The sequence below is a fragment of the Geotrypetes seraphini genome, chromosome 17 (assembly GCF_902459505.1).
Source record: "Geotrypetes seraphini chromosome 17, aGeoSer1.1, whole genome shotgun sequence".
Taxonomy (NCBI): Eukaryota; Metazoa; Chordata; class Amphibia; order Gymnophiona; family Dermophiidae; genus Geotrypetes; species Geotrypetes seraphini.
In genome coordinates, this window is record NC_047100.1 from 25,143,786 (window position 1) to 26,163,930 (window position 1,020,145).

At 42.9% G+C, this 1,020,145-nt stretch overlaps 7 protein-coding genes, 3 long non-coding RNA genes and 1 other non-coding gene across 32 annotated transcripts; 4 read left to right on the top strand and 7 right to left on the bottom strand.

Moving 5' to 3' along the window:
* Positions 1–12,537: 12,537 nt before the first annotated feature.
* EOGT (EGF domain specific O-linked N-acetylglucosamine transferase) lies at positions 12,538–90,284 on the bottom strand. 3 transcript variants are annotated; one of them, XM_033926588.1, is made up of 16 exons: positions 90,123–90,284; positions 89,807–90,040; positions 85,187–85,284; positions 84,414–84,522; positions 81,819–81,913; positions 80,731–80,835; positions 80,076–80,182; positions 70,517–70,620; positions 67,491–67,583; positions 67,104–67,175; positions 64,945–65,031; positions 59,126–59,194; positions 57,076–57,137; positions 55,662–55,781; positions 52,601–52,703; positions 12,538–12,643 (listed from the first exon to the last, which is right to left on the bottom strand). In XM_033926588.1, the coding sequence occupies exons 2-16, from the start codon at positions 90,017–90,019 to the stop codon at positions 12,626–12,628; spliced, it is 1,455 nt and encodes a 484-aa protein (XP_033782479.1). In that variant the 5' UTR covers positions 90,020–90,040; positions 90,123–90,284; the 3' UTR covers positions 12,538–12,625. The 3 variants fall into 3 exon arrangements, with proteins under 3 accessions (XP_033782479.1, XP_033782478.1, XP_033782480.1); XM_033926587.1 differs by lacking the exon at positions 12,538–12,643 and adding an exon at positions 42,127–43,179; XM_033926589.1 differs by lacking the exons at positions 12,538–12,643; positions 90,123–90,284 and adding an exon at positions 42,127–43,179 and having other exon boundaries at positions 84,414–84,551; positions 89,807–89,844.
* Positions 90,285–92,908: 2,624 nt separating this feature from the next.
* On the bottom strand, positions 92,909–139,360 carry TMF1 (TATA element modulatory factor 1). Its single transcript, XM_033926254.1, has 17 exons — positions 139,040–139,360; positions 132,016–133,265; positions 129,636–129,739; positions 127,593–127,719; positions 125,822–125,927; positions 123,460–123,602; positions 120,599–120,765; positions 119,335–119,491; positions 115,889–115,981; positions 114,666–114,822; positions 111,954–112,146; positions 104,286–104,355; positions 104,106–104,198; positions 101,792–101,911; positions 100,828–100,956; positions 97,689–97,814; positions 92,909–95,994 (listed from the first exon to the last, which is right to left on the bottom strand). Exons 1-17 carry the CDS (start codon positions 139,179–139,181, stop codon positions 95,851–95,853), a joined length of 3,321 nt encoding a protein of 1,106 aa, XP_033782145.1. The 5' UTR covers positions 139,182–139,360; the 3' UTR covers positions 92,909–95,850.
* A 7,103-nt stretch (positions 139,361–146,463) lies between these two features.
* On the bottom strand, positions 146,464–181,247 carry UBA3 (ubiquitin like modifier activating enzyme 3). 4 transcript variants are annotated; one of them, XM_033926681.1, is made up of 18 exons: positions 181,156–181,246; positions 180,970–181,008; positions 176,980–177,100; positions 175,850–175,930; positions 174,073–174,155; positions 172,691–172,771; positions 170,891–170,934; positions 169,449–169,513; positions 168,341–168,496; positions 168,083–168,185; positions 165,305–165,418; positions 163,228–163,281; positions 162,924–162,960; positions 162,749–162,830; positions 160,919–161,019; positions 160,036–160,099; positions 159,903–159,957; positions 146,464–148,290 (listed from the first exon to the last, which is right to left on the bottom strand). In XM_033926681.1, exons 1-18 carry the CDS (start codon positions 181,173–181,175, stop codon positions 148,202–148,204), a joined length of 1,389 nt encoding a protein of 462 aa, XP_033782572.1. In that variant the 5' UTR covers positions 181,176–181,246; the 3' UTR covers positions 146,464–148,201. The 4 variants fall into 4 exon arrangements, with proteins under 4 accessions (XP_033782572.1, XP_033782576.1, XP_033782575.1 ...); XM_033926685.1 differs by having other exon boundaries at positions 180,932–181,008; positions 181,156–181,170; XM_033926684.1 differs by lacking the exon at positions 181,156–181,246 and adding an exon at positions 178,017–178,222 and having other exon boundaries at positions 180,970–181,007.
* Positions 181,248–186,175: 4,928 nt separating this feature from the next.
* Positions 186,176–199,815, top strand: ARL6IP5 (ADP ribosylation factor like GTPase 6 interacting protein 5). 2 transcript variants are annotated; one of them, XR_004537407.1, is made up of 4 exons: positions 186,176–186,476; positions 194,006–194,223; positions 196,266–197,682; positions 197,925–199,815. XR_004537407.1 is itself a non-coding variant. In XM_033926686.1 (3 exons), the coding sequence occupies exons 1-3, from the start codon at positions 186,301–186,303 to the stop codon at positions 196,436–196,438; spliced, it is 567 nt and encodes a 188-aa protein (XP_033782577.1). In that variant the 5' UTR covers positions 186,176–186,300; the 3' UTR covers positions 196,439–199,815. The 2 variants fall into 2 exon arrangements, 1 of the variants encoding a protein (XP_033782577.1); XM_033926686.1 differs by having other exon boundaries at positions 196,266–199,815.
* A 4,895-nt stretch (positions 199,816–204,710) lies between these two features.
* LMOD3 (leiomodin 3) lies at positions 204,711–221,325 on the bottom strand. The gene is made up of 3 exons (XM_033926680.1): positions 220,907–221,325; positions 209,765–211,270; positions 204,711–206,775 (listed from the first exon to the last, which is right to left on the bottom strand). Exons 1-3 carry the CDS (start codon positions 221,198–221,200, stop codon positions 206,749–206,751), a joined length of 1,827 nt encoding a protein of 608 aa, XP_033782571.1. The 5' UTR covers positions 221,201–221,325; the 3' UTR covers positions 204,711–206,748.
* A 15,033-nt stretch (positions 221,326–236,358) lies between these two features.
* On the bottom strand, positions 236,359–687,940 carry FRMD4B (FERM domain containing 4B). 10 transcript variants are annotated; one of them, XM_033926696.1, is made up of 31 exons: positions 687,753–687,940; positions 602,275–602,406; positions 586,101–586,200; positions 529,595–529,728; positions 493,840–493,891; positions 492,323–492,418; positions 491,789–491,889; positions 471,512–471,633; positions 415,196–415,626; positions 370,668–370,733; positions 369,177–369,271; positions 357,314–357,406; positions 344,115–344,199; positions 313,579–313,635; positions 312,575–312,597; positions 292,861–292,944; positions 288,932–288,997; positions 287,648–287,705; positions 284,824–284,910; positions 254,573–254,649; positions 252,429–252,567; positions 251,843–251,984; positions 249,683–249,816; positions 249,113–249,232; positions 248,539–248,767; positions 247,325–247,381; positions 246,284–246,431; positions 244,943–245,068; positions 243,251–244,053; positions 241,770–241,905; positions 236,359–237,934 (listed from the first exon to the last, which is right to left on the bottom strand). In XM_033926696.1, the coding sequence occupies exons 10-31, from the start codon at positions 370,731–370,733 to the stop codon at positions 237,814–237,816; spliced, it is 2,946 nt and encodes a 981-aa protein (XP_033782587.1). In that variant the 5' UTR covers positions 415,196–415,626; positions 471,512–471,633; positions 491,789–491,889; positions 492,323–492,418; positions 493,840–493,891; positions 529,595–529,728; positions 586,101–586,200; positions 602,275–602,406; positions 687,753–687,940; the 3' UTR covers positions 236,359–237,813. The 10 variants fall into 10 exon arrangements, with proteins under 10 accessions (XP_033782587.1, XP_033782584.1, XP_033782586.1 ...); XM_033926693.1 differs by having other exon boundaries at positions 687,718–687,940; XM_033926695.1 differs by lacking the exon at positions 586,101–586,200 and having other exon boundaries at positions 687,718–687,940.
* MITF (melanocyte inducing transcription factor) lies at positions 502,354–680,048 on the top strand. Of its 5 annotated transcripts, none has more exons than XM_033926703.1 (11): positions 502,354–502,640; positions 617,691–617,940; positions 648,653–648,880; positions 649,826–649,978; positions 650,356–650,451; positions 651,129–651,246; positions 653,218–653,256; positions 656,539–656,595; positions 657,927–658,002; positions 659,112–659,259; positions 679,878–680,048. In XM_033926703.1, the coding sequence occupies exons 1-11, from the start codon at positions 502,402–502,404 to the stop codon at positions 680,010–680,012; spliced, it is 1,539 nt and encodes a 512-aa protein (XP_033782594.1). In that variant the 5' UTR covers positions 502,354–502,401; the 3' UTR covers positions 680,013–680,048. The 5 variants fall into 5 exon arrangements, with proteins under 5 accessions (XP_033782594.1, XP_033782590.1, XP_033782591.1 ...); XM_033926699.1 differs by lacking the exon at positions 679,878–680,048 and adding an exon at positions 660,426–664,409; XM_033926700.1 differs by lacking the exon at positions 679,878–680,048 and adding an exon at positions 660,426–664,409 and having other exon boundaries at positions 617,694–617,940.
* A 259-nt stretch (positions 687,941–688,199) lies between the features above and the next one.
* LOC117351345 lies at positions 688,200–711,308 on the top strand. Its single transcript, XR_004537395.1, has 3 exons — positions 688,200–688,506; positions 691,838–691,967; positions 710,915–711,308. It is a non-coding gene; the product is annotated as an uncharacterized LOC117351345 (long non-coding RNA).
* Positions 711,309–712,169: 861 nt separating this feature from the next.
* Positions 712,170–804,501, top strand: LOC117351344. 3 transcript variants are annotated; one of them, XR_004537393.1, is made up of 9 exons: positions 712,170–715,336; positions 715,681–715,834; positions 724,062–724,170; positions 733,436–733,563; positions 786,901–787,077; positions 787,446–787,593; positions 794,293–794,369; positions 797,541–797,678; positions 802,999–804,501. It is a non-coding gene; the product is annotated as an uncharacterized LOC117351344 (long non-coding RNA). The 3 variants fall into 3 exon arrangements; XR_004537392.1 differs by lacking the exon at positions 797,541–797,678; XR_004537394.1 differs by lacking the exons at positions 715,681–715,834; positions 724,062–724,170; positions 797,541–797,678.
* On the bottom strand, positions 753,230–753,336 carry LOC117351480. The gene has a single exon (XR_004537431.1). It is a non-coding gene; the product is annotated as a U6 spliceosomal RNA (small nuclear RNA).
* A 159,118-nt stretch (positions 804,502–963,619) lies between the features above and the next one.
* Positions 963,620–997,485, bottom strand: LOC117351452. The gene is made up of 3 exons (XR_004537415.1): positions 997,399–997,485; positions 978,138–978,250; positions 963,620–964,683 (listed from the first exon to the last, which is right to left on the bottom strand). It is a non-coding gene; the product is annotated as an uncharacterized LOC117351452 (long non-coding RNA).
* Between the last annotated feature and the right edge of the window lie 22,660 nt (positions 997,486–1,020,145).

The following is a 1,020,145-nucleotide window of genomic DNA, read 5'->3' on the forward strand; positions in this document are numbered from 1 at the left end:
AATTTGAAATCTGATCCAATACCAGCCTAAGTTGGAGCCACTGAAAGATCAAACTTCTGGGGGATTTGTGGGCACATGGATTTTCTGTTATTGCTGCATGAAAGAGAATTTTTATTTTTTATTTTTTTTTACACAGCTAATATGAAAAGCTGAATCAGATCTAATCAATATGGCACAGTTGACACTGAATGACCAAGAGCACTCTCAGAATTTTTTTTTAAACCTGTGTTAAGGATGTCAATGATCAAGAAAAAGCATTAAGATTGTTAAATAATAGTGATGTATTACACAGCATTCAATAAATGTTTTCTTCGAAGCACAGTGGAATGGTCTGATATGACCAATGTTTCTGAAAGCTAGGTGGTAAAATGAAAGTTTCTTACATATTATTAATAACAAGACGTTATAAAGCACCTTTCATAAGAACATATGAAAAGCCTTACTGGGTCAGGCCAATGGTCCATCTAGCCCAGACCGTCTTCACGGTGGGCAACCAGGTCACAAGTACCTGGAAAGCCCCCAAAGAGTAGCAACTTTCCATGCTACTAATCCAAGGCAAGCAGTGGCTTCCCCCATGTCTGTCTCAATAGCAGATTATGGACTTTTCTTCCAGGAACTTGTCTAAACCTTTTTTTTTTTTTAAACCAGCTACATTAACTGCTCTTACCACATCCTATGGCAACATATTCCAGAGCTTAACTATTATCTGAGTGAAAAATTATTTCCTCCTATTTTTTTTTTATTTCATTTATTATATACATATTTCACACAAATGAAATACAAAGAAATCAAAGTCCACATCAATGGGAAGAAGCAATCTTAAATATTACAGGAAAATAATGTTCACCAGATTAACCCTCCCCATCCATCAGTTTTCCTAAATTATCTATATCCACTCCTATTACCCCTCAGTAGATGCTTCTCTATCTTCTCTCCACTGCGGCCCGCCCCAGTTGAAGCAGGAAGTGGTCAGAGAGGACGGGCACAGTGGAGAGAAGACGGCGGCAGAGCGACGCTGTGAATTGGTTCCGCCGCTCAGCAAGTGTTACAAGAAATTCAGGGTGGGGGGGAGGGAGTAGATGTCGGGGAAGGGGCGGGGCAGAGAGAGCTGGCCAGCAGCTCGATGCCGCTCCCTTGAGAATGCCAAGGCCGCCACCTCAGTTGGGTGTTTCTCTGCCCACGATCAACAAGCACTATTTTGTAGTTTATGTATGTAAATGACTCACACCCCTATTCTATAAACATAATATCTAATTTTTATGGCACCACAATTGCAAGGGACTGGAGACATGGGAGGGGCATGGATGAGCAGGGGTGTGCCAAGAAGTTAAGCATTAAGTTATAGAATGCTGTTAGTTATGAACGTTAAGTGCCAGAATTTGGGGGATATTCGAGGACACAGTGGTTGCAATTATCGGCGGTATAGCAGTTAGGGGTTAAGCCTTGAGAAAGCGAAACATGTCGGCATTGAAATCCCTAGCCAGAGACCACATGATTTAAGCTAAGTATATGCTTAAATATTTTTAAACCAACAAACGTACGTAAAAGCAAAAGTTAAAATTAAATGTATAAATAAGATTAAATAGGAGAAAATTGGATCCGATGACGACTTTGACACGCAACGCTTAGAACGATGAGATAAATCGAGCTCTAAGTGGTGCCGCCGAGGATCTTGATAAAGTCATGTAACAAGGGTTGCGGACAAAATAGTGGAAAAATCTGTAACTATTTTGATGATCAGCTGTTTGAGGTACATACCCTTTGAAATAATCAGTATATAAAACTAGTGGGTATTACATGACAATTTGGGGGTGAGCATTTTCACCGGCGATTTGACATGGTCGCCCACCCGGCCTCCGCTGGGCAGCTGTAATGCCGGGACGGGCAACTAGGCCGACATCTGCGTGCAACTCTAAGAGGGAGAATGGCCCCCCAACTCTAAATCAGTTCTGGATTTTAAAAGGACGAGTTCGGTTTTATTCTATCCCCTTTCCAAAGGGGTGACAAGCTCAGGCTTTCAGGTAAGTTTGCTAAGCAGGCCTCATTACCCTGCCAGCAAAAAGTAAAACAAAATAAGCCTGGCTTTTCAATTTCCTGCCTTAGCGCCCACATTATTGGCACCTAGAGTTTAACATGCATCGAATATCAAGTGATCATGTCTCATGGAATGCCTAAGGTTAGCATGACACTTGTACAAATTTACAAGGGAAGGTTAAAATACCTCTGAAAGATGCTCTTTGAACACGTTTAGTAGCTAAGGTGACCTTTTGCGTGACAGAAGGTCACTACCGTGGCCTAAATGTGCATCCCCATGGATCAAAGCAATGCAGGGCAGCACAAACTTTACTAAGACCCTCGTGGTTTTCAGCTTCTAAAGAAGGACGCCTGGCTACATCGACAAAGACAGAATGATAGGCACAAAACATAATTCATTGCTCTCTCAAGCATCTGGCATGCATTTGGTGGAGAGAGAAAAAATTGTGATCTACGTCAAGTACAATACACAGGCTTTTCATTGATGGATATGCCCAGTCTGTGATTGAATAATGAATGATGCCCGCCAACTCTTCATCTTGGAAGCATGCACCCAGCCGGTCCTTGACAAAACTGTTACTCCTTGAGAAGCCCTAAAACGAGATTTCTTAGTACCCATATGAAGGTCTTTGGGATTACTGCCAAATAAATCAAGCCCAGTGTATGCGCTGATCTCTTTGGGCTCTGTGTAGAGCTACAGCAATAATATTTTTCCAGTAAACCTATTTTATTCTGTTGGTTCAGTGCAGTAATATATTACAAATGGCTGCACAATGTTGTCTGCCAGTATTTTAAAATTACCTGTAGTGCTGGAGGCGACTGCTTAATCTGATACACAAAATTACTTCATCTAATTAACATGACAATATATTACACTAATATAGCGCATTCAGATTATCACAAATATGGCTTTGATGAGATACAAAAGTGTAACTAGAACCAAGACTTCTCTATATATGAAAGTCAAATACGAGTCTTAAATATAGGTGTTGAAATAAGGTAATACATAAGAACATAAGAACTGCCTTCTCCGGATCAGACCTTCGGTCCATCACACGCGGAGGCCCTGCCAGGTGTACACCTGGCTTAATTTATAGTCCCACTAACTCAAAAACTATCACCCAAAGTGGCTCTAAAAAGTATGCTACCAAAAATTATACAAAAATACCACTTATACTAGTGTTACACCCACATACACTTCTTTTTTTCTTTTTTTCTTTTTTTCAATTTTCTTTTAATTATTTATCAACACTTGCAATAAACTTTTCAATTCACTCAGGAAAAAGCCTCAGAGTAGGAGCCCACGTACAGTCCAATCATAGACTTTACTTCCAGCGTGGTTTTTTTTTGCTCCGTGGTTCCAATCATTGGCTAAAAAAACCTGAGACTCAGTTTTATTGCTAAATAGTCTAAAATATTTCTATATTACTGAATTATCTAAAAAATTTCTATCATAAATATCTTAATCAATCTTAGCAAACGCTACTTCTTTTTTTATCAGTACTGGTTGTGGAAGCAACACTATAGTAGTTTGAAAAAACTAGCAACCAAGCACTTATCTTATTTCAGCGTTCATTTTGTATGTTGTCATGCTACCAGTTCATTGCCGCTGCCTGCCGACGTTTCGCGGATAACACACTTAATCCGCTGCTTCAGGGCTACTGGCAGAAGCATTCAAGCATTGTGCTCAACTGTACATACTGCGAAAAGAGAAGGAAACACGCTCAGTAACTTTCCTAATCCTACTTCACATTTAACAGAGTGTAACTTACTGTTCTCAGCTGCACAGGAGTTTTTCAAACCGAGGCAGAATAGTCCCGGCTGTCATTATATACTCTAGCAATCATATGCTGACAAAGGACGTTATATTACGTATTGACGTCATAGTTCCCGACGTTAACCCTTAACGGGAGCGATCATTCAGTAAAAGTGCTGCCATTCAATATTTCTATTAAGCCCATAGGGGGCTAGAGAGCCCAATCGATCAATCCAGCGTTGTTCTCGCTGGGCAAGATATCTCTTGAAATTCCCCCCTCTCTTACTTTGATGAACAATTTCGATGATTATAGCTTTGAGAGAGAAAAAATCATGATTATTTTCAACACAATGCCTAGCTAAAGGGGCTCCCAGAACATGATTTTTGATGTTACTTTTATGTTCCGTCAGTCTGATATTGAATTTTCTTGAGGTTTGCCCCACATATATCATCTTACAAGGGCATTGCAGAGCATATATTACACCTTGCGATTTACAATTCGAGGAATGTTTTAGATCATACTGCTCATTATCCTTTGGGTTGTGGAATTTGTTAGAAATAATCATTATTTTACACATTTGACAATCACCACATTTTTGATGTCCCAGGTATACTGTGGCTGTATCGATCTGCTTCACAGGGAATGATGAAGGACAGAGAAGTTCTTTAAGATTTTTATTTCTCCTATAGGCAATCCGTAGATGATAATTCTGAAACACTCCTGCAATCTTCAGAATCTCCCAGTGTTTCCTTAGGGAACGAACAGTCTGATAACAGTTCCCTGAGTAAGTAAGCACACAGGTCATAACCGAATCCATTCCAGATTTTGTACTGTCTTTAGGAGTTAATAGGGATTCCCTATGGTTATAGTATGCCCTCTTATAGGCAGTTCTTACTACTGCCTCAGGGTACCCCCGTTGCCTAAACTTTAGTTGGAGCTCCTCTGCTTGTCTTCTAAATTCATTATTAGAAGAACATATTCTCCGTAGTCTCAAGAATTGAGAGTAAGGTAAACTCCTTTTTAGAGCTGATGGATGCGCACTAGAGAATAACAGTGCAGAGTTGCAATCTGTGGGCTTAAAATGTACTGCTGTATCAAAAGAATCATCTTTAATTTTGATTTGAACATCCAAAAAAGAGATCTGTGACTTGCTATATTCATGGGTAAATTTTACTTTGGGATGACATTCATTGATATACCTCAAAAATTGAAGAAGTTCATCCTCTTCACCATTCCAAATGAAAAAAATGTCATCGATGTATCTCATCCACGTCTTAATCTTTTTAAAGTGTCCAGAAGGATATATCCATTGTCTCTCGAAGCTATCCATAAATAAATTAGCAACAGAAGGGGCCATAGTGATCCCCATAGCAACCCCTGACTTTTGATGAAACAGAGTCTCTTCAAACATGAAGAAACTACCAGTCAGTACTAGTTTTGCAAGGGACATCAAAAATTCAGTCGGAACTCTAGGCTGATTTCTTTGATTTAAAGTTTCTGTGAGAATATCTAACGCTTCATCCTGCGGAATGATTGTGTACAGAGAGCACACGTCAATGGTAACAAGCAGAGACCGGGGGTCAGGGGACATCTCATTTAATTTTCTAAGAAATTCCGTCGTGTCCTGAATATAAGCTTTCGTCTGTTTAACGAAAGGTTGCAGAAATTTATCAATGTAGATCGAGGAGGCTTCCAATAGAGCGCCCCGGTTAGATACAATAGGTCTGCCTGGCGGGGCGGATGTTGATTTGTGGATTTTAGGAAGCAGATAGAGAATTGGGATCTTTGGATATAAAACATTCAAAAATCTGAATTCTCTCCTAGTTATATATCCCTCATCTAGAGCTGCTTTAGTCAACGCATTAATTTCCAGTTGCATATTTTCAGTCGGGTCAGATGAAAGGATCATATAATCTTCGCTCAACAGTTGTTTATATGCTTCTTTTAAATAAGAGTCCTTATTTAACAGGACGATCTTACCCCCTTTATCTGCCCTTCGTATCACCAAGTCCTCGTCTGCCATAAGAGTTTTAATCGCTGCCCGTTCTTTTTTGTTAAGGTTAAACTGTTGTTTATATTTATTATGTATTGTTTCGTTGTGTTTAAACTTATCAATATCAGCCAAAACTAATTTATGAAAAGTTTCAAGAACCGGATCACTCGAGCCTGGCGGGATCCATGTGGATTTCGGGGTTACAATTGACACATCCTTTACTGTGCCATCAGAATCTGACTTGGAAAAAAAATGTTTGATCTTAAGCACCCGGAAAAATTTTTCTATATCTATTCTTGTTTGGAAATCATTAGTACTAGATGTTGGGACAAAAGAGAGGCCTTTAGATAATAATTTTTGTTCATCAACTGTAAGAGTGTGTTTAGATAAATTAAGTATAGATACTCCATCTGTTTGATCATTAGCATGCATTTGATTCTTTTTCATCTTACGTCTATCTTTTACGGGTATCTCTGTCCTCTTTGTGAACGTGTTTGCGGCCTTTGATTTGGATATTGATATTGGTTTAGATTTGGATTTTGACCTCGACCACCGCCTCTCCGCCGGCGTCCCCTTTGCTGCCTTGGTCTGTGGTTTAAAAAATCCTCATCAGAGGTAGAACTTGAATATGAAGATCCAGAGGTTTGATCAAAAGTGACCTTCTTCTCAGAGGATGATTTATCTATTCCCTTAGACTTTAACCAAGGATATACTTGATGTTGCAGATAATCCTGTTCATCTCTCTTGAATTTCTTATATTTGTCTTTTTGTACATCTGCTCTGAAACTATCAACTGTAATTTTCATATTATCTTGCTGTCTTTTGAATTCAGCATCATTAGAGTTTTCTTTTAAGATTTTTAACTTATCTTCAATCTCTAGCTTGATAGAAGCCATGGCTTTCTTGGTCCGGTCAATAAGTAGAACCATCAGATCCAGAGAGCATTTATTCAGGATAGAGATCCATTGTTGATTAAATTCAAGGTCATCGTTAAACATCCGAGGTTCTTTAAAAACTCTTAGACCTCTAGGAATATATTCTTTCTTACAGTATTCTGTAAGCGTTGCTCCGTGTAGTTCAGCTCTAATGTATCGTTTAGATAGTACACCTAACTCATCCCACAAAATAGAATTGTTCATCATCGACTGTTCCCAATTTAAGGGTGTGGAGGAATCTAATACTGAGCTAATGAAATCAGCACTAAAACTTAAACCACTTTGCCAGGTTTGTGCCATTCTGTCTATACGAGGGGTAATATAATAGTATCACTAACTCAAAAACTATCACCCAAAGTGGCTCTAAAAAGTATGCTACCAAAAATTATACAAAAATACCACTTATACTAAATACCACTTATTATCTAAAGGCCTCTCTTTTGTCCCAACATCTAGTACTAATGATTTCCAAACAAGAATAGATATAGAAAAATTTTTCCGGGTGCTTAAGATCAAACATTTTTTTTTCCAAGTCAGATTCTGATGGCACAGTAAAGGATGTGTCAATTGTAACCCCGAAATCCACATGGATCCCGCCAGGCTCGAGTGATCCGGTTCTTGAAACTTTTCATAAATTAGTTTTGGCTGATATTGATAAGTTTAAACACAACGAAACAATACATAATAAATATAAACAACAGTTTAACCTTAACAAAAAAGAACGGGCAGCGATTAAAACTCTTATGGCAGACGAGGACTTGGTGATACGAAGGGCAGATAAAGGGGGTAAGATCGTCCTGTTAAATAAGGACTCTTATTTAAAAGAAGCATATAAACAACTGTTGAGCGAAGATTATATGATCCTTTCATCTGACCCGACTGAAAATATGCAACTGGAAATTAATGCGTTGACTAAAGCAGCTCTAGATGAGGGATATATAACTAGGAGAGAATTCAGATTTTTGAATGTTTTATATCCAAAGATCCCAATTCTCTATCTGCTTCCTAAAATCCACAAATCAACATCCGCCCCGCCAGGCAGACCTATTGTATCTAACCGGGGCGCTCTATTGGAAGCCTCCTCGATCTACATTGATAAATTTCTGCAACCTTTCGTTAAACAGACGAAAGCTTATATTCAGGACACGACGGAATTTCTTAGAAAATTAAATGAGATGTCCCCTGACCCCCGGTCTCTGCTTGTTACCATTGACGTGTGCTCTCTGTACACAATCATTCCGCAGGATGAAGCGTTAGATATTCTCACAGAAACTTTAAATCAAAGAAATCAGCCTAGAGTTCCGACTGAATTTTTGATGTCCCTTGCAAAACTAGTACTGACTGGTAGTTTCTTCATGTTTGAAGAGACTCTGTTTCATCAAAAGTCAGGGGTTGCTATGGGGATCACTATGGCCCCTTCTGTTGCTAATTTATTTATGGATAGCTTCGAGAGACAATGGATATATCCTTCTGGACACTTTAAAAAGATTAAGACGTGGATGAGATACATCGATGACATTTTTTTCATTTGGAATGGTGAAGAGGATGAACTTCTTCAATTTTTGAGGTATATCAATGAATGTCATCCCAAAGTAAAATTTACCCATGAATATAGCAAGTCACAGATCTCTTTTTTGGATGTTCAAATCAAAATTAAAGATGATTCTTTTGATACAGCAGTACATTTTAAGCCCACAGATTGCAACTCTGCACTGTTATTCTCTAGTGCGCATCCATCAGCTCTAAAAAGGAGTTTACCTTACTCTCAATTCTTGAGACTACGGAGAATATGTTCTTCTAATAATGAATTTAGAAGACAAGCAGAGGAGCTCCAACTAAAGTTTAGGCAACGGGGGTACCCTGAGGCAGTAGTAAGAACTGCCTATAAGAGGGCATACTATAACCATAGGGAATCCCTATTAACTCCTAAAGACAGTACAAAATCTGGAATGGATTCGGTTATGACCTGTGTGCTTACTTACTCAGGGAACTGTTATCAGACTGTTCGTTCCCTAAGGAAACACTGGGAGATTCTGAAGATTGCAGGAGTGTTTCAGAATTATCATCTACGGATTGCCTATAGGAGAAATAAAAATCTTAAAGAACTTCTCTGTCCTTCATCATTCCCTGTGAAGCAGATCGATACAGCCACAGTATACCTGGGACATCAAAAATGTGGTGATTGTCAAATGTGTAAAATAATGATTATTTCTAACAAATTCCACAACCCAAAGGATAATGAGCAGTATGATCTAAAACATTCCTTGAATTGTAAATCGCAAGGTGTAATATATGCTCTGCAATGCCCTTGTAAGATGATATATGTGGGGCAAACCTCAAGAAAATTCAATATCAGACTGACGGAACATAAAAGTAACATCAAAAATCATGTTCTGGGAGCCCCTTTAGCTAGGCATTGTGTTGAAAATAATCATGATTTTTTCTCTCTCAAAGCTATAATCATCGAAATTGTTCATCAAAGTAAGAGAGGGGGGAATTTCAAGAGATATCTTGCCCAGCGAGAACAACGCTGGATTGATCGATTGGGCTCTCTAGCCCCCTATGGGCTTAATAGAAATATTGAATGGCAGCACTTTTACTGAATGATCGCTCCCGTTAAGGGTTAACGTCGGGAACTATGACGTCAATACGTAATATAACGTCCTTTGTCAGCATATGATTGCTAGAGTATATAATGACAGCCGGGACTATTCTGCCTCGGTTTGAAAAACTCCTGTGCAGCTGAGAACAGTAAGTTACACTCTGTTAAATGTGAAGTAGGATTAGGAAAGTTACTGAGCGTGTTTCCTTCTCTTTTCGCAGTATGTACAGTTGAGCACAATGCTTGAATGCTTCTGCCAGTAGCCCTGAAGCAGCGGATTAAGTGTGTTATCCGCGAAACGTCGGCAGGCAGCGGCAATGAACTGGTAGCATGACAACATACAAAATGAACGCTGAAATAAGATAAGTGCTTGGTTGCTAGTTTTTTCAAACTACTATAGTGTTGCTTCCACAACCAGTACTGATAAAAAAAGAAGTAGCGTTTGCTAAGATTGATTAAGATATTTATGATAGAAATTTTTTAGATAATTCAGTAATATAGAAATATTTTAGACTATTTAGCAATAAAACTGAGTCTCAGGTTTTTTTAGCCAATGATTGGAACCACGGAGCAAAAAAAACCACGCTGGAAGTAAAGTCTATGATTGGACTGTACGTGGGCTCCTACTCTGAGGCTTTTTCCTGAGTGAATTGAAAAGTTTATTGCAAGTGTTGATAAATAATTAAAAGAAAATTGAAAAAAAGAAAAAAAGAAAAAAAGAAGTGTATGTGGGTGTAACACTAGTATAAGTGGTATTTTTGTATAATTTTTGGTAGCATTAATTTATAGTCCACCATATCCTTATATGCCTCTCTTAAGGAGATATGCATCTAGTTTGCTCTTGAAGCCTAGGACGGTCGATTCCGTCATAATCTCCTCTGGGAGGGCATTCCAGGTGTCAACCACTCTCTGAGTGAAGCAGAACTTCCTGACATTAGTCCTGAACCTGTCCCCCCTTAGCTTCATTACATGTCCTCTAGTCCGTGTCAAATTGGACAATGTAAATAATCTTCTCTGCTCTATTACAATACAATTTTCACATAAACTCAGATTTGTGTAATCCGACCAAGATCCGTGGCTCCTATAGCCGAACCCACTGTCCCATCACTGTGTATGACTTTAGTGCAAAATAATAATAAGTAAGGCAACGTGCTCTTTGAATGCTAGATTTGTTCTCAATGGCAATAAGAGGGAAAAACTACTCCACTTAGCTTTAAGGTGTGTTAGAAGGTCCCGACATGGGCCATGTTTCGAGGGTCTGTTTCAAGGAAACCAAAGGAGATGTGCAAAACTTCAAATGCCAGAGAAATAGTAGCTGAGTGATTCGGACGAAACACTTGTGTTCATAGGTTGAAACAAAAAGTCTCTTCTGATTTTCCATTAACACACCTTAAAGCTAAGTGGAGTGGTTTTTCCCTCTTATTGCCATTGAGAAAAATCTAGCATTCAAAGAGCACGTTGCCTTACTTATTATTTTGCACTAAAGTCATACACAGTGATGGGACGGTGGGTTCGGCTATAGGAGCCACGGCTCATGGTCGGATTACACAAATCTGAGTGTATGTGAAAATTGTATTATCTTATTTCAACACCTATATTTAAGACTCATATTTGACTTTCATATATAGAGAAGTCTTGGTTCTAGTTACACTTTTGTTATTGTTTTTGACCTCTCTATTTTCTATACTTTGAGAGCATTTACCTCACTACTTATTATCTCTGACTTTGATGAGATACAATCAAGTATTTTTAATCTGCTTCTGAAGCTCCCCCCCAAAGAGTTAAAAATATCAAGCTCTTTAACGTATGTAATTGTAGCTTCTTAAGTTGTGGTACCTACCCACAATTACCCAAAAAAAGTAGGCATGGTTAGGGATGCAGAATGGGTGTGGTATGACTTAGTGTGGTATTGGTAGGCATCTGTGTTAGGCACCAGGAAAACCCGGCCTAAAATTCCAGTGCCTAACATTAGGATGCCTAAGTTGACTAGGAAAACCCTGGCCTAAAATTCCAGTGCCTAACATTAGGATGGCTAAGTTGACTAGGAAAACCCTGGCCTAAAATTCCAGTGCCTAACATTAGGATGGCTAAGTTGACTAGGAAAACCCTGGCCTAAAATTCCAGTGCCTAACATTATGATTACCTGCATACATATTAAAAATACTAAACATGTTTCAACAAGACAAATGCAATAAAACATTAACTAACAATAATATTAAAACCTTCTTTTAAATTCATCCAACAAGATGGAAAGACAAAATCCCATAAAAAACATTTAAAGGACGGGAAAGCATTAGCAGCAAATAGCATTAGCACATGAAGGCATCTGACATGTAATTGCGTTTTCAACATTTTCTTAAAGTTCAGTCTCCCATCACAAAAATTGCAGAATACCAGGCAGCGCATTCCAGAGCTAAAAGGGTTATACAGTCTCTAAAAAATAAATTCTACTTAAGAAAGTTTTCCAAAGACCTACAATAGTTCTTCTTATAACACTTCAGTGATTTCTAATATAATTATGTCTTCATGGACATCTTTAATTGGTCCCAGAGGTATTTACTTAAGGGAAATGAAAAGCATTTTTTTTTTCTCTCCAAAATTCGAGACATCTGCTCTGTTGCTCTAGGTATTCCATCATGTATTTAGTTTTAAAAGAAGAAAAAAAATACTCCAATCATTCTGAGAATAATGTTTAAAGTGATTTATAAAAAGGTAAAAGGCGCACTGTCCTCTGTCAAAAGCTCCCCTCTCTTATTGCACTCATTCAGACCCTCCTTCCCGGCATGTTTACCTTTAGACCAGGGATGTCAAAGTCCCTCCTTGGGGGCCAGCATCCAGTCAGGTTTTCAGGATTTCTCCCAATGAATATGCATGAGATCTATTACCACACAATGAAAACAGTGCATGCTCATAGATCTCATGCATATTCATTGGGAGAAATCCTGAAAACCTGACTGGATGCTGAACCCTAGTCTACCCCCCTGATCGAACCCTAGTGTACCCACATCTGATCAAACCAGAAGCTTCAAACAATATTTGCAGTGGTATACGGTGACATTTTAAACAGTGACTTCAGTAAATGTTCCAACTATTCTTTGAGTGGGGGAAAAAAAAAAAGTTTCCTTCTGTTAGCTTTAAAAGTATTTCTATGTAGTTTCATTGAGCATCTCCTGGGTTTTGTACTTTTTCAGAGGGTACAAAATCGATTCATTCTTACCTGTTCTACACCACTCAGGATTTTCTAGACCTCAGTCATAACCTCCCATCAGCCGTCTCTTTTCCAAGCTGAAGATCCCCAATCTCTTCAATCCCTGCTTGAAATCTAAAACAGACAAGACAGACAAACAGGATGTCATGGATACAGTCAAGGGGAATGGTTAATCAGCTGGCTGGGTTAGAGGGCACAGGAGTAGGGTTAAGGATTGAAGACTATATCAAAAGGTAGGTTTTCATGCACAAAATGACATAACGTTGCATTTGGATGTTTCCTTTGCTAAAACGTCCAAATTGCATTTTCAAAACACATTTTTAGAAGGTTGTCTATGCTGTTTGCCTGCGGTGCATCTAAATCTCAAAGTGGGGGGGGGGGGGGGGGGGGGGCACGTGCTATGGGCAGGATTAGGATTTGGATGTTTTTCTGCAGAAAATGTCCAGGGCAAAACATGACACTAGACCTGTTTCAATAATAAGTGTGAAAAGTGCCCAAACGACGACTGGAGGCATAAAGGCATGCCCCCTCCTCCCTCCCCCCCCAATGTGAATGAAACAGTACATAACAGCTCTCTTCTGTACCCCCTTTTTGTCTCCATTCCAAGACCCAATTCCACCCCACTCTCATTCTCTTGATGCCCTATTGCCCTCACCTTTTCCCCTCTATCCTCTCACCAGGTCACCAAAAAAAAAAAAAAAAAAAAAAAAAAGGCATTTCTTTTTCTTCCTTCAACAATCTGAGATCTTGTGGCAGCAGAGGTGGCGTGAGGGCTGTAAGGGAAATGTTACCTCCAGCTTCATGTCATGGGATAGGAAATACTTTTTAAACCAATACTTTTTCCTCATGGAAGGAAATCTGTTGCCTGTATCTTTATAAAATACTAGGAAGAGGTCACGTGATGCCATGAGCGTGTGAGGACGTCTCCTTGCTCGCTCCGGGGCTGCCCTGCCGAGTTTTAGCCAGCCACGAGCATTTAAATCGCTTTTTTGGCGAAATCGCGATAGATTGTGCTCCCTTAAGTGCATGGACAGATATCTCACTCGATCCAGAGAACCCATGCAGGCGCGATCGACGCGAAAGGAACGAGAGCGGGGTCGGCCTGGTGATTCTAACATGGCGGCGAGCCCCGCGGCGGCGGTCTCGCATCTTGCTGACACAGCGCTGAGCGATATCAAGGACGCTCTGGCCCAGATTTTAGGGCCGAAGTTAGAAGCACTAACGGCGCAAATCTCTAATATCGAGACGCTGCTGGCGGCGGCGGCGACCCGAACGACTGAACTCGAGCAGCGGGTATCCACCCTGGAAGATGCAGGTACAACTCAGAATGCCGATTTTAAAGCGCTACAGGCGCAGGTTCGAGCTCAGGCGGACAAGTTGGATGACCTGGAAAACCGCTCCCGTCGCTCGAACCTGCGCCTGATGGGTGTCCCGGAAACACTCCCAGATCGCTCACTGCCAGAATTGCTGGAGAGATGGCTGGGTGAGGAGCTGCCGCTTCCCGCTGCTGCAGGGCCTTTGCGTATAGAGAGGGCACATCGTTTGGGCCCTCGTCCTGGCCTGGAAACCAGACCAAGGGTGGTTATTTTAAAGCTCTTAAACTTCAGACACAAAGTAGAAATACTACAACAATATCGACTCAAGAAGGATGCTTTGAAATATGATGGCTCACCTATTCGCATCAGTCAGGACTTTTCTATGGCCTTGCAGGAGAGGAGGAAGCCTTTCTACCCTCTATGTGCTCAACTATCGGAGCTTAAACAGAGATTCCAATTCATCAGCCCAGGCAGCTCGTTTGGATAGACCTTTGCAAGTACAAGAAGTGTTGCGGGCGATAAAAAATTTGAAGTCTTGCACGGCCCCGGGACCGGACGGCTACTCTCCGGAGTTTTATAAGATCTTGTCGTCCGTCCTAGGGGGGCCCTTACTAAATTACTATAAGACAGTTCAAACTCGCGGTGCATTTCCTAACTATGCGAATGATGCCCTCATTACCTTGATTCCGAAGCCGTCTAAATCGTCAACTGACATTGAATCCTACCGGCCGATATCTTTATTGAATGTTGATATTAAAATCTTGGCTCGTGTGCTGGCGGATAGGCTGGCGCCTATGTTGCCTACTATTATAGTGCCCGAGCAGGTAGGTTTTGTTAGGGAGCGGCACTCGGTACTGAACGTTCGTAGAGTGTTGATGGCGTTCTCTCGGGCGCAGCAGCTGCAATGCCCTGGCCTACTGGTTGGGTTGGATGCGGCAAAGGCCTTTGACAAGGTTCATTGGCATTATTTATTTCAGGTATTACAGCATATTGGGCTTCCGGATAACTATTTGGCCTTGATTCGCGTACTCTATTCGGATCCCACTGCCTCGGTGCTGGTTAATGGGGTGCGTTCTCTGGGTTTTCCAGTGGGTAGGGGTACTCGACAGGGATGTCCACTGTCTCCCCTACTTTTCTTGTTGTACTTGGATCCCCTGTTACGTACCCTTCAGAGAGATGACGAGATTGTGGGCCTACCTGAGGGCTCCACTCAGTTGAGGGTCCTAGCATTTGCGGATGACCTTTTGCTGACTTTGGGAGACCCACAACGATCACTCTCGCGAGCGTTGGACCTCCTGGATGAGTTCCATCTCTACTCTGGTTTAGTTCTTAACAAACAGAAATCCATGGTTCTACCTACTTCAGAAGCAGTGCGTCAGGATTGGCAGGGGGATTTTCCTTTACAATGGGCACCTTCGCGCTTACGTTATTTAGGGGTGGTTATTCCTCAGAGCCTGGACAGATTATACGCTGTAAATGTATTGCCTTTACTTCACCATACGGAGACTACTCTGTCTAATTGGAAGAGATTTCCCTTGTCTATTTCTGGACGCATAGCCCTCTATAACATGATGATACTACCGCAATGGCTTTATATATTACAGATGCTTCCGGTCATGTTATCTCCCACTCATTTAGCTCAACATAACTCACACCTTTCTAAATATCTATGGCAGGGGAAGCGGGCTAGGATCTCCCTATCCAAGCTGATGTTACCTCGTATGAAAGGGGGACTGGGTCTTTTGAGTGTTTCTAGATACAATCTTGCATGTCAATTACGACATATTCATGATTGGTTTTGTGATACCACTTACTTTTCTTTTCCTGAGATTGAATGCTTTTCCTTTAAACCATATCATTTTAGTTATTTATTGCATGCTCTCCACTTGCCTGACTCACTTCTGATCCGCTCACATCCACTATTACCTGCAATGCGCAAGGCATGGAACTCTTTGTGTAGATTGCTGAAGATCTCCTCTAGAGCGACGTCTTGTCTACCGATTGCTGGCAATGGAGCATTTCTCCCGGGCATGAACACTGGGATCTTTCATCGTTGGACCTCAGTGGGGCTTCACTATATTTCGCAGGCCGTGCTTCCCACGGGGCTTCCTATTTCCTTTGCTGACCTACAAACACAGTTTCATCTTCCAGCAGCTGATTGGTTTGCTTATGGACAATTACAGCATTATTTGCGAACATTGACTCCGGCAGTGTTACGTGAGGAGGTTAACATCAAATTGCAAGAAGTTCTGGGTCTGACAGCACAAGAGCCCATACCACTGAAAATATACCATGGGGTGTTACTGGACCTTTTGGGCGAGACAGACTTTTCGGCATTGGCCAGGAAATGGTCGGCAGATTTGCAGGTGCCCATAGCTGCGGATATGATATGTAGAGGACTTTGCTTGGGAAAAGCTTTGCACTTCTCATCAGTGGAGCAAGAGCGCAATTATAAGTTTCTTTTGAGAGCCTTCTATACGCCCAAGAGAGCTCATATAATGGGACTTAACGCGGATCATGGATGTGGCAAATGTAAACAACCTCAGGCATCTTTTGGCCATATGTTCTGGACTTGCCCATTGGTGTCTTCTTTTTGGATACAATTGATAACTGCAGTGGCTCAGATTTGGGGCTGCACCTGGAGACTTCATCCGAGCTTCCTCATTACATTACAGATTCGATTTCATCCTCCCAGACCGGGCTGTGCGGCTTTTCTTAAGAGAACTATACATCTGGGGAGGAAATGTGTACTGTTACAGTGGCTTTCGCCGCAGCCCCCAACTATTCAACAGTGGAGAGCGCTAATGTTACAACAAATGTTGCTAGAACGTAGAGATATAGTGGACATGTCTGCTAAGTCCGGCAGACTCTTTCGTCAATGTTGGTATTCTTTTAGTTTGACTTTTACGTCTTTTGTTCAACGACAACTCTGGGATGTTTAAGAACCTATTTGTTATCTATTACTTATGTCTTTCTTTAGGACCCTGTTTTCGCCGCTGCTGCCCGGGTGGGGTGGGTGGGGGGGATGGGGGGGTTTGGGATTAGAGTCTGTATAAAAACAACAGTTTCGATTCTTTTGTACGTTTTCTGTATTTTACTGGTTAATAAAAATGATTTCACATAAAATACTAGGAATAAACAGGCTCAAACTCAGGGGCGGAAAATTTCATGGCGACACCAGAAAGTATTTCTTCACAGAGAGAGTGGTTGATCATTGGAATAAGCTTCCAGTGCAGGTGATCGAGGCAGACAGCGTGCCAGACTTTAAGAATAAATGGGATACCCATGTGGGATCCCTACGAGGGTCAAGATAAGGAAATTGGGTCATTAGGGCATAGACAGGGGGGTGGGTAAGCAGAATGGGCAGACTTGATGGGCTGTAGCCCTTTTCTGCCGTCATCTTCTATGTTTCTATGTCTAAATCATGGCTAGATTAAAGCAAGTGCTGCTACGACTTCTGCTTATCACTTATAGACAGTCCCTGCTCGGAAGAGCTTACAATATGCAAACTAGGCACATATGCATAGGATTTTATGAACTGCGCACACAAATTATGATACTGCCTCAGACTACATCTATATGCAAGGACCACACAAGCACCTGCTATCTTAGCACCATGTGTCCTTTTGCGCATGCATGGTAATCTTAATAAAAGTTGCTTTATACACAGAAAAGCTCATAAAATGACTCCCAGAATGAATTTCGTGACCGCTCGTTGCCGCTTCGTCTAATGATCAACCATCAGCACATTTAGAACACAGAACGATCACAAAAGAACTAAATGGTGGGAATAAATATTTGCATGCCCATACTTAATGAACTCGGCGTCTGCAGTATTAATGCAGTAACCTAAGCAAATGAGGAACAACAACAACAACAAAAAAAGTGTTTGGAGTTAATGGGAGCGTTGTGCGTATGAAAGGCACATCGCCCAAGTCTCATGAGAAATTAAGGAAGAGAACTTCATTTGGCCATTTCCTAAACTCATCTCACGCAAAGCAGTTAAGGGCTTCTCCTGAAAGGAGAGACTTTTGCAAGTGCACATTTTGGAAGCTTAAAGTGCTCTTTTAAGTCTAAAATTTGTCGTAGCTCAGTACCTGCAGATTTGAGCGAGCATAGGAAGACGTTTCTGTAAAGGCCGATCATGCCAGACAAATCTACTGCATTTCTTTGAGGGGATAAGTAAGCAATTGGACCAAGGTGACCCAGTAGACATTATATATCTAGATTTCCAAAAAGCCTTCGACAAGGTGCCCCATGAACGCTTACTGAAGAAACTGTGGAGTCACGGGGTGGAAGGGAACGTGTACAGATGGATCAAAAATTGGCTGGCGGACAGGAAACAGAGGGTAGGAGTAAAGGGGCACTACTCTGACTGGATAGGGGTCACAAGTGGTGTTCCGCAAGGGTCAGTGCTGGGACCATTGCTGTTCAATATATTTATTAATGATCTAGAAACGGGGACAAAGTGCGAAGTTATCAAGTTCGCGGATGACACAAAACTCTCCAGCAGGGCCAGAACTGTTGAGGAATGCAAAGAACTGCAGAGCGACCTGAACAAACTGAGTGAGTGGGCAAAAAAATGGCAGATGAGCTTCAATGTGGAGAAATGTAAGGTCTTGCACATAGGGAAGGGGAACTCCATGTACAGCTATACGATGGGAGGGAGGGTACTCGGGGAAAGCAGCCAAGAAAAAGATCTGGGGGTATTGGTGGATAACACAATGAAGCAGGCGGCACAATGTGCAGCGGCCTCAAAAAAAGCGAACAGAATGTTGGGCATTATCAAAAAAAAGGTATCACTACCAGAACAAAAGAAGTTATCCTGCCACTGTATCGAGCAATGGTGCGCCCACATCTGGAATACTGCGTCCAATACTGGTCGCCGTACCTCAAGAAGGACATGGCAATACTCGAGAGGGTCCAGAGGAGGGCAACGAGGATGATAAAGGGTATGGAGAACCTTTCATATGCCGAACGGTTGGACAGGCTGGGGCTCTTTACCCTGGAGAAGCGGAGACTGAGAGGGGACATGATAGAAACTTATAAAATCATGAAAGGCGTAGAGAAGGTGGAGAGGGACAGATTCTTTAGACTAGCAGGGACAACTAAAACAAGAGGTCATTCAGAAAAACTGAGAGGAGACAGATTCATAACGAACGCAAGGAGGTTCTTCTTCACTCAGAGAGTGGTGGACACCTGGAACGCGCTTCCCGGAGAGGTGATAGGACAGAGTACAATTCTGGGGTTCAAAAAGGGACTGGATGATTTCCTGGAAGCAAAGGGGATAACAGGGTACAGATAGAGGTTTACCTTACAGGACATTGAGCGAATAGGGTATGGATATTTTAGGTTAGGTAGGGAACACTTTCAGGTCATGGACCTGGGGGGCCGACGCGGGAGCGGACTGCCGGGCACGATGGACCCCTGGTCTGACCCGGCAGAGGCAACGCTTATGTTCTTATGTCCTCAAATGTTATAGGTACTAATGCTGAATTGATTGCCTGCCCCCTTCCCCCTAAAAAAAGGGCAGATAATCTACTCGGATGCATGCCCGAAGTTTTTCATTCACAATTCTCCAAATGTGAGATCACTGGCATTCTTAGACAAGTATGAACTTGTTTATTTATAAGTTTTCAAATACATAGTCAAGATTAACTTGTAACGAAAGCAAATTCAAGACATAGAAAACAAAATAGTATACAACAATTACAAGAACATTTTATAGCTTAAATCCAGCTCAAGTCTTCAAATGAGATCCAAAATGTAAATAATAGCAAGATAAAGAAGCAAAAAAAACCATCTGAAAGAAGGAGAAATTAGGTTCTTACCTGCTAATTTACTTTCTTTTAGCTTCTCCAGACCAGTAGAGGTTAACTTTACGAATGGGTATATATCTAATCATGACCAGCAGGTGGAGACTGAAAACAAAACTTTGGGACAGTATATACTATCCTCCCTTCTCTATTTCCCTCAGTCTGCCGAATAGCCAAGCAGAACCAAGAACTGGAAAACAGGAAGAAAACAATACTCCGAACAGGAGTAACAAATAACATACCCAAATGCTGTTGGAAAATGCAGAGGAGAAATACCCGAAGGAAAATGTCCCCACAGCTCGCCAGCTAAGCCAGCCGAGCCACAGCCGCTGTTCTTTAATTCTCCCCGGCCCTAGAAAAATACTAGAACCCGCAGCAAAAAACAAAAACTGCCCGCGAAAACAGCCCCAACAACAACAACAACAACAGACAGGGTGGGGACCTCTACTGGTCTGGAGAAGCTAAAAGAAAGTAAATTAGCAGGTAAGAACCTAATTTCTCCTTCTTTAGCACTCTCCAGACCAGTAGAGGTTAACTTTACGAATGGGACGTACCAAAGCAGTCCCTCTCACGGGCGGGACCCCCGAAGGGCCGATACCAGAACACGCTCACCGAACACCGCGTCCCGACGCGCCTGAACATCTACCCGATAATGTCTAACAAAAGAATACAAGGAGGACCAAACCGCAGCCTTACAAATATCCACCGGAGGCACGAGCGACGACTCAGCCCAAGAAGCCGCCTGACCCCGAGTGGAATGAGCCTTGAGAAACTCCGGAACAGGCTGCTGTTTCAGAAGATAAGCGGAAGCAATCGTCTCCTTGATCCAGCGCGCAATAGTAGCCTTAGAAGCGCCAGCTCCCCGACGAGGACCAGCCAGGAGGACAAAGAGATGATCGGACTTCCGGAATTCCTGGGTCCGCTGCACATCAGAGCGAAGGACCCGACCGACATCCAACTTGCGCAGCTGCCGTTGCTCAGAAGAGCCCTCCCGACCACCCAAGACCGGGAGAACCACCGATTGATTGACATGAAAAGGAGAAACAACCTTCGGCAGAAAGGAAGGAACAGGCCGCAAGACGACCCGCTCCCTAGACAACTCCAAGAAGGGAGCCCTACAAGAGAAAGCCTGCAGCTCAGAAATACTCCTAGCAGAAGTAATGGCCACCAAAAAGACCGCCTTCAAAGTAAGGTCCTTCAAAGAACAGTCGTCCAAGGGCTCGAAAGGCGGGCGCACCAAAACAGAGAGAACCAGATTAAGATCCCAAGAGGGAACCGAGGGCCGTAGGGGAGGCCTAAGCAACTTGGCCGCCCGCAGAAACCGAATCACATCAGGAAGAGCCGATAAACGCTGACCTGACACCAACCCTCGAAAGGTCGACAGGGCCGCAAGATGAACCCGGAGAGAAGACCAAGCCAGGCCTCTATCCAGGCCATCCTGCAAGAACTCTAGAATGTTAGGCAGAGAAGCGCGAAAAGAGGTCACTCCCCGCGCCCGACACCATTCCTCAAAGAGACGCCAAACCCGCACATAAGCCCGAGAGGTAGAAAGCCTCCGGGACCCCAACAGTGTAGCGATCACCTTGTCTGAATATCCCTTCTTGCTAAGGCGACCCCTTTCAAGAGCCACGCCGTAAGACAGAAGAGAGACGGGTCGAACAAGGGAATGGGACCCTGCATCAGAAGGTCGTCCGAGAGAGGCAGAGGAAGAGGAACCGCCACCAGGTGTCTCACCAGATCCGCATACCACGGACGTCGAGGCCAATCCGGAGCCACCAGCACCACCAAACCCGGATGGTGAACAATGCGAAGAAGCACTCTGCCCACCAGCGGCTAAGGAGGGAACACATACAACAGCCCCTCCGTTGGCCACGGCTGGACCAGAGCATCCAGACCCTCGGCCAGCCCTTCCCTGCGACGACTGAAGAAGCGGGGCACTTTGGCGGTGCCACTCGTGGCCATCAGGTCCATCAGGGGCTGCCCCCAATCTTGCACTATCAACCGAAACGCTCCGGCGCCGAGAAACCACTCTCCTGGATCCAGGAAGTGACGACTGAGGAAGTCTGCCTGAACATTTTCTACCCCGGCTATATGAGAAGCCGAGAGGTCCAGAAGATGGGACTCCGCCCAAACCATGAGCCGAGCCGCCTCCTGCGCCACAGGAGTGCTCTTGGTGCCCCCCTGACGATTGACATAAGCCACCGCCGTGGCATTGTCCGACAGGACTCTGACCGACTTGCCCAGCAAAAGGGAGTGGAAAGCTAACAGCGCCAGCCTGACCGCTCTGGTCTCCAACTCATTGATCGACCAGGAGGCCTCCTCCGCGGACCAGGTGCCCCGAGCTGAGTGGCCCATAAACTGAGCCCCCCAACCGAGGAGACTCGCATCCGTAAGGAGCACCGTCCACTGCGGGAGATCCAGACCCACCCCCTGAACCAGGTGAGGGGTCCGGAGCCACCAGCGCAGACTGCAGCGCGCCAAGCCTCGCAGGGGAACCGGAACATCCAAATCTTGCCTCCGGGGAGACCACCTCCGGAGCAGAGCATACTGAAGAGGACGCATGTGGGCCCGCGCCCACCTCACCACGTCCAGGGACGCCGCCATTGACCCCAGGACTTGGAGGAAATCTCGCGCCCGAGGACCCCGGGACGCCAAAAGCAGGCGAATCTGAGATTGCAATTTGCTCACCCGGGCCTCTGGAAGGAAGACCTTCCCCAAGGAGATGTCGAACATAACCCCAAGGCACTCCAGACGCTGAGCCGGGACCAACCGACTCTTGGAAAGGTTGACCACCCAGCCCAGCGACCGGAGAAACTCCACCACCCGAGCCGTAACCCGGGAGCTCTCCTGCAACGACTTTGCCCGAATCAACCAGTCGTCCAGGTAGGGGAGAACCAGGATGCCCACCGACCGCAAGGCTGCCGCGACGACCACCATTACCGTGGTGAACGTCCGAGGAGCCGTGGCCAGACCAAAGGGAAGCGCACAGAACTGAAAGTGCCGCCCCAAGATCGCAAAGCGAAGGAAGTGCTGATGAGAGGCCCGAATTGGAACCTGCAAGTAGGCCTCCGTCAGATCGAGAGACATCCAGGATGGGCCGAAAGGTCCCCTCCTTTATGGCCACCACAAAGTAAATGGAGTACCTGCCGGTGCCCCACTCCGTAGGGGACACCGGCACCACTGCCTCGAGATCTAGCAAACGCTGAAGGGTCTGACGAAAAGCCTGCGTCTTCCATGGAGTCTGACATGGAGAAGCGAGGAAAAGGTCCGGCAGAGAGCAGGTAAACTCCAGAGCGTAACCGTCCCGCACCACCTCAAGGACCCACTGATCGGACGCGATCTCGGCCCATTTGGGGAAAAATTTGCGCAGCCGGGCCCCCACCGGAACCAAAGGGGGCGCCGGCAAGGAGTCATTGCGCAGGACGGGAAGCGGGGGAACCGGCGGAGGGATTCCCTGCCCCCCGACGGGCCCCCCGAAAGGGCTGCATGCGCTGGAAGAACCGACCCCGGGAAAAACCCTGAGCCGGGAAAGAAGCAGCCCCACGCCCCGGGCGATACTTGCGAAATTCCCGCAAACGCCCCCGGGCAGCCCCACACCTAGACGCAGGGCGGGCACGGTCCTCAGGCAGACGGGGCACCTTCGAGTCCGTCAGAGTCTGAATCAACTCATCTAATTCCTCTCCAAACAAAAAGACCCCCTAAAGGGAACTTTAGTAAACTTAGCTTTGGACGCAGAATCCGCCGCCCAAGCGCGCAGCCACAAAATACGCCGCGCGGCCATGCCATAGACTTAGCCGAAATCCGCACCAAGTCATAAAGAGCATCTGAGAGGAACGAGGCAGCCATCGCAATCTTCGCTACCTCCTGATCCACTAGAGACCAGTCATCAGACTCCCGATCCAGGACACGCTCAGCCCACCGAAACACGGCGCGAGCGACTAGCTCCCCACAAACAGCCGCCTGGACCCCAAAGGCAGAGACATCAAAATCATACTTAAGAAGAGTCTCTAACGCACGCGCCTCCGAGACCCTAAGAGCAGAACCGTCCATAACAGGCACGGTATGCCGCTTAGGAAGTGCCGAGACCACCGCGTTCCCCATTGGCGAAATTAAGGTAGCCCTACCTCCCTCCGGGACGGGATACCCAAGAGCCAAGGCGCACACCAAACGAAACTGCGCCCATAGGCCACTGCGCCAACACAAAATCCCGCAAATCCTGACGCACAGGAAAAGAGCGGGAACCAGGACAGACCCCCTGAAGCAGAGGGGCCCCCATACGCGGGGTCTCCGGCGGCGCCACTGCAAAAATGCAGCACCAAGGAGACCTGCTACACAGGTCTAAAAGCTCATCCCTCTGAATAAAAAAGCGCACCACGGACGCATCTGCTCTGGAAGACGGGAAACCCGCCGCCCCGCTGCCAACAGGCGTCCCCTCTAGAGGATCCTGGAAGCCCGCCAAAGCAGCCAGGTCCTCAACCAGGCCAACACGCTCCTCCGCCCACCAATTCGCAATCCAAGCCCCCCCGCGGGCGCTTGGATGAGGGAGGAGGAAGAGGGGACGCCAAACGAAAAGAGGGAGGCAAAGCCATAGGGGGCGCGGAGGGAAACCCCCCCCGAAACCCCACAGGCGCACGTGGGACCCCCAAAAGTCCGCACAAAGAAAGAAAATAAATTGGGGGCAAAAAACCCCTGGGGGTCCCCAGGGACTCCCTGCCCCAGCAGGGGTCCATGCTGAAACCTGCCCCTGTGTTCGCCATACAGGGGGAAGGTCACCTGAGGTTGCAGACAAAATGGAGGGGCCAGACAAAGAAAATGGCGAAGTTCCCGCCAAAAATGCTCCCTCCATGGCCTGTAGCGGCTGAGAAGACTGAACAGTCCCAGCCGCTAAGACAGGCAAGTCGGCATCAGCTGTCAAAAAATCAGCTGAGAGGGAATCCTTCGGGGAATCCCTCCGTGGGCGGTTGTGGAAGACCGGGCTTCCCCACTGCTCCAAGCCGACTCGCGAGGCACCATCGGCGGGGAGCTCTGGGCGCCTGCAGCCGCTGCCGACGGAGCTCCACCACCTCACCGACCCAAACCGCCGAGTTCAGGCCGGCCGCGAGTGCCTCGCGGCTGGACTAAAATTGTGGCCTACTCCCCCGGAGAAGGGCACAATTGCTCCAGACGCGACCTAGCTATAAAAAAGTGCTGGTTACATGAAAAAATACAGTAAAATACAGTTTTCTTAAAGGGAAACAACCCTTCAGACCAGCACTACCTCAGGATTTTTTTTTTTTTTTTTTTTTTTTTACAGAACAGACTCCACAGGCTCTCGAAGCAATATGCCTTGCTTGACTTAGGGGGCAAGGCTTACTGCTGAGGCTCCTCTAAAAAAATGTGGGGAGGTGGAGGAAGTGGGGGGAGGGACCCCGCTCGTGACCCGCCGGGTTTGACACCCCCGAGGTCGGACGGACCCCCAAACAGGGCCCGACCAAGCTCCGTCCGGCCAAAAACAGGGACAATAAACCCCTAAACAAATTCCAACAGCCCTACCAAGAGAGATGGGTACAGATCACTCAACACCTGCTGGAGACTGAAAGAAGACTGAGGGAAATAGAGAAGGGAGGATAGTATATACTGTCCCAAAGTTTTGTTTTCAGTCTCCACCTGCTGGTCATGATTAGATATATACCCATTCGTAAAGTTAACCTCTACTGGTCTGGAGAGTGCTAAAGAAACTATGGTTAGATAACTGAGCATCCATCGTCATTCAGCACTTACTCCTTCTCCAGTCGCGATAAGTCACAGAAATTTTGTTTTCTTTGAGCCCTTCCAATCGACAACTCTTTGCTATAAACTAAACTAAAACTAAACTAAACCTTAAGTTTGTATATCGCATCATTTCCATAAAGATAGAGCTCGGCACGGTTTACAGGTAAATTCAATAAATGAGGGAAGGACATAATAAGAAATTAGAGGTTATGAAGAGGATAGCTAGCTTTACATTTTCAATAGATAGCTTTACGTTTTGGAGAAAAGCCAGATTTTCAGATGCTTTCGGAATAATTGAGATGAGCCCAGATTCCGCAGCGGGGCAGGGAGGTTATTCCAAAGCTCAGTGAATTTGAAGAAAAGGGATTTCCCTAATTTACCTGCATACATGACGCCTTTTAACGAGGGGAAAGATAGTTTGAGTTTGTGGGCAGATCTGGCAGTGTCGGGTCCCACAAATGCTGCTAATTTGCACCAACACACTCAACTCATTGGTGCTCACACAACATTTAAAGGTATTCTGCTGCCATCTAGCGTTACAATCGGGTATCTACATGAGCACCAGGCGGATCGGTTCACAAAAAGCAGTTTATATAGCTCTTGCTCATAGGCTTATCTGCACCATAACAAGATCGTCTTAAACTCCACCATTTGGGGGATTTGGAAACGTCCCAAGTGTTGCAACCTTCAAATGTAATTTGAGGAATTCTGCTAGATGTTTTTCCCCCTAAAGGAAAACTCCGCTAAATAAGGAAACGTAATTGGTAGAGACAAGGCAAAGTGTACCAAGTAATCAGTGCAGAGCTGCAGAGGTCAGTAGGGTCAACACAAAGATGCTTAGCAAAGGCCTTTGGAGTTTGCACAAATTGGTCATAGAATTTCAGTGCTATTAATTGCTTTCTCCTAAAAGCTTTAATAGTTGGAGCTGACAGATGAAACTAAAGAAAACAGGTTTACTAGCACTGTCTGCAACAGTAATATAAAACACTCCGTTATAACCAAATCTGTCAAAAATGTCGTCAACAACTTTAGTTTGTCAAGACATTTGCGCGGTGGCGCGTAGCTACAGGTGGGCCTGCAATAAGAGCACCACACTGCCCCCTCCTCCTCTCAATCCCACAGCTTCCCGGCATCTGCTCTCCTATCTTGGAACCCCACCCCTCCCTGTTCTACCTTTCAGATGTCCCCGGTGTCGGCAGCCATTCGTTTTTGCTGCGGACTCCAGTCCCTTAGGCTTCCCTCTGCACATCCCACCCTCACTGATGTCACTTCCTGTTTCCAGGAAGTGGCTCCTGGGGTTCCAAGATACGAGAGCAGATGCCGGTAGGCTGTGGAGTTGAGATATGCAAGGTAGGGGTACAAAAGCCTGTATTTTTTTTCTCATATCTTGTGGGGGGGGGGGGAGCATCCAAAATACTGGGTCCAGCTATGCCACTGTTTGATTCATGATTAGGCCCTCACAGCACCATGTGATGAAGTTTGAGAAAACCAGGCTAGTTCAGCCTAGTATTACCATATGGCTCCAGAAAAAGGAGGATGGATTGAGACATCAATGGAAGTAAAAACCCCGATGTCTCAAGCCATCCTCCTTTTTCTAGAGCCAGATGGTAGCCCTAAGTCAGCCTTTAGGTTAGCTGAACAGTGAGAAGACACCAGGGTGCAGTAAGGAATGTAATGTAATGTAATTTTTTTTATTTAATGTAATGTAATTTATTTCTTATATACTGCTAAACTCCGTTAGGATTCTAAGCGGTTTACAGAAAAATAGACAATAGGGTGCATTAAAATTATAAGTAAAATAGGTACTTAGAAATTAGAAGTTGTTGGGGGAAAAAAGCTACTTTGTTGAAATTGTAATCAACGCCTATCATCTCTTTTTGCTCATCTTGAGGTCATTGCAGCCATCTCACAAGGGTATATCAGAGCAACGTGCACCGTTCTTGTACATCTTGCACTCTCTTTTCCTGGCAACACCCTGCAGTGAGTTAGCTACTGCTTGAATTATCTTCCATCTATAGAGAGAAACATACGTAGGGGTCGGAAAAGGTTAGCTGCGGGTTTGCATTTAGATAGAGAATTTCGGGACCTGAAAAACCAACCAGCCCTCCTATTGCCTACAAAAACATCCACTGAAGTAGCACATACAATGATAATATTTTCTACTTGTTTGCATTTTTGAGTAGCGTTGATGCTCCATGGTCAGGGGTCACCGACTAGGACATAATGCTCACAGCGGGCGATCAGCATTCGTAAGGGACCAGAGCACTGGGTAGCCGGAGAAAATGAACTTTACAATGATGTTTCTTTCATATCTGTTCTTGGGCTTAGTTTCTACTGAAAAGGGGAGAGGGTGACAGTACTTAGAGCTACAGCCTCAGTACCCTGAGGCTGCGAGTTCAAACCCACGCTGCTCCTTGTGACCCTGGGCAAGTCACTTAAGCCCCCCATTGCCCCAGGTATGTTAGATAGATAGATTGTGAGCCCGCCTGGACAGAGAAAAATGTTTGAGTACCTGAATAAATTCATGAAAACCGTTCTGAGCTCCCCCTGGGAGAACGGTATAGAAAACTGAATGAATAAATGCAGTAGTGGGGGAGGGAAGGGGGGAACCCCTAGATCCGTTGTACCTTCCTTTTTAAGCATCAGAAAATTCCTCTCTGCTATGCTTTCTTGCTTCGTACGTGAAGATATTTTCTTTTCTTACTCCTATTTTGAATAGTGGTGATGCTGCGAGTTGCATATGGTTGAAGCATGTATACAGTCAGACCCAGGTCTGAAACGGGCCAGGAGGACAGCATGGAGCAGGTAGGTTTTGTTTGGGTTTTTTTAGGTAGGAGTTGTTAGGTGCAATTGACTCATGCTCAAGTCCTAGCAACTTGATGAATTGTGGATCTAAAAAGAAATTGGTTTTGTGCTAGTCTGGAAAGGAGGGATTCAGCGGCAAGAAGGTTACAGTCAGAGAAATCCAACGTGCAGGAAGCTTCTAAAAGGCTGGTAGGCCCATCCCAGGAGGCATGAAGGGGCCGACCAAGGAGCATTGCAGGCTGCTTGTTTGGGGTTGCTGCCGCCGATTGGGAGGGAGGGTGGGGGACTATTGGACCCGCAATAGGGATGGGGGCTGCTGTTGCACCCACAAAGGGGGCAGGGAGTTTCTTGGGCTGCTGAACCTGCTAGGACTGAAGGGAGGGAGACAGTTGCTGGATCGGAATGGGGGGGAACTGTTGCTGGACCCATGTGGTAGGTGAAGTGGAGCTGGAGGAAAGGGAGAGGTGCTAGACCCACACCTGGGCGCTGAAGGGTGGGGTAGAGGTGTTGGACCCAGGGGAAGGGAGAGAGGTGCAAGACCTGCAGAAAGAGAGAGAAGGAAAGAGAAATGCTGAACCAAGGGGATGAGAAGGAAAGAGAAAAGCTGAACCAAGGGGATGAAGGAAGAGGAAGTGAAATATTGAATATAGCATAGGGACAGAGAGGGAGGAATAGAGGAGAGAAGCTGGACATAGGGAGATACAAAAAAAAAGAGGGGAGATGATGGGCATGGGAGCATAGGAACAGGGACAAAAAGGGATATGCTGCATCTGCAATGGGGTGGCATATGGACACAGAGCTAGACATGGGGGGAGAATAAGAAGGCAGAAGGAAGATACTGGATAGGGGGGCAAAGGAATATAGAGGAGCAATACTGTACATAGGAGAAGATCATAGAATGGTGAGATGATGAAGACAGGGAGATGGGCACAGGGGAAATACTAGAAAGGGACAGAGAAGAGAGATGCTGAACAATACATACACAGATGGATGGTGAGCATGGAGAAAGAAGACATGTCAAATGGTCAGGAGACTCTGGCAAGTGAGTTAAGAGAATACAAAAGAAGAGACCAGCGCCTGAGACCAACATGATTTGAAGAATAAAATGATGAGAATAGAAAATAAAAGTATTTTTTTCTACTTATTTTGTGATTAGAATACAGTATATCAGATTTGAAATATATATCCTGCAAGAGCTGGTGTTAGACAGAACTGGGGACCGCAAAGCCCAGGCCATGCTTCTTTAAATTTCAGCTGGCTTAGGGCTCTCTCTGACCAGGGGGCAGTTGCCCTAGTTGCACTCCCCTAACACTATTCCAGTCATTTGTGGCTGCGGTATTCTGTTAACATGATTTTCCTGTGTCGCATTGTGTAATAATTTGGCTTTTTCAGTTTTCTCGATAGTGCAGGAGATATTTGTGGAGGGGAGACAGGGGTTTTGTTGATCCTTGCCGTATATTATTTGTTTATAAAATGACAATTGTACAGAATATCGTTTCTTTTTAAGATCAGTATAAAATCATAACTATTCGAGGCTTGTGTGGATAGGATCAGATGGGGCAGGGATTGGGACAGGGCCGGGCTCATGGGGACACATTTTTTCCCCACGTCATTCTCTACTAAACAGTACTCCAAATCTAGCAGTTCCTTACTTGATTCCCACGAGGCCCTCCTGACATCCTATCTCTTGGAACGTTAAGACTCGCACTGAGCCGCAACTGTGCACGAGTTTAAGTCGCAACATGCACAGACTTATTCCAACACACTCACTACTGTCTTTCACACTCGGGTAGATAAATTATTGAATATTCCTCATACTTCGGTACGTTGCTGAATCCTGTTGTGCCACCAGTTTTTAATGATGGTCTCTGCATAATAGGAGTGGCCTAGTGGTTAGAGCTTCTACCTCAGCACTATGAAGTTGCGAGTTTAATTCCCGCCTTCTCCTTGTTGACTCTGGGTTACTGTTAAGAATGTGAGCCTGCTGGGACAGATAAAAACATAAGAATTGCCACTGCCAGGTCAGAACAGTGGTCCATCATGCCCACCAGCCGCTCACGTGGCGGCCCTTTGGTCAAAGACCCCGAGACTAGCCCTACCAGCGTACGTCCTTGTTCAGCAGGAACTTGTCTAACTTCATCTTGAATCCATGGAGGGTGTTTTCCCCTATGACAGACTCCGGAAGAGCGTTCCAGTTTTCTACCACTCTCTGGGTGAAGAAGAACTTCCTTATGTTCGTACGGAATGTATTCCCTTTCAATTTTAGACAGTGCCCTCTCGTTCTCCCTACCTTGGAGAGGGTGAACAACCTGTCCTTATCAACTGAGTCTATTTCCTTCAGTAGCTTGAATGTTTCGATCATGTCCCCTCTCAATCTCCTCTGTTCAAGGTAGAAGAGGCCCAGTTTTTCTAATCTTTCACTGTACGGCAGCTCCTCCAACCCCTTAACCATCTTAGTCGCTCTTCTCTGGATCCTTTCGAGTAGTACCATGTAGAGAATGACACGGTGGTTGTTACCCACAAGTAGCCGCGGGTAACCCGCCGAAACAGGGAGAGAAAAAATAGTGGACGCTGCGGGGATGAGGACAAGGCCATTCACCGCCACGTGGAGTGGTGAATTGTCTCGTCTCCGCAGTGAGGCAATCACAGATCGCGCGGTCCAGCAGCCCCCTCCCGCCTGATCGCAGGGTTCCGCCATCTCCCTCCCTCCACTTCACCTTAGATGACGAGTTTGCCAACTTTAATTCTTTTTCTCCCAGCCATACGCTTTCAAAAAGCCACCCATGTGCAGCTGCTCGAGTTGTTCAATCTTCTCCTCTGCTGCAACTTCCTGTTTCCGGTTGTGTCAGAGGAGAAGACTGAACTCGAGCAGCTGCACATGCACGGCTTTTTGAAAGCGTGCAGCTGGGAGAAAAATAATTAAAGTTGGCAAACTCGTCATCTAAGGTGAGGTGGAGGGAGGGAGATGGCGGAACCCTGCGATCGGGTGGGAGGGGGCTGTTGGATTGCGCATGTTCCTGGCTCACACTAGGAAGGAGGGAGTGAAAGGGACAGAGATGTTGGGCCGAGGATGAAGAGGGAGAGAAAGAAACCCACAGCAGGAAAGAAAGGGGATGACAGGCAGGTGAGCCAGATGCTTGAAGCAGGGGAAGAGGGAAAGAAGCTAGATGGGGATGCAGAGAAGAGACATTGGTGTGGAAGAGAAAGAGAGGGGAAATCTGGACACAGGAAGGTAATAGAAACAGAGGGGAAATTATGTGCATGGAGGCATAGGGACAAAGACATAAAGGGGACATACATGGAGATGGTATATGGACATGGGGGGGAGGGGTAATGCCAGATACATAGAGGAGATATTAGAAATAAAGAAAATAGGAACACAGAAGCGAGATGGTTTGTGGGAATGGGATGGGGACCGCAGGCTCCAGTGGCTTGCACAAATTACATTGTAACGCGCCATGAAGGTAAGATGGAGATAGTCAGTCGTGCCACACGAGGGGAGCTGAAGAGTGGTAGAAAGGAACAGATGGTTGAAGGACGGAGGGAAGGGTGGTGGTGGAAAGGAATAGAAGACGTTGAAGGATGGTGGAGAGGAAATGTGGAAGACAGAGTGGGGAGAAGACACATGCCAGACTATGGGGGAACGGAGGGAAGAAGATGGGTGCCAGACCAATTGGAGGGTGGGGGGGTGAAGGAAGAGGCACAGTAACAGAGCAAATGGAAGATGCAGAGAGAAGACACAGTGGATGGAAGGAATTGAGAAGATGAGGAAAGCAGAAACCAGACAAAGGTAGAAAAAAAAAATTCTATTTTATTTTTTTTTGCTTTAGGATAAAGTAGTATATTAGTTGTGTTGCTAAAAATTTATAAACAAAGCCCTGCCAGCTGGACATCTGTTTCTCCAGTTCAGCAGCCAGAACTTTGATTTATAAGGAAGGAATAAGCTAAATATTGCAGTACTGAGGCTTCTATGGATGCGGGGACGGGGCGGTGAAGGGAATGGCGGTGACAGGGCGGAGAAAGGGACGGTGGGCCGGGGACAAATTTTTTCCCCGTGTCATTCCTCATGTACGGCGACCAGTGCTGGACGCAGTACTCCAGGTGAGGGAGAACATAACATAAGAGATGCCGCTGCTGGGTCAGACCAGTGGTCCATCACACCCAGCAGTCCGCTCACGCGGCGGCCCTTTAGAGCGGACTGCTGGGCGCGATGGACCATGGAGCACCATGGCCCGGTACAGCGGCACGATAACCTTCTCCAATCTGTTTGTGATCCCCTTCTTTATCATTCCTAGCATTCTGTTCGCCCTTTTCGCCACCGCCCGCACATTGTGTGGACGTCTTCATCGACTTGTCGATCAGAACTTCCAAGTCCCTTTCCTGGAAGGTCTCTCCAAGTACCGCCCCGGACATCCTGTATTCGTGCATGAGATTTTTGTTACCAGATAACATGAAAAAGATTCACCCAAGGCGGGTTATAATACAGTAAAATAGTAAAGGCAGTTAATAAATTCAAATAAATATGTGAGCAAACTTTTGCCCTCAGGAAGTTTCAATCCAATCTGAGACAGCAAGAGGGGCTCCACTTGCTGGAAACAAGTAGCATTTGTAGTGTCGCTTCAATTAGCTCTTGCTCCCATACTGCACCCGTTTCTTAGATCTTTAGAGATATCCCCCCCCCCCTCCCATGGAACCTCATTAGCTCCCTCTGCTGGATTAGGTTCACAGTGTGGCTTTATGGCCCATAAGAATACCCAGAAGTACAGACCACTTTGTGTGGTGCCGTTCTAGTTCATCAATGAACTAACAAAATACTAAGCATGAAACAGATTGCATGCCTCTGCCTGTCCCATATGCGAAAGGGAGCTTTCGTAGCAAGTAGCGTCTTAACACCAGAAAATCCACTAGCGTCAAAAGTACCCACACACACGAAATGATAAATCACAAGCAATTTAAGGCTTCTCTATGGTACCCAAGCTGCTGTTCGTCCTTGGATAAAAGGCAAGAGGGGAGACAATTTCACGGTAGACATTCTCCCAAGGAAAAATCCTGTGGTCGAAACGAAGGTTATTGTTTGGCCTGCGTGCATGAGTACACTTTGGATGCAGTAAGAAATTTAACAGTCCAGCAAAATCAAAGAACTTTGCTTAGAGAAGGATCAGTTGCAAGCGACCGTTGTCCTTTACTAGCAGAGGCAAAGAAAAAATGGTTGGTGGGTTGGGTTGTTTGTTGGTTTGGTCTTTTTTTTTTTTTGGGGGGGGGAGGTTTTATGTGCACTGCTTTTATTGTCTCTTCAGAGACAGGTATGTGGTATATAATAATTGTAATAAGTAACTCCCTTTCCTTTTTCACTATGATGCTCATAAGCTTATCAATGTAGCAGCAAACAACATGGTTAAAAAAAAATAATAATAATGAGATGCAATTAGGTTAAGGTGCTAATTTTTTATTTAAGAAGGTGTAAAAAAGTTTCTTCCTATTCCTTTGGTCTGGAATCTCTCGTCTAGAACAATTACCAGCAGTATTTTTAACCTCTTTTTCATCCCTCCCGCCCCTTGTTTAACCAATTAACAGTCTTGGCCAGGGGTCAAACATCAGAGTTGCTTTTGGACACCTGCGAGCATAGGCCCCCAAGGCCTGGACTCTATAAATGACACCTAAAGTCAGATGCCTAGATCAGCATGCCTATGGCCTAACTAAAGCTTAAGTAATCAGCACTGATAATTGGCGATTTAAGAACTCGGAATTGATGTTAATTGCATTTAATTGGATGGTGAGTACCTACCAGAAAGTAGGCGTGGTTAAGGGCAGATGTAAAACACGCCCACTATTTTAGGCACTGGTATTTAGGCCAAGAAAACCCTAGCAATAAATATGGTACATCTAAGGATAGGACGCTTATCGACAATTAATAGCACTTTAGGCTCAATTCTACACAGTAACGACCACGTTTTAGGTGCCATTTATAGAATCGGGCTCTAAATGCAGGCATTACATGTTGCCACTGTAAAACAACCAGCTCCCTCCCTCCTGGTGGGAGTATGCTGTTCCTGCAACATCCTCAACCTGGGATGGCCCAGAAAGCACAGAAACCCCGAGCTAGGAATCAAACCCAGGTAACACTGCATGGCAACATCAGCGCTAGCAGAGACCCACCGGGATGGGTCCACCAACAATATTTTAAAAAACATTTATGAACACACGATATGAAACATGACTTCTTAGAAAAACTATATATCCTTCAACTTATGCAATAAGCACAATTAAAAAAAAAAAATACAATTGTACTTCATTAACAAGGCGGTCCGTACTTCTCACCAATTTGCTTACATAGATTTGTTTTAACTCTGTGCAAAATATAATATTATATATACACATAAAACTTATATACTCCCAAGGAAGCAAGTTTGAATAACCCATGGCGGTCAGTTTGCAAAGGGAAGCAATGTGTGTCTGTCCCTTTTGAAAATTGTCAAATGCAAAATACACGCACCGCTAAGTGTGGGTGGGTGATGGAGGAAGGGAAGATCTAAATAGGGTGCATGCATTTGCAAAGGTCAACTACAGGTTTAAGGTCACCCATCTGACTGCATCATCCTGGCTAAAAGGGCACGGGGGTACTTTTCACTGAAGTATTTTTGCCCTGATAAAATGCTATGTACTCAGCAAACTGGCTTCCAAAATTGTCCTCTGAAAGTCTAACTAACTGCACTTCAAATTTAATGATTTCACCTTTAATTTTTTTTACATAATTTTTAAAAACTACAAGGTAGCAGCTACAAAAATATAGGCCTTTTACATATTTGAATTTTAAAATGGCATTTGTTACCTTTTAAAAAAAAAAATACAGCTTGTTATTCAGTGTTATTAAAAATGTTATCTACCTTTTATATGCATATTTAATACAAATTCTAAATACAAGGGAGCTTCAAAGCTTCCGCACTTTTATTTATCTCAAATGCAAATTGCATCGGTTTTCCACATAACCGCCCCGTTTTCCGATACATTTTTCCCAGCGTCCTACTAACTTCTTAATGCCATCAGAAAAATAATGTTTTGGGTTGAGTGCGAAAACACGAAAGTGCGGAAACTTTTTGAAGAAGCCTCGTACGTATAAAAAAAGTAGATATTTACAGTGTCATTTACTAACAGCATGTTCTAATGCCATTAACACATTCACCATCGGGCCCAGCGCACACAATGCAAGTTATAGGCCTTAGATAAATGATCCCCTTATCATTTTGCATAAATGAAAGGATGAGACTCAGGTTTTTAGTAGGTAAGGATCCTGCTGCTTGTTCCACATAGACTATGTACTACGGGAATCCATACGACTCGTTTCAGTTATTTACCATACTAATGAATCTGTCTACTTCACAGACTTCTCATCATAGTGTCAAAAGTACACAAAAAAGGAGAAATTAGGTTCTTACCTGCTAATTTACTTTCTTTTAGCTTCTCCAGACCAGTAGAGGTTAACTTTACGAATGGGTATATATCTAATCATGACCAGCAGGTGGAGACTGAAAACAAAACTTTGGGACAGTATATACTATCCTCCCTTCTCTATTTCCCTCAGTCTGCCGAATAGCCAAGCAGAACCAAGAACTGGAAAACAGGAAGAAAACAATACTCCGAACAGGAGTAACAAATAACATACCCAAATGCTGTTGGAAAATGCAGAGGAGAAATACCCGAAGGAAAATGTCCCCACAGCTCGCCAGCTAAGCCAGCCGAGCCACAGCCGCTGTTCTTTAATTCTCCCCGGCCCTAGAAAAATACTAGAACCCGCAGCAAAAACCAAAAACTGCCCGCGCAACAGCCCCAACAACAACAACAACAGACAGGGTGGGGACCTCTACTGGTCTGGAGAAGCTAAAAGAAAGTAAATTAGCAGGTAAGAACCTAATTTCTCCTTCTTTAGCACTCTCCAGACCAGTAGAGGTTAACTTTACGAATGGGACGTACCAAAGCAGTCCCTCTCACGGGCGGGACCCCCGAAGGGCCGATACCAGAACACGCTCACCGAACACCGCGTCCCGACGCGCCTGAACATCTACCCGATAATGTCTAACAAATGAATGCAAGGAGGACCAAACCGCAGCCTTACAAATATCCACCGGAGGCACGAGCGACGACTCAGCCCAAGAAGCCGCCTGACCCCGAGTGGAATGAGCCTTGAGAAACTCCGGAACAGGCTGCTGTTTCAGAAGATAAGCGGAAGCAATCGTCTCCTTGATCCAGCGCGCAATAGTAGCCTTAGAAGCGCCAGCTCCCCGACGAGGACCAGCCAGGAGGACAAAGAGATGATCGGACTTCCGGAATTCCTGGGTCCGCTGCACATCAGAGCGAAGGACCCGACCGACATCCAACTTGCGCAGCTGCCGTTGCTCAGAAGAGCCCTCCCGACCACCCAAGACCGGGAGAACCACCGATTGATTGACATGAAAAGGAGAAACAACCTTCGGCAGAAAGGAAGGAACAGGCCGCAAGACGACCCGCTCCCTAGACAACGCCAAGAAGGGAGCCCTACAAGAGAAAGCCTGCAGCTCAGAAATACGCCTAGCAGAAGTAATGGCCACCAAAAAGACCGCCTTCAAAGTAAGGTCCTTCAAAGAACAGTCGTCCAAGGGCTCGAAAGGCGGGCGCACCAAAACAGAGAGAACCAGATTAAGATCCCAAGAGGGAACCGAGGGCCGTAGGGGAGGCCTAAGCAACTTGGCCGCCCGCAGAAACCGAATCACATCAGGAAGAGCCGATAAACGCTGACCTGACACCAACCCTCGAAAGGTCGACAGGGCCGCAAGATGAACCCGGAGAGAAGACCAAGCCAGGCCTCTATCCAGGCCATCCTGCAAGAACTCTAGAATGTTAGGCAGAGAAGCGCGAAAAGAGGTCACTCCCCGCGCCCGACACCATTCCTCAAAGAGACGCCAAACCCGCACATAAGCCCGAGAGGTAGAAAGCCTCCGGGACCCCAACAGTGTAGCGATCACCTTGTCTGAATATCCCTTCTTGCTAAGGCGACCCCTTTCAAGAGCCACGCCGTAAGACAGAAGAGAGACGGGTCGAACAAGGGAATGGGACCCTGCATCAGAAGGTCGTCCGAGAGAGGCAGAGGAAGAGGAACCGCCACCAGGTGCCTCACCAGATCCGCATACCACGGACGTCGAGGCCAATCCGGAGCCACCAGCACCACCAAACCCGGATGGTGAACAATGCGAAGAAGCACTCTGCCCACCAGCGGCCAAGGAGGGAACACATACAACAGCCCCTCCGTTGGCCACGGCTGGACCAGAGCATCCAGACCCTCGGCCAGCCCTTCCCTGCGACGACTGAAGAAGCGGGGCACTTTGGCGTTGCCACTCGTGGCCATCAGGTCCATCAGGGGCTGCCCCCAATCTTGCACTATCAACTGAAACGCTCCGGCGCCGAGAAACCACTCTCCTGGATCCAGGAAGTGACGACTGAGGAAGTCTGCCTGAACATTTTCTACCCCGGCTATATGAGAAGCCGAGAGGTCCAGAAGATGGGACTCCGCCCAAACCATGAGCCGAGCCGCCTCCTGCGCCACAGGAGTGCTCTTGGTGCCCCCCTGACGATTGACATAAGCCACCGCCGTGGCATTGTCCGACAGGACTCTGACCGACTTGCCCAGCAAAAGGGAGTGGAAAGCTAACAGCGCCAGCCTGACCGCTCTGGTCTCCAACTCGTTGATCGACCAGGAGGCCTCCTCCGCGGACCAGGTGCCCCGAGCTGAGTGGCCCATAAACTGAGCCCCCCAACCGAGGAGACTCGCATCCGTAAGGAGCACCGTCCACTGCGGGAGATCCAGACCCACCCCCTGAACCAGGTGAGGGGTCCGGAGCCACCAGCGCAGACTGCAGTGCGCCAAGCCTCGCAGGGGAACCGGAACATCCAAATCTTGCCTCCGGGGAGACCACCTCCGGAGCAGAGCATACTGAAGAGGACGCATGTGGGCCCGCGCCCACCTCACCACGTCCAGGGACGCCGCCATTGACCCCAGGACTTGGAGGAAATCTCGCGCCCGAGGACCCCGGGACGCCAAAAGCAGGCGAATCTGAGATTGCAATTTGCTCACCCGGGCCTCTGGAAGGAAGACCTTCCCCAAGGAGATGTCGAACATAACCCCAAGGCACTCCAGACGCTGAGCCGGGACCAACCGACTCTTGGAAAGGTTGACCACCCAGCCCAGCGACCGGAGAAACTCCACCACCCGAGCCGTAACCCGGGAGCTCTCCTGCAACGACTTTGCCCGAATCAACCAGTCGTCCAGGTAGGGGTGAACCAGGATGCCCACCGACCGCAAGGCTGCCGCGACGACCACCATTACCGTGGTGAACGTCCGAGGAGCCGTGGCCAGACCAAAGGGAAGCGCACAGAACTGAAAGTGCCGCCCCAAGATTGCAAAGCGAAGGAAGTGCTGATGAGAGGCCCGAATTGGAACCTGCAAGTAGGCCTCCGTCAGATCGAGAGACGTAAGAAACTCCCCCGGCTGAACCGCCAGAATGACCGACCGCAGCGTTTCCATGCGGAAAGACGGAATCTTGAGAGCTCTGTTGACCCCTTTCAAATCCAGGATGGGCCGAAAGGTCCCCTCCTTTATGGCCACCACAAAGTAAATGGAGTACCTGCCGGTGCCCCACTCCGTAGGGGACACCGGCACCACTGCCTCGAGATCTAGCAAACGCTTGAAGGGTCTGACGAAAAGCCTGCGTCTTCCATGGAGTCTGACATGGAGAAGCGAGGAAAAGGTCCGGCAGAGAGCGGGTAAACTCCAGAGCGTAACCGTCCCGCACCACCTCAAGGACCCACTGATCGGACGCGATCTCGGCCCATTTGGGGAAAAATTTGCGCAGCCGGGCCCCCACCGGAACCAAAGGGGGCACCGGCAAGGAGTCATTGCGCAGGACGGGAAGCGGGGGAACCGGCGGAGGGATTCCCTGCCCCCCGACGGGCCCCCCGAAAGGGCTGCTTGCGCTGGAAGAACCGACCCCGGGAAAAACCCTGAGCCGGGAAAGAAGCAGCCCCACGCCCCGGGCGATACTTGCGAAATTCCCGCAAACGCCCCCGGGCAGCCCCACACCTAGACGCAGGGCGGGCACGGTCCTCAGGCAGACGGGGCACCTTCGAGTCCGTCAGAGTCTGAATCAACTCATCTAATTCCTCTCCAAACAAAAAGACCCCCTAAAGGGAACTTTAGTAAACTTAGCTTTGGACGCAGAATCCGCCGCCCAAGCGCGCAGCCACAAAATACGCCGCGCGGCCATGCCATAGACTTAGCCGAAATCCGCACCAAGTCATAAAGAGCATCTGAGAGGAACGAGGCAGCCATCGCAATCTTCGCTACCTCCTGATCCACTAGAGACCAGTCATCAGACTCCCGATCCAGGACACGCTCAGCCCACCGAAACACGGCGCGAGCGACTAGCTCCCCACAAACAGCCGCCTGGACCCCAAAGGCAGAGACATCAAAATCATACTTAAGAAGAGTCTCTAACGCACGCGCCTCCGAGACCCTAAGAGCAGAACCGTCCATAACAGGCACGGTATGCCGCTTAGGAAGTGCCGAGACCACCGCGTTCCCCATTGGCGAAATTAAGGTAGCCCTACCTCCCTCCGGGACGGGATACCCAAGAGCCAAGGCGCACACCAAACGAAACTGCGCCCATAGGCCACTGCGCCAACACAAAATCCCGCAAATCCTGACGCACAGGAAAAGAGCGGGAACCAGGACAGACCCCCTGAAGCAGAGGGGCCCCCATACGCGGGGTCTCCGGCGGCGCCACTGCAAAAATGCAGCACCAAGGAGACCTGCTACACAGGTCTAAAAGCTCATCCCTCTGAATAAAAAAGCGCACCACGGACACATCTGCTCTGGAAGACGGGAAACCCGCCGCCCCGCTGCCAACAGGCGTCCCCTCTAGAGGATCCTGGAAGCCCGCCAAAGCAGCCAGGTCCTCAACCAGGCCAACACGCTCCTCCGCCCACCAATTCGCAATCCAAGCCCCCCCGCGGGCGCTTGGATGAGGGAGGAGGAAGAGGGGACGCCAAACGAAAAGAGGGAGGCAAAGCCATAGGGGGCGCGGAGGGAAACCCCCCCCGAAACCCCCCAGGCGCACGTGGGACCCCCAAAAGTCCGCACAAAGAAAGAAAATAAATTGGGGGCAAAAAACCCCTGGGGGTCCCCAGGGACTCCCTGCCCCAGCAGGGGTCCATGCTGAAACCTGCCCCTGTGTTCGCCATACAGGGGGAAGGTCACCTGAGGTTGCAGACAAAATGGAGGGGCCAGACAAAGAAAATGGCGAAGTTCCCGCCAAAAATGCTCCCTCCATGGCCTGTAGCGGCTGAGAAGACTGAACAGTCTCAGCCGCTAAGACAGGCAAGTCGGCATCAGCTGTCAAAAAATCAGCTGAGAGGGAATCCTTCGGGGAATCCCTCCGTGGGCGGTTGTGGAAGACCGGGCTTCCCCACTGCTCCAAGCCGACTCGCGAGGCACCATCGGCGGGGAGCTCTGGGCGCCTGCAGCCGCTGCCGACGGAGCTCCACCACCTCACCGACCCAAACCGCCGAGTTCAGGCCGGCCGCGAGTGCCTCGCGGCTGGACTAAAATTGTGGCCTACTCCCCCGGAGAAGGGCACAATTGCTCCAGACGCGACCTAGCTATAAAAAAGTGCTGGGGTTACATGAAAAAATACAGTAAAATACAGTTTTCTTAAAGGGAAACAACCCTTCAGACCAGCACTACCTCAGGATTTTTTATTTTTATTTTTTTTTTTTTTACAGAACAGACTCCACAGGCTCTCGAAGCAATATGCCTTGCTTGACTTAGGGGGCAAGGCTTACTGCTGAGGCTCCTCTAAAAAAATGTGGGGAGGTGGAGGAAGTGGGGGGAGGGACCCCGCTCGTGACCCGCCGGGTTTGACACCCCCGAGGTCGGACGGACCCCCAAACAGGGCCCGACCAAGCTCCGTCCGGCCAAAAACAGGGACAATAAACCCCTAAACAAATTCCAACAGCCCTACCAAGAGAGATGGGTACAGATCACTCAACACCTGCTGGAGACTGAAAGAAGACTGAGGGAAATAGAGAAGGGAGGATAGTATATACTGTCCCAAAGTTTTGTTTTCAGTCTCCACCTGCTGGTCATGATTAGATATATACCCATTCGTAAAGTTAACCTCTACTGGTCTGGAGAGTGCTAAAGAACAAAAATTAAAATCACAAGTGATTAAGGCCTCTCTAGGGTACACAGGATGATCAACTTAAGGTAAAAAGGCAGACGAGGAGTCGATTTCATAGCAGACATTTTCCCGAGTATGTTTTTATCATCTTATAAATAAAGCTACAAATTTTTATTTAAAAATGCTTAGGAATTCTATTGTCAGGTCACCTTTAAAATCCAAACTACAGTCTAGATTTATAACTCTTGTTGACTGCAAACTTGTTGATCTGAAGTCTTTTTTTTAAATATATATCTTCAGTACCCAGTGGGATAAAACAAGCCATGGGCCACTATTAAATCTTTGTGAATAATGCAGGTGAACTGCAAAAGCATGATAGCGAAAGAATTCTGGTGGGTTGGTCTGAAGAATTCAGGAAGTTAGGGAGATTTTTGGTAGGGAGTGTGGGTCGATGTGAGCAGGTGCACCAATTAGCAAAAAAGGGAAAAGGCTTGGGTTGGGTGGGGGGGGGGGAGGGAGAGGTGAAAGTGGTGGATATCAAAACAATAACAGAATTTAGAAGAGCTTGGATATTCGTGAACCAAGTCGAGCTCTACCAGGAGAAGTCCCGGTACATAAACCGAAGATTAGACTAGACTAGACTATTAGCACCAGAGATTCTTAGGATGAGCATGTGATGATGCAGCAAAAGATTGGGTCCGATCCGTGATAAAATCAAGTCTGGAAAAACTAGCTTTTAGGTTATAAAATTGAGGCTCTGTGCAGCAAAATTTTTTTTTTTTAAATGCCGCTCCATTTTTTCCAACATGCTAAAGGAACCTAATGCACGACCTTGGTTGTTGTAGCTATATCAACCGTATAGGGATGGGTCATCGATTTAAAGCAGAAAAATCACATTTGTTTTAGTAGATGTCCCTGCATTTTAGCATGTGTTTTAATGAAATGGAAAAAAAAAAAATGAATATAGCAGATGAAATGAAATACAGAACCTGATTTTTTTTTTTTCAAAATGGCACACCCAGCTGTAGTGTGCAGTTCAAACAATCCTCTTGGTCCTGTAGACTGTATTTTAAGATTTTCTCTTGGATCAACATAAAATTTAATCCACATAAAACATTCAAAAACCATAAGACCCTTCTTTTAAGTTCAGATGCTGCCTCTCTGAGATGTAAAAACCTCACACATGTCATCACCTGGGTTAGGGTAGCAATACACTTAATTAAAAGTGAACTGGCTATCAGCTCTGAATCAGCTGCCATAGTCGAGGGTGAAGGAAGGGATTACATTCATTGCTAAATAATGGAATACAGCTACACAGTGGGTCTTGGTCTTGGTATTTACACAGGTGGAAATAACCGCGAGGCAAATCTGAAGTAGGCTAGGCTTCTTTCGGCCTGAACTACGTAATTATCTGTCTTTGGCCAATGCTTACAGTGGTGCAATTAAATATTAACATGTGAAGACACGAGATTCGTAGAAGTTCTACTGGGGAAATCCTTGCAGAGCTTATCGCTAGGATCCAAAAGGAGGTGGCAGTAATGACTGCTGTTGATTAGCATCAGGAAGGGGCTTTTAGCAACAGATTAATAAAAAAAAATTCAGTTCCCTGCTCATAGCTCGTCGTGTTTTCTTTTAAATGGCCACTTGGAATGGTTCGACACATGATTTGCAGCCAAAAGAACTAGACGGACAAACTCTTCCACATCAAAAGAATAATTAGTGAACTTGGCGTGTTCTCCAAGTGTAGGATGATGACCCTGGAGGAGGAGAAAAAAAAAAAAAAAGATACACAAAATAGCTTTGTTAAAAGCAAGCAAGGTGATTTTTTTTTCCTTCTCATCTAGAAATAAACAAATGAAAGCGGTCTCTCTCAAGGGACAAGCTATTTCAATTTAGGCCTTGCATATCTATTGATTTTGCCCTGCCACAGAAACAGCTGGTTCCAATTCTAATAGAAGACTTATTGGCAGGTTAGGCTAATGGCCAATTAATTTAAACTTCACTTCCTCCCCCCCATCTATTAATATATAAGCAGGGTCCTTCGTGCAGAATGGTCAGCATAGGATGAAATATGTTATACAAAAGCTGTGCAAGAGAGGAATCATCCAGGAAGAAACTTAACAGTCCCAGCAAAAATCAGACTTCGAAACTGATCCTTCCGGAAGCGAGGAACCATTTCATTTGCTAGCTGAATTTAGAGAGGATCATCCAGTATTAGGATAGCCAAATCAAAGGCAAGGAAAGTATGGCTGAGCAAATTACCAGCGTGAGTCCCCAGAACTTTTCTGTTTTTTCCTAAGTGAATAATTTTTTTGCAAGAGAGTAGGGGGGAGGGAACCTGTCCCCCTCTCACAGCACCTCTTGCACACTGTCTTGAACTGAAAAGGTATGACAGGATATAAGTAAAGCTATTCTTATTATTAGCTATTATTATCAATCAGCAGGGAGAACGCAATATTAATGCCAAACAAAATAAAACATTTATTTTTTTTGTGCTTTTTTGGGTTTTGGTTTTTTTTAAGTAAGAAACAGGGAGAAGAGAAATTAAGCAGATATAATGCTGAAAACCAGTGAAAAGAGCAGAATACAGTGGTGCCTCGCATAACGGACGCCTCGCACAGCGAACGCTGCGCACAACGAACTTTTTGTCGTGCTCCCCACCAGTGTTCCCGCTAAGCTGCGCTGGCGTGCGCTTGCGCACAAAATATTACCTCGCAGCGCACAAGTTTCTCGTCACAGCGCACACAGTGTAGAGCACAGTTCTTCAACCGGCGGACCGGTGCCGGTCCGCAAACAAAATCTTGCCGGTCCGCGAAGGATTCGGTCCCCGCCGCAACGAAAGGCCGGCGTCAGCTGACTTGCAACTTCCTGTTGCAGTCGCTGTGCCGGGACTCCTGCCTTCGCCGGGACTCCTGCCTTCCACCGCGTTTGCCTCCTGCCTTGTCTCCGCACCTCCAGACCAGCAGCGGCAGCTGTGTATGCTTTTAACTTCGGCACAGAGCTGCCCCTAATCAATAGTTTAGCGCGGTTTCATAAGGCAGCCTCGGGGCCTTTGCTAGGCCGGCCCACATCGCATCATCGAAGCGGGCCGGCTATCAAAGGCCCCGAGGCTGCCTCATGAAACCGCGCTAAACTATTGATTAGGGGCAGCTCTGTGCCGAAGTTAAAAGCATACAGAGCTGCCGCTGCTGGTCTGAACTCTTGGGCCGCTGAAGGAGGGCAAAAAGCAGCTGTCCTGGAGGTTTCCCTTCCTCTCGCCTTTACAGGTTCCTTTTTTCCACCTTTTTTTTTTTCCTTCAAACGGCAACGGGCCCCAGCATCGACATCAATCAAGTAAGTTCCACTGTCAATCAAGCGGTTCTGCTCGGCCAAAGCTTCCCCTGTGACATGAGCCACCCTCAGGGGAAAGAAAGTGACCCACAAAGGTGAGGGGAAGGGGGGCAGATGATGGAAGTTGGGGGGGGGGGAGAGAGAGAGAGAGAGAAGGGGCAGATGATGGAATGGAGGAGATGAGAGAGAGAGAGAAGGGGACAGATGATGGAAGTGAGAAGAAGGGAGAGAGAGCAGAAGGCAGATGGATGTCAGTTGAGAGGGGAGAGCAGATGCTGAATGGAAGTGGGGAAAGAACACATACTGGATGGAAGGAGGAGATAAATAAAGGGGGAAGAAAATAGTAAGATAATGGAGGGGTGAGGGAAAGGGGTGACAAGCTGTGTGTAGACACAGTGAAAAGAGGGAAACGGGACTAAATAGTAAGAAAGAATTTAATTTAGATGGAGGCAGAAAATAGAGAAGGAAGACCAGAGAAGAAAAGGGAAGAGAGAGTAGAGAATGATCAGATCTGAGTGGAGGAAATGAGAAGAGAGATATGCTAAAAACCACAGGGGGGAGGGAAGGATAGAGATGCCAGACCATGAGGGGAACAGAAGGAAGATGATGGATGCTAGACCAAATTGGGGGGTGGGGGGGGGGGCAGGAGGAGAGATGGCAGTGCTTCTTTAGCTTCCAGCTGGCTTAGGGCTCTCTCTGACCAGGGGGCAGTTGCCCTAGTTCCACTCCCCTAACACCATTCCTGTCATGTGTGACTGTGATATTCTGTTACTTGATATTTGTGTAGCATTCTGTAATAATTTGGCTTATTCAGTTTTCTTGATAGTAGAGGGGATATATGTGAAGGGGAGGGGAGACAGGGGTTTTGTTGATTTTGCCCTGTATTATTTGTATTTATAAAATGACAATTGTATAGAATATTGTTTCTTTTTATACTTTAATAAAATATGTTCAATATAAAATTATAACTATTTGAGGCTTGTGCGGATGGGATCAGATGGTTTTTGGGACCGAGCTTGCGGGGACGGGGCGGCGATGGTTTTTAAAAAAAAATTTCAGTCTTAGTAGTTTGCCGGTCCACGAAATAATTATTTTATTTCCGCCGGTCCATAGGTGTAAAAAGGTTGAAGAACACTGCCTTAGAGAGTTTCCCTTTGTAAATTTTCCTGTTACACTATACGGACTAGAGTATGTCCCCATGAACCTACAAATCTTAAATTCAGTTCCATAACTGGCCTGGAACTTAAGCTGGCCTGATGCCTTGACAACATATTTATTTGGCTCATAACTTGCTGGCGCCCGATATTTTTAGCTCACAGTGAAAAAAGTTTGCTCACAACACCCGCCCGCTTAGAGGGAACACTGCTCCCCACAACGAACTTCGTTTCACACAACGAAGTCGCCCGAGGGGCCCGGGGGGGGGCGGAACTACTCTCGCCGAAGCCGGGAACAGCAGCACCCATGCAGAGAAGGAGAAGACGGCGTGTAGGGGACTCCAGTAAATGCAGAGCAGCAGCTGTGGCAATCAAAAAAAGAGGAGGTCTGCTGTTAAGGTGGACCAGGGTCCTGGAAAATTCGTGAAATCCTGCAATATTACCAGGATCTCAATACAAGTCCATGAGGATCCTGGAGATCCTGCAAATCCTGGTTTTACCCAGACCCGATTCTCTGGTCCTATCTTACGAGACCTGACCCATTTACAGGAACTGGCAACAATGGACTAGAGACAAAATGGACACCACATGGACACAAACCCAAAGATGCAGCACAGGGAACCGAGGGGCATTTAGAGCTAAAGAGCAAAACAAGGAGGAAACAGCCGGAACCAGAGGGCTATCAAAGAACAAAGAAGCGGGCAGAGGACGAAATAGACACACCGCAGGAGACAACACGCGAGGAGACCAGCAGGAGCAACAAATCAAGAGTAGATCCAAAAGAAAAGGTAACAAACTGGGACTTAAATTGCCTATATACAAATGCTAGAAGCCTAAGAACTAAAATGGGGGAGCTAGAAGTTATAGCCAGAAATAAGGACATAGACATAATAGGAATCACAGAAACATGGTGGACAGAGGACAACAAATGGGATGTGGCCCTGCCAGGGTACAAACTCTACAGGAAGGACAGGGCACACAAGAAGGGGGGAGGAATAGCACTGTATATAAAGGACTCCATTGCTTCATCCAGAATTGAAACAACAATAAGGGCAGACAGTCTGGAGTCACTATGGGTTAAGCTGACAGGAGGGGAAGGAGCTGACATCAAATTGGGACTGTACTATCGCCCACCAGGACAACCAGAAACAAACGACCTGGACCTGGAGGCCGAACTGAGACAGGTGTGCAAAAGTGAAAAAGTGGTGGTTATGTAACGCTTTGTTCAAAGGCATAGCCCAAAAGGAAATTAAACGCTTACAAATTATACAAAATACCGCTGTTAAGCTCATTTTCAAAGCAAAAAAATTTGATCACGTAACTCCTCTTCTCAAGGAAGCTCATTGGCTTCCTGTTGCTCATAGAATCATCTACAAACTTAGTCTTCTTACTTTCAAATCCTTATCTTTTAAAACTCCGGCCTTTATCTATAATCTTCTAATCCCTTACATAACAAATAGGACTCTTAGATCCACTGATCAACATCTGTTAACAATTCCATCTCTCAAAATTATAAACACACGACGTCAATATATTTTCTCTGTTACCGCACCCCAAACCTGGAATTCTTTACCTTATTATTTAAGACAAGAATCTAACCTAGGAAAATTTAAAAGTAACCTGAAATCTTTTTTATTTATTGACGCCTTTGTCAGTCAACAATAATTTTTCTATAAAATAACTTCAAGATTATGCTCTCTTCCTTCCCTTATGTACTTTCCCTAAATGTTTTACCCACCTTTTTATGAAAATGTAACTTCTATCCCTCCCTTACCGTAATTGTTTCTGGTATTGTCAAAAATGTTTTGTCTGTTTTGTCCACACTCTTAATCTGTATTACTTTTAACTTGTAATTTTTGAGTTGTACATCGCTTTGAATTAAGATAAAGCGATTAATCAAATCCAAATAAACTTGAAACTTGAACTTGACTTCAACTATCCGGGAATAGACTGGGACATTGGGCACTCAAACTGCACGAGAGAAACTAAATTCCTAGAGGCAATAAGGGACTGTTTCATGGAGCAGCTGGTCACGGAACCAACGAGAGGGGATGCCACTCTAGACCTAATCCTCAACGGGCTAGAGGGACCCGCAAAGGAAGTGGTGGTACTAGCACCGTTAGGGAATAGCGATCACAACATGATCCAGTACAAATTAAACATGGGAACAACCAAGGTGAAAAGAACCACAACGACAGCACTCAACTTCAGAAAAGGAAACTACAAGGACATGAGGAAAATGGTAGGAAAAAAGCTCAGCAACAGCTCAGGGAAGGTGAACACCGTAAAGGAAGCCTGGACACTGCTTAAATGCACAGTACTCGAGGCACAAGACCTGTACGTCCCAAAGTTTAGGAAAGGGTGCAAAAAAAATCAAACTAAAATCCCAGCATGGATAACAACTGCAGTTAAAAAGGCTATAAGCGACAAGAAATCATCCTTCAAGAAATGGAAAAAGGAACCAACAAGGGAAAACCAGGAAGAGCACAAAAGACACCAGAAAGAATGTCATCGAGAGGTCAGGAAAGCAAAGAGAGAATATGAGGAAAGACTGGCAGGAGAAGCAAGAAACTTCAAACCCTTCTTCAGGTATGTGAAAGGGAGACAACCAGCCAGAGAGGAAGTGGGACCACTGGATGACGGAGACAGGAAAGGAGCGATACAGGAGGAAAAAGAGATAGCTGACAGGTTAAACAAATTCTTCTCGTCAGTCTTCACCAGAGAGGACACAACCAATATTCCGGAACCCGAGGAGATTATAAACGGAGAACAAGATGAAAGGTTGGTAAAACTAGAGGTGAGCAAAGAGGATGTCCTCAGACAGATAGACAGACTAAAGAGCGACAAATCACCAGGCCCGGACGGCATCCACCCAAGGGTACTAAAAGAACTGAGAAACGAAATAGCAGAGACACTTCGCCAAATATGTAACCTCTCCCTAAAAACAGGGGAGATCCCAGAGGACTGGAAAATAGCAAATGTCACGCCCATCTTTAAGAAGGGATCAAGGGGTAACCCGGGAAACTACAGGCCTGTGAGCTTGACCTCGGTTCCAGGAAAGATGATGGAAGCAATGGTAAAGGACACAATATGCAAATACATAGAAAACCATGGACAACTGAAGGCGAGCCAACATGGCTTCTGCAAGGGAAGGTCATGCCTCACGAACTTGCTGTACTTCTTTGAGGGAATAAACAGCCAGATGGATAAGGGGGAATCCATAGACATCATTTACCTTGACTTCCAAAAAGCCTTCGACAAGGTACCTCATGAACGGCTACTTAAAAAGCTGTGGTACCACGGGGTGCAAGGGGATATCTACCGATGGATCAAACACTGGTTGGCTGGCAGGAAGCAGAGGGTTGGAGTAAAAGGCCAATACTCTGACTGGCAATGGGTCACGAGCGGAGTTCCACAGGGGTCAGTGCTGGGACCTCTACTGTTCAACATATTTATTAATGATCTGGAGGCAGGGACAAAATGTGAGGTTATCAAATTTGCTGATGACACCAAACTCTGCAGCAGGGTTAGAAACACGGAAGACTGTGAAGACCTGCAAAGGGACCTAACGAAACTGGAAGACTGGGCAAAAAAGTGGCAAATGAGTTTTAACGTAGAAAAATGCAAGGTCATGCATGTAGGGAAAAAGAACCCGATGTTCAGCTACAAAATGGGGGGAACACTGCTAGGGGTGAGTAACCTTGAAAGGGACCTGGGGGTGATGGTCGACACATCACTGAAACCAAACAGAATGCTGGGCATCATCAAAAAAGGTATTACAACCAGGACGAAGGAAGTCATCATGCCGCTGTATCGCGCAATGGTGCGCCCGCACCTGGAGTACTGTGTTCAATACTGGTCACCGTACCTCAAGAAGGACATGGCGATACTCGAGGGAGTGCAGAGGAGGGCGACTAAACTAATAAATGGTATGGAAAATTTTTCATACGCTGACAGGTTAAAAATGCTGGGGCTGTTCTCCCTGGAGAAGAGGAGACTTAGAGGGGACATGATAGAAACCTTCAAAATCCTTAAGGGCATAGAGAAAGTGAATAAGGACAGATTTTTCAAACTGTGGGGAGCCACAAGCACTAGGGGTCACTCAGAGAAACTGAAAGGGGACAGGTTTAAAACAAATGCTAGGAAGTTCTTTTTTACCCAGAGGGTGGTGGACACATGGAACGCGCTTCCAGAGAATGTGATAGGCCAGAACTCTGTACAGGGGTTCAAGGAGGGTTTGGATAGGTTCCTGGAGGATAAGGAGATAGAGGGGTACAGATATAACTAGAGGTAGTTTATAGAAATAGGCAGAAACCACTTCACAGGTCACGGACCTGATGGGCCGCCGCGGGAGCGGACCGCTGGGCGAGATGGACCTCGGTCTGACCCAGTGGAGGCAACTTCTTATGTTCTTATGTTCTTAAGCTAACGAAAAAAAATCCAGAAAACATCAAAAGATTATTTCCTTTTTAACAAATAGTAATACTGTACCATGAAATACTGTTCCATCATCTCCCTCCACCTTACCCTGGATGCCGAGTTCTCCGGCCCTCTTTCTCGGCCAGCCGCACGCTTTCAGGGAGCAGCGCACGCGCGCATGCTCTGTTGCTCAATCTTCTCCTCTGACGCAACCGGAAACCGGAAGTTGCAGGAGAGTAGAACATTGACCAACTCCAGCAGCTGCGCGTGCACAGCTTTCTGGAAGCGTGCGGCTGGGTGAGGGAGAGGGCCGGCAGACTCCGCATACAAGGTGAGGTGGAGGGAGGGAAATGTAGGGCTGCAGAACGAATTATTGTGTTTTGAATGTATTCTTATGGGAAAACAGGGCTGCAGAACGAATTATTGTGTTTTAAATGTATTCTTATGGGAAAACGCGTTTCACACAACGAACGTTTCACATAACAAACTTGCTCCTGGAACGGATTAAGTTCGTTGTGTGAGGCACCACTGTATACCCTACTCCCATTGCCTCTTTGGGGACAGGTAGGCGATCAAGTTCAATAAAATTTTGATTCCACAATAAAGATGTGTTAAAGCCGAAACACATTATCATAAGTTCAATGCGATGTACAAATTTTTTTTTTTAAAAAAAGGGAGCAACAGTGTATTATGGGGGATTAATAATAATAATTTATTCTTATATACCGCCAAACCATTAGTTCAAGGTGGTTTACAGCAAGAAAAAAACTGCACAAACCATGAATTACTTATATAAGCATATCAAAATTCCTCTGAAAATACCAAACGGCCATTAAATCACATATTTATCAAACAGATAAAGTTCTAAGAATTTTTCTAAATAGATAAGACTGAGCTCGGGGAATAATCATATTCCAACATGAATGCATTGCACTAGCCTGAAATGCAAAAATTTTTCCTAAGAATCTCTTCTAACGACACGCTTTTACTGATGGAAACGTAAACCAGTAAGTAAAACACTAGAACACAGACAAATAAGCGATGATAGGAACATAAGGGGAGTGGGAGGAGCTACAAAGCGTAAAGAAAAGGAGAACATAAAAATGAATAACAGTAAGTTTAAAAAAAAAAAAAACACACCTAATTTAGTGGCCTTGCAGCTTTTAAGGTTCGAATACGCCTTGAAAAAGAGAAAGCATTTAAGATTTCCTTTAAATCTATCTAGGTTAGTTTCTTCTTTCAAATGTGCAGGCAAAAAAATTCCATATATGAGGAGCCGTGAGTAGCGCGCCGAGTGTTAATGGCTCTTAAAGAGGGAACCGAGAGTATATGTTTATCCTCCTGAGCCTGATTAAGCAGCCCTTTAAAACTCTGGAAAAAAAACCCACCGGTCATTCCGATTCCAGCAGAGAGAGGAGGAAGGGAGTCAGCTGATTGTCCCTCCTCTCTCCATCTAATCTAATCTGTAATTTGTGCGTCGCACTATAACTAGAAAGGTTCAAGGAGACTTAGAGTGAGAAATGGAGAACACTTTAGATCACTGCAAAAATCTAAGGAGGGCATTGCAATTGAATTTTGTGGCCATTACATTCAAGACGAACTTTACTGAGGTCTAAGGAGACATTACGATACAAAGATGCGCCCAAGAGTGAATTAAGGCCTTGGGATTACTTAAATCCACCTGAGGATTCTCGGCTGAACTGAGGCCCCGCAACTACTACCTCCTGGGCCTGATTAAGCGTGTCGGGCGGGCCTGTACCGCCATAGGGCCCTTTGTACGGACCAAGTAGGACCGAGCTAAAACCTCTGCCCAACTTCACCCATAAGTAGCAACGGTCCACAAAGCTGTTTAATTCAGGACCAGCTGCATTGGAGGAAATCACTTTTCGAAACCACCTTCGAGTTTCAAGGCCCCAAAATTTGGAACCGCCTCCCGACCTGCTTACATCAGACCTCCTTCTATCTTCAATGTACGAAGGTGCTAAAAATGCATCTGTTTTCATTACAGTTTTGCTATGTTTCATAATGTCTATGTTGCTAACCTTATTAATCTTATGTAAGCTACAATGATTCTCAGTTGACATTTGCGGGGTATAAAACAATATGGAATTTATGGTATTAGTAACAATTTTAATAAATAATCCCTTTCCTTTTTCACCTTCACACTCCTAAGCCTACCTTAGTAACAACCGACATGGTTAAAAAAAAATAAAAAGAAAGGAGAAGGAAGATCAAAATAACACGTCAGAGAATGCATTCTCTGGCTGCCCTGTACCTTGTCTTGAGGGAAAACCTTGCTCCTTTTTTGCCAGGTGATGTAATGAACGCCCCTCAGCCGAGCCAGATCGGAATAGCAGAAACCGTCTTCACAGTTATACCTAGAGAGAGAATATTCCGAAAATCATGCTCGTGAAAGGCCCACGTTAGAAAAAGTGGCAAGAAGGGAAACCAATACATCAAGGTGTGGACGTGCTCAATTCCCCCTGTATTTTACAAAAGGCTTTGCCGAATGCAGAGTCTTTTGTAAAATAACTAGGATGCCGGCAAATACACGGGTTTTTACAGGCACAACCAGTGGAAGTAGCAATCCCAAGCTCTTTGATTCACATTTGCTACACTCAGGACTAGCTGTGAGTTTAGGCCAGGGGTGTCAAAGTCCCTCCTGGAGGGCCACAATCCAGTCGGGTTTTCAGGATTTCCCCCCCAATGAATATGTATCAGATTTATTAGTATACAATGAAAGCAGTACATGCAAATAGATCTCATGCATATGCATTGGGGAAATCCTGAAAACCTGACTGGATTGCGGGCCTCCAGGAGGGACTTTGACACCCCTGGTTTAGGCTATAGCAAGCACCAAGTCAAGAATAAGAAAGCAGCAGGTGGTGAGAAGATGTTACCCCCCCACTCAGTCACATCACCACTTACTGTCTGCCAACCTCCCTCTCTAATTCTTACTTGGGGGGTTTCGTGGTATCTAACAGGCGAAAGAAGCGTCCAGGGACCTATCCTGTTGGTGCCTGGGATTAAAAGGAGACCTCTGACCCCCCCTAGCAGCAGTCTGATGACACTACCGTCAAGGGATTAAGTTAGAAAGGTGTGCCAAGTTTCCAAGTTTATTTTGTATTTTATATACCATCTAATCAAAGTATAACTAGAGGGTTTACAATACTAAATTTAAAAAAGTATGGATAAAATAAAGAAAAATAAGAGGGGGACTTTTCATAGTTAAAATATGTGAGACAAAAGGGAGCCGGGGGAAGGAAGGTGCAAAATACAAGAAGATAAAAAAAAATAGAAGAGGAAGGGATGGAAAGAACAGTAGGGGAGGGGGGGGCGGGGTCGCTTCTGAAAAGTAGTTCTTATTTATTTCTGTGCTTGGTCTTGTTAGCTGGGAAGAGGGTCCTTTCTCGGGTAAGGCAGGCATCCATAAATAAAAAGGTTTTTAAATTTGGACTTGAATTTGTCCAGGGATTTTCCGAGTCTAAATGTCGGGTGGGAGTGCGTTCCATAGGGAAGAAGCTGTTAGAAAGGAGCGCAGCTCTTATTTGGCACCTCGACCCTTAGTGGTAGTAAAGCAAACTGCTCATTTACCGATACCAAACCGTTAACCGAGTATCGGGCGCAGTTTTTATTGCTGGAGTCAGCGCGTTCCACAGCAATTTGCTTCACCGAGTCGCGTTAGGAAATGCGGAAAAGCCACCCAAGGGCATGTGGAATTCGAGAGATCAACACCCGTCAAGTCATGAGCTGGCTGAAACTGGTTTTTCATTTCTTGCCTCTAAAGGGCTTAAAAAGTTAGGGTGAGACACTTCCCAAGAGTGCACACAGTGCTAATTTTCTGCTAGGCCACCGACTGAACCAGAACCTTTTTTTAATTTTTTTAATAAAAAGATTGGGCTCCCTTGGCTGCAGTGCAGAAAGCGTATTTCAGTGTCCCAACCCGATATTTTTAGTATTACCAGAGAGTGAGTGCATAACACAAAAAATATAGCACTAAAGACTGGAGAATAAACTTTCACATGAAATTTCTTTTTTTTGCACTCAATCCTTGCTCTCTTCCCTGGTAATGCCGCTACCCCACATGAAGCTGAAGCTCTGGGTTACCAGATTCAATTCCGCCAGCAATTTCTGCTTAAATGTCGCCGACAGCCAGGCGCACAGCACTTGCCAGAAAAAGCCACAAAACTCACAGACAAAGCCACTCAAAAATATATAGTGTTGTAAAAACCCCATGAGAGCATGCAATTTAACCATCATTACTTCGCATCCAGGTTGAAATCACCCCGCCAGTTATTAAACTTCTAGGGAATTAAAATTACACCCAGGAATTTTCCCGACTGAACATTTTATGAAACTTACTACACAATCCAAGGTAACTCTGAAAGTATTACCAAAATTAAGACACTATGCATGCTGAGTGCAAATTGTACATCGGGAATTGACATTACAGAACGTAAGTCTGAATTTATATGCCAAGATTTAGTTGCAGCTGCTTACCATGTCAACGGCTAGCATAAAATGTTGCAGCTGCAAGTTTAAATAATTTATAAACCGCATGTTTCTGACCCCCCCTCCCCCCCGTGTACACAGCCCCTTGCAATTACATGCTGTAGATTTACTACACTGTTCCTTGAATAGTGACAAAATGGAGTTACATGCCAAGGAATGTAGTGAACGGAGTTAGCTTACCAGGGTTTAAAAAAAAGGAGTTTGGATAAACTTCCTAAAAGAGAAGTCTATAAACCAATAAGATAGAAGGGAAATCCACTGCTTATTCCTAGGATAAGCAGCATAAAATCTGTTTTATTTTAAGATCTTACAAGGTACTTGTGATCTGGGCTGGCCACCACTGGAAACACGATACTGGGTTTGATGGATCTGTGATCTGTTCTAGTATGGCAGCTCTTTTGTTCTAATTCCAATTATCAGTAATTGCCGTCAATTAGCCCTCGATTTCCCAATTACCTTACACATGTGAATAGCACTATTCTATAATCTATGCACATATTTTATAGGTTAAACGTGAAAATGTGTGTGCAAGATTACAGAATGGGGATTAATGTCCTTTAAACCAGTGCTAAGCAATTTATTTACCACCATGGCCCCATGATGGTGGCCGAATAAAATTGCAAGGCAGCCCCCCACCATCCACCCTGGAGATGTAAAATAAATGACGACCCTTTGGAGAGTCCACCCAGGTGTAACCCCAAATGTGGGTTCTGTGAATTCATTATGGGTCCTGACCCCCCTAGTCTGAGAAGCTATGAAATAGATGAGATTATAGCCTGTGTTACAATGCAACAAACGGATTTTAAAAATATTTGAAGACTTACAATTCAAAAATCACTGCCCAGTCCGGTAGAAACAGGAGATGTGTGAGGCCCGCCCCATGCATCCCAATAAATATATCAGAATTGTGTGTGATTCTCAGCTGCTCAAGAAAACCAAGCTCTCTGTGGGTAATAAGAGACACAAAAGAAAATAATTAAGACATGCAGAAAGACAAGCTCCAATCAGAGCACATTTCAAAACAGCAGAATTCCCACCTGATGGCATTTCCTCAAAATGTTTCATACAAAGTAGGGGGCAGGCAAAAAAAACAAACCACAAATCTGTTTATTCTAGCAAGTGCCATTTTACTTTACTGAAAGCCAAAATTGGGGTTAAGTTTATAGCTGAGTACCCAGAGACATATTCTATAAAGAATTTGGATTTATTAACTACCTTTTCATGAAGAGATTTACCCAAAGCAGTTTCTAATTCACTGAATAGTAATAAACTCCTTTGCTGACTTACAAGTGCGTTCGCTTTGAAGCTCCCCCAAATCTCTCCTCACTTATTTCCCCCTATGCTCCCCCCTGTGATGATCTCTGCCCTTCTTAAAAAAAAAAAGGTTTGAATAATTTCCTAAAAGAAAAAAGTCCATAAGCCATTATGGATTTGGGGAAAAATCCACTGCTAACCAGCATAAAAATCCACTGCTAACCAGCATAAAAACACTTTTACTCTCTGGAATCTTGCCAGGGACTTGTGACCCGAGTTGACCACGGCTGAAAACAGGATACCGAGCTTGATTTATCTGTCCCAGCGACGCTAACGTTCGCATGTTAAATATAAACATCGACGGCAGTGTCCCGCAAACTTTTCCGGCCCGGCGGCACACTAAATTCAGTGCCCCCGGCCGGAAGGCACCCGGAAGTCGACGCAATGCACGGAGGCCCATCTTGCTGTGACTCCCGCCGTTACTAGGTGCAGGGAGAAGAGGAGAGAGGCCAGCCGGCGTGGATGACTCTCCTCCTCGCCAGTGTGGCGGGCGTTCCCTCTAAGCTGAGCAGGAGTCCTCCACCCACAGTCTCACCAATAGAGGGTGCTGTTTTACTGTCACATTTTTCAATTGTGAGGGACAGGCAAGTTCTGCAGGACTCCAGGGAACATACCTGTCCTTAGCGACTGAAAATATTCCACCCCCTAGTGGTAGCAATGCAGCTGGAGGACACCTGCTCAGCTTAGAGGGAACAGTGCGCGGCACGGCGGCGCACCAGAAATCTCAGGAGACACAACAGTTTACGATACACTGGAAAGCTGAAGCGAGCCACACCCTGCGTTTGGATAAACGATGGGAGTCACTAACGTGTGCAGTGCTGCTACATCGTCTCGTTAAATCCTTGGACTTTCTCCTGAGCTCCCAATTATGTTTTTGGGACCTTATGAAAGAGTTTAGAACAGCTGAACAAAAGGTAAACTTACTTGTATTTGTAATCGACCACTTGAACCTGAAGTTCCCATATTGTTTTCAAGGCATTTACCAGCTAGAAAGGAAAAAAAAAAAAAAATCCAACATTAAAACTGTGGTTTTGCATTTGCCTCTCACAGCAACCCCAGGCCCAGCTGACCTGAGGAGTACAAGACCCGACTTGCGGAAGGCCCCTAATTCATGCTATGGTAACACACAGCAGCAACACTGAGCTGGCCCAAAAGCATATCTAGATTTTAAAAATACACAATCATTGACCCCCCACCCCCACCCCGTCCCCTTTCTCTGTCCTTACACAGAATTACAGTACCAAAGGATGGCCCGCTCTGCTGTAATCCATTAGAGCAGTGGCTATCCAACCCTGTCCTGGAGGACCACCAGGCCAGTCGGGTTTTCAGGCTAGCCCTAATGAATATGCACGAGAGCGATTTGCATATAATGGAAGCGACAAGGCATGCAAAATCTCCTCCATGCATATTCATTAGGGCTAGCCTGAAAACCCGACCGGCCTGGTGATCTTCCAGGACAGGGTTCGGAACCACTGCATTAGAGGACCAAGGTTACTGCAGATCACATACAGTGGAATTCTGGAAATGTGTGGAGAGAGGCAAAAGATACCCATGGGTCAGGATTACCATCTCTGGATTAATGACACCTATGGGATATTTTGATATCGAAGTACAGGGGTTCTTTATCATAGCTGTTCTATACTATTATATTATTGTTTGATTGGTATTTAAGATATCTATGGGTCAGGGACATGACCAACCACCTCCATCCCCCTCCCCCGGTGGACTGGGAGGGGGGGGGGTCAAGCATTTCCTTTCAGGTTTTTTTCTTCCTCCCCCTACACACGTATACATTCATACCTTTGCTGATGGGGGTGCCTAAGAGATTTGCTGGCTGAGCCACCACTTGTGCTGCCTTAGTAGTAAGGAAGACATCCTGCACATGCTCAGAACTGAGTTCAGGGACCAAAACAGCAAAGCCACATAAGAACGAGAGCCTTGAATAAGACAGCAAATGTGCATAGGGAGAGGAATAGCCAAGTAGGAAATAGGAGGTATCGATACCCCTGTATAAGACACTGGTGTGTACAATTCTGGAGACCACACCTTCAAAAAGATAAACAGGATGGAATCGATCCAGAGGAAGGCAACTAAAATGGTTGGTGTCTGTCAGTGGCTCTCAAACCTTTCTGGCCGGTGGCACACTAAATTCAGTGCCCCGGCTGGAAGGCACCCGGAAGCACACGGATGCCGATGCGATGGCCTCTGGCCACGACCCTCTTCAGTGGAGGGATCCGGGAGGTTCGGGGAAGAGTCATCCGCGCCGGCTGACTTCCTACAGGACGCGCCTCTTGCCAGTATGTCGCGGCACACTTGAAATCTCAGGAGGAACACAGCTTGCGATACACTGGTCTATGTCATAAGGCAGGGGTAGGCAATTTCAGTTCTCGAGAGCGGGAGCCAGGTCAGGTTTTCAGGATATCCACCATGAATATGTACGAGATGGATTTGCATGCACTGCCTCCTTGAGATGCAAATCTATCTCATGCATATTTATTGTCGATATCCTGAAAACCTGACCTGGCTCCGGCTCTCGAGCACCGGAATTGCCTACCCCTGTATAAGGCATACAGGAACAGACTCAAAGGTCTCAATACTTATACTTTGGAGGAATGGCGGGAGATAGGTATTTAAACATCTCTATCATATGTGGCACAAGTACACACGAGGCAAGTCTCTTTCTATTGAAAGGAAACTCCAGAATAAGAGGGCATAGAATGGGGTTAAGAGTTGATAAGTTCAGGAGTAATGTAAGAAAGTACTTTTTTACAGAAAGGATGGTGGATGCATGATTAGTCTCCCAGTAGAGGTGGGAGACAAAGACTGTTGTCCGAATTCGAGGAAGCGTGGGACAGGCACGTTGGATCTCTTAGGAAGAGGACATAGTGGATGCTGCGGATGGGCAGACTGGACGGGCCTTTTGGCCTTTATCTGCTGTCAAGTTTCTATGTTTTTCAAACATGCAACTGCCAACCTTGTTCTGGTTTAAAATCCTGCGATACTCTGTACTGCGTGCTAGAATGGTGACTCGAATCTTCCCATCCTAAATTAAAAAAAAAAAAAAAGGTAAAAACAAGCCATTATCGTATTCAGTGCATCTGCCCCCACTTGCACAAAGCAATGAGTCCCATTACCCCCGTCACCAAGCTATCCTTCTCATTAAATAATTCAAAGAAAAGTACAAGAAGCTGATCGATTATTGTCCAAAGCTTCATATTATTCTACAGAATGTGCTACGTAAGTACACAAAGAAAATTTAAAACATTAAGAATAACTATCTATTAATAAGGTAAAATTATGGTCATACCTGTTAATTTTCTTTCCTTTAGAAGCAGCAGATGAATCCAGAGACTAGTGGGGTATAGCTCACATCGACCAGCAGGTGGAGATAGAGAACTGATTAACAGTTGGCCTTAAAGCCTGGTGCTCCTTCTGTTGCTTCAGTTTTGCACTTTGCCCAAGCATCCCGATAGGAGAATGAGCAACCAGAAAACTCCATTCCAGTAGAAAATGTGTCGTTCTCTTCATCTTATCCCTTTGTTTTTTTTTTTTTTTTTTTCAGCAATGAAACAATACACTTACCAACCATAGCCCCGGCTAACCTAATGACTTAAACACCCTACACACAACCCGTGCACTTGGGGAGGGGCTCTGGATTCATCTGCTGCTTCTAAAGGAAAGAAAATTAACAGGTATGACCATAATTTTACCTTCCATAGCAAAGCAGCAGATGAATCCAGAGACTAGTGGGATGTAGCAAAGCAAACTCAAACTGGGTGGGACGCCAATGCCGCCTCTGCCAGCACTGCCGCGCCAAAACTCGCCTCTGACCGGGCTGCTACATCTAAACGATAATGCTTTGAAAAAGTATTACCTGACGACCAAGTGGCCGCCCGGCAAATCTCCTCTAATGACATCCCCCCGGACTCCGCCCAAGATGTAGCCAAAGCCCGAGTGGAATGAGCATGAAGGTGCTCCGGTACCTTCTTCCCTGACAACACATACGCCGACGCAATAGCGTCCTTGACCCAACGCGCAATGGACGCTTTAGACGCCGCCATCCCCTTGTTTTTACCCGCGAACGCGACAAAGAGATGGTCCGACCGACGAAAAGCATTCGTCACCTCCAAATAATGGAGAAGCATACGGCGGACATCCAGGAGCCGTACCGACAAAAAACGCTTCCCCCAATCCTCCTTCCTGAAGGATGGCAGAAACAGGCTCTGGTTCACATGAAAGAACGACACAACCTTAGGCAGGAAGGACGGCCCCGTACGCACCGTCACCCCAGCCTCCGAGAAACGCAAAAAGGGTTCCCTGCAAGAAAGCGCTTGCAGCTCTGATACTCGCCTTGCTGAAGCCATCGCCACCAAAAAAACTGTTTTTAGCGTGACATCTTTCAAAGTGGCCGCTGACAGTGGCTCAAAAGGTGCCCCCTGCAATTTCCCAAGGACGAGTTTAAGGTTCCAAGTTGGACAAATTCGCCTAACCGGCGGCCGGATATGTTGAACCCCCTTGAGGAAACGCACCACGTCCGGCTGTGATGCGAGAGCCGAGCGAGCCACCCGGCCCCTGTAACAGGCAATGGCCGATACCTGCACCTTTAAAGAGTTATATGCTAACCCTTTCTCTACGCCCTCCTGCAGGAACGCCAGAATAGCCGGCAGAGAAGCCTGGAAAGGCGCAATTCCGTGTCTGCCGCACCATGCCTCAAAGATCCTCCAGACCCTCGCATAGGAGGCTGACGTTGAAATCCTCTTAGCCTTAAGCAGGGTGGAAATCACCCGTTCAGAATAGCCCTTCTTCTTCAGCCGTGACCTTTCAATAGCCAGGCCGTAAGACCAAAGCGGCCCGGATCTTCCATTAATATTGGACCCTGAGTTAGCAAGTCCGGAGTTACCTGGAACGCTACCTGATCGCCTACCGACAGCAGCATCAGATCCGCGTACCACGGCCGCCGTGGCCAATCCGGAGCCACCAGGATTACTGTGCCTCGAAAGCGAGCAATGCGCTGCAACACCCGCCCTATCATGGGCCAAGGCGGGAATACATACAGAAGGGAATTCGGAGGCCACGGGAGCGCTAATGCGTCCACCCCTTCCGATCCCAGTTCCTTGCGTCTGCTGAAGAACCGAGGCACCTTCGCATTGCGGGAAGAGGCCATGAGATCCATCTCTGGCCACCCCCATCGACGGACTAGCAGGCTGAATGCTCGAGCCGACAACTCCCATTCTCCCGGATCGAGAAGAGTTCTGCTGAGGAAGTCCGCTTGCACGTTTTCGTGCCCTGCAATGTGGGCCGCCGACAGAAGCGGGATCTGCCCCTCTGCCCACTGACACAAAAGTCTTGCCTCTTCGGCTAACTGCGGACTCCGGGTACCCCCCTGACGGTTGACATACGCGACCGCCGTGACACTGTCCGAAAAGATCCTGGTCGGTCTGTCTTGAACTAGGGTCTGGAAAGCCCGCAGCGCCAACCGGATCGCTCTTAATTCTAGTAAGTTTATGGGCCATTGAGCCTCCTGGGAAGACCATCTTCCCTGCACCGACGTGTGCCTGCACTGGGCTCCCCAACCCTGCAGGCTGGCATCCGTTGTAACCACCACCCAATCCGGGGTGGCCAACGGCATGCCCCTCCAAAGATGCTCGTCCTGGAGCCACCAGCGCATGCTTTGAGCCGCTCGAGGACTCCACTGGAGACGCACATTGTAGTTCAGAGAAGCTGGAGACCAGCGAGAGAGCAGAGACTGCTGTAAGGGTCTCATGTGGCTCCGGGCCCAGGGAACCACCTCCAGAGTCGCCACCATGGAGCCCAGCACCTGCACATAGTCCCAAACTCGAGGTCTGGGCGACCCGAGAAGGAGGCGAATCTGCGCCTGCAATTTCTCCCCCCGCTCTCGGGGTAGAAACACCTTCCCCAGAGTCGTATCGAACCGCACCCCCAGATGCACCAACGACTGCGAAGGGGACAAAACACTTTTGGGAAAGTTGACAATCCACCCCAACGACTGAAGGAGAGAGATTACTCTCTGCGTCACCGACAAACTCTCCTGCCGGGATGAGGCGCGGATCAACCAATCGTCCAAGTACGGGTGTACCCGAATCCCTTCCTTGCGTAGAAAAGCGGCTACCACCACCATGACCTTGGAAAACGTGCGGGGAGCCGTCGCCAGGCCAAAGGGCATTGCCCGAAACTGATAATGTTGGCCCAGAATCGCAAACCGCAGATACTGCTGATGCGGAGGCCATATCGGAATATGGAGGTACGCTTCCTTGAGATCGAGAGACGTGAGGAACTCTCCCGGCCTTACCGCCGCAATAACCGAGCGTACTGTTTCCATTCGGAAATGGCGCACACTGAGGAATCTGTTGACCCCTTTGAGATCCAGCACCGGTCTGAAGGACCCCCCCTTCTTTGGAACAATGAAGTACAGGGAATAAATACCGCTGCCTACCTCTTCCGGGGGCACCGGTACCACCGCCCCCAGATCGAGCAGCACCTGAAGGGTCCTGCGGACCTCGGCTCCCTTGGCCGCTCCATTGCACGGGGACACCACGAAAGAATCTACGACCGGAGCGGCGAATTCTAATTTGTAACCGTCGCGAACAATGTCTAACACCCACTGATCGGACGTGACTGTGGCCCACTCCGCCCGGAATGCCGAAAGCCGACCCCCTAAGGGCAGGGCGGAGGGAGCCCAGCCCCCGTCATTGCGGAGTGCGACTGGCTGGGGTACGGGCTGCCTGCCCTGGAGAGGGTTTCGTCGTGCGAAAGGAACTTCTCTGCTGAAACCGAGGTCTCGAAGCAGAGAACGGGCCAGATGCAGCCCTGGAAAAAGGTTTACCAGCCCTGGCACGCCTCACATCCCGGAAACGTGGTCTAGACGATGAGGCCCGTACCGGGGGCCTAGCCCTGTCCTCCGGTAAACGCTGCGTTTTGGTATCCCCAAAATCCTTTACCAGTTTATCTAACTCCTCTCCAAACAATAAACCCCCTTTAAAAGGGAGTCTCACCAGCCGGAGCTTGGACGCGGCATCGGCCGCCCAATGACGGAGCCACAAGGACCTGCGTGAAACCACAGACAGAGACATTTGTTTCGCAGACGCCCGAACCATATCATACAAGGAGTCCGCTAAATAAGCCAAGCCGGCCTCCAAATCTGCCAGTTCCGCAGGGACAGAACCCCCAGACTCCAGCAAATTATCGGTCATCCCTTGTGACCATTGCAGACATGCCCGCGCTGCGTAAGAACTGCATATTGCGGCCTGTAAAGTAACCGCCGCCACCTCAAAGGACATCTTTAGGGATGCTTCAATCTTTCTATCCTGCGCATCCTTTAGTGTCACGCCCCCTTCAACCGGCAAGGTAGTCCTCTTGGTCACCGCCGCCACCAAAGCGTCCACCCGAGGTAACCGAAACTTGTCCAGTTAGGCCGGGTCAAGCGGATACAAGCGCCTCATGGCCTTTGCCACCCGCAAACTGGCCTCCGGCGCCTCCCATTGCGCCGAGATCAGCTCCTGCATGGCCTCATGGACCGGAAAGGACTTAGGCGGCCTACGTGTACCTGCCATCAGCGGGTTTCCGGACACTTTAGCATCTTCCTGAGAAATATTCAAACTTTGTAAAGCCTTTGAAATAAAGGAAGAAAGCTCCTCTCCATGGAACAACCGGAGAGCGGAAGGGTCATCCCCCTCCCTACCCGGGATACTCTCCTCGTCCCAATCCAATAGTTCACCCTCCTCCAATGACTCAGGTAAAGAGAAAGGCGACCTGGGCAAAATATCTACCGCCTCCGCAGACACCAGCCTGCGCTTTTTAGCCCCCTGCGACCGCCCCGGGGACCCAGCTGCCCCCGCAGTGGGTCTGGTATCTGTCCCCTCCCCCCCCGCCGAGGTAGAGGGTACCGCAAGGGACCTCCCGGCCCCCAGCACCGGCTGAGTAGGCTGGGAGGACTTCAACTGAAATACATGATGGAGCAACTGTACAAACTCGGGCGACAAAGATCCCCAGTTAAGGGGCACTCCCCCACCCTGCTCCGAGCCGAGGGGCGGGCCTACGCCGGCCTCCAGCGCTCTCAGCTCTCCCCCCGCCGCCTCACACTTGTCTTCCGTGGCCGAGTCCTGCAGTCCCCCTGCATCGAATTCGAGCGGCGGGGACCTTGAGCGAGACTCCCGCACCCGGGAAATGGCCGCCTCACAAGCCGCCAAAAACGGATCCTCTGCCGGCGCTTCCCTGCACCCGGCAGAGCACAGACCCGACAGTGTTCGACGCTTCCCACAGCGCGAACACTGCTGACCAGCCTCGGCAGCCATCCCCCCTCGGCTTTACTAAAGCTCCGCTTTTTTTTTTTTTTTTTTTTGTTACTGGAATGGAGAAGCCAGCCAATAGTCCTGCAACCTGGAAAGGAACCCCTCTATCCAACGGAGGGGAGGGTGGAGCAGGGACCTGGGAGGGCCCAGGTGTACCTCCTAAAGCCGGCACCAATCAGCCAGGCACCCCCAACCTACTGAAGAGAACTAGTCTCAACAGAGGACTTCCAACGGACCACCAATCCAATCTATCCGGCAGCAGCCAGAGACTAGGAGCTAGAAAGGTAGCTCCAACCCTGCTGGGAGATAGAGCAAAACTGAAGCAACAGAAGGAGCACCAGGCTTTAAGGCCAACTGTTAATCAGTTCTCTATCTCCACCTGCTGGTCGATGTGAGCTATACCCCACTAGTCTCTGGATTCATCTGCTGCTTTGCTATGGAAACTACACTGATCAATTAAATCCCCAATAAAAGAATGCCATACCTTGGACTCATCTTGAGAAATATTTAATCTGTGTAACACATGTTGAGCAAAAGCTCTGAAAAGGCCGGTGCCATGACAGTCAGCGATCTGGAATGAAAAAGAGAAATTAGATCTTACTTGCTAATTTCCTTTCCTTTAATCCACCAGACCAGTCTAGAGCCTGTTGGTTATATCTGTTGACCAGCAGATGAATGTACTCGCAGGTTCTGGACAGGTCTGGGCCTGGATCCTAGCAAACAAATGCTTTCTATTAGAAGGACCCCAATCGTGAAGATTATATTAAAAAAAACTATTCCCACAGGGCCTGAGCGACACCACTCAGGGTGGTCCATAAGTATGTGGGGGCTAGAAGACACCATCATTGAGAAGGATCCTTGAAAATGCATCATGTGAAACATGTCGGATGAAACTTCCCAGACTGGTGTCGGACCAATAGTTAAATGAAATGAAGTAAAAAATCCTCTCTATTTTTGAGAATGAGATACATTTAAAAATGTAAATTAATCATTTTAAGGACCGATGATGATTTGGCAAGCTTATGGCGGTGAAAAGTTTGTTGAGCTTTGAATGGCGTCGCCGAGGCCCTGTGGGAATATTTAAAAAAACTTTCATGATTGGGCTTCTTGAATAAGGAGATTCAATTAAAGACCTTCATAAAATGCAAAAGAGAGTTAACTTTAGTCTACATACACGTTCAGTAAAGGATGTGTCTCTGTACATGTCCAAGAAATACATGAAAAATAAGTTCTAGCTATCTTGAAGTAGTCGCAAATGTTTACACCTTTTCCCTGCTCCCCCTGTCCAGCAGTAGGCCTTCTCCCTTTTAGCTATCTTGAAGTAGTCGCAAATGTTTACACCTTTTCCCTGCTCCCCTTGTCCAGCAGTAGGCCTTCTCCCTTCCTTTTACCTCCCCCCTGTCCAGCAACACCTCTTCCCTGCTCCCCCTGTCCAGCAGTAGGCCTTTTCCCTTCCTTTTACCTCCCCCCCTGTCCAGCAACACCTCTTCCCTGCTCCCCCTGTCCAGCAGTAGGCCTTTTCCCTTCCTTTTACCTCCCCCCCTGTCCAGCAACACCTCTTCCCTGCTCCCCCTGTCCAGCAGTAGGCCTTTTCCCTTCCTTTTACCTCCCCCCCTGTCCAGCAACACCTCTTCCCTGCTCCCCCTGTCCAGCAGTAGGCCTTCTCCCTTCCTTTTACCTCCCCCCCTGTCCAGCAACACCTCTTCCCTGCTCCCCCTGTCCAGCAGTAGGCTTTCTCCTTTCCCTGCTGCCCCTGTCCAGCATCTGCTAGCCCGGGCAGCCTCGGGGCTTTTGCTAGGCTGGCATTATCGAAGTGGGCCGGCCTAGCAAATGCCCCACAGCTGCTGCGTTTGCTGGTCTGGGGGTGAGAAGAGGCGTCCCGGCAGTGACGGCACAGGAGTCAAACCGCCACCATCGCTGAAATTGTTGCACCCGCCTCAAGCCACCGCACACGCCGCAAATGGAATATGGCCACAGAAGCAGACACCACGCTGTCGGGGATCACGGCCTCCTAAGTAGCCTGTTAACTGTATGTTGACCTTTCTATCCCCAAAGAGCCCAGGACAGGACAGAAAACGAAATAAATAAATGGATTGTCACAAAGATCCTCATTATTGGCTATCTTTTTCAATTTGTATTTGGTGTTCGCCACTTGTTAAGATTTTAGGGGATTTCGTACGTCTACGGCTGATGATATTTAGCTGACTGTTTTGAGTTTCTATCTCTACTACGATTGTTCATGTACAAGAGATATTTGATAAGATTTCTGATTTGATGGGAACGAAATCCATTATTGTTGAATATTATTTTTAAAAATGGAGCTATCGTTGGTAACTCATGACCACACTTTTGTGGTTCCTTTGATTTTTGATTTGGTAGTCCTATTAATGTTTCTTGACATGTGTGCCGCCTGGGAGTTTTGTTGGCTCAAATGATTTTAGACCTCAACTACAAACAGTGATTAAGCTATTTAGGACTAACAAACTCGTAACAAAACAATGAGATTAAAAAAAGCTAGGCAAAATAAAAGTCTCGGTGGAAGGGAGGCTGAAAAGACAAAAACAAAGCAAATGCTTTTTGGCTGCATATTTATACTCAACTATGCACACGAGGTTTGTATTCCTTTGCTCACATTGTACTCACCAGTGGCGTGTTATAAAATAAGCCGTATCGCATTCGCGGCAGTAAGGCAAAGATTGCATTTTTAAAGCAGACCTGAAAACAACAAAAGTTAGCCTGGAGTTACTCTCAGGTTATAATTAAAAGTATCCTCTCCCATACAGATAGAACATGGCAAAGGCTAAAGGCAAAATAGGGCTTAAAAAGTTTAACCCAATTAGGCACCGTGAATAATTAATGGAGTTTTATGACACCACTAGTAATCTCTTTAAAAGCATGCCGACTATAAGAGGAGGTAGTATGACAAAAGTTACCATATTGGTAGGGGAAGAGAGCCTCAACACAAGGATTACTGTTTAAATCCCCACATTGTAGAATGTATTTGGTTTATTGGAACGTTTGATTTCATACCCTTTTATAATCATACGTCTTCAGATGTATTATTTCATAGTCTGTGAATGCCTTCCACGTTTCGCTAAACAAGTCACCATATTCATAAGAACTCTGTCAAAAAAAATTAAAAATGGTAAGTAATAAAAACCAATAAAAAGGTATACAACCCCATTTTGCAAAATCCACCAAAATGCACTCAATTAAAAAAAAAACCTGTTAAAAAAAAAAGTCATAAAGGTCCTAGATATTTAACATAATAGAACACCTTTCCAAAACTATTCTTACAAGCAATTAAAATGTTGCTTATTACTATTGGAGGACTGGGGGTTTTAATTTTTTTTGTAAATCTAAAGACCAGGTTTATCAAATTCACTGCCACAAGAAAAGAAGACTGAAAAATTCACATATGTATATATATATTTGTTTTAAAATAAATTAAAAAACAGAAGCAGATTTGATTTGTTTCATTGCAAAATAAATTTGAAAAAAAAAATGTGCACTTTTCATTTTTAGTGCACTCTTTTTAAATAACACATGCTAAAAACAAAACAGTGATCAACCAAAATAATGAAAAAAAAAAAAAATTTAACAAAATAAAGTCACCATAAAACCTCACAAAATCAAGTGGAATGAAATAACTGGTAGGCCGCTGTCTACATCAGAAAGCTAAAGGTTGCTAAATGAAACCCATAAACCTGTAAGTTATATTATGTGTCTACTCCTGCTTGCAGAACTGACCTTTTTTACAGCTTTGTAAGCTACCTTTCTCTACATAAATCTATATTGAATTTATGAAATTCATGAGTGAAATAGTGTAGTGGTTGTGTTAGTCCACTTTTTAAGGTAATATTTAGAAATTAAACAAAGGAAATAAGATAATAGTCCCTTATTTCTAAATTATTACCATATAAATTCATGAATGCAATATACCTTTTTTAGGGGTAAAAGTCTAACATACGGTATTGTACCATCAACAATATAGTGTGAAAACTCAGTTATAGAAGAATGTTTTTGGTCCATACCAACTGATTCCGATAGTTGCCTGTGGTATGACCCAAAATGTTGACCAATTAAGTATGTAATAAATACACAGATAATTTTGTGCAATTGAGCTCTCTCTCTGTTGTTGAGCAGCCTCTGGTTTTAAGCTGACAGTTTGCCTTCGGAGCACTATAGTCTGATTTTGTAAATGCTGTTTTTGACATTAGATCAGTGGTTCTCAACCCTGTCCTGGGGACCCCCCAAGCCAGTCGGGTTTTCAAGATATATCTAATGAATATGCATGAGAGAGATTTGCATACCTGTCACTTCCATTACATGCAAATCTCTCATATGCATATTCATTAGGGATATCTTGAAAACCCGACTGGCTGGGAGGGGGTCCCCAGGACAGGGTAACCACTGCATTAGAATATGTAAACTGTGTTACTCATGCAACTAAAAAGCTATTTGTGTGTACACTATGTAAACAACATACTAATGCAAAACGTCTCTTTAGCTAACAATAAAATCTTAGAATGTTTAAACACCTAATGTTGATATTGAGTATGTGTAAATAGTTATGAATGTTTTATTGTGATCTGCCTAGTATTTAAGCAGAATAGATATGTATTATTGATATGAAAAATAAATCTTGAGCTCGTCTTCCCCAGGCTCAAACATTCCAACCTAACTAAAAGAAAGTTCGTTTACCAAAGCCATCGTGACATCTTAAACTGAAAGAATTTAAAAACTTAGGTTGCCAGCAAATGGTTCCAGAGCTTGAATTATATTTTTAAATGCTGACCCTCTTTTACAGATTTGAGATATGAATTTAAGTTCTTACTCAATTTCCTGCTTTGCTCGAGGATAACAGCAAAACAAACTGAACTAACCAGTTTTGAATTATACTCAAGTGCTCTGACTTAGCTCTACACGTTCTTCCTGTTCTCACGCCTGCATAAACAAGAACTAAGATCTAATTTCCTAGAATAAGACAAAGAAAAATAAAATAAAAAAAATTGACTCTAGGAATACAGGTCAGGCTGTCACATTTGATAAGGGTACATGACTTCAAATGCAGTGTTAACACCAAGGACTTTCTTCAAATAATTTCTGCCTTTGATCTAAAATAATCCTCCTAGATTTTGTTACTGCACTTGTAAAGTCTCGGGCAGGAAAGGGATTTGGATTTAACTCATGACTTTTTCAGGAGTTCATAGTTCCATTCTGGTATTGTAGGCATTTTCCAATCTCTGGAGGGCTTATAATCTAACCCTCCCCCAACTCCCCTTTTTTACTAAGACCAGTAGGGCAGACTGACACTTTAAATGCTCCAACGCCCATAGGGACTAAATGGGCATTGGAACATTTGCTGAATAGTACTCGCTCTCATGACTTAGTAAAAGTGAGCCTAAAATTGTACCCACAGAACAGTAGAGTTCAAAGTAAGGAACTAATTTGATGGCCCAGCAGCAAAAAAAAATAGGAAACCTGGTTTCAGTCCTACACCCAGCTACTTCTCTTTGCAAGAACCGACGGCAGGCATTGAGGAAGCAGCGCGGGCCAAGGCTGGATGCAAAAAAAAAAAAAAAAAATCGCTCCGGAAAAATCTTAACCAAAATCTCCACAAAATTTCATTAACCTATTTTTAAAATAAAGTTTCATTAATAACATCTTATCTATTTCACTCATGCATGTTATCACCAGGGTGGACCGACTCTGAATCACATCCTGAGTATCTTCCAAAAACTCAGTCAAATTTACTTCAGTAGTGATCAGATGGTCCACCTCCTGGGCAGATTCAATTTTAATTTTTTTTTTTTTTTACAAGTTTTCTGAAACTTAGGTAGGAAGAGGAGTGCGTGATAATGTTACCCAACCAATCGTTCAATTAACCTTTAATATGCCTTTAGTTGAATTTGTATTTTTTTTTTTTTTTGTAGGTCTCCTTTTATGTACGTTCATTTGTAATCTGCCCAGTTGCTAGGCGGAATCGAAAATTTTAAAAATAAATAAATAAAATGCTTCCTTCTACACCAGTTAGGAATGGCGGCTTTACTTACCGTGTCCCACATGACGATATTCACATCTGTGCTGAAGGAGTTGTTGACGTGCTGAGTAATATAAAGATTGACAAAATCACAGAAGTGGTGGTACATGTTTACACCTGACACAGAAATTAAAACAATGGCTTAGGTAAATAGAGGGGAGGGGAGTTATATATAATATAAAACCATTAAAAAAGTAGCAAATTCCTTTAAACATGGCTAAGCTACGTTTCTTCTCGACTGCAAAGCAAACAGCAGCAGTGTTGAAGAGCAGAAAAAACACACCCGCTACATTCAATGCTTTAGAGCAGGGGTGTCCAACCTGCGGTCCCGTGAAGTATTTTGTGTGGCCCCGGTCGAGGGCGATGCAGTGTTTTCCTCTGCTGCCCCCGGGTGTTTACCGTCTTGCCGTCTCCCTCCTCTGTCTTGCTGCAGCGTTTGCGCAGCCCCAGAAACATTTTTTTTTGGCCAATGCGGCCCAGGGAAGCCAAAAGGTTGGACACTCTTGCTTTAGAGAACTAGATGCTAATTTTTTTGAAAGCATTTCCGTTACTGTTACAATTTATTGTATATATAATACCACCTGGCTATAAAACAAGATCACGGCAGTGTACAATCAATTAAAAATAAAACAAAAAGGAAAACAAGATATGAAAGGAAAGCTACCACCCACATACCGTAAAAATAAATTAAGCACGTAGGATTCTAAGCAATCTCCTGGGGAGGGGGGAAGGACTTCTAAAGCATAGTAACATAGTAGATGACGGCAGATAAGGAGAAATTAGGTTCTTACCTGCTAATTTACTTTCTTTTAGCTTCTCCAGACCAGTAGAGGTTAACTTTACGAATGGGTATATATCTAATCATGACCAGCAGGTGGAGACTGAAAACAAAACTTTGGGACAGTATATACCAGGGGTCTGCAACCTTTAAGACATAAAGAGCCACTTGGACCCGTTTTCGAAAAGAAAAAAAAACTTGGAGCCGCAAAACCATTATAAAACAAATCTAACACTGCATATATTGTTTCTTATCTTAATGCTATATACAGGATCACTAAATTGAAAATAAAATCATTTTTCCTACCTTTGCTATTTGGTGATTTCATGAGTCTCTGGTTGCACTTTCTTCTTCTGACTGTGCATCCAATCTTTCTTCCTTTCTTTCAGCCTCCTGTATGTTTCCTCTCCTCCAGACCTCATTCTCTCCCCCAACTTTTTCTTTCTGTCTCCCTGTTCCCCCTTCTTTCTGTCTCCGTGCCCTCCCCCAAGCCACTCGGTTTGCTGCCACCGCAATCGTGGAACAGCCCCCAAGCCACCGCCGTCCCAAGCTTTCCCTGCAGAAGTGTTGCGCTGACCAGCATTCCGCTCCCTGACGTCAATTCTGACGTAGGAGAGGAAGTTCTGGGCCAACAAGGCATTTCTCCTCATTCCATCCAGCCTGAGCCCCATCTCTCCTTGATCCAGCATTTCCCTTCTGTGTCTGTCAGAATTACCATTCCACCTATTTTCCAGCATCACCCTTTTTTGTGTCCATCTCACCTATATCCCTATCTCACCACTTTTTCAGAATCTTCATTTGTCTCTGTCCTTATCTTTACGCCATGTTCACCATTTGCCCTTTCAATGTCTTTATCTCCCCCCCTCCCCACTTTTTCAGCATTACTTCTATGTCTCTATTTCACCTCCTCTTCATGTCCCCTCTGTATCTCTATCTTTATTCAGTAGGTCCTGCTTACCCTTTCTCTTCTTTGTGTCACTATCTCCATTTTCAGCTTTCCCCCCCCTTTTCCTTTGTTACTGCACCCTGTAGCTAGAATCTTTCCACCCTCCCTCCACTCCGGCCCAGCATGAAAGATTTCCTTTTGTTTCCCTCCCCTCTCTCTTTCTCTCTCTCTTCTCCTCCCTCACCCACGAGTCCTGCATCTGGCCCTCTCCCTTCTACCTGCACCTGGCAACACCCCCCTGCTCCGCGGCTCTCTTCAGCAACTCGTCAGCAGCAGTGATCAAGACAAGCTGCCGACATCGAGGCCTTCCCTCTACGAGACCCGCCTTTGTGGAAAAAGGAAGTTGAAACAAGCGGGACTCGCAGAGGGTAGGCCCCGACGTCAGAAGCTTGTGTCGATCGCTGCTGCTGAGTTGCCGAAGAGAGCCGCGGAGCAGGGGATGTGGCCGGAAGCAGGTAGAAGGGAGAGGGAGATAGGAAGGCTGTAGATCTCCGGAGCATGACACCGACCCCGGCCAGGATGATTTCTTTTTCAGGCACCTTACAAGTCCAGCGTCGCGGCGGGAAATAGCCATGCTGAGCAGTGAGCTCAGCACTACACAGATGAAAGCCTTGCTTGCTGATTGGTCCGGCGGCACGGTGGGGCGGGGCCGCCGGACCAATCAGCAAGCAAGGCTTTCATCTGTGTAGTGCTGAGCTCACTGCTCAGCATGGCTATTTCCCGCCGCGACGCTGGACTTGTAAGGTGCCTGAAAAAGAAATCATCCTGGCCGGGGTCGGTGTCATGCTCCGGAGATCTACAGCCTTCCTATCTCCCTCTCCCTTCTACCTGCTTCCGGCCACATCCCCTGCTCCGCGGCTCTCTTCGGCAACTCAGCAGCAGCGATCGACACAAGCTTCTGACGTCGGGGCCTACCCTCTGCGAGTCCCGCTTGAGTCCTGCGGAGCCGCAGCAAAGGTGGAAAAGAGCCGCATGCGGCTCTGGAGCCGCAGGTTGCCGACCCCCGGTATATACTATCCTCCCTTCTCTATTTCCCTCAGTCTGCCGAATAGCCAAGCAGAACCAAGAACTGGAAAACAGGAAGAAAACAATACTCCGAACAGGAGTAACAAATAACATACCCAAATGCTGTTGGAAAATGCAGAGGAGAAATACCCGAAGGAAAATGTCCCCACAGCTCGCCAGCTAAGCCAGCCGAGCCACAGCCGCTGTTCTTTAATTCTCCCCGGCCCTAGAAAAATACTAGAACCCGCAGCAAAAAACAAAAACTGCCCGCGAAAACAGCCCCAACAACAACAACAACAACAGACAGGGTGGGGACCTCTACTGGTCTGGAGAAGCTAAAAGAAAGTAAATTAGCAGGTAAGAACCTAATTTCTCCTTCTTTAGCACTCTCCAGACCAGTAGAGGTTAACTTTACGAATGGGACGTACCAAAGCAGTCCCTCTCACGGGCGGGACCCCCGAAGGGCCGATACCAGAACACGCTCACCGAACACCGCGTCCCGACGCGCCTGAACATCTACCCGATAATGTCTAACAAAAGAATACAAGGAGGACCAAACCGCAGCCTTACAAATATCCACCGGAGGCACGAGCGACGACTCAGCCCAAGAAGCCGCCTGACCCCGAGTGGAACGAGCCTTGAGAAACTCCGGAACAGGCTGCTGTTTCAGAAGATAAGCGGAAGCAATCGTCTCCTTGATCCAGCGCGCAATAGTAGCCTTAGAAGCGCCAGCTCCCCGACGAGGACCAGCCAGGAGGACAAAGAGATGATCGGACTTCCGGAATTCCTGGGTCCGCTGCACATCAGAGCGAAGGACCCGACCGACATCCAACTTGCGCAGCTGCCGTTGCTCAGAAGAGCCCTCCCGACCACCCAAGACCGGGAGAACCACCGATTGATTGACATGAAAAGGAGAAACAACCTTCGGCAGAAAGGAAGGAACAGGCCGCAAGACGACCCGCTCCCTAGACAACTCCAAGAAGGGAGCCCTACAAGAGAAAGCCTGCAGCTCAGAAATACTCCTAGCAGAAGTAATGGCCACCAAAAAGACCGCCTTCAAAGTAAGGTCCTTCAAAGAACAGTCGTCCAAGGGCTCGAAAGGCGGGCACACCAAAACAGAGAGAACCAGATTAAGATCCCAAGAGGGAACCGAGGGCCGTAGGGGAGGCCTAAGCAACTTGGCCGCCCACAGAAACCGAATCACATCAGGAAGAGCCGATAAACGCTGACCTGACACCAACCCTCGAAAGGTCGACAGGGCCGCAAGATGAACCCGGAGAGAAGACCAAGCCAGGCCTCTATCCAGGCCATCCTGCAAGAACTCTAGAATGTTAGGCAGAGAAGCGCGAAAAGAGGTCACTCCCCGCGCCCGACACCATTCCTCAAAGAGACGCCAAACCCGCACATAAGCCCGAGAGGTAGAAAGCCTCCGGGACCCCAACAGTGTAGCGATCACCTTGTCTGAATATCCCTTCTTGCTAAGGCGACCCCTTTCAAGAGCCACGCCGTAAGACAGAAGAGAGACGGGTCGAACAAGGGAATGGGACCCTGCATCAGAAGGTCGTCCGAGAGAGGCAGAGGAAGAGGAACCGCCACCAGGTGCCTCACCAGATCCGCATACCACGGACGTCGAGGCCAATCCGGAGCCACCAGCACCACCAAACCCGGATGGTGAACAATGCGAAGAAGCACTCTGCCCACCAGCGGCTAAGGAGGGAACACATACAACAGCCCCTCCGTTGGCCACGGCTGGACCAGAGCATCCAGACCCTCGGCCAGCCCTTCCCTGCGACGACTGAAGAAGCGGGGCACTTTGGCGTTGCCACTCGTGGCCATCAGGTCCATCAGGGGCTGCCCCCAATCTTGCACTATCAACCGAAACGCTCCGGCGCCGAGAAACCACTCTCCTGGATCCAGGAAGTGACGACTGAGGAAGTCTGCCTGAACATTTTCTACCCCGGCTATATGAGAAGCCGAGAGGTCCAGAAGATGGGACTCCGCCCAAACCATGAGCCGAGCCGCCTCCTGCGCCACAGGAGTGCTCTTGGTGCCCCCCTGACGATTGACATAAGCCACCGCCGTGGCATTGTCCGACAGGACTCTGACCGACTTGCCCAGCAAAAGGGAGTGGAAAGCTAACAGCGCCAGCCTGACCGCTCTGGTCTCCAACTCGTTGATCGACCAGGAGGCCTCCTCCGCGGACCAGGTGCCCCGAGCTGAGTGGCCCATAAACTGAGCCCCCCAACCGAGGAGACTCGCATCCGTAAGGAGCACCGTCCACTGCGGGAGATCCAAACCCACCCCCTGAACCAGGTGAGGGGTCCGGAGCCACCAGCGCAGACTGCAGCGCGCCAAGCCTCGCAGGGGAACCGGAACATCCAAATCTTGCCTCCGGGGAGACCACCTCCGGAGCAGAGCATACTGAAGAGGACGCATGTGGGCCCGCGCCCACCTCACCACGTCCAGGGACGCCGCCATTGACCCCAGGACTTGGAGGAAATCTCGCGCCCGAGGACCCCGGGACGCCAAAAGCAGGCGAATCTGAGATTGCAATTTGCTCACCCGGGCCTCTGGAAGGAAGACCTTCCCCAAGGAGATGTCGAACATAACCCCAAGGCACTCCAGACGCTGAGCCGGGACCAACCGACTCTTGGAAAGGTTGACCACCCAGCCCAGCGACCGGAGAAACTCCACCACCCGAGCCGTAACCCGGGAGCTCTCCTGCAACGACTTTGCCCGAATCAACCAGTCGTCCAGGTAGGGGTGAACCAGGATGCCCACCGACCGCAAGGCTGCCGCGACGACCACCATTACCGTGGTGAACGTCCGAGGAGCCGTGGCCAGACCAAAGGGAAGCGCACAGAACTGAAAGTGCCGCCCCAAGATCGCAAAGCGAAGGAAGTGCTGATGAGAGGCCCGAATTGGAACCTGCAAGTAGGCCTCCGTCAGATCGAGAGACATCCAGGATGGGCCGAAAGGTCCCCTCCTTTATGGCCACCACAAAGTAAATGGAGTACCTGCCGGTGCCCCACTCCGTAGGGGACACCGGCACCACTGCCTCGAGATCTAGCAAACGCTGAAGGGTCTGACGAAAAGCCTGCGTCTTCCATGGAGTCTGACATGGAGAAGCGAGGAAAAGGTCCGGCAGAGAGCAGGTAAACTCCAGAGCGTAACCGTCCCGCACCACCTCAAGGACCCACTGATCGGACGCGATCTCGGCCCATTTGGGGAAAAATTTGCGCAGCCGGGCCCCCACCGGAACCAAAGGGGGCGCCGGCAAGGAGTCATTGCGCAGGACGGGAAGCGGGGGAACCGGCGGAGGGATTCCCTGCCCCCCGACGGGCCCCCCGAAAGGGCTGCATGCGCTGGAAGAACCGACCCCGGGAAAAACCCTGAGCCGGGAAAGAAGCAGCCCCACGCCCCGGGCGATACTTGCGAAATTCCCGCAAACGCCCCCGGGCAGCCCCACACCTAGACGCAGGGCGGGCACGGTCCTCAGGCAGACGGGGCACCTTCGAGTCCGTCAGAGTCTGAATCAACTCATCTAATTCCTCTCCAAACAAAAAGACCCCCTAAAGGGAACTTTAGTAAACTTAGCTTTGGACGCAGAATCCGCCGCCCAAGCGCGCAGCCACAAAATACGCCGCGCGGCCATGCCATAGACTTAGCCGAAATCCGCACCAAGTCATAAAGAGCATCTGAGAGGAACGAGGCAGCCATCGCAATCTTCGCTACCTCCTGATCCACTAGAGACCAGTCATCAGACTCCCGATCCAGGACACGCTCAGCCCACCGAAACACGGCGCGAGCGACTAGCTCCCCACAAACAGCCGCCTGGACCCCAAAGGCAGAGACATCAAAATCATACTTAAGAAGAGTCTCTAACGCACGCGCCTCCGAGACCCTAAGAGCAGAACCGTCCATAACAGGCACGGTATGCCGCTTAGGAAGTGCCGAGACCACCGCGTTCCCCATTGGCGAAATTAAGGTAGCCCTACCTCCCTCCGGGACGGGATACCCAAGAGCCAAGGCGCACACCAAACGAAACTGCGCCCATAGGCCACTGCGCCAACACAAAATCCCGCAAATCCTGACGCACAGGAAAAGAGCGGGAACCAGGACAGACCCCCTGAAGCAGAGGGGCCCCCATACGCGGGGTCTCCGGCGGCGCCACTGCAAAAATGCAGCACCAAGGAGACCTGCTACACAGGTCTAAAAGCTCATCCCTCTGAATAAAAAAGCGCACCACGGACGCATCTGCTCTGGAAGACGGGAAACCCGCCGCCCCGCTGCCAACAGGCGTCCCCTCTAGAGGATCCTGGAAGCCCGCCAAAGCAGCCAGGTCCTCAACCAGGCCAACACGCTCCTCCGCCCACCAATTCGCAATCCAAGCCCCCCCGCGGGCGCTTGGATGAGGGAGGAGGAAGAGGGGACGCCAAACGAAAAGAGGGAGGCAAAGCCATAGGGGGCGCGGAGGGAAACCCCCCCCGAAACCCCACAGGCGCACGTGGGACCCCCAAAAGTCCGCACAAAGAAAGAAAATAAATTGGGGGCAAAAAACCCCTGGGGGTCCCCAGGGACTCCCTGCCCCAGCAGGGGTCCATGCTGAAACCTGCCCCTGTGTTCGCCATACAGGGGGAAGGTCACCTGAGGTTGCAGACAAAATGGAGGGGCCAGACAAAGAAAATGGCGAAGTTCCCGCCAAAAACGCTCCCTCCATGGCCTGTAGCGGCTGAGAAGACTGAACAGTCCCAGCCGCTAAGACAGGCAAGTCGGCATCAGCTGTCAAAAAATCAGCTGAGAGGGAATCCTTCGGGGAATCCCTCCGTGGGCGGTTGTGGAAGACCGGGCTTCCCCACTGCTCCAAGCCGACTCGCGAGGCACCATCGGCGGGGAGCTCTGGGCGCCTGCAGCCGCTGCCGACGGAGCTCCACCACCTCACCGACCCAAACCGCCGAGTTCAGGCCGGCCGCGAGTGCCTCGCGGCTGGACTAAAATTGTGGCCTACTCCCCCGGAGAAGGGCACAATTGCTCCAGACGCGACCTAGCTATAAAAAAGTGCTGGTTACATGAAAAAATACAGCAAAATACAGTTTTCTTAAAGGGAAACAACCCTTCAGACCAGCACTACCTCAGGATTTTTTTTTTTTTTTTTTTTACAGAACAGACTCCACAGGCTCTCGAAGCAATATGCCTTGCTTGACTTAGGGGGCAAGGCTTACTGCTGAGGCTCCTCTAAAAAAATGTGGGGAGGTGGAGGAAGTGGGGGGAGGGACCCCGCTCGTGACCCGCCGGGTTTGACACCCCCGAGGTCGGACGGACCCCCAAACAGGGCCCGACCAAGCTCCGTCCGGCCAAAAACAGGGACAATAAACCCCTAAACAAATTCCAACAGCCCTACCAAAAGAGATGGGTACAGATCACTCAACACCTGCTGGAGACTGAAAGAAGACTGAGGGAAATAGAGAAGGGAGGATAGTATATACTGTCCCAAAGTTTTGTTTTCAGTCTCCACCTGCTGGTCATGATTAGATATATACCCATTCGTAAAGTTAACCTCTACTGGTCTGGAGAGTGCTAAAGAAAGACCCGAATGGTCCATCCAGTCTGCCCAACCTGATTCAATTCAATTTTGGCATCTGAGTACACCCTGAAGTATACGTAAGTGGACCCATCATTGATAAATTTAACAGTAGATATTAACTATTGCATGTCTAGACTTCAAGACTGGGCCTCCTTTGTGCGTATGAAGTTAAACACCACTAAAACCAAACTGTTATGGGCTTTTCCCTCTTCCACATCAGGTGCTGTGGATGGATGACGCAGCAAAGGGTCCTGGTGGGACCATCCACAAGCAGCCTATTCACAGTACTGTCTCTGCTGGCTGGCCACCACCACTGCTGCTGCTGTTTAAGGAGCCACACAGGATCTCATGGGGGAGAGAGGCCAGACCCATGCGGGGAGGGGACGGGACGAGATGGAAGAGTAGGGGGACACGGATGCTGAAATGGAAGAGGAGGGGACATGAATGCTAGACATACAAGTAGGGGGGGGGAAGGGGGTGAGAAGGAAGAGATGCTTGGCCAAGTAGAGAGGGGGCAAGAGATTTCAGACCACGAGGAATGGGGGAAGTGATTCAGGGTACAAGGGGTGGTGGGTAGGGTGTTATGGAAGCTGGACCTGCAAGTATGGGTGGGGGATGGTAGAGAGGGTGACCATGACCAGAAAGGGGAGGGGAAGGGAGGAAGAGATTCTTAGCCAGTGGAGAGAGATGCCAGACCATGGGGGCCAAGGAGGGGATTCAGGGTGTAAGTGAGAGAGGGGTGTGGTTTAGAGGGAGACAGAATTGCAGTGGAGTGAGAGGGAGAACTGAGGAGGCTGAAACCTGAGAAAGTAAAAGGCAGGAAGGAATTTCAACTTCAGGATAGGAAAAATTCTACACAAAACACTACAAATAAGCTTTGCAATTTTTTATGTGTAGAATTCTGCCAGCAGTAATATACTGTAATATACTGTAATATGCAGTAATATGCAAGAAAGCAGTTATAAAATTATCCCCAAGTGTTAAAAAAAATGGCATTTAAAAAAAATCTGTGCAGGATAAATCACACTGGTTCATTCTTTTATTTTTTGACTCACTGGTGAAGTTTTTCATTTCATTCTTTCACTTTGATGTGCGTCAAACTGTAGCAAACGGTAAAAACCTTTCCAATGCACATTAAAATGAAATAACGGCCTTAGCATGCAGGAAAGACCCTCATTAAGGATGTGCTAAGGCCATTTTTTAAAACCAGAATTTGTTAAAAGTGCTCCTTAGCCTGCATCATAATGAAATAAAGTTACCTGCATCTAATTTCATGAAGTAAGTTGGTTTTTCAATAATAATATCACATTTTCCATCTTCCAGTGGTCGAAACTTTAAAGCAGTGAATGTATTCAGTTCTGCAAACCTATTTGTAAAATTACAAAACATTTCTTTTTAAATATTGTGGACTGGGTTGACCACCAGTGTCCCCAACTCATTGCAGTAAATATTGTATTGGGTTTTCCCCCTCATCCTTCCCTTTATCTATCCCTGGCATGTAATTGTCTGTTTATTCCTTTTCATACTATAGTTTACTTATAATTTTAATGCACCCTATTGTCTATTTTTTCTGTAAACCACTTAGAATCCTAACGGAGTTTAGCGGTATATAAGAAATAAATTACATTACATTAGACTGCGAGTCCATTGGGACAGAGAAGGAAATTACTCAAAGTAATTGATTAGACTTTTCACCATTCTATAAATAAAATTTGATATGTTTTTGTAAACCGCTTCGAAGCCAGTGCGATGATTTAGCGGTATATAAAAACACTGCATTAAATTAAATACAGTATATCCTAGAATGTAAGGCCGATTGATAACTGCAGGCTTCAAGAGAGAGCAAGTTGACCAACTGCTTCACCCTAAACAGGGACAGACAGAGAGAGAGAGGAAAAATTAACCAAGTCCTACCAAGACTGTAAAGGGCTTTTACACTGGTTCTGAGCCAGGAATTCCCGTCTGTCCAGCTTGCAGCGACCGCCGATTTCACCCTTTTGGAAAAAATCTTCCCTAAATCTGACATAAGGAGAAAATTCTCAGAGCATGGATGTACATTGTGATGCGTACAGTGCAGTACAATAGAATGACATTCAAGAAGGAAATAAACAAAAAAAATAAATAAAATTAACATTTGCTGACATTTACTACACTTTTCATCATTATGGAAAATTCTCTTAACCTCAACAGCTTCTGGTTATCTACAAATAACATGGCACGTGGGAATACAGAGATCTTCCCCTCTCACATTTGACCCAGGCCCCATAGGCTTATCACTGATAAAGCGCTAAAAACTGGCCCAGTACTTCTAAAGTATTTTTACTACTATCAGTCAGATTCTACTGTGGCATTCCTTTCTTCTTTTCGGCCCCCTTTTTATCAAGCCACATTAGGGGTTTTGTTAGTTGGGGTTTTTTTGTTATTGTTTTTTTTTTAAATCGCTGGCTGCTGCAGTAAAAGCTCCGATTCTATTAGCATTGTAGCTTTTACCGCATTGGCTGGAAATTAACCCCCCCCCCAAAAAAAAAAAAAAAAAAACTTTAACGCGGCTTGATAAAAGGGGGCCTTTATTTATAAACTGCTTTGTTTATATCAAGTGCAATAAACCAGTGGTTTCCCAACCCCGTCCTGGAGGACCACCAGCCAGTCGTGGTTTCAGGATAGTCCTAATGAATATGCACGAGAAAGATTTGCATACAATGGGAGGTTTATTTATTTTGATTTCCATCCCGTTCTCCCAGAAGCTCAGAATGGGTTACAAGTAGACATTCACAATCGTTTGAAAACAGACTTAGTCATGACAACAAATAGGCTAACAAATAGGTTACAGTAGAGGTTTTAGGCATGCAAATCTGCCCCATGCATATTCATGACTAAAATAAACCACAACCAATGGTAAAGAAATACCAGGAATACCAAAAAAAAAACTGGAGATATGGTGGAGATCCACCATGGGTGAAATATTTTTTCATGCATGGCAACAAAAATGGAATTTTGCAAACCTGTCCTGGCTCCTTTTTGGCTTGCTTAGATCAATATACAAGTTTGCGGCCCTGCAATATTGCAAGTTGCTTGAGCAAGAAAGCGACGAGTCTCCCTGAAAGAGTAAAACCAAAAAAAAGGTCAAAAACAACCCGCATTAAAGTTTTACACATAAAAAAATTTACACTCGGCACACTCTTTGCCCTCAGGAAATTGGATGGATTAGTAGACTGGCACAGAGATAGAGCCTCTCACAGCTAGATTATCCATTCATTTGGTGGCCTGTATGAAATCAATTCATTGGCTTAAGTTTGTTTTCAATGGATTACTTTCTACGTAAAACAAACAAACCCACATTACAATTTGATTCTACATAATTGGTTTGGGGGGGATATTATTTTTATTATGAGGAATATTTGTAAGATTTCAAGTATATTTGAAAGTTTAATTGATGTATGTTATTATTATACTTGATTTTAAGTTTTGAAATGAATAAAGTTAAAAAACAAACAAAAAAAACAACAACAATTTGATTCTAACTTGTAGCTTCATCAGCAATCTTAGCAAAGGCCGGAGAAACACAAAGGCCAAATTACCCCTCCTCAGCCTTAGGACTTCCAGACCATGGATGACATACACCAGGGAAGTTGCTATTCACGCTCTCTCTGTCCTCTCGGCAAATTAAGGACTTCACTTTCAGGCCATCTAGCTAAATTCAGTGACCAGAGTAGGTTGAAGCAAGAGGAAGCAGCTTTCCAGGCCCTCACAACTGGCTCACCTTTATCCACATATACTCACCCCTCTGTATTCGCGAATTCCGTATTTACGGATTCGCTTATTCGTGGTTTTAAATGAAAAAAAAAATTTACTTTCATTTTTGGGCTATTTTAAGCCCTCTAAACGCCCCCCCCCCCTCCTTAAGCCTTACCTAGAGGTCTAGCGGGTTTTCGGGGCAGGAGCGATCTTCCCACGCTCCTGCCCCTTGCAGATCGCTCGCAGGAAATGGGTCAAGAGACGACGGGAGCTCAAGGCAGCCATTTCCTGCGAGCGATCTGCATGGGGCAGGAGCGTGGGAAGAACACTCCTGCCCCGAAAACCCGCTACACCACCAGGTAAGGCTTAAGGGGGGCTCACAGGGCTAAAAATAGCTGGGGGATAAGGGCAGAACCGGCCCGAATATTATTCGCGGTTTTTCCATATTCGCAGGCCGGCTCTGCCCCTAACCCGTGAATACGGAGGGGGGAAGTGTATTTATTCACCCCTTCGCCCAACTCTGGAACATCTTACCAGCTTATTTAAGGGAGGATACAGTTCTGGAGAGATTTAAAGGATCTCTAAAGAGCTTTCTTTTTTAAAGATGCTTTTGAAACTTAAGAAATTAGATTCGGATACTTTAGAAAACTTTTTGCCTTAAACCTGGGCCAATTCTATATCGCTTAGAAAACTAAGCGTTTACATCAAATTTTTAAATGAAACTTGGAAGACTTCCCTTGACCAAATCCAAGTTAATTTTGTTTTATTAATCCATACTTATGCATCTGCTAATTTTGTTCTTTATAAAATAGTCTCTACCACTTTGGCCAGCATTGACGTCAGAATCACCAGTCTATAATACTGGAGCTGCTGTCAGAGGAATAGCCCCCCAAAGAAGAGAGCACTCATACAAGAAATGTCATTGGTAAGGTTGGGGAGAGGAGGTACGGATATCCAGTCCAACCTTGGACAGCGAGTACGAGTGTTTTGCAAGAGCGAAACATTTTATTAAATTGTAAGTCAATAAACGAGCGTCATCTTACAGTACAAGCACATATACATGCATCACGTCATCAGAACCCACGGTTCAAGCGTGCGCATCTTACGCAGAGCACGGCTGAACGCAATAGAAGCATCGCGCCCAATTTACCCATAGCACAAGCGCTCACAGCATACAGTATTTTGGTGACGGGATAATCGCGCGACAGATGCCAGCGCGCAGACAATTTGGCGGAAGACAGAAGCACGCGGGAGAAAAAATAATTTTTAAAGAGCTCCGACTGGGGGATTTGGGGTGGCAATCCCCCCCCCCCACTTTATTGGTTAGTGTTCGCGCTGCTGTTGCGGGGGTGGGGGGGAAAACGGAACTTTTCCCGAAAAAAAATCAGAAAAAGTTTCGTTTTCGCTATAATGGAGGTTTCCAACCCCCCGAACCCCCCTCCAACAGCAGCGCAAACACTAACCAATAAAGTGGGAGGGGGTTGCCACCCCAAACCCCCCGTCGGAGCTCTTTAAAAATTATTTTCCCCCGCGCGCTTCTGTCTTGCGCTGACATCTTGCGCTCCACCGTCTATGAACCCAGTATTTTATAATAAAGTTTTTGGGTTGTGGAACGAATTGTCCGAGTTTCCATTATTTCCTAGGGGGAAATTCGTTTTTTGATATAACGAGCGCTTTGGATTACGAGCATGCTTCCGGAACGAATTATGCTCATAAATCAAGGTTTTACTGTAATTCTGTATAGCTGCCCCAGTGCAGAAAATATTAATTCTAGCACTGACTACCTACTACCACCAAGCTTAAAAAAATAAAGAAAGAAAGAAAGTTGCAGTTTCTACATTAATAGGATGAAAAGCACCTACCACTGCCTCAGGTGTGCAGAAAGTACGAATTTCTTCCAGCCTCTCTTTGACATAACCAAAGTCAGCTTGCTTCCAGAAAACCTGCTGAGCGGCTTCAATGTCTTTAGCCCTGGTGTAAAAAGAGGGCCGGCATCTTACCTAAGAGGAAGTAGTTCACTTTTTTACAGTCTTTAAAAAAGTTACAGCAAGGCGTTTTGATTCCCCGGGAAAGAAAGCCTAGAAAGACCTCTAGAATGCTAACTGCTTTTGCATATTTTGGGTCCGATTTAGTAAAGTTTCTTCCCCCATTTGTCTGTGGGGGCAAAATAATGCTCATTAAATCTGACCTTTAGCATCCAACAAGATTAGACTCTGTGGAAAGCCAAAGAAAAGGAAACCAACAGTAACTGCAGTAAAAATAACAGCACATTATATAACATTATATATATATATACATTATATATATGCATATATAATACATTATATAATACATTGTAATATATATACAATATCTAATACATTATATATATGTATATATTATATATGCATTATTATATAACATATATATAATATATGTATAATGTATATATAATAACTATACTATACTATTAATATGCTACCTAATTTCATACAGGGTCCCTCATGTCTTAATACTATCTGGAAGAGATAACTCACCTTTCCCCATTTACCCCTATAGTTTCTAGTCTCATCTGTTCCTTCTCCAGTAATGCAATACTAGTTGCATTTTGGCCCAGACTTAATGCCACCATCCTCTTCGACACATTCAAACTTACCATCCAACATCCACCCGAGTACACACAGGATACTGGAATCTATTCTCTTTCTTACAGGACTTCTCATAACCCCAACAGGACTTAATCTTCAAGTACTTCTGTAAAACAAACATATTCATTCAAAGAAGGCCAACCAGCCTTTCTACATGAGATTGCAACAGACTTCAACAAATTGCCTTACATTGCTTCAGGAAACAAAGTGCCTTGGCACAAGAAATCTTCCTTACAGAGGCATGCATTGTACTCAAGTGCCGAGACACAGAAGTTTATAAAAACGTACAAATTTATTTTTCATTAATGTGTGCCATTTTAACAATACAATAAAACAATACAAAAGTCATTCTTAGTCATGAGAAACTTAAGACAAGTTCGGAAATTCTTCGAGAAAACTCAATTCCAGCTCATAGTTCAGTCCTTAATACTAGGCCTACTTGACTACTGTAATATCCTCTACCTCCCATGCCCTACAACCATAACAAAACTACAAACTATCCAAAACACAGCACTAAGACTCATCTACTCATTAAAGAAACATGATCACATTACAGAAGCAAATCTCCAATCGCACTGGCTTCCGATCCCAGCAAGAATACAATTTAAATTCTACTGCCTACTATTTAAGACTTTATACGGAGACAGTCCAAACTACCTGAATAACCGCCTCATCCACAACACCGCAACCAGACATAGGAAAACTCACACCCCATTCTCATACCCCCCAATTAAGGAGGTCAAACGGAAAAAACGATTTGATGGCCTCCTGGCCACTCAAGCAGCCAAACTAGACAATCAAATCGCCAATCTACTGACGGCATCCCTCGACTACAAGACTTTTAGAAAACAAATAAAGACCATACTCTTCAAGAAAACTCTGAAAAAGAAATAATACCGCAAGTCTCAAACTCCACCTCTCACTAAAGCCAACTACCCCAAACAAATAACCTTACCCATTTCTCACTCTTTTTGAAAATGACCAATTTTTTTTTTTTTTTTTTTTTGGTAAGTTCTTGTTGTAATACATCTTGGATAATTATTTTGTAATCCGCCTTGAACTGCAAGGTAATGGCGGAATAGAAATCCCTAATGTAATATAGATACCCTCTTCACCCCATTTTTTTTCCAGAGCAGAATAATTCAGTCTGGGTTTTACCCCACTCCATGCAGTGCTAGTTACTGTAAAAAAACAAAACAAAACAAAAAACAGTAACTAGTTACCGTTACTAGTTGCATGCAATAAAAAGTAACTAGTTACTGATTGGTTACTCTTAACTAAATGTAAATAGTTACTAAAAAATTAATTAGGTAGTTAAGTTATTTTATTAATTATAACTATATAAACATTACGACGAGTATTTTATTTTCAAATGAGCTTCTTATTGGCTCTGAGCATTAATAGCATTTCAAAATGCTCCTCGGTTAACTGTTCCTACATAGTATAAGAATCTGTCCACTGATGCTATCTATAAGTGTACTGGATGGAAGGCTTGTATTATTCAGAATAAAAACACTTCCTTCACAGTTGGACAATGCTGGAGACTGGATATATCAAGTGCACAGGGTTGTCTCCTTTATTTGGTTCTGGGCCCGGAGATTTGTCAGTTTTTAGTCTGTCTATCTGTTTTGAGTACGTCTTCGAGCTAAATTGTCATCGAGGTCTGCCAGAGCCAGAGACTACCGTTGTGGGGATGGGAGAGCTTTGCCATCCAGGAGCGATGTCCCCGGGCTTTGGTGCAGGTTGGAATTGGGGTTTGACACGTTGCAGCGGTCAAAGCCAACACGCAGTGTGTAAGCGGAAAACAGTAGCAGGAATGAATCAGCCCAAACAGTTCTGTGGCTTTTAATTGAAATATCCTCAGACATTGTAGCAGGCACACCTATTTCTGGGGATCGGTCTTCCCATCTCTGAATAACTTACACTGACTGATTACTTATTCTGGCAAGCCTCTGGTTCCTCGGGTGCTCCGACAGATCCTAATACTTTTCCCTCCCTATGCTGAGACGGATCCGTCAGAGCTAAATTGTCACCGAGGTCTGTCAGAGCCAGAAACTAACTACAAGTGGCATGGACCTCCGATTTTTAAGAACGTGCGGATTTAGATCCACGAGGTCCACGTTTTACCCCTTCCCCGCCTGAGCCTGCATTGCTTGCATCAGCAAGTATTTGGCATGCGCTCTGGCAGCATCTGACTGGATCCAGTGCAGCTCGGATGCGAGACTTGCTATCATCAAATCATCCTTAGCCAATGAAACTATTTGTGTGGATACTACAACGATGGTGAGATGGAAGTGTATACTCTGTTCCTTCTACATCTGTTTGGTTGTCTAGGATGTTTGCAATGTTTGTTAAGGTCACCTCTCCATATGATTCTGGAGACTGTGATTCCGCTATCTTATGATATGGTAATTTGTGGGATATTATTATCCCCTAAGCTACTACTCGATAAATATAAAAAATAGATTGTTGGGAATCATGACTGGGATAGCCGTCCAAATGGTCACAAAAAAAATTGGAAAAACTACGATTGTCTGATTTTTACTTTTTGGTGGCGATCGAGGAACTTTTGAGAGCCCGTGTTTTTAACCCGCTTAAAACTAGGAGACACTCGAAGATATGGGGGGGAAGATACTTTTAAAACCAATAGGAGGAAATATTTTTTTCACTCAGCTCTGGAACACATTACGAGAGGATGTGGTAAGAGCGGTTAACATAGCTGGTTTTAAAAAAGGTTTGGACAAGTCCATAGTCTGCTACTGAGACAGACAGAGACAGACCTGGGGAGAGGGGGGGAGCCATTGCTTGTCCTGGATCAGTAGCACGGAATGTTGCTACGGTGTCAGGTCAAAAGCACGCCGGGACAAAGGCGCGTGCAGACAATTGAGCGCAGCGCGGAGGTGCGCGCCGCAGAAAATTACTGTTTTTAGGGCTCCGACGGGGATGGGGCGTGGGGGGAACCCCCCCACTTTACTTAATAGAGATTGCGCTGCGTTGTGGAGGCGTTGTGGGGGGTTGTAACCCCCCACATTTTACTGAAAACTTCACTTTTTCCCTGTTTTTAGGGAAAAAGTTAATTTACAGTAAAATGTGGAGGGTTACAACCCCCCAAGTCCCCCACAACGCCGGCGCGATCTCTATTACGTAAACTGGGGGGGCTCCCCAACAAAACCCCCCGTCGGAGCCCCTAAAAACTGTAATTTTCTTCGGTGCACGCCTCCATCTTGCGCTCAGTTGTCGGTGTGCGCCTTTGTCTTTTGCGGGGTTGTCTATGAACCGTTGCTACTACTTGGGTTTTTGCCAGGTACATGTGACCTGGATTGGCCACCGTAAAGATAGGATACTGGACTAGGTAAGACTACTGGTCTGACCCAGTAAGGCTATTCTTACGTTCTTATTACGTGTTTAGCTATTAGCGAAGTATGCTAAATCTCCATTATAATCCACAATAAAGAGCTTAGAGATGTAAATGGGATGAAAATAAGTTTGGAGAGTAGAATGTCGACTATGCATGCTAGGATCAGAGCATCAATGATATCCGTGGCTGGTGTAGAACTATGGCGTGCCTTGCCTGGTATCCTACGGCTTTGTATGGGGGAGGATGAATTTTAAGAAAATGCTGAAAAACGTAATTATTTGCCAATGCCTTCTTATGTTAAGGTATATTTCCAGTTGATAATTGTCTTTCAGCTTGCTTGTATTTCGGAACTGATTGAATTTGCGCTCTGTCCCCGTTTATAACGGGGGCGATTAATGATGCTGTTTAGACACGTCTATGTTATGAGTGATCATCGTAGGGAAACGAGATTTTATGTATGTGACATGGAAACCACATAGTTGTAGGCGGTATATAAATTTTTGAATAAATAAATAAACACACTGCTAGAATTTTGCATAAAATATCTTTCTATCAATGCATCATTGCTAAGTGTGAAGACATAAAAAAAAGTTATAGCTGTAAATACAAAGAAATTTGCTCCACTAAGCAAAAATAATAGCAAATTTTATGAAAAATGTAGCTTTATGTGATCAGTGGCTTTGAGCAACCCCAGGATGGACTTAAAAAAATTATTTTCTGATCAAGCACAATCAAATTCATGGGAAAAACTTCAATTTGCAGTTTTTTTCTGGACAATGCTAAAGAGCAGTGATAGTAAAAATCTGCTTTCTACAAGCCACATCCCTCAGGCAGAATGGAAATAACTTGCACATAATTTTTTTTTAGACTAAACACTATTCCAACATGTTACTTAAAAAGAGAGAGAGGCATTGATTTTTTTATGCTTTTAGTGTGTGTGTGTGGGGGGGGGGGGGGTCTCCTTTCTGAAAATTACCTTGACTTCGTTATCTTTTGGCCATATTTAGAATAAATTCCAGATCCTAGCTGGCCTTTACATTAAGGGCTCCTTTTACAAAAATGTGCTAGTTTTTAGCGCACCCTATAGCGCGCGCGGGAGCCAAAAAACTACTGCTTGCTGAAACCAGTAGCGCACCTTTGTAAAAGGAGCCTCAAGTTTCCACCTGATCAGATTGCTCCGGGGAGATTAGAGGACACAGCGCAACTCCAGAAGATACTGGGCACTAATCCCCGCCAGTGCAGCACCCTCAAGAGCAAGTGAACCACTGACCTTATACGGACAACGGGCATCCTGCTTGCAGGCTTTGGCAACGCGCCTGTCGCTGTTCAAGAAACAAGGCACGTGCTCTTCGGGCAAGCGAACGCTTTGATAGCCGCACGGCGGGAACTGCGGAGAGCTTTCGGCCTCGGGAGCCGGGCCATGGCGGGAACCAGCCAGGTTCTGGTAACGGAGCAGCTCGAGCGTGAGCAGCAGCAGCAGCATGACAGCCGGCAAACCCTACAGCTGCAAAAGGAAAAATGATAACTTTTTTTAGCTTTCAAAAGAACCAAAGACGTCGAAAAGGGCGGCAATAAAAGCCACTCACCTGCTAATTAACAGCTGTTGCACTGCTGAGGCACCTGCACGCCGGCGCGAGCTCGCAGTGTGAGGTGACTGCCGCGCGCTCCTCTCTTTATTCTACTTCAGCGCGCTCCTTTCTGTTCGTTGTACCGCTGCTCTGCTTTTTGTTTTTTTTGACACAGCCCCCCCTCCCCGGTCTCCCGCCTCACCGCCAGCGGAGCACGAGACCCGGCGAACGCAGCCCGCCCCGCACGCGCAGCCAAACCGGAAGCGCCGCAGCCTGTTAAAGGGAACGCCGCCACTTCCGGTCTCGTAGCCCTTCGGAGTGCGCATGCTCCGTGCTGGCCTCTGCGAGGGGAGGGGAGGCTTGCTCTTTAAACTGGCGGCCGTCTGCTTCCTGCTAGGGCAGCCTGCCCGTTTGCAACCGTTTTAACGAGGGGTGGGCCTGGCTTAGGGAATGGACAATTATGATTTTTCTTCTGCTGGTTAAAATACATTTGATTTCAATTTATAGCTTACCCTTCCGAGACTGAATTGCATACAGCGTGTGCACAGTATACAAATCTCTTGCGAGATTCTGAAAAGCTGACTTGTAAGGGGGGGAGGGGGATACTCCAGTATTTACTCAGGCAACACTACTCTGACTAGCTAGATTACATCCCTGTGCCTAGAAATTTCCTCTTACAAAAAAAGCCCCAGTAAGCATTACTAGAGAATGTGATGCTCAGTGAAATAATAGGAAACTATAAAGCTTGTTTTGTCCTTAATACAGAGGGCATTTCCTAAGAGATAACACCCTAGCCTAAATGAATCTTAAGTACTAAATCAACAACAAAGATTTTAAGCAGTTGTTTACTGTTTCATCTTCTTATTTAGATTTTAGGAAACACTTTTTTAGGCAATTAAGGTTCATCTTAAATTCCTAATTGTTGTATTTTATTTTAGACTTTTGTAAACCGCATAGAACTGCAAGGTTATGCAGTCTAGAAATCAATTTATGTTAAAACTTCCTAGTTGTAGCTGTCATTCTCTTGCAGCAGTTCAAGAGCTAAACATATAGCATATTTAACAGCAACACATGTAATGCTCCACCTGTACAACTACCATTAGGTCTGCTTCTGAGCAGTGAAAGAGCTGATGCATCATTCCTGAAGAAGGCAGCTACAGGAAGTATGGAGTTTGTTACCTTAACTATTGAATTTCATTTTCCTCTATGCAAAAATAAGGCAAGTCTCAAAGGAAAACCCCCCCACAAAGATGATATCAAAGGCAGTTTTAATAACCATTTACCCAGAGCAAATTGGCAGTGAGGAAATCAAATATACACTAGCTACAACAAAAATTAACTCAATGAAAATACGTAGCATCAAATTTGAATGACATAATAGCAATACCTTAATTAGAAGGAAAAGATTATCAGAAATCCAAACCATCCATCGATAACCATTGTCTATTGGTTATCAATGGATTGTGATATCTTTCAATGATCCTAAAAACCTTCTGTTCTGTTGATGCTATGCATTTTCATTAATTATTTTTGTTGCATCCAGTCTGAAGGGGGGCTATTTTTGCATTCTGACCAAAAATAGAGGTGTCATATCAAATGTTTTGAAAACCAAATCTCCTAAAAATAAAAACAGATTTTAATATAACCAATTAATCTAAAATTAAAAAAAATGGAAGCAGTTGAGCAATTTTGTAACACTGAGTTTCATAGCTTCAGCTAAAAAGTTACAAGTCAACTGATGGGCCACCACGGGTGCGGACCGCTGGGCAGGATGGACCTCTGGTCTGCCCCAGCGGAGGCAACTTCTTATGTTAACATGTTAAGCAGTCAAACCATGAACTGTCAAATAGAAAAACATATTCAATTCTATCATCCATGAGGGGTGGCAGTGTATGTTTGGTGTAGGGACTACATAATTGCATGTAAAGAAGATAGACCCACAACCTATGGTATGATTTGTCCTGTGAGAACTGACAAAGGGCTCCTTTATAAAGCTTCAGTAGCAATTCCCCTGCAGCAAATGCACAGAAACCCATTCAATTCCTTTGCCACAGGAGAATTGCTACCAGTTTTGTAAAAGGGGCCCAATGTATTTAGTGAGACCAGATGATCAACTATTCTTGATCGGCAAAATGATTAGGGATTGGGATTTGTATACCACCTTTTTGTAGTTTTACAACTACACTCAAAGAGGTTATCTATGTAACAAAAGTAATCTATAATCTGCTCCTATAGAAGGAGCCCAGTTATGTATTTATGACCATGGATATATTCTAGGGACAGCAGCTAAATCAAATGTTAAGCAGAAGTGCGTTGGTTAAGGTGAAATTAATTGATTCTGATTTATGCATGTTCAGAACAGAGATTTTCTTTTTAAACATGCTTATTAAGAACATAAGAACATAAGCAATGCCTCTGCTGGGTCAGACCTGCATCCTTTCCCAGGCAGAGAAATAAATCCTCCCAAGGGGGCTCAAGGCACTAAAGCTACTGAATAAAACTAACTTTTTAAGCAAAAAACAACAACAAAAAAAAGAAGCAAAATAGAACAGATAAGACTTCTGCATGTGTCGCTTGCAGAAATGTAGGAGGAGCAGAAGTGAAAAGTGTGTGGATTTCTGCAACACCCAGTTCATGGGTTTGGACTGAACATCTACAGTACAGAATCTGAAGGGGCTATAACTGAATACAGATTATTTTTAACAGACATTTCAGATTAGATGCATCACTTGTGCTCACATTCATTCTCAATGCCATGTACCAAACATACCTGCTTTTCAGAGTGAGAATTTACATAAAAAACATACTCCTTTTAAAAACTTTATTTAACACAGCCCCATGCTTTTTACAGATTATAAAATATACATAACCAAGATAAAAGTATTAACAAGGCAAATTCCATCATTATATGTATTACCCGATTGTATTAGCCTGTCACAAGAAAATTTTGTGGAAAGAGAAAAAAATTGAATGGGTATAGAGTGAAAAATGACCTGAAAGGGATTTTGTTACCTGCCTAAAATGCAAGAATTAAGCCATAAAGAGACCGAATCACAGTCAGTAGTGTAAGTTCAAATGCTGAGCCACCAAGCACATCTGGGGAGATGGAGGAGGAATACACCCTTAAGCCTCTATTGTGCTGCGCTCACCTCCAGTCAGCCTCAATTATTCCTAAGCAATGCTGCTTGCCAATCTTTTCCTTCAATTGAATTAGCCATATTACCTGAACTGACTCAACAAGCAAAGCATTTTATTACATCATCCCATTACATCATGGGGGTTTTTTTTTCCTGAGCCAAGTCTTAAACCAAGAGTTGCAGAATGACAAGGGTCTTATCATAACACTTAGCCTCTGAAGCAAGATGAAACCCTATAGAGCGAGATAGAATAATTGAAACAGAAATCAGGCAGCAGTACAGAACACTGCTTGGACATACAGCATTTGCTTTGCTCTATCTGCAGTTCACGTGTCGTAGGGCCTCTTTTTGACTAGCTCCTTACCTTGCACTGCAGGGACTGCTCGGATAGCATTTACACCAGATTATAATAGGTACAAACAAGCAAATTCCCAGATCATATGAAGAGGTCCAAAACAAAGCATCTATTTTTCTCTAAAGTATTAAACTGTCCGCTTACCTATCAACAAACAGCAGCATGGTATCATCTGAACATACTCAGAATTCAAAAGCTCTTCCCTATTGCTTCCAGTTAAAGGCTAAAGCAAACTAATTGCAGCAAGAATGAAACAAAGTAAGATGTTTATAAAAAGGTCTTTACCACTGGTGGAGCAAATGCAGTAAAATCACCACTATTATTTTTTAGAAATCAATGAAAACAGCACATAGACAGAGGCTTACATTACATAAAGGAATCATTGGCACACAGGATTATCAACTCCTATTGCTAAATGTCACTGCTCTCTTCAAGACAGGGAAGGTTGGGTGGGATTTTTTTTGGGGGGGGATTGCTTTGGGGGTTTGGGGGGGGGCTGTAGAAATAGCAAGCTAAATTATGATGGTTTTCTGAAATGTGCAGATTTTCAATTGTGATTTGACTATAAACAGAGGTATAATCCATAGTCGGCAACAGCACCTTCACCCAATGCAGACACAACTGTAGGACTCAAGATATAATGAACTATTTCATATCAATCTTCTCATTTCTGCATTTTTCATATCCTTCACTTCCTACTGCAACTAGAGCCTGCCTACTTACCCTCGATCCTGACCAGCAAGAGCTTATCTTTAATGAAGCACTTGTTTCTTTTTGGCATTGCAGAGCAGAACTGCCAAAGACAATAGCATTGGTCACTATTCTTTCCTTTGTGGCTAGCCTCTTTGCAACTAAGAAGCCAAGCATTTTGCCAATGTCTCATATGGAAGCAGAAATACCTTCTTGTAGTCTCTAATGATAAATTAACACTTTCTCCACTATGTCCGTTAAAGCAGCCTCCCATAAAAATCTTTTATTTGAAGGAATAAAAGGACCGGTTCCCTTTTTCTACCCGAGGTCTTGGATGCTTCTTTCTTGACCCTCAATGGTTGTGAACCTGAAAGCAATCAAGCTTAAAGGCAAGGCTGAAACTTTGGCTCCTTAAAATTTTATCAAGTTAAATCTTTTACCCGGGTGATAAGTCACTGTTTCTTGAACTTAGATGGCCTAGTTAGGTGAAATTCAAACTTTCATAACATTCTTTGACTAACCAACAAATATGTCAGCAATCCAAGATCAGAGAAAGACAATATATATATATATACATAACAGACACAGAAGCCTTAATTTTCAGATAGAAAGACACAAATCACTTTATTCACTTAAGAACTTCCCCATCCTGTAGCCTGGGTAACTTAGGATATTAGAGCTCAAAGTTTATATGTGGAAGCTGCATTTAATATCTATAATTAAGCCCCATTAAGAATATGGGACAAGTTTTAAATAACCCCATGTTAGTAAATACAGCCTTAAGTTGTAAATTCTCTTGGACTTTATGCAACTTACCCTTAAGCATGGACTTGGAAAGGCAAGTAATTCAAATCTAAAATCCAAATTCAAACAATGCAAACTACAAACCTAACAACAGAGGGAAAACCCTTAAGCAAATCTGACAGGAAGATTTTCAATTTTGAATATGCTTTGAAAACAAAAAGTAGGTGAATCGGCTCAAGTCTGGGGAACGATAAACAGTGCTGCTACTTACAATTTTCAACCTTGAAGTGTGTGTAAATATCTCTCTGATCTGCTGAAAACATTTTTTAAATGATCATCACTTAAAGAATATTACTATTTTTCACTCCAACACCTTTCATTGAGATATATATATTTTTTAAATATGAAAGAAAACATGAAAAAAAATTACAGGTATGTTCTATGAAATTCTCACTATGGTCACAGAGAACTTCCTTCATCGGTCAGATATACAGTAATTACTTTAACTCTGTACTATTCAAGTACAAATGGGGAACCTGCATATTTTTCCCAAATATGACAAAAGCAAGGGATTTGTATTCCAAAATATAGTCTTTTTAAATATTGCACAAAATAAATTAACTGCAGGCAGGTACTGCTATTACTGAGCATAATGATTTTTTTTCCAACATAGGGGGCTCTAAAAAAAACATTTTCTGATTTACAGTAAGACTATTTTTATACAAAATTTATGAGTGCTCCATTTACATATTGAACATCTTTTTAAAATTTTACATCTTTTTAATAAGTGAATCTCCTGAACACAGAATGATAACAAGAACTAGCTAAGCCTTTGCTTTAAAAGTTCATCTATTTGAGTTTTGTACATGTTTTTTACATCTTCCAGGTCAAGTCGAAGTTCCTCAGCTTTTTCGGCCTTTTCCCCATACATCTGTAAAATTGTATTATACCTCTGATCCAAATCCTGCAAAATAGATAAGTTCTTGGTTATCTGTGCTGAAAACAAGGATTCAACCCCCCCCCCCCCCTCTTCCGAATGATTTATGACCTTGGGTAACTCCCTGTATTTCCTTCTGTCACAACCACGTGCCTAGAGCTGGATTTAAAAAACAAAAAAACCCTTACTGAATGTGAGAAGTCAAACAGACCTATTTTATAAAGGCAACATATAGGATCCTTATGTATCTTTGCAAAACAGGCACCTGATCAGAAGCTGCTATAAATGTGTGCATTATTTTAGGCGTGAACTCATCTATTTTATCAAAATTCACACAAATGACAAGTACACCCCTGGAACATCTACATGCAGTAGGCATACAAATGTAAGCGAGTGTGTGTCTGCATGCGTGCCTACTACGAGGTACAGACTTTACCAAGACCCTATTGAAATTCAAAGTATCTGATTATTATTAATAATAATCCTCGTGTAAGCTGCACCAACCTTTAGCTGGAAATGCTGGCTAGCTATTTTCAAAAATGTACGAAATTAAAAACCAGATGGGTGTTTTTTGTTATTGTTATCCCTCATCACATACACCCATGTCCATATGCACTCAAGTCACCTCAACATAAACACAGTCTTCATATATCCACAGATACATACAAAGCTGAACACTCTCCCCACAAGTCCCTCCTCGAGGCCACAATCCAGGATTTCCCCAATTAATATGCATGAAATCTATTTTCATGCACTGCTTTCATTGTATGCTAATAGATCTTGTGCATATTTATTGGGGAAATCCTGAAAACCCGAATGGATTGCGGCCCTCGAGGAGGGACTTTGACACCCCTGATCTAAGCACTGTAGCTACCACTACAAGTGGAATTTCTAGGTTCTTGGACAGCCTGCCATAAAAACCCAGCTACGCGAGTGCCTTCATGTCCACTAGGATTTGAATTTATTACAAAAAAAGCAGACTGTTACACAGGCCCGGCTGCTGATCGATTTCTACTGTACCAGCATGTCAGACAACCTGGTAGACACCTAAATAATCATATCATTCCAATTCATCACCCAAGTGAGCACAAAGGAATGTCCAAAGTGCAATAAAACCCCGCATCTTCAGAATTCCTTTGTGTTCAGTTGGGTAGTGATGGGAAATAAAAATAGTTGGGCTGACATGACTCAACTTTTCATTTATTATATATTGTTTCTATTCGAAGCGGTTTACATTAAGGTACTCTTAAGTATTTCTCCCTATCTGTCCTGGCGGGCTCACAATCTAAACTACGGTACCTGGGGCTTTTACTAAGCCACGGTAGAGGTTTCTACGATGGACTGAAGGACTAAATGCTCCGAAGCTCATAGAATTCCTATAAATGTCAGAGCATTTAGCACTCCGGGCCGCAGTAGAAACCTCTACCGTGGCTTAGTAAAAGAGGGCGTAAGTTACAAGTCACAAGTTCATTCCTTTCTCCTTCGTCTGTCTTATGGTAGCAATCGAGGTGTACAAGATCTCCCAGCCTGTATGAATAAATCAAAGACAAGCTAGACTGAGGCTGCTATGAAGGTAGCAAAAACTAAAAAAAAAAAAAAGCGAGAAAAGGAATTTTTAAGAATCCCCTTGTTATATAAACGTGGACTTTCTCAAGTTGTTAGTTTTGGCTCTTTTTTTTGGATATATGAGTTTTAAAGCATTACACTGCAAATCAGCTTACCCGTAACTGAACACGCAGTTTGGGGATCTCCTTCACCTTTTCTTCCAGCTCATCATTGAGGTTGGTCAATTTAACCAGCTCTTCTGCCATGATTGCTCGGGTTTTCTCCAGGTTTCCAATTTCCAGCTGTTTTACATACAGAGAAATGTAACCACAAAATTCTTTCCACAATAAATCATGCAGATAAGGAGGAATTCACATATAAAAGCAAGAAATACAAGCTCTACACAAACACATTTTCAACACTTATATCATATAAATATCTGCTATTAAGTATCTGTTATTATGTCAGGTATTTCATAATAAAACCTAGGACAGCAGGGACAAAAATGATTATTTTCTAGAACCACAGAAGATTTTTTTTTTTTTTTTTTTAACAAAGTAAACCAAGAAGACAATTCTCAAAAACATTTTTACTCATCTAAAAGTACAGTCTGAAAACTGCCAGCCCTTACAACATTAAAAGCAAGTATTCCCAAGAGCTTATCAGACTAGTGAAGGAAAATAATGCATCAAGCTTGTATTTTCAAGTCTACACCATCAACACCTTCTCTCACGTCAGGCAGCATTATGGGGTAAAGATCTAGAACAATTGCTTTCGCCCACTCTTATGAGGAATTCAGGAAGCGCCTAAAAACATATCTGTTCTTGAAGTATCTCGAAAGCTGACCCGTACAACTCTTTCTCTTCAATAACGGCTCTCTTGACCTATTAACCACTTTCTTTCACCTCTATTAAGTTCAATCAATTTGTACCATCTTTTAATCTTTGTAAACCGCATAGAACTTCACGGTTCTGTGGTATATAAACTGTTATTATTATTATACTCATAAGTACACATGTGCTAATTTCACTGTAAAATTAAGTGCATACTCTGAGGCAGGTGTAATAAAGTGCAGTAAGCTTTGGATACAGCTTAAGTGTAGCTTCTGCACTTCTGTGGATGCCTTATATTCAAGTTTTGTGCATGAGCTGTGTGCAGAGATTTACACTGGAACTCCCTGTGCAAAGTGGTGCATAAAAGATCCAAAGTCTGAATACAAGGTTTTTATTTTTTTTAATTGTTATTAATGCCAGGTATGAAGAGTAAACGGTTAGCTCAATCTACTGTGATTAGCATTAATGAGCATTTCGTGCCTGCTTCTTTTTACTGCAAGCGTGAGTGTCCCAAAATTTTTTGTCTGGCTTTGCAGAAAATAAGAGTTGCAGAAAAACAACTGCTGGATTTAACACAGAATTATTGATGTTTATGAATGAAACATTCAAGCACATGCATATAACATATGTCTGTTTAAACCTTGTGCACAGCTACAATTTTCCTGATACCATGAATTTCTTTGCAAAAATCCGCAAGGAAGTTGACCCAGTGATGCCACAGAAGAGTTACTGATCCAAAACAAAAGACGCTGTGAAGAATTGATGCTCCCGATATAGACTTTTGTTATGAATTCGACTTGATAAGCAACAGAGAAACATGTACGACCCAACACGGTCCGTGTTTCGACAAAATATCTTCCTCAGGGTTCAAAAAAGCCTGTGAATTATAGAAACGATCCGTGTGCTGCCATAGCTTCATGTAATGTGTGCCTTGGAGAGGCAAACAGAAAGAATGGCTAGCACATGAGCTTTTTCAACGGACCTCCCTGGGACCCCTGAGAAAGATATTTTGTTGAAACACGGACCATGTTGGGTCGTACATGTTTCTCTGTGAATTATTAAGTCGAATGCATAATAAAGTCTATATCAGGAACATCAATTCTCCACAGCATCCTTTGTTTTGTATCTATGCAAGGATAGCATGGCACATGTCAATGTGCAAAATATAGTTGCTGCTGGTACAAACCCATATGTGCTTACTTCCAGCACACTCTCCTGAAGTAGCATACCTTTTTTCACATGAAGCCTATCTGCATGCTATTTAGTTAGTGCACATTAGGAAATCATGCACTGAACTTTGATGTATGTCTCTAAAGCAGTGTTTCTCAACTCATAAGAACATAAGAATAGCCTTTCTGGGTCAGACCAATGGTCAATCAAGCCCGTTCTCACAGTGGCCAATCCAGGTCCCTAGTACCTGGCCAAAACCCAAAGAGTAGCAACATTCCATGCTACCGATTCAGGGCAAACAGTGGCTTCCCCCATGTCTTTCTCAATAACAGACTATGGACTTATCCTTCAAGAATTTGTCCAAACCTTTCTTAAAACCAGCTACGCTATTCGCTCTTACCACATCCTCTGGCAATGCGTTCCAAAGCTTAACTATTCTCCGAGTGAAAAAAAATTTTCTCCTATTGGTCTTAAAAGTATTTCCCTGTAACTTCATCGAATGTCCCCTAGTCTTTGTCATTTTTGACAGAGTGAAAAATTGATCCACTTGAACCCGTTCTACTCCACTCAGTATTTTGTAGCCTCTTGCCAGTCAGGTTTTCAGGATATCCACAATGAATATCCATAAACTTGATTTGCAATATTGCAAAAGGTGAAGTGGGAAAATATAAATAAAGAAGTGAAAAAAAAAACCCTCCACTTAAGGGTAGCTGAGAGTCTGCTCAAATGGAAGAAAAAGCCTCAGGTTTTATTGGCAGAGCTCAAGCTCAAACCACTGGTGAGATTGTGAGCACAACACTGTCACTCTGTGAAGATTCAAGCAAGGTCATATTAGCCCTGAAGAAACGGCTTTGTACTGTGAAACCGACTGTTTTAAACACTCACAGTGGGTTTCAGTTACAAAATATCTCCGTCCTCAATTATTTTAAACCTCAATAGCGAGTTGTCCCTCTATGGAAGTTTTTTAGCCAATGATGTGGAGGTGGTGGTTTGAGCTTGAACTCTGCCAATAAAACCCGAGGCTTTTTTCTTCCATTTGAGCAGACTCTCAGCTACCTTTAAGCTAAACTTGATTTGCATATACTGCCTCCATTATATGCAAATTTATTTCATGTATATTCATTGTGGATATCCTGAAAACCTGACTGGCAAGGGGGTACTCCAGGACTGAGTTGAGAAACACTGCTCTAAAGCATGGTGTTCTGCATTGCCCCTCTGTGGATCCCAAGCAGTAGAAAACTCGGATGAACTAGTCGAACTGTTCGGAAAATTTCCCCTCCCTCCCCCCTCCAAGTGCTAAGGTTTATAGTACCTGTAACTGAGTAATCTCCCCTTCTCTCAGCTTTAACTGAGACTGAAGATTTTCAATAATACTTGATCCTGCTCCCATCCTTACAGCTTCATAAAGATTACTTCCACTAATGGAAGCAAAAGAATCATCCTTTGGAAGAAGAAAAAAAAAGGGTATAATTATTACTAATCAAGTTCTTCAAAAAGGTACCATGAAAGACAAAGTATCTACTACATTCACGGATTTTACTGAAACTGACAATTTATCAGCTCAAATCAAATGTCTTTCATAAAATCCAAACTTGCATATTCTGTCATTAACCCCCTATGGAAAATCTCAGCTGCTGAAGAGCACTATTGGATAAAAAAAATCATTTACATAAAAGACTATGGATAACCAAGAGAGTAGAATAAAAATATAAATTGCTAAATATGTGCTCTGCATCTAGAGCAGAGTTGATGCTAGGAACAACAACAACAACAAAAAAAAAAGATCCATAAAGGATAATTACAAAATATGAAGAAATAAAATGGGTTAGCTAAAGCAGTTAAGACAGTCTGAAACAAACTGAAATAAAGAAGATATTTGGCACCAAATAATATGACCAACTGTTTTAAAGAGCAAAAGGATTTTTAAGTTCATAAAGAAGAGACCCTGGATTATTATAATTTCCATTCTATGCTTTTACCCAAACCACCCAACCAAGAAAAATATATGAAATAAGAATAACCATACTGGGTCAGACCCAATGGTCCATCTAGCCCAAGAATGGACAATCCAGATCAGAACCCCAAATAGTAGCAACATTCTAGGCTATTGAACATTTCCTAGCCAGAAAAGCAGATCTTCCTGCTCTGCTAAGCCAATGAGTAGGAGACGTGAAAGTTTACCATCCGAGATAAACAGCCAAAGATCAGCTTTAAAAGCTAACCACATTCATGGGCTGTTTGTTTCTGGAAAGGCAGCAGCAGTTTTTATCATTTACCTGAGAAAGAAAGGATGTTTGCAATCCTGCCATATCAACCCCACTAACAGAACTTGAACGCGACAATGATGGCGTGCTGGGGATAGTCTCCGCTGTGGAAAATGCATAGACCTTGCGTTCCTTCAAAGGAAAAACAAATGGAAAATATTTTTGTACAGGAATATTTGAAGAGGTATATTGATATTTAAGAACATAATCACCATACTGGGTTCATCCAGAAGGTCCATCAAGCCTAATGTCTGATTTCCAACCATAACTAACCCAGAGCCCTAATACCTGATAGGATCCCAAAAACTAGTTAGATTTCATGGTACTTACTCTCAGGGATAAGCAGCATCTTCCCCCGGGTTTACTTTTGCCGTCTATGGAGAGAGTAGGTCTTACCTGCTAATTTTCTTTCCTTGAGTCCTCCAATTCTAGTTCAGATGTACGAGTTTACACTCTCTTGCCAGCAGATGGAGACTAGCAACTGGTTTGCTGACATTACCCTACGAATCCTCAGCAGTGGATAGCCAGTGAGAATTCACATAACAAAGCAGCCTAAATACCTTATATCCCTTTAAAAGTAAATTAGTTTACGAGAGAGTGTTTTTACCTATTGTATCTTGTAGGTTTTGCCTGTTTATCTCCCAAAGACTCAATATTGAATGGCAGTCACATGACCACAGTCGCCTTATTGCCCCAGGTACACTAGTTAGAGTTTGAGCCCACCAGGACAGATAGGGAAATATGATAAAGTGCCTGAATGTAAACCATTTAGGATATAAGTGGTATATAAATAAATACATAAAAAATAAATCATCATTGATTACAAATCATTTTTAGAACTCAATTTAAAATTTCTGAGCCTAGTTATTTGCAAACTTTTACTATTCCATACACTCCAGATCAGACATTGGTTCTACCAACCACAAGCAGAACTAGATGGGAAGTGACTTGAAATAAGGCACTCTTTTTTTTGGCACCTAGTCTTTGGAATCAACTTCCGAGTAATATTTGTACTGCGGTTAATCATAAAGCTTTTAAAAAGCTATTTTTTTTCAACAAGCTTTTGGAACCGATGCCTTTCCAAAAGATCATATTCATTAAGATGTTTGCAGGCAATTACACTACAATAAGATACTATTTAACGTTAACAAACAAACAAACTACTGCCAACCAAGTCCAAATCTGAACCCTGAAAAAGCCAGTTTACAATAGTAACCCTTGAAGGGCATAGAGAAAGTGGAGAGGGAGAGATTCTTCAAACCTTCGAAAACTACAAGAACGAGAGGCCATTCGGAAAAATTAAGAGGGGACAGATTCAGAACCAACGCTAGGAAGTTCTTCTTCACCCAAAGGGTGGTGGACACCTGGAACGCGTTTTCAGAGGGTGTGATAGGACAGAGTACGGTATTGGAGTTCAAGAAGGGATTAGATGATTTCCTGAAGGAAAAGGGGATAGAAGGGTATAGATAGAGGATTACTATACAGGTCCTGGACCTGATGGGCCGCTGCGTGGGCAGACTGCTGGGCGTGATGGACCTCTGGTCTGACCCAGCAGAGGCACTGCTTATGTTCTTATGAATCCACCTAATTCTTATCTCCATTATCTTACAGCAAAAAGGAAAACCATACAGCATGCATCAAGAAATGAGAGGATGCAACTACCAGAGATGAGTTCTGGACTGAACTGGAGGAACTCGAAGAGAAAAAAAATGAGCAGATAAGACTTAATTTCTCATCATCTTTTCAATTTAGTCCAGATACATGGAAAAGTACCAGAGCAGTAGGTAACAAAGGCAGGACTCAGCCAAGCCTGCCTTCCACAAGAATCCTATATAGCCTGAACATCCAACCTACAATGATGCACAAGGAAATGCAGTCAACCAGATTTCCACTGGAGAAACGAGATCAGAATGTACAGGATGCGATGGGCTCATCATTCAAGGAGTATCATTTGACCCTGGGTAATATATGCTAATGTAATTGCTTCCTTAACCTACCAGGCCACTGTCGCCTTCAACACTGCCTCTGCACTGAAGAAAATAAAGGATCAGAAAGACAAAAATCCTTTGCCCCCCTTAAATAGCACTTTAGCGCCCTACATCCATCATGGAGTTCTGAGGACTCCTTCATGATCCCTAAACAATGCCAACGAGACCAAATGTTTTAGAAGGATCACTCACAAACATCAAAAAAAGTAATCTTAAGATATCACTCATGTCTGGATAGGTAGGTATGTTCCCACTAATCATTTTACTACAGCCAAGCATCAATACATTTCTGCACTTTGATAAAAGTTGATTTTAAACTCATGAACACCATAAAATACCTTTTCTTTAATCGCCTCCTGTGCCAAAATGACTTTCTTTTTTTCTTGTTCAACCTTCATTTTCTCCATTTCCAACTGGCTACTTAATAATGTCTAGGAAATAAAAAAAGGCAGTCACGGGTTAAACAGACTACAGTAGGAAGTCAGTAGTAATCTCTAACGTTGCAACAATATCCATACCTTCTCTCTCCTCGCCTCTTCGCAAGTTTTAGTATGCTCAAGTTTGAGACATTCCAGTTCCACCTGGTATCTGTGTGAAATAGAACAGAAATGTATATTTTGCCACAGTCAATTTTTGGATGCAGGAGTACTGAAACGTCAGTAACAACTCTATTTATTCTGTAAAGCATTTTAGCTTTTGGCAGAGCAAAATAGGAACCACGATGGCAGGTAAAGGCGAAATGGCCCATCCAGTTTGCCCATCCGCAGCATCAGTGCCATGAGGCTTCATTTGCAACAACATAGGAGAACCAGGTTATCATGAGCCCTAAATCTGGCCACATGACACCCTTTGACCAGATATATCAGCTCTTTGGGTGCTTGAACATCCAATATTCTTAAAACTCATTCCCTGTGTTCAGGACGATGCAAGTTGAATTGCATTTAGCAACTGCAAATACACATCCACTCGAAGTTACAAAGCAATACACTTTTAAAACCAATAGGAGGAAATTTTTTTCACTCAGAATAGTTCAGCTCTGGAACGCATTGCCAGGGGATGTGGCAAGAGCGGTTAACGTAGCTGGTTTAAAAAAAAAATGTTTGGACAAGTTCCAGGAGGAAAAGTTCATAGTCTGCTATTGAGACAGACATGGGGGAAGCCACTGCTTGCATTGGATTAGTAGCATGGAACGTTGCTACTATTTGGATTTTTGCCAGGTACTTGTGCCTTGGATTGGCCTCCGTGAAGATCGGATGCTGGGGCTAGATCAGGGATCTCAAAGTCCCTCCTTGAGGGCCGCAATCCAGTCGGGTTTTCAGGACTTCCCCAATGAATATGCACTGAAAGCAGTGCATGCAGATAGATCTCATGCATATTCATTGGGGAAATCCTGAAAACCCGACTGGATTACGGCCCTCAAGGAGGGACTTTGAGACCCCTGGGCTAGATGGACCCAGTCTAGTCTGACCCATTAAAAAGCACAGTTACTTACCGTAACAGGTGTTATCCAGGGACAGCAGGCAGATATTCTTAACACATGGGTGACGTCACCGACGGAGCCCTCGGTACGGACCTTTTAACTAGAAGTTTCTAGTTGGCCGCACCGCGCGTGCGCGAGTGCCTTCCCGCCCGACGGAGGAGTGCGTGGTCCCCAGTTAGGATAAGCCAGCTAAGAAGCCAACCCGGGGAGGTGGGTGGGACTTAAGAATATCTGCCTGCTGTCCCTGGATAACACCTGTTACGGTAAGTAACTGTGCTTTATCCCAGGACAAGCAGGCAGCATATTCTTAACACATGGGTGACCTCCAAGCTAACAAAGAGGGAGGAGGGATGGTTGGCCATTAGGAAAATAAATTCTGTAACACAGATTGGCCGAAGTGTCCATCCCGTCTGGAGAACGCATCCAGACAGTAGTGAGTAGTGAACGTGTGAACTGAGGACCAAGTGGCCGCCTTGCAGATTTCCTCGATGGGCGTGGAACGGAGGAAAGCCACAGAAGCAGCCATAGCTCGGACTCTGTGGGCCGTGACAGATCCTTCCAGTGAGAGACCGGCCCGAGCATAACAGAAGGCAATACAGGCAGCAAGCCAATTTGAAAGTGTCCGTTTGGAGACAGGACGGCCCAAACGGTTGGGATCGAAAGACAAAAAGAGCTGAGGGGATGTTCGGTGAGCTCTGGTACGATCAAGGTAGTAAGCAAGGGCACGCTTACAATCCAGCGTGTGCAACGCCTGTTCTCCAGGATGCGAGTGAGGCTTAGGGAAGAAGACGGGAAGCACAATGGACTGGTTGAGGTGAAAAGCTGAGACCACCTTGGGAAGGAATTTAGGGTGGGTACGCAGAACAACCTTGTCATGGTGAAAAACAGTGAACGGTGGGTCGGCAACCAGTGCATGCAGTTCGCTAACCCTCCTGGCAGAGGTGATGGCAATTAGGAAAAGCACCTTCCAGGTAAGAAGCCTGAATGAAGCTGTGGCAAGAGGCTCAAACGGAGGTTTCATGAGAGCAGAGAGAACCACATTCAGGTCCCAGACGACGGGAGGAGGCTTGAGAGGCGGTTTGATGTTGAAGAGCCCTCTCATAAATCTTGAAACCAGAGGATGAGCCGTGAGGGGTTTTCCGAGAATAGGCTCGTGAAACGCAGTGATGGCACTGAGGTGGACTCTGATGGAGGTGGTTTTGAGGCCAGCGTTGGACAGCGAGAGCAAATATTCCAAGACAGTTTCCACCGCCAAAGAGGTGGGTTCTTGATGATGCCGGAGACACCACGAGGAGAATCTGGTCCACTTCTGATGGTAACATTGGAGAGTGGCCGGTTTCCTGGAGGCGTCCAAAATGAGGCGGACCGGTTGAGATAGATTCTCCGGAGAGGTCAGCCCGAGAGAAACCAAGCTGTCAGGTGGAGGGAAGACAGGTTGGGATGTAGTAGAGACTGATTCTGCTGTGTAAGTAGAGTAGGAAACACAGGAAGAGGAATGGGCTCCCTGGAGCTGAGTTGAAGCAGAAGGGAGAACCAGTGTTGACGAGGCCACCGAGGGGCGATGAGGATCATGGTGGCATTGTCCTTGCGGAGTTTGGACAAGGTCCGCAACATCAAAGGAAGTGGAGGGAAGGCATAGAGGAACCGATCCCTCCAGTTGAGCAGGAATGCATCCGGGGCCAGACGGTGAGGAGAGAAGAGTCTGGAACAGAATTGGGGCAGCTGATGGTTGTGAGGTGCTGCAAAGAGGTCCACCTGCGGAGTGCCCCATCGAGCAAAGATGGAGAGTAGAGTCGGAGGGTCCAACGTCCACTCGTGAGGTTGAAGGATGCGGCTGAGATTGTCGGCCAGAGAGTTCTGTTCGCCCTGGATATAGACCGCCCTGAGAAAGAGATTGCGGTCCGTGGCCCAGGTCCAGATGCGCAGAGCCTCCAGACAAAGGGGGCGAGATCCGGTGCCGCCTTGCTTGTTTATGTAGTACATGGCGACTTGATTGTCTGTGCATAGGAGGAGGACTTGAGGACAGAGAAGATGTTGGAAAGCCTTGAGGGCGTAGAACATGGCTCTGAGTTCCAGGAAATTGATGTGATGACGACGCTCCTGTGGGGTCCAAAGTCCCTGGGTGCGTAGATCTCCCAGGTGAGCTCCCCACGCGTAGGGGGACGCATCTGTGGTGATGATCATAGAGTGGGGGGGCAGATGGAAAAGAAGACCCCTGGAAAGATTTGAGGAGTTCAACCACCATTGGAGAGATTGCTGAAGAGATGATGTCACAGAGATGGGATGAGAAAGAAGATCCGTAGTCTGTGACCACTGGTTGGCGAGCGTCCACTGAGGTGTACGAAGGTGGAGACGAGCCAGAGGAAGGACATGCACTGTCGAGGCCATGTGACCCAGGAGGACCATCATCTGTCGAGCAGGAATGGAGGGATGCATGAGTACCTGACGGCAGAGATGGAGCAGGGTCTGCTTGCGATCGGAGGGGAGAAAAGCCCTCATTAGCGTGGTGTCCAGAACTGCTCCAATGAATTGAAGTCGCTGGGTGGGAAGCAGATGCGACTTGGGGTAGTTGATCTCGAACCCCAGGAGGTGGAGGAGAGAGATGGTGTGATGAGTAGCCTGTAGCACAAGTGGAGACGTAGGTGCTTTCACCAACCAATCGTCCAAATAGGGGAACACCTGGAGGTTGTGAGACCTGAGGAAGGCCGCTACCACTATAAGGCACTTGGTGAAGACCCTGGGTGAGGAGGCGAGGCCGAACGGTAGCACCTTGTACTGATAGTGGTGGTGCAGTACCTGGAACCGCAGGTAGCGGCGAGAATGTTGATTGATGGAGATGTGAGTGTAGGCCTCTTTGAGGTCCAGGGAACATAGCCAGTCGTGTTGAGAAAGAAGAGGGTAGAGCGTGGCAAGGGAGAGCATTCTGAACTTCTCCTTGACCAGACACTTGTTGAGGTCCCTGAGATCGAGAATGGGACGGAGGTCTCCCGTCTTTTTGGGTACCAGGAAGTAGCGGGAGTAGAATCCCTGCCCCCTTTGATCTGGAGGTACTTCTTCGATGGCATTGAGAAGGAGGAGGGATTGAACCTCCCTCAGGAGGAGGGGGGTTTGAGATGAGTTTGAAGCAGACTCTACGGGAAGGTTGTCCGGAGGCAGAGTCTGGAAGTTGAGAGAGTAGCCGTGGCGGATGATGTTGAGGACCCACTGGTCCGACGTGATGACTTCCCAACGGCTTGAGAAAATGGTGAGACGACCCCCGATAGGCTGTGGAAGAGGCAGCGAGGGTGGATGACTGGCTATGCCCTGGAGAGAAGAGTCAAAAGGGCTGAGATTGTTTAGCAGGCTGAGGAGGCTTGGAGGGTTGAGTGGCCTGAGACCGAGCCTGGGCATGGTGCTGCTGTTGACGGGGTCGCCGAGATTGTTGGGGAGGCGGATTGAGTGGCCTGGCTGAGAACCTCCGCTGGTAAGATGATTGAGGCCGATAGGGTCGAGCAGGCGGAGCCTTCTTTTTCGGCTTGATCAGGGTGTCCCACCTGGTCTCATGGGCAGAGAGTTTCTGGGTGGTGGAATCCAGTGACTCTCCAAAAAGCTCATCCCCGAGACAGGGGGCGTTGGCCAGGCGGTCCTGGTGGTTGATGTCCAGGTCGGAGACTCTGAGCCAGGCCAAGCGACGCATGGCTACAGCCATGGCAGAGGCCCGAGAGGTGAGCTCGAAGGAGTCGTATATCGAGCGGACCATATACTTGCGCATTTGGAGAAGGCCAGATATGTGCTGCTGGAATAGCGGGACCTTGCGCTCAGGTAGGTACTTCTGGAGGGCAGACAGCTGTTGGACCAAGTGTTTGAGATAAAAGGAAAAATGGAAGGAATAGTTGTTTGCCCTGTTGGCAAGCATGGCATTTTGGTAAAGTCTCTTGCCAAACTTGTCCATGGTCTTACCTTCTCTGCCAGGAGGGGTAGAGGCATAGACACTGGAGCCCTGAGTCTTTTTTAAGGTGGATTCCACCAGAAGGGACTCATGGGGCAATTGAGATTTGTCGAATCCTGGAATAGGGATGACACGGTAAAGGTTGTCCAGTTTACGGGGAGCTCCCGGTACCGTGAGGGGATTTTCCAAGTTTTTGTAAAATGTCTCCCGTAAGATGTCATGTACGGGAAGCTTGAGGAACTCTTTAGGAGGTTGCTCAAAGTCTAAGGCTTCTAAAAAGGCTTGGGACTTTTTGGAGTCAGATTCAAGGGGAAGTGACAGAGCAGCAGACATTTCCCTCAGAAATTTAGAAAAAGAGGATTGCTCAGGTTTAGAGGTGGCATCAGGTGCCGATGGTTCCTCATCAGATGAGGAGGGATCCTCCTCGGTACCGAGAGGAGTCTCCTCCCATAAATCAGGATCCCTGACCTCTGGTGCATGTCGGGACACCGGGGTGGAGGGTGCGGTGTGGCGAGTCTTGGACAAAGATTTACCAGAGCGCACCGAAACGGTACCAGGGGAGGACGATCGGCGTCGTTCTCGGTCCCGAGAAGAGTGCCGTACCGCCTGGTGCCGAGTAGGATCCACTGTGGGTTGAGAATGAACCACAGGATCATCAGGAAGTTGTTGGGCCGAAAGGATCGGCATCGAGGTGTTTACCGGTACCGAAGGAGTGGACACCGGGGGCTCGGTGCGGGGCTCGGGCCGGTCTGGTACCGGAAGGAGCGGTGCCAGGATAGAGGGTAGCAGTTGTTCAAGTTGTTTCTTCAACTGCTCCTGAAGCTGAGTTTGTAGAATGGCCGAGATACGGTCATCTAGGGGTGGCATCGGAACCGCTTTCTTTTTCTTCGGTTCCTTGGATGCCGCTCCACGCCCCGGCGATGAGGAGGCCGATGACGAGGCACTCACCGTTATCGGGGCGGAGCGTTTACGGGACCGGTGCGATGCCGGTATGGACGGTGTCGTCACCGTAGCTGGAGGGCGCTCGAGGGAAGAGGAAGGCTTCTTAGCCGGCTTACCTGGCGCCAGTGGCGCCGATGCGGGATCGGTCGGTGTCGAGCTTGACGGTGCCGATTTCTGCGGTACCGCCGTTGAAGGTGATGAATCCATCGCCGACTCGGAGCCGAAGAGAAGGGTTTGCTGGATTCTTCGGTTTTTAAGAGTACGTTTTTGTAAAGTGGCACAGCGGGTGCAGGAATCTGCCCGATGCTCCGGACCCAGGCACTGCAAACACCAATTGTGTGGGTCAGAAACGGAGATCGGGCGTGCACACCGCTGGCACTTCTTAAAACCGACCTGCGGGGGCATGAAGGGGAAGATAGCCTCCGCAAAATCGAAGTCCGAGGCCTGTATAATGGCAACAGGCCCCGCCGGGGCAAAAACGAAAGAAACAAGAAAAATCAAAGTTTTTTTTTTTTTTTTTTTTGCAATTCAAAGAAAAAGGAAACCCGAAGGTAGAGGAAGAAAAATTTAGAACAAAAGCGCGAGCGGGAAGGCAAAAAGTGATTTCAACGGCCGTTGAAAAAATACACGCGTCTTCTTCGCTCCGCGGAAACGAAGAAACTGGGGACCACGCACTCCTCCGTCGGGCGGGAAGGCACTCGCGCACGCGCGGTGCGGCCAACTAGAAACTTCTAGTTAAAAGGTCCGTACCGAGGGCTCCGTCGGTGACGTCACCCATGTGTTAAGAATATGCTGCCTGCTTGTCCTGGGATAACTATTCTTATGGTCTTAAGTAGTTGACTCCTGTGTCCTTAATGGCAACCAAGATTCTTGCTGCAAAGAGTCCTCGGTGTGGCATCTAGCACCCCCAGATGTACCTCTGCCCTATTCAGAAATGAAACCGTACTCCCTTGCCATGGCAGTGTCATTAAGGGCTCCTTTTACGAAGCTGCGCTAACTTTTTTTAACGCATGCACCGGATTAGCGTGCGCTAGTCGAAAAACTAGTGTGTGTTTATAAGATTATATGTATTTTTCTGATACACTTGTTGTAATATGAAAAAATGAATAAAGAAATTTTTTTTTAAAAAAAGAAAAACTACCGCCTGCTCAAGAGGAGGCGGTAGCGGCTAGCACATGCGGCATTTTAGCGCGCGCTATTCCGTGCGTTAAAGCCCTAACAAAAAGGCAATGTGAGTAAATTTCAAAAAATCTGGGGACCGTTAACAGAATACTGTAATGAATGATTAACTTTTCCCAAGATAAGATAATTGAATAGAAGGGATTGGGGTGGGATATTATTCCTGATTACTACATACTATATCAATATTTGAATGAATTTACAATAAAGATGATTGTATGTATTATTGATTGGAAGGGAGGGAGGGATGGGGGATTATTATATTCAATAAGAATTATATAAATTTAGATTTTTGACATAATATTATAAATTTATATAATATTGAGTTTTTAAAGAAATGTTAAATTTAAAATTAATATGTGAATTAATCAAGTGTGTATATTCAAATTTCTAATGAATCTATTTAAAACACTTGTTGTAACATAAGAAAATGAATAAAGATTAAAAAAAAAAAAAAAAAAGCCCTAACGCGCCTTCGTACAAAGGAGCCCTAAGTCTCCATGCCACATTCTAATTAAACTTCATACAGCATTAAAATAAATTAATATTTGACATGATATTTAGATTATTTTCACGCTACTTCAGGTCAAGGACCTAGATCTTCATTTTTGGGTCTTTCAATATTTTTTTAAAACCATGGTTTTGTGCGATACTCACCTACTGTTGTCCTCTTCGATTTTGATCAGTCGGGATTTCTCAACCTCTAGCTGAGCCTGCAGTCTGCTCCTTTCTTTTCTGAGCAGGCTGCTCTGCGATTCAGCAGAAGAAACGTGCGTTTTAATAATAAGAAGCTCCTCCGTAGTAGCACGTTCCTTCTCTAATGCTGCTGCCAACAAAGTCTGAGATTCACCTATCAAAAAAATGAAATAAAATGAGGGTAATTTTAGAATTGTGTAACTCTTTGGCACCCAAGGCATATTTCATTCTTAAATATTTGGGGCTACTCAGATTTGAGATTTAAAATTACTCGGTTTTGCACATCTGAATTCAAGGAGAGTTAAAAACAAATGCACAAATTATTTCCCTGTCCAAATAACAACTTGGCTGAAGTCCTCCACTATGATACCAATTAAGCAAAAAATAAAAAAATTAGTGTGCAAGGACAAACTGGGAAAATAGTGTTCCTTCTTTCTTACTGGTCTGTAATTTCCTGGACCTCTCATGGAACCCTTTTAAAAAAGTCAGCATAGCACTGGCCACCCTCCAATCTTCAAGTACTACAGATGATTTTAGCCAAGGTTACAAATCACTAACAGCAAAAGGACATAGTACTACTCGAAAGGGTCCAGAGAAGAGCGACTACAATGGTTAAGGGGTGGAGGAGTTGTCGTACAGCGAGAGATTAGAGAAACTGGGCCTCTTCTCCCTTGAAAAGAGGAGACAGAGGGGACATGATCGAAACATTCAAAATAATGAAGGGAATAGACTTAGTAGATAAAGACAGGTTGTTCACCCTCTCCAAGGTAGGGAGAACAAGAGGGCACTCTCTAAAATTGAAAGAACATAAGAAATGCCTTCACCGGATCAGACCCTAGGTCCATCTTGTCCGGCGACCCGCACACGCGGAGGCCAAGCTAGGTGTTCCCTAATGGACACCTTGTTCACCCTTATCCCTCAATGTGATTTGCAAGAAGGTGTGCATCCAACTTGCCCTTGAATCCCAGAATGGTGGTCTCCGTCACAACTTCCTCCGGGAGAGCATTCCAAGCGTCCACCACTCACTGTGTGAAGCAGAACTTCCTGACATTAGTCCTGAGTCTGCCGCCCCTCAGTTTCAGTCCATGTTCGAGTCCTTGTTCGAGTCACTTTTGACAATGTGAATAACGAAGTTTCTTGCTCTATTTTGTCGAAACCTTTTAGTATTTTAAAAGTCTCTATCATATCCCCTCGCAGCCTTCTCTTCTGGAGGGTGAACAATCCCAGTTTTCTGAGGCGTTCTTTATAGCTCAAATTCTCCATACCTTTTATTAGTTTCGTGGCTCGTCTCTGCACCCTCTCCAGCAGGGTTATATCCTTCTTTAGGTAGGGAGACCAGTGTTGGACACAATATTCCAAGTGTGGTCTGACCATTGCTCTATAAAGCGGCATTATGACGTCCGCCGATCTACTCGCGATTCCCTTCTTTATCATGCCCAACATCCTGTTTGCTTTCTTTGCCGCCACTGCGCATTGAGCCGACAGCTTCAGGGTCCTGTCTATCAGCACCCCCAGGTCCCTTTCTTGTTCGCTCTTTCCCAATGTTACACCTAACATTTTACATTCTTGTTCTTTGTTTTGCCTGTCCAGGTGAATCACTTTGCATTTTTCTATATTAAATTTCATCTGCCACTTTTCCGCCCATTTCCCCAGTTGGTTCAAATCTCTTTGAAGTGCATCTCTGTCCATTTGCAACCCAACTGCCCGACATAGTTTTGTGTCATCTGCAAACTTGATTATGTTACTTGTTGTTTCCTCTTCTAGGTCATTTATGAAGATATTGAATAAGATGGGCCCAAGAACCGAGCCCTGGGGCACGCCGCTCGTCACCTTCTCCCAGTCCGAGAACTTCCCATTTATGCCCACCCTCTGCAATCTGTTCTCCAGCCATTTGCCTATCCATCTTAGTATATCCCCTTCTATTCTTGAAGAAAAATTGCGCATTTGGAGACATTCCAGAAACACAACTTCTTAAGCTCTGCAGAAGACTAAGAACTGATGGTCTCATTAGCCAACATCAGACAGGAAAGCAAAACAACCCCCCCCAAAAAAAAAGAAATAAAAAATCTATTAGTAAAAAATAGGATATTTTCAATAAGATTAGAAATAAAAAGGTCCGACATGGGAAATTTGCACCTATTTTGCATAACATTTTTTGCATTGGAACAGAATATTCCTTGAGCCCAGGTCCCAGTCTTCCAAGGGCAAGTTTCAGAACAGTGTGGCTGAATGAAGAAACAGAAACTTGATGGCAGATAAAGGCCAAATGGACCATCCAGTCTGCCCATCTGCAGAAAGGGAACAGATTCCGTACAAACGTAAGGAAGTTCTTCTTCACCCAGAGAGTGGTAGAAAACTGGAATGCTCTTCTGGAGGCTGTTATAGGGGAAAACACCCTCCAGGGATTCAAGACAAAGTTAGACAAGTTCCTGCTGAACCGGAATGTACGCAGGTAGGGTTGATCTCAGGGCCTGGTCTTTGACCTGAGGGCCGCCGCGGGAGCGGACTGCTGGGCAGGATGGACCACTGGTCTGACCCAGCAGCGGCAGTTCTTATGCTCTTATGCTATCAGCAATTTCATGTTTGAAATATAATGGGTCTTTTGCCAACCTTTATTTGTACTGCCAAATTCAAAGACAGAGGTATATATATGAGGACAAGTACCACTCTTACCAAGTCTATCTGAAAGAGTCTTCTCCAGTTTTTCCCAAGATGATGTTTGCGCTCCCAATGCTGCCTGTAGATTTTCTATCTGTCGCAGTAATGGCCTTGTGGCAGACGTGACACTTTGACTCAGCTCCTGGTTCCGATTCTCTGCTTCCTGAAGTCTCTATGTGTCAATTTTTTTCATGTCAACAATAAATACATTTGCAACATCCAAAACAATACAGATTTTGAAAGCCCTGATTAATATAGCTAGCAACTAAATTAACCAAGATTTTGACCTTTTTCAATAGGTTCAAGTTTCAAGTTTATTAAAATTTTGATAAAACGCTATTCATGAATTCTAAGTGTTTTACCATTTATATAAAAAAGGGGGTAAACATTAAACAGATAAGTACCGGAGGTGGGTAGAGGTTTTGTTGAATGATATGTGGGGTTGGCAAGGGGGTTAGTAATTTCCATAGCGGTTTTGTTTTGAAATATCTGGTGGGGTTATTCAGTTTCTACTTTGTATTATCTTTTACTATGTCTACTTTGAGGTGTTAGTGGGAAAAGACTAGCCCTGTATGGGGAATTTCAAGTGATTTGTATTGTAACTATGTTTGTTGTTATTATTTACAAAAATTTCTAATAAACATTTAAAAAGGGAAAAATAAAAACCCAGATAAGTACCGACTAGACAATACTGGACAGACATAAAAAAAATAATAGGAAAGTGAAAGAACTTATGTATGTGGTCACTCGGTTAAGATAAGCCAGCTAAGAAGCCAACCCGGGGAGGTGGGTGGGTTATGAGAATATCTGCCTGCTGTCCCTGGCTAACACCTGTTACGGTAAGTAACTGTGCTTTATCCCTGCGCGCCTACGTCGGGCGGGAAGGCACTTGCGCATGCGCGGTGCGGGCTGTCGCAAACTTTCTAAGTTCTTAAAGTGGCAATGCACTTTTAAAGTGGTCCGTACCGGGGCTCCGTTGATGCCTGATTGTCCTGGGAAAATGTTTGTTGTCAGTCTAAGAAAAAATGGTGCAAAAGTATCTCCAAATATCTGCTTTTTCTTTTCCATAGCCCTGCACTTGGCAGGACCAGATTGTAACTAGTCGTGAGCCAGTAAATAAAATGTTTTAAAATACATTTCACCAAATTGTCATCTTAGCACAACATGCCTAGCCAACCAATACAACTGAAGGATCCTTGTTTTTACAAAATATAAGCCAAGCGAACGCATAAAAGCACCTGTTGCAATTCACTGATCTCTTGACGCAGATAGTCCTCTTTTCTTGCTGCTTGTTGCTCTGCACGTTGTAATGCCAGCCTCAGGTCGGCTACCTGAATCAGAAAAATGTTCATTATATTCCAGGGACAGAGGACCTGATGTTAGAATTATTTCCAGGTACGTTGTCTCATAAGATTATTTTTCATTTATGTACTCTGTAGACACATAAAGAGAGTTCAACATTGACATGCTGTACATATACTAGCAGTATATTTCAGAGACACAGAACATCAAAATTAATATATAAAATACACCACCATTTAAAAATATTCTTTATATTAGATTATAGATAGCAAATAATGGTCTTCTACCAGTTTTGCAAGTAAAGAAATGTTTTAAACTACAGATAAGGATTCCTGCTTTATGTATTCTTGACACATTGTCATCTGCAATCTTATCAAACACCTTTATCCATAAATTCCATCAATTAACAGTAGGGTGGGACCAGGGTGGGTCAAGCCCAAGACATAGCTCAGTGACTGAACACACTGCCATGCAGATGGCCCCAGGGTTCAACCCCTAATGTTGGTTTTCTGAACCGCAAGTTGGGTAATGTGCTGGTAGCATTCACAGACCCAAAGGTCGAGTCATGTTACTTGCTACATGTAGAAATATGATGGCAGATAAAGGCCAAATGGTCCATCCAGTCTACCCAGGCAGCATTATGTGAAACGCTGGCCATCGTTGGTGTTCCGACCGAGATAAGTTATTTTTGAGTCAAATTATCTATATAAGTGTGACCACTGGCGATATATTTATTGATTTTTGCTACATTTGCACAAAACAGAGCCATTTGGCCCTCTGGGAGACTTTTATTCTGATGAGGTTCTCCACCTGAACACCTTAAGCCACAGCTGTGGTGGTGGGAGGGCTTTGTCTGAGGCTTTTCCTCTAGGCAGAGCCTTGTCTGACTCGTGTTGTAGTTTCTTTATACCTTCCACATGACCTTGGGAATGTGTTTATTATTAATACCAGCCAATCTACCCATCCGCAGCATCCACTATCTCCTCCTCTCCCTAAGAGATCCCACGTACCTGTCCCGTGCTTTCATGAATTCAGACAGTCTTTCTGTCCAGTACCTCTACTGGGATAGAAAGGAGACCCCTTGTGGCAGGATCTAGAACCCGCGATATTGAGTTCGAAAAGGAAACCCTGATACACAGCTGCGTGTCAGGATAGTTGTTATTCTCTTTCTTTGCGGCAAACAAATTACCATCGCCTACCATATCATAAAATCTTTGTTGAAATTGTGTTTTGGGGTTTTTTTTTAAACTCAAAATAGAAACTGAATAGAAAACCCATCCCTTCTTTCATTGTGGGAGGGAAGATTTATGGAAATAGCAGCTGGAAGCAAAACGAGAAAGAAGGAATTACCAAATTAATTTTTTTTTAAAAAAAGTATTACACGGACATAATTATATGTAAATGTTTAAGCATCTCTCTTCAAACCCTCTGCCAAATACGTAAACGAACCATTAGTGGACACAACCTTTGCAAGGTACAAAAGGTAAATGTATCTCTGTTAATTTTTATGCGTAAATATTATTTATTTAGGAGTTGCCATTCAACACATCACTAGGAATTGGAAAAGACTATACAAGACTCAATTATACCTTTTGGTGGAGTTCAGTATGTTGTATGTATAAGATGGAAAGAGTTCTTGCTTTACAGAATGGGAATTATGATAGGTTTAGAAAGATATGGGGGCCATTGATTGAATATTCAAATGATTAGACACCTTTAAATACTTGAAATTTTATAATAAGAAGGGATATAATACATATATGAATGAATTTTATTGATATAGGGAGGGATGGGAGGATGGGATGGGGGGTAATTTAAAGTATTTAAGATTTATGGTTAAGAATGTACAAGTGATTTTGTATAGTATAAGATATCATATTGTATACTTGTTAATTGAAGTGAAAATGAATAAAGAATTTAAAAAATATATATATATTATTTATTCCCAGGATTTGCTTGTTTGTTACAGAACTGGCAGCTCTAAGTTTTTCAAAAAAAATCTTGTTCACTTTTCTTTTTTTTTATTTCAATTTGTTAAGACTAGCAAACAAATAGTAACTGAATGAAAATTTGCAGAAAGATGTTAAACATTGTACCATGCAAAGGCTGTCTATAGTTGCTTCTGAACAGGGGTATCTACATTTTTTGCATTCAAAGGACATTCTGTCTTTCTGATAAATGATATACCACAACATACAGTCCAGAGATAGACAAAATAACTTCTCTTAATAAAGTGCCGGTGGGATATCAGATTTCCCTCTGAGCCATCATACTCAATAGGGTGAATTCCTCATTCTTCCCTCAAGGTACTACTCACTTAATTTTTGTTTTTAATATTCTTATTAGATTTCATAAATATTAAAGATGTTAAAACTTCATCAATAAATAACTTAGTTCATTTGATCGTTTTAATAGTGTGAATTCATAATTTACCACTTAGCTTTTCAGTTATTAGTACTGATCCCCTTCACCAACGCATTTCGCTTGCTTTGTCAAGGTACGGGGGAACTCCAAAACTTTTGCTCACTCATACCAGCCGTCGGCAAGTGCAAGCATCCGGCAAAAACGTTAACGAATGTTAAGATAAATGAAAAAGATTTTGGTATAAAAAGATTTGTCTTAGCTTAGTTGACAGCAGAAGCAAAATGTTTAATAAACTTTAGAGTTTAAAAAGGAATAAAACTGCCAAGTCAAAAGATTTCCTCAGAAAGAATGGAAGAGGCCAAACAGATGGATGTCGGAAATAACAGCTTTATTAGAACAAAACTATTGACGGCTGAAACAGAAAGAACCACTCTTGTGGTATCCTTTGTATTTGAGCAGGATGTCAATAGGATTTTAAAATTATATTTCAGAAATGCTCAAAAATTATTTGGAGAACAAAAAGTTTGGCTATACCCTGACGTTTCTAAGACAACTCAAGAGCGAAGGAAAGATTTTCTTTCAATGCGACAGGACACTATTAAATTGGGTGCTACGTTTCTTTTAGCATATCCCTGAAAATGCTTGGTAAAGTATTTGGGAACCAAATATACATTTTTTTCTCCAGAACACCTGAAGGAATTCCTGGCAGTCAAGAAAATCATCAAGGACCGATTAGAAGGGCTTTAGTTTAGTGTTTGCAGCTGCTTTCATAGTAAGCCTTTTCTTTTAAAATGAATACCTTTTTCTCTTCAATTTAAATATTTGGCTCTCCTTGTAATCTAGGGGTCTAAGTACGGGTTTCGTTTTTACTTTTTTTGATGGGAAGTTGTGTTTTTCCTCTTGCTGTTCAGTTCTTTTGCTTTCCTGTATTTCTGTAGCAAGAATTATTCTTGGGATGTTATTTGAAAATTCATAAATAAAGAAAAATAAATAAAAAGGAATCAAAGCTGAAGACAACCTGAATTACTAAAGCCTCCTGTTGCCGCTGGCCCTCTTCCTGCGCCTGCTCCAATGCGATAGAAAGCTCCTCCTTTGCTCTCATCTCGCAGCTTAGAGCTGCTTCTTGAGCTACACTGTCTTTCGCAGCGTTGGTTTTGTGAAGTTCTGCGAGTTCTCTATAAGAAAACAGCAATGCAGAAATGTTCACATAGGTCAAAGGTCAGTATAACCAAAAGAAACGAAACATTACACGATACCTCACACTAAATAAGACAAAGCTCAAGTGGCATGTAGTTATACGAGGAGAGGGTAACCACAGTCCTCAAGGACCAAAACCCAATCAGGCGTCAAGATTTCCACAATGAATACACGCGAGATCATATAAGATCGATTTGCATGTACTGCTTTCATTGTATGTAGATCTCATTGTGGAAATCTTGAAAACCCAACTGGGCTGAGGCCCTCGAGGACTGTGGTTGCCCACCCTCGATTTGTACAGCATTATGATAAAAACAACTTTCATTTCATTTGTAGGAGAGACGTTTCGAACTAATCCCCAGTTTTCTCCAAACACCAACAAATTAAGATTAAAAATACATCTTTTTTTTTTTTTAATTCTTTATTCATTTTTAAAAACTTACATCAAGTGTACAATTAATAAAACATTTAAGATTAAATACATCACTTGAATTTTCTTAATAAATTCAGATACATAAGATTATTCCCTTCCCACCCACCCCTTCCATTCATATTTAATCAAATATATATAAATACTCTTATTTATATATTCAAACCTTCCGTATAATTTAGACAACCCACCCTCCCCCTCCCCCTCACCTTACAAATATACTTCCAATATAAAACGGCATCTATTCATTACAGTAGGCTTTCAATGGCCCCCAGATCTTTATAAATTTATTATAATTACCTTTTTGTAAAGCAATTATGCTTTCCATTTTATAAATGTGACATAATGAATTCCATCAAAATACATCTGAACTGAAACAGGGACTTCACAGACTTACCACCTCCACCTGCTAGAGACCGAGAACAGACCGACTTCTAGGGGAACTACAGAGCCCTCTTACACTACTGCCAGAAGTCCGCTGTTCTCTGTCTCCACCTGCTGGCAGAGGAGGGTAAACCCATCCGCCTGTGCCAGTCTGGAGGGATGCTAAAGAAAACCAGTTTCATTTCATTTGTATTAAACTTCAAGCACATTTGGCTAGTAACAGCAAAAGGAATTAAGTTTTACTTTTGTTGTTTTGATAGGATTTGCTTACCTGAACGAGCTGTCGAGTGTTGCCTGAAGACTTCGATTATTTTCTTGAAGCTCTTCCATATCGGCTTGAAGCCGGCTGAGATCCCTTTCTTCCCGCTCGACCACACTGTTCAGCTTTTTTATGTTCTCTCGATGTTGTTTCTCCAGCTCCTCTTTCCCATCAAGCACCTAAAGATGAATACGAATTATTACTCAATTTTACAATTTAAAAAAACCAGCAGTTCATTTCATCCTCGATACACACCCTTGTTCTGATAACTACATCAGCATTCACAGGCAAAGATCTAGTCTTGCAACAAGAGGGACCAGGATGAAGATTTAAGGAAGAAGCAAAATTTTACATCAAAGAGACTGAAAACATGCGGCTTTAAAAAACAGTCCAATCTAGAATGATATTTTTTTTAAAATATGTGAAAATATGTCCAATATATGAAGTTGAAAAACTCGGAACAGGGCCCTCAGTCATCTGGCTTTCTTCTACTTGCCCTAGCCCCAGTTGTTCATTTTTGGTTAGGTTATTCTGTGCTTTATTTTCTCTTCCTAATTTAAGAACAACTAATTACATATTCTTCATCTTGCTACACTCCATATACAATTTATAATAGTAACTTAAATAACTTGTATGAACTTTCTTTAATCACATTTCAATAAATGCCTAGAACATGTGACAAAAATAAGTCTCACAAGAGAACAACTATGAACCGAAGAAGGAATTTAAACTGCAGGGCAAAAGCCTGCTTTAAAAACGGTAGAAGTCCCTGCATCAGTCTGGTATGCTGAGAACTAGCAAGTCACCTCACCCTTCATTGCTCCAGGTACACATTTAAAGATCGTAAACCTTCTGGGAAGAGAAATTCATACTGTGCCTATATTGGAACACACCTTGGAAAGACAAACAAATCTAAATCCAAGATACCGAACATTACACCATATTATATCAAAAGAAGAGGAAGAAAAATTAGGAACACTTCCATCCCTTCTTCAACCATCAATCTGCCATGTTCCGATAATTTATAAAACTTAAAATACACTGCATTTCTTGGCAACACATAAGTGGTTTACAATACAACCACATAAAAATACAATAGCATAAAGCCACACCTCCTGGATCCTATCTCAGCGAACAACCTAGTCCCATGCCTTATTTAAGACCCAAATTTGCGACAGATCCTTCATTTTTCAGGTTTAAAGGCAACCGATTTCAGAGTGAAGGAGCTACTCAACTAAAACTTTGACAGTCTGCCAGCTTACACTTTCCCAGCTGTGGTAATGAAAAAACTTTTGCTGCAAGAATCACAGCCATTGACTGGGTTCCTACTTCTGCACCAACAGTGCTAAATAAGGAGTTACTCTCATTAAAAAAAACCAAAAGGTTAGTATATGTCCCTCTTTGGGGGGTCATTGGTAAAATATTGTAGTGAATAGTCATCAATTCTTCTCTTCTTTTCTTTTTCATTTTTAGCACACTAAGGGGGGGAGGGAGTAGGGAATAATTTTACATAATATGTTATAATATGCTATATAATATGTGTACATTTCTATTGAAAATGTGATGAAGGGTGGGTGGTTGGGGGGGTTATTGCATCACTAGACTTTTATGTGGTAGATATTAATGTGCTATTGTGGTATAATTTGTATAACATTCTTTTGTGTACTTGCTGTTCAATTTGAAAACAAATAAAGAATTATTAAAAAAAAAAAACAACTTGATTTTAAAGCTTGCAACGTGCTTAAAATAGGAGCCACGTCACCATTCTTTTTAATTTCCTGTTTATAACTTAGCTGCCTTATTTTGGATGAGTTTATATTTCTGCATTTACCCCTCTTTTCTTTTTTTTTTTTAATCACTGGCCTTATTAGCTCTGCCGCTCATAGGAATTCTACAAGTGTCAGAACTGCTACGGGTGGCAATAAAAAAGCCTAATACAGCTTCATAAAAGGGGCAGGGGTTAGTATGCAATTATATTATTCCTCTCTGTAAGGACTAATGTGGTCTTCAAAGCTTATGCACATCTTCAAGACTTACATCAAACGCCTGGTGACTTAAATTTATTTGCATGAGCCGCTAACAGAATTCTACATGCATCTCCATCCCTCACTGCCCCAGAAAACAGTGTGTTACAAAAAAAAATGGCATCTCCAGGAACCTTCCCTTCCTTGCTCTCTCATTCAGCATCTCCCTCTACCTGCTTTCCTTGCACCGACTTATAATGTTAACATATAATATGTTGTGTGATCGTGGCACCGAGGTACCCCCCTCTTCAAACCCAGCATGCACCCAAAAAGAGGGAGAAAAAGCCTCAGACTAATGTAGCAGTATAGAACCAAAAGGTACAAATCAAAACTGCTTTTGATACTTTCACTGGCAAAAAAACTCCCTCAGAGAACAGCTTAAGTTTAGAAAAGGGCAAAGCCACCCGAAGGACTTAGCTGACAAAAGACAACTTGAGCTCCAACGCTGTTACATCTTCTCCAATCTTCCCAACAAGCGACCTCGTTTCACCGATGTTTGGCTCATCAGGGGAGCAAACAATACAGCCTTGAAAAGTGCAGCCATGCTGAGACCAGACCCACATGCTGGGCTTGAAGAAGGGGGAACCTCGGTGCCACGATCACACAATATACTGACTGATAATCCCCATTAAGTTCCTTTCCCACTGCTACCATTTAGCTGTAACCTCCTATTTGCCCTAGTACCCTAGTAAAAGTCAGAACTTGCAAAGAGGGTTTAAATATTATCTAATGGCTGTCCCATAAAACAGACGGAAAAGAACAAACATTTCCTCCTTCCACAACTTGATCCTAGAGCTCTACATATACCACCTCCTGTATTATAAATGACCACTATTTACTCATATCAACCTGTCTTAAATGTTGCAATTCTTCTTCAAGCTCTTTAATCTTTTTGCTCTGTTTTGCACTGATGTTTTCACTGTCCTTCTCCTGGGCTCTTAATTTTTTTATTATGTTGGAATTGCGCAGCTGCTGTTTTGAAAGCTTTTCACCTGCAAAGCAAAATATAGCGGCTATAACACAGAAATTTCAAAAAAAACCTGCTACGATTCAAAGTACCAATTCTGTATGCATTAATTCTTCTCAGGAAGAAGAGAAGTTATTTTGTACCTTATGTACATGTTTTCTTTAAATGCTAAATTTTATACCCATTGCTGGTACATCTGTTTATCACGAGTAGTGAAATCTCTCTTATATTAGAAATAACCTTTATAATTATTATCTAAAAAACAAAAAAAACAAAAAACAAATTAACAAAATATTCTGAATATGAAAAGATCCAGGCCTCTGGAATGAGTTTTACTCTTTTATAATCATTGCCCCTTGATCAATTCCAATATGAAAGTCAGGAAATATAGTTATATGGAAATATAGTACAGTAAAACCTTGGTTTGCAAGTGTTTTGCAAGACAAGCAAAACATTTGATTAAATTTTTACTTGATATTCAAGCAATGTATTGCAATACGAGAACGTACAGTATATATGCGTCACATCATCACAACTGAGCCGATGGTTCTTCTCTCTCTGACGCTGCAGGAGTGTAGTGACTGTTCTAAATCAGTGAGGTCTTGCAATACAAGTAAGTATAGTATATTGTATTAAAGATTTGGGGTTGTGGAACGAATCGTCTGAGTTTCCATTATTTCCTATGGGAAAATTCACTTTGACATACGAGTGCTATGGATTACAAGCATGCTGCTGGAACGAATTATGCTCGTAAACCAAGGTTTTATTGTATATGGAAAGGCACCATGGTATTTAGTGCAAGTGTTAAGGAAGTATTTACCATCTCGCTCTCTGCAGTCAGAATCAACAGTGAAGTTAACACTTGAGAATGTACATGAAATACATTATAAAAAAACATGGATGACAGCAATTTCTGTGGCTAGTTCACCATTATAGAATGCTCTGAAAGGTACATTAAGGCTGTGTGAAAATCTGAAGTCTTATGAAATCTCTGAAAATTGGTTTTGTTAGAGCATTCCTGTAGATTTGGCAGACTCTGCTGTTTCTCCTTGTCATTTATGATTGAATATTTGTAAGAATTGTATGTCTGTGATGTAATGATGCAGTAATAATTGGATTTATGTATGTAAATGCTGTAATCCACTTAGCTTATAAGCGGAATGCAAATTTTTAAAATAAATTTTTATTTTTTACGTACTTTAGTCAACCTATTTCAAAGTATGAACATTTGTTCAAAAAGCTCTTTGAACAGAAAATTAAGTTGAAATGCAAACAAACGTTCTAATAGATATTAGGGATGGCAAAGCAAAGAAAAATCTTGGACTCCTTTTACTAAAACCACAGCAAAAGTGGCCTTAGCAAGCCATTTATGCATGCCTTTCCTGCACGCTAACGCTACTTGGGCCATGGCTGAAAATGGCTTTTTCTTTTTCCCACGCGCTAATTTCACCAATGACATACAGCCACTTAAAAAAGCTGCCATGTGTGGCCCTACTGACACATATTTTAGAAGCGGTAAGGGCCACACATTAATCACAGAGCAATGCCTCCCACGCTAATTAGCACCGCCATACCCACTCTCCACAACATGCCCCCTTGGATTTTAGCACGTGGTATATGTGCGCAGATGGGCAAATTTACCACAGGATGCTAGCGCTTACCACGGTTTAATAAAAGGACCTCCCTGTGTGTAACAGTGATCTTTGAGAAAGTTTGATTATTTTATTTTCAAGAAAACTTTGACAATAATTTCCGACTTTTAAATCATGTTGTAAAAAAAAGTGATTTTTTAAAAAAATCAAACGTAATAATCTATAAACAGCTAACGGAATCCTCTGCTTCCGATTTGGCTCAGGCACCGAGTCTCCCATGGCAATTCTGCAGCCACCAGCCCCTTCCATTGGAAGGCTCAAGTTTTATGGCCATTCCCACAGCTGTGAAATTGCAGACCAGGGACCCTGCCCATAATCATGTCATGCCTGCGTGCTACAAATTTCAGCAAGCCCCAGAATTGGCATCTCAACACTTGCAAAACAAACAAACAGAATAAAAAAACAACACACAACCCACCACCCACAGGTAAAAGAATTTGTAAAATAAAAAGTATCTCACATTTAAGTACCATGACATATGAAAAAAAGAGTAGCTATGCATTTCATAATATTTTAGGAAACTGGTCAAACAAAATGATCATAGCTTGTTAAAAAAAAGGGGGGGGGGAGTAAAAAACTAGCCCATGCCCACCTTCTTCCAGCAATTCGTTGATCTGTGCGTCCTTTTCTTTCAACAGTTCAAGTGTTTCATTACTATTTAATCTAGTAGCTAATTCTTCTTTGAGCATCTTTACTTCCTAAAACCAAGAGCAACAGTCCTTCTAGTCAAGACGTGCAAATATTACAAAGCATTTTCACATTTAATAATATTTTGATAGCATTATTATGTAGAAGTCGTGTTTCTATGGAGAAAAGCTCATTTAATAAACCAATTGTTCAAAATCATATAACCAAAAAGAGAACAGGAAAACAGCAACATACAACATGAAAACATGACATATGTTAAACCAGACGGAAACACTAAAATGTGAAAACCTAAACCTATTCTCATTTTCAACCATATTTTTAATAATATATACACACACATATAAACATACATACACTTATTTGTTTTGATTTATGACATATGCTTTTTTTCGAGATTTAATGAGCTATATTGTGAACAAGATTCAAATTCTCAGTACCCCTGATGCCATGCCAAAACACAGTACTGTGCTGTGTTTGGACTGTTCATTTTGGACACTAACAAACAGTTTGGGCAGAATGCTTTGGCTTTATCCATTGGCTTTGTTTTGGTGGAAGATCCATTCTCCCACTCCTGTTTTGTCTACGTGGGTCTGTACCCTGCCGAATTCCTTGTGGTTCCATGCATATATTTACACCAGCTTTCACATCCATTTCAGCGTATGCGGGATTATTATAGGCATGATTTCTGTTTGCATTTTATGTCTTTCAAAACTAGGTTACAAATAAGCACCTTTCATGTTCATGCAAATCATTCCTCATAGCTCATTTTTAAGGTGATGTGGTTATTAATCGTAATGTGTTTTATCTACTGCTTTGAAGATGCGATTTGTAAATATGTTAAATAAGTATGGAGCATTAATTCTTTTTAGGCAGACAGGTACCATAACTACGGTACAGTGATGCTTTTTCATAAATTTATTCACAAAGAAGTCATTAAGGCTTTGTACAGTATTTAGAGCAAGTGTTATATTCTGCATATTCTACCCAAATGGCTGGGTCTCTCATCTGTCATCTACAAACAGTTACAATGGTGGAAAAATCTTAGGTGCTTGCTCCTGCAGCCTGGGACACTTATGGGACAAGGCTAAATACAAGGAGAGGTATAGAAACCCCCCCCACAAAATAAACAATGAGCACAAAGAGTGGAAGATAACTTAGACAGAAAAAAAAAAATCAGCTGGTGCCCATGTTAGCAAAATATTTCGTCAGCCCTGGGGTACACTTATTTCGATACTAGTTGTCTTAGTCAGAAAGCTTCAGTACAAAGTTTCAAGTTTATTAGGTTTTTATATACCGCCTATCAAGGTTATCTAAGCAGTTTTACAATCAGGTGGTACTCAAGCATTTTCCCTCTCTGTCCTGGTGGGCTCACAATCTATCTAATGTACCTGGGGCTATGGAGGATTAAATGACTTGCCCAGGATCACAAGGAGCAGCGCAGGGTTTGAACCCACAACCCCAGGGTGCTGAGGCTGTAGCTCCAACCACTGCGCCTTCAGATCACAGATCACCTTCAAGATATACCACTAAACATTACACGTGTTTAACTTATTCCTGTTTCTTGCCCCTCCTTTGCAACTTGATTTTTACATGGCAAAGTAATAGAATAGTATTAAAAGTACATGCATTTCTCGCATCTTAAAATACTTTTTACTGTGTTGATACTGGACCAGCACATTTTCCATGGCTACAAGTTAGGGCTGTCCATTAATTACCTTTTTAGCCACATCTCGTTCTTTGCAAGCTAGCTTCACCTTCTTCTCAGCTTCTGCTATCCGCTGTGTAAACTCTTCTCTGACAGATGAAATGTTACTGCTTTCTTCTTGAAGCCTAAGCATTTCACTAAATTTAAAAGCAAGATTTATTAGTGACAGTTATTTTTATATTTCCAAAGCACTGCATTGTAGAGGCACATTGTAGAGGTTACAGTGTCTTTACTAGAGAATGACACGGGGACAAATTTTCTCCCATCCCCGCAGAAACTCAATTTCTCCATCCCATCCTGTCCCTGCCCCATTCCTGTAAACTGTCTTAACCACAGAAACCTTGAACACATAAGAAATGCCGCTGCTGGGTCAGACCAGTGGTCCATTGTGCCCAGCAGTCCATTCACGCGGCAGCCCTCAGGTCAAAGACCAGCGCCCTGAGACTAGCCCTACCTGCGTATGTTCTGGTTCAGCAGGAACTTGTCTAACTTTGTCTTGAATCCCTGGAGGGTGTTTTCCCCTATGACAGACTCCGGGAGAGCGTTCCAGTTTGCCACCACTCTCTGGGTGAAGAAGAACTTCCTTATGTTCGTACGGAATCTATCCTCTTTCAATTTGAGAGGCTTGTGCCGATGAGGACAGAGCTTGCAGGAACGGGACAGGAAAAAAATCTCATAGGGACAGGAAAATTAGTTTCCGTGGGGACGGGGAAAAAATTGTCCCCATGACATTCTCTAGCCTTTACTAGAATATTTTAAAAACAAGTATATTTGCCTCTAATTATATTCATATTGTTAATAGAATGTGTCCCACGAGTGGTTTCTTTCCATGTAGCACTACTACGCTTTTTTTCAATCCAGAGTGTTTAACGTTCTTACCTTACTATTTTTGGATATACAAATGTAAAATTACAGACTGATGAAAGAATGGCATTAATATATATTTAGAAAAATTAAACATATACAGAGGTGGGCATGTTTTAACATGGTACCTCAAAACTGCTTTGATTTTTTTATTTTTTTCTGAAAGCCGTGACTGTTTAAAACACTGCAAGATTAAATAGACAAACCAATGAGAAACGTCATCAGTATATAAGCCAACGGGTCACAGATTATGCATTTGTGCTCCTGAACATAACATGGACAAACCCATTTGCATGGGTATCAGTCCCCCAATGTATTAACGCTGCTTTATTGTGCAAATAGCAAATTCTTTGGAACTTCTGTATTCTTTTAGCTTCAAATACTCCAGTTCCAATGCCTCTGGAACAAGCAACTTGAGAAAAGCAGCCCTGATAACTGTGGCACTCAATCAGGGTGTCTCTTCTGAGTGTTCCCTCTTTCTGGGCGCAGCAAATCTTTGTGGAGCTCAGTACTCTCAATATAGTACAGTCCAATACACTACTGAACCCTACATTGTGTATAATGAACTACAAGCTAAGCATATTCTTAATGTCACAATAGAGATTGAAAACACACAAAAAATTCACTGCTTTCTTCAGAAACTACTTGGCCTCTGTTGGGCGTGTAACACAACAGGCCTTCATTTGCAACTACCCAGGGATTTTTCCCCTTATTAACTCCCTTCTAACTCAACCCAGCTATTACCACAACTCTTCTTGTCTAAGGGCCAAAAACCACAAACAGCTCCAAGAAGCAGCTAACAAAAATGTGCAACTTGAGTCAGACCCACTGGGTGTCGCTACTGAGCAGTGGCACAGACTGTCACCCCCCTCCCCCAGGGCTATGAATGCTGCCTCCACTGCATTCCACAGAAACAAGACTCAAATTATCTGCCCAAGTCATTACTACTACAATCAATCCCGACAAGTATTTATTAAAGCTATTTCCAAAATCACAGCTTGCTCCAAGTAGGGATTACAAGAATTATTTATAGAGATACTTTACAACAAAATTAAGAGGAGAGCAGTCGGATTGCTGCTTAATCCTTCTCATTCTCGTTAGAAACCTATATGCAATGCAAGTTGCGGGTAAAAAAAATTTAATTTAATTAAATTTAAAATAAAATAAAAAATAAAAAAATCACACTTACTCACTGAGGTTGTCAAAAGCTTCCTCCAGTCGTGCTTTTTCTTTACTAACAATTAATAACTGTGTCTCTCTTTTTTCTAATTTTGCAGTTAGTTCATTAATTTGCTGAAATTAAAAATACATAAAACAAAGAAAATATTCAGATCTACCACAAATAATCAGAGGAAATGAAAAAATAAACACAAAATAAAAGAAACATCTTACCTGTTAATTTTCTTTCCTTTAGTCCTATGAGACCAGCCCAGAACCTGTGGGTTTTGCCTGCCAACTAAAAGATGGAGACGAGACAGACCAGTTATGAGCTCAACCCTGTAAGGGCACCATGCAGCCATACGTCTAGTATTTTGACCGATAAAGCAAGAGAGACGAGGCATTTCCTTCTTCCTTGAATTGTAATTGTCATCTACCAGATTTAAATAAACTACCAACAGCAAGATGGTATAACAACTAACACAAATGTTTTGAAACATAAGAATTCTTGCAAAGCTCAAGAAGTCTTGAATCACAGTAGGTTCTTGTTCCACTGAGAATCCAGGAGAGTCGCTGGACTGGTCTGGTAGAACTAAAGGAAAGAAATATGGCAATACCAAATCAACCCAGAACCTGTGGGGTCTAGCAGAGCAATCCTTATGAAAAGCTGGCTTGATAACCCCTCTTTCCCACCCTAAGCACTTGCAGCCGTGCAAGTGGAAGCTTCTTTTGGTGTTGATCAAACCTACAGTGCTTCATGAAAGAATGTAATAATGACCATGTGACCACCTGGCAAATATCTATTGGAGCCACTGCTCAAGAGGATGCCGTCTCTCTAATCCGGGAGAGCCTGCTTTCCTTGTGCAGATGCAACTCTTTCCATAAGCCAATATGGCGTCGGATGCTGTTGCTCCGTTTCTCGCTCCACCAAAGACAACAATATGTCCGATTTTCTGAACTTCCGTCACCTCCAGATAATGAAGAATCCACTGTGCATCTAGGAGATGCAGCAGTCAATTCTTTGGCAAGAGGTTAGATTCTTTACCTGAAACCACTTTATGGACAATCCCTTCATGCTTGCCTATTTAGACCCCCCATCTCCATAAAGCAGAGGAATGGATATCTATGCTACAGAGTTTAAAGCTCAAGTTCTCTAGGGTAAAGAAATCATCGGTATGAACCCCAATTTAAGATAAAAGTCATTTAACGACTCAACTAGTTAAGTGTTTCCTGCGGTGTTCTCATATTCCGTCTACAGCACTGCTACGAGACTTCTCACCATGGTGAGTCTTTCCCCTTATTTTCTCAGGTACTAGCTTTTTATGTATATTTGTTGCCATTCTCATTTCTGTTCTCAAAAGGAAACTTGGGACCCATGAGGAAGATTTCTTAATTGAAACACAGCCCTTATTGGGTCCCCGTTTCTCTAAGGCAAAAGTGGATTGTTACTATGCAACTTTTGTTATTTACTGAATAAAGTGCCTGTATCGTGCACATCTGTTCGGAAGGTTTTTTTTGCTCTTAACCACAAGATAGAGACAGACTGACTTGTGAGTTTTGTCCTAGATACAGAGATGAGAAGCCGGGTATTAGACATGTGGCAGGGGCAGGCAAACTGGTGTTGCACTAAGGTGTCAGAATATACAGGAGGAAGAGAGACTTACACTGGATAAGGAGAGAAGCCTAGTAAGCAACCTCATACTGTGTGTGATATCTGGCATGTATCAACAGCAACATGAACAAGGATAACTGAACAAGTTATCATCTACTCTGTAAAAACTGTGCTTACCTAACCTAAAACCTGGTACTTTGACCTCTCATCTTCTGTATTTCAGACAATACTGGGAAAGACAGCAATCACTACTAGAAAATAAAATACCCACCAGTATAGCACTACTACGCTTTTTCTGTAAACATCTCTTACTTCAGCATTTTATTTTAAACAATAGAACCTATCACCACATAAAGAGCAAGCTGTTCCACAACTGACTGCATCAGAGGTCAAGTTCAATGCTGGAACAAACGAACTAATGCCACAGAACATTTAATTATTTGGAGGGCAAGATTGATGGTGCTCTGTATTACTTTGAAGCCTCAGCAAATCTGTTTTCTACACAGGATGGCAAAATATACTCAAGGAATCGGGCCCTCAACCTGCTAAATTGATACCGGGTAATTCGCTGCCTATAATCCTAAAAATGCTGGATCTTCAGAAAAAAGCAAAATAAGGCATGTACAACCTAATCCCCTGCAATAAGATGGCTTTCTTCTTACAGCGTAAGCCTAATTACATACAGCAGGGAATTAGATGTATATGACATCATTAGATGTACATGATTTTAATATAATCATTATCTACAAATCAGGCTGTGGAATGTATAGTAACCTTGCTTTGTATTTTGCATTATTACCTTCCAAACATCTTCACTTTCAACGTGAGCTCCTGGCTGATTTTCTGTATCTTGCAATGGCCCCTCCTGTTGTATCAGTAAATCTTGTCCCTCATTCATTGCTACTGTAGTGATCAAGACATCTGGTTGCTCCAAGTTGACTGGGGTTGCACTCCGGCCACTTTCTTCCATTTCCGTTTCTTCAACTGCGTGCACAACCAGCGTGTCATTCAACTCTTCTTCCAATTTATTTTCCAAGGAGACATTTGCATCGGCCTTTGGTGTCGGCGAGTCGACTGCAACTGACCCCAAAGCGCATCCCCTGCCTGAGAGCTCATCATCTGAATTAATTTCACTCACACTATGGCTGTCCAGCGACTGCACACTAACAGAATCTATCCTTTCAAAGGCATCTGATGAGCTGCAGCTCTCTGTAAGCTTCTGATAGTCATCTAAGCGATTATACTCTGAGCAGGTGGGCGCAGACAAAAGTTGAAAGGATGTTGGCATTAGATGAAGGCTTGCTTTTGAATCAGTGACCTCTTGCCGGGAGCTTGCTGAGCTCTCACTAATTACACTCTCATGGTCTAAAATCTCAATATCGCTAGTTGTAGAGGTCCCCGATGAAAATGTGCTAATAGGGGGTGAAGGTGTATCGCTTTGCCTATCTTCAGGTTTTTGTTCCTTTGTGTCCAAAACTACAGCCTTGGTTTCTGGGGAAGTACACTGAGAAAAGATTTTAAGGGCAGTCTGTGTCTCACTCTTTCCTGTAGAACATTCTACGCCAACATCAGCTTTCAGTGTGTGGGAATTCACAGACAGTACAACTTCATCAGATCTTTCATTTATTTTTATTTCCTCCTGGCCATGAGGCCCAAGTGCTTTGCTTTGTGCTGCTAAGTCCTCTTGCGGGATATCCGGCTGTTTTAATTCTTTTGGCAGACTTGGAGATTCTTCTTTTGTCTCTAGCTCTGCAACAGAGTGAGAGTCTGGTAGATCTCGGTGTACAGATTTCTCCAAAGTACTTTTTACTACCTCCTTAGGTCGCTGGGATTTGGCGGGAGGTTTGGATACCACAGAACTGTTTGTAATAGACTGAACATCTTGAGACAGAAAGGCACTAAAGAAGTTTTCCGATTCATCTATAACAGTTCTTGTGACTGGCTTGGTTATTGCTGTAGGCGACAGTGATGGTTGAGTTTCTGGTTCTTCATCTGAATTCAGGCCCCAGGTGGAAGTGTCCCAACTGCCAATTATAGAGGAACTTTTCCCTATCATAATTAAAAAGAAAAAAAAGGGTTAAGTAGAAAAATACTAAAAGAAAAAAATGCATAGAATCATACATATAGATGCGTGAATGTTCTATTTACATTTTCTGAAAGGCTTCTCTTCTTACTCCTTCCCCTCCAGTACTGTTCCCTCTAAGCTGAGCAGAATTCTTCCAACTGCACTGCCAACAGTGGGGGGAAGGGGGCTTCAATATTGTGTTTTCAATCACTAGGGTGAGACGAGATCCATGAATTCTTACAAAGCTTGCCTATCCCTCGCTATTGAAAACGTGATAGTGAGACAGCACCCTCCACTGGCAAAGACTCCTGCTCCATCAGGTGTGATAAGAGAAGATTAGGTTCTTACCTTCTTTCCTGTAAGGAGGGACATGAGTCCTAACAAATACACGTTTCCCTGAGTATTTGCGGGGGATAGGGGCAGAGCCGGACCGTGAAGTGTGAAAAACCACGAACAACTTCTTGTCTGGTGTCAGGACTCCTGTCCATCCTTACAGGAAAGAAAATTATCGAGGCAAGAATCTCCAGTGCAGGAGGAACTGGAGTCCTGACACATGGGACGTATCAAAGCAGTCCCTTGAATCTAGGGAGGGACAGAAGAGCCTACCTTTTAACACTGAGAACTCAAATGCAACATACTCTTATGCTGCCATGTCCACTCTGTAAAACTTTGTAAAAATATGGAGAGAAGACCATAAGGCTGCCGTATAAATTTCCTCGGGCGGAACTGCCCAGCTTCTGCCCATAAAGAAGCCACACTTTGAGTGGAACATGTTCTCAGAGAAATTGGTGGCTGTTTACATTGACAAAATCGCCATATGAATCCATCTAGAAACAGATGCCTTAGAAACTGGCCTGCCTTGTCTAGCCTGACTGGTTAGAATAAAAATATGATCTGAGAGACGAAAACCATTGGTCATCTGTAGGTAACAAAGAAGAACTCTTCGCACATCCATCAATCTTAGCACTTTGATCTGTTTTCTGGAACTCGTGGATTGGAACACGGGTAAATGTACTTCCTGACTGACAGCAAAAACGATGGAACCATGTGAAGGGAAATCTCAGCTTCTGTAAGTCTTAGAAACTGCTCTCTGCATGAGTAACTCCGATACTCTTCTTGTAGAGATGATGGGCACCAGAAAAACCATCTTGATCATGAGATCCAGCAATGTTGCCTCATGCACAGGCTCATACAGAACCCAATGTTCAGGTTCCATGACAGAAAGGGTTGTTGAATGGGAAGACTCTTTCCCTACAGACCGAGCCCTCTGCCCTTCCTCAGCCCTAGAGATACTAGGGGAGGCTAAGCCCATGACTCACTACCATGTGCTCCACAGCACTTGGTGCACAGACACTCCTTAGCCTGTAATCCAGCGCAATCCTGGTATGATATAAAGTATAAACTCAATTTTAGCCCAAACAGGATTTTATTTCAAAATCAAAAAATCCAAAATGGCACGAGGGAGTTGCACCAAAACACAAAAAAAATTCTAAAAAGAGGGTTTTAGAGTTGGAGAACCCTACAGCTAGCCCCAGAAATCCCAAAACCCTAACTTTGGGACCCACAATTTTCTCATGGACTATGATAGACTGTACTCACAGTAATGTACTGCTGTTCTGGTGCTTTGCCTTCCTCAGCTCACACTGCAGCTGGAATCTGAAGACGACCACTGCCTTTGTAGAAGTGTCCACACTATGATCTTCTGGCTGCCAGTCGGACTGAAGCCAGACTGACACCTCCCCCCAAATCCTCGCACTGTAACAGGGGGAGGTGAACACAGCTGGCACCCGCTAAAATCCTACTATGGAGCTAAAGACTACCATGGAGCCAAACAGCCTGCGCTCAAGCTCCTGATCAGGATACAAGCCTAGCTGCGAGGGGAACAGTCCCTGAGCTCCACATATGAAAATGCAGGCCGGCTAAATAGGTTCCCTAAAGGGTTGCCCTGTTAACTGCAGATTGCTTATAGAGTCTGTGTCTTCTCCCAGGCAAAGCTGCCCCAGGGCTACTGCGGTCCTCTCAGCACCGAAATCCTCACGAATCTAACAAAACCCCCAAAACAATAAAGCATATGCAGCACAGTTCAGAAAGACCTTCGCAACCTACTTGAAGAAAGGACATCTAAGGAGACAGGGAACAGCCTAGTGGAAGAGGAGGTGGCGCCGAAAGATGGAGATGGCATCCTTCTGCAAAAGACCATGCGATTTTGGGGAGATAACTCATTTGACAGGACTCCTGTCCCTCCTGCACCGGAATAAGTAGTTTATGATACATTACTGCTCCCTTAGGTGGATTGCACTTAAATTTCTAGATAAAATTACAACACGTTGAGTGCTCCAGAACCTTTTTACAAGCATTTATTTACAATATAATTGAAAGGCAGAAAGTCCAGACCCCAATAATTTTCAGAGGGTGCCATAACTGATGTACAATCAAAATATGATAAGTTATTAGCTCATCTCTCATACCAAAATAGAAGCTACACTCCATACAGCTTTCTTTTAGTCCCTTCTTTTTGGAATGGTATTCTGCCCATATTTGAGTGGAGTATTCCTATGGTAATTTTTAAGGTAACTAAAAGCTTATTTATTTCTCCTTGGCCTTCAACAGGGCAACTGAAACCTACCATTTCCTCAACAGCATAAGCCAAGTCTATGTTCTTCCCTTCTCTGTTGATCTCTGCTCATTTGGGTCAATATTGAGACCATAGTGGTCAGTTTTATTTTTAAAAATGACAGTCGCCATAGGCTTTTCTATATCTGGTTATCGGTGCTGCACATTGAGTGGATTTCACGGGTTATCCAGCTACTGTCTTCATTTAGGATAGCTATTCAGCAAAGTGTGAAAGATTAGTTAAGTTTAACTGTGAGTGGACATGCTCTATACTTTTATTGCAGCTTCACACTATATAGGAACATACCCTCACCTTTCTCCTTGGGAGCTCTGACTGTTACAATGCCCTACCAGGTAAATTATCCATCCCATGCCAACTCCTACTCACAGAACTGGCATTCATCCACGCAAATAGCCACACTTCCGTCTCCTGTAATTACCTCCAGAGAATCTTACATAATCAACGTTAAACTTGACCACTCACAACCCCCCAAAAAACACAAAGCGTGACCTAAACCTTCCTATTAATATATATTTGCGTCTTTGAACATAAAACAAGCACCCCTTCTTAATGCTCTAGCAAAATGAAGAGTCAAGTTAATTATTTTTCCTCTGTAAATATCCTACCAACTATCCTACCTTTATTCCCAATCGATTTATCTTTAATTAGGGAAAAATAAAATGGAAGCGGTAGATGCCTTTTCAATACAATTACTGCTAAAGCAATTGGACACATCAGCTATAAAAAGCTAAATGAATGTTTTATGATGTTAGCTTCTGGAAACACTAAGATTCTTGTAGTATAAGCTTACATTGTACAGTACTCCTATTCTGAAGTACAATGGTTCCTTCTACCTTTATCTTTAATGGAAGTATTCATAAGTACAAATCAGATGACTACAGGAAGGTAGTAATGTTAAATAATGTTAAAGTCCTCATTGCTCCGCCAACAAAATAAAACTTTCCAGGGTCAAAAACTATTACTATGAGTAAAAGGTCAAGACCTAGACACTAAGGGGGTAATTTTATAAGGAAATTTTATGCATACATACATCAATGTCCCCTCTAAGCTGCACAGAAGGAGGACATGCAGCTTTTCAGCCCCATCGCGCAACCGGTGGGGTCAGGACCAAAACCTTCTTCTGCTAATGCTGCTTTTCTGAAGCAACAGTGGCAAAAATAGGAACTCTATGAGTGTCAAAAGTGCACAGCATTCAGCACACCGGCTTTTGAGGTTATGTAAAATATCAGCACTTACTATAAATGTAAATACTAGATTTTATAGAAGCAGATGTCCAGGAACAGCCAATTAAGGAGTCTGGCAAAAATAATTTTAGAGAATTCATTTTAAGGAGCAATTTAAACATCAGAGGTACTGTAAGTACAAGTGCATCCCCTAATCCCCCCCAAAAAGTTGGCCAACTCTTGCATCTGCTTTATTATATAAAGCATATATGAAATACACAAATTAAAAAATACATGTATACTAACCAAAACATGACCTCTTCCAAACTACAAACTGTGTGAAGGTTAATGCTGTTCAAGTTTTCTAAAATAGCCTAATCTGTAAAAGGTGTTGCCTTTAAAAGCTACTCAAAAAATGTATTAAGTTCGTCTAATAAAAAGGTTTCATCTTATTTTCATTTCTCGGTATTATTTATATTTATTATCTTTTAAAAGTGAACACGGCTACCAAACAACTTCACTAAAATAACCTCCAAAACCCTTAAGACAAAACTGTAAGACTAGATTTTAGCAGATTATTTCAAATGCACAAGCTCTAAAGCACAGGTGTCAAAGTCGGTCCTCGAGGGCCAGAATCCAGTCGGGTTTTCAGGATTTCCCTAATGAATCTGCATGAGATCTATTTGCATGCACTGCTTTCAATGCATATTCATTGGGGAAATCCAGAAAACCCGACTGGATTCCGGCCCTCGAGGAGGGACTTTGACACCCCTGCTCTAAAGTGAAGTATCCATCAGTGTTGTCAATTCTTTTTTTTGGTGGGGGCTTCAGTTATGCTTCAGCTTCCATCATTAAAAAAAAAAAAAAAGAGTGTAAAGCTCAACAGAGAAGTTGCAGAACCTTCTATATACTGGATTTTTACATTTTTTCTCTATCAGATCAGCTCGATGATGGAAATTAGATTCTGTAAAACTACAAATATGTTTAAGTTAATAGGGGAGTGTGTGGCGCAGTGGTTAGAGCTACAGACTCCGACTCCTCAGTTTCTGGTACCCACAACTCCGGCTCCAGGTACCCAAAATTGTCTCCGAATCCACAGTCCTGGCAGGGCTGTGGAATCCGTAGATAAATCCTTCGACTCCGACTCCTCAGTTTCAGGTACCCATGACTCCGGCTCCAGAAACCCAAAATGTCTCCGACTCCACAGTAGAGAGTTGCACGAGGACAGAAATCCCACCCATCCCCGCCAAAATCCTCTCCGTCCCCACCCATCCCCGCAAGGAATTACCTCCATTCCCGCACGTCCCCATAAAAAGCAGCAATTACTTCTGACAGGATCATCAATTCCACAGTTTTGGTTTTTTTTGTGTTTACGCCGCTGTTTTCCTTGTGGAATCTCTTTGGTGGAACCCTATGTTTGTTTTCTGTTCAGGTAATTAACTTATAAACCCCCTCTTTTACTAAGGCTGACGTGTCCATTATATGGACGAATCCTGCTTCCAAAGCCTTCCATCCCCGTGGGAGTCCCGTTGGCTAGAGGAGGGACCCCGTGGGCCGCCCCGTGGGTTAGGGGGATTCCCGTGGGACCCCCCACAGGATTCCCGCGATCCCCGTTCCCGTGCAGACCTCTACTCCACAGCCCTGGCAAGGCTGTGGACTCCGTAGATAAATCCTTCGACTCCTCAGTTTCTGGTACCCACGACTCCAAGTACCCAAAATGTCTCCACCCCCCCCCCCCCCCCATGTACATTAGACAGAGTGTGAGCCCACCAGGACAGACAAGGAAAAATGCTCCAGTACCTGAATGTAAACCACTTAGAGACTATAAGTGGTATAGAAATACGTAAATAAAATAAGTTGGTGGAAAGAAGCCCCCCCCCCCCCCGAAGTTGTCACCCTTTACAGGCCACAAAAAAAAGGCGGAAAGCCTTCGCAAGCGGGTTGGCAAACTGCGGCTCACCGTCTTCGAAGGTGGGGACCACGGTGTCGGCCCAGGGGTTCTGGTCCTCCGTGATGTCCAAAACGCGGTCGATGGACTTCTGCGCTTGAGACAGCGCCTGCTTGGCGAAGACGGACAGCTGAGCGGCGGTAAACCAGCTCATGGCCACCGGCGCCTCTTCGGGCCCTCACGCTTTCTTCCCCTCTCTCTCTCTGCCCGCCTCCTCCTCCTCCTAGGGCCCGAGAGCGATCATTGCCGCGGGGCTCCGGGACCGCCAGCGGCTCCGGCTCCGGCTCCGGCCTCTCCGCTCGCCTTCCACGTAGAAGTAAACAAACCCGGGCGCTGACGTCATAAGGCTGAGCCCGCGGGAAGTCGACGCTTCCGGACGTCGTCAGGGGCTCTCGCGCGCGCCCGAAAGAGGGCGGGCTTTTCTGAACAGCTGTGCCTTGAGCGCTAAAAGTCCCTGCTCGGAGGAGCTTGCAACAATCGAATCAGGCATACAGGATGCTAGGGGAGGGGGTTACAGTTGGAGGGGGAGGCAATCTCGAAAAAAAGCTTTTGAAGAAGAGAAGGGCGATTAGGCACAGACTCGGGTATTTTAGGCGATGCTGGGCAGCAAGAGGAAAGGAACTGGTTAGAGTAAAAAAAAAACAAAACAACCCAAAAAAACAACGGGCTGCTGTCACAGCCGTTATAGTAGCAATTTTTAAAAAGTGAGTCATTGGCCAAAAACCACTTATGCAAATGAGGTTGGCAGACAGTAGCAAAGACTTGCTAAATTTGCACTGGTGATAGCGATGGACATATGCGCAGAATAAACACAAAGAAATAAAAACGGCAGGAGAGATGCCCAGTATCAACCGCTGCCAAAGAGTGTGCTGGTTAGCAACGGGAGAGATACCCACACTCTCCTGCCACCACGCAACCACCCCCACCCCGGCAATGACGACGACCCTTATCTTACTTTAAATGGGGGACTGAGTGGCATGCTCTATACTTTTATTGCAGCTTCATACCATATAGGAAACATACCTTCACCTAGTGTCTACTTCCTCTAGCCAGCTGGCCCACCTCTTCAAAATGGCAAGTTTTCCCTTCCCCAGTGCATTCTAGAATGTATAGGTAGGGGCCTGAAGCTCTGATTGGCCCAGGTCAAGGCCCATAAAGCACAGTTACTTACCGTAACAGGTGTTATCCAGGGACAGCAGGCAGATATTCTTGACTGATGGGTGACGGCACCGACGGAGCCCCGGTACGGACAATTTTAGAGTGATTGCACTCTAAGAACTTAGAAAGTTCTGGTAGGCCGCACCGCGCACGCGCGAGTGCCTTCCCGCCCGACAGAGGCGCGCGGTCCCCAGTTATGATAAGCCAGCTAAGAAGCCAACCCGGGGAGGAGGGAGGGACGCAAGAATATCTGCCTGCTGTCCCTGGATAACACCTGTTACGGTAAGTAACTGTGCTTTATCCCAGGACAAGCAGGCAGCTATTCTTGACTGATGGGTGACCTCCAAGCTAATAAGAGAGGGATGGAGGGAAGGTTGGCCATTAGGAAAACAAATTTTGCAAAACAGATTGGCCGAAGTGTCCATCCCGTCTGGAAAATGTGTCCAGACAATAATGAGATGTAAAAGTATGAACTGAGGACCAAGTGGCAGCTTTGCAGATTTCCTCAATGGGCGTGGATCGGAGGAAAGCTACAGATGCTGCCATAGCTCGGACTTTATGGGCTGTGACAGAACCTTCCAGTGTCAGTCCGGTCTGAGCATAACAGAATGAAATGCACGCTGTCAGCCAATTAGACAACGTACGTTTAGAAACAGGACGTCCCAATTTATTTGGATCAAAGGACAGAAAGAGTTGAGGGAATGATCTGTGAGGCTTAGTACGGTCTAAATAGTAAGCCAGAGCCCTCTTACAGTCCAAAGTATGTAAAGCCTGTTCACCAGAATGAGAGTGAGGTTTTGGAAAAAATACAGGCAGAACAATGGATTGGTTGAGATGGAATTCAGAGACAACCTTCGGGAGAAACTTTGGATGAGTACGCAGAACCACCTTGTCATGATGAAAGACTGTAAAAGGTGGATCCGACACTAGTGCATGGAGTTCACTGACCCTCCTGGCAGAGGTAAGAGCAATAAGAAAAAGCACCTTCCAAGTGAGAAACTTGAAAGAAGCAGTAGCCAAGGGTTCAAATGGAGGCTTCATTAAAGCGGAAAGAACTACATTAAGATCCCAGATAACAGGAGGGGCTTTAAGAGGTGGTTTCACATTAAAAAGACCCCGCATGAACCTGGACACTAAGGGATGAGCTGAGAGGAGTTTTCCATGGATTGGCTCATGAAAAGCTGCTATAGCACTAAGATGGACTCTGATTGAAGTGGACTTGAGGCCAGAGTCTGACAAAGAAAGGAGATAATCCAACAATGTCTCCACTGCAAGGGAAGTGGGATCATAATGATGGAGAAAACACCATGAAGAAAACCGTGTCCATTTCTGATGGTAACATTGAAGAGTGGCCGGTTTCCTGGAGGCATCCAGAATTGAACGAACAGGCTGAGACAAGAGTGTATCATGAGAAGTCAGCCCGAGAGATACCAAGCTGTCAGGTGCAGAGACTGTAGGTTGGGGTGTAGGAGAGTTTCCTGATGCTGAGTAAGCAGAGAAGGATACAGAGGCAGAAGAAAAGGTTCCCTGGAACTGAGTTGAAGTAGAAGGGAGAACCAATGTTGCCTGGGCCACCTCGGAGCAATCAGAATCATGGTTGCTTGATCCCTCTTGAGCTTGAATAAGGTTCTCAACATGAGAGGCAGAGGAGGGAAAGCGTACAGGAACAGATTGGACCAATCGAGGAGAAAAGCATCCGCTGCCAGACGGTGAGGTGAGTAGAGTCTGGAGCAGAATAGGGGCAGCTGATGATTGTGAGGAGCTGCAAAGAGGTCTATCTGAGGGGTGCCCCATTGAGCGAAGATGGATTGTAGAGTTACAGGATCGATTGTCCATTCGTGAGGTTGGAGAACTCTGCTGAGCTTGTCCGCTAAGGAATTCTCCTCTCCCTGAATGTAAATAGCTTTCAGGAATAGATGGTGATTTATGGCCCAAGTCCAGATCTTTTGGGCTTCCTGGCATAAGAGGCGAGAGCCCGTCCCACCCTGTTTGTTGATGTAGTACATCGCAACTTGATTGTCTGTGCACAACAGGACAACTTGAGGAAAAAGAAGATGTTGGAAGGCCTTGAGGGCATAAAACATCGCTCTGAGTTCCAGGAAATTGATGTGACGCTTCTTTTCCTGGGCAGTCCAAAGACCTTGAGTTTGGAACTCGTTCAAATGAGCTCCCCATGCATAAGGGGAGGCATCGGTGGTGATGACTAGTTGATGAGGAGGTTGATGGAACAGAAGACCTCTGGACAGATTTGAGGATACCAACCACCATTGTAGAGACTGACGAAGAGATGATGTCACAGATATGTGACGTGAGCAAGGATCCGTCGCTTGGGACCACTGGGTAGCTAGTGTCCATTGAGGAGTGCGCAGGTGAAGACGTGCAAGAGGCGTGACATGAACTGTGGAGGCCATGTGACCCAAGAGAATCATCATTTGCTTTGCTGTGATGGAACGCTGTGGAAGCACCTGCTGACATAGAGAGTGAAGCGTTTGAAGACGATTGGACGGCAGGAACGCTCTCATGAGGATTGTGTCCAAGACAGCTCCTATAAATTGAAGTCTCTGAGTGGGGATGAGATGAGATTTGGGTAGATTGATCTCGAACCCCAGAAGTTGAAGAAACCTGATGGTTTGGTTGGTGGCCAGGAGAACAGTCTGAGATGAATTGGCCTTTATCAACCAATCGTCCAGGTAAGGAAAGACCTGAAGGTGGTGAGATCGCAGGAAGGCTGCCACCACAATCAGACATTTGGTGAATACTCTCGGAGAGGAGGCAAGACCGAAGGGTAGCACCTTGTATTGGTAATGACAACGATTGATCATGAAGCGTAGGTATTGTCTGGAGGCCAGATTGACCGGTATATGAGTGTATGCTTCTTTGAGATCGAGAGAACATAGCCAGTCGCCTTGATTTAGAAGAGGATAAAGAGTGGCTAGAGAGAGCATTTTGAACTTTTCTTTGACCAAACATTTGTTGAGATCGCGGAGATCTAGAATTGGTCTGAGATCTCCTGTTTTTTTGGGGACTAAAAAGTAACGGGAGTAGAATCCCTGTCCCTTTTGATCTAGAGGAACCTCCTCTATGGCATTCAAAAGGAGAAGGGATTGAACCTCCTGGAGAAGAAGGAAAGACTGATTGTGCGAAGCAGACTCTTTTGGTTGACTTGGAGGAGGTAGAGTTTGAAAGTTGAGAGAGTAGCCGTGGTGGATGATGTTCAGAACCCACTGATCTGACGTGATAAGTTCCCAACGGCTTATGAAATAAGAAAGACGTCCTCCTATAGGCTGTGGAAGTTGAGTAGGAGGGAGAAGACTGGCTATGTTCTGGAGAACCAAGTCAAAAGGGTTGAGTAGACTTTTGTGCAGGAGTAGATTTTACCTGCTGTTGTTGCTGAGGTTGTCTAGCAGCTGGACGCTGTTGCCTCTGACGCCTAGGTTGTTGAGCAGTTTGAGGCAGAGGACGAGCCACAAATCTACGTTGGTAGGTTGATTGTGGACGAAAGGGCCTAGTTGGTGGAGGCTTCTTAGGTTTAAGAAGCGTGTCCCATCTGGTCTCATGAGCCGATAATTTCTGGGTAGTGGAGTCCATGGAATCTCCAAACAGCTCATCCCCTAAGCAAGGTGTATTGGCTAGCCTATCCTGGTGATTAACGTCCAGTTCTGAAACACGAAGCCAGGCTAGCCTTCGCATGGCCACTGAGATGGCCGTGGCTCTGGAGGTCAGCTCGAAAGTATCATAGATAGATCTTACCATGAATTTTCGAAGCTGTAAAAGAGATGAACAAGTGTGGTGAAAAGCAGACTTTTTCCTATCAGGAAGATATTTCTCAAAAGCAGTGATATTTTGTATTAAGTGCTTAAGATAAAAAGAGAAATGGAATGCATAATTTCCTGATCGATTTGCTAACATAGCATTTTGGTATAGCCTTTTACCAAACTTGTCCATAGATTTGCCCTCTCTGCCAGGAGGGACTGAGGCATAAACACTAGCCCCTTTGGACTTTTTCAAAGTGGACTCAACCAAAAGGGACTCATGAGCTAATTGGGGCTTGTCAAACCCAGGAATAGGAATGACTTTGTACAAGGAATCCAACTTTCTAGGCGCTCCAGGAATAGTTAAAGGAGATTCCAGATTTTTATAAAACGTCTCTCTCAATATATCATGGAGAGGGAGTTTAAGGTATTCCTTTGGAGGCTGGTCAAAGTCCAAGGCATCAAGGAAAGCCTTGGATTTCTTTGACTCAGCCTCCAAAGGAATGGAGAGAGAATCACACATTTCCTTCAAAAATGAAGAAAAGGAAGATACTTCTGGTTTAGAGGAGGCTTCTAAAAGAGACGGGTCCTCATCACCAGAAGAGCATTCTCCCTCCGAAAGAAGAGGATCCTCCGAGTCACCCCATAAGTCAGGGTCTCGAACCTGAGAACTCCGGTCTCGAGACTCTGGAGTGGAAGGCTCTAAATGCCGGGACTTGTGAAGAGACTTCCCTGACCTGCCCGATTCGGTACCGGGAGATGCTACAGTACGCACCGGAGCCGAAGTTTGTACAGCTTGATGGTGAGCTCTCGGCTCCGGCGCCAGAATCGGCATGGAGACCGAGGAAACCGACTGTACCGGTACCGATAGAGTGGACGTCGATAAAATAGGACGGTCCACTATCGGTACCGGTGGCTCAGACCGGACTGGTACCGGCAAATTCGATGCCAGGGCTGTAGGTAGGAGGTGCTGTAGCTGTTCTTTAAGTTGTTCCTTCAGAACAGCAGCTATACGCTCCTCAAGGGAAGGCACCGGTACCGTCTTTTTCTTTAATGGTACCTGCGGTGCCGCTCTACGCTCCGAGGATGAGGACCCCGATGTCGAGGGGCTCACCTCTATTGGAGCGGAGCGCTTCCGTGGGCGCCTCGAGGTCGGCAGAATTGGACTCGCTGCCATCGAGACCGGAGGACGCTCCAACGGGGAAGGCTTCTTAGCCGGCTTACCTGGAGTCGACACCGCCGCGGTATCGCGTGGTGTCGATGATGTGGGTGCCGACTGCGCCGGTGCCGATGTCGGTGCCGGTGTAGAATCAGACATCTCGGCACCAAACAATAATTTTTGTTGAATCTCTCGATTTTTAAGAGTTCTCTTTTTTAAAGTTGCACAGCGGGTGCAGGTTGACGCTCGATGGTCGGGACCAAGACACTGGAGACACCAATTATGAGGATCAGTTAGTGAAATTGGTCGTGCACACCGCTGGCACTTTTTGAAGCCGGGTTGGGGGGGCATGAATGTAAAAACGGCTTCAGCCAAATCGAAGGCCGAGGCCTCGATGGTGGCTAAAGGCCCCGCCGGGGCAAGGCCGAAAAACAGGCAAAAAAACAAAATGTTTTTTTTTTTTTTTTTTTAAGAAAGAAAATAAAGAAAAAAGGAAAGGAAATAATATTCCTCAAAAAGTTTACGCGAGCGGGAAGTTCACAAAAAATCCTCTCACAACAGCCGTTGAGAGAGACGCGTCTTCTTAGCTCCGCGGAAACTAAGAAACTGGGGACCGCGTGCCTCTGTCGGGCGGGAAGGCACTCGCGCGTGCGCGGTGCGGCCTACCAGAACTTTCTAAGTTCTTAGAGTGCAATCACTCTAAAATTGTCCGTACCGGGGCTCCGTCGGTGCCGTCACCCATCAGTCAAGAATAGCTGCCTGCTTGTCCTGGGATAAGAGGGGCCTTAAAAAACCTGGACCAATCAGAGCCTTATGCCCCTTCCCGGTGCATCCAGGGAGGGCCCTGAGGTTCTGATTGGCCCATAGGAGGGTCTTTAAACAACCTGGGCCAATCAGAGCCTCAAGCCCCTCCCAGTGCATCCCAGGATGCACCAGAGAAGGGAAGACCCACCAATTTTGAAGGGGGGGAGGGGGAGGAGCATGGGCATCTCTCCTTCTGCCATTGGTGTTGGTTGTCAGCAACATGGCAGGGGGAGTTCCCATCATAGTCTCGAGAGACTACAAGAACTCACAGCAGCCATTTGCTATGAGTGATCTGCACAGGGCAGGAGCGAAGAAGATTGCTCCTGTCCCAAAAGCCTGCTAGACCACCCAGTAAGGTCTGGGATACTGGAAGGGAGGTGGGAAGGTCCAGAATGAGGCGGGGGTGGGTCAGAGCCGGCCAAAAACTTATTTGCAATTTTTCACACTTTGCGGTCTGGCTCTGCACCCAACCCCCGCAAATACCAAGGGAGAAGTGTACTTGCAAAAGGTGGTAGTGTTTTACAGGTTGTATAAACTTACTAGAATTTCCATAAGACAAAGCATGAACTGCAAGATTTCTTTATGTCTTTATTAATAAATACTTTAACCACAGAAGTGATGATGATTAGGAACCAAACGCCATGCTTCAGGGTCAGTGGGCTTTCAGCTACAATACTTTACACATTAGGCCCTATGAGACCGGTGAAAATATCTTCTATGCTTTTCATATACAGATGCCTTTTCAGCTAAATTACACTGTTTACAAAATGCAATATGCCAGAAGTGTCTAATCTTGTAGATCCTTGATATTCACTTGACTAGTCAATACAGGGGAAAGTTTCATATCTTATACTTGTCTAATTGCCTCTAATTTTTGACAAGATTCAGCCCGTTTGGCTTCTAAAAATGCACTTAAGAAATTCATAAGTTTCATTGAAAAGGTTCTTCCCTAACAAGAGGTTTCTAGTCACAAGCAGAACCTTTAATTTGTCTGATTTCTACAGAATTACAGGTGCTACATAAAATGGCACAGGTTACAATATATACACAAATATAAACTGAGATTTTTGGGCAAAAAATTGAGATCTCGGTTTATAGTCGAGTCATCCCCAGCTGTGCACCCCCCCCCCCACCCTGCCTCCTTCCCAGACCTGTTGCAGGCCTCCTCCGGGTCTGCCTTGAGCCCTGGTGGTCCAGTGGTGAGTCGGGATAGGAGCAACTCATACCGTGTCCTGTCCCAACTGGCTCTGCACCTGCCTTCCCTGGGCTTGCCTTAGGGCATAGCAGTCCAGTGGTGAGCTGGTGACAGGAGCAACCCCTCCTGTGTCCTGTTCTGGCCAGCTCCGCACCACCCCACCTCCTTCCCACACCTCAAAAGGCTTACCTTGCATACCCTGGTGGTCTAGCGGTTAACTGGGGCAAGAGCGATCCTCCTATGCTTCTGTCCCATGCAGAGCTGCTAAAGGAAATGACTGCCACAAGTTCGCATTGCAACTTCAAGAGACCACGAAAACTCGCAGATGCCATTTCCTTTAGTGGCTCTGCACAGGGCAGGAGCATAGGATAGCTTCTGCCACAGATCACTGCTGGACCATCAGGGTGTGCAAGGTAGGCCTTTTCAGGTGTGGAAGAGAGGTGGAATGGTGCAGAGCAAGCCGGGACAGGACGCAGGAGGGGTCGCTCCTGTCCCAGCTCACCGCTGGAGCACAAAGCCTCAAGGCGAGGCCTGCAGCAAGTCAGGGAGGGGGTGTGGTGCAAAGCCGTCCAGAACAGGACACGGTAGGGGTCGCTCCTGTCTCGGCTCAGCGCGGGACTGTGAAGGCAGGCCCAGGGGAGACCTGCAATGGGTCGGGGAAGGGGCAGGGGGTGAAGACCCGGATAGGTCAAGGAAGTCCTGTTACAGCTCACCACTGGACCACCAGTACCTACACTTCAATATAAACCCTTGGTTTATAATTGAGTCAACCTTTTTCCCCCTTTTTAGGGAGGTAAAAGGTTGCCTCAGTTTATATTCAGCTTGGTTTATATTTGAATATATACAGTAATTTAACAGTACCCTTCAATGTGCTGGATTTTCAGTTTTACAATATATCATAAGATTCTGTACATTAATGAATATTTTTATACATCTTTTAAATGCCTGTTTCTTAAATTATGGATCATTTGTTAAAAAAATTGCTAACCTAGCAAGACTAATTTTAAACAAACAATGAGTTAAGGATACGTCAAGCATCCTTTCAGTGCCAACACATGTTTTACAGGCTCTGCAGATGTGTTTATTTGTAAGTGTTCGTGGACAGATTAGGTTGTAAAATTAAGTTTGAATAGCACAGTCTGTGGTGTGGTAACATCGGCTACTGCAAGCTCCTGTCCATTCACAAGACCCAACTCTGCAAAAGAGAGAGAGAGAGAGAGCAAATGATACAATCTGTTTATCAAAACAAGTGTTTGCATTAGGTCAAAATGTAGCTATAATCCTTAAAATGCTTAAAATGCCAGCAAACCTAATGACAATCTAAAGATCAAGTAAAACAAAACAACTTTTTCAATCTCAAGAGACAAAGCTTAAATAGAACCATGAGACAAGCTCACTAGAAACGTGCAGGGGTTTGAAGGAAATATTAGGTTCTTACCTTGCTAATCTTCTTTCCTGTAACCAGGACTGGTAGTTTTGACCATTGGATTTTAACCCCCACTAGTTGCAAGGGTTGTAGAGAGGCCACTGTTAGTTTTCTTGCACCACCTCCCATCACTCTGGGTTGAGCTCCTCCCCCCCCCCCCCACCCAGTCAGTACCAAAGCTTCTAGCAAGTCCTAGAGTGGAAACATAAGAGATGGATGTGGGGAAACTCCCCAAAACTACATAATTCTGTCCTGCTCTAAATACAAACAATGCTTTTAAAACCACTACTAAATGAAACAAAGGTGGTAATGAAAAGGACCACCTAGAGGTCTGCACGGGAATGGGGATCGCGGGAATCCCCCCTAACCCACGGGACTATCACAGGGACCCCCCTATGGCTCACGGGACTCCCACGGGGACCCCTCCTCTAGCCAAGAAAGAAGGGACAGAGTCTGGAGTTGGCCGTGAAAGAGAAGGGTACAGCATCTAAGGTCTGCTGACTCAGGAAGTCCACCTGTACATTCTCCATCCTGGCTATGTGAGCCACCAAGATGGCCAAGAGATGGGCTTCCACCCACCAGAAGAGAAGATGAGCTTCTAGGTTCAGCAATACACTCCTAGTGCCTCCTTGCCTGTTTACATAGGTTACTACAGTGCCGAAGAGAGAGGAGAGAAGGGAAGCAGGAAGCAGAGGAGACAGGCAGCGTTGGTGCAAGCAGCGTTGGTGCAAGCAGGAGTAGGAAGACAGTAGGCTCGGGGTAGCGGCGAGAGTTCGCTCCGCCCCCCCCAAGCGTCACAGGCAGCGCCGGACTCCCCCTTGAAAAGGGGAGGAGCCAACGGCGCCCAGCCGTTCGGCGCGCGGCGAAGAGAGCGCCTTTGCGAAGGGCCTTGCAAGGGACGAGCGCTACTCTCAAGAACACCAGAGGAGAACAGACCGGTAAGGAACCGACAACCACAGAAGGTAAGGAAGAGACAGACACAAAAGAAACCAACCCGCACATACAATCAAGGTGAGGTAGAGCAGAGACAGCACACACGAGAGAGACAACAAGGCAAGCAACACAAGGAAGCAGCAGGCAAGGGACACAAGCACACAAAGGCACAGGCACTGTAACACAAACAGACTCACTCAAATAGGAAGCTTGCAGTCAGGAAGTCAGAAGGTAAGGGGGAGGTAGGATCAGTAGGAAAAAGAGCAGCAGTAGGTCACAACAAATCACTCAGACAACCCACGAGTGAAGCACGAAATGGAAGCCCAAGGAAGTCAGAAGATGAGCTTTCCTGTCTTCTGCATCGACTGCAATATGTATGACTACCTCCCTTCGGGGATCCAGGCATACATTTGCGATCGATGCATGGAGATGGATAGCTTGAAATGTCAGGTAAGACTATTGGAGGGAACAGTGATGGAACTCGAAGACAGAATCCGAGCACAAGGGAAGATTCTAGTGGAGTACAGCCCAAACGACGAGGTCAAGGATCTAGAAACGTTCATAGAGGAAGCCCATCAGCACCACGTAGAGATCCCAGGGCTGGAAAACTGTACTCAGGAAACACATGTGAGGAGAGAAGACATCCATGCAAACACGGAAGAAAACAAAGACGAGATAGGAGACAACCGCACAACAGGAGGAATAGTGAGAGCACAGGAAGATGTCCCCCCACCCAAAGAACAGGAAACAATTTCAAGAGTATCATTGGAGGAAGATGACTGGCCCTACTCCAAGGACGTGGACCTACGCCCCCCAAGGAACTCCCGAATAAAGAAGATGGGGATCATCGTAGGCGACTCCATTATACGACACGTGGACAGCCACACCGCAGGAGGAAGAGAGGACAGAGTCGTCACCTGTCTGCCTGGAGCAAGAGTAAAGGATGTGACCAGCAGGATCTCCAGGATCATAGATGGCGCACGGGGAGTGGACACCGCTGTGCTTATCCACGTGGGAACAAATGATGTGAGCGGGCGGAAGTATGACAGGGAAGAGATGAAGGGCCAGCTCCGCTCACTTGGAAGACAACTGAAGATCAGGGAGGTGAAGGTGGACTTCTCTGAAATCCTCCCTGTACCAAGAGCAGATGGAAAGAGACAAGGGGAATTGCAAGTGATCAACGCCTGGATGAGACGATGGTGCGAAGACGAAGGCTTCGACTTCGTGCGCAACTGGACGGCGTTCTGGGGAAAAAGCAAGTACTACAGAAGGGATGGACTACACCTCAACAAGGAAGGAGCAAGAGTTTTGGCAGGCAACATGAAGAAAGCAATAGAGAAGGCTTTAAACTGAAGGACAGGGGAAAGCCGACAGTCGACAACCGGTCGATGGCACGGACAACAGGATGCCCCGACGTAGGAACAAAGGACTACTACTCATACACAAGAGAGGTCGACCTCACAGCCAACAAAGGAGAACAAGCAGGAAGGGACAACTCAGACACAGGAGGGGATGACCACACAGCAAACATGGGAGATAACACAGGAGCAGTAAAGGATACCGTAAATGAAACTGTAAGGACAGCCAAGAGTAGAAGGTCCAAAAAGGTAACACGAAGGGAACTTAGATGTATGTATACAAATGCTAGAAGTCTAGGAAACAAAATGGGAGAACTAGAGACGATAGCAAGACATGAGAACATGGATATCATTGGCATAACAGAAACATGGTGGAATGAAGAAAACAAATGGGACACAGTACTACAGGGATACAAACTATATAGAAGAGATCGAGAAGGGCAGAAAGGTGGAGGTATTGCCCTATATGTTAAGGAAGGAATAGATTCTGTTGGAATGATTACATCAGACAGGAAAGAGAAGCTGGAGTCCCTCTGGATCAAAATTCCTGGTCGCAATGGCGCAGATATAAAAATTGGCCTTTACTATCGTCCCCCAGGACAGGCGGAAGTCACTGACTCAGAAATGATGGAGGAAATCAAACAAGTATGCAAGACAGGCAATGTAGTTATATTGGGAGACTTCAATTTCCCAGGAATAGACTGGAAACTAGGAGCCTCCAACTGCGGCAAGGAGGCCAAGTTCCTGGAGGTGCTAGGGGATTGCTTCCTGGAGCAAATGGTAAAAGAGCCGACAAGAGGCGACGCCACCTTGGACTTGGTCCTAAATGGTCTCACTGGACCGATAACAGAAGTAGAAGTCATGGTTCCACTGGGAACGAGTGATCACAATGTAATCAACTTTAAACTTGACATCGGGAAAGGGAAACATGTCAAAACCTTAACCACCACCTTAAACTTTAAAAAGGGTAAATACGATTGCATGAGAGCCATGGTAACAAAACGACTCGAGAAGATGGTGGACAAACTTGAAACAGTAGATCAGGCATGGTGCCTATTGAAAAATACTATTGCAGAAGCACAAGATCTCTACATTCCGAGGATTTCCAAAGATCGGAGAACTAAAGGCAAAGGAGAACCGGCATGGCTTACCATACAGGTGAAGGAAGCCATAAAGGTAAAGAAGGACTCTTTCAAAAAATGGAAATGCACAAAGACAACCGAAGCCTGGAACAAACATAAAGATGAACAGAAGAAATGTCACAAGGCGGTGAGGGAAGCAAAACAGGACTATGAGAAAAAAATAGCCCGGGAGGCCAAAAACTTCAAGCCCTTCTTTAGATACGTGAAAGGGAAAAAACCTGCAAAAGAGGCAGTGGGACCCCTGGACGACAAGGGAAGAAAAGGGTACATCAAGGAAGATAAACAAATCGCAGACAAACTAAATTCCTTCTTTGCGTCCGTCTTTACGAAGGAGGACACCTCAACAATACCTGAAGAGGAGAAACTGTTTACAGGAGAAATAGAGGACAGCCTCACCACAGTCGAAGTGAACCTAGATCAGATATACTACCAGATCGACAAACTTAAAAGTGACAAATCCCCTGGACCGGATGAAATTCACCCGAGAGTCTTGAAGGAATTGAAGATTGAAATTGGAGAGTTATTGCAAAAACTTGCAAACCTGTCAATCAGAACTGGTCAGATACCAGACGACTGGAGGAAAGCGAACGTCACGCCAATTTTCAAAAAAGGATCGAGAGGAGAACCGGGCAACTATAGACCTGTGAGTCTTACGTCTGTCCCCGGCAAGATGATTGAATCACTGATCAAGGATAGCATAGTTCAGCACTTGGACACACACGACTTGATGAAACCCAGTCAACATGGATTCAGGAAAGGGAAATCGTGTCTGACGAATTTACTCCAATTCTTTGAGACCGTGAACAAGCAAATTGATAGTGGAAAGCCGGTGGACATAATATACTTGGACTTCCAGAAAGCATTTGACAAAGTTCCACACGAAAGACTTCTCAGGAAGCTACAAAGCCATGGCATAGAGGGAGATATACAAAGATGGATAGGCAAATGGCTGGAAAACCGAAAGCAGAGAGTGGGCATAAATGGGAAGTTCTCCGACTGGGAGAGAGTGACTAGTGGTGTGCCCCAGGGCTCGGTACTTGGGCCGATCCTTTTTAATATTTATATCAATGACCTGGAAAATGGAACATCCAGTGAGATCATCAAGTTTGCAGACGACACAAAACTCTGCCGGGCAATCAGATCGCAGGAGGACAGTGAGGAACTCCAGAGCGATTTGTGTCGGTTAGAAAAATGGGCGGAGAAATGGCAGATGAAGTTCAACGTGGAGAAATGCAAGGTAATGCATTTAGGCAGTAAAAATAAGGAATACGAGTACAGAATGTCAGGTGCAACTCTGGGGAAAAGTGAACAAGAAAGGGATCTGGGTGTACTGATAGATAGGACCCTGAAGCCGTCGGCACAATGCGCGGCAGCGGCAAATAAGGCAAATAGAATGTTGGGCATGATAAAGAAAGGAATCTCGAGTAGATCGGAGAAAGTTATAATGCCGCTTTATAGGGCAATGGTCAGACCCCACTTGGAATACTGCGTCCAACATTGGTCTCCCTACCTAAAGAAGGATATAAAACTGCTGGAGAGGGTGCAGAGACGAGCAACTAAACTAGTGAAGGGTATGGAGAAACTGGAATATGAGGATCGACTTAAAACACTGGGATTGTTCTCCCTTGAGAAAAGGAGACTGCGTGGGGATATGATCGAGACCTTCAAAATACTGAAAGGAATTGACAAAATAGAGCAGAGAAGATTATTTACAATGTCCAATTTGACACGGACAAGAGGACATGAAATGAAGCTAAGGGGGGGCAAGTTCAGGACTAATGTCAGGAAGTTCTGCTTCACACAGAGAGTGGTTGACATCTGGAATACTCTCCCAGGGGAGATTATTGCGGAATCGACAGTCCTAGGCTTCAAAAGCAAACTAGATGCATATCTCCTTGAGAGAGGCATATAAAGATATGGTTGGCTATAAAATAACAAGTATATTAGGCACTTAGATATATCTTTATAAGGCCCGAAAAATCTAAGAATCATCAAAAACTAAGCCTCAATTAGAGTTACTACATTCGTTTATGACCTCAGCAGTACAAACTGTGAGAAAGACTTCATTCACAGTATAACTTGCACTAAAGTCTTCATTGGTCAGGTTTTTTATCTCAAATCTTATTAATTAATTTATTTTTATTTAGTTTTCAAAATAACTTAAGAGATAATACTCATCTCATTATCAGAGCATAGCAGGGGTTCTTCAGGTGAAGAACCCCTGCTATGCTCTGATAATGAGATGAGTATTATCTCTTAAGTTATTTTGAAAACTAAATAAAAATAAATTAATTAATAAGATTTGAGATAAAAAACCTGACCAATGAAGACTTTAGTGCAAGTTATACTGTGAATGAAGTCTTTCTCACAGTTTGTACTGCTGAGGTCATAAACGAATGTAGTAACTCTAATTGAGGCTTAGTTTTTGATGATTCTTGGCTATAAAATAAGCCAGGTGAATACCTAGCAGGGCCTCCGCGTGTGCGGATCGCCGGACTTGATGGACCGAAGGTCTGATCCGGAGATGGCGCTTCTTATGTTCTTATGTTCTTATTGTCTGAGAAGACTTGGATTGCCTTTTCTTCTTGGGCACTGCCCAGGGCTCACAGAGCTAACCATATCGCTCTTAGCTCCAAGTGACTGATCTATTACTTCCTCTGAGATAGGAACCACTGCCCTTGATGCGGGTGTCCCTCGCAACAAGCTCCCCCAGCCTAAAAGGCTGGCATCTGTCATCAGATCCAACTACTGAGAGATGTATAGCAGCATTCCTCTGTTCAAGGACTATATGGCTCCAGCCACCAATCCAGGCTGTTCCATGGTTTTGCCCAATCATGGCAGTGGAAGGTCCAGGGCGTCCACTTGTGGAGACCACCTTGAGAGGAGTGATTCCTGAAGCAGGCACAAGTGCGTTCTTGCCCAGGGAACCACATCTATTGTGGCTACCATAGATCCCAGTATTTGAAAGATACTGCCAAGATGTGGAGGTCTGCAGGCTGTAAAGCTCCCAAATTTGCCTCAAGAGCTTCATTTTGTGTGCTTCCAGAAGAAGACCCTGTTTTGTGCCATCTCAAAATAAATTCCCAGGTATTCCAGGGACTGAGTCAGGATCAATTGACTCTTCCTGAAATTTGACTACCTAGCCTAGTGTCTGCAAGAGCTGAACCACTTGCTCTACCGCCGTCACTCCCTCATCCCTTGAGGTTGCTTTTATGAGCCAATCATCCAGGTAACGATGCACCTGAATTCCCTCCTTGCGGAGGTGTGCTGCCACAACAACCATCACCTTGGTAAAGGTTTGAGGAGCTGTTGCTAGGCCAAAGGAAAGAGCAGAGAATTAGAAATGTTTGTCCAGAATATGGAACCTCAAGAATTTTCTGTGACCTGGAAAGATGGGAAGGAGAAATTAGGTTCTTACCTGCTAATTTACTTTCTTTTAGCTTCTCCAGACCAGTAGAGGTTAACTTTACGAATGGGTATATATCTAATCATGACCAGCAGGTGGAGACTGAAAAACAAAACTTTGGGACAGTATATCCTAGCCCCTCCTCTCTATTTCCCTCAGTCTGCCGAATAGCCAAGCAGAACCAAGAACTGGAAAAACAACAGAGAAAAAAAACAATACTCCGAAAGGAGTAACAAATAACATACCCAAAATGCTGTTGGAAAATGCAGAGGAGAAATTCCCGAAGGAAGAATGTCCCCACAGCTCGCCAGCTAAGCCAGTCGAGCCACAGCCGCTGTTCTTCAATTCTCCCCGGCCCTAGAAAAATACTAGAACCCGCAGCAAAAACCAAAAACTGCCCGCGCAACAGCCCCAACAACAACAACAACAGACAGGGTGGGGACCTCTACTGGTCTGGAGAAGCTAAAAGAAAGTAAATTAGCAGGTAAGAACCTAATTTCTCCTTCTTTAGCACTCTCCAGACCAGTAGAGGTTAACTTTACGAATGGGACGTACCAAAGCAGTCCCTCTCACGGGCGGGACCCCCGAAGGGCCGATACCAGTACACGCTCACCGAACACCGCGTCCCGACGCGCCTGCACATCAACCCGATAATGACGAACAAAGGAATGCAAGGAGGACCAAACCGCAGCCTTACAAATATCCACTGGAGGCACGAGCGACGACTCAGCCCAAGAAGCCGCCTGACCCCGAATGGAATGAGCCTTGAGAAACTCCGGAACAGGCTGCTGTTTCAGAAGATAAGCGGAAGCAATCGTCTCCTTGATCCAGCGCGCAATAGTAGCCTTAGAAGCGCCAGCTCCCCGACGAGGACCCGCCAGGAGGACAAAGAGATGATCGGACTTCCGGAATTCCTGGGTCTGCTGCACATAAGAGCGAAGGACCCGACCAACATCCAACTTGCGCAGCTGCCGTTGCTCAGAAGAGCCCTCCCGACCACCCAAGACCGGGAGAACCACCGATTGATTGACATGAAAAGGAGAAACAACCTTCGGCAGAAAGGAAGGAACAGGCCGCAAGACGACCCGCTCCCTAGAAAACTCCAAGAAGGGAGCCCTACAAGAGAAAGCCTGCAGCTCAGAAACACGCCTAGCAGAAGTAATGGCCACCAAAAAGACCGCCTTCAAAGTAAGGTCCTTCAAAGAACAGTCGTCCAAGGGCTCGAAAGGCGGACGCACCAAAACAGAGAGAACCAGATTAAGATCCCAAGAGGGAACCGAGGGCCGTAGGGGAGGCCTAAGCAACTTGGCCGCCCGCAAAAACCGAATCACATCAGGAAGAGCCGATAAACGCTGACCTGACACCAACCCTCGAAAAGCCGACAGGGCCGCAAGATGAACCCGGAGAGAAGACCAAGCCAGGCCTCTATCCAGGCCATCCTGCAAGAACTCCAGAATGTTAGGCAGAGAAGCGCGAAAAGAGGACACTCCCCGCGCCCGACACCATTCCTCAAAGAGACGCCAAACCCGCACATAAGCCCGAGAGGTAGAAAGCCTCCGGGACCCCAACAGTGTAGAGATCACCTTGTCTGAATATCCCTTCTTGCTAAGGCGACCCCTTTCAAGAGCCACGCCGTAAGACAGAAGGGAGACGGGTCGAACATGGGAATGGGACCCTGCATCAGAAGGTCGTCCGAGAGAGGCAGAGGAAGAGGATCCGCTACCAGGTGCCTCACCAGATCCGCATACCACGGACGGCGAGGCCAATCCGGCGCCACCAGCACCACCAAACCCGAATGGTGAACAATGCGAAGAAGCACTCTGCCCACCAGCGGCCAAGGAGGTAACACATACAACAGCCCCTCCGTTGGCCACTGCTGGACCAGAGCATCCAGACCCTCGGCCAGACCGTCCCTGCGACGACTGAAGAAGCGGGGCACTTTGGCGTTGCCACCCGTGGCCATCAGGTCCATCAGGGGCTGCCCCCAAGCCTGCACTATCAACTGAAACGCCTCGGCGCCGAGACACCACTCTCCTGGATCTAGGAAGTGACGACTGAGGAAGTCTGCCTGAACATTTTCTACTCCGGCTATATGAGAGGCCGAGAGGTCCAGCAGATGGGATTCCGCCCAAACCATGAGCAGAGCCGCCTCCTGCGCCACCTGAGTGCTCTTGGTGCCCCCCTGACGATTGACATAAGCCACCGCCGTGGCATTGTCCGACAGCACTCTGACCGACTTGCCCAGCAACAGGGAGTGGAAAGCCAACAGCGCCAGACGGACCGCTCTGGTCTCCAACACGTTGATCGACCAGGCGGCCTCCTCCGCGGACCAGGTGCCCTGAGCTGAGTGACCCAAACACTGAGCCCCCCAACCCAGGAGACTCGCATCCGTCAGGAGCACCGTCCACTGCGGGAGATCCAGACCCACCCCCTGAACTAGGTGAGGGGTCTGGAGCCACCAATGCAGACTGCAGCGCGCCAAGCCTCGCAGGGGAACCGGAACATCCATCCCGTGCCTCTGGGGAGACCACCTCCGGAGCAGAGCATACTGGAGAGGACGCATGTGGGCCCGCGCCCACCTCACCACGTCCAGGGACGCTGCCATCGACCCCAAGACCTGGAGGAAATCTCGCGCCCGAGGACACCGGGACGCCAAAAGCAGGCGAATCTGAGATTGCAATTTGCTCACCCGGCCCTCTGGGAGGAAGACCTTCCCCAAGGAGGTGTCGAACAGCACCCCTAGGTACTCCAGACGCTGAGCCGTTTTTTTTTTTTTTTGAAGTGCTCATTGCTCCATACGCGACCTAGCTGTAAAAAAGTGCCGGTTAGTTGAAAAATACAGTAAAATACAGTTTTCTTAAAGGGATACAACCCTCCAGACCAGCACTACCTCAGGATTTTTTTTTTTTTTTTTACAGAACAGACTCCACAGGCTCTCAAAGCAATATGCCTTGCTTGATTTAGGGGGCAAGGCTTACTGCTGAGGCTCCTCTAAAAAAATGTGGGGAGGTGGAGGAAGTGGGGGGAGGGACCCCGCTCGTGACCCGCCGGGTTTGACACCCCCGAGGTCGGACGAACCCCCAAACAGAGTCCGCCCAAGCTCCGTCCGGCTAAAAACAGGGACAATAAACCCCCTAAACAAATTCCAACAGCCCTACCAAGGGAGATGGGTACAGATCACTCAACACCTGCTGGAGACTGAAAGAAGACTGAGGGAAATAGAGAGGAGGGGCTAGGATATACTGTCCCAAAGTTTTGTTTTTCAGTCTCCACCTGCTGGTCATGATTAGATATATACCCATTCGTAAAGTTAACCTCTACTGGTCTGGAGAGTGCTAAAGAATATGCAAGTATGTCTCTGTGAGATCCAGAGAGGCAAGGTATTCCACCGGCACAACCAAGGCAATGGCTGACCGCACCATTTCCATGCAGAGGTAGGGAATCTAAGGGCTGCGTTGACCAACTTTAGATCCAGAATCAGTCTCCAGTCTTCTAAGTCACTTTTGGGCACAATGAAGTATATGGAGTATCTTCCCAAGCCTCATTCTCCTTGTGGTGTGGGCTCTATGGATCCTAGAGCAATGAGCCTCTGAACCGTCGCCTGCACCCGGGCTGCTTTTTCTGGCTTCCCTTCCGAAGTGGTAAAGAGGTCCGAGAGGGGCCAGTAGAATTCTAGCTTGTATCCCTCTCCGAGATTCAGGGCTGCCACCTGATCGTGGTCAGCCCCTCCCAGCTGAGATGACCCTGAATGAGAAATTAAACGCATGAACTCTGAACCTTCGTCCTTGAGTCCACCAGAGCTTGGGTTCCAGAGAAATCAGCATAGCTCTTTGGGGTGGACCCTGTGCCTTTAGCTAAAAATCCTGATGCTACCTTCTCCGAGGCCGCTTTTAAAACCTAAAAAGGCTTTATACATCATGTGTATGAATTCAGAAGCAAACCACTAGCCAGGTTGCCCAGAGGGTCTTGGCAGGGACTCCCGCAGTGGCTTTTGGTGTTTACCAGCACATGGCTGTGCTTCAATGGAGATGCCAAGTCCGCTTTCTCCGGCTCTTGCCAGAATTTCTGGCCCCAAAAATGCTCCCACTGAGCAGTCCTGTTGCACAAGAAAATATACTAGTTAGCAAGAGGATTTTCATAGAAGTCAGGCTGTTCTGCAAGGGACTAAAAGGAAGATGACCTTCAGAATCTTTGGCCTCAATCTGATGTTCAACAAAGCCATATTAAGTAAAAAGATGTTTAATGTAAATTGATTATGCTTTCTCCATTTGTAATAGTTATTGTTATAAGACCAAAAGATAAGCAGCAGTGCACTATGGTGATAAGCATTTAGATTAAAAAAAAAAAGCCTTAAATGCTGCTACAATTGTCACTGATAACTTTGTACATAGCAACAGTGATGAAAGTAGCTAAGTCTCATGAGAGCCTGTTTTCTACTTCCAGTAACCCACTACGATCCTGAGCAACCTAGGCAAGCATCTGGCGATATAATTACTTCCAGAAAACCTTCAGTTCGATTAAAACCAATTTCACAATAAGTACCTTTCAGTGTTTTGGAGAGATTTGGCCTCGTTCGTTCTTCAATTGAGGCTACTGTCTGTAAAAGAGAACATTTTATTTTAAACCAATGTTCGATCAAGCACAGGCATGACACATTGTACTTTGCATTGCTCACCTGTAAATAAAGTGTTTTATTCTTCCCATCCAAAGTTGCTGTGATAGCTGGAGATTTCATCTGCCTGTGAAATATAGAAAATGTTGGCAGAAAAGGACCACTTGATTCAACCACATTGTGGTCCAACAAATCTAATTGGGACTGCGATCCCCTTTAATCAAATTAGAACACTGGGTTTAGATGAAATTACCCCTTTCTTATAAACTGGATAAGTGGTTATAATAATAAGTTTTGAAATGCAGTTGAAAAATAATTTTTAAAAAATATGGACAATTTATAGGAACAAGCTGCCTTAATCCCTATGGCGGGCTCCATCTCTGTAAGTGTTCAAGGCCCAGTTAAAAGCCCACTTCTTCAAGAGTGCTTTCATCTTGTAATTCTTCTCGCCTTGGGTTCTGCATCCCCAACCCTATATGTCATGTCTGTCTCTCCAAGTTAGATTGTAAGCTCTTCTGAGCAGGGACCATCTATAAATGTCATAATGTACAGTGCTATACAAGTGATTAGTAGTAGTGGTAGAGCTGGCAGGCGACTCAAGGGGAAGAATGGGTAAGGTTTCTCAGGGAGAGGTTAAGTTTGAAGTAGTGGGGCTATGGTTTTGGTTTCTGCAGAAAACGCACAGGCATTTTTGGCCACAACCCAAACCATAGGTCTGGTTTCAGTGCTGAATCTGAAACTAAACCACGGTCAAGCCTCTATTCCAGCAGTTCACATTCTTTGACCCTCCAGCCCCCTTCCTCCAGAGTTTTTCCAAGAATCATTTAAATCTACTGTTAACACTAAGTCATTGTTCTACCAACAAACAAAAGTTTATATGTAACGAATGAATTGCTAGCAAATACATTTCAAACAAAAGTATAAGTTTAAATGGTAAAATACTTACAATGAAGTATTATTTGTCAAATAATCTATAACCTCCTGAAGTTTAGCCGATGGTGAAAACTCTATATTTTGAGGGAGCTGGCTACAAGCTGAACAATTATCCTACAAAAAAAATTTAGAAGGAATTTAAACCAAATTAGCAAATAACAGCAGTCTGCGCAAATAGCCCAGCTAGTCGGCTAAATTATTTCAGTCCACACTCCCACGAACATAGCCCAGCTCCCAGATACAGAAGGCAGGCTGGCTGCCTGTAGGATAGCAATCTTTTCCCACATGAATAAAAATTAGTTTTGTTTTCACAGCGTCTAGCGCAATTCGTCTTTCTGTTCCAGCATTTCTGTGAACCTGCATTGTATCAGCGAAGTGTCCCCCGATGAAGGTGTTTTAAATGCTGAAACTGGGATCCTTGGGACCTGTTGCTTCTAATAAAGACTTTTAAAGTTGTTAAGACATCCACCTTGCCTTTTTTGTTGTTTTGTCATGTTCTGACACTCGGACAAACAGTAGCATGTTGTCTGTCAGTTCTAAATCACACGGAGTACAAATGAGCAGGGTGCAGATAGGGAGTCACTCCAAGCCCATCTGCAATCAAGGACAGGCTAAGACAGGGGTCTCAAAGCCCCTCCTTGAGGGCCGCAATCCAGTCAGGTTTTCAGGATTTCCCCAATGAATATGCATGAGATCAATGTACATGCATTGCTTTCAATGCATATTCATTGGGGAAATCCTGAAAACCCGACTGGATTGTGGCCCTCAAGGAGGGACTTTGAGACCCCTGGGCTAAGACAATCCTAGTTTTCTTTTGGGATTTTGTTTATAAATTGCACACTGAATTTAATAACTTTCCTAAACAATAGACAAAAAACTCCCCCAAACAAATGAATAAAACAACACATGACTGGCCTAGCAATCAGTGGTTGTGCTGCAAGCTTCCAAGCAAAGGATATGGTTTCAGTTCCCAGATCTGCTGTTCCATTTTCTGGGTCAGCCAAGAGTACACATGTACTGGGGCCTGGGTAGAGCTGCTGTCTGTGACACCTAGCCAAAGAACATTGCAATTGGATGGCAACAAATACAGTAAAATAAGGGGAAAAAAATACTTTCTTGTCAAGTTGCTTTCAAAAGCTTACCTTAAAACTGTTTGAGAAAAGAATTACACTCAATAATATTAGAAAAAAAATACAGAATCCCAATTCTTCCCCCCTTATTCACATCAATAAATGTGACACTTTATTTATGAAGCATTGTATGTATCCTAGTCAAATTCACAGGAATGTAAAGGTTCTGAACATCTATTTTATTCGGTGCACATTTTTAATTAAAAAAAATTATTTTGTTATGCATTAGAACTATACATTTATAGGAGACAATTGAACATTACCAGAAAGTCTAGTCCCCAAGCTACTGAGACCCAATACTCTGAAGCCATGGCTTCCTGACATAGTCTCGAGAGACTACGGGAACTCACAGCAGCCATTTCCTCATGGCGATCTGCACGGGGCAGGAGCGTAGGAAGATCACTCCTGCCCCGGAAGCCCTCTAGACCACCAGGTAAGGCCGAGAAGGCGGCAGGGAAGAAAAAAATATGGGTTATTTTAAAATTAAGACTGCTATTTTTATTTTCCCCCTCCCCAGAAAAAAATTGCGATTATATGAAACCGCAAATGGAGAAACCGCGAATGGGGAGGGAGAAGTGTACTATGAAGTGCACATTAGATGCCATATGCTGACTGGGTACAATTTTTGAACTCTAGTATATTCTCAAATGGACACTTCCAAAACTAAAGCAACCCAAAGTCTCACATCCCCATCCCTCTTTAGCGATACTGACCTTTCTTTCAGCTTCAAATGTGTATGTGTACAGTCCATCCACATCATTGAAAACCAAGTAATTGTTGAGAGGAATGTATGCACTGTGAATAAAAATATATAGACAGTATTTTCACCTGTAATCCTATGCCTCTAAAGATGTATTCAACTGAGCTGAAAAATACAAAGCACAGTACCTTGTGGCTATTTTAAAAACTTCGGTGGCACATACAGCTGGAAAAAGAATAAAAATGCATTGCTTTTGTTGTAAGAAAACCGGTGAGACACAACATACATTGCTTTAACGTTTGAGTTGGGTTTATTTCCTGCGTTTTTGTCAATTTTATAAACTGTGATTAATTTCTACAATATTTATGTGTGCTATAATCTAACCTGTGGACTCCAACTGAGTGTGTTTTGAGATTGTTATTTATATTTAGTTTAGTCCTTTGGATTTTCACATGCCAGTCAAGGTTGCCATTTCTTGTCTTTCAGGATTACCTGCAATAACAGCATTTGTAGAAGCCACAGCCGGAATGATTCGTTTTACCACACCTGCAGAGAAATGAAATTATATTCTAATTACAAACAATACAACATGATTAACTCTTTCACAGGGCAGAAGATTTGTATTCTGTGTCTCCATAAAAAAAAACTACAAAGAGTATCCCCTTATCCCACTATCTTACAACTCCTCAAGTCCCGACTCCTCCAGAACCGCCCAAAGGTATAAACTAGCCTTCCCTTCTCTACACGGCATTCACTATGCAGGTAAACTGGGAAAATCCCTTCTCTTCAAAATCACAGGACTTTGGAACGACCTCACCATCCCGCTGCGGAACCTGGGTTCCCTCCAATTATTCCGCAAACAACTGAAAACTTGGCTTTTCACCAAATTGTAATTCTATCCTCCCCCCTTTTTCTTCCCTTCTACATATAAGTTCATGTAAACCTTTCCTTCTCTACCTATATTTTTAAGTTCTTGTAAACCGTGTCGAGCTTCATATTTGTGGAGATGATGCGGTATATAAACTTAAGGTTTAGATTAGATTAAATTAGATTAAAGAGTGGCAGAAATTAAGCCTTCCTTGCTGATGCAGGTACTTACACCTGCTTTCTCAACAGAAAGACACAGAATAGCACATTTTTGGTCCCAGTATAAGTATATCTTATGTGCTAATTTTCTTTCCTTGATTCCCTCCAATCTAGTCCCGGCATTTGAGTTTACATTCTCCTGCCAACAGATGAAGACTAAGGGTTTCTTTCATGAAGGTGCGCTAGCGTTTTTGGCGCATGCACCAGATTAGTGCACGCTAGCCGAAAAACTACCACCTGCTTAAGAGGCAGTAGCGGCATTTTAGCATTAAGGCCCTAACGCACCTTTGTAAAAGGAGCCCTAAGAATTGCTGAACTAGTCGCATCATCTTTTAAGCATCCTGTGTAGGCCCCCAATAGTTGGTATTTCAATAACAATGCTGAAAAGAGACCAGAGATTCCCCATAACTCCCAGGAACAAGACACAGCCCTGGTGAAGAAACCAAGGCCAGACTCAACTGCAAAATATAAACAAAATAAAAAGGAATAAAAAATCTTCAGACTACATAAAAAAGGTACAGTAATTTGAAGCAGAATCTAATTTCTCCTTCCTTATTGTCCCACCAGACTAGTGCAGATATTATGAGAATATCAATGCAGTAATCCTCAAGGGCAGGAAACATACCATTACTCAAAATCTTAACCCAAAATTTGCATTCTGCAAAGCCTAGGGTTACCATACATCTGTGAAAACCCGGACATGTCCTCTTTTTAGAGGGGAGATGAGCCATAGGATGGAAAAATGGAGGAAGGGAGGGGAACATGAGCCATAGGATGGAAAAATGGAGGGAGGGGAGCATGAGCCATAGGATGGAAAAATGGAGGGAGGGAGGGGAACATGAGCCATAGGATGGAAAAATGGAGGGAGGGAGGGAGGGAGGGAAGCATGAGCCATAGGATGGAAAAATGGAGGGAGGGAGGGAGGGGAATATGAGCCATAGGATGGAAAAAATGGAAGGACGGAGGGGAACTTGAGCCATAGGATGGAAAAATGGAGGAAGGGAGGGGAACATGAGCCATAGGATGGAAAAATGGAGGGAGTGAGGGAAAGAGATGCTGAGGTGAGGGAGGAAAAATTGGGTGTCTGAGTGAGAGGAAAAGAGATGGTGCACATGGGGAGATGAAAAAAAAGAGAATTGTTGGGCATAGGGAGGGAGGGAGAATTATTGGACATGGTGGTGGGAGAGGAGTGAGGCAGAGATGCACGGGGAAGAGAGAGATGAAGAGGAGTAACGTTGGATGGATGGAAAGGGATGCACGAGGGGCCTCAAGAAGGTGGGAAGAATACTTAGATCTGAATTACATACAAATTCAACTTAAGAATGGTTTAAAAAAACGGAACCCGTTCTTAACCCGGGGACTGCCTGTAGTTAAACACAGCATGACTTCCCTATCCCATACCAGCTGAACTGTGGTGCAAAAATTCTGATCCAGTAATCTAACCACACAGCACTGCACTCTCGCTGATACAAGAATGTCTTACCTTGTGTAAGTCTATATGTGACTCCTGTAATATTGAACTGTGATGCTCTTTTTAACGACTGCTGGAAAATCCACTGAATATGATCTGGGTCATCGCCATCTAATGAAACACCTTCTGTAAAAAGAAACATGAATAAAAAAAAACCCCAATTACTGTATTGTTAACTGCCCAACCAACACCAATTCTATTCTGTTGTGGCCAGAAATATTTTTGTTACTGAAAATAAGAATGAAAATTTTAGGTCATTCATTTTGGAGAACTAGAACAAAAATTATTATTTTTTGTAAGAATAAAAACTGGTTAAGAATAAAAAAAAAAAAAAAGCTATAGACTTGGAAAAGAATAAAAACTAAAATTATTAAATTCCCTTTAATAATTTTTTTTCTTTTTACAAAACACGCTGCTCTTTTGCATCTCCCTGAGACCTCAGATGCCGGCAACCACACACATATGCTCAGTTAAGTGTCAACACAGGTCAGGAAAACATAGCAGATTGCAGAGGGAGAAGAGGCTCTCAATCAGGTTTACAATTTTTTTTAACACAATCCATCATTCAATCAAGCTAATCTATTTAGGTACCACAGTTTCAAACAATGGCCGTCTATAATAATCTGCCTACAGGAAATCAACCAACAGACACTGTGTGCATCCTACAAAAATGTTCATTACACAGTCATGGGACTTGAGATTCTGTTTGTCTTTTGGATCAAAGCAACACCTGAGTCCTAAATGAATATTTCAAACAAGAGACTGCAATCCAAAAATCATTTCAAAACTGCATCTTCATTGTAAACACAAAAGGACATATTGTATATAGTATATTACTATAATCACAGAACTCAAAAAAATGTATCGTTGAAAAAACATCAGTTACTACCGTGAGGGCAAAGAAAAGTCATTGCAAGAAAAGTGGATGACATGTATAGAGCTATCAGGGGACTATACTGAAAAATAAAATAATCCTATCACGTGACTCTTTAAAGTTCCTCATGAGAGGCTCCTGAGAAATTTAAAGAGTCATGGGGACCATTGGCGATTTATTCTAATGATCAGACATCTTAAACACCAAATATTGAATAAGATAAGGGGGTGGGATTTTGAAGGATTATAATTGACAATTGTTATTAATTGGTATATGGGTGGGAGGGGGGGCTTCTTCTATAAGAATTTATTTGAAGTAACATAAATTGGTATCTGGGAGGGTTGTTATTATCATTAATGCTGTTACTATCAGATGTACATTGCAATATTCTTTGCTGTAAACCGCCTAGAAGTCGCAAGATTGTTGGCGGTATATAAGAATAAAGTTATTATTATTATTATATAATTATTTATTTGAAATAATATAAATGTCAAGTGATGATTTAAGGTCTTTCTGATTGATTGTTGTACACTTGTAATTTTTTGAAAATGAATAAAGATATTAAAAAAAAAAGAGTCATGACAAAGTTCAGTTGTGGATTAGGAATTGGTTATCGGATAGAAAACAGAGGGTAGGGTTACATTGTCATTTTTTTGAATGGAGGAGAGTAAACAGTAGAGTGCCGTAGGGATCTGTAGTGGGACCAGTGCTATTTAACTTATATATAAATGATATGGAAATTGGAACAAGTAAGGTGGAATTTTGAACTGAGGCAAAAATAGAGTCAGCACACATTTTTGCTGTCTTTGCCTCATCATCTCTTCCCCTTTCATTCCATAATTGTAATGTATTCCACTATTCATGCTAAACTCGAGCATCATCATCCTTCACCTTAGCCTGCTCGTTGTGTTTGACCTGATTAAGGAAGCGCAGCTTCCAAAAAACTGGTCAGGAAATGCACTGAATTACTTTAACAGAAAGCATCTATTCTGGTTTGCCGGCCTTTACTCACGTGATTAAAACAAACATGCTACCACATTACTTTTAAGTACTTTTGTGTAACTCATTAAACAACACATTTGATCTGTAAATATTTTTAGTTTGAAAGTCAAGATAAACGATACAACACTCTGAAAACAAATAACACCATAAACCAAAACTCAGGATAAAAGCGTCTACTGCGTGGTTTCTTCGCAGAGACTAAATAAACCCAACAAGCACAACAGAGCAATGCCCACCCCCCCTCCCCACCACCACCATCCCTCCCATCCACGCACTCCAGTGTCAAAATTTCAAAGGAGCACTTCGGGCTCCATGGGACAAGCTATCCCAAACAGGAGCCCAAATGGCCCGGAATTTTCTCCAACGGCCAAGGCCACAATGCTTAACATCCAAATATTCATACTTTAACAAAGTAAACAGGTCATTTTTCCACATGGTAATGGTAGGCACTTCTGCTTGCCGCCACCATAAAAGAATGCATTTCCTAGCCAACAAAGAAACTTTTTGCAGTAACAAGGAATTACCCTTAGACAATCCCAATGAAGAGAACTGAGCAAAAAGCAGGACATTCGCCCGCAAAGGAACTCTTCTCCGCATGATCGTCTGTAAATGAAGACCAGCAAATGACCAAAAGTTTTGCAGTCTATCGCAAGACCAGAACATATGAAATAAGCCAGCTGGTGACGAATGGCATTTAGGACAGCTGGCATGAAAAGCAAACCCTGCAACATATGCCCTATAGGGGGAGATGTAAAGTCGTAACAAGAATTTATAATGCAGAACCACTGAGCGAGTCAAGCGTGGAAGATGTTTCATAAGAAGACGCACGCCATCACCAGTGAGCAAAACAACACATTTAAATGCAAACTATTTTTTTAGAAAATGGTTATTTTTTGTTAGGATACAGTTATTACCTCCAAAAGGTTGCTCTTTGGGCCACTGTAATATCCTGACATACTCAATACAGTGCTCTGGTAGTCTGGGCATTGACGCAATAGTGCACATAGGAAAATTGATCTGTGAAAGCAGAGAAAGAGAACGACAATTTTGTGACACGGGGCTAGTTCTGGTTCTTTTATTTCTGTTATCCATTCGTGAACCATTTAGGTAAAGGCGGAATAGAAAAACTTGTTAAGATAAGATTAAATTCTATGAACGACGATTCTGGTTACCTGAGGTGGGTAAAGTTCAAGTGTGCATTCAACACAAGCCGTCATTCCAGGGAGAATGACCCGAGAGTTGCCTTTAAAACCTTCGGTTCCGCCATCTATCAAAGGAATTAGGGAGCTTGGATCTAGCACGCCATCTTCATAATTTAAAAGTGACATCTGGCAAAGCAAATAATAAACAGAGTTAAATTCCAAGAGAATACCTTATAAATGTTCTTTTTCACTGACTTATCGCGCCACTTTGTTCGTCTCCAGCCATTTTCAGCTATCTGCTCAAAGACAAGTACACTATTCTTCTATCTGTGCACTCTACATCATCTGGACCCCTGAGGAAGGCGTGTTTGCCGAAACACAGACCGTGTAGGGTCCGGTTGGACTATCACATATGTACTATAGACCTATACTTGTATTTTAATGTTTTTATTGCAAAGAGTGAATAATAAATAATCATTCAGAACATCTACATCCACAGTCTTTTGTTGGAATGTATCTACACACTTTAGCTGATATGGTTTTGGTCACTAAGATAAGGTCCTCATATCTTATTCAACTGTACATATAATCTTAAGGGGTGAAGGGATAGAGTGCAGCAGCTAATTCACCCAATACCTCTGCACTGACCCTATACATCTGGCAGCTATGAAAGCACTAAAGTCTGATGCCCATAGGTTCTATGCTAGACATGCAGTAATTTTTAGACTGCAACAACCACCATCCTATGAAATAAAGACCACACAGGGGAATGGAGTTCCAGAATGATCACAATCAGAATGCTGTGCTCTGGTAACCATCTGGCAAAAATACCTAATTCTATTCAATACTTAGATTTTCCTATTGGATTGATTCCAACACCACACTAATGATCATAGATCAGATCTGTGCACTTTCATTATAGGTTCATGTCATTCCAAAACTTAGCCCTTTGCAACTTTAACATTCTGCATGTTTAAGCTTTGAACAAGCTTGGTAAAGCCTGGACTAGGCAATTATTTCCCATGACAGATGTTGTGTTACAATTTTTGACCCCAGCTTGTTTGTCATACTAAACCTTATATATATCTCTTTACAATTATATAAAGTATCAGTCTGAATATATATATATATTTTTTACCAGCATGCCATTTATCCATCGCCTTGCAATTATAGAATCCAATCCACATACAATAATATGAAACTCTGTGAACAGAATAGAAAAAGATTTCCATAATAAACATAAAATATATTTCTAGAAATCTAGTGTTTACCAGTGATTTAAAAAAAAAAAAAATCCTAATTTCTGAGCAAAACAAAGATGATTTACCAACTCTCTCTCTTCCCCCCATTCACACAGAATGGGTCAAATTCCATAGCAGATTAGATTAGAACATTGTCAGTCATGTTCACAAAGGCATATTAGCATAATTACCCAATCAGGCTGGCTAAGGATGACACTGTTTTTTGTGTCTCATTCAAAATTGTCCCTAATTATATAGGAAATAATAAAAATTAGTTTGACATTTTGGGCTCAAAAATGCATCGTTATGCTGCCTTTTTAAGGCAGTTGATACATGAATTCAGTTCCTTAGGCTCTCCTCTAAAGACCTCACCCAAAGTAGTCTCTTAAGAATCATAATTATAGGGAAAATATAATGAAAATGAGTTTTGCCTTTCACTTCTTTACACAAGTACAATATCAGTGCATGCATACACATCACTTCAGAGCACAGTCTAGCCCAGGGGTGGGCAATGAGGGCCGCAATCCAGTTGGGTTTTTAGGAGTTCCCCAATGAATATGCATGAGATCCATTTGCATACAATGGAGGCAGTACATGCAAATAGATATCATGCATATTCATTGGGGAAATCCTGAAAACCCAACTGGATTGCGGCCCTCGTTGCCCACCCCTGGTCTAGCCTCTCAATGGGTGAAAATGTATGAACATAGCTCTCTTCATATTCATGACGGTTAGGGGCATGAATCTTTAAAAAATTGCGACTAGCTTTAGGGCCCTCACCCTGACTCCCTCTCACCTCCAAGACACCCTCCACAGCTTACCTTTGAAGCCCTGGAGATATAGCGGTGAATGAAGCGGGGCAGGAGCGATCTTCCTATGCTCCTGCCCCTATGCAGATCCACTATAAAAAATGTCTGCCTAAGTTCCCACAGCAGTCTCGCGAGACCGACGTGGGGACCCACGGCAGTCATTTTTGATCGTGGATCTGCACGGGGTAGGAGCATAGGAAGATCGCTCCTGCCCCGCTTCACTGCTACACCACCAGGGCTTCAAAGGTAAACTGTGGAGGCTGCTTGTTTGGAGACTCAAGAATAATCGAATCTGCGCATCCCAAAACCGCAAATTTGGAGGCAAACCTGTACTACATATTCTTTTAGTAGCTGTGAAAAGCAGGTGTACTTGAAAAGTGAATTCCCGAGGTTGGAATAGTGAATGTTCACTTGAACAAGCCATTCCTGATTGTCAATTCAAACAGGTCCTTCCATTAGTTCTAACATATTTGACTCCACAGCCACAGCCCCAAAAAACTATAGCACAAGCTGGCAAATTAACCACTTACGTCTATAAAAAGTGTCATCAAAATCTTGAATCTTTTTAAAGTGCCTAAGTCAAACAGTAAAGGAAAAGTGAATAATGTATTTGCAGGAAAGATTATTTGAAATATGTGAAATTCTAGGAAACTGCAGGTCCCTGGAGGAAGAGACTATTTAGGCAATTCCTCTAAAATACAGCCATAGCAATTGCTTCAAGGACCAGTCTAAAGATTTGCACTTAACAACCATTTCTACCCAGTTTGTAAAAGACACCAAATTTTACATCATGTGTACAGAATTCCAACAAAACACTGCTAATCCTACAATGTTAAATAAGGGGCTGAAAAATAACCTGATAATAATCTGGTAAGCCAACTTCCTGAATTCCACAAAATTCAATTTAAAACGTTAAAAAAGAAATTCACCTGAAAGCTAAAATGAAACCTTTATTTTCCTTGAAAGCTATGATTCTCAACCCAATCCTAGGGATACACCTATCCATTAGGTTTTCAGGATACCCAGAAATACGTATGCATGAGATAGACTTGCATACAATGGAAGAAGTGCAATACATATTCATTGTAGATCTCCTAAAAACTAAACTAAATTAAACCTTAGGCTTATATACCGCATCTTCTCTATAACAGTAGAGCTCGGCACGGTTTACAAAAATTAGAAAAGAGAACAAATGCAATGTGGATTTGGAATAGGATGGAGAGGAGCGGAATTTATAACTTTGAAAATAGCCAAGTTTTCAGATGTTTTCGCAATAGTTGGAAAGAGCCCAGATCGCGCAGTTGAGCAGGAAAATTGTTCCACAACTCAGTAGTTTGGAAAAGTAGAGACTTCCCTAATTTGCCAATGCAGATAATGCCTTTCGACGTAGGAAAGGACAATTTAAATTTTTGAGTAGATCTGGTAATGTCAGATCTTGCAGAATTCCAAGACAGGGGAATTAAAGGAGGGAGGATGCCAGGCGAGATCTTAAATGTTAAGCAGGCACATTTAAAATAAACCCTGGAAATTACTGGAAGCCAATGACGTTTTTTGCAGAAGCTGAGTGTAACTTGAGGACTGGATTGAGAACTCCTGCTTTACAGAAAAATCCATACTTTGATCAACGCCTACAGGAACTTAATTGACACCCAAATTATCATCGGACACCTAAAGGGGTCCTTTTACAAAGGTGCGTTAACGTTTTTAGCGCATGCTACGGATTAGCGCGCACTAGCCGAAAAACTATTGCCTGCTCAAGAGGCAGCGGTAACGGCTAGATCGCTATTCCGCGCGATAAGGCCCTAACGCACCTTTGTAAAAGGAGCCCCAAGTCACGGTAAGCACTACCTCAAAACATGCAAGTTTGAAATTGGCGCATGCTAACCATGTAAAAAAAATGTTTAATTTTTTGCGCAGAAGGGGTGCGTCAGGAGGCAGAGTGAATGTTTCTGTGCAGATCAGTTACCAGCTACGTTTATCACACGTGAACTGATTCTATTGCAGGATTGCTGCCTACAAAATAAGTGTTGGTAAGTGCTGACATGCTAATTTCTTTTTTTTATGTTCACACGCTAATGGCCATGAGGGAAAAAAAAAAAAATCGGCCATTTTCCAGCTGCGGTAAAAATGGCCTTAGCGTATGGGGAAAACTTGCATGGTGCGCTGAGGCCACTTTCTACCACAGCTTAGTAAAAGGATTCCAAAATCTTTATACTAGATACGTTTTAGAGAAGGCTGACAATTATATTCAGTATTCAACAATCCATCAAATGCCTGTGTTATTTAAACTATATGATATGAGTGGCAGTTAGTGCTTTATAAAAGGATACGGTACAACAAAACAATCAGGAATTCGATTATTTATGAATTCTGCAGCAATTTCTGCTTTGGGTCTTCCAACATCTTTGGCTCTACAAAAAAAAAACAACTTAAAAAGTTGTTATTATATCCAGTGTACATGTAGCTGGCTGTCATGAAATGATTTTTGCAATCTAATACAATATTACATATCTGGCGTACCTAGGGTAAGTGACAACCAAGGCGTTGCTTTTTTAACACCCCCCAATATAAAAAAAATATTTTTAGTAAATTTATATAGCCCATCCACCCTAAAGAGCTCAGAACAGGTTACAGTTTAACATTCAGTGTTACAATATAGCATTACCTAGGGTTGCAACAACCTCTCCAACCCCATGTCAGCGCTGTGGTGTAAACAAAATAAACAAGAGAGAGATTTCCTCTCTCTGTTAGGTTCCAGCTCATGCTCGCTGTCTAACACCAGCTCTGGAGGATACACATTTCAAATCTCTTTTTAACATCTTTGTGAGTGATATTGTGGAAGGGTTGCCAGGTAAGATTTACCTCTCTGCAGATGATACAAAACTCTGTAATAGGGTAGACAACCTTGATAGGGTGGATAGCATAAGGAGGGAGCTAGTTAAACCAGAATGGTCCAGAAATTGGCCGCTAAAATGCAGAATCATACATTTGGGCTACAGAAACCTGAGGCAACAGTACCGTTTAGGAGAAGTATGTCTGTGATCGAAAGAGGAAGAAGAATTGGGGTGATCATTTCTGACAATCTTAAGGTGGCCAAATAGGTAGACATTCAAAGCCAGGATGGTTGGGTGCACAAGGAGAGGAATGGCCAGCAAGAAAAAGGAAGTTATAGTGCCTCTTTATAAATCTAAATGGGTAAGGCCCCATTTAGAGTATTGTGTGCAGTTCTGGAGACTGTACTTTCAAACAGATATAACCACAATGGATTCAATCCAGAAGACAGCTATTAAAATGGTCAGTTGGTCTTCATCATGAAGCATATAGATCTCAATATGTATACTTTAGAAGAACGATGGGAGAGAGGATATGAAATATCTCTACGGCATGAATGCACAGGAGGCAGATCTCTTTCAAGAAAGCTCTGGAACAAGACGGCATAAAATGAAGTTGAAAGAGGATAGACTCAAAAGTAATCTAAGGAAATACTTCTTCAGAAAAGGGTGGCGGTTATGTAGCACAACCTCCCGGTGGAGACAAGGACTGTAACTGAAATCAAGAAAGCAAGGAACGGGCATATGAGATCTCTTAGCGGAAGGAAGAGATAGCGGATGATGTGGATGGGTAAATCGAATGGGCCACACGGGCTTTATCTGCCATCATTTTCTATGTACAAATAAATATGTCTAAATTTAATGAAAATAGCATCACTTACCGAAATAAGAATTGTCTATTCAGATTAGAAACATCTATTGTATCCATATCAATAACATGGATCTGTCTGAAGCCAGATAGGGCCTGTAATAAAAGAAAAAATAACAAACAAATCTAAATAGATCCACAGCGGTTTATTCCACATCAATACTTCATTCACTTCACTGGCTCCCTATCCGCCTTTGCATACAATTCAAACTCCTATTACTAACCTATAAGTGTATTCATTCTGCTGCCCCTCAATATCTCTCATCTCTCGAGGCAGGAAGATTTCCTTACTGTGATCAGTTTAGTGGCCACGTCTATTTAAAATGTAGGCCAACATTTTGCTGACCTATATTTCAGACACCTATCGGGGCCCTAGGGAGATGCTTAGGGCCGCTTAAGCTCACCTAAGACCACATCCGGGCGAAACCACACCCAGCCTTGGGTGAGCTTAAGTGCCTCTCTAAAACTGCGACAGATGTCTACAGCGTAGGCAGCCCGCCTCAGGTTGTTGGGGTTTTTTTTTTTAAGAAAACGTGCGGCCCGATTGGCTAGTTAAGACAATGGAAGGACGCCTACCGCTACCTACAATAATGACGTTATTTATAGAATTTGGCCCAAAATGTGTATATAGGCTTCCCAGATCACTAAAAAATGTTTACTTCCCTTTTGAACGCCATGCACTCCCTGAAGTTCCATCAGACATAAACTGTGAAGCTTGTTCTGCCATTCCCAAAAGGAAGGACTAGGCTGTGTCCATTTTTACAGAATACAATTCAGAGCCACCAATCTTACCACTCACCCTCAAATTATGCTCCCAGCCTAATACCAGATCCCAGGTCTGACAACTTAATATTTTGCCCCCAGTAAAAACTACATCAAATTATCTTCTTTAATTGCAAATTGTACTTCAAAAATACATTGGATGAAAACAAAAGTACTTATTAAGGCCCTCTTTTACTAAGCTGTGGTAGAGGGTCACTAAATGCTCCAACGCTGCTCCGATGTTCATACGAATTCTATGAGCATCAGAGCATTTAGTGCCCTGGGCTGTGGTAGAAACCTTTACCACGGCTTAGTAAAAATATGGGAGGGGGGGGAAGAGGAGAAGGTGTAAATGTGTTCAATAAAATGTTTTTCAAGATCACATAAAAATTAATACTGTATATATGTTAATACATTTTAGGGACAAGTGACTGATGGTCTTAATAGTGATCTGCTTTATTTATCTCCAGAGTAAGCATACCATCACCATTAAAAGTTGTAACAGATGTACCCGGTCAGGGAGAAAACCAGATTCGCTGCAGGCTGTGGTTCATATATTGATGCAGTCATACAATGAGGGACTATGGAGTATACATGTACAGTAATACCATCTATGAACATGTTTTAACATGTAAGTATATTGAAAATTAAAATGAAAATATGATGAGGTATGTAAGTTTTTAAAAGTTACTCATCTTCCTCCTTTGGATGAGACCTATAAGGTTTTGAAAATTCATTTAAATCTTATTTAACCTGCAAAGTATACAAATCAGAGCTTATTTTTCCCTGCTGTTCTGTTGTTGGGAGGTGAGGATTGCAATTCTGACTGTGGATTTTTAAAAAAAGATCAAATCATGGCAATACACTAATCTGAATGAAGCATACAGACTAAAAGACTGTTTTTATCAATCTGAACTCCACTTTCCTTGTCGATTTGAAAGATATCTCTGACCAGATACAAAAGAGCAAAACAGAACGAATACCATTCTAGGTCTCAAGACACAAAAAGGTAAAAGTAACGTAATTACCAGATTTTTTAGGAGTTCACATCCCAATCCGCCTGCTCCGATAACCAGAATTTTACACGTATCTAACAAAAATTGGAGAGTCTGAAAAAACATTAGAAAACTGTATTAGGCTGTTAACGTATATATAAGACAATTAGCAATAAACCTGTCGTAATCTCTATGATAGAACAATAAGGGCCATATTCTATAAACGGTGCCTACATTAGATGTCCTTATGCAGCCACCTAAGTTCGGGATCTGCACCTAATTTTTGGCTTCATCGGTCTGGTAATTGACCACACCAGTTTTCAGCAAAATTTACCCCCCCCCCCCACCACCACCACCACATTAAACAATTTAAAAGTTTGGCACCAAACTCTTAGGATGCCTAGTGATGCCAAAGTGGAGGCGCCCTACCACGCCTAAGGACACCTAACGATATGGGCATGGTTATGGGCGGAGGATAGGCATAGTTGAGTTTGGCATCCAACATTGGCACCACCAAATTAAGCGAGTGAAAAGCTGGCGTAATGGTGCAGCGCCTATCAAAGCCTAAGTTTGCTTAGGCACCACTAGGCTTGATTCTATACAACAGCACCTAGTGGTTAATCAACAACCGTGCCGAGTGGTTCCTACAATGTAGATGCCGCTAGGTGCATTTATAGAATCCGGCTCTAGATTAATATTTTATGTGAAACTTATAGCATGGAACATGTAAGCCTTCGGCTCAGGACAACCCATAATATTTTTTCTCTCTCATACACAGATAGATCATTCTAACTACTATCACAACTAAACAATTTCCAGTGCCTGCTCTACTTAAAATTGCCTTCTAACAATTAATTTGATAAAGAAAGCAATGGTTAAAAGATTTAAAATTAATGGGTTTGCAGTAAAACTTTAACTTCTAAATGTCCAATTTTTCAAAAGATAAGTTATAATGTGCAGTAAAGGTCCATTTCCAAGAGGTCATTTACTGCAAGCACAACGTCCCCAAGTGCATTCATTGTATATACGCTTATCTATTTTGCAGTTCTAAAATTTAAGCACAGTATTCAGGTACATAGAAAACGTACAATATGATCACATAGTTTTTCCCTATCTGCAACAACACTTATAGTACAAACATTGTCAAACTAAATACTTCTCACTTCAGTGCTGGGCTCGAAATCAGGGTGTGTGAAAGGTCCTGATCGCTCCAGGAACTTCTTTACATGGTTCCAGCGACCCTCCCAGTCTCCAGTGTCCCCACACCCACCATCAACAGCCATTCTGCATAGAACATAGTAAATTTAGCTGCAGCATCAGTAGGAAAATAATTCTGTCCACAAGTTTCAAGTTCAACAACTGCTGTCCTTCAGAACCTCTTTGTTCCAACAGTGAGGTAAGCAAGGAACATGACTGCACCAGAGCCGTCAAAGCAAGGCAGTTTATTCTCCAGCCTTGTTAAAGCACTCTTATGGCTGAGCAAAACATTTTAAATACAAACATATTTTGAGCTGGCTTACTTCCCTGGTCCTACTACCCTGCTGTGTGTGACAACATCACATAGGTGATCACCCCAAACTGAGCCACATGAATTTACAACCTTCTGCTACTCCATTCTGCAAAGTATAAACTAGATGCGCTCCAGAGCGACAAGGAGCCCTTTTAAAGGTTAAACTTGCTCACAGTGCACTTATGCCCAAAACTTCTTTCCCCAACCAAAAATGGCACTTTCAATTTCCCATATGCTGTCTCTAAATTTTAAAGCAAAGTGTTCCCAATAATAGCAAATAATACACACATATTTCATATCATAAACATTGTTCCTATTTAAGATTAAACCTCATACTACTTCACTTTTTAAAGTGATTATATATTTGATATGAAACACTCTCTACAAATTCTTATAAGCCTCAGTATAAAACATTCATATTCTTAAATTAAGGTCAAAGAATTTTGTATCAAGTATCTCCCAAAGTAAGGTAATGACCAATTTATTTTTTAAAACTTCCTTACACCACTATTGAAATTTCAAAACAATGATGAATACAGAACTGTAAAATGTAAGGGTTATCTTTATTTTTGAACTTGACATACCACTCTTTATACTATATGAGGGGGGTTTACAATCAAGATTTAAAATACATAAATATATCATAAAAAGGTTTCATTTCACACAGCACTCATCAACCCTCATTCCCACCTTCTCTAATGTCAATTCTTTTGTTATTTGCACATTCTGAAATAATAAGCATCATTTTTTTTTTAATTCTCATACAGCAAGGAGGCAGAAATTCTTCCAGCAATTGATGATCAAGTATCAGTGGAGAAGTTCATTTCCAGAACCAGAGAGCCACTGAATGGACGATAGAAACAAATCTATTGAGCTTGTGGCCATATGATCACCTGCTAAATGAAGATTAATGGACAAATTAGATTCAGTGTTCATGAGAACACTAAATTTTCACCATCCTATTCATGTCTTTACCCTCTGTCATTTCTCAGAGATAGGTACTGTAAAAAGCTTGCTGAAACCTGCATCCATTAGATTAACAATCTGTTGTCAGAAGTTTGCTAGGTAATTAGAAGATTGTAGGTTCTTCTTGCTCTCCCCCCTTGGTATCATGCTACAACAGAGATCCTCCCACTGGCAAAAAAGAGCATTTACTTCCTCCTCTGCTACCTTCAATCTGAAACAATGGGTTAGTGGGTCCCAGGAGACTACAAGGAAGCCCCTTGAGACAGTAAAGGTTTGTGTTTAAAGAGGATATGGAAAACTGTGCTGAAAGGAACAAAGTGCTTGCTGATAATGCTGCAGCACAGGGGGAAGAGTGTGGCCCAGTGATTAAATCTACAGCCTCAGCACCCTGAGGTTGTGGGTTCAACTCCACACTGCTCCTAGTGACCCTGGGCAAGTCACTTAATCCTCCCATCGCCCCAGGTATATTAGGAAGATTGTATGCCAACCGGGACAGACAGGGAAAGATGCTCGAGTACCTGAATAAATTAATGTAAACCATTCTGAGCTCATCTGGGAGAATAGTATGGAAAAATAAATATTCGAGGGTTGGCCAAAGATTCAGGACACTGTCAAGCAAAACTGGAACATAAGCCACACATCCCAGTGTCCAATGACACTCCTGCTTTGTTGTGACATCCTCCTTTTAGGATGTTTATAAAAAAAAAAAAAGAGAGAGCAGTTGTAATAGAAAAATAGGATAGAAAAGGCCATATTATCATCTGGCCCTCTGTTGGTGCATTATATATTCTCAGAATGAGTTATTAGTAACATAGATATAAAGGGTCTTATTCAAGGGACTAGGTAAAACAGTATTAAGAAAATTTGAACAAAAATGGATCATCTCACTACAAGAATAGCCACTCTGCAGGCAGACAAGAAATCTAGGCACCTGGAGAAAGCATCCCAGGACTGGGTGTTTGGATAAACAGTATCCATGTCAAGAATCTGAATATTTTAAATGTAAAAAACAATGCCTGTTAAGTACTGTCTGAGATGTCCTAATTCTCTCTTGTCTCATACTCAATTGTGGGATCTGTTTTAGACTTATTATTAGAATCATTCATTACAGTTTGGTTGTGCTATTATCATTTTTAACCTTGCTACACCAAGTCTTCTCACTACCTTGAAAACTATCTATAGGGTTCAAAGAGCTTGGGGCAGATTATGCTGTAAATCATTGCTTCCCCTCTGGGCTCTCATTAAGGGTAGGCAAACAAGATAATCAACTTGGGCACCATGTCATGAGAGCCAATGTTCTGCCCTTTTGAGGAATTTAAAAGGGAAGGAGGTATAAAACAACCCCCCTTACCCAGCTTCTCCTTCTAATATGCTTACTCATTTTGCCCTTCAGATATTCTTTAGAGTTTTGCTACTTCCCATGGCTATAAAATACTTACAAAAAAGAATAATAAAAGCGGTCCCCAACTTTAACTATAAAATTCTAAGCTGGGCTCTACCAACCCTTAATTTGGAAATTTCTATTTCAAAAATTATTTAATAAGAGAAAGGAAATAGCTACATTATTTTTGTTCCCTAAAATCCAGCGCTTTTTAAGCTAACTTTTGAGGTACATGCCTAATTCCAATTTTGGATACCTTGGAGTTCATGCGTTACAAAAAAAAAAAAGTATCTCTTGACTTGCAGCTCTTTTAAAACGGTAAATTGAAGGCATACTGGAAAAAAAAATCAAAGCAAACTCATGAATTACCTCATTTCTTTGTTTCTAGTATCTGGATTAAATTGATGAAATATAATAGTTTTAAATCCACAAGCAACAGCTCATGGAAAAAAGCAATTACTGAGTTTTTTTTAAATTACAGTTGGAACACATGCAATATGGAGAGGGTGGTGGATGCCTGGAATATGCTCCAGAGAGCAGTGGTGGAGAGGAAAACAATGAGAGTTAAAATCAGAAAATAATAGTAAATATTGAAGACCTAAGGCCAGTACTGGGCAGACTTGCACGGTCTGCATCTGTATTTGGCCTTTTGGTTGAAGATGGGTTGGGGAGGGCTTCGGGTTGGACAGATTAGATCAGGGGTGTCAAAGTCCCTCCTCGAGGGCCACAATCCAGTCGGGTTGTCAGGATTTTCCCAATGAATATGCATGAGATCTATTAGCATACAATGAAAGTAGTGCATGCAAATAGATCTCATCCATATTCATTGGGGAAATCCTGAAAACCCAACTGGATTGCGGTCCCCGAGGGACTTTGATACCCCTGGACTAGATGGACCATTCGGGTCTTTTATCTGCGGTCATCTACTAATATGCATCTAGCTTTAAAAAACCACATAATTATGAGCTCCACTTGAATTAAAAATAAACACAGAAAACTTGCTTTGCAGAGCCCTGCCTCGGCCTCATATTTATTTTTTTCACGTTAAAGCCTCAAGAAATAAGCTGAACCAGAAGAGCTCAGGATTATTTTTCCTCTCTTCTCTCCTATTGTAACATTACACGCATCCTACAAGGGGGGGGGGGGAGAGAATTAAACCTTCCGGGAGCAGGGCAGGAAAGTGTTATCTTTCAAAATGTTACTGTACAGGCTTAAGGCTCTTGATTTTTTGGTTTGTTTTTTTTCCTCTCTCTCAGACCTGCCAGAGCCTATTAACCCCTCCGCGCCAGCACTAACTTGTCAGCCGGCTCTTCTACTCTCCTTCTTTTCTTCTCCCTAAAAAAGACAGAGAGAATAAAAGAAGGTGTCAGTGAGACTACACCGGCAGGTGAGGAGAAAGCAGGGGTCGGTTGCAAACCAAACCCCCCACCCAAAAAAAATTATGCATCCCCGCCCGAGCCCGGGCGCCTTACAGATACTCACGGCTCTATCGCATCCGCCATATTTACTCCCACTCTTCCCACAATGCTCCGGGGGAAGGAGGCGGGGCTCTGTCAGGGTCTGGGGACGTCACAAAAGCCCGGCTAGGTGACGTCGTAATCGTGCGGCTACGTTCTGCTGCCCTCGTGTTTGCGAGGCCTTCTCAAGTTTGTTTTGTATTTTATTTAAGCGTTTAGCTAATGTGTTTTAAACAAGGTAACTGAGTACCTTTTACTGCACACAAGGGAAAGGGATTTGCTATGCTGCCTTTTTGCGCTTGCAATCAAAGTGGTTTATAGCAGGGGTCTCAAAGTCCCTCCTTGAGGGCCGGAATCCAGTCGGGTTTTCAGGATTTCCCTAATGAATATGCATGAGATCTATTAGCATACAGTGAAAGCAGTGCATGCAAATAGATCTCATGCATATTCATTGGGGAAATCCTGAAAACCTGACTGGATTCCGGCCCTCAAGGAGGGACTTTGAGATCCCTGGTTTATAGGCTGTTTACCTATTTGAATTTTTGTATTGTACATCAACTATCTCAGTGGTTCCCAACCCTGTCCTGGCCAATTGGGTTTTCAGGCTAGCCCTAATGAATATGCATGAGAAAGATTTGCATATAATGGAAGTGATAGACATGCAAATCTGCTTCATGTATATATTCATTAGGGCTAGCCTGAAAACCCGATTAGCCTGGTGGTCCTCCAGGACAGGGTTGGGAACCACTGAACTATCTGACCCTGATCTTGTCCTACTTCTAGTACAGGGGTGAGGAACTCTGGTCCTCGAGAGCCGTATTCCAGTCGGGTTTTCAGGATTTCCCCAATGAATAAGCATTGAAAGCAGTGCATGCACATAGATCTCATGTATATTCATTGGGGAAATCCTGAAAACCCAACTGGAATACGGCTCTCAAGGACTGGAGTTCCCTACCCCTGTTCTAGTAAATGATAGCAAATAAAGACGCGAATGCGCCCATCCAGTCTGCCCAACCGTACCCTCTCTTTAAATTACTGATTCAATTTAAATTGTCCCTTTTCCTAGCCATTTCTGGGCCAGAAACCCAAAACTGCCCAGTACCGTGTTTAGGTTCCATCTACTGGAGTTTCCGTCAAAGCTCATGCCAGCTAAACTATCCCAGCCGTTGAAGGCCTCCCAGCTTATCCTCAACAGTTATATATGTGCATTAGACATACTCCATGTTCATCCCACGCTTTTTTTAACTCTGTCACTGTTTTCCTTTCCACCTCTTTTCTCAGGAGCGTATTCCAGGCGTCAACCACCCTCTTCATAAAGAAGAATTTCCTAACATTACTCAAGTCTACCACCCCTCAACCTCATATTGACTTTAGCTATGTTGGCCCAGAAACAGTATATGGAACGCACTTCCAACAGATATCATGATGCCTTGCATCTTCCTTCTCAATATTCAAAAAAGCAACTTAAAACCTGGCTACTCTAGAATACCTTCTATAATACTAAGGGCTAGATTCATTAAACCTTCAACAGCTTCCTCATCAATATCCAATCCAATCAACCCATGAAAATGAGGGGACATGGCATGCAAAAGTAGGAAGTCATCGATTCACTAAGCAGAAGAAGAAACACCAATTGGGTTTGCCGATCTGAAAAGAAGCGACTGCTGAGGACCAGTCGCTTACTATCCCTGCGGACTCTCCTGCCCTCTTCCGCCCTGAAATATCAGTATCGAGGTTACAACCCCATATAAAACAACCATCAAAATTAAAAATAAAACTGTATATCTTTACATATGCTAAGAATTCTTTTTTCATATATTCTCTAAAAAGTGCATTGCGAACCCATGGTTTTAACCTGCGGGTTTACAGCGTGTCCTGTCCAATAATCTGGTTACACAAAATAATTATCTGCGTTGGTCACGAATCATTCCTTTTTAAAAATGTCCAACTTGTAGGGCCAACAAAAGTAAAGTGCAACCACCCCATCTCCTCTCTTTTGAGTTTGCTGTGCTTTCCCATCAATGATGTGCGGGAATAAACCCCGCCCACTAACTACGTAGTAAGGGAGAAGAGCTAACACATGCATAAAATTGCATCAATAAACAAGGATACTCTGCGCATGTGTTTCGATCGCTCTTACAGCAATCAGTGGGATCGCTATAGGGTGTGCGTCTGATCAGATCATTTGCATGTAGAATCTGTAGTGAATCGGTCGCGCGGCAAAACTTAGCCAAGAATCGCCCAACAACGATCCAGATCAGTAAGTTTAGTGAATCTAGGCCTAAGTTAATGCTTTCCTCTTCCTCCTTTACCTTTTTTTCTTTCCTTTTTCATTCTTTCCTCATTTACCCACTGTTGCCAGTTATTGTAAAAAGTTTTGCAGTATTATAGTGTGATTGATAGTATATCTATAAATAAATATGCAATGTGGTAATTTATTACAGCATGCATTTCAAAATGTATTTATTGAAATGGCATGTTTGTTTTAATTATTCAGGCCCCACAATACACCTTCCCCCCAGTCCCACTCCCACCCACAACTGAAACACACAACTTCAAATACACACACGTGCACAGCCTGCCCATACACTCTCCTCATGCACACATACACCCCTATGCACTTATCCTAAAAATACGATGTCAGTGCATACTTATACCCTTGCATCCCTACACAGACACACACACCTTCACACCACACATAGCCAAAACATGCTCACATGCCCTCTACACCTGCACAAACTTCTTCCAAGTGAAAGCCCACTATATCATGCAGAATATAAAATGTGCATTTCATGAGTTATTCTTTCACAAAAGTGTAGCACGTTTTTTAGCGCCGATAACAGCGGTAACAGCTTGGACGCTTATAGGAATAGGAATTCTATGAGCATCGGAGCTGGTACCGCTGCGGCCAGTGCTAAAAACTGCGCTAAGATTTTGTAAAAGGGGGGGTGTACATTTGCATCACCTCCCTTCTCTGAAAAGAATGTGTATTTCTTTTCTCCAACATTTGCATACACACTTCTCCCTCCATATTCATGGTTTCAGCATTTGCGGTTTTGATTATTCACGGTTTTTAGCTTGCTGGCTCCTCCCCCCAAATTGCATCAGCTTGCATACAGAAATCGCTGATTCCCAGCACTTTGTTCACCGTGTTTTGCCTCTCCTTCAGAAACAAGCCAGGTCTCCCACCATGTTATTCACGGTTTCACCATATCCAAGATTGTTTTTAATAGAAAACAGCATATAAAAAAGTTATTTGAGGTTTTTCAGTATTTGTGATTCTGTTAATCCCCTATGAAGGGAGAAGTGCAATTTGATTTCCAGCTTCATTTACCAATAAGGGTCCTTAAAGAGAGGTTCATTTGGCCAAGCAACAGACAGGATAGTGCTTTCTTCACTGCAGTCTCTCTGGGCTGGCGGTAGAGAATGATACGGGGACAAATTTGTCCCCATCTCCGTGGGAACTCAATTTCACCATCCTTTCCCGTGAGTTTTGTCCCTGTCCCATTCCTGTAAGCTCTGCCTTAACCGCACACATCTCGAATACTTATGATTTTAAAGTGTTTGAGGCTTGTGCAGATTGGGCCACAGCTTGCAGGAATGAGGCAGAGACAGGAAAAGAACTTGCGGGGATGGGACGGGAAAATTAGTTCCCGTGGGGTCGGGGAAAAATTTGTCCCCATGTCATTCTCTAGCCAGCGGGTTCTGAGCTGGGCCAGGATATGAGCTCTTCATCGCAGATATTGTTTTCCCTGCCAGGCAGCAATTGGAGTAATCAGAATGCTTATACACCAGTCAAAATAGTTTTCACTGGGTGATGCCGCAACATATGCACAAGCCCACAGACTCAGTTTAAAAAAAACCATGGCTCCAAATATTGCAGGTGGTAATGCTGCAGAATAACACACAAATTACATCTATGTTCCCTCTTATTTATTAATTTCACAAATGGATGGATGAGTCAGAGGTTTGAAGGGGCAGCTAGGAGGTATCCAAATGATAGCTTCACTCCATCCAAGAATGAAAGTATCTAGGGGCACACTTTACTTACCTTTTGCCTTGGTCTTGGAAGGGGGCGGGGGGGGGGGGGGGAGAGAAGTCACTGTTGGGCAGCTAGCCCAGAGAGATTTCAGAACGCTCTTCCAGCAGGTTCTTTGACACTGGGTGAGGGGACACCAGGAATTTACAGTTTAATTGGGAGCACTGCAGGTAAAGGTTGATTTTTTTTTTTTAACAATGTCAGTGCATACTTATACTCTTGCATCCCTACACAGACACACATGCCTTGTTGCATCCAGTAAAGCAAGGAAAAACAGCTGAAAAATGAATGTGCAAAAGGTGGATAATCAGGTGAAACTACAACTTCAGTGTATTAGATACTAATATTATTAATTTTATCTAGTAAGATCATTATATTGGAGTGAATGAAGATATGAGATCATTTTTGCAATAATATTTGGTACACTATCAATAAGGGCTATAGACTGGTGATGTTTATGCGTCCTTTTAACAATCTGAGCGTTATTGTGATAATAAATGAATTAGGTGCTCACCTGATTGATTTATTGGATTTATCAGGTGTTACTGAGGGCTCAACCCTTACTCTACACATTATTTATAAAATATACTGTAGATTGTTATGGTTATACTACACTCATCGAAACATTTCCATGATCTTGTTCTTTGCACTTGGGTTTGTTGTTCTTTAGGTTAAACGCAAAGTAATTTGTGGTTAGCATTTAATCAGTAGCAGGAAAATGAACCATGTTCATGCGATGTATTTTATTAAATGCACCGGAATTATCCCAGAGATGCAGAAAACAGTGAACAGCAAAGCCTAGGGCCACAAATTTTTGCATATTTCCGCTAATAAAAATCCACGGAGAGGCGTGAGTTTAAAATGCTTTTTTTTTTTAACACTTTATTATTGTACCCTAACAAATGCAGATTCACAATGATAACATCTACAAAAAAAGAAAAGAAAAGTGGACGGTTTGCTCGTTAGGGAGCTTCGTTGCGTTTTAGACATAAAAGGCAGCTCTTCCCCACCCTTCCCCTCCCCGAGCAGGAAGTGAAGGGAGGAGCCCGGAGCTCGCGCCGCTCAGCTGATCCCACGCTCGCGCTCCGCTCTAGCCGTTGCAGCCCAGAGAAGCAGCAGCCGCTGGCCGTCATGGAGGTGCAACTGGCTCCCTTCCGGGCCTGGGCCGACTTCTTCCCGGGCTCCGATCGCTTCGCCAAGCCCGATTTCAAGGACATCAACAAATGGAACAACCGAGTGGTCAGCAACCTGCTCTACTACCAGACCAACTACCTGGCGGTGGCGGCGGTGACGGTCCTGGTGGTGGGGTGAGTCTGATGGGCCTCGCCCTTTCGGACCCTCTCGAGCCACCGTTTGCTTTCTTCCCGGAAGGGTTTGGGGCTAACTTCAGCTTCTATGTCTGGAGGTTTTCCAGGGATGCTTAAATTAAGAACTAGGACTTCCAATAATGATTTTTAAAAAATGGAGGTTTTGCTTTGGACGTTTAACTGCAGTATTGGGTCCCTTCCTTTTACTTTGCTGAACAGCAGAGGGTGGTAGATGCTGGATTTGGCAAGGCCTTAACGCATGGCACTGCCTGCTCACTCCATTAGGAAACATACAGTATATTTTTTTTAGCAATGCATAAGTCTTTTTATGTGAGCTAAAAAACAACGGGTCCAGGTCTTTTTCTTTCTCCCCCCCCCCCTCCCTCCTTTTTGTTGTACATGAAAAAAATAAGCCCTAACATTAATATGACACTGTCTTATTTTTGAGGAAACATGATACTCCATTTTTGTAGAAAGTTTCTCTCTTTTTGTTATGGACAGATGTGTAAATGCATTCAGAGGCTAACTGTAAACTAGTATTCATACTGTATGTGTAGCCTGTCTAAAGTTATTTATTTAGACAAGCTAGAAATATTTTAGATTTGAGGGCATCCTGCACCTATTGCTTGAAGCAAGTTACAACATAAAGATCAGACTGCCTTCTAGCCAACATAGACCACAATTTCAGAAACACCACTAAACTGTCCAGAATGATGGATAGATGAAACCGCGCACAGGACGTCAGCGTGCTGAATTCAAACACAATTTTACAGCGGTCCAAGGGGGTGTGGTGGTGGGGGGAACCCTCAATTATAGAGGAAATGGCCTTTTTCCCTTTTTTTTTTTAGGAAAAATTAGTTTCCTCTAATAGATGGATTCCCCCCTACACCCCCTCTCGGACCACTGTAAAATAGTGTTTTGAATCCAGTGCGCCGACATCCTGCGAGCGATTGTCTCACACGGTTTTGACTCGTCACCATCTAAAATACGTGTATTAAGACTTCAGTACTACAAAAAACCTGTTTCCCTGAGAGCATAGTTAATTATATCTCCTATAGCTCTTGAGTTCAAAGTATGTGGATGATCTGTTTCCTCATTGCACTTAAACGCTGTGTTTGTAAGATGGCTCTTCTTTTTGCTAGTTTCCTCCTTCACACCCTTTTTTGTAAAACTGCCAGTTAATGAAGAGAACTTTCCTTGGGATGTTTTGCCCTTCCTGAGTCTGCAGGCTGAAATGAGACCCCCCCCCCCCACCCCTTAACTGCCTGGAAAGCTCGTTAGGAGAAAATGTCAGAAAATAAAAACACAACAGAGAGGGCAGTCTGAATGGGCCTTACGGTTTCCATTTGACTTTCTGGTCCAAAGCTGTAGATACTAATTGATCCTTGTCTGTGCATATACTGGACTTTCTCGAGTTGTGTGCCTGCATGTTAGCTTTGTTTTAGCTGGTTCTAGAATTTCATTTGCACAAAGTGCTGCTTGTGCATTATCTATATGTTTTGACTTGAGATATCTAAATGTTTCACTTTGTTGTAGTTGTTAACTTTCTCTTATAACAGTGCAACCTGGATGGTCCCGCTCCCCAAACACACCTCTTCACCAATGCCCCCACCGCCCCTTTTCTCATCCCAGCATTAACATGCCAAACTCAACTGATGGTGAAAATTAGCCGCAGCCCTGTTTATTGCAAAATTATACATTAAACAGCATATTATCATAACACAATATTCCCGAGCTACCTTAAACAAAAGTTATGGCCACTACCCTGCCATGCTAGCAAGGATGTGAGGGTTGGCATGTCCCCCACATGCCCCATTCTCCAGGGTCCCAGCTGGCCCACCGCTCATCCCATGATGAGCCCAGCAGCCAGTAGCTTGGGATACCGTACCTCGAGTCACCACAGCACCGCCCTCTGAGCTGCGACCCAAAGGGCAGGTGGGAAAAGCCACCTCGGAGGACTAGGGAAGCCCTAAGTCCTCCGAACTGCTGAGTCCTGCTCTCCCAGGCCACGGCCTGCCAAAGGCAAGTCTTCCCCGTAGCGGGAAATACCCGCCAGCTTATCCCTTGCCACTAACCCTCTACCCGACTGGCCCCGCGCCTACAACAGGTGACTACGCGGGCCTCCCAGCTTCGTGTTGGTTTCGCCCGTCAAGACGGACTCTTGGGCTACCTATTCCAAAAATGTGTGGCCAGCAGGTGAGCTGTCCTTCAGAGCAGTGGGTTTTTTTCTTTTCTTACTTTCTGATTGTCAGTCGATGAAGTAGTGATTTTTTTTTTTAATCCTGCTGCTTAGACTTGCCCTCCTATGCATGCTAAAATTATCCTCACCCCCAGGGTCTACATTATATTATAAATAGTCTTGTCTGTGTAACAGTCAAACTATTTTGTATGGCTGTTGTGCCTTTTGTAGTACTGAAATGTTATTAATTGCTATGTAGAAAAATGTAAACAAACTTGCAAATGTTATTTTATTTCAGCAACTCAGATTTAATAGGCTTTTGCCTAGATCAGGGCTGCCCAAGTCCGGTCCTCGATCTACTGGCAGGCCAGGTTTTCAGGATATCCACAATGAATATGCATGAGAAAGATTTGCCTGCATTGCCTTCTTGGTATGCAAATCTCTCTCATGCATATTCATTGTGGATATCCTGAAAATCTGACCTGGCTCTGGCTCTTGAGGACCGGAATTACCTATCTCTGCACTAGACGAAGCAGCACTGCTTCTTGGTCCTATTTTTTTTTTTTTAGCATCTTCCTTTTTCTTCATAAATTTTTTTGCAAGACAATTTGCTTAACGAACAGCCCCTCTTGTATTCTTTATATTCTACTCCTAAGTGTGTTTTTAGGTGGTTGTATAGTGCACCTGCTTTTACTGCTGTGCTTATTTTTGATGATCAAATCAGATTTGGGATTTTATTAAAGAGGGTACAATGTTTTTAGTTAAAAACTATGTATTTAGCAAGTCTTGTTTGCCTTGCCATAGGCTGAATCACATGTCTGTTTTCATACTACTGTCATCTTTAACTGTTTTTCCTGCAGGGCTAGTTACGTACATACTTTTTGATTAATAAATGTTTTTGGCAAACACTATGTGCACAGTGCAGCAGCTCTTTTGCATGTGGCCTAACTGTAGCTGAACTGGGAAAATTCTGGTAGGCATGTTGCCCAGGAGTCTAAAACTTAAATAGTTTAGAAGTCTAAACAAAATGACCAAAAACAGCTAAACATGAAAAAAAAGGGGGAAAAAATCCACGCAGCAGCAGCAAAATACATTTCTCTTGGCTCTTACTTTTTTGATGTGTGTTTTTCCACAGGAGTAGGCAGTGGTGTAGCAAGGGTGAGATGCGCCTCAGGCGGTGGCACCCTTTCTCCACCCCCAAGGCCGCACGCAGGCTGCTTTCCTTCCCCCATACCTCTGTAATGTTCTTGGCGCAAGCAGCAACCCCAAACTGCTGGGACGGTGTGCTTGCGCCCAGTGCCGAAAAAAATGGGTGTCGAGAGCATTTTGGACCACTGGATGATTTTCCAAGGGCTGCTAAGCAGGGATGGTGTTAAGAAAGACAGGGTAGGAAGAAAAGGAGGGGGAGTAGCGTTATATGTTAAAGATCATATTAAGAACATAAGAAGTTGCCACCACTGGGTCAGACCAGAGGTCCATCAGGTCTGTGACCTGTGAAGTGGTTCCTGACCATTTCTGTAACCTACCTCTACATCTATCTGTAACCCTCAATCCCCTCATCCTTTAGGAACTTATTTAAACCTTCCTTGAAACCCTGTAGTGTGCTCTGGCCTATCACAACCTCCGGAAGCGCGTTCCATGTGTCCACCACCCTCTGGGTAAAAAAGAACTTCCTCGCATTTGTTCTAAACCTGTCCCCTCTCAATTTCTCCGAGTGACCCCTTGTACTTGTGGTTTCCCACAGTCTGAAGAATCTGTCCCTGTCCACCTTCTCTATGCCCCTCAGGATTTTGAAGGTTTCTATCATGTCTCCTCTGAGCTTTTCCAGGGAGAACAGCCCCAGCATTTTCAACCTGTCGGCGTATGAAAAGTTTTCCATACCATTTACCAGTTTAGTTGCTCTCCTCTGGACCCCCTCAAGTACTGTCATGTCCTTCTTGAGGTACGGCGACCAGTATTGGACACAGTACTCCAGATGTGGGCGCACCATTGCACGATATAGCGGCATGATGACTTAGTCCTGGTCGTGATACCCAACATTCTGTTAGCTTTCTTTGAGGCTGTCGCACATTGTGCTGATGCTTTCAATGTTGTGTCCACCATCACCCCCAGGTCTCTTTCAAGGTTGCTCACCTCTAGCAGTGATCCTCCCATTTTGTAGCCACACAATTGCTGGGTAAGGAAGATGCACTTTGAATCAATTTGGAAAGAGGGAATGGTGAACATATTTACATTTACTGTTGTTTATATAGTTTCAATAAACTGAGTGTCCCTGAAGTTGATAGACTGTGTCCCTTCCCTACTTTTTTTTGGGTTGGTATTTAAACGTCTCCTTCATATCACCCACCTTTTTGGTTTACATTTTCACATGTGGGGTTGTGCGTTTCCTTTGTATTGTGGGAGATGTTTAAATACCTATGTGATGTAAATGCGCATGAGTCAAGTCTTTTTCGTTTGAAAGGAAGTTCTGGAATGAGAGGACATAGGATGAAGTTAAGAGGTGATAGGCTCAGGAGGCATCTATGGAAATACTTTTTTACAGAAAGGTGGTGATGTGTAGAACAGTCTCCCAGAAGAGGTGGTGGAGACAGACTGTCTGAATTCAAGAAAGCCTGGGATAGGCACATGGGATCTCTTAGAGAGAGGAAGAGATAATGTTGGATGGGCCATTTGGCCTTTATCTGTCATCATGTTTCTATGGAAATGTCTTTGTGTTTAGCAGTCCTTCTGTGCCCCTGTCTCAATGCTCTGTCCCCCATCAAGCATTCTTTTCCATGTCTGTCTCTCTTGCTTCAATGTCCCAGTCTCTTCGCTTGGTCCTCTTCTATATGTTATAGGATCTTATACCTTTGAGCAAGCCTCTCTGGTCTACTTCAAGTTTGCATCTCATCCTCTCACTTTCCCCCATCTCTCCTCCCAAGCCAGAATCTTGCTCTCTCCACAACGCCCCCACCCACTATCTCTTGCTATCTCCTGAGCTATAACATTTCTCTCCCCAGCCAGCACTTCTGACTCTCTCCACATTGTCCCCAATCCAGCAGTACCTCAATGATGCCGATTTCCTGAGGCAACCTGGTGCCTGCTTTTGCAGGCTTCCCTCTACCGCGTTTCCACATGAAGAAAGAGAAGTAACAAGCAAGGGTGGGAACTTAATGTAGGGAAGCCTGTAGGCTCCTGAAGATGTTGCCAACAGTGATTCGTCATTATGGCCCAGAGAGTAATTTATTTGCAGAACATGGGCTATTTCTGCATGCCTGGGGAATTCTGCACAAATTCTGTGTTGCGCAGAATTCCACCAGGCGAGGATATTACAAGATAAGATTTCTCTAAACCAGAGTAACATCTGAATAATGTGTGCTGGTTTATGTGGGGAGTTGCTGCAGTGACACGTACATGACTGGCTTCTGCCTGTTCACTTTTTCCATTCTGGAAATGTAGTTGATTCTAAATATAGGTTTGTGTGCTGGTCAAAGTAAGCACCACAAATATGCTGCCAGTTACAAATGCACCAATCCAAATTTCCAGTCTGCCTGAAGCTTGAGAAGCAGAAGCAGGTGGGCAGCAAACGGTTCTAAAATCGATCCTACAGTGCTGTTGCTCGAGTGACATGTGTTGAATGGAAACGAGAGATGAGCTTGTCTGACTTATTCTGAAAGCCACAAATGTTCTTTGCTCTTCTCAGATACAATAGCTTCTCAGTGATCTTAAAAGATCTCTTGTCATCTGAGTCAGAGACATGAAATGCCTGGAGTACAATTGTTTGTTAGAACAATTGACTTCTGTCTTGGAAGTCTCTTATTTTCAGAAAGGGGGGAAGCTGCTGGGAGCCTGCTAGGTAAACTTTTTGTAGATGCATGTTGGTTCTGCCCATCTTAGAGGTCAAATGTCACAGCTGATATGTAAAATAAAAACCATTTCTTATACACTGCTTCATTCAGAGGTTCGCATTCAGGTACTCTTAAGTATTTCTCCCTATCTGTCCTGGCGAGCTCACTATCTAGCTACAGTACCTTGGGCAACAGAGTGTTAAGTGACTTGCCCAGTGTCACAAGGGGGGATTGAACACACAACCTCGGGGTGCTGAGGCAGGGGGTTCTAACCACTAGGCCACTCTGCCATGAATCTCGCTCACTCAGCTTCATTTGAGTTTTAACAGCAACCCATTGTGCTGTATCTATAACCTCCCAGGGGAGATACATATATGCCCCCCCCCCCCCCCCCATCGCCAAGTACTGGCTGGTTTTTTTTTGGGTGTGGAACAGAAATGAATGTTGGGGGATGTGCATTAAGCTGTGGAGGAGCAGCCTAGCGATTGGAGCATTGTGCTTGTTGTCCAGATGGCCTGGTTCAAATCCCACTGTTGGCTGTAGTCGTTTATATTCAGGTACTTAAGCATTTTTCCTTCTATCCCAGTGGGCTTACACTCTTATCTAATGTACCTGTGGCAATGGGGGATTAAGTGATTCACCCAGGGTCACAAGGAGCATCCTGGGATTTGAACCCACAACCTTGGGGTGCTGAGGCTGTAGCTCTAATCACTGCACCACACACCCCACCATCTTGGACAAGTCATTTAATCTACCATTGTCTCAGACTGGACCCCTCAAAATACATAGTGGTTAGTTTAAAAGAAACGTTATTTCTGTACAAAGGGAAAATTAAAACAGGCTTGCTTGTTCGCATATTCTACACTCTATTGTCTCTCAACTCTTGTACAAGTTCCACAGTTCACCCTATACTGCTTTTCATGCATGAATCAAGGATTCTTATAGCTTGTCCCAGACGCAGCTCTTGTAGGTTAAACAGTCACTTTTTTTTTTTTTTTTTGAAAGTCTCTTATCTTAGGTTCCAAGGAACCTCTTCACACAAACTCGGGGTAGCAATGTCTACTGAAGGCCACACCGTTTCTTTAGATCTTCCCCAGGTACTGCAGCAAACAGATATGCTGGGAGAACCTCTTCTTCCAGAAACCTCTTGCCTTGGGATATCACCCCGGGAAGCCTCTTGCTTCAGGTGCTTCCTGGCTTTAAACTCACTCTGGGCATTTAAGCTTCCTCCCCTCTGACTCGGAACCTGCTGGGGCAGTTTAGTACCCCTTGCTGTTAAATAGCTAAAATGCACCCTCGGTGAGGAAGTGCTCACCATGCTACCATCCACTTCTTACTTTTTTGCTTGTTATATTGCAACTGCTAATTTTGCATGAAAAAGCTTTAAGCAGTAGCACGTACTAAATATAGGGCTTCGATGTGGATTTTTTAAAAATAAATATTCATAATAGGATTACCCTGACGCAATACTCCTTGATTTTTACGCAATGTTTTTTTTTTTTGTTTCTGCTTTTCTGTTTCAGATTTATGAGTCCTTTCAACATGCTACTGGGTGGCACAGTGGTGGTCCTGATGTTTATTGGGTTTGTGTGGGCGTCGCACAACAAGGACACCCTTCGTAAATTTAAAAAGCAGTATCCAATAGTATTCGTCATGATGGTCATGCTAGCAAGTTACTGTGTTGTATCCCTCTACGGAGGGGTGATGGTCTTCATATTTGGCATCACCTTTCCTTTACTGTGTAAGTATATTTTATTAATTAAAACTAACTTTTTTTTTTAAAGCTGATATTTACCCCCTTTTTGCAAAAACGTGATAGTGGTTTTTAGCATAGGCCGGTGTGCTTAATTCCCTACGCTGCTCTCGACACTGAGTTGTAAAGGGAGGGGGGGATTGAGAGGCATGCACAGGTAAAGTCTCACAGTATCGGTGATTCAAATAGTCTGTACAGGGAGAGGCGTAGCTATTTTGACATGGTATTAAAAAAAAAAAAAAAAAAATTAAGGAGGTGCTATGTAATTTGAAATATAAAATATTGGATGCTGAATGTAAACTTCTGGGAAGAGGGGTGGCATTTGAGCATTTTTTAAATGTGCCTCTAAGACATTGCAACTTTATTTTTTTAAAGCAAAATTTTGACTGGGTGAGGGTGCATTTATTTACACGGCATAACTCATAGAACACTAAATTGTGTGCATATCTCCAGAAATGAGGCACAGGCACTTACTGCTCTTTGGCTGTAATTAGAGCTCACGCCCATACAAGCACATGTGATATATACCTAGCTAGAAAATAAGAATAGTCATACGGGGTCAGATCAGTGGTCCATCTAGCACAGGGGTCTCAAAGTCCCTCCTAGAGGGCCGCAATCCAGTCAGGTTTTCAGGATTTCCCCAATGAGATCTGTGCACGCACTGCTTTCAATGCATATTCATTGGGGAAATCCTGAAAACCCGACTGGATTGCGGCCCTCAAGGAGGGACTTTGAGATCCCTGATCTAGCAGTTCTGTTTCCAGTAGTGGTCACAAGAAACTGGCAGAAACCCAAATAGCCACATTCCCATGTCTTATCTCGATAACAGACTAAGGACTTTTCCTCCAGGAACTTGTCCAAACTTCTTTACTGGTTACACCAGTATTCTATAAAAAGTAGGCTCCAAAACAGTCCTCTCTCCACTTCTCTCTGCTTGTGACCCAGTGCAAGATGCAAAATGTGATGAACAGTTCCATGGTGTAAAGTGCTTTTAAAAAGGAGAAAACTTGCATATAGGTTTCAAGATCCCAAATATACAAGATTTCCTTTGAGAATAAAAAATTCCTCTGAAGCCCTCTTACTGAGCTGCATTAAAAAGTAGCCAGTGTTGTCCCCAGCACAGGTCTTTCCCGAGTGCTAAGGTCACTTTATGGCAAATGGCTATGCATTACTTTCCTCATTAGTGCATGGGCACTTATCAACGCCTATTTCTAGATAGCGTGTCGACAAGGGCTATATTTCTGGGTGGCAAGACCTCGTGCGCTAATCAGTTTAGCACATAGTGATGTAACTGCAAGGTATCGCCTTGAACTGCAAGGTATAGGCGGAATAGAAGTCCTTAATATAATGTAATTAGCACAGAACACCCCCAGACATACCCCAATACTAAAAAAAAAAAAGTGCATGGTTAGTGTGCCAATTCCAAAACTAACATGAGATGCCTGAGCATTTCCCGTGGTAGTGCTTTTAACCTGCGGTAAGCACGGATTAGTGCTTGCTGCAACTTAGTAAAAGGGTCCCTATACAGTATGACACACAACTACAACGGGAATTCCCGGCAGCCATTCTGATGACGGCTCTGCACGGGGCAGGAACATAAGAAGATTGCTCCTGCCCTGCTTCACCACTAGACCACCAGGTAAGGTTCCGGGGACACAGGAGGGAGGTGGGGGTGGGTCAAAGCTGGCCCACACTTTGCGGTCTGGCTCTGCACCAAATCCCCGTGAATACCGAGGGAGAAGTGTATTGTTCACTGCATGAAGCTCTTACTGCAGGGCTTCCTAAACTTAGCGTGGTCATGCCATAGTCTAGTTTCTAGAATACCTGCAGTGAGGACAAGTGAGAAATTTTGTGCACATAAGGTTCTTTATATGCAAATATCAACCATTTAATTGCAGATATCCTGAGAAACTGATAAGCTAAGTTTGGGAACCGCAAGCTTATATGTTAGCAATATTTTTTTCCTTATGGGTTCTGGCAATAGAATCGCTGACAGCATTCCTTGTGTATGTGTTTGTTTTTTAATCCAGTGATCTTCATTCATGCTTCTTTGAGACTTCGCAACATCAAGAACAAACTTGAAAATACAATGGAAGGAGCTGGTCTGAAGAAAACCCCAATGGGAATTATCCTCGATGCGCTTGAGCAGAAGGAGGAAAAGATGAGCAAAATAGCAGATTATCTTGCCAAAGCTACAGAATAATACTCGGATGGCGCCACTGCTATGGACAGAAACAAATTGCTGTTTTGCTTTGGTCCACTTCAGTTTACTTGTGTTAATATACAAAGCAATAGCCAGAAAAGCTAGAAAATCAAAGGGCTGGGTTTATGAAAGTGTGCTACTGTGTTAGTATGAACAAATACAACAACATGGCCCTTTTTACGCATTGGAGTCTTAACTGGGCTTGTTGACATGGTATCCACACTTTAATATGCCTAGTTCTAAGTTTTGCGCAGTATAAGAAAATATATATGTATGTGTTTACTTTATATTTCAGAAAACTATCAGCTCATTACAGTCTGGGTCTTTTTTTTTTTTAAGACTTTCTACTACATAAATAGCTTTCAATATTTTATGCAGGAATCCATAGTTTGCATGTACATAACCTGTGCTTGATTAAGAGACCAGTATTGGATAATCGGTGTAGTGTGCTCTCATATCGGGCTGTTGTATGAAGGATAGGAAACAAATTTTGCATTTAGAAGCCTTGTGCTTGCATTCTCAGGCAAAAATTTAACTTAAATCTTTTACAAACTGACCTGTAAGCAGGTTTATATTGCAGTACAGGGCTTGACCAACACCATGATTTAATGACTTAAAAGTGAAGCTGACGTTTCCAGTGTCTGAATTTCACTCCAGTTTAATTTGAGTAAAAAGTTGACCTCGTAGTATTTATTGAGTTAAATTAGTTTGCATAAGATTGTGTGTGTGTTGAATTTTATTCTTGCAACAAAAGGCAACTTTAAAGAGCATAAACCTATGTTGCTTTAAGAGATGTTTTTGGCCATATTGGGCTACAACTGTTTAGGTGTATTTATCTTGTTTGCCTAGAATTCCTAAAGTTACTATAGTGGATTTATTGCACAAAACATAGGGTTTTTTTTTTTCATCAAACCAAACCTTCCCCACCCTCTTTTTTATTTTTTTTACAAAGCCACAAAAGCAGTTTTTAGCACAGGCCGGCATGCTGAATGCCCTGCGTTGCTCCCGACAATCATAACTCTGAGTGGCGGGAGCAGCACAGGCCTTCAGCACGCCAGCCTGTGCTAAAAACTGCTTTTGTAAAATAAAAGGGGAGGGGGGTGGTTAGAAGATGCAAATAACAAATTGTGTAGATACACTTAATTCATATTCACAGGGGCTTTCCTGAAAGAGGAACAGATTTGGGGTCCAGAAGGAGTGGAATCTGGCCTACGATGGTTCCAGTTGTGTTGCACTGTAATAGGGTAAATTTTTTCTTTTTGGACTGAATCTTTCATATCTGAGATTGGTTTTGACTTTTGTCTTGGGGTGGGGGGGGGGTTTAAAGGCACTTGTTCTAGCACTATTTTCACCCTCATTTGGAATATTTTCAAAATGGATCAGGGAAAACAAATGAATTAAAACCGTAAGCCATTTGGGGTTTACCACACTTATCTTCACAGTATTGATCCATTATATACCTTTATTTTTTTTTTTTTCAAATCAGATTTTTTACGCATGTTAATGAGATGTGCAGCTGCCAGCCATTGCTATTTCTGAAGGCATCACGCTGGGGTGAAGATCTCATTCGGTGCAGTATTAGGACTAAAAGTTCAAAGCGGCAAGCTCTTCTCCAGATAAGCGTGGAAGAATTAGAAATCAAGAAATAGCTGCTGCTTTTGTGCAAAGAACAGATGGACCGCTAGTTCTCTAAATTTATTGGCCGTCATGGAGGTAATTCTATAAGAAGCTGCCTGATAAGTACACAGCATGTATGCACATTAAATGCGATTATTGTGGATTTATACATAAACACACATGCATAACAAACTTATCAATTTGCTCTACTGTAAGCGCTTGTATATGTGATAGTTTGCACTTTGCAGGTGAGTGTTCACCTGTGTGGAATGTGGGTGAAGCACACATTACACACATGACTTGTATAGCACTACCTGCTGTAGGCATAAGCCAGCTACTGTGCCTAGGTGCAGGAGATACGCAGTACCCCAGACTCGCTAGAAGATGCCCAAATTTGGACACATGGCTGAGATGTGCATACAGACTGGTTAATGAGCTCTTAAACCGTCAATTGGGTGGTAACCTCCAACTGTTTTTTTCATGTGCATTCGGCTGCACACTGTACTACAAGGCATGGTGCTTAATTTTAACAGCGCATAACTCGAGAGGGTTTGGCCATGGGTGTTCAAAAAGTTGTGGGGCATAATGACAGCTTGCTGCTTCACATGCCTATCTTGGGTATCGGCATTTACACCAGATTTTGAGCAGGTGGAACGTCTGGTGCTTAAACTTTTGGCATGGCAATTGGTGCAAAGTGCTTTTCTGTTAAGGATGTATGCTCTTGATAGAAGATCGTGGCCAAATGTTCGGTGTTTAAATATCCCAGTACCTGGTTTTTGAGCACCATTTACTGAACCTGGTCCAATGTGTGTACATATCCCATCACACTCGTCCATAAAGGAAAGTAGGCACCTTCTAGAGGCCTAAATCGAGGCCACTTTTTATAGAATTGTCCTCTTATTAAGTTTGTATTGAACATTTTTGATTGTATTTTTATGACCTTTATGTAGGGGCAGCTATATTCAAGGGTTGCTCCTGTTTCTCTCTTTGGAAGCTCAGCATGGCTTGGGGCAGTGGCATCTGGCCCATTGGGAATGGCACACTTCTACCCAGGGACTACGATTATATCCCACAAAGAGACCCATATGCAAAGTATTGGTAGAAGCTTTGATTCTTATATTGTATTTGGTTTTTGTTCTGGAGAATAGAAACACCATCAACAACCGAGGTTCCATTTAGAAACATATTTGCCCCTTCTTTCCCCCCACCAGTGATGCTAGTTTTTCAATCTTGCAATTCTTTCTTGCTACTGCTACAAATTATTTCAGCCACTTTATTTATGTACGTATGTTTTGGATAGTAATTGAATCGTCACAAAAAAGAATGGATACTTTTTTTTTTTTATATCCTCATCCTAATGCACACAGTACTAACGTAAGGTAATTTATACCAAGTTTCAAAAACACTTTTCTATTCAAATTAATAGCAGTATAGATAATAAAGTAATAACTTAAAACCTGTAATTTTTTAAGTATATAAAATGTGGACTATAATCTGAACCATAACTGGTGTACGCTCTTTGGAGGAAGAGAGAAGCATGGCATCTTTCAACAGCAAAATCGGCAAACCTGAAATTGTATTGAAGTATTACATGCAATCTTATTTTTCAAAATGTCACTTGCTTATTGGAAATATGCTTTGTTGTAAAACTGGAATGGCATGTTTTCTCATAATGTGCTGAGGGATCATGTGTTTTTTAAAGCATAAGGAGTATAATAAATGAAGATAATGTAAACAAATAAAAAGAATCTTTAACTTAACAGTGCCTAGATTGTTCTTTTTGTTACTAAGTGAAATCAAAAGCATGAATCCTGGAAGGCGGTGCAATGGGTGATCCTTGGTGATTAGTACATGTGGAGCGTTCTAGCTTATCTAGATCCAGAATCCATATTTTTTTTTTTTTTTTGTGATGTGTCAAAACTGCAGAGGACAATGGCGTGCCGCCGCTTTGAGGCCTTCTCTTTGGTGCTCTAAGGGGGGAAACCCCCCAGTAAATTTACAAGTCCTTGTGCTCCCATTGGGGGGTGTAAGGGGGAAACCCCCACTACACTGGAAAACTTCCAAACAGCGAAAACGGACAATGGGAGTTTTTCATATACAGGGGGGGATTCCTCCCCCCCCCACGGGAAGGCCTCAACGCAGCAACATGCATTTGTCCTGTGCACAAATGTCGCCGCGCCAATGTCTGGCACACTTTGACCATATGTACAAACAAGTATTCTCCACACACAAAGCTTATAACACTGTCAAGTGTTATATGCATCTTAGTATGCATGCCCAGGAGTGTCTTATTTTGAGGGAAACATGGTAACAGCCATCTGTCTGTTCTCTCTCTCTTCCCCCCCCCCCCCACACACACACACATTGTTTTTAGAGTTGACAGGAGCAGTTTGCAACCAGTACATCTTACCAACTACTGCCTTCTCTGCCAAGTTTTCTTCTGCTGTCGCAACCATGAGGGAATCCCATTTTTCAGAAGCTTTAAAATGTATTTATTTTATTTTATGATAAAGTGCCCAATCTGCTTGTTTACCAACCAAAGGCTTCATCTTGCTTTGGTTGTGGCCCTGACAGCATTAACTCAAGGCCATCTAGTTAGCAGTAGTGGCATGAGTGAAGAGAACTGGAGCCAGTGTCTGTTCTGTACCATACAATTTCTTTTATACTGCAAGTTTCAACAAGGACTCAGTGTGGTTTACAATAAGCTTTCTAGTCCGTGATAACAGGCAATGAGTTATAGATTGAAGAGGTAGAATGTCTTTGCATTTTAAGCTACAGGTTCAAGAGAAGAGATGAGGCTGGAGTCTTTAGCATTTTCCTAAAGTTGTAATATGGGCTGAGGGAGGCTATTCCAAATTTGGGCCCTTTGGAATGTGAAGGTGGATGCAAGTAATCTCTTTTGAAATAAACTCAAAGGTGAAGGGAAGGCCGGCTTAAAGTGTTGAGCTAATCTTGAGTTGTGATAGAGTTCGTAACAATGTCTGTGATTAGTCCTTTGGAATTCTCCCCACAATGCATCTTATGTTAACAGCCCTGATATGCCTCTTCAAAGGGCACAGCCCCTTGGCGGTTGCATACTATGGAATTTTAGTGTGCAGTAAAGAATGACAGAGGGCTAAATTTTTCTCTGTCCTCGCAGGAACTCAATTTCTCCATCCCTATGAATTTCACAGCTGTACCATTCCTGTAAGCTCTGTCTTAAACATACAAGTCTCAAACACTTATGATTTTAAAGTGTTTGAGGATTGTGCAGATGAGGGCAAGGATAGGAAAAGAATTCGCAGGAACAGGATGGGAAAATGAGGTCCCGCAGGGATGAGGAAAAATTTGGCCCCATGTCAACTCCAGTGCCCACTATTTTGGGTGCTTGCATGCACCTCTGCCTGCATACCAACTATTTCCAGTTAATAGTAATGATTGATTTTAATTGGCCATCCTTTCTGTTGCACCCAAATTTGCATAACCTTTATAGCACACAGGGCCCAGTGTCTATCCAAGAGCTGTTAAACTTGGTTCACTTGTCTACAAAAGTGCCAGTGTGTGTTCTACCTGCAGTTTGCTCTCTGTACTCACTCCAACCATGCCCAATTACTGCCTTGTACACTAAATGCCCTTAACACATGCCAACCACTGCACTAATGCAACATTTGTGAAGTACAAGTTACCAGGTGTTAATTTAATTTACATATCAACTGTCTAATACGCTTTAGCAAAAGTGTTCAACCTTTTGACACCTATAGCCTGGCGGAAATAAAAATAATTTTGTGGACCGGCCCCGAAAGTCCTCTAGATCACCAGGTAAGGCCGGGAAGAAGGCGGCGGTGGGGGGGGGGGGGGGGGTCAGAGTCGGATAACTGTGATTTTTCACCATTCGTGGTCTGGCTCTGCCTGTATCCCCTGTGAATGACGAGGGAGAAGTGTATAATCCTATTAACAACACATAATGGTTAACCACTAAATTAAACTAGATAAAGCAGACTGTATGCTTCTCTACATTCATTCCTACCAGAACACAGATAACCCCTAGGCAAATGCGGGACCAAAAACTAAAAGTACTAATCTATATACAAAGAAAGCCTAAGAGTCAAGGCTCTGTATGCAGAACAACCCCAGAGCAAAAGAAACAAATGCATTTCTTCCTGAACAGTGTACAACAGATGGAAATTCCAAACTACAAATCATTCCCCCTACCTTTGCTGTCTCCCGCCCTCCGTGCTGCGCCTCACCTTCTCGCCTGGCCGTTTTACGCCGGCCCCGGCGTTTCCTTCGGCCCGGCGCCCTCTTCCTCACAGCCTTCAGGGCGCAAAGCCCCGCGCGCGTCCCGCGCCTCAATCCCGGAAGCCTTCCCTCTGACGTTTCGACGTCAGAGAGGCTTCCGGTTCAAGCGTAGGCGCCTCTTGCCCGCGCGCGTGCGGCTCCTCGCGCCTCATCCCGGAAGCCTTCCCTCTGCCGTTGCGACGTCAGACGCAAGGCTTCCGGTTCAGGCGAGTGTAGGAGCCGGCTGTCCTGCGCGTGCGGCTTGCAGGTTGAAGAACGCTGCCTGAGCTCGTTAAAACTCTCCAGAAACAACACGCGCCCGCTCTAAAATTGCTGTGGTCTGATTTGGAAAAAGGGTGACTAATAGTGAACCGGTTTCACATGCAGCAGAGTTTTGCCAAAGTCCCATCTGACCAGCCGGAGAAAGTGGCTGACCCCCATGCTCTGCCCAGCCTAATGCTCACCCATGTTAACCTTGGGTTCTACCAAAAAAAATAGGTCTGGCCTATGCCACTAAACACACATAATTGTTGCATCCATAGACTAGAACAGTTTGCCTGATTACTGCTCAAATACTCCAGCCTTGGCCATGTAGCTTTTTTAAAAAAAATATTTAAATTTTGGAAATCAATTTGGGGACAAATAAATTTAGTTTTAGATTCAGATATCTCATTAACATATGAAGCAATAATTTGTGGTACTATTTTACATATTAAACCTCCCTTTGACAAATATAAAAGCCGTCTTTTCTTGATTTTAACTGGTATTGGGGTTCAAATGATCACAAAAAATTGGAAAAATCATGATAGGTTAAATTACACATTTTGGTGGACTAATGTATGTACTACATATAGATTTGAAAGTAAATACAGAACGTTCAGGAAGTAGTGTTTTATTTAACAAAATTTGGAATCCATTGGCATTATTTGCGAATGTAAATTAATAAATAATATATTGCCTTCTGAGTTTTTTCATTACACATCTGGGTTGGGATGGGCGGGAGGGTTGGGTAGTGATAGATACTGATTAACAAAGATATTGAATCTTCTTATTAAGATGTTTAATATTGTTAATATCAATAATTGATGGAAGGGGGGCGGTTATAGTTATGATTCTATACTTTCTGCTTGTAATAGTGTTTCTTATAATATTTTCATGTTGTCAATTTACTGTATTATATTATTGAAATTTAATAAAATAATAAAAATTATTTAAAAAAAACAAACTAATTTTGGAATGCTCAAGTCATCACAATTTGCCCCTCTCTGGCTACAGTGAAGATACTTAGTCAGCACAGGGGGATCCATAATACTGGTACCTATGATCCTGGGCATGATTAAATATTTGTAGAATTGAAACTTATAGGAGGGAAGTAAAAAGTAAGCCTGAGGGGAATTGAGCCTAATGTTTGGAGCAGCAGCCTAAGAAGTAAGGAAGCCCAGTTCCGATCCCACTGTACTTCCTCGCGATCTTGGGCAAGTCACTTAACTGTCTGTTGCCTCGGGTACAAATTTAGAGTGTAAGATCTCTGTGGACAACAATTTATTATTATTATTTCTGTAGCACTACCGGACACCTGCAACCCTGCCCAATAGAGCTTACAATCTAATTATGACACACACAGGACAAAAAGATGAATCTATATATGCTGCTCAGGTAGGGAATTAGAAAGGGAATGATGAGGCAGATGGGGGGGGGGAGGACTATGGAATGAATGACCAGCAGAACTGGCTGCTTTACAAGTGGGTTGGGTTGGGGCCTAAATGTAGCTTCAATAAAAGAGGGCTTTCAGCCTGATTTTAAATACCGTCAGATGAAGCCTGACGTACCAAATCAGGCAGGTTGTTCCGGGCATATGTTGCAGCAAGGTAGAAGGGATGGAGTCTGGATAACAGTGACTTGCCCAACGAATAGAGTTCTTGGAGCAGAGGGTAGGGAGGAATAAGGAGAGATACTGAGGAGCTGCAGCGTGAATACATTTGTAAGTCAATAAGAGGAGTTTGAACTGAATGCAGAAACAGACGGGAAGCCAGTGAAGCAAGTTGAGGAGAGGGGCACTGTGAGCATAATGACACTGGCAGAATATGAGATGTGCAGTAGAATTATGCACATATTGAAGGGGAGAGAGATGACTTGATGAAAGTCCCGTGAGACATGTGTTGCAGTAGTCCAGGTGGGAGGTCATGAGAGTGTGGAGGAAGGTCTTGGCAGCATGTTCAGAGAGGAAAGGCCAGATTTTAAATACTACTCTACTTCAATGTCAGTCATCTTGAACTACTACTGAAAAAAAAAAGATGCAAGACAATCCAATATCCATTCCCTTGTTTCAAGCTGATTTGGGGACTGGCCTCGACATATCTATTGTCTCACTTTGTGATTTACAACCCCACAAGGAGAACCAGAAATTGTAATTTATTTGCCTATCCACAGATTACTGGTTGTAGGTACAGGTCATTTTTGGATGAGACTTTTGTTTCAAGCAAGTAAACAGCAGTCCTGATTTGGTAATTATATTAGTGCAGCCAGGTTGACCTACGGCATTTTTCAGAAATAAATTAAAACTGTACCATTTGATAGATACATTTCCTAAATAGAAATTATATTACTTGTAATAATTCTCTATTAATTGCAATAATTCTACTCTGATTATCCTTAAGACATATACTGTACTTTTGCTATTTGTATTTTGTATTTCACCAATTGTCCAATTTCTCTTTGATGTAAACCACCGAGAAGTTGTCAGATTGTGGCAGTATAGAAAAATAAAGTTGTTAGTATTATCATAGTCTACAGGTGAGGCTATTAGAGACCATATATTCTGTTTTGTCTCGAATCGCTCTACATTTCTTTTGCTAGTCTGCAAAACCAGTCTTCTGTAAGATGCCCACAATATTTAAACAAAGAGTAGGTGCCTTTATGTAATCAGTGTTCGTTTAATGATAGAGACTTAGCAGGTTATTTAACGAGGATCGAGCATGATTCTTTTCTGTAATTCTCCAGATTCATTCTCTTTGAGTAAGAAATATTTACATTTGGAAAATATTAAATCTGTATCACCTAACTCAGAGAGAAATCTGCTCAGGCTGATGAGGTTATTTAGTTTAAAAATAGCATGTAAGGTGTAGCCAACAATGAGTGGTTGCCCATGTGCTAGCAGCAGGCTAATTTAGCTTTATCTTAAGCCTACCTGGGTAAAAGTGGTAGCCATTTTTTTAAGCATAATCTCTCTACATCAATAATGAGCACAATCCTAAAATGCTTGCTTTATCTCTGGAGGTATGCAATGGTGACACATACCATGTTTTCTATATTTACACAACAGATAATTCTAATGCCCTAGAAGAAAATACACTGAAAGTTGCAGCGCCAAAGCCATTAAATCATATGAAATCCGTATGCAGAGCTGCTCTCTGAGAAAAAGGATAGATAAGTGCTGCAAAGGGCATTCTTATTCTGATGAAATTATATCGGATTGGAAATCATGGCTTAGTGTTGCAAATGAAAGGGGTCATGGTGGTGCAAAGAAGAGAAGGCAAGCCATGGGTGTATGTTATGGAAAGTGGTCTTTCTTTTCGCTTATGGTGGAAAGAAGCTTGTCTATGCATCTGGAACTGCTCCCAAAGTGCCAAAATAATTGGAAACAATTATCCCCAAAAGATGAAAACAATTGAATGTTTTTGATTCTAAGAGTACAGGTGACGATGGGGATTTGTAAATGGTAAGGTTTCTTCCATTCTGCAAAATTCCCAATTTCCACTTGTGGTTTCATTTCATTCATTTAAAAAGTTGTTGGTTTTTTTTTTTATACCACCTCCCACAGTCTACACAAGCATTCATCCTGAAGGACAAAGTCATACACAGCAGCCACATTGTCAAATTAAAAAAACAATGCTTAAACCAGATAGCACATGTGCAATAAACCAGGTACCAAAACTGCACTCCCCCCCAGATTTGGAGAGCATTGGTTAAGCTGACGCCAATCGAGCCCCATTTTCCCCAAGTGGCCTGATGTAGTTTTCATTCTCTTTCTATGAAAAGGATGGTAGAGTTGGGGATTGGCATATTTAGCTTGATCTTCCAGGGCCCAGGGCGATTTTATTCATCTGACGTTTTTTTTTCACCTATCTGAATATTGGCCAAAGTTAATAAAAATGGTAGGGTTTCATTCTGCACCGCTTTCAGCAATGATAGAAGCACATTGGCGCTCATTGGAGAACATCAATATCTATGGAACTGGGATTCAAACATCTTTGGCAACTGTGATCTTCTATATCTGCTCTTTACATCTTCATTTCATTATATTGCTAAAAGTATGCGTATAATGTTGTTCCCACATGTATCTACCACCTGGCGTCTGAAGAACAAGCTAAAAAGGGTCTTGAAAGAGCACTTGACCAGCCCTTCTGGCTTACGTTTCTCCATATGGATGTGGTATCCTACTCCAGCTCTTTTGGCAATGGTACCTGGAGAAAAAAAAGGCCAAGATATTAATTTGTGATTAAGCAGTGAGCCTATTGCCCTGAAAAAGTGGAGTAAATTTAACGGTAATTGTATAACAGGATGCCTTAGGGGTTCTTTTATTAAGCTGCAGTAACCACTAACTTATGCTCAGGCATCCCAAGGTAGTTTTAGGATCAGAACTGCAGATGCAATGTACAAGGTACAAAATCTTTATTGGAGAAAATACAATATAGCAATCCTAAAAAAGGTTCTCGTATATGAAGACACAGGACCTGACACGGTCCGTGTTTCGGAAAACGCTCCTTCCTCAGGGGTCCGGGATGTTATGGTACATAAACGTAGAGGACTTTATTGCAAAACAGACAACGTCAGAGTTGCAGCTGGACAGGAGCACTCGCAGATTACCCGTGTTAACTGTTTTGCAATAAGGTTCTCTACATTTATGTACCATATCAACCCAGACCCCTGAGGGAGAAGCATTTTCCGAAACACGGACCGTGTCGGGTACTGTGTCTTCATATACGAAAGCGTTTTTTGGGATTGCTATATTGTATTTTCTCCAATAAAGATTTTGTACCTTGTACATACATCGCATCTGCAGGGTTTGTTTGTTTTTTTTCCTTGTTTTCATCATTTGATTCTTCACTGCTGTTTTTGCTGGATCGTTCTTTTGTTTAGTTTTAGGATCAGCACGTGCTATTCATGCACTAAAAAATACAATGCATTTTTTTTTTTTTAGCACTAGAGTGGGCATGTTCTGTGCTAATCGGTTAGTGCAGCTACTTTGCGGCACACTAACTGAATAGAAGTGGTTAACATGCAAGCCCGTAGGCCCAGATTCTCTAACCAGCACCTTAAAAGTGGCTGCCGATCACGTGATGACACTGGATACAGAATTGGGCCTCCGGCAAAGGTAGGCACCGCAAATGTAGGCCAGGGTTTTCCAATCTATATTTCTGGCGCCTACCTTTGATGTGAATTGCATCTCCATAGGCGGTTTAAGCCACTTCTGGCATTAGCAGTGGCACAGAGTAAGGGGTGGTCTGTCTCGGGTGCCGTCATGGTGGGGGAAACGGCTTCTTCCCTTCCCCCAAACCTCTTATACGTTTCCGTTTCTTTCAAGGCAGTCAAACTACACAACAGTCTGTAGAATGAGTCAAATCATCGCAGGGCTCTCTGCCCATGATATGCCTACATGTAAATTACATGCTTATTTGCACACGTATGTTGCATTTTAATCATGCACATGTACAATTGGTGAATAAATGTTAGTACCCACTCTATAAAATTATCCCCTCTGAGTGTATATACATTATTTGTAAAATAATATGAGTACATCATAACCAGTAGACTCCCAGGAATTCCTATGCATAGATGGCTTAAAATATGCACACACCTTTTGTTTGTATATTGTTTATGCATATATGCATTTGTGCAAGTTTGTAACAAGACATTTTCTAGCCCCTGCCCCCCCCCCAAAAAAAAAAGCTTTACATGCAGAAAAAGCTTTATAAAATGATCCCATAACTCATTATTCCATATTCTCATTATTGAATTCCACTCAAATCATAGCACAGAGGCCCTTTTATTGACCTTAACCACCAAAGTCAAGCAATACTTGAGAGTTGGGCCCAGGCGATCCTCCTTCAATTCGACATATCTGTCGCGTATGACCACCATCTGTTACTAACCAAACTCAATGAAATAGACATCATAGGAACTGTCCTAAGCTGGTTCAAAGATTTCCTACAAAGCAGGCAATATCTTGTCTACTAAGATGAAGTGTTTTAAAAAAAAACTGGTAAGTGTTCTGTGGCGTACCATGAGGATCACCATTATTCCTAATCCTCTATAACCTTTTCATGAGCTCGCTAGGCTGTATCAAAATTGACAACAATGAATGCATATTCTCTTATGCAGATGACATTCTTCTACTCATCCTAATTAATCGTGACTGATATAACGCTGTTAATATCAAATGGAATAGACAAAATACAGACATGGGCCTCATCCAACAAACTCAAACTAAATACGGACAAATCCAAAGTCCTATGGTTTCACAACTCTGTACACATGGTTCTTTCCACTGTAACTCTAACCTCAGGATCCACACCGGATATCAACAAGACATTCAAAGTCTTTGGAGTCATACTCGACTCCTGTATCATACGAATCACAAGTATCCTACCTAAGGAAGAAAACCTTCTACAATATGGGAAGACTTATCAGACCCTTTTTTCATGAGCGCCACTTTGCTGTGCAAAGGCAAATTCTCTTACTGTCCCAGCTGGGTTACTTCACTCACCTACAAATCCAAAATGTGGCCCTACAAACGATCTCAGTTTGAGACCACTGGTATAGTGCAACCAAGATTGAACGCACAAATCTGTGTGCACAGTCGATTTGTACATGCAACTTAAGCCAATCAATGCTGATAATTGGCAATTAATTGGCCCTAATTAGAATTAATGCGTACAACTTTCCAAGCACATTCTATAAAGCGGTGCGCATAAATTCTAGTGCACAGATCTCAAAATGGGGTGTGGCCAAGGGAGGAGCATGGGTGGGTCATGCGTGTTCCTAAAAGTTAGGCACACTGTTATAGAATATGTCTGATCCACGCACAACTTTGGCGCAGGTATTTAGGCCTGGCTGTCACATGAATGGATGCTACGCATGATTCTATAAGTTGCACCTAACTTCAGAGGTGTTTTATAGAATCCCACCTAGGCACCATTCTTTTCGGCGTTGCCTTTTTTAGGCGTTATATATGGAATTTGTTCCAATGCCATTTATGTGCTTGAGTGGTTTGCTACTATTTAGGCATATAACATATATGACTGCAAAGATGTCAATATTGTGTGCACTTAGGCACTTAAGTGGCATGTAACTATGAGTGCCCTGTTACAGAATTGCCCTTGAAATACGTCAATACACATTACTCCTCCAGTGACTTCTTACTGAACATGGCGTTGCTTTATGAATACTCACTGCTTTAAGATAGGCTACATTGCTCTGACGAATGTCATTCAATAACTCGTCTCTAGGGGTCATCTCAACAAGAGGAGGTGGTCGTCTTCTTGGAATTGGTTTTAGAGTCTTGATCACGTCTCTAAGGTTGGCTCGCTCTGATGGCTCTTTGTCATCTGGCATGCTTGATTTTGGCTTTATTCTTTTGAGTTTGACCATGTCTCGGAGGCTGGTTTGTTCGCATGGTTCAGACAGCTTTTGGGCAGTTGACTTTGACTGAAATTTCTTCAGCTTGATCGTTTTAAAGGATACTGATTCAGGACTGTGTTGTCTTTCAGGAACTGTGTTCACTGGGTTGCTTTTAGGTTCCCTATGTGTGACATGGGACATGGATGGCTGTAACTTTGGGGAAGAGGGTGGAGTCTTTGGGATGGGAAGAGGCACACCTAACAACTGTATGAGCCCGGGAGGCAACCCATACCCATTAGCCAGCATGGCTATAATATCTTCTTGATCCTTAACTTGCTGCTGCCTTTGATCCTCTTGCCTTTTTTGTCTCTGTTTGTCAAGATTTCGAGTGAGCAAATTTGTGACTACCATTCTGGGCCCAGGAAGCTCAAAATGATAGCCCATCTTGAGTAATGTGGTATTGTTTTTCAAGAGCCGTGCAATCTCCATTTCTGCATGGTGACCCAACATATGCCTTTGATTGTGAAACCGTAGTTCAGTTAACGCCTCATTGAACTGTAGACATCGTAGAATAGCTATTATCCCTTTGCCTGAGATGAAGTTAGACTCGATATTTAGAGTCACGATACTTCTATTTTCACGCAACATATTAGCCAGAGCGAAGGCCACATTATCATCTGCTCCCACGTTTGCTAAACAAAAGGTTTTTACCTGCTTGTTTTTTTTCATCGCATTGACAAAATCCACTAACATTTCTTTGGGAATGTTTTCTATGTTGTTCAAGTTGACCTCTTTCACAGCTGGGTTGTTTTTTCGGATGTTGTCCAAGGTTTCATCTAAGTTTGTTTGGTTTCCAGAGGGTCTTGCAGTCATCTTAATAAAATTCGTATCCAGAGCTAACTTTTTGGGCAGGTTTAGCTTGCCAATTTTCTTTTCACCATGTTCTTGATTTTCGTATTTTGCCACTGGTTCGGTCAAGGTTTTACTTGGTATCTCATCATTTGTCCTTCCGTTTTCTTTGTCTTCGATTTGCATAGGCATGTCTAAATCGTTCCCATTTTCTTCTCTCGGGTTGTAATCCTTGGAATCTTTAATTTCACTCTGAACTCTTATTGATACAGCGGATTCATTAGTCGACTCCTTTCCATTTTCTGAGTAAACATGTGACATTGTTGAACACTTTTCGTTTGTTCTGTTGTCGAGTCTTCCATCAGTAGTGTTTTGAAATGGCCCTTCCTTAACTGGATCAGTGTTTCTCTCTAATGTTCCTTCAGTATCGAAACTTTCATCTTTGTCTTCCTCCTCATCAACTGTATCGTCTTTACTTGCAAATTTTCTCTAGGAAAAGCAAATTAAGAGTTTAAAGCATTTGTAATAGATTCAGTGACTTTGATTTCTTCTTGCTTATATAAGTAAAATGCTGACATTCTATTATCTGTAAAATTTGAAGATGTTTTACTTAGCGTTAGAAGACAAGAGGAAACATATTTTACTTAGTTCTAACTAGTCCAATATTGAAGATTAATAAGATAATTAAAATACATGAGGATAATATCCAGAAGTACTTATGGGGGTTAGTAGCAGTACTGGCTGCCCAAATACTTTCTGTTGTAAAAATTCCTGGTAACTGAACATGTAACTGTGGCCATTTTATTTGCAAAATTGCTGGTTAGGTTTCTGAAAAGGTGTGGTTTGGGGGTGGGGTGAGGATGGCCAAAAATGTGCCCCCCAATGAAATTCAGCTGCTGAATGGAAGCCTGATTTTCACGTTAGAACCCCTTTATAATAATAATAATTACTTTCCTAATTGAGTAAGCTGGGAAGTAACTAGTAATTATAATTAATTACTTTTGAAGAGTAACTAGCACAGCACTGTGGGCATTTTTGCTCCATAAATGTTAGTAGTTTATTTCTAGAATCAACCTGTGATGCATGTTGTGGGGTTTCTTGGTTTGTTTTTTTCGGTGTGTGAAATGCATGGGCAGATGCTAGGAATGCCAGTAGCAATTGACACAAAGGCCCCGCAGTTAGTGCAGGATCATTTGGAAAATGACCCACTGGGAACTGAATATTAGGAAGAGACCCCCCTCTGTGATTTTGGCAAGCCAGCTTCCAAGCTACTTCCAGTGCTTCTATCTCGGTACAGACCTTCCTTGCACAATCCCATCCCCCGTCAAACCTTTTTCAGCACTTAGGTTTCTATCTGACTTTCTCACCCATTATCAGACATAGGATCCTTCAGCTGTAGCATGCTATCATCTCATCACCTCTGTCTTCTCCCACCACTCCCTCATACTGAACTGTAAAGACATACAGATAGCCAAAGGTGGCTTAAGGCCGGAAAGTATGGACTTGGAAAGGCAACCTCCTTTCAGGCAGGCAAGTCAATTTCAGCCAATTTGAGGGGGCCAAATGAGAAGACGAAGTAGGGAATTATGTACCATAGTTAGATTGTGAGTCTGCCGAGACAGATAGGGAAACTACTTAGAGCACTTGATAAAAACATTGTATACCACACAACTTCTCCAAGATAAGGGTGGTATATCAGATGCCAGTGAACACAAACAGATAGCCTAAGATTTACATGAGTCTATACTTTTTAAACCCCATACACTTGTGCCCTCCCTTCCCCTTGTATCTCTTTAAATCTTTGCCAGTGTTGAGCAGCTTCTTTGGACTGCAGCTCACGCCGCCGTTGGTGTTCTCTCTGATGTCACTTCCTGGCCCCATGACCAGGAAGTGATTTCAGAAGGAAATCAGGCCAGTGTGAACAGCAGGCTGGAGAAACTGTTCATGCAGGTGAAGATTTAAAGAGATACGGTGCTGGGGAAGGGAGGGCACGAGCTTGGGTGGGGGTGGGGGTGGGGAGGCAGAATGGTGCCAGTACCCTCACCAAGATGGTGCACGGCGTGGTCTGTTCCTCCCTCCTCCCCTTGCTATGCCACTGGCAGGCACAAGTCTAGCCCCTAAAATTAGGCACAGGAATCGTAAAATCATAACGGCAGATAAAGGCCAAATGTCCCATCTATTCTGCCCACCCGCAGTAGCCATTATCTCTTCCTCTCTCTGAGATCCCACGTGCCTATCCCAGGCTTTCTTGAATTCAGACACAGTCTCTGTCTCCACCACCTCTTCTGGGAGACTGTTTCATGCATCTACCACCCTTTCCTCAGATTACACTGGAGCCTATCACCTCTTAACTTCATCCTATACCCTCTCATTGCAGAGTTTCCTTTCTTTTTTTTTTTAGTCAAGGTTTGTTTATTAAAGTTTTAAATACAAAGCATGGATTAAAACAGACATGAAAAACTGTCAATAAGAGACATGTATGCTTGCAGAACGTTAATGCTATCATGCTTAAAACCAACAATAGCTCAAATAAGTAACAGTAGTGAGAGCAAAGTATGTCTCCTATAAAAGTAGAGAACATCCGAGTTACAATCATAAGCATGAAAATAACAATGAATGGACATAAGGAAAATATGCAAAAATGTGAAATCTGGAGAGAAAAGAAAAAGAAATTAAGTAGGAAATGAAAAACAGAAGGTAGGGAGCGGTCTACTCAGGGGGAAGAAACAGAGTGCAGGTAGGTTTTTAATCGTAACCATTTCTTTTGAAAGGAAAGATATCTGTTGGAGGATTTTGCCAGGTAAGCTTCCGTTCTGTAAGTAAGGCATACTAAATTCCACCATTGGCAGTGAGAGGCCTTGGATAGATCTTTCCAATGTGTAAGAAGGATTTTTAAAGCCAAGGAAAGTAGTATGTTAAACAGAAAATGATCTGTCTCAGAGATCAGTGGGGAAGCCTGGAAGGATTTCAACAAGAGCATTTGGTAGGTTAGAGGGACGTTAATGCTGAAGACAGAGCAAATGGTATCCCATGTGGAGGACCAGTATGAGGAGATTGAAGGGCAAGAGAAAAGAAGGTGTTTTAAGGAGCCTAGTTCTGGTTGACAGATCCAACATTTGTTGGAGAAGGAAGCGTTAATTTTATGTGATCTAATCGGGGTCCATATCGCTCTATGTAGCAAAAAGACCATGGGTTGGAGAATCGATGCAGAGCGAGAAGTATGGAAGGTGGAATGAAATATGTGGGACCATGCTTCATCAGAAATGGAGATCTCAAGGTCTGACTCCCAGGAAGTGTGAAGGTGGAATGATGGTACGCATAATAGGGATTTGAGAAGTTTATAAAAATGAGAAGCGGAATGGCCTAAGGCTAAGAATTGTCGAGAAAACGTGTATAAGGATGGAGCGGACATAGAAGCGACAGGAAGGAGACCAGATTTTTAAAGGGAGGATCTTAATTGAAGCCATTTATAAAAATGCGATGCATCAATGGAGAAAGCTTCCATGAGCTCATTGAATGTGCGAAAGGTGCCATCAGGGTGGCACACAGAACCTATGTCCCAAATATGGTGGGAAGACCAATGGGGCCATAATATGGGTTTTTTATCAATGGAAATCTTTTTATTATACCATAAAGGGCATAGAGATGATTGACTCCAGGGAACGTCAAGGTGGGAGTCAATCATTGTGAGAGCTCTATGGGTGGACGATATGATGGGGTTATTGAGAAGATTGGGGAAGCCCGAAGCGCCCATAAGGCGAAGAAGGGGGAGTGGGTTAGCTAGGGACGACTCCAAGTGAAGCCAATTGGGCGTATCCTGCAAGGTAGGAGAGGAGAGCCACATCGCCCCTTGTTTTAATATGAAAGCTCTGTGGTAACATAGAAGATCTGGAAAATTAACACCTCCCTGACAAGTGGGGGCCTTTAGTTTGCAGAGAGAGATTCTGTGAGGCTTATCATTCCAAAGGAATCTAGACATTTTTGATTCGAGTTGTTTGTATATCGAGGCCGGGAACAGGAGAGGAAACATATTGAAGATATAGGTGATCTTAGGGACCACCATCATTTTTATGGTATCTAATCTACCCCACCATGAGAGATGTAGAGGTGACCAGGAGGAGAGAGTATGCGAAAGTTGGGTAAGAATCTTAGAGGTGATTAATTGTATGGATGAACGGATGTCTCTGCCAAATGTAAGACCCAGATATTTGATCCCTTCAGTGACCCAAGTAAGAGGTTGACTGGAGATGGTGAAAGGAGTGCATGACTCAGTTAGTGGCATAATTTCGGTTTTATCCCAGTTGATTTTATAGCCTGAGATTAGGGAAAAAGAAGATATAAGTTGCATTAAAGAGGACAGTGATGACTCTGGATCAGAGAGGTATAATAAAATATCGTCTGCATAAGCTGAAATTTTAAATTCAATGCCCGCTATTGAGATGCCCTTAATGGATGATGTTGATCTGATAGCTACGAGGAGGGGCTCCAGGGCTAGGTTAAACAAAAGGGGGGATATAGGGCATCCTTGACGGGTCCCTCTGTGTAAAGTGAAAGGGGAGGAGGCTTCATCATTTACAATCAGTCTAGCTGTGGGGTCATGGTAGAGAAGGGAGATCATGTGAATGAAGGAAGGAGGCAGACCAAATTTAGAGAGAACAGCAAAAAGATAATGCCACTCCACCCTATCAAACGCCTTTTCAGCATCCAATGAAACAAGAGCTTTAGGGTCAGGGTCCGATACGGTGGAGTGGAGTATATGACACAATAATCTTGTATTGTCTGCTCCAAAGCGACCCTTCATGAATCCTACTTGGTCTCTGTGAATCAGACAAGGCAGAACTTTTTCTAAACGAAACACTAGAATTTTAGCAAAAATTTTATAGTCCAAATTCAGCAGTGAGATAGGTCGGTAGTTTTTCACAAGTTGAGGGTCTCTGTTAGGTTTTGGAAGAACAATGATGTTCGCCTCAAGGAAGCGATGAAGTCCCTGAGGGTTCGAGATTAGGCCTTGGAAGTAAGAGAGTAAGTGCGGAGTCAGGAGGGTGGAGAATGACTTGAAGAATTCTGAGGTCAATCCATCTGGGCCCGGAGCCTTGGCAGAAGGTAAGGAGGCAATGGCACGTTGAATTTCTTCTGAAGAAAGTGATTGTTGTAGAAATTGACGTTGAGGATCAGTGAGAGTAGGCAAGTCCAGAGAACGAAAGAAGTCAGGAATTGAGTTGCTAATTGAAGAGGTTTCAGACGTATATAAGTCTTCGTAAAATGTGTGGAATTCATTCAGAATATCCTTAGTGGAAGTGTAGAGAAGACCATTGGAGGTTTTGATGTGGGTGATTCTTTGCTTGGAGTGTTTTCCTTTAAGGTATGTAGCCAACAAACGGCCTGCTTTATTAGCTGAAGAATAGTATGTAGCTGAACGTCGAAATATTTAAGCTGAGGCAAGAGAGCTGAAAATTTCATTGTATTGGAATTTAAGAAGTTGTAGTTTTTTGTATGTGGAGGAGTCATGGCGTTGATATAGCGAGGTTTCATATGAGTGAATGTCAGACTCAAGTTGGGATAGAGTGGATTTGCGCTTTTTAAGCTGAAAAGCAGAATAGCTGATTATTTCCCCTCTGAGCCAGGCCTTGTAAGACTCCCAGACAATGGAGAAATCCGAAACTGAGTTAATGTTCGTATCAAAGAAGGATTGAGATTCTTTATTGATATGTGAGATGAAATCAGTATCATGAAGAAGAAAATTGTTTAGTCTCCATTGACGAGAGGAGGAGGTCGCTGACCACTGGAACGTACAGGAAACAGCTGCATGATCCGAGATTGTAATATCATGGATTTGAGACGAAGAAACAAGGTTCAAAACATCCTTGGATCCCAAAATATAGTCGATCCTAGAGTGGGATTGATGTGGAGCAGAGTAGAAGGTGTAATCCTTTGTGGATGGGTGAAAGATTCTCCAGATGTCAGACCACCCGAAGTGATCCATTAATTTGAGAACTGCATTTCGAACACCCAGTTTAGCTGGACGACAGGTGGAGGATCGGTCAATGAAAGGATCAATGGGAAAGTTGAAGTCCCCAGCGAAGATTGTGTGAGACGTCAGTGGAGTTGTACTCACGGTCTGGAAGGTGAGAAAAAAGGAGGGATCATCAGTATTTGGTGCATAGATGTTGAAGATGTTGAGAGGATGTCCTGCAATAGAGCCTTCCACTAGAGACCATCGGCCGTTAGGGTCAAATTTATGAGAGTTAAGTTGGAAATTGAGGGATTTTTTCATTAGTGTAATGACACCATTTTTTTTGCCCTGGGCAGGTGCAGCAAAGCAGTGTTGGACCCAACCTCCGGAAAGCTTCTGTGCTTCCTCAAGAGATAGGTGGGTTTCTTGAAGGAGACAAATGTCCGCATCCAAATGTTTGAAGTAATGTAAGATTTTTTTTCTTTTGATTGGGTTGTTTATCCCTTTAACATTAAGAGATACAAGGTGGATTTTAACCATAAGGTATGGCGAGGAGTGATGGAATCCAGGTGTAACTGGTGGCAGTTAATTGAGACAGGCAAGAGAAAAGAGACAGTAGACCACTGTACAAAAATAAATTAAAAAAGAAAAAGGAAGGAAAAACAGCAGCTTCATGCTTATTGGAAACTGGAGTAATATAACAAACGAAGCTCATGAGATGGGGTCGCATGATGACTAGAGGAGCTCAGCTAGCCACGCCACAGCCCGCCACATGTTGAGTCAGGAAACTGATAAAATACAGCCCTTTGGTGTAATGAGAATGGAGTTTCAAGGCTGGTGATGCAGGTCATTGCATTGCACCCACTGATTCATCCAAGTATTTTTGTAAGTCAGTTGGAGAGTCAAAGTTTTTGGTGACATTATGGTAGGTCACTCTCATCCGGGCAGGATAAAAGAGCCCGTATTTCGCACCAATGCTCTTGAGTTGAGGGCGCATGGACAAAAAGGCCTTTCTTTTTTGTGCCGTGGCTTTGGAGACGTCAGGGACAAACATGATGCGCTTGCCATCCACATTTAGATCAGAGATGGATTTTGCAGATTGCAGGATTTGAATAGCCTGTGGGTAGCGTAGAAGTTTCATTACAACAGGTCTCGGAGGTTTGGATGGTGAGGGAGGGCCCGAAGGGACCCTGTGCGCTCGTTCTATCTCCAGCAGAGGAGAAAATTGTATATTCAGAGCTTTGGGGATAAAAGAGTGCAGAAATGACATCATGTCTGATCCCTCCGAAGATTCTGGGAGACCAATTAGGCGCACATTGCTACGGCGCATACGGTTGGAGATATCCTCAAGTTCAAGTAGTAAGGAGGAAATTTTTAGGAGGTCACGTTGCACCGAAAGGTATTGGGTGTCATGAGCTGCTAACCTCTCTTCCACGAGGTCTATGCGAGCGTTGTGCTGTTTGAGCTGCAGCATGATGTTACTCATTTCAGTTTTTATGTCGGCGGTGGCAGCAAGGTTTTCTTGCATGAGTTCACGCAAGATTTGTAGGTCGCCCAAAATAGAAGCGCCGTGATCGACGGCTCCGGCGGGTGGGGCCTTGGCGGGAGACGGAGGCTCATGCTTGGAGCGCTTGGATGCGGGGTGTGAGGAGACAGAGGTTGTGGAGGGCGCGGGATCCGACTTACTAGCTTTAGAAGCCATTTCGGGGTGTGCTGGTGGCGATCGCTGCCTTAAAAACGTGCTCTGCAGGGCTGTAATGGCGCGAAATCGGCGGTGCTGGAGCGGAGCGTGAGAGCTAAGCAGCCATCTTGGTCGCGTGCATGCGACGCCCCCCTTCGCAGAGTTTCCTTTCAAATGAAAGAGACTCAGCTCATGCACATTTATATTATGTAGGTATTTAAACAACTATCATAGTTACCCTCTCTTGCCTTTCTTCCAAAGTATACACATTGAGATCTTTAAGTCTGTCCCCATACACCTTATGATGAAGACCACATACCATTTTAGTAGCCTTCCTTTGGACTGACTCCATCTTTTTTATATCTATTTGAAGGTGTGGCCTCCAGAATTGTATACAATATTCTAAATGAGGTCTCACCAGTGTCTTATATAGAGGCATTGGTGCTCTTTATAGAATCACACTTAGTGATGATTTTTTTTTCCAGTGCCTAATTTTGAGCATCATTTATAGAATTCCCTTCTATAGCTTTTAAGTTGTAGCTACAGAACGTTAAAGTTCATCTTATTATTGTTGATAACTGATGTTTAATGTTTCCAAAGAGGCCTGTTGTGCCCCTCAGCCCTGATTTAAGAAGGTGCAGTCCAGTGATTTTCCACTTTTTTACATTTCTTTTGGAAAAATACAGAATGAAAAAAGTAGAAAATTGTTGGACTAAGTGTATAGCCCTCGATGGAGACTGCCCCAACTTTGTTGGTTGGGATGAATACTTTTCAGCATCGCCTTGTACGAGAAAATCTGAAATTTTTAATGGGTAAAACTCGGACCTCATGGAGCCCATGGACCTCGCAGATCTTAACCGCACGCCCTTAATCATCTGCTCACCTCGAGGGTGAATGGGATCCTTGAGGTCCACGGGTGTTATAAGGAGGATCCCTGTGGACCAAATACAGCCACTTTCTTTTTTAAGGTCAGTACCGGCAATCACAACCACCAACAGTAAAGAAGCCAGCAAAGATTTAAAAAGAGGATCTCACGGACCCCCATAGAACTAAAAGCGCATGGCTTTACAAAGAAAGCAACCATGATGTTGGTTCTACAGGGATCCTCCTTTTAACACCTGCGGACTTCATGGATCCTTAACTCTGGCAGACCTCACGGATCCAACTCGCCCCCGAAGTCCGCGAGGTCCACATTTTACCCGGTCCCATTTTTAAGTTCTTTACAGTAGTATATTGTTTCCTAAATGTTATGATTTCTCTTCTATTGCCACAGCACTGTTATGTGTGATCATTAAATTGATAAATTCAATAAAAAAATAATTTTAAAAATGTTACCTCTGCTAAAACAGCGGTAAAATAACACATCTTAAATGTAACCCAACTTGTTGTATGCCCTTTAGTTATTTGACTCCTCCATTTCCCTTAGACTGCTAGATCTGCTAGTTGGATTGATCCAGGACAAAACTAGAGTTTTTTAAAGTTGTAACACCCCCCACCACCCCCTCCAAGAACCAACCAGCTAAAGCAACATTTAAAAAAATAATCCAACTTGCTCTTTATATTTCTGTGATACATTTGAAGCAAAAGTGTTATGTTTTGGGGGGGGGGAGAGTGTGGCCCAGTGGTTGAAGCAACAGCCTCAGCACCCTTCTGTTCCACACTGTTTCTTGTGACCCTGGGCAAGTTAACCCCCCCCCCCTTTCATGAAGCTGCATTAGGGGTTTTTATCGCTGGCCACAATGGTAAAAGCTCAGATGCTCATAGAATTCTTATGAGTGTCGGAACTTTTACCACTACAGCAGGCGATTAAAAAACCCTAATGCGGCTTCATATAAGGGTATGTGTGTGTGTTAATCCTCCACTGCCCCAAGTAGATTGTGAATCCACCGAGTCAGACAGGGAAAATGCTTGAAGTGTCTGTACGTAAACCGCTTTGAGTGGTTGTAAAACTCCAAAAAGGCAGTATATAAGCCCCAATCCCCTTCCCATTATTTTTTAACTATATCACTTAGTAATTCGCAACTTTCTTCTGATAAACATCTTAATAACGACAATTACTATTTAAATAAAAAGTACTTTTATACACTCCACAAATTACTGAAGTGTTTCAGCTCTATACCGGTGCATTGACAAGAGAGGAGGGGGGGGGGGGTAATGGGATTTGATATTAATATACGTGGAAAATCTCAGCAATGTTTTCTAAGTCCTTTAGTCGATTGCTTTTGTAGGTGTGACAAATAAGTGAAAATTAAAGCGAAGTCACAAAAGCAATGCAGCCTATGCTGTTTTCTTTCTCTGTTACACAATAATGCTTTCCAAAAGGTCTCAGGATTTCCAAATCTGTCAGTTGTAGCGAGTGGGGAGCATCATCCCAAATGAATGCACAAGAAAACAGCTGATCCTTTCCTGGTTATGTGTTAAAATTACTGGAAATAATATTTGAGAAAGCTAGAGTAAATGCTAAGGTGAACATGGAGCCTCTCCTAATTACCTCGGAAGGCAGCAGTGTGACTGGGACCCTCTCTTCATCCTCCATGCGCTTGGCTTCCTTTTGCCAGTACAGATAGTCGACGAGAGACCGATGGTCGAAGTTGCCTGTCGGGGTTTTTTCAGTTTGATCCTTTTGGATCATCCCGACAGGCACTCGGGGGTCTGGCGCCAGAGCCTCCATTTCTACTTGCAGCTCCTGGAGCTCTTCAGGGGATAGGTTTGCTAAGATTTCATCTTCATCAAAGTCCCTCGCAAAGGCCTCCTCTTGGTCAGATTCTTGGCTATATTCAGACATTTTTCTAATGGAGAATAAAAATCAATCTTTTGAGAGTTAAAGTAGCCGAAATGAAAGGCAGCTCGGTACACTTGTAGGTCTGAAGAACAGAGATCATGCTAGGTCCCAGCTTAGGGGGACAGTGGGACGAGGGCTTAGTCTAAAGTCTATATTAAGCTCTGCTTGGCTGCCTAAAGAGATTTTATGGGAGTTACTGCCATGCTCCATTTTCAGCAGCTTGTGTCAGCTGCACAAACCTTTCTGACATTTCGGTGCAGCTGGTGTGTGTTCCCCCATTGAGGGATACATTTTCTAGAGGATTCGAATAACAGGATGACTTCTTTCAACCATCCTTTTCTTTCTCTTTCATCAAGACACGTTTATAAATGAGCCTAGAAGTAAGTTATCATCTCTAAATCACTACCAGGAGCACACAGACACAAATAAGATACGAGGGGGGTGTTGAAAAGTTCTCAGCCCAGCCAAGATGAGAATGAGGTGGATATGGTTCAATCAATTTTCTGAAACAATGTCAAACAACTCCCCCCCCCAGCCCCGAATTTCGTTTTGGCACTTAACGAAATAAGATAACACTCTTTTCAGCTACAGTGGCAAAAGAACGCTCAGAATTTAAGAAAATAGTGCATTGGGCTGAGAACTGTTCACCCATCTGTGTTTCTGCCTTTTTAACAAGCCAAGAGAACTAATATAACCTGCTGGTTTGCAATTCAGCAGATAAAAGTATTTCATTTGTTAGGAAACATTTGAACAAATAACCCCCCCCCCCCTCCATACACACACAGAGGCGCAATAGACCTGGGAGACTGAAACTACCATTGTCTGTGGGGCTGATCATTTCGGTAGCATGGAATGCTGCTACTTTTTGGGTTCTGCCAGGTACTTGTGACCTGGATTGGAAACAGGATACTAGGCAAGATGGACCATTGGTCTAACCCAGTGTGGCTATTCTTATGTTCCGTTATAGAGAGACATCGAGGTGCTTTCTATAAGAAAGTGTAGCCTAACACTTCAGAACCAAATAATAAATATTTTGTCCTACAGAGGTGATCGTATGTTTCTAGAGGGCAACTAAGAAAACCTAATTTTAGTCCATTGTGGAAACAGAGTGGTCCAAATTTTTGCTTTTATATAAAAGTGGCCCCCCCAAGTGGTGAAAGAAACCCTCGATTTAAAAGCTTATATTTAGACTCTAGATGGAGAAATAGAAATATATAGACTATTTGAGGTCTAATAAAATCCAAAAACAATAGTCAATATTGAAAATGATTTAACTGGGCAAAAGAGGCTCCTGATTCTACCCAGTTACAACTGCCTCACTCCCTAGAGCAGATATTAAGTAGAACATAAGAATGGCCTTACTGGATCAGACCAATGGTCCATCTAGCCAATCCAAGTCACAAGTACCTGGCAGAAACCCAAATAGTTGCAACATTCCACAGCTGAAATTGTGATGTCATAATGCCATCAATGCCTAAAAGTCAACCTCATCTGTGATGTCACAATGGCTTGATTGTCCTTTACATAGTAGATGACAGCAGATAAAGACCCAAATGGTCCATCCAGTTTGCCCAACCTGATTCAATTTAATATTTTAAATTTTTTTCTTAGCTATTTCTAGGCAAGAATCCAAAGCTCTACCCGGTACTGTGCTTGGGTTCCAACTGCTGAAGTCTCCGTCAAAGCTCACTCCAGCCCATCTACACCCTCCCAACCATTGAAGCCCTCGCCAGCCCATCCTCAACCAAAAGGCCATATACAGACACATACAATGCAAGTCTGCCCAGTACTGGCCTTAGTTCAATATTTACTATTATTTTCTTATTCTAGATCCTCTGTGTTCATCCCACGCTTTTTTGAACTCCGTTACCGTTTTCCTCTCCACCACCTCTCTCGGGAGCACATTCCAGGTTCCACCACCCTCTCCATGAAGTAGAATTTCCTAACATTGCCCCTGAATCTATCACCCCTCAACCTCAAATTATGTCCTCTGGTTTTACCATTTTCCTTTCTCTGGAAAAGATTTTGTTCTACGTTAATACCCTTCAAGTATTTGAACATCTGAATCATATCTCCCCTGTCTCTCCTTTCCTCTAGGGTATACATATTCAGGGCTTCCAGTCTCTCCTCATACATCTTCTGGCGCAAACCTCCTATTATTTTTGTTTCCCTCCTCTGGACCGCTTCAAGTCTTCTTATATCCTTCACCAGATACGGTCTCCAAAACTGAACACAATACTCCAAGTGGGGCCTTACCAACGACCTGTACAGGGACATCAACACCTTCTTCCTTCTACTGGCTACGCCTCTCTTTATACAGCCCAGCATCCTTCTGGCAGCAGCCACCGCCTTGTTGCACTGTTTTTTTTGCCTTTAGATCTTCGGACACTAAAAATAGCCTTCCTGGGTCAGACCAATGGTCCATCTAGCCCAGTATCCCCGCCTTCACGGAGGCCAATCCAAATCACAAGTATCTGGCAAAAACTCAAAATAGTAGCAACTGATGCTCAATATCTAATTTGACTAAAAAACACACAGAAGTAAGGGTGGACCAAGAACTGTATACAAATATAAAATATAAAGCACGCTTTTATTAGCAAAGCACTGATAAATACAAAGAGCCGACATGGGGCTGTGTTTTGGCAGATAACCTGCCTCCTTTAGGGGTCATAGATGCTCTACAGATAAGAACAAAACACAAATAATAATCAGTATATGAAGAAATTAGTAATTTACAAGTATGAAAACCAAAGAAAAGCATGTGTCAATTTAGAAGGCTTCTAGCTAAAATGATAGTTATTGCTGGACATTCCCGGATGTATGTTTGTCCTTCTCCTTTTATTTTTAAAAAGGCTCTGTCTTCAGTGATCCTTCTGTAAAATATCTGAGAAATTATGGAAGTCCCAATTCCTGCGTACAGACCTATGCAAAACCGGGTCATTAACCAGTTGCCAAACAACAGAGGGAAGTATAACTTGCATTGTAAAGACAGCCAGTACAAGAGAAAGGCAAGTACGATGTCCAATTCAACCAAAGTAGTCTTTATTGTAAACACAGTAACAAATAATCCCAACAAGGATCCAAGTTTCGGCTGTATAAACTGCCTTCTTCAGGGGACAACCAAAATTTCTGATTATAAAACCAGAACAACGTTGCGTATTGGTCTAAAGTAGACTTATCATGAAATTGAGGACACTACAGCATCTGCATCTTTATCCCAACCATGGCCTGTACTGTTTCACATCAAGGCTTCTTAGAAGCAGCACAATGAATGAAGCAGTGCATATTATATAAAAAAAAAAAAACAGCATTGTTCAATTGTTATAAAGCCTCTCCTGATGAAACCTTGATGTGAAACAGTACAGCTCTTGAAAGGGAGCGCCTAAGTAAAAGAGGCTATTCAGATAAGGTGATCTCCACCCTCTTGGGTTCTCAGAGACTTTCCACCTCTTGGGCTTATGTGCGAGTTTGGCGTCTCTATGAGGAGTGGTGTTCCAAGCATGGGGTGGTTTCCCTTTGTGCTGCTTTGCCTCACATCTTGGAGTTCTTGCAGGATGGCCTGGAAGGGGCCTTGCCTGATCCTCCTTGTGGCTTTGTCTTCCTTTCACAGTTTGTTGCATGGTCGGCATTTGGCCTCTTCTCTGGATGTAATTCGATTCTTGAGAGTGGCAAAACTGCTCTGGCCTCCAGTGAGTCCTTCGGTTTCAGCCTGGGATCTCAATCTGGTTCGTCCTCCTTGCGAGCCTCTCGGCTCCTGCATGGTGTTCCTGGTGGCCATTACATTTCTGAACTTCAGGCCTTTTCATGTAGGCCTCTCTTCCTGGAGTTCTTTAGGGAACCGGGTCGTGCTGTGGCCGGTTCCCTCCTTTCTGCCGAAGGTGGTTTCGCCTTTTCATGTCAACCACAGTCTGTTGTCCTCCTGGTCTTGGGTAGTCGGGAGGGTTTTTTGGAGCAGAGACAGTTGCGCATATCAGGAACAGCAGGTGTATCCCTGCCACAGAAGTCTTACAGTCTAGGGCTGTGCCTAGACAATGAAGAGTTAAGAGACTTGCCAAACTTCATAAATAGAATCATTGAGAGATGGGATCTAAACCATCCTGTATTGTTTCTGAACCTAGATTTTCAAGCTATTTCATGCCATGCTGTTGGCCCATCTTCTCTTCTAATTTACTAAACTTCTTTTTATTTTAAATTTGCCCAGGCACTGCCCAGCTTCTAAATGTAGATACAGGGCAGGAGTTGTCCATTTGGCAGCGTCTCCCTGCCCCGTGTCAAAATCTAAGTCTAATGTGCCAAATTGCCATATGTCAAGAAACCATGCTGCAAGTACCTAAAATGTTAAATGGATTCTATTTTTAAATGAACTGACATGCGGATCCTGTACTGCTGGCTTTGAGGCTTATTTTGCTGAAGAAATCAAAATGTTTATGGGGACCCTATAGTGGGCCATAACCATAGCCAGAAAGGGCATTTTTTTTTGTTCTGGGAACGCTGCAGTGTTCTGTGACTATGTTCTGCTTTCAGAGGGCCTGTAAACAGGATAGAGCAGGCTAAAATTGAAAATCACTTAGATGTCCTGAGTATGTCTTGCAGTAAACTGTAATGCAATATAGGGATTACGGATGGTCAGATGGTCCTTTTTTTTTTTTTTTTTAATAATAAGCAAGTGGCCAGGCCAGAAGTAGTGGGAAGAGGGGATGGCCTGCGAGACATGAAATTACCATGGAGCCCCTTCAAACGTAAAACAAAACATTATCAGTGTTCCTGAAAGCACACCCTGGTAAAAACATTCTTCAGAAAACACATTGTCCAATAAAGCATTAATATAGTAGGATGCCTCTATAGTAATGTTTCTTTAATGTGCACTGATATTAAAGTTCAGTTTGGAGTAGCTCGCTTCAGAATTTGAAGGATGATTATTTACCAGTACTCTTTGTCACCTGAAAAGCTGCCTTGTTTATTATTTGTTAATTTTTTTGCTCAAGGGATTCTTTTACTAATCACCGCAACAAAACACCCCACTTGTCAAGGTTCAGTTCAAGGAAGGCAAGAGGGTTTCCAAAGCCATTTACATCAATAATCTACTCCCTAAGGAGCTCGACTCGGTTTACAGCTAGAGTTGATCTGCCCCAAATGAGTGAGGACGCTGAAACAGAGCTCCTTTATGAACCTTTGATAAAGCTCTTGTGGTCAAAACGGGTCCCGTCGGGGCATGCTAGAGATACTGCATTAAAAGGATACATAAAAGATATAAAAAGAAGGAGGCAATTAGAGGAGCCAAAGCTGGATATTTATACATAATGATGTAAACGGCTTTGTGGGGTGTGTTGTTGCGGTGGTTGTTTCCAGTTTGCCCCACTTCATCATCTTCTGCATCCTTTCAGTTCTTTTACTAAACCCCCCCTCCCACCTCTTTACAAAACTGTGACAGCGGTTTTTAGCGCAGGTCAGCACGCTGAATGTTCTGCGCTGCTCCTGGCATTCATAGAGCAGCGCAGAGCATTCAGGGCACTGGCCTGCGCTAAAAACCGCTATTGCTTTGGATCACGATATTGCGATCCAATCAAAATTTTAAATAAACTTGATAAGTTGCAGTACGTACTAACACATGCTTACTGCAGGTTAAAATGCACTACTGTGGGGTTCTCAAGAATCCTACGGTAGATTTTACACCCGCCTGTGCTTGCTGGTTTATTTCTCTTCTGCGACACTCTTCCCGCTGCTTCAATAAAAGTACTTTAAAAAAAAATTGATTATGATGGTATGTTTCTTGAATTATTTCTGATATCGCAGTGTATTGCTTGTTTTTAATGTGTGTATCATGCTTTTTAATTCAATTGTACTTTTTAAAAAAATTCTAATTTTGTTTCATTTTTGTGGTTTGTCCTCGAACTCTGCTTTGTATATTCCATAGTAGAGTCTCTCAAACTTTTTTTTAGCTCTGACACATTAAACGGTGCAAATGTTTATTGCGGCACATTGTAATTGAAAATATAAAATTGCAAAACCAACAAAAAATTTAATTTGAGTTATTTAAATTTTTTAAAGCTATACATGGGTAATTGTAACAACGGCGAAATTAAAGTAGATAGAATTTCTAAATGCGATGGATGAGCTTGTTTTGAGTGCAAATTACCTCAAAATGTGTCTCGATAGTCGACAAACAAACTTGCATTTCATCATCCACCATCTGCAGTTGTTCTCTTTTTTTTAATTTAATTTCTGTCAGAGATGAAAATTCAAGTTCGCAAAGATAAGAAGATCCAAATGGTAAAGCCTTGATTGCTTTGTGCTCAAGTTAGGATAACTACTGCATAGAAAATAAGATTAGGGATTTATTAACTGCCTTTATGAAGAGATTCATGGAGGGGGTGCACAGCAGGTACAGTTTAACATAAAATGTACAATTTTGTTAACGGCATAACAATAGTCAAATGACCTACAGCGCCACTGAGCAGGAGGGAAGGCCTTAGGGTGGGATCAGATCAGTCTGCATATGGGGTACAGATACAGGAAAAACAAAAAGGGGTGGGTGGGCAAACCACATCCTGTTCCTGCCCTCCTACCCTCTGGGGAAGGCTTTAGGTTAAGAAAGTGGAAGGATCGGGCTGTCACAGCTTTGGAGAGATAAGTCCCCCTGAGCCAGTAAAAACCATTTAAAGGGGTGGTAACAGCGAGGGCTGCAGGATCGCCCAGGAGTGGGGAAGGTCAGCTCTGTCCGGAGTCTGGTGGAGATGCAAGAAATCGGGGTGCAGTCTTGTTTGATTAGCTACACCAGCCTCAGCCTGGTTGGTTCTGGACAGCAGGTGGAGGGCAACGAACCAAATATGCTGTTAAGGACAAGTGGCTGAGGACTGATGTAGTCCAGTAAAGCTTCAACCTTGTATGACAAACGGTTTGTGTCTGTATGCTGGGCAATAGTGGGGAGGGAGGATACAGCTGCCTTGGCTAGTATTACTTCCTGTAGCTTCTCCTAGCGGCATCTTCTGCTGATAGGATACAATTCCCCACCTCGGCATGTTCTAGAGACTCTGCCAAGCCGCTTGACTTGTATTCTTTTAGCTTTTGATAGATTGCACCAGTTGGACTAGCTGATAGATAATATGTTACCCCCTCATGCTATTTGAACCTTTGCTACTCATACCCTGTACAGCGCCCACAAATAGCCACACATGTGATCAGGTACCAATTGGAAGATATAATTATTATATCCACAGTACATGACCTAAAGTGCCCATTTGTTTTCCTTTGGTTTTTGTGTGTCTTTGGAAAATGGAGTCTTTATTTTGTTGTGTCTGATAAGGAATTGTCTTGTATCGAGAATTAGGCTTTTATGTAAATCCTGCAAGGCAAGGCTGCCGGACAAGTTTAACCATTAGACAAAACAGTCGTCCGTGGCTGAAGCTTCGGGAGGGGTGGGGGGCAAACAGCAGCTCCAGTCAAATGAAAATACATCCTGACTGCCAGGCAACCCAAACAGCCATCAGCGAGACGGTGAGTCATTTTCAAACTGCCCATGCATCCAGTGCACATGACTTTTGGAAATTGCTCTCACTGCATATGAACACACAAAGCAAAGTTTAGCACTCAAGAGTGAAGCCCATGTAAGCGTTATTACAAGATCATTCTGATGTTGGAATAATCAAGATTATTGAGTTAAATTATGAATATCTTGGGGGGAGGGGAGGCTAAGGGTATGAAAGATAATTGTGGGTTGGGGATAAGAGTGAAGGTTTGTCTAGGAGGCATCCCCTAGACCAGGGATCTCAAAGTCCCTCCTTGAGGGCCGCAATCCAGTAGGGTTTTCAGGATTTCCCCAATGAATATGCATTGAAAGCAGTGCGTGCACATAGATCTCACACATATTCATTGGGGAAATCCTGAAAACCCGACAGGATTGCGGCCCTCAAGGAGGGACTTTGAGACCCCTGCCCTAGACAAACCCCTCATAGAATAATTCCAATAAAGAACTGAAATGAAACAACTGGGCTTTCCTGCCACTTTTACCTCTGGGGTAAAGTGGTTGAATTTTCTTTTTTTTTTGTTTTCATGGCCATATGCTAATTTTGCCATCACCGCATGGCAATTAAAACAGATTAGGGTACGAGCCCTTATTATCACCTATAATGTTGGCAGTGAAGCACCCTACCCCCACCTAACTTAATTGTTCTAATTGACTTTAATCGGCACGGCACCTCCTGAGCCATCTCTTCTCCACGCGGAAGAGCCCCAGCTCCTTTAGCCTCTCCCCCTAGGGAAGTCTTCCCATCCCTTTTATCATTTTTGTCGCCCTTCTCGGCACCTTTTCTAATTCCGCTATAACTTTTTGGAGATATGGTGACCGGAACTGCGCCTACGGTCATCTTCGCCCTTAACCTTGCCTACTTTGACCTTAGGCCCTATAGATGCAATTATGACACCTGCTCTTAACGCGCCTCCCGGCACCTAACTTTTTTTTTTTTTAAATGAGTTTTTAATTGGTTTTTTGATAGTGCGGTCAATTACTGTACTGTGCTGATTAGAACAATTAAGTTAGGTGGTGGTAGCGTGCCTTACTGCCTACATTATAAGTGGTAATAAAGGCTCATACGCTAATCTGTGCATACTAAATCTGTTAGCACACCTTAGTAAAAAGACCCTTTATATAAACAGCAAAGAGACAGCAATGTCTCAGAAAGGCAAGATGAAATCCAAGAGGTAAAGCGGCATCCTACAGCCCTGGTAATTGATACCTATCCCTGCAGCAAGACAGAATGGACAATTAAGCTGCAGATGTGAGAGAGGTCTAAAAGAAAGAATAAACCTGAATAACTCTCCTGCTCCACAGTACGAAGTGCCCTGACCAACAGGAAAAAATCTGACAGTCACCACAGCCCAGCTGGAAAATAGCCAACGCTTTCTAAGAATGTTGTCATTTGATCGGCCACCGTTTTCACAACAAACCAAGAGCTAGATAGATCAGTTACATTTTATTCCATATACTGGAAACCCCCCCCCCCCTGAAAAGGAAACTCCAGCCAGAAACAGATTCCAGGGTACTCAAGGATTTTTAGAGGCCCGATATATTTCTGCATATAACCTCACACACACTCAAAAATGAAGTGAGAACAGATTATCCCGGATGGCTTTTCAAAACCCGGCACTTCCTTCCTGCTATGCTGCCCCTCCCTTCCCACGTAAGAGAAAATTGGCAGGAGGGATGCCCACTCCCTCTAGGCAGTGGAGCCCCCCCCCAAAAAAAACCCATCCCCTCCCCTTCCCCATCATAGAGTCCTCCAACTGAAAGAAGTGGCTGTTAACCAGAAAATATTTCTCAGCAGAACTAACAGATTGACCAAGTCTGGTTTTACTCCATTGCCTCCAAAATCTGAATTACAAAATACAAATGAAAAGCGATGAAACCAAATTGAACCATACTATCAATTTAAAAGAAAAAATAGGGTTGTGTAGCCTAAAACATTATACTTTATATCATGTCTCGTGTTGTTTATGGGGCTTTTCACTTTGTTCAGGTCTTGCTTTTTTGTTGTGAGAGCAATACCATTAAGGCTGCACATTCTCACTCACAAGGGAAAGCCCTAATAGGAACTAGGGAAGATTTGGGGATTGGGGGGTATTCAGAGGAGAGAGGCAGTAAATTTATGTATTCCAAAGGATGGTGGAGCTTATTAGAGGTGGGCTGACGGTGATCTGCCAACCCCCCTTACCATCAATTAAAAGTAATAAACTAAATGGAGGCTAGGGGACAGTGGCCCCCTTTTGTTGTGGGCCCTCAGGCACTGCCTTGTCCCAGTGGTCAGTCCATCCCTGGGTCTCACCACATATTCTATTGAAACTCAGTTGTCCAACTATTCTGGTCTACCTCTAGCAGAATCCTTAACAGAATTCAACTAAATCTTCCAACCACAAAAAAATCTCCAATACAGGTATATTTTCCATTCTATGTTAACCTTCCTGGGCGTAAAAACTTGGAACGACCTCCCAATCAGAATAGAAACTAGCTACACTTTATTCCGGAAGAAACTGAAAACTCTTCTTTTTGACACCTGACTCTACATGCATCTTTCAATCTCCCTCCCCCCACACACAATTCAGCTACCATCCTTCAAGGTTTCTCTTCCCCTCTCCCCGATTCTGCCCTCCTCCTCTCTCTACCTTCTCTCTGTAAGTTGTCTTGAGCTTACACAAATAGAAGATAAGATTACACCATCGGACACCACTGGATGCAGATATAAAAACGTGTTTAAAAAGGTTTCTTGCTTGCCATTCCTTTGTTGACCAACAGGTGACACTGTTTGCTAACAAACCTCCGCAATCTGTATTTTGATGCCAAGAAAATAAATTGACACCTCTAGACAGTTTCATGAGAGCCAAGAGGCACTGAGCACTGACTGACTTTTTTAACCGAGCAAGCAAGCCTTCACTCAGAACGAGTGAAACAAAGAATGTGTTTCTTTAACAGATAAAGTTTCAGTTTAAATGCATCCAAATGGAGACCATGTGCAAACAACTGAGTTTCAAAAATTTTGTTATGTTCAATTAGGATAATGTTTACAGTTACTTCTTGTAAAACAGTTGAACAAACACACAAAATAAAACCTGGTTCCTATTAGAAAGGGAGACGTAATCTGCTGTGCCGCCAGGACAGAAACTTTTTCAAAGACAACAAAGTCCCCTGCGATGTTGTGTGCATTCTAAGATGGTATTGTGTTTCTTTAAGGCGTGATTGTTGATTTTGCCCTTTGATCATACACGTCCAGGGAGGGGGGTGGGGAGTTATTTTAATTAGAGTACAATTGTTGGATATGTATAAAGGGGAGGGGGATGATATATGTATTTCTCATAAATATAATTTGATAGAATTTAGCCCCCTGTTTTACAAAGCCGCGGCAACGGCCCCAAAGCCCCTTAAATCTCTATGGGCTTCAGGGTTGTTACTGCGGCTCCGTAAAACAGGCCTTAAGTGTTGTTAAAGTGTAAAATGTCTGTAAAATATGTTGCACTTATTTTTGGCTTTAAAATGAATAAAGACATTAAAAAAAAAAAAAGAATATCGTCCTTACTGAGGGAGAATCCCTGACTTTTACAGTGGTGTAAAAAGGGCAGTTGCCCTAGGCCCCTGTGCTTTAGAAAGCCCCAAGCCTGCCCAAGTGTGAAGGAGATAGTTTCCTGGTGGGTTTTGGGACCCCCTGTCCCGATATCTGTCCTGGGCCCAAGTCTAGGCCCTGCCTAGGGGAGTTTTGAAGGGCTCCCATAACATTATTTTTGTTTCATTTTGAATTAACATATTTTTCTCAGAAAAATACTGATGCATTAACATTTAAGCAGTTTGACTCATCATGGGGCCATTTTTAGTTTCATGCATATAGATACATGTATATCACCTGTTATAAAATTAACCTACAGATAAAAGAACATATGACAAAGCTCGAGCACATTGTAGGTGTGTTTGGTGTAGCATATTCTAGGGTGGACCTTGGATGGAAGCAGGGGCACCCTGTCCATTGGGACAATAGGGCCGTGCCAAGGGACCACAGCAGTAAGGGGCCCTCTCTCCCTTAGACTCTTAGTTTAATCACTTTTGATAGGCTCTGTTAAAAGCATACTTTTTTCAACAGGCTTTCGGGGTTACTCTTGCCCAAACTCCCATACTGGATTGAAGGTTTCCTACATCTTTTCCATGTCCTCCATGAGCACCACGTGAACTGTTCTGTTCCAACAGCCAGTGTGGGTACTTTAGTACTTAAATTTTAACTTCTTTTTTTATCCACTGAATGGTCTACTGTCTTTCCTGTCTTACCGGACTAGCACAAAACCAATCTATTTTAGATCTGTAATTCATCAAGCCGCCAGGACTTGAGCATGAGTCGACAGCACCTAATAATTCCATAACATTTCATTGTAAGACACTTTGATCTATGCTCAGAAAAGGTGGGAAATCGTGAATCTAATAAACATAAACCTAATTTATTTGTAAATGCTGCAGTGACATTTAAAAAATAAATGCTGTTGTAGGAGTTTAAATATTGAGCAGATTGACCATAACAGCAGAGAAGAAACATTCAGGTCCATCAAGTTTGCCCAGTTTTCTTCTCTTTGCTCATTGTTCTCTCTTGCTTCCCTTACTCACCTCTGCAGTTAAGGATCCTCTATGCCAGTGGTAGGCAAACTCATTAGTCAAAAGAGCCAAAGATCAGCAGCACGATTAAGATTTATTTTGAGAGCCATACTCTGCGCCCGCTTGCGCTACGATGGCTACGTCAACCCGACTGACACCCCGCTCACCCGCACGTAGTCGAAATCGATTCGTGGCAGAGCCTAGAGAATGACACGGGGAAAAAATGTGTCCCTGTCCCCGCAGACCATCTGATCCCATCCACACAAACCTCAAATAGTTTTATACTGAACTTATTTTGAGAATTTACATCTGCTGTCTATATTTTGCACTGCTCAGGAATAAATAAGAACGTAAGAATTGCCGCTGCTGGGTCAGACCAGTGGTCCATCGTGCCCTACAGTCCGCTCACGCGGTGGACCTTAGGTCAAAGACCAGAGTCCTATTTGAGTCTAGCCTCACCTGTGTATGTTCAGGTTTAGCAGGAACTTGTCTAACTTTGTCTTGAATCCCTGGAGAGTGTTTTCCCCTATAACAGCCTCAGGAAGAGCGTTCCAGTTTTCTACCACTCTCTGTATGAAGAAGAACTTCCTTACATTTGTACAGAATCTATCCCCATTTAATTTTAGAGAATGCCCTCTCGTTCTCTCTAACTTGGAGAGGGTGAACAACCTGTCTTTATCTACTAAGTCTATTCCCTTCATTATCTTGAATGTTTTGATCATGTCCCCTCTCAGTGTCCTTTTTTCAAGGGAGAACAGGCCCAGCTTCCCTAATCTCTCACAGTACGGCAACTCCTCTAACCCCTTAACCATTTTAGTCGCTCTTCTCTGGACCCTTTCGAGTCCTTCTGTCCTTCTTCATGTACGGCGACCAGTGCTGGATGCAGTATTCCAGGTGAGGGCGTACCATGGCCCAGTATAGCGGCATGATAACCTTCTCCAATCTGTTCGTGATCCCCTTCTTAATCATTCCTAGCATTCTATTCGCCCTTTTCGCCGCCGCTGCACATTGCGTGGACGGCTTCATCGACTTGTCGACCAGTACTCCCAAGTCTCTTTCCTGGGGGGTCTCTCCAAGTACTGCACCGGACATCCTGTATAAGATTTTTGTTACCGATATGCATCACCTTAAACTTATCCACGTTAAACCTCATTTGCCATGTCGCGGCCCATTTCTCGAGCATGTTTATGTCACGTTGTAGGTCTTCGCAATCCTCTTGTGTCTTCACTACTCTGAATAACTTTGTATCGTCTGCAAATTTAATTACCTCACTCATTGCACCAATTTCCAGGGATTTATAAATATGTTGAAGAGCACGGGTCCAAGCATCGAACCCTGCGGCACTCCATTTGTGATGCTTTTCCAGTCCGAGTATTGTCCATTTACCCCCACTTTCTGTTGCCTATCCGCCAGCCAGTTTTTAATCCACATGAGTATTTCACCCTCAATTCCATGGCTTACAATTTTCGAAGTAGTCTTTCATGCAGAAACTTGTCGAATGCCTTCGGAAAATCCAGACATACAATGTCAACCAGGTCACTGTTGTCTATCTACCTGTTTACTCCTTCGAAGAAGTGCAGCAAGTTCGTCAAGCAAGATCTTCCTTTGCTAAAGCCGTGCTGGCTGGTCCTCATCAGATCGTGTCTGTCAAGGTGATCAATGATGCGGTACTTTATCAGCGCCTTTACCTTCTTTCCCAGTACCGAGGTCAGACTCGCCGGTCTGTAGTTTCCCGGATCTCCCCTCGAACCTTTCTTGAAGATCGGTGTAACACTCGCCACTTTCCAGTCTCCCGGAATCTTTCTCGATTTGATTGACAGATTAGCTATTAGTTGAAGCAGTTCAGCTATAGCCCCTTTCAGTTCCTTGATTACCCTTGGATGGATGCCATCCGGTCCCGGAGATTTATCGTTTTTAAGCCTATCAATCTTCCTGCATACCTCTTCTAGACTGACCGTCAACCCTGTCAGTTTCCCGTCTTCATTTCATGCGTATAGCCTGTCGGTTTCTGGTATGTTGTGTATGTCCTCTTCGGTGAATACAGACGCAAAAAATGTGTTCAGTTTGTCGGCGACAGCTTTGTCCTCCTTTAGCACTTCCTTTATTCCATTGTCATCCAGTGGCCCCACTGCTTCCTTCGAGGGTCCTTTCCCCTTAATATATCGAAAGAACGGCTTGAAGATTTTTGCCTCCTTGGCAATTTTTTCCTTGTAGTCTCTTTTGGCCCCTCTTACTGGCTTATGGCACCTGCTTTGATGTTTGTGCTTTTTCCAGTTTTGTCCGTTTTTGACCTTTTCCATTCCTTAAACTAAGTCTTCTTGTCTCCGATTGCTTCCTTCACTGCTACAGTGAGCCACTCCGGTTCCTTGTTTTTTTCCTCTTGGATTTCTTGTTGATACGCGGTATATATAGATTTTACACCTCTGTGACAGTGTCCTTAAAAAGGGACCATGTTTGCTCTAGTGTTTTTACAGTGCTTATCCTCTTCTTAATCTTCTTCCCTTTTCAGAAGTTCAGTGCCGGGGCCGTTGTTCTGGATCGATGTTTTGCCCCTGTGTCCAGGTTGCAGCGGATCATATTGTGATCACTGCTTCCCAGAGTCCCTTCTACTTCTACACCTTGTTTCTTTTTTTCTGGGGTTGTACTGCATACAGAGTCTTGAATCTTAGGGTTTCGTTTGTATATATTAGTACTTTTAGCTTTTGGTCCCGTATTTGCATAGGGGTTATCTGTGTTCTGGTAGGAATGAATGTTGAGAAGCATAGTCTGATTGTCTAGTTTAATTTGTGATTAACCATTATGTGTTGTTAATAAGATTATATTGTGTGTATATATGAAAAATTAATGGAAAAAATAGTGTTACAATTAGTACTATTAGGGGGCAGGGTCTGGCCCATGACTTAGCTTGTGTTTTGGATTTCGGCCCCTTAATGTGATTGAGTTTGACACCCCTGTCTTAGAGGAACAGTGTCCACATGAAGCTTCTTGCTTGCAATTATTTACATACAGTAAAGAGTGCCATAACCAACCAATTTAGCCAACATAACAAAACAGAAACATGCTTTATTCTTCAACCTATACAAAATAGGTCTCCAGTTCAGAAATAGAGTATGCCATGTTTAGTAGACTATACAAATATGAAAAAAGGAATAAATTATTTTGTAAGAATATTTTTTTTCAAACGTCAATAGTAAAAAACGACTAAGGACCAGCTTAAACAAAATTCAGGCTTATATATATATTACAACATGTTTGGAGTGCAGATAAAAATATATATAAAAAAACGTGATGCAGAGAAATATTTCTACATACAGCATACAGTGTGAACCAGGAATATTGTTAGCAGAAAGGATTTTTTTTTTGTTCCAAAAAGCACCTTTTTTGGGCTTCTAAAGCAGTGTGCTTACTCTGGAAAACCGCAGGCAGGAGAATCTGGAGGTCATGGCATTTAGCAAGAGGTAGCAGCGTCCTCGTATGTCTGAGCTGTGTGAATTCCGTTTCCTCCAGTTGCTACAGTTTTGAAGTCCGGTTCCATCAATCCATCTTCACAGCACAAAGCTCTGAGCCTATTTTCAATGTTTGCTTCAAATGCCCAAAATTTTAAGGCACCGGCACGGTCTTTTCTGCATGCACCTTAGAATACTGGCCATCAACAAGGCAAGTTGAGATAAATGTTTCTCTTTATGCCATCGGTTTAACTTTATAAAGAGCCCTGGGGTAGGAAAACAGATACCTGACCAGCAGATCTGCACATTCAATATGAAAAGTTTTAAGGTCTTCGTGACAAAAAAAAACTGGCTTATACTGTTCATTAAATGCAAGATTCTTTTCACTAGACCTTACCATGGAAATTGGTTCGAAGTAGTACTTCATACATTTTAAAATGTCCACTACTCTACATAATTATTCATATAAATGCCTCTCTTGCACAATGATATCACACACTTTCTTGGAAGTAGATTGTATTTGTGCTTGCAAACATTCTTTTAACACGCTCGTTCTGACAATGCCTATTATCCAGAATGTCTTCCAGGGATGCGCCATGGCCAACTGCACCCTTCGCACACATCCATCGCCTTTGCTGGTGTCCAATCCCTGCTCCCTCGTTTCCTTTTCCTTCAGAATCACAGCTAATGAAATAGCGGTCTCTCTTACTCTGAATTGTGCTCATAAGATCTAATTTATGCTCAGGAGTCTCTCTTTCAGAGCATCAGATTTTTGCTTTCGGTGCCTTCCAAAAGACATTCACTAAATTTGTTAAAATGCTTGAACCAAGCACTTTTGCTTGTTGCTTAGATTCTTTCAGCCTGGTCCATTTGATGCTTTGGATTGTCCCAGTTGCAAAATGATACTCACTACTTGTAATGCCATCTTGATTTCTGCCGACAAAGTATTCCCCATCAGCATTTTTGAATGTTTCTGTTAAAAAGCAGCAGATTGGATGAGGCACACAAGGCTATGACTGGCGTGGTCTTTCAGAGGAAGACTGGTAGCTGCTTTAAACTAATGTCCCTGGTTTTGAATCTTCATGCCACAATATCTCCTGCTCTTGGTTGGGTAAGCCATCTTCTACCTGGCTGCTGTCAAGGTCATCCAGTTGGCTTGGATCTGCATATGGTCTGGAAAGGAACAGAATGCAAAATTACAACTGGGAAAGCTGCTCAAAGAGCGAGCGCACATCTGCGTATCAGAACTATTGGAAAAATTGAATACATGGAGCCTGACAGTCAAATGATTTATGCTTCTAAATTGGCCTCGCTGAAAATTTACCCAGTGCCGAGTGCCAAGGTCAAAGGGATTATCGGGGGATAAAGTGAGATTTCAGTCCTGGCTTTTCTAGTCCCCATCCCGCTTCTGTAAATACAAGACTACATCTTCTCATTTGGAGGTTTATCTATTTACGGTTATCAGCCGCAGGGTCCACAGGCAGATAGTAGGCACTAACATTAGTAAATTTTCTTAATGAACACAACATTTCATGCTATTCTCTCAGGGTTTCCATAGCTGGCATTGTGCGTGTTGCAGGTTTCTAGATCTCGCTGCGTCTTTGTTAGGTAGAAACAAAATTCAAATTGGTGGAACTGCCCTTTTCCCAATCCAGTGAACCCACTATTTACAAAAGTCACACTGCAGACTTCAGAGCATACCCTGAAAAAAGCTACAGCATGGTGGCTGAAACCTCAGTTTCTACCTAACAAAGAGGCAGCGAGACCCAGAAACCTGCAACAAGCAAAAAATTTCATGCTGTTTGTAGTATACTCAGGGCTGGCTGTATTTAAAAACCAAATTAAAAAGTAGAATATTTTAACTGCATCTGTTTAAGAGCAAGAGAAACCCAGCTTGCTACTCTGCTTTTATTTAACAGTTTCATTAAGTCAGCAAATCAAAATGCTCAACCGTGTAAAATGACATTATTGTAAGGCATAACAAGTCAAGTCGCATATGACTGAACTGAATTAAAAAGCAAATGGTCCTTTCAAAGAGAGGTCAAAGTAGTAGTGGTATTATCACATCCAGGGACAGAGTCTGTTCAATCTAAAAAAAAATTGTGTTCTGGTACTAGAGTGCAGAGCCCTGGAGAAAAGTGAATTTTGTTTTCTTTCAAAAGCTGCGACTCCTTTATTGGATGAACAGATAAACAAATGCTGTAGGACCAGCCCAACGTGGTTGCAATATGCATTCACTGGACAGTTTCATTGCTTCAGTAAGAGTTATCGGATTCTGGTACATTCTATAATTCCTATAAATGGGGTCATTCTATAAGTGGGTGCTCCACGGTGGTGTGTGGCCAGTGTAATCCGGTATCGGTGCATTCTAAGTTACCCCATCCACAGAGCTGCAGTAACTCAGTCATGTAAACGTGGAGGGGAGGGGCGCAATTCTGTAAGTTTATTTATTTATTTAACAAATTATATACCGCATAAAACTAAGCGGTTTACACATTGCTTACACACATATTATCCTGGTCGCTGTTTAATCGCTGAACATGTGATACAAACAATAGACAAACATAAATTTCCCATCCCCACAGGGAAAAAATAATACAGTTATCAAAAACAAGTATTATCAAATCATAATTTCAACAATTAAGATACAGACAAGCATTGAATATTAAATTCAAGGCAAAAATATTCTTTGACACTATATCTTAAAACTGAGGAGACTACTGAAACATTATGAAACAAAACAGTGGAACCAGGTCCTGGACGCCAGGAGTTAAAATGTCACAATTTATTGGTACCTAGGTCCATTGCTGAGGAAGGTAGGACCACCTTTTTGGCGTAGACCACCCCACAGTATTTCTTGTTTGTTAGCATAGGAAAGCATTGACAAAAAGCTGCATTTTAAACATTTTCTTAAAATTCATCTTCCCTGCACAAAATTGCAGAATGCCAGGCAGGGCATTCCAAAGTTTCACACCGGCCACAGACTTCATTGATGCTCCAATCCTGACATGCACAATAGACATCTGACCCTCTATACCAGGAGTAGGCAATTCCAGTCCTCGAGAGCCAGAGCTAGGTCAGGTTTCACGATCTCCACAATAAATTTGCTTGAGATAGATTTGCACCTCAAGGAGGCAGTGCATGCAAATTCATCTCATACATATTCATGGTGGAGATCCTGAAAACTTGACCTGGCTCCGGAATTGCCTACCCCTGCTCTAGACCAACTTCATCCTTTTTATATCTTTTTGAAAGATATAAACAGGATGGAGATCTCCAGAATTGTATGCAATATTCTAAATGAGGTTTCACTAGAGTCTCATACAGGGGCATCAATACCTCCTTTTTCCTTCTGGTCATTCCATTTATTGAAAAAATGAAGCAGAATGCATTAAGATACCAGCCTATCAAAGAGTTAAAGACTCAAGTCTTTGATAGGCTGGTATTTTAATGCATTCTGCTTCATTTTTTCAATCAAGTTCCTTATATTCAACTTGATGTATTTTATCTGTTCTATGTATTACTTCTTTCCCTGCCATGCCGGTATTTTCTGCATTATATTGTAAATGATTTCTGTCTTTATCTGTTTTTAAGTCCATTATTCTAATTTGTATTTTATCTGTATCCCATGTATTTGCTCACCTTAGAAACATAGAAACAAAGAAAGATGACGACAGAAAAGGGCTATAGCCCATCAAGTCTGCCCACTCTACTGACCCACCCCATTAAGTCTGAGTGCTGCTCTACCCACGTAGATGTCCCATTTATTCTTAAAGTCGAGCACGCTAGTGGCCTTGATCACCTGCACCGGTAGTTTGTTCCAGTGATCTACCACCCTTTCTGTGAAGAAATACTTCCTGGTGTCACCACCAAATTTTCCTCCTTGTTGTGAACCGTCTAGAACTTTTTCGGTATGGCGGTATATAAGAATAAAATTATTATTATTATTCCCATCCCCATGAACCCAAGCATCCTTCTAGCTTTCACCGTCATCTTTTCAACCTGTTTGGCCACCTTAAGATCATCTCGTATTATCACACCCAAGTCCCGCTCCTCTCTCATGCACAAAAGTTCTTCACCCCCTAAACTTTACCGTTCTCTCTGGTTTCTGCAGCCCAAATGCATGATCTTGCATTTCTTAGCATTAAATCTTAGCTGCCAAATTTCAGACCATTCCTCAAGCGTCACTAGGTCCTTCCTCATATTTACCAGACCATCAGGGTGTCTACTCTACAGCAGACTTTGGTATCATCTGCAAAGAGGCAAATGTTAGCCGTCAGCCTTTCAGCAATATCACTTACAAAAATGTTAAAAAGAACAGGCCCAAGAAACAAACCTTGAGGTACATCACTGGCAACATCTTTTTCCTCAGAGCGATCTCCATTGACCACTACCCTCAATCGCTTTCCATTCAACAAGTTCCTGACCCACTCCCTTCACTGTGGGGCCCATACCAAGGGCACTCAGTTTTTTTTTTTATTAGATGCTTGTGTGGAACACTGTCAAAAGCTTTGCTAAAATCTAAATATTCCACTCTATCTAATTCTCTGGTCACCCAGTCAAAGAAATTTGGAAATGTTTGGCACAGGCAAAGCCTGGTGATTAGGAGGACGCGGGAAGGAGGGGAGCTGTTAGTTGTGTTTTTCTACCCAGTGTGACAGATAATCAATCAGAAAGTCTCAAATATAAGGACAGGCTGAAATCAGCAGATTAAGGGTTTATCATCTGCAGGCAATTATTTCCTCTCTCTATTACATCCTATGCTTACTGTAAAAAAGTTCCTATTAGTTCAAAGCGTCAGGAACTTAAATCCAGCTAAAAAAAAATTAATTCAAAATGAGAAGGAAACAAAACCAGTTCTGGAATGAGCCAGAGCACTTTCTCCCATGGACAGATCTTTTCTCTGCGTCACCTGTCCTGGAAGCAAAGATAGCCATCTTTTGGCGGCGGCAGAAGTTTGGAATGCAAACCAGGCAGACGAGCAAGTCTGACTGCTATCTTTCCTCACCTGCTCACTGGTAGCGAGGGATTATGGACTCTGGTGTAGCAGCTGGTGTACGATGGATGAGATAGCATATCGCAGTCAGAAAACCCAAGGGTGGCGGTGTGGCTCCTACGGTTTCCAACCACATGTGTGGAAGACACTAAAAAGTTGAAGGAGAGACGAGCAAGTTATTTTTGGCTTAGCTGGAGATTTCCTTCATGCACATGGCAGACCCCTGGGAACTTGGGGCTTTTCTGCTTCTTAATCACAGAAAAATCTAGCCATATTTCTGGCTGTAACGAGCGCTTGGAGTGCAATAGATTGTTTTCTCATTATTAATCTCGAGTCCAATGAATACTGACACGTCCCATTTCTTCTGCCCTCCTACACTACATTTTTGGCGCTTAGCACAAGCTCAAAATTCATCAGACCCCTAAGAGCCGAAACACTGACAGTGTCGGGTCTCTTTCTTCTGGAATATAGAAATATTATGTCCCAGCTCTTCTAGCATCTACACTCTTTATTGGGTGATATCTAGAAACCATTGTGACATCACTGCAAAGGTTGGATCTTAGGCATTGGTGAAATGAGGCATTATGACATCACAATATCATCTCTGGTTACTAGAGACTGAAACCTTCACACTAAGGAGGGAAGTTATCAATGTAAGCAATATGAATGTTAAGATGTATTATTTACTGTTATCTCATACTGCTAGTTCGCAACAGAAAAACACCACATTTGGGCCCGTTTTATAAAGCCACGGTAGAGGTTTCTACCGTGGGCCAGTGAGGAATTCTACGAGCGTTGGAGCATTTACCTCACCAGCTTGCGGTAGAAACTTCTACTGCACATTTGTAAAAGCCAGCGTTTAACGGCAGCCTAAAATAAGAACGGCCTCCTAAAAGAAATGTCACTAGAAAATGAAATCGTAATTAAAATTGAGCTAAGCACAGAACAATCAAGCCATTGTGACATCACTGATGAAGCTGATTCTTAGGCATTGGTGGAATGAGGCATTATGACATCACACTATCAGCTCGGGTTACCAGGGACTGAGGGCCCGATTTCACAATGCTCCAGCACCATGCTAAAACATGCCATGACGGGTGTGATTTTCTTTCACAGGGCTACTATGCACAAACAAATAATATGCAAATTATATGCATGCTATTTGTTCATAGTAGCCCCATAAAAGAGGGGAGGAACTGTGCCAATCGCTAGGCATAGCTCCTCCTCCTGCCTACAGCCGCCGTTCTCCTCCCCTGCCCAGCTGATGGTGGCGAGCCAGCAGAGGAGAGCGGCAGCTGCTGGCTTAGCGGACTGTTTACTCCCCCAACCTAAACACACCTGTGGGAGAGCCTGTCTATAATACATACGCCAAGGAAGTCCATGTGTACTTTTAATCAGATCAAGTGAAGCCAATTTTCTAACAAGTAACGGGCTTTAAAAACGAGCCTCTTTCTATAAATGGGCGAGAAAGAGTTAAGGAGCTCCTCGGCTACCTGAAGCGCAGGAAGGAACCCTGCTGCTTGGCGAACACGGCCCATGCATCACAGTGTAGCCCAGACTTCTCTGCGATCCCCTCTCACAGTCGAAGGCTGTCTGAGGAGTTTGGCCCTGGTCTTTTTGATGGGCGGTGCGTTGGTACCAGCCACGCAGGTGCTCCGCTACTAAGGCTTTGTTAATGTTTTTGGTTATCTCCTCGGTTGTCTTTGCGGCTTTTTTCTTTGGAAGCCGCAGGGTTGCGTACGGGTTGTGAGGTACCCGCTCCATCGGTTCATCCTGGTACCTTAATTCTCGGCCATGATCATAGCTGTAGTGTGCCGAGGAGCGATACGAAGGATTAACGCTGTACTGCCCTGCCGTATCATTTTCATAAATGTACCCGCCATTACAGTACAGTTCACAGTCAGTGTACGGTGAGTACCCCGTAATGTAATAAGTGGAGGAAGGCTGTTTTTGGACCATTTGATAAACATTGTTCCGCATATCCTTGTGCGCTAGATTTGGCATGCTTCCGGAATTTGCCGCAGAAATGTTCTTTTTTTTGTGTCGTCTCCTGTCCCTTGTGCGATTGTCTAGGGTCTGTGTGGCAAACTGCGGGCTGGGGTTCGGGGTGATGCTGTAGTACTCCGAGCTAGACTGGCTCGTGTATGACGATCCGTCATCCAGTATTTCAGTGCTGTTGCTTCTTTGGGCTTTGGAGATGGAGAAAACGGGCTTCTCGGCGGCTTCGGCCGGTAGATGCGTTTGCGACTCCAGGCTTCCGCTGCGTTGCCGGCAGTGCTGCGGTGAACTGTCGGGGCTGGGAAAAAAAAGAGAGAGAATGAGTACGGTTTGCTCTGGGTTGGGTGAGGAAAGCAAGCAAGCTGAAGGTTAATGTAAACAATGGAAAAGAACTGATACAGCCAGCTTTTATGGTTTTCTGTGAACTAAGTTTTTAAGGAGAGCAAATACAATTTATTCTTGGAATCTCTGCTCTGTAGCCCAGCTGCTCGGCAGTGCTGTGCAAGACTTCGGGTCACCATTACAGAGCTTCCATCCGTACAATTTGAAATATAATCTTCCTATAAGTCAGGTTCCTGCGCCTTTGTACATCTCTGATAGATTTCAAAGTTCAAGCAAAAATTCTGAAACAGAGATGCCTAGTGCGGGGTTATCCCCAGGGAGCTATTAGAAAAGCGTACTTGAGAGCTCGATTCGCTCAAAGACAATACCAGAATAAAGAAAAAACTGACAGAGTTGTCTAAGCGACACCTTTTTTCAACTATATCTAGCCATTTTGCAGCCATTATAAGAAAACATTGGCGTATTGAGTGTATTGAATGAAATGAAATTAAGATTTTTTTTCATGAACCGTTTAGAGCGGCTTCACTTTACAGTTTTTTGTAAATTATGTCATCTCTGTCCTGTCTCGAGCATATTGTGTATGTAATTTGTGTATGTAATTTGTAACCCGTTCTGGGCTCCTTTGGGAGGACAGGCTAAATAACTGAACAAATAAATATTTGGCTGGCTAGTTTAACTAGTTAAGCGTTGACTCCACCTCATTTCACCCATTGAATAGCTGGTTTTAGCTTAGGCAGCTAATATCAACAGATAGCCAGCACAGATGGTATAACCAGGAAGGAAACTCTCCTGCCTGGTTCAAATCACTTTGAACGTTGACCCCATAATCGAATCCAATCTCTTACCGCAAATGAGTACTGCTGTAGGCGTTGCGAGTGAGGACCGGTGTTGTGGGCATGCTTCTGCCGCCGAGGTACTGCCTCTCCTGAGTTCGGTGTGGACTGCTCTGTGTCGACAAAGCCTCCCGATGACTAGGAAGAGAGGAGATAACTTATTAAATCAACCCTCTTTCACTGGAAAGATTTGTCTACGTTGGATTACAATAACTGGTGGAATTTGGTGGGTCTATGTGGCAACTTGAGGAGATGTAACAAAATAAGGGAACCCTAGCATCAATGTTGATTTATATACTGTCCAAAGATAAAAACAAGACTGTGCATATCCTGAAAAATGATTTTATTCGCTCTTCACAGTAAAAATACAAATAAAAGTCTGTGTATTACTAATTCAGACTTTTATTTGTATTTTTATTGTGAAGAGCGAATAAAATCATCTTTCAGGACAATATCTTCGGATTGTTTTTGCTGTGCATCACCGGGTCTCCCTCTTTGGTTTTTTGTGTTGATTTATTTACTGTTAAGATTGTTTGTTTGGTATCATTTTGTATCCAAAGACTAATATTTTGTACTCAGTATTATGTTATGTTTATTATGGTGCATTATATATTCTTTTTAAAAAAAATTTAATAAAATATCTATGGAAAGAGAGATCGTCTGAATGTCCATACTGCATAAAACGAGTCTAAAGTACTTGGACCTGCCTAATTACAAGAATAAAGTTTTCAGTGCTGTGCGAGGACAGACCAAAGGTTCGTCAAGACCAGCATCTGGTATCTGATAGCTGCCAGCATGTCAGATCCTAACGGGGAAATCCCTCAAGGCCTCATGTTGGCTCTAAAGCATCTTCTATAGATGCTGACTGCAGAATGGAGGTAAGAAAGGAAGGAGAGGGATGCTGGAGACAAGGCAAAGGGGGGGGGAAAGAAAGACATGCTGGAGATGAAGTATCAATGCCACCCCCTACATCAATGTATCGTAAACTGCGTGCCAAGAGACACCGGCAAGGAGGAGAGGCACCAGTGCTGGCTGTCTGCTTACAGAACGTGCCTGTTGTGCCGCTGTCGGCTCTTCCTCTGATGTCACTTCCTGGACCTGCACTCAGGAAGTGACATTGGAGGAAGCACCGCTGCTGGCGTGACAGCAGCTTGGGGGTTGCTTCTCGCGTCGGGAACGTTGCAGAGGTACGGGGAAAAGGGAAGTGGTGCGCACACAGCAGGAGGGAGGGCGCCGCTCACACTGGCTACCACAGTCTACACGACAGCAGCTAATGCTGAAACAATCTACACCATTTAATCTAAGAAGCCAGACAGAAGCACACAAGTTTTCACAGTGCTAGTTGTCTCTTACCTGAGCTGCTTTGCATCTATGAACTGTTCACTGGCAGAGGATTTTCTAAAGTGAACTCGTTCTATCCCAAGGGACTTTGGAGGCCGAAGTTTCGGTGAGCCCAGAACACAGCCAGGTCTCTGGCCTGTCGTGCTGTGGGAATCGTCTACTGTTAGGAGAAAAGAATGCGTTAGTTGCATTGTCTCACAAAACCAGGTAGGGCTTGTCTCAGTTAGGGCGCTGGTCTTTGACCGGAGGGCCGCCGCGTGAGCGGACTGCTGGGCATGATGGACCACTGGTCTGACCCAGCAGCAGCAATTCTTATGTTCTTATGACTAGTGCCATCCATGAACCTTCCATCTTGTGTGTCCCCCCCCCACCACCAATTATCTTTCAGAGTCCCAACATTCTGATCATTTTATTCAATAATAAAACAATTATCCCAACATTGACTCTCCCAGACCCTGTAAACATACATAATGAGAGCAATTTCCAAAAAAATAAAGAGTTATTTATTCATCCTCCTTGCTGCTAAAAATTTTGGCTGATGTTTCTTTGAGTTTGTTTGGCTGTAATTTCCCAGCTCACCCTTTTTAAAAATCAGTGTTACATTGGCCACCTTCCAATTTTCAGTTACTACAGATGACCTTAAAAGGATAAGTTACAGACCACTAACAGCAGATCAGCAATTTCAAGATTGAATTCTTTCAGGATCCTAGGGTACATACCATCTGGTCCAGGTGATTTGCTACTCATGAATTTGTTAAGGCTCAGGACCTATCCTTTTGTTTTGACTGTGGCTGTTCTGTGCCACCACTCCAGAAGCTACTGTCCTCAGAAACCATCTAGTTTGCCAAATGGTTAAACCAGCTCTGGGTGGAATGGCAACCAATTATAGGCTTACTGTCTTAACACATTAGCATTTATTTTGAAGTAGACGTATGGGTCAGTAAACCACCTTTTTCTTGTGCCTTCACCTACAGCTTATCTTAAATCATCTATAACTAGCTTTTAAGAGCTAAGTTATACTGATCAAATCAGGAAATGCAAACATTAACATACCTTCATCAAATGTGGTTGTGTCAGATAAGGAACTATTTTCTGAAGGGATGATGTCATCTGCAAAGCAAAGAAATATCACATAAAGGAAAGAACTGCTCAGAAAAATTAAAAAATGATGAACGCTACAAATATGAAAACAGGGCTGTGGATGCCCGCTCCTATTGATCTGGAAGTAGGGGGTCAATTCAGTTCAGAGCACTTGTTTTCTTATCTTGTTCTGAGCTAGAGAATGACATGGGGAAAAATCTGTCCTCGTCCCCGCAGGAACTCGCTGTCCTTGCTCCATTCCTATAAGCTCTGCCTTAACCACACAGGTCTTGAACAGTTATGATCTTAAAGTATTTGAGGTTTGTGCAGATGATGACAGAGCTTGCAGGAAAAGAACTCACGGGGACAGGACAGAAAAATGAGTTCCTGTGGTGACGGGAACAATTTTGCCCCATGTCATTCTCTACTTGGGGCAACAGTATAGAAAATTGAATAAATAAATAGTGTGAAAAGTTTCTGCCTCTGATAAGCAGATCAAACCAGAGCTGGTATTGTGACATCATAATGCCTCATTCCACCAATAAAAGCCAACCTCATCAGTGATGTCACAATGGCCTCATTGTCCTAGACTTGACTCACTTTTAGTACATTTTGATTTTTAGAGTGATGCAGTGTAGAGAATGACACGGGGACAAATTTATCCCCGTCCGCACAGGAACTCAATTTCCTTGTCCCGTCCCCACGAGTTTTGTCCCTGTCCCATTCCTATAAGCTCTGATTTAACTGATTTTAAAGTGTATGAGGCTTGTGTAGATGAGGATAGAGCTTGCAGGAACAGGACAAGAAAATGAGTTCCTGCGTGGACGGGGAAAAATTTGTCCCTGTGTCATTCTCGATTCTGAGTCTCATCTATCTTTTGGAATGAAAAACTAACTACAAAAAAAGACCCTTATTGATTTTCCTTAATTTCTTTTCTAAAATATTCTTTTCTTCCCACCCAATATGCTCAAATGCTGCCAAGCATGCACTTTGCCTATCTCAAATGTTAAAGGCCTTATTCCTAATAACGGTGCATAGCAAAACAAAACACACCCCATAAAACAAAAAGAACCCCATAAAACAAAAAGTCAAAGGTTGGCGAGCATTTGAATTTGTTCTGAATGATACGCAGCGAAACGTGAAAACGAACCCATCTCTCCCAAAGAGCACTTCTTGGGCACACTCACCTGACAAAATAATCGATGCTCTTTTTGTCGGCTTTTTGCCGCATTTGATTCGGTATTCATTGATGGCATTTTCAATCTCTTGGAGCTTCTTGATTGCATCAGCGTAGTCTTGTTTCCGTTTCCGTCTCACGTTTTTGCTCAGCTCAGGCTCGCTAGCCAGTTTCTTGGCTGCCTCCACCATTTTTTGCTGTATGATGAACTTGCTCTCCAAGTTCTGCAAGAAGGGATTCTGCAAAGTTATTGATTTAATGGTCAATGGAAGGAGGCTTAAATAGGGAATCAATAATGGTAAACCGTGCAAACGCCAACAGCAGGGTCTACAGATCTTTAGAAATATAGAAACCTGGCACTTTGCTTCTCATATATAACATTAATTTTGTAGAATGATGTCACTGCCTGTAAAAGGTACATAAGATATAAATGTTTCTTGTGTTATATATAAAAGAAGAGATCTGGGTTTTATCAAAATAACCACCCTTTTGTCATTTCTTTCGCAATTTTTGGGAACTGCCATGTGTTGGCATAAACTCAGTGAAATAATAATTTGTCCATGTCTTTGCATCCTTTCATTTACCTCCTCATTCTGCAGAATGTCGCCATCTAGTTTAAACGATGTGCCAATGCGTCTTCTAATCTGCGGCGGCTTCTCGCCAGTGCCAAGCGGATATTCTGCAGGCAGCTGTCCTGTCAGCTCCTAAATGTAAAGAAAGTGCATGAGTGCAACAATCAGCTTGCAGAAATGATGGGGGTAACCAAGGGTAGTAAGGACGGGTGGCGGCCGGGGCGGTGACACACTTTCCCCGCCCTCTTCCGCCATGCATGCACACCCCTTCCTTTTCCCCATACCTTTTTAACTTCTCTGGCGTGAGCAGCATGCCCACGTCGGTTTCGGCTCGCCCTGTGACTTCCTAGGCGCGGGTCCTAGAAGTAATGTCGCTGATGCCGACGCAGGCAGCAACCTTGCGCCGAGGAAGTAAAAAAATGTATGGAGGAAGGCAAGGGGTGCGCGCATGGCACGGAGATGGGGGAGGGGAGAGAAAGGCAGAGAGAAAGAGGGGTGCTGCACCCTTAGGAAGACTGTTCCCGGGGCGGACCGCTCCCCCCCGCATCCCACTTACTATGCCACTGGGGTAACGACACTTACAGCCTCACGCAAGCAGATCTTCTTCAGCTCCTCCACTTTCTCCAGAAGAGCTTCGTGCAATGCTTTCTCTTTCTTCTTCAGTTCGTTGATTTTTTCCTTTTTCTGCTCCTCACTGACCTCAAAGTCTTGAGAACCTGAGGTAAGATAATTCCGTTATTGATGTTTTTAGTTCTTGGCAAATAGAGTTTCCCTTCAGCGTAAGAATGCATAGAAGCCTAGGGTTACCCAACTGCGTTTCTATATTTGACAAAAGGAACATTTCAACACATCGTGGAAAATGTAACATTATACAGAAGGGCAATGCTGTTGACAGTGGAGCAATGATCTTTAGTCAGGGATCATGTACTTTTCTATTCAGGACCCTATAATGGTGGGTCCTAAATCTAGCCACTAGGTGTCACCATTGCACAATGACGGGAACTTCATCTTCCACCCCCTTCTCTTTCCCAGACACCACTCCTTGTGTCTGTAAACACTGCCTCCATGACATGCCCAGGAGTAATGGATTCTGGTATAGGATTTACCCGGACATGTCCTCTTTTTGGAGGGCATGTCTGGACGGCTTTTCGAAACCCGGCACTTTGTCCGGGTTTTGAAAAGCAGATCACGTCGGGAGGTGCATCCGCGCGCGACATCATTGGTGTTGCAAGCGCGGATGCCCTCCCCTCGTGACGAGCAAGCTGGGGGGGGTGGGGCTAGGGGGGGCGTGGCGTGGGCGTAACGGGGATGGGTGGAACTGGATGGGACAGGGCGGGGCAATATGTCCTGGTGAGTAAGTAAGGACGCTGCAGCCCCCGGTTGTCCTGCCAGGTGGGATGGGCCTGAACATTTCAGGTATAGAGGACACTGAACATGAGAGACCTTTACTAATGCGTAGCGTGAGTTTTAGCACCGGCAGCAGCGGTAACTGCTCCGACGCTCATAGAAAACCCGCGCTACGCATTAGTAAAGGAAGGGGTAAATTTCAAGTTTATTATTTATTCGATATACCGCCTATCATGTCTAGGCGGTTTACAATAAATTTTTAAAAAAAAACAAACTATAAAAACGGGGTTTAAAAAGGAAAGAAAAACATCAGACTAAAATACATAATCTTTTACTAAGGCGCCCTAACTGATTTAGCGCATGTTAAATTCTAACACGTCCATGGAATATAATGGGCACGTTAGCATTTAGCGTGCACTAAATCAGTTAGGGCGCCTTAGTAAAAGGACCCCATAGTAACCAAAGACAAAAGGGGAGAGGGAAAAAAAATACAATATTAAAGAAAAAAAAAAAGGCCACACAAATAAGAGGTGGTAAAGGTCATGTTCTGCACTACCCAAAGGATACGAATTTCTTAGGAAGTAAAGGCATCCTTCAAACAGAAAGGCCTTTCAATTTGTCTTCTATATTGGTAAGGGTGTTTCTTGTCTGATATGGCTTGGAGAGTATTCCCTAAGGTAGAGGCTACAACAGGCAATGTGCCCATACCCTTACTGTTAATAAAAGTTGAATTGGTTTTTTGGTGGTTGGTTTTTTGAATAAACCTTGGCGTGGAAGTGAAATTTGTGGAGAAGGACCATCACAGTGACTCTGTGGCAGTGATAACCCCCTGGCCTACCAAAATTTAGCTTGGCCCGTGCCCAGCTCGTCAAACTTAACATTTATTTTGTAAATCCTGGTCTGGGTGCCTGACCCAAAGAGCTTAGCCAGCACCCAGGACTGTATGAGCGAGACCGTGATTACTTAGCCGCAGAAGCCCTGGTAATCTAGGGCCCTGATGGATCAATCCGCATTCATTCCTGTCCATGCTAGCTCTGTACTCAAAATGACTATTGCAACTTCCCATGGCAACCTCATGAAGAGGTTTTGGCAGCCATTTTGAAAATGGAACCAGCACAGGGCAACAGCAATCCCGAGTTACTCCTACCCCAAAGAGGCCATTAGACCACTGGGCCTTCTAAAGTAGGCCTGGAAAAGGCCTAAGAGTGGTGGGAGAGGGGCAGAGAGTGGTTGTATTGCAGGCGAAGGCGGGAAGGAGTTTTGGTTTCAGCAGAAAATGTAATGGCATTTTGGACCAAAACCAAAGTATTGGCAAATTCAGATTTCAAGCACATTTCAGCACTGAAGCCGACACCAAAATTCAGTCGGCCTTTACTTTGTCCATAAAGCTCCTACCTGAAGAGATCAAAGTGCCGTCGCTTGCCATAATAAGTGGATTATTTCCTTCCATTATGACGAGTTTGGAGATCTTTTGAGCTACAGTTTCTGTAAGTTCCATTGCAATATCGTCTAAACTTTTAGCAGAGGGAATTTTTGCCTGCAAGAGTTTAAAAAAACACATCAGGCCATTAATGAGTCTTCTAGTAATCACAAAAGGTCACAGCTGGTGGCCTGTCAACTCTTCCCATTTCAAAGATATACAAGCACTTAAGACAAGAGCAATCAAACAATTTTGAGCTTCCCATGGCTTATTTGTTAATATTTTACTGTAGCATAGCAATGCCCATGATTCTTCAATCTAAAACGCAGAACGTGACTCAATGAAGATAAAAAAGAGAAACAAGAAACCCGACTGATTAATTGTTAATAGTAAACATGCACCCACATTTGTCTAAAACTGCAGTGCCGGGCCTTTGCACTGGAGGATTGCCCAAGACGCATCTCATAGAGCTTATACAGTTCTTGCGCATCTATATTCCAAACGGAGAACATTTGCCAGGTAGTTATAAACAAGTCTAAGGCAACCTGGCCAGGAACTTACTTTACTCTGTTTCCTGTCCAAGTAAAATTGATGCTGGCTGATAGCCATTACCCAGATGGATTTGATTAGCGAAGTGTTTGCATACCAGGTCTGTACCACAAGTCCGCTCTGTCCAAAAGTTCTTCTCGACACCGATATTCTAGATGATCAAAACACAGGCAAACTAAACCAACTTCTGCTCAAAGCTGGACATGTTGACTGCACACCTAGCTACAACCTGCATTTCCTAAACAGACATTAGCCTTTTGGGCTCTCTCTCCTATAAAGTGTGCAGGAAACGCTGGCACAAGCCACAAGCAGGATATTGGCCTAGCACATATGCATTTGGCAGACACTGCTAACTGCACCTACTATAACAGGACTTATCCATTCCTAACCTAAGATCATATTCATGCACCTTTCTGACTTCATGGGCAACTTTCTTCACCTTCACCCCCTTATTTTCCAATCCCTATTGCTCTATAGGCAGTCTCTGGGTTAAGAATGAGTTACGCTCAAGTCAGATTTGTATGTAACTCAGAACTTGTACAGTGGTGTAGTAAGGGAACTTAGTGCCTGGCACAGAAGCACCTGACTTTGCTGCCCATGCACCCCCCATTCGATGGGCTCTTCCCCACTGCCCTGACATCACCACTTCTCCAGCTCTTCCCCCGCACCCCCCCCCCCTCATACCTCTTCATATCTTCACCGGCAGCAAGCGGGCTGGCTGGAATACCTGCTTCTCATGCCAACTGAATCTTCCTTCTGATGTCACTTCCTGGCTACGTGAATAGGAAATGACATCAGAGTGAGGGAAGGGGCCAAATTGAACAGCACATAGGTCAGCCTGCTTGTTGCCAGCAAAGATTTGAAGAGGTAACACTGGGGGGGGGGTGCCCTTCATAGATTTGCCCTATTCCTTTCCACTGTTTGGGGGGGGAAGGAGAGAAGTCCTGGTGCCCGGGGAAGTACACCCCCCTGCCCCCTTGCTATACCATTGGCTGCAACAAAGATCATGTGGAAAGCGACAGGGGAGTGGTCAATGGCAATCGTTCTGAGGAAAGGGATACCAGAGGTGTGCCTCAAGGATCGGTTCTTGAACCTGTTCTTTTTTACATTTTTGTAAGTGATATTGCTGAAGGGCTGTCAGGTAAGATTTGCCTCTTTGTGGATGATACCAAAATCTGCAATAGAGTAGACACCCTGGATGGTGTGAATAACATGAAGAAAGAGCTGGTGAAGCTTGAAGAATGGTCTGAAATTGAACAGCTAAAATTTAATGCTAAAAAATGCAAGGTTATGCATTTGGGCTGCAAAAACCCGAAGGAACGGTACTGTTTAGGGGATGAAGATCTTATGTGTAAGACAGAAGAGCCGAACTCAGGGTTTGATTATATGTGATGATCTTAAGGTGGCCAAACAGGTTGAAAAGGTGATGGTGAAAGCTAGAAGGATGCTAAGGTGCTTAGGGAGAGATATAGCTAGTAGGAAAAAGGAGGTATTGATGTTCCTGTATAAGATTTTGGTGAGACCTCATTTAGAATATTGTGTACAATTCTGGAGGCTGTAGCTTGAAAAAGATATAAAAGGATGGAGTCAGTCCAGAGGAAGGCTACTAAAATGGTATGTGGTCTTCATCATAAGGCATGTGAGGACAGACTTAAAGATCTCAATATGTATACTTTGGAGGAAAGGCAGGAGAGGGAAGATATGATAGAGACGTTTAAATACCTATGTAATGTAAATGCGCATGAGTCAAGTCTCTTTAATTTGAAAGGAAACTGCAACGAGAGGGCATAGGATGAAGTTAAGAGGTGATAGGCTCCGGGGTAATCTGAAGAAATACTTTTTTACAGAAAGGGTGGTGGATGAGTGGAAGATAAGAGATTGTGTCTGAATTCAAGAAAGCCTGGGATAGGCACGTGGGATCTCTTAGAGAGAGGAAGAGATAATGGCTACTGCGGATAGGCAGACTGGATGGGCCATTTGGCCTTTATCCGCCACCATGGTTTTATGTTTCTATTCCAGAAATATATCCTCCCCCATCTGACCTTATAATACCCCTTCATATTGTCCAGTTGGGAAAGATGGCCTTAAGTATATGCTTGACACTTCTCCCTCCTTGCATGTGTTGAGCTGGTTCAGAAATTAAATTAGAGACTCACCTGCGAGGGTCGTGGACTTCGACAGCAAATTTCTTGTCACGGAAGTACAAGTTCTCTAGCTGCTTCCACTGAAACAACTATGGAAAAGTGTAAGAAAAGAGAGTCCTTGATCTGCTGTATATATTTGAACCTAGGGCAGGCAGCTAGTTAATTAAAGATCTTAGGTCTCCTTTTACGAAGGTGCGCTACGGGTTTTAACGCGCGCCCCGGATTAGCGCGCGCTAGCCAAAAATCTACCGCCTGCTCAAAAGGAGATGGTAGCGGCTAGCGCAGGTGGCATTTTAGCCTGCACTATTCTGCCCGTTAAGGCCCTAGCGCATCTTTGTAAAAGGAGCCCTTAATTGAGGTATTAATATTTATGCAGATAAAAAAATTATTATCTGTACAGAGGCAGCACCTTGCAAAGTCTCAAAATGTTGAAACACAATCCAAGTTTCACAGCATGTATATATGTATATATGTACACACATACACACAATTGAACTTCGTTTCCCCCCCAGTTAGAGGATGTAAGCTCAAGACACCACCAATACCTTCTCTCACACCAAGCAGCATTTTGGGGTAAAGATCTAGAACAATTGCTCACGCCTTCCACTTATGGGGAATTTAGGAAACGCCTAAAAACATATCTGTTCCTGAAATATCTAGACAACTGACCCGTACAATCTTTCTCTTCAACACCAGTTCCCCTTGAATTGTTCATTCCGTTTGTACCATCTTTAATCTTTGTAAACCGCATAGAACTTCACGGTCATGCAGTATATAAGCTGTTATTATTATTATATACAGCTTATATACCGCATGACTGTGAAGTTCTCTGCGGTTTACAAAGATTAAAGATGGTACAAACTGAATGAACTTAACATATATATATATATATATGCTGTGAAACTTGGATTTATTTAATTATAACAGTACATAATACATACAGTATTCTAAAACAATTACAGTCCACATCAAGGAAGAGAGAGGAACAATATTTAAATATATTCACATCATATAAGAAATATTGCCTGTGATACAAAACATTTAGGTCTTAGTTTGAACATCTGCCTCTTTAACCAACAGGAATCTTTCTAACTGATCAGGTTCGAAAAAAACCATGCAAAATATTTAAATACGTAATCGCGCATTTAGCTGGAAATTTTAGGAAAAAAGTTGCACTCAGTGACGAGACTTGAGATTTATATTGAAGAAATTGTTTCCGCATATGTTGGCTGACTCTACAGGCATATATATATTTGTAGGAATAAAATAAGCTAAAATCTTTGACCCGGTTTTAATTTTGTTTCTAAAGTTCAGAGTTCTCCAGGGCCATTTCCAGTAAGAGTCTTTCCCCTCCCACTCTTCCCAAATATTGGGGATAGGGCAAGAAAGACTCTTTCAAGGACAGAAACATTCGCCACTTTCCATTCCCTGTTACTAGTCAGACTCGCTTCATCCTTAATACCTCGGCCTCTGCCACCAAATGTGTTTACTAAAGATCACGGAAGAAAAGTGTGCCTCTCATTTATAAAATATTTGATGGGGGGAAAAAACTCTCTCAATCAAGTCCTTTATACCTCTCCATGTTTTTAAAACTCGAAAACAACTTCATCCAAATATTACATTATAACAGAACATGCCTTTCTCCTCTCAGGCCGACTTACTTCCTCTACCAGTTCAAATTACAGTGCAAACAATTCGTTTTTTCCTTTAACTTGATGCCATAACCAAGCTAAATATTAAACAAATACTTCTAATGCACTGCCAACCTATACATCATCATTGATTAAACAGACCTTTTACAGCCCCAAAAGAGTGAATATGGAGTTCAAATCAATGATGCATTTACAGCAACAGTGCTCATGGCAAGTCTGTGCTAACAGGACACAGACTAGAGAATGATACGGGGACAAATGTTTCCCCGTGCCCGCAGGAACTCAATTTCCCCATCCCGTCTCCATGAGTCTTGTCGCAGTCCCTGCCCCATTCCTGTATGCTCTGCCTTAACCGCACAAGCCTCGAACACGTATGATGTTAAAGTGTTTGAGGCTTGTGCAGATGAGGACGGAGTTCAGGCATTGGTGGAATGAGGCATTATGACATCACAATCTGAGCTCTAGAATGTTGCTATTTATAATGTTAAAGTGTTTGAGGCTTGTGCAGATGAGGACGGAGCTCAGGCATTGGTGGAATGAGGCATTATGACATCACAATCTGAGCTCTAGAATGTTGCTATTTATGATGTTAAAGTGTTTGAGGCTTGTGCAGATGAGGACGGAGCTCAGGCATTGGTGGAATGAGGCATTATGACATCACAATCTGAGCTCTAGAATGTTGCTACTTATGATGTTAAAGTGTTTGAGGCTTGTGCAGATGAGGACGGAGCTCAGGCATTGGTGGAATGAGGCATTATGACATCACAATCTGAGCTCTAGAATGTTGCTACTTATGATGTTAAAGTGTTTGAGGCTTGTGCAGATGAGGACGGAGCTCAGGCATTGGTGGAATGAGGCATTATGACATCACAATCTGAGCTCTAGAATGTTGCTACTTATGATGTTAAAGTGTTTGAGGCTTGTGCAGATGAGGACGGAGCTTAGGCATTGGTGGAATGAGGCATTATGACATCACAATCTGAGCTCTAGAATGTTGCTATTTATGAGTGTTTGAGGCTTGTGCAGATGAGGACAGAGCTTACAGGAATGGGGCGAGGAGAGGGACAATGACAAAACTCGCGGGAACGGGGCAGGGAAATTGAGTTCCTGCGGGGACAGGGACAAAATTTGACCCCTTGTCATACATAAGAATAGCCTTACTGAGTCAAACCAAAGGTCCATCAAGCCCAATAGCCTGTTCTCACGGTGGCCAATCCAGGTCCCTAGTACCTGGCCAAAACCCAAGGAGTAGCAACATTCCATGCTACTGATCCAGCGCAAGAAGTGGCTTCCCCCATGTCACTCTCTACTCCAGGATTTACACCTGATACACAACCCTAGAATTCTATATCACTGCGCCTAAAGTTCTGGATTGCCCCTTAAACACTTATGCCCCTCCCATGGTCACACCCCCTTTTGGGTTGTATGCAAAACACAGTGATCGCACAGCATTACAGAATAACATGTAGGCAGATGCACACATATGTCCAAAGGAGCACCAATTAACACCAGTAATTTATTGTTAATAGCTTGTTAACTAATTAATTTGCATTCACATCTGTCCTGTGCAACCCAAATCTGGGTGACCTTTATAGAATCCAGGCGGAGGGGGGGTGGCAAGTTACGGTTAGTTTTATTTGATACACTACTCTTCTTTAAAAACAATACAAGTGGTCACATACATGGGAAAATGATCTCTTATCGTAGGCCTGCACAACTCCAACCCTCAAGGGCCAAATCCAGTCGGGTTTTTAGGATTTCCCCAGTGAATTTGCATGAGATCTATTCTCCTGCACTGCTTCCATTGTATGCTTATTGATCTCATGCATATTCATTTGGGAAATCTTGAAAATCTGGCCTGGCGAAGGCTGAAGTTGGGCATCCCTGTCTTACAGAATACTAACTAGTGGAAAAATACAAGCTGTGATTTGATGGCCTTTGCTCTGCCAGTGGACACGCACATAGGAGAAACACGCAAGAACATAAGTAAATGATAGAATTCTATCATTTCTGCAGGTTTGCGCTAATAGGCCTGGGCATTTATACCTGTGAAAGTGTTCGTGCCTTAAATATAAGCACATTTTGGCGATGTGCTAGGATTCTATAAGGAAAAGCAGGTGCCTATATTTGGGAAGGGGGGGGTATAAACCAGAAGCCATAACCAGAGCTTTACAAAATCCTAAGTGGTATAGAAAGGGTAAGGGGCGAATCGATTTTTCACCCTTTCCAAAAGTACAAAAACCAGGGAACTCTAAATTAAATTACACGGGAATACTTTTAAGACAAACAGGAGGAAATATTTTTTTTCACTCCATGAATAGCTGCGCTCTGGAACTCGTTGCCAGAGGATGTGGTAACCGTGGTTAATGTAGCTGGGTTTTAAAAAAGAGGAAAAGTCCATAGCCTGCCACCGAGACAGGCATGGGGGAAGCCATTGCTTGCCCTGGGAATGCTGCTACTCTTTGGGTTTGTGCCAGTTACTTGTGAGCTGGCTTGGCATCTGTTGGAAACAGGAAACTGGGCTAGATGGACTATTTGTCTGACCCAGTGTGGCTCTTCTTATATTCATTTATTAAGAGCTGTGTCATGGAATTAACCCTCGTAAAGACTGTGAATCTCGATGCACCTCACACTATGACGGTCTGAACTCTTGGGAATCCCTGTGGGGAAGACAGCACTTTAGCCAGCGTTTTACAAAGTTTGAATTATAGCTTCATTAACATTGGAATCTGTCCCTCATGTTTTAACGCACATCTGTCTTCTGTCAAAAAGGCTAGGGTGACATACTGGAGAAAACATTTGAAGTTGAAAAATGTCACTACGCAGTAATTTATCTTGAAAAATTGTAAAAGAAAAGGGTTATTTTTCCCCCCCCCCTAAAAAGCTGCTTTGAAGCCACAGGTTGGCACTTGACTGCGTCCAGCAATGCAAAACAAGATTACGGCTGATTCAGATGGATCCATGTACCGTACTCATGTTTCATAAAGTCTATAAAATAATCAGCCCTCACGGGAGCACAGTGCCAGATTACGGAGCATTTTTTCATAGGCGTAACAAGGAAAATCTCTTTAGTACACCTGACCCATAGTAACCACAGTAAAAAAAGTATATTTCTATATAATCAGCCCCATAAAACTGAAATCTTCATGTTTGCTTCTTTAGCAGGCGGAGAGTGTGGTGCAGTGGTTAAAGCTGCAGTCTCAGAACTCTGGGGTTCTGGGTTCAAACCCACGCTGCTCCTTAATTCCCCCCATTGCCCCAGGTACATTAGATAGATTGCGAGCCCGCAGGGACAGACAGACCTGAATAAATTCATCTAAACCATTCTGAGCTTCCCTGGTGAGAACGGTATAGAAATCTGAATAAATAAGTGCTTCTGTACACACATGATGTAAAAAGGCAGAAGAGATAACGAAAGTGTCATCCTTACCAAGCGTCAGGGATTCATTTAGCGTTCTACAGTCCAAAAGCTTTCATAGTTCAATGAAAATAGATCCCGTTTTCTTTCTGCTTAGCTTTGCTCCTTCACTTCAGTCTCAAAAGGGAGAACTTTGGTTTCACTGTTCTGCCCGTCCCACAGCTGACACCCCAGTGACATCACAGGAGCCGCACCTCCTCTATTCCACCCTTGTTCAAGAGATAGAAAAGAGCGAGGCTGGCCGAGAAGAGATTTAATGCACACATTTCTCACAGATGCTAATCATCTGTTCGCCAGGTCATCCTTCCAGGTTGCCGGAAGTCAAACTTAAATGCAGTTCCCAGGGAAGAAAATACTCCAGGACAAATTTTAACACACTGGGGCTTCCAACTGCCTTGTACATTTCAGGAATGCAACAGGTTATACAGGGTGGGTCTAAAATTACAGCGCCTCTGTCCTCCACTTCACTGCAGGGCCCCCCTTAATTATGAGGGCACCTCTTTGGCATTCTTTGTTCGATCGCTTATCTTGCTCACTTTCTGCTTCCCTACCCATTTCGGTTCTTGGCATTGGGGAGGGGGGGGGTTCTCCAATGATCACAGGCTGCCTCGGAGTGTCAGAAATATAATAGCTAACCTTTAACCATACAATTCCAGCCTCACAAGATAATTTCAAGACACAGGGGAGAAAGGGCTATTAGGCACCTTCGGGGCCAGCCTTCAAATGACCTTTTAGGTCCCTTGGCTCTTTCAGACACTCGCGATTTACCCTCCCCCCTCCCCCACGATACCAGAATAATCAGGGTATATGGGCTCTCTGAAAGCTGCCCACCCTCTAAGATGGTAAAACAATCTCCTGTTATTTCTTAACTTAGGCCTCCTTTTACTAAGCCGCTTTAGGGCTTTAACGCGCGAAATAGCGCACGCTAAATTGTCCCGCGCGCTAGACCTTAATGCCAGCATTGAGCTTTGCGTTAGTTCTAGCCGCGTAGCGCGGGTTTAGCGTGGCTAAAAACGCTAACACAGCCCTAGTGCAGTTGTCAGGACCTATTGTTCTGCTTTGATTATCACTGCTCTTTTCCCCTAAGCCCTCCCCTAGAAAGCACTGCCCTAGGCAATCATCTGATCCTGCCTAATGGCAGGACCTGCCTTGCATGTTTTAGCTTTCCCTTCAGTACGACTGAAGTTCTAGTGTGTGTATAGAAGATGGAAGCGGGAAGGATGTATTCAGCGATGCGGGAAAAATGTCAAAAACAAAGAAAAGCAAAAAAAATAAAAAAATCCCCCCCCCCCACCACGTAAATACAGTAAAGGAAGCCAACACTCGCTTTAAGCATTCTGCATTTTCTGAGCTGGATCAAAGGGTTAAAAAGTCTGCAATAGGGCTGGAACTGTTAGGTTCTGTTTTAATAAATGACTCAACAGAAAACTTATAGGGCTCTCTGCTAAACACTCTTTTTAGACGCGTGATGAATCAAGTCGCGTTGGATGTGAATGGAACGCAGCCACTCGAGGTTACTAGGGGCTCCTTTTATGAAGGCGCGTTAGGTCCTTAACGCTCGGAATAGAAACATAGAAAGATGACGGCAGAAAAGAGCCACAGCCCATCAAGTCTGCCCACTCTATTGACCCACCCCGTTGAGACTGAGTGCTAGTGACCTAGTTCCTTAACTTGACCCTCGTAGGGATCCCACGTGGATGTCCCATTTATTCTTAAAATCGAGCACGCTGGTGGCCTTGATCACCTGCACCGGAAGTTTGTTCCAGTGATCTACCACCCTTTCCGTGAAGAAATACTTCCTGGTGTCACCACTAAATTTCCCCCCTCTGAGTTTGAATAGCCACCTCTGCCTCCTCTTGAGCAGGTGGTAGTTTTTCGGCTAAGGAGCCCCGAGTAACTATGTTGGAACTCTCTTGTACTTACAAATAAAACACACGACAGCACTTAGAAGTTTTCGCTCATTTCATAATATCACAAACTTGCACGTATGAACTACCGTTCAACTAAGTATGTACCACAGTGTGTTAAGAGAGATCGACACGAGAACACAATTTTCCCTTTTCCTGTCCCTTTTCCTGTAAGCTCTGTCGTCATCTGCACAAGCCTCAAACCCTTTAAAATCGTAAGCGTTCAAGGCTTGCGCGGTTAAGGCCGAGCTTACAGGAATGGGACACGGACAAAACTCACGGGGATGGGACGGGGAAACTGAGTTCCTTGTGGGGACAGGGAAACATTTGTCCCCGTGTCATTCTCTACTAGAGAGCTTTACCAAGGGCCACTACACTTCTATAAAGGCGTGAGACTTTTTGAAGGAGTAATAAATAAATGTGACAGCAGTAAATGAACCTCTGTGACCACACTATTAATTGCTTTATTGGGTTTTTTTTGGGGTAGGTATCATGGTCTGCGAGGCTACCAGACTTCTTCAGGAGCAATACAGCTACTAGATTTTGCGGTTCATAGACAAAATTGCGCGAGACAACGGCACGCCGACAACTGAGCGCAAGGTTGACGGCGCGCCGAAGAAAAGCACTATTTTAAAGGGTTCCGACGGGGGTTGTTGGGGGGGAACCCCCCTATTTTACTTAACAGACATCGCGCTGGCGTTGTGGGGGGGTTTGGGGGTTGTAACCCCCCTCATTATACTTGAAACCAAACTTTTTGCCTGTTTTTTAGGGAAAAAGTTCAGTTTTAAGTATAATGTGGGGGATTACAACCCCCCCACAACGCCAGCGCGATGTCTGTTAAGTAAAGTGGGGGGGGTACCCCCCACCCCCCGTCGGAGCCCTTTAAAATAGTGCTTTTCTTCGGCGCGCCGTCAACCTTGCGCTCAGTTGTCTGCGCTCAGTTGTCGGCGCGCCGTTGTCTCGCACGATTTAGTCCCGTCACCGATTTTGCTACAGTATCAGCACACATTATTAGCATAAAATAGGGGTATGCAAGCCAAATATTTTTGTCTTGCTTTGTTTCCTGGGACTGCATTTTTTTGATTTGCAATACCGCAAGCTTTTTTTGAACAATTGCGCGCACCATTGATAACACAGGAAAAAATAATCAGATCTTTTCCTGTCATCTTGGATTAAAAATGTTTCAAATAAATGTACATCCCTAGTAAATAGGCCTTACTGACAATAATGGGACTTACATTAAAACAGCAGCAACAGATGTTAATGCATTAATATAGTTGAAAAAAAACCCTAATCCTTAGGCTTGTAAGCCTTTTGAAGCAGGGAAATACCTATTATATCTGAAATATAACTTGCTTTGAACTCGATAAAGCAAGTAATTAAATCCAAATGAGTTATTTTTGAGTCCACCTGTGTATGACATGTCAAACGTATTTCTTTCATGAAATATAGTTTCAAGAGATTCTCTAACAAAAGTATTTTAGCTCCCATCTTAGTCACAGCCAACCTAAGAGAAGATTAGAAATTTTACGTCAAAAAGGCGTCAACCTCCCAGTCAGAAAAATTAACTCATTTATAGTTCCTATGAACTCACCCTTGCCCCAAGGAAGGAAAGAAAATATTTTCCTGGGAATATCTGGAGTAGCTTCTTGAATCCACTTAAGATAATTCTTATGTGCTATCGAAATTAGCACACTCAATCTGTATAATATCTGGCTTTCCAACTACTGCAGTCAGCTTTAAGAACCTAGGCTGAGCCCAACACAATTGCTAAGATCACCTGCATACCCCTTAAAAACTGTGAACTTCTGAAGCCTCCATATCCCGGTCTTGACAAAAAAATACTGCAGTATCTGCACTGATAATTATGTAATATATTTTCTTGCACTGTGTTACCCTTATCCACTTATTTTTCTAGCTATACTTTTGTCATTGGGTTCTTCTGGTTGTAAGACTGCCCAATTTCTGGGAGGAAGGGCGCGCAATCATGGATGTTATTAATTTGTGGTAAGAGATTTCTCTCGCCTGCTCTTGAGGTTTAAATAAGACCAAGTGAAATGCCCTCACATTGTGCAAATACATTGTCTACAAATTTCAAAGAACTTAAAGTTTCAAGTTTCAAGATTAAATAGCTCAACTAATGGACTCAAAAGTTAGCTAAACTTCAATATGTCAGTGGGTTCCGCTGCATGCAAATCTCTCTTATGAATATTCATTGTGGATATCTTGAAATCCTGACTGGCAGGAGTACCTCCAGAACTAGGTCTGGCAAGCATCTCATCTTTTCTTTGGACTGACTCTTTTAGTCTTTCCACACCAATAAAAACATAAGAATTGCTATACTGGGACAGACCAAAGGTCCATCAAGCCCTGCAGTGGCCAACCCAGGTCACAGGCACCTGGCAAGATCCAAAGAAGTAAAACAGATTTTATGCTGCTTATCCTTGGAATAAGCAGTGGATTTCCCTAAGCCATCTCAATAATGGCCTATGGACTTTTCATTTAGGAAATTATACAAACCTTTTTTAAACCCTGCTATGTTAACTGATTTCACCACACTCTCCGGCAACAAATTCCAGAGTTTAATTACACTTTGAGTAAAGAAATATATTCTCTGGTTTGTTATAAATCTACTACTTAGTAGCTTCATCAGCAAATAAACTGTTCCCCAGGGCTCTGTGCTTTCTCCATTGCTCTTTAATATATTTCTAAGTCCATTAGCTGGGGTGGGGGATAAAAACTCTTATATGCGAAAACACTTAAGAGATACGATAGAGGTCTATAGAATCCTGGAGTGAAAAGGTAAAGTAAGGTGAGGCAGAAGAAATGGCGTATCCCCCATGCTAATCATTATGACCCCCCCCCCAAAAAAAAACAAAAACAAAGCACTTCAGTGTAAAGCTAGAACAAGGTATTTCATTTCTTTCAGATAAGAATTGACTCACAAATTATAACAAAACCTTGCTGATGTTTTCATATCATTTCAAAACACCACTACATTCATTATTCTACTTATACAAAAGGGGAAGAAATCAAGTTCCGTGAGGGAGGCAGAGAAGAGATGAGAAAATCACCATTCACCAAAATGATAGTGCAGGAGAGAGCCTCCCCTTCCATGGCACAGAGCAGCCTGTTCTCTCTCTCTCTCTCTCTCATGTACGCAGAAAATTAATAAGTAAGCGAGCTGTCCAAAGCTTTTCTGGTTTAAAGGATATGAGACATTGTAAGGGATGGGGCAAGATTCCTGGCAGTGTTTGCTAATTAGTCATTAAGCCCCAGACATGGGATAAAGTGCAGTGCGTAGAACTGCAGGCAAACCATGGGGCAGAACATACCTATCATCACTACATTACTCATCCATTCAGGCCCCACGTTTATGCTCTCAGCAAAATGCAAACCATTGCCTTGGCAGCGAGTCAAGTGCCCAACGTCTGGATAGAAAGACACGCAGACAAAACCATTGCTCACAACCGATCCAGGCCTTCACAGACTACTAGGATTGGAATCGTGACCCAAACATATGTTAAATGCACTTACTGCAGCTTATAAAATGGCCTACTGCGGGATGTGTTCAGGAGTCTTGCGGTAAGTTTGGGACCTGTGTGCGTTACCCACGCACTGAAGAATGTTTAGCTGTTCTTATGTCTTAGTTGCTATTCTATAACTGAGAATACGCATACACTTTCCATTATAGAATAGCTGCATAGCGCACGCTTTCCTGGCACCTAATGAAGGTGCCCTATACAGAATCTACCCTCACCTATGTAGTAAACAGACCTCTGAGAGCTTAGCGCAATTGTCCTAATATTCTTATGCACCTTTGCTAATTCCTAAAGTAGGGTTACCAGACCCTTAGACCCGCCACCAGGCTCACCCATCCTGCCCCGTTATGCCCTATTCCCGCCACCAATCCTACCCTAGCTCTGCCCCCTGCTCTCATCAGGCAGGAGGACATCCGCGAACACGCACATGGGCGGATCCTCTGCTGCCTGACAGTGATTTCTTCCAAGCTTTTCAAAACCCTGACAAAGGCAGTTGCGCATGCAACTGCAAACTGGTCTCAATTAACTGCAATTCTCAGCCAATTATATTTGCACATGTTAACTGCCCTTATTCTATAACAATGGGCACAAATTTCAAGCACATGCCCCCAAACTCTTCTATAAACACTAAATAATCGCGCGCACAAATTTGGGCACTTGCAATTTAATTGAATGAGCCAATTAGCACCGGTAATTGTGATCTTAACAAGCAATTAGTGCTAATTGGTTTTAATTACATTTTACATGCTGGTCCAAAAAGAGGGCAGAGATATGGGAGGGTCTTGGGTGGATCAATGACATTTCTTGAATTTACCCATGTAGTTATAGAAGAGTTGGAGTGGAAGCGTGGCCTATTGGTTAGAATCCCTGCCTCAGCACCCTGAGGTTATGGGTTCAATCGCCACATTGCTTTGTGACCCTGGGCAAATCAATTAACACGCCATTGCCCCAGGTACAGTAGTTAGATTGTGAGCCTACCAGGACCGATGGGGAAAAATATTTAAAGAACCTGAATGTAAACTTCTTTGAATAGAAGCAGTATATAAGAGATATAAATAAAAAAATAGAATTATCTGTGACTAATTTAGGCGTAAGGATTTGCACCACATTTGGTATATATGGCCTCAAAAGGTGGGAAAGGGGAAATCCGGATGTCTGGTAATCCTTGACCAGGGGTAGGCAATTCCGGTCCTCGAGACTCGCAGCCAGGTCAGGTTTTCAGGATCTCCACAATAAATACGCATGAGATCGATTTGCATCTCAAGGAGGCAGTGCATGCAAATCCATCTCATACATATTCATTGTGGATATCCTGAAAACCTGACCTGGCTCCGGCTCTCGAGGACCGGAATTGCCTACCCCTACCACAAATTAATGTAGCCACCAGGAGTAGTATACGATGGAGGAAGAATATAACTGACCACATCTGTTCTCTAATGATAGTGTCCTCTTTCACAACCAGCGCACACAGCACCAATGTCTACAGTCGGTTTAATCCAGGGATCTCAAAGTCCCTCCTTGAGGGCCGCAATCCAGTCGGGTTTTCAGGATTCCCCCAATGAATATGCATGAGATCTGTGCATGCACTGCTTTCAATGCTTATTCATTGGGGAAATCCTGAAAACCCGACTGGATTGCGGCCCTCAAGGAGGGACTTTGAGATCCCTGCTCTAGAACATGGGTGGGCAAATCCGGTCCTCGAGGGCCGGAATCCAGTCAGGTTTTCAGGATTTCCCCAATGAATATGCATGAGATCTGTGCATGCACTGCTTTCAATGCTTATTCATTGGGGAAATCCTGAAAACCCGACTGGATTGCGGCCCTCAAGGAGGGACTTTGAGATCCCCGATTTAATATTATTCACCAGACGCTGAACAATATACCACACATGCTCTGCAGCTGTTCATTCGCACAAATAGGCCAAATGTCTTAGAAAAAGTATGCGAGTCTCCGCTGGAGTCTAAATCACCCCCGTTCTAGGAAAGTAAGAAGCCAAAGAAACACTTCTCTGCTACGAGACGTACCTTTTCAGTACCCACGTTCTGCCAAAATTGTCTTGTACTATGTACCAAATGGAATGGGCCATTCAGTTCTAGGGTTGCGAAGTTCTCCGTTTTCAGATTTTTCTTACATCTTTTCCCGATTTTCCAGGGGTTTATTTTTTGTGTGTGTCCGATTTCACATAATTTGTTTTTATAACTTAAAGTACATGCATTTTGCCCTTAAGTTAGGTGCCTAACTTAAGGCATCGTTTATAGAATACGGGCCAGAATGCTCTGGAAAATGTTAAAAATAACCGTGAATAGTCTCTCTCATCTGTAAAGCTCCAACCACAGCGCTAAACACTAGAGAAAGATGAGCTTTACATATAAAGGCAGCGAGCAACGGCCTAAAAATGCATCGATACTGGCTGTTAACACACTTTAGCACGCTGGATTTCTCAAGCGAGATGGTGGAGACCGAACAGGAACCAAGAGTTCAAGAGAACATGAACTAAGCACAGAGGAATTCTGGACTCAAAGAAGCGAAGCCCTTGGCTTGGCCTTAGCGTCTTTTGACCAATCTTCAACATCGGACGGCAACTTTTTAATTTGCAGTGCTCTGATATATCGTGTTTGACTCATAAGCACAAAAGGCCCGTACTAGACTTCTGTGGTATTTTACCATCTGACAGCGTGCAGTGTATGTTTCAGGCTCATTTTAAATTTCAACAATGGACCCCCCTGATGAAGGCATTCTCACACGCCGAAACACGGAGCATGTAGGGTCCTACCTACATCTCAGCCTCATATCACCGCCACAGAGTACTTCTTACCTTTGGCTTTCTGCACCCCAGGACCATTTTGGCAAATATAGACACTATCCCCTTATAGACTTGCAACATTTTGGGACTCTTTGGTGGCATCCCAAACGCCAGCTTTGGCTATTTGCCTTACGGACCATCATTTATCAGAGACTATTTGATTTCTATTTGCTATTTTCTGTTGCGTTTGCTTGTATTGTTTTATTATTTTATGGCTGACGTTTATAATAAACCTGGTAGCATCCATTTCATTAACTCCACTTATTCTTACACCTGTCTGCAAGAAGTTTGTTGCTGGGGGTTGCTCCGTTTTTGAAGTGGAGAATCGAGGTTTCTTTTTTGTTGTTGCAATTGGAGACAGACCGATAACCGAGAGTTCAAGAAAACTAGAAAAGCACAGAGGAATTCTGGACACAAAGAAGTGAAGGAAAGTCAGATATCAACCAGTGCCTATGGCACTGCACCAGGAATGGACAACACAGATGGGTCTCATGATCTTCATGTTTCTATAAATGCAATGCTTATTAATACCTGATGTGAATGAGGCACACTAGAGATAGCATGCAGACACACACTAGGCCTAAATTGCATTTTTTCATCTTTTAACATAAGTAATGAGCTCTTTCGCATAGTTTTGCATTGCATTTTCGTATTAACATAGCTTGTGCATTAAACTAATCATTTATTATAATCTAGTATGCATTAACAGCAGCAAAAACTCTGATGAAACATTTTCTATTTTCCCCAGATTAGCTAGAAACAATCTGGAAAAAATAAAACATCGACCTAAAAGCCAAGTGAAATTCTTTCTCTGTTTTGAGCCCGGCTTCTTTTTTTTTTTTTTTAATTATCTTTATTAACAATTGCAAAGGAACATACAACCATGAGTAGAACAAGCAGAAAACCAAAAATGTCAGTTGTGATGGGCATTCACCCATGGGGGTTTGGTATTGCGCACCAGTTGTTGTCATTGACTTTCGTACTGTTTCTGAGCCCGGCTTCTAATTACTCCTGCAACTGTGCTATGAACCCACACAGAAACATGCCAACACAGGCCATTAAACACAGTTGATATGGCAATATTGAAAATGTCGCTTTAAATTATAAATCACAATGGCAGTATCACATGTTTGCTTTTTGCTCATAGGCTGTTTCATTCTACGAAAACCAGAATCAGTTTTCTTTCGCCGATGTAGTCTTTAGTATTTTTAAGATTATTTGTAATATGTAGAAATAAAACAAAAACACAAAAGAAAAGAATTACAAAAGAAAAAAAAAAAATGCTCCGATGAGAACCCATAAAACCAAACAATCTACTTGAATTAAATGACCTACAAATCAAGGTTTCCTAAAATCACACCTCTTCCCAACAGAATTCCAAGAGCTAATTTTTTCCCACGAGAAAAACATGCAGACTAGAAGGTCTTTGCATAATCAGAGCAGCGTGCTGAGCAGTCATTGTATGCAGGACCATTCCACTTAAAAAAAATAAAGAGAAATGTTAAGTCAGGTTATAACACTTTAATAATTGCTTCATTGTATGTACGGGCATTTTCACGCTGCAAAAGGACTGTCTGAAGTTTGCATTGTAACTCTGTCAAACACCTTCAAATGCTCTTACTGTACACCAATCTTCTAATGCTATTGTTAATTCTCCGAGTCTTGGTGAAAAGAGCAGAATATACCTTTAAAAATAAAAATACTCCTCTCTTGCTGAAGCTTGACGCTCATTTCTTGACACTTATAGTGTTGATCTTTCCAAGAGGTGTAAACCCTTTAGGTGTGGCGTATATCTTGCAACCTAAATTCCATTTTCATCTTTCATCTTCAGCGCTACCCTTCAGCAAGAAATATCTCTGCTGACTGTACACCCAAAAAAGCAGTTTAACAACACAAACAAGCCTGATCTATCAAGTCACGGTTCTGGACGTGAAAATCTCCGAGCTGTATAGAAACACGTTCCTTATACACCCAGTCATTTAATTCTGACCCAGACATTCTTGCTTCTGATCCAGCCACAAAGGACTGAATTTCTGGTTTAGTTTTAAAATCCATTTTTGGGTTAGTTGACATGAACAATGCGATGTCTATTTCTAGGCTACAACTGCTCAAAAGCTGTGTTGGGGTGGGGGGGGGTCACATCCTGAGTAGACCCTCCCTGGGACATCATCGGTTCATCCTATCTGGGGGGTCACTTGTTTTCTGTGGCCATGTGAATGGGGTCATGGCCACAGAAAGATCAATAGGGTTAGGTCAACCCTTCTCTCAAGGTGTAAGGCCAAGGAGAACTAAAAGATCCAACTTGAAAATCTCTCTGGAACATACTCTGCTAAAAAAAAAAATCACGTTTTATACCTATGCATCACTATCCTACCTCAAACTCCCTTGAGAAGTAGAGACTAACTTAAAATTGCTTTCTTGAAGCATCCATGGATAGGGATATACAGTACAGAATTTTGAGATACCTTTGACAAGTGAAGAACTGGTTGGCGAACGGCTATGTGTGAAGGGCGGCCCTGAAAACCGGCGGAAAGTCTCTGGTTTGATAGCACTACACCGAGAAAAAACATACTTAGCACATGGCCACCACTGGAGATATCCCACTGATGGGAAACAAACAGAGGATTGTCAGCTTGCCAGCTGTGCTCCACACATCTGAACCTGCTTAGCACAGCGAGGGGCCGTTGATCACCCTTACAAACATCAGAGAAAAAAAACAGTTCAAGAGGATTTGCATACCAGCAACCCAGCGGGGACGCAACGCAGGTTTTCCTGAAACTAAGAGACATTCAAAAAGACCATAAAACCACATAGCTGTTCTGCTCTTCTAAAAAAAACACATTAATAAAGACCAGGAAACCCATGTACATGGGAGATTCAGGTCGGAACATGACTATGGGAACACCACACCTCCATAACGCTAGAAGCATGTGGCAGGCAGACAGCTAACCAGGCTTCAAAAATTCTGACTGCTGTGCACTGAATTAGACCTGGATATTAAGTGCTGGACCATGTCCAAGCACTGGCTTTTAATATCTGGGCCCCTGACAGATCTGGAAGTTATGTGGCTGCCAGAAAATGCTCACGTCTCTAAATTAATTTCTTATAGACTGTCTGCAAGCCTTTGAATCAGCGTACAGGTCAGGTATGGTAGGTATTTTCTATCCCTGCAAAGCTCCCAATCTAGGCAACGGAGGGTTAAGTGATTTGATTTATTGTTCTTGATACACTGATATGGTCTGGCCCAGTAAGGCTATTCTTATGTTCTTATAACTGTTTAACAGAGAATTCCACAAGGCTGGACCTCCATATAAAAAAAAAAAAAGCTCTACTTCTGGTCACTTCCTGGTTAATTTCTCTAGGACTTGGTAACCTAAAGAGATCCTTCTGTGATGAATGTAAAGACCTCCCTGCAGAATATTTGACGTGTCCAAGATCACAAGGAGTTACAGTGGAATTTGAACCCAGCTGTTCACTGCTCTAACCAATCGGCAACCCCTCTGCTCCTGCTTTTTGAGTGGTCCTCTCCGTCCACTTAACTGTGCTAGCAAATGCTAATGACTGGAGCGTGCTAAACGCTAAGATGCCCCTTGATGAATCCCCCACACAGTAAACGACAATGGATAAAGACCAGTTAGGTATGTGGGTACTGGCTCTGAATTATCACCAGGCCCACACTGACTCCATCTATGGACTGCCCTGCTACTAACTGGACAGTGTTGCAGCGATCAGAGAGGAAATTCAGCAGAGCCAATGAAAATCCCCTTCACTGTCCTTTGCCTGCTTAAACCCCTCTGAAAGTTTACCCTAAGTTAGTAAAAGCTACACAGTGAAGCAACATTTTGCATGACACCAGAAAACAGAGGCGAGAACAGCAGATTTAGAACTAGGCCGTATTTTAAAAATATAACTAAAAAAAAAAAAAAATAGCAGCTTTCCATCATGATCAGTGAATGTGGAGCCTGGTCTCCGTGCACAAGAACAAAGCACGTTACAAGCTTAATTTTATTTAATTGCACTTAATGAATCGCCTTATCCAAAAAAGGCCCAAAGCGATGTACAGTTGCTCAGCTATCAAACAGCAGATGACTCTCCGCAACATAAAAGGAGCTTATTTACTAACTTGCACTTTTTGCCTCTAGTGCCCGATGCCAACTAACGTTCAGGAAATGTTTAGGTGCAAACCCTCTGGGTGGGAACACCGTCACACAGGACTTGTGCGTTAAGGAAAGCATGCCCTAAAAGAACTGCCCACTCAGATTCTGAAGTGACGTTCTAGAGGTTACACTCAATCCTTAACGTACCACCGGTTTAATAGAAACAATTTAATGTGCAATATTTTTCAGATCATAGGATGCACCTACCTGTACAGGCGGAAAAACAAAAAAAAACCAACATTTGGTTCAGAATTTTTTTCTTCTTGGTTTTTCCTCCGCTACACATAGGTGCGTCTGGTGCTGGGAAGCCCACAGCCTACAGCCCAAAGTCCGAAACAGCCCAAAGCCGCCTCCCTCGGTACCTTTTTTAAGTAGCGGTGGTCCAGTGCGGTCTCCTGCTGGCTGGCTGCCTTTCTCTGCAGAGCAACACACAATGCGGGAGGGCGATCTTTGCGCTTCCTGCCTGGTCCCGCGCCGCTCTGTGATTCGCTGCCAATCACAGAGTGGCATGGGACCAGGCAGGAAGCGCAAAAGGTCACGCTCCTGCGTTGTGTGCCGCTCTGCAAAGAGGTAGCCATCCAGCGGGAGACTGCACCGGACCACCACCACTTAAAAAGGTAGCGGGGAGGAGAGGGGGGGGCGCGTGGTGTATTCGGTCCATAAGATGCATCCCCTTTTCCACCCCATTTTTGAGGGGTGGAAAAAGTGCATCTTATGGTAATTCAACTTTTAGATTCTGCTTTTACCCGATGATTGGATTCCAGCTGGATATATCGAAATACTACACATTACAAACTAACCTCCCCTTTTACAAAGCCACGTTAGGCTTTTTTTTTTTTTTTATTGCCGGCCGCAGTGGTATTAGCTCTGGTGCTCATAGGAATTCTATGAGCGTTGGAGCTAATACCGCCGTGGCCAGTGATAAAAAAGCCTAACGTGGTTTTGTAAAAGAGGGGGGGTGGGGTTTAAAATAGCATTTAACCACATTTTCAAAATCAATACAGTCATAATGCAACAACATAATAAATCTTACGGCTTCTTTTAGCATGGGTCAGCAAGGTAATTGCATAGAATTCCTACGAGTGTTGGAGAATTTACCTTGCCAGCCCACATTAAAAACTCTAGCGTCGTTTAGTAAAACCCAGCGTTGATAAGGTGTTAGTGCAGGTAGAGTTAATGCAGCATACAGAGTGGGATATGTTTATGGTGATAGGAGTGGAAGCGGGTGAATGGACGCTCAAAATCCCTGACGAAGCATTGTAGCGAAACAGGGAGCCCTGTTGGATGATTGTGGAAGTGTTGCATTGGACACGCTTTAATTAGCCTTCAGCTGACTTCCCACGGAGCATTTTTTGTTCCTGCTTTCTAACCCCAGGACTACGTCCAAACAGCTATCTATTCAGATAAGTGACTTTTATGACACTACTTATGAAAAATTATTTAAAAAATTTAAACAAAATTTATAAAACGAGATGAATACTAATGGAGTTTGAAGGAGTTTTTTGACCAAGGATGTGTCTGCCAGTTTCAAACTCTGTCTGAGATTGGCTTGTCTATTTGGGAAGCTTTTTTAGAGCCCCTGTTAGACACTGAGGTCTTTTCTCCTTTTTTTTATGGATTCTGAGATGTAGCCCTGGTCTTTGAGGGGTGTTTTTGTGAATTTGCGATTTTTTGGACATCCTTTCTTGTATATTTGGATTTTTGTGATTTATATGTTTTAACATAACATAACAATGAGCTTATATACCGCAGGACTGTGAAGCTCTATGCGGTTCACAAAAGAATAAGTATACAATTGAATAAAGAGAGTTAGTTGCCTAAATATTTAACAAATACCGTATTTTCACGCATATAACGCGCGCGTTATACGCGTTTTTACCTACCGCGCATACCCCTCGCGCGTTATATGCGTGAGCGCGGTATACAAAAGTTTTAAAACATAGTTCCCACCCCGCCCGACGCCCGATTCACCCCCCCAGCAGGACCGCTCGCACCCCCACCCCGAACGACAGCTCGCACGCGCTCCCACCCGCACCCGCATCCACGATCGGAGCAAGAGAGAGCCCAAGCCCTCTTGCCCGGCCGACTCCCCGACGTCCGATACATCCCCCCCCCCCCGGCAGGACCACTCGCACCCCCACCCCGAAGGACCGCCGACTTCCCGACAATATCGGGCCAGAAGGGAGCCCAAACCCTCCTGGCCACGGCGACCCCCTAACCCCACCCCGCACTACATTACGGGCAGGAGGGATCCCAGGCCCTCCTGCCCTCGACGCAAACCCCCCTCCCCCCCAACGACCGCCCCCCCCCAAGAACCTCCGACCGCCCCCCAGCCGACCCACGATCCCCCTCGCGACCCCCCCACCCCCTTCCCCGTACCTTTGGTAGTTGGCCGGACAGACAGGAGCCAAACCCGCCTGTCCGGCAGGCAGCCAACGAAGGAATGAGGCCGGATTGGCCCATCCCTCCTAAAGCTCCGCCTCCTGGTGGGGCCTAAGGCGCGTGGGCCAATCAGAATAGGCCCTGGAGCCTTAGGTCCCACCTGGGGGCGCGGCCTGAGGCACATGGGCCCAACCCGACCATGTGCCTCAGGCCGCGCCCCCAGGTGGGACCTAAGGCTCCAGGGCCTATTCTGATTGGCCCACGCGCCTTAGGCCCCACCAGTAGGCGGAGCTTTAGGTTGGATGGGCCAATCCGGCCTCATTCCTTCGTTGGCTGCCTGCCGGACAGGCGGGTTTGGCTCCCGTCTGTCCGGCCAACTACCAAAGGTACGGGGAAGGGGGGTGGGGGGGTCGTGGGGGTCGCCAGGGGGGTCGCGGGTCGGCTGGGGGGGCGGTCGGAGGTTCTTGGGGGGGGCGGTCGTTGGGGGGGAGGGGGGTTTGCGTCGAGGGCAGGAGGGCCTGGGATCCCTCCTGCCCGTAATGTAGTGCGGGGTGGGGTTAGGGGGTCGCCGTGGCCAGGAGGGTTTGGGCTCCCTTCTGGCCCAACTACCAAAGGTACGGGGAAGGGGGGTGGGGGGGTCGTGGGGGTCGCCAGGGGGGTCGCGGGTCGGCTGGGGGGGCGGTCGGAGGTTCTTGGGGGGGGCGGTCGTTGGGGGGAGGGGGGTTTGCGTCGAGGGCAGGAGGGCCTGGGATCCCTTCTGCCCGTAATGTAGTGCGGGGTGGGGTTAGGGGGTCGCCGTGGCCAGGAGGATTTGGGCTCCCTCCTGGCCCGATATTGTTGGGGAGTCGGCGGTCCTTCGGGGGGAGGGATGTATCTGACGTCGGGGGGGGCATCAGGCTTTCAGGATGGGGACAGACCTTCAAGGGGGGACAGTGCACGGAAGTCAGGGGGGGTGAACGGAGAGTCGGGACAGCGCACGGAAAGTCAGGGCGGGCGAAAGGAGCGTCGGACAGCATGCGCGGTATACCCGTGAGCGCGGTATACCAAAGTTTTTGTACATATCATCGTGATTTCTGCGCGCTATACCCGTGTGCGCGTTTTATACGGGTGCGCGTTATTTGCGTGAAAATACGGTAGATACGTTTTTAAATGCCCTCTGAATTCTAGAAGTCATGATTAATTGATCCAAATCTTTGCCCCATAATGCTGCCTGATAGGACAGTAGATGTTGGTGATTTCTTTTAAATTTGCAGCCATTTACAGATGGAAAAATAAAACTCAAATGTGAGCATCTCTTATGTTGGTTAGTAGTTAGTGAAAAGAGATTCATTACATATTTAAGAGTAAGTCCGAATAAGACCCTGGAACAAATGCAACCAAGCTTGAATTTCACTCGGACTCCTGATTGGCATAGCCTGACTTTAGTACCAGGAAGAAGCGGTTGGAAAATACCGTGAAAGACTGAGTCAAAGAATTGCAAATTCAAGGGGGTTTACTGTATTGTAAACTGCTTAGCTTGTAACTGGTTTTATATTTGCGGTATATCAAACAAATAGGCGAAAAGGGCGAACAGAATGCTAGGAATGATAAAGAAGGGGGATCACGAACAGATCGGAGAAGGTTATCATGCCGCTGTACCGGGTCATGGTGCACCCTCACCTGGAGTACTGCGTACATGAAAAAGGACACAGTACTACTCGAAAGGGTCCAGAAAAGAGCAACTAAGATGGTTAAGGGGTTGGAGGAGCTGCCGTACAGCGAAAGATTAGAGAAACTGGGCCTCTTCTCCCTTGAACAGAGGAGATTGAGAGGGGACATGATCGAAACATTCAAGGTACTGAAGGGGATAGACTTAGTAGATAGAGAGATTGTTCACCTAAGGTAGGGAGAACGAGAGGGCACGCTCTAAAGTTAAAAGGGGATAGATTCCGTACAAACGTAAGGAAGTTCTTCTTCACCCAGAGAGTGGTAGAAAAGTGGAACGCTCTCTTGGAGTCTGTCATAGGGGAAAACACCCTCCAGGGATTCAAGACGAAGTTAGACAAGTTCCTGCTGAACCAGAACATACACAAGTAGGGCTAGTCTCAGTTAGGGCGCTGGTCTTTAACCAGAGGACCACCGCGTGAGCGGACTGCTGGGCACAATGGACCACTGGTCTGACCCAGCGGTGGCAATTCTTATGTTCTTAAGAACTTTTGTTATATTTTAGTTTCCTGTCAAATTTTCTGTAACAACTTGTAGTTGTTTTTCTTGTTAAGTATGTTCTCTTGTAGAATGAATATTCAGGTCTTGAACAGAAGCTAAAGTCAGCTATCCTCCGAGTGCAAATTATAGGCTGCAACAACCACAGTACACAGTTGCCTAGGTACAGAGTTGCTATATTATGCTAAATTCTATTTTTATTTGCAGTCTTAAGTCAACCTGTTTGTGGTTCTGTGAGAACAGCCATCTTGAAGAAACTAGAACCGTGAGAAAGTCATAAATCTCCAGGTTGCCTCCCCTGCAATTTAAGTTACTGCAGGGGTGGAGGCCAGAAAATATTTATAGAACAGGTGAGGCAGAGGCTATTGAAAATATTAAAAACATGTAAATAGTTTCAAGCACGGTCAGCAGAAATTGCACCCACCCACGCTACTCTCATGCCTTTCACTCCTCCACCAGCTGGTATCCAGTACGATTGGTTACACCAGAAGACTAGTACAAGAGATCGCAGCGGCCATTTTCAAGGAGGAAAGAGGAACCGAGATAGGCCAAGAGCGAGTGGGGTTCGCTCCTGCCCCAAGGTCCATTAGACTAGCAGGGTCTGCAGGTAGGCCCGAGAGGACCTTGTGGAACTGGGTGTCGGGGTGGAGAGGGGAACAGAGGTGCTTTGGGGTGGGGGTAGGAGAGGGGTTCAGCGTTGCTTTGAGAAGGTGGGAGGTGGATTCAGAGCTGTGCAAAATAAGATCGGAAATTTGTGCGCGAGTGAGAGCAGAAGGAACGTATGTGTTCTTTCCACGGGATAGTTATAGAAAGCAAAACGTCCTTTAATTTTTGCGCAGTCCTGCTGTACAAGTCACATGGCCTGTTATAAAATTGCACTCCGTTATTGACTTATTCTCTTAAGGGGTAATTTATTAAGCATCTCTGCAGAAATCACATTTTATAAACATGTAGGTGTCTAAACTTCATAGGAATCAGTTTAACCAACCTAGGAAGAGGCGATTCTGGAGGCGCGGTTTGCTCTTATGTTCACATTTTATAAATGTGCTTTAGAAAGTGTTTTATTAATAGACCCCTTCTTTCACTAAGGCGTGCAAACTGATTTAACACACGCTAAATGCCAACACGTCCATAGAATATAATGAGCGCGTTAGCATTTAGCGCACGCTAAATCAGTGTACGGGTGCTAAATTCGTTAGCGCGCCTTATTAATTAGTTTTTAATAAGTGGCTGACAGAAAAAAAACAACCCCACCACAATGCCAACTAACAATTGACCATTTCAAATATTATACAATCTAAAGCAGTGTTTTTCAACCTTTTTACACCTCTAGACCAGCAGAAATAAAAGAATTATTCTGTGGACCGGCATCAGTCCGTGGACTGGCGGTTGAAGAACACGGGGCTAAGTCGTGGGCCAGACCCCACCCATCTCCACCCCAGACCCCGCCCCCATAATAGTACTAATTGCACCTTGCACGTCCCGTGCCTCATCTGGAAGCCTTCCCTCTGACATTGCAACGTCAGAGAGAAGGCTTCCGGTTCAGGCGCAGGACGCGCGTAGGAGCCGCTGCCCGTGGCCTTGTGCACTGAATCAGTTAAGAAGAGGGAGCTGGCTCGAAGATAACGCCGCATCAATAGCATCGTGGACCGGCGGTTGAAGAACATTGTTTTGGGCCTGATGCACATGCTGGCCCTGTGGACCGGCAGGAAGTTTCTGTGGACCGGCACTTGTCCATGGACCAGTAGTTGAAGAACACTGATCTAAAGTATTATAGATAAAAAAAAAAAAGAGCAGCGATATAAATTAATCCAGACCAATGAACATTATAATTTAACTCCCCCCCCCCCTTTAAAACCCTCTACTCCTATAAGCATCAAGAATCTAGACCACATTGAGATTGGCTGTGTTTAGGGTGTTATATAAACCAGCAAATATGTGGATATATGAGGGCAGGTATTAGAGCATGAAGGTACTTCACACAGGATAATTTTAAAGAATATTGCACATACTTACACACAGTCCTGTCTCATAAGTGACTCTGTTAATTTTTTTTTTACATATGTTGGTCCCATAAATTTTAGAAAGCTCCATTCCATATCAGCTTTTGAAAATAGACCAACCTCCCCCCTTTTTACAAAACCGTAGCACAGCTTTTACTGCCAGCCGTGGCAGTAACAGCTCCTACGCTCATAGAATTCCTATGAGCTTGGGAGCTATTACCGCCGTGGCCGGCGTTAAAAACCGCGCTATGGTTTTGTAAAATGGGGGTTAGTATGATGAAATGGCTATTTTTTTTCCTCCAAAACTCCATTTTGGATCAAAGGGAACAATTTTTTACTACATCTATCTGCTGTTCATTCCAAAGATAGACTCACTGAAAATCCTGCAACCCCCCTCCCTCCCCCCCCCCAAAAAAAATAGTCCAAACTTGTCATGTGAACTGAACACAGGGTGTATCGTGCATGGAGTTGCTTCAGAGAAAAAAATTTAAAGAGTTTAAATGTTTCAGACACCAATATATTTTAAAGAGAGTTTGTCTGCTTATTTTTAAAATTCCCGATGATATACTCTCCTGGATTCCAGCGTTTTGCCCTTTGTGGATCTTGTCCCCAGTTAAAATCATTTTCTGGTGGCAACAGGATGTGATGTCGTGCACAGGATCTCACTTCACCTCGGATGAGTCACAAGCGAGCAGAAACGGTGGTGGCTTGAGTTCTAGTGAACCACAATCTACCCCTCGAGCAAATAACCTGGCACTACGAAAACACCAGCTGTACTGTGTCTAAATATTTTGAAAGTTTTATTTCCCCTCAGCCAGAAGAATAGTCAAATTCTCTTTGTAACAAGCAGCTTTCGGAGACACAGTTTTCATCTCTTGAAAGCAGTACATAACACAGGAGGAAAAGCAACTCTTCCCTGCCCCCTCCCCGGGACGCAGCCCCTGAAGTCTGCACAGCGCACACATTTTGAGGGTCGGTGTATACACAGCATGCATGCAGGTCACGAAAACAAACTCAAATGATCTGCTTGGTTTACGCAGTCATGTGTTAGAGAGACAAAATGACCACAGAAGATGAAAGGGCTCGATACTGAAAATAAAGATTCTAAGCAGGTCAATATTTGGTTAGGAATAAATACAAACACAAGGAGAAATTCTCACCAGACAAGGAGCTGGTTGCTGCTCTGCAGAATAACAGTAGTCGCTGTCAGCAAACAAGGGTCTTTCAGCCCACCTAATCTTCCCGGGAAAAAAAGGCACTCGAGGCCATGCGTCATGCAATAAAGAGGCAGCCAGTGAAGGAGATAAATAAACACAGAAGCAGAGAAAAAAACTTGCCTATAACTAGGGATACCAGACGTTCGGATTTCCTCGGACATGTCCGGGGGTCTGAACGGCTTTCCAAATCCCGGCACTTTGTCCGGGTTTTGAAAAGCCTCCTCTAAGCCACGTCGGGCAGGAGGAAATCCGCGCATAACATCATCGAGTGGCATCCGCACACATGCGGATTTCCTCCTGCCCGAGAGCATACAGCAGGGCGGGGGGGGGGGGAGGGTGGAACTGGAAGGGCCTGGGGGGCAGGTCTATGGGGGGGTCCAGATTTTATTATAGTAAAATCTGGCAACCCTACATCTAACAAATCGTGGTGGCTCTTCTTGCTCCATCTGCTGGCTGTAGAGCAGTATTTCTCATGTCAATCCTGGAGCATCCCCTTGCCAGTCAGGTTCCCAGGACTATCTACAATGAATCTACATGAAAGATTTGCATATAACTGCGACAGTGTGTGCAGTGGCATAGCGAGGGTGAGAGACACCCCTCCCCCGCCCTCCCCCTGCCATGCGCACACCCCTTCCCTACCCTGCATCTCTTAACTTCCCCGGCGCGAGGAGCAACACCAACTCACTGCCATTACTGGCGTCAACTCTCCCACTGATGTCACATCCTAGGCGCAGGCAGGACCTGTCAGAGGAAGAGCCGACGCTGGCGTGGGCAGCAGGTTGGAGTTGCCAGAGAAGAGACAGAGGTATGGTGGGGGGAGGAGGTGTGCCACCACCCTCACCAAGACGGCGCCCTATGCCACTGAGTGTATGCAAATCAAGTTTATGGATATTCATTGTGGATATTCTGAAAACCCGACGGGCATGGGGGTACTCCAGGACTAGGGTTACCAGACGTCCGGGAAAACCAGGTTTTGGAAAGCTCCGAGTTCTGTCTGTGTCTGGAGGATCTTCAACAAGTATGTGTGGATGACGTCACATGCATGGGCACATGCTGGAGGCCCTCCAGATGCGGCCTGGAAGCTGGGGTGGGGGGAAGAGACAAGGTTTTTGGGGATGGGGCTGGACGCGGAATGGGGCAGGGCCATGCGTCCATCGTAAAATATGGTAACCCTATCCAGGTCCAACTTGGGAAGAACTGCTGTAGTGCACCCTCGCAACCTTTGTTTCCCTGAGAGGTTTGGTACACTGCACATATGTGCCAGAGATTTGTAGACTGTGCCTCCATTGTATGCAAATCTCTCTCATGCGTACTCTTTAGAGAGATTCTGAATAGAGAATGACACGGTGACAAAATTCGTCACCGTTCCCGTCCCCGCGGATAACCGCGGAAAATAATCCCATGTCATTTTCTAGTGTCTATTTCAACCTCAGTCCTTCTACACCAGCATTCTTCAAAGCAAAGCTTGCGGGTCAGTGGTTGTGACCATTCATACTCTGATTCTTATGGGAGCCAAGGATAATGAAGCCATTGTGACATCACTGATGTGATTGGCTCTTAGGCACTGGTGGAATGAGGCATTATGACATCATAATATCTGCTCTGGATACCAGAGACTGTCATTCTGTAGTGTCTATTTCAACCTCAGTCCTTCTACACCAGCATTCTTCAAAGCAAAGCTTGCGGGTCAGTGGTTCTGGCCATTCATACTCTGATTGAGACGGGAACCGGTGATGAATTTTGTCATTCTCTAATTCTGAAAATCTGACTTGCACCCCTGCCCTAAAACTAGGGATGCATGATGACTTTTGTGGGTCCCTCCCTTAGTGCCATTTAATATATGACAGAGCTTTTATTTGACTTGCATGCATATTTTATTTGTATTTCATCTGCGTTTTATGTGTTTGCATTCTATTTATTGCGTATATCTCAAGGCCAAAAGGCAAAGCATGGAAATTAATAAGTTCCACTTCAGTTTGATTATCTCTTGTTAAAATATATATACAGTAAAACCTTGGATTGCAAGTAACTTGGTATGCAAGTGTTTTGCAAGACAAGCAAAACATTTTATGAGATTTTAGCAAGGTCTTGCAATACGAGTACATACAGTATTTTGTATTAAAGTTTTGGGGTTGTGGAACGAATCGTCTGAGTTTCCATTATTTCTTATGGGGAAATTTGCTTTGATAGACGAGAGTTTTGGATTACAAAGCATGATTTCGGAACAAATTATGCTCGCAAACCAATGTTTTACTGTACTGCATATATCTTTTTTTTCCCCCCCAGGTATCCTAGGCACCCTGCCTATTATGCCTAATGGATAAGTGTGCCCTGCCCAAGACTCTCCAGACAGAAGTAGGAGGTGGGGCAGACACTGGAATCCAGTGCAGTACAAAAGGAGTCATTCGATCTCACATGTTCCTTGAGCAACACAGCTGCTATGGCCCCCGCATCAGACTATCACAATAAACCACAAGTCACAGACTCACCTGCTTTTGGGGGCTCACCCTAGACAAAGGCCAAGGGAAGAGAATGAAAAGCTACACGGCAGCACTGTTCAGCTGCAAACCTGTATTTAAGTTCTTCCCCAAGGCAGGCAGACAATGTGACGATATGCAAAACCTTCAATTTGATAAAAAGTTTTGCTTAGTAGCTATTTGTCTTTGCAAATATATAAGAAGAAGTATTATACTAACATGAAACAGCAGGGAGGAAGACAAAAGCTGAAAAAAATTCTTGCAAGAAACAATATTGAAAGACCGTAGCATTTAAAGTTCAATTTAACCACTCTCCCATGTTCATTGACAGACTTCTTATCTCTTATGAATCCTCTAGGTCATCTCAGCAGCATCCTTTAATCCGGCAGCTTTTTTAACGACACAACACATAAACCCACCTACTCAGTAGTTGCGCCAACTCCTTGGAACGCACTTCCCCTTACCCTACGGCAAGAAACTAATTTAAATAACTTTAAAATGAATCTTAAAACTTTTCTCTTTAAAGACACTCATGAGATCTACGATTCATAACGGGGAAAAAAAAAAAAAAAAATCACTATTACCGTATTTTTCGCTCCATTAGACGCACCCCCCCCCTGTAGAGGACTAAAACCCAAGTAAAAAAAATTCTGCTGCCAGTACTCTGTGCATACTCAGTTCATGTGTAAGGACTAGGCCTGCGTTACCTGCTTAGTTTTATATCCCTTACAAAGACTAGGGGACACTCGATGAAGTTACAAGGACATTTAAAACCAATAGGAGGAAATATTTTTCACTCAGAGAATAGTTAAGCTCTGGAATGCGTTGCCAGAAGTTGTGGTAAGAGCGGATGTCTTAGCTGGTTTTAAGAAAGGTTTGGACAAGTTCCTGGAGGAAAAGTCCATAGTCTGTTATTGAAAAAGACATGGGGAAAGCCACTGCTTGCTCTGGATCGGTAGCATGGGATATTACTACTCCTTGGGTTTTGGCCAGGTACTAGTGACCTGGATTGGCTACCGTGAGAACAGACTACTGGGCTTGATGGACCATTGGTCTGACCCAGTAAGGCCCGAGGATCTCCACCAGCTGAGGTATTTTATTTTTAATTTGACTGATGGGAAAGGTGAGTTGTTCCCATACATGTTACTCGTTAGCCTAGTCAAAAATTTGCCATCTGGCTACATCACTATGAGTGAATGCCCAGTTAAAGCTAGGACAGCAAAATGATTGTCCTAATTTTACCTGGTCAGTTATCTTGGCAACGGTCTGAATATTAGGGATCCTGATAACTTCCAGCAGCCAAGCGGAACCTGAATATTTATTTATTTAAAAAAATCTCTCACCCGCTTAGACCAAAGCAGTTTACAAAATACAAAAATGCTGTACAATCATAAATAAATATAACATGACAAGTACATAATCGGACAGTACATTTCCAAGGTTCTCACGCTACATGACTACTCAGTGAAGGCTTCCATAAGCAAGGTTGTTTTAAGTACCTTCTTGAATTTTTGCATATCCATAAGTAATCTTCAGATTATTCTATAGAGATACTCCTGCTATCAAGATTGCTGACGTTCTCGTGCTTTCATAATGAACACAAAGGAATTCATTTGTACATAGTCCCATTGTTCCCTCAGATCTCAGAGACCTGGACACCTGATATAATTTCATTGCCCGTACCAAATACTAGGAGATATTTTTGATGGATTACTCTTAAAACCAGTACAAGGTCTTGGAAAACGATGCGAGAATGTACAGGCAGCCAACAAAGTTTTTTCAATAGTGGCGAAACTCGATCAAATTTGTTTCCATCACATTTCAGGCGTGCCGCCGCATTTTGAATTGTTTGCAATGCTTTACATTGTGAAGATGTTAAAACCAAGTGCATTGCAGTAGTCTAACCTCGAGATAATTGTGGTCTGTGCCACTAACCGAAAGTCATAGCCAGATAACATCAGCTTAACTCTACTATGCAAATGCATTTGGTAGAGTGCAGATTTAATCAGCATCTTCTCTTTCCAATACTTTTGCTGAATATGCAATGCCTGGTCCATTTTTGGGCAGACTGAAGATTCATCAAGCCCAGTATTCTGTATCACAGCCATATTCAGTGTTGATGCCCAGATCAGGCTTGGCATATCTGGGTCCAGTTCTATCTGCAGAAACAGTGCCTTAAAGATCTCTGACCACTATAGGCTGAATCTCAGGTCTTTAGATACTAGGCAATGTGGAGAAGCAAACTAACTGACCTTGAGCTCAGATCTGGGAAGCTGAGTAATTTAGATCTAAAATTCCAAATTCACCTTTAACTCATCCATTGACTCCTGTAGAACAGCTCGTTCAGTCTCTCGTGTCCAGTGCAGCCACAAAAACAAGCTACTTATTGCCTCTATAGGAGAAAACTTTCACCTCTCATCTTCCCTTCTCCATTATACAAATACTGCCATTCAGCCTAAAGGTAAAGCTCCAAAAAACTGTACCTTATGAAAGAGACCCTTACCTTCCTGGGCTTCACTTTGTCTTGTAAATCGTACTGGCCAATTCCCTTATAACTGATCCCGAGCCACCAAGGAATTCCCTGCTTGTCCTGCAGAATAAAGGAAATGCAAACACCATCAGGCCAAGTGGGGGGGAAAAAAAATCAAGAAGTATTCCCACAGATTAAGTATTATTTGCATAGACTTTCCTTCAAAAGACAGCTGTAAATTAGAATGGGATATTGTTTTGATAAATACAATATAGATTAATTTAAAAAAAAAAGGACTCACGCTGAACATTCTTACAGTGCTTGCTTATAAAATGATAAACACAATGTAATTCTGTACGTAAAAGATTAAGATTCATCTTTTCTGTCAAAATGTTAATTTGAAGGATGTTTACAAGGAAATTGGTAGCATGGATCCGTCAGACTACGGTTCTTATCAAAAGAGGGATCATGTCTGTAACAAACTAATCAGCATCTTCCCTTTCCCATACTTTTGCTGAATATGCAATGTCTGGTCCATTTTTGGGCAGACTGAAGGTCCATCAAGCCCAGTATTCTGTATCCAACAGTAGACAATCCAGGTCACAAGAGTAAAACAGATTTTATGCTGCTTATACTAGGGATAAGCAGTGGATTTTCCCAAGTCCATCTTAATAATGGCTTATGGACTTTTTTTTTTCCTCAGGAAATTATCCAAACCTTTTTTAAATCCTAGTGAAAGCTGTTAGCTTAGCAGGGTTTAAAAAAGAAGGTTTGGATAATTTCCTAAAAGAAAAAGTTCATAAGCCATTATTAAGATGAACTAGGGAAAACCCAATGCGTATTTCTAGAATAAGAAGTATAAAATCTGTTTTACTCTTTTGGGATATTGCCAGGTACTTGTGACCTGGATTGGTCACAGCAGGGGTAGGGAACTCCGGTCCTCAAGAGCCATATTCCAGTCGGGTTTTCAGGATTTCCCCAGTGAATATGCATGAGATCTATTTACATGCACTGCTTTCAATGCATATTCTTTGGGGAAATCCTGAAAACCCGACTGGAATATGAGGCTCTCGAGGACCGGAGTTCCCTACCCCTGGGTCACAGGATACTGGGCTTGACAGACTTTTGCTCTGTCTGAAGGCTTATGTTCTTATGCTGGGACAATTTTCAGATCCTGATTTAGCTAAGTAACTGTTTAGTTGCCCAGGTAAAATTTTTTGAATATTTTTATTTCCAGGTTTGAAAAAAATACAAATATGTAGTACGGGCATGCTGCTAATATAGCAACTCTTATGTTCTTATAATAGGACTGTGTTTTAAGCAGTTATTCTAGCTCAGGGGTAGGCAATTCCAGTCCTTGAGAGCCACAGGCAGGTCAGGTTGTCAGGATATCCACAATAAATACGCATGAGATAGATTTGCATCTCAAGGAGGCAGTGCATGCAAATCCATCTCATACATATTCATTGTGGATATCCTGAAAACCTGACCTGCCTGTGGCTTTCGAGGACCGGAATTGCCTATCCCTGTTCTAACTAATTAAGTGATCGATATGTGCACTTAACTAGATAAGTGACGATTCTGCCCATAGAATGCCCACAAAAATAGCCAGTTTCAGCTTAGCTGCTAATTGGGCATTTTCAGCGACATTCACTGGTGTAGCTAGGGAGGTTGGCGCCCGGGGCATTGGTGCCCAACACCCCTCCACCCTGCTCTTCCCCATCATGCCAGGCGCCCCCACCCACATCCCCATGTACCTCTTGAAACATTCACCGCTGCAAGCAGCATCTTCCACGTGCTGCTCATACTAGCCTTGGCTCCCTTCTAACATCACATCCTGTTCCCACTACCAGGAAGTGATGTCAGAAGGGAACCGAGGCCAGCACAAGCAGCAGGTGGAAGATGCTGCTCGCGGCAGTGAACATTTCAAGAGGTACACAGGAGGAGAGGCACCTACACCCCCGCGAAGAGAGCACTTGGGGTGCTCTTCCCTCTGCCCCCCCCTTACTACACCAATGATGGCTCTGTTAAGTGTCATTGAATTGACCTGGCTGGCTCCAGAGAAGCAATTTAAAAGGCTGGGAGCCTCTCCTGGCCATTTAACCCTTTATTTGGCATTGTTGCTCAGAAGCAACATGTGTTTTCTATGGCTCTTTTTTTTTAAGAATTTCCAATAAATGTTTACATAAGAAACATATGTGATATGGAAATCACAAGGAAAAAAAAAATAAATTTTACATTGACATTAAGGGCCTGTTTTACAAAGCCGCGCTAGTGGCTGCTGCGCGGTAACGGCCCCGAAGTCCATAGAGATTTAAAGGCCTTTGGGGCTGTTGCCGCGTGGCTTTGTAAAACAGGCTGTAAATCAACAAAAAAAATATATAGGAAATTCCATCAAGCCCTCATTAAATGAAGAGGAGTACAATTATTTATACAAAAAAAAAATTAACAAATAAACAAAGGAAAGACATTATTTTCTTAATTCTATGGACATCTTCCAATTTATTACTCCTCATTAGAAATCAGCTATCTCAAAACCTAGGAAAAAAGAAAACCCTCATTGTTGATCAAGCAGGGTGAAATTAAAAAAAAAAATTATTGATCTATGGCTCTTATGGGAGATCTGCATCTCCAAATGCCTGTCATTGAGCATTTTTGCTCTCGTTCAGCATCAAAGTTACGTAAAGCAGCCATTTCACCATCTGCCAATTAAAGGGTTAAATGGCTTTGACCATCAGGCCCATTGCGTGTTCCTTGTCACAGATGTTTTGAACTCTGCTTCAATGGAATCCCTTTCACGTTGACGGTTCAACGTTAGCGACTCTGGCAAGAACGTCATCCACCAGTAGAGACTAACCTTTACTCCATAGTAGTGGACGCCATAGGTTGGCAGAGCTTCTACTATTGTCATATACCTGTTAAAAGAAAGGGCGGCAGACCTGAGGCAAACATTTCCTGGACCACCGGCACAACAGTCACACTTCCCGCCGCTGAACGAGCTGTACGGTTCTTAGCTTTGCACTATCTGAGCACTTTTATCTCGCCGCATCGCATCCACGCACGCGCAGATGACCTCACGACGTGGGCCCGAGCTGGAAGCTTTTCAAAACCCAGACAAAAGTGTCGGGTTTTGAAAAACTGTCCGGATGCCTGGGCAGCCCTCTAAAAAGAGGACATGTATGGGAAATCCGGACGTCTAGTAACCCGGGCCTGGAATTAACCTCAACTATTCCGGTAGAAGTTTGGATTGTGTAGCTCCACACCGTCCTCCCCTTTTACAAAGCTGTAGTGCGGTTTTTAGCGCCGGCCAAGGCGGTAATGGCTCCAACTCTCATAGGAATTCTATGAGTGTTGGAGCTGTTACCGCCACGGCCGGTGCTAAAAACTGCGCTACGGTTGTGTAAAGGGAGGGGGGCAGAGGCATAGCGAGGGTAACAGGCGCCCTGGGCGGTGGTGCCTCCTCTCTGCTGCACTCGCGTACCGCTTCCCTTTCCCCATACCTCTGTAGCGTTCCCGGCATGAGCAGCAACCTCCAACTTGCCGTCGCACCTGCATGGGCTCTCCCTCTGACGTCACATCCTAGGTGCAGATCAGGAAGTGACATCAGAAGAAGCGCCGACACAGGCGCAACGGCAGGATGGGGGTTGCTGGGCGCGTCAGGAATGTTATAGAGGTACGGGGGAAGGGAGGCGGTGTGCATGTGTGGCAGTGGGGAGGGAAGGGGCGGGGAAAGAGCGTGTAGGGGTGGAGAAGAGCACCGGAGTCGTGCCCCTACCAAGACGGCGCCCAGGGAGGACCGCTCCCCCCCCCCTTACACCACCACCGAAGTAATTTCTCGACCACTGCAAACATCGCTCCTGCTGGCCCTTGCATTAACAGGAAGTGAATCTTATAAGATTTACTTCTATTAAAGCAAGACTCGCTTGTTCCGGTTCCCTACAAGCTATGTCACCCAATTCGCTCTCCTCCGTGTGGTTGCCAGTTCTCTCTCCAAGGCTCGATTGTGCCTTCTACCCCAAATAAAATCTGTTACAATTTCATTGCTGCCAAGTGCTGAAAAAATCCAGAACGACAACTTGCGCAAGCCTGAAGCACTTCTAAAACATTCCAGAAGCCAGTGTGAAGCAAGTAATGTACTCACTGGACGATAGCCTGCCCTCTGGTGAGACCTTTCAGCTTTTTGCAGTACTCAATCACTCTGTCCTCACTGAAAAACAAGAAGAAACCAAAGCAAATCAAGTTCAAGCCCTGAATGACTAGGGAATTATATACGGACAAAGTAAATAATTCATCGTAACATCGTAAATAACAGCAGATTAAAAAAAGACCTGAACTTCCCAACAGTCACACGCATTATAAATTCATGATTAAATTAAATTGTCTTTTTTTCTTTGATATTTCTGGGACAAAGGCCATAGAAGTCCGCTCAGTACTGGCCTTAGGCTTCAACTCCTGGAGTTGCCGTCGGAGCTCACTCCAGCCTATTCGAACCATCTTGTTATTTGTGGGATAAAGATCGTAAAAGTCTGCCCAACGCTGTCCTCAGGTTCCAGGACACAGACCGCACAAGTCTACCCAGATCAGCCTTAGTTCTTCAGTTTATACCATTCATTTTCTAATTAGAAATCCTCCGTGTTCATCACCACCACCTTTCTCAGGATGGCATTCCAGGTATCAACCGCCTTCTTCATGAAAAAGAATTTTTTAACATTTCTCAGAGAGAGTGGTTGATTCCTGGAAAAGATCTCAACTTTGGAGGAAAGGTGAGAGAGAGGAGATACGACACAGATATTTAAATAACTACATGGCATAAATGCACATGAGGCAAATCTCATTTGAAAGGAAGATCTGGAATGAGAGGCCATAAGATAAAGTTAAGAGGTGATAGGCTCAGGAATAAGCTAAGGAAATACTTTTTTTTCACAGAAAGGGTGATAGATGAATGGAATAGTCTCCCGGTAGAGGTGATGGAGACAAAGACTGTGTCTGAATTCAAGAAAGCATGGGACAGGCACATGGGATCTTTTGGGAAGAGGAGGAGATAGGGGATGCTGTGGATGCAGACTGGATAGGCCCTTTGGCCTTTACCTGCCATCATGTTTCTATATTTCTATAACCATAAAGCTCCATGACATCACAATGCAGATGTAAAAAGCCTTAGTTTATAGGAAGAGGAGATGCAAAAGTTAAGACCCTTAGCCAATAGGGAGAGGAGATAGTAGATGTTGTGGATGGGCAGACTGGATGGGCCATTTGGCCTTTATCTATGTTTCTATAACCATAAAGCTTTATGACCTCACAATGCAAGTGTTAAGAGCAGTGTAGGGGCATAAATCAAAAGAAACGTCTAAGTCCGATTTGGATGTATGGCTCTAGACGCCCACAGTTTGCACTGGCAAAATGTCCAGTCTCGAAAAATAAGCCTAGAATTTAATTAATTAATTTATTTTTAAATCATCTATCTGGACGTCCAGGCCATTGATCATTCAGACCGCCAGTACAATTATCTTTATACCACATTTTTGACCAAAAATTTGTCTAAGTCCCATACGCCCAGAACAAGACCATTTGGACGTGGGAGGGGCCAACATTGTAATAAACTGGCCACCCAGATATGGTAACAGAGCAGTGGGGCACCTTACAGGGCACTGCTGTGAACTTCACAAAAAGGTTGCCCTCTTACCAGAACTCCCTCATAGTATATGGCGAGACCCCCAAAACACACACTACCTACCTGTCTACAACCCCCAATAGCCCTTATGGCTGCAGGTGACACCTATATGGCAGTACAGTAGGGTTTTGGAGGGCTCACATTTTCCGCCAAGAATGTAGTGGTTAGACTGACTTATGGGCCTCAGAGTTGCTGTTTGATCTGATGCAACCTCCATCTCTGACATTCAGATCTGATCTGATCACAATGCAGTGTGCATTGCCAGTTTGTTCTTGTTGCAGCCAGTGACGTTCAGTACCAGCGCTGGACTACACATAGTTGTAGGAAGCAGATCTGCCGCCATGTGTCATCTATAAACGTATTTGGAGCGCATACCTTCAGGCAGGCCGATACGCTCTGCAGCCATTATTGATGATTTTTTTAAGCCAGTACTCGTTTACTTGTTTCAGTCCCCTGAAGAAGGCATTCCAGATAGTCGAAACTTGGATCCTAGTCAGGACTTTTATTCTGTGATTTTATCAAGTAGGACTTTATATGCTAATACTTGGGAGAACAGTATAGAAATCTTAATAAATAAATAGTGTGAAAAGTTTCAGCCTCTGATGACCAGAGCTGGTATTGTGACATCATAATGCCTCATTCCACCAATAAGATCCAACCTCATCAGTGATGTCACAATGGCTCGATTATCCTAGACTTGGCTCACTTTTGTTGTTTTATGACATCTCGTTTGCTTTTTTTTGTTGGTTTTGTGACATATATTGAGGCAAGTCTTCTCGGTTTCTGTTTGTTTCATCTATAAACATCTCAGGGCCCGCTTTATAAACATCATTGGAGTTGTAATGTTGCAACATTGACAACACGCCGTGAAGTTGCTTGGGTGCAGAGAAAAGCTGCTTTTTGAAGATTGCTATCAGAGGCTTGTGGTCAGTCTCTGCTGTAATTATGTCTCAGCTGTGGAGGGAATGATGAAAGCTCTTGGCAGGCAAGCACGATGCTAAGAAATTCTCTTTCAATTGCTGCAGGTTTTTGTTCAGATGAGATAAGTGCCCTGGATGTACAAGCCACAGGCTGACCCTTTTGCAGCTAAGCTCATTTGGGCTAGAATCTCTCCGCATCACAATGGCCCTGGTAACATCAACATACCTCAGCTCAGGAGCAGCAGCAGCCATCAAGCTCCTGATTTCCTGCACTGTCTGTTCATACCCTCGTAGGGAGCCCAAGTGACTAATTAGTTCATACGAACAGCTGGGCTTGCTGTCCAATTTTGGGCAACCTACACAGGATCCAGGGGTAAAACATAGAAACTTGACAGCAGAAAAAAGACAAATAGCCCATCCAATCTGCCCATCCGCAGCATCCACTATCTCCTCTTCTTCCTATTCCTAACACTTTGTGAGTATGGTTATAAGCTAAGGCTATTAATACTTGCATTGTGAGGTCATAGATCTTTATGGTTATAGAGACAAAGAAACAGTGGCCCATCCACTATCTCCTCCTCTCCCTATAGGTTAAAGCTCTTAACAATTGCATTGTGAGGTCATAGAGCATTATTGTTATAAGCTAAGGCTCTTGACGCATTGTGAGGTCCTAGAGCAGATGATGGCAGATAGAGGTCAAATTGCCCATCCGCAGCACCCACTATCTCCTACTCTCCCCCAAGAGATCTCATGTGCCTGTCTCACGCTTTCTTGAATTCAGATACAGTCTGTGTCTTCACCACCTCTACCGGGAGATTGTTCCACACATCTGCACAAAAGTATTTCCTTAGATTACTCCTGAGCCTATCACCTCTTAACTTCATCCTATGCCCTCTCATTCCGGAGCTTTCCTTTCAATTCATGTGCATTTATGCCACATAGGTATTTGAAAGTCTCTGTCATCTCTCTCCTCTCCTGCCTTTTCTGCAAAGTATATATGCTGAGATCTTTAAGTCTGTCCCCGTACACCTTATGACGAAGACCACGCACCATTTTAGTAGCCTCCATCCTGTTTATATCTTTTTAAAGATTCGGTCTCCAGAATTGTACACAATATTCTAAATGAGGTCTCACCAGAGTCTTATACAGCTACAATAAAAGATCACTATTCTGTTTACAAGTGAAACCAAGAGCAATTGATCTCTTCATTTGTTTCAGAACTGATTAGCAATTCTTTAAATTTGGGCAAATGAAATCTAAAGAGTTTTTCAACAGTTCCCCAGATATTGCACGTATAAGCCTTCTTCAGAGAAAGTGTTTTTCTTGGGTTGGTTTTTTTTTGTATAATTAGTATTTTTACTGAATTTTCGTTACATAGAACTAGTCTCTGGCATTACAATTCTTGAAAACAGAAAGCCAATACATCATATTCACACTGCAACCACATACAAGAGCTGTCTGGCTCCATAGAATGCTTACCAATACGCAAGCGAGGGATGCTCCTGCAGCGTTCTGGTTGGAAAAGCAGGCAGAGCCTTTAAATCTTTTCTTGTAGTTTCATCACTGAAATACAGAAGGATACAAATGGAATACTTTCAGACACAACACTTCTTCTCATTGTTAAGAGCTTCGGCTAATGGAGTTACCTTCAAATAGTGCACTCCACATTCCAGTTGTCATGGCAGTGTTAATTTGTAGGGCCGTTCACAAGACAAACCTGTATTTAAGATGTCACATACACTACTATCAGACTGCAAGATGATGCCAGAAAGGAGAAGCAAAAGCAAAAAGTTCTAAAGTCAAACTCCTACCACATGGATTTCAGACTTCAATTTGAAAAAAAGTCTAGATCTCTCTCCAGATTCACTAGGGCAGGGGTAGGCAATTCCAGTCCTCGAGAGCCGGAGCCAGGTCAGGTTTTCAGGATATCCACAATAAATATGCATGAGATAGATTTGCATCTCAAGGAGGAAGAGCTTGCAAATTCATCTCATACATATTCATTGTGGATATCCTGAAAACCTGACCTGGCTCCGGCTCTCGAGGACCGGAATTGCCTACCCCTGCACTAGGGGAATCACCTGAACGTTTCACAGGGAACTTAAAAATACACACTGCATAATTCAGAACAGATCTGCCAGATTTTTCTACCATCTAAAACAGATTTTTGGGTCACCAGATTTTTCTTTCAATAAGTCTAAATACAAGACTATTTAAGAGACATACATGACCAGAATAGGGAAGAGTAGCATCGGCAAAATTTAAAATGGTCAGAAGACCTTTAACTACAAACTAACACCCTCTTTTATGAAGCTGTGTTGGGGGTTTTGGGGGTTTTTTTATCGCCAGCCAAGGCGACAAAAGCTTTCATGCTCATAGGAATTCTATGAGCGTCAGAGCTTTTACCATTGCGGCCGGCAATAAAAGCCCTAACGCGGCTGGGGGGGGAGGAGGGGGGTAAATTAACTAACCAAAATAATGCAAGGGGGAAGATGGGGGGAATTAGTGCATGCTGGAAGAATTATTTAATGAGACTTCAAAGTCACCAGCATATTTAACAGAGCAATATCTCTATAGGCTCCGATGCAGAAACCCAAAGAGTAGCAACATTCCAGCGCTGAGATTGTGATGTCATAATGCTTCAGTCCACCAATGCCTAAGAGCCAAACTCATCAGTGATGTCACAATGGCTTGATTGTCCTATACTTGGCTCACATAAAAACATAAGAATTGCCATACTGGGACAGACCGAAGGTCCATCAAGACCGGTATCCTTCAAGCCAAAACTGGGTCCCAAGTATCTGGCAGGAATCCATAGAGTAGCAACATTCCAGAGCTGAGACTGATGTCATAATGCCTCATTCCACCAAAGCCTAAGAGCCAAACTCATCAGTGATGTCACAATGGCTTGATTGTCCTATACTTGGCTCACATAAAAACATATTGGGACAGAATGAAGGTCCGCCAAGCCCAGTATCGTGTTTCCAACAGTGACCAATCCAGGTCACAAATACCTAGCAAAAATAAAACATTTTATACTGTTTATCCTAGGAATAAGCGGTGGATTTCCCTACATTCATGAGGTTTCCCAAATATAAGTTTGTAAAATTGATCCTTTATATGTAGCTGGCATTTTAACCTACATGTGTAATTCCCAAAAATGGAGGTGCTGTAAGTCATTGTCAATCTTTGATGGACCCTACACAAGCATACCTGTGTAAAGACAGCGTAACAGAAGAACATCAGTGGGTTCTGCTCCTTAGATCTCATTTCTGGGTAAAGAACGGCAGCTTATGTTTGTTGTTAAACAGTAACTGGTGAGTCACGCTCAGAAGGAACGAAGTGTGCTTCAAATGAGCGGTTCCCTCAAATTCTAAGTATGAAGCAGAAGGAGCAGTGAAACTAGCAAATATGTCAGACCACCGCAAACAAATACTAGGAATGACATTGGAGAGAGCTGAAGTGCCACATTTTGTGCTTCAGTAGAATTTAACTGCCCCATCCCCTCTCCCCCCCACCCTACAAAATATTTCTTGATCTGGTAGATCTACGAGGGTCAATCAAAAATTAAAGGCAATTTTTAAATTATGCGATAACTGGAACGGAGCTAGTGGAACGCAACATACATGCTTGTACATTGCCCGTCGGATAGGTTGTCCATACACAGTGCGGTACTCGGCCTTTAGTTGTGTGGCAGCCACGAGGTCAGAAACATGGACGCTCCATTGCAAGATTGCACCATCGAAGAACAATGTGCAGCAGCGAGGAGAGTGTGGTAGTGCTCAGAGCTACAGCCTCGGCACACTGAGGATGTGGGTTTGAATCCCACGCTGCTCCTCGTGACCCTGGACAAGTCACTTAATCCTCCACTGCCCCAGGCACATTAGATAGATTGTGAGGCCACCAAGACAGACAAGGAAAATGCTTGAAGTACCTATATGTAAACCACTTTGAATGTGGTTGTAAAACTATGAAAAGGCAGTATACAAGTCCCAACCCCTTTCCCTGATGTCATAATGCCTCATTCCACCAATAAGAGCCAACTTTATCAGTGATGTCACAATGGCTTCATTGTTCTATACTTGGATCACTTCTGATATTGTATTGGAAGGGAGTGTGGCACAGTGGTTAGAGCTACAGCCTCAGCACCCTGAGGTTGTGGGTTAAAACCCTCTGCTGCTCCCTGTGATCTTGGGCAAGTCTCTTAATCCTCCACTGCCCAAGGCACATTAGATAGATTGTGAGGCCACCAGGACAGATAGGGAAAATGCTTGAAGCTACCTGTATATAAACTGCTTCGAGTGTGGCTCTAAAACCACAAAAAGGCGGTATACAAGCCCCAATCCCATTCCCTTTATCTAGTGTGTCCTCTTTGGACAGAGGGAGTGAAATCTATGGAAAACCAATATGGACACAGCACCATGAATCAACGAAAAGGTTAATGCGGGGGTAAAAAGGTTTAAAGCAGGAAAAATATGTATAACCAACGAAGGTCGTTCTGGTTGCCCATCGACACTGTGCACACAAGAGCACATTAACAGGTGAATGCCTTGATTAGAGAAGACCGACGGATAACGGTGTCTCAATTGGCTGCAAATTTGGATATCAACTATGGATCTTCATTTGCTATAAAGCATATGTCTTGGGATACCGGAAAATCAGCGCACAATGGGTTCCCAAACAGCTTACTGATCTGCACAAGCAACAGCATGTGGAGGTTGCGACCCAGTTCCTGAGAAAGTATGAAGAAGATCTGGAGAGAACTGTCACCGGCGATGAGACATTGGTGCATCACTGGCCATTCAGAGAGCAAAGGACAAAGCATGATGAAGTAAAGGAAGCGGTGCTCACCTGGCTTCGGGAGGAGCCGAAGAACTTCTTCTCTGCAGGAATGCAGAAGCTAGTTGAACGATACAACAAATGCGTCATCTTGCATGGGGACTATGTGGAAAAGTGATATATTCAATTGCTCACAGTTACTTCTATTAAAGCTGATAAACGATTTACCCTCGTAGTACATTCTTTTTGATCTCCACCTCAACTGGAGCCAAGGTTGGATCTGGCACTGTGACCCTTTGCACTATCTATTCCCTCCCCCTCAAATGATCAGTTGAGCCACTGCAGCAACCATGCTGGATAAGGGTGGAGGGTGGGGACACATAGGACTGGATTCAGTAAATGGCACACAAATTTGGATTAACAAATTATGAGGACGCACAACATATATGTTGTGTGATCGTGGCACCGAGGTACCCCCTCTTCAAACCCAGCATGCACCCAAAAAGAGGGAGAAAAAGCCTCAGACTAATGTAGCAGTATAGAACCAAAAGGTACAAATCAAAACTGCTTTTGATACTTTCACTGGCAAAAAAAAACCTGCCTCACAGAACGGCTCAGGTTTAGAAAAGGGCAAAGCCACCCGGAGGCACGTTCAAGGACTTAGCTGACAAAAGACGACTTGAGCTCCAACGCTGTCACGTCTTCTGCAATCTTCCCAACAAATGACTTTGTTTCACCAATGTTTGGCTCATCAGGGGAACAAACAATACAGTCTTGAAAAGTTCAGCCATACTGAGACCAGACCCACATGCTGGGTTTGAAGAGGGGGGGGGGGTACCTCGGTGCCACGATCACACATTTTGAATCATTATATGAACACAAATTTGGATGCCAAAAAAATATCAGCACCCAGGCTGCTCTATAGAGGGCACTCCGATGCTCTTTATACAACATTCTTTTTACAACCCGCCTATTAACTAGCATCGGGGACCGAATTCCATGGCCAACATTGGGTGTGGAGGATTTACTCCAGCTGAAATCTGTTGTAAATCCTGGTGCACAAGTTGGCCACGCCTCCGCAGTATTCTATAGCACTGCTTGCAATTGTCCAGAACGCCCCTGACCTTCCAATGGCCGTGCTCCCTCTGCAGTTGCACACAAAAACACTTACGCACTATTCTATACCTAGGTGTATAAGTGTATTTGCACACTGATCTATCTTTTCTATTTGTTACAATGTGTTTCTATACCCATCTATGGCCATCTAGTTACTGCCTAACTTTACACATCATTTATAGAACTCCCTATATAACGTGGCTTCTTTACCCTCCCCCCTTTTATGAAGCCGCATTAAGCTTTTTTTTTTATTGCTGGCTAAAATTCCTATGAGCATTGGAGCCAATACCGCCATAGCCGGCGATAAAAAAGCCTAATGCGGCTTCATAAAAGGGGGGCCTTAGAACCTTAAAATAATGGGCCCTGATTCTGGCTCTCAAGGTTTCACCCCAATGCTATGCTCCTGAAACTGTCTTCGAGGCATTTTCAGCCCAGGCCAACCCAAAGAGCACAAGGTGTGTCCCGAGAATGAAACCGAGGACCTTCTGAATTGTAGTGACATCTGAGTCATCAGCCCAACCCCCTCCCAAATCCTTCGGTATACATTAATAAATGATTGTTTTCTTTGTTTGGGTTTAAGAATGTCACAACTTCAAAAGGCCTAATTCCTTAAGGCTTTTCCCCCTCATTCACAGCCTAGAGGACAAGACCTTTAAAAAACATAAATCCATTATGAGAAACGTTTCCATAACGAGCGGCTCCATAAAGCTGGGGAGGTTTCGCTTTCCAGCACGAGAATTCATTAGCAAGCTCTGTGATCCTTCCCTAGCCTTATAAGAAAATACCATATATAGTTTTCATCGCACATATGCTGACATAAAGTTTCATAATTCTACAGCTGCTAGATTTCCAAAATCTGACATACACAGTCAGATACTACAATGCAGAACAAGACTTTTTGGCACCTAATATAAACATCTGAAGCAAAAAAAATCTGAGTGGCCAAAGCGCCTCTTCTAATGAGCATGCAAATTCACCTTAACGACAGACCACTATTTGCAATTCTGCCTTGTGTGCACAAAAGGTACTCCACCTGCCACTTAAGATTAGGAGTGGTGGCAGTAATTGTCGAGACCATCATTTATTATGCTTTCATCCCGGTACTATTTAATTGCACACATGCATTAACCCGGAGTCCGCGTCAATATTAGCCAGGCAAACAGGACCTACACCTCTTAGAACAACGGAGGGGGCACAGCTGCTCGAAAATACTTATCAGCTGTCACAAACTGCCGTCCCCTGCCAGGTTATATGTCAAGATATGCATCATGACAATTCCTACACAAGACCCTTCTTCTGATGAAAAGATATACGGTATGGAAGTAATTGTATACATCGGCGCCAAGATGGCGCCACAGTGGGCGCGGTTAGTGCAAAAGTCTATTAATGCTCTCGGGTGCACTTTCATAAAATTACTAGCGTAAGACATTTTGATGCACCGACTTATGTCATGATAGCGGCTGGTGTACGCTGGTGCACTAAAGGCTAAATTCTCCAAACGGTGTTCCCGAACTTAAGTCGGTGGTAGGCATCCTCATGCTGCTTTAATAAACCAATCAGAATGCATGTTTTTGGTTGTTTTTTTTGGGGGGGTTCTTATGCCATCTGTCTAGCGCCTACAGAGGCACATAGGGACGCATGGGAGTAGTTTGCATCGGAAGTGGCCTTAGGCATTCCTATAAGCCTCCATAGGCGTGAAGCCGGCACCTTAAATGTAGGCCTATATTTAATGTGGCTATGTTAAAAAAGTAAAAAAAAAATGCAATTCTGGACACGGTGCCTGCCTGACACGCGGCAGGGGTTTTGCAAGCACCTGAAAACAAAGCGAAATTCAACGCAGCAACTTTTGGCGATTCCTGAAAATGCATTTAAGGATTGTTTCAAGAAGTGGACACGACATTGGGAAAAAAATGTATACATAAGGAAGGGGAGTACTTTGAAGGGCTCCCAATGGAATAAGTTGTAAGATTGTTAATACAGTTTTGTAAAATCAGTCCTGGAACTTTTTGAACAGATCGCGTAAATATTGCAGACAAAACTTTCAGCTTTTGGTGCCAATCGCACATGTAAATGCTTGTATTGTACAACAGATGTGGAGCTATTGGTACCAATTTGAGGCACCAGCTTACAGACCAGCCTTTTATGGGCTTTATGTACATATCTTTGAATGGTCCTTCTGGCCCACCACCACCAAAATACAGCATTATAGCCCAATCCAGGTTGCTAGTACCTGGCCAAAACCCAAGGAGTCGCAATATTCCATGCTACCGATACAGGGCAAGCAGTGGCTTCCCTCATGACCTTCTCAATAACAGACTATGGACTTTTCCTCCAGGAACTTGCCCAAACCTTTCTTAAAACCAGCTACGCTACTTTTAAAACCAATAGGAGGAAATATTTTTTCACTCGGAGAATAGTTAAGCTCTAGAACGCATTGCTAGAGGATGTGGTAAGAGCAGTTAATTTAGTTGATTTAAAAAAGAAGGTTTGGACAAATTCCTGGAGGAAAAGTCTATAGTCTGCTGTTGAGACAGACATGGGATGGTGGCATGGAATGCTGCTACTATTTGGGTTTTTGCTAGGTACTTGCGACTTGGATTGGCCTCCGCAAAGACAGAATACTGGGCTAGAGGGACCATTGGTCTGACGCAGTAACGCTATTCTTATGCTCTTATCCATTAAGTTTTTGAGAGGACAAAACAGTCTCTATAGGTGGGAAGATTAGCCGAGACAGCCAACAAGGATGCCAATTGGCGCTACCCATAAATGACTACTGGTATTACCTGTAAACTAGGCTGATGCTACCGAGTCATTGCTCATAAGGTGACCAATGGCTTTAATCACTGTGGTCCTACATAGTCTGAAGTTGATCCAGTAAATCTACTGGTAAAATGTCTTCGGAGGTTTGAGTCATCCATTTGTTACCCTGTAATGCGGTGTTAAAAGTCGGCATATAATCTTTTCGGTTGGTCTGCCGACCTGCACTATTTGGTTTGAGTGTGCTCAAATTTTAACCTTACTGCATAGAATATTGAGGAAATCACACCATGACAACAAAAATCATATCATATAATCTTGTCATGAACTCGCAGCAAGCGTATCTAGAAAGAATGACTGGTTCAAAACCCTGGGAGGTATACAACACAAGACTCAGCATATATGATATAAATGAAAATATTAAGAGGATATAAAGCCCGCTAGAGACCTGTGCCTTTATTTCAACCTCGACAAGCAATTTTAAATCATTTCTCAAAAACATGCATCTTGTTGGGTTTTTTTCTATATTGTGGTGACTCTAAATAGTTAATGCACGGGGAAAATACTGCTCAGTACTTATTAGGAATATCACCGCTTCTCTCATTGCTTACAGCCCACACATACAGAAAGCATCTGACCCAACAATGCAGCTAGAATCAAGAAGGCATCTCAAAATGGAGCCTAACAAAAAATATCCTTCTTTGTGTGTGTGTTGGGAGAGGGGGAAGGTACTCAGTCTTGAAGGGCCTTTGCTTTTGCCAGTGTATACTCACCAGCAGCGTTCCAGTATGGCATCAGTCCACACCCAAGAAAAGTGCCAACATGTAACTTAATTCCACAATGCATATAATTACTGGTCCTTGAAATCAAGGTCAACTGCTGTTCAAGCCCATCCTTATACAATGGAGTTCCTGAACCCTCCAGAGATACATCTCCCAGCATGCTATCTGATATAGCTATGCCTACACTAGATGAAACACCTGTCCTTACAGAGTTTTTCATTTTAATTACAACTTATAACCTTCATTTCCAAATCACTGCAAAACAAGTAACAAACCCAAACAAAACAACGCATCGTCATTTGGAAAACCACCTAGGCTTAAACCCAGGGGCAATTCTATACAGTGGGGACTAATATTTATGGACCAGTTACGCACATAAAATGTTCAGAATACTTGCATATATGCACATCTGTGCACATGCTGGATACGCACCTATTTACAGGTGGGTGAACTCTGGGCAGGACTCACCTTTATGCGCACAACTTTTAAAATATTATAAGTTACAGGCGTATCATTGCCCCTTAGGCACATGCACGTGGCTAACGGCATACTTGCGCATAAACTCGGTTACGGTATTGTTCTATACTGGAAGGCAGGCACCAATTTTCCTCCAGACTGACAGAATTACCTCCTAGATGCCTACCTGGCTGATCTCTTTGATGAAGGTCGATTAGATAGGTCTTCTAAACATTCTGGACCGCTCAAGGTACAGAATGGCACAGAGAAGGAGAAGTGGAGAGGGAACCGTACACATCAACCTGAGATGGAATTGAGTTTAATCATTTATTGAATACAACACATGTACAACTAATCATCAGTCCATATTGCATATCCTTTCAGACCCAACACGGTCCGTGTTTCAGCTTCAACACTGAAGCCTGCGTCAGGGGTGTAGATAATCCACTAGATGGCGCTGAAACACTACATCTAGGGAAAAAGTACTGAATTTTAATATGCTAATAAAAACGTATGGCTCGAAGAATGGTACGTTCAGCTACGCGTCTCTTTGAGCCATACATTTTCATTAGCAGTACTTTTTCCTTAGATGCTAAGTGTTTCAGCGCCATCTAGTGGATTGTTATCTATGCCCCTGACACAGGCTTCAGTGTTGAAGCCGAAACATGGACCATGTTGGGTCTGAAAGGATATGCCATATGGACCGATGATTTTTTTTTTGTTTTTGTTTATTTTTATTACATTTTCAAAATATAAAATCAAGCAAACTTTACTTGAATACAGATTTAGAAAAAGAAAATCTCCCACAAAAATATGTGGGTCCATAAATAATCTAAGAAATTAGCATTCATTATTTAGTCCACAACATTTAGGATCCAAAGATAAGAAACAAAACAGAAGAAAAAATATATACAATTAAACCAAAGGAACAGTCGGTTACTTAAACTGTGGGAGATACTATTGTACCAATCCTCCCCCTTTTTTAGCCACAATAAACTCCAACAATTGTTTTGGTTCAAAAAAATGACATTTTTGGACTGATGATTATTTGCACGTGTGTTGTATTCAATAAATGATTAAACAATTGCATCTCCCCACTTCTCCTTCTCTGTATATTTACCGTGAGGTTGTTGGTCTTGTTCTTTTGAATTATGCAAGGTCTCTGCCCAGTCATTCCGCGTTACTGGAACCTTCACACAGGCTGAAGCTTCAGTGCAGTTCAAATTATGATCCACAGTGCTGAAATATGTCTTCTAATTAAAGTGGAGAAAAGGCTTCAGGAACTCCAGTTGGCCACAGATAAGGTTTTTGCTTGGCTTGGTGACTAGTCAAGCACTTAATAGATAGATTAAGCTTTTCTTCCTCTTTTGGGTAATCTTTGATAGAGGGCTGAACCAACCACTACGAAAGACTAGGTAGTGGCCTAGAGTGGCAGCTTCTTGGGGACAGCAAAGGGAAGCTGCAGACAAAGCAAAACGAGAGACATCCAAATGCAAAGAACCGTTAGCACGTACTTGAACCTACATTTTCCACAGAATCTACGAGGGATCTTCAAAAGGTATCTGCTCTTTGATTTTTTAAAACACTATTTATTAAATATCTTAAAAGCAAACATCAGTTTTCCACATAATCATCCTTTTTTGCAAAACATTTTTTCCAGTGTCCGACTAACTTCTTAAAGCCATCAGAAAAGAATGGTTTTTGGTTGAGCGCACAGCCACTGATGCACTGCCAATTCCATGTCATTCTCACAGGAAAATCTTCTACCCCTTAAAGTTTCTTTGAGTGATCCAAAAAAGTGGAAATCATATGGCTTAAGAACATAAGAAGAGCCTTATTGGGTCAGACCAATGGTCCATCAAGCCCAGTAACCCATTCTCACGGTGGCCAATCCAGGTCCCTAGTACATGGCCAAAACCCAAGGAGTAGAAACATTCCATGCTACCGATTCAGAGCCAGCAGTGGCTTCCCCGATGTCTCTCTCAATAACAGACTATGGACTTTTCCTCCAGGAGCTTGTTCAAACCTTTCTTAAAACCAGCTACACTATCCGCTTTTACCACAACCTCTGGCAACACGTTCCAGAGCTTAACTATTCTCTCTCTGAGTGAAAAAATATTTCCTCCTATTGGTTTTAAAATTATTTCCCTGTAACTTCATTGAGTGTCCCCCAGTCTTTGCAATTTTTGACAGAGTGAAAAATCAATCCACTTGTACCCATTCTGCTCCACTCAGGATTTTGTAGACTTCAATCATATCTCCCTCAGTCATCGCTTTTCCAAACTGAAGAGCCCTAACCTTTTTAGTCTTTCCTCATACAATTTTCTGAGTGTTTCTGATGTGTGGGGGCTGCAGTGCGGGGGCACGAATTGTCGTGCAACAATATGATGCCCTTTGACAGTATTCCTCTTCTTTTAGCTCTCTTTGAAACATGTCACAATGGGTTGCACTTGTGACAGTTGCTCCTCTTTTCTTGTGGGTTTCAAGAATTGGCACTTGAGAATCCTAGAAGACCATCAACATCAACTTTCCTGTCTACGGCTGCGTCTTAAATTTCTTCACCACAGGAGATGATGGATGCTTCCATTTCATACTCTGCTGCTTGCTTTCTGGTTCATATCAGAGAACCCATGTTTCAACAATGACGACTATCTGCTGAAGAAAATTTTCACCTTCTTTATGATAATAGGTCAAGTGTCGGGAATGTCAGTTCCTTTGGCACCCAACTGGCACATACTTTATGGAAGTTAAGGCTGTCATGAATCAGAGACTACGTAGATCCAACACTGACATTCAACTTTTTTTTACCATCTGATCAACCGTAATTCATCTGTTTTTGCTGAATGTTAGTGTTGGATCTGCGTATTCTCCAATTCATGACAGCCTTAACTTCCATAAAGTATGTGCCAGGTGGGTGCCAAAGGAACTGACAGAGGAACGCTTAGACATTTGTTCCTGACACTTTCTCCATTCTGTGTGGTAGTGGTTGTCGCTGGACGTCCAGAGCACTCTGCATCAGTAACATCCGTACGGCGATTTTCAAACATTTCTATCCACTCATAGACAACTCTACGAGAGAGAGATTTGTCCCCATATTGAGCACACATGTGGCGATGAATTTCTGCGTCCAGAACACCTTCTGCCCACCAAATACGAACAACAGATTGTTGTTCCTCTTTGGTACAAATTGTAAGTTTGGCAGCCATCTTCACCACAGTGCAACAGCTCTCCCAAGGTTGAGCCGGCTAGCCTGACCGACTAGTCACGTGACATTCTATGACTTGCCCTCTTACCACTACTCCTGCCCCAATCATTTCTCACAAAAATATGAAAGTGCGGAACTTTTTTATTTTTATTTATTTATACATTTTAAATTTTACATTCAAGTAGTCACTTGTACAGAAAGTAGGTTAGTGAAGATATAACTTATAACCAATATGAATCACAATCAACATAAACGAAAATTCTTTCAACTAATCCAACTCAAGTCCTCAAAAAAGAGATCCAAGATTACGTTAAGCGAGAAAAAAAAAGGGAAAAACTGTTGTAATAATAGGACAAATTACAGACAGAACTGAGATGTGATGAACAGCTTATATAAACTATTGCGCTATTGTTGACTCCTCTTTATTCAGTCGAGACAAAGCCAGAAAAGCGGTTAACTGATGAGGTTAAAAAAAAAAAAAATAACATATTTGACTGAACGGTAGCAAATAATACACTTACTCCCAGTAAAGTGACTCCAGGTTTCAAAAGTAAAAATTCTCTGCGACGCTTTTGAGTTTCTCTAGAAAAATCAGGAAACATTTGTATTTCGTATCCAAGAAACTCTTTCTGTTTGTTTTTGAAGAAAAGTCTCAATAACCATACTTTATCTATTGCGAGAGCTAATGTCACAACCATTGTAGAAGGTACTGCTGTTTCTAAAATTTCAGAAACATTCAATAATGTTTGAATCGATATTTTAGACTGCAATTGAGCCCCATCTTTATTTGGCAGGTAATACACTTGAGTAAATGGTGGTAAAGTTTCCTCAGAAACTTGCAATGTTTCCGTCAGGTATTTCCTAAGCATTTCCTTAGTTAATCTAGGGAAGTTAATAAGTCTCAAGTTATTATTCCGGGAATTATTTTCAAGTGTTTCCAATTTCTTCCCGAGATTAATGTTATCTTTAATTAGGGACTCTTGCACTTATTTAACTGTAAGCATATCTTGATCAAGCTTTTGAATCTAAGCCTTTGAGACAGTCAAATCCGCTGTTAAATCTTTCAGCTCTCTAGTATGTTGAATCAATTTCCCCTCTATATATTGGAAATTGGGACTGATAGTTTTAGTAAAATTTGCGATCAGATCCTATAATGAATCTAAAGTCACTTGTGCTGGTTTCTCCCATATTGGAAACCTTTGCTGGGTGTAGAAATGCTCACCGTCCTGAGAAGAAAGGCTGTCCTGGTCCGATTCTGGCTGGAATCCACCTCCGTCTGCTTGTCCTACCTCGGTTTCTTCTGCATCTGCTCCCTGATCAGAGAGTACTGCTTTCACAGTCTCCAACGCTGGTCTTGCTGCCTCAGGGGAAAGGACCGCCCCCTTCTCCGGGGTTTCCTCTACCCCTGGAGAACTGGTAGACCGAGGTCGCGGAGGTGGGGCTCTCACATCGGGGCTTAAGGTGGTTTCAAGCCCAGGAGAGACAACCCCAGCCTCGCTCTGCCCGGGTGCTCCCAACGGGCTGCTCTCTGACATGGACAACGCTGTACCCTGCATCCGCCGCAACAGATCATCGATTCTGCCGAGGGAGGGCATGTCAGAGCGCTGTGAGGCACCAGCCGCACTCCTGCCCCTTCTCTTCGGCATCATGAAGGGGAAATCGGGCCTCAAAGCCACCGAATCAAGAAAAAGGTGAGATGTCTGGAGCGTCTGCTCCGCGGCCGGAACTTTTTTTTAAAGAATTCTTGTATATATGGTGCCCAAATCTGTGTGCCCAATTAAATTGGCTATGGAGCTAATTTCTGCCCTAATTGCCACCAACCTGGAACTGGGCGCACATTTTGCTACGTGGTATTCTATTACAATGTGCACCCAAATTTCACGGTGCGTAACTCAAAAGAGGGGGGTGGGGGTGGCCATGGGAAGGGCAATGACTTAGAGAAAGAGGAAGCGGCATAAGGGTGAAACGAAAGAGCAGGAATCCTCAGCACCGCGGCACGATTCCTAAGAGCGAACATGCAAGGTAGACGTCGGCTTCCTGCAGAATTTCTCCCACTCGATGTGCCTGTTCCGGCCAAGTCAGCGCCCTACTTTTTTGTTCTGCGTCAGTGTGATTTTCTTACCAAATACAGCATGGTACTCATCCGCAGAAAAATGTACATGGCTGCCAGCTGCTAGGATGGAAGGGAATTCCTCAAGTGTGCAGCTGTGCTATCTTTCAAGGGCACTAGTTGTTCACTGCAATTCATCTCAATAGTGCTTGAAGATTTCATTCTCCTAAACCGTCCTCACGCCTTCCAGCAGCAGCGTAAAGTCTCAAGTTAAGCACAAAGGACTCTTTAGACCCTACACACTCCAGTGCTCTGCTTTCAAACCAAATGCTCAAACATATGCACCCTCCAGATACTTGTATCTGTGTGCTAGTTTGGTAATCCAGTCACACTTTCTAAGTATAAGAATAGCCTTACTGGGTCAGACCAAAGCCCAGTAGCCCGTTCTCACGGCGGCCAATCCAGGCCACACACACTACACAAAACAAATTAAACATAAAAATAAATTGAAAGCACAGGTGGATGGGAAGTACAGAATTTTATCACTTTCCCAGATGGAAAACAGAGCTCCCAAGAAACGTCAACTCATTTTCCTGCTTTATGCCAACACCATCCAAAGCAAAATGCACAACCTGCCTTTCTCCGACGAGGAGTAGAAAAAAGTGCTTGTTTTCTTGTTACAATCAGATCCGTTGTTACTGGGTTTGAAATTATGCTGCGACTGCAAATCAGTACGATTTTTTGTTTTTTTTTAAAAACAAACTGTGTTTATCACCCATGTAATGATAAACCCCAGTCTCTCAAACATCTGTCGGCTATGAGGAATTCATTACGATGTCTGCGTTATGTTATCCCTGTCAGTAGTTATCACTGCAGCCCACAGGCTAGATTGCAAATCCAACATGTCAGCTATTTAGGGAACACGGAAGTTCCTTCTCCACTAATATATTGGCTCTCAGAGAGCACTACTTGTTTCCATCGCACAAGCTCTACCTCGGCAGTCTGATTAGAGGATTATACAGTATAAAAATATTTTAAGAAGCAAATCTTGATGTAGCATATATGAGAGTAAGGTCTATAATCCAGTAGGGCTACAGAATTAATCAGCGTCCAAAGAGAAGATGATGTGTTTTGTAAAATGTTTTCCGCTGGCACCAGGTGACGGGACATGGAAGTCCACTACTACATACTGAACTGGTTTCACATATTAGAATGAAGGCTTTTATTGTATGTGTGTGTGTGTATATAAATAATATTACATTTTTCCTAAGAAGAATGGGTCAAAATCCTACAGAACTTTGTGTTTTCTTTTAATATATTTTTATTGAAAATGGCAAATGATCCAGACAAGGAATCATAAACAACAAGGTAACCAAACACTGGTGATCTCTTTCAGACCCCCCCCAGGCAAATTTTCAGGGTTTGGAAAATCCATTTATCCACTTGCCAGGGGTGAGTGGATTTTCATGGCTGGTGTAATGGAGCAGAGAGCAGGAAGACTAGGAAACATCTTTTGTCTCGATCAGGGGGTCCAAGATCAGTTTGGGAAGCTTGGCAGTAGAGGGAGAGACTAATCTTAAATGTTTCAAGTTTAGTGGCATTGGATATACTGCCATTAGAAAGCTCTTCACATGGACCATCCACTACCTCCTCCTCTCCCTATTGGCTAAGGCTCTTTACACCTGCTTTGTGAGGTCATAGAGCTTTATGGTTATAGAAACATAGTATAAATACGAACATCACAATATAACCAGTATTGCATAAAATTAAATAAATAAATAGTGTTTAAGGGCAATCATATACACAACACCAGCTTCCATTAATAATAATAATAATAATAACAGTTTATATACTGCAGTACCGTGAAGTTCTATGCGGTTTACAAAAGAACACTAAAAGTACAAAATGAGAGAACTTAAGGGAAGTGAAAGCAAGAGGGAGATTGGCCATTAGACCATCATAATACTATTTTTGTCCAATGGCAGCTGGTGTTGTGTATATGATTGCACTTAAACACTGAAGGTTGCGGGTCTGAACACTATTTATTTAATTTTATGCAATACTGGTTATATTGTGATGTTCGTATTTATAGTGATTCAATATATCATCACAATTAAATATTAGTATTATCCCTATATGTATTTATTATAGAAACATAGTAACATGACGGCAGATAAAGGACAAATGGCCCATCCAGTCTGCCCATGCACTATCCCCTCCTCTCCCTATTGGCTAAGGCTCTAAACACTTGCATTGTGATGTCATAGAGCTTTATAGTTATAGAAACATAGTAACATGATGGCAGATAAAGGCCAAATGGCCCATCCAGTCTGCCCATCCACAGCATCCACTATCTCCTCTCCCTATTGGCTAAAGCTCTTAACATTTGCATCTCCTCTTCCTATAGACTAAGGGCTCCTTTTATCAAGGTGCGCTAGCGGGGTTAGCGCGTCGGACATTTCATCACGCACTAACCCCCGCGGCAAGCCAAAAAACTAATGCCTCTTCAATGGAGGCATTAGCGACTAGCGCGGTATTCCACGCGTTAAACCCCTACTGCACCTTGATAAAAGGAGCCCTAAGGCTCTTTACACTTGCATTGTAATGTCAGAGAGCTTTATGGTTATAGAAATATAGAAACATGATGGCAAGTAAAGGCCAAATGGCTCATCCAGTCTGCATCCGCAGCATCCACTATCTCCTCCTCTCCCTAAGAGATCCCAAGTGCCTGTCCCATGTTTTCTTGAATCCAGACACACAGTCTTTGTCTCTACCACCTCTACCAGGAGACTATTAGGTTTACAATACTGCAGTTCTTTTGACTCTGGTCAAGTCACTTAACACTTCATTGCCCCAGGTATAAAATAAGTACCTGTCTAAAATATGTAAACCACTTTGATTGTAACCACACATAAAAGCAGTATATCAAGTCCTTTACCCTTTACAATCGAGCTATTGTGACATCATTGGTGAGGTTGACTCTTATTATGCATCTCGGGGAGGGGGAGGGGGCGCGGGTGTCACATAATTTTATTTGGCTGTAATCAGCCACGGAAAGATTGAGAAACACTGCTCTACTGGAAAAGTATTGAGATCCTGTTTATTATGTAAATTAGCTTCCACAGCTGCAGTCCTGTAAACGCGAGGGCCGTGTATTCTTTTGAAATGACATTTCCATTGTCGCCTCATGTCATTTTAAAAAGGAAACGATGGGAAACATGAAATTTCAAGGATTTTGGGGGATCATTAATAGTACACACTTCCCAAAAGAGTAATGTCCTTTTTTTCCCCCAAAAGAGCACACACACTTGGGGGGAGGTGGGGGTGGCATTCATCAAGCAGTGTTAGGGTTTAATGTACCTTTAGCACGCTTCAAGGTGATTATTGCCGTATGTGCTAAATTCTAAAGCCTTTCTATACCTGTGGGCTTTTAGGGCTTGATTCTATAAACACCATCTATAGAATCACGCCGGTAGGTGACAAAGACTTACCCCCCCATCTTCTACGAAACTGCGACAGCAGTTTCTAGTGCGGGGAGCCGCGCTGAATGGCCCGCGCTGCTCCCGACGTTCATAGGAACCTGGTGAGCGTCAGGAGCAGCGCGGGCCATTCAGCGCGGCTCCCCGCGCTAGAAACTGCTATCGCAGTTTCGTAGAAGAGGGGGTTAGGTGCCAGTATATTAAGCCACGCCTACTTTGGGGGCAGATGCCCCTTCCCCCCCCTTCTTAATAGCTTCTCTCTTCCCTATCTTCAACAAGCTCCTTCCATCCTCTGTCAATTTCGGTTTTTACTTATTACATAATCGATTATTTGTTTGTAAATCTGCTTGTAAACGTAGATCCTAATTTAATTGATGTAAACCGCCTAGAACTCTCCGGGTATGGCGGTATATAAAAAATAAAATTATTATTATTATAAGCGCCTGCCTGAAAATTAATTTTTTAAAAATTGTTTTTAATTGTTTTTTTTTAACAGCGCAGTTCGATTAACAGTGTTGACTGAACCAATTAAAAAATAAAAGTTAGGTACCAAGATAGACTAGGTGCACTGATCAAGGCACCTAATAGCAGGCACTTTTGTAGAATCGGGGCACAGTGGTGTAGCGAGGCTCTCTTCTTCACCCCCCCCAACTCCTTCCCCACCCCCCCTTCCGCATGAATGCCCCCCCTTCCCCTGTACCTCTTTAGCTTTCCTGGCGAGAACAGCATCACGAACTGCCCGTGTCGGCTCTCCCTCTGATGTCACTTTCTAGGCACGGGACCCGGAAATGACATCAGAGGGACAGCCAGCGCTGGCATGAGCAGCAGGCTGGAGTCGCTGCTTGCGCCGACAAAAAGCCAGAGGAACGGTTGGGGGAGGGGAGAATGGAAAGAAGCGGGTAGGGGGGCAGAAAGGAGGGTGGGTGCTGGCACCCCCACCACGACGGCACCTGGGGCGGACTGCCTCCTCCCCCCCTGACTACACCACTGTCAGGGCCTTAATGTTTAACACGCACAAATTCACTGAACGCTAACCATTAAGAAGTAGTATTTCACTATTATTAGTTAATGGGACTAGTGCTAAAATAGCAAGAGGTCCTGGTAAGATAACATGGCTTATCGCATGCCCTGTAATGACATTGCTCCCATAATGAAAAAAAGGGCCCCTCCCCCCAACATTCCCACAGATGACACGAGAAATTGCACAGCACAAACGTTTTCAGGCTGAACCTCTTTAATGCCAACGCTTGAAGGCTACTTCTTCCCCTGAACATCTTTCATTAGACTTTTTATACGTAAAGTGAGCCTAGCACCGTTTAACCCATCATATCCCGAAAGCAGTAAGTCTGTTCGAGCGCCCAGCTTCACAGTGAAGGAGAATCCACTGTAATAATGTAATAAACCTCAGGGCTGCTTCAACGCCCTGATTCTATTCCTGCTTCTTTGAATTCAGGGAGCATAAAATTAAAGCTAGAGGTCCAATTTATCAAAAAAGGCCTCCCCCTCCATCAGAAGGAATCTTTAGGGGAGGGGGGAAAAAAAATAAATTTGGCCTTATGGTCTCAAACCTGTCTAATCCAATTTGATGGCTGCCAAATCTCTACATGGCACGCAACAGCTGTTACCATCAAAATGTTTGTGCTATTAACAAATAATGGACTCGACAGAATGACATGGGGACAGAATTGGTCCCCATCCTCGCAATTAACCACCGGAAACCATCCCCGTGTCATTCTTTAAGGAGAGAGGGAAGAATCAGAGTATGAATGGGCCCAGCCACTGACCCTCAAGCCTTGCATTGAAGAATGCTGGTGTAGAAGGACTGAGGTTGCGATAGACACTGAAGAACGACATGGGATGGTTTTTCGCAGTTATCCACAGGGACAGGGACATATTCCCCCCTTACTCTGCTCGACTTCTGCTTGCATGAAGTCTGAATCCCCCTTCCCAGGCAGAGGTCAGTCAGCAGTAAAACATTAATAGCTCCAAAGTCAACCTTTCCGATTTGTACGTGCGCAGCGAGCTGCTCCAAATTGAAGGCTTTTCCTACACGCTACTCTTTCTCTGAACAGGTAGAAAGCAATCTCAAGGGTAAACAGTACAGCCATTGTGCAGTGCTGGGCAGCTCAAGCCAGCAAAGTCTTGCAAGAGTACTGGTGGGTCAAGTGCACGCAGGGGCGAGGACCCCTTTGAGCCAGCTGCAAAGAAAGCAGCGCATTCAGCTCTCCAGCAAACAGCTGACAAACTTTATCTTTCTAGGGGCATACATTACAACAGGGCTGTTCGTCATGTCAGTAAAAGGGCACCACGCCTTCTATATACGATATGCACAAGCAAAGAGCAGTCATTTAAAATCGGTTTGAACTGTAAGAAAGCTTTTCCTTAATCCCATCCACAATATCAATCAATCAATCATGTCTAGAAACCAAGCCACGGCAGGTTTCCCCCACAGCAGTTTCTCTCTGGCTTTCACACCAAAACTCCATGGCCATTTGAAAGCGTACCATGCATTTTATTAAATCTGAACCGTTTATGCATCAGCAGTGGAAAAGGAAGCAAGAGTACTTACCTCCTGAAGTCTCCTTTAGCTTCCTACAATCGAAAAATACCAGAAGATCAAAAACCACACTGTGGTTCATGCACTGTGTACGGTGAAATGATTGTATACAAATAATACACTCAATCGGCTATCAGTTCTAACTGCAAACAAGGCATGTTGAAGGCAGCTTAAATACAACCACCTATGTCATCTATACCTTGAGAATATCTATGACCTCCTCCCACCCTAGTGAGGGTCTCAGTCGCCTGCAGTTAAAAGTCTGCTCTTTTTTCCAAGATTTTAGTTTGCCTAGTATGTGCTTTCATGTTAAATTAAAGTTGAGGTAACTAAAGCGTCCTCATCCACCCCACCTTCCCATATCTTTTAATAAGATTTTGAAAATGAGAATTTAATTAATTTATATTCCGCATTTTTCCCCCCACAACTGTCCCGGTGGGCTCCCACTCTATCTAATGTACCTGGGGCAATGGGGACTAAGTGATTTGCCCAGGTTCAAAAGGAGCAGTGCAGGATTTGAACCCACAACCTCAGGGTACTGAGGCTGTGGCTCTAACCACTGCACCACACACTCCCACAGAGCACCTTGATATACAACATTAGCCAGTGTAATACTGTCTTTAATTCCCCGATTTGCCACTAAAAGTGCTGAACTATTTCTCCTTCTCCAACAAAACGCTATTTCGTCCTGACACCAGAATCGTACCAGGATTCTGAATTAATCTGCCTGGGGAACATTTTGCAAAAGTTATAAAAAAAAACCCCAGGCTGCGCATTTCTCTCTCGGATTAAATCAGATTCTCTCTCCCGGACATAATTCATTTAAAATGCTTTTAAGATTGCTGAAGGAATGCAAAGGCAGAAGACTCAGATGTGTGTGTGTGTGTGGGGGGGGTGGGGGGTGGAATACCCTGCCATTTTCTTGCAACCCCCCAAAATGCAAAACAAAGTTCTAGGGACACCCAGCCCCATTGCCAGGAGGTTCAGGAAGCAGCATTATAACGAGGATCTTTTACCTGGAGAAGCAGGGCAGACAGTCTGAAAACCGTGTCGCTCTCCACCTCGATCTGGCCCTGTTTGCACAGAAAGAGAACAAGAAATCAGCACCAATGCGAGGCAGCCCGGACCTAGAGTCTGAGCCTGTCACCGCTCTGCACTGCCAGGCTGCACTACGGATCATACCATGTGCCCAAGCAAGGGGGTGGCGATGCCAGAGCAGGGAGCGGCCAACAGCTCTTCCGGCATCACAGTCTTAGCTTTGCCCCATTCATAAACCAGCAGGGACGTAAAAGCACACAGACATCGGGAATGCTACCTGTAGACACTAATCATAGTAAAATAGTATCCTTTGAGGTTCAAAGCAGGCTGGTTTCACCTCCTCAGACAGGGAAGCACTTCCCAGGATAATAGGGTGGGTTTTTTCTGCTGTGTCAGAGTTCGTTTAATTATACACACACAAGCTGGGGATGCTTATAGTGGAGTGAGACTGCCTGTTTAGTGGGCATGGGCACCTTTATTCAGTGACTTATTATAAACAGGGTTTTGCACACCAGGGACCCTTGGGGCAGCCCCAAGGCAGTGGTCCCCAACCCTGGCCTGGAAGACCACCAGCCAGTCAGGTTTGCAGGATAGGCCTAATGAATATGCATGTAATGAAGATGATAGGAATGCAGATCTGCCCCATGCATATTCATTAGGGTTATCCCAAAATCCCGACTGGCTAGTGGTCCTCCAGGACAGGGTTGGGGACCACTACCCTAAGGCTCAATCCAGTACCGAGCTTCTGTCCATAGAACTAGATGTTGGTCTTTCTCAGCCTCTACTCCCAAGAGAAGCCCCAGGGCAAAGGTGGCATGAGTGCACGGTTTGTGATCGCACAGCATGGTCACCCTGCCCAAAGCGTTGCATTTAGACATCCGTGCACAGCACAATAAAATCAGTGGTAAGGAGGCAATAGCTCTTCTGCCCAGCTGCAGAGACATCTCATTTAAAGGTTGCACACAATGCAGCAGAGTCTGTGTGAATTTAATGGCTGCTTTTTATTGCCAGCATACCAGTACCCATAGCTTATTTCATAACTTCCATAAAGAGCATAAGTAAAATAAAAGACGGACTTGGAGGGTTGCTGGAAGAGCCGCACTAGGTGCCCTTAGCACAGAACCGCGTGATGTGTTCTCCCTGGGTTAGTGTACAAGTTTTGTGCAGGTCCTTTTTTTGCAAAGAATTTGTGCAGTGCATTAGCACACAGGCATTTTCCATTAGGCTTGTATTAGGAAGCCTTGGGCTAAGCCTTCAGTGCATGGATCTAAGATAGGGGTTCTCAACCAAGTCCTCAAGGTACACCCAGCCAGTCAGGTTTTTAGGAGACACAATGACTATTCATGAGATAAATTTGCATGCACTGCCTCCATTTTATGCAAGTCTCACGGTACAGACTGTGTGGATATCTTAAAATGCAGACTGGCTGGGTGTATCCAAAGGAATGGGCCGAGAACCGTGCTCCAATGCAAACCACTCTAGAAGAAGACCCCAGCTGCCTGGCTCAACTTTTCAAAAGGGGGGTAATTAAGCTCAACACAAGCTAATCCTCCTTTAACACAGGGATAGAGCTTGGCGAGTATTCAGGGTGCTCAAGCACCCACTGCTCTGGTTAGGGTTACCATATGGCTCCCGAAAAAGGAGGACAGATTAAGACATCCGTGTTTTCCTTCCATGGAAAGCCATGGAAGTAGAATCCAGATGCCTCAATTTGTCCTCCTTACTTCCATGGCTTTCCATGGAAGGAAAACCCGGATGTCCAAATCCATCCTCCTTTTTCTGGAGCCATATGGTAACCCTAACCCAGGGTGGTGGGGGCTCAAGCACCCTGAATGAAGGGTTTAATATGCTAGTGCAGTGGTCCCCAACCCTGTCCTGGAGGACCATTAGGCCAGTCAGGTTTTCAGGCTACCCTAATGAATATGCATGAGAGAGATCTACATATAATGGAGGTGCCATGCATGCAAATCTGCTCCATGCATATTCATTAGAGCTGTCCTGAAAACCCGACTGGCCTGGTGGTCCTCCAGGACAGGGTTGGGGGTTGCCAGATGTGATGGGCAAGCACTTTTCACCTCATTCAAACAGGGCATTGTTGGCCACACTCTCACTTTATTCCAAGACAGTATCTCTGTTGAGTTTATAATTCCTCACATAGATTTATTTTGTTAAAGTACTGCAGGGTTGTCAAGATGTCCACTTCTTGAAGGGATACTTTGTGGCCAGTCCAGATTTTGAATCTCAAAGCAGTATGGCGTTTTCAGTTGCAGGTCCCATAATGCACTATGATGAGGATTATCAAAAATCTGAGATTGGTCAAGAATATCCCTCCTGGAATTGGTAAATTGGCATCTCCGGTATCAGGCAATAGCTAAAACTGAGTTTCTGAAACCCTTTCTAGAGAACTCCCTAACCAGCCAAGAAGAGTGGGGCAAGATGACAAGACTTGCGCCAAGAATATGAGGAACGCCAACAAGGTGAATTCCAAATTTATTGTAAACCACAGCATGAAAGCAAAGAAGAGAACCGACACAGTATCGTATTTTCAGCAACCTGAGCCTTCAGCAAAGGTCATGCAATCTGATGGGACCATGGCAATCTGACTATGTCCTAAAACCAATATCATATCTGAATGGTCTGTCCTCAAAGTGGATACAAAAAAAATTATTATATTGGTGTGTCACAGTGGTTAGAGCTACACCTTCAGTACCCTGAGGTTGTGGGTTCAAATCCCACGCTCCTCCTTGTGACCCTGGGGAAGTCACTTAATCCTCCATTGTCCCAGGTACATTAGATAGAATGGGAGCCCACCAGGACAGATAGGGAAAAATACTTGAGTACTTTAATGCAAACCACTTAGGCCATAAGTGGTATATAGATACACAGTGAATCTGGAATTCAATTTGTTTGTTTTCATCTTATCCTTGGTGCAAGTCTTTCTTGGCGGACCGTTTGCTCCGTGGTGGCATTTGACCGGTCATTTTGACTGTTATGAACTTCTGGGCCAATCAGGATATCCACAACAGAAACGTATCAAATAGATTCGCAAGCCCTGCATCTACTGCCAGCAAATCTCATGCATATTCATTATGGATATCCTGAAAACCAGACTAGCTAGTAGGTAATTCAGGATGAGTAGAGATGTGTTCAGAATCAGAACATCTTACATAGTAAATGACAGCAGATAAAGACCCAAGTGGTCCATCCAGTCTGCTCAACCATACATGCTCCATCAATTAATTTAGTTTAAATGGTCCTTTCTTTTAGATATTTCTGGGCCAGAAACCCAGAGCTTAGGTTCCATCTATTGGAGTCTCCATCAAAGCTCACTCCAGCCCATCTTAACCATCAAAACCCTCCCTAGCCCGTCCTCAACTGAATGTCCATATACAAGACACAGACCGTGCAAGCCTGCCCAGTACTGGCCTTAGTGCCTTCAATGTATACCCATTATTTTCCGATTCGAGATCCTCTGTGTTCATCCCACACTTGTTTGAACTCTAGTCACCATTTTCTTCTCCACCACCTCCCTCGGGAGTGCATTCCACGCCTCAACCACCCTCTCCGTAAAGAAGAATTTCCTAACATTACTCTTGAATCTACCACCCCTCAACCTTATATTATGCCCTCTGGTTTTTACCATTTTCCTTTCTCTGGAATAGATTATGTTCTACGTTAATATCAGTGAAGCATTTGAACGTCAATCATATCTCCCCTGTCCCTGCTTTCCTCTAGTCTAGGGTATACATATTCAGGACTTCTAGTCTCTCCTCATATGTCTTCTGGCCAGGTAAAGGCACTCCTTCAGCAGGTTGATAAACAGGCATATAATCTATGGTGTTACAGGAATATCCTCTGGCCTCCTATCAGCCCACATGACCACAGTCTGCTATCAGTACAGCTGAGAGTCCACAACATATTCCAGGAAAGCTCTCAGATTACCTGCAGAAGGTACACCCAAGTAGCCATGGGAATTTTATGACCCTACATATGGGTTAGCAGTTGATTTAGGCAAGCAAAGCAGACCTCTGCCAGCTGTGATGAGTCATCCGATCAAAGGAAAACCTCTTGCATCAGCTGATGAGGCACAGCAGGGTTAATTTTAAAGGGACACCAGGAAAATGCATACGAGGGTGTGCTGAAAAGTTCTCCTAAATTCCTGAGCATTATTTTGCCACTGTAGCTGAAAAGAGAGTTAGTTTATTTTGCAAAGTGAAATTCGCAGAATCTTAACGCTATATTTTGATATTGTTTCAGATCATTGATTCAACTACGTCGACGAAAAGTATGGAATTTTCACTCCGAGCCGTCATGAAGTTCCTGTTCCTGCAGATGAAAACTCCAAAGGAAATCTATGAATGTATGATGCAAACACTGAGTGACAAATGCCCATCATTCTCCATAGTGAAGCATGGAGATTTCGAGACCAAAGATGCAGCAAGGGCTGGGAAGCATTAAACGGTGTCATCTCCTGAAATTGTTGTCCATGTCCATGACCTGATTTTGGCAAATCGGCGAATATCTGCTAAAACAATTGTTGAGACACTACAGATGTCCAGGGAAGGCGTTGGGTGTAAAATCCAAGAGCAGCAGGGCATGCAGAAGCTGTCAGCCAAGTGGGTGCCCAAATGTTTGAATGCTGATGAGAAATGATGTAGAGTGGACACTTCCAAGTTGATGTTGCAGTATTTTCAGCGAGCTGGTGCCAACCTTTTGGAATGACTAGTTATTGTTGATGAAACATGATTACACCACTATGATCCTGAAACAAAACTACATTCCATGCAATGGTGGCACTCAGGTTTTCCAAGGCCAAGGAGATTCAAGACCCAAAAGTCAGCAGGAAATGTCATGGCCACAGTGTTTTTGGATCAAGAAGGTGTAATGAGTGACTATCTTCCAAGAGGCCAAATAAGTAATGCAGAATAAAACTGTACCTTGATGTGTCGTTAAAAGGAAGCATTGAAAGAAAGAAGGAGAGGGAAGCTGCGGGAAGGAGTTTTCTTTCTGCAAGACAATGCACCTGCTCACAAGGCTGGCAAAATGATGGATGTTTTGACGCAGTTGGTGTTTCAGTGCAAAGACCATCCCCCCTACTCCCCAGATCGTGCTCTACCTGACTATTTTCTGTTTCCAAACCTTAAAAAGAGTTTGAAAGGGCTACAATGTTTGGGTGATTGCAACAGTGGAGCAGTATTTCAGCGACCAGACCTCAGAGTATTTTTTTGGAACGGTTACAGAAACTTCAGACATGATGTGCCAAGTGTGTTGAACTTAGGGGCGAAGATGTGGAATAACTTGTAAGTTTCATGGCTCCACGTCACTCCCTTCTTGGTTGGGCTGAGAACTTTTCAGCACCCCTTTGGAATGTTGGCGACTGGGCTTAGAACTTTGTTTAAATAAAGAAGACATATATCTCACAAATTTCTATTTTGACTATAACTTGATAGTCAACAGTTGCCAGAATCACTGTTGACATTCTGCGTTTGTTTTTTGCTCCCAGTCCTTCCCGGATAAAACTTTAACCCTCTCTGTCCTTCCTGGTGTTCATTATTTTAATGCACTAGGCCAGAGGTTCTCAGTCCTTGGAACAAGCTAGTCTAGTTTGCAGAATGTCCACAATGAATGTGCACAGTGAAGGAAGGTGACCCATCATATGCATGCAGGACAATGGTGCGCCGAGACCCAACAATTTTTTATTTTTGAGGGGGGTGGGGGAAAACCCCCCCCACTACACTGAAGACACTGAGTTGCTATCTAGTGTTAGTCCAGGGATCTCAAAGTCCCTCCTTGAGGGCCGCAATCCAGTCGGGTTTTCAGGATTTCCCCAATGAATATGCATTGAAAGCAGTGCATGCACATAGATCTCATGCATATTCATTGGGGAAATCTTGAAAACCTGACTGGATTGCGGCCCTCAAGGAGGGACTTTGAGACCCCTGTGTTAGGCTAAGATTTACATGATGATTATGGGAACCCTTCCCTCCCCCCAAAAAATTGTCGGGTTTCAGTGCACAGTGGCATGCAAATGTCCAGCGCACGACTTTCCTGCACGCAATGGTCGGTGTACTGTGAAGGAAATGCATGCAACTTATTCCTGGTGGAGAGCCTGAATACCTGACTGTGGGCAGTGTTGGAACCCTTGTTTTCATACCTTTGAGTTTCCCTACATCTTGCGATATTATATTTGTTGTTTTCCACACAGCACTTTAAAAATACAGCTCTTGGATAAGTATTTGCCTGGCTCACATCATGAGTTAAACATATAATAGAAATACAGTGACTGTTCTATGCCAACCACAGCATGAAAAATGTTTTTTTTTTCAGATCTTCTCTAGCAGAAATGAACTGAAAGGCCGCACTCCAAGATCAGGACTGTAAACCCTGTCCTATTAGTCATCTACATTTACAGAGGACGCTGCAGCCAAGTACAAGAAGTCTCTTTCCCCGACTAGTTTATGATTTAAGTGGATGCCTGAGGTAATGGGAGATAAAGTGAGTGGTGTGGGCTAAGTGTTTTAGTAGGAGAAGTGGAATTTAAGCTCAATCTCTTACTCGAACCGTGAAGTAGGGTTTGCTGACTCACTTCAGATCAGGCGACCCCGGTCATGGTTTTACGGCCATTGCAACAGAGAGGTGTACAGCAGTTTCCTAAATCGGACCTGGAGTACCTCCTTGCTAGTCAGGTTTTCAGGATATCCACAATGAATATGCATGAGATTGCTTTGCATACATGGCCTCCATTGTATGGAAATCTCTTCCATGCGTATTCATTATGGATATCCTGAAACCCCTGACTGGTAAGTAAGGAGGTACTCTGAGTCGTACTTGGGAAACACTGGTTACAGAGCTGCTAGGTTACCCAGTTCCATGCCTGGACCTAGTTTGGGGAGGGGGGGGGGCTACCAGAAAAGGAGGACAGATTGAGACACCTGGGTTTTACTTGCACTGAACACAATGGAAGTAAAACCCGGATATCTCAATCCGTCCTCCTTTTTCTGGAGCCATATGGTAACCCTAGGGAGGGGGCAATGCTCCTCTCACTAAAAAAAACTTGGCATTAGAAAGCAGAGAGTCACTTAGGCTCTAGAACATCTAAATTTTGCTGCTGGTTGTGCTACCCAGTTTTCTGTTCCTGCCTACCCCGTGGCTCAACATGTCTCCTCCAACAAAGCAACAGATCTAAAAGCCTATCAAGCTCCAAAGAGCCATCATGTTCCTGTGCCTCTGAAGGCCCCCATACTGCAACAGGAAGTGACATCAGAGCAGTGGGATCACATATGAGGGGGGTGCTGAAAAGTTCTCAGCCTAACCAACCAACTTTCTAAATTTCTTGAGCGGTATTTTGCCACTGTAGCTGAAGAAAGTGTTAAAGTGCCAATTTGCAGAAACAAAAATTCTATGTTTTGACATTGTTTCAGATCATCGATTGAACCATATCCACATCATTCTCTTCTTGGTTGGTCTGAGAAACTTTTAGCAGCCCCTTGGATAAGCTGTACAAAGTATGGTGTAGGACCTCACATTACAAGGGACCTCTTGCTTCCTTAAAATAAAATTAAAAAAAAGTTTAAATGCATTTGTAAATAATATTTTCTGATGGATAGGGCTTCTACTACTGCTACTTCTATGTGTGTAGAGGGGAGAGGAGAGAAAACTAGTTGCCAATATGAAAGGGGAGGAAAGGGAGTGTACGGAAGCTCTCCCTCTTCCCGCCATCAGTCTGAGCTCCTTACCGCCTGCCCCCCTCCCCAAAAGGAAGCTTTGACAATAACTCCAGTAGTTCTGGGAGGACTTCTATGGTCTAAGACCTAGTGATATCAAAGAAAAAAGATGATTCAATTTAAGCATAATTTTTTTTTATAATGAGTGTAACTGTTGGGAAGACTGGATGGATCATTCAGGTCTTTTATCTGCCGTCATTTACTATGTAAACTACACCTACACCTGTAGGGAGACTTTGTGGCCACAATTAAAACTGGCCAGCTCTGTGACACCAAGACACCATTTCCAAAGGCTGCATCAGAGGCTGAGCCTCAGGCAGCATGAACACCGACTCCTGGCATTAAGAGATTAACCAGCAGAAGTGTTTATAGATGGATCAGGATGTGCCAGGCTTATAATGGCCACTGCTGGTATGTAAGTAAATATTTTATAAAGCACTTTAGAACATTTGATTACTCAGTATAAATTGCAGGTTGCCTGTGAATAGCACTACAAAATCAGATGCAGGACATGACTGCAGACACGGATTTTCTCAACACACACTATTTAGGTGGCCTTTAAAGGTTCTATAAGTAGTTATGATCTAATATTGGACTTTTTCTTTCTTTTTTTTAAATTTTTTATAGATTTCAACATAATATCAAGCATTAAACTTGTACAGAAAAGAAATCAGGCCCTAATACATTCTACAACAATCAAAAAAAAAATAGATTGTTATACAAATAAATTCATAATAGAACAATTACAATGGCTTAACTTTACTCAAGACCTCAAATTGGATCCAAAACTTACACAATTAGCGAGAAAATAAAAAGTAAATATAAACTTGAAGAATCAGTGCCATAAGCTGAGAGCAAAATGCATAATTTCTAATGAGATTACGATTTTCCTTTATCCAACCGGGATATGGACAAGAAAGTAGTTAATTGAGAAGGTTCAAAGAAAACATACTTATTCATTTGGTGATGAAGAATACACTTGCAAGGATGTCGCAAGTAAAAAGTAGCCCCTAAAGCTAACACTTCCGGCTTTAGTAAAAGAAATTCATGCCTACGCTTCTGCATCTCACGTGAAAGATCAGGAAACATCTGTATTTTATGCCCAAGAAATTCTTTCTTTTTGTTCTTGAAGAATAAACTCAGAATCCATGCCTTATCTAGTTGAAGAGCAACAGAAATTATTAATGTTGTGCAGAATTGAATCGGTTCAGCGGACGGCCACCAGGATGATCTCGGGGCTCAAGGGTCTCTCGTACGAAGAGAGACTGAACAAATTGCAGCTCTACACTCTCGAGGAACATAGGGAGAGGGGAGACATGATCGAAACATTTAAGTACCTCACGGGACGTGTCGAAGTGGAAGATGATATTTTCTTTCTCAAGGGACCCTCGGCCACAAGAGGACACCCACTCAAACTCAGGGGCGGAAAATTTCATGGCGACACCAGAAAGTATTTCTTCACAGAGAGAGTGGTTGATCATTGGAACAAGCTTCCAGTGCAGGTGATCGAGGCAGATAGCGTGCCAGACTTTAAGAATAAATGGGATACCCATGTGGGATCCCTACGAGGGTCAAGATAAGGAAATTGATTCATTAGGGCATAGACAGGAGGTGGTTAAGCAGAGTGGGCAGACTTGATGGGCTGTAGTCCTTTTCTGCCGTCATCTTCTATGTTTCTATATGTTTCTATGTTTGGGTCGCAATTTCTTTATCTGACGTCTCAAGTAACACTGAGACGTCCATTGCTTCTTGAGCTCTAGACCTCTGATGTTGGCTTTGACCACCAGCAGGCGAATAGTAAACTTGAGACAGTGGAGGTAGAAGTTTGTCTGAAATTCCTAGAATTTCCTGAAAATATCTTTTGACCATTTCCCTTGGAGTCACCAAAGTGACTTTGGGAAAATTAATCAATCTTAAATTATTACTTCTTGCGGTGTTCTCCAACATTTCAATTTTCTTTCTAAGATTAACATTATCTTTAATTATTGTCCCTTGAATCTGTATTCAGGCAGATGTCACAAAGTTCCTCTTTGAACAATTCCTACATATTGTCAACATCAAGTTTCAAGTTTATTATATTATTTGATTGAACGCTTTTCAGGATACAAAGCGTTTTACAAAGAAATAAAATTGGATTTCTTAAATCACAAATACATCGTAAATAAAATAATTACTTTAAAATTAAAAAACAAACCGGGGTAACAAACCACATGAAACAATAGGAAAGGAGGAAAAAATAAAAAATACAATACAAAAAAAAAAAAATGTATTAATCAGATTAGGTTAGAACGTAAGGAAGGTATGAGGAAAAGAATTTAAAGAGAAGGGGTAGATAATCTGAATTTAATTAAACATCTGGTTTGCTGTCTGAATATGTGTTTGCTAAAGCTCTGAACTTCAGGACGCTGGTAGTAGAATCCAGGCCTAACTGCATAGGACAGGAGTGTCCAATGTCGGTCCTCGAGGGCCGCAATCCAGTCGGGTTTTCAGGATTTCCCCAATGAATATGCATGAGATCTATGTGCATGCACTGCTTTCAATGCATATTCATTGGGGAAATCCTGAAAACCCGACTGGATTGCGGCCCTCGAGGACCGACATTGGACACCCCTGGCATAGGAGATAGCCAGCCACATAAAACCCAGGTATTCAATGGCAGAGCCTGGCTTATCTGGGAATAACACCGCTGGCAGCTAAAATTGTGCTCACCGTCATTGGCTGAATATCGACCCCTGTGGTTTTTATATCCCCCAACCCTCCTCTTGGGACAAGCACCATTTCACTTTGTAACATGCAGTGGCGTACCTAGGGTATGTGGCACCCGGGGCCCATCATTTTTTGACACCCCCCCCCCCCCCATGTAAAAAAAATTTTTTTTTTTTTTTTTTTTGCAATAACCATGAAATGGAATAAATGGTCAGAATAGAAACAGGCAGTGAAAATTTTCTTTTATTGAACCTCATATATGTAACCATTATTCCAAACATAACATAACATAAATTATGTCAAAATTGTCATGACATTAGAAGTACATATGGAGTAGTTGCAGGTGATGCTTGGGACAGTTCTGATTGTGTTAGTTCGGTTTTATGTGTTTTTTGAATAGAAGGGTTTTTATTTCTTTTTGAAGGTTTTGCAGTATGTGGTCGATGTCAATTGGTTGTAGGGTTGGGGGTCGAGTGTTGCAGCTCGAATGGCTAGGAGGTTGTCGAACAGTTTTTTTCTTTTGACGTTTTTGGTTGGAGGGTGTGTGAATGGTGCACAAGTTCTCCTATGTCTGTTTGAAGTGGATTGAATTATTTAGCTGAAGAAATTAGTTACCCCCCATTCCACACACATTAATTCTCTTCCATTTTTGTTCCCATTATAAAAAACACTGATAAGTTCCCAGAAAAAAAATACATTAAAATAAGAAGTGAAAACAAAGGCCCCTACAGATGAGAACATAACATAAGAATAGCCTAACTGGGTCACACCAATGGTCCATCATGCCCAGTAGCCCATTCTCATGGTAGCCAATCCAGGACACTAATACCTGGTCAAAACCCAAAGAGTAGCAACATTCCATGCTACCGATCCAGGGCAAGCAGACACTTCCCCCATGTCTTAATAACAGATTATGGACTTTTCCTCCAGGAATTTGTCCAAATCTTTCTTAAAACCAGCTACACTATCTGCTTTTACCATAACTTCTGGCCACTTCATTTTTAAGTTTAGATCTTTCCTTTCAAACAGAGACCTTGCTAGATGTCAAATACAGCACAAGGTAACTTCACATGGACTTAGCTGTGCAGGAAATGTGAATCTCCTCATACACCCACCATATAGTGCAAAAATGTGCAAAGGTCTGTTTTTTTCTTTCGATCACTACATAGCCTAATGCCACACAAGCAGCGCTGTTACAAACATATTCTGTAGGTCAATGCTAAGGATAACAAAGTTTCCTTCCTTGGACCAGAAGGAGATAAACCACTGGAAGAGATCCCAAAACAACACCCAAAGACCCACTCAGTGTGTGAATCAGTTGAGTGGAGTGGACTAACTGGGGGGTGGAAATGGGCCCGGAGTTTGCTCAGCAGAATTTCCCAGACCACCTCTTCCTCTCAACACATTGACACGCTGCCACCATCACCACTAGGAACACCTCACTGGGTAGGCCAGCTATGCTATAAACTTTATAAAACACATTATTATATTTTCTTATAAAGCACATATTTTAACTGACCTCTCTGACATCCTCAGCCTTTCCATTCACAAAAATAGAAGGAAGAAAAGTTCCCATTTCCTGCTGTCTCATGTCCCCGGCCTATACAATATTTTTTTTCTGCAGACCCTTCAAAAGTCTGACCAAATCCTCGTTTCACTTGCATTATAAAGTACTGAGGATGCCATCTCTCCCCAATCCCAGGTCCTAAAGTCTAAGACAGTAGCGCAAACTAATGCTGCCAGATACAGGAAAAAAAAATTTTGATTCGATTCAGCCCTATTGAATTGGTTTTTCAATTCGATTTTCCTGCCCAGTTGGGTGATTTTTTTCAAAACTCCTGGTGGGTTTTATAGCTTTTTCACCCCCTTTGGCTTCTCCTAACCACACTGGCGCTGTGGTGTAAATAAAATAAAGAAACAAAAAGGACTTTTCCTCTTTCTGTTAAATCCTAGCTCACATTTGCAGTCCAACACCAGCTCTGGCAGGATACACATTTCAAATCTGACATGTTATAATCACAAAACAGAAAATAAAATTAATTTTTCTACCTTTTGTTGTCTGGTTATATTTCAAATCTTGTTGGTCCAAGGCTCTGGTTTTCTTCTGATAACTTGCTTGCCAGGGTCTCCTTCTTTCTGCATGCTAACCATCCATCTGCCAACTCTGTCCTCCCTTTCCATTTCCCTTCCCTTCCCAGGAAGTCTGGTATCTTTCCTTTTTTTCATCTCCCTCCACAGATCCACCTTTTCTTAAATACCCTTTCATCCGGCATCTCTCCCTCCTTCCCCCACCATCCCAGAGTCCACCATCTCTCCGTTTCTTTTCCTAATTACCCTCCTATCCAGTATCTCTATCCCTCCTCCACACCATCCCTTGTGTCCAATTTCTCTCCCTTTCTGTTCCTTCCCTCCCTAAATCCCATGGTCCATCATCTCTCTCCCTCTCCTCTATTTTCAGACCCATTATTTCTTCCCCCCCCCAAAGTTTGGCATATGCATGTCTCTTTGAACACCCCCTTCCCTCCGTGTACTTCTAAATCATGGTCCCCCCCCAAAGGCCTGTCCCCCCTTAAAGGTCTGCCTGTCCCACCTTGAAGGCCTGCACCCCCCTTGAAGGCCTGTCCCTTCCCCTTGTAGGCCTGTCCCCCCCTTGAAGGCCTGCCTGCCTGTCCCCCCCTTGAAGGCCTGCACCCCCCCGAAGGCCTGTCCCCCACTTGAAGGCCTGTCCCACCCCCTTGTAGCTTCTCCCCCCCTTGTAGGCCTGTCCCCCCCTTGAAGGCCTGCCTGCCTGCCTTTCCCCCCCCTTGAAGGCCTGCACCCCCTTGAAGGACTGCACCCCCCCCCGAAGGCCTGCACTCCCTTGAAGGTCTGCACCCCCCCGAAGGCCTGTCCCCCCCTTGAAGGCCTGTCCCCCCCCCTTGTAGGCCTGTCCCCCCCTTGAAGGCCTGCCTGCCTTTCCCCCCTTGAAGGCCTGTTCCCCCCCTTGAAGGCCTGCACCCCCTTGAAGGTCTGCACCCCCCCAAAGGCCTACACCCCCCCCGAAGGCCTGCACCCCCCTGAAGGCCTGCCTGCCCCCCTTGAAGGCCTGCACCCCTTGAAGGTCTGCACCCCCCCCCAAAGGCCTGTCCCCCCTTGAAGGCCTGCCTGCCTGCCTGTCACCCCCTCCCCCTTGAAAGCCTGCTTGCCTGCCCGCCCCGCCCCACCCTGAAGGCCTGATGCCCCGACCCACCCCGAAGGACCGCTCGCCCCCCTGGCCTCCCCGCACCACCTATGAAGCAGCCGCAGCAGGATCGCGAAGTCAGCGTCAGCGATCCCTACACTGCTTCCTGCGCCACGGTCCCGCCCCTCCTCTGATGTCAGAGGAGGGGCGGGATCGCGGCGCAGGAAGCAGCGCAGGGATGCTGACGCTGACTTCGCGATCCTGCTGCGGGCTGCTTCACAGGTGGTGCAGGAAGGTCAGTGGGGCGAGCGGTCCTTCGGGGGTGGCGGGGGACTGAACGGCAAGGCCGGGAACACCCCCTTAGGGCTGGTACCCGGGGCAGCCCGCCCCCCCCGCCCCCCCCCTAGGTACGCCACTGGTAACATGTACCACTTTTTGGACAGGAAGGGGAAATTTTTGTATTTAGAAAGATTTGGGATTTTAATTACTTGCCTTTCTCAACTCTGACCTCAAAGCACATTATAGTTCATGTACTGGAGTTGTTTCTCTGCTCAAATGGTTTTAAATTGCTTCTGAAGCAATGTAGGGCAAAGTGACATGCCCAAGAACACAGTCGGCTTCAGTGGGAGAAGCACAATTTGAACTCTTTGACTTCCCTGGTTCCAAGTCTGCTGCTCTAACATTAGGCTCCGATGCTCACAGAATTCCTATGAACATCGGAGCTAACGGTACCGGGGCCAGCGATAAAAAGTCTTAACGCGGCTTCATAAAAGGGGGCCTTAATTAGAGAAATCAGAACTATGTGCCACAAATGGAGGCAAATCCAGACCTAGGTCAGATACATCATGTTGTTCTCAGTGAGGCGGCAATCATTTCTGTGAACTGGAATCCACTGAAATTCAACTACATGGTTAGATCCAAAGATGCAACAATCAGAATAATACTTGGTTTTCCAGCATTTTTTTTTTAAACAGGAACTGAAACATTCTACCTTGTCATGGGACCCTTTTACAAAGCCACGCTAAAAAGTGGCCTGTGCGATTTGTGGGTTTCCTGCACGCTGAGGCCATTTTTTAGCAAGGCGCCAAAATAGCCGCAATTTGCTTTTTCTTATTAATGGCCATGTGCTAATTTTAAAAGGCGGTAAAGACTCCTGTTCTAATTGATCAGCGTGTACCAATGTCTACGTGTTAATCGATAAGCCCAGGGCTCACCTACTCTGTGACCCCCAAACATGCCCCCTCTGCTAAAAAATAAAATCTATTTTTTAGCGTTGGAAGCATGCACTGATCCCACGGGAGCACGTGGTAATGCTTCCCGCAGCTTAGTGAAAGGATCCCTTTATATTTTTGGAAGATTTCAGGACAAAAAATAGCAAATAGACTTAACTTATATCCTGGATACAGTGTCTATGGCATAGCATTTAACAAAAATATTCACACAGACACATCTCATTGTTTATTGCTGCTATGTGTTTTTGCTATATGAACTAAGCTAGAGCACAGCATACAATCAATAAATTTATATCGACTGGTATAACTGAAAAATCCATGGCTGCATGTGAAAACAACCCAAATGTTCTTATGTTTAGGGAATAAGCTCCTTTTATACAAGAAAGCCAATCAGCCTGTGAGAAAGGCACCGTGAAGCTTTCAGGTACTTTGGAGAAGTGTTTTTTTTCACTTTCTTTCCAGTCAGGGTTTAAACTTACACCACCGTTCAGCTCCACTGACTTTCCATTTGTATGAAAGCATTGTTGCACTGCCAAATGCCATCTGAGGTCAAGATCAGGCATTATGATAGCCAGGGATCCTCAGCAAAGTTATTTTTGCCTTTTTTTTAAAGGCTAAATCCCTATTTCTGGAAGTTATTTCTAGTTTTTATAGAGAAATATATCTGTTCTGAAAATTTGGTTGCTCTAGGTTGAATGGTTTAGGACAGGAGTAGGGAACTCCGGTCCTCGAGAGCCGTATTCCAGTCGGATTTTCAGGATTTCCCCCAATGAATATGCATTGAAAGCAGTGCATGCAAATAGGTCTCATGCATATTCATTAGGGAAATCCTGAAACCCCAACTGGAATACAGCTCTCAAAGACCGGAGTTCCCTACCCCTGATTTAGGAGGTAAGGCACACTGTGGGCTCCTTTTATCAAGCTGCGCTAGTCGCTAACGCCTCCACTGACGAGGCGTTAGTTTTTTGGCTTGCCGCGGGGGTTAGCACGTGATGAAAAGTCCGATGCGCTAACCCCCGTAGCGCACCTTGATAAAAGGAGCCCTGTGTCTTTGATTTAGATTTAAATGAAGATTTTACAAGGACAACCTTCCTGATCTTAGAGGAAGCAAAAAGCAGGAAAATTTGGCCAACTGCAACAAGGGTCGACTGTTTAGATCAGTGTTTTTCAACCTTTTTATACCTATGGACCGGCAGAAATAAAATAATTATTCTGTGGACCGGCGGTTGAAGAACACTGGGCTAAGTCGTGGACCAGACCCCGCCCATCTCCACCCCAGACCCCGCCCCCATAATAGTACTAATTGCACCTTGCACGTCCCGTGCCTCATCTGGAAGCCTTCTCTCTGATGTTGCAACGTCAGAGAGAAGGCTTCCGGTTCAGGCGCAGGATGCCCGTAGGAGCCGCTGCCCGTGGCTTTGTGCACCGAATCAGTTAAGAAGAGGGAGCTGGCTCGAAGATAACGCCGCATCGATCACACCATGGACCGGCGGTTGAAGAACACTGGTTTAGATTACTGAAGGAATTTGAGGGGCAGATGAATGCTCAGATCTACAGCTCCTAGAAGTCAATCGAACACACGAGCTGTGAATGGATGTTATCTGCAGTGCTTTATAATCATTTTGACATCACGGTGCTAGCTGCAGAGGTGTGTTATATTTCAAAACCTTGCACACTGGAATGAGCCATGACAGACAAAGCTTAATATATCACCATGAATGTATGTGAAACATACCCTGTACCAGCCTATATCTGTCTCCACTTCTCTTTCTCCGTACATAAATGTAGTCCTTTTGTAAAGCATCAGAAACTTGTTTAATAAAACAGCCTTTTCTTCAGAAAACCTTCCATTTCTGTTTCTTGAATTTTCTGGGGATCCTGTGCTTCATCCATCTGTTTATCTTATTTAAGAAATGCTGAAAACCACGTCTATAGAGATTGTTTTATTCCAGCTGAGCAATATACTGGCAACCTAGCTCCAATTTAAGGTGATAGGCTCCAGAGTAATCTAAGAAAACACTTTTTTTTTTTTTTTTTTTACACAGAAAGAGTGGTAGATGCATGGAACAGGCTCCCAGAAGAGGTGGTGGAGACAGAGACTGTGTCTGAATTTAAAAGGACCTGGGATAGGCACATGAGATCTCTCGGACAGAGAAAGAGATAATGGTTACTGCGGATGGGCAGACTAGATGGGCCATTTGGCCTTTATCTGCCATCATGTTTCTGTGTGAAGGGTGTTGAGTAGAGGGAGGCATCCAGTTGGCAGAATAGACAGATCCCCTGCACTGGGAGTGCCTTCTGCAGTTGGTTCTCATTATTTAAGGATTGATGGATGGCATGTCATTGCAGGAGCATTCCTTGAGTTGACTGTGACCCAGAAGGGGGCAGGCCCTCTAGCTGCCTGGCAGGCTAGGGGTAGACAGGAAGGGGTTAAATCCACAGCTGTGCTTCTATACAATATTTGTTTTTATGAGGACTCCTGAAGGCGGCTTGTTAACTGAAATATGGCCCGGGTCTGATCTACCTTCAGTCAAGTGTTGTCTCTCTTTTAATGAGATGAAGTGCTTTCAGGTCCACCTTCAATCAAGCACTGAATACACTGAATATTTGTTTTTATTCGTCCTGGTTCATTTATTTTGGCTGTTTTCACTGTTTTTGACTTTCCATAAGTGTTTATGATAAGGTGCAGGGCAGAAAACGACATACTACAATATTTTAACATTATAAACCCAGGGTGTATTTGAATAGGCTACTTTAGAGCTTTTCTTTAAAGCACTGCAATGCCCTGGAAACTCAATTCCTCTCCTATTGGCTCAGGAAGCGACGGAGGTTTTGGTAAACACTCTGCTGGGCTTCCGTCCAAGTGGAATCCTAGCCCAGTGACTTGTTCTCTTAATGATTAATCCACCCTTGGTAACACCCAGTACTTATATCACTGTAAAAAGCCACTGGAGTACCAAATATGACCTTTGCTCCCTTTCCAACCCAGCTGTTCAGGCTGAATTACACACAAAGTCACATCGAGGGCAATTAAGATGATTTCTGAAGTGTTTAGAGTGGCACTACATGTTCAAGAATCGGGTTCTCGATTTAGTAAATACGTTAAAACCACATAAACGATAACACCAATAGCAAATACGTTGATTGAAGGAATAGGAAAGTTTAGCCCAAGGTTTCCTTAGCCACCAACAGGGTGTGTAAAAAGTAAACATTAGTGAAAGTCATATGTTTCTTTGATTGGATCTAGAGTGATTCATAGGATAAGAAAGTGGCTTATAGGCATTTTACCAGAGCTGAACGAATGAGCAGAGTGACAGTATGAAAGCAGGGCAGTAGTTGAATAGTGAGGGGGCCATTTTATTATTCACTTCATCCTAGAGATGGATGAATTTGACCAATAAAGAAGAGAGACCCCCCCTTTCTATCATGTATACGGAGTGTTATAAAATAGTGTCTTTGTATTAACTGCAGTTATGCGACTAGAATTGAACTTATACACAGGGGCATAGGCCTATTCCTGGAGCAGCAAGAATCTAGGAGATTTGGAGGTCCTTTTACTAAGGCGTGCTAGTGCGTCTTAGTTTATAAATTAGTGCACACTAAATGCTAACGCATCCTATATATTCTATGGACACATTAGCATTTAGCCCAGGGTCACAAGGAGCAGTGAGGGTGCAGAGGCTGTAGCTTTAACCACTGCGCCACACTCTTCCCCCTACTTAAGAACATAAGAAGCGCCATCTCCGGGTCAGACCTTCGGTCCATCAAGTCTGGCGATCTGCACACGCGGAGGCCCAGCCAGACTTGATTTAATTGTAGTCACCTATATCCCTCTATGCCTCTCGTAAGGAGATGTGCATCTAGTTTGCTTTTGAATCCTAGAACGGTGGATTCTGCAATAACCTCCTCTGGGAGAGCATTCCAGGTGTCCACCACTCGTTGCGTGAAGCAGAACTTCCTGATATTTGTCCTGGACTTGTCCCTCCTTAGCTTCAGTCCATGTCCTCTTATCTGTGTCACATTGAATATTGTAAATAACTTTTTTTTACTGCTCTATTTTATCGATTCCTTTCAGTTTTTGAAAGTCTCGATCATATCCCCTCGCAGTCTCCTTTTCTCAATGGAGAACAATCCCAGTCTCAAGTCGTTCCTTGAATTCCAAGTTATCCATACCTTTTATTAGCTTCGTTGCTCATCTCTGCACCGTCTCCAGCAGTTTTATATCTTTCTTTAAGTTGGGAGACCAATATTGGACACAGAATTCCAAGTGTGGTCTGACCATTGCTCTATAAAGCGGTATTATAACTTTCTCCGATCTACTCGTGTTTCTTTTCTTTATCATGCCTAACATTCTATTTGCTTTCTTTGCCGCTGCCACACATTGTGCCGACGGTTTCAGGGTCCTATCTAAGAGAATCAGCACATAAATTAAGTAATGCATACTGATCCGCAGTACTCTCTTAATTGCATGCAAATGAAGAAACATTTTCAGCTACAATCAATTTTTGGCAAATTTTAAGAATGTGGATTTCATTATATATCTCAGCCACGGCTTACGCCATGCATTCATTCTAAGAAAAGCTAGGAATCTACATTTCCTCCTCTCTGTCGATTTCTTACCTCTTCTCTTGCTCTTGAATATTATTCAGGAATCGGAATTACCTATAACTGTAATACACCTTCTCTCCAAGTGAGGGAGACGATGCAGACCAGATATTAGATCACATTCCAGCAAGTAGCGTTAATGGCTAATCTTGTTCCTGCCGTACTCCCCCCTGCAAGGGAAATATCTTCTCACTAGATCTCAGGAATGCCAACCCTGCAGTAGTACAGCTTAGCAATGTGGGCAACCAGGATATGAAAGAGACTCTCTCATTGTGAAATGAATGTTTCTCAGTTTATGACCATAACACCGATTCTTGTAATCATTGTTAATGAGCTGTAGTAAGAGAAACACTACAGTGAAATTTGTCCAGATAGTAATCGCTTTTCATGAAAGAAATACTCAGTTTCAAAGTCCAGACACTGCATAAGTAAAAGGAGTTTATCAATAGCTCCAGATGCATCATAGTCACATAGTAAATGATGGCAGATAAAGACCTGAAAGGTCCATCCAGTCTGCCCAATAGTCACACTCATCATTAGTTCAGGATTAAATTGTCTTTCTTTGGCATTTCTGGGACATAGACTGTAGAAGTCCGCCTGACACTCAGTATGTGTGATCACCAGGAAGTACTGGCTGATATTCAGACCGCTGCCTAGTTAACTCGGCAGATAAAGCAAAGCCAGCGTTTTTTGATCGCTTATTTAACCAGTTAGTGGACTGAATATTGCCACTGATGGCTTAGGTGCCAGCTCTGCCCACCGACTGCCCCTGCGCTAAATGGACAGTGGAGGTCAGTTGCACTGTCCAGTTAAGTGTCAATGAATATCAGTGGACAGGCAGGCTCAAGCGATTCAACCAGGGAGAAGGCTTTCCTGCCTAGTTAAATTGCTTTGGATCTCAACCCCTTAATGTTTGTCCCCAAAACTTGGAATCCAGATCAATCTTATGCTGTATGGGATGATTTTCTTCACAAGTATGCTATGGTCCTTTTCTCGGGTTTGGGGTGGAAGGATAAGACCTGGATGGTGGAGCTGGGACGAGACTGCAAGCGCTACTTATTTGGGACTATCTCGTGAATATTTTAATGTACAGCGTTGCGTATGGCTAGTAGCGCTATAGAAATGATAAGTAGGAGAAGGGTTGTTTCGAAAACCAAAACATACCAGCTAATTTTTCAGTAACTGATGGGTGTTAAGCTGACTTGGGCCCAGGTTAATTTTCATTCACAGTCTATCTGGCTGAAAAATAACCTAATTATTAACCAGCTAAAAATAGTTGGATATTTTAGCTGCTCAGCGGCTTTTCTAAAATTGCCCCCTAATGTATATCTGTAAATATATATTAACTGTGCCTTAAAGCAAATTATCTTTGCTGGCATGCACTGACAATCGAGAGAGACAAAAGGGTCAGTGGTTTCTGGTATTAGGTCAGCATTTCTCATGAGGATGGAGGGAATCTGCGGGCTTAGCAGATGCATCCAAGTCGGGGGCTAAGGCTCGAGCTCTGGATTCACCTGTCATTGCGCAATGTGGGGAGCTGTCTGCTTTGTTATTAATGAGCTGGAAAATCTTGTTTTGTTTAGCGGAGCCGTCCCCGTGGCTGCCCGGTAACTCCCTGCCCTGGGGCACAAGCGATAGTGAAGCAGTTAGTCAAGTTTCACCCAGGGAAGTAAAAGCCAATAGTCAGAATCTTACTCAGCTTCCACAGCTGTTTCCTGTTCTTAAGTCAGTTCAATTAAGTGCATTGCTCTAACATATCAAGGATGGCTAATTTAATCATGCTAGTTACAGACACTATTAGATTTTAAACTTGCAAGAGCCTCTGGAGTTGACATAAGCCTTCTGGAGTTGACTACACTTCTCCCTCCGTATTTGTGGTTTCAGCATTCGCGGTTTTGATTATTCACGGTTTTTAGCTTGCTGGCTCCTTCTCCCAATTACATCAGCTTGCATAGAGAAATCACTGATTCCAAGGATTTACAGAAAATTTTTTAAAAAATAATAGCCGATTCCCGGCACTTTCTTCACCGTGTTTTGCCTCTCCTTCAGGAACAGGCCAAGTCTCCCACCATGTTATTTGCAGTTTCACCATATTCACGATGGTTTTTAATAGAAAACAGCGAATAATATATGAAAAAGTTATTTGCGGTTTTTCTGTAGTTGCAGTTCTGCTAATCCCCTAACACAGCGAATACGGAGGGAGACGTGTACCTACTTTTTTGTAGATAAAAAAATAAATGGAAAAGATTATTTGCTTTAAATAATACCGCTGCTTTGTGCAGTTTTGTTTATGTGGCTGCCTCCATAGCTCCAAGACTTTTTGAGGCAGTCTAAGAAATATGTTTACCCAACTCCTCACCCACCCCACGCTCTCTGTCTAACTTTTAGTTTGGTTATGGGGCACAGTTCTGATTTCTTGCAACATTACCCAGTTGCAGAAGGTGACGGGGCAGGAGGATCAAGGCACAGGCAAACTAAGCGCCTGCCTAGGATACGAATGTTGAAGACAGGCCCTCCAAAGGGGCTAATTCAATTGGCTTGCAAGGCAGATTTTTGCCCTAGTAGGTCGGCTGCTGGCATGATGTCACCGCGTTGCATCCGCGCATGCCATCCTGACGTCGCTCTTTGCCACAAGCTTTTCAAAACCCGGACAAAGTGCCGGGTTTTAAAAAGCTGTCCGGATTCCCGGACATCTCCTCAAAATTAGGACAAGTCCAGGGAACTCTGCACATTTGGTAACCCTAGAGAAGCAGGAATAACCAATCGGACAGTATGAGCTCAACCTATATCTATACTGCCTTGTGGTACAGAGTGTCCAGGGCGGTACTTGGAAACACCTCCCAGGAAAGGGACTTGGGAGTTCTGATTGACAAGTCGATGAAGCCGTCCACACAATGTGCGGCGGCGGCTAAAAGGGCAAACAGAATGCTAGGAATGATAAACAAGGGGATCACGAACAGATCAGAGAAGGTTATCATGCCGCTGTACCAGGCCATGGTACGCCCTCACCTGAAGTACCGCATCCAGCACTGGTCGCCGTACATGAAGAAGGACACGGTACTACTCGAAAGGGTCCAGAGAAGAGCGACTAAGATGGTTAAGGGGCTGGAGGAGCTGCCGTACAGCGAAAGATTAGAGAAACTGGGCCTCTTCTCCCTCGAACAGAGGAGATTGAGAGGGGACATGATCGAAACATTCAAGGTACTGAAGGGGATAGACTTAGTAGATAAGGACAGGTTGTTCACCCTCTCCAAGGTAGGGAGAACAAGAGGGCACTCTCTAAAGTTGAAAGGGGATAGATTCTGTACAAACGTAAGGAAGTTCTTCTTCACCCAGAGAGTGGTAGAAAACTGGAACACTCTTCCAGAGGCTGTTATAGGGGAAAACACCCTCCAAGGATTCAAGACAAAGTTAGACAAGTTTCTGCTGAACAAGAACGTGCGCTGGTAGGGCTAGTCTCAGTTAGGGTGCTGGTCTTAGACCAGAGGGCCTCCGCGTGAGCGGACTGCTGGGCACGATGGACCACTGGTCTGACTCAGCAGTGGCAATTCTTATGTTCTAAGACAGAGAAGTATGATGACATGACAGGGACCTGGCCCTGGCAGCCTGTACATCTAATGCTATGTGCAGTAGGCCTCCTATGGTGCTGTGCCCTCTTCCTTCCCTCCACCATTGTTTTTAGATGAACCCTTTGCTTTCATGACATCCTAGATACATCCAGGTCACAAGGGTGAGGCTGAGCTGTGCCTTGTTTGGCCTTGTGGACTGTTCTGATAACCCTGAGAAATGTAGGATTAAAGTTCACAATTACAGTGTGGTCAAATCAGGCCTTGTTCACCCTTCCTCATTAATGTGCAGCTGGAGATTCTTAGCCCATACATACGGATTACTTCCGCATCGCATACGACTGATTACACTAGGCAGGGCCACTGAAGTGTGATCCACTATACAAAAGGTCTTTTTAATTTAAAATGCATTCTCATTCACTGCCTACAGGAAAGCAGTTGATAATTTGGACGTATGAAGCTTTAAAAAAAAAAAAGAAAAGTGCAGTTTAATACTAAGAAAAATTTTGAAAACATTTCTCAGAGCGATGTTCACACAAGCAAATATTTGTATGACAGATAGTTTTTGTGTCATTTTAAGGTTATTATTGTTTATCACGTTGAGACAACTATTTTGAGCACAGGTTACAAGGCGGGCACCTGAACCCTTGATTTACCTCAAATAATTATACTGTCTTTCTTTTGCCGACAGGCAAACAAATAAGAGTCTTTAAAGACTAAAAGAGAAGTGTCACAAGTTTGTGACTCCCCAATACCCTTGTCCTTAGTTCATACTATCAGACTCCTGAGGCAGGCCTTTTTAGGCCGAAACACAATCGTGTCGAGTCAGTGTCATATTATCTAAAAGGAGATCGAGCACCAACCAGTCACTTTCTTTGTTTCTTTGCCTCTCATGCTCTACACATATACATTTCACCAATAGCCCTACTCTCCACCAAAAAGTGATTCAGCAAAGCAAAATCCTAGATGAGTTAGGTTAACAATCCAGTCACTGAACATTTGAATAACAGAGAGGCTGATGACAGTTTAAGAGCACGGTTGCTTAAAGTGCAAAAAGCTGCTTCATCAAAAATACCAAAATATGGACCTGTCAGGACCCAGACACAGTCCGGCCCATATTCAGCCCTATTTAAACAGCCAGGAATGCTTCTCCAATTTTATTAATTGTTTATGAAAAATGGGAGTCTGGCACTGCTTTTGCTCGTAGGACGCTAACATGCAATGATTAAACTGTGCTGAGATTACAAACCTTTGATTCATATGAATGTTGAGCTCATCTCTCAACCATTATGAACACATTAAGGGGCTGATATACAGCCGCAGTGATAAGCGGCTTGTCAGCCATTCATAGCTGTTGGCTGAACTAATCCTGGACATTCTATGCTGGGGCATGCCCAGCCCCTGGCACTGATTATCTGGGTGGGTGTGCTTTCTAGGATATTAACTGGGCACCAGCTGAACTTCAGACCAGTGCCTAGTTAACTAAGGGCCAGCTTCTGTACAGTGCGACCACAGTTGCACATGCAAATCGGTGCACATTGCCGATTTGAGAATGCAACTTAATTGCTTAGCAAGCTAATAGATGGCGATTATTGGCAATTAACAAATAATAATTGGTACTAATTAGAAGTTCTCCAGAGATAAGCAGGAAAGATGCAGGCACACTTGTTGGTGAAGTGTCGGTACTCTCCCCTAGCAATAGTAAGCTTTTGGCTTACTGAGCATGTGCAGGGAAACCCTCCTTCAGTGGCTCCTCCCCTTGTTACTCATATTTTTCTTTAACTGCTCCTTAGGTTACAGCTCTCCCCTTCTTTTCTCTCACACATGGGATAAAAGTTTAATCAATCAATCAACTCTTCCAGGAATAGATAGAATTAACCAGGGCTATTCTTTTACTTAAAAAAAGAGGAGTTTTTCTTCACAACTCAAGAAAGAATCATCATTTCTTCTTTAACAATTGGTTAAAAAAAACCCCAACAACCCAACAAAAACTCAATTAAAAAAAACCCCATCTCTTCTTTAAAAAAAAAAGAAAAGAATAAAGAACTAATCGATGTATATCGGGGAAAAGGAAAATGGCAGCTTCTGCCGCTAAAACAAACGGGGCACTTGGACCACCTTGGATCACAGCAACCAGCAGCAAAGTCATTTACTCTACATTCCCACGGCTCACCGCGATGACTTTGCCTCTGCTGCCAACGATGCTTGCTCCTTCTCCCCAGGGCCCTGTTTCAGCACTGCTGGGGGAGATGAACCACCGCTCCCCACACTCATCAGGGACAGACAGCGGAATCCTCAAGTTAAAGCCGCACGACTGCGGAGACAGCTAGATGTGCCACCCCCTCTCCCCTGACCTTGACGTCACCAATCTGGGATGGTATCGAATGTCCTGCATCATTGAAACAAATAGCAAGCTGATGAGTTTCCTGCTCCTCTTGCTTCCTCCTCCCAGGGCCCTGTTTTGGCACCACTGGGAGAGGTGAGTTGCCGCTCCCCAACATCAGCTGATCAGGGAAAGATCACAGCTGTTTCAGGACATGGCCAAAGATCATCGGAGCTCATATGAAGTGCACCCCTTCACCTCCAGCCACAGCAGCTGCAATGCAGGCCAACCACCTCAACCTACTCCTGCGACACGCCCAGCACAGACAGGGAAGGCTCCGACGGGCCCAGTCTTGACCTTGAACCCAGGGCCAATGGGCCCCGACACAGAAAAAAAAACCAACAACTTTTTCTACTCATCCATCGCCTAGAGCACTGCATTCTTTTATGCCTTGAAAGCCACCTAGAAGTTTTACTTTTATACTGGTGTTTAGGTGTGAAAACTTTGTCCTCAACCCTCACTTGTGCTCTCAGAGTTGTCATCACCCACCTGTCTCAGTCAGAATACCCCTTAATTCAATTAGGAGATGAGAAACCAATATGGCTGTCCTTGGTCTACTGAGAACCTAGCAAGAACTCCTGATTCTGTGACAGAAGTAGCTGAGCTTCTATGTTAATGATCATGGGGAAATTTAACCAGGCGATGCTCTTCTACATCAACAATCTGGAGGGTTCAAAATCCCTGCATCTCTACAGACCAGACCAGCTTACCGCCTCAGGTACTTTCCTCTGTCGCCCCCCCCAAGCAGACCTACAGACAGTTTACGTTCCAAGCTGCTCAAATGCGACTCACTCAGTTACAAGTTCGATCCTCGCAAATGGTCCCTTGATGCCACAATATTTCAACAGCTCCTTAGGAAATGGTGCACCTGAGCGATAGCCCTCTTTATCACACCAGATAACGCAATGCGCCGCAACTTTTGTTCACTCTGATCAGCGTATCGAGACACTGCACAGGACGGGGGCTGGCAGAGCCAATGGTCGTGCACAGGCAGATCACAGACTCGTGACCACTACAGCACCCCCGAGCTCCCTGGGCCTGGGGCAGACCTCCCCTTCCGCTCCATCCTTGGTATGCCACTGCACATATGTATAACATCTGGAAAGCAGCCTCTTTATAGAACTTCTTAGTTCTTGGTTCAGAGCAATTTTCAGTCAAAGTTTTTCACAACCACTATATTCACATTTAATTAATAAAATATAAACTTTTCCTTTATAATTTCCTTGAAGGTACCTCATAGCATTACGTATTGTAAAATGACAGAAATTTTACGCAATGACAATGATCCTTAAGAAAATAGAGGATCTGGTATTTCTGCTGCCTCATAACCAAAGGATATTGTGGCTTTGTAAAGGAAAAAACATCAGGGACTGTTTATCTTTCTTTATTTCTCCCCAAAATATATGCTTGTGTAGTTGAGATCTTAGGCTGTAAAGTCTAAAAGGATGTCTGGTAACCCCCACCCCTCCTTGGTACATGAGGGGCAGCAAAGAGCAGCTACAATCAAGTCAAAACAACAGATACTGACAGCCACACAAAAACCCATCAATACATACTTTTACCGACAGGTTTTCAAACTGCCATTTACTTTAGTAATTGATTTTTGGAAGTTGCCCTTATTATTTATCTATACCCACATACACATGAAACAAAGTTTAATATTTAAAAAGCATAATGTTTGGGGGGGAGAAAATTAGTAGGGTTACCAGATTTTCCGGAATGAAAATTCAGATCCATGGCTCCGCCCCCAGGCCCACCGAGTTCTGCCCCACCCCGCCCTGCTCTGTCCGGGTCATGCCCCCAGCCCTGCCCCCCTCCCAACCTATTTGCTTGTCAGGACGGCATCTGCGCTGGTCTGACATGAGGACGTCACACGCATGTGCGTGATGTCACCGGATTACTATCCCAAAGTCACTGCTAGCCAGAAGCTTTTCAAAACCCGGACAAAGCTGTCCGGACCCCTGGACATGTGCCCATAAAGGAGGACGTGTCCGAGGAAATCTGTAGGGGCCTGAAAATTAACTAAAGGGGGTTAAGTGAGGATGAAGGCTTCCTTGGAGCAACCAGTATTCTTGCTCCAGCCCTGCCATTACATATTGTTTTCAGACATTGCCATCCAAGTTCAGCAGGTTGGGTTGGACACAGTTAAAACCATGGAAGTGTTTCAAGATCCGGAATCCTGACTTTGAGCTATTCTCCCAATTGCAGCCAATCACAATGACAAAACAAGATATTGGGCGACACACTGGCATAGGATACGATTGATCTGTCACAGGAAAGGTCAGACTCTACTGTAACTGCCAATTTCATCCACGTCTACTTCCCCTCGCTAGGCTGAATCAGTACATTGTTGTGCATGAAGGAATATCTGTATATAATATCTTATTGTTAAAACGAGACAGTTTTGATCTGGTGCCCCAGGGCCTTCCATCTCAAATGATATTTCCTGTCTTGTACAAACGAGTTCTAGTTCTACGCATCTCCCCACCCCCCATCCATTCTGTTGCTATCTCATTGGCTTTCCAGAAAACAGCTCTACTAGGCTGTAGGATTTTCGGGTCAGTACTGGCTTACTGCCAGTTGCACAGTTCGGCTCTTGTTTGCAGCTGCTGGTCTTACCAAGAGTTACCAGATGCCCGGATTTCACCGGCACTTTGTCTGGGTTTTGAAAAGCTTGTATGATCTGGGCCGAGTCTGGAGCGCATCTGCACATGCAACACGGAAATGTCACATGCATACATGCGTGTGACATCATCCCATCCCATCAGTGCATGCGCAGATGCACTCCAGACACAGCCCGAAGAGATGAGGTTGGTGTGGGGTCGGGGACAGAACGGGGCGAGGTCACGCATCCTCTTTTACCAGATGCAAAATCTGATAACCCTACCAAATACCTCCATTCAATGTGATAAAATACATCTCATGAGAATCTTAGAGAGGGTGGAAGCCAGGTCCTGCAGCAGGCACGGCAAGCTCTTTCGACACCGGCACGCATATGTCCTATGGGTTGGTGCGTGCCGGTGTCCACTCAAGGTAAGGACTTTGGGGTGGTCCACGGGGTTGTGTGAAGCCAATTCCTGGGGTGGAAGCGAGCAGCGCCAGTGGCCTTGGGGGGGGGGGGGGTCTTTTTGTGATGTGGAACGAATCATCTGAGTTTCTCTTATTTTCTATGGGGAAACTCTCTTTGATATACGAGCGCTTTGGTTTACGAGCATGCTTCTGGAACGAATTATGCTCGCAAACCAAGGTACCAGTGTATTTTATATTACATTCATTGTTGTTTGTTCATGGATTGATAGTAAGTGCGACTGTTGGGCAGAGTGACTGGACCATTTCAGATTTTATGTGCTGTCATCTACTATGTTACTATGTTATATAAAAGAGATTAATGGGAGGATGACTGTCCGTTTTACACTTAAACTTCTATTTGGAGTCTCTCCACCTCATCATCCTCGGCAGCCTGGCACGAGGGCTTTCTTGCGGTGGTCTGTTGTGTCTGTCCTCAAATGTATCCTACTACAATGGTTGGAGCCGGAAGCCTTTATGCTTTCCTTGTGGAGGATCCAGATGATTTGTTTGCTTGGAAACGTCGGAGTGTCCTGGACTTATCTTCTGCCCATGGTCGTTGCTTTACAGCTACCTGGGAACCCTTCTGGAACACTATGACTCCTGTGGCCAGGAGTTGGATTTTGAATTGCTGATTGGGTGATTCTCCCTATTAGTGCTTCCCCCTTTGTTTTACCTTTTAGTACATTGGTTGGTTTCTTGTTCTGATAGTAGTGAACTCCGGACTAGGGAGGGGGTGGGGGTGGGGGGTGTTTGTATATTTGAAAATAATTTGAGCTTTGTTTATCTGAAGGATTGGTTAATTGTATATCTATCTTGGCTCAATAAAAATCATTTAAACATAAAGAGGTTAATGGGACAATAGTGTGACTTTGGGAGATCCTTTCTAAGCCTGAACCACATGCAAATGAACCCATGTAAGTGGTAGGGATGCGTAGAACAGAAAAAAAAAGTTGGTTTATTTTCTAAAAATTTCCCAGTTTTGTTGGAATGTTTTGGGGTGTGTTTTCACATATTCCTTTTTAAATGGGTGCATTGTTTATACTTTAAGGAGGTAATTCTATTGTAATATGTTTATTGTATTATGTTCTTTTGCTGTCTTATTGATATTTGCGTTGTATGTGATGGTTGTAATTTGTTATTTCTCATTTGAATGTCTTATTGTACTCCACATAGAATTGCAGGATATGCAGAATATACATTTTTAAAATAAATAAATCAATATAACTGAACATCTGTACACTGCCTGGCATGATGGAGCCTGTTTTATAAAGGAACATAAATACCCAATTTTCTCTATAGAATAAAAATGTAACAGCACCTATAACTTACACCAGCCATAGAAATGCTGGTGATATACACATAACTTATAGTATGCTTTAAGTTATTTGCATAAATGTGGTTCATGCTATATCTGGGTGTAAACCTACCTGTAAAATATGGCATATTTACAGATCACCACTTAGCTAAAATTTTGATAAATATAATGTATATGTGTGCACACATATGAATATATGTCATTATTCTAATGATTTATACATGTAATCCATGTGCAAATATTAGCATATACAGGTCTTATTTTATGCAGTTAATAAATGGGGTTAACAGTAAAATAAATTTTAACAGTAGTCCATATTGATAATGCTCTTAGGCATTGGTGGAATGAGGCATTATGATATCCTTTAGACCAGGGGTAGGGAACTCCGGTCCTCGAGAGCCGTATTCCAGTCGGGTTTTCAGGATTTCCCCAATGAATATGCATTAAAAGTAGTGCATGCAAATAGATCTCATGCATATTCAATGGGGAAATCCTGAAACCCGACTGGAATACGGCTCTCGACGACCAGAGTTCCCTACCCCTACTTTAGACTATCAAAGTGAGCTACTGTTAAGATGCGTTATTTTACTACTAACTCATGCTGTTTTTAGCACAGATCCCCCCCCCTTTTTTTTTTTGCAATGAGACCTAGTTTCCAATAAATTGGAATTTCAGTAAAATAACACACTGGTAACCTCTCCTATACATGAGATGCAGTTGACTAGGGCTTCGTAATAAAAACATGTTGCATTACCTTGAAAACACAAGACTTTGCATTCATGAAAAATAGTTGTACTGTAGTGTTGTCCTTTAGAAAGGAAATGCTTTCAATGTAAAACCTGTGGAAACAAAAGAAAACACAAGCCCCTCAAAGGTCATTTCAGTGTTTTATTTATTTTCAAGACGACAAGAAAGAGAACAACAGATAATATACATGTCACAACAGAGTAGTAATAAACATAATGAGATTATACATAATACACAGAGAACGGCTCTTACGAGAGTATATATGAAAACAGATTTATTAAGCTGCAAAATGGTCTTAAGCACATCAATAGGTGTAACACAAGTATAACCCAAGTTCAGTTTAACGCATTACAGGGGACCAAATATGACGGTATGTGTTGCGCCTTTCTGCATTCATTTTCTCATATTTAGCCGTAAGGCAGACGGTGTTTTCCAATTATGGAGAACGTTTTGGAGGGCTAGCGCAGTCAGAATACGATAGAGCTGAGCCTCAAAATAGTCACTCAATAGAGAGCCAGCACAATCACCAAGCAATATCTGGCTGAAATCAAATTTTGTTGCGATAGAAAATATATTAGAGATAGTATGCCATACTTTGTACCAATAAGTCTGGAGTAGGGGGGCATTGAAAAAGTAAATGATTTCAAGTTTCCAGGTCAGCATGGCAGACTTGATGGGCTATAGCCCTTTTCTGCCGTCATCTTTCTATGTCATCTTTCTATGAATCAGTATTGGGGTGATAGACAAATATTGACTTTGTGAGAAAGGACAGGAGTTCAAGTGGCCTGGTGGAGAAGAAAATACAGCGATTGGAGAAGGGTTGTCATTTCAGTGTTTTAAGAGTGCTTCTTCCTAGCCAAGATCCTGCCACCGTGCTCGTTTCTTGTGTCACCCCCTAAAAGAAGGAAGCTAAATTTCTTACCAGCATGAACAAAGACCTGAATGCTCTCCACCCCCCATGCTAACTAATTACAGCCCCTCAATTTGGAATTTATTGCCGGCTCTGCTGGGGAAGAAAAAATCTTAGATAAATGCAAAGGGAAACTATAAAGTTTCCTGTTTAAGGATGCTTTAGAATCATAACCTTTTCGAGGTCCAAATGCTCTCGAATCATAAATCTTGCAAGGTTTTTGCTTATAGATATGTTCAATCCTTATGGGGGGGGGTTCCCTTTTTTATTCTCTTTCCTATACTGATTGCAGTTCCTCCCTTTTGTTTTACAGTTTACCTGTGTCCGTGTTCACTTCATTGTCTACTAAATTATATGCTTGTCTTCCCGGCTTTTATTGTACATCGCTTTGAAATTCCAAAAAAGCGATTTAATCAGACTCTTAAATAAACTTGAAACTCGATTGAGTGCAAGTGGGAAGGACCAGGAACGCCAAACATGGAATCAAGAAATGGAAAGTTTTCATGGGTTTCATCCCATAAAACCAACTTATTCCCAGGGTGACTTTTCAACTTGCGATGACTACCAAGCAGCTGGTATAATTAAAATCCAGTTAACAGATCCAGGTCAGTACACACCAATCATGTAGTGAGGATACAACAATTGTGTGTGATTGAATCAACACCGACCAGTGTCTCATGGTCGTCAAAATCGCCCAGATCCAAAACACACGTAATTTGACATAGCATGTAGTTGTAACCTCACTAAGTGCACTTTGTTGCTGTGAATACAACTACGTGATAGTACAATATTTACGAGAAGAGAACACTTGGCAAATTTATTTGGGTCAAACCCATGCGATGCAACATTCCCTTCGCTGCAGAAGATGCTCTGCTTGCGTTTCTTCCAGTGGGAGGTGGTGCTTTTGCCGGTTAAGACGCATCTTTTTGGTTTAGCATTTTTACGAGAAGATTGGTGAATTGGGATCCTGTTTTGGGCAACTATTTAAATAAAAATTAATTTTTATTGTAGATGATTTAGGTTTACAGCCTCTTTTACAAAGCCGCGCTAATGGCCCCGAAGCCCATAGAGATTTAAAGGGCTTCGGGGCCGGTGCCGCACGGCTTTGTAAAAGAGGCAGTTAATTGATTTTACTTTTGGGGGGTTTTTTTCTTTGCTTTCCTATTTTTTTATGGCGCTCTTTTCATGTATTTTGTATACCGTGCTGCTGATAAACCGAAGTGCGGTTAAAACTTTTAATAAACATAACCATTTTCCTCATTTTATCGTGCCGTTACAGTAGATTTCTTTAGTGACGTCACTCCAGATATCAGCTCAAATTTGATCATGTTATGATCACTGTTTCCTAGCGAACCCAACACTTACCTCCCAAACTATGTCCTGCATTCCACTAAGTACCAAATTTAAAATAGCTCCCACTCTTGTTGGTTCCTGGATCAGTTGTTCCAAGAAGCAGTAATTTATGACGTCTAGGAATTTTACCTCCCTAGCATTCCCTGAAGTAACATTTATCCAGTCAATGTTGGGGTAATTGAAATCATCCATTATTATACTGTTGCCTAATTTGCCAGCTTTTCTAATCTCTGAAAACATTTCTTGGTCTGTCTGCTCATTCTCCACAAATAAAGCACAGCTTCTGCATTTTGTCTTCCCAGCATCAGCAGGTGTCACCAGCAAGCAGCACCCTATAATCTTGTCTAAACAATTGTGTCTTCTGCTCCGATTAAAGAGACTTATTTGGGAGGATCAGAGAGTTAACTAAAGTTGAATGACCGACATCTGTGCCAAAACAATAGCATACATGATGAGAACTAGCTTCTGTTTCCGACGTCACCCTGCGTACAAAATAGGTCCAATTTCTGAAAAATACTTAAGTGATTAGAAATATGAAGGCAATACCTCCTCCTCATCTTCCCAAGATAATCAGTTTGGATTGAAACTAAAGCCCCAATCAGGGAGAAATATGAATAGAGAAACCATTTTTAATTAACAAGCTCATTATTTCTATTAAGAGATGGAGAACTGCTGCATCTTGTGTTCATTCCTTTCTGGGATTCTACTTCCTTGTCTCTCATTTGATACGAAGGCTTCCAGTTTCGGTGTGGTTCCAGCTCATAACTGTACATGTTTATTTTAAACGCTGCACACCCAGGAGATGTAACATCTTTACACTTAAGGGCCCTATTAAGCTATCATCTCTTTTTTTTTTTTTTTTTTTAAGCAGCGATGAGGATATTAAAACCTCAGCGCACTCTATACGCAACGTTTCTCATTCTGCGTGCATTTCTTCTGTTTGGTTTCAACTTCATTTTAGGATTTGGGTTTCCGATGCAGAATAGGTGTGGTTGACTTAGGTGTTGCTAGGCATCCAAGTTAGATGCCAGTATATTAGGCCCGGTAAAACCTCTAGGATGCCTAGCGACGCCTAAGCCCACTTAAGCACTGGTAGGCGTGATTCTATAAAAGACGTCTAGCAGTTGATTGACAACCATGTGGAGAGGGATGTTTAGGGGCCATTTATAGAATCTGGTCCTTTGTATTTGTGGAATAATCAAATAAACATAAACAATCATATATATTATATATCAATAAGTGCACTGTTGAGAACATTGCCCCTAAAACAAATAATCCTGAATAAAACAAAAAACTTCTGTGACAACTAGACAAAATGACCATTTTTGGCTTGCTTGCTGCTAATAAGTATATTTTCCCAGCCCCCAACAGTGTATGCTCCTGGGTAGAAGCAATGTTGACCACTGAAATGTCGCTTTGTTACTCTTTGGAGGGATAAAGCTAACCAAGATATAATTGTGCATGTTGTGAAAGATTGGGTGTAGATGGATGCCACCCGTAATAAATACACTCATTATGAAATAATTTCAACTGGAAGAGATTATTTTGACTGAAGACTTTTCCTTGGGACAGACAAATTGTGTATGAATACCACGTTGGTTTCATAGCTTCTTCCAAAGAGACATCAGTTAGTCATGAAGTATATCTTCCTGCCTTTACCCCCTAATTTCCACCCTTACGACGGATCCTCTGTTCAATCATATTTGATGAGGATTTAGGCAGATATAGCGTGGGGGTAATTCTATAATGTAGGTATAAACACCCTGCTAGAGCATCTGGCTAAGTAGCTGTTATTGCATAGACCATCAAGAGCATTGAGATTTGAGAACCGTTTTTGCTCCTTGATATGGGCAAAAGGGATACAGCACGATATGTATGAACAAAAAAAAAATCTTGTTTCTCTATTGCTGGACCTGTCCTGACAGGCACCCTGAGATTCTGTGCAAATTTGTTACAATTTAGAAAACTGCTGAAGACCTACCTCTTTGCACAAGCACTTTTTTGCTTGTTGCACTGATACGATGTCATCCTTTTTTAAGATGACTATGAAAGGATGACCACATTTTGACACTTTTTTTTTTTTGCTAGATGGATTTTTATGATATATATATGTGTTGAAGGCTGTGTATGTTAATCGTAAGCCACTTTGGCACATGCAAATTTGGGAATGTGTCCAATTGTTGCGTGCAATTTAATTGAATGACCAATTAGCCCCAATAACTGGGCACTAATCAATTACTGGTGGTAACTGACAACAGCTTGAATTTACACATGCATCTTGCTAGCTGGTATTCGATGCATATGTAAAGTTTTTAGTATGCAGCTGAAAAGGGGGTGTGACCATGGGAGGGGAAAGGCAGATCAGGGGCCTTCACTAAGGACGTGTGCAGTAATTATTATAGAAATTCATGGGGGGGTGGGGGTCCAATTTAGGTACGAGGATTTACACCAGGTTTCAGTAGGATGCAGATCCTGGTACTACACACTATTCTATAAACGGTGCCCAACTTGGTACGCTGTTTACAGAGTGTGCTTATTTTTTTTTCAATGCCCATTTACTGAATCTTTCCTTGCTGCACAGGGCTGGGCAGGAGCTCGAAAAGCTCGCTCCTGCCTGCCAGCCTGGGTGCGCTGCGGGCTGCTGGTTGCGACATCAGAAGAAAGGGCTCAAGTGCGGAAAGCTTGCTCCTGCCCATACACCGATGGACCACCAGGGAAAAGGTACGTTGGGGGGGGGGGGGTTTAAAAAATTGTTAGTATCAACTGGGACTGGAGACAGGAGGGATATCCTCCTGTCCTAGCCTACCACTAGACAACTAAAGGGGAAAGAGGGAACAGGGAAGGAAGGTGGAACACGGTGCAGAGTCTGGCAGGGGAGGGAGAGAAGGGGGCTGAGTGCAGAGCCTGGCAGGGGAGGGCATGAGGGAGGGGACACTGGGTGCAGATTGTGGTAGGGCATGGCACTTGAATATTAAGCCACCATCATCTCAGTTTCCTGATTTATCATTTATTACATCCACAAAGACGACGTTCTTTCGTTAGGAAGGAAAGTTACAAAATGCAGTTGTGACCACATATTATAGTCCGGATCCAGTTGACAGACGAAAGGTCAGGAAGCCATATCTCAGATCTCTTGCGTTTGTATTTAAAGCACAACCAAAGGCAAAACACTTATGGTACTGAGAGATAATGTAAACAATTCACGTCATGTGCTATCTCATGAAACCACATGTGATTGGGGAATGTCCTGTACAATGGCCAAGTGTCTAGAAATAAAATAGTGGTTTAAGTGTATCACTTAAAAATGGAGAAACCTTTACGTCCAATGAAACTATTCCTTTTCAAAAAAGAAATATTTCATGAACCTAAAGTTCCTGTAGATTACCGGTAATGGTGTCTTCAATACATTTCTTTTTAACTGAGGTTACTGCTCCTGATAAAACGCATCTCTTTTTAAAGGCCTGTTTTCTGGCCTTTCTGTAGTAACGTTACATCTATTTGTTTCAAGGAAGGCTCACTTATATTTTTAGAGCCCAATATTCAGGGGGGATTTATCTGGGTAGGTAGCTCCTATCAATGGCGAGGGTGGGAGACACCAGGGGCAATGGCACCCCTTTGCCCTCTTCTCTGCCCTCCCTACCCCTTCCCTTCCCCTCCCGCCATTCACACATGACCTTTCCCTTCCCCCATACCTCTTTCACTTCCCTGGCACGAGCAGCATTCTCCAACTTGCTGCCATGCCAGTTTCAACTCTCCCTCTGACATCACTTCCTGGTTTTGTGACATCAAAAGGAAAGCCAAGGCTGGCGTGAGCAGCAGGTTGGAGCTAGAAGTGAAGATGCGTGGCAGGGGAGGGGTGGGAAGGAGCGGGTAGGTTGGAGAGGAAGAGAGGTGCCTGTACCACCACCAAGAAGGCGCCAAGAGCAGTCCACCCCCTCCTATTCCCTCTTAGTTAGGGTTACCAAATTTTCTGTCTGGAAAATCCAGACCCTTAATCCTACCCCTGTGCCCCCACATCCCTGCCCCGGTTCTACCCCATCACGCCCCTGATCCCTGCACCAAGGAAAGCTTTTCAAATCCTGGACAAAGGGCTGGGTTTTGAAAAGCAGTCCAGACATCACCGGCTCTTACCCACATAAGTCTTGCTGACCAGCTCATATCTTGATTTTTGGTAGTAGATGCCCAGATGGTGCTGCTGAAAACTGGGGAGAGCGGGGCAGCACTATGCCATTAGTGGCAGGGTGGTCAAGGGGTTGAGTCAGGGTGAAGCTAGAGGTAGCCAGATTATGGCGATTTTCAGTTCACTAATCAAGTAACTGATAAGATAAGGACAGAACAAAGGCAATGCTAATGGTATCCGGGTACCGGTCTGGATCTTGGTCAGCACCTGGAAAACTTCCAGTAGCCAGGCATGATCCATATATTCAGTGCTGGGGCCTGGGTTAGGCCTGACACCTAATAACTTCTGCTCGTGGTAGTCAGACCAGTAAAAATCACTAATCATCACAGGCTAAAGAGAAACACAGAAAAATGAAGAAAGATAAGGATCATATGACCTATCTAGTCTTCCCATTGATGCCATCTACAATCAATTCCTCTCCCCTTTTCATCTCCACCAGGAGGTCACTAAACAAATTCACCTTCACAAATTCATGCTTTCCATGAAAAATATTTCCTCAGATTATTCCCGAGTCTGTCCCATTTCACCTTCATGTTATGGCCCCTCGTTCCAGAGCTTCCTTTCAATTGAGTCGTTTACTTGTCTAATGCATGAACAATATCTGCCCCATTAGAAAAAAACCAAAAACAAAGCACCCCCCTCCCACTGATGACAACCCTCCCTCAAAAACCAGTACCAGGAACTACCCCCTCCCATGAAAACAGCAGAATGAATGCCTACTTTCTCCTGCCATGGCAACTCACCCTCCCCCAGCAGCAAAAAGACCTCTCCCTCTTGCCACCAAAGGTCCACTCCAGTACCAGGTGCACCCCCCAAACATACCCTCCCCCCTCCTGCCACCAGAGGTCCCCTGAAACCCCACCCCCACCCTCTGAATCTCACCTGTACCTTTTGAGAGAAGCTGGAGCAGAAGGGAAGCCCAGGCCATCTCGCTTGAAGATCTGCCAGTCCAAAATGGCAGGCCTTTCCCTTCCTAGTGCATCATGTGATGCAAGGGGAGGCGCCTAAGGCTCATGCCAGCATTGGCTCTTCCTCTGACATCACTTCCTGCACCTGTGCCTAGGAAGTGACATCAGAGGAAGAGCTTACACTGGCGTGACAGCAGCTTGGGGGTTGCTGCTCGCACCAGGAACATTGCAGAGGTACGGGGGAAGGGAAGCGCTCGGCAGGAAGGGGGGGCAGAGAAGAGGGCGGGGGAAGGGCATCACCACCCATGGCGCCTCTCTCCTTTGCTTCGCCAGTGGATTAATAATAATAGTAGTAGTAGTAGTAGTAGTAAGTCTCCTTCCCCCCCCCCTAATTGGCACAGAAACACCCTCCCTCTGGTAGGTGCATGTGCAGTAGTCTAATACTTTACCCAGGGGACTGGAATAGGGTTAGATGTCCAGACTTCCCCGGACATGTCCTCCTTTTAAGAACACATCCGGGGGTCTGGACAGCTTTTCAAAACCCGGCAGGGAGGACGCCTGTGCGTGCCCGTAACGTCCTCCCTGCCCAACAAGAGCAGGCAGCGGGGGCGGTACTAGGGCGGGCTTGGGGTGAGATTAGGGCGGAACTAGGCAGATCGGGGCGGGGCTAGGGGATCCAGATTTTCCGAAAGGAAAATCTGGCAACCCGAGACTGGAAACCCTCTTTTAACTTCGTTCAGGTCTTCAAAGTTTGTATCAGGAAAGAGACAAACTACACGGCATTCATGAAAAACCTGAAGACCCACCCCTTTGACAATTAACTGTTTAATCTTCTGTATAGCACTCTCTACTTCTAGGCCCCTCCCCTGGTTTCTCCATGCCCCCCCCTACTACTTTCTCACTTCCTCTTTGATCTGTCGCCTTGAGCTTGAATAGGTTTGTGCGACTCACAAATGGAAGATTAGATTAGATTAGATTAGATGGATCATATAATCCAAGTCACCTTTGTCCTGGTATGAATGTGGCAGTTTATTTTCAAAATTAAATTCCGATTTTCTGAGGTTGGTTTGGGAAGGATTACTCTGGCAGACTAAGGTTCCATTTGTGGTATCTGAATGAATCCGTCCAAGAGAAGAGGCTTTAAACTAAGTGTGAAGCTATTTAGAAATTTTCTGGCAATTCACCGATATTTTTCTTCAGTGCCCTGAGTCCTCCCACAGTTCTCAACGATGGCAGACACTGCCCCTTGCTGGAAAATCATAAAATCTTAAGACTATTAGATGCAAATGGATCCTGTAAACTTTTTAAACTACAGCATGCAAACTAGGGAGGTGAACTTGCGAGATGTTTGTCGGCAAATAAAAAGGTCTTTGAAAGATATTTATTAAGGAACAACTGCACTTAAAATCAACATTGGATCTTGCAGATCAGCTGCCCTTTTGCTTTTCTGGAGATGTTTGTGGGCTCCATATTCAGTTTGGGGAAGAAGATGACATCTTCATGGTCCTTTCCTGCTAACGTAACTGTCACCATCCTGGCAGCTTAGCTCTGATTTTTAAATTTGAGGCCACAGAAGAAACAGAAACAGTGCTTTTCCAACACAGTACTTTAGCAAATCTGTGTCAGAATGCGATTAGATTCAAATTCAGTTAGATTAAGTTGAAATTTCCCTGGGTTGAGTCTAAGTGCAGGATTTTGGCACTCTGTTATTCACAACTATTTGACGTGGAAGCTAACCCTAAAGAACCCATCTGCACTAATTCTCAATGCACTTAGGGGGCCGTTCTACAACTGGAACCCTCCATTTAAGTGTCTCGAGGATCTGGGGTTGGAGCCTATTATGTAATAGTTGAGATGAAAGAGATGCTTCAATCGGGACTTTTAATAAAACATCAGACTCAACACAGCCTGTGTTTCGGTACTTTAGGGCCTTCCTCAGGAGGCAAACTGTTGCTATATTCTGTTTGGAGAATGACAAACAAAAAAAAAGTCAACACACTGCAATATAGTAACATAGCAAATGACGGCAGATAAAGACCCGAATAGTCCATCCAGTTGCCCAACCTTATTCTCTCTTTAAATTATTGATTTAATTTAAATTTTCTTTCTTAGCTGTTTCTGGGTCAGAAACCAAAGCTCTATATCAATCCACAATCACTTAAATACCGAAATGAGTCTAAAGCAGGGATGTCAAAGTCTCTCCATGAGGGCAGCAATCCAGTCGGGTTTTCAGGATTTCCCCAATATGCATGAGATCTATTAGCATGCACTGCTTTCATTGTATGCTAATAGATCTCATGCATATTCATTGGGGAAATCCTGAAAACCCGACTGGATTGCGGCCCTCGAGGAGGGACCTTTGACACCCCTGGTCTAGAGAGTCTTACGTCCAAATGAATCAAGCTACCAGGAATGAGTGACTGCGGCTTGATATTGCGGTGTTTGGGCTTTTTTTGCGTGTCGTTCTCCAAACAGAATATAGCAGCAGTTTGACTTCTGAGGAAGGCACTAAGGTAACGAAACACGGGCTGTGTTTGTTTTCATGCAACAAAGTTCCGGTTGAAGATTCTCTTTCAACTCTACTTTTGTTGATTGAGTGTGATGTTTCATAGAAGTGTTTCTCCGGGGGTTTTTTTTTTTTTTAATTTGCCTATTATATAATGGCATCTGGGCGAGCAGGTTTCATTAAAGAATATGAGCGTGACCCAGTTACACCAGCTCGTACAACTCTAGTCACCTACAATAGTGCGTAAGGTATGCACAAAACTGGGGCACGACACACGTCCTGTACTTAAGAATATCCGATTACTACTCACATAAACCTCTTTTGGTGAATCTCTTCACGAGGAGGCAGTAAGGCCCGGATTATCTATAGGCCGCCAATATCAGTTATGCAACGGTGCCCTAGAGAGAATCGTGCCTCCGCGAAAGACAGGCACCGGAAATGTAGGTCAGGGTTTTCTGGGCATCCATTTCTGCCACCTATCTACGCTGTTAACTGCGCCCAGGCAGCTGCTTTGCAGCGCCTAATGCCACTTCCAACATTAGCCACACCCATAGTGGCATTAAGCGCCGCAAAGCGCCTACGTTAGGTGCAATTCTGGCACCTTTTATTTAGGAACTGGTAGACGCTGTATTTTTACCATTTTTCACCATTTTAAAATGGCATTTCACAATTAACTTAGCCTATGTTTTGGCACCAATAAATAAATAAATCTCTCTTCTGCTGTCACCTTTGTGGGCAACTGTACACTTACACATAAGTGCTAGTATTTTAGGGGGGGATGTGTCCCAATTTAAGCGAGGAGACCTAGTTACTAATAGCTGGGGCTAACAGTATAATTTACACATCTTAAGAAGAGTCCACATTAATAACGTCCCCCATTGATTAAAGAAAAAAAGAAATGTCTCTAGAAATCTAAACCACTGCTCTTTGTAGCAAATGTGAGCCAATTGTAAGGCAATCAAGCCACTGTGACATCACTTTTGAGGTTGGCTCATAGGCACTGGTGGAATGAGGCATTATGACATCACAATACCAACTTGGGTTACCACAGACAAACTCGCACTCTGAGGGGAAGTTATCAAACCTGGGCTACCATTAGGACTTGCTAGTTCCTGTTTTAGCACAGATCCCATTTTATGCAATGAGTACTAGTTACCGTGTGTCCCCCCCAAAATAAGACAGTGTCATATTAATTTTGGGTCCAAAAAATGCATTAGGGCTTATTTTCGTGGATGTCTTATTTTTTTTCATGTACAATCATCTCTTCTTTCCTCTCCTCCACCCCAATTCCTCCTCTTTCTTTTTTTCCCTCTCCTCCCCCATGTGCAGCATCTTTCTATCCCTACCTCCCTCCCATCCCAAACCGTACCTCTGAGACCTCCAAGAAACAGCAGCGGCGGCAGCGCTCTGAACGGCCTGCTTCATGGCCTTCTCCGCCGGGTCTTTCCCTCTGCCGCGTCACTTATGATGTCATCAGTGACGCAGCAGAGGGAAGGCCCCGGTGGGGAAGGCTGCGAAGCACCCTGTTCAGAGTACTGCCGCCACCGTTGTTTCTGAAGGCCTCGGAGCGGAGGTATATTGGTCTTACAGTGGAAGGGTTGGTGGGGTTCTACTGCCCAGGAGGACACGAGAGGCATAGAAAGATGCTGCACATGGGAGGGGGGGAGAAAGCGCTGCTGCCAGTGAATCGGGTAGCACTAGTGTCAAGGATGGAGTCAGGGAGTGTCGGGGAGATTCGGGAGGGAGTCGATCTTACTTAGGGCTTATTTATGGGGAAACACGGGCCTAATAGCCGAGTTAATAGTTCAACTAAACATGCCCCTCTAGACATGTCATGCTCTTTTATTGCACTTCAAGTCAGCACAAGTTTGGGTTTTACTCCTATTCTGAAGCAACCAAGACAACTCCTGATGATTCAGCATCTTCAAAGTGTAGTCAAGCACTACTTTATACCATGTGCAAATCCATCTGTGTTTGTGAAATAGTTGCTTGGATACAATGCTATTTGTTCCCATAAAACAATGGTAGTATTAGAGTCTTCAAAAAATAACCCAAAAAGAAAACAACCAACCTTGTCCATTTCTTGGCTCTATTGATGCCTCTTTTACAAGTGGTTTGATTTCTTTTACTGCATCAAGATTTACAAAGACTAGGGGACACTCAGTGAAGTTAGAGTAATACTTTTAAAACCAATAGGAGGAAATATTTTATCACTCGGAGAATAGTTAAGCTCAGGAACATGTTGCCAGAGGATGTGGTAAGAGCGCTTAATGTGTGTCCCCATGATAGTGTCCTGGAGAAAGGGGCTTTGCTTTTCTCCAGCGCACAATTAGCTTAACTGTTTGTTAAGATCAGAGCCTGTGAATTGGGACACTTTATAAAGTTATAAACATTTGCACGGATAGTGCTTTTGGGAATTGTTTGGGCTTTGGACAAATTTGGCCATAAAGGGGATTTTTGACTTCCTCCAATAAGTCCATCAAGCATGCTGAATATTTTCACAGATTATTGGAGGCCGTTAAGCGTCCAGCCCAGGTTGCTGTGTTAAAGTGTGTGCAACTCATATTAGAGGGCTGGATCCAACCAGTAGGTGGAACCAGTTTGCAGATCAAACTGCTAAAAACAGCAGCCCGTGGTGAACTAACTCTAATTTATGCCCCATGCTGCCCCCCCCCCGCCCCTAAAAATGGCTGCGCTGGAACAATTAAAAGAACATTTCACCTGAGCTTGCAGGGGTCTAGGCTGGATGGGGAGCGGCCCCTACAGCGTAGGGTTACCGGACATATGGATTTCCTCAAACATGTACTCCCTTGTGAGGACATGTCCGTGGGTCCGGATGGCTTTTCAAAACCCAGCACTTTGTCCGGGTTTTGAAAAGCTTTCTTTCGCGCAGTAGAGCAGGGCTGCCCAAGTCCGGTTCTCGAGATCTACTGGCAGGCCAGGTTTTCAGGATATCCACAAGGAACATGCGCGAGAGAGATTTGCATCCCAAGAAGGCAGAGCAGAGATTCAAGACAAGGTTGGACCAGTTCCTGCTGAACCAGAACGAACGCAGGTAGGGCTGGTCTCGGTTGGGGCATAGGTCTTTGACCTGGGGGGCCGCCGCGTGAGCGGACTGCTGGGCGCAATGGACCATTGGTGTGACCCAGCAGCGGCAATTCTTATGTTCTAATAAGTGCGCGCTAAACGCTAACACTTGCATGTTAATCTATGGATGCATTAGCATTTAACGTGTTCTAATTTGATTCGCGCGCTCTAAATCGGTTAGCACACCTTAGTGTAAGAGGGCCTAAGTCTAACAACTAAATAATCATCGTATTTTTGAAACGGCATGAAAAGGAGAACTTACCGAACCACAAAGAACAACATCACAGGACCAGGTTTCTTGGGCAGATCGTGATCCAAAACTCGGTGATCGAGCTGCAGCCAGACATTCTGACCCCTGCAGGGAGGAAGAGGAAGAACTGCAAGGTTTCTCTTTATTCAGATTTAGTATTACTACTAATCGTTTCTAGCGTTACTAGACGTACTCAGCGCTGTACATCAAAAACATAGAAGAGACAGTTCCCGCTCAAAAGAGCTTACAAACCAGTCAGGACAGACAAAGTGGACAAGAAGGTGCATTAATACACAGTGCTCATGGGGGAACAGCTGCATTATGATGTCATCAAGAATTATGGGTATGACTCAGACGCATTGTGATGTCACTGAGCGTTCAGACAGCTTCTACTACTAATCATTTCTATAGCGCGACTAGACATACCCAGCACTGTACATCAAAACACAGAAGAGACAGTCCCCACACAAAAGAGCTTACAATCTAAACAAGACAGACAAAGTGGACAAGAAGGTAACATAGTAACATAGTAACATAGTAGATGACGGCAGATAAAGACCCGAATGGTCCATCCAGTCTGCCCAACCTGATTCAATTTAAAATTTTTTTTTTTTTTTTTTTTTCTTCTTAGCTATTTCTGGGCGAGAATCCAAAGCTTTACCCGGTACTGTGCTTGGGTTCCAACTGCCGAAATCTCTGTTAAGACTTACTCCAGCCCATCTACACCCTCCCAGCCATTGAAGCCCTCCCCTGCCCATCCTCCTCCAAACGGCCATACACAGACACAGACCGTACAAGTCTGCCCAGTAACTGGCCTAGTTCAATCTTTAATATTATTTTCTGATTCTAAATCTTCTGTGTTCATCCCACGCTTCTTTGAACTCAGTCACAGTTTTACTCTCCACCACCTCTCTCGGGAGCGCATTCCAGGCATCCACCACCCTCTCCATAAAGTAGAATTTCCTAACATTGCCCCTGAATCTACCACCCCTCAACCTCAAATTATGTCCTCTGGTTTTACCATTTTCCTTTCTCTGGAAAAGATTTTGTTCTACGTTAATACCCTTTAAGTATTTGAACGTCTGAATCATATCTCCCCTGTCTCTCCTTTCCTCTAGGGTATACATATTCAGGGCTTCCAGTCTCTCCTCATATGTCTTCTGGTGCAAGCCTCCTATCATTTTCGTCGCCCTCCTCTGGACCGCCTCAAGTCTTCTTACGTCTTTCGCCAGATACGGTCTCCAAAACTGAACACAATACTCCAAGTGGGGCCTCACCAATGACCTGTACAGGGGCATCAACACCTTATTTCTTCTACTGACTACGCCTCTCTTTATACAGCCCAGAATCCTTCTGGCAGCAGCCACTGCCTTGTCACACTGTTTTTTCGCCTTTAGATCTTCGGACACTATCACCCCAAGGTCCCTCTCCCCGTCCGTGCATATCAGCTTCTCTCCTCCCAGCATATACGGTTCCTTCCTATTATTAATCCCCAAATGCATTACTCTGCATTTCTTTGCATTGAATTTTAGTTGCCAGGCATTAGACCATTCCTCTAACTTTTGCAGATCCTTTTTCATATTTTCCACTCCCTCTTCGGTGTCTACTCTGTTACAAATCTTGGTATCATCTGCAAAAAGGCACACTTTTCCTTCTAACCCTTCAGCAATGTCACTTACATACATATTGAACAGGATTGGCCCCAGCACCGAACCCTGAGGGACTCCACTAGTCACCTTTCCTTCCTTCGAGCGACTTCCATTAACCACCACCCTCTGGCGTCTGTCCGACAGCCAGTTTCTGACCCAGTTCACCACTTTGGGTCCTAACTTCAGCCCTTCAAGTTTGTTCAACAGCCTCCTATGAGGAACTGTATCAAAGGCTTTGCTGAAATCCAAATAAATTACATCTAGCATATGTCCTCGATCCAGCTCTCTGGTCACCCAATCAAAAAATTCAATCAGGTTCGTTTGGCACGATTTACCTTTTGTAAAGCCATGTTGCCTCGGATCCTGTAACCCATTAGATTCAAGGAAATACACTATCCTTTCTTTCAGCAACACTTCCATTATTTTTCCAACAACTGAAGTGAGGCTCACCGGCCTGTAGTTTCCTGCTTCATCCCTGTGACCACTTTTATGAATAGGGACCACATCCGCTCTCCTCCAATCCCCAGGAATCACTCCCGTCTCCAGAGATTTGTTGAACAAGTCTTTAATAGGACTCGCCAGAACCTCTCTGAGTTCCCTTAGTATCCTGGGATGGATCCCGTCTGGTCCCATCGCTTTGTCCACCTTCAGTTTTTCAAGTTGCTCATAAACACCCTCCTCCGTGAACGGCGCAGAATCTACTCCATTTTCTCGTGTAACTTTGCCGGACAATCTCGGTCCTTCTCCAGGATTTTCTTCTATACACAGTGCTCATGGGGGAACAGCTGCATTATGATGTCATCAAGAATTATGGGTATGACTCAGATGCATTGTGATGTCACTGAGCGTTCAGACAGCTTCTACTACTAATCATTTCTATAGCGCTACTAGATATACCCAGCACTGTACATCAAAACACAGAAGACACAGTCCCCGCACAAAAGAGCTTACAATCTAAACAAGATAGACAAAGTGGACAAGAAGGTGCATTAATACACAGCGCTCATCTGATCGACAAACCAAGGCAATGTACAAAACAATAAGAAAAACAGAAAATAGAAAAGCTCCAATTATGGGGCTCTAACTAAAACACATTAAGCACTTAACAGGTGGAATTAAGACTACTGCACAACCGAATCAAGGCGTTTTGAGGTAGTTTTCCCGTTTCCATGCATTATACCAAGCATTGCTGGAGTTTAAGGAATTTTTCTTTCAAGGGGTGTGGCAAAGAGTGAGCATGGGCACAAACTTTACATTAGGTAACCTTTAACCAGTGATGTTGAATGGTTCTACATCAGTGGTTCCCAGTCAGCCATAATAAATATGCATGAGAGAGATCTGCATATAACGGAGGTGCCAGGCGTGCAAATCTGCTCCATGCATATTCATTAGGGCTATCCTGAAAACCTGACTGGCTGGTGGTCCTCCAGGACAGGGTTGGGAACCACGGTTCTACATGATCAAATTTGCTAGCGTGAAAAAGATATTGGGTGGCGGCAATTTGGGCAGTCGCAAGTAGACTTCTTTTATATCCTCCACAGTCTCTTTCTACACCAGGGGTGTCAAAAGTCCTTCCTCGAGGGCCGCAATCCAGTCGGGTTTTCAGGATTTCCCCCAATGAATATGCATGAGATCTATTTGCATGCACTGCTTTCATTGTATGCTAATAGATCTCATGCATATTCATTAGGGAAATCCTGAAAACCTGACTGGATTGCGGCCCTCATGGAGCGACTTTGACACCCCTGTGCTACACTGTACAAAAATGGTACATAACTATGCACAACTTAAAGAGTTAAAATAATGCAAAACGGCAAGGACAAGTTTTCACACAAAACTGGCAGATAATGCAACATTCAAATCCTGTAATGTGATGTGATCTAAGGATGAGGTGCGGCCTAATGCTTAAAATGCTGCCTCTGGATTTATGTCTTGGAACCTGACCGAAAGATTAATCTTTGCCCCTGGCTTGGTGTAATCTCGGTGTGAGGCCAATATACCAAAGTATGTCGAACTGCATTCCAAAGTTGCAATTTCCCATACGTCAGGTTTTCTATTGGATCTTGAGAGAAACGGTGTGGCAGCTGGGCTAGACCAATCTTAAAGGTAATGTGGTCCTTTCACTAAGGTGCGGTAGCCGATTTCACGTGAGCTAAATGCTAACGCGTGACAACGCCTCCACAGGATATTATGACGTGCTGGCTCGCAGTAGCGTTTTAATGTGCGCTAAAACGGCTAGCTTGCCTTAGTAAAAGGATCCCAATATGTAGAAAAAAAAACCAAAAAAAGAATCCAAGATTAGCTTCTGAAGGGTCAAAGTTGAATGAGGTTCTTCAGACAACTTTGAAAAAGGGTTTTTAAAATATATATATATATATTTTTTTACAAAAACTAGCATGCAAAGACGTTTTTGCACACTATTTTTCTAAACTTTCATGTATAATGGGTTGCTTTGAATGCTTTTGTATTGCAACTGCTCATTATCCATTAATTTGCATCATTTTTGTGCGTAGTGAACTATATAATGTGTTTTTCTCCAAGGATGGGCCAAACTGAGCATACTCCAGATTCATACCCAGGCCCTATCAGATCAATTTTACAATCTAGGAACTTACATTTACACGCCAGGATCCTGATAAGTAGCACTAGTGCAGGGGTCTCCAAAGTACGGTACGGTGATCTGGCCTGTGGAAGAATTGTGTGGAAATGCGCCAATTGGACTAATTTTCCAATGAGAATCCGCAACCCCCCCCCCCAAACCACGGGATGTCGATAGATTTCAAATGCATTAATTAAAATTGTGTTCAAAATATATCGATACTCCATATTAGGTTAATATTATTCACAACTTTATTTCATACTGAATTGTAATTGTATACTTTGCAGTATTTCTTCGTACTTGTTCGGCCTCGATCGACAGTGTCAATTCGCAGTGTTGTAGGTAGCGCTGGCGCTGTGACAAATCTTTAAATTGAATCTGGAAGTTCATTACTAGTTCTTACGGTTAGTTGCCCATAAGAATATTTGCAGTGGTGTAGTGTAATACTCAATTTGTAATTGAATAAATTTATATTTAATGGTGCGTATTCACTTATTCACATATTTGCTTGTATGCAGTTCTCGTGATTTTAATAAATTGCAGCATTATTTATAAATGTATTCTCTTTTACAGTTTTAACATGGATGGGAAAAAGAAGACAGTTCCATCATTCACATTAACGGTTTTATTAAAATTTGTGATGAAAATATGAGAATTTGCTGGTAAGTGTTCGTCACCATTAATATATGATCATTTAATCTCATTCTAATTAGTTTATAAAATTTTCTGCTTGCAAATATCTAGATTTAGCTATCTTTTTTTTTTTTACGGCCTGCTGAAAAGTGCTGAAGTACCAAACGTGGCCCTCGTGGTGAAACGTTTGGAGACCCCTGGCCTAGTGGTAGAGCTGCTGCCCGAGTACTTCCAAGGTTGTGGGATCAAATCCCAGCACTGCTCCTTGTGACCCTGGGCAAGTCACTTAAGGGCAAATTCTATAAGAAGCGCCCATAAGGTAGGCGCCTAATTAGGCACTGTTCAGCGCGATTCAAGTCAAATTGGGTGCTGTTTAATGAATCGCGCCGAGCGGAACCTGTTTTGGAGGCGCCCAAGAAATAGGCCAGCTCTAGGCATAACTGAAAGTCAGGTGCCTAGCTGAGCGCTTAAGCACGCTTAAGAGCAGCGATTCTGCAACAAGGCGCCACGCCCACGCCTAACGTGCATAGCGCCTATTTTTTTGAAGGCCGCCTAAATTTTTAGAGGCGCCTTGTTACAGAATCACGCTTTCTTGATAGGCGCCTATGTTTCAATCAATGCTGATTAAAAAGCTTAATCGATTTAGATAGGCACCTAATCTAGATGGGCGCCTCCGAAATAGGTGCCTAGCATTAGGCGCCGGTTACAGAATTTGGGCCTTAATCCTCCGTTGCCCTGGGTACAAAAATCAGTACAGTACCACTTTGAATGTATAACCACAAAAAGACGGTATACAAGTCCCACACTCCCTTCCCCTTATATGTGGATATCAATGCTGAGCATATGGATCTCGGAGCCAGCATTTCAAAATATGGTGACCACTGTGGGCTGATCAGGGTGTAAATATCAATGTTTTCTGGTTTAACATTTGACTAAGCTTATCTTACAAAAAAAAAATTAATAATAATAATAGGTGTATTTATTGAAACAAACCACCTATTGTCTTTGATTCTTTCCCAAGAGTGACTGACAGGAAATGGGTTTTGAAAGGAAGCAGATTAAAACCATTACATAATGCACTGGAGCACCCTCGTATTATGTAAGTACACACGTTACATCGTATCCAAAGGGCACCAAGCAGTCTACATCTATTTAGTAAAACCTGATGAGAAACAAGAAAGAGAGTGCTGTGATGGTAGTTAAACATACAGAATCTAATATAATAAAGCCCTAAGCGCGCATGCGCACTCCCACCTGCGTGCTCCCGTTTTCCGTGCACTGTAGGGACCTGCAGGTAGGAGTGCGCATGTGCGCGGTGGCGCGGAGCCTGTCTGCCGCGGTGGCTCTTGCCGTCTGAAGGATGTGAACTGGCCAGGGCGACGTCAGCGGGGGCCGGACCGGAGCTGGAAGGGAGAGGAGTTGCTATCCTCCCTCCTCCTCTCTCCCAATGGACTTTAATTCCTGCCTCCCAGGCTTCTCCTCCTGCTCTGGTTGGGCCCGTGTACAAAACCCAAAAACCCACTGAGCTTGCTTCGGGTCCGGCAAGGGCTGCGGGTCCTGAAACCTTCCGATTCAAGCAGCGTCTGCAGCACTCTACACACGCTGCTTCGGGGCCTTCTACTGCCCTGATTTGCTGGGCAGTAGAAAGCTCCGAAGCAGCAGTGTGTAGAGTGCTGCAGACGCTGCTGGAATCGGAAGGTTTGTCGGGACCACGGGAAGGGAAGGGGGGGGTGGTAAGGGACTAAGTGAGCCGGCCAGACCGCGGGAAGGGAAAGGGGGAGGGGGAGGGGAAACGCTGCTGCTGCACAGGGAAATGGTGTGGGGGGAGGGAAATGGAGGGAGAGGGAATGCTGCTGTGGCTGCTGCACAGGAAAGTGGTAGGAGAGAAATGCTGCTGCATAGGAGGCAGGGGGAGAGACAGATAGATAGAAGGAAAAGAAGAAAGACACAGGGGCAGGGAGAGACACAGAAAGACAGACAGACAAAGGGGGCCAGGGAGAGAGACAGGCAGCGGGAGGGAGAGAGAGACAGAAATAAAGACACAAAGACATATATTCTAGCACCCGTTAATGTAACGGGCTAAAATACTAGTTGATAATAAAATTGTTTCTCTTGTTTGTGTGTGTGTCATTTACAGAAACACACGAAGCACCGTTTTCTTATTTTAGCATCCACTACATCGCACTATTTTGGCGTGAAACGGAAACAGTTAAAAATGACATAAAGTATTTCTTTAAAACAGGACACCTGAGAAAGAGTGGTGGGAAGAAGAATCTGACTTAATACAGGATCCCAGCAGGCAGCTTTCACTAAATAACAACAACTTTATTTTGTATACCGCAATACCACAAGCAGTTCAGAGCGGTTTACAGAGGAAGAGACTGTACATAGACAGCAATGTTCCAGAAAAGATTGTCAAGTACATTGGTAACAAATTTCAATTACGTTAGTAGGCCATAGAGGGACTAAGGCTCATGCTCTTTATAGAAACGTATTCCCCCTCTTTCACTAAGGTGCGCTAACCGATTCACGCGTGCTGAACGCCAACGCGTCCAGACTAACATGTACGCGTTAGCGTTTAGCGCACCTTAGTAACAGAGGGCCATTGTGTTAACAGTTTTATGAAATGTACTGCGCTCTGTCGAATTATCAGTCGAGAGGTAGGGCATGTGAACGGAAGAGTGGTCCTTTTATTTCTGAGATCTCACATTCGCTTGGCAAATTAAAAACCACATGACCTAAAGCTAAAATTAATCACACACATTATCGCATTGGCAAGCTCTAACACTATTAATACAGTAGAGTACAATATCAAAGTCTCCTTTCCAGCTACAAGCTGAATGGTTCTCTGTGGATTACTCCTTAAACATTGTTGTGCTATGCACTAAAACTTGAAAAATATATAGGCTACTGCAGAATCACAAATCCAACATCTCACTCAATAAGATTCCTTGAGTAATTTATAGTGATCAAGTGTCCACAGTTATACCCCCAATAGAACACGTCTCGGCGTATAATTATCATCAGTCCGCTGGTTTATTAATTACTCTGTTTACTCTAATTTCATTCTTATTTTTTCTATCATTTGATCATATTATACTGTACGTTGAGATTATTAAACTTGAATAATCTTCCTATATCAATATTGTGATAGTACTTAGCTCAGGTATAGGTAAACTACCCGACCATCCCCAACAGAAGATCTCCGTTTCGCTCTCTTTATATTATAGTAGAGCTTCCTCAGGAACAGTATAAGTATTTTTATCTGCACGGTTTGTGCGTGCTGGACCCTTGATAATAATCTCAACGTACAGTATAATATGATCAAATGATAGAAAAAATAAGAATGAAATTAGAGTAAACAGAGTAATTAATAAACCAGTGGACCGATGATAGTTCACAAGACGTGTTCTAGTGGCGGTATAACTGTGAACACTTGAGATCCACTATAAATTACTCAAGGAATCTTATTGAGTGAGATGTTGGATTTGTGATTCTGCAGATAAGAACTGCCATCACCGGATCAGACCCTGGGTCCATCAAGTCCGGAGATCCGCTCACGCGGAGGCCCAGCCAGGTGCGACATGGCAAAAACTTAAGTCACCGGTATCCCTCTATTTGCCTTCCGAGGAGATGTGCATCTAACTTGCCCTTAAATCCTAGAATGGTGGGTTCCGCAGCAATCTCCAGCGTGAGAGCGTTCCAGGTGTCCACCACCCGCTGTGTGAAGCAGAACTTCCTGGCATTTGTACTGGGCTTGTCCCCCCTCAGCTTCAGTCCATGACCTCTTGTCCTAGTCACATTTGAATACAACAAAAGATAGCCAGCCGTCCCAGGAAATTTTAACAAAAAGTTTTATGTCAAATACAGTGGCATCAGAGAAGACCATATGGACTTTCATTTAAGAAAATTCTTAGAGAGATGTTTTTTGTTTCTTCCTAAAACTTATATAACTAGATCTGACATGTGGAAGAGCGTTCCAGCAGATTGCCGCTCGACAGAAACGTTGGAACATGAATTCTCCCAAGTCTCGGATTCTATAAACGGTAACAGCCGCCAATCGCGCGTCAATCATGAGACTGTGCCGTTTAAAAGATCTGTGGCATCAGGAAAGGTAGGCACCAGAAACGTAGGCCAGGGTTTTCAATGCCTACATTTCCGGCGCCTGCCTTTCACACGAATTGCACCTATGAAGACGCTTTACAATACCGAACGCCACTTCCAGCGTTAGCCACGCCTAAAGTGGCATTAGGCATCACAAAGTAGGCATGATGCAGGTGCCATTTTTTTAAGGCGCTGGTAAGCGCCTACATTTTTTTTTTTGTTTTAAGTCACTTTTAATTTTTTTTAATGGCGTTTTCAGCTTAAGTTAGGCACCGGTAAAAGTCTACCAGCGCTTAACTTAAGGTGCTGTTTATAGAACATGGGCCTAAGTAGTAAATTTCAAACAAATCAGATACAATATTTTATCACTCAATGTGTAATTAAAGTCTGGAATTTGTTGCAAGAGAATATGATGAAAGCAGTTAGGTAAGCAGGGTTAAAAAAAAAAAAAAAAAAAAAGTCTGGAGAAGTTCCTAAAATGCCATATATCATTACGATGGGCCTGGCATCTTGTCAGATACTTGTGACCTTTATTGGCCACTGTTGAAAACAGGATACTGGGCTTGATGGGCCTTCAGTCTGTCCCAATATGGCAATGCTTATTTACTTACGGTCTGAGACGGTGTGAACTTTTAAATGCTAGACTAGCATTATATTGATAAGTTTATTCCTTCATGTAATAGATTTATACTGCTCTGCAGTAAATACTGTTCCCAGTGAAGAGGTGCATTTTGTTTATAGTATGTACATTTTTAGTAAAATGTATTTAGTTTAAATGCACAGTAAAACATATTAGCATGCAATGGAACAAAAGAAAAACAAAATAATAAAAAAAGAGAGACATAAAACGATGAGACATTGAAAAAAAAGTCTCAAGAAAATAAACACAAAATGTTCAGCCTGCACACCCCTAATTCGCAGTGGTGATGACTGATCTGTAGAGGGAGGCCACTGATGTTATCTGCAGCCCGTGCCTCTGGCGCGGCAATCTGAGGTCGGAGAGGCGTGCAAAATTCAAGCACTTGATCAGAGAAGCTTGACTACACTGCAGAGGGGATAGATTAATCGCCGAGAGGGAAAGTGCAAAGCTGCCCCTCTCAGAAATCTGCTGTTTGGGATTTCAGTCATTCCGTGGAAGGGCTCCAGAAGCATTACGGTGTGCCAGCATCTTAAATTGAAATCTTCCAGCAAAGCTTCGGTTAACTTAATTCTGACAAATGCATCCTGTCCAACCACCACAAGGGAAAAGATGTTTTCCTGGTGCTGCATTTCAGCTGCAAATCCTCTGAAGGCCTACTTTAATAGGATTCTTGCAAAGATTTATTTTGCATTAGCAATCTTTTTTTAAAATTATTATTGTTTGACATGTTAAGTTATTACAGTTTACGTTCCTATGTTCAAATGGGTTAGCAGATATCAGGGGTGCCCACGCTTTTTTGGCTTGCGAGCTACTTTTAAAATGACCAAGTCAAAATGATCTACCAACAATAAAATTAAAAAAACAAAAACCAAATACAAAGCACACTGTACACAGAGAAAATGTTAATCATCATTTGTATTCAGGGTTTTTTTCAGAGGTCAAGGCAGATGACTTTAAAATATGCAATGTCATCTCAGTAACAACTATACAAAAATAGACAAATATACCCCCTCCCCCTTCACTTAACCGCGATAGCGTTTTTTAGCACAGGGAGCTGCGCTGAATGCCCTGTGCTGCTTTCGATGCTCATAGGCACCCTGCTGCTAAAAAACGCTATCGCGGTTTAGTAAAAAGGGGGCCATAGTGCAAAATAGACAGCAGATATAAATTCTCAAAACGAACACATTTTGATCACTAAATTGAAAATAAAATCACATTTTCCCTACCTTTTTGTCAGGTGATTTCATGAGTCTCTGGTTGCACTTCCTTCGTCTGTAAAGCCAATATTTCTTTCTTTCTTACTCTCTCCCCCTGCCCCCCTCTTTCTTTCTGCCTTTCTTTCTCTCCCCCCTGCCTCCCCCCAAGCCATCGTACAAATTTCTCCACTTCCCCGATTCTTTCCCTACCCTCACCCCCAAGCCACCACGCCGATTTCTCCCTGCTGCTTCCCCAAGCCAGGCCTGGCGCGTACAAGCGCCGGGCCCATAAGACTTCACCTCCGACGTCAATTCTAACGTCGAGGAGAAGTTCCAGACCAGCCAGGCAGCGATTGGCTGGCTCCGAACTTCCTCTCCGACGTCAGAATTGACGTCGGAGGTGAAGTCTTGCGAGTCCAGCGCTTGTACGCCCCAGGCCTGGCTTGGGGAAGCAGCAGGGAGAAAAATATTGCAAAAGCAATGCGGTTAATGCCAGCTGAACAAGTGTACCTAACTTTAAGAATATGTGTAAATATCGGCATTTATGCCAAGGCTTTGCTGTTACACTGCGTTAATTCTGAGTCCAAAATAAACTTGCCTAGGTCTGCCACTCATAGTTACATGGAATTTTAAACACTCAAGATCGATTCAGAAAGCTGCAGGTATGATGCACACCAGTGCTGGCTTCTACTGCAAGCGTAATACCATGGCATACAGAAAGTGAAAGTCAGTGCAAATTTTATGCATGTACAACTTACGTGCAAAGTGGGAAGGGGGGAGAGCCAAAGGTTTTGCGATAGTCTCGTGCATATGTTCAAACAAAAATTAACGTGTCTGTACACATTGGCGCTTTTTCTGTATACAAATAGCCTCGCAAACAAAATTTCAGGCACACAAAATATGCAGGCGCCATCAATATATATGCTATTGTCAGCAGTGAAATGAGACATCGTGGGGAAGGAGGTGGTGTGGTATCAGAGGTACACATAAATGACAAACACATTTCAGTTTCAACATCTTTGCAACAGCAATGAAAAATAAAACATTGACTTACGTATCGTCAGTGAATGTTATGCCAAAATACTCCTTTTCCTTCAGGTTGAAATGAGAAGCTACCAGGTCCAACAACTCCCGAGACAAGAGCTTGGGCTATTAAAAGAATTAGTTTACAAAGATTAGTTTAACGGCAGTGTTCAATAAAAATGGTCCCTTTCACTAATTGGTTACTTGTTATAAGGGCACTGTTTCCTAGAGAGGACTTACGAATGCTACGATTGTATGGTACAGCAAAGACTAATAATTATCAACAACAACAAAAAAACGCTGTGGGCTTCATATTAAAAAATAATCTGAGCTCATAACTTACTACGGGGTCCTTTTACTAAGGCGTGCTAATCTTTAGTATACTAAATTTGTTCCTGTGTTCAGCCAGACTTGTTTCAGTTCTTATCCTACCTCTCTGGGCCCACTCCTTGCTGTCATGTGTAAAAGCCTACGTGCTGATACAGTGATATAATAAGGGTGAGCAGTACCCGGGGCGGTGGTGCCCGTCCCTCCCCCTCTTCCCCGACCCCCCCCCTCCCACTGTGTGCACGCCCCCTTCCCTTTCCCCCTTCCTTACCTTCTCCGGCGCGAGCAGCATGCTCATGCCGGTGTCAGCTCGTCCTTTGATGTCACTTCCAGGACCCGCGCTTAGGAAGTGACGTCAGAGAGAGCACCGATGTGGGCAGCAACCTTGCACCGGGGAAGTAAAAAAAGGTACGGAGGAAGGCAAGGGGCGTGCGCACATGGCAAGGAGAGGAGGAGAGGTGCCATGCCCTTAGGAAGGCAGCGCCTGGGGCGGACGCCTCCCCCTTACTATGATACCTATGCACACATAGAGGGAAAGCAACATGCCTATAACCCCAATAATCTGTTTCAACTGAACTAGATCTGTTGAACAATTGTTCTTTGAGTGGGTCATGCCAGTGGCATAGTAAGAGGGGGGGGGGCGGACCACTCTGGGCCCCGGTACCTCTTTGCACCCACCAAACACACACACTGAGCTGGCACCCTCCCTTCCCTGCGGTCCCCTGTATCTCTTTGAATCTTTGCCAGCACGAGCAACTACTCTGGCCTGCTGCTTGCGCCAGCCTGGCTCCCTCTGAAATCACTTCTGGGTCGCAGGGCCAGGAAGTGACATCAGAGGAAAAGCCAACACCGGCACGAGCAGCAGCCTGAAGATACTTACGCTGGCGAAGATTTAAAGAGGTACATGGGTGGGAAGGGAAGGTGCGAGTGTGGTGTGGGGCTGCAAGCAGCTAGGGCGGGATAGAGACAGGACTGGGGCATAACCAGGTGGGGATGGGCGGGCCTGGGGGCAGGTCTAGGGGGTCCAGATTTTACGAACATAAAATCTGGCAACTCTAGCATTAGTTCATTGAATACACTGAAGAAAGTACAATCTTGAATAGAGTCAACAAGGGGAAGGATGTGAGGTTTTATTGAAAATCCTGTTTATCCTCAGATCTAAGGGACCTCGACCATGTGGACGGAGAACCTTTACCTGAACCAGAAGCTCCAACTTCCTGTCATCAAGGAGACACACCTGGCAGTGTCTGCCTTCGGTCATCTGCAACAGAAATGAGTGTGTCATCAGCCGAGTGGCAGGAACTATCATGTTTCACAGTTAATTCGGCAGACAGTGCACATTTGCTTGTCGTACTGGTTTTGTAATCATTAACCGCACTCAAGACTTGGCAAGTCTGTGATTCTAGCCAAGGTCAAATCTGCTTCTGCCAAAGACTTTTGGGGACAAAATACACAGAATAGAACCTTCCAAGATGGACCTCAGGCTCTTCTGCGGCCGGATTCACTAGGTGAAGAGCTCTTGTTGATTAAGTTGTGTTAATCCACATTTAACAAGGAGTTTTAAATGTAGCGGTTGGGCCTGATGTTGACAATTTCTTCTCAGTTCTCTTTTCCCCTTTCATTTCCCTCCCCACAACCAAATAATCAGTCAATATTTGTTGACGTTGACAATGAAACCCAGTCAACAGCTGTTGGACTGAGAAATTGGGAAACAGGTTCAGGCTCCAGCACCACAACTGGCATCATTTATACATGAAATCAATGGCATTATTAGGGGGGGGGAGTGGCCGGTCCGCTACAGGTGCCATGTTGGTGGGGGTGACCACACCCTTCCTCATCTCCTCCCCTCACCATGTGCACATCCCCTTCCCCTGTACCTCACTGCCATGAGCAACAACTTCAACGTGCTCCTTGTGATTGCGTCATCTCTGCCGCTGACGTCACATCCGGGTAACGCACATAAGAAGTGATGTCAGAGGGAGAGCTGACGGGGGGAGGGTGTCGCGAGAAACGCGTTGAAGTTCTTGTCACTCGAAGCAGTAAGCAACTAGAGGTACGGGGAAGGAAAGAGGTGTGCGCGACAAGGGCAGGGGGAGGGGGCGCCACCGCCCCGGATGCCTCTCACCCTCGCTCCACCACTGCATGAAATGGCCATTTATATGCGCCAATGACCTCTACCGAAATACTGACTAGTGGAAAAATATGCACCATGATTTGATGACAGTACTTTGCCATTGGAATGTGCATAGGTGACGTTTGTGCAACACGCACAAATACACTTCTCCCTCCGTATTCGGTATACGTCATGTGTCCTTCGATCCCTGGCGGCACACCCAGAATCTCGCCACGGCACATAGTTTGCGATTCACTGCTCTAACATCTAGGGGTGGCCATCAACACCGCACCATCAATGTGAGGGCATTTTCAGCCACTTGTGCTAGTATGAGCTTTTCGGGCCCAATTCTACAAACGGGGTCTGACTTGTAGGTACACCGACAAATGAGTGCAGGAGAATTGCGCTCTGACAAATACGGGCCGAAAATTGCACGTAGGGACAAGTGCGCACAGGACAATTGCGGGCCGTGAATCTGAAAGGCTTCCCAAGGGACGGGGCCTTTGTGTTTTCTTGATGTACTTCTACTGTTATTTGATATTGGTTTTTGCAATATCTTAAAAAAAAAAAACCCTTATCCTAATACTAGATAGCAAGTGAATATTTAAAGTGTAGTGGGGGTGGGATAAGGTTCCCCCACCCCCCCCTCAAAAGAGGGTTACTTCGTACCCCTCAAAAAGACAAAATCGTAGCCACTGCCGCAATTGTCAGGGCACGCTCTTGTCCCTGCGCAGAATTGTTGGGGCTCACAATTGTTCCTGCACGCAACTGTCCGAGCGCAATTGTCCTATGCTCATTTGACGGGTCACCAACTTGTAGGTACCAGTCGGTGCGGTTGTCACATCAACCGCTAGGCATCGCTTACAGAACGATACTTAGCAGCATCTAGGCATGCTTAGGTGTCACTTGGCATCCTTGTGGTAGGTGATGGAATATTAGGCCTAAGGTTGCCATATTTTCCTTTCGGAAAATCCGGACCCCTAGCCCCGCCTATTCCCACCCAAGTCTGCCCTAGCCCCGCCCCCACTGCCTGCTCTGGTCAGGCAGAGGGGGAGTCCGTACATGCGCGTACGATGTCATCGAGTGATGGCCGTGCATGTGCGGACTTCCTCCCTGCCGGGTTTTGAAAATCCGTCTGGACCCCCAGACATGTCTTCAAGAAGGAGGACTTGTCTGGGGAAATCGAGATGTTTGGTAACCCTCATTAGGCCAGCGGCATCTAACCTAGCCACCATTTATAGATCCAGGCCCTCGGGGTCTAATTAAGTTAGCAAGATTTCATCATCCTCTTTCTTAAGCAGATGATATTTTGTTTTGGTTCCTACTCTTTTAGTCTGGATTTAACTCAAAAGAAAATCATAAATTGTACGAAGATAAGAGCGCTGGACAAAATTGCTAAAATTAAACACGACTAAAACCAAAGTCCTGTGGTAAAGTAATCATCAGATGAGAACGCCAGATAAAACCTCAATAAGGCCAGACCAATCTAATCTAATCTTAGATTTAAATACCAGATCATCCCTAGAAATATAAAGCTCGACTCGGTTTGCAACAGGGAAAAATTAATTTTAAAATAGATAATTAAGAATTACATTTAAAAAAAAAATGTTGAAAACATCAGTTAAGTTTTTAATGAAATACCTGAAGAAAAAAACACATGATCTTATCTGAGAGGGGGGATCATTCCAAAGCGCAGTCAATAAAAAGGAAAAAGAATGAGCAATTTTGCTGACTGATTGTGAACCTTTAACAGAAGGAAAAGATAACCTGTGTACATGAACGGTTCTACAACCCAAAATGTTCAAAGTTTAGTCAATCGTTCTACTTAGAGAATGACATGGGGACAATTTTCCCCATCCCCGCAAGGTCTTTTTCTGTTCCTGCCCCATTCCTGCAAGCTCCGTCCTCATCATAAGTTTTCGAGGCCTGTGCGGTTAAGGCGGAGCTTACAGGAATGGGGCAGGGGCAGAGAAAAAAAACAGGGAAATTGAGTTCCTGCGGGGACGGGGAAAATTTGTTCCCGTGTCATTCTCTGGTTCTACTAAAGTTCTGGGTATCATTTTAGATTCCTCTTGGAAATGGTGCATGCTGCTGGTCTTCACACGTAACAGTTTTCCCAAAATAGCTGATCATTTAAACACCCCTATTTTGACAGGTAACCTCCAAACAAATCTTCTGAATGATCTTCATAGGGAAGCTGGCGTTAGTTCTAGCCACGTAGCGCAGGTTTAGCACGCGCTAAAATCCTGCGTGCGCTAAAAACGCTATCGCAGCTTAGTAAAAGGAGCCCGTAGCGTACTCCTCTTTCCATGGTAGCTATTAATTTCATGGCTCCCACTGATCTCAAACACAGAGCTCTAGTTTGTCATTTTAGGTGGGGGACTTTTTGTGCAATTTTTTTGGGTGTGCATTTAAAATCTCATGCCTCTTTAAGGCTCATTTCATGAAGAATACTGAAAAACCTAAACTGGTTTTCCAGTCCCATCACATCCTACCGTTTGAAGATTGTGCAGGATATGTAACTCACTCAGCTCTGGGAGAAACATCCTCTTTGTCTGCAGCTGAATATTTTTAGAGGACGCTATATTGACAAGTACAAAAAAAAAAATCTGCTGGCGTTTTTTGTAAACAGGAAACCTGAAATGTGAACTGAACTTAAAATATATTATATGTGAAGTGTGTGAAAGAATAGAAGTAAACAGCCTGTTGCCAAAAGTCATCAAAAAATTACCACATATCCTTGGAATAACTTTGAAAATGTGCCGAGTGACAGTGTGAATGTTTGAAACAAGTTTCAAGCTTCTGTAAGTGGTTGCCATGAACAGCCATTTCTTCTTCTTCTGATCCCCTGATGAAGCAAAGTGTGAAACGGGTCCCTTTGGGATCAAGACCCTTCAGTTAAGTTTAGCTATGTTGTTCTATTAATTATAATTTGTTTGGGAACTACAGTATATTGATGCAAAGAAGGTTTTTCTCTCCGACCGATGACTGAAGTTAAAGCATGTGTATTTACACCAGCCGCTAGAGGTAATCTGAGGTCTTTTTTCCTCCTTACTATAAATGTTTTAAGACAAAATTGTTTAAGTCCGTGGTTCCGAGGACCATGAGGCCAATCGGGTTTTTGGGATAACCCTAATTAATATGCATGGGCAGATATGCATGCCTGTCACCTCCATTATATGCAAATCTCTCTTATCCCGAAAACCCGACTGGCTGGTGGTCCTCCAGGACAGGGTTGGGAACCACCGATTTTAAGTCAGCAGATGTGAAATGATGTTACTGAACAATCTGTAAATGAATCATTTTTCTCCACCTTTTGTTGTTGGCTTTAGATGAGTGTGGGCGCTGGAATTTTTGTCTAGAAACATGATGGCAGATAAAGGTCAAATGGCCCATCCACTATCTCCTCCTCTCCCTAAGAGATCCCTATGCTTTCTTGAATTCAGACACAGTCTTTGTCGCCACCACCTCTACTGGGAGACTATTCCATGCATCTACTACTCTTTCTGGAAAGGAAGATTTCCTTAACTTTATCTAATGCCCTCTCACTCTGGAATTTCCTTTCAAATGAAAGAGACTTGCCTCTTCTGTATTTATTCCACATAGATATTTAAACGTCTCTATCATATCTTCCCCCTCCCACCTTTCCTCCGGAGTATACAGATTCTATACATGGCACCCAGATCTATCTGCCTACATTTGTGTGTGCTCCCAAGATGAATTTATTTATTCAGTTTTCTTTACTGTTCTCCCAGGAGAGCTCAGAACAGTTTACATGAATTTATTCAGGTACTCAAAGCATTTTTTCCTGTCTGTCCCGGTTGACTTACAATCTTCCTAATATACCTGGGGCAATGGGGGGATTAAGTGACTTGCCCAGGATCACAAAGAGCAGTGTGGAGTTGAACCCACAACCTCAGGGTGCCGAGGCTGTAGCTTTAACCACTGCACCACTCTAGCAATCAGAATGTAGTAAAAGTGAGCCAAGTCTAGGACAATCGAGCCATTGTAACATCACTGAGGTTGGCTCTTATTGGTGGAATGAGGCACTATGATGTCACAGTCCCAGCTCTGGTTATCAGAGGCTAAAACTTTTCACACTATTTAATTTTCTATACCATTCTCCTAGGTGAGCTCAGAATGGTTTACACAAATTTATTCAGGTACTGAAGCATTTTCTCCGATTGTCCCGGCAGGCTCACAATCTAACTAATATACCTGGGGCAATGGGGGGATTCAGTGACTTGCCCAGGGTCACAGAGAGCAGTGTGGGTTTGAACCCACAACCTCAGGGTGCTGAGGCTGTAGCTTTAACCACTGCCCACACTCTCCAATTTTGCCATTTCATTCTCTGTTTTCTCTGCTCATCAAATGTTATACTCCCATCATGGAGGAATTTGGCACAGCTAGAAAAGCTGCCACCTGTCAAAAGAAACATTTTTTTCATTGCAGCTCTATAAATATATATGAGCTCAGTGGTCAGTAAATCACCAATTAATCACATATTAATTGAATAATGAACTCAGAATCATCAATAATTAGATGCCAACAACCAACTGAAGTTAATTGGCACCCATTAGAATTTGCGCATGCATCTGGCTGCACGTTATTCTATAAGGCAGTGCGCCTGACTCTAATCGTGCGCATCTCAAAAGGTGGTATGGCCATAGGCGTGTCGGAGCATTTCAACAAATTATGGGGTCCTTTTACTAAGGGGTGCTAGCCGATTTAGCATGCAGGACTTGCCGCTTTCAAAAGAGCAAGGGAATAATGATCAAATGTTCTCATCCACTAGAGTAGGTCTCATTGGGTTGTTGTTTTTTACCATAAGAATTAATCATGTTATCTATTGTGTTGCTTTGCTTGCTTTCTTTTTCGTATGTTGAGCTCTAAACTGCCTAGACTAGTAGATATATGGCATATAAATATTTGCACAGCACAAAGACTATCATGGTGGCCATATTAGATGATCTCAGGATGTATTTGGATAAAGGGATCGACTGTGCTAGTGGACCTCAGGCAGCCTTTGGATTGTAGCTTTCACTAAAAAGATTGAAGGCATTAATTGACGTGGTAGTGACATGGTTTTTGACTATTTTTATGGGCGATTACAGTCAGTTATAGCAAGTGGTCAGTCGTGGGACTATGCTGTATATTGTGGAGTGCCTCAGGGGGCTTTGTTCTCTTTATTGTTTAATCTTATTTTTGGCACCAATTGTCAGTATTTTTAAGGAAGTTTATAGCTCCATTGGGTGGGGATCAGGTGACACGGTTGCTAGGTTTCAGACATGCTTGGATAAGATGGGAAAATGGATGTTCGGATGAGTTTCCGCTAAATCTTTGGAAATAGAGATGTTACATGCGTGTAGGTTTATTATTCAGAGGAATTTCCAATTCTGAAAGATCAGGATCACAGTTAGGATTTGGGGATGGAATTAGATGGTTGGTTGGCATTGTAAGTCAAGATAGCTGCAGTTGTAGAGGGTTCCCCCCCCCCTCCGATATGGCAATTGAAGAACATTCAACACATTTTCACAGAGAATGATTAGCACATTTATATTATTGTAATGTTCTTGATTTGGGCTTGCCAAAGACAAATTTATGATGACTGCAATTGGTTGAGAATACAACAGCAAGGGTTCTCATGCAAGTGGGAGTTTAGAAACCAGAGCCAGAACAGGTATTGGGCACCTAGGCAAACTTTCGCCCTTATGGTCTTCTCTCCCAAGATTTTGATAACTGAACTCAATAATCATACTCATCCCAAAACCGAAAGACATCTGGGCAGTATATAAATAAAGAATGTTATAATTGCGCAGGTAACTTTTCAGAATGCACCCGACATGCCTATGGCCCTCCCATGGCTACGCCACTTTGGGGATACGTGCTATTTGAGATAGGCACACTGACTTACGGAATAGTTTCCAAGTTTATTTTTCATTTGATATACTATCAATGATTATCTAGACGGTTTACTAACAATAAATAATAAAAACATGTAATAAAATAAAATATCCAAATACAGATAATTAAAATTTGCTAAAGTAAGGGGGTTACAGGACAGTATTGTCAATTTACAGAGTATTCGATTAGTACAAAATACGTCAGTGCGCTTAATTTTTGGCCTTAAGAACTATGATCACAATAGCCCATTTTATCAGCAATTACACTGGTTGCCTTTTGAGGCACGTATTCTTTTTAAATTTGGTTGTCTTTGTTTTAAATCTCTTTTTGGTTTGGCTCCAGGATATCTAGCCTCCCAATTTAATTTTCATACCTCATCAAAAAAACTCATAATAAGTTAATGTTTATGTATCCTTCAGTTAAGAACTATCGTTACAAGAAATTTTTGAATAGGACATTTGCCTTTCGACTAGGCAAACTGAACTCTTGGTTAAGTCCGCTTATTTGTCAAACAGATTCTTATAATGCTTTTAGAAAACTTTTAAACACACACTTGTTTGATAAAGTTTGTTAATAACTATGTCATTTTCTTCTCGTTACTTATTTTTATTAACTGAATGTACCTTTCACCGATTGTACAGTTCTTTGTTGTTAACCGCCTGAAACTTCGTGGTTGGGCAGTATACAAGAATACATTTTTTTTATTATTATTGCGCTTGAGGGGGCTGAACTGAGCATATAATTCCAAATTATGCACAACTGCAGCAAGTATTTAATGCATTAGACACTTCTGTAATTCTAGGCACCAATATATATATTGAATAGTCCCTGAGCCAAAAGTATATCTTTATGCAGTGAAGATCTGTAGATATAAACACCTCCTCCAAACAGTGGGGAATTATGTAGGTTTATCACCTGAGCCAGGCAACCATGAAATATTCATTACAGTCAGTAGGCATAAGCATTTCTGTGGGTACCCTCCTCTGCACCAGCTCGCACTGCTTGTCTAATTACGCACAGGTTGCTTCTTGCTAAAATGGCTTTAATGGCAAGAGTCCTGTGCTTGCCTTTTCAAAGCAAAAACAAGGCTTCTAATCAAAGGGTCTCCTCTGAAAGATGCATAACGAGCACCATATGTGCCACTGGGCGTTCGGTGCCAAGTCGTGCAAAAGATTAATGCTGGGGGGAGAAGCATGAATAAATTCTGGACCCAGAAGCCAACCCGGCAATTCCAAATGAAAAGGGCGACTGCGCCAGCTAACCGAGTTCATTTTTGCTCTGCTCGTCTTTGCGGTTCACAGCAGTTGCTCAAACAGTTAACAGAGCGGCACGTAGACCAAGACCTGGGTTTCAGGCGCTGCAAAATCTACACAAGAAACTGCAGGTGCACGGATCTAAACTTTAAGTTCTACACACGGAGCAGCTAAAAAAAATAATCTGCTATTTCACAACTAAACAGCAAAGGCACACAAACACAAGGAAACTGCATTTTCAGACAGAGAACACACAAAATCATCCTTAGCAAAATGGAAAAGCCCAATGGGTCATACAATATGATAGTTAGAAAGGAGACTGCAATGAAAGGCTTAATTTTTAGCTAATTTTAGACCTTTCTGCTGCCTGGCCAATTTAAGTTATTTTTCAAAGCAAAAGTCCAAATAACCAGGATGATTCCAGCTGTCACATGAGAACATCAAGAAAACGATGTCTTACCTCAAAACTGGTCCATAGCAGTTAAGAGAAATTCTGAAGAGTTAAATGCTCTTAAACAAACAATGGCAGTATATGTTATTCCCTATAAATATGAGCTCCTGGAAATGGGGGGGCAGAGCAAGCCCAGTCCCTTCCTGCTTCCACTTTATCTCAAGGAAATGACCTTTGTTGCTTTGATTACAGATTCAGAAACAAAAGCCTTTCAGTGTGAGTCAGAAGACTTGCAGCTTTTCATTTTAAAAAATTACATGGGCCTGATTTACTAAACCTTTTTTGTTCAACACTGGGAAGAAAGCTGCAGATCTATTTCATGCAACACAAGCAGTTTTAGGAAAAATGTTGTCTTTGTTCCTTAGAGAGATAATGATCATTCAGTAGAACCACGCAGAATATCAACCACAAGCCAATCAGATAACAGGAAACTTAAAATGAATCTTGCTCTACAGCTTGCATGAAGCCCTCTGTCTGAACTGCTGGAGCGATGGTTTGGTTCTTTTAACGTATGGCTTTAAAAGTGCCATGGCGTAATGAGGAACTTGACCAGAGATAAGTATAAAGAATTTCCTGTATTAAGAACATCAGAATAGCCTTACTGGGTCAGACCAAAAGGTCCATCAAGTCCATTCTCACAGCGGCCAATCCAGGTCACTAGTACCTGGCAAAAACCCAAAGAAAAACAACATTCCATGCTACCGATTCAGGGCAAGCAGTGCCTTCCCCCATGTCTTAAATAATAGACTATGGACTTTTCTTCCAAGAATTTGTCCAAACCTTTCTTAAAACCTGCTATGCTATCCACCTTTACCCCAACCTCTGGCAATGCGTTCCAGAGCTTAACTATTCTCCGAGTGAAAAATATTTCCTTCTATTGGTTTTAAAGATATTTCCCTGCAATTTCATCAAGGGTCCTCTAGTCTTCGTAATTTTTGACAGAGTAAAAAAATCTATTCACTTGTACCCATACTACTCCACTCAGGATTTTGTAGACTTCAATCCTGTATCAGCTTCACTTCCAGAACTCAACTATCTTCTCAGTTAGAAAGCAGAGCACCCCTGTCCTGGCTCCCTGAGTCAAGGCATGTCTGACCTGGCCACCCTGAGAGGGAGAACCTTGACCAGACAGCCCGTAGAGCAGCTGGTCCAATAATGCCAGGTCGATTGAGGCATTCAGTGATGTTGTCCTTGTTCTGCCTCAATTTCGAGGTTAGGTGCTACCATATTTCTAGTTTGTATCTATCAAGGGGACTCGAATGAATGTCTTCTAGGACCAGGTAAGTGTTTTTAGTCTGGGGGAAGGGGAAGGGAGGGGTGGTGGTCTAGCTGCCCTGTGCTGGGTCCCTGGTCTAGGGATGCCCTACATCAGATAATTCCAAAGGGAGTGATTAGCAGGGCCACTTGGTCCACAGGTCTTCTGAGGTGAAATGTAGCCCTTCAGAAAAAGTTCAACTGACCTAAGGGCTGCTGCATGAGCGGACTGCTGGGCATGATGGACCACTGGTCTGACCCAGCAGTGGCAAATCTTATGTTCTTAACTGCTCCCACATAGGATCTTTACTTCAGCCCTAAGCCAAAGGGAAAGCAGATAATTACATCAAAATTCATTCAGCAGGCTTACTGGGAACATTTCCCAGATCAGCAGATTTCCATGTGATTTGCCTGCCAACCGTACTATACTTTAACACTTTGGAAGTAAGGTTAGCACGGAAAAGTCAAAAGTAAATCACTGCGCTAAAGGTGACCAGAGCTTAATCAATCACCCCCTCCCCAATTTCTATATCGAGGGGCATTTTTGACATGACTTCTAAGTTCAATTTTGGACGTTTTGTGAAGTACGTCCCAAAATCGGGTGGAGAAAACAGTCATTTTCGAATTGCAAAAGTGGGTTTCCCCCCCCCCCCAAATGACCTCTCTAGATGTGTTCACCCTTGGTGCATCTATCTTTAGGCTGCTGAACGCTAAGGTAGTTATGGCCAATGCTGGAAGTGGCATTAGGCGGCCTAAAGTGCTTATGTAGATGCAATTCACTTGAAGATAGGCGCCAGAAATGTAGAAACATAGAACTAGACGGCAGATAAGGGCCATGGCCAATCCAGTCTGCCCACCCCAAAGACCCTCCCCTACCTTTCTCTGTGGATAGATCCCACGTGTCTGTCCCATTTGGCCTTAAAATCTGGCACACTGCTGGCCTCAATAACCTGTATAGGAAGACTATTCCAGCGATCAATCACCCTTTCAGTGAAAAAGAATTTCCTGGTGTCCCCGTGCAGTTTCCCACCCCTAATTTTCCACGGATGCCCCCTTGTTGCCGCTGGACCCTTGAAGAAGAAGATATCTTCTTCCACCTTGATGCGGCCTGTGAGATACTTGAATGTCTCGATCATGTCACCCCTCTCTCTGCGTTCCTCGAGTGAGTATAACTTTAATTTATCCAGCCGTTCTTCGTACGGGAGATCCTTAAGTCCCGAGACCATCCTGGTGGCCATTCTCTGGACTGACTCAAGTCTCAGCACATCCTTACGGTAATGCGGCCTCCAGAATTGCACACAGTACTCCAGGTGGAGCCTCACCATGGATCTATACAATGGCATAATGACTTCAGGCTTACGGCTGACGAAACTCCTGCATATGCAACCTATGATTTGTCTTGCCTTTGATGAAGCTTGCTCCACTTGATTGGCAGTCTTCATGTTCTCACTGACGAACCCAGGCCTACATTTCCGGGGCCTATTTTCCATGTGCGATTCTGAAATTGGTGCCGATGCGTAATATGACACGATCGATGGCCGCTTTTAAGGCGGCCACTGATACCGGTGCCAGTTCGAGAATCCGGCCCTTTGTGTGTGCATCAACATGCACCCGCTATTGACATGATGTAAAAGGGGTGCATCTTAACATGGGTACGCCGATATTAAATTAAGCCAGTATTCTGTAATGGAAATTTGGCACCAAGCCCATGGCATTGGGACTTCCAGACTCGGGTGCCAATTTATACAAGCCACCAAACTGCAGTGTATTCTGACAGAAAGCAGCCTTTACTATGGCAGTAAGAAGTGTGTGGGAGAAAACAAGGAACATGTAGGCTGGAGATGAATGCACCCTAATGAGGGAGAGGCGTTAGAAGAAAGGACTTGAATCCAAAGATAAAACCTTTACAAAAAATAAAAATCTAGAGAAACTATGCTGTTACAATGAAAGCAGCACGTCGCAATAGCTGACATAGTGCAGAAACCCTGCTTTGTGGAGCCAGGAAAAACTGTTCTCTGTCAGAAAACTGGAGTTGCTTTGTACAAGGCCCAGAATGTCTTGTGCTGGAGCTATTTCTTTCTTTGAACTTGTATTCTGCTTTCTGGTAAAAACATGCTGAAAGTGGCTATCAATTTCATACATAAGCTACAGCGCAGAAATCCGTCATGTCGAAATACACAGAAAAATATCCGGTCCAACATTTGCACTGCTGTCCTGGGGGAACTGTTTATTTTTTAAAATTTCTTCCACAGCATTGCTAAAAGAAATAGGGAACAATGAAAACTGTGAACTGGTAAAACTTACAGGCAGCACTGCAGGGAATCCTGCTGTACACATCGAGAGCAAAGACCACCAGGGATATTTAAGGTATGTGGGGGAGGCAGGAGGGATCCCTCCTGTCTCAGCCACCGCTGGACCACCAGGTCTCATGGCAGGCCCGGTAGAGGCCTGCAAACAGGTTCGGGAGGTGAGGGGGCAGGTCAGTGCTGACCCAAATATAAACCAAACCCCCGTTTTTGGGCCACTTTTTTGGCCCAAAATTTCAGTTTATTTTCAAGTATATATAGTAGATTAGGTGTCTAACTTAAGCGCCTATTTAATTAGGCACCTATTTGGTACTTATCTTTAGGTGTTTTTACAGAATTTTCCTCAAACTGTGTAACTGATGCTTAAAAAAAAAAAAATTTGGATGTATGTATATATGTTCCAGCATAATTCTGAAACGCATGGACAGATTGCAACCAAACTTTGTTTTCATATCAATTACTATCTGGGAAAATATACACAGGGAGTGAGAAGGGGTAATGTAATTATACATCAAAAGACAGATATTGTTTTGACCAATTGTGTGAAGCTTGGGGAATGATGTCACACTGTGCTGTCATTGCTGTAACAATGCCTCCAAGGAAACATAAGGCAAGTTTCCAACAACTACATCTAGAGCTTCAGAGACAGCCCAGTGCATAAGGCCCAACTACAGGATATGAAAGAGCTGCTACATCTAGAGCTTCAGAGACAGTACAGCAGCATAAGGCCTGACTACAGGATATGAAAGATAACTGTCTAATCCATAGTTTTCGAGCTCACCGAGACACTCCCAATGTTGTTTAAGTCCAAGCTCAGCCACCATTCTTGCTGCTGGGATTGGGAAAGAAATCACACCTACTTGTACCTACGAGTTTGTAACTATAACCTAACTATATTAATAACTGTACTGATCTACCTGTACTAGCAACTCTATTGAATGTCTGTGTTAAACTAAACTATCTACTGTAACTTCCTGGGTAACTGACCCAACTTCTTGTAATGTAATCCATCCATGAACTGAATAGGTAAAGGCGGAATAGAAAACTTGATTAACATAACATACTTTACAGGTGCAAATCCTTATAATTGCTCTCAAAATGTAAATGTCTGTGCCTAGATCATTCACATATGTGTGTACATTTCCATATTCAATTATCTACATGTGTACTTGCAAACTCTATCCATGATCCAACCACACTCCACCTCTTCACATACCTACTTGGCAAAGTAGACATCATAGTGTATTCTTTTCACCAGTTGGGACTTTATAAGAGGCCATTTTCATGCATATGTTGTTCTTGAGTCTACTGCTCAGGAGCCTGATGCCTCAATCTCTTGTTCTGGAGTATTCTTTCCTCTGAATAAGGTTTACATCTTCTGCCTTGCTTATATCTCTGAGGTAGTTGAATGTCTCTCTCATAACTAACCCCCCACGCTCTCTCTTTTTCTCTGGAGCATACATATTCTCATCTTGTATGTTTTTGATGACAATAGGAGTCTTAGAGGGCTGTCCTATCTTTTTCCAGTCAGCTGCCTAATTAATGGTCCAATTATTGCCACTACCTGGATGGCATCGCCGATCAGCACAGATTCCCAAATGTTCAGAACTGGCTGGTTTATGGATACTAGATGGAGCCGAATATAGAGTATCTTTCAACCTGCAGACACTGGTGTTTTAAAAAACACTAACTGCCATAGTCTTGATCTCAGCCTCTGTTTTTTTTAGGTTCCCAAACAAAGGTACATCCCTAATAAGAAAATGGAATGGAGGTTTAACAGAAAAGGTAATGACAAAGTGCTCAGTAAAGATAAGGAAACAGATGGGAGGTGTGTTGACTAGAGAAGAGAAGGTTGTAGCGATGTAGCGACCACGGGGGGAAAATGCAGGTGATTCCTGAACAGGCTGTAGTAGAGATAGATGCTTCAGTGGAAGGTTTTTATGGAGGCAGACTGAGTTTCCAATTTGACTAATATTTAAGGTAAACAGTAGGGATTATATTTATAGCCTAGCATGCTTGAGCACCGAATACGAAGGGAAACTGAGCGTGAATGTAAATAGTGGTGAATAGAAGACCCTGTTCTCTTCTGGCATGCTGTCCCGTTGTAGGAAGTGAGGTGTCGGTTTTCAGGCTGGCTATGATGTGTTTTGCCCGTCTGCCTTAAAGACAACACAAAACTGAAACTTGTTTTATTTAAGCCAGCTATTCCACACGAGTTCTCTAATGAACTCAGATGGAAATATGTCTAGCCAAGATCGCTGGAAAGATCAATGTGAGGAAAGCTAAATTTACAGAACGACTTGGCAGCTCAGCCTGTAGGCTGGACAAGCTCACATTTCCAGCACACGTTGCTTTGTCACGTCCAATTCACGTTCCTTTTCCATGGTTAATTATTAAATCATGGCTTCATTGCTTAAAATAACTGTCTTGTAAATACAGAGAGGGACCTGGATTTCATTATGAACGTCTCCATGAAACCACAAATTTTGATGTATTGTACTTTCTCATTTCTGAAGGTCCTATGCAAGATAACAGTGCCATTTAAAACAATTCTTTTTATCGAAATGTGGAGTAGACCAGTTCAAGAACATGTCAAGGGTAATTACAGGTGCTCCGAGGATGTATGGCAGGATCCCGTTCTATAATGGAACCTAGCTGCCTAGATTTGTTACAGAATACGAGCATAACCTGAAATATCATTGTTCCCTCTAAGCTGAGCGGAAGTCCTCCACCTACAGTCCTGCCAATGGGAGGTGCTGTTTCATTATCACATTTTCAATAATTAAAGACCTGCAAGCTCTGCAGCACTCCAGGAATCTTGCATTTCCCCAGCAATTGAAAGCACAGTATTGAACCACCACCTCCCACTGGCATCAATGCAATTGGAAGACACCTGCTCAGTTTAGAGTTGTAACCTGATATTGGTGCTCCTAAGGTTTAGGTATTTAGAACTGGACCTAAGTACAGATGCTTAAATGCATCTTGGAGCATCTCCTGAACCTTTAAATCTTTTGAATATCGACCTGTATAATTTGTGACAGGCTCTTAGACTAGTTAATATACAATTATAACCAACCATAGATATACTCAAATATAAACCTATTTTTTGGTGCTAAAATATGGCCCAAAAATAGGGGGTCTTGGTTTATATTTGAGAATTACTACTTAGCATTTCTATAGTGCAGCTAGACGTACGCAATGAACATTAAACATGTAAGAGATAATCCGTGCTCAATAGAGTTTACAATCTAATTAAGACTAACAGGAAAAATAGGGGCTAGAGAATTTCTCACAGAGGAAATGATGAAACAGATATGGACCCATCTTAGGCCTCTCTCCAGGCCTACCTGAAGCGCTGCTGGTCCAGTAGTGAGCCAGGGCAAGAGCGATCCTCCTATGCTCCTGCCCTGTGCAGTCTCATTACTCAAAATGAGAGACACGAGTTCCCACAGTAACCTTATGACACTACCGCAAATTCAGTTTATATTCGAGTCAACTTTTCCTTCTTTTTTTTTGGGGGGGGGAGGGTTACCTCAGTTTATATTCGGGTAGGTTTATATTCGAGTATATATGGTAAAACTATTCTTAACACCAAGAGAGAAATTTGTTGCTTTGTTAGGAGTTGTGACCGAAGATGGCCAGATAAAAAATACCAAAATGCTTTTGGCAAGTGCTTCTTCTTGATACATAGATTTATTTTAAAATTTCTTTGAAAAGAAATGGAGGATGTCAGCTCAGTGGTTCAATAAGTTTCCTGTGCTCCGATGTGCAGGGTACTTGAATTCTACTTGAATTCCTGACTCTGTTTCAGTTCTTTGGGACAGCCATGACTGTAAATGCCCTATTGAGAGGGAATCTCAGTTGCTGCTCAACAGTGACACTTTCTGGCCAAATTGTAGATTGTGGAGGGATCTGTGCTCTGTGGTTCCTAGCTAAAGTTTAAATTCAAAACTGATGACTGGATTAGACTGACTGGTTAAAGCAGAGGAAAATCTCTCTAGTTAATTGAACATATAGGTTCACAGAAGAGTAATCGCAGTGGAAGCTAGTTCCAGTTCTGGAACGAGAGGGAACTGAAGACCAATCAAAGACGGATATTTGCAAAGCTTTTAAAGCAGCTTGAGAAATAGTGCTAGCTAAGCATTTTAATTAGTAAAGGAAACACAGATTCACTGTATAGCTGAAAAGCAGTAGACCAGCAGTGTGAGAAACATCACATGGCTTGATTTTCCCAAGCGAGATGTGGCAGTTAAGTGTCATAGGGTCAATTTCTGCACGGTGCCCTCTCTGAGATTTCTGCACCTGACCTGCATGAAGCAGGAACTCCAGAAAGACACTGACCCTTCCCTGTTAACTCAGTGCTAGAGCTCTTCAGAGCAAAGACATCTAGACAATTACGCTATACTCGGGTGTAAATATCATGATTGTCTATGCTCACCTTGACTGAGTAGAAATTCAAGCACCTGAAGTCCACAAAATGCATTCCCATAAGACTATGGAGAAAGTTAGAATAATATGCTAAGGATGGATCTGGGAGGAATAAGTAATCATTTGAGGGCAGCAGTATAGCCAGAAATGATTTTTTTCTTGGGGGGGGGGGGGAACTAATGGTTAGCATGGGTGAACACTTGGCACACCCCAAAAATATCAATATCCAGTAGTAGAGCCCACTAACCAGAAGTCTTTCCAATTCAACTCAACAAAATGTTTTGAAAAGTGGAGAAAAAGCCCTGGACCTGCTCACTTTTTCATTGGCAACCCCCCTCCAAAAAACAAACAAACAATAAAACCTCCAATTCACCCAATCAAATAAAAATAAGAAAATAAAATGTTCATAAGAAAGAACTCCTCCTTCCCCAAGAATCAAGAGAAGAGAAAAGAACTGAAGAATTTGCTGGAGTAACAAATCTTTGAGAGCCGGAGACATTTTTGAAGGTACAGTCTTTCCCTGAAGCAGCAGCCGAGTGCTGTGAAACAGAAATCCTATCGGATATAGAGGTTTGATGCAGTGGTTAGACGATAAGTACCGATTTTTGTGATTTTTCTTTTTTGTATGAGATTTTTAAGTCTATTTTTTTTTTTTACCTCATCCAGATGCAGAAAAACACCCCCCCCCATTCATACACCCTCCAATCAAAGAAACCAAACAGAAAAAGCTATACGATGGCCTACTAGCCACTCAAGCAGCAAAATTAGATAACCAACTCTCCAACCTACTGATAACCACTCCAGACTACAAGATGTTCAGAAAAGAAATAAAAACTATACTCTTCAAGAAATCCCTAAACAGTCTTAACATCAGTTACCTCCCTTCCTCCCACCTACTCCCTATTTCACAGATTCTACCTATCCTAATCCTTACCTCCTCTAGAAATCTCCAATCTTCCATTGTAACCCTCCGTTTAACTCTTTTGTAATCCGCCTTGAACCGCAAGATAATGGCGGAATAGAAATCTGTAATGTAATGTAATAAGTGTCTAGAATTATGGTGAAAAGAGCTGCTTCTTGATTCTAGGAGGGGATTCTTTCCTAGCGACATGTTATTTTCTTATGATCATTTGATTGTGTGGAGTTTTTTTATGTCAGTGAAAGAAAGAGAGTAGGTCCAAGGTTTGCCTAAGACCTTGGCTCTTTTTAAACTGAGGTATTTTCTCCTCTTTTTCAAAATATTTTCTTGAGTTGGATTGTTAGTGGGCTCTATATTACTGGACATTGATTTTTTTTTTTCCAGTGTTACATATCCTGGTTCTTCTTTTATTCCTCTTCAAATTCACCCTATTCATTCACTTCTCCAACCACGTTATATATTCCTTAGTTTTATTTAAACTAGTGTAATTCTACTTTTATTGGTCTTCCAAATTATCAGTTACAATTAGTAAAAAAAAATACTGCAGTCAGATTACGTTATCGTCGCTCCAAATTTGATAATGTTACATCTCTTAAAAGCAGAGCATATTCTTCCTATTTTTTAAATTAAATTCCTTTTAAATACAATATCCTTTGTTATCAGATTCTATCAAGTGGTCTTCCTTCCTTCTTATATAGTTTCCTAGTTCAATATGCCCCACAGAGAACCTCTCATTCATCACATCAACAGTTGTTGATTGTTCCTTCATTTAGGCAGTTATTTCTTGATGTCCATAGAAATTCCTCTTTTTCAGTTATGGCTCCTACTCTTTGGAACTCTGTACCTTATATTATTTTTCTCAGGCATATTGTTCAGTTTCAAAGAACGAGCTTACTATTGAATAAGAACCATTTCTATCCTAATATGCCCTTGATTTTACTGCAACCTTTCCTTATTGGGTTTTCCTCGTATTTTGCTGATGTCTGTAGTGTTAGTATTAGTCTGTCGTAGTTAGGTTCCATCGACTCGTGCTCAAGTCCTAGCAACTTGATGAATAGTGGATCTAAAAATAAATCAGTTTTGTGCTAGTCCAGAACGGTCCTCCAGCTTCATCCCCATGGTTGCTTTCAATATGTCCAGCCACCTGATTGCAGGTCACCCTCTTCTCCTGGTTCCTTCGATCTTCTCAAACATGATGTCCTTCTCCAGTGATCTCTCTCTTCTGATGGTGTGAGCAAAATAAGACAGTCATAACTTTATAAGAACATAATAGCTTTACTGAGCCAGACCAATAGTCCATCAAGCCCAGTAGCCTGTTTTCACATTGGCCAATCCAGGTCCCTAGTACCTGACCAAAACCCAAGGAGGTTGTGTGTGCACAGTAACGGTGAAGTGTCATCGGAGATTCACTTATAGTACGGAATGCCGCAGGGCTCTGCACTATCTGCCACAAAAAACGCAATTAGTTACGAGGCTACAAACAAGCAGCACAGCACACACTGGCTACATTGGAAGCTTGTATGTTATGCTGTTTTGTTTGTAGCCTCTTCACCTTTTTGAGAGTTATGTTTTTATATTTAAGACAGCCAAGGACTCTATAAGACCCCTGAGGAAGGCATTTTTATTTTGCCGAAACACGGCCATTGTTGGATCATTTTTGTTGTGTGCATTATTTGGTTTCTATCCTGTGGGTCACTTGTATCTGTATACACCCTTTGTGGATTGTTTTTATGATTATTGCTCTTACGTTATTTGGACGCTTATTAAACTACAAACTGTTACATCCGATCTTCTGTTCCACAATATTTTTTTGGTGCGTTTCTGTGCATGGATTGGTTGGTTGAAGGTTGGGTATTCTATTGGACATTACTTTGTCCTTTGAACACCAGAAAAAACTGTATTGTCAGCGCAGTGTTTTTGAAATTATGGAAAAAAAATAAAAAAAATAAAAAAATCACATAATATTCAGTCATTTTTCTTTAAAGAACTTTTTCATCTTCCATTTCAACCTTCAAATTTTATCACATCTCAATTATTGCAGCAGTTTTTATTTAGGCATTTCAATCAAATTGCAGCTGCTTCAAAATACGCCTGCAAAAGTGATTTTCCATCAGTCGGATTTTGATGAGGCATCTCCTTCTTTGATCCAGCTACACTAGTTGCCAGTTAAGGCTATGAATGCCTGTAAATCAGCATGCATAATTTTTAAGATTATCTGAAGGACTGAATCCAGACTATTTGGTCAATTTATTTAATTTTCCAAAGGGAACTTACTTAAGCATTAAAATCTCGCCTAGTTTTGGTCATTAATGCCGATACCATGAGCATGCTCCAGTATTGTTTATTAAAATGTGTTATACCACCTGGCTCTCAAAGCTAATGGCTGTTTACAACAGCAAAACCAAAACCTGGTGCAACTCTGGGTAAGAGCGAACAAGAAAAAGACCTGGGGGTACTGATAGATAGGACCCTGAAACAATCAGCACAATGTGCGGCGGCGGCAAAGAAAGCAAATAGAATGTTGGGCATGATTAAAGAAGGGAATCACGAGTAGATCGGAGAGGGTCATAATGTCGCTTCATAGAGCAATGGTCAGACCCCACTTGGAATACTGCGTCCAGCATTGGTCTCCCTACCTAAAGAAGGATATAAAACTGCTGGAGAGGGTGCAGAGGCAAGCAACGAAGCTGGTAAAAGGTAGGAAGAACTTGAACTACAAAGAACGACTTAGAAAACTGGGACTGTTCTCCCTTGAGAAGAGGAGACTGTGAGGGAATCCAATTGAGACTTTTAAAATAATAAAAGGAATTGACAAGATAGAGCAGGTTAAAAAGTTATTTACGATGTCAAATGTGACTAGGACAAGAGGTCATGGACTGAAGCTGAGGGGGGACAAGCCTAGGACAAATGCCAGGAAGTTCTGCTTCACACAGTGAGTGGTGGACACCTGGAACACTCTCCCGGTGGAGATTGCCGTGGAACCCACTGTTCTAGGATTTAAGGGCAAGTTAGATGCACTTCTCCTCAAAAGATGCATAGAAGGATACGGGTGACTAAGTTTTTGCCAGGTTATACCTGGCTGGGCCTCCGCGTGAGCGGATCACCGGACTTGATGGACCTAAGGTCTGATCCGGAGATGGCAGTTCTTATGTTCTAAAAACAGGAAAATAATTCCAAATTAAAACAGGAGATACTGATGCTCAGAGCGGATATACAGCAGCACCCGCTGGTCAAAACCACTTAATATCTGCTCCTGGGTGAGGTTTCGGGGGTTTATTTTTTTAATTTTGGAGGGAGTAGGGGAGGTATAGAGGAAGGGAAGAGAAAAGGAAAAGCAAGGGGAGACGGAAGAAATTGGGTGCCTAGTGTTCACTACAAGTTAAATTTATTTGATATATTGCCATTATAAAACCAAGGCTAGATTAAAAAAAAAAAGAAAAACGCACAACACCAAGGCTAATATCTAATCTATTTACAATATAATAAAAATATAAAAGGAATAAACTAGAACAGCTCAGTGAGCATCCAGGTCCTCTCTTCCCATGGATTTAAAGCAGATTGGAATATATTCTATTTTTCATCAAAATTTAAAACCCAATATATCCCCCCCCTTTTTTTTTTTTTTATGAAGCCGTGTTAGGCATTTTTATCGCTGGCCATGGAAGTATTAGTTCTGACGTTCACAGGAATTCTATGAGCGTCTGAGCTAACACGCCACAGCCAGTGATAAAAAAAGCCTAACATGTCTTCGTAAAAGGGGATCTTAATTTAGGAAATCTGTTATTATTGCATCTCATTACTGGTCAGAACTTTTGGTTCAGCTGCAGTGACTTGTAATATGGTGGGGGGAGCCTCTAATATTTGTTTTTTTGTTATTTTTTTTATCATAACTAGTTGTGATTTGCTTTGGGCCTTTATTGTAAGGAAGTTGGTGGAATATAAGTATTACTTAACATAGCATAATATGTGTATTTACTGATTTTGACAGTATGGTGTTTGAATGTTGGTTGATAATTTTGAGAGGGGAGTGGATGCCTAGAATGCCCTCCCGAGGGAGGTGGTGACTGAACTCAAAAAAGCGTGGAACGAACACAGAGGATCTATAAGTAGAATCTGAATCCCGTCAAGGAGATGGTTTGGATAGGCTGGAGTAAGCGTCAATGACAACTCTAGTAGTTGGAACTTAAAGACAGTACCAGGTGGACTTCTAAGATTTGTGACCCAGAAGAAACAAAGGAAAAAAAAAAAAAAATTCAAATCACAAAATTATAATGCATGTAGTTACAGGGTAGACTTGACGGACCGTTCAGCTCTATCTTTTTGCTGTGATTTCATTGTGTGATGCCAACCATTCAATGCTGCTGTTCAATGTAAAAAAAAAAAAAATCCATTTCTGCTCACGTTGTACTAAAAATATCCCTGTTTCCACCACGCTTATTGTAAGCCACTTGTTCCAAACAAAAATACCCCAAATCCTCAAAAGTGTGCTGCATAGCAATGCTATGCGATACCAATGGTACTCCATTCTTATCTTCGTTCAATCTCAAATTGAGCAATTGTGTAGTTTTACCCACATATAATTTATTGCAACTACACCATAAAATATAAATTACATATGGTTGTAGATTTACAATAGTAAGTTCTCCCATATGCTGGATTCACAAATTGAGAAATCTCTATCATACTGTCACTTGATTTACAGGCACCATATCTGCAATGCCTGTTGGGTACAGCACGAGGCTTGGACATATTGAGTAATACTGCAGGCCTTAACTCTTTCAAATTCCTCTTTCTAAAATGCTACTCTGAAATGGTGTCCTCTGAAAAAGTCATGCGCTTGCTGATAAAGAAACGGTTGAATTGCTTAACAAATATTTCTGTCCTGTGTTCACGGCTGAAGCGCAGGCAGCGGGACCACATAAGACAAAAGCGAATAGGGATGGCGAAGTGAGAGACCCTGATCGATTATCAGAGGGTTGTGTTCATGAAGAGCTAGCTAAATTAAAGGTAGGCAAAACAATGGGGCCAGATGGTGTACATCCAAGGGTGTTGAAGGAACTTAGGGAAGTTCTGGTGGCTCTGCTGACTGACCTTTTCAATGCTTTTCTAGAGTCAGGAGTGGTACCGGAGGACTAGAGAAGGGTGGATGTGGTCCCGCTGCCCAAAAGTGGAAGGAAGAAGTAGGGAATTACAGGCCAGCAAGTCTGATTTCTGTGGTAAGCAAATTAAGAGAAACCCTTTTAAAACAGAGAATGGTGAAGTTTCTAGAATATGGTGGATTACAGGACCAGAGGCAACATGGATTCACTAGAGTTAAGTCTTGTCAGACAAATCTGATCGATTTCTTTGACTGGGTGACCAGAGAATTGGATAGAGAAAGTGCGCTAGATGTAGTGTATTTAGGTTTTAGCAAAGCCTTTGACAGTGTTCCACATAGACATCTAATAAATAAACTCAGTGCTCTTGGGATGGGTCAAGGACTGGTTGAGTGGAAGATAAGAGGGTAGTGGTCAATGGAGATCACTCTGAGGGAAGGAATGTTACCAGTGGTGTGCCTCAAGGTTCAGTTCATGGACCTATTCTTTTTATCATTTTTATACGTGATATTACTGAAGAGCTGTCGGGTAAGATTTGCCTCTTTGCGGATGATACCAAAATCTGTGATAGAGTAGACACCCAGGATGGTGTGAATAACATGAAGAAAGACCTAGCGAAGCTTGAAGAATGGTCTGAAATTTGGCAGTTACAATTTAATGCTAAGAAATGCAAGGTTATGCATTTGAGCTGCAAAAATCCAAAGGAAAGGTACAGTTTAGGGGGTGAAGAACTTATGGGCACGACAGAAGGGTGGGACTTGAGTATGATTGTATGCGATGATCTTAAAGTGGCCAAACAGGTTGAATAGGTGATGGTGAAAGCTGGAAGGATGCTAGGATGCATAGGGAGAGGTATGACCAGTAGGAAAAAGGAGATATTGATGCTCTTGTATAAGACTGATGAGACCTCATTTAGAATAGTGTACAATTCTGCAGGCCACACCTTCAAAACGATATAAAAAGGATGGAGTCGATCCAGAGGAAGGCTACTAAATGGTGCGTGATCTTTATCATAAGGCATATGGGAACAGACTTAAAGATCTTTGGAGGAAAGGCGGGAGAGAGGAAATTTGATAGGAGATGTTTAAATACGTACGTAATGTAAATGCGCACGAGTCGAGTTTCATTTGAAAGGAAACTGCAATGAGAGGGCACAGGATGAAGTTAAGAGGTGATGGGCTCTGGAGTAATCTGAGGAAATACTTTTTTACAGAAAGGGTGGTACATGCAAGGAATAGTCTCCCGGAAGAGGTGGTGGAGACAGACTGTTTGAATTCAAGAGGGCCTGGGATAGGCACGTGGAATCTCTGAGAGATAACGAGATAATGGTTACTGCAGATGGGCAGATTGGATGGACCATTTGGTCTTTATCTGCCATCATGCATTACAATTTACTTATATACCGCAGGACCGTGAAGTTCTGTGCGGTTTCTATATTTCTAAAATATCCCAGTTCTTTTTTTAAGATCTTGGCCACCTCTTCCCCTTCCAACGAATATATACATTTTCAGTTTTATCAGATCGACCATTATTAACAGAACCACATTGTAGACATTCCTTATGTGTGAATTTGGCCCGCTTATATGCTGCGTATAACACATGAACTGGATATCCTCTTTGCTTCAATTCCAATAATAAAATCCTTTCCGTTCACAGTAATTGAGAATATGGAAGACTATTCTTGAGATCTTTGGGTGACTACTTTTATACTGTAATAAAGTGTATCTACCTGTAGATTTCTTGAACACAGAAAAAAAAAAAGAACAGGACTTCAAACCAAGTGATCTTTATTAGCAACCAAATGACTCTACATAGGCTGTATTTTGGCTAAAGAGCCTACCTCAAAAGTCCTTATGAATGAGTCGCAGGTGATTCATAGTGCAAAATAAGAAATACAAGGAAAATTAGATGTGCGAGGAGCTCACAAAAGAAAGAATGATAAAAACCTGGCATATCTCAACAAAGAAATGTTTTCCAATCATGACCAAGGAACACACTATGGAAAATGGTATGGTACTGTTTCAGGTATTTTAACCACTGTACAAAACAAAATAGTAAGTCCTGATTCCCAGTCCATAATACAAACACATCGTGAATGTATTGTTGCCATAAAAAAAATAAAATCTCTATATGGGGGAATTGGTGATCAATTGATCTTCAAAATGAGACATATAAGTTAACAATACTTGGTGCAAATGTAACACCCATGGCCACTCCAAGATTTGCAAATAAAGTTGGGATGGGGGGTAGTAGCTTGGTGTCCATAAAAACAGAGTTGCCATTTTGTAGGAAGCACTAGAGTTGAGCAAAATGAGTGAGAAGATCACAATGGTGAATCATGTGATTTTTTTCCAAGTTGTTAATCCATAAGAGTTTTCACCGATTTTGCATTTTTTCTTTGAATGTGAATTTGTGTTTTTCTTCATAAGCACAGCATGTCGAGATCCCCTGAACAAGGTCCTTGTTGCGATTACTATGTCCAGATGTTTGATCTGTGGACCATCAAAAATTCCTGCCTTCAGTTTTTCCATGGTAAGTCCAGGTAACATATACATTATATATTCAATGCACGAACCGTCTTTATTCAAAGCCTTTCCAAATTGTTCCATCAGGCCTAGATTTATATGTAGTGTTGGCAGTATGATTCTCTCCTGCTACCAAAGGTTCATTGATTACATTTTGTCCTCCAACCACAATATATTCCCTCGGAGGCCAATCTTTTTTTGCCCAATGATCATATTTGGCTCTACCATCCCAAAGGCGTAAATTCAACCATATCTAAGAAACTAGAGCTGATGCGGTCTATCCCAGGGGTAGGCAATTCCGGTCCTCGAGAGCTGGAGCCAGGTCAGGTTTTCAGGATATCCACAATAAATATGCATGAGAGAGATTTGCATCTCAAAGAGGCAGTGCGTGCAAATCCATCTCAAACATATTCATTATGGATATTTTGAAAACCTGACCTGGCTCCGGCTCTCGAGGACCGGAATTGCCTACCCCTGCTCTATCCAATGCAATTTTCTGAATCAGCAGCCTAAATAACCCCAGGAACAGATCAAAAACCCAAGGCACCAAGAATTTTTGTTATTGTTGTTGGCTTGTGTAATTAATTCCGACATCAAACGAGTATTACGAAGGGGTAAACGGGGGTGGGGGGGTCATCAGGGCAGTCCAGATCTTGGAGCCTAATCCTTCGTCCCATTACCTGAACCTGATGCCTGTAAATGTTGTTTTGTGATTGCCTCTTTTCTACAAGTAATAAACTGCAGTTATAATTCCCACTGGGTTTCTTTCCTCCCCATGAGCCACACAGAACCTATGAGCAGACCTGTACAGTTAGTCACTGCTTTTGCTTCTCACTTCCCTAAGCAGGAAAGAAAAGGAGACGGAGACAAATTTAGGAGACAGACTTCAGCTACACCTGGGGACACTTTCTTGAGGTAGTCTTCATCTGCCAGTGCCGTGAGATGTTCACAGACCAACGGTTTGCGCTTTCTGTGTATTTCTTGAAGATGGCAGATATCTCCAGAGGGTAAGTAACGCATCATGTGACACTCCCGTTGCTTTGGCACATCAGGGCATTTCCCGAGCAACAAAGTACAAGTGGTTACATTAAGCCCTGGAGACTTGTGGCAGAGGACTGGAAGGTGTTATTCTGTGAATTATGAACTCATTCAAAAAAAAAAAAAAAAACAAACAAAAAAAAAAACAACAACAAACAAACCCAAACTATTTTGGCATGTTTATTGACAGAATTGTTCATCCTCTTGGCCTGGTCACTGGGAAGAGGAAGAGGTTTGCAGAACCACGGAAAACTGCTACCAAATAACTCAAAAGAGGGTCTAAGGGGTCCTTTTATCAAGCTGCAGTAGGGCTGCATTGAGCGGGCATTAGTTTTTTAGCCAGCCGCAGGGGTTAGCGCGTGATGAAATGTAGGCTTGATAAAAAGGACCCCTAAGTTTAAGAGCAGAATGTAACATATTCTCAAATTAAAATGGATGTAAATAGAATAGGTCCTATAGCTGGAACTATCTGCAACCTTTAAAGTAAAAAAAAAAAAAAGTGTGAATTGGAAAACACCATATATTGTTAAGGACAAGAAAAGTGCAATACAAGGAAAATCAAGCAGGGAAGCTGAAGATATGACATAGGTTTTCAGTGCTCATGAAACAAGAAGGACCAGGATAGCCAACTCCTCCAAGGAAAGCCCTCAATTAACCTTATCATTTCCCTCCTCTGATGACTTAATTCTCGCCCTTGCTCACCTGAGGATAAAGCTAGATCCTCACCTTTTCCCTCATCCGGTGCAAAAAGTTGTCTGCCAGGGAGATTTTAAGAGGAAAGTTAAACCTAGGAAAGGTTATCCTAAGGTCTCGCCTAAGCAAAAGCTACAACACAGACAGACGTCACTGCACATCTTCAAATACATTCTGGATCACCTCCCTCCCCCCCTCAAAGCATAATTAACGTCTCCGATTTTAAGATCGCGATTCTTAGAGAAATGTAAAGTAAAGGCATTTTCTTTCCTCTGGGTGCACACATGCAAAACAACTTCAAGGAAAGGCAGGTTGTGCACGGCACAGAGAGCTGCCACGGCTTTTCGGTACCTGGTAAACGTCCCAGAGCCCGCAGCAGGTCCTCAGCAGATGCCGACAGGTCCTCAGTCTGTCCGTGGACCACCTCCTCAGAGCAGCGACGGTCAGGGTCCAAACGAACCGGCTGCCGCCGTAGATCAGGTCTTCCATCCCGCAAAGGAAGGCTGAAGCCATGGCTCGGCTCCTGGGGGGGGGGGGGGGACCTCTCCGCGTAGCTGCTCTTCCGCTTGCCGACTGGTGACCGAGCGATGCTCAGCCGTTGCGGGCAGAAGCCCAGGGTTAAAGCCTCCGACTGAACTGCCCTATCGGTGCTGCCCGAGCAGACTCCGGAGCTGCTGCTGCTGCCCTCGTCCAGTGCCTGCAGTAGCTTAGCTCGACCAGAGAAGCTCACAGAGCAGCCTCGTCCTGCCTTACAGAACTCACAGTAAACCCTCAGCAGCTGCTAGCAGGATATATCCGAATTCAGTTTCAACCCCCCCCCCCTCCCACATGATCTGGCTGGGGGACCCACTCTTCTCATGCAAAAGAAAAGAAAATAAAGGCTAAACTGATACCTTTTCCCTCTAGTCCCAAACATAAGTCCAATCAATCCCTGTTACATTATTATATATTTAATATTCATTTTAGAGCATGCGACACTGGAACCTTACTATTTATACTTGGTCTTGCACTGCACGCCTCTGCTTGGCTAAAAAGAAACAATATCCACTCAGCCCTATAACACTTCTGAGTCCTTACTAATCTGCTCAGATTCCTCCCTTACCCTCAGAATATGATAGAGCTCTATAAAATACTGAGTGGAAAGGGTACATGGGACTTGCTTGTTCACTCTTTCCAGAAATACCAGGGGGGCATGCAATGAAGCGACTAATTAGTAATTTTAAAACTGGAGAATATATATATTTCTTCACACAAGGTGTAATTAAACTTGGAAATCCGTTGCCGGAAAATGTGGGGAAATCAGTTAGCTTAACGGGGGTTTAAAAAAAGGTTTGAATCGGTGGTCTCAAAGTCAAACCCTTTGCAGGTACTTGAAGGGCCTCAGAAAAAAAATAGTTAATGTCTTATTAAAGAAATGACAATTTTTATAAATCTTTCCTTTTGGCTCAGTCTTAAGAATAATATTGTCATTTTTAGCTAAAGAGACATAGGATCAAGAAGCTGTTTGATTTTGCTTTTGTGATTATGATAAACATACCAAGGGCCTCAAAATAGGACCTGGCGGGCCCAGAGTTTGAGACTACTGGTTTGAATAAATCCCTAAAAGGAAAGTCTTGGAGAAATCCACTGCTTATGCTTTGGATAAGCTGCATAAAATCTGTTCTATTACTTGGGATCTACCTAGGGACTTAGGACCTGGGTTAACCACTGTAGAAAAAACAGGATACTGGGCTTGATGGACCTTCAGTCTGTCCCAGGATGGCAATTCTTATGTTCTTAATGACTGGGGTGCTTCAGAAGCATAAATTGAAGTCCTGACTTTTGCCTTCTGGATTTCGATACAGCAGACCAATCGGACAACCTTTCAAAATAGGAGGGAGATACTGTTCCAGCACAGGAGGGGAAGGGTTCATTCACGGTCCTATGAAGTCTCAAAGGACTTGATATTTTGCTATGCCCTTCGGAAAAAGGGAGGCGAGGGTGGCGGTGACAGTTCCTCACAGCACCACCCAGTCAGTTCTTGAAGAAAAATATTCCGATATTTCACAGAGTCCAATGTGTGTTGATTTTGGCTGGGATCCCTAGAAAACAGTCACTAAAGGCGAGTTCTATCCCAGAGGAAAGTGCTGAAAATGAAGGTTTAAACACAGCTAAAATCTTTCACCCATGTGTTCTGCCGAAAGTGGAACCTGTGTCTAATGGGCCCCTGATAACATTCAGGATAGAAATTGCAGGCTTCACTCAATCCTCCATTGCCCCAGGTACATTGGATAGATTGTGAGCCTACTGGGATAGATAGGGAATTTGCTTAAGTACCTGTAGGTAAACCACTCTGAGTGTGATTGTAAAAACTATGAAAAAGCAGTAGACAAGTCCCAATCCCTGTCAGAAACCCAAATAGTAGCAACATTCCAGAGCTCCTATTGTGATGTCATAACGCCTCATTCCACCAATGCCTAAGAAACAGCTTCATCATGATGTCACAATGGCTTCATTGTTCTATAATTGGCTCACTTCTGATATTGTATAGGAAGAGAGCATGGTGCAGTGGTTGGAACTCCAACTGCATTGTTGCCATTAGGAGGTGGTGTTTTAATGCGCTTTCAGGACAGGAAGTTTCCCTGGAGGTCCTGCAGAGCTTGTCTGCTCTCACTGTAGAAAAATGTTGACAGTGAAAGAGCGCCCCCTGCTGGCAGGTCTGTACGTGGAGGACTCCCACTCAGAGAGAACAGTGGACTCAGATCAGAGCCAATATCAAGTGGCAGTCTCGATTAAGTGATGTTGAGCATCAGCTGCTAGTCTACTCAGAATGATTTAACCAGGCAAGAGCCCCTCCTGGCCTAGCTAGCTACATTGTTTTGAATATAGAGCCCACCAGATTTTCAGAATGTTTGAGGGGAGGAGGATTTGACAGGAGGTTATTCAGATGCACTTTGGACTACGTTGGAAAATAATATTGTTGACTGTGGCAGCTACTCCTCCCCGAAAGAGTCTGTGACTTCACTTTTCTAGTCACCTAAAACTGGAGGAACCTATTTCCTGGGACCTGTGGTTTCAAACATTTTGCATGGATCTGAAAAAAAAAAATAAATAAATAAATCCACACTGTCCAATTCCAATTGTATCCTTTTCCCTTTACATGTTCTGGAAATTTGGTGTAGATGAAATAACAAACAACTTTACACAATAATTATATAATCCCTCTTTTCCTTCAGCCAGTATATATATACTATATTAAAATATTTTAGTAATAATCTGATTTGGTGTAGTTACTTTTTCTAGAGCATAAACCTGGCTCAGTCTAATCCTAAGTAAAAACAGAATGTGCATTTTATTAGACATGAGGGATCCATTACAAATGCAAAATAGGAAAAAGGAGGTATTGATGCCCCTGTATAAGACTTTGGCGAGATCTCATTTAGAATATTGTGTACAATTCTGAAGGCCACACCTTCAAAAAGATATAAAAAAGATGGAGTCGATCCAGAGGAAGGCTACTAAAATGGTGTGTGGTCTTCATGATAAGGCATATGGTAAAATTATGTTCTTACCTGTTAATTTTCTTTCCTTTAGAAGCAGCAGATGAATCCAGAGACCAATGGGATAGCTCACATCTATCAGCAGGTGGAGATAGAGAAACTGATTAACAGGTGTACTTATTTGCTGGCCCAGTGTTCCCTCTAAGCGGGCGGGTGTTGTGAGCAAACTTTTTTCACTGTGAGCTAAAAATATCGGGCGCCAGCAAGTTATGAGCCAAATAAATATGTTGCTTTCTACCACAGAACTTCCTTACGTTTGTATGGAATCTATCCCCTTTCAACTTTAGAGAGTGCCCTCTCGTTCTCCCTGCCTTAGCTACTAAGTCTATTCCCTTCAGTACCTTGAATGTTTCTATCATGTCCCCTCTCAATCTCCTCTGCTCAAGGGAGAAGAGGCCCAGTTTCTCTAATCTTTCGCTGTACGGCAACTCCTCCAGCCCCTTAACCATTTTAGTTGCTCTTCTCTGGATCCTTTCGAGTAGTACCGTGTCCTTCTTAAAGTACCAGTGCTGGACGCAGTACTCCAGGTGAGGGCGTACCATGGCCCGGTACAGCAGCATGATAACCTTCTCTGTCTCTTCAGTCCAGCATCTGCCCCTTCCATTCACTGTCTGTCTTTCCCTGCCATCTCTCCTCCTGCCCCCCCCCACCCCCCAATTTGGTCTAGCATCCATCATCTTCCTTCTGTTCCCCTCATGGTCTGGCATCTCTATCCTTCCCTCCCCCCTGTGGTTTTTAGCATATCTCTCTTCTCATTTCCTCCACTCAGATCTGATCATTCTCTGCTCTCTCTTCCCTTTTCTTCTCTGGTCTTCCTTCTCTATTTTCTGCCTCCATCTAAATTAAATTCTTTCTTACTATTTAGTCCCGTTTCCCTCTTTTCACTGTGTCTACACACAGCTTGTCACCCCTTTCCCTCACCCCTCCATTATCTTACTATTTTCTTCCCCCTTTATTTATCTCCTCCTTCCATCCAGTATGTGTTCTTTCCCCACTTCCATTCAGCATCTGCTCTCCCTTCTCAACTGACATCCATCTGCCTTCTGCTCTCTCTCCCTTCTTCTCACTTCCATCATCTGTCCCCTTCTCTCTCTCTCTCATCTCCTCCATTCCATCATCTGCCCCTTCTCTCTCTCTCTCTCCCCCCCCCCCCCCAACTTCCATCATCTGCCCCCCTTCCCCTCACCTTTGTGGGTCACTTTCTTTCCCCTGAGGGTGGCTCATGTCACAGGGGAAGCTTTGGCCGAGCAGAACCGCTTGATTGACAGTGGAACTTACTTGATTGATGGCGATGCTGGGGCCCGTTGCCGTTTGAAGGAAAAAAAAAAAGGTGGAAAAAAGGAACCTGTAAAGGCGAGAGGAAGGGAAACCTCCAGGACAGCTGCTTTTTGCCCTCCTTCAGCGGCCCAAGAGTTCAGACCAGCAGCGGCAGCTCTGTATGCTTTTAACTTCGGCACAGAGCTGCCCCTAATCAATAGTTTAGCGCGGTTTCATGAGGCAGCCTCGGGGCCTTTGATAGCCGGCCCGCTTCGATGATGCGATGTGGGCCGGCCTAGCAAAGGCCCCGAGGCTGCCTTATGAAACCGCGCTAAACTATTGATTAGGGGCAGCTCTGTGCCGAAGTTAAAAGCATACACAGCTGCCGCTGCTGGTCTGGAGGTGTGGAGACAAGGCAGGAGGCAAACGCGGTGGAAGGCAGGAGTCCCGGCGAAGGCAGGAGTCCCGGCACAGCGACTGCAACAGGAAGTTGCAAGTCAGCTGACGCCGGCCTTTCGTTGCGGCGGGGACCGAATCCTTTGCGGACCGGCAAGATTTTGTTTGTGGACCGGCGGTTGAAGAACTGTGCTCTACACTGTGTGCGCTGTGACGAGAAACTTGTGCGCTGCGAGGTAATATTTTGTGCGTGAGCGCACCCCAGCGCAGCTTAGCGGGAACACTGGCTGGCACTCCTCCTGTCTCATCAGTATAGCTCCTTGCCCAAGCATATTTAACCATCAATAGGTATAGCATGTAAAAAACTTCTTTCCCAGAACATATCGCAAACAGCAATGATACAGAATACAATCATTAAGAACACCCAATCACTAAACGTCGCATACGAAACAACCGACAACCAAATACCAGAAAGGGTGGGGCTCTGGATTCATCTGCTGCTTCTAAAGGAAAGAAAATTAACAGGTAAGAACATAATTTTACCTTCCTTAGCAAAGCAGCAGATGAATCCAGAGACCAATGGGATGTAGCAAAGCAATCCTTAATCTGGGTGGGAAGCAAACGCCGCCTTCGCAACGACCGAAGCATCAAAAAACCCCTATCGCATGTGCCCGCACATACATGCAGAGACGCGGAGAGAAGGTACTCTCGGAAGACCAGTTAGCCGTGAGACAAATCTCCTCCAAGGCAAAAAACCTCTGGGCCGAGTCCAAGAAGCAGCCATCGCTCCAGCAGAATGGTCATGAAGATCAATCGCCACCCGCTCCCCCGCCAGTAGGCAAGCATAAAGAATGTCCTCCTGGACCTAATGAGCGAAGTAGGCATCGGACACCGCCATACGCCTGAGGCGTCCCTTGAAGAATATCAAGAGGAGATATAAACAACTAACAGTTGATAGAACCGAGCTCGCGGAGAACTCGACATACGTATCAAAAAATTGTAGTGAATAAAAGCACTACTCCCAATATCCCCTCCCAGGAAGAAGGAAGGAAAAAGCGAGCCTGACGGAAAAGAAAAGATGACACCCTCCTAGAAAGAAATAGTGGTACCAGCTGAACTGATACCCCATATTTTGGAAATCCGACATAGGAATACCCGTTGAACAAGGCCTGCCACATAGAAGATTGCAGAGCTGAAGCCATGGCCACAAGAACACCCTGCTCAACGGCACAGCCCTTTGGAATCCCCAAAAGACAAGGAGGAAATAAAGCCTTCGGTAAACTGCGAAGACATACGTGAGGAATGTACTCCAAATCTTGCTCTCCATGAGGTGCCTGAACATACCGCACTCTGTTTAGGGACTGAACTACATAAAGCTGAGAAGGAAACGAAGAGCAACCTACCCAGTCCTTGTAACAAGCCAAGAAAGGCTCCAGAAGCGGAAGGGAATTGAACGCTAAGCCCATGGCAATACACTTGTGTCAAAAAAGGAACCCTGGAGTGGTTCAAACGTGAAGAAGCGCCCAAGAAAGGAAAAAACCCTCCAACAGGAAGCAGAAGCCACAGGAGATGTCCGTAGCGCCTGGATAAGAGAAGAAACAACCATCTTCGCATAACCCGTACACGTCAGCCAAGCTTAACCAAAAAACTAGGTTGTAATACTAAAGTAGTACAATATCCATGTGGATCGGACCCAAGGCGGGCAAAGCCGGAGACGCCAGGAAACTTCCTAGTCCAGCTGTCGAAAAACTCATCAAATCCGCATAGTAACGATGGCGCCGCCAATCCAGAGATTCTACAAATACTGTGCCCAGAAAGCGAGCTCGAAATGGCAAAACCAAGCCATCATCAGCCAGCGGAAAACACTGAAAAGAGGAGGCAGAGGCGAGAAAGGAGCCATGGAGCCACCCCCTCTAACTCCCACTCCCTGGGCCTGCTGAAGAAGCTAGGAAGCTTAGAATTGAGAGACGAGGCCATGAGGTCTAGGTCAAGGAGATCTCACGTCCAGAAAAAACGCTAGAACGCCTGAGCCACAACCTCAACATCCAGGATGGAGAAGATTACACTATTACCCACATGCACACTTTCCAGAGCGTACACAGCGCTGTACACTGGAACCTACAAGAAAATGGGCCATGCTCAGATTCCGCGGAAAGAAAGTCTATCCAAACCCTGCCAACAGAAGATGAAGATGAAAGCCCACCCATTGAAGCAGACCAACTTCACCTGCCAACTGAGGACAACACCTACTGCCTAAGCTGTAGAGAAATACCCCCATCCTAATACTGACCAAATGATCGGCGGTCACGAGCTAGTCCAGCAAAGACCGAGGCATGCCTTGAAAAGCGAAATCGCTCTGAGCCACCAAACATATAGAGCGGTGCAGGGGGAGCCTACCAAAAATTTTGGAGTCCTGAGATACCGGGAACTACTGGAACAACAGCGACTGCTGTAGCGTAAGAAGGGGAAAGCAAGCCGAAGTTCCCAGTGGAGTCAGGAATATGGATCCCAGAAACTGTACAGAATCCCATACTCTTAGTCATGGTAAGCGAAGAAGAAGACCAATCTGAGACCGAGACCCCACGCCCAAGTCTCCGGAAAGAAACACATTTCACTCCTATATGAATAAAAACATCACCCCGTTATACCTATAAATAGTACAGGAGAAAAAAAAAAGCGTTGTGCAAATTCGAAGATGCACGTGTAAAGAAATGAGGGAAAGATACCACCCTTTTCATGACAGTCAAATGGCCCGACTGGAAGTCATCCGAATCAAGTAGGCAATCAAGAAAAAATTAGATGAATCGCCTGGCATCGCCAAAACGGAACCACCGCCCACATCACCTAAAACGTTCGTGAAGCCTTGGGTAGGCGAAATGGCATGTGCCAAAACCGAAAGCGCCGCTCCAAGAGAGGCAGGCATACCAAGTGCCCATTTGGAGTCCATAGAGAAAATGTAAATATATTCCCAGGTTGTATGCAGAAATGTGTAACCCCGAGAAACTAATTCAGCAGAACCGGATTTAGCCTGCCCAATGCCCCCATCTCGGGCCCCATGCAGGAAGTGGAAAAACGTCCCTTAGTTCCCGAAGAACTACAAGAACTGCCCTGAGGACCAGGAACACTGAAAAGGGAAACACAAAACATAGAAACTCCAAGAACGAACTGGAAACCTGAGGAGGATGCAAAGATGCAAGCATCATGAAAAATCTACACCCCCCCCTGACCTGACAGTACAGCGTCTTCTCCCTCATGCGAAAGCCTGAAGAGACATTGGAAGAAGTCAAGATCTCCTCAGAATGAAGCGCAGGTCAGGGAATGTCAGGATGAGACTGCCGGATCTGCAAGGAGAGTCTCCTAGGAAAAATCAAGTGTCACAATGTAAAAAGGAATATACTGGAACCCATGAAAACAGTCCTAACACCATGCAACATGAGCTAAATACGTATGTCCGTTAAAGTGAAAAACGCACTAGACTCCATCAAGAGGCTGCATCTACCGCCCCGTGGAAAACAACAGCATCCTTATAGGTATCAGACAAAGCTCACATCGCTAATGAGAGCTTCAGGGATGAGGCTAACAGCCACATAGCGCGCGTCCTCCGCGGGTTTGATAGAATAGTTAACCGATTCCTGGTTAAAAGGAGCTGTACAGTCCGTCTTGTCTGGTCAGGGGGCCTATCTAGTATGTGTCATGAGAAAATGGTGACAGAAGAAACCAGCATGATAAGCATGGAAATCCGAAGTCCAGGCCCCCTCAGAAACAAAGAAAGAGTGCCCTTAGGAAAAGTAGACAGACCCGGATGTCTGAAAGATAAGACACCCATTCCAAAAGAAAAAACGTCAGGGAATATTCCAACTGACATATAGCCCTGGTGTCCCCTACTGAGAGTCACTGCAAGGTGAAATGAACCCTCAAACAACCTGGAAAAACAGGGTGTACAGCCCCCTATGGCAGGAGAAGATGGTAGCCTCATAAGACTGCATAGAAGCCAGTAAAACACAGGACCTTGCATCACTCCTGAAATAAGAAAACCTAGCCCTGCCCGTAGGAAAAGGCAAGGCACCACCCGGCTACCACACTCCAGCCTTAGGTAGCATCTCACCAGGAAAACCTAATACGGTAGGATAAAAAGTAATTTCCATAGCGCTAGCAGACCCCCACCGCGCAGCCCGAAGGTGCAAGGAAGAGGAAAGCAGACAAACTGCCTAAGCACCAGACAGGTACCCCGGGAGAGAGGAGGAGAGATCCGAACTTAGATCCGGATATCCCCCCGTTGCTGACCTCCGTCAGTGACAATCTGACTGCTGCCGGTCCAGTGCAGGAACAAGCTGCAACCCAGGAGCCAAGCACACCTTGTCACCCCCTCTCCATCATCCTCTGGCCAGTCAGGACGGCTCCCATGCCCGAAAAAAAAAACCAGATAGGCTCAAACAACAGCCTCGGGAGAGAGTCTATGGCCGCATTACTGGCAACTGCAACTCGCAGAAGCGGCCATGTCCAGCAATCGGGAGCTCGCAGAAAGCGCAACGAGAGGAGAGATGTCAAAACAGACAACAAAGACGCCACGGTGCTCCCGCCAGCGTCGGAGCACAAGCGCGGGTGTCCGGGCCTCCGAAAGGCACCGGCTCCATAAACAGTCACCCGCAGTGCAATTAAACACAGCTGCAGGATACTCCGTGCAAACAGCAGTCTCAGTGACCAGGCCATAACAATCAGGATACTTCCCCGCCCACGCAAGAAGACAAGCTCGCACCTCCCGCACGCGGGAAGGCACCGGCCCTATTTTTTTTTTTTTTTTTTAACTGAGCCCAAAAAATTTTCAAAATGAACTAGATTGCATATACAAACATACATTCCCTAGCAACAGCAGGGAGCCCCATCGAACAAGTCCAGTTACATCGAAATTTAACAAAGCGGAGCATCTGAGAAATAAATCATCCCATGGTTGAGCCACGTGACCACACCACTGCAGTTTTCACGCTCTAAGACAACGTCGAAAAACTAACACACCCAGCTCCAACATCACCAGAAATTATAACCCAATGATGTAACATAAAAAGAAATACTCACAACCTGGTGGACAGGGCTTGCAGAGCCGGTAGACCCTGGCTGAGCCCAAAGACAGGGCAGAATCATACATAGCAAATGCGGTCTCTTTTTTTTTTTTTTAAAGGGAAAGAAGAAAAACATTAGAGACCAAGTTAAACCCTCTATCATTGGAGGGAGGGTGAGGCAGGGACAAGGGGGGGCCCAAGTGTAACCTCTAAAGCCGGCACCGTATAGCCGGACACCCCTGTCTCACTGAAGAGAAAAATCTCAACAGGAGAAACAGAATGGCAGTCTCACTGAAGAGAAATCCTCAACAGGAGGTAATAAAGTTCCAGTCACAGCCAGAATCCAGGAGCTAGTTGAATAGCGACTTCAACCTGCTGGGAGATAGAGAATACTGATGAGACAGGAGGAGTGCCAGCAAATAAGTACACCTGTTAATCAGTTTCTCTATCTCCACCTGCTGATAGATGTGAGCTATCCCATTGGTCTCTGGATTCATCTGCTGCTTTGCTAAGGAAGTATACGTTGGAGGAAAGGCCAGAGAGGGAAGATGTTTAAATACCTATGTGATGTAAATGTGCACGAGTCAAGTCTCCTTCATTTGGAAGGAAGCTCTGGAAGGAGAGGGCATAGGATGAAGTTAAGAGGTGATAGGCTCAGGAGTAATCTAAGGAAACACTTTTTTTTACAGAAAGGGTGGTAGATGCATGGAACAGTCTCCTGGAAGAGGTGGTAGAGACAGACTGTGTCTGAATTCAATAAAGCATGAGATAGGCATGAAGAATCTCTTAGAGGAAGAGATAATGGTTACTGCAAATGAGCAGACTAGATGGGCCATTTGGCCTTTATCTGCCATCATGTTTCTATGTTTCTTATGTTGAGCTAGGCTGGGAGCCAGACCTAGAAGAGAGCGGTGATATGAGAATCAGAAAGAAACAAAAAGACTACTTGTGATGAGCTGAAGCCCAAGTAGTAACAAGGGTTTACATGTTGATTCGGAACAATAAAATATCTTCTTTCATTTGCAAACCCTTCGGTCTGGCTGTGTTTGATAGATCCAAGCCATATCCTCAGTCACATTAGCATACAGGGGATATATAATCAAGTTTCAGCTCTCCCAGAGCTCAATTAAATTCTTGATGCTCCGATGAGCAAAATATTGGTAGGGTCAAGCACCTTCGTGGCAATTAATTCACTTATTTAGCCATTAGATGTCACCGTCAATAGATTCTGAAGCTTCTCAAATGCCTCTCCCACAGAAATACATTGGGGCTTTTTTTTTTGGGGGGGGAGGGGATTTTATTTCTCTGGAACCCCTTATCTGATCTGTCCCAGTTTTTAACTTACTGTGTCTTTTCTCTGGTTCTTCCACCATGCCCGTTTCATTCAATTTCCAAAATTATTTTGCCTCTAGACAGAAGGATGGCCGGGCAGATGGACAGACAGATTTTTCATCCCTCTAGGTAGACTCTCTTTCCAACATTCTGTTGGAAACAATAAAGAAAAATCACTGGTTGTAGCATGGTTTAGCTCAAACAAATGGGAACGACATAACAATGAACCATAAAATGTAATGCCGCCCCTCTCATTGGTACCTATCTCGCCTAGCTCCGAGGAAACGTATTTTTCTCTTGGCAGCCACCCAAAGGGTGGAACACCATAGGCTCCAATTTGAAAGATATGCCTCAGTTCTTTGCCCACGCTTGAGCCAATTTTGGAAATTCTGCATGTTAAAAGGTAACAGCTCTGGTCCTGCAGTCACCTCCTGAGCCAAAAGTACAAAATCAGCTGTTTTGGTGCCCTGCAGGCAGTCAACTGAATGCATCAGGGGAGTGAAAAGCACTGGGCTGGGCTGCGCCAAGTTCTGGCCTGTCTCCAGCACCTGAATGACAACAGATGTGTAAGAAGAACCACCTCGCTGGATGGATTACAGCACTGGCAGAACTGTCCGACGATACGGGTGTCAGATTCTAATTACCCCCCCCTTTTTTTTTTTATAGAGACCAGAGCATGATGTCACACTCCATTCTAATTACAGCGATCTATAGCGGTGGAATATCTAAAGTTAAAACGTGATGCTTGTGTTAATCCACTTTCATCTAATGTTTACAGAGAGCCACGGCTTTAAGAATGTGCGAATCATTTCATAAGGCATTTTCTGTGTGCTAACGCAGAAAAAAGCAGGTGCCTAACAATACTGTACCCAGTAATGCATGAAAGGGGAATGGTATGAGTGGAGCTGGGGCAAAGTTGTAATATATATATATATATACCCAATGCCACTGACACTCACCAACCAAGGTAACCCTTATAGTGGTGATATGGGAATAACAAAAGAGCTTCAGCTCGCAAAACTCATCCATCACATTCAAATATGGAAGTGCCCAATTATAAAAATGACCATTGAATTTCTTCCAACTTTGTCGTCTGCATTTTGTACAAAATAAAGTGCTTTATCCGATGGCTTCAGTGCTACACATGTGGCATTGGTTTATTTAAACTCTTCCAATGTTTTCTAAACTCATTTCACTATTTATAGTTTCTAAACCACACACTCGGTGTTAGTTTATACAACGTTTTTTTTTTGTTGTTTTTTTTTTTTAAAAGAGAGGCTGTGCATGCAAATTCAAATTCGTGTCAGTTAGTGCCAAAAATTGCTTGCTAATTGGCAATTAGCTGTGCAAATTAGTTAAACAATTAAGCAGCGTGCGCAAAACGGCAATGCATGCAGATTTCCGGGTACAACTTTGGCTTCAGTATACATAACCCACAGCTTTCTTAACTTATGCACAGAGTTAACTGGGCACTGATCTGAATATCGGCCAGTGCTCGGTTAACTTTTGGGTCTGCAGACGGTAGCCGGATTTTCAGAGCTGGGAGCCACGCATGCTCCGGCGCTGGACATACAGGGTTAGGTCGGCCCATGGCTGGAAGTAGTTTATAAGCCACTTACCAGCATGGACTGAATATTAGTCCCCAGGTTGTACGATTCTGCGGTGACGAGTCACAAGATCGCAGGATGTCAGTGCGCCAGATTAAAACTTTTAACAGTGCTCTGAGGGGGTGGGGGAACCCCCCCCCACTTTACTTAGAAGTGTTGCTGCTGCCGTTGGGGAGATGGAGTGGACCCCCCCCCCCACTTAGAGAAAAAAGTGTAATTTTTCCCTACAAGAGGGAAAAATTACCTATGTAATGGGGAGGGGGTTTCCCCCCCCCCAAAGCAAGTGGCAATACTTCTAAGTAAAGTGTGGGGGGGGGATTCCCCAACACACACACCCCTTAGAGCGCTTTAAGGTTAAAGTTTTAATTTGGCACGTTGACATCCTGCGTGCATTTGTCCGAGTGGCTTTGTTGGCACGCAATTGTGCCATGCGCTTTAGTCTATGTACCAAACCCGCAGCCAGCGCTGGTGTGGCTTCATAAGGGGGGGGGGGTTTCCATCTTTGCCAGACAATGCCCTGTGATTCAATGTTTGCCATCACTTTGTATAAATATGCTTTATTATGTATGTAAACTTATAACCTGTTCTGAGCTCTCCTGGGAGGAAGGATACCCTCCCCCCCCCCCCAATAAATAAATACATGTGAAAGCTAACCAATTAGACTGCTATTTTTTTTCTACATAGTATATTTGCAAAACTGCTGCTTCTGCAACGAGCGTCATGAAATACACAAAAAAAATTTACCCACAGCTTTCTATATATTTACAATAGGCTTTGCATTCAGTACAGCCTTTTGTAAAACACCGGGGAAATGAGAATGTGCCATCCTGGAAATCCTATTTCCTCTGCTGAGTCGGTTTAGGAGAAAAAAAAAAAAGGAGCTTTACAGCTACCAAAATAGTATTGGACCTTTTTTCGTGGCTCAGTCACTACTTTGGGATTCAGATTTTAGGTTTAAATTCTTGCTGGAAGCCGGAACAAGACTTGATATAGCCAATGTGGCTTTCCTGTCACCCTATCTGAAAATAACAGCAGACCACGTCTGCCCCCTTGGGTGTCAAATCAGAATAGGGTGACAATGTTAACCTACAGTGACGGTACAAATGGGTGTGCGCAGACGCGAGGCGGCCATCTGGAGCAGGAAAGGAGTGGCTTGAAACACAGGAGAGTTCAAATGGGTGCAGGCCAAAACAGCAACAAAAAAGTAATAATTTTAAAGCACTGTAGTTAAAGAAAAGAAAAAAAACAAGAGTGTGTTGCTAGCATTTTCAGATATCTGGAATGTGCAGATATGAGTTTCACAGGTGCAAAAGAGAAGTGAAATTTCTAATGTTCCTCTCCAAGCTAAATATGCCTTTGGCTGCCATATTACACCCCTCCCTTTTCCTTTGGGCGATTTCTCAGCATCCTGCCCTCTGCATCAATTTGACAAGGTTAGGAGGAGACTGCAACACCCTGGCAAAGCTCTACCCAGGCCACAAAGTTCTCTTTGTGGATTAAAAAAAAAAAAAAAAAAAAAAGTTTGCCTCCAGGCGAAAACAGTTCATAACCTCAGAATTTATACAATGTAACACAAACGATTGTGCTCTAAAAGCCTTTACACTGAAATGTATCTATGTGGTGGAGGAAATCCTACTACCAATGTTGTCATGCTTCCAGGTCTAGTGGTAAATCTCAATCCGAACACAGTGATTTCATTATATTTCTGCATTAAAAAAAACAGGACTTATGGCATATGGAATGCCAAAAATAGAAGTGTTCCGGCTAAATAAAATTGAAATAGGGAACTTGTTGTTTCTGTTCCATATGTCAAAACTATGAAAATGTAGGAAGGAGACTTGTGCATCCGCGTATTTTAAGAGAGCTCAGAATACCACAGCAATAAGAGGAGGTGCTGAAAAGTTCTCAGCCCATCCACGAAAAGAATGTGGTGGATATGGTTCAATCAATGATGTGAAACTATGTTAAAGCAAATAATTTTGTTTCTGCAAATTGGCACTTAATGAAACAAGTTATAAAATACCGCTCAGAATCTAAGAAATTGGTTGCTTGGGCCGAGAACTTTTCAGCACCCCCCATACGTAATAAAAGTGAGCCAAGCCATTGTGACATCATTGATGAGCTTCGCCCTTATTGGTGGAATAAGTCATTATGACATCACAATCTTAACTCTGGTTAACAGACCCTGAAACTCTTCACACTACAAAGGGGTGCTTAAAAGTTCTCAGCCCAGCCAAGAAGATTGAGGTGGATATGGTTCAACCAATGATGTAAAACTATGTCAAAACATGTCAGCTGCAGGGGCAAAATAATGCTCAGAATTTAGGAAGTTAGTCAGTGGGGCTAAGAACTTTTGTGCACCCCCTTGTAAAGGTACTTATTGTGACAGGCTGCACAATGGCCCAAAATATGTAAGAATGAATTTATTTGTATGGACGTTAATCCAGAACAAATACTTCAGCAGCTACAATTCCCATTTAGATCTGATCTTTAACAAAGTGTGTGTGAAATAAAATTATGTAACCCCCTCCTCCCCTCCCTGGAGGTACAGAATAATGATGCACCTATGGACAACCCACCCAGGTCATGACTCCAGATGTGGGTTTGGAGCCCCCTTTTGGGGTTCTGAACCCAGTATGAGAAGCTCTGCTTTAACTAGTGCTTAAATTTTTTATTTTTTTTTAACCAACTAATGCCCTACTACTATTTATTATGTCTATAGCGCTGAAAGGCGTACGCAGTACTGTACATTGTAACACACAATAGACCAGGGGTAGGGAACTCCGGTCCTCGAGAGCTGTATTCCAGTCGGGTTTTCAGGATTTCCCCAATGAATATGCAGGAGATCCATTTGCATGCACTGCTTTCAATGCCTATTCATTGGGGAAATCCTGAAAACCCGACTGGAATACGGTTCTCGAGGACCGGAGTTCCCTACCCCTGCAATAGACAGTCCCTTCTCAGAAGAGCTTACAATCTAATTTAGACAGGACATTTCAGGGTTGGGGCGATTATAGTGGGTATATGTATCCGACAGCAGTGAGTGGGATTTGGAGTTGAAAAAAGTGGGCCATTAGCTTGGATTTGAACACTGCAGGATATATTGGGACCAGGGACTTTGTTTCAGCGTGAGCTGTGTCGTATTCCTTCTGTTTTCCTCATTTTTATAATCTGACCTAACTTGGAGCTAGAAAAAATTGAGCATTGTTTTGCCAAGAGCAGAGGCTGTGAACTTTTTTTGAATTCACAAAGCACTTCAATGAAACTGCTAAGATTGCAGGCCTGTAACCATTCAATGACTACAAAAGACAAACATCAAAAAGTATGCTAAAGAAACAGCAGCTAGCATGGGCTAGCCTAATCCCTCTGGAGAAGGCAGTCCCTGTGGAGATTTGCTACATAACATAACCTACAAAGCGATTGAAGCAAGAGTTAGTTATAGGGTTGGTATATCTTTCATGGAAGCCTCTACTTTGAGGGTATTTTAATAAAAGATCACCGAGGCCAAGTAGAAGCCTGTTTTATAAAGACCCAAGCAGCCCAATTTTATATAGAATGTGGAGATCAGAACAGAAGACACGCACGTGAGGAAGAAGTGGATTCTGGCGGTATTTTAGAAAAGGCTTCGACGACACTGAACGTTTTCTACAACACCTGTGGGAGTGTGTATGTATTTGGCACACTACGCAGGGGTTAGCTGCCATTGTAACGGTGAACCATCAAAAGCGCGCCGGACATTGGCACGCTGACAATCCCGCCCTGACATCTGCACGCAGGACACATGCCTGCCGCCGCTTCCAGGCCTTCCACCTTTATGCTCCGAAGGTGTGTCTGGGGGCAACCCCCACTTCACTTACAAATCCTTGCGCTCCTGCTGGAGAAGGGGGTAACCCCCACCACAGTGAAAGCTAAAAACAGGAAGGAGAATGGGAGTTTTCAGTGTACTGGGGGGGAGTCCCCCCACCCCTCCCCCCCACGAGAACACGAGGAGTTTTAAGTGTAGTGGGTGGTTCCCCCCTCACCCCTCAGAACGCAAACAGAAAGGATTCAAATTGGCATAAGTGCCAGCACACATTTATCCTGCGTGCAAATGCCAGGGTGGGATTGTCGGCGCGCCAATGTCCTGCGCGCTTTCAACGGTGCACCATTTTAACCATGCACCTGGATAAAATTAGAGTTACTATAGGGCTCCAGAAAAAGGAGGACGGATTGAGACATCCGAGTTTTACTTCCATAGGGTAAACCCAGATCAGGGGTAGGCAATGCCAGTCCTTGAGAGCCACTGGCAGGTCAGGTTTTCAGGATATCCACAATGAATGTGCAAGAGATGGATTCGCATGCATTGCCTCCTTGAGATGCAAATCTATCTCGTGCACATTTATCGTGCATATCCTGAAAATCTGACCTGCCAGTGGCTCTCGAGGACCAGAATTGCCTTACCCCTGCCCTAGATAAAATGAACAGCATCCTGGCAGCTTCCATGTGGAATGTTGGTACTTCTGCTTGTAGTTGCCAACGGTACAACTTTGTCAATTGTAAGTTTCACCTACATTACCTGGGGTCTCGCTATTGGCTGAAGGACTGGTCACATCAAGTCGACAACAGGAGTTGCTGAAACTCAAACATCGTTGTCAATAGGAGATTTCAAGTTCATCATCTTTCCCAGCTCCTCAGAATTCAGGCATTGGCTTCTTACTGAGAGTTCTGGATTGAGCCTTCAAGGACATCATTGAAATCCTTTCATTCAAGGTGCCACACTGTGCGGCCCACAATGCCATAACTCTATGGTTACTTCCCTTGTCCTACAAGAGTACGCTGGTACCCCAGTTCTGTTGGTGTTCAGATGCCTTCTAATTACACTGCAATTCCAATTTGAGAGTCCTGCAGGAAAGACGTGGTGGTGACGGTGATTTTAGGATCTTTCAGCATTCATCCCATTCCTTGGGCATCTTTACTCTTGGTCACTCTGTCCTCCAAGAGAAGTTTCTGGAAATGCAAAGGGATTCTATTACACCCCCTACTGGAATGAAAGACCTCCAACCTTCCAGAAGGGTGGATGGATTATACCAGGGGGTCCCAAAGTCCCTCCTTGAGGGCCGAATCCAGTCGGGTTTTCAGGATTTCCCCAATGAATATGCATGAGATCTATGTGCATGCACTGCTTTCAATGCATATTCATTGGGGAAATCCTGAAAACCCGACTGGATTGCGGCCCTCAAGGAGGGACTTTGGGGACCCCTGGATTAAGTTAATGAATTTAATTAAATGAAGGTAAGGCTTTACATTTGTAGTCTGTAGGTTTTCTCTTTTGATACTAAACATTGGCATCACTAGAATGTGAAAAACAGCTGGGGAGCCAGGTGTCTCCGGTACTTCATATGCTTTGATGGAATCTTTCACGCAGGTTGTTTATGGCCTCATCCAGGTATCAGAAGGAATATTTCCCTTTTTGTAAACAAATCACTCTGCCTCTCTCAAGAGAGAGTCGGAACAGATGGGATTATTTATTTTTATCAAACACCTTAGCCTCATCAGCATATTCTCTAACACTTATTCTGGGTATCGTCTCTCTTTTTTTTTTTCTTTTCACTCAAGTTTGCCTTCTCTCTCTCTTCATGGATATTCAGTGCTTTGAATGCCGACTCCCTCTTTTTCGGTATGGCGGTATATAAGAATAAAATCTAAAGTTTTGTACCTGGGGCAGTGGAGGGTTAGGTGACTTGCCCAGGGTCACGAGTAACTGCAGTGCAGTGGGGATTTGAGCCCAGTTCCCCAGGATCACTGATCCATTAGGCTACTCCTCCAGTGCACAAATTGCAGAGCATGGACCCGGGGAGGGCATGGGTTGATTAAGGGCATACCTAGCAGTTATACGTGTGGGTTATATAATATTTGGGGTTACATATCTTAACTGCCTAGCTGGCTAGTGGAGGAATACTCACTGTCTGCCCCTGACACACCCCATTAAATAAAATCCCCCCCCCCCCAAAAAAAAACACATAGCGCATGCACATGCCAAAACTAACATGAAACATATCCTGCATTTTTTCATTGCGGTGTTATGAGCGCATTGGTGCCTTATACCAGTGGTTCTCAACCCTGTCCTGGGGACCTCCAGCCAGTCTGGTTTTCAAGATATCCCTAATGAATATGCATGAGAGAGATTTGCATACCTGTCACTTCCATTATATGCAAATCTCTCTCATGCATATTCATTAGGGATATCTTGAAAACCCGACTGGCTGGAGGTCCCCCAGGACAGGGTTGAGAACACACAGTTTACTATAAGAACCCTTTAAAAGCCTATTTTCTAGGGGATTTCTCTGAAATGGTGACTCTAAGGGAACAATGGTTAGTACACAGAGTTCTTAGCTCCCTGGATCAGGGAATAACTTACTGGATTCAGAATGTAATTAAAGTTTGAAAAGAGGTATAACGAAATTAAAACCATAAAATGAAAATGTAATGACTGCATGTGTCCTGTACCCGGATATACACCAGGGGGCAGAGCATCCAAAGATTCAGTGCTTGATAAATGCATGTGTCTATATTGGATAACGGATAAAAGCCACACCAAGGAGCTGAACCTTGCTCTGTCATGGTAGTCTACGAAACAAAAGCAGAACTGTTCTGTTGCAAACAGAAAACGTGCAATTCTGCCACACACTGCTTCTTAGACTGAAAGCAACATACAAAATCTTGCTTAGCAAAAAGGAGGGCTTCATCGGTGATCAGACCGCATATGAATTTCTCCATCTCTTTATACAATAAACTCAGCTTTTCTTATTTGTCACGAGTGACTTTTCACTGGGACGTGACTGGAGGGAAATTTGTTACCACGAGAACAAGGTAAGCAAAGAAACGTAGGAAATTGGTAAATGAGTGTTTTGCTGTCCCGTATGCAACGCGCCACGCAAAACAGTTCAAATATAAAATTTCTATTTTTAAATTGACCTGAACCCTTCAGAAAAACAAAACACACAGCTCCTGGTTCTCGGATTCCCATGGATAGGATATGGCTTTACCAGGATATAATCTGCTCCGTCGAGACAGAGAAGGCAAAACCGGAGGAGGGGTAGCACTATACATCAAGGAGGACATCAAAGTTACCAGGATCACAGGTGTCAAGTATACCGGGGAATCCCGGTTCATAGACAACGGTGCGAAAGACAAAGGCGCGCCCAGACAATTGAGCGCAGCGCGGAGGTGTGCGCCGCTCAAAATTACTGTTTTTAGGGGCTCCGATGGGGGTTTTTGTTGGGGAACCCCCCCCCACTTTACTTAATAGACATCGCACCGGCGTTATGGGGGGTTTGGGGGGTTGTAACCCTCCACATTTTACTGTAAACTTAACTTTTTCCCTAAAAACAGGGAAAAAGTGAAGTTTTCAGTAAAATGTGGGGGGGTTACAACCCCCCACAACGTGGCGCGATGTCTATTAAGTAAAGTTGGGGGGTTCCCCCCCCATGCCCTCCCGTCGGAGCCCTGAAAACATTAATTTTGAGCGGTGCGCACCTCCGCGCTGCGCTCAATTGTCTGGGCTCGCCTTTGTCCCGGCGCGCTTTTGACTTGACACCGGGAATCCCTCTGGGTGAACCTTGCCAGGGGAAATGACAAATGCCTGTATCTTGGTGTTGTATACAGACCTCCAAGACAACAGGACGACAAAGAATTAATCGAAGACATCGAGACCATCACTCAGTGTGGAGACATTGTACTGTTGGGGGACTTCAATATGCCTGATGCAAACTGGAACAAACTTTCAGCTATGACTAGTGGCAGCAGAAGGCTACTAACCTCTATATGGGGAGCCTGACTCAAACAGATGGTATTGGAGCCCACCAGGGATCAGGCGATTCTGGACCCGATACTCACCAATGGAGATAGTGTCAGAGGTTTCGGTAGGTGATGCGTTGGCCTCCAGCGACCACAACATGGTGTGGTTTCACCTCAGGAACGGATTCACTAGGTCAAACACATCAACAAAGGTCCTTAACTTTAAGGGCACTAACTTCAAGAGATTGTCTATGAGGGATTGTCTATGAGGCGCTGCAAAACCAGGACACAACAGATAGTGTGGAGGTACTGTGGTCAGCTCTGAAATCTACCCTACAGGAAGCAACCAACCTCTATATAAAAACTATGAGTAAACGAAGGAGAAATAACAAACCCAAGTGGTTCTCCGGAGATCTCGGAACTCATAAAAGAAGAAAAGAGCATTTGTATCCTGCAAATGATCAAGACGACTGGAAGCCAAAGAAGCCTATCTGGTGAAATCTAGAACTGTTAAAACAGCAGTCAGAGATGCCAAACTCCGGATGGAAGAAAATCTAGCTAAGAATATTAAAAGGGGGATAAATCCTTTTTCAGGTATGTTAGTGACAGAAAAAGGAACACAGACAGGATAGTACGTCTAAGGAAACCCGACGGTAACTATGTAGAATCGGACTCCGATAAAGCCGAACTACTCAATGAATACTTCTGCTCAGTCTTTACCTATGAGGAACTGGGATCCGGTCCACAGCTGCAAACAAGGAAGAGCTCAGAAGACCCGTTCTGGAATTTTGAATTTACCACCAGCAGCGTCTACCAAGAATTATCAAGGCTCAAAGTGAACAAAGCCATGGGACTGGATAAACTGCACCCCAGAGAACATAAGAACATAAGAACATAAGCAATGCCTCTGCTGGGTCAGACCTGAGGTCCATCATGCCCAGCAGTCCGCTCACGCGGCGGCCCAACAGGTCCAGGACCTGTGCAGTAATCCTCTATTTATACCCCTCTATCCCCTTTTCCAGCAGGAAATTGTCCAATCCTTTCTTAAACCCCTGTACTGTACTCTGCCCTATTACTCCCTCTGGAAGCGCATTCCAGGTGTCCACCACTCGTTGGGTAAAGAAGAACTTCCTAGCATTCGTTTTAAATCTGTCCCCTTTCAACTTTTCCAAGTGTCCTCTTGTTCTTTTATTTTTCGAAAGTTTGAAGAATCTGTCCTTCTCTACTCTCTCTATGCCCTTCATGATCTTATAAGTCTCTATCATATCCCCTCTAAGTCTCCTCTTCTCCAGGGAAAAGAGACCCAGTTTCTCCAATCTCTCAGTGTATGAGAGGTTTTCCATCCCTTTTATCAAGCGTGTCGCTCTCCTCTGAACCCTCTCGAGTAACGCCATATCCTTCCTAAGGTACGGAGACCAATATTGGACGCAGTATTCCAGATGCGGGCGCACCATCGCCCGATACAATGGCAGGATAACTTCTTTTGTCCTTGTTGTAATACCCTTCTTGATTATGCCTAGCATTCTATTTGCTTTCTTAGCGGCTGTTGCGCACTGTGCCGTCGGCTTCATTGTCATGTCCACCATTACCCCCAAGTCCCTTTCTTGGTTGCTCTCATTCAATAATATCCCTCCCATCGTATAGTTGTACCTCGGGTTTCTGTTTCCAACATGCAATACTTTACATTTCTCAACGTTGAACTTCATCTGCCATCTCGCCGCCCATTCCCCCAATTTGTTCAAGTCCCTTTGCAGTTCTTCGCATTCCTCTTTAGTCCCAGCTCCACTAAATAGTTTTGTATCGTCCGCAAATTTTATTATCTCACACTTCGTGCCTGTTTCTAGATCATTTATGAATATATTAAATAGCAGCGGCCCGAGCACTGAGCCCTGCGGAACACCACTCGTGACCCCCATCCAGTCCGAGTAGTGGCCCTTCACCCCTACCCTCTGTTTCCTACCCGCCAACCAGTTTCTGATCCATCTATGTACGTCTCCGTCCACTCCATGGTTCTTCAGTTTCCGGAGTAGACGTTCGTGAGGCACCTTGTCAAAGGCTTTTTGGAAATCAAGGTATATGATGTCTATGGGGTCTCCTCTGTCCATCCGTTTGTTAATTCCTTCGAAGAAGTGCAATAAGTTCGTTAGGCACGATCTCCCCCTGCAGAAACCATGTTGGGTTGTTTTCAAAAGTTCGTTTCTTTCCAGATGTTCATCGATGTGTTCTTTAATCAGTGCTTCCGTCAGTTTCCCCGGAACCGAAGTCAAACTCACTGGTCTGTAGTTTCCCGGGTCACCTCTTGATCCCTTTTTAAAGATGGGCGTGACATTGGCTATCTTCCAATCCTCCGGGATCATGCCTGTTTTCAAGGATAGGTTGCAAATTTGCTGCAGTAGTTCCGCTATCTCCTCCTTTAATTCCTTCAGAACCCTGGGATGGATTCCGTCCGGACCCGGGGATTTGTCAGTTTTAAGTTTTTCTATCTGCCTGTGTACATCATCAAGGCTCACTTCCATGGATGTTAATTTTTCTGCTTGATTTCCATTGAATATTTGTTCAGGTTCCGGTATGTTGGTTGTGTCTTCGTTTGTAAATACAGACGAGAAGAACATGTTGAGTCTTTCTGCGACTTCTTTCTCCTCCTTCACCGCTCCCTTCCTGTCTCCTTCGTCCAGCGGTCCTACCTCCTCCCTAGCTGGCTGTTTCCCTTTAACATATCTGAAGAACGGTTTGAAATTTCGTGCCTCCCTGGCTAGCCTCTCTTCATACTCTCTTTTGGCTTTTCGAACCACACGGTGACATTCTTAGGGAATTGAGAGACGTCCTGGCGGAGCCGTTAGCTGTGCTCTTCAATCCTTCCCTAAGCACAGGAAAGTCCCATTGGACTGAAAAACAGCTAACGTCATTCTGCTCCACAAAAAGGGTTGCAGGTCAGAGACTGCAAATTACAGACCGGTAAGTCTTACATCCGTAGTGTGTAAACTTATGGAAACATTGATTAAACACAAATTAGATACGATTCTGAATGACGAGAGGCTGAGGGATCCCCACCAGCATGGATTTACAAAGAGAAGGTCCTGCTAATCCAATCTAATCAGCTTCTTTGACTGGGTAACGAAAAAGCTAGATAAGGGAGAGTCCCTGGATGTCATGTATTTGGACTTCAGCAAGGCTTCTGATAGTGTCTCATACCGTAGATTTTTGAACAAGATGAGTTCGTTGGGACTAGGAGAAATATTGACTACATGGGTTAAAGACTTGCTCAGTGGCAGACTTCAAAGGGTGGTGGTAAATGGTACTCCCTCCAAAATGTCAGAAGTGATCAGTGGAGTGCCGCAGGGCTCGGTCTTGGGTCCAATCCTATTTAATATCTTCGTACGGGTCCTGCCTCAAGGACTTCGAGGTAAAATTACATTATTTGCCGACGATGCTAAACTATGCAACGTAGTGGGCAGAGTTACCGGGCCCGACACTATGACGCCACTATGACGCAGGACCTACTTTTACTGGAGCAATGGTCTACTACTTGGCAACTGAGTTTTAATGCCAAAAAGTGTAAGGTTACGCACCTTGGAAGCGGAAACCCATGCAGAACTTACACTCTGAATGGCGAGACCTTAACAAGAACTATTGCAGAACGGGACCTGGGAGTAACCATTACTGAAGATATGAAGATTGCCAATCAAGTGGAGAAAGCTTCATCCAAGACTAGACAATTGCTGGTTTGCATCCAAAGAAGCTTTGTCAGCCAAAAGCCTGAAGTGGTAATGCCGCTGTACAGGTCCATGGTGAGACCTCATCTGGAGTATTGTGTTCAATTTTGGAGGCCACATTATCAAAAGGATGTGCTGAGAATAGAGTCGGTTCAGCGAATGGCCACTAGGATGATCTTGGGACTCAAGGATCTCCCATATGAAGACCGTCTAGGTAAGCTGCAGCTGTACTCTCTCGAGGAACGCAGAGAGAGGGGAGACATGATAGAGACGTTCAAATACGTTACTGGCCGTATTGAGGTGGAAGAAGACATCTTTTTCCTTACAGGACCTACGGCGACAAGAGGGCATCCGTTAAAAATCAAGGGTGGGAGATTTCATGGCAACATTAGGAAGTATTTCTTCACCGAAAGGGTGGTTGATCGTTGGAATGATCTTCCACTTCAGGTAGTTGAGGCCAGCAATGTGTTAAAAAAGGTGTGTTAAGCCCTTTTCTGCCGTCATTTTCTATGTTTCTAATGGAATTAGTGCGTGGTAAATTCTATAACCCATTATATACCAATGGGCTTTCAGTATTGGCGTGCACTAATTACCTTAGCTGACGTTAATGTACATTAAACCCTAATGATGTTTACTGAATTTCCCTTTTAATGGCCCAGTTCAATGCCCAAGTACTAATTTTTATAGCATCATAATTTATGGAATTAGAAAAATGTTTACTACAAGCTTTCAAAAGGTCTCTTATTAGTTTCAGAATTATTATTATTATTGAGGTATTTAAGTGCTGTCTATCAAAATTATTCAAGTGGTTTATAATCAAGTACTCGGGCATTTTCCCTATCTGTCCCGATAGGCTCACAATCTATCTAACGTACCTGAGGCAAAGGAGGTTTGAATGACTTGCCCAGGGTCACAAGGAGCAGCACAGGATTTGAACCCACAACCTCAGGGTGCCGTGGCTGTAGCTCTAACCACTAGGCCAATCCTTCAAAGTGGCCCCAGATGCATTTTCAAATGGACAAATTCCAGTCATTTGTTCTTGTGTCTGGTCTCTCTTTCATCCTTCCAAAGTGAGGCCTTTCCATATTGCAATTAACTCTTGTAATGTTCCTATGGTTTTCATCCGTCGTCGAACCTCCCCCCTCGATCGCGCTGTCTTGCATTATTTTTTATCTTCCCCACAGCACTGCCCTGTCATTTGAGGCATCAAACATTAGAAAACCAAGGGAGGGAAGGGGGGGAAAAAAGCAGAAAGCACGATATCCCATCAGCTGCAACTGATAGTTGCCACTCGACTGACAAATAACCCCAAATTAATGAAGAAAAGGGCTCTGGCATGTGCACAATGGTGCTGGCAACAGTAGCCAAACAGCTGTTCTCGGGAAGCTGCATCTTGCTGCTGCCAAAGACAGCCGTGAAGTTTTGTTATATCAGCGCTTGGGACTGTATATCATAGCAGAAGAGTCCACGGGGACGCACTTATTTCTCAATAAATCTCCAGTATTTTGTGCGATTCAGTAAAAAAAAAAAAAAAAAAAAAAGACACACCAAGTGGGGTTTAGGCCTCCGAGTCTTGGGTGCAGCAAACCCTTTCCAAATGTCATCCTCCCATTTTTCCGGAAACTAGGAATGTAATCAAAGCATCTCACATCTGCCTGCCTAGGCTGCTGGGTACACAAAGGCATGAGTACTCAGCTGCCCCTCACTAGCTCTCTTCACTTATCACCCCCCCCCCCCCCATTAGCTCTGCTCAGCTGGTAACTCTCTCCTTTCTGTGTCCTTCTCTTCGGCTGCCAGCTCCAGACTCCGTCCCTTCTGCCTTCCTGCGCCGTCCGCTTGGAACACGCTACCTGAATCCCTAAGACGGGCTCCGTCTCTGGCAGTGTTCAAGGCCCAGTTAAAAGCCCACCACTTCGAGAGTGCTTTCGACTCCTAACTCCTCTCACCTTGGGCTCTGCATCCCCAACCCTATATGTCATATCTGTCTGTCCCAAGTTAAGATTGTAAGCTCTTCCAAGCAGGGACTGTCTATAGATGTCACGGTGTGCAGTGCTGCATATGCCTTTCAGCACTATATAAATGATAAGTAGTAGATGAATGGGGAGAGGGTTAACCTTTATATATTGTGGGAGGGGCTTATCCATTAGGTTGTTTCAGGAAGGGTTGAGGGGAATGGAGGGTTGATTTTCTTAAGTGGGTGTGGGTGTTAGGAGGTCAGATGAAGGGGTATCAGGCAGGCTGGAAATCGATGTCTCGGGGGGATTGGATTGGGGAGATCAGGAGGGCAGATCAAATATGGAAAGAGGGAAGAGAAATGTAGGGGGAGTGATGTCGCGCAGGCTGATCTTTATGTATGTATTCTTGGGCCTACATGCTTCATTTGCAGTGGCAGATAACACATAGTAACATAGTAAATGACAGCAGGTAAAGACCTCATTGGTCCATCCAGTTTGCCCATTAGTTATATCCATTAAAAATACGTGATTAACACTTGTTTCTTCTTTGATATTTCTGGGTCATATAAAGTCCACCTGGTATTGTCCTAGGTTCCAAATGCTGAAGTTACCATCTAATCAAGCCCTTCTGACATCACTGCTTAGGTTGACTCTTAGCCATTGGTGGAATGAGGCATTATGACATCACAATCTCAGTTCTGGAATGTTGCTACTCTTTCAGTTTCTGCCAGGTAACCTAGTAAATGACGGCAGATAAAGACCTGGATGGTCCATCCAGTCTGCCCATTAGTTATACCCATTACAAATATGATTACATTAACTTGTCTCTTCTTTGATATTTCTGGGTCATATAAAGTCCACCTGGTATTGTCCTAGGTTCCAAATGCTGAAGTTGCCGTCCAAGCTTACTCCAGCCTATCCAACCATCCTGTTTGCAAGATATCTACCATAAAGTCTGTCCAGTAACATCCTCATGCCCTCCCTGGCCCATCCTACACCAAATCACCACACATGGGACACAGACCGCAGAAGTCTGTCCAGTACAATGCTGTGTGGTTAAGTGTTTAGCAAATGCCAGGTACGTCCCCTGCAAAACCTTATCACACTTTCGTAAAAGAGATCCTAGGTCTACACCATAGAGAAGGACACATGCATGAATTTATAATGCTTATACATGATAGAACTGTTGTAATCAGAAGACAGAACATCAGGATCAATTTTGGTTAATCTTTTGTTTGCACTAATATGATCTGCAGTAAGTTAATCAGGATAACAAGGCGTTTATTCAGAGTAAGAATTTCATTTAAATAATAGATCAAACTGTACACTTTGCGTCAAGTGGCCTCGGCAAGAGGTCTTCACCCGCATCAAGAGATTCTAGTACAGAATGCGAACAGGAGAGTTCCAGAGACAATTATATTAACGAGGCGCTTTTCAAAGGCATTTTATGCGATGCATCAACTTGCTTTCTGAAGCTGCTCTCTCTCGGTGCAGCCAAATGCACATATTTTGTCCCATAGCAGAGGTGTTTCCAAGAGTTTGTGTAGGTTCGGGAGGAAAACAGGTTTGGGTTACATCTTCAACTCTACACATGTTTATTTCCCATGAGGAAATCTTCTACACAAAAGTGCAAACACCTATCTACGCCTTCTATCCATAGCAAATTTCCACATGAAAAGCAAGAAGAAAGGATTGCGAGAGCATAAATGTGCCTTCATTTTGAAAGCTGGTGCAAACTTCAGGGCGAAGAGAGGGCTCATGAACTTTTGAGGAATTCTGTGTATGGTACCTAAAGATAGGTCCTAATTAATTAGACACTCAAATTTGGGCATGCAGAGATGTCAAAGTCCCTCTTTGAGGGTCGCAATCCAGTCGGGTTTTCAGAATTTCCCCAATGAGATCTATTAGCACACAATGAATGTAGTACATGCAAATAGATCTCATGCTTATTCATTGGGGAAATCCTGAAAACCCGACTGAATTTGCTGCCAACACAATCGCGAGGAACACGTTGAAGTTACTGCTCACGGCGGTGATCAACTAGGAGGTACAGGGAAAGGGGAGGAGTGGGCAGAGAGGAAGAGGGGTGCCAGCGCTCCCATGAAAATGGCGACCGAGGTGGACCATCCTCGCCCTCCTCCACCACTGACTCACTCAGTTATATTTTTTGGAAAAGTATCTTTATTGGTGCAACAGGAAAGAGACATCACCACACAATCAGCCGAAGTGCGTAGCAGCGCATCCAAGGATATAAGAACATAACATAAGCAGTTGCCTCCACTGGGTCAGACCAGAGGTCCATCGTGCCCAGTGGTCCGCTCCCACAGCGGCCCATCTGGTCTATGACATGTGAAGTGGTTCCTGACCACTTCTATAACCTACCTCTACTTCTATCTATAAGAACTAACAGCGGGATCTGGTCTATGACCTGTGAAGTGGTTCCTGACCACTTCTATAACCTACCTCTACTTCTATCTATAAGAACTAACAGCGGGATCTGGATAGTCCCTATTGTCGCCCTCAACCACCCCCACCCTTTTACTCATTGCCCCCACTAACTAATAATTCAACACACTCAATTATGGAAATTAGCTGCAGCTGTATTTATTGATCAACAATACCAAATAAATTAACATTGCATATATTATCAAATAATAAATTAAACGTCAATTAACAACCTCAGCAAGCTCCTCCCGAGCTACCAGGTGTACAACGCAACATATTGCCCCCGACCCCGCCACAAACAGCAAGAGTCCGAGGGGGGGGCATGACCTCATGCCCCTTTAACCAGGTCACCTGATCCTAAGGCACGGCTCCCAGCCGGCTCACCGCTCATCGCCAGATGAGCCCCAGCAAAGGGGCATGGTCTTGGGTGGGGTAAGGGTGGGTCAGGGGTGTTCAGAAAATTTGGAGCCAGAGTTAACGAATACTGGGAAGGTGTCCAACTTGGCCAGGATTAACACCAGGTTCCAGCGTTCAAAGTTGGGCATTGAATTTGGTACCTAACGCTGTTCTATAAAAAGCAGTCATCCCAGAGCGCCCTCTGTAGGGCAGTGCTAAGACCCACTTTCCATACATGGCACCATTAAGTTAGGCAACAAAACTTAAACCACTCCGGTGTATTTAAATAATTGTAATACATATCAGAGTGACTTCACATCAATATTTTATTTTAGACTTCAAAGGAGTATTATCATTTCTCCAATCTCTCTTCAACAAACTACTTTGAGCAGAAGCTCGATAACATTCAATGTAATATTAAGTAAACTTTGAAGGAGGGTAGAACCATGCTATTTCATTCAGGTTTAACGTAGCTAGCCTCCTCATTGGTCTTCCTCCATAAATAATTGTATGCATCAAACAATCATCACTAATGAAGGAAAAAAGCCTCAGGTGACCCATGACAGGTACCACTAGATAGGCACCATCAGCCACCCTAACGGCACCATTTTTAATTGGTTTAATTGTCTTTAATGAACATGATAATTAATTGTGTCTTTTTAAATGCAATTAAAAAAAAAAAAAAAAGACGGTGCTTCCACAAATGGTGCCAGAACCGCGACTGTAGACCTCAAAAACCCTGGCCTCCCATTTTTTGTCACCTATCTGTGACATAGCCATGATTCTATACATGGTGCCATCGTGTGATGACACACGATCGGCACCACTTTCATGGGAGGTCACCAATCAGGGCGCCATTTATAGAATTTGGGCTTAGAGTGCTGCTTTCCCACCCACCTCCCGGCGTCCAAATTTGGGTATCATTTCAGTTCTTTAACGTGGACAGTGAAACTTGACCCTCTTAAATGCACTGCTCATTTCTGGTTATATTTTGGGATTCCTCGGAGAACTGAGACCTTTATGTATACTGTCTTCCTTGAAATGTTGGCTGAATATTAAACCTGCCACCAGACTCATTACAATGTAGCGTTCCCCTAGAAAACAATGGCCATGGTGCAAATTCATACAAGTCACCATAAAACAATTATATAAACTAAACTTTAGGCTTATATACCGCACCGCACCGTCTCTATAACAATAGAGCTTAGCACGGTTTACAAAAAATTAGAAGAGAGAACAAATACAACATGAATTTGGAACGGTGGGGAGAGGAGCGGAATTTACAGCTTTGAAAAATCGCCCAAGTTTTCAGATGTTTTCAAAAAAGTTGGAAAGAGCCCAGATCGTGCAGTTGAGGAGGAAAATCGATCCACAACTCAGTAGTTTGGAAAAAGTAGAGACTTCCCTAATTTGCCAATGCAGATAACGTCTTTCGACGTAGGAAAGGACAATTTAAATTTTTGAGTAGATCTGGTAATGTCAGATCTTGCAGAATTCCAAGACAGGGGAATTGAAGGAGGAAGGATGCCATGCAAGATCTTAAATGTTAAGCAGGCACATTTAAAATAAACTCTGGAAATTATTGGAAGCCAATGAAGTTTTTGCAGAACGTAAGAATTGCCGCTGCTGGGTCAGACCAGTGGTCCATCGTGTCCAGCAGTCCGCTCACGCGGCGGCCCTTAGGTCAAAGGCCAGTGCCCTGAGACTAGCCTTACCTGCGTATGTTCTGGTTCAGCATGAACTTGTCTAACTTTGTCTTGAATCCCTGGAGGGTGTTTCCCCTATGACAGACTCTGGAAAAGCTTTCCAATTTTCCACCACTCTCTGGGTGAAGAACTTCCTTACGTTTGTACGAAATCCCTTTTAACTTTAGAGAGTGCCCTCATTCTCCCTTCCTTGGAGAGGGTGAACAACCTTTCTTTATCTACCAAGTCTATTCCCTTCATTATCTTGAATGTTTCGACCATGTCCCCTCTGTCTCCTCTTTCAAGGGAGAAGAGGCCCAGCTTCTCTAATCTCTCACTGTACGGCAACTCCTTAACCATTTTTGCAAAGATCAGCCTGGCTGCAGTATTATGGATCAACTGAAGTCTTTGAAAGCATTTCTTGGTCAGGCTTAAATAGACCGAATTACAATATCACATTATTCAGCAGCAACTCTCCCCGAAATCCCTCGACAATTCCTTTGCTAGATAATGAAAGGAAAAAAACTCACCTTCCTACACCCTATTACTGCTTTTACACTGAATTTAGCAAAGAGAGAATGGATCAAAAGAACCCATTTGTCTGTATTTGTAACATGTTCCCATTTTTCGGCATAACTCTTAGCAATATTATTTACCAATATACGGTTATTTCAAGCGATTTGATTTTAAAAGTGAGATTTTTCCTCTCTGAAAACTGGTTTAATGAGTTCTTCCTTAATAATTGCATTTCACCTTGTAAATAATTAGCATGTAATGATTTTTTAACTACAGTATCTCATACCATCTCGAGCTGTCACACAGTAGTTCCGAAGACAATGCAGCAGACTCGTAAATTAAAGCTTGGCTTGCTGCCATTTCAGAGCTGTTTTTAAAAGTACATAAATTATTCTATATTTGTTTAATCAACTTGATCTAAAACGCAGCCCTGCATTTCTGCCTAACCTTCGGCAAAACTGCCTACCAAAGGCTGCAGAAGAGGAATTCATCACAATAAATTTATGCTCAGCTTGAAATATGTGAATCTGTAACTATCAAAAGTAACAATTTCTAAAACTCCTTTGGAAATAACTAACATGAGACACTTGAAAGATAACATTTTTTCACATTGGAATTGATACAATTGTTCTATTTCTGGTCAGGTAGTGCCAGCGAGTGTAGCACTTTTCCGGTATTAAAGTCATATACGTATTTATTCATGAAAGAAAAATGTTCTTTATTTATAAAGTTTTCTATACCATTCTCCCAGGGGAGCTCAGAATGGTTTTACATGAATTTATTCAGGTACTGAAGCATTTTCTCCTGTCTGTCCCGGTGGGCTCACAATCTATTTAATGTACCTGGGGCAATGGGGGGGGGGGATTAAGTGACTTGCCCAGGGTCACAGGGAGCAGCGTGGGTTTGAACCCACAACCTCAGGATGCTGAGGCTGTAGCTTTAACCACTGCTCCACTCTAGAAATTGAAAGGTAGTAAAAATGAACCAAATATAGGGCAATGAAGCCATTGTGACATCACTGATGAGGTAGGCTCTCAGACATTGGTGGAATGAAGCATTGATGTCACAATACCAGCTCTGGTTATCAGAGGCTGAAACTTTTCACACTATTTATTTATTCACTTTTCTCTACTATTCTCCCAGGGAGCTCAGAACGGTTTACATGAAATTATTCAGGTACTCGAGCATTTTTCCCCGTCTGTCCCAGCAAGCTTGCAATCTGTCTAATGTACCTGGGGCAATGGGGGGATTAAGTGATTTGCCCAAGGTCACAAGGAGCAGCATGGGTTTTGACCCTTGTTGGTTCAGGGTGCTGAGGCTGTAGCGTTAATCACTGCGCCACACGTACAGTGAGGACTGTCCTGAAGTGAACACATCCAGCTAGAATAATGAATGGCTGACTGAAGATGATCTCTGCCTTCACGGTTATGTCACGGTAAAACTGTTCATGAAAACAAACGCACAATCCCCAGAGAGTCTACCCTTAGTTCTTTTAAATGACACATGCCACACCATACAGCTGAATCAAAACAAAGAAAGAACTGCAGACAAGGATACAAGATGCAGGCTAGGTTTATTAATTAAAATATATATTGCAGCTAATGTCACTACCTTTATACATGATCTTTTACAGTTTAAGATGTGGCTAAATAGTTGTGACACCAACATACAGTTCACGATGACATATGCCACAAATGAGATCATTTTTTTAGATCTGATCATAACACAGATATCCGATCATTTTGAATTTAATGTTCATTTCAAACAGACGGATAGGAACTCCATGTTAGACTTTAAAAGTTGCCATCCACTTGCTCTAAGAAAGAACTTACCTTTCTCTCAATTTCTAAGATTAAGAAGAAATTGTTCTTCAATTAGAAATTTTAAAAATCAATCAAGAAAATTAAAGATAAAATTGGGACAAAGAGGTTATCCACAGATAGTTTTAAAACAAGCATATAAACGAGCCAGGTACTACAATAGAGAAGCCCTTCTGGAGGAGTATGATAAAACTACCAATAGCCAACAGGAAGACACTCAAACATGCGTTATGCGCTATTCAACCAGAGGAAATATTCCTGCAAATATAATTAAAGAAAATTGGAAGATCATGAAGACACATCCTTTATTCCAGGAAGACCAATTGAGAATAGCCTTTTCTCGAGACAAGAATCTAAAAGATCTTCTCAGTCCAGCACAGTCTATACAAACTCCCAGGGAAATTTCCAGTGTACTTCCAAAAGGTTTTTTTAAATGTGGCAAGTGTTCGTTTTGTGAGGTGGTTGATCCAAAAAAGTTTTTTATTAATCCAACGAGCGGGAAAAAATTCACTATAGGGCATTTTTTTACCTGTTCGTCTGACCACATCATTTATGCAATTATTTGCCCTTGCAATTTGTGGTACATTGGTATGTCAACTCGAGCATTAAAACAGAGATTAGCAGAGCACAAATCGAATTTAAAACATGCTAAAACATCAGCTCCTTTAGTAGAACACTGTTTGAACAAAGGTCATCTTTTCAAAGATCTGAAATGTTTTTGTTTTGACACCATAGCACAAACAAATAGGGGAGGTAATAGACAAAAGAAATTACATCAAAAAGAATGTGAATGGATCTTTTCTCTCAATACATTGAAGCCGAACGGCTTGAATAGCTCTATAGACTGGTATGCTTTTCTTTGAAAAAATAACATCCTAAAAAATAACGTTTTTTGAAAAATAACATCTTAAAAAATGACATCTTTTGATGAAACAGTTACCAATAATATTAATAAATGATACAAATAAATAAAAAATTTCCTTTTACAATTGGTCTAAAATCTCCAATGACAAAAGGAGAACAACGATGATGTCACAGTCAGTTTGAATAAGAGCATGCGCATTTTCGCGTGCCTGCTGACTCCATTTTTTCAGATCTGATAATGCAGATCACGCTGTGAGCGGTGAGTACCTTAAAGAATTTCGAGTTTTAGAACTTAGTAAACATGCATTTTAAAACAGTTCAATAAATTAGACACGTATTATTTATATCTATTATCATTGTAGCTCGAACCCATCGACCCCAGAAGAAGCCGTAGTGGCGAAACGGGTCCCGTCGGGCCAACACTTCGAGCCTAACTGACAAGCGACCAAAACACAAGATAAGTGTCGCTTTGTTTTTGTTTGCATGGAAATTAAAATTAGAAACATGCAATAAGAAAAAAATTTTTTAAATGCAATTAAAATATATTAAAAAAAAGTGTGAACTGTAAGTGTGAACTGTAGCCCAATGAAAGAGAAAGTGCCGACCTGTAAAGATCTGCTTTAAGTTGTATCAAGCAGCACAGGTATCTGAGGGCTCTGTTCAAAAACTAAGTTTATCCAAGTCCGGTGTTTGCTTACTGTTTGTATTTTGGGACTTGTAACCATTACTGTCTAGTAGTGAATACCTTTATACAAACCAGGGGACCCGACACGGTCCGTGTTTCGGTTAACACTCCTTCATCAGGGGTTCCTAATTTGTAGATCTCAAAACAAACCACAACAAAAATTAACTTGAGCCTGTGTAACACCAGAACAAAATCGCCGAGAAAGTCTCTCCATAGAAGAATCTTTATGGAGCATACAGCTGAGTCATTTGGCATGGGGGGGGGGGGGGGAGTAGCCTAATGACTAGCCCAGCATGTTTTGATCCTGGTGAACTGGGTTCAAGTCCCACTGCAACTTGTTGTGACCCTGGGTACAAAAACACCTTAGATTGCAAGCCCACTCAGGACAGAGAAAGGGAAAATGCTTGAGCACCTGATTGTAAAAACCGCTTAGATAATCTTGATAGGCGGTATATAAAATCCTAATAAACTTGAAAGTACCTGTATATAATGTGTACATCTACTAGCACTATAGAAATGATTAGTTGTAGATGAAAAACACGTCACCTGGTATTGACGGTATTCCAATTGAATTAATAAAAGGCTCAGAAGATGCTATCATGGCCCTCACTCAACTGTGTCAACAGATATGGCAGGAAAGCACACAGCCAACCGATTGCAGAAGATCACTGTTTATACCTATTCCGAAGAAAGGTGACTGTAACAACCTAAGAATAGTCTTACTGGGTCAGACCAATGGTCCATCAAGCTCAGTAGCCCATTCTCTTGGTGGCCAATCCAAGTCCCTAGTACCTGGCTAAAACCCAGAATCCCAAAGAATAACAAAAGATTCTAGAACCCCAAAGAATATCAAGATTCCATGCAGAATCTCAAAGAATAGCAAGATTCCGGAACCCCAAATAGTAGCAACATTCCGTGCTACCGATCCAGGGCAAGCAGTGGCATCCCCATGTCTCTCAATAACAATTGCATTAATTCCACATGCCAGCAAAATATTGCTGAAAATACTACAACAAAGGCTCCAATCATAATGAGCAAAGAAGGGTTACGTGACTTGCCCAGAGGCACAGAAGCTGTAGTGGGAATTGAGCCCAGTCCCAGTGGTTCCCGGTCCACTACACTAGCCATTGCTACTGCTACCCTGGTGGAGCAGGAGGAACCAGAGATCACTTCTGCCCTTTGAAGATACTGACCAGGAAAGACTGAGGAGAGAAGGAAATGGCCAGGAAGCATGGCTTAATTTCAAAACAATGTGAACAAAAACTAACAAACTTTGCTTCGAATCTCCTCTTCATTATCGATGAAATCACATCCCTGCTATTTTCAAAGTGTTTTCAGAAAAGGCACCCTGACTGAGTACAAGGCGCTTCCCTCCCTGATTCTATTAAATTTGATGCACCGAGAGCGCCAAGGGACCCTTATAAGTGCCGTGTCCTAGTAGAAAGGTCAAGCTATGCAGAGGAGGTCAGAGTAATGAACGTTCTGCCTCTTCCTAGCTTACTAATGGAGACTGCTGCAGGGGTCCCATCTTAGCTTTTATACTAATGAGAGACCCCTGACATTTGTAAAGGACTGTGGGAGATTCTGTTAGGAGGAGGAATTTTATTATTATTTTTTTTTAATCCCTTCTCCCCTACAATATTTATTTATTTATATTTCTATCCCGTTCTCCCATAAGCTCATAATGGGTTACTTTCACAATCAGACTAGTCATGACAACAAATAGGTTACAGTAGACAATGACGGAGCTTATTCTAGAGACCAGACTGGTCATAGCGAAGAGTACTAGGTGAAGTCTATTGAGGAGGCAGTTTTTAATGGCTCGATTGGTGGAAGAGGGAGGTCTTTACTGCTCTACGGAAGGTCATTAGCGAGTCTAGCGACCTGATCTGTGTGGGTAGTCTGTTCCATAGCTGAGGTAGGAAATGGCTGTAGGATCTTTTGTACCGTACTCACTCGGAGTGATCTCCCTGCAGGCAGAACAGCTTAATATTACACTTTTGCTCTTCTCCCAGGGAAGTACTTCTAGGTCACTGTCGGAGGCTGCTCAGTTTGCTGTCAATGGGACTTTTTTTTGTGTGTGTGTGTGGGATATTTTTTGAAAGACAAAGGTTGCCCAGGAACCGAAAGGAAGCCTCAGCCAACTAGGTTCTTCTTCATTGTGGGTCATTTTGGAGCTTACACTTTTGTTTATGACTGCATCTTGCCAAGTGGTTTGAGAAGCCTGGTAGCTCATCCCTGTGTCACTCAGTCTAAGAGTCTTGGGATAATTTTAGGAGTTAAATTGTTTATTGCAGTGTATCGCAAACTGGGTGCTGTGGCACACTATGTGCCTCCTGAGATTTCGGGTGCGCCACACCACACTGGGGAGGAGGAGAGGCAACGGCGACGGCTGACTGACTATAGGACATGCCTCTCACATAGGGGGTGTAAATTTAGGGGCACTTGGTCCCCAATTTCTAGTGCCCCTCCCTGCCCTACAAGATGTTCAGGCCTTACCTTCCTTCCTCGGGGGGAGCGACACAAGCAGTCAGCAGCTATAGAAAATGCATGGTGACCAGCATGCAGTCTTGAACATCTGCACATGCTCAAGCTCTGCTGGGTCCTGCCCCCTGTGAAACAGGGGGTTCAGAGGGAGTGAGACCTGGCAAACCTTGTGCTGATTATCAAGGCTCTGCATTGGCCACGATAAATCTATAGCGGCTGACTGCTGTGACACTACCCTGGAGGAAGAGCGGTAAGGCCCGAACACCTTGTGGAGTGGACAGGAGGGGAGATGGAGGGAAAAAGAGACAAGAGAAGGAACAAGAAAGATGATGCGAGTACTATTGATCACAGGGGTGGGGTTAAAGAGAGAAATGCTTTAGAGAAGGAGAGGGGTGGAGGAGAAGGATGTTGGCGACTGGCAGGGGGAAGAAGTAGGGAAAAAAAGAGATGCTGTTTCCAGTTGGGGGGGATGGCCTTGATCTATGAGCCATCTGGTGGGGGGAGGAGGGGCGCATGGCTGAAGATTCACCTAGGGCGGGTCACCACATAAAGTATTCAGCCAGACCTTGGGTGAGTATTTTATTCAGTCCAGTCAAAAAAAAAAAAACAACAAAAACCAAAAAAACTTACTAGCGTCATTGACAAACTCCCCTCCATGTTTTCTATTGGCCCCCAAAATCCCACCTCATTTTTTAAATGCACAATGCAGCTTATCTAGCTAAATGTTGTGCATGGACATTTAAAAGATAGAAATACACTTAAACAGTTATCCAGGATTAAATGACCCAATTGCTTTCTACATCGAATAAATTCTTTCATGAATTAAGGTATTTGCATTAAAAAAAATAAAGAAAAGCTAAAGAAAAAAAATGGTCATTTTTAAATCATTCCATTGGAGAAATAGCGATTTATTTTATACCACTGAACTCTTATCACTCAATGAAATGTTGGTGTCTATAGAGACTCTGAAATATTAATTCATAATGTCTTATATACTTTTGACCACAGTATTACTTGATCTTGTTTTCCTTTCATAGTCAAGAGAGTCGTTTGGTGAGGGCTGGTGCTGTGAAATTTAAAAGTACTTACACACCAGCTTCATAAATTTGACATATCCACTACTAAATCACTTGTCCAAACCATTAAAAAGACGACAAATGAGCCCGTGAGGCTTTACAGCTCCTCCACTACCAAAATAAGAATTGCAGGGCTCCACGCAGCCCCTTCTCTCCAACACTGAAGCCAACGGCTCAGGCAGGAGGAAGAAAGGACTGTGGATTTGATATATTGCCTCTCTTTGGGCACAATCAAAGTGGTTTGCATACTGTATACTATAGGCAGGCATTTTTCTCACAATTACATTACATTACAGATTTCTATTCCACCATTACCTTTCGGTTCAAAGCGGATTACAAAAAGAGTTATGGAAGAAGGGTTACAACGTTAGATCAGAGATGGTTTCCAAGAGATGGATAAGTAGGATCTGGGGTTAGGGAGGGGATGGTAAGAAGGGGCTCCTTTTATACACAGCAGAAGGTTACTAAACGGGTCGGGTGCCCGGGATTTCCAAAACTTGGCAAGTTTGTCCAGGGTTTTGGAAGGCCTGAGCGGCTGGCACCCACGATGACGCACGTGCACATGTGTGACATCACTGCGTTGGCAGCCGCGCATACGCAAAGGCTTCTAAATGTGCCCTTCGAGCTCGGGGGAAGTTCGTATGGGGCAGAACAGGGTCACACATCCTCCTTTTTCAAAGAGGAAATCTGGTAACCCTATACAGTACATAAGTGAATTTGTTATGTTATTTAAGCTATACACCTGAAGCAATAAAGGATTAGGTGACATGCCCAGGAATTGAACCCAGTTACCCAGGTCCTAGATTTGGACACCAAAAATCTGGTAACCTTACTGTCTGAGAACCTTCTGAAGTGTTACACCGTGGGCCTAAAATACCTCTTCCAGGCTCTGTGGGTGGGGCGGACATAGCCAACTTAACGCTACGAAAAGGATAAGAGAAGGCTATGAATTTAATATAGATCTAGAATAGCTGTTCCCCATATTTCGAAGGCTCATCTTGCCTCGACTAGAAACGGTGCATTTTTTAAAATTTAGTTCCAATATTATGGAACAGTAATATTGGCCAGCATGTGCCCAAATACAGCGTAACCGAGTGGTTAGAGCACTGCGTTTGACATCCAGGAGTGTCTGGTTCAAATCCTACTGCTGCTTTTCGTAGTCTTGGGCGAGTCACTTAAACTCTCCGTTGTCTCAAGTATAGGAGCCAGCTCTATGGGTGCTTGAGCAAACTCTGTCTCCAGGGAGAGATCATGTTTATTGAGTTTATTACCTAGGGTTACCATTTTTTGGTTCACAAAAATCTGGACACATGGCTTCGTCCCATTCCTCCCCAGCCCTTTCCCAGTTCCACCTCCAGCCATGCAGCCACAAACCTCCTCTCTTCTTCCCCGACCATGTCTGGGGGCTGGATGTGGCCGGAGCTCGCTGGGGCTTTCCAAAACCCGGACAAACTGCTGGATTTTGCAAAGTCCATCCAGGACCCCGGAAAGTCCTCTAAAAAGAGCACATGTCTGGGTTTTTCCGGACGTCTGGTAACCCTATTATTACCCCCTCCCTCCCAATCATTTTGAGAAGTTGATGCCTATGGCCTAAAGTACAAAGTCTATGGGCCCCTACAGATTCATGGAAATACCTAGTATGTTCTCCTAGGCAGTTGCCTGGGTCTTCCACATCTGAGTAAGTGGAACTGACATTTCAGCCATCCCACTGTGGCTTTCTTCAGGGTATGATACCAGGGCTGCAGTCTGTAGTGGGCTATATGTGTTTCTTCTGAAGGCAACAGAGCCTCCAGCAGTTCAGGAATTTTCACATGCTCAGAGTTACACCCCCCCCCTCAAAAAAAAAATACAATCAAGATTACCAGATTGCGAGTCCAGATTGTATTAGAAATCCCTAAAGGAGTTAACTTTCCAGTAAATGAATTTACTTGCGACAGGAGCCGCGATTGCTCAGTGTAACTTGGGAAAGCCATGGTAAATTAAAACTGTGGAGGGTCAATATCTTGATTCATTAGGTAAGTTTTATGCTAATACTGACAGCAAGAGACAGCTGCTTTCTCCCGAGACTTCCTCTAGCAATAGATTGTAGTATGGATTTCCATGAACACACCCCTGGGAGCTCTTAATGTTTTGGGGTAGACTTCCTGCACATGGGCAAGGCGCTTTCCTAAAACTTCTTTCCGCTATCCTCATCACAAACAGCGAGATCCAGCCAGAGAAAGACCCATTTAAACGAAAACCCTAATCAAATAAGTTCTCCTCCCTTTACGCAACACATGTAGCAAATTAGTCACACAAATCGGAGGCAAAGATCACCAAAGAATGTTCACACATACAATTCATTTGTCACTATTTATTCTTTATGAGTACAGTATATTCTTTTTATTATGTGGCAGTCTTGTGTAAGTCTATTTTTCTTACCTTATAATTATTGATTGATGATTATAATTATGACTGGTTTGATTTGTATGTTTGATTTTTCTTTGTTATAACCATTACCCCTGGTGCAAGCCTGTGGGCGAAACATGGCCACGTCGGGTCATCGATATTAATAAATCAGACTTCTTGTTATTCAGACTGACTTAACTTCTTTTATCTGGACTGATCTGCTTGTTGGTTTTGTACTCTTCATCTAAAACCATCTATACAACTCACAAACAACACTCCCATACACAATATCTTATTTCAATTTTCTCTAATGGATAAAATTAAAAGCTCTACTTTTGAAATAAAGACTGGATTCTGTAAAACCTTAACATTCTCCCTCCCCCCCCTCTTTTAAATGTGACTGTTTTATAACCTCTCAGTTCTAATAATGGGAATTGGAAACATGCCAGACCATTTTAGACTTTCCTACCAGATTGAGAATGTCAACAGGGTTACCATAGGCACGCCTCACGAGCTTCGTGGATCTTTTCATAGCCCATTAGCAGCAGGGCCTTCTATTGTGAATATGTGAAAGAAGATGGATTCTTTCACATAATAAAGGTTCTCAAGACGGAATTAGACTCCAGGCCAAGGTGTCAAGTACAAGCTAAAGAAAGCGCCTACCAGCATTGAATGTCATTGTCTAGGCAACAGATTAGATGTATACTACCTGCAAACATGCTTCTTGAAACCCGATCTTTCCAAAAATACAATGGGTAGTTGAAATATTTACAGCTGGGCCTTCTACAGTGAATGTATGTGATTTATTACATTAAGATTTTATGACCCTCTTTTCCAACATGTGCTCAGAGTGAGAACAAGGTACAACCATCAATAATGAGCACCCTCAAATTTAGAGAATGTCATGGTGACAGAATGCGTCACCAGCTCAGACCCTGTGGATCACTGCGGGAACCCTTCCCCATGTCATTCTTTAAGGAGAGAGGGAAGAATCAAGAGTATGAATGGGCCCAGCCTTGCATTGAAGGACATTGGTGTAGAAGGACTAAGGTTGAGATGGACACTAAAGAATGACAGGGGATGGTTTCCTGCAGTTATCCACAAAGATCGGGACGGTGTCCCCGTGTCATTCTGCCATACTGGAACAGACTGAAGGGCCATGAAGCCCACCATCCTGTTTCCCAACAGTGGCCAACCCAGGTCCCAAATACCTGGCAGAAACCCAAACAGAAGCAATATTCCTGAGCCGAGATTGTGAAGTCATAAAGCTTCATTCCACCAATGCCTAAGAGTCAAACTCAACTGTGATGTCACAATGGCTTGACTGTCCTATGCTTGGCTCACAAAAGAACATAAGATTTGCCATAGAGAATGATACTGAGACAGTTGTACCCGCAGTTAACCACGAGAAAACATCCTCATGTCATTCTTGAAGGAGAGGGGGGGGGGGATGAATCAGAATGTGAATGGGCAGAGCCACTGACTGGATAAACCAAAATACACCCTTTATGAAGTCAGCATGTGTTAATACAAAAGGGTCCCTTAATGCATTGTTGCATTCAGTGAAGGTTAATAATAATAATAATAACAGCTTATATACCGCAATACCGTGAAGTTCTATGCGGTTTACAAAAGATTAAGCAAAGGTACAAACTGACTGAGTTCAAGATTCCTTATGATGAAAAATCTTGATGAAACTCCCTTCCCCCATTCCTTTTATTTATTTTATTGTAACTTTCTTCTCCTCCGCCTCTTTCCTTATATGTTTCTCTCTGTCACATTTGTCATCTCAAAACTCTATATTGGGCAAAAATGTCCTCATATGAAAACCAATCCAACTCCATACAAGAGGACTAAAGTCAATCCTTGCTGATTATAATACCGCTCTCAGAAACCTGTGCTGTCCTCACACAATGTTCGGGACCATATTCACAGGTAAATGGTATCTTTCATTGAGACAGTATTTTCTGTGTGAACACCACAAAGCAAGCTCAAATAAAGTGCTGAGTGCAATAAATAAGTGACTTTAAAACAGATATCAAAAAAACTTTTTGCACTTATCTTACGAAGAGCTGGTTTGTAGTTCAGTTCTTAATTATTCTTAACATGGCTGAACGCCCTACGGGACCCGTTTCGCCACTATTAAAGGGCTTCTTCAGGGGTCATATGTTTTAAATAAGAACGTGCTACAATGTTACCGGTAGCACAAAAATGGCGCTGGCCATTTTGTCATTTGTCATCTCCCCTGAAATATTTTAAATTATGTTTTCTTCTTTTAACTTTTACTGCATTTAAATTGTTAACCGTCTAGATATTCGTGATAGATGGTATAAGGAGAAACTATTAAACTTGGAAACTTGTTTTGGCAACACTTGGACAGATCGCCATGCCGAGTTTTCCAAGTTTTATTTAAAATGCGATTAAACGCTTATCCAAAATTTTAGGCATTTTACAACGAGATTTGCAATGAAATGCATGCTTTGGGGAGGAGATCCTGTTAAGAGTGAACCTAGGGCCGGATTCTCTAATTTTGCCAGTAAAATCCGACGGGCCGCTTTCACTGTTGTAAGTGTAAAGATTTCAAAAAGACGAGTCATCCTCAAAGAACTGCACATGCAAATGAGGTTCACAGAGGGTCGCCAAGTTTCCATGAGACGAGTCGCTGGCGATAGCAATCGGCACACGCGTAGAATAGTCCACAGAAAGAGGCGTAAATGTGTGCTTATGCCAGGAGAAGCTACACCGTAAGCACGCATGTCATAGGCATGCCATATTGAAGCAAAATATAAGTACACATCATAGGCGCATGTCGCATATGGATTCCCATGCGTGCTTTTGAGATTATTTTCCCCAAAAAACTATTTTAGTACAATTTATGTGCATGGCATATCTTTTTAAAAAAATTTTATCATGAACCCCAGCCAGAAACACATGCCTGAGATGCGCTTTTCACAGGTACCGGCACCCTCAGACCAGACAGCAACATTTGGTCATCAAAAACCAGCACCGTGCTTGGAGAATCACCCAGTGATGTTAGAGAATCGCCCGGAGTGTTCGTTTAAATATTAATAAGCCCATCTTACTACCATTTTAATATTATTAATAATAATAACAACAACTTTATTTTTGTATACCGCAATACCACAAACAGTTCAGAGCGGTTTACAATGCAAGAGACTGTACATATACAGCAAAGATACAATGCAAGGGAGGGCAAAATGGGAGGAGGTGTAGCACTATATACTAAAGATGACATTAAAGTCACCAGAATTGCAGATGTCAGGTACACAGGGGAATCCCTTTGGGTAAATTTGGCCAGGGGGAAAGACAAATGCCTGTATCTTGGCGTAATATACAGACCCCCAAATCAACAGGAGGACCTGGATATGGAATTGATCGGAGACATAGAGAATATCACCTTGCGTGGGGATACAGTACTGTTAGGTGACTTCAATATGCCTGGTGTGGATTGGAACACACTTACCTCTGCATCCAGCAGCAGCAGGAGGCTATTGAACTCTATAAAGGGAGCAAGACTGAAACAACTGGTACTGGAGCCAACAAGGAAGCAGGCAATACTGGACCTGTTACTTACAAATGGCGAAAGTGTCACAGAGGTCTCAGTGGGCGAAGCATTGGCCTCCAGTGACCACAATATGGTATGGTTCAATCTCAAAAAGGGGTTCGCCAAAGCTAACACATTGACCAAGGTCCTAAGCTTCAAGGACGCCAACTTCGAGGACATGGGGGAATTCATCCATCAAGCGCTACAAAACCAAGCGGTAACAGATAACGTAGAAGAAATGTGGTCAGCTCTGAAAAATACCATACAGGAGGCAACCATCCGATATATAAAATCAGTAAGTAAACGGCGAAGGAACAATAGGCCACAGTGGTTCTCTGCGGAGATCTCGGGCCTCATAAAAGAAAAGAAAAGAGCGTTCATTTCTTACAAACAATCAGGGAATCAGGACTCGAGAGAAGACTACCTGGTCAAGGCAAGAGCCGTCAAAACAGCAGTTAGAGAGGCCAAATTCCGAAACGAGGAGACGTTAGCAAAGAACATCAAGAAGGGCGATAAATCCTTCTTCAGGTATATTAGCGACAGAAACAGAAACACAGGCGGGATAGTACGCCTTAGGAAACCAGATGGGAACTATGTAGAAGAGGACTCGGAAAAGGCTAAACTTTTAAACGAATACTTCTGCTCGGTCTTCACCCGCGAGGAGCCGGGATCTGGCCCTCTGCTACAGACGAGGGATTGTTCAGTAGACCCGTTTAGTAGCTTCGAATTCACGCCAGGCAGTGTCTACTGTGAGCTGTCTAAACTCAAGGTTAACAAAGCGATGGGGCCAGACAACCTACATCCCCAGGGTGCTCAGGGAATTAAGTGATGTCTTGGCGGAACCACTATCCGCGCTCTTCAATCTCTCCCTTAGTACAGGTATAGTCCCGTTGGACTGGAAAACGGCTAACGTCATTCCACTCCATAAAAAAGGTTGCAAAATGGAGGCTGCAAACTATAGACCGGTGAGTCTCACATCAATAGTGAGCAAGCTGATGGAAACTCTAATCAAACGTCAATTGGATATGATCATGAACGAGGAGAATCTACGGGACCCCCGTCAACATGGATTTACTATGGGGAGATCCTGCCAATCCAACCTGATCAGCTTCTTTGACTGGGTGACGAGGAAGCTGGATGTTGGGGAGCCCCTGGACATCGTATACTTAGACTTCAGCAAAGCTTTCGATAGCGTACCACACCGCAGGCTGTTGAACAAAATGAGTTCTATAGGATTGGGTGACACTTTGACAAAATGGGTTGAGAACTGGCTTGGAGGCAGGCTTCAGTGAGTGGTGGTGAATGGCACCCCCTCTGAAATGACAGAGGTGATCAGTGGAGTGCCGCAGGGATCGGTCTTGGGCCCGATCCTGTTCAATATCTTTATAAGAGACTTAGCAGAAGGGCTTCGAGGTAAAATAACGTTATTCGCAGATGACGCCAAACTATGCAATGTAGTAGAAAGGAGTGTAACGATCAAAAACTCAATATCCGACAATATGACGCACGACCTACTCCTATTGGAGCGCTGGTCTAGGATCTGGCAACTAGGTTTCAATACCAAAAAATGCAAGGTCATGCACCTTGGAAACCAAAACCCATGCAGAAGTTACACCCTTAATGGCGAGATCCTAGCAAGGACTGTAGCAGAACGGGACTTAGGGGTGATCATCAGTGAAGACATGAAGACTGCCAATCAAGTGGAGCAGGCTTCATCTAAGGCTAGACAAATCATAGGGTGTATACGTAGGGGTTTCGTCAATCATAAGCCTGAAGTCATTATGCCATTGTATAGATCCATGGTGAGACCCCATCTGGAATACTGTGTACAATTCTGGAGGCCTCATTACCGGAAAGATGTGCTGAGACTAGAGTCGGTCCAGCGAATGGCCACCCGGATGGTCTCAGGACTCAAGGACCTCCCATACGAGGAACGGCTGGATAAGTTGCGGCTATACTCACTCGAGGAACGCAGAGAGAGGGGAGACATGATCGAGACGTTCAAATATCTCACGGGCCGCATCAAGGTGGAAGAAGATATCTTCGTTTTCAAAGGTCCCACGGCTACAAGAGGGCATCCGTGGAAAATCAGAGGAGGGAAGCTGCACGGTGACACCAGAAAATACTTTTTCACCGAAAGAGTGGTAGATCGCTGGAATGGTCTTCCACTTCAGGTGATTGAGGCCAGCAGCGTGCCTGATTTTAAGACAAAATGGGATCGTCACGTGGGTTCTCTTCACAGAGAAAGGTAGGGGTGGGTCATTAAGGTGGGCAGACTAGATGGGCCGTGGCCCTTATCTGCCGTCTATTTCTATGTTTCTATGTTTCTATGGGAATGTACTATGCAGTTGAGCGCAGTTTACAATGCAGGGGACTGTACATATTCAGCATGGGTGCTTATATAGCGAAGATACAATGCAGATTTACAATGCAAGAGCCTGTACATTTACAGCGGAGATATTTATACAGTGAAAATACAGTGCGAGCGACTTAACAAGATACGATGCAAGAGACTGTATAATGCGGTAATATATTTGCATGACAGAGTGGGAGGCCGCTAGAAAGCTCGGAAAAGATCACTATGAGCCATTCTGATAATCGGGTGGTAAAATACTGCCATACTAAACCAGCTGGAGCCGGTTTAGCGACCATCATTAAAGGCTCGGTAAGTTTTGAGAATCTGACCCCGCGAGTCTCCTGTGGAAAGCGGAGTGATAGAGAACATGAGAAGGAAGGGATTTTAGGTAGAGAAAGACACGGGGACAATTTTTCTCCCCCATCCCCACAAGTTCTTTTCCAGTTCCTGCCCCATTCCTCAGTCCTCATCTGCACAAGCCTCAAACACTTTAAAATCATAAGTGTTTGAGGCTTGTGCAGTTAAGGCAGAGCTTACAGGAATGGGGCAGGGCCATGATCAGTGAGAAAACTCGCAGGAACGGGATGGGGAAACTGAGTTCCTGCAGGGACGGGGACAAATTTGTCCCTATGTCATTCTCTAATTTTAGGGAAGGCTGAAAAGAGTTCACACTATACCTGCAATGCATGTGGATTTTCCTGGTCAGAACTTTATGGGAGTCAGCAGGAGTTCCAGAACTGATTCCGTCCTGGTCTTACTCTTACCCTGGACATGAAGGTGCTCATACCACCGATTACTCAAAGAAAATAAATTGGTCAAGTCCGCGCATGCAATGCAGAAAGAAGAGAGCTGTTTCAGTGCATCTCTTATAACCTGGAAATGATTAACATTCTACACACAATAGAACGATGCAGTTTGGAAGCAGAAAGGCTCCGCCACCTGCCTGAAATGAACCTCTACTGCCTGCCAAGCTGTAAAGTGTTCAATGGGTGTGTTATCTTCCTTGGAAACTCTTAAAAGAAGTAAAATCTTGGTTTGTGAGCATAATTCATTCCGAAAACATGCTTGTAATCCAAACTCATACAAAGTGAATTTCCCCATAAGAAATAATGTTCCACAACCCCAAAACGTTAATATAAAATACTATACATACATGTATTGCAAGACCTCAGTCATTTAGAACGAGAGAGCGAGCATACGAGAGAGAGCGTGAGAAAGCGTGCAAGCGAGATCAGTTGTGATGTGTGTATTTTGTATGTACTCGCAAACCCCGCGCTGCTCCTTGTGACCCTGGGCAAGTCACTTAATCCTCCAGAGCCCCAGGTACATTAGATAGATTGTGAGCCCACCGGGACAGATAGGGAAAAATGCTTGAGTACCTGATTGTAAAACCGCTTAGAAAACCTTGATAAGCGGTATATAAAATCCTTGTGTTCAACATCAAGTGAGTGATGCTGAAAATGTTTGCCATTTCGTGAAGATCTGAAACAGAGCGGACACCACGGAGGGAGAAGAAAAATTAAGAAGTGGTCGTTCTTGACAGTGAACTTTTGATTCACAGAAATGTAAAGCAATGCATCTGGGCGCAGAAATTCAGATAAGTTATAAGTGAAAGAGGAGAGATTGGTGGAGCAGACCAGGAGAGAGATCTTAGGAGTAGGCCTTCAAAAATTTACAAAAAACAGAAACTTGGAATTACAAGATTGTATTCAAATTTCATAAGGGAGATCGCTCCAAGCCGTAACCGATTAGTCCACAAAAGAATTTAAGACATTTGAACCTCAGTCCATTCACAGATGTCAATCTACTTTTTGACAAGAAGAAACATGATTAGTAGTTGCAAAAAAAAAGAGGACAGATTCTCAGAAGAGTAACCTTTGTGTGCACATTCGTGCATAAGTGCTCATATGCTACACATACACATTTACCCATATAATGGATACATAAAGGTTATAGGATTGACCTCTTTGCTGGGCAGAGGAGGAGAATGGTGGCTGCAGCCTGGAGGAGCTGTACCTAACGATTGCTCTTCAAAATGTCATCATTTGCTTAAGTAGGCTCTCATTGGCCATCCTGATGCGATCAATGTAGAAAACATTACTCACATGTATAGGTGTTATGCCCATGGCTGGCCAGGGCATAGCATATGTGGCCACTTGTATGTGAATCTTCATGTCTTATTGTTTAATTCTCTATGCTTGTTCCAACCTTCAACCTGTCTCACCTGGGCTGTTTTTCCAACCTTGTTAGCAGACCCTGAAGCCCACCTGTGTGTAACAACTTAAGCTTCTTGGTGTGTGTACTGGGACAAGGAACCTCGCAGCTGGAAGATAAGAGGAACACCAGGAACAGCAATGTGTCAGATAAGGCAAAGGTAGTGTGAAAAAAAGGTATATAAGAAACACTGGGATCTTGCTGCAGCCGGGGGAGCTGTGTCTGCACCTTTCCCTTGATCATCCTAGATTCCCCGATCAGTATTGGACAGGAACCTGGCAGGCATGGTATAGTATTCTATTTGGTGTATATAGATATTTTCTGCTTCTATCTTGTATATGCTCTGATGTTTATCTGCATTATTTGGTATTATCTTATGTTTATGCAATAAAAACCATATTACTCTGAAGCTTTGGTGGAAGTGACTTCTACATACCCTTGTTAGATAAATACATGGCAGTACAAATGGCCAAGGAAGAGCGAGGTAGTACAGCTTCCTCCATGAGAGCTGCAGGTATTCATTGGGTAACGTGCGACACGACATCCCATAATCCAATCTACTAAAGAATGGAACATGCCTCATCTTGCCAAGCTCTTAGTTATTTACTCCAACAGTGCATTCTGCCTGCTTATTAAACCCGAGGAAAGGATTATGGTAAAATTCAGCCAAATAATATGATTATGTAAAACAAGGTATGGACAGAGTTCGAGCTTGCAGTGAACTCAGTGGGAGAAACCGCAGAGGAACTATTATTTCAATTTTGACGACTATAAAAATAAGGGCAGCACACAAAGGGGAAAATGCTTCACCATAGATCAAAGAATAAAAACTGTATTGTAGATGCACTGACATCTGGATCATGTTGTCCTGCTTCCCTACCTAGGTGTGGACTGATGCGATACAGAAAATATGTACAAGCAAAGGGAACTTAAGTTTTTACAAAGTCAAACAACAAAGAGTACCCTGCCTGGAGCAAGAGAGAAGTACAGGAATAGTCACAAGTTTCAAGTTTTATTAAAATTTGATATACTGCTTAAAAATGTAAAAAAGTATAAAAATTTTGGGGATATATAATTAAAAACCTAAACCAAAAACAAGACAAACTGAAACACATAGGAAAGAGAGGTAGAACTACAGTCGTAATAGGAGAGAAAAACAAAGAGTCAACACAATGGGGGAGGGAAGCTATGCTCTCTCATTTAATTTTAAGGGAAGTAGGTGGTCTAGGACGGAAGGATATCGTATGTCGTTAGCGTCCTTAAATAAAAAAGGTTTTAAGTTTGTTTTAAATTTGTCAATATTTTCTTCCTCTCAAGTAGAGTGGTAGTGAGTTCCAGTGTACAGGTGTTTCCGGGTGGTGTCATAGAAAAGGTGTCTTAAGGACGGAACCGATTACTAGATCTTAGAGTTCTTGATGAGCAATAAGGGACAAGTAATCTATCAATAAAACCCAGCATTGGGTCTGGAAGGTGGCAGGCCCTTCCAGTATCAGTTAAGTTGAACATCAAATCTTACATATATACAGATATCACAATCATCATCCCCATTTCCACCCTATCAACCAAAACCAGAACCTTCATCTCTTCAGTCGTCAACCAGGTATCACAATCGACAAAAAAAAAAAAACTTCAAACTTAAACTAAACCCCAGATAAAACCAAATTCTTCATGGCAAACAAGAACATCGACTCTTCAATCAACCTAAACGGAAGTAACTTCCCATCAACCCTACCATAAAAATCCTAAGTGTCACCATTGACCAACAACTCACCCTTGATGCCCATACCAATATCTTAATCAATAAATACTTTTGCCTACTATGGATATTATGCACGCTAAAACCTTACTTTGACTTCGCTGCGTTTAGGCTGCTAGTTCAATCCCTAATTGTAAGCTCACAGAACTACTGCAACATAATCTACCTAGGATCCCACAAAAAAAACCATTAAGAGACTAAGAGCGATCCAAAACATGGAAGTAAGACTGATCTTCAGCCTGAAAAAATCTGACCACATCTCCCCATACTTAAAAAAAAAACAAAAAAAACCAAACAAACTGCACTGGCTACCAATCGAAGCCAGAATTATCTTCAAATTTGGCTGCCTCTGCTACAAACAGTATTCGGCACTTCGCCCACCTACCTCATGAAACACTTCGTTCTACAGGACAATCCCCGCCCCTCCTGCAAAACACTTCTATTCTCATTCCCCACTCCCAAGGGATGTTGAAATAAAAAAAATTCCTTGACAGGACACTATCCTTTCAAGCAGGCATCTGGAACAACCCCCTAAGCGCCCTTCTCCTGAATTTTCCATCATACCAATCCTTCAGAAAAACTCTGAAAACCCACTTATTCGACAAGTTTATCTGATCCTTCGAACCCCATCCAATCTAACCACACTCCCAATACGCACCTCCTCCTCCTCCCTGTGCAACCCACCCTCATCTCTCACCCTCTCCCACTAAACCAATGCTGTAACCTCCCTGTTCTCTACTCTTGTATCGATACCTGCGGTATCCACACTGTATTTTTACTTTACTGTATACCGTCTTGAACTGAAAAGGTATGATGGGATATAAATAAAGCTATTATTATTATAAAACTATTATTCAATAAGAGTAGGCTCCAGTTATTAATTTTCAATGTTTCAAAATTTTAGCTGGAATTCTATTTAGTTCAAAACTAAATCATCTAAAAATATTCCTTAGGTAAGAATGACATCTTTTGATGAATTAACTAAGCCCGCGTGCATGTGTTAGTATGTGAATAATTTTAGCATGTCAAATGAATTATATACATTAAATCAGAGAAGGATATGCCCTGGTATCCTGGGGAAGGTTTCTGGAGCTTCAGGGATGCCCTTTGTTGAATTATTTCATGAAATCAGAGTACATCTCACCGAGTGGAGCGGAGCTGGAGTGAATTCCCCGATAAGAAATTCTCAGCACATCCTCTGGGCAGCATGTAAAGAGAGACAGGCAGCTCTATGGCCCGAATAATCAAGTGACGGTAATTTGGAAGACAGCCCCTGCCTTAAGGAACTGTATTGTACTGTACTGGATCGGATTGTGTTGTGTTGACAGCTTGTTTTGTCTGCCTTAAAGATTTTAACCATTTAACCATACCCTTGTTAAGCAAGGATGAAAGCTGGGATGCAATAGGCTTGAATATTTTGAAGAGGCTGATTCTCAGTAACGGAAACTTCCAGTGTGAAACACTTCCATTCCGTTGAAAGTAAAACTGCTCACTCTAAAGAACAGATGAACGGTAATGTAATTTGACAGCTAATGTAAGACTTAGAAAGCTCGTGCAATGTTTCCACATCTAAATCACGGGTTTCTATTTGTAATCAGCTCTACCAATGTGGGCTTCACTGTTATTACAGGCTAATTTATCACAAATTGTGCTATCTTGGCACAGGTTCTCGCTGCGTATGTGGGATCTGTGCTAAAACAACCCATTTTTAATAAGTAGCATAGCCAGCCCGAGTCTAAAGTGGGTGATTTTATGTGTTTAAGTGTGCTTAGTTTTTGAGAATGTTTGAGGATTGTGAGCACGTTATACATGTAGGCCTGAGTTTTCAAAGTGTGTGTCTTACCGCCATCTGGCAGTCAATCGGGACGCACTTTTTTTTTTTTCTATAAACACACCTCTCCGAGTCAGGACACCCACATTGTAGACCTTCAGAGCGTGTCTACATAGATGCAAAGTGACGTTTAAGCACGCCCAAGTCAGAGCATCACTACACGTCTATGTAGACATGAGACAGATGCCTTCAAAGTAGGCCTGCAACATGCTGTTGTACATTTCAGGCATCTGATCGGGACTGTAGACGCGATTCTGTTTTGGACACCAACATGTTGACACGTGATCGGCAGCTGCCAGATGTCAGCGTCCAAAAGATAATCAGGCCCTTAGAGTTTATTTTAAGCACCTACAGACATTATGTAATAACTAATAAGCAAGTCTTATAAATACTTTTGGGGAGGTTTTTATACCTAACTAGGAGGCACAAACAAGTCCAGATTGTGCCCCAAGACATTTTTTTTGCCCAAATTCATTAATATTTATTTATTCAATTTTCTATACCATTCTCCAAGAAGAGCTCAGAATACACAAGTTTATTCAGGTAGTCTAGCATTTTTCCCTGTTTGTCCTGGCAGCCTCACAATCTATCTAATGTACCTGAGGCAACCGGGGGATTAAGTGACTTGCCCTGGGTCACAAGAAGCAGCCTGGGTTTGAACCCACCACCTCAGGGTGCCGAGGCTGTAGCTTTAACCACTGCGCCACTCTAGAAATCAGAATGTAGTAAAGGTGAGCCAAGTCTAGGACAATGAGGCCATTGTGACATCACTGATGAGGTTGGCTCTTATTGGTGGAATGAGGCATTATGATGTCACAATACCAGCTCTGGTTATCAGAGGCTGTAACTTTTCATACTATTTATTTTATTTTATATACTGTTCTCCCAGGGGAGCTCGGAACAGTTTACATGAATTTATTCAAGTACTCAAGCATTTTTCCCTGTCTGTCCCAGTGGGCTCACAATCTATCTAATGTACCTGGGGCAATGGGGGGGGGGGGATTAGGTGACTTGCCCCAGGACAGAAGGAGCAGTGTGTGTTTGAACCCACAACCCCAGGGTGCTGAGGCTATAGCTTTAATCACTGTGCCATACTCTCCCCTCAATTTCAATTTATTTCTAATTTTGAGCTATTAGTTTTAATTTAGCATGAAGTGGAGGAGGTGGATGATTTTCGATATGTTTGCTTCACTAATTTCACTGTTATATTTGATGTCACAGTCCAACAGAGGAAATGCAAACCACTCCCATATCTCCACCTCTACCCCTTTAAGCCTCCTAATTGTAGCAAAATTAACTGCAAGATATTTGTTTTAATGTTAAACTGCCCCTGCACCTCCATTTCAATCACACTATGCTTTATTGAGCTGCTCATTTACAGATGTTTTTCATCTTATTTATAGATAAAACCCCCGATTTTTAAAAAAGTGCCAAAAATTGTGCAATTTTAGTTGGGTTCCCAAATTGCATGCACAATGTAATTGAACAAGCTAATTAGCACCGATAATTGGCATTAGTCAATTAAGGTGCAGGATCCCCATCTAAATTTTATGCACAAGTCAGAATAGGGGTGCAGAAATGGACGGAGTATAGACGCAGCGAGGAGCGTTCCTTTAAATTATGTGGGCGCCTAATTTTAGGGGCAGGCATTTGCGCCATGTTTTCGTTGGTGAAAATTTTTATCACGCTTCCTAGGTGCAAGTGCTATTCTATAAATTTTACAATAGCCCTCTTTTCGGCATCAATTTTTTGGGGTGCCATATACAGAATTTTGCCCAAAATGTTCTACAGCTGGCTGAGTTTCTTCCCAACACCGATGCTGAGGCACGTGGGTCTATGGAGCAATATTAACGAAATTGTCTTAGCTGCCAAGACGCGTCCTAAAACGAAGGTTGTGCCCCCACCTTCTGCTCCGATAGCTCTAGGGAAAGAGGGACCCTACTGCTCAATCAGCAAGTTCCAGCAAATCTGTTAATCTCACTTTTAGAAATCCAATTAAAAACCCAAGGTGTGAATTTCTTTAGATGAACTAGGCTGGCAGCATCTGTAGGAACAAATGTATTCTGCAGCACTGGGCATCATCGCCCAATCTGTAGTCTTCCGAGGCATTTTCTTCCCCATTCAAATGATCGCCATTATGTTATAAGGGAATTCTTCGAGCTCCACGACAATGTGTCAAGAATCTCTTTGCGCTATGGAAACTGAAAATACGTATAGAAAGTTACATAATAGGCAGAAAGTGTTTTTGGCCTGTCTCCTCACGTTCTGCTTCTATCCTGCTATCCCCTTCAATATATAATCTTAAATCCTGATATTCAACTGGCAGTGATCAGTGTTTTGCAGATTGCCACTAGTATCATTTCCAGAAAATCACCGCTGAGCTACGTCTGGGCACTAACATTGAATTTCTGGGTATCTGAGCCAGTTAGCGCATAGCCGGTTCGGCGAGACGTTCAGCACTTAACCAGCTATGGTTAGCGCATGAAGACAGGACTGACTTTTATGCAGTTTTATGTAGTTAATCTGGCTGGTTCAAAGGTGATAGGCTCAAGAGTAATCTGAGGAAATACTTTTTTTACAGAAAGGGTGGTAGATTCATGGAACAGTCTCTCGGAAGAGGTGGTGGAGACAGAGACTGCGTCTGAATTCAAGAAAGCCTGGGATAGGCACATGGGATCTCTTAGAGAGAAAAAGAGATAATGGTTACTGCGGTTGGACAGACTGGATGGGCCCTTTGGCCTTTAACTGCCATCATGTTATTATGTGCCTACTAGTCTTATAGCCCGTTACTTTAACGGGTGCTAGAAATATGTGTGTGTCTGTCTTTATTTCTTTCTCTCTCTTTCTCCTTAGCCGCTTTCTGTATTTCTGTCTTTCTTTTTCCTTGGCTGTCTACTACCATCCCACTCCCCTCCTGACCCGACTCCCGCTGTCTTTCTTTGTCTGTCTGGCCCCCTTTGTCTGTTTGTCTTTCTGTATATGTCCCTGGCCCTGTGTCTTTCTTCTTTTCTTTCTGTCTCCCTTCCTCCCTCTGTCTGTCTGTCTGTCAAAAGCAGCATTCCTTCCCCCTTCCATTTCCCTCCCCCCACACCAGTTCCCTGTACAGCAGCATTAGCGTTTCCTCTACCCTCTTTCCCTTCCCACAGTGGCGACTACAAACACCGGTCCGAGTCATTTGCCGCCGCCCCCCCCCTTCCGTTCCCGCAGGCCCGACTGGCGATTTAAGCAGCGTGTGCATCAGTGTTCACATGCTGCTTCGGGTCCTTCTACTGCCCTGATTTACTCAGGCATGTCCGGAGCAAATCAGGGCAGTAGGAGGGCCCGAAGCAGCATGTGAAGACTGATGCATACGCTGCTTAAATCGCCAGTCGTGCCCGCGGGAATGGAAGGGGGGGGGAGGCGGCGGCAAATGAGTCGGGTCCCGGGTAGCGGAAAGTTGCTGGGCTCCGCAGGCCTCCCCACCCCACCATCCTAACGTCAAACTGATACCCGAGGCCGGCCACCACCACCACCACTTCTGCAGCTCGCTTGCACTTCGGCCGGTAGGTGGAGAGCAGGGAAGCTTTTGTGATGCGCGAACACGCAGCAGCAGAACGGACCAGAAGCCGCGCATGCGCACTTCCTATGTGTCGCTACAGCTCACGGAAAAGCGGCACACACTTAGGAACTGCGCATGCGCGGCCTAGCATTTTATTATATAGGATAACCATAAAGCTCTATGACATCACAATGCAAGTGTTAAGAGCCTTAGCCAATAGGGAGAGGAGGAGGTAATGGATACTGCAGAAGGGCATACTGGATGGGCCATTTGGCCTTTATATGCCATCATGTTTCTATGAGAACGTGTCAATGCAGAAAAGAGAAAGAATCCAATCCAATCCTTGGTCTTATATTGAATCATCCCAAAAATGGTGCTCGATTCGGTTTACAAAAGAATTAACTAATAGGACTAATCATTTATAATCCTTATTCATGTTGAAGAGTCGGATAGAAATTTCTGAAATTGATAACTTTTCAGAAAACCTTAACAACTTATCTAAGAGAGAAGAAAAAAAAAAAAATAGTATGATCACAACTCTCTCTTTTTTAAACATTTTCCCACAACCTGTTTTCACAAAGGTCTAAATTTAAGTAAATGATCACTTGCATGAAGACAGTTATTTTTGGTCTGGGCTCTTGCTGTTCAAAAGTAAAACTCTGCCCTTACGAGGTTTAACCTATGTGGGGGAAAAAATCCCCAAAAACGCAGGCACTGGAGAAGCACAGAATTCAAAAGCACACATGAACCACAAATGAGGCACAAGGAGGTGCATGCCACACTCATGCTAACCCATTCTCTGGGGTTTTCATTCATGTTAATATTGCAAGCTCTAGTAGACAGAATCACTAAACTAGCCCCTTGCAAAATTCACAGGCTCGGACAGGGGCCTCTCGACTCCAAAACCTCAAGTTAATTTCAGTTTTCTAGGGTCTGAGTAATGCCAGGAATTGTCTTTTACACCAGTTGGACCTATCTCAGAATTATAAAAAAATAAAAATGCATCTCCAATCCCTGGTTAAGAAATGCTTCTTCAGCCTTCACATGCTAAGGAAAGTCAGACCCTATTTTCACCAAAAACACTTCGCAGTCCTAGTACAATCCATCATCCTCTCCAGATTGGATTATTGCAATTCTATCTACCTCAGCCTAACCAAGAAAAGCCTCCACAGATTTCAGCGGATTCAGAACGCCGCAGCTAAGCTTGTTTTCGCGAAAAGCAAATTTGATCACGTCTCACCACTCCTGTCTAAGCTCCATTGGCTCCCAGTAATCCCCAGGATCCACTTCAAATGTGCGTGTCTGGCCTACAAGATCCTACATGGCCTCCTTCCTGCTGTTATCCCTCTATCCTGGAACTCCCCAACCCCTACTTCCTCCAGATCCTCCCAAATTTTTAAACTATCCTTCCCTTCCATAAAAGGTATTTCCCATGTAGGCAAACTTGGGTCATCCCTCCCCTTTAGAATCACTGAGATCTGGAATAACCTCACCTCCCCTCTCCGAACCTCAAGCTCCCTCCAACTCTTCCGCAAACACCTAAAAACCTGGCTATTCTCAAAACTGTAACACTTCCCCCCTCACACCTAACTCTTTAATCTCTCCACTGTAGTTCCTCTCTCATCTTTCTTCCTGTAAACCGTGCCGAGCTCCGCATTCGTGGAGATGGTGCGGTATATAAACCCAAGGTTTAGTTTAGTTTAGATGTCAGCCTATCAAAATCGCATCATAGTTAAGGCTGGAGTAGACATGGTAAACATTTCTCCCACCAGAGAGCAGTAGAAAAAAGGAGGGGCTCAATATTCGGTGTCAGGTCAAAAGCGCGCCGGGACAAAGGCGCGAGCAGACAATTGAGCGCAGTGCGGAGGCGCGCGCTGAAGAAAATTACTGTTTTTAGGGCTCTGACGGGGGGGCGTGGGTGGGGAACCCCCCCACTTTATTTAATACAGATCGCGCCGTGTTGTGGGGGCATTGTGGGGGGTTTGGGGGGTTATAACCCCCCACATTTTATTGAAAACTTCACTTTTTCCCTGTTTTTAGGGGAAAAGTTCAGTTTACAGTAACATGTGGGGGGTTACAACCCCCCAAACCCCCCACAACGCCGGCGCGATTTGTATTAAGTAAAGTGGGGGGGGGCTCCCCAACAAAACCCCCCCGTCGGAGCCCCTAAAAACTGTAATTTTCTTCGGCGCGCACCTCCATCTTGCGCTCAGTTGTCGGCGCGCGCCTTTGTCTTCCACGGTGTTGTCTATGAACCCACTATTCAGCCAACGGCGATCTGAAATTTGCACACTGCTGCCAGTATTAAACCTGGAAATTGAATGTCGGACTATGTCCGAGCATCGGCGCAGAATTTCCAGGTTTCCAAGCGGCTAATGCATAGTTAATTAAGTGAGATGTTTATTACTTAACCGGCAACGGGTTACTTTTTTTTTTTTTTATTCAATTTTTTAGCCCATCCTCCCAAAGGAGCTTGGAACAGGTTACAAATCAGGTCCACTGAAGCATTTTCCCAATCTATCCCAGCAGGCTCACAATCTAATGTACCAGGGGTACAGGGAGCAGCATGGGATTTGAACCCGCCACCTCAGGGTGGCGAGGCAGTGGCTCTAACCACTATGCCACACTCTTCGCCACATAAAAATAGGCCTGACTTTTATTTGGTCCTATTTATGCGGTTAACTGGTTTTCAGTTCAACATTAACCAGTTATTTTCAACGGTACTAACCAGAAGTAAACCTCATTTTGAGGCCCTTTTACTAAACCACATAAACAATTAACATGAAGTGCTACCTCAGTGGCATGACAAAGAGCATGCCCCCCTATAAGCCTCTGGCGAGACCACATTTAGAATATTGTGTTCCATTCTGGAGACCACACCTTCAAAAAGATATAAAAGATGTTTAAATACCTATGTGGCAAGGCTCTCAATTAAAAAGCAGCTCTGGAATGAGGGTGTGTAGGATGAAGGTGAAAGGGGATAGACTCAGAAGTAACCTCCAAAAATACTTCTTTCACAGAAAGGGTGGTGAATGCTTGGAATGGCTGCCCGGTGGTGACGAAGAATGCATCCGAGCTCAAGACAGCTTGGGACAAGTATGTTGGATCTCTAAATGGATAGTAGATGGCATGGACAGGCAAACTAGATAGGACGTATGGTCTTTGTTTGCCTTCATTTGTCTCTGTTTCTATGAAAAGGAATTGCAAAGAGCATCGGCACTCAAGCATGCTAATAAACAATGATCATGAAGCTTTTCAACTTATCATGCTTAATTTGTGCATGGTAAATACAAAAACATAATGCACTTTAATAAGCATACCCTGCCCGATATTCAGCCAGCGGTGAGCAGCACTTTGACAAGTCTGCCACTGGCATTAAAATTGGATATTTAATGGGCCATTCTGTTAAGTGGCATTGAATATCCAGGTTTTTTGGGTTGTTTTTTTTTTTTTTTTTACATCAGCTAGGCAATATTCAGACTTCACCGGCCATGGTTTAGTGGGCTTAGATAGGCCTGCTTTTTATGTGGCCTTATTTGCCCCACTAAGCCTGGCTGTTTAAGTTCTGAATATCGGGACTTAAGCGGTCATGCCCCAGAAGGTCCCTAACACTGCCGGCACTAACCAGACGTTATCAGTGGTGATAACTGGTTAATGTTAACTCTTTCCTGTATTAATTGTAGTTCTTTTCCTTTCCCTGGCTTTAACCATTGTAAACCGCATTGATTTAATTTAAGAAATTACAGTATAGCAAATGTCTAAATAAACATAATGCAGCTGCCGAGATGCGAGTCAACAGGTCAGCCTCCACCCCTTTTAGTTCATAAACCCTATGGAACAAGGAAATATACACTGTACCTGAATGTAACTCATCTTGACCTCAGGTTACATCAAAACCAGAATTTAGATGAAAATAATGCCCATCTAGTCGGCTAATTTATTCTTGTTGTACTGTCTTAGGCCCCCTTAATCTCTGGCTTTTCTATCATTTATTTGTAATCAAGAATCATCTTTGCTTGTCCAAAGCTTTCTTGAATGCTTTGCTATCTTCATCACCATTACTCCTACTTGGCTGCACAGAGTAGGAGGTACAACCCCTTCTTTATCTTGTGAAAATATGAAACTCAACTCCTGTCACAAGGCATTTGCAAGAGGTAGGACAGCAGGCCCCAGGAGAGGGGGGTGCAGCCAGTACATTGCTCCAGGGCCTATGAAGCTCAAAGGGGCCCAATGAAGCTCAAGAAACATCACGAAAACCGAACCGTGTTGTTGTCTCCAGAAGGAGACGTCCTTACAAACTAAGTCAAAGAACTGTGCGAGAACTTTCGTGTACAAGATCGTGAAGTGTTGAGTGAGCACGAAGCAATAGAAGGCCGTGACAATGATAAAACACTTTTGAGTGACATAATACGGTGCATTCAAGATTCAACGAACAAAAACTTGTGAAAGTGACTATCAACGAGTGTTCTCACATGCTTCAAACTTATTGCTTAGATTACTCCTCCCACCGAATCCCGGGAGGAAGAAGAAAACAGGACATGAGCCACACCGATTCATCGTGGACTGCAAAGAAGACTTTATAGGACAACGAAGGAAGAAATAATTCCACAGGTAAAGTTCCCTGTAAATGCTGTAATAGTAGCATAAAGGACACACTGACATCACGTGCCTTTTTGTCTACGTTATCGAGAGATTCGAGACTATAATCGGCTTGACAGTTAGCGGAAAGACAATAGCAATGTATCAGTGTAATCTACGATAGTTAGAAAGAAATAATAATATACACACATACAAGTGTGTAGAATTTTATATAAGGTCCCACACACCTTCTTTGTACAGGGGTCCGGATTTTTCTCTCAATGGCCCTGTAGGGCAGTATAGACAGTGATGATTTACTGGGATAGGTTGGGATCAGTCTGTGCTTACAACTTGCTTTCCCACTGCACAATGTTCCACAGATGCCATATGGAAGAAAAACATAAAATATGTTATTCATCGAAGTTTGTAACTTTTCTAATAACCTAAAAAAAATGATGCTATTTTTGTGGCTTTGTCCTTTGGCCAACCATTAAATTGGATTAAAAAAATTAATTTGAAAATCTAAGTACTTAGTATTTCTGAAACAGGGATGGGCCACCCTCCCACCACTAGGCTGGAATTCAGACTGGGATCTGCAAATGTTTAGCTTGACTTTCCTTGCAGGACTACTCTGTTTGATGTTTTGAAATCTGGATTTATTCAGACTAGTATGGATGCGTAGAGATTTAACTGTTCAGAGTACTTTAAGACAGTTTGATTCAAAGAATACTTTGAAAAGAAAGTGAACGTGCAAAAACTCGTTGGATATGAATTTGTCACAAAGATCAAAGTCCTTCTGCCACCGAGCTGGGAAAGTTTACTAGGAGGGGGTTACACATGCAGGGCTAAGAACAGCATTGGTTCAATCGATGACATTTTTCTCATCGGAGCAAATGGGGCAGGAACCAAAGCCCCTGTGGGTAGGGTAAGGTGAATGGGAGAGCTCTGGAAGCGAAGCAAGACGAGGTTGAAGTCCCTGCCCTATTTTTGGACAGAAGATTCAGTTGGGAGCAAGGAGGGAACCATAGACTGACCCATTAGAGCTGATGCAAACAATTAGGGGTCTCAGTCAGAAACTATGTTTTCTTTCATTTGAGGCAGTCATGGCCTCACTTGTGGCATGAGGGCCCAGGGCACTTGTCTTGGTGGCCATCCCCTTAATGCTGGCCTTGCCCCTGCAAAAAGTAGAAGGGGATAGGGGGAAGGGGAGAATATCAGCAGTAAATTAGTCTGGAAAAGTTAAGAATATCCCTAGAGCGATTCATTTTTCCTGCCAACGCCAGCCCCCCTAGGCTTCCCTCTGCTATTCCCTGCCCTCACTGACGTCGCTTCCTGTTTTCTGTATGGCAGGATGCAGTAGAGGGAAGCCTGGGGGCCAGCAAAAATGAATCACTGCTAGCGCTGGAACACCTGTAAGGTACTCTGGGGAGAGACAGGGGTCCGAGGTCAGATGCTGAGAAGATGAGAGGACAGTGTGGTGCTATCATTTGGGTGTGCCTGAGCCATGAATGAGTGGACCTGGGCCCACTCGTAGCTATACCAGTGTTTTCACACCAGGTCACAGAATAACGTTTTATAGTACTGTGCCACTTTACAACTAACAGAAGGCTGACCTAGTTTACAGGTCTAACACTTCCAAACAACAAATAAATAAATAAAATAAGCCGCAGCTGAGAATTAACAACTTGCAACTAATTACATTCCAGGAAAACTTTGATTTCACCTTGCATGCTATTTGATGAAAGCAGAAAAGGTGCAACAAGTGTGAGAATGAACCCAATTACAGGATGTGTCCGTCCAGTCCATATTCTTGACAGAATACCAATGACATTACCTGCCAGAAACAGGTTAGCATAATAAGGGGCACTTTCACTAAGTTTTTATGCGTGCTTATTGCAGGTCAAAATCTATTACCATGGGGAACACACGGGCATCCTGTGATAATTCTGTGTTTGGCACACGCTACCCACGTGCTAAAAAATAGAGAATATTTTTTTAGCTCCGGGAAGGGGGGGGGGGGTTTGGGGGATAAAAGGTAGGTGTGCCCAGTGCTAGTTTGTGAACACAACTGCATCACTATGTGCTAACAAAATTAGCACATGGTTGGATTGGGAGCACTTACCACCTAGTAAATAGGTATTGGTAAGGGCTCCTTTGCTAATGGCCATACACTAACTGGGAAATTAGTATGTGGCCATTAATGGGAGACAGTCATGCTCAGGAAAGCCCCGTCTACTAATACCACAAGTTTAATAGAAGGCCCTATGAATATCTGATCAAAATAATTGACCTTTCTACAACAGAGGTTCCCAAATTTGTGCCAGGGGGCCCTGGCCAGTCAGATTTTCAGATGTCCACAACAAAATTGTAGAAGATAAATGTCGATTGAATGGAAGTAGCAGTGACACGGGAACAGAATTTGTCTCCATGGATAATCGCTGGAAACCATCCCGTGTCATTCTTTAGTGTCCATCTCAACCTCAATCTTCCTACACCACCATTCTTCAATGCAAGGCTTGAGGGTCAGTGGTTGGGCCCATTCATACTCAGATTCTTCCCTCTCTCCTTAAAGAATGACACAGGGATGGTCTCCCGCGTTTAATCGCAAGGATGGGGACAGGGACAAATTCTGTCCCCCTGTCATTAAACAGGCGGCTCCCCCCCCCCGGGACAGGGCTGGAACCTCAACTCTAAAGTATGAAATGTAGTAGAAATTAAGGTTGATGCCATTATAGATGGATGGGGATAAAAGTCCTGATCTTCATCCTGAACCCTAGTATTACTCCAATCAGTATCAGTGGGCAGGAAATGCCCTTCGAGTTATAACCTCAAAGCATTTCAGATCTAATGAACTAACAGAGTCTTACAATCTTAGTCTTGTGACCAGAACTGAAAATCCTCTCTGACTTGACTTACAGCTTAGTATAGTACAAGTATATCCCATCCAGGAAATATTTTCACTCCTTGTGACTCAGGGCAAGTCACTTAGCCCTCCACTGATCCAGGTACAGAGCTTATATTGGGAGCCCCCTAGGGACAGAGAAAATACCCACATATGAAAACAGCTGATGTACCCATAAAGTGGTCCTTTAACTAAGCTGAGGTAAGCTCCAGCACGCGCTTATCGTGGGACAAACTTGGGTGTCCCGCAGTAGGTTTAGGACCTGCATATGCTACCTGTGCACTAAAAAAATATTTTGGACTTTTTCTGCTAGGGGGGTGTGCCAAGGGGGCGGAGAATAGGTATTTCTGTGCATCTACATTACTATAAGCTAATCCGCAGAGGATTACCGCATGAGTCCTTACCACCTTCAAAATGGGTGGTGGCAAGGGCGACATTGGCACATGACTATTAATTTAAAAAAAACCAAACTAGAAAATCAGCTATTTTACTGCCACTTTCCACTGCAGCTTAGTAAAAGGTCTTAAAATGTTTGATTAACGAGTGCAGACAAATGATGTGGATAAGCAATAACCCTGGTCTAGCCTTGGGGCTGCAAAACACTGCTTGAATGGTTTAATATCTATTAAAAAGGGGCAATTTTATTAAGCATTTTCTTCTGCAAGGAAAGCTTGCTTTACACACGGGAGAAGGCTTCCGTAAAACTCCACAACCACATAAGAAACACACACTCAACACAGGGCTAAATTCTATATATGATGCCAAAGTGGACCATTTGGGTCTTTATCTGCCGTCATTTACTATGTATGCATGCAAATAATTGGTGCCAAACAGAACAGTGCTTAGTTGATTCCATAAAACACTCCTATATACACTTCCCCCTCTGTACTCGCAGTGATAGGGGGAACGGCAAGGCGGTGAATAGAGAAAAACCATGAATAACTTTTCGTATGTTATTTGCGGTATTTCTGTTAAAAAATTTTAATTAAAAAGACCCAAAACCACGAATAACCTGATCTGTTCCAGTGAAGAAAGTGCAGCTGGGAGCAGCTATTTCCTACGATGTAAATTTGGGGGCAGGGCCTTCGATCAAAAAAAACCCCGTGAATAAACGAAACCGCGGACCGCAAATATGGAGGGGTAAGTGTATAGAATTGCACTTAGCAGCTGTTTTGTGGCATAACATTTAGGCACACCCATTAGTGGTGGTGGTGTAAAGCGCAATAAAGCGCCTGTTTAAGCGCAATTCCGGTACCTTTTATTTAGGCGCCAGGTGGGTTTTGCCGTTTTAAACAGTGTTTCTCAAATAATTTAGGCACCTAAGATTAAGTGCCATTTACAGAATTTTCCCCATAAAGCATGTGCTCATAAATAAAAATTATAATATAGAGGGAGCCAGTTGGGGGGGGGGGTCGGAGAGTGGGCATTCTATGCTAATCAGTTAGTGCAGCTACAGTACTGTGCATTAAGGAAGGGTGAGAGGTGCCCGGATCAGTGGCATCCCCTCCCCCACCCTCATCTCTGCCCCCTGCGCCTTCCCATGCACACACCCCTTCCCTTGTACCTCTAGCCGACGTCACGGTCAACCGCGTGCTCCTCGTGACCCCCATCAGCTCTCCCTCTGACATCACTTTCTATGCGCAGCATCTGGAAGCGACGTCAATGGGAGAGCCGATGGGGTCACGAAGAGCACGTTGTTGACCGCCGCAAACAACCACCAACTAGAGGTATGGGGGAAGGGGGCGTGCGTGTGGAGGGGAGAAATGGGAAGGGGTGGTGGCGGAGAGGAGGAGGGTTGCTGGCACCCCCACGCCCCCTCACCTCCTCCCTTACTATGCCACTGTGCGCACTAACAGATTAGTGTATGAGCCAGGGCTGGCTGAGCCTATGGACGAGACCCTGGCCCAGGGTGCCAGTGATAAATCACGTGAAAATCCCAGTCCGGTTTACCGTCGCACTCTAGAGGGGGGTTTGGTGCCTTTTATCCTCAAGTTTCCTGAGCTAGTGCCTCATCTGACCCACCAGGACAGGGAGGCTCGAGAGAGGGGGGGAATATTGAATCACAATTTGGAGGGGGGAGGAGGAGGAGCTAAGATACCAGATTATGGGGGGGAGGATGGAGGCACCAATAGAAAAGTTGGCTCAGGATGCCCCAGTCCCTTGAGCCAGCCCTGGTGTGAGCCCTTACCACCTACAAAATCGGTGTCAGTAAGGGCTTATGTGCTAATGTTTAATAATGACATTAGGATGTGGCCATTAATGCAGAAAATGGGGGGGGGGGGGGAAATCAGCCTTTTGTCTGCGGCAGAAATGGTCTTAGCCTGTAGGGAAAGGCCTGCTTTAAGACTCGCTAAGGCTAAGTTCTACTGCAGCTCTGTGGAAGTTAATCTGATATAAATTTCCACTCTCTGAACACAGTGAAGAAGCTTACTCAATAGTGGGGGTGCTCAGAACCCACAGGGCTGGATCCTTCTCCTTTTCCCCGAAGCTCGCCCTAGCACAGCAGAGACATTTCCTTATGAGATTCTTATTACCCCCCTCTCGTGGGTCCCTTTTACTGTCTTTCTTTCCTATCGAATATTGTATTTCTTCCCTCGCCCCTCCTTGATCATGTTTGTGTGTCTCTGTCATGATTAGAGTAATTTTATATTTTTAGCCTTTTTAATTATGTGCACCGCTTAGAAACTATATAAGCAGTCTATCAAATCTTAATAAACTTGGAAACTTGGATTATCATGCAAGTCTCGAAGAAATCAGCCAAGAACAAGATGTTACTAAGACAATACCGCCAGCCGTAATCATTTGCATGGTGTTGCCACTGATAGCAAACTAGAAAATGACACAGGGAGAAATTTGTCCCCGAGGGATCTATCCCCACCCCTGCGAGTTCTGTCCTTCTGTATACAAAGCCTTCAACACTTCCACAGATGAGCTTGCGGGAATGGGGCAGGGACAGAACTTGCCGGGAGGGGGGTAGAGATAGAGCCCACGGGGACAGGGACAAATTGGTCCCCGTGTCAAAAGACTGGAGCACATACACAATACAGGGGGCTGTCTCTTTCCCTCTCTTTAACCTTCAGTTCTGGTTGCTCAGTTATGCCACCGGTTCAGGGATTCACCCAACAATTTCCAAAGCATTAGCTCTCGTTGCAGTCTGTTGTGGCACGTCTTGCTTGGTAAGTACCACAAACCTTTGACAATTACAAGATAGCAGGCATCAAGGTCAGTTTTCTCCGAGCTAATCCAGCCTACTTATAGCCTAATCTGGGGTCTGCAGGGCGAACCTGGGTTAATTGGCAAGAGAACAGTAGACCGCTGGATCGCAGATCCTTGGTAATAGTTGTGCCCTGACTAGACCTGGAGTGGTTTCAACGAGCAAGCCTACATCAAGGCTATTTAACTGTATTACACCAGGCCAAATCCTTTGGGTTGGATTCCACAGCCCCTCCCCCCTGAGAAATTAATCTTTCATTGCATGCAAGAACAGCATTCTCAGGTTTAAAGGATGCAAAGCAAAGGCTGAAATGCCCTTCAAAGCCACTGAACTTTCTGGTTGAGCCCGAAAACTGTGGGCTGACACTCAAAGTATAACGTTTCCATGCCAAGAGGAGGCGCCGCCAAACCCTGGGCTGCAATTACACCGGATCGTGGACTCCACCCAGCCAGGCTGCCGCACTGGTCTTGCCCTGGACCCGACAGGGAGCTGCAGGGTCTGTGGGCTTTTTTTTTTTTTTTAAACCGGGGAGGGCGGAAGCCCTTGCTGGGACAATCAGTGCGGCAGTGGGGATCCTCAGGCAGCGTTTGCACATTCAGCATCAAGTTTGGTTTAAAATGTGTTAATCCGCCTAAGCGGAGTCCATATAGAAATCATAATACCCCAAAACCCCGACGACCAAGCGTTCAGCATTGCTCGCACGTACCTTGTCTTCCTCGCCCTGGATTCGAACCCCCGGCAGGGCTAAATCTCGCTCTCCTCTGCCCGCGGCGCCGGCCGACGGCTGAGCCTCAGGAAGGAGCTCCCGCTGCACATCCTCCCTCTCCGCCGCACCACGCCTCGCGCTCTTCCTGGGCTTCTTCCCTCTCATCCGCCAGTTCCCTCCCTCTCGCTCTCTAATTAATGCACGATTGCAAAGCTCTGGTGACAGGTAGCACCGTTCCCGCAGAGCTCTCTGCTAGACGGCTCGGTCGGGGTAGAGGGCAAGGACCCAGCAGCATCACGTTTTAATCTAGTCTAGCAATTAGTACTAATAGGACCGACTGCAGCTGAAAAGAGTTCTTTAAACCGGCTGCTATTTACTTTTCGTTCAAATCCATATTCATTGGTTAACCCCCCCCCAAAAAAAAAAAAAAACAACCCCACATAATACAGCTTTGAACTTCCTAGCAGTTTGCAATACAGGCAGTCTAAGAAGAGTTATGTTTTTAAAGCTGTTCTTAAGTCGGATTTGTACATAACTGAGTTTCAGGTTCTTGCTGCTTTCTTCTGCTCCCAGCTGACAAAAGGGCCAACTGTCCCTCCTGGTCTCAAACTCAAATCCTTTGCAGGGCCACATTTGGCATTTGTAGGTACTTGGAGAGCCTCAGAAAAAAAAAGAGTTAATGTCTTAGTAAAGAAATGAGGCAAAACTCTTAGTTTATAAATCTTTCCTTTTGGCTAAGTCTTAATAATAATATTGTCATTTATAGCTAAAGAGACATATGATCAAGAAACGGTTTTATTTTACTTTTGTGATGATGATAAACAGACCGAGGGCCTCAACATAGTGTCTGGTGGGCTGCAAGTGGCCCCTGGGCCGCGAGTTTGAGACCACCGATATAGACGGTATATAAATTTTAAAAATAAATATCCCATGTTGCTATTACATATTGGTCCATTCATATTTTAGACATGTATGATCTCATCTAGGGTAGGAGTGGAGAAACGTGTCCAGCTAAAGCTAGGGCTACCAGACGTCTGGATATCCCCAGACATGTCCTCCTTTTGAAGACATGTCCAGGGGTCCGGACGGCTTTTCAAAACCCGCAACTTTGTCCAGGTTTTGAAAAGCTGTGTCGGGCAGGGAGGAAGTCCACGCATGCACAGGCGCTGCATGATGACATCACGCAAACTACATGATGACATCATCATGTAGTGTCTGTGTGTGCATGGACTTCCTCCCTGCCTGACAAGGCAGGCAGCGGGGGCGGGGCTAGGGGTGGGCATAACTAGGCGGGGCTAGGAGTCACAATTTTCCAAAAGGAAAATCTGCCCTAGAGTTAGCAGTTAACAGTAAGGGGAGTAGCCCAGCGTATCGTAAACTATGTGCCGTGAGATTTCAGGTGTGCTGCGACACACTGGCGAGGAGGAGAGTCGTCCGCACTGGCTGACTGCCTTCAGGACATGCCTCTCACAGTGAGAGGCACATCCTATAGGCAGTCAGCTAGTGTGGATGACTCTCCTCCTCGCCAGCATCTCTCCTCCTCTCACCGCACCTCCCAGATCCCTCCACCGAAGCGGCCAGATGGGCCTCCACGCATGCGCAGACTTCGATGCAATGACATCACACCCAGCACGTCAACAACCGCGCACTTCCGAGTGTCTTCTGTCCGGGGTACTTCGTTTAGTGTTCCACCGGCCGTAAAGTTTGCAACACACTGGAGTAGCCTAAAAGCACTGGGCTGTTAACCGATGTCCTAATGCGAGCTTAGTGCCCCAATAAAGGCTTACCACAGAGGAAACACCATCCTTGCGAGCTAGAGTACCTCTGAAGTATTAAAAAGCCACTCAAAATACATCAGGATCGCTAAGGGGATGCCAGTTCATTTTGATGCTCCAAAGACGGACAATGGTCATTCGTTCCTGACCTGCTCATAATCATTAAACATGGAAGCCTGAAATGATGAGATTCAATAAGGAGTGCCAAATCTGGGGAAGGACACCCGACTGAGAAGGCCGAGGGTTAACCACACAAGGGAAACAAGTTATTAATAATTTTTGGCGCTGCAGAGATGTATGCATCTCCCATCTGTTGAAAGCAAAATGATGAAAGCAGGTAAAACCTGGGAGCCCCAGGTCAGGACATTTATTTGAACAAACACCGTGAAACCAAATGACAGCAGTGTATTGATTTAGTCCATTTGGCTTTTATACAGCTGATCGTTTGGGGGGTGATTTTCTACTTTGTTAATACCAATTTCTTTTTATCAAATGGGAGGGGTTGTTTAGAAACATGGATCCGTAAATTCATTCTATAGTAAGCAAGTATCAGGCAGTAAGCTTACTCATCTTTTTTTTCTCCTTAAAGTCTCCCCATGAGACTACATTCACAGAGGAAATTAGCTTGCTCCATTGAAAAGCAGGATGAGTCAGCCACCCTTGGTGACATCATCCCGACGTGCCCAAGGATTTGCTCTCTCAGAGCTCAGAGGAAGGCTTTGGTAGCCCTTTCTGAGCATGCCCATGCTGCAACTTCGTGCTTCAGCTTTGCTCTCCGTTCTACAACTTCAAGATGAAGAAAGACCAGAAAAAGAGCTCTACAACTAACAGACCAGGTTTCAAGAGATGTCCGGCCTGCAAGAGGAAGATGAGCTCGGCCGATGGCCACGATCGTCTGAAGAAGCCCCCCTCGTGGCCGCCTGCTCTCTTTGCCTGCAAATGTCCCCAAGGGCTCGCAAATACAGGCTGCGCACACTGGTGGGACCTCAGGGAGGACTCTCCAACGGCGCACGAAAACAAGAAGTGCCCGGCCCACCATGAGGAGGCGCAGGATTCTCCTCACCCACCTGCCTCCGGACATCCCAAGCCACCCACCCCACTCCAAACGGAGGTCGAGGCCCGTTCAAGAAGCTGATCCATAACTGGGATAAGGGGCAACTGTGTTCTGGGTTGGGCTTTCCTGGCTAAGATTATTGAAAATGGGTTTCTTTCCGGATAAGTGTCAAATTTTTCCTATGGAAATGGAAATTATACTAGAATTGCAAACCCTGCTCAAAACAAGGCTGAATAGTGGCATGATTTGAATGGGTTTTTTTTTTTCAGGGAATATACAAATTGTTACAGAAAATACTATAGAATTTTTAAATAGAATTAAAGATACATTGAATGATGAGATTTTATCTTGGGTACATGTTTAAGGATCCATCTTTGCAGCCAGTTTTGGCAATGCAAATTGAAAGCGTTTGCAACATTATCCATTGTTAGCACTTCTTGGTATTATTTAAACACAGTAATCTGTTTAGTCAAGTTAATGTATAAGAACATAAGAAGTTGCCACCACTGGGTCAGACCAGAGGTCCATTGCGCCCAGCGGTCCGCTCCCGCGGCGGCCCATCAGGTCTGTGACCTTTGAAGTGGTTCCTGACCATTTCTGTAACCTACCTCTACATCTATCTGTAACCATCAATCCCCTCATCCTTTAGGAACCTATCTAAACCTTCCTTGAAACCCTGTAGTGTGCTCTGGCCTATCACAACCTCCGGAAGCGCGTTCCATGTGTCCACCACCCTCTGGGTAAAAAAGAACTTCCTCGCATTTGTTCTAAACCTGTCCCCTCTCAATTTCTCCGAGTGACCCCTTGTACTTGTGGTTTCCCACAGTCTGAAGAATCTGTCCCTGTCCACCTTCTCTATGCCCCTCAGGATTTTGAAGGTTTCTATCATGTCTCCTCTAAGTCTCCGCTTTTCCAGGGAGAACAGCCCCAGCATTTTCAACCTGTCAGCGTATGAAAAGTTTTCCATACCATTTACCAGTTTAGTTGCTCTCCTCTGGACCCCCTCAAGTACTGCCATGTCCTTCTTGAGGTACGTCGACCAGTACTGGACACAGTACTCCTGGTATCTAGCTGCAGTTGCTATAATTCTAATTAACATATGGTAATGGGATGAGCAACTGACTATTATGATTATTCATTCTAGTCCTACATTATCGTTTTATTTTCTAGTAGTTTGTTACGACAAATACTTTGCATCAGAAATACATTACCATTTTGCCCCAGTGCAAGGGCCACCCCGGTTTTGTTTCGGCGTTTTCCGCTGCTCAAATCCTGGAACGTTCTCACCGATAACTCCGGAGCAAAACTGAAGCCAGACTTTGGCAAATCCTTCGGTGGGGTTTCCATTATTTGAAACAAAAAGGACGCTCGAGCACAAGAAATGAAATCCTTCCAAAGATTTGAGCGTTTTGTAGCAGATTTCTTAGTCAACCACATGCTGTGATGTTATGAAGCAAAATAACGCCTTTCAATATGTTGTGTACGGTTTGTATGGGATCCCTGACACACAACAAAACCTGTGCTGAAACTGTGCCATCTCCCCAATAAATCATTCATCATGCTTGCTTGTTCAACTCCTTTTCATTAATACTCAAGGTGGATATTTAAAAGGGTGTTATGAAAGGCATCCTGTCTACTTAGATGTGAGTGAAGGAAAGCCAGAGAGAGAGAAAGAGGAGAGAGAGAGATACCTATACAAACTCAAGGTGACTTTAAAGAGAGGAGAGAGGGGAGAGGAAGGAGGATAGGTAAGAGTGGAGAGATGAGAGGGGGGAGTGGGGGTAGGAGGGGAAGGGGAAGGGAAGAGGATGCAGGAGATTAAGTGTCGAACCTATCCTCCTCACCCTTCTCTCTCCTCTCCTCCCCTCTCTCTTTAAAGTCGCCTTGAGCCTGTTTAGGTATGAGCGACACACAAATAGAATTTTAGATTAGAAAGAGAAAAAAGAGGAAGAGAGGAGAGAGAGGAAAGAGGAAGAGAGAGAAAGAGAGAGGCAAGAGAAAGAGAGGAGGGGGAGAGAGAGAGACAAAGAAAGAGAGTCAGTGTGAACAAAAATAATGAGGTTCACGTGCACACACAAGCACTCACACACAGAAACAGTGGTGTAGTAAGGGGGTGGGGGATGGTCTGCCCCGGGCGCCGTCTTGGTGGGGGTGCTGGCACCCATCCTCCGCTCTGCTCCTTCCCTGCCTACCACAACAATGCACGCCCCTTCCCTTCCCCCATACTTCTTTAAAGTTCCCGGTGCGAGCCGCAACTCCAACCTGTTGCTCGTGCCAATGTCAGCTCCCCCAATGACCTCACTTCCTGGAGCCGCGCCTAGGAAGTGATATCAGAGGAAGATCCGACGCTGGCACGGGCATCAGGATGGGATTGTTGCTTGCACCGCGAACGATAAAGAGGTACGAGGGAAGGGACACGCATGTCAGGAGGGGGCAGGGAAGGGGTGGATAGGGGTGGGGGTCAGAGAAGATGGCGGGGGAAGGATGCCACCACCCTGGGGACCTCTCACCCTCACTACGCCACTGACTGCAACCACAGAAAGGCTGAAGGTCAATCAAAGGAGGAGATATATGAGCTTATTGCTATCAAATTATAAAAACTAAGGAAAGAACATTTGAGGAGTAGTTGCATTATTGTTATGTTATGTTAATCAGGCTTTCTATTCCATCTTTACCTATTCAGTTCGACTACATTACAAGAGGTTGGGTAAGTTACCCAGGAAGTTACAATGGACAGATTGACACACGTTCAGTAGGAACTCAATTTCTACGTCCCGTCCCCGTGAGTTTTGTCGCTGTTTCATTCCTGTAAGCTCTGCTTTAACTACACAAGCCTCAATCTGAGCTCTAGAATGTTGCTACTTAGGATTTGAAAGTGGTTGAGGCTTGCGCAGATGAGGGTGGAGTTCGCAGGAATGGGGGCGGGGGCAGGGACAGGAAAAGACCTCACCGGGATGGGAAAATGAGTTCCCATGGGGATGGGGAAAAATTTGTCCCCGTGTCACTCTCTGCTAGTACAGGTAGATAGTACAAGGGTGCAGAGTGAAAAAAAACTGTTAGCCAGGAATATATCGAATGTTGCACGGAGTCACTTCTAGTTAGTCTCTTAAAAGTTAGCTCCTGTTACCCTACTTTTATTTCTAGATGTTTCATTGGGGGAAGCTCTGAGCTGTACTTTAGCATATTTTTTTTTTTCATTTGCAATTATTATGTTATGTGCAATCTTATATTCGCCAAATCCTCGTTAAGTAGAGTTCTAGGTGGGATACAAGCAGCATCTACACAGAATTCTGTATAGAGCTAAACATGCTACAAATAATTATGTATGCTGCTTAAAGTTCTCAATCTGTGCATATATACATTCTCTGTCAGAGAAGCAAACACATGAACGAGCCAGTAATAGAGACATAAAGGCACTCATTTACTAAGCTGTGTTAGGGGCTGCAAAGCCACCTTTTTGATATAGCCTAAGGATTCAACGCCTACCGGTGCCTAATACCGCTTAGACACCATTCTATAAATGGCGGCTAGCGTATGATTGACAATTGCACTCAACAGCGCCTAGAGCTTAGGTACCGTTTATAGAATGTCTTCAGCACCTCTGCTTGGTGGGAGAGGAAGAGGAAGCCGGGCAATCTCTTGGAAATGGGAAAACTGCGGTACAAAAAAGGGCTGCCAAATTTTAAACCAGCTGCGACCTGGAGATGGAGAGAGAAAGAAAGAGGGAGGGGGAGTTTAATCAGGGTTCATTTTCCGTTTGAGTGATATTAATTGCAACCATTTGTCTAGCTCTGGAGGCAGTTGTGTGCTTTACTGATGAATTAACAGCCCTCCAGCATAGTCTTTATTCAAATAGCAGGTATTTTTTGCCTTTATATCATATAGCTATATATATAATACTGATATTATATATGATATTAGTCTTTATATCATATAGCAGGTATTCTTGCTTGTAATTCATCAATTGAAAGATTCCTTCTATTATTTAAGCCAAACTTTCAAAATCTTCTGCTCAGGTCCATCAATAAGAATCTGGGTACGGATGCCATCCATAGTCTTATTTCTTTCCCCAGGGATTTCCACAACCCCGATCCTATGAGGGTGGTTTGAAAAGTTTGGTAAAAAAAAAAAGTTAAACAGCGTATAGTCTCTATCGAGGGCTATACACGTGGGGCTAGATTCACTAACCTGCCCGATCGTGACCAATCCGGGCAGGTCCGATGGATTCACAAACTGGCAATATTCAAATGGGGGCGATCAGAGGAACGCCCCCATCTGCCGACACGGATCGCTAATGTGCGATCCTGATGCATGCAGCTAAGACCCATCTGAACTGCGACTTTTTAAAAAACTTTTACTTTACTTTTTGTAGCCCAGCAAGCCCGAGGTTTTAACCCGTTTTAAACCCGCGGGTTAAAACCATGGGCTTGCAGTGCGGGGAAGGGCAGGAGAGATTTGGGGTGGCAGGCAGGAGAAATTCGGGAAAGAGCAGGGCGGTGATTCGGGGAAGCAGGCAGGAGAGATTCGGGGCAGAGCAGGCATGAGAGATTTGGGGAAGAGCAGGGCGGTGATTCAGGAGAGAGAAGGGCGGCGATTCAGGACGGCAGGCAGGAGAGATTCGGGGCAGCAGAGAGCAGGGTGGCAATGAAGCTGGAGAGTCGGAAAGGACGTTTGGGTTGATCGGTTAGCCCAGTCAGATCACAAAATTTGTTTTGTGAATCGCGTCCCTGCCTACTTTGCATGCCGTTCCCCTCATTTGCATGTGCAGATTGGAATCAGATCGGCAGAGAAGTAAATGAATCGAGCAGGAGTAAAATTGGGTAACAAACCGATCGGTACATGATCAGTTTGCTTAGTGAATCTAGCCCTTGGTCCAGAGAGTTTCCAGTTTTTTCGTAAGCTAATTTTCCTACGATACGTAAGAATTGGAAACTCTCTGGACCAAATGTATAGCCCTCAATAGAGACTACGTTGATTAATTTGCTTTTTTTTACCAAAGTTTTCAAACCACCCTTGTATAAGCCTACAGACCATGTTTTAGCATTTAATAACATTAGATTGTAAGCCATTCAGGATTAGGGAAATACCCAGTGGCGTAGAAAGGAAGAGGTGAGGGGGGCGATCCACCCTTACTACACCACTGGAAACACGTACTGCAATGAATATGAGCTCACTTTGTGCTACCACTGAAAAAGGGGTGAGCTAAATCCAAATAAATGTATGAAAGATGTGCAAATGCACAGTAACCAGGACTGAAGCCTTACTGGTCACCCATTTCAAACCTGTGCAGGACATATGGGATAGATTCACTAAGCAAACCGATCATGTACCAATCGATTTGTGACCCCTTTGTGACCTGATTTTCCTCTGACCTGATTCACTAACCTCTGTCCTGATCATCCTCCGATCCACGCTTGCAAATGAGGGGGAACGGCATTCAAATGTAGACAGGCAGCGATTCAGTAAAAAAAATGAGGGACACCGACTGGGCTGGCCAATCCAAAAATAAGCGACTGCTGAGGACCAGTCGCGCAGGTCCTTTTCGACTTCCCTGCCTTCTGCCGCCCTGCCCCGACTCTCCTGCCCTTCCCCTTAGTGCAAGCCTGTGGGTTTAAAGCGGGTTAAAACCATGGGCTCGAAAATGAAATAAAAAAATAAAAAATTGCTGCTTTTGTAAGCATGCGCAGACCATCTACAAAGAAAATGATCTGCGCATGCTTCAGGATCGCTCACTAGCAATCCGTGTGGTCGGAGGGGGGCATTCCTCCGATCGCCCCATTTAAATACTGACCCATTGTGGATCAGTCGGCCTGCCCGCGGATCGGGCACGATCGACAGGTTAGTGAGTGTAGCCCTTAGTGACGCTCTACTGTGGGAAAACTTCAGAATCCAAGATTTTTCACTGAGCACAAGGTATGACAGTTTTCATCCCTCCAGACACAAAGCAACCAATGTCTCTGTTTCTATAAATACTGTGCAAGACATATTTGGGCCTACCAACGGGCTTGACTTCTTCCAGTTCAAGCAATTACAGCTAATTTACCTGTTGTGTTTGCACAGATTCCCCGTCTACAGCGACGCTTGAATTATTTAAAGGGTATTGAGAGCAGCCCATGTGCTTTTAAATGCACTCCAAAAGGCTGCATACAAATCACCGAGCTCACACAAATTATATGGTCTCTGCAAAAGAGGGAGCCTATATTCTTCTTGGCTTTTGGAGGCGCCGACAAAGGAGCAGGATTCGTAGGCTGGCAGAATATTTTTCTTTGGGGAAAGTATTATTAAAGCTTTCACCTACGTGTTCAAGCAGATGGGGGTGTGAAACAACCACATTCATTTCAAGTGCTTAATTTTAAATGTCCTCATGGGGTCTGGCCTTTGGCAACTTGACTAAAATGGTGTGTTTGGAGCTGAACAGAGATGGGGGGCGGGGAGGGGTTATAAACAAAGAATCTTCAAACCCCCCCTTGCTGTTGCCTCCAGGGAGGTGATCCCTGTCTTTTTTTGTCTTGGCTCCAGTATGAATAGCTCAGACAACTAATTAACAGTAGATTTGAATAATTAGCATCTGTGAAATCAGAAAGCGTTGCCTCGAAAGCATGAGGCAAAGAGCTCCATGCTGAATTATTCACTTTTGTATGTTCTAGAGCTATTTGGAAAATGGTAATAGAGTGTGTCAGGTAAAAATGATGATTTACTGCTGGACTGTAGCGTAGGCTGGGAGATATAAGGGAATATATATCACCAGAAGGCATTTCCAGAGCAATTACACCATATTTATAGTGCCATTATATAAAATCTTAAGCCAGTTAATTTGCCATCAATCACACACAAGGCCACAGCAAAACATTGAAATGCTCTGCCTGTAGGTTTGAGATTTTGGGGTCTTTTTACTAAGGTGCACTAGCCGTTTTAGCATATCTGGGTTTAAAAAAGGATTGTACAAGATCCTTGAGGAAATGTCTATAGTCTGATACTGAGACAGAAATGGGAGAAGTCTCCGTTTGCCCTCGGATCAGTAGCATGGAATGTTGCTACTATTTGGGTTTCTGCCAGGTATTTGGGACCCGGATTGGCCACTGTTGGAAAGAGGATATCCAGCTAGATCAGCGGTCTCAAACACGTGGCCCGCAATCTGTCCTCGCCTAAAGCAGGGGTCCCCAATCTGCTTCCCTTCCCACTGCCCTCCCACAAGCCACCGCAATCGGGGAACAGGCCAGCGCCCGAGGTCTTAACTCTCCCTGCTTATCTTCCCCAGCGAGGGGCCGACCAATTCTCGCCACCCGACGTCAATTCTAACGTCGGGGAGGAAGTTCCGTGCCAGCCAATTGCTGTCTGGCTGGCCCTCCAAGTACCTACAAATCCAAAATGTGGCCCCACTAAGGGTTTGAGTTTGAGACCACTGAGCTAGATGGACTGTTTGTCTGACCCAGTAGGGATATTCTTATGTTTCAACCAAAGCTGACTCAAGTCTTTAGTGCCCTGGATTCACGACGCCATACATAAAATAGAAATCGAATATTTTAAACATACATCCAAGAAGCAAGCAAGCCGTAATAAATTCCGCACCCCTCACCAGGACACCCACCTGACCCAATTTCATTTTCAGGATATCAAAAGATCCTCTAGAATGGAAAAGGGGAAATCTATCCAGATTTACATTGGTTCATTGGTGTAGAAAACGGAGGAAAGTCCCTCTCAGTTGAGGGCGATCGTCTTCTGCCATTGTCCCACCTGGTGACCCAATAATGACTGATGAGGCCCATCTAGATTCATTGGACAATTCTTCTTCTAAATAGTTATTACTATTATTACTAATTATTAGTTAGTCATGCCATGGTTAACTACCTACTGTCAGTGTCAAACAACAGAATAGGCCTAAAAACATTTCTGTTTCAAGACGCTTTCAATATTTAGGGTTCCTTTTACAAAGGTGCTCTAGCGTTTTTAGCGCACGCATCGGATTAGCACGCGCTACCTAAAAAACTACTGCCTGCTCAAAAGGAGGCGGTAGCGGCTAGCGCGCGTGGCATTTACGCGCGCTATTCCGCATGTTAAGGCCCTAACGCACCTTTGTAAAAGGAGCCCCATGTATCAGAGGACTGTGGACTTGAGGTAGAGCCAAAGGATTGTGGCAAGAGCTCTTAAAAAATTGCAGACTATCCAAAAGACTGCCTTTAGGGTGTTAACGAATGCTTGTAGATACGACCACGTCACTCCGCTCCTGAAAGATTTTCATTGGATTCTGACAAAATGAAGATTATGGACAGAGCAACCAGACTATTTAGCTAATCTTTTGATCCCATGTAGACCAGCTAGAAATTTACGTTCCACTAATGGTCACCAATTATCCTTACCTTCAGTCCACTTAGTGAGATTAACCTCTGCACGTAAATTCTGCCTTTTTTGCTTCTGTACCTTATCTATGGAATTCATTGCCATTAGAATTACGGAGCGAACTCTCATATATTAAATTTAGAAGTCTGTTTAAATCTTATCTTTTCGGATTGGCGTACTCTTGATTGCTTTTTCAATCAGGGGATATTTAGGGCTCCTTTTACTAAGCTATTCTTATGTTCTTATGCTACAATGCCGCATGCGTTAGACGCTAACGCCTCCATAGAGCTGGCATTAGTTTTTCCGTGTAGCATGGGGATTAGCGCGCGCTAAAAACGCTACCGCAGCTTAGTAAAAGGAGCCCTTAGTGTCATAGTGATACAAACGTTGGGGGAGAGATTTGCAGATGCTGCTTTTATAATTGTGTTTTAACCCCCCTCTTTTACTAAGGTGCGCTATGCTTTTTAGTATGGGGGTAAATATTAGCACGCGCTACACACGTGCTAAACGCTAATGCGTGCATGTTATCCTATGGATGCATTAGCGGTTAGCGCACGCGTTGATTTAGCGTGCGCTAAATGTGCGTTAAAACACCTAGCGTACCTTAATAAAAGAGGGCCGACGTTTTATAATCTTTTTTTTCTATTTTAATTAGAATTCACTTTGTAATTTATTATTTTCTTTGTATTTTTACTTTCCTATTGATTATGGAGCTTTGTCCTTTTTTCGTTTAGTACTATGGAAACCACTAGCATGATGTATCGCATAGTGGTCTATAAATACTAATAAACATAAACTACTAAGTAGTAGATTTAAAACAAACCCGGAGAAAATATTTCTTCACACAACGTGTAATTAAACTCTGGAATTTGTTGCCCGGAGAATGTGGTGAGATCAGTTGGCTTAGCGGAGTTTAAAAAAGGTTTGGATACTTTCCTAAAAGAGAAGTCCATAAGCATTATTGAGATGGTCTTGGGGAAATCCACTGCTTATTCCTAGGATAAGCAGCATAAAATCTGTTTTACTCCTTGGGATCTAGCTAAGTACTTGGGACCTGGGTTGGCCACTGTGGGGAAACAGGATACTGGGCTTGATGGACCTTTGGTATGTCTCAATGTGGCAGCTGTTATGTATAGGACAATCGAGCCATTGTGACATCACTGATGAGGCTGGCTCTTAGGCATTGGTGGAATGAGGCATTATGACATCACAATCTCAGCTCTGGAATGTTGCTACTTGTGAGCTGAATTGGCCTCTATTGGGAGCTGGACTTGATGGACCTTTGGTCTTTCCCAGTACAGCAATTCTTATGTTTCTATGTGAGCCAAGTACAGGACAATCAAGTCATTGTGACATCACTGATGAGGCTGGCTCTTAGGCATTGGTGGAATGAGGCATTATGACATCACAATATCAGCTCTGGAATGTTGCTGCTCTCTGGGTTTCTGCCTGGTACTTGGGACCTGGGTTAGCTACTGTTGGAAACAAGATGCCGGGCTTGATGGACCTTCGGTCTGTCCCAATATGGCAATTCTTTTGTTCTTATGTGAGCCAAGTATAGGACAATCAAGCCATTGTGACATCACTAATGAGTCTGGCTCTTAGGCATTGGTGGAATGAGGCATCATGACATCACAATCTCAGCTCTGGAATGTTGCTGCTAATTGGGGTTTCTGCCAGGCACTTGGGACCTGGGTTGGCCACTGTAGTAAGGTAAGGGGAAAGAAATTCTAGTGAATTCTACTATTTTGCCATAGCAATATCGTCTTTTCTCTGTTTTCTTCAAGACCAATTTTCAGGACTTTTCAACTTCCATGAAACTCTTAGGAGCTGGCTTAATCCATCTATTTGTCCATTCCGAAGAACGATAACTGCCATGAAGATACTGTATACTGACCAGATCAGAACTTGGGAGGGAAGGTGTAGCATGAGCCTGACATGTACCCTATTGAAAGGATCTCGATCACAGAATGGTGAAGTCATCTTTGGTACAGCCAAATTTGTAGAGCAGTGAAAAATTCATGCATATGCATGCATGCGGCATCCTGCCTTGTTAATTAAAATTAGAGTTTATTCTTTTCAAACGGAGCAATCCATCTGTATCCATTCTCATTTAAATCACTGACTCTAAGTGCTGGATGTTATGCTTCCAGCTGTTCTATCAAAAAATGTTTACCAGTTAAACAGAAGTCAATATCCTTGTTGATTGTTAAAAGAAGTTTATGCAAGATGAATGTTAACTGTGATTTCCTTTTCTTTTGCAATTTTAGACTCAGAATAGGAGCTGAAATTATACACTGTCCCACGTTAAAATAGAAATCTACCTCCAGAGATGTAGATTTTAGCTGATTGGAAAACCAGATTGTGCACAAGCTACAATTTGTCTATAAAGAGACATCATTTACATCTGTAATTGTAGCTTAGGCATCTTGAGTCAATTACTTTACAGGGCTTAGAGGTAGTTCTTTCTGGTAGAAAGATACCCCTTCCCAAATGTTTTCTATTATGCACCCAAATCCAATTAGTTCATCAACTTGAAAAAACCATTGTCATGGCTAGTGAATGGTACGAATACAGGGGTGTCCCAAAAGTCACTACACACTTTTTTTTCCTATTTCGTTCCAGGTATCATTCACGGAGACTTGAGGCCATCAGCAAAAGAATAAGCCCCGTAACCTATCACAGTTTGAGGAAAGAATACCACGGCCTGCAGCGAGGTCAGGGAAGAGATGCTGCAAAACGTCGGAGAGGCTTGCGTCTGAAGGTGGTTGAAAGTTATCGAAAATGGAGGTGCTTATGTGGAGGGATACAACTAGTCTTCAAGGCGTTGGAACGTGATGGCAAGCCTAGCAAGTAAAACTGCAACAACTTTTTTATTGATGCTAAGAATATGAATAAACTCAGGACCTGTTTTACAAAGCTGCGTGGCAACAGCCCCAAAGCCCAGTGTAGTTACTTTTAGGACCACCCTGTAGATCTGGGGGTAAAAAGTCTAATTAAAGAAAAGGACCTTTATTGAACAAGACCAAGGTTTGTCAACTCATCCTCTACAAAGTTAATAATGGAGGAACAGAGGAGTAACCTAATAGTGCAATGGGCTAAGAACCCAGGGACCTGGTTCAGTCCCTGCTCTGGGTCCTTGTGAGCCTGGGTAAGTCACTTAACTCAGTCTGCCTGCATCAGGGATACAAAATCTGTGTTGGAAGCCACCAATACTTGAGAAACTAGGGTTTCTGTCCTGCAACTGAGCAGATGAATCCTTCAAAGCTCCTTTTGTCCTCATAAGATTTTAAATTCGCAATGCTAGAACACGAGCAGATGTTGGACCCTTGATGCAAGCAGACATGATGAAACATGGCCTGTGTTGGGTCCTTTTGGATGTAATGTACATGATTCGGTTTAAATAAGAAGTGGTTTGTACTGATTCTACCATAAGATCATGTTGTTTGGCCATCTCCATTCTCAATTCAGTTGATTCTGTACGAGTTCTTTTGTTTTTGTGTAAGTCACTTAACTCTCTATTCCCCCAGGTACAAAACTTAGATGATGGGTCCTTTAGGGACAGAGAAAGTATGTAATACATGTAAACTACTTTGGCCATGACCAGAGACTTTCCCATTCTATGGGAAAAAAAGAGACCAACTGATTTTTTCCACAAAAATTCAAATTGGTGACCAACGGACTGCCCTGTTCCCAATCAGGTCAGTGGACCCACTATTTACAAAGCCAAACTGCAGACCTCACAGCATACCTGGAAGAAAGCCACAGCATGGTGGCTGAAACGTCGGTTTCGAACTGACAGGATACAGTGAGACCCGGAAACCTGCGACAAGTACTTTGGCCATACCACAGAAAGGAGGTAGGAATCAAGATATGATTGAAGTCTACAAAATCCAGAGCGGAGTAGAAGGGGGTACAAGTGGATCGATTTTTCACTCCGTCAAAAATTACAAAGACTAGGGGGACACTCGATGAAGTTACAGGGAAATACTTTTAAAACCAATAGGAGGAATTTCTTTTTCACTCAGAGAATAGTTAAGCTCTGGAACGCATTGCCAGAAGTTGTGGTAAGAGTGGACAGCGTAGCTGGTTTTAAGAAAGGTTTGGACAAGTTCCTGGAGGAAAAGTCTATAGTCTATTATTGAGAAAGACATGGGGGAAGCCACTGCTCGCCCTGGATCAGTAGTATGGAATATTGGTACTTCTTGGCCAGGTACTAGTGATCTGGATTGACCACCGTGAGAACGGGCTACTGGGCTTGATGGACCATTTGTCTGACCCAGTAAGGCTATTCTTAAGTAAAAGAAAAAAAAGGAAATCAAGTGCAAATAAAGAAGTAAATAAGAAAACAGGTAAATAAATGGGATGGGGTGGGGCAGGCAGGGCCAGGTAGTCCAGTGTACTTGTGTGCCTAGGGGCCCTCGAAGAATTAATCCTACCCTAGCCAAGATGGCAGTATCCAGATAAATGTAAGGTGGTTTGCCTTTCGAAAATAGGCATTTTCTTACTGCCTACTTTGGACGTCTAGTGCCATATGGCCAAATCGGGCTTAGACGTATGTTTTGAAAATGCCCCTCCCTTGGATGTATTTTGTACACCAGCTAGGAACCCAAGATAGAACGATATATATGCTGTGTAATAACTAATTAACTAAAATGCACATAGCCAACAAACAATAGAAGACAGACACCAAACATTGAGATTCAGAACCTCTTTTCTGTACACTTTCACAGCATAGTTCAAGAATTGCTAGTCTACAAGTGACACCTTGTGACAGAACTTGGTAGTTTCCTTGTGTGCTTAGATGGTGCTTGGTGTTGCTGGGTTCTAAGTTTATATTTCAATATTGTACATACAACATTCTTAAAAGAAATGTATTTTGAAATGCTGAAAGCAAAATAAGCTATTGATGCGGTTAGCAATAATTTTTTTCAGCTCTTCCAGGCCTGACTTTTATGTTACCATGGTTGTGCTTTGTGGTTCAGGCTTTACTAATCTACTTTATCCCACAAAATGATGTCTTCTGCTTGCTCTTGATTTCACTTCACTGAAATGAAGCATTGCCCCCCTCACGCTTATCTTTCTCTTCCAGTTCAGCCAACGCAGCCCCCTTCTCTCCAAAGAGTATGAATAATTCAAGGAAAGAGACCCTAGGACTAAATTATTCTTTTGGACAATTAATCTTAATCCTGTTGGCTCAAAAGTCCTCTTCCTTCCCTGACTGGAGCTGAGTCCAGACTTCAGAACCGAGGCAAGTTGAAGGGATCACATTTCTGGCATGGAAGAGGAGCCGAGCAGTTCAAGCCAGGAACTCGACTCAAACATTGAAACATGAGGGCAGATGAAGGCCAAATGGTCCATCCATTCTCTCCTCCTCTCCTTAATGGCTAAGGCTCTTTACACCTGCATTGTGATGTCATAGAGCTTTATGGTTATAGAAACATGGAAACATGATTTATTTTATTTTTTTCAATTTTCTATACCGTTCTCCCAGGAGAGCTCAGAACGGTTTACATGAGTTTATTCAGGTACTCAAGCATTTTTCCTGTCTGTCTAGGCGGGCTCACAATCTATCTAATGTACCTTAGGCAATGGGGGGATTAAGTGACTTGCCCAGGGTCACAAGGAGCAGCGTGGGTTTGAACCCACAACCCCAGGGTGCTGAGGCTGTAGCTTTAACCACTGCGCCACACTCTTCCCAACTGGAAAATCTGGCAACCCTACCTGCAGGAAAAGGAACACTAGATACTTTTCAGCTTTGTTTTAACCTGAGAAAGAGACTGTCAGCGCCTGAAAACTAGTCAAGAAATATAGTCCAATAAATAGTACCACCTTATAGTTTTTAATTTGCTTTTCTTTCCAAACACTGAAACGGAGAAATTTTAATTTGCTTTTCTTTCCAAACACTGAAACGGAAACACTGAAACGGAGAAAAGATTATTTCCCTCGAACAAACGTTAATAACATATTATTTTCTTTGCCCATCCTAAAATCAATTTCTTATTAGTTCTCTGAAAGCTTTATCTGTGTTTTATATGAGAGAACCTGAGGGCTCAGAAAAGTGATTAATAGAAGAGGAAAGTTTTCTGTGGCATCTATAGGCTCGCTTCTTAATTCCCAGCTCAGTACTGGAACCTTGCAGAAAATTATTATGAAGAATCATATGAGAGTTGATTCATAAGTCATGGCAAATATATATTTTTTTCTCTCAAAAACGCACCAACACTGGAAATCTAATATACGAGTATGTTTGAAAGTGTGTGACATGTACTTCTTAATGTTTTCACTAGATAAGAGATGAGTGCAGTGGTCTCTGGTAGGGAAGAAGCAACAAATATGACTTTTGAAATCACTGTTTTATTTTGGCTTACAGTGTACAACACGAACAACAAAGTACAAATACAAACTGTTTAACATCCTTCAAAGTAGTCTCTCAGGTCATCTTGTGTGTCATCCAGTTCATGAGGGACACACTATGAATGAACAGTATTACAAGTCCTTGTGCTTGTAGCAGATTTCCGGTCTCGCCGCATCTTGGCAGGTAGAAACTGACATTTCCGCCACCATGCTGTGGCTTTCTTCAGGGTATACTGGGAGGGGTGCAGTTTGTCTTTGTAAATAATGGGTTCATTGACCTGACTGGGAATAGGGCAGTCCACCAATTTGAATTTTGGCGGGAAAGTCAGTTGGTCAGAAATTTGAATTTTGGTGGGAAAGCCAGTTGGTCTCTTCCATAGAATGGAAAAGTCTTTGGTGGGTTTAAAGATGTTTTCTCCGTGAAGCTGGTTTATATATTCTCTCAGGGTTTCTGCAGCTGGCATTGTGCTTGTAGCAGGTTTCCGGTCTCGCCGCGTCTTAGCAGGTAGAAACTGACATTTCCGCCACCATGCTGTGGCTTTCTTCAGGGTAGGCTGTGAGGTCTGCAGTTTGCCTTTGTAAATAGTGGGTTCACTGACCTGACTGGGGACAGGGCAGTCCACCAATTTGAATTTTGGTGGGAAAGTCGATCTCTTTTTCCATAGAATGGAAAAGTCTCTGGTGAGTTTAAAGATGTTTTCTCCGTGAAGCTGGTTTATATATTCTCTCAGGGTTTCCGCAGCTGGCATTGTGCTTGTTGCAGGTTTCCGGATCTTACTGCGTCTTGTCAGGTAGAAACTGATGTTTCAGCCATCATGCTGTAGCTTTCTTCAGGGTATGTTGTGAGGTCTGACCGTTATTCACTATTCACTGAAGAAAGCCACAGCATGATGGTTGAAACGTCGGTTTCTACCTGACTAGACGCAGCATTTATGTCTTGATATGCTGGGAAGATTTTGTGAACTATGAATATTTGAATAGTCCCAGATGAAGTTTAGCCAAATAGTGGGCAGAGTACCATAAGGAAACAAATCATATTGTAATTTCAGGGAGGTCCGTGTGCATTGGGATGCCATGGAGCATGTTTAAGATTGCCCTGCTTATTTAAAACTGTCCTGTCACAAGGCACCCCCTCCCCATAAGAAACCTCAGTATAGTAGCAGAAGTTAGCTGGCATTCACATCAGTAAGAAACCAGGGAGGGATTACTCTGGTAAATAACTACAACACTGAACAGAGATCACCATGTGTGATATTTTGTTTAGTGGTGATCCATATTATAAGTGTATAAAAAAATCCTGCACCAAAGAAGTAAACGGGAAAACAGGAAAGGTTCACGTATCTCTTTATTTATATTAACAAGCCTAATTTGACATGATTTATTTTGTATTTACTATACCACTAAATTGACAGCACAGAACTAAGCAGTTTTGCAGACTAAGTACAGGAAGAAAGGAACTCCAAATAATTTAATAGGAAAGACGCAGGGCAGGAGTCCTCAAATCCAGTCCCTGAGGTCCACAAGTCAGCCTGGTTTCCAGAATGTCCATGATAAATATGTATAAGATCTATTTGCATTCATTGCTTCCATTGTATGCAAATAGATCTCATACATATTCATTGTGAAAATCCTGAGAACCAGCCTGGGTCGTGGATTTCGAAGACTGGATTTGAGGACCCCCCTCTCATCAGGGTAATGCCATGGGCCAAATGCATTTTTCCACTAATCCCAAAAATGAATGCACGATTGCAGCTAAGAACATAAGAACATAAGCAATGCCTCCACTGGGTCAGACCTGAGGTCCATCGTGCCCAGCAGTCCGCTCACGCGGCGGCCCAACAGGTTCAGGACCTGTGCAGTAATCTTCTATCTATACCCCTCTATCTCCTTTTCCAGCAGGAAATTGTCCAATCCTTTCTTGAACCCCAGTACCGTACTCTGCCCTATTACGTCCTCTGGAAGCGCATTCCAGGTGTCCACCACACGTTGGGTAAAGAAGAACTTCCTAGCATTTGTTTTGAATCTGTCCCCTTTCAACTTTTCCGAATGCCCTCTTGTTCTTTTATTTTTTTGAAAGTTTGAAGAATCTGTCCCTCTCTACTCTCTCTATGCCCTTCATGATCTTGTAAGTCTCTATCATATCCCCTCTAAGTCTCCTCTTCTCCAAGGAAAAGAGACCCAGTTTCTCCAATCTCTCAGCATATGAAAGGTTTTCCATCCCTTTTATCAGACGTGTCGCTCTCCTCTGAACACTCTCGAGTAGCGCCATATCCCTCTTAAGGTACGGCAACCAGTACTGGACGCAGTACTCCAGTACGCAATACCTTTTCTAGTGCCAGGTGAGGTCGCACCATGGAGCGATACAGAGGCACTACAGCTAAACCAAAAATGCAGAAAACCTTAAGTGACTCGCATGCTTCAAGGTTTATGAGTCAGCAAACAAGATACCCTGAAATGCAGAGTGCTGAATTCACTGCAGACAAATGAGCGTCGAAATGGAATTGCATGGTAGGTTGATTGGTGCATGTTAAAAAGTACTCGTGCCTTTCAAAGAAAATTGTGAAATGTAATGAAGAATGTCCAAAAATCAGGAGAAATGCAAAACAGAGAAAAACAAACCAAAAATGTTTGCCCTGTTCACATCCCTAGAATGGTCTTGGATATTCACTTTAGTAGCTGGGGGCAGGTGGGTGGCCTTACAGCAGCGGAGCTTGCCACTCATGAGATGTCAGTTTTTATCTACTAATTTACTTTCTGTTGGAAAAGCAGACGTCTTAAATTTTTAGACACAGAAAAATTGCAGAAGGTTGATGACTAGAGGTCAAGAATCATTCAACTAACGGGTGAATCAAGCTACATAACAGTCATTCTGCATCTTCAATTGTAACAATTGGCAAGTTCCAGTGTTTTCAGTTCTTCAGTCTCAAATATTTTTGCATGTGCATCACTTCTCTCCTTTATTTTTAGATGAGCATCACTTACCTAATTAAGAACATCTATCTGGTTTAAAAATAAGTCTGGTCTGCAGCAAGATTTAGCCACTTTTCCAAATTATTGAGGGCACTACGTAAAGCCAATGGAAGTTACCTCTCCCTGGACACGGTCAAGTAGATTCCTCGATATTAAGGGTGCTCAAGTACCCACAGCACTCACAGAGCTGGCTCCTGTGGTAATGAATTTGGTCTATTAAACTGGATACTTTGAAAGTACAATGGTTGCCATGCTAACCATATAAGAATTGCCGCTGCTGGGTCAGACCAGTGGTCCATCCTGCCCAGCAGACCACTCATGTGGTGGCCCCCAGGTCAAAGACCAGTGCTCTAAATGAGTCCAGCCTCACCTGTGTACATTCCAGTTTAGCAGGAACTTGTCCAACTTTGTCTTGAAATGCTGGAGGGTGTTTTCCCCTATGGCAGACTCTGGAAGAGCTTTCCAGTTTTCCACCACTCTCTGGGTGAAGAAGAACTTCCTTACGTTTGTACGGAATCTATCCCTTTTCAACTTTAGAGAGTGCCCTCTCGTTCTCTCTACCTTGGAGAGGGTGAACAACCTGTCCTTATCTACTAAGTCTATTCCCTTCAGTATTTTGAATGTTTCTATCATGTCCCTTCTCAGTATCCTCTTTTCAAGAGAGAAGAGGCCCAGTTTCTCTAGCCTCTTATTGCACGGCAACTCCTCCAGTCTCTTAACCATTTTAGTCGCTCTTCTCTGGACCCTTTCGAGTAGTACCGTGTCCTTCTTCGTGTACGGCGACCAGTGCTGGACGCAGTACTCCAAGTGAGGGCGCTCCATGGCCCGGTACAGCGGAATGATAACCCTCTCCGATCTGTTCGTGATCCCCTTTTTTATCATTCCTAGCATTTTTTTCTGAGTTTCCACAGCTGGCATTGCTCTGTGTGAGAGGGAGGGGGGGAAGCGGCACAGGAGTGAAGGGTTGGTGGAGAGGAGGGCGCAGGGGGCACCGCTGCCCCAGGTGACTGCTACCTTCGCTACACCCCTGTTCACTAGCACTTACTGCAACTTCATTAAAGGACCTCCTTAGCAGTTAGGCTTTGATTTGCCATTTGAATCAACGTTCTGACTGGAAATTGTAGAACAGACTTGAATGACAGACAACGAAGGGGTTGATAGTGGCTGTTTTGTCTGAAATGAGCAGTCTCTGACATTTGGATTTTAACTTTGCAATGCCCTTGTAATTCTGAAACGTGCATCGCGCACTGCTGTTTGGGTTGTTTCGTTTCCTGTTTCATAGTGCACATGCATTCTCTGTCATCTTCAACTGCTGGGTGTGCGATTTGGTTCAGTCACTGGCAGAGAAGTCAAAGTTCCCTACAGTCCCCCCCATGTTTTCTGATATAGCAGAACACGTTGAGGCTCACACCAACCTTCTGGTCACATGAGTTGCAATAAAACAAGACATCTGGCAATGTACTCTAAGGGCCTCCTGACCAAATGCTCAGCGAAAGAGAAAAGATTTGGGGTTTATTTGTCTGCTACCCTGTTTCCCCGATGATAAGGCAGGGCCATCAAATAAGACAGCCCCCCCTTTTTAGAAAAAAATGTAAAATAAGGCACCCCCCCGCAAATAAGCCACCCACCGATACCTGCGCTTACCCGAATCGGGTGGTACGGTGGGTGACTCCGTGTGGTCTCTCCGTCTACCGTATTTGCCTCCATGGCTGCGTGCCGTGCCTCGTCATGAAGTGAAGAGGAGGAAGTGACAGGACTGCAGCGCGCGCACGTGACTCCGCGCAAGGAAACACAGGCAGCTTCCCTCATCCCTCCCTAACGGAGACTGCAGGAGTTTGTTCACGGCCAGAACATTCAAAAGTGAGACACGCAGACAGGTTTCTTTTGCTGTGAGCAATACCACTTACTGTATATAAAGCCTGTTTAAAATGCATACGGTATATAAACAATGGTTTCACATTGTCAAGTCCCCTCTGATGCTGCACTACAGAATGATCTCTTTACTGTGTTTCCCTGATGGAGAACATTGGGGACATTAAATGGTACAATATATGGTATGATGGATAAAGCTGGCCATACATGGTACGATTTTTCGGCCGACCGATTCTTCAGCCGTCAAATAAGACAGCCCCCCATTTTTAGAAAAAAATGTAAATAAGGCATCCCCCCGAAAATAAGCCCTAGAGCATATTTTGGCCTTCCAAAAAAAATAAGACAGTGTCTTACCATCGGGGAAACAGGGTACGTCAAATACTGTACTTAAAAGGAGTAACCAGACAAATATTTTTCATGAAAAATATTCAATCTCCTGTCTTCTCTGTCAGGATTTACTGCACAATATGGGCCAGATTCAGTAAATGGTGCTCAAATATAGGCTTGAAAAAGACCCTTTTTAATTAACACCCCCGCCTTTTGCAAATCCACACTAGCGGAATGCGGCAAAAGCTCTTTAAATAGGGTTACCAGACATCTGGATTTCCACGGACATGTCCGGGGGTCCGGACGGCTTTTCAAAACCCAAAATGCCGCATAGAGGGCTGGGGAGGGGCGTACCACCCCAGACGCCTCGCGCCCTCGTTACACCACTGGAAAGGGTAGACATGAGTTGCTTGTTTATTCTTTCCAAAAATGCTAGGACTAGGGGGGCATGCGATGAAGCTACTAACCAGCAGATTTAAAACAGAGCGGAGAAAATATTTCTTCACACAACGTGTAATTAAACGCTGGGATTTGTTGCCGGAGAATGTGATGAAATCAGTTAGTCTAGCAGGGTTTAAATAAGGTTTGAATCATTTCCTAAAAGAGAAGTCCATAGGCTATTATTGAGATGGCTTGGGGAAATCCACTGCTTATTTCTAGCATAAGCAGCATAAAATCCGTTTTACTACTTGGGATCTAGCTAGGTACTTGGGATCTGGGTTGGCCACTGTTGGAAACATGATGTTGGACAATTATTATATTCTGAATGTGGTATTTATGTTTTGCACATCTGGTATGAAATTATCTCTTTGTTTTGCTTATATATCAGTCGTATAATCATAGGAGAGGGGGTGAGAACAGGTTGAGGGGGTAGGGATATGGGCCTGGATTTTATTTAACTAAAATCTGGTAACCCTAGCCAAGTTCAGCTTGGAACCTTGGGGATGGGACTTGATATATCGCCTTTCTGTGTAGTTACAATCAAAATGGTTTACATACAGGCCTTACTGGAAGGATGAAGTGCATTAAGTGTAAGAACTAGCAACACAGTAAGTGCAAAGACTTTGCTGTAAGTGCTGGGCATGCCCAGAATTTGCCCTGTATTTACTGCACAGAGCAAACACTTACCGCATGGGCAGTGTGTTACAAGCAATAGCAGACAGCAAGCCTGTATCCACACTATTTGCCAGTATAGGTAACGTGGTGCAAGCCTACTCAAAATTAAACAAATTCAGAACAGCTGTGGTGGTGCACTCTCTGATATCTGTCCCAGATCCATTCCCCCCCTGATGTCCAGGCTAGAGAATGATACAGGGACAAATTTGTCCACGTCCCTGCAGGAACTCAATTTCCCTGCCCTGTCCCTATGAGTTTTGTCGCTGTCCCATTCCTGTAAGCTGCACAAGCCTTGAGGCTTGTGCAGATGAGGATGGAGCTTAGGCATTGGTGCAATGAGACATTATGACATCACAATCTGAGCTCTAGAATGTTGCTACTTAGGATTTGAAAGTCAGATGAGGACAAAGCTTAGGCATTGGTGGGATGAGGCATTATGACATCACAATCTGAGCTCTAGTATGTTGCTACTTAGGATTTGAAAGTGGTTGAGGCTTGCGCAGATGAGGATGGAGCTTGCAGGAATTGGGCAGGGACAGGAAAAGACCTTGCGGGGACGGAACAGGAAAATGAATTCCCGCGGGAAAGGGGAAATTTTGTCCCCGTGTCATTCTCTAGTCCAGGCCTCTCTATAGCCCCGACATCTGATTCTCTTCCTCAACATCCCTGACACCTCCCAGTATCTGATCCCCTTAACAGCCCCCAGAAATATGTGATAGGAACAAGATCATCTTCAACTTGTGCTGTTTCCCAAGCCAGTCTTGAAGACAATGAATATTCATGAGTGAAGTGGAGGAATGGCTCAGTGGCAAGAGCTGCTGCTTCTGCATGTTCAATCCCAGCACTGCTCCTTCTGAGTTCTGACCCTGGGCAAGTCACCTAACCTTCCATTGCCACAGGTATCATATGTTATGAACCCACCTGGGACAGATAGGGAGAAACACTTACAATACCTGATCATCATTCAACATAAACCACTTAGGATCTCCTTGGGGTACAGTTTATATAAATTATAATAAAATGAGATGAATTCGCAAGCTTTGTCTTTCATGTCATGCACATTCACTGTGGCTATCCCATCAAACAGATTGGCTAGGGGCATTCCAGGGACAGCTTGAAAACACATGTCTACAAAATCCTGAGTGGAGTAGAAAAGGTACAAGTGGATTGAATTTTCACTCCGTCAAAAATGACAAAGACTAAGGGACACTCGATGAAGTTACAGGGAAATACTTCTAAAATCGATTGGAGAAAATTTTTTCCACTTAGAGAATAGTTAAGCTCTGGAAAGCGTTGCCAGAGGACGTGGTAAGAGCAGATAGCATAGCTGGTTTTAAGAAAGGTTTGGACAAGTTCCTGGAGGAAAAGTCCATAGTCTGTTATTGAGAAAGACATGGGGGAAGCCACTGCTTGCCCTGGATCGGTAGCGTGGAATGTTACTACTCCTTGGGTTTTGGCCAGGTACTAGCGACCTGGATTGGCCACCGTGAGAATGGGCTACTGGGCTTGATGGACCATTGGTCTGACCCAGTAAGGCTATTCTTATGTGTCTTACCAACCTATTTTCCATCACAATAAAAAGCTAGCAGAGCTCCCAATGCTTGGAGCTCCTTTTGGGTGTTCTGGGACCCCTTCAACAATTCAGAGGCTGCAAAAGGAAGTACAGTACAGATATCAAGGAGATTTTTTGTGTTGGACAGATTTGTCAGTGCTTTCGTCAGTATTAGTTTTAGAAATACAGAGGTCCTTTTACTAAGGTGTGCTAGCCGTTTTAGCGCAACTTAGAAAAAGGACCCCAAAATTTGATAAAGCTTGCACATGAAAATATTATGTTTCTCCGAGGAAAAGTTGAATCTCCAAAGTTCTCGTGACGTTCTCAAATTGCAACAATGGGTTTTCCCTTCTGTACAAGAATTGTTTATCAACATTGTAGCTATAGAAAATAAAAGTGCTTCTAAACAGATTAAGAAACATGGCATGAAGTCATGTGGCAGAAGTCATCTGAGTATGAGTTACTTCTGTTTATTGAAATAAGGAAGAAAAGTTGTTAAATACCTATAAAGATGATATCTTTTTCAATCAGGGGATATTGAGTATCGTTTTGGTACAAAGAACGTTGGGGGAGAGATTTTGCAGATTTGCAGTTGCTGCTTTTATAATTGCTTTTCTATTTTAATTAGAATTTACTCTGTAATTGATTATTTTCTTTGTATTTTTACTTTCCTATTGATGAGGGCGTTCTTTTCCATTTTGTTTAGTACTATGTAAACCACTATGATGATGTATCGGTCTATAAACACTAAGAGCTCCTTTTACTCAGGTGAGCTGGCGTTTTTAGCGCATGCGGGAAATTACTGCGCGCTACGCTTCTAGAACTAACGCCAGCTCAATGCTCATCGGCCTCCGCGGCACGTTCCCTCTGCCACGGTCCCGCCCCCTCCTCTGATGTCAGGGGCAGGATCGCGGCAGAGGGGACATGCTGCTGAGGACGTCAGCAGCCTGCAAGGACCGCTACAGCACCAGTGATCCTCCCTGCAGGCTGCAGTAATTATCTGAAGGTATTAGCAGGAGGCCGGGGGGAAGCTGGAGGACGCTGCAAAGAACGGGCCGCAAAATAATTAACCTGGCGGACTGCAAGTTTCAGACCACTTCTTTATACCCACAAAGCGAAACATCCCTGGACTAACTCCGAAAGATGAAGGGCACAGTGCAAAAAACATGCCTCAATATTAATAAAGGTGGAAAAAAACCCTTCAAAAAACACATCTGATATTGGCTACTGCTATTCATGCACAGTTCATTTCAAGCCTTACAATGAAGGTGATCGGAAGAAAATCGGCTGGAAATCGCTGTAAGAGTTGGCACGGTACTTACCTGTATGACTGCAGTGAATGAAGTAAGGCCATATGTTCCGGGTCCTTCCTCGGGAATCTTTGCAATGCTTGTGAAAACTCAAAATTCAGTTGTCCAGCGGTCTACAATCAAGAAAGGCGAGAGCGAAAATGGCATACTGTGTAACACTGTACCTTTTATTGGCTTTCTGCTATTCTCACTCTGTCTAGGAAGAATCTTTTGTTGACATTATTATCACATTCTTCAATTTGGGTTTATCATTTTTGAAACCAGGTACAAAATAAGCATCTCTTTATAATATGTAAACCGCTTTGCCAGCAACCACAGATGGGCAGTATATCAAGTCCCATTCCCCTTGCCAAACCATGCCAAAAACTCTGCTAAAATCTAAATACATCACATCTATTACTGTCTCTTCATCCACCTTTCTGGTCACCCAGTCAGAGAAATTAATCAGATTTGTCTGATGCTGCCTTGGATCCTGCAGTTGACTGGATTCCAGAAACCTCAGTATCCTCTGTTTACAAAATGTTTCTACCGTATTCATTTACTCACCACAGAGGTCAGACTAACCAGCCTGTAGTTCCCAACCTTCTCTTTACTTTCGTTTTTGTGGAGAGGAAGTACATCAGCCCTGCTCCGCTCTTAGCTCTAGAGAAATATTGAAAAGTTCAGTCAATAAACACCCAGAGCTTCTTTACGTTCTTTGAGCACCTTGCGATGAATGCCATCTGGCCCCATTGCTTTGCCTCCTTTTAGTTCAATGCTTCATATTTTGCAGGTGGGTGTTTACACGGGTGTGTTTGGACAGGGCGTGGGTGGAGTGCACATTTATGCGCAAGGATTTGAAAATACAAAGGCATATGAAAGTTCTCAGCCCAACCAAGAAAAGAATGAGGTGTCAGAACATAGAATTTCATTTCTGCAAATTGGCATTTAACAAAATAAGATGACACTCTTTACAGCGACAGCGGCAAAATAACGCTTAGAATTTAGGAAGTTGGTTGGTTGAGCTGAGACCTTTCCAGCACCCCCTCGTATTCTTTGACAATGTAGGCACTGGCATAGCTCTATGGCTGGAATAAAGTATTTGTGCCTAAAATATAGGTGACCCTTTGACAGCTTATGCTATAGAAAAAAGGAGGTGCCTATTTTTCTTTATAGGTGCATCCTTGGTACCTAAAAATAGATGCTTCTTTACTGAATTACTTTCCTAATGCTTGAAAAGAAAGGCCAACTCTCGAGTTCTTTCATGCTGTTTGTAACCAGGTCAATTACTATATATTAAAATCTATAGTTCATGTTAAAAATTTTCAACTAGAAAGAATATATGAAGCAAACGGATAAAACACCTGAAAATGAGGAAAATAACCAAATACAGTAGACTCTCTGTTAACTGTAATTCAGACAGCCAGAACTCTCGAGCAACCAGCAAAAACTAGCGGACATCTTTGAAAGAGTTTTGTATACAGACAAAGATAAGTACTTTAATTCCTCAAGCTCAATCTTATCATGCTTTTAGAAATGTATTGAAAACCTATTTGTTTGATAAATTCATATCTTGAGCGTTTATTATTGTATTTATGATATGTACAGTGTATGTGGTGTATTTATATGATTCGCTGATCGTTCAGCTTTTCTTGATGTGAACCGCCTAGAACTCATTGGTACGGCGGTATACAAAAATAAAGTTTATTATTATTATCAAAGAAATAGTGTAATACTTTAAAAAAAAAAGAAAAAAAAGAAAATAAAATCCTTTTCTGGCAGAAATTTAAGTGTAAACTTGGTACACCACATTTGAGTTCGCCCACACTTTGCCTACCACATGTCCGATAGTTTGTCTGGAATAGGTTATAGTATGAGGTATAGTATTAGTTAGGCCTATTTTTAATAGTAACTCTCAAGCAACCAGAAGCTACATTTATCCGGTATATATCAACCCCCATGGGAGCCGGTTAACTGAGAGTCTAGTGTAAACTGCAAATGAACCCTATAATTCATCAACAAGCTTTTCTTTAATCTTTCCAAGTGTGCATGAGTGTGAAAAGGAAAGAGTGACATCAACTCACACTGATGGGGTAAGTGACTATTTGGTCTATTGTCCTGGAGATACGAGGATATCTGAAAAAACAAACCACAGAACAATTTCTTAAGCAGCTACTCTGAATCTAAAGCAAGGGTTTGGAGAAACAGTATTTATAGAAAGGGGGAGACCAGATGTAAGTACACAAGGCTGGTACAGTGAATCTGCAAATGGCTTATTAAATCAGTTATGGTTCCTTTGTTCGCTCCGTCTGTTACATGGATAACTGTGGTAATTCTAGAGTTAATCCATGCCGACGAGCACTGACCTGGGATGGCTGCATTTGTCAGATCAAAACCAATCTGGGCTCCCCCGACCGCTTTGGTGACTCTAAATAACCTTAAGCCAATCACATGTCCCCATGACGGTGATGATACATTTGGATATCTGTCCTATCAACTTTCGATGGTACTTTCTGCGCTTACCATGGTGACCACAGGTAACATGGAATCAGTGTTCAATTCCGGAGAGGGAGCCTGAGAAATGGCTACCATATCCAAGGAAGGCAGCAGGTACACAAATTACCCACTCCCAACTCAGAGACGTAGTGACAAAAAAAAAAATAACAATACAGGACTCTTTCGAGGCCCTGTAATTGGAATGAATACATGTTTCTCTTTAATTCTCTCTCCCTTTTGCCCAATCAAAAATAAATTCAGACTATTCACATTGCCGCAGGCATGAGAGAGCATCGGGTGCACCCCACACAAGCCAAGTACAGGATGGAAAGCAACTCGCTGTTTACAGATGTGAAAAGAATGGACTGGCCTATTTTGGGGTTGCGCAAAAGCATACTTTGAGATCATCATGCAAGGGAAAGTTAGTACTGATGAATTGCTAGTTTTCAAAACATCAAAGCAAGAAGTCCTAGAGCTGGGATTGATGTATACTATTCACAGAAAAGGCATTCTGTGATGATGGCACTTGCAGGCTGCTGTTCTGGATGTCTGACCACATGCTCCTGGATGCCAAAGCTAGGAATGAGTAATTAAAATCATCTGGGCAAAACATTAGAAAAGCAGAGATAAACATGCATTCTTTCATCCCCAGTCCTTGTAATGAATTTATTTCATTTTGAGCAGTTTATATAAAAAGAGCAGGATTCCAGGTGTGCCCCGAGATGCCGGCGAGGAGGAGAGGTGCCGGCTAACTGCTTACAGGAAGTGCCTCTTGCGGTGAGAGGCACGTCCTGTAGTCGGTCAGCCGACGCCTGCGCCTCTCCTCGTTGCCGGCGCCTCTGCTCCTCACCTTGCCTTCTGCAGCACCCCCTACTGGCGGTAATAGGAGACTCAGGGCCGCGGCTGGAGGACATCTGCGTGGACGTCAGTGTGATGACATCATGCATGCGTGTGACACCATCGCATTGATGTTCGCCCATTTCCGGGTGCTGTCCTCTAGATTAGTGTGCCAGCAGCTTAAAAAGTTTGCGACACACTAAATTAGAGCATAGAGGGAGACCTTGGGTTCATTCACTTCGGAACGTGTCATCATTCCCCTAATTCTACATATTGCACTAAAAATTGCATGTGTAAACAGGGGCAAGCACCAGTTTGCACACACAATTTTTTTTTTGTTTAAATGTATTTATTAATTCTTGGTGTGCAAGCAAAGAGCAACAGCAATACAAAGCAGAACATTTACATTTATGCACAAAGATAACTTCTCCCCCCCCCCCCCACACACACAGACAGAATAAAATGAATCCCGAGGACAGGATTTAAAGAATACTCAATCTATAAGTTCAACGGTCGACTGCGAGCAACTGGCTTAAGACTCAACCAGAAGTGCTCCCAAATCCAACAGAATCTGCGACCAGGGCCAGTGTCCAGCTCGGAAAAGTGTCGTCACTCCATAGAAGCATGCGTAATCATTAATGATCTCCATTGACTATAAGTCGGCGGTTCACTGACCAGCCACTGGGACAAAATTGCTTTCTTGCCCAATAAGATCACTCTAGTCACAAAAGCTGACAGTCCCTTAGGTTTGGGTGAGGCAATGGTATGAAACCCAACTAGTGCTTTAGGAGTCGGAGTCCACCGTCTATCCCAAAGAGAAGCGGTTTAGTGACCCAATCACTGCCAGAATTGAAAAATATATGGGCAGGACCAAAACATATGTCCCAGCGATGCATGGGCCTGACTACATTTCGGGCAATGATGATCCTGAGTAATGCCCATCCGACATGCTCGCGGGGGTGATATATATAAGCCAAGTAAATTTAAGCTGCAATTCCCAGTGAATAACATTGGTGGACACAGTGCTCAATTTTTTTACCACTGGCTGTACCTGGCAAGCAGTAAGCTCACATTGGAGATCCTCCACCCAAGCTGCTGCCAATATGGTAAAGTTGGGGCCAGGCTGACAATCTCGAATGCCCACATGATGAAAACGAAGCGGAATCAGTTGTCGTGCAGACAAACTAAACATCTTCGAAAGTGTCTCCTGACAAGTGTCGGTCAAATGATTTGCACACACAATTTAACTGAACAATGAAGCAATTAATGCCAATTAATGGGTATTAACAATCAATTATTGGTGGCAATCAGCACATCTTTGTAGTAGGTATTCTGTAAAGATGCATGCGTAAATTTTGATGCAAGGATCCGAACAGGGGGCATGACGAGAATGGGATATAAAGATAAGATGGGTTTTTTTCATTACACATCTGGGATGGGATAGGGGGGTAGAGTAGGGAAAGGTATTGGGAAAATGGATATTAAATTTTCATATTAAAGTTGTTTAGTATTGCTAATATTAATAATTGATGGAAGGGGGTTGGGTATAGTTATAATTTTATATATTATTTGTTTGAAATAGTCTATTCTTTATAATATTTTGCTATTTTCAATTAAATGTATTACACTACTGTAATTTAATAAAATAATAAAAATGTTAAATAAATAAATAAATGATAAGATGACTTGGCAGTCTGGACGATCTAACGCCTGGATGTCCAGATAGACAATTCTTGGGGGGGAAAAAAAAAAAATTATCTTGGAGATGTTTTTGAGAATGGATTTTGGACGCTGCCAACTTTGGGCGACTAGTGCCCTAGGCCCAAAACAGACTTAGACGTTTCTTTTAGAATGCAAATTTGTTACTTGCTTTTGGTTTGTCAGGGTGTGTAAAAAATTATAATGTATGTTAAATTAATCTAACACGCATTAACCAACAAATTGAAACGAGCTAGGTCCATTACTATATATTAAAATCTACAGTTCATGTTAAAAATTTTCAACTAGAAAGAATATATGAAACAAACGGATAAAACACCTGAAAATCAGGAAAATAACCACATACAATAGTCAGAATCTAGCCCTGTATGATGTTGAGCAGGGCACATTGCCTTCCCTTGATCAAGTATTCTAAGATTATAAGCGCAGGGATAAGGTAATAATATGGAAGACCTTATGCGAGTTCCATTCACTGATGGTACTAGTAAAAGCCACTCATTGCCCCGGGACTGGTATGCTACTATTTGGGATTCTGCCAGGTACTTGTGACCTGAATTGGGCACATCGAATAGAGTACGGTGGATGGAGCACATCGATGTCCGTAACAGGGCATGATTTAGGCATAGGCTAACTAGGCATGCGCCTACGGCATAGTGCTTAGGAGAGGCCCTCTCAGATGTGCAAATTCAGAGAGAGGGGGGACATGATCGAGACGTTCAAGTATCTTACGGGCCGCATCGAGGCGGAGGAGGATATCTTCTTTTTCAAGGGTCCCACGACAACAAGAGGGCATCCGTTGAAAATCAGGGGCGGGAAACTACGAGGTGACACCAGGAAATTCTTTTTCACTGAAAGAGTGGTTGATCGCTGGAATAGTCTTCCACTACAGGTGATTGAGGCCAGCAGCGTGCCTGATTTTAAGGCCAAATGGGATCGGCACATGGGATCTATTCACAGGGCAAAGGTAGGGGAGGGACATTAAGGTGGGCAGACTAGATGGGCCGTGGGCCCTTATCTGCCGTCTATTTCTATGTTTCTATGTTTCTAAATTCAATGAATTTTTTCCCCCTAGTAAGTTAGCTGCTGGAAGAATGAAGTGCTGCAAGGAAGGAAACCAGAGCCAATGCTGTCCAAAGGGGGTCTGCCTATTCCCTCCATCCCAACTCGCGTCTTCCTCTGCTGTTTTTCCTCTTTCGTCAGAGCTACATGGGTTCCCGTTTGTGCAAGTTTTGACATGTATATTACTCGGCAGGGGGGGAGCTCAATGTGCTTCTTTGCCCAGGACCCACAAAGTGTTAAATCTGCATTGGTCCTGATAAACGCTAGTGCAACGGAAAAGCAACATCTGTGAAATACTCAAAGGAACAAATGTATTTCAAATGACTCAGGAAAAATAGTGGGACTGATCATGAAAGAAAATGATTATCCAGGTGTGTCCCTATTTAAAGGGAATTCGTAGCGCTTGTTAGGAGGAGCAGGTAACCGCAGAGGAAAATGAAGGACGGTCTGGTGTGAAAACTCAAGACGCCAGCAAGGGACACTGCTGGTGCCGCGCCAAACGTGTTAGTACATAGGCATCACTCCCCTGTGACATCTGAAAGCCACCTGAAATTCACTGAGGATATTTGATCTATTTATTTAATTCATTTTCTACTGCGTTTTCCCCAAAGAGCTCCGAACAGGTTACGGGTCAAACATACACAATATACAGTTCATGGGTTACGATTTGCACTGGATTTGCGATAATTATAGTACAAGTTTTCATCTTAACTTGATACATACGAGGGGTCTAATACTACCGTGTTTCCCCAAAAATAAGACCTATTGCGTTTTTGGGGCCCAAAATTAATATGACAGTGTCTTATTTTCGGGGTAGGTTTTATTTTTTTCATGTACATGATCATCTTTCCCTTCCTCTCCTCCACCCCAATTCTTCCTCTTTCCTTTCTCTCCCCCACATGCGCAGCATCTTTCCTCCCCTCTCACCCGCGTGCCATGTTGCTGATGACATCATCAGTGATGCGGCAGAGGAATGCCCCGACGGGAGAAGGCCGTGAAGCAGCCTGATTATATTGCTGCCGATGCTGCCATTTGGAAAAAGGTATACCAGTCTCGCGGTCAGCGGTTCTGAGGGGAGGATGGAAGGGTCAGCAGGGGGGGGAGGGAGGGTGGAGCTGCTGCCAGCGAATCCATCACTTCAACTAGGGCTTATTTTTGGGGTACAGCTTACGAAGATTAAGACCTACCCTGAAAATCATGCTAGGGCTTATTTTTGGAGAAACATGATAATATACAGTTTACCGGTTACAATGTGCCATAGTTATCCTTACAGTGCAAGTTTTCATTTCGGAAACGGCAGAGTTTGTGAACTGTTCATGGGCTGTGATGGTTAAAGTGTACTGTGAGTGGACAAATGGAACCTTTTTGATGACCCAGTGTGGTAACTGTGGGGGCAGCACGAGCCATCGATGCGAGAGGTGAATGCCATCTGCACAGATTGGTACTGGCCGATTGGCATGCTACCGTGAAGCAACTTACTGTCCAAATGAACCAGAGGGTAGAGAATGACATGGTGACAAAATTCATCACCGTTCCCGTCCCCGTGGATAACCGTGGGAAACCATCTTCATGTCATTCTTTAAGGAGAGAGGGAAGAATCAGAGTATGAATGGCCACAACCACTGACCCGCAAGCTTTGCTTTGAAGAATGCTGGTGTAGAAGGACAGAGGTTGAAATAGACACTAGAAAATGACATGGGATTATTTCCCGCGGTTATCCACGGGGATGGGAACGGTGATGAATTTTGTCACCGTGTCATTCTCTACCAGAGGGCTTAACATTGATATTGTCAATACACTTGATTTGGGAAGGTGCCTAAGGGTTAATGAAGCCATAAATCTGGCGACTTTCACGCATTTCTAATATTTGTTTTGTATTGATTTGGCATAAAGCAAAGTATTTGTGTTTGCTGCTGTTGTTTTTTCCCCCCATGCTTTGCCCCTTTGGGTTTTCTGATGATGTGTTCCAGTTTTTTATCAAACAATCCAAAAACCGACTACAGGGTGTAAGCCGGCCCTGCCAAACTGGATGGGCTTGCGGGCTAGCTAAAGCCTGACTCCCTCATTAAAAATAGAATGTCCGTGCATCCTAAACAGTCCTCTAAAATGAGGACACATCTGGCTTTTCCCAGATGTAGGGTTCCCAGATGTCTGGATTTCCCCGGATATGTTCTCCTTTGAGGACATGTCCGGGGGTCCGGACGGCTTTTCAAAATTGTGTCGGGAAGGGGGCACCCGCGCATACATGGATGCAAAGCGGGCAAGGTCACACGCACGTGATGTCATCGCATCACAGACGCGCATGTGCAGATGCTTTCCCGCCTGACGAATAGGCAGCAGGGGGCGGAGCTGGGGTGCATCGGGGTGCAGATGGTTGGAACTGGATGGGCCTGGGGGCTGGTCTAGGGGTCCAGATTTTACTGGCGTAAAATCTGGTAAGCCCACCCAGACGTATGTTAACCCTAGCCAGGATGATCCGTGCTAAATGCAAATTCTATATAGGTGCATACATGCATATTTCCCATTATAGAATACTAGTATAAGTATCCAGTTATGCATCAAACTTTATAAAAGGGGGGGCCAACGTTTCAGAGAAAAGCCTCCACCATACAGTTGTGTCTTTTAACATTTTTCTAAACTGTAAACGGTCAGAACAGATCCTCAGAATGCCAGGGAGGGAATTCCATAATTTTACTCCTGCCACAGATGCCAGATGCGACGTGCTGACATCACATGCATGCGTGCATGCATGTGATGTAATCAAGTCGCATTCATGCATGCTCAGAGACTTTCCACACGTGGCCCTGAGCTCGGGGTCTTCTATAACCCAGACATTCTGCTGGGTTTTGAAAATCCATCTGGACACCCAGATAGTCCTCTAAAAAGAGGGCATGTACAGGTTTTCCTAGATGTCTGGTAACTCTGCCCATGTCCTGCCCAGGTCCGCACAGGTGCACAATGTGTACAATACTGACTAAGGCCATATCAATTAGTTCCAGGTAGTTTGCAGCAAAAGAAATCTCTGTTTATAGATCATGTTCACACCAGTGACCAAGCTGAATCAATGCTGGTTTCATGCATGGATTTGTAGTTTTGATTTTATTCGAGGACGATGAATGAGACAAAACAAGTTTGAACTACAAATCCCTACATAGAAAAGGCAAATCCACCAGAGCTGCTAAATTACAAGTTCAAGGAGGGAGATATAAGGCCAGGCCTGGATTTCTGACAACCCTATCATGGCACATTAGGGTGATTTCAGGATCTAGAACAGGGGTGTCAAAGTCCCTCCTTGAGGGCCGCAAACCAGTTGGGTTTTCAGGATTTCCCCAGAGAAAGGAAAATGGTAAAACCAGAGGACATAATTTGAGGTTTAGGGGTGGTAGACTCAAGAGCAATGTAAGGAAATTCTTCTTTACGGAGAGGGTGGTGGATGTCTGGCATGCGCTCCCGAGAGAGGTGGTTGATAGAAAAACGGTGACAGAGTTCAAAGAAGCGTGGGATGAACACAGAGAATCTAGAATCAGAAAATAATAGTAAATATTGAACTAAGGCCAGTACTGGGCAGAATTGCACGGTCTGTGTCTGTATATGGCCGTTTGGTGGAGGATGGGCTGGGGAGGGCTTCAAAGGCTGGGAGGGTATAGATGGACTGGAGTGAGCTTTGACAGAGATTTCAGTAGTTGGAACCTAAGAACAGTATTGGGCAGAGCTTTGGATTTTTGCCCAGTAATAGCTAAGAAGAAGAAAAAACAACCACAATTTTTTAGATTGAATCAGGTTGGGCAGACTAGATGGACCATTTGGGTCTTTATCTGCCATCATCTACTATGTTACTATGAATATGCATAAGATCTACTTGCATGCACTGCTTTCATTATATGCTAATAGATCCCATGCATCATTGAGGAAATTTGGAAAACCCGACTGGATTGCAGCCCTCGAGGAGGGACTTTAACACCCCATAAATTCCACAGTAGTTTGGGATGTAAGTTTAAAAGCAATCCTCAAAGTCTCTGTCCTGGAACTGGGTGACATCAGAGATGCTCAGTTATCCAGGTCCAGGCTGGAGATTTTGGGCCAGTCTGGAATTTCTGACCATCTCATCATAGTGTATTACTGTGACTTGCAGTATTGATTTCAAACGGCAGGATGAAGCACTACAAAACCCACACTGCTTTGGGATGGAAGTTCCAAAACCAGGACTGGCTAAGCAGCCTGGAACTGGAAAGCTCTACTTCTCTGTCATCTGGCAGTTTGCTAATCCTTCCCAGGAGAAAAATACGGCCTTACAGGCTGGAGTTGTTGACCTCCCTGCTTGAAACCATGTTTCAAACCCGCTGTTTACAGCCGAGGGGAGGGGAAGAGACAGGTGGCAAGTGGAGGAATGTGCTGCGTCTTTAAGGGCTGTCTCTGCAGGGACGATCTCTATGATTTTCCGTGTGTGCTTCCTGTGCTTTTTTTTTTGCCACTGTGCAAAGCTGCAGTTTCACTCCAGCTGGGGAAGTGCTTGTGGGTGTGGGGGGAACCAGCAGATGCAGCCTCCGCGTCTGCTCCTGGCACACCGAGCAACATTACAGAGGCAGGGAGTTGGCACCAGTGGCAGGGGCTCCCCCTTCCCCCCCCCACAACCCTTGCCCCCCACCCCCGTAGCAGGGACGGCCCTCGACATGCAGGCAGAATCGGGGATCGTGGCAGATTTCGAAGTTGGAGAAGACTTTCATGAGGAGCCCAAAACATATTACGAGCTGAAAAGTCAGCCTCTGAAGAGCAGGTTAGTAACAGCTGGTGGGGGTACAGGGGCACTTGCCCTGCTTTCTGGGGGGGCCTCTGGAATTCACTTTTGGGGCTAACAGAATTGCAGGGGGGCAGAAAATGACAACAGGTTCTTTCCGAGCTGCATGCTCCTATCCGGCTAACTTAAAACAAACAAACTTACATTTATTGATCAACCCATGGACTTTTTGAAGCGGCAGCAGCCTTGCATCGAAACCGTGAGCTCCATGGAGCAGGGACCTCCCCTGAAGTGTAAGCGTGCAGCTGTAGAAAGTAATAGCAACGGGTCACGGCAGGTGTGCATGGGGAGGGGGGTCTTTAGAGTGTACTTTTCAGCTAAGGAATCGGTCCTGCCAAGCAGGGCATTGGTTCCTCTAATGGAGGGTCGGGGAAGAGGCAGTTGGCACTGGTGGGCTGCAGAACGGACTGAGGTGGCATAACTCGCTCTCATTTCATGCTTGTTATTCCATTTTCTGGCTGCTGACTAATAGATCCAGAAGGAGGTGTGGGCACTATTGTTGATTTGGAAACAATGATAGGAGTATGAGCGGCTCCCCCCCTCCCTCCACCCCTCTTGGCTCTCTTTTGTCTTGATAGTTGCTGGGAATAATAGTAGATCTGTATTTGCTCTGGCCAGGCGGCTGTCAGGGGAGGGGAAGTGGTGGTGCTGGAGCTATGTAAGGGGTATTGTTGGTGGTTCTTGACAGAAGCGTTACTTAATCTTGGGCTACCGAGAGCCTCTGTGCCAAGGCGAGGGAAAATGGGTGCCAGGGGCCTGGATTTAAAGAGGTAGTGACTGCACCGCTCCGAAACCTACAAGCGCCCCCGACTTAACTGAATGAACAGGTGAAGCAGCCTATTCTGGTGCATGACTGCTAGCCCCTGAGAAGATATAAAATAGGGAAAATATTGATCTTGGGCGACCCCTAGTGGGCAGCTTTACGGTGCATGACTACTGGCCTAGGATGGCCACTGAAGTAACTGAGTTGACAGGGGGTTTTAAAATAGGGGAAACGAGAGCTTGTAAGGCCAGATCCAAGCTCAGGTTATAAGGAGCATGATGCAACTAACAAAATAAAAGCAGTTGTTGGTTTGTTTGTTTTTTGACCCAGCAAAGAGGAGAAGAACCAGCTAGAGAATGACATGGGACGACTTTTTCTCCGTCCCTGTGAGTTTTGATGCTGTCCTTGTCCCTGCCCCATTCCTGCAAGCTCTGCCTTAACCGCACAAGCCTGGAACACTTATGATTTTAAAGTGCTCGAGGCTTGCGCAGATGAGGACGGAAGCTTGCAGGGACAGGAAAAGAACTTGCAGGGAATGGGAAAATGAGTTCTCGCGAGGACAGGGAAAAATTTGTCCCCGTGTCATTCTCTGGAAAAATATATTAACTTGGGAGCCATATGTAACTGCTTCCATTTGTGAAAGAGTGAGCCATTATTTCAAAGTAAGGTCAAAGTAACCAAAAGTAAACTTGTTTGTCTGTATCTACTGTATATACCTATTTATACGTACACATTTTGTGGGAAAGGTGTAAGGCTCAGTTTGGCAAAGGAGTATTCCAAGCTGAAATATATATTGATTCACTTTGGATCAAGTTTTTGTAGGAAAGAAAAGCAACCAAACCACAGTGGAAAATGTACATCTGGCTGGTGCTTTAACATCATGCTTGCAGAGCTTCAGATACTTCCTCACTAATCTGGAAGTATTCCATTCTGGGTGTCCAGAGGTGGAAATATTTCTCATACAGAATAGCGTAAGCCCCATGTCATAAAGAAGGATGTATCTACTGGTCTCCAGAGCTCAGAGTAGAGGTGGGGCCAGCCTTATAGTGGCATGTGAGGCTACCTTATTTCAGCCCCTCTCTCCGTTCAGAAAGTGTGTAGCGAACAGGTGGCTTCTATGGAATCTCTGGGGAAACCATTTGCAGATCGAAAACTGTGTTTTCTTCGCACCCTTTATGTTCCATATTAGGCCGATCTCCAGCTCTGAAAACCTCCGCTGTGATCTTGATTCTGGTTTGTCTGATGTATTGTAGTGCCATGTTTCTTTGTCTTATACCCTACTGGGGCACTGGTTTCCCATAGGGAGATGTGGGAATGAAAAGAGATGCCTTCAGCACTTTTTCCAACCGCCTAGGTATGGTGTGCCCTACAGAATTTATTCTGCAATGCAGGGTTTTTTGTTGGGGTTTTTGTTTTTTTTTCCACGTAAGCTCCATTTCTGCTTGTGGCCAGTTCTACCTGCCTGCTTTTTTTTCTTCTATTTTTTTGAGACAACTTGAAATAGTTCCCCGCGTTCCTCTACAGAACAGACATAGCAGGACGGAAATATGTCCCGCGCAGTCCTGCCACAACCCTCCATGCATTATTTAACATCCTTACAGACATCTTGCAAATTGGCTTCCAGGGCTCCTGAGCCAGATACATGCCCTGGGCAAGTCACTTAACCCTCCTTTGATCCAGGTACAAATCTTTGGTTGTGCGCCCACTAGGGGCAGAAACAGTACTTGCATGTAATAAATGTAAAATGCCTTGATTGTACTAAACCAGTGTCTCTCAAACTTTCTCGAGCCGGGGCACCCAGAAGTGCACGGACGTCGCCATGATGACATTACGCATATGTGTGACATCATCACATGGATGTCCGCGCATGTGCAGAGGCCCTTCAGATGGGCCCTGAGACGCCAGTAGGGGGTGCCAGCAGGGAAGAGGGTCGGAGAGGAGAGGCACTGGCGCCAGTGGATTGCCTACAGCAGTGTTTCTGAACTACTTCAAGCTAAGTACCCCCTAAGTCTAATAAATAACAACTGAGTACCCCAACCTCAGACCTCCCTAGGCCCACCCAAGCTCTGCCCCAGATCCTATCCCCTTCACTAATTGTAATGCAATTTTTTCCATTCATTTTTCATATACACAACAGATATAAATTCTCAAAACTGACACATTTCAATCACTATATTGAAAATAAAATCATTTTATCTACCGGCGATCCTCTATAATTAGCTTTAAAGCTGAGACCGGGAGGCCAGGGGGGGAACCTTAGGACGCTAGAGAGAAGGGGGAAAACACGCAGGCCTTCGGCAAATCGGGAAGCGCTGGCGCTGTACCGCATAGGGAAGTCAGCTGGCAGGCGCCTCTCTTCCTCCTCAGTGTAATGCGGCACACTTGGAATCTCAGGAGGCACACAGTTGGAGATACACTGTACTATATCAAACCCAATTACCCTTATTCTCTTGTGCTGCCTTCTGCATCACAGCCAGGCAGGGCACACAAGAGCTGAGGTGTAGTTCTGGTGCTCCCCCCGACTTCCCTCGCATCCTGTGCACCTTTACTCCCACACATAGCTTACTCTGGCCCTGCTGGCTTCCAATTAGTTTTGAACTGCAAAGTCAACGGCCTTCTACTAAGAACACCTTTCACTGTGGTTTGGGCTGTTTTTAAAAATGTGTTGCGAGAAGTTTGGTTTTTATCATTAACCAGTTCAACAAGTAAGACATAGTTTAAAAAAAAAAAAAAAATCTCCTTTCAAAGCTGCTATCGTGGAGTTCATTCGTTACTAGTTTGAGACCACTTTTGAATGATAGCGAGCTACAGAACACTGGAATTTTCATGGAGAGCGATGGAAGCCTAGAATTTCCTCCTGAGGGAGATGGTGGAGAGAAATACACTAAAACCATGGATTGCAAGTAACTTGGTTTGCAAGTGTTTTGCAAGACAAGCAAATCATTTTGCAAGCAATGTCTTGCAATACCAGTACATAAAGTATACACATGTCGCATCATCACAACTGAGCCGATGGTTTTTCTTTCTCGGATGTTGCTGGAGTGTAGTGACTCTTCTAAATAAGCGAAGTCTTGCAATACAAGAACGTATAGTATTTTGTATTAAAGTTTTTAGGTTGTGGGATGAATAGTCTGAGATTCCATTATTTCCCATGGGGAAATTCGCTTTGATATACGAGTGCTTTGGGGTACAAGCATGCTTCTGGAACGAATTATGCTAGCAAACCAAGGTTTTATTGTACAGGGATGGAATTCAAAACTGTGTGTGATAAACGCAAAGGATCCCTTTATGGAATGATGGTGATGGTCAATGGAGATCGCTCTGGGGAAAGGGATGTTACCAGTGTTGTTCCTCAAGGTTCGGTTCTTGGGCCTGTCCTTTGTAAGCAATATTGCTGAAGGGCTGACTGGTAAGATTTGCGTTTTTTCCAGATGATACCAAAATCTGCAATAGAGCAGACACCCCCTGATGGTGTGGAAAACATGAGGAAGGGCCTAGTGAAGCTTGAGGAATGATCTGAAATTTAGCAGCTAAGATTTAATGTTAAAAAATGCAAGGACAAATCGAGAACAAGCACATCTATTTCATATCGCATTTGTGTAACTCGGGGGACACCTTAAGGACGACAGTGAGGAAGATGTTAGTTTGCAACACCGTTGTCAGGTCCTGGCCTCCTTGTTGGGCAGACCAAGTGGATCGTGTGGGTCTTTATCTGAAGTCATTTACTATGTTACCCTCTGCCACTGGCATTATGTGACCTTGGGGAAGTCACTTTACACTTTCTCTTCCTGTGCCTCTGAGGAGCCTGTTGTGAACAGAAGGCATTTGCTTTAATTTGACTTTTTCGTGTCCAGAAATTGATAACCAGAAGGACTGGTGGGAAAGTTCACTTATGATTATATTGCGCCATGGTTGAGAGGGATCTTCAGCTCCGTTGTTCCACATGTTCTTTGCACAAGACTTTTTACCGATTCTACATGAGAAAAAAACAATTTTTCAGCCTGGGAAATGTATTCACTGCAAAGCTAGGTAGTGAGGCCACAAACTAATACTGCAGTGGTCTCTAACTGGTTTTACACTGGAGGGATCCATTGAACTGGAGGGGACGGTGTGAGTCTCCCTAACTTGGTTGGTGCCAGACTACTCAGGGGTCCGGCTCTCTCGGCATGTAAACGCAGCTCTGTTTTCTGTGCTTAATCGTTTGACATTTGCCTCTCTTTCTCTCCTTTTTTTTTTTTTTTCATAATTGCTTTCGGGCTTTCAAGTGAGCTGAGCAATTTCAACGGTGACTTTGCGGCGTGAGCAATATGTTAGAACAGTGCAGCATCATGCATTTTTATGCTAAGTATTGTTCAGAGAAATTCAAATGAAGATGTGCTTCCTGCTATGACAGGAAAAACAAACAGTCGTTAGGCAGTCATTTTCAAAAAAAGAGCTTTGCATGACCTAACCTAGGAGAAAAGCTTTCAAAAAGCAAAGTTTAGCATCTGAACCGAGTATGTCTTACTCAAGACTTATGATGGGGGCCCTACGGCATTCACTGATGGGCCATGCTAAAATATTTGTCCTCCCTTTTCTCCCCATTTCAATTATTTAAGAGCCAAATAGCGTTTTGTAATTAAACAGATTTTACATCTAGAATGGTCATTATTTATTTATTAAATTTTCTATACTGTTCTCCCATGGGAACTGGCGGGGAAGGGTAGTGAAGGGCGGCAGGACTTCGAGGCAGAGAGCAGGACTTTGGCACAGTGCAGAGTGGCAGGACTTCGGGGAGATTTGGGGCAGTGCAGGGTGGCAGGACTTCGGGGAGATTCAGGGCATTGCAGGGCGGCAGGACCTCGGGGCAGAGAGCAGGACTTTGGTGCAGTGCAGGGGCGTCAGGACTTTGGGGAGATTCGGGGCATAGAGCAGGAGATTTGTGCTTGAGTTGGGGCAGAAAGCAGGACATGCAGTCGGAAACCACTGAACGACTGGTCCCCAGCAGTCACTTTTGGAGTTGATCGGCCAGCCCAGTCGGATCAGATTGAAAGTGTTGTGAATCGCTGCCTTCACTACTTTTGAATGTCCCTCCCCTCATTTGAATGCGCGGAGTGGAGGATGGTCGGCAGGTAGGTAAGTGAATCGGGCTGGAGGGGAATTTGGCCGCTATGGGGTCGCAAACTGATCGGTACACGATTGGTTTGCTTAGTGAATCTAGCTCTTAATCCTCCACTGCCCCAGGTACATTAGATAGATTGTGAACCCACCGGGATAGACAGGGAAAATGTTTGACATGCCTTTATGTACAGTACTCCCCCGATATTCCGTTTCAGGAACCCCCGCGAATCTTGAAAAACCGCAAATACGGTTTTTCACTGGGGAGACTGGAGAGGGCAATGGGAGAGGCAGGAGAGAGCAGCCGGAACGCCGGCGAGTGAAGAAAATCACTTGCTGTACGCTCCGACCGTCTCTTCCTGCACTAAAGTCGGGCCTTACCAATCAGGAGCTGCGTGTCAAAGCCCGACTTTAGTGCAGGAAGAGGCGGTCGGAGCATACAGCGAGTGATTTCCTTCACTCACCGGCGCTCCGGCTGCTCTCTCCTGCCTCTCCAGCTGTCCTCTCCTGGTCGGTGGTTCACGGTCGGAAAATACTGCGAATGACCGGGACCGCCAACCGCAAATGACCGGGGGAACACTGTAAACCGCTTTGAGTGTGGTTGTAAAACTACAAAAAAAAAGGCGGTATACAAGTTGCAATCTCTTTCCCTTTTTCTTTCATTTTTATCTACTCCTCTCCCACGGTGCTTATTTATTATTTATTAATTAAAAAATGTATATACCGCATACAACTATGCGGTTTCTGGTCTAATTAAAAAAAAAATAAAACCCACAATCTTCTACTTCTGGTTTTACCAACTGTGGCAGTTAGATGGCCTGGACTCTGAATGGAAAGGACTCCAGATGTTTGCCGCTGCTTAAAATTTTCCCCAGGCTTCTCCAAGCTTTCCAAAGAAACTGCGGGAAACAGGATGGATTTGATTTAAATCAACTATGCGGTTTCCATATGACATACATAGAATCTTGTTTCCCTCCGATTATCACATATAACATAGACACGTCAAGACAACATCGTTATTCGTACCCGTTATAATAGGGATAGAGCACAAATTCGATCTGTTCAGAAGTACAAACAAGCTTTAAATCATACTTCGATGTCAGAAAAATTCTAGAAGGCGATTATCAACTGAAATACATCTTGGCACGGCTTGTTTATAAATTTATGGTGCTGAGTTTTCAGTGTTTTAAAAAATTTCCTTTTGTATTTGAATCTGTGTCGGTAGAAGGATTGCTATATTTTTCTTAAAATGAATTTTGAAAATTCTTAAAAAAAAAAAAAAGAAGACGGGTGCCTTTGTGTCTTCAGAAAATGGGCCATAGATAAACGTGTATTTTCTCTTTCATCCTTTTTTTTTTTTTTTTTTTTATAATAAAAGAACCCTCTTAGGGCTCCTTTTATCAAGCCGCGCTAGTGGTTTAACGCACGTAATAGCACGTGTCAAACCGCCAGCTGCACTAGCCGCTAATGACTGCCTTGAGCAGGCGGTAGTTTTTTGGCCAGCGTGATTAAAAGTTGCGCGGCTTGATGAAAGGAGCCCTTAGTGTTTTCTCCCCATTTTCTAGCACTAATCTTCCTCTCGATGCTGCAGTGGTAAACTTGGCAGTAAAACTGCTTTGCTAAAGGGGATGTGCAGAAAGGCCAAATAGGAAATTTGAGTACAGATTCCACTGTAGGAGCGTGAGGGTCGTCTGAAGTGAATTACAGCACTTCACCTCAGATGACCACGTTCAGCCAAGTGGGCCTTGGCCATGCCTTTGATTCCAAAGGCGCACTCTTCGGTGGTCCACGTGGGCCTGAGACATTTCTCTGCCTTCTTCGTCCCCTCCTTCTGCCAACTTTGGCGACGTAGGACGGTCGTCTGTGCATTCCTGCCTCTGGCACCACCATTTTGAGAAGTGGCGGCACCTGACCTCAGTGGAACTCGGACGACTCCAGACAATCCAGAACATGCGATCTGGCTCCTCGCCAACACCACACGGTTTCAACCATGTCACCCCTTGACTCAAAGCAACCCATTGGCTATCAGTAATTCACGGCAGCACATGTAAAGTCTTATTACTGGTTTCAGGTGAGCCGCTTGTTGCCTAATCCCCTACGTCTATCACGAACAGATCAGCAAACTAGTCACTCCCACCTATGCAATGTTGTACACGAGCATATCGGTCAGTCTTCCTTTATTGTCCTTATACCAGTGGGGAGTGTGTGGTACAGTGGTTAGAGCTACAGCCCCAGGACCCTGGGGTTGTGGGTTCAAATCCCGCACTGCTCCTTGTGACCCTGGGCAAGTCACTTAATCCCCATTGCCCCAGGTACATTAGATAGAGTGTGAGCCTGCACAGAATTGTAGGATATGCAGAATATATATAAATAAAATAAAAATAAAGATATCCCTAGATACATTTAAAAGTGAGCTGAATACCTTCCTATTCTACGATGCATTCTAAAATGTTTCTTTCTTTCATCCTTAGTGGGTATGGACGGCAGCAAAGCACACCCTCTCTTTCCTGTCAAAACTGTAGTTGTCCCCTCCTTCCCTCTTGGTCATGTTAACATTCCTGTAATCTTTCTTTTCTTCATATTTTAGATCAATGGTCCCCAACCCTATCCTGGAGCACCAGCAGGCCAGTCGGGTTTTGGGGATAGCCCTAATGAGTATGCATGAGAGAGATTTGCATATAATGGAAGTGACGGGCATGCAAATCTGCCCCATGCATATTCATTAGGGTTATCCCAAACATCCGACTGGCCTGGTGGTTCTCCAGGACAGGGTTGGGGATCACTGTTTTAGATTGTAAGCTGCTCTGAAGGTTTCCAAAAAGGCAAGGTATTAAATTAACCAAGGCAGGATATCAAATACATTTGAAACTTGAAAACCTGAAACATTGCTAGGGACCACCCTGCCAAGCGAGCACTGGAGATGTGTTTTTACCTATTGCTTCAGGTCAGGAGCTGCTATTGTTTAAGATAGTGATGGACGATGATGACAATATAACACTTCTCTGGGACTGTCTGTGTATGAGGGGAAAGTTTGAAGAATTGTAGGCGCTCTGGTGAACAGCTTCCCTGGGCTTGTTCGTGCGTAACTCGGTCCTTGTACTGAATGGGGATTGACTCGCACGCTGACAGGAAAGGAGAACAGTGGTAGATTGCTGACGTGGTGCATTTGTATTTTTTAATGGCGTGATAATTTCCATGCCATTAGTTTAGTGCATGGGGAATTAAATATTTTTTTCAGTGCATGTGTTAAGACTGTGTGCCGAAACTCAACGTACCCTCTGCTAATGAATGGCTTGTTACATCAGTCCCTGAGTGTCTTTAAAATAAAAAGGTGGGAGAATTTTCAGTAATCAACCTGGAAGATAAGTCATATCCGAGCAACAAGGTGGCCTTATTCATACTCTTAGGAATTTTATCTCTGAAAAGATAGAAACATAGGCCATATGGCCTCTTATCTGCCTTCATTATTCTGCCTTGGATGTTCATCACTTTTGTTAAGCCTGGCATTGACTGCATTCTGCTAGATTTTTAAATTGTTTTATGGCTCTGTGACTGTTGCCTGTGTGCTGGGTATTTCCTTACAAAGGGAGTGTTTAATTCATAAGAATATAAGAATAGCCTTACTGGGTCAGACCAATGGTTCATCAAGCCCAGTACCCCGTTCTCAGGTGGACAATCCAGGTCACTAGTATCGGGCCAAAACCCAAAAAGTAGCAACATTCCATGCTACCGGTCCAGGGCAAGCAGTTGCTTCCCCCATTTTAATGCAAATTTCTCTTATGCATATTCATTAAGGATATCCTGAAAAACCTTTCCTTTTGGCAGGTCTCAGGCTGGGGGGTAAAGATCAAAGAGATGCACCACCTGCAGAGCAGTACAATAAAATTACTTTGGGTTTTTCGATTTGCCAGACCTGAGGAATAAGAGACCTTGTAGATTTTCAGAAGCTTAAGAAACTCCTAAAAACAACATTATTTGTAGAAGCATTTCAGTAAATGTCTATCCTGGGTTATGAACGATCTTATATTGATACGTTGTTGAAAGTGCCGTAAATAATGGCTGACATGAAGGAATTGCTGCTGTATTTATGGTTCATCGTCAAAAGCGCGGAGGACTTTGGCGCGCTGACAATCCCGCAGTGACATTTGCGTGCAGGACATATGCGTGCCACCGTTTTGAAGCCTTCCTGTTAGCACTGTGAGGGTGGGGGTGTGTGGAGAGGAACTTTGCCAGTACATTTACAAGTCCTTGCGCTCCCATTTGGGGGGTGGGGGAACTACACTTGAAACTCCTGTTCTCCTTTCCGTTTTCGCTGTTCGGGAGTTTTCAGTGTACTTGAGGGGGTTCCCCCACCCCTCAAACGGGCATGGGGTTCCCTCCTCCACACACACCCTCACCCCCCCCCTCAGAGTGCTAACGGAAAGGTTTCAAAATGGCGGTGCGCAAATCTCACCACGGGATTGTCAGCGCGCCAAAGTCCTGCGCGCTTTTGACGGGTCACTGTATTTATTGTTTGTATAACATGTGTTATATGTTTTTTATATGACTGGGTTTTTGGGGGTAAAACTGCTTAGTTATAGGCAGTTAAGAAATCTTTTAAATTTTTTTTTTTTTTTTAAGTGTTTCTGCCATATGATCTCCAAAATTATTGTTCTCTTTTACTCTCAGCCAACTGAAATTTTTATTATTATTTTTAAAATTGTACCCTACTGATCCTGCAGAAACCTCTAAAGGAGTTCATTTCTATCTCTTGGGCTTCTGTATTAATGACGCTTCCTCCCACACCCACCCCACACCCACCGCCATCCTCTCTTTTGAACAGACAGTGCAGCATTCTAGAAATAGAAGCCAGGCAATAATGATGCTATGCAAATCGTTCATACAAAGAGTGCGCTGCTGGCTTGAACTTTTGATTCTGCGACTGCTCTTTGAACTTCATTGTTGTGGGTTTCTAGGGACTAAAGAGACTCTGTTCCTGAGGCTTGTGGGTTGAAAAGCTTCCCAAAGGACATTGAAATATCAGACCATGTTTATAAGGGGTTTTCCCCCTATCGTAGACTCAAAATAGAAGAAAATGCTTGAAAAATTAGGTCCTTGGGTGTATAAAATTATTTTCAAAGTGAATTCAAGGAATTATTAAGTTAATAGATGTCTAAATCCTTTACTCATTGATAAAAACTTAAGAGTTGCCATACAAACTTAAGAGCGGACAGCATAGCTGGTTTTAAGAAAGGTTTGGACAAGTTCCTGGAGGAAAAGTGCATAGTCTGTTAGTGAGAAAGACATGGGGGAAGCCACTGCTTGCCCTGTATCGGTAGCATGGACTATTGCTACTCCTTGGGGTTTGGCTAGGTACTATTGACCCAGATTGGCCACCATGAGAACGGGCTACTGGGCTTGATGGACCATTGGTCTGACCCAGTAAGGCTATTCTTATGTTCTTATAAACTTTTCAAACTACCCTCATATATCATATCTCCCCTGAGCCGTCTCTTCTCTAGGCTGAAGAGCCCTAGCCATTTTAGTCTTTCCTCATAGGGAAGTCGTCCCATCCCTTTTATAATTTTCATCACCTTTCTCTGTAACTTTTCTAATTCTGCTTTAGGCTTTTTGAGATGTAGTGCTATATATGTGGGGGGGGGGGGGTGATTTTTATAACTGAGCACCAAAGTTTAGCAGATAAGAAGGCATGTACAGTATATTTTGGTGCAATTTCATAAAGATGCATAGGTGGCTAGGTGTCTCTGTAACATACTTCAAAAAGAGGAATGGAGGGAAATCTATATCTTAAACAACTCTCCATTAATCAACCTATCACAAATCACCAAAAAATACTTATAACTGAGGAAAGATAAAGCCTCAGGTTAATGCAAAGGGGAGGGCAAGGCCCACCATTTTGTAAAAGGCAGGCATGTCAGATGGAGCGGGTAGGCGTCCTTCCAGCCAGACTTTGTAGGGAATAAAGTAGGGAGGGGCAAGGGGGAGTCATTGGGGGCACAGAGGGGAGTGGTGGGGGGTAGTAATGTTTGGGGATTCTGCGGCAGGAGGGAGTGGGCATACCTCCCGCTGCCAGGGGTGGATGTCTGGAGGTTGTGCGAGTGCGGCGGGAGAGAGTGGGTATCTCTCCTGCCGATCTTTGATTTTGGTTTGGCGGTTTAAAAAAAAAAAAAATATGCGGGTGTATTCTGCGCATGTGCCGATTGCTACATCCAGGGACTCATCTCACGTAAATTTAGCGAGCCTATGTGAACATTCGCAAACCTCATTTGCATATGGGGGGTCTTTTGAGAATGACTCGCCCCTTTGAAATCAGCCCACCGGATTTTATTGTGAAGTTTTGAGAATCTTCCCCTCAGAGAGGAAGGGCTGGATTTTGGAGATAGAGAAAGAAATGACAGGTTTGGGTGGTTTGTTGGACTAGTGTAGAGAAAAAGAGGAGTCAAAGGATGACCCCGAGGTTGTGGGAGGATGAGAGCGCTGTTCACCGAGACAGAGGGTAGGGGGAGAGGAGAGTTAGGTTTAGGAGGAAGGATAAGTAACTCAGTCTTGGCCGTGCTCGGTTTTAAGTGGTTGTGAGGCATCCAGGCAGCAATGTCGGACTGGCAGCCTGAGACCTGGCTTGCAATTCTTCTTTTGGGAAAGTTTTTAGATGATTTGTAACACATAAGTAAAGCTGAGGTACTGTCTCCTCACTGCACATTATACAGGCTGCCCACAAAAACACTCCTTGATTTTAAATGGTTACAAACCCCAAATTTATTGGAATATTCTTTCACCTTTGAGGCTACAGCTTCACATACTCATAAAGCTTCATATGGTATCTGTTGATTACATACACTCGATGTACGCCCCCACCTGTTACTCAGCAAACATCGGTGCGATAATCGAGCTCGGACCAGACTCTCCGAAGCATATCCAGCGTGTTCGCATTTATAGCTTCAGTGATGCGTTCCTGCAGTTCGTCCATAGTTGCGGGTAGTGGAGATACGCACCACCCATAGGAAAAAGTAACAATCAGTAATGTCCGGTGACCTCGGGGGCCGCTCGAGGAACACCTGGTCCTTTTGTCGCATTGCATTGTCTGAAGGTTGTAACTTCTGCGCCAATTGCAGCTCGTAAGGGTGAAAGTGCAAGCGATTGTGTAAGATCTTGCTAACCGTGTTTTTGGGGACTTGTATTTGCTGTCATCTTATTTATGAACATATTCCAATAAGTTTTGATTCTTTTAACCATTTAAAATCAAGGAGTGTTTTTGTGGGCACCCTGTAGTTTTCCTGGCTCTGCCCCTTGTTCTTTTTCAATAAATGGCACTGAAATGATGTTTGAATATTGTATATGCTTTGATGAAACTTTCTTGCAAAATTCAGTATGATAGGTGGATGCTAGATCCGTTTGGTAAATTACACTTCTCCCTCCATATTCGCGGTTTCGATTAGTCATGGTTTTTAGCTTCCCCCCAAATTACATCAGCTTGCATAGAGAAATCGCTGATTCCAAGCGTTTACAGAGAAAATCGTTGATTCCCAGCACTTTGTTCACCGTGTTTTGCCTGTCCTTCAGGAACAGGCCAGGTCTCCCACCATGTTATTCGTGGTTTCACCATATTCACGATGGTTTTTAATAGAAAACAGCGAACAACATATAAAAAAGTTATTTGCGGTTTTTCAGTATTTGCGGTTGTATTAATCCCCTATCACAGCGAATACGGAGGGAGAAGTGTAGTTTGATAGCTTAATTAGATTGAAACTTGATGACAAGGCTTTGCTGGGTTTCTCCCACTGCTTCGTTTGATAGCTGGAAGCCACTGCTCCTCATGCCTTTTAGCCTTTTCCCTTTCTGCCATGCAGCCGGTGTTTATATCTGTTTCAATTGTGCAAGAGTTGGAAAGTCGCCTTTATTTAGAACAAGTCACATGTGCTGAGCCAGGAACTGAGCCTCAGTGTCAGAAGTATGTCTTAAGGGAACAACAAGACATGAGAAGAATTTTCTTATTTCATCAGGCTGGAGATTGTAAACAAAGAGTTTATTTCAGAAACACCACTAACTTATTTTATTATGTTTTTGGAGGGGGAAGGATAGAGGGGAAGGGTAAACCAAGTTGAAATGTTTATATCTGAGTTTTTCATTTTGATATTCAATCCTACGGCCCCAACACAGGTGCAGAGTAAAGAGAGGTTTGCATACTCATGATGATGGCTTTTTGCTGCTTTTTCCTCTTGGCAAACTGTTCAGCAGTCTGCCTTCCCCTTTGGGGTGGCACCAGTGAAGCAGTCACTGTGTGCAAAAAAGCCTCGTTGCTGCCAGTGTGGGGTCTTGAGTACTTGAGTCCTGTTCCCTCTGAAAAAAGAAGTTTGAAAGGAGCAGATACTCAAGGCACTGCACCAGCACTGATGAGTCATTTGTATACTTGCTGTTTGGTGCCGCCCTAGTGGTCATAAATTTTCTGGTCTAATTTTTTTTTAAAAACCACCTTTTTAAATGTGGAGTTGAATTTATGCAATCTTCTACTTCTGGTTTTACCAATTGTGGCAGTTAGATGGCCTGGACTCTGAATGGAAAGGACTCTAGATGTTTGCCGCTGCTTAAAATTTTCCCCAGGCTTCTCCAAGCTTTCCAAAGAAACTGCGGGAAACAGGATGGATTTGATTTAAATCAAATCAATTTTAAATCATGATCTAAATCATGGTTTAAATCTCTAGTCAGAAATACTTTCCCCTCCCCTCCCTTCAGAATGCTAACGGTAAGGCGTGAAAGCGGCGGAACTGGTAGCGCGCATTCGCGGTGTACCAATGTCCTGCGTGCTTTCGTCGGTGTACCCATAATGACCTAAAACTACAGTTATTAGATAGATGGAACCAGTCCTAGGTTTACCCACTGCAATGTGTGGTGGCGACCAAAAAAGCATACAGGATGCTAGGAATTATTAAAAAGGGATAGTTAACAAGACTAAGAATGTTATAATGTCCCTGTATCGTTCCATGGTGTGACCTCATCTGGAGTACTGTGTTCAGTTCTGGTCTCCTTATCTCAAGAAAGATATAGTGGTACTAGAAAAGGTTCAAAGAAGAGCGACCAAGGTGATAAAGGGGATGGAACTCCTCTCGCATGAGGAAAGCCTAAAAAGGTTAGGGCTCTTCAGCTTGGAAAAGAGATGGCTGAGGGGAGATATGATTGAAGTCTACAAAGTCCTGAGTGGAGTAGAGCAGGTACAAGTGAATCGATTTTTCACTCTGTTAAAAATTGCAAAGACTAGGGGACACTCGATGAAGTTACAGGGAAATACTTTTAAAACCAATTGGAGGAATTTATTTTTTCACTCAGAGAATAGTTAAACTCTGGAACGCATTGCCAAAGGCTGTGGTAAGAGCGGATAGCGTAGCTGGTTTTAAGAAAGGTTTGGACAAGTTCCTGGAGGGAAAGTCCATAGTTTGTTATTGACAAAGACATGGGGGAAGCCAGGGGGATAGCATGGAATGTTGCTACTCCTTGTGTTTTGGCCAGGTACTAGTGACCTGGATTGACCACCGTGAGAACGGGCTACAGGGCTTGATGGACCATTGGTATGACCCAGTATGGCTGTTCTTATGCTCTTACATATGCCAAGTATAGGACAATCAAGCCATTGTAACACCACTGATGAGGTTGGCTCTGAGGCATCATAATCTCAGCTCTGGAACGTTGCTCTCATTGGGGTTCCTGAATCTTGCTGTTCTTTGAGATGCTGGAATGTTGCTACTCCTTGGGTTTTGGCCAGGTACTAGGGACCTGGATTGGCCACCGTGAGAACGGGCTACTGGGCTTGATGGACCGTTGGTTTGACCCAGTAAGGCTAGTCTTATGCTCTTATGGATATTCTGAGGGCCTTAAATGTAGCATGCACTGGGATAAAAATCACGAACCAGGCCAGCCTAGTCTTCTGTAAACTCTACTTTGTCTGTCATCTTATAGTCCACATCAAATATCAGAAAGCAAGAATTTGCCACTGCAAACAAGTCTTTCAGTGAACTGTGATGTGATTTGTCCAGGTGGTGCCCGAGTGGCCAAACGCCAGATCTATTCTGAGAGCGTTTCTTTGGCAGTCCTGATCGCTGAGAGAAGGCAGTTCAGCTTTCTCTTCTGTGTCGCATCCCTACATGTTCTTTATTTGTTCATTTTTATAGCCTGTCCCCAGGATCCCAGAGCGGGTTACAAGGATGCACACACACTACAGTCAATAACATGCTACGGAGGATTAAAATCACAATGAGAGAAAAGAAAAAAAAAAAAAAAAAGGAATGGGAAGGAAAAGAAATGTAATAAAAATTAAGAGAGCTAAAAGTAAAAAAAAATGTTATCTTGAGCTTTTCTAGCCTGTTTATCTCCTGAAAAGGGTTAGAGTGGGTTAACAAAATTGAAAGACCAATCGAAAATTTAAGCAAATTGGGATAATAACAATAAAAACAGAAAAAAAATTTACAAAAACTTTACTGTAACAAATATTTACCAAAAAAAGGCTTTAGTTGTGTACGAAATTGCAAATTGAATTTTCTGCAATAACAAATTCCATATTTTGTTGATTGAAAAATTAACTTCAAAGCGGTATTAACATAAACATGACATAACATAGATTCTTATATACCGCAGCTCTGTGCAGTTCACAAACCAAGAGATATTAACCAAACATAGTACGATCACAGCAAATTTAATCAAAATATTTGCCAAACAAGTATGTTTTTTTAACATTTTTCTGAAGGCCAAATAAAAAGTAGAAAGTGATAAGTGAGGGCTAACTTGTTTCTTCCACATATTCGTCTGGTATGCTAACATTTTACCAAAGAATTGTCTATAAACACATCCCTTTACTGATGGAAAGTCAAAGAATTGTACTTCACGTAAATGTTTTCTGCTTATGAATTCAAAATGGTCAAGAAGATAACTGGGTAAAAGTCCATTCAAAGCTTCAAAACAAATACAACTGAACTTGAGAATTACTCTAGCTTCCATTGTCAGCCAGTTGTAATACTGCGATACGTGATCGGTTCGTTTCAGTCTGAAAATCAACCGTACCGCAGTATTTTCAATGATCTACAACCTTTTTATATTTGTCTTAGAAACTGAAAGATAAAGGGTTCCTTTTACAAAGGTGCACTAGCGTTTTTAGTGTGTGCACGCTAGCCGAAAAACTACCGCCTACTCGCACGGATCGCGGGAGGGGCCTTCGGGGGGAGCAATGCCGGTTCTCGGGAGGGGGAGGAATCGGGGGGGAGGGAATGCATCAAAGCAAGTTTCCATTATCTCCTATGGGGAAACTCGCTTTGATAAACGAGCATCTTAGATTACGAGCATGCTCCTGGAACGGATTATGCTCGTAATCCAAGGTACCACTGTATATGGAGTTGGCAAAAATGTAGCTGGTGCAGGTCCTGGCAGGGCATGTGAATATTAAGCCACCCGACTTATATTCGAGTCAATCATTTTTCCTCATTTTGAGGAGGGGGAATGGGGGGTCTTGACATATTCAGATCGACTTGAATTTGAGTATTCTGTATATGGCAGTTGAAAGTCAAACTATGATACATATCTTGTGGTTATTGCTTTGCGAAGAAATTACATGCCTACTCGCAGCCATCAATTGGCTTTTCTTCTCATATGCTGGCCTATATAGCTATCCTTGCATGAAAAAGAGCTCTACGATTCTGTGATAGTCTTTTGCAATTGTGAAGCATAGAGATTGGAATCCTCTAATCCCTGCATTCCAGACTTTAGAACTGTTTGATATTATTTTCTTTGCCAAGAAAGTTATTTTTGTAGGGGTACATGGAGTTCCTTAGGCTCCGGGATGAGTTTTGATTTAGGTGGCATCTCAGGTTCATCTGGGTTTTTAATGTTCCCATTAATGTGCGACCAGAAAAGTTGCTATTTGGCTTTGTGTCTCCTTCTCCCCTCCCCCCCCCCCCCACAGGGTCCCATTTTCATCTTCAATAGCTTATATTTCAAAGGGAAAGCAGGCATATGCAATTACAGTACAGGGATGTGTGTTGGTCTCCCTAATAAACAAGAGCAGAATTATCCACAGCTCCACAAAAGCGCAGTAATCGGCAGAATTGGAAGCTTTTGCTGCCATTTTTCGGTGCCAGAGACGTTTAGATATGGCGCAAGCCTTTAATTTTGTTTCTTTTCATCTTTCTCCACAGCGACATTTGAAACGTCAGTACTTAGGCTCCTGATACAGGCCTGTCGGCTGAAACACAACTCGTGAGAGGGCATAGGGAATGGGGACTTGTATATTGCCTTTTTGTTGCTTTGACATTTCAAAGCTGACATTCAAAGCAGTGGGCACTGGAGGATTAAGTGACTTGTCCAGGGTCACTGCACTGGGATTTGATCTCACAACCTCTTTGTTGCAGAAGCAGCAGCTCAACCAGTGAAAGACTCAGGAATAATCTCAGGAAATACTTTTTTTTTTAACAGAAAAGGTGGTAGATGCATGAAATAGTCTCCCGGTAGAGGTAGTAGAGACAGTAAGGGGGGTGCCGACCGCCCCTAGCTGCCATGTCAGTGGGGGTGCTGGAACCTCTCTGCCCCGCCACCCCCCCCCCCACCTCTGTAGATCTTCGCTAGCATGAGCAACTTCTGCCTATTGCTCACGCCAGCCTGGCTCCCCTCTGAATCACTTCCAGGTCAAGGGGCCAGGAAGTGACATCAGAGGGAAATCCAAAGCTGGTGTGAGGAGTATGCTGGAGAAAAGCCGCTCACACTGGTGAAGTTTAGAGGTGGGGGGGGAGAGACAATCAGTTTGGAGTGGAGGGTGCGGAAGGAGCGGAGGTGGAGAGAGGAGGGCGCCACCGCTTATTGCACCATTGGGTAGAGACAAAGACTATGTCTGAATTCAAGAAAGCAAGGGACCGGCACATGGGATCTCTTAGGGAGAGGAGATAGTGGATGCAGAGGATGGGCCATTTGGCCTTTATCTGCTGTCATGTTTCTATATTTCTATGTTTCTGATGTAGACACAATAAAGTTTCTTTAGTTTTGAACACCATCTATTGCCTCTGATTTTTCCATCTACCTTCCTGTTCGCTGTGGTCTCTCTAATAACCCGTTTGCTTGCTATCCTCTCCATTTCAAATTTTCATTTCATGTCAGAGGAACACAACACCACTGGCAAATATTCTTTTTTTGGATCTGTGCATTGCGGAGATCATGGATGCATGTTTGCAAAGGATTCATAAAGAAAGCTGCTTTATTCTAGGTGGAATTTTGCTGTTAAATATCAGACAAAAGGGTCACAAGAAGCCCCAGCAAAATTTTCTGAGTGTATTTTAATTTGCTTACAGCATAAAATGAACCATAAAAACAATAAAAGGATTAGAAATTTTTTTTAAATGAAAATATAAAATAATAGCTCTAAAATTTGAACTTCTCCGTATACCTTAAAGCATAGTATATGTCTTGTGATCTCTTTAACATCCTTTAAAAAAAATTCAGGCTAAACTTAAGAAAATGTAACACTGAAACTGGTACCATTCCTTACCTCTTAAAACATACGTTTTACTACCATCTTTTTTTTTTTTTTTTTTGCTGACTTGGTGGGGGCTTCAGCTACTGTTTGAATCCAGAATTTGTGCTCCTTTAGACTTTTGGGCCCTATGGATAGAGATAAGGAGGGTTCTGCACTATCAAATAATTTGATTTAGGCCTAAGAGAAATTCTTCCCTATCTAGAACGAATCTTATTGACTGTTGAGGAGGTCTTGCAGCCACCTACATATTCTTTCCAGTGTTCTCCGGGGTGACTCCCCAGGTGCCTTGGGCTTCCACCCCCTACCTTCCAAGTACTAAGCAGGGACTGTCTCTTGAATGTTTAGTAACATTAAAAAGATGTTAAGTGGTAGTTATATGAAAGGTCCAGTAGAATTTGCATACCTTGCAGGACCAGCACCTTCCCTTTTCTCTGAGATACTTGTGATGGATGGTATAACAAGAAACTATTAAACTTGGAAACAGGAATTTAAAAATTAAATTACATTTAGGCCCCCTTTTTTTAAGAACATAAGAATAGCCTTACTGGGTCAGTCCAATGGTCCATCAAGCCCAGTAGCCCGTTATCAAGGTGGTCAATCCAGGTCACTAGTGCCTGGCCAAAACCCAAGGTGTAGTAATATTCCATGCTACCGATCCAGGACAAGCAGTGGCTTTCCCCATGTCTTTGTCAATAACAGACTATGGACTTTTCCTCCAAGAACTTGTCCAAACCTTCCTTAAAACCAGCTACGCTATCCGCTCTTACCACATCCTCTGACAACGCGTTCCAGAGCTTAACTATTCTCTGAGTGAAAAAAAATTTCCTCCTATTGGTAACTTCATCGAGTGTCCCCTAGTCTCTGTAATTTTTGACGGAGTGAAAAATCGATCCACTTGTACCCGTTCTACTCAACTCAGGATTTTGTAGACTTCAATCCTATCTCCTCTCAGCCGTCTCTTTTCCAAGCTGAAGAGCCCTAACCGTTTTAGTCTTTCCTCCTACGAGAGGAGTTCCATCCCCCTTTACCATCTTGGTCGCTCTTCTTTGAACCTTTTCTAGCGCCACTATATCTTTCTTGAGATAAGGAGACCAGAATTGAACGCAACACTCCAGATGTATCCATGGAGCAATACAGGGGCATTATGACATTCTTAGTCTTGTTAACCATCTCTTTTTTAATCTAGCATCCTGTTTGCAGATAGTAAGTAGTTCACAAGTTTCAAGTTTATTAAAATATTTGTTATACCGCTTATTCAAATCTCTAGGCGGTGTACAGCAATAATAAAATAAGGAGTCTTTAAAAGTAACAAAACATTTTGGAATTAAAATATTAAAAACAAGACAGTGTTAATTTAGTAGACGTAGACGAAGAACAAGTAGGTAACTACACTCAAATGGGACTGTGTTGCTGTGAAAACTACCTTTAATGCAGATCCTCTACAACCTCCCTCTTAGAACCGGGTTTACTGAGTTAGGCACCAGGCCAGCATGCCTCCCCTCAAGCTGCATTAGGTTTTGAAATCACCGGCTCTAGAGGTATTAGCTCCGACACTCATAGGAATTCTATGAACATCGGAGCTTTTACCGCCGCCGGCAGCGATAAAAGAAATCCTAATGCGACTTCATAGCACTCAAGGTGGAATCCACAGGAGAGCTCTTCCACAGTGGACCATATTGGCTTAAGACTAGTTAACAAAAGTAATTGGATGGGAAAGGTCAAAGAAAATATGTTTTATCTTTAAACATAATTATGCACTAGCAAGGAACGTTCAAATAATGCAATGTACTCATTTGCAAAAGAACTGGACAAAACAGAATAAATTGTTTTCTTCATTTTTTTTTTTTAGTGTCCTAAGAGACACCAGGAAATTTTTTTTAATTGTGAAATTAAAAAAAGAAAAAAAAAAGTACAAGGTGAAGAAGTCAGTCCCGATCCACTGCCAAAACGAATGACAAACATTGAATTTGCCTTGTGCTACATATTAGCCCCCCCCCCCCCCCCCTTTTATGAAGCCACATTAACTTTTTTTTTTAATCACCATCCGCGGCGGTAAAAGCTCTGACACTCATAGAATTCCAATGAACATGGGAACTTTTACCATCACGGCCGGCGATTTAAAAAAAATAAATAAAAAATGCTAACACGACTTCATAAAAGCAGGGGGGGAGGGGGGGAGTAAATTTCTATTTATTGAGCCATCTTTCAATATTGCATAAAGAATGGCTCTTCTAAGAACATTAACCCTCTCCCCTCTTTATAAAACTATAGAGTGGATTTTAGCGCTGGCCACAGCAGTAACAGCTCTGACGCTCATAGAATTAATTAATTAATCCAATTTTCTATACCGTTCTCCCAGGTACTCAAGCAGTTTTCCCTCTGTCCCAGTTGGCTCACAATCTATCTAATGTTCCTTGGGCAATGGGGGGGGGGATTAGGTGACTTGCCCAGGCGCAGCTCAGGGTGCTGAGACTGTACCTTTAACCACTGCGCCACACTCTAAGAGCGTCAGAGCTATTACTGTTGCGGCCGGCGCTAAAAACCGCGCTGTGGTTTTGGAAAAAAAGGGGGGCTAATTTTCTCCCTGGAATGTTTTGTTTTGCCCTTTGGGCTGTCCACTGAATCTGACTTGGTCATTGTTGGGTGTTGCACAGGATTGTCTGGCTGGTTGCAACGGGCTCTGTTAGAATCAGAAATGTGCACAGTAACTGGTAACTCTTTATCAGGGATATCTGATTTTGAAAGAGAGATTTCTTGTCAGGAAACAGTTGTGTGTGTGTGCGTGCTGGAAAACTGAAAACAGCATGCTTATGACTGAAATAGGTTTTGGAGTCTGTGAAAAAAAATCTAGTTAGAGCTTGGGGCGACTGCTATGTTGAATGGATATTGTTGGTTACATGTCGGGCTGAAACAGAGACTGGACGGTCGCACGATGTTCCTGTTCTCTATGTTGGTTGCTCAGCAGCTGCTGGATTTCAGAGTAGGTCAGAGTGAATGCAATAGAAATTACTGTGCCACTTCAAATTATACAATATTGCTCTTTTTTTTTGTTTGTTTTTCTGGAGTTGCTTGTAAGCATACACCTCTCTCGAGCCAGTCCCCATGCCCAATGGATCCAAAGGCAAAAGAGCGCCGCCCTCCTGCAGCACACATGCACCTGCAATATTCCATGCTGGGGCCCACTCAAAGAAAATGCTATTATCCAATCCTAGTGAAAGAAGGCATTGCCCTGTATGGATAAATGAGTCTGAAGTTCTGGAATCTAAGCCCCCAAACTGAGTAAGCTTGTTCCAAACATGATACAAAGGGAGCAAGAGAACACTGTTTCTTAGAGACAGTTCAATCTCATTCAACAGGGCCTGCACCAGATCCTAGAGATGAAAAAATTCTATTGTCCTGGGGGGATATAATCCTGCCTATTCAAGAGCCAGTCACCCAAATGACATAATAAGCAACCTTGATTATAGATCCATAAGTTGAGTATTTCCATTCCACCTCTCATCCATGATTCCATCAGCATACGTAGAGAAATTTTCGGCTTGCAGTCTATGTAAAACCTTAAAATCTTTCTTTAACAATCATTAAGGGGAGCTTTTGCAAAACATATAACCATTTTGGAAACTGTATCATCCAAAATAGATGGATCCTCCCATGTAACGAGATAGGTAAATAAGACCAGCTTGCCAAATTTTGAGCAGTAGACTCCAACAAATAAGAAACATTTAGATTATATAAGCTAGACACCTTCATAGACATTGTATCCCTACATATGTAAAGGACTGTTGAGCCCATTGTGATGGAAAAATCCCAACCCAGCCTTTCCGGATTTCAACCACAAAGGAGAACACTAAAGACTTAAGAAAATTTAACTTGAATCCCGAAAAGTCACCAAATTCTACAAATATCTCCATCAAAGCTGGCATCCATCAAAGCTTCTCCACTCTGAACTGTTAACCTGTTACCTGTGTTGAATGAGATAAGATACCTAAGGGAGAATAAAATCCTTGACGTACCACACAGCGTGATAGAATTTATTAAAAAAAAATTTTCGCTACTCTTTTCTTTATTGACCAACAGCTTTCTTCTGCTTTTCAATTTTGGTTCTCCCACGCACCGGGATCTTTGATCAGCAGGCTGCCAGGGACGTTCCCTCTTGATTATGCATTTTCCCTCTAATCTTGGCTGTCACAGGACTCTGAAGCAACCAGTAGGTGTAACTATTGGCATGCAGCCAGGTACCCTTCGGGTTGGTGGGAGGAGAGCGAGGCTTCTGTAACCTTTTCAGTGTCGATCTCAGGAGGCAAAACTTGACCCTGTGCCCTCTTTTCAGATGATGTTTATAAGCTATAATTCTTTGTTGGTGCTCTCTAGTAAGCTATACTGTTGACAGTTTGGATTTCTGTACTGCTGAAAAAGACACATTTTTGCTGGGTGAAAGTGTCAAAGATGACAGAGTGGACTGCTGTCCTGTTAGAACAACAACACAAAAAAAAATGCACTCAGCAGTTGCACTTTTCTCTTGTGTATTGTTTCCTTTTATAATGTGTGTTTCCAAAATGCTATTGGCCAGAAAACTGCTGACCTTGTACTTCTGAGGAATGAAAACCATCTGAGCAACTTAACAGTACTTTATCGTGGATTTCACTAACAGGGTCCCTTTCTGTTTTCAATTATGCAAAATTAGATTGTGTCTAAGGCCCATATCAGCAATTTGTCAGAGTACAAGTGGGTGCAAGCAATTCAAAAACTTCAAAGTGTTGTGTGTTGCTCCTTTTAATTCTCATACTGAGCAATGCATGGGAACTAGAATTTTTGTCATTCTGTGGTACAGCAATACTAGCAGCGATAACCCTGAAGAACGGTGGAATCCACGTGGGCAGAAATAACTTTTATTGGATTGGACAGAAATAAAGATTAATAAGAACAAGAATCTTAAAACTATAAGGTGATCATTTTTAAAAAAAATTAAACTAAATTTATACATTTATTTGATTAACATAACATAAAAATTTATTTCTGTACCGCAACACGGTTTACAAAATCGAATAAAAAGCCGCACATATACAGTTGAATGTAATAAATCCACCAGGGCAGACAGGGAAAAATGCTTGAGTACCTGAATAAATTCATGTCAACCGTTCTGAGAAAAAAAAAAAAAATCCAAATCCTTGAGTGTACTATGAGAAACAAAATGCATACTTCAAGTGTTTTTCATTTCATGTCAATCATGCAATGCAAGCAGAATAATCTAATATACCGATCTAAACTAATTATTCATATTCATTTTGATTGTGACAAAGGTTCTCCATAATAACAGAATTTATTCCATAAACAAATATCTAGACAATACTGGTTACATTTCTTAAAGTTATCAGCACGAGATGAGCAGAAACTCAACTAAGGAATTCTTTGCTTGGATATATTAGAGGAGAACCCACTCTAGATAAGTTTAAATGTTTTTTGAAAATGTTTCTTTTTAAAGATGCTTTCGATAATTAAAATTCACCAATCAAACTTATTTTTGTAGGTCTTTTTTTAAAAAAAAACAAAACATTTTTGCTTCTGCTTTCCCTCCCTATCATGTGACCCTTCATTGTTATCTTTTTCTAAAAATTTTGGAGTTCCGCCCCCTCTCCCATTGTTGTCTGTAAGTCTGTCTATTTTTGTTAACGTATGTGCGAAATGTTCCTGTTACCCCTTTTTACTTTTTTTATATTTGTCATTCGCTTTGAAACTATGGGCTCCTTTTACTAAGCTGCGATAGCGGTTTTGGCGCGTGCTGAATTGCCCCGCATTGAGCTGGCGTTAGTTCTAGCCATGTAGCGTGGGTTTAGCGCACGCTAAAATCCCGCGTGCGCTAAAAACGCTATCGCAGCTTAGTAAAAGGAGCCCTATGTATAAGCGTTTGCATCAAATTTTAATAAACATGAAACATAAACATGTTGACTGTCTTTGAGTAAATGTTACAAACAAACTGCTCACTCTGAACCTTGACTAAAAACATTGTCTCTACCACTCTTGTAAATTTTCTCTTCAAATTCTCAATCATGTAAACAGCTCCCTAAATTGTAATTTTCCTGGAAATGTCCAGTTATCTTCTTTTGTAATCCGCCTAGAACTGCAAGGTACTGGCAGAATAGAAGTCACTAGAAACATAGAAACATAGAAAGATGACGGCAGAAAAGGGCCACAGCTCATCAAGTCTGCCCACTCTATTGACCCACCCCATTGAGTCTGAGTGCTAGTGACCTAGTTCCTTAACTTGACCCTCGTAGGGATCCCACGTGGATGTCCCATTTATTCTTAAAATCGAGCACGCTGGTGGCCTTGATCACCTGCACCGGAAGTTTGTTCCAGTGATCTACCACCCTTTCCGTGAAGAAATACTTCCTGGTGTCACCACTAATAAGCTACTTATTCAGATCCTCAACTATTTACATTGTGCCATCCTCTCACACGTTACTTTACACTAGAATCTCAGATGTCGTTTTAAGGGAAGACGATAGAAATGTGGTTCGGGAAAAATTTTAAAAAAAGGAAAAAGACAAAAAATGCTGAACTTAAATCGCGTACACCACGCATCAATTGCTCTTGAAAGATGAAAATTAAAAACTGAATATACTACTACTAGTCTTTAAGCCCGTTACATTAACGGGTGCTAGAATAGATGTATCTGTCTGTCTGTCTTTCTTTCTCTCTCTCTTTCCTTGGCCGCTTTTTGTCTTTCTTTCTTTCTTTCTGTCTCTCTCTCTCCTTGGCCGCTTTCTGTCTGTCTGCCTTTCTTTCTTTGCTGTCTCTCTCCTTGGCCGCTGTATGTCTTTCTGGGGGTTTTTTGCTGTCTGTCTCCTTGGCCACTGTATGTCTGTCTGTCTTTTTTTGCTGTCTCCTTGTCCACTGTATGTCTGTCTGTCTTTTTTTGCTGTCTGTCTCCTTTTCCGTCAGTCTGTCGAACGCTTTATCAACTTCTCTTCTTCTTACAATACAATTTCTCTGCCGGCCAAGGAGCTACGGCGCACTGAGCCACCAGGTTTGAAGTGCACATGTGCGCTAAGGGAATTATTATAGTGGATTACTACTATTAATTATTTCTATAGAGCTACCAGACGCACGCAGCACTGCAAAGAGTCACATAAAGCTTAGAGGTGCTCTACCGCATAAAATCTCAGTTGCAAAAGCAGTACGACAGCGCTTATAATCAGATGCAAATAAAATAAACCAAAAACATGGAAGGGATCTGTCATTAGAAATTGAAATGAAAAAACAGTCCCAACAATGAAAAAAAAAAAAAAAAGTTATTAATGTAATAAAGACCTGCGTGGTCCATCCAGTCTGCCCAGCAGTCATCAACATCAAGGCAATATTGAGCCAACAAGTTAATCTAATCATGTATTTTTTAATGAGTATAACTTATGGGCAGACTGGATGGACCGTTCAGGTCTTTATCTGCCGTCATTTACTAGGTTACTCGTCATTTTGCTTGTTAGGTTACTTTATAAGATGCCCTCCCCTCCCCCCATGTGATAAGCAAGATCTGTACTCGGATGATATGAATGTGGTATAAAATAAGCATACTTGCTTCTGATCCGTCTTGCTGTACACAGGATACAGACTGTGGAAGTCTATCTGGTATCGGCCACATTGCCCCAGTGCTGGAGTCCAAGTTTCCAAGTTTATTAAACATTTGATAAACCACAATGGAGGAACATCTAGGCAATAAAAAAATAAGAAAGATAGTCACAATATTAATAGTAAAGACATGGAAATAAAAGATTTAAAAGCTGATTATGTGCTCCTAGTTTCGGATTGATCTCTGTTAGGCTCCATTTTATAAACCGTTAACCAAATGCATCTGTAAGCAAAAAGGTTTTTAATAAATGATCTTAAAACATTCAAGATTAGATTCTAATTGGATATAGTTTGGAAGAGCATTCCAAAGTTGTTGACCAATAACTGCGAAAGTACAATCTCTACTTGATGAATATACAATTTATCTTATAGAAGGAATTACGAGAAGGTTTTGCTGTAGGGAACCAAGTGTATACAAAGGTGAATAAGGTATTAAATAATTATCCAAATATGGCGGTGACCGATTGGAACATGTTTTAAAGACCAAGAGAGAAATTTTATGTTAAGCAATGTTTTATCGGTAACCAGTATGCTGACTTTAACAGTGGGGTAACCTGATCGAATTTCTTATTTCCTGCTATTAATTTTATTGAAGTATTTTGAACTGTAGAAGTCTGTACAGCATCAGCTTCACTTCTCCACTGATGGAGCTGCTATTTAAGCATCACTCCTACACATCATAAACAGAGTGAGTTATAGTTGTTGATCTGATGAGTTTTCCTGGTTTTATATTTCCCCCAGTATATCTAGCCTTGTCACTGTAGTGCCAGTACTTTAGCTGATGGTCATACTTAAGAGCTCATTCTGGAATCTTTCAATCAAGGACCTTAAATCTGGCCACTAGGTGTCACTCTTGTGTAATGATTACAGCTCCCTCTCCTACAAAGACAATGAATGATTGTCTCTGCAATGTCCTCACTTCACTGCCACTGAGCAATCAGGCCAGCCTACTACACACTCATCAGAATAAAAATCACAGCAGTGTAATAATATGTGTACTTAGGCCTACTGCAAAAAAGGGCATTTCCCATGGCACAAGAAGGTCAGGCAGTAACTCTATGCTTTTAATACCTTTTTGCTGTGTCACTTTTAATGGGCTCTGACTGGGAATCTGCAATCACTAGCATGTGTTCAGTTTGGTAGTGAGCTGTAAAGATATATGTAATGTGTTCCAAATCGATTTAACACACGTTAATCTATGAACTGAGGTGTGTTAAGTCGATTAGCATGCATTAAAAGTTTTGGGGGTAAAATGAATGTTTGAAGTGAACCAGGAAGAGTCTGAAAATTGGAGGAAAAGTTTAGAAAAATTGATGATAATCTAGTGCAGTGTCTCAGAATATGCATTAGGGAGGCTCTTAAGAGAACAGTTATGCTAAATTTGCAAGATGTTCTTCAATTGTATAATAGGATTAGTCACGGGTGTGTATCTGTGAATATCTATATATCAGTTACTTGTGTGCCTGTGTATGTGTGTTTCATGTAGTTTTGAACCGCTTTGAACTTCACGGTATAGCGGTATATAAGAAATAAATTATTATTATTATTTTTAAGTTACATTACATTTCATTGCATTAGGCATTTCTATTCCACCATTACCTTGCGGTTCAAGGCGGAATACAAAAGAGTTAAAGAGGGTGTTTTACAAAAAGACTTCTGGTCCTTTTTTTGGGGGGAAAAAAAAGAGTAGAGCAGGTTGATTTGGGGGTTAGAGGGATGAAAGAAGGAAGCTTGAGAGGTTAGGACTTTTTCAGGGATTTTTTGAAAAGTATAGTCTTTATTTCTTTTCTGAAAGTTTTGTAATCTGGGGTCGTTATCAGAAGGTTGGCGATTTGGTTGCCTATTTTTGCTGCTTGAGTGGCTAGGAGGCCATCATATAGTTTTTTCCCGTTTAATAAGAACATCGATGTTTAATTGTTACCCTTGTTTTGGATGATCAAAATTAAATATGTTTAGGGAGAACAGGCCTAAAATATGTTTGTTTTAGAAAATGGGAGATAGGAACTTAAGAATAGCCTTACTGGGTCATCTGGCCTAATATCCTGTAACCATACCATATACTCCATTAAGATCATTACAAGATAATAGGTTGGTTTTACCATCAGTCAAAAGGACCAAATGAGAACTTACCTGTTCAAAGGCGTTCTTTTATTTAACACCTAGGCCCAAATTCTGTAACCGGCGCCTAAAGTTGGGCACCTACTTCGGAGGCGCCAATCCAAATTGAATGACAAGCGCAATTAAGCTTTTTAATCAGCCCTGATCGAAACATAGGCGCCTATCAAGAAAGCGCGAGTCTGCAACAAGGCGTCTCTAAAAATTTAGGCGGCCTTCAAAGAAATAGGCGCTATGCACGTTAAGCGTGGGCGTGGCGCCTTGTTGCAGAATCGCTGCTCTTAAGCGTGCTTAAGTACTCAGCTAGGCGCCTGACTTTCAGTTGGGCCTATTTCTTGGGCGCCTCCAAAACAGGTTCCGCTCGGCGCGGTTCATTAAACAGCACCCAATTTGACTTGAATCGCGCTGAACAGTGCCTAATTAGGCGCGCTTCTTATAGAATTTGCCCTCTAGTCTTTGGAATCAGGCTCCTAGTGAGACTTGGTTAGAGATGCTTTTAAAACCCTTTTGAAAACATACCCCCCTCTTTTACTAAGGAGCAGGCTAAATGCTAATGTGCCCGTTATATTCTATGGACGTGTTAGCATTTAGCATGCATTAATCGATAACGTGCACTAAATCGATTAGCGCACGCTAAATCAGTTAGCATGCCTTAGTAAAAGGACCCCCGTATTTTTTCAATCTAGCACTTGGGCAAGATATTCTTCAGAGGAACCTTATCATTATTTGTGTTGGATCCAGGGAATGAATCTGCAAAAACAGCCATTTCTCTTTAAGAGAGGTCTTTTGTCTTGTTAATGGAATTCCTTTCTTTTAATATATTATATTGTAAAGCGCCATGAACAGTTGTGTGCTATGGCGGTATATCACATTTTAGTAAACATATAAGCATAAACAATCCAGGTCACAAGTATCTGGCGGAAACCCAAATAGCAGCAACATTCCATGAGAAAATACATACGATTAAGAATATTCTTAAATCAAAATAAATGAGGTAAAAGTTTTTTGTTTCGAAGGATGAGAGAGAATCGGGATCGTGCATGGCCAAATGTTTAAAAAGCTTAGCAGGAAAATAAGAGTGCATTTTTATTCAGACTTTTATGTTGACAATTTCTCATCCTCCCCCCCTCCCCAAACCTCCCTTCTTATCCAACTTCATTTTTGTTGAAAAGATGTACGATAAAGCGGTGTGGACTATCATTTGTTCGGTAGAAGGCTGATGATATGTGCAATCTTATATCCTGTAAGCACAGCAGAGCGAGGGTGGGAGGCGCCTGGGGCGATGGTGCCCACTCCTTTCCTTCCCTGCCACCCCCTTGCCTGGGTCCACCAATGGCTGAGAACGCTGTCCGGTGGTGTCACGAAGGGGGCAGGATAGAGTCAGATCGGGAGGGTGTTCCTTAAAGGACACTTTCGCCGCTCCCGCCAGCTTCTTAGCCTTTTTCGAACTGTAGCAGTGGCGTACCAAGGGCGGGTGTGTGTGTCAAAAAATGATGGGCCCCAGGTGTCACATACCCTAGGTACGCCACTGCCACTAGCCAGTCGGGTTTTCGGGATAGCCCTAATGACTATGCAAGGGGCAGATCTGCACTCCTATTATCTTCATTACATGCAAATCTCTTTCATTCATATTCATTAGGGCTATCCTGAAAACCTGACTGGCTGATGGTCCTCCAGGACAGGGTTGGGAACCACTGCTATAAAGAATTAAAAATGCGACATAAAGTTATCAAATTGTGCATACAGTCTGAGGTAATATAGCAGTTGACTATTAACATTGTCTTTAGTTCATGGTCTGGATAGTGTTATATAGCTGAACAAAAGGAACCAACAAAAACTGCAGTCAAGATGCAAAGCAAAAAAACCAAAACCAAACTGCAGGGGAATGTACAAGGTACAGGAATTTATTTAATAAAATCAATTTTAAAAAAGTATAAAAACATATGTAGCATATATAAAATGAATACATTGACTACAATAATTATATCCAAAAACTGGTCCTATTATTCGTGTGGACCGGACCCGACATGGTCTGTTTCGAAAAACACTTCTTCCTCAGGGGTTTCTTAGTGCAGCACCTTAGACAGGAGATTTTTACGACTTGTTCACCATCCAATCTGGTTTTCTGATGTTCTACGTACCAACATTCGGGACCCCTGAGGAAGAAGTGTTTTTTGAAACACGGACCATGTCAGGTCCGGTCCACACGAATAATAGGACCAGTTTTTGGATATAATTATGGTAGTCAATACAAATGTTTTAATGTTTTTTAATTGATTTTATTGAATAAATTCCTGCATCTTGGACATTCCCCTGCAGTTTGGTTTTAGTGTTATATAGCTGTGCAGCTCTGATCGTTTCTGGGAGAAATTCTGAAAAGTGATAGGTTGTGATGTTTGTATGAGTATGTAATGAGAGCAGTCTGCAAATATGCCCTGAGAGGTTAATACAGAAAGAACAGCTTGGGTCCTGGATTCATCTCGGGATATGTTCTGCCTCCTTGAATAATAGCTATGAAATTGCATTAGATCTTTTGTCACTTGAAGTGCAGAATGACTGACATGGCATTGTTTGATTGGCCAGAAAGTAGTTACCTCAGAAGTACGGATGCCAGCTAGCAAGCAGCCAAGCAGGGCATCAGACAAGGATGTGTGTATTTTCACTGCTTGACAGATAATACCACAGATTAAATTTGTTCATATTTTGAGGCATTTTTCTAAACCTGTGTTACATATCTAGTGTGCATTTTATCATGCGATAGCCAGTACTGTAGACCTGTGCTTTGCTACCTGGTATGTTACGGCCATAGAACATACAAGAATTAATTGGTTTTGTAATAACATCCTCCTAGACTTTGCTGATTTTGGAAACAAATCTTATTTCAACATAGTTCAGGCTAATGACAAATGCACGTTTCATCTTAACAATTAATTACACAGGTCGATAATAATATCCTTTTGTCTAAACAAAACTGTAGCTTTTTTTTTTTATTTTTAACAAAAGTGGATTTATGAGGGACTGCTGTAAAGTTCTCAGTCCAGCCAAGAAGAGAATGATGTGGAGCCATGAAACTTACAAGTTATTCCACACTTTTCTTGACGCTTTTCATTTCAGTGATATGGATTGAAACGAAAAGTGTCAAGAAAAGTTGGAATAACTTGTAAGTTTCATGACTCCACATCATTCTCTTCTTGGTTGGACTGAGAATCTTTCAGGGGCCTCCTCATATTATGATGTCATAATGCCTTATTCTGCTAATGCGTAAGAGTCAACCTTATCGGTGATGTCACAATGGCTTAGTTTCCCTCTACTTGTGCCCATTTGCTAGATGCATTTGCCTCACTGAGACTAAAAGTGTCAAGAAAAGTTTGAATAACTCGTAAGTTTCATGGCTCCACATCGTTCTCTTCTTGGTTGGGCTTGGAACTTTGCAGTGGCCCCTCATGGCAGGTTTTGGAAATAAGCCCTTTAGTTGTGTATAACGCTATCATTTGGTCTTTTTATTCTTGTTACTCTGTTTCTCTGAGGTGAGTTGTCAGTGTCGAGCTACATTTGTACGTTGTCTTGAGTGAACCTCTTCATAAAGGTGGTTAATAAATCTTAATAAATAAACTGGAAGCCATGGGGAAGTCAGGTTGGTAAACAGGCTACAATTCCCCAGCCGGGTCAGTGCTAGCAAGTTGGTAATGTCTGGATACTTAAGAAATGCAGGGGGATGTATGTGCAATATATTATGCTCCACTCAATTGGAGAAGTGCATCTAGCATTCATCCACCATAAACTCTTTATTATTCAGGAAAAGGCCTCAGAATTGGAGCCTACGCACAGTCGTGTCATAGTCTGAGGTGATCAGCGTAGTTTTTTTAGCTCCATGCTCCAGTCATTGGCCAAAAACCCTGATCATTTTGCAACTGTTTTTAAACTATTTTTCTTTTTCGGAATTCGTTTAATTATTATTTTTATGTTTTTCTTCTATTTTACTCCTGAATCCCTATTATAAGTTATCTACATCACCATTCACCGTTGTTCACTACTTTTTTTTTAAATCACTTTTTTAAATATGCACCTGTCCATTCTACTGAAAAAGACTGACATCTAGATTACTTATCTTAAGCACTGCTTGTTCTTATAGAATGCCGACGCGGCCAGCGTTTCGTGGAGTTTATTCTTATCCGCTGCTTCAGGGCCAGTGTTAGGTCATCAAAATATCAGCTTCATGTCTCGCTGTGGAAAGCAACCGAGCAGCGCCACATACAGCAACCTGGAAACAACTACCAATAACAACTACCAACCTGGAAACAACTACCAATAACTACTGTGAAAGAGGCTGGAAAGTACATTTTAAAATATACACAAATGACTCTAAATTTAGGCATTGCAAGTTTCACATTTCACACATTTTTGATGATTAAAAATGTAGCTTTTGCAATGCCAGAAGCGGTGGTCCCATGAGAAGCTTCATTCCAATTGCTTCTCTGACGAACTGATCTAATTTCTTTTAACTCTCACTCTAGTCTAGACCATTTAAAAATTCTACTGATTCTTTCATAAGAAAGCAAGATATCAGCCTGACCCTGTGGCTGAGGTCTTCCTGTTCCAACAGGATAAGAAGGCTTGGTTGTAGCATGGAGGTGATGTTCTTTATCTGAAGGGGGGGAAGGAAGGTGGCTCCTGCTTTCCAGTGAAGTGATGCCATAAGTCAGACCCTCCAGTCCTGTTTAGTGAGGGTATGGAAGCGTTAGGTCTGGGGGAGGCAAGGAAGAGGTTCAGTTAAAAAGAGAATAGAAGTGGAAAATGGAGGCGCATCCAAGACTTCATTTCCCAGCATGCTCTGGTGTGCATATTAAAACAAGTAAAGAACGATAAGCTGTTCCTTAGCCCTTGAAGCTCTGAGGTCAGTCTACATATTACAGTACAGGATATTGGACAGACTGTGTGTTTATTGAAAGCAGAGAATTAACAAAAGGGAATAGAATAATATATTTATGTGAGAATTGATAATTAGGCTAATTCTGAATCATTAAGAGACTAGGCAAATTTTCTGCTTGATATACAGCTATGCAGGCAACAATTTGATTGCTGGCTGCCAGTGTTAAACCCGTATAGTCAATACTGAGCCATTTCCAGTGACTGGCATTGAATATCGAGGTTTTCCAACCCTGGGTAGCGCATGGCTGGTTAAGGCAATATTGAGACTTAACAGGCCATGGCTTAGCGGGCAAAGACAGGCTTACTTTTTCTGTACCATTTGTCCGCTAAGCCTGGCTGCTTAAGTTCCTAATATCGGGATTTAAGCAGTCACATACCCAGAAAACCCCCCAACATCGCTGGCTTATTTTTTAGGGCTCACAAGTTAAGTGCGACTGAAAATGCCCGATTAGCTGCAGAGTAAAGTGATGTGGTAGCCATGTTAGTCCACTCTTAAAGGAAATGAATAGAGATAAAACAAAGAGAGGAAAATAAGACGCCCCTTTTTTATTGGACTTAACAATGCATTTTTAATTAGTTTTTGACGGTAATACCTTCTTGTTCAGATCAGAAATGAGCGTGAGTGTAACAAAAAAAGCAATCCAGTAACAGCCTCATGGGAAGAGATTGGGGTAGGTATGTGTGGGGTTGGGGGAGGGAAGAGATGAATGGGTGATCAGAGGATGACAAAGCAGTATGTTGTATGCTTTAAAAGGCGATAGGAAACCCAGATCTTGCTAAGCCCCCAAACACATCACTGTACAGAAAATGTAAACAAAATTACAATAGTCTATAAGTTTTATGAGAATAAATAGAAGTGGCCTAGTGGTTAGCGAAATAACCTCAGTACCCTGAGGTTGTGGGTTCCTTGTGGCCTTGGGCAAGCCACTTAATCCTCCATTGCCCCAGGTACACTAGATAGATTGTGAGCCCACCGGGACAGATGGGGAAAATGCTCGAGTACCTGAATGTAAACCACTTAGACAACCTCCATTGATAGGTGGAATATAAATGACTTTAAAAAATATGAGTCGTGCACATGCTTCTCCTCTAATTCCACCTACCTATCAAATCCACAGTATGTAAGATAACGTGCGTATTTATGGAATAACACTTAAGCGGGTTGTTTGCATGTGTGTGTGTATATGGTGACATTCTAAACATTTACATGTACGTTCAGGGGGAAATTTAAAATTTTTGGCATGATAAAGCATTCTAACAGATGCAAAGCACCCAAACGGGGCGGGTCTGGGGGGGGTGTCCAGATTTTCCAGACGAATAATCTGGTAACCCTAACCACCAGGCTAATCGGGTTTTCAGGCTAGCCGTAATGAATATGCCCGGAGCAGATCTGCATGCCTGTCATTTCCATTGTATGCAAATCTCTCTCATACATATACATTAGGGCCAGCCTGAAAATCCGATTGGCCTGGTGGAGACAGGGTTGGTGACCACTTATCTAGACAGCAGTGAATAAGTATTTCTGAGCAGATCTGCAAAAGGGCATGGGCAGGCAAGGAGATGTTCCCTTAAAATATGCAGCGTTATAGAATTCAGGGGATCCGCGCCTAACTTTATGTGCTGTGATTTATACCTGGCTTCCATTGGTGTAACTCCTCACACCCAAAGTTGAGTGTGAATCCTAGTGTCATGCACTTTTCTGAAAAGGGATTGTCTACCTCACCCTCTACATTAATTGTTTTGAAAAGTATGTCTGCTGAAGTGTGTTACAGAGTAGTCTTCTCCAGACATCTAATTGTAATTGCCTGGTTATTAAATTACCCCCTTAAACCTTGGATGGTTTCTGAATGAATCAAACATTTGAGTTCTGTAACCTGCAATGCAAAGTAAGCATGTTCATTAGCAATTTGAATTATATTACAGTGCATGTATGCAAAGCTGGAACAGAATGTCTCCAGTGCTTGAATTTTTATTAGCAATAATTTACATACATGTTTAACCAATGCCAGAATAAATAAAAGAAAATGCATCTTGCCATCCAGTACTTAAAATGAAATGTATAGGTTTCATGTCTGCTTTATGACTTTTTTTTTTCCCATCCAGTTATTGGCTTAGATCAGTTTTTGCAAACTTTGAGTGCAGGAAAGGTGATTTATGAATCAAGAGTTCTGCTTATTCTTTACTGGAACTGGATGATTCAGTTGCAATTTAATTTCTAGTATAACAGAACTAGTGCAAACAAGTCGGCGAGCGCAGTGGTTAAAGTTATAGCCTCAGCACCCTGAGGATGTGGGTTCAAGCCCACGTTGCTCCTTGTGACCATGGGCAAGTCACTTAATCCCCCCATTTCCCCAGGTGTGAGCCCATTGGGACAGACCAGGAAAATGCTTGAGTACCTGAATAAATTCATGTAAACCATTCTGAGCTCCCGTGGCAGAACGGTATAGAAAATTCTATTACATTACATAAATGAGTGTACTGTTCCAGTAACCAATTGTCTTGCCTATGTGTTTCAAAGAATGGATAATCTCTTTTGCCCAAGTTGAGTATCGAGGACTTGGGGGTCAGCAGTTTTTCTAGGGCCCTAACGTCAGCGGGGAAAAAGTGGGAAAGCTTGTTCAGTATGCTGACAAGATGCCGACCTGTTCAACAATAACTGTCATCAGAGAGGGTATTTTATGGTCAGGTAATGTTTTCATTGGGAGGAATTCAGGGCCTCAGGCGTTCCTGTAAGACTGCTCTTTGGTACGGTACAGTATTGTACTGTATCTGCGTAGTTCAGGAGGTGTAGTGTACAGCTCTCTCTAACTCTCAAGTAGCTGAGTTTGAAATGCTTCCCACTTTCAGTCAGTATGTTTGGAGCTCAAGTGAAGGGCCTGCTTTACTGAGGATTTTTCTTAATTCTTGGGGTAAATTCTCTAAAGGTCACCTACAATTAGGCGCTGGGATGATGCCTGCTTTGTGCACTATACAATACTGGTTTAAGTTGAGGTTATGTTTATATTATATATTATGTTTTTATCTATTTAGTTTGAGGATTACAAAGAGGCCGAGCCAGTAAGTCTGGAAATTCCAGTGAACAGGATAATTTCCATGTTAGATGGATTAGTCTGTAATAAATTTGGTGTCTTGGGGCAGAGTGGATTTTAGTCCCTAAGTAGATTCGGAGTCCTAAAACATAAAAGCTTTTAGTAGTTTCCTGAATCTGAGATAGTGATCGCATAGAGGCAGTTTCAGAGAAAGATTGTTCCCTAGATTTACAAGTTGGTATTGAATAGACCAGTGTCTCGCAAACCATGTCAAGCTGCAGCCATTACGTTTAGTGTGCTGCGGCTTGTGGCATTGGGAAGTGTGCAGGCATTGATGCAATGTCATCCTGTTGACATTTGCCCATCCGCGAAGGCCCTCTAGATGGGCCCTGAGCTGCCAGTAGGGGGTGCTGGAAGGGAAGATGCATGGAGAGAAAGAGCTGGCACCAGCTGACTGCCTACAGGATGTGTCTCTCACCATGAGAGGCACCACCTGTAGGCAGTCAGCTGGCGCTAACGCCTCTCCTCCTCCCCGTCTTGCGGCACAACTGAAATCTCACACAGAGTTTGCGACACACTGGAATAGACCGTGATAACTCTGTGGAAGATTTCAAATTCTCAAACATTGGAAATTTCAGTTGGAAGAGATTTCTAGTGGAACCAGGGGATGTGTCAGGGGTGGGTGGGAGGGTTTCAATGTCTTGGGGGGGGTTCTGGCAGGAGGGACTGGGCATCCCTCTTGCCGGGGGATGTCTTGGGGTGGTGGTGGCAGGAGGAATTGGCCACTCCTCCTTCCGTGGACATTCGGGGGCAAAGGGGTGACTTCAGGGGTTCCGGCAAGAAAGACTGGGCATCCCTCCTGCCGGTAGTCTTTGCCGGGGCAGGGGGGGGGGGCGGTCTGTGTTCCCTGCTGCTAAACTGATCACGGCAGGAGATTCCCTTGCCATGATCAGCTCAGTAGCAACCCGATTCTCTAACCAGCATCTGTGACATGGATGGCGATTAGAGAATCGTGGTGTTAGGCGGGATTAGGCATCTGTCCATAAGGATGGGCGCAATTCTATATAGGACGCCCATGTGCGATTCTCAAAAGCTGCTTAAGCGGCTTCTGAAACTGGGTATCCTATACCGAATCCAGCCCATAATGCCTGGCAGAAACCCAAAAATAGTAGCAACATTCCAGAGCTCCTATTGTGATATCATAATGTCTCATTCCACCAATGCCTAAGAGCCAGCCTCATCAGTGATGTCACAATGACTTCATTGTTCTATACTTGGCTCACTTCTGATATTGTATTGGAGGAGAGTGTGGCGCTGTGGTTAGAGCTCCTGCCTCAGCACCCTGGGTTGTGGGTTCAAACCCTATGCTGCTCTCTGTGATCCTGGGCAAGTCACTTAATCTTCTACTGCCCCAGGTACATTAGATAGATCGAGAAAGACAGGGAAAATGCTCGAGTACTTTTATTCAACCTGCTTATATACGTTGCTATCATTATAATTTTTTTCCTATTTTTTAAATTTTTATTGTAAACTGCTTTAACACGATATTGTACTAAGTGGTATAGCAAGTTAATAAATTAAATCAAATTGTGCCCTATTTGAACATCAAAAAAGGCAAGTGTGATGCCCAAATCCAATCTTTATTACATAAATACAGTCCCAAGAAGGATCTTAGTTTCAGCACATTATAATGCTTTCCTCAGGGGACAGTAACCAGGATCCTTGTTGGGACTGTATTTTATGTAATAAAGATTGGATCTGGGCATCACACTTGCTTTATTTTTTTTGTTTGACTTATTATGCAAGGCAAGTCTGTTCTTTTCAATTTCATAGTATTGAATCTTCCACAGTAGCAGATGGATAGACTGTAGACACAGCATAATCTAATCTAATCCTTAGGTTTGTATACCACATCATCTCCACGTTCGTAGAGCTCGACGCGGTTTACAGTAGGAGAAATAGGAAGGAACTACTACAGAGGGTTAGAGGTAGAAGTGTGAAGAAAATTTAGAGCATAATGTAGAGGCTAAACTAGGTTTTTTGGGGGTTTTTTTCCTGGAGGTTGGTAGGTTGGGGAGATCAAGCTACCCTAGATATTTGAGTCATTTTAGTTCGTTATGCACACCTACCTGATCTTTGCGTTTGAGCAAAGAACTCCGATTACAAGTCCCAACAGTGAAACTAATTAGGTTATGGGAAATGTGACAGAAAGGGAATGGGGACTTGTATGCCACCTTCTTGTCACTTTGGTATTTCAAAGCGGTGGGCCTGGACGATTAAATAACTTGGCCAGGGTCTCAAGGAGCAGCACCAGGATTTGATCTCACAACCTCTGGGTGCAAAGGTAGCAGCTCTACCAGTGAGCCACACCTTCAGTCTGTCCCAGTATGGCAATTCTTCTGTTCTTATGTGACCCAGTATAGGATAATCAAGTGTGACATCACTGATGAGTTTGGCTCTTAGGCATTGGTGGACTGAGGCATTATGACATCACAATCTCAGCTCTGGAATGCTGCTATTCTTCGGGTTTCTGGCAGGTATCTTGGGACCTGGGTTGGCCACTTTTGGAAATAGGATACTGGGCTTGAGGAAAGGGAATGGGGGACTAGTATATTGCCTTTTTGTCACTTTGGCATTTGAAAGCTGACATTTAAAGTGGGGGGCACTGGAAGATTAAGTGACTTGCCCAGGGCCACGATGAGCAGCACCAGGATTTGATCTCACAACCTCTGGGTGCAGAGGCAGCAGCTCAACCAGTGAGCCACAGACCTTTTTTAGTAGTGGACTAGTTTGATGGAGCTGATTACCTCATTTCATAAGGTCTTTGTCTTCACATAAAGATTTTAGACGGACTCTGAAAACTTGTCTCCTGATGAATATTGTTTATAATTGGCCATTTGCTGTGAAATCCACCTTTGAGCTACCCATGATGAAGTAGACTAAATAACACATCAGCTTGGTTGAGCAAGCTTTACTTTGTCTCGTTTCCCAGGGAGAGTGATGGCTCTGATGGGACAAAGAGGCCTCCATTGAAATCTGGGTCTGGCCTATACCAACTGGGAAACGCCGGTGCGGTTGAATTGGCATGGCCCCTTTTAGCCACCATAAGACTCGCCATCCTCTGAACCCTCTAAATTAAGAACATAAGAATGGGTCAGACCAATGGCCCATCGAGCCCAGTAGCCCGTTCTCAGGTGGCCAATCCAGGTTACTAGTACCTGGCCAAAACCCAAGGTGTAGCAATATTCCATGCTACCAATACAGGGCAAGGAGTGGCTTCCCCCACGTCTTTCTCAATAACAAACTATGGACTTTTTCTCCAGGAGTTTGTCCAAAGCTTTCTTAAAACCAGCTACGCTATCCACTCTTACCACATCCTCCGGCAAAGCGTTGCAGAGCTTAGCACGATTCTATAAAACGTACTTGAACCTTATAGAAATGCGCCAAGCGCCACTGCATTGCATAATTTTTAAGCGCACCTATTTAAGCCAAAAGTGTGTGTGAATTGGGTGTATTCTATAACGAGTGTGCATAAATTTTAGGAACATCCATGTTCCTCCCCTTGCCACGCCCCATTTCAGATTCTTGCACTAGAACTGGCACACAGCACTTTATAGCATATGCTGACTGTAACTTTTAATTAGTGCTGCGGCTCATTGTTGTGCATGCAACTTTTAAATTCCAGTTAGCATCAATTAGGAGGTATTAATTTCCATTTATCGGCATCGATTAGGCTTGTCAATTAAGTTGTACATGCAGATCGGCTGTGTGCACTGAATTGCATGCACAATGTAAGGTGTCATATACAGAATTTAGAGTCGATGTTTAAATTAAACTGAAATGGATATTTCAATGATGTATTTTATTTATTGGGATTTATTAATCACCTTTTCATGAAAAGATTCATCCAAAGCGGTTTATAATACATTGAATAGTAATCAGGCACTCTTAAGTATTTTCCCTATCTGTCTTGGCAGGCTCACTATCTAGCTATGATACATGGGGTAATGGAGGGTTAAGTGACTTTGCCAGAGCCGCAAGGAGCAGGCTGGGATTGAACTCACAACCTCAGGCAGCAGCTCTAACCACTAGGCCACACAATAGAGAGATCAAACTTTAACCACATAATCTCCCTTGTAGATTTTTACCAAAGTTCTGGTTCAGTCTTGTAGGTCCCTTGTAGGAATTCAAGAGAGAAAATTTTTAAGATATTGACCATCTGTCTGCTCGGTGTGGTTTGGAACGTTGACAAGTGTTAGTTGACAGGGACACTAAAACAACCAGGCATGTGACAGGGTGTGAGTGAGTGGCAAATTTTGTTGCTTAGGGAACAAACAAAAACTGTGAGAAAACACTTTAACGCTGTGAAAAGTCAAGATTCAAAGTGGAATAAAGAGTTTTATTGTACTGATATCTTAATCCCGAAGCGTTAAAACAAAGTTTGTGTTGTGATGAGAATCCAGTGCAGTTACAAAACTGGGTTACATCATCCTTGGCCCAGATAATATTGACTCTTGATAAGAAAACATTCTTATGCAACATCGGTGTTTTTGAGTTACAGATAATTTGCATTGAAGTACCGGTGAGATGACCATTTTGCATCAGCCAGAGAAATTTGTGGCTGACTTGTGGAGGGTTTTAGGTGTGATCCCTAAGACACAGCCCTCATTTATTACAGGTTACCTTCACAACTAGCTATTTACCACAATATAATTTATTCAAAATTGATTTTTAATATATATTTATAATGAATTATCAAATCCACACACTCATAAATAAATCACATTCATTCAACACCACTTATCACACCCTTCCCTCTGATTCAATCACCCCAAAATTCCACACTTTCACTACTTGAATCTTCTTATTGATCGTTGCCTTGTATTATCCCTGACAGATATATCTTACAATCTCACTCCAAAGGTTGTTGCCTTATATTCTCCAGTTGGCTTGATGGACCATTGATCTAACCCAGTAAAGCTATTCTTATGTTCTTAAACGTGGCTGGACAAGCATTGTTAATGATGAACCTTTGGAATGTCCAAAAATAGCAACAACTGACAAAATGGTTGATGAAGTTTACTGAATTGTGATGGAAGATTCCTGAATAACTCTAAATGAGATAGTGGAGGCTGCTGGCATTTCATCAGAATGTGAACACACCATCCTAGATGAATATTTAGGCATTAGGAAGTTGAGTGTGCGATGGGTGCCACTTTTGCTAACCATTGACCAAAAATGAGTTCAATTGGACATTTTGAAAACATGTCTTGAACATTTTAAGCACTACGAGAATGACTTTTTGCAGCATTTTGTGACTGTGGATAAGACGGGTTCATCTCATACTCCTGAGCCAAAACAACAATCTAAACAATGGATAACAACAGATGAGTGATTAGAGAAGCTGGGCCTATTCTCCCTTGAAAAGAGGAGACTGAGAGGGGACATGATTGAAACATTCAAGGTAATGAAGGGAATAGACTTAGTAGATAAAGACAGGTTGTTCATACTCTCCAAGGTAGAGAGAACGAGAGAGCACTCTCTAAAGTTAAAAGGGGACAGATTCCATACAAACGTAAGGAAGTTCTTCACCCAGAGAGTGGTAGAGAACTGGAATGCTCTTCCGGAGTCTGTTATAAGGGAAAACACCCTCCAGGGATTCAAGACAAGGTTGGACAAGTTACTGCTGAACCAGAACGAATGCAGGTAGGGCTGGTCTTGGTTAGGCCACAGGTCTTTGACCTGGGGGCTGCTGCGTGAACGGACTGCAAATTATCCATGCCAACTGCTGAGCAACTGGAAATGCAAAGAGCTTCATAGACCACCAGTGATAAGTAAAAAATGAACGAAAAGTGCTATTCTGGCTATTCTGAAAATATTTGTGAAATGTGGTTTTTAAAATTGCCAGATGATGATTTCTGTGTATCTGTCCCGTGGTCTTGCAGACCACATGAAATTCAGTGGCGGGTTGTAGATTGCCCACTCCTGCTCTAGAGAATCCTTCCATGGATTTGGTATCAAGATATTTAGGAATCTGACGCAACCTCATGGTCTGGGTCTCAACCAAGGCTTTAGGGGCTGAACTGGTATATCCAACCACAGATAACTGGACTATTCAATGAGTCTTGCATAAACGCTCTCTCAAGAAAAGTTACGGTGGCTTTCAGTCTGGAAATTATAGAGCGTGAAAATATTAGAAGAGAGTAGAAGTAGTAGTAAGTCTTTAACGATGCTATTGGCAGCAGGACCCATAGAAACAGAATGCATCCTGTGGCAGATAACATGTGCTAATCTTTAGTAAAAGACCCCCTAAATACAACAAGGCAGTGCCTTCTGTACCAAATGAGCACAAGCTCTTTAAGAAAGACAAAAACTGTCTGGGTAGGAAGGTCGATGCATAGGGTTACTAGATTTTACTTTTGTAAAATCCGGACCCCTAGACCCACCCACCCATCCCCTGCCCTGTTAAGCCTCAGTCTCGTACCAGCCCCCTCGCTGCCTGCTCTTGTCAGGCAGGATGGCATCCGTGCATGTGCGGGTGCCTTCCTGCCTGATGCGATTTCGAGGAAGCTTTTCAAAACCCGGACAAAGTCCTCGAAAAGGAGGACATGTCTGAGGAAATCCGGATGTCTGGTAACCTTATCGATGCATCAAAAGCTTTTAGCAAGCTGAACTCTCAACCTAAAGGTAAGGTGGAATTGAGACTGAAGGCCTATAATATAGATCTGATTTACTGAATAGCTCATAAATTACTCTTGTAAAGGATATTGCCAGTCTAAAGGATGCTACTGAGAGGAGACTGGAGATGGCCAAAGGACATGTGAAGCTTCTAGCCTGTCGTTGCAGAGAGCCATTCATTCAGGCCTGTGGTTGGAACATGTAGGCCAGATTATATGAAGTATTTTCCCACAGATCCCCAAAACTTTTAGTACATTTGGGCTCTAAAAAGTGATAAAACAAGCAAAATGGAAAAAAAAAAAAAAAGCCCAACCAAACCCAGAGATGACTGAGCCCAAAATGAACAAAGCATGCTTTATTCTCCATTTGGAATATTTCATTGTAAATCTTGGCATGATTAATTGCATTAAGCTGGGACTTCCATAGACACCAATACCTGAGAAAATGAAAAGATGGCTTTGAATTAGTCCAAAAGAAAGAAAGAAAAAAAAAAAAGAGCAAAACACCACGTGTGTGTAATACTGCACTTTCTCATTGCTCCCCCATACTCTTTCTGGTCCCGCGTTTAGTACTGCCAAACTTTTAATTGTACTGGCAAGCCCAATTTTCTCAGACTCCATATGATGCAGAAAAGAATTTAGAGCTGCATTTTTAGTTAGTTGAAAAGTTCTCGGTCCAGCCAACAAAGTTGGGGCAGTCTCCATCGAGGGCTATACACTTAGTCCAGCGATTGTTCCACTTTTTTTTGTTCCATATTTTTCTGACAGAATGAAAAAAGTAGAAAACCAATCAAGCCAATCAGGGCCTTAGACTCCTCCCCCTTGTATCCCGGGATACAGAGGGAGAAGACTAAGGCCCCTCCCCATAGGAGGCATCTAAGCCAATCAGGGCCTTAGGCCCCTCCCTATGCATCACATGATTCACCAGGGAGAGAAGGCCTGCCATTTTGGACAAGCGGGTCTCAGATCAGGAGTGAATGAGCATTTCTCCTGCTTCCAACTTCATTGAGAGGTACGGGGGCAGGAGATGGGAGACCTTCGGTGTTTTGGGGGGAGAGAAAGGGGAGGGGATGTTTAGGGGGGCGCCAGGTGCAGTGGTGGGCCTTTGGTGACAGAAGGGAGTGGGCATCCCTCCTGCTGATTTTTGCTACCCCTGGGGGGGGTGGATTCTCATGCCATGTTCATTGGGGGTCATTGGGGAAGGCTGTCATCAGCAGGGGGGGGGGGGGGTGGCTTTTTTTTTCTTTCTTTTTTTTAATGGGGCACATATTGTGTGTGTGTGTGTGTGTAACATGCACAGCATCTGTGCCCATAAAAAAAAAAGAAAAGGTTTCCTGCCCCGAACAGCTGTGAGTGACAGGAGACTTCCCCTGCCTCTCAGCTGTTTGGGCTTCCCCTGCCGACTCTGCGCATTTGTGAGAGTCATTCTCACAGTGATCAATCGGACGGGAGAGACGGGGATTACTACGAAGCTCCATGTGAATTATATGCATGCAAACTTTTTAGTACATCAAACTCATAGTACAAGCACTAGGACTCCTGGACTACTGTAACATACTTTACCTGTCATGCCCCGCCAACATGCTATAACAATTACAAACAGTCCGAAACACAGCCCTAAGATTAATATACTTGCTGAAAAAATACGACCACATTAACTGAGCTTTCCAAGACTCACACTGGCTCCCAGTACAAACACAGATACAACACTAATTCTACTGTACCCTATTCAAAGCCCTAAATGGAAATGGACCAAGCTATTTGAACAACCGCCTAATCTGGAAAAACACATCCAGACCAAGCAGAACTCAAGTACACTTTACCCACCCCCTAATCAAAGGCATGCAAAGCAAAAAAATATATGACGGTCTACTAGCCACCAGAGCAGCAAAAACAGACTGCCACCTCTCAAATCTGCTGACCACGATGCCCAACTACAAAACATTCAGGAAAGAAATTTGTCAAATGATCTAACCAAACCACATCGACCCTTCCCAGATCCCGACACATACTATAGCTATCAACCTTGTTATCTCCCTGGGAATGCCCAGGCTATTTTCTTGTTGTAAACCGCCTAGAACTGAAAGGTATTGGCGGGATAGAAGACATCAATGTAATGTAATGAATTGGCCATGGGTTGCCTCATAAAGACGGGACTGTGTTTTATGGGACTTTGTTTTATGCAGTTACCCTAGCTGGTAAGTGCTGACTCGGCCCTTGGAGCAGCCTCAAAATAGCTGTTTTTCTCTTAGGCGCTAACTGCTTTTTCAGCAGTGATAACGCCCCTGATATATCTGAGCATGCAGTTTAACTGGTTAGTGGCTGTTTCTGGCCAGTTGATGATGAATATTGATGAGTTAAGTGCCGCTGAATATTGATTTTACTGGGCAGGAGCCTCTCCATCCTGATTAAACCCCTTTGGCTCTATCCCTACAGCGCTAGGATGAAGTTAGGTTGGGGTGTGGGTGGCTAATGCCCAGCTACGTTGATAGCAGTAGTATTCTGACTGCTCTCCAAATAGCTAAGAGGTACTTTACACTTATTTATTTACTTGGTTGGTTTTATATCTCATCCTCCCAGAAGAACTCAGAACGGGTTACAAGTTTACATACATACATAAAGTGTATTTATACAAAGTGATGGCAGACATGGCATGGCAGGATATTGTCTGACGAAGATGGCAAAAACGTAATTAACAAAGAATGGTAAAAAAAACAACATGACAAACATAGAATGGTGAGACATAGCATGACGAGCATAGTGTGGCAAACATAGTATTACAAGCATGGCTAACCTAGGATGACACACAGCATGAGAGCACCTAGCACGGTAGACATGGAATGTCAAACGTGTAGTAGACAGCATGGCAAGTAGAGAAGAGTAAGAGAGGAAAGGTGACAGTGTGGTAAAGCATTGTATGACAAAACATGGCATGGTCAGACATAGTAGGAAACAAACAGCGAAGGAGACTCTGGTGCCCAATCACTTTTATTAATATCAAGACTTGGCACCAGAGTCTCCTTCACGGTTTGTTTCCTCCTTTCTGAGCTTTTGGGAAATTTTCCTGGGAGGGTCAGACACAGTATCTAGAAGGGAGGGATTTTACACATACGTATTATACCCCCCCCCCCCCCCGAGGGGACTTGGTAGGGTAGAGCTTTATATGATGGGCAATCTAAAGGGCAACAGTACATGGCAAGGTAGGATGTAGCACATCAACGTTTCTCTTGTCAAGCTACCTGTTTTAAGGATATGCTGATGTTTGGCAAACCTTTGAGGAAATACATCTTCACAGAATTTGATAGCCTCAGCAAAAGTCTGAGGTGTGTTACAAACAAAGCACACATACTCTTCCTCCAGCAATATTACAAATAAATACATGCACAGTCTCTTTGGTAACCCGTAGCCATGTGAAAGTTAGAAACAGTAAGGGGGAAATTCTATAAACCGCACCTAAACTTTGGCGCCGTTTATAGAATTTTAATTGGTAGTTAATTGAGAAACGCCGTTTAAAATGGCAAAACCCCCCATTAAAGTTAAAGAACCTACCAGTATCTAAATAAAATGCGTCGGAATCATGCCTACATAGGCGCTTTAAGGCACTTAAGAGGCACCTAAATAAATAGGCACCTAAGTGAGGCACTTAATTTAATTAGTATGTTGGCTTCAATTGGGTGATAGGCAAATATGTTATATAGAATTGCGCCAAACTCCAAAGTAGGCGTGTTTAGGGGCGGAGAAGGACTTAGACACCATTAGGCGCTATGCTCTAAAGTACTTAGGTGCCTATAATGTAGGCTTTTAAAGCCCTGGCCTACATTTCCAGCGCCTGTCTTTCCTGGAGGTGTAATAATTCTCTATATAGCGCCGTTTTGTGACTGACATGCGATTAGCTGCCATGTTTTAGTTGGCTGCTAATATCATAAGAAGATAAGAATAGCCTTACATTTTCACGCCTGCCATTCCCGGAGGCACAATTCTCTATATGGTACTAGACTGACACGCGATTGGTGCCTGCTTTATAGGTGGCTGCCAATATTGGCGCATTACCGTGAATCTGGGCTAAAATGTCTGGGCTAAATAAGCACCTCTCACTGATTTGGTAGAAGCTCCAGTTTCTTGTAAAGGAAATAAGATTGTGTTATGTTTTTGTTTTATTTCTGTGTATTACCATAACATTTCTCGTATCGGTAATAAATAAAAAGAAACTGATATTGTTCTTTCTCCACTAGAGGGAGCACATCACAGAATAGCCCAATCAACCAAAACTTGTTTCGTTAAATTAAGATTTTCAGTTTTTTAACCTGTAATGAGCTGAAAATGCTGTCAAAGCATTTTCACTTTTAGACTGGATTACTTTTATTAATAAATTTTGTTAGGCTGTATAGTAAGATAATAAACATAAAACGTGCTTTAAGATTATCAAAGGCAGCAGAAAACCTTTGACTCCCTCTGAGTACGTGTACACTACAGCCCATTACAAATCAACAGATGAAAGGGCCACTGTGGAAACGATTCCATTAATTGCATTCTAGATGGAACTCGGAAGTTCGCAACTAGACCTGCTTTAGAAGGGTCTAAATACCACAAAGCTACCCAAACTGACCAGATGACAACTAGATACATTAAGGCAGGGGTCTCAAAGTCCCTCCTTGAGGGCCGCAATCCAATCGGGTTTTCAGGATTTCCCCAATGAATATGCATGAGATCTATTTGCATGCACTGCTTTCAATGCATATTCATTGGGGAAATCCTGAAAACCCGACTGGATTGCGGCCCTCAAGGAGGAATTTTGAGATCTCTGCATTAAGGTATAACCCCCCCCACACACACACACACATACACACACACTGCCCCACTGCTCATTGATCCCCCTCCCATCTCCCCCAAAATCTGAATGAAAGTGTACATATCTGGGAAGCCTACTAGAGCATCACACAGGTGTCTTAAGTGCTTTGTTTGGTGGATTCCATCGTTTCTATGAAAAGCTATCACAAAGACAAGTAGTGTATCAGAAATATTCTAAAGCACTGGGATTACAAGAGAGAATATTCTGAAAGACAATATATTAGGTATGTGGATGATTCATCAGAACCTGTAAAATGGACAATCCCTTGCTAGATATACTGTATAGTCATTTAGAGCTATGAAAGCTTTAGACCAGGGGTGTCCAACCTTTGCGGCCCCGGTCGAGGGCGATGCAGTGTTTTCCTCTGCTGCCCCCGGGTGTTTACCGGCTTGCTGGCTCCCTCCTCTGTCTTGCTGCAGCATTCGTGCGTTTGTGCGGCCCCAGAAACATTTTTTTTTTCAGCCAATGCGGCCCAGGGAAGCCAAAAGGTTGGACAACCCTGCTTTAGACTCTCCTTGATACCAGAAGATCTTAGGCTTTTTAGTAAGTTAGACATTGGGAGTGCAGGAAAGAGCCATGACTATGAAAATCTAAAAGACAGGGCATGAATAATTATTACTCAAAGCCTAGTCAAAGCATGAGTAGTATTCTCTTTATTGCCGGGAAGTCCCTCATAGAAACTCTGTATCATCAAGAAAGTGTGCACTTGTAAGTTGGTTTTAGCTCGTGTCTAGGCAAAATTCAGAGGAAAGACTCTGAACTACTACACCTCGGGCAGAATTTTTAATGAATGAGAAAGAAGGTAAACGGAGGAGAAGATCCAATATGGAAAATAGAAGAGGAGCAGACCTTAGGAAGTAAACTCACTGGATCTCTAACCTGGTTTTGCATCATAGCTCCATACTCTCTCTTTTTTTTTTTTAACTTTAGTGAGTTTGTCTTTTTAACTAAGGGCTCCTTTAAAAAAAGGTGCGATAGCATTTTTAGCACACGCACCGGATTAGTGCGTGCTAGCCAAAAAACTACCACCTGCTTAAAAGGAGGCGGTAATGGCTAGTGCGTGCGGCATTTTAAAAGGAGCCCTAAGTGCTTATTCTTTTTAAAAAATCTATTTTTACCAGTCTGGTGAAATCTGGACTTTTATACCAGCTGGGTAAACCACCTTTTCTATGTGCCTATTGGTTCATGGAATATATATTTCGTTTGTGTGTGTGTCTATCTATTTATTTATCTATCCATATATATACAGTATAATCTCGTTATAATGGACTCACTTATAATGGAAACTCCCCTATAGTGGATGAGATCCGCTGGTCCCGGCCGTGTGCCTTTATAAACATACATAAAATTATCGCATATAGTGAACTCTCGGATATAATGGACACACTAGCTCAAATGAAACCGTTTACGCTTTCAGGTGCTCGATCGCAGATGCAAGCATTTGCATGCAGAGTGCGGTTATGTAAATCATAACTCTGCCTCTCCCCCAACCTGCCGCTATGAAACTGAATGTGTGGGGTTAAAGTTTTTAAGTGACATTTTCTGTTCATTTACTGGCATGAAAATGCCTTAATCAAGGTGCCCTCTTATGGACTGTGTATTAATAGACGCACAAAGGCATTCTGAAGGCTCCACATTCCGTTTCCAGACAGAATTCTTTTGACTTAAGAGCTCAGAAGCACCACAGGTTGCCTTTGTGAACCCCTTTAGGTCTGGTGTTCTCTGTTTCTTAGGTTTGAGAGAGAGAAAATGTGCTGTAGTTATGAGAAAGTCTGCTTATAGTTTTCTGCATCATGATAAGATGGTTACATACTTGAAATGTGTTAATATTAATATACAAAAAAAAACAAAACAAAAAACCTTTTCCAGAGGAAAGTTATATGCTAAAATACACTCAAGTGGATTACAAAAAATAATTCAGAAACTTATATCCCCGAACAAAGTTGTTTTTAATGCCAGGCTGGTTCATCGTGGTTAATTCAAGATTATATTTCCATCTGTCCAGAAATAGCGAGATCATCATTCCACCCTGAAGCTGATGCGTTGTACAATGGCCTAGCTTTACAGCTTGAATTATGGGTAATTTCATAAAGGTCACCTAAAGTTAGTTGTTAAGCGCAGATTCTGTATAGGCAATTGGGTAATGGCATTTGTGCCCTTTCCACACCAGAAATTTCAGCAGGAATCCGAGCCCAAGTCTCAGCTTGTCTCTGCCGTTGCTGCCTGGATTTCTCGCTGCCATCTGAAACTGAATGCGACCAAGACTGAACTTCTTATCTTCTGTCTAAACCCACCTCTCACTCTCATCTTCCCTATTTCGGCAGCTCGTAACCTTAGGATCGTTATTGACTCCTTTCTCTCTCTCCAACAGACTGCTAAATCTGTTGTTTCTTTCTCTATAATATAACCAAAATTTGTTCCTTCCTTTCTGAGCACCCTATCAAAACTCATATCACATCACGTTTCGATGACAGCAAGATGCTTCTCACAGGGCTCCCATTAAATCGTCTCTCTCCCCTTCAATCTATTCACAATTCTGCTGCATGGCTTATATTCTCTAATCTATCTAGTTTCCATCTCTTCCACTCCCTTCCCCTCCATTCATAGACACAATCACCTCCTTCCTCTCCCCTCCCCTCTAAGGGCACCATCTCCTTTTTGTCTCCCCTTCCCTTCCTCTACACCATTTCTTCCCTTCTTTCTCTCCCCCCCTCCAGTATTCCTGCCTCCCCCTCCTCCTTTTCTTACTCTTGGCTCCTTCCACCCGCCCATCTTGGCCCTCCGAACCTGCCTCAAGTGCTGCCACACTGAAGGCATGCTGTTTTTCTACGCCGCCCGAAGTCTCTCTGAAGCATCCCGCCTGGAAACAGGAAGTTCTATCAGAGGAGGCAGGGCAGGATGGGACCCTTCAGAGAGAGGCTTCAAACGCTGGAAAAGATGGCATGCTTTCAGCAAGGTAATGCTTGAGGCAGGATCACAGAGGCGGGTGGGAGGATGAGGATCAGAGGGCTGAGACGGGCGGGTGGTAGGACAGTTAGTGCTGAGAATAGGAGGATGCTGACCGTGGGAGGGGTGTCTGAGAGCTACTACAGAGGACTGCTGGGGCTGCATGTTGGAGACCACTGATATAGATCTTTTCTTGACTTTTATTCTTGCTCATTATTTACACGGACTACTTTTGCCTGCATTTCTCTTGTTCTTCTTCCCTTGGTTTTGTCTGTAATATCTGTTGTGGTGATTATTGGTTACCTCTTTTTTTCTTTTTTAAAGACATAAGAATAGCCTTACTGGGTCAGACCAAAGGTCCATCATACCCAGTAGTCCATTCTCATAGTGGCCAATCCAGGTCACTAGTACCTGGCCAAAACCCAAAAGTAGCAACATTCCAGAATCCCAAAGAGTAACAAAAGATTCTAGAACCCGAAAGAGTATCAAGATTCCAGGCAGAATCTCAAAGAATAACAAAATTCCGGAACAACAAATAGTAGCAACATTCCATGCTACCAACCCAGGGCAAACAGTGGCTTCCCCCATGTCTTGCTCAATAACAAACTATGGACTTTTCCTCCAGGAAATTGTCCAAACCTTTCTTAAAACCAGCTAAGCTATCCGCTCTTACCACAACCTCTGGCAATGCGTTCCAGAGCTTAGATTTTTTTTCTCAATATTTTTTCCCCTTCCTTGCTGCTTTTTGAGGAGAAGTTGTCATAGCAAGTATTTTAATAAACCAATCGGGTCAATTGGATTATTTTAACAACCACATTGTCGGAATGCAAAAAAAAAAATAAAAAAGCACCACCACGACAGCTGGAGATATTTTTGTTGTGGAAAAATGATTATGCTTCATTAGGGCCTTAAATATTTTTTTACATAAAAAAAAAAATAATGTTCCATGCGGTTCAATGAAGTGATGCAGGGATATGGCCGCTTGAATGACACTGGCAGATGGCCAGAGCAAACAAAAATCTTTTCTGTGCCTCTGCAAGCAGATTAGCAAGGGCCTAGTCATCTGCGGGGTTAAATGCCCAGAGTTAATTTTCTCAATTCGAGTAAGCAAACAGCTCACCACACTAAAAGACAGTGTTGTCCTAGGGAAAATAAAGGCTTTATTTTAGCCTGTTTTAATTTTATTAGAAAAGTAATAACATCATTTCATATGCACGTCAAAAGAATACACTGTAGGGTAAAATTTACTTATGTACTTATTAAAATACATCTAGAAGGGACTGAGAAGAATATTCTACCTATGAGAGATGACACAAGCACGAATAGATCAGAGAAGGTTATTATGCCGCTGTACCGGGCCATGGTGCACCCTCACCTGGAGTACTGCGTCCAGCACTGGTCGCCGTACACGAAGAAGGACACGGTACTACACGAAAGGGTCCAGAGAAGAGCGACTAAAATGGTTAAGGGGCTGGCGGAGTTACTGTACAGCGAGAGAATAGAGAAGCTGGGCCTCTTCTCCCTTGAAAAGAGGAGACTGCGAGGGGACATGATCAAAACATTCAAAATACTGAAGGGAATAGACTTAGTAGAGAAAGACAGACTGTTCACCCTCTCCAAGGTAGAGAGAACGAGAGGGCACTCTCTAAAGTTGAAAGGGGATAGATTCCGTACAAACGTAAGGATGTTCTTCTTCACCCAGAGAGTGGTGGAAAACTGGAACGCTTTTCCGAAATCTGTTATAGGGGAAAACACCCTTCAGGGATTCAAGACAAAGTAGATAAGGACAGGTTGTTCACCCTCTCCAAGATAAGGAGAACGAGAGGGCACTCTCTAAAATTAAAAGAGGATAGATTCCGTACAAACATAAGGAAGTTCTTCTTCTCACAGAGAGAGGTAGAAAACTGGAACGCTCTTCCGGAGTCTGTCATAGGGGAAAACACCCTCCAGGGATTCAAGACTAAGCTAGACAAGTTCCTGCTAAACTGGGACGTACACAGGTGAGGCTGGACTCATTTGGAGCACTGGTCTTGACCTAGGGGCTGCCGCATGAGTGGACTGCTGGGCAGGATGGACCACTGGTCTGACCCAGCAGCGGCAATCCTTATGTTCTTAATAGTGATACTGATGGTACAATTGTGAAAGTGCCATTTGGAATACCAACCAGTGGATCTGGTTTGTAAAACGTTGATGTACCAAGATGGTTGAGATGTTTATTTGGTATAGTAGGACCATGTTACACCAAGAAGGTTAAATAAGGAACTTGCATGTTATATTTACCCTCTCTTTTACTAAGGTGTGTTAGCCATTTTAGCGCGCGGTATATGCTAACGTGTCCATCAACTTAGAAAGGGCGCATTAGCATTTAGCATGCGCTATAACAGCTAACACACCTTAGTAAAAGGACCCCTTAATGTTGGGATAGGAGAGAGTTTTTTGGATGGGGTGATTATTGTATGTTCTCTATTTAGATTTTATTATTTGGAGGTAACTAACTATGCAAATCCATATTAAATTAGGGTTTTCTAACTAAAGTTGAATATACACGTTAAAATCAATTTGGCTGCCTTTTGAGACTAGAGTATTGTTTCAATTCGGTTGTATCTGTTTTAAAGCGTTGTTGGGTATGGCGCCTATTTATCTGTCCTCGTGCTTTGAACGATATAAACCCAATAGGATTACTCGAGGGCAATATTTATCTGTCCATCCGACTATCAAGTCTTGCCGTTACAAGAGATTTTTTCAAAGGCAAGTTGAATGCACGCCTTCTTGCAAATCACATTGATGGATACGGGTAAACAGGTCTTCATCGGGGAACACCTGGCTTGGCCTCCGCGTGTGCGGGTCACCGGACTGGATGGACCAAAAGGTCTGATTCGGTGAAGGCGTTTTTTATGTTCTTATGTTTGATAAATTGCTCGGTTTTCAGGCAGGTAAAATGAACTTATGGTTAAGTACTATTATTTCTCAGGCTCATTCATATATGTCCTTTAGGAAACTGCTAAAAGCTGATTTGTTTGATAAATTTGTAAACTGATGTTTTAGAATTTTGATTGGTAACTAGCATATTGTTCACACAGTTTGCTTATTTTAGTTGATTTTAATGTATTGTTAGTAAATTGTATTTTATCTATTGTTTTTTGTGAATTGTATTTTACTCACTGATTGTATAATTTTTTACTGTATGTGAACCGCCTAGAACTGTGTGGTATGGCGGTATATAAAAATAAATTATTAAATATTTTGATATGCGCTAAAAAATATTTCCGATTTTTCTGGAAGGGGAGGGAAATGGGCACGACGGTTCTAATCAGCACATGAGGCATTGCTGTGCACTCGCTAATTGAATAGCGTAGGATCCTTACTGCTTGCAAAATAGGTGGCGGTAGGGGTCATGTGATAAATTTTTTAAAATGGCTGCATACAATGGCGAAATTAACGTGTGAAACCGTAAGCAATAACAATGCTAACTCTACTTTACTGTTGAAAAGGACTGAAAACACAGAGAGAGCGAATAATAATCTATCTGCAATGATAGCAGGTGGAGAAAAAAGTGACAGTCTTAGGTAGTATAGTGACATAACCATATGCTTTTATACCGCATCTACCTCTCCGTTCAGTGCGGTTAACAAAATAGGAGTACTGGGCATCAGCAGTGAATTACAATCAGTTAGTCAGGGAATTTATAATCGATTAGTCAAAAAATTTTCCTAACAGGTATGTGTTCAACCTGGTTCATAGTCAGTGGCGTGCTGACAATTCAGCGCAAGAAAGAAGCGCGGCACCAAAAAAACTTATTTTTAAAGAGCTCTGATGGGGGGTGTGGAGGGGGAACCCTCCCCCACTTTGATGCATAGTGTTTGCGCTGCCGTTTGGGGGTGTGTGAGGGATGCAAACCCCCCACATTGTAGAAAAAATGGAACTTTTTATAAATAATGTTTTTCAGCGGCGCGCTTCTTTCTTGCGCTGAATTGTCAGCGCTGGATTGTCGGCGTGCTGGTGTCTGGCGCATGATTATCCCGTCACCGTTCAACCTTTTTCTAAAAGTCAGATAAGTGTCAGAAATTAGTATAACATTGCCAATATTCTTATCCCCTGATAGGATAGAATTCTGTTGAAAAATTGTTTCTAAACACACCCGTTGATAGATGGAAAATCAAATATTCGTAAACCTTGCAAAGGATGTTTCCTGCTGGAAAATTTAAAATGGTCAAGAAGATAGCTAGGTACAAGACCATTCAGAGACTTAAAGCACTTGCAACCAAACTTGAATAGCACCCTCGCCTCTAATGGCAACCAATGCAATTTCTGATAATACTTTGTCACATGATCAAATTTTTCCAACCCTTGAAATCAGTCATCGGCATAAAAAAAACCTCCAACCTGTATGACCAAACCTTGCAGCATAGTTGAAACATTCACATCTGGGTATAAAGGAGCCCTAGAGGTCACTTATCTAGTAAATCTTCTTTTCACAGCTATATAGCTTCCAAATACTGCGCTAGGATCAGTTCCATTCTGATGAAAACCCTATTATACTTTATTCTGAGGCTTTTTTCTCCACCTGCTTCCGTTGCAGATAGATTGTTATTCGCTCTCTCTGTGGCTTCAATCCTTTTCAACAGCAAAGTAGAGTTAGTATAATTAGCGTATGGCCATTAATTCGGAACATGGGCCATTTTCCGGCCACGGCACACATGACCTTAGCACATGGGAAAGACGTGCTTAAGCGGAGCGCTATGTACACTTTTGCTGTGGCTTTCATGAAAGGACACCAAAGTGACTCTTCCTCAAAATATCAAATTTACTTGCTTGATGGTGGCTTTTTAAAAAATTTATTATTAATGAATAAATGTTTGATTGTTGGCAGCTGCTAAATTAAGCTACAAATCTTTCCAAAGTAGGATCGTTAGTAACAATAGCTGAAAGCCAAAAGTACTTGAGGGCCTTTGACTCAAACAGGAGAGCAACTGACAGTATATGACCTTTCAGGGAAATGACTGTTAGTTTAAAATTAATTTGTTCTAGGATTTCATTAATTGTTTTCATAGCTTTAATGAAAATAGTTGGAAACTTTGATCAGTGGTTGCTGACATGGGGATAGAAGAGAATTAGCATCATCTCATAAAATTGGCCCGATCACCCACATCTTATGGAACATTTCATTAGAGTTATAATTGTTTCTGTGTGCGACTTTCTGTGCTCTGTGAGTTTTTAAAAGCCAGGTTTACTTACTAAGAGTATGGAGTATCATGTATTATGAATGGGAACATATAGTACCTAGTCAGATATTCAAAGATATTCATAAAGATTAGGGAATTTTGTAGGTGCTCAGCATTCAACGTGGAAATGCGTTCTAGTAGGTGCAAAGAGCTGAAATGGGGTCGAAAAGGAAGATCAGCGAGCAAATACACTTATGCACCCAGTTATAGGATTGCACATAAGTTTTTCACTTGAAACCGCGAAGGGGGTGTAGCCATGGGCAGGGCTACCAAGAGACAAAGCCGGCTCCAGAACAGACATTAAGGGGCCCTCACTGTTCGTGTAACCCCATCCTTGCCTGGAATCATTGAATAGCAGGCAGGAGTGATTGAGCGATTGCTCTGCTGGTCATGGATCCTTCTTCCTGTCAAGTCCTGTTTATGCAGAAACAGGAAGTTACTTCACAGGAGGTGGCTCCTGGCAGGAAGAAGGACCTGTGGCTGATTTGCTGCTGCCATTCAATGACTTCAGGTAAGTAGAAGATGATGGATTTCACCTGGGCTGCTGGTGCTGGTCCCATCCTTGGAGGTCTGTCCTGGGGGAATCCTGCCCCCCTGGACCCTCCTCCCCCCTCTCTTGGCAGCCTTGGCCATGGAAGGTGTTTGTGCAGGTCAGGAATGTTCCAGAAAATTGTGCAGTTTTATTTAATACCATGAATACACACCCAACTTGTGTATCGCTTCCATCGTCCAGGAGCACTCATTATAAAATAGAGCTGGGTACCGATTATTTTGATGTCAAATCTGAGTACCATTTATTGAATCTGGTTCAGAATGTGCATTAGATAGATTTAAAGGCAGAGGATCCTCTGTGCATACATCCACCTTGGACATATTCATTGTGGATATTATGAAAACCTGACAGACTGAGTGTTTATTGGCTGGACTGAAATCCACTGCACTGCAGACAATAGAGATGACTTTATAAAGCCCAAAACTGATCATTTAAATCAGCAAATGTCCAAATATTTTGACTGCTAGAAGATGGCATGTTTAAAAGAAGCAGATATGTGTGGAGTTTGTTTTATTTTATGTATGTAATAATTTGTTACCCACTTAGTAGATATACGGGATAGAAATTTTTTTTAAACAAATAAATAATGCAGAAATTTATTTGTAAAACTGACAACCATATTTGTACATATAAATATGCCCACTGACGTGATGCATGCACTTCATGAGCACTTTGCATCAATGTTTCTTTGGGGCTTGGTTTGGGCTGAGCAGGGGCACGGCTAGAGAAACCTACAGACGTTTACACGTTCACAAATCAAGTATGAATTCGTGCAGTTCTCTCACTATCAACCTGAGACATGAACACTGTGCATCTAAGTTTAAGTCGGACCTTAAGGCTTTTCTATTCCAAAGACACTTTGAATACCTGAAGCACTTTTCCAGCCTTAAAATGTTTTCTCACTAGACTTTTTGCCTCTTTCCTTTTCTCTCTTTTTTCACATTGTTCCTTTCCCTTCTCCTTTATTTAAACCATGGGTGACAAAGTCCCTCCTCAAGGGCTGCAATCCAGTCGGGTTTTCAGGATTTCCCCAATGAATATGCATGAGATCGATTTGCACACACAGCTTTCATTGCATGCTAATAGATCTCATGCATATTCATTGGGGAAATCCTGAAAACCCGACTGTATTGCGGCCCTCGAGGAGGGACTTTGACACCCCTGTTTTATACGATGGTATCCCTTTACCATTTTCCCTTCCATGTCCAGTGTCATAGTTTTGTGTGTCAAGTCAAGTTATTTAGGTGGTATATCAAATACAATAAACTTGAACTTTTGGGAACAGTTTGGGGGGGGGGGGTCTGTTTTATAAAGACATATAGGCACTTATATTGCCTTTTTAAAAGAGGCGTCCTTTTTTTTTCCATGGGTACCCTGTTATGTGAAACTGAGGATTTTAATTTGTAATGGTACATACAAGTAACTTGTCTGTGTATGCTTATTATTTGGATTTTTATTAACTGCCTTTTTTCATGAAGAGATTCACCCAAAGCGGTTTACGATACAATAAACAGGAATTAGTTACGCTTAAGTATTTTTCATATCTGTCCTGGTATGCTGACAATTTAACTGTGGTACATGGGGTAACGGAGTGCTTAAGTGACTTGCCCGGAGTCACACGGAGCAGATTAGGATTGAACTCGCAACCTCAGGGGGCTGAGGCAGCAGCTTTAACCACTAGGCCACTCCCTCCCTCTTTAGATGATGGTATATTTTAAACTTTTTTCTTTCCAAATAGATTGATACCTACAGTAATTAGAAATCAATATAAAGCAAGGCCAGTCGGGTTTTCAGGATAGCCCTAATGAATATGCATGAGAGAGATCTGCACATAATGGAGGTGCCAGGCATGCAAATCTGCTCCATGCATATTCATTAGGGCTATCCTGAAAACCCAACTGACCTGGGGGTCCTCCAGGACAGGGTTGGGAACCACTGGTATAAAGTGAAAAATTGTTTATCGTTTATTCAAAATTTGCCTTTTATTATACTAGCAAGCCAACTTTCCTCATTTCCTTTGGAATATATTTAGAATTGGTTTCAAATGCATTTGTGGCAAATATTAAAAGAAGCGTCCATTAATACAATTCATTGAGAAGTACACTTCTCCCTCCGTATTCGCAGTTTTAGCATCAGTTTTTAACTTGCTGGCTCCTCCCCCCAAAATGACATCAGCTTGCCTAGAGAAATCGCTGATTCCAAGCGTGTACAGAGAAAATCGCCGATTCTCAGCCCTTTCTTCATCGTGTTTTGCCTCTCCTTCAGGAACAGGCCAGGTCTCCCACCATGTTATTCATGGTTTCACCTTATTCACGATGGTTTTTAATAGAAAACAGCGAACAACATCTGAAAGAGTTATTCGCGGTTTTTTCTGTATTTGCCATTCTGTTAATCCCCTATGACAGCGAATACAGAGGGAGAAGTGTATGTATACTGAATATTTCTCTAATTCATATGCTCTTATTGGTAACTTAGAAAGAAAGACTGAGCTGAGCAGCACAATCAAAGTTTTGTCTGAGAATTTGTTCGCTATCATTTTATGGACCCAGTCGCTTGGATGTACTTGGCACTGGGAGATTAATTGGGCGAGCTTCCGTGAACAGAGTAGAGTTAATGTGCTTATCCTTGCAGAGGCACTGTAGTAATCAATTATGGTGGAGTCTCTTCGTCATACCTGGATTATCCAGACCAAGCAGTTCTGGCAGCTCTTGCAACAGAAAATACAATAAAGGGGGGGATGGGAGATCAAACAAACAAAACAAAAAATAAAGCTCTTATGCCAAATAAGAATGCGTATATTTGAACATGGTAATAGAAAGAAAAGGAGAGTTAAATAAGTTCACTTGTGAGCAGGACATGGGGGATGGACTGGAGTAGGAATGGGGGGAAATGGACGTGAACAGGACATGGAAGACGTGGGCTAGGCGGAGAGATGTACTTATGGTGGCTCTTGTATACTTTCACGGGCATAATCAAAACTTTAAAGTGTCCAAAAATGCGCCTAAGTCGACACTTTTCCCCTCTTCTATTAAACTGTACTAGCAGTTTCTAGCGTGGGGAGCCACACTGAATGGCCCGCGCTGCTCCTGACGCTCATAGGACCTCTATGAGCGTCGGGAGCAGCGTGGCTCCCCGTGCTAGAAACGGCTAGCGCAGTTTAATAGAAGAGAGGGTTGGATGTCCTAATCATCAGGACGTCCAAGTGCCAGTTTTCGAAAGCATTTGGACATTTAGCAGAATGTCAAAGCCACTGTGCGTCTGGAGTTTAAAGGGTCAAGTTAGGAGGTGTGCTATGGGTGGGCTTAGGGACGGCTTAAACTTTGACATTTTATGGCAATATTCAAAGCATTAGTAGGATGTCTAAGATGGAACTTTGATGTTTTCACTTAGATTCATTTTAGAAGCATCTAAGTACCACAAAGGTCCCCAGATGACCACTGGAGGTAAGTAAGCATGACCCCCCAACACTTCCCCAGTACTCACTAACCCCCTCCTATCCCCCAAATTTCAGAAAAAAGCAGTACATACCTGTCTTTAGAACAGCAGCATCTTCTATGGGAAAGCCTAGTAGAGTAGCACATGGGTGTCTTAGGTAGTCTAATGAGTGGACCAGTGAACCATAGAGAGGAGGACCCAGGCCCATAAGCCCCTCTAACCACTACATTTATAATAGAAAGTGTGAGGCCACAAAACCCTACTCCACTGCCATAAAGGTGACACCTTCAGCCATAAGGGCTATTTGGGTGGTAGACAGGTGGGTATTGTAGGTATTAGGGAAGTTTTAAGGGGGCTCACCATACATTATAAGGGGGTTATGGTGAGATGTACTTATGATATCCTTTTTGTGAAGTTCACAGCTGTGTCCTCTAAGGTGCCTCACTGCTCTGTTGGCATGTCTACGTGGACCCTCCTATATTTAAGTGGTGTCCTTTTGGACATTTCTAACTTAGATGATTTTTTTGGTCAAAAATGGGTTTAAAGTTAGTCATCCAAGCAGATGATTTTTGAAAAAAGTATTTTTGGATGTCTGGTGGTTTGACTTTTGAAAATGGACATTTGTGTGCTTCCTACTTTGGACATTTTGTGGGAAATGCCCTAATTGGACTTAGAAGTTCTTTTCAAAAATGGCCCTCCATGCAATTTTAGCCTCAGTTGTTTCAAGTCAGCTCATCCCAACTGTATTTTCATTAAATCTATTTTCTCTAGGCCTCCAAGCACCACTTCATTTCCTAGTGACTTAGAAGTTATAGTAGAGGACTGCAATCCACGTAAACAAAGTTCAACTGCTATCTTCCAATGACATTTCATTGGCTAACATTTTGCATTACCTCAAACACCTATTTAAGTTGACTGGAAAGGTGGTGTAGAAATACAACTCTGTAAAAAAAAAAAAAGTTTTTTCTATTGATATGTAAATTCCGAAGAAAATATGTTAATACTTTGGAGGCCAAGGAGGTCATGTTTAGAAGTATTTTCTGCATGTAAAGCTTCTTGGAAGCACACAACTGCTGAATCAGGTCTGATTCAGAAGCTTCTTGGAAGGACAGATCTACCTTAAACTCAGTGAGAACATAAGTAGCCTACCTTTAAAAGCAGTCGCAGATTTGCTGACTTTCTGGAAAGTAATGTGTTCAGATAACCTACCTCCCCAAGACCCAGGAAACGAAGGATAGCATGAAGAGGATGGATGGCAGGAGCCAATCTATCAAAACTTTACCATAACACTAAAACCTTTGAAAGAACTGCAGGTATGAAAGGGAGTCGGAAGACTTGGGTCAGGGTCTGATAAAGCCAGACCCCTATCCCTTCCCCTATGGCAGCGAATTACCAAAGGGTCCCAATAAGGGCTGTAGAAACATGGTCTATCTCTACTGCATTTTCAGTTTATCAGGGTGGCGTTGCTTCCAGCATTTTTAAAACTATTAGATCCAGGAAGTATTGCCCCCTCTGAAGCATTGGTGATCCTCTGTGGCAGTGGTGGCGGAATGGGAGGAGCATGGCATGCACATAGCATATGGGCTGGAAAGGAGGATCCTTTGGCATAATACAGTCCAATAGGAAGGTTTGGTGGTAGGAGGAGAGAACCAAAAATGTTGAGGGTGGGAGATACTATGGAAAATGATATAGGGGAGCTGTTTATTGTAAGCTTCTATACTGCTCCTAATGACTGGGGAGTCAATTCTGAGCGGTTTGCATGAGCATCAGTAATGGTGTTAACAATACATGAGTTAAAAAATTTCTATACCGCTTAAAACTAAATGGTTTACCTGAATTACATACATAAATTATAAAAGAACCTAATACAAAGAGCCCTAAAAACATATCTGTTTGCTTGGTGTAAATCTCAGGATAGAATCACAAATTTTGTTGTTACTACTTAGAGAATGACACGGTGACAAAATTCATCACCGTTCCCTTCCCCACGGATAACCGCGGGAAATAATCCCACATCATTTTCTAGTGTCTATCTCAACCTCAATCCTTCTACACCAGCATTCTTCAGAGCAAAGCTTGAGGGTCAGTGGTTGTGGCTATTCATACTCTGATTCTTATGGGAGCCAAGGATAATGAAGCCATTGTGACATCACTGATGTAATTGGCTCTTAGGCACTGGTGGAATGAGGCATTATGACATCACAATATCTGCTCTGGATACCAGAGACTGTCATTCTGTAGTGTCTGTTTCAACCTCGGTCCTTCTACACCAGCATTCTTCAAAGCAAAGCTTGAGGGTCAGTGGTTGTGGCCATTCATACTCTGATTCTTCCCTCTCTCCTTAAAAAATGACATGAAGATTGTTTCCCGCGGTTATCCGCGGGGACGGGAACGGTGATGAATTTTGTCACCGTGTCATTCTCTATTACTACTTACATTTTTTTTAATGTTTTTAATGCTTGGATGTTGCTCTATACTTTCTTTTTGGGGCTGTTGGATTGTAAAGATACTTTAAAAAAGTGAGGATATTTGCCTTGATATTCTGCTAGCTTCTATTTTTCATTCGTTTTCTCAGATTTGACTGCTGGGCAAACTGAGATTCACTAGTTAAATCCCACTTTAGTCCTTTCTTTGAGATGAGACCCGTAACGTACCTCGGTCAGCCTACCAAGCCCGGACCACCCAGTTGACCCACAGTGCCATTCCATAACTCTGCCATTTCATAATTAATGAGAAACATCAAAGAGATTTTTCTTTTAAATTTAGCTGCTTGCTGCCATTAATCACAACTAGTATGATAGATAGCAGTGCCATAAACTAGATTGTACTAGTCAGCAGCATTGATGCTATTTTTCGATCTCAGCTGAACTTCGCAAGAAAACATATACCGTTCCTAAATGCCTACTCATCAATTTTTTTTCCTTGCTGTGTTCTATGTTGGTAGCAGTTATTGTAGCATCAGTAGTGTATAGCCAACATATTTGTCTTTTACATTCCTAGGTTACGGAAAAAATCTTGACTAAAAATGGTGGATATGGGTGGAATTCAATAAATGGCACCTAAAGTTAGCACGGATCATCTCAGCGCCTAAGCTAGTATTCTATAAAAGAAGCTCTGTGCAGAGCATGTAATAAGTTTGATCTCTTTAAGGGCACTTGTGACATTATACCTTAGCTATATCCTTTGTGGAATGTGTTAGAAACGAACCTTGAGGTAATTATACCGCCCCTGAAGCAGCCCTGCTGGGCGAAACACGGCCATGCCAAGCACCTTTTATGTGACCTCTGCAATAAAGGATTTTAATCGACCTACCAACGTGTCTGCTTCTTCATCTTCTATTCTTTAGAGATATAAGCATAGTGTGGATTTCGTACCTAACTTTGGGTGTCAGCGTTTACATCTGTCAAAACGTGGTGTAAATGCTGGCGCCCGATTTATTGCAGTTGGGTCTAGAATCAATAGGCATGATGTTATAGAATACAAATTTGGGGGAATGCTCCTTGATCTGTCCAAGTTCCTTTGGCACTGTATGCTATGAAGTTTAGCACGCATGTTATAGAAAAATGTATAGGGCGGATTTACGCTTAAATCCAAATTAATGTCAAACAGCACCAATAATCAATGGTTATCACCTGATTAATTAGTTCAGGTGCAGATCTGTTACTACTATTGTGCACCAAACATTGGGTGACCTACATGGAATCAGAGGATAATGGATACGTTAATTGCTCTGTATTTACATCAGTATTAACACATCAATTTGTTTTTCATCAACTTAGATAGATTGTAATGTTGACATATTAGACAACAGCTGGATTAATATTTCTCATCTCATTGTGATATAACTTGAAAACCTGGTTGATTAGTTTTAAGCGATAAATGTGTATGATATAAATTGGTATGCACTGGGTTTCCAAGTGTGTACAGATGAATCTGATGCTTATTCATTATGGATATCATGAAAACCTGACTGGTTAGGTGGTCCTCCAGGAGAAGGTAGGGAAGTTCTGAGTTGGAAAGTATTTTATTGTTGCAGTAAGAATGCACAGTGATCGTCATATGTTAAAACTAGACACGTGTTATTATCGACAGTACCTAATTCATCATTATATGCGATTGTCTCTGGGAATATAATACACATAAAAAATCACATAAAAAGTCCAAGTATATAAAAAGTCTAGTAGACAATGACCCAAAAGTCCTGTAGACAAAGACCTGACACGGTCCGTGCTTCGGTCTCCGATTGGAGGCCTGCTTCATGGGTGTAATGTATAGGTCTAAAAGAAATGCATTATTCATATAGAAGGTCAAGACTGCATACATAAAAATACTTTTGAAGGTATATAAACAAATCAAAACAAGAGTGTATATAAAAATACATTTAAAAGCATTAAATCAGGAGCATATAAATAAATTGCATACATGAAAACACACTTAAAAATATGGATTAATCAAAACTTATAAATAAGTCAACAAAATGATAAACCAGGGGAACATGAGCCAGATTTAAAGATAACTATAAAAATACAGATACATACTATATATCTCTAAAATAGAGGGTTGTGTGTCCAAAATAAAAGAACACATAAGGAGGTCGAAACAAAGGCCGTGTCAGGTTATTGTGTCCTGGAATTTTTATATACTTGGAATTTTTATGTGATTTTTTTAATGTGTATTATATTTGTAAAATTGATTTGTACAAATAAAGATTGTCTACCCCAAAGTTGACGTGGTCTATCCCACTCCCCACTTGTTCTTCTGATATTTGATTTTACGTAGGGTTTTTGTCCCTTTTTTTTTGTGTTCCATATCGTCTCTGGGAAGACATGACTAAAGTCGTAGATCTAAAATGTTCAGAATGGTGACAGGTCAAATGTGCGCAAGACAACAGCACAACGACAATTCAGCACACGCCGCAAAATGGCGTATGGCAAAGGGCAGCACAGCAACACGTCATCATGGCACCACGTTATGATTCCCTTTCCTCTTTGTGCTTTGAATATAAGTCACATGAATGCATTTTTGTTACTATGGTTACGTTTCCTCTTTATATATGTGCTCAGAACAGCCCGCCTTCCTTTCGCTGCCTGACCATGTCCGTTATAGGTAAAGCTCTGGTTCTGCTAGAACTTGCTCTATAACAGATATTTGTCTTGTGCGGATTTTACTCGCCTCTGGCGAGAGCAACACTACTTCCAGATTTCAGATTTCTTCATTTCCAGGTATGTTTATATTTTCGGTTCACGTGCACGCAGACAGTATATTTTTATGTAATTACTTTTGAAAGCTATATAAGATGTGTGCTACACAATCGCAAGAAAACCGAGGGTATAATAATAAAGCTCTGAGTGCGCTTGTTCAGATTAAAGTTTTATTGTTTATCCTGGAAATCTTAGCGCACATGCGCGGATCAAAGTTCCGTCATTCTTGCACCCATCTTGCGCTCAGTTGTCCCGCATAGTAAAAGCGCGAGAAGGGTGATTAATGATATTAATATTAAGAGACCCTGGGCAAGTCACTTAATCCCCATTGCCCCAGGTGCATTAGTTAGAGCAGGAGACCGCCGGGACAGTTAGGGAAAAATGCTTGAGTACCTGAATAATTTGTAATCCGCATAGAACTGTAGGATATGCGGAATATAAATTATTATAAATAAATATTTTAATAATTATTATAGTCACTGCATACATGTGATGAGGTAGATCACACAGCTGGATCCACTCTAGAGATGGACAGAAGGCAATAGATGTCTCTGGTTGGAAGCTTGAAAACTATGTTGTTGCTATTCCTGTAGGATAGGCTTCTGCCCATGTAAACCATGCTGAGTGTTTAGTTCGTCTGAGGGCAAAGTTGGAAAGGAGTTGGCAATTGGGTGGGTGTCGGCCATATTCAGTGCTGATGTCTGCATAGCTAAGTGGGTGGATAGGACCACAGAAGAGGCAGTCATAGAAACATGATGGCAGCCATTTTGAAATGCAGTACTGTTGATATATTATTCTGTTCTGTAGCATCACACACCCTTGTGAGGTAAAATAGAACAGGTCATCTGCTCTCATACTTAAGGAAGTGACAAGGTCAGGGAATATACCTGCTGTACCTGTATGTAATATGTAAAACGCTTTTGGTTGTACCACAGAAAGGCGGCATATATCGAGAGTCTCGTAAACGTAAGGGTGTTTGTGCCCAGTCCTATGAGTATCTCAGCATGGAAGAGCTCGATGAATTGCAGGTGAAAAATCAAATGGATTGAGAAATAATTTTAAAACACCTCTGCTACAATGAGCTCCACAGCAACGATGTTGACATACAGATAATTAATTGCAGTTACAGTCTGTTTGCGAACTGTGGTGAGAAACTTGTTGGAGTGTCAATAGATAGCCAAGATGATCCAGCACATCTGCAGGTGTCTGTATTTTATATTTACAAAGAAATGGATATGTTCCCAGTCCTGGCCATAGAATTGAAATGCACCTTATTTAGCTACTAGGGTTTGTTAGTTTGGGGTTTTTCTTTTAATTAAAAATGCAAAAAAACAACAACCCACTATTTAAAAAAAAAAAAAAAAATACCACCCAGCATGCCTGAATGACTTAAAAAGAAAGCAGATGAAAATGGGCACTTGTTTCGTTAATTGATTTCACAGAACAAATCGATTCAGTCCACAAGTGCCTTTTGCGGAAAAATACAGACGAAGAGTTTTAAACGCTGACACCCGGATTCTATATATGGCCTCCAAAACTGGGCGTTACCGATCCAAAATGTTTGCCCAACTAAATTGGTTATTGGGCAAATTAGTATCGATAATTGGGAGCTAACGGGAATAAATTTGAATTTGTGTACACATCATGCTAGTTTCTAGTCTACAACAATGGGCGTCAAAATCCCACAGTGCGTAACCCCAAAAGGGGCGTGGCTATGGGCGGGTCAGGGGCATTTCTAAAATTTGCACGCTGTATGGAAATAGAGACTTTGAATTCAAAAGGGCCTGGGATCTCTCAGAGAGAGAAAAAGATAACGGTTACTGCCGATGGGCAGACGGGCCATTTGGCCTTTATCTGCCGTAATGTTTCTAGAATACCGGGGATGTGTGCCCAAATTGGGCGCTGGGAATTACACCTGGTTTCAGCAAGGGTGAGTCCTGGTGCCCAAATCTGAGTTCTGAAATCTGCACTCGGGGCCATACTCTGTAACCGGTGTCATTGTCGGCGGCCACCTTAAAAGCAAGTGCCAATCACGTGTCAATCATGTGATGGGTACAGAATTGTGCCTCCAGCAAAGGTAGGCGCCGGAAATGTAGGCCAGGGTTTACCTGGCCTACATTTCCAGTGCCTACCTAGGATGTGAATCGCGCCACCTAATACCACTTCCAGTGTTAGCCACACCCACAGTGGCATTAGGCGACTTAAAGCACCTACGGAGCGGCACCTGAAACTCAGTTAAAAAGCATCATTTCAATTGATTTTTTTAAAACCGAGTTTGAGTGCCTACCAGCATCTAAAAGAACGATGCCATATAGATAATCCGGGCCTTAATGCTTTTCTATAATCAGTGCTTACCTCTGAGTGCCCATTGTAGAATAGCACAGGGCACCATTTTTTTCGGTGCTGATGTTTGGAGCACCATTTACTGAATGAAACCCCAAAAGCCCAATGTTGAAAAGCATTTACATAGAAACATGATGGCAGATAAAGGCCAAATGGCCCATCCACAGTAGCCATTACCTCTTCCTCTCTCTAAGAGATCCCACGTGCCTATCCCAGGCTTTCTTGAAATCAGACACAGTTGCTGTCTCTACCATCTCTTCCGGGAGGCTGTTCCATGCATCTATCATCCTTTCTGTAAAACAGCATTTCCTTAGATTACTCCAGAGCCTATCACCTCTTAACTTCATCCTATGCCCTCTCATTCCAGAGCTTCCTTTCAAATGAAAGAGACTTGACCCGGGCGCATTTACATCACTTAGGTATTTAAACGTCTCTGTCATATCTCCCCTCTCCCGCCTTTCCTCCAAAGTATACAGATTTAACCTGGTAAGAGAAGCTCCTGCCTGCTTAAATTTCGCTAACTGGGACAAATCCAGATATTTAGCAGTATTTAACTGGATAGTGCTATTGCTATTCAGGCAGACCACCTTGACACACTGTGAGTAGTGCTGGGGCATTATAATGCTGCTCATTATTAGCAGTTCTGCCCAGGGCAGGAATGTTCCTTTGATGGGCCCTAGGCACACATTTGGCCTCTTGGCCTTGCCCTGCCCTCTTCATGCATTTAGAAAACTAAAATAATCTGGGTGTTTTCCTTAATGGATTTGATTCCCTTTTATGATATACAAAGCTATAGAGAATAGACCCAGGGTCACCAATATTGCCACTATTAAGCTGCTTCCAGCCCTCCCCACTGCCCACATCTTTATTTTTGCCAAACACATGAGAGCTAGTATCAAGTCGCCGTATTGGCTGAGCGGGACAGGAGAAGCAGCTCACAATGCACTGGCCCACATGACAAGAGACAGGGTAACACCTTAGTGCACCCACTAGTGAGCCACCAGGAGGGGATAAGAGGAAGGCCAAGGAGGTACGGGGAAAAATGGGAAAACTGTCGGGTGGAGAACAGAGGATCCTGTCTGGCTTACACCCCTGGCTCTCACAACTTCCCCACCTACCTCCTCTGGCACTGCAGTTTGAATCTTCGGGCAGCCATCAGCCTCAGAAGCCTCCTCTCTGTAGTTCCCGCCTCTGCGGGAACAGGAAGTCGCTGCAGAGAAGTAGCTTCTGGGGCAGGCTGACAACAGCAGGCTCAACTCGTTGCCACTGTCGGCCTGCAAAAGATTCATTTGCAGCGGTGGGGAGGAGGAGGTGGGGGCATGGGGTAATCGGGAGAGCCAGGAATGTAAGCTGGACAATCATCGGATTAGCACAACAGTGGCTGGCAGTGGGCCCCACTGAAGTCTTCAGTCCCAAGACACATGACTACTAGGCCTAGCCTTTAATCTAGCATTGGCTCTGCCATATGACTAAAGATACTTTTTAACACTATTACTTTTGCAATTTCTTTTACTTATAACAGTTATTTTGTTTTCATACTGTGTGTCTGCAGACTGTGAAAATTTGTCGGCAGACCTTGGGAAATTGGGAGTCTGGGTGTCCAAATGGCAGATGAAATTTAATGTGGACAAATGCAAATTAATGCACATTGAGAAGAATAACCCAAATCATAGTTACCGGATGCTAGGATCACCTTGGAGGTCAGTGTCCAAGAAAAAGATCTGGGTATCATTGTAGACAATATGCTGGAAACCCACCACCCAATGTGTGGCGGCAGCCAAAAAAGAAAAAAAGATGCTAGGAATTATTAGAAAAGGGATGGTAAATAAGACTAGGCCTCTGCATTGCTCCATAGTGTGACCTTACCTTGAGTATTGCATTCAATTCTGCTCGCCTTTTCTCAAAAAAGATATAGTGGAACTAGAAAAGGTTCAAAGGAGAGCGACCAAGATGAAAAAGGGGATGGAACTCCGCTCATATGAGGAAAGCCTAAAGAGGAGAAGGCTCTTCAGCATGGAAAAGAGACGGCTGAGGGGAGATATGATTGAAGTCTACAGAATCCTGAGTGGCCTACAACGGGTAAAAGTGGATCAATTTTTTTTTACTGCATCAAAAATTACAAAGACTAGGGAACACTTGATGAAGTTACAGGAAGACACTTATGTATTTTGCACGTTACTAAAGAACCTGTAACCTATATTTATTCCTTGTGACTAGCCACTAATCTCCCTACCCCCTAAGAAAGCTTCTGGTTTATTTCGCTGGGATATTGATGCAATTCAGAATTGTACGGCATTTCCTATAATCTACCATGTACAGAACAGAATACAACAGGTTTTAATGACTTTAATACATTCAGATGTGTCCAGGATCTTGACTCCGTCAGCAGGATGGGCTTGCTTGTCTATTTTTGTGTCACACATTCCAAGTGAAGGATTAGAGATAGGCGGTTGTTTTATACCTTTCATGCAGCTTATTTTATACCTTAGCAACCATGGACCTCTGAGGAAGGAGTGTTTTCCGAAACACGGACCGTGTCAGGTCCTTTGGTTTGTTATAAGGTGGTATTTTAACTGCATAAATATTTGGTATAATAAACATTGCCTGCATCTCGTACATAGTTGCCTGCAGTTTTTTTGTTTTTGCTTTGACTGAATATAGTGAACATGCAGTGTTTAAGTGGTACGATTATCTGTTAAAAAAAAAAAAAATAATTTTAAGTGCCGACCTGAGAAGCATATCATTTTATGCCAAAATGATGAGTTTGCTAATACATACACATTTTATTAAACAGGAAAACTTTACCGGATTTTCAGTGAGCAAATATGTATTGAAATTTTGCATCAACAAACACTTAAGTTACATGGGAGACAGTACTGCATGTGAATAGCAATGGGAAACTTAGTGTGGGACTTGGCAGCTTTAAAAAGTATCAATCATTACTCACCATTTTGATTTGCAGAAGTTTGGTTGGGGGGGGGAGGGAGGGAGACCAGGCAGTTAACAGTGAGGGGGAGGGAAGAGAGAGATGAGTTGTAAGAACTGAAGGCACGTTTGGAAGCTCTGGTCTGTGTCTTTGACAAGTCTGAGAGTGCAGCAGCATGAGTTCCCTCTGCTTACTGGGTCACAAGCTACGGCGAGGAATTCCAAGGTACAGTAAATGTTATCTCTGGCATCATTTGTCTTGCTTTGGTTCAACTCTGGAGGCAGCTTGTTAAGTTGTGTTGAATTGTTTTGGTGTGTTAAGTCATATTTCACGTTAGCGGTCAGCACCCGGAAGAAACTCGGGGTTATAAATGCCAGAAAGCTCATTGTGTAAAGATGCCGGGCAATTTTGACTAGTTTGCGAGGTTACAGAGACCTAAACTTTCTCATGTTGAATCATGCGAAGAAGTGGCATGTTGTGGAAAACGTGCTAGGGATTCAATTGCTCGGTGGGGAGTGGGTGGCGCAGTGGTTAGAGCTACAACCTCAGCATCCTGAGGTGGTGGGTTCAAATCCTATGTTGCTCCTTGTGACCCTGGGCAAGTCACTTAATCCCCCCATTGCCCCAGGTACGTTAGATAGATTGTGAGCCCATCAGGACAGACAGGGAAAAACTGCTTGAGTACCTGAATAAATTCATGTAAATCATTCTGAGCTCCTCAGGGAGAACAGTAGAGAAAATGGAATAAATAGTGTGAAAAGTTTCAGCCTCTGATATCTAGAGCTGGTATTGTGACATCATAATGCCTCATTCCACCAATGCCTGAGAGCCAACCTCATCAGTGATGTCACAATGGCTTGACTGTCCTATAATAGACTCACTTTATCTATATTTTGATTTCTAGAGTGGTTAGAGCTACAACCTCAGCATCCTGAGGTGGTGGGTTCAAATCCTATGTTGCTCCTTGTGACCCTGGGCAAGTCACGTAATCTCCCATTGCCCCAGGTACGTTAGATAGAGTGAGAGCCCACCGGGACAGACAGGGAAAAATGCTTGGGTACCTGAATGTAAACTTTTCACACTATTTATTTATTTTTCTATATTGTTCTCCCAGAGGAGTTCAGAACGGTTTACATGAATTTATTCAGGTACTTGAGCATTTTCCTCTGTCTGTCCTGGAAGGCTCACAATGCACCTGGAGCAATGGGAGGATTAAGTGACTTCAACATGCTTCGCGCGACCCCATCGGCTCTCCCTCTGACGTCGCTTCCTATGCACAGCAACTGGAAGTGACATCAGCAGGAGAGATGACGCAGTCGTGAGGAGCACGTTGATGTTATTGCTCACGGCAGTGAACTAGAAGTACGGGGGAAGGGAAGGGGGGTGTGTGCGTGGCGAGGAGAGGAGTGGGAAGAGTCAGGGCGGAGAGGAGGGGTGCCGGCGCCCCCACCAACATGACACCCGAGGTGAACCGCCCCCCCCCTTCCTATGCCACTGGGAGTGAGGTTCTTTCCTGGTGTTCATGAAAGTTGCCCATTTCAAGGCACTACCCCTGAAGACACTAAACTCTAGCAGTCATGTGCACCAGACATGGCTGGTGTGAACATAAGACAAGCCTTACTGGGTCAGACCAATGGTCCATCAAGTCCAGTAACCCGTTCTCATGGTGGCCAATCCAAGTCACTAGTACCTGGCCAAAACCCAAAGAATAGCAACATTCCAGAATCCCAAAGAGTAACAAAAGATTCTAGAACCCCAAAGAGTAACAAAATATTCTAGAACCCCAAAGAGTATCAAGATTCCAGGCAGAATCTCACAGAATAGCAAGATTCTAGAACCCCAAAGAGTATCAAGATTCCAGGCAGAATCTCACAGAATAGCAAGATTCTAGAACCCCAAAGAGTATCAAGATTCCAGGCAGAATCTCACAGAATAGCAAGATTCTAGAACCCCAAAGAGTATCAAGATTCCAGGCAGAATCTCACAGAATAGCAAGATTCTAGAACCCCAAAGAGTATCAAGATTCCAGGCAGAATCTCAAAGAATAGCAAGATTCTGGAACCCCAAATAGTGGCAACATTCCATGCCACCGAACTAGGGCAAGCTTGCCTCATGCGTTTCTGAATAACAGACTATGGACTTTTCCTGACAAAGTTTGTAAGACGGCGCCTTCTCTTTATATTACAGGTTGCCTGATAAATATTTTACCTAGCTCTAGCTGAATTTAAATTGCATGTGGTATTTCATTGTATATAGACAGAGTAAATTCATAACACCCTAAAGGCTAACAGACCCACCCACAAATTTATAGCATAACTATTGTCAGGTAAATACAGTTTCAGTATATTTTTCTGTATCTTATTGTCAAACTTCCTATCTGTAAATGGGGTATTAATCAGGTCAATTGCATAAGTTCAAATGAGGGCTCTCATGGCAGGTGGGGGGTGAACATAGGAGAGAGTATCCCCCTTTCCCCGGCCTTTGAGTTCTGGAAAACAGTGTGTGCAGCAATTATTACTTAAAAAAAAAAAAAGGTAGCCGCACCACCTCTTGCCAGCTTTCTCCAATGAAATGACTGAATCCTGTTTGCGGCAGAGGTGGGTTCTCTTTTGACGTGGCTCCACTGCCCTATTTCCTGTTGGTGGTGGCAGGAGTTTCCCCCCACAGTTCTCCTCTACCACTGCCTGAAAGTGGCAGTGGGAAATATTCCTTGCTCTTCTCTTCTTACACTTCAGTATGTCGTTCGTTTATTTAAATAGTATTTGCGTTGGACATGAAAGCGATTCAGAAATACTAAAATACAAAACAGTATACATACACATAAAAAATACATATAACATAATATAAACGTGCAGGTAGTATTTTAATTTCCAACTGCTTGCCTAAAGAACCAGACAGGTGTATCTTTATCTGGCAGATTTAACTGCCAAACGCCAGATAAAGTTGTAAAGTTTGGGCACATGTAGGATTACCCATTTCCTGAAGAAGCCCTTCTAATATGTGAAGAGCGAAACAGGGATGCTCTGTCACACCCACCAAGCTGGGCATTAACATATCCCAAGCTAAGCACAAAACATTATTGGGTAAAGGGTTCCTATAATGGCCATTTGAGGAAACATACAGAAATTATACTAAGAACAACGACAAAACAGAAAAAAGAATCATTAAAATTATTAAAACTATTTATACAAATTTCAAAAAAGGGTTGTTTTGACTGGTGATAGCCCGCATATCGCTAGCTTATTGAGGCAAGTTCTAACAAATAAGCAGCTGTGAGCGCTTGAGGTCTTCTTTCCCCATAGAAGATATTTTAAAATAAACCAATTGGGTCCATATTTAAATTATTGTGTTAACACATATTAAATATGTGTTATTACATTATATTTTACCGTGCTTTCTTAGCTACGTTTTTTTCCATCTTTGTCAATGTTTGCCAAGCTATCTTTTACCATACTATGTCTGAGAATGCAGCAACGTGGTTGGAGCTGCAGCCTCGGCACCCCGAGGTTGTGGGTTCAAATCCCACGCTGCTCCTTGTGACCCTGGGCAAGTCGCCTGCTCCCCCATTGCCCCAGGTATATTAGATGGACTGTGAGCCCACCGAGACAGACAGGTTTGAGTACCTGAATAAATTCATGTAAATTCTGAGCTCCCCTGGGGGAACAGTATAGAAAATTGAATAAATATGACATATAGATATATTCATTTAAAATCTAGCTGGATAAATCTTAGGACTGCCATTTCAGCAGCTGAGCTGGAGTGACTCCAATTATCTGGCTGGTGCTAAAAATCACACCCTGAGGGTGCTCGGGCAAGGGCGTGTCTCTTACCAGTTTTATCCAGACAAGGAGGGGGGCGTATATTTTTTAAATGGGCAAAACATAGCTCAGCATGATTAATGTAGTAAGACATGACTTGGCAAAAAATGGTAAGGCAAGCGTGCATGACAAAACGTAGCATGAAAGACGTGGAACGGCAAACATGGCATGAGAGATCGTAGCATGGCAGACATATTCAGCTCTCAAACCATCTAGTTAGGTTTTTCAGAATATATTGCTAAAGATCAGGGCTTTCTTACCTGCTCGTCTGTTTGGGAGGGTTTTCATACCTTAATATTTATTCTCGATTCAGTTTTTACATAAAGAATCAGCTATATTGTCAAGTTTCAAGTTTATTCATTTTTGATATCCACAAATCGTATGACAACTAAGCGGCTTACAATAGAAAGGATACTAATAACTAATAACATTTAAAAAATAAAACTGTACGCATATTATAATGGGGATTTACTATGCTGAGGGATATATATACAATACACACCAGCAGGGGACAGCTATTATATCCTCTAACTCAGTGGTTCCCAACCCTGTCCTGGAGGACCCCCAGGTCAGTCGGGTTTTCAGGATAGCCCTAATGAATATGCATGAAGCAGATTTGCATGCCTGGCACCTCCATTATATGCAGATCTCTCTCATGCATATTCATTAGGGCTATCCTGAAAAACCGACTGGCCTGGGGGTCCTCCAGGACAGGGTTGGGAACCACTGCTCTAACTGACTATGGGCTATATTTTTTTGTCAGGAATTTTAGATACTGTTAGTAAGCCAAAAATAGCACAACAATTACTTAAGTTTCTTTTATTGCTTGCGTGCCTTGGTAAATTGATGGCTCCAGTACATTCCCCAGGAACTGAGATATTGCAGTCTTCCTTTACAAATGCGAGTTAACTGCATAGCAATTTCAAGGGGAGTAAACTTTACAAAACCTGCTTACAGTTCTTAAATAATAGTTCTATCTGCATCTAGATTCTAAATCTGGGAAGTGAAGGGGTATGTAAGGTTGTGCCTTGATATGAGCTGAAAGTACAGAACATTCTCTTCGGACACTTTCCCTGTTGACTAACATTAGCCCAAGTCTGCTTATGAGTGAGGCAGAGTTTCGGGCAGTGGTGCTGCCTTGTTGCGGCAGGTGTGTTTTTCTTGAAACACTTATCTGAGAGTAAAACACCCAGTACTCATCTTGTTCCGCCTCCTCAAACCTGCAAGTCGCCAGTGCTACAGCGCTTTCGTCAGGTGTATGAGGGGAATTAACCTGCTCTCTCTCTGTAAAGCTAATTATAAAAGAGTCAGTTAAGCAGGTGGACACCCGAGATGATGCCTTTCTTAGAATAACAAATTTTCAATATGTTTTAAAATACAGTAGACTCTCTGTACTCATCCTGTGTGTTAGCTCAGAAGGAGAATTTCTTGCCCCCGATTCAAAAATTTTGATGATCTCATTACAACGCTGTTTTCCGCATGACTCTCTACATGTGATACATTGGACACCCCCGGACCCCTGAGGAAGGAGTGTTTCTCTGAAACTTGGACCATGTTGGGTTCATACTTCATGTATATGAGAGCCATTTTTAAGGATTACAATTTTGTATGGTTTTTTTTAAAATAAAGATTCCTGTACCTTGTACATGCCATTCTACAGTCTTTTCCTTGTTTTTGGTGTTCATCTTTTACTGCAGGCCCGTTGGATTTTTCTTTGCTTTGCCCGCTGAAAACAGGCAGCGGGGGTCAGGATTGGAGGTGGGGCTGGAGTGGGCTTGGGGACGTGACGGGGCGGGTCTAGGGGGGGGGGTCCGGATTTTCCAGTCAGAAAATCTGGTAACCCTAAGTAAGCATCACTGTTTATGAAGACTGCAATGCCCTGTTCCTTATGCTGGCTGGGAATAGCTGTGTTTGATAAATCCGGTGTGCTGATCCCAACCAAGTCCTGGAGGCACCTAGACAGTTAGATATTTAAGAGAGCCCTACTGAATATGCATGGAATAGATATTCATACATCAGTGACCCAGGATATGCTAATCTGTCTTATGCATATTCAGTATTCATTATGGACATCCTGAAAACCAGACTGGTGAGATGTGTTTTCTAGGATAGGGTTAGGAAGTGGTAATTTAGAAGATGATGCAAGAAACACATCTGTCTGAAGCAATTTCTACTTAAACTGCAAATATTGACCCACTGAAATCCCTTGCTAGTGGGGGGTTTTTGGGGGGGTGACTACTGGTAAAATGGAGTCGAGAACTGGCTGCTGTACCCTCTTCTGAAGCCTCATCGCCCTAATCAGGAGACAAATTGAAACCCAAGAATGGTACCGTATATACTCGAATATAAGACGATCCAAACGTAAGTCATTGTAATCTCCCAAAAAAGGAGGAAAATAGGTCGACTCGAATATAAGCCAGAGAAGGGTATAATATTCATGTGCCCTGCCAGGATCTGCACCCAGCTCCCCTCACTCCCTTCCAGGCTCTCCACTTAGTCCCCTCTCCTTCCCTGCCAGACTGTACTCTGTGCCCCTCTCTCCCGATGTCCTGCAGGCCTCCATCGAGCCTGCCGTATAACCTGGTGGTCCAGTAGTAGGCTGAGACAGGAAAGATCCTTCTCGTCTCCTATCCTGGCTAACTCTTGACAATTTTTTTAAATCTCCCTTCCGCCTCCCCCGTGAACCTTTTTGAATCTCTGGTGGTCCAGTGGTGTACCAGGCAGGAGCAAGATTTTTGCACTTCTGCCTGGCCCTGAGCCGGGCAGGAGCGCAAAAAGCTCACTCCTGCTCCGTACACTGCTGGACCACCAGGAATTCAAAAAGGTATGCAGGAGGGAGGTTAAAAAATTGTCGGTGTCAGCTGGGACAGGAGATGGGAGGGATCCCTTCTGTCCCAGCCCACCAGGTCATAGGGCAGGCAGAGGCCTGCAACAAGTACGGGAGGGGCTGGTGGGCACAGACCCGAATATAAGATGAGACCCCCATTTTTAGGCCCAAAAATCTCTTCTTATATTCGACTTTAATTGTGAATTTAAGTTTTGCCTCTGGAGACCCAGCATGAACTTTTGAAGTCAGTAATGCATGTGTGTGAACCATGGAGTGCAAGGAAACATTTTTTGGCTTCAGTTCTTGTTGGTGATGTAGCTGGTGTTGGTCTTTGGTACTATTCAACTGCCTTTGAACAGAGAGCCAATCAAACCGCTTCGAACTTCACGGTATAGCGGTATATAAGAAATAAATTATTATTATTATCACATTTGAATACTCCCCCTACGACCTTCAACACATCATGCAAACTCCATGTGCTTTAGAGTAAGGCATTATTATCGGAATCTTGAATATGGCAGGAAGATGGTAAACATCTTTCATATCTCTTTGTACTTTGATGACGATACCTAAGTATTAAATACATTATCTTAATATTTTTATTCGTTTAAAGGCGACAAACATATGTTTTCCGGTAATTTTTTCCGGTAATATTTCTTTACATTTATGGGGGATTATCCACCCCTACGTGGTGACATCATCTTTTTGCGTAATGATGGCACATAAGCTTTGATGCTATTTTGGTAATTTTCAAATGAACGCCAACACAGAGAAAGAGAAGGTACTCTTTTCTCTGTCTGGTTAGCAGTATTTGTCTGGTAAGTTCTTTTAAAAGGCTATTGATTGTCCGGTACACATAGTTGGCGTTACCTGACTTTTACAAATAAATACATTTTCATTATTAAATTAGTCAGTTGGTAGATTTTGGGACAACGTGCAACTTGCCTGACTTGAAACTCAGCTTCAGTTGGAAGTGATTTGGAGGAGATCCACTATGGAGTAATAGACAGAATTTGACAATGGAATTTAAATGCATGGGATTTTTTAATCACAAGCATTTTGCACTACACACAAGCACAGTTCTCGCTGGGATTTGGCCGTGCTGAAGAGGGACCCGATTTTTGGAGAGCCCTCGAAAGATCATCGAGTGACCATGATTAATAAAGATAAGTACACGAATTTAAGCAGTTGCATATGGTTAATCCCTTTTAAAACTAAAATTTATTAGCAAGAACTTGGAATTAGGAAGGTTGGTTTATTAGGGAACACAGTGTGGGCTGTGATGGTTTCCTTCATCATCATGGCCCTAATATCTTCGGATATGGCCCTGAAAAAGGTGCACTGAGCACATCATTCAATATTTAATATTTTAGAAATTAATTCATATTATAATTTGTATTATTTAAGGGATATTAAATAAATTACAATAAATAATAGGGCACTATTTTGTGATATTTCTGAGCGCATTATGCGGCCATATATCACACTGGCTCATGCCACCCTCTCTTATCTATCGGCAATCTCTGTTTTAAGTGCCTGTGGCCAGTCTTTTGCTAGTGGTGAAGTTACCAGCAAATATTTACAGCACTCTTTGTGCTGTTCAGCAGCCCACAATGTGTGCTGCTGCCACCGGAGAAGCCGTGGATAAGCACCAAAAATGATATTTTCCCTTCAAGTCAAAATATTGAATGCTCTTGATGGCGACCACTTTATCTCCCCTGTTTGCTTTTTCCGATAAGAAGAATAAACTGTGTTTCAAGCCTACAGAACAGAGACGTTATGAATGTGGTATAATCGCTTCTCCATATCACTCTTCTAACTTACTGCTCTACTTCCTTTTAGTTTTCAGACTGCTCATTGTACTTGCTAGATTATCAGCGAGCACAGACAACGTTAGAGTAAGTCTACATACAAAGTATAAACTGACTGAACGGCTTTCAACAAATCCCTAGCAAGGTGACTGTTGATTCTTGGATGCTGAAAAGCAGCTATTGGTAACTAGTATCAGTGGCGTAGTAAGGGGGAGGGGGGACCACCCTGGGTGCTATCATGGTGGGGGTGCCGGCACCTCTCTGCCCCCCCTCCCTACCCGCCAGCCATATTCGAACCTCCATTCCCTGTCCTCCTGTACCTCTTTAATTCTTTGCTAGCGTGAGCAACTACCGTATTTTCGCGGATATAACGCGCGCGTTATACGTGATTTTACGTACCGCGCATACCCCTCGCGCGTTATATGCCTGAGCGCGGTATACAAAAGTTTTTAAACATAGTTCCCACCCCGCCCGACTCACCCCCCCAGCAGGACCGCTCGCACCCCCACCCCGAACGACCGCTCGCACGCGCTCCCACCCGCACCCGCATCCACGATCGGAGCAAGAGGGCGCCCAAGCCCTCTTGCCCGGCCGACTCCCCGACGTCCGATACATCCCCCCCCCCCGGCAGGACCACTCGCACCCTCACCCCGAAGGACCGCCGACTCCCCAACAATATCGGGCCAGGAGGGAGCCCAAACCCTCCTGGCCACGGCGACCCCCTAACCCCACCCCGCACTACATTACGGGCAGGAGGGATCCCAGGCCCTCCTGCCCTCGACGCAAACCCCCTCCCCCCAACGACCGCCCCCCCCAAGAACCTCCGCCCGTCCCCCAGCCGACCCGCGACCCCCCTGGCCGACCCCCACGACACCCCCACCCGCCTTCCCCGTACTTTGTGTAGTTGGGCCAGAAGGGAGCCCAAACCCTCCTGGCCACGGCGACCCCCTAACCCCACCCCGCACTACATTACGGGCAGGAGGGATCCCAGGCCCTCCTGCCCTCGACGCAAACCCCCCTCCCTCCAACGACCGCCCCCCCCAAGAACCTCCGACCGACCCGCGACCCCCCTGGCCGACCCCCCCACCCCCCTTCCCCGTACCTTTGGAAGTTGGCCGGACAGACGGGAGCCAAACCCGCCTGTCCGGCAGGCAGCCAACGAAGGAATGAGGCCGGATTGGCCCATCCGTCCTAAAGCTCCGCCTACTGGTGGGGCCTAAGGCGCGTGGGCCAATCAGAATAGGCCCTGGAGCCTTAGGTCCCACCTGGGGGCGCGGCCTGAGACACATGGTCGGGTTTGGCCCATGTGCCTCAGGCCGCGCCCCCAGGTGGGACCTAAGGCTCCAGGGCCTATTCTGATTGGCCCACGCGCCTTAGGCCCCACCAGTAGGCGGAGCTTTAGGACGGATGGGCCAATCCGGCCTCATTCCTTCGTTGGCTGCCTGCCGGACAGGCGGGTTTGGCTCCCGTCTGTCCGGCCAACTTCCAAAGGTACGGGGAAGGGGGGTGGGGGGGTCGGCCAGGGGGGTCGCGGGTCGGTCGGAGGTTCTTGGGGGGGGGGGCGGTCGTTGGAGGGAGGGGGGTTTGCGTCGAGGGCAGGAGGGCCTGGGATCCCTCCTGCCCGTAATGTAGTGCGGGGTGGGGTTAGGGGGTCGCCGTGGCCAGGAGGGTTTGGGCTCCCTTCTGGCCCAACTACACAAAGTACGGGGAAGGCGGGTGGGGGTGTCGTTGGGGTCGGCCAGGGGGGTCGCGGGTCGGCTGGGGGACGGGCGGAGGTTCTTGGGGGGGGGCGGTCGTTGGGGGGAGGGGGTTTGCGTCGAGGGCAGGAGGGCCTGGGATCCCTCCTGCCCGTAATGTAGTGCGGGGTGGGGTTAGGGGGTCGCCGTGGCCAGGAGGATTTGGGCTCCCTCCTGGCCCAATATTGTCGGGGAGTCGGCGGTCCTTCGGGGTGGGGGTGCGAGTGGTCCTGCCGAGGGGGGAGAAGAATCGGACGTCGAGGGGGGGCATCAGGCTTTCAGGATGGGGACAGGACTTCAAGGGGGGACAGGCAGACCTTCAAGGGGGGGACAGGCAGACCTTCAAGGGGGGACAGGACTTCAAGGGGGACAGGCACGGAGAGGCGGGGCAGTGCACCGAAAGTCAGGGCGGGTGAACGGTGAGTCGGGGCAACCAGAGGAGAGTCGGGGCAGTGCACCGAAAGTCAGGGTGAGTCGGGGCAACCAGATGAGAGTCGGGGAGGGCGAAAGGAGAATCGGGGTGGCCAGAGGAGAGTCGGGGAGAGCGAAAGGAGAGTCGGGGTGGCCAGAGGAGAGTCGGGCAGCATGCGCGTTATATGCCTGAGCGCGGTATAGAAAAGTTTTTGTACATATCATCGTGATTTCTGCGCGCTATACCCCTGTGCGCGTTTTACAATGGTGCGCGTTATATCCGCGAAAATACGGTACTCTGGCCTGCTATTCATGCTGGCCTAGCTCCCTCTGAAATCACTTCCGGGTCACGGGGCCAGGAAGTGAAAGCCAATGTCAGTGTTAACCAGCAGGCCAGAGAAGCTGCTCACGCTGGTTGGGATGAGAAGGGAGGGCGTGAGTGTGGCATTGGGGGCACAGAAGGACCGGGGGAGGCAGAGAGGAGGGAAAGGGGGTGCCAGTGCCCCGAGCATCTCCTACCCTAGCTATGCCACTGACTAGAAGTTCTGTAGTACATATGAACATGTGAATGAATTCATACATTTATTGAGATGTGGGTGATGAAATCCTATTCAGATGAAATTTATAACATTTTTGGTGAGTGAGGGGTGTTATCATTTTCAACAATGACTTATGGAGAAGTAGCAGTATCTGATTCTTTAAAAGAAAAAAATAATTTTCACAGGAGTCATATAAGCTACTGTACTCCATCCCCAACTGCCCTCTCTCTCCCTTGTTCTATTTAGAATCTGTCTTCCCACTTCTATACAAAATTTACCCCTCTCTCCCCCTCCACCGCAAACCATTTCCACCAACTTCTGCCCCCTTTCTCTCTTCCCCCCCTACTTCCACCAGTCTACCCCCTCTCTTCTCCACCCTTTCTCCACCAGCATCTGTTCCCTCTCTCCTACCCACCTCCACCAGCACCTGCCCCATCGCTCATCTACCAGCACCTTTCCCCCCCCTCTCTCTTATTCCACATCCACCAGCATTTACCCCCTAGCATCTTTGCTGCTGCTGATTTCCTGCAGTATTAGAAGCAGTTACAAGCTGAAACAAACTGGCCGTGAAACCTTCCTATACATAGCTGCCAGCTTTGCCCTGGAAGAAGTGATGTTGGAGAGGGCAGGCCAGCAACCATAGGTATGTATGAGAAGGTCCAGCGGCCAGATTGTTTCAGTTTGCCATCTCTGCTGCTTCTTCGGCACAAGATGGAAGAGTGATACTGGAGGGATTGCTGGTCCCGACTCCACCGGCTACTCAGGGCTGCACGGCTGCCTGTTAAACAGTACGCAGCTGTGCAGCTAAGAGGGAACAGTGGTTCTACCCCAGCTCCTCCCCCTTGCAGTCACCCTAGTTCAGGAGTACAAGTGTGGAATTATTAATTAATGTGGCACAGAAATTAAAATAAATACTATTCTAAAAATGAGGTTTACACGTGTATATGATAACACGTGTAAATGCAGGTGCTTACATGTGTAAATCATGAATAGGTCTAAAATTAGAGCCACTGCTATTTTGATTTTCCAGTAAACAGGCAGCTTTATCGGTATACGATGAAATTCTAAGATGATTGATAAGGTACCTTAATGAACATCTTTACTGTTCTCGTCTGATTTGCATTTCAGTTTGCCTCGTTCTTTAGTGGGCATCTGTAGAGTAGACTTATCAAGGGAGATGATAATCTAAAAGGATATCCAATCACAAATGAAGGTGAAAAGTAAAAAATAAAAATAAGGAAGATCGCAACTAATCCCCCATAACAAAATCAGAATGAATAAAATAGTGGGACTAATACACACCAGAAAAAATAAATATGGATTACTACTGCTGATCTCTCTAAGCTGAGCGGGAGTCCTCCAACAACAGTGCTGCCAGTGGGGGTGCTGTTTCAAAGTCACATATTCAATATTGGGGCATAGGCAAATTCTGCAGGACTCCAGAGGACTTGCTTGGTCCTGGCAATTGAAAGCACAATACTGAAGCAACACCCCCCGCTGGCAGCAATGTGGTTGGAGGATTCCCGCTCAGCTTCTAGGGAACATTGTACTACCAAAAAGTACGAGGGTTCTCCAAAAGGTTTCTGCCCTTTCATAATGGTTGGGGCGGGAGAAGCAGTAAGAGGGTGTATTAGTAGGATGCTGGGAAAAATGTAGAGCAAACCAGGGTAATTATGTGGAAAAGTGACCTAATTTGCTTTTGAGATATTTAATGAATAGTGTTTAAAAAATAAAAGTGCGGCAACCTTTTGAAGATCCCTCATAGATAAATGAAGGGTATCAGAAATTATCTTCTCTGATCATCAGCAGATTAAGGTATAGAACTATGTCGGGGTGGGGGTGGGGGGTGGTAAACCAGCTATAATTTTTAATCAGCTGCCACAGATTCAGATGCCCCGACTGTGCAACTAAAATCTAAACTGAGACCATGAAAGTCCAAGATCAAAAGCTGTAAATTAACTAAGGGCCAGATATACGAATATTGTTTAATGTGGTGTTTGTCCTGTTCTGAGTCTGGGGAGGAAATGCTTCATCTATCTGTTGGCTTTTAGTTTCCAACTGGCATCTTAGCAGCTGGAGCTTTCCTTCCCTATTTTGAGTAGACTCGTTCACTCCATTGCAGGAATTCAAATAAACAAGGACACACTACATTTCACCTTGTACTATGTCGTAGCTTAGTATTTAAATCTGTACTGTGGAGTGATCATTGTAAATCTTACTATTCATACAAAAGCTGACACTAAATTCAATTCCCATCAGTCACAGCTTTGGCCTGGGGGATACGAATGTGCTCAGCTAGGCCCTGCAGATTGGAGAGCTTTGATGGAGACAATAGCTGGACCATCTTCTAATCTAACGTATCCTCCAGTTCCATGGATTGCAGTTTGGCATTGATCTTCAGCCATGACTTAAGAGCTAGGCGTGTAGCCCCTGCCAGCTGGGCACAGCCTGAAAATGCCAGTTAAAACAGCCTAGGCCAACCTGAGGTGTTTTATATTGCTTAAATCACTAGGATTGGGTTCTTTTAAGTCAGCTGGCAGGTTCAGCAAAGTATAGGTAGGCACAGTTTTCCCCGGGTAATTTTTAGCTCTGAAAATCCTGCAGAAGTTACACAAACCATCAGGACCTGCACAGATTTTTGAATATGCAGGAGACAGATGTGTATACAATGGAAGCAGTGCTTGCAAACCTCTCTCCTGCCTATTCATGGAGGATGCCCTGTGCATTTTGTTTGATAAAACTATCCCCAAACTGCTTACAAATAACAATAATAAAAAATAACCATAATGCTAGCAACAGAATTACAGGCTGAGGACATTTTGCAGGTCCTGCCTCACCTGAGTCCCAGAGGGGGGACTAAACCGCAGCTCTAAGCAAGAGCGAGAGCTTTGCAGCTCCCTCGGCTGCCACCGTCCTGGGAAATATGCCAGGGCCTATTTTTAGCCGAGTGCCAGCGAAGCTCCGGGGTCCGGGCCGGATCGGGTCCGGGAGCCCAGGCGGGCGCCGGATTGAACAGGTCTGGCCGCGGAAGGGCGCCGAGCCGGGATTGGCGGAGTCAGGGCCCGCTCGCCGGCCCCGCCTCCGGCCCCTCCCTCCCCGGCCGGGCCTCCCGTTTGACTTTCACTCGGGGCTCCAAGGGCTCGCGCGAGCACCTGCAAGGAGACGACGATGGAGCCGCTGAGGCTGCACATGGTCCTGCCCTGCTCCTTCGAGAGCTTCCAGCGGTGAGTTCACTTTCTCCTTCTCCGCTTCGGGAACGGTCCTGCCAAGTGGCATCGATTGCTGTTTCTGTGCCCCTCTTTTTGAAAGCTCCCTTCTGCGCCTACCCCTGGCTCTGGCTTTCAGTTCTTTGCTCTGAAACTTTTCAGTGAAATGGGGGTTAGTCCACTTTCCAAGGCAGACATCAAAATGACAGGACTTCAACAGCAGCTGGGCTTTCCTTCCCACTAGAAAGGCATTGAATACTACTGCTCTGCCACCTTTCTGTCTCCTGCCCACCTCTTCTCCCTCAAATGCTTTCATGTTTCCCTTGTATGTACTGAGATGTGTCCACATTTGCTGAAAAAGGATTGCCTTTGAAAGCTCATCATAAAATGCATTGAGTGAGCCCAATAAAAAGGTCTATATTGCCTTATTTCCTATATCTGAAACTTTATCATCATAATTAATCTCTTTGTCACTGCATTTCTGCCTGGATAAGAGGTGCATGTGTGTTTGGGGCGAGAGTTTCGTCAACTGAAAGTTTCAGATAATGGGATTTAACTGACTTGGCGTCTGCTCTATAATTCCACTATTGGTTTGAGGTGATATGTACTAATTCACACACAGTAGGGATATAAGGGGGAAAGGGATTTGATAACCACCTTTCTGTGGTTACTTACAATCACTACATTCACTAAGCCCACAGATCCGATCCGAGGCCAGGCAACCGATTCTGAACTCGCCTGCATGAAAAGCAGGCCGATGGGAGGCACGCCCCCAACCGACCGCATGGATCGCTGAAGAGCGATCTCGGCACATGTGCAGAACATCTTCTTGAGGTCAAAACAAAGGAGGAGGGGTGGCGAAGTAATCCAGGCAGGCATCGACGGCTGAGCCGGACCCGATCTGTTCAACGGCAATCGCTGCAGCCGTAAAAAAGCCAGTTCATGCGCCGGGAGAGGAGTGGAAGAAAACTGTCCAGGGCAGCTACGGAACAGAACACAAACCCACCCTGACTCTTCTGCTCTTTGCCGCCCTCCCTGCGGTGCGAGCCCATGGTTTTAACCCGCGGGTTTAAAGCGGGGCTGCACTGCAGCGTGTTCTGCAGCCCTGCTTTAAACTCCTGGGTTAAAACCACGGGCTCACACTGCGGGAAAGGGCGGAAGAGCAGGAGAGGATTACACAGGCTGGTCCAGGGCACTAGAAGGAAGTCTGCTTGTCCGTGTAGATCAGGGGTGTCAAAGTCCCTCCTCGAGGGCCGCAATCCAGTCGGGTTTTCAGGATTTCCCCAATGAATATGCAGGAGATCTATTTGCATGCACTGCTTTTATTATATGCTAATAGATCTCCTGCATATTCATTGGGGAAATCCTGAAAACCCAACTGGATTGCGGCCCTCGAGGAGGGGCTTTGACACCCTTGGTAGATGCTTTTAACCCGCAGCTCGAAGGGGACAGAAAGGCAGAGAGCAGGACAATCGGAAAGCACGTGAGCGATTGGTTCCCAGCAGTCGCTCCTTTTTGATCGGCCAGCCCAGTCGGTGTCCCTCTTTTTTTTTTTTTTGTGAATCGCTGCCATGCCCTTCCCCCTCATTTGCATGTGCGGATCGGATCATGATTGGGACAGAGGTTAATGAAATGGGTCAGTTGAAAATCGGGTCACAAAGGGGTCAGGACTTGATCGGTGGGCTTAGTGAATCTAGCTAGCCCAAAGTGCCTTATATGCACCAGGGGCAATGGAGGGTCAAGTGACTTGCCCAGAGCCAATGAGAATCAAGCTCCAGGTCCTCGGCCCACTATCAAGGTGTTTGTGTCTAATTTAAGTTATCAAACTTCCCCTACCCCCCCATGGTGAGTCACTAATGTAACTTGTGCCAAGTTAGAGAGAGAGAGAGATTGAGAAACCAATAAACAGATTGATCAGCAAAAGTATGCAACAATATGTACAATGCGGCATACCAATGTTTACTTTATGATAAGTAAAACTCATTTCAGGCAACACCATTCTTTACACTTTTTTTTTAAGTTTAAATATTTTATATAATTGACAAAGGGAAGAAAATATTACAGTATATATACTGTACGTTATGAATCAACAAAGAGAACAAAAATGGTACTTAATGAAAAAGTGCAGTAAATGGAGTTCAAGTCACTTGAACAAAAAGAAAAAGAAAAAAAAAAGACTGTGTACAAATGAAACGCCAGGATAGATTTGGTTTTTTTTGCCCAGATGGTTTCATTTCCTATTTGTAAGCTGTCTACTGCATTCCACCCCAAAATGGATTTAAAGATATGTTCTTCCAATTCAAGTTCAGTTTATTTGATATCATGTTCAATTCTGGTCTCCTTATTGCAAGAAAGATATTGTGGCGGTAGAAAAGGTTCTAAAAAAGAGCGATAAAGATGATAAAGGGGATGGAACTCCTCTCATGAGGAAAGACTAAAGAGGTTAGGGCTCTTCAGCTTGGAAAAGAGACAGGAGGGGAGATATGACTGAAGTCTTTAAAACCCTGAATGGAGCAGAATGGGTACAAGTGGATCGATTTTTCACTCCGTCAAAAATTCCAAAGACTAGGTGACACTCAATGAAGTTATAGGGAAATACTCTTAAAACCAATAGGAAGACATTTTTTTTCACTCAGAGAATAGTTAAGCTCTGGAACGCGTTGTGGTAAGAGGATGTGGTAAGAGCGGATAGTGTAGCTGGTTTTAAGAAAGGTTTGGACAAGTTCTTGGAGGAAAAGTTCATAGTCTGTTATTGACAAAGACATGGGGGAAGCCACTGCTTGCCCTGGATCGGTAGCATGGAATAGTGCTACTCCTTGGGTTTTGGCTAGGTACTGTGAGAACGGGCTACTGGGCTTGATGGACCATTGGTCTGACCCAATAAGGCTATTCTTATGTTCCTATGTACTGCAAATTGCTTATGACTTGTTGGAACAGTAATTGATATTAAAACACCAAATAAAGTATCCTGGTATTTGGGTAAATTTAAAGTGGGATGCAGAGATCTGAGCATTCTTTTCACTGCGCTTCTCTTCTTGCGCCTGACTTTCCTCCATCTTTGCACACCTTTCCAGAAATAAAGTCCACTCTCCCATTTTTCCATACTCCTCCTACTCAGTCCTTTTATTTTTCTGCCCTGCCCACTGCTCTGGGCCTTCATAATCTTTGGCCTCATCTTCTGTTATCAACATTGAGGGGAGGGGGGTGTAGAAAAGAGGTTAATGAACCAAAGTACATTGACACGATCACTGTATGCTTGTCCACATTTTCTTGAGCATCTGTGGGAGTGCATGCTTCATTTGCGTTGCATTAATACTGGCCATTAGTGAATGCTAAACAAAGGATTTTAGTGCACTTAAGAATGCCAGCCACCTGTATTCATTCTATGTGCCTTGACAAGATCATAAGCTCCATGAGGCTGGAACTGTCTTGAATATGTGTCGGAAGTGTGCTTCCTGTGTCTTATAGTGTTATATATGATAAAACTGCCAGTTGCAGCCTTTCCTATGTGCAGTTTCTTCTCTTTATGTCCTATGGGTGGGGAGGGCAGTTCTATAAAGAGTGCTAACAGGTAGGCATCCAAAATCTAATCTGGAATTTTTTTTTTTTTTATAATCTTTATTGATTTTCTAACTTTGACAGTGCAATACAATTAATTGAACATAAAATACTGCATAAAACGCACTATTAACTACTCAAGTAATCTCTAATGCTGCTCGTGGCTTTCTCTGCGATGTTCTTCCATGTTCTGTTACTGTACCGGTGACCCCTTTATATTTTAGAAGGTGAGGGGGGGCTTCAGAATGGGGTGGGGAGCAGGGAAGGACATCCAGGTCCATGAGGGCCCCCTGGAGCAGCTAATTTTTAAATGAAGGGAGGGATGCTGGATGGGAGGGCATGTGGTGAACCCTGGAGTTGGTGGAGGGGAGAGATAGGGTAGGAGGAGGAAGGGAGGGAGGGATGCTGGATGGGAGGGCATTTGTTGGATGGGGAAATCCGGGGTAGGGAGCAGAGAGGAGAGGAATTGTGGGCCCCCTCCTTAATTTCTACCCTGGGCCCCAGCAGGTCTAACACTCACCCTGCTGACAGTAGTGAATAAGTAGCCAGAATGACATGCCCATGTGAACAATTTGGTTGCATTTACATACTAAAACACTTAGGTGCCCAGTTACAGAATAGCACCTAAGTGCATTTAGCTTCACCCCCATTTTAGCGCTTAACTTCCTTTTGGGTTCCAAAAGTTAAGCTCCTAATTGGCACCTATCATTTGACACCATGTAAAGAATTAAGGTGATAATTAATTAAAGATGTTTGCATGCTACAGATTTTTGAAAATAAGTTTGAAAGCCTTTCCTTTCGGCCTCTGGAATGCAGCCATCACCCACAGAACTTTTGCAATGTTTGCTACGTAGTAACACAACTTAAGATGTACCATCTGACTGAAAGCTCCATCCCTAAGTGAACAGGCATTCAAGCAGATCAACTTGTGCCATTTTATTAAGTCAAGACTCGGGCGAAAGCCACCTCTGGAGTGAATTAATTATTTACTGAATGCTCTTGGGTTATGAGAGAGGTTTAGATTAAGTTGGGAAGGTATTATGCCTACCAGCTTCTGAAAGGGGTTTAAAGGCGGGGTAAAAAAAATGGAAAAACACTAACTTGTAGAGCTATTTTTAGGTTTATTGCTATGTGATAAAAAATGAGGAAAAGAAACTTAAAAACCAAGGGTTAAAGATTTCTAGGTGGCATTGGGTATGAAGGATCTACAAAAAGGAATTAAAACAAAATTGCCAGAGGTTGGAAAACTCTACAAATGTATGCTGCATTGCTAAGCAATTGTTTGCCTTAGACGTTTTATGAGAGAATATTTACATGAATTATGCTAATTCTGTATTTAACAAACTCTCTGCAGTATTTCTTTAGACTATTTGATCCAAAGCTTTCCTGTTAAATTCTGTGGTGACGGAATTCCCAGAAGGGAGATTATTTTGGCCAGCAATTCTGCTTAGACAAATTTTGTCCCCCCTTTTTGGCTTCTGCTGCAAACCTTTGTACACATCTCCAGTATCACATTATTGATGGTGTTGCCAAACAAGCCGTTGATTATTTGAGATTGAGGAGATCTCAGCCAATGAGAAGTCATGCACTTGGGACTAACAAAATGAAACATTTGCACCTACTGATTACAAGCCAGGTCCAGCAGGCGTGAATTAACGAGAAAGATAGTTTTCAATGCCATTTGCATGAGTAAATAGTGAATTTTTAAATTAGCTCTGCTTGAACATAACTAAAAGTTTGGGAGCCGTTCCTAGGGAATATTTTTGGGGTGAGAGTGGAAAATAGCACTCATGGGGTACTGAGTTACTAAGGGGCACTAAGCAGTTAGTGTGAATTGGCGCAGAATTACGCTGTTATAGCGCTGGCATGGTAAGAGATGATAAATGTTATTCAGGACTGAATTGAAAGCCAATGCAATTGTTATGTGATCGTGCCACTTAGCATTAAAGATCAATCGAGCGGCCATATTTTGAAGGAGTTCTAACCTGTTGAGACTATAGCATGGTTTATAATTATATTAAGATAACATACGAAATGAAAATAAAATAGAAAAACATTAAAAGAGCACAGGTGCCCTGTCATAGATATCCACCCGGTCACAACAGGGTTTGGATGGGGGACGCTCAGAATAAGCTACAGTTCTAGCCTGAAACGACTCCACTCAAGAAATAAAGGGCGCTCTCAGTGTGAACCATCAGCAATGGGAGCAAAAGCTCCGATACTTCACTTCTGGGTTGAGGCGGGAAGCCTCCACCACCACACCATCATTGAGCCCCCTATGTGTATATAATAATGAAAAACACCTGCAATAAGGCCCTAAATAAATAATACAATCCAAACAACCCGTGAGCAAATTAAACTCAAACGGTGGAAATACAAACTGAGCGACCCCCACACAAACCCTGCCAGCCGAAACCCGCCAAGCTAACTATAAAGCTCTTAAGAACGCCCCTGACTTGGATATTAAACCCGCCGATAAGGGCGGGGCGGTGGTTGTTCAGTCCACTGCCCAATATGATGCCCAGGTGGCGACTCATATTTCCAACGTTGACTGGTATACCAAACTGGAAAGGGATCCCTCTCCCGGTTTGCGTATGGAAATATCGACTTTGGTCCAGGAGGCGCTCTTGGATAATATTATTACTCAATCCGAAGCCAGATATCTATCCCAACCTCCCAGTCGCAGCCCTCGCTTTTACACGGTACCCAAAATTCATAAAACACTTTCCAACCCTCCGGGTAGACCTATAGTCTCCCTCTGTGGGACCATTCTTGAGACCCTGTCCAAAATGGTCGATCACTTTTTGAAACCCAGGGTTGCTCAGGCACGTTCCTTTGTACTGGATACCACCAATTTTTTGAATAAAATCGAGTCCATCCAGGTTCAACACACCGACCTCCTGGTTACTATGGATTTGGAAGCCCTATATTGCAATATCCCTCAGACTGAGGCCTTGAAGATTGTGGAACAACAGTTATCTGAAGGGCTCTTCCATCATCGTATAACCAAGGTTTTTTTGATGCAACTAGCCACCTTGGTTTTACAGCGGAATTTCTTCGAAGTAAGAGGGGAATTTTATCTGCAGACTCACGGGGTAGCCATGGGGACGGCCATGGCCCCTAGTGTGGCTAACCTCTATGTTACGAATTTCGAAGAACAGCTGTTATATCCATCTATGTGGATGTCGGATATTGGCACATGGCTCCGGTACATCGATGATGTGTTCCTGGTTTGGACTGGTACCAAGGCCAGATTTGATGAATTCCTTACCTGGCTGAATACCCTGGATAGACATTTGAAGTTCACCGCTTCGGTGGATGGAGCCAGGGTCACCTATTTGGACACTATGGTCAGCAAGTCCGGTGGGCATTTGGTTACAACGGTCTTTCGGAAAGTTACCGATTGTACCTCATATTTACACTACACCAGCTGTCATCCTGCCAGGCTGCGTCAATCATTGCCTGTGGGGCAATTTCTTAGGATCCGCCGAATCTGCTCCTCATTAGGGGAGTTCAGAACCCAGGCCAAGTTGTTATGGCAGCGCTTTAAGGCACGCGGTTATCCAGATTGGACCATCAAGAGAGCCTATCGCAGAGCGCGCTATGCCAATCCTGAGCTTCTGCGGGCTCCTGCTATCAGGCCGCCTATGGAACAGCAGGTGTGTGTTATTTCATTTTCTGACCAAGCCCACCAGGTAGCCGGTATTGTGAGAAAGCATTGGCATGTTTTGGACCATCATGCCATCTTTAATCAGGCTCCTTGCATTGCTTTCTCTCGTCCTAAAAATTTGAAGGAATTGTTATCTACTAAAGGCCGAGCAGTCACCGGGGGGAGGCATGGTCCATGTGGCCATTGTGATATGTGTGCGTCTTCTTTATCTATTTCTCAATGGCAACATCCTCGGACGCAGCGCACCTACCATCTTAGATCCCAAACGTCCTGTGATTCTGCTTGGGTGGTATATATTATCATCTGTCCTTGTGCGCTACACTACGTGGGGCGCACGAGCAGAAAGATCAGGATAAGACTTCAAGAACACAGGAGTCGGATCAGAACGGCATCTCTAGCCGCCCCTCTGGTGCCTCATTGTCTGGAAGCTGGTCACCAGTTTACTGATCTGGCGTGGTTTGTGCTGGAGCAAATTCCCTGGGATTTCAGGGGGGATAAACAATTTCATTTAAACCTTAGGGAACAATATTGGATTTTCCAACTTCAAGCTGTTGCTCCCCACGGCCTTAATGAAAGTGTGGAATGGAACACCATTATATAGGGTTCCTGTCTATTCTTTCTGGGTGCCGTGTTATCGTGCAGGTTTCCTGTGCTGGGTGGTTCCCAGCATGTTTGGGTTTGAGTACTGCACGGGTCTTGCTGTTCTCTTTCTGTAGCTTTGGGGCTTTTTCTTTTTCCCGCCCCGGTATGAGTGATTTAGGACGCGTTGTGCGTCCTGCATGATTGGTTGGGTTGTGTGTGACGTAATTCCTGGTCCGCTTTTTAGGCGCGAGTGCTCTCCCGCTCGGTCACCCCTCCCTCCAGCCGTCCCGCTTCGCTTTTCGGCATTTTTTTCATTTTTTTGTTTTTGGTTTGTGGTCCGGGGCTTGGTTCCTGAAGAAGGGCTCCTCCCCGAAACCAGCTTGGTTGAACTTCGGCTCCTGGCGTTTTCATTTTGGCAGTTTGATTTAGATAAGTATTTTTTTGATTGAGTTTAAGTATGTTTTGATATTGCTTTATAGTTAGCTTGGCGGGTTTCGGCTGGCAGGGTTTGTGTGGGGGTCGCTCAGTTTGTATTTCCACCGTTTGAGTTTAATTTGCTCACGGGTTGTTTGGATTGTATTATTTATTTAGGGCCTTATTGCAGGTGTTTTTCATTATTATATACACATAGGGGGCTCAATGATGGTGTGGTGGTGGAGGCTTCCCGCCTCAACCCAGAAGTGAAGTATCGGAGCTTTTGCTCCCATTGCTGATGGTTCACACTGAGAGCGCCCTTTATTTCTTGAGTGGAGTCGTTTCAGGCTAGAACTGTAGCTTATTCTGAGCGTCCCCCATCCAAACCCTGTTGTGACTGGTTGTGCCTCTTTGTTGTTACTATTATAGGATTTTTGGCATATTTATTGAGTGTAGTGTTGTGTATAGATATCCACCCAGCAGAACTCTACCCCCTCAAACACTAAGCAGTAAGCCATTAAGCTAGGGCTACCAGATTTTCCCAAAGGAAAATCCGGACCTATGGCCATGCCCTTAGGCCTGCCCAGTTCCGCTCTGTTCCACCTGTGTCATGCCCCGTTCTGCCCCCAGCCCCGCCTTCAGATGGCATCCACGCATGAGTGGACGCGACGCGCGGAGGCCCTTTCCCGATACGATTTTGAAAGGAAGCTTTTCAAAACCCGGACAAAGTGCTGGGTTTTGAAAAGCCTTCTGGACCCCCAGACATGTCTTCGAAAAGGAGGACATGCCTGGAAATCCTGACATCTGGTAACCCTACGTTAGGCTATCGTTATACGTAGGCAGGGAGGGCTCAATTTGAAGAAACTTTGGATTGAATTCCATTGTAAAGTTACCGGTATACCCAAGTATCATCCACACATCCAGAAGATTTTCATTAGAGCTGACCTGGAGGCTGGCTACTGAAATGTTTCACTTTTGAATGCCACATGGCCGTGGGTAATGTAACATGAAGTCGAGGCTTTAGCCTTCATTCCTCTTTAGACTGGGATGAGTAACCTTGTTTGTGCCTGTTGTGCAATTGAAGGCACAGGCCCTTGCTAATGCCTCCTGTAAAAAGGTTGAAATGAGGCAGCCAGTCCTGCTTAATGTGGTATGCTGGTTCTCTCCCAGCCTTTGAAAATTCCTGTGGCGAAGCAGTTATGAATTACCGAAGCAGAAGAAGTGCCTAGTCCATTCACCCCATCACAGTTTCCAATGAGAGTGATTTTATGACAGGGTCGCCTTAAAAGTTGGGAGGATGAGCAGGCATCTATTTTGAGCCTGTCCTAAAAAGACACAGAGAACTGAAAAGCTGCAGAAATTGTCTCTAAAATGAGCTCCAGAGACTTGTGCCTGCTTGGGGGCAGGCGGCGGCATAGCGAGGGAGGTTGGCACCAGGGGCGGTGGCGCCTGTCATCGCCATGCCACTTGCCTCCCCACTTTTCCCCCACCTCTTGAAACGCTAGCCGACGTGAGCAGCATCTTCCACCTGTCGCTCACGCCGGCAGCGGCTCCCTTCTGATGTCACATCCTCGGTCCCACGACCAGGAAGTGATGTCAGAAGGGAGCCGACACCGACGCGAGCAGCAAGTGGAAGATGCTGCTTGTGGCAGCGAATATTTAGGGGTCCTTTTATGAAGGTGTGCTAACCGATTTAGCGCATTTGCTAAATGCTAAGGCATCCATTATATTCTATGGGCGCCTTAGCATTTAGCATGCCTTATTAAAAGGATCCCTTAAAGAGGTATGTGGGGTGGGGGTGGAGATGAGGAGAGGCACTAGAGACACCATGAAGGCAGCACCCAGGGCAGTTCACTCCCCCTAACCCCCTTATTACGCCACTGGGAACAGGTATAAATGCTAATACCTAAAGAGAAGAATTCTATAAGTGGCGGTCAGAAATGAGCGCTGGAAAAGATCGGTAACAAGTGCGGCTTTATAAAGGTCACACGCTCTTTAAAGCATTGCATTTAGTGCCAATTCTTGTGCCCAAACTCTGGGCCCCAGACATACCAATGCTGAAATCTGGTGTAAATCCTGGCGCCCAGGTTGGGTGTACTGAACCCATCATACTATGGAGCTAGACAAAAACATTTGCGTCGTCTCCGACTTGCACAAATCACTGCAATAAAATTAATAACAGGAAAAAAGAAATTTGACCACGTAACACCCTTAATTGAAATTGGCACATTGGCTACCAATAACATATCGCTATAACATTTAAAATCATACTTCTGGTCTTTAAAATATGTTATAATCAATCACCATCATAAATTGGACAAATACTTAATACCTTACTCAACATCACGTTTGTTACGCTCCTCACAGCAAAATTTTTAGTAATTCCATTGATTAGGCAAATAGTTTATTCACCAACTAGAGATTGTTCCTATGCAGTCATTAGTCCTCAACTCTGGAATGCTCTTCCAAATTAATTAGACTAGAACAAAATCCTGAACGCTTTAAAACATTACTGAAAACTTTTCTGTTTACAGATGCAAATGGCCAATGAAACTAAAAGGATGCAGGAAGCAGTTCAGACTTTGATTAGAAACAACAAGCATAGAGTCAGCTTTTAATTATAAAAACCCAATTTTCTTCCTTTACCATTGAATTTATAATTCCTTCTTTTAATTATTTTTATACTAGTGTTTAAGCCCGTTACATTAATGGGTGCTAAAATATATGTCTGTCTTTCTTTCCCTGCCCTTGTCTCTTTCTTCCTTTCTTTCTGTGTCTCTCCCTCCTGCTATCTATCTGTCTTTCTCCATGCCCGCTGTCTGTCTCTCTCCCTGGCCCCCTATCTGTCTGTCTTTCTTTCTGTCTGACTCTCCCTGCCTGTTGTCTGTTTGTCTGTCTCTCTCCCTGGCCCCCTGTCTGTCTCTCTTTCTTTCTGTCTGTCTCTCTCCCTGGCCCCCTTTGTCTGTCTGTCTTTCTTTCTGTCTGTCTGTCTCCCTGCCCACAGTCTGTCTGTCTTTGTTTCTTTCTGTCATTCTCCCTGCCTGCTGTCTTTCTGTCTGTCTGTCTTTCGTTCTCGTGCGCTGAGACGCTTCAGCTCCAGCCCCCTTCATCCACCTCCCCTTAAATCACTCCTTTTGCCTCCTCCTCAGCCTGAACAACTGCCAACCACAGTCCGGATGCTGAGCGTCGGTATGCCTGCTTCCGTTATTTTTGTGCTCTCATTGGTCCTATTAGACGGAGTGAGGGCGGGAGGGGGGGAGTCGCTGCCGTGGTCGCCGCCTCTGTGCGTCCGTGCTTAAGCTGCATCCGCAGGATGCCAGCGTAGCCGAGGGAGGGCGATGGGGAAACCTGCATATGTGGGGACATGGCACCACGGAGGCATGGAGCCATGAAGATTGAAGTGCACATGCGCGCTAAGGGTATTATTATAGCGGATAGTAATTTTATGTAAACCACATAGATGTTCTCCAATTGTGATGTATCAAGTATAAAATAAACCTGGAAACTATTCTATAACACTGCGTGCAAAATTTTGGAATGCTCTTGACCTGTCCATGACCACGCCCTTTTGGGGTTCTGTACTATGGGATTTAGGTGCCAGTGTTCCAGAATATCGCGCAGCCAGATGCATGTGCAAATCCTAATCAATATCAATCCCAGTTAATGTCAGTAATTGTTTGCTAATGTCCAGTTATAGATGGTTAGCAGCTCGTTAGTTAATTGCATTGCAACCACATCTCAAGAGCGTACTCATATATAAAATCCAGGGATAAATGCATATGCAAATGACAATTCCACCCCTGAACAAAATGATATGTTTTTCCATGTGTAGTTTTAAATGAGGGGAGGAGCAGTTATATAAGTGGCATATTACATGCATATGCTGTTATATAGGAGCGAAAGTGCCTTTATAAAATTATGTAATTGTAAAACAGTTCAAAGTATCCAATCCTTATTATAAATACAGTCTGGATCCAGTTACATTCTTTTGATTTTGCGCGCACATTTTATAGAATACTGACAGGACGATTACTGCCAATTACGGCTAACGATTGACAGTTAGAACCAATTATAGCCAATAATTGACTGATAATGCCAAAAAGCAACCTGTTAATCAAGTCTGGCATGCAACTACTATTCTATAACCCGTGAGCGTAACTTTGTGTGCCAATTTTAAAGTTCAAGTCTATAGAATTAGGAGGTAGCGGGTGTCATGGCCCGCGTAACCACCAGGTGACACAGTTCTTCTAAACATATGTTTGAATAGTTTTATTTTAAGATTATACAGTATTCTTAGAGCGTTGTTGGTACCCGTCTTCCTGGTTCTGTAGTTTGAGACCAGAAATAGAATCTCATTGCTTACTTCATTGCTACATAGTTAGACGCTGATCTCCAGATTTTCAGATTTTGCTACATGAAAAATTTCCATAGGCCTATGTAAGGAGAACTAGATTTTGGCACCAAAAAAGGAGCCCATGGAAGCCTCAACGACGAGACAATCAATACTCGTCTCATTTCCTATCAAACATTGTATTTCCACCCCTTCTTCCCTCCTGGCCCTGTGTGATTTGTCTATGTCATTTGAACTGTTTCCCCAAACATTGTAATGTTTTTGTTTTTTTTTAAGCTCTGTTCATCGCTTTGTATTAAGATTAAGCGATTCATAAAATTTTAAATAAAACTTGAAACTAGATGTCGATAATTCAGCCACGGGTGTAAAGTTCAAAGTTCACTTTATTGATAATAGACTCGAAGACTCGACACTGACAGTCTTTCAGCATCTATGCCTTTGTCAAGAGGCTCAATGGCTGGTAGTTCTACCACATAAATGGAGCATTGAACACAGGTCAAATTCAGAATGAGCAGGAAAACATCTGGTGTCCTCGCAGTGCTACTATCAATAAAGTGAACTTTGAACTTTACACCCGTGGCTGAATTATCAGCATCTCATCCTCACGACTCCTTTGTTGTGCCTGGAACTAGATTTTGGAACAGAACAAGGAGTCGATACCTATCTCATTTCCGGTAGAAGAGAACAATTTCCTCGGGTTAAGCGCTCTGCTTTTGGGTGCGAGGGGTTTCACAAAATGCCAAGAATATATTTTCTTGTTGGTTATGTAGATCCGTACAAACCAGCAGAATAGCTGGATGGAAACCTCTTTTTATCTGATGAGTGAGCATGATGAGCAGGATTGGAGTGTAAAGTCCTGCAGAAAATCCTGTGATGTTTCTTTGATGATAGAACAGTCATTACAGTTTTTCAATCAGTCGCCTGTTACTCCCTACACCTCCTGCCCACTCTGTAGGGTTACCAGTCGTCCGGATTTCCCTGGACATGTCTTCCTTTTGAGGACATGTCCAGGGGTCCGGATGGCTTTTCAAAACCCAGAACTTTGTCCAGGTTTTGAAAAGTTGTGTCGTGCAGGGAGGAAGTCCGTGCACGATGGCTGCACTTGCGCGGACTTCCTGCCTGACAAGAGCAGGAAGTGGGGGGCGGGACCAGGGCAGGGATGGGTGGAACTAGGCAGGCCTGGGGGTGGGGCTAGCGGGTCTAGATTTTATGAAAGGCAAATCTGGCAATCCTACCACTCTGTGAGGGATATGTATAATTTGTCACATGTAGGTTGGTACACGAGCATTCAGTAGGACATCTGTATCTTCACAGTGAATTTGACCACTGCAAAGTATATTCTAGAGACACTACACACTGCATAGTATGGTGTAGTGGTTAGAGTTACATCCTCAGCACCCTGAGGTTGTGAGTTCTGCTCCCGCACTGCTCCTTTTGACCCTGGGCAAGTCACTTAGGGCTAGATTCACTAAACTTACCTTAGCGATCCGATCCGTGGCCGAGTCTTCCCAGGCGACCGATTTACCAAGCCGCCTCATGCAAATTAATGCAATCGGGGCCACAGCCCACACCGACCCCGCAGCGATCAGGCAAAGATTTGAATCTGCAATCTGTTATAAAACAAAAATAAAACAAAATAGTCACCTCACAAAAATAGTGCAACAAATCACAATATTACAACTAGCCAATCAATGGTGCACGCAAAAGTTCTCGTGCCTTGGATGTATCTTGAAAGCCAGCATGGCTTGAGGATTTTAGAGATGTGCACAGGCAACAAAATTTTTGGCTCGATTAAATTTTTCTGAATCTTCAGATTTTTTTTTTTTTAGTTCAAATCATGAAATCATTTCAATAGAAATTTGTTGGATGCGCACCATAGCGTTCGACCTACATGGCACATTAAATCAATTTGAGCATGCACTAAAATAAATGTTTACTAAACCACAAGGTAGCAGCCATGGAAAGATCTCTCATGCACATTTTTTAGAGATATGCTGAAAACCTGACCTGTTGGCGCCTCCAAGCACTGAGAGTAAAGACTAAGGAAATGGGACAATGACCTTTGCTATCCTTTAACACTTCTGCATCCACAAGCTGTTGGGTATGCTGAAGAAAGAACAGCCCCTCCTCCCCACACACATAGCTGAGACCTTACCAAATTACTTGATGAGGGGTGCCAAAGCTTGACCTTTTGTCAGAGGACTGAGGAATTGTTTGGGTTTTTTTTTCTTCTAGCTGATGACATGTTAGCAATGTGAATTGTATTTGGAGCATCTGTACGTTTAATTTCAGCTGGCATGAGGAAGCATGATATTCGTTATGCACTTCCCGTTAGCCAATGTCACCCATTTCTGTCCCCATCACCCACCCAAAATCCTTTGCTTTTATTTCATAGGATATTAAAAACTGTGAGGGATGCCGTGGTGTAGCTAGGATTAATGACTCCTGGGCAGAAAAATTAAGACGGGCTCCTAAATCTCGTATCTCTCAAGGTAGTGAGGACTGAGGGTGGGGTGAAGGGGAAAACTCCTTCAAAGGTCCGGGAACCAAACAGTTCAAAGAATACATTCCAAACTTATATCTGTGTCTCTCAAACTGTGTGCCACAGCACAGTGGTGTGCCCCAAAAAGATTCCGGGTGTGCCATGATAGATTCCAGAATTTTATTTTATTTTTTAAAATTCCCTTCATAAGTATACACTAGAATAAATGACATGTACGTTGTGTACGCAAGAGTCTGTCAATGTTATGAGCGTCTGTGCCTAAGGATACAATTGCCCAGGCAAGCATCATTCTTTGACGTGATTGGTCCTTGAAAACTAATGGCAAGTAGTTTTATTTTTATTTTTTATGCAGTAGTTATCCTAACCTGAGCAATGAAGGCTTTGTTACCGTTTGGATCGTCTTATCTTTGTGCACTTGGATTTTCGGCTCTGACAGAAATTAAATTGAAAAAAAGAGAACGACTGCGGATGGTGGATGATGAAAAGCAGTGTTTGCTTGCCGACTATCGAGCTGCATTTTGAGTTAATTTGCACTCAAAAACAAGCACATCCATCTCATTGATTAGCAATTCTATGCTATCTACTTTAGTTTCACCGTTGTTCCAATTACCCATACATAGCTTAAAGAACTTTAAATAAATAACGCTCAAATTTAATTTTTTGTTGGTTTTGCAAATTTATCATTTCAAATATGTGGCATGAAAAACATTTGCTCCGTTTAATGTGCCAGAGCTAAAAAGGTTTGAGAGACACTGCTTATATAGACAGTCTGTCATGAAAAAGCAGCATAAAGTCCAAGGCTCAAATAGTCACAGTGCGATTGAAAGGCAGCACCCAAGAAAACCAATAGACTCTCTACTGAAAATCAGAACAAGTCAGACAGTGGTCTACCCTCCACTTAAAAGTTAGGTTACTTTGGATCCAGCCTTGTCATCCAAGCATGTGCTTCTTCCTCCCATCCATAAGAACACAAGAATTGCCATACTGGGGCAGACCGAAGGTTCATCAAGCCCAGTATCTTGTTTCCAACTGTGGCCAACTCAGGTCCCAAGCACCTAGCTGGATCCCAAATAGTAAAGCAGATTTTATGCTTGTTATCCTAGGAATAAGCAGTGGATTTACCCAAGACATCTCAATAATGGCCTATGGACTCCTCTTGTAGGAAATTATCCAAACCTTTTTTTAAACCCCGCTAAGCTAACTGATTTCACCACATTCTCTGGCAACAAATTCCATAGTTTAATTACATGTTGTGTGAGGAAATATTTTCTCTGGTTTGTTTTAAATGTACTTCTTAGTAGCTTCATCGCATGTCCCTTAGTCCTAGTATTTTTGGAAAGAGTAAAACAAGCAATTCACATCTACCTTGTCCACTCCACTCAGTATTTTATAGACCTCTATCATATCGCCTCAGAGCCGTCTCTTCTCCAAGCTGAAGAGCTCTAGCCACTTTAGCCTTTCTTCATAGGGAAGACATCCCATCCCTTTTATCATTTCCACTGCCCTTCGGCTACATCTTTTTTGAGATATGGTGACCAGAATTGCACACACCTGAAGAATGATAACATGTTACCTAATTTGTGCAGCAGGTATGCACATACGTTTTTAAAAGGGAGAGAACTCAGTTAAAGACAGCCCAAAAAATGTCAAAGGAAAGGCTGGGACCAAGTCACTTAATCAAACTGGAATTTGTCATTTTCAAAAGTGCAACCCTGATACCTCTATATTCACACAGGAGAGAAGGAAATGCATTTCTTATTCCCCAGTGCTGCACTGAATTCAGACTTCTCTGGAGTTCCTGTTTCTAGTTCCTGATTGTTTAGTCTGTATTTGAGGTGCTCTCCATATTCTGTAGGATAGTGATGTATTCTGCTATTGCAGTATACTTCAATGGAAGGACCGGAGGCCAATGGCGGTAGCCCTCATTATCATTTAAGTTTTTCTGGTATGCTCTGCCTCTCTACCTCATGCTCACAGTAGAAAGGGACTCTGACTCCTCGACTCCGAAGCACTGGTTAATTTTCAGATCGTTAAAATGGAATGTCAAGTTGAGAGAAATAAGCATTTTCGACACCACCTTCTTTTTGCTTTTAATCAAGGTTCTAAGGCCGCAGAAGCTGCTCGCAACATTTGTGCTGTGTATATAGTGGGTGCTATAGCTGAAAGAATCGCTCGTGATTGGTATGCCAAGTTCAAAAATGGAGTCGGTAGATAAATGTTCCGACTCCGACTCCTCAGTTTTTTGTACTTCTGACTCCGACTCCAGGTACCCGAAATTTCCTCCGACTCCACAGCCCTGCGGACACGTCCTCTAAAGAGAGGACCTGTACGGGTAAATCCAGATGTCTGGTAACCCAAGTTAAAGCAGCCGCCTCAGCAACCTGAGGTTGTGACTACAAAACATTCCGAAAAGAAATCAAAACTCTGCTATTCAAAAAATGTATCCAGCCAGCTTAACCCCTTCTCCTCCCCTCTTGCAATCTCCTCCCTCCCACCTTCTTCTCAAAACTTTATTATGAACCAACTCCTTAATTGTACAATGTAACCAGCTCCTCATTTGGAACTTTTTCCTGGAAAAGTTCGCTTAATTGTAACTTTTGTTCCTGGAAATGTCCAGTCATCTTCTGATGTAATCCGCTTAGAACTGTAAGGTACAGGCGGAATAGATGTCAGTAATGTAATGTAATGTAATGTAATTCCCACTGCAGCTCCTTGTGACTCCGGGCAAGTCACTGAGTACTTCATTGCCCCCCAGGTAAGCTGCTTTGTTTGTGTAAACCACACTGAAAAAGTCGTATACAAGTCCCATCCCCTTAATGCTGTAAATGGTAAATATAAGAGATTCATGTTTGCTGTTGTAATATTACAGGATAGCCAAAATTTCACATTTTTTTGATCTTGCCATTGTCCTGTGAATCAGTTCTGCAGAGACATGCAGAGTGGCAGAGAATATGGATGATATCTGTGGGGTGTGTATGCAGTAGAAGCCCGAGTGTGGTGAAGTATGTGAGAAACAGTATACAGTAAAACCTTGGTTTGCGAGCATAATTCGTTCCAGAAGCGAATTTCCCCATAGGAAATAATGGAAACTCAGACAATTCATTCCACAACCTAAAAACTTTAATACAAAGTACTATATGTACTTGTATTGCAAAACTTTGCTTGTTTAGAACAGTCACTACACCCCTGCAGTGTCAGAGAGAGAGAAGAACCATCGGCTCAGTTGTGATAATGTGACGCGTGTATACTGTATGTACTTGTATTGCAAGACATTGCTTATATATCAAGTTAAAATTTAATAAAATGTTTTGCTTGTCTTGCAAAACACTTGCAATCCAAGGTTTTACTGTAGTTCAGAATGAAAAGAAGTGGAAGCTTAGGTTAGGGTTTGATCTAGTTAATAAAACATTAAAGCCAGGTAAGTATTGTTTAGAAAAAAACAGCCCAGTCTCTTTCAAAGAGGCTTTGGCAAGAAAATATTTAGCAAATGTTTAAAAATAGGGGCAGGTTCTTACAACTTTTTGCTGAGGTGTTTAATGCAGGACTAAAAGAAGGAACATGTTACAGCTAGCTTTTCTGGTTTTCTGCCAGCAAAATAAAAACATTTTGAAGTGTCAAGATCGCCCCCATGGGCAGAAATAGGTATTGCACTTTTGCATTAGAACACCAATATTGAGTAGGAAGGCACATTTTATCCTAGGAAGTAAACAAAAGTGGTGTAAGTATGTCCAAGGGTGTTAGGGAGGGTGTTAATGAACTGTGTAGTGTGGCTTATCTTTCTAACGTTCTGTGAATATCATTTATTTTTCCGGACCATGACCAATATGTTCCACTTTTACTGAACATCCTCCCAGATGTCTGTTTTTATTACAGAGGCCGCTTCCTTCCCCTGTGTGTCCTCTCTCCCACCACACATTGCTGCCCTCCAGAGGCCAGAGAGTGTATTTAAAATGAAGGAGTTAGTATTATTAATTAAATGTGCCATAGTCAGCATTAAATCTTTTTATAAGCCTAATAAAATGTTCCATCCACAAAAAAAGAGGAAATCTTAAGACATTTCATTATTGTCAGTTGTTAATAAGAAGGTATAGTTACTAACATCTATTGTCATGTTAATGCGCATAAATGGGACCTGTAGTCAAATAAATCTTGTCAGTGACCTTAGTGCATTTTATTAACTCGAGTTGTAAATTTGGAAAACAAGAAAATCAAAACACACGTGACCATGTTGTGAGTCTGAAGATGATTGTTCTACCTTGATAATAATGTCCGGATTCCTAAGATTGTAACTAGGCCTTGGCTAATGCGTGCAACCACTCCTTGTCACACTGGCTAGTTTAGCCTAGTCCAGCTCCAAATCCTTAAAGGTCTGGCGAACCTTTTCATAGATATCCTCTCCTGTTGTTGTTCCTTTGATGCTTTGTAGTGCAGCAAGCTCCTCTGTAACTTCGAAATGATCATTTTTCCCACGAATGAAAATTAGTTGTGCAGAATCAAGAACAATTCCAGAAGCAGTGAAAGTGTTCAAAGGAGTAACAGAGGACAACCTTACCACAGTAGAAGTGAACTTGGAGCAGATTTACCACCAGATCGACAAACTCAAAAGTGACAAATCTCCTGGACCGGACGGAATTCATCAGAGAGTCTTGAAAGAGCTAAAAGTGGAAATCTGAGGACTATTGCAAAAAACTTGCCAACCTGTCAATCAAAACAGGACAGATACTGGACGACTGGCAGATAGCAAACGTCACGCCGATATTTTAAAAAAGGATCAAGAGGAGTACCGGGCAACTATAGGCCTGCGAGTCTCACGTCGGTACCTGGAAAGATGGTTGAGGCACTAATCAAGAATAGCATAACCCGGCACTTAGACACACACAACCTAATGAGAGCCAGCCAATATGGATTCAGGAAAGGGAAGTCATGTTTGACGAACCAACTTCAATTTTTTGAGACAGTGAACAGACAAATTGATAATGGAGAACCGGTGGATATTATATATTTGGATTTTCAGAAGGCGTTCAACAAGGTTCCACATGTAAGACTCCTCAGGAAACTGCAAGGCCATGGAATAGAAGGAGACATACTAAGATGGATAGGCAAATGGCTTGAGAACAGAAGGCAGAGAGTGGCATAAATGGGAAATTCTCAGACTGGGAGACTGTGACTAGCGGTGTGCTCCAGGGCTTGGTACTTGGGCCCATCTTATTTAATATCTTCATAAATGACCTGGAGGATGGAACATCCAGTGAGATCATCAAGTTTGCAGATGACACAAAGCTATGCTGGGCAATCAAATTGCAGAAGGACAGTGAGGAACTCCAGAGTGATTTGAGTCAATTGGAGAATTGGGCAGGTAAATGGCAGATGAATTTTAATGTGGAAAAATGCAGTGATGCACTTAGGCAGAAAAAATAAGGAACACAAGTATAGTATGTCAGGTGCAACTCTGGGAAAAACTGAACAGGAAAGGGACCTGGGCGTATTAATCGATAGGACCCTGAAGCCGTCGGTGCAATGTGCAGTGGCAGCGAAGAACGCAAATAGAATTCTAGGCATTATAAAGAAGGGAATCACGAGTGGATCGGAGAAAGTAATATTGCCGCTTTATAGAGCGATGGTCAGACCACATTTGGAATACTGCGTCCAACATTGGTCTCCATACCTAAAGAAGGATATAAAAATACTCGAGAGGGTGCAGAGACGAGCAACAAAGCTAATAAAGGGCATGGAGAACTTGGAATATGAGGAATGACTTAAGAGACTGGGATTGTTCTCAAAATACTGAAAGGAATCGACAAAATAGAGCAGGATAAAAAATTATTTACAATGTCCAAAGTGACAGACAAGAGGATATGGACTGAAGCTAAGGGGGGACAAGTTCAGGACAAATATCAGGAAGTTCTGCTTCACGCAACGAGTGGTGGACACCTAGAATGCTCTCCCAGAAGAGGTAATTGCAGAATCCGCCGTTCTAGGATTTAAGGGTAAGTTAGATGTACATCTCCTTATGAGTCTAAAACCTATATCAATGTCATTTATCATTTATTTTTAAACTTTTTGTTTATTTTTCATAGGGCCTCAGACTAGCCATTAGGTGCCATACATTTCTATGGTCACCATTCAACTTCGTGGCTATGGCTTCCTCATTCACCCCATTATATGTCTTTTAATCTTCACGTTTATCCTTATTTAAAGTGCTAAGTGCTATATTACATACATATTATATACTTTAATAACTTAATTCTTAAAAAAATTTTTGTATAACTTAATTCGCTTATCTTTAGTCAGTCCTGTCTCATAATATCATTGGGAAGGGACCTGTCATTTGACATGTTTCGCCTTCTGGCTGTTTCAAGAAAAGTCCCCCCCTTTTCAAACTTGATCGCACCATCCCGATCTGCATACTACTTCTTGAGTGGCATAAGGTGACATAGGTAAGGGTAAGCTAGATGCACATCTCCTTATGAGAAGCTTAAAGTGATATGGGGACTAAAACTATGCCAGGGTACACCTGGCGGGGCCTCCGCATGTGTGGATCGCCAGACTAGATGGACCTAGGGTCTGTTCCGGAGATGGCACTTCTTATGTTCATTGCTTTCAATGAAAAATAGCAAAGTTTTTTTTGAGGAGTTTTGCAAATGCTGATGCAAATTGTCCCCCATTTCTTCATTCCTTTGTGTAATTGTAGATCCTGAAAGACTTGCTGTACTAAATAAATCAGCCTTCTCTGGACACATCTCTTTGGCAACAGAAAGAAGACATTCTTTAACAAATTCTCCCTCTGCAAATGGTCTGCCAGTGCTTGCTATTAGCTTGGCAACTTGAAAACTTGCTCGCAATGATGAAATATTTAGCTGCTTCTACATCACAAAAGCATTTTGCTTAGTTGTCAATCCATTTTTCAGTTTTAATATTTTGTCTTTACTCACTTGTCCAACCAAACAATCATATTTGTCTTTATGTCGAGTTTTGTAGTGTTGACGCAAATTGTATTCCTTGAACATAGCCACTGAATCCTGGCATTTCAGACAAACAGCTCTCTCCTTGTACTTCATGAAAAAGTAATCGTAGGTCCACTGTTCTTTGAATATCCTGCACTCTGAGTCAATTTTTATTTTCCTTGACATAATTCTTTCCACAATGGCTATTACTTCTTTGGGACGGGTGTGCGTAGCTATCATGTCTGCTGCTGGCCTGTGCTTCTGGGTACTGGGTGGCAGGCGGTAATGAATCCACACACTTTTTGTTGGTGCTGTGGGGCTCCGGTCAGGCCCAGGGTGTGGGAAACTGACCGATTTTGGCCTGCTGGCCTGAGCTCAGGGAACGAATGGTGGCACTGCTGGCCTGCCGTTGTGTAGGCAGCTAGTAACTGAGGGAGAGTAGGGGGCCCTGCTCTGGGCTTGGCCACTACCTGTCTGCCTCAGCATAGTGATGGTGGCTCGGCACGTCCTCAGCCCCAGCGTGTCACATCACTGCGTCCGATACTAATGACGCTGGCAGGGGCGGGCGCTGGGTAAATGACTTTGGAGGGCCGTAGTTTGAGGACGCCTGCTCTAAACCTCCCCCTCCCGGTGTACCTCATCATCCTTTCTGGCGGGGGTCGATGCGCATTCATTGCATGTACCAGCTCTGCAGACTTCCATGTGCTGTGCCCCACCTTTGCTGATGGCACTTCCTGTTTTCTTTCTGGTGGAATGCGGCAGAGAGAAGCCTATGAGGTTGGTGGAAGTAGCGGATGCGCGTCGCTGCTGCCCAGGAGCCGAGGTACCGCAGGAGGGTGAGGTGTGAGGCCACGGGCAGGAGAGGGTGGCAGCAAATGTCAGGAGCAGAAGGAGAGTAGGCAAGATGGCAGGAAAAAGTATGTATGGTGGAGGTAATTGTTTAGGAAGTCCCACCCCAAATAACAGATCTGGCTATGCTGCATGAATAATATATCTCTCTAGTGTCATCTTCTTGAATGGAAGCTCGTTATTTTTGCAAATTGCTTAACTGAGGACAGTAAAATGAAAATAAATTTGCAAAAACTAAAATTTGAATCAGTTTTCAGTTGTGAAAAAATTTCTACTCTAAAACAATTTAAAATGTGTAAATAGATCTCATGCTGCGGTCTAAGAAATGGGCTTGAAAGTCCTGAGATGCGGTTGATATGTGCAAGGTTTTAGGTGTTATAATGCTACTATTGAAAGGGATTTAATTGTTTAACCAGTATTGCAGTCTGTGACTTGTCTTGAGCAGTTAATTAATGTGATTATTCCATAGCTGCATCAATCCTAGAAAAAGTTTAGGGTTTTGTCTTTCTTTTATCAAACAATTCAGGCTCTCTGAGAATGTTTCAATCTGACAGGCCTTGAATGACAAAATATTTTTAAAAAATTTTAGCTTAGATGGCATGTGCAGAAAAATCTGTGTCTGATCTTTTGTAGAACAACCATTTTGAATGAAAAGGAACTCTGTCTTATTAACATTGGGTACATGGGTCATGTTTTTAAACAAGGAAGTGTGACCAACTTATTAGAAACCAAACCAATTTTTTTTCTGATTGCAGTAAAGAATAAAAGAGAAAAAAAGATTAAAGTTGATCATCGGTTTCTAAACTGCGTGCTTACAAATTAGAATGTAATAATAAGTGCTGGTGGAGGTGAGATGGTTGGGGAGAGTTCAGAGAATGGAAGTTTTTAGTGAGAAGTCTGGCACTGTGTCAGCAAAAAATGCTTTGTTGCAATTTCTAAAATTAAAATCAAAAGGCCCTAAATATATGCAGATGAAAATTTTAGAAAAAAAAAACCTCCTATGTGATATATTTAGCACTTATACAGTAAAAGTGCTTCTGTGTGAAATAGAAAATCATGCAATTGGATCCCTGGGTAGAAAGGATTACAATAAATATTAAGGGCATAGGAATGGACCTTAACTTTTGATTATAGGTAGTTCTGCAGTACAGACATTGGTATAGTGAGAGGAGAAACAGTGGGATTAAAGAATGAATTAAACTTATATATGTGAGTAAATCAAAAAGTAGAGGCAAAATACATTTAATGGCTTTAATAGAAGTAACTGTGAGCAATTGAACATATCACTTTTCCACATAGTCCCCCATGCAAGATGACACATTTTTTGTATCATTCAGCTAGCTTCTGCATTCCTGCAGAGAAGAAGTTTTCGGCTCTTCCCAAAGCCAGGTGAGCACTGCTTCCTTTATTTCATCATGCTTTGTCTTTAGCTCTCGGGTTGCAGTGATGCACCCATATCTCGCCACCGGTGACAGTTCTCTCCAGAATACTAAGATCTTCTTCATACCGTCTCCGGAACTGGGTCACAGCTGAGACAGACGTCAGAGGGAAGGCCTCTGGCTCAGCCACAGGATGTGGCTCTATACAGAGAAACAACTGTTGCTGGAAGGAGGAGAGAGTCGGCCAGCAGGGAAACACCCGCCAGACGGAGGCACATACTTGGAGCACAGAATGGAGAGAGAGACAGGGGCGTCTTGGGACACTGAAGGTAGAGCAGAACCCCATTCGTAAGTACGAGTCCAACAGAGACAGCATGTATAGTGTTCTGTAATATATACACCTATTTATGCTACACTCCGCCCAAACATTTTACATATGCATGCTCACTGGCAAGGTATGAACCATCAAGTCATGTTCTTTTCTGTTTTCTTAAGCTTCCACATCTGGCATCATGATTATTGTAGTTGTCTAGATGCGACAAAACCAGGACACCCACAACAATCATGTTCTTTTCTGTTAGTATTCTATAAGAGACCATTTATGCTAGTACCTGGCCAAAGTACCACTATTTCTGTTACATCCCTTCCGGAATCTATACTAAAGGTGTTTCACCTCTACCTGTGAACTGGGTCTTGCAGAAATTCCCACACTTTTCTCTGCACTGTGTTTCCCACTTAACTGAGGAACACAGCGCCCCCTGTAGTTTTCATTTCTGCAAGCAAACCGTGCTGAAGTCTTTCTGACCTGTTCTTTTTATTTTTTTTGCTAAAGTTTGTCGCCTTTTTGGTGGCTTATGTGCCTTTGGAGGGGGTTCTCAACCTGGGAAAGGACACAGTTCTGCAGAACCGGACTGCTGCTCCACAGGGCAAGCTTCGGGTGGACTAGTGGAGCCAGCCTGCTGTGTGCCACCTTCGAAGCTTCAGGTCTATCCCACTGGGAGCGTGCTTAACACTTGACCTAGTCATAGGTTTACGCGCAGGCTGTTTGCGCCCTAAGTAACAGCCCTTGGGGCATTGGGGCACAGGCTGCGTTTCCCACCTCCAGTCGCATGAGGAGGTTTCCATGGGGGTGGAGGTCTCAGTTGGGGTCTGTTCAACTGGCAGCCCAAAGATCCTGAAGATTGGACTATTGAAAGAAAAATTTGAGGAAGAAGTTCCTTTTCCTTTGCTTAAGCTGCACAGACAAGAGCTGACAGAGTTTTTTCAGCACTTTCTGGGTATAGGTGTCATGTCTCCCAACCCCCAAAACCTTAAATCACCATTTTTTTGTGTTGGTCTCCTCGAGGCATTTTAGGTGTGAATTTCCTGGCGGCGGCGGCTATCTTGGATTTTTAGTAATCTAATTTTAAACGTCAATTTTCTGCCTCACAACCCCTTGATTTCAATTAAAATCTCCAGGAATGAACTCCTTCACCTCAATAGACTTGAATTCATGTGTGAATTCCATCGCTTTGATAGCAGAGGAGCATCCTTGCACTGCATGCCGGGGCACATGAGGGGAGAGAATAGGAGCTTCGGGCCTCACCTCCTCCAGGGATGGGTAACCTGTATGGGTCCAGGAAATGGGCAGAAAATCTCTCCCAGTGTCCATTTTTGGTGGGGATGTGAAACGCAGGCGTACAGAGTCTGAGGACCTCTTGCAGTCCTTGTCTTGGGCTTGCAGAAAGCCGATGCCACCCCAGGGATGTGGCTTTTCCCTGGAATTTGTTCAGTTCATGTGGAGAGCATTTCTTACAGACCTGAACCACGCAGCACAGCTGATGGGTACTCTGTAAACTTCTATGTCACGGCCTTCGTTTATGGAGGTCCCTATTCAGGTTCTCAATGCCCCTGTCCTCCTGGACCAAGACTACCTAAACTGGTGTGCTGATACTATGGGATACTTCATCTACTCTGGATGACATTGATACCCTTTGTGGCACTGTTAGCTAATTGGAGAGCCTTTAATGGGGGTGATGACCCTTCTTGTCCACAGGCTGTTTAAGTAAGCCTCTATTCACCATTTTATAGCAGACACCATAAAGGAACTGAACTTGGAGGCTCAGTGTTCTGGTGTCCTTTTTTCCCTCGTATCCAGATCTCTCGGCTCTGGTTACTGAGCAGTGGGAGACTCCTAAGCTTTCTTATTATCTTTCCATTTTTTGGTGGAATTCAGCTTGTTTAATTGGAAAATATGAGCCAGCCATAATGGAAGAGAGAGGCACCTGTACAAGAGTTTGCAGAAAATGGCTGAACTTTAATGAGGAAATGGTAACATATGGATGGGATGAATATTAGTTTTTTCACTCTCTGCAAATGGGATGGGTGGCTGGGTGGGTGGGCAGACAGTTTATTTTAAGGATTCTGTTTCTTATTATCCTAGGCTTTGCGTTAATAATGTTATGAGCAATTTGTTCAGTTTGTTTCTCCTGTTTTATTGTATCTACAAAATTTTAATTAAAAATTTTGGAATTTTTTAAAAAACATACGTGGGTGTGAATTCTGTAATTGCTCTTCTACAATACTAGCGCAAGTCCATACTTATGCATCTAACCTTAGGCGCGTGCACGCATGCTAGCTCAATAGCAGGCGCAAATCCTTGCACCTAAATGTGGCAGTTATATGTATAACTAGCAGCGTAGCGAGGGAAGGAGGCGTCTGGGGTGATGGCACCAAGCATCACTGTGCCGAGCGTCCCCTCCCCACACTTTCCCATCATATGCACACCCACCACATACCTCTTCAAATCTTCACCGGTGGTGAATGGCATCTCTTATCTGCTACTTGCACCGGCCTCAGCTCCCTGATGCCACTGTCTGGTCCCGTGACCAGGAAGTGATGTCAGAAGGAGGGGCTGAGGCTGGCGTGAGCAGTAGGAGATACTGCGCACTGCTGGCGAAGACTTGAAGAGACGGAAAAGAGGTACCAACTCCCCCCCGCCAAGACAGTGCCCGGGGAGGTAACCCATCAAAAGCTCTTCATAAAATGAATTGAGTTAGTCCAATAAAATACCTTATTTCCTTTGTTTATTGTTTTATTTCTACATATTACCTCGGAAAGTGGACTAACAGACACATGCCATTTCACTCTAGAATGGCGTCTCGCCAACTTTGTGAGCTGTGGCACTCTAAACTGGCGGCCTCCAGCCTCACTAGCGCCATACTAGTGTGCCGTGGCACATGGTCTGCGATACACTGCTCTAGAATATGAAAGAAGAATGCATATGAATACTATTAAAATTTAGTGAAATTAAACATGGCGATACTCGAGAGGGTCCAGAGAAGAGCAACAAAAATGATAAAGGGCATGGAAAACCTCTCATATGCTGAGAGGCTGGGGCTCTTTTCCCTGGATAAGTGGAGACTTAGAGGGGATATGATAGAAACTTATAAGATCATGAAGGGTATATGGTGAAGGTAGAGAGAGACAGATTCTTCAGACTGGCGGGGGCAACAAAAACTAGAGGGCACTCAAAAAAATTGAGGGGAGATAGATTTAGAACAAATGCTAGGAAGTTCTTCTTCACCCAGAGGGTGGTGGACACTTGGAATGCGTTTCCAGAGGAGGTGGTTGAGCAGAGTACGATTTTGGGTTTCAAAAAGGGATTGGACGAGTTCTTGAAGGGAAAGGGGATCCAGGGGTATAATGAGTGATAGATCACTACAGGTCATTGACCTGGAGGGCCGCCGCGGGAGCAGACTGCTGGGCGTGATGGACCTATGGTCTGACTCAGCAGAGGCAATGCTTATGTGCTTATGAAACACCTCCTATACTTTTCATAACAGAGCCGGCTTAAATATTATGACACCCCAGACCCACTTCTGCTGAAGTACCCATGCCCCAGGCATTAATGTACTCTGTTTGGCGCCCTCCTTTCTCTGATGTAACTGCCTGGTCCCAATAAGATGCAGTTTCATAGGCCAGCTGTTGCAAGGAGGGAGGCCAGTATCGCTATTGAGCAGCAACGTCAAGGAGGGAGGTGGAACCTCCTCTTTGACACTGATGTTAACAATGACGCTGGCCTTTCCTCCTCACAACAGTTGGGTTATGAAGCTGCATCCTGTCGGGACCGGGCAGCGATATCACAGCTGGGAGGAGGACGAGGGGAGTGTTCAGGCCGCATCTCAGCTTAACTTATGGGTCAGTGATGTCACAGCTCTGGGCGTTTGCCACCCTTTAACGCCATGCCCTGGGCCAGAGCCTCACCTGGTCTATAGATTAAGAGGGCCCTGTTTCATAGTAGCTTGTGACTTTTTCTGCATTGCAGGAATGATTTTTGATTTATTGATTCTGATACCTTTCTCCATCTGTCTTTTAATATCATACCTTTATAGTAGGACATGATAAATAACTTCTTTCTGATTGCATATCAGTCCAGCAAGAGAAAACGTCCTTTTTGTAGACCTTAAGATCTCTGTTCAGAAGGATCTCTGTAAAGATCTCTAAGAACATAAGAATAGCCTTACTGGGTCAGACCAATGATCCATCAATCCTAGTAGCCCATTCTCACGTGGCCAATCCAGGAAACTAGTACATGGCCAAAACCCAAGGTGCAAGCAGTGGCTTCCCCCATGTCTTTCTCAATCTCTGATTCTCTGTAACAAATATTTATGCTGACTAAACAAATGTAGTGGATGGTTTTGTTTTTAGGGGGGAGAGGGGACTGAATCAGGGACTGTACTGTATGTTTCCAAGTAAATATTGTGTATTTTATGTAGTGTTAATAATGATATAGTTTGGCTCTGCCTGTGATGATATTCAAAATAAATTAAAAAAAAAACAAAACAAAATAGATGATTAGCTTTTTTTCTTTTAAAAATGAATCGGGCATTACAGGAATGTTCATAAACTGTCACCCGCCAAAAAGCTGCATCACAGGCTTTGCTATAATATAGCAATCTGCCATTGAATGCAAAAATTTAGCTTGTTGCTGTGTTTTAAAAATGTTATTATCAGGTTGGCAGAATTTGAACTTGACTGTTAATGACTTCTAAATACAGACAAGCCCTCAAGCACCATTTTATGCTGAGAATCATTACACCCCTGCCTGTGCCTTGCATAGACACGGAGTTGCTTTTCACAATTTTGGAACGAGCCGAGTGCTCTTGAGACTGGAAATGGAATGTACGTTCGTCCTCTGTCCTGGCCAATTGGGTAATTTAGCCTCTGCCTTCTTTCAGCAGCTCGGCAGAGCATCCGGGAGCCTCCAAGCCTCCGCTCGGCTCCTCCACTATGACATCACGGATTTTGCTACGCCAGCAGCTCATGCGTGAGCAGCTGCAGGAGCAGGAACGTCGGGAGCAGCAGCAGAAGCAGCAGGCAGCTCAGTTCATGCAACAGAGAGTCCCGGTCAGCCAGACACCAGCCATTAACGTCAGCGTCCCTGCCAGCTTGACTCCTGCCACCCAGGTACCCATGGAAGTCCTCAAGGTATGTGACTGTGCCTTAGCATTTTTTGCACTTAACTCTTCCAGTTCGTCCCGTTTCTCGTCCTTTTTGCTCTTTCATTAATGATCTTTGCGTCTGCGTTATGAAGCAGGTGTGAGAGTTTGCTATATGTATAGTAAATGCGGGTCAGAGAGCAGTGTAAACTGTGGTTGTCTTACCCTTAACCAAGCAGGAATACAATAAGGAAATAGGTTTTTCTAGCTCAATGTAAAAAATAAATATATAAAAATCTTTGAAAAGTATTAAATGTTTGCATAACTGCAAAATATGAACAGTCTTTATTTTCCACCATCCACTGTTTAGATTATATCACTTGTAAATATGTATAAATGAGCAAAATCGAAATTCTTATCGCTCTGAAAATATGAAAGACAAGAGGAGTTTGGAGCCTCTGCAACCAGCCTTTCTAATCCTTTTTTTGCTCAAATGAGTTGATTGCTTTCAGTAGCTTTGACTCCTCATTAGAATAGGAACTGCAGGAGCTTGTTAGTATCTCTCCAACAGGGGACATGCAGCTTCCTTCCTAATTACTGGAAAATTGTAACATACCTAAGAATAGACTCAATTTCACACACAGCGAATTAGTCCAGATAAAGTAACACGGTGTGGTGCACCTTCGTTAAAGCGCAAAGTCCCCCCTCTTCCTAAGGAAAAAGTGGAAAATGACATGTCGCCTCTCAGAAAAAAGCTGATTACACGTAAACTTGGGTTGCCATTCTGGTCTTAGCGAAGCCTAAGGGGCGGCCGGTGCATTTTTAACTGGCTAATACGGGGAGCAAAAGTTTTGTAGGGAGTTAAGAAGAGAAGAAGACGTGAAGGTAAGGTGTCAAAGTGAAGCTGAAGCTCATTTTCACATGTGTACATACATAGCTTTGTTGTTCCATTTATTCTGTGCTGGTTTTTGAAAATTTGTACATGTTTTTCCACTAAAATGTGTCCAAAAACATGGTAAAATGTATAGAAAATTATGCAGAAGCAGCAGGATAGCAACATGTCTCAAGAGTTACTAAATTTATTTCAGAATTGAGCTCTCTTGAGTATTGATTGTGGACCCTCTTATGTTGGACTTGACTAATCTTTGAGCTTTGTCATTGAATCAATTTTTAATATGTGACTAAGTAAGGGGATTGAATCTGTTCCTGATTAAATAGGGCCTTATGAGAGACTCTACAATAAGGTGCTCTAATAATTGTAGTATTTAGTTGAACAGGTATTTGAAGAGTTTAGTGCACGAAAGATGCTTTTTAACCGGGAAAGTGAAAGCTATTTTATATAAGTTTGTAATGTCATTCTACTTGTTTCCTTCCTATTTTAAGGAATCCAGAGAAAAATCTGTACGGTGACCAAAGATATTCAAACACACGTACTTCCTGAATTGGTCCATCTAATTATTTAATTTGGAGTGTCCACGTAAACAAATAATTCTGTAAGGAAAGGTTTCTACCTAGCTCAGATTTCAGAGTGGCTTATTCTTTTGCAAGGTGAAGGTAGCTACTGCTTGGACACACCTTCTAGGCCTAGTAGACTAAGGGCTCCTTTTACTAGTGTTTTTAGTGAACGCAGGATATTACCGCGCACTGTGCAGCTAAAAGCTAAATTTAGCTAAAAGCTAAATTCTGTGCGTTAAAGCCCTAACGCAGCGTAGTAAAAGGAGCCTTAAGACAACTTGTTCTAATCAAGACTTTTCTATTGTCACAGATTTGTTCCATCAATGACTCTCTGCCTGCTGTTTTATGATTGCCTTGTTCTCGTTTTGGTTTTTCTTTTAATTTATTATGTTATTTGCTGAATGTCTTATTTGAATTATTCCAGTAATTAAAATTTTAGGAGTTTATTTAGATCGAAACCTCACGCTACTCCTTGTGACCCTGGGCAAGTCACTTAATCCCCCCATTGCCCCAGGTATGTTAGATAGATTGTGAGCCCATCAGGACAGACAGGGAAAAATGCTTGAGTACCTGAATAAATTCATGTAAATCATTCTGAGCTCCCCTGGGAGAACAATAGAGAAAATTGAATAAATAGTGTGAAAAGTTTCAGCCTCTGATAACCAGAGCTGTTATTGTGACATCATAATGCCTCATTCCACCAATGCCTGAGAGCCAACCTCATCAGTGATGTCACAATGGCTTGAATATCCTATAATAGGCTCACTTTAACTATATTTTGATTTCTAGAGTGGTTAAAGCTACAGCCTCAACACCCTGAGATTGTAGGTTCATACCCATGCAGCTCCTTGTGACCCTGGGCAAGTCACTTAATCTCCCCATTGCCCCAGGTACATTAGATAGATTGGGAGCCCACCAGGACAGACAGGGAAAAATGCTTGAGTACCTGAATAAATTCATGTAAATCATTCTGAGCTCCCCTGGCAGAACGGTATAGAAAATTGAATTAAAAAAAAAATTTTTTTTAAAATAAAAATTTCATCCTCATATTAACACCTTGATAAAAAAAAAAAAAGTTACCTTATATTGTGGAAACTCCGGACTACTGGATCATTTTTGAATTTCTAGCTTTCAAACTTATTGTGCTGTCATTGATTTTAAGCCTTTTACCCCCTCTTCTATGAAACCGCGCTAGCGGTTTTTAGTGCAGAGAGCCACACTGAATGGCCTGTGCTGCTCCCAACGCTCACTGAGTTCCTATGAGTGTCAGGAGCAGCGCGAGCCATTCAGCGCAGCTCTCTGCGCTAAAAACCGCTAGCACGGTTTCGTAGAAGAGGGGGTTAGATTATTGTAATATCATCTATGTAGCTTCTTATAAAAAGAACATTAATGGACGGCAACTTATTCAGAATACAGCAGTTAGATTGACTGGAAAAAAAAAAAAACCCAACCATGTGACAAAATATTATCAGATTTTGCGTTGGCTCCCAATTGAAGCAAGGATTCTTTTTAAAATGGTTTGTATTTGTTGAGACAATGTATGGTCTTATATCAACCTATCTTGCGGACCACTTTAATTCTGCAGACAGAAAACCAACTTTGCGTAAACTTAATCTATTCTCATTTCCAACAGTAAAGGGCTGTATTTATAAGTGGTTTAAAAAAAAAAAAATAAAATAGAACTTTAGCTTATCAGGCTGGTTTTTGGGGTAAGAGTTTTAGTAATTTGATATTAAGTTCTAGCTTGTATCAAATCTTTAGAAGGATGTTGAAAACTCATCTATTTGATAAATTTCACAAATAAGTTTATAATTCCCCGTGCATGTATAGTGTTTGCATTTGTTAACTGCATAGAACTAATAGTTATTGTGGTATATAAATGGCTTGTTATGTTAATGTAAGTCTTACTCTGTTAATATTGTCCACTTGGATCAAAAACATATATTTTATTCAGAACAGGATGAGGTCTAGCCAATTAGAGAATGACACGGTGACAAAATTCATCACCGTTCCCGTCCCCGCGGATAACCGCGGGAAATAATCCCATGTCATTTTTTAGTGTCTATTTCAACCTCGGTCCTTCTACACCAGCATTCTTCAAAGCAAAGCTTGCGGGTCAGTGGTTGTGGCCATTCATACTCTGATTCTTATGGGAGCCAAGGATAATGAAGCCATTGTGACATCACTGATGGGATTGGCTCTTAGGCACTGGTGGAATGAGGCATTATGACATCACAATATCTGCTCTGGATACCAGAGACTGTCATTCTGTAGTGTCTGTTTCAACCTCGGTCCTTCTACACCAGCATTCTTCAAAGCAAAGCTTGCGGGTCAGTGGTTGTGGCCATTCATACTCTGATTCTTCCCTCTCTCCTTAAAGAATGACATGAAGATAGTTTCCCGCGGTTATCCGCGGGGACGAGAACGGTGATGAATTTTGTCACCGTGTCTTTCTCTATTGCCAATGATATACAGGGGCTTTATCACTCCCTTTGTTTCTAGGAAGCCAAATGATCAGGGGAGAGTGTGGCACAGTGGTTAAAGCTATAGTCTCAGCACCCTGAGGTTGTAGGTTCAAACCCACACTGCTCCTTGTAACCCTGGGCAAGTCACTTAATCCCCCCATTGCCCCAGGTACATTAGATAGATTGGGAGCCCACCAGGATAGACAAGGAAAAATGCTTGAGTATCTGAGCAAATTCAGGCAAACCATTCTGAGCTTCCCTTGGAGAATGGTATAGAACATTGAATAAATAGTGTGAAAAATTTAGCTTTCCTGTGTTGTATTGTAAACTGCTTAGATCTGTAATATGCTTAAGCAGTATAACACATGTTAATAAAACATAAATGACAAAACATAGCATGGAAGGCAAACATAGTATGAGAGATCCTAGCAGAGCCAACATAGTATGGCAAGCATAGTAGAGAATGACACGGGGACATAGTAACATAGTAGATGACGGCTGATAAAGACCCAAATTTGTCCCTGTCCCCATAGGAACTCAATTTCCCCATCTCCGCAAATTTTGTCACTGTCCCTGCCCCATTCCTGTAAGCTCTGCCTTAACCGCACAAGCCTCAAATACTTATGATTTTAAAGTGTTTGAGGCTTGCGCAGACAAGGACGGAGCTTAGGCATTGGTGGAATGAGGCATTATGATATCACAATCTGAGCTCTAGAATGTTGCTACTTATGATTTTAAAGGGTTTGAGGCTTGTGCAGATGAGGACAGAGTTTGCAGGGATGGAGCAGGGACAGGAAAAGAATTTGCCGGGACGGGATGGGAAAATGAGTTCCCGCGGGGATGGGGAAAAATTTGTCCCCGTGTCATTCTCTAAAGCACAGGTGTCGAAGTCGGTCCTCGAGGGCCGCAATCCAGTCGGGTTTTCAGAATTTCCCCAATGAATATGCATTGAAAGCAGTGCATGCACATAGATCTCATGCATATTCATTGGGGAAATCTTGAAAACCCGACTGGATTGCGGCCCTCGAGGACCGACTTCGACACCCCTGCTCTAAAGCATAATATGGTAAATATGCCATATAGCGGGGGTGTCCAACCTTTTGGCTTCTGTGGGCCACATTGGCCGAAAAAAATGTTTCTGGGGCCACGCAAACGCTGCAGCGAGACAGAGGAAGGAGCCGGCAAGACAGTAAACACCAGGGGGCAGCAGAGGAAAACACTGCATCGCCCTCGACCGGGGCCGCACAAAATACTTCACGGGGCCGCAGGTTGGACACCCCTGCCGTATAGTAAATATAGTAGGACAAGATGGCGAACAGTGTGATAGAGTGTGGTAGAACATTGGATAACAAAATTAGGGTTATTTTTCCCTATGCGCATCGCTTTTCACTTGTTCATATTGAATTTCATCTGCCATTTGGATACGCACTCTTCTGGTCTTTGTCCAGCACTGACCTCAGGTCTATCCGTCTGTAGTTTCTCAGATCCCAGAATCTTTTGTAAAATTTGGTGTTAGATTGACCACCCTCCAGTTTCAGTCGGTTAGATAACGAGAGGGCTTTCTTGGTAAAAAAAAACCACCTTGTTTGTGTGGAATGTCCTTCCTGAGGATCCTTGCAGTGACACAGGTTTGACTAAGGTTCAAAGAGAGGTTGAAAACGTTTTTGTTTCTATGTGCTTAGTTAAGTTGGTGTGAGAGGGATGAATTTAGGAATCTTGTACTGGTAACTGTGTGTTATGGATTGTTATAATTATGTTGCAAACAGCAAGAAGTGGTTTGAATCTGTGGTAGCTAAAAGTAAACCAATGAGTCATGTCGAACAGTAAAAGAGTGATGACATTTTCCAGCAAACCAGGGACAATTCAGAAATTCTTACTAACTCAAACAAGGCAGAAATTTACCTAGTTTGACATTTCCTTGGGGTTATCTCAGTGCCGTCCTAGAGATCTATTGAACATGTTTCTGACTCCTTTGGGCCATTAACAGCAAATATTCAGGTTTTCCTAAATAACAGTTGTCGTGAAGGTGTCTGTTGAAGGATCTGCACAGTATATTCGTCATGATTTGAAATAATGTATTTGACATGAGAAGGGTGTGCAGCTGTTGTGAACTTTAACGTTAACTTCCTCTTATCTTCCCCAGAGCCCTAGTTGCGGTCTTCAGGACATACCCAGCCAGTACTTCTGTTAAAAGGGTATCGATCGGTGTATCGCAAACTGTGTGCTGCGGCGAGATTCCGGGTGTGCTGCACGATACTGGCGAGGAGGAGAGGCTCCAGCACCGGCTGACCGCCTACAGGGCGTGCCTCGAGGCACGTTTTGTAGGTAGATAGCCGGCACCTCTCCACCTCTATATGTCTCTTCTCTTCCATTCCCCTCCCCCCCAAACTGGCAGCTCAGGGCCCCATCTGAAGTGCATGATATCATCACGTTGATGTCTGCGCATTTCCAGATGCCCTCCAGCTGTGGCTTCCAGAACTTTGTGAGACACTGGTCTAGATGTTAGTAACTGGGTGAGAATTTTATAGATGTTCTATCTTGTCATATGTTGTTTTTTTTTGCGATAGCTGTTTATTATAATTTTATGTGTGTTTTTATGTAGATCATGCAGAATCGTGGGATATTTCGGGCTATAAATTTTTAAATAAATAAACTTTACTTTGGAATATATTTATTCCTGCCTGTGGCCTATCTGAGCTTTTTTTTTTGTCAAATAGCTGCCTTTAAGTTCAGTGGGAGAACAGATAATTCCAATTTCTTTTCCTTCCACAGAGAATTGTGTGAGTCATATTATGTCACCATCTCTTTTATTTCTTTCACTTGCAAAGTGAAAGAAGTGTCAGGATAGAGAGCTCAAAAGTTCCCTTTGGGCAGCTTCACTTGCAGCTTTTAAGTATTCTACCGTTCTCTGGAGGTTGTGGCACCTGGTTTTTTAAAAGCAGTTTGACAGATCCTGTGTCCCATAGAGCCAGTCTAATGCATTCACTAACCGTGTCCCTCGCTTGCAGTCTCACCTTACGTTCAGAGCTTCTTCCATATCAGTGTGCTCCCTGTACTCACACTGCACATGTATTGTCTAACCCTCGCACTCATTGGTCATACCATCTTGCCGCGAAGCCTACAGAAATATATAAGATGACTTTAAACTGCACCATGTCTTCTATAACTGAAAATGCATGTTTTAGATTTTATCACAAAATAAGATGGACATTTCTTTTCATATATCTTATAACTCTCCTCATTTAGTCATATTTAAACCCATAGATCCTCAGTGATACCACGTTGGACTCAATAAACTCTCACTGCACTTAGCTTTGTGGTCTGCTAGTTTGGGGATTTTTGCGCCAACATGTTTCACCCTTAAGGTTTTTTCCAAGGTGACCATCCTTTGCCATTTACTCTCCACTTCATAGACCACCGTATCTATCCAAGATCTACGGTGGTCTATGATGTGGAGATTAAATGGCTAGGGATGGTCGCCTTGAAAAAACCTTATGGTGAAACATGTTGGCGCAAAAATCCCCATGGTGCAGTTTAAAGTCATCTTATGTATTTCTGTAGGCTTAGTGGCAAGATGGCATGACCAATGAGTGTGAGGGCTAGATGGTACATGTGCAGTGTGGGTATGAAAGAAGTCCTAACTCCCACAGCAATGGACCTTGGTACCACAAAAACACAGATATCCATAACCAAACCATTTTTATGTTGTAGTTTATTAATGTACAATCCAAATACAAAAGTCACATTATAATAAAAGCCAAACACTTTGCTTAAAAATAAATAAAGTCACTTGCTATAATCAGATGACCAGACCCAGATTATATGGTAAGCCACTTTTACGAATCAGCCGCCAGATGTAGTCTCCCATCATATTCTTATTATATTATCCTTGGTAGTGGCATTTGAAGTCCAGTATACCCTGGTGGAAGCACTCACTTTGCTCCTCTGAGTATGCTTCCCCGTTCTCCCTGATTGTCTCAAGACGAGCATCAAGAACATGGACTTTTGAGAGATATCCTATAGACCATTTTACTGTAATTCTTCACCAGATTCTCAACAAACTCCACATAGTTTTCGACCTTGTGATTGTCCAGGAAGCCCCGATCCACTGTGACAAATGTTACAAACTGCTTTCTCTTTCTTAGTTAGCTTCTTGGGAAATTCCTTGCACTCCAGGATGTTCTTTATCTGTGGTCTGACGAAGACACCAGCTTTGAACTTTGCCTCAAACATATTAGGGAAGAAGTTTTGAAGGTATTTGAAGGCTGCCGACTCCTTATCTAGAGCTCTGACAAATTGCTTCATTAGACCCAATGTGATGTGAAGTGATGGCATCAGCACCTTCTGGAGGTCCACCAGTGGTTCCCATTTAATTTGGTTTTCCCCACAGAGAACTCGGTCAGTATGACCAGTCCCTCCTTTGGTAGTTCGTCTTTGTGTCCCTGCTGTCCAAAGGCAGAGATAGCAGGAAAACTTGGTAAAACTGCCTTGGAGCCCCTGTAGGAATGCTACCATTTTGAGGTCTCCAATGTCCTCCCAGCCTCATTCGTCAATGTGCCAAGTAAGGTCTTGGCACCTTGAAATATGAGGCTGGGAGGTCATCAGTGACTTCAAAATGATAGCATCCCTGACGGGTCTCCTAGGCAGTTTTATCAAGTTTCCTTTGGGAAAAAATAAAAAAAATTATTAGTCCTGACTTCTCTCTAAGTCCTTTTCATGTTTTATTCATTCTCCCTGTCTTCTTTTTTCCTTCCTTATTTCTAATATAATCTGGTATTTGTGTGTTGCGCTATAGGTTCAAAGCGACTTACATCAATAATGAAGAATATAATTGGATCATTACAGAAAGACAGCACGTTAGACAATACATATAGAAGCTTTAAAATTTAAGGAGGCATTATTGTGTAAGGAGACGTTAGAAGTCAATAAGATTTTAGGATTGCTTAAGTTACATAAGCTGGACTTAGTTGCTGGAAGGCTTCGAGGTGTCGAAAAGGAGGGCCTTTAGTTTTTTTCCCCAAATGCGGTACGATTAGGTTCCATCTTGACAGTTTCTGTGAGGTTGTTTCGCGTTTTCACTCCCGAGAATGTGAGCATAGAGTGGAATGTTCTTTGTACTTGAGATTTTTTTGTCGTGTTAAGATTTCTGCATGAGGTTGGACCATGCAGAGATGAATAAGTGGCGCAGTTGAGTTTCCTTAGAGTATGCGATGTAAAATGCAAGATGTTTTGAATTTTATTTGGGATGAATTGATCCTTCTAGTTCTTCATTTCTGTTACCTTCCATGTTATCTTCCTTTGGCTAGATTGTATTCTGCCTTTTCCCTTTCTAGTCCACAGTCTCCTTACACTTCTATGCTTACCTCTCTAGTCCCCCCCCATTTCCATCCTTTGAACCCATTCATCCTCCAGCCTCATCTACATCTGCCACTCATCCCCTCTCTATACCTCCAGCTCATTTCATATGTATCATCTTATCCATACTCCCATTCTCCCTTTTAAGTTTTTTAGGTTTTTATATACCGTCTATCAAGGTTATCTAAGCGGTTTTACAATCAGGTACTCAAGCGTTTTTCCCTATCTGTCCCGGTGGGATCACAATCTCCATTTCTATCCTCTTGCTCCTTTCCATGGCCCGCTTCCTCTTTCTCTCCTTTTCCAAACCATCTGTAAACTCTGCCTCTCCCACATCCCTAGCATCTTTTATTTGCTTCTTCCCTTATAACCCCTTTCCCTCAGCATTTGCCCAGCTGCTCCATTATCTTATATTCATTCGCCCTGCCCATCTTCTTTACAGCCCCCAGCATCCATTCTTCTGTTCCCCCTCCATGTCCACCTTCCTCTTGCTGCCCCCTCCCACTTACTTTCTTACGCTCTTGCATCAGCCGCCTCCTTCCAGCCTCCTGCCAACATCTGTCCCCTTCTCCAGCCTCCTTGCCTCTCTGTACCCCCTCAATCCAGCCTCCAGTTACTTCTATTTGAAATGTAACTGACCATTACCAAAATGAGATAGTTATACCTAAGAAAGCTGCAGGATACCATCTTAAGCACCACAGAGTTACTATGGGTCTCGTTTAAAACAAATTGGGGAAGGGATTTTACTTTGATGCTGAAGAATACAGTAAAAAGAGATAATGTAGAAACTAGGTTTAAAAAAAAAAATAGTTTGGACAGGTTCAGGGAGAAAAAGAGGTTCATAAACCATTATTAAGTAGCTAGTCTAGAAAGCCACGGATTAACTCTTGCAGTAAGGAGCATTGAATCTACTTTTTGGGATCCTGCCGGGTACTTGTGATTTGGAATAGGCATTGAACATGATGGACCTTTGGTCTGACCCAGTATGGCAGCTCTTAAGAGTCTGGCCAATTCTGTGATACCTTTGACAGAACAGATTACCACATAAAGAACAGCCCTATGGATAGATTTTCTCCTCATTTTAAATAGAGTCTGACCTTCAGCGAACCGGAAAAGCTTTCCAAGTATACTTGTGTCGTCTGTTCAGCAGTTTTAGAATAGTTAATGTTTAAGAGCCGAAACTGAGAAAGTGACTGGATAGAAAGTGACAGGTTCTAGACATTCCTGCTATTCAGAAAGTTTAAGGAAATTCTTGTTGGCTAAATTACAGATACATAGCCGTTTGCCTGGCCCTGCATGGCAATCTCAACCTGCCTGTCTCTGGGGATCAACAGGAGTTTCCATACCAGTGTGCTGCAAGAAATAAAATTAGATTAAGAGGTACCAGGCTGAGCCGCACATCTCCTTATGCTGCCAAACCTCGGAAGAACACCTTGCGTGATTCTCTGTGCAGTGTGACTGGTGCCTTAATTAGCAGCACAGCCTTTAACCTTTCAAGAAATAAGTAAAGGATAAATTTGGAGATCACAACAAAGGCGCACAGAGATTTACCACACACCAGTAGATAATTCATGAAGGAATTTCGGTAATTAGTCGGCTCCTTTCATTCCTGGGTTCATTTTATATAAATCGGTTGATCTAAAATAATGCCTGCTGGTTCATTATCAACAAGTTCCGAGTCTGTAGTTTGGCTCTTAAACAAAATTGGCATTGTGTAATGATGGTAAAGTGCACTTATTTCACATTTTTTTGCACCTGTATGAATCCACCGTTGTACCTTTTAATTGCCGTTTTGAGAATTCTTAATAATTTAGATATCTGTCTCTACCTCTGTCTCTTTCTAGAGCAGGGGTGGGAAACTGTGAACATAAGAATTGCTGCTGCTGTGTCTGACCAGTGGTCCATCATGCGGCGGCCCTTAGGTCAAAGACCAGTGCCATGATTGAGTCTAGCCTTACTTGCGTACGTTCCGGTTCAGCAGGAACTTGTCTAACCTTGTCTTGAATCCCTGGAGGGTACTTTCCCTTATAGCAGCCTCCGAAAGAGTGTTCCAGATTTCTACCACTTTCTGGGTAAAGAAGAACTTCCTTATGTTTGTACAGAACTATCCCCTTTTAACTTTAGAGAGTGCCCTCTCTTTCTCTCTACCTTGGAGAGGGTGAACAACCTGGCTTTACTACTAAATCTATTCCCTTCATTATCTTGTTTCAAGGGAGAAAAGGCCCAGTTTCTCTAATCTCTCACTGTACGGAAATAGAGAATGGGGAAGTGGAAAGGTGGGTTTCCAACCTGTACTCGGCTATAATCTAGCATGTAGGTAACAAACAAATGGTAATAATATCTCTACAATAATTATAATGAGAGGGCAGGATGAAGGGTCTTTGCGACTCTTGATATTGCAACATACATGCATGCTCGAGGGATAAGATGCATTGTGTCTCCCTATGGAAAATGTTTCAAGACATTCGTACATCAAATCAAGTACTACGGGTTCAAGTCACTAAACTACTGAGATCAGACACAAGTGGGTTCTATTTAGCTTATTATGGGCCTTGTTTAAGGCAATTTAAACAGCCATTTTGAAATTGCTATGATGAACGTTGGAAGGTTTATGTAATCAAGACTTTCCAATTTCTTCTTAATCAGTTTTTTGAGCTTTCTGTATCATTCATGTTAAATTAAAGTAGGAGTTTGTTCCAATGGATTTTGAACAGAAAATTTTTGTAGGGCACTGTAGAATGGACATTTTCTATTGAAGCAGTTTAAGTCAAATATTCTGGTTGAAGGCGAGACCTAGAGTTGTGGCTGTGAATCTTTATTCCCTTACTGTATTTAAAGGATTAGGTAAACTTATGCTACAATATGTGTAACCTAAAATTGAATTCATTTGAAAGCTAGCCCAGAAGGTTCTATTCTCTTTTCTATGAGCTGACACAAAATGCTGCTTTCAAGTATGTAAACAGCATTTACTGCACGCGTCACAATCGCTGGTACACTAAAAAGATACACTGTGCTCTTTGTGTCATTCTGAGAAGGATGATTCCTTTCATTCCACAAAGGTTCTTGATTTTTATTAATTTTATTAAGAGGTATGAAAAAAATAAGTCTTAAAAATGGCCGCCTCTTCCACAGGATAAAACAACATTGCAGCAAAGTTCAGTCCTTGTTACTATAACTCTGGCAAATGAACAGCTTGAAAACTTGAGACTATGGTTCAGTGTGAAGGTTTAATGGTTCATATGCTACCTTGTTGACAGAAGACTTGGTTACCCCCTAGAGCCCTTCGTTTCGCCTATGAATATCACCTCTTCATTTCCTCAGGCTTTGGCTCACACCTTGATTCAGCAAGGCAAAGCACATTTTTTTTCTATGTTGCCCCTTTGCTATGGAATGCCCTCCCCTCAAGCCTTGTGAGCTGAGTGGAGGGGGTACCCTAATGATTAGTACAGTGGCCTGAGAACCAGACAAATTGGGTTCAGTTCCCCTGCAGCTCATCGTGACTCTGGGCAAGTCACTTAACCCTCTATTGCCCCAGGTATAAAATAAGTACATGTATATAATATGTAAATATGAGGGTTCTTCAGAAAGTTTCTGCACTTTCATATTTTCACTGGAAATTTTTTTTTTTTTAATAATTTATATTCTGTATATCCTACAATTCTATGCGGATCACAAATTATTCAGGTACTCAAGCATTATTCCCTAAATGTCCCAGTGGGCTCTCACTCTATCTAATATACCTGGAGCAATGGGGATTAAGTGACTTGCCCAGGGTCACAAGGAGCAGTGCGGGATTCGAACCCACAACCTCAGGGTGCTGAGGCTGTAGCTCTAACCACTGCACCACACACTCCCAAAATGGTAAGAGGGCGTATCGTAGAATGTCATGTGACTGGTCAGTCAGGCAAAATGGTGATTCTCGTAGGTGGAAAAGTGATGTAATTTGCTTTTGAGATATTTAATAAATAGTGTTTAAAAAAGTAAAAGTGTGGAAAATTTTTGAAGATCCCTCTTATGTAAAAAAACTTTGGTTATAACCATAGAAAGATAGTATATCAATCCCGTCCCCTTTTCCTGTCTCTTTATCTGAAATTCAAATCTTCTCATTTCTTTCAAGCCTTTAGGGTTCTCTGTTGGCTCTGCTGGGCAGTAGGTGCATGCATTGTTCACAGTCGATCCCATCATGTTGCCTCTTTTTCTGTCTGGGCCCTTATGCTTTCCTATTTTGATTGTATTTTCCACTTCTGGGTTTTTGGGGGTTTTTTTCATTGCAGACAGCTTTGCTGGTCCCCTCTGAAAGGTGACATGAAAAACTATTAAATGTGTATGCCTTTCAGTGCTATATAAGTGAGAAGTAATAGTAAATGTCAGTGACTGCACTCCAGAAAAAAATAGGATAAGAGAGATGAGAACTGTCTTTATCCTGGTGTATTGGTTTTAAATGTATTTGACCACAGATGGTCACTGCAACCTTTGGCTTGCATATGAGATGGGCAAAAGGGGGAAAAAAAACTTTCTCTTGTTGGCATAAGTAAGGTCCGCCATTGAGTGAGGAGCAGGGCATTATAGAAGATGATAAACAGAACTGAAGGAAAGGGGAATAAATGCAGTTAATAAATTGATGCATATCAATCTGTCTCTTCTTTGACAGCTCTGAACAGTTGTTTTTGATCGATTATTGATCAGATAAGATTCCTTTCCCATGCAGGTTTTGATAATTTTTCTCTGCTGTTTCGCTAATGTAACTTCTGGATGTCTTATATGTCCGAATATGTTGGAGTGCCACAAAACAGAAGAAAGATCCATTGCGAGTCCAGAAACAAACCACACCGCAGCAGGGGAGACAAAGAAACACAGGGGTCTATGGCGTTCAACAGGATGATTGATTTAAAAAAGTGACTCAGCACAAAATGTGTTTTGGCCACTAGGCCTACATCAGGAGTTAATTTAATACTTTAGAACGTAAGAACATAAAAATAGCCTTACTGGGTCAGACCAATGGTCCATCAAGCCTAGTAGCTCATTCTCACGGTGGCCAATCCAGTGGACAGGGATTGGGACTTGTATACCACCTTTTTGTAGTTTTACAATTACATTCAAAGCATAGTCTGATGTATTGCTGACAGACTGTTTTCTGTACTGACAAATTCAATGCTTATTGAGTATGCCAAGAAATCTCTAGCACTGAGAACGTCAAAAAACGAGCCTGTACTCTCTCTCTCTCTATAGAATATGACCCTAGGTACATAAATGCTGGTAATCTATAACTCATATGTGTAAGTGCTTCCAGGCCCTTCTCAGGTCCACATCCCCTGCATGTGCATGCGCAATCTGCAGAATGCCAACTAAAGCAGTTACCTGCATAAGTGCTAACTAGTGCCAATTAAAACCAATTATAGCCAATTCTAGCTAATGCCAAATTAGCAGCTAATTATATTAAGTTAATGCATGCAACTGACATGATTCCATAACTTATGTACCCAACATTATAAAATTAGGAGGATAATATGCACGTAATAGTTAGCATCCTTTAAAATGCCATAGACCTCTGTGTTTGTTCGTCTCCCCTGCTGTGGTTTAGAATATGTGGAGTGACATTTTAGAAAGGACCTTCAGTTCAGATCTGAGACATTTAGGTTGGGACGTGTCAAGTTCCAGGATTTAGATGTATTTGCACTATGCGTGTCTCGGTGCTTGTTTATAAATGCAAACAACACTCGTAAAATAAACGCCATAACCTTTTGAAGAGCAATTTAATGGAGAAAGACTGATGGTTGATTAAATCGTGGCTATTCTGTGTAGCCTTTTAAGTAATCATTGCATTATTTGAATTTGATTGGCCTTCTGCGTCAGCCGGGGTGGCCCCACAGTCTTCTGCCACCCTCCCACTGCCTGTAAGAACATCACCGTGGAATTTAATTAAATTATCTATGATTCCACATGTTTCTGACTTATAGTTTGATTATTTTACCACAAGTCTCATTTTATGCAGTAAGACCCTGGGCTAAACTAACCTAACTTGACTTAACAGTAGCCCAGGTTGATAACTTTCCCTCTAATTTTCTCAAATTTAACTCCCTGAAACATTTAGTCAGGTACGTAACAGACCAGGCATTTGCTCCCTCTTTTACACCACTTCTGGATGGACAGGCACTGACACTGACATTGTTATTCCCTGTTCTGGGAATAACTTTGGACTCTGGTCTAACATTTAAAGCCCAGATCCAATCAATCGTAAGATCCTGCTTCTATGCTCTTCATCAAATTACAGCCGTTATGGCTTTTTTTTCAATAAGGATGCCATACTTGTTCTGTCCTAATTAATTATCTTGATTACTGCATGGCTTCTATAATGCTTTTCATCAATTTGCTAAGAAAAGGCTTCAGCCTATTCAGAATATTACAGCCAAGTTAATTCATCATTCAAAAAGGATGGATCTCCTTTGATGGTACAAATGACAGTCCTTTATTGAGAATTTGCAGTTGATCAGGTCTGAGCCCATCACTTAATAATGACTAATATATCAGGAGTAGATATTAATTCTGTAACGATAGAGCATAGCTGGTTGCCTAGAGCAGCAAAGTCAATTGCCTTCAATATCTTGAATGTTTCGATCATGTCCCCCTCTCAGTCTCCTCTTTTCAAGGGAGAAGAGGCCCAGTTTCTCTAGTCTCTCATTGTACGGCAGCTCCTCCAGCTCCTTAACCATTTTTGTCGCTCTTCTCTGGACCCTTTTGAGTAGTACTATGTACTTTTTCATGTATGGCAACCAGTGTTGGACGCAGTATTCCCTATAGAGAACTTCACCCCTCCATCCTCCCCTGCTATACCTCCTTTCACCCATTTCTTCTATCTTTTGCCAATCATTTGAATTGGATGTTGCCTTGAACCTATTTAGGCACAGAGCGACTCACAAATCGTAGGATTAGATTAGAAAATCTTCAAACACTCCAGTAGTTCTAAAAGTTTCACTGCTCCAGCAGAAGAATTCATAATCCCGACGAGGATCCTTGTTTCGCCAGATCACCTGACTGTGTGAAGGGGAAGTCCTTCAAATCCGTGCACTGTTGGCTCTCAGTATGGTAAGCCCTAAAAAGAACACTGGGCAAACTTATTTCCAGAACACCGGGCAAGCTTATTTCCAGAACACCATCACAGTCAAAAGTTCCCTGTTTCCGGAGGAACTATTTCTGAGGCACCCCCCTACCCCCACCCCCAGTCAAAAGTTCCGAAACTGCATCATGCCTTAAGGCAATTTCAAAATGCATCCTTAAAAAAAGGCAAACCATTTAGTTTTGCACATACCATGACAAGAATGAACCTCATTCCTAAGACAGGGCACATGGAGTATGATCTTGGCCTTCTTTCAAATTTACTGCTAATGCTCGCTGTAGTACTTGCATTGTGACGAAAGAGAACTTCTTTCTGGAGTTCATTAGATGTTTCTACACGCCTATGATGATTTTCAGGAATGGTGGTATATTTCGTTTTATGATAAACAAACTAAGCTGAAGTTGCATGAAGAATGATTAAGATGATGTCTCCTTAAGATGGTTGTCCATGGCAATGGTGATATATGCCTTTTTCCTCATTTTGTGTTGCATAGACCATCAAGAAAAACTAGATACTTCTACTTATTTGCTTATCCAAAAATTAATGGGTGTAGATACAAGACCTTCTTAGATAGGACTCTAGCATTGGTTAGGTAAATGTATTCAGCAAGCTATGTTATCCTATTGCAGTTTTTGGAAATTTATTAAGACTACTTTGTTCAAGAAGTTTATTACTTAGTGAGTTTTATTATTGAAATTCTATTTTACAAATATTTGTATTTTTTACTGTATTATTGTATTTTGCAGCTCTTTTTAGTGTAAACCACCTAGAACTTTTGGTTATGACGGTATAAAAGAATAAAGTTATTATTATTATTTTATTACACTACGTATGACACAGTATGCAAGCAGTGTGGAAATAACTAGCAGCGGAGAACATTGAGCAGATACCTAAAATAAAGCAACTCGCTAGAATAGGCGACCTATGACATTTTAATTTAAACTAGAGTAATGATCGTAGGTGATTGCGGTAAGAACGCACTATTAACATACCCAATTGAATAGCCATTTGGGATTCTGGAGGATTAGATATAGAGTTCAAATTTCTCCTCTGTAAACTCCGAGGTCTGGTGGCTTTGAGTATTTTAGCTGCGTAACACAGTTCTAAAATAATAAATTCTATTTTTGGGGGGGGGGGGGGTAAACAATTTCAGTGGCATTTTGGATTTGTTTGTAAGAAACCGTGAAACATCTTTTCAAACAAGTAGGTAGGTCATTGTTCGGGAATGAGTACGTAGTAAAAATGAAGTGAAAGCTGTTTAATGTATTGCCGTTTACTTTTGCTTCCTTGTATGTGGAGTTATTTAACGGCGTATCACATTGCTGAGCCTGGGTACTGAATGACACCAAGGCAGCCATTGTTTTTTTTCTGCATTCATTGGGTACTTTTTCATGTCCTTAAACAGCGCTTACTGTTTCGAGACTTCTTAATGAATAAGCAACAGCTTAACGTTTTTTGACACCCCTAACACTAACTTTCTCTTTCACTACAGAACCTGTAAAAATGTTCTTTTTTTATTTAGACTATTTTAGGTGATTTAACTTGTTTTATTTCGGCTCTCATAACAGAGCCCTATAGGCCCTATTTTTAAAGCTTATGTTGTCAAGTTTTTATGGATTTAAAATAGCTCTGGACTGACATCTGTTAATGTCAGCCGTGCCAGTGGCTTTGCACCACCTACTCTATTTTTGGCACAATGTACTTGGTTTCCTGTTATATGTACTCAAGCAAAAATAACCTTCTTCACATGTTAATAAAAGAGATCAGAAACTCGTATATTTTAATTTCAACCCTATTGATAGTAAATATATTTCAGAGATGTTAAGTAGCAGCTTCTTAAATGAATACATGTCATACTTTTTAAAATAAATGTTAGCCCTCTCCAAGAAACATTAGTATTATCATCCTTTAATCTCTCTTTTAAGTGGGATAATTCATTGTTACAGACTTTTTTTTTTCTTTTCCATGAGGATGAATGAAATGTGGCAGTGTCATGAAAAAAGAGTTGTAAAAAAACCTTAGGGCCAGATTCTCTAAAGGGCGCGTAAAGTTAGGTGCCTTACCCCTCTCCCCCCTTTTACAAAACCGTAGTGCGATTTTTAGCGCTGGCCAAGGCGGTAACAGCTCCGACACATAGAATTCCTATGAGCATCAGAGCTGTTACCGCAGCGGCTGGCACTAAAAAACGAGCTATGGTTTTGTAAAAGGTGTGTGGGGGGGTTACTAAGCCACGGTAAAGGTTTCAAAGCGGCCCAGAGCACTAAATTCTCCGACACTGCTCCAATGCTTGAAGGAATTATTTGAGCGTCTGAGCATCTAGCACTCCGGGCCATGATAGAAACCAGCGTAGGAAAAAGGGGGGGTTTAATTGTCAAAATCCCCTTAATAGCTTCAATAATCGAAAACAAAAATTTAATTGGGCGATAGGCGCCTACCCGATTCTATAAAATCGCATGGCGCTTAGCGACGTCTAATGCCTAACTGGGTGTTTTTATGGGCAGAGTGTGACTTAGACACGGCTAAGTGTGATTCTCCAAAAACTTAGGCACCTAAAATGTAGGCCTCTGAAACCCTTGCCTACATTTCTACGCCTAAGATTTTACATAGGCACCGCGAAATGTGATTCTATAAACGACGCCTAAGCATGATTGACATGTGACTGGCACCATTTTTCTAGGCACTGGCCGATTAGGCGCTGTTTACAGAATCCGGACTTAAGTTTCTTTCTGGCTTGATGACCTGATAATACTATTTTTTGTTTGTTTTGATTTATTTTATACCAGCAGATTTTTCCCTTACATCCTGTGTGTAATGGGAAGATTTGTCAGACAGCTTGGTCTCTTCTCTTTCTTGCTTTGACTTTTATTTTGTATTAGCATTGCAAGGTTGTTTTTTTTTTTTTTTTGGGGGGGGGGTTAGTCTTGGCCCCACAACAGCCGGAATCCAATTTATTTAAATATTCTGTGTGGTGTTTTTTTATTCCTTGTGTCTCACCCAATAAATACTATAAACAAATATAGAATTTGTGTGTGTTCATTTCTTGCACTGAGTTAATGAATTGCAAATCTGCTCCTTCTCAGATCTGCTCTCAGTGTACACAAGGAATATTATATTATTGCTTTAAGTAAAACTAAACTAATTTTATGTATAAATCTCACCAGATTTTTTGGGTTGTACTTATAATAATAATAATTTTATTCTTATATACCGCCATACCCAGCGAGTTCTAGGCGGTTTACATCATTTAGATTAGGATCCGCAATGACATGCAGATTTACAACAAATTTATCGGATTTACAACAAATATAGACAAACTTGGCAGATGAAGAAGGAAGAGGGTAGAAGGAGAAGATAGAAGCTATCATGAAGCTATTTCGAATGTACGGTGCTAAATTAATTAATATATTCGGTCACTACATTTGTCGTGTAAGTTTCTTCTATAACAATAACATGCGTTAACATGATTTTTTGAAAAGTAAGCCCTCTTATTATTAATGGGGCCTATTTATGAAGTCAGCCAAAAAGAGGAAAGATCAACCCTATATCAACAAAAGAAATAGGTTGAACAATTGACATAAGAACATAAGAATTGCCGCTGCTGGGTCAGACCAGTGGTCCATCGTGCCCAGCAGTCCGCTCACACAGCGGCTCTCTGGTCAAAGACCAGCGCCCTAACTGAGACTAGCCCTACCTGTCTACATTCTGGTTCAGCAGGAACTTGTCTAACTTTGTCTTGAATCCCTGGAGGGTGTTTTCCCCTATGACAGACTCCGGAAGAGTGTTCCAGTTTTCCAACACTCTCTGGGTGAAGAAGAACTTCCTTATGTTCGTACGGAATCTATCCCCTTTCAATTTTAGAGAGTGCCATCTCGTTCTCCCTATGTTGGAGAGGGTGAACAACCTATCTTTATCTACTAAGTCTATCCCCTTCAGTACCTTGAATGTTTCGATCATGTCCCCTCTCAATCTCCTCTGTTCGAGGGAGAAGAGGCCCAGTTTCTCTAATCTTTCGCTGTACGGCAACTCCTCCAGCCCCTTCATCATCTTGGGGGTAAGAATATAGCGGTTGGTGGACAGCCTAAGTTTAGATGTTCTGAGCAAAACTAAACTTTGGGTTCCTTTTACTAAGCTGTATTAGCGTTTTTAGCGCGTGCTAAACCCACGCTACGTGGCTAGAACAAACGCCAGCTCAATGCTGGCATTAAGGTCTAGCGCGGGCAGCAATTTAGCATTCGCTATTCCACGCGTTAAAGTCCTAACGCGGCTTAGTAAAAGGAGCCCTTTATTTCAAAGAATTCAACAAACAACTGTAATTTTAGCATTTATAAGCAGAACCGAAGAAGTAAAACAGCGTCTTTGTTGATCTAAATTCCAGTTTCTCTTATGCAAGACTCGTATTAGCCATGTAACGAAGCCCCCCAGCAATAAGTGAACAGAGCTCAAGAGCAATAGATTATCATTTGACTCTTTCAAGAACAAAAAGGTTTTTTTTATATTTTTCAGCTTTTATATGGTCAGTTAGATGACATTACATTTTATGAAAGAGAGATTTTATGCAATGGCAAAACTCTGGAAGACGAGCATTTTTATTGGAATATTTTCCCATCCCTCCTAAGATATTAAGATAAGCCAGGCCAAGCCAGATGAAGTTCTGTCGAACCCAACAGCCCATCTCTGCCAGTGGCCAGACCTCAAAAAGTAGGTCACATTTCTCAGAGCCCATTTCCAATCTCCTAAAACATCTTCACTTTCAAAGTGGCTACAAGAATAAAGTAGCAAGAGCAAGACTTTTCAATCAAACTTAAACCTATTGAAAGAAACAGCATTATTCACATTGGCAAATGTAATCCAGTCTCGGACCAGAGGTCATGGCCTGAAGCTGAGAGGGGACACGGCCAGGACAAACGTCAGAAAGTTCTGCTTCACACAGCGAGTAGTGAACGCCTGGAACTCTCTCCCGAAAGAGCTGGTGGCGGAAACCACCATTCTAGGATTTAAGGGAAAATTGGACGCACATCTTCTTGCAGAAGACATTGAGGGATACGAGTGACCATTGTATTCGCCAGGGTGTGCCTGGCTGAGCCTCCGCGTGTGCGGATCGCCGGACTAGATGGACCCCAGGTCTGATCCGGTGCAGGCATTTCTTATGTTCTTATACTTCCTGAAGGTGACTGTGTGACGTCTTTAGGAATCTCATTCCAGTTAGTAGGGCTCATGAACATAAATACCTGAAAGATTTTTATGTCCACGCAAACCCATTTCAAAGGAAAGGAAAGTGTAGCATAGGGAAGTAGACGTGAGAGCCTAATCACAACATATTTGTCCATGGGAAGAGTGATGAGATGCTTAAAATGACTCTCTCGGAAGCGGGTTAGTGGTGGTGGAGTTCCAAAAGGAGTGGAATGTACAGAAAGGATCCGTGAGCCTCTTGGTATTCTTGTCGTGTGCTCAAATCGAGGCTGTTGGCTTTCTAGTCAGCCATTTTTGAGGTTAATCCATTTTTTTATTTGTTCAGTTTTCTATACCGTTCTCCCCAGGGAGCTCAGAACTGTTTACATGAATCTATTCAGGTACTCAAGCATTTTTCTCTCTCTGTCTCTGCAGGCTCATAATCTATCTAATGTACCCGAGGCAATGGGGGATTAAAGGGGTCCTTTTACTAAGGTGCACTAGCTGTTTTAGTCTATTATCTATTATAGTCTATGGATGCGTTAGCATTTAGCGCGTGATAAAACGGCACCCTTAGTAAAAGGACCCCTAAGTGACTTGCCCAGGGTCACAAGGAGCAGCATGGTTTGAACCCACAACCTCAGGGTGCTGAGGCTGTAGTTTTAACCATTGCCCCACACACTCCCCAAGAATTGACGCTCCTGTGAAAATTATGCAACATAAATGTCATTTGCAGTGTAGATAACATAGAATTTTAATCTTTTTGAAAAATCTCATTTAAATATTGAACAGAAAATGCTATTTAGCTAAAAAAAAAAAAGCTAAAAAAATAAATTGATTAATGTTATTGCATAATGTGTTGATTTAGTATAGGATGATTTTAAGCATTGTGTAATGTTTCATATGATAGTTGGTATTTTTGAGTATTTTATATCTTGTTTTTGATTTATGCCCCCCCTTATATCAAGACGCAAAAGGGTTTTTTTATCGCCGGCCTGCCGTAAAAGCTCTGACGCTCATAGAATTCCTAGGAGCTTCAGAGCTTTTATCACAGAGGCTGGCGATAAAAAACCTTAACGCAGCTTGATAAAAGAGGGCATGGGTATTTGCTGGCTGGATAAGAATTTTTTAAAAACAAGTTAGGCCAGTCCTAGGCCAGTCTATTAAAAGCAAATATACATTTTGATATTCCCCTTCATGAATATGCTCTGCGAATCTATTCATTTCCCCTCTCAGTTCTTCTAAGTGGGATGGTGTGAGCATGATAGAGCATTTGCTCTAACAGAGTGTGAATGATAAATATCATTGTGGATGGATGAAAAACCTATGTGCATCTCTGCAGAAATACATTATTGAGTTCAAGCCAGATGCTTTGATACTGCTAGAACAAAGATGAACTTTGCATGAGATTATTTTTATGTTGACATGAGAGAACATCACATGTCTTATTTAAAGCTATTTGCCTGGGGTGCAATGGCTTTTTTTTTTTAAAGAGTAGAATAGTAAGATGGTTCTAATGAACCAGGATTTTATACTTGGGTCAAATTGTATAGAAACTACTCTTAAGTCTCTTTGTTTATCATAATATTAATTATTGCAGTTTTTGTCATGTCTTTCATCCAGGGAACATTATAATGCCTCTTGTAACTTATTTCAGAACAAGTCAAGTATATTTCTGGCAACTGCATTTTAACAGATTAAATGGGGTCCTTCAGTTTGCTTTGTATTTCAGTAGCTCTAGTTCCACATCAAAAGTTTGGCGCCAAATTTGTGCCTAACCTTTGACATATGATATAGAATTCTCCCATGGAGGGGCATTTTTGATAGGACATCTAAGTCCGACTTTGGACATTTTCCGCAAAACATCCAAAAGGGTCCTTTTTAGAAAATGCTGGACGTCCAAATTTTTTCTTGAAAATCGTCTAGTTGGATATCAAGTTTCAAGTTTTATTAAGGTTTGTTGTACACGCAACGTTAAATACTTCAATGCGTAGAACATTTTAAAAATAGGGGACAAAACAGAACACTTTTATACAATTAAATACAAAATATATACGTACTAATAAACAACTGGTACAGAAGGTGAGGGGGATGAACTACAATCTTTAAAGAAAGAGAAGAAACATTTAGGGAAAAAAAAACATATGGCAGGTAATACAAAAGAAAAAAAAAGAGATATAAATGCAGAAATAAACATAGAAAGAAAGAAGATAAATTTGCGACCTACACGTAGGTCTAATTAGGATCTAAGAGATTTAATGATTGGTAAGTTATACTATCTATATCTCAAATGCATCCTTATATAGGAAACTTTTTAATGAACGCTTAAATTTTTCTAAAGAGGATTTACTGCGTAAGTATATTGGTAAATTGTTCCAGAGCTGGGGTGCTATAACCGAGAAAATAGTAGATCTCCTGGTCCCTATTATTTTTAAAGAAGGGATAGTCAGTAAATGTTGTTCTGTTGATCTAAGTGCCCGGAATGGAGAATACGGTATCAAGAGACGATCCAAAACCTCAGGACATCTAACTTTATTCCCCATTTTCAACCACAGTACCGTCCAAGTTGAAAATCCATTTGGACGTGGGAGGGGCCAGCTTTCTAATGGACTGGCCACACAGACATGCCAACAGAACATTGGGGAACATTAGAAGGCACTGCTGTGAATTTCACATAAACAGTGCCAGAAGTACATCTCACTATAACCCCCTTATAGTGGTCCCTCCGAAAACCTACTATACCCACTTGTCCACCACCACAGTAACCCTTATGGCTGCAGGTGGCACCTATACTGCAATATAGTAGGGTTTTGGTGGGCTCACACTTTCCACCATAAAGGTAGTGGTTAGAGTGGCTTAAGGGCCTGGCTTCTCCTCTCTATGGTTCACTAGCCCACCCACCTGACTACTTAAGACACTTGTTTGTTGCTCTACTAGGCTTTCCCACACCAAGTGCTGCTGTTCTAGAGCCAGGTATGTGTTGTTTCATTTAAAAAAAAAATTTGGGGAGGGGTGGGAGGGGGATCAGCAACTACTGGGGAGTGTGTGTGGCTCATTATTTAATCCCTCCAGTGGTCATCTGGTCAGTTTGGATACACTTTAGGCACTTAGACGCTTCTCAAACAGGTTTAGTTGAAAATGTCTATGTTCTGTCTAGGACATCCTGGGAAAGGTTCAATTATAGCTGCAGGATGTCGAAGTCTAAAAGAAAGAAGGCTGGACAATCAGCGAATTGCAAAATGCAAGAAGAAGGATGTTACATAGTAAATTGGAGAAGCATGAATATATGAGAGAAGAAAGATGTTACATAATACATTGGGGTAGAAAGGGGAAGGAATACCTGAGCGAGGACATCTGATTAAGCAAGGAATTTGTCAAATAGAGCGGTTTTAATTGATTTTCGGAATGTGTTGTAAGTCTGTCTGGCTTTATTTATGTGGTTTCCCAGCCAAGATTGCTGTCTGTTTGATTGGAACATGAAGGTTCTGTCTAGGAAGGATTTGTATTTGCAGCCTGTGATTTTTGGGTATGCAAAGATGTTTTTGTTTCTGGTTGTTTGTGTGGGGTTGTGTAGAGCAGTGATTCCCAACCCTGTCCTGGAGGAACACCAGGCCAGTCGGGTTTTCAGGCTAGCCCTAATGAATATGCATGAGAGATTTGCATATGATGGAAGTGATAGGCATGCAAATTTGCTTCATGCATATTCATTAGGGCTAGCCTGAAAACCCAATTGGCCTGGTGTTCCTCCAGGACAGGGTTGGGAACCACTGGTGTAGAGTGAAGTGAGTTTGCAGGTAGGAAGGTGCAAGGCCCCAGACTTGTTTATAGCAGATACAAGTGAATTTGAACAGTATTCGCGCCTCCACAGGCAGCCAGTGTAATTTCTTGTAATAGGGGCTAATGTGGTCTTTTTTTCTCAGTCCGAAGATCAAGCGAACTGCAGTGTTTTGCACTAATCTTAATTTTTGTACTGTTTTTTTTTGGGATACCCAGGTAGGCGATGTTGCAGTAATCTAGCGTGGATAGGATCAGCAATTGCACCAGTAAGCTGAAGGATGTAGTGTCAAAGTATTTTCTTATAGTCCTTAGCTTCCACAGCGTGTAAAAGCATTTCTTCACCAGTAAGTTTGTGTGGTCGGCCATGGTTAAGTGAGTATCTAGAGTGATGCCCAGTATTTTTATGGTTTTGGCAATTGGGTATTCATGGTCGTTTATTTTTATCGATGTTTTCGTTATTTTGTTGTTGGGGCTTGCCAAAAAAACTTTTGTTTTCTCTGCGTTTAGTTTTAGTTTGAATCTGGTGGTCCACTTTTCAATTTCTGTCATTGTGTGCGAGAGGTTATCTGTAGTTTCATTTGTGATATCATTTAAGGGGATAAAGAGCTGCGATAATCAAAAATTGAGTTATCATTGCGTTCATCACAGAATGAAAATGATCCAAGGAAAGATAATCCCTCAATTTCTGAAATAATCGAAGTTTGAAAATAAAAAAATTGGAAATCACCATCTTAACCTGCAGCTTGAAAGGTAACGTTGCATCAAGCTGAACAGCCAAATACTTACATTGACTAGATACAGGGACAGCTACATGATAAAATTTAATCAGAAGACAGTGTAAAACAAACACCTAAGTGAAGTCTCTTTGCTAAATATTATCAATACAACACTTCTTTTCTTATAGCTTAATATAGAGTGGCCACTGTGTTCCAATAATCAATTGTACATGCGCAGAGTAAACTCATGCGTAGAAATTTTAACGCAGTGTCTGCTTTTTAAAGCAAGTATACAACTTTTAACCCTACTGCAAGAAACATGCCATTGTGTATTAGTATAACTGGAACGAAAGATGAATAGTCTGTTTGCCTGCAGCCAGCCATCAATCCAACTTTGATAGCTCATCATTAAAAAAGGTCCTATTTATGCTTATGGAAAAGCATGACGTCAAAACCATGAAAAAAAAAAAAGCAGGCAAAATTTAGAACTCGACTTTCATGGATTCATAAAAAGCTTCTTGTATGAACTGTTTGTTTCTTTCCATGCATAACTAATTAGCTTAAGTTATTATAAGCTGGGCGGCTGTAATGAGGTTCCTTGTGAGGTGTGCTACTTACACAGCTTCTGATGTTCTCACTTACAAACTCTAGGATGGGGAGCAGGATGTAGGTTAGATGTGTGCATATGAAGGAACTAAGCGGATAAACGATTACTGATTTGGGAATCCTGAAGTCAGTGTGCCAGAAATGCTTGACTATAATCATTACCAGGTAGGCTATTTTATTTGTGCATGTGATGCAAAAACAGTTTAGTTATTTTTCTTATGCGTTTCTTATGTACTTTAGTTTTTAATTAGTTCTTCCTTCTCCTATGTTTTTTGCTATGTACTCTAGTCATAATTATATGTGAATCGAGTCAAGCTCCACTGAGAGATGACCCAGTCTATAAACCAAAGATTAGATTAGATTAGAAATATGTATGTTCTTTGCCTATATTTCAAAATGCATTCTCTCTCTCTTTACATATATAGATATAATATTGTACTTAGTTTATATATGTACATTTTAGGTGTGATGATGTATTTGTGTGTGTGTATATATATATATTTTTTTGGGGGGGGGTAATTTCTTTAACCTTTTTCTTCATGTAAAACTGCTTTACACATAGACAAGTATTTCTCTAAAATTAAAATTAAATTGATAATTACAAAGGATTCCTATTTGGAAAAAGAAAAGTAATCAAAATAAAAGTGGTATTGTAAGTGGCAGTGCCAGTAGTTGGAAAGTGAGACTCGTGCCGAGCGCATCACAACAATCTGTGTTCCGATTATGGCTAGGCAGAACTGGAAAGGCTGAAGCGGGGCTTCGACGGCAGCTCCAGTAGTTGGGAATTAGAGCCAGTACATGGCAGGCTTCTGTGATCTGTGTCCTGAAAAGGGGAAGGACAGATCAAGGTCAAGTATTCAAGTTTTTATTAAAATTTGATACTATCACTTATCCAACTTCTAAGCGATTTACTGATAAAATAATTGGGAATACAAAATAAAAAAATCAAACAAATGCCAGCAACAATACAATTAAAAAAAAAAGATTAGAACAACTTAAGCACATGGCGTATCACAAATAAGACGAAAAGTACAAAACTAACATGATACAGAAGGAAGATGGGGAGGAAATACAATATAGGATAGAAAACAATTATGGAACGGACAAAAAGAAGGGGAATGGCGTGGTCTGATTATTTTAGAAGAACAGCTTAAGAAACCTAGAAGATTTAAATATTAAAGGCATCTTTGAATATGTTATATCATATATCATTTGCATTTATCTAGTTGGGCAATCTTGATGGACAACGCAGGTTTGGGATAACATTTCTGGCACCATCTTACTATGTTATTATGTAAATGACAAACAAACCAAAATTTATTGGATATACAGTAAAACCTTGGTTTACGAGCATAATTCGTTCCGAAACCATGCATGTAATCCAAAACACTCGTATATGAAAGCGAATTTCCCCATAAGAAATAATGGAAACTCAAGATGATTCGTTCCACAACCCAAAAACTTTAATATGAAATACTATACGTACTTGTATTGCAAGACCTCGCTCATGTAGAAGTCACTACACTCCTGCAGCGTCAGAGAGAGAAGAACCATAGTAACATAGTAGATGACGGCAGATAAAGACCCAAATGGTCCATCTAGTCTGCTCAACCTGATTCAATCTAAAAATTTGTTGTTGGGTTTTTTTTCTTCTTTTTCTTAGCTATTTCTGAGTAAGACTCCAAAGCTCTGCCTTGTACTGTGTTTAGGTTCCAACTACTGAAGTCTCTATCAAAGCTCACCATCAAACCATCGGCTTAGTTGTGATGATGTGATGTGTGTATACCGTATGTACTTGTATTGCAAGACATTGCTTATATATCAAGTTAAAATTTAATCAAATGTTTTGCTTGTCTTGCAAAACAGTTGCAAATCAAGTTACTTGCAATCCAAGGTTTTACTGTATATTAAAAATATTCAACCATTGGAGTATATATAATATTCAAACATTAGAGTTCACATGGGTACATAAGTCAAATCAGTCCAAAAGCAGCTAGAGAATGTCGGTACCAAATGACCCCCATGCATGCATGAAAAGTTCATTCATGGAACACATGAACCTATTTTTAAGTGGCATTCCCAGGATCAGAATTGAGTGACGCTACCGCGCCGTTTTTCAGGCACCTGCCGATTACTGCACCACTTTCAGAATCTGGTCCTTACTGCCTACAAAATGGGTGGTAGTGAAGGCTCATGCACTAAATTTTTCTTAATGGCCACACTCTATTGGCAAAACAACAAAAAAAAATATTATGGAACAGAAGATCGGATGTACCAGTTTGTAGTTTAATAAGTGGGGTCCAAATAACTTAAAAGCAATAATCATAAAAACAATCCACAAAGGGTGTATACAGTCACAAGTGACCCACAGGATAGAACCAAATAATGTATACAATAAAAATGACCCAACATGGGCCGTGTTTTGGCAAAATAAAAATGCCTTCCTCAGGGGTCTTATAGGGAAAATGGCTGCCTTAAATATAAAAACATAAAGGTCACAAAAAAAAAAAAAATACAAGTATTTAAGAGGCTCCAAACAAGCAGCACAGCTCACAAGACTACAAAGTAGGCAACATTAACGCATGAGCATTAATTGGGGAAATGGAAAATCGCCCATTTTCCATCTCTGGTAAAAATGGCCTTAGCTCACTGAAAAGACTTGTGTAAGGCCCCATGTTAACGTAGCTTAGTAGAAGACCCCCTTTGTTTGGAAAAGGGATATTTGAAATACTGTATAAGAATGAATGTTGTGGGTCTATCCTATTTTATATGGTGATCCGTAATCACACAGAGCTAGGCGATATTGCAAATTCTAATAAATAAGTGTTATTTACTTCTGTGATTTATGTGCTTAAGAATTTTGGAGGATGGTGTTTTTTGTGCACACAAGTCTGTGTATATTTACAGTACATATACTTGTACATGTTCGGAACAAGGATGGGTCATTTGGCCTTTATCTGCCATCATGTTTCTATAACCATAAAGCTCTATGACATCACAATGCAAACGGGAGCCAATAGGGAGAGGAGGAGGCAGTGGATGCTGTGGATGGACAGACTGGATGGGCCATTTGGCCTTTATCTGACATTATGTTTCTAAGCAATATTAGTAGGTTGCATTTCAAAGCAAGGGACATCTTGCAGAAATATTCATTAAGGGTCAGCAGAAACCCATTTTGCAGTTTTCCTGTTCCCTATTAGCAAAGACTTGAAAAGTCTTGGACAATCCTATTAGTAAAGAAATTATAGAAATTTAAGCCTGGCTTTAAGTATTTGTCGTACTAAAGAATGTAAAAAATGCACCATTTCACGCTCCTGAAAGTCTACTATGAAACTCTTTGTGAAGTCTGTGAAAGCATATCCATTGTGCTTTCTCAACCAATTTGTTAACAGCATAATCTGAAGACACGACCTTCTGTTAAAATCGTCAAATTTATTTGTTGAATAGGAATCTGTATTTTTGTATGCTTCATGCAACGTGAGCCTTTATTTCCACATGCTGGCTAGGTATATTGTAGATTGCTTTCTGTGGAATCTCCGAGATCTGTCTTCCATGGTGACCCATCAAATGAGCGCCGGACAGTTGCGCTCTAACAAATGTGCCCCGACAATTGCACACAGGGACAAGAGCGCGCCCTGACAATTGTGCACGCGGACAAGTGCGACGGTGGATACTATTTTGTCTTTTTGAGGGTTATGAAATAGCCCTCTTTTTGAGAGGGGTGTGGGGGGACCCCCCCTCCCCCACTACACTTTAAATTTTCACTTGGCATCTAGGATAAGGTTTTTATCATGATTATGGGAAACCTAATTATGATATTACCCTAACACAAAGGCCCTGATTTGCTGAGACTCCTCAGGTCCCGCCCCTTGGGAGGGGCTTGAGGCGCCTGAGGCACCTCAGGCCTCTCCCAAGAGACAGGGCCTGAGGAGTCTCAGCAAATCAGGGCCTTGCATATTGTCCTGCGTGCACTTGTCCCTGAATTGTCGGCCCGCATTTGTCGGAGCGCAATTGCCCTGTGCTTATTTGTCGGTGTACCGTCTTCCATATCTGTATGCACTGCAGAGTTCTCCCCAAAGTAAGACCGTTTTCTTTTCTTTTCAGGTGCAGACTCACCTTGAAAATCCAACCAAGTACCACATTCAGCAAGCGCAGAGACAGCAGGTGAAGCAATACCTTTCTACCACTTTAGGAACTAAGCATGCCAACCAAGCTCTGAGCCTGCCCTGCCCGAACCAGCCTGGTGACCACGTCATGCCACCTGGACCTGGAAGCAGCGCCCCCAACAGCCCAATGGCCCTGCTCACACTAAACTCCAGCTGCGAAAAGGAGGTAAGAACATTTCTACTTTGCTCTACATTCAGCTTATGTTGTAGGGTTCCCTCCCCCCCCCCTTTGGATCTTGTTCTGAGTTTTTGTACCCTGAAATCATGGGGACAGACTTGTAAATTGTGCAGATGGAGCAAATTCCACAGGTTATTTTTTTTTAATCAGCAGATGGAATAAGTTCTTTAAAGAAAAATGCATGCATACATTCCCTTTAAAAATGTGCTATTTTTCCAAACAAAACACACGGGACCTGATATTCAAAGGATTTTTTGATTGTAACTTTGAAAATTAGGCTCCTAAATTGGCCTCTCTGAAAATTTACTAGGGCTGAGGGTATACATTTTTAGTCAAAATTTTGCTAATGTTGCCTAAAAAGTGACTGGCAACAGGGGTAGATTTAGAATGGGGGAAAGAAGCTAGGCGCTTAACACTGACTTTCAGTACTGGGCTCAGAAATTAGCCTCATAAAATGTAAGCAAATTGATTGGCAGGCTTAAATGTATGCGCATGAATTTTCAGCTTAAATGTTAAAATGTTGTGAAACTCATTTTCAAAGCACTTTAGACATACAAGATGCCATAGATGCTTTGAAAATGAGCCCCTGTGCTCCTAGGTTTGCCTGAAAATAGGGCACAATTATTATGGAGGCAACCTTTCGTCTCCATCACGCCCGAGGTAGGTGGTGCCTAGAGCTGACGCTGGCGTGAGCAGTAGGCTAGGTTTACTGCTGGCGCCGCAAATCTGAAAGAGGTACGGGGAGGGAAGGAGCGAGTGTGCGTGGCAGAAGGGGGCGGGGAAGGAAGACAGTAGAAAGAAGGGTACTCTATATTTAGTTGTATGTAGGCTTCACAGCTTTTGGCTGTTTGCTTGTAAGTCAATCAAATGAATAAATGTTGACGGCATGTTGATGGCTAATCCTCCCGTTGTTGAAAACATTTTTCTTATCAGCCAAAACCCATGAATCCTGCATATACCTCCGTGCAGGAACCTTCAATGTTGATGTCTCTCCCAGAGCATGATGAGTGGGCTTGGAATTATAAAGCAGATTGTGGTTTTACATCCAACGAGAACATGTTGAAGAAGCCCAACACCATTTCGAAGGTAATTCATAGTTTTTTCTGTCTTCCCTGCATTTCAGATTCTGTTCTCGAGGCAGCTATGTGGCATCTCCTCTTTAAATCGAGAGTGCCATGTAGATTACATTTAATGACGATTTTGTCGGTATTATTTTGACTTTGGGTCATAGTTTTAGGCTTCCTGTCATTCTTGACTTCCCTCCCCCTCCTTCCAGTGCTATTTACTACCAGAAGCAGTTCCAGCCAATGCAGTTTAATGGGGTTAAATAGTTTCATTAAGAAGACACTACGCGAAACTACTCATTTTGAAACACTGGATTTATTAATATAGTGAAGTCTTAAGAAGAAAATTGAATGGATTTGGTGAATGTTAATTTTATTTGTTTATATTTTCCGCAACAGATGGATGATGTCATAGATGACATAATTAGTCTTGAGTCAAGTTATAATGAAGAAATTCTTGGCCTGATGGATCCTGCGTTACAAATGGCAAACACAGTACGTGCGTTTCTTTTCATTCTGGGTGAGAGATGCTGTATTTGGAACTCATATTTGACAAACAAGTGACTAAACAGGATGACAGTTTTAAAATGGCATGATTATTTTCCCTAATGGAGGCCTTGAAAGCGTACACTAAGGCCCTGATTCTATAAAAAGCGCCCCGCCCTCTTTTCCACCCCCCACCCCGCCACATATGCACAACCCTTCCCTTCCTCTATAACTCTTTAACTTCGCTGACACGAGCAGCATCGCCAACCGCGCCGACCTCGGCTCTTCTCCTGATATCACTTTCTGTTCCTGCGACTAGAAAGCGACATCAGAGGGAGAGTCAAAGACGGAGCAAGCGGCAGGTTGGAAATGCTGCTCACACCGGCGAACAGTTAGAGATATGGGGAGGAGGGGGAGACGTGTGCATGGCAGGGAGGGGCGGAGAGGAAGAAAGGTGACAGCACTCGGGGCGGACTACCCCTCCCCACCCCTTTTCTACGCAATTGTTCATAGTAATCAAAGTTCAACTTCTCTTGTTTTCCCACTGTTCTCAACGAAAGTTATTCCAGTGTAAAGATATTGGCAGAATGTTGTTGGATTATCAATCTTTATTTCCATACTAAATAAAGTTTAAACAAGTTCCGATTTTTTATCCTTTTTAAAGAATTCTTTTCTGTTCCCTCCAGTTACCTGTGTCTGGTAATTTGATTGACATCTATAGTAATCAAGGTTTGCCTCCTCCCAGTCTTAATATCAGCAATTCTTGTCCTGCGAATCTTCCTAACATAAAGAGGGAACTCCCAGGTAAATACAGACCTTGAAAAACTGTTTTCATCTATAGCCTTGTTTAATGATGCTAAATCCTGAAAGAATCTTGGGTCTACCTTTCTATCACAGTAACATGTAAGATTGAATGGTTACTTTTAAATGTTCTATGTAGCACCTATGAAGGTATTGTTTTTCCTCTGTATAGAAATTATTGGGTCGGCATTCAGCCGCCAGTGGTTAACGTTTCTTTAACCAGTTAATTAGACCTGGATAGTCAATGCTAAGTCTTATTCTGACAGTAGTACTAGTATTCTCTTAGGCTTCCATGGTTGGCATCATGATTGTTGCAATTGTTTGGGTCTCGTCACGTCTGGATAGGTAGAACCTACTACCCAGATGTGGCGAGACCTGGACAACTACAACAATCGGGATGCCAGCTGTGGAAGCCTAAGAGAACACCAATACAGAATATCTAGTTCCTTGGTGGCACCCAGGAGGGGTGTGGCTGATCATTCAGTGCCGTACTTGCTTAGATAACCAATTGGACTGCCTCCGTGTGGTCCAACTTGTTTGGTTAGCTATGCAGGCACCAGCTCTGAATACTGCCAGTGCCCACGTAAACCCAGGTCTTCCTTGGCTCCAACCCCAGAGTGCCCCGTTACTAATCGGAGAATGCCGCTGAGATCAAGCCAATATGCGGCAGCACGGTCTGGCTAAATGCCACTGAATATTGGCTTCCAGCCTGCTTAGCTAAGCTGAATACTGATTGCCAATTTTTTTAAAGCTTAAAAATCATACAGGTCTATATTCAAAAGCAGTTTTCCAGATTAACTGCTGCTGACTGGGATGTTCCAGATAGAGCCTCTGAAGAACCTTACAGGTTGCATCTCATTATCCCACAGATTCTGTATATGGTATCCACAGAATTCGGCACATGCAACTTAATTAGCAAACAAGCAATAATTGGATGCTTACCAATAATTGGTGTTGGCACCAATTGGGATTTGTGCACTGTAACTCTGGAGAAGTGCCAAATTTCGCGAGAGTTCACAAGATTACGTACACACGCACAAGCTGCACTGCCTCCAATGGTTACCGTACGTTCTGGAACACTTTCCTGTGTCTGTACACGATTGTCCTCTCCACTCCGTACGCGATTGTCCTCTCCACTCCACCTCACAATCACATACAGATGCAGGAAAGCGCTTGCATGAGGTTACAACAGTGAGGCAGGCAACCTTCCAGAACAATGGTAACATACCGAGAGCCTCAAAATAGTATCTGGTGGGCCGCGAATTTGAGACCACTGATCTAGATGTAACTTTTTTGTGTACTTTTGAATTTCAGTGCTCCAACAGGATAAGTGGCTGTCCTAACTTAATCTATGGAATTATCCAGATAGCAATCTGAATATCGGCCAGGCAGGATCCTGATATTCAGTGCTGGGGCTCAGACTCAGCATTGACTATCCAGGTCAAAGTCTGCCCTTGGCAGTCAGTGTCTTTAAAATCGCTGACTGCCGCAGACTATTGGGCCCTTAGATTAAAATTATTTATATTTTCCAGATTATAGGTTAGCTTTCAGATTCTAGGTGGCTTAGAATGATGTACACAAGTGATTTCCCTGCCCAAGTGGAAGGTGACCTTATGTGCCCAAGGTCACAAGGAGTATCATTGAAAGAGACGGGGTTTGAGTGCTAGCTTCCCTGGTTCTTATTCCGCTGCTCTAACCACCAGGCTATTGCAGGAGCCAGATACACTGATATTTGTGTTTTATCCCAGGTGGTGACAATTGGATTCTTTCTGCACTAACTATTTTGCAGGTGTAAGGATGAGATTGCTGAAAACGGGACTTGGGGTTGGTTGATGGTGCAGAGTGCCAAGTCCTAAGAGAAAACATTTTTAAGTGTGAATCAAAATATAATGCCACTTGTGGTTGATATTTGAGATTTTTACGATATCGAACAACTTGGCAATCGTGATCATTAATAATTGTTTTTATTTTTAGTGCGCCATTCTGATGCAAGTCACTCATGGCGCAGTACAGGTAATAAAAGTGTATATGTATAAGCTCAAGAATAATGAATGGTGTAAGAAAACAGATTTTCCTCAAAATTGAATCTTTGATTTTAAGATAAGCCTTTAGCCTCTTTCCCAAACCCTGAAAGGATGGAGAGGATGCAGATAACAAGGGCGCTTCATGGGTTGGTTGCAAGGGTGGGTGATTATGCCAAATCTCACTCGATATTCTCCTTTTGGTCATAGGGGGTGGGAGTGCTGATGGGAGGGTGATAAACTCCAGAGACAAATATTTATCTGTATTCTTATTGCTAATACGAGTTGGAGGGAGAATGATAGCGTACCAAACTCTAATATAATAATAATCTCGTGACCCCTCCATCCTTCCATAGTGCATCCCTTGAATTCAACCTTCTCCCAGGCTCGCTCAGCATGCTGTCCAACCTCTGCCTTTCCTCCCTTCCCTCTCCCATCACACTTCTCTTTCTACCTGGAATGCGCTTCCAGAGGGCGTGATAGGATAGAGTACGGTTTGGGGGTTCAAGAAGAGATTGGATGATTTCCTGAAGGAAAAGGGGATAGAAAGATATAGGTAGAGGATTACTATACAGGTCCTGGATCTGATGGGCCGCTGCGTGAGCGGATTGCTGGGCATGATGGACCTCTGGTCTGACCCAGCAGAGGCATTACTTATGTTCTTATGTTCTTTCACTCCTCCAATTTCGTTCTTGGAATTTTTTTTTCACAGTGTAAAAATATTTCTGTTCAGGCTGTTTTTTTCAGAATGCCAAATTTTGTTCTAGCTGAATTATTTACCGTACCTTCCTTTCTCCTCCTCCTCTTCTTGTTTGAAATAGATCACCATTAGGGTCAGTGATTTTACCTGTCGGAAATGGTTCCTATCCAGTTAAATCACTGGGTTGAAGTTGGCAGTTATGCAGTTAAATGCTGACAGCACTTAACCAGCTAAGTTAAGTGACCACATCAGACTGCATAAAACACAAGGCTATCTTTATGCAGTGTTGCTTAGTGGTCAAGTACTGGATATTGCACTTAACCCCAAAAAGAAATCCGCCGTTTACAGATAGTACAAAATACCGCAATTAAACTCATTTACCAGACGGGAAAATTCGAGCACGTTACTCCGCTCCTTAAGGAAGCTCATTGGCTCCCGGTTACATACCGTATAACTTATAAAATTTTACTGCTTTCTTTTAAAATCAAACTTTCACATCTTCCTTTATTTCTGGACAAATTACTTATACCCCAAAGTTCTCCCCGTACCTTACGATCTGCTGACCAAAAACTCCTTTTCATTCCCTCCATAAAAGAATCTTACTATACTAGGAAAACAAATTTTGCTATAACAGCCCCTACACTATGGAATTCTCTCCCTCAATCTCTTCGAGACGAAATTAATTTACCTAAATTTAAAACTAATCTTAAAACTTTCCTATTCAAGGATGCCTTCAATAAATCCTAATCTTTTATATCCACTTACCTACTCATCCTTTTCAAAAAAATATCTTTTTATTTCTGCGCATATCATTTATACCATGCACCCTTATCCTTCATGTTCTATCCCTTCCCTCTATCTCATTTCCTCAAATATTATGTAACTTTTTCCCTCCTTCCCAACTTTCCTCACAGTCACGTTTGTCAGTATATGTCTTATGTGTTTTTTATTAATTTTTCCAATACACTATCAACTAGTTCTAACTTTTCTCCTTATTAATTTCTTGTTTTTTTTTAAATTGTTAACCGGTCAGATATTTGTTTTATGATCGGGATATCAAAAATCAATAAACTTGAAACTTGAAGAAAGCCAATCACATAAACACAGATATTCAATACCAGTGCTGATGCTGATGGTGGCTAAAAAATGCTCACCATTGCCCACTGGATATCTGCCCCATAACAACATAAGAATTTCCATACTGGGGCAGACCGAAGGTCCATTAAGCCCAGTATCCTGTTTCCAACAGTAGCCAACCCAGGTCCCAAGTACCTAGCTAGATCCCAAGTAGTAAAACGGATTTGATGCTGCTTATCCTAGGAATAAGCAGTGGATTTACCCAAGACATCTCAATAATGGCCTATGGACTTCTCTTTTAGGAAATTATCCAAACCTAATTAAACCCCACTAAGCCATTGTTATGATGATTTAAATTGAAATATCGGCATGGATAGAAATCTCTTGTAGTTTTAGGAAACTTTCTGAGTTCTTTCTCTTTCTTCACTGAGCCTAATTTATTAATTGATTCTTTTAATATGCAGGTCTTGCCTTGTAACTTTGTCCTCCTTTTTCATCATTTCTGTAGCTTTTAGGAATCTGTTGAAGGGCTTAAATTAACTACAGTGTTTGCTCGGTGAACACAAGTTGTATACATTTTTTTGCATGTTGCAACCTTTATTTCTAACTTTTTCCTTCTCATAGTTCAGCCTCTTAGGGCCAGCTTCTGTAAAGGGCACCTCTATCAGTAGCATCTACAAAAGATGGCCGCTGGCCGCGTATTAATCACGCTTAGGCACTATTAGTAGAATCATGGCCGATGCCTAAGAAAAAACTGGTTTTACTGGTCTTCATTGCAGGCGTCTAAGTTCTTTAGTAAATCGCATCTAACTACATCTAAGTCCCGCTCTGCCCTAACCACGCCCACCATTAGACATCCTGCTGTAGACATAATGGCGTCTACACTGTAGATGGATCCCAGTGCCTACTTTTTAAAAAATGAGTTTTTAATTGGTTTTAAATGATGCAGTCAATTACTGCGCTGATTAAAGCCAACTAAAACAATTAAGTTAGGCTGTGGTTTAGTGCCTATCTCCACCTAACTTAGGACGTTGTTTTAAAAATATGGCCCTTAATGTTTGTTCAGTAGCAGATTTGTGCAACTGCAAAATTAAGGAAGGGTTGTTGGTTGTGGGAAAAACAGGGGCCTTTATAAGTTGTGATACCTTTCAAAGCACCAATATAGAAAGATAGTGGAGTACTTGGAGCTTTGGAGACCTTGCAAATCAGATGGGTGTCAAAAGCGCATAAGTGACAAAACTTTTTGTCTTTCTTTCTTTTTTTTTTTGCCCGTTGATTTTGTCCTTTTAAAAAGGTATCAAAGCCTACAGAGATTCCAGAATCCAAGGGAGAAATCAAGGTTGGCCATGATTGTTAATAACCAGTTAGAGAAAAAACCTCTTATCGAAATGGCAATTATAAAGTATAATCGTGAGGCAAAATTAATTCAAGTTACTTTACTGTTTCACCCTCACAGATGTTTAACTTTTTCTTATTAAATATTTATTTTACTTTTAGAATTGGAAGTGAGAGCATTGGCTAAAGAAAGACAAAAGAAGGACAATCACAATTTAAGTACGTTGCCGCATCACTATGGAGATACCCATGATGTACATCATATATATTTGTCTCTGTGTTCTCACTGTTCTGTGTAAATTAATTAGACGTTTTTATCGGAAACATGCCAGTCATTTCACATACCATAAAAGTTAGCATCAAACAAAGTATTGGTGTTAAAGTAACATTGAATATTAATGCTATATTTTAATGTAGCCACAGCATATGTTTTATTGAATGTGAAATCTTAACAACTGTAATTTTCCCTTTGCAGTTTTTTTTTTAATATTAATTAATGTGAAACCTTTAGTTAAAATAGAAACAAAGTTAGTTTGAAGGAAATTTTGTATCTTGGTAGAGTGAATATCAGATTTTCATGCGTGGGACAGGAGTGATTTGGGAGTCTACCCTGTTCCTCTAGATCTCCAGGGTTGGTAAAGATAGGCTTAAGGATTGTAGTGATCTTCATGGGGGATAGAGGTCATTGATTAGGGGCCTGGGGGTAGAGGGTGCTTGGACTAAAGCTATTTAAATTGTCTTTGGAAGTGTCTGGGGGGATCTTTGCTGATACGGAGGGAAAGGGGATACATTCTTGCTATTTTTTTAAAAAACTTTGGCCACTTAAAGATGGTGCTTGGGTACATCTGGCCACATGTTAGTGACCCCAACTCTTGAGCAAGAATAATAATAGTAACCTGAAGCTAATGTTTATTCATTCAATTTTCTATACCATTCTCCCAAGGGAGCTCAGAATGGTTTACTTGAGTTTATTCAAGTACTCGAGCATTTTTCACCATCTGTCCTGGTGGGTTCGCAATCTATCTAACGTACCTGGGGCAATGGGAAGAATAAGGGCTCCTTTTACCAAGCTGCGCTAGTGGTTTTAGTGCGCGCTAAATTGCCACATGCGCTAGACGCTAACGCCAGCATTGAGCTGCCGTTAGTTCTAGCCACATAGCACCGGTTCAGCGCATGCGAAAATTCTGCGTGCGCTAAAAACGCTTAGTAAAAGGAGCCCCAAGTTTCTATACTGACCTAAATGTCCACTATCCATCACACTCCCCAAGAATCACGTGGCTGAATTGAGTTTCATCAATAGATATGGGAAATATCTGATAAGGACATGTCCATTCCAAATGACTCCTTAAAGTAGGTCTTGAATGCCTTGGTAGTTATTTCTAATCTAACCATCCTGTGGTAGATGATTCCATAATTGGGGGACCGTTGCAATAAAAAGCTTTATTATTATTATGTTTGAAAAGAACAAACTCTTCCTACCTATCTTTTTTTTATTATCTTGAAACGATCAGTAATTTTTAAAGTTAATACTTTATCTTGATCTGTTGCAGTTGAACGAAGAAGGAGGTTTAACATCAATGATCGTATTAAAGAATTAGGCACTCTGATACCTAAATCAAATGATCCGTAAGTAAGGTGTAAAATTTGTTTCACCTGGAATACTTGGGAGGCAGAAGCTGCCCTGATATTTTTTTCTCGTGCATTATGCCCCCTCAAGCGTAAAAGCACCGAAAATGCTCTTATCGACACTTAAAATGTTGATTTGGTCTTTTAAGGGTCATTTTATAAAAGGGTGTCTACTTGGGAGCTATTTAAAAAAAAGACACGTAGGCGCCTGGTGTCAGAAATTGTGCCTTAAAGCCAGGCACAGCATGTAAATTCACTGAAAAGCAGGTATAAGTGTTTGCACATAAGTTTTGCAAGGATGCACATAAATCGGAGTATTTCATAATCAGTGTGCATACTTGTGAATTCTGCTCAGACAGTGCCCCAGCGGTGCCTACAATTAAGGCATGTGTGTTCGTGCCATCACACGTGCTTTTACGTTTGATTAGAGTTACCGGATTTCACTCCTGTAAAATCCAGACCCATAGGCCCACCCAATTCAACCCAGCCCCACTCCATTCAGCCCCCCTCAACCTGTTCTTGTCCTTGAGGCTGCGTCAGGAGGGCATCTGCACATGTGTGCCCTCCCGACACGGTCCCGAGGTGGAAGCTTTTCAAAATCTGGACAGAGTGCCAGGATTTGAAAAGCCGTCCGAGTAAATCTGGACGTCTGGTAACCCTATAAGAAACAATGGGAAGAGATGCAGGAATCACAAACGTCATTCAAATAAATGCATATAAAGTGGTCCCACTTTCAGTTCAAATCACATATCATCACATGCAGAAATAACTTTATAAAATTACTGGTTTATCTGCTTGTAGAGATTCCATTTGTACCTTTTAATTTTATTTTTCAAATATCTTTATTGATTTCGTAAGTGGTACAAACAAATTAACAACAGATCAAGTAACAAGTTAAATTGTTGAGAACATATATGCTGCTATAAAATAAATTATCACAGTTATTTGTAAATCGTGTTTTATATATTGATCGAATATTTGAACCACTTGTACGATAAAAATCTTGATTCTGGATGAATTTGCACTTTGAACAGAGCTTTGCATTCATTCAACCAAGACAAAGTTTAAAAAAACATTTTTGTGGGGAATGGGCTATCAATGATTTTCAGGGACATGCGGTGGAACAAGGGAACCATTTTGAAAGCCTCCGTGGATTACATCCGGAAACTGCAGAGGGAACAGCAGCGCGCGAAAGAGCTCGAGAACCGGCAGAAGAAACTGGAACATGCCAACCGGCATTTGCTGCTGAGAATACAGGTTGGCTGAGAGATAGGTGTTTATGTGTGAAATATAGTCCTATAAATAATGCCTTTTAGCAATTTAGACTAGGGCCAGGTGTTGATGCATAAAAATAAAAAGTTTCAAAAACACAGATGATAGGTGTTATGTGTGTGTAAAAGCTTAGAGAAAGTGGTGGTGTATTCTTTGGATCTAGAGACTAGTGTGTTTCAGCTTATTGTACCAGATGTGTGTGTGGAAGGTATATGGACGTCATTTGCTATAAGTTTCACTTTTAGGTGTCTGTTAGGTTTGCATGGTGGAAGCAAACATCTCACCTCATTGAGATGCATCCACCTAAGCTCCGGAAAATATCACTCCCCACCTGCAAGCATCTGGCACACCTCCACTGTACCAAAAATTGCCCCACAAGTTCAAGATAAAAAATAAAAGTAATAATAATTTGAGATACGTACCCTCAGTGTGGGAAGATAAGCTACTAGAGAAAGCAACAAAGTTGCAACTCAACCGCTTAACAAAGGCAAAATCAGAGAGCAACTTAACTACCGCACACTTTTTTTTTTTTTTTTTAGCCCCCCTCTCAATTGCATTTTTACATCATAATTGTTTGTTGGATTTTTTATTTTTTCCACTTTTAATTTTTGTAAATCACATTGGATTTGGATATTGCGATCATATCAAATATTTTAAATAAACTTGAGACTTGATCATAGGGTACTATTGTATGCTTCAATGACGTATAAGTGAATAGTACCAAAAAAAAAAAACCCCCAAAAACCAACAAAAACACTTTTTTAATAAATTTATGGAGCAATTAATGAAAAAAAAGTTTAAAACAGTGTGGTAAATGGGAGCAATCACAGCCTCCTCCAAAAAAATTAAAAGCCCCCCAAAAAAGGCACTTAGCTTATTTTGCCAGTTAGTCCGTTTAGCGCTCTGGTAATAGAAGTTACTCCGTTAAACAATAGACTCCATCAGTGGTTCAACCAGGCGTGGTTTCAGGAACTTCAAGCGTCCCTTCTTCAGGAACCGACGCTAAACTCAAAGCGAAGGCAAGACGCCGCCACCTTGAAACGGCTGTCAGGTGATACGCGATTGTGAGGCTGTTTTTAGAGCAACAGGTTGTAATCATTTAAATAGTGCAAATTCACGCTATTCTCTTATTCTGATTGTTTGTTTTACAGGAACTTGAGATGCAGGCTCGGGCACACGGACTCTCCCTTGTCCCGTCCATGGGTCTTTGCTCTCCAGACCTGATGAACCGGGTCATCAAGCAGGAGCCGGTTTTAGACAGCTGCAATCGGGACAACTTACAGCACCCCCCGGACCTGTCGTGCACCACCACCCTCGATCTCACGGATGGCACCATCAGTTTTAGCAATAATCTGCAGGACGTAACTGAAACCACTGGGGTCTACAGCATCCCCAGAGAAGTAAGACCCAAACTAGAAGACATTCTGATGGATGATACTCTGTCTCCCGGAGTGACCGACCCGCTGCTTTCTTCGGTGTCCCCCGGCGCTTCGAAAGCAAGTAGCCGAAGAAGTAGTGTGAGCATGGAAGAGGCTGAGCACGTCTGTTAGCAAATAACAAAGAGTGTGATCCCTTCATAAAGTACTTCCTTTTTCATCAGTAGATTCAAGCATTTTTTTGGGGGGGTTCTCTTGCTTTAAAATTGAATCTCTTTCATCATTGGCCCAGCACAGACATACTTTTTATTATGTGAAATGTATGTCTTCCATTTGAAATTTCTCCTTGCCTCCAAAGTATTGCTCTCCAAGCAAGGATTGTTCAATATACTTAAAGAGCTCAAAGCAGTAGAACCACAAACCAGTTAGTGTAAATTAACTACTTGGAAATGAATGTAAAGAAACCAAAACAAAAAGAAATATCTATATGGAAATGTGTTAATTTTAAAGTGCTGCCTTAAAGATGCAGTATCTGTCGAAATGGTTCAGATTTCATATGGCAAAGTATTAAAGTAATACAACTCTAGGAGAATTTATAATGCAATAACTCTGCAATATACAGGGAGGTTTTTCTTTCGAATCTTGTTTTCACTCTCATTTTGCTGTGAAAAGCAAAAGGTTTTTTTTTCTGTCTTTTTATATATAAATGCATACACCCTGGTTCGAGGTTTAGCCAAAGGGCTCTTTTTTTTTTTTTTTTTGTAAAGGTGATAGAAATTTTAACGGAAATGTATTTTGTAGCAAAGTCCTGAATAGCACTAAGATTTCTTAAATATATTTCAGTGAGAAAATGAGTTGACTCTTCAAACTGGGCAAATTGTGTTGTATATTTATAATTGACTTTTACCTTTTTAGTTTTAAAAATTGTCTTGTACAGTTCATTTTTTTATTTGCATGGAATTTTTTCAGTAAGATTTCCAGTTGAGCTACTTTTATTTTTTTTTTTTGTATTGTGTTGATGAGTGCATCTTAAACCTGACTGCAGTTTTAAATTCTTTTTCAGACTGAGTGGAGGTATGTCACTTGTTAAGACCTGCTTGAAAGATTTTTGCAGGGAATCTTGCCTTGTGAGAGAGCAGGGACTTAAGCGAAGAGTGACTTTCTGTTTTACAATCTCGCCTGAAAACATTTTTAAAACTCATTTAACGGTACAATATAAAAATAGACAAAAAAATGAGCCTTTATAGAACTATTATATATTTATTTTTTAGTGGTACAGAAAGGCAAGATCAATATGCTTTAAAATTTAACAACACAATAACTTAAAGATGCCCAGGATACTTGTTAAATTGTTTCAGCAGTTGTGATTGATTAAAAAAAAAAAAAAATGTACAGATTGTGTATGCAGATAACTGTTACTTGATAACAATATTCTTAAATTTTAACTTACAACATTGTTGTAAATGTAGTTTCCGCGTATTATCCATTCAGGTGTAGACCTATGCAATAACAGTAGTTTTATTTGTAAAATTATATCAAGCAGATGTGTTTTACAGGGACAGATTGCAAAATGGATTTTGCAATAGGAGCCTTTTAGTGACTCGTGGCAGGAAAGCATGTATCATTCAGAATGAAGTGCCTTAAATTACAGTTGTAGACTTCTCTAGGCAAGCACTGACTGAAGTATGACATAGGAGAACATTGCATGGTATTTACAGTAAATATGAGTGTGGTACGGTGCCGAACACGGAAAAATGAGAGTTTCCAGTTTCGTTTAGGCCACACTTGAAATACTTTCTAAACTTACCAATACAGTATGAGTGCAGGCTGCACCAGCCTTCATCAGACACCCCTGGGATCATGCGGTTCAGGGGTTCGAATTAAGGTCAACTAGGAACGGTTATAGGGAAGAGATGGCAAGTAAGATAGGAGCGATTCTAGGATGAGGTCGCCAAATACATGGGTAAAACCAGCTATGGGCTATTCTGTAACTACTGTATGTTCGTATCTTCAATTGTGCATAGTTTGTGGATGTGCATCCGTTTGGGTGAGGCTCACACTTACATGCATTAGTTACAGAATATTCTAAGTTATGTGAATATCTCTGGAATCTATGCACAACCATTTACTCCAGTTCTGTGGCTGAAGCTAACCATATACTGTACATACATATACTGTATATATATATATATATATATATATGTGTGTGTGTGTGTATACCTAGTATTCTGTAAATTAGGGGTGGGCAACCTTTATACACAGAAGGCCACACAAATGTCAGTATTATTGTTTATTATTTAATTTTAATATAGCATCTTATTTGCGGTGCAGTCAAGGCAAACTGCAACATTGCGTCATGTTAAGGAACTGGAAATGCACAGCGTTCTGTAGACGTTCTATGATAAATAAAAGGTTAAGTAAAAACGATGGAAACAAACTTCTAGAGTGACTATTTGCGAAATGCAGTATTTAAAATTGCCAGATTCTGGTCAATGACGTTTTCTACGTATACTTCCCTTGGTCTCATGAGTCACACAAAATTCAATGGCGGGCTATAGGCTGTGCAGCCCTGCTATAAAGGAAAGTAGGAACAGGGAGGGGGTTGGTGGGGGAAATTTTGTAAATGGACAATGGAAAAGATTGACGCAAAGTACTGGTGCTGATTCCTATACCCAGCTCTGGGCACCGGACTTACGCCTGCTGAATCCTGGTGTCCAAGATGCGTAAGCAGATCCTAAACCGTGCCAGTTAACTTCCGTAATTGGTTGTGAGCCGTAGTTGGTTAACAGCTCTTTAGCTAATTAAGTAGAAGGATCTGTGGTGCTTTGCTGCCACTCGGTGGAAGAACACGGTTTTAATCAAGCTGGTGAAGCTGCCTTTTATGTTCAAATCTAACACCACTCGGTTGCCAACTGTCCCTGTAGAGCCATGTCAGACCCTCTGTTTGAACTGGTGGTGGCAAATAAAGCCTGTTTAAAGAGATTTCTCTTCTGATCCTCTCTCCTGTGCGCCATTGTGGAGATCATTGCAAACCAGTTTCCTAACTGTTATCTTGGACCTCCCCTGACCCAGGCCTCTTTTTAGGTTGCAAGCTATGGGATTTAGGTGCCCAGCGTTAATGGGATAGCACACAGCCAGATCCTAATTTGTGCCCATTAACACCAGTAATCGGTTGTTAGTGTCCAGTTATTGATGGTTAACCGCTTGCTAACCAATTAAGTTACATGCACATCTCGGGAGCGGACCCAGATTTGGGTGCCCAAATAGAGGGTATAATCTATAAAGGAAAGTGCTGGTGATACACGGCTAACTTATAGTATTCTGTAAGTTATGCATGCAATTGTTCGACCTGCCTATGCTCCCCCTAGAGGCCTCCCATCAACACACACATCGATAAAATATACACGATCACAGAATAGCACAAAGGTACTCTCTGTCATGCCTGCGTGCATGTGCACACATATTCATGGATATGTTAGTAGACATTTAACTGGGGCATAAATGTTAACGCCTGCTTTTATTAAATTACCCCCAATAATGTATAACAGGGGACTCGCCTCTCTGCAAGTATAAACATAGACAGTAATGGAAAACATCACTATTAAAAATGTTTGCCGTTCATTCTTTTACTCTTATATTTAAATATCTTTATTACATAAGAACATAAGAATTGCCATAGTGGGACAGACCAAAGGTCTATCAAGCCCAGCCAATCCAGGTCCCAAGTACCTGGCAGAAACCCAAACAGTTGCAACATTCCAGAGCTCCTATTTTGATTTCAGAATGCCTCATTCCACCAATGCCTAAGAGCCAAACTTATCAGTGATTTTTCTATACTTGACTCACATAAGAACATAAGAGCTGCCATACTGGGACAGACTTAAGGTCCATCAAGCCCTAGTATCCTGTTTTCCTACAATGGCCAACCCAGGTCCCAAGTACCTAGCTAGATCCCAAGGAATAAAACAAATTCTATGCTGCTTATCCTAGGAATAAGTCATCTCAATAATGGCCTATGGACTTCTCTTTTAGGAAATTATCCAGACCTTTTTTAAACCCATAAAAATTACAGCAACGTTTAAGAAGTTAGGAAGCCAAAGCTAAAATTATACAGCAGGCACCGAACAAAAATTATCCAAAAGAACCCAAACCCTCTTAAAGGGCAGAACCCAAAAGCGCTTAATAGCAGTTACCTCTATTTATGTGTAAAGCAAACCCCTGCCTACCATGCACGAAACGGCAAAGCCGGCACCGTCTTTCCATTCTGACAGAATACGTTGTGTCGCCAGACTCGTAAGAATATCAAATATCTTAGCTTTACTCTTTTGCAGTAAATGGGGAAGAGCAGCCGATTGTAAAGTAACAGTTACCTTTACTCTCGACGTCAAAGATTAGAAAGAATAATTTACAAAGAACATTTTCAGCGGTGCTGGTTTTGGTTCTGCTTATTGCTCTGGAAGCCAGAAAGAACAGCAGAGTTGAGACTTGGGGGCTAGAAGAGGACCGCCACAGCTGTTGTGGGAGACCTACTGGCAAGACTGCTCAGTAGATTTCTGTTGTGTTTCCGATGAGACAGTTTGGAATTGTCTGTCCATTCAAAAGTAAATGAAAAAGAAGAAAATAGAAAAATATTATAAGAGATGTTACTCTAGAGCAGGGGTGTCCAACCTTTTGGCTTCCCTGGGCTGCACTGGCCGAAAAAAATGTTTCTGGGGCCGCGCAAATGCTGCAGCAAGACAGAGGAGGGAGCCGGCAAGACGGTAAACACCTGGGGCAGCAGAGGAAAACACTGAATTGCCCTCGACCTGGGCTGCACAAAATACTTCACGGGGCTGCAGGTTGGACACTCCTGCTCTAGAGGTTTTTAAACCCAGTCTTTGGAACACACCACCAGCCAGTGGCGTAGCGAGGGTGAGAAGTGCACAGAGTGGTGGCACCCCTCCCCCACCCTCATTGCCCCTCTCCCACGCCTTCCCTTCCCCCGTATCTCTAGTTGTTCACCACGTGAGCAACAACTTCGATGTGCTCCTTGCAACCGCATCAGCTCGCCCTCTGACGTCACTTCCTACGTGCGGAACCCGAAAGTGATGTCAGTGGGAGCCGATGCAGTCGCGAGGCGCACGTTGAAGTTGTTGCTTGCAGGTGGTGAACAAGTAGAAGTACGGGAGAAGGGGGGCATGCATGTGGTGAGGGGAGGGGTACAAGAGCCGACACCATGACGGTGCCCAGAGCAGACCCTCCCCCCTTACTATGCCACTGCCCCCAGCCAGTCAGATTTTCAGAATAACTTCAATGAAAATTCATGACAGAGATCTGCATCCAATGGAGGGAGTACGTGTAAATTTATCCTATGCGTATTCAGTGTAGTTACCTGAAAACCTTTCTGAGGATTGAGTTGAGAGTCCCTGTTCTAGTACTACACCCCTGGCTGACTTCAGTCAGCCATTTGTGTTTTTAGCAACCCTCTGGTTATGGTCCAAAATCTCTGGTAACTTTTCAGCTTCGCGACGTATTGCTTATGTCTTTTAAATTAGTCCAGTGGAAAGGAAGCGATAAAAACTTTGTTGCTGAGTCTTGCATGCCACTTTCAGGGATGTTGATATTGCCTTATTGTTTAATGTTCTTTCCTGCCGGTATAGTTTGTTCTCTTCCTATTTCTTGTCATGGAATTTATACGTGTTTCTTTTCATTTATTGGAACATCTAAGACCTGGCATTTCCTAAAACAACTGTCCATGGTTCTTGCCTGCCTAAATGTAGTGTAGTTTTGACAACATTTTACGTTCTTCAGCAACTTATGTTTCTGAAAGCTGGTGGTATTGTCATTCAGAAAATCCAGGTGACATACAACTATGAACGCTTAGTAAAAGAGCTCAGCAAATGTGCCTAAATGTGTTTAATATCTTGAAATTACATAATCACATGATAAGTATATAGAAATTACCCATGATTGATCTTGAAGTTCAGGGGTTTTTAAATTTGTAATTCATTCTGATCTTAATGTAGGATTGAAGCTACTACAGAAGTCTTGTTCCTAATATTTAGTGCATTCTAGCATTTTTGTCTCTTGGTTTCACATCTGGTGATGGCATCTGGAAAGATGCACGATCAAGTTAATCCACTGTAGTCCACAAGGGCCATAAACAGGCCTGGCTTCCACAGTAACTGGAATATGCAAATTAACCAGCTGGCAGACCAAATATATGCAGATATATCAGATGACCATTCGTTATGTATGCCCTGAAAATCAAATCTATTTTTGGCTATCATGGACTAGAGAATTTGATGAATGGTGGTTCTTGTTCTGAGGCCAACCCTGATGGTAACTGTTAGGCTGGCGGGAAGGAATAAGCATAGGGTCTGATTTTCAACATGAAGCAGAAAGGGTAAAATAGCCAGTTATGTTTCAATTGGCTATCTTAAGCTGAGCTAATCTGCAACCTATGTTATGTCTAAAATTAGGGTTAGGGTTACTAGGTGAACTAAGTCTAGGCAGCTAGATTTAAGGATGAAATAGCTGCTCTGGGCTTGGCCAATATTAGAAAGCTAACTTACATCCCCTAGCTTAATTCTACCTTCAACAATGCCCATACTTGCAGTGGTTAAATATAGCCAGTAAAATAATATTTGACCACTCAATGTGACTCGATTTTCAAATTTTATCTAAGTTGCCTTGAAAATCCATCCTATAAGATTCATCTTTCTGCTCTCCCTTGCATCAATTGATACTCCAGTGCTTGGGTGTTTAACCCCAGGATCATGTCTATATACCAACTGACCCAAGGGGGCAACACAATCTCAAACTCATCTAAAACCATCAGAGGAGCCATTACTTACAATACTGGACACTGACAAACTCATAGCATTCTCTTTAGGCTTTTCTGTTTGTAGTGAGATAATTTGCAAATCTTTCATAGCTAGCTTTAGACAGAGGTGTTTGTATAACTTAGTTGAAAAGAGAATGATGTGCCAAACATTCTCATTTTGCCAAAATCAAGCAATGAATGGGACGTTATGTAATGCAGTTTTTCGAGGGGTTGTGCAGTGGAGGGATGTGGAAGCTTGTAATACTAAGCAATAACTCTACAGCTTGTAGTATCTTCCCAGTAAGGGTTTTCAGGTATATAGTTGCCTTGTTGAAACAAATTAGGAAATGTTAGAACACAGGAAAGCACAAAGGAATGCACTTACGTCTAAGTGGGATAGAGGGTATATAAAATGCACTGGGGGGTTATAATCAATGGCATAGTAAGGGGGAGGCGAGCGGGACAATCCGCCCCGGGCGCCATGTTTGTAGAGGTGCCAGCACCCTTCCTCCTCTCCGTCCTTTGCCTCTTCCTACTCCACCCCTCACCAGGCATGCACCCCCTTCCCTTCCCCCGTACCTCTAGTTGAAGTTGTTGCTCGCAGCGGTCAACCACGTGCTCCTCGCAACCCCACAGGCTCTCCCACTGATGTCACTTCTGGGTGTTGCATATAGGGAAGTGACATCAGCGGGAGAGCCGACGGGGTCATGAGGAGCACGTAGTTGACTGCCACGAGCAACAATTTCAACTAGAGGTATAAGGGATAGAAAGGGGGAATGGCAGGGGGGATCGGGGAAGGAGCAGGGGGGCAGGGGCGAGGGTGCCTCTCACCCTCGCTATGCCATTGGTTCTAATTTTATTTGGTATATATATGTATGGTACTGTATATATATATATATATATATATATATATATATATATATATATATATATATATACATACACATACAGTAAACCTATATTTCTTGAAAAGGTGATAAAAATATGACTGCCTCTTGCCATATTCGGTACTGTAATGTTTATAATATGTGTTTGGTCCATAGCACAGTAAAGGATGGATCGTTGTAATGTATCCAATGAATGAATCTGAATTCTTGTTCTTCACAAACATATTAAAGAATTAGATTTTTTTCCACCAAGTTCATGCGTGCTGCTGTTTTCTCTAACTTGGTTAACATTAAAGCCAACAAAATCTTTTCTAAGTTAGAACAAGGAAAATCATTGAGTTTCTCATGTTTTTCTTGTCTAAATTCTTTTCTAAAGTTCATTTAAGGCAAGACCTTGCTCTCATCAGAATGCAAAGCCAATATCAATATTTAAGGCAAAGATATATAGGGAGGGACTTGTAAACGATTCACCTGTAAAATGATTTTGCATGCATGGATAAAGTGTGTGAAAAGAGAGAGTGCGCAAGGTGAGAGAGGGAATCGATTAAGATTCTCCAAATCCAAATATCTGAATACAAAGAAATGCAGAAGTATTTATTTATCTAAAAATTTATATACCGTATAAATCCTATACGGTTTACATAATAACAATCATAAATAATAGACAATACATACATGCTCAATACATTAAAGAACCTTTGCTATAAAGTCCAGAAAAGCTATTAAAAAGGCAATTACATCACACAATATCTCATCATACGAAAGCATTTACAATCAAATGCGTTTTCAACATTTTCTTGAAACCCAACCCAACTGTGCATAAGTGCAGAACCCCTGGCAAGGCATTTCGAAGCTTTACACCCCCTACTGACAAAGCACAGTTACTTACCGTAACAGGTGTTATCCAGGGACAGCAGGCAGATATTCTTGACTGATGGGTGACGGCACCGACGGAGCCCCGGTACGGACAATTTTAGAGTGATTGCACTCTAAGAACTTTAGAAAGTTCTAGCTAGGCCGCACCGCGCGTGCGCGAGTGCCTTCCCGCCCGACAGAGGCGCGCGGTCCCCAGTTAGGATAAGCCAGCTAAGAAGCCAACCCGGGGAGGCGGGTGGGACGCAAGAATATCTGCCTGCTGTCCCTGGATAACACCTGTTACGGTAAGTAACTGTGCTTTATCCCAGGACAAGCAGGCAGCATATTCTTGACTGATGGGTGACCTCCAAGCTAACAAAAAGAGGGATGGAGGGAAGGTTGGCCATTAGGAAAACAAATTTTGTAAAACAGATTGGCTGAAGTGTCCATCCCGTCTGGAGAATGCATCCAGACAATAGTGAGATGTAAAAGTATGAACTGAGGACCAAGTAGCAGCCTTGCAGATTTCCTCAATAGGAGTGGAACGGAGGAAAGCTACAGACGCTGCCATAGCTCTAATCTTGTGGCCTGTGACAGAACCTTCCAGTGTCAGGCCCGACTGAGCATAACAGAAGGAAACGCAAGCGGCAAGCCAATTGGACAGGGTGCGTTTAGATACAGGATGACCCAACTTGTTAGGATCAAAGGACAAAAACAGTTGAGGAGATGATCTGTGAGGTTTGGTGCGATCAAGATAGTAAGCCAGAGCACGTTTACAATCCAAGGTATGCAAAGCCTGTTCACCTGGATTAGAATGAGGCTTTGGGAAAAAAACAGGTAGAACGATGGATTGGTTAAGATGAAACTCAGACACAACCTTAGGAAGGAATTTTGGATGTGTACGGAGAACGACCTTATCATGGTGAAAAACAGTGAAAGGTGGATCAGCCACCAGTGCATGGAGCTCACTGACCCTCCTGGCAGAAGTGAGAGCTATAAGAAAGACCACTTTCCAAGTTAGAAATTTAAAATGCGCTGTGGCCAAAGGCTCGAAAGGAGGCTTCATTAACGCAGAAAGAACCACATTAAGATCCCATACAACAGGAGGGGCCTTAAGAGGTGGCTTCACATTGAAAAGGCCCTTCATGAACCTTGAAACTAAGGGATGAGCTGAGAGGGGTTTTCCTTGAATCGGCTCATGGAAAGCTGCAATAGCACTAAGGTGGACCCTTATCGAAGAGGATTTAAGACCAGAGTCAGATAAGGACAACAGATAGTCCAACACCAGTCCCACTGCTGTAGACATGGGATTATGGTGATGTAACAGGCACCAGGAAGAAAACCGAGACCACTTTTGTTGGTAACATTGAAGAGTAGACGGTTTCCTGGAGGCATCAATAATAGAACGGACAGGCTGAGAAAGGAGAGCGTGAGCCGAAGTCAGCCCGAGAGATACCAAGCTGTCAGGTGCAGAGACTGTAAGTTGGGATGAAGCAGTGTTTGCTGATGCTGTGTAAGCAGTGAAGGAAACAGAGGAAGAGGTATGGGTTCCCTGGAACTGAGTTGAAGTAGAAGGGAAAACCAATGCTGTCTGGGCCACCGTGGAGCGATGAGAATCATGGTGGCTAGTTCCCTCTTGAGCTTGAATAAGGTGCGCAGCATGAGCGGAAGAGGAGGGAATGCATAAAGGAAGAGATTGGTCCAATCCAGGAGAAATGCATCGGGTTCCAGACGGTGAGGAGAGTAAAGTCTGGAGCAAAACAGGGGCAGTTGATGATTGTGGGGAGCTGCAAAAAGATCCACTTGAGGTGTGCCCCATTGGGAGAAAATGGACTGGAGAGTCGAGGGGTCGAGAGTCCATTCGTGAGGTTGAAGAATTCTGCTGAGATTGTCTGCTAAGCAATTCTGTTCCCCTTGGATGTAGACTGCCTTCAGGAATAAGTGACGAGCAGTCGCCCAGGTCCAAATCCTTAGAGCTTCCTGACATAAGGGATGGGATCCCGTCCCTCCCTGTTTGTTGATGTAGTACATTGCAACTTGGTTGTCTGTGCAAATGAGAAGAACCTGAGGAAACAGGAGATGTTGGAAAGCTTTGAGGGCGTAAAACATCGCTCTGAGTTCCAGGAAATTGATGTGGTGTTTCTTTTCCTGAGTGGTCCAAAATCCCTGAGTTTGGAACTCGTTCAAGTGAGCTCCCCATGCATAGGGGGAGGAATCCGTGGTGATGACCAGTTGATGAGGAGGTAGATGGAACAGTAGACCTCTGGATAGATTTGATGATTTCAACCACCAAAGAAGCGACTGTCGAAGAGACGAGGTCACAGATATGTGTTGTGAACAAGGATCCGTCGCTTGTGACCACTGAGTCGCTAGGGTCCATTGAGGAGTACGCAGGTGGAGACGTGCGAAGGGAGTGACATGTACTGTGGAGGCCATGTGTCCCAAGAGCACCATCATGTGATTCGCAGAGATGGAAGGTTGCTGGAACACCTGCTGACAGAGATGAAGGATGGTGTGAAGGCGGTTTGGAGGAAGAAAAGCCCTCATCTGAACAGTATCCAGAATGGCTCCAATGAATTGAAAGTCGCTGAGTTGGAATGAGGTGCGACTTGGGTAGATTGATTTCGAACCCCAACAGTCGAAGGAAGTAAATGGTCTGATCCGTGGCTTTGTGAACGGACTGAGGAGAAGGAGCCTTGATGAGCCAGTCGTCCAGGTAAGGGAAGACTTGAAAGTTGTGGGAGCGGAGATAAGCTGCGACCACAATCAGACATTTGGTGAATACCCTGGGCGAGGAGGCTAGGCCGAAGGGTAGCACCTTGTATTGGTAATGATGTTGGTTGACAAGAAAGCGAAGATATTGTCTGGACATCAGATGAATTGGAATGTGAGTATACGCCTCCTTGAGATCGAGGGAACATAGCCAGTCTTCCTGAGAGAGAAGAGGGTATAGGGTGGCAAGAGATAACATCTTGAACTTCTCCTTGACCAGACATTTGTTGAGATCTCTGAGATCTAATATTGGTCTCCGGTCTTTTTGGGTACAAGAAAGTACCGGGAGTAAAATCCCAGGCCTTGCTGGTCCAGAGGAACTGGTTCGATGGCATTGAGAAGAAGGAGGGATTGAACCTCCTGAGCGAGGAGGAGGGACTGAGCCTTGTTGGAAGCAGACTCTTTTGGCAGACTTAATGGTGGAGGAGTCTGAAAGTTTAGAGAGTAGCCGTGGGCGATGTTAGCAAGTACCCACTGGTCGGAGGTGATTGCTTCCCATCGAGATAGAAAAACTTGTAGTCGACCTCCTATGGGCTGAGGTAGAGGACACGAGGGAGGAAGACTGGCAATGTCCTGGAGAAAGGAGTCAAAAGGGCTGCGTCGACTTAGGTTGAGTAGCCGGTTTGACAGCAGGCTGCTGTTGTTGACGAGCCTGTTGTAGCTGCTGACGCTGTCTGCGAGGTTGAGGAGGATGAGGCTGAGCCGGTCGAGCAGAAAACCTCCTTTGATATGAAGGTTGTTTCCTGAATGGACGAGGAGGAGGAGGTTTCTTCTTGTTTTTCAACAAGGTGTCCCACCTAGTTTCATGGGCGGAGAGCTTTTGTGTGGTGGTATCCATGGACTCCCCAAACAGCTCATCCCCTAGGCAAGGAGCATTGGCAAGCCGGTCCCGATGGTTTACGTCCAGTTCTGAGGCCCGTAGCCATGCCAACCTTCTCATTGCTACAGAGATAGCAGTAGCTCGAGATGTCAGTTCAAAAGTATCATAAATAGAACGGACCATAAACTTCCTGAGTTGCAGAAGACTAGAGGTACATTGCTGAAAAGCAGGAAGTTTACGGTCCAGAATATACTTTTGAAAAGAGGTCACCTGTTGAATGAGGTGCTTCAGGTAAAACGAGAAGTGGAAAGCGTAATTACTTGAACGGTTGGCCAGCATGGCATTTTGGTAAAGACGCTTTCCAAATTTGTCCATGGCCTTTCCTTCCCTACCAGGAGGGACAGAGGCATACATACTGGCTCCTGCAGTCTTCTTTAGGGTTGACTCTACCAACAGGGATTCATGGGGAAGTTGGGGTTTGTCAAATCCAGGGATTGGAATCACTTTATATAGAGATTCTAGTTTTCTTGGGGCTCCTGGGATTGTCAAAGGAGTTTCAAGATTCTTATAAAAAGTTTCCCTCAAGATGTCATGGAGGGGTAACTTTAAAAACTCTTTAGGAGGTTGGTCAAAATCCAAGGCATCCAAAAATGCCTTGGATTTTTTAGAGTCAGACTCTAAAGGAATAGACAGGGTGTCTGACATCTCCTTTAAAAATTTTGTGAAGGAGGAGTGCTCTGGCTTAGCAGTAGTATCCTGCACCGATGGTTCCTCCTCATCAGATGTGTAATCCTCCTCGGTACCGAGGGGATCATCCGAATCGTCCCACAAGTCAGGGTCCCGTACCGATTGTAAACGGCCCTGGGAAAGTGGAGTCGATGTATCAGTATGTTTAGTCTTGCGTACCGATTTACCAGACCGAGTGGAGACGGTACCAGGGGAATGTAGTACGGTACGGGGTTCAGAGAACAGTACCGGTTCCGACCCCGTAGGAGTAGCACGCCGTTTTGGTTCTGCTGACAGAACAGGCATGGACAAAGATTTTTGTGGTGCCGAAACAGTCGATGCCAATAACAGAGGCTGTTCGACAGACGGCACCGAAGGCTCAGTCGGTACCGACACTGGAAGGTTCGGAGACAATAGAGCCGGGAGCAACTGTTGGAGTTGCTGCGTAAGCTGGACCTGGAGGATAGAGGCAATGCGCTCATCCAACGTTGGTCCCGATGGCACCGGTACCGGTTTTTTCTTGCTCGGTACCTTCGGTGCCGCTCGACGCTCGGGTGAAGTCGATGCCGATGAAGAGGCCGAGACTTCAATGGGAGCGGAGCGTTTACGGGGCCGGCGCTCAGTCTGCAGGACTTGGCTCACTGCATGCTCGACTGGCTGGCCTAGAACAGTAGGGGAAGGCTTCTTAGCCGGCTTACCTACAGGAGTCGACACCGACGATGGATCTGGCGGTGCCGAGGTAGTCGGAGTCGATTTGGAGGAAGTCGTCGACGTCGATACCGGTGCAACTTCCATAGCGGTACCAAAAAGGATCCGCTGCTGAATTTGTCTATTTTTTAAAGTTCTTTTTTGTAAAGAACTACAGCGGGTGCAGGATTCAGCCCTATGGTCCGGACCCAGACACTGGAGGCACCACTTGTGTGGGTCGGAAAGGGAGATAGGGCGTGCACACCGCTGACACTTTTTGAAACCCGGTGACGGGGGCATGAAGGGAAATACTGCTGTAGCAAAATCGAAGCCCGAGGCTTCGATGGTGCCAACAGGCCCCGCCGGGTCAGATTCGACAAAAAAATTGAAAAATAAGAATTTTTTTTTTTTTTTTTACACAAAAGGTAAAAAAGAAGGAAAGAAATAAAATATGAAGAGAAAATTACGCGCGAGCGGGAAGGCAAGTGAAATAGAAAAAAATTTCCAACAGCCGTTGGAAACACGCGTCTTCTTAGCTCCACGGAAATAAGAAAACTGGGGACCGCGCGCCTCTGTCGGGCGGGAAGGCACTCGCGCACGCGCGGTGCGGCCTAGCTAGAACTTTCTAAAGTTCTTAGAGTGCAATCACTCTAAAATTGTCCGTACCGGGGCTCCGTCGGTGCCGTCACCCATCAGTCAAGAATATGCTGCCTGCTTGTCCTGGGATAATACAGTGTTACCACATCCTGCCAACCACACATAATTCCATACCATTTTCCGATCTTAAACGCCTTCTGGGTTGATAGATCTCAAGAACTCCTTGCAGAAGAGTAGGAGATGCATGGTACGATATCTGATGTACTATCGACAAAATTTTAAACTGTACTCTTTGTTGGATTGGCAACCAGTGCAACTGTTTTAACACTGGTGTTGTGTGCCTTCCTGGGGGTACCCGTGATCAACCTTGCTGCAGAGTTAATCAAGTTCAAGTCCAATTTATTTAATATACCATTTTTAATTGTGTTTTAACGGCACGATCAATTATCGCGGCACTTAAAACCAATTAAAATACAAGTTAGGCACCGGCAGATGCGATCTTGGTACCTTCTGGCGCTTAACTTTCAGCCTGTGGCTACCCCCTATGACATTTTCACATGTGGCTTCGTCTTTTTGTACACTTCCCCCCTCCCCCCCAAATCTACAAAGGCGCCATTTACTGAATTAATCCAATCGGGGAAATTTTATAACAGGTGCTTAATAAAGCAGTGATAATACTTATAAAAAAAAGTAGATGCTTACCTTTCTTTATTGAAAACTAACATAATTGCTGAAAAATGTGCTTAAATTTAAGGCCAGATCACTCAGACCAGCCTCGTAGCTGGTGTAAATGCCCACACATAGATGTTAGCAGCACCGATGTCCGTAATGATGGAGTAATTCATACATGTGGCCGTCCATCCATATGTCGCAAAGTATGCACTCTGAAATCGCAGTGCGTAATTTTTTGCTAGTTGGTATTCTATAAGAGTTTATTTACATACAAGTATTTATCTTTTTTTTTAATGTTGCAAACAACAGGAGATGCTACCTTCACAAACCATGAAAACAGAAAACAAACAACGAAGGTGACTGATCGATGTTAAATTTCCTTTATTCCTAGGTCCTCCCTCAGGAGTCTGTATATTCAATGAAGGATCAATAACGGTACATAGTCTTCTATTATCGGTATTATAATGCAATTAAAAACACCCACACTTGTGGGTCAGGAAGTATATGCCACTGTCACAGTGAGAGCGGCATATACTTCCTGACCACAAGTGTATTGGAATATGTTTATAAATAAGATGACAGCAAATACAAGTCCCAAAAAATACGGTTAGCAAGATCTTACACAATCGCTTGCACTTTCACCCTTATAAGCTGCAATTGGTGCAGAAATTACAACCTTCAGACAATGCAACGCGACAAAATGACCAGATGTTCCTCAAGTGGCTCCCGAGATCACCAGACATTACTGTTTGTGACTTTTTCCTTTGGGTGGTACGTACCTCCACTACCCGCAACTATGGATGTTCTGCAGGAACTCATCACTGAAGTTAAAAACACAATCACGCCGGATATGCTTTGGAGAGTCTGGTCCGAGCTCGATTATCGCATCGATGTTTGCCAAGTAACATGTGGGGTGCACATCGAGTGTATGTAATCAGCAGATACCATATGAGTTGATGACGCTGTAGCCTCAAAGGTGAAAGAATATTCTAATAAATTTTGGTTTTATAACCATTTAAAATCAAGGAGTGTGTATGTAGGCACCCTGTATAACTCGCAGCAAAGAGTTTCCAATTTATTTACAGGTGGTTAGAGTTACTTGGGGTTTTATAGTCATAAAAAAAAAGCCCCAAATAGTACAATATGAACACAAAACTCCCTCGCGAACAACAATGCTTGCATTTTTCATTACTTGTTTCCATAATCTGTTTTTGTTCTACAAATTTTCCAGGTGATGAATTGCTAGACTGGAACATAAAAGGCTCCATGAATCATGCCACATTAACTTACCTGACTCTGCGAGACACGGGCAATATTACCTGGTGTGACACATTGCCTGGGAAATGTGTTTTGAAAACACTGCAGCATGTTTTTATTAAGCTGGTTAGATGACATGATGGCCACTTATGCTGTGCTACACTCCATTCATCAGAGAGTTGAACACCACGTGGCTGATCCCAGCTGCTGTTCGTCTAAACGTGATGCACTGTATCTCCAGGATAATACAGAAAACACAGCTGGAAAAGCATGCAAGATAAAATACAGGGAAAAAAAATGCAATTTCTGCAAATGGGATAGTTTTGCATATACAGGATAGGAATGACCCTCGCTCCTAAGCCAGGGCATGTGGAGTATGATCTAAGTCTTTCAAATTTACTGCTAATGTTCACTGTATATTTTGGAATTTTCCAACTCATGACTATACAGTGGTAATATCTAAGTTCATAAATTCCAGTTATGATACAATAAACTGCAATAGACATAATACCCAGCTGCACTATGCAGTCACTGATTATCAAGTCCTGACCCTGTCTGGACAAGTTCTTGAAGGTAAAGGGGAGAGTGTGGCGCAGTGGTTAAAGCTACAGTACCTGCCCCTGCCCCATTCCTGCAAGCTCTGCCTTAACCGCACAATCCTCAAACACTTATGGTTTTAAAGTGTTTGAGGCTTGTGCAGATGAGGACGGAGCTTGTAGGAATGGGGCAAGGACAGGAAATGAACTCGCAGGGACAGGACGGGAAAATGAGTTCCTGTGGGATGGGGAAAAATTTGTTCCCGTGCCATTCTGTACTGGTTAGCACAGGACTGACCATTCTCTGCCCCGACATGCCCCCTCAAAAATTTTTAACGACAACTTTTAGCATGTACCTAGTTAGCGCACTCAGATTACAAAATTACCACAAGATGCCTGAGTGTTTTCTGCAGTAATCCGTTTTTCTGTGTGCTAAGCCTGCATTAGGGCTTAACATACTTCAATGGAAGGACCCTACAGCTAGAACCATGCCTAGAATATACAAAGAGCATTTTCCTTGCACAGTAGAAAAATCAAAATTCATTTCTCTTCTACTGTATTGATGAAATGCCACAATTCCAATTTCTCTATATAAAAAACCTCATATAAACACACTACAAATCTCTGTGCTTATAAACAAGCCCTTAGTGAAATTCTATCTGAACTGTGTCAGTTGTAAATGTCTTTCAGAAATCTGCTTCAATAATAATCTATGTTGCTTCTAAACGCAACTAGCTTTTCAGTATGATGTGCCTATGCTACAGTCAGATCTTCTTTTAGTCAGCTGAGATTAACTGAGCTGCTGTTGCTCTCTAGTGCTCACTAAGGGGCTCATTTTCAAAACGCCAAGATATTCAAAGAACGGCAAAAATTGGCACTTGGATGTTTTTCTTGCCAAAACATCCAAGTGCTAATTTTCAAAGCTGACTTTTTGGATGTCTTGCTAGGCTTCTTAGCCGTTATGCATCCAGAGTTTGAAAGGGCATGTTGGAGGTATGTTAAGGGTGAACTTTGGGCGGGCTTAGCTCTTGAACATTCGGGTCTTTATCTGCTGTCATCTACTATGTTACTATGTTATGTAATTACCCTCATTCCACCACCACCATACACACAGGCCTCCAAGTCTCACAAAGAATCAAGATTTTTTACTAAAAATTTTCACTAAAAATGCATGCCAGCATGCTTCTTGTGCGTTTTGACTTCATGTGGTAGAGAATAAGAACATAAGAATAGCCTTACTGGGTCACTGAGGAAACAAGGGAAGAATGCTTGTCATTTTAAAATATAATTAAGGGGATTTTCTTTCCAGTAAGTTCTGGATGTATATGCATAGAAGTTAAAATACATTTGGACTTTTCTTCTAAAATTTGTCTTTACTGATTTCTTGTCTGTCCTGTATGTTTTAAATGCTATTTTTTGCTCTGATTTTATCTAGCCAATCATGTTTTTATCAAACGATTTATAGCCTGTCCTCCCCATTCCAACAGGACTTACCCAGATTAATATACAAAACCCTGACAAACAAAACAAAAGCAAACAGACAAAGCTTCAGAGAAACCATCATATGCAACAACAGCAGCAAAAAGAAAGTCTAAAAATTATGGGAAAATCCAGACCTTTATTCTTTTACAAAAACACAAACACAAATCAAGTTCTTGCCTGAGTGTTTAAGGAAGCTCATAAGAGAAATGGGGCCACAATCGAAAAAAAACTCCAATACCCTTGCAAGAGTACGTTATTTTCCAAAAGGTAGGGATAAATAGCAAAACACCCTGACCTGAATGCAGGTGGTGTTGTAGCAATCAGGACCATCAACACACAAAGCATTAAATGTAAGCAGCAACTTTTGAACTGGCACCTCTGTTGACTAGGCAAATGCTGCAAAAAGAAGGAGAAGCCACTGACCCTCTGAAGTGTTCCCCAAACAAGCCTAGCTGTTGCATTCAGGACAACTCTACAGAAGAGAGTGCCTGAAAAAGATCTCACTAGTCTAAGCTTAAGAAAGGCCATATGCGAAACTCAACCCTCCAAGTCCCACAAACTATCAAGAGCAGTCCCCAGATTTTTCACTACTAATGGAAAATCAATTGGGAGACAAACCAGAGGGGCCAACCTGACCAATCCAAGCAATTTCCATCTTACTAGTATTTTAAAAAAAGGTTATTTAAGAGCCCCACTGTAATAAAGCAATCTAAAAAAAATATTGCCACAAAGTTTTATGCGATTCTAACGAGAGGTATTCTACCTACAGATACATCATGCTAAAAATACTGCTTCTAAAGTGCTTGCATTTTTTTATTTGATGTTTATTTGCTAGTGAATATCTAACGAATCTCAAAACTTTTTGAAATTGCTTTTATAATGATTAACATGTCTCTCTGTTGCCCCCCCCCCCTCCCACACACACACCTTATTTTGTTTTTTTTGTTAACTATGGGATGCCATTGATAACCATTTATTTTGCTTGAGTTGATACTGCACGAGATTCCTTATGTCTATTGGACAGTCCTGGAAAGGAATTCAGAATGTTTTATTTGTCTCCTTCAGTATTATTGTTATCATAATTCCAATATGGAAATGGAGAGTCCTTAAATTAGATTCTTCTGATTACAGTGCATCCCTGCAAGAATGTGGAGGTTTCCGTCCTCTTGTCTTCACGCAGAAGAGGGGAAGAGGTTGAGTTGTGCATCTCATTCGTACGATTGTCTCTCTCCTCCATTACTGGTCTGCCAACAATATCCACCTTGACAAAGTCAAGGACTCCGCGTTTCGTGTTGAACTTGAGTGAATAAATTATGCATGAAATTGTGTCGGAGTCTCTAGTGTGTGGAATTGCTCCTTCTGATATGAAAGGTTAATTCAGAAAGGAGTCCAAAATAGCTGGAAATTGTGAGGATAAGTGGATAGTATTCACTGTTGTGAGCTGTTATTACCAGAAATTGCATTCCCTATCCGGCATCCCCTGAGACTTAGCTTTGCCTGTGAAGATAAACTGTACTCGATAGAATAGCATTAAGAATAAGAAGAGAATATGTCCACTCACAGTGAACTATTTTTAATTGCATTTTAAATGGGGGATGGACTTTTACCTACATTATTTACCTTAATGAAGAATTAGATGAAGAACAGCATACATAAAAAGTATGAGTTTTGAGCAACTCTTTGTAGCAATATTTTGACTATCCCTATTGTTCTATAAGCAGTTGCCTAAATGAAGGGACCTTTTGTGTACCTGCATTTATTAAATATCACCCTTTATGTGGTTAAATTTATGACTGCACACATAGATTCGGGTTCAGTTCACTTGACACTCCCTATAGTTACATGCAGAATGGTGATTAGTCGTTCTACTGTCACTTATGGGTGTAGGTTTACAGTTACCTATTTAAACTACTGGTCTTCTGAACTTTGATGCATACAAGTGGCCCATAAATAAGGGCGACCAGTTACAGAATCGCCCTTGAATATTCTATATACTATAGTTGCTAAGATATTGTATTATTTTGAGGCATACTTGGCAAGAGATTAACTAAGTGATTGCTATATTTTTAGTATCTGCCATCCTCATTCATTGTACCATCTGCCATGGACAAGCATTTTAAAAGATAGGAAGCAACGTGAGAATGATGGGTATTTTAAGGGGGTTGATATGATAAAGAGGCATCTTTACAGAACATGTTAACTTGTCTCTACACAATCACGAAATGAGATAGATCGCAGTCACCTAAAGGCTTTTCATGTACCAAACTCAAGAAAAATAGAAAAGAAAATTGCCTCATGGCAGTAGGTCATAGGAGAATGCTGAAGTCACAGTTTGTTACATTGGATAAAACAGACAAGACTGATAGGGAAATGGAAATGCTGGCATCTTAATTTCTATGCATGTGTGGATGAACAAGGACCGCAGCTAGTTCTGTGCTGTGAACTATAATTCATGTTTTGGCAGTTAAATCATCAAAATCATTTAAACCTGGAATATTTTAATTTTTGGTACGTAGAAAGACATTTCATATTATAGCAAGACTGATGAACATCTGAGCACAGAATGGGTGCAGTGCTTGGGGATTATACTGAAATTATCTTAGTTTTTGTGTTTTTTTTGGGGGGAGTAGTATCTTCTTAGTTGTTTAGTTATTACAAAGCAGTCAGTGGATGAATGGTCTCCTTTCTCCTCTACTTTAAATGGTGCCTTATATCACTAGGAGGAAAGATCTTCAGAAGTACCAAATTTTTGCCTCCGGACAGAAGGCTACAGTTCCAAATTAACTCTTTCTATACACCAAAGATTCAAATCAGAAAGAATGCTACATATCAACCAAACTTCCTCCATATGTCCCAAACAGACCACTCCACTCCCAGGAGGAAATACGTCTGCAAAAAACCTCCGAGTTGCGCCCTCCAACTCTAGAACGCCAGAAGCTGCTCCTACTCCCACTGCCTACCAAGTTCCTCCTCACGTCAGATTTCTCAAAGGGTTTCTGAACTTCAGGAAAGCAATAAAAACTTACCTCTTCCCATAAATCCAGTCACTCCCTTCAAACTATATGTATTCTAAAGTGCGCTGAATCAGTGGCGCAGTATGGGGAGGGCAGGGGCTGGTCCTCCCCGGGCGCTGTCTTTGTAGGTGCGTGGCACCTGTCCTCCTCTCCACCGTCCCGCTCCTTTCCCTTCCCCTCCACTTCCATGTGCGTGTGCTGCTTCACTCTCCCCGTACTTCTAATGATCCTGGCGTAAGCAGCAACTCTCAACCTGCTGTCACGCTTGTGGCGGCTCTTCTGATGTGACTTCCTGGACCCGCGCTTAGGAAGTGATGTCAGAGGGAGAGCCCACACAGCCGCGACAGCAGGTTGAGGGGGTTGTTGCTCGCGCCATGAACAGAGGCACGGGGAAGGGAAGCGGTGCATGCACATGGCAGTGGGGGGGGGGGGCAGGGAAGGAGCGTGTAGGGTTGGGGGTTGGAGGAGCCACTGCCCCGAGCACCTCTCACCCTTGCTACATTACTGTGCTGAACTAAATCCACTCTGGTTGTTAACGGAAAATGGAAATAACCATATGTTAACTTAAATACCAAACTGTATTTTAAACTTGACTCTGTATGTCTAACATTAATTACATTACATTACATTAGGGACTTCTATTCCGCCTATACCTTGCAGTTCAAGGCGGATTACAAAAGAGCTAACTGGACATTTCCAGTGAAGTTACAACAGTACTGGTTGTTTTTGGTTTTTTTGTTACAAGGGAGGAGAGGTAGCTGGATTAATTCTGGAAGAACTTGCAAATTGGATATTAAATTGACTGTACGTTACTGTGTGATATAACAAAGAGATTACAGTTAGAGTACAAATAAGATTACATTACATTTCAGGGATCTGAATACTTGGTTGGTGTTTTGGGGAGGAAGAGATTATTTAAGTGGAGGTTTTGTAAAAATGTAAATTCATAATTTTTCTATGCATTATGTATGCCAACCTTGTTACCCGTTCTGAGTTCCTTGGGGAGGACGGGATATAAAACTAGCCAAATAAATAAATATCTCCTAAATCTTCCATAAACATAGATTCTCTTCTAATCACAGTTACTCTAAGTTGTTCCCGCAAGTAGGAGGCACTGTTGCTTTAATAATTGCTTCTTTTCAACAGCAGATGAGAACTAATAATACTTAACAAGCCATCTGCTTTGCTGCTAATGGCACGTTTAAGTGTAAGATATTGGTGATAATGTCAACAGAGGATCTTTTTTACATGCGAAGACATGTTTTAGTATGCTTAACTGAAATTTAGGCTAATTTGGGTTTTTTTCCTTTGAAAACATGGACCATTGCATGCACACCAGGAAGCAAGATGACTGGGGTACATCTCGTCAAATAAACTAGGGTTTAGTGGTATGTGGAAGAGTGGGAGTGTGTGGTGCAGTGGTTAGAGCTACAGCCTCGGTACCCCGAGGTTATGGGTTTGAATCCCGCGCTACTCCTTGTGACCCTTGGCAAGTCACTTAATCCCCATTGCCTCAGGGAGTGGGAGCCCCGTGGGACAGTTGGGGAAAAATGCTTGAGTACCTGAATAAATTGTAATCTGCATAGAATTGTAGGATATGCAGAATATAAATTATTAAAAAAAAAAAAAAAAAAAAGGCAGAGGCATTTCATTGTTTAACAGAATAGTTTTAATAAGGATATGCATTCAAGTTTTCATTTCCTACACTTTAAAAAAATAAGCAAATAGAAAACGGTCCCAAATGAGCCCCAAAGTACCATCTGTTTTCATTCACCTTTATTACCCTTATAGTCTATAGGGCAGGGAAAACAGCTCTTGTAGACAGATCTGAGTTGCATCAGGAGCAGAGAAAGAAAAAAGCAGGGGTCACGGGACCTATCGTGAAGACAATTTTTGACAAACAGCTATTCATATGATAAGTCAAAAATACTGTATCTGTGATGTTATTGTTATATGTGTGATGTTATTAACCAATGTCCTTTCATACATTGTGAAAAATGTAACACAAATGTATCAAACTAGTAGTAATCTCTCTCTCATTCAATCAAGTCAAATGGTTTCAAGATGTGGGAATTTGGAGAAGCAGAAGAGGAGATGTAGTTCATCCTTCAAAGAGCCTAGGGCCAGACAGCAACTAATAGCCCTAGGCAGAGTCTTGAGATGCTCCACAATTCAACAGTCAATATAAAAGTATAAGTGGTTTGCCTATTTTAGACAAGTACTTATTTTGTACCTGGGGCAATGAAGTGTTAAGTGGCCCACAAGGAGCTGCAATGGGAATCAAACTCACAACCCCAGGGCGCTGAGGCAGCTGCTCCAACCACTAGGCCACTCCCCCACTTGAGGCCTTGCACCCGTATTCTATCATGGCAATTACACGCAGAATTGCTGATAAAAGAATTTGCACCTAGAACTTGTCATTCTGGCACCTAACTTTATGCCATCTGTAGAGAATGAGAGGAGTGCCTGCTTTCACTTTTTTCTAAAGTGGTCTTTCTTCTTCCCTTTCTTTTGGCAGCAGTAATCCAACATGTCGATTTTTTACCAGTAGATGGTGCAATGTTCCTACTTTCAGAAGCTTTTCAGAGTTTTCGGGCACAGAATGTGAGAGACCCACTTGGCATAACTAGTTCTTAGAATCGGAAAAACAAACATAGTCCCCAACAATAATAGTGAGGGCAATAAGTAACAGGATTTCCACAAGTAAAATGGTGTTTTACCTATGAAAATAATCTTTGAGTATTGCTTGACCACAATGCATGTTTTCGGCAGTGCATATTATATTTGCATAATGTTTGAAGTATTCCTGCAGAGAAAAGAAGGTGGAAAACCCATCTATTCGACACTTAGGGCTCCTTTTACAAAGGTGCGCTAAGCGTTTTAGCGCACGCTAAATGCTAACACATGCATGTTAGTCTATGGACGTGTTAGCAGTTAGCGCACGCTAAACATGTGCTAAAATGCATAGCGCACCTTAGTAAATCAGGGGGTTAATCTCCTGTACCCTCCTTCCCCCCATTCCACTTCCTTCCCCGACCTCCCTTCCTCCTGCCCATCTCCCTCCTCGCCCCTCTTTCCTCTCTTTAAGTCGCCTTGAGCCTGCATAAGTATGAGCGACGCACAGATAGAAGATTAGATTAGATTAGAGAATTTAACAACATCCATAGTCAGTGGCTCCCAAGCCTGGTCCTGGAGGCACTCCCAGGCAATCAGGTTTTCAGGATATCCACAACGAATATTCATGAAAGAGATTTGCATGTATGAATATTCATTATGGATATCCTGACAACCCGACTGGCTGAGGTGCCTCCAGGACCAGGCTCGGGAACCACTGCCCATAGTTTAAATGCTTACGCTACAAAATTATGGAAAGGCGCCATGGTACCTGATGCAGTTTATAAGATAATATCCACCTTCTCGTTTATTGAGATCCAAGTCTGCTACGAGGTTGAGCATGAAGCATGGAGTGCATTATAAAAAAAACCATGGAAAACAGCAATTTCAATAACAGGACCGATATCTTAAGAGTTTTGTTGGGTTTTTTTAACCTTTAAAACTCACTTCTTTGTTAAGGATTTCTTTTAAACTGGTAATCCCTGATGATGCTGAAATTGAACGTATGTTTAATTTGTTAATGAGTCTATGGCACTGATTTCTCTTTTTTTGTGTATGTAAATTATAATCCGCTTTGATTGTTAAGCGGAATAGAAATTTTTAAAATAAATAAATGAATTAAATTATATATCTTGTTCTCTAACAAAAAAGAAATGACCTGCAGATAAACAGGTTCAAATCTCTTTGGGAAAAATCTTCATTAGACCTTTATTGATCAAAGCAAAATTACATACATAGTTTTGCTTTTGATATAGGTACAAAGCCTGTAGGTAAAAGTGCAAGTGGCGTTTGTATCAACCTGGGCACTTTTAATTTGTTAACCTGTCATGTCAACAAGAGAAGTTACATCCCATGTCAAATTTTTTAAGATAATTTTCCAGTGGGCCACTCTGTTGCAGAGTATATTGGCACTTTAATACCTGTATTTTTAATTATCCAGGTCTAGCAACAATTAATAATAATAATAACTTTATTTTTATATACCGCAGTACCACAAAATAGTTCAGAGCGCTTTACAATAAGAGACTGCATACAGACAGTGATATTACAGAGAACAATTCAAAGGTACATCAACAAAGATATGAAATTATACAAATTTATCAAAGAGATAAGCTTTAACTGTTTTTCTAAAAGTTTGGTAAGAAAATGCATTTAAGATAAACTCACTTAGGCATTTATTCCATTTGCCAGCTTGAAATGATAATGTCCTATCTAGGACACTGTAGTGTAGACACTTCTTGAAGTGGCCATATGGGAAAGGCTTTCTTACTGGGATCTATTAGGACGCTGGCAGTTTTACTGCAGAGTAACCATTAGTGCTGGTCTGTGCTGACAATTGAGACTGCCTTTTAAAGCACAGCACCAAAGGAGCAGGAGAGACTGGGAAATGTTTTTGCCCCTGAAAATGCATGTAAGGGATAAAACGCACAGCACAAGAGCGGTACAGGGGTTGAAACAATGGCTAGGGTAGGATTAACCTTTTGGTGACTGCTAGGCAAACAAGAACACTGGGCCCTCTTCATAATATAAACATATTTTAAAATGGTTCCAACCGCACAGGAAAACCAGAAAGGATAAAAGCAGTAGGTATGAAGTACTTAAGGGCAAATTCTATAAGAAGCGCCCAAAAGTTAGGCGCCTAATTAGGCACTGTTCAGCGTTATTCAAGTAAAATTGGGGGCTGTTTAATGAATCACGCTGAACGGAACCTATTTTGGAGGCCAAGAAATAGGCCAGCTCCAGGCACAACTACAAGTTAGGCGCCTAGCTAAGCGCTTAAGCACACTTAAGAGAAGTGATTCTGCAACAAAGCACCTAACATGCAGCCACGCCCACGCCCAACGTGCATAGCGCCTCTTTTTTTGAAGGCTGCCTCAATTTTTAGAGGCACCTTGTTACAGAATTGCGCTTTCTTGATAGGTGCCTATGTTTCAATCAGTGCAGATTAAAAAGCTTAATTGAGCTTTTAATCAATTTAGATAGGCGCCTATCTAGTTGGGCGCCTCCGAAATAGGTGCCTAACGTTAGGCGCGGGTTACAGAATTTGGGCCTTAAGGTTTACTCTTCCTGCCAACATATACACACACACAATATAATCTTATTAACAACACATAATGGTTAACCTACAAAATTACATGAAATCAATTTTTATTGAACAAATAAACGAGAAAACATAGCAAGGAAGGTACAAATCTGTTCAAGAAATACACAACAAATCCCCCAACTCCCCCCATCCCATCCCCCACGCAGAATCCACAGTTCCACTGTCCCCGACATGACCATAGCCATGCAAACGGGTGTAAGGAGCAGTGACCACCCCAAAAGCTATATTAGAGACAAAAGCACCTGAACAGGAAATCAGAAATTGAGGAACAGACAACATGAAAGACCAGCAAAAAGGCAAAAGCACCACCCTGCGGCACCGGGGTTGGCCCAGACAAAATTGACTAAAATACCTTGCAAACAGAGTGCCCTGTGCTCCGACAAGCCCTGAAAGATAGAAAGCAAGGCCTCCCCCCCCCAAAAAAAAAATACCCCCAAAACAAAGGATAGAACAAGCGAAGAGTCAAACAAACACAACAACACTAGCAAAGAACATAACTTACAAAATTAAACTAGATAAAGCAGACTGTATGCTTCTCTACATTCATTCCTACCAGAACACAGATAACCCCTAGGCAAATGCGGGACCAAAAACTAAAAGTACTAATCTATAAACAAAGAAAGCCTAAGAGTCAAGGCTCTGTATGCAGAACAACCCCAGAGCAAAAGAAACAAATGCATTTCTTCCTGAACAGTGTACAACAGATGGAAATTCCAAACTACAAATCATTCCCCCCTACCTTTGCTGTCTCCCGCCCTCCGTGCTGCGCCTCACCTTCTCGCCTGGCCGTTTTACGCCGGCCCCGGCGTTTCCTTCGGCCCGGCGCCCTCTTCCTCACAGCCTTCAGGGCGCAAAGCCCCGCGCGCGTCCCGCGCCTCATTCCCGGAAGCCTTCCCTCTGACGTTGCGACGTCAGAGAGGCTTCCGGTTCAAGCGTAGGAGCCGCTGCGCGCGGCTCCTCGCGCGTCCCATCCCGGAAGCCTTCCCTCTGACGTTGCGACGTCAGAGAGGCTTCCGGTTCAAGCGTAGGAGCCGCTGCGCGCGCGCGGCTCCTCGCGCGTCCCATCCCGGAAGCCTTCCCTCTGACGTTGCGACGTCAGAGAGGCTTCCGGTTCAAGCGTAGGAGCCGCTGCGCGCGCGGCTCTTCTCGCGTCCCATCCCGGAAGCCTTAGCCTTCCCTCTGCCGTTGCGACGTCAAAGAGGCTTCCGGTTCAAGCGTAGGAGCCTCTGCCCGCGCGCGGCTCCTCGCGCCTCATCCCGGAAGCCTTCCTTCTGCCGTTGCGACGTCAGAGAGGCTTCCGGTTCAAGCGTAGGAGCCTCTGCCCGCGCGCGGCTCCTCGCGCCTCATCCCGGAAGCCTTCCCTCTGCCGTTGCGACGTCAGAGAGGCTTCCGGTTCAAGGGTAGGAGCCTCTGCCCGCGCGCGCGCGGCTTTGCGCCCTGAAGGCTGTGAGGAAGAGGGCGCCGGCCCGAAGGAACCCACCTACAACCAGGCACAGAAGTGCAATTTTCCGATTGTCCAGTTTCCCAGGTGAACCGTCTAATACCCCACAAATAGCTTTGGAAATTACCCACCACTCAAAACGGTGTTTCTTATATGCACATTTTACTTACTAAAATTTGTTTTTGTTGTTTTGCTATGTCGCAGTAAATGAATCTTTGTTTTGGTTTTTTGTTTGTTTGCATAAGTTAAGTTGCAAATTACACATTAAGCAGGAAACCTTTTTATGTTCAACTTGTTTATTTTCCCAAACCTTTTTGTATGTTCAGATCTTCACTTTTCTTTGGGATAGCATCCAAATATGTAAATGGTAACAGAGAATTTGCAAATGGTGAATGGAATGAAATAATAGGGCAAATGAAACATTGCTCAGATCCTGCAGCGAAATCTGGCCTTCGCATAGTTTAATGCAGAACTTTCCCAAAAAGCTATTCCCAGACTGGATGTGGCATTTTGTTAAGGCTTTTGCTGTTGTTTTAATTGCAGGTTGTGCTTTGCATTCTCATTAGTGAGCAATATCTGCAATGATTTTACAGGGGAACATTAAGGGCTGATTTTGTAACTGGTGCCCTAAAAGCAGCGGCCCATTGCCTATTAATCATATGAGGGTGCTGGTTACAGAATCGTACCTATTCAGTCAAGATAGGCGGCTGAAATGTAGGCCTGGAAAACCCGATCTCGGCACCTAGATTGGCTAGGCGTGCTCATCTAAGAGCCTAACTTTAGGCGTCATTTATAGAATCAGGACCTAAATGCTCCCGAATGAACTCTGTGTTATCCAGTAAGCAGCTAATGTGGGAATGCCCAAAACATGCCCCACCCATAAATATCTTTAAAAAATAGATGGTTAGCACGTGCAAACAGGAAAAGTACAGCAAAATGCTTTAACGTGTTCTGTGATAGCTTGTTAGGGTGCATTAACCACACATTAAGGGCTTAACATCCTTTACTTAAAGAACCCCTGAGTGAACATATTGCTGGTATATGTTGCATTGATATTGGATTTTGCATGCAAAGATTTCTCACTGGAAGAATGGAATAAAACCTTCAGTATGAACTTGTCAGAGATCATTATAAGCTGCCAATTAACTTAAGAACTGAATGTCATATGCAAAGAAAGTCAAAAACTTTGGCAGACTTTTTTGCTTTGTTTATTAGACTCATTACAATAATATCCTGGGTAATTAACACATTACTGAGACAGAAAACTCATCAGCAGATGTTCATCTTTTGGGAAGTTGGTTGAATTTAAGCTTCTCAGTTGAAGGGTGTATAAAATCCAGAAACAGTATTTACTCACACTTCCATAGCAAGTTTATTGGCCAATATTTTCTCCCTTTTAATCTCACCATCTTCATCCCGTCTTCCTCAGATGGTGTCTCAGTGGCAGTCTCAAAAGCTTCAGAGGGAATCTTCTCTGTAGTACACTTGTTGAAGGGCCCACCATAATATCAGCAGCTGGGGGTGCATTTGTTAATGTGTGTTCAATTTGTTAAGAGCACCTTTAAAAATTAGAGTGCATTAACTCCGTTTAGCACACATTAATTCTCAAATTAACATGCATAAGGTTAATTAGTGTATGTTCCAAATTTCTAATGCCCATTAACATTTTATCATTAATAAAACGAATGTGTGAAATGATCCAAGAATTGTGAAAAAATCCCAAATAATCAAGAGCAAACTGGAATTGGTGGTCTAGTGCCCTTCGCTGTCAGCAGCCATCTTTCTTCTCTCTGTCCTTGAGCCTCTGCCAATCACCTCCATGGTGTACTCAGATCCAACAGACTCCGCCCATATATTTTTGAAAACAGAATTCATGCAATGAAAGTTTGCAGTACTTCTACAAAATAAAAATGTATTTAGTGTCCTGTGACTACTATCAAAGTCACAAGAGGGATCACTAGTCTGCCTTTGTTTTAAATTATTTATCATTTTAGAAACATTAGACTCAAGACAATCTTGTTTAAGGGAAAAAATAAGAACATAAGAATAGTCTTACTGGGTCAGACCAGTGTCCATCTAGCTCAGTAGCCCGTTCTCACAGTGGCCAATCTAGGTCCCTAGTACCTGGCCAAAACCCAAGGAGTAGCAGTATTCCATGCTACTGATTCAGGGCAAGCAGTGGCTTCCTCCATGTCTTTTTGAATAACAGACTATGGACTTTTCTTCCAGGAACTTGTCCAAACCTTTCTTAAAACCAGCAACGCTATCCGCTCTTACCACAACCTCTGGTAATGTGTTCCAGAGCTTAACTATTCTCTGAGTGAAAAAATATTTCCTCCTATTGGTTTTAAAAGTATTTCCCTGTAACTTCATTGAGTGTCCTCTAGTCTTTGTAATTTTTGTCAGAGTGAAAAATCTATCCGCTTGTACCCTTTGACTGATTGATATGGTAATCGTATTTGTTTGATTTATGGAATTGTTACTGAACGGGAGAAAACTTGCCAAGGTGGACATGATTGAGATAATTTAAGAGCAGCATAAGATAAGTGCAACATAAAAGAACACTGGAATATTTAGGAAACAATTCATCTCTAAAGACATTGTATTTCAAATTTACTTTGGTTGCAGTGGCGAAGTAAGAGGGGGGTGGGTGTCATGATGGTGGGGGCGTCGACACTCCTCTGTGCGTTTGCTCCCCTTCCCTTCCCCTATACCTCTAGTGAAAGTTGTTGTTCGTGGCGGTCAACAATGTGTTCTTCGTGACCCTGTTGGCTCTCCCACTGACTTCACTTCCAGGTGACGCGCATGGGAAGTGACATCAGAGGATGAGCCAATGGGGTTGCAAGGAGAATGATGTTGTCCGCCATGAGCAACAACTTTAAGTAGAGGTATAGGGAAATTGAAGGAGCGGGGGGTGCGCACAGCAGGTGGAATCGGGGAAGGAGCGGGGGGGGGTGGAGATGAGGCCAGGGGAGGGGCACCACGGTCATAGGCGCTTCTAACCCTCGCTACACCACTTTTTGGTTGTGCCGCGATGTGGCAAGATATCACCTGTTCTATTCACATTTTGGCGATGTTTTTAAACTGAACGCAATCACTTACTTTTCATTGGATAGATATATTCATTTGGCCTTTATCTGCCATCATCTTTCTATGTTTCTGTAACCATAAAGTTCTATGACATCACAATGCAAGTATTAAGAGCCTTAGCCAATAGGGAGAGGAGGAGATAGTGGATGTTGCAGATGGGCAGACTGGATGGGCCATTTGGCCTTTATCTGCCATCATGTTTCTATATAAGAGCAAAACATTTGAAATAAAATAAAACTATACCGAATACATATTCAAGTGCTGGATACTTTTCTTTATGTTTGCAACTGTACTGCCAGTTCTTATGTTTCATTGCTTTTGCCAACAGGTGTCTCCACATGTACAGCCATGCCAGCAATATCATCAAAGTGCCAATAAACCACTGGAACATATGGAGTGAAATTTCAACTGCTCAGCTAATCTGGAAGGCACTTACATGTTGGTGAGCTGAGGCCCAGGTACCCAAAATGGATCGATTGCAGAAATTAAGGCAGGGCCCTTCAGGAATTTCTTTTATTGGTCTGGACATCTGTTACAGTATTGTCCAACCTTCCCCCCTCCCTCCCCCCCAAAAAAACCTCAAACAGCGCCTATGGGTTGCCAAGATAGTCAAGAAAACCTAGAAGCCATAAAAGGACGACTGAAACATCGCTTTGTTAATATCACATCCATCTGCTGCACGTTATTTAAATATGCAATCTTTTTTTTTTTTACTTTCATTGGGACCAACATTTATTTTTACGGTGCCCAGTTTGACATTCTACAACATTCTGTTCAGTTAATTGCACCATAACTGCAATTGTTTCTTGAAAAATGCATTTATGATTTTGTTAGTAATTCTTCATGAAGCGTCTGCCCCACCTAGCTTATTTATGGTTAAAAAGAAAGAAAGCTCTTTCTCACTCAAAAGTTAAAGTATAATAGCGTGTGTTGTTTAGAAACATAGAAACATGATGGCAGATAAAGGCCAAATGGCCCATCCCGTCTGCCCATCTGCAGTAACCATTATCTCTTTCTCTCTCTGAGAGATCCCACATGCCTATCCCAAGCCCTCTTGAATTCAGACACAGTCTCTGTTTCCACCATCTCTTCCGGGAGACTGTTCCATGCATCTACCACCCTTTCTGTAAAAAAGTATTTCTTCAGATTACCCCGGAGCCTATCACCTCTTAATTTCATCCTATGCCCTCTCATTGCAAGTTTCCTTTCAAATGAAAGAGACTCAGCTCATGCACATTTATATTATGTAGGTATTTAAACGACTATCATATCTCCCCTCTCCCGCTTTTCCTCCAAAGTATACAGATTGAGATCTTTAAGTCTGTCCCCATACGCCTTATCACGAAGACCACACACCATTTTAGTAGCCTTCCTCTGGACCGACTCCATCCTTTATATATCTTTTTGAAGGTGCGGCCTCCAGAATTGTACACAATATTCTAAATGAGGTCTCACCAAAGTCTTATACAGGCATCAATACCTCCTTTTCTACTGGCCATACCTCTCCCTATGCAACCTAGCATCCTTCTAGCTTTCACTTTCACCTTTTCAAACTGTTTGGCCACCTTAAGATCATCATATATAATCACACCCAAGTCCCGCTCTTCCATCATGCACATAAGTTCTTCACCCCCTAAACTGTACCCTGAATATGGGTTTTTGCATCCCAAATGCATGATCTTGCATTTGTTAGCATTAAATTTTAGCTGCCAAATTTCAGACCATTCTTCAAGCTTCGCCAGGTCTTTCTTCATGTTATTCACACCATCCAGTGTGTCTACTCTATTGCAAATTTTGGTATCATCCGCAAAGGGGCAAATCTTACCCAACAATCCTTCAGCAATATCATTTATAAAAATGTTAAAAAGGCCCAAGAACATAAGAATTGCCACTGCTGGGTCAGACCAGTGGTCCATCGTGTCCAGCAGTCCACTCTCGCAGCGGCCCCTAGGTCAAAGACCAGTGCCCTAACTGAGACCAACCCTACCTGGGTACATTCTGGTTCAGCAGGAACTTGTCTAACTTTGTCTTGAATCCCTGGAGGGTGTTTTCCCCTATAACAGCCTCTGGAAGAGCATTCCAGTTTTAAACCACTCTCTGGGTAAAGAAGAACTTCCTTACATTTGTACGGAATCTATCTGAGGCACACCACCGGTAACATCCCTTTCCTCAGAGCGATCTCCATTGATCACTACCCTCTTTCGCCTTCCACTCAACCAGTTCTTGACCCAGCCCGCCACTTTGGGACCCATCCTAAGGGCACTCAGTTTATTTTTAGACATCTGTGTGGAACACTGTCAAAAGCTTTGCTAAAATCCAAATACACCACATCTAGTGCACATTATCCAATTTTCTGGTCACCCAGTCAAAGAAATTGATCAGATTTGTCTGACAAGACCTACCTCTAGTGAATCCATGTTGCCTCTGGTCCTGTAATCCACAGGATTCCAGAAACGTGACCATCCTCTGTTTTAAAAGTGTTTCCATTAATTTGCTTACCACAGAAGTCAAACTTACCGGCCTGTAATTCCCTACTTCTTCCTTACTTCCACTTTTGTGGAGAGGGACCACATCCGCCCTTCTCCAGTACCACTTCCAACTCTAGAGACTCATTGAAAAGGTCAGTCAGAGGAGACTTTGCCACATTTTATAAATGAGAAACAATAAAACTTGGATCAACTGGTCCAAAAAAGAAAAATGAATTACTCAGACTCTATCATAGCCCACATTGTTTTGGGAGGGAGACAATTCACAATATCAGAGAGAATGATTACTAAAGGAAAAAAATGAAAAATAATAGTTAATTGGTAGTGTTACATCTTCAAACTACTTAGAAAGACCATTACTTCTTACTAGAGGCACTAACAGTATTACTCCCTTTTTCTTCAAGAAAAAATTGTAACTGAGAGGACTGTGTTATTTGATTTAGCAAGTAGTTTTGTGAAAGCTTTCTGTACATACATTTTTTTTTTTTTTACTAAAATTAATGTATGGGTCACATGATATTGTGATTTACGTGGTGTCCATTTCCTATTGGGCAAAATTCTTTTTTAGATTATCCTCCAAATCTCATATCTTACTTCACTTTTACATGCTGAATGAGTGAAATGCTACTTTCCTATCTACAAATTGGCCTTCTTTTCCTACTCTGTTGAATCTCTTTCTTAGGCATGTCCAGCACAGAATTTGCGGTATAACAAATAAAAATAAAAGGTAAAAGTGACAAGAAGGCATGTGCATGAGCCATGTGTAGACAAATTTGGGGGTGTAGAGCACTTTCAGGGGAGCAAGGACAGAATAGCAAAAGTGCATGCAGAGGTTATAGACTACTCCCAAAATTCTGCATATGGGGCCTTGCGTTGTGCACACATATCGGTGCGCAGAACTGATTTGCGTGTACAGCTCCAAAAAAAAACAAAACAAAAAAAAAAAAAAACCTTTTTTGTTCAATCCCAAGCAAGAGTAACACCCCAACCCCCACCAGAATCATCAGCTACTTCTCCCTCTCAAGCCAGAGGAACCCACATCCATAGCCTCTGGCTTGGGAGGGAGTAGTAGCTGATGTTCTGGTGGGTTTTGGGGCACGGGCGTGGGTGCTGACATTATTCCTGCTTGGGAGGGAGGGAAGAAGCACTAGCTGACATTCCAATGGGGCCGTGGGCGGGGTGCGGGCATGTATTGATTGCCGCAGCAAAAGTCTGCCAGTTCAGAGGGATTGCTACAGTGGTGGTGAGGGAAAACTCTAATATAAACCGAGACCCCCATTTTTTGGACCATTTGTTTTGGTCCAAAAATCTTGGTTTATATGCGAGTATATATGGTAATTGGTGATTGACACCTCATAATTGATGCAAGTTGGCACCAATTAAAAGTTTGCAATCAAATGGGTAGGTGCATTTTTTTTAAAGTGCTCTGCGTCTGTTCTAGTGTGCGAATTTGAAAAGGGGTGTGGCCAAGGGAGGAGCATGGTTGGAGCATGAGTTTTCCTAAAATTTATGCCCACAGTTACAGGATATGCAAGATCCACACACAAGTTATGCACAGGTTTTTAGGCCTGGCTTTCCTTGGCCTAAATGGGTGCTCCAAAATGCTATTCATTTTACTGGCATGTAGCATGATTCTATCTTTTATAGAATTAGAAACATGATGGCAGATAAAGGCCAAATGGTCCACCCGCAGCATCCACTGTCTCCTCCTCTCCCTATTGGCTAAAGCTCGTTACACTTGCATTGTGAGGTCATAGAGCTTTATGGTTATTGAAACGTAGTAAAAAAAATAAAGAAATGGGAGTATTATACTTATATACTGTGATAATTATAAGGATCGGTAGCATAGAATGTTGATACTCTTTGAGATTCTGGAATGTTGCTCCCATTTGCGTTTCTGCCAGGTACTTGTGACCGGGATTGGTCACCGTGAAGACGAGATCCTGGGCTAATTGAACCATAGGTCTGACCAATGGTTTTATGTTCATTTTTGTTTAATTAAGGGGGAAGTTATCAACATGGGCTCCCATTAACACATTTTATTTTGCTGTTAACCCCAGTTATTAGTAACAGGGTCTCATTGCATAAAATAGAACCTGTGCTAAATAAATCATGAATTTGTGGTAAAGTAACCATTGCGCGTATTAGTAACGTCACCTTTCGTTCTGCTCCATCAAACTTTTATCCAAAAATCTCTTATCCAGGACACTGGAATGGAAATATTTGGGATGCTGCACCAGTGTAGCTGGTGGCATAGCGAGGGTGAAAGGCGTCCCTCTCCCTCCCTTTTCTCCACCCCCACCTCCACACACTCCTTCTCAGCCCCCTCCTGCCATGCACATGCCCCCGTCCCTTCCCCCGTACTTCCTCAATGTTCCCGGCACGAGCAGCAGCATCATCAACTTGCTGCCCACGACAGCTCTCCCTCTGACATCACTTCCTAGGCATGGGTCCAGGAAGTGATGTCACAGGAAGAGCCGACCCTGGTGTGACAGCAGGTTGAGGGTTGCTGCTCGTGCCAGGAACTTTGCAGAGGTATGGGGCAAGGGAAGCGGTGCACGTGCGTGACAGTGGGGAGGGGGAGCAGAGAGCATCCCCCACCAAGTCGTTGCCTGGGGCACCCCCGCTCCCCCTTACTAAGCCACTGAGCGTAGCGTCAGTACCGTTAATTAAAAAGATTTGTCTAGTGTTTAAAAACTAACCTTGCAACTCCCATTCAAAAGAACCAGACTCCTGTGAAGAAAAGTCCAGCAAATTCCTTAGCTGGGTCAGCCGAGGGCCAGCTTTCAAAATGAAATTGTTTTTTCCCTACCTGTTCATTCAGTATTTATCACCGGTTTGTTTGCTAATTTTCATTTGCAAGTAGCAATTCTTCCAGCTAACTGGATGCCTCAATGGACCACTGATTTCTTTGAAGAGACAGTCTGTAAATATGCATAAAAAAGGGATGCAATTAGCATGTGTTTGGTTCAGTGCAACCTGATTTCATTGGCAAGTTTACCCACAGTGTTGATAAGCTACATTATCTAGAGAATTGTCCGCGGAAAAACAGCACCTCTGATTGCCAGAAAAGGTTCCAGATAACAGGGTGCTGAAGAGAAATATAATTGAGGTTGAATATGTTAACCAAGGTGTCACATGCTCCTTAGAGGCGCTAATTTATCAGCATGTTGGAAATTTTATTAACATTTTGAATGCATTTCTACCACGCTAATGAAGCAGACCTGGCAGTTGAGGTTTTCGTGGCTGCCATTTCTGAGGTGTTAAATGTAATTTCTCGTAAGACATGGTTATGTAAATATATTTGTTCATGAGTTGGAAAAAAAAAAAAAAGATTCATTGCAGAATGCAGACAAAACCAAAGAGTAGAACCGACCTGTAATAAAGTTATAAAACCCAGCAGAATTTGACTCCTGTGCTGCCATTTTGAAGGGGTCCTTTTATTAAAGGGCATTAAGATCCTAAGGCATGGAGAAATACTGGATCTCAGTGTTTTATATCTGTGGCCACAAATTGTAGGCAGCAATGTCGTCTTATCTGAGATTGCAGCATCATTTAAAAGGGGCCTACTGGGCCCTTACTGGGCAGACTTGCACGGTCTGTGTCTGTGTATGGCCGTTTGGTGGAGGATGGGCAGGGGAGGGCTTCAATGGCTGGGAGGGTGTAGATGGGCTGGAGTAAGTCTTAACAGAGATTTCGGCAGTTGGAACCCAAGCACAGTACCGGGTAAAGCTTTGGATTCTTGCCCAGAAATAGCTAAGAAGAAAAAATTTAAATTGAATCAGGTTGGGCAGACTGGATGGACCATCCGGGTCTTTATCTGCCGTCATCTACTATGTTACAAACTTTATTCTTCCAGCAGGCCTATATAGAGCGCCATTTTTGATAGGACATGTCCTGTCAAATGTCCAAAGTCGTAGGCAGAGGAACAGCCATTTTCGAACGGGACATCCAAATAATTGGGGGAGTGGGGGGATTAAATTCCCTATTTGGACCTCTTGACCACCGAAACATCTAGGCCGCTAGGACGTCTAACTTTATATACCATTTTTGACCACAGAAATGTCCAAGTTAGAATTGTCCACATCAGCACCATTTAGACATGGGAGGGGCCAGCATTGTAATAGACTGGCCTTAAAGACATGCCAATAGAGCAGCAGGACACCTTAGAGCAGTGGTCTCGAACTCCAACCCTTTGCAGGGCCACATTTTGGATTTGTAGGTACTTGGAGGGCTTCAGAAAAAAAATAGTTAATGTCTTATTAAAGAAATGACAATCTTTCCTTTTGTGTTTTCCCTTTCATGTACTTTTCCTATATAAAAATTGTAGTTCTCCCTTCATTCCCAATGTTTCTTTAAGTCTTGAAAAGTTATGTACGTCTAATTAATTAAAATTGTTTGTTTCCTTGAAATCCTAAACATTTTTAAATTTATTGTACAACGCTTTGTACCTTAGGATAAGCGTTTAATCAAATTCTCAAATAATCTTGAAACTTGAAAATAATATTGTCATTTATAGCTAATGAGAAATATGATCAAGAAACTGTTTTATTTTACTTTTGTGATTATGATAAACATACCGAGGGCCTCAAAATAGGACCTGGCGGGCCGCGAGTTTGAGACCACTGCCTTAGAGGGCACTGCTATGAACTTCACATAAAGGGTATACATTTCACCATATATATATCTCACCATAACCCCCTTATAATTTATGGTGATCTCTCCAAAATTCCTCCCAAACCTACCATACCCACCTGCAGTGGCGTGGTAAGGGAGGGGGGCGAAGGGAGCAGTCCACTCTGGGTGACATGCTGGTGGGGGTGCCGACACCCTTCCTCTGCCCCTCCCACCTCTTCCCATTCCTCCCGTCCACATGCACGCTCCCTCCCCTTCCCCCCATTGAAGAAGTTGTTCGCGGTGGTCAACAATGTGCTCTTCGTGACCCCATCGGCTCCCAACCATGCGGCCACCCTTCTGGCTCCAGTCAGCTCGTCGGGCCAGGGACCCACAACAACCAGGGCTCACCAAAAAAAAGATGACTTTCACAATTCTCACAAGCACACTGATCTTAACTTCACATTCTCTCATGAGCTTGGGCATGAGCTAGGGGTCACACAAATTTATGTCTTGCATATTTATTGTAATCTTCCTGAAAGCCTGATTGACTAGGTGTGCCCTGGGCTGAGAACCCTACTCTGAATAATAAGACTGAAATTATACATCTGTGTGGTACAATTTGCTACTACTACTATGAATTATTTCTATAGCGTATCAAACGCACGCAGCGCTGTACAAAGAGTCACAAAGAGTAAAAAAACACTCCCTGCTCAAAAGAGCTTACAATCTAAACAGGCAAGACAGACAAACAGGATGTCATGAATACTATTAAGGAGAATGATCAATCAGTGGGCTGGGTTGGAGGGCAGAGCAGAGTACAGGACAATCAAGCCATTGTGACATCACTGATGAGGTTGGCTCTTATTGGTGGGATGAGACAGTATGACATCACAATCTCAGCACTGCTTACCAAAGACAAACAGGATCTCATGGATACAGTTAAAGGGATCAGTTAATCTTCTGGCTGTGTTGGAGGGCAGAGGCGTAGGGTGAAGGATTGAAAGCTATATCAAAAAGGTGGGTTTTCAATCTGCTTTTAAATAAGGGACGGGAAGGAGCTTGACGGACAAACTTGGGTAATTTAGTCCAGGCATAGGGGGCAGCTAGATGATTTAGGGGCTCTATCGACATTTTGAGCATCAACTCTGAAGATATGAAACCTCATGTGCAGGATCCAGGTGAACGATATTCCTTCTGAGACCTCAGCTACTGCAGTTCACGGCAGCCAAGCGGCCTTAGCTTACACACGTGAGCGGCAGCACAAAGCCGGCGAAGGTGGCTGGAGATGCTGACAGGAGGCAGCTGCACGCAATCTTTTCCTGTGCTGCCGCCGCCAAAGAAAGAACACAGCAGTCGGAATCGTGCATGAGAAAATGCCATTATCCCAATTGTCAAAATTGTATTCATTATAATAAAGGTGTTCTTATTTAGCGTGATTGAGGTGGAACACTTGAAAGAATACACAGTATAAATTATCATGTTAAAATGCATTTATTTCTGATTTTATTCAAGTTCTGCATGCACTGTAGAGAGATATAATTATCTAATGTAAGGAATAACATTGCTAAATGAATACCTATCCTGTGTGCTAAATAGAGAATTATGATTATTGCTCCTGTTTTGCATTTAGAAAAGTAAAATCGCTTTCAAGATACCTTTAGGTGCAGATACACAAATAGCATAAACTATTGAACATCAGTGCAATTAGACAGGATTTCATTATAAGGGAAGAATTTCAGGTCTTCGTTAATAACAGCAGCTATTTGCTTGTTTATCACGGCTTCGATGGACGTGGCGAAATAGAGAAACGAATATTGATAAAACAAAGGCGGTAGATTATTGGCTAGCACGCGCTAATCCGGTGCGCGCAGGTTAAAAACGCTAGCGCACCTTTGTAAAAGGACCCAACTGTATTTGTTGGTAAAAAAAAAAAGTGCTGACAAGTTTTCTGTAAATGAAACATAGAAACATAGAAGATGAGGGCAGAAAAGGGCTACAGCCCATCAAGTCTGCCCACTCTGCTTACCCACCCCCTGTCTATGCCCTAATGACCCAATTTCCTTATCTTGACCCTCGTAGGGATCCCACATGGGTATCCCATTTATTCTTAAAGTCTGGCACGCTGTCTGCCTCGATCACCTGCACTGGAAGTTTGTTCCAATGATCAACCACTCTCTCTGTGAAGAAATACTTTCTGGTGTCTGCAGCAGCCATTCTCTCCTCCTCTCCCTATTGGCTAAGGCTCTTAACATTTGCATCTCCTCTTCCCATAGGCTAAGGCTCTTTACACCTGCATTGTGATGTCATAGAACTTTCTGATTATAGAAACATAGAAACATGATGGCAGGTAAAGGCCAAATGACCCATCATAGAAACATAGAAGATGACGGCAGAAAAGGGCTACAGCCCATCAAGTCTGCCCACTCTGCTTACCCACCCCCTGTCTAAGCCCTAATGACCCAATTTCCTTATCTTGACCCTCGTAGGGATCCCACATGGGTATCCCATTTATTCTTAAAGTCTGGCACGCTGTCTGCCTCGATCACCTGCACTGGAAGCTTGTTCCAATGATCAACCACTCTCTCTGTGAAGAAATACTTTCTGGTGTCGCCATGAAATTTTCCGCCCCTGAGTTTGAGCGGGTGCCCTCTTGTGACCGAGGGTCCCTTGAGAAAGAAAATATCATCTTCCACTTCGACACGTCCCGTGAGGTACTTAAATGTTTCGATCATGTCTCCCCTCTCCCTACGTTCCTCGAGAGTGTAGAGCTGCAATTTGTTCAGTCTCTCTTCGTACGAAAGACCCTTGAGCCCCGAGATCATCCTGACTATTCTAACAAACTGCGTATAGGGCACCCGTTATTATTAACAGACTTCTTATTCTGACTATTCTATACATCATAAAAAGACACAAATGAAATTTTTGAACTAAAAGGACCGTTTTACTAAAGCCATGGGCAAATTTGTAATAGCTTCGGCTTAGCACAAGACTTTACTATGCAGTAGCTACAAATTTAACCCCTTCTCCTTTTACAAAACTGTGGACGCAGTTTTTAGCACACGCTGAATGCTCTGCGCCGCTCCCAATGCTCCTAGGAATTCTATGAGCGTCGGGAGCGGCGTAGAGCGTTCTGTGCACCAGCCGGTGCTAAAAACCGCTTTTGTGGTTTTGTAAAAGAGGGGGGAAGGGGGTAACATGGCAAACATTGGTTGAGTTTCCGGAATTTGCCATTCTAGGCGAGGATTTAAATTCGCAGAAAACGTGCAGTACCATGTTGGGAGTCACCAACCAGGAAAAGGATATAGGAGTCATTGTAGAGCAGTGGTTCTTAACCTTGTTGGAGGTACTGAACCCCACCAGTTTCATATGCGTGTTCACCGAACCCTTCTTTATTGGAAAAATAAAATGATTTTTACAAATTCAAAACAAAGGTATATAGTGAGGGAAAAAATAATATCAATTTTGAAAACAAAAAAGTTCTCCTATATTTCGAATAATAATAACACAATAATGAAATTTACTGCAAATCAGTGTGACTTCTGCTGTTGATTGATAGATCAAGGAACCGAGTACACGATCAGTCTTGATCAAAATCACTGAATAACTGATAGATGATTGAACGTGACCGAAGCGCTATATGAGTCGGAGGTGTGTTTTGACCTCTGCCGAACCCGCGAGACTGACTCACCGAACCCCTGGGGTTCGGTCGAACCCAGGTTAAGAACCACTGTTGTAGAGGATGCGTTGAAATCCTCAGCTCAATGTGCAACGGCAGCTAAGAAAGCAGATAGAATGTTAGGAATTATCAGGAAAGGACAAATCCCCTGGACCGGATGGAATTCACCCGAGAGTTTTAAAGGAATTGAAGGTTGAAATCGGAGAGCTATTGCAGAAACTTGCCAATCTGACAATCAGAACTGGACAGATACCAGAGGACTGGAAGATAGCGAATGTCACGCCAATTTTCAAAAAAGGATCGAGAGGGGAACCGGGCAACTACAGACCTGTGAGTCTTACGTCTGTCCCTGGAAAGATGGTTGAAGCACTGATCAAGGATAGCATAGTCCGGCACCTAGATACACACGACTTGATGAAACCCAGTCAACATGGGTTCAGGAAAGGGAAATCATGTTTAACGAATTTACTTCAATTTTTCGAGACCGTGAACAAGCAAATTGATAGTGGAATGCCGGTGGACATAATATATTTGGACTTCCAAAAAGCATTCGACAAAGTTCCACATGAAAGGCTTCTCAGGAAACTACAAAGCCATGGAATAGAGGGAGATATACAAAGGTGGATAGGCAAATGGTTGGAAAACAGAAAGCAGAGAATGGGCATAAATGGAAAGTTCTCAGACTGGGAGAAAGTGACTAGTGGTGTGCCCCAGGGCTCAGTACTTGGGCCGATCCTATTTAATATTTATATCAATGACCTGGAAGACGGAATATCCAGTGAGATCATTAAGTTTGCAGACGACACAAAGCTATGCCGGGCAATCAGATCGCAGGAGGATAGCGAGGAACTCCAGAGCAACTTGTATCAGTTAGAGAAATGGGCAGATCAATGGCAGATGAAGTTCAACGTGGAGAAATGCAAAGTAATGCATTTAGGTAGTAAGAATAAGGAATACGAGTATAGAATGTCAGGCGCAACTCTGGGTAAGAGCGAACAAGAAAAGGACCTGGGTGTACTGATAGATAGGACTCTGAAGCCGTCGGCACAATGCGCGGCAGCGGCAAAGAAAGCAAACAGAATGTTAGGCATGATAAAGAAAGGAATCACGAGTAGATCGGAGAAAGTCATAATACCGCTTTATAGAGCAATGGTCAGACCACACTTGGAATACTGTGTCCAACATTGGTCTCCCAACCTAAAGAAGGATATAAAACTGTTGGAGAGGGTGCAGAGACGAGCAACGAAGTTAATAAGAGGTATGGAGAACTTGGAATATGAGGAACGACTCAAGAAACTGGGACTGTTCTCCCTTGAGAAGAGAAGGCTGCGAGGGGACATGATCGAGACGTTCAAAATGCTGAAAGGCATCGATAAAATAGAGCAGGAAAATAAATTATTTACATTGTCCAACACGACACGGACAAGAGGACATGGTTTGAAGCTAAGGGGGGACAAGTCCAGGACAAATGTCAGGAAGTTCTGTTTTACGCAGCGAGTGGTAGACGCCTGGAATGCTCTCCCAAAGGAGGTTATTAAAGAATCCACAGTGCTGGGATTCAAAGGCAAATTAGATGCACATCTCCTTATGAGAGGCATAGAGGGATATGGGTGACTAAAACTACATCAGGTGTATACCTGACTGGGCCTCCGCGTGTGCGGATCGCCGGACTCGATGGACCATGGGTCTGATCCGGAGATGGCAGTTCTTATGTTCTTATGTTCTTATGAATGGAAAACAAAGATGAAAATGTTATAATGCCTTCATATCGCTCTATGGTACGGCCACACCGCGAATACTGTGTGCAGTTCTGATCGCCGTATCTCAAAAAAAAGATATAGCGGAATTAGAAAAGGTACAGAGAAGGGCGATGAAAATGATTAAAGGTTTGGGATGATTTCCCTATGAGGAAAGGCTAAAGCGGCTAGGGCTCATCAGCTTGGAGAAGAAACAGCTCAGGGGTGGTTTGATAGAGGTCTATAAAATACTGAGTGGGGTGGAAAGGGTAGATGTGAATCGCTTGTTCTCTCTTTCCCAAAATACTAGGTTGAGAGTACATGCGATGAAGCTACTAAGTAGTTTTAGAATATACTACAGAATATATATATCATATATATTATTATATTATAGAATATGTATATCTGGGCACATTTAAATGTAGGAAATCTTCGCTGATCTTCTTTGTATGTGTGATTTATTTTTTTTTTTTTTTAAGAATGTCTCGGGTTTTTGAAAATCCTGGCCTGAGTCTGACAGATTTTAAACTTTTGAGCCTAGTCCTGCACAGAGCTGGATAAGCTTTCCAGCTGGGCGATTTAATGGCTCTTTTGCTTCACTTGTTAGGTTTTCAGCCCAGTCTGTTCACATTCATCAGCTGCTAATTGTGTGTCTCATGTCATCTCTCTCTTAGGTTTGTCAGTTGGTGTCATTGACCCGACATCACAACTTGAGGGAAAATAGTTTCTAGTAAGTTGAGACAATGAGTTAATCAAAGTCTAGATCAAAATTTACTGTCATTGGTAGGATGGCAATTTCCTGCATTACAGCATTGAAAGTGGCTGGTGCTAATCTTAATGACCTAACCTCATTAAACAATGTGATACCACCTATATAATGCAATTCAAGACACCTTGGTTACAAATGTGTTTGATTTGCATGATGCAAGACAAAAACACGTGGGCTAGATTCAATAAATGGTGTCCAAAATTAGGCCTGGATTCTAGTAATGGTGCCCTGAAGTTTAGGCGATGGTGGGCATCCTACCGCCATCTAACTAACCAATCGGGACTCACCTCTTTTTCTTTAATCGATGCGGCAAATGCCGCCTATGTTGAAGGCGCTGTTCACGTGCCTATGGAAGTGCCTAGACATGCCTAAGGATGCCCGAGGCCGGGGTGGGCGGGGTTTACACCAGAAGTGGCCTTCGGCATCATTAGGCAATCCTAGGTGCTTCCGTAGGCACACCATAAATGCAGGCCTGTAAATTGCTGGCCTACATTTAATGTGCCTGTTTTAAAAACAGCTGTGATTCTATAAACGGCGCTGATGCGAGACTGACACGCAGATGGCAGCCATTTTTAGGCAGCTGCCGATACCCATGCTGTTTATAGAGTCCAGGCCTAGGTTAATCCACATTAGGCTAGTGAAAGCTTGACACACATTTTGGCCCTGATTCTATAAACGGCGCTGATTGGCGTAATTGTCAATCAAAGGCTAGACATCTTTTATAGAACCATGCCTAGAGGCACCTAACCCAACATAGACGCTGGTAGATGTCATAATGTTGGGAGCTTGTACGTTAGCACTGAAACAATAGTGACTGCTTTATTTAGTGAACTTCATACTCATCTTGACTCAGGTCAGATAGCATTACTTGTGTCATTAGACTTATCCTCAGCATTTGACTTAATTAATCATTCATTGCTTTTAAGACAACTCCTATCATTGGGTATAATAAAAACAGTATTAAATTGGTTTACATCATTTTTAATGGACAGATCTTTTTATGTGAAACAAACTGGTAATGTTTCATCTAGGCATCTACTGAAATGTGGTGTTCCACAAGGATCTGTTCTATCGCCTCCCTCCAGCCGTTACACTCGGCGGCGTCTCGCCTTCGCTTATGTTTAGTGTTGGTTCCTGAAGAAGGGGTTTTTGTAGTTCTCGAAACCATGTGACGTCAGCTGGAGAGACGACGGGTTGCGAGGAGCACGTTGAAGTCCTTGTTGCTCGTGGCAGTGAACACCTAGAGGTACGGGGGAAGAGAAGGTTGCACACGAGCGGTGGGGGGGATCAGGGAAGGAGCAGGGGGCAGAGTCGAGGGCGGCGGAAGGGCACCACCATCCCAGGCGCTTCTCACCTTTGCTACACCAGTGACTTAACCACACGGGCCTTCGAGTTCTTTTACACAACCTGCCCTCCTCTTGCGTCTTAGATTGAATTACTTTACTTCCAACTCTTTCCTATCAAGCTGTGAAGGTTTTTGATGATGAGTTGAAGAATTTGAAATTAAACTTTTTCCCTGTTTTTGAGTTAAATAAAAAAAAAAATAAGATTGAACTTTATTTGAGCCCATATTTAGGTTTTAGAGGGAATTCAGACATAGCTCGACGATGAAAATTTGTTTGATATATAATTAGGAGTTTGGTGAACATGATCTTCATGGAGTAGTCTTAAAATTATCATCCCTACTCCTAATGCTACTTAAGAGCAAAGCCCTGCGGGATGACCCTCTAATTTTTAATGTGTTCATTTATAAAATGGCTTTTTCTACAGTATTTACTATCAAACGTGAACATTTTTCCAACACTATTTGCATTTTCAAAAAGACTATGACTTAGTAAGCTTTCTATAAAAGACTTCTCCCTCCGTATTTGCGGTTTCGATTATTCACGGTTTTTAGCTTGCTGGCTCCTCCCCCCAAATTACATCAGCTTGCATAGAGAAAACGCTGATTCCAAGCGTTTACAGAGAAAATTGCTGTTTCCCAGCACTTTCTTCAGCATGTTTTGCCTCTCCTTCAGGAACAGGCCAGGTCTCCCACCATGTTATTCACGGTTTCACTATATTCATGAAGGTTTTTAATAGAAAACAGCGAATAACATATGAAAAAGTTATTTGTGGTTTTTCTGTATTTGCGGTTCTGCTAATCCCCTAATGCAGAATACAGAGGGAGAAGTCCACTGCATGTGGATTTAAACATCTGTTTTTAGACCTAAATGTCCTATACAAATTTAGGCTGTCTATTTACATATAGTAAGACAGTGGGTAAATGATACAAGAGGGAATAAGTTAGAGTGTTTTCAAGGTGAACCAGTAGAACGTAAATGCAAAATTTATAGATACAGTTTGAAATACCTTTTCATTTTATATATTGCCTATAGCTTATTTCATAGTAAGTCTCTTTTAACAAGACTAGATTCTTTCATCCATGGCAGCTTTTGAGAGCTCCCCTCTCCTCATCAGGTCCTTGAATAAACCGTGCAGTGACACTGGGTTTAGAGAGCGAGCACTTTTAATTTGGCCAAACTAGAAGTTCCAAATAGCACCTCTAGGGGGAGACCTCAACCTGCGTTGTGCTTTGACAATGAACGAGTCAAGGTTTTGCTATTTAACTTTTTCTATTGCAGTTAAGTTGGTACACTTTATGATTGTCTGCTGTAAGATTTTTTTTTTTTCTGCACTAATGCAGAATACTTCATAATGGCAAAAAAAAAAAAAAAAAGCAGATAATAGTCACATACCCTAGGGCCTGGTGTACACTTATGTTAAAAGTACAGCTTGTATTGCAATTAAAGTAATAATCTTTTTGTGTCAAATTGCTTTAAATTAAACTTATATATATATTTTTTAAAAACCCCACTGACTGTTACCCAGATTTGGTACTTCCTAGAGATAAGAGAAATATGGAATACTAAAGCTGACTAAATCTAAGGTTTAAAAATAATTATTTACTTGGTAGGTTGTGTGTCGCAAAGCATATCATTAGAAGTTGTTACCCCCCTCCCTGGTATTCAGGGGCATGTTGAGACTATTCTCTGGGCTCTTCTTTGGTTATGATGTGGATTGTGGCATGTAGAAGATTGTAGCTCAGTGGCTATATTATGTTCTCAACAAGCAAATTCAGATCCAATAGTTACAAATCTGTGACATTCACTGGGATGCGAGCAAGGTTTTGATGAACCAATGTTCAGTGTTTGAAGATATGAATATATTTAATTTTTAATGCCCTCTTTACAAAGTTATTGGGAGGTACAGTAAAACTGTGGCACCTTTTCCAGTTAGAAGTGAAACAGAATTCATTCTGGGGGCTGCGGGTGCCAGACTGCTGAGCTCTGCACTTTGGAACAAAGGGTGTTGTTTATTTTCCTCTGCTCATACTTTCGCTTAGGATGACAATTGGTGCAGAATAGTGATTATATGACTTTAGTTCTGAGGCTACCTGAATATTGTTAGAATGTTGGCTAGTGTCCTCTTTAACGTGTGGAAGAGTTTACCACCCAAGTTCTACCACTGGGGGGGGCGGTACTGTGATCTCACGGAGCAGGCAGTTTCCCACAGAGCCCCTAAAAAACAGCCTGCCCTGTGCAACAGACACTGTGAAGTTCCTGCTCCACCCTCAAAGGTAATTCAATTCAATTCAAAGACTTCCGGGGCAGGCCTGCTCGTTGACGCTGGGTGGCGGCTGCCCAAAGATTTAAAATTACAGCAACTGGGGAAGGTAGGTGGAGGATGGAGCTGGAGAGAGAGGTTGTGCCACAGAATCCTGCTGGGGCTAGGGCGGAGCCCCCCCCCCCCAGCCCCAATGAAAAAGAATTCCACTGCCTATGTATTATTATTATAGAAACATTGGGGTCCTTTTAAGAAGATTTAGTGCATGCTACCAATTAGCACATGCAACCTATAGGAATATAATGAGCTGCATGGCATTTAGCGCAGCTTAGTAAAAGGAGCCCATATTAATTTAATGTAATTTAACTGGGCAGAATAGCCTCCTGGATGATTAAATTGTGTAGGCCACACATAACTAGAAAGTACTATCTGGTTAGTTCCAGGTTAGTCTGGAGTTGGGGTGTTCACAGAGCCAGGACCCACCTGGGATTGTCCTAACTTTATCCAGGCACCAGTCTGAATATTGACCCAGCACTCAGGTACATTCTGGTGGCTGGCAAGACCCCAGGGATTTCTTATGGTGCCATAATTAGTCCTGACACAGAATGCCAGTGCCAAAGAGTATTTTAGCCATTGAAAACACTTGGCTAATACTGGCACTTCTGAAGACCAATGAATAAGCTATAAGTTATAATGATTGCGGTTTGAAGCACTGTTTCTGGTGAGAACAACTTTTAAGTGTGAAAGTCATTTAAGGTTTGCTTTGAGTGAAAATACTCTGTTCATTCGGGAGGAAATTCTGATACCTAAAAAAACTGCTTCCGAAAAAAGTACTGTTCTATAGGCTGTGCTTAAATTTAGGCATGGTGAGAACACCTGGGAACCGCTTCCAACTTTTAGTGTGGCCATTTTGCACCAATGAAAACGCACATTTCTTGAGAAGAATTTCTTTACCGAAGGTGAATAAAGAGGAATGATTGATATAAGCTCTGGAGAGAGAATTCAAAGATTATTATTTTTCACACATTTTCATTAGTCTCATTGAACAGACTCACGCATTGAGCTTTCTCCCAGTTCACTATAATTATTTTAATTATGGATTAATTTTGGTTTTCATATAGCCGATTTATTTTGAAGTAGCTGTATAAGGAAGACCTGTTTTCCCTCCCAGTATCTTACATAGTGTTTGAGCTGTTTTTTTCAACCTTTTGGGATTTTGCTGCTCCATATGCAGGGTTTTCTTTATAAAATAATCATGAACATATTTACCCCCAAATCCTGAGTAGGTTAAAGGCATTTGAGTGCATTTTACCTGTAATATTTTGTGAGGCTATTTTAGAAAGATTCATAGGTGCCTAGTTTGGGGTCTATTTTTAGACAACATAGGCATCTATTTTGACTTCCCAGGTAACTTGTTGTCATTCAGTGGTGTAGTAAGGGAGGGGGCAGTCCACCCCGGGTGCCGTCTTCGTGGGGGCGCTGGCACCTCTCCGACCCCTTGCCACATGCGCACCTTCCCTTCCCTCTGACCAGTGATTGAGTAAGGGGGGGGAGGGGGTGGTCCGCCCCGGGTGCTAGCACCCCGCCTCCTCTCTGCCTCCCCACCTCTTCCCATTCCTCCCCTCCATCTGTGCGCCCCTTCCCTTCCCCCATACCTCTAGTTGAAGTTGCTGTTCACGGCAGTCATTGTGCTCTTCACAATCCCGTTGGCTCTGCCACTCATGTCACTTCCGAGTGCCGCACAAAGGAAGTGACATCAGAGGGAGAGCCAGCGGGGTCGTGAGGAGCAACTTCAACTAGACATACAAGGGAAGGGAAGAGGGGCACGTGTGTTAGGTGGGATCGGGGAAGGAGCAGGGGGTGGAGACGAAGATGGGGGAGTGGCACCTCTGTCCCAGGTGCCTCTCACCCTCGCTATGCCACTGCCTTTGACACTCCAGACACCAAGCACCACCCCTCGCCTTCCAATCTCCCCGACCCCTCCCACAAAATCCTGGTGGTCTAGTGGGCTGGAAGGGTTCAGATCAGAACCCTCCAGCTCAAGAACCCTCCACCCCCAGCACTGCCCCCCTCCATACCTTTAGTCGAAAATCAGGCAGGAGGGATGCCCACTCCTACCTGCCTTGAAGGGCCACCTCTTCATAATGGTGGCCCTTCCCCCTCCCGGTGCATCCTGGATGCACTGGAAGGGGCCTAAGGTCCTGATTGGCTCAGGTGCTTAAGGCCCCTCACCTAGGGACTTAGGTGCCTGAGCCAATCGGTGGGCATTCTTCCTGCCTGATTTTTTTATGAAAGGTACCCGGGGGGGGGGGGGAGCGGTATCAAGGGTGGAGGGTTCTCGAGCTGGTGTGGATCCATTTAAACTGTGATGGTGTTTAACATTGTTTGTCTGTAAATGAGAGTTAAGACAGCTTGCTAGACAGGTACCTTCTGAAGTCTCCACGAATGCATCTTTTAAGTGTTTTCTTGAGCTATTATTGATATTGTATATGTTGTTATGTTGCTTTCTTCACAGACCATTCACATTGTAAAATTGTGAGTTACTCGCTACGGGTTTTCTGAACAGCCGCCATGAAACGCGTCAGAACCCAAAGAAGAGCAAAATGATTGTTTCTACAAATGCCAGATAAGTGGTTCTGTTTACCATTTTAAAAACAAGAGGGCAATTTTGCATTATACACAAGTGCGATGGTTGTGAGTCCACTCAGCCATTTGAAAACTCGGGTTCGTCCCGCAGTTTGGTCTGAGATTTAAACCTCTGAGCACTGTTTCACACTGGTTAATTTGAAGCTGTATGCATCATTTTTCAAAATGTGTATTGTGCCAGCTCTTGTGTGCTTTATCTAAACTTAAGAAGTAAATATGTATTTTGCCATGCTAGAAAAAGAACGTAAGAACATAAGCAGTGCCTCCGCCGGGTCAGACCATAGGTCCATCCTGCCCGGCAGTCCGCTCCCGCGGCGGCCCGAACAGGTCACGGCCTGTCTGAGTCACCAGAAGGGGCCCCCTTGCCACCTTGGTTTCCCATTGAGTTCTATCTTCCCATCGAAGTCCTAACCCTCCGGTCTTGCACATGCACGACCAGAGCAGGCCGCGACCCCTGGTTAGCTTTCTATACCTGTGTTACATCTCAGCACCTCTCTCAGTATCCCACGATCCCCCTATCCCTCAGGAATCCGTCCAATCCCTGTTTGAATCCTTGTACCGTACTCTGCCTGATCACTTCCTCCGGTAGCGCATTCCAAGTGTCCACGACCCTTTGGGTGAAAAAAAACTTCCTTGCATTTGTTCTGAACCTATCTCCCTTCAGTTTCTCCGAATGCCCCCTCGTGCCTGTTGACCCCTTCAGCCTGTACATCTATGCTCCATAAAGATCAATTCTGGGATTTATGTCTGCTACTCAGGAAGTCTAGGCACGGCGAGGAGGAAGGGGTGTGGGGGGGGGGGGAGAGGGTGCAAGGTGGATCCACTGCCCTGGGCACCTCCTGCCCCACCAGGCTTCTGTTTGTCACATCACTGATGATGCAGCAGAAGGAAGCCCTGGTGGGGCAGGCCACAAGCAAGCCAGTTCAGAGCTTGCGGCTGGTAGCTGTCCACCGCCACTGTTGGTGCTGCTGCTTTAGGAGGCCCTAGAGCAAGGGTGGGCAACTCCGGTCCTCGAGGGCTGGAATCCAGTCAGGTTTTCAGGATTTCCCCAGTGAATATGCATGAGATCTATTTGTATGCACTGCTTTCAATGCATTTTCATTGGGGAAATCCTGAAAATCCGACTGGATTCCGTTCCTCGAGAACCGGAGTTGCCAAATGCTGCCCTAGAGGTGTGTCAGGTGGGGAGGGGGAGGGAGAGAGCTGTTAACTGAATCAGCGAGTCCGATTTTGAGGAGAAACAAATCGATTCAGGTTGATTCCCTGAACTGAATCGATGAATCGATTTGAATCGGCAAATCGGCAGCACTAGCCATCGGCAAGAATTGCAATATTACATTTAAAAAATCAAAGCATAAACGCATGGAAGATCTGCTCATCTGTTGGAGTGAATAAGAAATCTTGCAAATAAATAGGTCTTCAGGCCTAAACTAAACTAAACCTTAAGTTTATATACCGCATCCTCTTCATAATTATAGAGCTCGGCATGGTTTACAAGAATTTAATAAAGGAAGGAGTAGCATATAAGGGGGCTGGATGTTGAGTCCAGGGGGAAGAGAACATTACGGAAATGCTCACAAATTGGGATAGTTCTTAATTGAATTGAAAGGGATTTCCGCCATTTTGCTGCCAACACCAAATATGGAAACGATATAGCGTGCACTGTTTAATATCTCTAGGATTCAGAAATCTTAATCTCAGATGATTATTAATCAAGCTGTAGTTCCTAGTTCTACTTAATTCATCATATGGTCTGGTGTTACTCCATGGAAGATAAAGAAAAGCAATGTGCATAATTTAAAATGACCCCTTGCTTCGAAAGGAATCCAATGTAATCTGAGATATAAAGGCGTCACCTTATCCTATCTTGTTACTAAGAATATAACCTAGCAGATATGAATGTTTGTTTTGGCTCATGGCAAAACACAGCTATTTGTATCTGCTTTCATGTAAGGAAAGATTTCTATGTGTGCAGGCAATAGATGGAAGTGAGCAAAAATGTCATAAAGCTTTGTGTAATGTTAATTTTAAGCTATGTATATTTTATTTGCAATAACTCAATATAACATGAGCGTATAAATATTAAATAAGTGTGATAACTCTATCTCATCAAAACATAGTCACAGTATATAAATCGATAGACATTTTTGTGTGCAGTGCTCAGACCCGCAACCTAATAGTCTTCAACATAAAGCACGCACTGTCCAATCACCATTGAACTTTTGCAGAAACTGTGGTCAAATAGAAAACCAAAAACGCAAAAAACTTATCTGCTTGGATGTGAAGCTGGATCAATGTAAGTTATAATAATCGGGCAAGCCGAGGCTCAATGTGAAAAGAAAAACCCCTGACTCTAAAGTCAACCCCCCTCGACTCGAGTTTCGCAGTATCTCTCATCTTCAGGAGGGAATTTTTATCGCAGCTTCTATCACACAGATACCGAACAAACTGGACCAAAACGGTCCGTTCTTCACATAGCCTCAGGAGCCTTGGCTTGCCCGATTTTTATGACCGACATCCTGACCTAGACATCTCAATTCCGATTTGTATGTCCTTTCTAAAAGCCACCCCCAGGGTGATATCACTCTGATGTTGAAAGTGTAGTACCTGGTTTTTGTTGCTTGGAGAGAGAGGAATGTTGCAAACTCCTTGAGGAAAAATATATATATATTTCTCTTTCACTGAACTGTTTGGTCTTGTCACATAACTGACCTTTTCAAGCCTTTGGTTTTGACACCTACAGACAGGAAGTTTTCATACAAATTCACTATTCTCCATGAGCTATCACATAGCTATTGTGAACCCCCCCCCCCCCTCTCCCACCAACCTATTTTCCAAGACCCGTGGATAAATTCTACCATGGGTATGCTGGAATTTTACTTTTAAAATAATCTCTGTGAGAATTCACGTGTTTTAAGTTCAAATACTATTAGCAAAAAGTCCTCTGGATGCAATTATTTTAAAGTTTTTTCAAAATTCCCTGCATTAGTTTTCAGGTCCTTGATAAATACTCTAGACAAACTGAATACTGAAGGATCAGCCCTGACAGGTCTTCAATAAATGACTGGGTGGTTCTTCATCAGTGCCTCCCTTCCATTGACAGGGCTTTTGTTCTGCTTCAGACAGGTTTTCTAGTTAACACATCAAAAGTATATCTGTGTACAAGCAGTACTGAGAAAACAGTTCAAAGAGGTAAGGGATTTCCTTTTAACTCTTCTGCTGTATCATTTCCAACTAGTGTCAGAAAAAGGGGACCCTAAACAGTACAGCCTGTAGAGCAGGGCAAAGAGGAAGTCACGATGGGTGTACGACAGCAAGCTGTCCAGGGGGCACAGCCAGCCATTTGGGTTTTCAGGGTATCCACAATGAAGATGCATGAGATAAAGGCGCATGCACTACCTCCATTGTAGGCAAATCTCTCTCATGCATATTCATTGTAGATATCCTGTAAACCTGACTAGCTCTTTGGGTTGAGAAATTATGCGTCAATGAACCAAAATTAAGACGTGGTAATAATAATAACTTTATTTTTATATACCACAAACAGTTCTAAGCGGTTTACAAGGGAAGAGACTGTGGTAGCGACATTACAGAGAACTTTCGAAATTACATTGGCATGCTAAGTTAGGAGAAGCTGTCATCAGTGGAAAAGCCAGCAGGGGGCGTGGTTCTATATCCAGCTTCTCCTACAAATGGGGAATCAACTATTTTAAAAGAAAAACTAAATAATGATTGGCAGGGTAGGCTTTGGTGGGGGTGACAACCTGCAGCCCTGGAGGGCCACAAACCAGTCAGGTTTCCAGCATATCCCTAATGAATATTGGGATGAGGAATGAGACAGAAACCCCTTTTGAGGCTCCTGACTTCTGAAAAAAGATCCCTTTATCCAGGACCCGAGGAAAACAATTTATTAAGAGGGAAGATAGGAGTCATATTGAATTACCTAAGGGGAATGAAGAGATGATGTGGAAAGAGCAAGGGGACGGGGAGAGTGTTTCTATGGACCTGTCTGAGCAGAGGAGGTAGAAGAAAATATGGAAGTGGAGGTTTAGGAAAAGATGAGGACATCCTGATATCCTGAAACCTGGCTTGTGTTTTTTCGGGATTGCAGTTTGAAACCCTGTGATGTTTGTCTCATTATTAATTTAAATCATTTTAGTTTACTGTTTTAGGCCTATACTGCCTCACTTCTAATCACTACAGCCTAGAGTCTTTTCTCAGCTTAGCAGCTCCTGCTATTGGCGAAACACGTTGGGCATATCTCCCCTGACCGACGGACAAAACTATTAAGGTAAGTTGAACTTGAAACGTTATACTGATTAAAAGTTGTTAAATAAAGAGATTTCGTTGAGTGGAATGAAAGTGGTTGATGAAAATATTTTAGTAATGGCTAACAAGGAGGTGGGTGTTTAAATCTTAGCGTAATGAAAGCTTTGGAACGCTAAGTGGCACCATTGAAGCTAGTGTGAAAAGTATGCAAGACAATTAATTCAGGAAATTACCCAGTATTTGGACTGTTGGAATATCCTTCCCCAATAACATTGTTGTTTCATGTCCTATTACATCAGATAGTCAGGATATGCCTGAGAGGGTATAAGAACTTTGTCATGGTGGTTTTTTTTTTTTTTTTTTTAGATCTATGGCGTATGGGGAAGAGCAGCCTTAGTGGTTAGGGCAGTGCACTGAAAACCATGGAAACCTGGTTCAAGTCCTGCCTGCTGTTCCTCGTGACCTTGAGCAGTCACTTAACACTCCTTTGCTTTAGATACAAACTTATCAGCTTGCAGAGGTCAGTGATTTAAAAGCTACTGGCAGCCATGTGCATGCTCTCCAGAACTGAACCTTGCTATATCATCTTCCAAAGTAAAATGAAAACCCATCTGTTCGATTCTTAATCTCTTTTACCCTTTCTTCTCTCCCTTCCCTTTCCTCCCTTCTTCCTCTCTCGTCTCTTTTCTTTCCCCCTTACCTATCCACCTCCTCTTACCTCTCTTTACAGTCGCCTTGAGCCTGTATAGGTATGAGCAACGCACAAATAGAAGATTAGATTAGATTAAATATGCTTTTACAAAATACCATATGAGCAGATTATTGGCTCACATACTCGCCTAGGCCCATATCCTAATCATTTACCCGCATATTCAGCACATAAATCTTAGTTCCTTAGGGGAACATCATTAACTTGAGCTACTATTAAAATGTATTATTTCACTGTTAACCCCAGTGATTAGTATCTAGATCTCGGTGCATAAAATGGGATCTGTGCTAAAACTGTACCCAAACAGGAGATCCCACCTTGCCACGGTAGAAACACAAAAAAAAAAACCCCAGAGAAGGTGCCCAATATCTTTATTGCAGTCAAGACTCGACACGTATGTGTTATCCCAGGACAAGCAGGCATGATATTCTCACATGTGGGTGACGTCATCTACGGAGCCCCGGCGCGGACAGCTTTTCAAGCAAACTTGCTAGAAGTTTCAAGTTTGCACACTGCACCACGCATGTGCGTGCCTTCTGCCCACTAGAGGGCGCATCCCACCTCGTGGTCCTCAGTTCAAATTTTTCCGCGGAGCAAGAAAGCCCTGTGGATCTGAGCTCCAGTGTTTTTGCCTTCTAGCTGCCGCGTTTAGTTTGTTTATTGATCGGATTAATCGCGGTGCTGCTTTATTTTTTCGTCCGTCTTACAAAAAAAAAAAAAAAAAAAATAATAATTGTTTTTCGTTGGGCTCCGGGGGCTCCCGGAAGCCTGAGCCGGGGAACGTCGGTCGTTCCCGGCCTTCTTCTTTTTCTCGTCGATGTCCCGTCCTGTTACGGGATTCAAGAAATGCAGCCGGTGTGAGAGACTACTCTCCATCACCGACCCTCACCGGTGGTGCATTGTCTGTCTTGGGCCCGAACATCCAACAGCCTCGTGTGATCGCTGTGCTACCTTCCAGAACAGGGCCCTCCGTCGCCGTAAGGCCAGAATGGCGGAATTGTTCGCCGTCGACGCGCCGCCCAAGGCCTCGACGTCGGCCCCGGCTTCGGCCCCGGCCTTGACCTCGGCCTCGGCGTCCTCGGGGGCCTCGGCGTCGCCTCGGCCCTCATCTTCGAAGCCGTCGTCATCGAAGCCAGCTTCGGGTAAGTCCTCTGTTCCATCCCCTTCAGCAAAGAAGCCATCCTCGAGTCAGGCCAAAGCGGGTGGGTCGACCCCGGCCCCGCATCGGACCTCGACTCCGCACACCCCGAGGGAATACTCGAGACCGAGGTCGCCCTCCAGGGAGTGTGCCCCGGACTCGGAACTCCCCACCTTCGTGGGGATTCCGGCCTTCCAGGATCTCCTTCGAGCCTTGATCTCATCGGAGCTGTCGGGAGCCCTGGAAGTGCTGCAGCGTGCTGCGGGCCCGGCGACGTCGACCTCGGCCGGGGCGCCCTCGGCCTCGGAGGCCCCGGTCTCGGCTCCCTCGACCTCGGGAGCCCCGGCCTCGGCGACCTCGGTCTCGGGTATTGCGGCCCCGTCCACCTCGGTCTCGGCCCCGCCCCGGACCTCGACCTCGGGGGAGCCTCCTGAGCGCAGTGTCCGCCCAAAAGAAAAGTTCCGCAGAGTGCGCCGACTTTCCTCCTCGGCTTCGGGATCTTCCCCGGACGCCTCGCCCTCGAGGCGACCTCGGACGAGGCGCCGATCGAGGAAGCCTAAGCGACCCCGGGGCTCGCCTCGGCGCGATCGTTCCTCGTCGTTCGGGGGCGAGGCGCTGCAGGTGTCGGAGTTGCGCCTCGATAATCCGAGGCTCCTCCGCTCACCTCGGGGAAAGTCTTCCCGCGCCGCCTCGCCGAGGAAACGGGAGAGGACCCCACGGACCCCGGGATCCTCCCCCAGGGACTCCCCTAGGAGGATGATTTCACCCTCCCCCTCGAGGGCCGTGGAGAGAGGATCCTGGGATTCAGGATCGGTTAGGAATCCTCAGTATTCCCATGAGGCCTCCCCCCGCTCCTCGGTGGGACGGTCGAGAACCCCGTCCCCCCAGGCTAGGCCGTCCTCCTTCTCATCTTTTGTCCAGGACATGGCCCAAGCCCTGGGGATTGACCTGATGGTAGGTTCCAAATATTCCAAGGAATTTCTAGAGGAACAGGACCTTCCCACTCCCCCTAGAGAGGTACCTAGACTCCCTCTCAACAGTGTCCTCCTGCAGACCTGGCTGAAGAACTTGTCGAGCCCTCTTACAGGCACGTCTGTCCCGTCAAAAATGGAATCAAAGTATAGGACGATTCCCCCGAAAGGGTTTGATAAGGCGCAGCTCTCCCACCAGTCCCTCCTGGTGGAATCTGCCCTTAAAAAATCACAGCCCTCACGGGTTTCTGCGGCGGTTCCACCCGGCAGGGAGGGGCGGACCCTGGACAAGTTTGGCCGTCGCCTCTATTCAAACACTCTGATGGCCACCAGAGTTCTAAATTACTCCTTCACCTTTTCCTCCTACTTGCGTGGGATGGTGAAGGACCTTCCTCAATATCGGAACTCGTTACCGGACTCCAAAAGAGCAGGATTCGATAAGTTTATGTCCAACCTGTCTCAATTGCGGTTGTACCTTTTCCATTCAGTGTACGACACCTTTGAGCTGGTTTCGAGGGTGTCGGCCCTCGCAGTGGCCATGCGCCGCTTGGCCTGGCTTCGCACCCTCGACATGGACCCAAACCTGCAGGAACGTCTTGCAGACCTGCCCTGTGTGGGGTCCGAGTTATTTGACGAGTCTTTGGAGGCGGCGACCAAACGGTTGTCGGAACAGGAACGCTCTTTAGCATCCCTGGTCCGCCCCAAACCTAGGCCCCCGCCACAGAAACCTTTCCGGCCTCCGCCGCGCCGGTACCCCCAGAAGTCGACCCCGTCCTTCTCAAGACCGCCTCCGAGACGTTCGTCTCAACGAGGCAGAGGGGGACAAACCCAAGCCCCGGCGCAGGGCCCTTCTAAGCCCGCGCCTTCCTTTTGACGGGCTGAGCGGACGGGGCGGGTTCCCCTCCGCACCTTCACCAGAACCCCTTCCTATCGGGGGGCGTCTTCGGTCCTTCCGGAAGGCATGGACCGCGATTACCTCAGACGCTTGGGTGCTCCGGATCGTCTCCGAAGGCTACTCGCTCAATTTTGTGTCCTCACCACCGGACAGTCCCCCAAGTTTAGCCTGGTGCAACCGGTCGCAACTACCGACCCTTCTGACCGAAGCCAAAGCTCTCCTGAAGCTTCGGGCGGTCGAGCCGGTCCCCAAGGACCAGTGGGGGACGGGATTTTACTCCCGTTACTTTTTGGTCCCAAAAAAGACCGGGGACATGCGCCCCATACTCGACCTCAGGAAGCTCAACAAATGCCTGGCCAGGGAGAAATTTCGAATGCTATCTCTCCCGGTCTTGTATCCTCTCTTGGAGGAAGGGGACTGGATGTGCTCCCTCGACTTGAAGGAAGCATATACCCATGTCCCGGTGCACCCCACCTGCCGAAAATTCTTACGATTCCAGGTGGGAGACCTACACCTCCAGTACAGAGTCCTGCCCTTCGGCCTGGCCGCGTCCCCACGAGTATTCACGAAGTGCATGGTAGTAGTGGCGGCAGCCCTGAGGTCTCGCGGGCTCCACGTGTTCCCTTACCTGGACGACTGGCTCATCAAAGCCCCGACCAGGGAGGAGGTTATCTCAGCGACCCGACAGTCTATTGCCTTCCTGCAAACCCTCGGATTCGAGATAAACTTTCCAAAGTCTCAGTTGAGGCCGGCTCAGTCTCTTCAATTCATAGGTGCGGTGCTGGACACGGTGCGCCTGCGCTCCTACCTTCCGACCCAACGGTTGGAAGTCTTGGTACGGATGAGCTGCCAGGTCTCTCAACTACCAAGGGTGTCGGCCAAGCGCATGATGATGCTGCTCGGCCATATGGCCTCGACGGTACACGTCACGCCATTTGCGAGGCTGCATCTGAGGATCCCTCAGTATACACTCGCATCACAATGGCGCCAGGAGTGCGATCCGGAGTCGCGCCTCATTTCGGTGACTCCGCTTTTGCGGAAATCGCTAAGTTGGTGGACAGACTCTTCAAATCTGTCCACGGGACTAATGTTTCGCACTCCCCCATTTCGCAAGGTTCTGACCACGGACTCCTCGGACTACGCGTGGGGAGCCCACCTCGACGGTCTTCGCACACAGGGCCTGTGGTCGGCGGAGGACCGTCGCTGTCACATCAACGTGCTAGAGCTTCGGGCCATCTTCCTAGCACTTCGAGCCTTCGTTCACGTAGTACAGGACCAGGTGGTCCTCGTCCGCACGGACAACCAAGTAGCAATGTACTATGTGAACAAACAGGGGGGAACGGGGTCGTGGCCCCTCTGCTCCGAGGCCCTTCGCCTCTGGGAGTGGGCGGCCTCCCGGAACATCTTCCTCCGGGCGGTCTACATCCAGGGGGAACTGAATTGTCTGGCGGACAAACTCAGTCGACTCCTGCAACCCCACGAGTGGACTCTACACTCAGCAGTTCTGCACGAGGTCTTCGCTCGCTGGGGAACGCCACAGGTAGATCTGTTCGCCTCTCCGGAGGCACACAAACTACCACTATATTGTTCTCGGATGTACTCGCGGGATCGTCTGGAGGCGGATGCCTTCCTTCTCGATTGGGACGGGAAGTTCCTCTATGCATTCCCTCCTTTCCCTCTGATCATGCGAACGTTGGTACACCTCAGATCGTCCACGGCCACGATGATTCTCATAGCTCCTCGGTGGCCGCGTCAGAACTGGTTCTCCCTACTGCTCCAACTCAGCGCCAGGGAACCCCTTCTTCTGCCTGTCGGTCCTTCTCTGCTATCTCAGAATCAAGGATCCATGTTACATCCCAATCTGCAGTCATTGCACCTGACAGCTTGGTTTCTTGTTCCCTGACCCCTCCGGACCTGTCTCAATCAGTGAGGGAAGTGCTGGAAGCCTCCCGCAAGATCTCGACGAGGCTTTGCTATTCGCAGAAATGGACCAGGTTTTCCACCTGGTGCTCTTCTTTCCTCCTGGACCCGGTATCGGCCCCGGTACCCTCGGTTCTGGACTACTTATTCCATTTGTCGCGCTCTGGCCTGAAAACCACTTCGGTGCGTGTCCATCTTAGTGCGATTTCCGCCTTCCACCAACACCTGGATGGACGCCCTCTGTCTCTCCATCCCTTGGTGACACGCTTCATGAAAGGATTACTCAGGGTTTGTCCCCCGCTCAAACCTCCCCCAGTCGTATGGAATTTGAATGTGGTTTTAGCTCAACTGATGAAACCACCCTTTGAGCCACTCAACAAGTCCCTCTTGAAATTTCTGACTTGGAAGGTGGTGTTTCTGATTGCCCTCACCTCCGCTAGGCGGATTGGGGAACTACAAGCCTTGGTTGCGGACCCACCCTTCACCGTATTCCATCATGACAAGGTGGTCCTCCGCACCCATCCTAAGTTTGTCCCGAAGGTTGTTTCTGATTTCCACCTCAATCAGTCCATTGTCCTTCCTGTGTTCTTCCCTAAGCCCCACTCCCATCCTGGCGAGACGGCGCTTCACACGCTTGACTGTAAGAGGGCGTTGGCATTTTACCTTCAACGCACCAAGTCCCATCGGAAGGTCCCGCAATTATTCTTGTCCTTCGATCCCAATCGATTAGGGCACCCAGTTTCCAAGCGCACTCTGTCTAACTGGTTGGCGGCGTGCATCTCCCTTTGCTATACTCAGGCTGGCCTTCCTCCCCCGGGTCGAGTCACGGGGCACAAGGTCCGAGCAATGGCAGCTTCGATAGCCTTCCTCCGTTCCACCCCGATGGAAGACATATGTAAGGCTGCCACTTGGTCTTCGGTTCATACATTCACCTCTCACTACTGTCTGGACACTCTGTCCAGGAGTGACGGCCGGTTTGGCCAGTCAGTTTTACAAAATCTGTTTTCTTAAAATTGCCATCCTCCCACCTGCCCTTTTTGGTTTGGCTTGGAGGTCACCCACATGTGAGAATATCATGCCTGCTTGTCCTGGGATAAAGCACAGTTACTTACCGTAACAGGTGTTATCCAGGGACAGCAGGCATATATTCTCACAACCCGCCCACCTCCCCGGGGATGGCTTCTAAGCTAGTTATGGAACTGAGGACCACGAGGTGGGATGCGCCCTCTAGTGGGCAGAAGGCACGCACATGCGTGGTGCAGTGTGCAAACTTGAAACTTCTAGCAAGTTTGCTTGAAAAGCTGTCCGCGCCGGGGCTCCGTAGATGACGTCACCCACATGTGAGAATATATGCCTGCTGTCCCTGGATAACACCTGTTACGGTAAGTAACTGTGCTTTTCGGCCCTATGGCCTGCCCCAGGAGTCTGACCTTTAAATGTAATGTTACGTGTAGTTCTAGTTCTCACTTATTGAAATGGTGTTTGATTCAGTCGTACAAACAAAATGGCCAAAAAAAACCGAGAATATATCAGCTGTGAAGCGTTTCGGTCTGTGGTAACCAGAGCTGGTACTGTGATGTCATAATGCCTCATTCCACCATTGCCTAAGAGCCAACCTTCACCATAAGTTAGGCGCTGATAATGCTTCTGTAGCAGGACACCTTATGCCTAAGTGGGTGTGGTTAGGGGGCGGAGCGGGACTTAGATGTGATTCACTAAAGAGCTTAGATGCCTGCGATGTAGGCCAGTAAAATTCTGGCCTACGCTACACGTCTTATGTTTTTTCCTTAGGCGTCATTAGCTATGATTCTGTTACCAGCGCCTAAGCGTGATTGGCCTGTGGCCACAGGCCAATTTAGGCGCCGTTTACAGAAGCCAGCCCATAGGGCCTGATTCTTTATAGGTCACCTGAAACATCAGTGCTGGCTAGTGCGGCGCTAAGCGTAATTCTAAGAGGTGTCGGCTGTCGCTAAGCATCCTGTTCATTTAGACGCTCCATATTTACGCCAAGGTTTTCTTAGCCTAGATGCATGCGCCTAAGTTAGGCGCACAACAGCGCCTAAGCCCAAAACAGGTGCCTAACTGCAAAACACGCCCATGATCCGCTCCTAACCATGCCTGCTTTTAATTAGGTGCTTTGGAGAAGGTGCCTAAGTTTTAGGAAATCATGCCTACAGAGCTAGGTGCCTGTCAATTAATTGCAATTAACGTCAATTCTGAGGTGCTGAGTGCCAATTATTGGTACTAATTAAGCCTATTAATTAAGTTAGGCACCTACATTGGATAGGTATTCAAATGTAGGCGCTTAACTTTAGGTGGACTTTATAGAATTTGGGGGTAGTGCCTTCTTAAAAAAAGGTAGTAAGTACTCCCGCATTAATTCTTTGCAAGACCTGCGTGCCAATTGCGTTCAGTGGTGTAACGAGGGTGGGAGGCACCCGGGCAATGACGCCTCCCCCCACTCTTTCTGCACCCCCACCTCCTTCCCCTCCCCCATCCCACACCCGTGCCCTCCTTTCCCCATACCTCTTTAAATCTTCACCGACGCGAGCAGTTTATCCAGCCTGCTGCTTCTACGAGAATTAGCTTTCCCTCTGATGTCACTTCCTGGCCCCATGACCAGGAAGTGATTTCAGAGGGGAGCCAGGCTGCAGGCCAGAGAAGTTGCTCGCTCTGATGAAGATTTAAAGAGGTACAGGGTGGGGAAGGGAAGGCACGAGTGTGGCATGTGGGCCCGGAGAGGTGCTGGTGCCCCCACCACAATGTCACCCTGAGTGGTCCGCCCCCCTCCCCCACCTTACCACTGATTGCAATATCAGCATGGAACCTGCTAAAGCAACTATTTAAAATGAGGCTTTATTTCCCATATAGTGCCGTGGAAGATCTGGACTTAATGCATGGGAAAGTCCCAAGTTATGGGTTAAACCCAGATCTTAATGTGTTTTATTAAAACTGATGTCCATTATTTAAAGTCTTTTTATTTCGAACATTTCCCCCAGGAGAATAAGAGCGTTAGCCAATTCTCATTTGGATTATTAAAAGAACCCCACAGTTTGTAGAAGTAGACTTGAATTCAGTCTCATACCCTCACCCAGTGCATTTTGGTATTTGTAGTGCTGATATCAACTAATGAAGCAGGACTTCAAACACTATGGTGCACTGGGATATATACTGAACATTCAGAAACCAGGTGTAGCCCAATGTCTCCCCTATAACCTTTTGGGTAAGTAAGGTAGTGATTTTCTAACTGTAAAATGTACCCATATTTCAACAGTGCCATCTGGCACATTCTGTAATTTTATAGACAATTTTCAAACAAGAAATGTATGACAAGAAAATTATGATCAAAGCCTGAACGCTATCAGGGAATGTAAAGGTAAATTGCACTTACATTATCTCCCGTTTATCTTTCTCATACTCAAGGTTTTGTTTCGTTCTTTCTGGTCCATAAAAAATGGATTGCTTTTTTCAAACCACATCAACATTACTAATAGCCATGCCCATTAGTCAGTTCTGTGATATCATTAGATTGCAAATGCAAACCACATGGGGATGGAATGCCATGAAATATTAACTTCCTAAAACAATATAATTGAGATGGTACTGATACCTTACATTTTTATTGACAAATGCACAGTTATGTTGATCTTGCCACCTCTCCAGCTGCTTGACATCATGTAAAAACACAAATTAATGCATTAGCAATACAAAAGTCGGAAATAGATTGGACATTTTGATGCAGGTAGTTCTATACCTGGGTCTTTATTCCCCATGCTGGAAGTCAGCCTATAAGCAAGTCTCCATCAGTACTCTACCGCAGTTTGTCTGAAGTTGTACTTTGCATTGTTGCAGGGTTATTTCTTTGTTCAAAAGCAAGACATGAAAGGCAACCAAGAATATGAAGGCAGATGGAGACCGTAGGGTCCGTGTAATTTGCTCAGTTTATTTCCTGATGCGCCTCTGGTCTGTGTATTTAGGCCTAGACTCTGTAAGCGATGCCTAAACTGACTGGCACCTAGAAAAATGGTGCTGGTCGCGTGTCAATCACGGTTAGGTGCTGGTAATGTAAGCCAGGATTTTAATGGCCAACATTACCGATGCCTAAGTTTTTGGGAGAATCATACCTAGCGATAAGGTCAACTCCACCCCTACCTTGACCTTAGACGCTGCTAGCCGAATACAGGATGTCCGGTGCAGTACTTGGAGAGACTCCCCCCAGGAAAGAGACTTGGGAGTACTAGTTGACAAGTAAATGAAGCTGCCTGTGCAATGTGCGGCGGAGGCGAAAAGGGCAAACAGAATTCCAAGAATGATTAAGAAGGGGATCACGAACAGATCGGAGAAGGTTATCATGCCTCTGTACTGGGCCATGATATGCCCCTACCTGGAATATTGCGTCCAGCACTGGTCGCCGTACATGAAGAAGGACACGGTACTACTCGAGAGGGTCCAGAGAAGAGCGAATAAAATGGTTAAGGGGCTGGAGGAATTGCCGTACAGTGAGAGATTAGCGAAACTTGGGCCTCTTGTCCCTTGAAAAGAGGAGACTCAGAGGGGACATGATCAAAACATTCAAGATAATGAAGGGAATAGACTTAGCAGATAAAGACAGGTTGTTCACCCTCTCCAAGGAAGGGAGAATGAGAGGGCACTCTCTAAAGTTAAAAAGAAGACAGATTCCGTACAAACGTAAGGAAGTTCTTCTTCACCCAGAGAGTGGTAGAAAACTGGAATGCTCTTCCAGAGTCTGTTATAGGGGAAAACACCCTTCAGGGATTCAAGACAAAGTAGATAAGGACAGGTTGTTCACCTTCTCCAAGGTAGGGAGAACGAGAGGACACTCTCTAAAGTTAAAAAGAAGACAGATTCCGTACAAACGTAAGGAAGTTCTTCTTCACCCAGAGAGTGGTAGAAAACTGGAACGCTCTTCCGGAGGATGTTATATGGGAAAACAGCCTCCAGGGATTCAAGACAATGTTAGACAGGTTCCTGCTGAACCAGAACATATGCAGGTAAGGCTAGACTCATATAGGGCACTGGTCATTCACCTAAGGGCCGCCATGTGAGCGGACTGCTGGGCACAATGGACCACTGGTCTGACCCAGCAGCGGCAATTCTTATGTTCTTATGCTGTAGATGCGATTCTGGCACATACCCCGGCAGGGACCTAGCGGCATCAGTTTTTTTCTAATGAGTTTTTCATTGCTTTTAAACATCACGGCCAATTAACCCCCCCCCAAAAAAAAAAAAAATCAAATTCTGGCTCTGGTGCTAGGAGTCAACCAAAAACCGAATCCACCTAGTCTGCAGTGGAAAACGGATAAGGGTGGGTGATAAATAAAACAAAAACAAAACAAACGCCAAACGAAAAGGAACTGCAGGATAGATGTACAAGATGGAGGCACTTTTATTCTGACAATAAGTTGTTGCCTATGATTAAGCCGCCTTTGTGCAAAAGAAGGGACCCAACACAGTCCGTGTTTCGATTAACACTTCTTCCTCAGGGGTCCCCAAACACTGATCTGAACAGACAAAGTTGTCCCGCAGCAAATATATGTGGCCTGGGTGCAATTGTGAGCACAAAGGTAAGAAACGTCCCTGAGGATGATAGAGGGGATGGAGCTCCTCTCGTGTGAGAAAAGACTAGTAGCTCAGCTTAGAAAAGAGACGGCTGAGGGGGAAATATGATTGAAGTCTACAGGATCCTGAGCGGAGTAGAACGGGTACAGGTGGATTGATTTTTCACTCCGTCAAAAATGACAAAGACTAGGGGACGCTGGATGAAGTTACAGGGAAATACTTTTAGAACCAATGGGAGGAAGTTTATTTTATTTTTTACTCGGAAAGTGGTTGAGCAGTGGAGCGCGTTGCCAGAGGTTGTGGTGGGAGCCGATGGCATGGCTTGTTTTAAGAGGGGTTTGGACGGTTTCCTGGTGGAAAAGCCCATGTTCTGTTGTAAGGGACATGGGGAAGGCCACTGTTTGCCCTGGATTGGTGGTATGGACTGTTGCTACTTTTTTGGTTTTGGCCAGGTACTAGTGACATGGATTGGCCACCAAGGGAGCGGACTGCTGGTCTTGATGGACCATTGGTCTGGCCCAGTAAGGCTATTCTTATGTTCTTAAAAGCAAAGTGCTAGGAGCCTGCACACAAGCTGATAGGGGCGCAAAGCTAAAGATTAAATGGTGTCAGGTCAAAAGCGCGCCAGGACAAAGGCGCGCGCAGACAATTGAGCGCAGCGCGGAGGCATGCACCGCACAAAATTACTGTTTTTACGGCTCCGACAGGGGGGGGGGCGTGGGGGGGAAACCCCCCACTTTACTTAATAGAGATCGTGCCGCGTTGTGGGGGGTTGTAACCCCCCACATTTTACTGAAAACTTCACTTTTTCTCTGTTTTTAGGGAAAAAGTTAAGTTTACAGTAAAACGTGGAGGGTTACAACCCCCCCCAACGCCGGCGCGATCTCTATTAAGAAAACTGGGGGGGGCTCCCCAACAAAACCCCCCGTCGGAGCCCCTAAAAACTGCAATTTTCTTTGGCGCGCGCCTCCGTCTTGCGCTCAGTTGTCGGCACACGCCTTTGTCTTTCGCCGACTTGTCTATGAACCGATTAAATAGGGCAATGAATATATCTGCACTGGCTCTACTGAAATGGTAAAAGCAAAACTTTCTGGATTACTGTAAGAATATTACAACAGACTTACTTGTGTAGCCTGGCATTGTCAAGGCGGGCAGTGGTGCAGGGCTTTAGAGAATCTTCCAATGCGCACGGATACAGACAAAATTCTTCATTCACCTATGCGAGCTATTAAATGTGCTTTGACTGAAATTCCCGTTAATGTTCCAGAACAAGTTAAAAAGTGGTTTGAAAGGGATGTCATGGACAGATGATTAAAGGCAATGGTTGCAGTTAAAGAATCAGAAGGAAAACTGATAGTTGAACTTAATAATGGAAATATGCAAATTAATGCAAAAATGAAAGCGAGCATGGGTTTACGCTGTCACAGAGAGCCTTGCAAAATTGTATCAGATATACGTACACTGTAGGAATACAAAAGTCAGAGATGAGAACAGAACAGCCACATCTCATCTGATGTTGCAATGGGAGAGGATGGGGGGGAAGAGGAGGAGGATCTCCTTTCTTTGTGTGCCGCTAAGGCTAAGAGTAAGAATGTGCATGAAAGGAGATGGAGAGGATAGATCTTCATCAAAATCATTTTTATTCTGCCCATTGTGAAGTCTGAGTGGATTACAGCGTACACCACAAATTACAGATTTACGAGGGGGGGGGGGGGTTGCTGAAAATTTCTCAGCCCGACTAATCCAACTTCCTAAATTCTGAGCGTTATTTTGCCCTTCAGCTGAAAAAGAGTGTTATCTTATTTCGTTAAGTGCCAATTTGCAGAAACAAAATTCTATGTTTTTGACATTGTTTTAGATCATTGATTGTACCATATCCACGTCATTCTCTTCTTGGTTGGGCTGCGAACTTTTCAGCACCCCCTCATAGTATGAAGCGTTTCAGTCGCTGGTAACCAAAGCTGAGATTTTGATGTCATAATGCCTCATTGCACCAATAAGAGCCAACCTCATCAGTGATGTCACACGTGTGGGCGTGACATTACCGCATGGCGTCTGCGCATGCATGGAGGTGCTCCTGTGATTTGGTCCAAGCTTTTCAAAACCCGGGCGAAGTGCCGGGTTTTGAAAAGCCGTCCGGACCCCCGGACATGTCCTCAAAAGGAAACCCTATCTTTTGGTGTCTTGGTTCCTGATACCTGACAGAAAGTTTTAAAGCAAGTTTAAATAAAAATGGAAGAAAACCTGCCACTGTTAAGAATGCAAAATTCCGTTCCCCCTTGTCTTTAATGGAACGGAATAAATCCCAATAACTAAATGAAAAGAAGAAAATGAAGATTTTTTTTGGATCCAAGAACAAATGCTTAGCATGCACTATCTGTACCGGAGCTTTCAAGATATTGACGTCAACTGCTTTACCAACACACTGACTGTAAACGACATTAGAATCCATATTTTATTAGAATCACAGATATGTTTTGCTTTTGTGGTCAGCACAGCAAACACCTAGGAGGTGGCAGGAAACTATTTTTCTTGGGCTAAAGATGAGATTCATTCTATGCTATAGCAAGTCATTTGAAATGGAAAGTAAATATACCTGATATTCATCCTGCGGTGGCCAGCATTTTTTTAAACCCTGGGTGCCGCTGGATAAATTAGATTGGATACTTAGTGTTGGCCCCTATCCAGGTACCAACACTGAATATTATAATGGTAATGGGATTTGATATACTGCCTTTCTCTGGGTACAATCAAAGTGGTTTACATTTCGTGCAGGTTCTTTCTCTGTCCCTAGTGGGCTAACAATGTAAGTTTTTGTACCTCAGACAATGGAGGGTTAAGTGACTTGCACAGAGTGATATGGCGCTCCAGTGGAGGGGGGGGGGGGCATAAAGAATTTGCCAGAAGTTACTAAGGTACTGCCGATATTCAACAGTGGCACCAGGATAGATACCCATGTATCTTAGAAGAGCCTTTTTTTTCTGTCCTAAGTTTGCTGGATATGTATGCAGGTACTACCACTCAATATCGGTGGTACCCAGGTAACTCAAGTTTCCCAAGTCTATTTAAAATTTGCTATCCCGCTCTAGGGAGAACCGTCAGGGCGGCTTACAATCTAACAATCTGCAAATGCCACTGAGGGGGCGCACAGCGTCAGCTGCGAACCCAAAGTCAGAAGCAAAGGGCCAGGGTTCCACAACAAAACAGGGGTACTCCAAAGTTACACAGAATGGAACCAAAACTTGGAGCCAGGAGGTAAAAAAGTACAATGCTTTATTGAAAATGTAACAAAAATACACTGGAACCTTGACCCTACATGGGCTGTGTTTCATAAGAACATAAGACTTGCCTCTGTCGGGTCAGACCGGAGGTCCATCGTGCCCGGCAGTCCGCTCACGCGGCGGCCCCTCAGGTCCAGGACCTGATAGTGCTCCTACCCTAAAACTCACATATGCTTTTCGCTTTTGTCCTGTAGTGTAACCTTCTATCTATACCCTGTAATCCCCTTCTCTTTCAGGAAGTCATCCAGTCCCTTTTTGAAACCCAGTATTGTACTCTGTCCTATTACCTCCTTTGGAAGCGTGTTCCAGGTGTCCACCACCCTCTGAGTGAAGAAAAACTTCCTTGCATTCGTTTTGAATCTGTCCCCTCTCAGTTTTTCTGAGTGACCTCTTGTTTTTGTTGTCCCCGCTAGTCTGAAGAATCTGTCCCTATCCACCCTCTCTATGCCTTTCATGATTTTATATGTCTGTATCATGTCTCCTCTCAGTCTCCGCTTTTCCAGGGTAAAGAGCCCCAGTTTCGGCAGAGAATGCCTTCCTCAGAGGTCCTATGTCAATATCGGGACGGCGTTAGGTTCCGTGAGAGATGGGGAGGAATGTAGGAACATCAAGCTGGGGAAAAGTCCTTATGACAAGCCAAAGAGCATTGTTGATAAGCATTAAAAATCCTTTACTTAGGACTTTATGGCAGCAGTTCTATAAACTGGTTCCTCAGTCTAGAGACCCCAATACTGTGTGCTTAGTGTCAATTCTATAATTGACATTACAGAATACTGACATCAATGGCGTGTCCATGTTTAAGCATGCCTTCTTATTCCATATCAATGCCAGGTGTAAGCTGGCATACTCATAGCTAGGTGCAGCAAGTGACATGCATAAGGCCCAAATTCTATATATGGTTTTCTAAACTGCATGTGCAACTTAATTGTTTAACAAGTCAATTGGCACCAATAATTGGCAATGAACATCTAATTGGCACGGCACTAATTAGAAGTTACATGCTCCACTTCGTAGTGGGCAAATCTCAAAAGGGGGCATGTCCAGGGGAGGAGCATGGGTGCCTCTCTCTCTCTCTCTAACCTCCTCTCCTGCTGTTTCTGTCTCTCCCCTCCCATCTAGCAATGCCCTATTCCATGCTCTTTTCTCTAGCATTCTCTCCTTTCCATAATGCTTCTCTAGCCCTCCTCCCTCTCTCCATGCTATTTCTCTAGTCTCCTCCATGCTGTTTTTCCTTCCCTCTCCCTCCCTCCAAGCTGTTTCTCCAGCCCTTACTCCCTCCCTTTCTTCCTTCATGCTGTTTCTCCAGTCCTCTTTCTCGCCCTCCATGCTGTTTCTCTAGCCCTCCCTCCCTTCTTTCATGTTATTTTTTTCAGCCTCCTCGCCTCCCTACACCAATGCAGCTCTTTAGTTCCCAACTCTCCCACCTACCTCTTCCCCTGGCCAGTCACTGTAATTGAATCTTCGAGCAGCTGGCAGGAATAAGGTAAGCCTGCTGCCGCCGCCTGCCCCGGAAGCCACCTCTGCAAATCCCACCTATGCAGGAAAAGGGAGTCACTGCAGAGAGGCAGCTTCTGGAGCAGACCAGTGGAGGAGTACCTCATTGCTACTATTTTGCTGCCTGAAGATTCAGTTATAGTGGCCAGGCCTGGAGAGGAGGTAGGTGGGGGAGTCAGGAGATCCAGTTAAACCCGGACAGACTTCCCCAATTTTGCAAAACCGTCCAGGCACCTGGACAGTCCTCAAAAAAGAGGACGTCTGGTAATCCTAGATGCACTGTAATTTAATATACACAATCTGTGTATGACTTAAGCACAGGTATGTAGGCCTGGTTTTTCTTGGCCTAAATGGGTGCACCTATGTTATATATAGTGGGAGCCTTTTATAGAATCATGCTAAGTGCCATTGTGATTGGTGCTGATTTTTATGGGTGCTTGTGACAGGGTGAAGTTTCCTATCACTGGCATTCCACCAGAAGGAGCCTATGCACTGGAACAGTGAGAGAGCTTAGCTAATTTGTATAAGAGCTGAAAGTGCTGCTGGGAGCTGATCAGACACCCTGAGTGGATTGTGGTGCTGAAAAGAACAGCTCCCAGCACAGAAAGCTCAGAAGGTAAAGAGCTCTTTTGGGAGCTGGGTGACCCTTGGGAGGAGTAATGCTGGCCTCAGGCCTAATTCCCAGTAAGCCCTGAAGGCTCTGGCTGACAGGGGTTCAGTACAGTGGAGTAGAGTGGCCAAGCAGACAAGTCCTGACAAGGGGGCACTGGGTTAGCAGAAAATGGAATCCCAGTGGTGGGAGGGTCCACAGGGACCTATACACTGGCAGAGAGATATAGCTGTAGTGAGGTCCAGTGGTGGGAGGGCCCGCAGGAAGGAGCTGAGAAGTAGCTGGAGGGTCCAGGAGAGCCTGGAGCCAAGGAAGTGGCTCAGGCTTGACAACCAACAGTGGGACCTGTGAAGAAGGATCCAGGTGATGGGGACCCAAGAGGCCAGGGAGAGAGGAACTGGAGGTGGCCCCACAAGGAGAGTCTTCAGTGCATGTGTCAGCAATAAGATGACTGAGGGGCTAGGAGAGCCCTCAGTGCCTGCGTGCAGGATAAGACAACTGAGTGACAGAGAATCTGGAAGAGTCCAAGGCTGAGGGAGAAGGACTGAGGCAGAAGAACTGGCTGGGACGGTGGCGACTGGCAGAGACCGGTAATGGCACCGGTAGCAGTCAGTGGATTCCTAGGAGGCAGCTTGGTAGACCCTGGGAGTATTGGCCAGAGTTCTGAGGAGCATCCGGCGGAGAGACCAGCTGGGCCAGTGGCAACCGGCAGAGGAACCGGAAGCTGCCGAAGACCGGGAGGGCCAGTGGAGAGTCAAAGAGGACTTGGGAGAAGACCTGGAGAGGACCATGAGGAGCTGGGAAGATCTGGTCAGGGATTTTAATGGAATGTATGGTATGTGTTTAACTCTAGGTGCCTGGGGGTGGATATGTGATGGGTAATGCTGCTCGGCCCAGTGCTATATGTAGAATTTGGAAGATAGTTTATAATATTCTATAAACTACATAAGTACCTGGGAGATACATGCTCCACCTATGTGTACATCCGCCTTGCAATTAGGCACTATGCCACTTAGGCATTATCTCATACTGTAGAATAATACTAGTGTATGAAGCACCTACCCATCAATTCATGATGCCTTTGATATGCCTAAGTAGAGTCTACTTCTAGGCTCCACTTTATAGAAGTACCCGCTATGGTTATAGTAGTCTGGAAACCAGCCACAAGAAAAATGGTACGGATAATAAATTTTATAAATAATATGTTATGATAAAGTTTTGAAGTATAAAGAGCAAAGGTAGATTTTTCACCTGCAAACAATATCTCCATATGGTTTAAATGAAGAACTGGAGTGGATGTTTCTGGTTTAGGTGGCATGGAAGATTCCCTTGCAAGTTGATTGGCTCTGGGAGTTTTAAAATATGATGTCAGATGCTGGAGCCATGATTTATTGCAGCAAGTTGTAAATGTGTGAAGTATGGAAGACTGCGTTGAATGAAAAGTAAGGATATGCACATTTATATCTGGAGGGTGGAGATGGTTTTTAAATGATAAATGTTTGAGAATATTTTATCTGTTTCAGAAGGAGCTTCCCTGATGCAGCCTCTCTTGGTGAAACATAACATTATGTCGGAAGCAGTTTATGATTACTTTGAAGCAGCTGTGGGTGAAGGAGTTTCAGCTTTGAAAGACAAGATACAGATAAGTGGTGTTAGTTTCATTAATTATCTGCAATGAACTTATTATGAGAGTGAACCTATTGCATGAATACTTGATAGACCAATGACGATGTGACTGGCCTCCAATAAGTAGATAAGGTGCATACCATCTGAAGGTCCAAGAACAAAACTTAAATTTATAAAATGCATTATCTGTACCATTTTTCTTGTGGTTGGTTGCTATTGGTGGTTGGTACCATGCGTATTTAGGATTACATGACTGAGGTTCATTATAGTAGTCTGGATCATTCTAGGACCACAAAGCGGGTTCACAGGAATTATAAAGTATTGTACAAATGTATTTGTCACAAGGCCAGCTCATTTAAACATAGGCATGTAGGCGAAGTCTTGCGATAAAGTCCACTTAAATGCTCATTGCATTTTTTTCCAATTATTATCGCAACGATACAATGGTGGAAAATAACATGCTAAAAGGGATCAGACACAACTTACAGAAATACAACTAAGTCTCTTTTAGATAAGGCATGAGAAAGCATTAACAGTAATATAAAGCTTCCTCATATCCAGGCCTTATAGTAGGTCTTGGGCTATCCCATTACCGAGCTCACTGCATTTTGAGATAGATGGTGACACATGAAGGGGCAAATATGAACCGGCGTTCTTCATTTAGCAGCCCCCTTGGAAAAGAGATGACAATGCAGTGGAAATGCTTCAGATAATGTTTTCTGAGAGTCTAATGCTAGCACAACAGGATGAGGTGTTAATGGAGAATGTATTTCTCATCCTTCCGCCTTTATAGACATCCAGAGGTGATACATCTTTTGGCACTGTCAACCTAATCAGGTCATTCGGATTGTCACGCTTTTCAAATAGTACCTGTCTGTGCTTAAAATTTATGTTGAGAAAGCATTAATGTAAGCTTTTAATAGGATGAAGAATTTAGCATTATGCTGTTATCTAGGGATGATATATTTTATAATGTGAATGGAAACATGAGGCATATTTAATTAGTTTTGCAATGGTCAAATTGGTTAGAGGTAGCAAGGACTGAACTCATTCATCTCTCCTCTCCTGTAATAACAGAAGAAATGCAAGATACATATTAATGTGTTGAGTTTTTATTTTTTTTTTAACAGACCTTACTGTATACTTCTCATCTTTAGCAAACTTTGGCCAATTCTTCAATTCTAAAGTAGGACTAGCTGGATTCTTTATAGGATGTGATATCTTTCATTCAGTGTATAAATCAGGGGTTCCCAAACCTGTCCTGGAGGACCCCCAGGCCAGTCGGGTTTTCAAGATAGCCCTAATGAATATGCATGACAGAGATTTGCATATAATGGAGATGCCAGGAATGCAGATCAGCTCCCATGCATATTCATTAGGGCTGTCTTGAAAACCCGACTGGCCTGGGGGTCCTTCAGGACAGGTTTGGGAACCACTGGTATAAATCCAACCACTATGAAACATATTTGAGTGGCTGGTGGCATTTCTGAGGGTCTGAAGATCAGTATTGCAGAGGGGGTAATTAAGAGAGTGGTCATGAGTAGACCAGCCTCCTAGTAATCTTTCAGTCAATGGCATACTATGGGTCTCCCGTTCACAATAGCCAAAGTTTACATTTGCACCAATTCAAACACACTCTACATAACAAAGACACATCACTCTTGTTTCTTGACTTTCCATTTCTTACTCCAGTATGCCCCTCATGCTGGCTCCCTCCCCCTCTACCACAAGTTGGTATACCACTGCTTTTATTGGACAGACAATATTGTGGCATGGGGTGGACAGCTCTGGTTCCTGAAGACATCAAACCAATCGCTGTGGAGCCCATCTCCAAAAATATCATTAGATTTTTGGCTGAAACTATAACAAGGGATTTAGATCCTGATTCGTTAAAAGATGCCTAAAGTTAGGTTCCTAGATTGTCATGTCTAGCCGATCTAAATGCCTAAGAGTTATCTTAATTTTCTTAATCGGCTTAATCAGCATTCATAATTGAAATCACCGTTAAAAAAAACAATTATGAGGGGGTAATGGAAAGTTCTCAGCCCAACCAAGACGAGAATGACGTAGATATGGTTCAATCAATGATCTGAAACAATGAAATAAGATAACACTCTTTTCAGCTGCAGTGGCAAAATAACGCTCAGAATTTAGGAAGTTGATTGGTTGGGCTGAGAACTTTTCAGCACTCCTTCGTACTATTTGGGTTTCTGACAGGTACTTGTAACCTGGATTGGTCATGGTTGGAGACAGGAAACTGAGCTAGATGGACCATTGGTTTGACCCAGTATGGCTGTTCTTATGTGAGCCAGGTATAGCGCAATCAAGTAATTGTGACATCACTGATGAGGTTTACTTCTAGGCATTGGTTAAATGAGGCATTATGACATCACAATCTCAGCTCTGGAACGTTGCTATGAGGGGGTGCTGAAAAGTTCTCAGCCCAACCAAGAAAAGAATGACGTGGATCTGGTTCAACGATATGGTTCAGTCAATGATCTGAAAGAGTGTCAAAACATAGAATTCTGTGTCTGCAAATTAGCGTTTAACAAAATAAGATAACACTCTTTTCAGCTGCAGAGACAAAAATAATGCTCAGAATTTAGGCAGTTGGCTGATTGGCTGAGAACTTTTCCACACCCCTTTGTAAAAATCCATTAAAAAAAATAATTAGCCAGTAGGTGCCTACCAGCAAGTATGTGTGGTTAGGGGCAGATTCAAGGCACGCTTTGACTTAGGCCAAGAAAACCCTGACCTAAATGGCAGTGCACCTAAGGATTTAATGCCTACCAGTGTTTAAGAGTGCGATTCTATAAGCAGTGCCTAGCCTTAACAAAGAGTAAGGGGAAAATTCTAAAGCGGGCGTATAGACTTAGGCACCGATAGGCACTCTAATTGAAAAACGCCATTAGAAATGGCTAGGTTGCGTTGCCTACAGGCACTTTAGGCTGGCAAATGCCACAGTAGATGTGGCCAATGCCGGAAATGCGTTAGGTGACTTAAAGCGCCTACATGGGCCGTGAGATAGGAGGCTGAAATGTAGGCCCAGCAGGGGAATGTCCCCCGATCAGCTGAGCTGGCAGGACTCGCCCAAACCACGGCTTCGGGTAAGTCCTGCTGGCTCAGCTGATCAGGAGAAATTCTCCTGCTGCAATCAGCTCAACCGGCTGCTGCGGGTAGAAGACCCTCCCAATAACCCCACACGCTCGACATCGGCAGGAGGGATGCCCACTCCCTCCTGCCTGAATGACCCCCAACACCTCCCCACACACCCGACATTGGGAGGAGGGATGCCCACTCCCTCCTGCCTGAATGACCCCCAACACCTCCCCACACACCCGACATTGGGAGGAGGGATGCCCACTCTCTCATGCCTAAATGAATCCCCCCTGACACCCCCCCCCCAACCTTTACTCCCTCCTGCTGGCAGGCTTGCTTCAGTGGGATATCTCCAGGGAGTGAAGAATCCTTGTAAAGCTTGGGGATGAGGAGTCCGTCTGCTGAGGGGAATCGGAAGTGGGGGGGATCTTATTTGAGACACTGGCCCCTTTAAGAAGGCTCCCCAGAAAAATCAGGTTATGCAGGGAGAAAATAACACAACTTGTGATGTTTTTTTAACTCTTATTTCAGTATTTAAACAATCTTTACAAAAGGTGAAGCCAGGGTACAGTAAAAATACTGATACAATAATGCTAAATTAAAGGACATAATGACACATAAAACTGCAGGTTAGTGACTCTTGCATTAACTGAAGCAATATTTTACCAAGCTTAGAAACTTCCAGCATGAGTTATATACAGTTCAGAAAGACAGGATCAGGAAATGCAGTGCAACTCGTGGCTTTCCACGATTTGTGCCAGAACAATTTCTTGTTAATTCCGACAGTGAAAAGTTTTGCTGGACTAAAATTCTTTTCCTCAGATTTCTCTGAAAAAGTGAAAACCCTAATTCTCCCTTCTTTTTGCTCTCTCCGACAAATATTTTCAAAGCCTTCACTTGCAAGATGTCTCAAATTCCAGTTCTGGGAGCACAATAACCCTAGGGTTTGCCAGATACAACAGTTCAGAAACAGTAATGGTTTCTGTTTTTATTTCTCCTAGGTTCTTCATCAAACAGCGAGCAATTTCAGGCTCTCGGAAATCAGCCATCCTCTTAAAAAAAAAAAAAAAAAAAAATGTAAAAAGATTTCTTTATAAACAGACTCGAAGGATACTTGAAGGGGCTCCAAAAACCACAGTAGGACCCACCCAAATAAGCAAGGCCCATATATTTATTGAATTCCCCAAAAATCTATTTTAGTATTTTCCTTATGGTTGAAAACCTCTCTCCACACCCATAAAGCATTCCAAATGGTGCTGAATCAACTTGGTTTAAAAATGCTATATATTTATGTGCCCAGTATTTTCCTCTCAATCATGATTTTACACTGTTGAAAATTACTCCATAAAGCCCTTTTACTAAAATGTGTGAAGACATTCCCCCTCTTTTATAAAGGTGTGCATTAAATATTAGCACTCGCTAAACGCTAACGCGCCCATAGACTTATAAGTAAGCAATCCCGTAATGGTTACTGGCCATAAAAAAAATTCCACCTGTTACTTCAAAAGTGTATTTGGAAGGAGTATTTCCTCACTCGTCCCAGGAAAATGCAGAGTCTGTTCGCTCCTAAGTCCAACGCATAACAACAGCGCAAACGCAGAGCGTTCATAAAACCACTTAATCTCAAACGGTTGCTCTTCGAATGGCATGCAGCGATGACCAAGCTTCAAATCCCTACGGGAGAACCCCGTTTCGCAAAGCGCATCCTCGGGGGAATAATACACAGTAGGTCGGCGTACAGCAAAATGAAAAGTGGCAGAGCAAAACTCATAGCGGGCGCCCGTTGTTGTTATGCGTGGGACTTAGGAGCAAATAGACTCTGTATTTTCCTGGGACTGGTGAGGAAATACTCCTTCCAATACATTTTTGAAGTAACAGGTAGAGTTTTTTTGATGGGTAGTGACCGTTACGGGTTTGCTTACTTGACTTGTACTATTAGCATTCCCTAGTCCTGTTGGGCTTTAACTGAGGCCTTTTTCTCCACCTGTTTTATTGGTCAATGTTGTGTATTTGGAGTATTCTCGCCTCGCAGTTTCCGGAAGAGAGTGGACTTTGGACTGCCTAATTTTGAATTATTTCTACTCTTTCCTTATTCTATTACCCCCTAAATTTAAAAAATTTTGTAATATGATTGATGTTAACCGCTTAGACAGTTTTTTTAGCGGTATATCAAATTTTAATGAAACTTGGATTCTTATGCTGAGAACTCTTTTGTATACTTTTCCTTTCGAACTGAGCTACATGTTACAGCTTAAAAATTCCAACAAAGAAATTGAAACCATAAAACCAAACCTTCCTGTTATTGTTTTGAGTGCTTTCGCTCTCGTCATCTTCTTTTTCCTTCTGCCCAGATTGCTTTTGTGCCTTAAGTCTAATCATTGATTTTCAAATCTGCATATTTTTCACTTAACGCTACCAAAATAGCAATCTCATTTTGACATGACGTCGTCAGATAACTGGTATCCCGTACGGTCAAATCGTTCATGTGCTACCCAGAAGGGATAACCCATTATTTGATTCAACCAATGCAAGCACGAAAGGCAGTGACTGGTGGTATACAGTGGAAAAATCTGATTATTCAAGCAGCTTTAATTACTACCTTGTAAATTGCGCCACATTCAAAATCCACCAGAGATTATTTAGAAACATCTGCTGTGTTTCCAGCTAACATGGTTTATAATTTATTTCACTACCCAAACTAATCTTCTGAGTGAGCTTTAACATTATGTATGTAAATAAATTTTTAATTACAAAATTATGTGAAATTGTACATTATTAATATTAACAAATACACGTTTATGACTCCATTAAGAATAGAATTCAATCTCTGTCGAGACTAAAAATAATCCAGTTAGGTCTATATTTATAAATGTAATTTAAAAGCTCTGCTATAAAAGCTGATAATAACTATAAATGTAAATGGTTTATGAAAATTAACAGAAGATCAGCAACCAAGCCGTGCTTTGTAGTTTTGTCAATTTTTGATTCTGCTGCCATCTGTGGTCTCAGATAATAGGTCGAATAGACAGTGGTGAGCTGACCATATAACTTTCAATAGCTTTGGCGCTGAGCGGCTTCCTGAATGGCTCGCGCGAGAATCCGCGGAAGCCAATCGAGAAGCCGCTCAGCGCCAAAGTGCGCTGCTGCTAGGGGCCGCTCAACGACTGAAGAGAACTCCGGCAGCCGCCAACAACCGGGTTAGCAGCAAGGCAGAAGCGCGGAAAGCTTGCTCCTGCCCGCTGCACCTCTGGACCACCAGGGATCACAGAACATAGCAGGAATACCATTTTTTGGGGAGGCCACGGCCCCTGTGGTCCCCCCCCCCCCCGTTCCGACGCCTATGAATGGGCTTGGTGTATCAACTTGACAATTTGCTTTGGTTTATAGACTGCTTATGTGGATGTGAGTGTGGTTGTTTTCTTAGTCCATATGAATGGTTAAGAGGACTGTGGTTGGGTCATTGAAAGAGATAGAGATGTTTACCGCTTTCCTGAAGTCCATGCACAAGTCCAGGAAGTGACATCAGAGGAAGAGCCGATGCTGGCACGACAGCAGGTTGGGGGCTGCTGCTTGCACCAGGAACATTACAGAGGTATGGGAGAAGGGAAGCAGTGCACACATTTGGCAGTGGACTGCGAAGAATTGCAAAGGGACTTGAACAAATTAGGGGAATGGGCGACGAGATGGCAGATGAAGTTCATGTAAAGTATTGCATGTGGGAAGCAGAAACCCGAGGTACAACTATACGATGGGAGGGATGTTATTGAATGAGAGTACCCAAGAAAGGGACTTGGGGGTAAAGGTGGACATGATAATGAAGCTGACGGCACAGTGCGCAGCGGTCGCTAAGAGAGCGAATAGAATGCTAGGTATAATCAAGAAGGGTATTACAACCAGAACGAAAGAAGTTATCCTGCCGTTGTATTGGGTGATGGTGCACCCGCATCTGGAATACTGCATCCAATATTGGTCGCCGTACCTTAAGAAGGATATGGCGTTACTCGAGAGGGTTCAGAGGAGAGCGACACATCTGATAAAAGGGATGGAAAACCTTTCATACACTGAGAGATTGGAGAAACTGGGTCTCTTTTCCCTGGAGAAGAGGAGACTTAGAGGGGATATGATAGAGACTAACAAGATCATGAAGGGCATAGAGAGAGTAGAGAGGGACAGATTCTTCAAACTTTCAAAAAATAAAAGAACAAGAGGGCATTCGGAGAAGTTGAAAGGGGACAGATTCAAAACAAATGCCAGAAAGTTCTTCTTTACCCAACGTGTGGTGGAAACCTAGAATGCGCTTCCAGAGGACGTAATAGGGCAGAGTACAGTACTGGAGTTCAAGAAAGGATTGGACAATTTCCTGCTGGAAAAGGGGATAGAAGGGTATAAATAGAGGATTACTGCACAGGTCCTGGACCTGTTGGGCCACCGCGTGAGCGGACTGCTGGGCTCGATGGACCTCAGGTCTGACCCAGCAGAGGCATTGCTTATGTTCTTATGGTAGGGTGAGGAAGGAGCTGGGGTGGGGAGGGCGCCCTCACCAAGAGAGCGCCCAGGGCGGACTTCCCCCATCCCCTTCCCTTATGCCACTGGGTCAGGGGTCAGCACCCTTTGTAAAGTAAAGAGCTATTTTATCCTAAATGTTTGATCCAGGATTTACAGAGTCGCAATGGGTAGAGAAGGAGGTTTGAGATATGATTTTTAATGCGATATGGGTATATAAAGTGCTTTCAGAAAATAAAGAAAAACAATTTAATGAGACTTTTGACACTGTATTTCCACACAGAGTTGTTTCATGTCCATTTCCCCACGCACCATCTCTCCTTCCCCTCCACCCTTATGTTAATTTCTCTCTCTCACACCACTCTCATCCCTCCTGCAACATATTTCCTTCCCCCCAACCCCACTCACAAATATTATGCTCTTTCTTGCTTCAATGGGTCAGTGGCGATTCCTACAGCTGCCTGCCGCTAGCCCGGGTAGCCTCTCCTCTGTCATGTCCTGCCCGGGCAGAAACAGGAAATTCTGAAAGAGGGTAGAACATGGCAGAGGAGAGACTTCTGGGCTAGCGGCAGGCAGCGATAGGAATCGCTGCTGCTAACCCATTGAAGCAAGAGAAGAGCCGCAGCCATGTGGTGAATGAGCCGCATATGGCTTGCGGGCCGCGAGTTGCCGACCCCCTGGCTTAGGTGCTCGATTCGCTCTTTCACGATCTCCAGTTTTGTAATATCTGGCCTTTATCTATGTCACTGGCTGCACTTATAGCTATCATTTGTAAAATTGATGCTTGCCCTTTGAAAACCTCAAATGATGCCACTCTTTTGAACTCTGCTTGGAAAATGACTGTTCCTGTTGCATGTGCTGCAAATTTCATGTATTTCCTTGTATCGTTATACATCTTTTACAAAAGGCTCTGCTTTCATTGAGCCTTTTGTAAAATCCTCGGGAAATTATACATATCCTGACATGGACACTCCTTTTCTTACACCGATGACTTATAGAAAATCTGTCTTTATGCCAGCTATTTGACCATTGACACTTACACAGAGAAGTTATACAAAGACTAGCTGAATTTCACCATTTTCCATATAATCTTATTCCCTGCCCTGGTCTGCATCTCATTTATACCAATTATAAATGGACACTTTGGCTGTGCAGTGACTTATGGGTAAATTATTCATATTGGTCCCCTTGACTGGGTTTTTTTTTTACGCACTCATGAAATGGGTTCCACCACTAACATCAAAGTGCATTTTAATATTGGCTCCAGTGCATTTTTAAATAGATAGTTTGCATTATGTAAAAAGAAGACAAAAATATTCGTATTTAAAAAAACTGAACATATGTGAATGGGTTGATTTATTAACTGCAAGACTTGCACCAGAATTGCTCCAAGATTGCCCTAAAAATCAGGCCAATATAATGCAAAGAATGGAACTCATCAGCCAAATGTCTGCCTTACACTTTCTTTGCCAGTATCGAAACATCTTAGACTTTCACCACAGTGTCCAAGGCGGAGTCAGGCTACCTGGGAGCAGTTTGCTACTTTTCTTTAGTGGTAACAGATTTCTGATATCTCCATGCCAAGTTCGAGGCATTCGTTGGTCTCGTGACATGATTCAAGCAGGTTGCAGTCCATATCACAAAGGCAATCACAGCAGTCATTGCTCCTGAACTCCTCGGCGGTGGAAGGGTGATGTCTGCGAGGACAGCATGGACAGGTATCCGGCAACATGAGAATAAAGTCACAGAATTTGCAAAACAAGCAGGCCAAGATTAATGAAGCACATTCATCTGGCAAGAAAATAAAAGAACAAAGGTACTTAGTCAAACACTAGATAAATGCAACGTAGAACAGTGATTCTCAACTTTCACCTGCATTCTTGCTTAGCCAGTTTGGCTTTTGAGATTAAGACAATGAATATGTATGAGACAGATTTATATACAATGGGACTTCAACATAAGCAAATTTATCTCATGCGTATACATCCGGATAAAACAATTGACAAGATGTTTCTTCAGAAAGGACAGAGAAGCATTGATGTAGAGAAGTAAATAGACCCACATACCATCATTAAATTATGGCATCAATAATATAAGTTGGCAGATCATAATTTTTCTGGTTTCCCACATAGCCCTACTGAGGACAATTTTCAAAGTTCACTTAGAAGTGGTTTGTGATCTGGTGCTCAATCATAAGGCACTGGAGATGTCAGATACAACCTGTGGTGACATGCTTTATTGACAATTCATATCAAAATTCAATAATGGGTCCATTGAATGCTACAATTATCAAAGTTCCGACAAGGATCCAAGTTTCGGCGATACTGTCGCCTTCCTCAGGGGACAATAGAGTACTTATAATACACTGCGAAAAGTGCATATAAGCGGTTGGCGTCTCTCTGAAAAAAAGGAAATGCCTATGCTCCCAAGAGAGGTGGTGGAGAAGAAAACAGTGATGGAGTTCAAAAAAACATGGGGGATGAACACAAAGGATCTAGAATCAGAAAATAATAGTAAATATTGAAGAACTAAGGCAGGACTGGGTAGACTCACACGGTCTGTGTCTGTATATGGCCATTTGGTGAAGGATGGGCTGCTCTATTGTACCAGATGATTCTAACCTTATCTAATCATACTTCAACTTCATTTCAACTTAAAGCCTAGTTTAGTGCTGAAATGTGTCTTATACTTCCCATGATATAGACATAACAATAACTAAATCATGACTCATTTGATACTTTTATTGTCTGTCTTTTCACCCATTTCAGTTACTTTTAGTGTCTCCTATAAATTCTCTGTAAACGGTGCCTTTCAGGTTGTTATATGTTGCATTGAGTGTATGAAGTGGAAAGACAAACTGATCCAGATCAGAATTGCTAGAATAACTCCGCCACCGTTCCTTCAAATAGTTTTGCAGGTGATAGCGAAATCTCAATGGAAAAAAAAAATACAGGACGGGGGGGAAAAGCACTAAGGCCTGGATTCTGTAACCGGCGGCGCCCCGATTGTGCGTCAGTCACGTGATGGCACTGGGTACAGATTCACGCCTCAAGCAAACGTAGGCACCAGCATAGGTGTCGGAACGGGGGAGGCCACAGGGGGCCATGGCCTCCCCAGAAATTCTTGGTTGCTTTTTTGGGGGGGGGCCCTGTGTTCCTTAAATCTTCGCGCAGCCACCATGTAGCCGCCGTGCAGCGTCAGACAGCAGACCTGCCCTGGAACCCTTCATTCTACTTTGGGGGGCAGGCCTGCTCGTGGACGCTGTGCGGCGGCTGCTGAAGATTTAACTAAAGCGCAGGGAGGAGGTGGGTGGGGGACTTGGGAGCCGTTCAGAGGTCTTGCGCCAGGAAAGAGCTCCTGGGCTCCCCCTGGGCACCAGAAATTTAGGCCAGGGTTTTCCTGTTGTAATTTACCTGTTGAATGCACAATTCTCATGTAGGGTCTCCTATGTAACTTCCTATCCAATCTACGTTTATGGTCTCATATAATTATTTCAAATTTTTTATACATGGGTGCTTGTTGTTCCCTATTGCACCTATGGATATGCTTACATCATATATACAGTATGATATACTAATGTATCATTTTTCTTTGTACAAATTTTCTCAATTAAAAGATTTTAAAAATGAAAAAATGAAAATCTAATCTCTGCCTTTCTTTCTTCCCCCCACATGCAGCATCTTCTCTTGGTCTCTTTCCCCCTCCCTGCCATGCATCTATTCTCTTGATCTTTTTTTTTCTCTGTTTTCCTCCAGCATAATCCTGTTCTCCCTCTCCAGCATGGCCCTCTTTCTTTCTTTCTTTCTCTCTCTCTCTTGCTCACTATCTTTCTGCCTTCCCTGGTTTTGTGGTGACAGCATTAAACATAACAAAACGATATGCAGGACCATCTCCCTCACCTGCTGGTCTCACCCCCTCCAACATAGGAAGTTTCACATGATCAGAGGGTGGTCAACTTCCAAAACTATCAGTGGCGCATGCAGAGAGATGGTTCCACGTGTCTTCCTATTCTCTTTGCCACTGCCAGAGGTAGCAGGCTTGGTGGTGGTGGCGGGGCAGCAGGAGAGAGAGGAAGGTCTCTGTTGGGGCTGGGGTGCTTTAGCTTCTCCAAACCTCTTAAACAAGGCTCCTATGTTCCCCACCTATTTATGCTCACACAAGCACAGCTAACTCTTAGGTCAGTTTATCAGAATAAGAATGGCTACATTCTGAAGATAGTTAGTAAATTCACACTTACATTTTTTTTCTGAGTAAATGAACTGAAATAATTATAAAATTGAAACATTTTATAGGGTGACACTGACGCATTTAATTGTATGAAATTTACAGCGTAGAAAATGTAATCATTTTATTCAGCAGTCCATGGTATAATTAAGGTTATTCTTATTAGGTTCAATATCTTATATTTATGATATTTTTTTTCTCCTCTTGCACCTAGATAAGTGATATTAAATTAAAACTATATAACCCCATGGGCACATTCTCAGTTTTTTTTAACATTAAAATCTATTTGCAAAAACATTTATTTTCTTGAATTTATTAACACCAGTTGTGTTCAGAATATCTCCGGAGACCAGATGATAGAACCAATGTGCTTTTTACTTCTTAAGGTATTTTATGCCAGGACAAAACTGCACCCCAAAGTGTAATCTTTTAATAATAAAGAAATGTCTATGGTTCTTTAAAATGCCAGCACAGAGAACACCAAATGCCAATCAATTTTATCAATAGGATATATCCAATTTGACAAATCTTGCTTTAAGAATAATAAAGTACAGAACATATATTACTATTTATTTATATACTGCCTACTAATGGTACTCAAGCATTTTCCCTGTCTTTCCTGGTGGGCTCACAATATGTCTAATCTGTCTGGGGGCAGTAGAGGATTAAGTGACTTGCCCAGGGTCACGAGGAGCAGTATGGGTTCTGAGGCTGTGGCTTTAACCACTAGGCCACTCCTTCCTACTAATAAAAACATTCATTGCCATGCCTTCATTTATATATCGAAAAATAAACTAACCCCTACGAAGGGACACCACCTTGGAGTGATGGAGGGTAGGATTACCAGATGTCCGGATTTCCCCAGACATCTCATATAGTAACATATAGTTACTATATGAGATGTCTGGGGAAATCTCCTCCTTTTGAGTACATGTCTGGGGGTCCGGGTGGCTTTTCAAAACCCAGCACTTTGTCCGGGTTTTGAAAAGCCTCCTCAAATCACGTCGGGCAGGGAGGAAGTCCGTGCATGCGCAGGCTTCCTCCCTGCCCGACACGATGTGCGGACAAGAGCAGGCAGCGAGGAGTGGGGGGGCGGACAAGAGCAGGCAGTGGGGGCGGGACTAGGGGGAATCCAGATTTTCCAATTGGAAAATCTGGCAACCCTAGTGGAGGGGCTTGTGTTTCAGTGACTTAGGGGGGGGGTCTATGCTGTAGGGCCACCCATATCAGAAATGCCTCTGAGGAGAAATCAGCAGAAGTGCTCGTGTTGGCATCTGTTTCAAGCCATTTTCTCCCCATTTGTACTGGTCATATTGGGAAAGGACAAATATGTTCCTATACATGGGTGGAAGGTTCTGTTCTTGAGCTGATTCAGACTATCCTTAAGGTTGCTGGCATTATGACCGATGGATCCACAGTGCTTTCAGAGGGCCCAATATTTAATGAGTCTGGCCTCTGTGCAGAGTGGGTTGTCGGCTCCCCCAACAAGATGGCACCTGGGGTGGATCTCCCCCCACACACACACACACCGTGCCCAGTTATAGAATTGTCCCCAAAGTGCTGTATGAAAACTTTCTTGAGCTCATGGAAGCAAGACTTCAACCATTTGTTGTAACTGCCCTTGCTGAAATAGGAGTCTGCATTATAGAACTGGTGTCGTTTAATTCCTTGGGATGGAGCCATCTCTCTCAGATCAAGTTTGGAAAAGCATTCGCTGTAATTACACTTACGGATCTGGACTCAAGTAGATATTCGCTTCTGTATTAAATCTGACCATTGTGAAACCACAGCACAGAGAGTAGTTTGATTTTGCCACAGGATTTCAACTACTTACTGGTGGTTCTCTGAGTCACTTTCTACTTGGAATCTTAGAGGATAGTAAAAATCCATCCACAAGGAAAACTTAGCACTATTTAGTGAATGAGTCCCCCACTGGGTCACTATGCCATTTGACCATTGACTAATACTATTTCTACTATCCATTCAGTCGTGTCCAACCTTTGGATACTCTGTAGGCCGGTCCTCACCTTCTTCCCTGTTGCTTGATGTTCATTCCCATGACATTCTTGATAGTATCCAGCCAACAAGCCTTTGGTTTCCCATACTTCCTTTTACCACTGACTATTCCGAGTAGCACCTCCTTTTCTAGTGAATTCGCCCGCATGACATGTCCAAAATAGGTAAGTTTCTCTGCCTCCAGGGACAACTCTGGGTTGTTATGATCAAGAACATCTTTGTTAGTGATCCTAGTTGTCCATGGGATTCATAGAAGTCTTTTCCAGCACCACAGCTTGAACTCTTCGATTTTTCTTCTATCTTTTTTCGTGAGTGTCCAAGTCTCGCAGCCATATGTCGTCATTGGGAACACAATGGCAGTGATCAGTCTTTTTTTTTATGGTGACTGAGATGTCCTTGCACTTCCATATTTGGTCCATGCTCACCATGACTATTAAGAACCTTTAAACCCATGTTCCATACTGATTCTTTCTATACAAAGTTAAATGTAAAATATGAGTGTTGTATCCCTGGAATTTCAAAAGTAGCCTTGATTTGTAAAGTTTAAAAAAAAAAAGCAAATTGACTGATTCATCATTACTTGTTTTTGAAGTGAATGTTTCAAGTACGAGTATGTAAGAAAGTTAAATTTAAATAACGTATTACATACCTTCACTATTGGTCTGATGGGTTAGTGTATTATTTTCCATGTACATCCATTTTTTTCCATATTTGTCGAGGGATGAGAACGATGTAGTAGATGCTGGCTGCTTCTTTTGCTGTTGAACTGTAGATGGTTTATCGTTGACCTTTGCTTCTGATGCCAAACATTTGACAGCGTTAGTTTTAACAGCTTTAACATCTGCATGCTTTGAATTTGTCAGTAGGTCATCTAGGGAAAGAACATTCATATATAAGCTCCTACTATAAAAGTCTGAAGGCCGGAGGCCATGTTATTCTAAATAGTATTAACAGAGAAGATATACAATTATTTTACAGCACCGTTTCTTATGGGTTTGCTTTATTCATACTGAGAGAACTTTGCTAGTCCGGTTGAAAAGTTAAAAATTTTGTTTGAATACTAAGGGGCTCATTTTCGAAAAATAAAGACGTCCAGAAAAACGGAATAAACTGGCACTTGGACGACCAAAATACCAGGATGTCCAAGTGCCAATTTTCAAACTGGCTTTCTGGGCATCTTGCTAGGCTTCCTAGGCGTCCAAAATCCAAGGGGGAGCATGTTAAGGGCGGGCTTTGGGTGGGCTTAGACGTGTATGCCTTGCGGTGACAATCGAACCTTTTCCCAGACATCCAGCATTGAACTAGAGAATGACACAGTGACAAAATTCATCACCGTTCCCGTCCCCGCGGATAACCGTGGGAAATAGTCCCATGTCATTTTCTAGTGTCTATTTCAACCTCGGTCCTTCTACACCAGCATTCTTCAAAGCAAAGCTTGTGGGTCAGTGGTTGTGGCCATTCATACTCTGATTCTTATGGGAGCCAAGGATAATGAAGCCATTGTGACATCACTGATGTGATTGGCTCTTAGGCACTGGTGGAATGAGGCATTATGACATCACAATATCTGCTCTGGATACCAGAGACTGTCATTCTGTAGTGTCTGTTTCAGCCTCAGTCCTTCTACACCAGCATTCTTCAAAGCAAAGCTTGCAGGTCAGTGGTTGTGGCCATTCGTACTCTGATTCTTCCCTCTCTCCTTAAAGGATGACATGAAGGTGGTTTCCCGCAGTTATCCACGGGGATGGGAACGGTGATGAATTTTGTCACCGTGTCATTCTCTACATTGAACTTAGACGTCCGGAGCTAGACATGTTTTAAATGCATCTAATTGCCAAAAAGGTATGCAAAATGACCAGATGACCACTGGAGGGATTAAATAATAGCCACCGCACACTTCCCCAGTGGTCACTGAATCCCTCCCACCTACCAAAAATCTGAATGAAACAATACAGAACAGAACACCTGGTATGGGAAATCCTAGTGAGGCATCACACAGGTGTCTTAAGTAGCCTGGTGGGTGGGCTAGTGAGCCATAGAGAGGAGGACCCAGGCTCATAAGCCACGTTAACCACTATATTTATGGTGGAATGTGTAAGCCTACCAAAACTCACCAAAATCCTACTATACTGCCATATAGGAGCCACCTGCAGCCATAAAGGCTATTGTGGGTTATGGTGAGATGTACTTCTGGCACCCATTATGTGAAGTTCCCTCTAAGATGCTCCAAATCTCTGTGTGGCCCCTCCCAAGTTCAAATGATCTGGATTTGGATGTTTTGGACTTGGACATTCCTGTGGTTGAAAATGGCCCCAAAATTTAGGTGTCCTAAGGTTGGGCGTCCTGACAGCCAAGAAGTCTAAGTAGGCCGTTTTTGAAATAGAAATTTGGACGTCGAAAATGGCCCTCGGTGGCACATGTGCTGTCACAACAACCTCACTTGAGTGCTAATAATGCCAATAAATAGTTCCAGTTGCATAAAAAAGGGGACCTATGGCGGGTAATGCTCATTAATATGTGTGTGTGCATGCTAATATAGTAGCGCTTTTTAGTAAATCCAGTCCTTAACTATGCATACGAATCATTTTGAGTTTTCATATCACTTATTTAAAATGTAGAACACCTGGCGTACACAACTGCCATCTTTGAAATCAAATCTGTATCTTAGAATGCTACTTCACAACCAAAATACGCGGATAGAATGTTATGAGTTTACTGAAAACAGGGTACAGTTGATTTTAAGCACACATCTATTCCTGAAATACTTAGGAAACCAACCTATTCAATCTTAGTCCTTAACAACCGAGCGCAAGAACCACCTGTCGCTAAATCTATACTTTGTTTATTCACTCAATCTGTAACATTTCTAATCATTGTAAACCGCATAGAACTTCACGGTCCTGCGGTATATAAACTTATTATTATTATTTTAACACAGAGAAGCTGTATTGGGATAGTAATCAAAATATATTGTACAACAAGCCGCAATGATATCTTGCTGATAATTGCAGGGTTATAAGAAACAGTGTGATATGGTATGGTGAAAGGGTTATTCTGTAACTTGATGTCTCCAGGTAGGCATGCTGATGCCACCCCTTGAGCACCAATACTATAATGGTTTCTGTGTACCAGGATGTTTCTATAAAGTGCAAGCGTAAACCCAAATTTGTGTACAGTGTTCCCCCGGCTCATTTGCGGTTCGCGAATCGCGGACTCGCTCATTCGCGGTCTGCTCCGACCGCCTCTGCCTATAGTAAGGTTGGGCTACACCAGTCGGGAGCTGCCTGGCGCCATTTTACTTGGCGGCTTTGCCCGTGTGAACGTGCTCTTCACTGGCTTAGTAAGGGAGGGGGGTCTTCCTTGAGGTGCCAGCACCCCTCCTCCTCTCTGCCTCCCTTCCCACTCCTCCCCCTGCTGCACGCACGTGCCTACGCCCCTTCCCCTTCTAACTTCAGCGCGAGCAGCGACAATTATTGCTAGTTAAGAGCTCAATGACCAATTAATTTGCATGCCCAAATTTTGGCATGCAGCTTTGGACACCATATATATAGATGTTACCTTATAGAAATAGCTCAGTTCTTACAAGCATTATAACAATTACTCAGTTATTCAAGTGGCAATGCATCCAATGTCAAAAGTCAATCAATTGTACCCCATCAGTATTGAAAACCACTTTACGAGATCTTTGAAGGAAGACAGAGCATTCTGAAAGGGGAAGCTCCTTGCTACATCATTGAGCGAAACATGAATTCATGTCAGAGTCCCCGAAGACTGACATAAAAAGAAGAGTACTTTTTGAAAGAATATTGTTGGAAAAACCCTGAATAGTTTGTAAAGACTGATTATCAATTAGTGAAGAATTCAATTGATTGTAAGCTCTTTCAAGCAGGGACTTTCTTCTTTGTGACTGTTCAGTGCTGCGTACATCTGGTTTTCACATACTTTATGCTAAGGCATAGACTAGAGAATGCATGGGGACAAATTTTTCCCCGTCCCTGCGGGAACTCATTTTCCCATCCCATCGAGTTCTTTTCCTGTCTCTGCCCCATTCCTGCAAACTCTGTCCTCATCTGCACAAGCCTCAAACACTTTAAAATCATAACTGTTCGAGGCTTGTGCAGTTAAGGCACAGCTGACAGGAATGGGACAGGGACAGGGACAGTGACAAAACTTGCAGGGACAGGACGGGGAAATTGAGTTCCTGCGGGGATGGGGACAAATTTGTCCCCGTGTCATTCTCTAAACTTCACTCTAGAAATCAAAATGTAGTAAAAGCCAAGTAAAGGACAGACAAGCCATCGTGACATCACTGATGAGGTTGGCCCTTAGGCATTGGTGGAATTAAGCATTATGATGTCACAATACCAGCTCTGGTCTGGTTTTCAGAGGCTGAAACTTTTCCCACTATTCATTTATTCAATTTTCTATACTGATCTCCCATAGGCATCCTTTCTCTCAAATCTTATAGTAAATATTGCACTGTGTCTTCTAATAACATGAGTTAAAAAAAAATTAATTAAGAAGGAGAAATGAAAACGTAATAAAAAGAATCAAATGTCAGCTGCCTTCCTTAAGAAGAGAGAAAAGTGTCCTGTCTGCTGCAATACCTCCATCCCTGTATGTGCCTAGAAGTGTATATTAGGAGAGAGTTGAACGGGAATGGTTGACAGACAGAGAAACCTCAGTGATTATGGAGATTGCCGCAGCTATTTACTTACAGAGTTAATTAACGATCGGTTCAAATTATCACACACAGTCAGATTGCATGTAATTTAAATTGCTTTCGCTTACAATAATTCATATGACAAAAAAAGTTGGCTCAGGGTTAGTGAAGTGAAGGAACACGGAAGGAATAGGAAACTGAAATACATTTGCTAGTTTACTGCCATTTGTAAAAGACATGGTGAATAAAGGTATCAATTAAATTAATTCTGTGTTTAGACAACTCTGTAAGAATTTAAGCACAAACACCTTCATATGTACAATTAATAGTATGGTTGCATTTATACTTAGCATTTTTTATGACTTTTCGTGTCTCCGAAATTCTTCATGTTGCTAAATTCTACATTTTTGGACATCAAAACATTTTACATCATTAAGGGGTCTGCTTATCGGAGCTCATTAAATATGAAGTGTTAACACTTGATTCTAGCATGCATCTTAATGCTGGAGTGACCATAGTATTCACAAAATAATTACATGCAAATTGTGCTGGAGCACAGTAATTGACACATTCGTTAACATTAGCATTAATCTAAATGTTTTCACCTCTTAGAGCAGGGATCCTTAATCACCATAGGGGTGCAGGAAGAGGCACACAGGGTGCAGAAAAAGATCTCGAAATATGAGGCAATTTATGGAAAGTTCTCTCAGTAGAGTGAAGGCAATTATTAGGACATTTATTTGTTGTATAACTAGGTACTACTGTAATTTTAGGGACAGGTTCGCAGTTAGCACTGCAAGCTGCTAACAGTGCCAAACATAGCTGTCAGAGGACACATTGACCCTGATTCTATAAAAAGCACCTGCCATTAGCACCTAGATTGGCATATCTAGGTGACTGACTCAATTTTTTTTATTGGTTCAATTGACACTGTTAATTGAACAGTGCCATTAAAACCAATTTTTTAAAAGTTACTTTTCAGGTAGGCGTGCCTATGGGTGGAGTCTGGGCAAGGATAGAGTTAGATGCCAGTAGGCGTCTACCTTCCACTTGGAGAAGAGACAGCTCAGGGGTGGTAAGATACTGAGTGGAGTAGAAAGGATAGATGTGAATCGCTTGTTCACTCTTTCCAAAAATACTAGGACTAGGGAACATGCGATGAAGCTACTAAGTAGTAGATTTTTAAAAAAATATGGAACACTTCACGAATTTGCATGTCATCCTTGTGCAAGGGCCTTGCTAATCTTCTCTGTATCGTTCCCATTTTAGTATATGTGCTGCCGAAGCAAGCACGCTAAGTAGTAGATTTAAAACAAACTGGAGAAAATATTTCTTCACACAATGTGTAATTAAACTCTGAAAGTAGTAGATTTAAAACAAACTGGAGAAAATATTTTTTCACACAATGTGTAATTAAACTCTGGAACTTTGTCTAAATATGCTTTATTATTTATGTAAACTTGTAACCCATTCTGAGCTCTTCTGGGAGGATTGGATATAAAGCAAGTTTTAAGTTTATTAAAATTTTGATAAAACGCTAATCATGAATTCTAAGCCACGGGTCACCACAGTAAATCCGAAGGAATGGAGACATTTGCAACTGGTTTACCGCAGGAATGGGGACAAGACCTTTTACCGCCCCCGTGGAAGCGGTGAAAAGTCTTACTCATGTGGTAAAAAAAATTATGCACGTGTTAGACTCGGCATCTTCTCCCCAGCTCCTCTTGCGCCTACTTTACTTTCAGGAGCCAGCAATGCCACGATGAAGACAGAAGGAGCCTAAAACCAAAGCCTGAGACCAATGTGATTTGAAGAATAAAATTACCAGACAACAAAAAGAAAAAAAATAAATGTATTCTATATTTTGTGATTAGAATATTTCAGATTTGAAATATGTATCCTGCTAGAGCTGGTATTAGACATAACTGGGGACCGCAAAGTCCAGGCTGTGCTTCTTTAGCTTCCAGCTGGCTTAGGGCTCTCTCTCTGACCAGGGGACAGTTTCCCTAGTTGCACTTCCCTAGCACTGTTCCTGCCATGTGTGACGGAAGTATTCTGTTAGCTTGATTTTTCTATGTAGCATTCTGTAGGAATTTGGTTTGTTCAGTTTTCACAATAGTGAAGGGGATATTTGTGAAAGGAAGGGGAGATGGGTTTTGTTGAACCTTGCTCTGCTTATTTGTGTTTATAAAATGATAATTGTAAGAGGAGAAGCTTCCACCCATACACAAGCGACTGCAGGGCGGCACAGGCAGGCTTCGCCAGCATCAGTTCCTTTTCTAAAGTGCCGCGAAGGTAAGGGGGGAGGGAGGGAGATAGATTTGGCCGGAGGGAGGGAAGGGGCCGCATGCGTGATCAGTGACCATGTGCCTTCCCTCCCTTAAGTTTCTTTACGCCGCGAAGGTAAGGGGGAGGGAGATTCTTGGGCCGCTGAAGGGTGGTGAGGTGGCGAGAGGGAAGGGTGAATGCTGCGGGGACAGGGTGATGAAGGAGACGGTGGTCCGGTGACGGGGACAGATTTTTTCCCCGTGTCATTCTCTATTTCATAGCATTGATAAAGCTTAAAAAAACAGAAAGGTTTTTTTTTTAGAGCCAATGATAAAAAGCCGGCACCGGTAGGTCTCAGACTAAGGGCCTGTTTTACAAAGCCTCTGCCACGCGGCAACAGCCCAGAAGCCCTTTAAATCTCTCTGGGCTTCGGGGCCGTTACGGCGCAGCAGCCGCTAGCGCGGCTTTGTAAAACAAGGCCCTAAGTTTACCTTGAGTCGGATTCTGAGTGGGTTTCTGAGGTTCTCTTCCTTCCAATAATATGTTTGTATTCTCGTTGCTGCTTTTAAGAACCTCGATTGGCTTGTGCATTGTTTGATTAGGGGTTCTTTTTCCGTCTCTCAGTATTTTGAGTGTTTGCACAGGGCGGGATGTAAAACCAAATTAATAAGATACAATAAATAAAAATAAATAGTTGACACGCGCTTGAGTTTTCATTTTTGTGTTTCCTCAGGTCTTCAACACCAGTAGGAAACAGTCAGGTTATTTCTTGGCAGTAATAAATTTATCTGCCACCAGTATATAAGTAAGCAAGCTAAGCTCATGAAGGTTTTTATCTATTTTTTATTTTTTACCTGCCCTTGAGAGGACGATGTCCTTCTTCCCAACAGCTAATTTGACACTGACTAGCTATATGTGTCTGGCCTAGTCTGTTATGACTAGAATTCCTAGCCTGAAAAGGCCGTCACACTCATTGGATACACATGTAATTGTCATTCTCGATCTTCCTCTGGACATGTTACTGACAGCCTATCTCCCATATCTTTTCTTTACAATCTAGGGCATAATTGCTGTCTTATGCAACTGCCGATTCTCCAGTGAGAAATGGAAAATAAGAATTCATTTGAAACCATTTCTTGTCTTCCTAGGGAAAACGTCTGTAAATTTGCTCTTCAACAAGTTCGGTTCCCACTGGACCAGAACCGGGTATCCTGTTTGTAAAGGAAAGCTACCAGCAGTGGCGTAGTGTGGAAGACGGGGGGGAGGAGGTGCTGTCTTGGTGCGGACGCGGGCACCCGTCCTCCTTTGCTCCCTCCCGCTCCTTTCCTACCCACCCCCACTACTGTGCGTGCGTGCCCCTTCCAACAAAAAAACCAAAAGAAAGACCCAGCAGTCCACAGTAAATTGAATCCAATGAGAAAAAACAAAAAAAAAGACTGTGGATAAGATGTTCTGAAAATGATTTATTTCTCTTCACAATAAAATCATAAAAAACACAAATGCAAATGTAATAGTCCAACTGGACCCTACACGGTCCGTGTTTCGGCGAACACGCCTTACTCAGAGGTCCAATTGATGTTAAAACACAAAAATAAAAAGGACTTAATGCAAAAGACTTGTCTTGAGCAATAAGCCGAAATTAACTGGAGACAAGCAGTTAAAGTTCCCGGCGCAAGCAGCAATCCCTACCTGCTGCTCGTGCCAGCGTCGGCTCTTCCTCTGACTTCACTTCCTGGACCCGCACCTAGGAAGTGACATCAGAGGAAGAGCCGCAGCTGGCGCGAGCAACAGGTTTGGGTTGCTGCTTGCGCTGGGGGACGTTAAAGAGGTGCAAGAGATGAATGTCAGTTGTTCTCACCTTGTTGTATTTTTGTAGTATATTTTTATAAAATAAACAAAACTTTATATTAAAAAAAGAGGTACAAGGGAAGGGGGGGCGTACATGCACAGCAGGAGGAGGTGGGGATGGGGTAGCGGAGAAGAGAGTGGGGGAGGGGCACCTCTCGCCCTCGCTTCAACACTGGCTACTCATTCTGTAAAATGTATTGAAAACACCCAAAGTGGATACTAAATATTCATCATTTATCGATAAGTCCAATTTTAATTCTTCAGAGGCTTGTTTACCAAGTTGAACTAAGTGCTAGCATACGCTTGCAACATCTTAAATGGGACACACGCAAGCATCTGCATGCTCTACCTCTAGTTTTTTTTTTTACCGGGGGGGGGGGGGGGGGAGGCTCTGGGGGAATGGAGAGTAGGTGTTTCTGCACAAACCAGGACTTCCACATTACCATGTGCTAACTGATTAATGCGGGATCATCTAACTTTAGGTGCCTCTTATAGAATTTCCCCTTAAGTATTGCCATAGCTGCCCCATCCCGCTCACCTGGCCCATGGGCTGTGAGTAGGGTTACTAGAGTTGCCGATTGAAAACCTGGACATATGGTCCCGCCCTGTTCTGCATATTCCCTCCCCGTTCCGCCTTCAGCCCTGTCCCATTTTACCTCCAGCCCCGCCCTGTTTCACCCCCGCCCTCAAAAAGTGCGTCTCTTTTTCTCTTGATCTCCAGGCTGCATTTGGAGGGCTTCCTGCATGCACAGATTTGAGTGACATCACCTGCGCATGCTTGTTGGAAGCCCTCCAGACGTGGCTGGAGCTCAGGACTTTCCAAAACCTGGACAAACTGCCAGGTTTTGGAAAGTCCATCTAGGAACCCAGACAGTCCTCTAAAAGGAGGACATGTCCAGGTTTTCCCGGATGTCTGGTAACCTGAGCTGTGAGTGCTGACTCTGCTGCATCCTCAGGTCCAGGTGACCAAAGGTAGAGTGAGATCTGAGGCAGGAAGGGAGTCCAGGACCTTATGGGCAGCCACAGGGTCAGTCCTAGAGAAGTTCCCCTTTACTGTTATGCTTATGTATTTTGGATTGTTTATTTTTAATTGAAATTCTTTTGTATTGGTTTTATTTTTTTTTTAAATCATTTTTATTGAGAAGGGAACAACAAGGCAACAAATACAACAAGTACGCCAAAGGCGCAAATACCAAAAAGTGCAAATACAAAATGGCAAATACAATATAACAAGGTAGAAACCCAAAACTGCACCCTGGAGATAGGCACAAAGGGGGGGGGGAATAGGGGAGATTGAATGGGGTGTGTGCTTGTGGTGTGTTTGTTGCTTTGAACGGTTGGTGTTGAATGTTGTGGCGAGCGGCCCTCTGGTTAGGGGAGCTGCTCTGGATGGCTGGTCTTTGTTGTTGCTTTCTTTATTATAAATTGTATTGTTATAATGCTGATAAAATATTTTCTTGTAAACTATTCCGAATCAATGAGTCCACGGAGAAGACTGTTATAGGAATATAAAATAGAGAATTCAGACAAAGTGAATTGGTAGAATGGAATATTGCTACTCCTTGCGTTTTGGCCAGCTGCTAGTGACCTGGATTGGCCACCGTGAGGACGGGCCACTGGGCTTGATTTGCCATTGGTCTGACCCAGTAAGGCTATTATGTTCTTATAAACTAAATCAATGACCCCCGTGGTATCACTAATCAAAAATACAAAAAAATATATACCAAACTACTCCACCGGAGAAGTGTAACAAATTCCACAGGCCTCAGGATTGGAGCCTACGCACAGCTGCACAATCACAACCGAAAAGTCAGCATAGTATTGAAATCGTGTTTGAAATCGTTGACGGAGTTAATATAGTTATGATGCCTTGGTGCTGGCCCTGAAGCAGTGGACAGGAATAGAGTCCGCGAAACGCTGGCCGCATCAGCATTTGTAGAGAGAAGCACAGCACTTTTAGAGACAAGAATAGAGGCATTTCTCAATCAAGTATTGCCCAAGATAAGTGACTTTTTTTTTGTCACCTTTTCAATATACCGGATAAGTTCAAATGCTGAAATGTAAAATATGCAAACATTTATGGTTTTAAACGAAGTTTAAATTAAAGAAAAATGGTTTTAAATTAAAGAAAAATAGAACAAAAAAGTTTTTAAAAAGTTTAAAAGTAAATAAGGATGAAATTATAGTTAAAAGTTCTCTGGCCGATGACTGGAGCAATACTACGCTGACTTTTTGGTTGTGATTGTGCAGCTGTAGGCTCCAATTCTGAGGCCTGTGGAATTTGTTACACTTCTCCGGCGGAGTAGTTTGGTATATATTTTTTGTATTATGTTCTTATGACATGATGGATAGGCTGCAAAGTTGGGAGGAAGGACTGTTAGGTTTTAGATTTGCCAGAAGGTCTTTCTATAACTTGGCAGCTATGGATTCCATTTTTCAGAGAGGTTTTGTTTAAATGTGACATATTACCTGCAAAAACGTTCCTTTTATATTTTCCATTCATCTTCCGACAGAGAGTTTCGACCACTGAGGCAGGCATATTTTCACCGAAACACAGTGCCGTGTCGGGTCTTCTGCGTATATTTGGATTTGTACAATAAACTTTACTTCACACAAGCGACTTCTAGGCGGTTCACATTGAAAGAAGGCTGACTGTCCAGCCTTCTTTCAATATGAACCGCCTAGAAGTCGCTTGACTATGGCGGTATAGAAAAATAAAATTATTATTATTATTATTCTCCCCTTTGTTCAACCCAACTCTTTTAAGAACATAAGAAATGCCTCCGCTGGGTCAGACCTGAGGTCCATCGAGCCCAGCAGTCCGCTCACACGGCGGCCCAACAGGTCCAGGACCTGTGCAGTAAACCTCTATCTATATCCCTCTATCCCCTTTTCCAGCAGGAATTTGTCCAATCCTTTCTTAAACCCCAGTACCGTACTCTGCCCTGACTCTCTCATCGTAGGGCTTCTTCTCCAAATTTTGTTTCTGGCTGAATAGTTGCTCCATATTTTTCAGCTCCTTAGAAACCATCATGCAGAGGTTATCTAGCTCTAGGAGTGACCAAATATTTCTCCAGTTCTGTAATTATAAAGGCCAATGACCTCCTATGTGATAAAGATTACTTCAATAAAAGGAGGAATGAGTGGCTACAGCCTCAGTACCCTGCCTCAGTACCCTGAGGTTCTGGGTTCAAATTCCATGCTGCTCCTTGTGATCCTGGGCAAGTCACGCAATCCTTCATTTTGACCTGTCAAGTGCATGTAGGACAATTGTGCCCCGACATTTGCACACACGGCCAAATGCGCGCACTGAATTGGAGGTGACTTGACAATTAGGATACTATTTTGTCTTTTTGAGGGTTACAAAGTAAACCCTCTTTTTTGAGGGGGGTGGGGATATCCCACTACACTCAAAACATTAACTTCCTATCTAGTGTTAGTGTTAGATTTTAATCATGATTATGGGAACCCTTTTAGTGCATATCTGGAAGTCCCTGATTTGCTCAGACTCCTTAGGCCCCTCCCAAGGGACGGGGCCTGAGGAGTCTGAGCAAATCAGGGCCTTCCAGATGGTAGACGGACAAATCCAGCAGGCCGCAATTCTCATCCGCGCACTTCTCGGGGTGCATTTGTTAGAGCGCAGTTGTCCTGCTTGGATTTATCAGTGTACCATCCTCCATTGCCTCAGGTACATTAGATTGTGAGCCCACCACGACAGGTAGGGAAAATGCTTGAGTTCACGATGGTAAACCACCTGGATAATTTTGATAGGGGCTATATAAATATCTAAATACAGTATAATCTCGTTATAACGGACTCGCTTATAACGGAACCTCGCCTATAGTGGGTGAGGTCCGCTGGTCCCGGCCGTGCACCATTGTAAACATACAGAAAATCATCGCATATAGCGGACTCACATATAACGGACTTTCGGATATAACGGGCAACCAATTTGGTCCCCAAAGCCGCTTTTAGCTGTATTTTTCTTCGGCTATAATGGAAATGCAGGCTCCATCTACAAGGCGCGTGGCGTGCCGGTGATATAGTATCAAAATGCAGCCCAGAAGACAATGACAGAATATTTTTCTTTCCAGTACAGTACGACATAAGGCTTTAGAACATCTTTTAGTGTTCTGGTTTTTGCAATCATTTCGTGCCATACCAATGTTTTGCTGAGTTTTGTTCTTGATGTTGCTGATATGCTGTTGTTCATTGATTGAACATTGTTTCAAGTTGACCTAAATAAAGTTTTTTAAAAATGCAACTCTGGATATAACGGACCTTTTCTCCCTTGAAGTCCGTTATAACGAGATTATACTGTAAATAAATAATGGTACTAAAAATAAGTCACTCGCAAGAAGTTTTGTTTTAGCATTATTAGGTGTGCGTCAGTATTTCATCACTGTCAGCCTCTTGGCTTTCCAAGGGTTATGCTTGACTTCCTTAGCTTTTGTAGATGAAGTCTTGGTTATTATAAGGATCCTAACAAGCACCTCTCTGTGTCAGGGAAGATCCACATGCCCAGACAACAGTGTGCTAGGGAGGAAACAGTGTCCAATTATAAGTCTCAGTTTCATCTTCATGCAATTACCTTCAGCGTAGTTTGTGGGTCCATCCACATTAATGCCTTTTATCAATTTAATGTTCAAACAAAGCGTCTCAAGAAATAAAGATTGTGCTACACCAGCATAAACGGGTGGTTAGCAATTTTTATATGTTGATGCTACTATGGATCTGTAATGGGTTGAAAGCTTGGAAAAATAAATGAAGCCAAGTAGGCTTTTAAAATAACATTATGTACAAATTGGCAATGTTTAGTGTCAGTGTTAAATAGGAATATGAAAAATTGCATTGCAATTAGAAATAAACCATAGCTGCACCACTTGCTATCATCAACCATATACCTCGGAGTTTCCCCAGGCTCTTGGCTATTAGTTTAAGCCACCAAAGCCATCAGTGTTCCTTCGCTTTAAGCCCTGCTGCTGGTGAGCCTTGGCAAAGGTGATGCGGGATAATTTTCCCACCCACTGGCTTTTTGAATGTGGAATATGTATGAGATACATTGAGGGCAGGATTAACCCCTTTGCTGGGCCCTAGCAAACAAGTGCATTGGGTCTCACATCATAATAGAAATATTATTTTAAAGCTCTCACAAGCAGAACCCCGTGTGGTTTGGACTACCGAGGAGGAAACAGCTGGCTGACTCATACACAGGTGATGTGGCTATATTCCTCTCCACCCCCCTCCCCCCTAAATTATCTCTCTCGTCTTCTTTCTTTCAGCAGCTAATTAATCAAGGTCAAACTGTGCCTTGGGAGACATTGCGAGGCCAGTGCAGAAGGTTTCTGTGGGCTACAACGCAAGGTCTATACACTTGTTAGGGGCTGCCAGATGCAGGAGGGTCTCGGTGCTGAAGTTGGCTCGTGTGGCAGACAGTGCACGACACATCTGACCGTCTCTGGGGGAAAAGTGACTAAAGCAGCAGATCCAAAATGTTGGGTGTACAGTATCTACTCATTCTCAGCAGCACCAGATGGATAGTATAGATGAGAATCGTAGCCGACTTCCCATCCCACATTTGCTGACAATGCAAGGGCAATGCACGAGTGATTCTGAGAATTCACTGGGTAGCAATTTAAGCCAAATAACTATCCAGAGAAAGTGTAAAGGCCACCCAAAGTTATCCGGATAATTATACGGTCGACAGGACTGAATATCGGCACTGCTTGCTACATCCAAATATTCAGGGTCAGACTCTATCCGGACCATGGCACTGAAGCCCCAAATTATATATATATATATATTTCTCTAGAAGAAACAGAAATAAGCATAATTCTTTGGTCTTAACAATTAGAAGGAAGCACAACCGACCTGTACAGGTGTGCATCTGTTTGCTGTAACTCAAGGGGAGGACTCATTACCTCGGCACTTACTGTCATCGCCAAAATAGCATACGCTTTTTTTTTTTTGTCTTCTTACTTGAATTACAAAATTCCGGTTTTCACAGTTCACTGATCTGCCTGACACGGTTATTTGTACTGTTTAACACACTCCATTTCTTCACGTGGTGTTTGATATGTTGACGGCGCGTTCCCAGCGCTCCCCATCCTATCATCACTACCGCTGAGCCCTCTGTTTGATCTTCCTGCGCTCGCATCCTAAACTCGAGACAAATAAAATGCCGTCAAATTGCAGGTCTCTTTTATCTCTCCTTCGTAGGCAGAGGCGACTTGGAGAGAATGCAGGCTTTTCTGGGGGATGTTGCTTGCACATGATCACAATGTTTCTTGATTTCTTGGAAAATGGTCCTGTTCTAACAGTTTGAGTGATTTGTAGATTAAAGATGTTTCTCTTTATTAAGCCATTTGCTACACCACCTTCCACAGTCAAACAGCGAAGTGGCTTACAAAATCAATAATCAAAGGTAGGAAAAACAAAGGAACTCCGTTCAGTGACAGGAAGGATTTAGAACAGGAATACCGTATGTGCAATGTATAAACACTTTATCACTATCACTAAAGGAGGTATTTGTATTAACCTTAGGCTCTGGTTCTATGTAGATACGGTAAAGGGAATGTCTCAAATCTGTTTTTATCTACATTTAGATTTTGTTTGGAGTCCACTTAGGATGCTGGGGGGCTTTAATACCCTAAATCTGTAAATTTGCATGACAAATGTAGGCTTAGGCGCTCATTTTCAAATGAGAAAAAAAACGTCTCAAGAGCAGCACAGAGAGAAAGATGGACATTTTTGCAGCTTGCCAAAATGTCTTAAGTCGTGGTTTTCAAAACACAGTTCATCTAGATCGCGAGGGTACGTGTTGGAGGTGTGATTGGGGCAGTTTTTCAGTGATAATGGAACAGAAGAAAAAGAGAAATACGCTTGTATCTAGACCTGCTTCAGTCACGACTAAGTCAATAAAGGTGGCCTAACTCACCAGCTGACCAGTGGAAGGAAAAAGGTATGACCACCCCCAACCTTAATCCCCCGGGGGTCACTGATCCTCTACCACCCCCCAAAGCTGTGACAGTGACAGCAGATACCAGGTTCTATGACAGCTCGAGATATTTTGGCCATTCCTAAGAAAATAGCAAGCAAGTGGATCACAAGAACAGTGCACATTAAGGCCTAAATTCTATGTATATTGCCAAAAAACAGTGCAGATAAAAGTACTATCCTATAAGCCAAGGAAAACATGGTGCAAATGCTAAGTTTAGGCATGAATACCTTAGAAACATAGAAATAGACGGCAGATAAGAGCCACGGCCCATCTAGTCTGCCCACCCCAATGACCCTCCCTATCTATCTCTGCGAATAGATCCCACATGTCTATCCCATTTGGCCTTAAAATCAGGCACGCTGCTGGCCTCAATGACCTGAAGTGGAAGACTATTCCAGCGATCACCCTTTCAGTGAAGAAGAACTTCCTAGTGTCACCGTGCAGTTTCCCGCCCCTGATTTTCCACGGATGCCCCCTTGTTGCCACGGGACCCTTGAAAAAGAAGATATCTTCTTCCACCTCGATGCGGCCCGTGAGGTACTTGAATGTCTCGATCATATCTCCCCTCTCTCTACGTTCTATAATTTCACGTGTATCTTAAAGTAACACCCTCCCCGATCTGCCCACGACCCATGCATTTCCACACTCCCTTTTTCAACGCACGTGTGAAATTTAGGCGTGTAACCCTTAATTGATTCTAGTTAACACCAACAATTGTTTATTAATTAGCTTGTTATTCAATTAAATTGTACATGCAATTTGGGTGCACGTTGGGTCCCATAGAGACCCGATGAAGAAAAATTGATGAATTTATCTATGCATATTTCTAAACTCGATATTTATAACATGTCTAGACAATGTAAAAACCTCGCCCACTAAATACAATAATAGATTAAAGGGGAAAAAAAAAAATCGGCACCTGAAAATAATTAATGAAATCAACATCACACACAAACTAAAAACATGAATGCAGACTGCAAAATGCATTAAAAAGAAAACAGCTAAAGACCCATTGTATAAGACAATTTTGACTATTTTCCTGAAGGTCTTAGAATGACTCATAATTAGTACCTCCAGAGGCCATGAATTCAAAATTTAAAGTGAAAGCACAGCCTTCAAGTTAGGTTCAAATGATAGGGATTTTCGAGAAGCTCTTAACATATGACCAGATAATCTCCCAAATACACTGTGCCCCCCCCCAAGCAATCAGGCCCTAAGTATAGCTGTCTTTAAATCTTTACGCAAACTGGGCAGTCTCCATTGAGCTGGATAACAGGCAGATGAGAGTGAAAATGTTTAAATTTGGCCAAGGATAGCTAGTGATTTTCGAAGTGTAGATCTTCCTTTTCATAATTATGAGTATAATGCAGGGAATATGGCTTCAAAACATTATTAAGTTAAGGGTTATTAATTTCTATAACCCGTGTAAACTTGTAGTCCTGGAAGAACTTTTGAGTTTTATGACTAATAATGACTTTCCATTATAATAGATGGGGATTTTAATAGTTGTACTGATCCGTGGGGTAGCGATTTCTCTGCTAAGGTGTTCATGCTAAATGCTTTAAGGAGATGATGGATACACATGACCTAGAACAGTCCAAATGATGCTCCATTACATTTGCTTCCTGCAGGGATAAATTAAGTGATGCTTCTGTAATATTGATGCTATGTCTTGTCCAGGGGGTGTTTCCTTGCAAGTAAATGGATTTGGGGTTTAATTAATTAATTACATTATTTTAATGTCACATGTTGGCATTCTGCAGAGCAGTTTACAATACGTAATAAAAAAAAAATAGGAACATTGGGGAAAAGAAATTACCAAAAATTAAAGTAAAGCATTAAAGAGAAGGCTGAAATAACAGAGCACAGGCCAAAGGGGATACAGGGACAGGATAGGACATGAAGAGGGATCAGGGATGCGAGAGAAAGGATTCACTTTTCTGAACCCGAGTTTAAGACAAGTTACATTCTGCCACTGTAGGCATTTCCCCCTCCCCAGAGGCCAGTGTACCAAAAAGAAAGAAACTGGAAATGTTGTTTTGCAAAGTACCGATAGCAAATAGAATTTATTTGTGACATGCATGAGCTATTTGCCATTGCTGTTGCTGCCTATCCCTGGCGTTTCCGTTATACGAGATTGGCAACACGGATAGAATTCCCCTGAGGAAGATCTATCTCAGGGGTAGGGAACTCCGGTCCTCGAGAGCCGTATTCCAGTCGGGTTTTCAGGATTTCCCCAATGAATATGCATGAGATCTATTTGCATGCACTGCTTTCAATGCATATTCATTGGGGAAATCCTGAAAACCCAACTGGAATTACGGCTCTTTAAAACATCTGTTCTGAGAACTGGAAATGTCTCTGAATGAGGAGTCTAAGGGTCCTTTTATGAAGGTGCACTAGCTGCAAACTACCGCCTGACCAAGAGGAGGCGGTAGCGGCTAGCGCGCGCCGTTCTGGACGTTAAGGTCCTAACACAGGGGTAGGGAACTCCGGTCCTCGAGAGCCGTATTCCAGTCGGGTTTTCAGGATTTCCCCAATGAATATGCACTGAAAGCAGTGCATGCAAATAGATCTCATGCATATTCATTGGGGAAATTCTGAAAACCCGACTGGAATACGGCTCTCGAGGACCGGACTTCCCTACCCCTGATCTATCTGATTGAAACGCTCACACATTAGTGATCGTAGGGATATCGTTAATATGATGCCAGCACTGAAGGTGTTAGTCACCGATTAAAATAAGTGCTGCTGATCATTTTAATTATTGAGAACGTTGTTGTCACCCCTAATTCATTCAAAAACACTATGGGGTCCTTTTACTAAGGCGTGCTAGTGCATCTTAGCATGGCTAAAAACTAGCTCGCTGCGTGCTAACGCGTCCATAGGATATAATGGACGCACTAGAGTGCCTTAGTGAGAGGACGCCTATGTGTTGACATAAAAATCTTTTCAACACATGAGAGATTTTTTCATAGCATATGCTGTGGTTAATAAGTAACATTACAGGTTGTATGATTTTATTTATTTTTTCACATCACTTTGCAGGGTTTACACTATAAGGCAGGGGTGTCCAATGTCGGACCTCGAGGGCTGCAATCCAGTCGGGTTTTCAGGATTTCCCCAATGAATATGCATGAGATCTATGTGCATCCACTGCTTTCAATGCATATTCATTGGGGAAATCCTGAAAACCCGACTGGATTGCGGCCCTCGAGGACCGACATTGGACACCCCTGCTATAAGGGGAGGTTGGAGGCATGCATAAATGATTTTAGCCTTCTTTTCTCAGGATTGGGACCTGAAATAGCATCCAGATATAAGAGGTCTTATGATACCAGTTTATTCAGCTTTATGATGATATGCATTCCTCCTAAGTCATTAGCATTATTATAATAAGCTAATAAAAGGTATGGAGAACTTGGAATACGAGGAACGACTTAAGAGACTGGGATTGTTCTCCCTTGGGAAGAGGAGACTGCGAGGGGATCTGATCGAGACTTTCAAAATACTGAAAGGAATCGACAAAATAGAGCAGGAAAAAAATGATTTACAACGTCCAATGTGACACGGACAAGAGGACGTGGACTGAAGCTAAGGGGGGACAAGTCCAGGACAAATATCAGGAAGTTCTGCTTCACGCAACGAGTGGTGGATACCTGGAATGCTCTCCCAGAGGAGGTTATTGCGGAATCCACCGTTCCCGGATTTAAAAGCAAACTAGATGCACATCTCCTTTCGAGAGGCATAGAGGGATATGGGTGACTAGAATTACGCCAGGTGTACACCTGGCTGGGCCTCCGCGTGTGCGGATCGCCAGACTCGATGGACCGAAGGTGTGATCCGGAGATGGCGGTTCTTATGTTATGTTTCATTTTTTTCATCATTATTATTTTAATTTATTTAATGATGTATATATTGATACATTCAGATATTTACAGACAAAGAACATTAGAATAGTGGGCAACTTGTGTTGAAAGGTCATATAAGTGGTTTATTTTCCCTTGCATATAATTGTGGTTAGTCTTTTTAATTAGTGCTGTTGCAATTTTGTTGCTCTGATTTAGTTTCACTAAGTTTTTCCATTTAATTTGATTGTTTGGGTTTTTTTTTTTGCTCACCCATATGGTTTGTGCTTCTTATGCATGAGCTATTTCACATTCGTTGGAAATAGGGTTACTAGACGTCCAGATTTCCATGGACATGTCATCCTTTTGAGGACATGCCTGGGGGGTCTAGAAGGCTTTCCAAAATCTGGCACTTTATCTGGGTTTTGAAAAGCTGTGTCGGGCAGGGTGTCCAAATGGGGTTGCTGCCGTGGGGGCCTTCCAACGGTAGAAACGGAGAGAGGACGGTTAGGTCTCAATTGTGTCGAGGGAAAAGAAGATCCTCATTCTCTCCTCTTGCAATCTAGCTCCATTTCAAGCAGCCCTTTAGCGATGCAGAAGCTATCCCGTAATGTTCCCCCGTGATTTGTAGGGAGAAGAAGGATTCCTGAGCATTTAGGAGGAAAGGTAGGGGAGAGGTGCCAGGGGAAGAGAAAAAAGTCTCTGACAAGCCATGGGTAAAAGGGCTATCTCAAATCAAATGGTTCTCCTTATGGTCTTGTGATGATCTACAGCTCTAGTATGGCTCCTATTCGGCATTCAAGAAGCAAGCACGCTGTGATCCAGCTGTTTCCATCCTCTAAAGGTATACTTCGGAAGAAGATGTTTAACTCCACTTTCGTGTTCCTAGGACCACATATCTGGAACAGTCTACCTGCCTATCTGTGACGACTCCTCACACATTGCCTGCTCAGGAAAATAGTTTAAAACATCTCTCTTCCCCTAGTAGACTTAACTCTCCCCAGCCCACAGATTGCCACCCTAAAACTAACCTATCATTATTAAACTCGCTTATCTCTAACACTATATCACAAATGTAACTCATCTTGCTGTAAGCCGCAATGATTCCCTGTTGAAAATTGTGGGATATAAGAAGTTTTATTGTATTGTATCTTGCTTGCCAGGGGGAAAGAGGGCAAGTCTTAACCCCTGATGGTTCTTTAAACCGTCCCTTCTCCATCCCTCAGCCAATTGGCCTTGCAGTTCCCCTTCTGACATCACCATTTGGGACAGGGAGGCCAGAGAGAAGGGGTGGGGCCTGCATGTACTCCTTCAGTGGTAGCTGCCATGTTAGTGATGCCATGATCGCTAGAGTACTCATGGCCTGAAGAGCAAAAAGTACTCTATCCTTGATAGAAAAACAACCCAACCCAAAGCACCCCCTCAGAAACAGAGAAAAAGAGATGATCTTATCTCATGCACAATCTCTGTATTCTACACAGGATCCCCTACCTCTACTGACTCATTCCTCCAAGAAGGCTACCCTAAACTTTAGGGCCTAAAGGCTTGCTAGAAAAAATGTGCCTTTAAACCATACATTCCCTAAAATGAGTCTGAAATAGATCCTATGGTAAAGAATTCCACAAGACTGGGGCCAAATTAAAAAAAAGGCCCCTTTTCTCATATATTCCATTTTAGCAGCTTTAACAGCAGGTATCTGTAGCAAGGAGGCATTACTGGAACAGAGTTCCCTGGATGGAACATATGGTACCAAACGTTCGTACAATATGCATGGATGGCCCTTTGGGTTGCAAAACTTTATGTTATCACCAAGATTTTAAAACAAATTCTATAATATACCGAAAGCCAATGATTAGTTATCAACAATGGAATAACATGATCAGATCATCCTACTTTACGCACCAAGCAAATGGGCACATTTTGTAAGGACTGAAGTTTAATTAAAAAAATACTGTCTTCTCTAAATTCAAGGACATCTGAAGTCTGGCATTATTGTGATTTTGACTGAGTAAATGTCCTGTACACCTGATTACCTTTAATCAGTTCGCTGTGATGAGCATTTAGGTTGGACATGACTTGCAGATACCGTTTTAAAATTTCTGTAGGTACTCTTTATCCCCTACCATGTCTCTACGCCAGAATGAAAATCTGCTTCTTGTTCTGGGGCTTTGGCTTTGTTCTCCCTCTCCGATCCTATCCCAGAACTGATATTTTTGCATATCACAGAAGACTGAGGTGGTGGAACAGGGCTTTCAAGTGAATTCTGAACACACTGCATCATTTCTGTTAATGATCAAATTTAGCTGACCACCTGAGGTTCATTCACGTCGACTAAAGGTGAAGGGTTTTTATACAAGGAATTAAAAAAAAAAGTGAACAATCTTCTTTTAAATGTCAACGATTGTGATTGAAGTATTATATTAAAGCTAAGTCTTATTGGCCCAAAGAGTTTATTGCTGATGCCCTCTGTCCATCTGCCTATCTCTATTATCATTTATTTCTTTATTTATTAAAATTCTTACATGCTGCCTACATGGCTCATTATAATCCTTCAAAGTGGATCACAGTAACAGAAAATTAAACTAAGAAAAAAAAACATGTCACTCCGCTAGAAGAGCCTTCTTAATAAGGTGTCAACACCCCCTGCTGGATTTCCGTTGAATCCGTCCGAAGGAGTGCCACCCACAGATGTGCCATGGGGGAGGGGGGGGGCAACCCATGAATTGGAACCAACATGTAAAATAACAAGAAAACAAAGAAATACACCTTCCTCCAGTAAGGCAAGGGTTCTCAGCTCATTCCTCTGGGGGCATACCTAGGCAATCAGGTTTCCAGGATACCGCAATGAATATGCATGAGACAGATTTGCATAGAATGAAGGTTTGCATAGAATGAGGAGTGTGGGCGCGGTGGTTAAAGCTACAGCCTCAGCACCCTGGGGTTGTGGGTTCTAACCCCGTGCTGCTCCTTGTGACCCTGGGCAAGTCACTTAATCCTCCATAGCCCCAGGTATGTTAGATAGATTGTGAGTACCTGATTGTAAAAACCGTTTAGAAAACCTTGATAGGCGGTATATAAAATCCTAATAATAAACTTTATACATGCACATCTATCTCATCCATATTCCTTGTGGGAATCCTGAAAACCTGACTTGGCTACATGTATCCTGAGAATTAGGTTGAAATCCCCTGTACTAAAAGCATCCACTTCTCCAACTTTTTCTCTCTAGCATCTACCAGTAATATGCTGGAAAAAGTTTGAAGTAAAATTAGAAGGTAGCATTGATATTCAATTCAGTGCTCCTTCAGCACGAATGTCGTTAAAACATAACCCTGTACTCGGATAATACATTTTTTTTGTGTGTGTGTATTCAAAAGATTATTTTTAGTTTAATAAAATTAATTTCTGTCATGCTGATATGTTGCCATGTTTTTCAATAAACTTTTTTCACAGGTTTTTTTTTTTTTTGTTAATTCTCTTCACTCTGAAACTGATAATTATGTGCCTTCCTCCCACTTTGAAAGCAGCGCAGAGTGCTCATTTGCCGAGCTCCGCCGTTCAGATCTTAAACTGAGAATAGAAATGTCATGACTCAGATAACAATGCTTTATTCTTCACATTGATCTTTCCATGGGTGTTCTTTATCTCTAAAACATTGTAGGATCAGATACCTGCCTCCCACTCTTTTGTTCCTTTGCAAATTTGTATTATTCAGGGGTACGAATGTAAAGGAGTTGCCAGGAGTCAGTGTTACTCCCGCTTTTTGCCTTTAAGTTATATTTAACTATAGAAAGTCAGGATGTAAAGCCTGGGAATTGAATATATTTGGAGGGGGGGGGGTTGTAAATTCTTATAGGTTCCTGGTGGAAATAGTCTTTTCTTTTGAAAACCCAGTTCCTGTTAAGATGAAATAACTTAACGATCTGTTCTCTATCCACTGTCTTTTTATAAGATCCATTCTTCAATTTGTATTTAAAATTTACATATCTTTATTTTTTTTCTTATTTGAACATTTTGGCATAATATTAACCATATGAAATGGATTTTGCCTTTTTAAAAAGTAAATGGTCTGCGACTGGCTTCCTTCAGATATGAGGGGGTGCTGAAAAGTTCTCAGCGCAAGCAACCGGCTTCCTAAATTCTGAGCCTTATTTTGCCCCTGTAGCTAAAAAGAATGTTATCTTATTTCATTAAGTGCCAAATTGCAGAAATGAAATTCTGTTTTTTGACCTTGTTTCAGATCATTGAACCATATCCGCCTTATTCTCTTCTTGGCTGGGCTGAGAACTTATCAGCACCCCCTCATAGTGTGAAGACTTTCAGTCTCTGGTAACCAGAGCTGAGATTGTGATGTCATAATGCCTCATTCCACCAATAAGAGCCAACCTCATCAGTGATGTCACAATGGGTTTGACTATCCTATACTTGGCTCACTTTTATTACATATAAGAGTATGCTGAAAAGTTGTCAGCTCAACCAACCAACTTCCTAAATTCTGAGTGTTATTTTTCCACTGTAGCCAAAAAGAGCCTTATCTTAATTCGTCAAGTGCCAATTTGCAGAAATGAAATTCTATGTTTTGACTTTGTTTCAGGTCATTGACTGAGCCATATCCACCTCATTCTCTTATTGGTTGTGCTGAGAACTTTTCAGCACCTCCTTATAAATGACACTAAAGTATTGTTGGAAAGGTACGGTAGATAGATTGTGTGCTCACCGGGACAGATAAGGAAAATGCTTGAGTACCTGATTATAAAAACTGCTTAGATAACCTTGATAGGCGTTATATAAAAACCTAATAAACTTGAATCATAGGCGCACATCATAAGCGCTATTGGTGGGCCAGAGAACTACCAGCAAACCGTCACTGTATATTTTTTAACTTCCACCTCTCATGCAATCACTTTTAACATACACGGTTCAACACTACCGGCAGTGGCGTAGCGAAGGTAAGTGGTGCTCTTCTCCACCCTGCGCCTGACCCCCTTGCCACGCACATGTCCCCTTTCCCTTTCCCCATATCTTTTTCATTTTCTAGGAGGGAGCAACAGCACGAACTTGCTGCCTGCGTAGTGTCGGCTATCCCACCGACGTCACTGCCTAGGCGCGGGGCCCGGAAGTGATGTCAAAAAAAGGAGACACTGATGCGGGCGGCAAGTTCGTAATGCTGCTCGCACAGGAAAAATGAAAGAGGTACGAGGAGAAGAGAAGGGAAGGGGCACACATGCACAGCAAGGAGGCAGGAAGGAAGGGGCGGAGGGGAGGATGGGTGCCTGCGCCCGGGGCGGACCACTCCCTGCCCCTCCCCCCTTACTATGCCAGTCACTACCGGCGTCTCCAGACCTGCTGGTAATCTTGAAGCATTAAAGGTCGGCACTTCATTTTATGCATCGCCCGGCAATGTCTGGGTATCACACGAAGTTCTCATTTTAATATTAATGAGCTTGTAGTACTTCAATTACATACTATTCTCGGAGGCTGCTATGGGGCATGGAGGAGACCGCACAGAGCTATTTTGTACAATGGAAGCTAAAGTGCTTAGGACAGTTAGAACTGGTTTAGTGACACATTTTGAGGTCATGGTAAGTTTTGAGTATTGGGGCTTGAAAGCAAACAAAGCGAAGCAGACCAGCAGGTGTAGAGAAGCACAATTTATTACAATCAAAATACCTGATGTGGCCATGTTTTACACCAGTGAGCTGCATCAGGGGAACACATAAAAAATTGCAAATAAGCAAATCACAGAAATATATTAATACTAGCTGATTACCCGGCATTGCCTGGATATTTATTTATCCCAAACATCTGTCGTTTTTGATGATTTTTACATGTCACAGTATTTTTTTTCCCCAGATAGTGAGTGATATATATACCAAGTTTGGTTGAAATCTCTCCATGCGTTTCAGAGTTATGTGGGGTATCGCATGTGTAATAACGAAACATGAACAACAAGGGGGCATCCGTGGAAAATCAGGGGCGGGAAACTGCACGGGCACACCAAGAAGTTCTTTTTCACTGAAAGGGTGGTTGATCGTGCCTGATTTTAAGGCCAAATGGGATAGACACGTGGGATCTATTCACAGAGAAAGGTAGGGGAGGGTCATTGGGGTGGGCAGACTAGATGGGCCGTGGCCCTTATCTGCCGTCTATTTCTATTTTTCTATGTAATCAAAGGACTCATCCAGGAGTTCATCTTCTCTGCCTGATATTCTAATGTTGTGTCCAAAAATGTTTTGTAACGACAGGCCCTTGGGGTACGGAAGATGAACATACCTGAATTTCTGGTACTTTTTTTTTTTTTTTTAAATTAAACAATTTCAGGTAAGATACCAAATAAGAGGCCTTATAACAAATACACCCAAACTTAAAAAAACACAGATTCAGGAGAGATCTCTAGTGAAACTGACATTATGGTGCTACAGTATAATGTGTGTTGCATGTAAACATGTCCCTCAGACTGACCAGCTATTACAAAGGCACCACCCTGTACCCTTCCATCCTCCCTGGATTCCTACCCTTTGCCCCCAATTCAATACGGAGACACAGACAATCTGTTTGAGAAATCATTCTTTGGCTTTGGATAGTTAATGGGTGGAGAACAAATTAAAAATGCAGGAATTCTTTAACAAAAACATTGAACTCCACAGCATATTAATCATAACTTCTATTGCTCAATTATCACAGAATGGCCCACATCTTTGCTAGGGCACTCGGCTCACATGAATAATACCATGGTTTATCTTTCATGAATGCAAAAATCTACTTTATGGAATAGGCAGTAAAAGGTGTCTCATTCTACTGCTGCCTGTAATGGACAACTAGGCCGTGCAATCAGGCCCCTGAAATTGTCCTGCATGTGAGAATGGAAGTTTAACTGGAAATGAATGTCGTTTACCGATAAGAGTAGGCATTATTTGCATACAGGAGGTAATTCTGTATAGATCTGCCCAAGGTTAGGCATCAGGATGATACACACCAAGCATAAGAACATAAGGACTGCCATCTCTGGATCAGACCTTCGGTCCATCAAGTCCGGCGATCCGCACACGCGGAGGCCCAGCCAGGTGTACACCTGGCGTCATTCTAGTCACCCATATCCCTCTATGCCTCTCGTAAGGAGATGTGCATCTAGTTTGCTTTTAAATCCTAGAATGGTGGATTCCGCAACAACCTCCTCAGGGAGGGCATTCCAGGTGTCCACCACTCGTTGCGTGAAGCAGAACTTCCTGATATTTGTCCTGGACTTGTCCCCCCTTAGCTTCAGTCCATGTCCTCTTGTCCGTGTCACATTGGACGTTGTAAATCATTTTTTTCCCTGCTCTTTTATCAATTCCTTTCAGTATTTTGAAAGTCTCGATTATATCCCCTCGCAGTCTCCTTTTCTCAAGGGAGAACAATCCCAGTCTCTTAAGTCGTTCCTCGTATTCCAAGTTCTCCATAACTTCTACACCGCCATTGCTGTTATACAGTAGAATGAAAGTCCACATTTAAGTGTCTAAATTTAAACATAAGCATTTTACGCTAGCTCAATGGCTGGCATAAATGCCCACACCTAACTGTGGGGTCCTTTTAATAAGTCGCACTAACCGATTTAGTGTGGGCTAACTGATTTAGCGCGTGCTAGATCGATTAGCACATGCCTAATCAGCACACTAAATTGATTAGCTCGCCTTAGTAAAAGGACCCCAGTATTTCACTAATATTGGCAAGTTACCAATATCAACAGTATATTAATCCCTTTGGGTTTTTTTCTCTTTTAATTCATTTTTCTTTTTTTTTCTTTATTTCTTATGATCCTCAGCAGTCTCAAGCGTGAGTTTTTTCGGTAAACGTTTACCCGATGAGCTCCGCTCTTCATCGGATCATTTTTCCTTAACTTCCTCTTTTTTTTTTTTTTTTTTTTAAATCAATAATTATCATTTATTCATTTTATAACTGTAAAATAAAGCCCACTTATCTTGTTTAGGCTCTATGTGAGGAGCGACCAACACGATCATGTTTCAATCCGATTTTCGTCAGGGTCGAGCCTCCCACATCAATTCTACATAAAGTATAAAATCCTTTAAAGTTCATGCTGGCTGCTTAAATAAGGGTTTAGCATGAATGGGGATCACATCTCTATTTGAAATGTAATAATGGGGTATATAGGTTTATGAAAAGCTGGGGTGTGTAGTATGTCGGTTGTGAATTTCCCGCGGCGGGATGTTGTGTCCAATGAGAATTGAGATGATGCGTCACGGGGAGATAAAGTAAAAAAGGAAGTGACATCAGGCGCCGTTGTGACAGAACACTGCCGCTAATATTTCGTGGCCAGAACCTTGCATAAAAATATACGATCAAGTTATAATATCCACGTTTTATTAACAAGGGGCCATCCTTAACCCAGGAAGAACCCAATATGGCCATCTCTCGCCAGAGCACGCTGCATCAGGGGTCGCAATCTGCTGGAAACAGTCTCAATTAAATATTTAAAAATTTATACCCCACTTAAGCCTAAGCAGTTCACATAACACACACACACAATCTTAATAACAATGCAAAAGTAAATAACATTCACCTAAAATCCTGCAAATACATAATACAAAAATTTTCATAAAATAGCTTCTGTAAATAAAGTTGTCTTTAACACGCACTTAAATTTCTTAATATCAGAGCGTACTCCAAGCGGTCCAGTCAAATTATTCCAAAAAAGAACTCCCGCCACATAAATCACCGAAGCCCTTATTTTTTGCATACTGAACAATACTAAGCCTCTCACTAACCTGCCACTAACCTTCCGACCCTAAAGATCTACGCGGTCGATACACTTTCAACACCTGAGTCAAATACCAAAGTGTAAGACTTTAAAAATCAGCTCAAAAAAAAAAAAAGAGAAACTTATGGTGCTATTCCAGGTGGTGATGTGTGTTTCTATTAAGATTTTGTCTTCTCTGTCTACCCTTATGGATTGTGATAGCCCCTCCCTTGGTGATATTATCAGAGTAGTGTAAAAAAAAAGAGGCTGGAAAAAAGTGTGAGAGGCACCATCCACAGGAGAGTTCAGGTGCATGTACAAAAGAGTGCAAATTAAACAGGAAATGCATTTGGGCCCTCTTTCAGTGAGTGAAGGAGACGCAATGGACACATGAGAGCTTTGTGGCTTTGTTGATTATTTTATACATTTTATGTGTTAGGATTGAATATATGTCAACCATCTCAGCAGATGAGCCCCATCCCATGTATTTTGGAACAGAGTCTTTAGGAAATGTGATTTGGTTCTATCTCAGTAGAAAGGAATTTCTGGAGTGGGTTAATACTGGTGTTATTACAATGGAAATCAATTAAATGTGGTACCATGTGCTTGGTCTACTTAAAATAAGATTATGATTATATATGATGTAATAGATGATGGTAATGTTGATAGTGTTGTAATAACAGTGATCTTAGGAAGATGGAGGAGTAGCAGCTGCTGAATTTGACCCGAAGAGTTCTCAGATTTTCTGTCAGTCAAGGAAGAAGGAAAGATGACCAGTTATGAAAGTAGAAATTTAATCCGAGTGTGTAGCTTCTTGCGTCTTTCTGGAGTTTCTGGTGGGTTGTTAATGTTTAATTGGCATGTCCATTGATGTCCATAATGTGTTGTGCCCGTAGTGTGCCAGTCACTAGGTGTGTCCCCTGCTGAAGATATCAAGGATGTTTCTTTAAGACAACGAAGGAGTCGTGAGGATGAGAAGTCAATTATTCAACCAAGGGTGTAAAGTTCATTTTATTGATAGTAGCACTGCGAGGACTAGAAAACTCAACACTAACAGTGTTTCGGCATCTTTGCCTTTGTCAAGAGTCTCAACGGCTGGTAGTTCTATCACATCGGTCAAATTTAGAAGCAAGCAGGAAAATATCTGTTCAGGAAAGATTTTAACTACCAAATGGATGTTGCATGGTGCCCTTTGGAGTGAGAGCTACGATGTCCATATCTGACTTTGGAACTGTGGTACAGAGTATTGTGATGTCAAAATTGGATTTCTGCAATGCGTTGTTGATGGGTATTGCAAAAGTTAAAATCAAAGCGCTGCAGCAAGGATGATTTCAAGTATTGCATAGAATGACCACATTAAGCCGTATTGAAACAACTGCACTGGCTGCCCATTCAAACAAGGATTGAATATAAAGTTCTGACAATTGTACACCAGGTAATTTACGGGGTGGCACCCTAGTACTTAAAGCAGATGTTGAAACAACACATTCCTCTCAGATCATTGAGATCTCAGTGGTGACGGGACTAAATGGCGCGAGACAACGGCGCGCCAACAACTGAGCGCAAGGTTGACGGCGTGCCGAAGAAAAGCACTATTTTAAAGGGCTCCGACGGGGGGTGTTGGTGGGGAATCCCCCCCCCACACACACACTTTACTCAACAGACATCGCGCTGCTGTTGTGGGGGGTTTGGGGGGTTGTAACCCCCCACATTATACTTAAAACTGAACTTTTTCCCTAAAAAACAGGCAAAAAGTTTGGTTTCAAGTATAATGAGGGGGGTTACAAACCCCCCACAACGCCAGCGCGATGTCTGTTAAGTAAAGTAGGGGGGTTCCCCACCAACACTCCCCGTCGGAACCCTTTAAAATAGTGCTTTTCTTTGGCGCGCCATCAACCTTGCGCTCAGTTGTCTGCGTGCCGTTGTCTCGCGCGATTTTGTCTATGAACCGATCTCAGTCTGCAATGAGGCTCTCTATTGAAACACTTGGTGAGACACATTATAGGAAAACACAAGTAACAGCTATTTCTGTGGTGGGACCACGTCTGTGGAATGCATTGCCAGGATATCTGAGATTGTGTAAAGATAGGATGTCTTTTAAAAAAAAAAAAACAATTAAAGACTTATTTATTTGTCAAAGCTTTTTATTAGCTGAGTAATGCTAGAACTGTTTTTAGAGCTCTGCAAAAGAGCAAATTTTTATTAGTGCATGCTATTTTTAGCAGATTTGTTCAGCGTTGGTGGGGAGGAGTCTGCAGGTCATATTTGTATGTTTTTGAATACATATGTTTCTATTGTAATTCGCTTAGGCGTTAAGTGGAGAAGACATTATTTAAATGAATACATTTATTTCTGTGATTTGGTACCTTGACATAGCAGAGGGACCTTGAGGTATTCTGGCATAGCTTCAGCATTAATCATCACATTAAGTATATTAGAAATCGGATGAGCAATTTCAAGTTTCATAAGTTTGTAAAACTCAGCTCTGTAGCCATCTATGCCCGGAGCCTTCAAGGTAGAACTCTAAGTAATGGCCAATTCCACCTCCCCAACACTAATGGGCATATTTAACTGTTCACGTTGTATCTCAGTAAGGCAAAGAAGATCAAGCCCATCTAAGTAGAGCTCCCCAGAAAGCCCCAAATCATGGGGGGGAGAGGGGGAGAGCATAGGGACTGTGCATAGGAAGTGACATCAGAGGAAGAGCCGATGGGGTTGCGAGAAGCATGTTGAAGTTCTTGTTGCTCATGGCGGTGAACAACTAAAGGTACGGGGAAGGGAAAGGGGACATATGTGGCGGGGGGATCGGGGAAGAAGCAGAGGGGGTGGATATGAGGACGGGGGAGGGTGGATATGAGGATGGGGGAGGGGCACCACCGCCCTGGGTGACTCTCACCCTTCCTATGCCACTGTTTTAAGATTTCATAAATAGTATTGAATATTGACACGCATGCATATGAAGCACATGTTATATTATGTGCAATCTTATATCCCACGGAATCCTCACAAATCAGAGTTCTAGGCGGGTTATAGGCAGCATATTGCTACATAGAATTATAAGTAGAATCATACATGCTATAAAGAGTTATACATGTTACTTAAAATTATACAAGTAATGTAAGATAAGGCATCTAAAACAGTAAGGCCCAAATTCTCTAAATGGCATCATAAGTTGTGGCAGTAGGGACCCTACTGCTGCCTAACCTAATCATTTTAATTGATTTTAATTGGCATGGTAATTGATCGTGTCATTTAAAACCAATTAAAAATGTAGGCACCCAATAATCCATAGGCAGTGGAATGCTGATTGGTTTGGGGGGGCCCCAGGAGCTTTGCCCTAGCCCCAGTGGAATCCTGCGGCACTACTCTTCACCAGCTCCCGACTGCACCTCCCTACCTCCTCCCGGCATTATTCGTTAAATCTTCGGAGCAGCTGCCGCACATCTCAACGAGCAGGCCTGCCCCTGGAAGTAGAAAGAAGGGTTCCAGGACACGCCTGCTTGTTGATGTTGTGTGGCGGCTGCCCCGAAGATTTAAAGTACAATGTCCGGAAATGGGTGGGAGAGTGGGCACCAACCGGCGACCAACAATTTTTGGGGAGGCCATGCCCTCTATTGCCTACCCTGTTCTGACGCCTATGCCGTAATCACATCTACATGTGTAACAGCACCTAAGATCTAAGCAGGCATGGTATACCCAGAAAATTACCTTAGGTGCCCTCTGTAGACGTGATTTTCGGCAAACATAAGCACCATTAATATAGATCTTTAAAACCCTGACTTACATTACCGGCACTTATGCATAACGGTAGGCATGATTCTGCAAATGACACCTTAGCACATGGGTGTCAAAGTCCCTCCTCGAGAGCTGCAATCCAGTTGGATTGTCAGGATTTCCCCACTAAATATGCATGAGATCTATTTGCATTCACCGCTTTCATTGTATACTAATAGATCTCATGCATATTCATTGGGGAAATCATGAAAATGACTTTGACACCTGTGCCTTAGCGTGATTGACGCGATCAGTGGCATTTTTTAAGGCGACCACCAATGTGGGCGCCCTTTGCAGAATCCAGCCCTAAGTACCACGAACATATCCGCAACTGCATGTAAAAATATATCTTTGCAAGAGGTATTTCAAACACCACGCTAAAAAACATCTTGCATAGCAGCAAGATCGTACTAGAGAATGGTGAGCAACGTGGCGTGATGGTAATTGCTGCTTTAAAGTCTGACAGTTAATCAGACGGCTCTGCCGTCTTTGCCTCCTCCAGACCCAGAGGATCAGGTAGACAAGAAGCCAGCCACCTTTTTTTCTGGGATCAAGCTGTCAATGCAAACTTGCCTTCTTTCTGGGATTTTTTTTTTTTTTTAGCTTAGCTATACCACTGAGCTCCAGCAGCTTTTGTGAGTGAAAGCTTAGACTAAAAAAAGCTCTTTGCAAAATTACTCTACAGTAGCAGGTCTATTCAAACTGACAGAACAAAAGAGAGCCATCTTAAAAGTATTCTCTCAATGACTTGTTAGCTGTACTGTGTGGACTACCTCTTAAACAGTTTATCCATAGAGACGGCCTAGTTTTGAGCTTGCCTAGCTAAATCTTCCACACGTTCTCTAATAATTTTTTAACGCGGGTTTGGATGTTTTGTCACTAAGATGGATGCAGTAAGCCCGTTTTACATAACAGCGGTCGGAGGAGACTGCTAGAAAACTGGAGACATGACTGGAGTAAATGGGCAAAAACCACATAGGCTCCGTTTCACTGCTTGTGAATAAACGGTAGAGGATATTGGTAGCACAAAGGGGAAATCAAATGTATGGTGAGGACACTTAAGAGTGTGATTGAATCGGGCATATTCTTCAGTCCTGTTCCCTACTTATCAATGAAAATCCCCTGGAAATTTTAACATTCAAATCACTGGAGCTTGGGTTACCAGATTTGACATGAGTAAAATCCGGACACATGGCCCTGCCCCTCAGTTCCACCTCAGCCACGCCCCCAGACCTCCTCTTCTCAAGCTCAGGGCCACATCTGGAAAGCATCTGCGCATGCACAGCTATGACACAATGTGACACAAGGGTATGTCCAAGTAAATCCAGATGTCTAGTAACCCTAACTGGAGTCAAAAAGCATGCTCGAGCATCCTGTGGTAATTTCCTGATCTGGGTGTGCAAACCATGTGCTAAAAAATAATTTTTATTTTATTGCAGAGGGGGTGAATCTGGGGACAGTGGGCTTTTTGTGCTAATTAGTTTGTGTAGCTATATAACTGTGCAGTATCTGATTAATTTAATTTTAATTTAATTTAATTCTTATATACCGCTAATAACCGTGAGGTTTCTAAGCGGTTTACAAAAATGAATGCATTAAAAGATACAATAAATAAGATAGGTACTTGGAAATTCCCTAACTGTCCCAAAGACTTACAATCTAACTAAAATACCTGAAGAGACAATTTATGAAAAATAAAGATAAACTATAAAGACAGAGATAGATAGAGATAGAAATGAATATTTCACCAAGTAATGATTAGTGCAGAATTCGCACATGAGACCTTACCACCTACAAAATAGGTGTCAGTATGTACTCATGTACTGATTATTTTTTAAGGGCCACGCATTAATGGCAACATTAGTGCTTGCTATAAACAAATACACATGGTGCCCACAAAAACACGCCTTGATTTTTAAATGGTTACAAAACCAAAATTTATTGGAATATTCTTTCACCTTTTGAAGCTACTGTTTCACCAACTCATAAAGTTTCATAAGGTATCTGTTGATTACATACAATCGATATGCACCCCACCTGTTACTTGACAAACATCGATGTGATAATCGAGCTCGGTCCAGACTCAACGAAAGGGAATAGATTCTGTACAAACGTAAGGAAGTTCTTCTTCACCCAGAGAGTGGTGGAAAACTGGAACGCTCTTCTGGAGGCTGTTATAGGGGAAAACACCCTTCAGGGATTCAAGACAAAGTAGATAAGGACAGGTTGTTCACCCTCTCCAAGTAAAGAGAACGAGATGGCACTCTCTAAAGTTGAAAGGGGATCGATTCCGTACAAACGTAAGGAAGTTCTTCTTCACCCAGAGAGTGGTAGAAAACTGGAATGCTCTTCTGGAGGGGAAAACACCCTCCAGGGTTTCAAGACAAAGTTGGACAAGTTCATGCTAAACTGGTGAGACTGGACTCTTTTGGAGCACTGGTCTTGACCTCGGGGCCACCGCATGAGTGGACTACTGGGAAGGATGGACCATTGGTCTGACCCAGCAGCAGCAATTCTTATGTTCTTAACATATCCGGCATGATCGCGTTTATAGCTTCAGTGATGCGTTTCTGCAGATCATCCATAGTTATGAGTATTGGAGGTACGTACACTCTTTCTTTCACGTACCCCCAAAGGAAAAAGTCACAAACAGTAATGTCTGGTGATCTCAGGGGCCACTCAAGGAACACCTGGTCCTTTTGTTGCGTTGCATTGTCTGAAGGTTGTAACTTCTGCACCAATTACAGCTCATAAGGGTGAAAAGTGCAAGCGATTGTGGAAGATCTTGCTAACCGTGCTTTTTGGGACTTGTATTTGCTGTCATCTTATTTATAAACATATTCCAATAAGTTTTGATTTTGTAACCATTTAAAATCAAGATGTGTTTTTGTGGGCACCCTGTATACAGTGGTAAAAAAAACTATTAAAAAAAAAAAATTCTACTATAGTAGCCTGTGGTATCTCTTTCTGTATTACAGGATAGGAAAAGCCTCAGAGCCTGAGAGCTATATATTTCCTTAAACTCAGTGGCATAGTAAGGGTGACAGACTGTCCTGGGTGCCGTCTCGGTGGGGGCACGGCACCTCTCCAGCCCTCCCACCCCCATGCCACGCTCACCCCCTCCCTTCCCCACCTCTGTACCTCTTTAAAATCTTCGCCAGCACGAGCAACTACTCTAGCCTATTGCTCGCGCAGGCCTGGCTCCCTCTGAAATCACTTCCGGGTCATGGGGCCAGGAAGTAACGTCAGAGGGAAAGCCAACGCAAGCAGCAGGCTTTGAAGCTGCTAGCACTGGCATAGAGGTAAGGGGTAGGAAGGGACGGTGCGCGTGTGGTATGGGGGCGCGGGAGGAGCAGGGGGGATGAAGAGTAAGGCGCGGGGGGATTGGTGCAGAAAGAGTGGGGATTTTTTTGTTCTTTGATAGAACATAAGTGCATGGCCATTAATAGGGAAAATGGAAGATCAACCATTTTCTCTGGCTGTAGTAAAAATGACCTTAGAACATGGGAAAGACCCACGCAAAAGCGCATTAAGGCCACTTTTTAATCCTAGCTTAGTAAAAGGACCTCTATATTTATTAATCTGCATTAACATATTAACACAAATTAATTGGCATTTAACATGATTTATTAGTAACTCAGCCCATTGAAAATAATGCATTACAAAACACACATTAAATTCTATTTTATGCCTGTTAATACATCACGCATTAATTAATCAAGTCCTAAGTTTGTACTTAAGCAGTGGATGTACTGTTTGAAAATATTTAACGCACATGACCACCATATGTTGCAGTCCAACAAATTTCAGTAACCTTTTCTCAATCATTTTATTAATGTAGTTATAATTATAGGCTTGACATTTCCTTGTGCTTTCCTAAGCCTTATAAATGTAATTTTTAAAGTACTTTCCACCTTTGTTGTGTTTTGCTTGGCCTGGAGACCTTTGCAGATTATTTTAACCAGTGAAATTGTAGTGTATAAAAGAATTTTGTTGCATTTTCTTTGAGGCGGGAATGGAAGCATCTCTGTAATTGGGTGTCTCCAATTAAGCAGCCAGAGGGCACACAGTAGGAGCTTATTCTAGAAGGAAATAGACAAGTCACCAGTGAGCAAACCTACTCCCAGATCTGGACCAACCCCTGTAGTGTCCCCAAGGCTCCCATTTATCCCCCACCCTATTTAACCTATACATGTCTCGAGGAACGCAGAGAGAGGGGTGACATGATTGAGACATTCAAGTATCTCACGGGCCGCATCGAGGTGGAAGAAGTTATCTTCTTTTTCAAGGGTCCTGCAGCAACAAGAGGGCATCCGTGGAAAATCAGGGGTGGGAAACTGCACGGGGACACCAGGAAATTCTTTTTTACTGAAAGGGTAGTTGATCGCTGGAATAGTCTTCCACTCCAGGTCATTGAGGCCAGCAGCGTGCCTGATTTTAAGGCCAAATGGGACAGACACGTGGGACCTATTCACAGAGAAAGGTAGGGGAGGGTCATTGGGGTGGACAGACTAGATGGGCCGTGGCCCTTATCTGCCGTCTATTTCTATGTTTCTATGTCCTCCTTAGGCCAGGAACTTTCCAATCTGAACCTCTAATCATACATCTATGCGGATGACATCACGATCATCATCCCCATCTCTACACTGTCAACTGAAACCAGACACTTCATCTCATCAATCATTAACCGTGTAGAACAATGGTCAACAAACTCCAAACTAAAGCTAAACCCGGGAAAGACCAAGATATTTATGACCTCCCCAACAAACAAACCAACAGAATCGGCTTTCAACCTAAATGGAACGGACTTTCCAATTAATCCTACCATCAAAATCCTAGGAGTTACCCTAGATCAGCAACTGACACTCGAAGCCCACACCAACATCCTATTCAAAAATTGCTTCCATTTATGGAAACTACGCACACTAAAACCATACTTCGATTTCACATCATTCAGACTGTTGGTCCAGTCTCTAGTCCTGAGTCATTGAGTTATTGGATTAATGATGCATTTGAACCATTGGATGAATAAAAAGGCATTTTCACAACATCTTGTGTTCACCAGTCTTATTAGGACAATTCCACTCCTTATTTTTAGACCACTAGGGTGCACTGTTTTTAATTCAGATATCCACCTCTGTTCTTTATAATTTAATAAATCATCAATGAGTTGGGTTTCAGCTGGAGTAAATACCAGAGTTAAAATTTCAGCACTGGAAAAGGGTCTGAGTGCTATTCTATAAAGGGCACCCATCTTAGATTTAACATGGCATTTTTAGGGGGTTTTGTTTTTGCAGGTTGTATGCTAATATTCCCATTTGTACGAGCTATCTTAAAAATAATTATAGTGCTTAGCACCAGTGTTTTTCTGGTGCTTATTTATGAGTACACCAAGATATATTTACTAGCTTACAACGGAGTAATGCCTGCATGTCTCTGCCTCTGGCCCTGATGCAGTGGACCGAGTGTTATGTCCACGAAACGCTGGCCACGTCAGCAACTTACTGGCAGTTAACAGGCAATACATGAACTAATAATGACAATGCTGAGATAAGTATCCAGTTGTCAAATTCTTTGTCAAATTCTTTCTCAAACTATTAGAGAGATGTACCCATGAGTTTATAAATAATTTACAAAAAGTCTAAAAAATTATATATTTATTAAAAAATATTTAAAATGTACTGAATTAACTCTCAGGTTTTTTGGTCAATGATTGGAGCAAGGAGTAGCTACGTTGAAGTTTCAGTCTGTGATAGGACTGCGCGTAGGCTTCTATTCTGAGGCCTTTTCCTGAGTAGCTAGAATATTTTTGGATACATACTCTCTTGAAGTGGTATTTGCTATCTTTTTTGCTTATTTATGAGTACCATTTATAGAAGTCCCCCTTTTGTACCTTCTAAATAGGAGACATTAAGTGCTCCCTTGTTATTTTTTTGCAGGTACCACATGCCAATGGGAATATTGCTCATAGCACATAACCTGAAAAAAAAAAGGCCTTAAAAAAAGCCATGTTTAATCTAGGCTTAGCGAGCCGGAAAGGCCTGCATTAGACCGTAATAAGCCCAAATCTTACCACAGCTTAGTAAAATGGCCCTATATTAATTTAAAATTTGCTAATTGACAAATTAGTGGTAATTAGATCAATTCATCATACTTTTTATAGGGTGCATTAACAAATGTCCACCACTAGATGTCCCTCTGTAGAACATACGAAGTGGTGCTGAAAAGTTCTCAGCCCAACCAACCAACTTCCTAAATTCTGAGCATTATTTTACCAATGTAACTAAAAAGACTGTTATCTTATTTTGTCAAGTGCCAATTTGCAGAAACGAAATTCTGTTTTTGACATTGTTTCAGATCATTGATTGAACCATATCCATGTCGTTCTCTTCTTGGTTGGGCTGAGAACTTTTTAGCACCCCCTCATATATTCTTATATATAGTTGTCAACTATTATCTACTATTTAAAATCTGTAGAACTGCAGATATAGGGGGGATGCCATTAATTTAAGCATGAGACACATAAATATTAATTAAGTTCAAGGGCTTAAACTTAGGGCTCCTTTTACTAAGGTACGCTGGCGTTTTTAGTGCACGCACAAGATTAGCGCATGCTATAGCGTACACTAGCTGAAAAATTACTGCCTGCTTAAAAGAAGACAGTAGCGGCTAGCAAGCCTTTATAGAAGGAGCCCTTAATATAATCCTTCCTATTGCAGTATGATTATTGCTGATATTACAATGTCTACAAAATCCCCAAACATGAAAACACAGTTCACATTTCTACAAGAATAGTTCTACTATTAAAATCAGACATCTGACACGATAACCAATGTAAACATGCAATTATACTTCTTTTAGACACCGAAGTGGGCTGTATTGATTAGATTTAATAGGATTTAGCACATGTCTATCCCTGTTTACAGCTGAAATATTAAACAGGCCTAGAGTTCATGTAAATTAATATCATAACAAACAATCTGTTCAGAATAGACTTTTTCTTTAAAATAGTGCTGCTGGAAAAGCAGTGCAAGATTTGTTTGATCAATATATAGGCTGTTAAAAAAAAAAAAAAAATCTCCGACATGATTGAGTGATGAATACAATGAAAGTGACACAAATAGGTTGACAGCAAGTTGCAAATCTCTTTAGGGCAAATGCAATTAACTTAGAATAATAGACTCAGGCTTGATGCTTAGAAATGCGTTTTTATTAACAATCACAGCACAATCATTCCACACCGTTTTGAATAAACGAGTGCTGATGCGAAAACAAGGAAACCAACGCAGCCGGTATTGTGGTTTTGTTTTTTGGGGGGCAATTGGATGCACTCAGGAGCAGAGGTGTAATAAAGATTTATGCAACATTGTCTTTTGGAAACCCAGGTTCTAAATCTGCTTCGGAACTACACCCAGACGAGTGCAGTGTTGGAAAGTCTTTTAAACTCTGGTCTTAGAACTGCTTGGTCCTTGGGGATTTGAAATTACAATCAAGGATACAGATTTCATTTTGAAGAGGGAAAGTCATTACTAGAAGCCTAAGCCTGTCTCTTACTTTAATAGGTATTTGAAATTGTTCATTTAGGAAATGCTTCAACTATTTATTATCTCTGCAATATGTTTCTGTTGGCATTAATTCTGCATGCTTTTATAATCCCTTTGTATGAATTATTTCATTTACAGAATGCTAAAATTGGCACAATGATCCAACTCATTTACTGCCTTTTGGCGATGCTGTTCTTGGAAAAGACTATGCTTCCCCCCCCCCCTCAGTATCTATTAAGCCTTTACATATTCAAAAAAGCTATCAAACAGAGACTTTCAGATTTGACCTTCATTGCCGATTGCTCTGTGAATGTAATTTAAAATATCTGTGTGATCACTGAGGAATTCAGCTGGAATGTGAAGTTTTCTTCTTTATTTTTCCTTAGGAAACACCATCGTGGAGAAGAGATCCTACCATGTTCCATGGTTTTCCCGTAGACACAGCATGGGAAAAGTCCTTTCTCATAGCTGGACCCAGATGTGTGTTTGGCTGACAGAGAAAGTCATTTATTTTGTAGAAGAGAGCATAGAAATGTAAATTACTGACAGGTTCAGACAAGCAAAATGTGGTTATATTTGACAGCGCTTCTGTAAAAGATACTGCACTTAGGTTTTAATAATATCAAGCATGTTGAATTCCATCTTCTTTAATCATGGAATCATGTACTCAACAGGGCCTCCAGAGTTCATCAGGTCATTCTCTTAATCCTCCAGGGAGATTCAGTTTAATCCCAGGAATATTGGCCTAAAATCTCCACTGACAGAAATTCTGGTTCATCTGTTGAAGATCTGTTCTAGTAATATCTTCAGAGTTAGAAAGTGCTCCTTCACGTCTAACCTACATTTCCCTCTGCTGTAATTTAAGCCCTAACCCTAGAAGAGAAAAAATATACCATCCTTATCACACCCTCTGTATATATCTGAATAGTGCAATCAAGATACACCTCATATTCTAGGGCCTAGGCTAAATTAACCAGACTTCTTCAATCTATCCTTCCAGGTCAGGGGTTCTCAACTCAGTCCTGACGCACACAGCTGGTCATGCTTTCAGGATATCCACAATGAATATGCATGAGATAGATTTGCATACACTGTCCCCATTGTATGCAAATCTCTTTCATTCAGAGTGCTGTTCTGACACCTAGAAGGATGCTAGGGTACATAGGGAGAGGTAACATAGAAACATTGAAATATACGGCAGATAAGAGCCACGGCCCATCTAGTCTGCCCACCCCAATGACCCTCCCCTACCTTTCTCTGTGAATAGATCCCACGTGTCTATCCCATTTGGCCTTAAAATCAGGCACGCTGCTGGCCTCAATAACCTGAAGTGGAAGACTATTCCAGCGATCAACCACCCTTTCAGTGAAAAAGAATTTCCTGGTGTCCCCATGCAGTTTCCCGCCCCTGATTTTCCATGGAAGCCCCCTTGTTGCTGTGGGACCCTTGAAAAAGAAGATATCTTCTCCCACCTCGATGCGGCCCGTGAGATACTTGAATGTCTCGATCATGTCACCCCTCTCTCTGCGTTCCTCGAGTGAGTACAGCTGCAACTTATCCAGCCGTAGGTATGGCCAGTAGAAAAAAGGAGGTATTGATGCCTCTGTATAAGACTCTGGTTAGACCTCATTTAGAATATTGTGTACAATTCCGGAGTCCGCACCTTCAAAAAGATATAAAAAGGATGGAGTCGGTCCAGAGGAAGGCTACTAAAATGGTGTGTGGTCTTTGTGATAAGGCGTATGGGGACAGATTTAAAGGTCTCAATCTGTATACTTTGGAGGAAAAGCGGGAGAGTCGTTTAAATACCTACATAATATAAATGTGCATGAGTCGAGTCTCTTTCATTTGAAAGGAAACTGCAATGAGAGGGCATAGGATGAAGTTAAGAGGTTATAGGCTTCGGAGTAATCTGAGGAAATACTTTTTTATGGAAAGGGTGGTAGATGTGTGGAACAGTCTCTTGGTAGGGTTGGTGGAAACAGAGACTGTGTCTGATTCAAGAGGGCCTAGGATAGGCCCTCAGAGAGAGAAAGAGATAATGGTTGCTGTGGATGGGCAGACTAGCTGTGCCATTTGGCCTTTATCTGCCATCATGAATCTAGGCATCCTGTTTTTCGGACATAGATGTGAAATGGAAACAAGTCCTTAGTCTGTTATTGAGAAAGACATGGGGGGAAGTCACTGCTTGCCCTGGATTGATAGCATGGAATCTTGCTACTCCTTGGGTTTTGGCCAGGTACTAGTGACCTGGATTGGCCACCGTGAGAACGGGCTACTGGGCTTGATGGACCATTGGTCTGACTCAGTATGGCTGTTCTTATGTGAGCCAATCAGATAGGCACCTATCTAAATTGATTAACAAGCTCAATTAAGCTTTTTAATCAGCAATAATTGAAACTTAGGCACGTATTAAGAAAGAGCAAAAAGGCGCCTCTAAAAATTTAGGTGGCCTTCAAAAAAATAGGCGCTATGCACGTTGGGCATGGTGACGTGTTAGACGCCTTGTGGCAGAATCGCTGCTCTTAAGCGCTCACAGAGGCGCCTCCAAAATAGGTGCCACTCAGCGTGATTCATCAAACAGCCCCCAATTGGACTTGAATGGCGCTGAACTTCTTCTAGAATTTGCCCTTTAGTGCTGATTTCCATTCCTATCTTTTTGTGCCAGACTTACACCCGATGGAAGCAATTAATTTGTGTACACATTTATTATTCTATTACCGGCGAGATGCTGTCATTATTATTCCTATTAAGTTCTTTTTTTGTCTTTTGAGATGTGCCTCTTTTTCCTTATCCTCTTCCTCTTTTCTAGTTGAGGACTTATAGAGAGAGTTGCTATGAAATACATTTATTTGTTAGGTTCCATATGGAAAATACTTTGTTGATTTTTTTTCTTTTTATAGCATTACGCTTTCTGTTTCTTAATGCATTTTTATGCTGTATGTTCAATTAAAATTGAATAAATAATAATAATAATTTGTGTACACATTTCAGGAATATGCTCAAATTTTGGCACGCAAATCTAGGCACTATATATAGAATTCAGGGGAAAGCCCTCTTCTTTGTCATTGATTGCCCCCATAGACACCTATGTTGGGATATGGACCATTTTTGTTTTGTGTTCGTATAAAGCTTTTGGCATGGAATGACTTTGGACCGTTTTTGGCTTGTGTTTATAAAACAGGCACCTTTTTGGTCATTTATAATAGACATCCTGTTATTAAAAAAAAAAATCCCTTTGTATATAATATACAATAACCCACAGCTTATATATATAGCACTGACTGACATTGAAAGTTGAAGATCATAATTTCTGCCAATTTAACATGTACATTTGAATTACAGAAAAGAAAAGAATATTTCAGATACCGAGGTGGAATCAGTATGAATCCCATTATTTAAACACATGCAAATGTTCTCTGCTGCAAAACTTGGCTGGATTTCAATAGCAATATTGTAGACGTTTATCGTCCTGTTAAGAATGCATAAAGAAACTGTTTAAAAAATTCAAATAGAAATGTTTTAAACTGGATGTGTAATATGTGCATAAAATAAACTATTAGTTCTATAGCGCTGTCAGACGTATATAGCGCTGTACAGAGACACGAAGGAGACAGTCCCTGCTCGGAGGAGCTTACAATCTAAACGGACAGGGCAAAAAAACAGGATGCCATGGATTCAGTTAGGGGGAATGGTTAATCTGCTGGCTCGATTGGTGGACAGTGGGGAGTAAGGTTATGGATTGAGGGCTACATCAAAAAGGTGGGTTTTCATTCTGCTTTTAAACAAGGGAAGGGGCTTGGCGGATAAACTTGGGTAATTTATTCCAGGCATAGGGGCAGCTAGATGAAAGGAACGAAATCTGGAATTAGCAGTGGAGGAGAATCTGAGGAAAGGAGTTCTCTGGGAGGTGTATAAGGAGAGAGAAGAGGAGAGATATTGAGGGCCAGCAGAATGAACACACTTGTAGGTTAGTAATAAGAATTTGAACTGTATTTGAAGGTGGATAGGGAGCCAGTGAAGTGATTTGCATTCCTCTTGTTTGGTACAGCGCCACCTAGCAGCCAGCAGAAATAAGAACAACGGTGTGCTCTTCAGCACACCATAGTGGCGAAAATAAAGCATTCTAAAGTGTGAACATGAATAGGATATCTCCACCTTTTTTGCATTACGGAAAAGAATGTGATCTTGCTTCCTTTGCATGTATTTATTCTCAGTTGGAAACAATTCTTCCCATGGTCTTTAATCCCTCATATATCCAGCATCGCTTCTTGGACAATTCTGTCCTCTCTTTGAAAATATATTCAATATTTTCTTCTTTATCGAGCCTTTTCAGATACATGAGCCTGAAAACTGTGCTTGGTAGCAGTTCAGCTGCATGCGTGCTTTACATCTAATCTTCAACAAATATAATAACGCCAATTGAAAAATTAATGTGATGTCTTCTATTTTCAAATGTTTTGCCACAGGCATAGATTAAGTCAATTCTTTCTAGAACTGGAGGACTTCTTGTCTATATAATGCTTTTGTGTACGTCACATATTTCAAGAATCTTTGAAAAATATCCCTATATGCTGTGCGATCTAAACCTTTTTACCTATAATTTTCCTTGGACAAAAAGTATTTCATTTCCATTTGCAAAGTTGGAAAAGATGTTATTTCAGCACTTGAGATCTTCTAGTTCACACAGTTGAAAACCATATGTGCTTAATGACAGGTTTTGCTTTAACTTCATCTAATCACACTGTATCAGGCACTATTCTTAGCATAGATTATTGTATTCTCTATAATAACACTTTTTCAACTCTGTTTGAAATGTGTTGCTGTAACTCTAAAACTAGTTTTCCTATGGCTTCATTTACGGATGTGATGTTGCTGATGCCAAAGGAGTTCTCAGTTTATTTTTATAAGTTATTATTTTTTGATATTCTTGCTTTGGATCAATTTTTTTCTACTGTAGACAACTCAAAACTTGAATCGACTTTATGCAACCTCTAAAACCAGTGTTTCTCAATTTGGGCCTGGAGTACCCCCTTGACAGGATATCCACAATGCATATGCATGAAAGAAATCTGCATATAACGGTGGCAGTGTATGCAAATCAGGTTTACGCATAGTCATTGTGGATAACCTGAAACCCTGGCTGGCAAGGCGGTACTCCAGGACCGAATTGGGGAAACACTGCTCTGAACTTGACATTCTCACATATGGAATAATATGGTAGATTGAAGTACAAATACTTGGCGCTTTATGAAGGCAAAATGTTATTTTAAAAATATGAAAAATGGGTAGGGATAGATTTGAATAATTATTTGAGGAGCTCACCATCATAATAAATTTATGTGTAGTTATATTTATAATATTTTAAGACATTAGTAATGTATAATTATTTTTATGGATGAGCCATGGAGGAGCATTGATTTCATTAGTATATAAATAAATCATTTAATAATTGTTATATTTACATATACAAAATATATATATGGATTAAGATAATTGGCTTTATGGACTGGATAAGATAATAAATTTTAATAAAAGTACATTTTATAACACCTAAAGTCATTAATAGCATATAAAATAGTTCTGGATAAGCCTTGGAGGAGATTTGAAATCACTTGTCCATATAGGCGTTCTCAGGCAATCGTGGGACGATAATTTCTGATCCAGTATCACACCTGAGATTTTAACAGAGGTGACTGATTGGAGAATGATGTCCTGCTCCACTGAAAGGATGCTGCGGAAAATGAATGCATTTATCCCTGGAGTGTCAAAGTCCCTCCTCGAGGGCCGCAATCCGGTGGGGTTTTCAGGATTTCCCCAATGAATATGTATGAGATCTATTTGCATGCACTGCTTTCATGGTATGCTAATAGATTTCATGCATATTCATTGGGAAAATCCTGAAAACCCAACTGGATTTGTGGCCCTCGAGGAGGGACTTTGACACCCTGGTTTATTCCAAGCTTGAGGCAACCAAGTTTTTAGTCAATCTGAAAAATAGCTGGATTAATTTTTCCAGAGCTGGCCTCATCTTGCAATGTTAATGATTATTTGTCAAAACATCACACTGTTTGGTTACAGGCAATGAAGTCTTTTTCAATGCAATGATCACAGACTTTGATTTTACCAGAAAGTATTTCATGAAGGCCATAGATGTCAATCTTTGAGCAAATAGGCTGCTGTTACTGACTTCCGGTGCTATTCCTGCTTTCATAAGTGGTAAAATTGGTCTCCTTCATGTATACCGCTGTGTATACTGTACAATCCCTGCCCGGTATTATGCACTATGTATTACTGTCTATATGAGCTCAATTCCTTATTTTTTAAAGAAAAATAATTTGGGTGCATCATATTGTGAGGAATGGGACATCCTGTAGATTAGCAAAAAAAATCTCTAAGGGTCAAAAACCATATCATGCATTTCTTGCATTAACACGTTAGCACACCATTGTGATTAGAGCTGATTAGAATTTTAGAGCTAAGGCAGGCCTGGTATATGATTGGCTCAAACTACACTCTGATGTCAGGTTTTGCGTTCCCAGAGCGAATGCATGTTGGCCGGCTGTGGGCATCGCCACAAAATGCAGCTTACGATCTGCTCCCAGTTAATCAAATTGCATTTAATAGCTGCGAGCTGGGATACTTCCAGATATGATATGTTATCTCTGCACTTGAAAGGGTGTCGGAATACTCCTGGTTTTGCTAATTTTACAGGAGGTTTTTACTTAGAAAAAAAAAGGTGAGAAACGATCTTGAATAATATATCTGATTGCAATCCTGACACTAACTTGGCACCTTCCAGAAATCCCAGGCCTCTGGGATCAGTGTCGTTGCCTTTTAAATGCACTCTGGTTTTCAATCATACTTTGGCAGGGTCCCCTGAGATGTCATCAGTTACATTTTAGTATTTGCCATCAGTCACTTGTTTGTCGATTTGACATGATATGTTTTTTATGCATAGATTTCCACTGCTATGAGGTTAATGACTATTTCTTTATGCTTCTCTAAGCAGCCCACTTTTGTCAGGGAAAATCCAAAAATAGCTTTTATTTCAATAAGATATTAGCAATCTGGTTGTTATGGAAGTAGGTGCGTAGATGTGAAGTTCAAGGAGCACATTGTGGGTGATGGAATAATGATTGTTGTCCAGTAGAAAGGGGTATTACCTGTCACTCGGTTGGTGACCTTATTTTCATGTATTTAATTTTGTGACATTTCAACTTCCTACTGCAGGAGACCCATTCACAGACTACAACTGTACACACTGTGGTGAAAACAAAAAAGACTGGATCAACAGTGGCGTAGCGAGGGTAAGGGGATCACCTTCACACCCCTCCCCCAGCTCCTTTCCAAACCCCCTGGCATGCGCCCTCATGTCCCATACCTTTTTAATTTTCCAGGCAAGAGCAACAGCACGAACGTGCTGCCCTTGTCATGTCGGCTATCCCTCCGATGTCATTTCCTAATTGCAGGGCATCAAGGTGACATCAAAGAGAGGTGACACCGACACGGGCACCAAATTCGTAATGCTGCTTGCACAGGAAAAATGAAAGAGGTACGAGGGAAGGAGCGCACGTGCTTGGCGAGGAGGAGGACAGGTATCTGCACCCTTTACAAAGACTGCACCCGGGGCAGACTTCCCCCCCAGTGTCAATCACCTCATTCACTGGGAGGTGGGGTGGGAGTTATTTGATAACTGCCCACACCAATAAAAAGTATATTCACATGTTTATCCGAGCAGACTTTGCCATATTTTCAAAGAAATAGTATGCATATTTAACACTTTGAAAATTAGCCAAAGGAAGCTCAACGCTTAGATACTCAGTTTTTACAGGTTAATCCATGTGCCTGTATTTGAATTTTCATAATATGTGCACAAGTTACTTCCCCCTTCCCCAAAATGCATCTGTTCTCTGTGTGTAAAATGTGAAAATAAAACTGTCTTCATAGGTTTACACTTCTCCCTCCGTATTCGCGGTTTCAGCAAGCACGGTTTCGATTATTCATGGTTTTTAGCTTGCTGGCTCCTCTCCCCCCAAAATTATGTCAGCTTGCATAGAGAAATCGCTGATTCCAAGCATTTACAGAGAAAATCGCTGATTCCCAGCACTTTCTTCACCGTGTTTTGCCTCTCCTTCAGGAACAGGCCAAGTCTCCCACCATGTTATTTGCGGTTTCACCATACTCATGATGGTTTTTCATAGAAAACAGCGAATAACATATGAAAAAGTTATTCGCGGTTTTTCTGTATTTGTGGTTCTGTTAATCCCCTATCACAGCAAATACGGAGAGAGAAGTGTACTCCCATATTAGGCGGACAATTTTGTAAAGCTTGTTTCATCAAGTAAAACACCATTTTACTCATGGAAAAGGCTTTGAAAATTTATTCTTGAAGATGGTGATGTAAGGAGGATATGATTTTGCCATTTAACACATTGAGAAGCAAATATGAAGCACTGTTTCCTGATGGCAGGTTAGTAACTACCTCCCAGAGTAAGGCTGTCTTCTATGAATCTAGGTTAGAGCATCAGATTTGAGGCCTATCAATATAAGTCGTCCCACGCCTTTTATCATTTTTGTCACCCTTCTCTCTACCTTTTCTAATTCCGTTATATCTTTTTTGAGATATTGCGACCAGAACTGCACACAGTATTCAAGTTGCGGCCGTACCATAGAATGATACAAAGGCATTATAACATTTTCATCTTTGTTTTCCATTCCTTTCCTGATAATTCCTAACATTCTTTTTTGCTTTCTTAGCCACCTCCGCACATTGAGCTGAGGGTTTCAACGTATCCTCAACAATGACACCTAGATCTTTTTTTCCTGGGCAGTGACTCCTAACACAGAGTGTAACGTAGCTATAGCTCAGGTTCCCCTTTCCCACAGGCATCACGTGCTCACTTTAAACATCATCCGTCATTTTGACTCCCAGTCTCACAAGGTCCTCTTGCAGTTTTTCACAAATCATCTATGTTGGGGGAATAATGCCTTTGATATAACAAAAAACATTACAGATGTCCAGTCTATTAAAGGAGCCTAGTGGTAATAGAGTGTAGGCAGGAAAAAGGAGAATACTGCCCTAATTATACAAACTGTACCCAGCTACTCTTATCTCTGAAATGTTTCTACTCATCCATAGATCAGCTTTTCTAGTCATGTCCTCTACAATGGCATCAGTCATTAAAGTTTGCATGTATGGAAGGCATGTGTTTCACCGGTGTTTTCCAAAAGCACTCTTTGGTAGGTCATGGTAGGTTACATCACAATGTTCATGGTGCAATAAATATGACACGACTGATACAGGCCGACCTGAGGGTCATCAACTCATAGGTCACCTGGGAAATTAGATTTGTGAGATTAATTATGTTCAATTAATTAAATTTTGAATAGCTGTGCTTAATAAAATCAAACGTTTCAAAGTTACAGTTATCAAACTTCATCCCTCCAACCTCATTCTGATTCCTGTGTATCTGGTTTCTCAACCACGTTTCATGTACAGTACAGTACTGTAAATTAAAGAAACCTGGAGGAAGTGATGCTATTTTGTACATCAATTAGTGTAATCATTTAACAAATTTAAGAGAGTGACTATGTCATTAGATGACATATTCCTCCTGTAAGTTTTAACAGGACTGTAAGAAATTCTATGCCAAATCAGACTACTGGTCCATTGAGCTCATCATGTTTATGACAGTAGGTCATTAAGAAATACCAAGCAACTTTCCATGAAGAAATAGGCTTTCCTAAAATTGCCCACCCAATGTACAGCTAAAGGTATGCAAGCAACAAAAAAGATATAGCAGCACTAGAAAAGGTTCAAAGAAGAGCGACCAAGATGATAAAGGGGATGGAACTCCTCTCATCTGAGAAAAGACTAAAAAGGTTAGGGCTCTTCAGCTTGGAAAAGAGATGGCTGAGGGGAGATATGATTGAAGACTACAAAATCCTGAGTGGTGTAGAATGGGTACAAGTGGATCGATTTTTTTTTTTTTACTGCATCAATATTTACTAAGAACATAAGCATCGCCTCTGCCGAGTCAGACCTTAGGTCCATCGCGCCCACAAAGTAATACTTTTAAAACCAATAGGAGGAAATATTTTTTCACTCAGAGAGTAGTTAAGCTCTGGAATGCATTACCAGAGGATGTGGTAAGAGCGGTTAATGTAGCTGGCTTTAAAAAAGGTTTGGACAAGTTCCTGGAGGAAAAGTCCATAAACTGCTGTTGAGACAGACATGGGAGAAGCCACTGCTTGCCCTGGATTGGTGGCATAGAATGCTGCTACTATTTGGGTTTTTGTCAGGTACTTGTGACTTGGATTGGCCTCCGTGAAGAGTGGATACCGGGTTAAATGGACCATTGGTCTGATCCAGTAAGGCTAGTCTTATGTTCTTAAACGTGAACCTTTAACCAAGAGGTTGACAAGGAGTCCCAAAAGCAAAACATGTGAGTGGTGTTCACTTTTGAATATTCAAACAGATACATATTTTGACCCAGAAAATCTTTGTATTTCAAACAAGAAGTAGAATCGGGAGTGGTACTAGAGGACTGGAGAAGTGCGGATGTGGTCCCTTTCCACAAATTGGAAGTAAGGAAGAAGTAAGGAATTACAGGCCGGTAAGTCTGACTTCTGTAGTAAGCAAATTAATGGAAACGCGTTTCAACCAGAGAATGGTCAAGTTTCTGGAATCCTGTGGATTACAGGACTGGAGGCAACATGGATTCACTAGAGCTAGGTCTTGTCAGACAAATCTGATCAATTTCTTTGACTGGGTGACCAAAGAATTGGATAGAGGATGTGCGCTAGATGTGATGTATTTAGATTTTAGCAAAGCCTTTAGCATAGACGTCTGATAAATAAACTGAGTGCCCTCGGGATGGGTCCCAAAGTAATGGGCTGGGTTAAGAACTGGTTGAGTGGAAAGCATCAGAGGGTAGTGATCAATGGAGATCGCTCTGAGGAAAGGGATGTTACCAGTGGTGTGCCTCAAGGTGTTCTTGGGCCTGTTCTTTTTAACATTTTTATAAATGATATTGCTGAAGGGTTGTCGGGTAAAATTTGCCTCTTTGTGGATGATACCAAAATTTTCCAGATGGTGTGAATAACATGAAGAAAGATCTGGCAAAGCTTGAAGAATGGTCTGAAATTTGATAACTAAAATTTAATGCTAAGAAATGCAAGGTCATGCATTTGGGCTGCAAAAACCAGAGGGAACAGTACAGTTTAGGGGATGAAGAACTTATTTGCACGACGGAGAAGTGGGACTTGGGTGTGATTGTATGTGATGATCTTAAGGTGGCCAAACAGGTTGAAAAGGTGACAGTGAAAGCTAGAAGAATGCTAGGTTGCATAGGGAGAGGTAGGAAAAAGGAGGTTTTGATGCCTCTGTATAAGACTCTGGTAAGACCTCATTTAGAATATTGTGTACAATTTTGGAGGCTGCACCTTCAAAAATATATAAATAGGATGGAGTCGGTCCAGAGGAAAGCTACTAAAATTGTGTGTGGTCTTTGTGATAAGGCGTATGGGGACAGACTTAAAGAACTCAATCTGTATACTGTAGAGGAAAGGTGGGAGAGGGGAGATATGATAGAGACGTTTAAATACCTACGTAATATAAATGTGCATGAGTTGAGTCTTTTTCATTTGAAAGGAAACTCTGCAATGAGAGGGCATAGGATGAAGTTAAGAGGTGAGAGGCTCCGGAGTATTCTGAGGAAATACTTTTTTATGGAAAGGGTGGTAGATGCGTAGAACAGTCTCCCAGAAGAGGTGGTGGAAACAGAGACTGTGTCTGAATTCAAGAGGGCTTGGGATAGGCACATGGGATCTCTCAGAGAAAGATATAATGGTTACTGTGTATGGGCAGAGTAGATGGGCCATTTGGCCTTTATCTGCTGTCATGTTTCTATGTTTTTATACATAAGTTCATATAATTTTTCTCTGATAATTCTCAAAACCAGCAGTATCCACTTAATAAAATATACCCAATTTTTCACTAATATGGAGATTTATAAAATTTCCTCTATAGTTAGAGTTATTTTTCTTTATGTATATCACTTGTCCATGTTAAAACTGGGTCTGCCATTTTAATGTCCAAAGGTAGCTTATTCAGATTCAATAATTAATAAACAGAAATATTTAGCAAAATGAGAAAACTTGCCATCAAAAAGTAAAGTGACAAGCAGAAGCACCGTAGATAAAATGTTGGACTTCAAAGGGATACAGTTTCATAACAATATGGAAACCCATTATGAAAACAGAATATAAGAATTGCCTCTGCCGGGTCAGACCAGGGGTCCATCGTGCCCGGCAGTCCGCTCCCGCGGTGGCCCCCCCAGGTCCGTGACCTGTAAGTGTTCCCTACCTAACCTAAACGTCCATACCCTGTTCGCTTAATGCCCTGTAAGGTAAACCTCTATCTGTACCTTGTTATCCCCTTCGCTTCCAGGAAGTCATCCAGTCCCTTTTTGAACCCCAGAATTGTATTCTGTCTTATCACCTCTTCGGGAAGCACGTTCCAGGTGTCTACCACCCGTTGAGTGAAGAAGAACTTCCTTGCATTCGTTATGAATCTGTCTCCTCTCAGTTTTTCTGAATGACCTCTTGTTTTAGTTGTCCCTGCTAGTCTAAAGAATATGTCCCTCTCCACCTTCTCTATGCCTTTCATGATTTTATAAGTCTCTATCATGTCCCCTCTCAGTCTCCGCTTTTCCAGGGTAAAGAGCCCCAGCTTGTCCAACCGTTCGGCATATGAAAGGTTCTCCATGCCCTTTATCATCCTCATTGCTCTCCTCTGGACCCTCTCGAGTATTGCCATGTCCTTCTTGAGGTATGGCGACCAGTATTGGACGCAGTATTCCAGATGTGGGCGCACCATTGCTCGATACAGTGGCAGGATAACTTCCTTCGTTCTGGTAGTGATACTTTTTTTGATAATGCCCAACATTCTGTTCGCCTTCTTTGAAGCCGCTGCACATTGCGCCGCCGGCTTCATTGTGTTATCCACCAATACCCCCAGGTCTTTTTCTAGATTGCCTTCCCCCAGTACCCTCCCTCCCATCGTATAGCTGTACACGGAGTTCCCCTTCCCTATGTGCAAGACCTTACATTTCTCCACATTGAAGCTCATCTGCCATCTTTTTGCCCACTCACTCAGTTTGTTCAGGTCGCTCTGCATTTCTTTGCATTCTTCAACAGTTCTGACCCTGCTGGAGAGTTTTGTGTCATCCGCAAACTGAAAAAATAAATTCATCAGATATGCAAAGTAATAATAATTGTCTGATACTTCATGTGGCATCAAATATAATATTGCGAGAGCAACGAAATGGAGAGTAATCAGTCCAGTTTCCCACAGCTCAGTCTCCCATAATGCTTCATGGACAAGGTCACATGACCATCAGGCACTGAGAAAGCGCTGATGACAATAATTGATTTGGTGCGGTAATCTGATATATTAAAGCGGAAATCATGGAAACGGACGGCTAGTAACACTGTGATATAGCACAAGATTCCTCTGTCTGTGCTGTCTTCCCAAATCCTTCTCACCTTGAAATAATGGTCAAGTACTTGTCCTCATTCGTAGTCTGGTGCACCTTATTTAGCAGGATGCATTACAATGGATGTCGGGAAAAAAAAAAAATAACCCAAGACCAGATCATTCTAACTTAAAACTGGCCTGGAGTTTGACAGAAAGCACTGTAACCTCCTTAAGTACCCTGACCTTATTAAATAGAGTCCATTTGCAACAATGCCAGGAGCTTTTTGTGAAATGGAGCCAAGAATGATATTAGAAGATGAATATAGATCAAACTAAAGCAAGAAAACTGTAGGAAATCCAGGAAAATAAAGAACAATCGAGCTTAAGTGGCATACAATAGAAAGAATACTGGGTTGTAGTGGTTGAAGCGATTTATCCATCCAGAAATGGCTCCTGGCTGGTTCAATAACCTTTGTGGGACTAGTATCTGATGCTTTTTAGTAGCCCCTGAATATCATCACAGGCTGTAAAGGGAAACCTAGCTATTTTGGGGCAGTCTGACGCTGGAGTCAGCACTTAAATGGCAGGGGTGTAGCCAGACATCCAATTTTGGGCAGGCCTGAGTCCAAAGTGGGTGGGTACAATAACCCCGCCTCCAGGCCCACCTAGTTCTGCCCATCTCCGCCCTAATCCCACCCTCAAACCTGCTCTAGCCCCGCCCCCGCTGCCTGCTTTTGTCAGGCAGGGAGAAAGGCTGCACATGAGCGGCCTTCCCCCCTTACCCGACACAGCTTTTCAAAATCCAAACAAAGTGCTGGGAAATCCAGACCTCTGGTAACCCTACCCCCCCCCCCCTCCAGCCTGGCATTTCTACCAGGAAATCAGGTGGCTCAGTTCCACTACCCTGACACTCCCACCCCGTACCTTTAAATACTTTTGTTCTTTGCCGGTAGTGAGCAGCGATTCATTCTCTTTGCTATGGGGAGTGTGAGGCACAGTGGTTAGAGCCACAACCTCAGGGTGCTGAGATTGTGGCTCTAAGCACTGCGCCTCACACGCCCCACATCACAGATAGGCACTATCCACGTAGGCCTGTAATACCCTGGCCTACATTTCCTGTGCCTCCCTTTGGCGTGGCCGCGATTCTGCAAACGACACCATAGCGTGATTGACACATGACTAGTGCCATTTTCGTAGGCAGCCGTCGATAATGGCGCCGTTTGCAGAATCCGACCCACAGTGCTGAAAACTGCCAGTTATCATTCAGTATAGCTGGCTAAGTTTTAGCCGCTAACTGCAAATATTCAGCAGAGATAACCAGGTGTCTTGTACTGAATATTCACATTAAACTGGTTATGAGCTATTTAACTGGTCAGCACCATTTCTGGCCAGTTAAATAGCGCTGAATATTGGCTGGGAAGGATTTCTCCTTTTCAGCTACTCTTTACGTATTTTAGATAGGGAAAGAGTTTTTACTCTTAGCCCTGCATTAGTGCTTTTGGCAATACAAGAAATTCCTAGACGCTCATAGTAATTTAAAATCAAAGAAATAATGGGCACCTACCATTAGTCAACCAAGAATTAATTTCTGTGCCATGCTGAAAACTTTCCATTGTGATTTGTTCTTTCCCAGTCTTGATCTCTGACTTCTAAAAGAAAGTGAGAAAGCCTTTCCTTAGCAAAGGTTTCATAGATGGTTATCATTATGAATTTGGGTGCCCTCTAGAATGAACGGTGGGAGGCTGGCGCTGGCTCCCTCTGAAGCCATTTCCGGGTTGTGGCGCCAGGAAGTGACATCAGAGAGAAAGCCAATGTCAGTGTGAACAGCTGGCCGGAGAAGCTGCTCAAGCTGGCCAAGATTTACCCCCACCCCCCCTCCTTTACAAAGCCGTTCCAGCTGCCGCGGTAACAGATCGGATGCTCATAGGAATTATATGGGCGTCGGAACTATTATTGCGGTGGCTAGCGATAAAAACGCTAGGGTGGCTTTGTAAAGGAGGGGGTTAAAGAGGTACGGGGATGGGAAGGGAGGGTGCAAGTGTGGTGTGGGGGCGCAGAAGGAGCTGGGAGGGCATAGAGAAGGGTAAGGTGGGGCACCACCGCCGAGGTGCCTCCCACCCTCACTGCACCACTGCCCCAACCCATGTATATACGCCTTGCATTTGCATACTGTTGTAACACAGCACTTAGGCATCCCAAAGGCACTTTTGTGGGTATGTTTATGTTTATAAGCAAGAGTTTGCTGACGTCACAGGGAAGTCCTAATAAAAAAAAAAGTAACAAAAAAATGCCGCAGCCATCTTGTCTAAAAAATAAAACGAACTAGATGGTGGAATTCGGTAGTAAATGGAAAGCAGTAAGAACTGATAGATTTCTAGACGATATCATTATAACATTATTAAATTCTAATCGAGGGAATGTTGTAGTAACTGGGTTTTTTCACCTTTTATGTTTAGGGGACAGAACAGCCTTGATATACAGCCTGAGAGGCGAAACATGTCGGCAGATGTCCCCAGCCAACAGAGCTTCGGCTAACTGAGATAAAGGCTTGAGCTAAGTGTTTTAAGAAGTATTTAAGAAACTTTGAAGATACAACAGAATTTAAACTATCAAAAAGAATGAATAAAGGATCGATAATGATTCAAGCAGTTATTCTGTAAAATGGATGAAGGATTACTGCAGTAGATTCTGATGATCCATGAGCGGGAGTAAAGAAAAAAATATAAATATTGCAAGGAGATTGCATGATATTTATGATAATATATTTATATGCATGCATGCCATTATTCTATACATTTTATTTACTGCTAACTCATGCACAGGTCTCATTTTATGCAATGAATGCAGCAGCCCACATTGATAACTTCCACCCTTAATTTCTTATATACTGCCTGCACGTTGCCATACTAAGATAGACCAAAGGTCCATCAAGCCCAGTATCTTGTTGCCAACCGTGGCCAACACAGGTCACAAGTATCTGGCAAGATGCCAAAGAGCAAAACAGACTTTATGAATGCTTATCCTAGGAATAAGCAGTGAATTTTCCAAAGTCCATCAGCTTGTGGACTTTTAAGAAATTAGCCCCAAACTTTTTTAAAACCCTGCTAAGCTAACTGCTTTCACCACATTCCGGTACAGTAGACATTTTTCTGTCCCTGAAGGGCTCACAGTCAGAGCTTGTATCTGAGGCAATGGAGGGTTAAGTGACTTGGGTAAGATGAGTGGGATTTGAACTGGGCTCCCTTCAATCTCAGCCCACTGCTCTAATTGGCTGCTGCTTTGCGGACCCTGTACTTGAAAGGTACAAGCTTAGTCAACAAAACTAAATTAAACTAATGCACAGTAACTGGTCCTAATTTGTGTAATAGTGCCTCTGACTTTTAGGAACATCCACAATGTGCGTCATGCCTCTTCCCTGGCCATGCCCCCTTTTCAAATTCACACGCTAGAACTGGTACATGCCTTTTATAGAAGCGTGCTAAGTTGTGCATGTGACTTTTAATTATTGCTAATTAGCATCCATTATAAGCTGTTAGTGACCAATTATCAGCGCTAATTAGGCTTGTTAAACATTTAAGTTGTGCATTGGCTGTTTGCACCAGTTTGTGTGAATTGGGGGGGCTGAAGTATGATAATTCTCTCATTTAACAACGAATGCAGCTTTGTAAATAGGGGCCTACAATGACAGCAAAAAGAATAAAATTGCATTTCATCCATTTGACAAATTCATTAGGATGTCATTTGCTATGAACTCTCCTTTCGGGTAGGGAAGGGAAGTTAAGAGGGGGCTTTTGCCTCCCCCACCCCCAGATTTCTTAACCTCTTGACGCTGTTGCTACTGCCCTCCACTCAAGCATTCTAAAACTTTGGGCTAGATTCACAAAGCAAACCGATCGTGTACCGATCGGTTTGCGACCCCTTTATTATCAAATTTCCATCCAGCCTGATTCACTTACCTCTGCTGCGATCTGCTTCGAATCCGTGCATGCAGATGAGGTGAAACGCATGCAAATTGGACAGCGACCTGATTCACTACACCAAATTTCCGATCTGACTGAGCTGGCCGATCACTTGAAGAAGTGACTGCTGGGGACCAGTCAAAAACGTCTTTCTGACTGGAAGCCCTGCTCTCTGCCCTGCGATCTCTCCTGCCTGCTCACCCTCATGCCGCCCTGCTCTGCCTCAGTCTTCCCCGAATCTTTTCTGCCGCATTCCCTGAAGCTCTCCTGCCCTTCCCCGCCCAGTGAGCCCGGGGTTTTAACCCGCGGGTTTAAAGCGGGTTAAAACCATGGGCTCGCAGGGCTAAAAACTAAAGTTTTAAGTTTAAAAAAAAAAAAGGTTGCATCTCAGACGGGCATACGCAGACCATCTACAGATGGTCAGCGCATGCGCGGGGATCGCTATAGAGCGATCCATGCAGGCAGATGGGGGGCGTTCCTCGGATCCCCCCATCTGCATATTTTTTGTTCCTGAATTCATCGGACCTGCCCAGATCGGACCCGATTCGGGCCCAATCGGGCAGGTTAGTGAATCCAGGCCATTGTATCTCATCAGCATCCCTCTCCACCCCCCCTTTAACTACCTGCTCCATAGAAATCTCTGTTGGATATTGCAAAACATTTCTTTGAACCCCATTAGGAAAACTGCTCCTTAAGCCCATACGACTCTCACACATTAGCACTTGTACTTAGTCAATATTTCAGTGGCATAAATGCACAGGAGTTGAGTCTCTTTGACTTGAAAGGATGCTCTGGAACGAGGGAGCATCAGATGATGGTGAGAGGGGATAGACTCGGGAGTAGAGAATGACATGGGGACAAATTTTTCCCCGGTCCCGCAGGAACTCATTTTCCCGTCCTGTCCCCGTGAGTTCTTTTCCTGTCCCTGCCCAATTCCTACAAGCTCCGTCCTCATCTACACAAGCCTCAAACACTTTAAAATCATAAGTGTTTGAGGTTTGTGTGGTTAATGCAGAGTTTACAGGAATGGGGTAGGGGGGCGGGGACAAAACTCGTGGGGACGGGGAAATTGAGTTCCCGCGGGGCCGGGGATAAATTTGTCCCCGTGTCATTCTCAACTCGGAAGTAACCTAAGGAAATACTTCATTAGGGAAAGAGTGGTGGATGTGTGGAACAGCTTCCTAATGGAGGTAAAGACTATTCTGAATTTAAGAACGCGTAGGACGAGCACATATGATCTCTGAGGGAGAGGAAGAGACAGTAGATGGTATAGATTGGCAGACTGGATGGGACATATGGTTTATATCTGCTATCATTTTCTCTGTTTCTGTTTAAATAATCCCCTCCGTGAAAATGGAGGAAAAACCTACACTTGACCTCCAGGGTCCCTCTGGCAATAAAAGATGTATATATTTCCTGGCTTATATTTCATTTGTAATTGTTTGGGGGGGGGGGGGGTACAATTTTTAAATCACATTGTTAAAAATTAAATTAATTGAGCAACAAAAATTTGTAACAAAATAATCAAACGTTTCCTAAACAAACCACAAACGGAGGCATTGTTCTTCCTAGTGAGTCATTCAGTACTGAAATAAAGCACTTATATCAGTCCAGTCACTGCAAACACTGAATAAACAGAAACCACAACCTTTGCATTTTCAGTAAATTGACACTTAAAAAAAAACTTGATAACTCTTAAAAGCATTTCCCCCAAACTAATATCTTTAACATAAAAAAGGAGGGGGGGGGGGAAGAACACAGTCAACGATGAAAAATTTAAAGAAAGAAGTCCACCTCCCAATCTCACAGATACAGTGAAAGAAAATCTTTTTCAAAAGTTTGTTTATCACTTAAGACACGTGCAGTCACGCACCCAAAAAATTGCAAGATCAGCAAACCTAATGATCAGAATCCAACAGTAGATTTATTAGACATTTCAACCATGTTAGAGACGTCCGATAAAGAAGTTGCTAAACCATCTACTTTAGTATCTTCGGTTGCTCTTTGGATCATGAAGATGTTCTTCCAAAAGCGACACAAAAGAGCTCCTAGATGAGACTCAAAAGCGAAGAAGACAATTCTTGATTTTAAAACCTGGGGCTCCTTTGACTAGGCTGCGATAGCGGTTTTAGCGTGCGCTGAATTGCCCCCCCCCTCCGCGCTAGACCTTAACGCCAGCATTGAGCTGGCGTTAGTTCTAGCCACGTAGCGCGGGTTTAGCACATGCTAAAACCCCACATGCGCTAAAAACGCTATCGCGGCTTATAAAAGGAGCCCCTGGAGTTTTGCTTCTAGGGGGGGGGGGTACCTTTTATTTAAGATAACCCTTGTAAATGTGTAGTTAAATATATGTATTTTTCGACCCTTCACACTTTACTGCTTTTCTGTCCCTAAAGCGTCTCGAAGGGGTTTGAAGCTTTTGAACTCTTAGAAATTTAAATTCTGGCTCAGATGTTGGAACTTTTAGTTTTCCTAAGTTTTTTTGCAAGTTTCTGGTTTTCTTCGTTCGAGCAATCAAGGATCTCAGTTATTCTGTGGACTTGAGATGGATTAGCTTCTGTATCTTCTTTCTAGATATAGGGCTCCTTTTACTAAGCCGCGTTAGCGTTTTTAGCGCACGCAGCGTTTTAGCATGCGCTAAACCCGCGCTACGCGGCTAGAACTAACGCCAGCTCAATGCCGGCGTTTGCGTCTAGCGTGGGCGGCAACTTGGCGCGCGTTAATGCCCTAACGCGGCTTAGTAAAAGGAACTCATAGACTGTATTATTTGTTCTTAGCTAAAACTTTCTTTTCTGTACCAGATTAATTCTTGATACTGTATGTTTCAAATGAATAAATAATAAATTTTTAAAAAGAAATGTGCGGTCGCCAGTGACTGTGACTAAACAAGACAGAGGCTCTTAGCTCTACATTTTTATAGTAAAAATAGTCTTTAAATGATTCTCCCTCCCAGAGAAACTCAGGCAGGCACAAAGGCTTTGAGCCTCTCCGACTCAGCTCATGATCGAGTTCACCTCCCTCTCCATCCACAGCTGAATCACAAACACCTTCCAGTCAGTCTTAAGTCAAAGGCGGTTCTGTACATCCTCATGTATCATATAACACAGAAGGGCAAAAAGAAACCGGAGTCATGTAGAACAGTCCTCTGTGATTCTAAAGGTTTTGAAACGTGGGTCATGACTGGACGACAATGCATTTACGCCTCATCTCTGACCTTCTTCATAAGACAAACACAATTTTGCAGACAGATGATGGATAATATCCATTACACCTTCCCAAACATACACACCTCAGTTGTTTTCCTAGAACGCAGATTGGAAGCACCTTTATCTTGTTTCTCGAGTCATTGTAATCTATTGAGGCCAGCAAAATACAGTAAATCGAGATATTTATTGCACTATACCTGTGGCTTGCAGAAAGAGGAGGCAGAGGAGGTAGAGGCATGAGGGAGAAGTTCGCCTCTTCTTTCCGAACTCTCCATGGTGCCCAGCATTCCCTCCCACTAACAGAAATGAATTGATGACTGCACACTTTACTTCCTTGGTGTTGCTGGACTGGAATGGATGCCAGCATAGTCTAATAACATAGGGCTCAAAGGGAAGGAGGGGTGGGGGGGGGGGAGGAGGTTTTTCAGTGATGCCTGAGTGGTGAGGCATTCACAGCCAGCAGCAAGAGTTACAGGAAAATAGCCCACAACACATATCCAGCAAAGTGAAGTGTAAATAATGCATGGAAATTTAAAGAAAAAGAAAGGAACGGATCAGAAACGGGAAAATGCTGGATTAAGTACTTTGGAAGAGAGAGATTAAGAAACCAGGCACATATGCAATATGGTTTTTAACTGAGGCAAGAGTTTTCTTGACTTTTGAAACGAATAATGTCAACTTGTCCAAAATTGATTCCATGTAAGTTGCTTCTCCATCGTGGACTTAAATGAGATGAAAGATCAAAATGGGTTCTACACCCAGGATAGTCTTGTTTATTTATATACTAAAAGCTTAATATACCATAGATTACACTGAATTGCAACAAAGCAATTAACAATAATTAAATGCTCAAGAGAGAGCAGAGAAGAAAGAGAGAAGAAAAAAAGAAAAAAAAAAAAACATAACCCAAGAGTATATTGTTCAAGTATTATAAGTTCAGCTGAAAATCTGGGTCCTGAGAAAGTGTTTTTTTTTAAAAAAAAAAATGCAAAATAAATGAATAATATTTCATAGATCACTTAGAATCCTTCTTCCTGTAATGCCCCTTTCAGGGCAGCTCTGGGTCCAGGGCCTGACCTGTCTGGAGTCCCACAAAGTGGTTCCTCACTTGGTTTGCACTCCATCTGGAGAAAAGAAGGGTTAGCAGGTGGGTTCACCCTCTTCTCCCCACCCCCTAGGAAAAATCCCCCAAAATCTTCTGTGAACAAGGAAGGCTAATAAACTGATTTATTTGAACTATGCATATAGGCCTAATCAATAAACAAATCATCAGGAATAGCTTTTAACAATTCCAATACTTTAAACCAATACAGCATTTTTATACTATTCAGATATTTAAACTCTTTGTTCTTAGTCTCTTGAACCTTTAACTCTCAGTTCAAATCCAACATTTCCAAAACCTTTGAGCCCCTTTCAGTTCCAACTGGCAACACCGTGTTTGAAGGCTCCTCCCAAGCTTCTTAGTTTACTTACTAGGTGGGCATGACTACTGTATCCCTCCTTCCCTTTCAAATCTACCCAGTCCCCGCCCAATCCATGGAAGCTCTTATGGGTAGGTGGGTGCTGTCCTTGGCTGTTGGGCTTGCCCCTGTGGCAGCCTCCTGGTGGTTACCTCTTAGCTCTGAAGGCCCTGTCATACCCAAGAGTGCTTCACCTCCGCTGCTAGTCTCTAGGGAGCCTTCTCCCTTAGGCTGCTGGTGCAGATTGCACCCCAGTGATCTAGTGCCTATGTTAGGCTACTAGTGCTGATCCAGACTCTTGGTAGCCTTCCCCTCCGAGAGAAGCCTCTGGGGCAGTGTGGTTCTTCTGTCCCACCTACTTGAGGGTATAGACCAAGTATCCTGCACCATCTACCAATACTGTAGATCAAGTATCCTGCTCTGGGCTTACTGAGGGTTAGGCTTAATGCCAGCATTCTTCTCCTAAAGGGTTGCTCCTGGAGTCCCTGTTTCCTTCTATGCTTTTTTGCTCCAAAGGTTTTAGCTGCAGGCTACCCTTTCTCTCAGGGTGAGAGCATTCTAAGTTGGTCTGACTGTCTGTCAAACCTCAGGGGTCAGGAAAGGGGAACATCCTCTTCCAAGGTCAAATTCAAATCTTTAGGAGTCACTTTTCCCCTCTGAAAAGCTCCTTTTTATCTATTCCAGTCTATATGCAAATGACAATGCAAATCAGTTGTGTAAGTTAATAACAAAGATAACAACATTTTAGCAATTTCAGGATAGCCCATTCCTGTCTCCACCCACCTAGCCTCTTGAGCAGAATCAGGAATTAGATTGATCCGGCTATCCTCTGTTCACGCCCGGGTAACTATTTGTGACCCTTGGCAACATTGGGAGAGTTGCCAAGAGTATTCCACCCTTGAGGAAGCTCACTCTCACGTGATGGGACATATACCCCATCAGAGGTAGCTCCCTGCTGGGGTTCCAGTTACCAGCCCTCATCAGGGGCTAGGCGACCACCAGTAACAGGGCTCTTTCTAGAGGGCTGCCTCAGGCACTGATAGTGCCTTTTCTTCTGCCTTGAGCTCTCTGCTCCCAAGGGCTGCTGATCTGTTGCTTCAAGAGTGTCCCTAGTGGTATATCTCTTCTGTTGCAAAGCATACCAGCTCTAAAAAGAGCTCTGTGTCAGCCAGTGACAGAGTTTCTCATCCAGGAAGCCACCTCCCAAATGAATATAATGCACAGATATGAATTTATGCAGTACCAACTCTCTTACAGCATTCTGGCTCTGTTATCCCCAACATTTCTTCTCCCTTCAGAACTTGTAGGGAATAGAGATGTCCACTTCTGTTATTCTGACTCAGCTCGCATCCCCACAAGCTTTATTCCCATTCAATAGATAACCTCTTAAAATGCATAACATTGCATCCCTCAGTGCATGATTTGCATTTGGAGTTACCCACCTCCTCTGCACACTCAGTCATGTAACTTATATAAATTGGATACAATCCTCCTACAGTCAGAGGAGAAAATGCAAGATGAGTATCAATTTGAGGGGGAGTTATTTTGAGGGGGGGAAGGACATGGGGAGAGTTAGGATAGCTGGATGTGTTTTTTGAATAGCCGGGTTTTGATTTCCTTTTGAAATGATGTGTAGTCGCTTGTTGCTGTCAGCAAGTTAGTGATGGAGGGGTCTAGTTTCGCTGCCTGCGTCGCTAGTAGGTTGTCATACATCTTCATGCGTTGAGTACCTTTGAATGGGGTACTCAACGCATGAAGATTATGTTTGTCATTATGATTTTCTAGTATCTCTGATGTTGATTGTATAGGTTTTAATTGTATTGATTTCTGCCTTTATTTTGCCGTTCTGGCATTTGTAGACTGCTTGTCTTTCTTGAAACTGACTTATCTGTACATAGATTTTCGTAGGGATTTCACATGTAGCACAGCCGCTAAACCTATATACACTGCACTATATGGACAGTAGCACTGAAAATTATTATTGACCATCACAGAACTCTCCAGATAATGTCAAGCAGAGAGAGGGTGGAGTGAGGGTGGCGCCAGCTGCATGTGGAAAAACAGAGGTGCTTAGGAGGAATTCAGTTAGTGGGCCTGGAGACATCTGCCAACTGTGGTAATATTTCCAGTAGAGAATGACACGGTGACAAAATTCATCACCGTTCCCGTCCCCACGGATAACCGCGGGAAACCATCTTCATGTCATTCTTTAAGGCGAGAGGGAAAAATCAGAGTATAATTGGGCACAACCACTGACCCGAAAGCCTTGCTTTGAAGAATGCTGGTGTAGAAGGACCGAGGTTGAAATAGACACTAGAAAATGACATGGGATTATGTCCCGTGGTTATCTGTGGGGACGGGAACGGTGATGAATTTTGTCACCATGTCATTCTCTAATTTCCAGTGCGCTGAACTTGGCCAAGGTCATTGGAAGGGCCTGTGCCCCTCCGGGCCCTTCCACGGCTACCTCCCAGTTGCCTAATATTGAAAGACAGGCAAGAGATAAATGATTATGTTCTTATGTTCTTATTAAATGCAATTCAATGCAAAGCAATCATGGAAAGACAGAGCTGGAAATGGACTGTACTGAAAACTGTCTACCTAAATGATTCTTAAAACCTCTGATAAAGATTTCACTATCCTTCTCCTCTCCTTAGTAAATTATACCAGTGCCTAAACGCTGTACAGTTAGAAAGTTTTCCTCATATTTAACTTAAAACTTCTTATCTGAAATTTAACCTCGGTGGTTTTTTTGTTCTGTCTCTAGAGGAGATTGGGAACAACTTATTATTCTCTTAACTGTTCTTTCTTCTTTTATGTCTTTCAAAATCACTGCCATCAACCCTCAGTCTCCTCTATTGTAGGCTAAATAAACCCAACATTTCTTTTATGTTAAAAAATCAGATAGCATGCATGCCGGACCATAAAAATATTATGATAAAACAGTGACAGCTTGAAACAAAACAAGATTCATCTGCAGATAGATATTGTTAATGAATTTTTTTGTTTGCTTGGGGGTTTCTTTATTGTAAAAGCCATCAGATTTACTCTCCGTTAAACATAGCAGAAAAATAAACTACTTCATGCATCTGAATTTCAACAAGAATTCGATACAGTACATTTGTCTGAAAACTGGCATTCTATCTATTTGGGCACAGTCTGAAGATTATTTTCACTGCCTTCTTAAAAATTGCCCTTGTTGGGTTGGGTTGGTTTTTTTTACAGTTTGGAAGTAAAGGAAATACGTGATGGCCCACAGATATTCAAAAGCTTTAAACACGAGAGCCATTAAACAAAGTGAAATGAATCGTCTACCTATAAAGTGGAGTTGTCATGTCGAAGACGGGCTGTGACTTTAAAATTTCAATTACTGATTCTTTGCAATAGAAAGTTATTCAGCCAAGAACTTTGCTAAACTCCACTGCAAACCATTACCCTTGTTCGTGTGTTTTTCTTCTACAAAGTTTTCAAGGGGCCGCTGAAAAGTTCTCAGCCCGGCCAAGAAGAGAATGATGTGGAGCCATGAAACTTACAAGTTGCTCCACGCTTTTCTTGACACTTTTCGTTTCATTTCATATCAAGAAAAGTGTGGAATCACTTGTAAGTTTCATGGCTCCATGTCATTCTCTTCTTGGTTGGGCTGAAAATCTTTCAGGGGCCTCCTCATATTGCTTAAGAGTCAACCTTATCGGTGATGTCACAATGGCTTGGTTTCCCTCTACTTGTGCCCGTTTTCTAGATGCATTTGCCTCACTGAGACTAAAAGTGTCAAGAAAAGTGTGGAATCACTTGTAAGTTTCATGGCTCCACATCATTCTCTCCTTGGTTGGGCTGAAAATCAAACAATAACAAAAAATAAATCCAAATGAAAAAATAATAAATCAAATAAATTAATAGAACAAATAACAATAAGAATTTAAAATTATCATGTTGACACAAGTCATACAAATTGTGCAAATGCTCATTCTATACAATTTCCTTCCGTTGGGACTTAAGAGACACTTCTCTACTAGTTAATTGGAAACTGAGGCAACTACCTCGCATCACCATTTTTGTTCCTCATCAGTTTTAGTCAATGAATCAGAAAATTGTCAAAATAAATTAAAAATACCGACAATTCCATAAAGGGGTGCCTAGGTGGACCCTATTGTATAAAGGAAAGTGGCTGCCCCATTCCTTTGTAGAATACCAGTATAGCGATGCGAATTATGTGCGCAATGTGTGCCAAAAAAGCAGCGAAGGCAACCTAGAGTGCTCAGTTTCTTCATTTTATCATTCAAGACTCAACACACACCTGTTTCGGCCAATGGCCTGCCTCAGGAGACTGAATGGTAATCTAATAAAGGAGATTGGATCATGTCATCTATTGTAATTGCCTTTTATAGAAATGCTATTGAAATGAAACGTGACACTCTCGTTCTCTGAGCCTTTTGAAGCAACTTCAAGCCGCTCAAAGACAAAAGTGAAAGTCTTTGAGCGGCTTGCAGTCGTTTCAAAAGACCCAAAGAAAGAGAGTGTCACTTTTAATTTCAATAGCATTTCTGAAAACGGCAATTACAATAGATGACATGATCCAATCTCCTTTATTAGATTACCATTCAGTCTCCTGAGGCAGGCCTATGTTTTGTTAAACCCACGACTAGTGGCGCCTAAGTATATTACTGGCCGTATCGAGATGGAAGAGGAGATTCTCTTTCTCAAAGGACCCTCGGCCACAAGAGGGCATCCGCTCAAACTCAGGGGCGGGAAATTTCATGGCGACTCCAGGAAATATTTCATCACCGAGAGAATGGTTGATCCTTGGAACGAGCTCCGGTGCAGGTGGTCGAGGCAAACAGCGTGCAAGAATTTAACAGCAAATGGGATGCCCATGTGGGATCCCTTAGAGGGTTAAGCCAAGGGAACCTGTCACCGGGAGTGGGATCCCTAGGATAGTAGACTTGGGGGTGGGTCAGTAGAGTGGGCAGACCTGATGGGCTATGGCCCTTATCTGCCGTCATCTATGTTTCTAAGGTCATTTTTGCCCCTAATCATGCCTATTTCGATCTTAGGAACCCTGCTATCGGTGCGATTCTGGCACCTACTTTTTGAAAATGTTTGTAATCGGTTTTAAATGGTGCGCTTAATTACCACACAAATTAAAGCCTTCGGTGCCATGTACAGAATATGGTCCTAAGGGCTCAGGCACTAATCATGTGCTAATCAGTTAGCATGTGGTACGCTAACTGATCAGTGCAGGCACACTCACTTTCCGCCCCCAGCACGCCCCCTCTACCGTAAAAATGAAAATATTTTTAGCAAACGGTTTGCGCGCACGAATCTCAGACTTATCGCAGGACCCTAGTCCTACAGTAAGCCCTTTTAAGCTGTCGTAAGCACACGCTAGCGCTTACCGCAGCTTAGAAGAAAGATCCCTAAATGAGAACTGAACAAGCTGGAATCGATTGTACATTACGTCAAAGCTGTTTTGAAGCAAACCATTTTTCTCCTAGAAGCAATAACTGTGGAACATTTTAAATCAAGTCACGCTTTAACATCCTTGTTACGAAATATTAGAGGAGCTTTGCCATGTCTCTGCTTCAATATCAACGGGACATGAGCGTAAGGAAGTGCTAGAACACTGACTAGGATATTGCAGGATTTACCACATAGACAAATTCTTTGTCTCAGGGGATTATTTACTTTTAATGGAAAATTGTCCAAGCAAACTTATCCTCCTGTCACGCATTCACTAACACATCCAATAAGCTTTAAAAATAATAATAAAATAAAAGACAGTAGAAGCTAGAGCCTCAATTCTGCAAAATTCCTGAGCCATGTAAATGATCAAACACCTGAAGAATTTTGGCCTCTGGCATTTTCTGTCCCACTGCTGTGAGAAAGTTATTTGGGTCGGTTCAGAGGATACTCAGCTCTGTGCCACGAAGTTTATCTTCAATGCATAATCTTGGCATGCCTTTGAATTTTACAGAACAGGCATCTCGATTGTTAGCATGGACATCATGTTAGTCTTTTCTGTGCTGGGTTTTAATTTGGATAGTCAGCAGACTATAGAATAAGTGTGCTGAAGAAAGAGAGAAGGCTATTTATGTGGCAGGCCATAAGCAAAGAGTTCTTGCAACACCCTCCCCTCTCCGTACCTAAAAAATCACCCCCCTCTCCTTAAAAAAGCTCACTGGTTACCTATTTCCCACAGGGTTACCTTCAAAAACCTTCTTCTTGCTTTTCAAGTTCAATCCAGTCATATCCTCCCATTCGTAGACAGATTGCTGATCCCCCTACGAATCCCGTCAGTCACTGCACTCTTCTTAACAATATCTTCTTGCAGTTCCTTCCGTCCATCAGTCGTTTTACGATACAACACGCAAAACCATCTTTTCAGTAGCCGCCCCCCACATTATGGAACGCCCTGCCTCTGACCCTCAGACGAGAAATTAATCTCAATAACTTCAAATCTGGTCTTAAAACATTTCTTTTCTTTTCAGAGATGCTTATGAGATCTATTCCTAGGACTTACCATCTACGAGACTCAGACTATTGGCTTAACATTAAAGACTCCGTTATCCCTTCCGTTCTTTCCTTCCCCTTTCTATTAGTCCTTCCCATTTTCCCTTATGTAGCATGTTACGTCCGTATTGTTTGTCAGTCTATTTCCCATTTTTTTAAATATTTTCTAAATTATTTTTTAATTCTCTGTATAATTGTAAACCGCTTTGCATTTTAAAAGCAGTATATGAAGTCCAAATAAACTTGATCATGGTTATCCCTATAATTCCTCCCATTCTATTTCCTGTGTTCTGTTGCAATACTTGACACATTGGATGGGATTCAACAATATTTTATCAATTATTTGAAAATATGTTTATTTACAGGTTACTGCTTCACTTCTGGTGCCTGATCTAATTTGCCAAAGAATTCTTTGGTTAGACAGAATCCATTTCTGCTCTCTCTTGGCTTGTGCATGCATCATTTATGATGAACGGTACTTCCCTCTGTCTTCCTGACACTAAAGAACTCTTACAAATTTATGGACCTGGTCAGTAATCACTTTTGTGGGCTACATGCAGAGTCATGTTAGCTAGCTCTCGCCAACTGCTGCTGGGCACTGAGGCTTATTGGTAATAGCATAAAATCGATAAATATAATGTTTAAAAACACTGTAAATAAACATATTCTCAAATAGTTGATAAAGCATTGTTGAATCCCATCCAATGTGTCAAGTACTGCAACAGGACCCAGGAATTTTATTGATAGTGACGCAAGAATTGTGGAACACTATAAATGAACTACTTCTAGTTATGTACTATATTTTGCATGAAACCAGGATTTGGAACAGCTTTTGTTTGAAGGCAGTTAATTTCTAAGATTTATACATGAGTTAATACAGATTAATCTTGGGTCCTAACAGACAAACAGCTGACTCTTGAAAAAGGCACATGTTGCCGAAACACTGGCCGTGTTGAGTCCAGACTAATAAAGTCCTACTTATTGAACATTATCCTGGTTGGTGACATCTCTTTCTTCCTCATGACTCCTGTGTTTGAGTCTTAAAATCTCTCCATTGGTTACCAGTTAAGTATAGGGTACGTTTCTGCTACTGATTCATCACAGAGTCTATGAAACTGTACCAATGTATGTTATGGATATGTCAAAGATCTGCCAGCCTTGTTGTTTAATACGATCAGAGACTGGGAAATGACTAGTCATGCCATCTACACTGGATTATTTTGCCACTCGTGATTGTGCTTCCTGGTAATTTGAGGTTATGTGCTAATGTTTCTCAGTTTAGGAAGCATTTGAAACTTCATTATTTGGTACAAGGTTTATGGAATGAGAATTATTTGATTTTCTAGTGCTGTGTCTGTTGTTTTATCTTTGTTTTTGTATGTTTTTATGTGATCTGCTTTGGTTGAAAGCAAACTATAAATGAAATAAATTAAAATGAAAGATAGACCTGCTATTTTAAATGCATAACTTATCCACTTACTCCCAGATTCTATATATGGCACTTTGAGCTGCTTGCAGGTGTGGCCTAATGGTTAGAGCTACAGCCTCAGCACCGTTAGGTTGTGGGTTCAAGCCCCACGCTGCTCCTTGTGACCCTGGGCAAGACACTTAATCCTCCATTGCCCCAGGTACATGAGATAGATTGTGAGCCCACCAGGACAGACAGGGAAAATGCTTGAGTACCTGAATGTAAAGCACTTAGCCAAACTCCATTGATAGGTGGTGCCTGTCTGACAATGCCGCCTGGATGTCTCACCACCATCTAAAATTGAATATGGCTAAAACAGAGCTGCTCATCTTTCCACCTAAACCCACTTCTCTGCTTCCCTCATTTTCCGTTTCTGTGAACAACACTCTCATCCTTCCTGTTTTGTCTGTTCTTAATCTTGGGGTCGTCTTTAACTCCTCTTTCTCCTTCACCACCCAGGAACAACATATCGCTAAAACCTGCCGCTTCTTCCTCTCTGAGCATACTACCATACTTCCTACCAAAATTCGACCCTTCCTCTCTGAGCATACTACCAAAACACTTATCCATGCCTTCCATCACCTAGTGCAACTCACAACTCTCAGGCCTTCCCCTTAGCCATGTCGCTCCCCTCCAATCCAGGCAGAATTCGGCTGCACGACTCGTAATCCAGGAGAGCCACTTTATTCATGTTACCCCTCTCCGAAAGTATCTTCGTTGGCTTCCCATCCATTTCCAAATACAATTCAAACTCCTCTAACTGACCTACAAATGCCCTCACTCAGCTGCCCCTCACTATCTCTCTCAGCTTATCTCCCCCTATGATCCCCCTCCCCCCTCCCTGTGAGCTCTGCTCAGCAGATAAGTCCCTCCTTTTTGTGCCCTTCTCATTGGCTGCCAGCTCCAGGCTCCATCCCTTCTGCCTTGCTACGCCATATGCTTGGAACAAGCTGCCCGAATCCCGTTGGGCTCCGTCTCTGGGAGTGTTCAAGGCCCAGTTAAAAGCCCACCTGAGTGTGCTTTCGACTCCTAACTCCTCTCACCTTGGGTTCTGCATCCCCAACCCTATATGTCATGTCTGTCTGTCCAAGTTAGATTGTAAGCTCTTCTGAGCAGAGACCGTCTATAAATATCAAAATATACAGCGCTGCATACGCCTTTTGGCGCGATATAAGTGATTAGTAGAGGTGGTATATAAATAATTAATAACCTTGGAAACTTGGATATACCCAATCTGTACATAAGTTAGGGGCAGGGATTTGTACCAGGTGTAAATAGGTACATCTAAATTGAGTAGCGGGTCCTGGAGTTAAGTGCTGTTACATAAACTGTGACAAAATTTTTGGGGCCTGACGTCTGGAGCCCACTCTTTTTTCAAGACTACATTAATTTGTTTTCATTAGCTCTGCTTCGGTTTCCCGAGAGCTTTGTTGTGCATTCCTTGGTCTCTCCACACTCATGCCACAGCATTTAACGAATATAGAACCGTGTTGAGAGACTCTTGACAGAGGCATAATTGCCGAAACACTGTCGGTGTCGAGTCTACAAGTTTGGGTGATAATTAAAACCGTACAGTGCCGTATGCCTGGAACAACCTGCCTGAATCAGGATGCCAAGCTCCATCTCTTATGGTATTCAAATCAGTGGCATAGTAAGGGAGGCAGGGGGGGTGGTCCATCCTGGGCACCATCTTGGTGGGGGTGCCAGCACCCAACCTCCTCTCCGCACCCCCCACTACCACGTGTGCGCACCTCTTCCCTTCCCTCATACCTCTTTAATGTTCATAGCACAAGCAGCAACCCCAACCTGCTGCTTGCACCAGCATTGGCTCCTCCTCTGACATCACTTCCTAGGCCCGTGGCTAGGAAGTGATGTCGGAGGAAGAACAGACGCTGGTGCAAGCAGCAGGTTGGGGTTGTTGATTGTGCTATGGACATTAAAGAGGTACGGGGGAAAGGAAAGGGTACGTGCGCATGGCAGGAGGGGGTGGGGAAGGAGTGGATGGGGTGGGGGGCAGAGAGAAGAGGGCAGGGGAGGGACGCCACTGACCCAGGTGCCTCTCTCCCTCACTATGCCACTAATTCAAATCCAGGCTCAAAGCCCACTTTTTCAAAGCTGCATTTAGGTCCTAACCCTTCCAACTTATAATACACTATACAGCAGCACCTTGGTTTACGAGCATAATTCGTTCCAGAAGCATGCTCGTAATCCAAAGCGCTCATATATCAACGCAAATTTCCCCATAGAAATTAATGGGAACTCGGGCGATTCATTCCACATCCCCAAAACTCATCTCATTAATTACTAGAGTTGTGTCTTTAGCGACGACGCCACCGCTGCCTCGGCCACGGACCTATCCGCGCAGCTCCTCCAGTTCTCTCAGGAAGGACTCTGCCGCTGTTCGCTGCCTCTCCAGGCCGACGACGAAGATCTCTCTCCTGCAGAGGGCTCCCAGCACCTGGCCTCCTCATTGCTCTCTGTTTCCCATTCCGCCATTGCGTCCCTGCCCTCGGCCAAGCTCCACCGCCTTTTGACTGCACTTTTTTTTTCCGGTGGAGCTGGATGCGGCATGGGCAAGGCAGTGGGTTAGTGGTGTCCACTGGAGATAAGGGTTTGGGGGTGGGCCGCGCTCGTTTATTGAGTCAACTCTCGTTTTGCGAGTTAAAGTTTGCTTGAGTGTTTTGCTCATCTTGCAAAACACTCGCAAGCCGTGTTACTCGCAAACCGAGGTTTGACTGTATTTGTTTCTCATTCCCTCTGCAACCATTTTTACTTCTTCATCCCTTTATGAGCACCATATATTGAGCTACCCTGTGTCCTGTGTCTTCCCACCTAAACCCACTTCTCTTGTTCTCTGTCACAGTGGACATTATCATTCTCCCTGTTTTGTCTGCTCGCAATCTCGGAGTCATCTTTGACACCTCTCTCTCCTTCTCTACTCAGAATCAACATATCGCTAAAGCCTGCGGCTTCTTCCTTTATAATATTAGCAAAATCCAACCATTATTCTCTTTAGCACACTACCAAAAACCTTATCCACGCCCTCATCGCCTCGCGCTTAGATTACTGCAACTCGCTACTCTCAGGTCTTCAGCTCTGCCATCTTTCTCCCCTTTTATCTGGCCAGAATTCATCTGCACGACTCGTATTCCGTGAGAGCTGCTATGCTCACTAAGGATTGAAGTGGCTTGTCCCTGGGTCACAAGGTGCAGCACTGGGATTTGATCTCACAACATCTGGGTGCAAAGGCAACAGCTCTACCAATGTAGAGAAAAAGATTTCAAGAACACCACAGACATGTTGGGAGTTCGACAAGGGGCCTCTAAACTTCTACCCTGGAAGTGTTTCTCTTAAACTCTCTTGACCCTCCTGCAACCTGATAAATAAAAATGTCTCCTTTAGGTTTAATGAGAAAAGAAATGAGTCCTGCAATGCTTTGTCAAGGATGCATTTCTTGGAAAAAAGCTTTAGCCCAATCTGTTAGAATCTGGAATCAACATCATGGTGGTGTTTTTTTTTTAATGTGATTATCCTTGCTTGGCTGCCCTCTGCTGGAACAAGTGAATCATTAGCTACTCTATACATCATGCCAGAAAGACAAGTGCTGACATGAAGCTGGTCCACCGTGGACAGAGCAACCCAACAAGTCATACTGGTGAGCTTATTAAAGCATATTAATGCAGACAAGGTATAAGCAACTGGAGGTAGAAGTGAGCAAAGCATGGCATACGATATTTCAGACATGATTCAATTAACCATGAAAAACAGGCTGTGTTTTGCAGAGGATCAAAGAAAACAATTATACGGAATGTAAAAGGGAAAACAATTCACTACAACATAATATGAAGAAACCTGTAATTAAACTAAAGATATGCCCACTGTTAAATGGGGTGAAAAGCTACAAAGAAGATTTGTTTAGCTAATGAATGTGTAATATTCTAGCAGAGGCAACAAAACAAAAGATATAAGGAGTATATAATTTTAAGATGATAAGATCTTATCTGATGGTTACTTTGGAAAATAAAACGTAATGAAAATCCCAATATTTAAAGGATACTATATAAAGAATAAATAAACGAGAACTTTTAGTAAAAGTGGCATGTTTGACTTGAACTTGGATAATTAATTCTGACAATTTCATATGCATTGTTAAATTATACATTAAAAAAAAAAAAGAATCCTGCTCACCTCGCTTAATCTTTGAGTAAGTACATACGGTATATTGCAAGATTTAGACTAAATTAAATTATGAACAGTATAGGGGTTTCCCCTACAAAACTGACCGTGTATTAAGTATATGGTGTTAAACCCCACAGGGAGGAGGAGGCATGTGTCTCTCTTTAGAAACGAAATGACAAATAGACAAAAGACGCGGAAACTGTAAAAACCTGACTCAAAGCTTTATTTATTTGTGAAACAGAAAAAGGCGTAGCCACGTTTACTGTAGAGCATATTGCAGAAGTATTTGTCGAGCTGATTTCTTCTTCAATGTCTGATTGCCCGCAGGGACTGTGGCCACTGGCTGCACATGCTCAGCGCTAACACTAATCAGTGGCCCGGAAGGAAAGAAGTAGAGGAGCTCTTTCGGGCCTCCGCCACTTCTTCGCTTTCCCAGCGACAGTTCTCCCAAACGGAGGAAGAGTGGCACTTGTTCCTTTTCCGGCTTGAGAGAGCAAGTAATTAAAGAAAGCCCCCGGAAGCGAGCAAAGAACGTGCGCTTCGTCCCCTCGAGTCTGACGTCGGACAGGAAGTGCAGGGCCAGGCGGCGATTGGCTGGCCCGGAACGTCCTCTCCGACGTCAGGGGGTTGAAGTTGGGCGGGAAGACCTGCGGGCGCGTGGGGGAAGAAAGGAGAAATCGACGACGGTGGCTTGGAGAAATCTTCGGGGAGGGACAGAGAGAGCTGTTGGTTGGGGAATGGGAATGAGGTCTGGAGGAGAGGAAGAAAGAAAGAAACAAGTCTGAAGAAGGAAGTGCAAAGGTAGGAAAAATGATTTTATTTTCAATTTAGTGATTTGGAGAATTTATATCCGCTGGCTGTATTTTGCACTATATTTGTCTATTTTTCTACAGTTGTTACTGAGGTGGCATTGCATATTTTAAATGTGAATCAACACTTTCAATTGTCGACTGCTGTGTTGTTAGGACATTAAAAGATAACGTTTTGCTGAAACAAAGTGAAGCAGGTGTCTCCTCGCTATTCAATCAAAAAGAAGGAAAAAGCCTCAGAAAAGGCCCTCCCACCACCACAAAACGTGGAATTCAAGGTGGTTAGACGGTAACCTCATAGGCAAAACCTTCAAAAATGAATGGTGCGAGCAAAGAACTTATGCTTCACTTGTGTAATAATAAAGATAGAGGAATAAAGCCACTTATCTTAAACTGATCGGCACACCGACGGAGGCCAGCGTTTCACCGACTAGCTGCATCAGGGTGTGACCCGACCGATCAGTCTTAGAAGAGCGGAAACAACCGCTTCTGTTGAGTCCAAAGGAGATGGCTTACATCACGCTGGCCTCCGTCGGTGTGCCGATCAGTTTAAGATAAGTGGCTTTATTCCTCTATCTTTATTATTACACAAGTGAAGCATAAGTTCTTTGCTCGCACCATTCATTTTTGAAGGTTTTGCCTGTGAGGTTACCGTCTAACCACCTTGAATTCCACGTTTTGTGGTGGTGGGAGGGCCTTTTCTGAGGCTTTTTCCTTCTTTTTGATTGAATAGCGAGGAGACACCTGCTTCACTTTGTTTCAGCAAAACGTTATCTTTTAATGTCCTAACAACACAGCAGTCGACAATTGAAAGTGTTGATTCACATACATTGGTTTTTCAATATATCTGTGTCTTTATTGCATATTTTAAAGCCACTAGTGACTCACGTATCATGAAAACACAATATGTAAAGGAGATAAACACTTTCAAAAATTATTACTGTGATGTCCTCGAGTATAATAAAATATGAGAACAGCATAGGCTATAAATTCATTCAAAAAAGAAGGAAAAAAGCCTCAGAAAGGGCCCTCCCACCTCCACCAAAAGGTTTTAAAGAAGCGGTTGAGCGGTCACCTCATTGCCAAAAACCTTCAATGTGTGTTGAAGCCTTATGCTGTGCTCCACCATAAAGAGTCAATCAAAATTCAATGATAGAAGGAAAAAAAACCCGTTTCTACTTATCTTCACTGATCGGTACACTGACGATGGCCAGCGTTTCACTGATAAAGCTGCATCAGGGTGTATCCGAACCGATCAGACTTCTTTCCAAAAGGGGATGGCGAAACATCTGCAAAGAAGTCTGATCGGTTCGGATACACTCTGATGCAGCTTAATCAGTGAAACGCTGGCCATCGTCAGTGTACCGATCAGTGAAGATAAGTAGAAAAGTTTTTTGTGGTTTTTTTTTTCTTCTATCATTGAATTTTGATTGACTCTTTATGGTGGAGCACAGCATAAGGCTACAACACACATTGAAGGTTTTTGCCAATGAGGTGACCGCTCAACCACTTCTTTAAAACCTTCTGGTGGAGGTGGGAGGGCCCTTTCTGAGGCTTTTTTCCTTCTTTTTTGAATGAGTTTATAGCCTATGCTGTTCTCATATTTTATTATACTCGAGGACATCATAGTAATCATCATTGAAAGTGTTTATCTCATTGCATATTTTAAAGTCATCTGCGTTGACCTCTTTGAAACCCCCCAAATATAAATGATAATTAACATTTTCTCAGCGTACAGTATGCTTTGTGTTTTTTAAATTTTTATTGTTGGTAGACCATTTTGACTTGGTCATTTTAAAAGTGGCTTGCAAGCCCAAAAAGTGCGAGCGCCCCTGCTCTAGGTTACTTTGCTGCTTACAGAAGCAGTAACAGACTCTGACAGTGGGGATGAGGAGCCAGTGAGGCGGAGGCTGGAAGCGGCGGTGAAGAACAAGGCTCAGGAATGGGTTGAGGCCATAAAAAGGCTACCAAAACTGGACAAGCTCTTCCTTAGCATCATGCAACCCTCCTTTTTCAGTGCCGGCATCCTGGACTGACCAGGATGGTTTTAATTTTTTAATTTTTTTTTTTTAATGTTTTATGCTGGTATGTTTCTGTTGGGAGGTGCTGATACCATGGTGCGGGAGATGCTATGGGGAGGGGGTAAAGAAAGGTAGGGCTAAGTTGATGCTGTGCTACAGAGAGGAGTGGGGAAGGGCAAGGCTGACTCTGGGCAAATGGAGGGGTATCAAGGGAAAGCTAGGACTGATTCCAGGCTACAGGATAATTTATTTATCTATTTTACCCCCCCTTTTTTTTTTTTTTTTTTACTAACCCGCGATTGCGGTATATAAACTGTTATTATTATTATAGTGGTTTTTAGTGCAGGGAGCCACACTGAATGCTCCACGCAATAATTGATGATTTTGCCTCTGCAAAAGCAAGGAAGGTCCACTTTACCTCTAAGTGATTTTGCTCACATTTCTGGTGTTTTGAAGAAATCTGTTCCAATTTGTCAGTTTACAAAATGTAGGGTATTTAAAGTTGTATTACCTGTGGTATTAATGGTGACTGGAGATTAGGAGGGTAGGGAGGTGAAGGAATCGGAGAGGCCCCCTCCTTAATTTCTGCCCTGGGCCCCAGAATGTCCAAAACTGATCCTGCTTGGAAGCAAAATTAAGAGGGGTCTCTCATTAGCAAACTTCAGTGCTGAAATACATCTAATTCTCAGCCCAGATTTTTACTAAATCCACCTCGCTCTCTAAATTTAGTATATTGGCCTAAAGGTAAACCATTTAAAAAAAATTTAATAGCATCTACCAAGTTACGGTTCCCTTGGATTTATATGTGCTAGGAGGTGAGAAGCTGATATGCACGGATGGGGTGAGGGACCTTGGGATGATAATGTCTGAGGCTGGGCTGGGCAGGGCTTCAGCAGGAACTCCAGTGATTTGGAGCACAAGGACAGCGCTGGGCAGACTGGTTTGGATAGGCTTGAGTGAACTCCAACGGTAGCTACAGTAGTTGGAACCTAAGGACAGTACCGAGGAGACTTCTACAGCCTATGGACCAGAAATATCAAAGAAACCCCCCTAATCCAATCATGAATTTAAAATGCATGTAACTATTGGCCAGACTGGATGGGCCATTCAGGTCTTTATTTGCTGTTATTTACTATGTTTCTATGTAAGTTGGATCTTGCATTCTAAATTGTCCTCCACGTCCCATGAACCTAACAGATTGCTTTGCTCATACCAAAGGGATTTTATAACGGTCCCTTCTATTACTATGGCTTGGCTTTTGAGGGCATGTGCATGGGTTTGGTCAATAGCAGGCTTGCCTGTATGGATTAGTCTTCCATTAGATTTGTAGCAAGAAAAGGATTATCTATTCTTTTGTAAAAAAAAAAAAATTGAAAATCTTACTATTTTCTGCAGCTTTAAAATGACTGTATATTTAGATGTTATAATTTTATATAGTTTATCTGTAATTGCTTGTCCAATTTTCTGAGTTTCATTTGTAACTCACTTAGAACTATTATGATAGGCTGCAAGCCATAAATTAATTGAATGAATGAATGAATGAACATTGAGGACCTTCTTTTACTAAATTGTGGTAAGCACAAGTGCATGCTTACCGCCACTTAAAAGGGCTTAACACAGGACCCACTGAGATGCCCCGGAGTAATTTCCGAATGTGTACCTGCATATAGGTACTTTGTCCGGGTTTTGAAAAGCTTCTATGAAATCACTGTCGGGCAGGAGGGAATCCGGGCATGCGTGGATGCCATGCGATGATGTCACGCCACATCCACACATGCACGATTGCCCTCCTGCCCAATGAGAGCAGGCAGCAGAGAGCAGGATTGGGGCGAGACAGGGCAGGGATGGGTGGAACTGGGCGGGTCTTGGGGGTCCAGATTTTCCAAACAGAAAATCTGGTAACCGTACCTGCAAACCACACATTAAAAATATATATTTTTTTTTTCATTTTTCTAGGAGAAGGCATGTCTGGGGCTGGAGAGTGGGTGTTTAAATTTGGTTGCATTTGTTTTAAAACACTCTTTGGTTTATAACCAACATGCCCATCTTCTCAATTGAAATTATTCATGTCAAGTAAGAATACAAGAAATTCTGGTATGTTTATGTGCCCTACCCCATAAGCCTGTCGTTTCAAGAGTTTTTTTCGATAAGACACTGGCTTTTCCAAGCTGGAAAAATGAATTATTGGATGAGCTCCTTGATTGCTCATTCACAATCTTATTACACATTTAGAAAGTCGATGAAAACTTTACCTGTTTGAAAAATTTGTACAATAACTTTTTTGTTGTATTTTCTGATTTTGTATCTTCACTGAAATGTAACAGTTCTCTTGATGTTACTGCTATGGCCGGCGCTAAAAACTTCACTACAGTTTTATAAAAGGGGGGGGGTTAATTGGTCTATTGGGTTCAATAATAAGCTTTAACAACTTCTTAATTAAAAAAAAAATTTAATTGGGAGATAGGCGCCTATTTTCTTTGGCACGATTCTTCAAAAGATAGGTGCCAAACACCAAAGTAGGTGTGTTTAGGGGTGGAACAAGACTTAGACACCACCAGGCATGATTCTCAAAAGGACTTAGGTGCCTATAATATAGGCCTTTAAAACCCTAGTGTACATTACAGTTTTAAGTTAGGCATGATTCTGTAACAGGTATCTAAGTGTGATTAACATATAACAGGCGCCAAATGCTTGAATACCTGAATAAACTCATGCAAACCGTTCTGAGCTCTCCTGGGAGAATGGTATAGAAAAATAAATAAAAAATAAACTTTAGGCACTTATACTATGTAGGCACCAGTTACAGAATCCAGCTCTTACTGCCTACAAAATAGGTGGTAGTAAGGGCTTGCTAATTTTTGGTAATGGCCATGTGCTTAACATCCAATAATTTGGAAAATGGAGAGAAAAAAAAAAAAGCCAATTCCTGGCCGCAGTTGAAATGGTCTCAGCACGCCAAGCAGAGTGGATCCCAAACAAGTGTGTAAACAAAATCTCTTCCTCAGTAATCAAAGTTAAAATGTCCTTTAAAATACCCAACATTTAGAAAATCTGGACCCCTAAGCCCTCCCAGTTCCACCCTTCCATGCCCCGTTATGCCCCTAGCCCCACCCCTTCAGCCTGCTCGTCTCGGTCGGGAGGGCATCCACGCATGCGACGAGATGATGTCACATGTACTTGACATCACCACGTTGCATCCGCTCATGTGCGGAAGCCCCTCCTGACGCAATTTCCTTTTCAAAACCTGGACAAAGTGCCGGGTTTTGAAAAGCCGTACCGGACGCCCGGACATGCCCTCTAAAACGAGGACATGTCCAGCTAAATCCGGATGCCTGGTAATCCTAAACACGGGCAATGTTTCACTACAAACTTGTGCTCGTGTCCTAGTATTACAGATCTAAAGAGAAATCAGTTTTGTGCTAGTCCGGAAAGGTCCTCCAGCATCATCCCCATGGTTGTTTTCAACGTGTCCAGCCATCTGACTGCAGGTCGCCCTCTTCGCCTGGTTCCTTCGATCTTTCCAGACATGATGTCTTTCTCCAACGATCTTTCTCTTCTGATAGTGTGATCAAAATAAGACAGCCGTAACTTCATCATTTGGGCTTCTAGTGATATTAATATAATTAGTGATAAATAGAAATGGATGTTAATGAGAAAATAATGAGCATTACTCAAACCTTACACAATAGAAAACTGGAAAGCCTAAATGTGTCCAAAAATAGAACACTGTAATTCAATAGCTCTGTTGTTAGTTCCTTATTCAATAGCTCTGTTGTTATTGATGACCATGCGGTATTGTCAGCCATTTATTTTGACTAGGCATAGCTTGTCTCCAGAACTCTATTCAGTTTGTTATCCTCAGCTGCAAATAATTCTTCAAATCTTAATAAGCAAAATAAAGGCATTTATGTACTGTACTCTCAAGTCATAATAGAGCAAGGATTTCAAAGTCCCTCCTTGAGGGCCGCAATCCAGTCGGGTTTTCAGGATTTCCCCCAATGAATATGCATTGAAAGCAGTGCATGCAAATAGATCTCATGCATATTCATTGGGGAAATCCTGAAACCTCGACTGGATTCCAGCCCTCAAGGAGGGACTTTGAAACCCCTGTAATAGAGTATCCTTGAAAGAATAAAATGAGAACTTAGTGCAAAAAATATTCCTCATACATGACAAGTTTGCACAAGTTTCTGATAACTCAGTGTTGCTGAAGGAAATGGATGCTTCATGTATAAGGCACCGTATGGCCTCCTACCTAATTAACTACATGTTGGAAGTGTTTGAATGTACCTCTCCTGCCCACCTTCTAACTAGATGTTCCAACTCCATTTTCTTCTATTCCTCTCTACAAGTCGCGCTACTGTAGAACAGTGGTTCCCAACCCTGTCCTGGAGGACCACCAGCCAGTTGGGTTTTTGGGATAACCCTAATGAATATACATGAGAGAAATTTGCATATAATGGAGATGACAGGCATGCATATCTGCTCCATGCATATTCATTAGGGTTATCTTGAAAACCTGACTGGCTTGTGGTCCTCCAGGACAGGGTTGGGAACCACTGCTGTACAACTCTAGCAGCATCAGGTGAATTATTTTAATCTACCAAAGGTTCTAGACCAGACATGGGCAACTCCGGTCCTCGATGGCCAGAATCCAGTCGGGTTTTCAGGATTTCCTCAATGAATATGCATGAGATCTATTTGCATGCACTGCTTTCAATGCATATTCATTGGGGAAATCCTGAAAACCCCATTGGATTCCGGCCCTCGAGGACCGGAGTTGCCCATGTCTACTCTATACTGTTGTTTAGTTTAAGTATTTAAAAAAATAACAAAAACGGGACGTTTAGTAATATGATAAACATAGGCAGCGGATTATTGGTTTTGTTGCTGCAGGCATTGCTAAGTGAACCAAATTAGAGAGCTTGAATAGGAAGGAATCTATAGGATTTTATTCATGTCTCAAGAAAAAAAAAGGTAATTATTATGGAGATAGTTTAGTAAAACAGCACAATTCCTTTGAGGAAACTTACAAATGAAAACTTAATGTGTTATTAGGACCATCTTCTGATAAATGTTGTACTGAGGAAAATTGTCATTTTAAAATGAAAATCTTCATATAGTTACTCAATATCACCCAAAATTTCAGGTAGTTATATTTTATAAATTATGGCTTTTTTATTCTTTAAATACTGCTTGTTATACATAAAACATTTATTTGAGAAATATTATTAATAACTATACAATAAAAGAGTAAGTTTATAAAGTATTTTGTAAAGCATGTTTTCCACTGTGAAAAAGGCTCATATGAATTTGTGTTGTTTTTTGGTTTTTTTTTTGGGGGGGGGGAGAAGTGTTTATGGGCAATGAAAGATAGAAGAATCCGCATATATATATAGATCACAGTATGTAATTTTGGATTTTTGTGTGTGTTTTGTCTCGGGCAGTGGCGTAGAAGGGGGGCAGTCCGCCCCAGGGGTGGTCTTTTTAAGGGCACAGCACCCCTTCTCCTTGCCTTGCCATATGTGCATGCACCTTGCCTTCCCTCATATCTTTTTTACTTCCCCGGCATGAGGTTACGGCCTGTGTCGGCATTGGCGCTCTCTCTGATGTCATTTCCGGGACCTACACCCAGGAAGTGACAAGGGCAGTCTGCTCGCGTCAGAGAAGTTAACAAGGGTACCTGGAAAGGGAAGGGGCATGCGCGCAGGGGGGGGCGAGGGAGAAGCGCCACCGCCCCAGGCGCTGCTCACCCTAACTACGCCACTGGTCTTGTGTGTTGTTTTATTGTGCATGTATTAATAATTTCTATGCTGCTTAGATCTGTGGGCTGTAAATAAATAAATAAGTTGTTCCTGAGAATGCTTGTTGCAGGTTTCTGGGTCTCGCTACATCCTGTCAGCTAGAAACCAACGTTTCAGCCACCCTGCTGTGGCTTTCTTCAGGGTATGCGCTGAAGTCTGCACTTTGACTTTGTAAATAGTGGGTTCACTGACCTGACTGGGAACAGGGCAGTCCCCCAATTAGAATTTTGGCGGGAAAGTCTGTCTCAGGGGTACAAAGATATCTGCCCAGTAGATGGCAGTCAAGAGTTGTCGTTGATTGCCTTCTGGGACTAAACGTGACTGCAACAACTATAGAGGCATGCTTTCAAAGACGAAAAACGGACCGTGTCAAGTCTTCAATCAATATTTGTTTTAGAGAATGTTTGATTGTTTTATTGATTTTTAATAAATACAAATATTCATCTATTTGAGTATCCCTGGTTGATGTGTATAGTTCTGTCCCCACTTTTTCATTCTCTATTACGTATGAGGAGAGACTGGAAGCCCTGAATATGTATACCCTAGAGGAAAGGAGGGAAAGGGGAGATATGATTCAAACATTCAAATACTTTAAGGGTATTAACGTAGAGCAAAATCTTTTCCAGAGAAAGGAAAATGGTAAAACCAGAGGACATAGTTTGAGGTTGAGGGGTGGTAGATTCAAGAGTAATGTTAGGAAATTCTACTTTAAGGAGAAGGTGGTGGATGCCTGGAATGCGCTCCTGAGAGAGGGGTGGAGAGGAAAATGGTGACTGAGTTCAAAGAAGCGTGGGATGAGCACAGAGGATCTAGAATCAGAAAATAATATTAAATATTGAACTAAGGCCAGTACTGGGCAGACTTGCACGGTCTGTGTCTGTGCATGGCCGTTTGGTGGAGGATGGGCTAGAGAGGGCTTCAATGGCTGGAAGGGTGTAGATGGGCTGGAGCAGATTTTGATGGAGATTTCGGCAGTTGGAACCCAAGCACAGCACCGGGTAGAGCTTTGGATTCTTGCCCAGAAGTAGCTAAGAAGAAAAAAATTTAAATTGAATCAGGGTGGGCAGACTGGATGGACCATTCGGGTCTTTATCTGCCGTCATCTACAATGTTAATATGCCACTCCTTCCAACTTGGGTACTGCCATACCAGTAACATTCCGGTGATTGTATCTGGAAAATGCTGTGACATTTTAAAGAAGGGACTGAAGCGGACTTAGCGATTCATATGCTGCACCAGGTTCCAGAACCTAAAAGAGTCCAGAGGATATCATTTAGACAATAACAAAAACATCTTCCTACCTGTTCGTTTCATATTAGCAGTATAAGCCATCTTGAATTAATTGGGCTGGGTTCCAATTATTTCTCCAGATTTTGCCTTGCTCTGTTCTAACCTAGGCATTGTCAATCCAGTGACTTTGACAGACACAAGACACAATTATTATTTCCCTGGGAATTGAAAGGATTTAAATCAGCAAGCTGTTTAAGAACACAGAGTAGTACGGATAATAGGTTAGGAATTGCTTCTCTTATTTGATATTCCACTGCATAACTGTACTTCTTGCATTACCTCTGATCATCATTTTAATAATGCTCATTTTGTCTAAATAAAATAGCTTATTTGTAAAAATCCATGGATAATACATGACCAATCTGCATTAATGTCCTCATTCTAAGTCAATGATCTGTACTCACAGTAATAAAAGGTCCTGTATGCTTCAGGTACTTTTGGTTATATACAGTGATAGGTAAATTATTTCTTGAAAGATGAGGTACAGTTTTTGCAGTTTGAAACCAAAGTTTAAGATGGTGAATTAAATAATTCTCTGACATTTTTTACACCAGATCTAACCACGATTCTCTTAATATTGTTATAAAAATCTTAACCCAGCACTTTATATATAAGGTGCATCTATATTCTTATGGTTTGCCTTCGAAATTAATTTGTAAGATACTGAAACATTAGTATAATTTACAGTCTGTATCATTTTAGCTATAGAGTCATATCCAGCTTATCAACAGTTTTCTCATAGTTTGTTCATCTGGATTGTGAATTTGATGCACGGTTGCAATGCAAATTCTACTGATGATTTTCTAAAATCATATTCTCTAATGCAAATAATTTCTTTGCGGTTTGAAAAATGAAGCGAGCAGTGGCAATAAACTGAAGATTGATTTTAATTTCATAATTATTTGAGGGCCTGATGTTAATTATCTGGGAAGCAGCACCCAGTACTTGGATAATTAGTCCTCACCGGAGCAGTGATTTTCAGTGGCTTAGCCAACATTCACTGCCAGTACCTGGATAACAATTTGGGTTGTCCTAACTTGTCGCGATAGTTATCCAAGTTCCTGCACTGAATACACTGCACAACAATTTTTTGGTTAAGTCTTGATTCCTGAAAAGTTTTGGTGATTATGACAGGTACCAACTTGGTATGCTCAAATATGGTTTTGGTTTTACTGCATCACGTAAGAACTATGAGAAATAGACATTTTTATGTTGACTATATATTTTATTGTCAGTAAAGTTTACGTTTCGCACAAGCGACTAAATGAAACAGAATTAAAAGTGTTTTGCTCCCGAGTTTCTTTTATATTCAGTGTCTGGTGCATCACGTTGTAGCATCCAACAATAGTCGGCAAGCATTGACGGATTCCAATTGCCCTGGTATCGTTTCTCCATCGTAGCTATGTCTTGATGAAACCTTTCACCGTGCTCGTCACTCACAGCACCGAGATTTGCGGGGAAGAAGTCCAAGTGTGAATGGAGGAAATGAATCTTGAGTGACATATTGCACTTCATTCTCTTGTATGCTTTGAGAAGTTTGTCTACCAGCTGAATGTAGTTTGGGGCTCTGTAATTGCCCAGAAAATTGTCAACAACGTCTTTCAAGGCTTTCCAGCCAATTTTTTCCGGCCCAACTAACAGATCTTCAAATCGCTTGTCACTCATAACATGTCTGATCTGGGGGCCAACAAAAATACCCTCTTTGATCTTGGCATCAGTTATTCTTGGGAACATCTGTCTTAAATAACGAAAACCTTCCCCTTCCTTGTTCATTGCTTTCACAAAATTCTTCATGAGTCCCAGTTTAATGTGAAGAGGAGGCAAAAATATCTTTGTCGGGTCAACAAGCGATTCATGTGCTACATTTTTCTGTCCTGGAACTAACTTTTTACGGAGTGGCCAGTTCTTTCTAGAATAGTGCGACTCTCTGTCTCGGCTGTCCCATTCGCAGATGAAACAGCAGTACTTTGTATAGCCAAGCTGCAGTCCTAGTAACAGAGCAACGACTTTGAGGTCTCCACAGATATTCCAGTTATACCTGGTATACTGGACATACTTTAGTAACATTTCCATATTCTCATATGTTTCTTTCATATGTGCTGCATAGCCAACAGGTACTGAAGGATAAACGTTGCCATTGTGCAACAGAACAGCTTTCAGGCTTAACATTGACGAATCAATGAAAAGACGCCACTCTTCCGGGTTGTGATCACAACCAAAGACCGAGAACAATCCTTCAATGTCACAACAGAAACAGAGACTGTCGACTTGTGCAAAAAATTTGGTTATATCATGATGCCGGTCTCGAAACACAGAAATTTTCGTACCTGGTGATAGCAAACACCATTCCTGCAGTCTCGAACCTAGCAGCTCAGCTTTTGCTTTTGACAGACCCAAATCTCTGACCAAATCGTTCAATTCGGACTGTGTTATCAGATGTGGATCGCCTGATGAGGATGGTTCAAAATCCGGGTCAATGTCACTGTTAGAACCCTGCACTGCAGTTTCTTCATCTGGTTCGTCTAAGGTCCAATCCTCTGGTGGTTTCGGAACTGGAAGACTGTCATCATGTGGCATGGGTCTCATTGCTGAAGGCAGATTAGGATATTCAATTGACTTCTTGTTTTTGGCAGAGAAACCAGACACATTAGTCAAACAGAAATAACAGTCCGTCACATGGTCTTTCTGTTCTCGCCATATCATCGGAACAGCAAATGGCATCGTCTTTCGAGTACCTCTGAGCCAGGCTCTCAGACTAACAGCACATGTCGCACAGCAAATGTGAGGCGCCCATTGCTTGTCTTGATCACCTATTTTGCAGCCAAAATACAGATGATAGGCTTTCTTTACAAGGGCAGTCATCGAACGTCTCTGAGGCGTAAGTGTATATTCCCCACAGATATAGCAGAATGTGTCGCGGCTGTTACGACACCGACGAGACATATTGCCCGACACCAAAACGTCTATAGCATCAAGCTTACTTACTGTTATATTGCTACAGCTACTATACTACTATACTTTACTATACTGATACTATATACACACACGGACTATCTATATTAACCAAATGAGCAGGATCGGTGTATGGAAGCCACCATTATAGCATGGTGAGACAGCGCAAGCTCGTTCAGACCTGCCCAGACATGCCCAGGATGTCATCTTCCATAAAACAGCTTCCAACCTGGCTAGATTTTATGCATGGACATACCCAGGCGGCACAAACCGTTGTTGATAAGACACTTATGGGAGAAAAAATTGTTTGCATCCAAATATAAGAAAAAATCACGACAAAATTGAAGATTTCTCTGAAATGGTACGTGATGGGTAATTTTTGATGTAATATTCATGATCAGCACCCAAAATTCTATAAGAAACACCCAGCAGTGTTCAGGAAGCAAAAACTTTGTTGTGCAGTGATATCGGTGATACCGGGATAATTCTCACAGCTGCCTTGTGCTCAGATGTTCAGCCCTGGTATCCAGGTGCTGCCCAGCACTGAATATCTAAGGACAAATTTAAATGCCACAGTGGATTCTATAAATTGGCACTGCTTAGCACCAGTTCTAAAGCTGCATGTTGGCACCAAGATTCAGTTATGAACACTTGCATACTGTTATAATTGGCACACCCATGTGTAGGCATGCCTTCTTACACCATGTCAATGGCAGGTATAAGATGGCACATCTAGGTATGCCAAGTGACATGGCATGGAGGGGCATAATCAAAAGAAACATCCAAGTCTTATTTGGACGAAGGGCGCTAGTCACCCAAAGTTGGCAACCTAAAAAGGTCCATTCTCGAAAAGTACGTCTAATTTTTTCAAAAATTGTCTCTCTGCACGTCCAGGCATTTGATCGTCCAGACCGCCACTACATCTATCTTTCTACCACATTCTCAACCAAAAATTGGTCCAAGTCCCAAACACCCAGAACAAGACCTTTTGGATGTGGGAGGGGCCAGCATTGTGATGGACTGGCCACTCATACATGGCAACAGAGTAATGGGGCACCTTACAGGGCACTGCTGTGAACTTCACAAAAAGGGTGCCATATAAACATATCACTACAACTCCCTTGCAGGTCATGGTGAGGCCCCTAAAACACCGAAAACCTACTATACCCACATGTCTACATTCCCAATAGCCCTTAAAGCTGCAGCTGGCACCTATATAGCAGTACAGTAGGGATTTAGGGTTTTTTGGTGGGCTCGCATTTTCCACCATTGATGTAGTGGTTAGAGTGGCCTATGGGCCTGGGTCCTCCTATCTATGGCTCACTAGCCCACCCCCCAGACTACTGAAGCCACTTCTGTGCAGCTCTACTAGACTTTCCTATGCCAGGTGCTGATGTTCTGGAAGCAGACATGTACGTTTTTATTCCGATTTTTATAGCCAGGGGAGGGGTTAGTGATCATTGGGGGGGGGGGCGTTTGGGGGTCTGTGTGTTGTGTCTGCAGTGGTTATCTGGTCATTTTGGGCACATACCTGTTTTTAGATCACCTAATAGAGAATGACATGGTGACAAAATTCATCACCGTTCCCGTCCCTGCGGAAAACCGCGGGAAATAATCCCATGTCATTTTTTTTGTGTCTATTTCAGCCTCAGTCCTTCTACACCAGCATTCTTCAAAGCAAAGCCTGAGGGTCAGTGGTTTTGACCATTCATACTCTGATTCTTCCCTCTCTCCTTAAAGAATGACATGAAGATTGTTTACCGCGGTTATCCGCGGGGACGGGGACGGTGATGAATTTTGTCACCGTGTCATTCTCTATCACCTAAGTCACAACATATAAGTTCCTTCTAAGCAGTCTCGTCAATCTTTTGATTATCCCTGCAATACAACTAAGTCTAGGTCTGCCCAAATCCTGCCCTAACCACTCCTCCAAAAATGCCCCTTTCTGCTCTGGGCGCACAGTGGCCTAAAAGGTCTCTGGATACGTCTAAAACTCCATTTCGAGCATTGGCACTTGGATGACCTGTCTTTTAGATCGTCTAAGTGCCAACTTGGGCGGGTTTTTAGACGTATTTTTGTTTCGATTATGAGCTCCATAGCATATAGTATTCTAACTATGAGACACGCCCATGGCCTGCCCATGCTTCACTCACATGAACACTTTCTTGCAGTTAGGTATTCTTAAGTGTTGCCTTACAGAATAGATCCTTGGGCACATAAGCTGCCTTTGATGTGTGTAAGAGGTGCCTACCTCTGGGAACCACTATATGCAGTTGCCCCCAGTGTTTAGAGTCAAGACTGCTTCAATCTCAAAAAGTTCCCTGAAGGAGTAAAACTAAATCAAAGCTACACACTCCTATCTTCTTCAAAAAATGAACCCATGAATGGGCACTGGATAAAAAGGAAAGTAGCAAAAATATTTAGTGATAGAGAGAACTTCAGTTACTTTGGCAGAATATACTACACAAGTAGCTGCATGCGGGAGAAATCCCCGAGTCGCTAATGCTCTGGTTACATCACAAGTGTTGTCTCTTTTGATTCTCTCATTTAGAATGACACCACATTTAAGTTTTCATTGATTTTATTCTAAATGGGCACTATATCAAACTGACAGCTTGTGGATGGACACTGAGATATTGGGTTCTTTGGGACACTTTCAGATTAACACATTGTGGCAAGTCACTTAACCCTATAATATGTAGACCACTTTGATTGTAACCACAGAAAGGCAGTATATCAAGTCCCACCCCCTTCCTGCATTTACATGCTAAGTAAGTTAGGTGCAGTGGAATAGTCCGCCCCGAGTGCCATGTTGGTGGGGGCGCCTGCATCCCTCCTCCTTTCCTCCCCCTCTGCCTCTTCACACTCCTCCCCTCGCCACACGCATTTTTTAGCGCAGGCCGTCACACTGAATGCTCTGCGCTGCTCCCAACGTTCATAGGAGCTCTATGAGTGTCGGGAGCAACGCAGAGCATTCAGCGCACCGGCTTGCGCTAAAAACTCAGTGGGCGCTGGAATAACTGTGTGTTATGATCCTTTTTTTTTCCTACTAGAAGTCTGATGTTTCTCCTCTCTGTGTGTATTGTGCTGATTCATGATCAAGTTCTTAGTAAGACTGATAAGAAAGAGAGATTTCTAGAAAGATTTTTAACTATATTCTTGAATATATGCTTTTTGACATTGTAAATGAAGTGGGCAGAGAGTCTCTGCTGAACATTTACAGTTTAAAACTACCTTTTTAGCTATAGTATACTTGGAAGTAAGTTAGGTGTGTCATAACATGAGAAGCACCTAGGCATCTTGCTGGTACTTTTATGGGTACGTTTACTCTTATGCAAGAAACATATTAATAGGGATGCCTGAATTGCAGAATTGCTCTTAAGTGTATCAGGAAATAGACTAAGTTAAATACCTCTTTCTACAGCTATACACAGTGACATAGTAAGGGTAGGAGGCGACCGGGGTGGTGACACTCCTTCCCACCCCCCATACCTCTTAATCTTCACCAGCACGAGTGGCTTCTGCAAGCATGCTCCTTGCGCCAGCGTTGGATTTCCCTCTCATGTCACTTCCTGGCCCCGTGACCCAGAAGTGATTCAGAGTAGAGAATGACACGGTGAAAAAATTGGTCCCCGTCACCGCCCTGTCCCCGTCTCACCATCCTCTGCACCGCCCCGTCACCGCCACTGCCACCCCATTCACCGCCCCGTCACCGCCACTGCAACCCCATTCACCGCCCCGTCACCGTCACCGCTGCATATATAAAAGCCTCAAACGGGTACGATTTTAAATACTTTATTTACGTATAAAGGAAACATTCTTTAAAACTTTAAAACTTAGTTAAATATTAGTTAATAACTATACAAAAACAAACACGACATGTACTTTTAATGCTTACAATGTTAGCCTACATGGTAAGTAGACGCGGCCGCTGTACCTAATCGCGGCAAATCGTGTACCAAATCGTGTACCTAATCGCGGTCACTATGCTAATCGTGATTAGCATAGTGACCGCGGCTACGGCTGCAAGTCTCCCCTCCCCCCAGCGATCACGGCAGGAGGGCACCCAACCCCTCCTGTAGACCCCCCCCAACGGCCCTCCCGACAATCGCAGCAGAAGGGTACCCAACCCCTCCTGCCGGTCCTCCCAATGGCCTCCCCTAAGATCGCCAGCAGGAGGGTACCCAACCCCTCCTGCTGGACCCCCCCCCCAACGAACCCTCCCACCCCGGAACCCCCTTAGTCTTACTTTCCAAGTTGGACCGGACGGCTCCTCACACGTATGGCCAGCAGGCTTGCCTCCGTCCAAATGAGGCGGGCCCGCCCCTACCCTGCCCAACCCACAGGATCCTAGGGCCTGATTGGTCTAGGCACCTAAAGCCACTCCCGCTATAGGAGGGGCCTTAGGTGCTTGGGCCAATCAGGCCCTAGGATCCTGTGGGTTAGGCAGGGGAGGGGAGGGGCAGGCCCGCCTCATTTGGACGGAGGCAGGCCTGCTGGCCAGACGAGCGAGGAGCTGTCCGGTCCAACTTGGAAAGTAAGACTAAGGGTGGTGTTTCGGGATGGCGGGGTTTGTTGGGGGAGGGTCCGGCAGGAGGGGTTGGGCACCCTCCTATTGGCGATATAGGGGGCCGTTGGGGGGGCCGGCAGGAGGGGTTGGGCACCCTCCTACCAGTGATCATAGGGGGGCTGTTGGGGAGCTGGCAGGAGGGGTTGGATATCCTCCTGCTGCGATCGTCGGGAGGGCCGTTGGGGGGGGTTGGGGTAGGCAGGAGGGGATGGGTACTCTCCTGCCACGATCGTTGGGGAAGGCTGGTTCTGTCGGCATGAAGGGCTGAGCACCTTCCTGCCGGCGATCGTCGGGGGGGGGGCGGGTTCTATTGGCAGGAAGGGTTGATCTGACAAATGAGGAGCCAGTATATTGGGGGGCGGAGTCAATGCGGCAACGTGCAGGTGAAACACAGGTAAATAGCGGTTCCTAGAAGGGGGGACATTGGCCTGCGGGGACAAATCTATTCACTGTTTTTGCGGGCGGTGAAAGGATTTGTCCCTGCGTCTGCGGCGATTTGCTAATGAGGTCACCATAACCCGCAGCCAAACCGCAGCCACGCAGCGGTTCGCTGCGGGGATCGCTCCCCGTGTCATTCTCTAATTCAGAGGGGAACCAGGCTGGCATGAGCAACAGGCAGAAGTTGCTCGTGCTAGCAAAGATAATACAGAGGGATAGCGTGATGGTGGCGTAATGAGGCAGGGCGGAGAGGTGCCAGTGCCCCCACTGACATGGTGCTCGGGGCGGTCCGCACCCCCTCCCCACTACACCACTGGCTATACTTAATAATATGTAAGGCAGCTACTTAAAGAAATTTAGGAATCAATATTCAAAAAGTCTTACCAGATAAACACTGTTGAGTTGACCAGCTGCTATTGAATATCTCTGTGAACTGGCCATTTTCTAAAAGGGGAGGCCATTAGTGGTGATATTTAGATAAGTTGGCGCATAAACCCTTCCTTTTACAAAACCGTAATAGCAGTTTTTAACGCAGGCCGGCATGCGGAATGCTCTATGCTGCTCCCAATACTCACAGAGTTCCTACGAGCGTTCGGAAAAGTACAGAGCATTCAGCGTGCTGGCCCGCGCTAAAAACCGCTTCTGCAGCTTTGTAAAAGGGGGAAAAGCTAGGTCAGCAAAAGTTAGTGCTCACTTTATGTGCCAAGTCAGTGGTGCAGCAAGGGTGAGAGGTGCACGGGGTGGTGGCACCCCTCCTATGCCGTCATCTCCGCCTCTCCCCCCCTCTCCTTCCCCGCTTCTTCCTGCTGCATTCCCCCCCCCTCCCTTTCCTTCTCCCATACCTCTAGCTGAAGTTGTTGCTCGCGGCAGTCAACAATATCGGCTTTGGAGCTCTCTCTGATGTCACTTCCTCCCGGAAGTGACATCAGAGAAATGCGCCGAAGCCGGCGCGAGCAGCCAGTTTGTGGCTGCTTGCACTGAAGATAAAAAGGAACAGGGAAGGGGCGCACATGGAGGGGTTGGCAAAGAGGAGGAAGGGTGCTGGCACCCCAAGGAAGATCGCATTCAGGGCAGACTGCCCCCTTGCTCCTCCCCTTACTACCCCACTTCTTACAAATGCTCTATAATGCCTTTGTTTGATAAATTAAGCACTCTCTTCCAGCCCCCAGTAAGTAGAATATACAGCAAACATGACAGAAACATAATTAATTTCTGTCATATTCTTGTTAAGTCCATGTAGAAAAATTGTGCCCTTTTTGATTAGCATGAGATATAAGTGTCAGATTGGTGATAAAAACCTGATCAATAAAACAATAACCATGTTATTAAAAGCGGACATAGAAAGGTGCTGGTGGCAACGTACTTTAGAGGTTATAAACCCTTTTAAAATAAACGGATTTCATCTTTACACCGTGTCCCCTAAATCATGACAATGTTTGTGTATACAATTATAATCAGACAATAAATTGTAGCTATCAAGTGGATTAAATCTTCTATTCTTGACCTCATAAATCTGAATTTGTCATAGCTGTAGAAAATGCGTGTGTAACAACCACTTGATTACATGGGCTGGAGCAGCTGAAGATACGTTAGCTGGACACAGTGAAAAAGAGCCTGGCAATTCCAAGTTCACTGATAAAATCTTATGCAACCTTTGTCTGACATGGCTGTATTTTTTGCATTATTATTTCATAAAAGCTTTTATATTGTCTTTAACTTGAAAGCCTCTATTTTCAAATGTGAGCAAAGGACATTTCCAAGCAGTTGTTTTGAGTTGTGCGCTTATCTATTATTATCACAATTTCTTGGGATTTCACCCCAAATTAAGAGTCCTCTGTACTAAGGTATATAAAGCTGCTAGTGCAGGAATTATCACGCTAATCACCACTGCATAAGTGCGCCAACTGTTAGAGGAGTGTCATGCAAATTTGCACCTTATCTGGATATTGTAAAAGGGGCAGGAACTAGGCAGAGAATGGGTGCGAACTGTACTCTGTAGTAAGCATGTAACACTTCCCATATGCTGTCACTTTTGTGAGCTAGGTATGGCCCTAGGTGAAGGCTGTTTGCCCTTTTACATACGCATTCCCCAGAGCCATTGTAAAAGCTCTATTCATAAGAATTGCCATACTGGGACAAACTGAAGGTCCATCAAGTCCAGTATCCTGTTTCCAACAGTGGCCAACCCAGGTCCCAAGTATCTGGCAAGATCCCAAGCAGCAAAACAGATTTCATGCTACATATCCTAGGAATAAGTAGTGGATTTCACCAAGCCATCTCATTAATGGCCTACGGACTTCTCTTTTAGGAAATTAGCCAAACCTTTTTTAAACCCTGCTAAGCTAACTAATTTCACCACATTCTCCAGCAACAAATGCCAGAGTTTAATTACACATTGTATGAAGTAATATTTTCTCTGGTTTATTTTAAATCTACGACATAGTAGCTTCATCGCATGTCCCCTAGTCCTAGTATTTTGGAAAAGAGTGAACAAGTGATTCACCTCTACCCTTTCTACTCCACTCAGTCACATTAGCCTTTCCTCATCCCAAACCTTTTATCATTTTTGTCGCCCTTCTCTGTACCTTTTCTAATTCTGCTATATCTTTTTTGAGATACGGTGACCAGAACTGCACACAGTATTCGAGGTGTGGCCGTACCATAGAGCGATATAAAGGCATTATAACATTTTCATCTTTGTTTTCCATTCCTTTCCTGATACTTCTTGTGCATGAAATGCTGTTTTATGTACAAAAATGGTTTCTATAATCACCTCCTGTATGCTCAAGCCTACAGTAGGTAAGCGTTAACCTATAGAGGAGAAGGCTGAGAACCAAAGAAGCCAGGCTTCCATTTATAGTCTAAGATAGGGGGGAGGTAACAGGAAGGGAGGCCTAGTGCTGGACAGGGGGAGCAGGAAAGAGGTACTGCTGGACACGGGGGAGGTAAAAGGAAGGGAGAAGGACTGCTGCTGGACAGGGGGAGCAGTGAAAGGGTGCTGCTGGACACGGAGGAGCAGGGAAGAGTTGCTGCTGGACACGGTGGAGGTAAAAGGAAAGAAGAAGGGCTGCTGCTGGACAGGGGGAGCAGTGAAGGGGTGCTGCTGGACACGGAGGAGCAGGGAAGAGTTGCTGCTGGACACGGGGGAGGTAAAAGGAAAGGAGAAGGGCTGCTGCTGGACAGGGGGAGCAGTGAAGGGGTGCTGCTGGACACGGAGGAGCAGGGAACAGGTGCTGCAGGACACGGGGGAGGTAAAATGAAGGGAGAAGGGCTGCTGCTGAACAGGGGGAGCAGGCAAGGGGTGGTGGTGGACAGTCAAGGAAAGAGAGAGACAGAAAGAAAGACAGACAGACAGTGGCCAAGGAGAGAGAGAGACAGAAAGAAAGACAGACACACACATCTATTCTAGCACCCTTAATATAACGAGCTTAAAGACTAGTCATACCTTTCAGTTCAAGACGGTTTACAATAGAGACTGTATGAATGCAGCTAAGTTACATCATGAGCATGAAGTAGAAGGAAACAGGCATGTACTGCAGTTATATACAACAGGAGAATGCCCGAAGACGCAGAGGAAAAACGATTAAGGTTGGACACCCCTGCTACATTACAAGGGAATGTTATCAATGTGGGCTACCATTAAGACATGTTAATTTACCATTAACTCCTACTATGTCAGCACAGATTCTAGACCTAGATATTAATAACGGGGTTTAGTTTATACTTGTAAAGTATGTTAAATTCAATTAAAAATTAAATATGAAAAAAAAATAACGGGGTTTAATAGTAAAGTAACATATCTTAACTGTAGCCCACATTGATAAATTTCCCCCTATATGTATTATTTACTGCATTGAGATTTTACATTTCAATGCAAAGAAAATCAAATGCATGACAGCAGACAATTCAACAATGAGCCAGTCTGTGGCAAGCCTATAGACCAGGTGAAAGAATTTAAATATTTGATTTGATTTCTTATATACCGCTATACCGTGAGGTTCAAAATATCAGTGATCCCAGTAGCAAAAGTTGCTGCAATTGCATATATTACAGCCAGAATTGGTAGCACCTAAGAGTAAATGACAATGGTTAAAGTAGCTGGGTTTTAAAAAGATTTGGACAAGTTCCTGGAGGAAAAGTCCACAGTCTGCTATTGAGACAGAAATGGGGGAAGCCACAGCTTGCTCTGGGATTGGTTGCATGGAATGTAACTACTATTTGGGTTTCTGCCACTGGGCTAGATGGACCATTGGTCTGACCCAATATGGCTGTTCTTATGTGAGCCAAGTATAAGGCAATCAAGCCATTGTGACTTCACAGCTGAGGATGGCTTTTAGGCATTGGTGGAATGAGGTATGACATCACAATATCAGCTCTGGAATGTTTCTGCTATTTGGGTTTCTGCCAGGTACATGTAGCTTGGACTGGTCACTATTGGAAATAGAATTCTGGACTAGCTGGACCATTGGTCTAACCCAGTATGGCTATTCTTATGTTCTTATAACCTTTACTAGTTGCAAATGATGCCTGTGGAAGAAGCACAGTGTTACAATGAAGACCAAAATGAGAGTTTTTAATTCCACAGTCATGCCAGTCCTTCTGTATGCATCAGAAACATGGGCATTTGTAGCTGAGGAATTGCATGAGCTTGGATGTGTTGGAAGTGTTCCAAACAAAATGCTTGCACATGATTCTCAGTGTCTTGCTATTCAAGTACTGGTACAATGAAGCTATTCAAGAACTTTGCAACAAATAATCTGCAGTGGAAAAGAAAAAGATAACACAATTACATTTTGCTGGTAGGCATGAATGCAGAATGGAGGTTACCCCCAACAGCATAGGCCACCTGGCTGGAAGGTTGCAAAAAGTATTCCAAGAAAGACCTAGCACAGGCTTGTCAAGACTGAAGTAAAATGATTCCAATTCTACATGAAGAATTTTACTGTAGCTGCTCGGGACTGACTCACACCACATCATATTCAAGATCCTACTTCTCACCTTTAAAATCAAACAAGACCATATCCCCCACCTTTATGGACAAATATTTAATCCCCTACGCTTCAACCCGTACACTATGCTCAAATGATCAAGATTTGCTTATTGTCCCTTCCATTTGAGAAATTTTTTACGACACCACTAGAAAGTCCATCTTCTCATTTATAGCGCCCTCGCTCTGGAACGCTTTTCCCCTGCATATAAAACAAGAGTCTTCTAATCTAATCTAATCTTTGGTTTATATACCGGATCATCTCCCAGTGGAGCTCGACTGGGTTCACATATAATTAAGACTAGAGTACATAGGAGAAGGAAGAACTAATTAAAAACTAAAGTACATTAAAAAAAAAGCATAAGAAAAATAACTATAATATTATCATTTTGTTAAAAATTGCGAGAACAACAAAGTTCTCAGGAATTTACAAAATAATTGCAACCGGCCTAAAAGCCTAATGGAGTCAGGAAGTTCATTCCAGATCTCTACAAACTTGAAAACAAAAGATCGACTGAGCTTCCCAGCAGATTTAATTCCCTTAAAGGAAGGGAAGGCTAACATATCTTTGTGTGTCTCTCAAATGGCAAAGTCTAAGAGTATTCCAACATAAGGGGACAAAAGGATCAAATATTCCATAGAGAAGCTTGAAGATTATGCATGGACAAAACTCAAAACTTTTTTATTCAAGGATGTTTACAATACCTAATCTAGGATCCTTTTCGTTTCCCTAGAATAATATTTATTTCAGGTTTTCAACACCAATAGCTTCCTTAGAGGCGAATTAACTTCTAATGTCCTATCCATCCCCTCCATCTTTTATATTTTATCTCAATGTATTTTTTTACCACCTCTTGTACCTCTCTCCCCTGTCATGTTAGTCTTATACAGTATCTGTAACCTCCCCCCTCCACATTTAATTATCATGTGGTGGGGGGGGGTCTGTTTTTAAATACTTTTATTGACTGAAACTGTCTAGATAAATTTTGATAGACGGTATACCAAAGAAATAATAAACGTGACTGCAATACTCACTACGCATGGCCTTGCCATGGCCACCACAGCGCCTGCCCTGCCCACTTGATTTGCTGGGTGGGAGACTATCCACTTTGGAAGAAGTGTTCCAGTAGGATTTCTGCACCAAATCTAAAAGATAATTAGCGGATAATGTCCATATTCAACGCCATCCACTTATCTTTAACCAGTTTGGTGCCAGACGAGGATTCACGCTGGGGTTGCAGTCGTCTTGGTGACTGCGCTGTGGAGTCTGTGTACCGCCATCTGCTGCCTTCAGTCATCTTAGTCCAGGGCCCTTCTTGCCAGTGTCAGGAGTGATGTACTGATCCCCGGTAGTAGGAGATCCTGATGTTGCTGGCTGGACTTTTTGGATCTTCACCTCATCTGTCTTGCTTTGGACTGCTTTGGGACATTCAGGACTACTGTCTGAGTTTTTTTGATTTACTTTAATTTTATCTTTTATTTCAATTGTACCTTTCCCTCACCATTCTTGAAATTCCGTTATATCTTTACTATTTTAATAATTGTTTACTCAGGTACTTTAGCTAGATTGTGAGCCTTCGGGACAGATAAAGAAGCTCTAAGTACCTAATTTTATTTGATTGTAATCCGCTTAGATCTGTAATATGCTTAAGCGGGATATCAAATGCTAATAAAACATAAATACTTAAACAGAACCTCATAAACATCTAGCCTAACTTATCCATGTAAATTTAGGACCACGTGCCAGGTAGTCTAACTTAAAAGCTTAAAGATATCTTGATATCTTTTTTTTTTTTAATACGCATTTAAAATTTAACAAGAACACTTCTTGTACAGAATATTGAAAAAGAAATTAAAAAATGATATATGTAAGCAAAATGAAAATATGAAATGACAAATGCTGTTCATAATCAATACTATTAATCCCAAATAATTGATCCAAGAATTCTAATGAGTGATATAAATAATAAATCACATCATATTTAAGAAGAAAAGCAAATATCTAACTGCAGTAGTAGGAGTATTTCTAATTATTTTAAGTTATTGTTGTTACATTAATCCCTTCAAGGCATTTCATGGTGAGGAACCGTTAACTGTGATGGTTCAAAGAATATGTATGTATTAGATCTATATTTAACAATACATTTGCAAGGGTATCGCAAAAGAACCCCCCCCCCATCATTGTTACCCCTGGTTTAAGGAGAAAGAACTGTCGTCTACGTTTTTGGGTGTCCTTGGTCACATCTGGAAACATCTGTATCTTAAGTCCCAAAATTTCTATATGTCTGTTTTTTAAAAACAGCTTCAATAACCAATCTCTGTCAGGTGATAAAACCACCGTAAGTATAAGAGTAGCAGGTTTTTCTAAGTCCTTTAATGATGTTTCCAAGATTGCTGTTAACATCCATTTGTAAATCCTGGTTTTGAACTTGCGGAGAGGACTCTTCTTGTACTTTCATCAGAAGATAAAATGCTTGTGCAAAAGGAGGAAGCATATCTTCAGAGATGTTCAATATTTCAGTAAGATATTTTTTTAACATGTCCTTCGCTAACTAAACTAAACGTTAAGTTTGTATACCGCATTATCTCCATAAAGATAGAGCTCGACATGGTTTACAGGTAATTCAATAAGTGAGGGAAGGACATAATAAGAAATTAGAGGTTATGAAGAGGATAGCTAGCTTTACATTTTAAATAGCTTTACGTTTTGGAGAAAAGCCAGGTTTTCAGATGCTTTTGGAATGAGCCTAGGTTCCACAGCGGGGCAGGGAGGTTATTCCAAAGCTCAGTGAATTTGAAGAAAAGAGATTTCCCTAATTTCCCTGCATACATGACACCTTTTAACGAGGGGAAAGATAGTTTGAGTATGTGGGAGGATCTGGTAGTGTCAGGTCTCGAAGAATTCCAGGATAGTGGGATTAAGGGAGGAAGAATGCCATGTAGGATCTTGAAAATTAGGCAGGTACATATAAAGTGAATCCTAGAAATCACCGGAAGCTAGTGAAATTTTGACAGAAGCTGGGAAACATGATCAAATTTACTTCTTGCGAAGATCAACCTAGCCGCAATGTTCTGGATCCACTGAAGTCTTTGAAGATTTTTCTTGGTTAGACATAGATAGATGGAATTACAATAGTCCAGTCTGGAAAGAATGATTGATTGTACAAGGACAGCAAAATGTTGTTGGCAGAAGCAGGATCTCACTTTCCTCAACATGTGAAGACTAAAAAAAACATTTTTTTACCAGAGAGTTGAGATGATCATTAAAGGAAAGTGTAGAGTCAATAATGATGCCCAAAACTTTGCTTGAGAATTTGATCTGCAGTGTGGGACCAGAAGGTAGTGGAATGAGTGTGGGTAACTGATCTAATTTTGGGCCAAGCCAGAGTAGTTTTGTTTTGGACTCATTCAGCTTCATTTGTACAGAGGGCCCAGGAATGGAGTTTCGTTATGCAAGCTGTTATATTTTTGGAGAGGTTAGTGAGGTTCAAATCTATCTGAAGAAGGACAAAGATGTCATCTGCATATGTAAATAGAGTTTCAAAGGGAGATAGATGGAAGAATTTAAAAGAAGACATATAAATGTTGAAAAGAGGGGACAGGGGTGATCCCTGGGGAACACCACATAGCGGTCTCCAAAGAGAAGACATGGTTCCATTCATGTTAACAGTGTAACATAGTTGAAGTTTTTGGAAAGTTCAATAATCTAAGATTACTAGAGCAAGAATTATTTTCAAGGTTTTCAACTTTCCTTCTCAAGTTAGTATTATCCCTAATTAGGGTAGTCTGCATTTGTTTCACTTCTAACAACTTTTTTTCAATTTTTTCCACCTTAGTTTAAAGCTTTTAAATTCTTCCTTTTGCTCCAATACTCTTTTTTCCAATTCCTTTATTTGTGGAGATAGTAACTGCCCCAAGCTTATGACTAGGTCCCAAAGAGAATCCAGGGTAACATTGTTGGGCTTTGAAAAAACAAATGTACCTGGCTGTATTGACTGAATTTCCCCAGTCACAGGGCTTCTCTCTGTTCCACCTTGTTCTTCTGTCTGCTCCAGTCTGTTTCGACTGCAGGCTTTGTATCTTCCGAAGCCTGGCTCAGTGAAGCCTACCGGGAAAGCGAGTCTACCTCTTCGGATAGACTGTCTTCCTTAGGTGAGCTGGCTCCCTGCAGCTGTGGAGCTGGAGTCCTGGCGTTGGGGCTCAGAGACGCATCCAGCCTAAAAAGGTTCACTACGGCATCACTCACTGCCGGGACTTCCAGCGGGCGATTTCCTGGCGTTGTTCGCTCCTGCTGCAGGCACTTAAAAAATTCATCTATTGTTACCAGAGGAGGGGTCTCTGGGCGCCGTGAGGCTTCAACAGCGCTCTTACCCCTCCTCTTCTGCATTTTGCAAATACAAGGTAAGACTGGGGAAAACTTTTGAGTGTGTCTCTCCCGCAGTCAAACGGTCAAAGCAGCCATCTTGGATCCTGAGTGATATCTTGATATCTTATTTGGATATGTTGACGTGATGACTGTCTATCGTCAAGTAATGCTATAGAAATCATAAGCAGTAATAATAGTAAAGGTGACTGATAAATCCCAATAAATAATGTTTCAATGACTTCTGATTTTACAGATGCCAATTATTAAGGATCATCCTACAGACCAGAAATAAATAAAATAAATCTACTCAAGATCTTGATTATAACTATGGGGTTTTTCCCCACAGTAGAGTTAGTTGCATATATTTGGGGTATTTGCTATGGGTAATCACAAACCTGGAAATTTAGATTTCTTCAGGATTCTACAGGCAAATATGGAGGTGTTGGGTTTTTTGTGTGGGGTTTTTTTTGTTTTTTTTTTAAATACAATGATATTCCTTTTTTAGATTTGCAGTGCTGCCAAATTGTAAATGAAATGCAGCACCTTTTATCTGGCAGCCGTCACCTAATCACAAATGTCACTCTCAACCTGTAATATATTTCTTAGTCCCATCAGTCATTTTTTTCTTACACTGAAAGGGCACAATTACAAGCACAATTCTGATTGTTAAGAGGGATTCTTTGTATGTTGTAACTCAGCGTAAGAACAGAAAAATAGATGTTGCAGCAAAAGAGTTTTTGAGACCAACTGGGGCCCTTGTGTAGATACCAACATAAAAAAAACCACGCACCACACACACACAACTGAAGAAGGTACCTATATTTTCCCCCTGATAAATGTATTCATTAATAAACTTTTGATTCCCGATTCCTCTCAGCGCTCTCTCCGATCTTCTAATGAAAATCTGCTTTCAATCCCCTCGCTAAGACATATTAACACCATGAGAACCAACATTTTTTCTGTCCCTTCCCCCTCTCTTTGGAACTCGGCCCCGAGTTACATAAGAGAGATCTCAACATTAGCTCACTTTAAATCCAGTCTTAAAGAATCCTTTTTTAAAGATGCTTTCGAAAATTGTTCGTCCTTTTAAAGATGTCTTAATGCCTGAAAGTCCTATGGTGGTAGATACGTGAAAAGACTATTGTGAGAAAAGACGCAAGGAAAACGCTGCTTGAAACCAAAGAAGACTACTTTGTCGAAACACGCTCCTGCATTACCCGCACTAACCAGTTATCATGTGGTAATGTAGATGCATTAAGGTCTTAATTCTATAAATGACCCCTAAATTTGGGTGCCTACTGTTGATTGGTGCAACTAGCCCATCTAGGTGCCTAACATAATTAGTTAAAAGGCTTAATCAGTGCCAATAATTAGCGATTATCACCTTCTAATTGACAAATTGCATTTAAGTGGATATTAGGTGCCTAACTTGATAGGTGTCTACCACTTTGAGGTAGGCGCTTTGTCCAAGACACCTACCAAAAACTAGGCGTGGTTAAGGCAGATCGTGGGCATGTTTTTCATGTAGGTGCCTGTTTTGGACTTTGGCACACTCACTTAAGCCAAGAAAACCACCTGGCATAAATACGATGCGCCTACGATTAGGATACCTATCAATGCCTAAGCCCACTGTAGGCACTACTTGGCATGGTTCTGCAAAGTGTGCCTAGCTTTCATAGAATTCTGCTTAAGCACCACATTGATTGACGCCTAAGTTTTATTTATTTAAAAATTTGTTTAGCCTGCTTACACGAAAGTGGTTCACACGAATACATACCTAATTATCAAACAACAAAAAAAGACATACAAAATAGTTCCGGTTCATAAAAGTTCTTCAAACAATCTTATTTTTTATTTTTTTTTTAAAGCCTTTACAATATACCTTTACAATAAAGGTGTCTTCAAGACCTTCTTAAATGTCTGTAAATCAGGTAATAACTGGAGAGGTCCTGTCAAATTTTAGGTGCCCTTTATAGAATCGGAGCCTAAATGGTTACCGCAGGAATGCCCATTCTCTGCCTCTAACATACTCCTTCAAAAAAAAAAAAAAATCAAGAAGACTATTTAGCTCATTATTAATGTGCACAGATTGCAAAGCTACTTCAGGATGCCTGTAGTACTCCAGTTTTTGCTGTGTTAAGTGCGCATTAGATCCTAACACAATTTAGTAAAAGCATAGGCAGCAGAACACTGGTTTGGGGGCCCAGGAGCTGCACCCTAGCCCCAGCAGAATCCTGCGACATGGCCTATCACCAGCTCCCACACTACCCCCTACCTCCTCCCGGCATTGTACTTTAAATCTTTGGGGCAGCTGCCGCACAGCGTCAACAAGCAGACCTGCCCCCGGAAGTAGAATGAAGGATTCCAGGGCGGGCCTGCTCATTGACGCTGCGTGGCGGCTTCCCCCAAAGATTTAAAGTACAACATCAAGAAACAGGTGGGAGGGTGAGCACCAGCTGGAGACTACCACTAGGGTATAAACTTAAGGGGGTGGGTCAGTAGAGTGGGCAGACTTGATGGGCTGTAGCCCTTTTCTGCCATCATCTTTCTATGTTTCTACCAATTTTTGAGGAGGCCTCCCCCATTCTGATGCCTATGAGTAAAAGGACCCCTAGTTGGGGGGGGGGGAGGTTTACAGCTTGACAGAAAAGACCAGCAATGGTAGTTAATTTTCCAAAACACTGTTTACATTAGAATTTTATCTGCTTGCTGTCATTTTGCTGCATTTAGACAACATCTATGCAACCCAATTCATGAGGTTTTCCAACTGATGTGTGAGTGTAACCATTCAGTTTTAAGGAAATCATAAGCTACAGTACTACAGGTTTGCTTCTAGCTCAGTGAGGTTTCAGAATGTTCACATAACCTCATTGAGAATGGAAGACCTTCAATCAGCATGGTTTTGTTGCTGAAAGTAACTACCTCAGACTGGACCTTTCAGCCACACCCATTACTGAAGCAATGTTTCCTCAGAGCGTATTCGGCCTTTATAGCTACCTTCTTTCAAATTAAATGCTGAAAGCTTTCTCTTGCCTAAGGATTTTACAAATATGATGGCACGTCATATGTCAATATAGACCTCAAGTTTTGCTTTTCCAGGCAAATACTGTACAAGTTATAAGGTCTATGACAAGTGATCCCAACATGTAAAATTTTACTATGCAAATAAACTTGTCAAGTCCCTTACCTTAACCTCTCTCCAAGATATCCCTGGAAAATATAATATGGTTTGGTGACTCTTTTGTAAATATCTTCTGCTAATGAATCATCATTTCCGAAATGGTGACCTCATTCCTTAATGTACCCAGAGGCAGCTTTTCCAGGAATGGCATTATGAGGAAGGTAGCTTTCAGTCTACTCGGAAGTATCTGACTGGTCACAGATGGTAGCACCCGCAACATCCTTAATGGCTAAATAACTAAATTTTCATATTATCAGCGATAGTCTTGTTGCCTGCTTTTGGTCCTGTTATCTCCAAAGCCCAACTCTACTTTTTCACTCTGCCCTGGAGGTCTACAGCAATTTTCTTAAGACCATTAGTTTCTGTTGATTTCATTTGAATCACTACTGTCTAATCTGGAGTAGCACCCAGCATGTTTGTTTTTTCAGTCTGTGTTCTTATCTTCTCTCTTTCTGCTCAGTGCCACGCCTCTTGTTGTCTATTTGGGATTGCCTTTTCTACAGCACCTGCTTAATCATAAAATCAATATCCTGCCCTCTGTATTTTGTTCTTTGTCTTGTCAATTTATACTGTGTTCAATTTTAACTATATTTAATTTATTATTAATCGTGTATATATTTACTGAGCCTTATTCACCACCTTTATAAGAGATTCTCCTAAGGAGGTGTACAGCAAATACAGCAGTTTCTATGGGCTAGTTCTGATATTTCCCATCAACTCATAAAGAATCGTCCCATAATGCACTGGAGCTGGCACTTCAGCCTCTTTCATGACCTATCTGCTAGTGGATAGAAAAGAAGAAATACAGTAAAACCTTGGATTGCAAGTAATTTGGTTTGCAAGACAAGCAAAACATTTTATTAAATTTTAACTTGATATACAAGCAATGTCTTGCAATACAAGTACATACAGTATACACATATCACAACTGAGCCGATGGTTCTTCTCTCTCTGACGCTGCAAGAGTGTAGTGACTGTTCTAAACGAGCAAAGTCTTGCAATATGAGTACGTATAGTATTTTGTATTAAAGTTTTTGGGTTAGGGAACAAATCGTCTGAGTTTCCATTATTTCCTATGGGGAAATTTGCTTTGATATACGAGTGCTTTGGATTACAAGCATGCTTCCGGAACGAATTATGCTCGCAAACCAAGGTTTTACTGTATTTTGATTATTGGAATACACCTAGTAAATTCCTCGTGATCTTCTTTGAACAGAAAAGAAAACTCTTGGTGATGGTAGCCATTTCTGAGCAACAGTTGGCCATGGACAAAATATTACAACCATTTATTTTTTTATTTATTCAATTTTCTATACCGTTCTCCCAGGGGAGCTCAGAACGGTTTACATGCATTTATTCAGGTACTCAAGCAGTTTTAAAATCTTAGCTACAGATTTTATCACTATTATGTTTGTTTATTATTTGGTGGTGCTTGAGGAACCACCAGTCCCAGAAAAAAATCAAGGCAGTGTATAATAGCCATAATAAAAAAAATTACAGAATTATAATGCTGCTAAACTCATAGAACCCCCCCCCCCCCAGCACACAATCAAAGTACCACAGCAACCCTTCCCCATGTAGGTTCATATTCCAAATGCTTGGGAAATTTGTCACCAGTCCATGAAAAATTGTCTGCTCCTGTTAAATTTGCAAAAGAATATTTGACAGCATTAAAATAGTTTATAACTTTATTATCATTTTACTTTTGACTAGGGGCATCTAATTTTGTGGGCTGTCACAGAGTTCTAGGCTTGTTTAAAACTCAACAATATTCTAACAGATTGGTTTATTGTTTGTAACGTTAATATGCAGAACATTGTGGAGCCACTTTGTAAAAGAAATTATACATTCACCAGCCAGTAAATATATCAAAGGTAGTTCTATAAATAGTGTCTCAAAGTATGGGAGATGGGGTTTATTGATTATTAAATTTTGAACAAATGATGATCTTTATTTGACTATTTTCATGATTGTTGGACTATTGTTCTGTGTTTGTGAATCTAAATAAAAAAGCATATATAAAAAGAATAGCACTTAAAGGGTTAGATTCACTAACCCTCCTATCCGTGTGTGATTGGAGGCAGGCTGACCGATTCGCCAACCATCTGCATGCAAATGCCTCCAACCGACTGCACTGATCGCTAAAGCCCTGACAGTAGTGACAGGAGAAACAGCCTCCTGTCACTGCTGTCAGGGCTTCTGCCAGCTTTTTAAATGTTTTTTTTAATTGGGCACATATTTTGCGTGTTTTACACATGCAAAATATCAGCCTGATTTTTTAAAAATTAAACCCCCTCCCTCTCCTGACAAGTGCTTTTCTCCCTCCCCGAACCAAAAAATCGACCCGACGCGAGGGTCTCACTCCTGACCGACCCACCACTGGTCAAGCCGGGCCTGGTCGTGCTAGCCGGTCTTCCTGTCTGGACCTGCCAGCCTCCCTCCCCGTACCTTGAAAATAGGTGGGAGCAGGAGGGGTGCCCGGTCCCTCCTGCTCCTTAGGCCTCCTTCATCGCATCTTTGGAAGCAGGAGGAAGCGCAAAATCCTCCTGCTCCTGCTGCTTTCCGATGGCGCTACGCAATACGGGCTTTAGGCCACGCCCCAGGGCATCATGTGATTGGCCAATCAGGGACTTCCTTAGACTCCTCCTTAAGGAAATCCCTGATTGGCGGAGGCACCCCTTAATGTATAACTACCCAATCTCAGGATGTTCACTTCAAATGTCCTTTACCTCAATCACTTCTACAGATGGGACCCCTGTCCTTATGTGTTAACCATCCTCGTTTTACCATTCAATGACTGATGTAGTTCTACTCCCCCTCCCCCTTTCTCTCTTGTGTCAGTATGTCTGTTTGGTCTTTTATGGTATGCCCTTATTTTTTGTATTATTATTTCTATATTTTATATGTACTCCGCTTAGAAATATGATAGGTGGATTAACAAATTTGAAATAAACTTGAAACTTTCTTGAATTCAGATAATGGCCTCCTTTTACGAAACTGCGATAGCAGTTTCTAGCGCAGGGAGCCGCGCTGAATGGCCCACGCTGCTCCCGCCGCTCATTGAGTTTCTATGAGCGTCGGGAGCAACATGGGCCATTCAGCGCGGCTCCCCTTGCTAGAAACTGCTATCGCAGTTTCGGAAAAAGGGGGGAAAGTTTATCAGATATTTTTTCCCCTTGGCCAAAAATTTTCACTTCTCAGCTGAAATTCTATATATCGAGCATGTGCACTTTCAAATTTACTGTTCAACAGTAATAGGAAGACAATTATATCAAAAGGCATTGCAGTGCAGCATCCGCCATGGTTTCAAACAGTTGCATATAATTCCATTTAAAAAGAAAAGCAACGGGGGCAGGGTGGGGGGAGGACAAGTTGCAGAGTTATTTTCGTTACCAAATAAACTGTGCAGATTTCTTCAAACTGCACATTTTTAAACAACAATTTCCGATTATTCCCTAGTCCTTGTCTACTTTAGTTTATTTATGAAAAAAAAATCAAACCAGCAAGTAGGACTCAGCTAGGATCACCTGACCAGCTTGACGTTTAATAGCTCTGCACAAGTTTATTAAAGGGCATCGTCTACCCATTTCCCACCCAAAATAAATCCTTTCTCACAAGCAGTTAGGACGACCTCCTTCCGTCACCCAGCTCCACCTCGGTTCCAGCTTTCTGCATTCTTAGAACTGTATAACCATATGACAGTAGCATGTATTATATATCACATCATGACAGTGAGGACTCTCTAAAGAAACTTTACACAGCACGAGTCTCAGCTTGATGTGCAGATTTGGTTTTCCCACTGACTAGATCAACCAGAGTTCACAATAACCCCAGACGTCGCCACCGCTAGAGTTGGCCAGAAAGTGTGTGTGTGTGTGGGGGGGGATGTGATTGCATTCCACATCTGTGCCAGCGAAACACATCTGCTGGGGGAAAAAATAGGGGCGGCAGCAGTGTTGCACCACAGGAATTTCTATCACCATCTTTTCTTTCCTGGAGGACAAACACGAATGATAAAAGGCAGAAAAAGAAGACAGGGATGAGTTGTGTAGCTTTATCCCCTGCATATTCTCCAAGCAGGCTTGGAACAGACGCAAAAAATATTGTAAGAGCAAGTCTATATTAGCATATACCAATTGTATTACACTATCATGTGGTTTCAACAGAATTTATGTTAAACATGAGTAGGTTAATTCAGACAGAGTCCTGTTTAGTCGTTAGAATCATTCATATCAAGTTCGTAAACATAACATTTATTCAACTAGTTTCCAACAACCTTGGGGAGTTCCCCTGTGGTCTGTGCTTTTCTCTGTACTATTTAATCTCTTTTTATTACACCAATCCAAACTAGCGGCAGACACCCATGTTGTTATGCACACGATATTCATCTGCAAATTTAATCACCTCACTCGTCATCCCAATTTCCATATCATTTATAAATAAGTTAAATAGCACCAGTTCCAGAACAGATCCCTGTGGCACTCCACTATTTACCTTCCTTCATTGAGAAAAATGGCTATCTAACCCTACCCTCTGTTTTCTATCCGATAACCAATTCCTAATCCTTCCTATCCCATGACTCTTTAATTTTCTCAGGAGCCTCTCTTGAGGAACTTTATCAAAATGTTTCAGAAGATCTAGATACAAAACATCAACCGACTCACCTTTATCCACATGTTTATTTACACCTTCAGAGAAGTTAAGCAAATGGGTGAGCAAGACTTTCCTTGGCTGAACCCATGCTGACTCTGTCCCATTAAATCATGTTGTCTACATGTTCCACAATTTTATTTTTTAGAGTTGTTTCCTTGCCTGGTTTACAGTCCTAACCTTTGCCACCGATCCTTTTAGCATTCTACTAAGGACCAAATCTAAAATAGCTCCCCCTCTTGTCGGCTTCTGGACCAGTTGTTCCAAAAAGTAGTTATTTATGATGTCTAGGAATTTTACCTCCCAAGCTTTCAACAAAAAATACACACTCTTTTTATAACCAACCACTAATCCATTTTGCAAAATATTAATAAAGTTCATCTTCATAGGTCATAACACCCCCCCCCCCTTATATAGATCAACAATCTCTGATTGCAAAAAAAAAGTTCTAAAATTTAATAGTCACATCAGCTTCTTTAGTATCCATCTTGCAGAAAGTTCAAAATTCATCAACATAGTGAGAAAAAAAAAAATCTCCACAGAGTACTTAGCAGCAATCTGAACTTTGGCTAATTTTCAGAAGTCCTCTTGTTCCAGTCAATTTCTTCCATATTCAAGATATCACTCAAAACCTCCAGAGGAGGAAAGAGTAGCCTAGCGGTTATAGCTACAGCCTCAGCACCCTGAGGTTATGGGTTCAAACCCTGCACTGCTTCTTGTGACCCTGGCCAAGTCACTTAATCCCCCCCCATTGCCCCAGGTACACTAGATAGGCTGTGAGCCCACCAGGACAAATAGGGAAAGTGCTTGAAGTACCTATTGTAAACCACTTAGATAACCTTGATAGTCAGTATATAAATACCCAATAAAATAAAAGAAATGGAATATGGAAGAAATTGACCACACACCCTTAATGCGAGAGGATATTGCATCCCCTGGTGGGCAGGTTCCTGGCTACAGGATTATTTCCCATTCCATCAGGTGATTTTTCTTCAGAGAGGGCATGCTCCCTGGAATAGAGGAAGATTTTGTTCCTCAGCATCCTTGTTAAGGACATTGAATATCAGAGACAGAGTTTTAGGTTAGTCCCTGTTTTGTACTAGTCAGTGAGGTTTTTGTAGACATGTGTAATGTGATCATGTCATATATAACCTTCTATCAGTCATGCTGCAGAATTTTCTATTAATTGGAGCTGGTGCAGACTCTTTGTAATCACACCATTGTAGAGTTCATTAAAATAATCCAAGCCACTGTGACAAGACTTGTCTTCTCAATTTTATGGAGAGAGAGACAGCATATTTGACTTTAGTATTTGACTTTTGAATAACCAGGCAAGAGTCATAGAATGCACTACTTAAGTATCTCAGAGGATGTCTTATTACCTGATACCCACCTCTGAGGTCTATAGCAGCTGTTCCTACTTTTCAAGCAGTAAAATAATGTGTTAGATTTCATTTCTCCCCTTTCCTCTCATAGGTCAAAACAGAAATCCATTGTTAAAGGTACAAAATATTGAGTAAGAATCATCAAAGGCCAAGTATAGTATAAGAGACCACTAGAGAAATCAGGTAGCTCCTTCCCTTCCTGGTTGTTCACTTTTTATGCTGTAAGGAAAAGAGAAAGTAATTCAGCATTAAAGAGGATTATGGGGTTGGTGTGCAATGTTTTTGAGATAAAGAAATACTCGGGTTACATCTCAATTGCTGCTTTGCAAAAGAACACATTGTAAACTATGGGTGATGATGCTGAAGGGCTGTTGGATAGGCTTTACCTCTTTACGGATGATGCCAAAGTCTGCAGTGGAGTAGATACTGCGGTTGGTGTGACTAGAGAGACCTAGCGAGGCTTGAGGAATGGTCTGAAATTTGGCAGCTGGGATTTGATGCTAAGAGTTGCAGGGTCATGCATTTGGGTTGCAGAGGCCTGAAGGAACGGTATGGTTTTGGGGGGTGGAGGGATGAAGAGCTTGTGTGCACGACAGAGGAGCGGAACTTGGGTGTGATTGTGTGTGATGATCTTGAAGTGGCCAAGCAGGTGGAAAAGGTGATGGTAAGGGCTAGAAGGATGCTGGGGTACATGGGGAGAGGTATGGCCAGTGGGAAAGGGGAAGTATTGATGCCCTTGTATAAGGCTCTGGTGAGATCTTGTTTAGAATGTGGTGTGCAATTCTGGAGACCGCATCTTCAAAGAGATATAAAAGGGATGGAGTTGATCCAGAGGAAGGCTACTAAAATGTAATGTGATCTTTGTCATAAGGCATATAGGGACTGACTTGAGTATATCAGTGTGTGTACTTTGGAGGAATGGAGGGAGAGGGGAGATATGATGGGAGTGTTTGGATGTCTGCATGGCATATATGCACATGAGTCGAGTTTCAATTGAGAGGAAGCTCTGAAATAAGAGGGCATAGAATGAAGTTGAGAGGCTCAGGAGTAATCTGGGGAAGTACTTTATTGTAGAATGGCTGGTAGGGGGGAGGGTGTCTCCCGGAAGATGTGGTAGAGGCATTGACTGTATCTGAATACAAGAGAGCGAGAGCATGGGATGGGTCCATGGGATCTCTTAGAGAGAGGAGGAGATGGTGGTTGCTGCAGATGGGCAGACTGGATGGGCCATTTGGCCTTTATCTGCCATCATGTTTCTATGTTTTTAAAAGTAGAGAATGACAAGGGGACAAATTTGTCCCCGTCCCCGCAGAAACTCAATTTCCCCGCCCTGTCCCTGCGAGTTTTGTCACTATTCCTGGCTCTGCCCCAATCCTGTAAGCTCTGCCTTAACCGCTGAAGCCTCAAACACTTATGATTTTAAAGTGTTGGAGGCTTGTGCAATGAGGACAAAGTTTGCAGGAATGGGGCAGGGACCGAAAAAGAACTCGCCAGAATGGGACGGGAAAATGAGTTTCTGTGGGGACGGGGATAAATTTGTCCCCATGTCAATCTCTAAACAAAAGTCTTGAGTAGATACTTTGAGGGCAGTTTTATCAAGGTTGCAAAAAGTTAGGCACCAAAACCTAGATGCTAGGCTAGTATCCTATAACTGCAAATTTGTGCACCTAATGTGTTATACGAGTATATACTAGTTCCATCAATACAGTTCTTCAATTGTTTAAGGTCAAAGAACACATAGTTATTGTCGTCTAACTTTACACAACATTTACAAGGAAACTGAAAATAAAAGTGGACCTCAAGGCCAAATTTTGTGGACACAGGGCTAAGAAGGCCTTGCACATCACTTGAGTAGACTTGGAGAAATCAGGAACTATAAATAAATGGTCCCAAAAACAAAGAACCACAAATATGGAAATAAAGTCTCCAAACCCAATTGTGATCAGGTTCATGGGCAAGTGTAGCTATGAAAGTTGAACAGGTCAAGGACCTCTTGCAGGAAGTTCTCTAAAAAGTTAGTTCATTCCAAACTACTTGGTTAATTCATCTCAAGGCATATTCTCTGATCTTATATAATATGCTCTTGAAAGTGATGACACGTGTGGAGGGTGTAATCAAAAAATACATCTGAGTCTGTTTTGGGCCTAGGGCACTGTCACCCAAAGTCAACAGCATCCAAAGTCCATTCTCAAAAAAAGTCCCAATTTTTTTTTTTTTTTAAATCGTCTACTTCCACGTCCAGCCGTGTGATCATCCAGACCACTAGAACATCTATCTTTATACTACATTCTCGTCCAAAAAAATTGTCCAATTCCCTAGACCTTTTGGATGTGGGAGGGGCCAGCAAGGTGATGGACTGGCCACCCGACATGGCAACAGAGTAGTGGGACACCTTACAGGGCACTGCTGTGAACTTCACAAAAAGGGTGTCACATAAACATCTCACCACAACTCCCTTGCAGGTCATGGTGAGCCCCCCAAAACACCCTCAAAACCTACAACCCGAATAGCCCTTATGGCTGCAGGTGGCACCTATAGTAAGGTTTTGGTTTTTTTTTTTGTTAGAGTGGCTTATGGGCCTGGGTCCTCCTCTCTATGGTTCACTAGCCCCCCCCTCCCCCGACTACTTAAGCCACCTCTGTGCAGCTCTACTAGGCTTTCCTATCGCAGGTGCTAATGTTCTAGAGTTAGTTATATATATTTTTATTCTGATTTTTATGGCGGGGGAGTCAGTGATCACTGGTGGAGTGTGTGGGGGTCTGTACTTTCTGTCTGCAGTGGTTATATGGTCACTTTGGATACCTTTTGGGCACTTAGACCTGTTTTTAGATCGCCTAAGTCACAACATATAAGTTCCTTCTAAGCAGTCTCGTCAATCTTTCGATTATCCCTGCAATACAACTAAGTCAAGGTCTGCCCAAATCCTGCCCTAACCACTCCTCCAAAAACACCCCTTTCTGCTCTGGGTGCACAGTGGAATTCAGAGGCCTAAAAAGTCTCTAGATACGTCTAAAAAACCATTTTGATTATTGGTCTTTTTTAATGTCCTAGTGCCGATTTGGGTTTTAGGTGTATTTCTGTTTCGATTATGAGCTCCATAGTCTCTTGAGAAATCGGCAAGATTTCTTTGGTGTACAGTACTTCTTAACCATGTCAACAGGAGAGATCAAATGAGATTTAAGAAACCCCACAAATCTCAGATTTAAACATCTCAATTGATTTTCCATAGGCTCTAGTTTATTATGAGCAATGCCTTTCTCCTTCACTAGGGCTTGCTAACATGATTGAAACTCTGACACTTGCTTATTAATCTTCCCCAACTGCATGCTTATATTGCTCTGACCCTCCTTGTTCCCACTCACTTGAGTATGCAATGTCTCAAATTTATCTTATCCATTTAAGAACATAAGAATTGCCATACAGGGACAGACCGAAGGTTCATCAAGCCCAGTATCCTGTTTCCAACAGTGGCCAACCCAGGTCCCGAGTACCTAGCTAGATCTCAAGTAGTGAAACTGATTCGATGCTGCTTATCCTAGGAATAAGCAGTGGATTTCCCCAAGCCAGCTCAGTAATGGCCTAAGGACTTCTCTTTTAGGAAATTATCCAAACTCTCTCCATCTGGAATATAGCTGCAATCAGTGGCATAGTCTTGGTGAGGGTGCAGGTACCCTTCCTCCTCTCTGCCCCCCTGCTCCCTTCCCACCCCCACTGCCGCGAGTGTGTACCACTTCCCTTCCCCTGTATGTCTGTAACATTCCTGGAGCGAGCTGCAATCTCCAAATTGCTGTCGTGCCAGCGTCAGCTCTTCCTCTGACGGCACTTCCTGGACTAGGAAGTGACATCAGAGGAAGAGCCAACGCTGGCACGACAGCAGGCTGGGGGTTGCTGCTTGTGCTAAGAACATTACAGAGGTACGGGGAAGGGAAGCAACATGTGTGTGGCAGGAGGGGGCAGGGAAGGAGTGTGTGGAGGTGAGGGGCACATCGCCCCGGTCGCCTCTCACCCTCGCTGCAGCACTGGCTGCAGTTACCTCCTGCCATGCTGAACCCCACACTCCGGGTGTCCTGAATTCCAAAGGCTGGGCTCCAAAGTCAGATGACCCCCATCCCACCACTAGGAATTTGTGCAAAATCCCCAGGACGTTCTGATGTGCTGTCCTCTCTGGGGAATCCTCAGCAACCAATCTCTGCGGAACAAGAGCCCCACCAGGCAAAGCCAAAGCAGAAGCGCCTTTTAAAAAAAAAAAAAAAAAAGCTTTAGCTGCACTCATTTAGGGTTACCATATGTCTCCAGAAAAAGGAGGACGGATTAAGGCATCTGGGTTTTACTTCCATTGAAAGTGATGGAAGTAAAACCTGGATGTCTCAATCCGTCCTCTCTTTTTCTGGAGCCATATGGTAACCCTGCACTCACTGCCACCACAGTTTCACTTTCAGGGACTGGGGGGGACTTCTGCCAAACGCTGGGCTGAAGGAGTAGTCACCTCCCGCTGCTGATGCAAACTCTCCAATGCTGCGCACCTCTACCGGAGCTACCTCCAGCATGGGCTTCACAAATTGATTTTAGGTTTGCCGACTCAGAGGAGCACCAATGCCATCCTCAGTAGGAAAGGTACACCTTTTCCCTATCAGATAGGTTCAACCGGAAACATCAGAACAATGGAGCTCCTTGCACTGCGTTTGCTCCTCATGCCCTCTCAATTCCTCCCCAATTTTAGAGGTTTATGGTCATCCCCTTTTGAGATAGCTTAGAAATATATAGAGATGGGATTTTTGCTTAGTTTTAAGGGATTTTGATATAGGGTGTACTGTAATTAGTGTGATGATATGAATAATGTACATTTCTGTCAGCTCACAACAACATAATTGCATGCTTTGTATCAAGCAAAATTTTTGAATATTTCACGAGTGAAATGTGCCCTTATCACTGAAGAACCAAAGGTGATTGCCACACAAACTCTTAGAGATGACAACTCCCCACCATTTGTCTTGGTGTCAGAGGCAGCAGTTTAAGTGACAAGAGGTGAAGCACTGGAACAGCAGTGGAAACTCTCTCCAGCCTCACCTGCAGATATGGCTGGACGTGTAGTACAAAATTTCCAGCTGTATAAATATGCCATACCATCTGTGTATGGCAGGGGAATTGAGCCGATAGGAGCTCAAGACCTGTGTCAGTGTTCTTGCAGAAGGACTGTTTATGAACAGATGTTACGTGGTGTTTTGCACAGAAAATGGACTCAGGAGAGAGCCGGTGCCTATGAATGACTGAGGTATTATGTCTAACAGCCATTTTTTTAACCTTGAGATTGATACTTTAAAGTTCTTGGCAAAATGGTGGAAATTTTTGGCTGCCCCCTTTCTTTAAAGGGAAAAAGAACAACAATAGGGCAAACATTCCTAATATCTTTCTTTTTAATTGCATATAGACTCAGAGAGACCAAAGTGAAAAATGTAGGTCTGCACACCTGAGAATATTTTATATCCGCAGAAATCATTTAAACTATGCTCCTCCTTATTTAATTACTGGGGCTTGCATCTCTGCTAATTTTCACACAAATGGCAGCAAGTGGAATCTCACACCAGGTAGTAAAAAAAATATATGGCAATTAAGCTTCTTTTCTTTTGCAATCTTTAAACAGTATTTAGTAGAAAACTGAAAAAAAAATTAGCATTTTAGGGCTAGGTTCACTAACCTGCCCGATCTGTGTCCGATCTGGGCAGGTCTGATGGATTCAAAAAGCAGTAATATTCTAATGGGGGCGTTCGGAGGAGCGCCCCCATCTGCTGAAACGGATCGCTAGTATGTGATCCTGACGCAAGCGCAGATGTTAGATGGTCTGCGCATGCGTCTAAGACCCGTCTGAGCCACGGTTTTTTTATTTTTTTTATTTTTCTTTTTAGACCAGTGAGCCCATGGTATTAACCTGCGGGTTAAAACCATGGGCTCGCTGTGCAGGGAAGGGCAGGAGAGATTCGGGGGAGAGCATGGCGGCAGGCAGGAGAGATTTGCATGGCAATTTGGGGGAGAGCAGGGCGGCAGACAGGAGAGATTCGGGACAGCAGAGAGCAGGGTGGCAATGGAGCTGGAGAGTCGGAAAGGACGTTTGCGACTGGTCCCCAGCAGTCGCTTCTTGGGTTGATCGACCAGCCCACTCGGATCGCAAAATTTGTGTTATGAATCGCGTTCCTGCCCACTTTGCATGCCGTTCCCCTCATATGCATGCGCGGATCGGAATCAGATCGGCAGAGAGGTAAGTGAATCGGGCTGGAGTAATATCGGGTTGCAAAGGGGGGTCGCGCTTAGTGAATCTAGCCCTTAGAAGGCAACATCCTACTATTTGGAGAGGGGGAGGGGTTGGGGATTAATTGAATCAGTTTCCATCTTGTATTCCTTAGACATGTAGGACAAAATACTTTACAGAGCACTCCGAGGTATATAATAAACACAGAACTTGCACACAATTTTTTTTCTCTCTGCACTCTTCGAAATCAGCATATGACCTGTTGACAGACAGACTGCTTTGCATAATATAGATACTGTATATAATTTTTTTCCTATTTTCCCATACGCCTCTTATTATTTATTCAATATATCTCGTTTTTTCTTGCTGACAGCAGTTGTACTTATAAAACCGAATCCAACACAGCAAAATGTTCATCACTTTGTAGACTAAATGCTAATGTTTTATTTATATGCTATGAAGGAGGGAGAGAAAAAGAAAAAGGAACTGAATTGATGTTTACTTAACAAGCTGGAGGGGAGATTCGGTACCAGTGGAGTTCCTAAGCATTTTGGTTTGTAGTATTTTGGTGTGAACATGAGATTTGCAGAAGGACTTTATGCAGACATTGCACGTATCCAAGTGCACTTCAGATCCTACATCTATAAAAATAACATCTGTTTAAGTAATGCATTACATTTAAAAATAACTGTACAGTGATCAGCTGGTTAAGTACAGTTAACCAGATGTCGTTCTAAAAGTGCCAGATGGAACAATGAAACGAAGATTGAAAAACAAAAAAAAATATAGTGAAAGGTCAAATCAATTAAGCAACCTGTTTTTTTGGCATGTAACAGTTAAAAGTTTAAACTGCTTGAGGAGGGGGCTGTGGGAAGAGAGAACGGTTCACTTGAGATGCCATTTGGAAGACACAGAAATAAACTGATAGCTTTGAGCAACAGAACGTCGAAAGAGCTGACTCCAAAGTCACAATCTGCTTTTGAAGAAAAAAATGTCTCTATATCTGGATTTTTAAAAAAATTATTATTATTAAGATTTAGCTGACGCCTTTTCAGTAGTTCAAAGTGAGTTACATTCTGGTATACTAGATTTTTCTCTGTCCCTAGATGGCTTACAATCTAAGGTTGTACCTGAGGCAATGGAAGCTGGACCTGCCCAGGATCACAAGGAGCAGCCCTGGAATTTAAGAACATAAGATTAGCCTTACTGGGTCAGACCAATGGTCCCTCTAGCCCTGTGTAGCCCATCTTCACAGAGGCCAATCCAAGTAACAAGTACCTGGCAAAAACCCAGATAGTAGCAACATTCTGGAACCCCAAAGAGTATCAACATTACATGCTAACAATCCAGGGCAAGCAGTGGCTTTCCCCAAGTCTGTTTCCACAGCAGACTATGGATTCCTCCAGGAACTGTCCAACCCTTTCTCAAAATCAGCTACATCAACCGCTCCCACCACATCCTTTGGCAATGCACTCCAGAGCCCAACCACTCTCTGAATGAAAAAACATCTTCTCCCATTGGCTCCAAAAGTACCATCCTGCAACCTCGTCAAGTGTGCCCCAGTCCCTGCAAATCTTGATGTGGCAAAAAAATTTGAAGCAGGCTTGCCGGATTGTCAGCCCAGTGCCTAATCTATCTTCCTAACTGCATGGATTTGGCTGGGTAACTGCCTTCTCACCTACTGATGGGCCTATTTGAGAATTGTACCCCTCAGGTAGACCTTGCAAGAGACTGTAGCACCTTCAGAGATGGGCGCCTTACTTATGGTTGTGGATAAAAGTAATTAGGGTGTCGGGTACAGTAACATCCCCGTTTTCTGAGTACACATTGGAAACTCATTTATTTCCAGGTATCACTTTAATTAGTGGTAAAGCTTGGGGTGGATTCTCCAAATTGGAGTGGGGGGGATTATTCATTTCAGGACCCAAGGCATATCATGAAAGTTGAGAGAGACACTTCAGTCAAACATAGAGCTTAAGACCTGCCATACTGGGACAGACCGCAGGACCACCAAGCCCAGTATCTTGTTTCAAACAGTGGACAACCCAGGTCACAAATACCTAGCTAGATCCCAAAGAGTAAAATATATTTTATGCTGTTTATCCTAGAAATAAGTAGTGAATTTCCTCACATCCATCTTAATAATGGCTTATGGACTTTTCTTTTAGGAAGCTATCCAAATCTTTTTTAAACCCTGCTAAGCTAACTGCTTTCACCACATTCCCCAGCAATGAATTCCAGAGTTCAGTTATAAGCTGAGTAAAGAAATATTGTTTGTTTCAAAAATAAACTTGTTTGATTCAAAATAAAAGTATTTACTGAATTCAGATTTTCAAGTTAACCAGTCAATTAAACATTAACCAGTCAATGTTAAAGTGCAGTTTCATAACATTTGACAGGGGTGAGAATTTCATCCTCAAGGATTACAACCTTTTCAGTTATTCAGGATTGCCTTAATGAATATGCATGAGATAAAGATGCAAAACAAGAATAAAGAGGAATTGGAGAAAAATATGCAACTCAGCAGAGGAGAGACCTCCGGGTTAGCGGCAGACAGCATGTGAGAGTCATTGCTGATATCGCGACCTGAAGAAGCAAACCTGAAGTACAGGGGAGAAGAGAAAGGAAAGCTGGTGTCACAGGGGGAGAGAAGAGGTAAGAGGAATGAAAGTTGGTGGCATAGGGAAGGGGTGAAAGGAACTTCAGGAAGGAAAGCTGGTGGCACAGGGTGAGATAAGAGGAAGGAAAATTGGTGGCAAAGAGGGAGGAGAGGGAGACATACATGGTGAGGGGAGAGGATGAAATTCCACATAATGGAGGGAGGAAAGGAGAGATGGTGGATGGAGGGAATCATAGGGCACAAGGAAGGGAGAGAGAGAGGTGTTGGAAAAGGGGGTAGATGAGAGGGATAGAGAGATGCATATGAGGTGGAAGGGGAGAAGGACGGAAATGGATCCAGGAGCAGAATGGATGATCAAAACAACAGACATCAAAGTGTTTTGAAAAGAAATCAAAACAGTTCTATTCAAAAAACACGTTCTTACTTACTAATCTCCTCCCACTCGTACATGCTTTCTCCCCTGTGAATAACACACTAGTCAATTCCTCGAATCATACCAACCAAAAAATATCCAGACCGCTAAATAAGCATCCACCACATGTATCCAATAAACTTATCCCTTCAATATTAGGTTATCCTCCTCAGCTACCCGAATATATTGTTATTCTCCACTGTTTCCTGTAAGTACTTGAATCTTTACTATGTAATTCCATCGGATAAATACAGATATCCTCTAATTTGTAACTATCAACTGTATCATGTAATGTACATGAATCTTTGTTATACAATTCTCTCAGTAATGTCCAGATATCTTCTAATTTGTAATCCGCTTAGAACCGCAAGGCACAAGCGGAATAGAAATCACAAATGTAATGTAAAAGACAAATGGAGAATTAGCAGATGACAGGAAAGCAGGAAAACCAACATGATGAAAAATTAAAACATCTAGACAACAAGGGTAGAAGACAAACATTTTATTTTAACTTTAAATGGAATATGGATAATAATTAGCAAAAATATTGTTTAAATTTTGACAAATAAACTTGCAGAATTTGCTAATTTTGTGCAAAGAATTTTGAAAAAAAATTTTCACAGAATTCTGCCTGGAGTAAACAAAGAGGTAGAAAGGGGTGAGAGGAAGAAATTTTGCATATGGTGGAGCATGCACAGATAAGAGAGAGAAATGTTGGACATAGGTTGGAGGGCAAGGAGAGAGAAATAAATATTGCACATGATATTGGAGGGGAAGAAGAGAGAAATGCATGGAGAATAATAGAGAGGTTTGACCCAGGGCACACGGCAGGGGGAGAGAGAGAGAGATTGTAGACCGTGGGAAAGAAACAGAAATGTTGGATATAGCAGTAGAAGGAAAGGTACAGTGACAAAAGATGAATGGTGAGCACAGGGAAATAAGAAAACATCAAATGGGCATGAGACCTTGGTGGGAGACATAAGAGAAGGCAAACAGAAACCAGAGCCTGGGACCAACCTGATTTGAATAAGGAGCCTGTCTACATTGCTGCCAACGCTGTTTGTTATAAGGTACATTTAGTCTCACGGTTCGGATGAGAGGGAGAGATGGGTCTAGGGGGCAGCGCTGCTGCCTGCGACTAGGGCTTATTTTCGGGGTAGGGCTTATATTAAGACGTACCCCGAAAATCATGCTATGGCTTATTTTTAGGGTAGGTCTTATTTTCGGGGAAACACGGTGGTAGTAGTAGTAGTAGATTTGCACTGGACACAGTCTTATGGGGTTAATGGGGAAGAGAAAAGCAGCAGCTGAGGCTGAGGAGAAAGAAAAGAGTAGAATCGCTGAGACCTGGAAGAACACAGGGGGAATTCTGTATTAGAGTTACCATTGCTAAGAAGGTGTTCTAATTGTAGGGGGGGGAGGCAGGCTGTAAGACTGAAGTCTTGGCTATTGGTGTTTATAATTCAGTCAAGATAGACAGACCAATAGAGAAAGAGATTTTGAGTTAACATAGGTAAAATACAGTAAGGATTGCTAAAGTGTTTTGTTTTTTTTATAACCTGCCTTTCCCAAGGTGGTTCGCAATTTAAATATACATAATAAAAAGTACAAAAAATACATATTAAAAAAACACTTAAAAGTAAGTGGGATTAAACTGAAGTAAAGCTTAGTAAAGCTATCTAGTAATTAGTTAATTTATCAAAAGATCTGATTAACCAGCTCCTAAAGTACCTCCTGTACTTTCTTTGAGTTTATCTGGTTAGGGTTCTGTCCCCAGAAGCAGTTGCGTTAGGCGATCACCTAGTTTTGCCTAATAGATCCTCAGTATGTATAATATAAAATAATAGTTTGTTGTTTTTAGTAGATTTATTCACTCCCAGTAAACCTGGTCTATCTGTGATCAATAAGTTTGGTTTTTTTTTTTAGAATAGTTTGTAACATTTTGTCCGAAGCCTCATACTGGTCTATAAGTTTCCAGATCACCCATGCAATCAATTTGAATCATTAGTGGTCTGTTGACCGCCCTCTCGCCCTCCAATACTGTTACCTTTTAGAATGATAGATGACAAATTACTCGTATGCAGTTAGCAATTTCATGTTTCAGAATTCTGGCATAATTAAATGAACAATTGTTGTGTTCAGTCTTGTAAATTGATATTTTGCTGTTGCAATACACGCGATGAGACAAACATGTTCAAATTACAGTATATGAAATGAACACATTTGACCCTTCTTCACTTGATATTTCCGTGCTCTTCATGTAGAAAAAGCCAGAGCATTTTTTAAATTAGTATTATTGTCTCTTTAATCCTTTTCTTCTAATCATAATTTGCCCTCAGACAGGAACAATTTGAGTGAGACGTAATGCGCAGACAGTTGGAAATGATGTTCCAGCAGTTTTCTGAGACCTAAACTGGGGAAGTAACAGAAGAATAGAACAAAGAAAATTAAAATCCAAGATATGCCACACTTGTCTTCTGCTGCAGTTAGAAATTTAATTATTTTATCTCGCAGAATAATGTGCCCTTCAGAAATCATTTTGGACGAGATGTTTCAAACCAATGATCTGTAGTTAATTATCTTTAATATCTGTTGCACATTATGGCTAGATCTATGTTTTTGCTAAACTAATTAATAATATCTTCATTAGGGGAAAAGACAAGGTAGTTGGGTCCTTTCATTTTTCAACATTGAGAGAATGAGATACTTTAAACAGTGCAATTTACTTTAGCCGTAGATTTCCAGTGATATGATTAATTAACGAAACGTTGGACAGATATAACTTTCAGACACATTTTATTTTAAAGGCATTGTTGAACGTTTAGTAGCATTTTGGGGCCAGATTCTGCAAGAGGCGCTGACATTAATTACCTAAGCAAGCTTTAACAAGCTCATAATTGGGGGAAAAACAATTAATTGGCACATAGTTGCCTATCCGATTCTATAAACCAGGGGTGTCAAATGTTGGTCCGCGAGGGCCACAATCCAGTCGGGTTTTCAGGATTTTCCCAATGAATATGCATGAGATCTATTAGCATACAATGAAAGTAGTGCATGCAAATAGATCTCATGCATATTCATTGGGGAAATCCTGAAAACCCGACTGGATTATGGCCCTCAAGAACTGACATTTGACACCCCTGCTATAAACGGTAGACGCTTAGCGCATGGTGCCCAGTGGTGTCTAATGCCTAGATGGGCGTGTTTGGGGTGGAGATAGAGACAGGTGCCCTTAGGTGAGATTCTCAAAAAAACCTTGGGAACCTACAATGTAGGCCAGTAAAACCCGGCCTACATTACCAGCACCTGAGTATTATGATAGGCGCCTTTAGACATAATTCTGTAAACGGCATCTAAGTGTGATTGACACACAGCCAGCGCTTTTTTTTTATGGTGCCAGCCAATGTAGGCGCTGTTTACAGGATCTGGCCCTTTATGGCTACACTCCTAAAGACTCAGCCATCTGAGTGCTGCCATTGCTTGAATTTTACTGATTCAACTTTGAGCAAACGTTGTTTTAAAAAAACCCTAAAACAAAACATAAGCTCCTCCTATTCAGAAATATCTAGAAACTTGTTTTAGTTTAGCAAAAATAAGGCCTGCCTCTTGGCCTGCAACTGGTGACATTAACCCCTGAATTCTATATATGGTGCTCAAAATTGCATGCAGAAATTTGGGAGGGGGGGTGCCCAATTTGCATGTGCAATTTAGTTGAGTAACAACCAATTAGCAACATTTATTGGTGCTGACAATCTATTGGTGCTAATTGGAAACAAATTGGGTTTATGCATGCATCTTGCTAGGTGCTAGGAACTGAAAGGGGAATATGGTAATGGGAGGGGTGCCATCTTGGTAGGGGTGCCGGCACCTCTCTGCCCCCTCATGCCACACTCATGCCCCCGGTACCTCTTTAAATCTCCTCCAGGATGAGCAGCTTCGCAGGCAAGCTGTTCGCACCAGCCTGGCTCCCCCTGACATCACTTCCAGGTCACAGGGCATCCCTCTTGCCGGTAGTCTTTGCGCGGGGTGGGGGGGGGACAAGCCGCAGCCAGTAAACTGATCACAGCAAAGAGATCCCTTGCCGCCATCAGTTCAGCAGCAATGCGATTCTCTAACTGGCACCTGTAATATGGGCGCCGGTTAGAGTGGTGGTTAGGCTTAGTGGGAATTTGTATAGGGCACTTGTGTGTGATTCTCAAAAGCCGTGTAGTGGGCTTCTGAAAATGGGCGCCCTATATTGAATCCGGGCCTTTATGACACCTTTATCTTTTAACCTGAAGTAAAGCTTGAGTTTCGGAACCTTGAAGAATCCTACTATACAGCATGCCTCACTTTTTGTTTACTAAAACCGGGAATTGATCATTGATAGAAGAGTAAACCTTCAGATAATGCTGACTTGAGTGTGTACGTCAAGCCCCACCTTGCATTCAATTCTGGTCTCCTTATCTCAAGAAAGATATAGTGGCACTAGAAAAGGTTCAAAGAAGAGCAACCAAGATGGTAAAAGGGATGGAACTCCTCTCCTATGAGGAAAGACTAAAAAGGTTAGGGCTCTTCAGCTTGGAAAAGAAACGGCTGAGGGGAGATATGATTGAAGTCTACAAAATCCTGAGTGGAGTAGAACGGGTACAAGTGGATCGATTTTTCACTCCGTCAAAAATTACAAAGACTAGGGGACACTCGATGAAGTTACAGGGAAATACTTTTAAAACTAATAGGAGGAAATAGTTTTTCACTCAGAGAATAGTTAAGCCAGAGGTTGTGGTAAGAGCGGATAGCGTAGTTGGTTTTAAGAAAGGTTTGGATAATTTCCTAGAGCAAAAGTCCATAGTCTGTTATTGAGAAAGACATGGGGAAGTCACTGCTTGCCCTGGATCGCTAGCATGGAATGTTGCTACTCCTTGGGTTTTGGCCAGGTACTAGGGACCTAGATTGGCCACCGTGAGAACGGGCTACTGGGCTTGATGGACCATTGGTATGACCCAGTAAGGCTCTCTTAAACTGTATCGGTATTTGTTGGCTTGTCTTCTTTCATCTGTGTTTGATCTTATTTGCTTATTTCTCCTACTCTGCTGAACTGATCAAAACTTTGAATCACTACCTTACTCGTGTTCTTCATCTATATTACGTTCCAGCAAATTTCCCTTTCTTGTGATGCTAAATTCAGCCTTTCTTTAGCCTTCTGCACTCCATCTGCCGCTTAGTAATTGTTGGTTTCTCCCTATACCTATTGCCAAACTGTAGACTTATCGACTTCTGTTTTTCTAGACTTTTTGTCACTTCAAATGTATCTCTCATTACTGTTCCTTTGATTTAATTGTTGCTCTTTCATGGAATCATTACTGTGTCTCTGTAATATAATAGCAAACAGCCATGCTATTTAAAAAAATTAAATTGAATCAGGCTGGGCAAACTGGATGGGCCATTCGGGTCTTTATCTGCCGTCATCTACTATGTTACTATGTTACATGCAGAAGGATGATTATTGATAGGATGATACGCCAACCTGCAAGACGTTACAGTGCAAGTTATACCAGTAGTGTACATATGACAGGACCTTACAGCTACCCATAGTGGAAAAACATTCAAAATAAAAAGCTCACATTCACTTTTCTCTATGAATGTACTGTACACGATGCAGTGCAAACATGTGAAGGAGCATGCTACCTTGGTTGAACAAGCCAAAAATTATGTCTTCCTATCCATTCCATAAAATATGACAGAAAACTAAAATGGCAGCTCAGGAGGTGACTTTTTTTTTTCTAAGTGAGATCACTTGTTGTCCATCTTTACAATTAAGATACCGAAGGAACACTTCAGAAGTACACAAGAATGAAAAAAAAGATTTGAAACGAGCAGACCAATTTTCAAAGTAATTTAACCAGCCAGAAGCAATAAAATTGCTTGTTTGAGGCTGAACAGGTTATATTCAGTCGCACGCTTGGTGCAAATTGGTTAGTGCCACTAAAAATGTTTGGGTAGCGCCCAACGTGAAACCAGCTATTTTGGGGGTGTTCTAGGGGTGGAGTCAGCACTCGACCAGTTAAGCACTGGTATTCAGCATTTTTTGATTAACCAGTCCAGAAACTATCAACAGGACACCTCCAACAGACTCTTTATTCTTCTACCCCTCCAAAAAGTGAAAGTAATGGAAGATGATTTTCTTTATCTGGATGCCATTTTAACTTGTTCCCCTCCCCCCCTTTTATCAAAGGGCAGCTTCATCAGAAATGTTTAGGTTCACAGAGTGATTTGCCCCAAAAGCCTCTGGGGTGGGGCAATATCTCCAAATGGGTTAGTCCTCCACATACCATGAACCTCACTCTTAAACCAGGGTATGTGCAGTGTGATCTCAGCCTCTTAAAACTGCTGCTCACTCCCGCTGTAGTACTTGAATCATGCCAGAGGTTCTCCCTAGAATTCATAAGATGTAACATGTAATGTGTGAAGCTGTTCTTGAATACTTTTAATCAAGCCAGTAGCATCAAATATGATGGGTCACCTTAGTACCTTTCTGCCACATTTTCTTGGTCTCTGACTGCTGTGCTTAGTACTTGAAGATCTTTTCTCTTGCCACTCCATGCTCAAAATAGTCACTTGGCACTGGTACCTCTATTCTCAAAACTGTTTTCATGGTTTTTCTCCTTTGCTGCGATGTCTGGCTTTTGCGCTTCAAACTTTTTATCGGTTGAAATGGGAGATCTTATTGTCTTAATTTTGCAGAATTCTCTCAGGGTTGTGATCCCATTACTTTTTTGGTACTGTACTGTTGCAACGCTTACAAACTGAGGTGTGCAAAAACTTACTCTCACTAATGTCCACAAAGAAGAGAGCCTTTATTTATTTTTGTACTTTTCTGACAAAATAGTAATGGTATAAACTCCTGCATTCTGGGATTCTTCCAGCCCCTATAGAAATGCTAAAAGGCCATTACCAATGTCTGCAAAAGAGTACTGAAATGTTTCATTGGAGTGCAAGCAAGTCTGGGCACTTGTGAGAAGACTCGGGAGCTGAAAGCTCAGCGATGGTAAGCAGAGAAATCGTCAATCATATTCCCTAGTCATCAGCCTTGATTTTTGGTCCTATGCTAGGAAGGTAGGAATCAGGACATTCAAATCTCTACATCAGCACATACAATGAGAGTATTTCAGAAATCTACCCTTTCTAAAAAAAAAAAAGAGGCAGTATTTGGGTCTTTGCATACATCAACATTGGCCAACTACATGCAGAGGAGGTGATCTTGCATCATACACATGTGATAGATACCATTTACACGTGTAAGTGTGAGACTTCACAAAACTGAACATAGAGAAAGATGAAAAAACCCACCTTTATGTTTTATTTCTGAGGTGATGTTAGACTCCCCTCCCAGAGGTAAGCAAAATTACCCCCTCAGTCACTGGTGGAGAGTGGTGGATCCAGGTATAACCAAACAGATTGATGAGACGTATACATGCCCTAAATGCCAATGGTGAATTTTTTGAACAATATGAGTATTTCCCTTCATATAACAGAGCATTGCACATATGTTTGGGGTTTTTTTTGGACTATGTCCAGAATGTGCCCCCTTTGAAACTTTGGCAATTTTACATATCAATAGAATAGATTCTAAAATCAGCACTTACATGTAATCCCATTGACACATAGAACTGCAACTTTATTATATACATGTGTGTTGCTATGAGAACATAAGAACTGCCATACTAGGACAGACCGAAGGTCCATCAAGCCCAGTATCCTGTTTCCAACAGTGGCTAACCCAGGTCCCAAGTATCTAGCTAGATCCCAAATATGGATCTAATATCACCAAGTATGGATCTAATATCACCATGACCTGCTTATATTGTATGGTGAGCCCTCCAAAACCCACCCAAAACCTACTGCACCTACATAAAGATACAACTTCAGATCTGTTTATACTTTCCTCAGGGGTGCCACAAGGTTCCATACTTTTTCCATTTCTAATCAACATTTTCCTTGCCCCCCTACTCACTTTGGCACAATCATATTTGTAGATGATATACAGTTATTTTATCCAATAGATCAATGAAATATCAATTTGATCTGTTATCTTAACAATAGACTAAATCAACGTACAGATTGGATTCATAACAACAAACTTGTTCTTAATCCACAGAAATCTTGCGTTCTTTTCACTAATAATTCTCTAACATCAATTCCTCAAACAAGATTAGCTCCACGGTGATCAAACTGAGCACCTTCACAAAACTTTTAGGAGTCATATTAGATGAGACATTATCCTTCTACGAACAATCATCAAAACTTGTCAAAAAATGTTTTTTTCAAACTATGTCAAATTCATTCCATTAGGACATTGATTTATCCACCTGTACTAAATATACTCATCCACTCTCTTATAATAAGTCAACTAGACTACTGTAATGTTTTATATATTGGTCTACCAAATAAAGACATTCGACGACTGCAAATCATACAGAACACTGCAATCAAATTAATTGCAGGGTCTAGAAAATATGACCACGTTACCTCACTATTAAAAGAAGCTACCAGTACCAGGGTCGTTGGGAGTGGGATCTCTGGGAAGGTAAGCCTAGGTGGGTGGGTCTGTTAGGTGGGCAGACTTGATGGGCTGTGGCCCTTTTCTGCCGTCATTTTTCTATGTTTCCACCACATTGCATAATCTATAGAACTCCCATTCTAGTGTTTAAAAACAGACCAAACTGAAGATCCACTTTATCTTTCCTGGATATTAACCCCAATACCTTTCTTGGAGAACATTAAGATGCTCTACTCAACACCTTCTATTGTAACAGTACTTTCATTTAGAGAAATATTTCATTAACATACTAGATGGATAATTTTCACAGTCCAAGGCCCATGCTTCCTTTGCAGATCTGGGCAAAAACACATACCGGTAAACGCTATTCTATAAATATGCTTGTAAATGTGATTTTGCATGTGTCTTCCATTTCTGCCCCATTTTAGTGCTCTGTACCCATGTTGTGTTGAATCTTTGGTGCAGAAGTAACACCTAACATTCAGTACCATATATAAAGTTCCCCCCATAATGTATAACTCCAAGGTGGGTATAAACATGGGAGAAGCCTGGGTGTACGATGGGGGTGGCACAAAGTCACACACGTCACTTGACGCACTTAGGCATTTTTTTTCTTATACCTGCCATTGACTTAATATAAAGGGTCATGCCCAAGTTTTGGGGCATCAGTGCAACTTTGTGCTAGAATTCTTTAGCCACTTAGGTGTGCCCAAGTGCCATTATACAATCGGCGTTATGGGTGGCCCATTGTAGCACCTAAATCAAGGTGCTATATTGTAGAATTGCTTCCAAGGCTTTCTTCAGGTAAACAGAACCTGGTCTCATGTTACAAAGAAACTGTTTGTTCGTAAAAACAATGGTTCATTTTTGTACATGTTCAATATCCACAAGGCGGCAGTAAAACATTTTGTATTCTCCAGACAGCCATTCTAAACCTCTAGATGGCTACTCAATTTTCTAAACATTTACACATCATATCTGCATCCTCTTTACTTTAACAAAAAAAAGAGCTTTGCTGGTGCATTTTCATGTTACTCGGCAAAGTAATAAGTTAGCAGAAATATGACTTCACAGTGATAAGAGCATTCAGTAATTTTCACTACAATAGGTATTATGTATGCAGGAAACTTTAAAGCAGAGATAACACAAATTGCCTATTTGCATTCACAAACAGTATCCTTTTACTATTTTTCCACTGTTTTAGTGACTCCTAGTAAAATTTCCTGATTAACACAGAAGTTGCTTTTATTGCACTGCCTGAAAGATATCTTTGTTCAACTTTTTAAAAAATGCATTTTGTACTCGCTTTGCAAGTTGAACAGAACGTGGAGGGGGATTCTAAGCGATCCGATTGGCTCAAATGAAGTCTCCTGGAAAAGGAAGTGGGGGGGGGGGGGCACAAACTCTGATACTCAAGGGCTGTGAACAATTCTAGTTTTCGGAGTAACCACAGTGAATATATGTGAGATACACTGTCCTATATCTGGATTAAAAAATGTATTCATTGACATAAGCTTGATTATTCTGCCAACCAGGCCTGTTCCCTACTTAGGACTGCAGCTGTGTAAATATATTGTACACTAGAAATACTTTATTTACTCAATTGTTTGGGATTTTCATATCATTTTAAAAATATGTTTGGAGCCCAATATTCAAACTGTGGCAGGGTAAGCTGCTAGCAGCCGTGGGCGGAAATAATCCTAAACATTCAGGCCCAAATTCTGTAACCAGTTCCTAAAGTTAGGCGCCTACTTCGGAGGCGCCCAACTAGATAGACGCCTATCTAAATTGAAGAACAAGCTTAATTAAGCTTTCTAATCAGCACTGATTGAAACATAGACGTCTATCAAGAAAGCGCGATTCCGTAACAAGGAGCCTCTAAAACTTTAGGCAGCCTTCAAAAAATCATAAGCGCTATGCATGTTGGGCGTGGGCGTGGCTACGTGTTAGGCGCCTTCTTACGGAATCACTGCTCTTAAGCGTGCTTAAGCGCTCGCATGGGCACCTACTGGGCCCCTCCAAAATAGGTGCCGCTCACCGTGATTCACTAAACAGCGCCCAATTGTGCTTGAATCGCGCTGAACGGTGCCTATATCGGCGCCTCGCTTTTGGCCGCTTCATATAGAATTTGCCCCTCAGTGTTGAGGGTATGTCTGGAATTTGACATATCATCTTTCTGGCTTTTGGGCATTGAATATCTTCAACAACTGCACTGGCCGCCAGTGGCATTTCGAGTACAATTTAAGACTGTGAGGATCTGTTATCATTTTTTGAATGGTACGATTCCAGAGTTTTTCAAGAGTAAGATGACCATTTACCAGCCCAAAAGATCGTTGCACTCTGAAAATTCTGCCGTGTTAAGGGCCAACGTTAACCCGAAATATGTAGAAACTAGTGCAATCACCTTTTGCTGTGCGGCGGTGAAATTATGGAATTCGCTGGCAGGGCGGTTAAGGAAATGTGCTGACAGAGGAACTTTCAGAAAACTCCTCAGAACACAACTGTTCGTCAATGCATTTTATATAGGGTTTGACTTGTCCTGATTGAAGATTAAGTGTGATATTCTGTCTCTCTTTTGTAATGCTTTTAAGTATTATGTATGTGGATATATTGTAAACCGACTAGGTCTTAGACGATATAGAATTTTAATAAATAAATAGCTGTGCTTACCTAGAAGTCAGACCAGTCAGTGCCTGATGAACTTGGAAGATAAAATTAGAAAAACCTTTTTGCTTATCCACATACTTGGCAGGAACTCCACTCCTAGACCGCACTTAAACGAGCTGGTTGATTAGAGCCAATATTCCATGGCTGCACCTGGTTAAGAGCTGCTGGATTGAAACACTCATGCCTGGTTCAACCCCTTTGAATATTGGGTCCTTTAAAACACCAAGCAAACAAATTGCATCTCATAATGACAATAACTTCATCTGAATTGGATATCCATTAAGGGCCTGATTCTTTAAAGTACACCAATCTCGGCGCCCGCCAATCACATGTCACCTGTAGAGAATCGCATCTACTTTTTACTAACAGACGCCTTAAATGTAGGCAAGCATTTCACAAGCTTACATTTAAGGCGTCTCTCTCGCACCTTCGGAGATGCATAGGGACGCTTATGGATACTCAAGGACACTTCCGATGGAGACATCGCCTATGCCAGGCCTTAAGCATCTCTACACATCTTCGTAGACGCATGATACATCTACATGTAAGCATCATTCCCCACCTGCATTTTTTTAAGTTCAAACAATTTTTTTTATTGATGATAGAACAATACAACCATATATGTCAGGGGTGTCAAAGTCCCTCCTTGAGGGTCGCAATCCAGTCGGGTTTTCAGGATTTCCCCAATGAATAGGCATGAGATCTATGTGCATGCACTGCTTTCAATGCATATTCATTGGGGAAATCCTGAAAACCCGACTGGATTGCAACCCTCAAGGAGGGATTTTGAGATCCCTGGATTAAACTGTATATACATTTAATTTCCAACATTTATGTAATATACAGTATAATTGTCAATATTTCACATTTGTAAAACATGTATTTGTTTTATACTGATGTGTAAATATACATTATGAACTGAGTCTTGTGTATAATGTCTTTTGTTATACTTAAGCAAGTTAATGGTTGTTTTACTTAGTGTAACTGTATCTTGAGACCATGGTTTTCAACATAAGCCATGTTGATCATAGGAATACTGAAACACCCCAAAGTTTTGAAAGTCTGCATTTGGGTGAAGGTTAAGTTGCCCTTGACAGCATTAAAAAAAAAAAAAAAAAAAAAGACGACTGCATTGTTGAATAACAACCTTTCACCCCTCCCTAATTGTAATTTAAATGATACTGCGTGCCCAATCAATAGCTCTTTGTCACACTTTGAAGATCAAGGATAGGATTTCAGTCCACGAGTTTACGTGGTACAAGGTCTTTGTTCCTAACACTGAGGATGCTGGATTCTGCTGTTAAATAAGTATTAGAATACCTCCTCTCAAATAATTAGGTTTTAAATTAAGGTTTTTAAATTACAGAGTGTAGCTATTCATTTGAGAAAAAAAAGGTCAAAGACCATCATTTCTATAATTTGCTCACACATAAATATTACAATAGAAATATTAGTTGATTTATAAAAAAGCAGTAAATGTTGCCTTCTCTGCTGGATACTGGGAATTATTTGGCTATTGTTATATTTGAGAAATTAGATATTTAGTAAGTACACCCTTAGTTTCAGAAGAAATATACAGTATTTGGAATACAATGTAGAAGAAAACCAATATGGGAGTAATTTTCTAAGAGACCAGCAGGCTTTTTGCACTAAGAACAAATATGAATGTTGCTATTTTAGGGAATCCTCTACTAAAGTAGGGTTGAATCAGTGGCATAGTAAGTAGATCGTAGGGTAGCGCAAGGATTTGTAAATGTAGTGGGGGATTTCCCCCCTCACAACGCTAACGGAAAGGCTTCAAAAAGGCAGTGTGCATATGTCCTACGCGCAAATGTCACCGCAGGATTGTCAGTGCGCCAAAGTCTAGCGCGTTTTTGATGGGCCACCGACTGTCCTGGGTGTCGTCTTGGTGGGGGTGCTGGCACCTCTCCTCCTCTCCACCCACCCCCCCACTGTTCCTTCCTACTCCTCTCCCACCACGCACGCCTTCACTTCCATCCCACCGTACCTCTAGCTCTTTGCCGGCGTGAGCGGCAGGTCCAACCTGCTGTTCGTGCCGGCCTTGGAGCTCCCCTCTGTCATTGGCTGCTTAAAAACGGGTGCTGATCACATGTCAATCACAGCACAGCACCGTTTATAGAATTGCGGCTTCATGAAAGGTAGGCGCTGGAAATGTAGGCCAGGGTTTTCAAGGCCTACATTTTCGGCGCCTACCTTTTACTTCAATCGTGGCTACAGAGGCGCTTTATGATACATAATGCCACTTCTGGCATTAGCTACGCATACAGTGGCGTTAGGAATCATAAAGTGCCTCCATAGCCTTGATGAAGGTGCCCTTTTTCTAGGTGCCAGTGGGTGCCTACATTTAAAAAAATATATATGATTTTAACCGTTTATTTTATTTTTTAAATCTTTATTCATTTTAAAACATACACAAAATGCATACAAAAATACAACAATTGGCACTAAAGACACTAAAATGGAGTAGATTCTGCGCCGTTCACGAAGGAGAATGTTTATGAGCAACTTGAAAAACTGAAGGTGGACAAAGCGATGGGACCAGACAGGATCCATCCCAGGATACTAAGGGAGCTCAGAGAGGTTCTGGCGAGTCCTATTAAAGACTTGTTCAACAAATCTCTGGAGACGGGAGTGATTCCTGGGGATTGGAGGAGAGCGGATGTGATCCCTATTCATAAAAGTGGTCACAGGGATGAAGCAGGAAACTACAGGCCGGTGAGCCTCACTTCAGTTGTTGGAAAAATAATGGAAGTGTTGCTGAAAGAAAGGATAGTGTACTTCCTTGAATCTAATGGGTTATAGGATCCGAGACAACATGGCTTTGCAAAAGGTAAATCGTGCCAAACGAATCTGATTGAATTTTTTGATTGGGTGACCAGAGAGCTGGATCGAGGACCTATGTTAGATGTAATTTACTTAGATTTCAGCAAAGCCTTTGACACAGTTCCTCATAGGAGGCTCTTGAACAAACTTGAAGTGCTGAAGTTAGGACCCAAAGTGGTGAACTAGGTTACAAACTGGCTGTTGGACAGACGCCAGAGGGTGGTGGTTAATGGAAGTCGCTCGGAGGAAGGAAAGGTGAGTAGTGGAGTCCCTCAGGGTTCGGTGCTGGTGCCGATCCTATTCAATATGTTTGTGAGTGACATTGCTGAAGGGTTAGAAGAAAAAGTGTGCCTTTTTGCAGATGATACCAAGATTTGTAACAGAGTAGACACTGAAGAGGGAGTGGAAAATATGAAAAAGGATCTGCAAAAGTTAGAGGAATGGTCTAATGCCTGGCAACTAAAATTCAATGCAAAGAAATGCAGAGTAATGCATTTGGGGATTAATAATCGGAAGGAACCGTATATGCTGGGAGGAGAGAAGCTGATGTGCATGGACAGGGAGAGGGATCTTGGGGTGATAGTGTTCGAAGATCTAAAGGTGAAAAAACAGTGTGACAAGGCAGTGGCTGCTGCCAGAAGATGCTGGGCTGTATAAAGAGAGGCGTAACCAGTAGAACAAAGAAGGTGTTGATGCCCCTGAACAGGTCATTGGTGAGGCCCCACTTGGAGTATTGTGTTCAGTTTTGGAGACCATATCTGGCGAAGGACATAAGAAGACTTGAAGCGGTCCAGAGGAGGGCAACGAAAATGATAGGAGGCTTGCGCCAGAAGACGTATGAGGAGAGACTGAAAGCCCTAAATATGTATACCCTAGAGGAAAGGAGAGACAGGGGAGATATGATTCAGACGTTCAGATACTTGAAGGGTATTAACGTAGAACATAATCTTTTCCAGAGAAAGGAAAATGGTAAAACCAGAGGACATAATTTGAGGTTCAGAGGTGGTAGATTCAGGGGCAATGTTAGGAAATTCTACTTTACGGAGAGGGTAGTGGATGCCTAGAATGCGCTCCTGAGAGAGGTGGTGGAGAGTAAAACTGTGACTGGGTTCAAAGAAGCGTGGGATGAACACAGAGGATCTAGAATTAGAAAATAATATTAAAAATTGAACTAAGGCCAGTACTGGGCAGACTTGCACAGTCTGTGTCTGTATATGGCCATTTGGTGGAGGATGGGCTGGGGAGGGCTTCAATGGCTGGGAAGGTGTAGATGGGCTGGAATAGTTTTTAACGGAGATTTTGACAGTAGGCACCCAAGTGCAGTACCGAGTAGAGCTTTGGATTCTTGCCCAGAAATAGCTAAGAAGAAAAAATTAAGAAAATTTAAATTGAATCAGGTTGGGCAGACTGGATGGACCATTCGGGTCTTTATCTACCGTCATCTACTATGTTACTATGACAGCACTTATTTCTAACAAATAGTGATATAAATATCTTTCCCCCACCCTCCCCCCATCCCGGATGTGCATAAAACTCAATAAAAATGGAAGGCTTGTACTATTAACTGGTGGTTACAAAATTTGCTAATGTGCCCCAAATCTCATTGAAGTTTTTACCATAACCCTTTAGTTCCGAATTCATACGTTCGTATTGAGAGCATAGGCACAGGGATTCCCACCAAAAAGTGTGATTCAATCTATCGCAATTTTTCCAATTTTTTGTGATCATCTGGACAGCAATTACAGTCATTAGAAGAAGTAATCTATACTTAGCTACAGAAATAGGAGACGTAGGATATAATATAGTTCCAAAAAGAACAATATCAAATGACATTGGAATGGAAGTTTCTAATATCTTATTGACTTCCAAAAGTCAAGTATTAAAGGGCAATAGTACAACATATGATCCAGCGTTCCTATATCAAGATGACAATGCCAGCATCTACTAGACTTTGAACTATCTAACTTTTACAAACGAACAGGGGTCCAAAATATTCTATATAATAGAAAAAACCAAGTCTGTCTCATAGGTACTGACGCTATACATCTCATCCTCCAAGACCAAATCTGTGGCCATTGAGGAGCAGAAATGCCATGTTTAAATGGCTCTTTCCACTTAACTTAGGTGCCATTGATAGAATATGGGCCTTTGTTTTCTTTTTCTTGTGTTTTGATATTGCTGAATTGTTGTGAATGTAGAAATAGAAGAACTTGAAACCATTTAAAAATATGTGTTTAGTTTTTTTTTATTGTTTATATCATCATTCTACATGTAAAAACGTGTATTGCCCACACTCAAATATAACCCACGGCAAGCCGCTTCAAAATGCAAAAATATGTTCGAGAAAATATGGTCGTTACGAAATGGCACTTTGGCGGACTTTTGGCAATTTCAAGCAAGTGGACACACATAAGTGCATAAACGGCATCATTTTAAACAATTATAAAGGTAACAGCACGTTGAAGTCAAAGAGGCTTCATCTTTGTTAAATTTTAGAAAACTTATTAAAACAGTTTTTTTGAGCGATACTACTCATGCTAATGAGGCTGGTGACCTTGAGGTAACGCTGTTTTTATGTATGAAACTGATTTTAGGTTTTATCTGTTATGCCATTCTGATTTTAGGTTTATTTGTAATGTCATAATGATTGTATGTTTGCTGAGATGTTATTGATTGCACTTGTCCATGTTTGAATTATGCATGTTTTCTGTAACTTGCTCAGTATTGCAGGATGTGCGAGTAAGAACATTTTTAAATAAATAAATACTGTATTAGTACATATTAGTACAAAATTGGCTGGTATTTTTCCCTTTTTGGTGTCCCCATTTGTTTTTTCATAGTTTTACCATATTAAGGAGCTGAGCAAGATGCATCATCTATATGTCGGGCGTGTTTTTTTTTGGTCACTTTTCAATATAGCTTTTTATCATTTTAGACACGTTTCAACATAAGGAATATCGCCATCAATCGTAATTTTGGATTTTATTTGAGCTCCGTTTTTGAGAAGGTTGAGTTTCAAATGGTTTTTAAATGAAAGTATCTTGAGATTTAGGGCTCCTTTTACGAAGGCGTGTTAGCGGTTTAATGCGCATAATACCACACGTTAAACCGCCGGCCGCACTAGCCGCTACCGCCTCCTCTTGAGCAGGTGGTAGTTTTTCGGCTAGCGCAGGGGTTAGCGCGTGATGAAAAGTTACACGCGTTAAAGCCCCTACTGCGGCTTCGTAAAAGGAGCCCTTAATGCGTTAGTGAGTGCAACTGCGTTAGCCCGAGCTAATTGCTAAAGACGCCCCTAGGAATATAATGGGCATTTTAGTGTTTTGCTTACATTCAACCATAAGTGGTTACTGGTTATCTGTCATCCACTCTAATACCCCCTCAAAAAAACTCCTGTAATTTTGCTATCATAGTAGCCACTGGTGATGCTAATGGAACAAAAAACTGTATTTTCCTTTTATGTATTCTTTGTAAGAAATTGTAGTTCTTCCCTTTTTTTTCCCCAATGTTTTCAGGTCATAAGTAAGAACATAAGAATTGCTGCTGCTGAGTCAGACCAGCAGTCCGCTCACACGGCGGCCCTCTGGTCAATGACCAGCACCCTAACCAAGACTAGCCCTACCAGCGCACGTTCTTGTTTAGTTGGTGTATGTCTAATAATTTAAAAATGTTCGTCTCCCAGCTATTTTAAATTACTATGTACAACGCTTTGTACCTGTGGATAAGTGTTCAATCAAAAATTTAAATAAACTATGAAACTATAAATATCATCCATATAGACTCAAAAGGGCATGCCTACTTAATGTATTTTGGGAACTTGATGCATTCATTGTTATTTATTTATCTTTGCATATGTAGTGTATATTTTTGATTACATAATGCATTTTTAATCAGGTTTCAGGTTTATTTGAAAAATTGATATCATCAAGAATGACACGGGAATGAACATCAAGCAGTTGAAAGAAGCCATGGAAAACAGGGAAGCATGGCGAGGACTGGCCTAAAGGGTATCCAAGGGTCGGACACGACTGAATAGATAGTAGCGGTAGCAGTAGTAGTATTTGACCCAGGGGCTCAGTACCATCAGAATCTGGTGTCCTAGGCTGTTGCCTATCCTTAAATGAAAGACCTCTTTACCGTTCTAGAGACAAAGTAGTCTAGTGTCTCAGCTTTATCCAGCCTCTTTCTGTTTTCTCTTTGCAGCAATCTGTGCTGGCAGCCAGGAAAAATATGTATTCATAACTTCTAACCAACTGTAAGTAAAATATCTGTCTTCCAACAGTATGATCGGGGTACATTTCTTTTCACAAGTAGGAAAACCATTCAGCTTCTTCTGCGCCTACTCACGTTTTATTTTCACCTATAACTGCAGAAAGCAGAACTTTAAGTTACCATGGCTACGACATTCCTTGATGATCTTATCTTTTGATCCTAACCATAATCCCTGAGTTAAACTGATCTGGTATGTTTTAATGTAAATATCTAAACACAGGTGGTTCCTTTAACAATGTTGTAAACTGCAAACAGGACTCTTAGCAGAGTTTTTGTTTGTTATGGCTAGACAGTAATTCCAGCAACCTTAAGTCCTTAAGCACTGCAGATTATAATATTTATTATTTGTTAAGCTTACCATTCCACATAGCAGCAGGCAAAATGAATCACCTGATTTTGTGGTGTACATGGGAACATAAAAGGTGTTGGCAGATGAGAACCACTTGGTCTTTCTTGATCTGTGGGGGGGTTTTCCTTCTCTCCACCAGTAAGGTCCCCTTGGGGTCACTGGCTAGGGCTGAGTATTTATATATATATGACATGAAGAGAAATTCTATAAACAGCGCCCAAATCTGGGCACTGAACAACAATCAGTAGTATTCTATAATATGTGCTCCGAGTCGGGTTCCGTTTATAGAATAGTGAATACCTCCGGGATCCATGCCCAAATTGTAGGCATGAACATTTACACCCACTGAGAGCTGGAATAAATCCTGGAGCTTAAATTAGGCATAGATTCCCCAAATTCCGTAACTCTACATTCATCTCTAGCAGTGGTGTGTGATGAGAGCTTTTAGAGGATTCAGTGAAACCCCAGCTCTGCAAAGCTGCTTTATTATTTTTATTGTTTACTTTTTGCTCGATGCAGTTTGATTTGTTGAGTAGGCTGCCTGGTCAACCAGTCAAACTGTATCAAACAGAAAGTAAACCAAAACCCCCCACAAAAAAAACAGGGCTCTTGGGCTGGGGATTCACTGAACCCCTCTGAAGACCCTGCCACTACTGATCTGAATTTGATTGGCTGAGCAGCATCTGCCTGTTGCCTGCTCAACTAATAAAATTCAGAGCAGTGCCCTCAGAGCCTTTAGGGGGCAGGGTGAGTCCCCTGAAGGCCCTGATCACCCGCCACTGATCTCTAGTGAACACCCCTGACCTGCCCATGAGATGCACCTCGATCTTAATTCACAAACTTCTATCATCATCTCAAAGCTTAATCTGGAATTTTCAACCTCCCCCCCCCAAGAACCTCCTCCCTCAACTCCTATGGTCATACCTTATATGGAAATATGATCTCTAGTAGTAGTATTGCAAGACTACCACTAAGGGTGCCATTTTATCTGAAGGCATTGGCAAAGTCAGAAACAACTGGGACTGCAGCTACATGGAGTCAAGGAGAGTTCTTTTGGGATGTACGGATTTGGATCATGAGGTTAGGGGTTCAGATCAGGGGACTGAGGTGATGATCAGGGGATAGAGAGAAATGGCACCTTAGCCCCTTTAAGATACAGCCTGAGAGCATTGGACCACAGCCCTGAGGCCTGATGCTCCACGGTAGGGTTACCAGACATTCGGCGGAAACCCGGATATGTCCTCTTTTTAGAGTGCTGCTAACACTCAAAAAAATTGTATTAATGTGTATTGATGGCAATGGAGTACACGCATATTTAGACAAATTTCCCTGTCAGGTTTTGTACCAGTTCACAGGCATGCATCAATTTTTAAAAAGTGCTTGCTTCTTCTGTGGATTTTCATGAGGGATTAAAGCAGTAATTCTCTTTAAGCCCTCATTTTTTACTTCTGCCTCATGTTAAAAAAAGAAAAGAAAAACTTGCCAGCTTTGAACATTAATTGCCACCACTTAGATGTACAGTTTTGTGAGATAGGACAACTGTATGGTTACATGTCAGCACTAGAGAAGCTTGAAAAAACATTTCCATGTATAAATGACAGCATCATATTAGAAGATGCCACTTTTGGTTTCCACATATATCCATGCAAAATTGTTGCTTCTGCTGTGCATGCCACAAATGCACATGAATTTGCTGGTATTCTTTCTATGCCCCTCTATGAGACTTTGGTGAGACCTCATTTAGAATATTGTGTACAATTTTGGAGGCCGCACCTTCAAAAAGATATAAACAAGATGGAGTTGGTCCATAAGAACATAAAAATTGCCGCTGCTGGGTCAGACCAGTGGTCCATCGTGCCCAGCAGTCCGCTCTCTCTAGGTCAAAGACCAGTGCCCTAACTGAGACCAGCCCTACCTGCGTACGTTCCGGTTCAGCAGGAACTTGTCTAACTTTGTCTTGAATCCGTGCAAGGCTTGAGGGTCAGTGGCTGTGCCCATTCATACCCTGATTCTTATGTGAGCCCAGTATAGGATAATGAAGCCATTGTGACATCACTGATCAGGTTGACTTTTAGGCATTGGTGGAATGAGGTATCATGACATCATAATCTGAGCTCTGGAATGTTGCTACTCTTTGGTTTTCTGCCAGGTACTTGGGACCTGAATTGGCCACTGTTGGAAAATGGAAAGCTACTAAAATGGTCCACATATGTCATAAGGTGTATGTGGACAGACTTAAAGATCTCAATATGTATACTTTAGAGGAAATTCAGGAGAGGGAAGATATGATAGAGGCATTTAAATATCTACATGGCATAAATGCACATGAGTTGAGTCTCTTTCAATTGAAGTTAAGAGGTGATAGGCTCAGGAGTAATCTGAAGGAAATACTTTTTTTACAGAAAGGGTGGTAGCTGCATGAAAAAGTCTCCTGGAAGAGGCGATGGAGACAGAGACTGTGTCTGAATTCAAGAAAGCCTGGGATAGGCACGTGGGATCTCAGAGAGAGTGGTTACTGCAGATAGGCAGAATGGATGGGCCATTTGGCCTTTATCTGCCATCATGTTTCTATGTATTTTACAAAAGGCTCTGAGTTCAAAGGTGCCTTTAGTAAAATACTGGGGGAATTGTGAATTTCCTGACCTGTACATTCTAATTCCTCCCTTGATATCCTATTCAAAATGGGACTTTAAATCCAGATAAATGAATTGCAAGTCAAAAATTGAGTTCCTAAACTTAATGGCATCCGTCCAGGTTTTACTTCCATTGCTTTCCATGGAAGTAAAACCCAGATGTCTCAATCCATCCTCCTTTTCCTGGAGCTATATGGTAATTCCACCTAACCTTAAGTGTTTATCTTCAATTGAAAATATTCCTAAATTTACACACTTAAGTGAATTGTTGGGCATTCTTGAAATTTGAGCCCTTTCAGGGGTAATTTTATGATTGCTTGCTTAAACATGTCATAAGAATCAAGAGTTGCCTCTCCCTCTGTCCTGTGCCAAAAGTTTTCAAGTTATGGCCCGTTTTTCAAGAGCAGTTATATATTTGCAAGTGGCAAGTAGAGGTATAATTCTTCAAGCTGCCAATTTTCAAAGACACTGTGGCGCTCACTTTTGGAGCAGACAGAGGTCTCAAAATGACCCAAAATGTCCATCTTCCAAAAATGTCAAAATCATAACTTTCGAAAGGCAGAATTTGGTATATTTTCCATTGCAGTTCATCCAAATAGCAAGAGAGAATGTTGGATGTGTGTTTTCGGTTGGACTTGGGTGGGCCCAAAATTAGACTGTCTCTAAGTGATAATGAAATGGGATAGTGGGATAGTCAGTGGCAGCCAGTTCTGGCAGAATATTGACTGGAGTATCTATAATAGGGGTCCTTTTATTAAGGCGTGCTAACCGATTTAGCACACGCTAAAGATTAGCTCACACTAAATGCTAAGGCATCTATGAATATAATGTTAGTGTGCCTTAATGAAAGGACCCCAAAGTGTTTCCCAACTTCTTCAAGCCAAATACCTCCTAGATCAAAAAATTTTCAATCGAGTGCCCCCAAGCTCCAAGCAGCAGAGATTTTGAAATTGACTTTGTATTGTTAAATAGTAACTAACTATGCAACATATATAACAAATACGTAACATATATAGGCAACAAATATACGCAACATACACAAATATATGCAACAATATACGCAACATATATAGACAATAAATATACGCAACATATATAGGCAACATATATAACAAATATATAATTAACTAGGCAATATATATAACAAATACGGGTCACTGAAACTGGCATACAGACCAAGGCATACTTGACAGGATCTGATTATTGTTGGTTGGAGAAGGAGGGGAGGAATTGTTTGCTGTTTAGTAAGATTTTTATTGTAGTGCTGGAGGGCTTTCAAAACCCAAGCTCTCTCCCACTCTATGATTGGTTTTCAATTTCGGATGTACAGCTCTAACCACTAGAAGAATAACCTGGATTTGCTGTTTCACAATGGGATAGAAGTTGGTGGCTTGTTGAATATACACATGAAACGTTGTATTTTACGTATGATTTATCGATAATGGTTGTAATTTGTAAGATTGGGTTTTGTGGAAACATTTAATAAACAGATTAAAAAAATAAACTGGCTCCTTAACAGGTGGTGTGTCATTCTCACAAACTGAGTGAAAATGAGCAACAACACTTGAAAGACCTCAACAAAAGTTGCCATTACTCTCAATACAGTTTCATCTTTTTCTCTGGAAAAATGAAACATGAAATCTGATTGGTCACTGTGGGCAAGTTCTCACACACACATCCCACTTGTCCTCAGCCACTCTTCCCTTCTCTCTCTCAAACACCTACCCCACCCCATGTGCCCTCTGCCCTTCTATCAGAGACATCCCACTTGCCCTCAGCCACTCTGCCCTTCTCTCTCTCAGACACACACACATCCCATGTGCTCTCAGCCATTCTGCCTTTTACTGTCTCATGAGATTGGGAGTTATAAGATCAACAGGCTCTTCTTGCACCTCAACATATATCTGTTACTGCAAAATGTCTAAAGCCCTGTCTGATGTTATAACAAACTAAAACTATATTAAAAAGTTTTGATGTCACCTCAGTAAGGCCAATACAGAAACCCAGTACCTTACCATATCATACCAGTACTAATTTCCAAAACTCAAACAACAAAAACCTTATTCACTGTAAATATTACATCAGGTCCTAAAATGCTAATACAGCACCTAGTGAGATAATATAAAGAATTAAAAGAAATAAAACAAAAGGAATAAAGGTAATACCTTTTTTATTGGACTAACTTAGGGGTTCTTTTACTAAGGTGCTAGCCGTTTTAGCGTGCGCTAAATGCTAATACGTCCATTATATTCTATGGACGTGTTAGTGTTTAGCACACGGTAATATTTAGCGTGCACTAAATCGGCTAGCGTGCCTTAGTAAAAAGACCCCTTGGTGTATTGTTTGATTAGCTTTTGAAAGTGATCCTTATTCAGATCAGAAACTACGTTCTAGCAGAATAACACACCCTGGTCACACATACAAGACACAACAGACCCTCAATAAACATGAAACAAAGAACCACAGATCAGTAATAGAGATATGAAGGCATAATACTTTCTACCTTTGTTGTCGGAGTAGCATACTATGGACCTTTCCTCCAGGAACTTGTCCAAACCCAGCTACACTAACCACTGTTACAACATCCTCAGGATCTCGTTCCATTTAAAACATTCAAAATAAAATTATTTTTTCTACCTTTGTTGTCCGGACATTTTATTTTTGCATCATGTTGGTTCCAGTTTCTCTTTTCTGCTGTCCTGTTCTCTGCTAATTCTTCTTCAAATAACTGCTGTCCTTTTGTCTTTTCTTCTCTTTCCTATCTATTCCCTCGTTGTACCTGCCTCTGACATATTTATAATTCCTTTTTAGCTCTTTTCTGCCTCTTTCTCGCCCCTTTTCTCTTTACTTTTAAGCTACCTCTCAAATTTCCATCTTCTTTCACCCTTTAGTTCTCCCTTTGCCCATCTCATTCCTTCCTCAACCTTCTATTCCTTTTCATCTTTAATTCACTTCCCATTACCACATTTCTACCCTCTGTAATCACTATCATTCATTTCCTTGCTACCCCTCTCCTCACCCTATTGGTCTCTCCAATAGGGTTCCACCATTCCCAGCATCTTTTTTCCTTCACCCTTCTAATCCAGCATCTGCTCCCTCTTCCTTCCCTCTCTCCCCTCCTAACCTGACATCTCCCTGTCCCTCCTCTCTTCCCTTCTGTCCTCTCCCATCCCTCACTCTCATAGTCCAGCATCTATTCATCATTCTCTTCTGCTCCGGGATCCAACATCTCCCTCTTTATCACCTCTCCACCTGTTGTGTATATCTTCTTCCCTCTCATATACCCCAATGTCCAAAATCTCTCTCTCTCGCTTTCTCTCCTTTGTTCCCTAGGTCCAACATCTCTCTTCCTCTCTCCCCATGCAGCATTTTCTCCTTTTCTCCTGCCATGTCCAACATTTCTCCTCTCTCTCCATGCACCATCTCTCCCTTCCCTCCATCCTTATGTCCATTTCTTCCCCTTATCACCATTCTCATCCCTCCTGCAACATCTTTCCTTCCTTCATTCCCCCCAACCCCACTCACAAATATCATACTCTCTCTTGCTTCAATTGGTCAGCTGTGATTCCTACAGCAGCCTGCCGCTAACCTGGAAGTCTCTCCTCTGCTGCGTCCTGCCTGGGCAGAAGCAGGAAATTCTTACAGAGGGTGGGACGTGGCAGAGGAGAGGCTTCCAGGTTAGTGGGAGGCAGCATGTAGGAATCGCTGTTGCTAATTCGTTGAAGCAAAAGAGAGAGAAGTGCAGGAGATGCAGGGACAGGAGGTAAAATAATTGAAGGGGCCGCAGCGGTAGTGGTAGCGACAGTGGCTCTATGAATGGGTTGAGGAGAAAGGAAGATGGTAGATCCACAAGGCACCACCTTCATCCTTCACCTGAATAAACTTACACCTACCACCCAATATTCAGCAATATTTAGCAAGCCGGAAAGGGCTCCAGGCTGGCTAAATGCCCTAAGCCAGCTAACCACCGATATTCATCGAGAGATAGCCAGTTATCTCCCGTTGAATATCCTGGTCAATGGACTGGCCGGTGAATGGCTAAGTCATGCGAAATAGCCGGTCACCACCAATATTCATTGGGTCACCGGCTAAATCTAGCAGCCAGATAGACCTGCCTAAAATACAGGTCTAGCTTTGACTGCAAGGCCTTAGCCAGCCAGCCAATGAATATCTACTTAGCCTGATAGGTCAGGTGCAGCTGCACCGAACCCAGAATTTCAATGCTGGTGGCCAGATATGGCCCCAGCATTGAATATCCAGGTTTGCCACCCACTGCGGGAGATATTTTTGCTGCTCTTCCTACTGTTCACCTGAGCAGGTGTAAATAAAAGTGGGTGCATTTCAGCCATGATTTCTGCACATCTAGTGAGGCTATTTTGTAAAGGCACATGGGCACACCATAAGAGTGCCTGAATTTATCTTCCAAACCTAGGTAAGCAGGACCTACCCCATGACAAATAACCTTTAACCAGTTCCTAAGTGTGTGCTCTTACCAGGCATTTTATAAAGCATCGTTCTTCACTCAGTCACCCCCCCACCGCAACACAGGTTTATGCACCGCTTTGAACTTCTGAGAGGCCACCAGAGCAGAGCGTAACCTTATTTGGGCCAAGCCTTGGTTGCGAGCTTTTCCTTTGTTGTTAGAAAACAAATATGAGTACCATATTCCACCTGGTCAATGCTGCCAAGTTTTGATTGTCCTGGAGGAGTTTATGTTTTGGGAAAGGAGAAGGGGGGGGGAGTTAATTTTGCCTGCTTGTCTGCACATGTATAATAGGTAAAGCCATTCTGCGTATTTCCCTTTTCATACACCAGCTGAAATCTTGCTTTTTATCCTCTCAGGCTATTGTTGCCATGTGTGTCATTGCCATGCCTTCTTTCATTCAGCCTTTGCTGCTGCCAAAGTGACATTAATACAATACTTAAAAGGGAAAAAATAATCCCTAGTTAACGTATCTACCTCTAAACCTTGCATTTTGCTCTGTCAACAGATACTCCATTCTTCAACATGTTGGGGATTATATATATGGCTGAGGATACATAACATTTCTTAACGCTTTTTAATTAATTTTTAGATTTTTAGTTAATCATTCCAAATAATGACCCAGGTGGCTTGCAGCATTTTTGGAAGGCAAGTATCATCCCTTCCCAGAAGAGAATATAATGTATAGAGGTACCTAAGGCAATGGGGGATAGTGTGATTGGCCCAAGGTCATGTCCGGGGGAGACCATTTAAGACAAATAGAAGCTTGTGTTGTCTGTATAAAATAAACTTTTTTCAGTCTCTTATCAAAAGAGCAAATTATAAAATTAGCTCGGCACAAATATTTTTCAAACCAGTGTTTACTTATTTATTAAACCTTTGATATATCACTAATCGCATTATAAGAAATACTGCAAATGATATGCAGTTTCATAGAAACAGCATCTAGATATGCTCAAACAGAAACAGAAAGAGAGAAAGAGAAAAGGGAAAACAAAGCTGAAAATGTTATAATGCCCTTGCATTGCTCTATGGTACAGCCGCACCTCAAATACTGTATGCAGTTCTGATCGCCATATCTCAAAAAAGATATAGCAGAATTAGAAAAGGTACAGGGAAGGGCGACAAAAATGATAAAAGGGATGGGACGACTTCCCTATGAGAAAAGGCTAAAGCGGCTAGTACTCTTCAGCTTGGAGAAGAAATGGCTTAGGGATTATATGATAGAGATCTACAAAATAATGAATGGAGTGGAAAGGGTAAATGTGACTCGCTTGTTCACTCATTCCAAAAATGCTAGGACTAGGGGACATGCGTTGAAGCTACTAAATAGTAGATTTAAAACAAACCAGAAAAAATATTTCTTCACACAGCATGTAATTAACCTCTGGAATTTGTTTCCAGAGAATGTGGTGAAATCAGTTAGCTTAGCAGGGTTTAAAAAAGGTTTGGATAATTTCCTAAAAGAGAAGTCCATAGGCCTTTATTGAGATGGCTTGGGGAAATCCACTGCTTATTCCTAGGATAAGCAGCATAGAATGTTTTGCTACTTGGGATCTAGCTAAGGGCTTGAGACCTTGTTTGGCCGATGTTGGAAACAGGATACTGGTCTGTCCTAGTATGGCAATTCTTATGTTCAAGGAGGACAGTTAAAAATTTGTTGGAAAGGCCAAATTTTAACCAGCTTTTTAAAGACGGAGTAAGGCGATTCTGTCCTGATCACAAGTGGCAGAGAGCTCCAAATTTTGAGACCTGCATAACCAAATGTCATCTCATGGGTGACATCTAATTGGAGGGAAGATGGAGGGTGAAGCTGCAAGAGGGAATGCTGAGTCAATTACAACGTACATCAGGGTATATATGGAATCAGAAAGTTAAAGATGTAATCCGGAGCTATATAATAGTGTGTTAATTAAGAAACCAGGAATGCAAACAGCTTTGCTTCTAGCTAACTTGAAATATATTGCTTCATTTGGAACAACACACGGTATAAAGAGGGAAAGAAACCACAAGCAAACAGATTTAGACAGAGCTGTATGAAATTCATTATGGGTAGATCTGGTCTGTATTTTTAAGAATAATTAAGATTTAACTACTTCAAAGTTCACATACCTCCAGTTAATAACTTTATTGTAGCTTATTATGTTCAGATGTTGGCAGGTAGACAGGTTGTGAGTCACCAGAAATAAGAGACTGTGTAAATAATGCTCATTGACAGATCACTGTCCTCTACAGATTCTGCAAAGATATTTCAGCATCTTCTATGAAATATGATCCTGGAAACACAATTTTTAAGTTGGTATTTCTATAGGAATAGTTTGTGTTTCAAACAGCACCCAGCAGACCTCAGAGAACTTCAGCTGTAATCCATTGCTGAGTGACACAGGAGGACTTTACAAGGATTAGACACACACACACACACACATTGCAGAAGCATTTCAGAATGAATGAATATTGTTTACCGGGTGCCTGCTAACTTTTAGTAATTCTGCGACATGTTTATCACAATGCATCATGCAATAGAAAAAACGATGTGGATGGACAGGAAAAGCGAACTCAAGAAGTTCTGAAGATCCTTAGTGCAATATTCAAGAGAAGGATCTCCTTCTGTGATGGCAGCCAAAAGAGTGCATTTCAAAAACCGCGTCAGCATGTGATGAAAACAAAGCAATGAATCATGGTAAACTGTCCCAAATGATCTCCTTATGTAACCTTTTCATCTCGAGTTTATATCCTAGAATCCTTGAAGATAAGATTCGACTGCAAATTTTGCACTAATTTTGATCTCAGTCAGGATCTATTTAAAAAAGAACTATCTAGAAAAATAAATATGATTTAACCAGCCATAAATGAACGCTGAACACTTAAATCACCTGTTTGGGGCTATATGCTAATTTTCAGTTGCACTTAACCGGTTATTATTGCTGAAAATTAGTAGTTAGCACCTAAGTGAAAACTGGGTATTATGAGGGGTATTCTAGGGGTGAAGTCAGCAATTGGTTAAATGTTGATATTCAGCACATAATCTGCCAGGATATACATATAAATGGGACCGCCTAAAATACAGTCTTATCTTTATGCGATAACGCATAGTCACTTGAGTTCATCATATCCGCATAATCAACTATGCATTAGCCATCTCCATATAAACCAGATATTCAGTGCTGAAGCCCAGATATGGGCCAGCATTGAATATCTTGGAATAATGCCAGCGGTGGTCAGCAAAATGCTCATCCCCACTGGCTGAACATTGACCCCTGATTTATATATAATATCAACTATGAAATTATAAATGTTTTATTTGTTAGATATATTACTTTTAATAATACAAACAATTACCTTTAAATGCCTTATAAACATAGAAACATAGAAATAGACGGCAGATAAGGGCCACGGCCCATCAAGTCTGCCCACTCCAGTGACCCTTCCTATCTATTTTTGCGGATAGATCCCACATGTCAATCCCATCTGGCCTTAAAATCTGGCACACTGCTGGCCTCAATAACCTGAAGTGGAAGACTATTCCAGCGATCAACCACCCTTTCAGTGAAGAAGAACTTCCTAGTGTCACCCGCCCCTGATTTTCCATGAATGCCCCCTTGTTTCCGCGGGACCCTTGAAGAAGAAGATGTCTTCTTCCACCTCAATGCGGCCCGTGAGATACTTGAATGTCTCGATCATATCTCCCCTCTCTCGACGTTCCTCGAGTGAGTAGAGCTGCAATTTCCCTAACCGCTCCTCGTACGGGAGCTCCTTGAGTCCCGAGACCATTCTGGTGGCCATTCTCTGGACTGATTCCAGTCTCAGCATATCCTTGCAGTAATGCGGCCTCCAGAATTGCACACAGTACGCCAGGTGCAGTCTCACCATGGATCTATACAGTGGCATAATGACTTCGGGTTTACGGCTGACGAAACTCCTGCGTATGCAACCTATGATTTGCCTTGCTTTGGATGAAGCTTGCTCCACTTGGTTTGCAGCCTTCATGTCTTCCCTGACAATCACCCCTAAGTCTCTTTCTGCTTCAGTTCTTGTCAGAATCTCGCCATTTAGGCATTTGCATGGATTTTGGCTTCCCAGGTGCATGACTTTGCATTTTTTGACATTGAAGCTGAGTTGCCAGGACCTAGACCAGTGCTCCAGCAGAAGTAAGTCATGCACCATATCGTCTGCCATTGCTTTTTTGTCTGTTGTGCTTTTGCTCACTACATTGCTCAGTTTGGCATCATCGGCGAATAATGTTATTCTACCTCGGAGCCCTTCTGTCAAGTTTCTTATATAGATGTTGAACAAGATCGGGCCCAGGACGGAGCCTTGTGGCACTCCACTTATCACCTCCAACATTTCGGAGGGGGTGCCATTCACCACCACCCTCTGAAGCCTACCCCCAAGCCAGTTCCCAACCCATTTGGTTAATGTGTTGCCAAACCTAAAGAACTCATCTTGCTCAGCAACCTGCGGTGTGGCACGCTATCAAATGCTTTGCTGAAATTGTATTACATACATTTGGAACACCCCTGAATCATGCTTTCTCCTTGTTAGTCCATATACAATAGTTAGATTTCCTTTTATCCCGTTAAAAAGTCAACAAAAGTTGTCAGCAGTTCATATTGTGATGCTTTTGTATCTTTACTGTTCAACATATATGCTGTAATCTTTAGTATATCATAATTCTTCTCGTTACTATTGTTAGTTCAGCTCAACAGAAGCTGTTGTTCAGGAAAGGAAAATCATGTTTGACAAACCTACTTCAATTTTTTGAGACAGTGAACAGACAAATTGATAGTGGAGAACCGGTGGATATTGTATACTTGGACTTTCAGAAAGCGTTCGACAAGGTTCCACATGTAAAACTTCTCAGGAAATTACCAGGCCATGGAATAGAGGGAGATATACTAAGATGGATAGGCAAATGGCTAGAGAACAGAAAACAGAGAGTGGGCATAAATGGGAAGTTCTCAGAATGGGAAAAAGTGACTAGCAGTGTACCCCAGGGCTCGGTACTTGGACCCATCTTATTTAATATTTTCATAAATGATCTGGAAGAAGGAACATCCAGTTAAATCATCAAGTTTGCAGACGACACAAAGCTATGCCGGGCAATCAGATCACAGAAGGACAGCGAGGAACTCCAGAGCAACTTGAATCAATTGGAGAAGTGGGCAGATAAATGGCAGATGAATTTTAATGTGGAAAAATGCAAAGTGATGCATTTAGGCAGAAAAATAAAGATCACCAGTATAGTATGTCAGGTGTAACTCTGGGAAAGACCGAACAGGAAAAGGACCTGGGTGTACTGATAGATAGGACCCTGAAACCGTTGGTGCAATGTGCGGCGGCGGCAAAGAAAGCAAATAGAATGCTAGGCATGATAAAGAAGAGAATTATGAGTAGATCAGAGAATGTTATACCACTCTACAGAGCCATGGTCAGACTGCACCTGGAATACTGCGTCCAGCATTGGTCTCCATACATAAAGAAGGATATAAAACTGCTAGAGAGGGTGCAGAGACGAGCAAAGAAGCTAGTGAAAGGTATGGAGAACCTGGACTACGAGGAAGGACTTAGGAGACTGGGATTGTTCTCCCTTGAGAAGAGGAGACTGCGAGGGGATCTGATTGAGACTTTCAAAATACTGAAAGGATTCTACAAAATGGAGCAGGGAAAGCAGTTATTTACAATGTCCAACGTGACACGGACAAGAAGACATAGACTGAAGCTGAGGGGGGACAGGTCCAGGATGAATATCAGGAAGTTCTGTTTCACGCAGCGAGTGGTGGACACCTGGAATGCTCTCCCAGAGGAAGTAATTACAGAATCCACCGTTCTAGGATTTAAGGGTAAACTAGATGCACATCTCCTTAAGAGTGGCATAGAGTGATACGGGTAAGGATAAATTAGATGCACATCTCCCTTGAGAAGCATACAGTGATATGGGGACTAAAACTATGCCAGGGTACACCTGGCAGGGCCTCCGCGTGTGCGGATCACCGGACTTGATTGTCCCAGGGTCTGATCCGGAGATGGCAATTCTTATGTTCTTATGTTCTCTCGGCATCCTCAGAAGCTGAGCTAAATTAAGGGCTGTTCCAAATTAGCTAACCGCCTTAATTTCTTCTCATTTTACATACAGACAGACGACCATGATAAGAAATCCTTACTCTGGAAAGATCGTTAATTCAAGTGCAATGAATCAGTAGCCATATGGGCACTTGAATTAACGATCTTTCCAGAGTAAGGATTTCCTATCGTGGTCATCTGTCTGTATGTAATATGAGAAGAAATTAAGGCGATTAGCTAATTCTTTCCAAAATACCCGGATTTCACTTAGGCGCTAACCTAATTCGGAACAGCCCTTAATTTAGCTCAGCTCCTGAGGATGCTGTTGGTGTTGAGCTGAACTAACAACAGTAATGAGAAGAACTACAATATACTAAAGATTATTACAACTACCAATCATCATATATGTTGAACAGTAAAGGTACAAAAGCATCACAATATGAACAGCTGACAACTTTTGTTGACTTTGTAACGGGCTCTGTCTTGGTGAAGGCGCCAGCACCTTTCTTCCTCTCCACCCCCTCACTCCTTCCCCTCCACACATGCACTTTCACTTCTCCCCCCACCGTACCCCTATCTCTTCGCTGGCACAAGCAGCAACTCCGACCTCTTACATCACTTCCAGATCCTGTGCCTAGGAAATGACATCAGAGGGAGAGCCGACATGGGCAGCAAGTTGATAATGATTCTCACGCCAGGGAAGTTAAAAGAGGTACAGGGTAGGGAAGGGGTGGAAAGGAGCTGGGGGGAGGGGCAGAGAAGAGGGGAGGGTCACCACCATCCCAGGCACCTCTCACCCTTGCTACGCCATTGGTGGCAGGTGTCATTAGAAGAGCAATACCTACAGAAACGCTGCATACAATCTCAACTCTCCTCTCAACATGAGGACTAAGAACTAAATCAGGATCCTCCACCAAGTATTGGAAGGGTAGCCACTGCATTTATTCGGTTAGTTTAAAATATATAAGTGTTCCCTCGGTCGTTCGTGGTCAGCAGGTCGCGGTCCCAGTCATTCACGGTATTTTCTGACCGCGAACCACCGAAAAGGAGGGCAGTGGGAGAGGCAGGAGAAAGCAGCTTTGACATGCAGCACCTGATTGGATAAGGCCCGACTTAGTGCAGGAAGAGGCGGTCGGAGCGTACCGCTAGTGATTTCCTGCACTCGCTTCGCTCCGGCTGCGCTCCTGCTGCCCTCTCCTGCTGTCCTCTTTAGGCTCCCCCATGAAAAACTGTATTCGCGTTTTTTTGAGATTCATGGGGGTTCCTGGAACGGAACTCCCGCAAATCTTGGGGGGGAGTACTGTATATATGTATATATATATATATATATATATATATATATATATATATATTTTATTGAGTTTAGATAAATCATTACAATTTGAATCATAAAATGTTAATAAAAATACTAATACAAACTAACTAATTAATAAAATAACTATGTAAATAAGCTAAATATCAGGGTTGTCATAACATAAAAATCACAACTTTACTCCTTCATATTCAACAAGAATTTCCAAATCATTTTAATTTTTTCATATTGCCACACTTAGTGCTCCTTTTACTAAGGTGTGCTAGCGTTTTTAGCGCACACAGGACTTTAGCACGCGCTATAGCCGTGCTACGCTTCTAGAACTTATGCCAGCTCAATGCTGGCGTTAAGGTCTAGCATGCGCTATTCCGCGCATTAAAGCCGTAACGTTCCTTTATAAAAGGAGCTCTTAATTGCATATATTTCCTCATATTTACTATATAAACAAGCCGTGTTCCACCATATGTTATAATCCAATTTAGAGAAGTCTTTCCAATTAAATAGAATTGTTTTGATTGCAATCACAATTAAATTCTTAAGTAGCTGTTTAGTATACGTGTTTAATGTAGATTTAAGACCATATATTCACCTAAAATAATGATCTGATAAGTTAGTTGTCTTTTAATTTGAGGGTTCTTCACAAAGTTTCAGCACTTCCATATTTTCGTGAGAAATGGTGCGAGAGAAGTGGCAAGAGGGCGTGTCGTAGAATGTCAGGCGAGCTGGAAATGTGGAAAAGTGATGTCATTTGCTTTGGAGATATTTAATAGTGTTTTTTAAAAAAAAGTGCAAAAACTTTTTGAAGATTCCTCGTATTAAAATATAAATAATGCCTAAGATGTTCACTGCATAATCTAGCCTCACACACCCACTATAGTCTGGCACTCGTTCAACCCCTAATTTTCTATTGCACACAAAAGCTTGTCTCAAAGCACACACAGCAACATATGTACTAATCCTAAAACCATTATTTGCAAAATGAGATTTACAGTGTGCTTACTTGTCTTTGGAGGTCTGTGTGCCTCAAGTGCAGGAAGACCACCAGCAGTCTCATTGTTTCCTTGTAATGGGAATTCCTGCAAATACTGTAGATAGGAAAAAAATAATAAGGCATGTAATAAAAATGCAATCTGTATCATGCAGCAAACCTATTTTGGCACCAACAGTCAAGATAAATGAAGACACTGAATATGATCTGTGAAAATCACATGCACTCACATTATGGCTAGGCGATCTGTTTCAAATTTAGGCTAGTGTTGCGCAGTGGTTAGAGCTACAGCCTCAACACCCTCAAACCCAAGCTGCTCCTTGTGACTCTGGGCAAGTCACTTAATCCCCCCATTGCCCCAGGTACATTAGACAGATTGGGAGCCCACCGGGACAGATAGGGAAAATGCTTGAAATACCTGTATGTAAACCACTTTGAGTGTGGTTGTAAAACTACAAAAAGGCAGTATACAAATCCCTTTCCCTTATTCCTTTTATTCACTTAAGTCCAGTGGAGGGGTTCAGGGCTGGCACCATGTGGTAAGCAAGGTGAGAGATGTGGGGGAGGGGATCATGTAGGAATGGAGCCTTCTGCCATACTTACCTAGCTTACTGTTGCTCAAATTCTGCCCTATATTGGTCCTTCTGACCCCCAACTGTGCCAGGCTATGACAGAAGAGTAATAACAGAAGCAGCAGGTGAGACTGGCAGTGAAGGGAAGCAATGATGAGATGCTGGACATGAGGGAATAGAAGGAAGACTGAGATACTAGATGTGGAGATGTGTAGGGAAGGAGTGATGAGATGCTGGACATGACGGTGGAAAAAGTTATGCTAGAAATGGAATGAGTGATGAAATGCTGGACACAGGATGGAGGATTGAAGGAGTGATGAGATGCTGGACACGACGGTTGAAGAAGTTATGCTGGATATGGAGGAAATGGAATGAGTGATGAAATGCTGGACACAGGATGGAGGATTGAAGGAGTGATGAGATGCTGGACATGACGGTGGAAGAAGTTATGCTGGACATGGAGGAAATGGAAAGAGTGATGAAATGCTGGACACAGGATGGAAGATTGAAGGAGTGATGAGATGCTGGACATGACGGTGGAAAAAGTTATGCTGGAAATGGAATGAGTGATGAAATGCTGGACACAGGATGGAGGATTGAAGGAGTGATGAGATGCTGGACATGACGGTGGAAGAAGTTATGCTGAACATGGGGGAAATGGAATAAGTGATGAAATGCTGGACACAGGATGGAGGATTGAAGAAGTGATGAGATCTGGACACAAGGAGAGGAGAATTGAAAGAGTAAGATATTGGGCATGAAGAGGACTGTACAAGATGCAGTCCTAACTATGCCCAGTTAGTTTTCCAGGTACCAGAAATGATTGGACCTGAATAACTTCCAGCAACCACAAACGTACAGTGTATTGCCAACCTTAGTGAAGCAGCAGGAGAACTTGGTCACATCCATTTAACATTATCTATTGTTTTTAATTCTGCCTTTATTATGTTATATCTCCTCATTTAAATTCTCTTCAAGGTTCTATTTTCCAACGGTTCTCCCTTTTATATCTATTCCTTTTTTCTCCTCTCTTCCACTACCAAAGTACTAATCAGATCTATGCTATCTAGTTAAAATGTTTAACATTAATCTTCTTCTTTATTTTTTCACTTCTTTATCAAATTTCAGGTGCTTTAGTTAGATTGTGAGCCTTCGGGACAGTAAGGGAATTTTATTAAGCACCTTTCTTACTTCTTACTTTCAATTTAAATGTATATTTTCTTAAAACCGCTTAGAACCTAACGGATGTAGCAGTATACAAGAAATAAATTACATTACATTACATCCAAGGGTCAACAGTGAAGGCGCAAGCTGTCACAAGTCTTGGTGAGGCACCACTTAAAGAATCAGCCTCTCAATGTCTAGTAAAAATTGAAAATGTGTGTTATGTTTTCTATGACCCCAATCAGCTTAAAATGTTCCTGGATACTTCCCCCCATTACAAAACTATGGGGGTCCATTTACTGAGGCATGCTAGCCTTTAGTGCGCGCTAAACGCTAACACATCTATTATAGTCTATGGATGTGTTACCGTTTAGCGTGCACTAAAACAGCTTACACGCCTTAGTAAAAGGACTTCTTAGCACCGGCAATGGAGGTAACAGCTCTGACGCTCATTGGAATTCTATGAGCATCAGAGCTGTTACCACCGTGGCCGGCGCTAAAAAACGTGTTACAGTTTTGTAAAAGGGGGGGGGGGGAAGAGAATTTCCTATTGGCTGACTATTGAGCTATTGAGAAAAGGGTTGCTTTGTCTTTATAGGTTATGAGAAAGAGAAGATATCTACACCTAAACTTTTTTCTTTGTTAATTTTGTTTCCTGTCACTCCTACATTTTACTAAGAATCCCTCTTATTGGGGACTAGGAGGGATAATTTATGTTTACTTTAATTCTAATATTTAGTGGGTTAGCCTTCTTCCTTTGTATTATCCCAATTTCAGGACAAGCTTTTGTTGAATTTGTGACTGCTTGTCTATATATATAAAATCGGATGTACATATCTGTGTGTGAGTGTGTGTGTGTGTGTGTGTGTGTTTCTGCATATCTCTGAAACGCATGGAGCAATTTCAACCAAACTTGGTATACATATCACTTACTATCTGGGAAAAAATACTGTTTTGGGTGGGAAGGGGGGTCACACACACAGATACATCTGATTATATATAGAGAGAGAGAGATGGAGTTGCTTTCACCAATTGTGTGAAGCTTGGGGAGTGATGTCACACAGTCATTTAAGTTCCAGCATAACTCTGAAACGCATGGAGAGATTTCAACCAAACTTGGTATACATATCACTTACTATCTGGGAAAAAATACAGTGGGGCTGGAAGGAGGTGGCATGTCAAAATGATCAAAAATGACAGATGATTAGGATAAATAAATATCCGGGTAATGCTGGGTGATCAGCTACTTAATAATAATTTTCAATAAAAATAAAATGGAAATAAAAGTTCTGGATAGTCAGCTGTGGTACTCCTGCCACTGCTGCCCTTCCTTTTTTTTCTGTCCTGGCTGCTGCTGATATCATTTCTACGCCGGAGGAAAGCAGAAAGAGGATGCAGGAAAACGTTCAAAATGTTTGACGCAATGACCATAGGATTCCTCCCCAAAACTGGAAAAAAGACCCATGAGTCCTTGATAATACTATCTTCTAGAATGACTTGCCCAAAAACAAAGCACAGAGTTCAAGCTGATATTTTTCATTTGTAAATATTTTTTATACATAATTTACAAATACCCCCCACTCCCCACAACGCTGGGTTTTGCATTTAGCTTTTTATGATGGATAAAAAAAAAAAAAAATTTAATCAGAATTGCAGGGAAAACCCCCACAAACAACCTATTTATTGACAAACTGCTACAATGCAACGTTTCTGTTACTGAAGCATTCAAAACATGGTAGAATGACAGCTCTGTTGCTACTGGTGTATTATGGTACAAATAATCATATTTATTTAAAGAATTTGATATAAATGATCAGCAAATATGTCCTGCATCGTGTGTTTCCTTTAAGATTGTACAGTCTAAGTGCAGCAATTACTCCCTAGCAAATCTATTTCATTTTCCAATTGTCTTTATCCTCTGTGATCACATGCTTTATAATCTTCTGTCTCCTCATCAGAGATTTCTAATTCACATTTGCCTCTTTCTGTCTGTCATTAAAAATAATAACAATCAGGTTACATCTATTGTAAATAACAATGCATCGATGCCGGCGGAATGCCAAAGTTCTATGCCGGTGTCAGGGTTTCACAGCTATTCAAAGCTGGAGCCGAGCTTTCACTATTTATGACATCCGTTGCAATTCTCAATTCAATTAAGGTCCTATATTTAATTAAGGGCCTTGGTATTATGTTCTGCCTTATATTCAGAATTAAAAAAAATCCCCTTTTGACTGGGAAATGCAGCAAACTTTCAGCCCAGCATTCAAACTGATATTTTATGTGATTTCTCCACAAGCAATCAAAATCTTTTGTTAAAAATTAATTGTATTATTTGCCATTGCTTTGTGCATCTTGATTTATGGCTGTCTCTTTTTTTGGTCAACATTTAATTGCATTTCGTCAAAAGAGTGAATTTGCAGGGCAGTTGAGCACAGCAATCATGGGTATGATGCTGGTCTCTTAGTTCCACTTCATTTACAGCGAAGTTAGATCGTCAGCTTGCTGACAAATTTAAAAAGAATGATGTTTGGTATTTCTAAAATGTCTGATAACCCAGTGGCAATTTAAAGGCCACCTTTGGTGGAATTAGGTGGTTAAAATAATGATGAGAAATAATTCCAGACCAGTAAATAATAAAGGCATCATACTACAAGACCTCACAGATAAAAACTGGGACATATTCCTGATTACTAAAACCTGGCTTAAAGATAATGATAGTTACAATAGGTGGGAGGAGCTTCGACGTCAAAGGGAAGGTTTCCGGCTCAGCCGCGGGACATGCTTAGGAGCCACCGCCCGTGGCTTCTGCAGAGAAATGACTGCAGCAGGAAGGAGGAGGGAGCCGGCCAGAAGATATACACCCACCGGAGGAAGATACGTACTTGAGGCACAGAATAGGGGGCGGGAGAGAGAGAGATGGGTGCGTTGGGACTTAGAAGGGAGAGGAGCGCGTTGGAACTCGGAAGGGAGAGGGTTGCGTTGGGACACCGAAAGTAGAACAGGACCCCTGTTCGTAAGTACGAGTCCGACATAAGTCAGATGTTTGTGAAATTGGGAACTGCCTGTATTACAACCTAGTATAGTAAATTTGTTCTGTAATTATGTCAAATTGTGTAACCTGTCAACTGTATAATATGTATGTTTAAGCTGTAAGCCATTCTGAGCTCTTTGGAGACAACGGGATAGAGCAGTGTTCTTCAACCACCAGTCCGTGGACTGGTGCCGGTCCGCAGAAATTTTTGCGGGTCCATAGGGCTGGCACCTTTATCGGGCCCAAAACAGTGTTCTTCAGCCCACCGATCCACAGTACGATCAATGCGGCATCTTCAGGCCGGCTCCCTGAGTGCTGCAGTGCACAAAGCCATGGGGATAGGCTCCTACACGCATCCTGCACCTGAACCGGAAGCCTTCTCTCTGACATTGCAATGTCAGAGGGAAGGCTTCCAGATGAGGCGCGGAGCCGCTGCCCACAGTTTTGTGCACTGCAGCACTCAGGGAGCCGGCCCAAAGACACTACGTTGATCGCACCATGGACTGGCCCGAAGATAACACCGGGGGCAGGCCAGAAGGCAAGGCACAGCATGGAGGGAGAGAGACAACAATGGTAGGGGGAATGCTTTTATTTTTTTTATTTAGTGATTGATTTACATCTGCTATCTGTTCAGGAAGAAATGCATGTTTCTTTTCCTCTAGGGTTGTACTGCTTGCAGAGTCTTGCATCTTAGGATTTGTTTGTAAATATTAATACTTTTAGTTTTTGGTCCTGCATTTGCATGGGGTTATCTGTTTTCTGGTAGGAATGAATGTTGAAAAGCATAGAGTGTGCTTTGTGTATTTAAATTTTGTGGTTAACCATTATGTGTGTTGTTGTTAATACGATTATATTGTGTATGTGTGTGTATATATGAAAAATGAATGAAAAAATGGTGTTACAATTAGTACTATTATAGGGGCGGGGTCTGGGGCAGAGATTGAGTGGAGATGGGCACGACTTAGCCCAGTATTCTTCGACTGCCGGTCCATAAAATAATCATTTTATTTCCACCGGTCCATAGGTGTCAAAAGGTTGAAGGACACTGGGATAGAGAATTAAATAAATTAATAAATTTGTGCATGTTTATTGCTACTGCACAAACACTGCCACCGTTGCCTCATTGCTTCAGCAGTTGGTGCATGAAAAATTCACGTGTTAACAGCATTTTGTATTCAGGGCAAGAGTGGTAACTAGTCAGGGCAGAGAGGAAATTGGGTGTGGACAGTAAACTGCAAGCATCATAAAGCACATGCCTTGCACATCTGCTTAGCGACCCCTGTGGGTCGGAACCTCAAATGCGGTCACAAAACCTGCCTTTTGGGTCATGACCTAGGTGGCATCTCCATAGGTGTATCATCACTCTGCATCTCCAGGGGGGACACATTTTCATTTGGCTGCAATCATTGGTGGGGGGCAGGGGGGGAGAGAGTTCACAGCCAGAAAACAATTGGGAAGCATTGGCTTAGCACGTCCTAAATTGCAAGCCGAATACCACATGCTGATGGATACTTTAATGTGGGATCTGCAAGTAAAATGCTAGTCACGTACCCTAACTTAGCATGTTCATTTCTTGCATTAAAATGCTTTAACTGCAAAATCTAGTGCATTTGAGTAAACGAGCCACAAAACGTTCTTCTAGTAACAGTTCAACAGAGCTAGTGAAAGCACCTTGACTGAAATGCACTTGTCAGCATATTGGGAAGGCATTTCCCAGGCCAAATTTTGGAGAATGATTGTCTATTTTCATTATTTCCCAAAGAAAACCAAAGTGCCGATGCAAACATCCTCAGGCTTTTCGTGTCCTTAGCCAAACCACAATGTGAAGGTGCTCTTTAAAGTTTGATTTAAGGTTCAGCGGTAAAACCTACCTGTGGACATTGTCCCAAAACTGACAATTGGAAAACTGCCTCCTAAAATAAATATTGACTATTGAAATGTCTTCTAAACTCTTCCGACAGGTAAACCTGACTTGGAATAGCCCATCTATGTCAATAAAGTCCAAGGTCTTGGTATCTTCTGAGACTCTAAAATGACTCAGTTGCACAGTGATGACAAATAAAGCTTCTAGTAGTCGTTGTAAAGTGCCTCAGTAGGCCTAGTGCAGGCACCGGTTGTTAGACACCACTAAATGCCTTGAATTTTATTTTTTTTAGACTCTTTAAACAGCATTTTGCACTTAACCTAGGCGCCAGTAGGGCACCTACTGTTACCTAAGTTAATGCACCATTTATAGAATATGGGCTTATAAGATTTAGCCTGCAAGCATTGCAGAATAGTGTGCAGCCAGATGCAAATCCTAATTGTTGGCAATTGGTGTCCATAATTAGTTGTTAGCAACAGCTCGTTAGCCAATTAAGTTGAGTGTACATCATAGGAGTGCACCCAAATGTGGACGCCCAAATCTGGGCAGCATGGCCCTGATTCCATAAATAGCGCCAAGCAGCTAGGTACCACTTGGTGCAGTTGTCAATCAACCACTAGGCACCATTTATAGAATCGCACCTAACTCAAGTCAGGCGCCGGGAGGCATCGTAATGTTAGATGCTGGTTACATTAGGCCAGGGCTTTCTTGGCCTAATTTACTGACGCCTACCAGAACCTAACGCTTTCCACACCCAAACTCCGCCCCTAACCAAGCCTAATTTAAATGTAGACGCCTTGCCAATTTTGGTGCATAACTTAAATTAAAAATGTTTTTAATGGGGTTTTTTTTAAAATTAGCTTTTAATGGCACTTTCAATTATCATGCCAATTAAGCCAATTGAAAAATGTTAAATTCTGCACTGAAATTGGGTAGGTTCCGCCAATCTAGGCACCATTTATAGAATCAGGGCCCATATATAGAATCCGAGGGTTAGTGCAGAACAAAGTAGGACTGATGTTATTTGACTACAGTTATTAGTACAGATTCTTGATCCTTATCCAAAGTGCTCGGGACAAGAGACTTTTCAGATTTTAGAATTTTGCAGTTTTTGGAATGATGTGTCGTAAGTGGCCGCAGTGATTCATATTTGTTGCGGGAGCTGCGGCCTTGCACATTCAAAATGAATATGTGAAAGAAGCAAAAAAAAACAGCTGAAAATGAGAAAACATTTCAAAAATGCAAAATCTAAATTTATCTTTGACCATGCACATCCTATATTTCACACATCGTGTGATGCCAAATTTTAAAATCCATTGCAACAAGTTGTCTCACAACAATATGTCCATTTCAAAGCAAGGTTTCATTTGTCTGTTCAGAAAGGGCAGAGATAGAACCCTTCCATGCATTCTGCTCCTTGCAAAGCCACAACTGTTTTGAAAAGATTTCCAGCAAAAAAAAAGCATGCAACATGAAACAATGAATGGGTAGATTATTCTTTTCAAGCAAGTGAAAAAGAAAATCCCAAAACATCCTTTGAAAATGAATAGCTTATTTCTTCTTATGAATATAAAACTGCACATTTGCAAAATTTCATTCCTTTCTGGTCCATCAATCATGCTGGGTGATGACATAATGGAAGGCAATGGGACTGAAGACACCAAAATAGAGATAATGACCTTGGAACATGTCAGCTACATGTGATGCAGTTTTAAAGAAAAAAAAAATATGGTTCTGATTCTAGCGGCTTAATAGCACAGTCTTTCTAAAACATTTTGGTGAAAAAGGATGAAAAGGAAGATCCTGGTGCCTTATTTCAAAATTTAGGTTCTTAACTTCATGTTGATTTCTTTTTTGTTACTCTAAATTTGCTGAAATCTTTTTTGGCAATCTTTTTACACAGTTTTCACTTGTCCCCTATAATTCTTAAAATTGCAAATGCATCATCGTTATTTTCTGCATCTTTCTGTATTTCTCCAGTAAATCTATAGAGCTACATAAGATCAACCAGGTCAATATTAGCATTCAATAGCTTATAATTGAAGAGCAGACTGAAAAAATATTATCATAGATATTGACATGCCTATTAAGGTGTATTTGGTCATATATTATACATGCATGCCAAATAAAAAGAAAATGTTCCAGGTTGTTGACTATTCAACACATTGCAGTTGATACCTTTTAATTGGACTACATACATTTCTGACCTTCGAATCCCATTAGCTTTGTAATTCATTCAAACATCATCTGAAATTGATCAGATATACCTGGACTTAGCACCCATTGAGCACCATTTTGCAAAGAACATTGATGTAGTTTGGTGCCATCGACTCATGTTTGAGTCCTAGTGACTTGATGAATTGCGGATCTAAAAAGAAATTGGTTTTGTGCTAGTCTGGAAAGGTCCTCCAGTGTCATTCCCATAGTTGTTTTCAGCATGTACAGACATCTTATTGCAGGTCGATCTCTTCACCTGGTTCCTTCGATCTTCACAAATATGATGTCCTTCTCCAGTGATCTCTCTCTTCTGATGGTGTGACCAAAATAAAACAGTTGTAACTTCATCATTTGGGCTTTGAGTGACATAGCCAGATTGATCTCTTCCAGAATTGATTTCTTAGTTCTTCTGGCAGTCCACGGCATGCCTAAAATCCTTCTTCAAAACTAAAACTCAAATGAGTCAATCTTTTTGTCTTGTTTCCATAGTGTCCAGCTTTTGCATCCGTAACTGACCAATGAGAAAATGAGTGCTTGGACAAGTACTCCTTTGCCTTTGAATACTTTGTCGAGAGCCTTCCTTGACGATCAGGGAAAGCCAATCAATGTCACCTTGATCCAAGCATACAGTATGCATAGAACATGGGCACTGGAATTGAGATGCCCAAGTCAGGGATAACATTTTGGAATTCCCTCCCTGGCATCCTGAGTACCTGTTCTGACCGCTTACAGTTTAAAAAGATGTTGAAGACACAAACTGTTTGTGGAGGCTTTCTGGCAGGCATATTTAATAAGATTCCTGAACTGTGATTGTTGCACTTTATTTAGTAGGCATGGTTAACGTTTAAATTCATTGAGCTTTTGACATTATTTTAAGAGGATTAAATTACTATGTAATTGCAATGTAATTTGAATGCATTTTATAAATGTACTGTCCATGAAGTACTGTGAATATTTTAACTGTTAACCGCTTAGTTATAAGCGGTTTAGAAATTTTAGAAATAAAATAAATAAGTGGTACTTTAGAAACTAATTTGCTTACGTGAAACCTTTCCTAAAATACCTGCAGGAGTGTGGATGTATTTGCTAACACATTTTACAAATATCAACACGAGAAAAATATAGAGGAAACTAGGCAACTTGCAAATATACTGTAATATAAGTTGGAGTTTTGCAATTTACATGTGTAAATGGTGGCATGTACAATTGTATGTTAGCCATTTTTCAAGGTTGTATGTGTGAATGTTGCTAATTAAATATAGAAGCGGCCATCTTTATTTATGATCAGGTTGGAGAGGGTGTGAGGACGTGCCTAGGCAAACCATAGTTACCCCTTAAGGCATGCCCTTCCTGGGCTACCTTAAAAGAGCTAAGCAAGATGGCATGACCAAGATCAGGAAGGATAAAACTTCTGATTGAGGGAAAGTCATAGAGGCCCTGTGTGTAGCTGAAGGAAGCACCAGGGAAGTAAAAAAGTTACGGGAGAAGGCAAGGGGCGTGCATGTGTGGCCAGGAGAGGAGCGGGTGGAGGAGGGTGGAGGGGTGCCACACCCTTAGGAAGACCGTGCCCGGGGCAGACCGCACCCCCACACCATCCTTACTACGCCATTGGATATACCACTTGTACATGAATATTAAATGGTTTACAGAACTAAATAGAATAGGCACATTAAGGGGTTCTTTTACTAAGGCCCGCTAAATGCTAATGCATGCGAACGCATCCATTATATCCTATGGACGAATTTGCATGCGTTAGCATTTAGCGCACACTACAACAGCTAGCACGCGTTAGTGAAAGGACCCATGAATTACCCTCTCTGTCCCAACTGGGCTCACCATCGAAAATAAAACGCCTAAGAAAAGAACATCACTTACGTAAAAGATAAAATTGAAAGGAGAAAAGAATGGAGAAGAACCACCAGAGAAAACATCATAATATTAGCAACCCAATAGAAAAATTGGACCCAAAGTGACCAGGAAGAATAAAATAAAGGTGACATTTGAAAAATTACATATTACAAATTAAATATATAAATTACAAATTTTTAGCACTGGCTGCAGTGGTAACAGCTCCGACACTCATAGGAATTCTATGAGTGTCGGAGCTCTTAGTGCCGCGGCCAGTGCTAAAAACTGTGCTACGGTTTTGTAAAAGAGGGAATAGAGAAAAATTATGGTACTACATTAATTTGAACTAACGACCCCAGACTATAAAATGTTCAGAAAACAAAGACTCTACTTTTCAAGAAATCCCTGCAAACGACTTAATACCGCTACTTCCCTCTTACTTCCCAATACCTCCCGATTCCCCGAAACAACCTGGTCTACGCTTTATTTCCCCTGAAACTACAAAATATCTTCTTTTGTAATACATCTTTTGTAATCCGCTTTGAACCGCAAGGCAATGGCGGAATAGAAATCTCTAATGTAATGAATAGAGAAAAATTGCGGTACTACGTTTGTACTAATTGCAGGAATAGAGATAAATTACGGTAGTGCGTTAATTTTCTGAATAGCAGGGTTTTTATTTCCCATCGTAGGGTTTTGTAATCAAGTGTTGTTATCAGTATGTTGGAGAGGTAGTGGTCAGGTTTCGCTGTCATCGTACCTCTTTTTGCGCAGTGTGCCTTTGATGGGGGATGAGCAAATGCCTGCTGATTGTGGTCTCTACTGCCCAGAGAACTATCAGCCAGTCAGAGAATAGGGCACCTTTACCTGGCAGGGTCGGTTAAATGAGGCAGGATTGAGCAATTGTCAAGCCTCTGAAGGTTTTGTCAGCAAAAATTATACTTTGGCGTTAAATCAATGAGTTGACCATGCTTTGGACTTCTGTCCCTAACTGTAAGATAAATACTTGATATTCCACCTGAGCAATATAGAGCAGATGGCGCTGGAGCAGCTTTGTTATTAATAGATCACTTTTTATAAACTGTGTAGGGTGCTCAACTCTACATACACTATGATTGTAACCACTGGTGATTTCCGAGTATCTAAGTACAAATGTCATGTCTAGCAAACGTGGAGGTATTAGAGGATGTCTCTTTATGCCTACTATTAAAACATGTCGAGTGATCCATAAATTGCTTTGTGCAGATAAATACCGGATTAAAATTCGGCAGTCTCAGTCTGTCATCGCTATAATATAAATCATTAAGGTTTTAGGCAGTAATGTTAACGTGCACCTTTAAGCAACATGTATCACTCCATATGAGATGATATAACAGCTGACAGATTTTTAAATCAAAACTTGCGCTAGCATTTTTGCTTTCATTCTGTCATCAGATAGCTAAGATTTTTTTAAAAAACCCCAAACATTTGTCTGTATGTCTAGAAAAGACGGAATTCATTTTTTTACACACTGTGCCTTGGAGCTGAGATTGGAAATTTCTTTAAGTTTGCTTTTCTAAAATGGGTGACGGAGCTAAATGTTTCCCCTGCATTTTTTACTTAAAGAAAGAGATTTCTCTTCAGACAGGAGTAGTGGTCTTAGAGAGCCCTTCGTTAAGGTAATTGATTTAACTGATTTCTAGAGTGCAACCAGGCTTACGCATCGCTGTGCACCAAAACGTTGAAGACAGTCCCTGCTTAAATGAGCTTCCAATCAAGTTGAGACAAACTGGACAAGAAGGTGCATTTATACACAGTGCTCAGGTGAGGGAATTACAGAGGGATCGATGAGACAAATATTGGTGCTTAGCAGGTGGGTTGGAATTTGTAATTGAAAGCAGCTTCAAAGTAGACTTTGGGGTCCCTTTGCTAAGGAGTGCTAACCGATTTAGTGAGCGCAAACTGATTTAATGCACGCTAAATGCTAACACATCCATAGAATATAATGGGCGCATAAAAGAGGGGGGTTTGAGTCTGGATTTGAATACTGCCAGGAACGGAGCTTGATGTACTCAGTCAGGCATGAGGTGTTGTCCGCAAAAGTAGAGAATGGGGGAAGAAGAGAGGTGGGTTTAAGAGGAAAGATAAGGAGCTCAGTTAGCGTTACCCTTCTCCTCCACTGCCAATTCCAGACTTCGTTCCTTTCATCCAGCTGCCCCCTATGCCTGGAATAAATTACCCGAGTTTGTCCGTCAAGCCCCTCCCCTTGTTTAAAAGCAGACTGAAAACCCACCTTTTGGATATAGATTTCAATCCTTAACCCTACTCCTCTGCCCTCCATCCTGGCCCACTGATTAACCGTTCTCTTTATCTATAGCCATGGCATCCTGTTTGCCTGTCTTGCCTGTTTAGATTGTAAGCTCTTTCGAGCAGGGACTGTCTTCTTCTTTGTAACTCTGTACATCTGGTAACGCTATAGAAATAATTCATAGTAGTAGTGTGAAGAGTTTCAGTCTTTGGGAAGCAGAGCTGAGATTGTGATGTCATAATGTCTCATTCCACCAATAAGAGCCAACCTCATCAGTGATGTCACAATGGCTTGATTGTCCTGTACTCCCCTCTGCCCTCCAACCCAGCCAGCAGATTAACCGTTCCCTTTATCTATATCCATGACATCGTGTTTGTCTGTCTTGACTGTTTTCTTACTCTTTGTGACTCTGTACAGCACTGCGTACGTCTGGTGTTGCTATAGAAATAATTAATAGTAGCAGTAGTCCTGTCCTAAATGAGTGCACTTAAGTCAGTCCACGCCTAAATTCCATCCCAAATCCATCCTGAATCAGCCCTTCACCATGCCTACTTGCTGTGTAGGTGCCAGTAGGCACCGCGGTGTAGACACCTACATCAAAGTGGTAGACGCCTACTGGCAAATTAATTTTTAAAATAATTTTTAATTTGATTTTAATAGAACTTTCAATTATCAGCGCCAATTCAAAAAAATTAAGTTAGGCACCTAGATCAGTTAAGCATGGAGTACTGTGTTCAGTTTTGGAGACCACACTACCGAAAGGACATGCTGAGGATCGAGTCGGTTCAGCGAACGGCCACCAGGATGGTCTTGGGGCTCAAGGATCTCACGTATGAAGAAAGATTAAAAAAATTGCGGCTGTACTCACTTGAGGAAAGAAGAGAATGGGGAGATATGATTGAAACATATAAGTACATCACGGGACGCATCGAGTCAGAAGATGATATCTTCTGGCTCATGGGACCCTTGACCACCAGAGGGCATCCGCTGAAAATCAGGGGAGGGAAGTTTCATGGCGACTCCAGGAAGTACTTCTTCACTGAAAGAGTAGTGGATCATTGGAACAGACTCCCACTCCAGGTGATAAAGGCCAGCAGCGTGACGGATTTTAAGAGAAAATGGGATACTCACGTGGGATCTTTAAGGGAGTAAATTCAGGGGAGGGGATACTTGGAATGCGCAGACTTGGTGGGCTATAGCCCTTTTCTGCTGCTTTTTTCTATGTTTCTATGTTTCTATGATCTAGGCACTTAATTGTAGGTGTCTTTTATAAAATCAGGGTCCAAGGGTTAATTATAGAGTTCTATAATTTCCCAGCATAACTTTAGATCATGACCAAACCCCACCCTTGTGTATGCTCACCTGCAATCTACATACCATCGTGTTTAAGCCCAACGAATACAATAAGGCATGGCTGGAATATTCCTATTTGTGCTCCCTTATGACAATATTCTGATAATGTGCACAAATTCTTGGAAGGTCAGTATTGGTGTACCCCTTATTTAGTTACCCCCATATTCTCAGATTCTATATAAGTTGTCCAAAGTTGATCGACCAAATTTGGGCAGATGCACATGCAAATTAATGAGTATACGAGGTGTCAACAATCAATCCTTGAGGAAATGTCCATATAGTCTGTTATTGAGACAGACATGGGGAAAACATGAAATGTTGCTACTCTAGATTTTTGCCAGTACTGGTGACCTGGATTGGCTACCGTAAGGACGAGCTACTGGGCTTGATTAACCATTGGTCTGACCCAGTAAGGCTATTCTTATCAAGTTTCAAGTTTATTAGTTACTTGACATACTGTCTATCCAGAAAATCTAAATGGTTTACAATGCAGTTAAAACAGTTGTATATTTTTTTTAAAAGGGGGGGGGATAGCACAGACAAAATGAAACTGACATGATACAGGGAGAAAGTGGGGTAAGGGGCACATAATTACATCGAAATAAAAAAAAATACAAAAAGAGGAAGGGCAGAGGGGGAATCACGACTGAAACTTTCAATGTCATGTACTATAGGCATCTTTAAATAAGAATGTCTTAAGTTTGGATTTGAATGTTTCCAAGGAGGATTCTAATGTGAGGTCAAAGGGCATAGCATTCCAAAGTGAAGGGGGCTATCACTGAAAAGAATGTCTTATGGGCAGTATCGTAGACAATTTCGTGGATGGAGGGTATTGCTAATAGGTTCTGTGTATTTGATCTCGATGTTCTCAATGGGATGAAGGGGTAAGAAATTTATCGATAAATGCTTTGGTGTTTACGAATCTAGTTTTAAATATGAGAAGTAGTAATTTGTAGATTATACAGTGGGGAATTGGCAGCCAATGTGCGTCATGGAGTGAGGGAGTTACATGGTTGAATTTTTTAGCTTTGTGGATGAGTTTTATAGCTGTGTTGTATAACACTGCACTCCTAAATTGTGCAACAGAAATGTGGACGTGGACAGGCATGGGTTGGTCAGAGGCATTTCCAAAATTTAGGCACAGTGTTATAGAATTCTAAAATTAGCACCTAACTTGCAAGACAGGATTTTCACTAGGTTTCAGCAGGTGTAAATCCTTGCACTCAATGTTGGGTACGAACATTTACACCATTGTTCTTCAATGCAAGGCCCGGGGGGGGGGGGCCTATGGCGGCCCCTGAAGGCCTCTGTGATGGCCCTCTTCATCATTGTGGCATTTAGAACATAAGAAGTTGCCTCCACTGAGGCAGACCAGAGGTCCATCTCGCCCAGTGGTCCGCTCCCACGGCGGCCCATCAGGCCCACTGCCTGAACAGTGGTCTCTGACTAATTTTATAATTTACCTCTAATCCTGTCCCTATAACCTTACCTCTACTCCTATCTGTACCCCTCAATCCCTTTGTCCTCCAGGTACTTGTCCAGACCTTCTTTGAAGCCCTGTAGCGCGTTCCATGCATCCACCACCCTCTGGGTGAAAAAGAACTTCCTGGCGTTTGTTCTAAACCTTTCCCCTTTCAATTTCTCTGAGTGCCCCCTTGTACTTGTGGTTCCCCTTAGTTTGAAAAATCTGTCCCTGTCCACTTTTTCTATGCCCTTCATGATCTTGAAGGTTTCTATTCTGCTACTCTTTGCCTCTCTATCCAGGTTCTTGGGAGAAAAAGCAGCCTACTTGAAGGACAAGACATTTCTCAATAGATGGGGAATGCATTTTAAAAAAGCACCTACCTCCTTGAGGATACCCTCAATAACAAGTTTGAAGGTGGGCTTGTAGGGCCAACAGTGTCACAATCTTGAATGGGAAGATATTTGGTAGCTCTCCTTTACCTCATTTGGGTCCAAAGCGGCCCTGACTTAAAATTTAGTAAACATCACTGATTTACACTAAAGGCCCAATTCTATGAATGGCGCTTAGCTCAATAGGTACCTAGCAAAACGACACCTATCATAATTTTAGGCACCAGTATATTAAGCCAGAGTTTTCTTGGTCTAATATCCGGAGCCTAACATAGAAGCCTACTGGTGCTTAGCTCAATCCATGCCCAAACGCCACCCATAACCATGGCTACTTTTTGGGTAGATGACTCAGTGTAGACGCCTACTAATTTAGGTGCCTACGAGGTAATTAATTTTTAAAATTGTTTTGTAATCATTTTTTGTGGTGCTTTCAATTATCAGCACCAATTTACCAATTAAAAAAAAAAATAATTTAGGCACCTAACTCAGTAGGCATCCTGATCTAGCGCCTACCAGTATGCACCATTTATAGAATCTGGCCCTAAATGCTATTCTAGAAAGAGCACTCAGTCCAATACACCCTTTATGGAATAGTGCAGAGCACAGAGTTTTCCTGGTGCCAACATTTAAGCGTCATGTAATGAATCTGGACTTTAATATTAATTCTTAAAATATGTTAAAAAGAGGCAAGAGCTTAGCAGGTTCGAGGAAGTCCTCCAGTTCTAAAGGAGGACGACAGAGCTCAGATGTACCACCAAAAAATGTACTTGAATTCTGCGGAGGGAGGGACAGTAGCTCCAGCTGTTACTGTGATCTTTGCAGACACAAGAATGGTATTGAACTTCAATCTCAGGGGAGACTTCTCGTCCAACCCTGGACCAATGAAGGGATCCTGTGTGTCCTGAGCCTGCCTTCAGGGGAAGAAACAATAAGGATGAGAAATGGGGGGGGGGGGCACATACAGTAGACAGATTGGATGCTGATTCAATAGTACACCTGCTAAGATACTTGGAGCCCATTTTATGAAATTGAACAACAGTGCGACATACTGTGAGAATCCACTGGGCCACATAAGCTTGCTTTATTGGTTCTTTCTTTATGATGCCTGGGCATTCAGGGTTTTTTTTCCAAAGCACATTAAGATTAACAAGCACAGTTGTCCACCTTGAAAATTATAAATCCAGTGGAATATAATAGACCCTTTTTTTAAGTTTCACTTAGCATGTAATGTTTATGGCTGTATCACTGGGAGCATGTACTTGGCATAGCAGTCTCCATTGGAGAATAAGCACCTTGGCCTATGACCTTTGAGAGTTTATCAGTGCCATGGGAGATATTTACTGCTATGTACAGGCTCTTCTGCAATGAATGAACAGCTTGTAACTAGATATTAATCTATTTGATGACCCAGTTGAAGTACAAGGAAAATTGTATTGATAAGTGACTTTTTGCTTTTCTGTCCCTGGCTATTATCAGTTCTCGATGATAGTTTTTCCTTTGTTTGTCATTGATTGTCCCATTAATTTTTATTCTTTTATATCTGGGGTTTTTTTTTATATGTACTGTATATATTATCTGCTTTCAGTTCTTCCTTGTCAAACTGACATAGGTTCCAGGGAAAAGGGTTGACGGTGAAAGCAATAGAAGGCGACCACGGTGTATAATGAACTGCGAGACCGGAAGACGGAGATGATCCTGTAGAGGATGTGAAAATTATAGTCTGCTTTATCAATTTTCAACAAAGTTAGATATACTGGACCCAGAAAAAAACTGAAGAATTCTAAGAAAAATAATAGAAGGAAGACTTTGCGAACTTTGAAGAATTTGGGGGCGACAAAGGCAGGAAGCTGGACACGAAAGCGATTTTTCAGTATCCTCTCACAGGACTGAGCCAGATCTCATACAAATACGGCTACACGACTATGCTGCATCTTGTGATGAAACTCAGATACTAGTTTGGATGTTTTGCATGCATGTACTGAGCTCCAACTTCTTTTTAGAGGTGGTCGCTGGACAGCACATATGGTTTAAACCCCCTGGAGCCCCTTCACTAGACACACAGCAGGCTGTCACTTTGAATACATTGAAGGATTCTGTAAGCACTTCTGCTAACCACAGTGTAATTCAAACTAACAACCAAAGCTGCAGATATCATGCATTTATAGCCAGAATTCAATGTTGGGTATCAGTGCATATTGAAGGGGGGTCCTGACTGCAAAGCTCATATAGCCCCCACTCCTCCAACCCGACCTTAGTTAAATTAAATTATGAATGTGTATTTGTAATAATTATAATTTTCCCCATTCAGTGGCGTAGTGAAGGGAGGGGCAGTCCGCCCTGGGCACTGTCTTGGTGAGGGTGCAGGCACTCATCTTCCTCTACCCCCCCCCCCCCCCCACTGCTGCTTTGTACACGCTGCTTCCCTTCCCCCGTACCTCTGTAATGTTTGTGCCATGAACAGCAACCCTCAAGCTGCTGTCATGCCAGCGTCGACTCTTCCTCTGACATCACTTCCTGCACCCGCATCTAGGAAGTGATGTCAGAGGAAGAGCTGACAGTGGTGCCACTGCAGCTTTGGGGGGTTTCTGCTCATGCCGCAAACATTACAGAGGTATGGAGGAAGGGAAGCAGCGTGTGCACACAGGAGAGGGTGGGGAAGAAACGTGTGAAGGTGGAAGTGGAGGTAAAGGTGGTGGTGGGGGCGGCACAGCCCTGGGTGCCTCTCATCTCACTATGCCACTGTCCCCATTCTTGTTTTTTTATAACTATTCTGCACTCCCTGTATAACATACCTAGATGAATCGAGTTCTTTTGTTGGCAAAGAGCTTTCCTCTGATACTGAATGCCCTGCTGCAGCTCTTCTGGTAGCAAAGACAATATCTTCACCACCAGCTACCAGCTCTCCCTATAATCAGCAGCTCAGGTGTGTCACCTTAGCAACTTTCACAAGTACTGTTGACCTCATTGGACAAAAGACTCACGTCTGAATCTCCTCCCAATAACACTACAGCTGTGCAAGGGAGCCAGCCCCTCAAAACAAAATCATTTTTAATTCTTGCCACTGTGGCCCAAGAGTTAGACAACACATTTTTCAGTTTTCAACCTGCATAAAACCCAGTATGTTCCATAGCAGTGGTTAAAGCTACAGCTTCAGCACCCTGAGGTTGTGGGTTCAAACCCTATGCTGCTCCCTGTGACCCTGGGCAAGTCACTTAATCCTCCCATTGCCCCAGGTACATTAGAGAGATTGTGAGCCCACTGGGATAGACAGGGAATAAATTCATGTGAACTGTTCTGAGCTCCCCTGGGAGAACAGTATAGAAAACTGAATAAATAGCGTGAGAAGTTTCAGCCTCTGATAACTAGAGCTGATATTGTGACATCATAATGCCTCATTCCACCAATGCCTGAGAGCCAACCTCCTCAGTGATGTCACAATGGCTTGATTGTCCTATTCTTGGCTCGCTTTTACTACACTTTGATTTCTAGAGTGGTGCAGTGGTTAAAGCTACAGCCTCAGCACCCTGAGATTGTGGGTTCAAACCCATGCTGTTCCTTGTGAAACTGGGAAAGTCACCTAATCCCCCCATTGCTCCAGGTACATTAGATAGATTGGGAGCCCACTAGGGCAGATATGGAAAAATGCATTCCCTTGGGAGAAAGGTATATATGTGTGTATATATAAAAATGAATAAATAAATCTTTCACCACCTGAAATATATTTTTGAATTCTCCAAATATGGTTTCAAGTGCAGAAAGTGATACGGAGATGGCATTGTGCAGGTCTTCCCTTTTTACGAAAATGTTTTGCATCGACCAGCCCTATTAGAGGATGATTTCAGTCTTCTCATCATAAATGGATTCAGAGCTGCACCCAACTGCTTACGGCTTTTAATTCCAGAAACAGTGCCTGACAGATGTACAGTAGCACCATATGAAAGCTGACAATTTAAAGCAGCTGCTGGGAAGTAGTCTATGACACATCATCTTAAATTGTATTAAAAAGGAGTTATCATTCCCACATGAAACAATGACTTCTGGTTCGTTAAGCCATGATGTATCATGGCAACTTTCTTAGAAAAGTTCTTGGCAAGGTTTCAATTATGGGTTGCCACTACCATGTTCATTGCAGGAAAGGGTCTAAACATTGTCCATTATTGAAGACAGGTAGGAAAAGCAAAAAAGGGAATGACTCATTTTCCACAGATATTTTATTGGTGAGTTTGTTTTATTCTGTTTTAGATAACATTTAATCAGTTGATTTAGATGTCTTTTATTGTTTTATCCTCCCTAGATTAATTTCTTCAAGATTCAAACCATTTGCTCCACATTTGCATATTTCGTCAACCTATCACTCTGGGTATGTAACGCCTCTTTTCTTCATGATCCGGTGTAATTTTTCATTTTCATTTTCTAAATTTCCTATATAGCAATCACTTTTGCTTCGCACAGTTAGATGCACTTTAGACTTGTTACGATAAGTTTTTCACCAACTCTATAAATGGCCCAATTTATTACATGACTATCAGCTTCAACAACACAATCCATCATTCCTCCCTTACCGCATGGGCTGTTTCACTTTTATATTGGTCTCCATGCCCTCTCTTTCTTCACATCACCATTCATAATACACCAAATGGGATACGAATGAACTTTCACATGAAACATAGACGATGACGGCAGAAAAGGGCCATAGCCCATCAAGTCTGCCCACTCTACTGACCCACCTCCCTAAGTCTACTCTTCTCGAGATCACATACCTAATGACCCAATTCCTTAATTCGACCCTCGTAGGGATCCCACATAGGCATCCCATTTATTCTTAAAATCTGGCACGCTGTTGGCCTCGATCACCTGTACTGGAAGCTTGTTCCAATGATCAACCACTCTTTCTGTGAAGAAATACTTCCTGGTGTCGCCATGAAATTTACCGCCCCTGAGTTTGAGTGGATGCCCTCTTGTGGCCGAGGGTCCTTTGAGAAAGAACATATCATCTTCCACCTCGACACGTCCGGTGATGTATTTAAATGTCTCAATCATGTCTCCCCTTACCCTGCATTCTTTGAGAGTGTAGAGCTGCAGTTTGTTCAATCTCGCTTCGTACGAGAGACCCTTGAGCCCCGAGACCATCCTGGTGGCCATCCGTTGAACTGACTCGACTCTTAGCACATCTTTATGGTAATGTGGCCTCCAGAATTGCACACAGTATTCCAGATGAGGTCTAACCATGGTTCTGTACAATGGCATTATGACTTCAGGCCATAATACACCATGCATATCCTTCACATCCACAATAATCATGCGAAATGAATAGCCCACCTCACTATCACTTTCCACCAGCAAATGGTCTCACTGCTCACTATTCACATTTTCATAATTTTTAATAGTCTTCTTCTTTTAATACATTGCCTTGTATTAACCTTATAGGACTCTTGAAGAAGGCTTGTTTGCCCAAACACAGCCCGTGTCGGGTCTATCGAACATCATTGCAACTTAATGTGGATAAGTTTTGTGTTTTTGAAGATTTGTGTAAGAAATAAAAGGAAAGTCAAGAACGTTGTAGTTTCCACAGCTTTTTTGTGTTTGGATTGCACCATTATTAAACATGACAACTATCAAATATTAAACAATGCTGGGCTCCCAGAATAAGAGGCCAAAGATAAAGCAGACCAGAAATCCAGATCTGCACGTACTGTGATGTATTGCAATTTTGCATATTTAATATGCTGAAGTACAGCTGATTTTATTTAGTCATTTTTATTCATACTTTGAATGGTTTTCTGTGAGAAATGTTAGTAGATTTATGATTGTAATGTATTTCTGAACATGTATAGTTATAACCTGATTTAAGAGTCCTTTTACTGAGCTGCAGTAAAAATGGGTCTTAGTGTGCCCTGACATAGGAACATAAGAATTGCTGCTGCTGGGTCAGAACAGTGGTCCATCATGCCCAGCCGTCTGCTCACGAAACGGCCCTTAGATCAAAGACCAGTGTCCTATTTGAGTCTAGCCTCACCTGCGTATGTTCAGGTTTAGCAGGAACTTGTTTAACTTTGTCTTGAATCCCTGGAGGGTGTTTTCCCCTCTAACAGCCTCCGGAAGAGCGTTCCAGTTTTCTACCACTCTCTGGGTGAAGAAGAACTTCCGTACGTTTGTACGGAATCTGTCTCCTTTTAACTTTAGAGAGTACCCTCTCGTTTTTTCTACCATGGAGAGGGTGAACAACCTGTCTTTATCTACTAAGTCTATTCCCTTCATTATCTTGAATGTTTCGATCATGTCCCCTCTGTCTCCTCTTTTCAAGAGAGAAGAGGCCCAGTTTCTCTAATCGCTCACTGTACGGCAACTCCTCCAGTCCCTGAACCATTTTAGTTGCTCTTCTCTTTACCCTAAGCCTAAGTTAACTGAAGAGTGTCGTTACAATCGGCAAAAAATGGCAAGGTTGAAGCGCCTAGTAGTGACTAAATAAAAGGTGCAAGAATCGTGCATTATACCACTTAAATTTATGACTGTCACTTTATTCTGAGGCTTTTATTTCCATTGCAGATAGACTTTTATTTGCTCTCTCTCTGTGATTTCAATCCTTTTCAACAGTAAAGAAGAATTAGTATCATTTAAAAAAAATTACCATGAGAGCTCTTAGGGTCAGATTCTGTAAGAAGTGCCTAAGTTGGGAGCCACCTGGTCTCAGAAGCCACCTAAGCAGCTTTTGAGAATCGCACACGGGCGTCTTCTACACAGCTGTGAATTAAATCATACCGTCGCTGTGAGGTTTTTTTTTTTCCATTTGGCTTACAGAGTGGCGGCCAAAACTTTCCTCTTTATTACATTAAATTTAATTATCGTTTGATTATATCACAGTTTTCACTGGATGATCACACACAGCCGGGATAACCTATGATGGTGTGTGGCTTGAAACGTGGAGTTTCTTGCCAATGTCATTTAAGCATTTGAGTGAACCTTGTACTCACTCAATAGAGCTTAACACCTCACACTGAGGACCCCATTTGCACTATTAATATTTTATTAATATAATGGTCGTTAGGAGCACGGAAAGTTTCTCACCTCCACCCTGTTCCATTGGTGCCACATTTCCATTGATGCAAATGGCTGCACCTAGAGTTAGGTGCAGCTCCCGGGTGCATGCATTATTCTCTAAACCGCACCTGATTTCCTGGGAGGCAGCCGTAGCGAAACATGGCTCATATTGGCAGCAGCTCCTCAATTAAACATAAGTGTAACTTTTAAATGAAGGGAGTGTGATGATTAAGACAAATAGAAATATTCATCTAAAAAATAAAAAACAGAAGTAAATGATCAGTTCAATGTGAGCTGATGAAGAGAACGGCGAGCCACGAGTAACCCGTTGAAAAGTTACCACTGAGTCTCTGAAGCAGCTGTTGGCATGAGAAAAAGACCCTGAGTGTTGGGCATAGTTGATAAATTAACTCTTAATAGGACTGAACATAACATCTACAGCTGTTATACAGGAGAGTATGTAGTGTTTGGGGTTTTTTCACATCTTTGAGGGGTAGAAGGAGATCAATGACCACTGGGAGAGTAACGTGGGTCATGCCTTTATCCCTCTATTAGTCATCTGGTCAGTTTGGGCATCTTTTTGGCACTTATTCGTTACTGAAACAGGTCTAGTCTCAAACATCCAATGTTTGACCTGGACGTTTTCTACAATGTAGGGAATGACACGGGGACAAATCTTTCTCCGTCCCCAAAGGAACTCAATTTCCCCGTCCCGTCCCCATGAGCTTTTGTCCCGTTCCTGTAAGCTCTGCTTTAACCGCACACGCCTCGCACACTTATGATTTTAAAGTGTTTGAGGCTTGTGCAGATGAGGACGGAGCTTAGGCATTGGTGGAATGAGGCATTATGACATCACAATCTGAGCTCTAGAATGTTGCTACTTATGATTTCAAAGTGTTTGAGGCTTGTGCAGATGAGGACGGAGCTTAGGCATTGGTGGAATGAGGCATTATGACATCACAATCTGAGCTCTAGAATGTTGCTACTTATGAGGTTAAAGTGTTTGAGGCTTGTGCAAATGAGGACAGAGCTTGCAGGAATAGGGCAGGGACGGGAAAAGAACTCACGGGAAAGGGACAGGAAAATGAGTTCCTGCAGGGACGGGGAGAAATGTGTCCCCGTGTCATTCTCGACTACAATGTTTCATTATTGCAGCAAAATGTCCAAATCATAACCTCATCCTAGTCCCACCCAAAATGCACCTTGACATTTTCAAAGCTGCAAAATGGGTTTTGAAAATAGTGATTTGGACATGTTGGTAAAAATCTGTCCTTCTGCCAGTTTATGCAACTTTTTGGGCATTTTCTTTTTTTAAATGAGCCCCATAGTGTTGGCAGTGGATGCATCCAACTGTAAGTGGCCCAAGCGAGCAGATGCTCTTTTATGGCAGTTCACAGCGATGATCAATGTAAATTCTATAATACAAAAGATATATTCTGCTCATGCAATGCAAAACTGCAAGCCATAGTACGCAAATATGCTTGAATTGCAGTATAATTCAATTGACATAGATGTTTGAGAAAATATTGCACCCCTGAGTTTAAAACATTTCTATCGAGTAACCGTAAACATTCCCAACATACTGTAAATGCCTGAAGTCTAGCCAAAGAACTCCATTTGGAAGTTGTTTTCATCATTGTAGACTGATTTGTCACAGCATTCTGCTGTGTTTTCGCTGCTAGCGAGTAGGGGGGTCATTGGGTCTGGGGGTTTAGTCATACTGTTTGATTGTGTGTTCATTTCGTAGCGTTCCAAAAAATATGAATATTCACAGATTTTATTTTAACTTAACCACCTGTTCAGCGCATGCTGATGGCTGAAGCTCTAATGTACTTCACAACAGCACACCAACACATCCAACAGTCGCCGAACTGCTAAATTAAAATCCAGCAGCTCAGAATGTTCCAAGAGAAAATGATGTCCCGAGAGATGGAGAGTTTATAAAGGAAATCAAGTGGCTTTTATAGCATATTACTGTAGCTCTGAGGATCAGAATTACTGTTCAGGATTTTAAGGGTCATCGAGGATAAAGCAATGTAGCTGCCTTGTTCGTGTACTTTGAAAGAAATAAATAGGAAAAAAAACCAAAGGAAAATAAAATGATGCATTTTCAATGGATCAATCCAAAGAAAGAACAGAAGAAAAATCCCCACTAGTAGCAATTCCACAAAAAGCGGGGATTGAAAGATGACTTTCGCACAGGGACCCGATTTCAAATAAGAGTTAATTTATTAGATAAATACTATACAAAAAAATAAATTGGTGCTTTTAAACTCCCTTTTGGAATTACTCCAGTGCATGAAAAATAATAATAAGGGTAGGGTAACTGAAATTAATAAAAGGACTTTCAGTACGGGCTCAGGCCACCCTACGGTTCGAATTTAGCCCTGGGTGGAAGTTCATAGATGACTAGCACCAGGCCGAAATCTAAATAAACTCCACCCCGTACATCATAATGTCCTTACAAAGCTATTCAATTCAATTAGAAATAAATACTCCTACTCATAAATACCAAAGATGGGAGCAAAAAGACTGAAAGGTGCTTAAAAACCCCCCAGAACCACAAATCCAAAATAAAGTAATGAAAAAAACAAAACTTAAATTTGAACAAAAAATGCTAAGTAAATTTTCACCGCTCTATCTCCACTCCACTAGATAACTACTGACATATGTTGTCTCGACAGTGGCAATGTTTTGACACAGTGAATGTGTCTTCAGGAGTCTATTTTCACCAAGATATCACCTCTGATTCTGAATAGAGCATAAGTGTCTGATATATGAAGCTGTGAGCAAGGTTCTTCTTTATATATCAGACACTGACGTATTCAGAATCAGAGGTGGTATTTTGATGAAGATAGACTCCTGAAGAAGACACGTGTACTGTGTCAAAACATTGGCACTGTCGAGACAACTTATGCCAGTATTGACGACATGTTGGCTTGCATTACATTTACCCCCGGATTCTATAAATGACAGTCAACATTGCACGTGGAAAAGCCCAATTTCTATATGCAATTTAAATGAATAACAAGCCAATTAGCATCAATAATTTGGTGCTAATGGTCAATTATCAATGCTAATTGGGATCAATTAAAATGTACACATGTATTCTTAGGCTCCATCCAAAAGAGGGTGTGGCCACGGCAGGGTCATGGGTGAACTGGAAGTGTTCCTGGAATTTATGAATGCCATTATAGAAAAAGGGAGATCTGCTCCTAATTTGGTTGGTGCAAATCCTTGTGGCTAAAGTTAGGCATGGATCCCAGCGCTAGCGCTATCCTATAATCAGCGGCTAGCTTTGAATGTCATTTTTAGACTGGTGCTTAATGTGGTTTTTAGTTGGCGCCAATTTTTAATCACCAGCAGTTACACCAGTCAAAGTTTTGCCATATTGGCAACTAAATACAGCAAGGATGCAAGTAACTTGTAGTATTGGGCAACTTCCGTAAGAACATAAGAATAGCCTTACTGGATAAAACCAATGGTCCATCTAGCCCAGTATCCCATCATCATGTGGCCAATCCAGATCACAAGTACCCGTACATTGGAATTCATTAGCACTCTATTTAAGAGAAGAAGAAAACACTGATAAATTTTAAACGAACTTAAAAACTTTTTTATTTAAGGATGCATAAGACATAGGATCTACTTCTCGTCCTAGACCATTGATTACTCTCATATAAATCAACAAATACATAAATAAGGAAGAGCATAGCTTCCCTCTCCCTATGTTTTATCCCTTTCTCTCTCTCTTTCCTATACATGATTGTAGTTCTACCACCCTTACCTATGCATTTCAGTTTGCCTTGTCTTTGTCCAAGTATGAATTATGTTTTCCCTACTTTTATATTTTTTAATATAATATACACCACTTTGACAATTTTTAAGCGGTATATCAAATTTTAATAAACTTGGAAACATTCCAGAGCTGAGATTATGATGTCATAATGCCTCATTCTACCAATACCTAAAAGCCAACCTTATCTGTGATGTCACAATGGCTTGATTGTCCTATACTTAAGAACATAAGAATAGCCCAATATCCTGTCTTCACAGAGGCCAATCCAAGTACCTGACCAAAACCCAAATAGTAGCAACATTCCATGCCAGGGCAAGCAGTGGCTTCCCCATGTCTGTCTCAACAGCAGACTATGGACATTTCCTCTAGGAAATTTTCCAAACCCTTCTTAACACCAACTACGCTTTCCGCTCTTACCACAACCTCTGGCAATGCGTTCCAGAGCTTTAAGTATTCTCTGAGTGAAAAATATTTCCTCCTATTGATTTTAAAAGTATTACTCTGTAACTTCATTGACTGTTCTCTAGTCTTTGCAAATCTTGATGCAGTAAAAAAAAAAAAAAAATCAATCCACTTGTACATGTGTAACTTGGAGCCCCACCCAAGCCCCTTCCATGCTCTACCCACCAGTATGTCCTCTGGTGTTTGCGTGGGAAGGCAGTTACCTGCACCCTTATAAAATAGCATGTACTAAATCTACATCCAAAAGTGCCAAGTTTTTGGCATTTACATGCGCAAGGTATGCGGAACCACTGGCATTTAATTATAGGTTTGCCCTTCATATGGCTTAGAAAGTCAGTGGGCAATTCTATAAATGGGTGTTTATAATTAGGCACTCAAAGGGCACCTGGTAGAAGCTCATTCTTTAAAAGACTACGTATACCTATTTGTTTTTATAGAACACCTAAATACACACTTAAAAGCTAGGCACCAGCACTTATGTCAGCCATAGAGCTTGTATAAGTGTTAACACCAAACTGCCAGAGATGCACCTTTAACTTATAGTCCAGCCCACATGTATGCTCCCTTGCAAATATGGTCTGTGTAAATTAAGTGTTTATGTATAGAATAGTTGCACATATATGTCCGCACATAAGCACATGAATGGCATCATTCTAAATATTTATACATGTAGTTGCATGTCAACATTACTGCCTATGTTATCAACATACCATAAATGAATTGTTAGCTCAGTAAAAAATAAGGCATTGCCTTATTTTACTTTTTTGCTTTGTTTTATTTCTATTAATTACATTTAAAGTGCACTACAATTTTATGAAGGAGGTATTGAACCTCAGTGACTAAGAGCTTCTTCGTCAAGATGTCCTTTATTCCAATATTTTGGTGCTATGCACAATTACATCATTAAGGGGTTCTTTTACCAAGGCATAGAAAGAGTTGGCCTTAGAGTGCCCTTACATGTGTTTTTCCTGTGCATTGAGACCACTTTTCTCACAGCCAGAAAAAGGCTTACTTTCTATTTTCTCAATTAATGGTCATGCGCTAGTGATGCCCATTAGCATACAAAGAAAGCACAATGAGACATTACTGAGAAACCAATGGAGGACAGAAAACAGCTAGATCATCCCAATTCATTCAATCCAAAGTTAATTGACAAGAATCAAAACAGCTGATGTACAAATGACCCAAAATGGTGGTGTCTCAGCATGTAATTTCTGCATGAGGGATCTGTTTTCTCCAAATGCAGCAAAGTATAAACAGGAATCAAAAACCTAAAAACAGCTACTAAGCTTCATTAATCCAAATCTAAAATGTTGCCTCTCTCTTTGGATGTTTTAGAGAGACACTAACAAACATCATTTGTATGAGGGCTGATTACAAAGTAATGAGATTGTCTCTGTTTTTCTTTCCAAGAAGTAGACATGGTAACACTGTACTGGTTCTCATGAAACTTATACATCGATGTTTCTGAACCTGCAGTTGGACTGCCATGGTCTTTATTGTTGGGTCACAACAAGAGGAAGAACTTTGTACGTTTTGTCATGACAGATGAGGAAGACGTGTCTGTGGGAGTACTCCAGAGGTATGTGATTGAATTATGTGTTAAACTTGGAAAGAGCGATAATGAAACTCTTGAAATGTTATGGCATCCATACGATGATGAAACGATTAGTCATGTGTACTCTCATAGACATGTCTTGCTTATCTGCCGTGGCGAAACATACAAAGTTCTTCCTTTTGCTGTGACCCAACAACGAAGACTATGGCAGTCCAGCTGTTGGTTCAGAAACATTGATGTATGAGCTTCACAAGAACCAGCATACATCAACTTCTTGGAAAGAAAAACAGAGGCAGTCTCGGTACTTTACAATCAGCCCTCGTACATCAGCTGTTTTGATTCTTGTCAATAAACTTTAGATTGCATGAATTGGGACAATGTGTCTTGTTTTCTTTCCTCCATTGGTTTGTCACTGCTGTCTCATTTTGCTTGGATTGTTTTTGTAGAGACCTTCCTCCTTTTTCTTGATATTAGCATGACCATTAGCATGTGAACACTTTCCACCACCCATTTTGTTGGCAGTAAGGACTGGATTCTATAAAAAGTGCCTAGCAGTGACCCAACAACACAGCATAGTTGTCAGTCAACCATTAGGTGCCGCTTATAGAAATTCACCAAGCAGTACCTAGACATGCTTAGGTGTCACTAGGCGTCCTAGAGGTAGGCACCAATATATTAGGCCAGTCTTTACTTGGTCTATTTTACCGGCGCCTAACCCAGACACCTAGCGATGCCTATTCTGCGCCCCTAACTATGCCTACATTTCAGGTAGGTGTCGTTAGGCATCGGAAGGTACCTCAGCTTAGACATTGCTAGGCATCCTAAGAGTTTGATGCCAAACTAATTGTTAATTTAAAATATTTTTTTTAATTGTCTGAAAACTGGTGCAGTCAATTACCACGTTAATTAAGCCAATTTAAAAAATAGCTGCGCGTGGATTCTGAAGTTAGGTGTCGCTAGGTATCTTTGATTAGAGTACCTAGCGGCACCTAATAATAATAATAATAACAGTTTTTTTATATACTGCAGAACCGTGAAGTTCTATGCGGTTTACAATGATTAAAGAAGTTACAGATAGAGTGGAACCAACAATGTATAGACTTGGTGATTGACAGTTCTAGAGATCATTTGTTGAGGGCTAGGATTGTATAGGTTGGTTTCCTAAGTATTTCTAAGATGTGTTTCCTAAGATGTGTTTTTAGACGTTTTCTGAATTCCCTATGGATAGTAGGCGCGAGTAAATGTTCTAGGTCTTTACCCCACAGAGCTGCTTGATGTGAGAAAAGATGTTGGTGATGTCTTTTAAATTTACAGCCTCTGACCGGTGGGGAAACAAAGTTCGGGTGTGAGCTTTGCCTATGTTTGTTGGTTGAGAAAGAGAAAAGGTCTGTTATATATTTAGGGGCTAAGCCATAAAGTACCTTGAAGCAAAAACAACCAAACTTGAATTACACACGTGCCTCCGTCGGTAGCCAGTGTAGAAGTCGATAGGAAGGTGTTATGTGGTCGAACCTCTTCAGTAGCCATCCTATACAGAATCAGGACCTAAGGGCTCACACAGCAATCCTGAGTTAATCAGTGCACAGTTATATGGATACACCAACTGATTAGTGCAGAAATGCCCACTCTCCATCCTCCAACACATCCCTCTCCAGAAAAAAAATTAAAAATTCTTTTGCACACACTTTACATATGCAGATGTCAAACTCACTGCTTAGTAAAAGGGCCCCCCCAAATTGCTTAAAATATCTGCTACAGCTCTCTGTTCTGACTCAAAAATATATTTTTAACTTAATTTCCTTCTGTTCATCCAGTGATATCCCCAAATTAAAGATTTTTAAAAAATATGTAGCATGAATTTCACTGTTGTTACATCTGAAAGGTTATTTTAGTATTTGCAATAAAACTCTGATTAATGGGTTGATTGTAAAAGAATTAGATTAAGATATTGTTTGAAATATTTCATTACTTGGTATCTTTACGCATAAATACCATAGACTGCTTTAAAAAAGGCCTGCTTCTTGCCATGATATATATTCTAGGAATTGTGCATTTCAGATGGAATTATAAAATGTAAAACTTCTGTTTAATCACTAGTGTCAAATATTATTAGATAATATTACCAATGCAGAATAGAATTCAGTAGATTACACAAATTCTCATATTATACTTTTTTTAATGCTTATTATTTAAGATGTCATGCTGTTATATGTTAGTTAGTAGGTCAGATGCAGAATGGACTTTTTAAAAAAAATCAAAATATTAAATGATCAATTTGCTCAGTTAAAGGGATTGATATTATTAGAAGCAAATGGCTTCTTTGGGAGTGGAAGAATAGCCTGATGGATAGAGAACTAGAAAGCCTGGGTTCACATTGCATGGCAACATTCTAACAGAGTTCCATGGTTGATGCCCGATAACCAGAAGAACAATTGCAAAAAGCACGATGACAGTTCTTCCCCAGCCACCTTACTCTCCTGACTTGGTCTCTGATGACTTTTTCTTGTTTCCTAAAATTAAATCCACGCTGAAAGGAAAGCGATTTAGCACCATTGAAGACATCAAGCAAAATTTGGCACAACAACTTTTGGCGATTTGTGAAGATGCTTTTTGGATTGTTTCCAGAAGTGGAAACGATGTTGGGAAAAGTGTATATGTAGGGAAGGGGAGTACTTTGAAGGGGAACCAATGGAATATGTTGCAAGATTGTTTAATACATTTTTATAAAATCAGTCCTGGAACTTTTTGAACAGACCTTAGATTTTTACTTCCATATATCCAGCCTAGGATAGTCAGCATTTTTCTTAAAATATGATCAGGTTCAGGTTTATTAAAAATTTGATATACCACCTTATCAAATATTAAGGCGGTTTTACATAGTATAAAAAAGAAACTAAAAAATACATTAAAAACAGATTTCAATACAACAATCAGATGCACTGACAAACAATGACTTACTGATATGTAGCATTACTAGGCAGAACTACAATATTTTGATAGAAAAGAATGGGGAGAGGGTAAAACAGATGGAAGGGGAAACATCTAAAAATACAAGGCTAATGGAAGGGAACAGACTTCCATTACCGTCCTTAAAGGACTATCATACATCGTACGCATCTTTAAAAAGAAAGGTTTTAAACTGCTTTTAAATTTATCGAGGGATGTCATTTCTCTTATGTGATTCGGTGCCGAATTCCAGATTGTAGGGGCCGTAACAGAGAAAATATTAGTTCGCATAGTGTTAATGTATCTTAGTGATGGGTACGTTTTGATTTGAGGAGCGTAACATATGATGGGTGGCAGCCATTCAGGGAGCAGCACAGGACCAGGCAGGAGCATGAAAAGCTTGCGCCTGCCTTGTGCGCCACTCTGCCGCAAGAGACCAGGAGGCAGCCATCCATAGAGGGAGGGGCATGAGCACAGAAAGCTCCTGCTGATACAGCGCTGGACCACCAGAATTTTAAAAAGGTACCGGGGGAGTGCTGTCTACCACTAGACCTGCCCTGTACCCTGTCCTGGCCTACCACTAGACCACCAGAATGGGTATAGGGGGTAGGGCGGTGGGACAGGGTTCCGAATTTTTTTTTCTTGGTTTTCCTCCTCTACACGTAGATGTGTCTTATGGTCAGGTGCGTCTTATAGAGTGAAAAATATGGTACTTAGAAGCACTAACTGGTTAAGTGCCAATGGCTATTATGACTCAAACTAGTTGGTGCTATTTAACCGACTAAAGTGCCGTTACATGTGTAGCAGCTAATTAGTGCCAGTTAGCGCCAATTAACAGCTATTTTAGTTAATAATTGGTAGTTAATATCAATTAGCAGCTAATTGTTATATTGAATTACATGCACAACTGACACTATTCTTTAGTTTGCAATCAGTAGAGTCAAATGTATGACCATCTGTATTAAATGGCTGTGCTAAAAGCCAGGGAATTATCTTTCTTCATAGGTAGGAAACATTCACCATGGAAACATATAATGACTGCTGTGAGATGGAGGCACATTTTAGTAGGTATAGCTTCCACCAAATACTAAAGACAGCAGGGCAAAATATTTTAACAGGAGACAGAGATTTTAAGTGGACGAGTTTGAGAAAGCACAGTTGCAACAACCCCAAGGATATCACACACATATTGCTACATAAGGTAATGTTTGTGTTTATTAAAAACGTTCTATACCGCTAATATAGCCAAAAAAGGATCCAAGGGCTTTACAATATATAATTCATAACAATTTCGAAAACAACTCCATTCAGAATAGAAAAGGAAATAAAAAGAGAAAAAAGGTTGGCTTGTTTTTTTAAATACACAATATTCTATAACAATCAAATTAGCAATAATAAAAATTAACTAATTAATACAAACTGAAAATCTTATTAAAAATAAATAACTGAACAAGTACAGATTGTAGTCCCAAACTCATTTCTTCAATTTAAAAAAAGCCAGTTGAAAAAAATGTGCTTTTAAATGTCTTTTAAAGTTTATATACGATTCTTCTTTTCCTAATTCTATAGGCAAATTGTTCCATAACCGTGGAACGAAATAGAAGAATGCACAATCTCTAGTTGAGCCAAGCCTTCGAGATATGGAGAACAGCTACCCTACTATCATTCAAAGATCGTAATAAACGCCTCGGTGCATAAAATAATACCGAGTTGGAAAGATATAATGGTTGTAACTCGAATAATGCTCTATGTGCCAACATCAAGATCTTAAATTTGATCCTAAATTCCATTGGCATCCAATGGAATTTCAGATATAAAGGTGTCACATGATCACGAATATATGCATGGCCTAACAACCGAATCGCAGCATTTTGTACTGTTTGTAGGCGCTTCAGTTGTCCTCTTCCTATACCTGCATATACTAAATTACCATAATCTAACTTAGATAGAACAAAAGCATGACTCAGTATTCATACTTTTAGGGCTCCTTTTACGAAGGTGCGCTAGCTTTTTTAGCGCGCGCTAAAGATTAGTGCGCACTAACCACGTGCTAAATAAAAATACTACCGCAAGCTCTATGGAGGCGTTAGCATTTAGCACGTGCGGTATTGTGGCGCGCACTAAAACCGCTAGCACCCCTTAGTAAAAGGAACCCTTAGAGTCTTGTTTGCATTCTCCATCAAATAATACTTTCTTTAGCTGTTGTTTCCAAAATACACGAGTATCTATTAACCTACATAGTAACATAGTAAGTGACGGCAGATAAAGACCCAAATGGTCCATCCAGTCTGCCCAAACATACACTCTATAATTTAATGATTTAATTTAAATTGTTCTTTTTCTTAGATATTTCTGGGCCAGAAACCCAGAACTTTGCCGGGTACTATTCTTGTCAAATGCACACCACTAGCGCAGAATCAACTCAGTCCAGTTCAACCACAATGTGGCTTTATTGGGTGAAAGTTGAGCACCAGCTGTTGAGAAATGACAGATACTTGGAAGATATTCATCAAAAAATATTTACTCACTTATGTTCTTTCTGTCTGAAATTTGAGTGCATCACAATTCAACTTTAGAGATGAAGAAAATAAAATAAACTTACACGAACAACAGATAACTAAAATATACAATTGTTTATTGAAAGCTTCTATACCGCTACTAATAACTGAGGAGTCTATTCAAAACAGTTTACATGAGCTTCTGTAATGTGTTAAGTATTAGGCAGAAACCTAAAGATTAGCAACATTCCAGAACTGAGATTGTGATGTCATAATGCTTCATTCCGCCAATGCTTAAGAGCCAAACTCATCAGTGATGTCACAATAGCTTGATTGTCCTATACTTCACTCAGATAAGAACATAAGAATTACCATACTGGGACAAACCAAAGGTCCCTCAAGCCCAGTATCCTGTTCCCAACATGCCAACCCAGGTCACAAGTACCTGGCAAGGAATAAAACACTAGCCACTCTTTTTTTCCCCCTTCTTTCATCAGTAAACAGTAATAATTACATGCAACTGGTTTTCAAAAAGAAAGTAGTTCCATGGCATGCACATACAAAACTAGGTGGATATTCAACATTGACCCTGAATGACCCCCAAAATGAAACAATACTTTTCTTAAATAACATTACAAGGACTTGGGGGGAGGGAACCCCCTATTACTCATCCTTGCTTAAACAAAAATAGATCATTTCTCAAAGTTAAAAACATTATGCATGGAAACTATCATCCACTTGCAGAGGAATTTTGACAGGGTCATGCATATTCAGTAAGGGGCTTGCATCAGCACCATAGCTTTAAGGCAGTAATGGGACGGAATGTCTAGCCAAGAACCCTAATAAGGGTGCCAGTCTTGCCCACACAGCATCCTTTTGTGTTCCAGACATTGTCCCAAACCTGTTGTGTAATCAGGATAATGATAATTGCCTGAAGGAAGGAAACATTACGGGAAAGAATACAGAAACAGTGGCAATATAGTGCATTTTAAATTTGTGTTGTGTCCAAGGATAAAAGGGGGATTGTGAAATATATTACTTACTTTGCTAGAAAGCATCTTTTATGGACTGTGATGATTACAGAACAGAGGATTATAGAACTTGTGAGCTGGCCCTGTGGTCCAGGCCATGGTGCTTCACTCTGCAGTATAAGGGATCCATGTTCAAAACCCCCATCCAGTGGAGCTCGTTAGGCCTGGGTACCCCATGAAAGCAACTTACCCAGGTTCCTCGAGGAAAGTGAGACAGCTGCCAGTACAGGAACAGTACTCCTGCCCTACCAGTGTACCTTCAAGTTTCAATTTATTAAGTTTTTATATACTGCTTATCAAGGTTATCTAAGCAGTTTTGCAATCAGGTACTCAAGAAGACACCCAACCATCAAAAAGGAGTGAAGGCAGCAGAGACCATCAATAGGGGAGAGTGTAGCACAGAGGTTAAAACTATAGCCTCAGCACCCTGAGATGAAGATCCAAAGGCAAAGAAACAGTGGGGCAAGGTGGTGGCTGTTGCAAGAAAGATGCTAGGCTGTATAGAGAGAGGCATGACCAGTAGAAGAAAGAAGGTATTCATGCTCTTGGTGAGGCCCCACTTGGAGTATTGTGTTCAATTTTGGAGACCGTGTCTGGCAAAGGACATAATAAGACTTGAAGTGGTCCAGAAGAGGGCAACAAAAATGATAGGAGGTTTGCACCAGAAGAAGTATGGAGAGACTTGAAGCCTTGAATATGTATACCCTAGATGAAAGGAGGGACAGGGAAGATATGATTCAGACGTTCAAATACTTGAAAGGTATTAACTTAGAACAAACTCTTTTCCAGAAAAAGGAAAATGGTAAAACCAGAGGACATAATTTGAGGTTGAGGGGTGGTAGATTCAAGAGCAATGTTAGGAAATTCTACTTTACGGAGAGGGTGGTGGATGCCTGGAATGTGCTCCCAAGAGAGGTGGTAGAGAGGAAAATGGTGACGGAGTTCAAAGAAGCATGGGATGAACACAGAGGATCTCTAATCAGAAAGTGAAGGGTATATATTGAAGGAATTAAGGCCAGTACTGGGCAGACTTGTATGGTCTGTGTCTGAATATGGACATTAAGTTGAGGATGGGCTGGGATAGTTAAGATGGGCTGGAGTGAGCTTTGATGGAGATTCGAGTAGATAAAACCTAAACACACTACCGGTCAGGGCTCTAGGTTTCTGGCCCAGAAATATCTAAGAAAAAGGGCCATTTAATTTAAATGATTAATTTATGGAGCATGTATGGTTGGGCAGACTGGATGGACCATTTGGGTCTTTATCTACCATCATTTACTATATTACTATGTTAATATTTCTTCACACAATGTATAATTAAACTCTGGAATTTGTTGCCAGAGAATGTGGTGAAATCAGTTAGCTTAGTGGTGTTTTAAAACGGTTTGGATAATTTCCTAAAAGAGAGGTCCATAGGCCATTATTGAGATAGCATTATAATATATGTCTGCCCAGTCCTTTCAGGATTCTCAATATTTCAAAGGCAAAAGGCGGTAAGTTCATTGCAAAAAGACCAAGCAAACCATATTTTCCATATATCAGCCAGAATGGTACTCCCATGGCCACAAATATGCCCCCTTGCAGTTAGATGAATATAAGAATTGCTGTGTCAGACCAGTGGTCCATCGTGCCCAGCAGTCCACTCATGTGGCGTCCCTTAGGTCAAAGACCAGTGCCCTGAAACCAGCCCTATCTGCCTAATTTCCAGTTCAGCAGGAACTTGTCTAACTTTGTCTTGAATCTCTGGAGGGTGTTTTCCCCTATAACAGCCTCCGGAAGAGCGTTCCAGTTTGCCACCACTCTCTGGGTGAAGAAGAACTTCCTTACGTTTGTACAAAATCTATCCCCTTTCAATTTTAGAGAGTGCCCTCTTGTTCTCCCTACCTTGGAGAGGGTGAACAACCTGTCTCTATCTACTAAGTCTATTCACTTCATTATCTTGAATGTTTCAATCATGTGCCCTCTCAGTCTCCTCTTTTCAAGGGAGAAGAGGTGCTGCAATACTTGGGTCCTCCCTTATGAAGTAGTGCACAAAGGTGCCACTCTATCAATTAATGGTACCTTTGATGCACATTAATAGTGCTGATCTCTAGGCAACAGCTTATAGAATTGCCCCAAGGGTAATAAAGGTCAAAGCAAGAATACATTCCACCCAGAACTAAAGGAGCTAACTTCCTGGGACTTATATATGTCCTTGGTCTTGGTCTAGATCAGTGATTCCCAAACCCTGTCCTGGGGGTCCCCCAGCCAGTCGGGTTTTCAAGATATCCCTAATGAATATGCATGAGAGAGATTTGCATACCTGTCGCTTCCATTATATGCAAATCCCTCTCATGCATATTCATTAGAGATATCTTGAAAACCCGACTGGCTGGAGGTCCCCCAGGACAGGGTTTGGGAACCGCTGGTCTAGATCAATAGTCCTCAAAATAATAGGTCAAAGACCAATAACCCTCCAATTAAGATGAATATAAGAAGGAATCTTTTTCAAAAACCTTATCGACTATAAATAGTGATATTTCAAGTGCGTTTTATATATATATATATATATTTTGAAAGATGAAAAGACCTCAAGTGTTCACGGCCCCTTGTGAACTATCATTATTCTGGTGTACCTTTCTTTTTATATTAACTCTTGTCACTATTAAAGTTTCTTTAATTAATAACTTTGTTTTATTAAAAAACTTTTAATTTTCAAAACTTAGTGAAGTAGCAAGTACTGAATCATAATAGACATTGCTTTAATGTTCAGGCTTGATAACTTCTTGAAGTAGCAGTACTTCAATGCCAAAACTTCAATGCCAAAAAATGCAAAGTTATGCACCTGGGCAGCCAGAATCCATGCAAGTCTTATACCCTTAATGGCGAGATCCTAGCAAAAACGGTAGCAGAACGAGACTTGGGGGTAATCGTCAGTGAGGACATGAAGTCTGCCAATCAAGTGGAGCAGGCTTCGTCCAAGGCAAGACAAATCATGGGCTGCATACGAAGGGGTTTCGTCAGTCGTAAGGCGGAAGTCATTATGCCATTGTATAGATCCATGGTGAGGCCCCACCTGGAATACTGTGTGCAATTCTGGAGGCTGCATTATCGCAAGGATGTGCTGAGACTGGAGTCGGTGCAAAGAATGGCCACCTGGATGGGCTCGGGACTCAAGGATCTACCATACGAAAAACGGCTTGACAAATTACAGCTATACTCGCTCGAGGAGCGCAGAGAGAGGGGGGACATGATCGAGACGTTCAAGTATCTTACGGGCCGCATCGAGGCGGAGGAAGATATCTTCTTTTTCAAGGGTCCCACGACAACAAGAGGGCATCCGTTGAAAATCAGGGGCGGGAAACTACGAGGTGACACCAGGAAATTCTTTTTCACCGAAAGAGTGGTTGATCGCTGGAATAGTCTTCCACTACAGGTGATTGAGGCCAGCAGCATGCCTGATTTTAAGGCCAAATGGGATCGGCACATGGGATCTATTCACAGGGCAAAGGTAAGGGACGGGACATTAAGGTGGGCAGACTAGATGGGCCGTGGGCCCTTATCTGCCGTCTATTTCTATGTTTCTGTGTTTACTGGCAGCGTTTTTCAAGTGAAGGGTTGCAATGTGAATATGAGAAACCTCTGAGGGCTGCCAAAAGATTTCAAGTGGAGCATAACACGGGGACAAATTTTTCCCCCATCCTGTCCCTGCAAGTTTTATCGCTGTCCCTGTGTCTGCCCCATTCCTTTAAGCTCTGCCTTAACCGCACAAGCTTCGAGTACTTATGATTATAAAGTGTTTGAGGCTTGTGAAGATGAGGACGGAGCTTGCAGGAATGGGGCAGGAACAGGAAAAGAACTCGTCAGGACGGAAAAATTAGTTCCCGCGGGGATGAGGAAAAATTTGCCACCGTGTCATTCTCTAATTTCAAGTTTACACATATCGCAAATTTTGTAAACCGCCTTGACCTGCTTGCTCAAATTGGATATTAAACATTAAAAAATAATACTAATATTGATATATTTTTATTTGAATTGTCTACTGTAGCAAATTCCATAAATAAGATACCTGAGTAACACACTTAAGTGATTGTTTGCAGTTACCATATCGAGAGGGCAAGATTGAAATGCATGCATTTGCAGGATCTGAAGAACATTTCAGCGCAACTGTTTGAGGGCTGCAGTGGAGGACTGTTAGGGTCCTCCCACCTGCACGTGTTTTTGTCCAGCTAAACCTCACTGAGTTGGCTGGCCACAAAGAGTTACACAGAAAATGGCTGCAGATAAAGATCTTATAGCTTATCTAGTCTGCTCATCCATACCAGCTACCAAGCTCTACGATCCCTTCCTCTGCCCATATTTTCTTGAATTCAGATACAGTCCTTGTCTCCACCACCTCCACAGTGAGGCTGTTCCAAGCCTCCACCACTCATTCAATAAATAAATATTTCCTTAGGTTACGCCTGGGCCTATCCCCTTTCACTCTCATCCTATGACCCCTCATCTCAAAGCTCTCCTTCTATTGTGGAGGCATTTAAAGGTCTCTATCATACTCTTCTTGTGTTGTGAGGTAACTCCCCCCTCTAAAGCCTACATTTTCCCTGAGCTCAAAAATTATTACCTACCAATGCCCCTGTATAGCAGTAAAACTCAAAAGGGCTATTAAAATTCAAAGAACCTCAATGGTTTTCATGCAAAGCCCAATGTAAACACAGCTTAAAGAAATAACTTGCACACAAGATACCTTGGAACAACATTCAAGTTAGAACTGCATGAACTTGCAAATGTTTATGTTTTATTCCAGAAGTCCCTGCCTGTTTATATCCAGCCTCACAACTGCACTTACATACAAGCTCAAGTTTCAGTGAAATAACATTAGGTATCCTGGAGCCACAAACTTGTACATCCAACATCATTTCTTCATTAATAGCTAGTCCCTTTTTAGCAAGAATCACCATCAGATTCTTCTCCTATGACAGGAGACATCAGGGCCTCAAGCTTTGACTGTGCTGCCCGCTGCTTCTAAATACAGCAGTGAAGTTGGAGGTGGTGACTGTGAGTCATAAGCACTCTGTCATGCCGACATGGATATGTCAGATTAGTCCAAATGAAACATGCCTCTGTATCTCACATTCTGTTATTATTAACTTATGAAGAAGGCTCTTCTAGCTCCCTCTAATACAGTGGGGGAGAATTATTCACCAAAGCAAATGTGGAATATATACATGAGGTAGATTTAAAGCAAACCGGAGAAAATATTTCTTCATTCAACATGTAATTAAACTCTGGAATTCGCTGCTGAAGAATGTGGTGAAATCAGTTAGCTTAGCAGGGTTTAAAAAAGGCTTGAGTAATTTCCTAAAAAGAAGTCCTTAGGCCAACATTGAGATGGCTTGGGGAAATCCACTGCTTATTCCTAGGATAAGCAGCATAGAATCTGTTTTGCTACTTGGGATCTAGTTAGGTGGTTGGGATCCGGGTTGGCCACTGTTGGAAACAGGATACTGGGCTTGATGGACCTTTGGTCTGTCCCAGTAGGGCAATTCTTGTGTTCTTATGTGAGCCAAGTATAGGACAATCACGTTATTGTGACATCACTGATGAGGTTGGCTCTTAGGCATTGGTGGAATGAGGCATTATGACATCACAATCTCAGCTCTGGAATGTTGCTGTTATTTGAGTTTCTGCCCGGTACTTGGGACCTGGGATGGCCACTGTTGGAAACAGAATACTGGGCTTGATGGACCTTTGGTTTGTCCCAGCAGGGCAATTCTAATGTTTTTATGAGGTCTTTCCAAACCAATCCTAAGAAACCCACAGCCAGTCAAATTTTCAGAATATCCAAAATGACCCCTATGCATAGAAATCAGCTCTGTGGGAGCTTGAGCACCCCCAATCTTGAGGAAATGTCTTGGCTGTGTCCAGGGAGAGGTAATTTCCTTTGAGTTTAGCATCCCCAATAATTTTGAAAAGTTGGCTCCTACGCCCGGGTCAGTTCCTCCAAATGAGTTACTTTTGCGCATACCATGACAGGAATTAATCTCACTCCTAAGCCAGAGTATGTGGAGAATGATCTCAGTCTCTTGAGTTTACTACGAACGCTCAGCATAGTGCTTGCATTGTGCTAAAGAGAGCTTTTTTATCTGGAGTTCATAAGATGTAATTTGAAAAGACAACTTATCCAGGTGCTCTTGGAAGTTCGTTTTAATCAAGCCTGTGGCGCACCAAACGATGGGAAATATTTCTGTATCTTTCGGCCACATTTTCTTAGTTTCAGAATGCATTTCTCGGTACTTGAGGATCTTCCCTCTCTCCACATGATTCACCGAGTAATCACTTGGGAATGGCGCCTCTATAATCATCGCCATTCTACTACATCTAATTTTCTGCCATCCAGTGTCCAGTTTTTTATCAGTCGGAGTGGGAAGGGTCCTATGCTCCTATGTATGTACCCGCACAGTGGCGTAGTGAGGGTAAGTGGCGCCCCTCCCCTGCTCCTTCCCAACCCCTCTGCTGTGCAAGTGCTCCCTTCCCACGTACCTTTTAATTTTCCAAGCAAGAGCCACAGCACGAACTTGCTGCCCACATCATGTCGGCTATCATTTCCTAGGTGCAGGGCCCAGAAGTGACATCAAGAGAGGTGACACCGATGCAGGCAGAAAGTTTGTAATGCTGCTCATGCAGGAAACATTAAAGAGGTACGAGGGAAGGGGCGCACATGCGCGGCAAGGGTTGTTGGGAAGGAGGGGGATGGGTGCCTGTGCCCTTTATGAAGACCAAGCCTGGGGCATTCTGCCCACCGCAAACCCCCTTAACTACCCAAACTAAACTGTCAATAAAGCCTACAAGCACAGGGCATAAAAGTAGATCAATCTCTGTGTTCCTACTTTGCCCATGTATTTGTGGCCATTCAATAAAAGCCTTTTTGTACATGTATTAACAGCCTTTACACGCCGAAAAACTTTAGAACGTTACTGCTGAAAAACCAGCTGATGGAGCATGCTTTCTAAATTGCAGTCGGTATCTTCTATTTCCCTCTATATCTTACAGCCCTATATGTTTACGAAGCTTAGGTCTCTTCAGCTTGGAGAAGGGACAGCTCAGGGGTGATATGATAGAGGTCTATAAAATACTGAATGGAGTGGAAAGGGAAGATGTGAATCACTTGTTCATTCTTTCCAAAAATACTAGGACTAGGTGGCATGAATCTACTAAGTAGTAGATTTAAAACAAACTGGGGAAAATATGTCTTCACACAGCGTGTAATTAAACTCTGGAATTAGTTGCCAGAGAATGTAGTTAGCTTAGCGGGGTTTTAAAAAGGCTTGGATAATTTCCTAAAAGAGAAGTTGATAGGCCATTATTGAGATAGCTTGAGGAAACCCACTGCTTATTCCTAGAATAAGATCCGTTTTACTACTTGGGACCTGGGTTGGCCACTGTTGGAAACAGGATACTGGGCTTGATGGACTTTCGGTCTGACCCAGCATGGCAACTACAGTATTATGTTCCTATGTGTAAAACTGATATCATATTTTATAAAAAGTTCCTTCAATGCAGGACCTTAAATAGCCTGCAACTTTTTTTAAAAATCATTAGAAGGGGGTGCTGAAAAGTTCTCAGCCCAACCAGCCTACTTCCTAAATTCTGAGCGTTATTTTGCCACTGTAGCTGAAAAGGATATTACCTTAATTCATTAAGTGCCAATTTGCAGAAACGAAATTCTATGTTTTTAACATTGTTTCAGATCATTGATTGAACCATATCCATGTCGTTCTCTTAGTTGGGCCGAGAACTTTTCAGCCCCCCCCCCCACCCCGTACCTTTGTTTTGCAAGTCACTTGCTTTATAGCAAGTTTCTGCAATGTTTTGCTACCATTCATGTCTACTGTTCCATCTACATATAACATAGGATGGAAACAACTTCCTTAGAAGGAAATGAAGTTGTCGAGTTTCATTTCTAAGCAGAGAGTGTGAAATAAACAATAAGACAGGCAAGCTGAGCATCTGATCCCAGTTTTAAGTACGGAAATTCTAAGACAGGATTCAGAGGATAAGCTGATGGCCCTTAGAAATTGAGGCTACATTGTTTTCTGGTCATTTTAACTTTTACAAGTTTATTTTCAAAACTTTTCCCCCCGCAAAAAAAAGTGGTGAGTGAAGACATCACATTCAAATCCCTGTCCCTTGAGATTTTTCCTTAGGGACTAAACATTTTGCATTGTGTTAACTTAATTATAACCTCGTTTATCAAAACAAAACAACAAAAAAGACAAGTTGGCAACCTAAGACAGGGGTTTGGAAATCACTTTTGTTCCCAGGTCCGAGAATACAAATGCATCGTAGAAGCGATGTACCTGGCCTCTGGGGATCACGCCTATCCGAGATCCCTGGCCAGATAATCCACAGAGCAGGGACACGCTTCAACTCTACGGGAAAAAACATCTGCTCGCGTTTAAGATGCCACAATTAAACCACAGGGCAGCAGCCAAAGGGAAGCAGGAGATGAATGAGGAACAGAATCTGGGAAGAGAACAAGTACAGAAAATATATGTATTTATACATTCTCTTGGCTCTAATTGCTCCAAACGTTATTTATTTGTAATTTTGGGTAAAATAGCTTCCAGCTTCTTAACATATTTTTCAAAGATGTGACTGGAAGGCATAATAAAAAGCAAACATAGATGTGCTTTTATGAATAGATTGAAATCATTAATTTGGGGATGGTTCCATCTAGGCAGTCCTCTCATAAACCTAAATATATTGGTTTAAAATAATCACACAGACAATAATATTGTGTGCTAAAACATTGCATAGGATTCCCTCACTTAACTCTGGGAAGAAACTGTATTAGAACGTTTCGAAGGCAAATTAAAGACCTTTTTATTTAAAACGCTTTTAATCTTTAACATATTTTCTCTCTCTCAGCTTCTGCTTTTTACTCAGCTTTTGCTTCCAGATAGGATTCCCTCCCCTTCGTACAACCCCTAAATGGCTCTTTACTACTCAACATGTATTTCTTTCCCCGTATCTCTATCGTTTCAGTACGTCTGCTTGTATTAGTGTTTGTCACCCTGATTCATTATTTTAAACTTGTAAACCGCTTAGAAGTCCGATAGGTATATCAAATTTCAATTAAACTTGTAAATCTAAATACCAATTGTACCTGAATGCAACTCATCTTCACCTACTACTGAAAGAGGTGTGAGCTAAGAACATAAGAATTGCCACTGCTGGGTCAGACCAGTGGTCCATCGTGCCCAGCAGTCCGCTCACGCAGCGGCGCCCAGGTCAAAGACCAGAGCCCTAACTGAGATCAACCTTACCTGCATACGTTCCGGTTCAGCAGGAACATGTCCAACCTTGTCTTGAATCCCTGGAGGGTGTTTTCCCCTATAACAGCCTCCAGAAGAGCGTTCCAGTTTTCCACCACTCTCTGGGTGAAGAAGAACTTCCTTACGTTTGTACGGAATCTATCCCCTTTTAACTTTAGAGAGTGCCCTCTCATTCTCCGTACCTTGGAGAGGGTGAACAACCTATCTTTATCTACTAAGTCTATTCCCTTCATTATCTTGAATGTTTCGATCATGTTCCCTCTGTCTCCTCTTTTCGAGGGAAAAGAGGCCCAGTTTCTCTAATCTCTCGCTGTACGACAACTCCTCAAGCCCCTTAACCATTTTAGTCGCTCTTCTCTGGACCCTTTCGAGTAGTATCGTGTCCTTCTTCATGTACGGTGACCAGTGCTGGATACAGTATTCCAGGTGAGGATAGTATTTCTCCCGTGGTGGTAAGCAACTTGTAAGGCACCCTCAGCCATGGACCATGGATATCCAATGCCAGGCCATGCATAGCTCCCAACATTGAATATGCAAGCATATGAATAGACATACTTGTTCAGACCAGTATCCTTCTTCTACAGTGGCCAATCCAGGTCACGAGTACCTGGCAGAAACCCAAATAGTAGCAACTTTCCGGAACCCCTTTGAGTGTCAAGATTCCATGCAGCATCTCAAGAACAGCAAGATTCCAGAATCCCAAATAGCAGTAACTGTCCATGCTACAGATCCCAAGTCAAGCAGTGGCTTCCCCTATGTCTTTCTCAATAGCAAACTATGGACTTTTCCTCCAGGAACTTGTCCAAACCTTTTGTGAACCTATTTACATTAACTGCTGTTACCACATCTCCTAGAAATGAGTTCCAGAGCTTAACTATTCTTTGAGTGAAAAAATATTTCCTCCTATTGATTTTTTAAGTATTTCCCTGTAACTGGTTGAGTGCGCTGACCCAGAAATTAATCAGGCACCGGGCAGCTACCAGTTAACTCGGTGCATAAAGTGAAGACAGCCTTTTTGCTGTCTTAACTTTATGTGCTTGCTTAGCTGGTTAGCAGGTTCAATGGGCCTGTTAACTGGCTAAGTGCAGGCTCCACTCAGGTTCCTCCCCCAGACCCCCACCCCCCCTTAACCTACCCAGTTAGGGATTGGCCAATTAGTGACAGAACCCGGTTTAGTGTTCCAGGCTGAGCACACGTTATAGAATAGTGTTTAGCCCAGATTACTATGCTGAACTTTGGACACAGGACATGCCAGCAAAGGACTTTCAAATATCTCTGGTTCCGACGTGCCACGTTTCGATTACTGCTTCAGGGAACCGGCATTTAAATTCAACTTTTTTCAAAGAATGTAATCTCATAAACTTTGCATAAAGTCACTTGTTCACTAACAGATTACTGCCTCTCCATACTCCATACAGTAATCTGTTTGCGAACAAGTGACTTTATGCAAAGTTTATGAGATTACACCCTTTGAAAAAAGTTGAATTTAAATGCCGGTTCCCTGAAGCAGTAATCGAAACGTGGCACGTCGGAACCAGAGATATTTGAAAGCTCGCGTCTCTTAAACTTGAAATATATTCTGAAGCATTTGTGAGACCCGCATCGCACCCCCGTGCTGGAAGCAGCATCCGCCCATCCAAACAAGCTCCTTACCCCCATCTGCTGCGTGCCGGTGCCAGTTAAGGAAAGATCCCGCCTCTTGCCTGGGCTGGGCCTTGAGCATTTGTGCGTGCTCAAGGCCTTCTGGCTCTCGTTCTCTCCGAGATCGCTGGTAATCTCGAGGGGGGGGGGGGGGGAGGAGGAGGTGGAATGAATCAAAGCAAGTTTCCCTTACTTCCTATGGGGAAACTCACTTTGATATACGAGCAATTTGGTTTATGAGCATGCTTCTGGAATGAATTATGCTCGTAAACCAAGGTTCCACTGTATTATTATTATTCTATCACCCCTACTTTGAAATGCCTTCACTGGCTATCAGTTGAACAAAGGGATCCTGTACCAATCTGCACCCCATTGGTTCCAGTTCCTATGGAAGGTTTATTGACCAAACAGAGCCCTGAGATCAGAGGGTGGCATGATACAGTCTCTTGCATTGTATCTTGCTCTATAAGTCTCCCGCACTGTATTTCCACTGTATAAATATCTTTGCTGTATATGTACAGTCTCTTGCATTGTAAATTTGCATTGTATTTTCGCTGTATAAACACCTATGCTGAATAAGTACAGTCCCCTGCATTGTAAACTGCTCTCAACTGCATAGTACATTCCCTTACATTGTATCTTCGCTGTATATGTACAGTCTCTTGCATTGTAAACCGCTCTGAACTGTTTGTGGTATTGCGGTATACAAAAATAAAGTTAGTAGTAGTAGTGGTAGTAGCAAAAACATGTGAGAATGTGAGATATGTGGCATCGAAATTAAAAATGTTCTCTATTGCTGGAATATCTCTTTGGAACAAGCTGATCGTTACAGCCTGTTAATCTGGTTCCTTTTGGAAAACAGCTTCATTCTTTTTTCTCTCTGTATAAGATTATGGAGCCCATCAGTAATTAGCTTTACTCATCCATGTTGAATAATCTGTAAATAGGAATTCCTAGGTTGTACATTTGTTGTCTGTGGAGAGTGTATAGAGTTATTACTCCAGTTTGAAGTGAATAGTTTTTTGTCAATTGCAAGATTTGTGTTTAATTATGTATGTTTACTGTATGGAAACCACTGAGATTCCAGGAAGTATATACATTTTTAAATAAATAAATACTGGTGTGCCAGTTGGGTGCATAACCCTGCTATTCTGTAGTATATAGCCTAAATTCTGGGAATGCCTCTGACCCACCACATCCTTCCTACAGCTATACCTTCTTTTGAGTTATGCATGAAACAAGTTAGACATGCAGATATACATACAAATCTTAATTAGCGCCATTTAATGTCTGTAATTGATTGTCGATGGCTTGTTAACTAACTATTGTGCATGCAGATCTGAGATCCATGCCCACACTTGAGTGACCTCTCTAAAATCCAGCAGTAATGGGTTTTGAATGCCTGCTGCAATCTGCTACTCTAGAGAAAGCACAAGCAGTGTTCGTGCTATTCCAGAATGAAAGGGCTGATTGGCCTGTGGTTATTTCAACCGTCAACTTGAAAGCCAATCGCAATCCCCGTACTCCACTCCTTCACCCCAATGGCATGATCAAGAGGGTCTCCATGCCACAAAGTACAGGCAGGTCCTGCCGAAGTTGATGTCAGGATAATGATGAGAATATACCTGACGGGGGCTAGTTTGTCACTGACTAGCTCTATTTGGGTGAGAGAAGGCCACTGGGGAGTGTCTGAATTAAGTGCTTTGCAGTTGATGTATTTTATTGATTTAATAAAACTGCGGCCAATTGTTTTGCCACATTAGTGGCCTGTTTATTGCTTTAGAGGATAAGAAGTGTGGTGTGTTGGAAATGTGAGGATTAATGTGAACGCTGATGTTATGAGTAGGATGACCAGAATGATCTATGATAAAAAGGGCAGATCAGGACTGGATATCCATTGATGCAACAGGGGTAAAATCAGGCCTGGCCCCAATCACGCAGAGTTATTTATATGCTCACCCTATCACTCGGTCAGTCCTGTTATGCGTTAATAAAAAATGGATGTGTCTCTCCAGTAATGTAACCTTTCGTCTGCATACCTTGCCTGAAATAAATTCAGGGTTCATATTCCTTTCACTGCTTGTTTAAAAAAAGTTCCAGTTAAAACAAACACCATTTTGCTCTTATCACCTTGCATAATAGAAGTAATATACAGTGTACATATTTGAAATCTCTGGCTGGAGCATGATCCGAAAGGGCTGAAGTAAATAGAGTGATTTTATATAGGGATCATAAGTCAACTCAGACGCACATAAAACTGCACCAGTGTTTTATAAAAGCTGAGGCAAAACACAAAGAGTTTATAAAGTATTCTCATTCCCTCTTCCCCAAAGGGGAATTTTAGGAAAGACATCCAACTCAGAATATGGCCCAGATTCTATAAGGGGCGCCTGAAGTTAGACGCCTAGATCAACGCACCTAGCCAACCTAAGTGCCTAACTAAAATTAGCATAATCAGCATTGATAATTGAAAGCACCATTAAAAACCAATCAAAAATGATTTAAAAAAATTAATTAGTCGATACTACTACTATGAATTATTTCTATAGTGCTACCGGGTGTACATAGCACTGTGTCACAAAGAAGGCAGTCTCTGCTTAAAAGAACTTACAATCTAAACAGACAAGACAAACACGATGTCATGGATATAGATAAAGGGAACGGTTAATCTGCTGGCTGGGTTGGAGGGCAGAGGGGCGTATAGGACAATCAAGCCATTGTGACATCAATGATGAGGTTGGCTCTTATTGGTGGAATGAGGCATTATGACATTACAATCTCAGCTCTGCTTCCCAAAGACTGAAACTCTTCACACTACTACTACTACCACTATGAAGTATTTCTATAATGCTACCAGACGCACGCAGCGCTGTACAGAGTCACAAAAAAGACAGTCCCAGCTCGAAAGAGCTTACAGTCTAAACAGACAAGAAGCCATGAATACAGTTAGGGGGAATGGTTAATCAAGTTTCAAGTTTTATTAGGATTTTATATACCGCCTATCAAAGTTATCTAAGCTGTTTTACAATCAGGTACTCAAGCTTTTTTCCTATCTGCTGTCTTGGGTGGTGGGCAGTAGGGAGTAGGGTTATGGATTGAAGGCTACATCAAAAAGGTGGGTTCTCAGTCTGCTTTTAAACGAGGTAAAGGAAGGGGTGTGGCAGACAAACTCAGGTAGTTTATTCCAGGCAGCTAGATGAAAGGAACGAAGTCTGGAATTGGCATTGGAGGTGCCTACCGCTTTGATGTAGGCAATCACACCAAAGTACCTACCAGAAAGTAGACATGGTTATGGGCAGATTTGGGGCTTGGTTTAACTTAGGAGTTGGTAGGTGCCTAACTTAGACGCACTCATTTAGGCCAAGAAAATCCTGGCCTAAAAGGCAGTGCACCTAAGCATTCAGGGCTGGATTCTGCAAATGGTGCCTACATTGACAGCCTCTTTAAAAAAACACCACTGATCCCATGTCAGTCTCGCTATGGCACCATTTGCAGAATCGCGCCTACCATTCAACATAGGTGCCGGTAATGTAGGCCAGGGTTTTGAAGGCCTTCACTCCCGGCACTGTGTTTGACACGAAACCACGCCTACTTTGACCTTAGACGCCAGTAGGTATCTCTATAGATATAATTAAACCCTTTTTGAATGTGCCTAAGGGCACCTACATTTTTTTTAAATGATGTTTTAATTGTTTTTTTTTAAACGATGTGGTCAATTACCGTGCTGATTAATACAAATTAAAATGACTAAGTTAGCTGGTGGTAGAGCACCTACCGCCACCTAACTTTTGGCGCTGTTTAGAGAATTTGGGCCTCAATGCCCACCAGCACCTAAGACTGCTTAGGCACCAATACACGTGATTCTGTAAATGGCACCTATCGGAAGATTGACAACTGGGCTCAATAGCACCTAGCCGCTAGGCCATCTTGCGCTCTTCTAGGAATGCATAGAGACATCAGCAAAATGGCACCTGCAAATACACAAGCCCAATTTCTCAGGGTTTAGTTTAGTTTGTTAGACAATTTGCTGTCCTAATTCCTGCCCTAATCCCAACCAGCCCATGCCATGTGCATGTTTTTCGGCTTTAGATATGTATATTCTACCTTTGTAAAACCGTGATTTAGGTATTAGTATAACATAAATTTCTAAACGCTGGTTTTATCCACATCCAAAAGGCAAATAAGCTTCTAAAATAATCACCAAAATATACATTACATTAGTGATTTCTATTCCGCCTTTACCTTGCGGTTCAAGGCGGATTACAAAAGGAGTTATCTGGCCATTTCCAGAGGAATTAAAGAGTAGAGCAGGTTGCTTCAGATAAATTATACTTTAAGGGCAGAGGGGAAATGAAAAGCTATGAAGTCAAATGTTTTATCTTTTATTCCTTTAAAAGAGTGTGCAGTGAAAAAAATTTGGGAATCATCGTGTCATTTAGGATTTATGACGTCTCGATTGTTTCATTTTCCTATGTACGAGGGTGGTTTGAAAAGTTTGGTAAAACAAACATAGTCTCCATCAAGGTCTGTGCACCTAGTCCAACAAGTATCCAGTTTTTCCATCACATTGGAAAAATAGGTTTTGTGAAATTTAAAAAAATATTTGTTTATCTTGATTTTTTACCAAACTTTTAAAATCACCTTCATATATCATTTTATTTTTGTTTTGTTTGTTTTTTTATTTGAGTACATGCTATATTTTTCAACACTTGAACTTTACTGATCATGCCTGCCAAGGTGTGTTAATGCAATAAGATGCTTAATTGTGTGACAAAACAACACAGCAGCATGAAACAAGATTTTGTGAGTTATTGCGTCATTTCAGAGAGAAGCAGCACAAAACAACGTAACTAACATCACTAATGTTTTCATGTCATTTCAAAATGACAACATGTACGTAGAGTACTCTGAGGCCACAAAGAATGCAAGACACTAGGCCTGCATTTGAATCTAGAATGTCGTGGCTAGCATAGGAGTGGACCACAGCACAAGTGACATCAAGTTGTTATGTTGGAACAACTTTCAACCCTGTAAGAACTCATTGTTGAACATTCTGTCAGGAACATCATCCTCCAAGGGATGTCAGAAAGTCTGGAGTCTCAGCTAGTAGAGTAATTTTCTATGCCGTAACAGAAAGGCCCCAAGTAGAATAACAGGGCATATTGGGTGGATAAATCGGTCTTTATTTGCTATAAACCTCCATGTGGCTATAGGTCCAATGGCTCAGATGCAAGATCAGATTATGCTAGTCCATTGAAAACTATCATGACCTGCAAAGAATCCTTGAGAACTTTGCTGTCTTATTTAATCCACAAAGACAATGCATCAACCTTATTTGGGACTGGTAAGCACTCAAATGTGTTACAATTTATCTTGTGCGTATTGTCTGTTCTATATAAAACAATTTGTAATGAGCATGTCTATGCTTTTCTGCTTGTTTACCAGAAGCTTACATGATCAAAACATTAGTCCTTAGAGTATGGATGACGCAAAAGCCAATGTGTCGGGCTCAGAATAATTAATACAACTCTAAAAAAAGAAGACATGAGCTGAAAAGGCATCAAAAAAGTAGCAAGACCACTTGAACATGTTCTTGATTATGCAGAAGATTAAGGATACTTCAAAACATCTGTGGATATGGAACAAACTCAAATAGCATTAACATCATTTAAAAGGATTTAAAATAACAGAAAGCTAAGAGCGACACTCAGGAAAAGAAGTTGAGGAGGTTACCAGTACCCTAATGCACATGACTAAATTGCATGGTAGTTTCACCTATCCAAGCCAGATTTACTCCTGCCTGAGGGCGAAAATCTAGGTTCATTTAGAAAGGTCCTTGGTAAGATCTATCAAAGATGCGTCCAATCTCAGGTGAATTAGTTTGGGTAGGATGGGAGTAAGAGTGTATATGATATTTCCACGGTGGTTTCACCTTCTGCATGGTCCAAATCCCTTGACAGAGAGTTTGCCAAGTATCATTTGTCTGTTTTTTTTCTTTTACAAATAATAATGTTTCTTAATAACAAGAATATCTGCCCCAGACCTACAACTCCATTCCCCACAGCCAGATCCCCAGGTAGATAGTGCTGGAAGTGGCAAAGGGAACGTATGCAGGTAAGGCTAGACTCAAATAGGTCTAGCCTTACCTAAGGGCCGCTGCGTGAGCAGACTTCTGGGCATGATGGACCACTGGTCTGACCCATCAGCAGCAATTCTTATGTTCTTATGGGAGAGACCTTGGTTGGAAGTGGAGGGAGAGAGATAGGTGTTGGAGGAAAGAGGGGAGAGGATGGAGGGGGCAAGACAGTAGATATTGGCTAGAAGAGTGAAAATAAAGGGGGAAAGAGAGAGAAAGAGAAAATGCTAGAAGGACAGAGAGAGGGAAGAGTTAGCAAAACAACCGGAGAATAATAAGGTGAGGGAGATGGAAAGCTGTATATAAAAGCAAATAGAGATGCAGAAAAAAAATGGAGGAAAACTGAAAGGAAAAGGTTAAAGACGAGATGGATGTAGGAGAGGAAGTGGAGAGAAAAAGCAGATAAACTGAAGACCCTGAAAGAAAATTAAGAAAAGACAGAAAACAGAAAATAGGATAAACATGAATAAAATAGCCAGACAACAAAGGTAGAAAAAATAATTTTATTTTTAATTTCATGAACAGAAAATGCAGTTTTACTGTAAATGTACACTGCTTTCTTTTTATTTTCCAAAGTGTAGAGTGCTGTTTCTCTTTCTTTGGTGTTGAACTGTATATGGCTTCTCCAGGTTTAAGTTTGGCTTTTGTCTTCATTTATTTAAATTTGTGGTTGCAGGAGGAAGTGACGTCCGAGAGAGCTCCAAAGTCAACGTGGGCAGCACGAAGTTAAAAAGGTACAGGGAAGGGGTGCGGGTGCGGGTGGGGGTGCAAGTGGTAGGGGGAGAGGGGTGCCACCGCCCTGAGCGCCCCTCACTCTTACTACGCCACTGTCCTTCAAGCATGTGGTCCTTCCTCACTTCTACTTTCCCTTTTCTATCATGAAATTGGGAAAAGTGAGACAGTAGCAGAAAAAAGTCATAATGATGGTCTCCTAGGGCTGCCACTGGCCCCCAAGCTTTGCATTGAAGAGCATTGCCACTTAGATAGTCACTAGCAGAAGGGAGATTTTGAAGTCTCATCTCCAAAATCATCATCTGAAAGCCCTGACGAGCTCCGGCAGTATCTGGAGGGCCTTTGAGCCTGCACGGATGACGTCACACACATGCTCCAGGTCCTCCAGACACAGCTGGAGCTCATCCAGGAGAGGAGGTTTTGTGGGGGTGGGGCTGGAGGCAGAACTGGGCGGGGCTGGAATAGAGCTGGGCGGGGTAGCGCTGGAGGCAGAATGTGGTGGGGTCATGTGTCTGGAGTTTCCTGGAGAAAAATATGGTAACCCTAGCCAGGTGTGATTCTCTAAAGCACTGTTTTTCAACCTTTTTACACCTATGGAGCGGCAGAAATAAAAGAATTATTCTGTGGACCGGCATCGGTCCGTGGACCAGCGGTTGAGGAACACTGGGCTAAGTCGTGGGCCAGACCCTGCCCATCTCTACCCAATGTCCACCCCAGACCCCGCCCCCATAATAGTACTAATTGCACCTTGCACGTCCCTTGCCTCATCTGGAAGCCTTCCCTCTGACGTTGCAACGTCAGAGAGAAGGCTTCTGGTTCAGGCGCAGGATGCCCGTAGGAGCCACTGCCCGTGGCTTTGTGCACTGAATCAGTTAGGAAGAGGGAGCTGGTTCGAAGATTACATTACATTACATTACATTACATTAGGGATTTCTATTCCGCCTGTGCCTTGCGGTTCTAGGCGGATTACAATATAGAAAATATCTGGGACATTCCAGTAGAATTACATTTCAGGATAGGAGTAAGTTACAGGAACAGTGAAGAGTTATGATATTACAATTTCACAGAAGATATTACTTATTTCAGAAGATAATACATATAGTAGAAGATAATGCATTTTACAGAAGTAATACATGTCAACTCGATCAGTTAAGTCGGGTGTAGTGTAGAAGAGTTACAGTATATTCTTGATCACAGACAAAGAGGTAATATGGATGAGTGATTCCGAAGTCGTTGATTGGGAACTCATTGGGCGGTGGTTAGAGTGATGGGAGATATTTTTTGAACAGTAGTGTTTTTATTTCTTTGCGGAACTCTTTTATGTCTGTTGTTTTGGTCAGTAATTTAGAGATGTCAGAGTCTATTTTGGCTGCCTGTGTCCCCAGGAGGTTGTCATAGAGTTTCTTACGACAGGTACCGTTGAGTGGTGGATAGGTGAAGATGTTCTGTGTTCTCCTTTTTCTTGGTGGGTGGTAGTAATGAAAACGGTTATTTAGGTAACTGGGTGCCGTGCCATGGGTTACTTTGAAAATGAGACAGTAGAGTTTGAATTGTGTTCTTGCTTTTATTGGTAGCCAGTGAGATTCTAGGTATGCATTGGTAATGTGGTCGTATTTGCTGAGTGAATATATGAGTCTGAGGGCTGTGTTCTGGATGGTCTGTAGTTTTTTATTGTTTTGGTCGGGCAGGGTAAGTAGAGGCTGTTGCAATAGTCGACGATACTTAGTACCAGGGATTGGACAATGATCCTGAATTGGTCTTTTTTAAAGAATTTTCTGATTTTTCTTAAATTTCGCATTGTGAAGAATGCTTTTTGGGTGATTTTTTGGATTTGTGTTTGCATTGTACAGCATCTGTCTAAGTGTATTCCAAGGATTTTGAGGGAGTTCTGTATAGGGTACTTGATTGAGTTTACTTCCAGTTCTGTTAGGGATGGTTTTTTGTCCTTCTCTAGTAATAAGAATTTGGTTTTGTCAGAGTTCAGCTTCAACTTATGACCTATCATCCATTTATCCACTGTTTCCAATGTAGTTTTCAGGCGTTCTGTGGAGATTGGGTTATGTATGTCGAATGGAAGGAGGATGGTAATGTCGTCCGCGTAGCTGAGAGAAGTAATATTTTGGGCGTCTAGGGTGGTGCCTAGGGAGGATATGAATAGGTTGAAAAGTGTGGGAGAGAGGGGAGAGCCTTGTGGTACTCCACATGGATTAGACCATGGTTCAGATAGAATGTCTTTAGATTTGACTCTGTATGTTCTATTTTTGAGGAAGCCTTTGAACCAGTTATGAACTTTACTTTACCTAACACCGCATCGATCGCACCGTGGACCAGCGGTTGAAGAACACTGTTTTGGGCCTGATGCATGTGCTGGCCCTGTGGACCGGCAGGAAATTTCTGTGGACCGGCACTGGTCCATGGACCGGTGGTTGAAGAACACTGCTCTAAAGGACATGGGCACCTATAAAACCCTAGACTTAGGCACCTATAAAACCATAGGTATCAAAAGGTTGAAGAACACTGCCGTTAGGTGTGATTCTGTAACTGGGCCTAAGTGTGATTGAGAAGAGATAGGCGCCTATCATTATAGATGCCATTTACAGAATTTCCTCCTTAATGCAAAGCTAGGGTTACCAGATTTTCCTTTTGGAAAATTCAGACCCCTAGCCCTGCCCCCTGGCCCGCCTAGTTCCACACAGCCCCGCCCATATCCCGCCCCTACTGCCTGCTCTGGTTGGGCAGGGAAGACGTCCGCGCCTACGTGGAAACTAAGTGTTGACATCACTTGCATGTGTGTATAATGTCATCGCGTGGCAGCCGTGCATGCGCGGCCTTCCTCCCTGCCCGACAAAGTGCCGGGTTTTGAGAAGCCGTCCGGACCCCCAGACATGTGCTCAAAAGGAGGACATATCCGGGGCAATCCGGACGTCTAGTAACCCTATGCAAACGAAACAGAAAGGAGGAGAAGCCCTGAGGAGGCCTCACCTAGCATAACAAGACGACTAATAAAAACAAATCTGTTTCTGTTGGCACTGGTATTAGAAATTGAAAATACAGCATCCTGCAAAATCTGTTCATAATGTCTATGAAACAGTGGTGCTGTGTTTCAGGTAACTTAATAGCAAAGAGGCCCCTGTCAGGGCGCTGGCAAAAAGCGCATGGAGTCCAGAAAGAGTGCACTGGCGGATGAAAACAAGTTGCATTAGCAGCATTGTTGGAGCCGTATGTCAGAGACAAAGCAAGCTTCTTTTTCTTCGTGGTGCAGATTAGTCACTGGGAGGACAGTCTGTAAACAGAGTCTTCACGCCGTGCCAGACTTTCTCCTCCTTTTCCTGAGTGCCCCGATGTGCAAGTTCATACATCGGAGGGAAAAACATACGAGACTGGCAGCACTGAATTTTCCTGAAAGCCCAAATGGACCCAAATGGATTCCAGGTGTCCACCACACGCTGGGTAAAGAAACACTTCCTAGCATTCGTTTTGAATCTGTCTCCTTCCAACTTTTCCGAATGCCCTCTATAGAGAATTATAGACTTGTCTTTTCAATGCAGTTATACACATAGGGCTCCTTTTACAAAGCTGCGATAGCGGTTTTAGCGCTCACGCTAGACGCTAACGCCAGCATTGTTGCGTGGGTTTGGCACGCGCTAAAAACGCTATCGCAGCTTCGTAAAAGGAGCCTATAGTTTTATGTGTGTAGGTGATTACACCCATGCAAATGCCAGCGTTTCACATGTAAATCATGAACGTTAGGCAATACTTATCTTTCTTAAAGGATATTCTATTGATTGAAAATGTTAAAAAAGGGGGTTTTGCATATATAACACATCAGAAAAAGGGTTTTGCAGTTTTTGCACTAGTGGATAATCAATTTAGATCAGGGGTGTCCAACCTTTTGGCTTCCCTGGGCTGCATTGGTCGAAAAAAAAAAAAAAAATTTCTGGGGCCGCACAAACGAGCAAACGCTGCAGCAAGACAGAGGAAGGAGCCGGCAAGACGGTAAACACCCGGGGGGCAGCAGAGGAAAACACTGCATCGCCCTTGACCGGGGCCGCAGGTTGGACACCCCTGATTTAGATGGTGGTGAGAAGGAGGGGTAGAGCATAGATGATTATAACATCAAATTCAGGATGCACACCTGGAATGATATATAGATCATAGGAGGTCCTGTGGGTGTCAGGTCAAAAGCGCGCCAGGACTAAGGCGCGCGCAGACAATTGAGCGCAGTGTGGAGGTGCGCGCCGCAGAAAATTACTGTTTTTAGGGCTCCGACGGGGGGCTGTGTTGGGGGAATCCCCCCACTTTACTTAATAGAGATTGCGCCGCATTGTGGGGGCGTTGGGGGGGGTTTGGGTGGTTGTAACCCCCACATTTTACAGAAAACTTCACTTTTTCCCTGTTTTTAGGGAAAAAGTTAAGTTTACAGTAAAATGTGGGGGATTACAACCCCCCAAACTCCCCACAACGCCAGCGTGATCTCTATTAAGTAAACTGGGGGGACTCCCCAACAAAACCCCCCGTCGGAGCCCCTAAAAACTGTAATTTTCTTCGGCGTGCGCCTCCGTCTTGCGCTCGGTTGTCGGCGCGCGCCTTTGTCTTTCGCGGTGTTGTCTATGAACCGGTCCTGTGATCTGATTCATCCAATATGTTATGATATGCTCACCTCCAACCCCAAGTAAGAAATTCATATAGAATTCTCAGATGGAAACTTCATTTAATTGACAGAAAATGATCTTTTGATAAATTTTGTTAAAATCTGTGTGAAACAGCATAAAAGCAGTAGCTATCTTTTAGCACCTTTGAGAATCTTTAAAGTTTGGGCATATAGAGGTCCTTATAAACAACATATTACCCATTCTCTCTATACAGGTATAGCTTTCAGCTTCTCAGATGTGCGCAAGCCCCAGTGGCACGACAAGCCCATGTACCATGACCAGGGTAAAATCATGAATAGGCCTCCTAAAAAATGGCTTTGTTCTAGAATTTATCCTTATTGCCTATCGTCCAGATGATACTAAGGTTGTTCACGAAATCATATGGCAACTGTAGCATAAAAGTCAGACAAAGCGCAAAGAAGTAGCAAAGGCAAAAAGCCCCACGTGAAAAGGAGACATGAAAGTAGTGGAACCTATTTAACTAAGACCAAGAAAACACCTGGGAAACGAGGGGAAGGGATACAAACCTTCCCCATACCTTATCGCCCAAGAATGAATGACCAAAAGGAACATGATAGGTCTCAGGGACATCAAGACAGAAGAAGCAAGTTTGAATTCTTGTCTTGAATCTGGAAGGCAAGTTTCTATTCATAGTTAATCTCCTCCCAAAAAGCTAAGCCTCTTCAACTAACAATACCGAAGAACAGTGTTCTTCAATCGCCAGTCCGTGGACCGGTGCCAGTCCGCAGAAATTTAATGCCGGTCCAAAGGGCCGGCACGTACATCGTGCCCCAGACAGTGCTCTTCAGCCGCCGGTCCACAGTGCAATTGATGCGGCGTTGTTTTCGGGCCAGCTCCCTCTTCCTCAGTGCTGCAGTGCACAAACCTGTGGGCAGAGGTTCCTACATGCGTCCTCTGCCTGAACCGGAAGCCTTCTCTCTGACGTTGCAACGTCAGAGTGAAGGCTTCCAGATGAGGCGCGGGACGCTGCCCACGGCTTTGTGCACTGCAGCACTGAGGAAGAGGGAGCCTGCCCAAAGATAACACCGGGAGGCAGACCAGAAGCCAAGACACAGCATGGAGAGAGGGAGACAACAACGGTAGGGGGAATGATTTTATTTTTTTATTTAGTGATTGATTTACATCTGCTGTCTGTTCAGGAAGAAATGCATTTGTTTCTTTTCCTCTGTGGTTGTACTGCATGCAAAGTCTTGCATCTTAGGGTTTGTTTGCAAATATTAGTACTTTTAGTTTTTGGTTCTGTATTTGCATGGGGTTATCTGTGTTCTGGTAGGAATGAATATTGAGAAGCATAAAGTGTACTTTGTGTAGTTTAATTTTGTGGTTAACCATTATGTGTTGTTAATACGATTATATTGTGTGTGTGTGTAGTATATATGAAAAATGAATGGAAAAAATGGTGTTACAATTATGGGGGCAGGGTCTGGGGTGGAGATTGAGTGGAGATGGGCACGACTTAGCCCAGTGTTCTTCAACTGCTGGTTCGCGGACCGGTGCCAGTCCACAAAATAATTATTTCATTTCCGCCGGTCCATAGGTGTCAAAAGGTTGAAGAACACTGCAATAGAAGACAAAAATTTCTGTCATTAAGGACAGCAGCTGTGTCAATCCTTTCTCTAACGTATTCAAAGTTCTAGATGGAGAATACAAAACAAAATTATCAGCTAGATATTGCTAGATATAAGCAGCTCAATAGACCATACAGATAAACTTATGTTGAATAGTGGTAACCGGCAGCAAGAGTAAGCTTCGCAATAGCGTGTGGCATGATACCACCTCTTTCCTCCCAAAAGGAACCTCGCTGTTCTATCTGAACAAGCTGTAATCCTCTTCCTACACAGATGAGACTTCTTATTGACCTGCTACTCGGGATTCAATTTGCCCTACCACATTTTAAAATACGAGATCGTGATGCATAAAACCAAAGATCACCGTTTCCTTTAGGAATGATGATTGGGCGGGTGCATCCCGCTCTTGCAAAATGTAATGGCGGCCTTGAAAATTCAGGTGTGTCACCTGCTGTAACGCAGCTAACAGCTCTTGTTTATTAAGTTCTTAAATTATTAAATGATTTCATTTGTCCTCCTCTGAATGATTGGGTAGAGAGCATCCTCCGTGCAGAGCTGTGGGAAGAAGCTACCGCTTTCGAGCAGCAACCCCTACGAAAAAAAAAAAAAAAGTAAACACAAAAATAAGCTTGCTTAGAGCCAGAGGTGACTTAGCAAAGCTTTGCTCAAGTCTATGATGCCCATAATCAAAGAATATTTTAATCGACTGAAGGAAATCAAAGCCGTGAATTAATACCGCATCTGCTATTCAAGATATCTCTCCTTTCGTACCCAACTCAGACGCTCTGAGAAGTTTTATGCCGTTAAATATGTTCATTTTTATTTTAGTATTTAGCATATGCCTTTCCAGTCCTAGTTCAAGGCAAATTACTTCCAGATGTGTTAGGGATAAGAGATGGGACTTGATATACTGCCTTTCTGTGGTTACAATCAATGGCATAGTAACGGGGGGCTAGGGGGCGGACTACCCCACCTCCTATCTGCCCCCCATCCCCGTATCTTTATAAATGTTCACCAGCATGAGTAGAATCTTCCACCTCTTGCTCGCACCATCTTCGGCTCCCTTCTGATGTTACTGCAATAAAATTAATTCACAAAGCTAAAAAATATGATCACGTCACCCCATTATTGATTAAATCACATTGGCTACCCATTTCCCACCGTATTACATTTAAAATTATACTGTTAGTACATAAAACTCTGACTTTCAATGAACCGCAATTTATTTCTAAAATGATCATTCCATACAATTCTGTACGTTCCTTACGATCATCGGCTTCGAACTTATTATCTATCCCCTCCTTGAAAATTATTGGTATAAGAAGAAACGACATTTTTTCAGTTATGGCACCCACATTGTGGAACTCATTACCAAATTACATAAGAATAGAAAAAGACTTACAAACATTTAAAAGATTTTTAAAAACTTTTTTATTTTAAGATGCATTTGAACACACGATATAACACTCATAAACTTTTACACATTTTATTACAAACATTGGACTTTTTTCCCCTCACCCCTTATTGTGTTTTCCTATTCATGTAAATTTCAATAGATAAAAATGATGTAACTTTTCCCTCCTTTCCTACCCAGTCATGTTATTTTTTTTTTGGCCTTAAATGTATTGTATTGACTGTTTCTTAAAATTTTGATTATGTTTTGTATTGTCTGTAATAAGTCTAATTTGTCAAATTTATATGCGAAACCACCATCTGTGGCTTTTAGAATGTACATCGCCTAGATATGACGATAGGCAATTCATAAAATGCTAATAAACTTGAAACTTGAAACTTCCTGGACATCAGAAGGGAGCCGAGGGTGGTGCGAGCAACTCATGCTCGCACTGGTGAATGTTTCAAGAGGTATGCAGGAGTGAGGGGCAGAAGTCAAGTGATAAGGGGGTGGGGGTGAAGACATGTACAGATTAAAAAGTAAAGGGGAAAGCGAGGAGCCCTGAGGGGCACCACAAGGGTTACTCCAAGTGCTGGAATAGGTGTTATTAGAATATACTTGGAAAGTATGCAATGACAAAAAAATCTTCAAAACCAATTAGAAACTTCATCATGAATGCCAATGGCATCTAAACATTCCAACAGTTGCATTATCCATAATGCATGATGACTTGGGATACAGCTTACTGATCTGCACAAGCAATGGGTGGAGGTTGTATCCCAGTTCCTGAGTCAGTATGAAGAAGATCCAAGTATTCTGGAGAGAATTGTCACCGGAGACGAGACATTGGTACATCACTGCGACCCGGAGAGCAAAAGACAAAGCATGATGAAGTAAAGGAAGCGGTGCTCACCTGGCTTCAGGAGCAGCCGAAAAACTTCTCTGCAGGAATGCAGAATCTAGTTGGACGACACGACAAATGTGTCGTCTTGCATGGGACTATGTGGAAAAGTGATTTGTTCAGTTGCTCGCAGTTACTTCTATTAAAGCCGTTAAATGTATTTTGCCTTTACTTTTTGATTTACCCTCGTATATGTTGTAAAATGTGCTTTGCTTTGAGGGCCATTTAGGATCAAAAGAAAATAATCAAGAAAACGGTGAAGGAATTCAAAAAAGCATGGGATGAACAAAGAGGATCTAGAATCAGAAAAGAATAGTAAATATTGAAGAACTAAAGCCAGGACTGGGCAGACTCGCATGGTCTGTGTCTGTATATGGCCATTTGGTGGAGGATGGGTTGGGGAGGGCTTCAATGGCTGGGAGAGCGTCAATGGCTGGAGTGAGCTTTGATGGAGACTTCAGTAGTTGAAACCTAAGCACAGTACTGGGCAGAGCTTTGGATTCTTACCCAGAAATAGCCAAGAAGAAGAAAAAAATGTTTAAATTGAATCAGGTTGGGCAGACTGGATGGACCATTCGGGTCGTTATCTTCCGTCATCTACTATGTTACTATCAAGTTCCCAAAAAATAAATGAGTTGCTAGAAAAGCCAGGCACCGGAATATTTTTATGGCGTTAATTTTAGGGTCCCCTTTTCTTTTAGCATATACTGCATATATACTCAAAGAGAATAAGCAGAAGGTAGCCATGTTTCTCAAGGAGTTATTCGCATTGTGCTAAACTCAGAAATGTGGCTGTTAACAAATTTTAGATAGCAACTGGCCAGCCTTACAAGGACTCGTCTGTAGCCATCTGTGCCTTATAAATCAAAGGGTTTGTTAACATTCAACTGTAGTCTGTTTGTAGTGTCTCATTTTTCCATGCACCTAGACATTCCTATCCATGCCTTCCTTATGTTTGTAATGGGTTTATTTATGTGTATATCTTAATCCAGAACAGAAGCTGCTACAGCAGATTCTTCATATGTTGTGGTGAGAAAAAGCTCTGCCCGAGATCGTATTTACAGTTTCTGCAAGACATTCCTCATAATGTATGCAGCTGTTTTCACCGGCTCCTTTGGCTGTCAAGTGCTGGGGTATCACTTTCAGTTGGTTCTTATGATACCACAACCACATGCCATGCTGTCAAAACAGAACTGTATCTGAACAAAAAGCTAGTATCAGGCAACAGATGCTCCTAGACAGAACTCAGCAAAGGCGGGATGAAATCCCAGAATCATTTACACTGGCAATACTTATCGGTAGGAGGAATGAGCAGCATCGCCTTGGACATGGCGATGCCCTTCTGAATTCGAGTTTAAGAACATAACAAATTACAAATGCCATCCATATGTCAGAGAATGTCTCATATTCAGAAGTAGACATTCCAAGAGTCGTATAATTACAGCATCTTCAGATCCATGCCCGTAATGAGTTCCATCGCTTTTCAACAGCCCAAGGTCACTGTCAGATCATTAGGAAGATATCTCCATGACTACGTCAGGTGCCATTGCGACATTAGTGCTCCCATGAAGGATGCGAAGGTATGCTACGCCTGGAAATTCCCCTACCTCTAGGCAGCAAACAGAGAAATTATGTCAGACAGGTCAGGTAGACCTGGAATAGCAAAAGTCATAAATCAAGCAATATGCATTTAATATTGTCTTGGGGGAGGGGGAGGGAGAGAGAGAGAGAGAGAGACCCTGGACCTCAGATTCAGTAATTGTAACCTTATTTATGTGCACTTAGTAGGATAATTTTCTTATTTTTTATAGCTGTCTAATCGCAAGCATATTATGGATTACAGATATCATGAACACCAGACAGGCTTGGGAAGCACTGTTTGAGATATCAGGGCCAAGGCAGTGGTGATTTTCTGCCTGGCTGCTGACCTGGAACTTTGTGCCACTGACCTGGAACCACTGGTAGAATAAGGAGGATATGGGTGGTGGGGGAGGGGCAGTCCACAAGTGATTAACACGCAATCAGTGGCTGTTTTTAAGGCAACCACTAGCAACAGCGTCATATATACAGTAGAATCTGGGCCAAAATCTCAGAGTAAGTTAAGAAAGGTTAAAAGTGATCTAATTATTTAATTTTATTTATTCCAATGTATATCAAATCAACTAAGTTGCAGTATGCACTAATGTGTGCTTACTGCAGTTTAAAATGCACCACTATGTGCATGCGCTTCTCACACGCTAAAAAATAGTTTTAATTTTTTTGGCACTGGGGGGAAGCGGGTTCTGCGCTAATCAGTTAGTCAGCTACAATGCTGTGCACTAAGGAGAAATTTTTATAAAAAACGCTTAAATTACGTACCTAAATAAATAGGTGCCTAACTTATCCCCCCCCCCCCCCACCGTAGCATGGTTTTTAGCCCCGGGTGTGGCAGTAAGAGCTCTGATGCTCATAGAATTCTATGAGTGTCAGAGCTGTTACCACCACGGCCGGCATTAAAAACGCTAGCACGGTTTTGTAAACTGGGTGATTGGAGCCTGCCTTCTTAGGCACAATTCTACAAAAGATAAGCGTCTATCACATGGTGCCTAGGGACGGCTAACTCCAAAGTAGGGGCAGAGGGGCACCACTAGGCATGATTCTCTAAAAGTCTTAGGCACCTATAATTTAGGCCTTTAAAACCCTGGACTAAATTACAGGTGCCTAAGTTTTAAGTTTTAATACTCGACTGTTTTAATCTTTCTACCAGAAATCCCCCAGCCCTGAGATGCCCTGTCTGTCCAAATTAGATTATAAGCTCTTCTGAGCAGGGATCATTTATTGAATGTTAAATGTACAGTGCTGCGTATGCCTTTCAGCGCTATAGAAATGATAAGAAGTAGTAGGAAATTAGGCGCGATTCTGTAATAGACACCTAAGTGTGAATGACAAAAGATATCTTTTTAAGCCCCATTTCCAGAATTTCCCCCTATCCGATTAGCACATTTTTAGCACACGAGCTCTTTCTGCCACCAAAATAGGTGTCAGTAAATGCTCACGCACTAATGGGAAAATTAGCGCATGGCTACTATTGCCAAAATAGAAAACTCAGCCATTTTTTGGCAGTGCTAAAAGTAGTCTTACACACAGGAAAGGCCCACGCTGGGGCTAGTGCAAACCACTTTTTTTTTTTTTTTTTTTTTAGCTCTGAGGAAGGGCTGTCACTCACTGCTTCAGCTGCTGCCCCAAATCCCAGTGCTGCTCCTTGTGACCCTGGGCAAGTCACTCAACCCTCCAGTGCCCATCACTTTGAATGTCAGCTTTGAAATGCCAAAGTAACTAAAAGGCAGTATACAAGTCCCCATTCCATTTCATCAAGCCCAGTATCCTGTTTTCAACAGTGGCCAACCCAGGTCACATCCAAAAACCCAAAGAGTAGCAACATTGCAGAGCTGAGATTGTGATGTCATAATGCCTCATTCCACCAATGCCTAAGAGCCAGACTCATTAGTGATGTCACAATGGCTTGATTGTCCTATACTTGGCTCACATAAGAACAAAAGAATTGCCATACTGGGACAGACCGAAGGTCCATCAAGCCCGGCATCTTGTTTCCAACAGTAGCTAACCCAGGTCCCAAGTACCAGGCAGAAACCCAGAGAGCAGCAACATTCCAGAGCTGATATTGTGATGTCATAATGCCTCATTCCACCAATGCCTAAGAGCCAGCCTCATCAGTGATGTCACAATGGCTTGATTGTCCTGTACTCAGCTCAAATAAGAATTGTCATACTGGGACAGACTGAAGATGTGGCTCACTGGTTGAGCTGCAGCCTCTGCACCCAGAGGATGTGATATCAAATCCTGGTGCTGCTCCTTGTGTCCCTGGGCAAGTCACTTAATCCTCCAGTGCCTACTGCTCTGAATGTCAGCTTTGAAATGCCAAAGTGACAAAAAGGCAGTAAACAGGTCCCCTGTCTCCTAAAAGGATCCCTGAATGAGCAAGCAGATTGTCCCCACTGTAACCAACTAGTGTTCTAAATTGCATACTGCATTTGACAGTTATGTGATAAATAACTGGAAAAAGAAATGCAGACTTAAATAGATGATAATCTGATAGAATTACAATTGAAATCTACATGCTTGAAAATTGAAAGGCAAACCTTAAGGGACTCCACAGAAATTACTCTCTTTTTCGCCAAAAAAAAAAAAAAACCCTCTCATTTGTTATAAAGCCTAAATAGCTCCAATTAAGGTGCATTTTTCCAAAAGGCAGGAAATAGGAATAACTCTTCAGTGCATCAAATCCTAAATTAGTTATCCCAACGGAAACATTTCTCTTTCCCCCTCCTTGTGATATCCCAAAGATAATAATTATTCGGTTTAGCTCCTATTTGTAAATGTTTTCCGTGTGCCTGGTTTATTTTGAATCGAAGATTCTAGTATCTGTTTCCCCACAGCTGGAAAGCTTTCTTAATAACCTCCAGACGATACCGTTTTTAACTGGACATGCTTTACTACATCTTGGCTTTGTATACCCATATTTTATTAATCATCCACCAGAGTGTCTTGTCTAATAAATACTTCACAGTATGTAGAAAGACTGGGGTTAAAAATAGGACAATTACAAAAATATGCTGGTGGATGAAAATGACCTGGATTATTCCAAAGCAAATACACTGTGGCTTGACCAACCTTCCTCCATTTCTGGAAAATGATGACAATGAAATCTATTGTGCGAGAAAGAAGTCCCGATTGGTTGAGCAGCCTGATGGAACTCAATGTCAGTCCTTATATTCATCTAATACTTGACACCGGTGTCTCTCAAACTGTGCCAAGGTACAATGGAGTGCCCTGATGAAATTCCGAGTGTGCCACGAAAGATTCCAGAATTTTACTTTATTTTTAATAATCCCCTTCAGAAGTATACACGTATGTTTGTCTGTCAATGTTATGAGCGTCTGTGTGCGTTAGGATACAACCGCCCAGACAAGCATCATTCTTTGATGTGTTTGGTCCTTGAAAACTAATAATAATAATAATAATAACTTTATTCTTGTATACCGCATTACCATGGAAGTTCTATGCGGTTAACAGCTGAAGAGACTGTACATTTACAGCGAAGTTACAATTTCGTTAGTGTTACATTTACATTTTAGACGATACATTTTCAGTCATGTTACATTTACATTTTAGACGATAAATTTACGGAGAAGTTATTTTTTTGCAGCTAGGTTATATATTCGGAGTAGTTACATTTGCTATAAGTTACATACAGCGGTGTTACAAATAGCAGTGTTACATACGGCGGTAAAGAGACTGGGGGAGAGTCGAGGTCAGAGGAGGAGGAAGGAGGTGGGAGGATAAATCAGAGGAATTTGTCAAAAAGGTAGGTTTTAGTTAACTTCCTGAAAGTTTGATAGGGGGGAATTGGAGATGAGGGTGGAGAGGCATTTGTTCCATTTGCCCGCTTGGAATGCTAGGGATCGGTCAAGGAATTTTTTATAGAGGCAGCCCTTCAGGGAGGGAAAGGAAAACAGGTAGGTATTTCGAGTACGAGAGGGGCACATCATTTTATTTTTATTTTGTATGCAGTAGTTATCCTAATTGAGCAACAAAGCAATCAAGGCTTTGTACCCTTTGGATCTTCTTATCTTTGCGAACTTGGATTTTCAGCCCTGACAGAAATTAAATTGGGAAAAAAAAAAAAAAAAGTACTGAAGATATTTTCTGGTCGACTGTCAAGTGGTGTTTTGAGTTAATTTGAACTCTATGAGTGTCGGGAGCAACGCTGGCCATTCAGCGCGGCTCCCCGTGCTAGAAACTGCTAGCGCAGTTTAAAAGAAGAGGCCCTTAGTGTGTTTTTAGCTCTGGCCACAGCGGTAACAGCTGTGACGCTCATATGAATTCTATAAGCATCGGAGCTGTTACTGCCGCAGCAGGTGCTAAAAACCGCGCTACGGTTTTATAAAAGGGGGGGAGGTTAATTATCTTAAGCTATGTTATATTTTAGAGTTACTACCTAGCGATTTTTGCATATCAAAATAGCATCATTCAAACAATACAGTTATGGATATATTAGGCATTGAGGCTCATAGGTCAAAGATTAACAGAATGGTAGCCATGAGATGATTCTGCACATTTGGGTGAAACAAAGAAGGAATCTAACAGTAGGTAAGAGGAAAACTAGACCTGACTGTAAACAAGTACGAAGCTGGGCTAGAATCCAAGAAATATGTATTTACTTTGAATGATACACAGGCCGGTGCATGCAAGGGGGTATAATTTATTTTTCTAGATTGCAGACTCAGTCCATTCAAGTGAATTGGACTTAGGTATTGTACCATTAAGGTTAGATTGTTTGCAATTTATTCTGCCATTATAAGCTGCCAACAATTGAGCTGGTTCCCCCTAATCTTAAATGTCTTCAAACACACGTTGCTTATACCCCCTTTTGTCTCTCCATTTGAAGAAAGATGCTCTATGCCATAAACAAGTGAATTTTGATTCTTTTCTATATCTGAAATGCAGCAAGCTCTGAATATTTACCAAAGGGCATACACCACCCACCAGCAAACCTTATACCTTGGGCAGCTGCCAGTTGCCAGAAACCTCCTGTGCATGCCACTAGTTAGGAGAAAGAGATTGCAAACAAATGAAATTGCCTACAACAGTCTGGAGAAAGCTTCAGAGTAAAACCCTGGCTACTTCTATTTTTTTTTTTAAGCCAAGAGCCACTGATATGTGGTGCAAAAAAAATGTGGATTCCAGCAGATTTTCAGTAAACCAGAAATAAACAGAGAACAAGCTCAAGGACTTATGATTTCTCTCCTGCCGTAAAGTTCATGATATTCACTTTCATTCAAAATACAAGAGTATGTTAATGCTATCAAAAACAAAATATTAACAGTCTACGCTGCCTTAAAAGTTGCTTTATCTGGCACAAGCAACTCCAAAATTGCAGCTTACTCAAAACTAAACTAAAACTTAATTTTATAGACCAGGTCTTCAACCAAAAGGTGCTCGACTCGGTTTACAATAATATAAGTATAGTACATAAACATAGAAGAAGAATGTAATCTAGAATGACTTAGTTTCCAAAGTGTTTAGTACACAATAAAGTTTTCAGAACTTTCCAGAATAGGAGCCTAGACTTCTAAGTGAAAGCGGTAACTCATTCCAGAGCTCAGTTAGTTTGAAAATGAAGGAGTGGCTGAATCTCTTGAAAGGGGAGGAAATGTAAAGTTTTAATTTATGGGCTATTACAGGTAGTTGTCGACTTAGGATCTACATGACTTACGACTGTTTGACTTTACGACTACACCCAACCCTAGTCCAGTCGCTAATAGTAACATTGGCGAAGGGCCACTAATTTGGAAAAAAGATAATTGGCCGTTTTCCAGCTGCGGGAAAAACGGGCTTAGTACATGGGAAAAACCCACCTAAGAGTGCGCTAAAGCCACATTCTACCGCAACATTGCAAAAGATCCCATAGTGTGTATTTGCAAAAAGAGCATACACAGTAAATAGGCGGGGCTTCCACTTTCTCGCACAACTTTCAGAATACTATAAGTTACACACATTTCTACCACACTTAGGCACATGCTCTTATGCCTTTTCAGTTACACCTAAATGTCTCTCAAAACAAATACTCAGTTTCATAGGCGTCAGAATGGGGGAGGCCACAGGGACCACAGCCTCCCCCCAAATTGCCAGTCAATGGCTCTGCTCCCCCACACAGTCACAAAAACAAATAGACTCTGTTTGAAATAGTAAGCCATTGATCATAATGGAGAGGAAAACGGTCTCAGAAGTTGACTCGAGATCAACCCTATCTCAAAGATCTGAGAATTCTTGGTTCTAGGTTTCTATCATTGACCCTGAAAAACCTCCCATAAGTGTTTACTTAATCACCTTAATATTAACCAAACTTATAACTCATTGTGTTGAAAAATAACTTACGATTTTGCACAGCCAAGCCCAAATGGAAACCAGTTTCTTCAAGGGTCGAAATGATTTTAGGCTGCTTAGCATATGAATGAACTGATGCGTCTGCTTCACTGCCAGAGTCCTCCCTGATACTGTAATTTTAAATCTTCGGGCAGCCGCCGCGTAGCACCGCTGCAGAATGAAGACTTCCAGGGCAGGCCTGCTCATTGATACTGCACAGCAGCTGCTGGAAGATTTAAAATTACAGAGACTGGAGAAGGTAGATGGGGGAGTCGGAAGCTGGAGAGAGAGGTCATGCCGCAGGATCCTGCTGGGGCAAGGGCGGAGCTTCTGGTCCCCCAAACCAAAAAGCGTTCCACTGCCCATACTCAGTATCACTAGTATTCTATAAGGACAGTAGGTTCCTATGTTCCTTTATGGAATAGGCTGCTAAAAATCTGCCCTCTAGACACCTAAGGATTTTAGGAGTGCCATGGACCGTCAGAAGAACTAACAAATCAATTCTGGAAGAGATCATACTAACTATGTCACTCGAAGCCCAAATGATGAAGTTACAACCATCAGAAGAGAAAGAACACTGGAGAAGGACATCATGTTTTCAGAAAATCGAAGGGACCAGGTGAAGAAGGTGACCTGCAATCAGATGGCTGGACACATTGAAAACAACCATAGGGATGATGCTGGAGGACCTTTCCGGACTAGCACAAAACCGATTTCTTTTTAATTTGAGGTTGAGGGGTGGTAGACTCAAGAGCAATGTAAGGAAATTCTTCTTTACGGAGAGGGTGTTAGATGCCTGGAATGCACTCCCGAGGGAGGTGGTAGAGAGGAAAATGGTGACAGAGTTCAAAAGTGTGGGATGAACACAGAGGATGTCGAATCAGAAAAAATTAAGGCCATTATTAGGCAGACTTGCACAGTCTGTGTCCATATATGGCCATTTGGTTGAGGATGGGCTGGGGAGGGCTTTGATGGCTGGGATGGTTTAGATGGGCTGGAGTGAGCTTTGACGGAGACTTCAGTAGATGGCACCTAAGCACAGTACCGGGCAGAGCTTTGGGTTCTGGCTCAGAAATAACTAAGAAGAAGGAACATTTAAATTAAAATCAGTAATGTAAAGAGAGGTTAAGGGTCTTTATCTGCCATCATCTACTATGTTACTATGTAGATCTGCAATTCATCAAGTCGCTAGGGCTTGAGCACAAGTTGATGGCACCTAACAACAACACTTCTAAGCACCCTGTTAGAGAATTTTAAATAGCCAAATATTGCATTCAAAGAAATGCTTGTGAGAGGGACTCTGTAGAATCAAACGACAGTGGAGAAAAAGACCTCAGTGTCACGTTGGATATGGCTAAAAGCGTCAATCCTATGGACAATCAAACTTCAAATACAAATTTGAAGACGAAGACACATCCCTGGTCATAAAAAAAACTCCACCGTCTATAGTTCTTTACTAATGTCAAAAGGTTCAAAATATCAAATCATTTCAATAATCTTCTAAACAGTTTCAAAATATGGTAAAGAGTAGAAACAGGACTTATCTTCAACAGATGTCTCCTCAACACAGAGCCTCATAAGGAAAGGAGTGGAGATACCAAATTTTCTTATTGCAGAGATTGCGTTCACTTCTGGGATATTTTTAACGATTTCCCAACAGGGCCCCTGTTTCGCTAACAACGCTTCCTCAGGGGAACCGCTTAAAGTTGAGGTTAGCACTTCAAAATTCCTACAATTTTAAATATTATGACTATGAAATGATCAATTCACCCTCCATCTTTCCCTCCCACTCCTTTTTCTCCTCCACTCTAACTCTTCCCCAGGGCTGAGAAAGCACCAAGTTCCTGCAGGCCCAAGCAGCAAAAACCAAACTCCACGAATTGGATTTCCTTTCTAACTGTGGTTGGGGGGGGGGGGGGGGGGTTTCTGTATGTGATATATATCACATTTTAACTTAGTTCGTCACCTGTGTGCTCACCTTGGAGAATTTGGATCACAGACTATCTAGAACCATCTAATGTTTGCTTCCTGTTCTGCTCCACAGCAATATTATAACCTTTTCTGGAACAAAAACCGTCCAAATTCTTTGCTCGCAGTTCCAATAGCTACTTAAAAGAATGCTCGCTTATATACCGCCTGCAAATTTCTGAGTAATGAGCGGTAGGGCTCAACTTAACAAGGTTGGCATTGTTTTGTTTTGTTTTTTTGGCCTGCAGATGTGGGCTTTCAAAGTTTTTAATGAAATCAAGCCCAAAAAGAGCTCAATAAACAAATGACAATGTTTGCAGAAGAAGGGAACTCATTTCCTTTGATAGAGTGCAGGGAGTTTAAGCAGCGTGTGTTTATAATTACTGTCTGGTTCAGTTAGTGCGAAAGAATCTACTTGTTACACATTTATAAATAAACAAAATCGCTTTGCTTTTCGTCTTCTGCAGCAACGCTGGGCCGGTTTATTTTCCTTTCTTTCTTATTGGAATACAGAGCACTTACTCTAAACCTAAATTGTATTTTTGTCCAGCTTAACAGGGGGAGGGGGGGGGACAAGAAGGGATCTGTTTACAGAAGGGGGTTCGCCTTGTCGTCATTATTTTCACTCTGTGTTTCAAGAACACTATCGTTGGTTCAAAATCTTTTTTTTTTTTGGTGGCCAAAAAAAAAATCTGTTGTCCAGATTTCAAGACTTGGTCCTGGACCAAAAAAATCATTTTGCTTGGCAGTCTTTCTGCAAGTCAAGTTGCTACCGCCCTTCTCGTTCTAAACCCAAATCAAATTAACAGCCCTTGTGGCTTTGGCCACCACATAAGTGCAACTGTAAATAATTTATAAATGAAGCATTCTTCAAACCACCTGAATGGGTGTGGGCTAATGTAATATATAACTGTCAAGGAAAGCATAAATTAATTGAAGCCCATGTACTTTATTGCTTTTGAATGCTTCTTGGTAATGTGTGCTATGGGCTATATTAAGAGAAACCGGCGCATTCTCTGAAAGCTGCCTCAGGACTTTGTTGTTGCAATTTGTAGCAGAACACTACGCTCCAACAATCAGAATCTTGTAGTAATTCCCTCTACGCACAAAAATATCCTATGATTCCATCTGAAAGACCATTTTCTCAATCACGGCTCCTACACTATGGAACACCCTTCCCCTCCACATCTAGTTAGAACCCTCTTTACAAATATTCAGATCCAGAATCAAGTTTCAAGTTTATGTAATCTTTGATATACCATTTATCAAAAACATACCTAAACGGTTTACAAATATCAGAGTATTGTTAAAATAAAATAAAAACTTTAACAGAAGGTAAGAGTTTAAATACAATGTAAAAAATAAAAACAAAAAGGGAGGGAAAAATATGGGAGGGCAATGGCACATTAGGTTAGGGGTCACTTCAAAAGAAGCGTTTTAATTCGGAACTGCTGATTACAAGAATGCTGTTTGGGCTCGCAGAGATTAGGGTTAAATTGAAAAAGCATCTTTGAAAAGGAATGTTTTTAAATTACATTTGAATTTTTCCAGAGATGTTTCTTGTCTGAGATCTGACGGTAGGTTATTCCATAACGTGGGAGCAGTGACTGAGAAAATAGTTTTATGGGTAGAATCAATAAATAGTTCAAGAATGGTAGGAACAGAGAATAGGTTTTGGGTAGTGGAACGCAGATTCCAGGAAGGGGTATACGGAATAAGTAGTCTATCAATGAATGTTGGTGAATTGGATTGCTTGGTTTTAAATGTTAGCAGAAATATTTTATAGGTGATGCAGTGAGGAATGGGTAACCAGTGAGCTTTGCGTAAGAGGGGAGTCACATGATCAAATTTTTTTGCTTTGTAGATAAGCTTGACTGCAGTATTTTGTAATAGTTGTAACCGACAAATTTATTTTTGAGTAATTCCTTGATACAAGGCATTGCAGTAGTCTATGTTGGGAATGACAAGGGAGTGAATTAGAATATTAATGGAAGGGGGATCTAATAAAGAAAGAATAGAACGAATGAGTCTTAATTTGTGAAAGTATCTCTGAGTGACGTTGTTGATTTGGTGGTGAAAATTGAAATCATCTACTAGGTGCCATTTATAGAATCATGCCTAGTGGTACCTAAGTGATCTTAGGCGCTGGCAGGTGTTGAAACCTTAGGCATACTTCCATTTAGACCAGGGTTTTCTTGGCCTAAATGAATGTGCCCAAAATCTTCCCAGAATCCACATCACCTACTTTCTGGTAGTCGTCTCAAAGTAGACGCCTACCTCATAGTGGTATGCACCTACCGAGATAGGCACCTACTAGATTACTTTTTAAATAGTTTTTTAATTTTTTTTAATGGCACTTTCAATTAACAGTGATGATTGAGCTAATTAAAAATAATAATTTAAGTGCCTAGATCGGCTAGATGTGTTAACTTCAGGCACCTGGTGTAACCGCTTGCATGCTCTGATGCTGCTTGAGAGGGGTCGAGTGAGTCATTCTTTGCGTAAATCGAAGGGTTTTTTTTGCAGGTATGGGATCCTTATATTTACTCTCTGTCCCCTCGGGCCTGCAGTTTGATTCTTAATACTTTGCCTATTTGATTCCTGAGTGGTAAGGGGTTCACGGCCTTGGGGTGGCCTCCTCCCGGCTTTTCTCCGCCTCCACCCCCCCTTCTTTTTTTTTTTTTTTCTTTCTTTCTCCTCTTACTTTTTATTCTTTTCTCTTTTCTCTTTCTTCCTCAGGAGGTTTATTTTCTGATTCTTTGGGGCTCATCAGAGTCCAGGGCCCTGAATGTTATGCTTCTGCTTAGTGCCTGTTCTGTCCTCCCACCTTGGATGTACTGGATGGGTTTTTTTCTTTTTTTTAATCTTCTCTTTCTCTGTTCTTGTTGTTGGGGGAAGGGGGGTGGTGGGTTGGGAGATGGTGGGGGAGTTCTGGGGCTTAGGATATATTTGCTGTACGGCCTTTAGTGCATTCTTTGTTGTACTCATTGTCTTTTTTGCCTCTGATGTGCTCCGTCAACCACTTGTTTCCAGTACACATGTCAACCAGATTGCGGGTGATAAGCTCTGTACTTTTTCGTTTGTATGTTTGACCTTCTTTAATAAAAAACAGATTTATACTAACTTCAGGCGCCATTTATAGAATCTGGACCATAATGCTAGTATTCTAATAATCGGTGTGCATAACTGACTGCCACACCCCTGAGCCCTTGAGGTCCATGCCCCCTTGGAAATGCGCACTCTGGAATTCATGCATGCAACTTTTAGAATACCAACTGAGGACAATTATATACGTAATTACTAACTGGTGCCAATTAGCACTAATTAAGGCCAAATATAAACTATTATACACCAATTATCAGTTCATTAAATTACCCTTGCAACTGCATGTATTTTAGAACTTGTGCATGAAAATGTGTGTGCTAGTTGCAAATTTGGACATGCAACTTAGGAGGGAGGAGGAACTTGTTCTTTATTTTCGCAAAAGTGTTTACAAATACATCCTGGTCAGGCTGACTGCTTCATAAAGAAAATTAATGAAAGATGGGCACATCTAGGTTGAACAAGTCCACCACTACCACGACTACTTAGCATTTCTATAGCGCTGCCAGCCAAACATAGTGCTGTACTTTGTAAAGAAATTCTACTTTATGGAGAGGGTGGTGGATGCCTGGAATGCGCTCCCGAGAGAGGTGGTGGAGAGGAAAATGGTGACGGAGTTCAAAAAAGCATGGGATGAACACAGAGGATCTAGAATCATAAAATAATAGTAAATATTGAAGAACTAAGGCCAGTACTGGGCAGACTTACACGGTCTGTGTCTGTATATGGCCGTTTGGGGGAGGATGGGCTGGGGAGGGCTTCATGGCTGGGAGGATGTAGAAGGGCTGGAGTGAGCTTTGACGGAGACTTCAGCAGTTGGAACCTAAGAACAGAACCGGTCAGAGCTTTGGATTCTTGCCCAGAAATAGCTAAGAAGAAAAATAAATGAAAATGAATCAGGTTGGGCAGACTAGATGGACCATTCGGGTTTTTATCTGCCGTCATCTACTATGTTACTATGTAAGAGACAATCCCTGCTCGATAGAGCTTACAATCTAATTAAAAGGACAAATAGGGGTTCGGGAATTTTTCACAAATGGAATGATAAAAAAAGACATGGGTACTTCACAAGTGAGTGGGAATTAGGGATTAAAAGCAACCTCGAAAAAAAATGGGCTTTTAGCCTAGATTTGAATACTGCCAGAGATGGAGCTTGCCATACTGACTCATTCTGTTCCAGGCACATGGCGAAGAACCTAGAAGAGATAAGGTCCGGAGCTGGCAGTAGAAGAGAAGGGTACAGATAAGAGACACTCACCTGATGAGCAGAGTTCCCAGGAAGGAGTATAGAGAGAAATAAGAGAGGAGAGATACTGAGCAGCTGCAGAGTGAATACACTTGTAAGTCAATGAGAGGAGTTTGAACTGCATGCAGAAATGGAAAGAGAAGCAATGAAGTGACTTGAGGAGTGACACAGGCAGAATATAGGTCATGCAGCAGATATATGAATGGATTGAAGTTACGGTATATAAAATGATAGGTCAATTGAAGCAAGATTGAGGTCCCCAATTACTGTTGGCAAACGGCATGCCATAAGACACCACATGCCATTCTTCGATATTGAGTTTCAAGTTTATTCTAAATTTGATTAATCGCTTATTCAAAATTCTAAGCGATGTACAAACCAATAAAATTACAAATTTCTGGGGGAAATAAAATAAGCGAATAAAACTAACCTGACAAAACATATTGAACAAAAGGAAAAGATGGGGAAAGAAATACAAATTGTTGATAGTAAATAAGACACGTATGGGAAAAAAAACAATAGGAAGCTTTAATGCAGGAAATAAATCTCACAGTATACATAGACACACTAACAAACACACATGCATATTAAAATATTGTACATGTGACTGTATAGATTTATAAATTGAATGTTTTCCCAAAGAATGAAAACATCAATTTCCTATTGCTTTTCACTTCTGATGTGCGGACTCTGCTTCATAAAAGGCTTTGCAAATATTTGTCTGTAATATATTTACAGAGGTTATGTGGAAAGAAATGGCCAAGATTATCAGGGAGGAGCTAATTTCCATGGTAACATTCAATAATTCAAAATCTAATTACTTTTCTTTGGGAGAACAAGACATTCCGCCAAGGGAAATGGTGCTTTTTAAAACTGACTTTAGATCATTAGATTCCGTTCAGCCCTTTTGGATAGCGCATCAGAATCTCACCAGCTGAAAGACACAATAAAGATATATACAAATAATTATAGTGGAGAAAAATTAATCAAGACTGTAGAAATGGATTAATAATAATATTTGTTCAAGTACAAAGAAAGCACTCATGAAATACACTAGTCCGCATCACGGAAGGAGAAGAGAACAGAAAAAGTTAATAAGATCTTTTCTAAAAAATGCTATATATATATATATATGGATTTTGTGAGGAACTGCCCACATATATATTTTTAATTGTTGCAAAATCTTTTCTTTTTTGTTGATAATCATACTAATAAATATACCAGTTTTCCACAGACGTCTGTTTCTAGTTAATTAGAGAATGCTTATTCGCGTGAACTTTTTAGGCCCTCTTTTTACTAAGGTGCGCTAACCGATTAGCGCGTGCTAATCAATTTAGCTTGCGCTACATACTAATGTGTGCATGTTAGTCTATGGACACGTTAGCACTTAGCACGCACTAATCGGTTAGCGCACCTTAGTAAAAGCGGGGGTTAGTCAACATCATCGAACTTTCTTCTCCACAGCAACCTATTAATTAATTTGGCTCATGTGTAACCATACTCAAGAGAACAGCTATTTTTCTTGAAATCATAGAAAGGCACGCTTCAGGCAGACCCCAGGTAACGAGTTACATTTTTAAAGCTTTGCATGTAACTCAGAACTTGTAGATTTTCAGATTCTTGTTGCTTATCTCTACTCCCAGCTGACAAAAGGGCCGACTGTCCCTACTGGTGTTCCCTCTAAGGTACAGCACGCACAACCACACACTGTTCTTAATGTGGCCATGCATCATTCCTAAATCTGCTGCAGGAGAAGTGTAAGAGTCTAGGCCACTGGAAATGCTGCTCAGTGAAGTCAAATGAAGCTACCACTGCGTTCTTAAGTATGAGTCATTCTTAAGTCGGGCGTCTGTAACTCAAGGACTGGCTGTACTAGACTCACATAAGAGTTGTCATACTGGGACAGACCGAAGGTCCCTCAAGCCCAGTATCCTGTTTCCAACAGTGGCCAACCCAGGTCCCAAATACCTGGCAGAAACTCAAATAGCAGCAACATTCCAGAGCTGAGACTGTGATGTCATAATGCCTAATTCCACCAATGCCTAAGAGCCAACCGCATGAGTGATGTCACAAAGGCTTGATTATTCCTATACAAGCAGTCCCCGGGTTAAGAACGAGTTACGTTTTTAAGTCGGATTTATATGTAACTCAGAACTTGAAGATTTTAAAATTCTTGCTGCTTACCTCTGCTCTAAGCTGACAAAAGAGCCAACTGTCCCTACTGGTGTTCCCTCTAAGGTACAGCATGCACAGTCATACACTGTTCTTAATGTGGTTTGCATCATTCCTGAACCTGCCGCAGGAGCAGTGTAAGAGTCTACACCACTGGAAATGCTGCATCAGTGAAATCAAATGAAGCCACAACTGCGTTCTTAAGTACGAGTCATACTTAAGTCGGGCGTCTGTAACTCGGGAACTGCCTGTACTTAAATCAGAATTTCCTGTCCTATCGGTGGATTACCCAGTATTGCCACATTGCTTCATCATTTTGTACACGTCTCTTCTGAAATTGTCTTAGATATAATACTGTTACCAAAAGAGCAATTATTCAGTATTTTTAGGGAAAAAAAAAAAGATGTCAGATGTTCCTAATTTTTGCCCATATGTGGCAGAAAATTTGGTTTACTTAACAGAGAGAAAAGTTTCCTTCACAAATAACAAGTGAATACTAAAAAAGGCTTGCATTTCTGTGTGGAAGATGTCAGCAGTCAATGCAAATTAATGGAGTGGAACTGTATGGAAAAAGCACATGGACCTGGAAGAAAGTAGGAAAGGGATTCCATTGAGTCTGCAGGTGGCTGAATGTAAAACTGTGAAGTGGAATCCTGTAGAATCATCAGATAGGTCCATGTAAGTCTAAAAAAGCGGAATAGTGTGCAATTTGAAGGCGATTCTTTGAGGTGGAAGGCTGTGCAGTCTCCAAGTGGTTCTGTAGAGTCTTGAATGGGTTCCATGTAAAACTCTGATGTGGAATGCTTTGGAGTCCGCAGAAGTGTCCTGATATTCCAATATAAGTGCTGAAATAAGCATGATCCCTAATATTTTTATTGTATAGAAACCTAGAAAATGACAGCAAATAAAGGTCATGAAGTTAATATTCAAAAAGGGACTAGGAGACATGCAGTAGTAGATTTAAAACAAACCATAGAAATTATTTCTTCATTCAATGTGTACAGTAATTCAACTTTGGAATTTGTTGCCAGAGAATGTGATGAAAGCAGTTAGCCTAGCTGGGTTTTAAAAAGGTTTGAATACATTCCTAAAAGAAAAGTCCATAAGCCATTGTTAAGATGGACTTGTGAAAATCCACTGCTTATTCCTAGGATAAGCAGCTTAAAATCTGTTTTGCTCTTTAGGATCTTGCTAGGTACTTGTGACCTGGGTTGGCCACTGTTGGAAACAGGATACTGGGCTTAATGGACCTTTGGTCTGCCCAGGATGACATCTCTTATGTTCTTACCTGTCAAGTATAGGACAATCAAGCCATTGTGACATCACTGATGAGTTTGGCTCTTAGGTATTGGTGGAATGAGGCATTATGACATCATAATCTCAGTTCTAGAATGTTGCTGCTAGTTAGGTTTCTGCCATGTAATTGGGGCCTAGATTGGCCACTGTTGGAAACAGGATACTGAGCTTGATGGACCTTTGGTCTCTCCTAGTATGGCAACTCTTATGTTCTTATGTGGGGTTTAATTGATTAGGAGAGGCTGATCAAGCCAGCCACTGATATTCAGCAACATTTAACCTGCTAGGTTAGGTGTGGGCTGAGGGCAGATTCAGGGGTGAAATATCAACTTAGCTGGTTAGTGGCGATATTCAGTCTGCTAACTAGCTAAGTAAATGTACTATATAAAAATTAGGACAGCAAAATGTCTGTTCTATCTTTATGCACTGAGTTAACTGGGCACCAGTCTGAATGTCCAGGGTTAGCTCAGTCCACTGAAGAAGCTTGCTGAAATTGACTCTGATATGATCTATGCCAGTGGCTCATAAACCTGTCCTGGGGGACCCCCAGCCAGTCAGGTTTTCAAGATAGTCCTAATGAATATACATGAGGCAGATTTGCATATAATAGAAGTAGCAGGCATACAAAGTTGCCTCTTGCATATTAATTAGGGATATCTTGAAAACCCGACTGGTTAGGGGTCCCCCTAGGACAGGTTTAAGAACCAATGATCTATACAACTTGTCCATCATACTATCTACTATTTTTTTCCTCCTCTGAGCTAAATTAGATATGGATTAGGTATATTATATAAGAATGCAAGTAATTCATAGGAATGCCCCCAACCCCACTACATATGTCCCCAAAAACATGCGCCCTAGGATTTACCCATGGATCATTATACATAGAATTCAATCTGCATGAAAATCTTAATTAAGACCAATTTAACGCCAATAATCAGTCATTAGTAGCCAATTGCTGATTCTGATTGGCTCATTATTCAGTTAATATGAGCATGCAAATCAGCAATGCGCGCTGATTTGCATGCACAACTTCAGTCGCCATAAATAGACTCCAGGGAAAACATGGAGAGGGAATTAAATCTGGGACATGTCCCCTGCATTTTACAAAGGCTCTGCCAAACACGGTGTTTTTTGTAAAATACCTACAAGGGCATCCAGGATGCATGTGTACTTCCAGTGTGCTCAGAGGGAACAGAGATTTTTAAAAAGATTCACTTGGGAAAGACAAGCATACTGCTGTCCCCCAATCGCACATCCATGTACCTCCCCTTTCTTGCTATTTCAAATTCCCTCTCAAACCTTCATCCAAAGTGTTGCAGATACCCTAAACCATATTACAGTGTTGCAGATTCTCTTCCTGAACCCACAGCCAAAGTGTTCAAGACTCCTCAAGCTCTCATTGCAATGAAGACCCACTTTCCCGGTGAAAAGACCCATCCCCAGCACCAAATATTCTCAACTGCCTGGTCAACATCCAGAAGAATCCTTAACAGAATTCAACTAAACCTGCCATCCACAAAGAACCTCCAGTACAAGCGAATCTTCCGTTCCATGCTAACATACCTAGGAGTAAAACCTCATTCAGGAAAAACCTGAAGACTCATCTCTTTGACAATTAACTGTTTTAACTTCTGTTTTAGCTACTCTCCATCTCCTCTCTGGCCACCTAGGCACTACCTCTTGTCTTCCCAGTCCCCTTTCATACGTCCGCCTTCTTCCTCTTGATCACTGATCAGTCGCCTAGAGCTTGCAAAGGTGTGCACGACTCACAAATGGAAGATTAGACTAGATTAGCTATCCATAGTGACCTAGAGAAGAATAGGAGTGATCCCCAATCATCCCTGCTCTGTCCTATGCCTTGGTTGAAAGTAGTACTTATGTTCACTAGTGGTATTTTAGAAGTACTGTACTGCCGTGAAGGACCAAACTGTCAAACAAGAGCTTTGCACGTACCACTTAGCAAAGTGCAAATGTTTGTCACACCCTAGGGAGTCCCTAGGAGTGTTGTTCCTCCCGGAAAAAGTATCCCCCGAGAAAGAGCAGGTGCAAATTTTGGCCAGTATGACTTACTTGAGCATTTTCAAAGACAAACTGTACCGAAAATTTCCCCTTTGATAACTGGTGCAAAATAGGCAGGTAATAAGCACCGGTGGACTTTTTAAAAATTGTCTTAAAAATGGGGTAACATTAATCTTTTCCCTTTTCTTGTTTTGAAAAGCTCCAAGAGATTAGACATCCATGTTTATTATTTAAGGAGCACTGTCCTTTATACACAGCACTGAACAGGACATGCTAAACAGAATTTACTGAGAAATGACTTTTTTGTTTGAATAAACTTACCAGGAAGTTTAAAAAAAACAAAAAAAAAACAATAAATCATTTTCCTGTTGGAAATTTGTAAGCACTTTCCAGATGTGGCTGTGGATACGTAAAGAAGACAGCTCTGTTCTAGGAGAGGAAAGCTATTGACATTTCTTTGAAGTATAATCTCATTTGTTTATTCGGTTTTAATAGTTTCCAGCAGTGAGTCACATATTTCTGAAGTGATGTTGCTTGAATATTTTATCTGCATTTTAAAAGTGGGATTCTTCAACTGCCATGTACTCTGAAGTAATTTATGCTGCTACAATATAAGTAAAAAAGAAATGATGAAGTAATTCAGGAAATAGTGCCCCCAAAATAAACCAGGGCTACGCAATTCTGGTCCTTGAGGTCCACAGGCAAGCCAGGTTATCAGGATATGCGCTGCTTCCTTGGTATGCAAATCTCTCATGCATATTCATTGCGGATATCCTGAAAACCTAGCTTGCCTGTGAACCTCAAGGACTGGAATTGAGTAGTAACATAGTAACATAGTAGATGATGGCAGATAAAGACCCGAATGGTCCATCCAGTCTGCCCAACCTGATTCAATTAAAATTTTTTTTTTTTTTTTCTTCTTAGCTATTTCTGGGCAAGAATCCAAAGCTTTACCCGGTACTGTGCTTGGGTTCCAAGCTATAATCGGTGCTCCAAGTTGAGAGACATTTAGAGAATAGTGTCCAGTGTTGGGATCCACACCCAACTTTTAGGTGCGATGATTTCCACCAACTAGAACTCTGGAGTAACATAGTAACATAGTAAATGAAGGCAGATAAAGTCCTGAATGGTCCATCCAGTCTGCCCATTAGTTATACAAATTATAAATTCATGATTAAATTAACTTGTCATTTTTCTTTGATATTTCTGGACTGTAGAACGTAAAGTCCACCTGGTATTGTCCTAGGTTCCAACTGCTGGAGTTGCTGTCCAAGCTCACTCCAGCCTATCCAACCATCCTGTTGTTTGCAGGATACCTACTGTAAAGTCTGGCCAGTAACGTCCTTATGTTCCAAGTTACTGGAGTTCACATTGATGCCCTCCCCAGCCCATTCTTCACTGAATCACCATATATGGGACACAGACCGTGCAAGTATGCCCAGTATGGTCTTAGTTCTTTAATTTATACCATTCATTTTCTAATTAGAGATCCTCTTGGTCTATCCTACGTCTTTTTGAATTCCATCATCGTTTTCCTCTCCACCACTTCCCTCGGGAGAACATTCCAGGCATCCACCACCCTATCCATGAAAAAGAATTTCCTAACATCACTCCTAAGTCTTCCTCCCCGTAACCTCAATTTATGTCCTCTAGTTTTATCATTTTCCCTTCTCTGGAAACAATTTGGTTCTATATTAATACCTTTCAAGTATTTAAATGTTTGTATCATATCTCTCCTGTCCTTCTTCTCCTCCAGAGTACACATATTTAAGTCTTGCAGTCTCTTCTCATACTTCTTTTGGCTCATGCCCCTTACCATTTTTGTGGCCTTCCTCTGGACCACTTCAAGTCTTTTTATATCCTTCGCCAGATATATGAACATACAATTTGCTGCTGCTGGGTCAGACCAGTGGTCCATCGTGCCCAGCAGTCCGCTCACTCAGCGGCCCTTAGGTCAAAGACCAGTGCCCTATTTGAGTCTAACCTTGCTTGCGTATGGCCTCCCAAACTGACCAAAGACCTATACAGGGGCATCGACACTTCCCTTCTTCTGCCGGTTATTCTTCTTTCTATACAGCCTAGCATCCTTCTGGCTATAGCCACTGCCTTATCACACTGTTTTGACGCTTTCAGATCCTCAGACACAATCATCCCAAGGTCCCTTTCCCCATCCGTGCATATCAGCCTCTCGCCTCTATAACATCAGAGCAGCGCAGAGCATTAAGTACGCCAACCAGTGCTAAAAACCTCTTCCATGGTTTTCTAAAAGGGGGGGGGGGGGTAAACATAATTGTTTAAACAAAAAAAAAAACAAAACAGATCATACACCATATATGAGGGCTTTTCCTACAATTACTTTAACTCCTTTGAAAAAAATTCTTCTGTTTGACCTTCAAACCAGGAAGTCACAGCTTCCTTGAGGTCTTCATCACTTGAAAACTGCTGTCCATGGAAAGATTTCGTCAAAACTCGGAAGATGAAATAATCTGAGGGAGCCAGGTCAGGACTGTAGATTAGATGGTTCAGCTGCTGAAACCCACATTCTTGGATGGCAGCCTGTAATTGTCATGACATGTGCACTGGCGCATATACTGTATATAGGAACTACAGATAAAAAGGACTACCTAATATATAAAATGTACATAAAAGAGAGAAAGAGTTAATTGTTACTGCGGATGGGCAAAATAGATGGGCCATTTGGCCTTTGTCTGACATCATGTTACAATGTTTCTATAACCATAAAACTCTATGACATCACAATGCAAGTGTTAAGAGCCTTAGCCAATAGGGAGAGGAGGTAGTAGATGGGCAAACTGGATGGACTATTGGCCTTCATCTGCCATCAAGTAACTATAAAGCTCTATGACATCACAATGCAAATGTTAAGAGTCTTAGCCAATAGGGAGTGGAGGAGGTAATTGATGCTGCAGAAGGGCAGACTGGATGGGCCATTTGGCCTTTATCTGTCATCATATTTCTATATGAACAGGAATCTAAACATACTAAAAAGTAAGCTGTGATTAAAAAAAAGATTCTTAACAAGGCTAACGGGTATCTGAGCTAAAAAGGTGAAATGTATCACCAACCAGGCAAAGGCTAAAAGGAAATGATTAAATGTTAAAAATAAAACCTGAGACAATTCTCTAATATAAAAGGGAAGTTAATAGAAGTCCTCCTTACCAACATGCAACCAAAAGAGGGCAGCACTCAGTAGTCTGTCTCTGCAGCAACCAGCAGCATAAGAGCCTGCAAGCTCTTTTAAAGTGACTAACAGAGGTCAAGGGTCAGAACAACAAAAACTAAATTAAAACCTAAACAAAACCTGACAAAACCACAGAGCCTTAAATAATGAATAAGATTGATCTAAAATGCCCAAAAGTGCAAAAAAAAAAAAAAAAAAAAGATCTATGGGACCCTGAAAATATCACGATAAAAACCAGGCTCAAAACCAAATAAAATCTAATCTTCATTTTATATACCGAATCTCCTCCCTAAGGAGCTCGACTCGGTATACAGTTCATTAAAAAATGAAACATAACAAGTAAAAACTGTGGGATAAAAACAGCCTTTACCTGGTCGGTGATGCAGCCTTTGCACATCATCTGGGTACATACCTTCATTTTACCTTTTTATCTCAGCCTGCTTAAGAATCATTTTTATCACAGCTTACCTTTTAGCTTGTTTAGATGCCTGTTCATATACAGTGTTCCCCCGCAAATCGCGGACTCACTCATTCACGGTCCGCTCCGACCGCTTCTTCCTGTAGTAAAGTCAGCTACACCAATCAGGAGCTGCGTGTCAAAGCAGCTCCTGATTGGTGTAGCCCGACTTTACTACAGGAAGAGGCGGTCGGAGCAGACCGCGAGTGATTTTCTTCACCCGCCGGTGCTCCAGCTGCCCTCTCCTGCCTCCCCTGCCTTTTGACAGGCAAAAAACCATATTTGCAGTTTTTCAAACTGGTTCCCCTGCCTTATCTGCTACACCACTGCCAAAGAGAGGAAAAAGTGGGTTGGGTGCAATTTTTGCACCCCTCCGTATTTGCTCCCTGTGCAGGAGCATCCAAATTTCATATACAAAAAGCCAATTGTGTACATCTCATCTTTGTTTAAAAACCTTTATCAGAATCTGCAAAAGTCTAGCTGTAACATAGGCACTGACATCACTTCCTTACATCATCATCAAAGAAAAACCAGATCAAACGTCTTACAATGGAAAATCAATGACTACGGTTTTATTAAAACTATGACATAAGCAACTTACAATTCAATGGAAAAACACACCAACCCCAATTTAAGCTATACTATATGGGTCATGGATTTGATAAACCACCTTTCTTTGTGTGGGTACAACCAGAGCGGCTTAGTGCAGGGTTAGGGAACTCCGGTCCTCGAGAGCCGTATTCCAATCGGGTTTTCAGGATTTTCCCAATGAATATGCATTGAAAGCAAATAGATCTCATGCATATTCATTGGGGAAATCCTGAAAACCCAACTGGAATACGGCTCTCGAGGACCGGAGTTCCCTATTCCTGCTTTAGTGGGTTTACAATGGGCAATGGAGTAGGGTTACCAGATTAAACTTTAGTAAAATCTGGACCCGCCCTCCCCCCAGCCATCTCCGCCCCGTCTCAACCTGAGGCTGCCCCTTCCTCTCCACTCCCTACTGACCGCTCCCCCAAACAACCAATATGGAATGGACAGGGGGTAAAAAACAAAACACACTCCTCGAGACCCTTCTTCCCTTCCCTTAAAGCCCAACCAACCAAACTACCCAGCTTGCCAAAAAAATGTGTTTGTCACCTGTCAGTACTCGCTCTTCCTCACACCCAAAACTACCAAGCACCAATTCCCTCTCTCCCAGCCTGCTCTCAACCCACAGCCCTCCCTCCTCCCAACCCCTTCATTCTATCATGCCACCCTAGCAACCGACAACAAACCACATGGCTCGGTCAATGAGGCTCAGACACATTTTAATGCCCAAAGGTGAGTGCTTTGAGCATCTTATATATGGAAGCTCTCTTTTCTTTTGGTATCCGTCTTCCCACAAAGGGAAGGACAGACTGTTCCATCAACATTTAGGCTAGCTTTAGCAAAGTGAAAATGGCTTCTAGATCATTTGAAGCCACGAGAGTTTATTTTAGCATGCAAAATATTAAATGAAAAGATGTAAGAAACAAACTCTGAAAATTAAAACAAAGGAATCACAGCGAAAATGGCCTAAAGATATATATGTCAGGGGTCCAGAAATCATTCAGATGAAAAGTGAGGGAAAACTATAAGGATGGACATTCAGTTGGGTCCACTAAAAATGCTTCTCCAATTGCTCATTTGAACACCTAGCTAAAGCATAGCCATTTTGCTTAATTGAATTGTATTTTTAAATAAATGCTTGTATAGCATACCTAGCTGAAGGCTATGTTTATTCTGGCTGTTTCTGCTGTGCTTCCATTCAATAAGCATCTTACTGGTCCACACAAGCCATCTAGATTCCCGGTTCTATAATTGTTTATTTGTAAACTGCATTTCTCTTTTTGTCTACCACCCTGAGACTGTGGTATGGAGCGGTACAAACTTGAAGAAATAAACTCAGTCGTTGGTATGTGGGACTGAGTTTGGAGCCAGTAGGAAAAAGTTACCATAAGTATTTGGAATTATCACTGAATGCTAGAACGCTAAATCAGAGTCTCTCTAAAAGGAAATATTGTAGTTTTGGCAAACCTTAGGTGACTCAGTTGGCCAGTGTATGTGTATATTTTTTTTGTGCTAAATACATCTAAATGCAGTCATGTCAAATTACAATTTGTGTGTTCTGTATTTTAGAATTGGAGGAAAATGTAAATTTAGGTATAGTGGGTTGCAGTTTTTAAAGGCATTGCCAAATAATCTTTTCCACACATTGGTAATAATGCTATTTTAAATAATGCTACTTGAACAGTTGCTCCAAGTACATATTACAATTTGCTCTGTTTTTCATGTGTTTCCCATCAAGGAAGTCTGTGGTTACCTTCCTGATTCTGCTGGACTGGAAAAACATAGCTAATATGGTGTGATCTGGAGAAAGCTTTGATGCAGAGGCTTTACAAATAAACCTCCAGATGCCATATGGTTTGCATTCATCTCTCAATTTATTTCCTATAAATGTCTATTGAATATTCCATTGAACCAACACATGTGAAACTGGACAAGGAAAGGGGGGGAGGCAAGAGGAGATCAGTCTATAATGCTAAATGCAGAATCATATTATCATATTTCTGTTCCAGTATGGTTTCTAGCCTTAAACACATACATTTAGTCAAATGCCAGAGTTGTCAAAACTTAAAGCAACAATAAAAATATATACAGTATGTATATATATAGGTATTTTTCAAATCAAAAGTTCCCAAAACAAACATTCTTCTTTCATATTTTGAAATCTATCTCATAGAGTTGGAATTGTTAGTGGCCGTACCCCTGAATATCGTGTTAACTTTCTGGCATTTATAAATTACTCTTCTGGAGAACACATTTATGAAAATAAACACCACTAAAACACTGGAAAGGAAAAACAAATGTTAGAATAAGAAACGTGGATGTACTATGTATTTTCCGCCGGTCGTCTACCCTCTACCCTCAATCCCTTGTCTTCTCAGTTTCCTTCTTTGTTAGAAATCACACAGTGCCACTCTTGACTAGGACCAGGACCAGTAGTCGATGGCTATTGTTTAAGAAAATATGTTTGCCCAGAAATGTACTTTCCCAAATGCAGTAACATTTTCTACTGTCATATTAAAAGTCCTAGGTACAGATGTCACTACAACTTGCTTATATTGTATGGTGAGCCCTCCAAAACCTACTGTGCCTACATAAAGATGACATAAAGATGACATAAAGATGCCCTATAGGCATAAGGGCTATTGTGATGTACAGGTGGGTACAGTAAGTTTTGAGTGGGTTTTGGAGGGCTCACCATACAATATAAGCAATTTGTAGTGACATGTGTACCTAGGACTTTTAATATGACATTTACTGTGGTAATCCTTAGAGTGCCCCTCTGCTGTACTGAGGAATGCTTAGTTGTCTGTGAATAGTGGGGTCCTTTTACTAAGGCATGCTAGCCTTTTTAGCATGCACTGAAACGGCTAGCGCACCTTAGCAAAAGGACCCCAGTGTGCTACGAATGCTGGCTGATTGAATGTCCATAAAGATTACTTTTGTGCGTTTTTCATATGGACGTAGTAAGTGGGCGGCAGGGAGGGTGGACCGCCCCAGGTGCCATCTTGGTGGGGGCACCGACAACTCTCTGTCCCACCATGCCATGCTCAAGCCCTCCCTTCCCGCCCCGTACCTCTTTAAAAATCTTCGCCAGGCTCCCTCTGAAATGACTTCCGGGGTCGTGGGGCCAGGAAGTGACATCAGAGGGAACACCAGCATGAGCAGCAGGCTGAAGATTGAGAGGCACCGGAGTGAGAAGGGAGGGCGTGAGTGTGGCGGGAGACATGGAAGGAGTGGGAGGATGGAGGCGGAGAGGAGGGCACAGGGGGTACCACCACTCCAGGCACCTCCTATCCTTGTGAGAATGGCCAAAAAAGATAGACGCCTTGTAATTTTGAAAATGAACATTTTCTCTACTTGATTTCTGGACGTCTTTCCCAAAACGTCCAAACTCAGATGTCCTATTGAAAATGTCCCTCAATAGATTCTTCTTCACAGCGCAGCAAATATTTTTCAGCATGAATAATTACTTCTTTTTTTTTTCTCCAAATGGTTCATTGCACTCTTTAATATTGTTATAAACTCATATCAGCATTATACAAGATAACCAAATTTTTCTGAAATATTGTTCAAAGAGAATACAATTGTAACATGCAATCAACTCAGCTGATTAAAGTTTGATTGCTTTTCACCTCTTAATTCCTGAAAATTTATTCTCTTTTAATGGGCTTATTTTGTTCTACACAGACTAGGGAATGATATTGGAGGCAGTTTGGAAGATCAGCACACCGGTAATGATTATAAACTAAACATTAACTTCACAGCTAATAATGTAATATGGACTGAAATTTGTTAGAAAGTTGTGGAAGTTGGTTCTTCCACTTGGTTTGTACCTGGATTTCCGAGCAAGACTGAAGTTGTTGGTGTACGGATCAGTACCCAAGATCCCACAGACTCTTCCAGTTTGGCCAGCCCTTCTATGAACTTCCTCCACATTATACCACCATCCTGATTTTTTTCAGGCCACTTCATGATAGACAGAACTCATGCACACTTTACCCACCCCCGAACCAAAGGTATACAAAGCAAAAAAAAAAAAAATATGACGGACTATTAGCCACCAGAGCAGCCAAACTAGATTGCCACCTCTCCAATCTGCTGACTATGACGCCCAACTACAAAACATTCAGGAAAGAGCTTAAAACTTTTCTATTCAAGAAATTTGTCGAATGATCTAACTAAACCTGATCGACCCTCCACAGATCCCGACACATATTACATCTATTAACCATGTATTCTCCCTGGAAATGCCCAGGCCAACTCTTGTAAAGGTATTGGCGGGATAGAAGACACTAATGTAATGTAATTAATAAATCAAAATATCCATCTTCATTGGCCCATAAATAGGCATAGTTCCAAATATATACTATCAGGCAACCAAATCAGCCTAGGAGACAGCAGTGTAAATCTACAGAAGAAAACAAGCCCTTAAATGAAATAAGGGAATATTTAATATATGCATCATCTATTCAGACTCCACAGAGACCCGTGGTCAAGAAATCCTATATTCAGCATCATGATCTTTGATGTGTAAAACAGGGGAATTATTCAGGTCTAAGTTTGAAAGGGTGGAAAGAATGTTTCCTTGTCTATTCCTGACCATAAAAGATGCTTGAGATATTTTACATGGACTTTTCCATTTATTTTTATGATTACAGCATGCAAAAGTACCAGATGCTCTAAAGAAATGTGTTGAAGCACTTCCCTAGAAAAAGAAGGTGCTGCATTATGCAGACCTAGACGGATTGTGTTGAAGTTTAGTGTGCAAAAAAATGTAATGTAAATCGAATTGCTGGTAAAATACCTTCATAGTTCGGAATGATTCGATACACGCGATGCAGAATCTTAGTACAATGAAAAGAGTCTTTCACTGTATTGGTACCATCCAAATGAAATAATAATTATTTTGTGTATGTGTGTGAATGGATATCTATGTTATATTTACCCAACTGCACAAACACCGTGGAATGAGGGAACCACAAGAGAGTTTCAAATCATAGCAGTGGAGTAAATTGAAGCATATGTAGCAAGTAAGTTTGGAAAAGGATAAAGGTAGAAGCAAGATTTCTTAAAAATAATATGCAATTGACTTTTAGAGTTGTATTTTTGAAGTTTCTATAACAGGGATAGTACACGAGAAACAGCCCATTCTTAAATAAAGATGTCTTATATCAGCAAATGCAACAACTAGTTACCATATGGGGTATAGAAAAGCACTTATCTCAACAATGATCCCATTGGAAGCTCGTTTCACCTTCGGCTTCGTCAGGGGATTCAAAAAGACTCAATATCACATCTGTCTTGTGACTTTCATACTTTCGCCCACCCCTGACAAAGCTGAAGGTGAAATAGCATGCAGCCATGCAGTTTACCATGGGTCCAATAAAAGCAAAAATATAAGACCTGTCTTGGACCATATGTTAAATTTGTGCTATAAATGTTGCAACCCCAAATCCCCCACTGTCCCCTCTTTGAACTGTTCAGAACTTCTCCAATCATCAACTGCCCTTCAATAGCCAGCACCCCCTCGATAATCAGTACCTCTATTTAGATAAAGAATCCCCTCTCCAAGATAGGTATCACCCTCCTACTCAATGATCATATTCATGCCTCCAGAAACATACCTTCCCATGCTGAAAGAGATGGATGTGCATAGAAGGGATATTGGAACTTCCAGCTCACACTGTTGCCCCAAATGAAAGACATTATAAGCTGCTGCTGTTGATTTACCTTTGTGTAAACCAACTGGTACCAAGGTACCTGGTGGATAGTATTCTGCCATAGGTTCCGCTTCAAAAGCTACGCTCTGTAGATCGTGATGATCTATATATGCGAACAATGAAACAATTGAAATTGCAAGTAACTAGAGTGAGAACGTTTTCATGTATAGGTCCTCATGAGTGGAATGCGATTCCACTGTATATGCGTCAGCAAGGAAATTTGAATAATTTTTAAAGATTATTAAAATGATACCTATTTAGCAAAATGAAATATGGGAACTGAGTATTCTGTTGTACAATTGATCGCTGGATGTTAATTAGTCTTGTAAATATTTGTTTTATGGATGTTTGTTATTGTGTATGTATCTGTTGTGATTTGCTTTGTATACGGTCGGATACAATTACCACTGTGGGTGTGGCTAACACTGGAAGTGGCGTTAAGCAGCCTAAAGCGCCTATGGAAGCACAGTTCACATCATAGGTAGGCACCGAGAATGTAGGCCCAAAAAAACGGGGTCTACATTTCCAGCACCTACCTTTGCCATCATGTTTCTATGTTTCAATAACCATAAAGCTCTATGACATCACAAAGCAAGTGTTGAGCCTTAGCCAATAGGGAGAGAAGGAGACAGTGGATGCTGTGGATGGGCAGACCGGATGAACCATTTGGTCTTTATCTGCCATCATGTTTCTATGTTTCTACTGTAACTATGGCAAATTGTAACCTGTTAACTGTATATTATGTATGTTAACCTGTAACCCATTCTGAGCTCTTTAGAGAGAATGGGATAGAAACTGAAATAAATAATAAATATTAAGGTGTTTCACTAAGGTAGCATAATTTAGCAAGCCTATCCTTTGACTTGTCCATGGGAAGCCTTCACAGCTGAACAGATAATGGGGTCTGAGCATTTCTTCTGAGCATTTTACGTCCTTTTGTCTCTAGAAGAGTGCCTCGGAAATATATGTTGCAACCTACTGTACATTTTCAACAAAGACCTGCACATCCGTTTAAATTCAGCTTGTTATAAAGTGAGGCTTAGCAAGGTAGTCATGTGCTAGACTCAGACTGGACTCAGACCTAAAATTTTGCTTGACAGTCAGCACTGACTTCAAGTCCCCTGGAGGCAGATCCTTGTAATTGAGCATCTGGTGGCCCAGCCCATTCTGTTATCCAAACCGTTCCATTGAAGTGTCTGAGCAATTCCCCTCATGCCACTAAATTTGCCTTCATTTTCTCAGTGATCCTAATTCAGTCATGTGGTCTCAAAGCACCAGCTGCTGCTGAGGCTAGGTGTTTTACAAATTGTTTGTCCTATGCCAGTTTCTTTGCAATGAAAATGCCTATGTTTCTCATAGGATAGATCGATATGCACTCCCTATAAAGCATCTTGACCATTTTTCTCTTGTTAAAAAACATTAAACAAGAATAGAAAGCTTGTGAAAAGATAAAGGGGATGGAACTTCTATACTGCTTTCTCTGTGTGGTTTGCACAATGAAAGTGGTTTACATATTTTAGACAGGTATGTATTTTGTACCTAGGACAATGAAGTGTTAAGTGACTTGTTCAGAGACTTGCATTGGGAGTTGAACTTACAACCTCAGAGTGCTGAGGCAGCTGCTCTAATCACTGGGCCACTCCTCCACTCCCAGTGCTTCCATATTAACCATTCCATGGAACTATCTCTGGGTCTTACCACTACCATGTATTACTACCATGATCACCGTAAATCTGTTCTCCTCATTTCCCATGATCTCTCAGTGGCCTTCAACACAATTGATCATACCCTCCTCCTCCATTGCCTCAAAAACAGTGGAATTTCAGGTCACTCCCTCTTCTGGTTCTTCCCTATTTTACAGAATGGAACTTCAAAGTTCATTCTAATGGTTCTTCTTCATCTTCAATCTCCCAAACCTATGGTGTCCCGCCGGGCTCTATTCTTTCTCCTCTGCTTTTCAATATCTTTCTTGCTCTACTTCTAACCTTAGCTTAATCTATAGGATTTGCTACTTTTGCATAAGACCATGACATCCAACTTTTGCACCCTATCAACCTTTCAGACACAAGTAATATCCAAGACATCAATATCAAACTCGAAAAAATCAGTCACTGGCTTCGATCTAACCATTTATCTCTCAATATTGACAAATCCTGTGGTATTCTCTTTCCAGCAAAAAACAATGAGTCTTTAAAAGGACCTATTTGCATTGATGCTAAACAAATTCCAACTGAACCTAAAGTAAAATTATTAGGAATCATCCTAGATAAAGACCTCACCTTTCATGAGCAGATCAGTGCAGTTAACCAAAAATGCTTCTATAAACTCCAACTAATTTGTTCTATATCCTCTATTCTTGAGCCAGCCTCTATTCAAACCCTAGTTCACTCTCTGATTGTCTCCCACATAGATTACTGCAACTCCTTAAACCACGGAATCACGCAAAAGGAAATCTGCCGTCTGCAGTTGATTCAAAATACTGTCTTTAAACTTATTCATAACGCAAAAAAATACGATCACGTCACCACATTGCTATGTGAGGCATACTGGCTTCCTGTCTCGCATCAAATTGCTTACAAAATTCTCCTCTTGGTTTTTAAGATTAAACTCACCCACTCCCCATCTTTTCTTGATAAGTATCTCATTCCTTATGCTTCTCCCCGGGCTCTGAAATCCACTGATCTTAACCTACTGACTGTTCCGTCTCTCAAAGATCTTTTCTACACTCAAAACTTTATCTTTTCTGTCACAGCCCCCTCCCTCTGGAACACAATCCCATCTCATCTTCGATCGGAAAACCTACTCGATAAATTCAAAACCAAAAATTCCGGATAAGATCCTTTTTCTTCCATTTTTTTTAATTGTTCAAAACAACTGCTTTTATGAAGTGACCTCCCTCCCCTCTCCTTTTTGTTCTCTCCCTTCCCCTTCCTACTTCCCTTTTATTTTTATTCTGACTTCGATGTAATTTTAAATCTTCCCCTCCCTTAGTGCCTATTGTACCTACTCTGTCCATATCTTTGTCTTTGTCTGGTTTTTATGTTCCCCAATTATTTTTTTTTTATTTCTATTATTGCGTTTTTTAAACTCTAATTTTAGGAATTGTAAACCGTCCAGATATTTGTTTGATGGTCGGTATATCAAATTGTAAATAAACTTGGAAACTTGCTAACTTCCCCCAGAGCTGAGATTGTGATGTCATAATGCCTCATTCCACCAATAAGAGTCAACCTCATCAATGATGTCACAATAACTTGATTGTAAAGGGTAAAGGACTTGATATACCACTTTTTCTATGTGGTAACAATCAAAGCAGTTTACATATTTTAGACAGGTACTTATTTTGTACCTGGGGCAATGAGGTGTTATGTGACTTGCCCAGAGACACAAGGAGCTGCAGTGGGAATCAAACTCACAATCATAGGGTGCGGAAGCAGCTGCTCCAACCACTAGGCCACGCCCCCACTTAACAACACACTATATTTTGCAATGGAAACATAAGATTAATTTTAAATTGAAAATCAGAAAAAAATATTTTCTAGCTTCAAGGTTACAATTATTTATGTTACCTAGCCCTTGGCTCTTTTGCTGTTGTTGCTTTGTCCATTTTGGCAGCAACACCTGCTGAATATTGCAGGTGAAAATCTCTAGGGATCCACAGCTGCCTTAGATCCAAAAATATCCCTCCAAATTTAGAATAATCTCATCTGTTCACCATCAAAAATACATCAAAGTCTCAAAAGGAATCTAATTCTCTGCCACTGAAGAGGAGGCAGAGTTCTGACGTTGTGAGTTCAATCCCAGCCTGCTCCCTATGACCCTGGGCAAGTTACCTAACCCTCCATTGCCAGGACAGAGTACCTGATTTAAAACTTGCTGTACACTACCTTGGCTGAATCACTCCATAAAGGTGGCTAATAAATCCCAGTAAATAAATATTCAATGCCAGAGACCAGACATGTCCCTGCATTGAGCATCTGGGGTTAATTCAGTTCCAGGTTGTTAGCGGCTTTCAAGCCACTTATTGGTGTGGGCTGATATAGTGCCCAGTGTCAATCGGTGTATTGCACTTCGGCTCAAAGTACCTAAGAAATCACAGGGAATGTACCATGTGGCACATACGACCCCAAAAACAAGACCATAGGGAAAGTAAGCAGCACTGTGGAGCTCACAGACCTCCAACAGCAGACTTGATTGCCTGCGTCTTCCATCATTTACTGGTCCATAGCTTTCAACCAAGTCTCTGAAATATCCCCTGGAACGTCTTTTTTTATGTCGCTCCTTACGAGAATTATTAGACTTTCTGACAGCTAAAAAGAGACTTAAGCTAGATATGGCAGATTTACTGTAGGTTGGATAAATCTATTATTATCCATGGGAAAAGCACCTAAGCCTTTGGAAGTCTATCTTTTAATAGCTGAACCAATGCCTATCAAGTATGGCACACACAGAGCAATTTCACACACAACAATAATACATACAGACCAATAACACATACATACACAACACTAACACACCACAGTGGCGTAGCAAGGATGAGTGGCGCCTGGGGCAGTGGTGCCCCTCCCCTCCCCTCTTTTCCGCCCCCCCCCCGCACACGTGCCCCTTCCTTTCCCCCGTACCTTTTTAATTTTCAAGGTGTGAGCAACATTACAAATTTGCTGCCCGCCTCGTGTCGGCTATCCCTCTGACATCACTTCCTAGGCGAGGGGCCCGGAAGTGACATCAGAGAGAGGCGGGAAGAGGTGTGCATGCGTGCGTGGCAGGGGGGGTTTGGGAAGGAGCGGGGAGGGGGAGAGGAGAACGGGTGCCGCACCCCTTCCCTCCTCTTACTACACCACTGTGCACACACACACAAAGAGCAATAATACTTACGCAGCAATGACGGACACACAGAGAGCAATATCACACACACACACAGCAACAACGGCTCTCTCTAGGTTTGGGGATTCTTTTACAGAAAAGCAAATAGAAATATTGTCTAAATATATCTGCATTCATCAGAAATGCAAAACTGGGCCGCTGAGGTTTAAAACGAAACAGACATTTGTTTACGGGAGCTTTTTTCTTTCTCCATAGATGGTGTTGTACTAATTCAGGAAAGTTATGCTATTAAAAAGCAAATGCAGAGCGGCATGTGGGAGGTCCCTGCACAGCTCCTCTTATTTGCAAATGGGATGTGGAGTATCTCCTCTCGTGCACCCTCTCTTGAAAATGTATTACAAGCTGTTGATTTGTTTCACAGACAGAAAAGAAAGCAGCTGTTCTGTCCTTCATGAGAAGGATCGAGTTTGCCTTTTCCAAATTAATTACAGAAGGACTTTTAGCGTGGTGAGACAGTCAGCCTTGAAATGAATGTTGTTCACCAAAACTAAACAAAAGAAAAAGTCATGAAAGATGATGTCACAGTCAGGTATTACAAGTATGGACCCCCTCCAGGGAAGCAATGTTCATGTGACTCCAGGGCAACAGAAGTGTGGGGAGGGAAGAGGTGAGAGTTCTCAAGGCCCTATTCTGGAGACAGTCTCTAATCTCTGTAACATCTTCCAATCTCACTTCCCCCAGTCTCCTTCCAAAAAGGAGGTGAGATGGTCAACACTGAGGAGCAGTTCTCCTTAATGGTGAGCTTCTTCTTTGGAATTTCCTTGGTGTTTATTTTCCTGTTATCCTGCAAAAGTGTAGAATCTCGCTTGCCAGGTAGTACCTTCCTCTCAACTCATTAGCAGTCTAGTGAATGAGTTTGTCACTCCAGAGTGCGTGCCATGTTGGGGGAACTCTGCTGCATACAAGAGGAAAGAGAGCAATGGGATCCCCTGGGAGGGAGTCAAATTTAGTATTTCCCCAGCAGATCCCATGACAGAAGTTGAGAAGAAAACAAGGTAAGGGCAACCTGATCATGCAACCTCTGGCAAGACTGCAGGAGTTAGCTTAATCACTACCACAGAGAAACAAAGGAGGCTCCAGGCCCTGGTGAGACAAACTGCTGGGAGTTTACCAAAGTAACCAGGGCTCTGTCCTAATGAAGGATTTTCCTAGCTGGAAAATAAAAGCAGACCAATAACAAGGAGTAGACAAAAGTCCAGATTTTATTTGCTAGAACTTAGGGCGATCTAAAATTGCATTTGCTTGACATAGTCACGTCTGGATTTCTTTATCTACACCTTATTGTTCGTCCACTGTTGTTCTACCTTTGGATTTTGTAGACCTCAGCCTCTCATTCTGCATGTCCGGCTAATGCTGGTTTACACCCCCCCCCCAAAAAAAAAAAAAAAAAAATTCAGAATTTGGAAAATGTTTTCAGTCATAGAATTGTGCACTTTATAAATTTTTCTTTATTTACTTATTCAGCCTCCTCTAAGAATATTTTAGAAATATGTACTGAAGATTTTGAAGATTCCAGAGTAATCGTGCCCTCCAATTTGTATTAACTGCTTCCATTTCTGAAGATAAAAGACTATTGTCCCTTCCTATGGAGTCTGATGTTTCTTTGAATCTCTCACAGATTGTGAAAAGGAGCATTAATTATCAGTTTTGATTTGGAACCAGCCAGGGATTGGATTCTTAGATAGAATGAAGTTAAGAACAAGGCTCCGGAGCAATCTAAGACAATACTTTTTAACAGAAAGGGTGGTAGATGTGTGGAACAGTCTCCCCAGAAGAGGTGGTGGAGACAGAGACTGCATCTGAATTCAAGAGGGCCTGAGATAGGCAGGTAGATCTCTTGGAGAGAGAAAGAGTTAATGGTTACTGCGGATGGGCAGAATAGATGGGCCAATTGGGCTTTTTCTGCCATCATGTTACAATGTTTCTATAACCATAAAGTTCTATGACATCACAATGCTGCTGTAAAGAGCCTTAGCCTATAGGAAGAGAAGATGCAAATGTTAAGAGCCTTAGCCAATAGGGAGAGGAGGAGATAGTGGATGCTGTGGATGAGCTATTTGGCCTTTATCTGCCATCATGTTTCTATGTTTCTATTTTTTCATAACTGGGAATCTCAGTTCCTAGGCTACCTCTAAAATGCCTAGTGATGCCTAAGCATGCCTAGGAACCACTAGGTGAAATTCTATAAAGAATGCCTTGCGGTTGATTGACAACCACACTGAGCAATGCATTATAGCACCTTAGTAAAAGGAGCTCTTAGACTGTAAGTCCTCCAGAGATAAGAAAACACAGTGAGATGAAAAATTTCCTCCCCCCCCCACACACTTTTCACTCATGCTGTGTTTACTCAAGTTCTTTTGTCTAACATTACATTTTGTTAAAAGATCAGAAACCATTCATGTTGATGCATATGCAATAACAGTGGAAGTCGGGGGAGGGGGACTTTTTCACGTCATTGTACCTATGATACCTGAATGAAACTCACCTTGAGCTGCAACTGAAAAAAACGTGAATAAAAATCCTTGTCTCTTTATTATAATGGGCTGTTTTCAGCTATTATTTCCTCAGACCGAGTTACGTCCTTCTCTCATTATCATGAGTTGGGTTAGGGAGTCCTTTTGTATTCCTTGTAACCTTGATGGATCTTAATTTTCTTTGTGCTCTCCACTTTGTTTCTGTAGCAATAAATGCTTTGACCTGTGAATAAAAAGGACATTTTTTAAAAGACGAATCAACCCTGTAGTATATAAATATATATGTGTGTGTATATAAATGTATATATATATATATACTGTATACAATGGTCAAGTCACATTATTATAACCACCTGCTAATATCCAGAATAACCACCTCTGGCAGCATGGACAGCAGCCAGATGCATTGGGAGAAACTCAGTAAGATGCTGGGTGGTTGCTAGAGGTAACTTGAGCCATGCAAACTGCAGTGTGTTCAACAGTTGCTGACGGGTACATGGTGGTGGATCCAATCGTCAAACATGTCGATTGACGTGATCCCAAATGTGCTCAATTGGGTTAAGGTCTGGGAAATTCAGAGGCCAGGGAAGTAGCTAGAAGTCTTGGTCGTGCTCTGCGAAACACTCGCGAACAATTCTGGCAGTATGACATGCCGCATTGTCCTGTTGAAAGATCCCATCAGCCATAGGGAAGACTGTCAACATATATGGGTGTATTTGATCGGCAAGGATGGAGAGATACTCCTATCGGCTGAGAGTGCCTTCCAGAGGTATCAAGGGTCCCAGACCATACCAATAAAACATTCTCCAGACCATAACGCTGACGCCACCAGCTTGTATGTGTCCAACATTGGTTGCTGGTCGTTCATGGTGATTTCATGTCTGACACGCCAACATCTATCCAATTGATGGGGCTCAAAACATGACTCATTGGAGAAGACAATTTCTGCCAGTTGGTGCAAGTACAATGTTGGTTCTCCTGTGCAAATTGCAGTCGTTTTTTTACGATGAACCCTCATCAGCCTGGGTGCAGTCACCAGAGCCCCATTTGCAACAGGGTTTGCTCCACAGTTGTTTTGGATATACATCTGGAAGCTCCCTTGGATGGTGAGTGGCTCCACAGTAGTGTGCCAATCGGCCCACACCAACCTGCACAGCTGACATTCACCTCTTATATCGATGGCTCATGCTGCCCCACAGTTACCACATTAGGTCATCGAAAAGGTTCCATTCATCCACTTGTGGTACACTTTAACCACAGCAGCCCATGAACAGTTCATAAACTCCACTGTTTCCGAAATGCTGCCACCTCTGACCCGGTAGCCAATGATCATGCCTTTCTCAATGTCTGATAAATCACATTTTTTTCCCCATGACAGTCACAGTTGCTATATAGAAACATGATGGCAAATAAAGGCCAAATGGCCCATCCAGTCGGCAACATCCACTATCTCCTCCTCTCCCTATTGGCTAAGGCTCGTTAACGTTTGCATCCCTATAGGCTAAGGCTCTTAACACCTGCATTGTGATATCATAGAACTTTATAGTTATAGAAACATTGTAACGTGATGGCAGATAAAAGGCCAAATGGCCCATCCGCAGTAACCATTATCTCTTCCTCTCTCTAAGACAGGGATGTCAAAGTCCTTCCTTGAGGGCCACAATCTAGTCGGGTTTTGGGGATTTCCCCAATGAATATGCATCAGATCTATTTGCATAAAATGAAAAGCAGTGCATGCAAATAGATCTCATGCATATTCATTGGGGAAATCCTGAAAACCCGACTGGATTGCAGCCCTCAAGGAGGGACGTTGACACCCCTACTCTAAGAGATCCCACGTGCCTATCCCATGCCTTCTTGAATTCAGACACTATCTCCACCAGACAGAAGATGTAACCTGAGCAGCAGCTTTGGTGACACAATATTTGCCAGCCATAATGTGGTTACAGAAGTACTTACACCTGGAAGAAAAAAGAAAGGACAGAAAAATGCTAGCAAAGCAATGCCCTGTTCCTGGTTGGCTGAAGAGCCATAAAGCTCTGCCTTGCTGTCATCCCACCTTATATACCCACAAAGTTTGCGTGCAACACATGCATTTGTTCATTAGCTATGTGTCCCTGACATCAAAGGTAGGCAATGGTCTTATTAATGTGACTCGACTGTCACATATAAACCCTAGCATTCCAAGCGGGCAAATGGAACAATTGCCTTACCGCCCTCATCTCCAACTCCCCGCCCTACCACCTGTTTAGGAAGTCACTAAAAACCTACCTCTTCGACAAATTCCGCTAACGCTGCCTTCCCTCCTTCCCTGCACCCTCCTGACCTCGATATGCCTCCATTCCCATTGAATTCGCCCCCCTCCCAAGCCACTATGGCCTCTCTTACTCAATCTCTGTCTTATCTAATTGCCCTGCCTTTTCATAGCCTCATATTTAACATCTCTGTAAATGTATCACCGCTGTAACATGTAACATCGCTGTATACGTACAGTCTCTTCTTTAGTATATGCCTTTTTATTACTGCCATTTATGTAACATCTCTGCAAATGTAACAACACTGTAATATGTATCATCGCTGTAAATGTACAGTCTCTTCTATTGTTAACCGCATTGAACTTCCATGGTATTGCGGTATACAAGAATAAAGTTATTATTATTATTATATATACACTAGCTCAGGGGTAGGGAACTCCATTCCTCGAGAGCCGTATTCCAGTCGGGTTTTCAGGATTTCCCCAATGAATATGCATTGAAAACAGTGGGGAAATCCTGAAAACCCGACTGGAATACGGCTCTCGAGGACTGGAGTTCCCTACCCCTGCACTAGCTGATCCACTGGCGTTGCCTGGATATAAATTCCTTTGAGGAACATTGACCTGAGGATTAACATCACACAAATTTTCAGTTTTCATTTTCTGTTTAGGCCACACCACACCACAGCAGAACCCAGCAGAGAGGAAGGCCCAACACCGCCAAGAGCAGCAAATTGTGAACATTGCTGCTGCTGGGAAGAAGTTCTTGACACCAGTGCTGGCCCTCGGAGAAATCATCAGAGCACCCCCTTATGGGCTGCACCTGGGGCAGACTGCCCTCCCCCCCCTTGGTATGCCACTGATCATCGGTATTGTCTTATTTGGTCTCAACAGAATCTTGTAGACACTATCCGTGCTGTCATAGGAGTTCTCTTAAATATTGACAGGCCTTGCCCTATTTATACCCTTAACTATATGAGCAAAGTTCTTTCACCAGCTGAGCAGTGAGACACTGTACAATTTCAGCTGTATATCTGTGGATATCTGTTCACAGTAGTCACAGACCACAGTCTATTGGAATCCCTATTGAGTACTAAATGCTCAAGTTGCAAACCTACAAAGTCATCTATCGTCCAGGTGTCAACAGTCATACTGATTATTTCTACAGGCCTTTGGGCTATTAAGTAGCAAAAAACATCTTGATGATGGGAAACCCAGCTGGGGGAGAAGTCTTCTGGGAGGGTACTTGATGCCAGAAGGATTATTTGATACCCATAGTTAAAGGGGGACAATGTTATGTTGTAGCTGTCGAATCTTGTACATCTTGTGAGAGAGAATGGGAGATAAAGAACAAAAGAAAAAACTGCGGGAATGGTGTACAAGACGCCAAATCTTTAGTTTGTATCCAACACGGTCTGTGTTTCAAAGAAACACTCCTTCCTCAGAGGTCCGAAAAAACATGTAATGGGGAAACTTATGGAGCTGGGTGAGCTCCTTCGCGGCGCAGGCGCAAAAACGAAAGGAATGAAATCCTCATTCCAACAAGCATGGGGTGGACTGCTAAGCTTCCTTGCCCACTAACACAGTTATACTTATGCATGCATATAGAACCCTTTTCGTGCATCCCACCACGTTCAATGATGTTTAGAGTGCAAATTAAATATTTAGTGATGCTAACGATAAAACTTTTTCAAGCGCAGTTTAGCGAGGGTTCTGTTGTCATTCGTGAGGCTGCTCTCGCTTATTTCAGGTAGATGCAGGAAAAAGAGGGATAACATGTTCTTCAGAGAGATATTCTATTGTTTCAACTTCTCTCTGGCTCCATTCTGTTTATTCTACACCCAGGTTGAGAGCTTCCGCCATCACGTGGCCAGGGGTTAAAGAGTCAAGCTTCAAATAAGCAAATTACAGAAAACAAGAGGGCAGCTATCCAGGCCGCCATTTTTTTTTTTTTGCATGCTTTTTATAAATCCGTTCAATTCAGCCTCAAACCTCAGTCCTGATTTTTGGCGTTAAATGTTCACAAGCAACCGCTGAACCTATGTAACTCTGCTATCCAATCTTTTTCAGCCGCTATTCTGCAAAATGGTACATAGTTTGCAGGTAGGCGTCCCCATGGGCGGAGCTTGAACAGATCATGGGGAGGGCATACATTTATGCGCATAGAACCCTATAACCTAGAAAATATTCTTTAGCAATCCACGTTGCTCCCAACGCACATAGAGTATTCATGGCGGCTCCCTGCGCTAATAACCGCTATCGCAGTTTAGTGAAAAGGAGAGGGGGTAATTTTATAACAGAACACCTAGGGTACGAGGGTAAGAAGATTCCAACTTAGGCACTATTTTATATAGGAAAGTTGGCGCCTTCTTTTCTTTATAAAATACTAGAATAAGTGATTAGTCTTGAACATTTACATCAAAAATATATAAATAAATAAAAGCTTACCAAATCTAAAATATATGCCGATAGATATAATTGACACAAATGAAGTGACAGCAAAATAAATGCAAATCACAAAATAAGAAGAGCTTTATTTGTATGATTACCTTTGCAAACAATCGTCTGTGCCTTAACAAAAAAATATGCAATTTCTATAGAAAATGTGTGAATTATTGCATTGGAGTTGTTTTTCTTCTCTGGGGCCACTGCTATGCTTCACAGGTAAAAAAAAAAATACAGACAACTCCCCCTCCTTCTTTCCGCAGAACTGGGGTTCCTCTGGTTTTACAGTTCCAAGGCTTTCTTTCACTGTGTCAGAACCTGCATTGAAGTCTGGGGGTCAAGACTGAAGTTAAACAAACAATTCCACTGTTTTGAATTTTTGAAAGGCTGAAACGCCAGATAAAAGAACTGTCTCTCACCCCCAGCCTGCCCCTGTGACCACACAATATGATTGATGACCAGTCAAAACAAACTTTGTTTACTCAGCTTTCAAGACAGCATGGTGTATAGGTTTTTGTGTGCAGTTGTGATTAGACAAATACTGTAAAGGTAGCATTTTATTTTCCAAACAGAAATCGCTTTTCTTTTGCATACCTTCCACTCATGGGATTTGAGATGAATGTTGCTTAATTCAGTTCATGAGATCATTATGTCCTGAATTCAAAGCAGAGCATTACAGATTAAGTGCACTTTGCAAAGCTCCTAAAAATGATATTAAAAAAAAATAATTGTAATTATTCTGTCTTATATTAAAACTAAACTTTATGTAGATAACCAGTTTGCACCGGGAATGTGAAGAGCCTCCTTTCAGGGGCATGTGCTTGTACGTATTTGATATGCAGGGATATGTAAAAACACAGCTCTCTCAGGATCCTCATAACCCCCCCCCCCTCATGTATACGGCTAGGACACCACAGAAAAAAACACTTTGGGGCCCAAAGTCTTGCCAATACATTTATTTATTTATTTAAAATTATTTATAACCTGTCTATCCACAAATCTAAGTGGAGAACAAAAATCACATCCAAAATCACACTAAATAATACAAACAAATGCAAAACAGCTGAAGAGAAATAGCATTAACTGTATCCATGACACCCTGTTTAGATTGTAAGCTCTTTGAGCAGGGACTGTCTTCTTTGTGACTCTGTACTGCACTGTGTGCGCCTGGTAGCGCTATAGAAATAATTCATAGTACTAGTAGTGTGAAGAGTTTCAGTCTTTAGGAAGCAGAGCTGAGATTGTGATGTCATAATGCCTCATTCCACCAATAAGAGTCAACCTCATCAGTGATGTCACAATGGCTTGATTGTCCTCCAACCCAGCCAGCTGATTAACCGTTTTCCTTAACTGTATCCATGACATCCTGTTTGTCTGTCTTGCCTGTTTAGATTGTAAACTCTTTCGAGCAGGGACTGTTTTCTTACTATTTGTGACTCTGAACAGTGCTGCGTGCGTGTGGTAGCGCTATAGAAATAATTAATAGTAGTAGTAGCATAATAAAGAACTACCCTAGCTCAAACTGTCACAGGGCTCACACCAAATAAGCGCTCAAACAACAGTTTTCATCCCTTTTCTAAATTGCCAGAGTGCGTTAGAATGGCGCAAAAACAGAGATAAGGCATCCCACAGCACCGGGCCCCGCACAGAGAGCATGGTCTTACGGTTCCCAGAAAGCCTCACACTTTCTAATGATGGAACTTCTGAACTTGAACTATCTGAAGACCGTAGCTCATCGTACGTCATTTCAAAGGGATTCTTCATGGACATTTGAGTATTAACCAGTTTAAAAAGCCCCTTTTAAAATTGTCCCCGTCTCTCTTCCCCCTCCCTTCCCTCATTGCAATGATACCAAGATGCACCAACTCCATAAGAGCTTGGCCCCAAGATTCTTTATAGAATACTAAAATCAGCTGGCATTGGTGAGCCTATAGATCAGCGTCAACAGAGTCACCAAGTCAATGGCGATTGTAACTGTTGGTGGCCACTTGTGCCCTGGAGAGCACGTAATTTGGGCGCACATCCCCAACATTCTATAACACTGTGCATAAATTTTAGGACTGCCTCTTACCCACCCATGCATCTCCCATGGCCATGCCTTCTTTTGGGTTGTGTTCCATGGAATTTGGGAGCATAAGAACATAAGAATTTGCCTCCGCTGGGTCAGACCAGAGGTCCATCGCGCCCAGCAGTCCGCACCCAAGGCGGCTCATCAGGTCCATGACCTGTCAGGTTATCTTGATTTAGCCCTTTAGCCCCCTTGTTTTTATCTATACTCTTTCCATACTCTTATCTACCCCTATCTGTATCCCTCAATCCCCCTATCCTTCAGGAATCCATCCAATCCCTCTTTGAATCCTCGTAGCGTACTCTGCCCGACCACTTCCTCCGGGAGCGCGTTCCATGTGTCCGCAACCCTCTGTGTGAAGAAGAACCTCCTGGCATTGGTTCTAAACTTGTCCCCTTCCAGTTTCTCCAAGTGCCTTCTTGTGCTTGTGGTTCCCCATAGTTTGAAGAATCTATCCTTGTCTACCTTCTCCATGCCCTTCATGATCTTGAAAGTTTCTATCATGTCTCCCCTAAGCCTCCTCTTTTCCAGGGAGAAGAGACCACTGTTATAGCAAGAGGTGTGTACAAACTCAAATTGATACACAATATACCAATTGGCAGTAATTGGGGTCGTTAGCCGTGTTAGTTAAGTGCACATCTTGGATAAGCGATGTTGGTGCATATGTAATGGAACGGCGCGTAGCATTTAAATGCACATAATTGTAAATTATTGCCACTAATCACACGATTGGCACTTGTCTTTAGACAACAATTTATAGACATCCCCTTAATTTCAACAATGTCTAGGACGGGTGAAAATCATTTTAACTATCTAAACAGACAGGGAGTTTACACCAATAAACTTTGCTTATATAACTGTAGTCCCCACCAGACAAGACCTATTCAGTGTAAACGCTACCTGCAAATCACAGAAGAAGGGGCTGAAATGCGCCCCCCCCCCCTAGATGTATAAACCATTCAGGCCAGATTCTATAAAGCTGCATGCTCAAGTTTCTGACTAACATGCAAATATGGGCATACAAGTTATAGAAAAGTGCCAGTTGCACACCTAATTGTTAAATCAAGTACCAATAGCCCTTAAATGGTTTTAGTTGATGCTAATTGGCATTCATTTGTGGTTACATGTGTAACTGCTCTTAGGGGCTAGTCCAGGAGTCGACAACCTTTTTACAGCAAAGAGCCAATTTTTCCAAAACGTTTGACCCAAGTTTTACAAAAAGCCTCAAAGTGTAGCTTCTCTCCCCTCCAACCCCCTGGAGGTCTCTGCACCTCTCATCCCCCCTCCTCAGTCCTTCCCCTGCCCCTTCCCGCCTTGCTCCCCCCAACCCATAGCCATGGTTCTCTCCCCTCTCAAGAGTCGCTTTACTCTCACTCCCAACCCCATGATTCCCCCCTCCCCCTGGGCCTACTAAGGTACCTGGTGGTCCAGCATGGAAGAAGTGTAGCTTTCTAGCTCCTGCCCATTCGCGGCTGCCTTCTAAAATGGCTGTCGCAACCTACAGGAAATGTTGCAAGCAGCTGCGAGAGGTCACAGTAGCTATTTTAGAAGGCAGCTGCGAGGAAGCAGAAGTGTGAGGGTCACACTACTGCCATAAAAACCCCCGCTGGACTACCAGGTAGCTAAGTAGGCCTGGGGGGGGGGGGGGAATTGTGCGGTTGGGAAGTTGCTGATCCCTGGCCTAGTCTATAAACCTAGGGCCAGGTTCTGGTAATGACACCTACATTTGTAGTCACCTACAATGTAGGTGTTTAGACGTGTCAATAACATTTGATTTTGGCTCATTGGTTACCAAACAAACATTGATTCATGTTTAAAATCTTACTCCTTACTTTTGAGGCTAGACAAGATCATACTCCAGCAATTAAAGATAGATGACCTACAAGGACACTACGTTCCAGTCAACCAAATCTTCTGAATGTACCCTCTGTTCATTACATCACCTATGATACTTTTCACAAAACTATGTTCTCGGTAACAGCCCCTACATTATGGAACACTCTTCCACTTTATCTTCGTCAGGAAACCTCTCTAGCTAAATTAAAATCTGGTCTCAAAACCTTTGTATTTAAAGATGCGTACAGTATTATATAACTGGCTAAACCAGAACATAACATGTACACTATCATCCGATTGAGGTATCATTTATATTAACCTTTGTCTTCTTTTCTCATTAATTTCCCTTCACTTTCTTTCCTATCAAGATATTGGAACTCATCCCTTTTTCCTTTTATTATTTTTCCCTTAATGTCCCCATTTTGTAGTTTTTTCTGTTTTTTTTATTATTGAGTTGTTTTTAATAATTTTATATTTCCCCCCATTATCTTATAATTATACACCGCTCAGACATTTATGTGCGGTATAGTAAGACTAGAATAAACTTGAAACATTGTAGGTGTGTCTAATATAGGCCAGGGTTTACCACACGTACAATGTAGATGTGATTCTGTTAGAGATGCCTACCAATGCCTAACCTTTTAAAAACGCCCCCTATCTGTCCCTAACCACCCCTATATGGAGGTAGGCACTTGGGAGTAGGCTTGTCAAAGGTCATTAATGATGTCATTCATTCTAATTTGATTTATATTGCTGGAGGCGCCTACTATGTAACATAGAATTTCCCCCTTAGCGTGCACATGGGCGAATCAAGCTTGTCTCTTGCAGTTGCGTACACAAGTTATAGAATACTATCACATATTACACCTTTAACATGACGTAAGTGTTCCCACCTAAAGTTAGACACGTGTTGACATATGATCTATTCTATAACAGGCACTGGTGTTCCTTACATTTGCACATGAATACTATCACGCTGTCAATGGTGAATTTTAGGCCCAACCATTTACATGGCCTTTGACATGGTGGAAGCGCAAGGACCTAAGTTAGGTGCACGTTTGCCAAATTACACTCTATGATATTTTCTGTGCAATTGCCATTAAAGAATTGATGCTTAGAGCACACATGCTTCACACCTAATATGGTAGATATCCATCTAAATGTGGCATGTACCCACGTAACATACATTATTCTGTAAGTTTTTAGGGAAAAAGTTAAGTTTACAGTAAAATGTGGAGGGTTACAACCCCCCAAACCCCCCATAACGCCGGCGCGATGTCTATTAAGTAAAGTGGGGGGGTTCCCCAACAAAACCCCCTGTCGGAGCCCCTAAAAACAGTAATTTTGAGCAGTGTGCGCCTCCGCGCTGCGCTCAATTGTCTGGGCGCGCCTTTGTCTTTCGCGCCGTTGTGTATGAACCGACAAAACTCACGGGGCTGGGGAAATTGAGTTTCTATGGGGACAGGGGCAAATCTGTCCCCGTGTCATTCTCTAGTGCGGCTATTCTATAAATTTATTGTACAAGAGGCACAAAAATATAGATATACAGTTGTTGAATTGTCCTTGCAATGTAAAGAGAGATGTGTGAACCAGAGAACTGTTTAAAATGCTTGTGATTATATTTTAAAAGAAGGTAATAAAGAGGAAAGGAAGAAAGAAAAACACAGCAGTAGAAGGAAAAATTCCCCACAGGGATTAAACATAGTTTTCTAGCCAGCTTCTGCCGTCCAAATTCATGCAGTCGAGTTCCTCTCATGTTAGGGAGGTGCAGTTTCCTATCCAAAAGAAATCCCTTAAGCACACAAAGGTTAAACAAAAGTCCCTTGACTTTGGAGTAGCACAGCTACTTTCTCTGCCATGCCACACCTCTGCATGACCGCGAGCTGCAGAAAGTGAAAGTTGCAAGTGCTTTCTCTAGACTGGCTGATAAACTGATGAATCAGCTTGCTGGGTGGAGACCCTAAAAACTGCCGACGTGCATGACGCCTTCATTTCAGGGTCAAGTTCCAATGGACACCAGCCAAAATAATCAACATTTTAATTACCGACGCAGCTCTTCTGGTTTTGCTTTTGAGATTCACGTATCACAATATAGTCTGGATATTTTTTTTAATTTTAAAGATGTGTTTCAATATGTCATTTGCTATTTAACAGAAGTGTTAAACGGCCTCTCTTTTCCTTACAGGAAACAACATGTGGATTCAACAGAAAAGTAGAAATGAAGTTTCTTTGCCTGCGAAACAAATTTCCAGAGAAATCTCATCTGCCCCATATTATTTTGATATGAACTTCTGATATAAGGACATACATGTTCTACATTCTTTGATAAACACGCCTACCAATTATCAGGTACCTGACACCTTGCATCTGCATATATGACAGCCAGCTAGTGAGGAAATGGTTAATATAATTTAAATGAAAAGAATTATGGCTGATTTCAATCCATTTAGAGTATTGCAATTATATGATTACCTATAGAATCTCCATATCGTGGCACCTGAAAGATCAAAGTTAGTGAAAAGTCATTGTGTAATTAGTTTCTTGTTTTGGAGTATTAGGTAGAATTACAGCAAAGAGGCAAAACTATCATTTTCTAGACACCCTTAGGGGATTTCTAATGGTGGTAGACAAATATATGCATACAATATCAGTTGGTGTGCTATAATTTAATTTTACTGCGGAAATGTAGTTGAAGATGATCACAATACATGGGGATGTTCTTATTTTAATATTGGTGGATGTTATTATTAGAGAATCATATCAAAAGATATGTCACCAGGGAGAAAATATCATTTATAAATCACTAATGAGTAGCAAACAGTGTTTAGCTTGGAGGTATAAGACGTTATTTTTTCACAATGTGCCTTTATGATCAAATACAAAGAGATCAAGCAAATGGGAATTGTATTTTTTTTTATCCTTTCATTGCTACAATTTTTTCTGGACAAAAGGAAGTAAAAGAAGCATAAATATACTTTATTCTCCTTATTGAAAGAGTTGCAATCTGTTGACCAGAGATTTTTAACTCCAGATGCAAGATTCTTTCAGCCTGCTTGTAGATTCTGGACCTTTTATTTCAAAATATTTTGCTTTGATGTCATCATATATATTATTTTCTTAGTAGCTTCTCAAAGCAAGGTACGCAGAAAATACAAAAAAAATAAATTGTCAACAAGGTAAAGATAAAGAGTTCATCAAAATATGCTAAATCCACTGACATCCCTACTGCCCATTCTTTAAAAAGAGCAACCTGAATGACACTTTCCAGAAATTGTTCAACAAAGTCACAATCTTTCCAGCAGTGATGTAGCGAGGGTTAGAAGCACCCAGGGTGGGGTGGGGGGTGCCCCTCCCCCACCCTCATCTCCGCCCCCTCCTGCTACTTCCACGATCCCACCTGTCGCACATGCCACCCCCGCTCCATCCTGCCACGCGTTCCCCCTTCACTCTAGTTGAAGTTGTTGCTCGCGGCTGTCAACAACATGTTCCTCACAACCCCATCAGCTCTTCCTCTGATGTCACTTCCTGTGCACGGCACGTGGAAGTGACATCGATGGGAGTGCCGACTGGGGTACGAAGAGCATGTTGCTGACCGCTGCAAACAACGACTTCAACTAGAGGTATAGGGGAAGGGAAGGGGGTGCACACATGGAGGGGAGGAATGGAAAGAGGTGGGAGGTGGAGAGGAAGAGGGGTGCCAGCGCCCCCACCAACATAGTGCCCAAGGCGGTATCTCTCTCCTCTCCTTTCCTGGAGAGTAGCTACCCTTGTTGTCTAGTGGCATCTTTGGGGGCAAGAAATAACCTCACTCTTTCCTGCCCTCTGCCGCAGCTGGATCCACCACTAATGTATTTTCAAAATGGCTGGCAAGACTTCATGTGACGGCCTCGCAATACTTCCACAAATCTTGCAAGGCTGCTACATGAAGTCTCAGCAGCCATTTTGAAAAAGCAGTGACAGAGGTTTCACCAACAACAGTAGCCAGGAAATAATATCCCCAGTCCGGCAGCACTTCTCCCTCTCACCTTCCTCAATACCCAGGTCCAAAAGCACCTCTCCTCTTCCCTCCTCTGCTCCCAGTCCAGCAACACCTTCCCATGACTCAGGTCCAGCAGCACCTCTTCCTTCCCTTCCTCATTCTCCCAATCCATCAGCACCTCTTTCAACCCTTCCTCTCCCCCAGGTCCTGAAACACCTCTCCCTTCCCCTCCCCTCTCCCCAAGTCCAGAAATACCTTTCTCTATATCCCCCCCCCCCCGGTCCAGCAGCACCTCTCCCCCTCCTCCTCCATATTCAGCAGTACCTATCCCCACCCCGGTGTCTATCTGCACCTATTGCCACTCACCCCCCTTGTCCAACAACACGTATCTCCACTCCCTATCCCCCCATGTCCAGTAGCACCTATCCCCTTCTTACCCCCCCCCCCTTCTTACCCCCCCCAGGTCATGCTGCTTTTACTTCCGCTCAGCTGATAATTAGCAATTCTGTCAGGCAGCCTCAGGGCCCATCTTCAGAGGAAGTTGTGTTATCACCATGTCCCTTTCCAATGGAAATTAGGACAAAATTCATGGACGAATATATCTAAATAATTTTAGTTTTTGTTTCTTTAATTACTTCTTTGTTGGTCTCTGCTCTCTATTAATGTGAACTGGTTTTTCTCTCTGTAATATGTAATATGCTATGCCCCAATTTACCTGAACAATGGGGTTCGCTCTGAAAGAAGCAAAAAGGCCATGGAGAAACATGAATCCCTTTTCTTACCCTTCAACCATAAAACCAAAAAGGCTAAAAGAGTCAGAAGGCCCTGCTGTCATTCCAAGCAGCAAAACTAGATAAAGATGTTGTCAGAATTAATTTAATCAATAAAATAGATTTAATCAATAAAATAGATTAATTTTTTTAAAAGTTAGGATGCCTAGCAATAACTAATGCTGCTTAGGCAGTACTAAGCATAATTCTATACAGTGCATCCAGTGGTGTGCGGTGAGGGCTTTCAGGGGATTCAGGCCAGAATTCTCAAAAAGCGCGTTAAAAAGTAACGGTCTGCTAACACAGCCATTTTGATAGCGAATTCAAAAAAGCGAGTCATTGTAAAAAAAATTGCACATGCAAATGAGGTCGGCAGACAGCAGCGAAGATGTAACATGCGCACAAAAAAACGCAAAAAAAAAACAAAACCCAAAACACAACAGCAGGAGAGGTGTTCAATCTCTCCCACTGCCAACCAGCAACCCCTCCATTGCACCAGCAAGAGAGATGCTGATTCTCTCCCGCTGCAAACAACCACCCCCCTGCAGCGGCGGTGACCCACCCCCCCTTGCAGCGGGAGAGATGCTGATATTCTTCTGCTGCAAACAATCACCCCCCCCTGCAGGGGGAGAGATGCCCACTATCTTCTTCTGCCATACAACACCCCTCCCCCACACTTCCGATGCCCTCCCCCCCTTACCTCCATGTTGATCTCTGACTGGATAGATACGGATTCCCTCCACTCAGCTAGCCTGCCCTTCAAAATGGGCTTTCCCCTCCCACCTGGACCAGTCGCTTATTTTTGTAGCTAAAAGCCGACGCTGCTTTTAGAAAATGACTCGGACTCCAGCTCAGCTTAGAGGAAACAGTGGACCTGGGAGGGACTGAAATCTACAGGTGTATTCTGCAGAGCTTCCCAAACTGTGGATCGGGACCCCCAAATGGGGTTTCAAAATCTACATCTGAGGACACGATTTGTCTGAGCTGTCCGTAGATACTTCATTATTCTTGTACCTCCAAGAGGTCACACAGTTTTATTTGGCTGCTCTTATGGGGTCTCGGCTACAAAAAAATTGATAAGCACTGATTCATAGATTATAAAAACTTCCTATACCACTTTATCCAAATGAACAGGTCAATTTACAGAGTCAATTTTCAGAAGGGAATTACAATTTCTTGATTGGAAAGGGATTAAGTATACATAGCAGATCATCCATGACCAAAAAACACCTCCAAAAAAAGTAACACAATAAAAGTAAAAAGGTGAATATAATACAATAAAATACTGCTGTAAATTGCAATGTATAGAAATAAGACAAACATAAAGGAAAAGGGTGATTTTTTTTTCCTTTCTGTTTTGCTTTATTTCTATATGTTACATTTAAAAGTGGACTCTTTATTTATATACCACTTAGATCCTAAGTGGTTTACATTCAGGTACTCAAACATTTTTTCCTATGTGCCCCACACTCTGTCTAATGTACCTGGGCCAACAGGGGATTAAGTGATTTGCCCAAGGTCACAAGGCGCAGCATGGGATTTGAACCCACAACCACAGGGCACTGAGGTTGTAGCTCTAACCACTGCACCACACACATCTACCGCAGGAAACTCTGCAAAACAGAAATTGGTGGTGGGGGAAGCTGGCACACCCAAATTTTCCCAGCACTCCGTACACCTAGGAATTCTGTGGCAATAGCAGATAGTAGCAGTATGAATTTTCATTAGAAACCGTGCTTCTAGCTGACTTAGCTGACACTAACATCTTCAGCTCGGTCGTGTCGTTCTATGACCCGTTCCTTTTTTTCCCAGCCGGTGCTTCAACCTTTTGCCTTCCATACATGGAGATGAGACTCCTGTTCACCCAGGTTCTTCCCCAGTATAAAGAGACATTTAAAACAAAAAAAACGCTCCAAGTTCTTAAACAATCACCCTCATTCTGATCCTCGCTTCCCTCTAATACTTTTAAGTGGAACAGTTTGGTCTAGTTACCTTTCCCAGTTGTGAATATTTATACAGATGCGCAGATATAATTGTTTGTGAAACAGTCAAAGCCATTTGACATTCATTGTCCTTATCTTCTGGGGAGATATTTTTTGCTGGCTTCTTTTTTTGGCATTTATAGCTTTTCTGATTCTGCTGCCCATTACCCGTCTGTTTATATTTGTTAAAAGCCTTTTTATCACATCTACAATATTTTACATGCCTACTTAATCATATTGGACTGCAAGAGCCATTTCCTAGAAATGGATCTCGACGCGCATATGACAGTGTGAGTATCTTCTACAGATATGGTCTGAAATAACAACCTGCAAGTAGCTAAAATAATTGCAGACTCGGTCAAAAAGAACAGGGGAACATAGCACATACCAAAAAGTATATAAACAATGGGGAGTGAAAGTTTGAATACTACTCAAAAATAACACATCCCTCCAAAATAACAAACTTGTTTATAAAGAAGCTTTACAAATGGTAGGATAAGCTCAGAGACACGGAGGGGTAATAAACGGGGTCAAAACCCCTAACCACCTCACCACCCAAAGAACCATGTTAGAAGCCACGGGCTCCTTTTACGAAGGTGCGTTAGGGCCTTAACGTGCGGAAAAACGCACACTAAAATGCCTCACGCGCTTTTAAGCAGGTGGTAGTTTTTCGGCTAGTGCACGCTAATCTTTTGCGCACGCTAAAAACGCCGGCGCACCTTCATAAAAGGAGCCCTAAGTGCTTTTTTCAACAATTACCGTAAGCTTTATGGAAGAAATTTTGAAGTACCCTAGTTTTTGATCATTTAAATTGAGTGAGCTAAAAAGTGTGGTGGATCCCAGCGATGAGTGGGTGGTGAGGTGATTAGGGGTTTTGACCCCGTTTATTACCCCTCCGTGTCTCTGAGCTTATCCTACCATATGTAAAGCTTCTTTATAAACAAGTTTGTTATTTTGGAGGGATGTGTTATTTTTGAGTAGTCACTAAAATAAAGCAGGTTTGAGTTTTTAACTAGAGTTCGAAATGAATGTAATACTTCCTGTGTAATCAGACCATTCGCCTCTTCTACAAAGGTACTTAAATTTTATTCACTTTTTTGTCTTATACTCTCCAATACTTTCAATATAAACAATGAGGAAGAAGGGGTTACCTTTGAAAGCTAATCATAAATTACATTAACCCCTCCTTTTACAAAACCATAATGCGTTTTTTTTAGCGCCGGCCATGGCGGTAGCAGCTGCGACACTCATGGAATTCCTATGAGCATCGGTGCTGAAAACCTCATACGATTTTGTAAAAAAGGGGGGGGAAGGTGGGGGGGGTAAGTTAGTCCAATAAAAAAGGTATTATATTTTTTTCCTTTATGTTTTTGCTGCCTGCCCGCCGCTTCCTTTTCCCCGTACCTCTGTAACATTCCTGGTGTGAGCAGCAACCCTCAAACTGCTGTCACGCCAGCATCGGCTCTTCCTCTGATGTCACTTCCTAGGTGCGGGGTGTGAGGGGCGACAACTTGGCCATTCCAGATCCACTTGTTAAAAAGAGCCTAAGAGATAGTCTCGACGGGCGACTCTTAACAGTAGGCTGGATGGCCCAAGTTGGTCGCCCATAGTGACACTGCTTGAAGGCTTGTAGGGAGGTAGTAGGGTAAAAGCAGGGGAGAAGAGGTAGGTGAGGAGGGACGTGATTTCCCGCCGGATGGCTGGAGAGTGATTCGATGCGAAAGGGGAAGCAGGGCATGATGGATGGGGATATATAGTCTTCATGCCTCCGAGAAACAGTGTGCTTCCCGGTCCCTTGGAGGCAACTTTCCCTCCCACCCTCCCCTTGTGATTATCGGGTTCACTTGGGAGATTCGGGGTTTTAGGGTTGTCACAGCGGTGGTAATCCTGAGCTACAAGGTTTTGGCTCATCAAAAGATGAGGAGGTATTTAGTAGTCAGCTCAGTTGATTGGTGATTCCGAGGTCAGGTGACCCTGACAGGGGGGGTATGGAGGTCCATGCCTACCCCCTAGGCTCATCAGGGGATGAGCAGTTAAGGGAAAATGAGCTCAGGTGAGCGAATCTGCTTTGATGCAGGTGGCACAGAATGGGGCATGGAGTTCCATGCCACCCCTTAGGCTCTTGCTGATGTGGCGGAGTCAGGGGTATACGATTTTGAGTTCTTGTCAAATTGCAATTGCAATTGTTGATTGCTTATTGCTTGTCCCCAATAAAGTCTGGTTTTACCATCAATAAAGTGTCTGTGGTTTATTTATTGTCCACATTATTGCTGTGAATATATGAACTTTGGTAAGCAACTATAGCAAAGGGCTTTGTGATACGGGGTGTGAGGGGCGACAGCTTGGCCATTCCAGATCCGTATGCTAAAGTGGGTTATAAATAAAACAAAACAAACAAACACCACTGCTATTGGAGTGATTAGGTGGAGGAAAAGTTCATGAAATATAGAACTCAGGGTGTTCCTGGCTGGAGGGTAGGGTATTAGTGGAGAATCTATAGCGACTCCACCTTCTGTGCACCTCAGTTCACTTTTTGAAATGTTGACTTTTTCCCCTCTAGTTTTTATTTTTTCCTCTGCTGACTATGTCATGAGCATCTCTTTTTGCAGAAGTCGCTATGTGACAAAACCTAAATATTTCCCACTGTTCCCCATCCAGAGGCCAAAAACAATTAGGAGGTTTCAAGCTCTGTATGAATCTGCAAAGCCCTGTCAAACTGCAGCGCTCAGAGTTTTCTTTGAAGAGTCAAACAATTGCCCAGGCAAAGGTTATAGAGGTTTAGCAATATCAGATGCTTCCTGCATTATACCGACTCCACCCGGCATATGTTTTAAACAATAACTGACTTGAGTTCAGCCTTGCAATCATATTTCTGTTTAAAAAGCTTATGTAAGCATTGTGGTTCTCTTATTCAGAATGTGTCTCACCGCTTTAATTCACAGAGTGCTGTCAACATTTAGGATTTTGACAACCAACAAGGATCTGAAAAGGGGGAAATGCGCTTTGGGCTAGACTCTATCTAGGACGGCCTACATTAACAACTTTAACTAGCTTATTTGATTGAATTATGAGCTTTGACAAGTTCATAATTGAAAAATAGGTGCCTGTCTGATTCTATAAAGGGTAGACGCCTAATGGCACTTAAGGGCAAATTCTATAAGAAGCGCCCAAAAGTTAGGCACCGTTCAGTGCGATTTAAGTAAATTCGGGTGCTGTTTAGTGAATCGCACTGAGTGGCACCTATTTAGGCGCCTATTTTGGAGGCACCCAGAGGGTGGTGGACACCTGGAATGCGCTTCCAGAGGGCGTGATAGGACAGAGTACGGTTTTGGGGTTCAAGAAGGGATTGGATGATTTCCTGAAGGAAAAGGGGATAGAAGGGTATAGATAGAGGATTATTATAAACCCTGGCCTACATTGCAAGTGTCTACATTTTTACTTAAGCTTAGTCCTGATTCTGTAAATGGCGCCCAAGTGTGATTGACATATGAATGACGCCATTTTTTGTAGACGCTGCCAATTTAGGGACCGTTTACAGAATCTGACCCTTTCTAGCTTTGTATTTTCTGATTAGCACCCTGCAGTTGGATTAGTTACAAAGACTGAACTTGGTCTGTCCCAGTATGGCAATGTTTCTGTACTTATAAATGGGCATCTAAGTGCAATGGCGCATATTTTCAAGATGGGCATACACATTTATTTTATTTATTTTTTTAATAAATTTATATTCTGTTTATACTTAAGCGGATTACAAAATAGCCAAACATAATCATAAGACAAAAACATCCCAAAAAAACATGAAATAAAACAAAACAATATACAGATAACATTTCCATTAATGACTTCATTCCTTCAGTCACTGCTTCTTAACCACTTAAAAAGCTTCTATAAAAAGAGTCTGGGCAAAGCATAGGAGGATGGAGTGGCCTAGTGCTTAGAAAATAAGGGACTCATTTGAAGAAAGTTGCACATGAGATCAGACTGGTGCTTGGAAATGATCTCTTCTAGGGTAGGAGTGGAGAAACATCCTCCTATAGTTTGGGCAGCCAGTGTCACTCCTGTGTGTGACTAGCAAGTTAGGTACTTCTTCCATTAAAGGCCCGGGTGAAGAACCAAGCTTTCACCTGCTTCTGGAAGCAGAGATAGTCTTGTGTTAAGCAAAGCCTTTCAGAGATTGCATTCCAGAGTGCGGGGGCAACTCTGGAGAAGGCTTGCTGGATAGTATTGTATGATGCCCTTTGGAGAGGGTATGGTTAGGGATAGGGAATGGGGACTTGTATGCTGCCTTTGGCATTTCAAAGCAGTGGGCACTGGAGGATTGAGTGGCTCGCCTAGGGTCACAAGAAGCAGCACTGGGATTTGATCTTACAACCTCTGGGTGCAGAGGCAGCAGCTCTACCAGCGAGCCACATCTTTCCTCTGTCCTGGTATGGCAATTTGCATGTTCTTATGTGAGTTGAGTATAGGACAATCAAGCCATTGTGACATCACTGAGGAATTTGGCTCTTAGGCATTGGTGGAATGAGGCATTATGACATCACAATTTTTGCTCTGGTATGTTGCTACTCTTTGGGTTTCTGCCAGGTACTTGGGACCTGGCTTGGCCACTGTTGAAAACAGAATACTTGACAAGGAAAGGGAATGGGGACTTGTATACTGCCTTTCAGTCACTTTGGC

What these genes read in the sequence shown, in the direction of transcription:
- EOGT (XM_033926587.1), bottom strand. Translation starts at nt 90,019, where the DNA reads ATGCTGCTGCTGCTGCTCACGCTCGAGCTGCTCCGTTACCAGAACCTG. An exon ending in ATGCCCGTTGTCCGTATAAG is followed by an intron (nt 85,285 to 89,806) that starts GTCAGTGGTTCA and finishes TTTGTTTTACAG; the next exon opens with AAGTACTTGAAGATTAAGTC. An exon ending in GGATTTTAAACCAGAACAAG is followed by an intron (nt 57,138 to 59,125) that starts GTTGGCAGTTGC and finishes TTTCCTTTCTAG; the next exon opens with CTGGTAAATGCCTTGAAAAC.
- LMOD3 (XM_033926680.1), bottom strand. Translation starts at nt 221,200, where the DNA reads ATGTCTGAATATAGCCAAGAATCTGACCAAGAGGAGGCCTTTGCGAGG. An exon ending in TCACACTGCTGCCTTCCGAG is followed by an intron (nt 211,271 to 220,906) that starts GTAATTAGGAGA and finishes TGCTTTTCCTAG; the next exon opens with AGAAAATTTGCAAGTAAAGA. An exon ending in ATGTAGCCTATCTTAAAGCA is followed by an intron (nt 206,776 to 209,764) that starts GTGAGTATTCAT and finishes TTTTTTCTCCAG; the next exon opens with GTACCATTGCCAAAAGAGCT.
- MITF (XM_033926699.1), top strand. Translation starts at nt 502,402, where the DNA reads ATGCAGCCTCCGCGTCTGCTCCTGGCACACCGAGCAACATTACAGAGG. An exon ending in TCACTCATGGCGCAGTACAG is followed by an intron (nt 653,257 to 656,538) that starts GTAATAAAAGTG and finishes TTTTACTTTTAG; the next exon opens with AATTGGAAGTGAGAGCATTG. An exon ending in ATTTGCTGCTGAGAATACAG is followed by an intron (nt 659,260 to 660,425) that starts GTTGGCTGAGAG and finishes TTTGTTTTACAG; the next exon opens with GAACTTGAGATGCAGGCTCG.
- FRMD4B (XM_033926688.1), bottom strand. Translation starts at nt 465,271, where the DNA reads ATGAGAGGGAAGAAGCCCAGGAAGAGCGCGAGGCGTGGTGCGGCGGAG. An exon ending in AGTTGGAGCTTCTGGTTCAG is followed by an intron (nt 369,272 to 370,667) that starts GTAAAGGTTCTC and finishes TTCTTTTAATAG; the next exon opens with CCCAAGCTCTTGTCTCGGGA. An exon ending in ATAGATGCAAAGCAGCTCAG is followed by an intron (nt 245,069 to 246,283) that starts GTAAGAGACAAC and finishes CTCTCTTCCTAG; the next exon opens with TCATCGGGAGGCTTTGTCGA.
- UBA3 (XM_033926681.1), bottom strand. Translation starts at nt 181,175, where the DNA reads ATGGCGGATGCGATAGAGCC. An exon ending in GTGAACTCCTAAAAAATCTG is followed by an intron (nt 174,156 to 175,849) that starts GTAATTACGTTA and finishes CTTTTATTACAG; the next exon opens with GCCCTATCTGGCTTCAGACA. An exon ending in CATTTGAAGCTGAAAGAAAG is followed by an intron (nt 161,020 to 162,748) that starts GTCAGTATCGCT and finishes TTTTTTTTGTAG; the next exon opens with GATAATTGTTCAGCTTGTAG.
- TMF1 (XM_033926254.1), bottom strand. Translation starts at nt 139,181, where the DNA reads ATGAGCTGGTTTACCGCCGCTCAGCTGTCCGTCTTCGCCAAGCAGGCG. An exon ending in ACACTCGACAGCTCGTTCAG is followed by an intron (nt 119,492 to 120,598) that starts GTAAGCAAATCC and finishes GTTTTCTTATAG; the next exon opens with AGAACTCGCAGAACTTCACA. An exon ending in ATCGAAGAGGACAACAGTAG is followed by an intron (nt 104,356 to 111,953) that starts GTGAGTATCGCA and finishes TATTTCACACAG; the next exon opens with ATACCAGGTGGAACTGGAAT.
- ARL6IP5 (XM_033926686.1), top strand. Translation starts at nt 186,301, where the DNA reads ATGGAGGTGCAACTGGCTCCCTTCCGGGCCTGGGCCGACTTCTTCCCG. An exon ending in GTGACGGTCCTGGTGGTGGG is followed by an intron (nt 186,477 to 194,005) that starts GTGAGTCTGATG and finishes TTTCTGTTTCAG; the next exon opens with ATTTATGAGTCCTTTCAACA. An exon ending in CATCACCTTTCCTTTACTGT is followed by an intron (nt 194,224 to 196,265) that starts GTAAGTATATTT and finishes TTTTTAATCCAG; the next exon opens with TGATCTTCATTCATGCTTCT.